This window comes from Schistocerca cancellata, chromosome 7, assembly GCF_023864275.1.
Source record: "Schistocerca cancellata isolate TAMUIC-IGC-003103 chromosome 7, iqSchCanc2.1, whole genome shotgun sequence".
NCBI lineage: Eukaryota > Metazoa > Arthropoda > Insecta > Orthoptera > Acrididae > Schistocerca > Schistocerca cancellata.
Genome location: NC_064632.1, coordinates 241,255,839 through 242,409,271, shown reverse-complemented (window position 1 = coordinate 242,409,271; position 1,153,433 = coordinate 241,255,839). Strand labels below are relative to the sequence as shown.

Genomic DNA, 1,153,433 nt, shown 5'->3' with positions numbered 1-1,153,433 from the left:
AGTAGCCTCTCGAAGTTTCACTCTTAAAGAATAATCGACTTTATATATGTAGTATCTGCGTATCCACGTATTTATGATCGTTTCATGTTATTTGAAACTTTTGTCATACTATGTAAATATTTTTATCTTTTTATTCTTTATATGGAAAATTTTGTCATACTATGTAAATATTTTTATCTGTTCAGCCTATGCTTATACTTTTTGCGGATTCAATAGCTGAGTAGGACACACTGACTAAATATCACCACTTAGTACAGTCCTCTTATTTTGCCTGTAGGTCCTTATTCGGTAATGTCACATTTTGCAGTGTTAAGTAAGGAACTGCATTACTATTTTATCATCTAAATGTTCAGTTAGGTCTACCACAGAGTACATCACTTGGGACATTGCTAGTTACTCTGTGTAGCGTCTTCAGTTTTCCCTCTATCAGAAATGAATATGAACAGACCCTATTAATTCAGACTGTATTGTAAAATCAGAACAGTATCATTATTTATTATTCTGGAACGTAAATTTTAGTTACGCCCAGAACAAAATCATTGAAGTTCAGTGGAGAGGTGAAGAGTTTTTAGCTTAGCGTTCCGCACATGTTTCACTCGATGTTGTCCACTGTCTTTGCTTCTCTTCTGGTGTTGGTATCTGAACGAATAACATCACTTCGCCGTTGTGTTTTCTTTATGTTACACAGCTATTTAATTTTCTCCTAATTCAGAATCAGAGGAATTTATGTAAATATATTGTTGCACAGAGCACCAATGGGAATAAGTTATTAAGATTAAAATAAAAGACCATTTGTGTGCTTTGACCAGTAGTTGTGAACCAAATGACCTCGACACTACTTGTGATTTTCTGTTGAATAAGGGCAGCCTATGTACTGATAACTGCGGCAGTTCACGTATAATAGTGTTGTGTGAGATCCACATCTAAAGAGGTAACATTGCGAATTATTTCTATGTGTGAAGTCACATTTATAAAGGGAGACACATGCATCCTTGGCGAAAGCAGTAATTGTTATTTCAGTATCTGTTAAAAGGAGAGCAGAGTGAGATTAAAGCCTCTTCAACACAGGAACATATGAAATCAGAAATTCAGTGATGTATCGTTCAAAAATTTAATGAGTTATATAGTTCAAATATTTATACAATTTAGACATGTTTAATTCACATGGATGTGACATCTTTCTGACATCGGCAGGACTTTCTGGTTATCTGTTGTATTTCTTGCCGCTTGGTGAGTGAGTGTCCCCACCCATCATGCAACTGCACAACAATCTTCACTGCGATTTTCTTCACCCAGGACCTCCGATGTCACCTTTGGCGATGTGGCATCGGCGGGAATCACTCGTTATCTGATGAGCTTCATGTCTCATGAATACGTTTATTGGCTAGTGAACTTGTGTCTCCATCCATAATGCAATAACACAACGGTTTTCACTCTGACTTTCTTCACCCAGGACCTCCGATGCCAACTTTGGCGATGTGGCATCGGCGGGACTCACTCGTTATCAGATGGGCTTCATGTCTCATCAATATGTTTTTGGGCTGGTGAGCTTGTGTCTCCACCCATAATGCAATAGCACAAAATTGTCATTCTTTCTTCACCCAGGACCTCCGATGCCAACCTTGGCGATGTGGCATCGGCGGGACTCACTCGTTATCTGATGGGCATCATGTCTTATCAATATGTTTATTGGCTGGTTAACCAGTGTCTTCACCCATCATGCAAGTGCATGAACAGTTTTCGCCCCAATATTCTCAACCCAGCCTTCTATGGTGATGTGGCATCTGCGGGGCTTCAACGTCATCTGCGGCCTACTTGCCCCATGAATATGTTTATTTGTTGGAGAGCCAGTCTCTTCAGACTCAATGCAACACACAATTTTCTACACCCAGCACCTGTGACACAATCTCTGGCAACGTGACATCGAAAGGAGTACTTCCTCATCTATCCTCCTTCTTGTCTCATTAATGTTGTTATTGGTTGATTGCCAATGTCTACACTCAAGATGTAAGAGCACAACAGTCTTTGCTCCCATATTGTCCACCCAGCACATCCCACACTATCCAGAGTGACGAGGGATCAGCTGGAATTCCTCGTCTTCTGCCGTCCTTGAGATACGTTTAGTGGGTAGTGAAGCGGTGCGCCCGGCCACCATGTGGGCTCACAACGGTCTTCGCCCCGACTCTCTCTGCCCAGCACCTCCGACACCCTCTGCGGCGGCGAGGTATCGGCGGGATGTCCTCGTCATTCACCGTCACTGGAGGCTCATGGATCTCGGCGGTTGTCACTATTATCCAAGCGTCATTCACCTGCACAGAAAAACAATTCCTTGCGTTAATACTTATAACTTACCTACATAACCATAGTATCAAAGAACTTTAGGTGTTTTTGATGCGACAAGTGTACATAAGAAGTAGTTGTTCGGTTTTTTGAGTTGCAGGAGAAACGAGTGAGGCTTCAAACAAATTCATGAACGATGACACTATCTCTCAGACTAATTAGTCTCCTGAAACATTGTAGTAGCCTGAAAATACGTATGTTTGATGTCTACTACTACTATGCAATGAGTCCTGAGGCAATTGCAAAAAACATTTATTATCAAATAACATAAGAAAATAATATTTCCTACATTATTATACTGTGGGAGATTTGGATTCGTATTACAGCTATTTTAGTGGAGCAGTGGCCTCAGTACAATTCATTGGAAGTGGATAGTGTCTAGTGGGTGTGCATGTAGTGTCACGAAATTTTCGGTATTGGAGTTTGTGCAGGAAAGAAAATGAGTAAGAAGTAAGCTCCTCCAAAGGAGTATGCTAACTTGGGAACTATCTACCGATTTACCGATATATCACAACGGTAAGAAATGTAAGATTTGTGTACTGAACAGTTCCGTCAAAGTACTGAGTAATAATTCTTGGTCTTTCGGTAATTTAGAAGAACGTCCCTAATTTGATGATAAGCAACTCCACTTGGCAGCAATGTACGAGCTTGAAATGATGCAGGATGGTAGCTGTGGTGGGGATGGAAGTGCGGGGGGGGGGGAGGTTGTTTCGTGATTCATTAACGTGTGATATCTGAGCTTGGAATGGAATTTCGTAGCCCCATATCCTCCTGGTAGTGTGTCGCATCCACCCTTAGTGACAGCCACACTGCTAGCTTACCTTCCCGATGACTTTGCCGCAGTCTACGTCAACAGCAGCAGGCGGTGGCCGGGTCTTCTCCGCCTGCGCTGCCAGCAGCACCAACTCGTCCACGTCTGAGCGCAGCCGCCAACGCGCGGCGCTCATCCTCTGTGGGAGATTTGTTGCCACCGTCACGATCCATTTTATTGTTGTTACTAGCATGTTTTCTACTGTTTGTCTAAAGTATAATGTTTCCTGGGTGTTTATTCACGCATAAAATATAAACTATTGCAACATTAATGTTATCAAATTGGGCAGCTTTGCAACTTTCAATTCATGTATCAAAAAAACCTGAAATCTACCTACTCATCGTTGGACTGGTTTTCAGATAGTAATAAGGTGAGAATATCGATAGTATTTTACGTTGTGTCGAGTTCGAGAATTTGTTGTAATTAGTATAGTGATTCATGCGAATTACTCGATGAATTATTTCATCAAGTTATAACGATTTGTTTCAACTCTTGAAGTTTGACAAGTTACAAACGGCGTAACAATTCTCACTCTTTTTGCATATCGACGAAATTGTGCATGTGAATAACCGTGACTTCAATAAGTAATATCGTGCAGAATATCTATTGTGGCAGAGTTTATTGGAATTTATGTGCAGACATGAAAAGCAGTTTTTATGGGAATGCTGGTGACTATGTAATCATTAAACGTATATATAGGCAGTCCATTGATACTTCCTTTGATTGATGCTAGAAACTCGTTTATACGAACGTATGAAGTCAGCTGTTATTCGATGATTGACAGTTCTTCGTATCCTTTCAGTAGTCGTTATAGTAATTTGTGATGTAATCTATGGTTAGTGTCTAAATAAGTAGAAAATGCATACTCCTAATAATGATTACTATTTTATCAGTAAATCACGATGTTTCTCACCTCTGGCTTTCCAATTAAATCTTCATCTATCAGGTCTTCGAAAGACTCATCATCTGAATCCCCCCGAAAGCGGAGGCAGAAAGCGCCGAAGAGCCTTCGGAACATCTGCGAAGAAAGATTTATAGTCACTTCAAGTACTGACCTGAGTTCACTCGTTAATCTAATACAATGACAGCGTATGCATTGTAAGCTCCCGGGAAGTCATCAAGTATGAAATCACAACAGGATGAGAGTTCTAAGAAGACTTCTTAATCTAATCATTATGAAAATATGAACATGAAATAACTAGAAACATCTTGTCTTGTGCTTATGTTAATTAGTTGCTGACTTTCTGAAATAGTCACCATAGAATGGGCCCTAGTAGCCAAGCTCGCTTAAACTTCATTACTTTCTGAAGCTATCAAATACCACTGATCATTTCAATTGAGAATGTAGCAAGAGACAAAGGAACAATAATGATGTCTCATAGAATAATTGGGGTCTAGAAGGCATGAGATGAATTCAAATGTAGAAGCATGTGTCTTTCGATTACTGAATTTACACTGTGGCTTGGTGAAACAACCTTCACCTGAAGTGAAACAGAGACCATGCTTTGCTCACATCGTCAGAGTGATGGAACTCAACATCCTTTTCTTGAAACGGATTCTAAAAGTGTCCCGTTTATCCTGTAGCCACTTTTCGCAGCTTCCACTGCCTGGTACATGTTTTGCCGTTAAGGCTATAAAAGAGCTCTGACACGGCATTAAGTCTGAGAGTCATCCGAATATACGTGCAACACGTACGTACAAATTCAACCAGACACACAGAATATATGTCCACGTAAATCGCAATGATGCCGAAACATGAACACGTTCGAGAAAAGATTAAAATGAGAAAAGAGAGTGAATGATGAGCATTCATTTTCTACAAACAGAAAAGTAGCTATCGGGATTGGACGAGGATGCTTGTAGATTACATTGTAAAGTGAAAGGTAACGAATAGTCTTGCACTAGACACATTTGTTGTGTTTGCCGTGACTAACACAGCGTAGAACGTTCTAGTGGATGGCGAAAGTTCCGCATAAACGAAAGCCACATGGAGTGATCGCCAAGAAAGCGTAGTAAGACCTCTGACGGTCTCAGTATGCAAATATTATTTGTCAAATTGAATTGGAAGCAGTACAAGTATGTTAGCTGAAGATTATCTTTCTTGCAGAAATTACCGTCGTTCGACGTTCCTGTGGGTACAGAAAGCTTTTAGCAAAATGGATAATCGTTATCTTTAAATACGGATAAACGTGATTGTGCCTATAACAAAGATAAATAACACGATTCCCTGTGAATACAAGAATGGTTCTAGACATATTGGCACGCCTCGTGACATGGTATAAATATTTAGGGTAGTACAAAAAGCAGAATGAAATGTGACCATTAAGGTCGCTCAATATTCGGGAAGGCGGGCGACTATCTTTCGTTTCTTTGAAGCGTTATGTATACGTTCAGTGGATCTATAAAGGAAATCACCTAACGGCAACTACTGCATTACAGGATATGGTAGCACTATTATTTCTGTGAAACGGTCACTAGAAATCATTTCGAATTGTACCTTTGTCTGATAGTGAGTCGTTCCAGTTGCTGTTTCATCTACAGTTCATTCGTATCCTGTAGTATGTATGTCAAGTAAAGAGTAAAATACTAAAATACCATGGCTAGCAAACCCAAAAAAAGCGATGTATGTAAAATGGCATTGTGAACCTCAGTTGAACTACTGAGACTGCATGTTGTACCCTATCCTTCACATGACCCAAATAGGACAAGTCAAGTAAGAGTGGAAACTTTTAGGTTTTTCGCTTTACTTCTCCTTTGCTAGTATTAGCATCATATTATTCATTTGATGTGATCTGTATTGGTTAACTGAAATACAGCTTAACTGAAATACAAGTCAACTGAAGCAGGAAACAAATTTTTCGTTAGTCGCTATTTTGCCTCCGCTAGTTTTAGTAACCTACTCTGCCACTGGCCTATACAGGGTGTTTCTCTAAGGGCGTACAAAAATTGACAGGACGTAGAGGATGCTCCACTGAAGAATTTTAGGCAGGGAAACTGGGGTCTGAAAAGTCAACATAAGGGTTAATACGAAAAAAATCACATTACTATATACATTTTTATTTACAATATTTACAGTTAACTGCAAATAGCTTCACTAGCACAATGAATATACCATTTGTACTGTAATGTACAAAAAGTGTTGAAACTGACGGCCATCATCTTAAAACAAGTCATGACATCGGCGAACAAGTTCTGACGCAACCAAACAAATATCCCTGGCGTGTTTCGATCATATCACAGGCAGCTACAATACTGGCACCCCACTGGGGTCTCACACAGAAGTGATCCTTTGGAAATAATCAAGTGGTTTCAGGTCAGGTGACCTAGCAGGCCATGGAATAGGACCTCCACTTCGAATCCAGCGAACAGGATATAGAGCACTGAGATGGCACCGGACATCCCCACTGAAGTCAGGGCGTGCACTGTCATGTGGTACCCACATCCTCTCACGAACAGCCAAGGCTGCGTAATCCAACAACTGAGGTAGAACACTTTGAGAGATCCTGCACCCCCCCCCCCCCCCCCTACGTTATTCTCAGCAAAACTTACTTGACGGTTTGACCCTATTACAGCGTGAAGAAATCCTCATCCCACACGTGGCTATTCCTGCTGTTCGAAATATCATTACGATCAATTGAGGCCTCGTCAGTAGACAGCAGTATTTGGTAGAAACGTGGTCGATCAATCCATTGTTGGAGCCACCACTGACACAATACTACCCTTGGTGCAAAGTCAGTCACAAGCATTGCATGGACTGATTGCGGTCGATATGCGTGTAATTTTTGGTGGACTACTCGCAATACGCTAGCATGTGGAGCGTCCACTTCACGTGTATTACGACGCGTACTCGTAGTGGGTCCGCTGCACGCGTTCCAGACGCTCCACTTCAAAATCGGGCGTCCGAGTCTTCCTCCTGTTCCTTGTCTCTCGTTTCTTTTTAACAATGAACCAGTCTCCCACATACGTCGATCGAGAGAAGTAAACACTCGTCGTGGGGGGTTATGGCTGTTAGGATATCGTTCCCTGTATTACCTTCCGGCAGCGAGAGTTTGCAACGTATTTCCCTACAAATAAGATGCATGCCAGTGAGTTCTACGAAACTGTACAGGTACTGTACCATTTTATTCTATTGTATGTCTCCGAACAGCACTGAGTAATGAATGGGTCTGTCGATGAATCATATCACGTTTCGTCATGGGACAATGTAAATACGGTACAACAGAGCCATCTTACGGACATATAAAGTAAACAGGTCCTTCTTCAAGACTTCCTAGTAATCAGACTCTTCTTTCTTGCTTACTTGCAAGAAGTAAGGTATGTGTATATTAATAAACGGCACAGTACGTGTAAACTTCAACGTTTATTAGTAGCCGGCCGGAGTAGCCGGGCGATTCTAGGTGCTACATTCTGGAACTGCACGGCCGCTACGGTCGCAGGTTCGAATCCTGCCTCGGGCATCGATGTGTGTGATGTCCTTAGGTTAGTTAGGTTTAAGTAGGTGAATGATGACCTCAGCAGTAAAGTCCCATAGTACTCAGAGCCATATTTTTGCTTATTAGTAAATAACCTAAGAAACCAGCAATGCCAAACAGAGAAGTAGACAAGTTTACTTCCATATCCCTTTAAGCTGGCATCCCGACCGCGTTGTCCCTGCCTCAAATTGTGCAGTGGAGCATTCTCTACGTCTTGTTATATTTTGCACCGTCTTACAAAAAAAAAAAAAAAAAAAAAAAAAAAAAAAAAAAAAAAAAAACTGCATTGGTCAACTGCAGCAATGGATAAATACTTTTTTCGCCTTTGATAATACCAGAATATCACTCTTTATCACATGATAAAAATTTTACTTTTGTCGCTTTCCCACCTTTGCTAGTACTACGTATTAGCCAATATGTTGTTGTTGTTGTGGTCTTCAGTCCTGATACTGGTATGATGCAGCTCCCCATGCTATACTGTGCAAGCTACTTCATCTCCCAGTACCTACTGCAAGCTACATCCTTCTGAATCTGCTTAGTGTATTCATCTCTTGGTCTCCCCCTACGATTTTTACCCTCCACGCTGCCCTCCAATACTAAATTGGTGATCCCTTGATGCCTCAGAACATGTCCTACCAACTGATCCCTTCTTCTGGTCAAGTTGTGCCACAAACTTCTCTTCTCCCCAATCCTAATCAATACTTCCTCATTAACCAATATAGGTCAACAATAGTACAAGATACAAATGTCACGTTTGTAGCCTTTTCGTATTCGTTAGTAATAGTATCCTACTCTTCAACTGACCTTTCCAGGTAAACTAACCTATATAGTTCAGCTGAAGAACCGAATACATATTTCACGTTTTTAGCTTTTCCGCTTTCTCTAGTACTACTATCCTATTCTTGAATTGGCAATAGTACTACAGAACGTGGAAAACTAACACATGTAAAATTTTTGTCCTGTGTTTCACTTGACCTATGTTATACAACCTATACACCGCATTCGTTTTTTTTCTTTCGGTTAAATTTGTGTTCTATCCTTCTGTTGGCCTATATAGCTTAACACAATAAGAAGATACTAAGACCGTGCACTGAGAAAAAGAGATATTTAGAGTTTTTTTTAACATTACGTTCGAAATTGGGATATATGTGGTATATATCCACGATCTGTCTTCTCTGTACTACATTCCTCTTTCTGTCAACATTCGTGTTTGTCTTCGCACTACATTATCTTTGGTAACTTGTGACGCCTTTTCCAAAGGTAATGGGTTGTATTCCGTTCTTTAGTACGATAAATCATACAAATACAGAGACGCACTGATAGCATCGTAACATCTCCGTACAGCCCATACAAAGGTGGAACACAAATAGTCGAGTAACTTAAACGATCTTGTTTGGAAGGAAGACAACGTAGTTCTTGCACACTCTTGTTAAGTCAACCATGACAGTCTTTATGACTTTCGGATGTCACTAGCTTAAAACCCCCGTATCGTGGGTATAAGAAAGAAGAGGGCACGCTCAGGAAATTTTAGAGCGCAATTTTTCCCAATCTCAATATGCGAATGTAACAGTAAACAGAACCTGTATTATTGACGTAATGTACCGTCCATTATATTCTGTGTAGTGAACTGCGGAGTTCATATTTAAATGTAGATGTTGATATTTTCTTTGGGAGTAGACTGCTGCCTCACAGTTGAATTAATAACGAAAATCCCCAGAAATGACACTTGCACTCAGTATTGCGGTGTATGTTCGTAAACATTATGAGGCAGTCATAACACTATGAGGCAATCAGAGACCAACGCGAATAAAAATGTGATTATTCAAGCATTGGCGACAGTTTATAGACATAGAAAGTGGTTATTAGTACGTCAGCACTACAGAAATTCGGGCATGAGGACTCGACAACGACGTTCAGAATGTCAGCAAGACACTTGCCACCACATTTAGGCTTTGCTAAACAAGTTGCAAATGTCGAAATAACCAAAAAATTAAAGGGTGGGAGGGAAACAAAATGGAGCTTCATGAGTTGAGCTGCTATGTTATTCTGTTTCGGTGATTACAATGTCGAGTGAAATTTCCAAAGAGCTTTGCAACAACAGCTCACTTATTATTATTGCGCTGCTCCCCCACTGGCCAAGATGCACACCGATCCAGTTTGGATGGTGCCAAAAACGAACGTAGCTTCTTCTCATTCAAGCTGGCTCACAACTTGATAATTCCTTGATATAGATGTTGGCACTGGGACCGATTTGTCCTTCGACTTGGTGGCCACACAAGTTTTATCCAGAACAAATATGACGATCTTGCTCGCAACGGGAGTACCACGATATCATGCAAGCGGTTTATAGAGACACTTGTACTGTACTACTAAATCATGGCACCACTGTTCAGTTCTTTCAGTGGTAAATTTAGACAACTCTAGATGACTGTAGTGTACCCGTCAGGTGCAGATAACCCGTCTCACACGAGTAAGCGAAATGTTTTCACAGTGATCACTCCATATCTGATAGTATTCACGCCGCATATATATCCAGGCAGGGCTCTTGACAACACTAAACACGAACAGGACTACTGCATTCTGGAGGCCGCTCTACATGTCACAGCGAATAACAACTGTAAACGTTTACTCGTATACATCCGCCGAAGGTGTCTCCCGATGTGAAGTTACAATGACGTCCGTCCATGACATCTAAGTACTTTAACTAATTTGTCGAATAGAGTATTACGGTGTCAGTTAGTTCGAGGACAGTTCAGGAGTTAACGGACCGAAATCTCTCCTTATTAGAATCTAAATCGACCATCAGAGAGATTCTAGCAGCACTTTCTTCAGAAGAGGTCAAAGTTGTACCTCGTAGACGTTACACAAATGCCTATTTCCCACTAGGTAGGAAAGGGTTCCCTCTTCTCCCGCTGGTGTTCGTGCGTGTATCGGCAGCTGGTGAGTAGCGCAGAATAAAATAAAGTATGTTTGTAAACAACAAGTTTTTCAGGATGCAACATGTTACAGTATGCTAATACGACGCAGAACGACGTCGGTGCATGACCAATATACCCACTTGATAAAGAATCATAGAAATTATTGGAAATTTATAGAATGAAGGAAACCCAGTAGAGTACATCATTTACCGAAACCACGTCCTTCAAATTTATAAGACTACTCTATTACAATAACCATTAACTCGGATATCCGGAAAGTATCTTTATCTAGTAAGATGTAACTGGTACAACTAAACATCCAAAAAAGGCTAGATCAGTACGATTTGACAGGTGAGGCTCCAACGGTCAGCGCCAGAAGCGTACGGTCAACATTAGCAGCACAGGATGTTAGTGTGGCTAAGAGATTACCGAGAAAAGGTATTGACTGATCACTCATAGTTCCGTGCAGTGTCCCACCCGGCGCTGGCATTTTATGTTCTTCTATTTGGGGAAGCTAATCGACAAGCAATAAAGATATTTAGTTGACTATCTTTTCTCGCCAAGAAGAAGCCCTTAGCACAAGGAATAACTCAACGAAAATCACGTAAACACAGAGAATATGTATAAACAGCGCGATTCACAATCTCAATGTTGCTACGCAACTGTCTTCGGCATGTCGTGCGATACTTCACTGTTGACAAATTGGCCTGGAACCTAAGCTAATGAGCAACGGCCGTTTCCGACTATTCCACTAAAGAACAGTATATGACTTTCGTAGTTGAAATGAGGTACAGGATGCCAATGCCTCGCACTTTCGGTTTCTCGTCTTGCTTGTTGAGTTTCTGGCTTTCCCTAGCACTGGGATCCACTGAAGAATAGAATACTAGTAGTAGTGGAGGCGAAGAAAGGAGCAACTGTAGAATTTGTATCCATTTTTTCATCTGACCTACAAGTCGACATACGTTATATTCGTATCACGTACTGCAGTTAACCAACACAGATTGACTCAAGTTCGGGATACAGATCATACATTTCGACTGTGTGGTAGTCGATGCTAGCGTTAATTTTGTCCATTTTTAATTGTTTCTTCTTTTCTCCACTAGTATTCCACTCCTCAGTTCAGATTGTAATTCAACTGAAGAATAGGACACTATGACTCAAAGAAGCAACATACTTAATATTATGTTCGAAATATGGATGTACGTGAAATTACTACCATGTGTTTCCTCTGTTCTGCATTCCTTTGTTTCCCAACATTCGCCTATGCTGTTAAATATGAGCAATACATCATATCATTGGTCAAACCCGAGGCGTTTGTCCCATTCTTCAGTAATCCAAACACGGATACCAGACGGAAGATACGGAAATGCATCTAGTCCACGACGGAAGTGGTTTGCTAAATGCTTCTTTGACTAATTGTTGAATAACGCTCATCACCTTGGCGTCATGAGCATGTAGGACTAATAGAAAAGAGAGAGTAAAGATCCAATGAAAAGTGGCGTGCCACTGGGTCGTTTAGTCAGCGCGAGAGTGTTATATTCAACGAGCTCCCGTGGCAGACGGCAGAAGAGAGGCGTTGCTCATCACACAGAAGTTTACCACGTAAATGTGAGACAGTACTTTCTGGGAGGAGACGAATAAATCACATAGTTTCTTTTACATCGTGAAAATTACACAATGGAAAAATTCGAGAAACTGGAACTAATACAGAGGTTTACCGAAAATCAATCTTCCCCCGCAACTTTCGCGAATGCAACAGCGATGGGGAGATCTCTTAGTGGTAGCAGAAGTAACCACGGAAACACACCATCAGGTAGCGTGTGGAGAATTGATGTAGATGTAGGACGCACACACAACCTCTTAACAGCAATTAATGGGACTTGATGGATTGTTGCTGGGGATGGAGGGAATGGGAGGAAGATGGAAGATAGGCAGCTCTTGCAATTTTAGCTGTGAAAGATGAAATGAGATAGAGGTATGCCGATACATACGCCTAATACGTACTCCTAATATGTTCCACCTACTTCATACATACACAGAATGTTTGTATCTGTATGATTGGCTAGAGAGAATTCAGCGTGTCAATATTATTTCTTTTTAGGGTGGAAAGCTGCCCCCTCCTCACCCCTTTGGGTTCGCCCGCGGCACAGAAGTAGGAAAACAATAACGTTTTTGTATCTGCAGCTGGTGAGTAACGTTTTGACATAATTTGCAATCAACGGAGAAAAATTAGGGGAATACTTTTTTGTAGTAGCAAATTGTAATATCATGGAAGGAGCCAGTGCCGCACACAAGTTGCTAACAATCCTGAAGGGAGGGGGGGGGGGGGGCGAAGTTTTTGGTTGTGGGTGCGTTTAAAATCCATTTTTTATCTATTACTTGAATAACATAAAAACCGACAGGGGCAATTGATTCTAGGTCATCTTGTGCATCGGTAGTAGCATTCTTCTGGAAAAAGCGTCTTGATCCATGAAGAGAACTTTTCGCTTCTTTGTTTATATACGATACTTGCCCAGGATATCCTGTTCAATCCTCTTACGTGTGTGGACGAAATAACTTCACTCTGCCCTTGTTCACACTGTGATCGTACTGAGTACATAGTTATTGTTCCTAAGTGATCTTTTATGTAAAGTACCACAAGGATGATTCTGCCCCAAGTGTAACTTCCTGTCAACATGTATTCGATATTGTCAAATTCGTTGCCCTCGCTGTCAGTGGCTCGGATATCTTTCATAGCATCAGGGCAATCAAATGTATAGCCGCAGCCTCAGCTCTACCAACATCTGATGAAACCTAGGGGCTTGAAGCAGTTCGCTCTGCATCACACGTGGGTCACATATGTGTTATGGTACTTCAGCTATTTCAGTATATGACAGATAATCCATTACGGCAGATTTGGTTAGTCACATGAATTTGATCATTCCCAGTCCATCAGACATATTCACACGCACCTTGCAAAATATACTGACGTTGGGCGGTAAGTGTGTCCATTAAGTGTAGCTCCACCAACAAGTGCCAGATATTTCTGAGGGGACAGATTTATGCAGTCTACAAGTAACGCGTTTAATGATCAGAGAATTCCAATAATTTTCTCGACGTCCATTAATTTAGCATCGTCTGCAACTTGATTATACAGATTTACAATACAGACAACACCAAGGGGCCACATTTACCGATCCTTTTTTTTTCCCACGCTCACTTGATAGGCCTCTGACCACATTACACGTCTTAGCTGCTGTTTATAGAAACGCATTTTACACAAAATCGTTCTAAATACATTCGCAAATAAGTACTGACTTAATAAACATAAAGTAGCTCACTACATAAACGCGAGCCTAGTGCAGTTATTTTGTGCACCCACATAAGAGAACTGGACAGTAAATGATGGGGAAGTGTAGTCCTTCCGTAAACTCGACAGCGAGCATCGCTCTTGGTAGAGGAAGTCGCCTTTACCTGAAGAGCGTTACAATTGTCTTACAGAGTGTCTAGGGATCGGTTTGCTCTCAAGTAGTGTACAACATTGCACTGAGACTTGCATAGCTTCCATCCAAATCCATCCAAATCCGTCCCTGGCCTTAGCACTATTAGTAGCTCATATCTGCGTTCCATATAGTGGTACAGCACATTCTGTAAAACAAAAAATCCCTGTCGGTGTGTTAGCGCTGTCTCGCAGTGATTCATAAGGCGAGCATGGGAAGGGTCATTATAACTTTGTGAAACTTTTTGTAATTGCTTCTTGTGACAAGGGTAAAGAGAGAAAAGGGAATCACCTGCTTGCTCTTCGTTGACTGCACTATGAACAAAATGAAGGATCATGCTAGGAAAGGGAGGTAATGACAGTGGCACGTAAAGTGCCCTCCGCCACACACCGTTGGGTGGCTTGCGGAGTATAAATGTAGATGTAGATCTCCACATCTAGAACATAACGTGATACTGTTTGCTAATACCACTCAAACCTCCGTTGGCGGGCAGCTAACAGATTTGCATGTAAATGGAAACTAAGAAACTCTCTCTATTTATAGAATGCTAAGTACACATCAGGGTACTTCAAAATCCAAAACCATGTCGGACGATTTTGTAAAACTACTCTCTTAACTTGATCGTCGACCCGAATCACGGGAAGGGCTTTTTTCTGTGAAAATTAGTAGGTAAGATTAAATATCTAAATAGAGCTAGATACATCTGGTGTGGCATGTAAAGCCACAGTGATCAGCAGTAGTAATCTACACAAGACATCAACAGCAAATGATGTTAATCTGGGTAAGCAAGATGTTGATTGGTCACTTACGGTTCCGTTCAGCGTCTCACACAACGCTGCCTTACTGCGTTCTTCTATCTGAAGACGGTTTTCGGCAAGCGATGGAGATATTCAGTGGTGAAGCTTGTGGCGCTAAGATGGAGAACTATAGCACAACGAATAACTCGATAGAAAGCACGTAAGCACAGACAATATGTTTACGCAGCACGATTCAAAATCGCAATGTTGCTACGCAACTGCCCGCATCATGTCCTGCGATGTTTCATTGTTGACAAATTTGCCTGCGATAATAACTAAAGAGGGACGACCGCTTCTGACTGCACCATAGAGCGCCATCAACCATACGTAATGCCCTACTAGCCTGCTTAGATCGCATCTGTCCAGAATAATTTAGAACAAAGTACACATACCGTTAACAAAGTAATTTGCAACTACCAGGAATTCACAATCTAGTTTCGAATTAAAAATCTTACTATTACACTTCTTATACTTTTTTTTATTAAGAAATGTAAAGGAATTATCTCTCTTTGTTGTGAAGATGACGTATTGATTTAGGATTTTATAACGGAGAGCAGCTACATGATATTGCCAGAACTGTTGGCTAATACGATGTCTTTAAAAGCATGCGGTCAATCTACAGGTTTACTTATATTTTTTGATGACTGCAACACATGGCTTTGCTTCCCTTACTGTTAACTTCAAACTGATTATAACCAGTTGTGAAGTGGTGGTGATGACTGGTTATGCATATATACTGATTTGAAATCGTCACATTTTGTGGCGTTTGGATAACACTGAACTTTTAGTAGGACGAAATATGTTTGCATCAGACGTTTACCAAGTTTTTTGATTAATTAGCTGACACACTGAATAAGTATGTCGTTCGATGGCGGGTGCGGAAGCTTCTTTGAGAGTGTGAAAGGAATTAGGATGGGGTCTGTGACCTTCGAGCGTCAGAAGAGACTAAGCAAGTTGTTGAATGTCTTGGATGGGCTGTTGTATTTCCCAATGATACGCATCTAATACCATGAGGGATTAAGAAAGGAGGAATTCGGACAGGGTGTGACGCTCGATTCAGAACAGGTTCGAAGTGCGTGTGCGGTAGTTAATGCTAGGTCCCCCAAGCGGATCGACCTCCCTTCTGAAGACCATGTACGCACTTCATCTCTTTGAATGCAGAACATCATGTGTGGTACAATGAGGAAATATGCGTACACATCCTAGGTCAGTGCTGTATTTGAAATATGCAAAAAATAGGAAGAGAATGAGATAATTTCATTAGTAGGAAGAGAAGATTACTTATATTTCATGAATTTTAACGGGAAATTACGAATCGGATATATTACCTACTCAAAAAAGTGAGACTTAATCAAAAATGAAAGTTAACTTTTGAACTTGACTTAAGGACAGTTACACAATTCGAGGATGCTTAATCATCGGAAAAGAGCAGCACAGCAGTATCTGAAGCATGTAATTATTAAAATTCAGAGTCCATAAATACCTGTACTGAAGAAGAGCAATACACAGTTATTCACTTACGCTGCGACACAACAGATAATAAGTTGTATTGCTGTCACACTAGCCATTAACTATAGGTAAATTTCTGAAAACTGAAGGTTGGATCCTTCCACCAATCATTCTCTTCCAATCGGGATGTCTGGGCAAAATGTCTATTTAATGGGACAACTGCTGGACACTGATCAGTTGTGTATAAGGCTGCTTTGATTCTCATGGTCATGCCAGCCAGATCATTGTAAGCGAAATTTAAAGTGACACATAAAGGCCATCTCAATACACCTTAAAAATATGCATATCTAACTTGTGAACATTAGGCACCTCCAATTGGCAGCCAATGATGTGCGTGCTCCCCACTCTTCAAGTAATTAGCATGCAGTACAATAGAGAAGATTAAGATTATAACGTCACTAGAGTATTTTAGTATGTAAAAAAGGCATAATGCGGTCATTTCTTTGCAATCAGTACGGCCTGCGTTCAATTGATGAAATGAATTGAGCAAAGAGGAATTTTACGAATCGATTTGTTGTAAACATCTGTCAGAGAAATGTGTTCAGGACTTTCAGCATCAAGAACTTAAGGACACTAGAGCAGAGGAGAATATGACTGTAGACGAAATGATTTTACAGCAAATAATGGCTATGCACCAGAATGACAAGAAGGTGTATACCTTAATTGGGTTAAGAACACATCATGCTGCAAACGTTAGAGTTGTTTACCAAATTTTAAAATCCCTAGGCCGTCAGCAATCCAGGCAGCAAGCGTAGGCAACTATAACATGGGTTCGTCTTTCCATAACAGTTATTATATTTTGCCTGATATTATACATAGTTTTTTTTTTGTTGCTATTACGGCGCTGTTGCATGGGTTCTCAGCAGTACCAGCAGGTTGTTGGTTTCTTAAATATTTGCCCGCAGCGCTCTCTCAATGTATTTGACATGACGACGATTGATTAAGACGTCTGTTGTATATATTTGAAAAAATTAGGTCCGTAATTTCCACAAAGCAATGACAAGTATTTATTTTTGTATTTACTTTTTGTCCACGTTTAGACATGTTAGGAGCACTGACGATGACGTGTATGCGTCTTCTATTTGCAGTGCTATGGAAGTGATTGAAACAGCTTGCTAAACCTGTTATGGTATCCTAGAAATTCCAACGAGAATTTCTTAGCAGGTAACGTGGCTTAAGTCATTAGCATAGTTTCATCTAATCTACCGGTATTCACAGCAATCTGGAAGAATGTTGTAAGCAAATACACTAGTGTCAAAAATGAAACAGTTATTTCCGCACCCTATGTCTAATGTACGATGTAATCATACAAACTGTGAAGAAATATCTGTACGATCGCGTACTACACAGAAGATGGCATTCCGATCACCGGACAATCACGCCCACTATGACGTCATGGCACCTATCAAATGGTCAAGTGTTCGCCAGGTAGTCCCACACCAACGATCCTGTGTACAGAGTCACAGACGGTGCAGTGTCGCCCAGAGAAGACGCCTACCAGACTTTCTGGGGTAGAGGACGAAAGGAAGAATGGAAATTGTCACAAATTGACTTGGCCCAAATGCTCAATGGGAATGGTTCTGTTGTTTCTACGATGTGGTGTCGGTTCATAGAAACCAAAACTGAACACCGAAGACTACCGTAGAGTCGACCACGTGTGACACCAGGAAGAGAGGACCGTCATTTTTCGGTAAGTGCACGACGGTACTGCCTCAGTATTGCGCGGAAACTGGCATCTGACTTCGCAGCATCCACTGCACGTGTCGTATCGAGGTGTACAGAAGGCAGAGTGATCTTTATTGTCGGTGACCTGAAGTGTGTTTACCTCTGACTCGCCTTCACAGACGGGAACGTTTAGAGTGGAGTCGTCAGCATGTCACGTTGCCAGAAAATTCGAGGAATCAACACTAAATTAGTGGAACTGAAATTCTTATCAAAACGAGGGCTGTAGACGTCGAGGTGTTGAATGCTGTATTCCAGCAATGTAAACTATATGTCAGTGAGAGAATCCGAGTTGACAACACAAAGCTAACAGATATATGTGGATAAATCGAGGTGACAGCTGCGACACATGACTCCCATCGTCATCACCAGTAGTCTCAGAGTCTATTTACAAGCTGTATGGTATCTAAAATATAGCGTAGTATTCAGCAGTATATCGTAAAAACAGTGTAAAGTTATTGAGCAGTGGAAGGCTATTCGATGGGTGTTACAGTTGTAAACATTTGTGTAGTTGCAGCTAGCTGCTTATTTCTCGGAAATGTTGAAACCAGTAACCAGCAGCATCACATCGTAGTAGAAAAGATTAAGATGATGAAGATAAGTGCTACTACTTACTCCATTAACCGAAAGAGTAATGCAGATTTAGACAGACCATACGGGAATCTCCTACATCAAAACCATACATGTGATACGTCATAAGACATCGAGGGAGAAAGGCATCAGTGATGTGGCTCGGCTTGTCATTGAAGCACAACGGCTGGGTGAAAGCTCCCAATTTGATATATAATTGCTCGTGGAAACAACAAATCACCCAGTCTCATGACATGAGTACTAGAAAAAATATCAATAGAGGTGGGAGCGGTATTCCCATGAATCTTACAGTCGAACTTCATATCCCTGGGTACAATTCTTTTGGGTAGAACGAAGACGAAAATGCGTCTAGTTCGTGACAGTAAGGGAGTTAAAGTCCTAAATGGGGTATGCAAGGAGCACGATATCGCTTACACTACAAGACAGTCCGTTGCAATGCATACCAAATAGTTGTTTATTAAGTTAGAAAACATCTCTAAAAAAGGGACACTCGTTAAGTACAATGCTTTTCTGCTTTTGTCGTCGATAACGCAATGTGTGCCAGACTTAAACTTGTTGCATGAATAGTCTTTAAGAAAATTCTGAATGAAGCTCATGGCACACTAAAGAAGAAAATAAACACTGCAGGATGTTTATAAAAAGCTTCATCAAGTCAACAGTGGCAACGGCGAAATGTACTTCTCAGCAGAAAGAAGAAAGAAAATGAGGTATTAAAATGGCTATGATTCTGTCAACACCCAAGACACGCAGTGTAATAATTCCGTTTCAAATCGCTACATTAGCAGGGCTATCAGCTGTTGGTTCTTACCCGGAGTCCTGGTAAGATAACTGATGCAAGAAAGAATGCACATAGCGCAGGGTTGGTGCTATATGGTTCTAAAAGACGAATTCTGGTCATAGAGGTCTTCGGTATCGGTAGAGGACCGCATTTAAAACCATACGCGAAAAGGTGGGGCTGTGCATGAAGAATAGCTCATTACAATACTACCGGACAAATTGCTTACAAGCATAGGTCTGCTGAAACTCGCCAGAAAACTCAAACCCCAAATTTTTGTAATGTGTGTATGAGGGATACATTCGAACAGACACTTTTTGATACTACCAGTTGTTGAATTCTTATCTCCAGGAACGTGCCTCCAGAGAATTACGTAAAAACAAGCAGAATGCGTGTCACCACATCAATTTAGGTCAAGATACGCTGTCGTCTACTGTAACTCTAGAAGAACATGGTCTACATTATAAGTGATGTGTAGCATTAACACTCTGAAAAAATACAGTAGCAAAGCTAATGTCACTGACGCAAATAATGACCTGATCTAGAAAGTGAGAAAGTGGTATTAATTCTTGTTGTTGTTGTGGTCTCAGTCCTAAGACTGGTTTGAAACAGCTCTCCATGCTACTCTATCCTGTGCAAGCTTCTTCATCTCCCAATACGAACTGCATCCTACATCCTCCTGAATCTGTTTAGTGTATTCATCTCTTGGTCTCCCTCTACGATTTTTACCCTCCACGCTGCCCTCCAATACTACATTGGTGATCCCTTGATGCCTCAGAACATGTCCTACCAACCGATCCCATCTTCTTGTCAAGTTGTGGCACATACTCCTCCCCAATCCTATTCAGTACTTCTCATTTACCACTTTAAGTGCCTCATTTCGTAATGTAATTCCCTGAGCATCGCCCGACTTAATTCGCATACATTCCATTATCCTCTTTTTGCTTTTGTTGATGTTCATCTTATATCCTCCCTTCAAGATACTGTCCATTCCGTTCAACTGCTCTTCCAAGTCCTTTGCTGTCTCTGACAGAATTACAATGTCATCGGTGAACCTTAAAGTTTTTATTTCTTATCCATGGATTTTAATACCTATTCCGAATTTTTCTTTTGTTTCCTTTACTGCTTGCTCAATATACAGATTGAATAACCTCAGGGAGAGGCTACAACCCTGTCTCACTCCCTTCCCAACAACTGCTTCCCTTTCATGTCCCTCGACTCTTATAACTGCCATCTGGTTTCTGTACAAATTGTAAATAGCCTTTCGCTCCCTGTATTTTACCCCTGCCACCATTAGAATTTGAAAGAGATTATTCCAATCAAAATTGTCAAAACCTTTCTCCAAGTCTACAAATGCCAGAAACGTAGGTTTGCCTTTTCTTAATCTAGCTTCTAAGATAAGTCGTAGGGTCAGTATTGCCTCACGTGATCCCATATTTCTAAGCATTCCAAACTGATTTTCCCCGACGTCGGCTTCTACCATTTTTTCCATTCGTCTGTACAAAATTCGAGTTAGTATTTTGAGGCCGTGACTTATTAAACTGGCAGTTCGGTAAATTTCACACCTGTCAACACCTGCTTTCTTTGGGATTGGCTTCAATATCACTAACTATTTAACTGCACACAGAAAACGATTTGTAAATGGATTTGAGTTAAATGCGAATTTTAACTTGTTTAAAACGGAGATAAAATCAACAGAAAGACAGGGACTTTACGCGTGGAAGTTCAATATTATCGGTATGGGTTCCTCGAACAGACAAATCTGGAAGCATTATACTATCAAAATATATCTGTCGAATCAGCACATGGACAAATTGCCGAACAGTATGATTCGAGTAAAGTGTAATATCGTGAGTAATTCGTACCTTAACGACTGATCAGTCCATACTTCATATGCATTTGTTCCTATGGTGGGCGTTGTTTATAAAATTGTAGAGATTCCAAGTAAACTAATATCTCAAAGTGACTGATCGGACAATAGACCATATCGAATTGATCATTAAACAAAAAAAAGCAAAAACAGTCGTTTTTCTCAGTTAGGGCATTATAGTACATGTTCATTTGACGCATAATTGCGGCTATTAAATATAAATACGTCAGACCCAGCCATCGGAAGGCCACTTTCCATCGAAAGCAGAATGTGACAGATCATAAGATGCTCGAGTTTTCTAAATCGCTAGGGTTGAAACCTCACAATGATTTCACTCTATTTAGAAACTCACGATCAAAATGAGAAGCATATCATTAGTCAAGAATGTTTTCTCACAAAACGCCTGCCTCAGCAATGTTTAACGATAATGATTAGATACTAATTATTATTCAACCTCAAGATGGGCGGACACTTCCAAGCAAGAACTTTCCATGCGTGGAAAGGGCAACATGAGAAACAGTGCACCTTACATGCAAGGCATTCACTTCCCTGTTTCAAGAACTGAGGCGCAAACTTAATGGAGCTGAAATAGACTGCACCAGAAACGTTAGAACTACACTGATGCTCCAGACATATGTCTCTACATCGAAATCATGTCTGAATGCCCTATAGATGCTGGATGGTTCATAGGCAGATTGGTAGGTAACTCCTTCAGTGCATGTATTCCATTCCAAATTTATATGACGTACTTTTAAGATAGTAATCTTGTTATTATGAACACTAATCAAGAGCTGACTTTATTTTGAAGTGAAACTCATTGTAGCTTGTACGTTCTAGGATAAGGAGAAGAGAGGCATAAAATATTGCTGGACAAATTTCTTTACAAAGTACCACAGTTACCATCCTTCCGTAGCCATCTCGGCAAGCATGGATATATAAGACTACTTTTCAGCTAGCAATGCCTCTCTCTGTTATTATAGAGCGATAAACAGACTGGAAAGTGTATCTCTAAAAGGATTTCGTCACAATTGACAACTGTAAACAATGCAAACTTTTTTTTCATATGACAACTCTTAGCTTTACTGGAACAGAAATGAATATCATACGAGACAGATGATGGCTGTGGATCCACAGTTAGCACAGTTTAAATAACTGCCACCCAAGGCTAGGGAATGCGTATTTGACTAGTAAAAGGAACGTCTTGAGTCCAGCGTTCGAGCCTCACCACTGCTTAAATTTTTAATAAAAATTGTTAGCAATGGGTACTAAGACTTCCGGCATAAGAATTCACCCCACAACTGGCGACACAGAGGGTCAGGGCCTTCTCTTTGCCCTTGAGGTGGGAAACTGTCACCAAAAGACGGAAAATTTTTTAAGATCAACTGTCCAAGGATGCAGAAGGCACAGAAACCACAGCATTAAAGTAGCGTAATGTGTGCACACAGGTCTTGTGGCCTGCAACTGAAAAATTGTCACTACGATAACGCAAATAGCAAATGATTCCGGGTTGGACTCCCACTCCCATCTCGGGAGGGGTTGCCTAAGGGGAAGTGAACATCATAAAATTTCTGAACGCTAATGAAAGGGTAACATTCTACGTAGTAGGGTACAGAATGCCACAAGACTGAATGTGATTGAGAAGTTAGAAGATCTGAGCACGGAAATGTTGACTCTAAATCTACTTACCACGCTGTCAGTGTATTGGAAGGGAAAACCACAAGGATTTCTTGTCAGACGAGTATAGAGTAATATCTGTCGAAAACTGTAGTATGTTACGAAAAGGAAGGAAGTGCCGAGAGTTTGTTACTGTAAACATTTCAGTGATAGGGTTTTGGTCATCGATATAGAAAACAAAGCCACACCGACAACAACATTTCACGCACATATATCACTGTCAAAAGCTGGAGATCAAGGAAATGAGAGGGTGTATGAGGATATCCATCAAGTAATACAGTACGTAGAGGTACATGACAATCTAATAGTGATTCCGTATTCGAATACGGTTGTAGAGGAAGGAGTAGAAGAACATGTTACTATGATCATATGCTTGGAAATAGTAATGAGAGATTAGGAAGACTAATTTAATCCTGCAATTAATTTCAGCTAGTAATAGTGATTTCCATGTTCAAGAACAGGAAGAGCAGGAGGTGTACTTGGAAAATGGTTCAAATGGCTCTGAGCACTAGGGGACTCAACATCTTAGGTCATAAGTCCCCTAGAACTTAGAACTACTTAAACCTAACTAACCTAAGGACTTTACACACACCCATGCCCGAGGCAGGATTCGAACCTGCGACCGTAGCAGTCCCGCGGTTCCGGACTGCAGCGCCAGAACCGCTAGACCACCGCGGCCGGCGTACTTGGAAAAGGTAGCCAAATATGAGAAGATAACAGCTGGATTATACCACAGACAGGCAGAGATTCTGCAGCCATATATGCCATTGTAAGGGGTAATCAGGGGCCGATATAGACACAAATCGCACTATAGTAGAGATGTGCAGTAGACGGAAGTTTAAGAGACTAGTCAGGAAATATCAGTGACGAAGGAGGTGGAATTGTGAAGTACAGAGCAATCAAGAGATACACTTGAAGTCCTCTGAAGTTATTATGGACACTGTAGTAATGAATAGTTCAGTAGGCAGTTCAGATGAAGACGAATGTACATCTCTAAAAAGGGCAATCTTGCATTTTGGGAGAAAACACATAGGTACAAGGAAGGCCACTGCGAAGAAATCATGAGTAACAGAAGAAATACTGCTGTTCTATGGAAGAAGTAAGTACGAAATCGATCCGAAAACTCAGGAATACAGTAAAACAAGTCACTTAAAAATGAACTAATAGAAAAATGTGATAAAGCCAAAAATCAAACATTGTCGGAATGAGTGAGTCAGCATATAGAAAATTAACACAACCTTTGGTGAAACTAAAAGTACGGACGGTAACATTATGTGTGCAATGAAAATTCGACAAAGGTGTTGAAAAGAGAGCGGATAGGTGGAAAGAGTACATTGAAGGCTGACGGGGTGTACTGTCTGATGACGTGATGGAAGAAAAAACTGATCGAAAAGGAACTAAAAAATTTTGTAATTTAATCTCAAAGATATAAGAAGAAAATTTGTTCGACTATCATACCAGAGGAATACTCTAAAAACGTTTTTATCATTGAGAGACAAAGGACTAATTTCGAGATTCTTTTATTACTTCTAGTATTAACTACCTTTTTGTTCTGATGTGCTGGTGTAAAGACGTACTTTTATAGTTTCATGTCTATGTGTGTGTTAAATGGAGGTGTTAAATAATGAAAAATGTTATTTATAATTTCTGTCATGATCAAGCCTATATCCCATACCAATGGAGTACAAGTTACTCTGTTAATTCGAGAAGACGAATTTTAGATGGAGGCGACGATCTTTACGACGGCGCTGCTCAACAATAGAGGTACGTGATTGTGCTCACTACTTTCCTTTGGTGGCCGTTAAGATTAATTTCCATGTGTTTTTTGCCGAGACATTCAGAACCTGCAATCTACCTTTTCGCATAAAAATAGAAGTCCGATTGAAAATGAAACATTCTTAAATTTAAATAATTGCAATTCTTTTACCCTGGCCACGGGGAATGATAGAAAGTACGTGCCTCTACCCTGATTGTACGTTCGCAATCTCCGAGTGTGTTACGACGTAATTATTTTACACAAAAAAATTTAAGATACATCTTTCTCATCAGATCGCAACCACTCGTACGCGAGTGTACGTACCCTCTGAATGTGTCTAGTCAGTCGTGCGCATCGTTCTGAAGCTTTTCTGTTAATATTCTGTGGATTGCATCTCCGCAATTAATTTTTGTTTATGCCGGAAATGGCACTTCACCCGAAGTATTTATTACGCAAGTTTCAGGCTCCATTTAATGTCAAAAATTTCCGCAGTACGGCTGACTAACCAAACCGCTACAATAACTTCATATCTCTACAACTACAATAACAAAAAAAGCAATAACAAGAAAACAAAAAACAATAACAGAGAGGGTACGTTACAAGATGTTGACAGAGAAGAGACAGAGGATCCAAAATCAGAATCAGCCATCGGATTTACTATAACCATTGGGGGAAGCAACAACAAAATAGCTATTCAAGTCGGTGTGTAGAACGTGTGATGCTGCCGATATACCACCTGACTTTCTGAAACATCATCCACTCAATTCCAAGGACAGCAAGAGCAGACAAATGCGTGAATTATCGCAGTATCAGCCTAACAGCTCATGCATCCACTTTGCTGGCAAAAATAATGTACAGTAGAATGGTAAGAAAATTTGGTGTTTGTTAGATTATAATCAGCTCAGAGTAATGAAAAGTAAACGCACTAGAAATGTAGTTACGACGTTGCGGCTGATAATGGATGCATGACTGAAGAAAAATAAAGGCGCGTTCATGGAATTTGTCACCCGTAAAAGACGAAAGATGTTATTAAGATATAGGGAAAGACGTTTAATATATAAATATACGTGAACATAGATGGAACAACAAGACTGAAATATAAGGATCGAAGAGCTCGGATTAGAAAGAGTATCAGGCAGGTATGTAGTGTTTCCCCCCTACTGTTCAAAGTGTAGATCGAAGAAACAATTGGAATACACGCAGCAAATAATTTTTAGGTGGCAATTGTTACTCTGAGATGAAAAGGTTGACGCAGGAAAGGAATTCGTTTTGGGACTTCGGGCCGGAAGAATCCTGTCAGACGTGTTACTAAAAAAGAGAAAGAAAGGAGGTGACGGACTGTTCAAAGCAGGGCGCGATTTATCGCAAAACTTCCTCTTGGTCACTGCAGCGTATGCATTAATACTACACGATCATCTCATAAACTACTCGCCGCTTACAGAAATTGTACAAAGTGTATTAATGCAGAGCTATCGCACAGCATGTGGAGTATCACACAGTTATAAATGAAAGAGCGAATATCGTTGTAGACACAAGAGGGTATTACGATAAGTGCCGTCAATTTGTGTTCAAAGACATTCTATTCGATGCATTTCCGAAGCCAGACAAGTACTAACGAGATATTCCATAACCGGTACTTCACCTAAATCGTTTAGCTGCTTGCGGTTGCTAAAGCTTGAGAAACATCGGTTTGGTTCACACTGTCTAACCGCACAAATCACTGGGGTAATGAAGGAGTGGCTTATGAAGGTATTATATCATCGATTCGAATGTATGATCCTAAAGACAACATCGTTTCCGTCAAAGGCAGCGACAAGATGTCCTCGAATTCAGAGATTAACAAATGTGCGCCTATCCAGAATGTGGCAACATAAGGATGTCCTGTCCACAGGCAGCTACCGACGAATTGCAGACAATATGCGTTTATGAGGAATTGAGAATACGTACAACAATTAATGAAGTAGTTTACCAATAAATGAAGCACCTTTGTTTTAAAAAAAATCTATGACTTTATTTATACAACTTCTATTTTTTCCACCTGCTCACTTACACTTGTCAGGTAAATTTTGAACTTTGAGTGTTTACACTGCTCTTGGAGATGGATACGAAGACCTGTCTCGAGCAGATACAGCTGTCGCTGACGACCATAGGACCAGGCACCAGCATCACCTACAGGCATCAGCATGGTTCCAAGGGGCCGAGATCAGCCTCCTTGGTTAGGTCACGACAAATCACCTGGACTCCTGTCACTGTACAGCAAACGTTTACTTAATATCACTCATCAATTCGGAAAGGATGTGTCGGATTACAAGTACTGCATGGAGTTCCTAAGCAGTATGGAAAGGTGCGTTGACGTACGTGTGAACTAGAATCCACTTTCGCTCTCACAAAAAGCAGGAAGTTTGTGGTAGTGTAGACGAGAGTACAGGTGCGCTTCATGCTCCCACGAAAAGTACGAACGTCAGCACTCTGTTAGATTCGCACGAACGCAGCATGCTGTGTGACATTTGTTCTCTCTCCGTACACATGTAGCAGTAAGCAGACGCGTGTGCCGCCACTGTATATATATCAGTGACGAACGGTCCCGTTGGGTTTCCCTCTTATGAGACGACAAAGTTTCTGTGAGGGCTGATGGCAGTGGCACTGATAACTAAGCTTGTTTTTCAGGCGTTGACAGCTTACCATCACCACGTTTTGAGGATGAGGCAGCTTCATTTCTCACGAATGAGTTACATGAAGGCAAATTTTTTTTCTATTGGCGTGTAATTTATTTTTCGCGTTTGCATGCAACGTTCCTTTGTATCCTGTAGGTGAACAGATTGATAGTGATCTATCACAACAAGCACCTACGACACGTTTTTCCACCCACATCTAGCGGAGTTTCGATGGTTCAAAAATGGTTCAAATGGCTCTGAGCACTATGGGACTTAACAGCTGTGGTCATCAGTCCCCTAGAACTTAGAACTACTTAAACCTAACTAATCTAAGGACATCACACTCATCCACGCCCGAGGCAGGATTCGAACCTGCGACCGTAGCAGTCGCGCGGTTCCTGACTGCACGCCTAGAACCGCGAGACCACCGCGGCTGGTAATTTCGGTGGTATTATTGATGATCGCATACATGCCATTGACAGTGAGCAAACGCCGTTTTCCACTCAGAGATCGTGTGGTTTCGACCAGATTGTGGATGAAGTACCTTAAGTAACGAGACCATCTTTTTGTTCTCAGAGCACATGTAAGATGACGACAGTCGCCGAGAGTCAGCTACATGAGTAGTTGTTCATATTACTACATCATCTATGACAGGAAAAATAATCTTTAACGAGCCTGAACACAGTGTTTTTCCTTTTATTGTAGATTCACTTGTGCTGACTTCGCAAGGGAAGTGAAAACCAAGCAGAACTAAAAATATTATAGCAAATCTCAACAAAATTGTAAGTATTGAGGTTAATGAGTGCCAGAGAGGACTTATCTCCAGTAAGCTTCGAGTAGGTATCAGATATTAGTTATTATTCGTGGATTACACTGAAGAGCCAAAACTTTATGAACACCTGCTTAATAACTTGTCGGTCCATCTTTGCAACGCGATACGCTCTGACTCTGCTTATCGTGGATTCGAGAGTTTGGCGTTAGGTTTGTCGAGGTATGTCGCACTAGACATCCGAGTGCAAGTCATGTAATTTCCTCAAAAAACAGCAGGATGCTGAATTATGTATGTGGTGATTGCGCACTATAGCGACACAAAAGGGTTACATCGGATTCACATGAAGCCAATTTCGTGGCCAAGACATCAACGTGAGTACAATATAATGCTCCTCCAATCACTCTAGAATGGTTCTGGTTTTTTGACACGATCAATGAACATGCTGGAAATGACATAGCAGGCATCAAACATGAAGGGGTGCAAGTGATCTACAGCTGTCAGCGTATCACCGATTACCACCGCAGGTCCCATGTGAGCGCATCAGAATGTCTCCTATGGCGCATTACTTCTACCAGCAGCCTGCTTCCTTGGCAATACGCATATCTGGAACGGCCGTTCGCGTGGATGACGTCGTCTGTGGAGATGACTGTGGACCTGGTGTAGCAAAAATGTAATTCATCGACGAGGCGATACGATTCCATTGATCCACGATCCAATCTTGGCGATCCCGTGGCCACTGCAGTCGTAACTGACGATGTCGATGGGCCAACATGCGAACACGTAGGGCTCGTCTGCTGCTGTTCAACAATGTACGATGATCTGTGTGCTCTGTAAAGCTTATGCGTGCGCCAGCATTTTCTCTCCCGGCTTGGATGCCACAGCTCGCCATCCCCAACTAGAGCAGTCACGCCTCCAAATCTCACGTTCTGTGTAAAGTCGTGGACGTCCTACCACTTGTGCTTGTTTCACTTCCATTGCACTTGAACATTCGGTCAACTACGCCGTTTCCGATATACTCGTTCACAATATCTGGGTAATCATAATATCACCTATGTTAAAGTGATATTTACTCATTAGAGGACCGAGTCGTCGCTAGAATGATTCCCCATCCTTTTTTTTTTTTCTCTAACAGAGGTGGAGCCTCTCCACGCCCATGGTGGCATGATGGCCAACTCAAAATGTCTACTGGCATCTCTGCATAAGGATCCTTTCTCACTATAGTGAATTGTCGCAGGGTATGGGTACTGCGATGTTTGCGTATGTCTGGTTAAAGTTAACCATTAACACGCTCTCATCTGGAGTTAGACTGGGTCGAAATTCGAACGAAGGATTGCGGCATATGGATATCGACACACTCCTATTCATTGAACTTTCCCTGTTTAGCATTGGGTAGAGTTTTTTGTGCTCCGTGTGCGCTCTTTTGACAACATATTCGATATGATCCCCCCGTCTTAGTTTCCAGTCCAGCCAAAAACCGAGATATCTGACTTTCTCTCGGAAACGAATTGTGGGCGTATGTAATGTTACCTATTTACAGTATTGATGTTTGCACAGTAGTTTCAGTCTGCGTGTGAACAAAACTGCTTCGCACTTGTCGAAATTAACTTTAATACGCCATCGTTCTAAGCAAGGATCGGCAGTTCCGATTGACGACTGTTGTCGTGTATTAACGTTGCACGGTTTCCACTCTTGCGGAAGGACGCCTGTGTCACTCGCTTAGATGGCTAACATTGTGTTTTGTGTTTCTGGGAGTCGTTAATGTACATAGTGAAGAAGATGGACCTAAGGACGCATCCCTTTGGTACTCCAACTTGGATACCGTGTTGTGTCGATTGTCTGATCTGCACGTCGACGTTAAAACATCTTTTCGTGAGGTATGAGTGTATGAGACGTAGGAGTCTGTCCGGGAAACCAGCTTCGCTTAGTTTGCGTATAAGGCCGTTGTGCCACAGACGGCCGAAAACTTTTTCCATGTCCAGGAAAATGGCCCCAGTAGCTTTGTTCATGTTGTAGCCATGTTTACTATGGTCGCCTCCGCGGAGGAGTTATTGTGTTGTGAGTGGTGATTCCTAACGTCGAATTGCTCCGGTCTTAAGGTGTCGGCTATGTAGTGCCCTAGTGATGCGTTTTAGTACTACCTTGTCAAAGATATTGCTGAGCGAGCGCAACAGACTGATGGGTCGGTAATTTTGTTGGAGGGACTGGTCTTTCCCTTGCCCGATTCGGCATGAAAGACGCCGCAGATGTGGTGGCCGTAAGCTCTGCCTTCTCCATCGAGGAGTTAGCTGAGCCGTTTGTTACTTGTAGCGTGGGAATGTAATGTTTCTGCTTGGAGAAGTGTCTGGCTAGCTTCCACACGCCAGGACGTGTGGTATCTAGACCTGCGAGTTTCTGTACACATTGTTCGTTTCGAACTGTTTGTATATTGTCCTGTATTATACCCGTATTGATTCCCAAACTGCTTTTGATCCACTGATATACTTTACGTACCGTATCACTATTCTGTAACGCCACCAGTCGACATGAACATTCCTGTGGGGTTAGTGGTCATAATATTTTGCCTTATCACTCTATATGTCTAATGGTTGTGTGTGCACCAATTTCGCTTCTTCTTCCTTTGCAGAAGGAGTGTTGGGAGCTTCAGGAGGTGGCCTTTTAACACCACGGCCGGGTCCGCAATCGAGGCTGCAGTCGACGTATGCATCACTTCGGCCTAACAGTAGCAGGGCCGTGCCGTAGACGCCTCCGTCACTTCATCCAGTGTCTAGCAGTAGGAGCCCGACGGCCTCTCTCGTTTAGCAATATGCAGCCACATTATACTACTCTGTAGCTTCTGGTGCTTTCAGAGACAGGATTTTGCACTCAGTTATTGATAACTTCAGTGCTGGGTCTTAAGATCCTGCTACCTCTTCTCGTGCTTGCGAAGCATTTTTGGAAAGGTAGCTCCATAAAACCATCAACACTTAACTGTATAACACCATCAGGTGCAGGATTGTGAGCTGTCCCACCCTAAAGATGTCGCTAATAATGCTGCAGGAAGAAGCATCGCGCAACATTGGGGAAGTTACGGATCTGTTACTCAGATGTGACACACTGAAGAGTTTTTTCCGATATTAAGTTCCGTTAAGGCACCCAGCCACGTATTCCACCATGATGTGCAGTCTCGTGTTTTCGATCGAGTTGATGGATGCTCCATTTCCACCAGATGTTGAAGCTAAAAATGCATGTATGACGTCGAGGTGCTAGATTAGGAGGATGAATATTGCTTCGCTTGATCTTGTCGTTCGCAAGTAGAAACTACACGCCAAATACACATCTTACAGATACATACTTACAAGACATCCAATGGTTTGTAGATAAGATAAAAGATCATTTGTGTGTTTTGACCAGTAGTTGTGAACCAAATGACCTCGAATTTACTTGTGATTTTCCGTTAAATATGGGTAGCCTATGTACTGGTAATTGCGCAGTTCACGTATAATAGGGCGTGTGAGATCCCCGTCTAAAGAGGTAACACTGCTAAATATTTCTCTCTGTGCAGTCACATTTAAAAAGAGAGAGACACGAATACTTGGTGAAACTTTTAATAGTTATTTCAGTGTCTGTTAAAGGAGAGCAGAGTGACAAGAAAATCTAGTTAACACAGGAACATATAAAATAAGCAATCCAGAGATATACCATTCATAAATTTATTGTATTACTCAGTTCAAATATTTATACAATTTAGACATGTTTAATTCACATGGTTGTGACATCTCTCTGGCGAAGTGACATCGGCAAGACTTCCTCGTCATCTGTTGTTCTTCTTGCCTCTTGGTGAGCGAATGTCCCGACCCACCATGCAACTGCTCAACGGTCTTCACTCCGATTTTCTTCACCCAGGACCTCCGATGTCACCTTTGGCGATGTGGCATCGGCGGGAATCACTCGTTATCTAATGGGCTTCATGTCTCATCACTATGTTTTTTGGCTGGTGAGCTTGTGTTTCCACCCATAATGCAATAGCACAAAATTGTAATTCTTTCTTCACCCAGGACCTCCGATGCCAACTTTGGAGTAGTGGCATCGGTGGGACTCACTCGTTATCTGGTTGCTTCATGTCTCATCAAAATGTTTTTTGGCTGATGAACTTGTGTCTCCACCCGTAATGTAATAGAACAGAATTGTCATTCTTTCTTCACCCAGGACCTCCGATGCCAACTTTGGCGAGGTGGCATCGGCGGGACTCACTCGTTATCTGATGGGCTTCATGTATCATCACTATGATTTTTGGCTGGTGAGCTTGTGTCTCCACCCATAATCCAATAGCACAAAATTGTCATTCTTTCTTCACCCAGGACCTCCGATGCCAACTTTGGTGATGCGGCATCTGTGGGACTCACTAATTATCTAATGGGCTTCATTTCCCATGAATATGTTCATTCGTTGGTGAGCCAGTCTCTACAGACTCCATGCAAACACAAAATTTTCTTCACTCAGCATCTGTGACACCCTCTCTGGAGACGTGGCATCGAAGGGAGTACTTCGTCATCTACCCTCCTTGTTGTCTCATGAATATGGTTATTGGTTGATTGCCAAATGTCCCTACTCAAGGTGTAAGAGCACAACAGTCTTTGCCCCAACTTTCTCCACCCAGCACTTCCCACACTATCCAGAGTGACGAGGCATCAGATGGAGTTCCTCGTCTTCTGCTGTCCTTGAAATACGTTTAGTGGGTAGTGAAGCGGTGAGCCCGGCCACCATGTGGGCTCACAACGGTCTTCGCGCCCACTTTCTCCACCCAGCACCTCCGACACCCTCTGCGGCGGCGAGGGATCGGCGGGATGTCCTCCTCATTCACCGTCGCTGGAGGCTCATGGATCTCTGCGGTGGTCACAATTAGCCAAGCGTCATTCACCTGCACAGGAAAACAATTATTTGCGTTAATACTTATACCTTACCCACATAACAATAATATGAAAGGTTCTCTAAGGTTATTTTGACACGAAAAGTAAACATAAGCAGTAGCTGTTCTGATTTTTTATTTGATAAGAGAAAAGAAAAGTCCTTCAAACGTATTCGTGAAAGATGACAAGATCTCTCAGCCTAATTAGTCTTGTGCAGCATTGTAGTGGTCTTAAAATGCGTATGTTTTATGAAAGAACCCTGTACGCTAAGAATACCATTTGATGTCTACTAGTAGTAGGCTATGAGTCGTGAGACAAATTTGAAAAGATTCAGTATCAAATAGCATAAGAAAATCAAATTTCCTAGATGATTACACTGTGGGAGATTTGGATTTGTATTTCAGTTAAATTAGTGGAGCTATGACTTCATTATATTTCATTAGACGAGGATAGTATCTTGCAGATGGGCATGTAGTGTCACGGAATTGTCGGTTTTGGAGATTTCGCAGGATATAAAATCAGTAAGAAGTAAGCTCCTCCCATGGAGTATGCTAACTTGGGCACTAGCTACCGATCTACAGCTACATCACAACGGTAATAAATGTAAGATTCATGTACTGAACAGGTCCGTGAAAGTCCTGAGTAATAATTCTTCGTGCTTCGGTAATTTAGAATAACTCCTCTACTTTGATTATTTATCCACGTCACTTTGCAACAATGTATGAGCTTGAAATGGGGCGATGGAGGCGGTATTGGGGTGCACAGAGCGAGGGGATTGGGGAGGGTTGCTTCGTGATTCACCAATGTGTAATATATGAGCTTGGTCTGGAATTTCGTCGCCCCCTAATCTGTTGGTAGTGTGTCGCACCCACCCTTAGTAACAGCCACACTGCTAGCTTACCTTCCCGATGACTTTGCCGCAGTCTACGTCAACAGCAGCAGGCGGTGGCCGGGTCTTCTCCGCCTGCGCTGCCAGCAGCACCAACTCGTCCACGTCTGAGCGCAGCCGCCAACGCGCGGCGCTCATCCTCTGTGGGAGATTTGTTGCCACCGTCACAATCCATTTTATTGTGGTTACTAGCATGTTTTCTACTGTTTATCTAAAGCATAATATTTCCTGCGTGTTTACTCATGTATAAAATAACAACTATTGCAACATTAATGTTATCAAATTGGTCATATTTGCAACTTTCAATTCATGTATAAAAAAACCTGAGATCTAGCTGCTCATCGTTGGACTGCTTTTCAGATAGTAATAAGGTGAGAATATCGATAGCATTTTATCTTGTGTCGAGATGGAAAATATGTTGTAAGTTCATCAAGTTTGTTGCCAGATCTTGAAGTTTTACATGTTACTAACAGCATAACGCTTCTCACTCCTTTTACTATATTGATGAAAATGTACGTGTTAATAAACGTGACTTCAATAAGTAATATGGTGCAGAACATCTATTGTGTCCGAGATTATTGGAATTTATGTGCACACGTGAACAGCAGTTTTTATCTGACTGCTGGGTACTATGTACTCATTAAACGACTACCTAGGCAGTCCATCGATTCTTCCTTAGATTGATGCTAGGAACTTGTTTATACGAACGTATGAAGTCAGCTGTTATTCGCAGATTGACAGTTCTTCGAATAACTAAGATAGACTTGTAACTTTCAGTAGTCGTGATAGTAATTTGTGATGTAATGTATGGTAATAGTCTTACTAAGTAGAAAATTCATACTCCCAATAATAGTTACAGTTTTTTCAATATATCTCGATGTTTCTCACCTCTGGCTTTCCAATTAAATCTTCATCTATCAGGTCTTCGTAAGACTCATCATCTGCTTCCCCCCGAAAGCGGAGGCAGAAAGCGCCGAAGAGCCTTCGGAACATCTGCGAAGAAAGATTTATAGTCACTTCAAGTATTGACCTGAGTTCACTCGTTAATCTAATAGAATGACAACGTATGCATTGTAGGCTGCTGGGCAGTCGCCAAGTATGAAATCACAACAGGGTGGGAGTTCTAAGAAGACTTCTTAATCTAATCATTATGACAATGTGCACATGAAACCACTAGATGCGTCGTGTCTTGTGCTTCTGTTAATTAGTTGCTGACTTTCTGAAATAGTCACCATTGTTTGGGCGCTAGTAACCGAGCTCGGTCAAATTTCATTAGTTTCAGAAACTTCCAAATAGAACTGATTATATCATTTGAGAACGTAGCAGGAGACAAAGGAACATTACTAGTGTCGAACACTAAAAGTTTTTTCGTTAATACTGTAGCCATTCGTCGCTGCTTCCTCTGACTGGTATATGTTTTGCGGCTAAGGCTATAAAACAGCTCTCAAAAGGCAATAACTCTGAGATTCATCAGAATATAAGTGCAAAATATACGCACAAATGCAGCCAGACACACAGTGTTGGTGTCCATGCAAATCGCAATAATGTCGAAACATTAAACAGGATCGAGAAAGGCTAAAATAAGAAAAGTGAGTGAATGATGCGTTTCCATTTTCTACATACAGAAAAGTAGCTTTCGGGATTGGACGAGGATGATTGTAGATTTCATTGTAAAGTGAAAGATAACGAAAGGTCTTGGACTAGACACATATCTTGTGTTTGCCGTGACTAACACAGCGTAGCACGTTCTACTGGATGTCGGATGTTAGACAGAAATGAAAGCCACATCGAGAGATCGCCAAGAAAGCGTAGTAAGACCTCTGACGGTCGCAGTATAGAAATGCAATTTCTCAAAAAGGATCAGAAGCAGTAGAAGAATGTTATCTGAAAATTTTCTTTCTATCAGAAAAGTATCTTCGTTCGGCAGTCCTGTAGAGGTACAGAAAGTTTTTGGCAAAATGGATAATGCTTCTCTTTAAATACGAGTAAAAGTGATTGTGCCTATAACAAAGATAAATAATACGATTCCCTGTGAATACAAAAATATTTCTGAACGTATTGGGCACGTCTTGTCACATGGTACAAATATTTAGAGTAGTACAAAAAGCAGACTGAAATGTGGCCATAATTAGGAAAGGCGAATGCTAGACTTAGGTTTTTAGAAGCGCTCCAAATAAATACAGTCCATCTATACAGGAAATCGCCTACAGGCAACTACCCCATTACAGTATGTGGTAGCAGCATGACTTCTTTGCGAAAGGTCACTAGAAATCACATGAATTAAGAGACACGCTGCTAGCATGGGCCAACAGAAGAATGGGATTCGACTCATTGGCTTTGCACAATGACGTCATATACACTCCTGGAAATTGAAATAAGAACACCGTGAATTCATTGTCCCAGGAAGGGGAAACTTTATTGACACATTCCTGGGGTCAGATACATCACATGATCACACTGGCAGAACCACAGGCACATAGACACAGGCAACAGAGCATGCACAATGTCGGCACTAGTACAGTGTATATCCACCTTTTGCAGCAATGCAGGCTGCTATTCTCCCATGGAGACGATCGTAGAGATGCTGGATAGAGTCCTGTGGAACGGCTTGCCATGCCATTTCCACCTGGCGCCTCAGTTGGACCAGCGTTCGTGCTGGACGTGCAGACCTCGTGAGACGACGCTTCATCCAGTCCCAAACATGCTCAATGGGGGACAGATCCGGAGATCTTGCTGGCCAGGGTAGTTGACTTACACCTTCTAGAGCACGTTGGGTGGCACGGGATACATGCGGACGTGCATTGTCCTGTTGGAACAGCAAGATCCCTTGCCGGTCTAGGAATGGTAGAACGATGGGTTCGATGACGGTTTGGATGTACCGTGCACTATTCAGTGTCCCCTCGACGATCACCAGTGGTGTACGGCCAGTGTAGGAGATCGCTCCCCACACCAAGATGCCGGGTGTTGGCCCTGTGTGCCTCGGTCGTATGCAGTCCTGATTGTGGCGCTCACCTGCACGGCACCAAACACGCATACGACCATGATTGGCACCAAGGCAGAAGCGACTCTCATCGCTGAAGACGACACGTCTCCATTCGTCCCTCCATTCACGCCTGTCGCGACACCACTGGAGGCGGGCTGCACGATGTTGGGGCGTGAGCGGAAGACGGCCTAACGGTGTGCGGGACCGTAGCCCAGCTTCATGGAGACGGTTGCGAATGGTCCTCGCCGATACCCCAGGAGCAACAGTGTCCCTAATTTGCTGGGAAGTGGCGGTGCGGTCCCCTACGGCACTGCGTAGGATCCTAAGGTCTTGGCGTGCATCCGTGCGTCGCTACGGTCCGGTCCCAGGTCGGCGGGCACGTGCACCTTCCGCCGACCACTGGCGACTACATCGATGTACTGTGGAGACCTCATGCCCCACGTGTTGAGCAATTCGGCGGTACGTCCACCCGGCCTCCCGCATGCCCACTATACGCCCTCGCTCAAAGTCCGTCAACTGCACATACGGTTCACGTACACGCTGTCGCGGCATGCTACCAGTGTTAAAGACTGCGATGGAGCTCCGTATGCCACGGCAAACTGGCTGACACTGACGGCGGCGGTGCACAAATGCTGCGCAGCTAGCGCCATTCGACGGCCAACACCGCGGTTCCTGGTGTGTCTGCTGTGCCGTGCGTGTGATCATTGCTTGTACAGCCCTCTCGCAGTGTCCGGAGCAAGTATGGTGGGTCTGACACACCGGTGTCAATGTGTTCTTTTTTCCATTTCCAGGAGTGTATTAATCATGGGTATTAGTTGGATTATACATGAGCTGCTGATACAAAATCGCCTATATTCAGTGACAAAGTGCCATATGTGGTTGTGGTATTCAGTCCTGAGACTGGTTTGATGCAGCTCTCCATGCTACTCTATACTTTGCAAGCTTCTTCATCTCCCAGTACCTACTGCAGCCTAAATCCTTCTGAATCTTAATCATAGATAAAAATAAATGTATATATTCATTGAGAGACAGATTTTGTGAATGATTATTGTCACTTGTGGTACTTTTAAATCATTTGTGTACATGTTTCCAATTATATCTTTGTCTGAAATTGAGTCGTTCCTGTCGCTGTTTCCTCTGTACTTGATTTGTATCCTGTAGTATATAGGTCAAGTAAAGAGTAAAATACTAGTGCTAGCGAAAACAAAAAAAGCGATGTACATAAAATGGCATTGTGTACCACAGTTGAACTACGAATGCCATACGTTGTACCCCATTCTTCAGTTGACCTCTATAGGCCAACTCAAGTACAAGATGCAGATTTAAGGTTTATCGTTTTTTTCTCCTTCGCTAGTACTAATATCATAATCTTCTGATGAGTTGATCTGCATAGGTCAACTGAAATAATGGTCAACAGAAGTGTAGAAAACAAACTTTACTGTTTTGCTATTTTGCCTTCGCTGGTATCAGAATCCTACTGTACCACTGGCCTATACAGGGTGTTTCCGTAAGGGAGTAAAAAAGTTGACAGGACATAGAGAATGCTCCACTGAACAATTTCAGGCAGGGAAACGGGAGATGGAAAAGCCATCGTAAGAGGTTAATAGGAATTAAAATCACACTGCTGTATACATTTTTATTTACAGTAGTTACAGTTAACTGCAAACACCATCACTGACACAATGAATGTGCCATTTGTCCTGTAACTTACAAAATGTGCTGTTACTGACGGCCATCAGCCTCAACCCACTCATGACATCGGCGAACAATTTATGACGCACCCAGTCAAATATCCCTGGCGTTTTTCAATCAGAACACGGGCAGCTGTAATTATGGCACTAATTGCACGTCCGCATACACTGGGGTCTCACACAGAAGTGAGACAATCGAAATAATCGAGGGGATTGAGGTCAGGTGACATAGCAGGCCATGGAATAGGACCTCCACTTCCAATGCAGCGACCAGGATATAGAGCACTGAGATGGCTTCGGACATCCAAACTGAAGTGAGGCCGTGCACTGTCATGTAGCATCCACATCCTCTCACGAACAGCCAAGGTTGCGTACTCCAACAACTGAGGTAGAACACTTTGAGAGAACCTTAGGTACAGGTGGCACTCAGACGACCAGGTTGAAGATATGGCCAAAGAGATTGTCGCTTACAATGCTGACCACCCCCCCCCCCTCCCCACCCGTTGTTCTTAGCAAAACATCCATGATGGTGTGTCGCTATTACAGCGTGAGGGATTCCTCATCCCACACGTGGCTATTCCTGCTGTTTGAAACACCATTACAATCAAATGAGGCCTCGTCACAAATTTGGAGGATAGATGGTCGATATGTGCAACTGCTGACGCAATAGTACCCTTGGAGCAAAGTTAGTCACAAGAATTGCATGGACACGTTGTGGGTGATATGGGTTTAAAGTTTTCGTGGACTACTCGCTACCCGCTAGCATGTGAAGCACCCATTTCACGTGCAACACGACGAGTACTCGTAGTGGGTCCGCTGCAACACGTTCCAGCACCTCCACTTCAAAATTGGATGTGCGAGTGGTGTTCATGTTTCCAGGTCCCTCGTTTCTTCTTTGCAATAAACCAGTTTCCACATTCGTTGATCGAGAGAAACGAACACTCGTCGTCCCTGTACAACCTTTCGGCAGAGAGAGTTCGCAACCTATTTCCCCACACACAAAATGCACGTCTGTACCGGTTCAGTACCATCCTGTTCTACTGTACGTCTCTGAATATCACCGAGTATTAAATGGGTCTGTCGTTGATTCATAGCACTTTTGTCGTGGGACAGTCTAAATACAGTACAACAGAGCCACCTTATCGACAAATAAAGTAAACAGATCCTCCATCATGAATTCCTAGCAATCGGGCTCCTCTTTCTTGTTTCCTGGTTAGAAGTAAAGATGTACATGTAAATAAACAGCACAGTACGTGTAAACTCGAACGCAAATTAGTAAATAACCTAACAAATCAGCAATGCTAAACGAAGAGGTAGACCAGTTTACGTCCATAACCCCTTAAGCTGGTTCCCGACTGAGGGTTGCCTACCTCAAATTGTTCAGTGGGGCATTCTCCATGTCCTGCTACATTTTTGACCGTCTTACGAAAACAAACTGCCGAGGCCACCTGAAGTAATGGACAAAAAATTTTACATTTGCAGCCTTTTTTCGCCTTCGTTAATGCTAGAATTCCATTCTTAATCACAGGATAAAAATTTCACGTTTGTCGGTTTTCCACCTTCGCTATTACTACGTATTATCCCATATAGGACAAACCAAGTACAGGATACAAATGTCACGTTTGTTGCCTTTTCGGATTCTCTTGTAATAGTTTGCTATTCTTCAACTGATATTTATAGGTCAACTAACCTGTACAGGTCAGCTGAAGAATTGGATTGAAATTTAACGTTTTTCGCTTTTTTCGCTTTCTCTAGTACTAGCATCCTATTCTTTAGTTGGTAATAGTACTAGAGAAGGTGGGAAACCGACATACGTAAAATTTGTGTCCTGTGTTTCACTCGACCTATGTGGGTCAACTGAAACACAAAATACAAACTATATATGTAAACCAAGGTATTCCATGCCACAGCCGGCTGGAGTGGCCGAGCGGTTAAAGGCGCTACAGTCTGGAACCGCACGACCGCTACGGTCGCAGGTTCGAATCCTGCCTCGGGCATGGATGTGTGTGATGTCCTTAGGTTAGTTAGGTTTAAGTAGTTCTAAGTTCTAGGGGACATATGACCACAGCAGTTGAGTCCCATAGTGCTCAGAGCCATTTCAACCATTTTGAACCATTCCATGCCACAGTTACGTATGCCGCCTTTTTCTTTTTGGCTTTCGGTTACATTTGTATCTTATCTATCTGGTTTCCTATACGGCTTAACACAATAAGAGAATACTAGTACCGTGTACTCCTTAAAAAGACATTTATGTAACATTACGTTCGATATTTGGATACATGTGGTATATATCCACAATCTGTCTTCTTGGTACTATGTTCTTTCGTTTGTCAACATTCGTGTATGTCTTCGCACTACATCATCTGTGGTAACTTGTGACGGCTTTTCAAAGCTGACGGGTTGTATCCCATTCTTTAGTACCATAAATCATACAAATTCAGAGCATCGTAAAATCGATGTACATCCCATACAAAAGTGGAACACAAATGGTCGTGTAAGTTTAACGAGCTTATTTGGATGGAAGAAAATGTAGTTCTTGCACACTCTTTTTAAGTAACTTAAGACAGTATGTACGACTTTCGAATGTCACTAGCTTGAAATTCGCGAAGGTATCATGGGTATAAGAGAGATGAGGGCACGCACAGGAACATGTAGAGCGCCATTTTTCCCTATCTCAATATGCGAATGGAACAGGAAAGAATACCTATATTATCGATGTGATGTACCGTCCCTTATATACGATGTAGTGGATTGCGGTGCTTATATTAAATGTAGATGTTGATATTTACTTTGGGCGTAGACTGCAACCTTTCAATTGAATTAATAACGAAAAGCCATAGAAATGACACTACGACTCAGTATAGCGGGGTATGAGGCAGTCATAAAACCGCAACGTTAGTCACAAAGTTAACTTATCGTTAATCCGTTAATTTGTGACTAACGCTGTGGTACACAGATATGTTACAGATCCGCATCACCCCTAGATTATGGGATAAATACCTGCTGGAATGTACGACGTTAATGCAGGATGGCAGCAGACCGTATTATTCGTTTCGGACCTCTTGATAAGTATGGAAGTGTGATTACGCACATCAATCACATCGCGATTACGGGCAACATGGAGTTCACGCCTGAGCCTCAGGACGTGCGCTAGCAGCGCATGTCGGGTGTTTCAAGAGTCCACTTCGCGTCTTAATATCTCGGGATGTAATGGGAATATTGCGATGCAATCAACGCCATTGTGTAGGTGCTTTGTCATGCTATGGATTGCTGCAGAACAAATATGGGAGGTCCATTTAAAAAACAGAAGTTTGTGTTAAAAAACATATATGCTTTCGTTTTAGAATGTTTCCAAATATGTACATTCATGGGCCCCATCCCTACATTAGCACCGGTGAAAGTCGTTTTCCAATAGCTGTTATTGTTCCAGAGATATTTTGGGTGGACAAGATAGCTGGGACACCCTATATATATATATATATATATATATATATATATATATATATATATATATATATATATATATATATATATATATATTGTTTGAAATATGGATATACGTGAAATGTCTACCATATGTTTTCTCTCTTCTTCATTCCTTTGTTTCCCATTATTCGACTTTGCTATTAAATCTGAGCAAAACATCATGTCATTGGCCAATGACGACGCGTTGTATCCTATTCTTCAGTAATGCTACCACAGATACCACATGGACATCGCAGGACGGAAGATAAGGAGATGCCTCTCTTCCACGTCAGAAGTGGTATGCAAAACGCTTGTTCGACCGAATGTTGAATAACGCTCATCACCTTGGCGTCGTGACTATGTAGGATTAATGGAAAAGAGAGAGAGAAGATCCAATGAAAAGTGGCGTGCCACTGGATCGTTTAGTCTGAGCGAGAGTGTTACAGAGGTATTCAACAGGCTCAAGTGACAGACCTTACAAGAGAGGCGCTCTTCATCACACAGAAGTTTACCACGTAGATTCCGAGACAGTGCTTTCTGGGAGGAGTCGGATAAATCACACAGTTTCGTACACCTCGTGAAAATTACACAATGGGAAAATTCAAGAAATTGGAACTAATACAAATGTTTTCCGAAAATCATTCTTTCCCCGCAACTTACGCGAATGTAACAGCGATGGGGAGATGTCTTAGTGGTACCAGAGGTAACCACGGGAACACACCATGAGGTGGCGTGTGGAGAATTGATGTAGATGTAGGATGCACACACAACGCCTTAATAGTAATTAATGGGACGTGAAGGATTGTGTCGGAAGGGTGGGGGAAGGGGGAGGAAGATGGAAGGGATGCAACTCTTGTAATTTGAGCTGTGAAGGATGAAATGGATTAGAAGTGGGACGATCCATATGCCTAACACGTACTCCTAATATGTTCCACCTACTTCAATTATATACTGAATTTTTGTATCTGATTGGCTAGATAGAATTCAGCTTGTCGATATTATTTCTTTTTAGGGAGGGAAGCTGCCCCCTCCTCTCCCATTTTGGCTCACCCAGGGCACAGAAGTAGGAAAAAAATTACGTTTTTGTATCTGCAGCTGGTGTGTAACAGTCTGACATAATTTGCAATCAACGAAGGGAAATTAGGGGAAAAGATTTCTGTAGTCGCAAATTGTAAAAGCATGGAAGGTTAACAGTGCCATACACAATTTACTAAAATTCCTGACGAGAGCGGGGACGAAGCTTGTGGGTATGTTTAAAATCCATGTTTTATCTTTTTCATCAATAACCAAAAAATCGACAGGCGTAATTGATTCTTGGCCATCCAGTGGACCAGTTGTAGCATTCTTCCGGAAAAAGCATCTTGCGCCACGACGAGAACTGTTCGCTCTTTGTTTATATACGATATTTGCCCAAGATACCCTGTTCAATACTGTTACATGAGTGGAAATAACTTCACTCAGACTGTGTTTACACAGTGATCCTACTAAGTGAGTACATATTTATTGTGCTTAAGCGAACTATTACGTAAAGTACCATACGAATGGTTCTGTTCCAAGTGTAACATCCTGTCAATATGTGTCCGACATTGTCAAATTCGTTGTCCTCGCTGTCAGTGGCTAAGATAACTTCACAGCATCAGGGATATCAAATGTATAACCGTAGCCTCAGCTCTCCCAACATTTAAAGAGCCTCAGGGCTTGAATTACTTCGCACTGCATCATACGTGGTTAGTGTAATGTAACTTACGCTATTTTAGTATATGGCAGACAATTGATTACGGCAGTTTACGGTTCGTCACATAAATTTGATCATTTCCATTGCATCAGACATTTTCACACGCACCTTGCAAAATATACTGACGATGTGCGGTGTCTCCATTCAGTGCAGCTCTACCTACAAGTGTGAGATATTTCTGAGGGGAACACATTTATGCAGCCTACCAGTAACGCGATTAATGATGAGAGAAATCCTGTATCATCCTCGGCGTCGATCAATACACCATTGTCTGTGACATGCTTACACAGATTTACAAAGCTCTTTACCGAGCGAGGTGGCGCAGTGGTTAGACACTGGACTCGCATTCGGAAGGACGACGGTTCAATCCCGCGTCCGGCCATCCTGATTTAGGTTTTCCGTGATTTCCTAAATCACTCCAGGCAAATGCCGGGATGGTTCCTCTGAAAGGGCACGGCCGACTTCCTTCCCCATCCTTCCCTAATCCGATGAGACTGATGACCACGCTGTCTGGTCTCCTTCCCCAAACCAACCAACAACCAACAAAGCTCTTTGAGCTATAGACAGCAGCAAAGTGTCACATTTACTAGTACTTTTGTTCCCCCACTATCACTACGTAGGCCTCTGACAACATTACGCGTCTCAGCCGCCATTAATAGAAAAGCATTTTACACAAAATAGCTTCTTAATATTCGCAATTAGGTTATGACTTATTAAACATAAAGTAGCTCACTGCATAAACGCGATCCCATTGCAATTACTTCGTGGATCCACACAATGGAACTGGACAGTAAATGACGGGGAAGTGTAGTCCTTCCGTAAACTAGACAGCAAGCATCTCCCGTGATAGAGGAAGTAGCCTTTACCTGAAGAGCGCTACAATTGTCCTAGGGTCTAGGAATCGGTTTCCTCTCTAGCAGTATAGAACAGTGTACAGAGACTCGCATAGATTCCATGAAAATTAGTTTCTTGCCTTAACACATTTCACATGGTAATGGAAACTAAGAAACTATCCCTATTTATAGAATGCAAAGACACATCAGGGTACTTCAAAATCCAAAAACTATGTCGGACAATTTTGTAAAACTACTCTCTTAAATTGATCGTCGAATGGGATCACTGGAAAGGACATTTTATGGCAAAAATCAGTTGGTATGATTAAATATCTAAATAGAGCTAGAAACATGTGGTGTGGCACGTGAAGCTACAGTGATCAGCAGTAGTAATCTAAACAAGACATCAACAGCAAATGATGTTAATCTGGGTAAGCAAGATGTTGACTGGTCACTTACGGTTCCGTTCAGCGTGTCACCCAACGCTGCCTATCTACGTTCTTCTATCTGAAGACTGTTTTCGGCGAGCGATGCAGATATTCAGTTGAGAGGTTTTTGGCGCTAAAATGGAGAACTATAGCACAACGAATAACTCGATAGAAAGCACGTAAGCACAGACAATATGTTTACGCAGCACGATTCAGAATCGCAATGTTGCTACGCAAGTGTTTGCATCATGTCGTGCGATATTTGATTGTTGACAAATTTGCCTGGGATACCAACTAATAAGGGACGAACACTCCTGAGTGCATCATAGAGGCTCACCAACCAGACGTAATGGGTTACTAGCCTGCTGAAATCGCAACTGTCTAGAATTATTCAATACAAAAGTACACATACCGTTAACAAAGAAATTTGCAACTTCCAGATATTCGCATTCTAGCTTCGAATTATGAATACACTTCCTAGGTCAGTGCTGTATTTGAAATATGCAACAAAAAAAAAAGGTAGAAAATGAAGTAATTTCATTAATATGAAGAGACGTTTATATTTGGTGAAAATTATTAGTGATAAATAACGCTTCGCATATGTTACCTGCACCAAAAAGTGAGACTTAATCAAAAATGAAAGTTTACTTTTGAAAATGATTTCAGGATAGTTACACCATTCGTCGAAGCTTAATCACAAGACAATAGCAAAACGGCAGTATCAGAAACATGTAATTATCAATATTCCGAATCCATAGATATGCTTACCGAGGAAGAGCAATAAACCGTTATTGACTTCCGCTGCGACACAACAAATAACAAGTTGTATGGTTGTCATACTAGCCCTTAGCTGTAAGTAAATTTCTGAAAAGTGAAGGTTTGCTACTCCCACCTATCATACTCTTACAATCGGGATGTCTGTGCAAAGTATATGTTTAATGAGACAACTGCTAGGCACTGATCAGTTCTGTACAAGACTAGTATGCTTCTCATGGTCATGTCAGCCAGGTCTTTGTAAGAGAAATTTAAAGTGACACATAAATGCCATCACAACACGACTTTAAAATATGCAGATCTAACTTTCCAGTTAATGTTTTGCGGAATTTCCTGAAACGATGAAAGATTTTAATAATCTGATTTCTTTAATAACGGACAAAATGTCTGCAACAAAGTTACGTCTCTACGTACAAATCCTACTGAATCAAAACGTGGTGCGATCAAGCAAACGTTGAACGCTGTTTTTCTTAGAAAACGCTTTTGCTCAAAGAAGTGAGGCTCGTTTTGTACTATCGCGAAACAGGGAAGAGACAACTACAGGTGTCAATTACTAAAGCAAAGGTGTTCTCGGTTTCGGCATGATCTCGACATGAAATTACAACCACCAACTTATTCCTATGAATGCGAAAATATTTTTCTGGCGATAGAGGGAGAAACGATCATTGAAGAAAGTAAGAGGAATCAGAGCTCGCACGGAAAGGTTTAAGTGTTTTTCACATGCTCTGTTCTAGATTGGAAGGGTTGTAGAATAACTTGAAATCGGTTCGGTGACCCCTCTACCAGGGTAGAGTAATCATGAAGATCTAGATATAGTAGCAGTTGTTCTTCGTAACCTCTGTGAAACAAAATATTCCACTGTTTCAGATTTTGTAAGTTAATTCTTGTAACGGTGGACGATTTGTAATATCTTTATGCACATAACTGGTTTCTGATTTTTCCCAGTTCCACTTTTGTAACTAGGACTAATGGTGACAATTTCGGTGGTGATGAGAAACCTCAAGAAGAAAGCTTTAGTACTGATAGGTACAAAAGATGAAAACAACATGTCTGTAAAGGAAGAAAATCTCTTAAACGCAGATTGTACTTTTGTGTTTAAGGTTTTCTCACCCTCGTCGTGCTGCATCACGTGTATTTTATTTTCCCTGAATTCTGTTGGAACATCAATATCAAACTAGTATAGTCATGCATTCAGGAACTATATATCAAAGACTCCTGCAAAATCTTTTTCTTGAAGTTTACTGATTTCCAGATCAGTTTTGTGAGAAATATTTAGTTCGCCAATGAGAAGGGGTTTACACTGTTTCTGATGAAGAAAGGAAACTAAACATCCTACTTAAAGAGTTACTTTCTCGGCGAAATACATAAAACTGATTTTGAAATTCATGTAAGTAAAACGGCCTTTAGCAATCCGCCATTACGAATTCCAGCTCATTGTACACGAAAAAAGGATTTGAAAAGGGAGCTAAGACAGATCAAAGTTACACGTTTTCTTACCTTCGTTCATGCACCAGGTAGGCTGTCAGTATCGTTTGCGGTCGTATCACACTCTACTACACGAATTTTGTTGGAAATATGCCACTTCTCCAAAGTATTTGAGCTGTGTATGTTCTTTAAGAATATTGCAGTCTTCATCATCAGCAAATTCTTATGTGTGGTGTAAGATTGCAGCTGTATTAATTGAGATGACAACAGCGTAAGTACTTCCTTATAATTACGGAAAAGGCTAAGGTGAGGAAGAGGCTGGAAGCCGCCCCTCCCCTTCGAACGTCACCAACTTTGCCGCTCCAGCAGCCATTCTGTTGGCAGCCAGTGGGGTGCAATTTGGTTGTTTATTGTGAACATGTGGCACCTCCAATTGGCACCCAATGATGTGCATGCTCTCCACTATTCAAGTAATTTGCATGCAGTACAATAGTTAAGCTTACGACTGTAGTGTCCCTAGAATGTTTTAATGTGTAGTATAGGCATAATGCCGTCATCTATTTACAATCAGTACACCTAGTGTTCAATTGATGAAGTGGGTTGAGAAAAGAAAATTTTACGAGTCGATTTGTTGTAAACATCTGCCAGAGGATTGTGCATCTAGAATGGAAGGACACGACAGCAGAGGAGAGTATGACTGCAGACAAGATGAATATTTTTCAGCAAATAATTGTTATCCGGCAGTTTGACAAGAAGGTGTATAAGGTAACTGAGTTAAAAACACGTCATTCAGCAAATTTTAGAATTATTTACCAATTTGTAAAATTCCTAGGCCGGCAGCAATCCAGGCAGCAAGCATAGCCAACTGTAGTATGTGTTTGTCTTTCCATAATAGTTGTTATGTTTTGCTTGATATTATAGTTATTTTTTGTTGCTATTACGGCGCGGTTGGACGGGTTCTCAGCAGTACCAGCAGGTTGTTGGTTTGTAAAACGTTTTTGCCCACGGCGCTCTCTCACTTCATTAGCGTCTTGACGTGACGACGTTTGATTAAGACGTCTGTTGTATACATTTGAAAACCTAAGGTCCGTAATTCCCAAGAAACACTAATAAGTATTCAGTTTTCTGTATTTAGTTTTTGTCCACTTCGAGACATGATATGAGAACTGACGATGAAGTGCATGCGTGTTCTATTTGCAGTTCTGTGGAACTGATTGAAGCACCTTCCAAAACCTGTTATGGTATCCCAGGAATTCTAACGCGAATTTTCTTAGCAAGTAAGTAGTACAAGTAATAATGGCTTAAATCATTAGTACAGTTACATCGAAAATACCGGTGCTCACTGCAATCTGGAGGTATGTTCTACACAAATTCACTGTTGTCCAAAATTAAAGTAACAAACAGTAATTTCCCCACCCTGCGTCTAATTCACGATATAATCTTACAAACTGTGAAGAGATATCTGTACGTTCGAATTCTGCACGGAATATGGTATTGCGATCATCGGACAATCACGCCACCTATGACTTCATGGCACCTATCAAACGGGCTAGTGTTTGCCAGGTAGTCCCACACCCCCGTTCGCTGTGTACAGGCGGTGCAGTGTCGCACAAGGAAGAGGCCTACCAAACTCTCTGGGGCAGAGGGCCAATTGACCTGGCCCAATGGCTTAATATCAATCGTCCTGTTGTTTCTAGGATGTGGTGATGGTTCATAGAAACCGAAACTGAATTCCGTCCGACCTCGTGTGACATCAGGAAAAGAGGACCGCTATTTTTCTATAAGTGCACGACAGTACCGCCTCAGTATTGCACGGAAACTGGCATCTGACCTCGCAGCATCCCCTGGACATGTTATATCGAGGCAAACGTTGTACAGAAGACGGAGTGACCTTTACTGTCGGAGACCTGCAGTGTGCTTACCCATGACACGCTTTCACAGACGGGAACGTCTAGGTGGAGTCATCAGCATGACATGTTGGCAGAAAATTCGAGGCAATCAACTCTAAATTAATGAAACTGAAAAGCTTATGAAGACGAGGGCAGTAAACCTCGCGGTGTTGAATGCTGCATTCTAGGAATGTAAACTATATGGCAATAACAATATTCGAATTTGCAACATGAAGCTAACCGATAAGTGGATAAATCAAGGTGGTAGCTGAGATACATGACCCTCATTGTTATGTGTCGACAGAAGTGCCGACACAGTGTTATTTAGAAGGGCCGAATAGGCACGCTATCAGCTCACCCAGAATATCGTGAAGTCTGAAACAGGATGCTCAATGAATGCTAATAAGAAAAGAACGGAGCGTCTCATATACTTATCTTTATTCTCTTGTGTGGTACATCTCTATGGTGAATACAAGTAAGACTCTCTCCAGATATGGTTAACTGCGCCTTGCTAGGTCGTAGCTATGGACTTAGCTGAAGGCTATTCTAACTGTCTCTCGGCAAATGAGAGGAAGGCTTCGTACGTCTAGTCGCTAGCAATGTCGTCCGTACAACTGGGGCGAGTGCTAGTCCGTCTTTCTAGACCTGCCATGTGGTGGCGCTAGGTCTGCAAGTACTGCCAGTGGCGACACGCGGGTCCGACACGTACTAATGGACCGCGGCCGATTTAAGCTACCACCTAGCAAGTGTGGTGTCTGGCGGTGACACCACACTCATCACTATCACCTGTAGTCTCAGAGTCTATTTAGAAGCTGTATGCTACCTAAAATACAACTTAGTATTCAGCACCGTGTCGTCAAAACAGCGTAATGTCATTGAAGAGTGGAAGGCTATTCGATGTGTGTTACAATTGTTAACACTTTTGCAGTTGCAACGAACTCAGTGTTTCTCGGAAATGTTTAAACCAGCAACCAGCAGCATCACATGGAAGTAGAAAAGAATAAGATGATGAAAATGAAGATAAGGGAATGCTACTATTGACTCCATTAACCGAAAGAGTAATGCTGATTTAGACAGACAATATGGGGTCTCGTAGATGAAACCTTATAAGATTGGTAACCATGCAACAGACAATGAAACACGAGTTGAAGACAAGAAATCTGAATGAACGTCCGGTTTATTATAGCTAATACTCTTAAAAATATCGAAAATCAAAAAGTGTACCCGAAAGAAGATGCAAGCGTGGAGTCAAATACAATTCATGACCACTGCGCATAGGGTGGCCAACACCTCACGACGATGAATGAAAGACTCAAAGAGTGACAAATATAAGAATACAGTCGAACCAGCGTTAGCAGCTGCACATTTCACAGGCAAATAGGTTAAGTATCAGCATAAAAGACTGAAGAGTCTACCTTTGGTTTATATATGATATAATGACCGAAAAGAAATAATAGGCCGGTTACGACTACTTATAGCGTTAGCTGCTACAGGGAATAAAGCTCACATGGTCGAAACAATAGTTGTCTCATCATTACTTCGCAAAATATATAGTATTCAGTAATTATGGAGGCAGCTGTTCATGAACTTAACAGATCAGTACTCAGAACATACCTGTGCAGACGTGTGATAATACAATGATGTATGGCAGGCTGATCTCGTAGACATGGGACAACTCACTCTTGAATAAAGCACTCAAGTACATTCTAATTGTCGTAGATACATTATCAAAATTCACTTCGGTTCTGTCTGTGAAGGGCTTTGAAAAATTCATACAGACTGGAACGCATTGCTGTCCTCACAACCATTAACCAGACCATACAGGTAAAGTTTACGATAGGAATTTCAAAGTGGTGGTAGAGCGATATAGGGTACATCACTAAAGCACATCCATTTGAAAGTTACAGTTGTTGAACCAGAGGCAGAAGCAATTAAATCTTTAACCGGTGCACGAATGGCTGAATATTCTTCCACAAATCGTTTGTGGGTGTAACTGGATTACTCATCACGCAGGAGACCCAATGATGAGATCTACTGATGTCCATGTTGAAAGGCTCCTAAATACGGTATACAATGGTACTGACATAGTGGATCTATCCAAGCAGAAGTTTAACGTGTATGATTTGGTAAGTATTTTGAAATACAAAACTGCACTTGCGAATTCTTATTACCGAGCTGGTCAGTGGAGATTTGTACTGTTTCCAAGGTGCAGAACGCAAACCCATGAACACACATCTTAAACGATAATGATGGTGAACAAACTGCAGGAAATTTTTACAAAGAGGAAGTACAGAAGTTCTGGTAAATGAATGTTTTCCCAGAACGGATCATAAGACATCGAGGGAGCCAGGCATCAGAGAAGTGGCTCGGCTTCTCATTGAAGCACAACAGCTGAGTAAACCTTCCAATTTGGTATATAATTGGACCTGGAGACCACAAATCACCCAGTCTCATGACACGAGTGCTAGGAAAGATGTCAGTCGAGGGGCGAGCGGTATTCTCAAGAATCTGCTAGTCGAACATCATATCCCTGGATAAAATCCTTCTTGATCTGGAACGCAGGCGAAAATGCGTCTAGTTCGTGAAAGTAAGGTAGTTAACGTTCTACATGGAGTATACAAGCAGAACGATATTGCTTACACTAGAAGACAGACAGCTGCATTGCATACCAAATATTAGCTGTTTAAGTTAGATATCCCCTAAAGAAAAGTACACTGGTAAAGTACAATGATTGTCTGCTTTTGACGTCGATAACGCAATGTGCGCCAAACTTAAACTGGATGCTGGAATAATCTTCAAGCAAATTCTGAATGAAGCTCATGGCACACTAAAGAAAAAGATAAACACTGCAGGATGTTTAAAATAAACTTCATCCAATCAGCAGTGGCAAAGGTGAAATGTGCTCTGTGGTAGAAAGGAGGAAGAAAAAGACTGTTAAAACAGCTAGGATTTTGACTACACCTAAGACATCTGGTGTAATAATTCCTTTTCTACTCCCTGCATTTGCTGGACTATCACCTATTGGTTCTTATCCGGAGTCCTGGTACCACAACTGATGCATGAAACAATGCACAAAGAGCAGGGAAGCAGCTATATGGTTTCAAAAGACTTAATGTGGCCATGGAGGCCATTGGTGTAGGCAGAGGACCCTATTTAAAACCATACGCGGAAAGGTTGGCGTGTACGTGAAGAATAACTCATAGTAATACTACCGGACAAACTGCTTACTAGCATAGGTCTGCTGAAAGTCTCCAGAAAACTCAAAACCTCAAAATTTTGCAGTGTGTGAATGAGGGATACATTCGTACAGACCATTTTTGACGCTACCAATAGCTGTATTCATATCCCTATGGATATTTCTGAATAATAATCCTCCAGAGAAATACGTAAAAACAAGCTGTATGCATGTCACTGTATCAAGATGTGCTGTCGTTTACTTTAACACTAGAAGCAAATTGTCTACATTAAAAGTGAATTACCTTCTTCTAACAGATCTAAGCAAGGGGGTTGGAGTGTTGCATTAACAGCACGAAAACATACAGTGGCAAAGCTAATGTCACTGGGGCAAATAATGTAGCAGATCGAGAACGTGAGGAAGTGGTGTTAATATTTGCTGACTTCAGTGGCAGTGACTATTGAAATGAATTCACAAAACGTTTTGTGGATGGATTTGAGTTAAATGCAAAAACTAACTTCTTTGAAAAGGAGATGAAATCAACAGGTACTTTACGCGTGAGGGTTCGATATTATCGGTATTTGGTTCCTCCTAGAGACAAGTACGGGAGCATAACACTAGTAAAATTTACCTGTGGAATGAGCCCATTGGCATATTGCCAGACATTATGATTAGTGTAGATTGTAATATCGTGAGTAATTCGTATGTTAACGACAGATGAGACCATATTGTATATGTAGTTCTTCCTATGTAGGGTCTTGATTATAAAATTGTAGAGATTTCAAGTAAACCAATACATCTCTCAGTGACTGATCTGACAATAGACCATATCGAATTGAACATTATACAAATGAACGAAAAAAATTGTCGATTTTCTCGGTAAGGGCATTATAGTACATCTTCATCTGAAGCATAATAGCGGGTATTAAATATAAATACGTCAAACACAGCCATCAGAAGATCACTTTCCAGCGGAAGTAGAATGTGAAAAACACCAGAAGTGCGAGTTTTCTAAATCAATAGGGTTCAAACCTCACAATGATATCACTATGTTTAAAAACTCCCGTGCAAAATAAGAAGCATATCATTAGTCAAGAATATTTTTCGCATAAAACGTCTGTCCGAGCAATGTTTAAACAATAATCATCAGATACGAATTATTATTCATCATCAATATGGATAGATACTTCCAAGCAAGATCTTTCTATGTGTGGGAAGGGCATTTACACTTAAGAAGGCTTCTGCAACATGACGAAGAATGCACTTTACATGCAAGACATTCACTTCCCCGTTTTAAGAAAGTAGTTACGAACTTAATGGGGCTGAAATAGACTGCACCAGAGAGTTCAATACATGTGTTCCTGCATCGACATTGTGTCTGAATGCCCTATAAATGGTGGATAGTTCATAGACGGATTGATAGGTAACTCCTTCAGTGCGTGCGTTCCATTCAAAATATTGATGGGATACTTTTAAGACAGTAATCTTGTTATTGTGAACACAAGTCAAGAGCTGATTCCATTTGGAAGTGAAACTGATTGTAACTTGTACGTTCTAGGACGAGTAGAAGAGGGACATAAAATAGTGCTCGATAAATTTCTTTGCAAAGAACTGCAGTTACTATCTTTCCACAACCACATCAGAAAGCATGGATGATTAACACTTCTTTTCATCTAGCAATGCCTGTTTCTGTTATTCTAGAGCTACAAACAGACAGGAAAGTGTACCTCTAAAAGGATTTGAGCAATATTGACACATGTAAACAATGCAAACTTGTTTTTCTTTTCATATGAGAGAGTACTGAAAGACCTGAGTCGAAACAAGGCCCCAGAAGTAGACAACATTCCATTAAAACTACTGACGGCCTTGAGAGAGCCAGTCATGACAAAACTCTACCATCTGGTGAGCAAGATGTATGAGACAGGCGAAATACCCTCAGACTTCAAGAAGAATATAATAATTCCAATCCCAAAGAAAGCAGGTGTTGACAGATGTGAAAATTACCGAACTATCAGTTTAACAAGTCACAGCTGCAAAATACTAACGGGATTTACAGACGAATCGAAAAACTGGTAGAAGCGGACCTCGGGGAAGGTCAGTTTGGATTCCTTAGAAATGTTGGAATACGTGAGGCAATACTAACCTTACGACTTATCTTAGAAGAAAGATTAAGAAAAGGCAAACCTACTTTTCTAGCATTTGTAGACTTAGAGAAAGCTTTTGACAATGCTACCTGGAATACTCTCTTTCAAATTCTGATGGTGGTAGGGGTAAAATACAGGGAGCGTAAGGCTATTTACAATTTGTACAGAAACCAGATGGCAGTTATAAGAGTCGAGGGGCATGAAAGGGAGGCAGTGGTTGGAAAGGGAGTGAGACAGGGTTGTAGCCTCTCCCCGATGTTATTCAATCAGTATATTGAGCAAGTAGTAAAGGAAACAAAAGAAATATTCGGAGTAGGTATTAAAATCCATGGAGAAGGAATAAAAACACTAAGGTTCGCCGATGACATTGTAATTCTGTCAGAGACAGCAAAGGACTTGGAAGAGCTGTTGAACGGAATGGACAGTGTCCTGAAAGGAAGATATAACATGAACATCAACAAAAGCAAAAGGAGGATAATGGAATGTAGTCAAATTAAATCGGGTGATGCTGAGGGAATTAGATAAGGAAATGAGACACTTACAGTAGTAAAGGAATTTTGCTATTTAGGGAGTAAAATATCTGATGATGGTCGAAGTAGAGAGCATATAAAATGTAGACTGGCAATGGCAAGGGAATCGTTTCTGAAGAAGAGAAATTTGTTAACATCGAGTATAGATTTAAGTGTCAGAAAGTCGTTTCTGAAAGTATTTGTATGGAGTATAGCCATGAATGGGAGTGAAAGACGGACGATAAATAGTTCGGACAAGTAGAGAATAGAAGCTTTCGAAATGTGGTGCTACAGAAGAATGCTGAAGATGAGATGGGTAGATCACATAAATTGGGGAGAATAGGAGTTTGTGGCACAACTTGACAAAAAGAAGGGACCGGTTGGCAGGACATGTTTTGAGGCATCAAGGGATCACAAATTTAGCATTCGAGGGCAGCGTGGAGGGTAAAAATCGTAGAGGGAGACCAAGAGATGTATACACTAAGCAGATTCAGAAGGATGTATGTTGCAGTAAGTACTGGGAGATGAAGAAGCTTGCACAGGATAGGGTACCATGGAGAGCAGCATCAAATCAGTCTCAGGACTGAAGACCACAACAACAACAACAGCAATGACATCCTGCAGCTTTACTGGAACAGAAATGAATACCATATAACGAGGCTGATGACGGTCGTGGATGCACAGATAGCCCATATCCGTTAAAATAACTTCCACCACTGGCCTAAGGAAAGCATATCTGACTAGTGAAACAAACGTCTTAGTAAAGCTGCTTAAATTTTGAAGAAAAATTGTTAGCAATGGCGACCGAAGACTTCCGGCATAAAAATTCACCCCAGATCTGGCCTCCCAGAGGTTCAGGGTACTCTCTTTGCCCTTTAGGAGGGCAACTGTCACTAAAAGACTGAAATATCTTCCATGACCAGCGGCACGAGGATGAAGAAGGCATGGAAATCACAGAATTAAACACGCGTAATGTGTGCACACAGGTCTTGTGGTCTGCAGTTGAAAAATTGTCATTATGATGACGACATTAGCAAATGATTCCAGACTGTCCCTCTATTCGGATCTCGGGAGGGGACTACCTAGTGGGAAGTGATCATTATACAGTGACTGAACGCCAATGAAAGAGTAACGTTTTACGAACTAGAGTACACAATGCCTCAAGGCTGAATGCGTTACTGAAGTTATAAAATCTGAACAAGGAAATGTTGACAATCAATCTACGTACCGCGCTGTCAGTGAAGTGAAATGAGAAATGAGAAGGATTTCTTGACAGACGAGTATAGAGTAACTTCAGTAGAAAACTGGAATAGGATTTGTTATGAAAAGGAAGGAATGGTACAAAGTGTGTTACTCAAAAAATTTCAGTGATAGGGTTTTGATCATCGGAATAGAAAAGAAACTGACGCCGACAACATTTCAGGCATATATATCTTCGTCGCAAGAAGAAGATCAAGAGATGGAGAGGGTATATGAGGATATTGATCAGATAACTCAGTATGTAGGAGAACACGAAAACGTAATAGTAATTGCGAATTCGAATGCGGTTGTATGGGAAGGACTAGAAGATATGGTTACGGGAGAATATGGGCTTGGGACAGGGAATGAGACAGGAAGAAGACTAATTTAATTCTGCAATAAAATTCAGCTTTTAATAGTGAATGCTCTGATCAAGAGTGAAAAGAGCAGGGGGTATAATCGGAAAAGGCCGAGAGATAAGGAAGGTACCAACTGAATTACACTATGGTCACGTTGAGATTCTGCAGTCATATATGCGATTATTTGGGGTAATCAGGTGCCGATATAGAAACAGATCGCACTGTAGTAGTGATGTACAATAGGCTTAAGTTTAAGAGACTTCTCAGGAAAAATCAGTGACGAAGGGGTTGGAATTGTGGAGTGCAGAGCAATCAAGCGATACACTTGAAGTTCTCTGAGGCTATTATGAACACCGCAGTAATGAGTAGTTCAGTAGGCAGATCAGTCAAAGAGGAATGTACATCTCTAAAATAGGCAGGCACGGATTTTGGAAGGAAACGCATACGTACAAGGAAAGTAAATGCTAAGAAATCATGTGTAACAGAAGATATACTTCAGTTCGATGGAAGAAGTAAGTACGAAATCGTTCAGAAAATTAGGAATAAAGTGAAACACCTCACTTAAGGATGGACTAATAGGAAATGGAGGGAAACTGTGGTGGAATTGCTGAAGGGAAATGTGAAGAACTAAAAAAGAAATCATTGATGTGATGGAAGAAGAAACAGAAGTCGACAGAGAAGAATTTAGGATATATTTGATGGTTATCAGTTTGGCCTTAGGACACGTAAGGCAATAGAGATGTAGTTCTGACGTTGCAGCTAATAATGGAAGCAAGACTGAAGAAAAATAAAGGCACGTTCACGGGTTTTGTCACCCGTAAAAAGCATTGGAGAATGTGAAATGGCGCAAGATTATCGAAACATGGGGAAAAATTTTGGTAAGGTACGGGGAGAGACGTGTTCTACATAAATGTACGTCAACACAGATCGAACAATGAGACTGAAAGATGAGGATCGAAGGACTAGGATTAAAAAGAGTATCAGGCAGGTATGTAATGTTTCGCCCCTACTGTTCAATGTGTACATCGAAGAAGCAATGAGAGTTTGGAATACACGCTGCAAATTATTATTAGGTTGAAATTATTACGCTGTGATGAAGTTGACACAGAAAAGGAATTTGTTTTGAGCCCTCGGGCTGCAAGAAACCACTCAGACTTATTACAAAAAAAAAAAAAAAAAAAAAAAGGAAAAAAAGAGGGTGAAGCAAAGCAGGGCGCGATTTATCGCAAAAACATATTCATGGTCAATGCAGCGTATGCATTAATACTAAGCGATCATCTCATAAACTACTCACCGCTAACTAGAATTGTACAAAGTGTAGTAATGTAGAGGTATTACACAGCATACGGAGTATCACATAATTATACATGAAAGAGCGAATATCGGTGCAGACAAAGGGGTATTACGATAAGTGCGGACAAGTTTTGTTCAGAGACGCTCTATTCGTATTGTTCTCCGAAGCCAGAAAAGTTCTAACTAGTTATTCCATCTTTGTTGCTTTGACCAAATCGTTTAGCTTCTTGCAGCTGCTATAACAGGAGAAACATCGGCTTGGTTGAGACAGTCTTACCGCACAGATCGCTGGGGTGATGAAGGAGTGGCTTATGAAGATATTTTTCGTCGTTCCGAATGTAGGATCATAAAGACAACAACGTTTACGTCAGACGCAGCGAGATGATGTCCTCGTTTTCAGAGATTTATAAATGTGTGCATTTCCAGATTCTGGAAACACAAGAATGTCCAAGCCTCAATGAGCTACAGTAGAATTATAGACAACATGCATTTATGAACAACTCAGAAAATGTACAAATACTGTGGAATTGGCTCGCCAATAAATGAAACGACATCTTTAAAAAAAAATGAGACGGTTTATTTTTATTTATTCACTTCCTATTTTTCCGCCTCCTCACTTACAGTTTCCAGATAAGTATCACTCCTCTTGAAGAAGAATACGAAGACCTGTCCCGAGCAGATACAGCTGTCGCTGGTGACCAGAGCTCCTGGCACTAGGAGGCCCTTACAGGCAACAGCGGGGTTCAGAGAGGCCAAGGGCCGCGAACTCGGTTAGGTTACGCCAAATAGCCTGTACTCCTATCACCGTACCGCAAACGTTTGCTTAATATCACTCGGAAATACCCAAAGGCGTGTCGGATTACAAGTACTGCGAAGTGTCACTAAGCACTATGCATGGTGCGTTGACGTACGTGTGAACTACAATCCACTTTCGGTGTCACAAAAAGCAGGAAGTTAGTGGTACATGTAGACGAGAGTATAGGTGCGCTTCTTGCTCCCACGAAAATTACGAACGTCAGCACACTGTTGGATTCGCACGAATGTAGCATCCTGTGTAACATTTGCTCTCTCTCCGTACACATGTGCTTGTAACCAGACGCGTGTGCCGCCTATGTATAGATATCAGCGACGGACGTCCCCGTCTCATTTCCGCCTTACCAGTCGGAAACTTTCTGTGAAGCCTGATGGCAGTGGCACTGATAACTAAGCTTGTTTTTCAGGCGTTGACAGCTTACCATCACCACGTTTTGACGATGAGGCAATTTCATTTCTCACGAATGAGTTACATGAAGGATGAACGTTGTTTTTTCTATCTGCGTGTAATTTGTTTCTCGCGTTTCCATGCAACGTTCCTTTGTTTCCTGCAGGTGAAGAGATCGATAATGATCTATCACAAAAAGCACCTACGACACCTTTTTCCACGCAGATCTAGTGGAGTTTCGGTGGAATTGATGATGATCACATACATTCTATCGACAGTGACCTAACGCCGTTTTCCACTCACGGCTCGTGGGGTTTCGACCAGATTGTGGATGAAGTACTGAAAGTAACAAGACCGTCTTTTTGTACTCAGAGCAAATGTAGATGACGACAGTCACAAAGAGTCAGCTACGTGAGTATAAATAAATATTACTACTTCTTCTATGACACGAAAAATAATTTTGGTAAGCCTGCATACAGTGTTTTTCCTTTTATTCTAGATGCACTTGTACTGATATCGAAAGGGAAGTGGAAACGAAGCTAAACAAAAAATATTACAGGAAACCTCAACAACATCTGTAAGTATTGGGGATTATGAGTGGCTGAAAGGACTTATCGCCAGTAAACCTCGGGTAAGTATCAGATATTAATTATTATCAGTGGATTATACTGACGAGCCAAAGCTTTATGACCACCTGCTTAATAACTTGTCGCTTCACCTATGGAACGCAATACGCCTCCGACTCTGCTTATTTTGGATTCGACAGTTTTTCGTTAGGTTTTTGGAGGTATGTAGCACCAGACATCCAAGTGCAAGTCATAGATTTTCCTCAGAAACCAGTAGGGTGCTTATTTGTGCACGTGGTGATTGCGCCCTATAGAGACACATGTGGGTTATATTGCATTCACATCAAGCTAATTTCGAGCCCAAGACATCAACGTGAGTACGCTATCATGCTCCTCAAATCACTCTACCACGGTTCTGGCTCTGAGACACGGACAACCTGTTAACCTGGTGTAGCAAAAATGTAATTCATCGACGAGGCGATACGATTCCATTGATCCACGATCCAATCTTCGCAATCCCGTGGCCACTGCAATCGTAACTAACGATGTCGTTGGGCCAACATGCGAACACGTAGGGCTCGTCTGCTGCTGTTCAACAATGTGCGATGATCTGTGTGCTCTGTAAAGCTTATGCGTGCGCCAGGATTTTCTCTTCCGGCAGAGATGCCACAGCTCGCGATACCCACCTAGAGCAGTCACACCTCCAAATCTCACGTTCTGTGAAAAGGCTTGGACGTCCAACTATTGGCCTTGTTCCACCGCCGTACTGTCAATTTCTATAGATCCTCACTACTGTAGCACTTGAACATTCGATCAGCTACACCGTTTCCGATATACTCGTTCACACTATCTGGGTAATCATAATATCACCTTTGTCAAAGTCGCTTAGGTCATGATATTTAGTCATTAGAGGACCGAGTCGTCGCTAGAATGATTCCCCATCCTTTTTTTTCTATTTTTCCCAAACGGAGGTGTAACCTCTCCACGCCCACAGTGGCATCATGGTCAACTCAAAATGTCTACTGGCATCTCTGCATAAGGATCCGTTTTCACTATAGTGAGGTGTCGCAGGATATGGGTACTACGATGTTTGCGTACGTCTGGTTAAGGTTAACCATTAACACGATCTCATCTGGAGACCGACTGAGTCGAAAGTCAAAGGAAGGGTTGCGGTATATGGACATCGACACACTCCTATTCAGTGTACTTTCCCTGTTTAGCATTGGGAAGAGTTGTTTGTGCATCGTGTGCGCTCTTTTGAAAACATATTCGATTTGGTCCCCCGGTATAAGTTTCCAGTCCAGCCCACCGAGATATCTGACTTCCTCTCAGAAACGAATTGTGCGCGTATGTAATGTTACCTATTTACAGTATTCATGTTTGCACAATAGCTGCAGTCTGCGTGTGAACAGAACTGCTTCGCACTTGTCGAAATTAACTTTAATACGCCATCGTTCTAACCAAGGATCGGCAGTTTTGATTGACGACTGTATTTGTGTATTAACGTTCCACGGTTTCCACTCTTGTGGAAGGATGTCTGTGTCACCCGCGTAGATTGCTAACATCGTGTTTTGTGTTTCTGGGAAGTCCTTAATGTAGAGATTGAACAAGATGGGCTTTAGGATGCATCCGTTTGGTACTCCAGCTTGGATTCCGTGTTGTGTCGATTGTCTGATCTGCGAGTCGCTGTTAAAACATCTTTTCGTGAGATATGAGTGTATAAGACGTAGGTGTCTGTCCGGGAAACCAGCTTCGCATAGATTGCGTATAAGGCCGTTGTGCCACAGACGGTCGAAAACTTTTTCGATGTCCAAGAAAACGGCACCGGTAGCTTTGTTCATGTTGTAGCCATGTGTTCTATGGTCGACTACACGGAGGAGTTGTTGTGTTGTGAGTGGTGATTCCTAAAGTCGAATTGCTCCGGTCTTAGGGTGTCGTTGGCGATGCAGTGCTCTAGTGACGCGTTTTTGTATTACCTTATCAAAGATATTGCTGAGCGAGCACAAGAGACTGATGGGTCGGTAATTTTGTTGGAGGGACTTGGCTTTTCTAGCATCGGTATCCTTGATAGCCAAATTAATTTGTTTTTTACTAGTGCGTGGTCGCGCGAGGGCTGGGCTACAGGTCGTGTAATTTCCTGGTCCATTTCACGTGTGAATAACGGACCTGAAGGAGCCCGATTCGGCATGAAATACGCTGCAGGTGTTGTGGCCGAAAGCTCTGCCTTCTCCGTCGTGGAGTTAGCTGAGCCGTCTGGTCCTTGTAGGGTGGGAATGTAATGTTTATCCATGGAGAAGTGTCAGGCTAGGTTCCACACGCCAGTACGTGTGGTATCTAGCCCTACGAGTTTCTGTTCTCATTGTTTGTTTCGATATGTTTGTATATTGTCCCGTATTATACCCGTATTGATTCCCCAATCTGCTTTTGATCCACTGATATATTTTACGTACCGTATCACGTTTCCGTAACGCCACCAGTCGACATCGAACGTTGCTGTGGGCAGTGGTCATAATATTTTGCCTTATCACTATATATGGCTAATGGTTGTGTGTGTACCAATTTCACTTCCTCTTCCTCTTCAGAAGGAGTGGTGGGAGCTTCAGAAGGCGGCCTTGTAAAACCACAGCCGGGTCCGCAATCGAGGCAGCAGTCGACACCTGCATCACTTCGGCCTAGCAGTAGCAGGGCTGTTCCGTGGACTCCTCTGTCACTTCTTCCGGTGTCTAGCAGTAGCAGCCCCAGAGCCTCTCTTGTTTACCAACATGCAGCCACATTAGACTACTCTGTGGCTGCTGGTGCTTTCAGGGACGGATTTTGCAGTCAGTTATTGATAACTTCTGTGCTGTATCTTAAGATCCTTCCAACTCTCTCATGCTTCCAAAGCACTGTTGGAACATCTCCAAAACTTAACTGTATGACACCATCAGGTGCAGGACAGTTCTGTATTGTGAGCTCTCCCACCCTAAAGATGTCGCTAATAATGCTGCAGGGAAAAGCATCGCGCAACAAAGGGAGAAGGTATGGATCTGTTACTCAGAGGTGACACACTGAAGCGTTTTTCCGATATGAAGTGAAAAAGTTCCGGTAAGGCACCCAGCCACGTATTCCACCATGATGTGTAGTCTCATGTTTTCGATCTAGTTGATGGGTGCTCCATTTCCTCCAGATGTTTCCGCTATAAATGTATGTATGATGTCGAGATAGTAGATGAGGAAGACGAATATTGCTTCGCTTAATCTTTTCGGCTGGAAGTAGAAACCACCCGCTGCATACATATCTTACAGATACATACTTACAAGACGTCTAATGGTTTGTAGGTACATTCATGTTTTACTATTCTGTAATGTGCAATCGGGAGGCAGTCACTGAAGGTCCCATGTGTGCTTCATTATTTTCCTTCATGTGTTAGAAAAACATCGCACTCTTATTAACGTTACGACACAATACCTTTGTATGTATACCATTTTTTTTCCTTGCAAATGATCAATTTAGTACAAGGCTTGCTACACTGTAATGACGTTCTCACACTGTTGATAACAGACACGGTAACGAGCTAATTGATTGTGATATGATGTTTTGTTTGTTTAGAGTTATGTTTGTGTCGACAATAATGTCGTTGCAGATAATAATGTTAACATTGACATTATTTTGATATCTAATGAAAATTATTGTAATGGTATTACTGGTGATGAAGTTCAAATTCGTATTAGCCTTTAAAGGCAACTTTACAAGGGGCTGAACAAAATAGATGTTGTGTATGGGAAAGGGTGAATATGAATATGACTTCGAAGACAGAGTGTAACGTTGAAATGTTAACAAAATTCAGATTTACAAGTAAATAATGGGTTTGAGGACATGGTGTAATAACAAACAGCTGTTTGCTGAGATGATCACGTAATAAGCCTCGGGTAGCGACGTCCAGAAGAAGAAGACCAAGAGGAAGGACAGTGGAGAGTCTGGTTACAGCGAGGCAGAGCAGAGCATAAAGTTATTGGTGCTTCTGTGTACAGTGTGTGCTGTTGTCAAGCGCTGATAGTTGTCAGAGTTTGACAGACTAGATTACTGTGCGGCGGAGTGTGCCGAGGTAGAAGAAAACGGCTTCGTTCGTTTGGTGTGTAAAGAAGCACAGAGAGCTCGTGAGGGATGTGATTGCTCTAAAACTGTTTTAAGTGTATTTGCATGGGGGATTGTGGAGTCATGTAGGGTGCCATTCTGACTGTGATTTAGAAAACACAGGGAAGCCGTTGACAAATTTAGGTAGCTAATTACACTAAGTCACTATGCCTATGTCATTTTATTGCTCTTGTCACGTTATTTACAGACATATGTTTAATATTTGTGTACTCTTCCAATGTTTTTTACGGGAAGCAGCATTTCGTCAGTATTTTTTGATGTCTTTTGGTAATATCTTTGTGAGCATAAGCAATACCGTTTGTTTTTACATGAAGCTTGGAAGTATTTCAGAGAATGTTCCACGGTATGTTACTGTTGTCCAATTTTGAGATAAGTTTGTTCTTATTCCATGTGGTTGAGTGGAAAGACTTGTTATTTGTATGTGTCTGGTGTTTTAGTTTATCAAAAAACAGGGCACTTACAAGCCCATGGTTGCAGAACTCCCAATCAATCTCCAGTCCCATCGAAATCCCCAGCAACAAATTAAAGATATAAGAAAGTAAGTACAATATAAAGTGATATGGCAACTTTCCTTGAATGGTGACGGAAAGTTGCTACGTGTCAGTTACCATATGATACTGCTATAAATCACTGCACATATTGTAGCTGATGTATACTGTATACTTCTGAAGATATAATCAATATTCCTGTTCACTTTTTACGGTCACATAAGCGCATTGGTAGTAGTAGCTTCAGTTATCCACGATAGTAAAAAATTCCCTATCACAGTTTGGTTTATTATTTTGCCGACGTAGCAACCCAAAGATATTCACTGTCTGTCAGGTTTCCACACCAGTCGAACTTTGTTCCCAATAATATTTGATGTTGGAAAAGTATATGATTTTTTACTAAAAAAAAAGGATGCAGACTCACAAAGTTTCACTTTTAAAGAATAATCGACTTTTGGACTAGTTTCAACTAACACTTTACCATAATAAGTATGACTTTCCACTTCAATTTTGTATTTAACGCAACTTATGATATCCAGCGTCTTAAGTATTGTGGTCCGCCGCAACTGCGCTTCAAGTACAAAGGTGATCTTTGTCTATTGATGTGTAACTGTCAATTGAAAACATATTTCGCCCGTAATTTGATAAACCTTCGTGTCTGCAATGTTATGAAGTTAGATTTATCTTTCGTATGCATGCTAAAGAAAATCTCAGTGTCCTAATCGCCGTGAGGTATAATCCATGAAATATCACGTCCGTGCATTCAATATTCCAAAGATAGCATAATCCTGTATAATATGATCTCCTGTTTCATTAAGCTCGCTTCTGCTTTAAATAATCACTTCACCTAGTACAAAATACAGTCCACTCGTAATCAATTCGTAACAGTTATATTCATATAAACTTTTCGACTGAACACTTCAAAAATAATAACTTCACTTTTTATCCACTTCGTTACAGTGAAAACATACAGTTATATAAAGCCACTTATCAAGATATTAACAACGCGGATGAGTAAGTTAGCACCCATTCATGACTAAAGCTGAACATGAACTCTCTAGATCTTTATTGTGTCAGTTCCACACTAAATCTTTTTCAATTTGTACCATTCTTCCTTTTTTCCATTATTAGGGTAAGGTTGAACGAGTCGCTTCGCGGCCTACTTTTTGGAACGCGACCATCGTTGTCACGTTACCGACGGCCGGTAACACCGACTATGTGGGGACGGGAAGGCCTTCCCTTCCGCCACTGCCACACCCCCACTCGTATCGTGAAACAGAAATAAACAAAAACATTTCTTCCAGTATTGAAGCTGTAACAATAAAATGTAAAATTAATTTTACCGTACCTAAATTTTATAACAAACTTACAGCTACTTACATTCCATATATCGCGTGGTGGGAAAAAATCGGTGGTTCGGAACTCCAAACACTATATCATTACAAAGACCAACCGTTTGAAAATTCTAGAATACTTTAAAAATGAAATAGTGAGCTTGGATTCACATTGTAATTACCGTATACACGTAACGCAATGCACAGGAATAAGTTAATGGATTTCACTGGTAAAGTAAAGCAAATAGATTGGAATTTTAAAAGTAGCCACAAGTAGAGAGCTTAATGGCAAATATTTACATGATAGCCTTGCAGCAAGAGAATATCGCGAAATGAGTAGATTTGTGATAAGGCACGTGAGGTCGAAGAATTACTTACAAAACGTTCAGAGGAGGAAAAAGAGTTTAACACTGCTTTTAGACTGGTTGATTCAGTTCCTCTTACCGATTCGTCTTATAAAACTTCCACTACGTCTGTGTCAGGAACGGTATCGAGAAAGGCGATGGCCACCTAATCGATATAAGTTCCCTCTCAGCTACTGCTACCAAATGAAATCACACTGAAAAAATAGCAGTATTTGTCGTGAGTTACATGATACATCTGGACCAAGATATACCGTACTTCTGCCACATATAGACAAGTATTTCTCTGTGTCATTGGCGGTGCACACAGTTGATGGATGCCTCTGTAAGTTTATTCCATTTATTGCACACAGTCGTTCTTGAATGGTTCAGAGTTTTCGTTCTCCAAAGCTGTTACTTCCACACTTCCCATTTTCATATCTCCTGTTAATTTCGTTGTTTCTGATGGTGATGCACGCTTTGTAAGGCAACTTTTCTCAACCAGTTACGATATACTATGTGCTATTAATGGAATAAACGAACAGAGACATCCATAATCTGTATGACCCTGCTGACGACACAAAGGAATATTGGAGACACTACATTAAATACGGCAGAAGCAAGGTGTACCTTGGTTCAGGAATACCGTGTAACCAACGACCAATTCATACTTTCGTTTTTTATAGTACCATTCCGTTTGTTAACAGTGCCCCAAAGCTCAGAGATGAATATTATGTGGATTATGTGGATGTCACCTGTCTGGATGCCTTTCCTGATACAAATGTAGTGTGGATTCAATAAAACTAATTGGTAGACGGAGCTGTATCACCCCATATAAACAAAGGCATTAAGAACAAAGGCACAGAACTGTTTGTCAGTTGCCTATGTATGAATGTGTGTAATAATTTTATTATTCCTTTCAGATTCAGGTGTTGATATTAGGAAGTAATTTTTGAAGGAATTGTGGTGTAAGGGAAGTCAGTTAGAAATTGACTATAGGGTTCCAAGTTAATATTTATAGTTTTGACTTTAGAATGGATTATGAAATATGTTAACTTATTTACTTTCAAATGTGGATGATATAGTGGTCATCTCAACAGTATTTCTAAAAATTCCATGAGCAAGCGATGTTTACACTTCTCCTACCTCTGTTTTTCTTTTAATTCATATGAAATTTTCGTTATGTGTGTACGTTTGTTTATTTATACATTCGATAGTTCGGTTAATCCTAATCTTTGGATGCTTTGTTACTAAATTTTTAATTCTGATATTTCTAATACATTCTGATCTTTAGCATTTGTAGATACTGGCGGCTTCTTCACTGCTTCGTCTGTGGAAGGAGGGTATCGCTTTGCAGAGGTAGTTACTTGTAGGATGTCCACGCTCTTCTCAGGTTCTCCTCAGGCGTTCGGTTCAGGCAATGCTATTGAGCTGCCTGTGCCGCATTTCATCATAATGTCCCTCGTCTGTTCCGACAAATTTCCAATGTAGATGGCATCAAATCCCACCTCGACAATCACCTGAATATTTACATCTATCTAACACTCCAGAGTAGGAGAAAGTAAAGGAATGAGTTAATTTATGTACTTTTCTACACTGTTAGGCACGATCGCCTATGTCATGTCAACTTTTCAAACGTGATAAATTCCTGGATTGTATTAACTGAAGGACTAATTATTAGAAGCTTGGTGTACTCCGAAACAAATTTTCAAAATCCTTGAAATGACTGTGCTGAGTAATGGACAAATTGCTACATAGCTAATGATGTACAAGGGTTTTTAATTAGTTCCAACTGCCATAAAAACGGACAAAACGGATACGAAAGTTGTAAGCCATGTTACAGGGATCTGCTACCAACATCTGGAGTCAGTGCTATCTGTATCTAAACCTCGCAGTGGCAATGCTTAAAGCAGGTAAGGAAGTGCTGGAAAGTGCGTGTTTTGACACCTCCCATACAAACCGTGGCAGCTGATTCTGTGTGACGTGGAATGTACTGTAGCGTTAATTCTCGTGAAAAAGGGTTATTCCTTCACACAACATTCCGCTTCGCTTCTTCTGCATTACCTTTCGCAGATTCCACTTTGGCTAACAATACCGACCAGCATTTACACCCTCCATTCACGATAGAAGCTCGATCAGTTGAAGACTCCTTAACGATCACAGACACTGTTCGTTTATTTTATTTATATATATGAATTATTATTAAGAAATAATATATTAAATTTGGTTTGCAGAGGTGAATCACTACGCTGCTGTGGCACGAGTTGTTGAATTGTGTGTAACATGGCACTGAACATCCATTTTTCCTCCCCGTTCACTACATGACCAAGAGATCCGCCTGTCACCATGCTGTTGTCTCACTGGTTTGAAGCAGCCTGCGAAATATCTTCTCCAACGGGTATATTTTATAGTACTGCACTTCTATTTTACACGAATGCTCTCGTATGCTTTTCATGTCCTCCTTTCTCCGCAGAATTCCTTAACCTCATCTACTTTGTGATCGTCAATAGATGTTACATTTTTCACTGTTCTAATGTTTGCTACCTCTCATTATTTTCGTCTTCCTTCTGTTTACTCTCAGTCCCAATTCTGTACTCGTTAGTCTGTTTATTCCGTTCACTCAGGATAGCAATGTAATCAGCGAATCTTATCGTTATATGCTTGGTGAGCAGTCAGCCTGAGCCGAATATCTGAAGGCCTGAGGGAATGTGACCCAAACATCTTTAAGTCAATCTGTTTTAAGCTCCTTGTATAACGTCCACTGATGACACGGTGGCTGGACCTAGGCTGGTGCCATCCGGATGTAACTCGATGTAATCCTTCCTATGCTCGGTTGACGAGGGTAGCGTTGCCACAGCGGGTACAGTTAACAGGGGACGCTATCCTGAAGGCACTGCAGACCGTAGGACGACTTAAGGTGGGCCTTGTCCGGCCAGTAGGAAAGTTGCTTTAAAGTCTATGCGTCATCATTTAGTTTCGACTGTGGGTTTAATAACTGCCTTACCATGGAGCTGTTCTTATTATGTTCTATCTGATCGAAATTATTATTACCTATCTTTCATTGTGGATCCGTTGTATTGTAAAAGAAAAGCTGTTTACACGCTCCAGCCTTTTCAATATTTAAATAAGTAGAAAATATTATAATTTTATTACAGTTCTGCGTCTTACCACTCTACCACATAGATCCCTACCATATCAAATATCTTATAATCCCAGAAATGTCGAGAATAAATACTAATAACGATTATTTACTTGTGTTCGTGATATATTACATGTGACTTCAGAACAGGCTTTCAACTTTGAGTCACAAGAGCTGTGTATTTTACTTGAACAAATCCAATATACATGTAAATTAGCTGTGCATATCAACATATTTATGATCATTTCATTTTATTTAAAACTTTTGTCATACTATGAGTTAGACACACTGATTGAATTTCACCACTTAATACAGTGCTGGTGTTTTGCTTGTAGGTCCTTTTTCGGTTATGTCAAAACTTGCAGTGTTAAGTAAGGAATTGTATGACTATTTTCTCATCTAAATATTCAGGTAGGTCTACCACAAGGTACATCACTTGGGACATTGTTAGTTACTGTGTGTAGCGTCTTCGATATTGCTTGTGGCACAAATAAATATAAACCGACACTATTAATTCAACACAAGTGTGATGAATCTCAAGTAACTTTTGCAATTGCATAAGACAGTCTTAAAACCAGAAACTCGATGTAAAATTGATTAATCATGAGTGATTTACAGTGTATGGGGAACTATATACGTTATGTTAAGGTTGATATTCCACACCATTAGCAACTGACACATGAAGTCCTAAGGAGTATCATTATTTATTATTCAGAAATGTAAATTTTAGTTACGTCCAGAAATATATCATTGGAGTTCAGCGAAGAGGTGGAGGATTTTTAACTTAGCGTTCCGCGCATTTTTTACTCGATGTTCAGAGTATTTCCCCTGTCTTGCCTCTCTTCTGGAGTAGGTATCCGAGCGAATAACATCCTATAGCTATTAATTTTTATTTACGTTACACAGCTATTCAATTTCCTGCTAATTGAGAATCATATCAATTTATGTAAAAATAGTGTTGCACAGAGCACCACTGGGAAGAAGTTGTTAACACTAGGGTAAAACATGATTTGTGTGCTTTGACCTGTAGGTGTGAACCAAATGACATCTACATTACTTGTTATTTCCTGTTGAATATGGGCAGCCTGTGTACTGATGACTGCGGCAGTTCACGTATAATAGTGCTGTGTGAGTTCCACATCTAGAGAGGTAACATTGTGAATATTTCTGTCTGTGCAGTCACATTTATAAAGGGAGAGACATGCAACCTTGGTGAAAGCAGTAATTGTCATTTCAGTATCTGTTAAAGGAGAGCAAAGTGATAATAAAGCATAGTTAACAAAGGAACATATAAAGTCAATACTTCAGAGATGTTTCATTCATAAGTTTAATGAATTATGCTGTTTCAACTTTTATACAATTTAGGCATGTTTAATTGACATGGATGCGACATTTCTGTGGCGACGTGGCATCGGCAGGATTTGCACGTCATCTGTTGTATTTCTTGCCTCTTGGTGGGCGAGTGTCCCCACCCATCATGCAACTGCACAACAGTCTTCACTGCGATTTTCTTCACCCAGGACCTACGATGTCACCTTTGGCGATGTGGCATAGGCGGGCCTCACTGATTATCTGATGGGCTTCATGTCTCATGAATATGTTTATTGGCTGGTGAGCTTGAGTCACCACCCATAATGCAAGAGCACAACAGTTTTCATTCTGACTTTCTCCACCCATGACCTCCGATGGCGATTTTTGCGATGTGGCATCAGCAGGACTCACTCGTCATTTGATGGGCTTCATGTTTAGTGAATATGTTTATTGGCTGGTGTGCTTGTCTCTCCACCTCTAATGCAATAGCACAAAACTGTCACTCTTTCTTCACCCAGGACCTCCGATGCAAACTTCGGTGATGTGGCATCGGCGAGACTCACTCGTTATCTAATAGGCTTCATTTCTCGTGAATATGTTTATTTGTTGGTGAGCCAGTCTCTACAGACTCCATGCAAACACACAATTTTCTTCACCCAGCACATGTGACACCCTCTCTGGAGAGGTGGCATTGAAGGGAGAACATCGTCATCTACCCTCCTTGTGGTCTCATGAATATGGTTATTGGTTGATAGCCCAATGTCCCTACTCAAGATGTAAGATCACAATAGTCGTAGCCCCCACTTTCTGCTCCCAGCACTTCCCACACTATCCAGACTGACGACCGAGCGAGGTGGCGCAGTGGTTAGCACACTGGACTCGCATTTGGGAGGACGACGGTTCAATCCCGTCTCCGGCCATCCTGATTTAGGTTTTCCGTGATTTCCCTAAATCGCTTTGGGCAAATGCCGGGATGGATCCTTTGAAAGGGCACGGCCGATTTCCTTCCCCATCCTTCCCTAACCCGAGCTTGCGCTCCGTCTCTAATGACCTCGTTGTCGACGGGACGCTAAACACTAATCTCCTCCCTTCCTCCAGCCTGACAAGGCATCAGCTGGAGTTGCTGGTCATCTGCCATCCTTGATATACGTTTAGCGGGTAGTGAAGGGCTCACAACGGTCTTCGCGTCCACTTTCTCCGCCCAGCACCTCCGACACCCTCTGCGGCGGCGAGGGATCGGCGGGATGTCCTCGTCATTCACCGTCGCTGGAGGCTCATGGATCTCGGGGGTGGTCACAATTATCCATGAGTCATTCACCTGCACAGAAAAACAAATTTTAGCGTTAATACTTATAACTTACCCACATAGCAACAGTATCATATGATGCGAAAAGAGTATATTAGATGTGATTGTTCTGTTTTTTATGTGATAGGAGGCTTCAAACGTAGTCATGAACGATGACAAGTTCTCTCAGCCTAATTAGTCTTGTGCAACGTTTTAGTGGTCTGAGAATGTGTGTGTTTTATGAAAGAAGCCTGTACCTTAAGGATACCATTTGATGTTTACTAGTACTATGTATTGAGTCGTGAGACAAATGTGAACAGATCCAGTATCAAATAGCATAAGAAAATCAAATCTCCTAGGTGGTTATACTCTGGGAGATTTGGATACGTATTTCAGCTAAATTAGTGGAGGTATGGCTTCATTATGTTTCATTAGCCGTGGGTTAGCATGTAGTGTAACGAAATTGTCGGTTTTGCAGTTTGTACTGGAAAGAAAATCTGTAAGAACTGAGCTCCTCCCGAACAGTATGTTAACTTGGGCACTAGCTACCGATATACAGCTATTTCACAACTGTAAGAATTGTAAAATTCTTGTACAGAACAGTTCCGTCAAAGTCATGAGTAAAATTCTTCGTATATCGGTAATTTAGAAGAACGCCTCAATTTTGATGATGAGCAACGTCTCTCGGCACCAATAGTATGAGCTTGAAATGAGGCGGGACGGTGGAGGTGGTGGGGAGGGGCGTGAGTGGGTGGGGGTTTCTACGTGATTCATCAACTTGTGATATCTGAGCTTGGACTGGAATTTCGTCGCCCCCTATCCTGCTGGTAGTGTGTCGCATCAACACTTAGTGACAACCACAGTGCTAGCTTACCTTCCCGATGACTTTGCCGCAGTCTACGTCAACAGCAGCAGGCGGTGGCCGGGTCTTCTCCGCCTGCGCTGCCAGCAGCACCAACTCGTCCACGTCTGAGCGCAGCCGCCAACGCGCGGCGCTCATCCTCTGTGGGAGATTTGTTGCCACAGTCACAATCTATTTTATTGTGGTTGTTTCCTTTTTTTACTGTTTATCTAAAGTATAATGGATCCAGGGTGTTTATCCGCGCATAAAATAAAAGTTTTGAAATATTAACGTTATCAAATTAGGCAGGATCGCAGCTTTCACCTCATGTATCAAAAATGTGAGATTTAGCTGCTCATCGCTGCACTGGTTTTCAGATGCTAATATGGTGAGAATATCGATAGTATTTTGCCTTGTGTCGAGATCGAAAATATGTTGTAAGTACTACAGTGATTCAAGCAAATTACTCGATGAATTGTTTCATCAAGTTATAACGATTTGTTTCAACTCTTAAAGTTTTACTTGTTACAAGCAGCATAACAGTTCCCACTCCTTTTGCTATATTGATGAAAATGTGCGTGTTAATAAACGTTACTTCAATAAGTAATGTCTTGGAGAACACCTATTGTGGTCGAGTTTATTGGAATTTATGTGCACATATGAACAGCAGTTTTTATCTGACTGCTGGGTACTATGTACTCATTAAACGAATGTCTAGGCAGTCCATCGATACTTCCCTTGATTGATGCTAGAAACTCAATAATGCGAATGTATGAAGTCAGCTGTTATTCGATGAACGACAGTTCTTCCAATAATTAAAATAGACTTGCAACTTTCAGTAGTCGTTATAGCAATTTGTGGTGTAATGTGTGTGTTGTTCTACTAAGACAAAATACATACTCATAATTATTACTGGTGTTTCAATAAATCTCGATGTTTCTCACCTCTGGCTTTCCAATTAAATCTTCATCTATCAGGTCTTCGAAAGATTCATCATCTGACTCCCGCCGAAAGCAGAGACAGAAAGCGCCGAAGAGCCTTCGGAACATCTGCGAAGAAAGATTTAAAGTCACTTCAAGTATTGACCTGAGTTCACACGTTAATCTAATACAATGACAGCGTATACTGGGCGACTGCTGGGCAGTCATCATGTATGAAATCACATCAGGGTGAGAGTCGTAAGAAAACTTCTTACTGTAAGTAGTATGAAAATATGCACGTGAAACCACTAGAAGCGTCTAAATCGTTGATAATGTATGATTTTCCCGAAATGTAATTATTTGTTCATTAAATAATTTATAACGTCTGACTAGAGTAACGGTTATAGGTAGGAAAATAATGCACACAGGCTCAAAATTATTTTGAGAATGTAAGCAATCATTCACTCACAGTGTCACTGGATGGACTTGTAAAGGTGAGTAGAAGAGAAACACAGTCATCTTCCGGATTCATGTTAGATACTAAATGGAATAGCGATGGCTTTCACTGTGCATCTAGAATCTTTGTTCCAAAATTACGTGTGGTATTATAAATCAGAATGTTGTGTTATAAGTTGCACATGTGGTACTCTTTCTTGTTGGTTACTTCTATGTGCCCTTCCTGCATATTTCCACACATTATTCTCCTTACCAGTTTAAAGCCACTTCATCATGGAAGTAGGCTACCAGCCGATTGCTCCGAAACGGCTCCATAAGTAAGAGAACAAAAGTACCAAGTGTTCACGAACCCGTCCCACTGTTTATAATGGATGACAACGCCCGCCGCGGTGGTTACCCTGTACTAAGGATGATAAGGAATAATTGAGTGTGGTATCAGTGATTTTAAGTCACATCTTCTTCATACGGCTGTAGATGGGTTGAAATCATATTTAAGAGACGATTATTAACTTTCTTATTTGCTTCATTAGAGAAACATGGAGTTATTCATCTCAAAAGGAAATGGTGTTCTGCTGTCACATTGTTGTTCAGCTCTACCTCTGAATAGTTGGTGTCCACAGTTTCGCTCTCTGTTGTCCTGTGCTTCTGTTAATTAGTTACCTACTTTCCGAAATAGTCGCCAATGTATTTGTCCTAGTAGCCGAGCTCGCCTAAACTTCATTACTTCTTGAAGCTACCAAATAGCACTGATCATTTCGTTTGAGAACGTAGCAGGAGACAAAGGAACAATACTAATGTCTCATAGAATAACTGGGTTCTATAAGGCATGAGATGAATTCAAGTGTAGTAGCATGTGTCATTCGATTACTGAATTTACATTGTGGCCTGGTGAAACAACCTTCAGCTGAAGAGAAATAGAGACAATGCGTTGCTCATATCTTTAGAGTGATGGAACTCAAGATGCTTTTCTTAAAACGGTCTCTAAAAGTGTCTCGTTAATAATGTAGCCACTCGTAGCTGCTTCCACTGACTAATAAATGTTTTGCCGCTAAGGCTATAAAGCGGCTGCCAAACGGCAATAACTCTGCAATTAAGAGGAATATAAGTGCAAAATTATTTACAAATGCAACCAGACACACAGAGTTGATGTTCACGTAAATCGCAATAACGCCGAAACATTAAACAAGATCGAAAAAAGATTAAAATGAGAAATAAAGTGAATAATGCGTATTCATTTTCTACAAACAGAAAAGTAGCTACCGGGATTGGATGAGGATGCTTGTAGATTACATTGGAAAGTGAAAGATAACAAAAAGTCTTGCACTAGACACGTAACTTGTGTTTGCTGTGACTAACACAGCGTAGCGTTCTACTTTACGTTTGTCGCTATTTTTTCTTCGCTTGTACCAGTATCCTACTCTGCCACTGGCCTACACAGGGAGTTTTCGTAAGACCGTACAAAAATTGACAGGACATAGATGATGTTCCACTGAACAATTTGAGGCATGGAACCTGGAGTCGTAAAAACTGTCGTAAGGGGGTAATAGGAATTAAATCACATTATTGTGTACATTTTTATTACAAATTTTGCAGTTAACTGCAAATACCATCACTGACACAGTATACGCACCGGTACCATTTGTGCTGCAACTTACAAAATGTTTTGAAACTGACGGCCATCAGCCGCAATCTAGTCATGAGATCGGCGAACAAGTTCTGGCGCACCCAGACAAATATCCCTGGCATGTTTCGATCATATCACAGGTAGCTACAATACGGCAACTAATTGCATATCCGCATCCACTGGGGTCTCACACAGATGTGATCCTTTTGAAATAATCAAGTGGATTCAGGTCAGGTGACCTATCAGGCCATGGAGTAGGACCTCCCCTTCCAATCCATCGACCAGGATATAGAGCACTGAGATGGCTCAAGACATCCACACTGAAGTCAGGCCGTGAACTGTCATGTAGCACCCACATTCTCTCACGAACAGCCAAGGCTGCGATATCAAATTATGGAGGTAGACCTCTTTGGAAGAACCTCACGTACAGGTGACCATTCAGACGACCAGGTTGAAGATATGGCGAAAGAGATTGTCGCTTACAATGCCCCCCCCCCCCCCCCCCCCTGATTTTCTCAGCAAAACGTACTTGATGGTGAGACGCTATTACAGCGTGAGGTAATCATCATGCCTCACAAGACTATTCCTGCTGTTCAAAATACCAATACGATCAATTGAGGCCTCATCAGTGAACGAAACGTGGTCGATCAATAAATTGTTGGAACCACCACTGACACAATACTACCCTTGGTACAAAGACAGTCACAAACATTGCATGGACTCCTTGTGTGCGATATGCGTGTAAATTTTGGTGGACTACTGGCCAGCCGCTAGCATGTGCAGATCCCCATTTCACGTGTAATACGACGAGTACTCGTAGTGGGTCGCTGCACACCTTCCAGAACCTCCACTTCACAATCGGGTGTGCGCGTCGTCCTCATGTTTCCTTGTCTCTCGTTTCATTTTTCCAATAAACCAGTCTCCCACATACGTTGATCGAGAGAAGTAATCACTCGTCGTGGCGGTTTATCCCTGTTAGGAAATTGTTCCCTGTACAACCTTTCGGCAGCGAGAGTTTGCAACGTATTTCTCCAGACACGAGGTGCACGTCTAGGAGTTATACGAAAGTGTTATTGTACTGCACCTTCCTATTATGCTGTAGGTCTCTGAATAGCTCTGAGTAATGAATGGGTCTGTCGTTGATTCATAGCACGTTTTGTCATGGGACAATGTAATACGGTACAACACAGCCACCTTATGGACAAATAAAGTAAATAGATCCTCCATCATAACATCCTAGTAATCAGGCTCTTCTTTCTTGATTCCTTGCAAAAAGTAAAGAATTTACATATAAATAAACAGCACAGTACGTGTAAACTTGAACTCCTCTAGTAAATAACCTAACAAACCAGCAATACTAAAGAAGGAGGTAGACAAGTTTACTTCCATATCCCCCTAAGCTGCTTCCCGATTGCGGGTTCCCTACCTCAAAGTGTTCATTGGAGATTTCTGTATTTTTGCACCGTCTTACGAAAACACCCTTCGTGGGCCAACTGCAGTAATGGATAAAAGTATTACATTGACTGCCTGTTTTCGCCTTCGGTAATATTAGAATCCCATTCTTAATCACACGATAAATATTTTACGTTTGTCCCTTTTCCACCTTTGCTAGTACTACGTATTATCCCATATAGGTCAACCGAAGTACAAGATACAAATCTCACGTTTGTAGCCTTTTCGTATTCGGTAGTAGTAGTATCCTACTATTCAATTCCCGTTTATGGATCAACTAACCTATATAGGTCAGCTGAAGAATTGGATAGAAGTTTTACGTTTGTCGCTTTTTTTGTCTTTCTCTAGTGCTAGTATACTATTCTTCAGTTGTCAGTTGTACTAGAGAAGGTAGAAGACAAACATACGTAAAATTTATGTCCTGTGTTCCACTTAACCTATGTGATACAACCTATATATGTCAACTAAGTTTTTTTTTTTTTTTTTTTTTTTTTTTTTTTTGCTATCGGTTTCATTTGTGTCCTGCCCATATATTGGCGTAAATTGATTAACAAAACAAGAGGACCGTCCACTGCTAAAAATGAGATATTTGTAACATTACGCTAGTGATACGGATAAACGTGGTATATATATACCCTCGCCCCATCTTCTTTGTACTACATTCCTTTTTCGGTCAACATTCGTATGTGTCTTCGCACTACATCATCTGTGGTAACTTGTGACATCTTTTCCAAAACTGACGGTTTGTATCCCATTCGTTAGTACTTTAAGTCGTACAAATTCAGAAACGCGCTGCTAGCAACGTGAAACCTCGGTACAGCCTACACAAAAGTGCAACACAGATGGTCGAGTAAGTTAAACGAGCTTATTTGGAAAGGCGGCAACGTGGTTCTCGCGCACTCTTCATAAGTACATTAAGTCAGTCTGTATGACTTTCGGATGTCACTAGCTTAAAACAAGCGTAGGTAACTTGGGTGTAAGAGAGATGAGGACACGCACAGAAACATGTGGAGCGACATTTTTCCCAATCTCAATATGCGAATGAAACAGGAAACAGAAGCTGTATTATCGACGTGATGAACCGTCCATTATAATCTGTGTAGTGGATTGCGTATTTTATATTTAAATGTAGATAATGATATTTTCATTGGGAGTAGACTGCAGCGTCTCAATTGAATTAATAACCAAAAGCCCCAGAAATGACACTATGAACCAATCAAACACAGACCAACGAGAATAAAAATATGCTTATTCCAGGTTTGGCGACAATTTATAGAAATATCAAGTGGTTTTCAGTACATCAACACTAGAGAAGTTCGGACATCAGCACTCAACAACGCACTTCAGAATGTCTGCAAGAGACTTGCCTCCAGAGTTAGGCGTTGCTTCAGAAGTTGCTAATGCCGAAATGACCAATAAATGAAAGGGTGGGAGGGGGGTGGGAGATAAACAAAATGTAGCTTCATGAATTGAGCTGTTATTTTATTCTGTTTCTGTGATTACAATGTCGAATGAAATTTCCAAAGAGCTTGGCAATAACAGCCGACTTATTATTACTACGCTGCTCCCCCACTGTCCACGATGCACACCGATCCAGTTTTGAATGGTGCCAAGAACGGTCGTATCTTCTTCTCATTCAAGATGGCCCACAACTTGACAGTTCCTAGATATAGTGTTGGCACTGGGGCCGAGTTGACCTTCGACTTGGTGGCCACACAAGTTTTATCCAGAGAAAATCTGTCGCTCTTGCTTGCAACGAGAGTACCACCACATCATGCAAGCGTTTTATAGAGAGACTCGTAATGTACTGTTGAAACGCGGCACCACTGTGCTGTTCTTTTAGTAGTAACGTTTGACAACTCTAGATGACCGTGGTGTACCCGTCAGGTGCAGATAACCCGTCTCACACGAGTAGGTGACATGTCTTCACTGTGATCACTCCATATCTGACAGTGTTCACGCCGCATATATATCCTGGCAACGCTCATGACTACGCTAAACACGAACAGGACTACTGCATTCTGGAGGCCGCTCTACATGTCACAGCGAATAACAACTGTAAATCGTTTACTCGTATACATCCGCCGATGGTGCCTCACGAAATGAAGTTACAATGACGTCCGTCCATGTCTTCTAGGTACTTTAATTACTTTGTCAAATAGAGTACTACGGTGTCAGTTACTTCGAGGACAGGTCAGGAGTTAACGGAGCGAAACTTCTCATTAGTAGTAACTAAATCTACCATCAGAAAGATTCTCGCAGCACTTTCTTCTGGAGAGATCGAACTTGCACCTCATCGACGTTACACAGATGCCTATTTCTCTCTAGGTAGGAAAGGTTTCCCTCTTCTCCCGCTGGTGTGTGTGCGTGTATCGGCAGCTGGTGAGCAGCGCAGAATAAAATAAAGTATGTTTGTAACCAACAAGTTTTGCAGAATGCAACGCGATACAGTATGCTAATACGACGCTGAACGACGTCGGTGCATGACCAATATACCCGCTTGACAGACACAGTGACGAGTTATTTTATTGTGATATGATGTTTTGTGGGTTTAGAGTTATGTTTGTGTACGAAAATAACGTTGCTGCAAATCATAATGTTAACATTCACATTATTTTGGTTTCTGATGAAAATTAGAGTGATAGTGTTACTGGGTGATGAGGTCCTAATTCGTATTAGCCTTCAACGGCACCTTTAGAAGGCGCTGAATAATACAGAAGCTGTGTATGGGAAAGGGTGAGGATGAATATCTTTTCAAAGACAGAGTTTAACATTGAAACGTTAACTACATTCAAATTTGCAACGAATTAATGGACTTTAGGACAAGTAAAATAAAAGAGGAGTCAGTTGAGATGTTCATGTCATAGGGCTCGGGTAGCTACGTCCAGAAGTAAACGGTAGCTCACAGACCAAGAGAAAGGACGGTGGAGAGTCTGGTTACAGCGAGGCAGAGCAGAGCATAAAGTGATTGGTGCTTCTGTGTACAGTGTTTGCTACTGTCAACCACTGGTAGTTGTCAGAGTTTGACAGACTACATTACTGTGCGAGATAAAATAAAAGGGATTCGTTCGGTTAAATGTAAAGAAGCACAGAGAGACCGTGAGGAATTTAATTGCGCTAAAACTATTTTTAAGTTTATTTGTATGGGGGATTGTGGTGCCATGTAGTGTGCCATTCGGATTCTGATTTTGAAAACGCAGGGAAGGCGTTGTACAAAGTTAGGTGTGGCGGTTGTTCTTGTATTCCGTTGTTCTTGTTGTTGGTACAGTGATTTAATTCCATGTGGTTGTATTGTTCTTTCGAGATTTCTCTAGGATGTGGTCAAGGCTGGCACTAGTGGATTATAGCTAATTACAATAAGTCAGTTTGCTTTTTTTCATTTTATTGCTCTTGTCAAGTTATTTACAGGCAGCTGTTTTATATTTGTGTGCTCTTCTGAAGTTATTTACGGGAAGGCTCCTTCGTTTTGTCGGTATATTTTGATGTCTGTTCGTAAAATTTTTGTGAACATGAGCAGTATCGTTTGTTTTTACCTACATATAGTATGGAAATATTTTAGAGAAAGTTCCAATGTATCTTACTGTAGCCCAATTTTGAGATAAGGTTGTTGTTATTCCATATGGTTGAGTGCAAAGGCATATTATTCGTATGTGCTCTGGTGTTGTAATTTATTAAGAAACAGGCCACTTATAAGCCCATGCTTGCACAACTCCCAATCAATCTACAGTGCCGTCCAAATCCCCAGCAACTAATTGAAAATATAAGGAAGTAACTACAAGATACAGCGGCACGGCATTTTTTTGGTCTGGGAACGAAAATGTGCTACCTCTCAGTTACGATATGCTACTGCAATAAACCCAAGCACATACTGGTTCGTTATTTTCCAGACATAGCAACCCGAAGATTATCACTTTCTGTGAAGTTTCCACAGCAAGTGACCTTTGTTCCTAAGAGAATTTAATGATGGAACAGTTTATGATTTTTCACTAAAAAAAGTAGCCTCACGAAGTTTCACTCTTAAAGAATAATCGACTTTATATATGTAGGCTAGCTCTGCGTATCTATGTATTTATGATCATTTCATGTTATTTGAAACTTTTGTCATACTATGTAAATATTTTTATCTTTTTATTCTTTATATCGAAAATTTTGTCATACTATGTAAATATTTTTATCTGTTCAGCCTATGCTTATACTTTTTGCGTATTCAATAACTGAGTTAGACACACTGACTAAATATCACCACTTAGTACAGTCCTCTTACTTTGACTGTAGGTCCTTTTTCGGTAATGTCAAATCTTGCAGTGTTAAGTAAGGAACTGAATTACTATTTTATCATCTAAATTTTCGGTTAGGTCTACCACAGAGTACATCACTTGGGACATTGCTAGTTACTATGTGTAGCGTCTTCAATTTTCCTTCTATCAGAAATGAATATCAACAGACACTATTAATTCAGACTGTATTGTAAAATCAGAACAGTATCATTATTTATTATTCTGGAACGTAAATTTTAGTTACGCCCAGAACAAAATCATTGAAGTTCAGTGGAGAGGTGAAGAGTTTTTAGCTTAGTGTTCCGCACATGTTTTACTCGATGTTGTCCACTGTCTTCGCCTCTCCTCTGGTGTAGGTATCTGAACGAATAACATCTCTTCGCCGTTATGTTACACAGCTATTTAATTTTCTCCTAATTCAGAATCAGAGGAATTTATGTAAATATATTTTTGCACAGAGTACCACTGGGAAGAAGTTATTAAGACTAAAATAAAAGACCATTAATGTGCTTTGACCAGTAGTTGTGAACCAAAAGACCTCGACATTACTTGTGATTTTCTGTTGAATAAGGGCAGCCTATGTACTGATAACTGCGGCAGTTCACGTATAATAGTGTTGTGTGAGATCCACATCTAAAGAGGTAACATTGCGAAATATTTCTCTGTGTGAAGTCACATTTATAAAGGGAGACACATGCATCCTTGGCGAAAGCAGTAATTGTTATTTCAGTATCTGTTAAAAGTAGAGCAAAGTGAGAATAAAGCCTCTTTAACACAGGAACATATGAAATCAGAAATTCAGTGATGTATCGTTCAAAAATTTAATGAATTATATAGTTCAAATATTTATACAATATAGACATGTTTAATTCACATGGATGTGACATCTCTCTGACATCGGCAGGACTTTCTCGTCATCTGTTGTATTTCTCGCCGCTTGGTGAGCGAGTGTCTCCACCCATCATGCAACTGCACAACAATTTTCACTGCGATTTTCTTCACCCAGGACCTGCAATGTCACCTTTGGCGATGTGACATCGGCGAGAATCACTCGTTATCTGATGGGCATAATGTCTCACATATATGTTTATTGGCTGGTTAGCTTGTGTCTCCATACATAATGCCATAGCAGAGCAGATTTTACTCTGACTATCTTAACCCAGGACCTCCGACGTCACCTTTGGCGATGTGGCATCGGCGGGAATCACTCGTTATCTGATGAGCTTCATGTCTCATTGGCTGGTGAACTTGTGTCTCCACCCATAATGCAATAGCACAACGGTTTTCACTCTGACTTTCTTCACCCAGGACCTCCGATGCCAACTTTGGCGATGTGGCATCGGCGGGACTCACTCGTTATCAGATGGGCTTCATGTCTCATCAATATGTTTTTGGGCTGGTGAGCTTGTGTCTCCATCCATAATGCTATAGCACAAAATTGTCATTCTTTCTTCACCCAGGACCTCCGATGCCAACCTTGGCGATGTGGCATCGGCGGGACTCACTCGTTATCTGATGGGCTTCATGTCTTATCAATATGTTTATTGGCTGTTTAATCAGTGTCTTCACCCATCATGCAACTGCATGAACAGTTTTCGCCCCAACATTCTCAACCCAGCGGCATCTGCGGGGCTTCCACGTCATCTGCGGCTTTCTTGCCCCATGAATATGTTTATTTGTTGGAGAGCCAGTCTCTTCAGACTCAATGCAACACACAATTTTCTACACCTAGCACCTGTGACACAATCTCTGGCAACGTGACATCGAAAGGAATACTTCCTCATCTATCCTCATTTTGTCTCATTAATTTTGTTATTGGTTGATTGCCCAATGTCTCCACTCAAGATGTAAGAGCACAGCACAACAGTCTTTGCTCCCATATTGTCCACCCAGCACATCCCACACTATCCAGAGTGACGAGGAATCAGCTGGAGTTCCTCGTCTTCCGCCGTCCTTGAGATACGTTTAGTGGGTAGTGAAGCGGTGCGCCCGGCCACCATGTGGGCTCACAACGGTCTTCGCCCCGACTCTCTCTGCCCAGCACCTCCGACACCCTCTGCGGCGGCGAGGTATCGGCGGGATGTCCTCGTCATTCACCGTCACTGGAGGCTCATGGATCTCGGCGGTTGTCACTATTATCCAAGCGTCATTCACCCGCACAGAAAAACAATTCCTTGCGTTAATACTTATAACTTACCTACATAACCATAGTATCAAAGAACTTTAGGTGTTTTTGATGCGACAAGTGTACGTAAGAAATGGTTGTTCGGTTTTTTGAGTTGCAGGAGAAACGAGTAAGGCTTCAAACATATTCATGAACGATGACACTATCTCTCAGACTAATTAGTCTCCTGAAACATTGTAGTAGCCTGAAAATGCGTATGTTTGATGTCTACTACTACTATACAATGACTCCTGAGGCAAATGTAAAAAGCATTTATTATCAACTAACATAAGAAAATCATATTTCCTACATTATTATACTGTGGGAGATTTGGATACGTATTACAGCTATTTTAGTGGAGCAATGGCCTCAGTATAATTCATTGGAATTGGATAGTGTCTAGTGGGTGTGCATGTAGTGTCACGAAATTGTCGGTATTGGAGTTTGCGCAGGGAAGAAAAGGAGTAAGAAGTAAGCTCCTCTCAAGGAGTATGCTAGCTTGGGAACTATCTACGGATTTACCGATATATCACAACGGTAAGAAATGTAAGATTTGTGTACTGAACAGTTCCGTCAAAGTCCTGAGTAATAATTCTTGGTCTTTCGGTAATTTAGAAGAACGTCCCTAATTTGATGATAAGCAACTCCACTTGGCAGCAATGTACGAGCTTGAAATGATGCGGGATGGTAGCTGTGGTGGGGTTTGTTGAGCGGGGGGGGGGGGGGAGGTTGTTTCGTGATTCATTAACGTGTGATATCTGAGCTTGGACTCATATTCTCCTGGTAGTGTGCCGCATCCACCCTTAGTGACAGCCACGCTGCTAGCATACCTTCCTGATGACTTTGCCGCAGTCTACGTCAACAGCAGCAGGCGGTGGCCGGGTCTTCTCCGCCTGCGCTGCCAGCAGCACCAACTCGTCCACGTCTGAGTGCAGCCGCCAACGCGCGGCGCTCATCCTTTGTGGGAGATTTGTTGCCACCGTCACAATCCATTTTATTGTGGTTACTAGCATGTTTTCTACTGTTTATCTAAAGTATAATATTTCCTGTGTGTTTATTCATGCATAAAATATAAACTATTGCAACATTAATGTTATCTGATTGGGCAGCCTTGCAACTCTCAATTCGTGTATCAAAAATCTGAGATCTACCTACTCATCGTTGGACTGGCTTTCAGATAGTAATAAGGTGAGAATATCGATAGTATTTTACGTTGTGTCGAGCTGGAAAATATGTTGCAAGTAGTATAGTGATTCATGCGAATTACTCGATGAATTATTTCATCAAGTTTTAACGATTTGTTTCAACTCTTGAAGTTTGACAAGTTACTATCGGCGTAACACTTCTCACTCCTTTCGTATATCGACGAAATTGTTCATATGAATAAACGTGACTTCAATAAGTAATATCGTTCAGAATATCTATTCTGGCAGAGTTTATTGGAATTTATGTGCAGATATGAAAAGCAGTTTTTATGGGAATGCTGCTGACTATGTAATCATTAAACCTATATATAGGCAGTCCATCGATACTTCGCTTGATTGATGCTAGAAACTCGTTTATACGAACGTATGAAGTCAGCTGTTATTCGATGATTGACGGTTCTTTGTATACCTAAGATAGACTTGCAACTTTCAGTAGTCGTTATAGTAATTTGTGATGTAATGTATGGTAAGTGTTTAAATAAGTAGAAAATGCATACTCCTAATAATGATTACTATTTTATCAGTAAATCACGATGTTTCTCACCTCTGGCTTTCCAATTAAATCTTCATCTATCAGGTCTTCGAAAGACTCATCATCTGACTCCCCCGAAAGCGGAGGCAGAAAGCGCCGAAGAGCCTTCGGAACATCTGCGAAGAAAGATTTATAGTCGCTTCAAGTATTGACCTGAGTTCACACGTTAATCTAATACAATGACAGCGTATGCATTTTAGGCTGCCGGGGAGTCATCAAGTATGAAATCACAACAGGGTGAGAGTTCTAAGAAGACTTCTTAATCTAATCATTATGAAAATATGAACACGAAATCACTAGAAAAATTTTGTCTTGTGCTTCTGTTAATTAGTTGCTGACTTTCTGAAATAGTCACCATTGTATGGGCCCTAGTAGCCAAGCTCGCTTAAACTTCATTACTTTCTGAAGCTACCAAATACCACTGATCATTTCAATTGAGAATGTAGCAGGAGACAAAGGAACAATAATGATGTCTCATAGAATAATTGGGGTCTAGAAGGCATGAGATGAATTCAAATGTAGAAGCATGTGTCTTTCGATTACTGAATTTACACTGTGGCTTGGTGAAACAACCTTCACCTGAAGTGAAACAGAGACCATGCTTTGCTCACATCGTCAGAGTGATGGAACTCAACATCCTTTTCTTGAAACGGATTCTAAAAGTGTCCCGTTTATCCTGTAGCCACTTTTCGCAGCTTCCACTGCCTGGTACATGTTTTGCCGTTAAGGCTATAAAAGAGCTCTGATACGGCATTAAATCTGAGAGTCATCGGAATATACGTGCAACACGTACGTACAAATTCAACTAGACACACAGAATATATGTCCACGTAAATCGCAATGAGGCCGAAACGTGAACACGTTCGAGAAAAGATTAAAATGAGAAAAGAGAGTGAATGATGAGCATTCATTTTCTACAAACAGAAAAGTAGCTATCGGGATTGGACGAGGATGCTTGTAGATTACATTGTAAAGTGAAAGGTAACGAATAGCCTAGCACTAGACACATATGTTGTGTTTGCCGTGACTAACACAGAGTAGAACGTTCTAGTGGATGGCGAAAGTTCAGCAGAAACGAAAGCCACATGGAGTGATCGCCAAGAAAGCGTAGTAAGACCTCTGACGGTCTCAGTATGCAAATACTATTTGTCAAATAGCATTGGAAGCAGTACAAGTATGTTACCTGAAGATTATCTTCGTTGCAGAAATTACCGTCGTTCGACGTTCCTGTGGGTACAGAAAGCTTTTAGCAAAATGGATAATCGTTCTCTTTAAATACGGATAAACGTGATTGTGCCTATAACAAAGATAAATAACACGATTCCCTGTGAATACAAGAATAGTTCTAGACATATTGGCACGCCTCGTGACATGGTATAAATATTTAGGGTAGCACAAAAAACAGAATGAAATGTGACCATTAAGATCGCTCAATATTAGGGAATTCGGGCACTATCTTTCGTTTCTTTGAAGCGTTATGTATACATTCAGTGGATCTATAAAGGAAATCACCTACCGGCAACTACTGCATTACAGGATATGGTAGCACTATTATTTCTGTGAAACGGTCACTAGAAATCATTTCGAATTGTACCTTTGTCTGATAGTGAGTCGTTCCAGTTGCTGTTTCATCTACAGTTCATTCGTATCCTGTAGTATGTATGTCAAGTAAAGAGTAAAATACTAAAATACCAGTGCTAGCAAACCCAAAAAAAGCGATGTATGTAAAATGGCATTGTGAACCTCAGTTGAACTACTGAGACTGCATGTTGTACCGTATCCTTCACTTGACCTAAATAGGTCAACTCAAGTAAGAGTTGAAACTTTTAGGTTTATCGCTTTACTTCCACTTTGCTAGTATTAGCATCATATTATTCATTTGAGGTGATCTGTATGGCTTAACTGAAATACAGCATAACTGAAATACAGGTCAATTGAAGCAGGAAACAAATTTTTCGTTAGTCGCTATTTTGCCTCCGCTAGTTTTAGTAACCTACTCTGCCACTGGCCTATACAGTGTGTTTCTCTAAGGGCGTACAAAAATTGACAGGACGTAGAGGATGCTCCACTCAAGAATTTTAGGCAGGGAAACTGGGGTCTGAAAAGTCAACATAAGGGGTTAATACGAATAAAATCACATTACTATGTACATTTTTATTTACAATATTTACAGTTAACTGCAAATAGCATCACTGACACAATGAATGTACCATTTGTACTGTAATGTACAAAATGTGTTGAAACTGACGGCCAACAGCCTCAAACAAGTCATGACATCGGCGAACAAGTTATGACGCAACCAAAGAAATATCCCTGGCGTGTTTCGATCATATCACAGGCAGCTACAATTCTGGCACCCCACTGGGGTCTCACACAGAAGTGATCCTTTGGAAATAATCAAGTGGATTCAGGTCAGGTGACCTAGCAGGCCATGGAATAGGACCTCCACTTCGAATCCAGCGACCAGGATATAGAGCACTGAGATGGCAGCGGACATCCCCACTGAAGTCAGGGCGTGCACTGTCATGTGGTACCCACATCCTCTCACGAACAGCCAAGGCTGCGTAATCCAACAACTGAGGTAGAACACTTTGAGAGATCCTCAAGTACAAGTGACAAGTGCCACTCAGACTCAATGCCGCACCCTCCCCCCCCCCCCCACCCCCGTAATTCTCAGCAAAACGTACTTGACGGTTTGACTCTATTACAGCGTGAAGAAATCCTCATCCCACACGTGGCTATTCCTGCTGTTCGAAATATCATTACGATCAATTGAGGTCTCGTCAGTAAACAGCAGTGTTTGGTAGAAACGTGGTCGATTAATCCATTGTTGGAGCCACCACTGACCCAATACTACCCTTGGTGCAAAGTCAGTCACAAGCATTGCATGGAGTGATTGCGGTCGATATGCGTGTAATTTTTGGTGGACTACTCGCAATACGCTAGCATGTGGAGCGTCCACTTCACGTGTATTACGACGAGTACTCGTAGTGGGTCCGCTGCACGCGTTCCAGACGCTCCACTTCAAAATCGGGTGTCCGAGTCGTCCTCCTGTTCCTTGTCTCTCGTTTCTTTTTAACAATAAACCAGTCTCCCACATACGTCGATCGAGAGAAGTAAACACTCGTCGTGGGGGGTTATGGCTGTTAGGATATCGTTCCCTGTATTACCTTCCGGCAGCGAGAGTTTGCAGCGTATTTCCCTACAAATAAGATGCATGCCAGTGAGTTCTACGAAACTGTACAGGTACTGCACCATCTTATTCTATTGTATGTCTCTGAACAGCACTGAGTAATGAATGGGTCTGTCGATGAATCATATCACGTTTCGTCATGGGACAATGTAAATACGGTACAACAGAGCCATCTTACGGACATATAAAGTAAACAGGTCCTTCTTCAAGACTTCCTAGTAATCAGGCTCTTCTTTCTTGCTTACTTGCAAGAAGTAAAGTATGTGTATATTAATAAACGGCACAGTACGTGTAAACTTCAACGTTTATTAGTAGCCAGCCGGAGTGGCCGGGCGGTTCTAGGTGCTACATTCTGGAACTGCACGGCCGCTACGGTCGCAGGTTCGAATCCTGCCTCGGGCATCGATGTGTGTGATGTCCTTAGGTTAGTTAGGTTTAAGTAGGGGAACGATGCCTCAGCAGTTAAGTCCCATAGTACTCAGAGCCATATTTTTGCTTATTAGTAAATAACCTAAGAAACCAGCAATGCCAAACAAAGAAGTAGACAAGTTTACTTCCATATCCCTTTAAGCTGGCATCTCGACTGCGTTGTCCCTACCTCAAATTGTGCAGTGGAGCATTCTCTGTGTCTTGTTATATTTTTGCACCGTCTTACAAAAAAAAAAAAAAAAAAAAAAAAAACCTGCATTGGTCAACTGCAGCAATGGATAAATACTTTACATTTGTTTCCTTTTTTCGCCTTCGCTAATACCAGAATATCACTCTTTATCACATGATAAAAATTTTACGCTTGCCGCTTTCCCACCTTTGCTAGTACTACGTATTAGCCAATATGTTGTTGTTGTTGAGGTCTTAGTAATGAGACTGGTTTGATGCAGCTCTCCATGCTATACTGTGCAAGCTTCTTCATCTCCCAGTACCTACTGCAACCTACATCCTTTTGAACCTGCTTAGTGTATTCATCTCTTGGTGTCCCCCTACGATTTTTACCCTCCACGCTGCCCTCCAATACTAAATTGGTGATCCCTTGATGCCTCAGAACATGTCCTACCAACCGATCCCTTCTTCTGGTCACGTTGTGCCACAAACTTCTCTTCTCCCCAATCCTATTCAATACTTCCCCATTACCCAATATAGGTCAACAATAGTACAAGATACAAATGTCACGTTTGTAGCCTTTTCGTATTTGTTAGTAATAGTATCCTACTATTCAACTGACCTTTACAGGTAAACTAAGCTATATAGTTCAGCTGAAGAACCGGATGCATATCTCAAGTTTTTCGCTTTCTCTAGTACTACTATCCTATTCTTGAATTGGCAATAGTCGTACAGAACGTGGAAAACTACCATATGTAAAAATTTTGTCCTGTGTTTCACTTGACCTATGTTATACAACCTATACACCGCATTCGTTTTCTTTCTTTCGGTTACATTTGTGTTCCATCCTTCTATTGGCCTATATAGCATAACACAATAAGATGATACTAAGACCGTGCACTGAGAAAAAGAGAGATTTAGAGATATTTGTAACATTACGTTTGAAATTGGGATATATGTGGTATATATCCACGATCTGTCTTTCTCTGTACTATATTCCTTTTTCTGTCAACATTCGTCTTTGTCTTCGCACTAAATTATCTTTGGTAACTTGTGACGCCTTTTCCAAAGATGATGGGTTGTATTCCGTTCTTTAGTACGATAAATCATACAAATACAGAGACGCACTGATAGCATCGTATCATCTCCGTACAGCCCATACAAAGGTGGAACACAAATAGTCGAGTAACTTAAACGATCTTGTTTGGAAGGAAGACAACGTAGTTCTTGCACACTCTTGTTAAGTAAATTATGACAGTCTGTATGACTTTCGGATGTCACTAGCTTAAAACCCCCGTAGGTATCATGGGTATAAGAAAGAATAGGGCACGCTCAGGAAAATTTAGAGCGCAATTTTTCCCAATCTCAATATGCGAATGGAACAGGAAACAGAACCTGTATTATCGACGTAATGTACGGTCCATTATATTCTGTGTAGTGAATTGCGGAGTTTATATTTAAATGTAGATGTTGATATTTTCTTTGGGAGTAGACTGCTGCCTCACAGTTGCATTAATAACTAATCCACAGAAATGAAACTTGCACTCAGTATTGCGGTGTATGTTCGTAAACATTATGAGGCAGTCATAACACTATGAGGCAATCAAACAGAGACCAACGCGAATAAAAATGTGATTATTCAAGCATTGGCGACAATTTATAGACACAGCAAGTGGTTATTAGTACGTCAGCACTACAGAAATTTGGGCATGAGGACTCGACAACGACGTTCAGAATGTCAGCAAGACACTTGCCACCACATTTAGGCTTTGCTAAACAAGTTGCAAATGCCAAAATAACCAAAAAATAAAAGGGTGGGAGGGAAACAAAATGGAGCATCATGAGTTGAGCTGCTATGTTATTCTATTTCGGTGATTACAATGTCGGGTGAAATTTCCAAAGAGCTTTGCAATAACAGCTCACTTATAATTATTGCGCTGCTCCCCCACTGGCCAAGATGTACACCGATCCTGTTTGGAATGGTGCCAAAAACGATCGTAGCTTCTTCTCATTCAAGCTGGCCCACAACTTGATAGTTCCTTGATATAGATGTTGGCACTGGGACCGATTTGACCTTCAACTTTGTGGCCAGACAAGTTTTATCCAGAACAAATATGACGATCTTGCTCGCAACGAGAGTACCACGATATCATGCAAGCGGTTTATAGAGACACTTGTACTGTACTACTGAATCATGGCACCACTGTTCAGTTCTTTCAGTGGTAAATTCAGACAACTCTAGATGACTGTAGTGTACCCGTCAGGTGCAAATAACCCGTCTCACAGGAGTAAGCGAAATGTCTTCACAGTGATCTCTCCATATCTGATAGTATTTACGTCGCATATATATCCTGGCAGGGCTCTTGACAACACTGAACACGAACAGGACTAGTGCATTCTGGAGGCCGCTCTACATATCACAGCGAATAACAACTGTAAATCGTTTACGAGTATACATCCGCCTAAGGTGTCTCCCGATATGAAGTTACAATGACGTCCGTCCATGGCATCTAAGTACTTTAACTAATTTGTCAAATAGAGTATTACGGTGTCAGTTAGTTCGAGGACAGATCAGGAGTTAACGGAGCGAAATGTCTCCTTGGTAGAATCTAAATCGACCATCAGCAAGATTCTAGCAGCACTTTATTCAGGAGAGGTCAAACTTGCTCCTCGTAGACGTTACACAGATGCCTATTTCTCTCTAGTTAGGAAAGGGTTCGCTCTTCTTCCGCTGGTGTTCGTGCGTGTATTGGCAGCTGGTGAGTAGCGCAGAATAAAATAAAGTATGTTTGTAAACAACAAGTTTTGCAGGTTGTAACATGTTACAGTATGCCAATACGACGCAGAACGACGTCGGTGCATGACCAATATACCCACTTGATAAAGAATCATAGAAAATATTGGAAATTTATAGAATGAAGGAAACCCAGTAGAGTACATCGTTTACCGAAACCACGTCTGCTAATTTTATAGGACTACTCTATTACAATGACCATTAACTCGGATATCAGGAAAGTAACTTTATCTAGTAAAATGTAACTGGTGCAACTAAACATCCGAAAAAGGCTAGATCAGTTCGATTTGACATGTGAGGCTCCAACGGTCAGCGCCAGAAGCGTACGGTCAACATTAGCAGCACAGGATGTTAGTGTGGCTAAGAGATTACCGAGAAAAGGTATTGACTGATCACTCATAGTTCCGTGCAGTGTCCCACCCGGCGCTGGCGTTTTATGTTCTTCTATTTGGGGAAGCTAATCGACAAGCAATTAAGATATTTAGTTGACTATCTTTTCTCGCCAAGAAGAAGCCCTTAGCACAAGGAATAACGCAACGAAAATCACGTAAGCACAGAAAATATGTATAAACAGCGCGATTTTTAATCTCAATGTTGCTACGCAACTGTCTTCGTCATGTCGTGCGATACTTCACTGTTGACAAATTGGCCTGGAACCTAAGCTAATGAGCAACGGCCGTTTCCGATTATTCCACTAAAGAACGGTATACGACTTTCGTAGTTGAAATGAGGTACAGGATGCCAATGCCAAACACTTTCGGTTTCTCGACTTGCTTGTTGAGTTTCTGGCTTTCCCTAGCACTGGGATCCACTGAAGAATAGAATACTAGTAGTAGTGGAGGCAAAGAAAGGAGCAACTGTAGAATTTGTATCCATTTTTTCATCTGACCTACAAGTCGACATACGTTATATTCGTATCACGTACTGCAGTTAACCAACTCAGATTGACTCAAGTTCGGGATACAGATCATACATTTCAACTGTGTGGTAGTCGATGCTAGCGTTAATTCTGTCCATTTTTAATTGTTTCTTCTTTTCTCCACTAGTATTCCACTCCTCAGTTCAGATTGTAATTCAACTGAAGAATAGGACACTATGACTCAAAGAAGCAATATACTTTATATTATGTTCGAAATATGGATGTACGTGAAATTACTACCATGTGTTTCCTCTGTTCTGCATTCCTTTGTTTCCCAACATTCGCCTATGCTGTTAAATATGAGCAATACATCATATCATTGGTCAAGGCCGACGCGTTTATCCCACTCTTCAGTAATCCAAACACGGATACCAGACGGAAGATACGGAAATGCATCTAGTCCACGACGGAAGTGGTTTGCTAAACGCTTGTTCGACTAATTGTTGAATAACGCTCATCACCTTGGCGTCATGAGCATGTAGGACTAATAGAAAAGAGAAAGATCCAATGAAAAGTGGCGTGCCACTGGGTCGTTTAGACAGCGCGAGAGTGTTACAGAGATATTCAACGAGCTTCCGTGGCAGACGGCAGAAGAGAGGCGTTGCTCATCACACAGAAGTTTACCACGTAAATGCGAGACAGTACTTTCTGGGAGGATACGAATAAATCACATAGTTTCTTTTACATCGTGAAAATTACACAATGGAAAAATTCGAGAAACTGGAACTAGTACAGAGGTTTACCGAAAATCAATCTTCCCCCGCAACTTTCGCGAATGCAACAGCGATGGGGAGATCTCTTAGTGGTACCAGAAGTAACCACGGAAACACACCATCAGGTAGCGTGTGGAGAATTGATGTAGATGTAGGACGCACACACAACCTCTTAACAGCAATTAATGGGACTTGATGGATTGTTGCTGGGGGTGGAGGGAATGGGAGGAAGATGGAAGATAGGCAGCTCTTGCAATTTTAGCTATGAAAGATGAAATGAGATAGAGGTATGCCGATACATACGCCTAATACGTACTCCTAATATGTTCCACCTACTTCATACATACACCGAATGTTTGTATCTGTATGATTGGCTAGAGAGAATTCAGCGTGTCAATATTATTTCTCTTTAGGGTGGAAAGCTGCCCCCTCCTCACCCCTTTGGGTTCGCCCGCGGCACAGAAGTAGGAAAACAATAACGTTTTTGTATCTGCAGCTGGTGAGTAACGTTTTGACATAATTTGCAATCAACGGAGAAAAATTAGGGCAATACGTTTTTGTAGTAGCAAATTGTAATATCATGGAAGGAGCCAGTGCCGCACACAAGTTGCTAACAATCCTGAAGGGTGGGGGGAGGGGGCGAAGTTTGTGGTTGTGGGTGCGTTTAAAATCCATTTTTTATCTTTTACTTGAATAACCCAAAAACCGACAGGGGCAATTGATTCTAGGTCATCTTGTGCATCGGTAGTAGCATTCTTCTGGAATAAGCGTCTTGATCCATGACGAGAACTGTTCGCTTCTTTGTTTAAATACGATACTGGCCCAGGATATCCTTTTCAATCCTCTTACGTGTGTGGACGAAATAACTTCACTCTGCCCTTGTTCACACTGTGATCGTACTGAGTACATAGTTATTGTTCCTAAGTGATCTTTTATGTAAAGTACCACAAGGAAGATTCTGCCCCAAGTGTAACTTCCTGTCAACATGTATTCGATATTGTCAAATTCGTTGCCCTCGCTGTCAGTGGCTCGGATATCTTTCATAGCATCAGGGATATCAAATGTATAACTGCAGCCTCAGCTCTCAAAACATCTGATGAAACCTAGGGGCTTGAAGCAGTTCGCTCTGCATCACACGTGGGTCACATATGTGTTACGGTACTTCAGCTATTTCAGTATATGACAGATAATCCATTACGACAGATTATGGTTAGTCACATGAATTTGATCATTACCAGTCCATCGGACATATTCACACGCACCTTGCAAAATATGCTGACGATGTGCGGTAAGTGTGTCCATTAAGTGTAGCTCCACCAACAAGTGCCAGATATTTCTGAGGGGACAGATTTATGCAATCTACAAGTAACACGTTTAATGATCAGAGAATTCCTATAATTTTCTCGACGTCCATTAATTTAGCATCGTCTGCAACTTGATTATACAGATTTACAATACAGGCAACACCAAGGGGCCACATTTACCGATCCTTTTGTTTTCCCACGCTCACTACATAGGCCTCTGACCACATTACACGTCTTAGCCGTTGTTTATGGAAACGCATTTTACACAAAATCGTTCTAAATACATTCGCAAATAAGTACTGACTTAATAAACATAAAGTAGCTCACTACATAAACGCGAGCCTAGTGCAGTTATTTTGTGCATCCACATAAGAGAACTGGACAGTAAATGATGGGGAAGTGCAGTCCTTCCGTAAACTGGACAGCGAGCTTGGTAGAGGAAGTCGCCTTTACCTGAAGAGCGTTACAATTGTCTTACAGAGTGTCTAGGGATCGGTTTGCTCTCAAGGAGTGTACAACATTGCACTGAGACTTGCATAGCTTCCATCCAAATCTGTCCCTTGCCTTAGCACTATTAGTAGCTCATATCTGCGTTCCATATAGCGGTACTGCACATTCTGTAAAACAAAAAACCCGTGTCGGTGTCTTAGCGCTGTCTCGCAGTGATTCATAAGGCGAGCATGGGAAGGGTCATTATAACTTTGTGAAACTTTTTGTAATTGCTTCTTGTGACAAGGATAAAGAGAGAAAAGGGAATCACCCGCTTGCTCTTCGTTGACTGCACCATGAACAAAATGAAGGATCATGCTAGGAAAGGGAGGTAATGACAGTGGCACGTAAAGTGCCCTCCGCCACACACTGTTGGGTGGCTTGCGGACTATAAATGTAGATGTAGATCTCCACATCTAGAACATAACGTGTTACTGTTTGCTAATACCACTCAAAACTCCGTTGGCGGGCAGCTAACAGTTTCGCATGTGAATGGAAACTAAGAAACTCTCTCTATTTAAAGAATGCTAAGTACACGTCAGGGTACTTCAAAATCAACCATACGTAATGCCCTACTAGCCTGCTTAGATCGCATCTGTCCAGAATAATTTAGAACAAAGTACACATACCGTTAACAAAGTAATTTGCCACTACCAGGAATTCACAATCTAGTTCCGAATTAAAAATCTTACTATTACACTTCTTTAATTTTTTTTACTAAGAAATGTAAAGGAATTATCTCTCTTTGTTGTGAAGATGACGTATTGATATAGGATTTTATAACGGAGAGCAGCTACATGAAATTGCCAGATCTGTTGGCTAAAACGATGTCTTTAAAAGCATGCGGTCGATCTACAGGTTTACTTATATTTTTTGATGACCGCAACACGTGGCTTTGCTTCCCTTACTGTTAACTTCAATCTGTTTATAATGAATTGTGAAGTGGTGGTGATGACTGGTTATGCATATATACTGATTTGAAAATGCTGCATTTTGTGGCGTTTGGATAACACTGAACTTTTAGTTGGACGAAATCTGTTTTCATCAGACGTTTACCAAGTTTTGGGATTTATTAGCTGACGCACTGAATAAGTATGTCGTTCGAAGGCGGATGCGGAAGCTTCTTTGAGAGTGTGAAAGGAAATAAGATGGGGTCTGTGTCCTTCGAGCGTCAGAAGAGACTAAGCAAGATGTTGAATGTCTTGGATGGGCTGTTGTTTTTCTCAATGATACGCATCAAATACGATGAGGGATTAAGGAAAGAGGAATTCGGACAGGGTGTGACGCTCGATGCAGAACAGGTTCGAAGTGCGTGTGCGGTAGTTAATGCTAGCTCCCCCAAGCGGATCGACCTCCCTTCTGAAGACCATGTACGCACGCAATTCATCTCTTCGAATACAGAACATCATGTGTGGTACAATGAGGAAATATGCGTACACTTCCTAGGTCAGTGGTGTATTTGAAATATGCAAAAAATAGGAAGAGAATGAGATAATTTCATTAGTAGGAAAAGATGATTACTTATATTTCATGAATTTTAATGGGAAATTAGAAATCGGATATATCACGTACTCCAAAAGGTAAGACTTATTCAAAAATGAAAGTTAACTTTTGAACGTGACTTAAGGACAGTTACACAATTCGAGGATGCTTAATCATCGGACAATAGCAGCACACAAATATCTGAAACATGTAATTACTGCAGTACTGAAGAAGAGCAATAAACAGTTATTCACTTCCGCTGCGACACAACAGATAATAAGTTGTATTGCTGTCAGACTAGCCATTAACTATAGGTAAATTTCTGAAAACTTAAGGTTGGATGCTCCCGCCAATTATTCTCTTCCAATCGTGATATCTGTGCAAAATGTCTATTTAATGGGACAACTGCTGGACACTGATCATCTATGTATAAGACTGGTTTGATTCTCATGGTCATGTCAGCCAGATAATTGTAAGCGAAATTTAAAGTGACACATAAAGCCATCTCAATACACCTTAAAAATATGCATATCTAACTTGTGAACATTAGGCACCTCCAATTGGCAGCCAATGATGTGCGTGCTCCCCACTCTTCAAGTAATTTGCATGCAGTACAATAGAGAAGATTAAGATTATAACGTCACTAGAGTATTTTAGTATGTATAAAAGGCATAATGAGGTAATTTAATTGCAATCAATACGGCTTGTGTTCAATTGATGAAATGGGTTGAGCAAAGAAGAATTGTACGAGTCGATTTGTTGTAAACATCTGTCAGAGAAATGTGTTCAGGACTTTCAGCATCAAGAACTTAAGGACACTAGAGCAGAGGAGAATATGACTGTAGACGAAATGATTTTACAGCAAATAATGGCTATCCACCAGAATGACAAGAAGGTGTATACGTTAACTGGGTTAACAACACATCATGCTGCAAATGTTAGAGTTGTTTACGAAATTTTAAAATGCCTAGGCCGGTAGCAATCCAGGCAGCAAGCGTAGGCAACTATAGCATGCGTTCGTCTTTCCATAATACACTCCTGGAAATTGAAAAAAGAACACATTGACCCCGGTGTGTCAGACCCACCATTCTTGCTCCGGACACTGCCAGAGGGCTGTACAAGCAATGATCACACGCACGACACACCAGGAACCGCGGTGTTGGCCGTCGAATGGCGCTAGCTGCGCAGCATTTGTGCACCGCCGCCGTCACTGTCAGCCAGTTTGCCGTGGCATACGGAGCTCCATCGCAGTCTTTAACACTGGTAGCATGCCGCGACAGCGTGGACGTGAACCGTATGTGCAGTTGACGGACTTTGAGCGAGGGCGTATAGTGGGCATGCGGGAGGATGGGTGGACGTACCGCCGAATTGCACGTGCCCGTCGACCTGGGACCGGACCACAGCGACGCACGGATGCACGCAAAGACCGTAGGATCCTACGCAGTGCCGTAGGGGACCGCACCGCCACTTCCCAGCAAATTAGGGACACTGTTGCTCCTGGGGTATCGGCGAGGACCATTCGCAACCGTCACCATGAAGCTGGGCTACGGTCCCGCACACCGTTAGGCCGTCTTCCGCTCACGCCCCAACATCGTGCAGCCCGCCTCCAGTGGTGTCGCGACAGGCGTGAATGGAGGGACGAATGGAGACGTGTCGTCTTCAGCGATGAGAGTCGCTTCTGCCTTGGTGCCAATGATGGTCGTATGCGTGTTTGGCGCCGTGCAGGTGAGCGCCACAATCAGGACTGCATACGACCGAGACACACAGGGCCAACACCCGGCATCATGGTGTGGGGAGCGATCTCCTACACTGGCCGTACACCACTGGTGATCGTCGAGGGGACACTGAATAGTGCACGGTACATCCAAACCGTCATCGAACCCATCGCTCTACCATTCCTAGACCGGCAAGGGAACTTGCTGTTCCAACAGGAAAATGTACGTCCGCATGTATCCCATGTCACCCAACGTGCTCTAGAAGGTGTAAGTCAACTACCCTGGCCAGCAAGATCTCCGGATCTGTCCCCCATTGAGCATGTCTGGGACTGGATGAAGCGTCGTCTCACGCGGTCTGCACGTCCAGCACGAACGCTGGTCCAACTGAGGCGCCAGGTGGAAATGGCATGGCAAGCCGTTCCACAGGACTACATCCAGCATCTCTACGATCGTCTCCATGGGAGATTAGCAGCCTGCATTGCTGGGAAAGGTGGATATACACTGTACTAGTGCCGACATTGTGCATGCTCTGTTGCCTGTGTCTATGTGCCTGTGGTTCTGTCAGTGTGATCATGTGATGTATCTGACCCCAGGAATGTGTCAATAAAGTTTCCCCTTCCTGGGACAATGAATTCACGGTGTTCTTATATCAATTTCCAGGAGTGTAGAAACAAAAACTGAATTCCGAAGACTACCGTAAAGTCGACCACGTGTGACACCAGGAAGAGAGGACCGTCATTTTTCGGTATGTGTACGACGGTACTGCCTCAGTATTGCACGGAAACTGGCATCTGACCTCGCAGCATCCACTGGACGTGTCGTATCGAGGTGTACAGAAGGGAAAGTGATCTTTATTGTCGGTGACCTGCAGTGTGTTTACCTCTGACTCGCCTTCACGGATGGGAACGTTTAGGTGGAATCGTCAGCATGTCACGTTGCCAGAAAATTCGAGGAATCAACACTAAATTAGTGGAACTGAAATTCTTATCAAAACGAGGGCTGAAGACGTCGAGGTGTTGAATGCTGTATTCCAGCAATGTAAACTATATGTCAGTGAGAGAATCCGAGTTGACAACACAAAGCTAACCGATATATGTGGATAAATCGAGGTGACAGCTGCGACACATGACTCCCATCGTCATCACCAGTAGTCTCAGAGTCTATTTACAAGCTGTATGGTATCTAAAATATAGCGTAGTATTCAGCAGTATATCGTAAAAACAGTGTAAAGTTATTGAGCAGTGGAAGGCTATTCGATGGGTGTTACAGTTGTTAACATTTGTGCAGTTGCAACTAGCTATTTATAACTCGGAAATGTTTAAACTAGTAACCAGCAGCACCACATTGTAATAGGAAAGAATAAGATGATGAAGATAAGTGCTACTATTTATTCCATTAGCCGAAAGAGTAATGCAGATTTAGACAGACCATACGGGGATCTCCTAGATGAAACCATATACGTGATATGTCACAAGACATCGAGGGAGCAGGCATCAGTGATGTGGCTCGGCTTGTCATTGAAGCACAACAGCTGGGTGAAAGCTCCCAATTTGATATATAATTGCTCGTGGAAACAACAAATCACTCAGTCTCATGACATGAGTACTAGAAAGAATATCAATAGAGGTGGGAGCGGTATTCCCATGACTCTTCTAGTGGAACTTCATATCCCTGGGTACAACTATTTTGGATCTGGAACAAAGACGAAAATGCGTTTAGTTCGTGACAGTAAGGGAGTTAAAGTCCTAAATGGCGTATGCAAGGAGCACGATATCGCTTACACTAGAAGACAGACCGTTGCAATGCATTCAAAATATTTGTTTATTAAGCTAGAAAACATCTCAAAAAAAGGGAAACTCGTTAAGTACAATGCTTTTCTGCTTTTGTCGTCGATAACGCAATGTATGCCAGACTGAAACTGGTTGCATGAGTAGTCTTTAAGAAGATTCTGAATGAGGCTCATGGCACACTAAAGAAGAAAATAAACACTGCAGGATGTGTATAAGAAGCTTCATTAAGGCAATAGTGGCAACGGCGAAATGTGCTTCTTGGCAGAAAGAAGGAAGAGGATGAGGTATTAAAACGGCTATGATACTGACAACACCCAAGACACGCAGTGTAATAATTCCGTTTCTAATCCCTACATTAGCAGGGCTATCAGCTATTGGTTCTTACCTGGAGTCCTGGTACCATAACTGATGCAAGAAAGAATGCACATGGCGCAGGGTTGGTTCTATATGGTTCTAAAAGACGAATTCTAGTCATAGAGGTCTTCGGTATCGGTAGAGGACCGCATTTAAAACCATACGCGAAAAGGTTGGGCTGTGCATGAAGAATAGCTCATAGAGATACTACCGGACAAATTGCTTACTAGCATAGGTCTGCTGAAACTCGCCAGAAACCTCAAACACCAAATTTTTGTAATGTGTGTATGAGGGATACATTGGCACAGACAATTTTTGACACTACCAGTAGCGGAATTCTTATCTCTAGGGACGTGCCTCCAGAGTATTACGTAAAAACAAGCAGTATGCGTGTCACTACATCAATTGAGTTCAAGATACGCTGTCGTTTACCGTAAACCTAGAAGAACATGGTCTACATTAAAAGTGGCGTGTAGCATTAACACTTTGAAAATATAGAGTAGCAAAGCTAATGTCACTGACGCAAATAATAACCAGGTCTAGGAAGTGAGAAAGTGGTATTAATACTTGTTGTTGTTGTTGTGGTCTTCAGTCTTGAGACTGGTTTGATGCAGCTCTCCATGCTACTCTATCCGGCGCAAACTTCTTCATCTCCCAATACGTACTGCAGCCTACATTCTTCTGAATCTCTTTAGCGTATTCATCTCTTGGTCTGCCTCTACGATTTTTTCCCTCCACGCTGCCCTCCAATATTAAATTGGTGAGCCCTTGATGCCTCAGAACATGTCCTACCAACCGATCCCTTCTTCTTGTCCAGTTGTGCCACAAACTCCTCTTCTCCCCAATCCTATTCAATACTTCCTCATTAGTTACGTGATCTACCCATCTAATCTTCAGCATTCTTCTGTAGCACCACATTTCAAAGGCTTTTATTCTCTTCTTGTCCAAACTATTTATCGTCCATGTTTCACTTCTATACATGGCTACACTCCATACAAATACTTTCAGAAACGACTTCCTGACACTTAAATCTATACTCGATGTTAACAAATTTCTCTTCTTCAGAAACGCTTTCCTTGTCATTGCCAGTCTACATTTTATATCCTCTCTACTTCGACCATCATCAGTTGTTTTGCTCCCCAAATAGCAAATCACATTTACTACTTTAAGTGCCTCATTTCGTAATCTAATTCCCACAGCATCGCCCGACTTAATTCGACTACATTCCATTATCCTCGTTTTGCTTTTATTGATGTTCATCTTATATCCTCCCTTCAAGACACTGTCCATTCCGTTCAACTGCTCTTCCAAGTCCTTTGCTGTGTCTGACAGAATTACAACGTCATCGGCGAGTCTTAAAGTTTTTATTTCTTCTCCATGGATTTTAATACCTACTCCGAATTTTTCTTTTGTTTCCTTTACTGCTTGCTCAATATACAGATTGATAACATTGGGGAGAGGCTACAACCCTGTCTCACTCCCTTCCCAACCACTGCCTCCCTTTCATGTCCCTCGACTCTTATAACTGCCATCTGGTTTCTGTATAAATTGTAAATAGCCTTTCGCTCCCTGTATTTTACCCCTGCCGCCTTCAGAATTTGAAAGAGATTATTCCAGTCAACATTGTCAAAAGCTTTCTCCAAGTCTACAAATGTCAGACACGTAGGTTCGCCATTTCTTAACCTAGCTTCTAAGATAAGTCGTAGGGTCAGTATTGCCTCACGTGTTCCCATATTTCTACGGAGTCCAAACTAATTTTCCCCGAGGTCGGCTTCTACCAGTTTTTCCATTCGTCTGTACAGAATTCGCGTGAGTATCTTGCAGCCGTTACTTATTAAACTGACAGTTCGGTAATTTTCACATCTGTCAACACCTGCTTTCTTTGGGATTGGCTTCAATATCACTAACTATTTAACTGCACACTGCAAACAGAAAACGATTTGTGAATGGATTTGAGTTAAATGCAGATGTTAACTTGTTTAAAACTGAGTTAAAATCAACGGAAAGACAGGGACTTTACGCGTGAAAGTTCAATATAATCGATATGGGTTCCTCGAACAGACAAGTCTGGGAGCATTATACTAGCAAAATATATCTGTCGAATCAGCCCATGTATTGTCGAACATTATGATTCGAGTAAAGTGTAATATCGTGAGTAATTCGTACCTTAACGACAGAGGAGTCCATACTTTATATGCAGTTGTTCCTATGTTGGGCGTTATTTATAAAATTGTAGAGATTCCAACTAAACTAATATCTCAAAGTGAATGATCGGACAATAGACCATATCGAATTGATCACTAAACAAAATAACGCAAAACAGCCGTTTTTCTCAGTTAGGGCATTATAGTACATGTTCATCTGACCATAATTGCGGCTATTAAAAATAAATACGTCAGACCCAGCCATCGGAAGGTCACTTTCCAGCGAAAGCAGAATGTGACAGATCATAAGATGCTCGAGTTTTCTAAATCACTAGGGTTGAACCCTCACAATGATTTCACTCTATTTAGAAACTCCAAATCAAAATGAGAAGCATATCATTAGTGAAGAATGTTTTTCTCACAAAACGTCTGCCTCAGCAATGTTTAACGAAATGATTAGATACGAATTATTATTCAACATCAAGATGGGCGGACACTTCCAAGCAAGAACTTCCCATGCGTGGAAAGGGCACAGTGCACCTTACATGCAAGGCATTCACTTCCCTGTTCCAAGAACTAAGGCGCGAACTTAATGGGGCTGAAATAGACTGCACCAGAAACGTTAGAATTACACTGATGCTCCAGACATATGTCTCTGCATCGACATCATGTCTGAATGCCCTAAAAATGCTGGATGGTTCATAGGCAGATTGGTAGGTAACTCCTTCAGTGCATGTATTCCATTCAAAATTTTGATGACATACTTATAAGATAGTAATTTTGTTATTACGAACACTAATCAAGAGCTGACTTTATTTCGGAGAGCTGACTTTATTTCGAAGTGAAACTCATTGTAGCTTGTACGTTCTAGGGTAAGGAGAAGAGGGGCATAAAATAGTGCTGGACAAATTTCTTTACAAAGTACCACAGGTACCATCCATCCGCAGCCATCTCAGCATCCATGGATATATAAGACTACTTTTCAGCTAGCAATGCCTCTCTCTGTTATTCTAGAGCGATAAATAGACTGGAGAGTGTATCTCTAATAGGATTTCAGCAAAATTGACAACTGTAAACAATGCAATTTTTTTTATATGACAACTCTTAGCTTTACTGGAACAGAAATTAATATCATACGAGACAGATGATGGCTGTGGATCCACAGTTAGCCCAGTTTAAATAACTGCCATCCATGGCTAGGGAATGCATATTTGACTAGGAAAAGAAACGTCTTGAGTCCAGCGTTCGAGCCTCGCCACTGCTTAAATTTTTAACAAAAATCGTTAGCAATGGGTACTGAAGACTTCTGGCATAAGAATTCACCCCAGAACTGGCGACGCAGAGGCTCAGCGCACTCTCTTTGCCATTGAGGAGGGAAAATGTCACTAAAAGACGGAAAATTTTTTAAGACCAACGGCCCAAGGATGCAGCAGGTACGGAAACCACAACATTAAATAAGTGTAATATGTGTACACAGGTCTTGTGGTCTGCAACTGAAGAATTGTCACTATGATAAAGGCAATAGAAAATGATTCCGGATTGGACCCCCACTCCCATCTCGGGGGTGGTTGCCTAAGGGGAAGTGACCATGATAAAATTTCTGAACGCTAATGAAAGGGTAACACTCTACGAAGTAGGGTATAGAATGCCACAAGACTGAATGTGATTGAGAAGCTAGAAAATCTGAACACGGAAATGTTGACGCTAAATCTACTTACCCCGCTGTCAGGGTATTGGAATGGAAAACCACAAGGATTTCTTGTCAGACGAGAATAGAGTAATATCAGACGAAAACTGTAGTATGTTAAGAAAAGGAAGGAAGGGCCGAGAGTTTGTTACTGTAAACACTTCAGTGATAGGGTTTTGGTCATCGATATGGAAAACAAAGCCACACGGACAACAACATTTCAGGCACATATATCACTGTCAAAACCAGGAGATCAAGGAAAGGAGAGGGTGTATGAGGATATCCATCAAGTAATACAGTACGTAGAGGGACATGAAAATCTAATAGTGTTTCCGTATTCGAATACGGTTGTAGAGGAAGGAGTAGAAGAAAGGGTTACTAAGGTCATAGGCTTGGAAATAGTAATGAGAGAGGAGGAAGACTAATTTAATTCTGCAATAAATTTCAACTAGTAATAGTGATTTCCCTGTTCAAGAACAGGAAGAGCAAGAGGTATACTTGGAAAAGGTCGCCAAATATGAGAAGATAACAGCTAGATTATACCATAGACAGGCAAAGATTCTGCAGGCATATAGGCCGATATAGACACAGATCGCACTATAGTAGTGATGTGCAGTAGCCTGAAGTTTAAGAGACTAGTCAGGAAATATCAGTGACGAAGGAGGTGGAATTGTGAAGTACAGAGCAATCAAGAGATACAGTTCAAGTTCTCTAAGGTTATTATGGACACTATAGTAATGAGTAGTTCAGTAGGCAGTGCAGTGGAAGAGGATTGTACATCTCTAAAAAGGGCAATCTTGCATTTTGGGAGAAAACACATAGGTACAAGGAAGGCCACTGCGAAGAAATCATGAGTAACAGAAGAAATACTGCTGTTCTATGGAAGAAGTAAGTACGAAATCGTTCAGGAAATTCAGGAATACAGTAAAATAAGTCACTTAAAAATGTACTAATAGAAAAATGTGATGAAGCCAAAAATCAATCATTGTCGGAATGAGTGAGTCAGCATATAGAAAAGCTGCCGGAGGCTACGGTTCAAGGTAATTGTAATTTTTGGAGGCGATATTAGGCAAATAAAATGCAGAGTGCAATCGAATTCTTGCAGACTCATGTACTGGACTTCAAGAATTCGTCCACTGAATATGGAGCGAAAATGAGTGTCACAATGAGATGATAAACATTGGAGTGGAAGTATAGATTTGACTCACAGTTCAAAGAATGAGTAGGGAATGCCCCTACATGCGTCCGACGGCAAACTCACTGTCTCATCACTCTCCCTTCGCTCTCCTTTGAAATCTAAAAGTCCTCTTGCTCTCCAGCAATCTGAATCTCTCGTGGCTGCTCAGACAGCGCACAGACTGCCCAAATTTTCAATCGTATCTTCGTTGTCACTGGGAGGCCGAACTGGTAGCTCCACCCTATGTATGGACGTCATTTGTTGACATGACTCCCAGCCTTCATGCAGTGTGAAAATTTCCAATCTTGAGGCGGCCGTCTTATGACTTGCAAACTTTCGTCTTTTTTTTCAAGCTTTCTGTTTTGTGGCAGTTCTCACGCGCCGTCTGCGATATCCACAGCAGATGATTGCGAGTATTTAGTTGCATTACTCAGTTGTCGATGGTGCAGTCATACAACATCAAGCCTGGTTGTATGTAATAGGAAAGTCTTCAATTCATTTAGATGTCTGTAAGTGTCTGTGTTTTATCGGCGAACGTCTTGGCGGTTGCCGGTCTTTACGCAAGGCAACCCATCCCGAATGAGGTAAACACATCACAAGACGTGCCTGTGCGCCCTGTACTTCGTTCAGGTGTGTCTGACCTTCTTGCTGTCCATCAGACTTCACGTCAAGTAACGCTACCCCAGTGAGCCAAACACTTCAACAGCCATACCATTGTGGCTTATGCGAAAGAATCTACATCTCACATAACGGCTGCAGCCCAAATCGCGATTGCCACAGTGAAGGAGAATTTTACCATGCCTTCCTCTCAGCATATTGGTCTCAAGCCACGCAAGACCGAGTAAAACATGGCATCATAATGATGAAACATTACGAACAATCTGAATTTTCCAGTCATGTGAAATATTTTGAAGACATGTAGCACAGCCCCTCAGAACTCATCCGCATTTGCTTAATCAAATTACCTGAACATTTACGGCACATTATTTTGGCAGGACGTTGCAAAGACGACAATGAAGCTTTTCAGGGGCTCTTACCAGAACTGTAAATTGATACTGACAATCGCGGAACGCGAAAACAGGAGCACAACAATTACAGGTCACATCCGTCACAATTCCGCGATGACAGAAATAATAACTGGACGCGACAAGGCTATTCTCACAACACAAATCGTGACCAAAACAGACACCACCCGTATGACAACCGTTGGCAGAGTAGTAATAATTACAGGGAAAGATCACCTCTCCGCAGTAATGACTATCACAGAGACAATCAGAGAAACAGACAATATGGGAACCAAAACAATTATTATTACGGGAGACAGAATAACTTTAGACGCAACGGTCCAGCGTGCAGTTATGATTCAGGGAGAAATACTCCACCACTTAACCGACAAGAAACAAACTACAGGAACTACCGACATGACGGCAGACGATGTGATGAGTACGACAGACCTGAATTGCATCAGAACTGGCGGGATTTAAACAGGGCAGGGCCCTCTTGGCAAGGTGAATTTGTAGAAGTTAGGTCTCCAAACCCCAATAACGACGCGTGCCAAGAAAGGAACAGACAATGACTCACACCGCAGGGAGCCACGTGCGCTGGCTGGCTCAGAGAAAAATAACATAGACGCTAACCTTGAGAAAAATTTTAGCATTCCTCACCGACGTATACCACATGATAATTGCGTTGAAGTTGAAACTTTGCATACTAGGAAGAATAAAGGTTTACACCACATCTCACATGTAAAACCGTTTATTGAGAGATAAACTGTTTTTTAATTTAGTCTTTGCTATAAAATTTTTCACTTCACGTTACTAGTACTCTTTGTCACACTTACAAACTGTTAACATGCAACTATGTTTTAAAGCTAACTAACTATCCAGTCAAGAACATAGGTAACTTAGACAAGTAATTGCGAATGCATTGTTATTGCGAACAGACGACACAGTGTTGTTATTTATACATTCTTCCCTGTTAGTTGCACGATCGCGTAACGACTATGAGGCTCACATACTTGGAACATATACTGGCACTGCTAATGAGATTTTCATGCAACATTTTGGTTTGCTTGAGAGTGGATTCTGGGTTTGAGGTGCTTTCTGTGTAATGCCAGATGACACAGTGGTTGGTTTGTGTGACAGCTACACGTTTTTATCATGACGCTGCTAATGAGTGACAATTTACAATGTTGCTTTTGTGGTGTATCTGTTTTATATCTGCACAGTTTTTTCTGAATTCTTCTGTAAAGTGAGACATGTTTTAGTGGTGACTTTTGTGCTATGGCTACAAGGAGACAGCCTTTTCCGTAGGACAAGAATACGTTACAGCACAGTACTTTCCTCATCACGGCAATAAGCGTAATAACTACAATATCTATACGCAAAGCATTTCACTTTTGTTTATCATGAGGTAAGTACATTGGCTTCTGCAGAACTTAGGTTTCGGAGGAAAATAACTACGACACTTCCACAGAGATTATCTTACAACAAGACGCACAGTTTAGCGCTACAGTACACATATTTGAGTGATTAATTTTGTACATAAAACACTTCTTTTTATATATATTTGAAGTACAATGATACAAAGGTTTTCCGTGATACATTTCATTCCATTGTTGTAATCTGTAACACCTGCGGGTGTAATTGCATTAATCCTCAGGGGGGTACACGCCTACTTTGTGTACCATGTGTTTGGCAAGCACTAGGAGCCCTACCTGATATGGTATTTGCTTATACAACTTTACACATCGGTACCATATTCCTCTAACACATAAATTACACAGCTATCTGATCATTTAACCGAGAGATAAAGTTTTTTCTACATCAGTGACACATGTTTACGCAATTACACAGATGGATAACTTCACACTTATGAAACTGTATTTTGTCTGTCTGTGTGAATTGTTCATATTTTTTAGGAACCATTGTGATACTATGAGAACTATGAATGACGTATATGGTATGGGATCATGATTTTTAAAGTACGTTTGAGGTAGATGACACTATCGAAATGAGCAGAGAATTTTTTTTTAGGTTTTGAAGTTATTGGAGGAAGTTACGACGATTTTGAGATTTGACTGAGGTGTTATGATGTTATTTTTACCACGACGATGTGTATTATGCTGTTGAGGTATGTTTATGATCAATAAGCCGATGTTATATGAGGAATCTGATTATGCTACATATTTATTAAGATGAAATATTGAAGAAGTGTCGACGAATATGTATATGTGTAGTAAGGTAAGGAATAAGGAGTAGTGGTTAGGGACTCTGATTTATGAAAAGGATGTTGGAAACCAAGAATCGTACTTTAAGAGTTATGAAATTATGTAAATGCATGAATGTATTACAATACCGACGAAAATTTTTTGGACAATGTTATATTCATAGGATTTTGTTTCTACACGTTTGCAACGCAAATTCTTGACCTGTGAAATATTTTTATTTGAGACTGTCACTGTAGTGGAAACAGCTGTCGTAAATATTTCCGTAACAAAGTTAAGTGACCAACTGCACATAATGCATCATGGGCACCCAGCTGTGTCAGACGCCTGGAGAACAAGCCATTAGTGTGTGCCTTTTCAGAGGCACAGGTAGAAAAAAAGAAAGGGAGGCCATTATCCTTGCTATTGACATTTATTTGTTGAAAGCATACTGTGGAGCTCGTAATTTATGATATTTACTAAAATGCCTAATGAAATGATGAGAAACATTTTACATCTATTGTCTTTGTAGTTGAGAGATTGCTCATTTTGTTTAATATCTGGTTTCCAGCTGTGTTGCAGCATTAGCTTTATAAAATAAACTTAGATGCATTTGCTAATGTGAACACTTTCTGTCAACAGATCTATTAAATAATTATTTTATGATCCACATTCTTCAAAAAAGGAACTCTTGGAATGGAAAGAACAATAAGAAGAGACTGATAACAATAACTGCATATATAATTTTCTTTTCAAGTACTTGGTAATTATTGTAGAATTAGTTTTTGTGGTGCACCACTTTAATTACATAGACATTAAGATGTGAATATACATTTCCCTTGTCTGCATTATTGTCTTTAGTGTAATGTTTTTTTCTGCTTGAGCTATGTCATGTTTAGATATAAGTTATTTCATTTGCTGCTGCTGTTTGCCAGGCATAGTGTTACTGAATTTGAGTTTGTGTTACTCTTCTAAGCCAGTTTACTACTGATTTATTTTTCTTGTTTGCTGCACATTGCCTTATATTAGTTGTAATATTGCAATTGCTTTGCAAATTTCTATAATGCTGCTTGCTTCGCAAATCTGCATTTTTTTTCATTGTTGTTTGCGTTAATTGTTTTGTGCTGCTGCATTGCCTCGTCCCTTAGTTTAGCATCTGAGCTCAGTAGATTTATGTTAGCTTAAGAGGGGTAGACTTTATAAGAAACTGACTATGGAGAATAGGTGAAGAATGCATTGCGAAGTTATATGAAAAAGATTTGGGCCAAAATGAGTATTGTACAATCAGAAATAATTTTTTTGAAAGAAATATGAATAGAATACAGGAAGAGGTATAGATCGGACTTTTTGGGAATAATGATGAATGAGGGGAGATCTCCAAGAAGCAAAGAAAGTTTTGTTTGCAGAATACTGCAATAAAACAAAACCTGTCCTTTCCTTGCGTTATCCCATTATGTGTTTATGTACCCTTGCTTATTTGCCTTTTTTCTGTCTTGATGTGTTTAGCTGTTGAGAGCTATGTTGTAGAATTTTTCGGATAATATGTTATTTTCTTTGTAAAGATGTTTAGACATTATTTATTCTGTTTTGTTTTATTGCTCATGTGTGAAGTTGATGTTTCGAAAGTTATTCTGATCTTTTATGTATGTACTCATATCATAATTCCTGTAACACTGATGTATATGTTATTTCTATTCTTTTGTAATGCCTGTATTACTACAAATGTTATCTGTATTGTTATGTTTTTAATGATGTATTTTGTACCTTTGTAATTGTATTCTCATGTTATAATATTGTAATTGACACCAGTTCATCAAATTAAGTAACTTGTAAGCATTCATTTCACTGTACACATTTCTGTTGGTCATAGTAATGCACAATATGTGAGAAGTTGAGACTGTTAGTGTTTGCACGTGAGTTACTAATCCAGCAAGGGACTGGATAACAGCATTGCTCGTTCTAAGGACAATTCCAAAAACTTCGTGAGTGTACAAGTGGTGGTTTATGGACTTGCTATATTGTCTGCAAGACTTCTAAAGAGAATTCCAAAAACTTTGTGCGTGCACAAGTGGTGGTTTATGGACTTGCTATCTTCTCTGCAAGGCTCTTCAATGGTGACTGTGCACCTGCACAGTCACAACAGATCTCTGCTGGCCATTTCTACAAGGACTACAGTGGGTCTGCATCTTTGATGACCCACCAATACCATTATTTCTACAAGGACTACAGTGGGTCTACACCTTTGCTGACTCACCAATACCATTATCTCTACAAGGACTACAGTGGGTCTGCACCTCTGGTGGCCCACCAATACCGTAATCTCTACCAGGACTACAGTGGATCTACTCTGTGATGACCTACCTACCAATATTCTTCAAAACTTCGACTGACTCTGCTGTGGGTTTACTCTGTTGTGGCCCATTATCTGTCTGCATGTCAAGAGTCAGCACTGTCTTTCCGTTGGAAGGACAACACTACTTCTTCAAGACTGCATGGAAATCCACTACTTCTGTGTGCAATTTCTTTTACTAATGAGACTTTGTGAAAAAACTGTAATTACTATTATGATGAATGATCAGGACTATCATTATGGACTGTGAGAAAATTTTAGCTTTCCACCAACATTGTATCAATAAGTGTGTGCTTTTGATTTCTTTGTTATTGTAATTACGATTATGAAAAATTTTAACAAATATGTATCGCCCAGTGCCCAAAACAATTTGTAAAATTTTTTGTGGTGAGCATGGGGGCTATGTAAGTAGGCTGTTTAGGTTCTTATATTGGTAACGCCGCCGCCACGTAGCGCTCTCTGTATGAAAATCACTGGCTGTGCTGTGTGCAGTCTGTGGCTAGTTTGCATTGTTGTCTGCTATTGTAGTGTTGGGCAGCTGGACGTGAACAGCGCGTAGCGTTGCGCAGTTGGAGGTGAGCCGCCAGCAGTGGTGGATGTGGGGAGAGAGATGGCGGAGTTTTGAAATTTGTAATACTGGATGGCATGAACTGCTATATGTATTATGATTATTAAGGTAAATACATTGTTTGTTCTCTATCAAAATCTTTCATTTGCTAACTATCCCTATCAGTAGTTAGTGCCTTCCGTAGTTTGAATCTTTTTTTAGCTGGCAGTAGTGGCGCTTGCTGTATTGCAGTAGTTCGAGTAACAAAGATTTTTCTGAGGTAAGCGATTTGTGAAACGCATAGGTTAATGTTTGTCACGGCCATTCTTTTGTAGGGATTTTTGAAAGTCAGATTGCGTTGCGCTAAAAATATTGTGTGTCAGTTTAAGCACAGTCATGTATAGTTGTTCAAAGGGGACGTTTCAAAAGCGCAATGAAAATTCGACAAAGGAGCTGCAAAGAGAGCGGATAGGTGGAAAGAGTACATTGAAGGCCGCGGTGACGGGGTGTACTGTCCGATGACGTGATGGAAGAAAAAACACATTGAAAAGGAACTAAAAAATTTTGTAATTTAATCTCAAAGATACAAAAAGAACATTTGTTCGACTGTCATACCAGAGGAATACTCTAAAAAACTTTTTTATCATTGAGAGACAAAGGACTAATTTCGAGATTCTTTTATTACTTCTAGTATTAACTACCTTTTTGTTCTGATGTGCTGGCGTAAAGACGTACTTTTATAGTTTCATGTCTATGTGTGTGTAAAATGGAGGTGTTAAATGATGAAGAACGTTATTTATAATTTCTGTCACGATCAAGCCTATATCCCGCACCAATGGAGTACAAGTTATTCTGTTAATTCGAGAAGGCGAATTTTAGATGGAGGCGACGATCTTTACGACGGCGCTGCTCAACAACAGAGGTACGTGATTGTGCTCACTACTTTCCTTTGGTGGCCGCTAAGATTAGTTTCCATGTGTTTTTTGCCGAGACATTCACAACCTGCAATCTACCTTTTCGTATAAAAATAGGTGTCCGATTGAAAAAGAAATATTCTTAAATTTAAATAATTGCAATTCTCTAATCCTGGCCACGGCGAATGATAGAAAGTACGTGCCTCAACCCTGATTGTACGTTCGCAGTCTCCAAGTGTGTAACGACGTAATTATTTTACGCAAAAAAATTCAGATAGACCTTTCTCATCAGATCGAAACCAAACGTACGCGAGTGTACGTACCTCTGAATGTGTCTAGTCAGTCGTGCGCATCGTTCTAAAGCTTTTCTATTAATATTCTATGGATTGCATCTCCGCAATTAATTTTTGTTTATGCCGGAAATCGCACTTCACCCGAAGTATTTATTACGCAAGTTTCAGGCTCCATTTAATGTCAAAAATTTCCGCAGTACGGCTGACTAAGCAAACCGCTACAATAACTTCATATCTCTACAACTACAATAACAAAAAAACAAAAAACAATAACAGAGAGGGTACGTTACAAGATGTTGACAGAGAAGAGACAGAGGATCCAAAATCAGAATCAGCCATCGGATTTTCTATAACCATTGGGGGAAGCAACAACAAAATAGCTATTGAAGTCGGTGTGTAGAACGTGTGATGCTGCCGATATACCACCTGACTTTCTGAAACATCATCCACTCAATTCCAAAGACAGCAAGAGCAGACAAATGCGTGAATTATCGCAGTATCAGCCTATCAGCTCATGCATCCACTTTGCTGGCAAAAATAATGTACAGTAGAATGGTAAGAAAATTTGGTGTTTGTTAGATTATAATCAGCTCAGAGTAATGAAAAGTAAGCGCACTAGAAATGTAGTTACGACGTTGCGGCTGATAATGGATGCATGACTGAAGAAAAATGAAGACACGTTCATGGGATCTGTCTCCCGTAAAGAACGTTGGATAATGTGAAATCGAGCAAGATTTTCGAAACTCGGGGAAAGATGTTACTAAGATGTAGGGAAAGACGTTTAATATATAAATATACGTGAACATAGTTGGAACAACAAGACTGAAAGATAAGGATCGAAGGGCTCGGATTAGAAAGAGTATCAGGCAGGTATGTAGTGTTTCGCCCCTACTGTTCAATGTGTAGATCGAAGAAACAATTGGAATACAAGCAGCAAATAATTCTTAGGTGGCGATTGTTACTCTGAGATGAAAAGGTTGACACAGGAAAGGAATTCGTTTTGGGACTTCGGGCCGGAAGAATCCTGTCAGACGTGTTACTAAAAAAGAGAATGAAAGGAGGTGACGGACTGTTCAAAGCAGGGCGCGATTTATCGCAAAACTTCCTCTTGGTCACTGCAGCGTATGCATTAATACTACACGATCATCTGATAAACTACTCGACGCTAACAGAAATTGAACAAAGTGTAATAATGTAGAGGTATCACACAGCATGTGGAGTATCACCCAAGAGGTTCCAAGAAGCCGAGATGAGCCACCTTGGTTAGGTCACGACAAGTCACCTTGACTCCTGTCAATGTATAGCAAACGTTTACTTAATATCACTCGGCAATTCGCAAAGGATGAGTCGGATTACAAGTACTGCATGGAGTTCCTAAGCAGTTTGGAAAGGTGCGTTGACGTACGTGTGAACTAGAATCCACTTTCGCTCTCACAAAAAGCAGGAAGTTAGTGGCACATGTAGACGAGAGTACAGGTGCGCTTCTTGCTCCCACGAAAAGTACGAACGTCAGCAATCTGTTAGATTCGCACGAGCGCAGCATGCTGTGTGACATTTGCTCTCTCTCTGTACACATGTAGCAGTAAGCAGACGCGTGTGCCACCACTGTATGTATATCAGTGACGAACGGTCCCGTTGGGTTTCCCTCTTATGAGACGAGAAAGTTTCTGTGAGGGCTGATGGCAGTGGCACTGATAACTAAGCTTGTTTTTCAGGCGTTGACAGCTTACCATCACCACGTTTTGACGATGAGGCAATTTCATTTCTCACGAATGAGTTACATGAAGGCAAATGTTTTTTTTTCTTTTTTTTTCGTGTCTGCATGCAACGTTCCTTTGTATCCTGCAAGTGAACAGATTGATAGTGATCTATCACAACAAGCACCTACGACACGTTTTTCCACCCATATCTAGCGGAGTTTCGGGGGTATTATTGACGATCGCATACATGCCATTGACAGTGAGCTAACGCCGTTTTCCACTCAGAGATCGTGTAGTTTCGACCAGATTGTGGATAAAGTACCTTAAGTAACCAGACCATCTTTTTGTACTCAGAGCACATGTAAGATGACGACAGTCGCCGAGAGTCAGCTACATGAGTAGTAGTTCATATTACTGCTTCATCTATGACAGGAAAAATAATCTTTAACGAGCCTGCATACAGTGTTTTTCCTTTTATTGTAGATGCACTTGTGCTGACTTCGCATGGGAAGTGGAAACCATGCAGAACTAAAAATATTATAGCAAATCTCAACAAAATTGTAAGTATTGAGGTTAATGAGTGCCTGAGAGGACTTATCACCAATAAACTTCTAGTATGTATCATATATTAGTTATTATTTGTGAATTACACTGAAGAGCCAAAGCTTTATGACCACCTGCTTAATAACTTGTCGGTCCATCTTTGCAACGCGATACGCTCCGACTCTGCTTATCGTGGATTCGACAGTTTGTCGTTAGGTTTGTCGAGGTATGTCGCACTAGACATCCGAGTGCAAGTCATGTAATTTCCTCAAAAAACAGCAGGATGCTGAATTATGTACGTGATGATTGCGCCCTATAGCGACACAAAAGGGTTACATCGGATTCACATGAAGCCAATTTCGTGGCCAAGATATCAACGTGAGTACAATATGATGCTCCTCAAATCACTATAGCACGGTTCTGGTTTTTTGACACGAACAGTGAACATACTGGATGATGACATAGCAGGCATCAAACATGAAGAGGTGCAGGTGATCTACAGCTGTCAGCGTATCTCCGATTACCACGGCAGGTCCCTTGTGTGCCATCAGAATGTCTCCCATGGCGGATTACTTCTACCAGCAGCCTGCTTCCTTGGAAATACGCACATCTGGAACGGCCGTTCGCGTGGATGACGTCGTCTGTGGAGATGACTGTTTACCTGGTGTAGCTAATATGTAATTCAACGACGAGGCGATACGATTCCATTGATCCACGATCCAATCTTGGCGATCCCGTGGCCACTGCAGTCGTAACTGACGATGTCGATGGGCCAACATACGAACACATAGGGCTCGTCTGCTGCTGTTCAACAATGTACGATGATCTGTGTGCTCTGTAAAGCTTATGCGTGCGCCAGCATTTTCTCTTCCGGCAGAGATACCACAGCTCGCCATCTCCACCTAGAGCAGTCACGCTTCCAAATCTCACGTTCTGTGAAAAGTCGTGGACGTCCAACGACTTATGCTTCTTTCACTTCCATTCTGTCAATTTCTATAGCTCCTCACTACTGTAGAACTTGAACATTCGGTCAGCTACACCGTTTCCGATATACACGTTCACAATATCTGGGTAGTCATATTATCACCTTTGTCAAAGTCGCTTATGCCAGTATATTTACTCATTATAGGACCGTGTCGTCGCTAGAATGGTTCCCCATCCTTTGTTTTTCTCTTTTTCCCAAACAGAGGTGGAGCCTCTCCACGCCCACAGTAGCATGATGGCCAACTCAAAATGTCTACTGGCATCTCTGCAAAAGGATCCTTTCTCACTATAGTGAATTGTCGCAGGGTATGGGTACTGCGATGTTTGCGTACGTCTGGTTAAAGTTAACCATTAACACGCTCTCATCTGGAGATAGACTGGGTCGAAATTCGAACGAAGGATTGCGGCATATGGATATCGACACACTCCTATTAATTGTACTTTCCCTGTTTAGCATTGGGTAGAGTTTCTTGTGCTCCGTGTGCGCTCTTTTGACAACGTATTCGATATGATGCCCCCGTCTTAGTTTCCAGTCCAGCCAAACAACGAGATATCTTACTTTCTCTCGGAAACGAATTGTGCGCGTATGTAATGTTACCTATTTACAGTATTGATGTCTGCACAGTAGTTTCAGTCTGCGTGTGAACAAAACTGCTTCGCACTTGTCGAAATTAACTTTAATACGGCATCGTTCTAAGCAAGGATCGGCAGTTCTGATTGACGACTGTTGCCGTGTATTAACGTTGCACGATTTCCACTCTTGCCGAAGGACGCCTGTGTCACTCGCGTAGATGGCTAACATTGTGTTTTGTGTTTCTGTGAGTCGTTAATGTACAGATTGAACAAGATGGGCCTTAGGATGCATCCCTTTGGTACTCCAACTTGGATACCGTGTTGTGTCGATTGTCTGATCTGCACGTAGACGTTAAAACATCTTTTCGTGAGATATGAGTGTATGAGACGTACGATTCTGTTCGGGAAGCCAGCTTCGCTTAGTTTGCCCATAAGGCCGTTGTGCCACAGACGGTCGAAAACTTTTTCGATGTCCAGGAACACGGCCCCAGTAGCTTTGTTGATGTTGTAGCCATGTTTTTTATGGTCGACTCCACGGAGGAGTTGTTGTGTTGTGAGTGGTGATTCCTGAAGTCGAATTGCTCCGGTCTTAAGGTGTCGGCGATGTAGTGCCCTAGTGATGCGTTTTAGTATTACCTTGTCAAAGATATTGCTGAGCGAGCGCAACAGACTGTTGGGTCGGTAACTTTGTTGGAGGGACTTGTCTATCCCTTGCCCGATTCGGCATGAAAAACGCTGCAGATGTGGTGGCCGTAAGCTCTGCCTTCTCCATCGAGGAGTTAGCTGAGCCGTCTGTTACTTGTAGGGTGGGAATGTAATGTTTCTCCTTGGAGAAGTGTCTGGCTAGCTTCTGCACGCCAGGACATGTGGTATCTAGACCTGCGAGTTTCTGTACACATTGTTCGTTTCGAACTGTTTGTATATTGTCCTGTATTATATCCGTATTGATTCCCAAACTGCTTTTGATCCACTGATATACTTTACGTACCGTATCACTTTTCTGTAACGCCACCAGTCGACATGAACATTCCTGTGGGCAGTGGTCATAATATTTTGCCTTATCACTCTATATGTCTAATGGTTGTGTGTGCACCAATTTCGCTTCTTCTTCCTTTGCAGAAGGAGTGTTGGGAGCTTCAGGAGGTGGCCTTTTAACACCACGGCCGGGTCCGCAATCGAGGCAGCAGTCGACGTATGCATCACTTCGGCCTAACAGTAGCAGGGCTGTGCCGTAGACGCCTCCGTCACTTCATCCAGTGTCTAGCAGTAGCAGCCCGACGGCCTCTCTTGTTTACCAATATGCAGCCAAATTATACTACTCTGTAGCTTCTGGTGCTTTCAGAGACAGGATTTTGCACTCTGTTATTGATAACTTCAGTGCTGGGTCTTAAGATCCTGCTACCTCTTCTCGTGCTTGCGAAGCATTTTTGGAAAGGGAGCTCCATAAAACCATCAACACTTAACTGTATAACACCATCAGGTGCAGGACAGTTCTGTATTGTGAGCTGTCCCACCCTAAAGATGTTACTAATAATGCTGCAGGTAAAAGCATCGCGCAACAATGGGGAAGTTACGGATCTGTTACTCAGATATGACACACTGAAGAGTTTTTCCGATATTAAGTTCCGTTAAGGCACCCAGCCACGTATTCCACCATGATGTGTAGTCTCATGTTTTCGATCGAGTTGATGAGTGCTCCATTTCGTCCAGAAGCTAACAATGCATGTATGACGTCGAAATGCTAGATTAGGAGGATGAATATTGCTTCGTTTGATCTTTTCGTTCGGAGGTAGAAACTACACGCCGAATTCACATCTTACAGATACATACTTACAAGACATCCAATGGTTTGTAGGTACTATAACTTCAAAGGCATATGGTTCTCTGTCAGAATACCTAGGCCAGCCAAGATTCCAGAAGACGATCACTAATTGCTGGGTTGACATTGATGACATACATGAGAAGGAAATGGAGCTAGTAGATCTAAAGCATTAAGCAGTTGGAATCCTATAATGTTACTAATTACCACTAATGATCATAAGTACCTAAATGTTCGCCGAATGTGGGAAGCATCACTATGTCTAGATGAAAAACATGTACAGCTTACTTTAGGCGAAAATGTAGAAACATTTTGCCAGAGAGCAATTTTGATGTAGATGACTCAAACAGTTTACGAAGCATGAGTTTTTCGAAAGACATATGACTGACTGCTTGATCCATTAACTGGTTCGAATTGGAACGCCTACTGACGATAAAAGTTACCAAAGTTTTCAAGTGAGCACCATCAGGAACGATTCCCATTTCTTGTGAACACTGACTTCAAGTGCTTACTAGTTCCTGTGGCGCATTGTCAAGGAGATCCAATATCTCTCACACCATTTTCACAGAACTTCACATACTGAATGCAGCATCGCCTATCAAACGGTATGTTTAAATCGTGTGTTGGGGATAATTCTGGGACGAGGTTGCTCTTTCAGCTAGAAAGCTCGCATAGAATGTGGATTGACTTGGTAACGAAAAGATTCGAATGGCTAAGTCACTGGAGAGTGATGCCTTAAACAAGCAGATAATTTAATGTCTAATTTCTGACCAGCATTTGGATATAAAAGTGAAAAATCCACGTGGACACCATTGTGATCTAAAGGGGAGGTTTCACACTGCAGGTCACCATGTACACAACTTAAATTAATAACATCTATGACACATACCCACCTTTTTCCATAAATTCGGTTCGTATGATGTTCAATTTCTTGATGAGTACTTGGATCATCTCAGGTTGGATACTGACAACTTTTGTCAGATTTGTTTTCTAATAAAGAGTTTTATAGTATCTGTACTAAAGTGTAAATTTTATAGCTTAGAGAAGAATGGAACTATTACGGATGGTTATGTTGGTGCCTTCTAATAAACTATTTCAATCATATCTGAAAAGACTTCTTCACTCACTGCTGTCGTGATATTAAGTTTATGTCCAGAAATAGGTACTTTATCCTGAATCAAATGCTAACTGATTGCAACTTTTAGCCTAACTACAATATGGCGGAGGATACAGACCATAGGGTTCTGCAACTATTTGTCCTTTATCTTCTCCTAGACCGGTTCTCCATGTAAATCACTCTGTATAACAGATATTATCAGCGGTTGTATGGTAAAATTTGTAAATGTATGAGCTGTTGATGCTCACACCACAAATGGTCCATGAAATAGGAGTTAGTTCCGGCGATCTCCTGTTCGTAAATAAAACAGTGTGTTAATCCAATGCCAGTGAATTGCTGCTTTGAGTCCTTCATTTCTATCGAAGTCCATTCCTTTCACGTTTTAGTTATGTTGTTGTCTTGTCTTTCTGTCTGTTTGGTACAAGTTTTGCTATCTATTTAAACTTACTTTCTGGCAAGCCGGAGACTTGAAACTTTAAAATATCTGAACTGGTTCACAATACAATAGTAACACGCCTCGATATTTGTCAGTTCAGCAGCAGTAGAAGTGGGGATCAAAAAATTTGGTAATGTTTTGAAAAGTTTCACGATGCCTTCACCTTCCGTTCTCTTTGTTTCGTGTATAACTGTGCAATTTCGGCCATTTTCAAGTATCTAAAACACAAGCATTATGTTGTATACATCAGTGACATTTGTTTTTTTTTCATTTCGGAGCAAGTCATATCTGTTGATATTATGACATCTGTTGCAATATGACATACTTTATGAAGAATTTTTCTTGTAACTTTGGTAGTGCCTGAGATCTAAACAGTGCTGCATGAATGGCAAGTTGTGCAGGCAGTATCGTAATGTATTTCAGGCGTTATATGTACAGACAAGTGCAGCTTAGCTGAGGGAGTGGGAGGAGGAGATGTATAAATAGTGAGTGGAGGGGGAGAGATAGGGAGGCAGGAGTAGACAGAGAGAGGGGAAAGGAGAAGGCAAGAGAGTAGCTGGAGATCTAAAAGGTGTAACAGGAGATAGACATAGAGAGGGGAAGTAGGTGATAACAGAGAGGCGGAAGGGGCGATGGGCATGAGCGGGAAATAGGACAGAAAGATGAGAAGCAGGAGATGGACAAGGAAAAGGGAGGTGTCAGATTGTTATGGTAAGGGGGGTGGAGGAGGCTGATAGAGAGAGAGAGGAAGGAGAAAATGGACAGACAGAGGGCGACAAGGAATTGGTTAGAGAGAGAGAGAGAGAGAGAGAGAGAGAGAGAGAGAGAGAGCGAGGGATAAGATGTGTGCTACATATAGACATAAGCACGAGAGCAGAGACACGATTTGAACGTTACTATTGAAAGAAAAATCTGATAAAAATCGTATAAAATTGGTTTAGCTTCCTTGTTAAATTGTTTTTTTTTTAGGAATATAACGAAGTACAGAAAAATATTGTCATTTTTAGGTAGGTATAACACTATTACAGTTCTGATTTTTTAGGAGAATAGAAATGAAACAGAATGATACTATTATTAAGAGGTAGTTAGTGCACTATTTTACTTCAGCTACTATCACACGAAAATAAACTAACGTCGACCACGAATTTAACACGTCTCTCTTATAATAGAATCCATTTCACCACTCATTTAAAAGCAGTAAATAGTTATTTGAACAAAAATAGTATGTTGGTCCACCATATTTTGAAATTGTCCTTTAAAGTACAAAATTATTTCTCAATGTCGACTACAGATTCATGCTCCGATACACACATTTGCGAAACGTTGTTCTTGTTTATAAAAACTTGGAATATTGTATGTTTAGTTTTCTTTAAGTAATTATCCTTTGTTGTTTTACTTGTGAGTAATGTGCAATAGGGAGGCAATCACTGAAGGTATCATGGCTGCTTCATTTTGTCCTTTCATGTGTTAAAAGAAACATCGCACTCTTAGTAACATTACGTCACAATACCACTGTGTGTCGACCATTTGCTTTTCTTGCAAATGGTCAATGTAGTACAAAGCTTGCTACAATGAAATGACGTTCAGCACTTTGTGATCAGTAGACATGCCACTGAAGGAGAAATAAGGTAATTTAACTACTAGCAAACGTGGTCAGGAACACTGATCACAAACAGATGGTACTCTGGTGTTGAACTGGTAGCCTTTGGATAGTAAGTTGGATATTATTAAAACTGAACTCACACTTATGGCGACAGACACAGTAACTAGACATTTGATTGTGATATTATGTTTAGTGGGTTTAGAGTTATGATTGTGTAAGACAATAATGTTGTTGCAGATAATAATGTTAACATTGGTAGTGTTTTGATCTCTATTAAAAATTATGGTGTTAGTGGGTGATGAAGTTGAAATTCGTATTAGAAATCAACAGGACCTTCAGAAGGCACTGAACAAAGTAGAATTTGTGTATGGGAAACGGTGAAGATGAATATGATTTCTAAGACAAGTGTAACGTTGAACGTTAACGAAATCCAGATTTGAGAGGAAATAATGGGCCCTAGGACATGGTCTAAAACCAAAGTAGTTGAGATGTTCATGTAACAGGGCTCGGGTAGCGTCGTCCAAAAGGAAACGGTAGGTCGTAGACCAAGAGGAAGGACGGTGGAGAGTCTGGTTACAGCGAGGCAGAGCAGAGCATAAAGTGATTTGGTGCTCCTGTGTTCCGTATTTGCTACTGTCAAGCACTTGTACTTGTCAGAGTTTGACAGGCTAGATTACTGTGCTACGGAAAGTGCTGAGATAGAAGATAACGGCTTCGTTCGGTTGGTGTGTAAAAAAGCACAAAGAGGTCTTGAGGAATTTGATTGTGCTAATACTGTTTATAAATGGTTTTGCATGGGGGAATATGGTGTCAGGTAATGTGCCAATCTGACTGTGGTTTGAGAATAGGGGTAAACCGTTATACAGAGTTAGTGCATTGGCGATGGTTATTGTATTCCGTGTTTCTTGTTGGTGGAACAGTGATTTAGTTCCATGTGGTTGAACTGCACTCTTGGGATTTCTCTAGGATGTAATTGAAGTTGGCATTTGTAGCTTGGATACAATTACAGTAAGTCAGTCTGCTTTTATCATTTTATTGCCCTTGTCAAGTTATCTGCAGGCAGTTGTTTTGTATTTGTGTACTCTTCTAAACTTATTTACAGGATGGAGCATTTAGTCGGTCTATTTTGATGTCCTTTCGTAAAATCTTTGGGGGTTTAAGAAGTATCGTTTATTTTTATCTGAAGCTTGGAAATATTTTAGAGAATGTTTTACGGTATCTTTCTGTTGCCCAATTTTTTAATAATATTATAGTTATTCCGTGTGGTTGAGTTCAAAGACTTGGTATTCGTATGTGCTCTGGTGTTGTAGTTTATTACGAAACAGGCCACATATAATCCTGTGCTTTCACAACTCACAATCAGTCTCCAATCCCATCCAAATCCCCTGCAATTAATTGAAAATATAAGAAAGTCAGTACAAGATACAAGATTATGGAAACTTGTTCTTCACCGGTGACGAGAACGTGTTACCTGTCAGTTACGATATGCTACTGCTATAAATCAAAGCACAAATTGTAGCTGACGTATACTGCATACTTTCGAAGAGGTAATCAATATGCCGGCTCAGTTTTAACGGTGGATCGTCGATGGTATAAGCTCATTGTTAGTAGTAGGTTTAGTAGTATTGATGAATATAAAAATTTCCTTTTCACGGTTTGGTTCATTATTTTGCTGACATAGCAACCCAAACGTATTCACTTTCTGTCAGGTTTCCACATTAGTTGATCTTTCTTCGTGTTGTTGTTGTCTTCAGTCCTGAGACTGGTTTGATGCAGCTCTCCATGCTACTCTATCCTGTGCAAGCTTCTTCATCTCCCAGTACCTACTGCAACCTACATCCTTCTGAATCTGCTTAGTGTATTCATCTCTTGGTCTCCCCCTACGATTTTTACCCTCCACGCTGCCTTCCAATACTAAATTGGTGATCCCTTGATGCCTCAGAACATGTCCTACCAACCGATCCCTTCTTCTGGTCAAGTTGTGCCACAAACTTCTCTTCTCCCCAATCCTATTCAATACTTCCTCATTAGTTATGTGATCTACCCATCTAATCTTCAGCATTCTTCTGTAGCACCACATTTCAAAAGCTTCTATTCTCTTCTTGTCCAAACTATTTACCGTCCATGTTTCACTTCCATACATGGCTACACTCCATACAAAAACTTTCAGAAATGACTTCCTGACACTTAAATCTATACTCGATGTTAACAAATTTCTCTTCTTCAGAAACGCTTTCCTTGCCATTGCCAGTCTACATTTTATATCCTCTCTACTTCGACCATCATCAGTTATTTTGCTCCCCAAATAGCAAAACTCCTTTACTACTTTAAGTGTCTCATTTCCTAATCTAATACCCTCAGCATCACCCGACTTCATTCGACTACATTCCATTATAATCGTTTTGCTTTTGTTGATGTTCATCTTATATCCTCCCTTCAAGACACCATCCATTCCGCTCAACTGCTCTTCCAAGTCCTTTGCTGTCTCTGACAGAATTACAATGTCATCGGCGAACCTCAAAGTTTTTATTTCTTCTCCATGGATTTTAATACCTACTCCAAATTTTTCTTTCGTTTCCTTTACTGCTTGCTCAATATACAGATTGAATAACATTGGGGAGAGGCTACAACCCTGTCTCACTCCCTTCCCAACAGCTGCTTCCCTCTCATGCCCCTCGACTCTTATAACTGCCATCTGGTTTCTGTACAAATTGTAAATAGCCTTTCGCTCCCTGTATTTTACCCCTGTCACCTTTAGAATTTGAAAGAGAGTATTCCAGTCAACATTGTCAAAAGCTTTCTCTAAGTCTACAAATGCTAGAAACGTAGGTTTGCCTTTCCTTAATCTTTCTTCTAAGATAAGTCGTAAGGTCAGTATTGCCTCACGTGTTCCAGTATTTCTACGGAATCCAAACTGATCTTCCCCGAGGTCGGCTTCTACTAGTTTTTCCATTCGTCTGTAAAGAATTCGTGTTAGTATTTTGCAGCTGTGGCTTATTAAACTGATTGTTCGGTAATTTTCACATCTGTCAACACCTGCTTTCTTTGGGATTGGAATGATTATATTCTTCTTGAAGTCTGAGGGTATTTCGCCTGTTTCATACATCTTGCTCACCAGATGGTAGAGTTTTGTCAGGACTGGCTCTCCCAAGGCCGTCAGTAGTTCTACTGGAATGTTGTCTACTCCGGGGGCCTTGTTTCGACTCAGGTCTTTCAGTGCTCTGTCAAACTCTTCACGCAGTATCGTATCTCCCATTTCATCTTCATCTACACCCTCTTCCATTTCCATAATATTGTCCTCAAGTACATCGCCCTTGTATAGACCCTCTGTATACTCCTTCCACCTTTCTGCTTTCCCTTCTTTGCTTAGAACTGGGTTTCCATCTGAGCTCTTGATGTTCATACAAGTGGTTCTCTTATCTCCAAAGGTCTCTTTAATTTTCCTGTAGGCAGTATCTATCTTACCCCTAGTGAGATAAGCCTCTACATCCTTACATTTGTCCTCTAGCCATCCCTGCTTAGCCATTTTGCACTTCCTGTCGATCTCATTTTTGAGACGTTTGTATTCCTTTATGCCTGCTTCATTTACTGCATTTTTATATTTTCTCCTTTCATCAATTAAATTCAATATTTCTTCTGTTACCCAAGGATTTCTACTAGCCCTCGTCTTTTTACCTACTTGATCCTCTGCTGCCTTCACTACTTCATCCCTCAAAGCTACCCATTCTTCTTCTACTGTATTTCTTTCCCCCATTCCTGTCAATTGTTCCCTTATGCTCTCCCTGAAACTCTGTACAACCTCTGGTTCTTTCAGTTTATCCAGGTCCCATCTCCTTAAATTCCCACCTTTTTGCAGTTTCTTCATTTTTAATCTACAGGTCATAACCAATAGATTGTGGTCAGAGTCCACATCTGCCCCTGGAAATGTCTTACAATTTAAAACCTGGTTCCTAAATCTCTGTCTTACCATTATATAATCTATCTGATACCTTTTAGTATCTCCAGGGTTCTTCCACGTATACAACCTTCTATCATGATTCTTAAACCAAGTGTTAGCTATGATTAAGTTGTGCTCTGTGCAAAATTCTACCAGGCGGCTTCCTCTTTCATTTCTTAGCCCCAATCCATATTCACCTACTACGTTTCCTTCTCTCCCTTTTCCTACACTCGAATTCCAGTCACCCATGACTATTAAATTTTCGTCTCCCTTCACTATCTGAATAATTTCTTTTATTTCATCATATATTTCTTCAATTTCTTCGTCATCTGCAGAGCTAGTTGGCATATAAACTTGTACTACTGTAGTAGGTGTGGGCTTCGTATCTATCTTGGCCACAATAATGCGTTCACTGTGCTGTTTGTAGTAGCTTACCCGCATTCCTATTTTCCTATTCATTATTAAACCTACTCCTGCATTACCCCTATTTGACTTTGTATTTATAACCCTGTAGTCACCTGACCAGAAGTCTTGTTCCTCCTGCCACCGAACTTCACTAATTCCCACTATATCTAACTTTAACCTATCCATTTCCCTTTTTAAATTTTCTAACCTACCTGCCCGATTAAGGGATCTGACATTCCACGCTCCGATCCGTAGAACGCCAGTTTTCTTTCTCCTGATAATGACGTCCTCTTGAGTAGTCCCCGCCCGGAGATCCGAATGGGGGACTATTTTACCTCCGGAATATTTTACCCAAGAAGACGCCATCATCATTTAATCATACAGTAAAGCTGCATGCCCTCGGGAAAAATTACGGCCGTAGTTTCCCCTTGCTTTCAGCCGTTCGCAGTACCAGCACAGCAAGGCCGTTTTGGTTATTGTTACAAGGCCAGATCAGTCAATCATCCAGACTGTTGCCCCTGCAACTACTGAAAAGGCTGCTGCCCCTCTTCAGGAACCACACGTTTGTCTGGCCTCTCAACAGATACCCCTCCGTTGTGGTTGTACCTACGGTACGGCTATCTGTATCGCTGAGGCACGCAAGCCTCCCCACCAACGGCAAGGTCCATGGTTCATGGGGTTCTTCGTAATAACATTTAATGTTGGAACAGTTTATTACTTTCCACTAAAAAAAAGTACAGATTCACGAAGTTTCACTTTTAAGGAATAACTGGCTTTTTGACTAGTTTCAACTCACACTTTTCCCTAGTTTACCATAATAAGTATGACTTTCCACTTCAATATTGTGTTTAACATGACTTATGATAGCCAGTGACTTAAGGATTGTGGTCCGCCGCTGCTGCGCTTCAAGTACAAAGATGATCTTTTTCTGTTGATATCTAACTGTCAATCGAAAACTTATTTCGCCTTTAATTTCCTAAACCTTCGTTTCTGCAATGTAGCGAAATTAGATTTATCTTTTGTATGCCTGCTAAAGAAAATCTCAGTTTCCTAATCGCCGTGAGATGTAGTCCATAAAATATCACGTCCGTGCATTCAATATTCCAAAGAAAGCATTATCCTGGTTAATTCGATCTTCCGTTTCATTAAGCTCGCTTCAGCTTTAAACAGTCGACTTCACTTAGTTCAAAATACATTCCACTCGGACTCAGTTCGAAACATTTATCTTCATATGAACTTTTCAACTGAAGACATACAAAATTAATAACTTCACTCATTATCCGCTTTATTACAGTGAAGTCATACAGTTATATATAGCCACTTATCAAGCGTTAACAACGTGGATGAGTAAATTTGCACCCATACATGACTAAAGCTGATCGTGTCCTCTCTCGATCTTTACGATGTCAATTCCATACAAAATGTTTTTCAGTATGTGAAACTCTCTTTTTTTCCACTAATACGGTAAGGCTGGACGAGTCGCTTCGGGACATCTTCTTTGGACCTTGACCGTCGTTGTCACGTTTCTGATGGTTTGCAACTCTGATCGTGTGGCGACGGGAAGAACTTCCATTCCGCCACTGCCACACCCCACTCGTATCATGAAACAGAAATAAACACAAACATTTCTTCCAGTATTGCAGTTGTAACAACAAAATTCAAATTTCATTTAACCAAATCTAAACATAATAACAAACCTACAGCTACTTACATTTCATGTGTCGCGTGGTGGGAACAAAGCGATGGTACAGCACTCCAAACGCTGTATCATTACAGAGACCAACCGTTTGAAAAATCTAGAATAGTTTAAAAACGTAATACTGAGTTTGAATTCACTTTGTAATTACCGGATACACGTAATGTAATGCACAGGACAAGTTAATGGATTTCAGTGGTAAAGTAACGCAAAAAATATGTTGAGATTTAAAAGTAGCCACAAGGAGAGAGGTTGATGGTAATTATTTACAGGATAGCAATGCAGAAAGAGAATATCACGCCAATGAGTACATTTGTGATAAGGCACGTGAGGCCGAACAGTCACTTACAAAAGCGTTAAGAGGAGCCAAAAGTGCTTTAGGTTGCTATTTAGACTGGGTGATTCAGTTGTTCCTACTGATTCGTTTTATACAACTTACACTACATGTGTATCAGGAACGGTATGGAGCCAGGCTATATAGAAACGGAATCGATAGCAGTTCCCTCTCAGAGCTTTGGGCAACTGTTAGCAAGCTAAATTATACTGTACAAAATGTATTTGTCATGAGTTACAATGCACTTTGGGACCAAGATATACCTTACTTCTGGCATATATATCGAAGTATTTCTTTGTGTCATTAGCGGTACAGTCACGCAGCTCATGGATGCCTCTGTAAGTTTGTTCCGTTTATTGCACTCAATCTTTCGTGAATGATTTCAGTGTTTCCGTGCTCGAGAGCTTTTGCTTCCGATCCTCATAGTTTCATATCTCCTGTTAATTTCATTGTTTCTGATGGTGATGCACACTTTATAAGCCTACTTCTCTCAACCAGTTACGATAGATTAAGTACTATTAATTTAGTAAACTAACAGAGAGAGTCAAAACCTGTATGACGCTGCTGACTACACAAAGAAGATTGGAGGTACTTAATTAAGTACGGCAGAAGTAAGTTGTACCTTGGCTCAGAAATACCGTGTAACTAATGACCATTCCGTTTGTTAACAGTGCCGCAAATCTCAAAGATGAATATTATATGGATTACGTGAATTCCGCCAGTCTGAATGCCGTCCCTGATACACACGTAGTGCGGGTTCAAAATAAGTAACTGGTAGTTGCCGCCGTATCACCCGTTATAAACAAAGGCATTAAGAACAGAAGCACTGAACTGTTTGTCAGTTGCTCAAATATGACTGTGTGTAATAATTGTCTTTCAGGTGCAGGTGGTGGTATGAGGATGTAATTTTTGAGGGAAATGTGGTGTATGGGAAGTCAGATCGAAATTGATTAGAGGAAACCGTAATGGATACTAAAAAGTGTTAACTTATTAATTTCGAATGTGGATGAGATAGTGATCATCTCAACAGTATGTCTAAACATTTCATGATCGCGGGATATTTACACTTCTGCTATGTCTGTTTTTCTTTTATTTCATATGACATTTTCATTACGTGAGTCGTTTGTTTATTTATACATTCGTTAGTTCGGTTAATCGTAATGCGATATACTTTGGGTGGTTTGTTGCTAAATATTTAATTCCCGAAAGACGGCAATATGATATGTAGGTATTTCTAATTCATTCTCGTCATTTTGAATGTGTAGATATCGGCGGCATCTTCATTGTTACGTCTGTGGAAGGAGGGGATCGCTTTTCAGAGGTAGTTGCTTGTAGGATGTCCCCGCTCTTATCAGGTTCTCTTCGGGCGTTCGATTCAGGCCATGCTCTTGAGCGTCAACTGCCGCATTTCACCCTGAAGTCCCTCGTCTGCTCCGAGATATTTCCAATGCAGATGGCATCAAAAAGAACCTCAACAATCGTCTATCTAACACTCCAGCCTAGGTGAAAAAAAAATGAGTTAATTTATATACCTTGCTACACTTTTAGGCACGATCGACAATGCCATTTCATCTTTTCAAACGTGATAAATTTTAGGATTATATTAACTGAAGGATTAATCATGACAAGCTTGGTGTGCTCCGAAGGAAATTTTCAAAATCGGCGAAGAAACTGCGCTGAGTAATGGGCAAACTGCTACATAGCTAACGATGTACATGGGTTTTCCATTGGTTCCAACAGCCATAAGAAACGGACACGACAATAGCATGCCACGTCACAGGGATCTATTACCAACATCTGGAACCACTGCTACCTGTATCTACACCTCGCAGTGGCAATGCTTAAAGCATGTAAGGATGTGAAGGAGTACAAAGTCATTTGGTGCAAGGCCAGAGATGAAACGTGTGTGGTTTAGCACCTCTTATCCAAACCGTGGCGGCTGACTCTGTATGATGAGGAATGTACTGTGGTGTTAATTCTTGTGAAAAAGAATTATTCCTTCACACAACATCCCGCTTCGCTTCATTTGCATTACCCTTCGCAGTTTCCCCTTTGGCTAACAATACCAATCAGCATTTGCAGCCTACATTCACGACAGAAGCTCGATCAGCAGAAGACTCCTTACGATCACAGACAGCGTACGGCTGTTTTTGTATATTTATGGCTTTTTAATAAGAATTTATGTCTTACAATTGGTTTCAAGAGGTGAATCACTACGCTGCTGTGGCACGGATAGTTGATTTGTTTGTAACGTGGGATGGAGCGTCCATTTTTCACCCCCGTTGACTGCGTGAGCAAGATATTCGCCTGTCATCTTCCTATTTTCTGACTGGCTTGAAGCAGCCTACGGCCCACTAGGGATTCCTCTCCTTTTCCAACATAATCATCTCAGACATTATCACCAGTCTGCTTGATTAATTCCGATCTTGTTTCTGCTCTACAGTTTCTACCCCCTACAGTTCCTTGTTGTACCATGAAAGTTGTTCCATTATATATTAACAGATGTCCTATCATCCTGTCAGAATTATTCATACATTCCTTTCCTGGCCGATTCTACGGAGATCCTCCTCATTACTTAACTATTCAGTCTACTTTATTTTCAACACTATTCACTTCCATCACATCCCAAATGCTCCGGTTCTCTTCTGGTCCCGCTTTACCACAGCCCGTGTTTCACTACCATAGAATGCTTTGCGCCAAACGTACATTCTCAGAAATTTCTTCCTAAAATTTTCGGGTATATTTGATAGTAGTAGACTTCTGTTGGACACAAATGCTCTGGTCTGCTTTTCATGTCCTCCTTAACTTCGTCTAATTTGAATCCCCAATAGATTTTTCGTTTCTCACTCTTCTCATTTTTCCTACCTCTCATTATCTTCGTCTTTCTGCGGCTTACTCTCTATCCACATTATGCAGTCGTTAGTCTGTTAATCCGTTCAGCCGGCCGCGGTGGTTTAGTGGTTCTAGGCGCGCAGTCCGGAACCGCGGGACTGCTACGGTCGCAGGTTCGAATCCTGCCTCAGGCATGGATGTGTGTGATGTCCTTAGGTTAGTTAGGTTTAAGTAGTTCTGAGTTCTAGGGGACTGATGACCACAGAAGTTAAGTCCCATAGTGCTGAGAGCCATTCGAACCATTAATCCGTTCACTGTGGATAGCAATGTCATCAGTGAATCTTATCGTTATATGCTTGGTGAGCAGACAGCCTGAGCGGCATATCTAAAGGGTTGAGGGAATTTGTCCAAAAATTCTTTATGCCATTCTGTTTTACGATTCTGTTAAAACGTCCTATGATGAAACAGTGGGTGGGCCTAGGGTGGTGCCGACCGGAAGTTACTCCATGTGAGCCTGCCCACGCTCGGTTCACGAGGGTAGGTTTCCCACAGCGGGTACTGTTAACAGGGGGCACTATCCCGAAGGCACTGCAGACCGTAGGACGCCATAAGGTGGTCCTCCACCGGCCAGTGGGAAAGTTGTTTTAAATTTCATGCATCATCATTTCGTTTCGACTGTGGGTTTAATAACTGATTTTCGTTGGGGCTGTTCTTATTATGTTCATTCTAATCGAAATTATTGTAATCTGTCTTTCCTTGCCGTCGTGCTGTATTGTAAAAGAAAAGTTGTTTACATATTCCTGGTTTCTTCAGTATTTAAATTAATTGAAAATATTATGGCCTTTATTACAGTTCAGCATTTTATCACTCAACCACATAGATCAATACCATTTCAAAAATTATATAATCTCTAAAATGTCGAAAATAAATATTACAAACGATTTTTTACTTATGTTCGTGATATGCTGCATGCGACTTCACAACAACCATTCAAGCATGAGTGACAAGAGCTGTCGATTAACAGTGTATGGGGAAATATATATCTTCTGTTAAAGACCGTATTCCACATCATTAGCAACTGACTTATGAAGGAATAAGGTGTACTGTAATTTCAGTACCGTATCATTATTTACTATGCTGGAATGTTAATTTTTGTTACGTCCAGAAACATATCATTTAAGTTCAGCGAAGAGTTGAAGAGTTTTTAGATTAGCGTTGCGAGTATGTTTTGCTCGATGTTCAGAGTGTTCTCCTCTGTCTACGCTTCTCTTTTGGTGTAGGTGTCTGAGCACATAACACCCATGCGGCGTTGATTTTTCTTTATGTTACACAGCCATTTAATTTACTGCTAATATATTATCAGAGGAATTTATGTAAATATATTGTTGCACAGAGCTCCACTGGGAAGAAGTTGTTAACACTAAGATAAAAGACCATTTGTGTGTTTTGACCAGTAGTTGTGAACCAAATGACCTCGAATTTACTTGTGATTTTCCGCTGAATAAGGGTAGCCTATGGACTGATAATTGCGCTGTTCACGTATATTAGGGCGTGTGAGATCCCCATCTAAAGAGGTAACACTGTTAAATATTTCTCTCTGTGCAGTCACATTTATAAAGAGAGAGACATGAATACTTGGTGAAACTTTTAATAGTCATTTCAGTATCTATTAAAGGAGAGCAGAGTGACAAGAAAACCTAGTTAACAAAGGAATATATAAAATAAGCAATCCAGAGATATACCATTCATAAATTTATTGCATTACTCAGTTCAAATATTTATACAATTTAGACATGTTTAATTCACATGGTTGTGACTCCTCTCTGGCGAAGTGACATCGGCAATACTTCCTCGCCATCGGTTGTTCTTCTTGCCCCTTGGTGAGCGAGTGTCCCGACCCAACATGCAACTGCGCAACGGTCTTCACTCCGATTTTCTACACCCAGGACCACCGATGTCACCTTTGCCGATGTGCCATCGGCGGAAATCACTCGTTATCTGATGGGCTTCATGTCTCATCACAATGTTTATTGGCTGGTGAGCTTGCGTTTCCACCCATAATGCAATAGCACAAAATTGTAATTCTTTCTTCACCCAGAATCTCCGATGCCAACTTTGGAGATGTGGCATCGGCGGGAATCACTCGTTATCTGATGTGTTTCATGTCTCATCAATATGTTTATTGGCTCGTGAGCTTCTGTCTCCACTCATAATGCAATAGCACTAAATTGTCATTCTTTCTTCACCCAGGACCTCCGATGCCAAATTTGGCGATGTGGCATCGGCGGGACTCACTCGTTATCTGGTTGCTTCATGTCTCATCAATATGTTTATTGGCTGGTGAGCTTGTGTCTCCACCCATAATGTAATAGCACAAAATTGTCTTTCTATCTTCACCCATGACCTCCGATTCCAAATTTGGCGATGTGGCATCGGTGGGACTCACTCGTTATCTAATGGGCTTCATTTCTCATGAATATGTTTATTGGTTGGTGAGCCAGTCTCTACAGACTCCATGCAAACACAAAATTATCTTCACCCAGCACCTGTGACACTCTCTCTGGAGACGTGGCATCGAAGGGTGTTCTTCGTCATCTACCCTCCTTGTTGTCTCATGAATATGGTTATTGGTTGTTTGCCCAATGTCCCCACTCAAGGTGTAAGAGCACAACAGTCTTTGCCCCAACTTACTGCACCCAGCACCTCCCACACTATCCAGAGTGACGAGGCATCAGCTGGAGTTCCTCGTCTTCTGCCGTCCTTGAAATACGTTTAGTGGGTAGTGAAGCGGTGAGCCCGGCCACCATGTGGGCTCACAACGGTCTTCGCGCCCACTTTCTCCGCCCAGCACCTCCGACACCCTCTGCGGCGGCGAGGGATCGGCGGGATGTCCTCGTCATTCACCTCATTCACCGTCGCTGGAGGCTCATGGATCTCGGCGGTGGTCACAATTATCCAAGCGTCATTCACCTGCACAGAAAAACAATTCTTTGCGTTAATACTTATACCTTACCCACATAATCAAAGATTCTCTAAGGTTATTTTGACACGAAAAGTATACATAAGCAGAGGCTGTTCTGATTTTTTATTTGATAAGAGAAAAGAAAAGTGCTTCAAACGTATTCCTGAACGATGACAAGATCTCTCAGCCTAATTAGTCTTGTGCAACAATGTAGTAGTCTTAAAATGCGTATGTTTATGAAAGAACCCTGTACGCTAAGGATACCATTTGATGTCTACCAGTAGTAGGCTATGAGTCGTGAGACAAATGTGAAAAGATTCAGTATCAAATAGCATAATAAAATCAAATTTCCTAGGTGATTATACTCTGGGAGATTTGGATTTGTATTTCAGTTAAATTAGTGGAGCTATGACTTAATTATATTTCATTAGAAGAGGATAATATCTTGCAAATGGGCATGTAGTGTCACGGAATTGTCGGTTTTGGAGATTTCGCAGGATATATAATCAGTAAGAAGTAAGCTCCTCCCATGGAGTATGCTAACTTGTGCCCTAGCTACCGATCTACAGCTATGTCACAACGGTAAGAAATGTAAGATTCATGTACTGAACAGGTCCGTGAAAGATCTGAGTAATAATTCTTCGTGTTTCGGTAATTTAGAAGAACGCCTCTACTTTAATTATTTATCAGCGTCACATCGCGACAATGTATTAGCTTGAAATGCGGTGATGGAGGCGGTGGTGGGGTGCACAGAGCGAGAGGGTGGGGGAGGGTTGCTTCATGATTCACCAATGTGTAATATCTGAGGTTGGTCTGGAATTTCGTCGCCGCCTAACCTGTTGGTAGTGTGTCGCACCCACCCTTAGTGACAGCCACACTGCTAGCTTACCTTCCCGATGACTTTGCCGCAGTCTACGTCAACAGCAGCGGGCGGTGGCCGGGTCTTCTCCGCCTGCGCTGCCAGCAGCACCAACTCGTCCACGTCTGAACGCAGCCGCCAACGTGCGACGCTCATCCTCTGTGGGTGATTTGTCGCCACCGTCACAATCCACTTTATTGTGGTTACTAGCATGTTTTCTACTGTTTATCTAAAGCATAATATTTGCTGAGTGTGTATTTATGCATAAAACAAAAACTATTGCAACATGAATGTTATAAAAATTGGAAGCTTTGCAACTTTCAATAATTGTATCAAAAAACCTGAGATTTAGCTTCTCATCGTTGGACTCGTTTTCAGATGGTAATATGATGGGAATATCGATAGCATTTTATCTTGTGTCGAGATGGAAAATATGTTGTAAGTGGTTTAGTGATCCAAGTGAAATACTCGGCGAATTAGTTTATCAAGTTTGTTGCCAGATCTTGAAAATTTACATGTTACTAACAGCATAACGCTTCTCACTCCTTTTACTATATTGATGAAAATGTACGTGTGAATAAAGGTGACTTCAATAAGTAATATGCTGCAGAACATCTATTGTGTCCGAGATTATTGGAATTTATGTGCAGACATGAACAGCAGTTTTTATCTGACTGCTGGGTACTATGTACTCATTAAACGACTATCTGGGCAGTCCATCGATTCTTCCTTTGATTGATGCTAGAAACTCGTTTATACGAACGTATGAAGTCAGCTGTAATTACTAAGTAGAAAAGTATCTTCGTTCGGCAGTCCTGTAGAGGTACAGAATGTTTTTGGCAAAATCGATAATGGTTCTCTTTAAATACGGATAAAAGTGATTGTGCCTATAACAAAGTTAAATAATACGATTCCCTGTGAATACAAAAATTGTTCTGAACGTATTGAGCACGTCTCGTCACATGATACAAATATTTAGGGTAGTACAAAAAGCAAAATGAAATGTGACCATAATTAGGAAAGGCGAATGCTAGACTTAGGTTTTTAGAAGCGCTCCAAATAAGTACAGTCCATCTATATAGGAGATCGCCTACAGGCAACTACCCCATTACAGTATGTGGTAGCAGCATGACTTCTTTGCGAAAGGTCACTAGAAATCACATGCATTAAGAGACACGCTGCTAGCATGGACCAACAGAAGAATGTGATTCGACTCATTGGCTTTGCATAATGACGTCATATATTAATCATGGGTATTAGTGGGATTATTCATGAGCTGCTGATAAAAATCGGCTGTATTCAGTGACAAAGTGCCATACGTTGTTGTGGTATTCAGTCCTGAGACTGGTTTGATGCAGCTCTCCATGCTACTCTATACTTCGCAAGCTTCTTCATCTCCCAGTACCTACTGCAGCCTAAATCCTTCTGAATCTTAATCATAGATAAAAATAAATGAATATGTCATTAAGAGAGAGATTTTGTGAATGATTATTGTCACTTGTGGTAATTTTAAATCATTCGTGTACATGTTTCCAATTATATCTTTGTCCGAAATTGAGACGATCCTGTCGCTGTTGTCTCTGTACTTGATTTGTATCCTGTAGTATATAGGTCAAGTAAAGAGTAAAATACTAGTACTAGCGAAAACAAAAAAAGCCATGTATATAAAATGCCATTGTGTACCTTAGTTGAACTACGAAAGCTATACGTTGTACCCTATTCTTCAGTTGACCTCTATAGGGCAACTCAAGTACAAGATGCAAATTTAAGGTTTATCGCTTTTTTCTCCTTCGCTAGTACTAATATCATATTCTTCTGATGAGCTGATCTGTATAGGTCAACTGAACTAAATGTCAACTAAGTGCAGAAAACAAACTTTACAGTTTTGCTATTTTGCTTTCGCTGGTATCATAATCCTACTCTACCACTGGCCTATACAGGGTGTTTCCGTAAGGGCGTAAAAAATTTGACAGAACATAGAGAATGCTCCACTGAACAATCTGAGGCAGGGAAACGTTAGTTGGAGAAGCCATCGTAAGAGGTTAATAGGAATTAAAATCACACTACTGTATACATTTTTATTTACAATATTCACAGTTAACTGCAAACACCATCACTGACACAATGAATGTGCCATTTGTCCTGTAACTTACGAAATGTGCTGATACTGACGGCCATCAGCCTCAACCCACTCATGACATCGGCGAACAATTTATGACGCACCCAGTCAAATATCCCTGGCGTCTTTCAATCAGAACACGGGCAGCTGTAATTCTGGCAACTAATTGCACGTCCGCATACACTGGGGTCTCACACAGAAGTGACCCAATCGAAATAATCAAGGGCATTGAGGTCAGGTGACATAGCAGGCCATGGAATAGGACCTCCACTTCCAATGCTGCGACCAGGATATAGAGGACTGAGATGGCTCCGGACATCCAAACTGAAGTGAGGCCGTGCGCTGTCATGTAGCACCCACATACTCTCACGAACAGCCAAGGTTGCGTACTCCAACAACTGAGGTAGAACACGTTGAGAGAACCTTAAGTACAGGTGGCACTCAGACGACCAGGTTGAAGATATGGCCAAAGAGATATTCGCTTACAATGCTGCACCCCCCCCCCCCCCCCTGCGTTATTCACAGCAAAACATCCATATGGTGTGTCGCTATTACAGCGTGAGGCATTCCTCATCCCACACGTGGCTATTCCTGCTGTTTGAAACACCATTACAATCAAATGAGGCCTCGTCACAAATTTTAAGAAAACCTGGTCGATCAAACCAGTGTTGGAGCAACCACTGACACAATAGTAACCTTGGTGCAAAGTCAGTCACAAGCTTTGCATGGACTCGTTGTGGGTGATATGGATGTAAATTTTCGTGAACTACTCGCTACCCGCTAGCATGTGAAGCACCCATTTCACGTGCAATACGACGAGTACTCGTAGTGGGTCCGCTGCAACACGTTCCAACACCTCCACTTCAAAATCGGATGTGGGAGTGGTTCTCTTGTTTCTAGGTCCCTCGTTCCTTCTTTCTAATAAACCAGTCTCCCAAGTTCGTTGATCGAGAGAAATAAACACTCGTCGTGGCGCATTATGCCTGTTAGGAAATCGTTCCCAGTATAACCTTTCGGCAGCGAGAGTTTGCAACGTATTTCCCCACACACAAGTTGCACGTCTTACCGGTACTGCACCATCCTATTCTACTGTACGCCTGTGAGTAGCACCGAGTGATAAATGGGTCTGTCGTTGATTCATAGCACGTTTTGCCGTGGTACAGCCTAAATACGGCACAACTGAGCCACCTTATGGGCAAATAAACAGATCCTCCATCAGGAATTCCTAACAATCGGGCTCCTCGTTCTTGTTTCCTAGCAAGAAGTAAAGCATGTACATGTAAATAAACAGCAGAGAACGTGTAAACTTGAACGCTTATTAGTAAATAACCTAAAAAACCAGCAATGCTAAAAAAAGAGGTAGACAAGTTTACTTCCATAACCCCTTAAGCTGGCTCCAGACAGAGGGTTGCCTACCTCAAATTGTTCAGTGAGGCATTCTCTATGTCCTGCTAAATTTTTGACCGTCTTACGAAAACAAACTTCGTAGGCCAACTGCAGTAATGGATAAAAATTTTACATTTGCAGCCTTTTTTCGCCTTCGTTAATGCTACAATTCCATTCTTAATCACAGGATAAAAATTTCACGTTCGTCGCTTTTCCACCTTCGCTATTACTACGTATTCTCCCATATAGATCAAACCAAGGACAGGATACGAATGTCCCCTTTGTAACCTTTTCATATTCGCTAGTAATAGTATCCTATTCTTCAATTGATCTTTATAGGTCAAGTAAACCATACAGGTCACCTGAAGAATTGGATAAAAATTTCATGTTTTTCTCTTTTTGCGCTTTCTCTAGTACTCGTATCCTATTCTTCAGATGGCAATAGTACTAGAGAAGATGGAAAACCGACATACGTAAGATTTGTTTCCTGTGTTTCACTCGACCTATGTGGGTCAACTGAATCACAAGATACAAACTATATGTGTCAACTAAGGTATTCCAATGCACAGTTACGTATGCCACCTTTTTTTCTTTTTGGCTTTTGGTTACATTTGTATCCTATCCTTCTGTTTTCCTATATGGCTTAACACAATAAGAGGATATTAGGACCGTGTGCTCCGAAAAAAGTGATTTATGTAACATCACGTTCGATATTTGGATATATGTGGTATATATCCACAATCTGTCTACTTTGTACTACATTCTTTAGTTTGTCAACATTCGTCTATGTCTTCGCACTACGTCATCAGTGGTAACTTGTGACGCCTTTTTTCAAAGCTGACGGGTTGCATCCCATTTTTAGTACTATAAATCATACAAATTCGGAGACGCACTGCTAACATCGTAAAATCTCCGTACAGCCCATGCAAAATTGGAACACAAATGGTTGAGTAAGTTAAACAAGCTTGTTGGGAAGTAAGAAAATGTAGTTCTAACACACTCTTGGTAAGTAAATTATGACAGTCTGTATGACTTTCGAATGTCACTAGCTTGAAACTCGCGTAGGGGTCATGGGTATAAGAGAGATGAGGGCACGCACAGGAACATGTAGAGCGCCATTTTTCCCTAGCTCAGTATGCGAATGGGACAGGAAACAATACATATATTATCGATGTGATGTACCGTCCATTAAGTTCTGTGTAGTGGATTGCAGAGGTTATATTTAAATGTAGATGTTGATATTTTCTTTGGGAGTAGACTGGAGCCTCTCAATTTAATTAATAATGAAAAGCCATAGAAATGATACTTGGACTCAGCATAGCGTGGTATTATTCTGGAACATGCCCGATTCGGCATGAGTGTTTCGAAAGACATATGACTGACTGCTTGATCCATTAACTGGTTCGAATTGGAACGCCTACTGACGATAAAAGTACCAAAGTTTTCAAGTGAGCACCATCAGGAACGATTCCCATTTCTTGTGAACACTGACTCCAAGTGCTTACTAGTTCCTGTGGCGCATTGTAAAGGAGATTCTAATATCTCTCACACCATTTTCACAGAACTTCACATACTGAATGCAGCATCGCCTATCAAACGGTAAGTTTAAATCATGTGTAGGGGATAATTCTGGGACGCGGTTGCTCTTTCAGTTAGAAATCTTGCATGTAATGTGGATTGACTTGGTAACGAAAAGATTCGAATGGCTAAGTCACTGGAGAGTGATGCCTTATACAAGCAGATAATTTAAAGTCATATATCTGACCAGCCTTTGGATATAAAAGTGAAAAATCCACGTGGACACCATTGTGATCTTAAGGGGAAGTTTCACAGTGCAGGTCTCAATGTATACAACTTAAATTACTAACATCTATGACACATACCCACCTTTTTCCATAAATTCGGTTCGTATGATGTTCAATTTCTTGATAAGTACTTGGATCATCTCAGGTTGGAGACTGACAAATTTTGTTAGATTTGTTTTCTAATAAAGAGTTTTATTGTATCTGTACCATTTGTTCTCCCTAAATACGGGAATTTTCAATATATGAACCGTAAGAGAGAGTGTAAGTGTTATAGCTTAGAGAAGAATGGACCTATTATGGATGGTTATTTTGGTGCCTTCTAATAAACTATTTCAGTCATATCTGAAAAGTCTTCTTCACTCACTGTTGTCGTTATATTAAGTTTATGTCCAGAAATAGGTACTTAATCCTGAATCAAATGCTAACTGATTGCAACTTTTAGCCTAACTACAATATGGTGGAGGATACAGACTATAGGGTTCAACTACTATGTGTCCTTTATCTTCTCCTAGACCGGTTCTCCATGTAAATCACTCTGTATAACATATATTTTCAGCGGTTGTATGGTAAAATTTGTAAATGTATGAGCTGTTGATGCTCACACCACAAATGGTCCATGAAATAGGAGTTAGGTCTGGCGGTATCCTGTTCGTAAATAAAATAGTGTGTTAAACCTATTCCAGTGTATCCACTCTTTTCACGTTTTTATTATGTCTTGTCTTTCTGTCTGTTTGGTACATATTTTGCTATCCATTTAAACTTACTTTCTCACAAGCTGGAGACTTGAAACTTTCAAATATCTGAACTGGTTCAGAATACAATGGTAACACGCCTCGTTATTTGTCTGTGCAGCAGCAGTGGGAGTGGGGACAAAAAAAATTGGTAATGTTTTGAGAAGTTTCACGATGCCTTCACCTGCCGTTCTCTTTGTTTCGTGTACAACTGTGCAATTTTGGCCATTTTCAAGTATCTAAAACACAAGCATTATGTTGTATACATCAGTGACACTTGTTTTTTTTCATTTAGGAGCAAGTCATATCTGTTGATATTACGACATCTGTTGCATTATGACATACTTTATGAAGAATTTTTCTTGTAACTTTGGTAGTGCCTGAGATCTAAACAGTGCTGCATTAATGGCAAGTTGTGCAGGTAGTATCGTAATGTATTTCAGGGGTTATATGTACAGAAAAGTGCAGCTTAGCTGAGGGAGGGGGAGAAGGAGATGTATAAATAGTGAGTGGAGGGGGAGAGATAGGGAGGCAGGAGTAGACAGAGAGAGGGGAAAGGAGAAGGCAAGAGAGTAGCTGGAGATCTAAAGGGTGTAACAGGAGATAGGCATAGAGAGGGGAAGTAGGTGATAACAGAGAGGGGGAAGGGGCGATGGGCATGAGCGGGAAATAGGACAGAAAGATGAGAAGGAGAAGATGGACAAGGAAAAGGGAGGTGTCAGATTGTTATGGAAAGGGGGGTGGAGGAAGCTGATAGAGGGAGAGAGAGGAAGGAGAAAATGGACAGACAGAGGGCGACAAGGATTTGGTTAGAGAGAGAGAGAGAGAGAGAGAGAGAGAGAGAGAGAGAGCGAGGGATAAGATGTGTGCTACATATAGACATAAGCACGAGAGCAGAGACAATATTTGAACGTTACTATTGAAAGAAAAATCTGATAAAAATCATATAAAATTGGTTTAGCTTGCTTGTTAAATTGTTTTTTTAGGAATATAACAAAGTACAGAAAAATATTGTCATTTTTAGGTAGGTATAACACTATTACAGTTCTGATTTTTTAGGAGAATAGAAATGAAACAGAATGATACTATTATTAAGAGGTAGTTAGTGCACTATTTTACTTCAGCTACTATCACACGAAAATAAACTAACGTCGACCACGAATTTAACACGTCTCTCTTATAATAGAATCCATTTCACCACTCATTAAAAAGCAGTAAATAGTTATTTGAACATAAATAGTATGTTGGTCCACCATATTTTAAAATTGTCCTTAAAAGTACAAAATTATTTCTCGAAGTCGACTACAGATTCATGCTCCGATACACACATTTGTGAAACGTTGTGGTTGTGTATAAAAAAGTGGAATATTGTATGTTTAGTTTTCTTTAAGTAATTATTCTTTGTTGTTTTACTTGTGAGTAATGTGCAATCGGGAGGCAGTCACTGAAGGTTTCATGGCTGCTTGATTTTTTCCTTTCATGTGTTAGAAGAAACATCGCACTCTTAGTAACATCACGTCACAATACCACTGTGAGTAGACCATTTGTTTTCCTTGCTAATGGTCAATTTAGTACAAAGCTTGCTACATTGAAATGACGTTCAGCACTTTCTGATCAGTAGACATGCCACTGAAGGAGAAATCAGGTAATTTAACTACTAGCAAACGTGGTCAGAAACACTGATCACAAACAGGTGGTACTCTGGTGTTGAACTGGTAGCTTGATGGAACGACACAGAGCTGGAAGTTTTAAAGGAAAATGAGGATTTTCCCCGTACTGATTTTTTGATGAATACTACTTTACGTTTCCAAGTACTTCTACTTCGTGATGTAGTTTGTACAGAATCTTGAGGAGAATGTCGCTCGTGAAATTCGTATGTGTATGATAACATATCTGTATTGTGTACTGTATGCTGAATAAATGTAACGATTGATGTAACACTTAATGCCTTTTGATAGTAAGTTGGATATTATTAAAACTGAACTCACACTTATGGTGACAGACACAGTAACTAGACATTTGATTCTGATATGATGTTTTGTGGGTTTAGAGTTATTATTGTGTAAGGCAATATTGTTGTTGCAGATAATAATGTTAACATAGGTAGGGTTTTGGTCTCTATTGAAAATTATGGTGTTAGTGGGTGATGAAGTTGAAATTCGTATTAGCCTTCAACGGGACCTGCCCGCATCTCGTGGTCGTGCGGTAGCGTTCTCGCTTCCCACGCCCGGGTTCCCGGGTTCGATTCCCGGCGGGGTCAGGGATTTTCTCTGCCTCGTGATGGCTGGGTGTTGTGTGCTGTCCTTAGGTTAGTTAGGTTTAAGTAGTTCTAAGTTCTTGGGGACTGATGACCATAGATGTTAAGTCCCATAGTGCTCAGAGCCATTTGAGGGGGAGGTCAACGGGACCTTCAGCAGGCACTGAACAAAGTAGAAGTTGAGTATGGGAAACGGTGAATATGAATGTGATTTCTAAGACAAGTGTAACGTTGAAACGTTAACAAAATCCAGATTTGAGAGGAAATAATGGGCACTAGGACATGGTGTAAAACCAAAGTACTTGAGATGTTCATGTAACAGGGCTCGGGTTGCGACGTCCAAAAGGAAACGGTAGGTCATAGACCAAGAGGAAGGACGGTGGAGAGTCCAGTAACAGCGAGGCAGAGCAGAGCATAAAGTGTTTGGTGCTTCTGTGTACCGTATTTACTACTGTCAAGCACTCGTAGTTGTCAGAGTTTGACAGGCTAGATTACTGTGCTACGGAAAGTGCTGAGATAGAAGATAACGGCTTCGTTCAGTTGGTGTGTAAAAAAGCACAGAGACGTCTTGAGGAATTTGATTGTGCTAAAACTGTTTATAAATGGATTTGCATGGGGGAATATGGTGTCATGTAATGTGCCATTCTGATTGTGGTTTGAAAATAGGGGTAAACCGTTATACAGAGTTAGTGCATTGGCGATGGTTTTTGTATTCCGTTTTTCTTGTTGGTGGAACAGTGATTTAGTTCCATGTGGTTGAACTGCACTCAAGGGATTTCTCTAGGATGTAATTGAACCTGGCATTTGTAGCTTGGATATATATACAGTAAGTCAGTCTGCTTTTATCATTTTATTGCCCTCTTCAAGTTATTTGCAGGCAGTTGTTTTGTATTAGTGTACTCTTCTAAACTTATTTACAGGATGGAGCATTTAGTCGGTCTATTTTGTTGTCCTTTCGTAAATTTTTTGTGGGTATAAGCAGCATCGTTTATTTTTACCTCAGGCATGGAAATATTTTAGAGAATTTTCTACGGTATCTTACAGTTGCCCAATTTTTTAATAAGATTATAGTTACTCCGTGTGGTTGAGTTCAAAGACTTGGTATTCGTATGTGCTCTGGTGTTGTAGTTTATTAAGAAACAGGCCACAAATAATCCCGTGCTTTCACAACTCACAATCAGTCTCCAATCCCATCCAAATCCGCAGCAACTACACTCCTGGAAATTGATATAAGAACACCGTGAATTCATTGTCCCAGGAAGGGGAAACTTTATTGACACATTCCTGGGGTCAGATACATCATATGATCACACTGACAGAACCACAGGCACATAGACACAGGCAACAGAGCATGCACAATGTCGGCACTAGTACAGTGTATATCCACCTTTCCCAGCAATGCAGGCTGCTATTCTCCCATGGAGACGATCGTAGAGATGCTGGATGTAGTCCTGTGGAACGGCTTGCCATGCCATTTCCACCTGGCGCCTCAGTTGGACCAGCGTTCGTGCTGGACGTGCAGACCGCGTGAGACGACGCTTCATCCAGTCCCAAACATGCTCAATGGGGGACAGATCCGGAGATCTTGCTGGCCAGGGTAGTTGACTTACACCTTCTAGAGCACGTTGGGTGGCACGGGATACATGCGGACGTGCATTGCCCTGTTGGAACAGCAAGTTCCCTTGCCGGTCTAGGAATGGTAGAACGATGGGTTCGATGACGGTTTGGATGTACCGTGCACTATTCAGTGTCCCCTCGACGAACACCAGTGGTGTACGGCCAGAGTAGGAGATCGCTCCCCACACCATGATGCCGGGTGTTGGTCCTGTGTGCCTCGGTCGTATGCAGTCCTGATTGTGGCGCTCACCTGCACGGCGCCAAACACGCATACGACCATCATTGGCACCAAGGCAGAAGCGACTCTCATCGCTGAAGACGACACGTCTCCATTCGTCCCTCCATTCACGCCTGTCGCGACACCACTGGAGGCGGGCTGCACGATGTTGGGGCGTGAGCGGAAGACGGCCTAACGGTGTGCGGGACCGTAGCCCAGTTTCATGGAGAGGGTTGCGAATGGTCCTCGCCGATACCCCAGGAACAACAGTGTCCCTAATTTGCTGGGAAGTGGCGGTCCGGTCCCCTACGGCACTGCGTAGGATCCTACGGTCTTGGCGTGCATCCGTGCGTCGCTGTGGTCCGGTCCCAGGTCGACGGGCACGTGCACCTTCCGCCGACCACTGGCGACAACATCGATGTACTGTAGAGACCTCACGCCCCACGTGTTGAGCAATTCGGCGGTACGTCCACCCGGCCTCCCGCATGCCCACTATACGCCCTCGCTCAAAGTCCGTCAACTGCACATACGGTTCACGTCCACGCTGTCGCGGCATGCTACCAGTGTTAAAGACTGCGATGGAGCTCCGTATGCCACGGCAAACTGGCTGACACTGACGGCGGCGGTGCACAAATGCTGCGCAGCTAGCGCCATTCGACGGCCAACACCGCGGTTCCTGGTGTGTCCGCTGTGCCGTGCGTGTGATCATTGCTTGTACAGCCCTCTCGCAGTGTCCGGAGCAAGTATGGTGGGTCTGACACACCGGTGTCAATGTGTTCTTTTTTCCATTTCCAGGAGTGTATTTGAAAATATAAGAATGTAAGTACAAAATACAGCGGCATGGCAACTTTTCTTGACCGGTGACGAAAACGTGTAACCTGTCAGTTACGATATGCTACTGCTATAAATCAAAGCACAAATTGTAGCTGACGTATACTGCATACTTTCGAAGATGTAATTAATATGCCGGCTCAGTTTTAACGGTGGATCGTCGATGGTATAAGCGCATTGATAGTAGTAGGTTTAGTAGTATTGATGAATATAAAAATTTCCTTTTGACGGTTTGGTTCATTATTTTGCAGACATAGCAACCCAAACGTATTCACTTTCTGTCAGGTTTCCACAGAAATTGATCTTTCTTCATAATAACATTTAATGTTGGAATAGTTTATTACTTTCCACTAAAAAAAAGTACAGACTCATGAAGTTTCACTTTTAAGGAATAACTGCCTTTTAGACTAGTTTCAACTTACACTTTTCCATAGTTAGTATGTCTTTCCACTTCAGAATTGTGTTTAACATGACTTATGATATCCAGCGACTTAAGTAATGAGGTACGCCGCAGCTGCGCTTCAAGTACAAAGATTATCTTTGTCTGTTGATATGTAACTGTCAATTGAAAACTTATTTCGCCCGTAATTTCCTAAACCTTCGTTTCTACAATGTTATGAAGTTAGATTTATCTTTTGTATGCCTGCTAAAGAAAATCTCAGTATCCTAATCGCCGTGGGATGTAGTCCATAAAATATCACGCCCGTGCATTCAATATTCCAAAGATAGTATTATCCTGTATAATTCGATCTTCCGTTTCATTAAGCTCGCTTCAACTTTAAACAATCGACTTCACTTAGTCCAAAATACATTCCACTCGGACTCACTTCGTAACAATTATCTTCATATAAACTTTTCAACTGAACACTTACAAAATTAATAACTTCACTCATTTTCCGCTTTATTACAGTGAAGTCATACAGTTATATATAGCCACTTATCAAGCATTAACAACGTGGATGAGTAAATTTGCACCCATACATGACTAAAGCTGAACATGTCCTCTCTCGATCTTTACGATGTCAATTCCATACAAAATCATTTTCAGTATGTAACATTCTCCTTTTTTCCACTATTACGGTATGGCTGGACGAGTCGCTTCGGGACATCTTCTTTGGATCTTGACCGTCGTTGTCACGTTTCTGATGGTTGGCAACTCTGATTGTGTGACGACGGGAAGAACTTCCATTCCGCCACTGCCACACCCCACTCGTATCATGAAACAGAAATAAACACAAACATTTCTTCCAGTATTGCAGTTGTAACAACAAAATTCAAAATTCATTTAATCATATCTAAACATTATGACAAACTACAGCTACTTACATTCCATGTGTCGCGTGGTGGGAACAAATCGAAGGTACAGCACCCTGTATCATTACAGAGACCAAACGTTTGAAAAATCTGGAATAGTTTAACAACGTAATACTGAGTTTGAATTCACTTTGTAATTACCGGATACACGTAACTTAATAGACAGGAACAAGTTAATGGATTTCAGTGGTAAAGTGAAGCAAAAAATATGTTGGGATTTGAAAGTAGCCACAAGGGGAGAGGTTGATGGCAATTATTCACAGGATAGCAATGCAGCAATAGAATATCGCGCCAATGAGTACATTTGTGATAAGGCACGTGAGGCCGAACAGGCACTTACAAAAGCGTTAAGAGGAGCCAAAAGTGCTTTAGGCTGCTATTTAGACTGGGTGATTCAGTTGCTCCTACTGACACGTTTTATACAACTTACACTATATGTGTATCAGGAACGGTATCGAGCCAGGCTATATAGAACCGGAATCGATATCAGTTCCCTCTCAGAGCTTTGGGCACCTGTTAGCAAGCTAAATCATACTGTACAAAATGTGAGTATTTGTAATGAGTTACAAGGCACTTTGGGACCAAGATATACCTTACTTCTGGCATATATCCAAGTATTTCTTTGTGTCATTAGCGGTACAGCCACACAGCTCATGGATGCCTCTGTAAGTTTATTCCGTTTATTGCACTCAATCTTTCGTGAATGATTCAGTGTTTCCGTGCTGGAAGGCTTTTGCTTCTGCACCTCATAGTTTCATATCTCCTGTTAATTTCGTTCTTTGTGATGGTGATGCACACTTTATAAGCCTACTTTTCTCAACCAGTTACGATAGATTAAGTACTATTAATTGAATAAACTAACAGAGAGAGTCAAAACCTGTATGACGCTGCTGACTACACAAACGAAGATTGGAGATAATAAAGTACGGCAGAAGTAAGTTGTACCTTGGCTCAGAAATACCGTGTAACTAATGACAATTCCGTTTGTTAACAGTGCCGCAAATCTCAAAGATGAATAATATATGGATTACGTGAATTTCGCCTGTCTGAATGCCGTTCCTGATACACACGTAGTGCGGGTTCAAAATAAGTAACTGGTAGTTGCCGCCGTATCACCTGTTATAAACAAAGGCATTAAGAACAGAAGCACTGAACTGTTTGTCAGTTGCTCAAATATGACTGTGTGTAATAATTGTCTTTCAGGTGCAAGTGTTGGTATGAGGATGTAATTTTTGAGGGAAATGTGGTGTATGGGAAGTCAGTTCGAAATTGATTAGAGGAAACCGTTATGGATGCTAAAAAGTGTTAACTTATTTACTTTCGAATGTGGATGAGATAGTGATCATCTCAACAGTATGTCTAAACATTTCATGATCACGGGATATTTACACTTCTGCTACGTCTGTTTTTCTTTTACTTCATATGACATTTTCATTACGTGTGTACGTTTGTTTATTTATACATTCGTTATTTCGGTTAACCGTAATGCGATATACTTTGGGTGGTTTGTTGCTAAATATTTAATTCCGAAAGGCGGCAATATGGTATGTAGTTATTTCTAATGCATTCTCATCATTTTGTATGTGTAGATATCGGCGGCATCTTCATTGTTACGTCTGTGGAAGGAGGGGATCGCTTTTCAGAGGTAGTTGCTTGTAGGGCGTCCCCGCTCTTCTCAGGTTCTCTTCGGGCGTTCGATTCAGGCCATGCTCTTGAGCGTCAACTGCCGCATTTCACCCTGAAGTCCCTCGTCTGCTCCGACAAATTTCCAATGCAGGTGGCAAAAAAAGAACCTCAACAATCATCTGAATGTGCTTATCTATCTAACACTCCAGCCTAGGTGAAAATAGGAAATGAGTTAATTTATATACCTTGCTACACTTTTAGGCACGATCGACAATGCCATTTCATCTTTTCAGACGTGAAAAATTTTGGATTATATTAACTGAAGGATTAATCATGACAAGCTTGGTGTGCTCCGAAGGAAATTTTCAAAATCGGCGAAGAAACTGCGCTGAGTAATGGACAAACTGCTACATAGCTAACGATGTACATGGGTTTTCCATTGGTTCCAACAGCCATAAGAAACGGATACGACAATAGCATGCCACGTCACAGGGATCTATTACCAACATCTGGAACCACTGCTACCTGTATCTACACCTCGCAGTGACAATGCTTAAAGCATGTAAGGAAGTGAGAGAGTACAAAGTCATTTGGTGCAAGGCCAGAGCTGAAACGTGAGTGGTTTAGCACCTCTTATCCAAACCTGGCAGCTGACTCTGTATGACGAGGAATGTACTGTGGTGCTACTTCTCGTGGAAAAGCGTTATTCCTTCACACAACATCCCGCTTCGCTTCATTTGCATTACCCTTCGCAGATTCCCCTTTGGCTAACAATACCAATCAGCATTTGCAGCCTACATTCACGACAGAAGCTCGATCAGCAGAAGACTCCTTAAGATCACAGACAGCGTATGGTTATTTTTGTATATTTATGGTTTTTAATAAGAATTTATGTCTTAAAATTGGTTTCAAGAGGTGAATCACTACGCTGCTGTGGCACGGATAGTTGATTTGTTTGTAACGTGGCATGGAGCGTCCATTTTTCACCCCCGTTGACTGCGTGAGCAAGATATTCGCCTGTCATCTTCCTATTTTCTGACTGGGTTGAAGCAGCCTACGGCCCACTACGGATTCCTCTCCTTTTCCAACATAATCATCTCAGACATTCTCACCAGTCTGCTTGATTAATTCCGATCTCGTTTCTGCTCTACAGTTTCTACCCCCTACAGTTCCTTGTTGTACCATGAAAGTTGTTCCATTATATATTAACAGATGTCCTATCATCCTGTCAGAATTTTTCATACATTCCTTTCCTGGCCGATTCTACGGAGATCCTCTACTTTATTTTCAACACTATTCACTTCCATCACATCCCAAATGCTCCGGTTCTCTTCTGGTCCCGCTTTACCACAGTCCGTGTTTCACTACCATAGAATGCTTTGCGCCAAACGTACATTCTCAGAAATTTCTTCCTAAAATTTTCGGGTATATTTGATAGTAGTAGACTTCTGTTGGACACAAATGCTCTGGTCTGCTTTTCATGTCCTCCTTAACTTCGTCTAATTTGAATCCCCAATAGATTTTTCGTTTCTCACTGATCTCATTTTTTCTACCTTTCTTTATCTTCGTCTTCCTACGGCTTACTCTCTATCCACATTATGTAGTCGTTAGTCTGTTAATCCGTTCAGCCGGCCGCGGTGGTCTAGTGGTTCTAGGCGCGCAGTCTGGAACCGCGGGACTGCTACGGTCGCAGGTTCGAATCCTGCCTCAGGCATGGATGTGTGTGATGTCCTTAGGTTAGTTAGGTTTAAGTAGTTCTGAGTTCTAGGGGACTGATGACCACAGAAGTTAAGTCCCATAGTGCTGAGAGCCATTCGAACCATTAATCCGTTCACTGTGGATAGCAATGTCATCAGTGAATCTTATCGTTATATGCTTGGTGAGCAGACAGCCTGAGCGGCATATCTAAAGGGTTGAGGGAATTTGTCCAAAAATTCTTTATGCCATTCTGTTTTACGATTCTGTTAAAACGTCCTATGATGAAACAGTGGGTGGACCTAGGGTGGTGCCGACCGGAAGTTACTCCATGTGAGCCTGCCCACGCTCGGTTCACGAGGGTAGGTTTCCCACAGCGGGTACTGTTAACAGGGGGCACTATCCCGAAGGCACTGCAGACCGTAGGACGCCATAAGGTGGTCCTCCACCGGCCAGTGGGAAAGATGTTTTAAATTTCATGCATCATCATTTCGTTTCGACTGTGGGTTTAATAACTGATTTTCGTTGGGGCTGTTCTTATTATGTTCATTCTGATCGAAATTATTGTAATCTGTCTTTCATTGCCGTCGTGCTGTATTGTAACAGAAAAGTTGTTTACATATTCCAGGTTTTTTCAGTATTTAAGTTAATTGAAAATTTAATGGATTTTATTACAGTTCTGCATTTTATCACTCAACCACATAGATCAATACCATTTCAAAAATTATATAATCTCTAAAATGTCGAAAATAAATATTACAAACGATTTTTTACTTATGTTCGTGATATGCTGCATGCGACTTCACAACAACCATTCAAGCATGAGTGACAAGAGCTGTCGATTAACAGTGTATGGGGAAATATATATCTTGTGTTAAAGATGGTATTCCACATCATTAGCAACTGACTTATGAAGGAATAAGGTGTACTGTAATTTCAGAACCGTATCATTATTTACTATGCTGGAATGTTAATTTTTGTTACGTCCAGAAACATATCATTTAAGTTCAGCGAAGAGTTGAAGAGTTTTTAGATTAGCGTTGCGAGTATGTTTTGCTCGATGTTCAGAGTGTTCTCCTCTGCCTACGCTAGTCTTTTGGTGTAGGTGTCTGAGCACATAACACCCTTCCACCCTTGATTTTTCTTTATGTTACACAGCTATTTAATTTACTGCAAATATATTATCAGAGGAATTTATGTAAATATATTGTTGCCCAGAGCACCTCTGGGAAGAAGTTGTTAACACTAAGATAAAAGACCATTTGTGTGTTTTGACCAGTAGTTGTGAACCAAATGACCTCGAATTTACTTGTGATTTTCCGCTGAATAAGGGTAGCCTATGGACTGATAATTGCGCAGTTCACGTATATTAGGGCGTGTGAGATCCCCATCTAAAGAGGTAACACTGTTAAATATTTCTCTCTGTGCAGTCACATTTATAAAGAGAGAGACATGAATACTTGGTGAAACATTTAATAGTTATTTCAGTATATGTTAAAGGAGAGCAGAGTGACAAGAGAACCTAGTTAACACAGGAACATATAAAGTAAGCAATCCAGAGATATACCATTCATAAATTTATTGCATTACTCAGTTCAAATATTTATACAATTTAGACATGTTTAATTCACATGGTTGTGACAACTCTCTGGCGAAGTGACATCGGCAAAACTTCCTCGCCATCGGTTGTTCTTCTTGCCCCTTGGTGAGCGAGTGTCCCGACCCACCATGCAACTGCGCAACGGTCTTCACTCCGATTTTCTACACCCAGGACCTCCGATGTCACCTTTGGCGATGTGGCATCGGCGGAAATCACTCGTTATCTGATGGGCTTCATGTCTCATCACTTTGTTTATTGGCTGGTGAGCTTGCGTTTCCACCCATAATGCAATAGCACAAAATTGTAATTCTTTCTTCACCCAGAACCTCCGATGCCAACTTTGGAGATGTGGCATCGGCGGGAATCACTCGTTATCTGATGCGTTTCATGTCTCATCAATATGTTTATTGGCTGATGAGCTTCTGTCTCCACCCATAATGCAATAGGACTAAATTGTCATTCTTTCTTCACCCAGGACCTCCGATGCCAAATTTGGAGATGTGGCATCGGCGGGACTCACTCGTTATCTGGTTGCTTCATGTCTCATCAATATGTTTATTAGCTGGTGAGCTTGTGTCTCCACCCATAATGTAATAGCAAAAAACTGTCGTTCTATCTTCACCCAGAACCTCCGATGCTAAATTTGGCGATGTTGCATCGGCGGAACTCACTCGTTATGTAGTTGCTTCATGTCTCATCAATATGTTTATTGGCTGGTGAGCTTGTGTCTCCACCCATAATGTAATAGCACAAAATTGTCGTTCTATCTTCACCCAGGACCTCCGATGCCAAATTTGGCGATGTGGCATCGGCGGGACTCACTCGTTATCTAATGGGCTTCATTTCTCATGAATATGTCTATTGTTTGTACAGACTTCTTGCAAACACAAAATTTTCTTCATCCAGCATCTGTGACACTCTCTCTGGAGACGTGGCATCGAAGGGTGGTCTTCGTCATGTACCCTCCTTGTTGTCTCATGAATATGGTTATTGGTTGACTGCCCAATGTCCCCACTCAAGGTGTAAGAGCACAACAGTCTTTGCCCCAACTTACTGCACCCAGCACCTCCCACACTATCCAGAGTGACGAGGCATCAGCTGGAGTTCCTCGTCTTCTGCCGTCCTTGAAATACGTTTAGTGGGTAGTGAAGCGGTGAGCCCGGCCACCATGTGGGCTCACAACGGTCTTCGCGCCCACTTTCTCCGCCCAGCACCTCCGACACCCTCTGCGGCGGCGAGGGATCGGCGGGATGTCCTCGTCATTCACCGTCGCTGGAGGCTCATGGATCTCGGCGGTGGTCACAATTATCCAAGCGTCATTCACCTGCACACAAAAACAATTCTTTGCGTTAATACTTGTACCTTATACCCCAATCAAAGATTCTCTAAGGTTATTTTGACACGAAAAGTATACATAAGCAGAGGCTGTTCTGATTTTTTATTTGATAAGAGAAAAGAAAAGTGCTTCAAACGTATTCGTGAACGATGACAAGATCTCTCAGCCAAATTAGTCTTGTGCAACAATGTAGTAGTCTTAAAATGCGTATGTTTTATGAAAGAACCCTGTACGCTAAGGATACCATTTTATGTCTACCAGTAGTAGGCTATGAGTCGTGAGACAAATGTGAAAAGATTCAGTATCAAATAGCATAATAAAATCAAATTTCCTAGGTGATTATACTCTGGGAGATTTGGATTTGTATTTCAGTTAAATTAGTGGAGCTATGACTTAATTATATTTCATTAGAAGAGGATAATATCTTGCAGATGGGCATGTAGTGTCACGGAATTGTCGGTTTTGGAGATTTTGCAGGAAATAAAATCAGTAAGAAGTAAGCTCCTCCCAAGAAGCATGCTAACTTGTGCCCTAGCTACCGATCTACAGCTATGTCACAACGGTAAGAAATGTAAGATTCATGTACTGAACAGGTCCGTGAAAGATCTGAGTAATAATTCTTCGTGTTTCGGTAATTTAGAAGAACGCCTCTACTTTAATTATTTATCAGCGTCACATCGCGACAATGTATTAGCTTGAAATGGGGCGATGGAGGCGGTGGTGGGGTGCACAGAGCGAGAGGGTGGGGGAGGGTTGCTTCATGATTCACCAATGTGTAATATCTGAGGTTGGTCTGGAATTTCGTCGCCGCCTAACCTGTTGGTAGTGTGTCGCACCCACCCTTAGTGACAGCCACACTGCTAGCTTACCTTCCCGATGACTTTGCCGCAGTCTACGTCAACAGCAGCGGGCGGTGGCCGGGTCTTCTCCGCCTGCGCTGCCAGCAGCACCAACTCGTCCACGTCTGAGCGCAGCCGCCAACGCGCGACGCTCATCCTCTGTGGGAGATTTGTCGCCACCGTCACAATCCATTTTATTGTGGTTACTAGCATGTTTTCTACTGTTTATCTAAAGCATAATATTTGCTGAGTGTGTATTTATGCATATAATAAAAACTATTGAAACATGAATGTTATCAAATCTGGAAGCTTTGCAACTTTCAATTATTGTATCAAAAAACCTGATATTTAGCTGCTCATCGTTGGACTCGTTTTCAGATGGTAATAAGATGGGAATATCGATAGCATTTTATCTTGTGTCGAGATGGAAAATATGTTGTAAGTGGTTTAGTGATCCAAGTGAAATACTCGGCGAATTAGTTCATCAAGTTTGTTGCCAGATCTTGAAGTTTTACATGTTACTAACAGCATAACGCTTCTCACGCCTTTTACTCTATTGATGAAAATGTACGTGTGAATAAAGGTGACTTCAATAAGTAATATGCTGCAGAACATCTATTGTGTCCGAGATTATTGGAATCTATGTGCAGACATGAACAGCAGTTTTTATCTGACTGCTGGGTACTATGTACTCATTAAACGACTATCTGGGCAGTCCATCGATTCTTCCTTTGATTGATGCTAGAAACTCGTTTATACGAACGTATGAAGTCAGCTGTAATTAGAAGATTGACAGTTCTTCGAATAACTAAGATAGACTTGTAACTTTCAGTGTTCGTAATACTAATTTGTGATGTAATGTATGGTAATCGTCTTACTAAGTAGAAAATTCATACTCCTAATAATAATTACAGTTTTTTCAATATATCCCGATGTTTCTCACCTCTGGCTTTCCAATTAAATCTTCATCTATCAGGTCTTCGAAAGACTCATCATCTGACTCCCCCCGAAAGCGGAGGCAGAAAGCGCCGAAGAGCCTTCGGAACATCTGCGAAGAAAGATTTATAGTCACTTCAAGTATTGACCTGAGTTCACACGTTAATGTAAGACAATGACAGCGTATGCATTGTAGGCTGCTGGGCAGTCGTCAACTATGAAATCACAACAGGATGAGAGTTCTAAGAAGACTTCTTAATCTAATCATTACGACAATATGCACATGAAACCACTAGATGCGTCTTGTCTTATGCTTCTGTTATTTAGTTGCTGACTTAAATAGTCACCATTGTTTGGACGCTAGTAACCGAGCTCGGTCAAATTTCATTAGTTTCTGAAGCTTGCAAATAGAACTGATCATACCATTTGAGAACGTAGCAGGAGACAAAGGAACATTACTAGTGTCGAATTCTAAATATTTCTCGTTAATACTGTAGCCACTCGTCGCTGCTTCCTCTGACTGGTATATGTTTTGCGGTTAAGGCTATAAAACAGCTCACAAAAGGCAATAACTCTGAGATTCATAAGAATATAAGTGCAAAATATACGCACAAATGCAGCTAGACACACAGTGTTGATGTCCATGTAAATCGCAATAATGTCGAAACATTAAACAGGATCGAGAAAGACTAAAATAAGAAAAGTGAGTGAATGATGCGTATTCATTTTCTACATACAGAAAAGTAGCTATCGGGATTGGACGAGGATGCTTGTAGATTACATTGTAAAGTGAAAGATAACGAAAGTCTAGCACTAGACACATATCTCGTGTTTGCCGTGACTAACACAGCGTAGCACGTTCTACTGGATGTCGGATGTAAGTCAGAAATGAAAGCCACATCGAGAGATCGCCAAGAAAGCGTAGTAAGACCTCTGACGGTCTCAGTATAGAAATGCGATTTCTCAAAAAGGATCAGAAGCAGTACAAGAATGTTATCTGAAAATTTCCTTTCTTGCAGAAAAGTATCTTCGTTCGGCAGTCCTGTAGAGGTACAGAAAGTTTTTGGCAAAATCGATAATGGTTCTCTTTAAATACGGATAAAAGTGATTGTGCCTATAACAAAGTTAAATAATACGATTCCCTGTGAATACAAAAATTGTTCTGAACGTATTGAGCACGTCTCGTCACATGATACAAATATTTAGGGTAGTACAAAAAGCAAAATGAAATGTGACCATAATTAGGAAAGGCGAATGCTAGACTTAGGTTTTTAGAAGCGCTCCAAATAAGTACAGTCCATCTATATAGGAGATCGCCTACAGGCAACTACCCCATTACAGTATGTGGTAGCAGCATGACTTCTTTGCGAAAGGTCACTAGAAATCACATGAATTAAGAGACACGCTGCTAGCATGGACCAACAGAAGAATGTGATTCGACTCATTGGCTTTGCATAATGACGTCATATATTAATCATGGGTATTAGTGGGATTATTCATGTGCTGCTGATAAAAAGTCGGCTATATTCAGTGACAAAGTGCCATATGTTGTTGTGGTATTCAGTCCTGAGACTGGTTTGATGCAGCTCTCCATGCTACTCTATACTTCGCAAGCTTCTTCATCTCCCAGTACCTACTTCAGCCTAAATCCTTCTGAATCTTAATCATGGATAAAAATAAATGAATATGTCATTAAGAGAGAGATTTTGTGAATGATTATTGTCACTTGTGGTAATTTTAAATCATTTGTGTACATGTTTGCAATTATATCTTTGTCTGAAATTGAGACGTTCCTGTCGCTGTTATCTCTGTACTTGATTTGTATCCTGTAGTATACAGGTCAAGTAAAGAGCAAAATACTAGTACTAGCGAAAACAGAAAAAGCCATGTATATAAAATGGCATTGTGTACCTCAATTGAACTACGAAGGCTATACGTTGTACCCTATTCTTCAGTTGACCTCTATAGGCCAACTCAAGTACAAGATGCAAATTTAAGGTTTATCGCTTTTTTCTCCTTCGCTAGTACTAATATCATATTCTTCTGATGAGCTGATCTGTATAGGTCAACTGAACTAAATGTCAACTAAGTGCAGAGAACAAACTTTACAGTTTTGCTATTTTGCTTTCGCTGGTATCAGAATAATACTCTACCACTGGCCTATACAGGGTGTTTCCGTAAGGGCGTAAAACGTTTGACAGGACATAGAGAATGCTCCACTGAACAATCTGAGGCAGGGAAACGTTAGTTGGAGAAGCCATCGTAAGAGGTTAATAGGAATTAAAATCACACTACTGTATACATTTTTATTTACAATATTTACAGTTAACTGCAAACACCATCACTGACACAATGAATGTACCATTTGTCCTGTAACTTACGAAATGTGCTGATACTGACGGCCATCAGCCTCAACCCACTCATGACATCGGCGAACAATTTATGACGCACCCAGTCAAATATCCCTGGCGTCTTTCAATCAGAACACGGGCAGTTATAATTCTGGCAACTAATTGCACGTCCGCATACACTGGGGTCCCACACAGTAGTGACCCAATCGAAATAATCGAGGGGATTGAGGTCAGGTGACATAGCAGGCCATGGAATAGGACCTCCACTTCCAATGCAGCGACCAGGATATAGAGGACTGAGATGGCTCCGAACATCCAAACTGAAGTGAGGCCGTGCGCTGTCATGTAGCACCCACATCCTCTCACGAACAGCCAAGGTTGCGTACTCCAACAACTGAGGTAGAACACTTTGAGAGAACCTTAAGTACAGGTGGCACTCAGACGACCAGGTTGAAGATATGGCCAAAGAGATATTCGCTTACAATGCTGCACCCCCCCCCCCCGCCCCCCTCTGCGTTATTCTCAGCAAAACATCCATATGGTGTGTCGCTATTACAGCGTGAGGCATTCCTCATCCCACACGTGGCTATTCCTGCTGTTTGAAACACCATTACAATCAAATGAGGCCTCGTCACAAATTTTAAGAAAACCTGGTCGATCAAACCATTGTTGGAGCAACCACTGACACAATAGTACCCTTGGTGCAAAGTCAGTCACAAGCTTTGCATGGACTCGTTGTGGGTGATATGGATGTAAATTTTCGTGAACTACTCGCTACCCGCTAGCATGTGAAGCACCCATTTCACATGCAATACGACGAGTACTCGTAGTAGGTCCGCTGCAACACGTTCCAACACCTCCACTTCAAAATCGGATGTGGGAGTGGTTCTCATGTTTATAGGTCCCTCGTTCCTTCTTTCTAATAAACCAGTCTCCCAAGTTCGTTGATCGAGAGAAATAAACACTCGTCGTGGCGGATTATGCCTGTTAGGAAATCGTTCCCAGTATAACCTTTCGGCAGCGAGAGTTTGCAACGTATTTCCCCACACACAAGATGCACGTCTTACCGGTACTGCACCATCCTATTCTACTGTACGCCTGTGAATAGCACCGAGGAATAAATGGGTCTGTCGTTGATTCATAGCACGTTTTGCCGTGGGACAGCCTAAATACGGCACAACTGAGCCACCTTATGGGCAAATAAACTGATCCTCCATCAGGAATTCCTAACAATCAGGCCCCTCTTTCTTGTTTCCTAGCAAGAAGTGAAGGAAGTACATGTAAATAAACAGCAGAGAACGTGTCAACTTGAATACTTATTAGTAAATAACCTAAAGAACCAGCAATGCTATAATAAGAGGTAGACAAGTTTACTTCCATAACCCCTTAAGCTGGCTCCAGACCGAGGGTTGCCTACCTCAAATTGTTCAGTGAGGCATTCTCTATGTCCTGCTACATTTTTGACCGTCTTACGAAAACAAACTGCGTAGGCCAACTGCAGTAATGGATAAAAATTTTACATTTGCAGCCTTTTTTCGCCTTCGTTAATGCTACAATTCCATTCTTAATCACAGGATAAAAATTTCACGTTTGTCGCTTTTCCACCTTCGCTATTACTACGTATTCTCCCATATAGGTCAAACCAAGGACAGGATACAAATGTCCCCTTTGTAACCTTTTCATATTCGCTAGTAGGAGTATCCTATTCTTCAATTGATCTTTATAGGTCAATTAAACTACACAGGTCAGCTGAAGAATTGGATAAAAATTTCATGTTTTTCTCTTTTTGCGCTTTCTCTAGTACTCGAATCCTATTCTTCAGATGGCAATAGTACTAGAGAAGATGGAAAACCGACATACGTAAGATTTGTTTCCTGTGTTTCACTCGACCTATGTGGGTCAACTGAATCACAAGATACAAACTATATGTGTCAACTAAGGTATTCCATGCCACAGTTACGTATGCCACCTTTTTTCTTTTTGGCTTTCGGTTACATTTGTATCCTATCCTTCTGTTTTCCTATATGGCTTAACACAATAAGAGGATACTAGGACCGTGTGCTCCAAAAAAAAGTGATTTATGTAACATTACGTTCGATATTTGGATATATGTGGTATATATCCACAATCTGTCTACTTTGTACTACATTCTTTAGATTGTCAACATTCGTCTATGTCTTCGCACTACGTCATCAGTGGTAACTTGTGACGCCTTTTTTCAAAGCTGACGGGTTGCATCCCATTTTTAGTACTATAAATCATACAAATTCGGAGACGCACTGCTAACATCGTAAAATCTCCGTACAGCCCATGCAAAATTGGAACACAAATGGTCGAGTAAGTCAAACGAGCTTGTTTGGAAGTACGAAAATGTAGTTCTAACACACTCTTGTAAGTAAATTATGACAGTCTGTATAACTTTCGAATGTCACTAGCTTGAAACTCGCGTAGGTGTCATGGGTATAAGAGAGATGAGGGCACGCACAGGAACATGTAGAGCGCCATTTTTCCCTAGCTCCGTATGCGAATGGGGCAGGAAACAATACATATATTATCGATGTGATGTACCGTCCATTAAGTTCTGTGTAGTGGATTGCAGAGGTTATATTTAAATGTAGATGTTGATATTTTCTTTGGGAGTAGACTGGAGCCTCTCAATTTAATTAATAATGAAAAGCCATAGAAATGATACTTGGACTCAGTATAGCGGGGTATTATTCTGGAACATTATGAGGCAGTCATAACACTATGAGGCACTCAAACACAGACTAACGCGCAAAAAATATGATTAGTCAAGCCTGGTGATACTTTATAGACATAGCAAGTGGTCTCTACAACATCAACACTACAGAAAGTCGGACATCAGGACTCGACAACGCAAATCAGCATAGTGTTGGCACTGGGGCCGAGTTGACCTTGGACTTGGTGGCCACACAAGTTTTATCCAGAACAAATATGACGATCTTGCTCCCAACGAGAGTACCACGACATCATGCAAGCGGTTTATAGAGACACTTGTACTGTAGTATTGAATCATGGCACCACTGTTCAGTTCCTTGAGTAGTTAATTTAGACAAGTCTAGATGATCGTGATGTAGCCGTCAGGTACAGATAACCCGTCTCACACGAGTAAGCGAAATGTCTTCACAGTCATCACTCCATATCTGATAGTATTCACGCCGCATATATATCCTGGCTGGGCTCTTGACAACACTACACACAAACAGCACTTTTGCATTCTGGTGGCCGCTCTGCATATCACAGAGAATTCCAACTGTAAATCGTTTACTCTTATACATCCACCGACGGTATTTCCCGATATGAAGTTACAATTACGTCCGTCCATGGCATCTAAGTACTTTAACTAATTTGTCAAACAGAGTATTACGGTGTCAGTTACTTCGAGGAGAGGTCAGGAGTTAACGGAGCGAAACGTCTCCTTAGTTGAATCTACATCGACCTTCACAAAGGTTCCCGCAGCATTTTCAGCAGAAGAGGTCAAACTGGCACCTCGTAGACGTTACACAGATGCCTATTTCTCTCTAGGTAGAAAAGGGTTTCCTCTTTTCCCTCTGGTGTGTGTGCGTGTATCGGCAGCTGCTGAGTAGCCCAAAATAAATTAAAGTATGTTTGCAAACAACAAGTTTTGCAGGATGCAACATGATACAGTATGCTAATACGACGCAGAACGACGTCAGTACATGACCAATATACCCACTTGATAAATAATCATATAAAATATTGAAAATTTATAGAATGAAGGAAACCCAGTAGAGTACATCATTTACCGAAACCACGTCCTTCAATTTTATAAGACTACTCAATTACAATGACCATGAACTCGGATATCCGGAAAGTATCTTTTTCTAGCAAAATGTAACTGGTACAACTAAACATCCAAAAAAGGCTAGATCAGTTCGATTTGACATGGGAGGCTGCAACGTTCAGCGCCAGAAGCGTACGGTCAACATCAGCAGCACAGGATGTTAGTGTGGCTCAGACATGTCCGAGAAAAGGTATTTACTAATCACTCATGGTTCCGTACAGTGTCCCACCCAACACTGGCTTTTTACTTTCTTCTATTTGGGGACGCTTCTCGACAAGCAATTCAGATATTTAGTTGACTAGCTTTTCTCACCAAGAAGAAGCACTTAGCACTAAGAATAACTCAACGAAAATCACGTAAGCACAGAAAATATGTTTACGCAGCAAGATTCACAATCTCAATGTTGCTACGCTACTGTCCTCATGATGTCGTGCGATATTTCACTGTTGACATATTCGCCTGGAAACTGAACTAATGAGCGATGGCCGCTTCCAACTATTCCACTGAAGAACAGGACAGGACTTTCGTAGTTGAAATGAGGTACAGGATGTGAATGCCACGCATGTTTAGTTACTCGTCTACATGTTGAGTTTTTGGCCGTCCCTAGTACTAGTATCCACTGAAGAATACGATACTAGTAGTAGTGGAGGCAAAGAAAGGAGCAACTGTAAAATTTGTATCACTTTTTTCAGCTGACCTGCAAGTCGACATACTTTAAATTCGTATCACGTACTGCAGTTAACCATCACAGATTGACTCAAGATCGGGATACAATTCATACATGTCAACTGTGGTAGTCCATGCTAACGTTAATTCTGTCTCTCCTTTTTTCCGGTTTCTTGGTTTATGCAGTACTATTCCACTCTTCAGTTGAGATTGTAATTCAGCTGAATAATAGGCTACTATGACACAAGGAAGAGATATATCTAAAATTATGTTTGAAACAGGATGTACGTGATATGTCTACCACATGCTTTCTCCGTTCTGCATGGCTTTGTCTCCCAGTATTCGCCTTTGCTGTTAAATCTGAGCAATACATCATGTCATTGGCCTAAGCAGACGCGTCGTATCCCATTTTTCAGTAATGTAAACACAGATATCAGACGGACATCGCAGGACGGAAGATACGAAAATGCATCTAGTCCACGACAGAAGTGGTTTGCTAAGCGCTTGTTCGACTGATTGTTGAATAACGCTCATCACGTTTGAGTCCTGACCATGTAGGATTAATAGAAAAGAGAGAGAGAAGATCCAATGGAAAGTGGCGTGCGAGAGCGTGACAGAGATATTCAACGATCTCCCGTGGCAGACGCAACAAGAGAGGCGTTGTTCATCACACAGAAGTTTACCACGTAATTTCCGAGACAGTATTGTCTGGGAGGAGTGGAATAAGTCACATAGTTTCAGCCACATCGTGTAAATTTAACAATGGAAAAATTCGAGAAACTGGAACTAATACAAAGGTTTACTGAAAGTCATTCTTCCTCCGCAACTTGCGCTAATGCAGCAGCGATGGGGAGATCTCTTAGTGGTACCAGAAGTAACCACGGAAACACACCATCAGGTGGCGTGCGGAGAATTGATGTAGATGTAGGAAGCACACACAACCTCTTAATAACAATTAATGTGATGTGAAGGATTATGGCTGGATGGGGGGAGGGGCGTGGGGAGTGGGAGGGAGACGGAAATGAGGCAACTCTTGTAATTAGAGCTGTGAAGGATCAAATCGAATAGAGGTACGACGATGCATACGCCTAATACGTACTCCTAATGTTCCACCCACTTCGAACACATACTGAATTTGTGTGTCTGATTGCTTGATGAGAATTCAGCTTGTGAATATTATTTCGCTTAAGGGATGGAAGCTGCCCCCTCCTCTCCCCTTTGGGCTCACCGATGCACAGAAGTGGGGAAAAAAAAATATTTTTGTATCCGCAGCTGGTGAGTAACATGTTGTCATTACTTGCAATCAACGAAGGAAAAAATTTTCTGTTGTCACAAATTGTAATAGCAAGGAAGGAGACTGTGCCATACACAATTTACTAATAATCCTGACTGTGGCTGGTGCGAAGCTTGTGGGTGTGCATGCGTTTAAAATCCATTATTTTATCTTTTTCTTGAATAACTACAAAACCGATTGGCGTAATTGAATCTTGGCGATCCTGTGCTACAGTTGTACCATTTTTCTGGAAAAAAACATCTTGCGCCACGACGAGAACTGTTCGCTTCTTCGTTTACAGACGATACTTGCCCAGTATGTCCTGTTCAATACTCTTACGTGAGTGGACGAATTAACTTCACTCAGACCGTAGTCACACCATGATCCTGCTAAGTGAGTACGTATTTATTGTTTTAAGCGAGCCACTATGTAAAGTACTATACCGATGATTCTGTCCCAAGTCTAACATCGTGTCAAAATGTGTTCGACTTTGTCAAAATCATTGTCCTCGCTGTTAGCGGCTAAGATAACTTCACAGCGTCAGGGATATCAAATGCATAAGCGTAGCCTCAGCTCTCCCAACATCTAAAGAGATTTAGGGCTTGAATTACTTCGCACTGCATCATACGTGGTTAGTCATATGGAACTTCAAATTATTTTAGTATATGACAGACAACCCATTACGGCAGATTACGTTTCGTGACATGAATTAGATCATTTCCATTGCATCAGACATTTTCACACGCACCTTGCAAAATATACTGACGATGTGCAATAAGCGTCTCCATTCAGTGCAGCTCTACCTACAAGTGCGAGATATTTCTGAGGGGAACACATTTATGCAGCCTACCAGTAAGGCGACTAATGATGAGAGAAATCCAATATCATCCTCGGCGTCTATTAATTACCATAGTCTGTGACATGGTTACACATACCTACAATACTCTTTTAACGATAGACAGTAGCAAAGTGCCACATTGACCAATCCTTTTGTTTTCCCACTATCACTACGTAGGCCTCTGACTGCATTACGTGTCTCCGCCGTTGGGTATAGAAACGCATTTTTCACAAAACAGCTTCTTAATATTCTCTATTAGGTTATGACTTAATAAACTTAACGTAGCTCACTGCATAAACGCAAGCCCAGTGTAGTTATATAACGCTCCCACACAAGGGAACTGGGCAGTAAAGGACGGGAAGCGTAGTCTTTTCGTAAACTCGACAGTGAGCATCGCTCGTGGTAGAGGACGTCGCCTTTATCTGATGAGCGACACAGTTGTCTCACATGGTGTCTAGGAATCGGTTTCCTCTCTAGCAGTATAGAACAGTGTGCAGAGAGTTGCGTAGCTTCCATCCATATTCGTTCCTTGCCATAGCATTATTTGTAGCTCATATCTGTGTTCCATTTAGTGGTACTGCACTTTCTATAAAACAGAAATCCGTGTCCGAGTCTTAGCACTGTCTTGCTAGTAGTTCATAAGGCGAGCATGGGAAGGTCATTATAACTTTGTGAAACACGTTGTAGTTGCTTCTTGTGACATAATAGGGCAAAGAGATAAAAGGGAATCACCCGCTTGCTGTTCGTTGAATACACTATGAACAAATTGAAAGACCATGGTAATCTACACAACATGTAGAACTTAACATGAAACTGTTTGCTCAAAACAAAGTTGGCGGACAATTAACACTTTCGTATGTTAATGGAATCTAAGAAACTATCCCTATTTATACAATGCTAAGTACTTCAAAATCCAAAACCATGTCTGACGATTTTGTAAAACTACTCTCTTAAATTGATCGTCGACTCGAATCACGGAAGGGCTTTTTTCTGTGAAAATTAGTAGGTATGATTAAATAACTTAATAGAGGCACATACATCTGGTGTGGCATGTCAAGCCACAGTGATCAGCAGTAGTAATCTACACAAGACATCAACAGCAAATGGTGTTAATCTGGGTAAGCAAAATGTTGATTGGTCACTTACGGTTCCGTTCAGCGTCTCACCCAAAGCTGCCTTTTTACGGTCTTCTATCTGAAGACGGTTTTCGGCAAGCGACGGAGATATTCAGTTGAGAAGCTTGTGGCGTTAAGATGGAGAACTATAGCACAACGATTAACTCGATAGAAAGCACGTAAGCACTGACAATATGTTTACGCAGCACGATTCAAAATCGCAATGTTGCTACGCAACTGCCCTCATCATGTCCTGCGATATTTCATTGTTGACAAATTTGCCTGGAATACAAACTAAAGAGGGACGACCGCTTCTGACTGCACCATAGAGACTCACCAACCATATGTAATGTGTTACTAGCCTGCTAAGATCGCAACTGTCCAAAATAATTCAGTACAAAGTACACATTCCGTTAACAAAGTAATTTTCAACTTCCGTTAATTAACAACTAGCTTCGAATTAAAAATTTTACTATTAGACTTCTCATTTTTTTAAAAAAATGTAAACGAATTTTCTCTCTTTGTTGTGAGGATGACGATTTGATATAAGTTTTCATAACGGAAAACAGCTTCAAGAAATTGCCAGAACGGTTGGCTAATAGCATGTCTTTAAAAGCAAGCGGTCGATCTACCGGTTTACTTATATTTTCCGATAACTGCAGCACGTGGCTTCTCTTCCCGTACTGTTAACTTTGATCAGTTTATAATGAGTTGTGAAGTGCTGGTGATGACCGCTTATAAATATAAACTGATTTGAAAATGCTGCATTTTGTAAAGTTTGCATAATACTGAACTTTTAGTTGGACGAAATATGTTTGCATAAGACATTTACCAACAAGTTTTGGGATTTATTAGCTAACACACACTGAATAAGTTTTCGGTCGGTGGTGTGTGCGGAAGCTTTTTTGATATTGTGATAGGAATTAGGATTGGGCCTGTGTCCTTCGAGCGTCAGAAGAGGCTAAGGAAAATATTCAATGGCTTGCATGGCCTGCTTTACTTCCCAAGGACTACTCATCTAACACTATGGGGGATTAAAAAAGCAGGAATACTGACAGGGTGTGACGCTCGGTTCAGAACAGGTTCGAAGTGCGTGTGCGGTAGATAATGACAGGTCCACCAAGCGTATCGGCCTCCCTTCTGAAAGCCATGTACGCACAGGATTCAGCTCTTTGAATATAGAACATCATGTGTGGTACAGCGACAGATGAGAAAATATGCGTACACTTCCTAGGTCAGTGCTGTATTTGAAATATGCATAAAACAGTAGAGAATGTGATAATTTCATTAATATGAAGAGACGTTTACGTATATTTGATGAGTATTAGTGGTAAATTACGTTTCGGATATATTACCTGCACTAAAAAGTGAGAGTTAATAAAAAATGAAAGTTTACTTTTGAAAGTGACTTCAGGATAGTTACACATTTCGACGAAGCTTAATCTCAAGACAGTAGCAGTACAGCAATATCTGAAGCCTGTGATTATCAATATTCCGAATCCATAGATACGTATACTGTAGAAGAGCAACAAACTGTTATTCACTTCCGCTGCGACACAACAGATAATAAGTTGTTTGTTTGTCAGACTAACCCTTAGCTATTGGTAAATTTCTGAAAAGTGGTGGATTACTCCTCCCACCCATCATTCTCTTCCAATCGGGATGTCTGTGCAAAATATCTGTTTAATGGGACAACTGCTAGACACTGATCAGTTCTGTACAGGACTAGTATGCTTATAATGGTCATGTCAGCCAGTTCATTGTAAGAGAAATTTAATGTGATACATAAAGGTTATCACAACACAGTTAACGTTTTGCAGAATTTCCTGAAAAGATGAAAAATTTTAATAATCTTTTTTCTTTAATAACGGACAAAATTCTGCAACAGAGATACGTCTCTATGTACAAATCCTACTGAATCAAAACGGGGTACGATGGAGCAAACGCTGAACGCTATTTTTCTTAGAAATGCTGTAGCTCAAAGAAGTGAGGCTCTTTTGGTATTATCGCGGAACAGGTAAGAGACAACCACAGGTGACAACTACTAAAGCAAAGACGTTTTCGGTTTCGGCATGATTTCCTCATGAAATTAAGACGACGAATTTATTCCTCCGAATGCGAAAATAAATTTTTCGCGATAAAGGGACAAACGATCATTGCATAAGTAAGAGTAATCAGAGCTCAAACGGAAAGTTTTAAATGTTTTTCATGTGCTCTGTTCTAGATTGGAACGGCGGTGAAATAATTTGAAGTTGGTTCGATGAACCCTCTACCATGGTAGAGTAATCTTGTAGATCTAGATGTAGTAGCAGCTGTGCTTTGCAACCTCTGTGAGACAAATTGTTCCACTCTCTCAGATTTTCTAAGTAATTTCTTGTAATAGCTGATGGTTTGTAATATCTTTATGCACATAACTGTTCTCTTATTTATCCCATTACACTTTCGTAACTAGGACAAGCTTTCATGTTGGTGACGAACTCGGTGCTGATGGGAAACATCAAGAAGAAAGCTTTAGTACCGATAGTTACAAAAGATGGAACCTCCATGTTTGTAAAGGAAGAAAATCTCTTTAACGGAAATTGTACTTTTGTGGTTAACGTTTTTTCACCCTCATCCTGCTCCATCACTTGTGTTTTATTTTCCCTGAATGCTGTCGTAACACCAACATCAAACTAGTGTAGTCATGCATTCAGGAACTGTATATCAAAGACTCCTGGTAAATCTTTTGCTTGAAGTTTACTGATTTCCAATTCAGTATTGTGATAATTATTTAGTTCACCAACGAATGGAAAATCAGAAGGGATTTAAACTGTTTCTGATGAAGAAAGAAAAGCAAACATCCTACTTAAGGGGTTATTTTCTCAGCGAAATACATGAAACTCATTTTGAAAGTCGTATAAGTAAGAACGGCCATTAGCAATCAGTTATTACGTATCCCAGCTCATGGTACACGAAAAAGCGATTTGAAAATGGACCTACGACAGATCAAGGTTAGACAACGTTTTCTTAGCTTTGTTCATTTACAAGGTAGGCTGTTAGTATCGTTTGCAGTCGTATCACACTCTACTACATGAATTATGTTGGAATTATCCGACTTCGCCACGGTATTTGAGCAGTATATGTTCTTTAAGAATACTGCAGACTTCATCGTCACCCAATTCTTATGTGAAGCGTAAGACTGCAGCTGAAGCAATTGAGATTGTTATTTTTCGCTGACAAAACCGTAAGTACTTCATCATAATTACGGGAAAGGCTAAGGTGAGGAAGGGGATTGAAGCCCCCCTCCCCTTCCCACGCCACCAACTTCGCCACTCCACCAACCCTTCTGTTGGCAGCCAGTGGGGTGCAATTTCGTTGTTTATTGTGAACATGTGGCACCTCCAATCGACACCCAATGATGTGCATGCTCTCCACTATTCAAGTAATTTGCATGCAGTACAATAGTTAAGCTTACGATTGTAATGTCACTAGAAAATTTTAATGTGTAATAAAGGCATAAGCCTTCACTTATTTGCCATCAGTACAACTTGTGTTCAATTGATGAAATGGGTTGAGCAAGGATGAATTTTACGAGTCGATCTGTTGTAAACATCTGTCAGAGAAATGTGCTCAGAGCTTTCTGCATCAAGAATGGAAGGATACGAGAGCAGAGGAAAGTATGACTGTAGACAAGATGAATATTTTTCAGCAAATTATGGCTATCCGCCAGAATAACAGGAAGGTGTATGAGATATCTGGGTTAAAACACTTCATGCTGCAAATCTTAGAATTGTTTACCAAATTTTAAAATGCCTAGAGCGGCAGCAATCCAAGCAGCAAGCATAGACAACTGTGGTATGTGTTCGTCTTTCCATAATATTTATTATATTTTGCCTGATATTATACATAGGTTCTTTTGTTGCTATTACGAGTTGTCAAATAAAGCTAACCGATATAGGTGGATAAATCGAGGTGACAGCATAGACACATGCTTCCCATCATTATCGCCTGTAGTCTCAGAGTGTGTTTATAAGCTGTATGGTATCTAAAATACAGAGTGGAAGGCTATTCAATGGGTGTTAGAATTGTTAACATTTGTGCACTTGTAACTAGCTGTTTATTTCTCCAAAATGTTTAAACCAGTAACCAGCAGCATCACATGGAAGTAGAAAGGAAGAAGATGATGAAGATAAGGGAAGGCTACTACTGACTCCATTAACCGAAACAGTAATGTTGATTTAGACAGAGCATACGGGGTCTCCTAGGTGAAATTATATGTTACGTAAACACACAATATGTTTGACAATGAAACAAGAGTTGAAGACAAGAAATCTGAAAGCACGCCAGATTTATTAGAGTTAATACTCTTAAAAATTACGAATGTCGAGAAGTGTACCTGAAAGAAGATGCAAGCGTGGAGTCAAATACAATACATGATAACTATGCATAGGGTGCGCAACACCTCACGAGGATGAAAGGAAGACTCAAAGAGTAACAAATACAAGAATACAATCGAACCTCCGTTAGCAGCTGCACATTTCACAGGAAAAGAGGTTGAGGATCAACATAAAAGTCTGAAGAGTCTACATTTGGTTTATATATGTTATAATGACCGAAATGAAATCATATACCGATTACATTATTAGCTGCTACAGGGAATAAAGTTCACATGCTCGAAACCATAATAGTCACAACATTATTTAGAGAAATATACATTATTGAGTAACTATGGGGACAGCTGTTCATGAACGTCACAGACCAGCACACATAACATACCTGTGCAGACGTGCGACAATACAAGGCTTGGATGACTTATGGCAGGAAGATCTCGTAGATATCACGCAACTCACACTTGAGTAAAGCATTCAAGTGCATTCTAATTGTCATAGATACATTATCAAATTTCACTTGGGCTCGATCTGCGAAGGTGACGATGGGGAATGACACTGCAAAGGGCTTTGAACAACTGATACAGACTACAGTGAATTGCTGTCCTGACAACCATCAAACAGACCATGGAGGAAAAGATTACGTTAGGTATTTCAAAGAGGTAGTAGAGCGATGTAGGGTACACCACTAATGGACATGCATTTGAAAGCTACAGTTGTTGAACCAGAAGTGGAAGCAATTTAAGCCTCAAGGATTGCACAAATGGTTTAATATTCTTCAACAAATCAGTTATGAGTGTAATTGGATTCCTCATCATGCAAGAAACACCGATTAGAGATGTACTAACATTCATGTTGATAGGCTCCTAAATACAGTATACATTGTTATTAACATGGTGGATCTATCCAAGCAGAAGTTTAACGTAGATGATTTGGTAAGATTTTGAAATATAAAACTGTATTTGAGAAGTCTTACTTACCGAACGGGTCTGTGGATATATGTACTGTTTCTAAGGTGCAGAACACAAACCCGTGAACACACGTCTTAAACGATAATGACGATGAATAACTTACGAAGGACTTTTACAAAGAGGAAGTACAGAAATTATCGTAACTGAATGATTTCCCAGAACGGTACATAAGACATAGAGGGATCAAGGCATCAGTGAAGTGGTTCCTCATCCCATTGTAGCACAACAGCTGAGTGAACGCTTCCAATTTGCTATATAATTGGCCATGGAAACAACAAATCACGCAGTCTCATGACATGAGTATTAGGAAAAATATCAATGGAGTTGGGAGCGGTATTGTCATGAATATTCTAGTCGAACTTCATATCCCTGGATACAATTCTTTTGGATCTGGAATGAAGACGAAAATGCGTGTAGTTCGAGACAGTAAGGGAGTTGACGTCCTACATGGCGTATGCAAGGAAAACGACATCGCTTACACTACAAGACAGACCGTTACATTTCAGACCAAATATTATCTGATTAAGCTAGAAAACACCTAAACAAAGGACGCTGGCAAAGTACAATGCTTTTCTGATTTTGTGGTCGATAACGCAATGTGTGCCAAACTTAAACTGGTTGCAGGAATAGTCTTCAAGAAAATTGTGAATGAAGCTCATGGTAAACTAAAGAAGAAGATAAACGCTGCAGAATGTTGAAATAAACTTCATTCATTCTGCAGTGGTAATAGCGAAATGTGCTCACCGGCAGAAAGGAGGAAGACAAAGACGTGTTAAAACGGCAAGGATTTTGAGAATACCTAAGACATCTAGTGTAATAATTCCGTTTCTAATCCCTGTATTTGCTGGGATATAAGCTATTGGTTCTTACCCAGTGTCCTTGTACGATAGCTGAATCAAAGAAGAATGCACATAGCGCAGGGAAGCCGCCATATGGTTCCAAAAGACATAATATGTCCATGGAGGCCTTCCGTATCGGTAGAGGACCGCATTTAACCATACGCGAAAATGTCGATCTGGCTCATAGCAATACTACCGGACAAACTGCTTTCTAGCATAGCTCTGCTGAAACTCACCAGAAAACTGAAAACCCGAAAATTTTGTAGTATGTGTATGAGGCATACATTGACAGAGACAATTTTGACACTACCAATAGCTGAGTTCATATATCTAGGTACATTTCTATATAACGTTCCTTCAGCGAATTACGCAAAAACATGCAGTATGCGTGTTACCGCATTAATTGAGGTCAAGGTGTGCTGTCGTTTACTGTAACTCCAGAAGAACATTGTCTACGATAAAACTGAATTACTTTCCTCCAGTAGAACTAAGCAATGGGGATGGAGTGTTGCATTAGCTCTCTGAAAACACAGTAACAAAGCTAATGTAACTGAGGCAAATAATATACCATATACAGAAAGAGTGGAAGTGGTGTTAATACTTACTGGCTTGAATGGCATTGACTGTTTAAAAGCATACGCAAAACAATTTGTAGAAGAATTTGAGTTACATGCAAATTTTAATATGTATAAAACCGAGATAAAAACAACAGAATAGACAGGGGACATTTACCCGTGAGGATTCAGAGGATTCAGCACGATTGCTATAAGATTCTCGAGGAGACAAGTGCGGGAGCTTAATACTAGTAAACGTTACTTGTCAAATCAGCCGATGGACATACTGTCAAACAGTCGTACTTGTGAATAGTATTACCACTTACTTGCTCCTGTGACACTGACTATTTGAAGGCACATAGAAAACGATTTGTATACTCATGCTCTTAAATTAAGAATAATTGCTGAATGTGGTGCCACACAATGTGGCAGTTCACAAAGCTGATTCTAATAGCATAGCACCTAGGGAACATACATGACACAGATCTGTAAGTCCATGGTATTGGTGATAAGTTGAGAAAACCGTCCCGAAACACGTGCTACAAAACGCCAGTGTTTCCTGCTCGTGTACCCCGACACAATATAGAACGTGATCACCGTGCTCACGTAGACAGGCCACACAATGGGTTGGCATACTCTTGGTCAGTTGATCGAGAAGCTGCTGGCGTATGGCCTCCCATTCTTGCACCGTGCCTTTCGGAGCTCCTGAAGTGTCGTAGGGTTTGAAGACGTGCAGTGATACGTCGACCGAGAGCATCCCAGATGTGCTGGATGGGGTTTAGGTCTGGAGAACAGGCAGGCCACTCCATTCAACTGACATCTTGTGTTTCAAGGTACACCTTCACGATGACAGCTCGGTGGGGCCGTGCCTTATCATCCATCAGGAGGATGGTGGGACCCACTGCATCCCTGAAATTCCAGACATACTGGTGCAAAATGACATCCCGATACACCTGACCTGTTACAGTTATATAGTAAAAGACATGCAGGGGGGTACGTGCACCAATCATCATCCCACCCCACACCATCAAACCACGACCTCCACACAGGTCCCTTTTAAGGACATTAAGGGGTTGGTATCTGGTTCCTGGTTGACACCAGATGAAAACCCCGGCGAGAATCAGTGTTCAGACTATACCTAGACTCGTTTGTGGGCATAACCTGGGACCACTGTTCCAATGACCACGTACTGTGTCCTTGACACCATTCTTTACGGTCTCCTGTGACCTGAGATCAGTGGAATGCACATTGCAGGTCTCCGAGCGAATAAACCATGACTGTTCAGTCGTCTGTAGACTGCATGTCTGGAGGCAACTCTTCCAGTGGCTGCAGTAAGGTCCCGAGCCAGGCTACCTGCAGTCCTCCGTAACACTGATGTTGAGATATCGGTCTTCTTGTGGTGTTGTGCACTGTGGTCGTCCCGTACTGTAGCGCCTGTACACGTTTCCTGTTTGTTGGAAATGTTGCCATAATCTTGAGATCACACTTTGTGGCAAACGGAGGGACCATGCTACGATCTGCTGTGTTTGACCAGCCTCCAGTCGCCCTAGTATTCTACCCTTCGTAACATCATCAATATGTGTTCTTTGGGCCATTTCCAACACACATTCACCATCAACACGACTGAAAACATTAGCACACTTACTCGCTGCACCATACTCTGACATGCACAAGCACACCTCTGCTAATGTTGACTGCTGCCAGCGACACCGTGCGACGACCGCAGGTCAGATGCACCGCATGGTCATACCCCGAGATGATTTAAACCAGAAAATTGCACACAATAACGTTGTTTCACCATGTATCGGCATTATCCTTAATTTATGAGCATGAGTGTAGAAGGATTTGAATTAAAAGCAAATGTTAACTTGTTTAAAACGAAGATAAAGTCAATAGAAAGAGTGCGAATTACTTGTGGGGCTTCAATATTATCGGTATTGGTTCCTCGAAGAGATAAGTGCGGGAGCATAATACTAAAATTTACCTATCGAATCAGCACATGGACATATTAAACAATCTGTATGATTCGAGTCAAGTGTAATATCGTGAGCAATTCGTACTTTAATGACAGATGAGTCAATCCTGTATATGCAGTTCTTCCTGTGTTGGGGTTTGGTTATAAAATTCTAGAGATTCCAAGTAAACCAACGTATCTCACAGTGGCTGGTCAGACAACACACCATTTCGAGCGGAACATTATACAAAAGAACGCAAAAACAGTGGATTATCTCGTTTAGGGCACTATAGTACATCTTCATCTGAAGCATAATTGCGGGTTGTTGTTGTTGTGGTCTTCAGTCCTGAGACTGGTTTGATGTAGCTCTCCATGCTCCTCTATCCTGTGCAAGCTTCTTCATCTCCCAGTACCTACTGCACCATACATCCTTCTGAATCTGCTTAGTGTATTCATCTCTTGGTCTGCCCCTATGATTTTTACCCTCCACGCTGCCCTCCAATACTAAATTGGTGATCCCTCGATGTCTCACAACATCTCCAACCACCCGATCCCTTCTTCTAGTCAAGTTGTGCAACGAGCCCCTCTTCTCCCCAATTCTATTCAATTCCTACTCATTAGTTATGTGATCTACCCATCTAATCTTCAGCATTCTTCTGTAGTACCACATTTCGAAAGCTTCTATTCTCTTCTTGTCTAAACTATTTATCGTCCACGTTTCAGTTCCATACATGGCTACACTCTATACAAATACTTTCAGAAACGACTTCCTGACATTTAAATCTATACTTGATGTTAACAAATTTTTCTTCCTCAGAAATTTTTTCCTTGCCATTGCCAATCTACATTTTATATCCTCTCTACTTCGACCATCATCAGTTATTTTGCTCCCCAAATAGAAAAACTCCTCTACTACTTTAAGTGTCTCATTTACTAACCTAATTCCCTCAGCATCACCTGACTTAATTCGACTACATTCCATTATCCTCGTTTTGCTTTTGTTGACGTTCATCTTATACCCTCCTTTCAAGGAACTGTCCATTCCGTTCAACTGCTATTCCAAGTCCTTTGCTGTCTCTGACAGAATTACAATGTCATCGTCGAACCTCAAAGTTTTAATATCTTCTTCATGGATTTTAATACCTACTCCGAACTTTTCTTTTGTTACCTTTAATGCTTGCTCAATATAAAGATTGAATAATATAGGCTACAACCCTGTCTCACTCCCTTCCCGACCACTGCTTCCCTTTCATACCTATCGACTCTTATAACTGCCATCTGCTTTCTGGACAAATTGTATATAGCATTTCGCTCCCTGTATTTTACCCCTACCACCTTCAGAATTTGAAAGAGAGTATTCCAATAAACATTGTCAAAAGCTTTCTCTAAGTCTACAAATGCTAGAAACGTAGGTTTGCCTTTCCTTAATCTTTCTTCTAAGATAAGTCGTAGGGTCAGTATTGCCTCACGTGTTCCATTTCTACGGAATCCAAACTGATCTTCCCCGAGGTCGGTTTCTATCAGTTTTTCCATTCTTCTGCAAGGAATTCGGGTTAGTATTTTGCAGCTGTGATTTATTAAACTAATAGTTCGGTAATTTTCACATCTGTCAACACCTGCTTTCTTTGGGATTCGAATTATTCGAATTATTATATTCTTCTTGAAGCCTGAGGGTATTTAGCCTGTCTCATACATCTTGCTCACCAGATGGTAGAGTTTTGTCAGGACTGGCTCTCCCAAGGCTGTAAGTGGTTCTAATGGAATGTTGTCTACTCCAGGGGCCTTGTTTCGACTCAGGTCTTTCAGTACTCTGTCAAACTGTTAACGCAGTATCCTATCTCCCATTTCATCTTCATCCACATCCTCTTCCATTTCCATAATATTGTTCACAAGTACGTCGCCCTTGTATAGACCCTCTATAAACTCCTTCCACCTTTCTGCTTTCTATTCTTTGCTTAGAACTGGGTTTCCATCAAAGCTCTTGATATTCATACAAGTGGTTCTCCTTTCTCCAAAGGTCTCTTTAATTTTCCTATAGGCAGTATCTATCTTACCCCTAGAGAGATAAGGCTTTGCATCCTTACATTTGTCCTCTAGCCATCCCTGCTTAGCCATTTTGCACTCCCTGTCGATTTCACTTTTGAGACGTTTGTATTCCATTTTGCCTGCTTCATTTACTGCGTTTTTATATTTTCTCCTTTCATCAATTAAAATTCAATATTTCTTCTGTTACCCAAGGGTTTCTACTAGCCCTCGTCTTTTTACCTATTTGATCGTCTGCTGCCTTCACTATTTCATTCCCCAAAGCTACCCATTCTTCTTCTACTGCATTTCTTTCCCCCCTTCCTGTCAATTCTTCCCTTATGCTCTCCCTGAAACTCTGTACAACCTCTGGTTCTTTCAGTTTATCCAGGTGCCATCTCCTTAAATTCCCACCTTTTTGCAGTTTCTTCAGTTTTAATCTACTGTTCATAACCAATAGATTGTGGTCAGAGTCCACATCTGCCCCTGGAAATGTCTTACACTTTTAAAACCTGGTTCCTAAATCTCTGTTTTACCATTATATAATCTATCTGATACCTTTTAGTATCTCCAGCGTTCTGCCATGTATACAACCTTCTTTCATGATTCTTAAACCAAGTGATTAAATTATGCTCTGCGCAAAATTCTACCTGGTGGCTTCCTCTTTCATTTCTTAGCCCCAATCCATATTCACCTTCTATGTTTCCTTCTCTCCCTTCTCCCACTCTTGAATTCCAGTCACCCATGACTATTAAATTTTCGTCTCCCTTCACTACCTGAATAATTTCTTTTATCTCATCATACATGTCATCAATTTCTTCGTCATGTGCAGAGCTAGTTGGCATAAAACTTATACTACTGTAGTAGGCGTGGACTTCATGACTTTCGTGACCACAAAAATGCGTTCACTATGATGTTTGTAGTAGCTTACCCGTACTCCTATTTTTTTATTCGTTATTAAACCTACTCCTGCATAACCCCTATTTGATTTTGTGTTTATAACACTGGATTCACCTGACCAAAAGTCTTGTTCCTCCTTCCAACGAACTTCACTAATTCCCACTATATCTAACTTTAACCTATCCATTTCCCTTTTTAAATTTTCTAACCTACCTGCCCGATTAAGGGATCTGACATTCCACGCTCCGATGTGTAGAACGCCAGTTTTGTTTCTCCTGATAACAACGTCCTCTTGCGTAGTCCCCGGCCGCAGATCCGAATGGGGGCTATTTTACCTCCGGAATATTTTACCCAACAGGACGCCTTCATCATTTAATCATATAGTAAAGCTGCATGCTCTCGGGACAAATTACGGCTGTAGTTTCCCCTTGCTTTCAGCCGTTCGCAGAACCAGAACAGCAAGGCCGTTTTGGTTAGTGTTACAAGGCCACATCAGTCAATCATCCAGATTGATGCCCCTGTAACTACTGAAAAGGCTGCGGCCCCTCTTCAGGAACCATACGTTTGTCTGGCCTGTCAACAGATACCCCTCCGTTATGGTTGCACCTACGGTACGGCTATCTGTATCGCTGAGGCAATTGCGGGTATTAACTGTAAATACGTCGAACCCAGCCATTAGGAGACCACTTTCCAGCGAAAGTGGAATGTGAGCCGCGCAGGGTAGCCTTGCGGTCTAAGGCGTCTTGTCACTATTCGTGTTCTCCCTCGGGCATGGTTGTATGTGTTGTCATTAGTGTATGTGTTTTCATTAATGAAGGTTAGTTTAAGTTAGATTAAACAGTGCTTAAGCCTAGGGACCTATGACCTCAGGAATTTGGTCCCATATTCCTTACCACACCTTTCCTTTGTAGAATGTGAAAAACATAAGAAGGTCGAGTTTCCTAAATCATTAGGGTAGAAAACACACAATGATATCACTCTATTTAAAAACTCCCGTTCAAAATGAGAAGCATATCATTAGTCTAGCATAGTTTTTGCGCAAAACGTTTGACCCAACAATGTTTAACGATAATGATTAGAGACGAATTATTATTCAACATCAAGATGGCCGGACACTTCCAAGCAAGATCTTTTCTATAAGTGAAAAGGGCAACATGAGGAACAATGCACCTTACATGCAAGGCATTCACTTCCTTGTTTCAAGAAATAAGGCACGAACTTAATGGAGCTGAAACAGAGTGCATAAGAGACGTTAGTACTACACTGACGCTCAAGACACTTGGCTCTGCATCGACATCATGTGGACAGCTCATAGACGGATTGATACGTAACTCGTTCAGTGCGTGCATTCCATTCAAAATATTAATGGGAAACTTTTAAGATAGTTATCTTGATATTATGAACACTAATCAAGAGCTCATTCTATTTCTAAGTGAAACTGATCGTAGCTTGCACGTTCTAGGATAAGGACAAGAGGGACATAAAATTGTGGTGGATAAATTTTTTTGCAAAGTACCACAGTAACCATCCTTCCGTAACTTCTTCTAAGTTAGCAAACCCTCTATGTTATTCTAGAGCTACAAATAGACAGAAAAGTGAACCTCTAGAAGGATTTGAGCAAAACTGGCAACTGCAAACAATGCAAACTTGTTTTTTTTTGTTTTTTTTTTTAATGACAACTTGCTGCTTTAGTGGAACCGAAATGAATATCATATAACGAGTCTGATGATAACTGTGGGTCCACAGTTAGCTCACATCCATTTAAATAACTTCCACCCATGGCCTAGGGAAAGCATATTTGACTCGTAAAAGAAACTGCTTGAGTCCAGCGATCGAACCTCGCCACTGCTTAAATTTTGAATTAAAATCGTTAGCAATTGCGACTGAAGACTTCCGGCAAAAGAATTCAACCCAGATATGCAGACGCAGAGTTTCAGGGCACTTCCTTTGCTCTTTGAGGTGGCAAACTGTCACTGAAAGTCGGAAATATCTTCCATGACCAACGGCACGAGGATGAAGAAGGCCTGGAAACCACAGCATTAAATACGCGCAATGTGTGCACACAGGTCTTGTGCTCTGCAGTTCAAAATTGTCATTATGATCATAGCATTAGCAAATGATTCCATACTGGGCCCTTATTCTGATTCCTGGGAGGCGACTGCATAGGGGGAAGTGACCATGATAAAATGACTGAACTCCAATGAAAGGGTAACATTCTACGAACTCGGATATAGAATACTACAAGACTGAATTTGATACAGAAGTTAGAGAAACTGAACACGGAAACGTTGACGCTCAATCCACGTACAGCACTGCCAGTGAAGTGGAATGGAAAACGACAAGTATATTTTGTTAGACGAGTGTAGGGTAATTCCAGCAGAAAACTGGAGTGGGATTTGTTCTGAAAAAGAAGGAAGGGCAGATAGTGTACTACTGTAAACATTTCAGTGATAGGGTTTCGGTCATTGGAATAGAAAACATACCCACGCCGACAACAACATTTCAGGCATATATTTCGTTGTCGCAAGCAGAAGATCAAGAGATGGAGAGGGTGTATGAGGATATTGATCAGTTAATACAGTGATTGCGCATTCGAATAGTGTTGTAGTGAAATGAGTGGAAGGAAGGGTTACTAAGAACATAGGCTTGTAAGTAGGTATGAGAGAGGAGAAGAATAATTTAATTCTTCAATAAATTTCAGCTAGTAATAGTGGTTACCCTGTTCAAGAACCGGAAAAGGAGGAGATATGCAAGGAAAAGGTCACGAAATATGAGAATATACCAGAAGGATTGTACGATGGTCAGGCAGAGATTCAGCAAGCATATATGTGATTATAATCAGGGGCCGATATAAACATAGTTCGCACTGTAGTAGTGATTTACAGTAGGCTGAAGTTTAAGAGACTAGTCTGGAAAAATCAGTGACGAGGGAGGTGGAATTGTGAAGTGCAGAGGAATCAAGAGATACATTTGACGTTCTCTGAGGCTATTATGAACAATGCAGTAATGAATACTTCAGTAGGAAGCTCAGTGAAGGAGGAATGCACATCTCTAAAAAGGGGAATCACGAGATTTTGAAGAAAACACGTAGGTACAAGGAAGGTAACTGCGAAGAAATCATGAGTAACAGAAGAAATACCTCTGTTCGATGGAGGCTGGCTCTGGCTCTGAGCACTATGGGACTCAACTGCTGTGGTCATAAGTCCCCTAGAACTTAGAACTAGTTAAATCTAACTAACCTAAGGACAGCACACAACACCCAGCCATCACGAGGCAGAGAAAATCCCTGACCCCGCCGGGAATCGAACCCGGGAACCCGGGAGTGGGAAGCGAGAACGCTACCGCACGACCACGAGATGCGGTTCGATGGAGGAAGTAAGTACGAAATCGTTCAGGAAATCCATGAATACAGTAAAACAAATGACTTAAGGATGAACAAAAAGAAAATCTATTAAAGATAAGGTCGAATGGCTGCATGACAAATGTGAACAAAACAAAGATCAATCATTGTCGGAATGAGTGAGTCAGCATATAGAAAATTAGCACAACCATTGGTGAAACTAAAAGAACGGACGGTAACATTATGTGTGTAATTAAAATTCCACCATTAAGTGCAGAGGAGAGCGGATAGGTGGAAATAGTATGCCGGCCGCGGTGGTCTATCGGTTCAGGCGCTCAGTCCGGAACCGCGCGACTGCTACGGTCGCAGGTTCGAATCCTGCCTCGGGCATGGATGTGTGTACTGTCCTTACGTTAGCTAGGTTTAAGTAGTCTAAGTTCTAGGGGACTGATAACCTCAGATGTTAAGTCCCATAGTGCTCAGAGCCATTTTGGAAATAGTACACTGAGGGCCACTGTGACGGGCAGTACTATCTGATGACGTGACGGGAGAAGAAGCAGAAGTCGACAGAGTGGTGATAGAAGGTCCAAAATGTGAATCAGAATTTAAAATAAAGCTTCGGACAATGCATCATCAAATAGGGCGGAATGAATAGACAACGTTCCATCGGATTTTCTGTAACCATTGTAGGAAGCAAGAACAAAACGGCTGTTCACGTCAGTGTGTCGAACGGATGACGCTGGCGATATACCACAATACTGTCTGAAAAATGAAAAACAATCAGTTCCAAAGACACCAAGAGCGGACAAATACGTTAATTATCGCAGTATCAGTTTAACAGCTCATGCATCTACCTTTCTGGCAAAAATAATATACAGGAGAATGGTAAGAAAATTTGGTGTTTGTTAGATGATAATCAGTTCAGACTAAGGAAAGGTGAAGGCACTAGAGATGTAGTTCTGACGTTGCGGCTAACAATGGAAGCATGACTGAAGAAAAATTAAGACACGTTCATGGGATTTATCACTCGTTAAAAGCGTTGGACAATGTGAAATGGCGCAAGATTTTCGAAACTCGGGGGAAAATGTTGGTAAGATATAGGGAAAGACGTGTACTATATAAATGTACGTGAACACAGATGGAACAACAAGCCTGAAAGATGAGGCTCGAAGGGCTCGGATTAAAAAAAGTGTCAGGCAGTTATGTAGTGTTCTGCCCCTACTGTTAAATGTCCTTCTCTCAAGCAGCTACAGAGGAATTTTAGACAGCATGCGTTTATGAACAATTCAGAAAACGTACAACGATTGTTGAACTGACTTAATAGTAAATGAAACTCCTTTTTTTAAAAAAAAGCTTTGTTTTAACTTTTTCACTTCCTATTTTTTCCACCTGCTCACTTACACTTTTCAGGTAAGTATTTAACTTTGAGTGTTTTCACTGCTCTTGGAGATGAATACGAAGATCTGTCTCGAGCAGATACTGCTGTCGCTGATGGCCAGAGGACTTTGCACCAGCAGGCACTTACAGGTATCAGCAGGGTTCCAAGAGGCCCAGGGCCGCGACCTAGGCTAGGTCACGCCAAATCGCCTGGAATCCTATCACTGTACCGCAAACATTTGCTTAATATCACTCGCCAATAGGCCAAGACATATCGGGTTACAAGTACTGCTTAGTGTATATAAGCAGTATGGAAGGGTGCGTTGACGTACGTGTGAACTACAATCCACTTTCGCTCTCACAAAAAGCAGGAAGTTAGTGGTACATGTAGACGAGACTGAAGGTGCGCTTCTTGCTCCCACAAAGTGTACGAACGTCAGCACTCTGTTAGATTCGCACGAACGCAGTATGCTGTGTGACATTTTCTCTCTCTCCGTACACATGTACCTGTAACCTGACGCGTGTACCGCCTATATATAAATATCAGCGACGAACGGCGTCGTCTCATTTACATCTTACCAGTAGGTAACTTTCTGTGAAGCCTTATGACAGTGGCACTGATAATTAAGCTTTTCTTTCTCGAGTAGATTGCTTACCATTGCCGCATTTTCACGATGAGGTATTTACACTTCTCACAAATGAGTTACATGTAGGCGAAAGTTGTTTTTTTTTCTATTTGCGTCTAATTTGTTTTTCCTGTTTGCATGCAAGGTTCCTTTATTTCCTTTAGGTGAACAGTTCGATAGTGATCTATCATAACAAACACCTACGTCATCTTTTCCACCCAGATCTAGTCTAATTTCGGTGGTATTGATGCTGACCGCATACATGCCATCGACAGCGAGCTAACGTCGTTTTCCACTTAGAGATGGTGGGGTTTCGACCAGATTGTGGATGAAGTACCGAAAGTAACGAGACCATTTTTTTGTACTCATAGCACACGGATGATGACGACACTCGCTGAGTGCCAGCTACATGAGTATTAGTACATATTACTACTTCTCTTATGACAGTAAAAATAATTTTGGATAAGCCTGCATACAGTGTTTTTCCTTTTATTCTAGGTGCACTTATGCTGATATTGCAAGGGAAGTGGAAACCAAGCTAAACTGAAAATTGTATAATAAACCTTAACAAAACTCCAAGTATTGAGGATAATGAGCGTCTGAAAGGACTTACCGCCAGTGAACCCCGAGTAAGTATCAGATATTAATTAATATTGGTGGATTACACTGATAAGCTAATCTGTATGACTACCTGCTTAATAACTTGTCGGTTCATCTTTGGAACGCAATACGTATCCGACTCGGCTTATCATGGATTCGACAGTTTGTCGTTAGGTTTATGAAGTGCAAGTCATAGAATTTCCTCAAAAACCAGTAGGGTTCTGATTTGTGCACATGGTGATTGCGCCCTATAGCGACACATGTGGGTTATATTGGATTCACATGAAGCCAATTTCGTGGCCAAGACATCAACGTGAGTACACTATCATGCTCCTCAAATCACTCTAGCACGCTTCTGGCTTTGAGACACGAACAATGAACATGCTGGAAGATGACATCGCTGACATCAAACATGAAGGGGTGCAGGTGACCTACAGCTGTCCGAGTATCTCATACTACCACGGGAGGTGCCATGTGAGCGCATCAGAATGTCTCCCATGGTGGAATACTTCTACCGGCTGCCTGCTTGCTAGGCGCTATGCACATCTGGAACGGCCGTTCGTGTGGATGACGGCGTATGTGGAGATGACTATCGACCTAGTGTAGCAAAAATGTCATTCATTAGCCTCCAAATCCCACCTTCTGTGAAAAGTCGTGGACGTCCAACCACTTGTGCTAGTTTCACTGTATTTCTGTCAATTTCCATACATGCTCACTACAGTAGCACTTGAACATTAGATCAGCTACGCCGTTTCCGATATACTCGTTGACAGTATCTGGGTAATCCTAATATCACCGTTATCAACGTCGCTGATGTTAGTATATTTACGCATTTGCAGACTATGTCGTCGCTAGAATGATTCCCTATTCATTTTATTTAAAAATAGGGATCGAGCCCCTCCACGCCCACACTGACAAGATAGCCAACTCAAAAGGTCTGCTGCCATTGTAAGTAGGCTGTTTATGTTTTCTTTATGTAAGTAGGCTGTTTAGGTTCTTATATTGGTAACGCCGCCGCCACGTAGCGCTCTCAGTATGAAAATCACTGGCTGTGCTGTGTACAGTCTGTGGCTAGTTTGCATTGTTGTCTGCCATTGTAGAGCGGCAGCTGGATGTGAACAGCGCGTAGCGTTGCGCAGTTGGAGGTGAGCCGCCAGCAGTGGTGGATGTGAGGAGAGAGATGGCGGAAGTTTTGAAATTGAACTGCTATATATATTATGACTATTAAGGTAAATACAGTGTTTATTCTCTATTAAAAGCTTTCATTTGCTAACTATCCCTATCAGTAGTTAGTGCCTTCCGTAGTTTGAATCTCTTATTTAGCTGGCAGTAGTGGCGCTCGCCGTATTGCAGTAGTTCGAGTAACGGAGATTTTTGTGAGGTAAGTTATTTGTGAAAGGTATAGTTTAATGTTACTCAGGGCCATTCTTTTGCAGGGATCTTTGATAGTCAGATTGCGTTGCGCTAAATAATATTGTATGTCAGGTTAAGCACAGTCGTGTATAATTGTTCTAAGGGGACGTTTCACCATCTCTGCATAAGGGTCAGTTTTTACTAAAGTGACGTGTCGCAGGATATTGGTACTGCAATGTATGCATACGTCTCGTTAAGGGCAACCATTAATACGCGCTCATCTGGAAATGGACAGGGTTGAAAGTCGCACGAAGGGTAGCGATATGTGGACATCGACACCCTCCTATTCAGTGTACTTTCCTGTTGAGCATTGGGCAGAGTTGTCTGAGCCTCGTGTACGGTCTTTTGACAACGTATCTGATGTGGTCCAGCAGTCTAAGATTCCAGTCCAGCCAGACACCGGGATATCTGACTTTCTTTCGGAAACATATTGGGCGCGTATGTAATGTTACGTATTTACAGAGTTGATGTTTGCACGGTAGTTTCAGTCTGCGTGTGAACAGAACTATTTCGCACTTGTCGACATTTACTTGAATACGCCATTCTTCCAACCAAAGCTCGGCAGTTCTGAGTGCCGTCTGTATTCGTGCATTAACATTCCACGATTTCCAGTCTTGCGGAAGGACGTCTGTGTCACCCGCGTAGATGGCAAACGTCGTGTTTTCTGTTTCTGGGAAGTCGTTAATGTGCAGATTGAACAAGATGGGCCTTAGGATGCTTCCCTTTGGAACTTCAACTTGGATACCGTGTTGTGTCGATTATTTGCCCTGCACGTCAGCGTTAAAGCATCTGTTCGTGAGATAAGAGTGTATGAGACGTACGAGTCCGTCCGGAAATCAGATTCGCTTTGTTTGCGTATAAGGCCGTTGTGCTACAGACGGTCGAAAACGTTTTCGATGTCCAAGAATACGGCCCCGGTGGCTTTGTTCATGTTTTAGCCGTGTGTTATATGGTCGACTACGCGGAGGAGTTGTTGTGTTGTTGAGCGGTGATTCCTAAAGCCGAATTGCTGCGGTCTTAGGGTGTCGTTGGCGATGTAGTGCTCTAGTGATGCCTTTTAGTATTACCTTCTCAACGATATTGCTGAGCGAGGACAACAGACTGATGGGTCACAAAGTTTGTGGGGGGTGTGGGGGGGATGGAGTGGTCTTTCCCTGGTTTCCTGAACATCAGTACCTTGGCAACCTTCCAAAAGTCACGGAAGTTTTGGTGTTTTAGGATGGCATTTGTTGTGTGTGCAAGATATTCTACTGCACTATCCGTGAACTCCTGAAAGAACACGGGTTTTGATATCATGCCCAGGGGCTTTCCTAGCATTGTTATGCTTGATAGCCAATGTTATTTGTTTATACTAGTGCGTCGTCGCACGAGGGCTGGGCTACAAGTCGTGTAACTTCCTGCTCCGTTTCAAGTATGAATACTGGATCTGAAGGTGCCAGATTCGGCATGAAAGACGCTGCAAGTGTTGTGGTCACAAGCTCTGCCTTTTCCTTCTAGGAGTTAGCTGGGCCGTCTACTCTCTATAGGGTGAGAATATAATGTTTCTTCATGGAGAAGTGTCTGGCTAGCGTCCACACGCCAGTCCTGCGAGTTTCTGTCCCCATTGTTCGTTCCGAAATGGGTGTATTTGGTCCCTTAATATAGCCGTATTGATTCCGCATCCACCTTTGATCCACTTATATACTTTACGTACCGTATCACGATTCCGTAACACCATCAGTAGACATCGAACCTTGCGGTGGGCAGTAATCATAATGTTTTGCCTTATCAGTCTATGTGTCTAATGGTTGTGTTTGTGCATGATACTTGCCAATTTAGCTTCTTCTTCCTGTGCAGAATGACTGTTGGGAGCTTCAGGAGGTGGCCTTGTAACACTACGGCCGGGTTCATCATCGACGCAGCTGTCGACGCCTGCATCACAGTTGCAGGGCGGTGCCGTGGACGCCTCCGTCACTTCTTCCGGTGTCTAGCAGTAGCAGCCCCACGGCCTCTCCTGTTTACGAATGTGCAGCCACATTAGACTACTCTGCGGCTGCTGGTGCTTTCAGGTACAGGATTTTACAGTTAGTTATTGACACCTTCAGTTCTGGAACTTAAGATCCTTTTACTTCTTTTCGTGAATGCGAAGCATTGCTGGAAGGGGTGGTCCATAAAATCTCCAACACTTAACCGTATAACGCCATCAGGTGCAGGACAGTTCTATATTGTGAGCTGTCCCCCCCCCCCCCCCTAAAGATGTCAGTAATAATGCTGCAGAAGAATGCATCGCGTAACAATGGGCGAAGGTATCGATTTGTTACTCAGAAGTGACACACTGAAGCGTTTTTCCGATATGAAGTGAAAAGGTTCCGGTAAGGCACCAAGCCACGTATTCCATCATGATGTGTAGTCCATGTTTTCGATAGAGTTGATGGATGCTCCATATCCTCCAGATGTTGAAGGTAGAAACGCATGTATGACGTCGACATACTAGATGAGGAGGATGAATATTGCTTCGCTTGATCTTTTCGTTCGGAGATAGAAACTACACGCAGAATACACATCTTACAGATACATAGTTACAAGACGTCTAATGATTACAGGTACTACAACTCCAAAGCCATGTGATTCCCTTTCAGAATACCTAGGCATGCCAAGATTCGAGAAGACGATCACCAATTACTGGGTTCACATCGATTGCCTACACTTAGATGAAAGGAAAGAAAAGCCAGTAGATCTAAAGCATAAAGAAGTTGCACCCCTGTAATTTTGAAAATTAGCCACTCACGGTCCTAGGTACCTAAATGTTCGCCGACTGCTAGAAGCATCACTTTGTCTACATCCAAAAAAATGTACAGATTACTTTCCTCCAAAATGTAGAAACATTGTGCCAGAGAGTATTTTTGCTGTAGATTTCTCAACCTGTTTACAAAGCATGATTGTTTGCAAAGACGTATGGCTCCAGAATGATATTTTCACTCTGCAGCGGAGTGTGCGCTGATATGAAACTTCGTGGCAGATTAAAACTGTGTGCCGGACCGAGACTCGAATTCGGGACCTTTGCCTTTCGCGGGCAAGTGCTCTACCATCTGAGCTGCACAAGCTCGACTCACGCCCCGTCCCCAAAACTTTACTTCTGCCAGTACCTCCTCTCCTACCTTCCAAACTTTACAGAAGCTCTCCTGCGAACCTTGCAGAACTAGAACTCCTGAAAGGAAGGATATTAAGGAGACATGGCTTAGCCACAACCTGGGGGATGTTTCCAGAATGATATTTTCACTCTGCAGCGGAGTGTGCACTGATATGAAACTTCCTGGAGGTTTAAAACTGTGTGCCTGGCCAAAACTCGAACTCAGCACCTTTGCCTTTCGCGGGCAAGTGATCTACCAACTGTGGCTAAGCCATGTCTCCGCAATATCCTTTCTTTCAGGAGTGCTAGTTCTGCAAGGTTGGCAGGAGAGCTTCTGTAAAGTTTGGAAGGTAGGAGACGAGGTACTGGCAGAAGTAAAGTAGTGAGGGCGGGGCGTGGGTCGTGCTTGCGTAGCCAGTTGCTAGAGCACTTGCCCACGAAAGGCAAAGGGCCCGAATTCGAGTCTCGGTGCGGCACACAGTTTTAATCTGCCAGGAAGTTTCAGACATATGACTGAGTGCTCGATCCAAGAATTGGTACGAATGGAAATGACAACTGAGGATAAGAGTTACCACAGTTTACAAGTGACCACTGTCAATAACTATGATCTTTTCTTGTGAACACTGATTTTGAGTGCTTTCTAGTTCCTGTGGCGCATTGTCTAGTAGATCTCAATATCTCTCACACCATTTCACAGAACTACACATACTGAATGCAGCGTCGCCTATAAAACGGTATGTCGTTATCATTTCAGTCCTAACAGACCTAAATCATGTGCCAGGGATGATTATGGGACACAGTTGCTCTTTCAGATAGAAAGCTTGCATAGTTTTGTCGAATTTTCTTTCTATTAATGAGTTTTGCTGTGTCTGCACTGGTTTTTTTACTCCCTAAATACGGGAATTTTCAAGAAATGAACCGTAAGAGAGAGTGTAAATTTCATACCTACAAGAAGAATGGAACTATTATGGATGGTTATGTGGGTGCCTGCTAATAAACTATTTCAGTTATATATGAAAAGTCCTCTTTACTCACTGTAGTCCCGATATTAACTTTATGTACAGAAATAAATACTTAATCCTGAATCACATGCAAAGTGATTGCAACTTTAAGCCTAACTATAACATGGCGAACGATACAGACCAGGGTTCCGGTACTATGTGTCCTTTCTCTTCTCCTATACGGGTTCTCCATGTAAATCACTCTGTATAACGTATGTTTTCAGCGGTTCTATTTTAAAATTTGTATATGTTAGAGCTGTTGATGCTAACATCAGAAATGGTCCATGATATAGGAGTTAATTCTGGCTATCTCCTATTCGTACATAAATCAGGGTGTCAAACCTATTCCAGTGAACTGCTTGTTTGAGTACTTGAGGTGTACCAAATTCCCTTCTTTTCACTTTATTATTATGTTGCTGTCTTGTTTTTGTGTCAGTTTGTACAAATTTTGCTATACATTTTAAACTTACTTTTGGTAAACTGGAGGCTTGAAATTATAATGCATCGGAACTGGGTCACAATATAGTAGTAAACCGCTTAGTTTTTGGTCTGTTCGGTAGCAGTGGGAGTGGGGATCAAAACATTTAGTAATGTTGTGAAAGGTTTCATGATGCCTTCAGCAGCTATTCTCTTTATTTCGTGTACAATTGTACAATTTTGGCCACTTTCAAGTATCTAAAACACAAGAATTATGCATTGCAAGTCATTTCTCTTAATGTACTATTTGCATTATGACATACTTTATGATGCATTTTTTTTGTAGTAACTTTGGTGGTGCCTGACATCTAAACAGCGCTGCATGACTGGCAAGTTGTGCAGGTAGTATCGTAATGAATTTCTGGGATTATATGTACCGACAAATACAGTGTAGCTGAGAGAGTGGGGAGGAGGAGATGTATTAATAGTGAGTGGAGGGGGAGAGTTAGGGAGGAAGGAGTAGGTAGAGAGAGGGGGATGGAGAATGGGAAAAAGTAGAAGGAGATCGAAAGGGTGGAGGATGAGATGAAGAGAAGTAGGGGAAGGAGGTGATAGATAGGGGATAGGGGGAGATGGGAATAGGGGGGAATATGGGAAGCAAAGATGAGAAGGAGAAGCAGGACAGGAGAAACTGAAGTGGGAGATTGTTAGAGTGATGGGGTGGGAGGATGCTGACAGAGAGAGAGAGGAAGGAGGAAATGGACAGACAGAGCACGACAAGGAATTGGAGAGAGAGAGGGCTAGGGATAAAATGTGTGCAACATATGGACATAAGCAAGAGAGCAGACACGATTATAACGTTACTATTGAAAGAAAAAGCTGATAAAAATGATATTAAATTGATTTAGCTTGCTTCTTAAAATGTTTTTAGCAATATAAAAACTGTACAGAAAGATATTGTCATTTTATGTAGGTATAACACTATTACATTTCTGATGTTTTTAGAAGAATAAAAGTGAAACAGAATGATATTGTTATTAACAGGTAGGTAGTGCACAATTTTATTTCAGCTATTATCATGTGAAAATAACTGACACAAACCTAAAATTTAACATGTCCCTCTTATAATACAATCAATTTCATCGCACATTAAAAAGCATTACTTATTTGAATAAAAGTAAACATCGGTTCGCCACATTTTTAAATTGACCTTAAAATTACAAAATTATTTCTCTTAATCCATTACAGATTTTTGCTCCGATACCCACAGTTTTGAAACGTTGTTGTTATTTATTTTAATTAGCTAAGAAAATACGTGTAAGATTTATAACGAAACACCTGAGGTGCATGTAATAAGCAATAGGATAACACTATGCACATATCAATTGTATATTTACGTGCGTCACGTTATTCGTTACAAATCTCGTACGTATTTTCATAGCTATTGGAAATTCTTAATCAGGCTTATCTATATGGGGCTAAGAACCTGCATGGGATTAGGAGAAATTATTTTATTCTTTATTGTCTGACATAAAAACGTGGAGTATCAAGTGCTCAGTTTTCTTTAAATAATTATTTTTCCTCGTTTAACTTGTGCATAATGTGCAATCGGGACGCAGTCACTGAAGGTCGCATTTCTGTTTAATTTTTTTCTTTCGTATGTTAGAAAAAACATCTCACTCTTATTAACGTTACGACACAATACTGCTGTATGTATACCATTTGTTTTACTTACAAATGGATAATTAAGCACTGATCATGCTACATTCAAATGACGTTTAGCACTTATTGATCATTAGACAAGCCACTGAAGCAGAAACAAGATGATGTAACTACTAGAAAACATGCTCGGAAACACTGTTCAAGAACAGGTGGTAGTCTAAAGAAGGACTGGTAACTTGATGGGACGGTACAGAGCTAGAAGTTTTGAAGTAAAATGAGGATTTTGTCCCCACACTAATTCTTTTATGACTACTATTTTACATTTCCAAGTACTTCTACACCGTGATGTAAATATGGACAGCTGCTAGAGGAGGATATCACTCGTAAAATACGAATGTGTATGATAGCATTTCTGTATAGTTTATTGTATGCAGAGTAAATGTAACAGTTGATGCAACACTTACTGTTCTTGGACAGTAAGATGGATAGTATTAAAATTCTACTCACACCTTTGGTGACAGACACGGTAACGAGATTTTTTATTGTGATAAGATGTTTTGTGCGTTTAGAGTAGTGTTCGTGTCGACAATAATGTTGCTACAGAGAATAAAGTTAACATTGACATTATTTTGATATCTAATGAGAATGATTGTGATGGTGTTACTGGTGACCACGTTCAAATTCGTATTAGCGTTGACAGGGAACTTTAGAGGGCGCTTAACAAAATAGAAGTTGTGTATTCTAAAGGGTGAATATGAATATGACTTCGAAGACAGAGTGTAACGTTGAAACGTTAACAAAATTCAGATTTGCGAGTAAATAATGGGCTTTAGGACATGGTGTACAAACCAAATAGGTGTTTGCTGAGATGATCACGTCATAAGCCTCGGGTAGCGACGTCCAGAAGAAAGAGACCAAGAGGAAGGACGGTGGAGAGTCTGGTTACAGCGAGGCAGAGCAGAGCATAAAGTGATTGGTGCTTTTGTGTACAATGCTTGCTACTGTCAACCACTGGTAGTTGTCAGAGTTTGACGAACTAGATTACTGTGCGGCGGACGTAGTGTGCCGAGATAGAAGAAAACGGCTTCGTTCGGTTGGTGTGTAAAGAAGCACAGAGAGGTCGTGAGGAATTTGATTGCGCTAAAACTGTTTTCAAGGGGATTTGCATGGGGGATTGAGTGTCATGTAGTGTGTAATTCTGACTGAGATTAGGAAAACACAGGGAAGCCGTTGTACAAAGTTAGGTATTGGCGATAATTCCTGTATTAATTTTTTCTTGTTGGTGGCACAGTGATTTAATTCCATGTGGTTGTATTGCATTTTAAGGGTTTGTTTAGGATATGGTTAAGGGTGGCACTAGTGGCCTGTAGCTAATTACAGTAAGTCAGTCTGCTTTTGTCATTTTTATTGCCCTTGTCAAGTTATTTGCAGGCAGCTGTTTTGTATTTGTGTACTCTTCTAAACTTATTTACGGGAAGGAGCATTTAGTCGGTCTATTTTGATGTCCTTTCGTAAAATCTTTGTGGGTATAAGCAGCATCGTGTAATTTTACCTGAAGCATGGAAATATTTTAGAGGATGTTCTAAGGTATCTTACTGTTGCCCAATTTTTTAATAAGATTCCATGTGGTTCAGTGCAGAGACTTGGTATTCGTATGGGCTCTGGTGTTGTAGTTTATTACAAAATAGGCCGCTTATAAGCCCGTGCTTGCACAACTCCCAATCTGTCTCCAATCCCATCCAAATCCGCAGCAACTAATTGAAAATATAAGAAAGTAAGTACAAGATAAGGCGGCATGGCAACTTGTCTTGACTGGTGACGGAAAGTTGCTACCCGTCAGTTACGATATGCTACTGCAATAAATCAGTGCACATATTGTAGCTGACGTCTACTGTATACTTCCGAAGATATAATCAATTTGCCGGTTCACTTTTTTCGGTCGATGATCGACGACATAAGCGCATTGGCAGTAGTACCTTTAGTAATATTCAAGGTAGTAAAAATTTGCTTATCACGGTTTGGTTTATTATTTTACCGACATAGCAACCTGTCTGACAGGTTTCCACTGCAGCTGACCTTTGTTCCTAATAACATTTGTTATTGTTGGAAAAGTTTATGATTTTTCACTAAAAAATAAACACAGACTCATGAAATTTTACTTTTAAAGGTTAATTGACCTTTGGACTAGTTTCAACTAACACTTTTCCATAATAAGTATGACTTTCCACTTTAAAATTGTGTTTAACGTGACTTCTGATATCCAGCGTCTTAAGTATTGTGGTCCGCCGCAGCTGCGCTTCAAGTACAAAGATAATATATAACTGTCAATTGAAAAGATATTTCGCCCATAATTCGATAAACCTTCGTGTCTGCATTGTTATGAAGTTAGATTTATCTTTTGTAAGCCTGCTAAAGAAAATCTCAGTATCTTAATCGCTGTGAGGTATAATCCATAAAAATCACGTCCGTGCGTTCAATATTCCAAATATAGCATTATCCTGTATAATATGATCTCCCGTTTCATTGAGCTTTTCAGCTTTAAATAATCAACTTTACTTAGTCAAAAATACATTCCACTCAGACTCAATTCGTAATAATTATCTTCATATAATCTTTTCGACTAAACACTTCAAAAATAATAACGTCATTTTATATCCACTTCATTACAGTGAAAACATACAGTTGTGTATAGCCACTTATCAAACATTAACAACGCGGCTGAGTAAGTTAGCAGCCATTAATGACTAAATTTGAACATGAACTCTCTAGATCTTTATTGTGTCAATTTCATACAAAATCGTTTACAGTTTGTACCATTCTTCTTTTTTTCCCATTATTAGGGTAAGGTTGGACGAGCTGCTTCGTGACGCCTTCTTTGGAACTCGACCGTCGTTGTCACGTTGCCGACGGCCGGTAACTCTGACTGTGTGGCTACTGGAAGACCTTCCATTCCGCCCCTGCCACACCCCCACTCGTATGGCGAAACCGACATAAACAAAAACATTTCTTCCAGTATTGCAGTTGTAACAACAAAATTCAAACTTCATTTTACCCTATCTAAACATTATAACAAACCTACAGCTACTTAAATTCCACGTGTCGCGTAGTGGGAACAAATCGATGGTACATAGCTCCAAACACCGTATCATTCAGAGGCCAACCGTTTGAAAAATCTAGAAAAGGTTTAAAAACGTAATACTGAGTTTGAATTCACTTTGTAATTACCGTATACACGTAACGCAATGCACAGGAATAAGTTAATGGATTTCAATGGTAAACTAAAGCAAAAAAGATTTGATTTTTAAAAGTAGCCGCAAGGAGAGAGCATATTGGCAAATATTTACAGGATATCGATGCAGCAAGAGAATATCACACCGAAAAGTAGATTTGTGATAAGGCACGTGAGGCCGAGCTGACACTTACAAAACGTTAAGAGGAGCCAAAAGAGCCTTAGGCTGTTATTTGGACTGGGTGATTCAGTTGCTAATACCGATTCGTTTTATGCAACTTCCACTACATGCGTATCAGGAACGGTATCCAGGCAGGCTATATAGAAACGGAATCGATATCAGTTCCCTCTCAGAGCTTCGGACAACTGCTACCACTTGAAATCATACTGTAAAAAATGGGAGTAATTGTCAAGATTGCATGGTACTTTTGGACCGATATATACCTTACTTCTGCCACATACATCCAAGTGTTTCAGTGTGTCATTAGCGGTGCAGTCACAGAGGTCATGGATGCCTCTGTAAAATTATTCCGTTTATTGCACACAATCGTTCGAGAATGGTTTACAGTTTACGTACTTGAAAGCTGTTACTTGCACACTTCTCATTTTCATATCTCCTGTTAATTTCGTTGTTTGTGATGGTGATGCACAATTTAGAAGGCCAAGTTTTCTCAACCAGTTACGATAGATTAAGTACTATTAATGGAATAAACGAACAGAGACATCCATTATCTGTATGACGCTGCTGACTACACAAAGGAAGATTGGAGACACTTGATTAAATATGGCAGAAGTAAGATGGACCTGTTGTTGTTGTGGTCTTCAGTCATGAGACTGGTTTGATGCAGCTCTCCATGCTACTCTATCCTGTGCAAGCTTCTTCATCTCCCAGTACCTACTGCAACCTACATCCCTCTGAATCTGCTTAGTGTATTCATCTCTGGGTCTCCCCCTACGATTTTTACCCTCCACGCTGCCCTCCAATACTAAATTGGTGATCCCTTGATGCCTCAGAACATGTCCTACCAACCGATCCCTTCTTCTGGTCAAGTTGTGCCACAAACTTCTCTTCTCCCCAATCCTATTCAATACTTCCTCATTAGTTATGTGATCTACCCATCTAATCTTCAGCATTCTTCTGTAGCACCACATTTCAAAAGCTTCTATTCTCTTCTTGTCCAAACTATTTACCGTCCATGTTTCACTTCCATACATGGCTACACTCCATACAAATACTTTCAGAAATGACTACCTGACACTTAAATCTATACTCGATGTTAACAAATTTCTCTTCTTCAGAAACGCTTTCCTTGCCATTGCCAGTCTACATTATATCCTCTCTACTTCGACCATCATCAGTTATTTTGCTCCCCAAATAGCAAAACTCCTTTACTACTTTAAGTGTCTCATTTCCTAATCTAATACCCTCAACATCACCCGACTTAATTCGACTACATTCCATTATTCTCGTTTTGTTTTTGTTGATGTTCATCTTATATCCTCCCTTCAAGACACCATCCATTCCGTTCAACTGCTCTTCCAAGTCCTTTGCTGTCTCTGACAGAATTACAATGTCATCGGCGAAGCTCAACGTTTTTATTTCTTCGCCATGGATTTTAATACCTACCCCAAATTTTTCTTTTGTTTCCTTTACTGCTTGCTCAATATACAGATTGAATAACATCGGGGAGAGGCTACAACCCTGTCTTACTCCTTTCCCAACCACTGCTTCCCTTTCATGTCCCTCGACTCTTATAACTGCCATCTGGTTTCTGTACAAATTGTAAATAGCCTTTCGCTCCCTGTATTTTACCCCTGCCACCTTTAGAATTTGAAAGAGAGTATTCCAGTCAACATTGTCAAAATCTTTCTCTAAGTCTACAAATGCTAGAAACGTAGGTTTGCCTTTCCTTAATCTTCCTTCTAAGATAAGTCGTAAGGTCAGTATTGCCTCACGTGTTCCAGTATTTCTACGGAATCCAAACTGATCTTCCCTGAGGTCGGCTTCTACTAGTTTTTCCATTCGCCTGTAAAGAATTCGTGTTAGTATTTTGCAGCTGTGGCTTATTAAACTGATTGTTCGGTAATTTTCACATCTGTCAACACCTGCTTTCTTTAGGATTGGAATTATTATATTCTTCTTGAAGTCTGAGGGTATTTCGCCTGTTTCATACATCTTGCCCACCACATGGTAGAGTTTTGTCAGGACTGGCTCTCCCAAGGCCGTCAGTAGTTACAATGGAATGTTGTCTACTCCGGGAGCCTTGTTTCGACTCAGGGCTTTCAGTGCTCTGTCAAACTCTTCACGCAGTATCGTATCTCCCATTTCATCTTCATCTACATCCTCTTCCATTTCCATAATATTGTCCTCAAGTGCATCGCCCTTGTATAGACCCTCTATATACTCCTTCCACCTTTCTGCTTTCCCTTCTTTGCTTAGAACTGGGTTTCCATCTGAGCTCTTGATGTTCATACAAGTAGTTCTCTTATCTCCAAAAGTCTCTTTAATTTTCCTGTAGGCAGTATCTATGTTACCCCTAGTGAGATACGCCTCTACATCCTTACATTTGTCCTCTAGCCATCCCTGCTTAGCCATTTTGCACTTCCTGTCGATCTCATTTTTGAGACGTTTGTATTCCTTTTTGCCTGCTTCATTTACTGCATTTTTATATTTTCTCCTTTCATCAATTAAATTCAATATTTCTTCTGTTACCCAAGGATTTCTACTAGCCCTCGTCTTTTTACCTACTTGATCCTCTGCTGCCTTCACTACTTCATCCCTCAAAGCTACCCATTCTTCTTCTACTGTATTTCTTTCCCCCATTCCTGTCAATTGTTCCCTTATTCTCTCGCTGAAACTCTGTACAACCTCTGGTTCTTTCAGTTTATCCAGGTCCCATCTCCTTAAATTCCCACCTTTTTGCAGTTTCTTCAGTTTTAATCTACAGGTCATAACCAATAGATTGTGGTCAGAGTCCACATCTGCCCCTGGATGGACCTAGGTTCAGAAATACCTTGTAACTAATGACCAAGCGATAATTTCGCTTTTTTCAGTACCATTCCGTTTCTTAACAGTACCCAAAGCACAAAGATGCATATTGTATGGATTACGAGAACGTCGCCTGTCTGGATGCCGTCCCTGGTACAAACGTATTGCGGGTTCCATAAAACCAATTGGTAGATGGAGCTGTATCACCCCATATAAACAAAGTATTAAGAACAAACGCACCGAACAGTTTGTCAGGTGCCTATGTTTGAGTGTGTGTAGTAATTTTATTATTCCTTGAAGATGCAGCTGTTTGTATCAGGAAGTAACCTTGAAGGAAATGTGGTGTAAGGGAAGGCAGTTTGAAATTGTTTATAGGGGACCATGTTAATATTTATGGTTTTGACCGTTCCTGATACAAATGTAATGCGGCTTCCATAAAACAATTTGGTAGACGGAGGTGTATAACCCCATATAAACAAAGGATTTAAGAACAAAGGCACCGAACTGTTGGTCAGTTGCCTATGTTTGAATGTGTGTAGTAATTTTATTCTTCCTTTCAGATGCAGGTGTTTGTATTAGGAAGTACCTTTGCTGGGAATGTGGTGTAAGGGAAGTCAGTTTGAAATTGATTATAGAGGACCCTATTAATATTTATGGTTTTGAGCGTTCCTGCTACAAGTGTAGTGCGGGCCCCATAAAACTAATAGGTAGATGAAGCTGTATCACCCCATATAAACAAAGGTATTAAGAACAAATGTACCGAACTGTTTGTCAGTTGCCTATGTTTGAATGTGTATGGTAATTTTAATATTCCTTTCAGATGCAGGTGATTGTATTAGGAAGTAGCGTTGAAGGGAATGTGGTGTAATGGAAGTCAGATTGAAACTGATTATAGCGGACCGTGTTAATATTTATGGTTTTGACTTTAGAATGGATACTAAAATGTGTTAACTTATTTACTGACAAATGTGGATGATATAGTGATCATCTCAACAGAATGTCTAAAAACTCCATGGGCAAGAGATATTTACACTTCTCCTAATTTTCTTTTACTTCATATGACATTTTTATTATGTGTGTACGTTTGTTTATTTATACATTTGATAGTTCGTTTAATCCTAATGCGATGTTTTTGCGTGCTTTGTTGCTAAATATATAATTCTGAGAGGCGGCAGTATGACATGTAGATATTTCTAATACATACTAATCTTTAGCGTGTAGATATTGGCGGCTTCTTCAAGGTTACGTCTGTGGAAGGAGGGTATCGCTTTGCAGAGGTAGTTACTTTTAGGACGCCCACTCTCTTCTCAGGTTCTCCTCGGGCGTTCGATTCAGGCAATGCTCTTGAGCTGCCTCTGCTTCATTTACCCTAATGTCCCTCGTCTACTCCAACAAATTTCCAATGTAGATGGCATCAAATACCACCTCAACAATAAACTGGATATCTAGATCCATCTAACACTCCAGCCTAGGAGGAAGAAAAGAAATTAGGTAATGTATGTACCTTCCTTCACTTTTAGGCACGGTCTACTATGTCATTTCTACTCTTAAAACGAGTTAAATTTTGGATTGTATTAACTGAAGGATTAATCATTACAAGCTTGTTGTACTCCAAAACAAATTTTCAAAAGCGGTGAAGAGACTGTACTGAGTAGTGGACGCATTGCCACATAGCTAATGATGTACAGGGGTTTTTAATTATTTCCAACAGCCATTTAAAACGGACACGAAAATTGTATGCCATGCCACAGGGATCTAATACCAGCATCTGGAGTCAGTGCTATCTGTATCTAAACCTCGCAGTGGTAATGCTTAAAGCGGGTAAGGAAGTGAAACAGTACAAAGGCATTTGGAGCAAGGCCAGAGCTGAAACGTGCGTGGTTTGACACCTCCAACCCAAACCGAGGCAGCGTGAAAAAGGGTTATTCCTTCACACAACATGCCGCTTCGCTTCTTCTGCATTAGCCTTCGCAGATTACACTGTGGCTAACAATACCGATCAGCATTTGCAGCTTCCATTCACGATAGAAGCTCGATCAGTACAAGACTCCTTAACGATCACAGAGAGTGTTCGTTTATTTTTTTATATTTATAATTTTTAATAAGAATTTATATCTTGGGATTGGTTTTCAGAGGTGAATCACTATCCTGCTGTAGCAAGGGTTGCTATTTGTTTGTAACGTGACAAGGAGCGTCCATTTTTCACTCCCCGTTCGCTACTTGTGCAAGAGATTCACTTGTCACCTTCCTGTTGTCTGACTGGTTTGAAGCAGATAGCGGCCAACCATGGATTCCTCTCCTGTGTCAACCTAATCACCTCAGACATTCTCATTCTTTGCTGGGTTATTCAGATCTCTGTTTCTCTCGATGGTTTCTACTGTCTACGGATCCTTCTTGTACATTGAAAGTTATTCCATTATGTATTAACAGACGTCCTATCATCCAGCCACTATTCTTAATATATATTCCTTTCCTCGCCGATTAATCGGAGCACCTACTCATTACATATCTTTTCTGTCTACCTTAGTTTCAACACCATTCTGTAGCACCACATCCCAAATGCTTCGGTTTTCTTCTGGTCCCGTTTTACCAACGCCTGTGTTTCATTACGATAGAATGCTTTGCGCCAAACGTAGATTCTCAGAAATTTCTTCCTCAAATTAACGGCTATATTCAATAATAGTAGACTTCTATTGGACACGAATGCTCTGGTCTGTTTTCATGTCCTCCTTTTTCCGCAGAATTCCTTAACTTCGTGTACTTTGTGATCGCCAATAGATGTTACGTTTCTTACTGTTCTCAGTTTTGCTACCTCTCATTATTTTCGTCTCCCTTCCGTTCACTCTCAGCCCATATTGTATACTCGTTAGTCGATTTACTCCGTTCACTGAGGATAGCAAAGTCATCAGCGAATCTTATTGTTTTATACTTGGTGAGCAGTCAGCCTGAACGGAATATCTAAAGGGCTGAGGGAATTTGTGCCAAACTTGTTGATGCCATACTGTTTGACGATTCTGTTAAATCGTCCTATGATGAAACAGTGGGTGGACCTAGGCTGGTGCCAACCAGATGTTACTCGATGTGAGCCTGCCCACGCTCGGTTCACGAGGGAGAGTTGCCACAGCGGGTACTGTTAACAGGGGACTCTACCCCGAAGGCACTGCAGACCGTAGGATGCCATAAGGTGGCCCTCCACCGGCCAGTAGGAAAGTTGTTTTAAATTTTATGCATCATCATTTGGTTTCGCCTGTGGGTTTAATAACTGCATTTCGTTAGAGCTGTTCTTATTATGTTCATTCTGATCGAAATTATTATTATCTATCGTTCAGTGCGGACGTGCTGTATTGTAAAACAAAAGCAGTTTCCATATTCCAAGTTTTTTTGAGTATTTAAATAAATTAGTTGAAAGCATTATGGCTTTTATTACAGTCCAGCATCTACCCCTCCACCACATAGACCCCTAACATTTCAAAAGTTTCATAATCTCCAAGATGTCGAGAATAAATATTACAAACCATTATTTACTTGTGTTATTCAAATACTGTATGCGATTTCAGAGCCGACTTTCAAGTTTCAGTGAAAAGAGCGGTATATTTTACTCGAACAAACCAACATATTTGTAAGTTAGCTTTGCGTACCTACATATTTATGATTGCTTGACATTATTCAAATCATTTGTCATCATCATCATCATCATCATTTAAGACTGATTATGCCTTTCAGCGTTCAGTCTGGAGCATAGCCTCCCTTATACAGTTCCTCCATGATCCCCTATTCAGTGCTAACATTGGTGCCTCTTCTGATGTTAAACCTATTACTTCAAAATCATTCTTAACCGAATCCAGGTACCTTCTCCTTGGTCTGCCCCGACTCCTCCTACCCTCTACTGCTGAACCCATGAGTCTTTTGGGTAACCTTTCTTCTCCCATGCGTGTAACATGACCCCACTATCTGAGCCTGTTCGCCCTGACAGCTACATCTATAGAGTTCATTCCCAGTTTTTCTTTGATTTCCTCATTGTGGACACCCTCCTGCCATTGTTCCCATCTACTAGTACCTGCAATCATCCTAGCTACTTTCATATCCGTAACCTCAACCTTGCTGATAAGGTAACCTGAATCCACCCAGCTTTCGCTCCCATACAACAAAGTTGGTCGAAAGATTGAACGGTGCACAGATAACTTAGTCTTGGTACTGACTTCCTTCTTGCAGAAGAGAGTAGATCGTAGCTAAGCGCTCACTGTATTAGCTTTGCTACATCTCGCTTCCAGTTCTTTCACTATGTTGCCATCCTGTGAGAATATGCATCCTAAGTACTTCAAACGGTCCACCTGTTCTAACTTTGTTCCTCGTATTTGGCACTCAATCCGTTTATATCTCTTTCCCACTGATATTACTTTCGTTTTGGAGATGCTAATCTTCATACCATAGTCCTTACATTTCTGATCTAGCCCTTAAATATTACTTTGCATCATTTCAATCGAATCTGCCATCATAACTAAGTCATCCGCATATGCAAGACTGCTTATTTTGTGTTCACATATCTTAATCTCACTCAGCCAGTCTATTGTTTTCAACATATGATCCATAAATAATATGAACAACAGTGGAGACAGGTTGCAGCCTTGTCTTACACCTGAAACTACTGTGAACCACGAACTCAGTTTACCATCAACTGTAACTGCTGCCTGACTATCCATGTAAAGGCCTTTAATTGCTTGCAAAAGTTTGCCTCCTGTTCCATAATGTCGTAGAACAGACAATAACTTCCTCCTAGGAACCCGGTCATATGCCTTTTCTAGATCCATAATTTGCTGTAAGCTAAAGATCTGGTCCTGACAACCTCTAAGAGGCCTAAACTCACACTGATTTTCATCCAGTTGCTCCGCAACTAATACTCGCACTTTCCTTTCAACAATAACTGAGAATATTTTACCCACAACGCTGATTAAAGAGATACCTCTGTAGTTGTTACAATCTTTTCTGTTTCCATGTTTAAAGATTGGTGTGATTACTGTTTTCGTCCAGTCTGATGGAACCTGTCCCGACTCCCAGGCCATTTCAATTATCCTGTGTAGCCATTTAAGACCTGACATTCCACTGTATTTGATGAGTTCCGACTTAATTTCATCCACCCCAGTTGCTTTATTGCTCTGCAATCTATTGACCATTTTCTCCACTTCCTTAAATGTGATCCTATTTCCATCATCATTCCTATCCCATTCTACCTCGAAATCTGAAACATTACTGATAGTATTTTCACCTACATCGAGCAACTCTTCAAAATATTCCCTCCATTTGCCCAAGGCATCTACAGGATTCACCAGCAGTTTTCCTGACCTGTCAAAAATACTTGTCATTTCCTTCTTACCTCCCATTCTAAGACTGCCAATTACACTCCAGAATGGTTTTCCAGCAGCTTAACCGATAGTCTCCAACCTGTTTCCAAAGTTTTCCCAAGATTTCTTCTTGGATGCTGCAGTTATCTGTTTGGCTTTGTTTCTGTCTTCAACATAACTTTCTCTGTCACCTGAGTTCTGGTATGTAGCCATTTTTGATACGCCTTCTTTTTCCTTTTACAGGCTGCCTTGACTGTATCATTCCACCAAGCTGTTTGCTTCATCCTACTTTTACACACTACTGTTCCAAGACATTCTTTAGCCACTTCTAATTCTGTGTCCCTGTACCTTGTCCATTCCTTTTCCAATGACTGTAGTTGACTACATTCAACTAACTGGTACCTTTCTGAGATCGTTGTTATGTACTTGTGCCTGATTTCCTTATCCTGAAGTTTCTCCGCTCTTATCCTCCTACATATGGACCTGACCTCCTGCACTTTCGGCCTCACAATCCCAATTTCACTGCAGATTAAATAATGATCAGTGTCATCAAAGAATCCCCTTAATACACGGTGTCCCTCACAGCCTTCCTGAATTCCTGATCTGTTATTATATAGTCAATGACAGATCTGGTTCCCCTGCCTTCCCAAGTATACCGGTGAATGTTTTTATGTTTAAAAAAGGAGTTTGTGATTACTAAGCCCATAATGGCACAGAAATCCAAGAGTTGTTTCCCGTTCCTGTTGGCCTCCATATCCTCTCCAAATTTACCCATAACCTTTTCATACCCCTCTGTTCGATTTCCAATCCTGGCATTAAAATCACCCATGAGCAGAACACTGTCCTTGTCCTTTACTCTAACAACTACATCACTGAGTGCCTCTTAAAAACAATCCATCTTATCTTGATCTGTCCCTTCACAATGCGAATATACTGACACAGTCCTAATTTTCTTGCTAGACACTGTTAAATCTATTCACATCAGTCGTTCGTTTACATACCTTATTGCAACTACGTTGGGTTCCATTTCCTTCCTGATGGAAAGCCCTACACCCTATTGTGCTATTCCTGCTTTGACTCCTGACAGGTAGACCTTGTATTCTCCCACTTCCTCTTCTTTCTCACCCCTTACCCAAATGTCACTAACAGCTGAAACGTCCAGCATCATCTTACTTGCAGCCTCTGCCAGCTCTACCTTCTTCCCAGAGTAGCTTCCCATCTCATTACCATTTGTTTCCCAAGTCGTATCTTAGGAGTCCCTGGTTTGTCAGTTAGAGGTGGGACTCCGTCACCTCCAAAGGTCCGAGGCATTTTGCTCTGATTGTTGCCAGCATCATATTTAAAGTACCAGGGAAGCAGGTTCCTAGCCTTACTTGCCCCGAGTCCCATTGGGTTTTACCCCTAACGGTTGAGGGACTAACCGGTGGATTTGGTAGTTTTTGCCTTATGAGCACAAAGGTGACCAAGACTCAGAATATGTACGAGATGCCCAGCCTTCTTCCGAAGTAACTGGTATGCCGACTGTCGGGACCACTTACTTGGCCACTCATACGTTGCCCGTGGTTCATGAACTAGGACATGTCTACAGGAACCCACACATTTGTCATATTATGTAAATATTTTTGTCTGTTCGGCCAAACTTTCATCGTACTATGTAAATATTTATATAATTTCGGCCTATTCTTATACTTTTTGCGTATTTAGCAATTTAGTTAGACACGATAAGTGAATTTGACCACTTACTACAGTGATCTTGTTTTGCCTGTAGGATTTTTCTCGGCTATGTCAACACTTGTAGTGTTAAGTAACGAATTGTATGACTGTTTTATCATGTAGATGTTCAGGTAGGTCCACCACAGAGTACATAACTTGGGACATTGCTAGTTACTCCGTGTAGCTTCTTCGAATCTGCCTGTAGCACAAATGAATATAAACAGACACTATTAAATCAGCGCAAGTGTGATTAGCCTTAAGCAACTTTTGCAGTTTCATACAATAGTCTTAAAGGAAGAAACTAAATTTTTAAATGATTACTCATGGGCGATTAACAGTGTAAATGTCGTGTTAAAGCTGAAATTCCATTTCATTAGCAAATGGTACATAAGGTCCTAAGGAGTATTGTAAAATCAGAACAGTATCATTATTTATTATTTTGGAACGTAAATTTTGGATACGTGGAGAAACATATCATTGATGTTCAGCGAAGAGACTGAGAGTTTTTAGTTTAGCGTTCCGCGCATGTTTTACTTGATGTTCAGAGAGTTGTCCCCTGTCTTCGCTTCTCTTATGGTATAGGTATCAGAGCGTATAACATCTTTTCACCATTGTATTTTCTTACTGTTACACAGCTACTTAATTTTCTGCTCATTCAGAATCAGAGTAAATTATGTAAATATATTGTTACACAGAGCACCAATGGGAATTTGTTAGCACTAAGATAAAAGATCTTTGTGTGCTTTTTAACCAGTAGTTGTGAAACGAATGACCTCGACATTACGTGTGATTCGGTGTTGAATAAGGGCAGACTATGTACTGATATTTGCGGCAGTTCACGTATAATATTGTCGTGTGAGATCCACCTCTAAAATGGTAACATTGCGATATATTTCTCTCTATGCAGACACGTTTATAGAGTCGTACAACCATGGTGACAGCAGTAATTGGTATTTCAGTATCTGTTAAAGGAAAGCAGAGTGCGAATAAAGCCTAGTTAACACAGGAACATATACATTCAGTAGTTCAGAGATGTTTCATTCATAAATTTAATGAATTATACAGTCCACATATTTATACAATTTAGACATTTTTAATTCACATCGATGCACATCTTTCTGGCGTCGTGGAATCAGCACGACTTCGTCGTCATCTGTTGTCCTTCTTGCCTCTTGGTGAGCGAGTGTAACCACCCATCATGCAACCGCACAACAGCCTTCACTCGGATTTTCTTCACAAAGGATCTCCGATGCACTCTTTGGCGATGTGGCATCAGTCGAATTACTGAACTTCTGCTGACCTTCTTGCCTCATGAATATGTTTACTGCTTGGTGAGCAAGTGTCCCCACCCATAATGCACTAATGTATCAGTTTTCATTCCGACTTCCTTCACCCAGGACCTCCGATGCCAATATTGGCGATGTAGCATCGGCGGGACTCACTCTTTATCTGATGGTCTTTACGTCTCATGAATAAGTATATTGGCTGGTGAGCTTGTGTCTCCACCCATAATGCAATAGCAGAGCAGTTTTCACTCTGTCTTCACCCAGGACCTCCGATGCCGTCTTTGGCGATTTGGCATCGGCGGGACTCACTCGTTATCTGATTGGCTTCATGTCTAATGAATATGTTTATTGGCTAGTGAACTTGTGTCTCAAACCGTAATGCAATAGCACAACAGTTTTCACTCTGACTTCCTTCACCCAGGACCTCTGATGCCAACTTTGGCGATGTGGCATCGGCGGGACTCACTCGCTATCTGATGGGCTTCATGTCTCATAAATATGTTTATTGGCTGGTGATCCAGTGTCTTCAGCCACCACGCCATTGCACAACAGTTTTCGCCTCAATCTTCTTCACCCAGCATCTCCAATACCCTCTCTGTGACGTGGTATCGGCGGGACTTCCACGTCATCTGCAACTTTCTCCCCTCATGATTATGTTTATTGGATGTTGAGCCAGTCTCTCCAGACTCCATGCAAACACACAATTTTCTTCATCCAGAACCTGCGACACCCTCTCTGGCCACGTGGCATCGAAGGAAGTACCCCGTCTTCCACCCTCCTTCTTGACTGATGAACATGGTTATTGTTTGATGGCCAAATGTCCCTACTCATCATGTAAGAGCACAACTGTGTTTGCACCTAATTTGTCCACCCAATACTTCCCACACTTTCTGTAGTGAGGAGGTATCAGTTGGAGTTCCTCGTCATCTGCCGTCCTTGAAATATGTTTAGTGGGTAGTGAGGCGGTGCGCCCGGTCACTGTGTGGGCTCACAACGGTCTTCGCCCCCACTTTCTCCGCCCAGCACCTCCGACACCCTCTGCGGCGGCGAGGGAGCGGAGGGATGTCCTCGTCATTCACCGTCACTGGAGGCTCATGGATTTCGGCGGTCGTTACAATTATCCAAGCGTCGTTCACCTGCACAGAAAAACACTTCTTTGCGTTAATATACTTAGAACTTACTTCACACAGCAAGAGTACAAAGATTTTCTAAGGTGATTTTCCTGCGAAAATGTATATAAGCAGCGACTGCTCTGTTTTTTGTGTGATAGGATAAAAGAAAGACGATTCAAACATATTCATGAGCGATGACTACCTTGTTACGTATGATCCCTCAGCCGTAAATAGCCTTGTGCAACTTTGTAGTGGTCTGGAAATGTATATGTTGGATGAATTCTGCCTGTAATTTAAGGATACCATTCGATATCTACTAGTAGTATGCAATGTATCTTGAGCAAAATGTGATACGTTTCGGTATCAAACAACATAAGAAAATCACACGTTCTACATTATTGTCCCCTGGGAGATTTGGATATGTACTTCAGCATTACAGAACTCTGTCCCACACTTTCTAGGGTCGTTATTAGTTTAACTACGAGTTCAGTATATTTCATTAAAATTGGATAGTATTTGATGGGTGCACATGAAGTGTGACGAAATTGTAGGTTTTGGAGTTTGCGCTGGAAATACAAGAAGTAAGAATTAAACTCCTCCCAATGATCCAAGGAGTATGCTAACTTGTGCACTAGATACCAATCTAGAGATATATCACAACGATAATTAATGTAAGATTCGTGTACTCAACAGTCCCGTCAAAGTCCTAAGTAATACGTCTTCATCTTTCGATAATTTACAAGAACGCCACCATTTTGAAGATGAGCAACGTCAGTGGCAGCAGTGTATGAGATGGAAATGGGGCGGGATGGTGGTAGTGGTGACGGGGAAGTTTGGGTGGGGGTGCTTCATGATTCGCCAATGTGTAATATCTGAGCATGGACTGGAAGTTCGTCGCCCCCTATCCTGCTGGTAGTGTGTCGCACCCACCCTTAGTAACAGCCACACTGCTAGCTTACCTTCCCAATAACTTTGCCGCAGTCTCCGTCAACAGCAGCAGGCGGTGGCCGGGTCTTCTCCGCCTGCGCTGACAGCAGCACCAACTCGACCACGTCTGGGCGCAGCCGCCAACGCGCGGCGCTCATCCTCTGTGGGAGATTTGTTTCCACCGTGACAATCCATTTTCTTGTGGTTACTTGCATTTTTCTACTCCTTATCTAACATATAATATTTCCTGTGTGTTTATTCACGCACAAAACTAGTGCAATATTAACGTTATCCAATTTGGCACCTTTGCAACTTTCAATTAATGTATCAAAAAACCTTCGATTTGGCTGCTCAACGTTGGACTGGTTTTCGGATGGTAATTAGGTGACAATATCGATAGTATTTTACCTTGTGTCGAGATCGAAAATATGTTGTAAATAGACTAGTGAATCATGCGAATTACTCTATAAATTAGTTCACCAAGTTAAAACGATTTGTTGCCAAATCTTGAAGTTTTACATGTTACTAACAGCAAACCACTTCTCATTCCTTTTACTATATTGATGAAAATGTGCGTGTGAATAAATGTGACTTCCGTAATTTATATTTGTGCAAAACATCTTTTGTGTCCGAGTTTATTGGCATTTATGTGCAGATATGATTAGCAGATTTTGTCGAACTGCTGGGTCCAATGTACTCATTAGAGGAATGTCTAGGCAGTCCATTGATACTTCCTTTAATTGATGCTAGAAGCTCGTTTATACGAACGTATGAAGTCAGCTGTCATTCGAAGTTTGACATTCTTCGAATAACTAAGGTGGACTGGCAACTTTCAGTAGTCGTTATAGCAATTTGTGATGTAATGTGTGTATTGTCCTACTAAGTACAAAATACATACTTATAATTATTACTGTTTTTTCAATAAATCTCGATGCTTCTCACCTCTGGCTTTCCCATTAAATCTTTATCTATTAAGTCTTCGAAAGACTCATCATCTGACTCCGTCCAAAAGCGGAGGCAGAGCGCGCCCAAAAGCCTTCGGAACATCTGCGAAGAAAAATAAATAATCATTTCAAGTACTGACGTGAGTTCACATGTTAATCTATTAAAATGTCAGCGTGTCCACTGTTGGCGGCTGGGCAGTCATGAAGTTTGGAATTAGAACATGGCGAGAATATGCAGATGAAACTACTGGCAACGTCTCCATCTCTGATAATGAATGATTTTTCCGAAATGTAAGTATTAGTTCACAAATAATTTATAAAGTCTTACTAGAGTAATGTTTTTAGGTAATAAAATGATACACTCAGACACATTCAGTTTCTGTGACATTTGATGGACTTACTATGGTTAGTAGAAGAGAAACACAAACATCTTTCTGATTGATATTAGATACATCTCGGAAGAGTGATGGTTTTCACTGTTCATATAGAAACATTGTTTCAACATCACATGTGACGTAAGAATGCTGTAAGTTACACATTTGGTACTTTTCTTGTTGGTTACTTCTATGTGCCCTTCCTCCATGTTCCCACACATTATTCACCTTACCTGTTTAGTGCCACATCTGCATGAAAATAGGCTACCAGCCTTTTCCTCGCAAACGGCGCCCAAAGAAAGGCAGCAAAGTACCAAGCGTCCAACAACCGGTCCCACTCTTTATAACGAATGACAACCCCCACCGTGGTGGTTACCTTGTACTAAGGATGAGAAGGAATAGTTGATTGAGGTAGCAGTGAGTTTAAGTCACATCTGCGTCATACGACTTTAGATGGGTTCAAATCATCATTAAGTCACAACTATTAATTTATTTAAGGGCTTTAGATCAGCTTCATTAGGAGAAGAATGTAGTCATTCATCTCAAAAGGAAATGGTGTTTTGCTGTCACATCGTTGTCCAGCTCTACTGCAGAATAGTTGGTGTCCACAGTTTGACTTTCTGTTGTGCTTCTGCTAATTAGTTGGTGACTTTCTGAAATAGTCACCATAATATAGGTCCAATAGCCAAGCTCGCTTAAACTTCATTACTTTCTGAAGCTACCAAATAGCTTTTATCACATCATTTGTGAACGTAGAAGGTGACAGTGGATCAATACTGATGTCTCATAGAATAGTTGGGTTCTAGAAGGCGTGAGATGAATTCAAGTGTAGTAGCATGTGTCTTTCGATTTCTGAATTTATACTGTGGCTTGGTGAAACAACCTCCAATTGAAGTGAAATAGAGACCATGCGTTGCTCACATCGTCAGATTGATGGAACTCAACATGCTTCTCTTGAAACTGATGCTAAAAGTGTCTGTAGACACTCGTCCCTGCTTCCACTGACTGATACATGTTTTGCGGTTAAGGCGATAAAAAAGCTCTCAAACGGCTGTAGCTCTGGGATTCATAAGAATATACGTGCAAAATATACGTGCAAATGCAAGCAGATATACGGTGTTGATATTCACGTAAATCACAATAATGCCGACATTTGAAACAACGTCGAGAAAATATGAATATGAGAAAACAGAGTGAATGATGCATATTCATTTTCTACAAACAGATCTGTAGCTATCGGTATTGGATGAGGAAACTCGTAGATTACATTGTAAAGTGAAAGATAACGAAAAGTCTTGCACTATGGCCATAACTTGTGTTTGCTGGGACTAACAGAGCGTTGCGTGTTCTACTGGATGGCGAAAGTTCCACAGAAACGAAAGCCGCATCTAGTGATCGCCAAGAAAGCGTAATACGACCTCTGACGGTCTCAGTATACCAGTACGATTCATCAAATAGGCTCAGAAGCAGTACAAGAATGTTAGCCGAAGACTTTCTTCCTTGCAGAAAAGTACCGTCGTTCAACAATTCTATACAGGTACAGAAAATTTATGTTAAAATGGATAATCGTTGTGTTTAAATACGGATAAACGTGATAGTTCCTATAACAAAGATAAATAATCAGATTACCTAATAACACAAGAATAGTTCTGAACATACCGAGCACGTCTCGTCACATAGTATAAATATTTAGGGTAGTACAAAAATCAGAGTATAATGTGACCGTAACTCTCGATCAGTATTAGGGAAGGCGAGCGCAAGACTTCCGTTTCTTTGAAGTCCAACTATAAATGAAATTGCCTACAAGCCACTACTGGGTTACGATATATGGTAGCAGTATTATTTCTGTGCTAAATGTCACTAGAAATCATACGAATTCAGAGACGCGCTGCTAGCATGGGCCAACTGAAGAATAGGAATTAACTCATCGGCTTTGCCCATCGACGTCATATATTAATCATGGATATTAGTGAGTTTATTTTCGAGCCGCTGACAATAAATCGATTATATTTAGTGGCAAGATGTCATAACCGTATATAAAATTAAATGAATATGTTATTAAGAGCCATATATTGCGAATGCTTATTGTCGCTTGTGGTAATTTTAAATAATTTGTGTACACATTTCGAACTTCCTCGTTTTTGAAGAACAAACACTTCCTCTTCGGTCAATTGCCGTTCAGTGAGATTGACCACTGCGCGTGACACGTCAGGAATAGGCTTGTCAGTCTGCTTCCGGCATCTTTCAAACTTTTTCTCCTGTCGCTCAGCGCAGCGCTCGGATTCGTTCTGCTTGCGCGTGTGAGTGATGCTGTTGATCATGTCCCAACCATCTCGATGCTTTCTCCTACTTAGTTCATAGAAAATGTCCTAAAGTTCCATATCCTTTCTTGCCAAATCTCTCCGTGTTGTATTAGTTCACTCACGAAGGAAAGATAGTTCCATTCTGTCACAGATACGATGTGCTTGGGCGATGGTGAATAGGCGCTAACATAAGGACTTCGGTTTAGCATGTTCATCCCGGTGCAATGTCGGGAGTATACTGCATACCATGCACATCCGGAAAATTTATATCGGAATGACTGGACGATCAATCAACATTAGGATCAAAGAGCCTAAGTGACATTGCAGTTTGGGGCAGGTGGAGAAATCGGCCGTGGAAGAGCAAGCACTGTGTAAGACGGACGACGTAGTAAAACTCACCGACACCGAAGTTCTGGCTGTAGAGTAGCACAGTCACGTCCGCTTGTTCAGAGAAGCTATGGAAACGTAAAAACACGGGAATAGCTCCAAAAAGAAAGAGGAATGCCTTAAGGTAAACGGATTCTGGCTTCACGTGCTGCAGCGAAGGTAGCGAGACGAGAACCGCATAGGAAATGACCGAGGAGTAGTCCTCGGACGTTGGCGCTCCAGGTACTTGTATTCTGAGGACGCTAAAGGGCTCTGAGCACTATGGGACTTCTGAGGTCATCAGTCCCCTAGAACTTAGAACTACTTTAACCTAACTAACCTAAGGACATCACACACATCCATGCCCGAGGCAGGAGTCCAACCTGCGACCGTAGCGGTCGCGCGGTTCCAGACTGTAGCGCCTAGAACCGCTCGGCCACTCCGGTCGGCTCTAAGGACACTAGCTCGGCTCCAGTTCACCACCAGCAATGGAGGATGAAGCTCTGACAATACGAGCCAATCGTGCTGGCAAAACGTCAGTAAAATCATCAGACGAACGTCGGCCGAAAAAACAGGGAGAAAAGCCAACAGGCACTTGGCGAAATTAAACAAAACCTCCATCATGACTTCCTAGTAACCAGGTTCGTCCTACATGTTTCCTTGCAAGAAATAAAGAATGTACATGTAAATAAACAGTATATTGCGTGTAAAGTGGAACGCTTGTTAGAAAATAAGCTGGAAAACAGCAATGCTAGACAAAGAGGTAGACAAATTTACTTCCATATTCCCTTAAGCTGGCTACTCCGATTCAAGGTTCAATGCCTCAAATTGTTCAGTGGAGCATTCTCTATATCCTGTTACACTTTTTCACGGCGTTAGGGAGACATCCCGTGTAGACCAACTATAGTACAAGATACAAATTTTAAGATAGGTGCCTTTTTTCGCCTTCGCTAATACTAGAATCCCATTCTCAAGCACAGGATATAAATTTTAAGTTTGTCACTTTTTCGTCTTCGTTAGTACTATTACGCTACGTAGGTCAACTGAAGTAGAGGATACAAATTTCACGTTTGTTCCATTTCGTATTCGCTAGTACTAGTATTCTATTCTTCAATTGACCTGTATAGTCAACTGACCTATATAGGTCAACTGAAGAATTGGATACAAATTTAATGCTTGTCCCTTTTTTCGCTTTCGCTAGTGCCGGTATACTATTCTTCAGTCGGTAATAATACTAGAGAAACTGAAGAACCGACATACGCAAAATTTGTGTTTTGTATTTCAGCTGAACTATATGGGTCAACTGAGGTATTCAATGCCACAGTTATGTATGACGATATTTTGCTTTCCCTAACACTAGTGTCGAACCCTTCTGTTGGCCTAAATGGATCAACACAATAAGAGGATACTAGGACTGTCTACGTTGGAAAAAGAGATATATGTAACATTACGTTCGAAACATGGATAATCGTGGAATATTTCCACGATCTGTGTTTTCTGTACCATATCCCTATGTTTGTTAACAGTCGTCAATGTCGTCGCACTGCATCATCTGTGGTAACTTGTGACGTCATTTTTCAAATCTAACGGGTTGTATCCCATTCTTCAGTACTATAAATCGTACGAATTCAGAGACGCTCTGCTACGATCGTAAGATCCGGGTACAGTCCATACAAAAGTGGAACATAAACGAGCTTATTTGGGAGACCACGTAGTTTTTTCACGATCTTATTAAGTGAATTAAGACAGTCTGTACGACTTTCGGATGTCACTATCTTCAAACCCGCGTAGGTATCATGGGTGGAATAGAGATGAGGGCACCCTCAGAAACATGTAGAGCGCCAGTTCTCCCTCGCACAAGATGCGAATGGAACAGGTAACAAAACCTATATTACTAATGTGATTTACCCTCCACTATGATCTGTGTAGTGGATTTCAGAGTTTACATTGAAATGTAGAGGTCGATATTTTCTTTGGGAGTAGACTGTCGACTCTCAATTGAATTAATAACGAAAAGCCGCAGAAATGACTCTTGGATTCAATTTTGCTGGGTATAATCCGCGAACACTATGAGGCAGTCATAACACTATGAGTCAGTCAAACATACATCAACGCGCCTCAAAATGTGAATATTTAAACATTGGCGAAAATTACAGAGACAGCAAGTGGTCTCTATAACGTCAACACTACAGAAGAACTCAACGAAATTCAGCGTGTCCACAAGACAGTTGAAACCAGTGTTAGACGCTGCAACATGAGTTGTAGATACCAAAATGACCAAAAAAATTAAATGATAGAGGAAACGAAATGGAACTTCATGATCTGAGCTGTTATGTGAAGCTCTTTCAGTGAATAAAATGGTGAGTGAAATTTCCAAAGACCTTGGCAATAATAGCCCACTTATCATTATTACGTTGTACACACTACTTCCGTGGGGAATTGAGTCTATAGCGGTCGCATGTTCCTCTCATTCAAGCTGGTCTAAAACTATTTAACTATTCCTTGATATCTCGAATGATGGCACTGGGAGCGAGTTGACCTTTGACCTGGTGGCCACACAAGTTATATCGAGAACAAATCTGATAATCTTTCTGGCAACGAGAGTACCACGACATCAGGGAGGCGGTTCATAGAGACACTATCGGCAGAAGCGTATTGTACTTTTGAAAAATGGCACCAATGTACAGCTATTCGAGAGGTAACAAATGGTTCAAATATCTCTGAGCACTATGGGACTTAACTTCTTAGGTCATCAGTCCCCTAGTACTTAAAACTACTTTAACCTAACTAACCTAAGGACATCATACACATCCATGCCCGAGGCAGAATTCGAACCTGCGACCGTAGCGATTGCGCGGTTCCAGACTGTAGCGCCTAGAACCACTCGGCCACCCCGGCCGGCAGAGAGGTAACACATGAGAACGCAAGATAACTGTGGGTACCAGTCAGGTGCAGATAAACCGTCTCACCCGAGAAAGCGGCATCTCTTCACAGTTATCACTCCATATCTGATAGTGTTCACGCCACATATATACCCTGGCACGCCTGGTAACAATACTAAACACGAACAGCACTACTGCATTCTGGTGGCCGCTCTACATATCACAGAGAATTGCGACTGTAAATTATTCTCCGTGCATGAACTTACAATGACATCTGTCCCTGTCTTCTGGGTGCTTTAATTATTTAGTCAAATAGAGTATCAAGGTGTCAGTTATTTAGAGCAAAGGTCAGGAATAAAATGAGCGAAACGTTGCCTTAGAAGAATCTACATCGACCATTAGGAAGATTCTCGCAGCCCTTCAGAAGAGGTAAACTTGCATTTCAAAATGTGACACTCCTTCGCGGATGAGAGTAAACGCCGCACAGAAGGACCAGTTATCAGGCGGGTATTGAAGGGTTCGGGGTCGTTCACAGAGGGTCATGAATCCCACCCTCCATTCCACCAAACAATATAGGTGTAGATGCAGTTGCAGATGTAGGTGAGTAAAGCTCTTCGGTCAAATTCTTCTGATGACAGAAGTCCTTGTCACTAAGGATCGTCCAGTGAGAATAGATATGTAACTAAAAATCAATTTTTATATGCCACGCCTCTTAAATCAGAAAAAAACTACAAGTTTTCCTAGTGCCGTGCGGAAGCTTAAGCTCTTACACATAGTCCTGGAAACCTTTGATTGTGAATTTTTAATACCTATGAAAAATACTTGTAAGATATAGAACTAAAAACGTGGACAGTGCTCAGTACATAACAGCAGGACGTAAATTGTTCAGGAATTAATTAGTTTTGGCATGAGTTCCATGTTTTTCGTTTCAGATCTTACAAATACGTTCATAGTTATTGAACATTCGCTATCACAAAATTTTCAGGACTATCTGTCAGAAATTAGGAACCTGCACGTAGATATGAAAAATTAATTAATACTTCTTACTCCGGTTTAGAAACATGGTATATAAAACGTGATTTATTTGAAAATAATTTATTTCCTGTTTCTTATCTTCTGTGTGTCAAACTTTATCAACCGGTTTCAAATATTTTGATGAGATCACAACAGTCACATGTGTTGTACCTGTGAAAGGCCACGTCCGATTTCCTTCCCGAACCGGATAGGACCCATGACCTCACTGTTTTGTCTTTTTCTCGGAATCAACCAAATGCATTGTGGTATAAAATGGTTCCAATGGCTCTGAGCACTATGGGACTTAATTGCTGTGGTCATCAGTCCTCTAGAACTTAGAACTAATTAAACCTAACTAACCTAAGAACATCACACACATCCATGCCCGAGGCAGGATTCGAACCTGCGACCGTAGCGGTCACGCGGCTCCAGACTGTAGCGCCTAGAATCGCATGGCCACTCCGGCCGACATAGTGGTATATTTCACGTTCATTTTAGTTTCTCTTTACCAGAGTCTACCAATTTATCAGTTCCTCCTATGTATATCTCGCGATACGCCCGTGAAATTAAAGAATAACAGACATTCAGGCTCACGCGGACACTTACCAACTTTTGTTTTTCCTACAAAGAGGAACAAGGAAAGAGGGTGCTGACAATTGTACCCAAAGTACCCACCGCCATGAAGCAGACAAAAAATTGAGTTAAAATTTCACTGTCATCCACTTTTGAATTACGTTGTAAAATTTCTATTGTCTAACTCATTGGCATTAGGACTCATAGACAAAGTGCCTTTGGCCACACACCAGACAAGATAGGAAGTCAATGATGCATTGTCATCAAGTCCTGGACTGTGTTGAAAGTTTCAAGTCTCTACCTCACCGATAAGTTAGTTAAAATTAACTGCAATATTTGTGTCCAACAGACAGATCACAAAACGACCTAGCAGAAAATTAGAAAAAAGTGCTGGTACTTCTGGCGATGTGATGTTAGAGAAAAATCCTATAAAACGACGTATACAGCATAGGCACGCATTCAAACGATCAGTAAGCTATTACATACATGTAAAATCAAGAACTGGAATCTGAAACTGCCAAGAATGTGACAAATACGTACTGCAGAGAAATTCAAACCCAGATGCGTCCCTGTAGGACTGAATAAACACCGCGCTGAGATAGTGTTCCTAGCAACAATTGTAACACCGAGTATGAAGTCCGCATTCTGCAACGAAATATGTGCTTGGATGGCTCAGCTCGCAGCAGAGTTCTCCCGAGAGCCACAGTTTAGAGAATAAAGTCAATGCTTTTTACACGGTTTCGGCTACACTGGAAATTAGATTGCTGTCAAACTGCTATTTCGGACTGAAATAAGCGATACTGAAACATACTGCCACCATCTTTTCCTGTGTTGGTATATTTTCTTATGGATTTAAACAGTTAGTAACTCATTCTTAATGTCTATATTTCTGGAATTATATCTTCTGATGCACAGTTTAACACTATGGAGAAATCTCATTACCCAGATTATACCCAGCGCATATCCTCTGCGTGCATGGATCGCCGTGGGTTCTGCCTTGTCTTCCAAGCTTCATCGGTATTTCTCTCATGGCTTGCATTTGTTGAGCATTTCTAATTATTACACAGATAGCGTTAAATGTTCAGACTTTATTACTAATATCAATGTCGAAATTTCATCGTATGATCACTTGCTTATAGTAGAGTACTATCACATTTCTCTCTGTTGGTCTTTTTGCCGTAGGTGATACTTTTTTTCACGCCCTGAATAGGTCATCCCTGTTGTAGGTTTTTTGTACAAGTTACCTATATATTAAATTATAATTTCAGTCTCTATGTAAAGAGCTTTAAAATATTTAATTAGATACGTTGGGAAGAACCTTTTTCCATAATTTGCCACAGCTCGTGTCTATTGACTTTCACAAAAGTTTTTTATAACCTACGAACGTTATTGCGTATCTAAGTTAAAATCTTTTCAGTTCTCTACCAGTTGCATTCTTCTAAAATATATTATCATTGTAGGATCGTCCGTTTCTAAAGCGAAAATCCATTGTTAATTTTTCTACATAATCACCATTTCTGTCGATGCATTTTTGTAGACGCTGTGGCAGTTTTTGTATGCCCATTTCATACCAGCTCGCCGCCATACTGTTCAGAAAGTTATGAAAGTCTTCTTTCACCTCGTCATCGGAGCTAAATCACTTTCCGGTCTAATGTTCTTTTAACCTAGGGAGCAGGTGATTGTCACTGGGCGCCAATTCAGGACTATAGGGTTGGCGGGTGATTATGTTCCACAGAACTGTTGCAGGAGAGCAACGGTTTGTGGGCGAGTGTTGTCATGGAGAATGTGTACGCCCTTCCTCAACATTCTTCTTCTCTGATTCTGAATTGCCTTTTTGAGTTTTTTCAGAGTCTCACAGAACCTGTCACCATTAATTCTGGTCCCAGTCGACATAAAGGCGACCAACAATACCCCTTTCCGATCCCAAAAAACGGTTGTCGCGACTTTACCGGCAGACTGTGTTTGTTTGAATTTCCGCGGCTTTGGCGAAGAAGGATGCCGCCACTGGTGTGATTGTTGCTTGGTCTCAGGTGTAAAGTGGTATGCCCAGGTTTCGTCATCCGTGACAATTGAGTGCAGAAAGTTCTCCTGTTCGGCTGCAAGGGGGGAAGAAATGCATGGGAAGCATCAACTCGTTGCCGCATGTGGTCCTCAGTCAGCAAACGTGGCACAAATCTTGGGCACACCTTCCAGTAGTTCAATGTTACCGTTAAAATTCCGTGTGCGGTGTTTGGAGAAACCCAGGAACTAAAGTGCAGAGAACATCCAGTGTGATCCGACGACCTTAACGCATCCTTTGCTCAACCTTCAACAGTGTCTCCTCAGAAATTGACAGTCTCCCGCTGGTTTGTTAGTCGTGAATTTAGGTCCGACCAGCTGCAAAATCTCTACACCACTTACGAACATTTTTGACATCCATGCACGAATCACCATGCACTTTCGTCAATTGGGGATGGATTTCAATCGGCTCAGTGCCCTTTGCGTTTAAAAGCCGAATAACTGTTCGCAATTCGGACTTGGTGGTAACGCACAACGGGAGCTCCATTCTCAACGGCTGATAAGCCAAGACTGAGCGCCTCAGCGCGGCGTGTGCATGTTTACACACGTGAAGCACTTTTTATAATAGTATGACCAACTGCCACACAAACAGAGTTCTGTACGTATAAAAAATAGGACACCTTACTTTTGGGATTACTCTCGTACTTACTTAACAGGCAAACAGAAAGTCCGGTGCGACCATAACTGGAATGACACCATAAAGCAAATAGTAGGGAACGCAGATACCAAAACGGGATTCACATTACGAGTCTTAAGGAAATGTAACACATCCAAAAGGGAAGTGCCTAGCAAAACATTTGTTCGAACGATTCTCGAATGCTGTACGTCGCTCTGGGACCCTTACCAGGTGGGACTAAAAGAAGAGAGAGAAAGAAAAGATTAAACGAAGAGTGGTATGCATCGTCACTGGATCGTTTAGTCGACGCAGGAGCTTTACAGACATGCTCAACTAACTCCAGTTGCAGATGCAAGAAGAGAGGCCTTGTCCATCACGCTGTGGTCTACCACAGAGTTTCCAGGAGAGTACTTTCCACGAAGTGTCGAACAATACACCTGCTTCCTTCCACATAGCGAAAAAATCATACGGAGATATTAGAGAAGTTAAAGCTAATAGAGTCGTATACAGAAATCTGTTTTACCCAGGCGTCATTCATGAATGGAACAGAGACGGGGGAATCATTTAATGGTACCAGAATTACCTGCCGTCACGCACCATCAGGTGGGGAAAGGAGTACCGATGTAGATGTGGGATACAAACACAACTTATTAATTAGTAATTAATTACATTACAGAATTAGTCGTAGAAATGTGACGCGAAGGGTTGGGTATAGTGGGTGGGGGCTGGGTGGGTGGGAGATGGATAGGAATCTCTTGTTATTTATGCTGTGCCGAGTGAAAGGCCAAGAGCTTTGATGATACATACCAATAGTCCATACCCATACATGCTCTCCTTTATTTCACCACTAGTCTATACCCATACATGCTCTGCTTTATTTCAAATTAATACTAGAACTCTTGCGTCCGTCTGCTTAGCTTAAGAGAATTGGCGTTGAGAAGGTAATTTCTATTTAGGAAGGAAACCTGCCCCCTCCACTCCGCATTGGTTAGGCCATGCCACAGAAGAAGGGAAAACAATTAACACACTTATATTAGCAGTTGGTGAGTCATGAATCGACACATTGTCCGGTTAATGAAGAGAAATTAGGGAAAAAGTTTTCTGTAGTCCAAATTGCAGTGCTGTGGTACGAGACAGTGCCATGAACAACTCACTGAAAGTCCTAACGGCAGAGAAGGTGAAGCTTGTGAGTAGAGGTGCGCTGAAAACTCCATTTCTTGTCTTTTTCGTGAATAACAAAAAACCGACATGGGTAATTGACTTCGGATATCCTCGGAGTGAGTGGACGAGATTATTTTACTGAGCTCGTGTGTATGAAATGGGGTTGTCTTTAGTTCATGAAGTGAGAACATATTTATGTAAAATATCATACGGAAGGTCCTGTCACGTGTGTAACAAGCTGTCCATATGTGATCGACAGTGTCAAATTCATTGTCCCTATTATCAATAGGGAGCATGCGGGTTACGAAATGGATTACCGTATCCTCCGCTCTCCCATCATCTGAAGAGGGTGTGTGGGAAATGTCTCCACTCAGTGTATCTCACCTTACAAGTGCCAGAAATCTTTGAGTGGAACAGATTTATGCAGTCTACCAGGAAAGCTATTAATAAGAGAAGTCTAATAAGTATCTGTACGTCCATTAATTCACCATTGACTACAGTATGGTTACGCAGATTTACAATACGCGTTTAGAGATAGACAGCAGCAAGATGCCGCATTTACTTTCCATTTTTTTCCTACTATCACTACAAAGGCCACTGACAACAACCCTCGTCTGAGCCATTGTTTATAGGAAGGCATTTTACACAAATTCTCCCTCAATATCGACAAATAGGTAGTGACTTAATAAACATAAAGTAGCTCGCTTCGTAAATGCGAGCACAGTGTAGTTATTTCGTGCACCCACATAAGAGAACTGGACAGTAAATGACCGAGAGATGCAGTCTGTCCGTAAACTGAACATCGAGTATCGCTCGTAATAGAGGAAGTCACTTTTATCTGAAGAGCTCTTCAATTGTCGTACAGGATGACTAAGAATTAGTTTCCTCTCTTTCAGTGTAGAACAGTGTGCAGAATTCTATGTAGAAGCCATTAACACTCGTTTCTTGCCTTAGCATTATTAGTAACTCCTATATGTGTTTCTATACTGTTATGTACTTTGTGCAAAACAGTGCAGGGGGCTTGGCCCTTATAATTTAGTGAAACATTTTGTAGTTCCCTTTTTTCGATAAAAATTAGATAGTATGAGTAAACATCTAATGAAGATGATTTGGCATGTCAGGCCACAGATTCCAGCAGAAGTAGTCCGCATACGACATCGACATCAGATGAAGTTAATTTGGGTAGACAATATGTTGACTGGTCACTTACGGTTCCGTTCAGCGTCTCACCCAACACTGCCTTTTTAGGTTCTTCTATCTGAAGACGGTTTTCGGCAAGCGACGCAGAATTCGGTTGAGAAGCTTGTGGCGCTAAGATGGAGAACTATAGCACAACGAATAACTCGACAAAAAGTACGTAAGCACAGACAAAATGTTTACGCAGCACGATTCAGAATCGCAATGTTGCTACGCAACTGTCCGCATCATGACGTGCTATATTTCAGTGTAGACAAATTTGCCTGGGGTACAAACTAATGAGGGATGACCGCTCTTGGCTGTACCACAGAGCCTCACCAACCATATGTAATGCGTTACTAGCCTGTTAAGATGGCAAGTGTCCAGAGTAATTCAATACAAAAGTACACGTAAATTCCAGGACTGAGCAAACTAATTTCTAATTAAAAATTTCACTATCAGACTTCTTATTTCATATTACGAAATTTCAACGAATTATTTCGCTTTATTTTTTAGATGACGTATTTACATAACTATTAGTAACGGAGAATAGCTGCAGGAAATTGCCTGAACTATTGGGTAAGAAGATGTCTTTAAAAGCAAGCGGGCGATCTAACGCTTTACTCATATTTTCCCTTGCTGCTAATTTTGATCAGCTAATAATGAGTTGTAACGTGGTGGTGATGACTGCGTATGAATATAAACTGATTTTTAATACCTGTATCTTGTGCAGGTTGGATAACACTGAACCTTTAGTTGGACTAAGTAAGGTTGCATCAGACATTTACTAACAAGGTTTGGGATTTATCAGCTGACACACTGAGTGAGTTGGAGGTTCGATGGAGTGTGCAGAGGTATTTTCCAGATTGTGAAAGGATTTAGGATGGGGTCTGTGTCCTTCGAGCGTCAGAAGAAACTAAAAAAAAATATACAGTGGTCTGGATGGGTCGCTATATTTCCCAATGGCTACACACCCAATGCGATGGGGAATAATAAAGGAGAAATTCTGGCGTGGTGTGAAGCTCGGTTCAGGACAGGTTCGAAGTGCGTGTGCGGCAGTTATTGCTAGGTCCCCACCAAGCGAATCTACCTCTCCTGTGGGTGGAGATCATGTACACACACGATTCAGCTCTTTCAATACAGAACTGTATGTGTGGTACAGCGACAGGCAATCTAGGTACACTTCCTAAGCTTTATTTTAAATATGCACAAAACAGGAAGAGAATGAAGTAATTTCATTAATATGAAGAGAAGTACATATATTTAATGAAAATTAGTGCTCAACTACGTTTAAATTTAGGATACATTACCTGCTCTAAAAATTGAGACTTAATCAAAAATGAAAGCTTACTTTTGAAACTGACTTCAGGACGGTTACACAATTTGTCGAAGCTTCATCACAAGACATTAGCCGTACAACAGTTTCTGAAACGTGTAATTATCAATATTCAGAATCCATAAATACGTATACTGAAGAAGCGCAATAAACTGTTATTCAATTCCGCTGCGGCAATACGGATACTAAGTTGTATGGTTGTCAGACTAACCCTTAGCTATAGGTAAAGTTCTGAAAAGTGAAGGCTTGCCCCGCCCACCCATCATTCTCTTCTGATCGGGAAGTCTGTGTGAAAAACATCGGTTTGATGAGACAAATGTTAGACACTGATCAGTTATGTACTTGACTTGTATGCTTCTCACGCCAACCAGATCGTAGTAAGAGCAATTTAAAGTAGCACTTCAAGGGCATCAGAACACACCTTAAAAATATGCAAATCTTAATTTCCAATCAATGTTTTTCAGAATTTCCTGAAAAGATGAACAACGGCAAAAATCTATGTTTTCTTTAATAACAGGCAAAATGCCTGCAACTGAGGTACATGTACAAATCCTACATGTACAAATCCTACTGAACCAAAAAGCGGTGCGATCGAACAGATGTTGAACGTAATTTTGCTTAGAATAGCCTTAGCTCAAAGAAGGTCCACTCATTTTGTACTATCGCGAAACAGGGTGGCAGTTAATAAAGCTAAGATGTTTTCTGTTGCGGCATGATCCCATCACGAAATTATAACCAGCAACTTATTCCTCCGATTGCAAAAATATTTTGTTGTTGACATATAGTGAAATGATCATCATAAAAAGTAGAAGTAATCAGAGCTCGCACCAAAAGATTTAAGTATTCTTTTTTCCCAATCACTGTTCAAGATTGGAACGGTTGTGAAACAGCTCGACAGTGGTTCGATGAACTATTTACCATCTACATCTACATCTACATGAATAATATGAAAATCAGATCCCATTCCGTGCAAATCAGATCCCACACCGTGCAAAAGTATTCTAAAATAGGACGGACAAGCGTAGTTTAAACAGTCTCCTTAGTAGGTCTCTTATATTTTCTGAGAGTGCAGCCAATAAAACGCAGTCTTTGATTAGCCTTCCCCACAACATTTTCTATGTGTTCCTTCCAAATTAAGTTGTTCGTAATTGCAATTTACAGGTATGTAGTTGAATTTACGGCCTTTAGATTTGAATGATTTATCAAGTTAACGAAGTTTAACGGATTCCTTTTAGTACTCATGCGAAGCCCTCAAACTTTTCGTTATTGAGGGTTAACTGCCAAGTTTCGCACTATTCAGATATTTATTCTTAATCGTTTTCCAATTAGTTTTCATCTTCTGATGACTTCATTAGTCGATAAACGACAGCTTCATCTGTGAACAACCGAAGACAGCTGCTCAGATCGACTCCCAAATCGTTTGTATAGATTGGGAACAGCAAAGGGCCTATAACAGTACCTTGGGGAACGCCAGAAATCACTTCTGTTTTACTCCATCACTTTCCGTCAGTTACTACGAACTGTGGCCTCTCTGACAGGAAATCACAAAGGGCAAATTGCTCTGAGCACTATGGGACTTATCTTCTGAGGTCATCAGTCCCCTAGAACTTAGAACTACTTAAATCTATGTAACCTAGGGACATCACACACATCCATGCCCGAGGCAGGATTCGAACCTGCCACCGTATCGGTCGCGCAGTTCCAGTCTGTAGCGCCTAGAGCCGCTCGGCCACATCGGCCGGCAGGAAATCACAAACCCAGTCACATAACTGAGACGATATTCCAGAGGCATACAATTTCCCTACAAGCTACGAGCCGCTTGTATGGTACAGTGTCAAAAGCCTTCCGGAAATCCATAAATAAGGAATAAGCCTGAAATTCCTTTGTCGATAACACTCAACACTTCATATTAATAAAGAGCTAGTTGTGTTTCACAAGAACGATGTTTTCTAATCCCGTATTTACTGTGTGTCAATAGACGGTTTCGTTCGAGGTAATTCATAATGTTGAACACAATATATGTTCCAGAATCCTGTTGCATATCGACGTTAATGATACGGGCCTCTAATTATGTGGATTACTCGTACTACCTTGAATGAATATTGTTGCGACCTGTGTAACTTTCCAGTCTTTGGGTACGGATCTTTCGTCGAGCGAACGCTTGTAGGTGATTGTTGACTATAGAACTAATGCATCAGAATACTCTGGAAAGAATCTAATTGGTATACAGTCTGGACCACAAGACTTGCTTGTATTAAGTGATTTAAGTGGCTTCGACACTCCGAGGATATTTACTTCTATGTTACTCAATTTGGCAGCTGTTCTTGGTTCTAATGTCTAAATATTTACTTGGTTGTCTTTTGTGAAGAGATTTCGGAAGGCTATGTTTAAGTAACTATGCTTTGGCAGCACAGTCTGTATGTCTTTAGCTATCGCACAGAGAAGGTACTGGTTGTTTCTTGGCGCTAACATACTTCACATACGACCAGAATCTCTTTGGATTGTGGTCGAGCGGTTCTAGGCGCTACAGTCTGGAACCGCGCGACCGCTACGGTCGCAGGTTCGTATCCTGCCTCAGGCATGGATGTGTGTGATGTCCTTAGGTTAGTTAGGTTTAAGTAGTTCTAAGTCCTAGGTGACTGATGACCTCAGAAGTTAAGTCCCATAGTGCTCAAATCCATTTGAACCATTTCTTTGTCTTTGGATTTTGTGCCGGACTTCGAGACAAAGTTTTGTTGTGGAATCTATTATAAGCATCTCACATTGAAGTCCGCGTTAAATTTCGAGCTTCTGTAAAAGATCGCCATTCTTGGCGATTTACGGCTATTTAAAATTGGCTTGTTTGTTTTTCTGTTTCTGCATCTGTGTTATGACCCGTTTTGTGTACCGAGGAGGATCAGCCCCGTCGCTTGTTAATTTATTTGATATTAATCTCTCAATTACTGCCGATACTATTTGTTTGAATTCAACCTACATCTGGTCTACACTTATATTATTCAATTGGAAGGAGTGGAGATTGTTTTTCAGGAAGGCTTCTAGTGAATTTTTACCTATTTTTTGAATAGGTATATTTTTCGTTTATTTTTGGAGAATTTGGGGGTTACAATATCCAATCTCGCTACGGCAGCCCTGTGTTCACTAATGCATGCATCGGGTTTGATGCTCGTTGTTAGCTCAGGATTATTTGTTGCTAAGAGGTCAAGTGTGTTTTCACAACCGTTTACTATTCGCGTGGGCTCATAAACTAACTGATCGAAATAATTCTTCAGAGAATGCGTTTAGTACAATTTAGGATGATGTTCTATGCGTCCTTACGGAATTAAACGTGTATTTTCCTCAACATAAATTAAAGTCACGACCAACTATAATCGAATGCGTCGGGTACGTGTTTTTAAATTAAACTCTAGTTTTCTTTGAACCTTTCAGCAACTGCATCATCTGAACTGGGTGGTCGGTAAAATGGTCCAATTATTATTTTATCCCGGTTGCCAGCAATCACTCCTGCCCATACTAACTCACCGGAACTATCTACTTCAATTTCGCGGCAAGATAAAGTAAATCTAACAGCAACAAACACGCCACCGCCAACCGTGTTTAGCCTATCCTTTCGGAACGTTAGGTTCTTCTCAAAAGTTGCGGACGAGCTTATCTCCGGCTTTAGCCAGCTTCCAGACACTATAACGTTTACGTCATCGGTGCCTTCTATTAGCGCTTGGAGCTCCGGTACTTTCTCAACACAGCTAAGGCAATTTACAACTTTTTACCGATGGTTCATGTACCTACATTCTTCCTATGTTCGGCCTGCACCCTATGTGACTGAAACCCTTCTTGTGTTTTCCCGAGGCCCTCTAACCTAAAAAACCTCCTATTCCACGCCACATAGCCCCTGCTACCCGTATGACCATCTCTTGCGTATATCGGACACCTGACCTATTCAGCGGAACCCGTAACTCAACTACCCTTTGGCGCAAGTCGAGGTATCTGCAGCCTACACGGTCGCAGAACCGTCTCAGCGTCTGATTCAGACCCTCGACTTGGCTCTGTGCCAGAGGCACGCAATCGGTCCTGGAAAGGCTAAAGTAATCATGTAGTTGTAGGCACAGTCGCAGTTACAGTTTTTAAACTCCGTGAAACAAATTGTTCCACTCTTTCAGCTTTTGTAAGTAATTTCTTGTAACAGAGGATGGTTTGTAATATCTTTATGCATAACTGTTTTCTGATTTTTCCCAATTCCATTTTTGTAACTAGGACAACCTTCCATGTTGTGACGAATTCGGTGGTGATGGGAAACGTCACGATGAAAGCTTTAGTACCGATGGGTACAGAAAACTGAAACTCCGTGTTTGTAAAGGAAGAAAATCGCTCTAAGACAGATTGTACTTTTGAGGTTAAAGTTGTTTCACCGTCGAACGCAACATTACTTGTATTTTATTTTCTCTGCATACTGTTGAAACATTAAGATCAAACAGAAATAGTCATAAATTCAGGAACTATGTGTCAAAGACGCCTGAAAAACCTTCTGCTTTAACTTTACTGATTTCCAGGTTAATATTGTGCTAATTGTTTATTTAAACAATGAATGGAAAATCATAAGGTACATAAACTGTTTCTGACGAAGAAACGAAACTAAACATCCTACATAAAGAGCTAAATACATGAAACTGATTTTGAAAGCGATATGCCTTGTAAGTAAAAACGGCCTTTAGCAGTTAGCTGTTACGAGTACCAGCTCTTAGAATACGAAGAGATGGCCAATCGTTCGGAATACTGCTACGTTACCCCAAAAGTTCTCGCTAAAATGTCGTGTGACTAGGGCCTCCCCTCGGGTAGACCGTTCGCCGGGTGCAAGTCTTTCGATTTGACGCCACTTCTGCGACTTGCTCGTCGATGGGGATGAGATGATTATGATTAGGACAATACAACACATAGTGTCTGAGCGGAGAAAATCTCCGACCAAGCCGGGAATCGAACACGAGCATATAGGATTAACGTTCTGTTGTGCTGACCACTCATTTGCCGGGGGCGGACAGTTCTCCTAATCATCTCGGTATTGCAAAGATACACTGTGTTATCAAAAGTATTCAGACACATGGCTGATGGCTGAAAATGACTTACAAGTTCCTAGCGTCCTCCATCGGTAATGCTGGAGTTCAATACGGTGTTAGCCCACCCTTAACCTTGATGACAGCTTCCACTTTCGAAGGCATACGTTCAACCAGTTGCTAGAAGTTTTCTTGGGCAATGGTAGACCATTCTTCAAGGATTGCTGCAATGAGGAGAGGTATCGATGTCGATCGGTGATGCCTGGCATCAAGTCGGCGTTCTAAAGCATCCCAAAAGTGTTCTATAGGATTCAGCTCAGAACTCTGTGCACACCAGTCCATTACAGTTATGTTATTGTCGTGTAACCACTTCGCCACAGGCCGTGCATTATGAACAGGTGCTCGATCATATTGAAAGATGCAATCACCATCCCCGAATTGCTCTTCAACATTGAGAAGCCAGAAGGTGATTAAAACATCAATGTAGGCCTGTGCTTTGATAGAGCCACGCTGAATAATAAGAGGTTCAACGCCCCCTCTATGGAAAACACGACCACACCATAACACCACCGCCTCCGAATTTTACTGTTTCCACCACACACGCTGGCAAATGACGTTTAACGGGCATTCGCCACACCTAGACCCTTCCATCGGATCGCCTCATTCTGTACCGTGATTGTCACTCCACACAACGTTTTTCCACAGTTGAATCATCCAATGTTTACTCTATTTACACCAAGCGATGCGTCGTTTGGCATTTACCTGCTTGATGTATGGCTTATGAGCAGCCGTTCGACCATGAAGCCCAAGTTTTCTCATCTCCCCTTCACACCCCGAATCTCACCTTGTGTTGGTGGCCAGTGGCGTGTAATTTGATTGCTTATTGTGAACCTGAGGCACTTCTACTTCGCAGCCAATGATGTGCATGCTCCCCAACCCTTGAGTGATTTGCATGCAATACAGTAGGAAAGCTTGCGATTCTAACGTCACTAGAATATTTTACTGTGTAAAATCGCATAATGCCATCAAATGCCGTCATTTATTCGTCATCAGTGCGGCTTGTGTTCAATTAATGACATTCTTGCGTTGAGCAAAGAAGAATTTGTCTAGTCTATTTTTTGTAAACATCTATCAGAGAAATGGTCTCACAGCTTTCCGTATCAAGAATGGAAGGAGGTGAGAGCAGAGGAGAGTATAGCTGTTGGCAGGATGTATATTGTTCAGCAAATAATGGTTAACCGCCAGAATGGCAAGAAGATGCTTAACATGACTGGGTGTTCCAACACACCATTTCTAAAATGCCTAGTTAATCTCGCGCCAGGTAACAAGTGTAGGCAACTGCAGTATGTTTTTCTCTTTCCATAATAGTTATTACGTTTTGCCTGATATTATACTCTTGATTTTTTTTGTTGCTATCACGGTGCTGTTGGATGCGTTCACAGCAGCACAAGCAAGTTGTTGGTTTTTAAAATATTTGCCCAAAGCGCTCTCTCACTGCATTTGCGTCTTGACATGACGCCGATTGATTAAGACGTCTGTTGCATATATTTTGAAAAAAATAAAGTCCATGATTCACACAAAACACTGCTAAGCATTTAATTTTGTGTATTTCCATTTCGTCCACGTTATGACATAATAGGAGCGCTGATGGTGAAGTGCATGCGACTTCTACTTTCAGTGCTGCTGAAGTGATTGAAACAGCTTTCTGGTACTGTTCTGGTATCCTAGAAATTGTAACGAGAATTTTCTTGGCAGTTAGGTAGTGCAAGTAATTATGGCTTAAATAATTAGTATAATTTCAGGGAAAATACCGGTGCTCCCTGCAATCTGGAGGAATGTTGCAAGTAAATTCACTGGTGTCCAAAATGCAACTAATAAACATATATTTCCCCACCCTGCATCTAATTCACGGTATATTTATACTGACTATCAAGATATGTCCGTACGATCGTGTTCTGCATGGAAGATGGCATTTCGGCCACCGGATAAACACACCAACTTTGACGTCATGTCACCTATGAAACGGGCTAATGTTTGCCAGGTGGTCCCACATCCTCAGTCGCAGAGTACAAAGTCACAGACGGTGCAGTGTGGCACCAAGAAGAAGACTTCCGGACTCTCTGTGGTAGAGGCCATAGGAAGAGTGGAAACGTACAGTCGAAAATTGATGTGGTCCGATGTCTTAGTGGGAATCGTTCTGTTGTTTCTAGGATGTGCTGACGTTTCATAGAAACCAAAACTGAAATCCGAAGACTAGCGTAGGGTCGACCATGTGTACCATCAGAAAGGAGGACCTTTATTTGGCTGTAAATGCACGACGGTACAGCCTTAGTACTGCACGGCAACTGGCATCTGACCTCGCAGCATCCACTGGACCTATCGTATCGAGGAAAACGGTTACATATGGCTTCGGAAGTGTTCTTTACTAAAAAATGGTTCAAATGGCTTTGAGCACTATGCGACTTAACTTCTAAGGTCATCAGTCGCCTAGAACTTAGAACTAATTAAACCTAACTAACCTAAGGACATCACACACGTCCATGCCTGAGGCAGGATTCGAACCTGCGACCGTAGCGGTCGCTCGGTTCCAGACTGTAGCGCCTAGAACCGCACGGCCACTCCGGCCGGCTGATCTTTACTGTCGGAGAACTGCTTTATGCGTATCTATGACTCACTCGTCTTCACAAAAGGGAACGTATAGAGTGGAGTCGTCAGCATGTCACCTGGACGGTCGAATAGTGGGCCAACGATCTCTTCACAAATGAGTATCGATTTGGTCTGGAGAGTGATTCCCGACGAATTCGCATCTGGAGGAAACATGGAACACGATTTCGGGTCATAAAAATTATAGAAAGGCACCGATATCGACTAGGATCTCTAATGAGGTATCAGGGATTATGTTGGCAACACTTCATGTAATTGTACGGTTGAATTGGCAATTTTTAATTGCTGTCAGGTATCGTGACGAGATCTTGGGACCTAATGTGCGGCTACTGCGAGGTGCTGTGGGGCCAGACGTCATATTGATGGACGATTATGCTCGACCTCACAGAGCACAGGTGGTTGATGTTTTCTTCGAATCCAAAGATAGTGCACATTAAACGTGAATTGCTCTTTTTCCCGTTTTGAGTCCCATAGAGTTTGTGTGGAATGCACATTGGAGGCCGGTTGCATCTCATCAGCATCCACTCTACAACACTTGAGAGCAGCTCTGCGGGAAGATTGAGCGTTATTATCTCAGCATGAGATTGATGGCGTCATTCACAGCATGCCTTTTTGTTGACAGACATATATTGATGTCAGATGTGCTCACATCCCACACTGAGCACATTCACCAGTTGCTGGAATGTGTGTCCAAATCCTACGTTTATTAAACTGTAAATTCACTACATGCTTCAGGAGTGCTACTTCTACAAGATTCATAGAATAGCTTATGTGAAATCTGGAATATAGGAGACGAGGTACTGGCGGAATTGTAGCTGTGCGACGGCTTGTGAGTCGGGCCTTGGTAACTCAGTTGGTAGAGCACTTGCTCGCGAAAGGCAAAGGTCCTGAGTTCGAGTCTCGGCCCGGCACATACTTTTAATGTTCCAGGAGGTTTCAAATTGTAGGGAATTTATACAAAGAGGAAGTAGAGAAATGCTCGGAACTGAATGTGTTCGTAGGACGGGTCATAAGACAGTGAGGCATTAATGAAGTGGCTAGGCTTCTCATTGAAGCATAAAAACTTGGTGAACGTTTGAAATTTGCTATATAATAGGAAATGGAGATTGCAAACCACCCACTCCCATGAGATGAGTACCAGAAAAGATATCACTAGACGGGGGAGAGGTATTCTCAGGAATCTACTAGTCGATCTTCATATCCCTGGAGACAATTCTTTTCGATCTGGAACTATGACGAAAATGCTTCTAGTTCGTGACAGTAAGGAAGCTAACGTCCTACATGGTCTATGCAACGAGCACGTAATCGCTTACTCTACAAGACAGATCGTTGCATTGCTGACCAAATATTAGCTGATGAAGCTACAAAACACGTCAGAAAAAAAGAAAGAAAAGACATTGATAAAGTACAATGCTCTTTTGGTTTGTCTACATTAAAAGTGAATTTCCTTCCTTCAATAGACGTAAGCAAGGGGGTTGCAGTGATAGATCTGGAAACATACAGTAGCATAGCTAATGTCACTGAGGCAAATACCAAACCAGAACTAGAAAGTCAGGAAATTGAGTTAAAACATACTGGCTCCTATGAGACTGACTGCTTAAATGTGTACAAAAAACGATTTGTAGAAGGATTTGAGTTACATGCAAACATTTATATGTTTAAAATCGAGATAAGAACAACAGAAGAGACAGGATACTTTACCTGTAAGGGTTCTGCATGATCAGTAATAGGTTCCTGGAAGAGGCAAGTGCCGGAGTATAATTATACTAAACTTTACTTGTCCAATCAGCCCATGGACATACTGCCAGTCTTTATGATTCGTGAAGAGTGTAATATCATGAGTAATTTGAACCGTAATGAGAGATGAGTCCATACTTTATGTGTAGGTCTTCGTATGCTGGGTGTAGGTTATGGAACTGTAGAGATTCCAAGTAAACCAATACATCTTCCAGTGATTGTTCAAACAATAGACCATATCGAGCTGAACATTATACAAAACAATGCAAACATAGTTGATTTTCTCGGCAAGAGAATTATGGTACATATTCATCTGGAGCATAATAGGTATTAAATATAAATACTTTAAACTCAGCCATCAGAAGACCACTTTCCAGCAGAAGCAGAATGTGAAACACATAAGGAGCACAAGTTTTCTTTCTATACGTGTAAATGCCATTTACACCTATAAAGGTTTCGGTAACACCAGAGAAAATGTGCCTTACATGCAAGTCATTCACTTTCCTGTTTCAAGAAATGTGATACGAACTTGGAGCTGAAATAGACTGCACCAGAAATCTTGGTACTATACTGACGCTCAAGACATATGTCTCCGCACTGATATGATGTCTGAATGACCTAAAAATGTTGAATTGTTCATAGACAGATTGATAGGTAACTCCTTTAGTGTGTGTATTCCATTCAAAATGTTAATCGGATCCTTTTAAGATTGTAATCTTGTTACTGTGAACGATAAGCTGCAGCTGATTCTATTGCGAAGTGCCACTGATTGTACACTGTGTGATCAAAATTATCCGGACAGCCTCAAAAACATACTTTTTTCATATTAGGCGCATTGTGCTGCCACCTGCTGCCAGTTACTCCGTATGAGCGACCTCAGTAGTTATCAGACATCGTGAGAGAGCTGAATGGGGGGTTTCCACGGAACTATCGGACTTTGACCGTGGTCAGGTGATTGGGTGCCACTTGTGTCATACGTCTGTGCGCGAGATTTTCACACTCCTAAACATCCATAGGTCCACTGTTTCCGATGCGATAGTGAAGTGGAGACGTAAAAGAGCACGTAGAGCACAAAAGCGTACAGGCCGACCTCGTCTGTTGACTGACAGAGGCAGCCGAAGGTTGAAGAGTGTCGTAATGTGTAATAGGCGGACATCTCTCACACAGGAATTCCAAACTGCATCAGGATCCACTGCATGTTCTATGACAGTTAGGCGGGAGGGGAGAAAACTTGGATTTCATGGTCGAGCGGCTGCTCATAAGCCACACATGACGCCGGTAAATGCCAAACGACGCCTCACTTGGTGTAATGAGTGTAAACATTGGACGATTGAACAGTAGAAAAGCGTTGTGTGGAGATAGAGACACAGAACGCAATGTAGCAGTGATGTACAGCATAATGAAATTTGAGAGACTAATCAGGAAAAACCAGAGACGAAGGAGGTGAGATAGTGAAGTCCAGGGCAATCAAGAGATGCTATTATAGGTACTGCAATAATGAATAAATCTGTATGCAGTCCTGTGGAAGAGGAATGTAAGTTTCTAAAAGGGAAATCACGGATTTTGGAAAAAAACGCTTGGGTACAAGGCAGGTAACTGCGAAGAAATCACGAGTAACACAAGAAATACTTCAGTTCGATGGAAGAAGTAAATTCAGGAAATTCATGAATATAATAATACAAGTCACTTAAGGATGAAGTGATAGGAAATGCAAGGAATCTAAGGCGGAATGTCTCCATGAGAACTGTGCAGAAACAAAAAAGAAATGAGTGTCGGAACGACTGAATCAGCATATAGTAAGGTCAACACAACCTTTGGTGAAATTAAAGGCTAGGACGTTAACATTAAGTGCGCAACGTGAATTCCACTGTTAAGTGCAGAGAGAGAGAGAGAGAGAGAGAGAGCGGATAGGTGGAAAGAGCACATTGAAGGCCTCTACGACGGGGAGTACTTGTCTCATGACGTGATGGAAGAAGAAACAGAACTCGACAGGGAAGGTACAGAGGATCTAAAATGAGAATCAGAATTTAAAACAAAGCATTCGACAAGGCATCAGCAAACAAAGCGGAAATAATAGACAACATTGCATCGGATTTTCTAAAACCATGTGGGGAATCAGCAACAGAACGAGTATTCACGTCGATGTGTAGCACATATGACACTGGCGATATACCAGGTTACCTTCTGAAAACATCATCCACACATTTCCAAAGATAGCAACAGCAGACAAGTGCGTAAATTATTGCTGTATCAGCTTAACATCTCATGCATCGATGTTGCTGGCAAGAATATTATGTAGTAGAATGCAGAAGAAAATTTACGATTTGCTAGATGATAGTTTAGCTTTTGGAAAGGAAAAGCACCAGACAGGTAGTTCTAACGTAACGGCTGATAATGGAAGCCTGTTTGAATAAAAATAAAAAAAAAAACTCTCATAGGAATTGTCATCCCGTAAAAAGAGTACCACAATGTGAAATGCCGAAAGATTTTCGAAACTCGGGGAAAAATGTTGGAAGATATAGGGAGAGACGTGTACTATACAAAAGTACATGAGCACTGATGGAAAAAGACTGAGAGATGAAGACCGAAGGGGTCGGATTAAAAAGAGTATTCAGCGTTTGGCCCATACTGTTCAATGTGTACATCGAAGAAGCAATGAGCGACTGGAATACACGGAGCAAATAATTCGTAGGATGTAACGATTACTCTGAGATGAAAAGGGTGACACAGTAAAGGAATTCGTTTTCGGCCTTCGCGCGGCGAGGAACCGGTCAGAAAACTTGCGACTAAAAAAGAAAAAAAAGTGATACACTGTTCAAAGTAGGGCGCGAATAACGCAAAACTCCCGTGTGAACACTGCAGCGTACGCATTAATACTACACGATCATCTCATAAACTACTCGTCGCTTACAGGAATTGTACACTGTGTAATAATGTAGAGGTATTCCGCAGCATGTGGTGCATCATACAATAATGCACGAAAGAGCGAATATCGTTGCAGACATACAAGGGTATTACGAAAAGTGCAGACAATTTGTGTTTCAAGAAGTTGAATTCATTGAGTTCTCTGAAACTAGACAAGTACTAGTTAGGAATTCCATAATCGTTGCTTCGCCCAAACCGTTTAGCTGCTTGCGGTTGCCAAAACTTGAGAAACATCGGCTTGGTTGACACGGTCTTACCCCATAAATTACTGGTATGATGAAGGAGTGCCTAATGAAGGTATTTTACCATCGATCCGAATGCATGGACATAAAGACAGCATCGTTTACGTCAAAGTCTGTGAGGAGATGTCCTCGTTTCCAGAAATTTATAAATGTGCGTCTGTCCAGTATCTGGAATCACAGGGATGCCCTGTTACCAAGTAGCTACAGAAGAATTACAGGCAACACGCGTTTATGAACTATTCACAAAACGTACAACTATTGTTGAATTGCCATACCAATAAATGAAACACCTTTTTATAAAAAAAAGGCTTCGTTTTATTTATTCACTTCCTATTTCTCCCGCCTACTCGCTTACTCTTTTCCGGTAAGTATTTAGCTTTCAGTGTTTTAGCTGCTCTTTGAGATAAATACGAAGACCTGTCTCGAGCAGATTCAGCTGTCGCTGATGACCGTAGGACCTGGTACCGGCAGGCACTTACAGGCACCAGCAGGGTTCCAAGATGGCCGGGGCCGCGACCTTGGTGAGGTCATGGCAGATCGCCTGGAACCCTATCCTGGAACCCTATCACTGTACCGCAAAAGTTTGCGTTGTATCACTCGGCAGTACGCAAAGGCGTGTGGGATTAAAAGTACTGCGTAGTGTCACTAGGAAATATGGAAGGGTGTGTTCACGTACGTGTGAAATACAATCCACTTTGGCTCTCACAAAAAGTGGGAAATGAGTGGTACATGCAGACGAGACTACAGGTGCCCTCCTCACTCCCACGAAAAGTACGAACGTCAGCACTGCTAGATTCGCACGAACGCAGCTTGTCTGGCAGTTCTTCTCTGTCAGTACACATGTACCTGTAACCAGATGCGTGTGCCGCCTATACGTAAGTATCACCGTCGAACGGCCCCTTTTCATTTCCATCTGATCGGCTGTGAAACTTTCTGTACAGCACGACGGCAGTGTCACTGATAACTAAGCTTGTTATCAGGCGTTGACAGCATACCATAACCGCTTTTTCATGATGACGGAATATCATTTCTCACGAATGAGTTACACGAAGGCGGACGTAATATTATCTATTTGCGTGTAATTTGTTTCTCTCGTTTGCCTGCAACGTTCCTTTGTTTCCTGTAGGTGAACAGGTCGATAGTAATCTATAGCAACAAGCACCTACGGCACCTTTCTACACCCAGAGCAAGTGGAGTTTCGGTGAGATTGTTGATGATCGCATTACATGCCATCGACAGTGAGCTAATGGCATTTTCCACTCAGAGCTGGTGGGCCTTAGATAGATTGTGGATGAGGTTCCGCAAGTAACGAGACCATTTTTTTGTACTCAGAGCACATGTAAGATGACGACAGTTGGCGAGAGGTACGTAAGTAGTAGTACATATTACTACCTCTTCTACGACAGTAAATTATCTTTCGATATGCATGCATACAGTACTTTCTTTGTTCTAGATGCACATATACTGATATCGCAAAGGAAATGGAAATCGAGCTAAACCGAAAAATATTATAATATACATTAACAAAAATCATAAGTAGTGAGGATAATATGTGGGTGAAAGCACTTATCGTTAGTTAACAGAAGTTAATTAATATTGTTGGATTATACTGAAAAGCCAAATCCTCATGGCCACCTGCTTAATAACTTGTTGGCCCATATTTGTAACGCAGTGCGTCACCGATTCTGCTTATCATGTGTCCGATAGTTTTTCGGTAGGTTTGTGAAGGTATGTGGCACCAGACATCCAAGTGGAAGTCATGTAATTTCCTGAAACAGCAGGCCGCTGACTTGTGTACATGGTGATGGTGCCTGATAGCTACTCCAAACAGGTTCCATCAGATTTACACCAAGCCAATTTCGTCTCATAGACTTCAACGTGAGTACACTAACATGCTCCTCATATGACTCTAGAACGGTTTTGGCTTTGACACACGGACAATTAACCTGCTGGAAGATGACGTCGCCAGCGGGGAAGACATCAAGCATGAAGAGGTGCACGTGATCCGCAGCTGTCAGCGTACCTCCGATTACCATCACAGGTCCCATGTGAGCGCAGCAGAATGTCTCCCATGGCGTAATACTCCTCCAGCGCGATGCACTCTAGATCGGCCGTCCGCATGGATGACGCTGTTTGTGGAGACAACACTCGACCCAGTATAGCAAAAACGTAATTCATCGACGGGGCGATATGTTTCCATTTATACACGGTCCAATATTGACGATCCCGTGACAACTGCACTCATAACTGACGATGTCGTTGGGCCAACATGTGACCATGTATGGGTGGTCTGCTGCGGTGACCTATGTTCAACAATGTACGATGAACGGGGTGCTCTGTAAAGCATATGCGTGCACTAGCACTACGGTCTTCCGGCAGAAATCCCACAGATCGCTATCGCTAGCTATCCTGCTTTACAGAGCAGGCAAGCCTCCAGATCCCACGTTCTGTGAAAAGTCAAAAATGGTTCAAATGGCTCTGAGCACTATGGGACTTAAATACTGAGGTAATCAGTCCCCTAGAACTTAGAACTACTTAAACCTAACTAACCTAAGGACATCACACACATCCATGCCCGAGGCAGGATTCGAACCTGCGACCGTAGCGGTCACGCGGTTCCAAACTGACGCACTTAGAACCGCACGGCCACACCGGCCGTCTGTGAAAACTCATGGACGCTCATCCACTTTTGCTAGTTTTACTCTCGTTCTGTTAGTTTCCATAGATGTTCGCTACAGCAGCACCTGAACATCCGAATAGCTACGCCGTTTCCGAGATACTCGTGCACAGGATCTAGATAATGATAATATCACCTTTGTCAAAGTCAGTATATTCCACCATTTGCGGACCGTATCGTCGCTAGAATGACTTCCCATCCGCCTTTGACCTACTTATATAATTTCCTTACCTTGTCACGTTTCCGTAACGCCACCAGTTGACATCCAACCTCGCGGTGGGCAGTGGTCATATTGTTTTGGCTTATCTGTCTATATGTCTATAGGTTGTGTGCTTGCGCGATACTTAGCAATTCCGCTTCTTCTTCCGCTGCAGCAGGGCTGTTGGGAGCTTCAGGAGGTGGCCTTGGAACATCACAGCCGGACCCATCATTGACAAAGCCACCGACGCTTGCATCACTTCGGCCTAGCAGTAGCAGGGCTCTGCAGTAGAGGCCTCCGTCACTTCGTCCAGTGTCTAGCAGTAGCAGCTCCAGAGCTTGCCTTGTTTATCAACATGCAGCCACATTAGGCTAGTTGTGGCTGCTGGTGCTTTCAGGGGAAGGATTTTGGAGTCCGTTGTTGATAACTTGAGTGCTGGAATTCAAGATGATTCTACTTCATTTCATACTTGCCAAGCAGTGTTGGAAAGGGTGCTCCATGAAATCATCAACACTTGTCTGTATCACACCATCAGGTGCAAGACAGTTCTCAATTGTGAGTTGTCCCACCGTAAAGATCAAAGACTACAAGACTACAAGAAGTGCCCCTTCGCTGATGACGGCTCCCCTCGTATGGTGCATCCACTAGTCTTTCGATCAAAGGACGATGAGACGCATACTGCACTGCAACTGAAAGTCAGTTTGTCGCACCATGACGACATATCCTTCTTATCTGTGTTTGGGATCGGGACCCACCCATTACTCCCCTGTATGTTTCGGGTTTGAGTGATTTTGTGTGTGTGTATGTGTGGGTTGGTGTGGGAGGGGGGGGGGGCGGTAATAGATAGATGAAGCGTTTGTCATAGGCGTGTATGTATATGTATGTGCTCTCAAATTGTTTATTATTATGTGTAACACGTACATAGCTTCACAGATTGTGTACTTAAGGATATTGTACCCATAGTTGTATGTTTGTGTATGTGCGTGATTCCGTACGCACTTTAAATTTTGTAAATAAAATATAGTGTAGTTGCTCAGATGCTGTTAAGTAAATCAAATCATTCTGCATTTGTGCAATCTCCTTTAAAGAAACATACATTATAGAATCTTCCTTTAAAATAATTTTTTTTCCTTTAATAAACCATGATTTAATGCGCTGTAACTGAGTTAATACAATTTGATCCGCTCTCCTCTTTAAAGTTATTGTAGGATGGAAGCTAACAAGAGCAATTTCATTTTATATAACATTTAGTTGTTTACAAACAAAATCATTCATTTTTGCAGTACTGTCAAAATAATTGTTTATATATGCTCTGAATTCAGCCCGCCCCTTAGTAAATTCAGCAACCTGATATTTGAGAGTCACAGGCGTAACACTATGATACGATGGATGTACTGGCATTGATGCCGTTAATGGTGGTGGTGCGTAAATAAATATATAGTACGCCCATCTTACATGCGTTAGTAAAGGACGCAATGTATCTGTGGCAGCAGACTCTGAAATCAGGGCATCCACAGCCTGTATATATCGTTTTGAAAAGATAAATCACTTTCGCTGTAACTCGTTTGTCAGTCGTCACGATCGGTTTTCCAGTATTTTACATGCATCATCAGGTGCAGTAAATTCTTCGTATTCCAGTCGAGAAAAGAGAAAGGGATGAGTAGCGTTCATCAACAGAAACTTTTCGCCAAATATCATACGTTAAACCTAAAATAACATTCAATGCTCCCATAATGATGTTTCTAACAGTATCTGGTGAGCTGGCGAGAGCCCTTTATACCGAAATATGGGTCAAGGCGCCGACATATTTGGTCATCTACGGGAAAACGTTAAATCAGAGAGCTAACGGTCCGTTATTTGCCAATTGCAAGCCCGCGCACTCGATTGTGTACTAACAGGCTCCGTGTTAAGACGCAGCTCATTGTTGACACGCATCCTGTTATACATTTATAATTCTGGACCACACTACTATACAATGCTATACACCTCGCTATGTGAAGATGTCAGGTTCACTTTCTGCCGTGATGCATTTGGTTGTCACTATGTGTTGCCTCCTCCTGATTGTCTCTCCGTTATTCATTTTTGTACTTCATAAGTAGATATATTCACACCTCATTCCATGTTAAGTTATGGACCCTTGTATCACCAAAGACGTTCCTCTCCAGGTCTGTAACATCATGACTAATAATACACTCGCAGACAATGTACAAGGTGCCAGTGATTCCTCATTCACAGATGTCTGTGATGCATTGTCGTGTTTTCAGCAAGTAGCTGGGAAATGGACCATGTTCCGAAAGGTAGTCTGCAGCTCCCTTGGTCAGAAGGAAGTATGATATTCTGGAGCTTTCTTTAGTGTTAGGATGAAACTGGTAAGTTTCTCCCACATCCCAGATTACTTGCCATTATCTACCAACACATCGTTTTATTTCCTTATTGCATGTGGAATCCATATTCACACTTTCTTAGCCAGTACAGTACACATCTCTTTCTTGAGGCTGAGTCCAGAGGCAGCGTCGCCTCATTCAGTGTTGTTCTACAAGACACCGTCAGACATAACCGTACGTTTCTCTGTTCTTCCCGTGGGCCCTGTGCTGTTTTACCTTTACAGCTCTATTGTCTATTGGCCCAAAGGCTCATCCCTAGTTCACCGTAGCTGTTAAAATTCCATTATGCTACGTTCTTATTGCACTCGGTGGCAGCTGAAGGCTTTTTTGCCCAATTGTTGCTATTTCGTTCAGGATTTTAATTCCAGTTTAGCTGATGATTTGTATATGTGCATGGAAGTTTGGCTTATCGTCGACATTTATACTCCTTTTATTTTCACACATTGGTCATTTTTCTGATAGTGCGGTGTTCCAATTTTTATAATGTTCCCTATTGCAAACATGTAAACCGTTTTATGTGCTGCTATCGTTAGACAATTTTCTGCGTACAAATTACTTAATGGATCAAGACTTTCCAAGATATTTCCTTCTAATTTTTCCCTTGTGTCAGCGAACATTGTAGTTACCAGATTGCCTACATAACGAGCGCTTCTTCTTCTTTTTGCTATATCTTGAAACTGCTTCAGTAATGGATATATTCCAACATCCCAAAACTCTCGACCACAAAAAAAAAATGGTGTTGGAAGACTTTGCTTACATTGTCCACGACTTTTTTTCCTAGATTATACTAATTTCACCGGAATATCCTTGTGAGAACATCATTGTGTGACGACGCACCCATTTTGTTGGACCTTAATAGTTACACAGACATCAGTAGATGTCGTACCTAACACGCAGTTGACGAAAATTTTGAATCAAGTACGTACACTGAAGAGGGAAAGAAACTGGTACACCTGTCTAATATCGTGTAGAGCCTCCGCGTGCAGGCAGAAGTGCCGCAGTACGACGTGGCATAGACTCAATTAATGTCTGAAATAGTGCTCAAGGGAACTGACACAATGAATCCTGTACGGCTGTCCATAAATCCGTAAGAGTACGAAGGGGTGGAGATGTCTTCTGAACAGAAAGTTGCAAAGCATTCCAGATATGCTCAATAATATTCATGTTGGGAAGTTTGGTGGCCAGCGGAAGTCTTTAAACTCAGAAGAGTGTTCCTTGAGCCTCTTTGTAAGAATTATGGGTGTGGGGGATGTCGCATTGCCCTGCTACAATTGCTCAAGTCCGTCGGAATGCAAAAAGGACATGAATGGATGCAGGTAATCAGACACGATGCTTGCTTACGTGTCACCTGTCCGAGTTGTATCTAGACGTATCCAAGGTCCCATATCACTCAACTTCACACGCCCTCTACCATCACAGAGCCTACACCAACTTGAGCAGTCCCCTGCTGACATGCAGGGCCCATGGATTCATGAGGTTGTCTCCATACCCGTACACGTCCACCCGCTCGATGCAATTTGAACCAAGACTCGTCCGACTGGGCAACATGTTTCTGGTCATCAACAGTTCAATGTCGGTTTTGACGGACCCAGTTGAGGGGTAAAGTTTTGTGTAGCACAGACGTCAAGGGAACACGAGTCAGCCTTCGGTTCCGAAAGCCCATATTGATGATGTTCCGTTGAATGGATCGCACACTGACACTTGTTGATTGCCCAGCATGAAAATGTGCAACAGTTTGCGGAAGGGTTGAAGGGTTGAAAAATTCTCTTCAGTCGTCGTTTGTACCGTTCTTGGAGGATCTTTCTGCGGCCGCAGTGATGTCGGAGTTTTGATGTTTCACCGCATTCCTGATATTCACGGTACACTTGTGAAATGGTCCCACGTTCAACCTCACTTAAATGTAGGTAACCTGTCTTTGTAGCAGCAGTAACCGATCTAACAACTGCGCCAGACACTTGTGTGATTTAGACATTGCCGACCGCAGCGCCGTTTTCTGCCTGATTACGTACCTCTGTATTTAAATGCGTATGCCTATACAAGTTTCTTTGACGGTTCAGTGTGTAATAGCTCCGCTTGACCGTTAAGACTTCTCTTGCACAGTGGTCACCACAATGAATTTTGATTACTTGAGTTAACTAATTATGTTAACTTTCTGGAAACTCAGAAGGAGACAGAGACAAAAATTAGGTAATCTAGATAACATCAATTACATAAAATTTCCGGGACTTCTCAGAAGTTGACATTTAGGGTATTACTACTGCCCTTGCCTTTAAATATCGATAACTGATTCACTGGGAACTAGAGTAACTGTTGTGACATCAGCAGAACCCAATCATCAAAAAAATTTAATCTTCTTCTATTAAATGAGATCGAAAAGAAATAAGTTTGTTCCACGTAAATGTTCGATTCAGATTTCCTGATAGACGAATAAATCACTTCTCAGTATCGGGGATGTGTTTTATTTGAACGTAGTATTTACAATAGCGTCAATATTGATCGTAATTAGTCAAGGCTAGAACAAGAATTGAACCAACCAGTCTAACATTTTCCTTTACGACATTTGCGTCCATTTTTCTTATTTGTTACATAGGATTAAGCATACGTACTTCATCTGAATCAGGGGACGATAAAACACGCCGACAGGATCTTCCGCCGCGCGATAGCCTTCGCATGGTGGGCGAGAGCGATCAGCTCCATGCTTGGCGGCTGCGACGAGGATGCTGCAGCCATCATGATACTAAGCCCTCCAACGAAATGAAACAGATACAAAGCAAACCTTTTAAATACACAATTACAGTATTAAAAACGTACTCAAATCACACTGTCAATAATTTTACTTACCATCTAGCGTTATCTCCGCAGAATACATACAATGATTAATTGCAGTAGGAGGCACTGTATAACTCTCTTGCTATTTGGTTACACTACATCCTCCACTCCACAGCTCAGTTTGGTAGAATACTATCTCCTCTTTGCTTTATTTTAAGACTTACGACAATCTTTTGTTTCCCTATAGTGCTTATTAACCGCCATCAATCGGTACCGTGCATCATATACCTTATGCTATTGATTCAACATAGCCTATCTTTACTTATTTCTCGAGGTTCTAGCTCGCGTCTTAAAGGTCACTACATGACCACATATCTATCCTTTCACCATCTATTATTCTTAAGTTAACCTTAACCTATTCTTAATTGACTTACCCTTCGACAGTCATTGTCTTTAGACTGTTAATTAAAGAAGTTACTTTAAGTGTATTGGCAATGTTCTCGTTATTTATAAGCTTCCATGTTACTCCCGTATCTAGCACTCAGACATTCTCGTTTTACTTATGCACCTAGTATCCATATAATACTCTTTCGTGTTATAAGTTTTTCCTGATTTTAAAATGTCAGAAATGTAATTTCAATTTGGGTTTCTTGCCTAGGTTCACAGCTTGGCGGAATACCTGTATATAATACGCTTTATTGAGGTAGTCTCTTAAACTACATCATATTAGCGTCTGTGCTACCTTCTCTTCCGGTTTTCCATTTTAAGCAGTTACTTCTTTGCTTTCATTTTGCTTGCATTACTTCCTTGCAATCATAATGTGCTTTCTCATGCATGCGGTCTTGTCATTTAGCTTCTCCTTTTAGTTAACACACTTTATTTGACAATTGAGTTAAGAATCGATACCAGGAATCTCTACTCCCAAAAACATCAACGTTTCTCCCATACAATAACGACAATTAACTTTAAGCTTTTAAGATCAGAAGGCGACAAATTTCATCTACACACAGATCAGACTTGGTACCACTTCTGAATGTCTATAAGGACTTTGGAGAAGTCTCTAAACCTGACTAAGAGGAGAATGTCAGTAGTGTCAAAGTACGAGAGTGCTCCCATAGTATCTTGGTAGTCTCTTATTAAAGACACATCATTAACTTCTCGCGGGCAGTTACGTCCCCAATGTTCGTGGTCGTTTTATCTTTTGCTCAACTTTCCCATTCTCAGTATTCACCACTGGCTAAGGCAGGTTTTTAAGGAATTTATGGGACATTACTGTCTCCCCTGCTTGAAATATTGTTATTATGAATTATTTTCTCCCTAAGTTTTCTGTCTCTCTGCTTCTATATAGATTAATCGTTTTGCTAAAATAACTAATTCCAAGTCCAGGTACTTTTCAGGATTGGCTCTTCAGACAATCCTTACGTAATGAATTAGACTTTGCATCTGCATATGCTTTGTGTAGTAATGACACTGCTCCGTTCTGTTTGTTTACACTTTATCAGTTAATACTTATTTCAGATTAACAGTTTTCTGATCATTCTTCTTTTCTTCGATGATTCGTCATCTACGCTTAAAAACTACGGTAAATCAGTTCTTCCTATCATCGCGTAACTGTTCAGATTATTAACAAATATTGAGTACTAGTGGTTAACTTGTTTAAATCTATGAATAACAGTATTGCTCCTCATGCAACGGGTATGCATCGTGCCCTTATCTGTTCAGAAATGATTTAAATTGGTTTGTATTATATAGGCCTTTAATGTGACCTAATTTTGGCTCTTTCAGTAAAAAGGCTTTGGTATGAGGCGTCTGTCCCACAGGTAGCGGTCCTTCAAATGAGTAAAGAAGACTTTTTGCATTACTTTTCACCTTAAGAGCATATCCGATGTTATTTAGCTAAGAACAGTCTCCGACTAGACAGAGCGGTTCCTTAGCTTCCTGGTTTATATTTTCAATCTGAGCTTAGCATTCCGTAGTAATTTACTATCCAGTATTTCAGTCTGTACCCACCTGTTCGCTCCTTCCACCGGCGGCCGCAAAAGTGCTGATAATAATGGCTCCTTTATTATGCGTTTATTAATATTTCTAAGGGGGATACACCCTTAGTCAAATATGGGAGTTAATTCAGTGTTAAATCACAAATAGCGAGTATCCTCCTAGTATTCCTTTTCCCTAATGATCCACGATCCAGTTCGTACTTAAATATTATACTTCACTCAATCTTAATTCACTAGTATTCACATGTGCCCAGTAATACATTTCCTAAGTGTTCCAAAGTCCCGTTACACTCAACATTTTAATAAGTGAGTAACTTGTCAAAGCATTGGCATTCATCTTTCTTCCATACATGGAACTTGCGATACTCTCGACTATGCTTCTGCGACAGTTTCGTTTCCTCCAAGTATAGTATACACGAAATTATCGAACGCGATCCACGGTACAGAGGTCTTACAGTTTGCACGTATCGAATCCTTCTATCAAACTGTCTTTCGGTGGGGTTCCTTATGTTAACGAAACCCAGCGAACAGTTTTTGCTTGTTCAAGGTACTATTAATACGGTCGTACTATTCGAACAATCAAATATGGTTTCAAGACCGTCCTCTATATTAATACTAATACCTGTAGCATAAGGGCTCCAATATGTTGTGAAGCTGGACACCCGTTTACACACTTCCTACAAACGCGTATCTGCGTATTGTATTCGTCCTGGTGGTGCTGCCTTTTCTACTACGTGATCCTCATCACAGTGTAAATATTCACCACATTTATTATCTTTCAACGTACTGAATGCCTTTAACTTATCTATTTCTCTACATTCTCCTTCTACACGATTAATAATTGCTGCCATCTCCCCACTCACAAGTCTTACATGTTCAATGTCCCCAGTGGAAGCATCCTTTATACATGCTAATTTTAAAAATACAGAAATAAAACTGACAGCAATCTTACAAAATATTTAATCATATATTCGAAGAATACATACAACATGAAATTACCCACAAGCCGGCCAGTGTGGTCGAGCGGTTCTCGGCGCTACAGTCTGGAACCGTGTGACCGCTACGGTCGCTGGTTCGACTCCTGCCTCGGGCATGGGTGTGTGTGATGTCCTTAGGTTAGTTAGGTCTAAGTACTGCTAAGTTCTAGGGGACTGATGACCTCAGATGTTAAGTCCCATAGTGCTCAGAGCCATTTGAACCATTTTTGAATTACCCACAAACAGACACGATGTCTCGGCGCATAACATTATTTTTACCAGAATTAGATTTTCACTCTGCAGCGGAGTGTGCGCTGATATGAAACTTCCTGGCAGATTAAAACTGTGTGCCCGACCGAGACTCGAACTCGGGACCTTTGCCTTTCACGGCAAGTTTGGAAGGTAGGAGACGAGATACCGGCAGAAGTAAGGCTGTGAGACCGGACGTGAGTCGTGCTTCGGTATCTCAGATGGTAGAGCACTTGCCCGCGAAAGGCAAAGGTCCCGAGTTCGAGTCTCAGTCGGGCACACAGTTTTAATCTGCCAGGAAGTTTCTTTAACATTATTTTTATCAATTTCTTCTCGAGCTAAGACATACATAGTCCCAATCCACCCGAACAGATTAATAATATCTTTTTTCATTTAAGAATTATCTTCTCTAGCCTCGCGAATGAGGTCTTCTAACCTTGTATGAGTATTCGTAACCTGAGTACTTATGCTTTTTAATTTCATTTCAAGCTAGTTAATTCAGATTTAATCTCTACATTAGGAATCATTAAAGTGGTCGTATTTTGTTTATTGTTATCTACTTTCTGGTTTAGTATTCTGGCCCAAAAATTGTCATTGATCCAGATCCACAAAGCTGTCTCCCGACATTGTCACTATTAATTTAAAACTCTGATCTAATCTCTACAGGGTGTTACAAAAAGGTATGGGCAAACTTTCAGGAAACATTCCTCACACACAAATAAAGAAAAGATGTTACGTGGACATGTGTCCGGAAACGCTTAATTTCCATGTTAGAGCTCATTTTAGTTTCTTCCACCTACGCTCAATGGAGCACGTTATCATGATTTCATACGGGATACTCTACCTGTGCTGCTAGAACATGTGCCTTTACAAGTACGACACAACATGTGGTCCATGCGCGATGGAGCTCCTGCACATTTCAGTCGAAGTGTTCGTACGCTTCTCAACAACAGATTCGGTGACCGATGGATTGGTAGAGGCGGACCTATTCCATGGCCTCCACGTTCTCCTGACCACAACCCTCTTGACTTTCATTTATGGGGGCATTTGAAAGCTCTTGTCTACGTAACCCCGGTACCAAATGTAGAGACTCTTCGTGCTCGTATTGTGTGATACAATACGCCATTCTGCAGGGCTGCATCAGCGCATCAGGGATTCCATGCGACGGAGGGTGGATGCACGTATCCTCGTTAACGGAGGACATTTTGAACATTTCCTGTAACAAAGTGTTTGAAATCACGCTGGTACGTTCTGTTGCTGTGTGTTTCCATTCTATGATTAATGTGATTTGAAAAGAAGTAATAAAATGAGCTCTAACATGGAAAGTAAGCGTTTCCGGACACATGTCCACATAACATATTTTCTTTCTTTGTGTGTGAGGAATATTTCCTAAAAGTTTGGCCGTACCTTTTTGTAATACCCTGTATATGACAGAGTAACAGTAACCCATTAGACACACTGACAAAATTATAATAGTTTTCTCGGCACAGTGCAGAACTCGTATTGTTAGTCGTGTTAATTGAACCCACCTAATAAATGTCTGCTCATGGTCAGCTCACTTGTGGTGACGAATGCAACCTGGCAGTAACAGGAGTCTCACCCGGCTGTTGCTACCCTGTCACGATGCGCAGATCTCGCCACCTGGCAAATCAGCTCTGTGATTTTCCGACCAGGACGTGTTGCTTGACGTTGTAGACACCCAGCATTTGCCACCAGAATGCACTGGTTGAAGCCCGTGACACCCAGCACCTACTGCCTAGACTGCACATTTGGATGCCATCACACATAAGCAGAGTTTCAGGGGCGTTTCAGGAGAAGTCAGTTGCTGCAGCAGCTACCACAAGGACGCCGAGGTTCTCACGAAGTCGTCCTCTCGGACGTTCCTTGCGACGTTGGTTGTCCAGCTGCCACCATCAGGATGCTGTGACTCTCAGCCATTGCCTGCGAGTTTGGTTGGCCAGGCTGTCACCGCCAGGACGCTACACCTCTCGCTCGATTCTTGTGACTTCGGTAACCCTGACTGTCACCTCAAGAACCATCCATCTCTCGGTTGTTGTTCGCGACGTCAACTGCCCCGGCTGCCACCACCACATGGACAGTGCACGTCCCGGTCATTAGTTGTGATGTAGGCTGCTCTGTCTGTCACCACCTGGACGCTATACCTCTTGATCATTGCTTGCAATGACGGCTGTTCACCTGCCACCTCCAGAATGCTGCATTTCTCTATCGTTGCTCATGACATTGGCTGTTCCGTCTGCCACCACCAGGTTACTGCGACTTCCAGTCACTGCCAGCAACATTGGTTGGCCCAGCTTCCACAACCAGGATGATGCCTTCTCAGCCATTGTTCTCAACGCTAGCTGTACTGGCAGTCACCACCAGGATGCTGTATCTCTTGGTCGTTGCTTGCAAGCCTGGGTGCCCAGCTGCCATCGCTAGGACGCAGCAAATCTCGGTCGCTCTCGAGACATCAACTGCCCCTTGTGCCGCCACTAGGACACTGCGCCTATCAGGCATTGCTTGTGTTGTAGACTGCCCCATCTGCCGCAGCCAGGATATTGCTCCTGTCAGTCACTGCTCGTGACGTCGGCTTGCGTTGCTGCCCCTCCACCAGGGCGCTGTGCCTCCCTCCGTTTCTCAAGATATCATCTACTCCATCTGCCACAGCCAGGGCACTGCATCTCTCGATCGTTACGACGCTGGCTGCTGTGGCCGCCGCCACCAGAATACTGCTCTTACACGCCATCCCTCGCTGACCGAATGATGAATGCAGTATTCTCCTCTCCACTTGTTCACATTCCTCGCCACTCGTGCATCCGTCAATGTCTATTATTGCATCTGATAACCTCCCACACTTCTCGTGAGATTCCCTTCTGCAAATTTATGCTCACGCTCAACTACACTACTGGTCATTAAAATTTCTACACCACGAAGACGACGTGCTACAGACGCGAAATTTAACCGACAGGAAGAAGATGCAGTGATATGCAAATGATTAGCTTTTCAGAGCATTCACACAAGGTTGGCGCCGGTGGCGATACTTACCACGGGCTGACATGAGGAAAGTTTCCAATCGATTTCTCATACACAAACAGCAGTTAACCGGCGTTGCCTGGTGAAGCGTTGTTATGATGCGTCGTGTAAGGAGAAGAAATGCGTAGCATCACGTTTCAGACTTTGATAAAGGTCGGTTTGTAGCCTATCGCAATTGTGGTTTATCGTATCACGACATTACTGCTCGCGTTGGTCGAGATCCAATGCCTGTTAGCAGAATTTGGAATCGGTGGGTTCAGGATCCCAACGGCCTAGTCTCAATGGCAGTTGAGATGCCTGGCATCTTATCCGCACGGCTGTGGCGTATCGTGCAGCCACGTCTCGATCCTTGAGTCAACAGATGGGGACGTTTGTAAGACCACAACAATCTGCACGAACAGTTCAACGACGTTTGCAGCAGCATGGACTATCAGCTCGGATACCGTGGCTGCTGTTACCCTTGACGCTATCACAGACAGGAGCGCCTGCGATAGTGTACTTAACGACGAACCTGGGTGCACGAATGGCAAAACGTCATTTTTTCGGATGAATGCAGGTTCTGTTTAGAGCATCATGACGATCGCATCCGTGTTAGGCGACATCGCAATGAACACACATTGGAAGCGGGCATTCGTCATCGCCATACTGGCGTATCACCTGGCGTGATGGCATGGGGTGCCATTGGTTACACGTCTCGGTCATATCTTGTTCGCACTAACGGCACTTTGAACAGTGGACGTTACATTTCAGATGTGTTACGACCCGTGGCTCTAACCTTCATTCGATCCCTGCGAAACCCTACATTTCAGCAGGATAATGCACGACCGCATGTTGCAGGTCCTGTACTGGCCTTTCTGGATACAGAAAATGTTCGACTGCTGCCCTGGCCAGTACATTCTCCAGATCTCTCACCAACTGAATGCGTCTCGTCAATGGTGGTCGAGCAACTTGCTCGTCACAATACGCCAGTCTCTACTTTTGATACACTGTGGTATCGTGTTGAAGCTGCATGGGCAGCTGTACCTGTACACGCCATCCAAGCTCTGTTTGACTCAATGCCCAGGCGTATCAAGGCCGTTATTACGGCCAGAGGTGGTTGTCCTGGGTACTGGTTTCTCAGGATCTATGCACCCAAATTGCGTGAAAATGTGGTCGCTTATCAGTTCTAGTATAATATATTTGTCCAATGAATACCGGTTTATCATCTGCATTTCTTCTTGATGTAGCAATTTTAATGGCCAGTAGTGTATACTGGTCGCCACATGTGGCCTCACTCCATTTATTGCTCGTTATTACTTAAACAGACAACATCAGTAGACATCATAACTAACACATAGTTGAAGAAAGTTTTCAATCATATATGTATAACAACTGAGAGTGACGGTTTCAGAGGTATATTTTAGGGATGGCACCACAACGAATACCGAGCGCGGTGGCGCAGTGGTTAGCACACTGGACTCGCATTCGGGAGGACGACGGTTCAATCCCGTCTCCGGCCATCCTGATTTAGGTTTTCCGTGATTTCCCTAAATCGTTTCAGGCAAATGCCGGGATGGTTCCTTTGAAAGGGCACGGCCGATTTCCTTCCCAATCCTTCCCTAATGATCTCGTTGTCGACGGGACGTTAAACACTAACCACCACCACCACCACCACCACCACAACGAATTTAGATTACTTCTATGAACTGATTAAATTAACTTCCTGCTAATTCGAAAGTAGGGAGAGCAAAATTCCAATCATTTGTGTAACATCAGTTTCATATAAATTTAATGACTTCTCAAAAGTTTTTATGTGGGGATCATATCTTTGCTCTTGCCTTCAGATGTGTACAGCTGAATCACTTCGAACTGCAACATTTGTAATTTCAGCAAAACTGTATCATGAAGAAAAATCATTCTTCTTCTAATAAAATCAGATTCAAAAGCAATTAACTTTCCTCCACGTAAATCTTCACTGCAGATTTCTTGACCAATAAATAAATCATTTCTCAGTTTCAGTGATGTATATTATTTGAACTTTCTCTTTATAGTAACAACGACGATTATCATAAGCGGTCAAGTCAAGAACAAGAACTGAACCAATTACAAATAAATTTTCCTTTACACTATTGATCATCCATTTGTTTGTTGCGTACAGTTAAGTAGTTACAGATATGAATCAGTTTAGAGGGTGATAACATGCGTCGACAGTATCTCCTACCGTGCGGTGGCCTTGGCCTGGTGGACAATTGCGGTCAGCTCGATTCTTCGCATGTGCGCCGAAGATGCTTCCGTGTTCGCGTTGCTGCGCTCTCCCACGATATGAAACAGATGCAAAAGAAACTATTTAAACACACAATTCCAGTTTTAAAACCATCCTAATAACACTGAGAGTTATGTTACTTAATATTTAGCGTTATATTCGTGCAATATAAACAGCATATGAGTAACGACAAAGTGAGATGTAGGAAACATTGTGTAACTCTATTCGTGTTTGGTTATACTACAGTAGGTTATTTTATAGGTAAATGAGGCAGTCTACCTTCTCAAGTCTTCTGAATAGTGAAGACCACCATAAATTTCCAAATGCTGCAGATAAATCAATGTTTATGCTTATAACATACTTGTCGTTTGAGGTGTTCACAAAAAGCAAAGCATGATTTACTGACCCGGATGGATTTTCTTTTCCTCAAATCACACTGTAGTGTCTTCACGCCTGTTATCTGCCTGTGATCCGTTTGCTGGCAGTATAGAAACTTTTCCACGACTTTCGTTAGCGCATTTGCCAAAAGAGTCGGCCAATAAGGTCTCTTAATTTCACCCACAGCTGTGAGCGTTGCTTCAGTTCTCATGAGTCTTTGTCTCCCTCCATTTTTAGTGTAACGATATTCGAAATATCCTAGATTACCAACACCGCAAGCCTTGTATCTTAAAGCACCGCGCTTCCAGGATGTGGAGTTGCGCCGGCCCCGGATCAGATCCGCCCGACGGATTAACAAGTGCCGGAGTGCTCGCCAGCTTGTATGTGTGTTTTAGGTGGTTTCCCACATACCACTAAGTGAATACGAGCTAGTACCAACGTCTCAACTTAATTACACGATTCCTAATATGTAGTAAACTTTCGCTCGCTTTCCCATGGATCACAGTACACGCAAACAGTTGTAGTACACTTACTAGGTCTTGAGAAGTAACAGGGAGGCGACTTAACGATGCAAAATCCTTTAGTAAAAATACCGACCTGCCCCGGTGCGGGGCAAAGGCACGAGAAAAAGGTAATGAAGAAGCGATTATTCATTATCTGCGTTCCCGTACGATGGGATGCATTTGTTTCATCACACTAATTGGGTGTGGTACAACTTCCTGCACTATCTAATGCAATACTTCTGCCATAATGTTGTTGGAACCTGGTGCTTTATTATTCTTTAACTTCATTGCTGCCATTGTCGCTTCGTCCGCAGCTCGTGGTCGTGCGGTAGCGTTCTCGCTTCCCGCGCCCCGATTCCCGGGTTTGATTCCCGGCGGGGTCAGGGATTTTCTCTGCCTCGTGATGACTGGGTGCTGTGTGATGTCCTTAGGTTAGTTATGTTTAAGTAGCTCTAAGTTATAGGGGACTGATGACCACAGATGTTAAATCCCATAGTGCTCAGAGCCATTGCCGCTTCCTCCTGGACAAATGGATTCCCAACACTATTATTCATATTCTTCTCTAGTAATTCATAGTGAAGGTACCGATGTTATTCTCTGTCTTCCTTCGTCTTATCAAGCAGCATCAGAGTGTTGATTAGGTACTCCTTGATGTCTCTCAGTCTGCTATAATCATGCCTTTGGATCAAGTTTGACAATGCAGTTGGCGATCGATCTTGTTTCTTCAAAGTTTGTATGGAAAACTCCGTGTATATGTTCCGTTTGGTCCTTGATGTATACCTTCCAATTCTCAACTATTGTTTGGTGTAACATGTCTGTATACTGTTATTGTACTGTTCGACAGAAACTCAGTCGTCACTGTCGTTCTGTTTACCTGAAGTATCTCAGCCGCATGAACAACTATAGCGTGGGACGCCAGACAGTTATAAACCCTTTTAAATTCTTGAAAAATGTTGGGGTCACCTTGTTTTCCATTCTTTGCAAACCTTCGACCCATTCGTCTGCTTTGTCATCAACATTAAATTGGCTTCCTTGCGGTGGCTGTATCTTCAATTCCGTCTTTAAAAGTTCGGCATTTACTTTGCGTAGTTTCTGTAGTTGCTCGGGTTGGATTTTAGCTTTTAGATCATTACCTGAATGTGTAATTGTGAAAATGAATGAGATTATCGTCACTCTCTGTAAGTCCATCACGGACCATCCAGTTTGCAGGGTGATCACTGACTTCCGAGATTTCAAGGATGGTATCTATGTTTGTTGTCACACCTGTATGATTTTAGAAACTAGACCTGCTCATGGTATGAAGGCCAAGTTCCTGTGTAGAGGCGTGAATACAGAGTCCTCTTTCGTAAGTTACTCTGCATGCCGCAATGTTGATTTCGCATACATCTTGCAAGCATAAATATTGTTTTGAAGCTACAGCTGCTAAACGATCAGTACTCGTAGGCCACCTCACCTGATGATGAGAATAATTTATGTTAGAAGCTTTTCTCCCAAAATACTGTTACTAAAGAAAACAATTACGTGTAACAGAAAATTAGGCGTGCCTAATATAAGAGACGCAAGGAAACGAACGACGTAAGAAATTTATTTGCATTAAAAATTCCTGGCATTATTTTATGCAATGCACTTCGCTTTCGTTCATTTCACTCACAAACACTCAAAATTCTATATTTTAAACGTAGCTGCACAACGGCAACGGTTTCACGTAATAAAATTATAAACAGCCGACCAGTTGCAATTGATAAAGAAATTCTTGGTCGGTTGTGAGCTCTGCAAGATCCATGAGCTATTTTATATTAACGTGACAAACCCTAATTCTAGGGCTACATTTTATTTTTAACACATGGATCTATGCCGACAATTGTAAAAACGGCAATGGTACATTAGTCCTTACTAATGTATAATTGTTACCTTCTGAAGAAGACAAATTTGTATTTGTCAAAACCTAGGTAAAGAATTTCTTTATCCATTGCAACTGGTCGGCTGTTTATAATTTTATTACTGATAGTTCTGCTTATCCCGGAAGACTGGTGTGTGGTGACTTGCAGGTGGCACCCTGCACCTGCTACGCTCGCTATGGTGTTGCGTCTCCGATCTTTCGGCTGTGCAGCATCTGGCAGTGGCGCTGGCTTTATCCAGCGACATGATGCTATGCGTTACTGACAGCTGCACGAGCGAGGATGACCACAATCGTACATGAAGGGTATGCAGTTTGCCTTTGTAGATGTGTTTGGTGCGTTGCCGCAAAGTACACTGTTGTTGTAGTCGATTAAATGAGGGGCTATTCCCCCCCCCCTCCCCAAATACACGCAGGGAAGCTGTTTGTTTGGGAACTGTGGGGCTAGTCAGCTGGTCCATAGCTCGCATACCTTCCACGTTCACCTCCATCTTTCCTCTCCAATTTGGCTCTGGAGAGGTGACGGCTCCTGGGCGTGCTGCGTACTGCTGTCTCCAGCTGCAGCTCTGTCTGGTCCGTCTGCAAATTTGCGTCGCCAACCCTACCCACATGACTTCCGAATGAAACACTAGAAAAACGCTATCACACCAACCATCACATAAACTTGATACTTGCCCTCAGTGTAGTTACATAATCTACTGTTGTTCTGCAGAAGGATATCTTGAGGAAATGGAACATTTCCTTAAAGTTTTTTACAGCCAGCGCTAAGTCAAGTCAGACTGGACCACAACACTGTGTACCAATCAAAATAACAAATAGGCAGAGCGCGGATACTTCAGACAATATGGCACCACCCAGAAGCTATTCCTTCACCTCACTCGACTGGGAAGTTTGAATCGTTAATTCAGTCAAATGGACTCACTGAAGAGATATCTTAACATCATTCCGACGTACAGCACAATGGTGCAAGAATGAGTGTCTGTTTAATAAGAACACCTGTCACCCCACTGGCATGGCAGAAAGGCACCAAGCTGAAGGTCTGAAAGCCAGTGTATGAAACCAAGGAGCATCGAAGGATTCTGATGAGCCCAGAAAAAATGAAGCGAGACACAACGTCATTGCCTTAGAGGGACAGTAATAAATACATAGGCTCCCAAGCCTATAGTCTATTTAGTTACAGTTAGCCAGCTATGGAGCCGACCCTGCTGCGTGCTGCCTACCATTTTCCACATAACTTCAACCTTCTAAATTTCTGATTGTCTAGCCTACTGAACTGGCTGCTGTAAGCAGTCATCAACTCAGCTATTGATCTGAACTCTTTGTACTTCTGTTTTTGGCTTGCTGAGAGCCAAACAGATAGTGAGTGGCACATCATCTATATGTTACTGTATTTGGGAGATGCACAAAAGGCTGCTGCCCCTGACTTGCATCTGTGAGCAGACAATGGTGCCCACCTTTAGTGGAGAGACATGCTGTAAGTCTACACTACCGTCTACATCACCTGCAGAGGTGCTGGAGTTTACTGGGGTACACCCATATGATCTCATCCAAACAGACCATGCATTTTTTCGGTTTTAAACCTCGAAGGACTACCTCTAACATGTGTTGGAATGTCGAAGGTTTCTTCTTTATCTCAACAGTTATTCTGCAAGACTGTTAGGGACCGCTTGGTGCTGTAAACACTGCCTTAGGTCTAACTTCCAGCTACGCCTCAGTTTAGTGAAAACCACTTCTTAAACCTATTGCGAAAAGAATTTGCACTGTCTCAGATTATATTATTATTGTATTATAAATCGTATGTACATTGGTAATTGTATGTTCACGGAACAACATGTGATCACAACAGAATCAATATTTCTTTGTTCTGTCAGGTAACTTTGGGTATGATTATTAATAATTATTATACCTGCTGACGACGAACTATCACTGTGTTCTATTATGCCTTCCTCAAACTACTGATCTTAAACTATTCTAACACTACATGAAGGTGTACTGCTTTCTGTACACTCGTATATGACTGCCCAAAGTATCCAGTGCTGTGTAATGAGTGTGGTGGAAATGGACTTCCTTAATTAAATTAATTTTTTTACTAAGCCATCAGTGACTCTACGATCGCCCGATTGATATACTCTAAGTGACTGACTTTACTATGCAACAGAAATGTGCTAATTGTTTGCTTTACACTGTTCTCTATTACTGACCTCAAAAGCCCAACTTCATCCATTCCAAAATTATACAGGCATTTGGCACTATACCTGGCAGATTACGTCCCTAGCATATGCTATATTTCTTCATGTAAAACAATACTGATCAGCCAAAATGTAATTATTTGACATGTCCTGTCATACACGAAACTTGCTGTGGTACATCGAAATATATTACAATCCAAATTAGCTTTTCTGTAGCTTCTGGTACTCTGTTATCAGGAACAGCTTTTAATGTCCTTTTACAGAGTTTATTACCTTAACAATTGGGGTACCTTGTGACACAGAAACATTTGAAACAGTTGTAACCATCAGAACGGATTCCCATTGGTCTATTTTAGCATGACACCTAACAAGGAAGTCTAATCTAAATATTGTAGAAAATCCCTGCCTCATAGTTGGCAACACTTCCATTTGCTCACGAATACCGATGTTTTCTGACTTAAACTTGAGCTGTGTTGTTCCAGCCGAATCTGTCTCATTATACCCCACCGTACGCAATATGTATCTCAGAGTTCTTAGTCTCCTCTTGTCCATGCAGTCCAGACACACAACTAAATTGTGTTACCTAGTATCAACTAGAAATTTGTACTTCTTTCTATTTAACCAGGCTATCAACAGGCAGTCTCATGTAAGATTTCACACCATTTTTGTTTTCTGGGAACGCTACCTAACGGAAGGTATATTGTTTAAGTACGCATTTTTCCTATTGTATTTGCCCTGCTATCTAGATTCACAAACCGCACCGTTATATCCAAAGTGTTTACAATAATAGCATTGTGGTTGGCTCCAGTGAGCCTTCAGTGCCCCTGCTGGTCATAACATAACACTTCTTACGAAACATAAATATCTTTAGCTCACTAAGCATTTTTTTTGCCCTACCTATTTCCTGTAACTGTGCGGGGATGCGAAGTATTGCAGCTAAATCCGCATTGATTTCCAATTGCATCCACCATGAAAAATCAGCAGGAATCCCTCTCAGTAAAATAGCCCCCTATTCTCTGCTTCTTTGAGCATGGCCCTGTCCGCTTCTGTCTTCTGTGTCAGCTTGTACATCTGTGCATTTACTTAGCACATCCTGGCAGAGAACGACTCACCTTCTCCACTTACTTCCTGTGTTAAGTTTCTGAATCTATCAAGAAAAACAATGCTATGTTTTGTTTTCTATATCTTTGCCATTTACCCTCTGTCAAGTCGTCATATATGAATGCTTTGTTAAGAACTTGGTGATACGAGGTGTAGATCTCAGGGGTGTCCGTGAAATGTTACTTGGCTGTCCACTGTTTTATCTCCCCAGCTACTTAAATTGACCGTGGCTAACACGTCATTTATAGACACAGAAACACCCTCTGATATTTTCCTGGTGCAAGGGGTTATGACATTACCTGCTGAAGGATCAATAGACGAAGGGGGAACATTCACCACGTTCTTAATTCAAACCTGATTGTGGCAAGTCTTCTGCCAATAGACCTTGTAATTATTAACTGATATGTTCATTAAGTGACTACTGCTGTTCACTATCTTTTAATAATTAGGAAACTCGATCCACAAGATGGTTACCGCATCACTGGTACTAATTGACCATATCTGCGTCATGTTTGTACAATTTACTCCCCGCCCCCTATTATAACTAATTATTCTTCATCGACACTTTGAACAGTTATCCCCTGCCTGCCTGTATTACCTAATGTAGAATATATCACTGGTATAAATTTATCAAATGTTGCGCTATGATCTGTTAAATTAAAAATTTTACAGTTTTAGCCGTACAATTCCTATTGGTGCAAGGCTGGAACATTTTGGCCCAAATTTTTAGGGGTCGCTCACTGCCAGGTGTGAAATCCCTACTGTTTGTTAGCGTGAATGCGGAGGAACCTATGTGACGTCGACAAATACAATAAATAAGGATTAAATATTACTTCATTTGTATCTCTGAGTACATCTCGTCACCGTATCTAGGGCAGCGGCTGGTGCCTTGACAAGAAAGTGAGGATTCTGCTGAACATAGTGGCTGGTTCATGCTGCTGTGTATCGCGGCACCAGCCCTGTCCTCATGCCAGTGAGGACAGGGCACTTCGTAATGATGTGGAACGTGTCAAGTTAATAAAAGATGTCTATATAAGATATTACATTAGACATAATATTACATGACACGCAATCTTTTTTTTTTTTAGTTTGGGAAATTACCCACTTACTATATCCAAAAATTCATCTAATGAGTATAAGGAGTTGTTATTATGAAATTATCTTTTAATTTCCTTTTAAATGCTATATGGCTATCTGTCAGACTTTTGATGCTATTAGGTAAGTGACCAAAGACTTTTGTGGCAGCGTAATTTACCCCCTTATGAGCCAAAGTTAGATTTAACCTTGAGTAGTGAAGATCATCCTTTCTCCTAGTGTTAAAGCCGTCTACATTGCTATCACTTTTGAATTCTTTCGGATTGTTAATAACAAATTTCATAAGTGAAAATATATATATTGTGAGGCTACAGTGAAGATTTCTAACTCTTTGAATAAGTGTCTGCAGGATGATCTTGGATGAGCTCCAGCAATTATTTTGATTGCACGCTTTTGTTCAATGAACACTCTTTTACTCAATGATAAGTTACCCAAGAATATGATGCCATACGAAAGCAGAGAATGAAAATAGGCGTGGTAAGCTGATTTACTCAGATGTATATCGCCAAAATTTGCAATGACCGTAATAGCATAAGCAGTTGAACACAAACGTTTCAGCAGATCCTCACTGTGTTTTTTTCAGTTCAACCCCTCATCAATGGATACACCTAGAAATTTTGAATATTCTACCTTAGCTACAGATTGCTGATCCAAGTCTATATTCATTAATGGGGTCATTCCATTTACTGTGTCGAACTGAATATACTGCGTTTTGTCAAAGTTTAATGAGAGCCCATTTGGAGAGAAATACACTCCTGGAAATTGAAATAAGAACACCGTGAATTCATTGTCCCAGGAAGGGGAAACTTTATTGACACATTCCTGGGGTCAGATACATCACATGATCACACTGACAGAACCACAGGCACATAGACACAGGCAACAGAGCATGCACAATGTCGGCACTAGTACAGTGTATATCCACCTTTCGCAGCAATGCAGGCTGCCATTCTCCCATGGAGACGATCGTAGAGATGCTGGATGTAGTCCTGTGGAACGGCTTGCCATGCCATTTCCACCTGGCGCCTCAGTTGGACCAGCGTTCGTGCTGGACGTGCAGACCGCGTGAGACGACGCTTCATCCAGTCCCAAACATGCTCAATGGGGGACAGATCAGGAGATCTTGCTGGCCAGGGTAGTTGACTTACACCTTCTAGAGCACGTTGGGTGGCACGGGATACATGCGGACGTGCATTGTCCTGTTGGAACAGCAAGTTCCCTTGCCGGTCTAGCAATGGTAGAACGATGGGTTCGATGACGGTTTGGATGTACCGTGCACTATTCAGTGTCCCCTCGACGATCACCAGTGGTGTACGGCCAGTGTAGGAGATCGCTCCCCACACCATGATGCCGGGTGTTGGCCCTGTGTGCCTCGGTCGTATGCAGTCCTGATTGTGGCGCTCACCTGCACGGCGCCAAACACGCATACGACCATCATTGGCACCAAGGCAGAAGCGACTCTCATCGCTGAAGACGACACGTCTCCATTCGTCCCTCCATTCACGCCTGTCGCGACACCACTGGAGGCGGGCTGCACGATGTTGGGGCGTGAGCGGAAGACGGCCTAACGGTGTGCGGGACCGTAGCCCAGCTTCATGGAGACGGTTGCGAATGGTCCTCGCCGATACCCCAGGAGCAACAGTGTCCCTAATTTGCTGGGAAGTGGCGGTGCGGTCCCCTACGGCACTGCGTAGGATCCTACGGTCTTGGCGTGCATCCGTGCGTCGCTGCGGTCCGGTCCCAGGTCGACGGGCACGTGCACCTTCCGCCGACCACTGGCGACAAAATCGATGTACTGTGGAGACCTCACGCCCCACGTGTTGAGCAATTCGGCGGTACGTCCACCCGGCCTCCCGCATGCCCACTATACGCCCTCGCTCAAAGTCCGTCAACTGCACATACGGTTCACATCCACGCTGTCGCGGCATGCTACCAGTGTTAAAGACTGCGATGGAGCTCCGTATGCCACGGCAAACTGGCTGACACTGACGGCGGCGGTGCACAAATGCTGCGCAGCTAGCGCCATTCGACGGCCAACACCGCGGTTCCTGGTGTGTCCGCTGTGCCGTGCGTGTGATCATTGCTTGTACAGCCCTCTCGCAGTGTCCGGAGCAAGTATGGTGGGTCTGACACACCGGTGTCAATGTGTTCTTTTTTCCATTTCCAGGAGTGTACTTAATGATTTTCTGAAAAACATCGTTTACAATTTCACCAGTTAATTCTTGTCTGTCGGGTGTGATAGCTATACTTATACCATCGGCAAAAAGTACCAGCTTTGCGTCTTCGTGAATATAGAATGACAAGCCATTAATATACACTCCTGGAAATGGAAAAAAGAACACATTGACACCGGTGTGTCAGACCCACCATACTTGCTCCGGACACTGCGAGAGGGCTGTACAAGCAATAATCACACGCACGGCACAGCGGACACACCAGGAACCGCGGTGTTGGCCGTCGAATGGCGCTAGCTGCGCAGCATTTGTGCACCGCCGCCGTCAGTGTCAGCCAGTTTGCCGTGGCATACGGAGCTCCATCGCAGTCTTTAACACTGGTAGCATGCCGCGACAGCGTGGACGTGAACCGTATGTGCAGTTGACGGACTTTGAGCGAGGGCGTATAGTGGGCATGCGGGAGGCCGGGTGGACGAACCGCCGAATTGCTCAACACGTGGGGCGTGAGGTCTCCACAGTACATCGATGTTGTCGCCAGTGGTCGGTGGAAGGTGCACGTGCCCGTCGACCTGGGACCGGACCGCAGCGACGCACGGATGCACGCCAAGACCGTAGGATCCTACGCAGTGCCGTAGGGGACCGCACCGCCACTTCCCAGCAAATTAGGGACACTGTTGCTCCTGGGGTATCGGCGAGGACCATTCGCAACCGTCTCCATGAAGCAGGGCTACGGTCCCGCACACCGTTAGGCCGTCTTCCGCTCACGCCCCAACATCGTGCAGCCCGCCTCCAGTGGTGTCGCGACAGGCGTGAATGGAGGGACGAATGGAGACGTGTCTTCTTCAGCGATGAGAGTCGCTTCTGCCTTGGTGCCAATGATGGTCGTATGCGTGTTTGGCGCCGTGCAGGTGAGCGCCACAATCAGGACTGCATACGACCGAGGCACACAGGGCCAACACCTGGCATCATGGTGTGGGGAGCGATCTCCTACACTGGCCGTACACCACTGGTGATCGTCGAGGAGACACTGAATAGTGCACGGTACATCCAAACCGACATCGAACCCATCGTTCTACCATTGCTAGACCGGCAAGGGAACTTGCTGTTCCAACAGGACAATGCACGTCCGCATGTATCCCGTGCCACCCAACGTGCTCCAGAAGGTGTAAGTCAACTACCCTGGCCAGCAAGATCTCCGGATCTGTCCCCCATTGAGCATGTTTGGGACTGGATGAAGCGTCGTCTCACGCGATCTGCACGTCCAGCACGAACGCTGGTCCAACTGAGGCGCCAGGTGGAAATGGCACGGCAAGCCGTTCCACAGGACTACATCCAGCATCTCTACGATCGTCTCCATGGGAGAATAGCAGCCTGCATTGCTGCGAAAGGTGGATATACACTGTACTAGTGCCGACATTGTGCATGCTCTGTTGCCTGTGTCTATGTGCCCGTGGTTCTGTCAGTGTGATCATGTGATGTATCTGACCCCAGGAATGTGTCAATAAAGTTTCCCCTTCCTGGGACAATGAATTCACGGTGTTCTTATTTCAATTTCCAGGAGTGTATATTAAGAAAAGCAGAGGACCCAAGACCGAACCATGCGGCACCCCATTCTCGATTGTTCCCCAGTTTGAGAAATCACCAGTTTTTTGCATATTATGTGAACTGTTTATTTCAACATTCTGCACTCTTCCAGTTAGGTATGATTTAAACCATTTGAGCACTGTCCCATTCATACCGCAGTACTTGAGATTATCTAGAAGTATTCCATGATTTACACCAGCAAAAGCCTTTGATAGATCATAAAAAATCCAACGGGTGGCTTCCGGTTACTCAGCGCATTTAATATTTCATTAGTGAAAGTATATATAGCATTATCCGTTGAAAAACCCTTCTGGAAACCAAACTGACATTTTGATAAAACTTTATTTTTACAAAGCTGTGAAGCTACTCTACAATACATCACTTTTTCAAGAATTTTGGATAAGGCAGTCAGAAGAGAGATTGGGCGGTAATTTTTTACATCAGACGTTTCCCCTTTTATATGCAGTGGTATAACAATGGCATACTTCAGTCTATCTGGGAAAATACTTTGTTTCAGAGAGCTATTACATATGTGGCTTAGAATCCCACTTATTTCTTGGGAACAAGCTTTTATTATCCTGCTGGAAATGCCATCAATTCCATTTGAGCTTTTATTCTTGAGAAAGTTTATTATTTTCCTAATTTCAGATGGAGATGTGGGTGGAATTTCAATTGTATCAAGTGGTGTGGGTAAGCCCTCTCCATTAACTGCCTTGCTTCTTCTAATGAACATTTAGATCCTATTTTCTCTACAGCATTTAAAAAATGATTATTCAAAATGTTTTCGACTTCCGGCTTCTTGTTTATCAAGTTTCTATTCGCTTTGATGGTGATGTCGTCATCCTGTACTCTTGGTCGACCTGTCTCCCTTGTAATAATATTCCAAATTGTTTTGATTTTGTTATCAGAGGTATTAATCTCAGACATGATGAACATGCTTCTGGACTTTTTAATAACCTTTCTTAACCCAGATAATCCTGACGTCCTTCTGGAAGGACGACGTCACTCACTGTTGAAATTATTTGTTTTTGTGAATAACGAATTGTTGCAACGTACTGTGACGCATTGTTATATGAAGTAGGCAGAGTCAGTTGCGCGCTGCGACAGTCAGTTTGACGGTGTCGTTCATAGTGAGTGAGAAACTGTGTCTTGAAGATAGGGCTGATTTTACCATGGACGAACCGACTGACCTTGTCATCGATGGGTATGTATATTTTCTTTCATATTGCGTCAATAATTCTGAAACTTGTCATATAATATCTTAAAGAATTAACCTATATTATTTATGGGTTTATATTACGATCGAAAGTTTTCGTCAGTTGTAATTCAATAATGTTTTCAACCGTCCTTCCAGAAGGACGTCAGGGTATTATGTTGTCATTTTGTATTCACAGAAAACGATGTACACTGATGGAACTTTTGGACATGTTAGAATCAAAAGATGAGGAAATACCAAATACTGGTGTGAATGTAACATTATACCCTTCTCTAAGTTCAACTGATGACGTAACAGATGAAGATTCTGGTGCAGAAGAAAATCCAAGTGTAGATAAATTACTAGCAAGTCAGCTCAATGCTACTGCGCTTTGTGATTTGGCCATTTTTACCAATGGTAATGCTGTGAATGCAACAAGGAAGCAATCCTTCACCTCTGATGTTGTTCCAGGACCCTCCAGCAGTACAAAAACAGCAACAATAACAACAACAACCACAAACAAACCAGCAAGGCTATCGAAGAATGAAGTTCTAAACCTCAAGAAATATAACTGGAAAAGTGGTGACATTGTTAATCCAACACCTGTATGGCCTCTAATGTTCACAGTTGGAATGAAGAAAGGGCGAACACCGCTTGAATATTTCCAACAGTTTTTTGATAACGAAGCGCTTCTAATGATGGTCACATACACAAACCAGTACGCAGCCAAGAGAAGTAGACTAGGTGATTGTTCAGAAGATGAGATGTTGGTGTTTATTGCAATACTTTTGCGAAGTGGATATGTAACAGTGTCAAGGAGAAAGATGTACTGGCAATCAGATAAAGACAGTCACAACGACCTCGTAACAAATGCCATGTCCAGAGATCGATTTGACTTCATATTTTCCAATTTGCATGTATGCAATAACGACAATTTAGATAAATCAGACCGTTTTGGGAAAATCCGACCATTTCTGCGTGTGCTGAATGATAGATTCAAACAATTTGCGCCTCACGTGCGGCATCATTCTGTCGATGAATCGATGGTCCCATACTTCGGAAGTCACGGGTGCAAACAATTCATAAAATGGAAACCAATCCGATACGGATTCAAATTTTGGTGTGGAGGCACAAGTGGTGGATATATTATTTGGCTCGAACCCTACCAAGGAGCTGGCACGTGTAGTAAGGATTATGAAACGAAAGGTATGGGGTACGGTGTGGTAATGACTTATGTTGACCAGTTACTTCCACATGTTCCATATCGAATATACTTTGATAACCTCTTCACCAGCGTTGAACTACTACATGACCTAAAAGAGAGGGGCGTGGAAGCAACAGGAACAATAAGAGGAAACAGAGTTAAGAATTGTACTCTATCACCTGTAGAAAAAATGATAAAAGAAAATAGAGGATCATATGAAGTTTGTTCTGACTCAGCATCCGGGATTTCCATTGTACGTTGGAATGATAACAATGTTGTTACTGTAGCCACCAACTTTGACAGAGTGCAACCACTACGCCCTGTAGCAAGATTTTCCAGGGAACAAAAGAAAAGGATTAGCGTGCCTCAACCTAATTTATTACACTCCTAGAACCGCTCGGCCACAGCGGCTGGCCTTGAGGCTGGGTTCTATTACCTATGAGTGCAGATCGGTGGTCATCTAGTAAGACGGCAGGAGAAGGACCAGTGCTGGAACAGTCTCATACACAAGATGGTAGAATACAATAATCAGAGCAGAAAGCGCTAATGATATGAATGCTCTACCACTCTAGCTGACCTAGATGGAGTGCTTATGGCGTCCAGAACAGGCTCTGCTTTTTGATGTCATTCATCATGACTCAATTGGTTCTGCTTTTTACGAGTTATCAGAGGTCTCTGAGTCTGCTACATTTGCTTAACCAGTTTGCGTCAGTACCTTAACTGCTTTGTGCATCCCCTGATGGGTGTTGTTGCGTCCTCCTTACCGTTTCTTACATATTGTCACGATAGTAGGAAACACAGGTTGGTCTGCACTACTCTAACCCTTTTCTGCTGAGCTGTCTCGCTCTCACGCTGTGTTCATGTCCCACGCTTGGTGACTGACTAACCATGTCGAAATGTTTATGCATAGTGGCTGACTTGTGGTGATACTTACGTGTGCTTGCGCAATTCCGTAACAATGGAACATAGAAAAGTCCACTTTTCCATTCTCTTACTTTCTTGACCATTATACCAATTACGGATCCGAAAAATATTTGATATGTTTTTAAAGACACGTATCATCAGAATCCTTGGCATAGACCTCGTAATACTAGTAAATTAGAGGCTAGTCTTTGTGGACATGGAGCTGACACCAGATAGCGTACCAAAAGTGTTCTGTCACTTTCATATAAGGCGAATTTGTTAGCCAAGAGATCAACCATATTTAGTTACCTTGCTCATTAAATCACTATAGCACGATCTGGACCTTGTGACATGAGTTGCTGTCCTACATGAAAATATCATTGCTGTTGGGAATACAATAAGCATGTAGGAATGAAGGTGACCTACAATGATGTGCATGAAGTTCATAGATGTCATAGTACCTTCGACTACTACCACAGATCCCACTGAAACCCAGTGAAAGTCTACCACACCGTATTATCACTCCCAGCGTCCTACATCCATGCTGTGGTGCATGTCTTGAGCATCTGTTCGTCTGGATGACATTGCACACTGAGGTGGCAAAAGTCATGGGATACCTTCTAATATCGTATCGGACCTCATTTTGCCCAGCGTACTGCGGCAAGTCGATATGGAATGGGCTCAAATGGTTCAAAATGGTTGAAATGGCTCTGAGCTCTGTGGGACTTAACTTCTGAGGTCATCAATCCCCTAGAACTTAGAACTACTTAAACCTAACTAACCGAAGGACATCACACACATCCATGCCCGAGGCAGGATTCGAACTTGCGACCGCAGCGGTCGTGTGGTTCCGGACAGAAGCGCCTAGAACCGCTCGGGCTCAACAATTCGCTGGTAGTACCCTGGAGAAATACTGAACGATGCTGCCTCCATAATTGTGAAAGCGTTTGCAGTGCAGGATTTCTACAGAACTAATTTCTCGATTATGTTCCATGCATGTTTGTTGGGATTCATGTCGGGCAGTCTGGGTGGCCTCGAGTTGTTCAGAATAATCTTCAAACTGGTCATAAACAATTGTGGCATTATATCTTTGTTTGCGTCCATGAAGCCCTTCAGTGTTGCAAACCGTCTCAAAGTAGTAGAACAACCATTTCCAGTCAATGATCGGTTCAGTCTGCCCCACAGTAGAGCCCTTTCATTAACTCTTACCAACTGAAATTTTGACTCATGTGACCAGGCCACGGTTTTCCAGATATCTATGGTCTAACCAATATGGTGAGGAGCCCAGGATAGGCGCTGCAGGTGATGTCGTGCTGTCGCAAAAGCACTCGCATCTGTCGTCTGCTGCCATAGACATTTAAAGCTAGATTTCGCAGTGCTGTCCTAAGGGATCCGTTTGTTATACGTCCCACATTAATTTCTGTGGTTATTTCACGCAGTGTAGCTTGACTCTTAGCACTGACAACTCTATGTAAAGGTCAATGGTCTCGGACATTAAGTGAAGGCCGTCGGCCACTGTGCTGCCCGTGGTGAGAGGTAATGCCTGAAATTTGGTACTCTCGACACACTCTTGACACTGTGGATATCGGAATATTGAATGCCCTGGAGATTTCCGAAATGGAATGTCCCATGCGTCTAGCTCCAAGCACTACTTTCCTTCATAGTCTGTTAATTCCCGTCGTGCGGAAATAATCACGTCGGAAACCATTTCACACCACACACCTGGGTATAAATGACAGTTCTGCCACTGCGCTGCCATTTTATATCTTGTGTTCGTGATACTACCTCCATCGTATACGTAATGTTAGGTTTTGTGGGGCGCTCAACTGCGTGGTCATCAGCACTCGTACAAAGTCCCAATTTTTACACAGTTCAGTCTAGCCACTTTCACGAATGTTGATGATGATGAAATGATGAGGACAACACAAACACCCGGTCGTGTATCAAACCCGGGACCCGGTGATCCAGAGGCGGCAACGCTAGCCACTAGTCCGGGAGCTGCGACACCTGTGTATGTGCATATTGCTGTCCCATAACTTTTCTCTACTCAGTGGCATTGGACATGGATATATACCAGGAGTAACAATAAACGTGACTCATTTGAAATGCTTCTATTATCCTCAGCCCGAACTCGATTACTTTGTGAACAGTGCAATCATAGCTGCCGATGTATTTGTCTACATCGGGTCATCAGCATTTCAGACACATTGTGGTCGTTTTGCTGCGGAGCCCCAGTTCAATATCTGCTATAAGCAGTGTGCTATGACACAATTGTGCCTGCACTAGCATTGCTTTCTCTTGTCAGGTCTACTGTAGCCCAGCGCCTATCCTGGATTACAGATGAGGCAAGCCTCTAGCCCCTCATCCTCTAATGAGACAGGGATATCGAACATCTTGTCACCTAATAATGGTATCACTGTCCTTCATTTGCTTCCCACTGATGCTCACGACAATAGCATGTCAACAGCCGAGCTTTTGCCGTTTCCAATAAGCTCATTCCCAGGCGTCACGCTATAACAAACTGCCCTTTCTCAAAGTCGAACATGTATTCCACACGCACAATGTTTGTCGTCGACAGATTGATTCTTCTTCCTTCTCTCCTCGACTTATATGGCAATTGAACAACAAAGACTGAGACAGATTATACACACAACAAAAAAAACTTTGCGTCACCTCGGTTCCGAGAGTCCCGGAATCTGTATAGAAAATTGGAGTAGAGTTCAACATAAACATCAGACTTCCTGGCAGATTAGAACTGTGTGCCGGACCGAGACTCGAACTCGCAGAGGAACTTCTGTGAAGTTTGGAAGGTACTGGAAGAATAGATATAGTGAGGGCGGTTCGTGAGTCATGCTTGGGTAGCTGAGATGGTAGATTACTTGCCTGCGAAAGGCAAAGTTCCCGAGTCCGAGTCTCGCTCCGGCACACAGTTTTAATTTGGCAGGAAGTTTAATATCAGCGCACACTCCGCTGCAGAGTGAAAATCTCATTCTGAGAACATCAAAATCACTTCCGCCCTTTTTTTTATTGCTCTTTAAAACCATACATTGCATGTAGTACCAACATACAGCGAGACCTTCAGAGGTGGTGGTCCACACTTCTGTACATACTGGTAACTCTAATACCAGCAGCACGTCCTGTTGCATTGTTGGATGCCTGTATTCTTCGTGGGATGCTATCCACAAGTTCATCAAGGCATTGTAGGTCCACATTGTCTCACTCCTCAACGGTGATTCGGCGTATCTCCCTCAGAGTGGTTGGTGCTCACGTCTTTCGTAAAGAGCCATTTTCAATCCATCCCAGGCATGTAAGATTGGGTTCATATCTGAAGAACATGCTGGCCACTCTAGTCAAGAGATCTCATTATCCTGAAGGAAATCATTCATAAGATGTGCACGACCGGGGCACGAAGACGAATGCCTCGCCAATGTGCTGCCGATATAGTTGCACTATCTGTCGGAGGATGGCATTCACCTATCGTACAGCTGTTACGGCGTCTTCCATGACCACCATTGGCGTACGTCGGCCCCACATAATGCCACGCCGAAACAGCAGGGAATCTCCACCTTGCTGCGCTTGATGGACGGTGTGCCTAAGGCGTTCAGCCAGTCCGGGTTCCCTGCAAACACGTCTCCGACGATTGACTGGTTGAAGGCATATGCGACACTCATGGGTGAAGAGAACGTGATGCCAATCTTGAGCGGTCTATTCGGCAGGTTGTTGGGACAATCTGTACCGCGCTGCATGGTGCTGTGGTAGCTAAGATGGACCTCGACATGGATGTTGGGAGTCAGGTTGTGCATCGTGCAACCTACTGTGCACAGTTTCAGTCGTAGCACGACGTCCTGTGCCTGCACGAAAAACATTATTCAACATGGTGGCGTTGCTGTCAGGGATCCTCCGAGCCATAATCCGTAGGTAGCTGTGATCGACTGCAGTAGTAGCCCTTGGGTGGCCTGAGCGAGGCATATCATCGACAGTACCTGTCTCTGTACCTCCTCCATGTCCGAACAACATCCCTTTCTTTCACTCCGAGACGCATGGTCACTTCCCTTGTTGAGAGCCCTTCTTGGCACAACGTAACAATGCGGACGTGATCGGACCACGATATTGACCGTCTAGGCATGGTTGAACTACAGATAACACGAGCTGTGAACCGCATTCCTGGTGGAATGACTGGAACTGATCAGCGCTGCTCTTGCATGGTTGTTTACACCTTTGGATGGCTTTAGTGACATCACCTGAACAGTCAAAGGTATTGTGACTGTGATACAATATCCACAGTCAACGTCTATCTTCAGGAGTTCTGGGAAGCGAGGTGATGCAAAACTTTTTTTTGGTATGTGTATCTTGTTGTTTCCCTTATAGTTATGAATGTCCGAGAATAGCTGGTTTTTGTGTGTAGTGTCCATAGGCGGCAGCATTACCGTATCTGTAGGTTGGTACTAATGTAGCATTTCGTAGACAGTCATTGCACTTCACACACCAAACAATGGACGTGACGCGAGGAGAGCAGTACAGCACAACAAAATTCCATGTTCTTTCAGACTATATAGCCACTGAAACTTAATAAAAGATGCGCAAAGTGTATGGTGATGGTGCAGTCTCTCGTGCAAGAATATTTAGGTAGTTCAAGGACTTCTATGAAGGACGAATGTGTTGAGCAAGGTGGGCTTCGTGTTCCGGCTTTTGCAGTGACTGAACACCATCAGAGCTACTGTGGTTGTTTATGAGGAACGGCAGATAACATTTCATACCTCAGTGAAGTGTTGAGAACTTCATATGGAAGATATTTAAGATTATGCCTGATCATCTCCACATGACCCGTGGGTTTACCCGTTGGGTGCCAAGTCTATTGTTTCCCGAAAGAAAAGCTGCGCGAATGGAGACAGGCCGTGAGGCGCGGCGTCTCTTTGCTGATGGAGGGCTTGTGTTTCTGGAATCGATTACCACCAGTGGTGAGATACGGTTGCATCATTGTCGTCGTGAAGAAACTCATCAGCACTCTGTGGAAATCGCCATGTTCTCCAACACCAAAAAAGGCGAAATTTTCTTCCATCTTCAGGGGAAGGGTTGGTGATGACATTATTTTACTGCCATGGAATAATTTATCAACATGCACTAACCATCACACTACTGTTACAGCAGGATACTACGCCTCAGTATTGGCTAAACTGAGGAAGCTAATTGCAAGGAAACAACGAGAACATTTTGAGACTGGGCGCTGATTTTATCATGATAAGGCGCGCCCTCACGTCGCAAATCAAGTCATGTAGTTTCTGACTAATTAAACTTAACCCATGCACCCTCTGATTTTTCTTTATTCCTATCATTAAACGCAAATCCTCTTGGCATTCGATTTGAGAACTCAGAAGCAGTGCTTGAGTAAAGTGAGGGGATTCTCAAGGACCTGATAGAGAATGGCCTGCGCCAAGTATTAGAATACCTCCGCAGTGCTGCAAAAAAGTGCATTAAAGTGGGACTGGAGTGGTTTGAGAAAGATCGTGCAAACATAAAATGGAGTTGTTAACACATGTAAAAAATAATCAGTCTCATTCTTTGTTCATCTGGTTGGTATATTTTCTTTACTACGTAAACGCTCATCTGTTTAAGTAAGGAGTTTTCCATAAAAATGATTTCAGATTAGATTTAGTTTTTTGTAATTAATTTGAGCTTTTTTCATTATTGTGAAAATATAGATTTGGGTGAATATCTAACTCCTTTCTGCGCTATTCACAGCATTAATAATCTATAAAGAAAATCATTTCTTCTGTTATTGTAGCAGCAATCTAAACCACAACATTTTAAATATTTGCTTCCCAAATGTTTCTTAACTTCGGAAGAGGACAAAGCAAACGGAATGTAATATCCCTAAATCGCCGCTTCTGCTGTTCCCTTAACCACACTAAGTCGGACGAAGACCTCAAGAAAGAAGCAGAGAACGTGACGCTGTCGGAGGAAAGGGAAGCGGAGTTTGCGGCCAGCTCGGGGAAAAGATCCCTCTGCGGCTGCTGCCGAACGTCTCGCAGTCCGCTAAAAGAGGGCACGGCTGACGCAGGCCGGGCGAGTTCTGTGGACACAAAGGATCGTCGAATTGAGTCTGCCGACAACATGGCCAGCGTCTGGCAAAGGGTTGGCGGAGGGAGTCGCTAGCGGAGGGGGTAGGGTTTGCAACGGCGTCTGGCTGACAAGCGCTCCCGCAAAGGATTGCTGTCTACACACAGCGTGGACTTGAAACTTAACACCGTAGACCTCAGTGCTTAGCCGAATACAATGCTGGAAGAGTGAACAACAGATTTTGCAAACAGTCAGCTAAAATAAACGAAATAGCTGCAATTATTCACTTTTACTGAACCCTCCATTACACGCAGCGGAGGATTAAGTGTGTTTATTAAAATTAAGAGCACAAAGGCAACATGTAGTAGTAGTTTTCTTGGGCATCCAGCGTGTAAAGGAAACATGATTCGAGAAAGTAGTCTGTGACCTATAAGACACATTGCCATAGGTTGCCTAGCTGTGAGGATGCTTCGAAATAGATAGCGGAAACGTCAGTAACAGTTGCTAGTTACAGTAATTTGTGTATATCAGTTGCTATTTAGAACATAACCATTGATAAATTCTTCAAGCATCTGAATTAGACCATCATCCGAAACAGATATTATCTGATTTCTGATAAATATACCTGAATGCAACAATTTTGTGTCACATTATGTTAGGAGCATGTTTTCGAACATCCCACAAAACACGTTCATGAACTCCTATCCAGGAATTTACGTACATTTAGTGGACCGAGGAGATGAGTTGGATGAGGTTTTACAGTTTTCAGGCTTCGTTTTGAAATTATTTATTTCAGTTTTGGTGATTATACATACATCTAAGAGATTTGCTTGTAGTGGGTTCTTCTTTATCCTATTGCCATGGCAACGTCTACTTGATGTACATCGAGCATCAGTATGTTCATCAATCTCCAGAGCACAATGATAGGATTAATTTAGTCGCTGCGATGTGCAGATGATGCATTTATGCTACATAGAGTTTGAAACAAAGGTGGTAAGCAGTTTGTACATTGTCTGAACTCCCTGTAGGACGAAATTTAGTGTTCTATTGAACATACTGTGGATAAATTCTTACCGTATTTGGACCTACGTGTAAGTATGGATGGAGCTACTTCCTCTTCTGATGTTTTCCGGAAACTTGCTACTACAAACACAACAAATCCATAAATCCTCTGATCATCCCATGAAGTGCAGAAAGTAGCTTACAGCTCACCGTTACGCGATGTACATAGCACACCGCTTAAAAAGGAAGCCTCTTAATGAGAATACCTCACAGTTCAGTATATAGCGGCGTCGAATGCTTACGAGAGCGATTGGTCAATAGAGAAGTCAGGAGGGAAAGATCAGCCCGCACGGTCCATTTGACAAGTACTATTGGCTTCCTTCCGATCAAAACAGTTACAGGCCAAGTTATCACAAAGTACCGGATTTCGGTAGCGTACCGGAATATGTTGACAAAAAGTTAAAAAAAAATAAAAATTCCCGCCCTGCCTTCTTTATTCCAAGGAAAGTTGGCAGAAGGTACAGGCATAATGAAAAGTACCAATACAATAAAAATAAGGGCTCTGGGGTTAATGCAAAGACTGCCCCCATAAGTTTATAGATCAGACTGAGCAGCTTTTTAATATACGGTTTAAAGCACACGTCAACCTCGAGTGTCCCAGATCAGCTATCTCAGTTCATCTAAAAGAAACAGGTTACTCTATTTCCAACATTGAAAAAGATTTGGCCACCATATTAATATTTTCAGACGAGATATTTTTCTGGAGGAAAGAAAATATTTCTTTGTACTATAATACTATTAGGTGATTTTTAATGATTTTGGATGCAAGACTTACACTAATATATGTACACCTTTTCAAAATATACTTTTTACACTATTCCTTTTTAAGGACTAAGTGATTAATTTGGAAATACTCGTTGTTGAAATAAAAAACTGATAGCCTAATAATTGCCCTGCAAAATAATAATAATGTTCATTCATACAACTAACCAACCACTTCCGTGTGTTCCGGCGGTCACAAGCTGCTGAGAACTGCTGCACTGAATTGTTGATATTTTTATAGAAAAGCCCAACAGTTGGTAGCAGTTGTACATGACAAAACGACGGAAAGTTCAACAGTGGAAAAACAAACCTGTTGCAACTAAAAGACAGTAAAATTTAATGTACACAATTGTAGCCAGAGAGTCTGAATAGGTTAAAGGGAACAAATTGAAATGTTTTAATTTTTTGGAATAAATACTTATCATAAGGGCATTAAAGCGAGCCTCAGTTTCAACTTTGAGTAACTGAGATACTACACTATCCTATCTAATTTTGAGTGTCTGAATTCTTGCTGGTAGTTACTGGGATGGTATGCACATTAGCCTACCAAATGTATGAGTATAATACTCAAATACTACTCGTTAGATAATTTTATAATACTAATGTAAAGCAGATTACTTTTAGTCTTTTATTTTATGTCTGCAATAAACTAATGATTTTTAAAATTACGTAGTGCGGTTACCAGCATCCTAGTTTCCTGGTTATGATTTCCTCCTTGCAGTTGGCCATACGTTTATTTTGTTTTCATCTTCAGCACCATGGCCTTCGGTCTTGTAGTATATTGCTGACCTCCAAGTGTTGGTTTCAGCACATCAGCCTGTTAATAATACGGCAGATTTACGCACATCATACAGGATTTTAAGTTTTCCTTACATCGTTTTATACAACCGGTGTCTAGTAATTACTGTAACTATCCTACAAGGTGTCAAGAGTTAAACTTATTGATATGTTTCCAGCTCTCTCGAGGTTTCGGTTTCATACTCCAGCTTTAAATTTTGGATGATGTACGTAACCCAGAACTTAGTTTATTTTTAGCGATTTACCCCGTTCATATTAGCGTCCCATTCATTGTTTGTTTTATTCCCCGCTTTCTTCAAGGCCTTGCTCATTCAGCAGTCCGAGATTGTACTCTTTTGACAGAATCTTTAGGTCGCAATTTTATTACGATAAACCGCCATTGTGTTTGACTCTTAACGTGGATATCTTCTCGAATGCTGAGAATTGGTAATTTTTCATCTAAATTGTGAAAATATAGGAATTTTTAGTATTAGTAACGCTTTTTGTTGAATGCCAACACTATCTTTGGTTCTGTATTTCTACCATTTCAGAACATTTCACACATTGATTTGTATTCTAGGCAGAAAAACCTGAATATACTTCTGTACTGACACGAAACCGGTAGTAGCAAATGAAACACCTTCATACAGCTATATGATGTTTGGCAAAACCTCATCATTCTTGTCTTTCCTGTTATATTCTTGTTTACAATTTAAATTCGTATTGAGTGTTGAGAGTTTACTTCCGTCATTCACAATGTCTCTAAGTTGTGGTAGCACTCCTCAGAAAGTTGTTTGTACTCATAATAAAGTGAAATGTTCGCATTTAAATTGGGTCAATTACTTCAGAATTCACAGGCTATGTAAAACTGTGAACCATTAGTTTAAATGCACACATATTACACGTGACGGATAAAAAAATCTGTTATCAATTAAGAATATTCACAGCACGATCAATTACATCCAATGCAGAAGTAAAGTGTACAAGGATTTTGGGTTATTTAGACGCACCACGCCGTTTAACTCATTTTTTCAGTGTTTCACCTAGTTCAATTACTTCAGACATAATGCCTTTGTGGGACAGCAACGATTTTTTCTGCCATACAAAATGACAATTTTTGTGGTTTTCCATGCTTAGAGATTTTAAACTTAATATGTTTGCATCAAGCGCGATTGCTTCTACCAACAGAAATAAAATTCCTGCTGGTTTCCTTAACTTCACAATAGTGTTTTTCAGGAAATCAGAGGTGCTTATAATGAAAGCTATTTTCCTTTTAGAGAGAGTCCACCTTGAAAAATGCTAGAACTTCTGTAGAAAATATGCAAGAAACTTTCCTTCCTAGGTAGAAGTGTTAAATCGTTATTTTGTACACAGCTTTTGATAACAAATCTGTTACACATATTGAAATGAAAAAGACTTGACGCATCGTATCAAACTGCACATTCATGAGTTCTCTTGCGGAAATTAAAAGTAACTACCAGCAGAAAAGCAAACAAAACTCCTCATTGCATTAAGATGCTGATTTTCTAGTTTGGTATATGAAACATATATTACTTTTAATCTTTAGATTTCCCTTCTACGTATTAAACTGGTTGTGACATTTAACCTTTTGTGACGGATATGGAAAAGATATCCACAACGCCAGATATAAAGAGTAATCTTTTATCTCAGAATAAACAGAGATAATAACGGTCTGAAAGTAAAAACGTAAACTCCGTCCACGGGCCCTGGCCGGCAGATGGCAGAAAGAAAATATCGGTGACATAAATAATTTCCGGAGCTGAAGAAATGTGTGGTAGAAGGTAAGACGTCAGGCTGGAAAAGCTGATTATCTGGTAGTCGAAACATAGCACTGAATTACTGTGTAGTGCTAGCTAACATTTAGATTTAATCGAACATATAAAATTCTATGATATTTTCTTCTAAAAGAAAGAACAAAGAGTTTCACAATTTCAATAGATACACTATGTGATCAAAAGGATACGTTTCTCATATTAGGTGTACTGTGCTGCCACCTACTGCCAGGTACTCCATATCAGCGGCTTAGTAGTCAGACATAGTGTGAGAGCAGAATGGGGCGCTCCGCGAAACTCACGGACCTCGAACATGGCCAGGTGATTGGGTGTCACTTGTATCATACATCTGTAGGCGCGACTTCCACACTCCTAAACATCCCTACTTCCACTGTTTCCGATATGATAATGGAGTGGAAACGTGAAGGGACACGTGCAGCACAAGAGCGTCGAGGCCGATCTCGTCTGTTGATTGACGGCGACCGCCGACAGTTAAAGAAGGTCGCAGTGTGTAACAGACAGACATTTATCCAGACGATCACACAGGAATTACATACTGCATCAGGATCCAATTCACGTACTATGACAGTTAGGCTGGAGCTGAGAAAACTTGGATTTCATGGTCGAGCGGCTGCTCATAAGCCACATATCGCGCCAGTAAATGCCAAACGACGCCTCGCTTGGTGTAAGGAGCGGAGACATTGGACGATTGAACAGTGTGGAAACATTGTGTAGAGTGACGAATCACTGTATACAATGTGGCGATCCGATGGGAGGGTGTGGGTATGGTGAATGCCCGGTGAACGTCATCTGCCAGCGCGTGCAGTGCAAACAGTACAATTCGGAGGCGGTGGTGTTATGGTGTGGTAGTGTTTTTGATGGAGGGGATTTGCACCCCTTGTTGTTTTGCGTGGCACTATCATAGCGCAAGCCTACACTAATGTTTCAAGCACCTTCTTGCTTCCCAATGTTGAGAGCAGTTCGAGGACGGTGATTGCATCTTTCAACACGCACGAGCATCTGTTCATAATGCACCGCCTGTTGCGGAGTGGTTACACGACAATTACGTCCCAGTAATGGACTGGCGTGCACATAGTCCTGACCTGAATCCTGCTGAACACCTTTGGGATGATTTGGAACGCCGACTTCGTGCCAGGCCTCACCGACTGACATCGATACCTCTCCTGAGTGCAGCACTCCGTGAAGAATGGGCTGTCATTGCCAGAGAAACCTTCCAGCACCTGACTGAACGTATGCCTGTGAGAGTGGAAGCTGTCGTCAAGGATAAGGGTGGGCCAACACCATACTGAATTACAGCATTACCAATGGAGGGCGCCACGAACTTGTAAATCATTTTCAGCAAGGTGTCCGGATACTTTTGGTCATATAGGGTATTATGTCTTTTAACAAGAGCAAAGATTTTTATTGCGTGCTCTGCTTTTCATGTACTGTTAAATTACTTGTTGAAAACATTTTGTATATTGTGTCAGGCTAGTTGGAGCAGGAAGATGAAAAGTCATTGCTCTTTTTAAGGAAGATTGGTACATGTATGAATGAAATGTTAGACTTTAAGTGCTTCAGGTGACTTGTCGGCAAGTAAAGGATCGACAGTAGGTACTACTTCGGTAATCTCTGCCCACCAAACGTATTCTGACACTAGATTTTCTGATCATTATCTCACTTTCTTTTTAAGGAACATTAAGGGCCAATCATTCTGCTGTAAGCAAAAGCAATGTGTATGCATTAAGCACAATTTTGGTGGTGTTACGTAGGTTATGTCTGTTCACATTTTAACAGTATGTGATAACAATACTAAACTACCAACGTACTAAATTACTAACGAAGATAGATTATTGTAGATCGCTAGTGTTAAATGACTGAGGCGGCGCGTTACTTGAGACACGGGACACGTATTTGGGATGACAATGTCACGAAGTACATCTGGCCATACTGTTTTCCTGATTTTCCGGTACTTTCCTAAATTGTTCTTGTACTCCGTGTCTACGGATACAGTTGCCGATGTGACGGTTAGATCTTAGCTCTAATCATAATTCCTTATTACTTTTTACGATAGTGTCAACACAACTGCAATATCCTTGTCTTGTTTCGACATGTGAACAACCAAAAACCGATAACACTTGTTCCATAGATAAAACCGATCTGTCACTATAGCTCTGGACAAGGACGAGATAATTTGATTGTAACTATGTATAAAGATAAGAACTAAAATCCGTTTTTAGAAAACCGCAATTACAGATATTAACACTAATGTCTGGCAATTTTCCATACAAGTGTCAGATTCATTTTCTTTCTTGCAATTACACCATGTTTCGCATAAACTCGCCTGGACAGCCTACAGCACAATACCGCCTGCTTCGAGAACACAGGGAGGCGGGCTGGCCGAAAATCGAGCGATGAGGGTTAGGGTATCCGGCCAGCCAGGATGCGGCCTTAAGGCGGTAAATGCCGAGCTGGTACCCACGTCCAGCCTCTGTTACACACTACGCAAACTTTTGGAATACGTTATGACGCTTGAATATGAGGGCTACACTGAACAGAGAATGGGTACGCAGATTCCTCCCCACAGGGAGTTTTGCCTCAGGAATGCCATCCAGCCACTAAAATCTCCAAAACTGAAATAACAATGCCAATCCTTAGAGAAAAGGGGAAATACGAAAAGGAAAAAAAAACTGTTTTCGGCATACAACATCCAGTGTTACCGAAAGGGTTTCCATTACACACTTGTTCGTCTTACTTCGAGACAGCGCACATCGCCTTTAATCGGTTTACTCTGTATATATGCGTTAACAATAATATTGACTAATACAGGGTGACTCAAAAGTCCTTTAACGTTCTAAAATAGACTAATTGATGGAAGGATGTAGTTAGACCTGTAAAGTTTACTCACATGCATGTAATGCCATTGAGTTTCATCGAAACCAAGAGCAAGTGCAAAAAATGGCCAGTAGATGGCACTGTTCAGCAACATGTCAGCGACGCTGCGTGAGAACCTGGTATCAAATGAGATTAAGGAATGAGGGCGTCAGATGCGCTAGCAGTCGTGGCATCTTAGCTTTACCAGAAAAGGCAGGATGGTGCTCCATCTCATATTGCTACAAGAGTGAAAGATCTGCTGCGCCCATCGTTTTGTGAAAATCGCGTGCTGAGCCACCATTTCAGTAACGTTTGGTCTCCCACGTCCTCAGAAATCAGTCCGTGAGATTATTGGTTATTGGGTTACCTGGAGTCACAAGTCTACCGCGATCGTCCTATCTCATTTGGGACCCCAAAAGACAGCATCCGAGAGCAATTCTCAGCCCTACCTACCTGTATGATGTACAGTGCTTTTCCAACTGCCCATCAACTACAGGTCTTGTTGATGAATTACAGTCGACGTGTTCAGAGTTTGTTTTGAGTAAGAGTAGAACGTCTTTGCTGAAAGTCAGTTATGTTAATTATTGATTTCGTATTATTGTTGATTTTCCATCATATAAAGCACCATCTGTTAATTATTTTGTGCTCTTATTTTGGTTTCAATGAAACTCCATGTGATTTTAAGCACGTGTGTCAGGTTTTAGCTCCCTTCCTACATTTTTCTGTGAAGTATTTTATTTTCAGATGTTAACAGACTTGCGTCGGTCTCTATTTCGGAGGAATGTGATTCTTTACCTTATGTAAGCAATCCACATACACTCAGACTAGGCCGATAGCGACAGTCTTGAGGTGCGAAACTGAAACGTGTGTTCATAGCGTCCGACACGTGATCGCGAGAGAGGACAGGAGGCTCTGAAGTTCCATGTGAGAGAAAAGTAGCTGTTCACAAATCACCACGGGATTAGAAAACATCACAAGGGAAATTTAGCTTGCCTCTTTCTTGTACGATCTCTTGCTAACAATGGATGAAAAAGGGACACAGGTAGAATCCACATTCCTAGATTTCCGAAGGGCATTGAGTTAATACCAGACTGCAGACTACTAACGAAAATCTGGCCATGCGGACTAGGTTCTCAGACATCAGAGCAGTTCAAAGACTTATTAAGTAATAGAACAAGGTATGAAACATAGTACAACCACAGCTACATCTTGTTAAAGTGTTTACTCCATCACACGAGTAGTTCTGGCGGCACATTACCGCCACCCTCAGGTCTTGTTTATCAAAGAACAGTAACAAAATGCCAATATTTCAAAACTAAACAACTATAATACAACGAACACTTAAAGCAAAGGTACTCAAATTTATTAGTGAATTGATCATCAGCTAATATTCTAGGAAGTACCAATACAGTGAATATGTTAATACTTCCACTCTTTTCTGCTCTAGTCCAGAAATGTATAAGCGTATAAAACATAAACACAGAATAAACCTGAATCAAAGTCACAAAAGATATGGCTGTTGCCTTTAAAACGAGTGGACACCTAAAAAGGCAACTTTCGCTCCTTTCTAACCAAATCAACAAAATAACACAATGTACCACGTTATAAATTTAACAAAGGGTCCCAAACATTAGACATAAGTCGGACCAAATAAGTACAGGCTACCTAGAGACCCATTGCAACTGTACATGAACCTTACAGTTTTGTGATATCTGGTCTCCAAGAACTGAAAACGCCCTCCTCTCAAAATTCTTGATATCTATGAACCCTTAAATAACCAAATTCACCAGGCCTCGAAAATTATGTAATAATATTCATTGGTGATTTTACACTACTGCCCATTAAAATTGCTACAGCACGAAGATGACATGCTACAGACGCGAAATTTAACCGACAGAAAGAAGATGCTGTGATATGCAAATGATTAGCTTTTCAGAACATTCATACAAGGTTGGCGCCGGTGGCGACACCTACACCGCACTGAGATGAGGAAAGTTTCCAACCGATTTCTCATACACAAACAGCAGTTTACCGGCGTTGCCTGGTGAAAGATGACAGGCCTCGTTTAAGGAGGAGAAATGCGTACCATCACGGTTCCGACTATGAAAAAGGTCGGATGGTAGCCTATCGCGATTGCGGTTTATCGAATCGCGACATTGGTCGAGATCCAATGACTGCTAGCAGAATATGGAATCGGTAGGTTCAGGAAGGTAATATGGAACGCTGTGCCGGATCCTAACGGCCTCGTATCACTTGCAATCGAGATGACAGGCATTATTTCCGCATGGCTGTAACGGATAGTGTAGCCACGTCTCGATCCTTGAGTCAACAGATGGGGACGTTTGCAAGACAACAACCATCTGCACGAACAGTTCGACGACGTTTCCACCAGCATGGACTGTCAGCTCGGGGACCATGGCTGCGGTTACCCTTGACCCAGAATCACAGACAGGAGCGCCTGCGATCGTGTACTCAACGACGAACCTGGGTGCACGAATGGCAAAACGTCGTTTTTTCGGATGAATTCAGGTTCTGTTTACAGCATCATGATGGTCGCATCCGTGTTTGGAGACATCGCGGGGAACGCACATTGGAAGCGTGTATTCGTCATCGCAACACTGGCGTATCACCTGGCGTGATGGTATGGGGTGCCATTGGTTACACGTCTTGGTCACCTCTTGTTCGCATTGACGAAACTTTGAACAGTGGACGTTACATTTCAGATGTGTTACGACCCTTCATTCGATTCCTGCAAAACCCTACATTTCAGCAGGATAATGCACGACCGCATGTTGCAGGTCCTGTACGGACCTTACTGGATACAGAAAATGTTCGATTGCTACCCTGACCAGCACATTCTCCAGATATCTCACCAACTGAAAACGTCTGGTCAATGGTGGCCGAGCAACTGGCTCGTCACAATACGCCAGTAACTACTCTTGATAAACCGTGGTATCGTGTTGAAGCTGCATGGGCCGCTGTACCTGTACAGCCCATCTAAGCTCCGTTTGACTCAATGCCCAGGCGTGCCAAGGCAGTTACTACGGCCAGAGGTGGTTGTTATGGGTTGGTATTGAATTCTCAGGATCTATGAAAATTGATTAAAACTTAAATCACATGTTAGTTCTAGTATAATATACACTCCTGGATATGGAAAAAAGAACACATTGACACCGGTGTGTCAGACCCACCATACTTGCTCCGGACACTGCGAGAGGGCTGTACAAGCAATGATCACACGCACGGCACAGCGGACACACCAGGAACCGCGGTGTTGGCCGTCGAATGGCGCTAGCTGCGCAGCATTTGTGCACCGCCGCCGTCAGTGTCAGCCAGTTTGCCGTGGCATACGGAGCTCCATCGCAGTCTTTAACACTGGTAGCATGCCGCGACAGCGTGGACGTGAACCGTATGTGCAGTTGACGGACTTTGAGCGAGGGCGTATAGTGGGCATGCGGGAGGCCGGGTGGACGTACCGCCGAATTGCTCAACACGTGGGGCGTGAGGTCTCCACAGTACATCGATGTTGTCGCCAGTGGTCGGCGGAAGGTGCACGTGCCCGTCGACCTGGGACCGGACCGCAGCGACGCACGGATGCACGTCAAGACCGTGGGATCCTACGCAGTGCCGTAGGGGACCGCACCGCCACTTCCCAGCAAATTAGGGACACTGTTGCTCCTGGAGTATCGGCGAGGACCATTCGCAACCGTCCCCATGAAGCTGGGCTACGGTCCCGCACACCGTTAGGCCGTCTTCCGCTCACGCCCCAACATCGTGCAGCCCGCCTCCAGTGGTGTCGCGACAGGCGTGAGTGGAGGGACGAATGGAGACGTGTCGTCTTCAGCGATGAGAGTCGCTTCTGCCTTGGTGCCAATGATGGTCGTATGCGTGTTTGGCGCCGTGCAGGTGAGCGCCACAATCAGGACTGCATACGACCAGGCACACAGGGCCAACACCCGGCATCATGGTGTGGGGAGCGATCTCCTACACTGGCCGTACACCACTGGTGATCGTCGAGGGGACACTGAATAGTGCACGGTACATCCAAACCGTCATCGAACCCATCGTTCTACCATTCCTAGACCGGCAAGGGAACTTGCTGTTCCAACAGGACAATGCACGTCCGCATGTATCCCGTGCCACCCAACGTGCTCTAGAAGGTGTAAGTCAACTACCCTGGCCAGCAAGATCTCCGGATCTGTCCCCCATTGAGCATGTTTGGGACTGGATGAAGCGTCGTCTCACGCGGTCTGCACGTCCAGCACGAACGCTGGTCCAACTGAGGCGCCAGGTGGAAATGGCACGGCAAGCCGTTCCACAGGACTACATCCAGCATCTCTACGATCGTCTCCTTGGGAGAATAGCAGCCTGCATTGCTGCGAAAGGTGGATATACACTGTACTAGTGCCGACATTGTGTATGCTCTGTTGCCTGTGTCTATGTGCCTGTGGTTCTGTCAGTGTGATCATGTGATGTATCTGACCCCAGGAATGTGTCAATAAAGTTTCCCCTTCCTGGGACAATGAATTCACGGTGTTCTTATTTCAATTTCCAGGAGTGTATTTGTGCAATGAATTCCCGTTTGTCATCTGCATTTCTTCTTGGTGTAGCAATTTTAATGGCCAGTAGTGTAGGTTTCGTTATTTAAAAAGTACCGATACCGGTTTCCAATTTTGTACAGTTCATGATGAGATTTTTTTTTATCATGCTTTCATCAATAAAGCGTAAAAATCGGTTTCTTGTGATTTGCCCTAGGATAAACAATAATTTACACATTACAAACGGGTAAGCAAAATGGTTGCGCTACATATCTGTTTTGGAATGCAACTTACGTGTGATGTTAATCTATGGCATTTGTTATATCAGTTTTCTTGCAACGAAACACATTCTCAAGGGCTTGTGTTTCCACCCTCATAAACGTTGCAGTGAACTACAAGCCATTTCCGTTCGGTCACAGAACTAACTTTTAATGTACACCACTTTTTTTTATTGGTATTATACGAAAACGTATACACAGTTTGCGAAGTATAATAGTTTTAAAATTACTACAGTGCAATGTTACAAAGGTATAGCATTTGATTTTTTTTGGAGGGAAGGGGGAGCAGGAAACGTAAATTTCTATTATATTAGACTGAAACAGTGTTTCACATTAAATCTCGGGCATTAAAAGCATACGGAACTATAAATACAGGAATTTTGTGGACTACAGATCTACAAACGTATTTTATTCAACGATAGAGATACAAGAGTGGGCAACCTCATGTGCTATTAGAACATCAATGATGATGATAAATCTTAATTTATTAGTTTTAAGTGCCAAAAATAATACTCGCTATTGTAGTCAATGCTATATTATAAGATTTGTTACTTGGTTTGAAGAGAGGTGGAGCACAGAGAGTGCGTTCAGGAAGTTTTTGAGGAGAGGAGTGTTAGTCAATTTAGTTTTCTCATTGAGGATATTTTCAGGGGACGTGTTTCTAAATTCGTATTTCCTCAAAAATATTCATGGTGGCTCCTTTCCATGATAAATGTAATATTTTCATATTGCTTTCAATGTTTGTCACTAAATGGTTTTCTTCAGCAATGTGGGCTGCAAACATAGATTTTTTCAAGTTTCCAAGCCATGAGGCTTCGAGGTGTTCTTTCTACCTAATCTCAGAACTTTAGCCTGTCTCACCAACATCGAGTTTTGGGTATGAATCGGATTGGAGCTTATGTATTCGTAATTTACTGTGCGATGTCATGGAAGTATTTACATTATGGATCACTTTTTGCCGTAATTGTTGTCACTAGGGAAGCTGATACTAATATTCTTCTTCTTAAAGAATTTTTCAATTTGGTATGATAGTGGCCTCTGCTTGGGATAACAGCATATTTAGGTTTGGCGTCTATAGGAGGCTGATTTGTTTTCGACTGAATGCTGTGTGAACTGCTGTTCTGTGGAACTGTGACTTTTGCTTTTATTTTGTTGTGGAGTTTGTCTATTTGTGCGCAACTGTCTTCATTGAACTGATTTCATTTTGTTCATCTGTATGATTCATAAGTACTTTTTGCGTTCAGTGCACCATGGATCTGAAATGCGAGATCTTGTGTTGGCTGGAATGGCATGAGAAGTGGTCAATGCTGACATCTGTGGTGGTGTGTTACCTGTAAATGCTAAACTGACGTTTATGGTCAACGCTAAAGATTTTAAGACAAAAAAAATTTATGCTCTAATTTGTTTCATGCTCAACTGTGAATTTAATATTTTTAAACAGTTTGTTGATGTCTGGTGCTAGTGTACGAATTTCACTGTTAGTACCTTCAGAAAGCAGAATTGTATCATCAACATACCTTTTGTAGTATATGATTCTGTTTTTGATTTGGTTATTAGTAAAGAAGAATTTATTTTCTATGTGGTCGATGTAAATGTCAGCTTATATCGCAGCTAAGCTACTACCCATTGCCAAACCATCATGTTGTTGGCAGATCTTATTACTGAATTTAAAATAACAATCTCCAGGATAAGTATGAGTATTTGTATGAGTTCATAAATCTCTGAAGCATTAATTTTCTTACAGGGAAACAGATTTTTTCTTATAATGATAATAGTTTTTTCAACAAGATTATTTGTATAGAGATTGAATACATAAATAATAATGCAAATTTAGCAGTAGGTGTGTGTGTGGGTGTATTTCGCATAGGCTACAAGTTCATGTGTATTGTGTATGGTGATGCTATTTTCAAATGCAATGAGATCTTTCAGCTTATGGCTTAAAATTATGCAGGGTGGTTTCCCGAGTTCACTATTGGGCAAATAGGACAATTTCCTTGATGGTTCTTTGGCTGCGTACATAGTTTTGGTACTGAGGGATTCATTGTTAAGTGCTGCCACTTCATATGTGTTCAATAAAAAGTTACAGTTATTTAGAAGCTTATGGAGGTTTACTTTGGAATTTCATTGTGCTGTCAGACTTATTCCAGTAAAGTTGTTGCTATTGAAAAAATGTAATGTGTTCTCTATATATTCCTTTTCATGAAATATAAAAATAGAGCTTGCTTTATCATCCTTCAGCTTTACTTTCAGATAATTTTATGTTGATAATTTTCAAATCTTTTACTTCATTATTTCTGTAGACGTTATTTGCTTTTACCTATTTCCTTATCAGTTCAAGGCTATTGCATTTTTATCACATGTATCTAGTTTAGCTGTAACATGCAAGCTTTGTACAGGCTATGATATTTTTAAGACTTTGGCTGTTGAGTTTCGTTGTAAGATTATGTATCAGACTCTTATTTAATAGAGTAAGTTCACTGTCAATAAACTGTATGCCAATGGTGTTAACTACCCCGTAAAAAATTTTGTGTTAGAATTCTTGCTTATTTTTAACACACATAGAATTATTATTAGAATGTAAGGCTTCTAATTTCTTCTTCTGTTTACATGAGGTTATTTGGTGTTCTTTATTTTCTTTATCATCTATGTTCTGGAGGATGTGTGAGACATACAAGGAAGACAGGTTCTTATCTGCAAACGCAAGTTGTACATAAGATGGTTCATGTCTTCTTCTCCGTTTTTAGGCAAATAATTTCGAATTTTTGTTTCGTTAACCAAGCAGCATTTATCTTGCAGTCGACTTTCAGTTTCACATATTTCACAACTCTGTTTAAAGAGACATATTCGTAGCTGAATATGTTATTAAGAGGAGTTTCCACTAGGTTAACTTTGTGATTCTTGAAAGCATATACATATATTTCTCTTTATCGGGCGAGATATACAGGGTGTTACAAAAAGGTACGGCCAAACTTTCAGGAAACATTTCTCACACACAAAGAAAGAAAATATGTTATGAGGACATGTGTCTGGAAATGCTTACTTTGCATGTTAGAGCTCATTTTATTACTTCTCTTCAAATAACATTAATCATGGAATGGAAACACAGCAACAGAACGTACCTGCGTGACTTCAAACACTTTGTTACAGGAAATGTTCAAAATATCCTTCGTTAGTGAGGATACATGCATCCACCCTACGTTGCATGGAAACCCTGATGAGCTGATGCAGCCCTGATGCAGCTTACTTTCCATGTTAGAGCTCATTTTATTACTTCTCTTCCAATCACATTAATCATGGAATGGAAACACACAGCAACAGAATGTACCAGCGTGACTTCAAACACTTTGTTACAGGAAATGTTCAAAATATCCTCCGTTAGTGAAAATACATGCATCCACCCTCTCTCGCATGGAATCCCTGTTGAGCTGATGCAGCTCTTGAGAATGGCGTATTGTATCACAGCCGTCCACAATACGAGCACGAAGAGTCTCTACACTTGGTACCGGGGTTGCGTAGATAAGAGCTTTCAAATGTCCCCATAAAAGAAAGTCAAGAGGGTGGAGGTCAGGAGAGCGTGGAGGCCATGGAATTGGTCCGCCTCTGCCAATCCATCGGTCACCGAATCTGTTGTTGAGAAGTGTAAGAAAACTTCGACTGAAATGTGCAGGAGCTCCATTGTGCATGAACCACATGATGTGTCGTACTTGTAAGGGCACATCTTGTAGCAGCACAGGTATAGTATCCCGTATGAAATCATGATAACGTGCTCCATTGAGCGTAGGTGGAAGATCATGGGGCCCAATCAAGACATCACCAACAATGCCTGCCCAAAAGTTCACAGAAAATCTGTGTTGATGACGTGATTGCACAATTGCAACATTACCTTCCTTCAATTGGGCGAACTGGCGGTGAATCGAGGAAGTACAGTACATTCTGACGAAACTAAAATGAGCTCTAACATAGAAATTATGCGTTTCCGGTCACATGTCCACATAACATCTTTTCTTTATTTGTGTGTGAGGAATTTTTCCTGAAATTTTGGCCATAGCTTTTTGTAACTGATGGTGTACAGCAGCCAGCCAAAAATTGATTATAGGTTACTTTACTTAAAAAGTATCATTACTAATTTCGAATTTTTTACAATTCATCATCAGAGGGCTGTTTCACATGCTTTCATCAATACAGATTATACATTGGTTACCTATGAGTAGCATTAGGATAAACAATATTTCACAAATTACAAATGTATAGGCAAAATCCTCAGGCTACATATTTGTGTTGGAATGCAACTTATGTGAGATGCCCATCTGGCTTATTTGTATTATTAGTTTTCATGTATTTAAATAAATTCTTAGGTATGTTTGTATTTTCGCTGTCACAAACGTTGCATCTTTGAAACACTGCCTTGTAGCATGTTTGAAACTTATTTACTTTGCAAACTGTGTGTATGTTTTCGTATGCTATAAATCGAAACAAGTGTTACACGTTGAAAATTCGTTTAGTGACTGAACGAAACTGGTTTATGGCAGTGTAAATACAAACATTCTTGAGAATGTATTTCATTGCATGAAAACTGATAAGACAAATGCACCAGATTAACATTTCACCTCACAAATGTGTAGGGCAACATTTGTAATTTGTAAATTATTGTTCATCCTATGGCAGGTCACAGGAAACCTATGTATACCCTGTATTGATGAAAGAATCGAAAAGATATGTGATGATGAATTGTAAAAAATTAAATAAAGTAATCTAAAACCAATTTGTGGCTGGTTGCTGTACACAGTGTGTGAACAGCTAAAAACAAAACTAAAATACTTACTTGAAACAGTACATTCCTCCATACTAATACCCTGCTACAAATGCTATCAATGATAAGATTCATTGTTGACACTTCTATCCTCAGCGAAAGTGGAGAAGAACTACAGGATCTATGGAATTTAATGAACAGTCTAATGGCTGCGATATGAAAACAGCGTGAATCTTAATATCAGATTTAGCAATTACGAAATAGACGAAGTCACGGAAATCTGTTATCCGGTCGGCTAAATAACCGGTGAAGAACAGAGCAAGGAGGACGTAAATAGCAGACTAGAAGCGGCCATGAAGAAACTATATTAATGGTAGGCCTTAATTTGAGGAAAAAATTTATGAGAATCTTCGTTTAAAACGTGGACTGTGGGAAAAACACAGTAGAAGGGAGTCGAAGCATTTGAAATGTGGTGCTACAGAAGAATGTTGAAAATCTGGTTCACAGATAAGGTAAGGAATGTGGAGGTTCTCCTCAAAATCGCCGAGGTAAGGAATATGTAGGAAACACTAACGAGAAGGAACATCACGAAAGGACACTTGTTAAGAGATCAGGGAATAACTTCCAGGGTATTAGGGGCACCTGTAGAAGGTAATAACTGTAGGAAACGGCAGAGACTGGAATACATGCAGCAGACAGTTGAAGACGTAGGTTGCCCTTGCTACACTGACACGACAACTCGGGCAGAGGAGAAGAATATGCGTCGGGCCTCTCAAGCGTGTCAGTAGACTGATGTCTAAAAAGAAATCTCATCCTTTTTTTTAGTATCTCGTGTTCTGATCTAATTCCCTCAGCATCGCCTGATTTCATTCGACTGTACTCGATTATCTCTGTTTTAAATTTTCTAAAACCGTTCTGAAACTTGTTTTAAAGAGGCTATTAAATCCACTTCGTCATATCGAGTAATAAGGAGCAATTTGTAAATCAGGTCGAATGAAGACAATTTCTCAGCGAAGGTCGTATTTGTAAAATCTTTATTTAAGAAGGCCGGATTCGATAAAATGTAGCTACCATCATCTGACCTGTGAATAGTGTATATAAAGTGTAAAATATTAAATCATGGAAAATAGCTTACAGTGTCATAAACATAGTACGTAGAGTGAATTAATATTAAACATTCCTCGTTAAAGGTTATAACAAGTTCTCAGTTAAGAGTGGTAGATGTACTCCATAGGTTAATTAGCAAATAGCTATCGTGAGATGCATGGCATGTCGAAGCTAAAACCAGTATTAACAATATCTTTCACCACGTGAATCTGTCCCACATAACAAGTCACAAAGTTCATCACTGACACAAGAGTCCCGCTGAATTGACACGCGGCAGTTGGCGATGACATGGATGCACAAACGATCTCTAGCGGCACTAAAAGTCAACATGTGCCCTAGGAACTTTCGCCGCATGTCACTACAGCGGCGCTCTTCTATCAGCGACGTACTCTGTGACGTGTAATGTGGGACGGATGAACTTGGCGAAATATATTAAAAATAACAGTTTTGACTTTGACGTGCCAAAGCATCTTACGTAAACTACCTGGATAATTGAGGCATCGAATACATTCATAGCTCGAACTGGGCACTAACATTAATCTTCACCGAAGTACGTTCAATAATAATTTACACTGTGTATTGATTTATGGCATTATATGCTGTTTTTCTTGATTTAATATTTTAAACTATTCTCCAAACCTCACAGACCAGATGATGACAACTCTGTATTACTCATAACGCTCATTTTAATTAAGGGCTATACAAATACACCCGTCAAAAAAAGGTTTACATCAACCTGTACAGAAAATTGGAATAGAGATAAACATCAACATCATTTCCGCCCTTTTTACTGTTCATGAAAACCACACATTGCATGTTGTACCAGCAGACAGTGAGACCTTCAGAGCAGCTGGTCCACATTGCTGTACACGCTGGTACCTCCAATGCCCGGTAGCACGTCCTCTTGCATTGATGCATGACTGTTTTCGTCGTGGCATACTATCCATATGATCATCAATGCACTGTTTATCAAGATTGTCTCACTCCTCAACGGCGATTCGGCGTAGGTCCCTCAGAGTGGTTCGTGGTCACTTCGTCCGTAAACAGCCATTTTCAAAATATCCCAGGTATCTTCGATAGGGTTCATGTCTGGAGAACATGCTGGCTACTCTAGTCATGCGACGTTGTTATTCTGAAGGAAGTAATTCACAAGACGAGCACGATGGGAGCCCGAATTGTCGTCTATGAAGACGAATGCTTCGCCAATATGCTGCCGATGTGGTTGCACTGTCGGTCATAGGATGACATTCACGTATCGTACAGCTGTTATGGCGCCCTCCATGACCACCAGCGATGTACGTCTTTAGATATGTGCCTAAAAATCTGTTGAAACTGATAAGAACTTCTCAAAGGTATGAGGATGTAAATATGTCTTGGGTAGCAGTCTTATGGAACAAAGAATTGTCTGTTCTGTAGGCATCAAAAACTTAAAAATTGATATTACTCTTATCTCATGTTTAATATGCATGAGTGTACATTAGTTGTAGGAAACGTACATAAACAACATATCTTTGTCTACGCTCGTTTTGGGCTATTTTGCGTAACTGTCACTGCCAAACTATATTTTCAGTAGGAAATTTCATAATTTCGTAAGAGAGTTCATGTTTAAGTCTCTAAGAGTATTTACGATAAGAGGTCAGCAAAATTTAGGCATCAGCCTGACTCAGTCGCAGTGAGGACTCACATCACAGATCCTTCTTGTTCTGACAGTGGTAGTGAGCCCCAAGAAATACTGTAATCATTCAGTTTTCGATCCAATTTTAGTAGTGTTGCGAGGGTAAGCTGAATATACGAAGATTCACTACCTCTGAATTTCACTTTAAAATTTATCAAATGGTTTAAATAGCTCTGAGCAGTATGGGACTTAACATCTGAGGTAATCAGTCCCCTAGAACTTGGATCTACTTAAACTTTACTAACCTAAGGACATCACACACATCCAGCCCGAGGCAGGATTCGAACCTGCGACCAGAGTGGTCACCCGGTTCCAGACTGAAGTGCCTAGAACCGTTCGGCCACAGAGACCCGCTAAAATTTATCCTATCATCTGAAAATCACACATATTAGTTTTAGCAACTTCTACTCTGCCTATTACTAGATTAGTTCTCTCAAATTAACTAGCGTGCCTTCAGTGTATTTATTAAACTCCGCACGGCCACAAATATTTATAGAAGATGTGGCAAGGTTGCCCAATAGTCCATTTATTGTCTTTAACCCGCGCATATCGCCAAATATTTTAATAAATCACACAAGAATTAGGTTTGTCCGTGGTAATACACCTTACTTCCATCCTCAATCTGTTTTCGTCGTCAGAGACGTTAAATTTCGTAAGAAGTCATCCATCTACTTCTACAACTACATGTGCTCCCGTAAGAGTACTGCGGTCCACATGCGAGATATATGTTGATGGTAGTAGGGTCGTTCTACAGCTTGTCGCAAATGCCAGCTTTCAAAACTTTCCTATGGTGTTTCACCAATAGAATGCCTTTTCTTCCTCAAGGGATTCGTAGTTAGAGATTTCCGTAATGTGGGGCGGCTGGTTGGAATTTTTTTTCTTATATAAATTTAGAATGTGATGTAGAATAGATGCATTTCCCTGTCGTTTAACCATATGTGGGGCGGTGGGTGGAAATTAATTGTTATATAATTGTTCCTATTATTTATGCTGTTGTTTTGCCATTCACAACTCTGGCTCTCTAACTACAATTTTGGTAACCAGAAAGTGATTAGCAAAACGTGAAACCTGTAATTAGAATTCCTAGTGCCCACTTCATCTGAGAAATACACTTATAGCTACAGCTTATAGCTCTGAGGAATTAGGAGATTGTCTGGGATTCATAATCAAGAACAATCGTGAAAAAAAAACTTCGTTATATTCTGAAAGTCACAGATGAATAAAAAAAGAATCCACACAATCTGACTAACAGAGCAGTTCAGAGTCTAATGCGCTGATGCAACTATAACTGTCCAAATTAAATGTTTAAATGAATGCTCGCCATAATTTGATGATAATGTTCATCAAACACCACGCTAAATAATGGTAGAATGTCTGTCCCGCGGCGGCACGTGAAAACACGGCATACGCAAACTGAAGATAGATTATTAAAGTCATCCCATAATTAACACTTCACTCGAAAATCATTTCATGGTTAAGCGTATCCCGAGTAATTTAATACGGCATCCGAGGCTGTTTATAGCAATGATACCTACGCGACGCGACTCCCTGCACAGATGGTGTGCTAATCTGCATCTGGAGAGTACTGGGGCCTTCCTCTCTCGCGCAGCGTTCTTATACATAAAGCCGCGGTGCGGACGGCTAAGGGAACGCCTGATCAAATCGGCTCTCCCGACTAGCCGTGGGCTAGTAATGCACCAATTTAAGTCATTGAATAAATCATAGCTTCTTTTGCTGATCGCCGATGAAGCTATCAATTTAAATGTGCATTCAGCACACACGTAAGTAATCATAATAAAAATCTGACGTGGCTAAGTAAAATATTTTGGGCGAGAAAATTAATTTAATTACACTACACGCAGTAGACGAGCTCTGAACTTGCCCTTTGGAGATACGCTATCGCTATAGTTTTATAGTTATTCAATTGAAACTTCTCACATACTTATGATTATAGCGGATCTCCATTCTACTGAAATATAAACATCGTAGCCTTATTTATTAGCCTACTTAATCTATCTTGCTTCCTTAATTTTTAAGACAAAAACCAGAAAATCATGAATTACCATAAAAATTTTAATTAGTGAGATCCAAAGTACTGTTTCTATTAACTTATTATGAAAACAGAATCTAAATATAAATTTTTAAGTCTGTAGCTCTTTTCTGTTGCGCCAATGATTTTTACAGAAAAATGTCCAAATTTCGAAAATGGTTGAAGTTATAGAACTGATAATCAACACATATTAATTTAGTATTACTCCTGACATGCTAGAACCGTTGCAGGTTATTTACTTGATTTTAAAGTATTGCACAACGTTCATGACGTCAGAGCAAGTTACAGCGGACTCGGCTGGCACACAATGGAAAGGTTGATATGAATTTTATACGGCGTGAGTAGGCTGCTTCCCTACATCACCCTCTACTTAAATTTTTTTTTGAATGTTAATGAATGAAAAAAAATGTAATTACAAAAAGGGAAGCAAGAGTACAGCTCAACTCCCTATGAAAATTTAAAATTGAAATGTAAACATATAGAAATATTGAAAGGAAAACTGATTACCTACTTTAATTATTTAAATTACTGGCATGTTCACTGCCTCTTAAGCAATATTATCTCTCAAAATTCAAGCAAAATCAATGGAACACTTTGGCATACATATTGCCTTAGACAAACAAACACATAAAATTATGTAAAATTATGAAAATCTTAAAACCATTAAATACATTTATACATACACAAATTCAAAGAAAATAACACAGTTATTCATGATACATAAACAGATGATTGTATCTTAACAGTCTTTTCTAAGCTTGAAAGAGAATTTCACAACTCATAACAATTTTTATACACGTGGTTGTAGCCGCTTTAGCTTGCGTTCTACACTTCCATTCACAAGGGTAAAGGAGGGGAAGTTGCTATGGTGTGCGCCCTTCACGTTCACCCTAAATTACATGGGGAAAGGGGAGGGGTCACTGTGAGTTGTGTCCAAGTCACTCCACGCTTTCACGCAGCTACCAGGCTGCCAATATCTGGTTTGTCCTGCAGAACAAACAAAAAGAGTGCCTCAGACTCTGTTCACTTAATACCTAAGGGTGGGTCACAATGAAATTCGGATATATACATTTTATCTTCTAATATGTTCCTGGAACTAAGTTAACAGAACTTTTTCAATTTTACTCTCGCGGTTACTTAATTGTCATAAAATCGGTAAACAAATGGCTCAAAACGCCGTTAGTCGCGTACTAGAGAAAATTTATGCTCAAGGCATACAATCATGAATCCTATTTAATTTCAATTTAATATTTCTGGGCCGGAACACTGAACCAATGCTCGGTACATTCCTGATACATCTGTATTTTACTTACTTAGCTGATTCATCTTCAATTACCTTATTCTTAGAGATAGTATGAGTATATTTGATTAGTAGTTGTCTTCTCAGCTTCTTTGTACATGTGAGTAACTTGTGATAATAGTACAGTTCTGAGTGTTCAAATCACACTACGTTTAGTTGACTACTAAATCCATTTACTGGTCCTCTGCTGCTGTGTCAGTTCCACATCGGCAATTATGTACTTACTTTATCGTAGTGTATTTATGCTGAGCTATAAATATTGTTTCACGTCTGCCATTATGTACTTACTTACTTTGCTAGTGTATGAACTTAAGTAATACTTACTCCATTAAAATTTAAAGAACTGGATAGCACATTTATTTCATATCTATAGTGTATTGCAGCTGATCAGTTTGCTCACGTGGCAATCCATTTCCACTCGATCGGACGCTGAAGCCACAGGTAGTCTCTCTCGACCTACCACTAAAGTGCGTTAAGTACTTATGGAGGAGCATAATGCTAAATTCCTTAAACCTATAGGACACCATGAGCTGCTCTGTCTCATCTAAACATAAGGGTACCTATGGTCGCATTCACGCCTCCAACTCATAACCTCAATACATGTAGGTGTGTCCTGTCACACGCTACACCAAATAAAGGCCAGCTCCAACCTCATAAATATTTCAAAGACATGTCCTTCATGTCTCAACCACAAACACTGTTCAATTCTATTACACTGCCATTCCTTCCTACACAAGGTGAGTTCATTTTTACAACTTATTTGCATATTTTCATAACACTAAGCACTCTCTCTTACTATTTAGTAGTTAGCTCTACAGCATACAACAGGTTTCATTGCCACTTCAGATCCTGCTTGAACACGAATTTGTACATTTAAAAAAAAATATATTGTGGGACCATTTCCAATAAAACAACACTCTGTACCTACAATATTACCAGGGTTCTATACATACTTGTTACTCAAATACCTTTGTATCTTAATTACATCATACTTCTCTGTTGTTTATATCACTGTTAAGTTTGTCACATTAGGTTTTTTTTCACTAATCGGTGGATAGAATGGTTACAGAACTGATGGCTCGATGGCCGTGACAGAAAATTTTTGTATATGAGAGTAAGAGCCGAAATTTTGGTGGATAGGAAAGATGAAGAATGAGTGAGATCTGAAATGTGAAAGAAGATCTCACACAGCTGGGACTGCACAGCTGCCACACTGTGTAGAGGTTACAGAACAACCTCTTCCCTACAGCATTCATTAGTTTCAGAAAATTTTTCATATGGGAAAGAAGGGGTCGAAATTTCTGTGGATAGTAAAGATGAAGAGAGTGAGTGAGATCTGAAATGGGAAAGAAAACCTCACACAGCTGGGACTGTACGGCTGCCACACTGTGTAGAGGTTACAGAACAACCTCCTCCCTACCGAATCCATTGGTTTCAGAAAATTTTCAAATGGGAAAGAAGGGGTCGAAATTTTTGTGGATAGGAAAGATGAAGAGTGAGTGAGATCTGAAATGGAAAAGAAGATCTCACACAGCTGGGACTTCACAGCTGCCACACTGTGTAGAGGTTATAGAACAACCTCCTCCCTACAGCATTCATTCATAACCTTTGACCACGCCAGGTCGATTGTAAATACCTTATGATGTCTTTTTAAATCCTGTCTTAGTTCTTCCTTTTGATTAGCTGAAATGTTATCGATTTTCTGCAATTTCGCTTCTATTTTGTCCAAATTAATTGCTTCTTCTTCTTCTATGTTTAGCTTACTTTTACTAAGATTGACACCTTCGTCCCAATATCTCCTATTTTTCAGAACTCGTATAGGCAGCTCCCAAGTTCCATCATTTGTTACTACATGTTTGTCACTAAAAGGTACTGTAATTACTCCGGTTATTGGCAAGACCATTTCTAACTGGCTTCTTTCAAAGTCAACAACACTCTGATATTTTGACAAGAAATCTATGCCAATTAAAACCACAATACTGAGATTATTTACAATTAAGCGTGGATGATCAATTAAATTACCATTAATGTTAAAGGGCAGCAAAGCTTCTTGCTTTACCGTTTTTGGCACCTTGCCAGTAGCACCAATTATTTTCAGTCCTGATACCCTCATTATGGCAAGCTTGTCTTTACCAGGTAATGCATCAAAGAAGGACTGAGATATCGCACTCACCTCACTTCCACTGTCTAAGAGACAATGTACATTGATACCCAACATATTCACTATTATTATAGGGTGGCTTATTCTAGGTTGTACAGGTGGTTCCTCAAATTCATCCAATACTTCCTTTTGGATTTGTCTCCAACTAAAGTGATCGACATCTGTCTTCATTACATTTAGGTCAAAGTGTGTAGGGGTTTCCTGAATTACATTTTCAGCTGCCTTTTCCAGTCGGTCTATTAATTTCAAATCGAAACACCTCACGACATCATTACATTTAGTTTGCTGAACATGACCCAAAATACTATAGTCTGAGCGATTCTGCGCCTCCAGACCGGGCATAATACTAGTTACAGTTAAACCACTTTCTCTATTATCGTCGGGTTCCTTCTCAAGTGACAACTGGTCACAGCTACTGGGTTCATCGACCCCCAATAGGCTACCCTCTACATTCTCACTTACCTCCTGTTCTGAATTTATTAGTACAGTATCAACATCCTGCACAGGCACTTTAGATAAGAGCACATCATCCTCATCGTAAATATAAGCATGAATTTCTTCAGCTTCTTCACCTGACAATTCAGTATTTTGTAGCTCTTCCCTACCATTACACTGCTGCGCCTTCTCTTTCTCTTCCCACTTAGAAAGCGTCTCTAACACGGTATCTATCAAATACTGTGAGTGATCTAATATTTCTGCTGTATTCTTAGATGCTACCGACCCTTCATCCACATGTTCAGTCTGAGTATTCTGATCTGTCTTACCAATTCCCGTAACTACTGGCTTAGGAAAAGTAACCGCCTGGTGAGCGCCAGTGTCCTCATAGACGGGAACTAGTTTTCCCGAAAAGGCCTACTACTGTTTCCTTTATTTCCATTATAGTTAACTGGCACAGCATTGCTTTCCGTACTGTTGTTTACCTGCATAATTTTGTTTGGAACAAAATTACTATCATTTGGATGCCATTGTTGGTTCTGATAATTATTTCTCCAATTCCTACCTCTCTTAGGATGGCGAACACCAACTGTTCTGATGTTTACATTGCTATTCTGCTCGTTCTTAAAATTACTACTAGTGTTATTACCATTTCTGTTATTACGTGCTTGCTCCTCATTGGCAGCAACACGCTCTACACGTTCCAAATACTCAATGAAACGATCAAGATTGTCTCTAGGGGCAGATATAATTCTAGTTTGCCAATACCATGGCAGTTTGGCTTCAAGGCCTAGTATTATCATTTCAGGTTTCAGCTTTTCGGCCAAATGTGACATACGTGAGATCCATGACCTGGCAAACTCTTTAATAGATTCCTTGCCTGCATTGAAGCGTTTCCCACTCCAAAATTCTCTCAACACTTCATTTTGCTTATTACTAGACCAATACTCATTAATGGAAGCTGTTTTAAATTCTGCTAATGTTTTACACTTCAACATAACATCAGCTGACCAACGCATGGTGTCACCTGCTAAATGGCTTCTAATAAATGAGATTTTCTCTCGTTCAGACCAAGCTGGTGGAATCACATCTTCAAAATCGTTCCAGATATCTAGCGGGTGATATTTTTATCTGGATCGAACCGCAAGAACTGCCGACACCCGATAAAAGCGGCGTTTGCAGCTACAAATTGTTGTATACTACCACTACCAGAAGTTACTGAAGCTACTTTATTCTCAATTTAGCAATGTTAGTACTAATATTTTCTACTCTCACTTCAACATTATCTACTCTTTGCACAATATGAGTAGTATTAGTTTTGATTGCATCTACTTCTGCTTGACATATGTTTACTTTTATATTCACATCTTTGAACCTGTTGGAGCATAGTTCAGATTCCGTCTCGATCTTTTCTGTTAACTTGTGCTCCAGCTTCGCATCTTCCATTTCGAAGTCTTTGCGAACCTCAGCAACTTCGGATTTTACTGTTTTATACATTTCAGAAAATTGATGAGCAACCTTTTTCTTAATATCCTCATGGTTGTAATCAATTTTATAATTCAAACTGTCCAGATCCTCTTTCAACTTATTGCAACCAGCCTTGAATGTATCGTCCATTACCTCCAATCGTTTATTAAAATTAGTTTGGCTGGCTACAATGTCATACTTTAATTCAGCATTATTTGATTCTAATTTATTGTCCATTGCCTCAAACCGTTTATTAAAATTGGTTTGGCTGGCCACAATCTCATACTTTAATTCAACATTACTGCTTTTGACCTGGGTTATTTCAGACTTTAATTCAGCATTATTGGTAGCTATTGCTTGTAATATAACATTTAAATCAATAGCCCCAGTATCTTTGGGTTGCTCACAAGCTGGCTTTTTATCACACTCATGTGACGAAAATCTAGCTCCAACACAAGAATCATCAAAACTAAATGAAACTTCTTATTGATCAGTCATATCTAACTTCTCCCGTTTAAACTCTACCACCTCTGATGACTCCTTCGTTTTTAACTCATCAGATAAACTATCATTCAATAAATTAACAATTTCTGATTTCTGCTTTACTACAAGGGTCTCTATTATTGAATCATTGCCCCTCTTCACACTACTGTCAGGAGACAATACTTCATACTTCACTTTAACATTACTATTTTCGTGCATATTTACACTAGAACCATTGTCTGGATTTACAGTTCCCTCAACAGACATAGGTTCTGACTTGAGTTTAACCTCAGTTTCTTTTGGCGGTTCCATCGCCGACAGTCTTTTAGTGCAGGTTAGTAAAATTTTTAACAGCTTTTCACTTAACTTAGTTCCTTCTGCACGACGTATGGCGTTGCCGGCGTGGCGTACCAGGATTACCGATGCGACGCGGCGCGTTGAACTGCAGACGGCACTTCGACGGCAGGTATGTGGCCCACAACTGCAGGCGCGACTCTGGTTGCTCCGGCGGACGACTGCGGTGAGGCGAAACTGGCTTCTCGCAAAGCCGGCAGCTCCGCTAGACTCAGTGCCAGCTCCGTCAATCCAGATGCGTTGTAAATCCAATTGTGTCGTACACGTGCACACGTAACACTATCACTGTTCTATTACTCAGTTGCGCGTCGCATTTCACTCGCGAATCCGATTATTTAAAAATCACTTTCACCTTTACTCAGTTTCTTTCACGGCCGATGCGCCATTTGTGGGGCGGCTGGTTGGAATTTTTTTTGTTACATAAATTTAGAATGTAATGCAGAATAGATGCATTTCACTGTAGTTTAACAATATGTGGGGCGGCGGGTGGAAATTAATTGTTATATAAATGTTCCTATTTTTTTATGCTGATGTTTTACCGTACTCAACACTGGCTCTCTAACTACAATTTTGGCAACCAGAAAGTGATTAGCAAAACGTGAAACCTGTAATTAGAATTCCTAGTGCCCACTTCATCTGAGAAATACACTTATAGCTACAGCTTATAGCTCTGAGGTATTAGGAGATTGTCTGGGATTCATAATCAAAAACGATCGTGAAAAAAAAAAACTTCGTTATATTCTGAAAGTCACAGATGAAAGAAAAAGCATCCACACAATCTGACTAACAGAGCAGTTCAGAGTCTAATGCGCTGATGCAACTACAACTGTCCAAATTAAATGTTTAAATGAATGCTCGCCATAATTTGATGATAATGTTCATCAAACACCACGCTAAATAATGGTAGAATGTCTGTCCCGCGGCGGCACGTGAAAACACGGCATACGCAAACTGAAGATAGATTGTTAAAGTCATCCCATAATTAACACTTCACTCGAAAATCATTTCATGGTTAAGCGTATCCCGAGTAATTTAATACGGCATCCGAGGCTGTTTATAGCAATGATACCGACGAGACGCGACTCCCTGCACAGATGGTGTGCTAATCTGCATCTGGAGAGTACTGGGTCCTTCCTCTCTCGCGCAGCGTTCTTATACATAAAGTCGTGGTGCGGACGGCTAAGGGAACGCCTGATCAAATCGGCTCTCCCGACTAGCCGTGGGCTAGTAATGCACCAATTTAAGTCATTGAATAAATCATAGCTTCTTTTGCTGATCGCCGATGAAGCTATCAATTTAAATGTGCATTCAGCAGACACGTAAGTAATCATAATAAAAATCTGACGTGGCTAAGTAAAATATTTTGGGCGAGAAAATTAATTTAATTACACTACACGCAGTAGACGAGCTCTGAACTTGCCCTTTGGAGATACGCTATCGCTATAGTTTTATAGTTATTCAATTGAAACTTCTCACATCCTTATGATTATAGCGGATCTCCATTCTACTGTAATATAAACATCGTAGCCTTATTTATTAGCCTACTTAATCTATCTTGCTTCCTTAATTTTTAAGACAAAAACCAGAAAATCATGAATTTCCGCTAAAATTTTAATTTCTGAGATCCAAAGTACTGTTTCTATTAACTTATTATGAAAAAGGAATCTAAATATAAATTTTTAAGTCTGTAGCTCTTTTCTGTTGCGCCAATGATTTTTACAGAAAAATGTCCAAATTTCGAAAATGGTTAAAGTTGTCGTACTGATATTCACTACATATTAATTTGATATTACTCCTGACATGCTAGAACCGTTTCAGGTTATTTACTTGATTTTTAAAGTATTGCGCAACATTCATGACGTCAGAGCTAGTTACAGCGGACTTGGCTGGCACACAATGGAAAGGTTGATATGAATTTTATACGGCGTGAGTAGGCTGCTTCCCTACAGTAACACTCGCTTGTTGATCTAACCTACCGTTAACAAATCTAGCAGCACACCTCAGCACTGCTTCCTTAACTTCCTTTAATGCGACCTGGTATGGAGCTAAAACAGATTCCAAACACTAGAGCAGTACCTGAGAAAGGCTCACTTTTTGAGAATCCCCCAATAATCCGAAGCCACCGCTTACCTTCCCTATAGCCGACCATACATTTTCGTTACATCTCATGACAATCTGCACGCGTTACACCAAGAAATGTAATCAACATGACTGTGTCAAGCAGCACACAACTAATAGTATACGCAAATATTATAATACGCAGGACACAAGAAAAGAAATTATCCGAGTGGGATGGTAATCGGTGTATGTCATGTACATGTAATGAAGAAAAGATGATTAAAATTCCAGATAAATTGAATTTTTCTTCAAGAGGAAGAGTTTTGCAAATTGAGCTAGTCAGCTACGCGGTTTTCCTCCTCTGGGCCATATGGAAATAGTTATTCGGCTTGGCATTGATTGATAGAGTTTCTGGATGTCTTCCTGAGAGGTGTGCTAAATTCTGCCCGAGAGGTTAGTCGGAATGCAGTGACTGTTGCAGGACCTAGCCCAGAACCATTCTCAACTGGGAAGAGATCCAGTGACTCTTCTGGCGAACGTAGGGTTTTGGCAAGCACGACGACAAGCAGGAGAAATTCTCACCAAGTAGGGTGGAGGAAGGGGAGCATTACGTTGCGGAAATCTAAGGACAGGATGGCTTGTCACGAAGGAAAAGAAATAGAGGCGTAGAATATCGTTGACGTACGGCTGTGCTATAAGGGTGCCGCGGACGGCAAAGAAATGGATTCTGCAATGAAAAGAAATAGCACACAAGTGCATCAGTCTTGGTTGTTGGTCCGTATGGTGGGCGACAGTCAGGATGATATCCCACCACTGTCCAGGTCGTCTCTAGGCACGTTTTTCTGCCTGAAATGTCACTTACTGGGGTAGAACTGACTTCCGTGATGAACCCCACATCGAACTGAGCTCTGTTTAGGAGCAAAGACGTTTCTGGAGACGTCCCAGAGTGTGGTGGAAAACCAACCTGGCTGTTGGCCCCCATACGGCGCGACAACCAGAAGCGATGGTCTGAGATGCCATTTCATTTCACAGAACTACAACTTTGGTTGTCATATACGGCACCCTTGTAACACAGATGTAAGTTGAAGAGGTTCTACACCCATATAGTTGCCCTTCGTGTCAAGGCTTACATTTCAGCAAGATAATGCGCGCCAGCAAACGGAGAGACTTTCTACAGATTGTCTTCGTCTGCCCAAACCATACCATGGCCTGCAGGGTCGCCGGATCTCTCTCCTGCTGAGAATGTAAGGAGGATTATGGGCAGAGCCCACTCAACCAGCTGAGATTTTGCCGATATAATTCGCCAATTGCAGAGACTTTGACACGATCTCCCTCAGGAGACATCTAAAACCAATTTCAATCAATGCCAAATCAAATAACTGCTTTCGTAAGTGCCACAGGAGGATTAACGTGTTATTGAGTTGCTCACTGTGTGAAGCTTTTTCTCTTGAATAAATCACCCAATTCATCGGAAACTGTAATCCTTTGCTTGGCAAGATATGTACATCGCATCTAACGAATGTCGTCCCATTTCGTTAATTGCTTCTTGATTTTTTTGTCTTTGATTGTGATGAATAATTATTGTAATTATTTTTCGTACGCATCTGCATTAGTTTACATTTTTCCAAATTTATTTACACCAACTAGAAATTCTATCCAAAGAAGTCCAGTAGCAACCTACAGTCACTTAAAGAGGATTCTGCCCCGTATATTACAGCCTCATCAGCAGTCAGTAACAGACTGCTGCTCACCCTGTCCGTCTGATCATTAATGTACCTTCGGTCCTGTCACGCCTCCCTGGGGCGCTCCTGACGATATCTTTATGTCCTATGTACAATAGACGTCGGAGATAATATATTTTGTTCTATTTATGGATGCCCATCCTATTGCATGGACGACGGAATTCAGGTGATTATATGCATGAGAAGAAGTACCACCAAAGCTGCATCCTGAGAATATCTTTATTCCATCACGCAACTAGTTTCAGCGGCAGATTGCCGCCATCCTTAGGCCCTGTTTACCAAAGAACAATAACACAGTGCCAATATCTGAAATCGAAACAACTATAAAACAGCTGTTAAACTGTCCAGTTCCAACAGATAAAATAGAATTTCCAGTGTAACCTCAAAACCTAGAGGAAGATTCCCCACTAACAGAATTAGAAATTCATGTGGCCATCAAAACACTCAAAAAACAAAAAAACAAGTGGTGAAGACTCCAATACAGCAGAATTATTGAAGTGGTGAGAACCAAAAATCACACAGGAACTACAGCTGCTTTTTGAGAATATTTGAAAAACTGAAAAGATTTCAGTTGAATGGAACACAGTATTAATCCACCTGCTACATAAAGATGGAGACAAACAAAATGTCAATAATTACAGAGGAGTTTCACTTCTCCCAGTAGCATAAAAAATTCTCCTGAACCGAGTGGTAGATACTTTAGACAAACAACTGGAAGAATATCAGGGTGGTTTTCGAAAGAGTTGATCCAGTGCAGAACCAATTTTTAACTTAAAGTCAATAATTCGCCATAGACTGTTAACCAGCAAACCAATAATAGTGTCATTTATTGATTTCAAGAAATCATTTGATGTTAGAGAAACAATAGATAAGGTCATTAGAGAACATGGTGATAAATCAAAATTAGCAAATATGATTCGTTAAACACTAACAGGTACAATATCTAAAGTCAAATTTATGGGATAAGTATCTCAGCCATTTGAAATGAAAACTGCTGTTAGAAAAGGTGACGGTTCATCGCCTTTACTGTTAATTGTGTTCTAGAAAAAATTGTAAGGGTCTTGAATTCGGAGTTAAAAAATCACAAGATTGAACTAATATCTCTGGGAAGGAAAGCAAATGGATTAAGGTAAACTGCTTGGTTTTTGAGGATGATTTTGCAATACGTTCAGAAAACCAGACAGAAGCAGTTCTTCAGATAAACCTTCTTGAAAAAATAGGAAACAGAAGTGGTCTCAAGATTTTAGCTGAAAATACAAAATTCATGACAAATATAAAAACTGCACCAAAATTCATAGAAACACAAATAGATGGGAGAAACTATACAACACAATGGACTAAACGAATTTGCAATAGATGTAACAATTAACAGAATGGAAATAGCATATGGTTTGACCAAAAATATTTACAACAAGAAATGTATATCTAGGAAAACAAAACTAAAACACTACAAGACACTTCTATGACGATAATGCTTACATGGATCTGAACACTTACCGATGAACTGCAAGATCGACAAACTAGAGGAACTAGAAAGAACGATTATTAGAAAAATAATGGGTAAAATAAAAACTGCAGATGGTTAGAAAATAAGAAGTAATGAGCAGGTCTACAAAAATATAGAGAAAATATCTGAAGTAATAGCCAAAATAGGATTAACCTTTTTCTGACACCTCCACCGAATGTTGGAAATAGACTAACAAAAAAACTCCAATATTTCTGGAAGAAGAGATTGACAATAACATGGATTACAGAAGTAAGGAAAGATCTAGAAAGAAACATCAAAGAATCCAAAATAGCAGAAAGAAACCGTTTTAAAAGTAAAATTCTAAATTTAGGAGGCTTTCAAAACAGAAGAAATAAGAAATCAGTAACACCATGGACATAAGAATGGAAGAGACTTCATGGGGAGAAAATAAGGGAATACTTGGAAAATAGGAAACAAGAAGAAAGGAAAAAAATTACGGCGCATATGTCAATGCTTCCATTTTCCTTCTTTGCTCTAGACCAGAAATGTATAAGCATATAAAACATAATCACAGAACGAACTTGAACCATAGTCACAAAACACATGGTTGTCATCACAGGTGAAAAGAATGGACACCCAAAAAGGCATCTTTCGCGCCTTTCAAAACAAGTAATTAAAACAACACAATGTACAATGGTATACATTTTACAAAGGATTCCAGGTATCAGACATAGTTCGACTAAAAATGTTCATTAATGTTTAAAGACGTATGCCAAAAGTGTATTCATCATGTAAGAACCTAATGGTGGAAGTGATACCAATCTGGTACAAGCTAACCACTGACCCATTGCAAATGTACATGAACCACATAGTTTTGCGACAACCTTTCTCCAAGAACTGAAAAGGCCATCCACTCAAAACTCTTGATAACAATGTACCTTCAAATAATCAAATACACCAGGTCTCAAATATTATGTTCACTATTACACCCTTGTGTGGTAAACACAAACACCTAAGGGCAAGAAACGATCCTACAATACCCTCTTCAAACAGTATATCCCTCCATAATAAAATCCTCCTAGAAATGAAAGTTGTAACAAGAAAACGTATTTCAATATCTATTCGTACAACCTAACTGCTACAACTTCATTGTAAGACAATCTTATACTCTATGATCTCTAATTGTACATAAATATGTAGGCCAGTACCCCGTTGGATAAAGTGTAACAACATTAAAACTGTGGTACAATCCATTCTGAAACACCCATTACTTATTACGAAAACTGTAAACCACAATATATGGAATGTCACAATATATGCAATTTATATGGCGGAAAGGGAAAGGAGGAAATGCAAACTGGATCTCTACCTCCCTATTACCAAATCACAAAGTATCACAGCATAAGATGTAGAATATTAGAAAATAAATTCATAATAAAAATCTTCAGCCCAAGTAGACATGAACAACTTAATAGGAGTTCCAACCCCTTATTTTAGTAACAGTGTTGCACGCCATGATAATAACTGCGAACTCTAAATACTCCTTTGTGCACTCTGGAACGCTTAATGTGTTACAGGATGAGTATTCCTAGTAATCATTATACAGTGACTGGTAAAATACAAATCGCAGCTGAACTCATTATCAAAATTACACCGTGATGATAAGACAAGAACCAGCAAAATGCCACATGACACGTCGATAAAACATCCATAAACGTGGATCATCATTCGTCCGACAAATAAGAACCGAATATCGGTCAGAACCAATTGCAGTAATATGACACAAATCCAGAAAATATGACAAATCAATCCTTCTTCAACATCACCCGGTACTTGCAAATGTTATTAAAATGTTTAACTACATATGAGGATAACATAACTCCAAAAGAAAAACACATCTAGAAAATCTGGTAGCAGGCTATACTAGCACAATCAGGAATAACGGTGGATAACACACCACTGATCACATCCACTAAAAACACGTGGCCCTATATATCAATTTGACAGGTCCTATCAGTATAGTAGGCCTCTATGAGGCACAGTATGAGGCCAGTATGAATAAATTAGGCAAAGCAATACATGCATCCGCCAAATGAGTATGTGGAAAACTAGAATCCTCAGGGCCGAAACAAGAAAATATCCCTACTATAAAAACTAACCGTCTAAAACCAATGGAAATGCCATATAGTCGAAAACGCAGAGAAAGCTCATTACGCAAATAATAACCCCAGGACTGACGCATAGTTGTCCACATATGACGAAAAATAAACACAATATCTACAAACATATAAATACCACACCAGAGGCATACTAAAATCGTAGATTTGGATTACAATAAAGAATCCAAAATCTTAATCATCTTATGTACAGTCATTAGACTAAGCAACATCGTCGTACAAGCAAACAATGCTCTAGAGTAAATAAGACGACGCTAACATACTCATAATGCAAAGAAATCACATTGATGAATCACACGGACAACAATCTTTTCATTTCCAAAACTAAAGACAAGAAGACAACAACCATACAAAGAAAGTAGGGAGGAGAAGTGATGCCTCATCATGCTAACTTACGTAGTTACAAAAGCACATTATGGTCCTACGTAACTTCCTGCCATGGTTGTTTCATTCTTGTAATCGTTCCAGCGTGTTTCTCGCACATACTATATATTCTTCGCCTTTATGTATAGCTGACTCCTACTTTTCTCAGAAGGTGAAGCATCTAGCACCATTTTACATTGTCGAACGTTTTTTCCAGGTCGACAAATCATACGAACGTGTCTTGATTTTTCCTCAATCTTGCTTCCAATATCAGCTGCCACTCTAGTGCCTTTGCCTTTCCTTTACCTTGTCAGTAGCTTGGTTACACGAGTTGTTAAGTTGACTGTACAACAATACTCTCCCTTGTGGGCTCTTCCTATCTTCGCAATTGTATGGATGATGTTCTTCCGAAAGTCAAATGGTACATCGCGACTTTAGAAATTTCGGTGGAGTGTTATCTATCCGTTCTGTCTTATTTGATCTTAAGTCGTCGAAGGCTCTTTTAAGTTTTAATATATGCTGCACTGTGTCTTCTGTATCGGCTTTTATTTCTTTTTCTATCACGTCATCGCACAAATATTCCGCTTCGTAGAGGCCTTCAGTGTACATTTTCCACATACCCACTATCTCTTCTACATTTAACAGTGGAATTCTCATTACACTCTTATTGTTACGCCCATTCTTGTAATTTTACCGAATGTTGTTTTGACTTTCCTGTAGGCTGACCCAATTCTTCAGAGAATGATTGCTTTTTCCATTTCTTCACATTTTTCTTGCAACCATTTCGCCTTAGTTTCCCTGGATTTCCTATTTATTTCATTCCTGCTTGATTTGTATCCCTGTATTCCCGAATTTTCCTGAACATTTTTGCGCTTCGTTCTTTCTACATCTACATCTACATCGATACTCCGCAAGCCACCTGACGGTGTGTGGGCGGAGGGTGCCCTGAGTGCCTCCATTGGATCTCCCTTCTATTCCAGTCTCGTATTGTTCGTGGAAAGAAGGATTGTCGGTATGCTTCTGTGTGGGCTCTAATATCTCTGATTTTATCCTCATGGTCTCTTCGCGAGATATACGTAGGAGGGAGCAATACACTGCTTGACTCTTCGGTGAAGGTATGTTCTCGAAACTTTTAACAAAAGCCCGTACCGAGCTACTGAGCCTCTCTCCTGCAGAGTCTTCCACTGGAGTTTATCTATCATCTCCGTAACTCTTCCGCGATTACTAAATGATCCTGTAACGAAGTGCAGTGCTCTCCGTTGGATCTTCTCTATTTCTTCTATCAACCCTATCTGGTACGGATCCCACACTACTGAGCAGTATTCAAACAGTGGGCGAACAAGCGTACTGTAACCTACTTCCATTGTTTTCGGATTGCATTTCCTTAGGATTCTTCCAATGAATCTGAGCCTGGCATCTGCTTTACCGACGATCAACTTTATATGATCATTCCATTTTAAATCACTCCTAATGCGTACTCCCAGATAATTTATGGTATTAACTGCTTCCAGTTGCTGACCTGCTATTTTGTAGCTAAATGATAAGGGATCTATCTTTCTATGTATTCGCAGCACATTACACTTGTCTACATTGAGATTCAATTGCCATTCCCTGCACCATGCGTCAATTCGCTGCAGATCCTCCTGCATTTCAGTACGATTTTCCATTGTTACAACCTCTCGATACACCACAGCATCATCTGCAAAAAGCCTCAGTGAACTTCCAATGTCATCCACAAGGTCATTTATGTATATTGTGAATACCAACGGTCCTATGACACCCCCCTGCGGTACACCTGAAATCACTCTTATTCGGAAGACTTCTCTCCATTGAGAATGACATGCTGCGTTCTGTTGTCTAGGAACTCTTCAATCCAATCACACAGTTGGTCTGCTAGTCCATATGCTCTTACTTTGTTCATTAAACGACTGTGGGGAACTGTATCGAACGCCTTGCGGAAGTCAAGAAACACGGCATCTACCTGTGAACCCGTGTCTATGGCCCTCTGAGTCTCGTGGACGAATAGCACGAGCTGGATTTCACACGACCGTCTTTTTCGAAACCCATGCTGATTCCTACAGAGTAGATTTCTAATCTCCAGAAAAGTCATTATACTCGAACATAATACGTGTTCCAAAATTCTACAACTGATCGACGTTAGAGATATAGGTCTACAGTTCTGCATATTTGTTCGACGTCCCTTCTTGAAAACGGGGATGACCTGTGGCCTTTTCCAATCCTTTGGAACGCTACGCTCTTCTAGAGACCTACCGTACACTGCTGCAAGAAGGGGGGCAAGTTCCTTCGCGTACTCTGTGTAAAATCGAACTGGTATCCCATCAGGTCCAGCGGCCTTTCCTCTTTCGAGCGATTTTAATTGTTTCTCTATCCCTCTGTCGTCTATTTCGATATCTACCATTTAGTCATCTGTACGAAAATCTAGAGAAGGAACTACAGTGCAGTCTTCCTCTGTGAAACAGCTTTGGAAAAAGACATTTAGTATTTCGGCCTTTAGTCTTTCATCCTCTGTTTCAGTACCATTTTGGTCACAGAGTGTCTGGACATTTTGATTTGATCCACCTACTGTTTTGACATAAGACCAAAATTTCTTAGGATTTTTGCCAAGTCAGTACATAGAACTTTACTTTCGAATTCATTGAACGCCTCTCGCATAGCCCTCCTCACACTACATTTCGCTTCGCGTAATTTTTGTTTGTCTGCAAGGCTTTGGCTGTGTTTATGTTTGCTGTGAAGTTCCCTTTGCTTCTGCAGCTGTATTCTAATTCGGTTGTTGTACCACGGTGGCTCTTTTCCATCTCTTACGATCTTGCTTGGCACATACTCATCTAACGCATATTCTACGATGGTTTTGAACTTTGTCCACTGATCCTCAACCCTATCTGCACTTGAGACAAAATTTTTGTGTTGAGCCGTCAGGTACTCTGTAATCTGCTTTTTGTCACTTTTGCTAAACAGAAAAATCTTCCTACCTTTTTTAATATTTCTATTTATGGCTGAAATCATCGATGCCGTAACCGCTTTATGATCGCTGATTCCCTGTTCTGCGTTAACTGTTTCAAATAGTTCGGGTCTGTTTGTTACTAGAAGGTCTAATATGTTATCGCCACGAGTCGGTTCTCTGTTTGTCTGCTCAAGGTAGTTTTCAGATAAAGCACTTAAAAAAATTTCACTGGATTCTTTGTCCCTGCAACCCGTTATGAAAGTTTGAGTCTCCCAGTCTATGCCCGGAAAATTAAAATCTCCATCCAGAACTATAACATGGTGGGGAAATCTACTCGAAATATTTTCCAAACTGTCCTTCAGGTGCTCAGCCACAACAGCTGCTGAGCCAGGGGTCTTATAGAGACATCCAATTACCATGTCTGAGCCAGCTTTAATCGTGACCTTGGCCCAAATCATTTCACATTTCGGATCTCCGTCAATTTCCTTCGATACTACTGCACTTCTTATCGCTATAAACACGCCTCCCCCTTCACTGTCCAGCCTGTCTCTGCAGTATACATTCCAATCTGAGTTTAGGATCTCATTACTGTTTACGTCTGGTTTTAGCCAACTTTCTGTCCCTAGTACTATATGGGCGTTGTGACAAATTATTAATGAGAGCAGTTGTGGGACCTTTCTATAGACGCTCCTGCAGTTTACTATTCGCACATTAATATTGTTAATCCCCGTCGCATTTTGCCTACTCCTACCTTGCCGCGTCTCAGGAGGCGTCTTTTCGGGCCTAGGGAGGGACTTCTCTAACCTAAAAAAACTCCATGTGCACTCCACACTTACTCCACTACCCTTGTAGCCGCTTCCGGCGTGTACTGCACGCCTGACCTATTCGGAAGGACCGTACATTTCTCCACCCGATAGCGGAGGTCGAGAAATTTGCACCCCAGATCTCCCTAGACTCGTCTGAGCCTCTGGTTTAAGCCTTCCACTCGGCTCCAAACCGGAGGACCGCGATCTCTTCTGGGAACGGTACTACAAATAGTTAGCTCTGATTCCACCCCGCGAGCAAGGCTTTCCGCCTTCACCAATTCCGCCAACCGCCTGTACGAACTGAGGATGACCTCTGAACCCAGACGGCAGGAGTCATTGGTGCCGACATGTGCAACAATTTGCAGTCGGGTGCACCCAGTGCTCTCTATCGCCGCCGGCATGGCCTCCTCCACATCTCGGATGAGACCCCCCGGCAAGCAGACAGAAAGTACACTGGCCTTCTTCCCCGACCTTTCCGCTATTTCCCTAAGGGAAATAACTAATAAACCCCTCCCCCCGTGTGCCTGCTCGGACCTTGCTGAAGGAGCAGCCACACGTCCGCTCACAGGCAGAGATGGCGATGCCACACGGCCAGCCTCCACATTTACCCTCCGCCTCGTGCGCCGCGAACGCCGCTGAACCCGCCACTCCCCTTGGGGAGAGGGTGGCCCAACCGCGCCCGGTACCCGCGAAGATGTCTCGACAGCAGGGACAGTGGGTGAAGCATGTAACACCTGGGTTGTATTATGCGACGCACCAGACTCCCCACTGCCGCTACACTCCGAGGCAGCAGCCTGAAGACGGCTGACCGCGGCCATCAACACGCTCAGCTGTTCGCGAACAGTGGCCAGCTCCTCCTGCGTCCGTAAACAGCAGTCACACATCCTATCCATCATAAGAAATCAATTTACTGTAGAGAGTTAATCAACTTTTAACTAGACTGCTAATTCACTAAAAGCGACTGATTTTTGACTAAACTGCTAGCCACTTCTTGTCGAAAACAATGAAAATAGCACTACCTTTCTCTGGACTGTATTCAAAACAAACATTAGCACTACTGGCACTGTGGCTGACTAAAGGGACTCTCTCTGACTGTATTCAAAACAAACACGAAATATATGGAACAATATTACTAGCACTCGACAATTAAAACTTCATAAAATCAAAAACACACGAAAGAAGAAGTGACAAGTAAGAAAAATACAGTTAATACTTAAATTGAGATAGCTCGCTGCACAGCAGACGTGAAGCAGGTGGCATTTACAACGACACCGACACTACTGGCACTATGGCTGACTAAAGGGACCCTCTGACGTATTGAAAACAAACACGAAATATATGAAACACTATTACTAGCACTCGGCAATTAAGGCTTCCTAAAAGCAAAAACATACGGAAGAAGAAGTGACAAGTAATAAAAATACAGTTAATACTTAAATTAAGGTAGCTCGCTGCACAGCAGACGTGAAGCAGGTGGCAGTTATGACGACACTGACGTTGATCAGGTAAATTATTTCTTGTGTTAACTATATTTCCTCGCAGTTTTCTTCCATGTATCTATATTTTTCTTTCCAACATTTGTGACTTTCCTTTTCAGACATGTCAATTCCTCTTCAGCAGAACTGCCTACTGAGCTATTCATTATCACAGTATCTACAGTCCCAGAGAAATTCAAGCGTATCTCTTCATCCCTAATTATTTCCGTGTCCCACTTCTTCGCACATTGTTTCTTTCTGAGTAGTCTCTTGAACTTCAGACTATTGTTCATCATTACTAAATTGTGATCTGAGTCTTTATATGCCCTGGGTACACCTTACAATCCAGTATGTAATTTCGGAATCTGTGTCTGACCATGATGTAATCTATCTGAAATCTTCCAATATCTATTGGCCTTTTACAAGTATACCTCCTGCTCCTGTGATTTTTGAATATAGTATTCGCTATTAGTAGCTGAAATATATTGCAGAACTCAGTTAGTTTTTCTCCTGTCTCATTCCTAATACCAAGTCCATATTCAACACTTTGCTCTACAACCGATTCCAATCCTCCAGGACTACTAGGTTTTCATCTCTTCTTGTCTACTGAATTACCCGATCAGTATCCTCACACAATTTCTTTATCTTCTGTTTTCGACGTCGGTATGTGTGTCTTAATTATTATTGTGGGTGTTGGTTTGTTCTCGATTCTGATAAGAACAATCCTATCACTGAAGTATTCACAGTAACTCTCTCTCTGCCCTACATTCCCACTAAAAATGACCTCTACTTCCGTTATACGCTTTTCTGTTGCTGGTGATATTATCCTACACTCATGAGACCGGAAATACTTATCTTATCTCAATTTCACTTCTCTGACACCCACTGTATCTAGACTGAGACTTGGAATTTCCCTGTTCAGATATTCTGGCTTCCTATGACATTCAAATTTCTGTCATTCCACGTCCCGACTTGTAGGATATTTTCCTTTCCATGGTTATTCAGTCCTTCCGATGATCACCTCTCCCTTGGTAGCCCCCACCAAGAGATCCGAATAGGGGACTAGTCCGGAATCATCATGTCACTATTTTAGTTACATACCACGTTTCCTGTCGATACACATTACGTGTCCTTAATGCAGTGATTTCAATTGTCTTCTAGGTCCTCGTAGTGTTAATCATTACTGATTCGTCCGTTTTTAGGGACAGATTCCCACCTCAAGGGTAAGAGAGGGTCTGCATCTCTGTCCACTCCTCCGCCCCCTTTGACAATGGCGATAGCAGAATGAGGTTGGATTCTTACGCAGGAAGCCTTCGTCGGCCACCAATGCTGCTTATTTTTACTCAAAATGCAGGCAGTGGCAGGGTTCGGACCCCATACTGAAAACGTTTTGATTACCTGTTGAAGACCTTACCCCCAGAACACGTTCAGTTATTTCGGCTAAGTCACAACGCTTACAAAAGTGTGTGTTGAGTGACCGTGACAGACGTTAATTTCAGAGAACTGTTACAAGAAATAGAAGTAAGAGGAGCAAAGCTGCAACTCACAGCAAAACTGAATCTAACACTCTCAAAACCTTTCGGCACCAAAACAACTCGAAGGAGGCTTCAGAAGTTGAAAAACGCAGGGTGAACTAGAATTCCATAACAACTCATTAGTGATGAAAATGCCTGTAACAGGAGAAAGTGGTGCTCAAGTCGCAAAACCGGGATTATGGATCAATAAAAGAATGTATTTTGGTCGAATGAGTATTGTTGTACACTGTCCCTGACTTCTGATAGAGTTAATGTCGTAAGTGTGACACATGGATGGGTTAGTGATGATTTACACAGCCACATCGTGGTATTCTGTAGGACCTATGAATATCTTGCAAGGTCGATAATATTGGTGAACCTTTGTCATCCACTTTTTAGAGTAGTGTATGTGGCCACAATTCAGCTTCATGTTACCGGAACTATGCACTATTTTGCAGGAAGAACAGTACGAGATTCGCTTTAAAACCATAAAAATCATGTACACTCCTGGAAATTGAAATAAGAACACCGTGAATTCATTGTCCCAGGAAGGGGAAACTTTATTGACACATTCCTGGGGTCCGATACATCACATGTTCACAGAACCACAGGCACATAGACACAGGCAACAGAGCATGCACAATGTCGGCACTAGTACAGTGTATATCCACCTTTCGCAGCAATGCAGGCTGCTATTCTCCCATGGAGACGATCGTAGAGATGCTGGATGTAGTCCTGTGGAACGGCTTGCCATGCCATTTCCACCTGGCGCCTCAGTTGGACCAGCGTTCGTGCTGGACGTGCAGACCGCGTGAGACGACGCTTCATCCAGTCCCAAACATGCTCAATGGGGGACAGATCCGGAAATCTTGCTGGCCAGGGTAGTTGACGTACACCTTCTAGAGCACGTTGGGTGGCACGGGATACATGCGGACGTGCATTGTCCTGTTGGAACAGCAAGTTCCCTTGCCGGTCTAGGAATGGTAGAACGATGGGTTCGATGACGGTTTGGATGTACCGTGCACTATTCAGTGTCCCCTCGACGATCACCAGTGGTGTACGGCCAGTGTAGGAGATCGCTCCCCACACCATGATGCCGGGTGTTGGCCCTGTGTGGCTCGGTCGTATGCAGTCCTGATTGTGACGCTCACCTGCACGGCGCCAAACACGCATACGACCATCATTCGCACCAAGGCAGAAGCGACTCTCATCGCTGAAGACGACACGTCTCCATTCGTCCCTCCATTCACGCCTGTCGCAACACCACTGGAGGCAAGCTGCACGATGTTGGGGCGTGAGCGGAAGACGGCCTAACGGTGTGCGGGACCGTAGCCCAGCTTCATGGAGACGGTTGCGAATGGTCCACGCCGATACCCCAAGAGCAACAGTGTCCCTAATTTGCTGGGAAGTGGCGGTGCGGTCCCCTACGGCACTGCGTAGGATCCTACGGTCTTGGCGTGCATCCGTGCGTCGCTGCGGTCCGGTCCCAGGTCGACGGGCACGTGCACCTTCCGCCGACCACTGGCGACAACATCGATGTACTGTGGAGACCTCACGCCCCACGTGTTGAGCAATTCGGCGGTACGTCCACCCGGCCTCCCGCATGCCCACTATACGCCCTCGCTCAAAGTCCGTCAACTGCACATACGGTTCACGTCCACGCTGTCGCGGCATGCTACCAGTGTTAAAGACTGCGATGGAGCTCCGTATGCCACGGCAAACTGGCTGACACTGACGGCGGCGGTGCACAAATGCTGCACAGCTAGCGCCATTCGACGGCCAACACCGCGGTTCCTGGTGTGTCCGCTGTGCCGTGCGTGTGATCATTGCTTGTACAGCCCTCTCGCAGTGTCCGGAGCAAGTATGGTGGGTCTGACACACCGGTGTCAATGTGTTCTGTTTTCCATTTCCAGGAGTGTATGTACTTTGTATCGTGTAGTAAAGCTCCGGCCTGTTTGGCCAATCTATATTTTTCTACAATATCCACACTGGAGTTTGTAAACCCCTGACCTAAGAAATCTATCGTTATTGCTACCTACAGTATACCTTAATTTATTTTGCAAGGTATTGTTAGTTCCAAATGCTATTGTTATTTCAAAGTTCTTAAATAAATTACTGATCCTATCTGATATGTTCCCCATGTACGTCATTTTTGTCTATTTATCACGTGTATTTATAATGTTAATATAAGACAGACAGACTGAATCTGGCATAGGTGTATCCTTGCAGTCAAATCACAACTCAAATATCGATATGATGCCACAATGCCAAAGACCTTCACAACATCGCTGACTTTGAAACCATTGTGGTAGTATCACCTTAGACCATAGGGGTCACACTGAGTATACATCGTCTGTACAGTTATTTTTAAAGCGTTTAATTGATATTTTATACAATATTTAAGTAGCTCCATGGATGTAAAGAGATATTTCATAGATAAATGTTTTTATGTTATTATTTTACTTTGCTTTTTTTACGTTTTGACGATTATGTGAACCCGTTTTACACTGACTGGTTGACATGAGGTAAAGGGAGAAGAAGTAGGCGGAGCATCTTCGTATTTAAGCATATGCCCGGTCACTTGCTGGCACCAGTGGACATCACAGCAGCTGAGAATAGTGCTCCACGTACCATCTTCGAAGGTTGCCATGGGTATAACAAGTCTTATTGTATTTTATCCTTATAAGCATTTTGTCATATTTTATTGTCAATCTAGTAAGGTTTCTATTACTTCCTAAATTAAATTACAGGTCTGATGACGGTCATGTGATATGACTGAAACCGGTCACTTATGTTCTTGAAGCATACGTGGTGTGATCAAGACCGAATTTTTGAAAGAAAAATTTTTGAAGCATTATTGGCAGGGCCCTCAAACCAGCTAGAGATTTTTACGATCTAATGCGCTAATTGGACATAGCTTGGGTTTCCAACAACTCTTTTAATCAATGAATAGCCGAATAACTGCTTGAATAGTGGCCAGTGGTGGACCAACATGCTATTGACTTGCTGAGTTTGTGAAGTTCTTTCTTGAATAAATCACCCAATTGTAATTATCTTCCGTACATGTACATCACATCCACTGACTTCCGTTACATTCGGACAACTCCTTCGTGATGAGTCGTTTGTTTCCATTTTTTCTGAGTGTACGATTGAAAGTTTTAGTAATTTTTGAACATGATTCGAGACTGTAGCAGTCAAACCGCTATTGAGTCTGTGCATGGGACCATTCGATTTTGCATGAAAGTAACATAATTGTGATTTTTATCGGACTCTCCGAGTTGGTTATGAGCCCGAGATAGACAGCACCTGCAGTATAAGAGCGCACCGGACCCTCTTCCTACACTGAGAGCTGGTTCCGTGGGCGGGTTCCGTGGCGGCAGAGACTGCAAAAGGCGGTCGTAACTCCGCCACTCCCGCGCCGTTGGTGACGTAACTGAAAGCATAAAGCGCCACGTCCTCACTGTCTGCGGGTTTAGGTGTGGCTGTAAAATGCTGGGACAGAAACACTGTTTGCCACCAGCAGAAAATGGAATTGCAGTCGATATGGTTAAATCACTCACAGTACTGAATTAACCAATTTTATGAATCACCTTTCCACATGCGGTCTGTGTACTTACGAGACGTCAGACAAATTTTCGTGGGAATTTCGTCAGTTTCGATTCTGCAGTGCGCCGGTGACGTTATAGCAGAAAAGTACTGCGCAGCACGTGTTATGTTCAAAGGCCGGTGCCAAAGAAAAGAAGTATGTTCATTTGCGTTGCATTGGAATTTAATGTGGGCATTCGATGGATCAGCACCAAACAGTCTACTTCAGTATTCGATATAACTATATGTTTTAACAGGGAGAGTACAACACGAAGAATAGCCAGTACTCTATCCAGCGACTGACTAGCGCTTAAGCAAGGCGGGTCGGCACTACAGACGAGTTAGGAAGACATGGCGAATACGTGGACGTACAAAAGGCTATTGGAGCTGGCATTTTGTTTGGGTCCAAAAGCTTAGTGAGGTGCTGGAAGTATTATTGCGTTAGATCGTTTTGCAGAAATGTCTGGGTAAATAGTACTGTCCCAGGTTGTTCTAGTACCATGGCTGCGTTACATATTCAGCCCGTGATGCGGTGAATAAGAACAAATGGTATCGAAGATTCAGTAATCATTTATTCGCCACGTACTCCTTACTCGACGTTTGCTGTATCTAGCAACAGCCTATACGATGCAGACTGTCAGCTACCCACGTGCAGCAGCAATACTCAGTCGCTGTCGGAGAACCACCTACATATTTGTTTAACTGTCCCTCTTAATATATATCGGTAAACTTAATATCACCGTACAGTACTTCATGTGCGATCCATAACAAAGACAATATTTTCCGTTGACAGTGATCTTTATGTTCCTGTATTGAGTTTCGATTTTCCCTGAAGGGGCGGGCTGGCAGCAGCTGAGTACGCCGCTCTTCAGCCTACAGAATTTTCCAAACATAAGAAGAAGACAATAAACAAGAAAAGCAGGCAGTAAAAACGGTTACGTAATTGTAAAATGGCGGAAAATTGTGGAAGTTGAAACATAAAACAAAGGGTTGGCGATGCTAATAAATTACACAGGAAGACGACAAGTAAATCAGTAGACAGACAATAAAAAAAAAAAACACATGGCGACAGTGTGGTTTCTGTTCGCAAGAGATATAAAAATCACACCCAGTTACAGTATGATTTCCGTTCGCAACACTTCCAAAAAGACGCACAACACTTTAATACTCACTTGAAACACTGCACCAAAAAGTTGGCACGAACATGTCACACCACAGTCAAGGGCAAATGGTGGGGACCCAGACAGATGAGGAGAAAATTGGGGGGGGAGGGGTAGGACAGGGAAAACGAAGTGGGGGGCCGATGGAGGGAGAGAACTAAAAAGGGGGGGGGCGGGCAGACATGAGAGGGATAGGGAAAGGCAGAGGAGGGGAATGCAAAATGACTCGTGGGAGAGAAGGGAGGCAGGCAGATGGTAGGCAGTGAAAAATCAGGATGGAGGGGGGTGAGAGGGAGCCCAGAAAAAGGACAGAGGAAGGGAGGAGGAGGTGAGTATCACAATTGATAGGAGGGATAAATGGAGAGGGAGACGGCATCATCCAGGAGAGGGAGTCAAGGGAAGCAACCTTAGGTAAGGAGATGAAGGGTGTAGACGTGGAGGGTAGGGCGAGGCAGAGGGCAGGGTTTAGATAGGAGTAACCAGGGGATTAGGGGGACCAAGGTGGCAGGAGGTGTAGAGGACACGGATATGTCTGCGGAATAGGAGCAGATGGGGGAAAGGAATCAGGTCGTAGAGGATCCGAGTGGGGGATGGGAGGCGTATACCAAAGGCAAGGCGGAGTGCATGGTGCCCACGGATTTGGAAGGACATATAGAATTTGGGGGAGGTGGATATACAGATGGGACGGATTAATGATTTGTAAGAGTGGAAGATGGTAGAGGGGTTCAACACCCATGTCTGGCCAAAGAGGAGTTTGAGGAGTTGGAGGCAGTTGTGGGCTTTGGACTGGATAGAGTCGAGATGAGGGATCCAGTTGAGGTGATGGTCAATGGTGAGGCCAAGGTAGGTGAGGGTGGGGGAGAGGCGGACAGGACGGGCGTAGATAGTAAAGGAGAAATCGAGGAGCCAGAAGGAGCGAGTGGTGCAACCTACGATGATTGCCTGGGTCTTGGAAGGATTGATTTTCAGGAGCCACTGGTTACACCATGCAGCATAAAGGTGATTCTGGAGAAGGCCGTGGGACCGTTGAAGGGTAGGGGCAAGGGCAAGGAAGGCGGTGTCATCGGTATACTGCATGGAGTATACTGGAGGGGAGGGGGGTAGGGGGATATCTACCGTGTACAGGGGGTAGAGGAGAGGACAGAGCCCTGAGGCACACCTGGGGAGGGGTATTGACAGTGATCGTCACTACAATATATTTACAGAAGTTCAAAAAACCAATTCTGACGCTGACAGACATATTACAGAAATAAAGCAAATATTCTTACACTCTTAGGTAAACAACCGGATGCCGGGAACCCATAGTGAATGAGCGCTAAATGTCCATAAGCAGCCCTTAGCTAAGGGTGTAAATAAGGGGCACCTTTTTCGAACATCATTGCTAGTATATTTGTATCGAGATTGTGGTAAGCTAGAGACGGTGCCTTGCCTTAGGCAGTCTGGAGCTTCTTTGGCATGCCACGAGAGGATGCAAGTTTCGCATGAGCCGATATTACGACAGTGTGCAAGGGCGGTACGGTTAGAGGAACTTCTGCATAAGATTGAGTAGGCAACAGTCTGCGAGCATTGGAGCTCTTTAGTATTTCAAGTATTTTAAGTATTTAAAACAGTTCTCATTCTCGGCACTGGCGGTAAAATTGCATCTGCCGTACGGTGTTGCAATCTCTGGGACGTATTTACAATGAACGCGACCTCATTTTAAAACAATGCGCATGTTTCTGTCGCTTTCCAGTCCGGAGAAAAAAAATCGGAGGCCGTAGAACTTGAATGCACCTCATAAAGACGCTGGCACTGGGTAGGAATTCGGGGCGGGCCGTATGAAATCAGTCAGAAGACCGATGACTCAAGAACAAAAATAAGAAGAAAAGTGTTGTCATGTATATTCCAATAACACTCCTTGTTGTACTCATATTTTATGACTTTGTAAAGAAACTTGAACTGATAATGGTTTTGAATTTGCCATCTGTATACACAGAAACATGATATGTCTAGTCTACTTGATTTTCTCAGTTGTGGGGGTATTTACATGTTGTTTAAAGTTATTTCTAGTCCTGTACTTTCTAATTCGTATATATGTGTAACAGAAAGGTATCTCTGTATGTACGTTGTTTAGGTATGGAGATTGTTATCAAAGACTGTAATTAACAACCTGATTCATAAATATTTGTGGTGCATTTTTGAAATTAACCCAAAATAATTATTTCCTAGATCTCTGGAAAATTTTACAGTGGCTACGTTGCAACTTGTGAAACAAAAAGTAGTAGATATTGGTTGTAGTAATTACGTGACAGTAAAATAGATCGTATAATAAAGGAGAAGATAGAGTACAACATATAAACAGCTGAAGGAAAAATGACTAACGTTTAAAGACAGCTCTGGATAGTGTTAATTTGATCATACAGTGAAGAAATTTTATTTAAGTCATAGTAATGGTGACTTGGTCGAAAAACGTGCTGTAAGATAGCGAGATTATCAAATTTGTGAAGAAAAATGCAGTCTCTTGTTGTTGTTTTGCTTATTAAGGCCTCCTGGTAATTTCTACAGGTAAGAGGGTGGGGACATCTGGCCAGCGCTAGAGGAGAGAGATTATTTTTAAGGAAACGAGAAACCGGAGAAAGGACTAAGGCTCGAAATATCGAGTCCTAAATTACCAATTATTAGTGCAGTCAGCAGTCTGAGGTAGTAAGAAGTTGACGCTTCGGAGAGATTATATTGTGTGGACGTGTGAAATATCATTTTGCAGCAGTGGGAAGGGCTTGACCTGTGATGGGAGGATCTGGGAAAGCCGATTTACTCAATTCAAAATAATGCAGCTGGATTGACGCAGACGCCAGTCCACTAAAGCGTATCTGCAGGACCACACAGTTAGCTGCAGTTTTATAGAAAAAGTACGTACCCTACGTGCTCCACAGGACTGACTACATACAGCCGAGGATGAGTAAAAATTTCCATGGGACACTGAGATATTTAGATAATCTAATGCAATTAAATATTCCTAAGATATTTTTGCAGCACATGGTGATAAACGTATTTAAACTGGCAGTGACCGAATGCTTACTCTGCCACACGATACGAAAGTATTATCGTAACTTGTCGGTAAGTGTCCTGAACATCCTGCAGTTGGCATTATGTTCTGTTGAGAAGATTGATTTGCTCTTCTGACATGAAAGGCGGAGGGATTTACTTCCGTAGATTCTAGATAGTAAGTCCTTGTGGCGACAGTCTTATGTACTGTTTAATCTGTTTGTGTTATATTGCAGAGGTATCAGTCGCCTTGTATGATTTAGCAAAGGAATTAGGGCACTAACCGAGTACTGGAGATTGTACTGAGGAAATAATACATAACCAACCCCACAAATGCACGTAATCCTATAATATGTTTCCATTTTATAGTATTTCAATCTCACCAAACAGTGGAACATTTCGCCTTTCTTAACAGAAATTGGCCAGGTTATTTGCAAGATTTACACACTGTTCTGTCGGTGCTGCACACATTGCAGAGGTGGCAATTAATTAAAAATAAGAGAAATAAGAACAAAGATATTTCCCAAACGACCATTAAGAAATTAAAATTCAATAAATCATCACCGGCGACAAACTTCCTAACAACTCCATTGAACAGTGGTTTCCAAATGGGTAGATATCATACATTAAAATTCTCCTAAACGAGCCAGCATATTTACACACATGCATTCACGCAGAGTTCATCTCTTGTAACACAGTAAACACATGCAACAGAGTATTAAGTTCAACTGAAATTGCTGAGGCAGAGTGGTGTAATGTTACTTTGCTGTAATTAAATATCAGATCACGAGGCTATCTCTCCTAATAACGCAATGCGCCATGCTGGTGCAATGTGGCAAACGCTGGATAAACCAAAACTGCACTCACCATTAATAACTACGGTATTACGATAAACAGTTACGCTTAATCACGAACTACATTGGCAGTCAAGACCTTTCTGAAAGCTTAGCAGCTCATTATGATTCAAGCTCTGTTACACTGAATGATAATTATTTTCTGCATGTTAACTATAAATAGTAATGAGTCCCATTTCAGGATAGTTATACGAAAGACACGAATGCTTGCAATTACCTTGCCTATCCCCGAAACATTTTTATGTAGCAAAATAATGGCGTAATCTGCATCATATTATTAATGAAAATATTTATCTTCATCTCGATAGCGGTTTTATTAGCTATGCTGCAAGGTCTATTGCTGATTGTTTGTAAGATTACTCTGTTACTGGATCTTATTCCACTAACGTACGGAAACAATGTGAGTTTCATTTCAGTTCACCTTTTAATTAGAATCCAACAAGAGTTCCAGCATACTGCTAACCCAAAATAGCATCTTCATATGACGATAGTAAGTCATAAAACGGTTTGTACGAGAGCTCAGGAATAACTACGACTTTTATCTCTAGTGGTTATTTACAATTAGAGCTGCCTACGTCAAGTCAAAAGATGTTCCAAATGAAATAATTTTCTGTCAGATAGCATATTCAGATATAATCCAATAGTGTACAACTCTAAAAGGTGACAGTTCGATTAATTTGGAATAATGATTTGAGAGCTGAAGAAACTATCGGTGACGCTTCAAAATAAAAATTAAAAACCGCTCACCAAAGACACAGAATTACAAGAATAAATTGTTGATCCATATCATGATTTTGCATCTGGAGCTTAAAAAACGTTCGTAGCATTTAAAGCTTTCTCTGTTGCATACATAAGAGTGAACTGATAATTTAGTGTGCTCACATATGTTAACGATTTCCTACACCGCAGAAGCTCTTCGCGATACAGAAATATCATTCGGGTTACCTACATTACAGGGGCAAGCGACGGGGCCACTTACAGTTAAAGCGGTGGTTCCGATCTGGCTGCAGAGGGTGACAACTTTTCCGTCCTACTTTGCATCGCCTGTTACGTGGGGTGAAACAGAGCGTTATTTGGTATCTTTTCGCTCACCCGGTATTTATGTTGGTTGCACTGACCAGCATGAACAGTCGACTGGAGTGTAAATTGGTGAGTGGACTTGGGGAGCCCGAGCCCACTATCAGCTTAATAGAGACGATGAGTGCCAGCTGACAACAGCCTGCAACCAGGCTTTCACGGCGCAGTTCGTACACCAGTACACTCATACGCGATTGGACTTACAAGGGGACCATGTGACAATGGGATTTTGGTATTCTTTATATTTCTGGTACGTGAAGTTTGGAACTCAAACCTCAATCACAAAAGCAGTATGTTACCACTCTCAAAAATTTTCAAGAAAATCTGCTTTGATGTTTTACCACAGTTTTTAGTATGCCAGTTTCATTTAACAGGTCATGTATCTGTTGAATCACAGACCTGCCAAAATTTTAAACAGCGGGGTGTGTTCTGTAAATATTTCTATGAGGCTTAAATATATGAGGAAGAAAAAAACTTAATTTGTAATGATTTTTCTTTCAATTTAGACACCAATTTACATTTGCAACGAAAACTGGACATTTGTGTGTGACATGTAATTATCAATAAGAAAACGTGAATTTTTTCGCAGAAATATCATTACTTTCTTAAGTTTAAATTTAAATTAACGTAGGTATTCGAACTCAACGACAAAAAAGAAAAATATTAGCCGAAACGAGACACGAGCAACCAAGCGCTACAGACTGTTTTCCATCTTTATCCACTTTAAACTTCATGGAATTGATAACAGACCACGCACCTCTTTCGAAAAATTTCCATCAGCCCGGAATCGAACCGAAAACGCCGATGAGGCGGGTGAGCATTCTACCACAAAGCCACCTGGCCTATCGAAACAACTCGATCTCACTGTAGAGTATTAAATAAGGTAGCAGATCATTTAAGTCACTTTTCTCGAGAATTTTTTATAGTTACATCGAAGTTAGACATTAATAATTTGGCGAGGCAAGACGTTATGATCACTGACTACCGCGAGATTAAATGTTGTCTCGTGACGCTGAATTTTTCGCTCGGCGGCGGAGTGTGCACTGACGTGGAACTTCGTGGCAAATTAAAACTTTGTGCTGGAACGAGATATTAACTCGGAAACTTTGCCTTTCGCGGCAGAGTGCTCTATGACCCAAGTTCATGAAACATGACCTCCTCACATCTCTACTTCGGCCACTGCCTCATCACCAACCTTCCAAACAATTTTAATCTGCCATGAAGTTTCATATCAGCTCACACTCCGCTGCAGAGTGAAAATTTCATTCTGGAAACATCCCATAGGTGGTGTCTCCGCAATATCTTTCTTCCAGGAGTGTTAGTCCTCCAAGTATTGCAGAACTTCGGTGAGGTGTGGAATGCAGGAGATGAGTTTACTTTGGAAAAACAGCTATGAAAATGGGTCGCGAGTCGTGCTTGGCCGAGGTCGACGAGAAAGAGAGGCTGTGGTGCCTACGTCACAAAATGGTTCAAATGGCTGTGAGCACTAAGGGACTTAACGTCTGAGGTCATCAGTCCCCTAGAACTTAGAACTACTTAAACCTAAGTAACCTGAGGACATCACACACATCCATGCCCGATGCAGGATTCGAACCTGCGCCCGTAGCGCCCTACGTCACAGCACACTATACTACAGGTATTACGATTACCAGCAGTCACATCCAATGGAGAGCGAGTAACAGTTTCAGACGATTTTAATAATTCTTAAATTATTCTTAAATAAATGGAATCTGTCGATAACACAAAACACACAGTTAAGTCCTCTAGTGGGTACCTTCACATTAACATGTTGAGTTCCTGTAGGTCCCCTTCGGAACGTAGCATTCACGAAGTACGGCGAAAAAGGGCACTGGTTTGTCATCACAACTCCGTTTCGGAGTCCGTATTTCTCGTGGTGTACGTGCTTGGTTTTGTATCCCGCCTGGAAGGCAGCGCGTGGGTGGGAGCAGGAGCAGGAAAAGGTACTAATCTCTCGGTACTGCGAATACAGTTAAAGCACCTTAACTAGTTGATAAACAAACGCAAACATATTACATAACTTGCAAGATGGTGCGAAGTTGAAGCGAAGTGTCCTGGCCGTCTGCACCTGATGAAATGGGCAAGACTGTAGCGAAGCTCGTAGAGCTCTCCAGCGCCGGCTAGAGGGCGCTGTCGTCGGTGTCTGTCGTAGTGCCAACCTAAGCAGTGGCATAGTAGCTATCGATAGCACACTTGGGTATATCAGTCGCTGGAACCCTCATCTAGAGTTCGAGTCTCCGTCCGGCACAAAGTCTGAATCGGCCACACAGTTCCTTATCAGCACATACTCCGCTGTACAATGAAGAATTCCTTCTGTGCTTCTTATCAAATTGCTGTACGACTGGATTCGTGATTTTGTGTCACAGTGTTATACTGGGGTTAGCGTTATCGGCCCACCGCTGCTCTTATGGTACAATGACACAAAAAAACGTAGCGTTAAGAAGTAGTTGCGCGACATAAATGAAAGTTGGTAGGCGTGTTTCTACATCATAAAGATAATATCCATCCAGATTTCGCACCAGATAAGAATGGTGCTTATAGTACCACTATTAAGAGGAGAATCAGGTTTCTTGTAAATACACGCTGCAACGATCATGAGCGTTACATACAATTGAGATTGGACGTACTGAGTTGATGTTTTTCGCCTTTAAGAGAACAATAAAGCCATTATCAACAATTCGCTGAATTTGATCGAGGTCGTTTAATAATGCTCCTGCTATGATGGTATGGAAAGTCTTGGCTGGAACGTTTTTTTTTTTTTTTGGTCATCAGTCTACTGACTGGTTTGATGCGGCCCGCCACGAATTCCTTTCCTGTGCTAACCTCTTCATCTCAGAGTAGCACTTGCAACCTACGTCCTCAATTATTTGCTTGACGTATTCCAATCTCTGTCTTCCTCTACAGTTTTTGCCCTCTACAGCTCCCTCTAGTACCGAGGAAGTCATTCCCTCATGTCTTAGCAGATGTCCTATCATCCTGTCCCTTCTCCTTGTCAGTGTTTCCACATATTCCTTTCCTCTCCGATTCTGCGTAGAACCTCCTCATTCCTTACCTTATCAGTCCACCTAATTTTCAACATTCGTCTATAGCACCACATCTCAAATGCTTCGATTCTCTTCTGTTCCGGTTTTCCCACAGTCCATGTTTCACTACCATACAATGCTGTACTCCAGACGTACATCCTCAGAAATTTCTTCCTCAAATTAAGGCCGATATTTGATATTAGTAGACTTCTCTTGGCCAGAAATGCCTTTTTCGCCATAGCGTGTCTGCTTTTGATGTCCTCCTTGTTCCGTCCGTCATTGGTTATTTTACTGCCTAGGTAGCAGAATTCCTTAACTTCATTGACTTCGTGACCATCAATCCTGATGTTAAGTTTCTCACTGTTCTCATTTCTACTACTTCTCATTACCTTCGTCTTTCTCCGATTTACTCTCAAACCATACTGTGTACTCATTAGACTGTTCATTCCGTTCAGCAGATCATTTAATTCTTCTTCACTTTCAGTCAGGATAGCAATGTCATCAGCGAATCGTACCATTGATACCCTTTCACCTTGTATTTTTAATTCCACTCCTGAACCTTTCTTTTATTTCCATCATTGCTTCCACGATGTACAGATTGAAGAGTAGGGGCGAAAGGCTACAGCCTTGTCTTACACCCTTCTTAATACGAGCACTTCGTTCTTGATCGTCCACTCTTATTATTCCCTCTTGGTTGTTGTACATATTGTATATGACCCGTCTCTCCCTATAGCTTACCCCTACTTTTTTCAGAATCTCGAACAGCTTGCACCATTTTATATTGTCGAACACTTTATCCAGGTCGACAAATCCTATGAAAGTGTCTTGATTTTTCTTTATCCTTGCTTCCATAATTAACCCTAACGTCCGAATTGCCTCTCTCGTCCCTTTACGTTTCCTAAAGCCAAACTGATCGTCACCTAGCGCATTCTCAACTTTCTTTTCCATTCTTCTGTATATTATTCTTGTAAGCAGCTTCGATGCATGAGCTGTTAAGCTGATTGTGCGATAATTCTCGCACTTGTCAGCTCTTGCCGTCTTCGGAATTCTGTGGATAATGCTTTTCCGAAAGTCAGATGGCATATCGCCAGACTCATATATTCTACACACCAACGTGAATATCGTTTTGTTGCCACTTCTTCCAATGATTTTAGAAATTCTGATGGAATGTTATGTATCCCTTCTGCCTTATTTGACCGTAAGTCCTCCAAAGCTCTTTTAAATTCCGATTCTAATTCTGGATCCCCTACCTCTTCTAAATCGACTCCTGTTTCTTCTTCTATCACATCAGACAAATCTTCACCCTCATAGAGGCTTTCAATGTATTCTTTCCATCTATCTGCTCTCTCCTCTGCATTTAACAGTGGAATTCCCGTTGCACTCTTAATGTTACCACCGTTGCTTTTAATGTCACCAAACGTTGTTTTGACTTTCCTGTATGCTGAGTCTGTCCTTCCGACAATCATATCTTTTTCGATGTCTTCACATTTTTCCTGCAGCCATTTCGTCTCTGCTTCCCTGCACTTCCTATTTATTTCATTCCTCAGCGACTTGTATTTCTGTATTCCTGATTTTCCCGGAACATGTTTGTACTTCCTCCTTTCATCAATGAACTGAAGTATTTCTTCTGTTACCCATGGTTTCTTCGCAGCTACCTTCTTTGTACCTATGTCTTCCTTTGCAACTTCTGTGATGGCCCTTTTTAGAGATGTTCATTCCTCTTCAACTGTACTGCCTACTGCGCTATTCCTTATTGCTGTATCTATAGCGTTAGAGAGCTTCAAACGTATCTCGTCATTCCTTAGTACTCCCTTATCCCACTTCTTTGCGTATTGATTCTTCCTGACTAATATCTTGAACTTCAGCCCACTCTTCATCACTACTATATTGTGATCTGAGTCTATATCTGCTCCTGGGTACGCCTTACAATCCAGTATCTGATTTCGGAATCTCTGTCTGACCATGATGTAATCTAATTGAAATCTTCCCGTATCTCCCGGCCTTTTCCAAGTATACCTCCTCCTCTTGTGATTCTTGAACAGGGTATTCGCTATTACTAGCTGAAACTTGTTACAGAACTCAATTAGTCTTTCTCCTCTTTCATTCCTTGTCCCAAGCCCATATTCTCCTGTAATCTTTTCTTCTACTCCTTCCCCTACAACTGCATTCCAGTCGCCCATGACTATTAGATTTTCGTCCCCCTTTACATATTGGATTACCCTTTCAATATCCTCATACACTTTCTCTATCTGTTCATCTTCAGCTTGCGACGTCGGCATGTATACCTGAACTATCGTTGTCGGTGTCGGTCTACTGTCGATTCTGATTAGAACAACCCGGTCACTGAACTGTTCACAGTAACACACCCTCTGCCCTACCTTCCTATTCATAACGAATCCCACACCTGTTATACCATTTTCTGCTGCTGTTGATATTACCCGATACTCATCTGACCAGAAATCCTTGTCTTCCTTCCACTTCACTTCACTGACCCCTACTATATCTAGATTGAACCTGTGCATTTCCCTTTTCAGATTTTCTAGTTTCCCTACCACGTTGAAGCTTCTGACATTCCACGCCGCGACTCGTAGAACGTTATCCTTTCGTAGATAATTCAATCTTTTTCACATGGTAACCTCCCCTTTGGCAGTCTCCTCCCGGAGATCCGAATGGGGGACTATTCCGGAATCTTTTGCCAATGGAGAGATCATCATGACACTTCTTCAATTACAGGCCACATGTCCTGTGGATACACTTTACATGTCTTTAATGCAGTGGTTTCCATTGCCTTCGGCATCCTCATGTCGTTGATCATTGCAGATTCTTCCGCCTTTAGGGGCAATTTCCCACCCCTAGGACAAGAGAGTACCCCGAACCTCTATCTGCTCCTCCGCCCTCTTTGACAAGGCCGTTGGCAGAATGAGATTGACTTCTTATGCCGGAAGTCTTCGACCGCCAATGCTGATTATTTATCAAAATTTAGGCAGTGGCGGGGATCGAACCTGGGACCGAAAACGTTTTTGATTATGAATCAAAGACGCTCCGCCTAGACCACGGGTACCAGCTGGACCGGAGCCGCTGTAAATGTTTGCTGGCAGCGACATCCACGAGAGTCTATGGTCGCAAGAAGACCGGACTCCGGACGGTCAAATGGTACTAACGAGAGGGAAGACGATCGTGTTCGACATATGGCTCCGGCACGTCGTGTCGCATCTACAGTAACAATTTGAGCAGCAGTTAGCTCCCAGTGACACGACGGTTACTTCAAGAACAGCTCCAAGACGGATGCCCTACAGCGTGCATTCCACTGACACCAAACCACAGCCGTTTGCGACCTCAGTGGTATCAAGCGAGAGCTCATCGCAGGACGGGGTGCCGATGAGTTGTATTTCCTGACCTGGTTCTGTTTCAGTGCCAGTGATGGCCGTATGTTGATTAGGAGGAGGCCGGTTTGGGGGCCTACAACCATCATGTCTTCGTGCTAGACGCAATGGTCGTACACCTGGAATTGTAGTCTGGAGTGCGATTTAGTACGGCAGCAGGAACAGTCTGGTGGTTAATCCACGCTCCCCGACTGTAAATTTGTTCGTCAGTCTTGTGATTCGAACTACTGTGCTGCCAATCATGATCAGGAGTCCAGAGGTGCTTTCTAAGAGGATAATCTCGCCCACATACAGCTGTTTCAATATGCTCTGCAGGCTGTCGACATGTTGCATTTGCCACCTTCACCTCCAGATCTGCCTCCAATCGATCGCGTACGAGACATCATCGAACGACAACTCCAACATCATCAACTTGTAAGAAGGCTGTTTAGGTTCTTATGTTGGAAACGCCACGTAGCGCTCTATATGAAGATCACTGGCTGTGCTGTGTGCGGTCTGTGGCTGGTTTGCATTGTTGGAATATTTGCTATTGTAGTGTTGGCAAGTTGGATGAGGAAAGCGCGTAGTGTTGCGCAGTTGGAAGTGCGCCGCTAGTAGTTGTGGATGTGGGGAGAGAGAAGGCGGAGTTTCGAGAGCGGATGATCTGGACGTGTGTCCATCAGAGACAGTAAATTTGTAAGACTCGATGTCATGAACAGATATATATATAAAATGACTTATATATATATAATGTCATGAACTTTTATATATATATATATATAATGACTTTTGGACACTATTAAGGTAAATACATTGTTTGTTCTCTATAAAAATCTTTCATTTGCTAAGTATGCCTATCAGTAGTTAGCACTTTCCGTAGTTAGAATCTTTTATTTAGTGGCAGTATTGGCGCTCGCTGTATTGAAGTAGTTCGGGTAACGAAGATTTTTGTGAGGTAAGTGATTCATGAAAGATATAGGTTATTGTTAGTCAAGGCCATTCTTTTGTAGTGATTATTGAAAGTCAGATTGCATTGCGCTAAAAATATTGTGTGTCACTTTAGTGTTGATCAGAATAAGTGAAGAGAGAAATGTCTGAGTACTTTCAGTTCTGCTTGAGTTTGAAAATCAAATAACGTAAGAGGTTTATCAGCACAGTAATTCACTAATTTTTCTAAGGGGATGTTTCAAACTAACAGCATTAACTGTCCCCTTATTGACCAACCCAGTCCAAGAGGCATGGAACTGCATACCACAAACTGACATCTAGCACTTTTACGACATGAAGCATGCATGTTTGCATGCTTGCATTCAACATTCTGGCAGCTACACAGGTTGTTAATATAACAGCATTTCACATTTTCAAGGCTTCTCTGACACATTAAACTGTGATCTTGCAACATTAATCACTTAAATATGCTACCTACACAAATGTATTCTCGAAATTTCATTACTCTACGTTAATTGTCCCAACCATGAACCATGGACCTTGCCGTTGGTGGGGAGGCTTGCGTGCCTCAGCGATACAGATAGCCGTACCGTAGGTACAACCACAACGGAGGGATATCTGTTGAGAGGCCAGACAAACGTGTGGTTCCTGAAAAACGGCAGCAGCCTTTTCAGTAGTTGCAAGGGCAACAGTCTGGATGATTGACTGAACTGGCCTTGTAACAATAACCAAAACGGCCTTGCTGTGCTGGTACTGCGAAAGGCTGAAAGCAAGGGGAAACTACGGCCGTAATTCTTCCCGAGGGAATGAAGCTTTACTGTATGATTAAATGATGATGGCGTCCTCTTGGGTAAAATATTCCGGAGGTAAAATAGTCCCCCATTCGGATCTCCGGGCGGGGTCTACTCAAGAGGATGTCGTTATCAGGAGAAAGAAAACTGGCGTTCTACGGATCGGAGCGTGGAATGTCAGATCCGTTAATCGGGCAGGTAGGTTAGAAAATTTAAAAAGGGAAATGGATAGGTTAAAGTTAGATATAGTGGAAATTAGTGAAGTTCAGTGGCAGGAGGAACAAAACTTCTGGTCAGATGACTACAGATTTATAAACACAAAGTCAAATAGAGGTAATGCAGGAGTAGGTTTAAAAATGAATAGGAAAATAGGAATGCGGGTGAGCTACTACAAACAGCATAGTGAACGCATTTTTGTGGCCAAGATAGATACGAAGCCCATGCCTACTACAGTAGTACAAGTTCATATGCCAACTAGCTCTGCAGATGACGAAGAAATTGAAGAAATGTATGATGAAGTAAAAGAAATTATTCAGATAGTGAAGGGAGACGAAAATTTAATAGTCATGGGTGACTGGAATTGGAGTGTAGGAAAAGGGAGAGAAGGAAACGTAGTAGGTGAATATGGATTGGGGCTAAGAAATGAAAGAGGAAGCCGCCTGGTAGAATTTTGCACAGAGCACAACTTAATCATAGCTAACACTTGGTTTAAGAATCATGATAGAAGGTTGTATACATGGAAGAACCCTGGAGATACTAAAAGGTATCAGATAGATTATATAATGGTAAGACAGAGATTTCGGAACCAGGTTTTAAATTGTAAGACATTTCCAGGGGAAGATGTGGACTCTGACACAATCTATTGGTTATGACCTGTAGATTAAAACTGAAGAAACTGCAAAAAGGTGGGAATTTAAGGACATGGGACCTGGATAAACTGAAAGAACCAGAGGTAATAGAGAGTTTCAGGGAGAGCCTAAGGGAACAATTGACAGAAATGGGGGAAAGAAATACAGTAGAAGAAGAATGGGTAGCTTTAAGGGATGAAGTAGTGAAGGCAGCAGAGGATCAAGCAGGTAAAAAGAAGAGAGCTAGTAGAAATCCATGGGTAACAGAAGAAATATTGCATTTAATTGATGAAAGGAGAAAATATAAAAATGCAGTAAGTGAAGCAGGCAAAAAGGAATATAAACGTCTCAAAAATGAGATCGACAGGAAGTGCAAAATGGCTAAGTAGGGATGGCTAGAGGACAAATGTAAGGATGTAGAGGCTTATCTCACTAGGGGTAAGATAGATACTGCCTACTGGAAAATTAAAGAGACCTTTGGAGATAAGAGAACCACTTGTACGAACATCAAGAGCTCAGATGGAAACCCAGTTCTAAGCAAAGAAGGGAAAGCAGAAAGGTGGAAGGAGTATATAGAGGGTCTATACAAGGGCGATGCACTTGAGTACAATATTATGGAAATGGAAGAGGATGTAGATGAAGATGAAATGGGAGATACGATACTGCGTGAAGAGTTTGACAGAGCACTGAAAGACCTGAGTCGATACAAGGTCCCCGGAGTAGACAACATTCTATTGGAACTACTGACGTCCTTGGGAGAGTCAGTCCTGACAAAACTCTACCATCAGGTGAGCAAGATGTATGAAACAGGCGAAATACCCTCAGACTTCAAGAAGAATATAATAATTCCAATTCCAAAGAAAGCAGGTGTGGCCAGATGTGAAAATTACCGAACAATCAGTTTAATAAGCCACAGCTGCAAAATACTAACACGAATTCTTTACAGACGAATGGAAAAACTAGTAGAAGCCGACCTCGGTGAAGATCAGTTTGGATTCCGTAGAAATACTGGAACACGTGAGGCAATACTGACCTTACGCCTTATCTTAGAAGAAAGATTAACGAAAGGCAAACCTACGTTTCTAGCATTTGTAGACTTAAATAAAGCTTTTCACAATGTTGACTGGAATACTCTCTTTCAAATTCTAAAGGTGGCAGGGGTAAAATACAGGGAGCGAAAGGCTATTTACAATTTGTATAGAAACCAGATGGCAGTTATAAGAGTCGAGGGGCATGAAAGGGAAGCAGTGGTTGGGAAGGGAGTAAGACAGGGTTGTAGCCTCTCCCCGATGCTATTAAATCTGTATATTGAGCAAGCAGTAAAGGAAACAAATGAAAAATTCGGAGTAGGTATTAAAATCCATGGAGAAGAAATAAAAACGTTGAGCTTCGCCGATGACATTGTAATTCTGTCAGAGACAGCAAAGGACTTGGACGAGCAGTTGAACGGAAATGATGGTGTCTTGAAGGGAGGATATAAGATGAACATCAACAAAACGCAAAACGATGATAATGGAATGTAGTCGAATTAAGTCGGGTGATGTTTAGGGTATTAGATTAGGAAATGAGACACTTAAAGTAGTCAAGGAGTTTTGCTATTTGGGGAGCAAAATAACTGATGATGGTCGAAGTAGATAGGACATAAAATGTAGACTGGCAATGGCAAGGAACGCGTTTCTGAAGAAGAGAAATTTGTTAACATCGAGTATAGATCTAAGTGTCAGGAAGTCATTTCTGAAAGTATTTGTATGGAGTGTAGCCATGTATGGAAGTGAAACATGGACGGAAAATAGTTTGGACAAGAAGAGAATAGAAGCTTTCGAAATGTGGTGCTACAGAAGAATGCTGAAGATTAGATGGGTAGATCACATAACTAATGAGGAAGTATTGAATAAGATTGGGGAGAAGAGAAGTTTGTGGCACAACTTGACCAGAAGAAGGGATCGGTTGGTAGGACATGTTCTGAGGCATCAAGGGATCACCAATTTAGTATTGGAGGGCAGCGTGGAGGGTAAAAATCATAGGGGCAGACCAAGAGATGAATACACTAAGCAGGTTCAGAAGGATGTAGGTTGCAGTAAGTACTGGGAGATGAAGAAGCTTGCACAGGATAGAGTAGCATGGAGAGCTGCATCAAACCAGTCTCAGGACTGAAGACCACAACAACAACAACAACGTTAATTGTATTTTGTTGTATCGATTTTTGTCCGTCAGTGTATAGAGTAGGCTTAGAAGACTATCTGTGAGGCCCTTTTTAGTATATGCAGATGATACATTAGTTTGCCATCCAGTGATGTGGTGATAAGATTGAAACGAATGACAAAATGATTAATACAAGATTTATACAATTCACAGAATGTGATAACTGGATCTGAACACTGAAAAGTGGTAATATCCCCACATGAGTCCGAAGCAAATTGAGATTGGACTATAAATCACACAGTATAAAAGTTGTCGATTCATCGAAATATCCTGGGATTATAATTACATACAATTTATGTTCGAACAATCACACAGAAAAATTGTGAGTAAGCGAACCCAAGATGACGTGTTGTTGGCAGACCACCTAGAAGATGCTACAGATTTACTACCGATACGGCTTACATGACGCTTCTCCGTACTATTCTCGAGTGTTACTGCGGTAACATATGATCCTTACCAGACTGAACTGATATAGTAAAACAAAAAAGTTTGAAGAAAGGCAATTCGTTTGTAGTAGTGCCGTATTGTAGTATTGTCATTAAAATAAGGGCATTTTTTGTGGCAGCGAGATCTTTTGACGTCGTCCCAATCTCCAACTTCAACACTGAGAGGGAAAATAATTTGTTAACTCACGCTTACACAAGGACAAATGACCTTCGTGATAAAATAAGAAAAGTTAAACTCTACACGGAAAGACTTCGGTGATTATTTATCCTGGATGCTATTCTAAAGCGGAATGTGGTGTGATCTGTCAGGTTTGTTCGGTGTGGCTGCTTAACTGTGTGTTTCTGGTTGTCCGGCCGAGTTGTCGTTTGTGTTTTCTACACAATATTTCGACGATCTATCCAGCAGAATCTGAAGCAGACTACTGGATCGTTCGTTTGTTTATTGTACAAAAACTGGAATCAATATCTCGGGTGGATACAAGGAAGTACACCATTAGCCTGAAAGTTGAAGATTTTTTTCCTTTTATATTTTTTCGTCGATGACTTGTGTTACACAAGACGGAAAATTTTAGACGTTGTAGGACGTGAGAATGGCCTGTGTCTGAAATCTAGATAACGAAATAAACACATTACATACAGTCAAATGGCGGATATATTTTCTCTACAAAGCCTGAAAGTCATTCAGGAAACTCCCTGTCAAACACCTAAGTAAGAACAGCAGAGTAAGCATGTCGATGTAGCTGTAGCATGTAGATAAATAGTAAGTTATCGACCTCTAACACCTCATACTTACAACAGACCGTATCGAGAAGGACTTGAGACACATGGAATTCTACCATAAGTTTCAGTTAAGATTTGTACTAATTTAGGCTTCCTGCTATCATGAGTAGCAATGCAATCATTAGCTTGAAGTTGTCATAGGCGATTGTGTAGCCGCTGGTATAATCTTTCTGTTATAATCTGTCCCACGTTCAGCCCACGGTGGTACGAAACTCCTCGCTCCAATTTGTCACAATACGTCTCTCCATTAGCCTGCTGAGACTCGACTGCTGCACTTGTGATCGCTGCATGGCGCACGTCCAGTTTCGAACAATGGGCTTTATGTATAATAACGCCCAACTCAGATCCTTACACACGTCACAGCAAACAAGATAGTTACTTAAATAATGCTATATAATAGCTAGCAAATTTTCATATAGAAAGCGGTAGCAGTCACTTTCAAATACTGCTTGCGCCAAGGACATTAGTAGAAAGTAGTACTATCTATACAATGAGCATTCGGATGCGCAGAACAGAAATTTTGTCCACAACGTACATTCTCTTCTCCTCTCCCCGCAGTGCATGTTTTCTCCTAAAGTGCTCTACAAATTTCATGTCACAACATCGTTAGTAAAGATAATGTTCGGAAATAACCATGGATTTTGTATATACGTTTCAGAAGCACCCTGTCCACTTCCATTTGATATACAGAACGAACTTGACTTGAATACATAGTATGGCGAGAAATCATCAAGGCCATATCGTCAAGACAACTGAAGTTGAAAAAAATATACATTATGTACTTCTGCAGAAACAGTCTCTTTAAGTTTGCGCAGACGTTATAAAATGATGTTGCTGAATATAGTGTAGTCCTGCATGTCGTATGTTTAGTGAAATTCACCTAAAACCGAAACATAGGAGATTCTCTAAGAATTTAGACTCTATCTGATACACTATCATGTAATGCACGTTAGTTATTTATTGAATGTATTTCGGTCTCTGTTCTACAGAACCCTTAGTAACGTGGGTGTCATTTCTCGTGAGCTCAACACATTTCCACCAGTCTTTATTGTAGTCTGTATTTCACTCGCTGATTCTATGTACTGCTGATTCTTATTTCACCAATCCATTGCTAGCATGCTTCTGGAATACCACGCTACTAAATACTTCCACTCTCTCCTTTTCCGGTTCAGCTCGACATTCACTTCCACATAGTTCTGCCCTCCAGATGCACATTTTCATAAATTCCTTCCTTAGTATGAAGGACTATGTTTCACGCTAATAGGTTCCATTTAGCGACGAATGTCATCTCTAACAGCATTACTCTGCATTCTCTATCCTCCTTGGTAAGTTGCCTTGTTGCCTTACTTCCAACGTAGCAAAAGCCCTTCACCTCTTTCAGAATTACCTCAATTATTTGCTGGATATATTCAAATCTGTGTCTTCTCCTGCCGATTTTCTTTTCTACTGTTCCATCTAGTAACATGGATGTTGTCTTCTGTTGCCTTAACACATATCCCGTCAACCTGTCCCTTTTTTTCATCTGTGTTTTTCTTGTATTCCCTTTTCGCTGTTTCTATGGAGAATCTCCTCATTCCGCATCTTATCAAGTCACTGATTTTCAACATTCTTGGACCATGCAGCATCACCACTCTATTTCCCCACAGTCCATGATTTATAACCAAACAATGCTGTGCTACAAACGTACGTTCCCAGAAACGTCTTTTCTAAATAATTAAGGACTATGTTTGAGACTAATAGACCTCTTTTTGACCAGGAGTGCCATCTTTGCCTGTGTTAGTCTGATTTTTATGTCGTCCCTACTTAGCCCATCATCGGTTACTTTGCTTCCAAGGCGGCTGTATCCACTAACTACACTCCTGGAAATTGAAATAAGAACACCGTGAATTCATTGTCCCAGGAAGGGGAAACTTTATTGACACATTCCTGGGGTCAGATACATCACATGATCACACTGACAGAACCACAGGCACATAGACACAGGCAACAGAGCATGCACAATGTCGGCACTAGTACAGTGTATATCCACCTTTCGCAGCAATGCAGGCTGCTATTCTCCCATGGAGACGATCGTAGAGATGCTGGATGTAGTCCTGTGGAACGGCTTGCCATGCCATTTCCACCTGGCGCCTCAGTTGGACCAGCGTTCGTGCTGGACGTGCAGACCGCGTGAGACGACGCTTCATCCAGTCCCAAACATGCTCAATGGGGGACAGATCCGGAAATCTTGCTGGCCAGGGTAGTTGACTTACACCTTCTAGAGCATTTTGGGTGGCACGGGATACATGCGGACGTGCATTGTCCTGTTGGAACAGCAAGTTCCCTTGCCGGTCTAGGAATGGTAGAACGATGGGTTCGATGACGGTTTGGATGTACCGTGCACTATTCAATGTCCCCTCGACGATCACCAGTGGTGTACGGCCAGTGTAGGAGATCGCTCCCCACACCATGATGCCAGGTGTTGGCCCTGTGTGCCTCGGTCGTATGCAGTCCTGAGTGTGGCGCTCACCTGCACGGCGCCAAACACGCATACGACCATCATTGGCACCAAGGCAGAAGCGACTCTCATCGCTGAAGACGACACGTCTCCATTCGTCTCTCCATTCACGCCTGTCGCGACACCACTGGAGGCGGGCTGCACGATGTTGGGGCGTGAGCGGAAGACGGCCTAACGGTGTGCGGGACCGTAGCCCAGCTTCATGGAGACGGTTGCGAATGGTCCTCGCCGATACCCCAGGAGCAACAGTGTCCCTAATTTGCTGGGAAGTGGCGGTGCGGTCCCCTACGGCACTGCGTAGGATCCTACGGTCTTGGCGTGCATCCGTGCGTCGCTGCGGTCCGGTCCCAGGTCGACGGGCACGTGCACCTTCCGCCGACCACTTTGCGACAACATCGATGTACTGTGGAGACCTCACGCCCCACGTGTTGAGCAATTCGGCGGTACGTCCACCCGGCCTCCCGCATGCCCACTATACGCCCTCGCTCAAAGTCCGTCAACTGCACATACGGTTCACGTCCACGCTACCAGTGTTAAAGACTGCGATGGAGCTCCGTATGCCACGGCAAACTGGCTGACACTGACGGCGGCGGTGCACAAATGCTGCGCAGCTAGCTCCATTCGACGGCCAACACCGCGGTTCCTGGTGTGTCCGCTGTGCCTCTCGCAGTGTCCGGAGCAAGTATGGTGGGTCTGACACACCGGTGTCAATGTGTTCTTTTTTCCATTTCCAGGAGTGTATTTCTACGTCCTGGACATCAGTTTTGATGTTAATCTTCAAGCTACTCTCAATTCTGCTACTCCTCATTACTTTTTTCTTTCTTCGTTTTATTCTCAAACCATATTGTGTACTCGTTGAACTGTTCATTCCAGTCAACAGATCCTGTAATTCTTGTTCATTTTCATGTCATCAGCGAACTTATCATCGATATCTTTTAACCCTGAATTTTAATCCCACTCTTGAACCTTTCCTTTATTTCCGTCTTTGCTACTTCCATGCATGCAGGGTGTCTCAGGAGGACTGGTCAATACTCAGCGATATGACAGGAACGATCATTAGAAGGAAGAAAACTAGATACTGCGAAACAAATCCCTTCCACTGCAAGTTGTTTGCCTTTCATATTTTAGGAGAAGATAATATTGACCAAACAAGAAAACGTTATCTAGTAAAAATTACCTCTAAATTGCATACTCTACGAGCTATCAGCACTTGTTCTATAGAAAAGATGTTGCATTTTAGAGCCATTGTTTACTGCCGGCTGGTTTGGCCGAGCGGTTCTAGGCGCTATAGTCTGGAACCGCGCGACCGCTACGGTCGCAGGTTCGAACCCTGCCTCGGGCATGGGTGTGTGTGATGTCCTTAGGTTAGTTAGGTTTAAGTAGTGCTAAGTTCTAGGAGACTGATGACCTCATAAGTCCCATAGTGCTGAGAGCCATTTGAACCATTGTTTACCAGGATTTTTTGCTATGAATGATCGTTCCCGTCGTATAATTGAATATTGAATTTTCGTCCTGGGACACCCTGTATACTGGTCAGTAAGGCCAAAAGACTGCATCCTCGTCTTACACGTTTTTATCTCTGTCTTACGCCCTACTTCTTTCCAGGTTTCTCTGGTCCGCTGTTGTGTTCGGCCTACATAAATGATATTTTGGATAGGGTGGATAGCAATGTGCGGCTCTTTGCTGATGATACTGTGGTGTACGGGAAGGTGTCGTCGTTGAGTCACTGTAGGAGATGACTTGGACAGGATTTGTGATTGGTGTAAAGAAGGGCAGCTAACTCTAAATATAGATAAATGTAAATTAATGCAGAAGAATAGGAAAAAGAATCCCGTAATGTCTGAATACTCCATTAGTAGCGTAGTGCTTGACACAGTCAATTAAATATTTGGGCGTAACATGGCAGAGCGATATGAAGTGGGACAAGCATGTAATGGCAGTTGTGGGGAAGGCGGACAGTCGTCTTCGGTTCATTGGTAGAATTTTGGGAAGATGTGGTTCATCTGTAAAGGAGACCGCTTATAAAACACTAATACGACTAATACGACCTATTCTTGAGTACTGCTCGAGCGTTTGGGATCCCTATCAGATCGGATTGAGGGAGAACGTAGAATCAATTCAGAGGCGGGCTGCAAGATTTGTTACTGGCAGGTTTGATCATCACGCGAGTGTTACGGAAATGCTTCAGGAACTCGGGTGGGAGTTCCTAGAGGAAAGGAGGTGTTCTTTTCGTGAATCGCTACTGAGGAAATTTAGAGAAACAGCATTTGAGACTGACTGCAGTACAATTTTACTGCCGCCAACTTACATTTCGCGGAAAGACCACAAAGATAAGATAAGAGAGATTAGGGCTCGTATAGAGGCATATAGGAAGTCATTTTTCCCTGGTTCTGTTTGGGACTGGAACAGGGAGAGAAGATGCTAGTTGTGGTACGAGGTACCCTCCGCCTCGCACCGTATGGTGGATTGCGGAGTACGTATGTAGATGTAGATGTAGTTGGTGTTCCATTCTTATTGCTCCATTTTGGCTCTTGTACATATTACATCTAAACCGTGTGTACCTACACTTTACACCAATTCTTCTAAGAATTTCATATATTTTCTACCATTTTCCTACGTCTAACTCTTTTTCTAAGATGACGTATCTGACGAAGATTTGTTGGTTTGCGTCCATAGCCAAGGGCAACATCTGATCTTCTCTTCTGGTTAGATAAATGTGCTGTCAGGCAGAGTGCTGTGATACTTCTCTCATTTATCGGGTTTTGCTACGTTTCTTCCGAAACTCTGACGGTATATCTCCATTCTCGTAGATTTTGCACATTAATTTGCATCATCGTTAAGGTGACAGCAACTTTATATGCTAATTCCGTAATGATTTGAAAAATTAGGAAGAAATGTTATCATTAATTTCTGCCTTGTTTGATCGTATGTAATCCCAATCTCTGTCAAATCCGGACTCTAATGCTAGAAACCTATTACCTTCAAATGGATACATATATCTTCTTCTTCTTTGTCCACCTATCCACTCTCTGCCCTCTGTTTCAGAGTGGAGTTCCTGTTGTATCGTTAGTGGCCAGTGTCTTTTCTTTAATATGACCAAGGATTATTTGCCTTTTATGCTTGTTGAATCTGTCCTAATGACCATTCCCGTTTCTAGTTTATGACATTTTTCACGGAGTCATTTCGCTTTACCTTACATACACATACTATTGATTTCGTTCCTACTCCTCATGTTGGTGTATTCTTTTCTTTTTCTTAACATTGTAGTATATCCGTCAGTCATAGAAAATGCAAAGTTACCCAACGATTCTTTGCCGTTGTCTGTTTTATGTATCTACTGATCTGACCCCTTATTAGGGGTTCCTGTTCCTCTTCAACTGAGTTACCTACTGTGATATTTACTGTCGCAATACATACAGCCTCAGAGAATCTGAAACGGACATCATCATACCCTAACACTGCACACTTCGTACATTAATTCTTCTTGGCGATTCCTCTAACTTCAACCTACTCTTCATTATTACAAAATTGTGATCTCAGTCCATTTATACTACTGGCACACAATACAATGCATTATAAAATTTTGGAATCTTTGTCTCACAAAGATGTATTCTAGCTGGTATCTCCCTGTGCTCGAGATGATTTCCAAGTATATTCCCGCCTCTTGTGATTACTGAACAGTATACTTTGTATTATTAGGTGAAATTTATTGAAGATTTCTAGGAAGTTTCTTTCTCTTGTTGCCACAATCAAATTGCATACCTCCAGAAAGCAACTTGATAAAGGGTGTCTATAAATTAGTTGTACAAAAATAACCTTCAGTTGTGAAAGGGGTAAATATCTTAGAGAAATGTTTGACACAGCACTGAATGCAGTATATCTTCAAGTTTTATTCCCCCTAAACAGTGTGAGTTCCCAACGTTCCCTTAGGTGGCGTGTGTGGATGAGTTATTCCAATAGCCATCATCGAGTCATATAACAGTGCAGAGTGTGGGCATTGTTGTTTATGGTTTCATGGATCCAAATCCCCTACTGCAGTTCAGAGACAATTCAGGACTAAATATCTCAGGCCAAAACCTCAAAAACAAACTGTTATTAACTGGTACAATCGTTTCACCGAAACTGGCCGTGTGTGACATAGGACACCGGATCAGAGACGACCAGCTGTCTGTGACACAGCAATTTAACGAGTTCGGCAGTCTTACATTTGTAATCCGGTTAAATCAACGAAACGTACCGCCCTAGAATTTTTAAGGTATTACGGAGACACCTTTGACTGAAACAAATTGGAACTGTTGGAAGCTTTAAGAGAAAGTGACAAAGGAAGAATGACCTACGTTTTCTGTAGAAACACTAAAGAAAATTCAGACTGAAGATGAATTTCTGGATAAAATTGTGTTCAATGACGAATCAACCTTCCATACTTGAGGAACGTCAATCGGCATAATGTTCTGATATGGGTTGAACAGAAACCATGTCACGTAATGGAACATGCGCGGGACTCACCTAAGCTAAACATTTTTTGCGCTGTAAACTGTAACAAAGTTTACGATACTGTATGTTTCGTCGAGTGGATTGTGAATGGCATATCGTACATGAACATGCATTATATCATGCCTCAATTACAACAGGATATGGGCACAGAATATATTTCCAGCAAGATGGCGCGCCACCACGTTACGAAGTCGTCGCGTATCTTCGTAGGAATGAGCCTACTGGGATGGGACGTGGTGGAATAATTTCCTGGCCACCACGATCACCTGATTTAACCCCAATGAGTTTCTGTGTATGACGCTACATTAACGTTTGTTCCTACTCTTCAGGGAAACATCGACCCGCTGTGACAATGGATAACACAAGCAGTTGCCACCATGCAAGAAGACTTGCTTTATAGGATTTGGTGGGAAAATGATCACAGATGGGATATTTGTCATGTTACAAAAGATGGCTCAATGAACATTTGTAAACAAACTTGAAGATATACTTACTCTGTACTGTATCAAATATTTCTGTAAGTTAACTAACTTTTAGAGATTACTTTTGTATAATTAATTTACCCATATCAAAAAAAGTTTTGTATCACCTCGGTTCCGAGAGTTCCGGGTCATAAAAAGAAAATTGGAATAGAGATCAACATAATCATCATTTCCACCATTTTTATTGCTCATGAATACCACACATTGCATATTATACCGACATACATCGAGACCTCCATAGGTGGTGGTCCAGATTGCTGTACACATCGGTGCCTCTAATACCCAGCAGCACGTCCTCTTGCATTGATGAATTCCTGTATTCGTCGTGGCATACTATCCACCCGTTCATCAAAACACATTGGTCCAGATTGTCCCACTCCTCTACGGCGATTCAGCGTGGATCCCTCAGAGTGGTTGGTGCATCACGTCGTCCGTATACAGCCCTTTTCAATCCATCCTAGGCATGTTCGATAGGGTTCATGTCTGGAGAACGTGCTGGCCACTCTAGTCGAGTGATGTCGTTATTCTGAAGGAAGTCATTCACAAGATGTGCACGATGGGGGCTCGAATTGTCGTTCATGAAGACGAATTCGTTGCCAATATGCTGCCGACATTGTTGCACTATCGGTCGGAGGATGGCATTCACGTATCGTACAATCGTTACGGCGCCTTCCATGACCACCAGCGCCGTACGTCGGCCCCACATAATGGTACCCGAAAACAGCAGGGAATATCCACCTTGCTACACTCGCTGGGCAGTGTGTCTAAGGCGTTCAGGGTCATGGGGTTGCCTCGAAACACGTCTTCGAAGACTGTCGGGTTGAAGGCATATGCGACACTCATCGGTGAAGAGAATGTGATGCCAGTCCTGAGCTGTCGATTCGGCATGTTGTTGGCCCCATCTGTACCGCGCTGCATGGTGTGGTTGCAAAGAAGCACCTCGCCATGGACGTCGGCAGTGAAGTTGCGCATCATACACCCTATTACGCACAGTTTGAGTCGTAACACGACGTCCTGTGGCTGCACGAAAAGCATATTCAACATGGTGGCGTTGCTGTCAGGTTTCCTCCGAGCCATAATTCGTAGGTAGCGGTCATCGACTGCAGTGGTAGCTCTTGGGTGGCCTGAGCTAGGCATGACATCGACTGTTCCTGTCTCTCTGTATCTCCTCCATATCAGAACAACATCGCTTTGTATCACTCCGAGATGCCTGGACACTTCCCTTGTTGAGAGCCCTTCCTGAGCACTAAATAACATTGCGGACGCTATCGAACCTCGGTATTGACCGTGTAGGCAGGATTAAACTACAGACACCTCTTTCCTGGTGGAATGATTGGAACTGATTGGCTATCGGAACCCCCCCCCCCCTCCCCCACGTGTAATAGGCTCTGCTCGTGCATGATTGTTTACATCTTTAAGCGGTTTCAGTGACATCTCTGAACAATCAACGGGACTGTGTCTGTGATACAGTATGCACAGTCTACGTCTGTCTTCAGGATTTCTGGGAACAGGGGTTATGCAGTGCTTTCTTTGATGTGTGTATAAACATCCTGTATTTGCCTCCCTACTGTGACATACCAATCCAGTTAATACATGCCACCCAAACCGCAATGAGAAAAGAGAACGAACTGCTATTTTAGCTACGCTATATTGGGCAATATAGTCCATTTTGTGACACAAACAAATACTTTTTATCTTTTACAGCTTTTCTAGAACGAATTGTATACTATTTAAACGGCATTGTAAGCAGGTTTTGAAGAATAGTCTAAGAACACAAATGTGTGGTACTTGATAAAATTGTAAGAAGGCCGCGCAGGATTAGCAGAGCGGTCTTAGGCGCTGCAGTCATGGACTGTGCGGCTGATCCCGGCGGAGGTTCGAGTCCTCCCTCGGGCATGGGTGTGTGTGTTTGTCCTTAGGTTAATTTAGGTTAAGTAGTGTGTAAGCTTCGGGACTGATGACCTTAGCAGTTAAGTCCCATAAGATTTCACACACATATTTTTTGTAACAAGCAACTGTCCTGCCGCCAAGAGAATGAGGTCTCACAAACCTCTGCCGCACTGTCCCCAATGTATCCTAAGACATCCCTCAGTTATGTTTCAGTGCTCGGTATTATGATTGTCATATCGAGTTCCCAACATGCCTACTCTAAGCACCCATACATGGTATAAGGCGACTTTCGTACAAATAGGCCTATATTGCAAGCAGACTGTCGTCACAGCACAGGCCCGTGTTTTGTGGAATTTCATGTCTTGATGAGCAGACTGTGTCTGTTTGAAGACTTAGTATTGCAATTTTGGCCACATTTAAAAGTATACGTATATTAAACCTGGTGAGAATATGGGACTTTCTGTGTTCCCCGAACGATCGATTGAGTGGTGTCCGAATGTGCTATTGCGGTAGCCGTCAACTTTGTGTACTGGAATGGGCAGGACATTCGTCATGTTCCTACCACATGAATTGTGTGCCCAATAACCGGCTGCAAAATGGTGATGAACCATAGGTTCTTACGGTTGTTTAGATTCCCGTAAATAAAACAGAAACCAAAGATACACGAGTGGGCGATGAAAGTATGACCCAAAATCAAATATTTTAGACACCTACCTTCTTGGTTGCTGCAGAGGCCCAGAGAAACTTCAGATTTAATGGTCTAGTACTGCATAAGTTTTAATCTTTAAAACAATAATTTTTATTGAGCACCACAACTATGTAGCTGCATTTACGGATGGTTCTAAACAGAGGACTCCATTTGTTGCTCTGTTGTTTCCTCCCATCGTATCCAAGATCCGACTGCTTCATGAATTTACTGTCCTCGATGCGGAATGGTATGTGATATTGTGGGCGCTAGAGCAGAAGTATTGTGATTGACAAATTCCTCGTTTTGTTCCGATATCCTGAGTACCGTTCACTCTAATACATTTTCCCGGCAGTTACAATAGTCCAGAATGTAATGGCCGCTCTTCTCCACTTACACTGGCTAGGGAAGGTGGTGTCTTTCTGCTAGGCGCCAGGGCACATGGGTATTAAGACCAACGAAATAGGATAAGTAGCCGACAAGGAGGCAAGTCGCGATACTCAGATCTGTTAATAACAACGAAAACCGCAACGTAAACGAAAGCTGATATTCATGTTTCTACAACGTGTACAACTTTGCTTCCGCCGTTTCCCGATAGGTGGCGTCATCGGTAAGTAGCAGTCGAAAGAAACAGATCGCACATGTCAGACAGTTAGCTTGGACCTGGGTCAGTATAACCTCATTCAAACATTAGTCGATTTGTGTCTGCATCATAAAGTTGTTCTTAATTGAAAATACCAGTGTACGAGCCTAATTCTCGTCATTTGCGAGAGGTGTTACTGTTTTGTTTCAATATGAAGAATACAGCGGCTGAGTCTCATCGAATGCTCTGAAGTACGTATGGTAAGGACACTATCATTGAATGAAAGTGTCGTGAGTGGTTTCAACGCTTCAAGAACGGTGATTTTAACGTCGTAGACCGGCATAGTGGTGGGAGAGAGAATGTTTTAGAAGATGCAGAACTGTAGACATTTCTGAGTGAAGACTAGCGTCAAACTCAAGAAGAATTGGCGCGATTACTGGGAGTGACACAGAAAGCTATTTCAAAACGTCTCAAGGCTATGGGCGTGATTCAGAAAGAAGGAACTTTGGTCCCGTGAGAGCTAAAACCAAGAGATGTTGAACGGCTTTTGTGTGTTTGTGAACAGTGGCTTCAGAGGCAAAAACGGAAGGGATTTCTGCATCGCTTGGTGACCGGGGACAAAAAATGGGTTCATTACGATAACCCTAAACGCAAAAAGTCATGGGGATATCCCGGCCATGCTTCCACTTCGACGGCCAAACCGAATATTTACGGCTCCAAGATTATGCTCTGCATTTAGTGGGATCGACGCCGTGTCGTGTACTACGAGGTGTTGAAAGCATGTGAAACAATCACAATTGCTCGTTATCGAACGCATTTAATGCGTTTGAAAAGAGCGTTAAAAGACAAACGGCCGCAATACAGCGAGAGGCACGATAAACTTATTTTGCAGCACGACAGCGCTCGACCCCACGTTTCAAACGAGGTCAAAACGTACTTGGAAACGTTAAAATGGGAAGCCCTACCACACCCGCCGTATTCTCCAGACATTGCTCCCACTGATTATCACCTGTTTAGATCAATGGCGCATGGCCTGCCTCACCAATACTTCCGGTCTCATGGAGAAGTCACTAATTGGATCGATTCACGGATCGCTTCAAAAGGTGAACAATTTTTTCGACGCAGTATTCGTAGACTGCTCGAAAGATGGAAGAACGTTGTGGTCAGCAATGGAAAATAATTTGAATGTTACATGTGCAACCAATTTGTTTCATTAAAGCCTCAAATGTTGGGGAAAAACGGCAGGAAGCGAAGTTGTACGCCTTGTAATTTTGATAGATGTTGTCTATTCCGATTTCGCGCCAGTCGCATAAGAGTGGCTCTAGTAGTGCCCTTATGAAAATGCACATAAAGTTTGCTTTTTAAACACGCTGTAAAAGTCGTGAACGCTAGTTACCTTTCAGGCTGAACGAGATGAGTTGTTAGTCAAGAGTGCCTTTCAGGTAACAAAGAAGCCGTTATCAACACCTCATTGGGTTTGAATGAGGTCGTGTAATACGGCTACGGGAACTTGGATTTTCCTTCTGCTATATTGATGAAAGACTTGACAGGAATGTAGTCACTGCACTTGATTGCTGGCAGTAGTGGCTCCTTTTTAATAATTTTTTTTGTTTGTTTTCTGTTTATATATTCACAGACTCAATTTTTTCATGTTTGTAAGTAGGTGTTATAATAAAATAGTTTTGTTCAATACTGTTAGCTATTTCCGTATTCCATATTTTCAGACCCCTTTCCAGGTCCGATACATTACTTCTCACTAATAGCTCATTACCTATTTTCAACATTGCTGTTTTCAATTTTTCCTTTCTTCTCCAATATTACCTTTGGTTTCATCCCTCTGCAATTACTGTGTGAGTTTTTGTTGATATAAGTTCCTTACGATTTCTTCTGTAGGAGATAAATGTCATATTTAAGGTTTTAATTTTGGGTTTACTTTACACTTGTTGGTTGCCTCCATCTTGCCCATATTTCAAGCTTCGAAGCAACTAGGTACTGATCAGTGCCTGTATCATGACGTCTAAATATATAGTGTTTCGAATGTGAGAGTTTATTTTTTATCAGCTATTACATAGCCAATCATTGAGTATCAACCTCTTGTGTGCCCATATATTTACTAAAACCTTTCTTTCTAGAGAAGTTATTTGTAGATTTTGACTGATTAAATGTAGTAAAATCTCTTAATGTCTTGCCATTTTCATTTAAAGTTATTTCACCAAATATGCTTACTGAATAGTTCATTATTTTCTTGTTTCTGTAACTCTTCATAAAATGTTCCACAATGTTCATGTTCTCCTTCTTCAGGTGCCTACACTTCTGTGGCACAGAAATGTCCTCTATCAATACTGAATCTAGTAATTACTATTCTTTCATTCATGTAGTCATCAAAAACATTCTTTTCCACTTCTTCATCTATACGAACACCTACTTCACTCATTGTTTGTTTCGTTTGTTCAATTACAATGTAAATTTAACGTGTAATTATTTAAATCTTTTGTTCTCCTCAGTTTCCTTTCTGTTTCTGTTATTCCAGTAATGTTTAAATTTCTTTCTTTCGATTTTTCTATAAGCTCTGATTCCTCTTACATTCCAGGTACCTACCCCTTTTGCATTATCATGGCTTCGTCGTCGGCTTTGAGAAGTATCCGTGTTATTCATTAGAGACATGAATTACGTTTTTTTTCTTTTTATATATGGATGAGTAACCAGCTCGTCGTTACAGAGTAATGATATAACTACGACGTATTCAGTACGTTACCCCCAATTACCTTCGTTTCTGCGAAAATACCGTACAGTAACGAAGAATAGTGTACTTTATCATCACCAAAACCTACAACACATACGGTTTCTCGTTGAAGCCTAAGCACAGATACAAGAGGTCTGTGATTTCGTTATCGTCACTGCGGGAACGGCTCAGCGTAGGTGTTGCTGCATGTCTGTAACGGGGATTCAGAGACGCTGATACCAACATTCCCAGGAAATATCCGTGGACAACCTCTGAAAGTTTGTGGTGGCAGTCCTGGTTCACCCCGTACATTTACTGGGTCCGAACACAATGCTGCTTTTACTGCCTCCACCTATATATTAAGTTTTCCTTTCAACGATGTAACATACTCTTATCTCTTCGTCTACCATTTGTGACGTCGGCATACACATTGAAATAATCTTGTCGTTGTTTGTGCCGAAATCCTAACATCCTCTCCATTTTATTGATTCTTACTATAGCTAGATTAAGCCGTTGTATTTCCCTTTTCACGTTTTCAGGCTTCGCTATCATTTACTGTCTTCTTCAAAGTTTTTCAATCTTTTTCTTATGGTTTCTCTACAGTGGAGGTCTTAATGCGAGACTATTTCGGATTGTCTTGCCAATAAAGAGCTCATTACGACATTTTTCTGTATACAACTGTACATACACTGTAATTTTAATCTAGCTGTTTCCATCGCCTTCCGCACCCTCATGCCGTTGAGCATCACTGATTCTTCCGCCCTTAGGGCCAGTTTCCCACTCAAATGACGAAAAGGTATCATGAGGCTATATTCATATTCGTGAGGTCGTTAACGGAATAAGGGCGACTCTTTATTTTTAGTATTTCAGCTTCACATCGTTAAAACATTGTAATAAATTTAATTGTTTCCAAATTAAAGAAATATGAATTTAAGATTGTGGTGTGGAAATGTTATCTACAGATTAACACTACTCAATATATGTAAGCATTCAACATATTGACTTGCAGCATACTAATACACACCTAAATTTACCTGCCCCTTCTCCCGTAAGTACATAGTCATAAAAACACAAAAGGAATGGCAAGTATATTTATGCACTGATTACAATATTATATTTTTCACATAGATGAAACGTTTCCTGTTACTATTGTAATTCTAATCAGACTTTAAATGCACTTTGCTATGAAAGGTAACTGGTACTCGTTCACAAATTTCTCTTTACATTCGTAACAGCTAGAATAATTCAGAATAGGATACAACTATAAGCACATTTATAAAATTGAACCAAAAGCATACTAAGTCAAAAAAAAAAGACGGATCACTAAGGGGTTATGCAAAACTGTCACACACTGATATACACATAGGCATCGCCGAAAACAGCAAAATTTTAAACTTGGATGGGCGACGGATGAATATCTGACACTGCAGCGAAATTTCACCGCGCGGCTAACAAGAACAGTAAATTGGGGCATGTCCATACCAGTTCTTAAAGTCTTCACGTCTTTGATTCCTGTATGCAGTTGGATAGTAACTATGCCACGTAGACAGACACATGAACGACATACGCAGATGTCGGAATTTGAGAAAGGGCTTGTAGTTGGGCTCAAAGAGAGAGATTGGAGAAAACGGCGAATTGCTCAGCGCGGCCCTCTCGCAGACTGCCATTGACCTCTGTACACCAACAAACCTGTCTGCAACGTAGCGTCGGGCACTCTCGACGTGGAATCTCACTGACTGGAGTAGAGTTGTCTCGAGTGATGTGTACCGTTTCGAACTGAGCTCCGACACCCTGGGAGCGGAGGGATGCCACACTGAATGTCCCCCGCTGTACGACCCGACAATCAAGACTTCAAAGCCGAGGTGCTATTTTACTTCATATCAGGACCCCGTCGCTTGTCAACACAGCGGTACATCGACGACGTTCTACGACTCGTTTTGTTGCCCTTCGTGGTAAGCCATCCAGGCTTTACATTTCGCCACACGATGACAGTTCTTACTGTTTGTCTTCTTCCTTGCCAAACACTGCTCTGACAAGCAAGCTCACCGCATTTCTCCCCAATTGAGAACGTTTGGAGCGTTATGGGCAGGACCCTCCAATCAACTCGGGATTTTGACGATCTGTCGCTCCATCCGGACAGAATATGGCACTATATGACATCATGATGACATGTATCAGGATTATCATTATTATCATTAAGGACTATTCCGAATTACTGCTTGCATAAGGGCGAGAGTTGGATGAACGCGTGATTGATTTGTTCGGTTTGTGTTTCCTCTGAATAAATCACATAAAATTTCTGAAATTATAATCATTTGTATGCCTATCTGCACAGGTGCATCACATCTACCGATTTCCATCCGATGCGTATAATTCGTTCATGGTGTGTCGTTTTCTTTCTTCCCTCTTTCTTCTTTTTTCCTTTATTGTGTATGTGCAACACAAAGCGTAAACAAAGAGAGCTTCATCGAAGCCAGACAACAATCTCATCTTGAGGTTGAGAACAGCGCAGTAGAAATGTACACTGTATACAGTGAATGGTACACAGAAAAAAGGAAAACAATATAAGTAGAGGTAGGAAGCAATAAATTTACTGGACACAGCCGATATCCTTTCCTATCTCTCTCCTATCTAAGATTGAGCCCACTCTATAAAGAAGAATCTCGCATTCAACACGATGGTACACAGCAATCTCATTCGTCCCTCCAGTTATTTATTTTAATTCTTCTGCTCTCGTGTGCAGTTTCTTTTGTGCTCCATAGTCCGAGAACTGCTTTGTTGCAGCTCTTATCTTTTCCAAATTTACCCACACTACGGCTCCAACTACGATGACCGGCTCACTGGTATATTATGTGAGAACGGCTTCTCAAAGTATCTCTGCATATCCCGTTATTTCGAAATGCCAGATTTTCATGCATTTTCATAATATGTATCTTATTTACGCACACTGAATTTCGTTTCTGTAGGTTCATGAAACGAGGGTTGGAACTTAAATAGTGGCAACTATTTATTCACAACCGATACATAAGAGTTACATGTTTTCACCTGTTACTGTCCTTCAACTAGTCACCATCGTTTTGTGGAACCCGTTGTCAGCGATGTGAAAGGTGTAGTGTACCGTTAGCAGAGCCTGTTCTGTTGATGGTGCTAATGGACCGGTCTACTGCCTGTCGAATCTCTGGAACAGCTCTGAAGCGAATGCCACGAAGTGGTTCCTTTATCTTAATAATCAAATCAAAGTCACAAGAACTTAATTACGGGGAGTATTGTGGATGGTGCAGTACTTCCCAGTCCCGTCGACCGAACAGAGCAGCCACAGCTTGCGCTGTATGCTCCCGCGCATTGTCGTGCACAGTGATGGGTGCGTTGCGCAGAAAGTGGCTCAGCTTCTTTCACAAAGATAATAGCAGGTGATGCTCCAAAAACGAACAGTAATACTTTGCATTGACGGTCTACCGTGGAGGAACGTAATGCGTACGGATAACACTATCACAGTCGTACACGAGAATCACCATAACTTTAGACCACTCCATTCGCACCAACAACAGAACGGGCTCTGATAACTGTATATTACGCCTTCCACCTCTCTGAGCAACGAGTTCTACACAACGCTGTTAACTACTTTGAAGGACAGTAATAGGTGCAAACATGTAACGCTTTCGTATCGATGGTGGATAAATAGTTGCCAATTTAATTTCAAACCCTCGTACATAACCGAACGCTTACCAAGAGGCAACCTTGAGGCATATGGAGGGCAAAAGAATTGTTCGTTGTTACATTTCTTACACATAACTCAAGCTGTTTTTTACTAAAGGCTTCACTTTCATTGCGTTTAGTATTACGGGCTGCATGTTTACAATAAAAAAATTGAGATCTCGCAAGAGTCTTTAATTATTCTATTTTAGTGAGAGTTCTCGCATTTCCATTGGAACTTATTTCCGTTCTTAGTTAGGAGCGTTTAGTGCTAATAGTAGAAAGTTCATGAACGTGAAGAGCATAACAATGGAATATCCGAGTACGAGCAAGATCTCTTGCTTGGATACACGAGAGGTGGTGATATACAATTTAACGTCCCATGCTAGTGTTCCAAACGATAACACATGTTTGGCAGCATTAATGGAGAAATATATAAATATATCTAGGACACTACGATGAGTATTTTAAAATTCAACCCTACTGTAACACAATTTTTAGAGCTGCCTTGGTATATGTATTGCTTCATCAAATTTTGAGATTTACTTTTATGTTTTGATGCCATCCTCAAGTGCCTAGATGCCATTACTACATTTATGTATATATTGTTGTAATATTCCATCTTGATAGTATGTTTTATTTTGGTGTGTCAGTAATTTTGAAAATATGCTTCACACTAATTCACAATTTATTATTTCTAAGGAAAATTTAACCTAAGTATTTCGTCCATTCGTGGGTTACTGACCAAACAAACTCAAAGAATGACATTACTACACCATCTGCACAAGAATGTTTGCACAGCATAAGCGAGGGCTAATCAAAGATTTTAACGCAGAGTAACGTAAAGTCAGTGAATGCAAATATTAATATTGATGGACTTCAATATTATATTATTTCTACATTAAATAGTTATTAAAATAGTTTTTTATTACTTTAACATGCTACACATTGCTGAGGAAATTCAACAGTGATCATTTCTTCTCTTTCAGCTCTTCCATTCAATAAATAGTTTTCACTTACTGTACCATAATTATAAGAATTCAGTGGGCACATTAGTATCTACCACACAAATAATTTCTTAAAATCGACTCAGCCACACTCTGCAATGTTTCTTACACTGCTTTTCATTGTAGGATTGTCGACCATTTACAGAGAACAACTAACTCAAAAGAATTAAATACTTTTGTTTGTGCTATGATGTAAAAGTTAGAGTTAACATTTTTCTATATTTCATATCTCCATGGTAATATTACTATCACAAATTTTCTATAATACTGTATTTGGCCCAACAGAGCAGACTATAACTTGAAAATTGTATTCTTTATTTCTATTTAATATCTGTGTGCATTATCAAATTTGTTGTGGAGACTGGAAAAGCAGTAGCTCTATCCCGTTTTGAAGTCCACCCAAGAATCTGTGGCTGACGCGGCATGGGTTGTAGAGGCCAGTTGTTCCAAATCGATATGCACCTGGACATGAAATGAAATAATCAATTATTGTACACACGTAAATTAAACATGCGGAGTTCGTTGCATATGACTTCACAAACCTATCAAAATTCAACATAACCAGTGACTGAAGCTGTGGTGTAGTTACGAGAGCTCTTAGCGACAAGGTAATTGTAGCTGACCAAACTTTGCTGTGCCTCAGTCCGCCTAAATGGAAAATCAAGTAAATAGAAAACACATGTTTCAAATATTTAAGGGAATTGGATATACGTCCTAATCTACTTCTCTCTCCTGTCTCTTTCAATTTCCCTCTCCCTCTCTCTTTGTACATATCCTCCTCCTTTCCCCTTCTCTAACTCTCTCTGACCATCTTCTCCTCCCCCTCTTTCTCTCTCTCTGTGTTCTCCTCCCCCTCCTCTCTCTCTCGCTCCCCCTCTTTGTCCATCACATCCTTTCCCTTTTCTCTGTCCATCTTCTCCTTCCCTCTGTCTCCCCCTCTCCCCCTACCCATCTCCTCCATTGCGTTTTCTATGGACATTTTCTCCCTCCCTCTGTCATTGTCCTCTTCCTCCCTCTCTCTGAACTAATACTAGGGCCCGTGTTGCCCTCTCTCTCGCGCACTCGCGCGGCTGCCTCGCTCAGCGGCTAAGTCCGCTTCAAGGTCATGCGCCTATAAGGCGACACACACAGCCATGGTATATTTTATTGTAAATTCCGATTCTGTAGCAATATTATGTCCATACAAAAATAAGCCTCAAAAGCAACTTTGCTTTTTGCATACGTTTCACTATTATACATTTTATATGTATATATTTATATATATTAAAAACTATGTGGTCTATACGTGCCTAAACGTTTATTAGACTAACGTTTGAAAATCTGAAGTAAGTCGGAAAGTATTTCAGATTTTTGGTAACAAAGGTTTCTTTATATATATATATATTGGAGATCGACGATTTTGCGACGAAATAAAACCATTTGCACGAAAGAAATTTAATTTCTTTACCGGTTTCGGGCACTTAGTGACCTTCTTCGTAAGTTTATACGTAGCGCATTTTTCGAGTGTAAACAAGAAGAATCGTACAGCAAAATGCTGTGCTGTATGACTCTTATTGTTGACAATGGAAATAATGCAATAGCTATAACTTCCTGAAGAAGGGCGCTAAGTGCTCGCAACCGGTACAGAAATTTAATCTCTTTTATGCAACTGGCAGATAGTTATTTCATTATATACAACTACAGTTGCTGCGGTTAGATAAAATACTAAAGTTAACGATTCTGAACAAATCAACTTTTACATTTTCATATGTATGGTGTCTGTTCTTTATGACATGGAGGATGGCCAATGATCACACCACACTGGAAATCTTACTAGAATCGGCAAAATGCCGCGATTAATGAGGATAATGGTAAAGGGGGTCCGTCCCTTGTAGCTGAGTGGTCACCGCGACGCAATGTCATACCGAACGGTCCGGGTTCGATTCCCAACTGGGTCGGAGATTTTCACCGCTCAGGAAATAGGTGTTGTGTTGCCCTTATCATCGTCATTTCATCCCCATCGAAGCGCAAGTCGGCGAAGTGGCGTCAACCCGAAAGACTTGCACCAGCAAACTGTCTACCCGACGGGAGGCCCTAGCCACACGGCATTTCCATTTCCATGGGAAACGGGCACTACACTCGTAGAGTGAGGATAATTTGAGAATTTGGGTCTGATGGGAGACCCGCTGGAGCAGGCCGTGCAGTTGAGATGACCACTGTGTCTGGATGGTGTAGTGGTCAGCGCTTCTGCCTTGGAAGCGGGAGACATGGTATCGAATACCGGTTCTGCACAAATTTTCTTTGCTCACTCGATACTCTAGTCTGTAATTCCTTTGAGTCTTAATGCACATTTTATAACGTTTCGCCTTTTTATTACATATATACCAGCAGGTATATAAAAACAGGTGAATGTTCGAATGCAGTGTTTCAAAGCAATCTGTGAAGGGCTTTCGGATATTTAAGAATCTACGTTAGAAACCGTAAATGTTTCTAATTGCAAATCTCCGAAAGTTGATAATCGACTGTTTTGAACTTTTAACGTGCGTATTTTTATATTTTTTAAAGGAATAACCAGAACACTATTAAAATGTAATTATATCAGAAAAAATTTTTCATTTCTCATTTCTTATGTGTCATCAAACTTCGAAATAAAAATTCTCTCGAAAGTCTTGGAATTCCCCAGGACCGGTATTCTTGCCAGTGTCAATGTCGATAACAGGCAAAAATCATCGAGAATCACGATTCTTGGAATTGATGAAATGTAAATACACATATACTGTCGGAAAGAATATCGCATCACCAAGAAGGAGTTGTGCAACATGAAGTGTGTAGCGGACCGTCGCAGTGGTATGAGCGCTCGACGGCAGAGAGAAAATACTAAAACTCTAACTCTTTTTTGTTTTTCTATCTGTTTCGATTGTCTCTTAATAGCCGAAGCTTAAGGCAGACGTGATCTGATGAAGACGTTTAAAAAAAAAACTTTTTAGCTAGTCTTGATCTGATTTTAATGTGTAAACTTATCGTGGAAGTTGTTAAGAAATTCGGAGGATGGAAGTAGCAAAGTAAATTAAATTGCATACAGTATGAAGATGCTTTTAATTGGTATAAATTAGTGATTCCTGGACGATTCCAATATTTCGGAGCAGACTTTTCAGGCCGAAATGAAGGAGATTTTTGAAGACCTGGACGCCGCACGTAAGAAGACAAGTTAACCTGGTAAAGGATGATCTCTTATCAACGCCACTTCCCCCTGTCAGTTACATTTTGTTATTCTCTGTTTCTTTTCAATAATTTTTGTAGTGGGAATTGGTTTAACTTTTGCTCAAAAACGCCACAAGGACCACCCCAACAATAGCTTTTCCGAATCACGAAGTCCGATAACTTTTCTGTAACACAAAGTCCGATTTGCATTTCTTTCCTTCTTTCCCCTTTTTTCACGGTCATTAACGATTTAAAAAAAAATCATTTTCCAAGTACGATTTCTTCCCACATTTCCAACCTTTTTTTTCTTTTTCTTTTCTTCTCTCTTTTCTTTTTTTTATTAACCACTACAAGTGCAACATGAACGAAAGTTGGTAGGCGTGTTTCTACATCCGAAATAGGATGTCTACTGAATTTTCCCACCAGTCGCCTAAGAGTGGCATTAATACCATTACTGTGAGGATGCAAATCAGGTTTCTTTAAATACATGTTGCAATGGTAGTGAGTGTTAGTTACCTTCTAGACTGGATGTTCTGAGTTGACGTTAGTCAAGAATGCCTCACTAGAAGAACCGTGTCGGTCATTTTTGACCCACGACGGTTTCTGGAGGCCCGTAGCCCCCATCATAATCATCGCAGGACCATCATTAGTGGGGTTGTACAACTCACCATAATTTCATGCCCCCAAGCTTACCTAGAAGTATGAAAAATTTGACAGTTATAGCAGTAGTACCATGTGGGCCATTTTTTACCCATACGAGTTTTAACGCAAGTAACACCTGTTTTCAGACACTAAATAGTTTCTGGGTGTTTCTCGACGTTAGTCGCGAGATGTTATAGTATATTATGATACTTTTGGCCTAAAAGCGTGAAATGCGGAATAATCGGAGGTGGGCTGATACTGTATATCAGCGCTTCTTTCCGTTTTCTGTGGACTGGAGACATCCTGACCTATGGAGTGACGCTGGGAGGCTAAAGAATAACATATTATGCAGTGGAGAATCCCCCCGTCCCCTCCTACACTATTGTCTGGGGCACTGCCAACAGTTCTCTTACACCACAGCAGATGTCAGGCGCGTCGCCCTTAGGGGACGTCACGACTGACAACCTCTTCACCTCCGTCAAACTAGCAGATGAGCTGAAACAAAAAGGAACAAGTTTAGTTGGCACACTTCGGGGAACACTCAACGAGGTCCTTCCTGCAGAGCGAAGTAGACACGACACATTGTATACAACACACTTACAACTTAGGTGACTATCTTCTCACAGCATTCCAAGAGAAAAAGAAAAATGTATCCGTATTCTGGGTAACATGCACTCTGGATGTCAGATGAATGAGAATACTGAGAAGAAACTTCCATAAACAGTGAAGTTTTATAATGAACCAAAGATGGAGTCGATATAGTTGACCAAATGGCTAGACACTACAGTGTTCGAGCTGGCACCCACCGATGGCCTGTGCTTGTCTTTTAGAATGTTCTTGACCTTCCCATGATAAACGCTCACACAGTTTTTCAGTTACTTATCTCTAAGAAGATTTCACGTCGGGACTTTATCCTCAAAGTAGCAGATGAACTTGCTGCCCTCTACAAACTGCCGACAAGAGCCTGTCTCCTTTGCAGGCGCTCGATATCGGTGCTGGCCAATATGGAAAAGACGTTGTCAAATGTAGGACTTTATTCCCAGAGTCGCAGATGAGCTTGCTGCCTCTTACAAACTGCAGAGAGAAAATCTCCTCTTTCAGGCACTCGATTCTGATACTGGCCAACATGGAAGTAAAATGGTTCAAGTGGCTCTGAGCACTATGGGACTCAACATCTTAGGTCATAAGTCCCCTAGAACTTAGAACTATGAAACCTAACTAACCTAAGGACATCACACACACCCATGCCCGAGGCAGGATTGGAACCTGCGACCGTAGCAGTCCCGCGGTTCCGGACTGCAGCGCCAGAACCGCTAGACCACCGCGGCCGGCACATGGAAGTAGAAATTCAGGTTTCCTGCGAACAAGAAAACAACAAAGGGAAATAAAAGATCAGGCGTATGCTTCAAGTGCAACAGGTATGTGTGCAAAAGCTGCCGAGAAAAAAACTCTTGTCGAATGTCTCAATCTCAGCTTAGGCAATTCTGTCAAGTCCTGATTCTTAAAAATTTCCTAATATTTATAATTATAGACTGAAGTTATTTGTTCTTATGTTTTAGTTCCTTGATTGCAATACGCAAGAATACACGCAGAGCATGTTAGTGACCTGCTGCATTTGAAAATCTTACACAAATGTTTTTTACTTACCTTCTTTTTCTGTAAAAGTAATAGTACTATTAATACTCACATAAACAATATGTTTTGATTCTGTTTCAATCTTGTTGAGAAAAACGTTATAACATTGTTTTTACTTACTTGTTTAACGACGATTCATGAGAGATCGTGGAACTTCTTCTGTAAAATTTTAAGTAAAAAAAAGTTTCCATCTAAAAATTTATGTTTGACAGTGACTATTCCTTTTAGAGACGTATTGTCAACATGAATACACTCGAAAACACCACCCAAATACAAGTTAAAAGGTGGTTTTCTACTGTAGGTCAGAAATAACCCACATGGTACTACTAGAGGTACGGCGGTATCCAGTACTTCTAGTGTTAAACCGACAAAGACGCCATTATCAACAGTTAACTTACTTTGAGTGAAATCGTGTAGAGTGGCAACGAGAAGCTGAATATTCCTTCCGGGATACTGCAGAAAGGCTTGGCAGAAATGGAGCCACTTTAGATGATTGTTGGCAGCCGTGGTCACAGGACGCAAGAAGACCGGATTCTGGACGGACTCCAGGCACTCCCGGGGGGAAATGCCATCGTGTTCACCATCTGGCTCTGGCGCGTCTGGTGCAGCAATTTGAGCAGCAATAGGTGCCGCAGTGACATAATGAACTATTAGAAATTATTATTTCAAGGACAACTCGGAGCCAGATTCCCTGTAGTGTGCATTCCACTGACCACAAACCGCCGCCATTTGGAACTTAGCATGGTGTCAAGCGGGAGCACATGGAAAGGAAGGTCTGAGGGGAAACTTCCTGGCAGATTAAAATTGTGTGCCGTACCCAGACACGAAATTCGGGAACTTTGGGTTTTGCGGGCAAGGGCTCTACCATCTGAGCTACCCAAGCACGACTGACACCCCGTCCTCACAGCTTCACTTCTGCCAGTACCTCGTCTCCTACCTTCCAAACTTCACAGACGGTCTCCTGCGAACCTTCCAGAAGTAGCACTCCTGGGAGAAAGGATATTGCGGAGACATGGCTTAGCCACAGCCTAGGGTATGTTCCCAGAAGAATAAATTCACACTGCAGCGGAATGTGAGCTGGTATGAAACTTCCTGGCAGATTAAATCTGTGTGGTGGTAGAGCACTTGCCCGAGAAAGGCAGAGGTCCCGAGTTCGAGTCTCGGTCCGGCACACCGTTTTAATCTGCCAGGAAGTTTCATATCAGCACACACTCCGCTGCAGAGTGAAAATGTCATTCTGCAAGGTCTGAGGTGTTTTATGTTATCTGATGAGTGTTGGTTCTGAACTGGTGACAGTGATGGTGCGTGTTGGTTAGAAGGAGGCCAGTTGAAGACCTGCAACCAACCTATCTGTGTGTTGGACACACTGGACCTGCGCATGTAGTTATGGCCTACGGTACTATTTCGTATGACAACAAGAACAGTGTCGCGATTTTTGCACGTACTCTGAGTGGAAATAAGTAAGTAAATGTGGTGATTCATCATGTTGTGCAGTCATTCATGAACAGCATTCCACGGGGTGTTATAGAACACTAACCCGTACTCCCGCGTACAGTTGTTGTAACTCAACATGCTCTACAGGTTGCCAGCTGTTGCATTTGTCTGCTCAGTCACAAGATCTGTCTCCAGTAGACACATGTGGGGACGTCGTAGGGCAACAACTTCACCGTCATCGACAAATAACATTAACCGTTTCTGAATTGACTGACCAAGCGCAATAGGCACGAAACTCCATTCCACAAACTGATATCCGACGTTTGTACAACACAATGGATGCACGTTTGCATGCTTGCGTTCAACATTCTGGTGGTCACACCGGTTATTGATTTACCAGTATTTCATATCTGCAATTACAAAATATGCTTACATTAATCTGTGATCTTGCTGTGCTACTCACATAAATAAGTTACTTAGGCAAATGTATTCCCGAAATTTCATTACCCTACACTATTTTTTGTGTTTCGACTTTTTTTCCATCAGTGTTTGTATGGAATCCTCAGAGCGCGAGTCCCAAGTTTTTTTTCTCGCCTATTGCTTCATTTACTTTAGACAACAGTATTCACCTAAGAATAACATTTCGGAGTCCACCACTGTGAAATTACTGCTTTAATGCACAGAGTTCAAATCGACTTTCTGGTTGAGGATAGTTTTCATTAGATGAACTACATCTGTCTTGTGTATTGGACATTAGACACGCTAGTTCTCCCAGATAGAAGCACTAGCTGCTCGTTCGCTCATTTGCCCATCACGATGTCTTCCATAGGGACAGCTGTTTCCGCCGTGTTTCATGTGGTGTGTGAACCCTTTTGTCTCGGAATTCAATCGAGGCCCGTATTGCTCATGTGGCATTGACTGTATACGCGGTACTGTCAGATAGCTCTGGGTATCTCGGTGAAACGAAACATGTCAGGCCACGCTGAAGGACCTGTTAACAGCTGGGTGTGGATTTGGAAGGCGAAGAAATGAATGAGGGCAAATGGATACCGTGGAGCTGGTACTCAGTGAAATTCAAAACAAGGAATAAGTAACTAATGTGTGAGTCTGGAAACAGTATAATCCCGCGGTACAAAGTAGGTACTTACGTTAAACTTAAAACCACTGATAGATTGTCAGCAAGTTAACGCCGACGATTTATGATTTTAGCGTTATTTAATATATTAATATATTGTTTAATTTACAAGATATAAGCAGGGTTTTAAATGCAGCTGCTGAGTCTCAGCGATGGGAGATTCACATGTGTGCTGAGTAAGTCCATACATATTGGGTACCCAAGCAGGCCACAATGGAACCATTCATCTGTATTTAGTATGTGCGTATTTAAAATATCTCAGTTAATTGAAACTATTGTTAAGTGTGAAATACGCTCAGTCAGTTGTTTACCGTGTTCGACAGCCGTGAAAGCAGGCTACATCTATCAGTAGATTAATGAAGCTGATGGGAAGCACAGTCTCCAAGGATGAAGACATTTCTCACCACAACAGTATTCCTATTCACAAATGTTCTTTATCAATTAAAAAATTTGGTGATTTGTACAAAACTTATTGGAGTATTTCCGCTACTCACCAGATTTGGCATCATCGCACTTCCCCTAATTCCAAACCAAATTAAATTTTTAAGCCTACGAAACACTTTGCGTCCAATGAAAAGGTTGCAGCATCTGCAGAAAGACGTTTTGCAGACCTTCCATGAAGGCACTTCATGGACGGGATCAGCACTAACGTACGTTCATCACCCTTCCCTGGTATTATGAGATAAATCTCACTTACTTAAGTGTAGCCATCCATGGGCATATATCTTTCCATTGAGCTGTTATATACATAGGGCCGCTTGCAGAACATTTTCAAAAAAATGGTTCAAATGGCTCTGAGCACTATGGGACTTAACATCTATGGTCATCAGTCCCCTAGAACTTAGAACTACTTAAACCTAACTAACCTAAGGACAGCACACAACACCCAGCCATCACGAGGCAGAGAAAATCCCTGAACCCTCCGTGAATCCAACCCGGGAACCCGGGCGTGGGAAGCGAGAACGCTACCGCACGACCACTAGATGCGGGCTCAGAACATTTTCCCACACAAGTCACTTATCATTTGGCTCTTCCATTTTTCCCTCGTATAACTTCACAGTTGTCAGTTCTAGCGGTGACACTGCCTGTTGCCCTACTACGCTAGGTGTCCAAAGCGACCCCTGATAATTGCAGTCCGTCCTTTACAGAAATCTTTTAGCTGTGGTGCCTCCGGCGCTCCTCTCAGCTTGGCAACTCACCCTCCGGCTTGAGTCGCTTTGGCCCTATACCGACCCTGTCTACATTAAACCTTCTTGAGTTCCAAATGCAATTAAACTAAAACTATGACACATGGATACTTCCTGTTTGCGGCATCGTGTGAAGCAACTCAAGGAGTTTTGTATAGCAACGATTCCTTTTGTTTTGTTTCAGGTTCTGAACAATTACTCAGAAATGTGTACAACTCAGGATAGAGCTCAATGTGTGGTGTGAAAGTAAATCATTCATTGTTGTCGAAAGGATCTTCCAACGTGAATTTGAAAGGGAGCCACCACATGTTGAGATGATAAGGCCTGGTACGACAAGCACCTAGCCTCTGGGAGTGTAAACAGACAGTCAGGTAGAATGAAAGTCTCATGCCCCTAAACTATCACAAAACTTTTGGTACTTAAGAATACCGAGTTCGGTCAGTAGTGGCCATCTACAGATCTGTTTTATAGCATGTCATAAAACTATACATTCTCAGTTGTATCGTCCTAAAGTACACAGAGAGTAAGCTTAGAATCGTCACACTAAAATATGGTGTAAATTAGGCCACAGTTCTGGCAGAGTCATAGTCTCTATCTCTGCTGTTATGAGCAGTAGCGATAGAGACAGTATGTCAGAGTACAACTAACGGAACTGTGACCTATTTGCATAGATGCTAAATTGAATTTGTGCATACTTTGTGTCGATGCTACAACGGCTTTATAATCTAATGTTACGAAACAGATCTTAAGATGGTCATTCCTGTCAAAAACCGTAGTCTAAGGACCAGAAGTTACGAAATCATCGGCAGGATTAAAATAAATTAATTCTACACATCCTACATTCCTGTTTTAATCTGTGACTATGTCGCAACTTGTGAGACAGTCAGGTGATGGCACTTAAAGCACATCTGATGAAAAGGTAGAGGAGACAAAAGACCTTTCAAAGAAGTCCGTCAGAGTGAGTTTGCCGTGCATCACGACAGCTCAACATCCCTCGCCCAACAGTTCACAGGGTACTGCGTAAGCTACTTCGCTTGCACGCTTACAAAGTTCACACTGCGCAAGGGCTGAAGGGAAATATCCTGTAGCTACACCATGAATTTGCTGTTGAGATGTTGGACCGGAACGGTCACAGCATTCGCGTCTTGGGGTCGGAAAACTCCCATAGTTCACGGGAAACTCTCAGAGACATTGATAAGGTGAATATGTGATGTGAGTTGATGAAAGACAAGCATTTTTGGACCTTTTTCTTCATCGAGCTAACTATAACGGCAACAGTTTACCTGGACGTGCTTGAGCAATTTGTTGTCCTCAGCTTCTTCCCCTTCAACCAAATGTGATATTCCAGCAGGATGGTGCACCACTGTACTGAAGTATACATGTTCGTGACCTCTTGACCCAAATTTTTTCACGGCGGTTGGCAGAACGTAATATACCAACCAAGTGGCCACCGCTGTCTCCGGACATAACTCTTCTCGATTTCTTCCTGTGAGGTTATGTGAAAGAGAATGTGTATGCCTCACCTATGTGATCTTGGACATAAGCCCCTCTGGACTTCTTCGTGTGGGAGTTCTTGAAATACATGATTCACGCCTTCTTTGACATGGCACTCTCCACAGGAAATTGTTAATGCAATAGCCTCCATCACGCCTGACATGCTTACGTCCAAATGGGTGATATAGAGTATCGTCTAGTCATTCTGCTGGTTACGAAAGGAGTACTTTTAGGGTTGCGCTACCTGATGCCGAACACAGCAGGTATTTGTCTCATAGTTTCTTTTTTTTTAATATCACTTGAAAATCAGGAAAATTTTATGTGGACTCCCCCAGTATATGTGAGCATTTTTAAACAACAGTAGGGTAAACACCACCATGGTTCATAGTATTTGAACCGAAATTATGTGATGCCAACGGACTCACCAATAATGGTACTGCGCAGGAGATCTCTCACTACTTTCAATATGCGCCAGAATTGATAGTAACTTTATTTCAGCCAGACTTCACTTCTTGGTCGGTGGACTGATAGATTAGAGCAGTTTCATGTACAGTTATTATATTATGCAGGTCATGCAAGCTGGGTTCTTTTCCTATATGGTCCACTGCGGTATTACAGTTCCCATTTTCCCAACCAGTCAAATGTCGTCCTCATTCAGGACCACCAACCAACCACGTAACAACGAAAAAAAAGTTACGAGGTGCAGTTTCTAATTTAAAGTAAAACTGACTAGTGCATGATACCCTAAAATATAGGTGTCAGTTTCCAGTAAACCACAAGGTGTTGTTAGGTGCTTTGGACCAACTGTTTCGTAGCTGGACCTAGAGTGGAGCAGTTTTGGGAAATTATCTCCGAGGAATATACTGTACAGAGCTTTGCTGACCTGCTCAACATAGTATATGTTATTTGTGTACACTAATCAGAGTACAAAGTCGCAGAAGGCTACTCGTTCCGTAGAGATCACAGCAAGGCAAAGTAGGTTGTGAATCGGTGACAGCTTACAGCGAAACGATCAGTCTGCTTTCCTTCCAACAGGAATGTTATGTGAAACTATTTACAACGTTTTAGTGTCAATCCACTTAAAGTAGCATTGATTTAACTACCAAATTATTCATTCATCAGTACATTAATAACCTTTCGGCATTTCAAAGTTTCTGCTAGTCAAGAAAATTAATAACATATAATTATTTCCGAAAACACTTTCTCGAAAGATCACCCACCTCTAATCATTCCGTTTCTGTAGTTGGAGAAATCTTCTCATTACCACCACTTTCCTAAGAGTCATTGTGTGAGACAGATACGTATTTAACAGTATCAGCGAGCTCTAATTAATTAGCCACATTGCAGAGATTTATTAGAAAAGAAAGTAAATAGCACAGTGAGGAAAAGCAGCGTTTGTAAAAGACGCGGGATACATATCTCCTTCCCTTTCATTGTGGCTCCGTATTTTCTGTGGGTTTCAGATGTAACTTCAGGGTAGTTCATTCATTTGATATCTCATTTGTAGCTTGTAATAGAAGAATGTAAAATTGTGTTAAAGAGAATGACAGAGATATTCTAGAAACGGAAAGAACTTATTTCATTGTTTAGTTTTCATCCAACACAATGTTATCACGCATCAATGTGACGCTTTAATTAGTGGTGAAATTTGTGTCTCTGTGAATGGCGAATTCGAAGTCAAATCTAATAACAATAAATTAAGATAATTAGCGACAACCACCGTTCGTCTGATTTCATTTAATTCCGGTATAGTTATCCATATATCTAAATGGAAACGGGAACGTAAGATAATTTCATTTCATACCTGTGCTCTACTATCAAATGGTTGACGTTTTCGGACTAAATTCAATGGAATGAGGAGAAATGACAATTATCGGTTGTTCGGTTTCAGTCAGTTGGCGTAAACGGTATTTGTACCCGAAAATTAGAGCGCATAGTTACGACAATTTCATTCCACTGAAGTGTTCTATTGACAAGGATTTCTCTCCTTTCGGAGAATAATCCAAAGAAGGAATATTTCTGCTGAACGTGATAAAACAACTTTTAGATCAGCTTTGGAGTTATTTTTTCAAACTGAGGCTAGTGTTAAAGTGTCAATGAAAAATATTCCAGTAAAGAATCTGGTAGAAAATTTTTTCCTGAAGCCTAAATTTCTGGAACCCCACGCAAGAAACAGCACATTCTCCCGGCGGAGGAGGCAACTTTATATACATCAACTCCCAAGTCCTCTCAGTTCTTACAGGGAGGATATTTAGATCGTTAATGAGCCCGTAATGAGTCCTTATAGCAGGGCCTGCACTGCTATATGGAACCAGTTCTTCGGCCATTGTGAAATCGTGAAGGCAGTGATAACACTAATGGGTTTCAAGAAAATATCCGCTCCAGCTGAACTTTTATTTTTATGTAAAACCACGGTCGTTTTCCGCCCTAAACACCATTATCTAGTGCTTTCTGTATATTATTAAACAGCAGAACACGTCACAATAGTTAGTCAAATGACAGCAATAAGCATTATCGCAAACAATTCATGTACATAAATGTTCAAAACAATTCGTCTACACGTTTCATAGAAGCAATAAACTAAGATAATACAGTGTGAATTCGTCTGTCATTAAAGCAGGTATATAATAATGTAAAGTAAGTGATGTTGAAAGACAATTTGTCAACAAACGTCATAAATGCAACATAACATTATAAACACAGTTGAAGTAAATTACAATCCATATATCGACTTTAATAATAAACGAGTTCACAATATTATATCAGTTTATTGGTTATATATTTGAATCATTAGAGATGAAGCTACTTGCTGCCGTTTGATTATGTCTCATGGACTTTGTTTTTCGATTCTATGTAGACACTAGATAGTGTTCTTGCGGGCTGGAACCAGTCGCGGTTTAAAGTAAAAGAAAAGTGCATCGGTGCAGACTATTTCTTCAGGATCACTACCACAATTGTGCAGTCATCACTATGATGTTGTACATGCTACACAAGAAATTAAAAATAACAATTTTGCTTAGCTGAATTTATACAGTCAATGTAGACAGAATGCTAGTGGCATGTGCTGACCCGGGCCGTAGCAGCTGTAAAACAAGGTGGCATGTGGTGGCGGCCATCTTTACCTTGGCTCAACAAGGCATGCCAGCGCGCTGGAATCGTGTGGTAACCAAGTCCAAGCGGCGCTTTGCCAGATACTGGATTAGGGCAGCTGTCTCAGCAGTGCTTGCGCTACCGGCAATGTCGAACACTGACAGAAAGAACCTTAGCGCCTAATAGCAGCATAAAGATGAGGCAAACTACGCCAGAACCCAGGACGCCAGAGAAGGATGCAGTCCCAGTGGCACGTGGTGGCGAGTCCACAGGAGAAGGGTATGGACATGCACGGCTATAGGCAGCTGGGTAATAAGTCCCTTCTTATTTATTTTGAAAAATTGTCTCTTTTTGGCATGTACAAGGTCTACGGGAGTGCGTTGTTACTGTGCTCATTTCAGTGCCGGAGCAGATAGATGCTTTCACATTAGAAATTTCCAAAACACCTTGAAACTACGTAACAGGCCATAAATATCAGCTATCCACTATCAAGTGACTGTTTCCAGACAATTATAAGGAAAATCACTGGTTCCAAGCAGCCTTAAATTCAAAGTATCATACAAGTGGGAATTGCAGAGCCAAGAAATTTCTCTTCCTTCAGTTAAGAGCGGATCGCGATCACCACTAGAGGGATAGACACTCCAAATAAAGACATTTATCGTACCCATTCCTCTGTAGGTGGACCCACAATATATACTACAGATACATCAAGTTATCCTGCAACACACGAAACCGTAATCAACAATTTGCATTTACAACAAAAATAGATTCTGTAAATAAACTTGAAAAAAAACGAACGTTCTGCTTGAAGCACCTGATTATAAAATAAACAAGAAATTTTAATTACAGGTGCGGCCAAACTTAGTTACAGAGCTCGAGTGCGACTATTTTAGTCACACAAATTCACAGAAACGTAACTTGAGTGAGGTCATGAAAGAAGATATTTACATGTAACGACCGATAATCAGAATGGCGAGCTAGAATAGCCACTGTGCAACACAACGTAATCATGCACACGCTAATCGAACGGTCATATAATTTCTTGCAGATTGACCCTTAAGCTAACAACTGCTCCACCAATGGTTGCCATCAAGTAGGTGCTATGACGAGTTTGCTAAGAGTAAGGAACAAACGGATTCTATGCACTAGACGCCCCCATCCTCCTCCAAGTTCTTGAATCTGACAGACAGATGGCTGGATTGGCCGAGCGGTTCTAGGCGCTACATTCTGGCACCGCGCGACCACTACCGTCGCAGGTTCGAATCCTGCCTCGGGCATGGACGTGATGTCCTTAGGTTAGTTAGATTTAAGTAGTTCTAAGTTCTAGGGGACTGATGACCAGAGCAGTTACGTCCCATAGTGCTCAGAGCAATTTGAACCATTTTCTGACAGACAGGAATCCAACTCGGCACCAAAGAGGACACCGACTTGTTGGAAATCCAAACTCAGAGAACAAGTCGGATTCAGTGCATGGCGGAGAAGCAGCTTTTGTAACAAGCAATCTTTAAGGCCTGAGCCAACAGTCAGTCCCATTGGACCCAAAGTTATCAAAAACGCAACTTTTAGCAGCGGGCCAAGGACAATGTTGGCCGCGACGTCATGGCTTTTATTCCCAGCTGCTGTCAAACACACCGCTCGACCGCCCGTCCTTTCGAGAGCGCCTGCTGGCAGCGACAGCGCTTAAATGTTTCCCGTCAGGCCTGCCCTGCGGAGACGACAAACCGCTCGAGAAGCTACTGCGGGCAGAGAGGCTAATAACGAGCGGGAACGCTCAATATCAGAATGTGCTCAGCTGGCACAAAATCCTGTTACTATACCACGAGGCATTTATCGATAGTAAATGTTGCTCTTTGTAGGCTTCCAAATTTTCCGTTTACTTGCTGCTTTTGACCAATCTCGACAGTGAAGTCATTATCAAGCACATAAATAGTATCTCTATGCGGCATGCTGTAGAAGATGCGGCATGTGGAACTATGCATTAACACTGATATGTGGAAAAACCACGTCGAAAATTAGTTGCATTGTACGTGGTTCTTACACATGTTTTACAATGTCTCATTTCGTGTTCGATGCAGATCATGCCAACGTTAACGCGGCGTTCCACACTTGGACTGATAGATTGATTTACATGCCACGTCAACTACAGCATGTTGCATTGAATTTTATGTAGGAGCTTGATAATCACTTCACTGTCGAAACTTGTCAAAAGCAGCAAATAAATGGAAAAGTTTACAGCCTCAGCGGACAAGGTTTTCTTTCAATAAATTTTTTCTTTCATCTGATCAGAAGTATGTTTGCGTGGTATAGCAGGGAACCACTGTTAGAGCTTATGGAAGTCAAATCTAAAAGCTTGCACACAATAGTAAATAGGTAATATAGCCGTCAATGAAGTTTTTAGTATAGTGTCCGTGTACGAGCAGTTCCACCTCACCTCCATCTCATTTATGCCAAAAACTCTGAAGGCTGAACCCGAACTCCACCGACAAAATTTCGTAGCTTTTCCATAGATAATGCCTGAGACGTTTAGTTTTACTTACGTGTGATGTCGAGTTTACGCACTGCACAGAGTCATTTCAGAAACGTCATGCGTTGCATACATGACAGACACGTACACGCACACACATACACACACACACACACACACACACACACATACACACACACACACGCCCATACGCACATAGACACAAACACGTACACGCATACAAGGGCGCACATACACACACACACATACACATACACTCACACACACAAACACACACACACACACACACACACACACACACACACACACACACACATACATACATACATACATACATTCACCTATTCGCAAGGTTTACTACACATGGAGAGCTTGCAAACTAAACGAAAGGACGACACAAATAGATAAATAAAGCACATACATATAAGATCACACAGAGGTCACATTTCGCGTTACATTGAAACGAAAACAAGTGAACATAGAGGAGCATGCAGGTAAGGACAGGTACTACTAAGATAGCTGTAAAATAATACTTTCGCGGAACATAATTGCGTTTGTTCGTAAAGTGATTTCTTCGTCCGTGAACCAAACTAACAGTGGCATCATTTAGTTGCAGATGGCAAACTGCCGGTTTACAGTAACGTAAAGTGAATCCTACGGAGCCCTACTACGTAGAAAATAAGGTTATACCGACAACATGTAATCCCTGACACAGTACTCGTTAAAGCCTGTGCTATGGTAAATGAGCGGGATTCACCTTATGAGAAAGGATTTTCGCATAGATATCGACCGCCTGTACCTGAATGGTGGCAAATCAGACTTACATCCACTCTGTAATAACAATGATCCGTCAAGTAAGTTCGAAATGCAATTACACGTCAGGATGGATCAAAAGCAAACCAGAAGATGCTACCAATGTGACAATAATACGGTCGCCAGCCTAATTAGGCATTAACTGAGTTTCTTCCCTGCACAAGTTGGTATATATTCATGCAAATCAACTAGTTGTAACACTGCATAATATAGTAGAATTTTAGAACCAGGAAACCTATTGAACTGATAGTTTCACGTTCTGTATTGATATGGAAAATCATGAATAACACTACACTATAATGTTTACTACAAAACTTTATACTGTCTATTAAACTGATTAAATTCGGGCATAGGTTACCCTAGAAATTGAACTTTCATGCCACACACAAAATGCCAATTTTGATAAAGATAAAACACTGATCAATTCTGACTTCTATGTTAACTTTAACTTTTGCTGGTCAAACCAATTTAGAACACTTTAGAATTCAATTGAATTAAGGGAGACTCTGAAACTGTTATGATCGCTGTATTTTGAAAAAAAAAATGATTACTGAATTTATTAATCATTCAAGATTTCCAGTATATAAGTTACTACTCTTTTCATCCTATTTACTGCTCATTTAAATTCCTTTAAATCTTTCTCGAAATAATAAACTGCATTACTATATCAATACTAAAGTTATCTTCCGACTTCGTTAGACCTTCGCCTTTAATTTACTGCTTCATTAACAAAACATTTCTTTAAACACCATTATAATATAGGTAGTTCTGCAAATAATTATTATTGACACAATTTTTAATTTTCATTTCGGGACACTCGGATTGTACAACGCTTGGAAAGGACCCTGTCGAGGTTAGTTGTGAGGATAATTAAGTGATGGAAAAGTTTTCGTAAAATTTAGGTTATTATTGCACCAAACAAACACAGTTCACTCTCTGATCCATACGAATACAATACTAAAAGTTTCAACCTGCTAGTATCGATGCGGCGGTTGGCGGGAGGCAAGATGGCGAGGCACAGAGCACACGTACATCCACAGCTATGGCTCTTGACGTATCGGCACTTTAATTATTCTTAGCGTCGCAATACTTTTCCATTTAGTGCCTATGGAATTTTGCCATGCTGTGTGGGCGTTGGAACGGCATACCCGAGGCTCAGTAAAGCTATGTCTTCCAGGAGAACCTCCTCGCTACAGAAGGTGATGCTCAAACCAGTGCCAAACTCCAACTACAACTGAGCCCGTTGCGCCGTGCTGTGCCAGCGTGCATTTTTCCGCGCGCGCCTGCCATCCACCTTTTTCCGCTCCCTGAGAGACCGGGCATTCACCCGAGGTTTTGCATTCTACATATCCTAACACATTGCCTACGTATGGACTAGACGCACAGTTACAATTTTAAACATCTTACAACAGTTTCAACATTTGTTGCATTTCAATTCTATTACAATATTACTTGACATTTGACTTAAACATTAATATTCACATTGAAACTTATTTACAGTTTTCTTAACATAATGGCATGAAACAAAAAGAAATGAAATCAGAACATCAGTTACACAAGTTTATCGTAAAATCAGATGAAAAGAATTACTTATATCTACAATAGTACAGAGTCGTTGTTACAAACAGACAAGTTATGTTACACCTAGATTACTTAAAGTAGTTAAACCTTTCTTACATCTTTGAAAGCTGATAAAACTATCCACTGAGTGTTGCAAAAAATTGCTGGGTATTTGTAAAACTCATTTATTTGCCTTAGAGGCGGGTCTGAATTCCCACAGTTGCTTCCAGTTTTGAAATGATACCAGCACACAAAGCGGGGAGTGGAAAGTGCGGGGCCACGATGTGTGAAATTCTTTCACAATGTTTCTTTGCATCCCAATGACGTAACCATAAAACAAGTTAGTTGAAATTCAACATGTGAAACAATTTAGTCAGTATTCAAAATTAGCTTTAAAAACAGTAAAATTAATATTAACACAGAGGAAGTTTTATAAATGTAAATTCAATGAAATTTTCATCATTTTTACAATGAAGAAATACAGGAAATTTTCAACTATTAATGAACAATCTCCTCGTACGAAGTAAGCACACCGATCCATTGGCTTGGTATATCATTCCAAAACGTCTTTTCAAACATCGTCACTAATTCAGTGATTACTAACTCAGTTACGAAAGCCAACGCATCCACTCATGCGGACTCTTACCGAAGAAATCACCCCTTATCACAGGTGGCATAAACATTGGTTGCAATCTATTCTAAACAGAATCTACTGCTTAACAGCGGAGAGCAGGCAATAGCTGCTAAGATTACGGGCCAAGTAGGGCCTGACGCGGACTCGCTCGCCGTTAAGATCACTCCTCCGCAAATCCACATGCTTCCTGTCAGAACGTTGCAGAATCCGTCACGCAGTGACGAAGTAGAAATGCCCGTGGCGCATTCGCAACTTACCGACACGGCTCCTCAAACGGGATCACTAATTCAGTGATTATTAATTCAGTTACGAAAGCCATCGCCATCGGCTTCCTCTATCCTTGACTGACGGTGGTCCAAATTTCTCTTTCAAACATTGCGTGTTCCAGACGTATACTCTAAGCAACTTCTTCCTAATTTGCATATTAATATCTGATAGCAGTAAAGCCCTTTTTGCTGAAAAAAGTGTCTGCCCGTGCCAGGGTCATGCTTTCTAAATCTGAAAATTCTTTCACACCTTACACTACTCGGTCACTCCTTTCAGAACGGGTATGCCATATGCGATCCGTCACTTTGGTATCTGTTCACCTTGCATTTTAATTACGCTACTATAAGTATTTTATCACGCTGCATTGGTTGTCCGACTTAAAAGTCGAACAAATTTGGTGATAAGCTGTCTTACACCCCTCGCCCCCTCTTTCTGCCTGTATTGATTTTCCATTGTGTCTACTCCCACCCGTTTTGTTGCAGATGATTCGTCTGTCACTACAAGTCAACGGAATTCCACGACACCTGTGTCGGCTACTGTGGGAGTCAACACAGACAAAGAAGGAGAGAAATTGCGATGTCAGGTGGGAGGAATCCAAAATCATTTGTACATAGCAGTTACAGATTAATAGAACACTTTATTTCTGAAGAGTAAAGAAACGTAACTTAACTTCACGTCATGGAGTGGCTGCCTATGCTTCCTGTGCCTCCGACATGCAATTACATTTACACTCTATTACTAATCACAGAACGCAGGCTAAGTATTGCTCAGTACTAATGCTCTCGAATTCTGCGATCGAACTGGAGCCCGATCATCGATGGGCGGCTGGTTAAATCAGCGTTGACAGGAGCCTTCGGACTATGTCTTCGTGGAGGTGCGGCGCTGCCCGTTCTTTTCGTTGGTTCGTGGGAGAGCGCCTTCTTAATGCCGTTTCGCGGCCCTGCACTGGTCAGTGTGCAGTCGATGTTTTAGGACAGCACACTTGGTAAGGGTCATAAGCGGTTTAAATGTGTGTGTGTGAAATCTTACGGGACTTAACTGCTAAGGTCATCAGTCCCTAAGCTTACACACTACTTAAACTAAATTATCCTAAGGATAAACACACACACCCATGCCCGAGGGAGGACTCGAACCTCCGCCGGCACCAGCCGCACAGTCCATGACTGCAGCGCCTTAGACCGCTCGGTTAATCCTGCGCGGCCATAAGCGGTTTATACAATGAAACTTAATAAGCAATAAACACAGGGGACAAAATAAGTAGCCGGCCTGTGTGGCCAAGCGGTTCTAGGAGCTTCAGTCTGGAAACGCGCGACCGCTACGGTCGTAAGTTCGAATCCTGCCTCGGGGATGGATGTGTGTGATGTCCTTAGATTAGTTAGGTTTAAGTAGTTCTAAGTTATAGGGGACTGATGACCTCAGCTGTTACGTCCCATTGTGCTCAGAGCCATCTGACCCTTTTTTTAACTTTTGAACCAAAATAAGTAAGAATGGCATATTAACTAAACAAGGAACTAAACACAGTAGCAGTCTCTCTCCAATATTAATCAATATATTTATGGTTAAATATGGAATGAGGAAACAGAAAAGCACAACAAAGGAATAAAAGCAGATGAGGACGATTATCTATCTATGGCTTGCGCCTTTGTCCCTCATTGTGCGCGGGGTTGGCGTGGTTAAATCGGATTTGGCATGTTAATGTGAAGGGGTGGCCGGTTGCCCTTCCTGCCACCACAGATGGGGACGATTATATAAACATTAATGTATGCTAACGACCAGAGTGGTTCTAGGCGCTACAGTCTGAAACCGCGTGACTCTACGGTCGCAGGTTCGAAGCCTGCCTCGGGCATGGATGTGTGTGATGTCCTTAGGTTAGTTAGGTTTAAGTAGTTCTTAGTTCTAGGCGACTGATGACCTCAGAAGTTAAGTCCCAGAGCCATTTGAACCATTTAGACCATTGGAGCCACTTCATAAGAAGAACTGCAAAGAAATATTTTTATGTTAAACAAAATTGGTTAAAATCGTTTTAAAAATATTTATAGAAAAGACAAAAGTAATGGCATTCCGAGGATAGCAATAGGTGCACTCAAAAATAGTGATACAAATAAAATCATGGACCAAGTAAGCTATTTTAATTGTCTGAGCTGCGGCTTTTCTTTTGACTATGATGAAGATATCAAGAATAAAACAGAAAAATTTGGAGATATCCGTGGAACAATAAAAATAACATTGAAGAAAAAGGCAACTAAGGAAACGCGTATGAGATAGTATAAAACACTAGCTGTTGCAGTGATATTTTACGTATCTGAGGCTTGGGTAGCAAACATACGTGGCATAAATCGAATAATAGCGTCAGAAATGTAATTCGTTATAAAAGTTAAAGGTTGAAGATAGAACAGGAAACGAAGATAATCATTAGCTGAACTACTTGCAGTAACGCAAAAATCGACACATACGAGTAGACACGATGCAGTATGTTACATATCCTAAAAATGTTTCGCAATATGTGCCAAAAGGGGTAAAGGATGTATGTTGGCCCAGGAAGTGTTGGAGCTCAGACGCCGAAACAAGAACCGTGTCCTCCAATCTAATGCATGCCTGTAGCTGATGGTGATGATTCGTCTTTCAATGAAATTAAGTCACAATCTTCTAAGTATTGCGAACATAAAGGATGGAAATGGATTCCCGACTGAAGATCTGACGCAGGATACCCGGTTGTGCTAGGGACCATTTCCGTGCTTCCGCTTCCGCGTTAGTTCACTCCGCCAGAAGCAGAGGAAGTGCCCTGGCGGCCGTATTTACGAGCAGACCAGGCCCCGCCATGTGACTGGCCGGCCCGCTGCCATCCATCAAGGCACCAGCGCGGGGCAGGCTGCTGCTGCTGCTGCTGCTGAAGCTCTCAGCGTTTCATCCCAGGCCGAGGGCCGTGTTTCCTGCCCCGCAGAGAGCACGTCTTAGATGGAGGCCACTGCAGCAGCACATACCCCGCAGCGGAACCTTCACTCTGGTGCTGCACTCACTAAGCGAGAGGTAGAGTGTATTGTACCTCTAATGATGTGGGAAATTGCTTATCCAAAAATCGAAACAGTATCTAGATCTGGCCGCATGGGATTAGCCGAGCGATCTTGGGCGCTGCAGTCATGGACTGTGCCGCTGGTCCCGACGGAGGTTCGAATCCTCCCTCGGGCATGGCTGTGTGTGTTTGTCCTTAGAATAATTTAGGTTAAGTAGTGTGTAAGCTTAGGGACAGATGAGCTCAGCAGTTAAGGCCCATAAGATTTCACACACATTTGAACATTTTTTATCTAGATCAGTGGTTCCCAACATTTTTCAGACCATTATCTCTGCAATCAGATGTCAGCTAGTCCACCCGCTGTCCCTTCTCCCAATACATCAACATTATATAAATCAATATTAGCAATTTAGAAAACTTTAGGAATAAAAACAATTTTCTGTGGAGACTTTTCTTTTCAACATGAAAAAAAGGAAATGATATCTAGTTTCTGTAGGCATTTTATTAAACCTTGAGCTAATGAGTTAATGACACAATTGGCAGTTCATGTTTCTACCAATCTTTATTCGTATAATGCACCACAAGTCATAACTACAAGTCCTCACTTCTTCTGAGAAGAGAAAGCTAACTAACTACATTGAGGTTAGACAGTTGTTACAAAGCGTATTATCTCTACACCATTCCCCTCAGTAATAATACTTGCATCGCTGACGCTCCTCTCCAAAATCAACCAAGTGAAAGTGAGTGCACTATACTCATGTGTTTGTAAATAACGTCGTTGCTGTATTTCTTACTTCTGAACTGCCAGAAACCGAAAAACTTCACGCTACCAGTGCTCTGTGTATAAGTACTACTACTACTACTACTACTACTACTACTACTAACAATAAAAATAATAATACTGCGTTACTCTTATAGCTGTTTAGTAGCCAGTACATAATTACTGGCGAGTTGGCCTGTCCATTATTTCATTTATTTATTTTTATTTATTTATTTTTTGCAGAATGAAGAACGAAAAAAATTTCTCGATCGGGATTTTTCATGAGATATTGACGCATATGTGATGTATACGTCTCAATGTTAGTATCATAGATGCATGGTACAAATTACGGAGGATATGTGCAGGCGGTGGACAGTGTGAGGAAGATGATGTTCATACATTCGCTTCCCAACCTGTGAACTCGTCCACGCGTTAATGCTAGTATTTAAACTAAATTTAGTTTTAATATTTTATCCATCTTCAGCTACAGTATTTCTATAGATTGAAAAAATTCAGCAAACAGTTGCTTAAAAGATATTCTATCTTCTTAACGCTTTCGCTGTTGCTGACGCTGGTAAGCGCGACAACAAGCCACGAGCCACTGCGGCTGACGCTTGTAAGCTTCCGCGCTCACTGTCGGATTACGCAGTCTACTCGCAGCGGCTAAGCTAGCATAAAATCTTGTACACCTTTGTGTGGTCAGTTATCGAACATATATTATTCGTAATGGAGACTAATGAACAGACACCTGCACCTTCCAATGTGAAAAGGAACAGAAAAAGTGCCAAATTGGCAGAGGAACAGTTACTTAGTGTACTAGACGGCAGTGATTTTCTGTGTAGTGAGGACGAGGTACACCACGGAGATTATCATTTAGAGGCTGCAGAAGAATTGCAGAGTGATGATAGCGTGGAAGCACACCTTTCGAATCTGTTTCATGACAGGACCTGCCGTTTCAGAGCGTTACCGGCCCGCACACGCACGTTGCCGGGCCGCACTGCAGAGCTGCGCGCCTGCACCGATGCCGCAGCGAAAGTGTTAAGCAGTTTCAAGCAATTAGTGCCCTTCTTACATACGATTACAACTGTTGTATCATTTGCGGGTGTCAACAATAAGTTGCATGCAACACATTCCTTCAGTCATGTCGCTTATCGTTCCTGTTCAAAAATGGTATAAAGAAGCTAAACAACAAGTGCAGACATCACACCCTAACTATCAATTATTGGTGAACTACATAATCAGTATTACAGTCTTACGAAACAGTGATAATAGTGATGATCTCTTAAAAATATTTTAGTTTTGTCAGGGAAAAGACAATTGAAAGCTTTTGTTTTTACCCCTCGGAATATTCAGTTTTAACCCTCATGGGTTGGGAACCACAAGTCTGGATAATGTGCGGACCTCATTTGCCAGATACGGCGTAACCTGTTAGACGCAGGAAAAAAGGAAAAGGAATCAAAAAATTGGCTCTGAGCACGATGGGACTTAACATCTATGGTCATCAGTCCCCTAGAACTTAGAACTACTTAAACCTAACTAACCTAAGGACAGCACACAACACCCAGCCATCACGAGGCAGAGAAAATCCCTGACCCCGCCGGGAATCGAACCCGGGAAGCCGGGCGTGGGAAGCGAGAACGCTACCGCACGACCACGAGATGCGGGCCAAAAGGAATCCACATTCGGAGAAAAACAATCTACGCTTGCAGATGAGTAGGCAGTGTGCCCGTCAAGGTGGCCAAAGTGAAAGGAAGGAAGATCGGCCTTCAACGTCCCGTCGACAGCGAAACCTTTAGCGACAGAGCAGAAGCTCGGATTGGTCGGAGTGTTTCAAGGATGGCGGAGGAAACCGGCCACCTCTTTCTAACGAACCATCCTGGCTTGTGCATTAAGTAATTTGGGGAAATCGCGAACAACCGAAATCAGCATTGCTCACCAATCTCTTGTCGTGTCAATGAATGTGAAGGTGTGGGTCAGCACGAGATATGCTCCAGAGCGGAATCTATGGATGGCGTTAAGTCGTCAGTACGATGTCCCAGCGCAGAACACCAGAATGATCGTCCCCTCAGCGATCGAGCACTTGAAGTCGCCCCTTAGATAACCAGTTCCTAAATCTGTGATCATGTGACCCTCCACCCGACTCCCTCGTTTGCGTCAGCACGGCAGCAAGCTCAAATCAAACAAAATGTTATTTAAGACTGTCCAACAGCGTGAGACTGCAATGTTAAATAATTTCCCAGCACATAATGTATCAATTAGAGGGCCAGTCATGGTTCATCATCCACCCAAAGTTTGTTCAGAAATTCCCATCCGACGTCAAAAGATGATAGGATTATTTACACAGTGTAGAATTTGCAACATGTCTAGCGAACTCAGCGTTAACACCACTAAGTTCCGTTCCCACAGCTGCAAGAATAGTGAGGTCCCTCCCGATGTTATCAGGTGGTGAGCCACCCCTTATGACCCAAACCCCCTAGCTGGGCACCGGACACTACTGCACGTCACAGCACCGAAAAATCCGTTCTTTTAGTGACACTAGTTGCTCGACCGCCCTCTTAAGCTAGTGGCTTAATCCGGCGAGCTTCTGTCTCGTTATTCCCAGTGTTGCGCGCATCGGCTGCAAGATACCCAATAATTTCTTTGGCCGGTGCAGCGTAATTTCGAAGGGACAACAGCTGCAATTGTTTATTAAGTACAATACTCAGAATCAAGTAAGGTAATCAGAGTTAAATAAAGTGACGAATCGCCAGTTATGTCAAGGAGCAGACAGTACTAGCTTATTAACGGAATGAGGCAAGCCAGACGACCTGTAACCTTCCTAACTGTGGAATTCACTGCAGCTTTTTCTATGTTTTTAGTGCTTGATTTAAAGTCTCTACCTATTAGTGGTTAGTAATACGTGGTGTGTCCACCGTTAGCCTCTATGACGACTTGTTGGGATAACTCGCAGTTTTAACTCTTGACAAATGTGTTTCATTGGGTTCAGTTTGGAAGTCGAGATAGGCCAGTCCATTTCAGAAATGTTACAGTCCACAAACTGTTGCCTCACTGATACTGCCTTGTATCATTGTGCGCAGTATACGATGCTGTTAAGTATGTTCATAACACCACCTCCTCCTTATTTTACTGTTGGCACCACACAAGATGGCAGATAGTTTTCCACAGGCATTAGCCCAAGCCGAGACCCTTCCATCTAACTGTCAAAGAATACAACGTGATTCATCACTCGTTTTAAGCCATCCACTGTCGACTGGCGTCGCTATTTATGCCACCTGAAGTGTTTCCTATGAGTAGCTGCTGGGCCACTGTACCACAATCTTTTTAAGCCCCTTTGCATAGTCACTGTGTTAGGTGCTAGCCGAATTCCTAGCAGCACTTCGGAATTAACGTGTGACTCCTACTGGTTTTTGCACGTTTTACATCCCTCTGCAATTCTCGATGGTCTCTGTTTGTCAGTACTGAGGTTTACCTGGTCTTGGTTTGGATGTAGTTATTCCTTCGCGTTTACGCTTTACATTCATGTGACGAACAAACGACCTGTACAGCTTTAGAAGGGTTGAAATGTCCCTGAGTTATTTATTACCAAGGTGACTAATCTACGTTCGAAGTCACTCAGCTCACCTGATCGATCAGTTACGGTGTTGCTGCTTCTGTGCTCAGAACGCAGAACTCCCTGCCTCCTTTTATATAGGCGCGCCCGCCTTTCTTTACACGTAGTGATTAATTCGGGATTACAAAATGGTATCCGGATACCTTGTATCAGGTAATTTATTTGTTATGATTCGCAGACGGCACAACTATTCTGACCAGATGTAGTGACGTATCAGCAGATCCAGGAGAGCATTTAGTGATAAGGATGATCGAAGCCAGACGAAGTTGGTGAATGCAGTATCGGACGCCATCCAGTCGGTCGCACCTTGAAATGCGCACGCTGCCATTTACGCCGCTACGTTTCTTACATCAGCCGCCGCGGCACAAAGGCGCTGCTACGAACGATTACGTCGCTACCAATGAGATATAGACATCCCCTCTCTGTAGCTCCACCAGTGAGTGTACTTAAATTCGAAAATTCATGCGCTGGGCCATTTTTTGAGTTTGCCAGGTGAATAACGTTTACAGACTTTCATAGGAGCCAGAGCTCGACATCTTCTGAACAGACTTTGTGTTGAAGAACGACAGATTTATAAATCTTTTGTATCTGTATATATTTCTACACTAAAATCTATTGTTAACATCTAGCGCTGCGAACGTCAGCAACAAAGTTATGTATTATTTTCACAATTTGTTATTATATGGACATCAAATTGATATCTGAATTCTCTGTTCATGAATGGCATCTCTTCCTTGCTCTTGGATTCACTAATGAACCGCACAGCTTTCAAAGGAAGAATTAACAGCGGAGAATACTAGAAAGGAAAATAATGTCTTATTTTACAGGTGAACGATCCAGTTGTGGATGAAAGATTTATCCTGTCTGGGGTAATAAAATTGCACAGGTTGGTCGAAGGAAGTGAATTGCCACAGGAATGAAAACTTTGTTCAATTTAAAGGCCTTTCAGATGTCATATATTGATACAGAGCTGAAGACGATCTTCCTGAAAGCCTACGTCTGGAACATGGTGTTGTATGGAACTGTAACGCGGACCAGTGGAAATCTGGAGAAAAAATCTCAGGTATCTAAAATGTTGTACTATTGCAAAAAGGGGAGTATTATGGGACAGAGGGACAGACAAAGGAAAAAAATGAGTCAGCAATAAAGCCGTAGATGAGAAACACATTTATTGAAGACAGAAGACGATACGGAAGCTTTAGTATGTAATTGTTACATTCTGCAAGCTGATGCCATTGTTTTATGTCGGGCATATTATTGCCAGTTCCCATTCTTATGGCAACGTCTCATTCTTCCATATCGGCCGTGTCAGTTTATATAAACTGAGGAGTCAAAGAAACTGGTACACTTGCGTAATAAGTATAGGACCAACACGAGCACGCAGAAGTGCCGCAACATGACGTGGCATGGATTCGACTAATATCTTAAGTAGTGCTGGGGGAATGGACGTCATAAATCCTGTAGGACTATCTACACGTCCTTAAAAGTACAAGACGGTGGAGATCTCTTGTGAACAGCACGTTGCTGGGGATATACTTAATAATGTCCATGTCTCCGGATTTTGGTGGCCAGAAGAAGCCTTTAACCTCAGAAGAGTGTTCCAGGAGCAACTCTGTAGCAATTCTTGACGTGTGGGATGTCGCATTGTCCTGGTGGAATTGTCCAAGCCCATAGGAATGCACAATATACGTGAATAGATGCAGAAGATCAGACAGGATATTTACGCATGTGTCACCTGTCAGACTCGTATTTAGTCGTATCAGGGCCCCATATCACTCCAACTGCACACGCCCCACTCCACTACATAGCCTCCACCAGGATGAACAGTCCCCTGCTAACATGCAAGGTCCATGGATTCGTGAGATTGTCACCATACCTGTACACGTCGATAGAATCTGAAACGGGACTCGCTCGTACAGTCATCAACCGTTCAATGTCGCTATTGACAGACCAAGGCGAGGCGTAAAGTGTTTCGATGATGTTCCGTTGAATGGTTCGCTCGCCGACACTTGTTGATGGCCCAGCATTGAAATCTGCAGCAATTTGGGTAAGCATTGCACTTCTGTCAAGTTGAACAACTCTGTTCATTCGTTGTTGGTCCCGTTCTCGCAGGATCTTTCTCCGGCAGCAGCGACGCCGTAGATTCGATGTTTTACCGGAATCCTGATATTCACGGTACACTCGTTAAATGGTCGTACGGGAAAATCCCCACTTCATCGCTACCTCAGAGACGCTGTGTTCCATCACTCGTGCGCCAACTGTAACGTTCAAAGTCACTGAAATCTTGGTAATTTGCCATAGTAGCAGCAGCAACAGATCTAACAACTGCGCCAGACACTTGTCTTATATAGGCGTTGTCGACTGCAGCACCGTATTCTGTCTCTTTACATATCTCTGTCTTTGAATACGCATGCCTGTACCAGTTTCTTTTCCACTTCATTGCGTCTCTGAGTGCAAGCTGGCACCTCCATCTTTGATTAATTCTCCCGTTATTCTGTCCCCGGCCTTGTTGTTTCATGAGTGTTTTGTCTGCAATGTTCCCATCTTCTTCAGTCACTTACGATTCTTCGTCTTTCCTTCCCTTCATGGTGTCGGCAGCTAGCATGTCATCATAGTATGGGCGTTTCAGGAGTTCTAAGAAGTATTCTTTCCCTCTTTCTATATTCTTTCCTTGTCACTTCTCTAACGAAAAAGTCCCCATTTCCAATTTCTGATGCATGGGAAACATTATATTGAATTCTTGTTCCGGATCGCTGCCACAACTTGTTCTAATAATCTTGTCAGATATATTTTCTTCGTATCGTCTCCCTTCTGGTACTACGAAAATTTGGCCATTTCTGCTAATTCTCCCTCTCAGCCAGCCACTCAGCCCTTATCTACCTTCTCTTTTCTCTAGGCTCTTTTCTGTAGTTTGCTTTTCTTCATTCTCTTCTATCTTCCCAATGTTTTCTCCGCTATACATTTAACTGTTTCCTTTATTTCTTCCCAATTTTCGTCCGTGTTCTCTCTTGCCTCTAGGTTTTCTTGGGCCTCAAAACTGTTTCTGATTACTACATCATATTGTCCTTTAACTTCAGTTTCTTCGGGATCTCTAACATTCAAACCTAGTGTCTCATTAGTCTCCTTATGCATGTTTGTGAACATCATTTTACGTTTCAACTCAACAAGGAAATGGTCTGATGCACAGAAGGCTCCTTTATGCGACCTGAGGTATACGGCCCTATGGCTATAGCATGCGTCCACCAAGATGAGATCGATTACGTTGGTAGTTCTTCCAACCTATAAGCACAAGGTCCCTTATGTATTTTCTTGTGTTCTTAGGTAGTACGTAAATTTTTATCATATCAACTGATTTCCTGCATGTCTTTAGCGTACACATGTCTCTTGTATAGTACGACAATTGCAGTAGATTGGGAATGTGGCGTTCTGAAGATGGAGATGTGACTGCAGGAAGTGTATTGTGAGTAACAGAAACAAACGTTATCTTAGACGATAATTTAGTCAGCTGCATTTATTATTTAAACTACTGCGAGAGCTATCTGAATGTAGCAAAGACTACAAAAAACCCGAGGAATGTCTTCATCAACTGGCCACAATGAATTATCGTCACCAACATCATGATGGTCCAGGTAAGTGAATATGTGACTGTACTGCTTGTTCTCATTCTTTACAATATGGACAGTGTAAATCATCCTGGAATTAAATGCAGCTGGAGATACTGCATATTGCTGAGTCAGAACGAGTAAAGTTACAAACTGCATGAGATAGTATGGCGTCTGATGTGCGATAGCGTCTACCAGCGCCAGGTCTGACTCGAGGCCTGAGGTGCTCTCAGAGCAGACCGTCAGACAGTCTGCGGATTCGTCGTCTCCGCCGGAATTTCCAATAACCAACCGTGCCCACCCACCCCTCCACCCACCCACACACACACACACACACACACACACACACACAGAAAGAGAGAGAGAGAGAGAGACGTCTGAGTGGACGGAGCCTGTGTGCGCAGGCAGCGGTGACGCCACCAGGACAGGTGACGTCGCCTTATTGGCACTCACCCCACACCCGACCCAACTGGAACTCTGCCATCTCCACGCACCGGCACGCCACCTTGGCGACACCTGTTGCAGGTAGCGCGCTCTCGTGACTTTATCGACCGTGATGCTGTAATGGTTGACCCCCTGGAGAAGTATTCGAGGCGACTGGAATCAAAATTCCGCCTGACTCTCGGAAATTACGTTTTCTGTGGATATCAGAAAGTATTAACGTGGATGCTCTACTCGTTTTGAACAAGAGACGGCCTATTTTCTTACCCATCCTACGTGTACAATAGTTTATGATACTTATGTAGTGACCTTGTAGTTACTTTAGACGCTAATTTCCTTACACCCTCTCATGTTAGCATCTCAGACGTTATTAGCAGGGTGTGCCGGTGAAAACATTGTTTGTAGCAATAGATTTTACTGTATTAAATGACTATTTTTGGTAGAATATTTTATACATTGTGAATGAAAAAACCCTCGACACTGGTGTGCTATTCTACTATAAATGTTATTATACAAACCGGTTTTCGGCTGTTGCTCCATCAACAGGTAAAAAAATTAATATGTATGGTTGGGAAATTTTTGGAAAAAAAGACATCATGCTATTGCATCTGCAGGGGACCTAGATCGATTTGTGTGATGACAATGATTAATGTCTGATTTAAGACTAGAACGAGAGGAAATATTTCCGTAAAATTCGAAGTAATAGTATTTAGATTAGATAAAATGTGTATTACATTAAATAATCGTCTACATGAGAAATTGCAATAATTTTTCAGAGAAGAAATAAAATTTATAGGTTAATTGCTGTCTTTTCCACCTGTAATGAAAGTCTTATTAAGACCAGACGCGTTTCATTTTATTCTAAAGCATCTTCAGTGCTAATTTTAAAAATATGGTATTTCTGTTTCACAATTTTGTTTGCTAAAATCGCGAATAGTTCGCACAAATTCGTTACTACTACTATTAGCAGTTTCAATTCTTATAGTTACTCACAGTTTTGTGTTGTTTACTTCAGTCTTCCTGTTCTTCCACTGTATGTCTCGGTTTTAGCACCCAGCACTTTTTACTACACTAAATATATCCACGTTTTTGCGTTGAGGAGAAGCACTTTCGCCTCGACATTTCAAGTGTTTTGTTTTTCTATTACGAAATATGTTCGTCTATTCTTTGTTTTTGTTTTGGTAGTCGTCGGAGCGCCTACTACCTCTCTCTAAGGGTTTACATTTTCGAACTAGAGAGAGAGTGAATGAATATGTGTGTGTGTGTGTGTGTGTGGGTGTGCGCCTGAGAGCGTGTGTGTGTGTGTGTGTGTGTGTGTGTGTCGTGTGTCGTGTGTGTGTGTGTGTGTGTGTGTGTGTGTGTGTGTGTGTGTGAGAGAGAGAGAGAGAGAGAGAGAGAGAGAGAGAGGGAGGGAGAGAGATTGTCAGAAGTAACTAACAGTTCTTGATAAAACTTTACGTAGTTTTCGTGTTAGATTTCTTAGTGTTTTCTTGATCGTTTAGAACAGAAAGCGCCCTAAAACCGTCTTTGTTTGCTTCGCGGCCGTTAGCCACTAGTCACTTGAATCAGCAGTTGTCTTGTGACAGCCAGAGCGAGAGCACCAGCAGCAGCGAGTACTGTTTGTATAAAGCGTTTTTGTACTTATTTGCTGCGCTTAGCTTTTAAATAGTTTTTCTGGGAAAACCTAGCGTAGTTTTCGCGTCTCGTATTTCAGTGAGTGTTTCTTGATTATCAGAGTAGCTCATCAGAAGATTATCTTGGGAATTTGTCACCGTATAGGGTAGGGTAAACATAGTCATGTGTAGGGACTGTGGTTGTTGTGAGCGGACGCAAGGAGAATTGGCCACTCTTCGGGGGCAGGTGGAGGCTTTGTCTGTTAGGCTCATCGAGCTCGAGGCGCAGGCGTCGCCTCGTAGTGGCGTTGGGGCAACTGTGGTGAGACCTATGCCTACTTCGGTGGCCTTGGAATCACATGGAACCCCTGATGTCGCTGCGTCTTCCGGCAGTGAGCATCTTACCGGTCAGCCATCACTCCAGGGTGAATGGCGGACAGTGGTGGGCTCGCGCGTGCCTGGCCGAAAGGCGAAGGTGGGATCTGGCCGCGTGGCAGCTGCCTTACCCCTTTCCAACAGGTACGGGGTGCTTCCTAGTGGTGATAACATCGTTTCCGAGCCACCACAGGATGCCTCGCCTGTTGGGCCAGTGGCCGATTCTCCGGCAAGGTCCCGACAGTCACAGAGGGCGGGCCTATTAGTTATAGGGAGCTCCAACGTTAGGCGGGTTATGGAGCCCCTCAGGAAAATAGCGGGTAGGTCGGGGAAGAATGCCAGTGTGCACTCGGTGTGCTTGCCGGGGGGTCTCGTCCGTAATGTGGAGGAGGCCCTTCCGGCAGCTATTGAACGCACTGGGTGTGACCGGCTGCAGATAGTAGCACATGTCGGAACGAATGACGCCTGCCGCTTGGGTTCTGAGGCCATCCTGGGCGAAACGATAAAATACCTGACGGCTTACCAGAGAGGACATTACCATCGTTGATAAAGAACGTCCGTCCTCAGAGACCAAAAACAGGAAAAGTTAACGTAATATTGGTAAACTGCAGGAGTATCCAGGGCAAGGTTCCTGAATTAGTACCTCTTATTGAAGGAAATAGTGCGCATATAGTATTAGGAACGGAAAGTTGGTTAAAACCGGAAGTGAACAGTAACGAAATCCTAGACACAGAATGGAATATATACCGCAAGGATAGGATAAACGCCAATGGTGGAGGAGTATTTATAGCAGTAAAGAATTCAATAATATCCAGTGAAGTTATTAGCGAATGCGAATGTGAAATAATCTGGGTTAAGCTAAGTATCAAAGGTGGGTCAGATATGATAGTCGGATGCTTCTATAGACCACCTGCATCAGCAACCGTAGTAGTTGAGCGCCTCAGAGAGAACCTGCAGAACGTCGTGAAGAAGTTTCGTGATCATACTATTGTAACAGGGGGAGACTTCAATCTACCAGGTATAGAATGGGATAGTCACACAATCAGAACTGGAGCCAGGGACAGAGACTCTTGTGACATTATCCTGACTGCCTTGTCCGAGAATTACTTCGAGCAGATAGTTAGAGAACCAACTCGTGAAGCTAACGTTTTAGACCTCATAGCAACAAATAGACCGGAACTTTTCGACTCCGTGAATGTAGAAGAGGGTATCAGTGATCATAAGTCAGTGGTTGCTTCAATGACTACAAGGGTAATAAGAAATGCCAAGAAAGGAAGGAAAATATATTTGCTTAACAAGAGTGACACGGCACAAATCGCAGAATATCTGAGTGACCACCATCAAACGTTTATTTCTGAGGAAGAGGATGTGGAACAAAAATGGGAAAAATTCAGAAACATCGTCCAGTACGCCTTAGATAAGTTCGTACCGACTAAGGTCCAAAGCGAGGGGAAAGATCCACCGTGGTATAACAATCATGTACGAAAGGTACTACGGAAACAAAGAAAGCTTCATCATAGGTTTAAGAGTAGTCGAATCATAGCTGATAAGGAAAAGCTGAACGAAGCGAAAAAGAGCGTAAAGAGAGCAATGAGAGAAGCATTCAACGAATTCGAACATAAAACATTGGCAAACAATCTAAACAAGAACCCTAAAAAGTTTTGGTCATATGTAAAATCGGTAAGCGGATCTAAATCCCCTATTCAGTCACTCGTTGACCACGATGGCACCGAAACAGAGGACGACCGAAGAAAGTCAGAAATACTGAATTCAGTGTTCCGAAACTGTTTCACTGCGGAAAATCGTAACACGGTCCCTGACTTCAGCCGTCGCACGGACGCCAAAATGGAAAATATTGAAATAAACGATATCGGAATTGAAAAACAACTGCTATCACTTAGTAGCGGAAAAGCATCCGGACCAGACGAGATACCCTTAAGATTCTACAGTGATTATGCTAAAGAACTTGCCCCCTTTCTATCAGCAATTTATCGTAGATCGCTGGAAGAACGTAAAGTACCTAGCGACTGGAAGAAAGCGCAGGTCGTTCCCATTTTCAAGAAGGGTCATAAATCAGATGCGAATAATTATAGGCCTATTTCGCTTACGTCAATCTGTTGTAGAATACTGGAACATGTTTTGTGTTCTCGTATTATGACGTTCTTAGATAATACAAATCTCCTTCATCATAACCAACATGGATTCCGCAAACAGAGATCATGTGAAACTCAGCTCGCCCTATTTGCCCAAGAAATTCACAGTGCCGTAGACACTGGCGAGCAGATTGATGCCGTATTCCTGGACTTCAGGAAGGCATTTGATACGGTTCCGCACTTACGTTTAGTGAAAAAAATACGAGCTTACGGAATATCGGACCAGGTTTGTGATTGGATTCAGGATTTCCTAGAAGAAAGAACACAACATGTCATTCTTAACGGTTCAAAATCTGCAGATGTAGAGGTAATTTCGGGAGTACCGCAAGGAAGCGTGATAGGACCTTTATTGTTTACAATATACATAAATGACTTAGTTGACAACATCGGTAGCTCCGTGAGGCTATTTGCAGATGACACGGTTGTCTACAAGAAAGTAGCAACATCAGAAGACTCGTACGTACTCCAGGAAGACCTGCAGAGGATTAATGCATGGTGCGACAGCTGGCAGCTTTCCCTAAACGTAGATAAATGTAATATAATGCGCATACATAGGGGCAGAAATCCATTCCAGTACGATTATGCCATAGGTGGTAAATCATTGGAAGCGGTAACGACCGTAAAATACTTTGCTGTTAGAAGTTTATCTTGTAGCGAAATTGAAGTAGATGTTTTCTGTGAGTTAGTATGAGTAGAGGTCATTCTTGGCAACTATCCGGAGCGATCTGAAGTGGAATGATCACATAAAACAAATAGTGGGAAAAGCAGGCGCCAGGTTGAGATTCATAGGAAGAATTCTAAGAAAATGTGACTCATCGACGAAAGAAGTAGCTTACAAAACGCTTGTTCGTCCGATTCTTGAGTATTGCTCATCAGTATGGGACCCTTACCAGGTTGGATTAATAGAAGAGATAGACATGATCCAGCGAAAAGCAGCGCGATTCGTCATGGGGACATTTAGTCAGCGCGAGAGCGTTACGGAGATGCTGAACAAGCTCCAGTGGCGTTACGCAATACGGAGAGGTTTATTATCGAAATTACGAGAGAGCACATTCCGGGAAGAGATGGGCAACATATTACTACCGCCCACATATATCTCGCGTAATGATCACAACGAAAAGATCCGAGAAATTAGAGCAAATACGGAGACTTACAAGCAGTCGTTCTTCCCACGCACAATTCGTGAATGGAACAGGGAAGGGGGGATCAGATAGTGGTACAATAAGTACCCTCCGCCACACACCGTAAGGTGGCTCGCGGAGTATAGATGTAGATGTAGATGTAGATGTAGAAGGGAGCTACCATGTCCTAACTACACTGTGTGTTAAGTATTGCCTTACGATGGTACAATAATTGATAATGTAGGGGGAGCGAGGTATAGCCTGCTTTGTGATATTATTTTAGGGCGTCCAGGGTGGGGGGGAGGAGGAGCGGTAGGCGGGTTGTTCTTCCTCTTCAGTGCGTTTTAATAGTCAAAATAGCGTATGCTTGCTGATCTTTGTCTGGTCACTCATTATGTGCTTCTTCTCTAATACTGTTTTTTTTTTTAATTTAGAAGTTCTCTTGTAGATTTATCAGATGTTTATTTTTGCGGGATCTATTTCGTGTCCTTTTCTGTTATGGTAGGGTGGTGCCATATTCCCACGCTCTTTCGTGTTCCTTATACCATATTTAGAAAGTTCTGCCTCCACCCTACATGTCACCAAATAATATCGCATATTAAGCAATATCCCCGCCCTAGATCATCCAAACGCTCTCCAGTTACACTAGCGTTCGTTCAAGCGTGTTTATATGGCCGTGCCAAACTGGTCTGTATAGAATTTGCCAGAATTAAAATTGATTTGGGATATTCCACTTTCCACCTATCAAGGACAGAATTTACTTGTTCAGTAACCTTCTTGGAATATACCATCGAAGTTTTCTAACTATTACCTAACTTCTCTTTCTTATCTGAACAATTTTAATTTCACATGTAGTTCATTATTTATCTAAGCTAAAAGTTTTACATCATATTTCACTGAAATAATTCCTCTTCCTTTTATTCTTAATCAAATATTAACAGCTGTTATATTTGAAAAGCAACTGACATAATCTGTGGTGCACTAATTTAAAACGTTTGGCTCCACTTAATTTTCACCACCACACTTATTTATCTTTGTATTTGACTATTGAGTGAAGCCGATTAGTGCGAGAATTATCGCAGAATCAGCTGATAAATCCAGGTTTCCGAAACAATTAATATACAGAAGAAATGAAAAGAAAACTGAGGGTGTGTTACATGACGATCGGTTTGGCTTAAGGAGACGTAAAGGCACCGGAGACGCAATTTTGACTCGGTTGATAATGGAAACAAGACTAAATAAATGATGATGGTTGTGAGAGTCGAAGTGTGAGATATAGCAAAAGATCCACCATCCTATCCAGAAAGTGCACTGTAGCGTTAAATAATTACGAGACCATAAGATAGAGATTCACCAATGTAAAGCCATGCCCACTGGGCGGAATTTCTCACGTGCTATTGTTGTAGGATATGGAATTTGTGTGTTTAGGTTATATAATTTATCGGAATAAATAAGATAGTGAAAAGAAAAAGATTGGTGGCCTTTTCCTTCGAATTGTATGTTGTCATGATATCCAGAATTTATAATGTGTGCGCCACTCATATTCAGTGCGATGTACACAGTACTACTGTGATCGTGTTATCCTAACGCATTATGTTCCTCCACGGCAGACCGTCAATGCACAGTATTACTGCCCGTTTTAGGAGCATCACCTACGACCAGCTTTGCGAAAGAAGCGTCGACACTTTCTGCGCATCCCACCAATCATTGTGCATGACAATGTGCGGGCGCATACAACGCAAGCTGTGGTTGCTCTGGCCGGTCGATGGGACTGGGAAGTACTCTACCATCCACCATACTCCCCGGATTTAAGTCCTTGTGACTTTGATTTGATTCAGAAGATGAAGGAACCACTTCGCGGCATTCGCTTCAGAACTGTTCCAGAGATTAGACAGGCGGTAGACCGGTCCATTCACACCATCAACAGAACAGGCTCTGCTAACGGTATACTACGCCTTCCACATCGCTGGCAAAGGGTCCTACACAACGCTGCTGACTACTGTGAAGGACAGTAACAGGTGAAAACGTGTAACTCTTTTGTATCGGCTGTGAATAAATGGTTCCCGCTATTAAAGTTCCGACCCTCGTACATAATTAGAATTTCAGAAAAACTGGACGATTTATTGAGGAGAAAGAGATTCGCAAAGAGAGCAAGTCAATATCGCATTAGTCCATCTCCGCCCCTTGTAAGCAGAGTTATTCGGCTTGACCTTGATTGACATGGTTTTGGGTGTCCTCCTGAGGGATATCGTGACAAATATTGTGACCCGTCCATGATGCTCCAGACCATCCTCAACTCCGGAAATATCCGACGACCCTGCTGGACAAGGTAGGCTTTGGGCGAAAGGAACCAAGTCTGTGTGCCGCGGCTGACAACCAAAGGAGTCCTGCTACGAAAGTAAATGGCGTCGCAGACCACCACTCATGGCTGTAGGACCATATGGCGGGCGACAGTCAGCCTTATATTCCACATCTGTCTGGAGTGTCTCCAGAGTCGTCTTCGCTGGTCGTCGAATCTCAGTTATAAACGGGAATCATGACTGTAAACAATTTTACTCCAGTCGAAATGACCACCCAGGACAGCGTTGCAATACCAACCTGACTATTGCCCGTCAACGCCCCGACAACCATGAGTGAGGGTCTGGATTGCCATTTCTTTCCATAGGAGGACACCTATGAATGTTATCCAAGATAGCCTTACAGCACAGCGTTATATCGAAGATATTCTACGCCTCGTAATGTAACCCTTCACGGCAAGCAGTCTTTGGTTTATATTTCGCCAAAATAATGCCCGCCCTCATACACTGGGAGTTACTACTGCTTGTCTTCGTGCGTGCCAAATCCTACTTCGGCCAGCAAGGTTGTCGGATATCTCCTCAAATGAGAAAGTTTGGTGTATCATGGGCAGGACACTGCAACCGGGTCGAGATTTCACGATTTAACACTCTAATTGGACAGTATTTGGCACGATAACTCTCAGGAGGACATCCAGTCCATGTGAAGCCGAATAACTGCTTGCACAGGGGCCAGAGGTAGATCAAAACATTATTGACTTGCTCAATTTGAAAGGCTATTTCTGTTGAATAACTCATCCATATTTTTCTGAATCTGTAACTATTTATTAGTCTGTACATGTACGTCAGATTTACCGATTTCCATCCGATTCGGATAATTCATTAGTGATGCGTCATTATTTTGTCTTAGATTACACTTATCGTTTAATTTATCGCTTATTTCTGTCTCTTTACCTAAGGCCTCACATTAAAATTGTATACGGTGCTATTTTAATGGAACGGCTGCGAAGATAATTGGGGACAGTGTTGTAAGTTGGTAGTGCTCTAACTTTAGCCTCTAGCCAGCTTCCTAATAGAAGTTTTACATATTTTTAATCCATTTTTAATAATTGCATTCCCTTTTTATGTGCTGCAGTCATTTTCTGATATTACGCAGTTTCCTCTGGAAACTCCCTTTGAGAGTATGCTGGAAAGTAATGAATCCGAATTTTTCGCGTGAAAAGTCTTAAGGCTCTTTAAATCAAACGAATGCTATAATCACTCTAGATCTTTATTTTTCATGTCTACATATTTATTTCTCATAATAGTCACTCTGGCAACTAACACATTTCTCCCATCGAGAGACTAGTTTGTTGATAATGTCACAGTTGAATATCTTTCCTTGCTAACGGAATCGCAACCTCACTTCTGCTTACTCCGCTTTTTCAATATTGAAGTTAATTTCTCCGGCTGCCGCTGTCGCCGAGCGGTTCTAGGCGCTTCAGTACGGGACCGGTATGCTGCTACGGTCGCAGGTTCGAATCCTGCCTCGGGCATGGATATGTGTGATGTCCTTAGGTTAGTTAGGTTTACGTAGTTCTAAATCTAGGGGACTGATGACTTCAGATGTTAAGTCCCATAGTGCTTAGAGCCATTTGAACTATTTTGAATTTCTCCAAAGTGTTCTTTTGATTTTAAAAACAGGTGAAAATCGATTGGGGCCATGTGAGTACTGTATGGAGTGTGATCGATGACGTGAACACAAGGCATCGTTTATTGAAGATGTCGCAGCGCTCAAGTGTGGTCTGGCATTGTCATGCTGAAGGATGGTGTGCTCCATGTGTGGACGAACTCTTCGAATTCGAAACTGGATTATAGGAAGTTGTTTCTCGCGCACCAACGTATTTGCCTTACACACCGCCGTGTTACATGCTACCTACACAGGGCCGCAAATATGTAGAAACTATTAATAAAGATGTAGAATATTAGTAAGGTTTTTTTATTTAGAAAGCTTTGAAAGTTTTCACACAAAAAATTCGGAGACAATACGGTTCAGCACACTCTCTTGAGAGCTAATATTCGACTTAAATTTAAAAGCGTTACAATCGAGAAAATCTTGTCCATGCTGTATTTAATAGTGTGTCTGTTACATTATTTGCCTGCCATACACCAATCATAAGCACGTAACGTCACATTAATCAGACGTATTATCAGGAAGGAGTTGCAAAGATAAATGCATTTTGAAATAGAAGCTATGGGAAACTGTAAAGTAATGGTTCAAATGGCTCTGAGCACTATGGGACTTAATATCTGAGGTTATCAGTCCCCTAGAACATAGAACCACTTAAACCTAACTAACCTAAGGACATCATACACATCCATGCCCGAGGCAGGAATGGAGCCTTCGACCGTAGCAGTCGCGCGGTTCCGGGATGAATCGCATTGAACCGCTCGCCCACCACGGAAGGCGGGAAACTACACAAATTTTCATTTTCAAGACTGATAAAGTTATTTAGACATTAAAGAAACTCCTTTTGTTTGCCAGTATCACATGTTCCAAGACCTCTTCCTGCTTCAAGGTAGAAGGAGGTGCACTAGTGACGAATGTTTGGCTTATCTGTGCACTTGTTACGTAAATAGTCCTAACAGTATGTAGCATTTTACTGATCTTAGTCCTGTACCTGAAGAATTAATCGTATACTCCCAATATCTTAAATAGATTATAAGGCACTTAAACGTGTAAAAAGCGGAAGAATTTTTAAATTCTACGCAAATCATACCATCATGTCTGACAACTAACAAGAAATGTAGAAAATGGAGGGAACGGATTGTGACGGCGTCTGGAGTGTGTTCCTTCACGCGATTTTAAAATCATTCACTACACTGAAGTTACGACGAAAAATCGTCGTGTGCTCTTAATTACACTATCTCTCCATTACTTGAGAGCTACCGAGCGAGGTGGCGCAGTGGTTAGACACTGGATTCGCATTCGGGAGGACGGCGGTTCAATCCCGCGTCCAGCCATCCTGATTTAGGTTTTCCGTGATTTCCCTAAATCGCTCCAGGCAAATGCCGGGATGGTTCCTTTCAAAGGGCACGGCTGTCTTCCTTCCCCGTCCTTCCATAATCCGATGAGACCGATGACCTCGCTGTCTGGTCTCCTTCACCAAAACAACCAACCAACCAACTTGAGAGCTAGTGGATTCATCTCTCCACCCACATTTCTGTTTCACGACCCATTGCCTCCGGCATTCGCACGAAGTTTGCTACATGACCAAAAGGTTCCTATTCTCTCAGATCCCCGTAGCGTTTTGTAGTTTGACACTCTAAGGGTTGTATATTTTAATATAACAGAATAGCCAAATTTAAAGAACAGTTAATTGAACGTAGTTGTAGTAGTTTGTTTAGCTACTGAGTTATTAATTAGGTTTTTGGTGTATTTCGAGGTATGTGTGGTGTGTGCGTGTGTGTGTGTTTAGGTGGGTGGGTTTGTGTGTGCGTGAGAGAGAGAGAGAGAGAGGGAGAGAGAAAGAGAGTGTGTGTGACATAGAGACAAACGGATACTACCTTGCTTCAGTGGCTAGTTTCGTAGTATTTTTGAATGATATAATTCAGATTTATATCAGTTTACGATTATTAATTTTCACCGACATGGTAAGTTACTTTGAATGAAGGAGGGCGCCATGACCGCAACGATATTTCTGTTGGCAGGTAGACATTGTTGTTAGATAGAACCTGTGAGGCAGTGGTAACGTAGCTGACCTGCATTTTCCCCAGTAACTGCTTATGAAAATGATCTATCACGTCAATGATAGTTGCAGCACTGATCGCCATGCCGCCAGTCCGTGGTAGCCAAAACATCGTCAAGCTATCTGTGCGGAAGCTCGTCTTACTGCAAACAAGCTCTGGCTAAGTGTACATGACGTGGTAGTACGATATGCACAGCGGATCGAACTGTATGTCTGTCCTCTCAGAAATTAATCGCGTGGGTCCATTGAGACCCAGCAAGGTGTTGGGTATGGTCTTCCTGAACTCATCGATTTCATATTCACATGACACTCGCGGAGTCCCAACGACCGAGAGCGGCAGTACCGTAGAACGATAAACCTAAGTCGTGATAGACCACCTTTCTTCTGTTGTCAAATATTCTATACGTTTAGGTAGCATAATACTATCTTCTCACAAACGAACAACTTCAAAATGTGAGTTCTCAATGAGAAACCTGCAGCGTACTCTTCCTTTTATTGAGAATGGAGATGATTTTTGATTTTACTCCCAACTGCTGTTGCGCTAAAATGTAAATAATTTGTTTATAAATGTTTGTGACATACTTAATGTCAGTCTACGGTTTGTAGCATTGTTGCATGCCACCTCCATGATGAGGGTTTGTAATTGTATATATATGGTTTCAAGACATTATTGCTTGTGTGGAAAAGAAGCTTTACAGTTCATGAGGATGTATTAAGGTTGTGTAGAGAGTAACAGGTACAAAAATTTGAAACAACTTATAATTGTGCCTAATCCATGGTTTCGCGATTTTTGGTCTGTTGGGTCACAGTCCAAATAAGATATGACCCAGCGGATTGGAGGTAGTGCAGAAAGGGTTGTCGTGTAAAGCATAAGTCACAACACTTGGAGCAGATTCAATGTATGAATTTATTATCTGTTAAAAATTACTGCCGGACTAGAAACCCCACTGTACACGTTTGGGATGAGGGTCGGGAATGGGAATGGAATACAACTCTGAAACATAAAGAGAAAGTCCAATAAAACTTTTTACACATGTTATTTAACATGTAAGAAAAAATACAGCCATGGTTAGGTAATAACAGAAATGCCAGAAAGGGGGTGGTGGCGAAAGAGCTTGCAAATAAAAGTAATCAAAATTGACTTGTATTTATGTCGAATCCTAAGCTTTCGATGACAATCAGACAGACTAGTGACAGCTATGATGATATGCATGCCGTCGTAGGAAGTGGGGTGGGAAATGGAGTTACGTAAAAATAACCAAAACGATTGATACTTTCTTTTGTTTTAACACTACACACTGTGTCATACATAGTGACTCCAGAAAGTAAGTTATACTTGATCCCTCACGGTAAGAACAAAACGCAACAGTCGCATAATTGTCAGACAGGAGTATATGTTGTGGGTTTTGTGCAGAGACAGTTCTGCTTCGGTATGGATAACAGGTGTACCACAGTAGGCGAGGGAAACAGCTTGGCAACTGGAAAAGTACTCCAAAGCAGAAGTACGTGTCCCAGTACGATTCATTTAGGCTAAAAGTGTAAACTCCACACGCATTCACCGTGGGATCCTGGCGGGATATGCACCAAGTACAACGTCACGAGATTTTACGAAAGAAAGGACCTTCACACAGTGCTTCTCAAATAGCTTCGTGACGAAAGAGCGGATTTGTATAGTCGTTGGAGTGATCATTTTCTAGAATGTTCCGACCATTTTTCACAGAGACTTGGTGAGTATGGTGAAAAATGGTGGAATGTATTTGTGTTACTTTGTCGTTGAGTGGAGCGTTCAGTAAATAATACTTCGTCTGCCATAATAATGTTTACCTTTCCTTTTGAGATCCCATCGCACGACAATGGAACAAATAACTATCCAGGCCACAGAAGGCAATCACCCAGTTCAAATAAAATTAACACATCTCATCAGTTAGTACCATCATAAATTCCTACCCTGCAGTTGGAGTGCCTCGCGGTAAAACTCCTCTGCAAGAATATTAGTGCAGTTAGAATCTTTCTATCGAATAGACTACTGTTTGCAACCGAAATCTAACGGATATTTTTAGGCACTCGCATGGAGGACATCATACTCCTTATTCTTTAGGGTCGATTGCCACTTTTCGCACCATGCCCACACGCTGTCTAAATTAACTTTTAATTCATTTTAATATTGTAATGAGCTTTCTAATTCGTGAATGCCAATATCATCTGCAAGCAGTTAAAGAAGGCTGGACAGGTTGAAAACAACAGAGGGCCTATAAAACTTCCTTTCACGAGACGGTATCTCGTCCATTACTACGAACTGTGACCTTTCTGGCTGGGAATCACGAATCCCATTGTTTACCTGAGATGGCACTCCACAGGCATGCAATTCGACCTATGCAGAACGGCGTCAAAATCATTCTAGGTCTAGAAACATTCAACTTGAAGTAACCTGTCAATGGCATGCGTCTTTTTGTGTGAATGAAGAGGTTTCTATGTTTCACAATGTCTTTTTCTGAATCCAAGTTGGTTATGTGTAAATAGGTACTTCATAATGCTCGAACACCGTATACGTTACAAATTTGCAGTGCAGATCTATGTCAATGATATGGCTCTACAATTCAGCGGATTACATATTCAAGTGACCTGTGTAACTTAACAGAATTAAGGTACGGATTTTACGTCGAGCAAGCGGTTGTATATTGTTGTGGATTGGCAAGACAGCCAACCCACTATGACAGGAAGCCGAAAGGCACGCGTTTTGGCTCACGCAGGCTGGCGTGAGGTCTGGAACAGTTAAAGGAATTGAGAATAGTAAAAAAAGTACGTAGCTGCTGGAATACTTAACTTTAATCCATAACTGGTGAACATCGCTCTTGACGGTACATGTTTTACAGCATCAACAGTAACTGGTAATGGCGCCTTGCTAGGTCGTAGCAAATGACGTAGCTGAAGGCTATGCTAACTATCGTCTCGGCAAATGAGAGCGTAATTTGTCAGTGAACCATCGCTAGCGAAGTCGGCTGTACAAGTGCTAGGAAGTGTCTCTAGACCTGCCGTGTGGCGGCGCTCGGTCTGCAATCACTGATAGTGGCGACACGTGGGTCCGACGTATACTAACGGACCGCGAACGATGTAAAGGCTACCACCTAGCAAGTGTGGTGTCTGGCGGTGACACCACATTCCTCCCCCGCAAATCGGCGGACGGTTGTGGTATAAGGCTTCCGCCCGCCGTGGAGAAGAACCCACGTTGGTGTATGCGACGAGGTGGGGAGCCTAACAACAGGCGAGGCTGTGCCACCCGCACCCTGCCTTTCGGCCCGAGGGGAGCTAGGAAACGCCTGAAAACCTGCTTCAGGGTGCACGCCAACATGCGATGTATGCGCCCTTAGAGAGACAGGAGGGAGCGAAGGGTCGACCTCCATCGGGCCGGGGCACCCGACGGGCGAAGGCGACATATGGTCCGGAGCGGGCAAGAGTTCCATGGCGGAGGACAACTGGTCACGGGAAGCGATCGGCGGCGCGTGACCCAGGGAGGCGCCCGGCGTTTGCAGCGACGCGTCAACTGCGGGCGTCGCCGGCGGGAGAACAGGCGGCGGCGGCGGCGGCGCGTCGCCATGGGGCAAAATGGAAGGCAACGTCGGTAACACCTGGGGCTGAGGCGAGCCAGTAGATGGGTCCCCAGGGCGCTGACCGGACGGCACCGTAGCTGAAAGCAGACGGTGAGCGGCAGATTCCGTGCGACGACAGAGGCGCAGCTGATTGAGATGCCGACGCACCTCACCAGAGGCCCCCAAAACTAGATACATCGCGCGGCCGAGGCAGCGAAGAATGCGCCCTTCGAGCCAACGCCGTGAACCTCGATAGTTGCGATAGTAGACAACGTCGCCTGGGCAGAAGCAGGTGTCTGCCGCTGCACAGGAACCTGATGCGGCGGATGTAGCAAAGACATCAAGGTTCGATGAGGGCGACCGTGGAGCAACTCAGCCGGCGAGCGACCATCTCGGGGCTGAGAGCGATACGAGGACAAAAAGAGCAATAACGCGTCCTCCCGATAATGCGACTCTTTCAACTTCAACATCTGTGACTTGAAAGTCCTGACCAAACGTTCAGCGGCACCGTCTGACTGTGGCGAAAACGGCGCGGACGTCAGATGTTGAATACCATTGGCCTTGCAGAAGGACTGAAATTCTGCGGACATGAATTGTGGGCCATTATCGGAAACAATAGTATGTGGAAGACCTTCAATGCAAAAGATAGCGGATACCGCTTGGATGGTGCAGATGACGTCGTGGAAGACATCCGGACAACAAAAGGAAAATTACTGAATGAATCTACCACAACCAACCATCGAACATTCTAGAATGGACCAGCAAAATCGATGTGTAAGCGTTGCCAAGGGGAAGTGGCTTTTGGCCATGCAAAGAATTTTCGCGGTTGTGCTGATTGTTGTTCGGCACACACTATGGAAGAAGAGCACATATTCGTAATCGCGGCATCGATTCCGAACCAAGTACAGTGCTGACGAGCAAGTTCTTTCGTTCTCACGATACCCCAATGTCCTTGGTTGAGAAGCTGTAAGACAGAGGACTGTAACGAACGTGGGACCACAACCCTGGACTGATCATTATCAGAACGCAACATCAAAACACCACGTCGTACAAAGAGTCTCTCCTTGTGAGCAAAAAATCGGCGAACCAACGGAACCCCGATCCGTGACTTTGACAAGGGCCATTGAGTAGCAACGAAACGCAGAACTGTAGCAAGGACAGGGTCGGCAGCTGTGGCTGTAGCTACACGACGAAAATCAATCGGAAACGATTCGACCACGTCATCGCTTTACGAATCAATGAACATGCAAGCAAGTTCGGAGGAATCGAATACTCTATCCTCAGCAACAGGCAAACGGGACCACGCATCGGCGTTTCCTTGCTTAGCAGTGGACCGATACAAGATATCGTAGCGGTACTGCGAGAGGAAAGTAGACCAGCGAATGAATTTCTGCGCTGTACGTGGAGGTACAGGCTTGGTCGGATGAAAAAGCGATGTCAAAGGTTTGTGGTCTGTGATTATGGTAAAGTGATGACCATACAAGATATCACGAAACTTTGTAACACCAAATACGAGAGCCAATGCTTCTTTCTCGATCTGTGAATAATTTCGTTGCGCAGCGAGAGCAATTTGGACGCAAAGGCAATAGGGCGATCGTGCGAACCATCTTTGTGCGCAAGCACAGCACCGACCCCGCAATCCGATGCATCCACCATCAACAAAAGGGGCTTCCGGGGGTCGAATGGCGTAAGGCAAGTATTGGAAAGCAACGCCGATTTCAACTGGCGAAAGGCGCGTTCGCATTCCGTCGTCCAGACGAACGGAACACCTTTACGGCGTAAGCGATGAAGCGGAACTGAAATGGAAGAGGCGTGGCGCACATAGCGATGGTAATAATTAATTTTTCCCAGCACACTCTGTAGCTGCTTCAAATTCTGCGGCGAAGGCAAGTCTTGTATGGCACGGAGGTGCTCTGGACTGGGAAGTATGCCTTGGGCATTAAGTACATGTCCCAGATATGGCAAATCACGAGCAAAAAACACACATTTGTCCTTCCGCAAGCGAAGACAATTTTGTCGCAAGACCTGAAATAATGTTCTGAGATTGGCTAAATGTTCTTCTTCCGTCTTTCCGGAGATCACAATATCGTCCAGATAGTTTACTGCAGTAGGGACCGACGCACAAACAGTTTGTAGATATTGCTGAAACAATGCAGGGGCGGATGCACACCCGAATGCCAGTCGTTTGAATCGATACAAACCAAGATGCGTGTTAACCACCAAAATGCGCTGGGAGTCTTCGTCCACCGGTATTTGCAAGTACGCATCTGCTAGGTCCAACTTCGAAAAATATTTACCCGGGCACAGTTTGTCAAAAAGATCTTCTGGGCGGGGTAAAGGAAAAGTTGCAGTCACCTGTTGTGGATTCACTGTTGCCTTGAAGTCCACACAAAGTCTCAATTTTCCCGAAGGTTTTTGCAAAATTACTATGGGTGATGCCCAGAGAGAAGCCTGCACACGTTCAATTACACCTTGTGATTCCAAATCGTGTAATGTTTTTGTGACCTCATCACGCAATGCGTGGGGAACATTGCGCGCTCTGAAAAATTTCGGTTGTGCGTTTACTTTCAGTTCCAAATGTGCTTTATAGTTCTTAGCGCAACCAAGGCCCAGTGCAAAAATGTCTGCAAATTCGTCACAGAGACGAGAAACACCGTCTGAAGGCACAGTCTGGTTCACTGATAGGACCTGATGTACTATAGACAAGTTAAACAACTGAAATAAATCGAAACCAAACAAGTTCACTGCAGAAGAAGAACGAAAGACGTAAAAGGACACAAGTTTTGTTTGTCCCTTGTATGTTGCTAGAAGGCTGCACTGTCCTAACACAGGAATCGCTTGTCCTGAATAACTACTTAACATTGGCGGCACGCAACTGAGGTGTGCCCAGCTGTTTGTACATGTCTTGATTGATCAGAGAAACTGCAGCTCCGGTATCGAGCTGGAACGGTATCACTTTGCCGTTAATGTCCAAGTCTACTAAAAGTTTATTGTCCTGCTGACGACAAGAGCGACTGTCCCGTGCAAAGTGAAGTGACACTGGTACAGAATCACGTGCGACTTGACGGGATTTCCGGCGATGTAGACGCACACTATTTGTGGGACGAACACAGTCACTGTTAGAGAGAGTAGCACTGGGCGGAGTGGAATGAACTACATGAATTTCCATAGGCAAAGTTTCACGAGCCTGAGTATCCTTGGTTCGATTCCGATTCCGGCGCGAAGCAAAGGGCCTGGATGGTTTGGAGCTTCGGATCGGAGCTTTTTCTGGCAAACACTTTGAACATGTCCTTTTTTATTACAGAAAAAGCAAATAGCTTGGCGTGACGGGCAATTCTCACGCGAATGTCTAGTAGCACACCGCGGGCATGATTTCACTGCATTTGCTTGCTGATGCGGGACACGTGGCTGAGAGCCAGGCGGCCGCAGCGCGGCCGAGCGCGAGAACTGTTTACTGTTCCATGCAGCTCGCCTGGGGGCCGGTTAACCTGACACATGGGTGGCGAAGTTTCAAATGATTCCTGAGCAAAGTCAAGTGTGTCCTGCCGATCCAATATGTCCATCACTTGTTGAAGGGAGGGACTGACTAGTTTCAAAATCTGTTCCCGTATACGAACATTAGAATCGTTCAGTGCAAATGCATCACGTACCATAGTATCTGAATAGTGGAGTCCACATTGACACTCAAAAGCACAATCCCTAATAAGGCCTTGCAAGGTTGCAACCCACTCCCGATTAGTCTGACGGGCCATACGTTTTTTACGAAAGAACTTATACCGTTTGGTAACTACATTGACTGATTCTTTGAAATATGCATCTAAAACAGACAAAATTTCGTCGTGGGACAGTGTTGCTACGTCGCGTCAGGGAAATAAAAAAGGACGAAAAGCTGGTGCAACTGCGTGTTGTGGCTGCGTAAGCGGTGGAGCGGCGGCTGCCGCATCGTTTTGCATTGCACGTTGACCCTGGACGAGCTGTCCAAGGGCATCCAGTAAGGCCTGCGTCTGCTGATTCTGTAAGCGATAAAATTCGGACTGTACATCTGGATATTGTGGCGAAGCCATTACACAAGTAAATCAGGGCAGTATAGCTACGAACGCGAATTGGCCTCATCGCCAACTGTTGTGGATTGGCAAGACAGCCAACCCACTACGACAGGAAGCCGAAAGGCACGCGTTTTAGCTCACGCAGGCTGGCGTGAGGTCTGGAACAGTTAAAGGAATTGAGAATAGTAAAAAAAGTACGTAATTGCTGGAATACTTAACTTTAATCCATAATTGGTGAACATCTCTCTTGACAGTACATGTTTTACAGCATCAATAGTAACTTGTAATGGCGCCTTGCTAGGTCGTAGCAAATGACGTAGCTGAAGGCTATGCTAACTATCGTCTCGGCAAATGAGAGTGTAATTTGTCAGTGAACCATCGCTAGCAAAGTCGGCTGTACAACTGGGGCGAGTGCTAGGAAGTGTCTCTAGACCTGCCATGTGGCGGCGCTCGGTCTACAATCACTGATAGTGGCGACACGTGGGTCCGACGTATACTAACGAACCGCGGCCAATTTAAAGGCTACCACATAGCAAGTGTGGTGTCTGGCGGTGACACCACATATATGATTACTAAAAATTAGCTATTTCATGTGTTTCCTGGGAAGGAATCCTCACTGGTATATAGTCTGGACCCCAACTCTTTCCCCTACTGGGTGAGGAGAGTTGCGTAAGGGCTTCCAAATTACTCATGTTCCCATCTTTCGTTGATTCTAATTCAGCAGTATTTATGAGCCGTTCATCGGTTCATGGAATGATTATTGATACAGGTCTTCCCTCCATGCTTCCATCGCTAGGCCGTGGCGACCCGCGCGAGGACGCAGAAGGCATTTCCTGACGGAGTTAAGATAGCTGTGTTCGTCATCTTGTGCTCTCTCAGAGCTTGTATCTCTGTGCGGCTTGGACTCTACCAAGGGGCTTTCAATATGTAATACAACACAAATCATATGCCCCAAATTGAGTTGAAGGTCGTGCAACTTGACAGATCTCCTGCTTGCCGGTCGCTCGCACAAATCTGTGACTCCTGTAATGTTGGAACGTGTGGACACTCTCACTCAAGGTGATCGACAGATCGCAATCTAATCCCTTCCTTCTCAACATCTCTGTTGATAGTGCCAACACGCTCGTCCACCAGTTGGGGTATTGAAAGGTGTGTGCACTCTGGGTTTTTCGCCCCCTAACCGAAGACATAAAGAGCATCAAAGGACCATCTGCACGGAACTGCTTTAACGTTACGGGGCTGATGGTGACAATAATTTGTATAACTTCGTCACAGAAGATGAAACTCGTGTTCGTCACTTCGAACCAGAAACAAAACGTCGATCTATGGAGGGGCGCCACACCACCTCTCCTCCGAAGTAAAACTTCAAAGCCGCACCCTCACCCCCTAAAGTCATTCTGACGAACTCTCGGGATTCTGAAGGTGTTACTCATTTTGACGTCCTTCGTCATAGTACAACGATCAACTCTGAAGTGTACTGTGCTATCCGCAGGAAACTTAAGAAACGACTTCTGAGTGTTCATCGCCACAGAAATGCAAACGAACTTCTTCTACTCTATGACAACGCATTGTCTAACACAAGACTGCGCATCCGGCAGGAGCTTATAAAACCTCCTTGGAGTGCTCTTCCTTGTCCATGCGGATCTTGCACCTTCCGACTTTCATCTAATGGTTCAAATGGCTCTGAGCACTATGGGACTCAACATCTTAGGTCATAAGTCCCCTAGAACTTAGAACTACTTAAACCTAACTAACCTAAGGACATCACACACACCCATGCCCGAGGCAGGATTCGAACCTGCGACCGTAGCAGTCCCGTGGTTCCTGACTGCAGTGCCAGAACCGCTAGACGACTTTCATCTGATTGGTCTAATGAAAGACATATTCTGCGGGAAGCAGTATGTGGATGATTTATGCAGCAAGACGTTGGCTCTGTCGTCGACTAGTAGAGTGTTACCATCCGGGCATACAAATCATACCAGTAAGTTGGCTTAAAGCAGCTGCATTGAATGGGTATTATGGTGCAGAATGGTGTTCTGGAGCCATTAGAGTCGAAAATATTATGGTGTATTGGAATGCCGAATGAAACCAACCTCGGTCGCAGGTTCGAATCCTGGCTCGGGCATAGATGTGTGTGATGTCCTTAGGCTAGTTAGGTTTAAGTAGTTCTAAGTTCTAGGGGACTGATAGCCTCAGATGTTAACTCTCATAGTGCTCAGAGCCATTTGAACCATTTGAAAACCAATCTGGTTGCCGAAAAAAATATGTTGCATCACTTATTGAACGCCCCCTTGTAGCTGCCGCGATGGAAGTAGTACAATGAAAACAGAATAGTATCTGGAAGAGATGGCTGATATTCTCTCTTTTCTTTTGTTAACTTGACGCACGGTTGAAAGAGATCAACGGAGGAGAACCCAGTGTGGCCTAGTCGCAGACGATGGTACTTTCCCGTGAAACGCCAATTGTGGCTTTCCTCGTTCACCACACGCCGATTGGAGCTACCAAGAAGACATTTTGAAACAAACGTTCAAAACTTCCTGTTTACCACTGTGACTTGTGGATCTCAGCTGTTGTTTAAATTGTCAAACATCATTCTATTTGTCCGTGATGGTGCGTGGCAGTCCGCCTTTGGTGTCGTTTCCAGTTACAGTTCATTAAACTGCTATAGCTCCCCTGTTAGAATAAAGAGGGGGTTTCTTATGTCTTATGTTTTTGTTCGTTTGATGGCATTATGTGCCTAATTTATTGTACCCAGGGCTCCAGCACTGTTTGTCATTACTGGTTTGGTATTGTTTAGTTATTTATTACCAAAATGTAAAGTCTTATAGTGCTAGTATGTTAACTGCTCTGTCTAATCTCGATTGGTTATGTTGTTATTTTAATTTCTATGTACCTGACGTAAAGCTAGTAGTTCTTTCATTTAATATTACTACCATTATCATTATACGCGTATCCTGGCAGAGAAGAAGCGGAACAACAACGAGGAGTTGCGTGAGGTAATCGAAAGTTGACAGGAAAGTTTCTACATTTGAAAGATGATATATATTCAGATTTCGTGACAGTCCCATAAGAGTGGTTCTAATAGCGCCTTTATGAGAGTACAAAACAGGTTCGCTTTAAATACACGTTGTAACGGTCGTGAGTGTTAGTTAGTTTTGAGATTTGACGTGGTGAATTGTTGTTAGTCAGGAATGCATATAATGCGACAAAGACTCCTTCATCAACACCTCACTAACTTTGAATAGGTAATAGGTCTACGTAAGCTGGATACACTTTTTGCGACATTGCAGAAATATTTGACAGGATTGTGGCCACTGAACATGATTACTGGCAACGGTGATCTCGACACTGTATTCTTAGAGACCGGACTCCAGAAGGCCACGTGGCACCACCGAGAGAGAAGACCATCGTATTTGGGTCGTATATATACACTGACGGAAAAAAAATCGCAAAAATGAAATAATAATTACCATAGAATAATGAAGTTTGAAAAGTAAAGTTGTGTGTATAACATATTTGAATGACTAACATTGCAATATCACAGGTTTATATAAGCTCAAGGTAAGACACTGCAATTGCGAAATACTGCTACACTCCTGGAAATTGAAATAAGAACACCGTGAATTCATTGTTCCAGGAAGGGGAAACTTTATTGACACATTCCTGGGGTCAGATACATCACATGATCACACTGACAGAACCACAGGCACATAGACACAGGCAACAGAGCATGCACAATGTCGGCACTAGCACAGTGTATATCCACCTTTCGCAGCAATGCAGGCTGCTATTCTCCCATGGAGACGATCGTAGAGATGCTGGATGCAGTCCTGTGGAACGGCTTGCCATGCCATTTCCACCTGGCGCCTCAGTTGGACCAGCGTTCGTGCTGGACGTGCAGACCACGTGAGACGACGCTTCATCCAGTCCCAAACATGCTCAATGGGGGACAGATCCGGAGATCTTGCTGGCCAGGGTAGTTGACTTACACCTTCTAGAGCACGTTGGGTGGCACGGGATACATGCGGACGTGCATTGTCCTGTTGGAACAGCAAGTTCCCTTGCCGGTCAACTGCACATACGGTTCACGTCCACGCTGTCGCGGCATGCTACCAGTGTGCTCCGTATGCCACGGCAAACTGGCTGACACTGACGGCGGCGGTGCACAAATGCTGCGCAGCTAGCGCCATTCGACGGCCAACACCGCGGTTCCTGGTGTGTCCGCTGTGCCGTGCGTGTGATCATTGCTTGTACAGCCCTCTCGCAGTGTCCGGAGCAAGTATGGTGGGTCTGACACACCGGTGTCAATGTGTTCTTTTTTCCATTTCCAGGAGTGTATATTCTTAACCGGTGTAACAGCCAGGATATTGAACGGAACCATGCAAACGTGCATGTATTGTGTTGTACAAGTGCCGGATGTCAGTTTGTGGGATGGAGCTACATGACTGTTGGACGAGATCAGTCAATAAGGGGATGATTAATGCTGGTTGAGGATGACGCGACTGTGGATGATGCGATTTGTCATGTTCCGTGCGGCTCCTCCCGTCGGAGGTTCTAAACCTACCTCGGGCATGGTGTGTGTGTTGTACATAGCATAAGCTAGTTCAAGTTATATTAAGTGGTGTTTGGGCTTAGGGACCGATGACCTCAGCAGCCTGGTCCCATATGACCTTACCACAAATTTCAAAGTTTGGTGATGCTGGAATTGTCGTCCGAAGATGTTCTATGTATGATCGATTGGACGCAGGTCTGGTGACGAGCAGGTCAAGGCAACATGTCGGCACTCAGCGGAGCATGTTGGGTTAAGCCAGCGATATGTGGGTGAGTATTATGCTCTCCGGAAACAATTCCTAGACTGCTGTTCATGAATGGCACAACAGGTCGGATCACCAGACTGACGTACAAATTTGCAGCCAGGATTAACGACATAATCACAAGAGTGCTCCTGCCCTGCCTTCCAATGAGCTCTCGCTTGGCACCAATGAACTCGCAACAGCCAGTGGTTTGGGTTCAGTGGAATGTACGCTACGGGACGTCTGTCTCGGAGCTGTCCTTGACGTCCCTTTTAAGAAAGTTCTGTGTGTCATTGTGTTGTGTTACTGTGATGCCAACTACTGCTCAGATTGGTGCTATAGATGTAGAACGATGCGCGACAGTCATACACAAAACACTATGATCATCACTTTCAGTAGTGCTACGTGGCCATCCGGAGCCCGGAATTCTTGTGAACGTACATTATCGTGAGCGCCGCCGCCAGAAATCAGGTACAAAGGCTACATTCCTGCCAAGTCTTGTAGCAATATCGCGGAAGTTACATTCAGCTTCTCCTAGCCTTATTGCACGGTCTCGTTCAAACTATGTGAGGTGTTGATAACTGCGTGCCGAGCGATTCTAGGCGCTTCTCCTAGCCTTATTGCACGGTCTCGTTCAAACTATGTGAGGTGTTGATAACTGCGTGCCGAGCGATTCTAGGCGCTTCAGTCTAGATCAAGGAGACCGCTATAGTCGCAGGTTCGAATCCTGCCTCGGGCATGGCTGTGTGTGATGTCCTTAGGTTAGTTAGGTTTAAGTAGTTCTAAGTTCTAGGGGACTGATGACCTCAGATGTTAAGTCCCGTAGTGCTCAAAGCCATTTGAACCATTTTGATAACTCCGTCTTTCTCACCATAAAAACATTATTGACTAACATCAACTCACCTGTCTAGTCGCATTGTAACTAAAGCTCACAACCGTTACAGCGTGTATTTTAAGCAAACCTGTTTTTGCGTACTAGTAGGGTGCTAATATGACTGGCATGAAATCCGAATAGACATCATCTAAAATAGGCCTTCCAGCTTTCCTTTATGTCTCACAACTTGTTCTTGTTACGGAATTCTAAAAGTCGTCTTTTGACTATCTCGATATATTTATCTTATCTGTTTGCAAACTCTTCATAAGAGTTGGGCAAATGTGACGACCCTGCACAGCTAGTTTAATGCGCTCCAGACCTAATGACGAACACCAGCAGCTTATTAAATGTTCCCTGTATTAACGCACGTTCGGGTTAAAATTATGGTGTTACTAGTTCACGTGTTTAATTCGCAATATATTTGTGTGTACTTATCATTAGCGCCATTTCTGTTGTTTGTATTCGTTGGCTTCTGATGCAGCTCTGACCTCAAGAAAAAGAATTGTTTCTTCAGCTAGAATAGTTTTGTGTTTCACCCTTCCTCTCCCAGCTCCTTGCGCTCCATCCTTTTAGTTTGCTGTATCCTTCTTTCATGAAGAATTTTGAAATGCCAAACTTAGTAACTTCATTTTAGCGATTTTATAATGTAATATTAACATCCCTATCACGCAGTGAGGACACTGATTGCCTCTAGCCGCTGGTGTACTTTACATGCAACAAGAACCTGTTGAAATATCGTTGTGGAAACTATTAAAAACATCGCGCGTTTAAGTGACAGTGGTACTGACATGTGTAAGCCATCAATAATAGTGGATATTTATCCTTCTTCTAATTCTGGCTTGCGTTACTCGTAACTAGCTAGAGGAAACCGACGATAAGTACCGAGAGTATGTTATCAAGATGTTAACAGTGTCGGCAGACAACGAGCGGACACGAACGTTAATTAGCGTGGGGTGGGTATTGCTGCTGAACACGTCGCTAATGAATACCGCACCAGCCACTCGGGACACTTGCACTGCAGACAGAAGCAACGTCACTGGTGACAAATTCCTGCATTCAGCACTGGCGACGCAGCACGCACTCGCGAATCCACCCGTCTACTTTCACAAGTCTATTTAAAGAGCCACCCTTTGGTGTATGTTGGCAGATATTCCATGCACCACAGTCACTCTCGCTCCACCCCCACCCCAGAGTAACCCCTTACTCTAGCAACCGGGAATCTTCAGCAATGAAAATGGCTGTTGGTAAGTTTCGTGTCTGGTCGATACTCTGCATTTAACCTTGTTGGCCGTTTTGCAAAACATACACTATCCGGGAAAGAGTATCCGGCCACCAGCATGTAACGCAGAATTGACTACTAGATCTAACGATATCTTGTCCCGCCACAATATAAGTATATATATTTATGACGCACAGACATGTTTTTCGTTAGTTGTGGTTAATAGATTTATTTTAGGCTTGACAGGTTGTCATTTTCATACTATTTGTTTCGAGTTACTTAAAAATAGCTGAACCTCCCCCATACCTATTTGTTCCGTTATTGTGCCCACTATGGCATTATATAGTGTTTTTGATTCGACATCTTTACTGTAGTACCCCACGACTCAATGTTGTTTACATTACGTCTACCTAACACGGTAGTTTCCGTTAGTTTCATTGTATACAGTTCTTCAGTAAACCGTGGTCTAGTGTGCTGTCATGATAATAAAGTTATTCCCGTTGTATCTCCGACTTAGAACCATAGCAGACATCAGTTACGTTTATCTTCTATGATTCTATGGTTTGCGCTTTTCTTTATCGGAGATTTTGTCTTCGTTCGATAGCTAGGCTCCAAACTTTTAATGCTATAACGCCACATGTATGAATGTGGTCTTTTAACATGTGATTCACCCTCATAATAAAAAATAAGAAGTAATACTCTTACAGCATATTTTTTACGGAGATACTATAGTTGCAGCCCAAACCATTTTCTCGTTTTTTCAATTTTACTTGGACTTACACAGGGCGTAAATTTTAAGTTGACAAACCAGAATAACTCGAAAAAGTGTAGAATCCAAAGTTAATTATTTTCGAGGAGGACATATGCTGGTGCTAAAACTATCCCGCCACCCCAGCCCCCTGAGTGAGGGGCGGGAGGCAATTTTAAAATTTCAAATGAGAACTTCCATTTTTTATTGCTGAATCAGATTCTACATAAAAAACTGCGTACATTTTGTTTTAAACATTTGTTATGATACTTGGTAGTTTTTGCGAATGAAAATTTACAAAGGAAATGGTACACTTTTATTTATCTGTAACCATTTTCCATGCAAAAATGGGAACATGGATTTTCTTGATTTACAGTACCTACTATCAAGAATCAAAACAGATAGAATATGATTATGCAATAAAAATTTGGGGTTCCCATTTGAAATTTTAAAGTTGCCTCCCACCCGACCCCAGAGGGCTGGGGATGGCCGCTAATTTTAGCACCAGCAGATGTCCCACTCGAAAATAATCAACTTTGGATTCTACACATATTATAGTGTGAATATTATTTTTCGACTTATTCTGGTCTTGTCAACTTAAAATAGACTCTGGAAATTTGTACCCACCTCTGATGCGAAAGTTCACCTCAGTCGTTCATTAGTGCAATACGCATATTTTGTTTTAACCATACTGAAACAATTGTTCGTACATGTAATATGTACATAACTGCAGATATCAGGTCATAGGCGTGCTTTCATGTTTTCAAATAACTTTTGCGCAAGTCGACTGTAGGTTATCTGATTGTAAAGAAGAGACGCAAAGGAACAACCACATCTAAATCAACAGCAGCAAAACCTGGTGTTCCGAAGGACAGGGACCAGCCAGCATTGTGGTGGGTGGTGTAGAAAATCGCATGCAATGATCGAGTTGGTTCAATGGCAGTGGGTAGAGAGTTAAAAAGAATGGCCTACAATGATCGGCCTCCTCCAAGTAAACCACATATTCCTTTAGTCAATGTTAAGCTACGTTCAAGCTAGTGTAATGAGATACGCCACCGGACAGAACATGATTGGATGGAAATAAGTAATTTGCAGTTACGGAACACGCCTTACAATGGAAGGATTTGGGTTCGAACAACGCCTGAAGAAAACCACCCGCCTCCTGTGTAGTGCCAAACTTGAATTACAAAGGAGTTGGTGCTACGATATGGCGGTGGTTTTGGTGGTTAAGCTGTAGTCCCCCTGTTACGCTTGGGGATATACTAAATGAGAAAGGATATTAGCACATTTTACAGCGTTTTGTACTGCCCACAGGAGACGAGTAGTTTGGAGACGACGATTATATCACCACTACAATGAGCTCTGTCAAAAAGCACCATTGCGAGACACTGGTTTGTGGACAGCAACATTCCTTAAATATACTGTCCTGCTCAATCTTGACATGAACCCAATGGAATACCTTTGGAATGAGATAGAACGTCGACTTCGGTTCAGATCGCAGTGTCCATCATTGGGCAGGACAGGAAAACCGGGTTGCCATGCCCTCACAGATACTCATATACCTCACTGGTAGTGTCCCCAGCAGAGTTGAAGCTGTCATACAGGCGAATCATGGACGCACAACACATTAATGTGCGTCAATTGCTAAGGGACCAAACTGCTGATCCCTAGACTTACACACTACTTAAACTAACTTATGATGAGAACAACACAAATACCCATGCCTGAGGGAGGACTCATACTTTCTGTGGGAGGGGCCGCGCAATCCGTGACATGGCGCCTCAAACCATGCGGCCACTTTGTGCGGCACAACACATTAATGTCCATTAATAGCTGTTGAACAGTAAAATTTTAAACATGGCTGAAGCAGCAACTGTTGAAAATCTTCACGGTAAATGATAACAGCCAAACAGTTGCAGAATAAAGGTTTACTGAAATCCTTGAACACGGGTTTGAAACTATCCAAAAAATTTTTGTTTGAAAGCTGCACCTGTTCGTTAAGAATAAATCCATCTTTTTGAGATAGATGTTTGAAAATTTCTAATTCCTCGAACAGGTCCAGTTTGTATCCCTTACTCACTAGGTGTAACAATTCTACGTCATCCAGTTTGTGTAGCGTATGTTGCAAGAGCAATAGATGTCTGGATAGTTCCAAAACCCCTTCTTGCTCTAATGTATTATAGTCTGGCTGACTACAAGCTAGTTTCCTTGTCTGTTGATGATAGTGAGATGCTCGTTTCCTGTCTTGTTGGGATTTACCTGTTTTTGATGATTGTTTCTTGCCGTTTTTTATGTGTATGTGTGGTTTAAATGATTCTGTTTTATTCTTTATTCGTGACGACAGACGACTTCGATTTAATAGACATTCTGTTCGTTTTCGATAGAATCTACCCTAGCCTTTAATTTGCACGAGATTCTCGTGCATAACACTAGTGCCCTCTCTCGTTGTATATGTTCCTTAGCGCAAGCTTCACCTGCTTGACACTAGGACACAGGCAAATTGGTGTTTATATTTTCTGTTGTATGCAGGTGTTTTAAATGGTTCTGATATGTTTTATTTGTGAAGACAGAGGGTTTGAAGTAGCATAACCTTTAAAATTTTACGCGCATGAGTATGTATCGCGGGTTTTAATGTACGCGAGTGTCTCGCGCATACCACAAGTGTCCCTCTCTCGGTGAAACTGTCTGCCCTAGTGCTTCCACGCCCTCTTCACGCTAGTTCACAGGCCAAGCACTGATAGTCTGCCGTGTTCGCATCGATCATCTCGTCATATATATGCTTTAATGATGGAGGTGACATTTTAATTTTGACTACTGACGACAACTTTGGCACGATCGTTTTATGCACCACCACTGCAGGATGGGATTTTAGTAAACGACTACAAGTTTTTGTGCTTGTAATACTTTGGTGATTTTCATGGTACTTAAAGCTATAAGTGTTCGTTTTTTTTCTTTTACCTAAGGTATGTAGATAAGTTTTTTACTAATGAATTTGTCTCCCTTTTCAGATGTATTTTTGCTTCTGATAAAGGTATATTCAGATATACCGAGACCGTGGGCAAGGATTTCAATAAATCTTTATCCTGCAACTGTCTGGCTGTTATCATTTACCGTAAAAATTTCTAATGAAATTATTTCGAAGGAAGGAATATGTTGGTTGACTCTTCTAGAAACGTACAATCTCTGAGTTTTAACAGTAAAACGTTCCGTGATGCACAACTATCGTACATTCTGTGCGTGGCGTGGTGTGACCATCGCCGTGACGCAACGCACGAATCCGTGACGAAACATTTTTCCTTTTTTGATCTCCTCCGATTCACCACTCCTACGTGGTAATTGCCCCAGACTGAGAAACAGTACTCTAATATCGAACGAACAAAGGTTTTGTAAGCTACTTCTGTCTCTTGTAGGCGACAGCTCTTGATGATTCGGCCAATGCATCTCATTCTGGCATCGGCCTTCCCTTCAATTAGTTTTACATGGTTGTTCCACTTTAAACACCGTAGACATATCTTCAGATGCTGGGTGTTGTTGCTGCCAGTGATTTTTTGGGAAACTGTAATCAAACAACAAGGACTTATGCATAGTTTTTTTTGTCTGTGTGAAGTTATAACTTCTTTAGGACTGACAATATTTTAAATTAGTTTTCTCGACCCAGTACAGCTAGATGCATACCACCACTTACCTTTATTTACTAGTTTCCATGTTCTTCAGACAAAATAGAAACAAGATCGTACAGTGCTGTCTTGTTGGAATTTTTTGTACCAAAGTCGTTGTGATGTGGTTGTTGATTGCCGTACTGTTTAAATAACAAGTGACTTTATTTAATAGAGCACTCAGCTAAATATACTGCCTCTCGGAATTTTGCGCCGGTATTCCAATACAAACTTCAATATATTTCCTTTTTCATCTTCGCAGTTATTTTTAAGTTAATAAAAATTGAAACGTTTCTGTTGCTGTTAGTAAGTTAGACTTTTCTTAAAAACACTTATTACTGTTACATTAGATTTCATGAATGTGTTTCAAAGCGGAAGTTATCGCTTGTTGCTTTCCGTGTTCTTTAACATCCGAATTCTTTTTCAAGGTCGGCAATTGTTACATTAAATATACATGAGAACACATATTTAAAATAATGTTTCTCATATACACACTCTCAGAAATATTTGCTACCTCATGAATATCTTGTCTTGACGAACACTTCAAGATGACTTATTTCTTACTTGGGAGTACAAATAATGCCACACATTTAAAAAGTTTCAGTAATGTATAAAATGTATCTACTTTTTATCGTGACCTGTACATTAATTGATTACAACACCGATATTCAGTCATTCAAATACAGTTTTCTTTTAGATAATAGTAATATTATCTGCAGAAGATTTGGTGTGCTTTCGAGCTTCTTCTGTCGGTAGACGGCCGTCGACCAGGCGGAGATGTAATCCGTTGAAGTGAAATTCTCGTTCAGCACGAAAAACAGCTGTTAGCACTCGCCGGACCCTTGCGTCGCTCCTGGAACAAAGAAAGCACAAAACCAACTCTTTGGAGTTTTCTGTTAAACAGCTATTATTAGGAAGATCATTAAAATTTATATTTAACACATTACGTAGTATTCTCTATCATATGACGTGGAACCATAAAAATTTAAAGTGGTATAGTCCAAATTCTGCATTACTAGACTTTTAAATCTGTTTGCGCACAACATTCCAATTTTTGTAGGAGAACATGGTTTTACATTATATGGTTTTGCAGGACCAACTGCATGGTGTCATGCACAGACAGCTTGTCATGTTTTGCTGTGACTGATTCTTCTTCTTTTAGGTTCCAAGGACACTGCACACACATACTAATGTACTGCGTGCAATGAAGTTCATTAATATGTGTGTGCAGTGTCCCAGGAACCTAAAAGAAGAAGAATCGGTCACAGCAAAATATGACAAGCTGTCTGTGCATGGCACCACGCAGTTCGTCCTACAAACCGTATAACGTAAAATCACGTTCTCAGTGAACAAAAATCCGCTGATGATGGCTCAGAGGTGCTGAAACACGTTTGGGTAAAAAGAGAAAGCAGTCTATTTGCAAAAAAAAAAAAAAAAAAAAAAAAAAAGGCGCAATCCATATCCAACTTAACTCCAAGTGCGGAAAGAAAGGACAAGAACTTCAGATCCCGAAGATGAATACTCGATTAAATTGTTTGGTTATGTTGAGGCTAAATGGGCAACCGCGCCAGTTTTCGTTCGTTTGTAATTCTTTCCGCATGTCGCTACACTTTTCTAACTTTGGAACTTCTGTGTAGACAACAGAATCACACGCGTACAGTGTTAATAGAGCTTTTTGCGTCATCCAATAGGCACTTTTTACATCATATGAACGTTCTGTAGCAGTGTCTGTGATACTCATGAAGTTTTTTTTACATCTGAAGGTTTCTGTTCCTTATGATGACATGTTTAGTTCTGTTTACTAAGAACTCTTCAGTACAATGAAAAATCAGGTCTGATACATCGTAAGCTCGAGTTTTGTTCGTAGGAAGTCGGTAGTGAAATAGGTCGAAGACCTTCTGGAACGCAATGAACGCTGCAAAAACATCACCGCTGTTAACCACTATCTTATGTTTCGTTGACACACAGTAAAATAACCCGCTTCCGTAGCCGGGGTCGCTAAAGCACACCCGTGCCGTGGCGCTTATCTCTGAGGTGCACCAAACCGAATCCAGACGGTGCATAAAATTTCTACCGGAAGTACTTGCGCGGCAAGACGAGAAGTGACATCGTAAAGTTCCTGATCACCAATCGTTGCATACAACAAATTTGATTTAATTTCAAAAATCTCCGCAATGTCTAGTGATGTGAGGGCATGTCACTATGTTGATGGTGATCCGTTCGTTAAATGAGGATATTAAGCTTTTTCGTGCTTTCTGGTGGTATTCGGGAGCAGTAGGCTACTTCGCAGATTCGGATCCGCCCTCCCCCTTCACTCTCATCATCGCCGTACAAGGCAAATATAATACTACACTATACATGCATCCATCACATCCACTCATATTCTACAAATATACGAAGCAACTGTCACATATTCACAAGAAAAAATAGAATCTGCACGGAGTAATGGGATCCTTTCCGAAAGGAGGCTGACCTCATCGCATGGGATAACCTAGTCACTATAAGACATGTATCTCCTTCTTTTTCAGAGTGACGCAGTTTTCACACTATTATTGCTACGGAACACATGTTCAGTTCTACACAGGATATTTTCGGTCACAAGAAAGGTGTCAATAAAAGAGTTAGCTCTGACTTTCAATCTGATTTTATAAAATGGCTCCTCTACGCATGTAATATATAATTCAGAATTTTGTTTAGCAAAGTACTCGAAGAAATAAGTAAATGTACATGACACAAAAGGCCGTTGGCGTACATGACATTCCCTTATTCTTTCATTGATGTAGGTACCAGAAAACATGGCTATGTAAGTGGTTTCGAATGCATCGTGATGATTTTCTTACTATTAGTGCTCTTCTAGGTAAACAGCCTAGTTGTTGTTTCAATATTACACACAACGTATCGACTACTCATACAGAGTCAGTATTAGGTGCTGTTTGTAGTGCTTTGACTGAAATCATAGTGTGATTATTGTTAGTTCCATTTCAAGCTTTAGGGACTTGGGGTACAGAATACCTTAAGCAAACAGGACATTCTTGAAGTAACTTATTGGCACAACATGGCAGGATTATAATTATTTCTGAGCGAGGTAATCGTTCAGAAACCATATCAAAAATATATCTGGACTCTTGCGTGTTGTCCTAACTCAACGTGCTTTCTCCTTGTCATTTTTCGGTTCTACGGTTTTAGCTTTGTTCGCTGATGAATGTGCCTGGGGTGGACGACTGCAGTCAGTATTCGTCACTCGTTCCAGATTTGTACCCTACGGCTGTTTGACGTCACGCCCAGATCTTTTTACGTCAGCGAAGCGCAACTGAATGAGTGTGGGCGACAGAATCCCCCACCTGCTAGCAGAACAGCTTTATTCCAGTTCACAGCCGCCGCAGAAACCCAAGGCTGGTCTATAAATTTTATGGCTTTCCGGCGAAAACTACAAATTCCCTCTCAATATCACGTGTCTGTTATCGAACATCATTACTCGATATTAACATATGCGATATCTTGTTCATATGTTTGGAGATGCTTTTAAACACGTTCTTTGAGTTTGGAGGTGGTACCATCCTACACCAAATACAGATCTTCAGCCAAATTTACACAATTTATATGCATTTATGAGTACAACAAGAGGAAGTAATAAAAAAAATTAGGTTAATGAAGACAGGGGACAATATTATGAAATGATAATTGCAAGAAGCGTAAATGCGAACAATTTCAAGTATTTACTTCACTGTTTAACAGAGCAAAAACTACCATTATACTGATACGTTAAATTTTAGGTGAACGTTGTAAGTACGCCAGAACTAAATATTTCAGCTCACTATTAAAATCAACATTTATTCAACTGTCAAAATCGTGCAAGAAAATTATTCCCTTCCTGCTTCTACTATACAATCTAGACCGAAATCCTATGGAACTGGTCAGTAATCTTTCAAAGAATAAGATCCTTATTCGTAATACGTGAAGCATCTTGCTGTTTCACCCGAAAAGTTTGCAGCTGTGGCTTCTGCTGCTAATAAATAAACACCGTGTATTATCTAGCCTAACGCAAGATATTTGACTTAAAGTGCTACTTTGGCGACTGGCACGTCAATTTCGCGCTTTTATACTGAAGCAGCTTCTCATTTTGTCCGTCTAGGATGACGAGACATTCTTCCAGACATTTTCACCAAAGAGAGATTCAGGTGGTCCCACCAGTCGATTACAGAACTCGCCGTTAATGCCAAAAATATTATCCACTAAACTAAATTTTTCCTCATTTTTATGTAGGACCTCCTCCCTCAGCTTCACACCTTTCTTGCTCTCACAAGATGTTGCCTTCCCTGCATGGCTTCAAATGCCATTATACAAAGTTTTTGTCTTCTTCAAGAAAAATAATTGTTTAGTACTTGGTTTCTGATATTAGTATTATAACAATAGAAAATAACTACTCTCCATTAAACCATAACTTCTGGATTAAATAAAAAATTTCTTCCTCAGTTAAATTAATTAAATAAATTCTTCTTAACCGGTCGCGTCTTCTTTCCTTTCTATTCTTTACAAAGAGAAATAATGTAAATTATAGAGTATGTTTAGTTATGTATTCATCGTCTTGCCCCTCGGAGAAATACATAAAAATAACGTTTCTGTCTTTTGTTCAAGTCCTTAATGTACCTGTAGAAATGATTTAATTTAAATAAACGTGAAGCCACCAGCCCATAGTGGTTAAAAGAGAGGCAGAAGCAAACGTAAAATAAACAGATCACGTATATCCTGAGTCAGGAGAAAGATTTATGCTTTGATGGGCGATAGTACTAATGATTCTAAAAAGAAATTCATATGGGCATATGCTCTATTATGTATGGTTTCCGAGATACAACACATTTAATATCACTTCTGTAAGTTTTTATTAAATAAGTATAAAGCCACACCTTCCAGCGAAAACGTGTCACAGTACAAAATTAAATTATGTTGAATTTCTTACAAAAAAACGTCCTATTCGTTGTTTTCTTTAGGGCTAATAGTATGCGCTAAGAAATCGCTAGACTACTAAAAATTTCTGACAAATCACATGCACTGTAGCTTAGGTAGTTTCTGTAAGCCAGTTGGAGATAGTTTCTCGACTGTATAGACCACAAGTGACCTGTACCAAAAGGTTCGTCCCAACTTCCTCAGCACGACTGTGGTATGTTGTAACAATACGAATGTCTGCATAATACAGAAATACGCTACCAGAAAACAATTGAACACACTTTTAGAGATTTATAATTCACTTAAGATTTATTGTTGCACCGGTGCATACGGAGTATATGAAATTATTACGTTTACAGATAACAGGTATCTACCTTACTGAAACACCCATATTAGTACGTGATGTAGTCTCCAGTGGTGACAAAGCAGGTGCTGCCTCTGGCATCCAGTCGATAGTAAACGTTTCGAATACTATCTTGGGATACGATAAGCCACTCCTGCTGGACTCTTTTGTAAGAGTTGTTGGCTGACGAGTTGCACGAATCATTTCTCGTCCCATAATACCCCACAGAAACTCTATTGGGAATAGTGCTGCTGAGAGGTGTTGTTCCACGTCTTGTAGAGCACGTTCAGTTTCACGGGCATTGTATGGGTGAGGATCTACATCTACATGGATACTCTGGAAATCACATGTAAGTGCCTGGCAGAGGGTTCATCGAAACACCTTCACAATTCTCTATTATTCCAATCTCGTATAGCACGCGGAAAGAATGAACCACTATATCCTTCCGTACGAGCTCTGATTTCCGTTATTTTATCGTGCTGATCCCTCCCAATGTAGGTCGGTGCGAACAAAATATTTTCTCATTTGGAGGAGAAAGTTGGTGATTGGAATTTCGTAAGAAGATTCCGTCGCAACGAAAAACGCCTTTCTTTTAAAGATTTCCAGCCCAAATCCTGTATCATTTCTGTGACACTCTGTCCCATATTTCACGATAATACAAAACGTGCTGTCTTACTTTGAACTTTTTCGATGTACTCCGTCAGTCCTATCTGGTAAGGATCCCACACCGAGCAGCAGTATTCTAAAAGAAGACAGACAAGAATAGTGTAGGCAGTCTCCTTAGCAGATCTGTTACATTTTGGAAGTGTCCTGCCAATAAAACCTAGTCTTTGGTTAGCCTTCCCCACAACATTTTCTATGTGTTCTTTCCAATTTAAGTTGTTCGTAATTGTAATACCTAGGTATTTGGCTGAATTTACGGCTTTTACATTATACTGATTTATCGTGTAACCGAAGTTTAACAAATTCCATGTAGCACTCCTGAGGATGACCTCACACTTTTCGTTCTTTAGGGTCAACTGCCACTTCTAGTACCGTTGAGATATTTTTTCTAAATCGTTCTGCAGTTTGTTTTGATCTTCTGATGACTTTATTATTCGATAAACGGCAGCGTCATCTGCAAACAACCGAAGACGGCTGCTCGGATTGTCTCCCAAATCGTTTATATAGCTAAGGGACAGCAAAGGGCCTATAACACTACCCTGGGGAAGGTCTGAAATCACTTCTGTTTTACTCGATGACTTTCCGGCAATTACTACGAACTGTGACCTCTCTGACAGGTAATCGCAAATTCAGTTACATAACTGAGACGATATTCCAAAAGCATGCAATTTCACTACGAGCCGCTTGTGTGGTAAAGTGTCAAAAAGCCTTCCGGAAATCCAGGAATACCGAATCGATCTGAAATCTCTTGTCAATAGCACTCAGCACTTCATGTGAATAAAGAGCTACTTGTGTTTCACTGGAACGATGTTTTCTAAACCCATGTTGACTGTGTATCAATAGATCGTTTTCTTCGAGGTAATTCATAATGTTTGGAAAGACTATATGTTCCAAAATCCTGCTGCATGTCGACGTTAACGATATGTACCTATAATTAAGTGGATTACTCCTTCCTACCTTTCTTGAATATTGGTGAGACCTGTGTAACTTTCCAGTCTTTGGTTACGGATCTTTCGACGAGCGAACGGTTGCATATGATTCTATGAAGTATGGGGCTACTACATCAGCATACTCCGAAAGGAACCTAATTGGTATACAGTCTGGACTAGAAGACTTCCTTTTATGACGTGATTTACGTTGCTGCACTCCTCCGAGGATATTTACTTCTACTTTACTCATGTTGGCAGCTGTTCTCGATTCAAAGTTCTGGAATATTTACTTCGTCTTCTTTTGTGAAGGCATTTCGGAAGGCTGTGTTTAGTAACCTTGCTTTGGCAGTATCTCCATTGCTGTCGCGCATTGATTGTTTCTTGCCGCTGTAATACTGGGGTGGAACGAATATGTCTTGGACGAATGCACATTATGAGACAGCGCCCATACTACCACGTCGTACAAATACACGATCATCACATGCGTGAGGGCAGAATTCGCTTTCAGTGCTGAAGACCACGGCGCGCCCCTCCATCTTGCAAGTGATCCTCTGATGGCATAAGTCGAGCCGTAGGCGTCGACGATGTGGCACGGGTGGAGTACGGGATAGGGCTATGCATGTCCATAGCCTCACTACTAACAGCCGGTTCACAACAATTCCTGTTGGCATGTCTGGGTTTACAAGCCGTTTTAATCAGTGCAATGGCAGATGTATGATCTGTCAATACCGGTAACGACCCTGGCTAGCGTCTGTGTTACGTGGACGTCCAGAACCTTATCTACTGGCGTGAGACAGTTCACATGATCACAGACACCAGTATCGTTGCACTGATGACACAGCACGTTCAACATGTGTGGCAGTTCTCCTAAAGGACCATCTCGTCACTCGGAAGGTCACAATGTGACCCCTTTCAAACGCGCACTAGTGAATCTCTATGGCATTGTTGCTTGCTTGCTTCACTTGATTGCACCACATGGAGCCTTCTGGCTGTGAGCATCCCCTATTAAACGGTAGACACATATGGCGCTCTGGTAGCTATGCCAATACGCTATCTGCTGGTGGACAACTTTGAAGCCGTCACCAGTGTATCTGCTATTCGATAGGTGACATATGCTGCATCGGAACAAAAACGACGTCGTCTTTCCAGGTGAACTATTTTTTTTTCTGGCAATGTAAATAACATCGCAGTAACTCTTTTCTGTCTCGAAAACCATTCGAAGTAGAGCATATGTCCGTACGAAGTTTTTTGTTCAGAATCAGTAATAATACCACCTCTCAGGGTATGTACCTTTCCACCTAATTCAGCCTGCTTGTTACAGACTTGTTAGCATTCTTGCATAGACAACATGCACCGAATTGAACATGTAACTGTACTTAGCACCTGATATTCACAGTTGCTCAATATTTCTTGTAAGAGAATGTATGACTTTGTTTTCACATTAACCTATTTCTTGACTATGAAATATTATTTTTAGCATATTGCCAAAAGTAGCTTCATGCTTTTTGCTGGTGCAGTTATAGAATTCAGTCTTTATAGAACTAATGTCAGTAAGTAAAAATATGAAAGTAGAAATGTATAAAGGAGAAACAGAAGTTCAACAGGTAGAGAATTGTGTTGGAAAGGTAATCAGTGTAATGTTAATGTTGATATAATGGGAAATGAAGTCAGTAGTTGTACAGAGGCAACGGAATAGTGGCAAATGCAGGTAGCATGGATGCGGAGTAAATAAATGAAACTACTTGTGAGAAAGATAATAGTGCTTGTGACGTGGTTAACTGGGAGAACGACAACTTTATGTGGTTGAAGAAAAATATTAATGATGTAATTTTGTGCTGTGGTTAAATGGGAGAATGACAACTTTATTTGGTTGAATAAAAATTTGAATGATGTAATTAATGATCACATAGACCATATAAAACGTAATAATCAAAATAAAGCAAAAATTATTGACACAGCATCAGAAATTAGTTTCCAAGTTTAGTGCTATTTGGAAAGACTATGCTCAATGGTTGGTGGAACAGGAACACAGCCTTTTCAAACGGTGACTTCTGACCATGCCTCAGTAGCTTGGGAACCCATAGATGCAAGGTCTTCAATAAATAAATACTAATTTCAGTAAATAAATAATAATTTAATGTTTATTGTGAAGTTATTTCAGTATTACTGATATGGTTTGGCAAAGACCACAATTAATATTATGTATCTATTAAAAGCTTAAGATAAGTGAAATTTTGTAGAGTGAGGACTGTTAAATCAGGTTAGTGCACAGCAGCAGTTCTAAAGATGTGTGGGGTGACGAACTACCAACCTTCAGCTGTTGCAACTAGGTGCAGCTAGGTTGTTGCTGTAGCGCTTCACGGAACAGTATACAGGTGATGCGTCACCGTCTGGTGTGGAGCAAGTCTTACGAGGACATTTACTGCTTGCAAACAAACAGGCCATCCACATTATCATGGAATTAAAATCAATATTATGTAATAAATACTCACTTTAATCTGTTTAGATTATAACCCATTTATGTAATTCCTTTAACTTAGTTTTACTTTCAGGAAGATTGTGGTATTGTATGTTTCTTATGGTCTGTAACATCTGCTGTAAGTTGCATTTCTTAAAATTTTCGAGAGAAATAGAGAAAGGACGCCAACAATACCTGAATGACATGAGCGACTTGTGGGTCAACAGATGACTCTGCAAGTAGCCATGGAAAACAAGTAGACATAACATGGCTGTGGCGTGAGTGCTGATAAAAATATTAAACTAATTATTTTAATGTGTTTAAAATGTGTAAGACATCATATACATTGGACTTTTAGAAGATCTAAATTCTTTACATTACCTGAAAGTTGGCAAAGACAACAACCATCTCACTTTTGACATATACAGAAAACATTACACCACTGATAATGTAATAAATGCCAATTCTTGCATTTCTACAAAGCAAAACCATGCCTTCTTCTACTCCACGATTAATAGAATAATCAATTAACCTCTAGAACCATCAGCTATGCAGAACAAACAGAAAACACTCTATCACATAGCCTACAAACCTTATTTTCATCCAGATATAGTAACTAAATTGTATAAAAAACATGCAAAACCGAGACCCATCACGATGCTTAATGATATACAACTTATCAGAGAAACCCAAACACAACATAGAACAAACTACATACTTACAATTTACCTACGACAAATATCAAATAAGATAAATGCAATATTTACGTACACAAACATGTAACTGGCTTTTCATATAAATAACGATCTTGCAACGAAGTTACCTTCAAACACAACCAAAATCTTAGAATATGTCACTTCTGGAATACACCAAATCACCTTTGACGATTGCAACTATTTCTATATCGGTCAAACCGGGCGAAATTTTAATAACACATTTAAAGAACACAGTAGAAAGAGCGGTAGTAATCCGTGAACCTTCATTTACATCTGAAAACTCAACACCACAAGGCAGAGAAAACTTAAACTACGTTAGAAATATTACATGAAAATCCAAAAGGACTACCTATGAACATTGTTGAAGAACTGTAAATTTATATTCGTACTAGGAAATATCCACACGAAAATCTAAATGCACACAAATTTTAAACATAAATAACACCTCGAAAACTATTTTGACATAATAGAATACGAAAACAAATAGTCATATGGTTAACAAAACATATATAAACCATTTAAAAATGTAAAGAAAAGTAAGAACAACGAAATTTAACATCATCCTTGATAATGTTTGTACTCTTTGTAAACATATAGCATCAAAGTAAAGCACTGTCAAAATATCTGACAAAAACGTATATTTTTATGTTTTGTAACTAAAAAAAAGTATGATACTTATCAAGACATGCCACAAAATAATTTACTATAGACGCAATAGGGTAGTCGCTTCCTACTAGACATAACTACTAGTTCAAATGTAAATGAAAACAACCACAACTTATGAACAGATAATCCTCCCAATCTTATATGGTCCCTTGATATTGGCAATAAGCTAAAAGAGACCTGTCGATGATTTAAAAAATATTACCTTATTGCAGCTAGTTTTGGAGCATTGCGTAGCTGTCTTTTTGCTTCAACAGAAGGCAAGAGCATCTTAAATTTACAGTAGTTTTGAAATATTTAGAAATTAAATAGTAGGCAACAGTGCAGATAAGGCTTCAGTACGGTTGCAGTTTTCTCATTTTTAAACGTTCTAATTTTAACATAACCAGCATATTTAGCGATATAGTTTCATCGGCATATATGTGGCGCTTATGCCACATCTCCGCTTACACTGTAGTACATTTTATTGTAAGTTTTAAAGTACGATATAGAAAGATTTTCGTCACTGGAAGCTAGTACGAAGGTGGCATCAGACGGCCTTAGTGCGTAAGAATGGTGATGTGAGTAGGAAGCCAAATCATACTCGAACACAGACAGCTGGGATTCACCTATGAGTCTCGGAATCGTATTACATATATTTATGGTTTAAATATTATTATACATCTCCCACCGTGCTGCTGGGGTACTTGCACTGAGTACTTGTTAGCAACAACATTTATAACTTCCAGATCGTCTCTAGAGACTAATTATGAATTTGAGTTGCTATTGATAGCCATTGATAGATAAGATGAGACACAAACGCGCCCGAAGCAGTCAGACGCCAAACTGCTGAGATACACTACATGATTAAAAGTATCCGGACACCTGGCTGAAATGACTTGCAAGTTCGTGGAGCCCTCAATTGATACTGCTGGAATTCAGTATGGTGTTGGCCCACCCTTACCCTTGATGACAGCTTCCACTCTCACAGGCATACATTCAATCAGATACTGGAAGGTATCTTGGGAAATGGCAGCCCATTCTTCACGGAGGGCTGCACTTAGGAGAGGTATCGATGTCCGTCGGTGAGGCCTGCCACGAAGTCGGCGTTCCAAAACATCCCAAACGTGTTCTGGAGGATTCAGGTCAGGACTGTGTGCAGGCCAGTCCATTACAGGGATGTTATTGTCGTGTAACCACTCCGCCACAGGCCGTGCATTATGTGCTCGATCGTGTTGAAAGATGCATTCGCGATCTCCGTACTGCTCTTTAACAGTGGGAAGAAAGAAGGTGATTAAAACATCATTGTAGGTCTGTGCTACGATAGTGCCACTCAAAACAACAAGGAGTGCAAGCTCCTTCCATGACAAACACGACCACGCAATAACACCACCGCCTCCGAATTCTACTGTTGGCACTACACACGCTGGCAGATGACGTTCGCCGGGCATTTGCCATACCCACACTCTGCCATCGGATAGCCACATTGGGTACCGCGATTCGTCACTCCACACAACGCTTATCCACTGTCCAATCGTCCAACGTTTACGCTCCTTAAACCAAGCCAGGCGTCTTTTGGCATTCACCGACGTGATGCGTGGCTTATGAGCAGCTGCTTGACCTTGAAATCCACGTTTTCTCACCTCCCGCCTAACTGTCATAGTACTTGTAGTGTGTCCTGAAGCACTTTGGAATTCCTTTGTGATGTTCTGGATAGACGTCTGCCTTTTACACATTACGACCCTCTTCAACTGTCGGCGGTCTCTTGTCAATCAGCAGACTAGGCTGGCCCGTACGCTTTTGTGCTGTACGTGCCCCTTCACGATTCCACTTCACTATCACATCGGAAACACTGGACCAAGGAATGTTTAGGGGTGTGGATATCTCGCGTACAGACGTATGACACAAGTGACAACCAGTCACCTGACCACGTTTGAGGTCCGTGAGTTCCGCGGAGCCCCCAATTCTGTTCTCACGATGTCTAATGAACATTACGTTCACTGATGAGGAGTACCTGGCAGTAGGTGGCAGCACAATGCACCTAATATGAAAAACGTATGTTTATGGGAGTGTCCGGATACTTTTGATTAGATAGTGCAGCTGATTATTAGTCTACGATCAGGTTCTGAGGAGATAGTTCATGTGTGTGACATGATTTCGAGTAAAAGAGAACGATTCGTTGAACATTGCCTCTAATGAAGTACATGTATGACCTTGTGTTAATCTTATGAGTCTACAGTCTCTTTCCTGAGATGCAACACGTGGTTTAGTGTGTGAAGTACGATTTGGCGTAAAGACGGAACACTTTCTTACAAGTGGCTCCGGTAAACATACATGTGCGATCACATTTGGAATCTAAGGTCGTGTGGAACATTTTTGTGACTTTCTGGTGTAATCGGAAAACAATAAGTAGTATCAGGGAGCCCTCTTGTGAGCATTAATGTTAGGCTGGCTCTACATATCGTTTTAATAATTTTGAGATTGGATAAATAAAACATAATTAGTTTTCATCATAACATCTAGCAATTATCACTACCGTAACATTGGAACCTACCGATGTGCCTCTGTGTTCCGCTCTGTTTACTGCACACACATGAGTGCCCACGGCAGGCGATGGAGAAACCAGGTGCTCGTTTGATTTCTACCAAGTCAGGTGCTACTCCCAGCACCACACTGAAATCGAGTAAACCCGAAACGATAGCGCCTTACAACTGCAACTAGAAATGAACTTCCTTACGACACGGAAGTCATCTAACGGACTAAATGAAAACATGAACGGAAACCCTAATAAAACAAGTTGTGAGAAATCCTTGGTTAAAAACGTATCGCATAAGCTTTTAAATTCATAACTGTTCACATGTGCAAGCTGTGAACCACCATTGTTTTTAGCTTCAGATGACAATGAAGCTACTTTGTTTCGTGAATGATGTCTTTTTCTTGCACGAATTTTATTTTGATTTTAAATTTTTAGTTTCTCAAACGTTTAGTTGATAAATCAACTTCCAGCACAAAGAGCTAGTATTTGACACGCTACAGGAGTTAGCCCGAATTTTCATTCATATTTCCAATCCGAAATAACAAGTATGTGTTACTTTAAATAAAGATAGTAGGCTGAATTAGAATTTAATTTATGCAAATGTACTGAATTACATCCAGTCCTATAAGTTCGTTGTAATATATTATGTAGTACAAATCATATTCGTTTAATAAATGACGACTGATAACTGAGAATTGTTGCCAAGAAACTTATAAGCTTTGCCATAATATGAGATTTGTTTCAGCTCTTCCATTATGTAATTTTTGGTGTGATCTTCCTTATTCTTCTCTTTAATTTTCTTTTAGTACAACAATAAATCATTACCACTCGTTTGAGAAACGTGCGTCTACTTGGACGAACAGTACGTGACTGAGCTGCATTCTAGTACATCCATGTGGCATCAGTGGACAGAGCGCTCGGTGTCAACGTGATCAAATCAGTTACGACTATTTCATCTATACAGCAGTGAGATGTGGCTTTCCTTCCAACTTTAAAACCAGAATCACTATGTTACCTACATTACCTACATTTAGGACATAGCAACGTACCACCTGAAATGAACCAGAAGTGAAGTAACCAGCGGCTATATTTTTCACTGCAAACCTTTCAAATTTTACGTTGCAGTGTACTTGAAATTTAAGTATCACAGTCACTATGACCAGTGCCGAGAAAACAGACATTATCGAACTGTGATATGTAACTTTAAGAGACAAAGTAAATCAATTTTGTACACCGATTAGTTTCCTTGGAATCGAATGAGAGATATAATATACAGTCGCTCAGAAAATGCACTAAGGTGGGACGAGTTCTTTTTAATTTATAAAGGAAAAGGAAAACCTCTACCGAAAACTAACTTTAGAATTTGACGTAGCTTTTACAAACAGTATATTATGCAGTTGCGTGAGCGTTTATTATTTACAGTAAGAAAATCGGAAAGCTCAATTTTCTTATATACTCCTATCACCTGCTTTGTGAGAATAGCTTCTTACTTTTCTGTGATGTCTTTTGTCCTACTATTGTCCATTATCTACTTCTAACTTTAACTGAACATCAAACAACCGTTTGCAAACAGGTAAGCCAAGCAGCTAAAATGTCCAATAAAATAAACAAAATATATGCGTTCGCCTTTAGCTTTGAACAAAGCTGTTTAGTCGCTTTCAATATGGCAGACATCGCGTTTATTCTGTAACTTCTAGACCTTTTTGGGAGACATGAAGTAAGCTAATAGGCTGAAATTCAGTCAAAGGAAATTGGTACAGATGTTGAGATCGGAAACCCACTGTGTACATTTAAACTGGTAGACTCTCGGTGTAATATATGGTGTTTACAACTTGTATTTGTCATCGTCCAAAAATGGTTCAAATGGCTCTGAGCACAATGGGACTTAACATCTGTGGTCATCAGTCCCCTAGAACTTAGAACTACTTAAACCTAACCAACCTAAGGACATCACACACATCCATGCCCGAGGCAGGATTCGAACCTGCGAACGTAGCAGTCGCGCGGTTCCGGACTGAGCGCCTAGAACCGCTAGACCACCGCGACCGGCTATTTGTCATGGAACTACTGACAAGCAGTGAACATTGAATGCCATAATCACTACATTTACCATCCACTATACCTTCGCAATTTTTTCTCCTAGCATCCCTTGTGCGGAGAAAACGTCGCGAAACAGCGTTTAGTTCTACTTTAATGTATTAACGCTCATGATGGAGTTCCGACCCCTTGTGAAAACTGTTCAAGAGCGCCTACACAAAACATTTCAGTAAAGGTGTATGGCAGTAAACGAAAATAGCCTCAAAGACTGATTAATTAGCTCTGTTGGGAAGTACAGCTTCCTTTGTTCTTGTGAAGCCCCTACACTACACTTTATGTTATGTAATCTTATCACTTACTCTGTCAGTTTACCCTTTTGAAAGTAAAGTCAGTAAATGTTAAGAACATGGCAAAAAACGGAAGTGGACTTATTGAGAGACATTTTGCTGAAATTTACAACCAGAAGATACAGAAAACCAGAACTAGATTTTGTAATGCGTAATTTAAACGTGGTTCCACCTCCACTAGAATCGTTTTCTCAGTCATAACTTATCTATACTTTTAAAACTCTCGTGGTTCTTCAATTGAGAGGGTTTCGAATGACGTACAGATTTTACAAAATACGCTGTCACCGCTTTTAGTATCATTAGTTTAATTTGGGTAATCGACATTCTGTGCACATTTTTGGTTACTCAACTGATCCCGCAGTACGTAAGAGAAACCCTCAACCGCCCGCAGAACATCTGCTTCTCTTCAGCATAGAAGCAGTCAACCGTTGCTCTCCTCCACCAGCCGTGTATCTACATAGTTTGCAGAAAGCGTCCCCTGCTATAACTTTGTGATGGCACCGTCACGCCGAGGTATTAGCATGGGCAAAGTAATTATCTAGGCGCACATCAAAGGAGAATCTTCATTCTCGTTGCCTGATTAGCGGGATACCACTCAAGGCTGCTTGAGGCAAACTACAGCGATGCAAGAACACGTCATTAGCTGTCAAAATCAAAGACATTAAACACAGCTTTCACAGAGCACACGCTGTGATTAAATAGTTAATTCCATTAGTATCAAGCATACAACGATTATACAGAGTCAATCACATAAAGCTTGCACAGCAGATATTGCGGAAATGGAAAGTGTTATGGACGTGCAGTTTTCACAGAATAGTTTAGTAGTCAGGGACTCGTATTGTTAGCCAATCAGCTGCTTGTAATAATATTTACAAAGTGTAGTTCTTACGCAAACGTACACTTTTCTAAATGGAACATACCTATTGAAGTTAACAAGCTAAAAGCAGGTTAAATCAGAATGTCAGCCATATTTGTTGCAAACAGGATTCTTGTGCGAGTCTTCTATGAGATACCACATTCTGAAAAGTTTCAAAGTCAACTACAGGTATGCAGATTTAGATTATGACTTGTTCGATATACTTGCCATCATTGGTGGTGATGTGGTGCAGACGAATAGCGAAATTCTGTATGTCCCGCTGAAGTGTCGGTACATCCATGCTGTCGATGACCTCTTGAATGGCTGTTTTCAGCTCAGCAATGGTTTTGGTGTTATTGCTGTACACCTTGTCTTTAATATAGCTCCACAAAGAGGATCCGCATGTGTTCAGATCTGGAGAACATGGCGGCCAGTCGAGGCCCATGCCAGTGGCCTCTGGGAAATCCCAGTGGCAGAATGCTGTCCCTAAAGTGCTCCTCCTGGGCGTCAACACTCTCCTGCTTCGATGGGGTCGAGCTCCTTCTTGCATGAACCATATTTTGTTGAAATGACGCTCACTTTTCATAATGGGGATGAAATCATTTTCCAAATCCTTCTCGTACCGTACTGTAATCACCGTGCCATTAAGTAACATCGCGCTGACTGGACCTAGCACACAGTCACCAGCTGAGGGTGAAGAGACTCCTCGGTCGTGAAATGCGGATTTTCAGTCCCCTTAATGCGGCAACTTTGCTCATTCACGAACCCATCAAAATGAAAGTGGGTCTCGCCGCTAAACCAAACCATGCACGTGCATACTAATTCCCATCATGCCCCATGGCCAATCGTGCAGTTTGAACTTCCTAGCACAAACTGTTCAGAAGTTATGACTATTTTATTTCATAAAGTTCGATAACTGTCACCCCGAATCTCTTTTGGTCATAAAGCCGCATTTACCAATCACGGCCAGGTACAGCGCCGAAACATGCACTATTGTTCTGTTAACAATCTACGTTGGCTTCCTCAGGTGGAACGTCAGCAAATATGCAGTGTAAGCGTGAGGTGCGGTATAGTGAAAGACCAGCTCATAGGCCCATTTTTCGTAGACGGAAAATTGAACGCACATAGGTATCGCAGCCTCCCAACAGATCATCTCCCACGATACTAGAAGACGTTCCTCTGCAGACTGGGAGGAAGCCGTGTTACCAACACGATGGCTGTCTAGCACACAGTGCACCAAGTACTGCAGCATGACTTCACGAATTGTTCCCAAATGGTTGGACTGGAAACAGTGGCCCTGTACTTTGACCAGCCCACTTCCCGGATTTGATGCCTGCCGACTTGTTTCTGTGGGGAAGTCGAAAAACACTGTCTATGAGGACATAAATACTACACCCAGTGGTATGCAATGACGTATTACTGCAACTTGCTCAGACACCTCCACTGAAATGCTAGCACGTGTGCAGACGTCGTTCCATACCAGACTAGAAGGGTATATGGCACTGCTGGTAGTCATTTTGAAAACAACATTTGATGGTCAATTGTCTCGTTACCAATGATAACCCACATAACTAATGTATTCACTTGTATTGTTCTGCCACGCGGGATTAGCCGAGCGGTCTAGGGCGCTGCAGTTATGGACTGTGCAGCTGGTCCCGGCGGTGGTTCGAATCTTCCCTCGTGCATGGGTGTATGTGTGTGTTTGTCATTAGGATGATTTAATTTAGGCTATGTAGTATGTAAGCTTAGGGACTGATGACCTTAGCAGTTAATTCCCATAAGATTTGACACACATTTGAGCATTTTTTGTATTGTTCTCTAGTGTGTGCTACCATTGGATTTGTACAAAGTCGGTATGGGAACTTTTCGAAATACGATACCTCGTAAACGACTCGCACTAGGATCCCGCAACAAACACCACTGACATTGTAATCCACCCTACTTTTAGTCTCCTAATGTCAATAGACATTGTTCTATTAAAAAAAATTATGTTCGCACAAAGAAATACACTTTGTAAGTACTATTACAATCTGTTTACTGCCTAACAATACAAGCGCCTGACTACCAACCTATTAATTGAAAAGCGCACATTAGTAGCCCTTTCCAATTCTGCAGTATTTGAAGTGCAGTTATAGGTGACTCACCCTGTATGTTAGATGTATCCCTTTGTGGTCAAGACAGTTGCACTGCCTTTACTGAAAAAACAAAAATCACAAAAAACCAAACGCTCAAAACGAGTCTGTGTTAACAATGATTTATTTCCGATTCTGTACAGAAAATTTACATCTAAATCTGGCTTTGTCAAGCCACTGTTGAGTTAAACTGTACTTGTACATATTCCAGTGTACTTTGTTCTATCTTCACTAGAATGCTTATTTATCTTACTGTGTGACAACCTTATCCGAGAATAAAACCTTTGAAATTGACGATACAAATAATCTTCATTCTTTTTTACAAGTCAGGCATTATACGTTTAGGTCATATTTTAGGATATGTTTTAAGTCTGTTACAAAATTTAAATGTAAATATTGTACCGAAAATTATGCCTAGAATTCCATTTTCGTTATTAGCACAAAGTATGGAAATTTACATGAGAAAAAGTTAGTTTTTGTCCTGTTTTGACAGTGCATTAGGATCGTTTTACAGCGTAACATATACACTAACTAAACTTTTCGTTTTTTTTTTTATGTGTCACAAAAGGAAACGGTTCCCATTTGCTAATCGGACAATTCTGGCTTATAGCTTAACATAGCGTGCTGCTTAGGGAATTTGGTGCTTTCTGTCGCCTTATACAGTGAAAGACAAGATAAAATGTGGTAAACTACACTGAAAGCATTATAGATTTCATTATGTTGAGCTGCATATGGAATCAATTAAATGTATAAAAGATGAAGAAGGAGAGACACAGTGCAGCTCTCACAAGCTCAAGTCGTTAGTGACTGCACATACATAGTTTAGTTAGGAAAATTTTAATACCTAAGGAATTAGGGACACGCTACATTTAATGACGGAAACGAAACCTCCTAACTGGATAGCATCTATCAATGTTCTGGGGTTATGTAGGAGTTCAGAATAGCAGGAACGACCACTTAATAACTAAGTTGCAAGGAGAAAGATAGATTCTAGATTGGGGACTAAAGAGTAAATATAGTCTCTGGCTTTGTCATTTCGGCAGTCAGAGCTGATGGGTTTACATAATTTTTATTGATATATATATATATTGCATTGATAATTCTAACAAATACTCTGATTAAGATATCTCTCAGTTTAAAAACATTTTTTCTCCAAATGTAGTTCATTTCAGTGTGGGTTATTGTATTGCTTTCTTAATGAGCATCTCTGAATTAAACGCAGTTTTCGTCTATATGATGGAATCATTTTAACCACTGAACCCTGTCAGTTTTATTTCTTCACTGCACCATTCATATCAATTACATTACTGAGTAGTTACGGTCTTAGGCCATTAGCAGAAATCTGCAAATAATAACAAAAGCACAGTAAATACGTAAGACGTATTAATGGATAACATTACACTTGAGGATTACAATTGGTGTTTAAATTACTTTATTCATACTGGTAATATGTATGTGTCATATTTAAAAATGTTTATCTCGTATTGTGTGAGGACAGACACGTTCCCAAACACACACATGTCGAATGTTACAGATATAGTCTTGCACTTAACCAATCAGCTTACAAGGACAACTTCCACAACTCGTCATCCATCTTACTAACAGGTAGCTTACAAGCCCTTGCACATTTGTTTAGCAGCGCTCATCCATAAACCCAAACGTAAAAAATCGCAGTAAACATGTATCAGCCATAGAGTGTGCTAAGAACTGTCATTCTTCAGAGACAAAGTTATCGCGAAAGGCAGCTGCAGCCACGTGATGACAGTTTTCATACAAGCTAATTCTTATTAATCTTCTTACATGATGGACTTTGACAATACTTATGGTCATTACAAGTGTAACTGAACATCCATTAATGCTGCAAGGACGCTACATGATCTTATTACCATCTTAAAAAATGGCCATAATTTTACTTGCTTGTTGTCATTACCATATCCATAAAGTGGCAAAACATTACTGTCCTTCGCCACTCTAGTAGAAAACTCCTTACATTTGATCACATTCCTATGTCACATTGATCTGTGAGCTTATAAAATTGTTTACAATAGTGTCACACACTAAAATTACTTACATTCGTTACTGCTGTATGGAAATAAACGTCTTTCTGGCAATGTTTTCCACTGAATTTCTCTCAAGTGTTCATATTCCTATAATAATGAATTAAAATTAGCAATTTTCATCATCAGTAAAATTACAAATCCACTTCTATGCAGATATGTACAAGAGCTAGTAAGCTACCTTTGATTGATAAGTGCAAGACTATATCTGTCACATTTGACATGTATATGTGTGGAAACGTGCCTGTTCACACATAACATGAAGTAAACGTTTTTTAAATATGACACACACATCACTAAAATCATGCAAGTGATTTAAACATCAACTATAATGCGAAGCTTAATGTTATCCACTAATAAGTCTTGGTTGCAGGCATTTGATAATGGCTTAGGGCCAGTTTTGTAATTTACATGCATGGTGCATTAAAGGAGTAAAACCGACTGTGGATAAAGGTTCTATCATTTAGACGATACATTGAAGCTGTGGACCTGTACGAGAAGAAATTATACATAGCTTTGTTTTTGGACAATGTCGCCATACTGGAAAGTATCCCAATGGAAATGCAAGACCTCGAATAAAATGGTTTTAAACCATAAAACATGTATATTAAATTTTGTGATGCTAAGAGAGAATTACAATTATACTAACACAGGAAAAAGAACGACACATCACGAAGGAATTATCCGAATTGGATGGACATCGGTAGATGTGATGTACAGGTACAGAAAAATGCATCAAATTCACAAATTGGGCAAGATAGTAACACGTTGATTCAGCTCTGGTCCTTATAGAAGCAGGTATTCGACTTAGCATCAACTGATGCAGGTTTTGGATGTCTTCCTACCGCACATCGTGCCAAATTTCGTCCAAATCACAGTTTAGATTGACAAAATCCCGAGATCGTGTGAGGGCCCTCCCCATAATGCTCCAAACGTTTTCAATATGGGAGAGATCCGGCTACCTTGCTGGCCATGTGGGTTTAGACAAGCATGACGACGAGCGCTAGAAACTCTCTCCGTGTGCGGGCGGTCGTTATTTTGTTGAAATGTCGGCCGAGGATGGCTCTCCACGAAAGGCGAAAACGAGGCGTAGAATATCATCCATGTCCATCGGAACTGCCGTGGATGACCACCAAATGAGTCCTGCTGGAGTCAAATTGAAGGGCTTTTCAATCGAAGTTTGAGGTTCTGATTTCTTTTTCGCAGTCAACTTCAGAAACGGGCGGAGGGCATGTAAACAATTAGACAAATGGTTTCTCTCATATACATTCTTCCTTCTTAGATATATTTTGAAACTAAATTCGTATAGACAATAATGTGCAGTTTCGTTTTCTTCGTCGCTGTCGATTTAACGGATAATAGGGAATTAGAATACTACTACGGAATATGAAGCGTCGAAGACGTTTTAATCCTCTCCATTCACAGGCTAAACGATATACTGAACTGAAGCTACTATCATCACAGCTCCAGCAGCTGGAGAGGCCAGTCTCGTCACATATACCGAATATCCCTACCGACTTGTTCATTTATTTTCAGTAACTTCAATTACAAATCAAGATTTTTTGCAATAACAATAAACAAGTCTCTAGGTCAATGAGAGCAGTAAAGGGACAGAGAGGGTAGGGGTGGAAATATTTGTGTAGAGAGGGGGAGGAGGAAAGGGACAGAGTGAGGGCGAAGGGGGTGAGGCACAGGCAGAGGGGACAGTGGAAGTAGGAGATGGCCAGAGAGAAGTCGAGGAAGGAGGTTATGACTTATATTTAATTCTCATAGAAAATCAACAATTCTGGATCATTACTGGGTTCGCTATTATTGTACATATAAAAAACTATGGTCTATGTCTGTCCAAATGTTCACTATAGTATCATGCAAAAAATTGAAGTTTATCAGTCAATAAATTTTCGATTCCCCTCACTTTAATACACACAGTTCTGTAGGTATTATAATATGTAGCCTATGTCCATCTGAACTGTCAGTAGAGCATGGTGTAAAAATTTGAAATAAATTTTTCACGAACTCTTGAAATTTTTGGCAACAGTATTTCCCCTTTACGGTATGTATTAAGTATATAAACTTACATATTAGATGTATACTAAAATATGTAGCCGACGTCCGTTCAAATGTGTATCACAGAACTGACCAAAAATTAGAAACAAATTGGTCACTTAATAGGTTTATTTATAAACAAATCTACCATCAGTCACGAATTTTCTTTATTTACTTTTTGGACGACGCGTTTCGGGAAATGATTCCCATTTCCAAGTCCTTTTTTCTTGTTTGTATGAAGCAACTCTATTGATGTTGTCAGTGTGTGAGAGTCTGCTTTACTTCGTTGACTTTTACTGCAATATTATTTAGTTTGTTATCGATTCTTTTGGTGCAGTTAGTGGCAAAATTTAGAAGAATTTGTACTTAAAGTTTTCTAACGGTTTATTTGTGCAGAGTCTCACACACACTAAACATCACACACAAACTTGTTGTACACTTTAAACATCAAAAATGTCTTGTATAAACAAAACTATTACAAAGATCTTCTTACAAGTAGTCCACAGAGATAACATTATAGGTCTTCCACAGATTATGATATGCTTTTGTACAGAGGTTATTTATCTTCACAATTTGGCTCATAAATTACTCATATCAATTTTACAGTTGTGCCTATTTCTATGTTACCCCTTTTTTATTTAAGTATACCATTGAAACATCTGAAGAAATTCACTGAATCTCTTTCAAATTTTTCGTTTAATATTTTATCTTCCTTTTTTCTGTAATGTGAATATATCTCCAGTTATTCCAGCAAACCCATTTGTGTTCTTTATTTTATCGGTGGAGTACATTGATGATTGTTCTACTTTTCCAAATGGGTCTCCTGTGTTATGTATGTGGGCTGCTATTGCTCACGTAGTGTGTTTGTTGTGTGTTGCGTCGTGCGGAAAGTAAATAATGAAAAATCGTGACTGGTAGCAGAAGATTTATTTAGAAACAAACGTATTGTTTTCACAGTCGCAGACTTTCAAAAACCATTTATAATGGATCAAATCAGAATCGGTCAAGTACTTTTCAAGATTTTTGGTAACAAGATGAAACAACGACTTATATCTATGTTGAAGAAGAGATTATGTTTTCTCGTGGAATGCGTTTGGAGACGAAACGTGTTGCTACGTGTATCTTGGTGACGGTCTTAATTTCAGGTTGTCCATGTCTTCTTGAACATTATTGTCACACTCCACATTCAAGAATCAGGGAATCTGCATGGACTCAGCAAGGCAAATCGACATGTACACTATGTGATCAAAAGTATCCGGACACCAGGCTGAAATTGACTTACAAGTTTGTGGAGCCCTCCATCGCTAATGCTGGAATTCAATATGGTGTCGGCCCACCCTTAGTCATCATGAGAGCTTCCACTCTCGCAGGTATACGCTCAATCAGTTGCTAGAAGGTTTCTTGGGGAATCGCAGCCCACTCTTCACGCAGTGTTGCACTGAGGACAGGTATCTATGTTGGCCGGTGAGTCCTGGCACGAAATCAGCCTCCGAAAACATCCCAGAGGTATTCTAGAGGATTCAGGTCAGGACTCGGTGCAGGCCAGTCCGTTACAGGGTTGGTTGCAGTGTAACCACTCTGCCACAGGCCGTGCATTATGAAGACGTGCTCAATTGCGTTGAAAGATGCAATCGCCAATCCCCGAATTGCTCTTCAACAATGGGAAGCAAGAAGGTGCTTAAAACATCAATGAAGGCCTGTGCTGTGATAGTGCCACGCAAAACGACAAGTGGTACAAGCCTCCTCCATGAAAAACACCACCACACCGTAACACCACCGCTTCCGAATTTTACTGTTGACCCTACACACGCTGGTAATGACGTTCACCGGGGATTCGCCATACCCACACACTGCCATCGGATCACCACATTGTGTACTGTGATTCGTCACTCGACACAACGTTTTTTTCCACTGTTCAATCGTCCAACGTTTACGCTCCTTACACCAAGCGAGGCGTCATTTGGCATTTACAGGCGTGGAGTGTGGCTTATGAGCAGCCTCTAGATCATGAAATCCAAGCTTCCTCACCTCCAGCCTGTCATAGTACTTGCAATGGATCCTGGTGAAGTTTGGAATTCCTGTGTGATGGTCTGGATACTTGTCCGCCTATTACACATTACGACCGTCTTCGACTGTCGGCGGTCTCTGTCCGTCAACAAACGAGGTCTGCCTGTACGCTTTTGTACTGTACGTGTCCTTTCACGTTTCCACTTCACTATCACATCGGAAACATTGGACCTAGAGATGTTTAGGAGTGCGGCAATCTCGCGTACAGACGTATGACACAAGTGACACCCAGTCACCTGACCACGTTCGAAGTCCGTGAGTTCCGCGGAGCGCCCCATTCTGCTCTCTCACGATGTCAAACGACTACTGAGGTCTCTGATTTGGAGCACCTAGCAGTAGGTGGCAGCACAATGCACCTAATATGAAAAACGTATGTTTTTGGGGGTCTCCGGAAACTTTTGATCACATAGTGTACATTTTATATTGGTATGTAGACTGGCAATGGCAAGGAAAGCGTTTCTGAAGAAGAGAAATTTGTTAACATCGAGTATAGATTTAAGTGTCAGGAAGTCATTTCTGAAAGTATTTGTATGGAGTGTAGCCATGTATGGAAGCGAAACATGGACGGTAAATAGTTTGAACAAGAAGAGAATAGAAGCTTTTGAAATGTGGTGCTACAGAAGAATGCTGAAGATTAGATGGGTAGATCACATAACTAATGAGGAAGTATTGAATAGGATTGGCGAGAAGAGAAGTTTGTGGCACAAATTGACCAGAAGAAGGGATCGGTTGGTAGGACATGTTCTGAAGCATCAAGGGATCACCAATTTAGTATTGGAGGGCAGCGTGGAGGGTAAAAATCGTAGGGGGAGACCAAGAGATGAATACACTAAGCAGATTCAGAAAGATGTAGGTTGCAGTAGGTACTGGGAGATGAAGAAGCTTGCACAGGATAGAGTAGCATGGAGAGCTGCATCAAACCAGTCTCAGGACTGAAGACCACAACAACAACAACAACACAGTAGTTAAGTTAGTGGTAGATTTAAAAATAGTTGTCCGCAGTTTTGAACTACCTTTTATCCTTTAATTGGATGAGATCAGATAACTAAGAACAAATAATTATGCTTGTTTCTCCTAGCTCGTATTCACAAAGCAACTTAAGTTAAGTATTTCGTGCTTATCATGTTGGTGGAATAATTCCAGGTGTACTGTCGTCGTTTCATTGTAGGCCGTGAGAGGTAATCTGAAATTAATATTTCATTTCCAAGAGTTCGAAATTAATGTTTTAACAGCTATATTATTAACAAAGCCGTGAACTGGCACAGGGTTTGGAACTGTATGCTACAAAGGTTCTGCAGGTGATTAGACAGCCTCAACCTGCGTACTGCACAGGGAGTTTTGAAGCATAACAGACATAAATGTTCCGATAGACCCAACGCATTCCAGACAATCATGGCTAATATTTCTTAAGGTAAGTGGCTTGTGAGCGTGTGCGAGAATTGGGAAATTGACTGAAGGTTCGGGTGTAGATACGACGTGCCTGCAGATGCCACATGAGTGACGGAAACGGGTGGCAAGTGCTTCGGACGAATTTCTATACAGCAGTAAGATAAGGTGGACTACAGAATAGTGCAGTAACTGTCGTTGAAGGAATGCTGGACAGGAGCAGAAATGATTAGCAAACAAGTTAACACAGTAAATGGAAAGTTTACTTAACTTGTATTTTTCCAAGCATATGAAGGTTCATTGGAAATAATTCAGCAGGGAATAGATTCCAGCTCTCAGTGTCGGCAAGGAAGATTTTCTGAACTAAAGCACGAACGAAGGAATCAAAAACTCGAATAGGCGACATCAGCATAGTGAAATGTGGCAAAGGAACTACGAATGCGAGTGGGTCTCGTGGCTGCCGCCGGCCATCGTATATCGCAGCGGCAGAGGGCGCTCATGATACGCAGCCGCTGGAGGCGAGGCTCAGTGGGCATGCACCATTGAGACCCCCAAATGCCGAGCGACTGTTATCAGCGTCTAACAGAACTTGCAGTTCCGCTGCCAACTTTAAGATGTCCGTGGGTTGATAGCGGCACATGATACCACAGCAAACTTTTTAGTGAATGGTTGCTCAGTGCTGGACATCCGTGATGTTATGCCAGCCACATGTTCACAGAACAGTGACGCTATCTTTGTTGCTATTGGGAATGTGAAGGATACCAGAAAGTTTCAAATCTCTTTATATATAAAGTTTCATCCTCACTTCCCTGTGTGTGAAGAGGCTAATATTAGGAAATGCTGTAGGGACTTTAATCCTAATTTGACTAACAGATACACTGATTCCCAAGGAAGATTTTTGTAAGTAAGTTATATTGTTCAACAAATTGACTGTATTATGATGTTTTAGTGTCAAATTGTGAAAACGATGCTATTGCTACCTTGGGAACATCTGCCTAACTCGAGAGACCAATAGCGCCTTGAGACAGCAGAAAACATGACCAACTTCCTTTATGATGTGACGGCTCATTGCTAGAGTGTTTGTCTAGAAGTCGAAAAGTCGTAGGATCGAATCCTAGGCAGCTCTTCTTTTTTCCGTTCTGCATATTGGCATAGCATTCACCTCAGAATTATGTGGAGATCAGCCAAAGACAAAATGTGACTCGGATTCCACGTTCCACTATAGCTCACCTTCTCCCAGCTGGATAACTGGCTGAGGGCACGCAAATCACCTAAGTGCTCACCTTCTCCCAGCTGGATAACTGGCTGAGGGCACGCAAATCACCTAAGTGACGTCCAATTGATTGCAATCATTTTATACCAACTGCATAGAAAAAAAATGCTAATCCAAAACCTGTGATTTTCAATTATTAATGTTTAAAGTGAAACGCAGCACGCGCTGCAGCTTTATTTTGTTTATATAAGGAAAGTCTTGCAGCAGTGCCGCATATTACTCAACTTTCAGCTTTCAGCATTCCTTGAGTTAAACACAGATTCTAACGCGATTCTCTGCGTGTTGGGGCAAAAGATGTTAGTTGTTTTGACAGTTTCAGAGGACTGGTAAACGGATCCCCACTGGCGACGAAGATTAAGGTTTTTTGAAGATCATATATACATGGGCTTAGCAGAGGTAAGCTACAGCCGTAATTTTTCTCTGGGCATGCAGTCTCTGCCATACTGATTCCCAATCTGGGTGTAATTACCCCTTGAGGGATAAACGAAATTTTCTGAGGGGTAAAAGCTAAACGATTAGATTCTGTTTCAGTCACGAAAGTAAATTATGTTCAAGTGGTCATTGCTAGTACCACAATTTTGGAAGACTCCAATATTAATTATATAAGTTATCAACAATTACTTTTTCTCAATAGCATTAATGCGGTGGAGGTTACAGATTCCTCACATAGTCCACCCACTACACATACATGCTGAGTTTTTCCACAGATTTCTGATGACAAAAGTGAGACATATACGTAACAAATGCTAAATGTCTCAAGGAACTGGCTTCTTCAAGTTGTAGGTGGTGCAGTGGTCCAGAAATTGCTTCATTACTCGCTTTGAAACAGATAAATGAATCAATTGACACCGCGATACAGCTGTAAGTATGTAAGGGTTACTATAGTGCTGTACACAATTTTATTACTATTAATATTATTATTATTATTATTATTATTATTATTATTATTATTATTATTAGTGGGGTTAGACACAAAGCATTAACATCGTGAAGTCGTCCAACATCTGCAAGTTCAGAAGAAAGGCGTTCTAACAACCCTACCACAACAAAGGTCAGAATTTAATAACGATTGTGGTGTTGCTCACGCTGCTAAATACTGCATTTTCGGGCAACAACTAAGTTATTATGTGGCAGGTGTCATTAGAGCACTGTTAATAAACTCATTTCGTGTAATAATCAAAAAACTAGGCACTCATCTTTTTGTGTTTCCCACGCTGGTCTCGTCATAAAATCATTGCTCAATCGTTGAAAATCAAGGTGGTTATGATTCCAAGCTAGGATGCAAAGAGGCCTAGGTTTTATTCTGCTATATTCAAAAGTTTTGTAGATGCGCTTCTCAAACCACTCTTGGAGATTACACTTTTGCTGGACAATGGTGATGTAAAAAAATAATCAGCACTCCGAAGTTAAGTTACACTTCCTTTCAATTGCTTTTATTGCAATATCACGCGACACACTAAACATCACTTCACAATACACAACATACTAGAAAACATTTTCCTCACAGTCACTGTTAAAGTTCACATTTTATAAGCTGACGCCAATATTCGTCTCTCCAACATGACGTCCACGACTTGACTTACTTAAGGTCCGACTCTCTAACAAGTTAACAACTAACTGACATTCGCTTACGCGCCCAAAAATCAAAGTTACAATTACGTCAAAGATCATAGTGACAAAAGAAAGAATACACATAAGAATAATATGAGTGCAGTATAAACATATCGATGCATCAAATGTGAAATCAAATCTGAATGTTGTCTCAGAAATATGTTAAGTAGTTAACAGAAATACAGTAGAATATTACTGGTATCGAGAGGTTCAGGTGAGGTACCATAATGGTTACGTAATTCAAGTACCATTACAGCGTGCAGCAATGAAATGTTTAACGTGCAGGGAAGTATAGTGTACACATCTGAACTTTTTTGATTTTAAATCGGATTGCAATATGCTGATCAAGAAAGTGTCGCAATGGAGGGGAGTGATGCAGGGGAAGCATGATTCGTAACAAGTGTGTACCGTCACTGTGGATAGTTAGCTTTCTTTCCTAAGAAAGAGTTGTGGGTACCATTTGCGATGCATCACGAATTCTTCCATCATTCATTCTAACACAAACACGCGCGCGCACACACACACACACACACACACACACACACACAAATTACATATCATTCATCTTTCATCGTTTTAAAAAATAAAAATGTTCCAAGAAATTCTTTCAATCTACAGTTTATTTAGGTGCTAAAGTTTATGATAATGTGGGGGAGAGGGGACAACAACAAAAACAGACAGCGGGTGAGGAGTGAGGGAGGGGGTACTAGGTAATGTCTATTTGTACCAGTTGTAATGATCTAAGAAAGGTTGGGAATCACTGCTCTACTATATAGTTCAATGATAATAGCATCCTCTTGGATAAAATATTCTGGAGGTAAAATACTTCCCGATGGGACCTCCGGGCAGGGACAACTTAGTATGTCGTCATCAGGGGAAACAAAACTAGCATTCTGTTGATGGGAGTGTGGAATGTTAGATCCCTTAATCTTGCAAGTATGCTAGAAAATTTAGAAAGGAAAACATACCGGGTGAAGTTAGATATAGCGGGAATTAGTGAAGTTCGATGACAGGGAAGACATGACTTGTGGTAATTTACATACAAGGTTATAAATACAAAATAAAATAGGGGTATTGAAGGAGTGAGTTTTAGAATGAGCAAGACAATAGGAATGCAGGTAAACGACTAAGGACAGCACTGTGAGCGAATTATCGCAGCCAAGATAGAAAAAAAAGCCCACATCCACCATAGCAGTAAAAGTGTACATGCCCACTTGCTCCACAGATGACGAAGAGAATGAAGAAACGTGTGATGAGGTAAAAGAAATTATTTCGAGACTTAAGGGAGAGGAAAGTCGTATAGTGACGGGGGACAGGAAATCGATAGCATGAAACAGAAGAGAATCAAAAACAGTAGATGAAAGCCTGGGGGAACGGAATGAAAGAGGAAGGCACATAATAGAATTTTGCACTGGGCATATTTTAATAATTGCAAGCAATTTAATACTTTAGTAATCATGGAAGGAAGCCGTATACGTGGAAGAGATTTGGAGTCACAGGAATGTTTCAGGCTGATTATGTAATGGTAAGACACAGGTTTCGGTACCAAATTTTAAATTGTAAGTCATTTCTATGGCCAGATGTGGTTCTGCCCACTATTTATTGGTTATAATCTGTAGATTAAAGCTGAAGAAATGGAAGAATAAGAGGTGGAAGAGGAGAAGCAGCACAAGGAGATTAATGTTTAACGTCCCATCGACAACGCAGTCGTTAGAAACGGAGCACAAGCTCGAATTAAGGAAGGATGCAGAAGGGAAGGAAAGCGGCCGTGTCTTTTCGAAGGAATCATCCCAGTGTATTCCTTAAGTGATATAAGGAAATGACGGGAAACCTAAACCTAAGTCAGGACGGCAAGAACCAGGTTTGAACCTTCGTCCTCCCGAATGCGATACGAGTGTGCTAGCCACTGTGCTACGTCGCTTGGTAAAACTGAAGAAACCGCAAAAAGGTATTAAATTAAGGTGAAGGACCTGGCTAAGTTGAGAATTTCAGTGGGAGCATTAGACAACGATTGACTAGAACAGGAAAAAGCTGACAGCTGTTAAAATCACCGAACTACCAGTTTAAGAAGTCACGGTTTCTAAATATTAACCAAATTCTTTACAGAAGAATGGAAAAAACTGCTAAAGGCTACCTCGGGGAAGCTCATTTTGGATTTCGGAGAACTGCAGGAACACGCATAGCAATACTAACCCTACGACCTATCTTACAAGGGAGGTTAAGGAAAGGCAAACCTATGTTTATAACATTTGTAGACATTAAGAAAGCTTTTGGCGCTGTTGACTGGAATATTCTCTTTGAAATTATGAAAGCGGTAGGGATAAAATACAGGGGGGAAATGGCTATTTTGAGCTTGTACAGAAAACAGACAGCAGTTATGAATATCTAGGGGCGTGAAAGAGAAACAGTGGCTGAGAAGGGAGTGAGCAAGGAATAGTGGAAACGAATTAAAAATTTGGAATAGGTATAGAAGTTAAGGGGGAAAAGAAATAAAAACTTTGGGGTTCGCTGATGACATTGTAATTCTGTCAAATAGAACAAAATCCTTGGAGGAACAACTAAACGGAAGAGGCAGTGTCCTGAAAGAAGGGATATAAGATAAACATCAACAGAAGCAAAAGTAGGACAATAAGGTGCAACCGAATTAAATCAGGTGATACTGAAGGAATTAGCATAGGAAACTAGACACCTAAAGTAGTAGATGAGTTTTGGTATTTGGGCAGCAAAATAACTGATGATGGCCGGAGAGGAGAGGATATAAGATGTAGCTTGGCAATGACAAGAGAAACATATCCAAACATATGTTAACACCGAATATAGACTTAAGTAGTGGGAAGCCTTTTCTGAAGGTATTCTTTTGGAGTGTAGCCATGAATGGAAGTGAAACATGGACGATAAACAGATTAGACCAGAAGCTTTTGAAATGTGGTACTACAGAAGAATACTGAAAATTAGATGGGTATATCACGTAACAAATGAGGAAGTATTGAACATTTTGTACCCCGCCTGGTAGGTGGCGCGTGGGTCTGCTCCTGAAAACTGAAGGGTAGCCCAAATGTAGGAAGCTAGGGGGGGGGGGGGGGCAGGTGAAGTAGAACTCTTGGTACCGCTAATAAAAATGGGTTTACTATGTACTTAACTTTGACTGAGATGAGCACTTAGGTGCGAAGCCGTACATCAAGTTACAAAGGCTCGCGCACTCTGAAAATGAAACAATGTTGCTTGGACGTCTGCTCGGCATCACAATGGGCTACATCTGGAGCGGCGCTCGTAGAGCTGCACAGCGCCGGCTAGAGGGCACTCTCGACGGTGTCTGTTGTAGCGCCAACTTAAGTACTTGCACCTACGCCGTGACATCGTAGCTATCGATACCACAGAACAGAATTAGGGTGACGAGGAATTTGTGGCACAACTAAAGAGGGGATCGATTGATTGGACACATTCTGCCAGGAAACACCAATTTAGTAATTGAGGGAAGTGTTTGGCGTAAAAATCGTAGAGGTAGACCAAGAGATAACTACAGTAAGCAGATTGAGAAGGATGTGGGTTACAGTAGTTATTCAGAGATAAAAGAGCTCCTAAAAGATAGAGTAACATGAAGAGGTGCACCAAACTTGTCTTCGAACTGAAGACCACAACAACAACAAAGTCATCTTTAGGATCCCCTTGAAGGGGATTCAGATAGTTTTTGCTAGTGAACAATCAAGATCTCGAAATATCTGTACAGATGATTGAGGGACGCATTTCAGAATATGATGTCAATCACACTTTGCCAATATCTGCTTCTCTGAGATTACGTCTCACTTCCCATTCCTAATTTACAGAAAACTCTTCGAATAACGATCACTGTGTTACTCAACTTTGAAGTACCATAATAAATAAGACTAATAACGAGAAGATAACCATATCATTATCAGCCTATGATGCGAGAGTTACAATTTGAAATAATCAAACATTTTTTACCAAAAGTTTTCCTGCAGTCATTTGAGAATAAATGGATAGTGAAAAAACACGCGAATCTAAAGCATGTGCTGTTTCATTTTTTGTACTTCAAGTATAGTGTTATCCGAAAACTAATTCAGCAGCTTTACTTCGCTTACATATAGTACATTATTTCGACAGTGCAGCAGATGATTCCAACTACTGCTTTCCTTGAATCAGACCAAGATGTGGACACGATTCTTTGTGTGGCACGGTGAAGAAAGTCTACTGTAAAATGTTCACAACAATGAATGCGGCAATGAGCTTCAAAAATGTATAACATTGCATAGTCAGCTTCAAAAGAAGAGTGCTGCAACAGGAGCTATACATGTACGTTATGCGGGCATTTTCTTATTTTGTCTTTTGTTTGTGCCATCTCAGCCAGCCCCGATACATATTGAATCACTCACACATACATGTACCTATCTACAGTAGTTCCGTTGGCTGCAAACATATTACTTGCCTCACAGTGTGCTCCCATCTTTGGCATGAGATCTGACTCCAGAAGCCAATTCAGTATGAACACCTATCATTCATGCCTCCTGACAACTTTCCTGGCGTGTGCTGCTTACATCGAGTAAGTTATATGTAAGTAATGATATTTTCCTACATAACGTAGTTCTCTGAATTTAGATCGTGGGACCCAAAAAAAAAAGTATACTTCACCAGTCAAGTCGTCTGCTCATAGATATTTAATGCTACAACTGGGAATCTGGGCCGGGACTCTAGTACTCATATTTAGAAGGCAATAAACCGCAAAACACTTCCTTACTAAAGAAAATTCTGGAGGAAAGAGGGGCAGCTGAATGAACGACTAAAGCCCAGGTGTCAAGTCGGTACTTGAAGAAAACATGTTCGTTGCTCGATACAATTCTTTCCTCTCCAGTGGCATTCGTTACTCTTTCATTAGTTATCCTGTCTACTCTAATCATCAGCATTCTGTACAATGGCTCTGAGCACTATGGGACTTAACTGCTGTGGTCATCAATCCCCTAGAACTTAGAACTACTTAAACCTAACTAACCTAAGCACATCACACACACCAATGCCCGAGGCAGGATTCGAACCTGCGACCGTAGCAGCAGCGCGGCTCCGGACTGGAGCGTCTAGAACCGCACGGCCACCGCGGCCGGCAGCATTCTGTAGCACCATATATTGATCATGTGAGACCTACTACATGTACCTTCAAATAAGAATTCGTAATACATAAACTGATCTTTAATGTTGAAAAATTTCTTTTTCATAAGCACTTCTTTTACTATGGCCAATCTGTATTTTATCTCATCTCTATAACATCCATGGCTATTTTGCTGCCAGTGCTGCTACTAATAGTGTTTCATTTCCTAATTTAATTCGCTCATCAGTAAACAACACAATCCGACTGCAATGCATTACCTGTTCTACTTCTCTTGCTGTTCCCTTTTCTCAGTGCTTTAATCACTCCGCTTAACTGACGGTCCGAGTAACTTGCTGTCTCTGACAGTATTACCTTCCCTGAACTTCAAATACCTTTTCATATTTCTCTTTGATTTCTTTCAGTACTTGGACTCTGTACAGATTGAATAACGTCAGGAATAAGCTATAACTTTTTCTCACTCCCTTCTCGACTACTGCTTCCATTTCGCACCCTTTGACTGTACAGGTTGCAGAAAGCCTGCCACTGCCACTGTTTTATTCTAGTTAGCTTCAGTATATGAAAGAGTGTATTCCATTCAACTTTGTCGAAAGCGTTCTCTAAATACACTAATGCCAAAACGTAGGTTAGCCTTTCTTCTAATCTATGTTGTAGGGTCAGTATTAGCTTTCGTGCTTCTAAAGTTCAACGGAATCCCCATGGATTTTTCCCGAGATCGGCTTCTTCCTCCTATCTTCTGTTAACAGTTAGTGTCACTGTTTTGTAACAAGGTCTTATTGAGCTGGCTGTCGTGTAATATTAGTACTGGTCAGCATCTATCTATTTTTCTAAAGTGGAAACATTTCATTGTCCTTGAAATCTGAGGTTAATCCGTGCTTTTTCTTATTTTGTCTTTTGTTTGTGCCATCTCAGCCAGCCACGATACATATTAAGTCACTCACACATACATGTACCTATGTACTGTAGTTTTGTTGGCTGCCAACATATTACTTGTATCACAGTGTGCTGCCATCTTTGCCATCTGTCTCAAATATCTTGCTCAGGAATGAAATAATTTTGATGGCTACAGCTTGTAGAAAAAGCAGAGTCGAAGAACATGAAATGGAAACAGCGGTTGAGAAGGGAGAGAGAAAAGGCTTTAGCCTATCCCCCTCCGTATTCAGTATCCGTACGGAGCAAGCAATAAACATAACCAAAGAAAAATTAAAGTTCAGGGAGAATAAATAAAAGCTTTGAGGTTCGATGAAGACATTCTAAATCAGTCCGAGACAGCAAAGGATTTGGCAGGGCAGTTGAATGGAAGGCATAGTGTATCGAAGAAAAAGATTATAAAATGATTAGCAACAAAAGTAATACGACAGTAGTGGATTATAGCCGAACTTCGTCAGCTCATACCGAGCGGGATAAGGTAGGAAATAACACACCAGTCAGTACACGAGAATAGGAGCACTTAATAGGTGGCTACAGTTGGCAGTAATAAGAAAAGTTCTTCCGAAAAGAGGAGTATGGTAAAATTTGATATCAGTTTATGTTTTATAAACTCTTACATGAACCTTTTAGTCTTAAATGTAGCCTTTTGCGAAAGTGAAATGTGATCGATGAACTGTTCATAGAAACCTTTCAGATTTGGTGCTACAGAAGAGCGCTGACGGTTCGATGAACATACTGGATAATCAATGAAGAGGTAGTGAATAGAACGGGATTTCAATGAAATATAAAACACATTTTGACTAAAAGGAAGTATCGATTATACGTAGTTCACATCCTGAGACATCGAGGAATTGTCCAATTGGTAATGGGGGATTACAGTAAATAGCATTTAACGGATGTAAAGGGTGCTTATAATTAAAGTGCAGCTACTCACAATGGTCGGGTGTGGGCTGTATTATCGTATGGCAGCGAAACACGGTAGATATTGTAATGCGTTAAATCTGTCTTCACACTTAAGACCGAAGCAATTTTAGTACGTCTAGGTAATGTACAGTACTGTGATGCATCTGTTCGATGGTCGCTTTGTCCATTCGAAGGGAAACTTTGAAGTATTCGTCGGACAGCCGTCGCGCCAGCTCACCGATGATGAAACGTCATTCTCACCTTGCTGCACTACAAACGGGCTTATAGTTTAAAATCCTGTGTAGAGCAAATTCAACTATTTGATGAATATAGGCTACAGGATATTGTGTTTCAGTGTCAGGTAACGACTTAATGTGGGTTCCAGTAACATTACAGCGTTAGAGGAAATAATTCCTGAAGTAGTTACTGATACAGAATCATTGTTTCTGTGACAGGTACAAAGCGCAGTTGTTTTTATGGCAATTGTTGTGCAAATAAATGCGGGCGGTAACTGTGCCAAGGGAAAGCCACCAACGAAGCCGTTGAGAAAGATACAGTGAATGGTGTCACCCTTTGGCCCGCAGCCAGGCCGCTCCATGGTACTGTAGAACTTCCAGGAAGTCATTACGTCTAAATCGCTCTCCGCGTTAAACGTTTAAGCTGTTACCTAGTGGCTGTGTGCAGAAGAATATTTTCCGTTTTATTCCTTAATTGCATTCCACAATCTGTAGCCTTTGTTGATTCAGATAAGACGAGTCCCGCTATCTAAATCTCACGCTATGCTTTCACTCAAATTTTTGCATCTCAGTACCCCCATCCCTCTTTTAGAAAATACATCGTTAGCAAGCTGTTCTTACATTATCGTTGAAGTTGAAAGCGACTTCTGACGGGACTTTATTTTGGTGTGATACTTTGTAGTGAAATAATTATATTAAGTTTCGTGTTAAAATTCAAAGAAACCTACTTAAAGAGAAACGTAATTGAACTGAAGTATACTATAGCATCTATCGAATAAGTTACTAATTGCTAAGTGTTAATAACTACACTTTGTTCCCGATACCTGATGTTTTGGTAAATTTTATGGTAAGTTCCTATGAGACCAAACTACTGAGGTCATCGGTCCCTAGGCTTACACACTACTTGATCTAACTAACTAACGCTAAGGGCAACACACACACCAATGCCCGAGGGAGGACTCGAACCTCCGACGGGCAAAGCCGCGCGAACCGTGACAAGGACCCTAAGATACATGACAGAGACCTAAATTATATTACGTTAATCGTTAGGCAGGGAAGTATCTTCATGCCGTTTTGAATCTGATGTAACTACTTTCAATCAATTTATAAATATGAATTTCCACCAAAGGTGACAGTAGCTGTTATTGAAGCGTCTCTCTATAAAGCAAGACGTCATAGAGCAAGGAATATAGTTGAAGTTTAGAGCAAGCCAGTCAATAACAATCCAACAATTATAGAAAGGTCCTACAAACGTCTGTTGGCAAACTCATATACAGTAGTCTCCTTACGAACGTTCATTTGTGCTGGCTATAGGAAACTGTGCCAAACACAAAGGGCCGTTTCCTTTCAGGGACCGACTTTTGTATGGGCACTGTGAGAAGGCAGGTTTCCCACAGTGACATTTCTTCGTATGAATCTCACTTGGGAAAGAAACGCTGATGACATTGCTGATTATTTCACGTGTTGGAAATAATTTCGTGGCAGACCCCATAATGGGTCACTTTTCCGAAAAGTGGAATTTGCAATTGCTTATGTATCTAGAGACACTACGGGAATTTCGCACTAAACTATTTCAAACGATTTCTCCATTCATTTATTGTCTATTTTTTCTTCTTTTCAACAGACATGTGTCAGGTAGGCGAATAAGGACATTGTTATATCAATATGAATTGGAAAACATTCGTGTAGTAATCTTAAATGGATTTGGGTAGAGAAATGGAAAAAAAAATGAAAATAATAGTTAGGTTTCAGGCGCGAGGCGAAAATATCTGAAGCAGCAACGCTAACTACTTTGCCACTGCGTCGGCTGGAGTGTGCTTTGGACATAGTTTTCTCAGAAACGGTCCAATATCTATATACGTATAAGCCAAGACACGCTTTCGCTTATTTTGACCCCTCTTCCACTGAGAGAAGTTTCAGGTAAATCGAATTATGGAACTTCTCATGTTCCTCCCGTCAGCCTCACCTTTGTCTATTTGCTGGAGCAATCAACCTGCAAAGAGGGCAACAAGTAGTCATTGTCCACTACAGTGGAGCACTTGTCAGGAGCACCGCCATGCTGGAGAAGTACTGTACAGGCACTTGACGTATCCAGCTCAGTAGAAATAGCCCCTATATTATTCGAGACGCATACCGATATGAAAGTCACCATGTATCGCAATACCTTTTAATGGCCAGTAATAATCTCTCTCATTCGACTTAACCTAACAGTTTCATTCCAAACATCAGAAGATGTTCCTTCATAACAATTTCTTTGTCATTTGTTTTCTGAACATCTGATGATTGCAACAGCACATTTTGTCCCTAATTTCGTCGCCATATATTCGTTTTCTTAGTTTTATACTGCATTTTCTATATTTCACTTGGTTTTACTTACTTTTGAGGTTTTTCTTCGTCAGATCATCCCTTACGTCAACATCTGATGTTCAGGTGCAGGAAGATCTGGTTAAGTCAAATTCTGTTAACGTTAATGTCTAAAATCTGGAATAAAAATATTAGCGATCTAAACTGAGCTATTGGTAAGAAAGTTCCAAAACGATTTATACCTCCTACACAGGCTATGTGCCTTCTTTCATTGATTCGTTAGTTGAGCTTCAGTAAATATAAGACTTTGGTACACCATTGATTCGAACTGGGGCGCTTCCCGAGCTTATGACTATTTTTCGGCTCTTGCTATTCATCCATATCGCTGTAGTTAACCTTGTTTAAGAATTGTAAAACTTATTCTTCAATTAGTGACTGTGAGTGTGATCGGGTGCGATGCTTTCGATACTAAACGGAATGAAATCAATATCTTTGCGTTCCGCTTAGAGAAACAAGTGGACAAGGAGGCAAAAGAGAAAATTCAGACTGTTGTTTCCCGGTGTTCAGAACACGAAAGTTTGTCATATATTATCAGTTATCATGCATGGGCTCATACATGTGTTTGAGGTTAAATCTTTAAATCTTGTAAATGTAATCTTCATTTAGAGTCCATTTTAAGTTTAATCGGTATTGGGACTGTAAGTGAATCCGATCAGCTCTAAACATGGAATATCAGCCACGACAATAAATAATACTCAACTAAAATCAATTGCTATGTAAGTTTACCAGAGCAAATTTATCACTCGTTAAGTTCTGGAGCTATCTATTATGTCACAATGATATAACTGCGTTCTAATTTGTTCCAATGGCAACTTTAGTGCTCAAAAATGGTTCAAATGGCTCTGAGCACTATGGGACTTAACATCTATGGTCATCAGTCCCCTAGAACTTAGATCTACTTAAACCTAACTAACCTAAGGTCACCACACACATCCATGCCCGAGGCAGGATTCGAACCTGCGACCGTAGCAGTCGCGCGGCTCCGGACTGAGCGCCTAGAACCGCTAGACCACCGCGGCCGGCCTTTAGTGCAATTTGGCTTCATAACTCGTAATTAGGTTTCCAGTTAGAGATAGATTTTCACATAGCTGTATTACAAGATAGAAATTTAATTTCCCTTTGTTTACTTTTTGCTCCTTGCGCAGATAATATCTTCCTTCTACAGAAATTCCATCCAACCTACGAGTTCGTTTTATATTAGCAATAAAACAAAGGAAATCGGTATTTCATTAAATTAGATTTTTATTTCCTACGCTCAAAATTGTTTCTTGGTCAGATGTGTCAATATTGTACCGAAGCACTTTTTCCGTCACAAAGCGTGTGCGTGCGTGCGTGCGTCTTGACTCGCGCATTCCATGCACGGTTGGAGCAGGTTAAGTAGGGCCTGCTGTTCCTGAGTCGGCGTTCTTATTGTATGTGTTGTCCTCACAGTTAGCTTCGTCTTCTCGGTCGTGACAGTTGTGCTTTCTCCTTCTCTTGCTGCCTGGTGGTCATTCCAGTAGCAGGTGTCATAAATCCCGACGTGTGACTAGAGTATTAGTCCTTGCACAAGACCACGTTATTCCATCCTTGGTCGCTTCTGCTTCAACTCAACACTCAGTACTCAAACGACTTGTAGAGTCAAACAGAAACGGACGGTCAACGCTGTTCCAGACAGTCGTCGTTTTCACCTACGATCAAACGCTTTCTTGTGGTCTACTTGAAAGTTCACCAACCAACTGGCTTCACTAATGTTGTATCTGCTAGGTGTGTTGACGAAGCCCTAGATCGTCTACACAGACACGAAGGTGGCAGCAGTCTTTCAGTTATTCCAAAGGAAAATTTGTAACATTATTGCTAAATCACTAGTAATTTGCAATTAACACAAGTCACACCTATTATACACAGAGACTATTATTACGCTAAACTCCATTCCAGACGTATAGTACAAGCTCATATGAGATGCCCTACCTGCGATTAGCGTTTTAATAACATTTATTCATTTTTACAACAATTAACACAAGTCACTTCCTCAAGGGGTATAAAATCTGCATTACAGAATGGAGACAATAACACAAAGTGAAAAAATATCACTGTTAAGACCTTCCACGCATCTCATCATTTCCAGACTTAAAACACTTTTTTGCACCAAGTACTTAACAGTGAACGTGTCTGGGCTTAGAATTAAGGAGAATGGGGAATAAAACAGTGTTCGTCATCGTCCTTGCATTTTTCCGTTTATCTATGGGGACGGCATCTACATGGTTACTCTACAATTCACACATAAGTTTTATAATTTATAAAAAAACAGCTACCAGGCACATGTATGGTTTAAAAAGGTTTATTATCTTCAGACCATGACCGGTTTCGGATTTTTCCTTACAAATCCATCTTCAGATGGCAGTTACAAGCATTCTTAGTTGGACCTAGTTTTGTCTTTGTTATTCGTTTGCTGCACCGGGAAAGAAAAGAAATATTTTTGTTGTCATATCGGTAATGGTATTTTTACAAAAGATTTACTTCTTTTACAAAATCTAATTGTTCATGAGAAATACATGTGGCTGGTAGCTGTTTTTTATAAATTATAAACCTTAGTACAACAGCCACGTTTCTCAACATGTCGACTTTCGACAAAATAGCGTTAAGCTTACCTAGCCAGGTATTGAGAATGTTACATGCGTTCAAAAAATATAAGATTGATGTAATGAAAACAATTAACAACATAAAATTCAACAAAAGATGTCTGTTACAAAAAGTGACCCCAAATTATATTAAAGTTAAGGTCAATAGTCAAACAAAAGCTGCTAAGCTTGCTAAAGCAAAATGTGAAACTACTTGGATAAAAACAAAAATCAAATTACAATATAAGAAGAAAGATAAGCTGAATGAATCTATGTACAAGTTGCATTTACAATTAGGAAATAGTCTCTCACCTCTACAGTTCACATATGTAATACACTATGTTAATCATGCTCTTAGCAGAGAACAACAACAAATCTCCTCTAGGCACAAGAAGAAGTTAAAATCCCTCATTCAACTCCAATTAAAGGAACTACGTAACTCTGGGGAACAGCATAAGCACATATTCTGTAACAGAGTGGTAAACACAACAGATATTTCTTTCAATCCCAACGAACTTAACCTCTTAGATAAAGGCTTCAAGCATAATATTGCCCCAAGATTAATTAATAAGAACTTAAAAGACCTAATAGCAGCTACAAAAATGGCATGTGACACTGCCAAACTTAAGTCCAATGAGAAAAATGCGTTGGCATTTAAAGCCAACAAACTCATCACTAAACACATGCTTTCAAAAAATAATATAATTAATAATGAACAAAAAATTCTTGAAGATATCAATGATAAACTTACTGCTAACAAAGCTCTCATGGTAAAGGCTGATAACGGAAATTCAGTTGTTGTTTTGTATGAATCAGAATACATTGAAAAAACTCTAGAAGTTTTTCAGTCCAATAACTTCACAGAACTAGAATCAGACCCCACAGCAAAATTTCAAGCTCAACTTCGTAAATTACTCAACAGTTTTGAATTGCTCTTAAATAAATATGAAATTCGGGACTGCATTACCATGAATCCAACTGCACCGAAACTTTGGTCACAGCCTAAGATCCACAAACAAAATTCCCCCATACACCCTGTTGTGAACTCAAGAAACAGCCCAGCGTACTACATAAGCAGAAAATTGAAGGATCTCCTTACCACCTACTGCATGTTCGAACATAGTTATACAGTTAAAAACACAGTGGACCTTGTAGAACATATCAAAGACATCCACATACCACCAACAGCTAGATTTGCCTCACTAGATATTGTAAACCTATACACTAACATCCCGGTAGATGAAACAATTAATATAATAAAAAGTAATCTCTTAAAACACAAAAAGATCAATCTACCAGAAATATATGAGTTAATAGAGATCCTCACACTTGTCTTGTCTAATAATTACTTCACCTTCAATAATAAAGTCTATAAACAAAATGATGGCATTGCAATGGGTAGCAGTCTTGCTGAATTATTAGCTGATATTTACATTAACCATCTTGAGCAAAAGTTCTTCTCATCCAATAACCAAATGAACAGTAAAATAATTTACTATAAGAGATATGTAGATGACACTCTATTACTTTTTGATGGTAACAGCAGCGAAATTGATACCTTAGCTGAAGATCTGATCCAATTACACAACAACATCAAATTCACAGTGGAGCATGAAATAAATAATAGCATCAGTTTTCTGGATCTCAAAATATCAAACATAAATAACAAACACCATATTGGTATCTTTTGAAAACCAACAACCACAGATGTTACCATCAATAACACATCCTGCCACCCAAACCAACATAAGATGGCTAATTTCCGGTCAATGCTACATCGTATGCATAAAGTCCCCCTCACCCCCACTAAACAGCACAAAGAAATTAACATAATCAAATCAATTGCCCAAAATAATGGCTATGATGCTTCAATCATAGACACACTCTCTCAAAAAACAAAAGAAAAAATTGCTAGCAATAAGTCTTTGCAACAAGCAACAGCCACAATAACTATGAAAGACAAAAAAACAGTAAAATATGTAGCCCTACCATATATAGGCCCACTCTGATACAAAATTTCCAACCTATTCAAGAAGAAGAATGTCAAAATCAGTTTCTCTACCAATAACAAGCTCCAACAAAGAGTCATACACTCACTCCCACACAATAGCATACCCCATAAAAGATCTGGAATTTATAAACTTAAGTGCAACAACTGTCCTAAATTCTACATTAGCCAAACAGGTAAAGCTTTTGAAATAAGATTCAAGGAACACCTTGATGCCCTACGTCTGAAAAACCTAATCAAATCTGCTTTTGCCACCCATCTTGCAGAAAACAATCATACAGTTGAGAATATAGAAAACAACCTGCAGATATTACACCTCAAAGACAAGGGTTTTACATTGAATCTCTTAGAGGAGATTGAGATTCATACACATAGAAACAGGTTCCCTGATCTCATTCTGAATGAACAGACAGTCAGTTAACACCCCCTTCCTATATAACTTTGAAGAAGCTTTCACTTTTTAAAAATAACTTAAGCCTATATTCCATTAAAAACATTCAGTATACAGGCCCCCAAGAACTGCTTATATGTCATTGTAACATTGCATAATGAAAACATGTGTATTGCTTATCATGTCGTATATTAGAATTTATCTCCTAAAATTGTAACAACTAATTAGTAACACACAGTTTTTTTGTACTACATATAATGTTTGTAATCTTATTTGTATGTAATTTTATTTATTCCGTTTTAGATTAATCTCATACAATAGCAAAGACATATTTTACTGTACCCATATCGACTATACAGCAACTGTAAGTTAACATCGTTACGACTGTAAGCTATTTGCAAATATTGTTCTCGTTTGTAATATGAAGCTGGGCCACGTTTTGGAAACGTTATTCGTGTGTGCTGCGTATGTAATTAAGATGATGAGGTTGAAAGCGACGTCCATTGACTGGAATAGCACTCACATAGTGCATATTGAAAAGTGTATTAAGCTTGCGCTCGAAAACATAAACGCACGAATATTTCGTCAGGCAGAACTACATAGCTCGTAAGTACAATAACCTGCACGTTTACTAAGTTTAAAACAGAAAACTATCTCATTAACAATTAGATTTTGTAAAAGAAGTAAATCTTTTGTAAAAATACCATTACCGATATGACAACAAAAATATTCCTTTTCTTTCCCAGTGCAGCAAACGAATAACAAAAACAAAACTAGGTCCAACTTAGAATGCTTGTAACTGCCATCTAAAGATGGATTTGTAAAGAAAAATCCGAAACCTGTCATGGTCTGAAGATAATAAACCTTTTTAAACCATACATGTGCCTGGTAGCTGTTTTTTATAAATTATAAACCTTAGTACAACAGCCACGTTTCTCAACATGTCGACTTTCGACAAAACAGCGTCACACATAAGTGCCTGGCAGAGGGTTCATCGAACCACTTTCATATTACTTCTCTACCATTCCACTCTCGAATGGCGCGTGGGAAAAGGGAACACCTAAATCTTTCCGTTCGAGTTCTGATTTCTCTTATTTTATTACGATGATCATTTCTCCTTTCGTAGGTGGGTGTCAACAAAATATTTTCGTATTCGGAAGAGAAAGTTGGTGGTTGAAATTTCGTAAATAGATCTCGCCGCAAAGAAAATCGCCTTTGTTTCAGTGACTGTCAGCACAACTCACATATCATATCAGTGACACTCTCATCCCTATTGCGTGACAACACGAAACGAGCAGCCCCTCTTTGCACTCTTTCGCTGTACTCCGTCAATCCTACCTGGTAAGGAACTCATACCAGGCAGCAACATTCCAGCAGAGTACGGACAAGTGTAATATAGGCTGCATCTTTTGTGGATTTGTTGCATCTTCTAAATGATCTGCCAACAAAGCGCTGTCTTTGTTTCGCCTTCCCCACAATATTATCTACGTGATCTTTCCAATTTAAGTTGCTCATAATTGTAACTCGTAGGTATTTCGTCGAATTGACAGCCCTTAGATTTGTGCGACATATCGTATACCCAAAATTTACCGGATTTATTAGAGTACACATGTGGATGACCTCGCACTTTCTTTGTTTAGTAACAATTGCCACTTTTCGCACCATACAGAAACTATCTCTAGATCATTTTGTAATTGGAATTGATCGTCTACTGATTCTGCTAGCCGGTAAATTACAGCGTCATCTGCAAACAATCTAAGGGGGCTGCTCAGATTATCACCTAGATCATTTATGTAAATCAGGAACAGCAGAGGGCCTATGACACTACCTTGCGGAACACCAGATATAACTTCTGTTCTACTCGATGATTTACCGTCTATCACTATAAACTGTGACCTCTCTCAGAGGAAATCACGAATCGAGTCACACAACGCACGCAATTTGATTAATAGTCGCTTGTGAGGAACGGTATCAAAAGCCTTCTGGAAATCTAGGAATATAGAATCGATCTGACATCCCTTGTCGACAGCACTCGTTACTTCACGGGAATAAAGAGCTAGCTGTGTTACACAAGAACGATATTTTCTGACTCCGTGTTGGTTATATATCAATAAGTCATTTTCTTCAAGGTGATTCATAATGTTCGAGTACAGTAAATGCTCCAAAATCCTACTGTAAATTGAGGTCAGTAATATGGGTCTGTAATTCAAAGGGTTACTCCAGTTTCCTTTCTTGAATATTGGTGTGACCTGTGCTACTTTCCAATCTTCAGGAATAGACCTTTCGTCAAGTGAGTGGTTGTATATGATTGCTAAGAAAGGCGCTATTTTGTTTGCATACTCTGTAAGGAACCTGATTGGTATACCATCTGGACCGGAAGACTTACCTTTCTTATGTGATTTGAGTTTCTTTCGCAACACCTAGGATATCTACTTGTATGTCACTCACGCTAACAGCTGTTCTGGTTTCGAATTCTGGAATATTTACTTCGTCTTCATTCGTGAAGGAATTACGGTAAACTGTATTTAATAACTCCGCTTTAGTGACACCATCATCGGTAACATTTCCATCGTTGTCGCTATACAGACTGAAGTAAAGTCACTGATAGTAGGTGGCGTTATGCCTTTCCCAACACCACCAATACCCACGGGGATGAACTAACTTATACCCCTGGATCTGCTTATGCTATACGCCGACCGCAGATCGAATCCGCCTGGCAGATTAACGAGGAGACATCTGAACACGTTCACATTATTCCATGGATTACAATAGACGCGGACAACTAGGATACACTAATTCCATCCGAGGATCCGTGGGGGGGGGGGGGGTACAGGGCAGCGGCCGAAGGGCACCCGGTCACCCCTTAACATTAACATTGCCAAATCTGAACCTAACCATGCCGACCCTGCGCAAACGCGGGATAAAGGCGCATGCAAGAAAAGGAGGAGAAGATCTGCTTATGCCATAAATCACTTTGTTATTGGGCAGAATAATAAAGGGATAGAAATTAGAAAGTTTCATTAGAACTCGTTGACAGTGCCGCAGGCAAACTCAAGCCACACCAAATACACAGACCGAAGCAGGAAGAGAGCCACTGAACCACAAGTGGGTCTGGTTGACGACACATTACGACACTGTCTGTCGAGTGAGGATACACATTCTGCAGAAATGGGATTTCGATAGAAAACAAGAGGAAGCGAGTCAATCATGCTGCAAGAAACCCTATCTCTGTCACAAGAGCACATAGTGATGATCTGACACAGCAGTTAGCAGCCTGTTAAGGGAATATAGCAAAATATGGAGGACACATGTGGCCATTATAGACCGAGCCTTGTGTCAGCGCTTCACGCAACCTCCCTTTAAATACTCCAGCTTTCCAGAAGTCGTCGTGAGTTGCTCATTAGGGTCAATGGTATTCACAGTAACAATACTGAGTTCCGCGATTACGATTCTGTAGTGAACCTATGTCCTAGATGCTGCTGCACAGAGAATGAACTAACCGAAAATGTACCCAAGATGACGACCTTCACCTGATAAGATTATGCCGCTCGCCACTAACATCTACTGAAGGAAGAATTGATTATCTTCTAACGACACCAGATCACAGAGAGCGGCCAGTACTGTACTTCAACAGGGGAGCCAGCAACAGTGCCTCTTTGGGGTTTATATTCCTGTTCAACACACAGGTACCTTAAGGTGCTGACACCTACAGGGTATGGAGATCAACCGACCACAAGACTACCGACACTAGGTACATCACGGATGGGTCATCGTAGAATGCAGAGGGGGACTGAGTACACTTCAGAAACTAGTGCGAGAACCACTTAAGATGGAGCAACGGTTGTTCCTCTTCGCTGGCAGTCCACCGCGGAGCCATGGTCGCTATCTCCTGGGCGAGGAACGCTGAGATGAATAGAGAGACGTCAGCTAGATTCCAGCTCGCAGCTGAATGAGCAACAGCCGAGGATGATGCAGAAGAACAATGATTTGTAAGCACTGACAATAATGTTTTACTAGCGTTTTTGACGCTTCGCATGTCCCTAAAAGCTATCCTGACTTCAAGCAGAAGTGTCTCTGCTTCGTCCTCTGTAAACTGGTGCCAAAAGCGTGCAATCCGATGCTGTCATCACATGATTTGGTATCGAAAGTGTTCGACTCCAACTTCTCAAATTTGAAGGCAGTGGTCTGCACCTACGACGTTAACACATCGTAGCACTAACCGAAATATGATAAGTACAAAAGACCTTTCTTTTCTCTTTCTTTGATTTGGCACAGTTTTCGCATATTTATGGCATGCTATGTGAACCCCATGGAATCTGTTAATTTGTCAGAATTCGGAGGAAACTGCAACGAGACATATTCCTTACCGGTGATATTAATTATTTGTAATTTAGCTTGTCATAGTCATACATCCACTAAGTTGGTAGCAAATATTTGTTCTACTTGTAGACGGTATGATCATGTAGCATGTGACCGTAGTGAGCGTCGTTGGGCGATGATCAGGCAAAAGAAGTAATTAAGTTTAGTTCCGTACGTTATAAGTTGCGTTTTCCTTGTTACATTTATGTTGCTCTATTGAAGCACGTAGTTTCAGTATAAATATAAGTTAATGGTAAATTGCGCAAAACTGCCATGCACAAGCTGAGCTACTAGTAATGATGGTAGAATCTCTCTGACGGAGCCAGTGCCACAAACTTTAGAGGAAAATACTAAACAAAAGTTATGCCTAGATGAACTGATGGTTCAGTTGGAATCTTTGTGGGCTTATCAAAAGCGACAGTCCGGTCCGAGTAATTTAAGTCCCAGTAGCAGTGGCCTGCTTTTCAGAAGATTCTTTAGTAGCTGACCTCACCACATGCTTCTCCAGCCAAACAACTGATGAAGTAATCATTAATGAGTATTTGGTCTGATAAAACTACTCTGCAGATGGTCAGTTTATGCCTTATGGGTGAAGCCAAGACATACGTGATGTAGCACGAAACGCTGAGCATGTAAAGTACCGTAAGCAGAATAGTGATAGGTAGGTATTGTAGAGAAAACTTGCATTGACTGATACAGAGGACAAAAGAGACTGTGAAGAGTTTTTCGGGCCGAATCCATAAAGTAAATGCTCTAACATGTGAGTTGACAGAGAGTCCAGAAATGGATCGCGTCATTCTCAGAGATTCAGAAAACAGTGCATTCCATGTGTTTTTGCGAGGAATTCCTGTGGAGTTTTTGCGAAGAGTAGGAATGGTAAATCCAGAGGATTTTGATATAGAATTATGTGTTGCCATGCATATGCAGGAAATAGATACTGCTACACAGCATTCAATGATAAGCGGGGTTTTGTGTCTGAAAAGAAATGTTATCGTTTTGGGAAAAGACGACGACTGAAGGCGCAGAGCAATCAACCGTAACGTGACAGATGTGGGAGTAGAAAGCAGGGTAACGGAAATAAGCAACTGAAACGTTAAACGTAAACTTGGATGTTTCGTCCGTCGGGAAACACTCCCAGACACTAATGCAGAGACGGATTGTTCTTTGACGGCCTTTGTAGGTACAGACTGTAAACTTTCAGTCGATGCCGGTGCACATATATCTGTGTTTAGCCTACATGGTGGAAGAAGGCTGGAGGTTCCGAGTTATAAATTGCATGGAGTGGGAGATAATGATTTGGTGGCATTAGGAACAACACAGCTCGTTTTTAGTATTACAACTGTAGAGGTTCGAGAGCGTATGGATTTGTTGGCAACTATGGGGCAAGGATATTCCGCGATTCTCGGACTTCCTGGAAAGGTATCTTGCAAAAATTAATCTTTCTCAACGCACAGTTGAACCTGGTGGGAACGTCTTTCCGATGAGTCCAGCATCTGTGACTGTTTCAGTGTCGCATGGTACAAATGTTGCTTAGGCGTCACGAATGGAACTACTTACACTTATATAAAAGATAATTACGTAATGCAAAGTACCTGCTGATACGGGGAGGCTAGTTTATTAACCTGTAGACGCCGTGGTGCCACAGAAGAGATTATGTGTGGTTGAGCTACTGGAGAACAAGGAAGCATTGTTTTATACGAGTAAGCACTGTGCGCGTAACCAACAATGAAGAACTGATGAACCTGATAACTTTGGGACTAATGAATTGAACCTCCCGAAAGAGTTAAATATACCAAGCCTAGAGATGCTCAAGGATGAGGATATCGATGGATTACGAGTGATAGAAGCATCAGGCAAACCATCAGTGAGACAGTACTACTTGCCAGGGTTCGTCACTTGAAATGCGGTTAAGAGGAAGACATGAAAACTTTGTTGTTAGGATAGTCAGATTTATTCAGTTCACGTGGTCCACTACCAACACCTCCTATCACACCACACCGCATGCCAATATTCAATATTCCACCAGTCCATGAAAAATCATAAAGAATAACAGAAACATCTACAGAATAGCGAAACACCAACAGAATAGCGAAACACCTGCTACCCACAGTAAGAGAATTTATAATTTAATGATTACGTGAGGGAACTGTCGAGCTTAGTGATATCCCATGGTCAGCAAATATTGTTGTTGTACATAAAAATGCAGTTGATTGTACTAAAAAATATCGAATTTAGTATGACTATCGTTACCTGAAGCGGCGAATCACAATGGATGCATATAGTATCTCCGACATCGCAGATATACTAGACAACCTAAGAAGAAGAAAATATTTTTCAGTAAGTGCTTTTAGAAGTGGTTATCGTCACCTGGAATCGCTTCCAAAAGGTATACCCAAAACATCATTTGCAAAATCTTCAGGTCATTACCAATATCGAAGAATGCCTTTTGGAATGGAAAACGCTGCAGCTACATTCCGACGCCTATTAGATGAGCTATTTAGTGGATTAAAATCAAGAATCTGCATGGTACTTCATGACGATATAGTTGTGTATTCAAGAGCTACTCTGAAGCGCCAAAGGAACTAGTATAGGCAAGCATTTTCAAACACAGAGACATGTAAACAGGCAGAAGACGAAGCTGCGATCAGGAACGACTATAAGAGACAAGAAGTGCCTGGCGCAGTTGTTAGATCGGTTACTGCTGCTATAGTGGCAGGTTATCAGGATTTAAGTGAGTTTGAACGTGGAGTTAACAATCGGCGCACGAGCGATGTGACACAGTATCACCGAGGCAGCGATGAAGTGGGGATTTTCCCGTAAGACCATTTCACAAGCGTATAGTGAACACCAGGAAATAGATAAAACATCAAATCTCCGACATCTCTGTGGACAGAAAACGATACAGTAAGAGCGGGATCAACGACGACTGAAGAGAATCGTTCAATGTGACAGAAGTGAACCCTTCCGCAAACTGCTGCAGATTTTAATGCTGGGCCATCAACAAGTGTCAGCGTGAGAACCTTTCAACGAAATACACTCCTGGAAATGGAAAGAAGAACACATTGACACCGGTGTGTCAGACCCACCATACTTGCTCCGGACACTGCGAGAGGGCTGTACAAGCAATGATCACACGCACGGCACAGCGGACACACCAGGAACCGCGGTGTTGGCCGTCGAGTGGCGCTAGCTGCGCAGCATTTGTGCACCGCCGCCGTCAGTGTCAGCCAGTTTGCCGTGGCATACGGAGCTCCATCGCAGTCTTTAACACTGGTAGCATGCCGCGACAGCGTGGACGTGAACCGTATGTGCAGTTGACGGACTTTGAGCGAGGGCGTATAGTGGGCATGCGGGAGGCCGGGTGGACGTACCGACGAATTGCTCAACACGTGGGGCGTGAGGTCTCCACAGTACATCGATGTTGTCGCCAGTGGTCGGCGGAAGGTGCACGTGCCCGTCGACCTGGGACCGGACCGCAGCGACGCACGGATGCACGCCAAGACCGTAGGATCCTACGCAGTGCCGTAGGGGACCGCACCGCCACTTCCCAGCAAATTAGGGACACTGTTGCTCCTGGGGTATCGGCGAGGACCATTCGCAACCGTCTCCATGAAGCTGGGCTACGGTCCCGCACACCGTTAGGCCGTCTTCCGCTCACGCCCCAACATCGTGCAGCCCGCCTCCAGTGGTGTCGCGACAGGCGTGAATGGAGGGACGAATGGAGACGTGTCGTCTTCAGCGATGAGAGTCGCTTCTGCCTCGGTGCCAATGATGGTCGTATGCGTGTTTGGCGCCGTGCAGGTGAGCGCCACAATCAGGACTGCATACGACCGAGGCACACAAGGCCAACACCCGGCATCATGGTGTGGGGAGCGATCTCCTACACTGGCCGTACACCACTGGTGATCGTCGAGGGGACACTGAATAGTGCACGGTACATCCAAACCGTCATCGAACCCATCGTTCTACCATTCCTAGACCGGCAAGGGAACTTGCTGTTCCAACAGGACAATGCACGTCCGCATGTATCCCGTGCCACTCAGCGTGCTCTAGAAGGTGTAAGTCAACTACCCTGGCCAGCAAGATCTCCGGATCTGTCCCCCATTGAGCATGTTTGGGACTGGATGAAGCGTCGTCTCACGCGGTCTGCACGTCCAGCACGAACGCTGGTCCAACTGAGGCGCCAGGTGGAAATGGCATGGCAAGCCGTTCCACAGGACTACATCCAGCATCTCTACGATCGTCTCCATGGGAGAATAGCAGCCTGCATTGCTGCGAAAGGTGGATATACACTGTACTAGTGCCGACATTGTGCATGCTCTGTTGCCTGTGTCTATGTGCCTGTGGTTCTGTCAGTGTGATCATGTGATGTATCTGACCCCAGGAATGTGTCAATAAAGTTTCCCCTTCCTGGGACAATGAATTCACGGTGTTCTTATTTCAATTTCCAGGAGTGTATTATCGATGTGGGCTTTCGGAACCGAAGACCCACTGCGTACCCCTGACGAGTGCACGACACAAAGCTTTACGCCTCACCTGGGCCAGTCAACACCGACATTGGGCTGTTGATGATTGGGAACATATTGCCTGGTCAGTCGAGTCTCCTTTCAAATAATATCGAGCGGATGGAAGTGTACGGGTATGGAGACAGCCTCAATAATCCATGGACCCTGCATGCCAGCTAATGACTTTTCAAGGTGGTGGAGGCTTTGTAATGGTGTGGGGCGTGTACTGTTGGAGTGATATGCGACCCCTGATACGTCTAGATACGACTCTGAGACACCTCGCAAATGTAAGCATCCTGCCTTATCACCTGCATCCAGTCATGTGCACTGTGCATTCCGACGGACTTGGGCATCTCCAGATGGACAATGCGACATCCCACACGTCCAGAATTGCTACAGAGTGGCTCCAGGAACACTCTTCTGAGTTTAAACCCTTCCGCTGGCCAGCAAACTGCACAGACATAAACATTATTCAGCATATCTGGGATGCCTTGCAAAGTGCTGTTTGGAAGAGATCTCCACCTCCTCGTTTCCTTGCGGATTTATGGACAGCCCTAAAGGATTCATGGTGTCAGTTCCCTTCGGCACTACTTCAGTCCGCTGGCCAGCAAACTCCCCAGACATAAACATTATTCAGCATATCTGGGATGCCTTGCAAAGTGCTGTTTAGAAGAGATCTCCACCTCCTCGTTTCCTTGCGGATTTATGAACAGTCCTACAGGATTCATGGTGTCAGTTCCCTTCGGCACTAGTTCAGTCATTAGTCGAGTCCAGGTCACCTCGTTTTGCGGCACTTCTGCGTGCTCGAGGGGGGCCCTACACGATATTAGGGAGGTGTACCACTTTCTTTGGCTCTTTAGTGTCTATACGATTATGTTCATTGTCTGACTGAAGTACTTATAAGACTGAGGGTATCACGCGTTATACATTTTTTTCTCATCTGTCTTCTGAATGGTTTGATGCGGCTCGCCACGAATTCCTCTCCTGTGCTAACCTCTTCATCTCAGAGTAGTACTTGCAACCTACGTCCTCAATTATTTGCGGGGTGTATTCCAATTTCTGTCTTCATCTACAGTTTTTGCCCTCTACAGCACCCTCTAGTACCATGGAAGTCATCCCCTCATGTCTTAACAGATGTATTATCATACTGTCCCTCCTCCTTCCCAGTGTTTTCCACATATTCCTTTCCTCTCCGATTGTGCGCAGAACCTCCTCATTCCTTACCTTATCACTCCACCTAATTTTCAACATTCCTCACTACTATATAGTGATTTGAGTCTGTATCTGCTCCTAGATACACCTTGCAATCCAGTATCTGATTTCGGAATCGTCTGGCCATGATGTAATCTAACTGAAATCTTCTCCTATCAACTGGCCTTTTCTAAGTATACCTCCTCTTCTTGTGTTTCTTGAACTGAGTATTCGCTATTACTAGCTCAAACTTGTTACAGAACTCATTCCTTGTCCCGAGTCCATATTCTCCTGTTACCTTTTCATTCTACTCCTTCCTCTACATCTGCATTCCTGTCCTACATGACCTTAGTGTGGACAATTACCATCTTCCTCAGACACACATAAGCTACCTTGGCCGTATTACCTATAAAGATGGAGTAAGGACAAATCCTCAGGTAACATCCATCATACATGATTCTCCAGCTCCACAATCATTTAAACATCTACAGTCATTTACTGGATTCTGCATTTATTACTGTATGTTCACGAAGGTGTTCTCTGAAACTGCACAGCAATTAGATAGGTAGCTCAATTATCTGCGCTAGCAGAATAGAAATGCGAAAAAAACAAGTCCGAAAACAATTAATTGGAATCACCAAAACGAAACAACAATATCCAAAAGAACAACCGACTCGATACCAAATGCGGATCGACACAATTACAAAATAACAAATAATAGTAATAAAAACCCGACTCTTCACAGGGAGCGAACACAAACAGTTCTACAACGTCAAGAGGTTCGTCGACTATACCAAGAGTTCGGCCACCTAGAAGAGGCGTGAGGCCGTGGTGGCAGCTCTGTGTCCTTCCGAGCGGTGCGTCGAACTGACTTTTGCCGGCAGTGTGCCGGCTTATAAAGGCCGTTGGTCGATGTATCAGCCGGCACTATTCGCGATCACGTGCCTGCCGCAGCACAGTAGTTCCTAGGCTAACTGCGACCTCTGGTGAAGCTTTTCTGCAAGATCCGCTAATGTGTAGCGGGCCCTGGCGGCCCTTGGTGGAGACCTGGTGTTGTGCTGTGTTGTGGCAGCCGTAAGTCTTTATTTTGACAACACAGTCGACATAGGTTTTCCTGGTGAATATACGCCCTGTGACTCATGCATCCCGTGATGGTTGGACGTTAAGTGGGATGACAATGCAGTGGGGGCTACGATATCTGAAGTGTGCGGCCACAGCAGTTGCTACGAAAAAATGTTACAACACAGTGTCATGAAGCATTCGAGAAGAAAAAGGAGATATTAATGTCAGCTACTGTGTTAATATTCCCTGACTTTCAATAGGAATTCATGTCTGTGTATGATACCCACTACAATCATCGGATTTTGAGTCTGAATGTTAATGGGCAATAACATCTGGTGGCATATTGTAAGGTGGCTATAATTTCGCGCCTTACAAGCACTCAATTACATACCTTGTAGTGATTAACAACTGGAATTAGGTACCATTTGATAGGTTGTACATAGTACAAATAAATATTTAAAGAAGACTGACATTGTCTTGCACACCTTGTAAACAATTGTGAATGTTTATTACATGAAAGGTGATTGAGTGTCTTTATAATCAAAACAGCAAAATTAATGACTGCCTATACTAGTACAGATTGGAACGCCAGTGGAAATGGTTCAAATGGATCAAATGGCACTATGGGACTCAACTGCTGCGGTCATAAGTCCCCTAGAACTTAGAACTACTTAAACCTAACTAACCTAAGGACATCACACACATCCGTGCCCGAGGCAGGATTCAACCTGCGACCGTAGCGGTCGGGCGGTTCCAGACTGTAGCGCCTTTAACCGCTCGGCCACGCCGGCCGGCCCAGTGGAAATGAAACGGCAGGCGTAGCTCACGCCCTGGGTGGAAAAGCCCGCACAAGTGTGTTGGTCCTGCCTAACACAGGAAATAACCCAAGACGGACAGTCAGGGCACCTGAGCGCTGAAGCCCAACAGAGCGGCGGTCGGCTGGTATTGTAGCAGGGCCAGAAGGATAAGCGGATAATACTTCGGAGACTGAAGAACGTGGACGCAGCAGAGAGGAACGAGGAAATGTTACCTCGGAAATCACGCAGGCTGGGTTATTTATGAGGATTTTTACTCTGAGAAGTGTACCATTGCATGAATTCCTAATTAACGTGTACAGGCATTTCCTCGCAAACCTTCCGTGCTGGACGACAAAAGACTAAAATAAGGTTGGTCGGCGTTCAGAAGAATCTGTTGACAGGGAGAATATTCCATGGTTCCCAGAATATGATTCGCCTTCTCCTTTTACGAGGGAGGGTAGCCGAACTTTGCTGGGAAGGCAACGGTGGAGAGAAAGAGGTCTTCCGTTTGGAGCGCCTATGTTTGATGGTCAACCAGTATCAGCTTCGTTGCTACAGAAAGACTTGCTGTCTTTGCTCTCAGGAGATTTTATAGTTAGAACGGTTAGACACTGTACTCTTGCGAAGTTATACGATTCTGGACGTCGGCTCCAGGTAGGGTGTCACCGTTGAGTACGTAGCGTTCAAAGGTTGAAAGCACTTCTTCTATCTCTACTCACGTAGAGACGTTATCTGAACTCCATCCTTGTGGCTGGGAGTTCGCGTTTCTCATCTATAGAAGACAGAGGGGAGAAGACAGTATTAGATTATACACTACTGGCCATTAAAATTTGTTCACCATGAAGATGACGTGCTACAGATGCGAAATTTAACCGACGGGAAGAAGACGCTGTGATATGCAAATGATTAGCTTTTTAGAGCATTAACAGAAGGTTGGCGCCGGGGGCGACACCTACAACTTGCTGACATAAGGATAGTTTCCAACCGATTTCTCATACACAAACAGTAGTTGACCGACGTTGCCTGGTGAAACGTTGTTGTGATACCTCGTGTAAGGAGGAGAAATGCGTACCATCACGTTTCCGACTTTGATAAAGGTCAGATTGTAGCCTATCGCGATTGCGGTTTATCGTATCCTGACATTGCTGCTCCAGATTCAATGTCTGTTAGCAGAATATGGAATAGGTTGGTTCAGTAGGGTAATACGGAACGCCGTGCTGGATCCCAACGGCCTCGTATCACTAGCAGTCGAGATTACAGGCATCTTATCCGCATTGCTGTAACGGATCGTTCACTGAGTCAACAGTTGGGGACGTTTGCAAGACAACAACCATCTGCATGAACAGTACGACGACGTTTGCAGCAGCATTGACTATCAGCTCGGAGACCAAGGCTGCGGTTACCCTTGATGCTGCATCACAGGCAGGAGCGCCTGCGATGGTGTACTCAACAACGAACCAGGGTGCACGAATTTCAAAACGTCATTTTTTTCGGATGAATCCAGCTTCTGTTTACAGCATCGTTGTGAACGCACATTGGAAGCGTGTAATCGTCATCGCCATACTGGCGTATCACCCGGCGTGATGGTAGGGGCTGACGCTGGTTACACATCCCGGTCACCTCTTGTTCGCATTGACGGCACTTTGAACTGTGGACGGTACATTTCAGATGTGTTACGACCCTTCATTCGATCACTGCGAAGCACTACATTTCTGAAGGATAATGCGCGACCGCATGTTGCATGTTCTGTACGAGCCTTTCTGGATACAGAAAATTTTCGACTGCTGCCCTGGCCAGCACATTCTCCATATCTCTCACCAATTGAAAACGTCTGGTCAATGCTGGCCGAGCAACTGGCTCGTCACAATACGCCAGTCACTACTCTTCACCGAGCGAGGTGGCGCAGTGGTTAGACACTGGATTCGCATTCGGGAGGACGACAGTTCAATCCCGCGTCTTCCTTCCCTAATCCGATGAGACCGATTACCTCGCTGTCTGGTCTCCTTCCCCAGAAACAACAACAACTTTTTTTTTGGTCGTCAGTCTACTGACTGGTTTGATGCGGCCCGCCACGAATTCCTTTCCTGCTAACCTCTTCATCTCAGCGTAGCACTTGCAACCTACGTCCTCAATTACTTGCTTGACGTATTCCAATCTCTGTCTTCCTCTACAGTTTTTGCCCTCTACAGCTCCCTCTAGTAACATGGAAGTCATTCCCTCATGTCTTAGCAGATGTCCTATCATCCTGTCCCTTCTCCTTATCAGTGTTTTCCACATACTCCTTTCCTCTCCGATTCTGCGTAGAACCTCCTCATTCCTTACCTTATGAGTCCACCTAATTTTCAACATTCGTCTATAGCACTACATCTCAAATGCTTCGATTATCTTCTGTTCCGGTTTTCCCACAGTCCATGTTTCACTACCATACAATGCTGTACTCCAGGCGTACATCCTCAGAAATTTCTTCCTCAAATTAAGGCCAGTATTTGATATTAGTAGACTTCTCTTGGCCAGAAATGCCTTTTTTGTCATAGCGAGTCTGCTTTTGATGTCCTCCTTGCTCCGTCCGTCATTGGTTATTTTACTGCCTAGATAGCAGAATTCCTTAACTTCATTGACTTCGTGACCATCAATCCTGATGTTAAGTTTCTCGCTGTTTTCATTTCTACTACTTCTCATTACCTTCGTCTTTCTCCGATTTACTCTCAAACCATACTGTGTACTCATTAGACTGTTCATTCCGTTCAGCAGATCATTTAATTTTTGGTCACTTTCACTCAGGATAGCAATGTCATCAGCGAATCGTATCATTGATATCCTTTCACCTTGCATTTTAATTCCACTCCTGAACCTTTCTTTTATTTCCATCATTGCTTCCTCGATGTATAGATTGAATAGTAGGGAAGAAAGGCTACAGCCTTGTCTTACATCCTTCTTAATACGAGCACTTCGTTCTTGATCGTCCACTCTTATTATTCCCTCTTGGTTGTTGTACATATTGTATATGACCCGTGTCTCCCTATAGCTTACCCCTACTTTTTTCAGAATCTCGAACAGCTTGCTCCATTTTATATTGTCGAACGCTTATTCCAGGTCGACAAATCCTATGAAAGTGTCTTGATTTTTCTTTAGCCTTGCTTCCATTATTAGCCGTAACGTCAGAATTGCCTCCCTCGTCCCTTTACTTTTCCTAAAGCCAAACTGATCGTCACCTAGCGCATTCTCAATTTTCTTTTCCATTCTTCTGTATATTATTCTTGTAAGCAGCTTCGATGCATGAGCTGTTAAGCTGATTGTGCGATAATTCTCGCACTTGTCAGCTCTTGCCGTCTTCAGAATTGTGTGGATGATGCTTTTCCGAAAGTCAGATGGCATATCGCCAGACTCATATATTCTACACACCAACGTGAATAGTCGATTTGTTGCTACTTCCCCCAATGATTTTAGAAATTCTGATGGAATGTTATCTATCCCTTCTGTCTTATTTGATCGTAAGTCCTCCAAAGCTCTTTTAAATTCCGATTCTAATACTGGATGCCCTATCTCTTCTAAATCGACTCGTGTTTCTTCTTCTATCACATCAGACAAATCTTCACCCTCATAGAGGCTTTCAATGTATTCTTTCCACCTATCTGCTCTCTCTCCTCTGCATTGAACAGTGGAATTCCCGTTGCACTCTTAATGTTACCACCGTTGCTTTTAATGTCACCAGAGGTTGTTTTGACTTTCCTGTATGCTGAGTCTGTCCTTCCGACAATCATATCTTTTTCGATGTCTTCACATTTTTCCTGCAGCCATTTCGTCTTAGCTTCCCTACACTTCCTATTTACTTCATTTCTCAGCGACTTGTATTTCTGTATTCCTGATTTTCCCGGAACATGTTTGTACTTCCTCCTTTCATCAATCAACTGAAGTATTTCTTCTATTACCCATGGTTTCTTCGCAGCTACCTTCTTTGTACCTGTGTTTTCCTTCGCAACTTCTGTGATGGCCCTTTTTAGAGATGTCCATTCCTCTTCATCTCTACTGCCTACTGCGCTATTCCTTATTGCTTTATCTATAGCGTTAGAGAGCTTCAAACGTATCTCGTCATTCCTTAGTACTTCCGTATCCCACTTCTTTGCGTATTGATTCTTCCTGACTAATGTCTTGAACTTCAGCCTACTCTTCATCACTACTATATTGTGATCTGAGTCTATATCTGCTTCTTACAATCCAGTATCTGATTTCGAAATCTCTGTCTGACCATGATGTAATCTAATTGAAATCTTCCCGTATCTCCCAGCCTTTTCCAAGTATACCTCCTCCTCTTGTGATTCTTGAACAGGGTATTCGCTATTACTAGCTGAAACTTGTTACAGAACTCAAGTAGTCTTTCTCCTCTTTCATTCCTTGTCCCAAGCCCATATTCTCCTGTAACCTTTTCTTCTACTCCCTCCTCTACAACTGCATTCCAGTCGCCCATGACTATTAGATTTTCGTCATCCTTTGCATACTGCATTACCCTTTCAACATCCTCATACACTTTCTCTATCTGTTCATCTTCAGCTTGCGACGTCGGCATGTATACCTGAACTATCGTTGTCGGTGTTGTCTGCTGTCGATTCTGATTAGAACAACCCGGTCACTGAACTGTTCACAGTAACACACCCTCTGCCCTACCTTCCTATTCATAACGAATCCTACACCTGTTATACCATTTTCTGCTGATGTTGATATTACCCGATACTCGTCTGACCAGAAATCCTTTTCTTCCTACCACTTCACTTCACTGACCCCTACTATATCTAGATTGAGCCTTTGTATTTCCCTTTTCAGATTTTCTAGTTTCCCTACCACGTTCAAGCTTCTGACATTCCACGCCCCGACTCGTAGAACGTTATCCTTTCGTAGATTATTCAATCTTTTTCTCATGGTAACCTCCCCCTTGGCATTCCCCTCCCGGAGATCCGAATGGGGGACTAATCCAGAATCTTTTGCCAATGGAGGGATCATCATGACACTTCTTCAATTACAGGTCTCATGTCCTGTGGATACATGTTACGTGCCTTTAATCCAGTGGTTTCCATTGCCTTCTGCATCCTCATGTCGTTGATCATTGCTGATTCTTCCGCCTTTAGGGGCAATTTCCCACCCCTAGGACAAGAGAGTGCCCTGAACCTCTATCCGCTCCTCCGCCCTCTTTGACAAGGCCGTTGGCAGAATGAGGCTTACTTCTTATGCCGGAAGTCTTCGGCCGCCAATGCTGATTATTTATCAAAATTTAGGCAGTGGCGGGGATCGAACCCGGGACCGAAGACGTTTTGATTATGAATCAAAGACCCTTTTTTTATCTTATTTTGGTCGTTGAATCTGCTCGGGGCGGACGTCGTAAGACATCCGTTTAAGTTCGTTGTTGATCGATTAACTCAGTTTTTTTTTTATTGCAGAGTGCTGCTAACCTTCTGGCGAACACGCTGAGCTACCGTGTCGGCAACACCTAGACCATGGGTACCCTTGATGAACTGTGGTATCGTGTTGAAGCTGCATGGGCAGCTATACCTGTACACGCCAACCAAGCTCTGTTTGAGTCAATGCTGAAGCGTATCAAGGCCATTATTACGGGCAGAGACGTTTGTTCTGGGTACTGATTTCTCAGGATCTATGCACCAAAATTGAGTGAAAATGTAATCACATATCAGTTCTAGTATAATATATTTGTCCAATGAATACCCGTTTGGCGTCTGCATATCTTCTTGGTGTAACAATTTTAATGGCCAGTAGTGTACTAGTCAGAGACCCGCCCTCCGGCATCCTAGTGTTTGAATGAGATAATAGTTTTTTTCTATTTCTTTATTTTTTTTATTTTGCGGCTGGAGTTCTTCCGTCATCGCGGAAGTGTACGAGAATCATCAATCCAATGCACCGGACACAGTACATACATATACTGCTAATTGCTTCGGCGTGTTAGGGATATAAAGCTAAGCAGCCATGATCACGTAAGTTTTATTTCCACTGAGATTCCACATCACTGTAGATCATGTTTGAAAGTAGTGTCTTCAAGTGTTTGGTACATAGTTGATGTCAGTCATCTCGCTTTGTTTATATTATATCACGTAGCCATAGAAAGGGGCAGGTTTTGGGAACTGATCAGTAATACTAGTTAAGAAACTAATTTTTATCTCCTTATGTCCATTAGATATTGATATGTAAACATTTGTAATATATAAAGTGGTTATAATCTACAATAAATGTATAAGCAGAAACAACATTCATCATTTTGTAGTTAATAGTTCCCTTACTCATTCATTTGTGTTTAAGTTGTAATTTATATGTAAAAGATCAAGAAAGAGGAGATAATATCACCATTAAGAGATCCTAAAATCTGCTTCAGGGGTAACTAGACAGGGCCAAGTCTTCATTTTCGCATTTAGTATTTTCCGTCGCTCTCATTCATCTCACACCCGCCTGGAGTAGCATCTTGGAGGCATCTGAATAAGGCTGAAACTTAATATATAACACCTGGAAAAGAAAAGTTAGCAATTATTTTTGGAATCTTTTATTTTCATTTCTATTCATATGGTCGGAGATTTAAAGCGATTATGGACCGCAGGTCAATCAGATGGTCGTTAGGGTAGAAAAATTCATCAAGTCAGTCAGTGAGATGGGAGTTAAAATTAGATGAGTTCGACCATGAGGTAATTCATAAGCAAGGAGTGAAACATTTGAATGCAGATACCCTAAGCTGGAAAATAGCAGTTGCACAAGTAATACTTGGAAGCCAGGCAGATTGTATAAAGGCGCAATTAGGTGAAAGAGTTGTTTTGAAAGTAACCTCATTTTGAACAGCAGGAAGGCTTCCTATGGCGATCTACAACGTGCAGACCTCCCATTCTAGTTTCTGCCGTACTAAGAATTGAATTATTACATCGTGCACATGACCATATCATATCAGTTCAGTGAGGGAAATGAACAACTGATGGATTTGTAAGTGAAAGTCTTTCATGGAAAACGAGTTGCAGTGGTATAGAACATTATGTAAGAAACTGCATTTCATGTGCACAAAGAGCAGATTCGAGTAAAGGAAACTCAGTTACTCAGACTACCAGAAGCTGATAAGCTATTTTCTATGCTAGGATTGGATGTATAGTACCTTTTAATACAATATAAGTGGGTAATAAATATGTCCTTACAATGTTAAAGTATTTTAAAGAACCATTATTATGGAGCAGGGAACAAACTTTGTATCTGAACAATTGTATCTAGATCAGCTATGTAATTTACCGAAAATAAGGAAGTTAGATACCAACCTGTTCCATCCTCAACCGAATGGATGGATATAACATGTTGACTATGCTTTTTTCCAAAATGTTAAGCCATTACGCAAATGCACAGCATTCTCATTGTGACATGTACGTCAGTTTAGTTGTCAGTGCAAATAATTCAAAGTTCATATTGAAACTGACCCCTCGCTGTATGAAGTAATATATGAGCAAAAATTGCCGTCATCTTTTCATTTAATTTAACCTACACTGTTCCACAGGATGAACCAATGAAAAACGTTTCGAAGAAATTGAGAGACATTTGGCACAGGATAAAGTGGCCAAATTCAAAAGCCTTAGAGTTGGAAGAACATTTCGGGCAATGGACGAGTAAAATCCTACACTACAGAATAGGGGAGTATGTATTGCTAGCTAATCTATATAACCCTAAGAGTAGAAATGAAAAGTTTTTAACGATATATCTTGGAACCTGCCAAGCTACTGAAACGGCCATGTCGGTCAACATAACATTACAGTTGCCAACCGGAGTCTCTATAGGTTCTTGATAGTAGAGTGAAGCTGTTTAAAGGTGAGACTGGCTCATTTCTTCAGATTCCTTCAACTGTTGAAGTAAAAGAATTACCAAAGAAAATGGAACATGAGAGAGACGGAACTTATGGACATGGGTCTATGAGGTAGCGTACATCTTATTTGAAATGCACATATGGTACCGGTTAGTTAATTAAGTTAGTCTAAATTTTCTCTAATTATCTTTTTCTGTGTTTATGTGGTTGTCTAAAGAAGAGAGGGGACTAAAAGTATTTCGTTTTCTCTCAGGAATTAAAAACTCTGTAATCGAGAACTCAGTTGCAAACCGTTAACAGAAAAAATACGACGAACGTTAATACGAAAAGACGAGGCTGGTAAGATGCTGGAGTGGAACTTTTAAAAACTGTATTTGGAACAGTGGATATTGAAGATATCAAAAATTTAAACAGCACAATTGGAAAATGGATACAGATATAAACTCACAAAGTATTGTTGAATTCTAGATGAAGAGGTGATCATGTCATTATGTCTGTGGCAGATACAGCCATTAACCATCACAATATCGAGGGGGTGGAGTGCGGAGGTGATTTTTGAACACCTTCTCAAAATACTGTAATCTAGTCACGTACTTTATGTTTAAAATTTTGAAAAATTATTTATTGTTATTAATGATTTCTTAAGCCAGTTTGTTTTTAATTTTTCAATAAAACCTAACAGAAAAATTTAGTCATAGTACAGAATGTGACGTTTTGCAGCAAATGTCATATTAATTTTTTCAAGTTTGGGACTCATCTTACACATATATAATGAAAGTTAACAACAATTAACGAAATTTGTTTACTTTTTTTCTCTTTCAGAGTTGAGCACAGAGTATTCCCTTTGGCAGTGCGTATTATGGAAAATGCATTGGTGTTACTAGGATCAAAAGACTATATTTGAGAAAATGGTATTTATTTATCAGGCAAGGATGCTACAAACGAACAGTGAGCCATGTGAAATACCGTTCTTCTTAGGGAAAATGGAAGCAAAAGAGTGCAACGAAAAAGTTTTATCTTCTCAGCAAAAATTGCAGAAAATTTTAGATCACTGGATCTACACTATATTCACACTTGAAACACCAGGCGTCACTTGCTATAGAAATGGTGAACCATCTGGGATAATGAAACTATTTTGCAGTGCAATGGAATGTTGATTACTACAACTATATGTGAAATGTATGAGGACAATTTCACCTTTCAGCTACAGTCATGGGCACAACAATGATTAACAGTCCCTTAAAATGCTATGCATTGACGAGAGCAAGCACACATTATACCTCAAAGAAGTCTAGCTTTTACTAACGATGCCTTAGATTCCTCTTTGTTAGAACCCCTAGCCGAATTAATAACTTTAAAAAAAGAAAAAAGAAAAATAAATTTCAGTTATTCAAATAATACAACATGTGACACAATATTGGGAGAAATGTAGACCAAACACAGTTATTTTCATTGTAACAACAACAAGGATAATCTTGGTTCTAGTGTTTATTTGTATTACTTACTTTTGTTAAATGTGTAACACATATCAATTCAATGAGGCCACTATCCATCAGATTCCTGTGGATTATGTACAAACTAATAACAAGTAATGTAAAAGGAAAGTGCAAATAGTGTCTACAGCCAGGAAAGAATGAGAAATTAGATTAATTATGCTAACTAAGATTCAAGTATCAGGTGGAGAAGAAACCCAGAAAGGAGTTATAGAATAACTTTTTTAAAACATAAGGCAGGTATAGACTAATTAGCAAGACTAATTAGCAAAAAGCCAAAAAGGGAAATTCGGGATAAAATCTTCTAAAGAGGAGGGATATGTTATGGCCAGAATACTAAAGGGGTAGAAATTCGGAAGTTCTATTAAAAATCATTCACAGTGACGCAGGCAAACTTAAGTGGTACCAGAGACGAAGGCAGAAGCAGGAAGTGAATCAGTATGTCGCAAGTAGGTCAGATTTTCGACACATTATGACAGTGTCTGGTAAGTGATGATATGTACTCATTAGAAAGAGGACTGCAACCCCCGAAAGCCAGAGGAAGCAAGACAAGCATATTCATTACCTCGTAAGACATTCTGCAAGGAACTCTAGGTCTTTCACAAGAGCACACACTGAGGTACTGACACATCAGTTAACGGCTAGTTAAGTGAATATAACAGAGCAAAGAGGACATATGTGGTCATAAGCAACCGAGCCCTGCATAATAGTCCAGTGCTAGCTCCATTTAAGTACGCCAGCTCTCCATTTCCCGCTATTAGTTTGTCATTAGAAACGATGGTAGGCATAATAATAGCAGTCCATTCCACGGTTACAGTACTGTAGTAAATCAATGTCCTAGTTTCTGTAGCACTCTGTGAACTAGCCAAAGATGTGCTTCAGTGTTGGACCTACACCTCTTGAACTTCATGCTGCTCTCCGCTATCATCTACTGACGGAGGCACTGACTGTCTGCTGAAAATTCCACATCGCTGCTGCCAGTTCTGGACTCCAACACAGAAGCCAGGAACAGTGCATCTTGCAGCCCATGTTCCTATTCAACAGGACAGAGTCATTTGTAGAAAGTATACAATCAGTAATGGGTAAATACCCATATTATGTATTACTAATTGGAGGTGACTATGAACTACCGAGTGTAGACTGGGACATCAATGGATTCATTGCAGGGGGTACAAACAGACAGTATTTCGAAGTACGTTTTAACACACCTTCAGAAATCTGTCTTGAGCAGCTAGTTTGGCAGCCCACATGCAAATAGCTACAAAGAGGCTCGACCTTATCGATGACATTAGTGTAGAGACGGGGATTAGTGATAATGATGTCATCATAGCGACTATGGTTATGAAAGTTAATAAATCAGTGAAGAAGGCTAGGAGTCTATTTCTGCCAGAAAGAGCAGATACGCAGTAGTTAGCCTCTCGCCTAGAAAATGAACTGCAATAATTTAGTTCCAGTGTGATGGGGATAAAGGGATTATGGTCAAGTTTAAACAGATTGTAAATCTTGCCCTGGACAAGTATGTGCCTACTAAGTCGATTAAGAACGGAAAAGACCCACCTCGATTTAGCAATGAAATTTGGAAAATACTGAGGAAGCAAAGTCTATTCTACTATCGGTTCAAAAGAGAACACTCATTTGACGACAGGCAAATCTTAGTATAGATTAATACTTCAATGAAAAAGTCTGTACCTGAAGCGTAAGACAACTACCGCCGTCGTATCTTAACACTAGGGTGCATATACAGGACCTCCGAGGCCCTTGTATGTCTTCATTTTTTAAAAAAAATTCTGTAAATTTTTGTTTGACTTCAAACTGCTTTCCAGTACTCATCCACTAACACTGTGACATTCCTCCTATCAAGTCTGAACGAGATACCTTTTTTAGTTTTTTGCATAATTCAATACGTTTACCCACAAACCGTGAATGCATAAGCAGGGCTTCAGAAGCCCTCACACATTTATAAATGATCTTTAGCCTATATTGTCTTCAACATTTGTTTGGGAGCAGTTATTAATTCAACAATAACTGTAGTGGTATTTCCAGCAACAGGAGTGCCAACAGCAGCAGTAGCTGTAGTAGTAATAGCATAACTAAAAAAATAATATACACTACTTTCACATATTGGCGATCATTGATCTTTTTGCTATCAAATGTTTTATTATTGCATAGTATTGTTATCCTGTGCTGCTCTTGTCAGCCTCATTGTTACTGTAGTTTGTTCGTTGCTGCAAGGCCCATATTGTTACGAGTATGACTCGTTTAGTGCTGCACAAGCTGCTGTTCGAGAGACACGCCTTTTCCTATGGCTTCGACACGCAAAACAAGAGAGTCAGTACGCGCAAATGCAGCTAATTTTGAAAGAGTTGTGGCTCAGTGGTTTGAAGAAGATGATTCTTGCGAGGAAGGAAGTATTTTTGAAGATGCAAGTAGAGAAGAATCAGCCAATGAACCTGCAGATGTGAACATTGAGGCATATGACAGTCCTTCCGATAATATTACTTCATCAGAGTCTGAAAATGAAGAACCACCACAAAAAGGTATAGAAGACTACACATACATTAGTCGGAATGGAAAGGTTTGGAAATTAGATCCTCCTGCAACTTTTCGTACGACTGTCCATAATATTGTAAAGAAGGCACCTGGTCCAGCCCGTGGTTTGAAAAACTGTAGACCTAAGGATGCCTGGGACTATTTCATCTCCAAGGAAATACTATAGGAAATCATCAACTGTACAAATATTGAAGGCAGAAGAGTGGCTGCTTTACGTGGTAAAACGTGGAAAAACGTTTCGCTTGCTGAAATGGTGGGTTTTCTTGGTCTTTTACTGCTTTCTGGTGTTGAGAAGAGTTGGGATGTCCCTTTTAGAGAATTATTCTCGGATGAAGAGGCAAATCCTATATATAAGGCCACCATGTCAGTAAATAGATTCGAGGATGTAAGGAGAATTATTAGATTTGATGACAGGCGTACCCGTGAAGCTTGATCTGCAGATGACAAACTTGCAACTGTTCGCTATGTATGGGAACTATTTCTTGGCAAGTGTACAAATGGAATGATTCCCAATGATTCGCTCACAGTTGACGAACAGCTAGTCCCATTCCGTGGAAGATGCAGCTTCACCCAGTATATGCCCTCTAAACCAGCCAAGTATGGCACAAAAGCATTTTCGTTATGTGATGCCACATCTGCATATGCTTTAGACGGAATTGTTTACACGGGAAGGAAGCCGCATGAACCTACTCAGAAAAATCTTGGATTGAACGTGGTGAAAGATCTTGCTAAAAGCATTGAAGGATCATCAAAAAATATTACTGTTGACAACTTCTTTACTAGTGAGCAGGTGGCAGAAGAGATGCTTCTGAAGCAAATTACAGTGGTGGGAACAATCAAACAATATAAACCAGAAATTCCGAATGAGATGAAACTATCTGCCTCAAGAGCGATTCATTCCTCTTTGTTTGCATTCAGAGGTGCAATTACAATCGTGAGTTATGTTACCAGAAAGAAAAAGTCTGTAGTTCTCATTAGCACAATGCATCACGACAGAAACATTGATGAAACTCATGCAAAAAAGAAACCAGATATAATAAAATTCTAAAACTTTACGAAGGGTGGAGTAGATCAAATGGACCAGAAAATTCATTATTACACTTGCAAGAAACAAACAAGCAGATGGCCATTTGCATTATGCATGAATATGATGGACATCGCACCAATGAACAGTGAAATTTTATTTTCCGCCCAACATCTGACGTACCATAGTGGAAGAAGTGATGAAAGGCGTTTGTTCCTAAGAGATTTAGCAGAGGAAATGGTAACACCACTAATGGAACTTCGTATTCAGATCCCTAATCTTCCAAAGGAAATCGTTGATGTCATGAAAAGATGTGGTGTTCAAAAAGATGTCATATTGCCGAACCAACTAACTGTTTCAGAAAAAAGAAGAAGATGCAATATTGTCCATATAATAAACACAGGAAAAATGCTATGACATGCATTAAGGGTATAACCAACATTTGTAAGGAACATAGTGGCGTTCTTTGTGCTTCTTGTTTGTCACATGTTGAAAACTAAGAAAAATTCAATTTTGTGTGAACAATGAATAATAATTTTTTGTCAAATATTGCTATATACGCAATATTGTGAATAATGAGTATGTTTTAATTGAAGAAATTGGTTCTAATAAATGTTATAAAAAGTAAATTGCAATTTACAAGTGAATTACTCGTATATGTTGTATGTAAATGGATGTAACTAATAAAAATTCACTCTTAAAGTTTTTTTTTTAAATCAATAAAATGTTAATCAGGCCAACCAGATCCTGTTACTGTATGTTAGAAATCTTTCAATATGACGATAAATTTGACAGAACTCCAATGAATGATTATACGAAAAGAGGAAAATTTTAAATTAGGACAGGGCCTTGGAGGCCCAGCACATGCATTTACGTGTTTTCGGCACCATGCATCCTAAGGTTAACAAAAGCTCTCTCTGAGAACCCGAGAAAATACTGGTTCTTCGTAACAATGCTGAGTGGATCTAAGGCTTACATCCAGTCCCTCGATGGGCAGTCTGGTGTCGTTGCTGAAGGCAGCTAAACGAAAGCCTAAGATTTAAATTACCATTTTAAGAAATCTTTAACGCAGGACAATAGTACAAACATACGATCGCACATAGTCGTGTATGGACGATATAGTAATCCCTGGCGGAAAGCAACAAGCGGAAGAGTTAAAAACGTCACTCCCGGAAGGAATCCCAATTCGGTTTTACAAAGAGTTCACTGCGGCATTGGCCCCTAACTTATTTTTCATTTATTACGAATGTCTCGCTAACTCCCAAGCTACTGGAGAAAACCGCTTGTGTCTCCTTTATATAATAAGTGTAAAAGAACGGTCCTGCAAAAGTATAAATTAATATCCGTAACATCGGTTTGCTGCAGAATTGTATGACATATGAGGTCGAATACCATAAATTTCCTACAGACCGAAAAGTTTACGTCCACAAATCAGCACCGTTTTAGCTTGCGCTTTTATCACATGATGCACTGCGAATTATGGATGACGGGCAACAGCGAGGTTCCATATTTCTAGCCGGCTGCTGTGGCCGAGCGACTCTAGGCGCTTCAGTCCGGAACCGCGCTGCTGTTACGGTCGCAGGTTCGAATCCTGCCTCGGGCATTGATGTACGTAGTGTCCTTATGTTAGTTGGGTTTAAGTAGTTCTAAGTCTAGGGGACTGATGACTACAGATATTAAGTCCCATAGTGCTTAGAGCCATTTCCATATTTCTAGATTTCCGGAGTTCATTTGACGCGGTGCCCCACTGCAAGCAGTGAAAATGGGTACAAGTGTACGGAATAGGTTCCTTGCTACGTGACTGGGTTTCTTAATTGGGTCGGCACTGTGCTTTTAGTTGGCTGAGTTCTGGGTCCCAGGCTTAGCTGAGGTTGAACCCGGCGTCTCTGTTGATCAGCCCATCAGCTACACGTATTTCAATCGCCTCGTTCATAACACAGTCCCAAAAAGACTAGGGCTGCCGTAAGACTTCCGTTTTCGCGTACTCCATAGTATCTCCAGTATCCATGTAATGTTCCGCATCCGCAGATTTTGTAGGCTGATTCAGTTCAGTGTGCCTTCTGTGTTCCTGGCATCTTTCTTCGATTGTCCCTACAGTTTGCCCGATGTATTCACATGCGGACCTGTCTCGACATAGTGCCACTTCTAAACAAGTTACCAATTTCGAACTTCTGGCAGCCAGAGAACAATAGGCGCGAGAAGTGCAACGACGAACCGTAATCAACTTCACCGTAAAGGAGATTGACGACGCAGCAAAATCAGTCCTGGAAAAGGGACTAAATTTCACACCGACATCGACAACTATACTCATCGCAGACTTCATCAGTGGTATATAACAAGTAATTTCCACCTTTCCCAGCGAAGAAGCAGAAATGTCACGTCGGGAAACGTGCCTTGCGATTACCAAAGCCGCTCTACCGAGGCCGAACATCACGAAAGCAGAAAGAGCTGCCATTCGAGAAATACGGAATGACCGTGAAATAGTTATTTTACCCGCGGATAAAGGAAATGCAACTGTACTGTTTCCATTATCGGAGTACAATTACAAAATGTACGACCTTCTCGAGTATCCAGCATACAGAAAACTGAAGGGAGACCCGACCAAAAGGGTGAAAAAGAAGACTATTGAGCTTCTACGCCAGTGCCTGCTGAAGGAAATCGTCAAGAAGCTCCGACCTCAAGCTCTATGGGTTACCAAAGGTCCACAAAAAGGATGTTCCTTTGCCCCCTATCGTCAGCAAAATGGTTCAAATGGCTCTGAGCACTATGGGACTTAACTTCTAAGGTCATCAGTCCTCTAGTACTTAGAACTACTTAAACCTAACTAACCTAAGGACATCACACACAGCCATGCCCGAGGCAGGATTCGAACCTGCGACCGTAGTGGTCGCACGGTTCCAGACTGCAGCGCCTAGAACCGCTCGGTCACCCCGGCCGGCTATCGTCAGCAACGTAGGCGCTCCAACGTACCAGTTAGCCGAATATTTAACGGCGGAATTAAGCCCTCACGTCGGGAAATGTCAGCATCACATCAGGAATTCTGTACATTTCATTCAACGGCTGCAGGATCTGTGCCTCCATAACCAGGACATCATAGTGAGTTTCGATGTGGTCTCACTTTTCACCAGAGTGCCGCTTGATGACTCTCTTAAGTTGATTAGGGAGAAATTCAACCCGACAATGACTAATCTTTTCGAATTTGTCCTCACATCAATATTCTTCCTCTTCGATGGAACCTATTACGAACAAACGGATGGTGTTGTCATGGAGTGTCCCCTGTCGCCGGTGGTAGGAAACTTGTATATGGAGGACTTCGAAAAGAAAGCACTGTAAACTGCAGCACTGAAGCCTATGTGCTTTTACAGATATGTTGATGACACATTTGTGATATGGCTACATGAAAGAGAAAAACTGCAAGAGTTTCTCCAACATCTGAATTCTCTGCATCCTAACATCAAATTCACCATGGACGTGGATGAGAATTGTGAACTCCCGTTTCTGGACGTCCTAGTCAAGCGCAAAGCGGATGGCACCTTGGGGCACAGTGTATACAGGAAAGAAACCCACACTGATCTGTATCTCCACGCTACCAGCTGTCATCATCCTTCACAGCATGATGGTGTACTGCGAACACAGGTACACAGGGCGCTCGCAATATCGGATGAGGAAAGTCTACAAGGAGAACTTAAGCACCTTAAGGACGTTTTCAAGATGAACGGATATAACGAAAAAAATTCTACGTGCTTTCAGGTAGAATTCACAAGCCCAGCAGAGAGAGAACGAAGAAAGACGACAATGGCGTACCTGCCTTACGCCTGCAAAGTATCCAACAAAACCGGCAGAAATCTGGCTCGGTGCAACATCAAATGTGTCTTCCGCCCACCTCCGGAAACGCGTGCCCTGCTAGGTACAGTAAGAAATGAGCTGGGCTTCCGCAAACCGGGTGTTTGCCGTATTCCGAGTAAATTCGGTAAGGCATACATCGGGCAAACTGCACGGACAATCGAAGACAGATGCCAGGAACACAGAAGGCACACTGAACTGGAGCAGCCTGGAGATACTATGGAGTACGCGAAAATGGAAGTTTTACGGCAGGCCTCGTCTTTTTGGGACTGCGTTCTGAAGGAGGCGATTGAAATACGTGTAGCTGATGGGCAGATCAACAGAGACGCCTGGTTCAACCTCAGTAAAACTTGCGACCCAGCACTCAGCCAACTAAAAGCACAGCACCGACCCAAAGCGACTTCCGCACCCGACGAAGGCCACAGGACATCTGATGGCCCACAGTTCGCATTCCAGTAGCCAGCAGTCCGTACCTCCCCACAACCCCTCCGTGCAGCGCCATGTGCAGTAGGCCGCGGGGGAACGGGTGGGGGGCGATCAGAGTATAAAGGGGAGGAGATTCTGCAGAGACGCTCAGTCTGCTGGTATCACCTGAAGACGACGGCAAGGAACGCCGTCTAAATACCGTGGTTTCAAAACGACTGCACCCAGCTGGATACTCGAGAATAGTTCAAACAATCTGCTGATGTTTGCAGCTACTGCTGTGGTGTACGATAAGATGTCCTAAACGAGTGACTAGGGGAAGAGCTAGACAACATTTCTAGTTGATGGGATGAATGGGAACTGGCTATAAATGTAGAAACGTGTAAGTTAATGCGAATGAGTAAGAAAAACAACCTGTAGTGTTCGGATACACCATCAGTCTTGTTCTGCTTGAAACAGTTGCGTCGTTTAAATTTTGTGTGTAACGATGGAGAGCAATACGAAATGGAACGAGTAAGTGAGGATTGTGTTAGGAAATTTCGGGACAGTGTAGTTCATCTGTAAAGGAGACAAAATGTAGGACACTATTACGATCTGTTCTTAAGTACTGCACGAGTGTTTGGAATTCGCACAGGTCCGATTAAAGGAAGACTTCAAAGCAATTCAGAGTCGGTCTGGTAGAATTATTGCAGGCCGGTTCGAACAACGCGCAAACGTTGCGGAGATGCTTTGGGAACTCAGACGGGAATCCCTGGAGAAATGGGGACGCTGGAAGACACTGAGAAAATTTAGAGAACCCGCATTTAAATCTGACTGCAGAATGATACTACTGCCTCCAACATACATTTCACTGAAGGACCACGGAGGCTTACAAGGAGACATATAGACAAATGCCTTTTCCTTGCTCCAACTGAGGGTGGAACGGGCAATGAAGAGACTACTAGTATTGACACAGGGTACCATCCGCTAGGCACGGTACGGTGGCTTCTGGAGTCTGGATGTAGATGTAGATATACATTACTCAGGCGCCCCTGGATGCTGACACCTACCAAGGACAGGGATGAGATGAATCGACCACACGACCACCGATACTAGTTGCATCGAGGATATGCCTTTGAGGTCATGGTGGGTTTCGAAGTGGGACCTAGTACACTCCAGCAGCTAGCGCGAGGACCACTTCACTCTGCCGGCCGGAGTGGCCGTGCGGTTCTAGGCGCTACAGTCTGGAACCGAGCGACCGCTACGGTCGCAGGTTCGAATCCTGCCTCGGGCATTGATGTGTGTGATGTCCATAGGTTAGTTCGGTTTAATTAGTTCTAGGTTGTAGGCGACTGATGACCTGAGAAGTGAAGTGGCATAGTGCTCAGAGCCATTTGAACCAATTTTGAAATACTTCACTCTAGGCAATGGCCGCACCTGCTCGTCTCCAGTTCGCCGCGTTTCCAGTGCCGCTGAAATCTTCTCCTGGGCCTCCAGAAGATCAGCTACCTCGATGGACGTCATCTGGAACCGAACACTCAGCGAAATAAGCAACGGCCGAGGATGGTCCCGAAGAAGGACGACTTGTAAACATTGTGAATAAAAGAATGAACTGTAATAACGTTTCGACGCTTCACAGGTACCCAACGGCTATCCTGTCTTCACACAGAAGTGACTCAGATCGACCCTTTGTGACATATTCACAAGTTACAGCGTATTCTAATTGGGAACTGCGAGTCAGCCCTTGGATTTAGGAAACCGCCTAAAAACCCATCCAGGCTGGGCGGCAAAGCGGCCCCGCCGTTAATCCACGTGGCGGGTTCGATGTGGAACCGGAGGGCCTCACCAAATCTCGGAAGCGTGGTCTGCTACACGGACGGGAATGGAACAGTAAACCATATGAAATAAAAATGTACTTTTTCTGAAGAATAAAAATGAAGCAGGAGCCAAACAATGGCTGTCCGAATTCTGCGTATCATTCGTCTCAGATATGTACGTTCAAAATGGTTCAAATGACACTGAGCACTATGGGACTTAACATCTGAGGTCATCAGTCCCCTAGAACTGAGAACTACTTAAACCTAACTAATCTAAGGACATCAGACACATTCATGCCCGAGGCAGGATTCGAACCATCTACTGTAGGAGCAGCGCGTTTCCGGACTGAAGCGTGTAGAACCGCTAGGGCACAACGGCCGGCCAGCAAATTTTGGCGATCCTATATTTTGGTATGTTTTGGCGATCATGAATGGTATTGACGTCCCTGTGTCACTTTGAAAATTGATTGACTCCTTATAAACAACGAGAAAACAGATAACGACTTGCTGCTGTTAGCAATGATGGCATTCACGTGACGTTTTGTTAGTGAAAGTTACCGAATTTGCACACGTTCGTTATGAACAGTTCGTGACGTTTCATTATTAATCTTTACAGAATGCCAGAATGTCTTCTGTTTCAGTCGATTGAACTTCGTTTTGCACACCTCAATTCTACTTCCGGTCACTATACGGTAAGGACAACGTGCATTGCGACAGAAACAGTTGTCATTTTTTAATTACGTCACAGCATACTCTAAGTTGGTATCTCTATACTATTTTACTCACTCTTACAGTCAAGTAGCACTCGCACCCTGTCTTTTCTGGTCATGGACGAGAAGGTCGCTTGGTCGTGCTGGCAGATTACTTGTAGTTAATACCGCAGCTTCTTCGCACTGCATAGCTTCAGTAGAAACATGCGTGTCTTCGTACACGAGAATCGATGGCAGGCAGTCTAGTGAAGAAGGGTATGTTAGTCTAAACAGCTCGTCGTTGAATTTGACGTCGGGGGAGAGTGTGACAAGCATGTAGCTAATTAGTAAGTCAGCAAAAGATTTCTTACGTTGATCATTTTCACAATATATTTATTTTCACAAGTCAGACGCTGTAATACAGCAATTCCCTGTTCACGGTATACAAATGATGATAAAAATGATTTTCGTTCCACGCCACCTGATATATGATCGATGAGGTAGTGCTCTTCCAGACGCTGCCTATAGTTCTTTAAAGACACGACTTACCGATCGAGTGCCAGGAAGAGTGCCGACTGCGTAATTAATCCCAGTTGTTGTATTTGGCCTTTAGTCTTGCTTTCATCCAGGTGGACCAACGCGCCATCATGAACTCCTGGGTTGCTGACGGCTGTTGCAATAAGTTTGGCATGACGTGTAGCACGAGAACCGGTTGGGCCATGTCTGAAAAATGCACTCAGAACAGTTTACAGAATTCACAAAAAGCTTCCTAGAGAGAAAACTGTATTAGCAACCCTAGAATCTAACAATCATACAATGTTAAACGAAGCAGTGCTGCAATAAAAATTAGTGTCACAAATGATCCGTTAAAAAATTATATTCGTCGTTAGGAGTCACGTGTGTGTGGGTTTTCGAGGGTCTGTGTATGTGTCCAGAGAGGCCGAAAGCTTTATTTGTGACAGTCTTTTTGTTCTGCCTATCTGCGACTCACCATCTCCGCTATATGGTGAGTAGGAACTACCTTTTTCCATAATATTGTTACATTCCATCCTAGATTTTCCATTGTTTGAAAAATTCTTTTCTTTACTTTTCAGTATACTTTATTCACAAATGTTTCTCTTTGTTCATCGCCTTTGTTGACAAGAATGCTATATGATATCACTGCCTTTTTCACATTAACGAAAACTGACGGAAATGTTTCATGTATACGTAAACTTGTACCATGTCGCCAAAATAGTGAGAAATAACGAAAAAGTGTCAACAGTGTTAGAAACTATTCTTGGTCATGAAGTTTTTGTCACTGGCGAAAAGTGTCATAATTTATTTGAACTTTTTACTCGTCGCTATAATGCCCATAGTGTTGAAACTGACTGCTCCTATTAATTCAGCCCGAACACCCACCATAGCAGAAAAATGGTTTAAGGGTGGAAGATTGCGAGTAATAACTATCAATTTAAACGCTTGCCTGACGGAGAGATAATAGAACAGAAATGTGGCAAAACAATAAGTATACCGTAGCTCTTCTTATTACACAAGATTATTCGTCGAGACCGTACAGAAATATGCAATGATTACTAGCTTCAGAGAAGTTAAATAGGCATCTTCAGATCATTTGTATTTGTATTTAGAGGGCCAATCCTTTGGCACTATAAATAGAAAAAAATCTATGCAAATGATATGAAGAAAGCGATTTAATTTCCCTGAAACTAGTAATCATTGTGTACATTTGTGCGATCAGGGTGATTAAACTTCTGTAATGATAATAATCGTTTTTTAGATTCCGAGATCGCATCCAACACAGCTGACAATACCAGGAATTCCCGGAAGAAAAAAGAGTAATAAATAATATTTACTAAGAACATGTTACACAATGTTCCTTCAATTTGGTACATTCTGTTGCATGGTACTTGATTTCCTTGACCTAATAAAATGAGCTATAAATAAAGGTTCTCTGTAATCCTGTCATCGAGACTGAATGAAGTTGGACAATCACTGTTCATTGTCCTATTAGTCTGTAAATACCGATTGTTAAGTACGAATGTTGTCTTCTCCACGGAACTGGTAGAACTGTACGTCATATCGAAACTAAAAGATCTGTGCTGAGTTGGCAGCAAACATTGTACTAAACTGACTACAGAAACAGACGTGTGTCTGTGGCATGTCGTGTTTCAATCCTGTCAGGGGAAGTACTACCGTCTCCGTTGGTATAAGGCGGAAACAATTCACTGAGGTGACAAGAGGGAGGAGTCATGGGCTGGCAATACGCACATATACATTTGGTGGTAGTATCACGTACACATAGTATAAAAGGGCACAGAATTGGCGTAGCTGTCATTTGTACTCAGGTGTTTCACGTGAAAGTAGATCCGACGTGATAATGGCCGCAGACGGAAATTAACAGACTTCGGAAACAAATTGGTAATTAGAGCTAGATCTATGAGACATTCGATTTAGAAAATCAGAAGGGAATTCAATATTTAGAGATTCACAGTGTCAAGAGCGTACCTGGATACCAGTATTATCATGTTAGAAATGATACTACAGCGCATAAAAGGACAGCATGTCGAGAAAGAAAAAACTAGGTTATGTTTCTTTGTTTAAGTTATAACTATGTGCACAGCAAGCTGAGCGTACAGTTTAAAAGGTGTCAGGAGTTTAAGATGTGCTGTCCGTCCTTGAAGGAATAAAGTGAGAATGAGAAATGTGTGGTACTGCAAAAAAAGTATAAAGTTGTTTGAATAGGTAAGTTTGTTATCCGATTGATGTGAAATGTTTTATTAGGGAATGTCAGTATTTTGAAAAGACTTTAGAGCTACTTCATGAAATGAGTGTCAATTTTCCATGTTGAACAATAGGATCACAAATGAGTGATTCGCTAGTAATGGTTTGCGGTGCCATGCAAATGTTTCGTCGAAGTATGATTTGTCTCCATTCAGAGAAACGAGAGTTCACGAGTTGGCCAGCTCCACGTGGCTAAGCATGAGCGCGCCGTTATTTGCATATGGAGGTGGTTATATTTATGTCTCTTCAAAGAGACGAAAGAATTGTATACATGTTGGCCATTTCCGCGGAATACCATATGAGTGCACCGAAATATTGTTTGAGTGTTATAGTGACATGAAATGGAAGTGTAATAAGGGGATATCGACACACATAAAATAATAAAATAAAGTACGAAATGCTGTACATTCTAAGCATATGACATTATTGGTAATACATAAAGACATGGCAGTCGTGTTGTTGAGCAGTGATTTAGTACAATATACTAAAATTTTTATATTTGTAGGTACCACTAGTAAAATAAAATGCAGATTTATTAACATAAGAGTAAGAGTTAATGACAGATAAAGGTAACAGCAGCAGCTCAGAAAAAAGACCAGCGACAGAGAAAGTATTATTGAGCAAAAACTGTAAAGAAGGTACGTGACAGTATGATTAAAGAAGAAAATCGGTAATTTTGTACTAAACTTGCTACGTAGTTTACAATTGTCCACAGGAAGCAAACCGAAGAATGAAATGAAGAAGAGGCCAGCCTAATCATTCGTTCATATATGTTTTTGTGCAACCATGCAGTTTATTGTTCACAGATGTTCACGACGACATCCACGACGAAACCAAGCGCCATGACAGCAGACGAATTTGTGATATCCAACGACAGTGTAGTACTTTGAATTGGGTTGTAGTTACACTAGCACAAACATCCTACTGGGCAGTAGTTTAACAACCACTATTTGTAATTATTAACATTGCAATCTGGTGATGATCATAATTCTGCTGTTATGTGGATAACTAACGAACATACATTTTTATAGGTATACAGGTGCTGACAGATACTTAATAATTTAATTACATGGGTTGAGGAGTATGTTCTTTTATAATTAATACTAACTTTGTACGTAAAATTTTGATCAGAATAATAACAGCAAATAGGGTGAATATCTTGGCTGATTGTGTAACTAGAACAATAATCAACAATAAATGTAAAGATAAGTGACCTCAGTGGTGAGAGCCACATAAAAAAAATTATAATTCATAACAGAAACATGTCAATGATTCTGTGTTATGTATTGTATAGCATTTGTGTAAATCGGAAACTAATTGTATGAATTTGTGGGTATAGGATTCACAAAAGAAAACTTTTGCGAGACACACTGGAGGCAACAATGTGATGTGCTGATGGAACGGGAGGCTAATGGTACAGCTGCAGAGAAAAGTGGAAGCAAGGGAAATCCATGTCATGGATGTGGGCAAACAACAGGCCTATTCAGATTGTGCTACCTGAAGACCTCGGGTGGCAGACGATGACTGAGCAGGTAGTAAGCAGAATCTGCAACAACCATGGCTTGGTCAAGTGAGGATGGGTGTTTAAACAGCTGCTAATGACTTGTCTCCACTATAGTATATCACGATGGAGGCGAGATAAGCAAATTGCACATATGAGGTGCGACAATATAGTAATGAGATTGATGTGAAAGATAATGTTGTTTACTGCTTTAGTCAAGTTTAGTGTTGTCTCCTTAAAAGTAGTTCCATTCTAATTGCACATACTTTTTCCAGAACTTCTGCCATTGATGGTAACATTTATGGAACTCATCTTCTGTAATATCCTCGAAGACCCTTGTCACAGCTTTTTGGACATCTTGTGTTTGAAAATTGTGTCACTAGACCGCCGTCTTGGAAATAGAAAAAAAGTCTAAAAGAGCGATATCTGGTGAATAATGTGGCTGTGGTAGTACTGAAATTTGTTTTGAAGTTAAAAATTGCTGTACTGAGAGAGCAGTATGGGATGGCGCATTATTGTGATGCAGAATCTAATTATCAGCAATGTTGGCACGGATACGAAGAACTCTTTTAGCAAGTCCAACTAATTTCTTTGTAGTAATATTGGTTAACTGTACGTCCAGGAGGCACCCACTCTTTATGAACAATTCTCTTGGAATCAATGAAGCACACAAGCATGCATTTCACTTTTGACTTTGACATGCGAGTTTTTTTTTTTTGTCTCGGTGATCCCTCTGTGCACCATTGCGAACTTCTGCATTTTGTCGCTGGATGACACTGAAAAAATCAACTTTCATCACCAGTGATAATACAGCTTAACAATTCTGGATTGATTTCCGTCTGCTCTAACAGATCGGCTGCCACATTTATCCGTGTTTCTCACTGTTATCATGTGAGACTTTTGGGGACCGTTTTTGCACAAATCTTTCTCATACAAAGATCTTTAGTTATTATTAGACAAACCATTCCTCAATTCATATTCAGTTGTTCTTCAATCATTTTCAAAGATAATTTTCGATAGATCGTACGTGTTCACTCACTCTGGCCAAGTTGACATCCGTCCTTAGAGGCTGATCTTCAACATTCGTTCTGCCTTCAAATAGTTCAAATGGCTCTGAGCACTATGGGACTTAACTTCTAAGGTCATCAGTCCCCCTAGAACTTAGAACTACTTAAACCTGACTAACCTACGGACATCACACACATCCATGCCCGAAACACGATTCGAGCCTGCGACCGTAGCGGTCGCGCGGCTCCAGACTGTGGCGCCTAGAACCGCTCGGCCACTCCCGCCGGCGTTCTGCCTTCACTAGACATTTTATGCCAACGAAAAACGTGAGTTCTTGGCATAACCTCCTCTCCAAAAGCCTTCTGAAACTTTCTGTAAGCTGTCGTTTTTTCACCCAATTTAACGCAGAAAGAAATGGCATACCATTGCTCAATATTATGTGGTTTCATCTATGTGACAAGAGACACAAAGACATTTTAACTTATTACAGCACAACTCACGACTGAGCAGTCACATTAATGTCCTGCTTGGCCTAGAAGGGTATTATAGACCAAGGTCAAAGATATTGTTTCTACGCAGGCCTGCAGCGTTGCCACGTCTTGCAAAGATAATCAGTCTCATTACTTTATTGTCGCACCTCATGTGATACAGTCAATTAAACCTACAGCGTAACTGCTAATAGTTGCATGGATCTGTGAACTCTGTTTGTTCTCCTTGTGCTGTTCTCTGCCAGTCAGAGACAGATAACTATCATAATCTGTAGCAGTCTGTCTCCTGGCACTGACTTTTGAGGAATATGAGTCACGCACAGCGACTCAAGTTCCATGTATAATGTCACCATGCATATAACCTACCTGTCCACAATTACCGATATCCTTATCCAAAATACAATATTTACACCAAAGGAAAGAAGCGACATGAAGAACAGAAGAGAAGGAACACAAACATAGTAAAAAAAAAAAACACAAAGAACTGAAGGCCAGATTCCACTACACTTCTCTTAGCCAATGCAGAAGAATTTTAAGTGATCTACAAAGATTCTTCCTGACTGTACCTCCCTCACACTGTCTTGTACTTATTTTTCTTGGCACTCTTAAGAAAATATTTGTGTATTTATTCATGTAAAATTATTCTTTGCCATTCTCTTTGATAATTATGCTATGAGCTTCAAAGATTTTAAATATTTGTGTATTTATTTGTGTAGAATTCTTGTTTGTCAATTGCTTTGATAATGATGCTATGGGTTTCAGTGTTTTAATGTACTACATTTTTATTCACTGTGAAGAAGGACATTAGTTAAAATTGGTGGTCGATCAGAACTCTTATGACAAATATTAGTGACAGCACAAGGAGAACAAACAGAGTTCACAGATCGATGCAACTATTAGCAGTTACGCTGTAGGTTTAATTGACTGTATCACATGAGGTGCGACAATAAAGTAATGAGACTGATTATCTTTGCAAGACGTGGCAACGCTGCAGGCCTGCGTAGACACAATATCTTTGACCTTGGTCTATAATATCCTTCTAGGCCAAGCAGGACATTAATGTGACTGCTCAGTTACGTAAACTTCGCTGTTTCAAAACATACACCCACTTACCTTGTTGTATATTCCAACTATTTTCCCACATCATCAACTCTAGAAGAGACTTGTAACCTGACAGGATCAAGAACAGGTTGAGATCTGAAGACTGACTGGCAATGCCCACATGATATATCTCAAACAAGTTTCTGAACCAAGCTCTGCTTCCTATAATTCACAAAAATTGTAGCTTCCATCGCTTTACACAAATAAATATGAGAGTGTGTTGTGAAATCCGAATCAGTGTGTGACTCGATAAAAGGGGCGTATAATTTGATGAACACTGCACAGTTACAACCACAAACTAACACTTTTCTATATATTTATCATTTTTGTAAACGTCTTGTACTTATTTTTCTAGGCACTCTTAAGAAAATATTTGTGTATTTATTCATGTAAAATTATTCTTTGCCATTCTCTTTGATAATTATGCTATGAGCTTCAAAGATTTTAAATATTTGTGTATTTATTTGTGTAGAATTCTTGTTTGTCAATTGCTTTGATAATGATGCTATGGGTTTCAGTGTTTTAATGTACTACATTTTTAATCACTGTGAAGAAGGACATTAGTTAAAATTGGTGGTCGATCAGAACTCTTATGACAAATATTAGTTGCAATAGTAAATGTAAGCGACGTTTGTCAAATAACGCTTTAGAATATAAGATTTTTTAAATGTCTAAGGAGTATACATGTTAGGGAGACACTACACTACTCTTTACATGGAAGACAAGAGCACAAATATGACCACATAAAATTTATTCATTGTTTCACAGAATTTTATATAATTTCAAAATGACCAATAGGTAATCTCTACAATAATTTACATAACTACTTGTTTCACATATTAATAGCTAAACGAGGCACATGTAATTTATTAGATGACCACCTTGAAATGATTAGGCTACTTCAATATACCTTGCCTCAACGTATGTCTTAGGGACGGATGAATGACGGACAGCATGGGCCTTAAGTCTAAAGAAAGATGGGAACTGCCATTTTTGAAAGAGCTGGAAAATTGTTGCAATGTTAATTAAATTTCCTTTGATAACATGGGTTGTTTGGCGTATTATTGTCTATTCCAATTGTCATAGCTCAAAAAATTATTCCAAATATAAGGTGCAGACAGATTAAATAATAAACATGCACTAAATAAATTTATGGCACTAAGCGCATGAATGAACGCAAGTAGTATATGGGCAGGTATGGGACAGACAATAATTATGGTCCTCATCAACCATAAAAAATATGCTCTAAAATAGTGGTTCAACTAACCATAAACATCCAAACAGCCAATAAGAATTTATATAATGGCTACACCAACCATTAAAAATATTCCATAAAAAACAATGCTTAAATAATGGTCTCCAGTGACCTTTAACCATCATCATACAACCATTAAGGTACCAATCAGCCATAAATGGCATCAAAAAGTACAGGTCCAAACTTAAGGTACTAAGGAACCATTATTTTCAAAAGAAAAACAACTGAGAAATGGTACTACCCCGCCATAACTTGACCAGCAGTTTAAAGGTTCTAAACAGCCACTAATTTAAAAAATATATATATCAAAATGTAAGATAAATTCCTTTTTAAGGTATTAAAGAACCATTAATTATACAACCATTAAAAAAGGTAACAGAGAACCATTAATTTTTCCCGAAAATAAAAATAAAATTTCAAAAAATTTTATTTAATGGGTCAAAAGACCATTAAATTTGAAAATACTTTTGAAGTCACGTATAAAGGTACTAAAGAACCACAACTTTTCATCCAACGCCTTTTTCGTTTAAAGGTACTAAAGAACCACAACTTTTCATCCAAGGTCTTTAATATTTAATGCTCGCACCTACCATAAGTCAAAAATTTATAGAGTTTATAAAAGTAATGTAATATTTTAATGGTTTTTAACCATTAAAATCTGATAAATGTTTTGATTTTGTTATGGTTCGATTGCAATGAGGGTAACCATCAACTTTTCATCCAACGCCTTTTTCGTTGAAAGGTACTTAAGTACCACAACTTTTCATCCAAGGTCTTTAATATTTAATGCTCGCACCTACCATAACTATAAACTATAGGGTAGGTTTATAAAAATGAAAAATATAAATAAAATATAAGACAGGTAATAAATAAATAAAGAAAATGGCTCTGTATGCTATCTTGAGAGAACTAGATAATTTCGATATAAACTATAAATTAAATGAACAAGGAAAAGTGCTATACGTTAAAGATGATGAATACATATTCTTAACATATACATTTTATATTGAAAGTCTTGATATAAATAAATTCTCACATTTTAAGAATGTAGTTACTCGTCGTGATGATTATGATGGGTGGGAATTAACTTGTGGTGTCAGAGAGCACATAATTGATTTATATTTTAATACTGACAATGAATATATTAAGTTTGAATTCTTTGAGTCTGTCGCTGGCGCAAATTAGAAATACGGTGACCTCGGCCGTGAAGTCGTTACGCAATCCGAAACAGATAATCAGAGGAGCGTCGCGGAACTACCGGCACACATCTGGCGACCCGCCAAGCCGCGAGATGAAGGCCAGCGTGACGTGTATCACCGCAACTTGCTGATACGTAATATTAACTCGTTCATTCGCTAGTAGATGACACTCTTAACAGCTTCAGCATGACTTATAACCCGAACACGGCTAGTTTTCTCTCGCCGGCGTGGTTGCTCAGTGCGTTCGGTCAGGGGTCTGGCCAACCTCTGTAATAAAGAAACTGAGTAAAGTTTTCGTCGTGGAATTTTGAGTGACGTCATGAGACGTCCGCAAAGAACCGCTCTCCCTCATCAACCAAGATTCATGGGACGAGACGTGGTAACAAAGAGGAAAAACCCTGTGGGGTGAAGAAAACAGTAGCAACGACGAAGAAGAGACAGAAAGAGAAGTCCCCACAGGGTTCCTTGGCGCCAAGGTTTTGCTGTTTTCGACATTTTTTCTATTTAAATAATAAAGTCAATAAATGAACAATCAACTAATACCTCCTTGTAGCATGACGTGGGTAATGAAAGGTGGTGACAAACAAGCAGTACTTCCTTTTGATATAAACAGGGTGCCACCACACCTAAAACAGATCGTTTTTAATTATCTAAAGAAAATGCAGTACCTACAACTAACTGTTATGGAATTAGTAGAAGACCAGACTGACCTCTGCAAAATAGGCGAAAGTATATCACAAATAGAACAAGAATTTGAAAAGTTGATGGTTACCCTCATTGCAATCGAACCATAACAAAATCAAAACATTTATCAGATTTTAATGGTTAAAAACCATTAAAATATTACATTACTTTTATTCACCCAACTATTATGTGAGTTATCAAACCCTAGCCACTTCACATAGACTTTGTCACCCCTTTTCCTTATTACTTTTTCTACAAGATAGACGTGAGGATACTTAGTTTTCTGTAATTCTTGTTCGTAGAAGTTACCTTCAATTCTTCTTTATTTGTGTCTTTCAGCTTGTACGTGGTTGGAATTGTGTTACTGATCTGACTCACTTCAAATATTTCTGTCGACCAGTTAGCTGTGTACCCTTTCTCAAACAAACCTTTCAATTTACTGATCCTAACTTTATCACCTATCTTGAACTTTGGTGGGTCTGATTTAAGTTCAATTGCTGGTAGCAATATCTTTGCATTCTTTTTAGTCACTTCTATTGGTTTCATCCCTATTGTTCTGTGTTTTCTGTTGTTGTAGTCATATATGAGCTTTGGAAGTAACTCAATCCACTTTTGATTACCTTGAATCGAGAATTGTTTCCACATTTTTTCTTTTAGCGTTCTGTTAAACCTTTCAACTACTGATGCTTTAAGTTCTGTAAATGTGGAATAGTGGTTTATGCCTTCAAGTTTCATCAGTTCCTTAAAGTGTTTATTGTAGAACTCTTTACCATTATCTGTTTGTAGATTCCTTGGCTTCCTTTCTTGTAGAATACTTTTAAAAGCAATGGCCACATTCACACCTGATTTGTCGTTAACAGGAATAGCCCATGCATACTTTGAAAACACATCAATAACCGTTAATAGGTACTTCATACCCTTATTGAGTTTAGACACCCCTTTTAGGTGACCAGAATCCATCTCAACTAAGTCAGCTTGCCACAAATCATCTACGCCATAAGCTATGACAGTTCTCCTTGGGAAGTTCTTTCTCGATGGTGTGTGAAGCTCGTTTACAATACCTTCACGAACAGATGGTTGTTCCTTAGGAACGTTACAACCTACATTTTCTACGTCTTTTTTTTTACAAATTTACTTTTCCTGCTTTTGCATTCCGAACAGATACCTTCAATTCTTGTTCGTCCGTTTTTAGCCATAACACGGTGTGGATGAAGTGTGTTAGTGTATTTTTTACACTTTAAACACCAAATATGATAGTCGTCCATTTATTAACTGTTACATCTAAAATATAATCCTCTTACTAGTATGCACTTTTTAAAGATCCTAAAGACCTTTAAAAAGTCATTCTTAATTCTCAATATCCTCGACAACTGGTATCAGTTCACCATAAATTAGAAATTTCACGTTAACAGGTACAGTTTTAACACTATCTTTAAGTCTTACAGAGAGAAAATTTCCTTCATCTATTGTTATTGAATGGTTTCCACCATTAATTAGATGTATTTTGTCATATACACTTACTGCCATATCAAAGTCCTTAGTTGACAGACGTCCATTAACGTTTTCACCAATTGCAACAACTCTTCTTAACTGAAAGGTGTATTCAAAGTTGTGCATTTTTTGTTCATCACCTGTCACAAATGTGAATTCAACTGTTTGTTTATCGTGTATAGTGCTCTGAGAACTCTCAATATACGGCTTCAAATCTGATTTAGTAAAATAATCTGAAAGAACTTTCTCAATCTCCTTCTTGCTGTAATAATTACTGAACTGTGTTAAGAGACTTGTGTATTGTGCACTACTCTCTACAAGTTTTGTTTGCAGAAACCTCTTGGTAACTACATCCATATCATCAACAGGATCATCGACATTGACTAATCTTCTACCTAGAAAATTTATATAACGCTTTGATTTCTTCATCACATCTGTGAAATATTTCTGAAACTTGGTAAAGCTCTTTTCGACATTTTTTATCTTATCTAACTCTTCATCCGTCATTCGAAACGCTACATCAGTAGCTACAGCTAGTTTATTCCCAAAAACGTCCATTTATTACATTCAAAATTTCGTTAAAATTCCACCCATCCGTAAATAGCTTAAGTACGAGCATACACAGGTGACCACAAATATACTCGTCATAATACTGTATTCTTTCTGTATTGTAGAATAAATTCTTTGAACCTAGGTAACGGACCAATTCATCAGGTACATTTCCTCCAAATGAATCAAAAACAAATTTTTCGTCGCTTTTTTTGAAGTAACAGATCCAGTGTGAACCGGTATGCTTAGACAAATCTAAATTAACAATTCCTGATTCGTACTTTAATGGTTTATTAGGTAACTCATCAATCATGTAAACACCTCTGAAAGATTCAATTTTCAATTCTTTTGCTAGTTTTTCTAGGTCAAAGTTGCTTAAAGCATGAGGGTAGTCTGCTATTATTTTTTTGAACTTTTTTTTTCATTCCAGATCCCTTCTTTTCCAATTTTTCCAAAATTAGATTGTGTCTCTTCTGTTCAGCCAGTTCTGCATCTTCTTTCTGTTTTTTATGAACAGCGCTAGTGATTGCAGCAGCTCCACCAGCCAATGAACCAATTGCGCCTAAGGCAGCCAGTATCAGTGGTAGGAATCCTCCTTCGTGCATACTCATACCAGAACCCTTTTTTAAACTCTTTGAGTTAAGGTAATCAAGAATCTTTTTCACGACAGGTATAGATAGTGTTATAAGTAAACTACCACCTTTCTTAAGTTTATTTGCTTTCTGTTTCATTTGAGCCTCTGTGAGGAAACCATCAAGAAACCCATGACTTTTCAAATCATCATTGATCAATTTTATTTTAATAGATTTTGCTTTTGGACTCCCTCTGGGGGAAACATTGTAATCAATACTAAATCCTCTCATTTATTTATTAATTTATTTCAATTTTAATTTTATGCTTTAAAAGCATAAAATCTGCATTAAAATTACACCTTTTCACAAACCAAAACCGTTTTCATCGACTTCCAACCCCATTCCCAGTTTCCGTTTCCCGAACATTATTCCAGCAACAGCTGTGGAAGCTAATCTCTCTCCAAGTGAAGCATCTTTACTGAACATCCTTTCCTTTGCAGCTTTTTGTAGTTCTTTGTCAGCTACGTGTCTATTCTCCAAATCCTTATGATCCCTATAAGCAATGTCATGTTGTTTACATGCTTCGTCTAAAGGATTGATTCCTGCATCTCCTCTAGCTAATCTTTCTTCTAATTTGGTGCCAGGGCCGCAGTAGTTGTATCCAGGAAGGTGCAATTCAACCGGGAGATTATTAATTAGTGTGTTCACTAAACCTTTCCCATGTTTTTCTGACTTCCAGAAGGTGTGAGGGAGGTGGTTTAGAAATCTAATTAGGTAAGGGATCCCCTTCGGATTATCGATAATAAAGTCATTAAACTTATTACTGAGCATTTTAGTAATTGCAACTTTTTCATTGTGGTAGTTGGTGTTTCCAGCATTTTCTTCCCCATGAATAACCATAAGTCTATCAATTAAATCCCGGACATCGTCCATCCAGATGTATTCAATCGGCCTGTCACTATATTTCTTCACGAAACCATTTCCAGTCTTTGTGGGACTTACCTTTGACCTCTTTATTGCTTTGTATATGGGCTTGATTAACCTGTTATATTTTTCGCTTGCACTTGATTTAGGTCCTTTTGTGGGGTCGTTGTTCTGATATATAGCATTTGTTAATTTTAATATATCCACATAATTGTCATGGTCATCAAGTGGTACACTCTCATCTACATCTTTCTGTGTTAGAAGATTCATTAACCCTTTAGTAGCTTTAATTCGTTTATCTTTAATGATAATGTCGTCATTCTGAAAATTAACTTCTGAATCACCAATAAAATGCTTACCATTATCGAATCTTAAACCAAACACCTTGTCACCTAAACCTCCTAAGTACTTGGATATTACAGGGCCTAAATATGTTGTTGCATAATTGGTTACAGCAGCCTTTGGTGTACTAGTTAATTCACCCTTCCTAATCATCTTTTCCCTTTCCTTCTCTTCAATTTCTGCTAAGGTTGATTCTAATCTTTGTTTTGTATTTGGTGAAACATCGCTATCAGTATCATAATGCCTGTCTTTAAAAATACTCTTTTCAAATGACGTTTCTTCTGGTGTTGAGGGAATAGGAAACATGTCTTCGAAATCTGTTTTTTTATATGGAACCAGCTGCTTTTCTACTTCTCTGTTTAGTTCTATTGCTTTTATCACATTATCACCCAAACCCTCCAATTCTCCCTTAACTTCTTTAATTGCATCGATAACAGGTTGGTCTTCTTTTTTATACTTTTCATACTCTGTTATTGGTTGCTTTTTCCACGATTTAAAACCTTCCCTGAGTTCTTCAAACTTTCTTCTGTTCTTCCGTGCACTCTTAATAGCATCAGGATTATATTTTGCAAACATCTTTATTATATGTGATATTTTATAGTAAAACGTAAGCGTTGGGCGTTGGACGTTAAGCGTTAGACGTTAAGCGTTGGACGTTAAGCGTTGGACGTTAAGCGTTAGACGGTAGGCGTTAAGCGTTAAGCGTTAAGCGTTAAGCGTTGAGCGTTAAGCGTTGGGCGTTAAGCGTTGAGCGTTAAGCGTTGGGCGTTAAGCGTTAAGCGTTAATCGTTGGGTGTTACGCAGTTTAAGAATTGTTTGATCTTATTTCTGTACTTGCCATCATTAGATTTACGCGTTAAGTCTAGCGTTATAAAACCAAAATCGTCTTCATTCCAGCAATTACTACACATGGTTTTGAAATCATCGTATCTCATATCACCCCCAACAAATTTATTATAAATATGATTTAGATTCCTATTGTCTTGTCTAAAAACATTCAGGAAGTTCAGATTATCACGAACCAGTTGTTTCGGTATCTTGGTGTATGTTTGTGCTAAGTAAAAACAGTCTACTCCTTTGTGTCTACCTCTGGTGAAATATTCCCTAACTATATCTTGGTTCTCCAAAATAAAATCATCAAATATCACAACTGAATTTTCCGTACATTCATCTAAAGGTATTATATCTTGTGCAGCTTCAATGAATGATGCTATTTTTAAATCTGTTTTTCCTTGTAGTTTGTCACACATTTTCATTAGTTCTTGATACTTTGATTGATCTAGACTTTTTGAATATATGTATACATGATTTACTTTGTCCCAGTTCAACCACCCTGGTGCAAGAAGGTAATTGTCGATCATTAGTGTTGTTTTACCACATCCGCTTGGACCGATAATTCCACAACGTATCGAATTAGGTAAAAGCTCCCCATGCTTCAATTTTCTTTTCCTTTCTGGTATTCTAACTTTAGGTTCCCAGTCTGTCTTCATTTCTCCTTTCTTTATTCTCTGTTTAGCTTTATTAACTGAGTTAATAAATGACAAGATTATTTAAGCTGAGCGGTAGGTCCTCTGTACTAGAAAAGAGGTTGACAGTTCCGATTAGAGACCACTTTAAAGGTGTGGCCTTAAAAGGATTTTACACGACGTTCTTGACTCCAAATGTAACCACAAAGAATAATAAGTTGTACTATGAGAAGGATGGTGTGGTTAACATGTTAAATATCCCTCCTGGCCAGTACAGTATACAAAGTTTAGAAAAATACATTCGTACCAAAAACCCTGAAATAAGTATTAAGGCAGACAAGGTTTCAAACAGAGTTGTTATAGAAAGTGAAGTGAAGCTATTTATGGACAGAAAGGATAGCATAGGTAGTGTACTGGGGTTTAATAATCAAATCGTTGAACCTAATACAAAGACTATTGGTACTGGTATTCCTAAAATTATTCCCTTCGAAACGATTAATGTTCATTTCAACTTGGCAGATGGTATGTTAGTTAAGGGTGGTGAACACTACCACAGAGAAACTAATATTATAGCTTCTTTTAAAATCGGTGTGGAGTTTGGTGGCCCTATTATTTATGAACCACAGAACCACTCATTTGTTCCCCTTCACGACAGAATTCAGTACTTGGTAGTAACTGTAACTGATGAAGACGATAATTTGATTGATTTTGGTGGAGCCGATGTCACGGTAATTTTAGAAATGCAGTAAAAATTTAGTTTAATTAATTAATTAAACAAAAACTCAGTTAATAAATGAACAAGATAGAAAGTTATCAATACCAGTCTTTTCCCGTAAATGAGAAGACGAAATTTAATGTAAACATACCAAACAAAGATGTTGAAATAGACATCAAAGTTGGTGATGGGTGGATTGACAGTAAGAATGCTTTTCTTTATATGAATTTTAATGTAACTCACGTTAATGGTTCTGATTACACTAGCTACGATGGTAAATCTAATGTAAAGCTGATCGACAATTTTGTATCGCAATTGTTTTCCGCAATTACCATTAAAAAGAAAGGAGTTATCATCTCCAGAATTGAACATCCCAGTATTTCTTCAACGGTGTTGTATCACCTCACCTCTTCAATTGCTGAGGATGTAATGTATGAAGGGAACTTTGTAAACAATGGTAAGCTAAAGTCAAAATCAAATGAAGTATTGTACCCACTGAAAATGTTGGGTGGGTACTTTAAAGACTACAAAGAGATTATGTGGGAAGGAGATATAACGATTTGTTTCACTTGGAGCGCGAGTGGTGGAGATGCTTTGGAGAGATGGTTTTCAAAAAATGCTGCTGGTGTTGATATTGATGGAACTCGTCCAGAAGAAGGGAAAGTAATCATCACAAGTATGGAAATAAGAATGCCTGTAGTTAAATATGAGCCAACTTATGAGCTCGATCTAAGAGATAAAATATTCAGAGAACCTAAACTACCCATTTCATTCTTTGAACTACAGACTCAAGAGATAGCGGGGCTCAGTGGTAGGAGGAACTTTGAAATTGACATTACCAATTACTATACATCCTTAGAGTTTGATATGCCTTACTTTATTTTTGTTGTGTTCCAGACTAACCGAAAAGGTAACCAAGAAAGAGATTCGTCACAGTACGATCATGTCAACCTTCAAAATATTTATCTAAAGAATGGTAGAAACGAAATATTTCCTGAGAAGATGTGGAACATTGCTCCTCCTTCAATTTACTTCAAGGCCTACAATGCATTCTTAGACTTTAAGCGGATAACCGAGTTAAGAGGTGATTCGAAAATTAGTCCTTACAGCTTCATTAATTCGTATCCCATTTATGTTATTAATATGACCAAGAGGCGAAATGTTGTAGCAGCAAACAAAACAAGTATGAAGTTGTGCGCAACTTTTAACGCTAACATACCTGAAAACACTACTGCTTATATTGTGATGTATACCAAAAAGAATTTGATCTATGATGCAAAGCATGGTATAGTAAATGAAAGCTTTTAATGCCTCTCAGGCATTAAAAATTAAAAATTAAAAATTAAAAATGTATTTTATAAAAATTCTATGATGTGTCTGGGTTTTATGTTAATGTCTCCGTGTGTCATACCTTTATAAACCATTTTTAATCCTATAATAGACCTAGAGTCTTCCCAACTTAGGATTTTGTTGTACCTTTCAGGCAAAATAACTTTAAGTTCATTCTCGAGTTCTAAAATGTATCCACTACCGAATTTCATTGTCTTGAACTCTACATCTGTAATAAGATATTCATAATCTATTTCGAGATCTCGCAAACGAGAAAACGATGTTTGTGTGTTAAAACTATTGAGTTTTAGTAGAAGTTGTTGTTGTTGACTATTCATTTATTAAATATGTTTTTTAACTAAAAATTTATTTGTTCTAACAGGGTAACTGTATTTTTTAGAGTACTTATTATTTCTACAATAGAAGATGACTGTTTAGGGCAATTTATTTCAAACAAAGAAAGATCCATTTTCCCAGCTCTAACTACAGAATTAGTAAATTCATTGTACTCATAGAATGTTTCCCCTTTGAAGAAATATAATAAACCATTTGTATATCTAAAAGATGAATCGATACTTGGAGGTAATCCCGGAAATTCTCTTGTAATTCTTCCATACCTTTTGCTTATTCCCTTACATTCGTCAACTTCTATATAGTAAACATCATCGAAAAATATGAAACTTTTGCCAGAATATGAATTTATTGCTGAATGTAACACTACATTTTTCCTTAATGAAAGGTTTGTTAATGATTGTGGATAACCATATTTCAACTTAAAGGATGGTATTTCCATTACATATATCTTGTTATCAATGAATAAAACGACATCTCCAGATGGTCTTTGGTAAGCTGCAGTAATATTTTTAAAGCCTTTTGGAAGAAATGTTAACCAATCATTTATGAGTTGTGGTGTCGTGTGTATATTTAAGTTATCCAAATCCATTACCCAAACCCATTTCTCATAATAAATATACAGAACCTGATCAACGATTAAAAAGTTCTTTATTTTCTTATTCAGTTTACATAGTTCTGGAGGATTTGAATCTTCCTCTCCTTCATCAGCATCATTGGTTTCAGCTTCATCTTTACCACTTCCTTCACTATCTTTTCCATACAAACTTTGAATACCAAGAATATCATCTTTACTTAATTCAATATTTGAACTATTGTATATCGGATACATAATTGATGTATTTACACTTGAATGAGCTAGTCCTAGTGTATGACCAATTTCATGAACTAAAACAGCATAAAAGTTAATCTTTTCTTTAGGAGTGTTTGTATCAATCTCAAAATACCAATCTTCATCTTGATCCATATGAATTTCTACAGCATTATTATTGATGTCAGGGTAAAATGCATGACCTAACACACCTCCTTTGCCATCAAACGGTTTTGAGCAAAAATGTTGGCCACTAGTTTCTTTTCTGTGTAAACGTCTTTTATTTGAAATAATAATGTCGCAATTCGATTGATCTTCTTCAAAAATCAAATCTGTATGTTCTTTCCAGCTATTAAAAGCTATTTCAGTTAATTCTTTCATTCTCTTTGATGAACCAGTGTAATACCATTTTATATTTTTCTTATTCCATTTATCAATATGTGAAGTAAAAGATAGTGCATGATCTTCAACGCCACATTTAGGTCTCCTTATCAGTTCTAAAGTTTCATCACTTATTTCACCTGTAGGTTTCAAATTAAACTTTTGTTGAAATAGTTTTAAAGCATTCTTTACATCTGAAAGTTCTGGAATATTTGCAGAATCTGATTCAAGATACCCAAAATCATGTAAATATTTGATTACTTCTTCATCAGCAGCGACAAATCCACTAAATATTAATGTTAGGATGATTGTTTTCATTTATTAACTGTGTGTAATTACTTTTCAGTATCCCCAAGGTAGTGTGTCAATTATTCCATCTGTCTCCTTCAAGACCATTCGTTTGTCGTAGGTTACTTTGAACTCTTTAACCATAAGCTTATTTACCAATCTTTTATTTTTCTTATCTCTAGTTATCATATTGTTATTTGTCGTTATTTTATCACTGGTGCCATATATCAGTTTACCCATTGTCTTCATGTTAATTTTCAAACTATTTTCGTAGTTGAGGGTAAAACCTTTTATTTTCGTCGCACGTTTGCCTTTTAGGGTTTCATAAGCATAACTTTTTGGACCAGTGCTTATCCACTCTGTGATATAATCATCCTTTCCCAACTCATCTGTCCATTCTCCTAACATACACCCTGTTTCTACAGTATTCGTACCATCATCAATGTATACAACACTATCAGTATCATAGTATACAACCTTATCTCCTAATCTGTCTAGCATCTCATACAATCGTATCCTAGCATTGGCGGTGGTGAAGGCTGCTATAAATATATTGGTGGCATTACTATCCTCTACATATTCGTCAGTGTACTTGTAGGTAACCTCAATCATATCTTCATTGATGAAGATCACATTAGATATCTCTATCTTATCATCTAGAAGTAATTCATACCAGCGTTGCGGATCAGTGATGAACTCGCTTTGTGTCATATTTTGTCTTTGGCCAAATTTACCCCATAGAGAATTTAAACAAATCTTGGCGACAGCACGTTTTCCGGGATTGGGTTCGATTCTGTCAATGTCAAGCTCTATACCTTGTTTTTCTTTAATGGCTTGGATGTATTCCTCTTTTGACCCGTAATCGTCTTCCCAAGGGCTAGTTTCTAGCTTTATTTTCATAAAAGTTCTGATGTAGTCCCTGAAAAGGGTGTTGCTTTTTTGCTCGAAGTACCATACTTCGTAAATTTCTTGTATTTTGTAGCCTTTTTCGATTGCTTTATTTATTTCTACAGTAGTCCATGTGCCTGTGAAAGCTCTCTCTTCGTTGTTGTGGTTGCAACGCTCTGTCGTCTTATCAGCACACTTGGCGCAGAGAGCAAACAACAATTTTTCTTGCTTAATGGGAAGTACGGGGTGATAAAGACCTTTAGGAGCTAGTACCTTGCATTTGACCAAACCAAACCATTCCTTGTTGTATTCTTCTGGTTTCAATATTTTAGTAGGATGGCCAACAGGATACCAATCGTAGAACATTACAGTTGGATACAAAGAGCATATGTCTATATACCGCATTTTCTTTGAAGTCACTTTCAGTTTTGCGGCATTTGTTCGCCCACCGAAAAAGGCGTCTCTAGGCTTTAATGGTTCCACAACATTGATCGTTTTATTTAGGGCTTGTTTGTAAGCTTTGGATTTCTTCCACTCACAAGACCACACCTCAACTACATTGTAACCTGCATTTCTCAGTGTGTTAGTTCGGTCCATAGTTTTAGTAAACAAATCATCCATAGTTTCATTGTTTACATTATTGATGGTGTCGGGGTTGTAACAGTCGGGGCATCCGTGCCAGAAACAACCGTGATATTGATAAACTGTTTTACTGGTTTTATCATAACCATCAACTTTAGCACCACATATGTTTACTTCACCACCATTTAGTGCGTGACGTACATTAGGGTACATATTCAACCAGGCTATGGATTCTTTACTAAACATTTCCTTCTTATCGTCTTTCACTACTGCAATAGTATTTTCTTGGAGATACTTTGATCTATAAATAGCCATACATACACTAGCGATGGTTACGTATTGGAAAGGATCTATATTGGCAATCTCTAAAAATGATTTCCTGAATTCAAGACACCCCCTACGCAATATATCAACGTCCGAATGACAGTACTCTGCTAGTTCCTTCTTAAAGTCAAATACATAGTTTTCTTTTACCTTATCACCGTGCCATTTTAAAAAGTCGTCACGTTGACCATCTTTCATAGTGTTGACACCATAGAATTTGGTAGGTGGAATAGGTCCAACGTAATTTTGATTTTCTTTTGTATTGAAAAAGTGGGGAAAGTATCCTTTTTTAATTTCTTTTATACCAAACGTTTTCGGGAATGATGCTAAAGCTCCTTCGATGAAGTTCATGCTGTCAATTATTTTTATTCTTAAACAAGGTATTTCAAGCTGCATTATTTTAGACCCTGAGTAAATAGTCTTGGGTTTGATTCCATTTTTGATACAATATTGAAGAATAAAGTATGAGTCGTAACCTTTAGAATTATGAGCAATACATGTGTATCCTTTGTGGGCTTCGCTAATAAGCCATTGGCAAAACTCATCATTAGTTAGAAAATCTCGTCTATTGCCACTGAAATCATGAACGGCTACATAATTAGGGTTGTGCACACCAGTATCTTGCTCGGCTTCGTAATCGAAAAAGTAATATTTTTCAGTGTAACTACAGCTGGTACGCTTCTTCTCTGATTGTCCATTACATACACATGGCTCTCCACAAACACCGCCCTTTTGACCCTTGGGATACATATGGCATTTATGGTCAATGATCTTCACAGCATCCTGGCAATTTTCACACCATACGTAGCCGCAGTTGTGCTTCTTTGACCTTAGACAGATTTTGTTGCAAGTTTTACACTTGTACGTTGTTTCACAAACTTTTTGATGGTTTTTCAAACAATCTTTACCATAGCAGTATCTATTACACTTGTCGCAATATATCCTAACACGGTGTTTGTCTGCGAGTTTCTTGTGTTGAGGTTGTTTGCACAAATTACACACTTCTCTCTTGTCCTTTTTACACTTGTGTATGTCTTGGTTATTATAAGGTTTATCACACTTCTGGCAGTAGTATGAGCTTCCAAAAAAGGCTTTCATGTTATTTATAGCGTCATAGTGATTGTCGTGGTGGTACAGATATATCGTAGTGTCCCTTTCTTTTCCAGAATGGATGATCGCATTGAAATGTGCTGCAGAAACAACCTTAATTTGAACATCCAAAAACTCTTCAGCATCCTGGATATCCTCTAAGGTGAACATATCTTCGCAATTCTTCCCCAGTCTGATACAGAGTTCCTTAGCCAACTCTTCTTGCAATTTCCTACCTTTCCTTATATAGATTAAGTCATTACTGGTGAGTTCCCTATCAAGAATGATGTTGGTTTCGTATGTCAAAGCCGTGATTATAGCTCTTGGACCGCACATATTGTCATCGTTGTCTATTTTGTTAATGCATCTTTTAGCATTAACGTCTTTCTTAAGGTTGACCACTTTTTTACCTTTATTACCGGCACCTCTGGGTATTTTATAAACTTGAAAGTCAAATCTGGTTGTATTTATATCTACATTTTCATTAGATGTAACAATTCTTTCAATTTGATTGAGTAAAAGGGAGGCGTTGATTTTCTGATTTCTTTTGGCCGAAATTGTATGGTGAAAATTTTCATTATCTGCGACTATTTTCATCTGATCTCCTGGACTGTAATTACTCATTTTCTTCACAGCTTTTATAGTTGCATGGACGGCTGCCCTAACAGCTTTCATTTGTTCAAGGGGTGTTCCTTTCAAATCTTTTACCTGTATGGTGTAGTTAGTTTGCCAAACGTTGAACGTCTTAAGAAAGGTACGGTCTCCTTCATGAATCTTAAAAGGAGATTTTTTCTCCACACTTCGATCGAACAATTTTTGTTTGAATGGGAAAATTTGACCTAACTTCTCATTAATTACTATTTCTTTGCATGGTTGAGGGGGTACTTTAGTTTCAAACAAGTCTTCAGCAAAGTTGAAGTGCCTGATTTTATCCAACCGTTCCTTCTCACTTCGTATCAAAGCCGTCAATCCGTTCTTTGAATGAACCATTGAGTAGCCCTTAATTCCGTTCTCCCTTGCAAATCGTTTCAGTTGGCGAACAGTCATTGCCGACAGTTCTTCATTTGTATAATTAAATAAATCATTATTCATAGCCTTGGACGTTGCATTGGTCACAGCTTCAGCAAGATCCACCTTCTTCATCTTGTAGAAACCTGTAATTTTGAGCTCCTTAGCCAGAGCCCTTAGTTCTTTAACAGTTGCGCTGTTGCGGCGCATACCATTTTGATTGTTGTATTCCATTTATTACCTGTCTTATATTTTATTTATATTTTTCATTTTTATAAACCTACCCTATAGTTTATAGTTATGGTAGGTGCGAGCATTAAATATTAAAGACCTTGGATGAAAAGTTGTGGTACTTAAGTACCTTTCAACGAAAAAGGCGTTGGATGAAAAGTTGATGGTTACCCTCATTGCAATCGAACCATAACAAAATCAAAACATTTATCAGATTTTAATGGTTAAAAACCATTAAAATATTACATTACTTTTATAAACTCTATAAATTTTTGACTTATGGTAGGTGCGAGCATTAAATATTAAAGACCTTGGATGAAAAGTTGTGGTTCTTTAGTACCTTTAAACGAAAAAGGCGTTGGATGAAAAGTTGTGGTTCTTTAGTACCTTTATACGTGACTTCAAAAGTATTTTCAAATTTAATGGTCTTTTGACCCATTAAATAAAATTTTTTGAAATTTTATTTTTATTTTCGGGAAAAATTAATGGTTCTCTGTTACCTTTTTTAATGGTTGTATAATTAATGGTTCTTTAATACCTTAAAAAGGAATTTATCTTACATTTTGATATATATATTTTTTAAATTAGTGGCTGTTTAGAACCTTTAAACTGCTGGTCAAGTTATGGCGGGGTAGTACCATTTCTCAGTTGTTTTTCTTTTGAAAATAATGGTTCCTTAGTACCTTAAGTTTGGACCTGTACTTTTTGATGCCATTTATGGCTGATTGGTACCTTAATGGTTGTATGATGATGGTTAAAGGTCACTGGAGACCATTATTTAAGCATTGTTTTTTATGGAATATTTTTAATGGTTGGTGTGGCCATTATATAAATTCTTATTGGCTGTTTGGATGTTTATGGTTAGTTGAACCACTATTTTAGAGTATATTTTTTATGGTTGATGAGGACCATAATTATTGTCTGTCCCATACCTGCCCATATACTACTAACGCAGAATGAGTGTAGAAGCACATATCATGATTCAATTCTTCCTCTGCCCTCATATTCCTATTAGCTCGCTCGTATAGACAACTGGTGGATAAACTATTTAGTACTGGATGAGCTAATACTATAAGAAATACCCATCCTAGCACAAAATAGTTAATTATGTGGGGGTAATGTAAGGTGGCTATAATTTCGCAGCATCAAGCTCTCGTCTATATACTTTCCCATGATTTACAACTGGAATTAGGTATCATTTGACTGGTTGTACATCGTATATATGAATATTTAACAAAGACTGACATTGTCATGTATACCTTGTAAATAGTTGTTAACGCTTATTGCATGAAAAGTGATGGAGTGTCTTTATTATCAAAAGGACATAATGACTGACTGCCTATACTAGTAGAGGTTGGAACGCCAATAGAAATGAAACGGCAGGCGTAACTCAGGCCCGGGGATGAAAAGCCCGCAGAGATGTGTTGGTCCTGCTTAGCACAGGAAGTAACCCAACATGGGCGGTCGGGCCACCCGAGCGCTGAAGCACAATAGAGCGGCGGCCAGCCGGTATTGTAGTTGGGTCGGAAGAATAGCTGGGTAATACTACAGAAACACTGAGAGTCTTGGACAAAGCAAAGAGGAACGAGGAAGCGTTACCTCGGAAATCATGCAGGCTGGGTTATTTCTGAGGATTTTTACTCTGAGAACATAACATTGTTAGAAACCCTAATTAACGGGTACAGGCATTTCCTCGCAAAATTCCCGAAATGGACCACAAAAGGCTAAAACAACTTTGGTCGGCGTTCGGTAGAATCTGTAGAGAGAGATAATATTCCATGGTTTCAAGAATATGATTCGCCTTCTGCTTTTATGAGGGAGCTTTTCTGGGAAGCCAGCAGTAGAGTGAAAGAGGTCTTCCGTTTGGGTCACACATCTTTGAGTGTCGCTCAGTATCAACTTTGTTGCTTTAGACGGACTTGCTATCTTTCCTCTCAGGAGAATTTATAGTTAGAATGGTTAGACGTCGTACTGTTGCGAACTTATACGATTCTGGACTTTGTTGTTGAGTACAGAGCATTGAGAGATTGAGAGCGCTTCTTCAGCCTATACCGAGGTTGGAACTTGATCTGAACTCTGTCCTTGTGGCTGGGAGTTCGCGTTTCTCGTCTGCCGGGCACAGAGAGGAGAAGACAGTATTAGATTACACTAGTCAGAGGACCATCTTCTGCTGTCCTAGTGTTTGAATGAGTTTTTTTTAATATATTTTGTGGCTAGAGTTCTTTCGTTGTTGCCGACGTGTACGTCGACCATCACTCCAAGACACCGGATGCAGCACATATGTTTGTATTCCTAATTTCTTCGGCATATTAGAGCTAAAAAACTAAACAGCTGTGACCACGTAAATTTTATTTCCACTGAGGTTTCGCACCACTGCGGGTCATCTTTAAAAGTAGTTTCTTCTAGTGTCTGGTATGTAGATGATGTCAGTCATTTCGCATTGTTTATACTGGATTGCATAGTCATAGAAAGTGGCAGAATTAGGCAACTGATCAGTAATTTTAGTTAAAGAATTCATTTTTAACTCTATGTGTCCAGTGAACATTGATATATAAATATTTGTAAAATATAAAGGGGTTTTAATCTACAATAAATGTATAAGCAGAAACAGAATTTATCATTTTGTAGTTACTAGTTCCCTTAATCATTCATTCATGTTTATGTTGTAATTTATATGTTAAAGAGAAAGAAGGAGGAGATAATATCACCATTAAGAGATCCTAAAATCTGCTTCAGGGGGTAACTAGACAGGGCCAAATCTTCATTTACGCGTTCAGTATTTCCGTTGCGCACGTTCATTTTATACCCGCCTGGAGTACCATATTGGAATATGCTTCCAGGCAACTGAATGAGGCTGAAACTTATCATATGACAACTGGAAACGAAACGTAACAATTATCTTTGTGATCTGTTATTTTCTTTGCTATTCGTATAGTCTTAGATTTAAAGTGATTATGGACCACAGGTCAATGAAATGGTCGTTAGGGTTGTAAAATTCATCAAGTCAGTCAGTGAGATGAGTGTTAAAATTTAGTGAGTTCGATCATGAAGTAATTCATAAGCCGTGAGTGAAACATTTGAATGGAGGTAGCCTAAGCAGGAAGTAGCAATTGTGCAAGTAGTAGGTGTAGCCAGGCAGATTGGATAAAGGTGCAATTATCTGACAAGTCAGTTGTTTCGGAAGCAACCTCAGTTTGAACAGCAAGAAGGCTTACTATGGAGACCAACAAAGTGCATATCTCTCGTTCTCGTTCCTGTAGCCCTAAGAATTGAATTATTACATCGTGCATATGACCATGTCTTATCAGTTCAGAGAGAGAAATTAACAACCGATATATTTGTAAGTGGAAGTCTTTCATGGAAAACGTGTTGTAGTGCTATAGAACAATATGTAAGAAACTGCATTTCACGAGCACAAAGAGTAGATTGGAGTCCAGGAAATTCAGTTACTCAGACTATCAGAAGCTGATAAGCGATTTTCTATGCTACGATTGGATTTTTAGGACCTTTTAATACAACAAAATTGGGTAGTAAATATGTCCTAACAATGTTAAAGCATTTTAAGATATTTAGCTATGGTAGCTATCCCACATAAGAAGAAGGGTACAGTAGCACAGGGAATGGTATACGACTTGTTACAGAAATTTAGCGTGGCCGTAACCATTATTACAGAACAGGAAACTTACTTTGTATCCAAACAAATGTATCTGGATAAGTTATGTCACTTACCGAAAATAAAGAAGTTCCATACCAACTTGTTCCATCCTAAGCCGTATGGATGGATAGAACAAGTTCAGTAGGCTTTTTTCCAAAATTTTGAGCAATTACGCAAATGCACAGCATTCTGATTGGGACATGTACTTCAATTTTGTTATCAGAGCACTTAATTCGGAGTTCATATTGAAACTGACCCCCCGCTGTATGAAGTAAAATATGGGCAAAAAATGCTGCCATCTTTTAATATAATTCTACCTACCCTTGTTTCATAGGATGAATCTGGAAAAATTTGGGGGAAAAAAAGTAACAGAGTAATGTGTGCCAACACAAAAGCCTTAGAGAAGCAAGAACGTTTTTGGTAATGGACGGATAAACTGCTAAACTACAGAATGGGGCAGTATGTATTGCAAGATAAACTATTTAACCCAAAGAGCAGAAATGAAAAGTTTTTAACGACATGTTATGGACCCTACCAAGCTACTGAAATGTCTGTGTCAGTCAGCATAACAATACGGTTGCCAACCGGAGTCTCTATAGGTCCTTGATAATAGAGTGAAACATTTTAAAAGTGAGACTGACGCATTTCCACAGATTTCTTCAACTGTTGAAGAAAAAGAATTATCAAAGAAAATGGAACATCAGAGAAACGTAATTTATTCACTTGGGTCTATGAAGTAGCTCAAATTTTATGTAAAATGCACATATGGTATCGGTTAGTTGATTAAGTTAGTCTACATTTTCTCTGATAGACATTTTCTGTGTTTATGTGGTTGTATAAACGAATTAAAACTCTCGTATGAGATCTTAGTTTGCAAACCGTTAACAGAAAAAACACCATGGACGTCACTGCGTAAAAAACGGGACTGGTAAGATGCTGGAGGGAAACTTTGAAGAACTGAATTTGGAACAGCGGATAATGAAGATATCATAAATTTAAACAGCGCAATTGGGAAATGGATACACATACAAACTCACGAAGTATTGTTGGGTTCTAGATGATAGGTGCTCATGCCATTATGTCTGTTGGAGATTCAACAATTAACCATCACAATACCGAGGGGGTGGGGGCTGAGGTGCTTTATGCCCACCTTCTCAAAATACTGTAATCTGGTCATGTGCTTTATATCTTACAACTTAGAAAAATTATTTTTACTAATGATTTCTTAAGCCACATGTTTTTAATTTGTCAATAAAACCTAACAGAAAACCTTTGTCGTAATACATAATGTGACCTTTTGCAGCAAATGTCATATTATTTTTTTCTAGTTTGGAAGTTATCTTATACATATATAATGTGACCTTTTGCAGCAAATGTCATATTATTTTTTTCTAGTTTGGAAGTTATCTTATACATATATAATAAAAGTTAAAAACAATAAACTAAATTTGTTTACTTTTTAAGGTTTTCTGTGTTGAGCACAAAATATTCACCTTAATAGTACGTGTTATGGAAAATGCAGTAGTGTGACTAGGATCAAATGACTACATTACAGAAAATGAAGTGTCCGACAAAGTTGATAGAAACGAACAATCAGCCGTATGAAATGCCATTGTTCTTAAGGAAAATGGAAGCAAAAGAGTGTGAGGGAACAGTTTTAACTTCTCACCAAAAATTGTAGAAAATTTGAGGTCAATGTATTTACGCCATATTCACACTTGAAACTGGACGTGCCACTTGCTATAGAAATGGTAAATCAACTGTGATAATGAAACCAGAATTGCAGTGCAATGAATTATAATTAATGGGACTATATGCGAAATAGTATGAGGACACTTTCACCTTCCAGCTACAGTCATGGGCACAATAATGATTAACATGCCCCTTCCAATGCTATGCATTGGCGAGAGCAAGCACACATAATACTTCAACTAAATCTAGCTTTTACTAACGATGCCTTAGATTCCTCTTAGTTACAACCCCTAGACGAACTAATAACTTTAAAAAAAATCAGTCATTCAAATAATGCAGCATGTGATACAATACTGTGAGAAACGTAGGCCAAAAACCATTATCTTCATTGTAACAGTAACAAGAATGTTCTAGTGTTTATTTGTAAGACTTAGTTTTGTATGAAGCGTAAGATACCTGTGAAGTGCGTACAAACTAGTAACAAATAATGTAAAAGGAAAGCGGAAATAGTGTTTACTGTTGTGACTTGGCAAGACAACCAAGCCACTCTGAGGAAGCCGAAAGGCACGCGTTTAAGCTCACGCAGACTGGCGTGAGGTCTGGAGCATTTAAGGAAGTTAGACTTTAGCAAAAAAAGGTCTTAGCTGTTGGAATACTTAACTTTAATCCATAATTGGTGAACATCGGTCTGACGGTATATGCATCACAAGATAAATAGCAAATGATAATGGCGCCTTGCTAGGTCGTAGCAAATGACGTAGCTGAAGGCTATGCTAACTATCGTCTCGGCAAATGAGAGCGTAATTTCTCAGTGAACCATCGCTAGCAAAGTCGGCTGTACAACTGGGGCGAGTTCTAGGAAGTGTCTCTAGACCTGCCGTGTGGCGGCGCTCGGTCTGCAATCACTGACAGTGGCGACACGCGGGTCCGTAGTATACTAGCGGACCGCGGCCGATTTAAAGGCTACCACCTAGCAAGTGTGGTGTCTGGCGGTGACACCACATTTAGAACCAAGAAAAAATTGACAAAGTAGATTAATTATGTTTACTAAGATTCAAGACTTAGGTACAAGAGAAACCCAGAAAATAGTTATAGAGAAACTTTCTTTAAACAGAAAGCATTTATAGACTAATTAGCAAGACAAATTAGCAATAAGTGCAAAAGGGAAAATTCGGGACAAATTTTTTTAAAGAGGAGGGATATGTTAACGGCCAGAACAGTAAAGTGGTTGAAACTGGGAAGATTTATTAAAATTCATTCACAGTGACGAGGGCAAACTTAAGTGATACCAAAGATGGAGGCAGAAGAAGGAAGTGAGTCAGTATGTCGCAAGTGGGTCAGATCTTCGACACATTAAGATGCAGTCAGCTAAGTGACGATACGTGTTCATCAGAAAGTTGACTGCAACCGTCGAAAACCAGAGGAAGCAGGACAAGCGTATTCATTAGCTAGTAAGACTTTCTGCAAGCAACACTATCTCTTTCACAAGAGCCCATATTGAGGAACTGACACAGCAGTTAACAGCCTGTTAAGTTTATATAATAGAATATAGAGGACATGTGTGGTCATTACCAACCGAGCCCTGCATAACATCCTCGTGCTAGCTACGTTTAATTACGCCAGCTTTCCATTTTCCACTATTAGTTTGTCATTGAAAACGATGTTAGCCACAATAATAGCACTCCATTCGTCAATTACAATACAGCAGTAAATTTATGTCCTGGTTGCTCTAGCACTCTGTGAACTAGCCAAAGATGTACTCAGGTGATGGACCTTCACCTCATGAGCTCCATGCTGCCCTACGCTATTATCCACGGATGGAGGCACTGACTGTCTGCTAACAACTCCAAATCGGTGCTTCAAGTTCTGGACTCCAACACAGAAGCCAGGAACAGTGCTTCTTGGGGCCCACGTTCCTATTCAACAGGACAGAGTCATTTGAAGAAAGTCTACCGCCAGTAGTGGGTAAATACACATATCATGTAATACTAGTTGGAGGTGGCTGTAAACTACTGGGACACAGACAGACAGTCTTGCGAAGTACGTTTTAATACACCTTCAGAAATCTGTTTTGAGCAGCTAGTTTGGCAGCCCACATTCAGATAGCTAAAAATGGGCCCAACCTTATCGATGACGTTAGTATAGAGACGGGGATTAGTGATCTTGATGTCATCATAGTGACTATGGCTAAGAAAGTTATGGGACATTGCTAAGTGGATCTAAGGCTTCCATCCAGTGACGCAGCGAGCAGTCTGGTGTGGCTGCTGAAGATAGCGAAACGACAGCCAAAGTTTTAAATTCTTCGTTTAAGAAATCTTTCACGCAGGAGAATAGTACAAAACATACGATCGCACATACACCTATATGCACGATATAGTAATCCCTGGCGTAGAGTAACAAGTGGTAGAGTTGAAATCCTCAGTTCTGCATGGAATCCCAATCCGGTTTTATAAAGAGTTCACTGAGGCATTGCCCCTTACTTAGCTTGCATTTATAATCAATCTCTCGCTAACACCCTAGTTACTGGAGTAAAGCGTTGGTGATTCCTTTATATAAGAAGGGTAAAAGATCGGCCCTGCAAAAGTACAGATCAGTATCCTTAACACTGGTTTGCTGCAGAATTCTATAACATATGAGTTCGAATACAATAAATTTCCTAAGGACCGAAACGCTTATGTCCACGAATCAGTGGCCTTTCAGGTTGCCCTTTTATCACGTGATGCACAGCGAATTATGGATGAAGGGCAACAGACTGACGGAGTTCCCCATTGGAAGCTGTGAAAAATAGGTTCCTAGCTACGTGCGGGTGTTTCTTAGTTACAGAAGCCAGTGTGTTGTCCACGACGGTGAGCGTTCATCTGAGACAACGTTATCGAATACACCATTAGTGATGTTCTGATTGACACAGTTGTGTCGTTTTTTTTTCTCTTTATTGTGATTTCATTCACCTGCCCCATATGGGTAGGGGAGGGCTGTCAGCGGCACAATCCGCCGCTCTTCAGCCGAGTGACAGGACAACTAAAACAAGAATAAAATGATACATACATAAGGAGATAAAAAACTCAGGTAAAAATACACTGACACGTAGACGTTCATTGGGGACCGTTAAAAAAGTCACCAGAAAGTTAAAAAACACAGTTGGCGATTCTTAAAACACAGAGAAGACACTGAATGCGCATGCACAGGTTAAAAGTTGGCCACAGTATTAAAAACACTCCAAAACAACACACTTAAAACCCACTTGGAGCACACACGACGACGAATAAAACTACCAGGTGGGACCTGCTGAGGGAAAGGTCAGAGAGGATGGAAAAGGAGGGAGAGCATGGGGCAGCTGAGGAAGCGGCGGGATGAAGAGAGGAGGGGCAACCGTGGGTTCACGAAGAGGCAGGAGACACATGGGGTGGGAGAGGAAAAGGGAAGACAGGGCAGGAGGAACCGCAAAGACACTGAAAGGGGGCACAATAGATGGAGGGGGAGTAGGAGGGGAAAGCCGCTCAGTAGGAGGGAGGGGGAGGAGAGGGAGCCCTGAGGAGGAGGAAGGAAGAGGGAGTTACAGTTGGTAGGAAGGGTAGATGTCAGGGCGAAGCTCATCGTCCGGGAGGGGTAGACGGTGGAAGCTGTGTTGGGAAAGGAGATGGAGGGTGTAGAGATGGAGAGAGGGAGGGACACAATGGTAAAGGCACGGCAACTGGTTGGGGGTGGAGATGGTGGTGGTGGTTAGTGTTTAACGTCCCGTCGACAACGAGGTCATTAGAGACGGAGCGCAAGCTCAGTTTAGGGAAGGATGGGGAAGGAAATCGGCCGTGCCCTTTCAAAGGAACCATCCCAGCATTTGCCTGAAACGATTTAGGAAAATCACGGAAAACCTAAATCAGGATGGCTGGAGACGGGATTGAACTGTCGTCCTCCCGAATGCGAGTCCAGTGTGCTAACCACTGCGCCACCTCGCTCGGTGGGGGTGGAGAGGAAGGGAGACACCAGGGGGGTGAGGAGGATCAAGGGGGCGGACAATATATAGTGTGTGGATGTGTTCAAGGAAAAGGAGAAGGTGGGGAAGGGGATGAGGTCATAGAGGATGCGCATGGGGGACAGAAGGCGGATGCGGAAGGCGAGGTGGAGTGCATGGCGTTCGAGGATTTGGAGGGCGTTATAGAACCGGGGAGGGGCGGAAATCCAAGTGACGATGGCAAACAAAGGATGGGGTGGATCATGGATTTGTAGGTGTGAAGAATGGTGGAAGGATGCAGACCCCACGTCCGGCCGGACAGGAGTTTCAGGAGGCGGTTGCGAGCTCTGTTTTGGATGGTAAGGAGATGGGGAGTCCAGGTGAGGTGGCGGTGGAGTGTGAGGCCAAGGTATTTGAGGGTAGGAGTGAGGTGGATAGGATGGCCATAAATGGTGAGTTAGAAATCATGGAGGCGGAAGGAGCGGGTGGTGCAGCCTATGATTATCGCCTGGGTCTTGGAGGGATTAAGACGGAAGAACCACTGGTTGCACCAAGCGGTGAATTGGTCAGGGTGGGTTTGGAGGGTACGTTGGGACCGTTGAAGGGTAGGATAAAGGGCTAGGAAAGCGGTGTCATCAGCAAACTGGAGAAGATGAACAGGAGGGGGAGGTTTTGGCATATCAGCAGTGTACAAGAGATAGAGGAGAGGGGAAGGAACAAAACCTTGGGGCACGCCGTCAGACGGATAGAAAGTACGGGAGTTGGAATTGTGTATAGTCACATAGGATGGACAATGGGAGAGGAAGGAAGCAACGAGACGGTCGAAGTTGATGGGGAGAGCATAGGTCTGGAGTTTGAAGAGGAGCCCGGGATGCCAGACACGGTCATAGGCGTTCTGGAGATCAAGGGAAACAAAGATAGCGGAGCAACGGGAATTAAGTTGGAGGCAAAGAAGATTGGTAAGGTTAAGGAGCTGGTTGTCGGCAGAGAAGGAAGGCCAGAAGCCACATTGGGTAAGAGGAAGGAGGTGGTGCTGGTTAAGATGGCATTGAATACGGCGAGAGAGGATGGCCTCAAAGACCTTACTGAACATGGAAGTGAGGCAGATTGGATGATAGGAAGAGGTAGCAGAGGGGGGTTTGTTAGGTTTAGGGAACAGCAGGACACAGGAAGTCTTCCACAGGTCAGGGTAAAATCCAGTGGAGAGGAGGACATTGTACAGGGTAGCAAGGACAGACAGGAAGGATGGAGGGGATTCCTTGAGGTGACGGTAGGTGACGCCATCATGACCAGGGGCAGTGTTGCGTTTGGAGCACAGGACGAGTGTGATGTCTTGTGTGGTGAAGGGAGTGTTGATGTCCGAGGGGGGTAACCGATCCAAGTAATGGAAGCTAGGGGCGAGTGGGGGGACAGAGGTGTCAGTGCAGTCAAGGACAGTGGGGAAGAGGGAGTAATCAAAATGGGGATCGTCAGGAATGGATACCTTGGATAGGTGGGAAGCAAAATGGTTAGCCTTACTGAGGTTGTCAGGAAAGGGTCGATCGTCATGGAGGATGGGGTAATGCGGGGTCTGATGGCTACCAGTAACGGGATGGAAGGCTGACTAGAACTTGGAGGAGTTGACAGGGAGGGTGGAGTTGAGGCGTGTGTATGTCTGGCGCCAGTCCCAGCGTTTCTTTGCTGTAAGGAGGTTCTGGATATGCCGCTGTAATTGCCAGTGGTGGGTGAGAGTATCCCGGTCACGAGTATGGAGGAAGGAGTGGTAGAGCCCGTGGGATTCATGCAGAAGAAGGACGGCCTGTGGAGGAAGTGTAGGGCAGTGAGGGTGGATGAGTTTGGTAGGGACATGAGCCGCCACAGCGTCAGTGATAGTCTTCTGAAGGAAGGAAGAGGCATGGGTGATGTCATCAGGATGGTGAAAGGTGAGAGGGTGGCTTTTGACCTGTAAGGCATGGATTCTCGGTAGGCATCCCAATTGGCACAGTGGTAGTCATGGACAGACTTTGGAGGGGCAGCTGGGCGGGTAGCTGCAGCAGCGGTACATGTAGAGGAGATGGTGAGAAGGACAGGGAGATGGTCACTACCAATGCGATCGAGGACATCAATGGCAATGCGACCAAGGAGGTTGGGGGAAGCGAGGATAACATCGTGGGTGGAGTTACTTTCAGAACAGGTGTGCTGCGGGAGAGGAACAAGGTCACCATGGAGGGTGGCAAGGAACTGATGCCACTGCCGAAGGGTGGCAGGGTCATGACTGTGGATGTTGAGGTCAGCAGCGATCACATAGGTGGAGAAGGTATGGTTAACATGGGAAATGAAGTCTAAGGGGAGAGGAGCTGCGGGGCAGATATAGATAGTGGCAAAGCTGACGGTGAGGGAGGGAAAAAATAGGCTGAGGAGAAGGTGTTTGGTCAGGTCATTGAGGAGGGGTTGTGGCCAGACTGGGAGATGCCTGAGGTGGCCTATAGCGACCCTGCCTCAGGCTAGGGGAAGGGGATTGTCAGTGCGGTGAAGGAGATAAGGGGAGATGTGGACAACATGGTGGGGTTGGAGGAAGGTTTCATTAAGGATGAAGGAGTCAACCTGGTGCTGGGAGAGGGTATGCGTGAAGAGGTATTTGTTTGCAGGGAGGGAGCGAATGTTGAGGTGGAGGTGACGATACTGGTGACGCGCCATGAGGTTGGGGGTGGGAAGGATGCGGGAAGGGGAGAGAGGGGCTTAAACGAAGGTGTCTATGCGGGTGAAGTTAAAGTGGGGCTCGTTGCGGGAGTATGTGGCGTAGGTGTTTAAGTGGAAAACTGAGCAGGTGGCAAGGGCAATCTGCTGGCGTGCGTGGGGGCACTGGAAGGGTTGGATGTTCAGCAAGACGATGGTGAGGAACCGGATGATGTCTTCTGCTATAGGGGGAGGGCAGAGAGAATTGTTAGGGTGGACAGGTGGGTCAATGGGGCGAATGGGGATAGTGAGTTCAGGGTTGGTGGGAGGGGGCTTGGCTTTGCATTTGGAGGAATAGGTGGGGTGAGGTTCATTGCAGGTGTTTCAGGATGGGGGGAGGCGAGTTTGGGACACTGTTTGAGGAAGTGGGAGGCTTTACAATGGGGGCAGGTGGGTGGTTTCTTGCAGTTTTGGGTGAGGTAGTCATTGTACAGAAGACAACACTGGCAGCGGTAGGATTGAGGAGGGGGATGGTACGGGTCAACAGGGTGGCGGCGGTTGAAAATAAGGGCTCCCTGCGTGAGGTGGTGGTCGATGGAGGAGGCGGACTCTGTAAATATACGCATGAGAAAAGTAGGGCCAGAGGAGTTGTAAATACGGCGGGCAGAGGGGACTTCCAGGGCGGGGTGTGCATTCAGTTCCGCCAACACCTCAGCCTCCGTGACCACAGGGCTGAGTTTTGTGATGACAGCAGTGAGGGTTGGCGGACGACGAGGCAGTTTGGGCTGACGAGTAGTGTAGGATGTAAGGAATGGGGTGAGGGATGCGTGGGGCCCAAAGGTGATGTGGGGAAGGCGCCGGAGGAGATCAGTATGGAAGGATGGAGAGGGAGACTTGATGAGAACAGAATCTCTGCGAGGGATAAGTTGGGTGATGGGTGCACTGGGGATGTACTTCAGGATTTCAAGGGTGAGGGTGCGGGCATCCAGGAATTTCGGATAAGGTTTGGCTAGGACAAAGGTATACAGGGAGGCGGCTGGAGAGGAGGGAGGTGGGGTGGTATCCATAGTGGGGTCAGTGGGAGGTGGATCGGGCGATGGCTTTTTGGATGAGGGAGTAGAGGAGAGGTCGCCACTGGGCCATTTGGAAGATTTTTGGTGGGTTTGCCTGGGAGGAGACTGGATGGATGGGGAGGTGGTGGGAGGCAGGGCCCTCCAGTGAGGCAGTAGCACCGGATGAGAGGGTAGGGCGCTCTGTGGCGGCGACTGTGGCGCGGCGGGCGGAGAGTCTGACATGGGAAGCAGTGGTAGTCGCAGGGGGGAGAGGGGGGAAAGTCGTCTCGGCGGGCGACAGGAGGGGGACGGGGGTTGGGAGCAGGTACAGAGGCAGGAGCAGGAGCAGCAGCAGGTGCAGTAGCAGGGGTAGGAGCAGGAGTGACGCACAGGTGGCGATATAGCGATGGGGAGGAGATAGATGGGGAGGAGACTGTGAGTAGGGGAGGCGGATGAGACGGGTTAATCCCAGAGGGAGCACTCCATGACGTTACAGTGGGGACAGGTGAAGGGCAGGTGTAGATGATGGTGGTAGTTGGGGCGTCCATGATTGCAGGCGGCAGCGAACACCGAGAGACGGCGGCAGCGGCGGCGGCAGAAGCGGCGAGCACCGAGAGACGGCGGCAGAAGAAGCAGCGAGCACCGAGAGACGGCGACCAGACGGCGGCGGCGGCGGCGAGCATCGAGAGACGGCGACCAGACGGCGGCGGCGGCGGCAAGCACCGGACGACGGCGACCAGACGTCGGCGGCGGTTGCGGGCGGCGGTGGCGGCGGCGGGCAGCAGTGACATCGTGCAACAACGCGACAGGCACGTTTGGGACTCTTCCACGTCGAAGATACACCCTGAGGGTAGCCCAGGCAGTGCGAGTCCTCGATGAGGAAGTGAAGGAATCCAACCCTCGAATGTGAGTTGTGTCGTTTAAATTCTGGGCTTAACGTTGGAGAGCAACACGAAATGGAACGAGTATGTGAGGATTGTGATAGGAAATTTCGGGGAAGTATATTTCATGTGTAAAGGAGAAAAAATGTAGGACGCTATTACGATCTGTTCTTAACCGTTCCAGGGGAAGTGGTTCCGTTTGAAACCACCTACAATTTTCTCATTTTGTGGCCAAAGAGCAGTGGCTACATTTGGGGAAACCATTCAGCAGCCTAGTTGGTGCTGCCCTCTACCGGCTGTCATTGGAACTGCTTCAAAATCCTTAATTATTAGCAAGTAGTGAGACGAGTTGGATAGCCATTTTTGTACGCTGTGCGCGAACGTCTTTGTTCTGAAATTGTGACTGTATTCTTATGTATTAGGTAACTTTTATGCAAGTATTAAGTGCAGAATACTATTCTGTTTACATTATTACTATATGTACTGCAATAATAACCAAAATAATGCGTTTATTTCCGTGAATGTTGTGGTGGTTCCATTTGAAACCACTGCTCCTGTAACGGCAGCATTAGTAGGTGTAACGAATTTTTTTTTTCCAGTTGCACGTGATGTATTCTCACAGACTAAAGAATGAGGAAATTCTGGAGTGCCTTTTCGCAAATATTCCTTCAGATCCCGACTCACAAATTGACACTAGCAGTGACAGTGAAAGTGATGCGCTAGCTGAAGACAGTGATCTGGATTTGCGAGTGAAAACACCTGTTTTATCTCAAATTATTTCGGAAAGTGAGAGTGAGGACCATTTTGACAATGACAATGATGATAGTTTCAGCACTAATGACAATTTGCCACTGTCTTCCGTTGCGAATTTTTCATAGAGAAAGGACGCCAGTGCAATGAACTTTGCCGCCAATTTTTCAGAGGAAGCTGGTGTACGAGGAAAACTTAAAAATGACAGTGAAGGTATGCAACCAGTAGTGTCGTTTTTGTGTCTGTATTGTGACACTATGCTAGAACACATTGTTTTCAAGTCTAGCCTGTACGCAACACAGAAACGTGGCAATTGCAGGCCTCTTTCTAAAGCAGAACTAAAAGTATTTTTGGCTATAATCATTCTAATGGGAATTAAGAAACCTTGTTATTATCGAGATTGCTGGTCATCCCACAAGGAACTTCGAGATTAGTACATTTCCTCACTAACGTCAGTAAAAAGGTTCAGCTTGATTTTGACACATATTCACATCAATGACAACGCTGTTATGCCTTCAAGGGAGAGCAGAAATTATGTCAAATTATATAAAATCCGTCCACTAATCAATCACACACTGATAAACTTGAAAGAATTCTACGCACCTACTAAGGAACAAGCTATAGATGAATGCATGGTGAAGTTCAAAGGATGAATCGCATTCAAACAATAGATGCCCCAAAAGCCAATCAAGACGGGATAAAAAATCCGGATCAGAGCTGATAAGCTTGGATATATTTGTGATTTTCAGATATATACTGGAAAAGTGGAAGGCATAGTGGAAAAATCCTTAGGAGAGAGAATTGTGAGAGATATGTGTAAATGCTTGTAAGGAAAGGGGTACCACATATGCTTTGACAATTTTTTTTACCAGTGTCTCACTTTTACAGAAGCTAAAAGATGACGGACGTTTTGCCTGTGGAACAATTAGATCACACAGAAAAGGACTTCCTGAGCTAAAAAAAGACAAAGAGTTGCGTAGAGGAGAGTTTGACTAGTCAGTTCGTTCTGATGGCATTGCATGCATCAAATGGAAAGACAAATGTGGAGTCATGTTGCTGTCTACAATTGATTCGCCTGTATGTGTTGAAGAAGTAAGCCGTAAAGAAAAGGATGGAAAAATCGCAAAGGTACCTTGCCCTAAAATAGTGAAATCATATAATGCAAATATGGGATGTGTCGATAAGGTAGATATGATGAATAGTTTTTATGCAATAGGTAGGAAATCACAAAAGTGGTGGCTAAGATTATTTTGGTATATAGTTGATATATATATATATATTGGAAATGCATTTATTCTGTTTAGATTATGTAATCCAACAGCGAAGCAAGTGCTAAAGGATTTTCGAAGACGTGTTGCCACAAGCCTGGTAGGCAATAATGTCTTCAAAGATAGTCTTGGCCATCCCAGTACAGATTTTCGAAGACGTGTTGCCACAAGCCTGGTAGGCAATAATGTCTTCAAAGATAGTCTTGGCCATCCCAGTACACCGTCAGAACCATCTGCAAACGATTCAAAACTGTTGTTCCCCATGAGAAACGTAACTCGGAAACAAAACACCGGCCAAAACATGGAACCTCAAGGCGCTGTGCGCACTGCAGCACAAGGAAAGAACCCCACAGAAGCAGATGGACATGTAGTCACTGCCAGGTAGCCTTATGCTTGTCTGCTGAAAGGATTTGCTTTTTACTGTATCATCGAAAGTGATGACATTTAGCGGGCAGTGGCTCCATTTGAAACCACCCCGTATGTGTTCAGTTTATGTATATTTCATTTAATTTGTTACATCTTTCTGTCTCTCTGTATGAAAATTAATACAATAAAAACAAGGAAAAATTAAAAATTATTTTTTTTTATTTTGCCCCTGAAAGGGTTAAGTACTGCACGAGTGTTTGAAATCCGCACAGGTCCGATTAAAGGAAGACATCATAGTAGTTCAGAGTCTGGCTGCTAGAATTGTTGCCTGCCGGTTCCTACAACGCGCAAGTGTTGCGGAGATGCTTTGGGAACTCATATGGGAATCCTTGGAGGAATGGCGACGTTCTTTTCGAGGAAAACTTCTGAGAAAATTTAAGAACCAGCATTGAAACTCCCCCCCCCCCTCCCCCATGAACCATGGACCATGCCGTTGGTGGGGAGGCTTACGTGCCTCAACGAAACAGATAGCCGTACCGTGGGTGCAACCACAACAGAGGGATATCTGTTGAGAGGCCAGACAAACGTGTGGTTCCTGAAGAGGGGCAGCAGCCTTTTCAATAGTTGCAGGGGCAACAGTCTGGATGATTGACTGATCTGGCCTTGTAACATTAGCCAAAACGGCCTTGCTGTTGTGGTGCTGCGTACGCCTGAAAGCAAGTGTAAACTACTGCCGTCATTTTTTCCGAGGACCTGCAGCTTTACTGTATGATTCGAATTAGTGAAGTTTGGTGGCAGGAGGAACAAGACTTTTGGTCAGGTGACTACAGGTTACATATACAATATCAAATAGGGGTAATGCAGGAGTAGCTTTAATAATGAATAGGAAATTCGGAGTTCGGGTAAGCTACTACTAACAGCATAGTGAACGCATTATTGCGGCCAAGATAGACACGAATCCCATGCCTACTACAGTAGTATAAGTTTATATGCCAACTAGCTCTGCAGACGATGAAGAAATGAATGAAACGTATGACGAGATAAAAGAAATTATTCAGGTAGTGAAGGGAGACGAAAATTTAATAGTCATGGGTGACTGGAATTCGACAGTAGTAAAAGGAAGAGAAGGAAACATAGTAGGTGAATATGAATTGTGGCTAAGAAATGAAAGAGGAAGCCGCCTTGTAGAATTTTCCACAGAGCATAACTTAATCATAGCTAACACTTGGTTCAAGAATCATGAAAGAAGGTTGTATTTATGGAAGAAACCTCGAGATACTAGGAAGTTTCAGATAGATTATATAACGGTAAGGCAAAGATTAAGGAACGAGGTTTTAAATTGTAAGGCATTTACAGGGGCAGATGTGGACTCTGACCACAATCTATTGGTTATGAACTGTAAATTAAAACTGTAGAAACTGCAAAAAGATGGAAATTTAAGGAGATGGGGCCTGGGTAAACTAAAAGAACCAGAGTTTGTACATAGTTTCAGGGAGAGCATAAGGGAACAATTCACAGCAATGGGGGAAAGAAATACAGTAGAAGAAGAATGGGTAGCTTTGAGGGATGAAATAGTGAAGGCAGCAGAGGATCAAGTAGGTGGAAAGACGAGGGCTAGTAGCAATCCATGGGTAACAGAAGAGATACTGAATTTAATTAATGAAAGAAGAAAATACAAAAATGCAGTAAATGAAGCAGGCAAAAAAGGAATACAAACGTCTCAAAAATGAGATCGACAGGAAGTGCAAAATGGCTAAGCAGGGATGGCTAGAAGACAAATGTAAGGATGTAGAGGCTTATCTCATGATGGGTAAGGTAGATACTGCTTACAGGAAAATTAAAGGGGCCTTTGTAGAAAAGAGAACCACTTGCATGAATATCAAGAGAACAGATGGAAATCCAGTTCTAAGCAAAGAAGGGAAATCAGAAAGGTGGAAGGAGTATATAGAGGGTCTATACAGGGGCGATGTTCTTAAGGACAATATTATGGAAATGGAAGAGGATGTGGATTAAGATGAAATGGGAGATACGACACTGCGTGAAGAGTTGGACAGAGCACTGAAAGACCTAAGTCGAAACAAGGCCACGGGAGTAGACTGCATTCCATTAGGACTATTGATAGCCTTGGGAGAGCCAGTCCTCATAAAACTCTACCATCTGGTGAGCAAGATGTATGACACAGGCGAAATTCCCTCAGACTTCTAAAAGAATATAATAATTCCAATCACAAAGAAAGCAGGTGTTGACAGATGTAAAAATTACCGAACTGGCAGTTTAATAAGTCACAGCTGCAAAATACTAACGCGAATTCTTTATAGACGAATGTAAAAACTGGTAGACTGGAATACTCTCCTTCAAATTCTGTAGGTGGCAGGGGTAAAATACAGGGAGCGAAAGGCTATTTACAATTTGTACAGAAAGCAGATGGCAGTTATAAGAGTCGAGGGACATGAAAGGGAAGCAGTGGTTGGGAAGGGAGTGAGACAGGGTTGCAGCCTCTTCCCGATGCTATTCAATCTGTATATTGAGCAAATAGTAAAGGAAACAAATGAAAAGTTCGGAGTAGGTATTAAAATCCATGGAGAAGAAATAAAAACTTTGAGGTTCGCCGATGACATTGTAATTCGGTCAGAGACGGCAAAGGACTTGGAAGAGCAGTTGAACGGAATGGACAGTGTCTTGAAAGGAGGATATAAGATGAACATCAACAAAAGCCAAACGAGGGGAATGGAATGTAGACGAATTAAGTCGGATGACGCTGAGGTTAATTAAATTAGGAAATGAGGCACTTAAAGTAGTAAGGGAGTTTTGCTAGTTGGGGAGCAAAATAACTGATGGTGGTCGAAGTAGAGAGGATATAAAATGTAGACTGGCAATAGCAAGGAAAGAGTTTCTGAAGAAGAGAAATTTGTTAACATAAAGTATTGATTTAAGTGTCAGGAAGTCGTTTCTGAAAGTATTTGTGTGGAGTGTAGCCATGTATGGAAGTGAAACGTGGACGATAAATAGTTTAGACAAGAAGAGAATAGAAGCTTTCGAAATGTGGTGCTACAGAAGTATGCTGAAATTAGATGAGTAGATCACATAACTAATAATAGAATTGGGGAGAAGGTGAGTTTGTGGCACAACTTGACTAGAAGAAGAGACCGGTTGGTAGGACATGTTCTGAGGCATCATGGGATCACCAATTTAGTACTGGAGGGCAGCGTGGAGGATACAAATCGTAGAGGGAGACCAAGAGATGAATACACTAAGCAGATTCAGAAGGATGTAGGCTGCAGTAGATACTGCGAGAAGAAGAAGCTTGCATAAGATACGGTAGCATGGAGAGCTGCATCAAACCAGGACTGAAGACCGCAACAACAACAACATTTAATGTTGGCTGCAGAACGATACAACTGCCTCCAGCATACTTTTCACTGAAGGACCACGAGGACTTAAATGGTTCAAATGGCTCTCAGCACTATGGGACTTAACATCAGAGGTCATCAGTCCACTAGAATTTAGAACTACTTAAACCTAACTAACGTAAGGACATCACCCACATCCATGCCTGAGGCTCGATTCGAACCTGCGACCGTACCAGTCCCGCGGTTCCGGACTGGAGCGCCTAGAACCGCTCGGCTACCGCGGCCGGCACGGAGGCTTACAAGGAGGCATATAGACAATTGTCTTTCCCTTCCCTTATCTGCGGTTGGAATGGGCAATGACGAGACTACTGGTATTGATACAGGGTACCATGCACTAAGCATCGAACGGTGGCTTGCGGAGGCTGGATGTAGATGTACATCACTCAGGCGCCTCTGGATGCTGACACCTAACAAGGGTATGGATGATATCAACCGACCACACGAGTACCGATACCACATACATCGCGGATATGCCATAGAGGTCGTGATGGAATTCGAAGTAGACCTAGTTCACTCCAGCAGCTGGCGCGAGAACCACTTCACTCTAGGCAATGGCCGCGTCTGCTCGCCGCCAGTCCGCCATGGCCCAAGCGCTTCTGACATCTTCTCCTGGGCGTCCAGAACCTCAGATACCTCGATGGACGTCATCTGGAATGGAACAAGCACCTAAATAAGCAACGGCCGAGGATGGTGCGGAAGAACGACGACTTGTAAACATTGTGAATGAAAGAATGAACAGTAATAATGTTTTACTAGGGTTGTTGACGTTTCACAGGGACCTATCGGCTATCCTGACTTCACGCAGAGATGACTCAGCTCGAACCTTTGTAACATATTCACAAGTTATTACGTATTCTAAACGTTTGCGTACAGTGTATCTGAGGTAGGAACTGCAGGCCTGCCCTTGGATTTCGGAAACCGCCTAAAATCCTATCCAGGCTGTGCGCCACAGCGGCCTCGCCAAATCCAGGAAGCAGCCCGTTAACGTGCTGGGCTACCCGAACGGGATTGGAACAGTAGACTACATGAAATAGACGAAGTACTTTTTCTGCGAAATAAAAATAAAGCACTAGCCAAACAATGGCTCACTGAATTTTGCGTATCGTTCATTCAGATATGTATGTTCCGAATATACGCTAAGAAAAAGAAGCGATGCACCACGAAGTAACTATCTGATTAAACGGGAATCGGTATATGTGACGTACATGTAGAGAGTACAGACAAGCAAATGACTACAATTTCAGAAAAAAATTGGATTATTTACTCAAGAGCACGAAAGTCACAAATTGAGGCTCTCATGCAATCAGTTATTCGGCTTGGCGTTGATTGACAGAGCTGTTGGATGTTCTCTAGAGAGATATCGGGGCTAATTCTGCCCAGCTGTCGCATGAGATTGTCAAAATGCCGAGCTGGTTGGAGGGCTTTTTCCGTAATGCTCCAAACGCTATCAGCTGGGGACAGATCCGGCGACCTTGCTGGCCGAGTTATGGTTTGGCAAGCACGAAGAAAAGCAGTAGTAACTCTCACCATGTGTGGCCGGGCATTATCTTGTGAACAGTAAGATCAGGATGGCTTGCCACGAAGGGCCACATAACCGTCCTTTGAATATTGTCGATGTGCCGCTGTACTGAAAGGATCATCCGAGGGTTCCTGGTATGAAATGACAACATAAGACGACAACACAAGATGCTCCCTCGCGGAAGAGAAGAATCCACCTGTTGCATAAATGACGCCAAGTACCACTCGAAGGGTCTTGGGACGGTTCATTTGACTATTGCTAGCACATTGTTATGAGCACATATGTGCACACATTGGTGCAGTGTGTTATATATACAAGAGTGATACTTGACCTGAAGATGACGTGATTGGAATGTCGAAACTTGTGGCCTAATAAATCAACATCAAAATACGGCTCTTGGTCCATCGGCCACCTGAGACCAAGGTGCGGTTGTATTTACGTAACTTCCAGTTGTCAGGCTGTGTTTGGTGGCAGGTTATCCCACCACTGTCTGTGGCATCTCCAGGCACGCTATCAGGGCACAGTTGGAAGCGAGACTAATCACAGAAGATAGTTCTTCTCCAGCCAATGAGATTGCAGGCCAAATGTGCCCGACACCACTGCAGACGAGCTTGTTGTTGTAAAAAGGTCAATGCTAGTCGGAGCACAGGGCACTGTGAGCTCAGTACACTTTTCCGTGAACTGTCTGTTAATGGTCCTCAAGGTCACTGAAGCTCCAGCTGCACGTCGGATCGACGATAATGCTGAGTCTGGGACTATGAGTGCCTTACGGACGATTGCTCGGTCCTCATGGACTGTTGTCTTTCTAGCTCAACTGCTTCCTTCTTGACAGTTTGACCGTTCACGGTTCGCCAACTGCTGTTAACACCAGCGAGTAGTGTCATCGCTCCTATTCAAATGCCGAGCGACTAGCCGTTTACTCCAGCGGGCTTCTTTGAGCACAGCTGCACGTCCTCTCTCAAATGCTGACATTTACGTATGTTGTTCAGGTGCCCGTCTGCGAGGCTTAGTTACTGTCCAACTGAATATATCGAAATGAAATTCACAAAACCTTTATGCACTGGTATCGACATGTCCCCTGCTTACTCTCATTACCAAGTGCGTGGCGAAACTGCACTGCGGCGTCACACGCTCATCTATTGCTGGCCAATGTATACAATTTTGCATTTTCCGTCGATACCTGTAAGGATATCGGTTCGTGATCAGTTTACATAACTGCCTCGTAATGTGTCCTTTTTCCTTCTTCTTCTTATATTGTATCTGCGGGGTAGGATTTGGTGGCATGTTTCTACGCTATCTTAGATTTTTCATGGTCTACAAAGTGTTCGGCACGTTACAGCTCAAGCTTGTCCCAGTCACGGACGGTGACCATGAACTGCTCCCAAAAATGGTCAATGGTGCTGAAGGCAGCAGGTACCACAGACAGTTCCGTCGACTGAATCTTGCCTCCTGAAGGAAGGTGCTCAAGACTTCTGAACAGCGCGCTCGTGACTCATGTCGTAGCAGAATACTACTATTCATTCAATCCACAAATCAGCGGTTTTAGAAAAGTAGTTCACATTGTAGTTGCGTAAATGTGGTGGACCGCACACTATAGCTACGAACATAACACTTAATTGACAGTGCGGTACTAGAACCTTAATGTGGTAATACAATAACAAATAACCGGTGGTAATAGATTACAGGCTATTACACGCTGGTGATTTTGTTTGGTCAGTTTGATGCGTGAAACCTGATTTCCTAAACCGTACACAACAGAATGTAAGTAACTTTTTTGTCTTTTAGCAATTTTTGGTATTGCCTTTATGACTGAACTTAGTTATGCTGGCACTTTTGATTGTCCCATTACTACGTAAACAGCGACTGCCAAGTCGGAATGTTGTCTTCTCTACAGAACCCGTAGAACTGTGCTCCGTAGCGTAATTGCAAGAAGTGTATTTAGTTTCGCATACCGATCTTCTATGGGAAGTGGGTCGACAGCTGGCCAGCGTACGGGGACTGATGTCACCACAGCCAGTCATTTGTTTTTAAAATTTATTTATTCAGTGTGAACGGTTTCAGGGCTACACTGCATCGTCATCAGGCGAGATCCAGTTATTGCTAACTAAGGACCTCATGACATTGCAATGTTGCACTGAAACCACTAGCAATAATTAAGAAATGTGAAAAACATTGCTGTACTGAGTTGACTACAGGCAACGTACTAAAATGTCTCAGTGCAGGAGTACAACTGTGAGAGTGCAGCGATGCATAGTGTTTTGAGGTTGGCGGAATGACTTGCACCAGCGTCAGTATACTCTGAAATGACAAAAGATATGGGATAGCGATCTGCACATATATAGATGGCGGTGCTGTCGCGATCACAAGGTATAAAAAGGCAGGGCATTGGAGGAAGTGTCGTTTGTACCCAGCTGACTCTTGTGAAGAGGATTACAACGAGATTATGACCTCGTAACGGGAATTGACGGACCTCGAACGTGAAATGGTAGACAGAGCTGGACGCATGGGACATACAATTTTGGAAATAGTTAGGGAATTCTGTATTCCAAGATCCACAGCGCCAAGAGAATACCAAATTTGTGACATTACATCTCATCGCGAAAAAAACAGTGGCTTTCTGTATACGGCAAATAGGTGGGAGAGTAACTTCTTCTCTCTCAAAATATTTGGCATCAAGCAAACATTATTTGAATTTCAGAAACGCACACTGGCATTCATTGTTCCAGTTACATTTGGTGCATTTTTGTAACAATTTGTGCAGTGGTTCAGTCTTGAAAACTGTAAGAGGGAGAAATTTCCGATAGCATTTTATTTGTCCTAATATGGAAAGTAATCAATTGAAGTCTCTAGAAACTAGAAGGATTTTAACAGCATTAGTATGTTGCTGTGAGCAGACAGTATGTGACCCAAGAAATGCATCTCGCATTGAAAGGAGATAGAGTTGTCTTTGTTGCATTAGAAAGTTCTCACTTGCAGAATTTTTTTAAAAAATGGTTCAAATGGATCTGAGCCCTATGGGACTCAACGTCTGAGGTCATCAGTCCCCTAGAACTTAGAACTACTTAAACCTAACTAGCCTAAGGACATCACACACATCCATGCCCGAGGCAGGATTCGAACCTGCGACCGTAGCGGTCTCGCGGTTCCAGACTGTAGCGCCTAGAACCGCACGGCCACTCCGGACGGCTGCAGAATTCTTAGAGTGAATTCCATTCCTGTTAGAGTTCTCATGGAGTCCCTCCTGAGACAATTATGTCATGAAAGTAGCATTTGAAGCTGTCCAAAATAGTTGCTCCAAATACCCCTGGAACAAGTTCAGTATGCTGGCTTTTCAGAGGGGTGAGCTTTTGTAATAGTAGAGATTAAATGGAGTATTCATCACCTCTGTGTGTCTTCGTCCAAGGAGATTTGCAGCTGTGCCTCTTCAAGATCTAGTTTTGCAAACTGCACTCCACAAGCTACTTTTGACCTGATTTCTTCCGGCTATGAAGTAGGCTAAACGGTTTCAGAATAATTCTGAAAAGCTTGTAAGTGTCTTGCAGGGTAGGCTGCGCTGAGATATAATTGTTAAAAAAACTTTATGCGTTGGGCCATTTACGCGTTAATAAACATCGAATTTAACCAATCAGGCTGTTGCGTCCCAAAATTAAAGTGGTCTGCCAGATACATGATGACGGACGAGACTGCTTAGCCTTTGGTTCGCGTACCACCCTGACTACCGTCCCAAGTCCATATTTGTTTATCTCTCCTGTTCGGTTTTTGGACACCAGACCAAGAACGCAACTGGCAACACCATCTCTACAGGGCAGCTTGCTTTTGCACGTGCAACCACCTGATTGGCTAACTTCAATGCCAATTAACTTGAAAACGCCGCAACATGTCGAATTTGTTTCTTCTCGGCACAACCTACCATGCAACTCCTTACAAGCTTTCCAGACTGTTTCTGGCACCCCATGCATAAACCAATAATGCAACAGCGATCGTCATTGCCCGTTGAGTACTGGTTATGGCATTATGTTCAAGACTGTCGAGTGTCTGATCTGTTTTATCTTTTAAAGCAAAAAGCATACTGAGAAAATTTCAGCTCCGTCTTCGATTTCAGTGTTATGTGCGCCTTGTAACCGTCCATACTGCTCGTTGCTACAGAAAAAATATCATCATGCATTTGAAACAGCAGTTTTAACTTTCCATTCAGAATGTCACTTCCGTTCGTTCCCTTGTGAATGGTGAAGTCAAAAGCACTGAAGAGACTTAGTCCTAGCGAAATCATTCCTTTATTTCAGTTTTAAAATACAAATCCAGCTGGCTTCATAAATTTTTTGTATGTCACATCTGTTGCAAATTGTCCTGTTACTGAAATGTTCTGATTGCTGTAACTGAACAGCCAATTTTGGCGAGCCAAAGTTTTAGTATGTGTGGACTATAATGAATGTTATTGATGTCCCTTTGTCAGTTTGAAAATTGATTGACAGGTTATTAACAACGAGAAAACAGATGAAGACTTGCTGCTGTTAGCAAATATCGCATTCACGTGACGTTTCGTCAGTGAAAGTTATCGAATTTGCACACGGTCGTTATGAACAGTTCCTGACTTCTCATTATTAATCGTTACAATATGCCAGAATGTCTGCTGTTTTAGTCGGGCTGGTCTTCATTTTGCACACATCAGCTCTATTTACGGTCATTATACGGTAAGGACAACGTGCATTGCGACAGAAACATTTGTCATTTTTAATTACGCCACTGCATACTCACAATTAGTATTTCTATACTATTTTAATGACTCTTAACAGTCAAGTTACACTCGCAGCACTCGCACGCTGTCTTTTCTTGTCTTGGTCTTGCTGGCAGTTTACTTGTAGTTAATACGCCAGCTTCTTCGCACTGAATTGCTTCATTAGATACATGCGTTTCTTTGTACGCGAGAATCAATGACATGCAGTCTAGTTAGGAAGGGTATGTTAGACTAAACAGCTCGACATTTAATTTGACGTCAGGAGAGATTGTGATAAGTGTGTCACTAATTAGTAAGTTAGCGAAAGACTTCTTCTATTGATGATTTTCAGACCCTATAATACAGTAATTCACTGCTTATATCTTTCGTTTGACTTTCTGATAGAGTGGAAAAATCTATGTCTGGCAGGAGCAACATGGACTTTTATGATAAAATATTTCGCAAGCACTTCCTTACTGTCGAAACAGGAGAGGGTCAGAGGTTCACCAGTTGGTAACAATTTCTGAAGAAGTAGGATACAGTGAGGCTTACATGTCCTGATAAAAGTGATTTCCGTTCCACGTCACCTGATATCTGATCGAAGAGGTAGTGCTGTTCCAGACGCTGCATAAAGTAGTTCAGAGACTCCACTTACTGATGGAGTGCCAGAAATGGTAGCGACTGCATCATAAATCCCAGTTGCTGCGTTTGGCCTTTAGTCTTGCTTTCATTCAGGTGGACCAAGCGCGCCATCATGCGCTCCTGGGTTACTGACAGCTGTTGCAATAATTTTGGCATGACGTGTAGGACGACATCCGGTTGGGCCATGTCTGAAAAATGCACTCAGAACAATTTACAAAATTCACAAAAGCTTCCTGGAGAAAAAATTGGATTAGCAATCCTTGAATCTAATAATCATAGAATGTTAAATGAAGCAGTGCTGTCAGAAAAATCAATGTATAAAATGATCCATTAGAACATTGTTGTTGTTGTTGTGGTCTTAAGTCCTGAGACTGGTTTGATGCAGCTCTCCATGCTACTCTATCCTGTGCAAGCTTCTTCATCTCCCAGTATCTACTGCAATCTACATCCTTCTGAATCTGCTTAGTGTATTCATCTCTTGGTCTCCCTCTACGATTTTTACCCTCCACACTGCCCTCCAATGCTAAATTTGTGATCCCTTGATGCCTCAAAACATGTCCTACCAACCGTTCCCTTCTTCTAGTCAAGTTGTGCCACAAACTTCTCTTCTCCCCAATCCTATTCAATACCTCCTCATTAGTTACGTGATCTACCCACCTTATCTTCAGCATTCTTCTGTAGCACCACATTTCGAAAGCTTCTATTCTCTTCTTGTCCAAACTAGTTATCGTCCATGTTTCACTTCCATACATGGCTACACTCCATACAAATACTTTCAGAAACGACTTCCTGACACTTAAATCTATACTCGATGTTAACAAATTCCTCTTCTTGAGAAACGCTTTCCTTGCCATTGCCAGTCTACATTTTATATCCTCTCTACTTCGACCATCATCGGTTATTTTACTCCCTAAATACCAAAACTCCTTTACTACTTTAAGTGTCTCATTTCCTAATCTAATTCCCTCAGCATCACCCGACTTAATTTGACTACATTCCATTATCCTCGTTTTGCTTTTGTTGATGTTCATCTTATATCCTCCTTTCAAGACACTGTCCATTCCGTTCAACTGCTCTTCCAAGTCCTTTGCTGTCTCTGACAGAATTACAATGTCATCGGCGAACCTCAAAGTTTTTACTTCTTCTCCATGAACTTTAATACCTACTCCGAATTTTTCTTTTGTTTCCTTTACTACTTGCTCAATATACAGATTGAATAACATCGGGGAGAGGCTACAACCCTGTCTTACTCCTTTCCCAACCACTGCTTCCCTTTCATGCCCCTCGACTCTTATAACTGCCGTCTGGTTTCTGTACAAACTGTAAATAGCCTTTCGCTCCCTGTATTTTACCCCTGCCACCTTCAGAATTTGAAAGAGAGTATTCCAGTTAACATTGTCAAAAGCTTTCTCTAAGTCTACAAATGCTAGAAATGTAGGTTTGCCTTTTCTTAATCTTTCTTCTAAGATAAGTCGTAAGGTCAGTATTGCCTCACGTGTTCCAACATTTCTACGGAATCCAAACTGATCTTCCCCAAGGTCGGCTTCTACCAGTTTTTCCATTCGTCTGTAAAGAATTCGCGTTAGTATTTTGCAGCTGTGACTTATTAAACTGATAGTTCGGTAATTTTCACATCTGTCAACACCTGCTTTCTTTGGGATTGGAATTGTTATATTCTTCTTGAAGTCTGAGGGTATTTCGCCTGTCTCATACATCGTGCTCACCAGATGGTAGAGTTTTTTCATGACTGGCTCTCCCGAGGCCATCAGTAGTTCAAATGGAATGTTGTCTACTCCCGGGGCCTTGTTTCGACTCAGGTCTTTCAGTGCTCTGTCCAACTCTTCACGCAGTATCTTATCTCCCATTTCGTCTTCATCTACATCCTCTTCCATTTCCATAATATTGTCCTCAAGTACATCGCCCTTGTATAGACCCTCTATATACTCCTTCCACCTTTCTGCCTTCCCTTCTTTGCTTAGAACTGGGTTGCCATCTGAGCTCTTGATATTCATACAAGTGGTTCTCTTCTCTCCAAAGGTCTCTTTAATTTTCCTGTAGGCAGTATCTATCTTACCCCTAGTGAGACAAGCCTCTACATCCTTACATTTGTCCTCTAGCCATCCCTGCTTAGCCATTTTGCACTTCCTGTCGATATCATTTTTGAGACGTTTGTATTTCTTTTTGCCTGCTTCATTTACTGTATTTTTATATTTTCTCCTTCCATCAATTAAATTCAAAATTTCTTCTGTTACCCAAGGATTTCTATTAGCCCTCGTCTTTTTACCTACTTGATGCTCTGCTGCCTTCACTACTTCATCCCTCAGAGCTACCCATTCTTCTTCTACTGTATTTCTTTCCCCCATTCCTGTCAGTTGTTCCCTTATGCTCTCCCTGAAACTCTCTACAACCTCTGGTTCTTTCAGTTTATCCAGGTCCCATCTCCTTAAATTCCCACCTTTTTGCAGTTTCTTCAGTTTCAATCTGCAGTTCATAACCAATAGATTGTGGTCAGAATCCACATCTGCCCCAGGAAATGTCTTACAGTTTAAAACCTGGTTCCTAAATCTCTGTCTTACCATTATATAATCTATCTGATACCTTTAGTATCTCCAGAATTCTTCCAGGTATACAACCTTCTTTTATGATTCTTGAACCAAGTATTGGCTATGATTAAGTTATGCTCTGTGCAAAATTCTACAAGGCGGCTTCCTCTTTCATTCCTTCCCCCCAATCCATATTCACCTACTATGTTTCCTTCTCTCCCTTTTCCTACTGACGAATTCCAGTCACCCATGACTATTAAATTTTCGTCTCCCTTCACTACCTGAATAATTTCTTTTATCTCGTCATACATTTCATCTATTTCTTCATCATCTGCAGAGGTAGTTGGCATATAAACTTGTACTACTGTAGTAGGCATGGGCTTTGTGTCTATCTTGGCCACAATAATGCGTTCACTATGCTGTTTGTAGTAGCTAACCCGCACTCCTATTTTTTTATTCATTATTAAACCTACTCCTGCATTACCCCTATTTGATTTTGTATTTATAACCCTGTAATCACCTGACCAAAAGTCTTGTTCCTCCTGCCACCGAACTTCACTAATTCCCACTATATCTAACTTTAACCTATCCATTTCCCTTTTTAAATTTTCTAACCTACCTGCCCGATTAAGGGATCTGACATTCCACGCTCCGATCCGTAGAACGCCAGTTTTCTTTCTCCTGATAACGACGTCCTCCTGAGTAGTCCCCGCCCGGAGATCCGAATGGGGGACTATTTTACCTCCGGAATATTTTACCCAAGAGGACGCCATCATCATTTAATCATACAGTAGAGCTGCATGTCCTCGGGAAAAATTACGGCCGTAGTTTCCCCTTGCTTTCAGCCGTTCGCAGTACCAGCACAGCAAGGCCGTTTTGGTTAATGTTACAAGGCCAGATCAGTCAATCATCCAGACTGTTGCCCCTGCAACTACTGAAAAGGCTGCTGCCCCTCTTCAGGAACCACATGTTTGTCTGGCCTCTCAACAGATACCCCTCCGTTGTGGTTGTACCTACGGTACGGCCATCTGTATCGCTGAGGCACGCAAGCCTCCCCACCAACGGCAAGGTCCATGGTTCATGGGGGGATTAGAACATTAAGTAAAATTTAAAGAATATATTCGCAGTTATGAGTCACGTACGTGTGAGTTGCGGTTGCGAGAGTCTGTGTTTGTGTCTGTCGACTGTTTTTGACGAAGGCCTCTCTGGCCGAAAGCTTTATTTGTGACAGTCTTTTTGTTATGCCTATCTGCGAGTCAGCATCTCCGCTATTTGGTGAGTTGCAACTTTCCTTCTCATAACATTGTTACATTCCATCTTGGATTTTTAATTGTTTGAAAAATTATCTTCCTTAGTTTTCAGCATATTTTGCACAAATGTTTCTCTTTGGTCGTCGCATTTGTTGACGAGAATGCTGTATGGTGGCACTGCCTTGCTGTCATTAACGAAAACTGACGAAAAGGTTTCTTGTATAAGTAAACTTGTACCATGTCACCAAAATAGTGAGAAATAACGAAAAAGTGTCAACAGTATTTGAAACTATTCTTCGTCATGAAGTTTTTGTCACTGGCGAAAAGTGTCATAATTTATTTGAACTTTTTACTCGTCGCTATAATGCCCATAATGTTGTAACTGACTGCTCCTATTAATTCAGCCATAACACCCACCATAGCGGAAATATGGTTTAAGGGTGGAAGATTGCGAGCTATAACTATCAATTTAAACGCTTGCCTGACGGAGTGATAATAGAACAGAAATGTGGCAAATCAGTTAGAACACTGTTGTTCTTCTTATTACACAAGCTTATTCGTCGAGACCGTACAAGAATATACAATGATTACTAGTTCCAGTGACGTTAAATCGTCATCGTCAGCTCATTTGTGCCGGTCGTTTTGGCCGAGCGGTTCTAGGCGCTTCAGTCTGGAACCGCGTGACCGCCAAGAGCGCTGGTTCGACTCCTGCGTCTGGCATGGATATGTGTGACGTCCATAGGTTAGTTAGTTCAAGTAGTTCTAAGTTCCAGGAGACCGATGACCTTAGATGTTATAACCCATAGTACTCAGAGCCATTTCTTCAGATCATTTGTATTTGTATTTAGAGGGCCAATCCATTGGCCTTATAAATAGAAAAAATATCTATGAAAACTTGAAAAAAGAGACAGAATTGGTCGTATATTTTTTACTATCGCAAAATCGATTTTCTGTCACTGAGTGACCATCTTCAGTGCTATATTGTATAACTTAAATTAGGATGCACTGTTGTCACTAAGCTTACGGCAATCACATAGACTATGTGATTGCCGTAAGCTTAGTGACAACAGTGCATCCTAATTTAAGTTATACAATATAGCACTGAAGATGGTCACTCAGTGACAGAAAATCGATTTTGCGATAGTAAAAAATATACGACCAATTCTGTCTCTTTTTTCAAGTATACCTGTTATCTGGTCGTAGTGCACAAGACAACATGGAGTCACCAATCTATGAAAACGATATGAAGAAAGCGATTTAATTTCCCAGAAACTAGCAATCATTGTGTATTTTGTGCGATCAGAGCGATTAAAATTCTGTAACGATAATAACCGGTTTTAGATTCTGAGATCGCATTGGTCAATACCAGGCAATTTCGGAACAATAAAAAATAACCAATAATATTTACTAAGAGCATGTTACACAATGTTTCTTCACTTTGGTGCAGTCTGATGAATGCTACTTGGTGTCCCAGATCTAGTACAATGGACTATAAGTAATGGTTCTCAATGGTCCCGGCATCGTGTCTGAATGAAGTTGGGCACGCACTGTTCATTGTCCTATTATTATGTAAATACCGATTGTTAAGTCCGAATGTTGTCTTCTCCACGGAACTGGTACAACTGTGCGCCATATCGTAATTACAAGATCTGTACTGAGTTGGCTGCAAGCACTGTATTAAACTGACTACAGTAACAGACTTGTGTGTCTGTGGCGTGTTGTGTCTTAATCCTGTCAGGGGGAAGTACTTCCGTCTCCGTTAGTACAAGGCGGAAACAAATCAATGAGGTGACAAGAGTGAAGAGTCATGGGATAGCGACATGCACGTATATAAATTTGGTGGTAGTATCACGTGCACAAAGTATAAAAGGGCACTGCATTGGTGTAGCTGTAATTTTTATTCAGGTGATTCATGTGAAAGTGGGTCCGACGTGATAATGGCCGCAAACGGGTATTAACAGCCTTCGAAAGCGGATTGGTAGTTAGAGTTAGATCTATGAGACATTCGAATTAGAAAATCAGAAAGGAATTCAATATTCAGAGATTCACGGTGTCAAGAGTTGTAAGTAGGCTGTTTAGATTTTTATATTGGTAATGCCACGTAGCGCTCTGTATGAAAATCACTGGCTGTGCTGTGTGCAGTATGTGGCTAGTTTGCATTGTTGTCTGCCATTGTAGTGTTGGGCAGCGGCAGCTGGATGTGAACAGCGCGTAGCGTTGCACAGTTGGAGGTGAGCCGCCAGCAGTGGTGGATGTGGGGAGAGATGGCGGAAGTTTTGAAATTGAACTGCTATATATATTATGACTTTTAATGATATTAAGGTAAATACAGTGTTTGTTCTCTATTAATATCTTTCATTTGCTAACTATCCCTATCAGTAGTTAGTGCCTTCTGTAGTTTGAATCTTTTATTTAGCTGGCAGTAGTGGCGCTCGCTGTATTGCAGTAGTTCGAGTAATGAAGATTTTTGTGAGGTAAGTGATTTCTGAAAGGTGTAGTTTAATGTTACTCAGGGCCATTCTTTTGCAGGGATCTTTGATAGTGAGATTGCGTTGCGCTAAAAATATTGTGTGTCAGTTTAAGCACAGTCGTGTATAAATTGTTCAAAGGGGACGTTTCAGAGTGTACCGTGAATACCACTTTTTATGCATTTCGTCTCACCAAGGACAACTCAGTGGCCGATGTCATTCATTTAACGAGTGAGAACAACGGCGTTTGCGTGAAATGACCGCAGAATTCAATGTGGGGCGTACTGACGGACGTATCTATCTGCAAGGACAGTGCGGCGAAATCTGGCGTTAATGGGCTATGGAGCAGACAACAGAGGCGAGAACTTTTTCTAACAGCACAATATCGCTTGTAGCACCTTTCCTGGCTCTTGATCATATCAGTTGGACGCTAGACGATTTAAAAACCGTGCCCAGGTCGTATGAGTCCCGATTTCAGTCCGTAAGTGCTGATGGTAGGGTTCGAGTGCGGCGCAGATCACCATGAAGCCGTGGACCTAATTTGTAAACAAGGCACCGTGAGAGCTGATGGTGGCTTCTTAGTGATGTGGGCTGTGTTTACGTGGAATGAACTGAGTCATCTGGTCCAACCGAACCGGTCACTGACTGGAAATGGTAATCTTCACCTACTTATTACCAGACATCTTTGGAATTGTTATGGATAAGAGTTGTTCACGACTGGCTTGAAGAAAATTCTGTACAATCCGAGCGACTAATTTGGCCACCCAGATCATCCCACATGAATCCCATCGAACGTTTATGGAGCATAACAGGAGGTCAGCTCATGCACAACACTTTCGCATCGGCAACACTTTCGCAATTATGGGTGGCTCAATATTTCTGAAGGGGATTTCGAACAACTTGTTGACTCCATGCCACGTCGAATTTCTGCACTACACCGGGAAAAAGGGTTTCCGACATAATATTGTTAGTTAACCTGTGGCTTTTGTCAGCTCAGTATACAGTCTACATTAACAGTACTCCCTATGGCGGATGGCAAACATATCGCGGATGAGTACAAGACATATATGGTCATGGTGTTGAAGCAGAATGTGGTTCAAATTTGACTGCCAACTGGAGGTTGCTGCTCGGAACTGAAGGGCGCCAGGCAAGTCGTTGTGCCTGTGTGGTGGTGCCCTCTCATGGTATTTGTTGTGATTTTTGCCTGGTACATAACAATATCTTGAAAGGTGAATCCATCACCGAAACAGTGACTGAAGGTTTGAACAATGGTATGGATTAATAGCTTCCGATACTGTACATCCCTCAAACATCCCTTGATACAGATAACACGAGTCCGACATTGGCACACGTTATTCCTACAAAATACGACTGCTAAATTCATGGGACTGCATACCAGAGAAGTTCACTGGTAGCTGATCACGTCCACAGTCTACAATGACGTCAATCGGCCGTCGTAGACATACTGCTAGAATCCAACGATCCTGTTCCATGGTCCAACTATATCAAGCAAACACAGTACAACTTTTATACTACTGATGGTAACGGACGCCTAGATACTAGACTGATTGTGTAAAGATGGCTGCGTACCACCTGCGTCGACGCAGCACTCCTAGCTGTCTTCAGAATTATTGTGTGCAGTTCTGTTGCATTGTCCTCAGTATTCATGTGTGCCATAATTAGCAGATAGTGGTTATCTCCTGGCGTTGGTGACCGCGAGTCATCACGAACTGGCTGAAATTCGATGCCTAGTGTCTGAAACTAATGGCTAAATGCTTGAATGACGTCTCTATAGTCTGTACCAATTCCATGAAAAATAACATGTTCCGTACGAATGCATGGTTTCTTGGCGATATGTACCGACAAAATTTTCAAGAGCTTCGAGCAAGTAGTTTAAATCCTGGCCCATTGTCTTTTGGTGGATTTTAAATTACCGTACATGGTGCGGCTGGAAGGTCAAGAGGTTTTTATCAATGTAATGTGCAGACAAATCTTCTTGCTGTAGCAATGTGCGGTCGGCCTTAGCTTGAAAACATCTTTGGATGCGCATTGAGATACTGGTAACGCCGCACAGGATGCATTGCCCCATAATGGTTAAACAGAAAACACAGGTTTAATTTTACATCCATTACTCGTGTTTTCGTACGTAGAGATTTCCGTGCTCGAGTGCGAATTTATCTTCTTTTGTTCCGTACATACCGACAGCTCTTCACTCATACATATCAAAACTCAACATCATTCTCACAATCATTATTGTTCTCCTCCGGCTCCAATTCTACAGCGTACGGAGTACTCGGCTGAACTGAAAAGAAATAGAAAAGGATACGCAACAGGTGTAGGGAAGACATAAGCATATCACATACATTTATGACCAAAGAGAAAGCCCTGTGTCATTGTGATTCATTTATTTATTCCTCAGTGCAAGAGATACTATTACATCTTACCATTTCTTTCAACGCTCTCTGAAGGAATCCCAGTGTTTTTATGATGTCTGGTGCAGTATATCCCTCATTATGTTTGTTTATATTGTTGTGTGTATGACTGGATAGATTGTGCAAAAAGTGCAATTAATCGTGAAGGAAAATAATTAAACGTGAAGTAACTGTAATTTGAAGCTAACAAAGATGCACTAATGTCTGAATCTGTTGTGCAAGTTTGTTTGTGAATAAGCAAAAACCGTCTTGCTAATGCTTGAAAGCCTCAGTTACTAGAGTACGAATTAATATTCTTTTTGTACCTCGACATTGTTACAGATCACGAGCAGATATCATTCAGTCGTCGTCAAAAAATGGCTGGCGATAAGATTTTAACCTAGAAACAATATTAAATATGTAGTGGTGAAATCTCGTTGATCTCACAGAACAGAAGCAACTACCAATATCGTCGAGTCGCCTGTAAGACATTTACTGTTTATAAGTAGCAACCTGTAAATGATTCTCGGATACTGTTTCTGTACGACTCAGTCCACAATACATTATATGATGCGCATCTATTCGCAAATTTCTATTAAAAGCAGGAAACACTTCTAAATTCCCTTGACTTTACTTGCGTATCTACCAGCAAACATCAGCAACCAAACGTCCGAAGTTCCTATAGAAGCTTAGGAAAAATTACTTCCTCAAAATTCACTTAAAAATTATTGAGATCGATTGAATTACCCTTTTTAGAGTTTCCATATGTGTACACTGATAAAATCTCGGATCTCTCTCTTTCTTTATGGAACACTGTAAAAGTTTATTTCTTACAGAATGGTGCTCAACAATCGTCAATTGTGCGCATCTGAGTCCGGCAAATTCATACATTAACACTTCTCTTTACTACAGCCGATCGCGACACTGAGCAACTCGATTTTTCGAACTAAACGCATCCCGTCCGCAGGTGAAATGCGCTGACTCCATGTACTTTAACAATTTTAGTGTTAATTACAGTACGTGTAATGACCCGTTTGCTGATATTCTACTAGTCGTACAGACTTACTAGTTTTGCTGACATTACTGTACTTTATCATTTTACAACCCTGCTTATAGTACAACTCGAATTTTTGTATTCGTTATTTTGGCTGTCTCGAAAATAAGCACTTACGATGGACACAAGGAATAACAGCCACAGTAGTACAAAATACTGGGATAAGGTCAGGCTTTTTGTGTTTTTGAGATTAATGTATTCCTCATTCAGTTTCTGGAAGTAAGTGCTGTGTAATAAATACAACCTATTTTGCTGACACAACAACTGAATAGGAAAGCAAACTTTCTTTTACTGGGCTGGTTTTTAACAATGAATATATTATTATCACATGGGCTAATAAACTAATTTCGTAATGTAAGCTTCTGTGCCACATCTTGAACCTCAAAAAAGTACTGTGCTAAGAATTATACTAAGGGCAATAAAGATGACTTTTTTGATGGAACATATATTTCTCATGCAGAAATAAAGTGGTTCCTTTTTCAGGCATCATAATTGTGATTGGGTCCCTCTAGTGATTAAAGTTATCAAAGTGATTACAGATAGCACACAGATTCGAATATGTATAATCGCGGATGGATGTTTTTGTGTTCTCCAATTAGAAGAAAGTTTAGATGTAGTTGTTCACGCCACTCTATCCTGTGGAGCCTGTGCATCTCCAAATGACTATTGCAACCTACATACATTTCGTAGAAAAACTCTTGTGACTGTAAAGCTCATTCATACAATTTTCTTCTCATTGTTTTCTGTTGTATGTAAATATTTTTCTGCTTCATCTATAGTCATAGGCGCCTCTGCTTCATTGAGTCCTTTAAAAACAGGACATTATCATGTGAAGACAACATTTCTTTCCTGCAGATAGTTGCAACAGTAAATCATCACGAATCGAGAAACAGTGGCCGTCTTTAGGACATTATAATTAATAGTGACTGTTTCTTCAGAAAACCCTCAGTTTTGGGTATTTCATATAATGGATCTTTACTGTATGAAACGTCCCCTTTGAATAATTTGTACAAGACTGTGCTTAACCTGACACACAATGTTTTTAGCGCAACGCAATCTGACTTTCAATAATCCCTAAAAAACAATGGCCCTGACTAACTTTAACCTATACCTTTCACAAATCACTTACCTCACAAAAATCTTCGTTACTGGAACTACTGCAATACAGCGAGCGCCACTACTGCCAGCTAAATAGAAGATTCAAACTACTGAAGGCACTAACTACTGATAGGGATAGTTAGCAAATGAAAGATATCAATAGAGAACAAACAATGTATTTACCTTACTATTCATAATTGACATCCAGTCTTACAGATTATCAAAACTCCGCCATCTCTCTCCCCACATCCACCACTGCTGGCGGCTCACCTCCAACTGCGCAACGCTACGCGCTGTTAACATTCAGCTGCCCCTCTACAATGGCAGACAACAATGCAAACTAGCCACAGACTGCACACAGCACAGCCAGTGATTTTCGTACAGAGCGCTACGTAACGTTGCCAATAAGAAACATAAACTGCCTACTTACATTAAAGAAAGCATAAACAGCCCACTTATATAGCCCCCATGCTCCCCACAAAAAATTTTACAAATGGTGTTGGGCACTGGCCAATACAGATTTGAAAAAATTTTTCATAATTACAATGACAAAGATATCAAATGCACACACTTATTTATACAATGTTGGTCAAAAGCTAAAATTTTCTCACAGTCCATAAAGACAGTCCAGATTGTTCATCATAATAGTAATTACAGTTTTTGTTTTTCACAAAGTCTCATTAGTAAAAGAAATTGCACACAGAAGTAGTGGATTTCCATGCAGTCTTGAAGAAGTAGTGGTGTTCTCCTTCCAACAGAAAGACAGTGCTGACTCCTGACATGCAGACAGGTAATGGGCCACAACAGAGCAAACCCACAGCAGAGTCATTCGACGTTTTGAAGAATATTGGTAGGTAGGTCATCACAGAGCAGACCCACTGTAGTCGTGGTAGAGCGTATGGTATTGGTGGACCACCAGAGGTGCAGACCCACTGCAGTCCTTGTAGAAATAATGGTATTGGTGGGTCATCAGAGATGCAGACCCAATGTAGTCCTTGTAGAGATGGCCAGCAGCCATCTGTTGCGACTGTGCAGGTGCACAATCACCATCGAAGAGTCTTGCAGAGAAGATAGCAAGTCCATATACCCCCACTTGTGCACTCACAAAGTTTGAGGAATTGTCCTTAGAACCAGCAATGCTGTTATCCAGTCCCTTGCTGAATTATTAACACACGTGCAAACACTATCAGTCCCTACTTCTCACATATTGTCCATATACTATGACCAACAGAAACATGTGCGGTGAAATGGATGCTTACAAGTTACTTAATTTGATTAACTGGCGTCAATTATGATAATATAACATAAGAATACAATTACAAAGATACAAAATACATCATTAAAAACATAACAATACAGATAACATTTGTAGTAATAGGGGCTTTACAAAAGAATAGAAATAAACATATACATCAGTGTTATAGGAATTATGACATAAGTACATACATAAAAGATCAGAATAACTTTCGAAACATCAACTTTACACATGAGCAACAAAACACAATAAATAATGTCTAAGCATTTTTACAAAGTAAATAACATATTATTAATGCAAAGTATATTTGAGGATAACAGTATTCCTCATCATTGTTCATGTAGCTGAGTATTAGAAGAAGAAGAAAATTCTATGAAACTACACAGAGACAGGAAGAAAACAAATACACAAGGGTACACAAACACATCGTGGGATAACTCAAGGAAAGGACAGGGTTTGTTTTACTACAGTATTTGGCAAACAAAACTTTCTTTGCTTCTTGGAGATCTCCCTTCATTCATCTTTATTCCCAAAAAGTCCTATCTATACCTCCTTCCTGTATTCTATTCATATTTCTTTCAAAATAATTATTTCTGATTGTACAATACTCATTGGGGCCCAAATCTTTTTCATATAACTTCGCAATGCATTCTTTACCTATTCTCCATAGTCAGTTTCTTATATAGTCTACCCCCTCTTAAGCTAACTTAAATCTACTGAGCTCAGAGATATATATACCAAGGGACGAGGCAATGCAGCATCACATAACAAATTATCACAAACAGCAATGACAAAAAATGCAAATTGGCAAAGCTAGCAGCATAAATTAGCAAAAGTCAAATTCAATAACACTATGCCTGGCAAACAGCAGCAACATATACCTAAACATGACATAGCGCAAGCAGAAAAAATATTACACTAAAGACGATAATGCAGACAAGGGAAATGTATATTCACATCTTAATGTCTATGTAATTAAAGTGGTGCACCATAACAACTTATTGTAAAAAAATATTACCATGTACTTGAAAAGAAAATTATGTGTTACTGTTACTAGTTCCTTCTTATTGCTCTTTCCTTTCCAAGTGCTCCTTTTTTAAAGAATGTGGATCATAAAATAATTATTTAATAGGTCTGTTGACAGAAAGTGTTCACATTAGCAAATGCATTTCATTTTATAAAAGCAATGCTGCAACACAGGTGGAAACCAGACATCAAATGAAATAAGCAACTATGAAAAGCAAAGCATAAAAATATCATTCAATAGTCATGTGGCATTTCGTAAGTCAGTAGCACTCAACTCTCGGAGAAAGACACTTGTCCTAATCAGGTGTGCAGATGTACGAATATTTCCCATCAATTCATAAGCATTTCAGTAATTAGCACAAAGTGCGAGTAATCATATGTTTTCAAGTAACAAGGGTGTCGCATTAGCGATGAAAGGCACACCCTAATGGCTTGTTCTCCAGGTGTTTGACACAGCTGTGTGCCCACAACGCATTACAAAAATCATATGTTTTCAAGTAACGAGCGTGTCGCATTAGCGATGCCCTCTACAAAGGAATGTCAACAGCGAGTTTAATGGCCTCCCTTTTTCCTTCTCTTCCACCTGTGGCTCTGGAAAGGCACACCCTAATGGCTTGTTCTCCAGGTGTCTGACACAGCTGTGTGCCGACGACGCATGTGCAGGTGGTCACTTAACTTTCTTACGGAAATATTTACGACAGCAGTTTCCGCTACAGTGACAGTCTCATATAAAAATATTTCACAGGTCAAGAAATTGCGTTGCAAATGTGTAGAAACAAAATCCTATGAATATAACAGTGTCCAAAAAAATTTTCGCCGGCATTGTGATACATTCACGCATTTACACGCACATTTCATAACTCTTAAAGTACGATTCTCGGTTTCCAACATCCTTTTTCACAAGTCAAGAGTCCTTAACTTCTTTCATTATTCATATACATATAAACACGTAATCACATTCCTCATATATGGTAGCATCATCTTATTGACATAAACATACCTCAACAGCATAGTACACATCGTCGTCGTAAAAATAAAACCATAACACCTCAGTCAAATGTCAAAAACGTCGTAGCTTCCTCCAATGATTTCAAAACGTAAAGAAAATTCTCTGCTCATTTCAGTAGTGTCATCTACCTCAAACGTACTTTAAAAATCATGATCTCATACCAAATACATCATTCAAAGCACTCATTGTATCACAATGGTTCCAAAAAAATATGAAGAGTTCACACAGTACAGACAAAATACAATTTCTGAAGTGTGAAGTAATCCAACTCTGTAATTGCGTAAACATGTGTTACTGACGTAGTAAAAAGATGTTTGTTTCTCTGTTAAATGATCAGATAGCTTTGTAATTTATGTGTTAGAGAAATATGGTACCGATGTGTTAAATTGTATAAGCAAATACCATATTAGATAGGGCTCCCTGTGCTTGCCAAACACATGGTACACAAAGTAGGCGTGTACCCCCCTGAGGTTTATTGTAATTATACCCTCAGGTGTTACAGATTACAAGAATGGAATGAAATGTATTACAGAAAACCTTTGTATCATTGTATTTCAAATAGCTTTGAAAATAAATGTTTTTAGTACAAAATTGATCACTCAAATACGTGTCCTGTAGCGCTAAACATGCGTCCTGCTGTAAGATAATCTCTGTGGAAGTGTCGTAGTTATCGTCCCCCAAAGCTAAGTTCTGCAGAAGTCAATGTACTGACCTCATGATAAACAAAGTGAAATGCTTTGCGTATAGATATCATACTTATTACGCTTATTGCCGTGATGAAGAAAGTACTGTGCTGTAACGTATTGTTGTGCTACAGAAAAGGCTGTCTCCTTGTAGCTATACCATAAAAGTTACTACTAAAACATGTTTTACTTTCCAGAATAATACAGAAAAACTGTGCAGATATAAAACAGAAACACCGCAAAATCAACATTGTAAATTGTCACTCATTAGTAGCGTCGTGATCAAATCGTGTAGCTGTCACATAAACTAACCACTGTCTCATCTGGTATCTCTCTTCAAAAATTATTAAAAAAAAAGTTACAAGCTCTCTGATTCTGTTCGGAGGTTCTACATTCTTCAGTACAAGAGTAGGTGGTAAAGCAGTGGAATCATGAGGCATTTCATTCAGCACATTTTGAAATAAGTGTAAATATCTGTCCCAATGCTGATGATGCTTTCTGTGACAAAGTCTGCAAAGCTTATCGATTTCTTTCATAATCCGTTCAGACGGATTACAATGTGGTGAATACAATGAAATAAAAACAGGTTTGATTTTATGATTCCGAAGCATGCGTGACCAAACAGCAGATCTGAATTGCGGTCCGTTATCTGAAATGACTTTACTAACGTGTCCAACTTCACGTAAGAAATTTTTAACAAAGGCGTTGGATACAGACTGTCCAGTGGCTTTACGTAACGGAGTGAAAGAAACAAATTTTGAAGTGAGTTCAACAGCGACTAGAACGTACGAAAATCCATTCGATGTTCTGATAAGGGGTCCCAAAAGATCAACAGCAGCAAATTCTTTTAATGTAGAAGGAATTATTGGAAACAACGGAGCACGATGTGAGATAGTAGACGGTTTCGCCTTTTGACAAAGTTTACAAACAGACAAGACTCTTCGAATTCGCTTTTCCATATTGTTAAAATAACAAGTCGTTCGAAGAATATGATAACATTTTCGTGGGCCAAAATGTGCGTAGCTGAAATGAATGTACCAAATGAGCTTATTAACAAAATCGTCTGGAATGCAAAGTACCCATAGCTTGTCATCAACAGTGCAGCGTTTGAAGAGTATGTTGTTTCTAACCAGGTAATAATGCCGAATCTGAGTGTGTGTCTTTTCATGCCATTTACTTTTGATGTCTTTCCAAATCGGATCTTTATCTTGTTCATGAGCAATGTCCTTTAAAGATGTGGTGATGAAGTTTTCAAAGGCGACTTTCTGAATGTAAAGAATACTGAAATTTTTCTCGAGGTTGCCTTCTGTGTCACTTTTCTCAAGCCCAGCCGGTGCACGTGACAGCGCGTCCGCAACAATGTTCTCCTTGCCGGGAATGTAGACTATTGTGAAGCGGAATTCTTGCAGAAACAATGCCCAACGTTTTAACCTATCATGATTTAATTTTGAAGACATAAGAAATTGTAATGCACGATGATCACTGTATACTTTTACGTGCTTACCAGAAAGAAAGAAACGGAATTTGTTAAATGCCCAAACGATTGCTAAAGCTTCTAATTCAGTAACGCAATAATTTTTTCAGATTTTGTTAGCACTCGGCTAGCAAAAGCAATTGTTTTCTGAACAGTAGTGTCATTTTCTGTGGCTTCTTGAAATAAATGAGCACCAAGACCGACTTTAGAAGAATCCGTGCTAAGGCAGAAATCTTGTGACAGATCAGGATGAGCTAGTATTGGCGCGTGAAGTAACGCTTCTTTCAAAGAATTGAATTCCAACTGTGCTTGTTAGTCCCAGTTCCAAATAGTATTTTTTCCAGTGAGAGAACAAAGTTTTGGTGTAACTAGAATTTGCATATTCAGAAAACGACGGTAAAAATTTACGAGACCTAGAAAACTGCGGACTTGTCTTTTTGTGGATGGAACTGGAATGGCTCTGATTGCTTCTAACTTTTCAGGATCCGGCTGAATGCCTTCAGAAGAAATAATATGTCCCAAAAACTTTACCTTTGACCTACCGAATTCAGACTTTTCCAAGTTAACTGTAATTCCAGATTCTGCAAAAATACGTAACAAACTGTTGAGGATGCGGTTGTGTTGTTCCCATGAAGCTTCTGCTATTAGAATATCGTCCACATATAAGGTGATGTGACGTTTTAAGAACTCAGGTAATATGGAATTTAACCCACGAATGAATGCTGCCGAAGAAATGTTCAAACCAAAAGGAAGTTTCCGAAACTGATAACAAACGCCGAAACAAAGGAAAGCTGTGTATTTTCTGCATTATGGATGAAGTTCGATCTGATAAAAGCTGGATCTGAGATCAATGGAAGACAACACTTTTACACCATTAAAATTTTGAAGAAGTTCTTCCATCGTCTGCGGCCTGTCTGTTTCAGGAATAATGATAGCATTGATTTGTCTCGAATCTAAGACAAGTCTGATCGATCCATTTTTCTTCTCAACAACATGTAACGGATTGTTGTATGAGCTTACTGCAGGCTCAATAATGCCCTCGTCAAGCATAGATTGTATTTCTGTTCTAACACGGTCCCTATAATGTGCTGGAATTACGTATGGTCTAACACAAAATTTAGTATGCTCACGAACACGAAATTGGTATTGAAATCCCTTGATTGTTCCTGTTTTGTGAGTAAAAACTGTGGAATGTGCTTGTAAAATCTCAAAAAGGTCCTGCCTATCAGTGTCATTACAATTCTCAATTGTTTGAATTTTATTCTGAATTAACTCATTAATTTCAAATATGCCGTCGATGTCATCCCTGTCAGTACTTGCAGAGTGATTGTTAGTGTCTAGTTCCGTAGAAAATTCCGAACTGTTATCTAACAGAAGGTAAAGCCGATTAATTTCCTCATCATGGTTTGAGAGCCAGTCTTCAAATTTCAAAGCTATTGACTTACCTTCTTTCTCTAAACTTATTTCAGCATCGTGAAAGCTTAAGACTGCTTTGTATTCATTCAAAAAGTCTACTCCCAGTATAATTTCCGTCGACAATAATGGAACAATAAGAAAGTTCATAGCTGTGGCTTTGGCAAAAGAATTCTAAATTGGTTTGTTGGCGTACATCTACACTTTTTCCAAAGATTGCACCTTGTAATTTAATCTTACGTAACGGAAGTGTGGGGCAATCGTTCGATTTGTTGCATTTGCTAAAAGCTGTTTCACTAATTACTGAAATGGGACTGCCAGAGTCAAGTACTGCCGTAAATTTTACGTCATTTACAGTAATGTGAATCACAGGATATGCAATGTTGTTAAGTTTTACGTCGTGTTCCTGGAGTAAGATGTCCCTAATGTCTTCCATTTTTACGTAATTACTAGCTACGGCAGCTGTGTCGTCAGTTCAATAAGTACGTTTTGTGGCTGCCAGTGGTGTGAGTCATTGCCTATTGTCTCTTTGTTGGCGCGCGTCGTTATTGGGATTTGGAGACCTAACTTCTACAAATTCACCGTGACGAGAGTGCTCTGCTCTGTTTAAATCTCGCCAGTTCTGATGCAATTCAGGTCTGTCGTTACGATCATATCGTCTGTCGTCATATCGGTAGATTCGATAGTATCTTTCTTGTCGGTCACGTGGTGGAGAATTTCTCCCTGAATCGTAACTGCGCGCTGGACCGTTGCGTCTAAAGTTATTCTGTCTCCCTTGATAATAATTATTTTGGTTCCCTCTTTCTCTGATTGTCTCTGTGATAGTCATTACTGCGGAGAGGTGATCTTTCCCTGTAATTATTACTACTCTGCCAACGGTTGTCATACGGGTGGTGTCTAATTTGGTCACGATTTGTGTGGTGTGAATAGCCTTGTCGCGTCCAGTTATCGTTTCTGTCGTCACGGAATTGTGACGGATGTGACCTGTAGTGATTGTTTTCCTGTTTTCGCATCCCGCGACTGTCTGTGTCAATCTCTAATTCTTGTAACAGTCCCTGAAAAGCTTCAATGTTGTCTTTGCAACGTCCTGCTAAAATAATATGTCGTAAATGTTCAGGCAGTTTGATTAAGCAAATGCGGATGAGTTCTGAGGGGCTGTATGGGTTTGAAAGGTATTGATTCTTGTGCAACATGTCTTCAAAATATTTCACAAGACTGGAAAATTCAGATTGTTCGAAGTGTTTCATCATTATGATGTTATGTTTTACACGGTCTTGTGTAGCTTGAGACCAATACGCTGAGAGGAAGGCATAATAAAAATCTCCTTCACTGTGACAATCGTGAATGACCGATCGCATTCTTACACCTGGTTCATTCTCTAAGTAGCCAACCATAAATTCTAACCTGTGCTCCAATGACCAGTTGGGAGGGAAACGATGAGAGAATTGATGGAGCCACGCTTGTGGATGAATGTCGTTGGCAGAATTCTTAAACGTTTTGAATTTACGTGTAGTAATGAACAGCTTATAATCAAAATCATCGTGTCGGCGAGTAGCATATCGGTCATTGTTACGTCGTGTCGGCGGCTCGATCTCAAAATTCGGTGCACATTGCCAATTTCTTTCATAACTTCCGAAATGCCCTGTGTTATTATTTTGTGGCTGTTCCGTATTTCTATGTCCCTCTTCCCGTATTGGAGCGCGAGTGTCTTATGAAATACGTAATTCTTGTATTACCTGTCTCAGCTGATCTTGTACTTCCCGGATTTCTCTTTGGTGTTGCGTATCAATTTGATTCAGATTTTGTTTCAGTTTCCTAATTTGTTCGCTCTGTTCTGTGTCATTAAAGACTACCGGTTTTGCGTCATTCAGATTATCATCTACCTTCGTAGATAAATTATTTAGCTGATCCGAAAGTTCAACTACTTTCTCTGATAATGAACACATTTCCTCAGTGTGTTTTTCTGAACCAAGCTTCAGAGTGTCCATTTGTGTTGAAATCGAATCTACTGTGTCCTTTAAGTTTTCCTGAGTTTTTGCAAGTTGCGTAACCGAATCGGTAGATGCAACTGAGTCAATTTTAGCCTACAAGGTCTCATGATTTTCATGAACAATGGTTTGCAGTTCTTTTATGGCTGCTTCGTGATTCTGTAAAGCATTTTCATGCCGCGAAAAAATAGGTTGAAAATGCTCACAAATTTGTGTTTTTACGTCATTACACACTTTCTGACATTTCGATTCAATGTTATGTAACTCAGCAGTTAAATCTTCACGTGTTTGTTCGAGAGTTTGTTCCAATGAGTCTAACTTTTGAAGCTTTTACTGTGTTTGTCTCTGATTTTGTTCCATTGTGTGTAACTGTTGCTGTGTTTGTCTCTGGTTTTGTTCCATTTGTTTCTGATTTTGTTCAAGCGTTGTGTCTAACTTTTGTAGCCTTTGTCCCATTTGTTGCATTAACTGTAATAACAATGCACTGGTGTCTGAAACATGTTCCTCAGTGCTTTTCGGCAGTGAATTTGCACCGGCAACATTCACATTTTGACAAGCGGAAAATGTTTCTTGACTCATTTGAGAAGACGGTGGGGACGCAAAACCTGAATCTACAGTATTTGCAAAATTGTGTCCTATCATTTCGGATTCCTGAGGCGAGCTGTTGCCGACCGATCGATCGATAATGCTTCCCTGTTCACTACCTGTTTCACTGCCTACGCCATTGTTTGACGTCCGCTCCATTTCCCTATGCACAGTTACCAAATTACTACTTTGAATATTAGTTAATTCATTACATGGTGGGGCCAACACACTGCTTTCGTCTTCACTGTCATTTCTCAGTTTACTTTGGAGCCGAGTGTTACGTTTTTCACACGCCATTATTGTCACAATATTTCACACGATAACACAGAAAAGCACAATTTGAATAGCAAAAATAAGAGAACACATTAACATAGCACTGAAAATAATATGTAGTTAATTACAAGCGCAGCTGCGAAATACTTGGAGCAAATCTACATGCATGCCACAACTGTTTTACAGTACAACAATGAAAGACTGCAACTACAAAGGAGATTCTCTCTGTTAGGACATTATAATTAATAGTGACTGTTTCTTCAGAAAACCCTCAGTTTTGGGTATTTCATATAATGGATCTTTACTGTATGAAACGTCCCCTTTGAATAATTCATACAAGACTGTGCTTAACCTGACACACAATGTTTTTAGCGCAACGCAATCTGACTTTCAATAATCCCTACAAAACAATGGCCCTGACTAACTTTAACCTATACCTTTCACAAATCACTTACCTCACAAAAATCTTCGTTACTGGAACTACTGCAATACAGCGAGCGCCACTACTGCCAGCTAAATAGAAGATTCAAACTACTGAAGGCACTAACTACTGATAGGGATAGTTAGCAAATGAAAGATATTAATAGAGAACAAACAATGTATTTACCTTACTATTCATAATTGACATCCAGTCTTACAGATTATCAAAACTCCGCCATCTCTCTCCCCACATCCACCACTGCTGGCGGCTCACCTCCAACTGCGCAACGCTACGCGCTGTTAACATTCAGCTGCCCCTCTACAATGGCAGACAACAATGCAAACTAGCCACAGACTGCACACAGCACAGCCAGTGATTTTCGTACAGAGCGCTACGTAACGTTGCCAATAAGAAACATAAACTGCCTACTTACATTAAAGAAAGCATAAACAGCCTACTTACAACTGTATACACACTATGTTGTCAAAAGTATCCGGACACCTGGCTGAAAATGACTTCAAAGTTCGTTTCGCCCTCCATCGGTAATGCTGGAATTCAGTGTGATGTTGGCCCACCCTTAGCCTTGATGACAGCTTCCACTCTCGCAGGCATACATTCAATCAGATGCTGGAACGTTCCTTGTGGAATGGAAACCCATTCTTCACGGAGTGCTGCACTGAGGAGCGGTATCGATGTCGGTCAGTGAGGCCTGGCACCAAGTCGGCGTTCCAAAACATCCCGAACGTGTTCTGTAGGATTGAAATCAGGACTCTGTGTGGGCCAGTCTATTACAGGGATGTTATTGTCGTGTAACCACTCCGTCACAGCCGTGCCTTATGAACAAGTGCTCAACCATGTTGAAAGATCCAATAGCCAACTCCGCATTGTTCTTCAGCATTGGGAAACAGCTTAAAACATCAATGTAGGCCTGTGCTGTGACAGTGCCACGCAAAACAACAAGGGGTGCAAGCCCTCTCCATGAAAAACACGACCACACTATAACACCACCGCCTCCGAATTTTACTGTTGGCGCTACACACGCTGGCAGATGATGTTCACCGGGCATTCGCCGTACCCACACCCTGCCATTCGATCACCACATTGTGTACCGTGATTCGTCATTTCACACAACGTTTTCCCTCTATTCAGTGGTCCAATGTTTACGCTCCCTACACCAAGAGAGGCGTCGTTTGGTATTTTCCGGCCTGATGTTTGACGTATTAGCAGCCGCTCGACCATGACACCCAAGTTTTCTCACCTCCTGCCTAACTGTCATTGCACTTGCTGTGGACCCTGATGCAGTTTCGAATTCCCGTGTGATGGTCTAGATAGATGGCTGCCTATTACACATTACGACCCTCTTCAAACGTCAGAAGTCATTGTCAGTCAACGGATGAGGTCGGCCAGTACGCTTTTGTGATGCAAATATCCCTTCACGTTTCCACTTCACTATCGCATCGGAAACAGTGGACCTAGAGTTCCGCGCAGCGCTCCATTTTGCTCTCTCACGATGTCTAATGACTACTGAGATCGCTGATATGGATTACCTGCCAGTAGGTGGCAGCACAATGGACCAAATATGAAAAACGTATGTTTTTGGGAGTGTCATGATTCCCTTGATCACTTAGTGTACCTGTGAACGCGTAGCTTCCTTTATGAACTCACCTTGTGTCAGTACTATCGACATACACGACACTTGTCTTTAAACTTTACTATGAAATACGGTGCTGATGGCATATTGAACCGCTGCGTGCGGCATCTATTTGATACTTTTAAGGAAACTACTACAATAATCACACTTACCAATAAGCTTCTCACTTAACATAATTTCTGCTTTGTTCGTCGAAATTTTCAAGCTTTAATAATAAAGACTCTTATGTTACATACTTATAACAGGCCATGTGACAGCCTTCAAATTAGATATTTGATCTTCTCTAAACTGCCAAGCCGGTTGCCTCGATGATATTCGACTTCCCCTTGCAGCTGAGAAAGTTGTACGAGAACGTTCCTTCGTAGCAAAACTATCAAGTGTATCATGTCACTTCATTACTGTTCTTCTAGAATTTTAAACCTCTCTGTTTCGACTGTTCGTGCCAGCCTTATTTAGAGATCTACTGTTTATTATCACTCTCACCTCTTACATATGCTCTTAAATTCGAGAAACAGAGGCCTTAAGTGCAATAAACCTGAAATAACTGTTTTATTTGATTAACTAATAGTGATTACCAAGAGAAAAAGATCGAATTACCAACGAAAGGATAACGTTCAACGAGTCAGGGCGTGGAATTCAGAGGCTTGAACGTAGTAGGGAAGCCTGGAAATCTGAAAAGGGAAATGCAAAGGCTCAATCTAGTTATAGTAAGGGTAAGTGAGGGGCAATGGAAAGAAGACAAAGTTTTATAGTCAGATGAGCATAGGGTAATATCAACAGCAGCAGAAATTGGTAAAACGGGAGTAGGATTCGTTATGAATAGGAACGTAGGGCAGAGAGTATGTTACTGTGAACAGTTCAGTGATAGGGTTGTTCTTACCAGAACAGACAGCAAACCAATACCAACAACAATGGTTCAGCTATACATGCCGACGTCACAAGCTGAAGATGAAGAGATAGAGAAAGTATATGATGATACTGAAAGAGTAATACAATACGTAAAGAGAGCTGAAAATCTTATAGTCATGGAATAGGGACTGGAATGCAGTTGTAGGAGAAGGAGTAGAAGAGAAGGTTACAGGAAAATACGGAATTGGGACAAGGAATGAGCGATGGGAAAGACTAATTGAGTTCAGTAATAAATTTCAGCTACTAATAGCGAATATTCTTCATGATGTGATATAGGAAGATTACAGTTAGATTACGTCATGATCAGACAGAAATTTCGAAATGAAATGCTGGATTGTAGGGCATACCCAGAAACAGATACAGACTCAGATCACGATTTACTACTGATGAAGAGTAGGCTTAACTTTAAGAGATTAGTTAGGAAGAATTAATACGCAAAGAAATGGAATACAGAAGTACTAAGGAATGACGAGATACGCTTGATGTTCTCCAAGGCGATAGATGTAGCAATAAAAAATACCTCAGTAGGCAGTACGGTTGGAGAGGAATGGACCTCTCTAAAAAGGGCAATCAGCGAAGTTGGAAAGAAAAACATAGGTACAAAGAAGATATCTGGAAAGAACCATGGGCAACAGAAGAATTACTTCAGTTGATCGATGAAAGAAGGAAGTACAAACATGTTCAGGGGAATTCAGGAATACAGAAATAAGAGTTGCCCAGAAATTAAATAAGTAGGAAGTGCAGGGAAGGTAAGACGAAATGGCTGCAGGTGAAGAAATCGAAAAAGAAGTGACTGTCGGAAGGACAGTTCAGCATATAGGAACGTGAAAACAGGATTCGGACGATTAAAAGCGAGGTTGGTAATTACGAATGCAACATGAATTCCACTGTTAAATGCAGAGGAGAGAGAGAATAAGTGGAAAGAATAAATTAAAGGCCTCTGGGAGGGGGATGATTTGTCTGATGTTATAGAAGAAGGATGAGCCATGCTGCGGCTCGCGTTGATGTTGTTTGTAGGTTGCCGCCATCTGTCGGAGGCCACACGGTATCGTTTAGTTGGCATGGTTGCGGTTGTTTGTCTTCTTCTCATGTTGACTGGCGCCACTCGGTTTCGCAAGCGTTGCCTGTCCACTAGTGGTAGCAGCGGTGGTTCTCGACATGTAGTAACTGTTGCCCTATCTTTGGGGCTACGTCGTTGTTTTTCCGTTCGTGTGAGTGGGCCAATTCGGTTGGGGACTCAGGAGGAGCCAGGTCCACGCAGTGCCAGAACACGCCAGGACCGCTGGCGGCACGCATGGACTGCCGGATGGAAGGGCTGTGGTCACGAGGGTGCACGACCTCGTCGTAAACTGGATACAGCAAGCTTTAAGATGAGTGCATTTCAATCCAAGTAGAGAGATCTCCACCATTGTGACATCTCGCGATTCTCCAGTGACTTGGGTTTGTGTTGCTGCTCGTAGTGTCGCAGAGGCAAAGAGCAGCGAGTGGAGTGCTTGGGAAGGCGGATCTGATTAGCTTTCCTCAACTTCTTATTACTATTTACTGCGTTCAACTTGCCTGGTGTCTACTAACGCCCCAGTTCCGTGCCCTGGGGTTAGTGTATGTAACGGCAGCGTACGTTCCCTCGCCTTGCCGCTGCTGTCCAGTAAGGCGTGTAGTTTTGACAGCTTTCTTGATTTTAGGCCGGTTCGTGATTCTTCAACTTTGATAGCAGTGACTCTTTTCTCATTCCGGGCGCTCTAAACGCAGTATTCTGGGGACGTAGTGCAGACCGCCGGTTCCGGCTTTGGCGTATTGTTTCATCGTTGCATTTGGTTTCTCGAACGTCAGGTAGCTTCAGCAAGATTATCATTAGTCATTCATTACACTGCCACTACTCTGAGTTACCATCTTGTGAAGTGAATGCAACTCTTGGCTGCCTATCACATCGCTCGCAAAAGTGTTTGTTGCCGGACCTTCTCAGAGGTCGATTCCTGCAGCACCGTCTGTGGCCCTTGGTTCTTGTAAGACGTGTGTTCTAAAAGGAGGTCTGATGGCTAGTAGTTCAGTGTAACGCTCATTCAGCCCACGTCTTCTGCGGGTTTAATCTGCCTCAGTACTCTTTAACGAACGTATGTACTGGTCCTTGTGTTTTATTATTGTATTATTTATTACAATATCTTGTAATGCCTACATTAAAGATTATATATGTCTACTTAATAGATCTGGTCACCTTTGGAATAAATCCAGCAGCGTAGTGTTTAGTGGATGTTAAGGGTTGTGTTACAAACTTTACCGTCATCTTATTTCACCCGTTTGGTGATAAGTTGCTTGTTATTGTTAATTACCTTTGTTATTGTATTTGCTGTTTTAGAGCAGGTTTCTAAGTTTTTTATATTATTGCCGTTCCTGTCGTGTAAGGCTTTCAGTCGTGATTGTCGTCATTTGCCTTACATTTTTTTATTTAGTATTTGTATTTACGGAGAAAGCCTTTAAAACCCTATTTACTGCCATTCCTGGCGTATGATGCCTTCTGCTGTGTGTGGCGACTTGCCTTTAATATTTCAATACCTGTAATTTGTAAATTCTTAATTTATTGCCGTTCCTGGCGAGTAAGGCCTTCTGCCCAGATCACGGTGGCTTACTTTTAAAACATTATCCGCTGTGTCTGTATTTAATGGTGATTTTCTAAATTGTAACTCACTCAAAACACTATTGTTTACACAGTTAATTATTCCTTCATTAATAACGTGTGCTATTTTTATTTATTGTTGAGTCTGGAATTACTGGTTTAAAATAAATTGTGTGTAACTGTAAAAGGTAATCAATAGTAACTGATTACGGCCCCATTCACAATCGTAACCGAATCCTGCCTTCCCTTGAATACCACGTTCCAAATAAACAGGAGTTGATTTAAAAGAGGGTCTAGTTTTAGAATCAGAATTTAAGAGAGCTGTGGAGGACCTAAGATCAAATAAGGTAAAAGGAAGAGAAAACATTACATCACAATTTCTAAAATCATTGGGGGAAGTGGCAAGAAAACGACTATTCACGTTTGTGTGAAGAATGTATGAGCCTGGGGACATACCATCGGAAAAACATCATCCACACGATTTCGAAGGCTGAAAGAGCCGACAAGTGCGAGAATTATCACAGTCAGCTTAGCAGCACATGCATGCAAGTTGCTTACAAGAATATTATACAGAAAAAAGAACCAAGTGGCAGTAATAAGAATAGACGACCAACAACGAAATGCTCGGAATGAAAAAGATGTACGACAGGGATGTAGTCTTTCGCCCCACTCTTCAATCTGTACATCGAAGAAACAATGATGGAAATAAAAGAAATCTGATTAAAATTCAAGGTGAAAGGATATCACTGATACGATTCGCTGATGACATTGGTATCCTGAGTGAAAGTGTAGAAGAATAACATGATCTGCTGAATGGACTGAACAGTGTGAATATGGATTGACAGTAGATCAAAGAAAGATGAAAGTAATGAGAAGTAGCATGTCCCCAGTTCTATACGATACAATTCTCTACAAGGAGAAGTAGCAGGAATGTAAACAACCGGAAACTTAACATCATGATTGATGGTCACGAAGTAGATGAAGTTAAGGAATTATGCTACTTAGGCAGCAAAATAGCAATGACGGACCGAGCAAGGGGGACATCAAAAGCATACTAGCACTGGAAAAAAGGGCATTCCTGGCCAAGAAACGTCTACTAGTATCAAATATTGGCCTTACTTTGAAGAAGAAATATTTGAGGATGTACGTTTGAAGCACAGCATTACTTGGTACTGAAACATGGACTGTGAGAAAATCTGAACAGAATAGAATCGAAGCACTTGTGATGTGATGCTACAGAATGTTGAAAAGTTGGTGGACTCATGAGGTAAGGAACGAGGAGGTTCTGCATAGAATCAGGGAGAAAAGTAATATGTGGAAAACACTGACAAGAAGAAGGGAGAGGATGAGAGGAAATAGGTTAAGACATGAGGAAATGACTTCCCTGATACTAGAGGGCGCTTTATAAGGCAAAAGCTGTGGAGGAAGACAGAGATTGGAATATATCCAGAAAATATTTGAGGACGTAGGTTGCACGTGATTAAGAGGTTTGACGTGGTTGGCACAGGTGAAGAATTCGTGATGGGCGGAATCAAACCAATCAGAAGATTGACGACTCAAAAAAATAAAAAAAGGTGATTTCTTAAGTGGTGTTAAGAAGATTAGAGAATAATACTTCCAACGTTTGAAGACCGGACATGAATATTTCATTATTCAACACCAAAGTTTCTCGGAAATACAGTACAAAAATAGCAAAGTAAATGTTAAAATTTATTCGATAGAAAACCAGAGACTGAGATAAACTCAATGTATCGTTCGCATTTATAATGGACAGATGTTCCAAGTAATATACTGAGATGAAAATTATTTTCATAATGATTAAAAAATTGAATAAGGCCGACTTATGGTTTTCCATAGTGTCAGGGCGCCTGAGAGTTACGGCTTGAGTTTGTTGACACTCTGGATATGGAGCTGTCGTGATAAGCAGACATCTCATTCTTGAAGTTTTTCTTTATTTTAGTCACTGACATGACAGATTACCTGCCTCCGATAGATTTCATGCATGCTGCGAAATTCTTCACTGTATAGAGAATGGAAATTTGACCATTGTAGACTACAGACCAGTCCGGATACCTACAGTCGTTGAAACCGTTGAGTTATACGGAATTAGCGGGGTTTAAATGACACCTTCAATGCCTATTGACGCCTCAAAACTCGGATATTTGCCGATTTGTGTGGTTCAAGAGCACTAAACTATGCTGCTCACTTGAACACCCAACTTAGGTAAATACCTATGTGGAATGCTTCCCTCGTCTGCTGGTATAAATTCCTTCATCTGGCTGTTTTCAACTAACTACGAGTTTTGCTGAGGCCTTGAGTGTACGGATGGGGAATCAAGAACGTCGATGTGTAGTTGCGTGTGTCTGTATCGTAGTTACAATCAGCTGTCTGCAGTGAAGAAAAAGTTGAAAACTTCTCTACGAACCAATGAACTTATATTTTCGAATGAAATTAAGAATGTATTTTAAATGTCGTTTCCTTCTTAGACAACCTTAAGAGTTTCACTAAATAATGATTCTGAAAAGTCTACAGAATGCCAGCCATGTTACCATAACTTCTTCAGTTTTCAATCATTTCCCAATTCCATTTCATGTCGAGTGTGGCAACAGGTGGAATCCAAAAGGAGTTAATTCTGCAGAATAGGGTGAGTGCTTCACGGGTTCATATATCAAATTTCTGTTTCTCTTTTGCCAAAGTATCGCTATCTGCAGGTTACTCTTACTGTTCTTTGTCTTGTTTTGTATTTCTGTCTTCACTTCAGACAACTTTCTAATTATCATTCAGTCTTTCGTAGTATTTGCAGGATATCACTTTGTGTTTACAACGCGGTCATTAAGATGAATGCCGTTGGCGTAAGTAAGCATAACTTACCCCTATGGTATCGATTATACCCCTCTTTTCAACGTGTCTAATGACTCGTCAAGACATTAATTGATAAGGATTTGGGAGATGCTTGTGTGGCACAGAAACAAAGAGGGCTTAGAGTATGGAGTTGAGGCGGTAGCAGACATTCTTGGTTGCGCGAATAGGTGGCTGGGTGTTTAGATTGAATATGGAGTGGGGATAGATTTTGGTCGTTGGGATGAATGGTTGTTTTAGCGTATGATCGTCGTGAATTTTATAACACCTTCAGTAGCGAAAGACGATCGGATGGAATTGTCTGAGTGAATAGGTTATCGATGGTATGGATGGGCATAAGTATTTCAGATTTGGTATGCTGAAGCTTAGCATTGCTTGGCAAGGAATAAGTGGATAGGTTATTGGAGATATCGGAAGTGGGAGGGTTGGTGAAGTTAAGACATTGTGTAAGGAAACAGAGGACTTTACAGTATGGGCAGGTGAATAGATTTCTGCCTTCGGCTGTGAGAAGATAATTGCTGAGGCGACACTTTTGGCAGTGGTAGGATTGAGGATGGGATGTGGAGGACTGAATTTCATGACGGCTTTGGTATATCAGAAATTTTTCGTCAGTATGATCTAGTAGAGGTGAGTCGTGTGAAGCCGAGGTCGTTGTTAATACGCAGGTCTTTCTTGATATCTGTACTGGGGTGGACCTTCTATTCAGATCTCTCTTCCTCATCTGTGATTTCGAAATCGATCTTCGTGGCTTCTACAATCTGGGAATCTTTTAGTAAATAGGCTGCAGAAATTACATTGTGTGGCAAAAACTTCAAGAGGCATAACGAATATAATATTGATGTTGCATGTAAGCTCGTTGTCGTCTCCGAGAAGACAGAAATTCGCCGAATTGTGTACGCTCTGCACCGTCTCCAGGAAAGCTTCCTATAAACCGTACTTAAATGTTACGATAACCACAACGAATTAAAATTATGTGTATTTATGTACGTAACTGTGCTGTCCATCATGATACATTATTTTCGAACGAGAAAACTCTCAATCTTCACATTTTTGAACATAAAAATATAATAATAAATACATTTCCGTTAAACAAATTATAAGAATATCAAAGACTGTGATTATATCATGTTGTGGCGACGTCATTTATCCACTGCGCCAAAATCAGCGGGTGAAAGCTGCAGCTGATAGATATTTATCTTTGCCGTAGTCGGCTTGGTTACGAGTTGTTTATTCTTGTTAGTTTTTGATCTGTGCTTGAAAAATAAAATGTTTTCTCATCTCATGAAAAAGCTGTTACTTCATAAAATATAAAGGCTCGCATAATGTCAAGGAATTTCTATATAACTGTGGGATAAGGACTTGGATGAATAAAATGATCACAGGTGTTCACTCTCGGACCTGCTAGAAGCTTTTGTTACAGGTTGCTTCTGAACGCATGATTTTGTTAATTGTGCGTAAGTTTTTCACAATTATATGTGTAAAGTATGTTTGTCCTTTTAAGCTCATTTCATACCTCTCCCTCCATGTGAATATAATAAACTGCAAACAAGTATCTCGAGAATTCAAGTTTTACCAGTGGTCATCTGCCTTTCTCTTGTCGTAATGAGACATTGGCAGCCATTACATGAAATGTAATTAATCAGATGATGTTTGGGCTTCCCCCACAAGATAATAAAAAATTATGTTGTATTTTGCTGTCAAGGAAAGAACACAATTTTAAGAGAAAATGTTTCATTAAATATACACGATAAACCCCAAGATAATAAATAATAATATAAGGCTCAGGCCTACTTATAAGAAAATCGCTAACTTAAAAATCTTGTTTTCTCTACCATAAATATTATTCAAATAATAATTAACCGTATAAATGGTCAGTGTTCAACAAAGAATTTACGTAACACTGAGAATAATAGTGCAGCTATGTACGTGATTTTATAGTGTCTCTCTCTGCAACAATGTTTTCTTGTCGGGAATTAACTACTACACTTTAAACAAACCACGCGTATTTTTGACCTAGCCGTGTATGCTGACATCATAAGTAAATTGTTACAACCTAGTATCTTTACTCAGAATTATTTGCCTACATAGCAACACTGATGACTGTTAGCGTATATTTAACCTGCTATATCGAGCGTGCGAAATATTAGCGACGTCACGATTTATAAACATTTTCGTCCGTGATTCCAAAAATAAAAACCAGATACCTTTCATAAAAAAGGATAGAGAGAGAGAGACGACGTAGGTTCTACGGGAGAGGTGATGACAGCAGCGCAGACGACATTATTCACGGCAGCGTGACGTAATAACGACATACGACGACCAATCAGATGCCTCCTTGAGCTATACAAGGCCACCACAGCGGAAGCCAAGATGGTCAGTGCCCCTGATGAAGATGATGATGCAAGTCATGGAAAGCTTCAGGTTTTATGCAGAACTGACGTAGCAAGGTGTCCGATAATGTTTTATTCACCTAATTCTTTATCCGGTACGGAAATTTTGTCAGAAATATGTCACATAAAAATAACACAGGACGCATATTTCGCTTACTTTCATTACAATCTATATACAGGCTTAAAGTCAATTACTTTGCTCCAGAAAGGTGTCAGCTATTTGTGTGTGTGTGTGTGTGTGTGTGTGTGTGTGTGTGTGTAAGAGATCCTCAGTGCAGTAATGTGACTTGTTAAAATGTGTTATGAACTGGTTTCTATCAGATGACAGTTGGATACAGCTATCTAAACGTTTTGAGGGACTTCATTGTATATGCATAAACCGGCGGAAAATAAATCGCAACCTCAAAAAATAATTAATGTAGAGTAATGAAATTTCGGGAATACATTTGTCGAGGTAACATATTTAAGTGATGATTAATATTCCAGGTTAAAGTAAGAGCGACATAAGCCATTGCAGATGGGCTGGTACATTAATAACTGCTATAACCGCCAGAATGTTGAATGTAGGTTTGCAAACGTGCATATCTCCTGCTGCACAGGTACTGGATGTCAGTTCAGTTTGCGAGATGGAGTTCCATACCTGTTGCACTTGGTTGGTCAAACAGGGGCTGTTAATGCTGGTTGTGGATGACACTGTGGTTGTCCTCTGATGATGTCCCATACGTGTTCAATTAGAGACAGATTTGGTGTTCGAGGAGGGAAAAGTAGCATGTAGACACACTGAAAAACGTGGTGGGTTACAACTGACGTATGTGGGAGAGCGTTATCCCCTGGAATACAATTCTTGAATGGCATCACCACAGGTCGAATCACCGGACTGACGTACAAATTTTGCTGTCAGTGTGCTTGGGATTACCATGAGAGTGCTATTGCTGTCATACTAAATGGAAAACCTGGTAATGTCCCCAGTTGTAGGTCCAATACTTCTAACACTTGACACGTTGGCTGCAGGCCCTCAACTGACCTTCTCCTAACAAACAGGTGGCCGTCACTGGCCCTGAGGCAGAACCAGCTTTCATCATAAAACACAACAGACCTCAACCCTGCCCTTCAGTGAGGTCTCGCTTGACACCACTGAAGTCGCAAATGGCGGTGATTTGGGCGTCAGTGGAATGCACGCAATAGGGCGTCTGGCTCTGAGCTGTCTTTGGAGCAACCGATTTCTAATAGTTAGTTGTTTCACTGTGGTGCCAACTGCTGCTAAAATTGACGCTCTAGATAGAGTATGATGCGACAGAGCCCCACACCGAACACGATGGCCGTCTCTCTCGGAAGAGCTATGTGGCCATCCAGAGACCTGCTTCTTGTGACCGTACACCCTCGCGACCATCGCTGCCAGCAATCGTCTAAAGTCACTACATGCCAGCAAGTCACCCAGCAACATCGCAGAAGGAACTTCCAGCTTCTCGTAGGTCTCCTATACGGCGTCGTTCAAACTCTGTGAGCTGTTTAACACGGTGTCTTTGTCACCTTAAATGCATCCTTGGCTAACATCAACTCACTAAATCCAATCGGAAAGGACACTAACACTGATGACCGTTACAGTGCATATTTAAAGCAAACCTGATCTGCATCCTCAGTGGTTTTACTAGCGCACTCTTATGCAAATGGCGCGAAATTTCCGTAGAAATCACCTTTCAGATGTAAAGACACGTGTACCAGCTTTCGTCACACAATTCATTTTTCGTGTTGTAACTATTTTCAGTCAGTGTTTACATGTTTCTGACAAGTTTGGAATTTTGGTACTAATTTTTAAACAAAAGTGTGTTCAATATTTTTTAGATGTTTCCCATGCTTTAGGACCACTATACAAAGGATTTGTGAAAAAAAGGTACACACACACACACACACACACACACACACACACATATATATATATATATATATATATATATATATATATGTGTGTGTGTGTGTGTGGAAAAAGTAGCTGCATATACAGGGTGGTCCATTGATCGTGACCGGGCCAAATATCTCACGAAATAAGCACCAAACGAAAAAACTACAAAGAACGAATCTCGTCTAGCTTGAAGGGGGAAACCAGATGGCGCTATGGTTGGCCCGCTAGATGGCGCTGCCATAGGTCAAACGGATATCAACTGTGTTTCTTTTAAATAGGAACTCCTATTCCTTATTGCATATTCGTGCAGTACGTAAAGAAAAATGAATGTTTTATTTGGACCACTTTTTTCGCTTTGTGATATATGGCGCTGTAATAGTCAGAAACGTATAATGACGTGGTATCACATAACATTCTGCCAGTGCGGACTGTATTTACTTCGTGATACTTTACCTGTGTTAAAATGGACGGTTTACCAATTGCGGGAAAGGTCGATACCGTGTTGATGTATGGCTATTGTGATCAAAATGCCCAACGGGCGTGTGCTGTATATGCTGCTCTGTATCCTGGACGACATCATCCAAGTGACCGGACCGTTCGCCGGATAGTTACGTTATTTAAGGAAACAGGAAGTGTTCCGCCACATGTGAAACGTCAACCACGACCTGCAACAAATGATGATGCCCATGTAGGTGTTTTAGCTGCTGCCACCGCTAATCCGCACATCAGTAGCAAACTGCGCGAGAGTCGGGAATCCCGAAAGCGTCGGTGTTGAGAAAGCTACATCAACATCGATTGCATCTGTACCATATGTCTATGCACCAGGAATTGCATGGCGAATACTTTGAACGTCGTGCACAGTTCTGTCACTGGGCACAAGAGATATTCCGGGACGATGACAGATTTTTTTGCACGCGTTCTATTTAGCGACGAAGCGTCCTTCACCAACAGTGGTAACGTAAACCGACATAATATGTACTATTGGGCAACGGAAAACCCACGATGGCTGCGACAAGTATAACATGAACGACCTTGGCGAATTAATTTACGGTGCAGCATTATGGGAGGAAGGATAATTGGCCCCCATTTTATCGATGGCAATGTAAATGGTGCAATGTATGCTGATTTCCTACGATAATGTTCTACCGATGTTACTACAAGATGTTTCACTGCATGACAGAATGGCGACGTACTTCGAACATGATGGATGTCTGGCGCACAGCTCGCGTGCGGTTGAAGCGGTATTGAATAGCATATTTCACGACAGGTGTATTGGTCGTCGAAGCACGTTCACCGGATCTGACATCCCTGGATTTCTTTCTGTGGGGAAAGTTGAACGATATTTGCTATCGTGATCCACCGACAACGCTTGACAACATGCGTCTGTGCATTGTCAATGCATGTGCGAACATTACGGAAGGCTAACTACTCGCTGTTGAGAGGAATGTCTTTACACGTATTGCCAAGTGCATTGAGGTGGACAGACATCATTTTGAGCATTTATTGCATTAATGTGGAATTTACAGGTAATCACGCTGTAACAGCATGCGTACTCAGAAATGATAAGTTCACAAAGGCACATGTACAACATTGGAACAACCGAAATAAAATATTCAAACGTATCTACGTTCTGTATTTTAATTTAAATAACCTACCTGTTATCAACTGTTCGTCTAAAATTGTGAGCCATATGTTTGTGACTACTACAGCGCCATCTATCACAAAGCGAACTAATACATTTACATTTCGTCACGTACTACTCGAATGTGTAATAAAAGATGGGGGTTCCTATTTAGAAAAACGCAGTTGGTATCCGTTTGACCTGTGGCAGCGCCATCTAGCGGGCCAACCCTAGCGCCATCTGGTTTCCCCCTTCAAGCTAGACAAGTTTCGTTCTTTGTAGATTTTTCGTTTGACGCTTATTTCGTGAGATATTTGGTCCGTTCACGATCAGTGGACAACCCTATACATACTGCGTATGTTTGTATGTTTTTCATATAACAAGTTGTATATCCTTAAGACGTAGTCACTGTCGATCTATGGCGTGAGACATGTGTCTATATTATGCTGTCTTTGTATATAGCTGCATACTGTAGTTGTTGGGTCTCGTTGGTGCACTTGCTGTGGTACTGTATTTCAATGTGCTTTAATCTTGACATGGTGCGTTAAACATAGAGTTGACGGGATATTGGAGAACCGTTAAACACCTTAGACGGCGTCGTCGATTTTAGATGGTGTATTTCATTACGTCTTAGTATTTGGAAGGAACTTCAAGAAGTGTGAACGGCCTTGGAGCGATGGCAAGCGGAGTTGTGCAGCTCCGGCTTTCTGTTGTCCGCCTGGCTGCGTCTTCGCCGCTGCTAAGGCTTCCTGGCTTCCGACCGGCGCCCCAGGTCGCAGGTAGAGCCACGACCTCCCGCCGATAAGGCGCGCCAGGCCAACGGCTTCCTCTTCTTTATGGCCCGCACTCCACCCCTGTTTACGATCTTGGCTTTCTGCCAGTCCACAAGAGGCCCGATCGTCCAACTTGGAGAGATTCCCGTCCGTTTGTGCCGTCCGCCACAAGGTCACCACGCACAGTTCGACCCATAGTTCGCAGGATGTTACCTCCTCGTTGATCAGTACCGAACACAGAGTCTCTCTATACAGAGGGTGACAGACAAAGTTTTCTTGTATTCACCTTATGCCGTACTCCAGGTCTTTCATTTCTGTACCCTAACGTTACACCAGCTAATGTCGCAGATACGAGAAGAAACGGCCAGTCGGACGAAGAAAGAAATACGGCACTGTGTCCTAAAATAATTGGAGCTTCCTGTGAGAAATGGCCAATTAAGTGGAAGGACTTCCTCCCATTCGTGAAAACAGTCGCATATCGCACCGTTTTCATGAGAGACCGGTAGTCTAATGTTTTTAAACAGGGCTGTAAATTTTACATTTTTATGTAATAACTTAAATTGTTCAATATTAGAAGCAAACATTGTTTTAGGTAGTAAAAATTCGAAGTATCAGTAACGAGTTACAAAGAAACATTTAATTAGTGGAAACGGAGGGTATTATGTAATAATCTTATCAATTTGTTGAAACTGAAGAAAGTTTGAAGATGATAGGAAATATTGGATATTTTATTTGAATCAGCAAAATTGAAAATAATAGTATTGTCGATGCTATTGCTTGGACAATAAAATATTTAATTGATTATTCATTTATTATTATATTTTTATTTCTTGTTAGGAGCGGAATAAATGAAAGTAAGTTGATTGATTCCCGCCACCAAAAATTGGTGTAGAGCTATGTGCGTACCGGTACTATACAGATCGGTACCTATTACAAACATAAAAAATTTTCGAAAAGGAAAAACCATAATATTTTTGCTTCTAAGAAAAAAATAAAATATCAGGGGAAAGTGGTTAGATAGAAATTAGAAGTCCCCGGACAAGCCATATCAGGTGTGATGGGCACGGAATAAAATCGAGCCTGTGTCACCCCAAGATAGCAGTACTTTACGGACTATAAGAAGCACTTTTTTCTTAGAAAAATTGCCTCTAAAATTCAGGTGTGTCTTATATTCGAAATCAATGTAAAAATGTTCGGTGTTCGATTTAAAATTATTTCCAGTTTTCAAAGAGACCATATATTCAATCCAGCGGGAAACCTATCTCCATCTGGCAAAACTGGATTCAACTTGCAGCAACAATTCACCGAGGTGAAGTACAAGAGCTACGGGGATTCACAAGCTTGATAATTCTCTTTCCCTCGCGCCATGCCGTCAGAAACCCAGAACACTGTCTAGCCTATGATGCGGGAATTGCTGACTACGGCGATAGTAAACTTGAACTGAGAGTGGTTTGTGTTGACGGTAACAATACAATATCTTTGTTAGGAGCTAGTTTCCTAACGGAAAAAAGTAGAAAAAGTATTTATATAATGCCAGCTATAAATTGTAAATAACAGCAAATACAGAAGTACATGGAAACAGAGCTACTGAATGGCACTTCGGTCTCCACCAACAGAAAAAAGTGATTCGCTATTGGGGCCCTAGTGAAGAAGAACTGAAAAAATAATGAGGAAGACTAAATGTGCAAATAGAGGAGTGAATGAAACATGATCAAAACTAGAAGATGACGTATTCAAATGGATTAAAGGACACCGTCTGAATGGCATTGGAATTAATACAAAATGATTCAAATAAACGCTCGTAAACTAGCACTACAGTGGAAATTAACAGACTTTAAAGATCGAGATAGTTGGTGCTTCAGGCTAATGAAGCGTCATGGACTTAATATGTGAATCCAAACCAAAATATCTAAAAAAAAAATGCCGTAAGAGTAGAGAGTGTTATGTTTCCATTCAACATCGAAAGAAGACCAGTGTCGAACTAAGCCAAATAGCGAACATGAACTAAACGCCTCTGACATTTGGTGTGCCTAGTAAGAAAGGTGTTACAATTGTAACTATAAAAACAAGCGCACATGAAAAAATGTATTACACTGTTGCCCTTTCATGTTGGCTGACACTACTAAACTTAATCCAATGATCATTTTCAAGCGCAAAATATTTTGAAAAACCACCAGTTGTTTTTGTTCACATACACTCCTGGAAATTGAAATAAGAACACCGTGAATTCATTGTCCCAGGAAGGGGAAACTTTATTGACACATTCCTGGGGTCAGATACATCACATGATCACACTGACACAACCACAGGCACATAGACACAGGCAACAGAGCATGCACAATGTCAGCACTAGTATAGTGTATATCCACCTTTCGCAGCAATGCAGGCTGCTATTCTCCCATGGAGACGATCGTAGAGATGCTGGATGTAGTCCTGTGGAACGGCTTGCCATGCCATTTCCACCTGGCGCCTCAGTTGGACCAGCGTTCGTGCTGGACGTGCAGACCGCGTGAGACGACGCTTCATCCAGTCCCAAACATGCTCAATGGGGGACAGATCCGGAGATCTTGCTGGCCAGGGTAGTTGACTTACACCTTCTAGAGCACGTTGGGTGGCACGGGATACATGCGGACGTGCATTGTCCTGTTGGAACAGCAAGTTCCCTTGCCGGTCTAGGAATGGTAGAACGATGGGTTCGATGACGGTTTGGATGTACCGTGCACTATTCAGTGTCCCCTCGACGATCACCAGTGGTGTACGGCCAGTGTAGGAGATCGCTCCCCACACCATGATGCCGGGTGTTGGCCCTGTGTGCCTCGGTCGTATGCAGTCCTGATTGTGGCGCTCACCTGCACGGCGCCAAACACGCATACGACCATCATTGGCACCAAGGCAGAAGCGACTCTCATCGCTGAAGACGACACGTCTCCATTCGTCCCTCCATTCACGCCTGTCGCGACACCACTGGAGGCGGGCTACACGATGTTGGGGCGTGAGCGGAAGACGGCCTAACGGTGTGCGGGACCGTAGCCCAGCTTCATGGAGACGGTTGCGAATGGTCCTCGCTGATACCCCAGGAACAACAGTGTCCATACTTTGCTGGGAAGTGGCGGTGCGGTCCCCTACGGCACTGCGTAGGATCCTACGGTGTTGGCGTGCATCCGTGCGTCGCTGCGGTCCGGTCCCAGGTCGACGGGCACGTGCACCTTCCGCCGACCACTGGCGACAACATCGATGTACTGTGGAGACCTCACGCCCCACGTGTTGAGCAATTCGGCGGTACGTCCACCCGGCCTCCCGCATGCCCACTATACGCCCTCGCTCAAAGTCCGTCAACTGCACATACGGTTCACGTCCACGCTGTCGCGGCATGCTACCAGTGTTAAAGACTGCGATGGAGCTCCGTATGCCACGGCAAACTGGCTGACACTGACGGCGGCGATGCACAAATGCTGCGCAGCTAGCGCCATTCGACGGCCAACACCGCTATTCCTGGTGTGTCCGCTGTGCCGTGCGTGTGATCATTGCTTGTACAGCCCTCTCGCAGTGTCCGGAGCAAGTATGGTGGGTCTGACACACCGGTATCAATGTGTTCTTTTTTCTATTTCCAGGAGTGTACATGGTAAGAATTGGATGGATGAGACTGGTATGAAATTATTGATTACCAGTGTGTAGGAGAGAAGGGAAGGTACTTCAATGAAGAAGAGTTATCTGCTTGTGATTCATATGCTTAGTAGTCATTCGAAAAATTCTGTGAAACTGAATTGAGACAGGGAAATACAGAGCTTGCTGTTATTCTGGGAGGAATTACTTCACAATTTTCATGTCTTGTTGTCTCGATAAATAAACCATCTGAAATTTATATGAGAGAGGAATGAAAGAAATGGATGATAGGTGAAACCCAACATGGATTCGCGCCACAGGAAGCTTTAAAACGACGTACAATCAAACAAGTGAGTCAGTGGATAAAACAGTTGTAGTCTACAGTGAGAGAAGACGTCATCGTTAAGCCTTTCAAGAAGCGCGATAAAGGTATCGCTCTCGATGGCAGTGAAGGCCACCCCATATACACTCCTGGAAATGGAAAAAGAACACATTGACACCCGTGTGTCAGACCCACCATACTTGCTCCGGACACTGCGAGAGGGCTGTACAAGCAATGATCACACGCACGGCACAGCGGACACACCAGGAACCGCGGTGTTGGCCGTCGAATGGCGCTAGCTGCGCAGCATTTGTGCACCGCCACCGTCAGTGTCAGCCAGTTTGCCGTGGCATACGGAGCTCCATCGCAGTCTTTAACACTGGTAGCATGCCGCGACAGCGTGGACGTGAACCGTATGTGCAGTTGACGGACTTTGAGCGAGGGCGTATAGTGGGCATGCGGGAGGCAGGGTGGACGTACCGCCGAATTGCTCAACACGTGGGGCGTGAGGTCTCCACAGTACATCGATGTTGTCGCCAGTGGTCGGCGGAAGGTGCACGTGCCCGTCGGCCTGGGACCGGACCGCAGCGACGCACGGATGCACGCCAAGACCGTAGGATCATACGCAGTGCCGTAGGGGACCGCACCGCCACTTCCCAGCAAATTAGGGACACTATTGCTCCTGGGGTATCGGCGAGGACCATTCGCAACCGTCTCCATGAAGCTGGGCTACGGTCCTGCACACCGTTAGGCCGTCTTCCGCTCACGCCCCAACATCGTGCAGCCCGCCTCCAGTGGTGTCGCGACAGGCGTGAATGGAGGGATGAATGGAGACGTGTTGAGACGTGTTGTCTTCAGCAATGGGAGTCGCTTCTGCCTTGGTGCCAATGATGGTCGTATGCGTGTTTGGCGCCGTGCAGGTGAGCGCCACAATCAGGACTGCATACGACCGAGGCACACAGGGCCAACACCCGGCATCATGGTGTGGGGAGCGATCTCCTACACTGGCCGTACACCACTGGTGATCGTCGATGGGACACTGAATAGTGCACGGTACATCCAAACTGTCATCGAACCCATCGTTCTACCATTCCTAGACCGGCAAGGGAACTTGCTGTTCCAACAGGACAATGCACGTCCGCATGTATCCCGTGCCACCCAACGTGCTCTAGAAGGTGTAAGTCAACTACCCTGGCCAGCAAGATCTCCGGATCTGTCCCCCATTGAGCATGTTTGGGACTGGATGAAGCGTCGTCTCACGCGGTCTGCACGTCCAGCACAAACGCTGGTCCAACTGAGGCGCCAGGTGGAAATGGCATGGCAAGCCGTTTCACAGGACTACATCCAGCATCTATACGATCGTCTCCATGGGAGAATAGCAGCCTGCATTGCTGCGAAAGGTGGATATACACTGTACTAGTGCCGACATTGTGCATGCTCTGTTGCCTGTGTCTATGTGCCTGTGGTTCTGTCAGTGTGATCATGTGATGTATCTGACCCCAGGAATGTGTCAATAAAGTTTCCCCTTCCTGGGACAATGAATTCACGGTGTTCTTATTTCAATTTCCAGGAGTGTATGAAGAGGGCAACGATGACGACGAAGAGGAGGAAGAAGAAGATGAAGAAGAAAGTTCAGCTGACGATTTTCGTGGATTTGAAAGGTAATCTTGGTTTTATAAATCAAGAATTCTTTTTAGTCTGTCTTGGCAATCTAAAAATTAAATTGGTAAACATGTTATTTTTTAAAAAATCTCCTTAAAATTAAATTGCCTCTTATAGTACATAGCGCCTTGTAGTCCGTAAAATACTGTAACCTATTTTTACCTTTTATGTTGATTAGCTTAAAACAATGTGTGCTTATTTGTGTAGGTGTTTCCGTTATGTGTTAACTGCTTTATACAATTTCTGAGCGTATTGTGTAGAACGCAGCAATTGGTATTCGTGTTGCTGCAATTAGATTTATCTCTATGTGTAGTGCATGTGTTATTTGTGTTGTATGTTTGACGAAAGTCATTCTACACATTTTCTTATAAGTTACACAGGTGTTGTACAGGTGGTTAATATAGAGATACAATAACGATTGTTTTAAATCAATAATTCTTAATATTATTTGACATTTATATCTGCGTATGTGTATCATCTGTGACTACTTCGGCATCAGAGTCTATACATGTGTTTGTCTATTTGTTATTCAATGTGTTCCGTTGTCGTATGTCTCATGTATCCATTATAATTCTTGCATATGATAGTTCTTGTTATAGGGAAGCAGCCTACTCACGCCGTATAAAATTAACATCAGTCTTTCTATTGTGTGCCAGCCAGTCCGCTGTAACTAGCTCTGACGTCATAAATGTTGCGCAATACTTTAAAAATCAAGTAAATAACCTGAAACGTTTTTAGCATGTCGGGAGTAATACTAAATCAATGTGTGTTGCATATCAGTTCAATAACTTTAACCATTTTCGAAATTTGGATGTTTTTCTGTAAATATCACTGGCGCAACAGAAAAGAGCTAGAAACTTAAAAATTTATGTTTAGATTCCTTTTGCATAATAATTTAGTAGAAACAGTATTCTGGATCTCACAAATTAAAGTTTTAGTTGAAATTCATGATTTTCTGGTTTTTGTCCTAGAAATTAAAGATGCAAGATAGATTAAGTAGGCGAATAAATAAAGCTAGGATGTTTAAATTTAAGTAGAATGGAGATCCGCTATAATCATAAAGATGTGAGAAGTTTCAACTGAATAACTATGAAACTATAGCGATAGCGTATCTCCAAAAGGCAAGTTCAGAGCTCGTCTACTGTGTGTAGCGTAATTAAATTAATTCTCTCCCCAAAATATTTGACTTAGCCACGTCAGACTTCTATTATGATTACTTACCTGTGTGCTGATTGCACATTTAAATTGAGAGCTCCATCGGCCATCAGCAAAGGAAGCAATGAGTTATTCGATAACTTAAAGTGGTGCATTACTAGCCCAGCGGCTAGTCGGGAGAGCGGATTTGATCAGGGTTCCCTTAGCCGTCCGCACCGCGGCTTTATATGTAAGAACGCTGCGCGGTAGAGAAAGGCCCCAGTTCTCTCCAGACGCTGATTAGCGCACCACCTGTGCCACAAGTCGCGTCGCGTCGGTATCATTGCTATGAACAGCCTCGGATGCCGTAATAAGTTACTCAGGATACGCGTAACCATGAAATCGTTTTCGAGTGAAGTGTTAATTCTGGGATGACTTTAATGATCTATATTCAGTTTGCGTATGTCGTATTTTCATGTGCCGTCGCGGGAACTCTACCATTATTTAGCGTGGCGTTTCATGAACATTATCATCAAATTATGGCGAGCATTCACTTAAACATTTAATTTGAACAGTTATAGTTGCATCAGCGCATTAGACTCTGAACTGCTCTGGTAGTTGGATTGTGTGGATTATTTTTTGGTCTGTGACTTTCAGAATATAGTGAACATTTTAGAGAGAATCGTTTTTGATTATGAATTCCAGACAATCTCCTAATTCCTCAGAGCTATAAGCTGTAGCTATAAATGTATTTCTCAGATGAAATGGGCACTAGGAATTCTAATTACAGGCTTCCCGTTTTGCTAATCACTTTCTGGTTTCCAATATTTTAGTTAGAGAGCCAGTGTTGAGAACGGCAAACAACAGCATTAAATAAATAACAGGAACATTTAATAACAAATAATTCCACCCGCTGCCCCACATTGTCCGTATACCTCTTCGTATAATGTTCGTAACACTTCGTCAAATACATTTTTCTGTACACATCAGGTTGTCGTATTATTTAACATAGCAGTGAAGTAAATTCACGAAGGAGGCAGGTAACACTCTTGAAAAATATGTGTAGTCTGCAAAAGTTTGAACAGTTCGTGATTACCGTCATCAGGTATCCTGGAACTTCAAGTCATCAGCAGAAATAAAAGTTTCATATTGTAGTGCTAACAATCGTGAACAGACTAAAGAGTTACTCATGGTTGCTGTCTTTAAAATGTATTTATGTCCACTAGTTACTTGAGGTTACAAAATCTAAAGAAGGCAGATGCAGAAACATCTCATATTGAATTAATAAAGTCATTATGCATTCAGTCAATGACTTTACCCTCAGTGACCTATACAGCATTTGTCCAATGTCGCCAACTCTGTCCTTGGTATTGTGTGTTTAAATGTGATGCAATATAATGTTCATGCTCTGAAAATCCATCTTCTCGACGTATGCATCTCGTGAGCCACATGGGGCTTTTTGGATCCATGAGTGTGACTCCTTCCACGAAATACCACGTGCGGGCGTGCACGTACTGTACGATAGCAATATCCTGGCTAATGCCAGAAAAACAAGAACTGCCCTTAAAATACCCGCCCCAGCGGATGGCGATTCAACTTGCCCCTATCAGAAGCCCTTTACTTTCTCTCCAAGGTTCCACCATTACCGGTACTTTCGCTTCCACTTACTGCCGATCGAGCGTATTTAGGGGTCACGAAGCTTCGGTCGACAAAGTACGTGCGGGGGAGACGCGTGCGATTCGAGCACGAGTTGAGAGACCCAGTGAGTCAGCAGTCTCGTTGTGCCATTGTTAGTACTAGTCGCTTCCGTAAATCGTGCGCTAGAGACGTAAGTACCTACTCGAAGTATACGTTACCTGCATTTTTTCAATCAACTGCAAATTAACAGGTTACTTTTCATTAATTTGATGACTGTAATTTTTAAGTATTGGTTGTTTTATAATTATAAAATAAAAATTTTTTCGGAGCCTTTTTTTTTGACATTGCTACAAATAAGAACCAAAGACAATCGAAAGACGTAAACCAAGAATTAAAAGTTGGGTGGATCCAGATTTTCTCGTTAATCAATACTTAAATGACCTTCCGAGCTGTCTTATTTCTCAGAAAAAATGGGCTCATCAAAAGAAATAAAGATTCGAGAGAGGCTTTACAACTAAACACGTGTCATTTAGTGCTAAATATCCTATCGTTGATGTAAAGAAGAAATGAGTTGAGGCACTTCAGAATAGTGTCAAGAAGTCAAGTTATATATTTAATTACTCACACAGTCTCTCAAAAATTTTACTGTTGCAAGGTTTGTGGTTTTTGGTAATAAATATTTGTTTCGTATATGCTCCCAAGGAGCTATTTAGAGCTGTTGGTAGGAAAGGAGACACTCTGAAATACTTAAAGTATTACCATTGTGTGCTAGAGCAATGAAAGATGGAATAGTCAAAATGGATTCGAAAATAACCGGCGCTGATGACCGCGCAGTTGAGGGCCCCACAAATCAAACATCATCATCATCGAATATAACCAATCAGCAATTTGAAGGCCTTAAATTGGTTTCAGCTTTCATTAAAAGCATTTGAGGAGTCTTGTGCACCAGTCACCTAGAAGCGCTTTGTGCGACACCCTTTCCAACACAAATTTGCAGAGTTTCCGAACTGGTGCTGAAGATTATGAAGATCAGTTGGCAGCTCACGGTCTAGTGGTTAGCACGCTGTTGCTAGAATACGAAAGAGTCGGGCTAGATTCCCGTCAGCCCTTGGAGGCTAATTGTTTGCTTTCTCCTAAATATTTCATCTCGTTTTCGTCACCACGGTGCAGAACAAGTCATAGAGATGACGCGCCAGGAGGCCCAGTAATCCCGGATGCGGTCTCCTTTATCAACTCCATTGTATCTAAAGCTTTTAATCGTCAACAATTTGCAGAATTAATTGGAATGTAGAGTGATCACGCAGATCTGCTGGATAACAAGGTACGTTGATTATCGAAAGGAAACATTTTGAAACGTGTCGCTTCCTTACTAATAGAAATACGCATTTCTTCTTCAGAAAGGAGTTGACTACCTTTAACTAACAGTGGACCCAAAAACTTTATTTGATGGAAGGTCTTACGTCTGACTAACTCAACCGTAAACTTCAGGAGAAAAGAAACAATTTTGTTGACGTTACATGCAGTTAGTTGATTTAAAAAAATCATTTTGCTTAAGGTCTTGACAGAGAAACTTTAATTCACTTTCCAGGCCTGTTGAAACTTCGCTAAGAAAATAAATCTGATTTTGGCTTTTGTCATTTCAAAACAACAGTTTTAAATACGGAGGAAGTTTTTCTCAACAAACTTGAGGAATTCGGTAACGGCAGAGCAACGTTGGCTTTTGTTAAAAAAACCACTTAATGCTACTGCAACAGAATTTAATTTCTCTCTCTTTAATATTGACTCTGGCACCATTGAAGTGAAAACGCCACATTAAAAAAAATTGTGGAGTTCGAAATTTCAACGTCTTTGTGCTGATATAGAAATATTGGCGAATAATGAAAGCGAATTTAATTGACATCACAGCTGATCTGTTTTAAAAGACCCGAGGAAGGAACATACGTTGATTTTAGTCGCTAGAATAGTATTTCTGGCTCACATTATCTTCTTGGAGAACAATTTTTTTTGCTGTTTTTTTTTTCTTATTTGGGCCTACAAATTCATGCGTGTAATCATTTTCAGCATAAACACTATGGAGAGTGTTGTGTTGGCTGAAGAGCCAACACCGTGTTACGAAAGGAGGCCGAAGTGCACGCGTTTTAGCTCACGCAGGCTGGCGTGAAGAGGGAAGAACTATACTGACGTGAGGTCTGGAACTTGACAAGGAATGAGAATTTAGAAAGCGGACATAATTAGTTTGATACTTAACTTTAAACCATTAATCAGGAACGTCGCTCTTGAAGGTACATCATTCACAATATCAATATCAATAGTAACTGAATATGGCGCCTTGCTAGGTCGTAGAAAATGACGTAGCTGAAGGCTATGCTAAACTGTCGTCTCTGCAAATGAGAGCGTATATAGACAGTGAACCATTGCTAGCAAAGTCGGCTGTACAACTAGGGGCGAGTGCTAGTGGAGTCTCTCTAGACTAGACCTGCCGTGTGGAGCCGCTCGGTCTGCAATCACTGATAGAGGCGACACGCGGGTCCGAAGTATATTAACGGACCGCGGCCGATTTAAAGGCTACCACCTAGCAAGTGTGGTGTCTGGCGGTGACACCACAAGGAGTAAATTGAAAACTCGTCTTATTGATGAGTAAGACGTAAGGCTATTGTTCACATTGATGTTTGTCAGTCACTATTATATTTAATTATCTATGGATACCTTATAATTTAATTTTACCAATAAATTTTATGTTTATTAAGTGTGACATCAAGTTTTGTACAAGGTAACTCTAGTTTAACTAAGACTAAGAAAAGTTTATTTTGTTCGATGTAGGAAGAGTCATGGAATGAAAGAAGATGTAGTGCAGAGTACTGAAAAACGTATGTAGCGTTGGTTGATCATGTAGAAACGATTCACGAAAGGAGATAGACTTATAAAATACGATTGTGAATGGGAGAACTGGATGCGGTTGACATCAGTGAACGTACCTCAATCAGGCGGTAACGTTTTTGGTAAAGGTCAGCTTTAGAGTACCCTAAGTAACTCATTCACAATGTATACAAAACTGTGCCTCTCTAAACAAATTTTAAGCGTTGTACTGCTGATGTTCGACTTTATTGAGTAGGAATTTGCAGTCCACTGTCTTGACCAACGCGATGTAGGTATGCTGTATATCAGCCATGGCCATGTCGCCTCAGCAGAATACTTAGAAGACACTGTACTGTCAATATTTGAAACAACAAGAAAACTGCGTTAGTGAAGACCGCAAGGAACCTACGCCCAAGGCTTGCTACAGCAGGACTCTATGAAATCCCTTGCATATGCAGTTGAGTGTAAACAGGAACTACAGAAAGGAGGTTTAAGACACGGCTTAATCAACACAAGAACAAAACACTGTCTTGAACTCGGATAAATCGGCAGTAGCAGATCATGCACTGAAGCCACGAAACCATCAAATTCGTTTTTTTGGTACTAGGGTTTCATCAAGATCCAGCCTATGCTAAGATGTACACAGAGGCCACAAGAGCTCAAAAGCAGGAAAACAATTTTAACAGAAAAAAATAAGAGCTGAAATAAAAAAAATGTTTTTGATCCGTAGTGCTAAATAATGCAAGCAGTGCCAACTCCTTCCCACTAAAAACCTCATAATAATCGTCGGTGCAAATACGCGACCTCAAGCAACGATCTGAGGTTGTAAGTGGCTGACCGTTGGATGGGTACGTGTGATCAGTCCATCTTGCAGAGCTTGTGTGAGTTTGAAACTACTATTTGTGTCTTTATACCCTCTGATGGTTTCTCCAACATTAAGAAGGTTTAGAATCATAAATACCTCTTGGACCTGGATCTAACGCCCTTGAAACAAAATTAACCGAAGGTGCAAACACAAGCGGCGAAATCCGGCATTGTATGATGAAGCGCACGGACTGTGCTGTATCCGTATCGAGAAAGCTTTGGCACTTGTGACAATATTGTTCGATTTCAGGGTAACCTTTGCAAATTGTGAAATATATAAATGTAAATGGAATCCGGCGCCATTTTAACACCTACACAAACGTCTTCATTTTCGTTCAACCAAGCGAGCTGACAGTGTGGTAAGACAGTGTCATGAGGGAGAACGGTGGTCCAATCCCCGTTGTGTCATCTACATTTACGTTATTCGTGGATTTACTACATCTCATAAGACAAAAGCCATATTCCTTCTTTTGACAAGACCATGGCCGATTTTCTTTCCCGTGTTTCACCAACCGAGCTTGCACTACATTTCTAATGATCTTTTCGTCGACGAGAAGCTAAAACCGATGCTGCCTCTCCATTTTTCAGTTATATGTTATATCTGTATAAATTGACGAATCCAGAGCCTTTGACTAACAATTCCATAACTGACATTAAATAGATATAATAAATATCAGATTTTACTTATGGCACATATCAGTGCTGGAATTGGGAATATACCAACTGCAAAAATTAGACAAACTTCTGAAAACGTAAGTAATGGAAACGAAAAATACTCAGAGATTTTGCTACCTCTAAACACTCAAAAATTACCAATAGTTTCTTTAGGAAGAAAGATTACACAAGTTTCCCTGGTCAGGAAGAGTATATAGAACTATTACAGATTATACAAAAATGAGTTACGGACTTCCTGGACAGGACCACAGTTTATCGAGGAGTGGATACTGAATCAGATGCCTTCTTGTGGGTCTTAATAATTGAGATCTGTTTAAAATGGAGAAAACCGAAGAAGCCAGTTAAGGATCAAAACGAGCAAGAAGTTCTAAAATTTTCGCTTTTAGAAGATACGTTTTAGAAGATAACAGCATGAGATATCTCTACCACTAGCGGATAAAAAAGACAACAGTAAGTTTAGAAACTATAGAATACTTGGGTGAAGAATGGAAAAATTTAAAAACAGCCATATCGAACATAACTAATGAGGTACTGAGGAAGTAACGGAAATATAAAACATTGGCGAAGTGCGAAAATCACTCAATAGAGAATAAAATGTGTGTTTATGTCTTATCCATATAGAAGAGAAGTGACTGATCACGCATTATAAAAAATTGAGGTATGACGGAACCTTAATTCAGACGTCATTTGAGCCGAATTACACAAAAGGCTTGGACAAAACTGACATGAGTGAACTGACGCAAACTCTACCAGATACAAAAATAGGAAAGCCACTGGTTTAGATATCAGTAATATAAAACTACAGAAATATGGAGAGTTCTTTCTACATCTAAGATTACTTCGCACATTCAATCAGTGTCGGAGAAATGAGAAGGTACCAGAAGATTGACGGACAACCAAAGTAATATCTATCTTTAACAAAGGGCAGTAGGAAGAGATGTAGCAACTATCGAGGTATAAGCCTTCTGGGTTCAGTCTTTAAATAACACGCCAAAATTCTGAATGTAAGACTTAAAAAATATCATGGAGAAGAGAAAATCTGAAGAAACTTCAGCTTTTATAAAAGGAAAATCTGCTATTGACTATGTTTTTTATACTGCAACAAGTTATAGAAAAGAAACAAGAGTCTAATAGGAGAACCAACCTTTCGCTTGTGGACTATGAGAAAGTATTCGATAATGTGAGTACAGAAATACTATGGAATATCATTGTTGGACGAGGTTGTCCCTCCTCACCTTATAAATGCTATTAAGAGTCTACATACAAACACCGAAATCGTTATAGGCATGGGAGATGTAACAGCAAAGCCAATGAAAACAACCAAAGGGATGCGACACGGCTGATGTACACTCCTGGAAATGGAAAAAAGAACACATTGACACCGGTGTGTCAGACCCACCATACTTGCTCCGGACACTGCGAGAGGGCTGTACAAGCAATGATCACACGCACGGCACAGCGGACACACCAGGAACCGCGGTGTTGGCCGTCGAATGGCGCTAGCTGCGCAGCATTTGTGCTCCGCCACCGTCAGTGTCAGCCAGTTTGCCGTGGCATACGGAGCTCCATCGCAGTCTTTAACACTGGTAGCATGCCGCGACAGCGTGGACGTGAACCATATGTGCAGTTGGCGGACTTTGAGCGAGGGCGTATAGTGGGCATGCGGGAGGCCGGGTGGACGTACCGCCGAATTGCTCAACACGTGGGGCGTGAGGTCTCCACAGTACATCGATGTTGTCGCCAGTGGTCGGCGGAAGGTGCACGTGCCCGTCGACCTGGGACCGGACCGCAGCGACGCACGGATGCACGCCAACACCGTAGGATCCTACGCAGTGCCGTAGGGGACCGCACCGCCACTTCCCAGCAAATTAGGGACACTGTTGCTCCTGGGGTATCGGCGAGGACCATTCGCAACCGTCTCCATGAAGCTGGGCTACGGTCCCGCACACCGTTAGGCCGTCTTCCGCTCACGCCTCAACATCGTGCAGCCCGCCTCCAGTGGTGTCGCGACAGGCGTGAATGGAGGGACGAATGGAGACGTGTCGTCTTCAGCGATGAGAGTCGCTTCTGCCTTGGTGCCAATGATGGTCGTATGCGTGTTTGGCGCCGTGCAGGTGAGCGCCACAATCAGGACTGCATACGACCGAGGCACACAGGGCCAACACCCGGCATCATGGTGTGGGGAGCGATCTCCTACACTGGCCGTACACCACTGGTGATCGTCGAGGGGACAGTGAATAGTGCACGGTACATCCAAACCGTCATCGACCCCATCGTTCTACCATTCCTAGACCGGCAAGGGAACTTGCTGTTCCAACAGGACAATGCACGTCCGCATGTATCCCGTGCCACCCAACGTGCTCTAGAAGGTGTAAGTCAACTACCCTGGCCAGCAAGATCTCCGGATCTGTCCCCCATTGAGCATGTTTGGGACTGGATGAAGCGTCGTCTCACGCGGTCTGCACGTCCAGCACGAACGCTGGTCCAACTGAGGCGCCAGGTGGAAATGGCATGGCAAGCCGTTCCACAGGACTACATCCAGCATCTCTACTATCGTCTCCATGGGAGAATAGCAGCCTGCATTGCTGCGAAAGGTGGATATACACTGTACTAGTGCCGACATTGAGCATGCTCTGTTGCCTGTGTCTATGTGCCTGTGGTTCTGTCAGTGTGATCATGTGATGTATCTGACCCCAGGAATGTGTCAATAAAGTTTCCCCTTCCTGGGACAATGAATTCACGGTGTTCTTATTTCAATTTCCAGGAGTGTATTTCTCCAACATTCTTCAGTATATACACAGGTGAATCAATCAGTAAATGGTAAATGTTGAAGATAAATGGAGTTCTTTTAGATCGTGACACTAGACTAAATATAATTTTAAATGCAGGTAACTTACCTCTGCCTGCACAGAATAAAAATGACCGTCAGATGGAAGTCTGGAAGTTGCTGTGCGCTCTCTGTAAGAGACTCTGTGGCTGGTCGGACTTGCAGTTAGAAGTGAATAGCCAGTAGTGATGGAAGTTAGAAGTTAGCTGTCAGCAGTGATGGAGGTTAGAAGTTAATGGAGGTTAGAAGTTAAGAGTTAGGAGTGATGGAGGTTAGAAGTACTAGCAGCAAGAGCAGACGGTCTGGATGTGTCTGTCATAGAGATTTAATATTGGTTGTATATGGATTGTAAAATGATAATGGAATTGTGGACTATTGTATACATTTTGGAACTGGATGTCCCATGATTAAGGTAAAATCTGCTAAATACATTGTTTGCTCTGCAACAAAGTATTTCCTTTGCTAAACATATGCCTATTAGTAGTTAGAGCCTACAGTAATTAGACTCTTTTTATTTAGCTAGCTGTATACTTGCTGTATTTGCCATAGATCGTGTCATGAAGATTTTCTGTGAGGTAAGTGACTTATGAAATGTGTGGGTTATTGTTAGGATTTCTTCTCATTCAGGCCCATTCTTTTGTGTTCATTATTTGCAGTCAAATTGCGTTCCGTTTGTATATTGTGGGTGATAAATGAATAGGATAAGTTTGAATTGTCGGGAATACTTCTGTAGGTCAGAAATGAAAAAATAAACAGCAAAGTGACAGTACTTTCAGTTTCACTCAGCAGGTTCACTTGTATTCAATTTCACTCATCAGTTTTAGATGGTTTAGTTGCATTAAGCAATTTCACTCAGCAGTTTCAGAATTAAATTTAGAAGTTTTACGTTCTCAGTTATTTCAGTCTAAGTAAAAAGAATTACATAAAGAAGTTTCAAATGTAACCTTGACGTGGACCAAATATTAAATTAATATAATTGCATATGTGGAACCATCAAAAAGTTTCCACAACAAAGCTAGGAAAGAACCGTACTTATGGAAGTGAAGCATGTGTAACAAGAAGCGAAGAAAGTAGAATATCGGCTCAAGAAATGAGATTTCTAATAAGAGCGGAAGAATGTACAGTGAAACGAAAAAACAAAGGAAAATAGGGAAAAAATGGAAGGAACATGTGGACGGTACAAGTGGAGAAAGATACTAGGTAAAAGCTCTCAATTGTAAACGCACTATAAGAAGAAACATAGGAAGACAATACAAGAGATGGGTTACAATAATAGGAAATTTGCTTAATACATGAAATGAAAAAAAGGAAAAGAAAGAAGATGATGTTTTGTCTTTCTTCACCTGCAATTTTGTTTCTCTCTGGCACCTTTTCATACAGTGGCAATATACCATAACGTCTTACGTCGCGTTGTCCTCGTCCATTCTTACAATTAATGGTGCCTTCCACATGTCTGTTCCTAGTCGATTATGTGCAGAACCTAATCCATCCACTTCATTTGTACCATCCCTTTGCAAAAACATTTCTCAAACGTCTCCAATGTCTTTTTTTCCGGTTTTCAAACATTTTGAGCTTCACTTCCAGACAATGCTATTTACATTTCTTTTAACAGGTTCCTGTGATTCATATTAGTAAAGTTCTTTTGTCGAAGAACATATTTACCTATTATCTACACTTAATATTTATTGTACCACACCAAAAATGCTCCTATCGGGGAAAAAGAAAGACAACTACGTTCCGGATTAAAAGACTGACTAGAAAGTGGAGTACCAGCTACCTCATTCTGTCGTACTCAGAAGCTTTAAAATTTTTCCAAATAATTTTGGGATGCGATCATAATCGCGTTCTTTTTAACATGCAACCACCACCTACTCACACAGGCTCCCCTAAGTGTGACTCGCCGACATCCACAAGTGTGTCACTGTAAGTCGCTCTTATCCATCTACTCCCAGCTGCCCAGTCTCGCTCACTTATTCATTTTCATTATCTCTTTGTTTTTCTATGTCACTTTCTCCTGTCTCTCAGCCACAGTCACCTTCCTTCTGTCCAACTACTACTACGACTACTACTACTATTACTACTGTGTCCTGTCACTATCACTGTCTCCCTCTTGCTCTCTCTTAGCGCTACATGTCATTCATTCCTCCCAGTGGCACCGTCTCCCTCACTGTTTTCCTACCACAGTTCTGTCTATGTTCCATTGCCGCTGGGTCCCTTTCTTTCTCCCACACTGCCATTGTTTCACAATCACTGTCTACTATCTTCCAGTATTTGTTAAAGTTCTGTCTCTTTCCCATGGTCACTATCTCGTTCTCTTTCAGCATAAAAAGAGCGAAGATGTTGTCATGCTAAAACTTATGGAAATTTTTTTAAAGATACTAACAAAGGTACAGAGAGGCACCTGATACCACACTTCTTAATCAATCTTTCAAACAGAGGTGGATTCGCCTTTTTTTTGCTCTTCGATAGGAGCAGTTTTCGGCACGTTTGCTTCTTTTCGATGCTATAGCAGGGCGTGTCACTTACGGTATATGAAAAGAAATCATGGTTCAATAAACTTTTGATAATTTACTTACCTGTAATTGAAATAACCCAAAGCTAATTTTACACCTCAGAACGGATTTGACGTGTACAAAAACTTTGCATTTGCTTCAGTACTGCAACATGGGGCTCCCAGAAAACTTCTTATTTAAACGGAGACACTTTACAGCGTCTTTCTCGATGCTACATTGCTTTATAAACTTTGTTTTCACCTCACAACAGATTTTACGTACCTAGTTTACATATACAAGTAGGGTAACTTTGTCTGTTCGTCGGAAACGGATAACTGTCGAAAAAATTTGAAGGAAGTTGGAAATGAAGGTCTTGGGAATATATTGTCAAAACTGTAGGCTTTCGCTTTGCATAGCTGTCTTGGAATCTGCGGCTCAGGTTTGGTACCCAAAAAGCATGTTTTTGTTTAGTTTATCGATAACGGAAAAACACTTTTGAAAATGGAAAGATGGCACTTCCAATTAAAAGTCTAGAGAATACACCGTTTGAATTTGTGAAATTTTCCGTGTTTTGGAATGTATTGGTAGTACATGCTATAACATGCACTGCAAGTTCTAGTGCGGTCATCCAGATCTAGGTCGTTTGTAGATTCCCTTAAATTGTAAATTCCAGGATAATTCGTTTGAGAGGACGCGGTAACCTTTTCCATTGTCCCTAACTCACTCTAGTGCTTCGTTGATGATACTGCATCGTCGATGGAACGTTAAAAACTCCTCTTTCTGCATCCTCTTCTTGTGGATCGTGAATTTTATTGCTGTTCATTAAGGAACGAGTAAAGTGAATCAAATTTATCCATGTAAGCAGTATATAACTTTGTACATGTACGACAACTTAACATCCTGTTCGTGCAGTGTTCGGTTCTAGTGAATGGAAGGTGGACTTGCTCTTTAGGAGAAAATTAACAAACTTTTAATATTCCACAGCATAGTATGGTGTATGGCTCTTCAAAGAAAGCTAATCATGAAGAACATGACAGAAACCCCTTACCGTCGTAGTACGGAGAGCTAAAGTGTTTACAGTACGACGTTATTACACTCCTGGAAATGGAAAAAAGAACACATTGACACCGGTGTGTCAGACCCACCATACTTGCTCCGGACACTGCGAGAGGGCTGTACAAGCAATGATCACACGCACGGCACAGCGGACACACCAGGAACCGCGGTGTTGGCCGTCGAATGGCGCTAGCTGCGCAGCATTTGTGCACTACCGCCGTCAGTGTCAGCCAGTTTGCCGTGGCGTACGGAGCTCCATCGCAGTCTTTAACACTGGTAGCATGCCGCGACAGCGTGGACGTGAACCGTATGTGCAGTTGACGGACTTTGAGCGAAGGCATACAGTGGGCATGCGGGAGGCCGGGTGGACGTACCGCCGAATTGCTCAACACGTGGGGCGTGAGGTCTCCACAGTACATCGATGTTGTCGCCAGTGGTCGGCGGAAGGTGCACGTGCCCGTCGACCTGGGACCGGACCGCAGCGACGCACGGATGCACGCCAAGACCGTAGGATCCTACGCAGTGCCGTAGGGGGCCGCACCGCCACTTCCCAGCAAATTAGGGACACTGTTGCTCCTGGGGTATCGGCGAGGACCATTCGCAACCGTCTCCATGAAGCTGGGCTACGGTCCCGCACACCGTTAGGCCGTCTTCCGCTCATGCCCCAACATCGTGCAGCCCGCCTCCAGTGGTGTCGCGACAGGCGTGAATGGAGGGACGAATGGAGACGTTTCGTCTTCAGCGATGAGAGTCGCTTCTGCCTTGGTGCCAATGATGGTCGTATGCGTGTTTGGCGCCGTGCAGGTGAGCGCCACAATCAGGACTGCATACGACCGAGGCACACAGGGCCAACACCCGGCATCATGGTGTGGGGAGCGATCTCCTACACTGGCCGTACACCACTGGTGATCGTCGAGGGGACACTGAATAGTGCACGGTACATCCAAACCGTCATCGAACCCATCGTTCTACCATTCCTAGACCGGCAAGGGAACTTGCTGTTCCAACAGGACAATGCACGTCCGCATGTATCCCGTGCCACCCAACGTGCTCTAGAATGTGTAAGTCAACTACCCTGGCCAGCAAGATCTCCGAATCTGTCCCCCATTGAGCATGTTTGGGACTGGATGAAGCGTCGTCTCACGCGGTCTGCACGTCCAGCACGAACGCTGGTCCAACTGAGGCGCCAGGTGGAAATGGCATGGCAAGCCGTTCCACAGGACTACATCCAGCATCTCTACGATCGTCTCCATGGGAGAATAGCAGCCTGCATTGCTGCGAAAGGTGGATATACACTGTACTAGTGCCGACATTGTGCATGCTCTGTTGCCTGTGTCTATGTGCCTGTGGTTCTGTCAGTGTGATCATGTGATGTATCTGACCCCAGGAATGTGTCAATAAAGTTTCCCCTTCCTGGGACAATGAATTCACGGTGTTCTTATTTCAATTTGCAGGAGTGTATAATCTGAAGCCAGGAGTTAATGCAGCATAGGCTACAATTTTCATCCATGGTGCTGTATATATTTTAATAGTCGCAGTATAGATTCCAATATCTATCTTAAAAATCGTACCATCTAGCACTAAGTGTAGACTTAACAACAAATTACAGGCACTTATTGGAAGATTCACGTGTAGTAAAACTGTGTTGTTAACATGAAAAGTCACATGAACGTACCGACAGCAACTCTCAGAATCTGTATCTGTAACTACCTCTTACTCCATCGATCTTTAAATTATTTTGCCTCATGCTTCATGAAGACATTGTTCATATTATGTATGATAAAGATGGCAAGACTCCTGAGTCATATAATACTTTGCATTTTTTATTGTAAGTTGAAAACCAGTTTATTTTATGATTCTGATATTTATTGTACGAATTCTGTCACTTAGAAAATACCTTGTACTTATGTACGAATGTAATATCGTAATTCAACTTATTTGTCATGCCTATGGTAGTGATTAAAAAAAAATCACTTGACATTTCTAAAATAAGAGCTGAATGGAATATTATCTTCATTAACATCGTAACGTTGTGAACCAAGGCTAGGGCTCATTGCCGTAAGCATCTACTTGCCACAAACCATTGCTGTAGCATAACGCCATGCCTCCAACATAGGAGCTACAGCATGACTGTTCGGTCAATGACCAACGAAATTCCTGTACTCCAGGATATTTTCGCGGTGCTATGGCACACAGAATACGTGTCACTTGCAATGACTGCTCAGCAAGAAATATTCTCTGGCGTATATAAACAAAGGCCGTGTGACCAGCCAAGGCATCGAATAAGCGTTATCGAGTCAACACTTCCTGTACTGCAGTTTTCCGTCACGAGACTGCCATTGAAGAACCATCAGGTTGACATGACTGGAAGTCCACGTGCACCCCTGACAGGTCGAGTTTCTCCCAGCCAACGAGTCTCTGGCTGTACCTCAAGGGGAGACACTGTCAATGAGATATCGGGGCCAGCTTCACACCCTGGATGCCTATGCTTCCTTCAAATGCTTCAAATGCGGAAAGCTCCCAGAGTGCCCTCGTCTTCGCATAGATGTACTGGTCTGGCGCAGTTCTAACGTCTGGCCAGCTATCCTACCGTCACAAGTCTGCCCTGCTGTTGAACCAAGCTGGACATTGTGTCTACCGGCCACATCTCTTCTACGCATAGTCCCCTGAGGACCATGTGTTGGATGCCTGCCACCCTCCACGCACCAGATGAGCGCAAGAGCCTGCTATTCTAAACTTTTGAAAAGTAAGTAAAGGTTTCAACTATCTTTGAGCTGCCTGTGACTTCTCCTGCCCACCTACCTCCAGCAGAGAACGTCAGCAAAGTCACAAAATTAAAAAATTTAGTTTTACCTGGGGAATATGCATCTGGACTTAGGATTTATACATGTATGTTGTAATTCATGTATTTTGTTTTACTGTAAAACCCATCACGGGGCAAAAGTGTTTTTGTCAATGAGGTTATTAATTTTGGTTAGCGATGACTACCTCTAGATCTAAAAACAAGCATGTAGAGGTAGCGTGATGTACAATGTTTCCAAATTGCACGATATACTAAATCACAAGTCAGTATACGCAAATATTACATTGACAGAGAAGGTAAAGCTCATAAATGTAAACTTACTTTCAGGATATGGTTAATGGCCTACATACTAACTGGGTTGAGTTAAAAGGTGCTATGAGAAAGTTTCCGTTCTCAGAATTGGAAAGCCAACCAGGAAAACCCACTGTGTTATTGAGGCAATCATCCCCCTAGCGCACTAGACTGCAGATACATGTTTGGTAAAATATTGTGTCCTGCTGCATGAAGAAGTCTGTAACCACTTGTTGCACAGTTTCGTCCGACAGGAATCTTCGACCCTTCATGGCTTTTTTTAAGGCATCGAAGGCGTGGTAATCGCATAATCGCATGGGGAGAAATCGAACTATGGAGCGAATTTCGAGTACCCCCCACTTCTTGTCCGTAACGGATGAGGCTGGCCTCACAATCGACCGGCTTATCATGTCAAATCGCGTCCAGTACATAATTTGGCGCACCATTCCATAACAGTTGTTTTTTACATGCAGCCCCATACACATTCCTCATTTGTTCGATGGTTGTCTACTGGTGTTTGTCCTTTGATAGCCATAACAGCACGTTGGTCCTGTCTGTATCATTTTGGTAATAAAGTCACCATGTTTAACATTTCGACAATAGTCGCACGCACGTCCGAAAGACACGAATGTCACAGTAATCCCTTTCCTTCATACCAGTGCTTATACACACGCATCAGAGACCTGCTACGTTGCATGCACGCTGCGGCAACGCCCTCAAACAGACACTTTAGATCGCCCCTTATATAATACAAGCGATCTACTGGCTACTGTGCACTCTAAAACCACAAGAGGAGCCTTTGACCTAATCAATTTTATGCAGAAGTTCGTTGCTCTGCTGATACACAGAATATCCAAAAACGTAGAAGAAATAAATGCGGAGTATGAAAAAGCACCCAAGGACCACACATATGTTCCATTTACACTCAACTACACTGGACAACACTACGTGCGCAAGAGCTACATATTAAAATGCTTCCTCACTCCCAGAGAGAAGTCTACCAAGACAATATGTGACACTGTCAGCGGCAGTCCACTCAAGAATACCACTGCGTCAAAACTTCTGCAGTATCGGCAGAACATTGTGTGGCAAAATACCTCATCTTACGACCAGAAACTCGTAGCCCATCGTACAAGGAGTATATCGATCAATGAAAAACTAGCAGGAGAGACGACTGTGACAAGTGCTGTGAATCAGACTCTCTCGAGCACTGCCTTCATTATCGAACGGTCGCAGACAACTGGAAAAATAGTAACCCAATAGTTAACTTGATAAACAGAACCGCGCTGAACCATTTCGCCACAACAACGATTACTGCACCAGACTTCTAGCCACCTACAAGAGATCCGCCACCACTTTGATAGTCGTTGACACCGCGCACTTCAATTATCACCTAAGACACGCTGGGAAAGTAGAATATCTAATTTATCTATGGGACCAGGATGGGAAAATAACGAAAATAGCAAAACAAGAAGAAATTTTTACGATTCCTTTACTTTTTCATTAGACAGAGACATTAAAGAAACTGTGGTGGAGATCAGCAATCGGGCAGGTCAACTATCTGTTTGACAACAACAAAAAACCGACGAGCACCTACCAACGTCAACACTTAGCAAAACAGCGCGACAGAACCTGGAAAGCCGGCCGCGGTGACCCGGCCGTTCTAGCCGCTTCTGTTCGGAACCGCGAGACTGCTACGGTCGCAGGTTCGAATCCTGCCTCGGGCATGGATGTGTGTAATGTCCTCGGGTTAATTAGGCTGAAGTAGTTCTAAGTTCTAGGGGACTGATGACCTCAGACGTTGAGCCCCATAGTGCTCAGAGCCATTTTGAAAACCTGAAAAGGGAGAAAGCTCCAGCAGCCGCACGAACGAAGCATCCCTCTGCATGGGTCAGGCGGGATAATCTGACACTTTATACAATTCACTGCGTCTGCATGTTATTGCTCCGAATAACAAGTAGACGCAGTGAACTGTATAAAGTGTCAGATTATCCCAATTTACAATGCTAAATTAACTTTGTAAGTTATTAACATATTAATAAATGTTTATTTCTAAAATCTTTAAATACTGCTTGGAGGTTCGTTACTTAACATGAAACCATTTTGCAGATTAGTTAATACAATGATGATCTCTCGCTTACAGCTCTAATTCCGTCACTCAGCAAACATCTTTGCGCCATCGGCTTAGCACTACTACTTCAAAGGGTGGTGGTAGTAGTAAGTCCCTACGGGACCAAACTGCTGAGGTCGTAAGTCCCTAGGCTTACACACCATGTAATATAACTTAAAATAAATTACGCTAAGGAAAACACACACACCCATGCCGGAGGGAGGACTCGAACCTCCGAAGGGGCTGAGCGGGCGAACCTTGGCAAGGCGCCTCAGACCGCACTACACTTCAAACGGAAAAATAAAAAGTACCATACACAGCCGTTGCATTCGGAACTTTACAAACTACTTAGGAAACTCAATACTGAAGCTACGAAATGATCTTCAGCAGTAAAGTGCTGAAAGATAAAGGTCGTGCAGATAAAATTAGTGTGATAACATTCGTAAGTTGAACGGGAATTAACCTTAGTATGTGGTTCATTACAAATTACCACCTGCCACGCTCTTCAAAGTGATTTGCTCAATGTAGAGGCAGCTTTCGGGACGTCTGCGCTAACAACAGAGCTTTATCGTCCACTTTATTCCACATTGATCTCTTAGATTTTTGTTCCTGTGCACTTTGAAGGCAGTACGTTAAGTACGTGCTGCTAGAAACTCCTTGCTGGCGACGACTGTTTGCTGCTGCAGACAGTTTGGAACATCGAATGCCAGGCTTTCGTGGACTCCACAACCGAACTCTGATTTCTGCCGATTAGTGCCAGTTTCACGAAACCATTACCGTCAACGAACAATGAGTAATGGTAGTGGAGACTCGGGCTACAGGTTCCAGAAACATTAAATACAAACTATATGAGCAACGAGATAACAACAGTACTGAAATAAAACGGTAAGAAATTTATGAACGTGGCTCACTGATTCCTTTGGACTTCTATGGGTAACGAAATATTCCACTGTTCTCTAATTTACGTATCTCTCACAAATTCACATCCTTTGCTTCCAAAATTATAAATGGGACAACTCAGTGACGCATGTCTATTCAGTTATGTTTTAGAACCTGTATGGAAAACGTCTTTGGAAGTTGTTAGGTCTAGCACAATGGCAAAATAACTACTGTAGTTTCTTTCCCGCATGTCTCAGACTATAACAATCTCTATATCACTTCCCTAATCACATTTTTACCACGTATCATGATTTTCCTCTGATATCTTACGCTCCTTCAAGCAGCATGTTCCACTTGGGGGAGTTTCCTCAGACGAATGTCACTGCCCTCTTTGTTGTGAGACTGGTAGAGAGTACTGGTTATCGGATTAGTTACCTCTATTATTAGACAGATTTTTGTTTGTTATATCATCATTTCGCAACTCATGTTAGCAATACGGAAGAAGGGAGGGAGGGTAAGAAATCTAAGCACAATTTCGTTCTCCCTTCTCTCAGATACATAACGCTCGGATAAATACGAACACTTTCTGAATTCACATTTTTAAAGATTTTGAAATGCAGATGCTGATAGAACAAAAAAACATTGAAAAATGAAGTTGCAATGCCACTGGAAGCTTTTAGAAGCGAAAGCCATTTCTCAGTTCCACTTTTAAAGAAAAGAGCGGCGGAGAGCGAAGAAAATTCGTGTTTTCTCGAAGTATGGCTCTGAGTAGTCAACGTACATTATCTATCCGGCTTTATGTAAACAAAATTGCTCATAGGTTTCTCTGTTTGGCGGAAAGGCGGAGAGGGCGGCATGCGCCACGTCTTTCCATTCACTCGCTAGGCGATTGTTAACGAGCATATGACGGCGAATGCAAAAGTCTCAGTAAATAAGTCTAGGAATCAGGTCGTGACGAGCAGATCTTAGTAAGCCGTTTCTTAGCGAACCGAACATAGTGATCACAGTGCGTATTTGTTATACAAACACGTGAGGTCTATACGCAGTATCATGAGCTTCTTCCTCTGGTTTACCTTCTTCTTCGTATATAAGGCCTCTTTAGCTAGTAACCTACATGTCATGCGTACGCTGCTTAAATTCTGAATAAAAATCATCAGCAATGACAGCAATCGACCTCCAGAATCAGCAATCGTCCTCGTTCTCTCAATGGCCTTATGAAACTTGGCGGATGAGCGGACAGAGATTCAGAGCACTGTGTTTCTATTGCGATGAGAATTTGCACCAAAAAGGCAAAAGAATCAACAATGCGCAACGGCTTGGTGATGTGAAAGACAATGTACATGAGTGCATTAAGGATAAAATAATTATAGTCACAGGACAAGTGACCTTGAAACGTCCCCTTTTGAACATTTATACACGACTGTGCTTAAACTGACACACAATATTTTTAGCGCAACGCAATCTGACTTTCAAAAATCCCTACAAAAGAATGGCCCTGACTAACATTAACCTATACCTTTCACAAATCACTTACCTCACAAAAATCTTCATTACTCTAACTACTGCAATACAGCGAGCGCCACTACTGCCAGCTAAATAAAAGATTCAAACTACGGAAGGCACTAACTACTGATAGGGATAGTTAGCAAATGAAAGATTTTAATAGAGAACAAACAATGTATTTACCTTAATAATCATAATATATATATATCAGTTCATGCCATCCAGTATTACAAATTTCAAAACTCCGCCATCTCTCTCCCCACATCCACCACTGCTGGCGGCTCACCTCTAACTGCGCAACGCTACGCGCTGTTCACATCCAGCTGCCGTTGCCCAACACTACAATGGCAGACAACAATGCAAACTAGCCACAGACTGCACACAGCACAGACAGTGATTTTCATACAGAGCGCTACGTAACGTTGCCAATAAGAAAACATAAACAGCCTACTTACAACCTGTACCCCAAAAACTGTCATTATGATCTCTCCACTGACAAAAGATTTGGAATTAGTTCACCATTCCGAAATTCGGGAGAGGACTGTCAATTGGGAGGTAAGCATGGTAAAAAGAGAATAATCAACGAAAGGGTAACAATTTACTTGTTGAATGCTGATGTTGTTTGAGCGTGATAGGTCAGGGAAAAAATCTGCAAAGGGAAATACAGCGTACATATAGTGCGTGTCATTGAAAGTAAATGGTAAGAAATGGCTCTGAGCACTATGGGACTTAACATCTATGCTCATCAGTCCCATAGAACTTAGAACTACTTAATCCTAACTAACCTAAGGACATCACACAACACCCTGTCATCACGAGCCAGAGAAAATCCCTGACCCCACCGGGAATCGAACCCGGGAACCCGGGCACCGGAAGCGAGAACGCTACCGCACGACCACGAGCTGCGGACTATATGGTAAGAAGATAACGACGTCTACTGAGACCAGTCTAGGGTAATAACATTAGTAGCAGAAATATTATAACTAGAGTAGGTTTCTTTCCGCATAGGAATATGTGACAGAGAATGACTTAATGTAAAAAGTTTTGTGATACAGTTGTTGTCATCAGAATCGACATAAAACTAGCGTCAACAACGAAATTTCGGATAGACATCCTTCCATCAGAAGCAGAAGATGAAGACTTAGAGATAGTATACAAAGATATTCATCGGGTAAAAATTCTGTATGCAGAGAGAGATAATAATCTAATAATAATGGAGGAGGAAAACGCAGAAGTAGTGAAAGAAAGTTACGGAAGAATATTGGCTTTGTGACACAATTGAAACAGGGGAAAGACTTTGTGAAATACATTTCAGCTAGCAATAGTGTATACAGTGCTCAAAAATCACAAGAAGAGACTAGCTGGAAAAGGTCCTGGGACTCGGAAAGATTGCAGATCTATTACATCATGGTGAGACAGAGATTCAGAAATTAGATATTAGGATGTAAAGCGTACCCAGAAGTACATATAGAGTCGGATCAAAATTTTGTAATTATGAAAGTAGGTTGAATGTTAAGAGACTCGGCCACAACTGTAAGTATTCCGAGAAGTGGGATACTGAAGCAGTGAGGAATGACGACTTGCGTTTTAAGCTCTCTGAGGCTATAGATTTTCCGATATCGAATAGAATATTAGGCAGTTTAGCTGAAGAGGATGGACATCTCCGAAAAGGGAAATCAAGGAGGTTGAACAGACAAACATATTGCGGAAAACATTGGGTAACAGTGAAACGTCCCCTTAGAACAATTTATACGAGACTGTGCTTAAACTGACACACAATATTTTTAGCGCAACGCAATCTGACTATCAAAAATCCCTGCAAAAGAATGGCCCTGAGTAACATTAAACTATACCTTTCAGAAATCACTTACCTCACAAAAATCTTCGTTGCTCGAACTACTGCAATACAGCGAGCGCCACTACTGCCAGCTAAATAAAAGATTCAAAGTACGGAAGGCACTAACTACTGATATAGATAGTTAGCAAATGAAAGATATTAATAGAGAACAAACAATGTATTTACCTTACTATTCATAATTGACATCCAGTCTTACAGATTATCAAAACTCCGCCGTCTCTCTCCCCACATCCACCACTGCTGGCGGCTCACCTCCAACTGCGCAACGCTACGCGCTGTTCACATCCAGCTATAGCAGTTCATGACAACAATGGCAGACAACAATGCAAACTAGCCACATACTGCACACAGCACAGCCAGTGATTTTCATACAGAGCGCTACGTAACGTTGCCAATAAGAAAACATAAACAGCAAACTTACATAAAGAAAACATAAACAGCCTACTTACATAGAGAAAACATAAACAGCCTACTTACAACAGAATAAAATATTTCCTATGGTCCACGAAAGAATGAAGTACAAAAATAATTAAGGACAGATGGATATATGCAATGTAAGTCAATTAGGAATTATAAGAATAAAGTGGACAGAAGCTGAAGGAAAATAACTGTAGAAAAATTGTGAACGAATCTGAAACGTAATCGTCAACGGAACGACTATTTTAGCATATAGAAGAGTCATACAACAGTCTGTGAAATAAAAACCAAGAACGTCATCGTTAAGAGGGGAATAGGGGAGAGTGAAAAACCGTCAGATGTCATGGTGGAAGATGAAACGGGAAGACGTTGGTGATCCAGTAACAAGAACCACATTTTAATTTGGAAGACTTGAACTCAGAAAGGCAAAATGAATAGATAATGTTACTTCGGAATTTCTCTTATCATTAGGGTAAGTTGGGAAGAAACAACTGTTCAAGTTGATGTGTTGAATCTATGAGACTGAAGGCATATCATTAAACTTTCGGAAAAATGTCAGTCACAGTTGTGAAGATACTGTAGGAAGACAGCTGTGCGAATTCAATCACTCTGTTACTTTAACATCTGTTACATCCAAGATCCTAATAATAATAATCATACTATGTCGAAGAATAGAAAAAATTGGGAATCTGTTAGATGGCGGTAAGTATGGATTTCGAAAAGGTGAAGCCCAAGAGAAGCAGTTCTGACGTTGCACTTGACAAGAAATATCCAGACATGTACATAGGATGTGTCGAGCTAGAAAACGTGTGTTATACTGTAAAACGGTGCACGCTGAGACAGTTAAGGATGAGCTACAGGGAAAGACGGGGATGTATAATATTTACAAGTACGAAGAGGAACGACAAGATTGGAAGACCAAAAACGAAGCGCTTGAGTTAAAAAGGGTGTAAGACAAAGACGCAGTCTTTCACCCCTACTGTTCTGTTTATACATCGAAACCACAGTGGCGGAAATAAATGAAAGTGCAAGAGTAGGACCAAAATTCAGGGTTAAGAGATGTCAATTATTAAGACTCGATGATGACATTGTTATCCTCAGTGAAAGTGAAAGTGAAAATGAAGTATAGAATTTATTGAATGGAATGGTCTAATGAGTACAGAATATCGACTGAGGTAAGCCGGAAGAAGTAGAAAGCTATGAAAGTAGTAGAAATGAGCAAGCCGAGAAAGTTAGCATGAAAATTGGTGATCACAAGTAGGCGAAATTAAGGAATTCTGCTGCCTTGGAGACAAAATGACGTAAGTAACAAGGAGGATATATACAGCAACTAGCACAGGCAAAGAGGGCAATCCTGTCCAAAGCAAGACTGAAGAGGTTGAAAAAAACCAGCCAACCAGCTGCAAAACAAAGGTTTATTAGCGCGTGACGTAAGTTTCGATCTTTCTAAAAATATCCTCTTCAGCTAATGTAATTTACCACCATATGAAGTAACAAGGCCCTCTCCTTCTGAAGAAGATATTCTTATAACTATCGAAACATAGGTCAAGGGCTAAAAAATCTTTCTTTTGCAACTTGTTGTCTAATTCTTTCAAACTATTCAGGTTTATACAATTGCTAATACGCAGCCATGTTTAAGATTTTAAAGCAAGACTACTAGTGTCGACCAAAGACCTAAAGATGAGACGGAAATTTCTCACAATGTCCTTTGGAGGAAAGCAATGTATCGTAATAAATAATTTATCGTAGTAAATAATCGACTTTCGGAAAATCGGAGTTCAAGAGAATCTAAGCATTTTAGATGTGGTGCTCTATAAGTACCGTTTGTCTAGGGAAAACAAAGGTTAGAAACTCTGATTAGTAATAAAAACGTCGCCGCAAGGGGTGTCCGCGTGGTCTCGGACGTCTTGTCACGGTTCGCGCGGCTCCGCCCATCGGAGGTTCGAGTTCTCTTTCGCGCATGGCTGTCTGTGTTCTCCTTAGCGTAAGTTGGTTTAAGTTAGATTAAGTAGTGCGTAAACCTAGGGACCGATGATCACCACCAATCAAACGTCATCGTTTTCAGGTTCGAACACCGCTGCCAGTTAAATTTTGAAAAAAAAAAAATAAACTTGAGCACTGGCGGCCGATGACTCCCAGCATAAAAAGCCACCCTCAATAGAGGTTTAGGCACTCTCTTGGCCTTGGGATGGGAAACTGCCCCTAAAAGCAAAGAATCGGCATGATGAACGACACGACGATGCAGAAGGAAATGGAAAACACTGGATTTAAGACACATAATGAGTATTCATAGGACATGTGGCCTGTAATTGAAGGAAAAGTCGCACGACGATATCCCTATTGGCCAAATATTCCGGAATAGTCCCACATTCGGAACTCCGTGAGGGGATTACCAAGGGATAGGTGAGAATGAGAAAAAGATTGAATAACGAAGGATAATGTTCTACAATCCGGGGGGTGGAATGTCAGAAGCTTGAATATGGCAAGAAAGCTAGAAAATCTGACGCTCAATCTAGATGCTAGATCTAGTGGGGAGCAGTAAACTGAAATGGAAAGAAGGCATGGATTTCTGGTCAGGCGGGTATAAGGTAATATTAACAGCAGCGAAGCACGGTATAACAGGAGTGGGATTCGTTATTAATAGGAATCTAGAGCACAGAGTGTGTTACTGTGAAGAGCTCAGAGATAGGGATGTTCTAATCAGAATCGATAGCAATTCAACACCGACAGCGACAGTTCAGATTCACATGCCGACGTCACAAGCTGAAGATGAAAACATAGAAAAAGCCTATGAGGATATTCAAGAGTTAACTCGTTACGCAAACTGAGATGAAAATCTAACAGTCATGGGGGACTATTATGTGGTTGTAGGAGAAGGAAGAGAAGAAAAAGTTGAGGGCGAGTATGGGCTTGGCAGTACGATTGAGAGAAGAGAAAGATTGATGTCAGCAATAAATCTCAGCGAGTAATATTAAACGCTCTGTTTAAGAATCACAGCAGGAGGAGGTATAGTAGGAGAAGGCCGGGAATACGGCAAGATTTCAGTTAGATTACATCATGGTCAGACAGAGATTCCGAAACCAGATACCAGATTGTGAGGTGTACTCAGGAGCAGATATAGACCCAGATCTCAATAGAGTAGGGATGAAAAGTAGGCTTAAGTTTAAGAGTCTAGTGGGGAAGAGTCAGTCCGCAAAGAAGTGGGATGCAATAGTACTAAGGAATGACGAGATATACTTGAAGTTCTGTAAGGCTCTAGATATTGCAATAAGGAATAGATCAGTAGGCATTACAGTTGAAGAGGCATGGGCATCTCCAAAAACGGAAATCACAGAAGTTGAAAAATAAAACATCGGTGCAAAGAAGGTAACTGCAAGGAAACCATGAGTAACAGAAGAAATACTTCAGCTGACTGATGAAAGTGGAAAGTACTAAAATATTCAGGGAAATTCAGGAATACAGAAATACAAGTCCTGAGGAATGAAATAAATAGGAAGTACAAGGATGCTAAGACGAAGTGGCTGCATGAAACATGTGAAGCAGTCGAAACAAATTGACTGTCGGAAGGACTGACTCAACACATAAAAATTTAAAACAACCATCGGTGAAATTAAATGCAAGAATAGTAACATTAAGAGTGCAAAGGCAATTCCATTCTTACATGCCGGCCGGTGTAGCCGTGCGGTTCTAGGCGCTTCAGTCTGGAACCGCGCGATCGCTACGGTCGCAGGCTCGAATCCTGCCTCGGGCATGGATGTGTGTGATGTCCTTAGGTTAGTTTGGTTTAATTAGTTCTAAGTCCTTGGGGACTGATAACCTCTGATGTTAAGTCCCATAGTGCTCAGAGCCATTTGAACCATTTTTAACCATTCTTAAATGCAGAGCGCATAGTTGGAAAGATTATATTGAACAACTCTATGAGGGGAGAAGATTTGTCAGATGTGACAGAAGAAGACAGGAATCAATATCGAAGAGATTTTGGATCCAGTACTAGAATCAGAAGATAAAAGAGCTTTGGAAACATTAAGATCAAATAAGGCAGAAGCGATAGATAACGTGTCATCAGAATTCCTAAAATCATTGGAGAAACTGGCAACAAAACTATTACTCACTTTGGGGTGTAGAATGTATCTGGCGATGCACCATCTGACTTTCGGAAAAACGCCATCCACACAACTCCGAAGTCTGCGAGAGCCGACAAGTGCGAGAGTTATCGCAAAATCAGCTAAACAACTCATGCACCCATGTTGCTGTTAAGAATAATATACAGACGAATAGAAAAGAAAACTGAGGATGTGTTAAATCATGACAGGTTTGTTTTTAGGAAAGATAATGGCGCAGGAGAGCCAGTTCTGACGTTCCGGTTAATATTGGAAGCCAGAATAACGAAAAATGAAGATGAATTCATAGGATTTGTCGACCTGGAAAAAGCGTTCGACAATGTCAAATAGTGTAAGATGTTCGAAATGCTGAGGAAAATTGGGATAAGTTATGGGGAGAGACAGGAATTTCTAAACATGTACAAGAGCCAATTCTCGCACGAGTGCAAGACCAAGAACGAAGCGCTCGGATTAAAACGGGTGTAAGACAGGGATGTAGTCTTTTGCCCCTACTGTTCAGTCTATACATCGGAGAAGCTATGACGAAAATAGGAGAAAGATTCATGAGTGCAATTAAAATTCAAGGTAAAACGATATTAAATACAGATTCGCTGATTAAATTGCTATCCTGAGTGAAAGTGAAGAATAATTACAGGATGGAATTAGCAGTCCAGTGAGTACAGCCTATTGAATACAAATTATGGACTGAGGGTAAATCGAAGAAAGACGACAGTAATGAGAAGTAGCAAAAATGAGAACAGCGAGATACTTAGCTTTAGTATTTATGGACACGAAATAGACTCAGTTAAGGAATTCTGCTACCTGGGCAGTATAATAAACCATAATGTATGCAGCAAACAGGTCATCAAAGGCAGACTAGCACTGGCTCAAAGGGCGTTTCTGGCCAAGAGAAGTCTACTAATATCAAAAACATAGATCTTAATTTGAGGAATAAATTTCTGAAACGTACACTTTTGGTAGAAAGTAAAGTGGGCCACTGCTGACCACAACCAACATAATGTAGCTGTGTCGCTGGTGCTGTAGACACAAAAACACCGTGAGGTACAGCAGTTTGACTTTACGCAATGGTTACCACAAGAGGGCACTAGGGAACACTGCTCAGTCAGTTCAGATGTAAGCTAATACCGCAAACAAATATTAGAAACACGTTATTAGAGATGAGACAATCCCTGACGCTTGTAAATTAAACTGTTTTGCAATAAGTGACATTTCAGAAGTCGTAATCTGGTGGTGTTGGAAGGGGGGTGGAGCCCAGTACAATTCACATTTGAATTAAGCACAGTCAGACGTCAGATATAAAATATATTCACCAACTGCGTTATACTGAAACCTGAAACGACGCTACAAATGTTCTTTGCCTGGCACGGATTCGAATCTGGCCCTTTCCGAATTGTCTTATAGCTGCGACTGGATATGAAATATTTATTGTTTCTTCAACAGTAGCGAGATGTGCTCATGTTCTGCTAAATGTAACGCAATGAATAGCTTTCGTTTAAATTTATCACGGATATCACTCGTCACCCAGTTATTTTTGCACTGTTTTCTTATTCGTTGCGCCTGACTAGATTTGTTTTTTATTTTAATCCTGGCATATTTCGGTGTGATATCGTCTTGTACTCACTGTTTGTTAAAGTTGATGCCTTCTGTGGCGTTCAATATCTGAACTTTGATTTGTAGGTACTGTAATAATTTATCCGCAAGAAGATGGTGGAGCAATCGGCAGATGCGTAGGGGATACATTAGCTGATATATTCGTTAACACATTAGAAGAGAAACGTTCTAATAAGTTCACACAAACAGACAGAAATATAATTGATTACTATGCATATGTCTATCACATTTTAATCCTATTCGAAGGTACAACAGAAGAGAGTAAAATCCTGAATTCACCATTCAACAGTTTGCCTCCAAAAATTAATTTCACCGTGGAAACGCAAAAATAATAATATAAAATTTTTGGATTTAAATATCTCAAACGAAATATCTTAACACACATTCGATATTTTCATAAGCCAACGACAACAGACAATTATCCTAAACCAGTCATGGTACTCGACAGTGCACAATGTCGCATATTTTCACTGTATGATACGTAGACTAATGAACTTACCATTGGAAGAAGAAAAAAAAATAAGAAGAAACTTGGTCATTTCAGAAACATGGCTACAAATAAACATATACTAAAAACTTATTTGATGGCAAGTTAGCACAGGATTTAAGGAACATACGACAATAAGCGACAGCAACCCTTCTACTTTTGCTGCACACTATTAAGACACCAATCAGAGAATACCTAAAACAAATGGGTTACTCATGGGTGTAATGGAGGAAATTGAAATTTGCATTCATCTAAAGGACAAGTCACCTAGAGTTTCAAATGAGCAAAAAACCTGCAAAAATAGGAAATTCCTGTGTAACTTCTTACCACTTTTACGACGAAGCTTTACAGAACCATAAAATTTCTAATTACCGCTACACTCATAATAAATATGATTGTGATGCGGAAGATCACGCAACCATAAAGAAGTTTTTACTTGATTCTCATAGTTTTCAGTACTGTTTCACTAGAGTTCTGTGATCGATTTTATACATAAGATCTTTGTAACAACTATTTAAAAATGACTATGGATATGAATCGATCTGATGTGAAGATGACAAGTGTCACTATGTATCCACTTTATAATGTTTCCGTTTTAGATACGTAAAAACACAACAGAACAATAATTTGCAAGTTACTGTAAAGAGATTACATACTGTCATATTTACTGTGGCGTTATTTTTTCAGTGTTCTACATCTACATTTATACTCCGCAAGCCACCCAACGGTGTGTGGCGGAGGGCACTTTACGTGCCACTGTCATTACCTCCCTTTTCTGTTCCAGTAGCGTATGGTTCGCGGGAAGAACGACTGCCGGAAAGCCTCCGTGCGTGCTCCAATCTCTCTAATTTTACATTCGTGATCTCCTCGTGAACTATAAGTAGGGGGAAGCAATATATTCAATACCTCATCCAGAAACGCACCCTCTCGAAACCTGGCGAGCAAGCTACACCGCGATGCAGAGCGCCTCTCTTGCAGTCTGCCACTTGAGTTTGTTAAACATCTCCGTAACGCTATCACGGTTACCAAATAACCCTGTGACGAAACGCGCCGCTCTTCTTTGAATCTTCTCTATCTCCTCTGTCAACCCGATCTGGTACGGATCCCACACTGATGAGCAATACTCAAGTATAGGTCGAACGAGTGTTTTGTAATACACCTCCTTTGTTGATGGACTACATTTTCTAAGGACCCTCCCAATGAATCTCAACCTGTTACCCGCCTTACCAACAGTTAATTTTATATGATCATTCCGCTGCAAATCGTTCCGCACTCATACTCCCAGATATTTTACAGAAGTAACTGCTACCAGTGTTTGTTCCGCTATCATATAATCATACAATAAAGGATCCTTCTTTCTATGTATTCGCAATACATTACATTTGCCTACGTTAAGGGTCAGTTGCAACTCCCTGCACCAAGTGCCTATCCGCTGCCGGTCTTCCTGCATTTCGCTGGAATATTCTAATGCTGCAACTTCTCTGTTTACTACAGCATCATCCACGAAAAGCCGCATGGTACTTCCGACACTGTCTTCTAGGTCATTTACATATATTGTGAAAAGCATTGGTCCCATAACACTCCCCTGTGGCACGCCAGAGGTTACTTTAACGTCTGTAGACGTCTCTCCATAGAGAACCACATGCTGTGTTCTGTTTGCTAAAACCTCTTCAATACAGCCACACAGCTCGTCTGATATTCCGTAGGCTCTTACTTTGTTTATCAGGCGACAGTGCGGAACTGTATCGAACGCCTTCCGGAAGTCAAGGGAAATGGCATTTACCTGGAAGTCTGTATCTAATATTTTCTGGGTCACATAAACAAATAAAGCGAGCTGGGTCTCACACGATTGCTGTTTCCGGAATCCATGTTGATTCCTACAGAGTAAATTCTGGGATTCCAGAAACGCCATGATACGCCAGCAAAAAACATGTTCTAAAAGTCTACAACAGATCGACGTCAGAGATAAAGCTCTATAGTTTAGCGCATCTGCTCGACGACCCTTCGTGAAGACTGGGACTACCTGTGCTCTTTTCCAATCATTTGGAACCTTCCGTTCCTCTAGAGACTTGCGGTACACGGCTGTTAGAAGGGGGGCAAGTTGTTTCGCGTACTCTGTGTAGAATCGAATTGGAATCCCTACTGGTACTCCACTGTCTATGTTGTCGTACTCTGCGATCAGCAGACGAGCGTGTGTTCACTTGTTTAGCTCCTAAGGCTGTAGACCGGGTCGAGTCAATTTGAGCTGCGAATGCACCGCACAGCCGGCGCAGCGGAGAGGCACGTACACAGGTTGACACAGGGGCACGCAATAACCCCTTTGTTGGCCGCCGCCTTGATTGGACGGCCCGTTGGCTGACACGCGTGTTGCGGCGTCCCACGGCAGGTGTCGCTCGTGCAAACTCCGCTGGCCGTGACAGTGCGTCGCCAGATGGCAGCAGCGGCCTCTAGAGTACTGCCGTGACAGACGCCCACAGTGAGTCCCTTTACACGGCACTTCTGCGATCGATAATTGCATATGTTCATTAATGATATACGCTGTTGGACATTAAAACTGCAACGCCAGAAAGGAAGGCATATAATGAAGATTCATTTATAATTGTAACAGGATGAATAAGTGATAATACGAGGGGGGGTTCAATAAGTAATGCGACATACTTTTTTCTCCGTCAATTTCGGTTGGAAAGAGGCGGAATTTGTTGAGTAACGTAGAAAAATATTCCTGCTTCAGCCCCTATAGTTTTATGAGGTACCGATAGGTTGTGGCGCTGTGTCTAGCTATTAAAATAATATTTCTAACGGTGTGGTGTTCCCAGTATAAACACTACTGGTCATTAAAATTGCTACACCACGAAGATGACGTGCTACAGACGCGAAATTTAACCAACAGGAAGAAGTTGTTGTGATATCCAAATGATTAGCTTTTCAGAGTATTCACACAAGGTTGGAGCCGGTGGCGACACCTACAACGTGCTGACCTGAGGAAAGTTTCCAACCGATTTCTCATACACAAACAGCAGTTGACCGGCGTTGCCGGGTGAAACGTTGTTGTGAAGCCTCGTGTAAGGAGGAGAAATGCGAACCATCACGTTTCCGACTTTGTTAAAGGTCAGATTGAAGCCTATCGCGATTGCGGTTTATCGTATCGCGACATTGCTGCTCCAGATTCAATGTCTGTTAGCAGAATATGGAATAGGTTGGTTCAGTAGGGTAATACGGAACGCCGTGCTGGATCCCAACGGCCTCCTATCACTATCAGTCGAGATTACAGGCATCTTATCCGCATTGCTGTAACGGATCGTGCTGCCACGTCTCGATCACTGAGTCAACAGGTGGGGACGTTTGCAACACAACACCCATCTGCATGAACAGTATGACGACGTTTGCAGCAGCATTGACTATCAGCTCGGAGACCATGGCTGCGGTTACCATTGACGCTGAATCACAGACAGGAGCGCCTGCGACGGTGTACTCAACAACGAACCTGGGTGCACGAATGGCAAAACGTCATTTTTTCGGATGAATCCAGGTTCTGTTTACAGCATCATGATGGTCGCATCAGTGTTTAGAGACATCGCAGTGAACGCACATTGGAAGCGTGTATTCGTCATCGCCATACTGGCGTGTCACTCGGCGTGATGGTATGGGGTGCCATTGGTTACACCTCTCGGTCACCTCTTGTTCGCATTGACGGCACTTTGAACAGTAGACGTTATATTTCAGATGTGTGACGACCCGTGGCTCTACCCTCCATTCGATCCCTGCAAAACCCTAAATTTCAGCAGGATAATGCACGACCGCTTGTTGCAGGTCCTGCACCGGCCTCTCTGGATACAGATAATGTTCGACTGCTGCCCTGGCCAGCACATTCTCCATATCTCTCACCAATTGAAAACGTCTGGTCAATTGTGGTCGAGCAACTGGCTCGTCACAATACGCCAGTCACTGCTCCTGATGAACTGTGGTATCGTGTTGAGGCTGCATGGGCAGCTGTACCTTTACACGCCATCCAAGCTCTGTTTGACTCAATGCCCAGGCATATCAAGGCCGTTATAACGGCCAGAGGTGGTTGTTCTGGGTACTGATTTCTCAGGATCATCATCATCATCATCATCATCATGCCTTTCAGCGTTCAGTCTGGAGCATAGCCCCCCTTATACAGTTCCTCCATGATCCCCTATTCAGTGCTAACATTGGTGCCTCTTCTGATGTTAAACCTATTACTTCAAAATCATTCTTAACCGAATCCAGGTACCTTCTCCTCGGTCTGCCCCGACTCCTCCTACCCTCTACTGCTGAATCCATGAGTCTCTTGGGTAACCTTGCTTCTCCCATGCGTATAACATGACCCCACCATCTAAGCCTGTTCGCCCTGACTGCTACATCTATAGAGTTCATTCCCAGTTTTTCTTTGATTTCCTCATTGTGGACACCCTCCTGCCATTGTTCCCATTTACTAGTACCTGCAATCATCCTAGCTACTTTCATATCCGTAACCTCAACCTTGTTGATAAGGTAACCTGAATCCACCCAGCTTTCGCTCCCATACAACAAAGTTGGTCGAAAGATTGAACGGTGCACAGATAACTTAGTCTTGGTACTGACTTCCTTCTTGCAGAAGAGAGTAGATCGTAGCTGAGCCCTCACTGCATTAGCTTTGCTACACCTCGCTTCCAGTTCTTTCACTATGTTGCCATCCTGTGAGAATATGCATCCTAAGTACTTGAAACCGTCCATCTGTTCTAACTTTGTTCCTCCTATTTGGCATTCAATACGTTTATATTTCTTTCCCACTGACATTACTTTCGTTTTGGAGATGCTAATCTTCATACCATAGTCCTTACATTTCTGATCTAGCTCTGAAATATTACTTTGCAAACTTTCAATCGAATCTGCCATCACAACTAACTCATCCGCATATGCAAGCCTGCTTATTTTGTGTTCACATATCTTAATCTCACCCAGCCAGTCTATTGTTCTCAACCTATGCTCCATAAATAATATGAACAACAGTGGAGACAGGTTGCAGCCTTGTCTCACCCCTGAAACTACTCTGAACCATGAACTCAATTTACCGTCAACTCTAACTTCTCCCTGACTATCCATGTAAAGACCTTTAATTGCTTGCAAAAGTTTGCCTCCTATTCCATAATCTTGTAGAACAGACAATAACTTCCTCCTAGGAACCCGGTCATATGCCTTTTCTAGATCTATAAAGCATAGACACAATTCCCTGTTCCACTCATAACACTTCTCCATTACTTGCCGCAAGCTAAAGATCTGGTCCTGACAACCTCTAAGAGGCCTAAACCCACACTGATTTTCATCCAATTGGTCCTCAACTAATACTCGCACTTTCCTTTCAACAATACCTGAGAAGATTTTACCCACAACGCTGATTAAAGAGATACCTCTGTAGTTGTTACAATCTTTTCTGTTTCCAAGTTTAAAGATTGGTGTGATTACTGCTTTTGTCCAGTCTGGTGGAACCTGTCCCGACTCCCAGGCCATTTCAGTTATCCTGTGTGGCCATTTAAGACCTGACATTCCAATGTATTTAATGAGTTCCGACTTAATTTCATCCACCCCAGCCGCTTTATTGCACTGCAATCTATTGACCATTGTTTCCACTTCCTCAAATGTGATCCTATTTCCATCATCATTGCTATCCCATTCCACCTCGAAATCTGAAACATTACTGATCGAATTTTCACTTACATTGAGCAACTCTTCAAAATATTCCCTCCATCTGCCCAAGGCATCCACAGGATTCACCAGCAGTTTTCCTGACCTGTCCAAAATACTTGTCATTTCCTTCTTACCTCCCTTTCGAAGACTGCTAATTACACTCCAGAATGGTTTTCCAGCAGCTTGACCCATAGTCTCCAACCTGTTTCCAAAGTCTTCCCACGATTTCTTCTTGGATGCTGCAATTATCTGTTTGGCTTTGTTTCTTTCTTCAACATAACTTTCTCTGTCTACCTGGGTTCTGGTATGTAGCCATTTTTGATACGCCTTCTTTTTCCTTTTACAGGCTGCCTTGACTGTATCATTCCACCAAGCTGTTTGCTTCATCCTACTTTTACACACTACTGTTCCAAGACATTCTTTAGCCACTTCTAGTACTGTGTCCCTGTACCTTGTCCATTCCTTTTCCAATGACTGTAATTGACTGCATTCAACTAACTGGTACCTTTCTGAGATCGCTGTTATGTACTTGTGCCTGATTTCCTTATCCTGCAGTTTCTCCACTCTTATCCTCCTACATATGGACCTGACCTCCTGCACTTTCGGCCTCACAATCCCAATTTCACTGCAGATTAAATAATGATTAGTGTCATCAAAGAATTCCCTGAATACACGGTGTGTCCCTCACAGCCTTCCTGAATTCCTGATCTGTCATTATATAGTCAATGGCAGATCTGGTTCCTCTGCCTTCCCAAGTATACCGGTGAATGTTCTTATGTTTAAAAAAGGAGTTTGTGATTACTAAGCCCATACTGGCACAGAAATCCAAGAGTTGTTTCCCGTTCCTGTTGGCCTCCATATCCTCTCCAAATTTACCCATAACCTTTTCATACCCTTCTGTTCGATTTTTAAATCCTGGCGTTAAAATCACCCATGAGCAGAACACTGTCCTTGTCCTTTACTCTAACAACTACATCACTGAGTGCCTCATAAAAACTATCCATCTTATCTTGATCTGTCCCTTCACAATGGGAATATACTGACACAATCCTAAATTTCTTGCTAGACACTGTCAAATCTATCCACATCAGTCGTTCGTTTACATACCTTATTGCAACTACGCTGGGTTCCATTTCTTTCCTGATGTAAAGCCCTACACCCCATTGTGCTATTCCTGCTTTGACTCCCGACAGGTAGAGCTTGTATTCTCCCACTTCCTCTTCTTTCTCACGCCTTACCCGAATGTCACTAACAGCTAAAACGTCCAGCCCCATCTTACTTGCAGCCTCTGCCAGCTCTACCTTCTTCCCAGAGTAGCCCCAACTGATATTAATAGCTCCCCATCTCATTACCATTTGTTTGCCAAGTCGTATCTTATGAGTCCCTGGTTTGTCAGTTAGAGGTGGGACTCCGTCACCTCCAAAGGTCCGAGGCATTTTGCTCTGATTTTTGTCACATCATATCTAAATTACCCGGGGAAGCAGGTTGCTAGCCTTACTTGCCCCGAGTCCCATTGGGTTTTACCCCTAACGGCTGAGGGACTAACCGGTGGATTTGGTAGTCTTTGCCGTATGAGCACAAAGGTGACCACGACTCAGAATATGCCCGAGATGCCCAGCCTTATTCCAAAGTAACTGGTATCCCGACTGTCGGGACCACTTACTTGGCCACAAATACGTTGCCCGTGGTTCATGAACTAGGACATGAGTACAGGAACCCACACCATGAATCTCAGGATCTATGCACCCAAATCGCGTGTAAATGTTATCACGTGTCAGTTCAAGTATAATATATTTGTCCAATGAATACCCGTTTATCATCTGCATTTTTTCTTGGTGTAGAAATTTTAATGGGCAGTAGTGTAGCTGCCACTGAATTTTGTGGAAAATTAGAGAATCGTACATATTTATAGGCGCTTGCAGAATGCCTAGGAAGACCTGGCAGCAAACAGAAGCAAGGTGAGTCATTGGGCGAGACGTATGTCATCATCGCAACAGAGAAGCGCAAACCTGTCAAATTTCCGCGTACCTGCCGATTGCACACAGCTGTGAATCCTGTAATGTTGGAAGGTGCGGACACTCTCGTTCGAGGTGATGAACTGATCACACTCAAACACTTCGCTGCTCAACTGGAGGTCTGTGTTGGTAGTGCTGACACACTCGCCGATCATCTTGGGCACTCAAAGTCGTGTGCCCGCTGTGTTCTTCGCCGCTAGCAGAAGACCTTGAAGAGCATTGACGGACCATCTGTACGAAATTGCTTGCGTGATACCATGTTGATCGTGAAAATTTTTGTCGATCATGGTCACAGTCGACGAAACACGCGTTCATCACTTCGAAGCGGAAACAAAACACCAATCCGTGGAGTGGGGCCACACCACCTCTTTCCCGAAGGAAAAGTTCAAAGCTGCACCATCAACAAGTAAAGTCATAGCAATGGTCTTCCGGGACTCTGAAGGGATTATTCTGTTTAATGTGCTCCCTCTTTCTGCAAAAATCTGAAATGTGTTGAGCTAAATGCGGAAAACCGAAGAAACGACTTCAGCGTGTTCCTCGCCGCAAAAATGGAAACGAAATTCTCCTTTTCCATGACAACGTATGGCTTAACACAAGTCTGTGCACCGGAGAGGAGTTCACAAAACTTCAAAGGACTTTCCGTTCTCATCCACCCCACATCACGGATCTCGCACCCTGCAAATACCAATTGTTTTGCATAATGAAGGATACACTTCCTGTGGGACATCACATTGGCGATGGGAAGGATATGTATGCAGCAAGACGGTGGCTGCGACGTCGGCCGGCAGAGTGGTACCATGTGAGCTACAGACCCACCCAGTAACGTGGCTTAAGGGGAGGTTTACTACCTTTGGCCCGAAAAAAGCATGTTCTTTGAGGATTTTTTTCTCGGAATATGTTATAGAGATCAATGTCAAATTTCGCCAAAATGTGTATTGGTATTACCTCTAAAAACTGGAATTTTTTCGACCGGAAATGTCGAAGAGGAAAGGCGGAACTGCCGTCAGAACGAAAAAAAAAAATTCGATGTAGACCTCCACGCTCGGTATTTCACAGGTCAGCTAACTCGCCTGAAATCAAAGTTGGGTTGAAGTTAGCGAAGTATATAAGATTCTTTAGGAGTTGTGCCTCGCTTAAGTTATTTAGACCATAGGGAATAAAACGGTGGCCATTTGAAAAAAAAGTAGGGTTTATTTCAAATATTTATAGTTGATGGATCGGAATAAAAGTGGTGCAACTCGTAGACAATTTAGTTAGCTACGTCGTAAACAAAGAATCATGCCAATAGGTTCAGTAGATTTGAAGTTACCATGACGCGCGATAAAAACAACTTCATTTCGAGAAAAACGCTTTTGAACTTTTGACTGTATATAAATACAATATTATGCAACGTACGTTCAATCTGCTATTCCAGGTCCATAAACTAGTCCTTCCTTTTCCTCATAGAGGGCGTTCCGCTCGCTCTGCGCCATACTGCTGCAGAGTCGCTCGTACGCCCGGTGACAAGCGGTTTTCGGCCGCTTGAATCCGGGGTCGTCCGAGTGCTTGGCGAACTGCGTCGAATAGTCCCAGGGTGACGTCCATCGTTGTCATGGTCTTCCGAATTGCTGAATACCCTTCGTTGAAGCTGCGCACTGTCAGGAAAGTCGCAATCTCCACAGTCCTCGCACCAGAATGCAAATGGGTTGGGGCTAACTTCCAAACACACGCGTTCAAACTTTCATTTGAATATTGTGTGTTTCCCCCCAAGCACCGGTACAATAACTTGTCTTCCAAAAGAAAAAAAAAAAAACTTGTGCGTGAAAAAAGGCCGACTTCAGGCAGGTGAATTCTTTTGTTCAACCACGAATAACAAACATTTACGTTCCGTATTCGGAAAAACTACTTCAGGGGTGGATTCTAAACTCTTTTATGGATCCAGAAATGCAATTTCAAAAATCGATTATTTGAACCAAAAGATAGTGAACCTCCCCTTAAGGCCATCGTAGTGATCAGAGATTTATGTTCAAAAATAGGGTTTTGTAGTCAAAGAGTAATATGGTGTACTGGAATCCTGTATAAAACCAACGGGAAATAAAGAATTTACAATGCTTATTGTACGCTCTTCGTATTTAAACATTATTTGGAAACATACGGCAAGTGATACCCGGACACAGATGCATGCCGTAATACAACGTCCCACTGAATATAAAAACAGTTTATATTCTCGACAGCTGTCATATTCGGAATTTCCTTCTGTATAGCGTGAGCCAGGTGACACACCTGACAGCTAGTCAAAGAGACAGGGCTAGTCAAAGAGACAGGCCATAGAGGATATAGCGGCTGCTGCTAAGACTACTCTAACTCAGGAATATTAGGAAGTAGACATGGAGGTCCTTACCTACAAGTTAGGGATTTGACACACTTTTGTGGTATGCAAAAGATGCTCCCTACAAGGGCTGCCACAGCCACGTCAGGGCACAAAAATCAAAGTACCAGCCAACATTTATTACATGACTAGCGGTTAAATGAACTGAAGCTAGGGTTAATAAAGCAAAACCCTGCTAGTTTACAGGAAGGACATTATCAAAACCCAGGTAGACAATGCCGATGACCACCAGTAGGTCGAGAATGACTTAAATATATATACTTGGAGGTAACATCCAGTACCACACTTATGATCTCGCCCCAAAAGATTTGTGGAAGCTGTAGTAAGTTACTTCCCCATAGAGGAAGAGGGAGTTCAGCTTCAGGACGCAATAAAAGAACCAAATTATGTTCACAACGTCATCGCCTCTATAAAAGTCGAGAAAATTGATGGCAAACAGCACGTAAGGAAAATACACATCTTAAGACTTTGAATATGGCTGCGCTCCTGCAACTGTGCGTGCAAGAGCTTCAGTGGATTGAGAAAAAAACAACCAGTTTGTAAGTAGACATTTACCGGATGGCTTTACGCCTCTACTTCTGGCCGAGTAGCCCAGTTTACTGTTCGGTGATGGTGTCAGCATGGTGTTTGTTTTCCCCAGAATTCTGTGTTCAGTAAGAGTACCTCTTTTGCTTTGTTGCTTTGCAGTGACCACCTCTTCATCCTCAGTTAAGTGATTGTTCAACATTTTAATAATGAACCACCTTAGAGCCATGCCTCTCGTCTTTCTTTTGTTTCTTAGTGTGTTTTATTTTTCCTATAGATATTGAACGATAGCGGTGCCTTCCGGACAGGCCACTGCTGTGGTAATACCCATCAGGTACCTCCCCTTTCATTTTGTTTTGGTGATTATCACACTATTTTCTTCGCCTTTAATGTATCGAAATTTCACCTGATTGACATGAATCTGATGAACTCTTAGGGCTAGTGTAAACCACTGACTGATCTCACAGTACTGGCATGACTTGAGTAGCAGTAGTAGAATTAAACTCGGTTATAGAGACAGATTTTATGATGCTGGAGGTGACTATTGCATTAGGGGCAGCTTTAGAACTTTCCCCGAGCAGCAAGACAGATTTCGGATTCCTTTGGAGTCACCGAAATGTGCCCTGGGCCTGGCAGGGCAGTCGTTTATTGGCCGTCATTCTGGCGGCCGGCTTTGTTCCGCTAGAGGCCAAGCGAGAGCCTGGGAACGCCGTGGCTGAATGCGAAATAACACTTCCTTAGCAACTGGCGGCGCTGGGAAGCACGATGCTGGCCTAACTTATATTAGCGAGTGGAGCCTGATCTCCTTATCCCGTGTGCAGCTCCAGGTAAAGTGGCATCAGGATGGCGCCCGACTAATGTGTTTACCACAAGAAAAGCATACCTTGTGAGATTTGACGACGAATTTCTCCAGATGTCGCGTTTCTTAGATGCCGCCGCTCCCCGCCAAAATGGCGCCCACTATATGGTTTTATGGACGAGCTAGAGCTTGATTTCACTAAGAAGCTTCCCTAATCTTGTGAAATGCGTCAGGGGTTTGGCTGCAGAACCTCCTGGCATTGTGTGCTGTTTTTTCGGAGAACAGAATGTGTACTGCACTGCAGTGATTGGATGAGGAAGATCAGGTCTCTTTGCTGAAAAACGCGATTGGCATGGTAACCACAGCTTGGCCATGATAGGTTTTTTCTAGAACGTCAGGGGGAACGGCTATTTTTTGGAAGGTTTTGAACTTCTCGACACTCGCGGAGTACAGTCACTAGAGTTCTTCCGATTCTACAGAGAGATAAGTTAGTTGTAATGACGTCCAGACACCAGGGCAAGACTTTATATTTTCGCGCATGTGACACATTTACTGGTGGATGTGGGATCATCTCCCACAGTACACTTCAGCAGCGCCTGCACGCTGACGACAGCGTCTCGTCTTTCCCCAGCTATATTGGTAATGTTGCGCAGCTTCGGCAAATTCAGAAGCCTATCAATCGTTTCCACTGTCATCATTCTGTCATAGAAGCGTTGTACTCATAGTAGTCACTCCCAGTGTCCATTGCATGTTTAATTGTATCTTGACGCAGGAGACCAATCAGTGGAACGATACAGCAGAGTGCCCTTGCCTAGAATGACGTCCTTCCACTCACAGTAGCCAGCCTCACTTACATGTAAATTCCAATTAGGTTCCCCAAGTCTGTTTCCAACCAACCTGAGTTCGTGCTAGTGAAATGATACTTAATTGAAGTTTCCGTTTATATGTTTGTTCTATCTTGCCCTAGATACTAGTTAATAAATCTCTTTGTGATACCTTAGGTCCTTGTTATGTATTTTTCTATGACACACATTCTCATTTCCTACAATGTCATTTATTTTGTTGTGAGTTTGAAGTAATTAAATCCGTTTTATGTCTAGGTAGCCAACTCAGGGGATCCATGCAGGGGGCTACTGTTTAATTTCAGATTTCCTCGAGCTATCGATAAATGCTCTTGGATATGGTGGTTAGAACTTTTTAGTAATTTGGCAGTCGGAGAACTGCCACCACTATAGGCTAGCTTGCAATATATGTGAACTGCTTAATGGCCTTAGTTTGTTCATTATTTTGCTATGTATTTGTACATATAGCATGCTTCCCCAGCACGATCTTTTCTGTAGTGTAATGCTTCAGAAGTGATGATCTACCATTCCTTCACTCCCCCCCCCCCACCCCCGCCTCCCTGATCTTTCACTCATCTGCATCTGTCTTTTAATATTTGCTGTTTCTCCGTCACAGTGTGTCCTTTTACACTACGTTGATAATATTACCTTGAAGCATTTTTATTTTGACATTGATGCTTGTTACGGTTATGTATTCAGGGACAATTGCTTCTCTAGTGTTTTTATGATACTGTAAATAGTTTGCTATGTTTACCAGAGCCTATGGGCACTTTATTAGCCACGTGACTTTACTGCGACGCAGTTAACCCTCTCTCCTCTCCCATTTTAAATTTTTCACTTAATAAATCAATTCTAGTAATAAACATTTACTTGTGACATCGCACATGCTGCTCACTGCAGCCATGGGTTTACAGAATGCGCACTAGCACAACCTAGCAGAGGGACCTAATACTAGTGCCTCTACTCTTCAGCCATTCGGCACATTACGCTATTTCTGAATGCCCTCCGCCACACACGGTTGGGTGGCTTGCGAAGTATAAATGTAGATGTAGATACTCAGTAGGTTAGATCCCATGACGTTTTTTATTTAATTTCATACACGAGGTTTAACTGAAATGAATGTAGAAAATGAGAGGGCTTGTAGAGTGGGTCATAACAAGCATATTTCACATAGCAACCCATGTCCGCATCTCTTAGCGTACGGTGCTAGGCGTCATTGAATGGCGTCGCCCGCCGCCAAGAGGGTAGGCATCCAACTTTCCATTCGAGCCACCACAGTACGAATGTAAAATTAGAAGATTCGAGCGCGCACGAAGGCTTTCAGACAGTCGTTCTTCCCGCGAACCATACGCGACTGGAAGAGAAAAGGGAGGTAATGACAGTGACACGTAAAGTGCCCTCCGCCATACACCGTTGGGTGGCTTGCGGAGTATAAATGTAGATGTAGATGTAGATGTAGATACTCAGTAGGATAAGATCCCATGACGTTATTTATTTAATTTCATACACGAGGTGTAACTAAAATGAATGAACAAAATGAGAGGGCTTGTAGAGTGGGTCATAACAAGCATATTTCACATAGCAACCCATGTCCGCATCTCTTGGCGTCATTGAATGGCGTCGCCCGCCGCCAAGAGGGTAGGCATCCAACATTCCATTCGAGCCACCACAGTAGCAAGTTTGCAGGGCAACATTTTCAATGTACTTGTTGCATTAAGAGTGAAATTTTATAACCTTTGATAGAAAAAAGTTACAAAAATTGTTCGAAACTACATCCTCCTGTTGAACTCACGCCATGCAACGCCCCTGGAGTGACTGTCGCACTCTCTCAAAGACTCCTGGCAAAGTGAAAATTGCATCGGACGCTGTCATAATGTGCGCTATCAGCTCTTTATCAATCACAATAGGTTTCATAGATAACAAATATAAGGGCCCCATAAGAAGAGATCAATGGACATCGAGTCAGGTGAATGTGCAGGTCATGCCAACGGCCCATTGCGCCCTATCCATTTCTCACCAGAGGTTTCCTCCAAATGCATTCGCCTTGCATGTATGCGTTTGTACCACTTTAGCTGTCTCATGTTGAGCAGAACATTTAAAACAAATCTGGATAGCTTCCCATAAAAAGATTAAGTATCTGTTTGCATTCAGTCGCTGGGGGAACATGTATGAACCAACCGGATTATCGCATACCAAGCCAGCTCAAATGTTGACAGTGAAGTGATCTTAATGACCATGAACAAAAGCGGCCTGTGGGTTTTTCTGTCCCTACACGTGTTGATTGTTCAAAATACCCCCTAATGTAAAGGATACCTCATCCATAAAAAGTACACAGTTCGGAAAGTTTACTTTAATGACACACCTTTGCAAAATCCATTGGCAGAATTTAATTGGATGTGGAAAATCGTCTGGGTTAACAGCATGAACCTTCTTAAGGCGATAGAGGTACAAATCATGTTCACGCCACACACGCCAAATTGTGCAACGGCTAACACCCATTTCCTGAGGAACACTGTGAGTTTGTTGAGGGTGTGTTTTCTAGCAGTGCTAACGCCTGCTCTTCAAGCCCTGGGGTACGCGGTGTGCATTGTGAACCGCTTCCGTCAGGCCTTCACACATGTAACACAAAAATTAATACACTGGGTAGGAGGAGTTCTCCGTTACTAACGATCATTTTATATAGAACTGATGCAGGCATAGTATAATTTCTGAACCGTGATCGGATGTGAACATTGGACACTATACATCTCTGGAAAGCTATCTTGTCATGTATCACATAGAGCCACTGTTTTAGGGAAGTAGTTTTATCATTTTACAGTTTCCTATCATAGTTTATAGTAGACAAACCTGCACGAAGGATGTATGTCATGCACTGGAAATATATTCTTTTTACCGTGGAATATTAACAACACTGCATTCCACAAGACTGCTGGGTCAGAAACTGAAGCAATATAACATTACAGCTTGTTTTAAGTTGTAGCCTTAGAAGTGCACGTGTTCATGTTCTCTCTTGCCAGTACCTTTCTAGTACTGATCCCACACACTAGAACAATACTTTAAAATTGATAGCGCAGTTGATTTAAGTAAAATACCTCGAACTCCATTCATCTAGAGCTCCATCGTGCATAAAAGCCATCTGTTTCTTGTTCTTCTTATTCGTCTGCTATTACAACACTTTCAAATTCGTTACTAAACACTAATAAAGAGTGCAAGCCTCCTGGACAAAGGCGCATCTGGAGAAATCTTGTGCACATTGATGGGCGAGGACTCGGCAAGGTCCATTCATTCAAGAGACACAGAATGTAGCGGTCTACTTCTGGTCAGCTGCCAATTAAATCGGTAACGGTGCTGCAGGGCGGGTTAGTCAAAACCGTGTGAGGGGGTCTTTCAGTCTCTAAATTTATACTAAGACTGCGAGAATGCTCTGTGACTCCCATACACATAGAGATAGATTGTAAGTTACGCACTATACTGGAGGTGCTAGAAATATGCAGAGAGCTGTCTGGTGTACTCTGATAATGTATATGTTCGAGACTTAACTGGGCTGTTTAGCGATGATACTGAAATTGGGAAATATGCTGTTGCATTATTTGTCACCGTTGAAATTACTGTAAAATTGCTATAATTGTTCCGACTATCAACTGTGATGCTTATTATTATACTACATCAAGGATGTCTTTTCCATCCCATCTGTCCACTGTTATGCTATTGGTTACCACATAATCATTGACTGACATACTTTGAGATGGGAAAACTGTTTTGGTGGAAGGGGAACACCTTCTAGGGGTGGCTAGCACCAAAACAGTGATTGCGTACATGACTGCAATATGAGGAATCAATCGAAACAGAACGCAGAGCCATCAGCTATTCGAATGTAGAGGACTGCAGTTTGGAATAGCTCCACAACGCTGCAAAACTCTTCCAGTTTTCTTATGATGTAACTGTCTTTCGTTTAAAATCATCCAGTGTGTGTAGTGTGGTATGGTAGCAGCAGTAACAACATGATTTACACTGTGCGACATCTAGTTTTCTGTGAGAGCAATGGATCAGAACGTGTTAACGTCAGTTTAGAACCTGACACAGAGCTTGAAGACATGGCAGGAAAAAACAAATGTAGGGCAGCGTGCAAAGTGTGTTACAGCAGAAAAAAAACATGTTTCAAACGACGAGACATGGTCACAGGGAATGTCTCTTGCAACTTACAGTATAGTTTGTGGGATACGGTCATCCTCCAACAGTACAGGTGATGAAACTTTAAACTGGTCTGTGCAGTGTATCAATACCAGTATATTTAATAGGATCACCACATGCGCTCAGTGCCAGCACACATACGGTATTTGTTTTCGCTATAGGGGAGGAGAGAGATGCAGTAAAAATCTTATCGAGTTCTCTATCGGATGAAATTAGTGGAGCTTTTATAGTACGTAATTTTTCTCTGTCGGATGGTACAGAATAACGATGGTAGCATGTTGGGGCGATAGACGTGAATGGGTCCTGAAGGGCGCGAATCTGCTTTGGACGGGAGTATCTGTATGTAGTTTGGAGAAGCGCCACAGTGCAGTAGCAAAATCCTCGTCCTTCTCCCAGTTCCTGTATTCTCCTTTATATTACAAAGTGTTGCAGGAGTGGGCTTCGTTTGGCGCTGACCTTACATATCTTGCATTGTTGGCGGAGATACGACAACACCTTTCTATTTCCATAGAATGGTCAAAACATGGTCCTGTAGCACTAACTCAGCCTGTTTCTACATGGGCTGCAGAAGGTGGTAGATATAGCTTTCTCTCACTTCTGCTCAGTTCCGATTTAAATTGGAACAATCACATGCACAAAGCTGCAGAAATGGCAGCAGTTGCAAGAGGCATTGAGACTATCTAAAGTTTTACTGTAGCAGATAGGGTCAAAAAAGATGTATCGAGATATGAGAATGCCAAAAATACGATTCACTTGTGGCTGTAATCATTCAAGGACTTCTCCATCGGATACAATGCAGGTATGTGGTTGAATGGAAAGACTTGATTCCAAATCAAGCAATCAGTTACTGGCGAAGTATTATACCTAATAGTAGGGGATGCATGATATGTTCGGCATGAGCATCAGGCTTATAAAGCTTGTGTGTGTGTTCCGACATGTGCAAAGGAAATGACTATGTCCAGTCATAAGGAAGTTAAGAATTTGACGTCAAATACTGTGATAGCAAAGGGAAAAGTATGTCAAGTCTTAAGAATGGTACAGATATTTATATTTCCAGAGCCAAAGCCGTTAGCAGCGTGTATTTCCGATACTTCGTTCGTAGTCGAATGTCGTCCAACTGAGAACGCGATCGTAACATTTAATTGCAAATATAGTGATCAAATATGTTTGTGACTGGTTTCCTTGGATAATTCTGTCTAGGGGTGCGTGGCACGCTGGTGATGGCCTGTGGCGGGAATGATTCACGTTTCCAGCAAACTGTAGGAGCTGTGCAAATGGAGAAGCCTGTTGGGATGCAGGAATGTAACTGAATTAACCATGTCGTCCTCGAGACAGCCGAATAGCGAACTAACACTTAGTATGTGTTGGATAGCTTTCATGATCGTGTGGAAATTTGAAAGATTCCATATGCATATGTGTTTGTGCTGGACTATTATTCCCTTCCATGTAATATGTCTGGTTGTCTGCTTCTACACATTTCCCTCCTTTATTTATTTGAGAGAACTTCTATTGTGGTGCGTGCATCTAGTAGGTGAAAGACGGGCGGAGGACACGATTGCAGCTTCTCCAGACATGGGAAACAACTTAGCTGACTGTGTAAATTATAGGGACGATTTCGAATCTGTTACATCACCGACTTCGCTATTCATGAGTGGAAATATCAGTTTCCTCTATTTCTTTCGAGTTTCCACGTAAAGGTCTTCACAGACGAGACACGTTTTTAGTTACTCAGTGGTTTTACCACACTCCACCTCACTAAGTTTCGGGTTCCCAGAGAAATAATTTACAGTCTATATCTTCGGAATTATGCTGCGCAAGCGATCGGTAGCATGCTGCTAAGTGCATGATATCGAGAAGTATCACGTACATGGTGTAATATTCTGACAAACCATGTGAAAATACATGTGTTCATATATTCCCAGAGCCTGGAGTTGTGTGTAGAAAGCAAGCAAGCAAGGAAATAGGTCTGGGCCAGAAACAGCGACGCCTTTGTGCCGGAGGAAACCGACCCAGCCTTTGTACAACAGTCTTCGTGGTGTATGTGCACGTGTCTGGTGGTCGCTACTGCATGCCCTATCGTGAGGGAGGTCTAGAGTCAGCATATCGACAGGCGTAATGGGAATGAAAAAAATTTTCTCTTACGTGGAAAATTATGTGCGCTACAGATACTGAGATTCATTCCACAACCACAGTCGTAAAGAGGAGACATATCCAGTACATTGCTCCGTGTCAGACTGTGGCAGCAATCCTAATATTTAATTGTAGTTACACTGATAAATGTGTGTCTGGTTCCCAATATTCGTGTGAGTCTGGAGATGGCCGTAGAAAGCATAGCAGCGAGCAAGCATACCATTCTTTGTACACTGGTTCAGAGAGTCCAAGAAAGCTTTCGACTTATGATGATTTGGTTCGCAGCTTCTCATGGATGGGTAAATAGTGAACTAATACCCAGTTTGTGCTGAATTACCTTCGCGACCGCATGTGTCACGTGTATACTCTGCAGAAATTTGAGAAGATTTAATACGACGCGTGTCTGCGCTGGGACTATTGACAGCGTTCGAATTCCTACTACTCAGATCCTCCTGGGGTAAGGGGTCGTCCACAGCCGGCTGGCCTCTCTCTGGCTGACGAGTTCTTCTGTGGCTGCAGTCATGGGCCGCGTTTGCTATGGCATTTCCCTCTGTCAGCGCTGCACTGTGGCACGATGACTACGTGCCATGTATTTGATGATCTGCAGATCATCTTTGCAGGGCTTAACTTTCAGTGCAATATGGCGATCTGTACTAAATAGTTTTTTGGCGTTGAAGCTCTCTTCTGCATAAAGAAAAAAGCTTCCACACTGGCAGCATTAGTAATTTGGCGGGAGGGGGGGGGGGGGGGGGGGAAATTCCGCAAGAGTTAGAAGAGTCGAGGAGCATGAAGGGGAAGCTGTGGTTGAGAAGGGAGTGAGACAGGGTTTTAGCCTTTCCCCGATGTTATTCAATCTGCATATTGAGCAAGCAGTAAAGGAAAGAAAGGAAAAATTTCTAGTAGGAATTTCAATCCATGGAGAAGAAATAAAATCTTTGACGTTTGCCGATCATACTGTAAGTCCGCCAGAGGAAGGAGGATATAGGATAAACATCAACAGGAGTAAAACGAGGATAATGGAATGGAGTCGAATTAAATCAGGTGATGCTGAATTAGATTAGGAGGTGAGACACTTAGAGTAGTAGATAAGCTTTCTATTTGGGGAGCAACATAACTGATGATAGTGGAAATAGGAGGATATAAAATGTAGATTGGCTATGGCAAGGAAAGCGTCTCTGAAGAACAGAAATTTGTTAGCTTTCATTATAGATTTAAGTGTCAGGATGTCCTTTCGGAAGTAGTTGTATGGTGTGTAACCATGTATGGAAGAGAAACATGGACGATAAGTTGTTTAGACAAGAAGAGAATAGAAGCTTTTGAAACGTGGTGCTACAGAAGAATGCTCAAGATTAGATGGGTAGATAACGTAACTAATGAGGGGTAATGAATAGAATTGGAGGAAGAGGAATTTGCGGCACAACTTGATTGGAAGAAGGGATCGCTTGATAGGACACCTTCAGAGGCATCAAGGGATCACAAATTTAGTACTGGAGGGAAGCGTGGAGGTAAAAATCGTAGACCGAGACCAAGAGATGAATACACTAATCACATTCAGAAGGACGTAGGTTGCAGTAGTTGCTCGGAGATGAAGAAGCTTGCACAGGATAGAGTAACATGGAGATTTGCATCAAACCAGTCTCTGGAATCAAGACCATAACAAAGGCAACTATCCTTTATTTTGCAACTGGTTCGCTGGTATTCCTAATCCATTGAAATACACTTGTTCTGCGTAACAATAACCAGGGCTCCAAACCAGGTCTCCATCTACGAATTAAAACGTATCAAATGCACTATCGAATCGTAACAGAAAGTCCGACGGCCCACACTGTGCTGCAGGTGGCAGAGTTTCAGCCATGGTTCGCGGTATTATAGTTCAAAATCCAACTGTGTCAAATGTGGGGGTGACAACTTCCACAATCTGTGCCAAAAGCCACGTACCACACCAGCAACGTGTGCCCTTGCAAAGATTCGCTTGCGTGGTCCAGCACATGAGTTCCAATATAAATCGCGCAGTGGAAGCTGCAACTCAAAAACCAGACCCTAGTTTCAACACCAAAAATTTTCCTGTCATGCTGCAAAATCACCCCCAACATGCCAGCACAAAACAACCAGATGGCCAAGTTCATACAGCTACAAGACATTGTGCTACTTGTTAGTAGCAACTGTAACATGACCAGATTATTCCAAAACGATAATTTAATTAAACTAAAGGTAACTGCTCCGGGTATTCATTCTTATATGGACCCTACTGCCCTGGACAGCTAAGTAATAGTAAACTGGAATGCGATGGCATCTCCGATCAAAAACACTCCCTCACATTATATCTTGATGATTAAAGAGTGGCTGTAGTCATCATTACTGAGACACATCTGGATACAACAGGACTTTCTTTTAGGAACTACGCAGTAATAGAAATGACGGGACAGATCTCTCACTCGGTGGAACAGTGCTACTAGTTAAAAATAGGTAGTACAGTGGTTGATAATTCTGCCCCATTCTGCCCCTTCCAGTAGAAGCAAAGGGCATTGTACTACGCACTGATTAATTCAGTGTAGCCGGGCGGAGTGACCGTGCGGTTCCAGGCGCTACAGTCTGTAGCCGAGCGACGGCTATGGTCGCAGGTTCGAATTCTGCCTCGGGCATGGATGTGTGTGATGTCCTTAGGTTAGTTGGGTTTAATTAGTTCTAAGATCTAGGCAACCGAGCGAGGTGGCGTAGTGGTTAGCACACTAGACTCGCATTCGGGAGGTCGACGGTTCAATCCCGTCTCCGGCCATCCTGATTTAGGTTTTCCGTGATTTCCCTAAATCGTTTCAGGCAAATGCCGGGATGGTTCCTTTGAAAGGGCACGGCCGATTTCCTTCCCAATCCTTCCCTAATCCGAGCTTGCGCTCCGTCTCTAATGACCTCGTTGTCGACGGGACGTTAAACACTAACTACCACCACCCACCACCATCTAAGATCTAGGCGACTGATGACCTCAGGAGTTAAGTCGCATAGTGCTCAGAGCCATTTGAACCATTTGAATTCAGTGTAGATTTAGTGGCAACCTACAGTCTATCTGGTAAGAAACTTAGGACGTTATTATAGGTTTAAGTCAACGACACGTTATTGGTGGAGACTAACTCAAAAGAGAGGTCGCGGGGACGCAGAGCAGAGAACGCCAGTTGATGATTCCTACGGAACTAGCTACAGGGGAAAACCGATATTTACTATAGTAGCTCTGGACGAGCCTACCCATTTCCCCCATGTCTCACATCACGGCCCAGATATCTTGGATATGTATCTGTTAAAATACTTCCCGTTGGCGTTTAACCGCACGGCTATAAATCCACTTGACTCAGACCGCCACCCTCTGACTGTCGAGCTGGCCAGTGCCGGACACGTCAGAGACAGTACGACTTACTTCACCTACCATACCGAATTTGAACGACATACGGAACGTGTAGGATTGCACACACGGGAGGTCCCGCAACTAAGTGACGTCCGTCAAGTAGACAACGCAATAATACACTTCATGAGTTAAGCGACGAGTGTTTCCAACAGTCAGTAGCAAAAACTTGCCACGAGAGGACACAACGGGACCTGCCAGAGGAACTCCTCGTACTTGTTAGTACGAAGAGAAGATTTAGGAAGGGTAGTCGACTGGCGAATAACCACCAGCTTTGCGGAAGATATCTTATGAGAGACGAAGAACTACCCACAAGAAATTATGGCGAATTGTTAAATCCGGAAGGAGAAAACCTGGTAGTCTATAATCTATACATGGAGGAAACGGCCTCATATACGCAACCATCTCCCTCCCACCGGGAAGGGGGATGTTATGTCCAACTCGCTAGAGCTCCAGTTTATGGAGCACGTCGTATACGACGATGACGACAAGGCAGACTTGCTGCAAAATTACCGTCCCACCTCACTCCTAAGCTTCTAAGGAAAATTCCTAAACTGGTTAGGCCTGAAATAACTCCAAACCTTCCTTACTGAGCAAAGTATCACCATTCCCGAGCAGTGTGGCTTTTGTGCTGGGCATTGCACCATATCGAAAGCCACCCGAGCAATTAAGCAAATATTTACAACAAGGGCAGCACGGGTGCATCTCTCTTGACATATAGAAAAAGCCTTCGACCACGTCTGGCATGACGGACTCATATGCAAGCTCCAATGATATGCGTTTTCTGTACATATCATAAAAATTCTGACTTTCATCGTAGAGAGATGTAACAGTAGTTTCAAGGAAACTGAAGTTGGAGTTCCGGAAGGCTAGATTTTGGGACCATTACATTATAATCACCAATGACATTCGGAGGCATCACATCAGGCAACTACTTAATTGACGATGATATTGCAGTTTGCTGTATCGACCCGAAGCTTATTTACAACACACAGTGTGGTGTGCGAACTGTAAGACCTTCGGTACACACACCATCAGATTATTTGACTTGTCGCTCTAGCGAAGTAAGCGAGTGTCAGCAATATGTCTCGTGGTCTTATCGTGGCGTGTTTATCTTCTGCCGTTAGGTCAGACGATACAAATGCCACTTGCACGCTTAGAGTAGCAGATTGACTGTGACCAGCTTTAAACAGGAACTGATTAATTTTCACACACATTTATTAAAATAATAAAAAAGTATAGACATTACGTAACTAGATTCTGGATGCTGTTTACAATTGACAAGCTGAAGTTCCTTAGCTCTTGGTACGTTAATCTTATTCTCACATATTTCTGATACTTGACAAAGTGTCTATACATTTCTCTTCATGGCTATGTACAGAAATATGATAATCTTATTAGGCGCAGACAGAAACTTGATGCAGACTAATGCAGACTAAGGCAGACTGATGCAGCCTGACTAATCGGAGGTCTGTACACTCGTTGTAATACCTCGAGCGTTCGGGTATCACTGCGCGAGTGTGATCCGCGAGGAGAAAAGGTTATACGTTAGGAGCAATCTCATTGGCTGCGTTACATATTAATACGCAGACTGGCGGAAGCAGAATTTGGTCCGTCTCTATGACAGCGCCATCTCGTAGTGCGGAGACGGACGAGCGCTGCGCCTGCGCTGTTGTGCTTAGCGGGGCGCGCTCTAGTGGGAAAGTTGTGTACGCGCTGACTACGCGGAACTATGTACACAACACACTGCATCTCCAAAGGCATCTGATGGAGAAAACATAGTTGTGCAACACTTGGAAAATTAAAGCAGATTCTGACAAATGTAACGCAATCATGTTCACTACCTGAAGGAGACGTCCCAATTGCCAAATCTGTACAGATTGGCGATGTTACACCATAAAATATCTTGGCATAAAATATGATTCATAGTTACTGTGCAACTCCCTAGCGACGCATGCATGTAATCGAATATTCGGTAGTATTCATAATCTGTAGGCATTATTGAAAGATAATGGACTAATCAGCAGGACAAAACCATTCAGGTCGAAGATGATGGTTCTTCTTACGTTATTATATGGCCGTGAGCTCTGGAGGATGTCAGCAGACACACATTTGAAAAACATGTAGATCCTACAGAACAGGGCTCTTAGGATCGTCAATGACGTGTTCTGGTTCATCAGAAACACAGTATCTTCTGAAACTTGTCCACACCAACTTATCTCAATACTTGGCTCTGACCAGTTCCATGCAAATTACAAACACTCCAGAAACGAAAACTCGCCTCTTTAGAATATAAAACAAATTGACACAAGAAGAAAAAATGTACACGCAAATTTAACACATGGAACAAAAGTCACTTCAAATCCCCTCAGCCTGTCGGCCGCTGTTGCCGAGCGGTTCTAGGTGCTTCAGTCTCAAACCGCGCTGCTGCTACGGTCGCAAGTTCGAATCCTGCCTCGGGCATGGATGTGTGTGATGTCCTTAGATGAGGTAGGTTTAAGTAGTTCTAAGTCTAGGGGACTGATGACCTCAGATGTTAAGTCCCATAGTGCTTAGAGCCATTTGAACCATTTTGAACCCCCCCCCCCCCCTCCCTCCAGGTTGAGATAGAAGGCATACTAGCCAAATCCAAACGAATCTTCATACAATATACGGACAACTGGCAACTGTTAAGTTACGCGGAACGCCGCATACCACAACAAAACATGTAAATTCACTTGAAACACCGCACACATTGGTAAAAACACATACCTCCGAAGGATATGTTGAACTACATGCGATAAAGCAAAAGAAAGAAAGGAAGGTAACAATCAGTATTGAATTTTACTGATGGTGGAATTAACAATGTCAACAGAGACGGAAAACACTTCACAGAAATAACTTTTACTTTTAAAGAAAGCAATAACTTAGAAAAATTTGTCACAAGAGAGAAAGAAATTACATTAGGAATTGTTGTACGAGTATGAAATGCGTTAAGTCTTTACAGATTGAGAGCGCTTGACGTTGCAGCTTTTCCTTTTGTAGATGACGGCAGCTCGTTGGTGCTGGCGGCGTAATTAATGTAGCTCCATCAGTTATAAAATTGCTCTTCTTTCATCCTCTTGCTTAGAGAATGATTCTCGAGACAAAAATATTATCCCTCGTCGCATTCCTCTTCTCACATGCTGGTCAGACGTCTTCATTACTGCATAAATTCAGTTTCGTATGCGCACCAGAGTAACACCACACGAACACAAACACACACACACACACACACACACACACACACACACACACACACACACACAGCCGGCCGGGGTGGCCAAGCGGTTCTAGGCGCCTCAGTCTGGAACCGCGCGACTGCTACGGTCGCAGGTTCGAATCCTGCCTTGGGCATGGATGTGTGTGATGTCCTTAGTTTAGATAGGTTTAAGTAGTTGTAAGTTCTAGGGGACTGATGACCTCACATGTTAAATCCCATAGTACTCAGAGCCCCCTAGCCCCTTTGCCCCCCCCCCCCCCCACACACACACACGATTCCGTGTGGTATAAAATTCGCCTTGATCTGCCAGTCGTGAAATTGCAGTCCATCAGCTTTTAGTAACGACGATCGCGAAATCACAGTTTTAGCAAAAACACTACAACGTAATAAATAGTCTGAAAGCCTTCAAGGTGACAGTTAACATTTATACGTGCTCGGCAGTTCATTAAGTTGGAAACGAGATAAGTATTTCTAAAGTTCATTAGTCCGTGCAACTCTTTTATGAGCAAAATAATCTATTCAGACAACGACACTCACCGTCCTTCAGTGAGTACATTGTCGCTTCTGTTCATGGTAGTTACCGAAGCTGACGGTATCATGGTCTAATATTTTGTGTTATACTTAATTTGTTGTATACTGTATATTTACCAATACAGCCTATAAATAATTTTTAAAAATACAAAAAACAAACATTTCATAAGAAATTATAGATTATCCTGAACATATGTTCAAAAAATTGTTGAAAAGTAGTTTTTCGGTGATTTGGTGCATTAGAAGGCTAAAAAACGTGATGAGTGTCCGATGGGAGAGGAGGGGGCGAGGAGAAGGTACATCGCTGAAGTTCTAATGGGAGTGTGGGATAACTTCGTTTCTGCTTTAAAGCATAAACGGATAATTATTTACCCACATTTTTCCTTAATGAAGCAGTGGGTATTTTGAGATGCCTTTGCAAGATTGAAGGTATATTACATATATGCTATTTCGTTTTTCGTCAGTGCTCATACATGTTTCTATCAAGGGGAATTTGGAAGTTACCTCAAGGGGAGGAATATCCTTCCACAAAATATACTTTCATTTTCCTTCTTGTTGTGGATTGTATTAGGGAAGTAGAAAAATTATTTTAAAATCATTTGATGGATATTATGCAATTACTCCATTAGATAAACAAACTTAAGAACTCAGTACGGCTTATTCCACCGTTTATTAATTATGTTATAATTAACATACCTGCTGCTGATGGCTAATTTCAGACACAAGTAAATTACAAATGTATATGGTGCCCTTGCAGAAAAACAGTTCTTTTGACACGGAATCACTGTTTACAATAGTTTCATTGCCTTGGGGTTGATGCAAGGAATTAAATTGTGTTTCAAAGTAAATAAATAACCAAAGTTCTTCAGATCCAAAACTGTCCTCATATAATGTCGGTCACGTAAGATCTGTCATGGTTATGTTAGCTGAAACGAATTTGTGATGAATGTAGAACTGGTTAACGTATTTAATGTTTCCATGGGGCTGTTTTACTTAGTTTTTTATTACTATTTGATACAAAACCTTAGCTTTTCCCATCTAGCATCCTAAGTTCCCTACCTTTCCAATCATCTACCCGCAAATTACGCTGTGTCACATATCTTCAAACTCCCTCTTCCCACAATTTTTCCAGGCGTCCTTTCTTTTAGCTGGGACCCATCATATTTTCGTTTCAGGGATTTTGTCCTCACCCAAACCTTACGGTAGTTTTTCTTCGATTGTGCAGGTTAGAGTACTTCCCAAGTTCGTTATTTTACACACGTTTTAATTTTTAAATTAATACCGCAACGTCAGCCTACAGCAACACCTCCAAAATTCTATCACCAACAACAAAACGTACCTCGTAGTTCTTCTGGTTAGTTCCCATTTACCTCCTTCAATTCTTGCTACACTTCCCAATATGTTTGTAAACACCCTAATCTTCGTTTCAGATCTAATATATGTGCTCCAGAAAACTCCATTTAACTGTATCGCTGCTTGTCTCCGTTAGGAAATACGGCTGTTAATGTCGTGTTTACTCCCAAATATTTATATGTATTAAGTTCTGATCACCCCTCTAGTAACCTAAGACTCCGTTTCCTGTAACATAATTGTTTCACTTCATCTTCTGCCAATTTAAGATAAACTCTTATGTCCTGTGATGCCAGAACGTGCTAATATGCATAATACAGGATTGGCAGAAGAAGAAGGAGACCTCGTTTGTGATAATATTTGAACAACTTTCAACCAGTATTACACTTCCGCTCCGTAATGGTGCCTTGGCCATCAGCAGAAATATGTGATAAACTATATCATTTATAGATACATTCACATTACGACAGGAACGTTTACATTACCTGAGGGCGGTGCTATTGCACATCCTGGTCATAACCCTGTGGTCACTGGAACCTCCCCCTATGTATCTGTACCTCCTTCAGTTCTACAAAGTGTGCCTCTATTGTATAAAGCTCTAACAGGTTGAACGTCTTAACAACTCCCTAACACGCTGCCCACAATTTACAGAGGGGAATGCTTTAGTAGACTTTCCTAAGACCGGTAAAGACGACCTTGACTTGAGGCATCAGTCTTCTGTCTGATTTGATGGGGCACAACCTGAATTTCTCTTCTGCGCCAACCTCTTCATATCAGAGCAGCGCTTGCATCCCATGTCATCTCTTACTTGCTGTCTGTATTCCAATCTCTGTCTTCCCCTACAGTTTTTGCCCTCTACAGTTTCTACTAGTAGATCTTCTTTGGCTGCCAGTTATTTATTAAATTACTGATTTATTTTCCTATTTCCTTTCAGTCTTTTATCTAGATACAAGAAAATGAAGCGTAGCGCCTTGCATCGAGCCTATTTAAGTAAGAAACGGAAGCGAGCAAACAGATACAATGTAATGGGTCTTGGTTGTCGCACGACAGGTGCGCTCTGGTTCAGTAGCTAAATGCAAGTAGTTACGTCTGTGGCCGATAGGTGTCAGCATCTCAACAGATTATGAAATAATACGTAGTAAAAACGTAGTTTGGAAATAAAACTGACCTGTGGTAACTATCACTACTTTCATTAATTATTGTTGATTTAATTTGCATGTTAGCGTGTGTAAGTAAGGTAATAAATTAATATTTTTATGTCTATTAATTCAGTACACGTTGGTGTGACAACTGTATACAGAGTGAGCGAATAATACTCATGGGAAACTGTAAAATGCCAGCTACTAGAAAGTTTATGAGACTGCAGAAACAAGAAACCTTTTACGATAGTTCTGTTATTTCAATAGGAAGTTGTTTTGGTACTTGTGGAGTTTCTAAATTTGTTCACTTGGTTAATTGTTCATAAGAGCCGTTAAGTTGTGATTGGTCTATGGTGAAACACGGGATTGGCGGTTTAATACCAATATCAGATTGGCTGTGATGTGTGTTTTATGCGGTAAAGAATTGCTTTGTGAAGTCTAAAGATCAAACGGAGCTCGGCCATCATTATGTTCACATGTGGATGTGTAGAGCTCTAAACACATGTGATAATTTTGCAGAATAATCAATAAAACTTTCCCAAGGGATGCTACAAAGTGGATTTAAACGTGTGAGAAAAACGAGCACGTGAAATTCCAGTTTTAATTTGAGAACTACGACTTTTTAAAACCAAAATTAGCGTGGTATGTTACACAAGCCATGACGGCAAACCGATCATTAGTAATGATCAAATTGTGTAATATTTGAGACAGCGTTCTGTAACAGACAAACCGTTTGGTAATCGTTTCTGGTAATGTGTTTAATTCGAATACTATCAGCTGTGTACTACGAGTGTTGGAACTAGAACTTAAGATTGTCACAGGTTGGCAGTGTCCTTGTATCAAAAAGTATCAATATATGGAAGTTCTCACTCATAAAATACCTTCCAATTAGTCGTTCAGTTAACCTGATACTGAAAAATATTTCTTGCATCCGTTGGATTCGTTTAAAGCTAGTAGTTCTACTACTCTTTTCCAGTTGTAGAAACTTCATTTGTTTTTAACAGGGAAGGTGTGTGGACCGGACTGCAGAAGAAGTCACCACAAGGAGAGTGGACACTTTCCTTAGGACGAACACAAACCAACCTCGTCGTTTCAAACAGATCAAAGGCTGTGCATGAGTAGCTACGACTATAGCACTTAATATTTTAACATAATTTCAAATGTGTTAGTGTAACTTTCTTAGCTGCTCTTCCTCTACGTATAAAAAAATCTTGATATGTACTATTTCCAGAAGAATGTTACATTATTCGATTTCAAGTTAAATTTAAGTTTGTACCAGAATACTGTTCATTCATTCTTCAAACTTTAAATATTGCATACTCCTTCATCACAGCATGCAGCCTGCTTTGTGAAAGATGTTATAAAAGGGGGAAAAATATTTTATTTTTCAGGAGATAATGGTCGGTACCACATCCTGCATCTCTATACACTCTAACGTCGCAAAATTAAAAAAAAAAAAGATTTGTCAATTATAGATTTTCTTTGTAGCAAAGCCTGGAACAACGTAAATTTATGTACATATTTGCGCTTAAAATAACTATTTAGAATCTTTAGTGAATATGAGAGTCATATTTCTGGAAGTCATCACCATTATTACCACACCTTTTCCTGTGTATGGTCCCAGAACTGTGTGCTTCAATCTGGACTCAGCATGACCGTTAAAATGCATTTAAATAATAATCTTTTTTCTGCCACTGACATTTGCCAATATTTGGTTTACTTTCCCGTCATCCCACGCCTTTGTATTAACTCTAACATCATGTTATAGAGCATACACTCCAATTGTAATCTCTTACTGCAACGTTATTTAAAGCTCTACTTTCAGAATTTTCTCTCATCAACTGCATCGCAATCTTTAATGCTGTAAGTATTCGTCATAAATATAGAAGCAATAGCATTCATTTTCTTGTATTTATTGACATAGCGGTCCTAATTTTCGCTTCCTTTCCCCTTTCACTCACAAGGAGAACACAGCATTTTGCATCATCCGATTTCCCAGAAACATCGATCAATGGAAGGGTCGTACTCGACCAATTCGGAAGAAACGACGGCCCGAGCCTCAGAAGTATTTCGAAGAACATTACGTGTCTTCTTCCTGCGTCCTGTGCTCACATCAAATGGTGGCTAAGTGGTAAGCGTCGTGACTTAATTTTGTGCGCAGTGTTCGAAACCCGATTTTTGTTTTTATTAATTTTGTTTTATTTATTTTTCATTTATCTATCCAAGTCCGTAGAAGGTTACTACACGAATTCGGGGCTACAAGGGCGTTACATTAATTGTAAATTCCTTATGGATTTCGCAGTTATTGTATAATATATCTGTGTACTGTATATTGAGGGGATACAACATTTTTCAATTCTCATATTCTGATATTTCATTCTCACTTCAAATCTTATATACTGCACTTAGATTTTATTCATATATTTTTTCATCAGGAAGATTTGGTGCACTTCCTTGGATGATATCGATCATAGAAATAATGTAAACACAGATATTGTCAGTACCACGAGCATAGCATGAAGGAGGCAGTTTTGCCATAGTGACATTTCTTCTCATGAGCCTCACTCAGGAAAGAAACGTCGTTAAGATTGGTGAATATTTCGTGCTTTGGGAATAACTTCGCTCCAAACCATGCATAACGGGTCACTTTTTCCAAGACTGGGGCTTGCAGTTGATTATGAATCAAGATAATCAAAAGGAAATTCATTTTAAAAAATTTCAAATAATTTTGTTACTTTTCTTTAATTAGTTCATCTAACATACAGTGAGTAGTTGAACAACGTTATATCAACATACACCGAAAAATATTTATGCTGTAATTCTTTGCAGGCGTTGGTATATAAACAAAAATCATAAATGAAACTAATAATCGGGTTTTGAACACTGAACGCAAATTTAATAAGTCGCCACGCCAGCCACCGTGTTACCGTGTTGTCTGAAAACAGCACGTTGTACATGGCACAGAAAGGACCCGGAAAATGCCTCGAAAACATTCATTGTCGTTCTTTCGGAAACGGTCGTGTGTCTACGGAAAACCTGAGACGCTTGCTCGCTTATTTTTGACATCTTTTTGACATCTCTTCCACTGAGCGAAATGTCTGGGATATCGGGCGATGGCAGTTGTCGTGTTGTCCTCATAAGTCTCGGTAAAGGCTAAAAGTCCATTTGAAATTGTACTACTTGATCCATATCATCTTTTATTTTTGAGCCGAGCGGTTCTAGGCGCTTCAGTCTGGAACCGCGCGACCACTACGGTCGCAGGTTCGAATCCTGCCTCGGGCATGTATGTGTGTGATGTCCTTAGGTTGGTTAGGTTTAAGTAGTTGTAAGTTCTAGGGGATTGATCACCTCAGATGTTAAGTCCCATAGTACTCAGAGCAATTTTTTATTTTTGTTTGCCGACCTTTTATACTCCAAGCTCAGAATTCACAATCCGTTGTGTTTGTAACATTGTCTTCTACAAATCTATGGGGCTCTTTTACTAGGACGTTTAGTAACATGGTGTTTCTTTGCAGAATGAGTGACTAGTACATTGCTGCAACCCCCTATCAGATCGACCAAACAAATTTCCTTCACGGATTTCTTCTCCTAGCCTATGATGAACCAACACCATGCACTGGAAGGCAGCAGCGTTTCGCGACACAAGTCTCTGCGCCACGTTGACTGTTGGGAGAGCTGTTTCCTATTCCCCTTCCTCTCTCAGAGCTGACTTGTTCATATTCACGGCGCGACAAACTGGAGAACAGACACCGCCTCAAACGGCGCGAATTTTTTTTCACTTATCTTGGTCTCCAACCAACTTGTACTCTAGCTAACTACTTCCTTGTAGGACTTTTAGCTCACTGGGTACTAAGCTGCCCCTCCACGACCGGGTGACATGTTACTACTAAACAAAATTTCACGTGACTGTGTGTACCAAACTGTTTCACGTCCTATACCGCTTAAGCGCGATATTTGTGACATCCAGCATCACTTTAACACGATGTTTACTTGCAGATAAATACTGGTATTAATCAAAGTAATATAGCACAATGTCTGCAAAACACCACATATCTTTACTCATGGAAGCAAATTAGTGAAGTAATCCCCATAAAACCTGTTATGTCCTCAAAATCGATGTGCACTCCTGCTTTCAATAAATGACTCTATGGTTCTGTGTGGATCCAAAACACAAAACTGAAAATGTTTTTAGATCAATAGACAGACATGTAAGCATGTAATTAAGTCCAGAGCGTGTGGCATCAAATAATCTAGGAAATCAAAACCAAAAATTTGCTACATCCTGAAACATATGAAGTGTACAATCGCAACATAACTTCAAACACTGTCTTGTAGGGAAGAACATGTTAATTCGGTGTGTTGAGAAATAGGCGACAAGTGGCTAGTTCTTCAACCACAGTCCTTACTGAGCTTATAGCACTTTGAACGTGACAAAGAGCCTGTCAGTGATTTACGTGACAATCATTTCGGTTATGACAGTGATTTATTTGTAACCTGATCGAATGAAAATACGAAGGAAGCTGTCCAGCCTGAAGAGTTTAAAATCAGTACACTATAAAAAGTTTTGTATGGTATTGCTTATGTCATGTTTGAATGAAAGCACTCTTTCTGTCTTAATATACGCTCTAATTATTGGTCAATAATCTCATTGTTTCCACAAAGAAACTCACGTAATCCTCTGTGGCGCGTTCACCACCCAGGCGGCAGTGGTTTAAAAAAGTGCGCACGGAGGGGCCCTGTCTCTGCATTACGGAGTGCAGAGGGTCATGTTTAACGTTCAGTCGACTACGAGGTCATTAGAGACAGAGCACAAGCTCGGATTGTTCAAGTATGCGAGAGGCAATCGTTCGCGCCATTTCAAAGGTACCATTCCATAAAATCACAGAAAATCCAAATCTGGGTGACGGAACGCTCATTTAAACCATCGCCCGCCCGATAGTAAGTCCAATATCTTAAACCATTACGCCATCCCGTTCGGTAGATGTAAAGGGTGTAACGTGATTATGCAGTGATGCGTCAACCACCTGTCCTCCACAAAAAATTAAAGTGTGGTCGAGGCGCCAAGAAGTGACTGGTTTGACCTCATTACAGGTCTTTTAATAATCGAAGGTGAGCAATGCTAATCACGAGCAAACCACCAACGGTAACGATTTGATATAAAGTGCTAAATGTGCGAAAATGGCTCGAATTTCTACACATTGACACCGACGATTTCAAATTATCAAAGGAAGGAAACGCAGGATGTGACTTTCTCTCTCTGCAAATGCAAGTCCGTACAATGTTCGTTTTTTGTGCATTAAGCGTCATTGCGGAAGTAATCAGAATGATAAAGAGACCTTTCAGCCAAGGAAACAAAAGTTGGATCCATACGTGACCATAGATTTTTGCCATCTGGTTTCTCATAACGCCATCCAAAGATGTAAGAGGACTGATGTGCCTCTTCCCTTATATGTGGCAGGTATTTCACATACATCGTGAATGCGCAGACCAAAGGTAGATGAGGTGCAACCCTAATGGCTGATATCAAGTACTTGCGGTATGAGTTTTAACCGTCGTCATCGTATTGGGTTCCAGTCAACTAACTCTGCACAAGGAGACATTATCTGCAACATAGTTGCACGTGCAAAATCGGAATGAAACAAATGACCAATTTTGCTACAGCTGCACCACTGTAAATTCGATTTCCTACAAGTGCCCGCTTTGAGGAACGCTGTAATTATGAGAAATGTTTCCTTCTTTAATTTCACAACTCACCACGATAACATTGTAGCTGTGACACACCTTTAGAATTGTATTAGGAGTCATTTCAAAAGTGTATTTAATGTAATTTTATACAATTTTAACAATAGTATTATGAAATTTCTGCTTAAAAATTTTGTTTGAATGTGCCCACACCTTTTTGTTGTTTCTATACAAAATAGTTGTTTTTATTCTTTGAATTTCGATGTATATTCTACTTATTTATATTCAACTTGAAGCCAGAAGGTTAAAGCAATAATTTCATTGATTTCATATTCTGACATTCAGTTTGTATGTTTCATAATCCACATTGCCAATTCGTATATTTTTTTCAGCAGGCTACATGACTAATGTTTTCCGGTGGCTAAATAAATAAGGACCACTTGTCTTTTGATATCACCGGAAAAAAATATCTTTCTCCCCGTTTATGACCTATGAAACGAAATATTTTACATTGTTGTACAAACGTAATACGTTTTCTTCGCACTTCTGCCGATGTAATAGTGTCTTGTACGAAACTGGAACCTGCTGGACCGTGATTTATTTTACTGACTAACTAACATGTTAAATAAACCGCTCTTTACTGTTTACAGTTACGCTAGACACCAATAGAGCACAATGAATCTGTACTACTACATTTCACGTTTTCGAATTAAGGATATTGTATTAGCTTTAAACTACACTCTCACGTTAGTTGATAGTTGGTTTTGCCAATAGGGATGCAGTACCTGCTTGATCGAGTTTTCGGCACCTCGTGAGATTGCACCCAGCACCTAAGGTTCCAGTGTGGCGGTATTCTGGGTGGGACTAAAGCACCTTTTGTAGCAAAATTGTGTTACTAGCAAACCTGGGCGAAGAGCCAGTGTCCAAGACACAGACACGAATTTCAGCCATTGCAAACATTCAAAAGTACAGACGTTATAAAAGAACGTTCTCCGAAACACATTTCAGTCGTATTCACATAATAACTGACGATGGAGACTGACACAGTTCTAATGACGTCTCAACATGATGATATTTCTATGCATCTGCACGTAATCAGCTATTTCACAACCTCTCTGGATAAATGACAACTCTAGACTTATCTATACATTACGGTCCCTGATTATAGACACGAAGAGGGCTCTGCACATTCTCGAACGTCATCGACTCACCTGTTGTTAGATCATCTTGATCTTTTCACATGTCTTGGAATCCATTAAAAAGCTTCTTTGGCCGATATGGAAATCCACTCCCTTGGCTACATATACATGCACCTCCCTAATTACAATTTACAATAAACTCATTTTCCTGACGCATTTGTTCGTTTTTCTGTCTTTCCCCGTAATACCCTACACACATTTCTCCGTTGATAGACGTGAAACCAAAGTATCTTAATGATTCCTACAGGTAAAGGGCGTGTTTCAGTGCCATAAATCAAAACTGTTAATACATACTGATTCTGATCATTTCTTTAGAGACACATTCGAACCTCATTTTTGAAAACATTATTGAGTTTAGCAAAAACTCAAATGATCGTAGTCACTCTTCCTTTTATTTTTGTTCGTATCCAACTGCTCACATACAAAAACTCATCAACTGGTTCTCTGACTGCATTAGAAATTAATACATGTTTCAGTTTGACATCACGTTTATAAATTGTTTTAGTCCTTTTGAAACACATATCCTGGCCTATTCATTAACTTGCTACTTTCAGTTCTTTCATCACTTGCTGGCGTTTATCAGAAGTACAATATCACCACCAGTACAAAATTGTGGCAGATACGTTCCATCAACACACGTTCCTTCTTCGTTTTCTTTCTTCGTGTTCTTTGTTTTACAGTTTACTGTTGGGAACGTTTCATTCAGGAAAGAATGCAATTAATTTTAAATTTTGCATGAGTATCGAAGAGTATGCACCAAAACTGGTGTCTCTATAATTTCTTTCAGCAAAATTGGTTGTGGTAATCGTACGATTTATTCTGAAAGTAATCTACCTGTCCTTGATTAAATTTCGAATCTAGAACGCCTAATATATTATGTTCTCCGATTTGTGTCTCGTGTTATTCGAAACAAATCATTCAAGTACTCGGAAGAACTTGTGTATTTTCTCAAAGAGATTCCACACAAAACAGCAACGAAAGATGGATTTCTCCATGAGAGGAAACCGAATTCATTGAAGAACGGGTTACAATATTTTTCTCACGACACTCACAACGAAGCAGCCATTAATGCCGTAGATATTTTTGTGTATTTGGACACAGCTTATGCACACATATTTTTGTTGGAAAAAATTACAGTGAAAGAAATATGTCCTGATAAACTTAAATTTTCATTTCATTAACACAAAATACACCTTTTCCTCAAGATACTGCTTTCTTTAACTACAGCAGCTACTTTTAAAAACTTCAGATTATAATTGCCACTCAGCTACGAGAACTGCAAACACCAAGAGCACAGAATTAACTTCGCAGCCAGGAATTCTCGACTGAATTCAATTGAACTCGGAGAATGGAAGCAACAAAGCGATTATTTTTCCAATTAAGAAAGGAGTGATGCTAGATACAATTAGCAGTAAGTGGTGAACTAGTGCTCTATGATTGCAGAGATTATTCTTTATTCCGTAAAGTATTAACTGAAATGTAGAGCTACAAATGCTTGTACTGTAAATGCGGAATCGGGAAATATCGAACGAAAATTCGTTTCTTGCATAGTATGCGGATCACTTGCACTTCGTTTGTCGAAATTATGTAGGGAGTCCGTTCACAGCCTATGTTTACATGACGCCTTTCTTTAGGTACATATTAACTAAAAAGAGAAACAGCTTAAATTAAATTTTTGTAGGTGTGTGAGATACCTGTACCCGTGGTCTAGGGGCCAGTGCGGCTCTCGCAGCCGAGCGAAGCAGACGTGCGGTGTGTGCTCTCCGCTGTCAGAGAGGGCCCGCGCGCCTTGTTTACTTTCTTCGGCCGACACTAACGTGACGCCGTAGCGCTACAAGACCATGGGAAACCAATACAGAAGATCAACCTTGAAATTCACATTTCGGAACGACTTTACCCGACCAAAGGCGCTCGAAGTTGAACGCTTTTTAAAAGAGGAAGCCTAGATCCCGGCTGCCGACATTGCCGGCATTCACTTTTCGATCTTCAGTAGCACGGTCTATGTAAAGCTCATAAACGAAACCACATGTGACAAGGTGCTTCGTGAGATGAAACAAGAACTCCGCTTCTGCCACGCAGATGGCAATGTTGGAAACGTCGAGGTCGGCCATGCCGCAATGGGACTGCGGACTATACGCATATTCGAACTTCCATTTGAACTCCCGGCGGCAGAAGTTGTAGCGGCGCTCCGCCCCTACGGCACGGTACACGAACACGTGGCTGAAAAATGGACCCAGTTTAAGACGTATCCAGTACTCAATCGAGTACGCCAAGTGCGCATAGATCTCCAACGACACGTGCCATCCTATCTACAGATAGGAGGATGCCGGGCCATAGTTATTATTGACGGCCAGCCGAGGACGTGTTCCCGATGCGGCAAGGAAGGTCACATTCGTTCCGAGTGCCTCCAGCGTCGGATCACGCAACTCCCACCGAAGGACGTTGCACCACCAGCGGCGAAGACTATTCTACCCGTGACTTACGCGGCGGCGCTCACGACGTTCTCCACACAACAGACTTGACCGACCGCTTCAGCGGTACAAGAATCACTTTCCACGGGGAAAAACCTGGGTGATCTGCCGACCTGGCCAGTGGTGGAAAATAGTACTACGACTCTGGAGCTACCGAACGCGACAGACATTGACGCCGGCAAGATGGCAATTCCCTTATTGTACCGACCGAAGCGTTTGTTCCGGCGGAGCGTGAGTCAGTGCCGTCTTCTGACAATGAAGGCCATGTACGGAAACAGCGATCACCGAAACGCCGAAAGCGCCGTCGTCGGACCGTGTCGGAACACAGCGGTTCACATTCGGCCGGGGAAGAACAACTGACCACTCAAGAAGCCAGCCGCGAAGCTGAGGCTGTTTCCACTGACTCCAACCTTGCAGAACAGACAGACAAACAAGCAGCTTTCGACCGTCAGCCCATTGACAGAAACAGTGAGCAGCGGGAAGGTACCAGTGCAGGCAGCGAAGTCGCCCGGTCCCTTACTGTCAAACATTCCGAGGCTCCCGATCCGCGGCCAGCTGAGGCGCCGCCGGATTATGCAGCATAAGCAGCACAAGGAGGACCGCGTTCGGCGGGGGGTGACATCACTTCCGATGTTCGCTTCTCTCCAACTTCAACATGGATAACCTCGCCCAAACAACGCGTTGCCATGCTTACCGCCTGGCGACAATGAATATCAACATGATCAGTTCTCCTGTCAAGATCCAACTTTTGAAAGAAACCATACGATCCATGGGAGTTGCCTTTGCTTTCCTACAAGAAGTGAAAACGACTGCACTGCCGCACTTTTACGGTTACGCAACACATGTGACGCCCGGTAGCCCTGCAGACACTTGAGTGGCAATATTAGTGCGTGAAGGTATTGAAGTTACCGACGTCACGTTTCTTCCCTCCGCACGAGGAATAGCATTTATGGCACCCAACACCCGATTCATTAATGTTTACGCGCCGTCGGGTACCACAAGACGTCACGACCGCGCCAGATTCTACTCCACAGATGTCGCTCCCCTTTTCCTTGGACGATACGACCACAGCGTCTTCGCCGGCGACTTTAATTGCGTACTTCACCCCAAGGACCCAATCCCACATTACATGCCTTGTCCGGAACTGGGTGCGATGATCCAAGAACTTCACTTGTGCGACACGTGGGAAAAAGTCCACGGTAATCGCTCTGGCCACACTCATCTTACCAATCATTCGGCCAGCCGACTTGACCGCATATATGTGTCACAAGATCTCAGACAAGGTGTGGTGGACGCCTAATTATGGCCTCAAGCCTATTCCGATCACAGTGCCTATATCTGCACTATACACCTACGCCCCCAACAAGTCTGGCGCAGTAATGGCTTTTGGAAGCTCACATAACTCATCTCCAGGACCTGGATTGCCGTCAGCAAGTTGCAGCAACGTGGACTGACTGTGAACGCCGCCACCCACGATACACCTCGACCCTGGAATGGTGGCTCCTCTGTGCCAAACCAGCAATCCGTAGGACACTTATGCAATATGGCAAGGACGTGACTGCGTGGCATCGACAGACCCTCGATTTTTACTACGCGGCACTCAGGGACCTCGACGCCTTACCCCTTCCCCGGAGAGACAACATGACCAAAGCAGAATCCAGGCTCACATACTATCATTGACGAAGCGACAACTAGAAGGTGCAGTAGTCCACTCGCGACGGCACGACCGAACGGTTGCAGAGGAACCCACTATGCACCACGTTGTGGCAGATAAGTGCCGACAACGCCAACATTTAATCACACAACTCAGGACACACGACGGTCGCTTATGTACGACCCAAGCAACCATAGTAAAGGCGGTGGAGGATCATTTTCGTCATCTTTACAATGAAAGAACCGTCGATGACGAGGCCACTACTGAAGTGTTACAGCAGGTAACACGTACTATCGACGAGGCTGCCGTGAATGCACTAACAGAGGAAATCTCACTCGAGGAAGTCGAAGACGCCGTGTACAAAGGTGCGGCCAATAAGTCTCCTGGACCTGATGGATTGCCCATCGAATTCTACCGGACTTTCCGTGACATCATGATGCCTCGCTGGGTTATAATGTTCCGCGAACTTATGTCTCCAGACTGTGTTGTGCCGCCAGCGTTTGTAGAAGGTCTTCTCATGCCGGTACACAAGCCAGGTGGAGGGCTATCGATTAACGACTATCGGCCGCTTACAGTGCTGAACGCCGATTACAAGATTTTCACCAGGATTATGGCGAGCCGTATTAAGACGACTTTGCCGATGATCCTCGATCCAGAACAGACGTCGCAGGGGGGAGAAGCCAACATACACATGGCCACCGGTGACTGCAGGGACTTAATAGCGATCGCTTCTGCGTGCCGTCTGAGAGCGGCGATCGTCTCCGTCGATTTCAACCGCGCCTTTGATAGAGTGCACCACAACTTCCTCCTACGAGTGATGGACTGTATGGGATTCCCCCCGGGCCTCATCGACACACTCCGGCGTCTTTGGACCGCAGCCAGCTCACACGTCCAGGTCAATGGAAGGACGGTAGGACCACTACCCATTAAGAGGTCTCTACGACAGGGTTGTCCCCTTTCTACCTACCATTATGCAATCGCACTCGAGCCACTCCTAGGGGGCCTGAACCACCGCTTATCTGGCATCACGCTGCGGGACGTCGCCTTTCGCTATAGGACATACGCTGACGACCTGCTACTACTGGTTCATTCCAATGACGAAGTTCAAAGCGTACTAACCTGGATTGAGCGATACGGACAGGCCGCAGGCAGTCTTCTGAACATCAAAAAGTCGGCGGCGTTGGATATTGGGCGTGGTTTCGGCCCGGAAGCCCTCGCTCCCCTCCCACCAGTTTCTGATCTGCGATATTTGGGAATCACGTTCAAGAAAGATGTACGTAAAACAGCTGCAGCAAACTACCGACGGTTATTACAGATCATACGCGCAATTGTGCGACAGAACCTGCTCTGGGACTTGAATCAGTTTACAACATGTTGAATACCTGAACCTCTACGTAGCATCAAAACTCAACCACGTGGGACAGGTCCTCCCACTACCGCTGCAGATAGGTCGCCGGCTTCAGGCGGCCTTCAGTTACTACGTTTCCGCAGGTCATATCTTTAAAGTACGATACGACACTCTTACCTTCCCAGTGCACAAAGGAGGACTGGGATTGGTCAACGTCAGGGCGAGAGCAGCTGCCCTTTACATGAGCAACATGAGGAAAGGATGGAAAAGTCAATATACCTCTCTCACGGGTCGTTTACTACAGGTTCTGATGCCAGTCTCTTACGTCCCGCCAGTGTCGGTGGCGCACGACGCACCACAGCTCTCCCATGTTTCGACCTTCATTCTTGATTACAGCTATGTCAGCTCGAACCTCTCCGACACACGTACACCAAAGGCGAAAGATTTTTATACCAACCTTCTGCGGGCAGTTCCCCATAACGTGGTGGAAAACAAGTACCCTACGGTTCGCTGGCCAAGAATGTGGAAAACGATACACCACAACTTTCTGTCATCCACGGTGCGTTCGAAGTGGTATCAGATCGCCAACAAAAATTATGCCACACGACAGCGACTTCACACTATTTGACTGGCAGACTCCCCTTATTTCCCAGATTGTCACCTTTTGGATACCGATGAACATCGTTTTACTTGCACATCATCGTCCGGAGTTTGGCGACTAACACAGAAGATATTGGCTTGTTAACTCCGGGCCACACCTGATATGATTGACCCTCAGACCCTACTCTGTCCCGATGAAACTTACTTTCCGGCTGCAAAATATCATACGCTTACATGGTTCAAAGGACTTACCGTCGCCTACATCTTTAGCGACGGAGAGAAAGAGCAGCTTGATTACTGGTGGTTCCTACAAAATGCTCAGAATGCCCTCGAACGCACACCGAAATACCGTATGCTCTTCGCAAATTATTTACGCAGCGTTTTCGTTAACGCCCCACTCAGCTGGAGAGTGCCAAGCTGCGGTTAATGTTTTGTGCCGCATCACACTAACGGCTCAACGTTCTGCCTTGTCGTCCATGAGCAAAGTAAGAGAGAAGCTGCTGCAAGGATACTGTTTTCCTTGAGGCACTAGCGAAGCAGAATGCCTCCGTTGCAGATAACCTTCAAAGGCGCTATTGGAGATATCAGATAACGATGGCGAGGCTCCAAGTGGAACCAGTTACATTATTGAAGAACCTTTTAGTTGGAATTACATCAGTGATTTATATTTTTATTTTTTGAATACTCATTTATGCCACCTTCGTTGTTGTAACACTTACTTATAACACTTAGTTACTATAATTCTCATTTGTACACGTTCCCTAAATGTAATCATGTAAAAAAAGAGGCAAAGGATAGCCCTAACCTTGATTTCCCGTATTTCCCCTGGTATATAGGCAGCTCTCTGGGGTCGGTTTACTCAGGAGCCAACGCCTGAAGTGGATCAGATTTTTTGTTATAGGATGAAAAGTGGCGGTGGCACTTAGGTTTTTTTTTAATTCCATTTCCGTAAGGGGCTTTTTAAGGAAAAAACGTGGTCAAAAAAGAAAAAACAAAATAAGAAAAAAGAAAAAAAGAAAAAAGATGTATAGTGTGTAAAAGAAGGGGTAAAAAAACAAAAAAAGGGATAGCGTCTTTGATCCATAAAACGTCTTCGGTCCCGGGTTCGATCCCCGCCACTGTCTAAATTTTGATAAATAATCAGCATTGGCGGCCGCAGACTTCCGGCATAAGAAGAAAGCCTCATTCTGCCAACGACCTTGTCAAAGAGGGGGGAGGAGCGGATAGAGGTTCAGGACACTCTCTTGCCCTAGGGGTGGGCAATTGCCCCTAAAGGCGGAAGAATCAGCAATGATCAACGACATGAGGATGCAGAAGGTAATGGAAACCACTGCATTAAAGACACGTAACGTGTATCCACAGGACATGTGGCCTGTAATTATTGAAGAAGTGTCATTGGCAAAAGATTCCGGAATAGTCCCCCATTCGGATCTCCGGGAGGGGACTGCCAAGGGGGAGGTTACCATGAGAAAAAGATTGAATAATCAACGAAAGGATAACATTCTACGAGTCGGGGCGTAGAATGTCAGAAGCTTGAACGTGGTAGGGAAACTAGAAAATCTGAAAAGGGAAATGCAAAGGCTCAATCTAGATATAGTAGGGGTCAGTGAAGTGAAGTGGAGGGAAGACAAGGATTTCTGGTCAGATGAGTAACGGGTAATATCAACAGCAGCAGGATTCGTTATGAATAGGAAGGTAGGGCAGAGGGTGTGTTACTGTGAACAGTTCAGTGACCGGGTTGTTCTAATCAGAATCGACAGCAGACAACACCGACAACGATAGTTCAGGTATAAATGCCGCTGTCGTAAGCTGAAGATGAACAGATAGAGAAAGTGTATGAGGATATTGAAAGGGTAATGCAGTATGTAAAGGGGGACGAAATCTAATTGCCATGGGCGACTGGAATGCAGTTGTAGGGGAAGGAGAAGAAGAAAAGGTTACAGGAGAATATGGGCTTGGGACAAGGAATGAAAGAGGAGAAAGACTAATTGAGTTCTGTAACAAGTTTCAGCTAGTAATAGCGACTACCCTGTTCAAGAATCACAAGACGAGGAGGTACATTTGGAAAAGGCCGGGAGATACTCGAAGATTTCAATTAGATTACATCATGGTCAGACGGAGATTCCGAAATCAGATACTGGATTGTAAGGCGTACCCAGGAGCAGATATAGACTCAGATCACAATACAGTAGTGATGAAAAGTAGGCTGAAGTTCAAGACATTAGCCAGGAAGAATCAATACGCAAAGAAGTGGGATACGGAAGTATTAAGGAATGACGAGATACGTTTGAAGTTCTCTAACGCTATAGATACAGCAATAATGAATATCGCAGTGGGCAGTACTGTTGAAGAGGAAGGGACATCTCTAAAAAGGGCCATCACAGACGTTGGGAAGGAAAACATAGGTACAAAGAAGGTAGCTGCGAAGAAACCATGGGTAACAGAAGAAATACCTCAGTTTATTGATGAAAGGAGGAAGTGCAAACATGTTCCGGGAAAATCAGGAATACAGAAATACAAGTCGCTGAGGAATGAAATAAATAGGAAGTGCAGGGAAGCTAAGACGAAATGTCAGCAGGAAAAATGTGAAAACATCGAAAAAGATTGTCGGAAGGAGAGACTCAGCCTTTGGTGACATTAGAAGCAACGGTGGTAACATTAAGAGTGCAACGGAAATTCCACTGTTAAATGCAGAGGAGAGAGTAGACAGGTGGAAAGAATACATTGAAAGACTCTATGAGGGTGAAGATTTGTCTGATGTGATAGAAGAAGAAACAGGAGTCGATTTAGAAGAGATAGGGGATCCAGTATTAGAATCGGAATTTAAAAGAGCTTTGGAGGACTTACGGACAAAGGCAGAGGGGGTAGATAACATTCCATCAGAATTTGTAAAATCATTGGGGGAAGTGGCAACAAAACGACTATTCACGTTGGTGTGTAGAATATATGAGTCTGGCGATATACCATCTGACTTTCGGAAAAGCATCATCCACACAATTCTGCAGACGGCAAGAGTTGACAAGTGCGAGAATTATAGCACAGTCAGCTTAACAGCTCATACATCGAAGCTGCTTACAAGAATAATATACAGAAGAATGGAAAAGAAAATTGAGAATGCGCTAGGTGACGATCAGTTTGGCTTTAGGAAAAGTAAAGGGACGAGAGAGGCAATTCTGACGTTACGGCTAGTAATGGAAGCAAGGCTAAAGAAAAATCAAGACACTTTCATAGGATTTGTCGACCTGGAAAAAGCGTTCGACAATATAAAATGGTGCAAGCTGTTCGAGATTCTGAAAAAAGTAGGGGTAAGCTATAGGGAGAGACGGGTCATATACAATATGTACAACAACCAAGAGGGAATAATAAGAGTGGACTATCAAGAACGAAGTGCTCGTATTAAGAAGGGTGTAAGACAAGGCTGTAGCCTTTCTTCCCTACTCTTCAATCTGTACATGGAGGAAGCAATGATGGAAAGAAAAGAAAGTTTCAGGAGTGGAATTAAAACACAAGGTGAAAGGATATCAATGATACGATTCGCTGATGACATTGCTATCCTGAGTGAAAGTGAAGAAGAACAGTCTAATGGGTACACAGTATGGTTTGAGAGTAAATCGGAGAAAGACGAAGGTAATGAGAAGTAGTAGAAATGAGAACAACGAGAAACTTAACATCAGGATTGATGGTCACGAAGTCAATGAAGTTAAGGAATTCTGCTACCTAGGCAGTAAACTAACCAATGACGGACGGAGCAAGGAGGACATCAAAAGCAGACTCGCTATGGCAAAAAAGGCATTTATGGCCAAGAGAAGTCTACTAATATCAAATACCGGCCTTAATTTCAGGAAGAAATTTCTGACGATATACGTCTGGAGTACAGCATTGTATGGTAGTGAAACCTTGACTGTGGGATAACCGTAACAGAAGAGAATCGAAGCATTTGAGATGTGGTGCTATAGACGAATGTTGAAAATTAGGTGGACTGATAAGGTAAGGAATGAGGAGGTTCTACGCAGAATCGGAGAGAAAAGGAATATGTGGAAAACACTGACAAGGAGAAGGGACAGGATGATAGGACATCTGCTAAGACATGAGGGAATGACTTCCATGGTACTAGAGGGAGCTGTAGAGCGCGGAAACTGTAGAGGAAGACAGAGATTGGAATACGTGAAGCAAGTAATTGAGGACGTAGGTTGCAAGTGCTACTCTGAGATGAAGAGGTTAGCACAGGAAAGGAATTCGTGGCGGGCCGCATCAAACCAGTCAGTAGACTGATGACCAAAAAAAAAAGGAAAAGGTGTGTGAGCTCGTCAAGATGTCGTAAGTCCGCCTACGGCTTGGTTACTATAGCTGGCATCCTACATCAGGGTGACCTGTGGTTTTCTGTTTCTGCATTCATTACAGTATGTTTGTCTATTATAGGTAAAAATGAAGGAGAAGAGTAGACAGTGAAAGAAGCAAATAATCACAATAAACGCAGGTCCGGAAACCAGCGGTTTTCTCGATACGACATGCTACGTCCCAGTACGTGAACACGTCACAACGGAGTCCCAGAGAATGCAAACTGATGATAAGCACCTGAGGACAACCACGTTACAGCAAATGTTCCACATGGCCAACGTTCATGTAAAGCCAGGCTTCAGCGCATCTCCTAATCATTGCCCGTATATGTTGAGAAACGCTGGCGTGTTCCCAACACATTGACAACCATTCAGAATGCGTTTCCAGAGTTTGTCGACCTGTCAACAGGATTTGAATACACCAAAACATTTAAGTATCCGCACACAACGAGTTGAAGTCAGTGGTCCTCGGAGGCCATGGTATTGACGATGATTCGTGCTACATGAAAGCAAACTGGTGCACTATGATACGTGTATCTTTCGCCATACAGAACGTCATCCAATTAGTGTAGTAGCTTGTGGCACAGGAAATGAGCAACAGACCAATAAGTCTACCAGGTAAGAAACGTGACGAAGTCAGCTGACCACCAATGACATCTACCCAAACGTTAACGGAAAAATTCAGCTGATTTGCCGTCTGAAAAGTATCATGGGTATTCCAATAGCCCCAAAGTGTTTGTTGTGAATGTTCATAAGACTGTATCGGGTAAAGCATGTTTCGTCTGCAAATAATGCGTGCACGAGGAAATGCGGATCCTTTGCACTTTATGTAAGGATCTACTGATAGAAGGCTACGCGGGTTGGAAAATTGGCTACGACTAGGTGGTGTCCTCTTTGTACGTGCAATGTGTGCAAATGTCTCTCGTGTGAAACCACTGTTTGATGGTGGGCGAAACAAGTTCTGTTGCGGCTACCCTTCAGGGGTTCTGGGTCAACGTGTAACACACACTGCTCCATCCGCCTTTTCTACGGTTTTCTTGGTCTATCTGCATGTTGGATGTTGGTTTGTATGAAGCGGCCTTACGCAGGCTCTGATGGGACATAGTGAACACACTACTGTCTGTTTGTTTTCCGTGAGAATACTCTTCCTGCCACAATCGTGCTACCTCCCGTGTACTGCCACTAGCCCTCACGAACAAGGTGTGAATGTCAGTTAATTCATCATGGGAGCACCTTAAAATGCTACATGACCGCGCTTGTTTGGCGTTTACTGTGTTAAGTTTTTTATTTTTTTATTTTTTTGTGTCATCAGTCTTTTGCCTAGTTTGATGCGGTCTCCCACGAATTCCTCACTAGTGGTAACCCCTTCATCTCAGAGTAACACTTGCAACTTACGCCCTCTATTATTTACAGGATGTATTACAATCTCTGTCTTCCTCTACAGTTTTCGCCCTCTGCAGCTCTCTGTAGTACTGTGGAAGACCTTTCCTCATATCTTAACAGATGTCCTATCATCCTGTCCCTTCTCCTTATCAGTGTTTTCGAAATATTCTTTTCCTCTCCTATTCTGCACAGAACCTCCTCATTACTTACCTTATCAGACCACCTGATTTTCAACATTCGTCTGTAGCACCACATCTCAAATGCTTCGATTCTCTTCTGTTCCCGTATGTTTCACTACTATACAATGCCGTACTCCATACGTACATTCTGAGAAATTTCTTCCTCAAATTAAGGCTGATATTTGATATTAGTAGACTTCCCTTGGCCAGAAATGCCCTTTTCGCCATTGCTAGTCTACTTTTAATATCCTCCTTGCTCCGTCCGTCACTCGTTATTTTACTGCCTAGGTAGCAGAATTCCTTAACTTCATCTACTTCGTGACCATCGATCCGGATATTAAGTTTCTCGCTGTTCTCATGTCTACTATTTCTCATAACCTTTGTCTTTCTTCTATTTACTCTCAATCTATATGTTCATTAGACTATTCATTCCATTCAGCAGATCATGTAATTCTTCACTTTCACTGAGGATAGCACTGTCATCAGTGAATCGTATCATTGATATCCTTTCACGTTGAGTTTTAATTCCACTCCAGAACCTTTGTTTTATTTCGATCATTGCTTCCTCGATGTACAGATTGAATAGTAGGGGGGAAAGACCACCTCGCTGTCTTACACCCTTTTTAATAGGAGCACTTCGTTCTTGGTCGACCACTCTTATTGTTCCCTCTTCGCTGTTGTACATATTGTATATGACCCGTGTCTCCCTATAGCTGACACCTACTTTTCTCAGAATTTGGAACATATTGTACCATTTTACAATGTCGAAAGCTTTCTCTAGGTCGACAAATCCTGTGAACATGTCTTGATCTTCTTTAGTCTTGCTTCCATTATTAAGCGTGACATCAGAATTGCCTCCCTCGTGCCTTTCTCTTTTCTAAAGCCAAACTGATCGTCATCTGGCGCATCCTCAATTTTCTTTTCCACTCATCTGTATATTAATCTTGTCAGAAACTTGGATGCATAGGCTGTTGCGCTGATTGTGCTTGCGATCATTCTCGCACATGTTAGCTCTTGCCGTCTTCGGAATTGTGTTGATGATGTTTTTCTGAAAGTCAGATGGTATGTCGCCAGGCTTATACATTCCACACACCAACGTGAATAGCCGTTTTGCTACCAGTTAGCAGAACAGCGCAGCCTTCCTGGTCGGCGAGCTCCCATTGACAGGCACGTCACTTTCCCAGGCCGGGAGCTTGGTTACTTGCCTGGGCTTTTTGTCCCATCTGCTGCGTCACGTTATGTCCCGCATGCAAATCGGAATATTTATTCTCTTTCGGTTTGAGACGGAGTTCTATCACGGTTTAGGGTAGGATGGAGAAGGAAATCGACCATATCCATTCGAGGTAACGATCCTGGCATTTGAATGAAGCGATTTAAGAAAGTCAACGGAATTCAAAATCTAGGTTTCCAGACGGTGTCTGAAGCGTCGGCTGTCCGAATGCGAATCCACCTCCTGCGGTCCAGCTGCGGCCGGGACTGCGTTCATTTGCTGTCTTGGGTGACAGTTTGTGGACTCCGCCGCGCCTATCACGCTTGTTGACCTGTAGGCAATAGGACGCAGCGACAGGGCTCCAGCGCCATTGAATGATACGTAAATAGCACAACGTCACAACGACAACTTACATAGGATTCGTCGCTGACTAACAATAAAAATTAACTAGCGCTGAGTATCTGATACCCTCTCACTTCACTCCATCACATAATCAATACATAGTAGGGTTTTTACTGGACGGCCTGTCACTTTTCACCTGGCGACGTAGGAACGCAATAATAGACAGGATGTTTCATTGTTATGTGTACAAACGTAAGGTAAGAGTAGAGGACAGAGAAGAAAAAGGTCCTAATCGACATGAATAGGGAAACTAACAGTTTCTCCAAAACGATGTATGCACAAGTGCTGTCATATTAATGTTACAACACTTTTAATGTCTAAAGTTACGAAAATGCTGCAGATTCGTTGTCGGTTAATTCAGCACATTACGTTCATTGATGTGAAGCGGAGAGTAACTTTGAAGCAACCACTCAGGGCAAATTGGCCAAATGCTAGCAGCGAGACTACAACATAAAATAGGCTTATATTACAGACAGTAGTTAACACAGGACTGCATCCGTGGTGTTGGGGTAGCGTCTTTGATTCATAGTCAAAACATCGTCGATCCCGGGCTGGAATTCTGGCGCTGCTTACATTTTGATAAATAATCAACATTGTCGGCCGAAGACTTCCGGCATAAGAAGTCACCCTCATTCTGCCAACGGCCTTGTCAAAGAGGGCGGAGGAGCGGACAGAGGTTCAGGGCACTCTCTTGTCCTAGGGGTGGGAAACTACCCCTGAAGGCGGAAGAATCAACAAAGATCAACGGCATGAGGATGCAGAAGGCATTGGAAACTACTGCATTAACGACACGTAATGTGTATCCACAGGACATGTGGGCTGAAACTGAAGAAGTATCATGATCATCTCTCCATTAGCAAAAGATTCCGGAGTTGTCCCTCATTCGGATCTCCGGGAGGGGATTGCTAAGGGGGAGGTTACCACGAGAAAAAAAATAAACGAAATAATAACATTCTACGAGTCGAGGCGTGGAATGTCAGAAGCCTGAACGTGGTAGGGAAACTAGAAAGTCTGAGAAAGAAATGCAAAGGCTAAATCTACATATAGTAGGAGTTAGTGAAGTGAAGTGGAAAGAAGACAAGGATTTCTGGTCAGATGAGTGTAGGGTAATATGAACAGCAGCAGAAAATGGCATAAGGAGAGTAGGATTCGTTATGAATTGGAAGGTAGGGCAGAGTGTGTGTTACTGTGAACAGTTCAGTGATAGGGTTATTCGTATCAGAATCGACAGCAAATCAACACGGACAACGATAGTTCAGGTGTACATGTCGACGTTGCAAGCTAAAGATGAAGAGATAGAGAAAGTGTATGAGGATATAGAAAGGTTAATACAATATGTATAGGCAGACGAAAATCTAAAAGTCATGGGGGTCTGGAATGCAGTTGTAGTGGAAGGAGTAGAAGAAAAGGTTACAGAAGAATAAGGGTTTGGGACAAGGAATGAGAGAGGAGAAAGATGAATTGAGTTCTGTAATAAACTTCAGTTAGTAATACCGAATACTCTGTTCAGGAATTACAAGAGGAGGAGGTACACTTGCAAAAGGCCAGGTGATACAGGAAGCTTTCAGTTAGATAACATCATTGTCAGACAAAGACTCCGAAATCAGTTACTGGATTGTAAGGCGTACACAGGAGCAGATACAGACTCTTATCAAAACACAGTAGTGAAGAAGAGTTGGCTGAAGTTTAAGACATTAATCAGGCAGAATCAATACGAAAAGAAGTGGGATACGGAAATACTAAGGAATGACGAGATACGCTTGAAGTTCTCTAAGGCTATAGATACAGCAATAAGGAATAGCCCGGTAGTCAGTAAGAGGAATGGACAGCCATAGAAAGGGCGATAAGAGAAGTAGGGAAGGAAAACATAGGTACAAAGAAGGTAACTGCGAAGAAACCATGGGTAACAGAAGAAATACTTCAAATGATCGATGAAAGGAGGAAGTACAAAAATGTTCCAAAAGACCCCGGAATGGAGAAATACAAGTCGCTGAGGAATGAAATAAATACGAAGTGCAGGGAAGCTAAGACGAAATGGCTGCATGAAAAATGTGAAGAAATCGAGAAAGAAATGTTTGTTGGTAGAACTGATTCAGTATACAAGAAGGTCAAAACAACCTTCGGTGACATTAAAAGCAAGGGTGATAACATTAACAGTTCAGAGGGAATTCAACTGTTAAATGCAGACGAGAGAGCGGATAGGCGGAAAAAATACATTGAAAGTCTCTATGAGGGGAAAGATGCGTCTGATGGGATAGAAGAAGAAACAGGAGTTGATTTAGAAGAGTTAATTGACCCGGTATTAGAATCAGAATTTCATGGAGCTTTCGAGGAGTTAAGTTCAGTTAAGGCAGAAGGGATAGACAACATTCCATCAGAATTTCTAAAACTCTGCTGCGCTGGTCTGCTAACTGTTCAGTCTCGCAGTGTAGATGAGCTACAGTGTACACAGCAAGGGACCGGCCGCGAGACACAGGTTGCACCGGTTGAAACCTGTAGAAATATAATTGCGGGGAAGAAAGGAAGTGTTTAATGTCCTGACGACAGAGAGATCACTAGAGACGGATGTCAAGCTCGGATTACTGATGGCTGCGGAAGGAAATCGCTTAAACACACTCTAAGACAAAAAAAAAAGGAGGCCGCACATACTTACTTTCCCTTGTTTCGAAACTTAATGAATGGAATTTTTCCCTAAGTGTGATTGTGGGTTTCATAGAACGTACACACCGAATTGAATAGTATAAATGCCGAAACAAAATGCCTTTCAGCGGTGTGAATTTCCATTTCCTTTTTTTTAAATTGAGCAACCAGTTTCGCCGATATATTACGGAATCTTCAAGCCCATTGACCGACTCGGCAAGGGATCATGGAAGGGATCGTTGTGTCAAAAATATACGGCACTGTATGTTGGTCCCTGTTTTGACCGGACCAGAGATTGGAATCTTCCTACGGCGGACAAGGGGCAGGAGATGATGCCTATATCGCCAAAACTGCTTGCTGAGTAAAATAACATTTGGAAATTTAGACGGCGGAAAGGTGTTTTCATTCGACATTCTGTACTGAGTAGCCGAGGTCCCGCAAACATCTGTATAAAGATGGACGTTGTGTAGCGGTTTGTTTGCCACTTCCCCCAATGGTTTTACACTACTGGCCATTAAAATTGCCACACCACGAAGATGACGTGCTACAGGCGCGAAATTTAACCGACAGGAAGAAGATGCTGTGATAGGCAAATGATTAGCTTTCCAGATCATTCACACAAGATTGGCGGCGGTGGCGAGACCTACAACGTGATGTCATGAGGAAAGTTTCCAACCGATTTCTCATACACAAACAGCAGTTGACCGGCTTTTCCTGGTAAAATGTTGTTGTGAAGCCTCGTGTAAGGAGGAGAAATGCGTACAATCACGTTTCCGACTTTGATAAAGTTCGGATTGTAGCCTATCGCGATTGCGGTTTATCGTATCGCGACATTGCTGCTCGCGTTGGTCGAGATCCAATGATAGTTAGCAGAATATGGAATCGGTGGTTTCAGGAGCGTAATACGGAACGCCGTGCCGGATCACAACTGCCTCGTATCACTTTCAGTCGAGATGACGGGCATCTTATAAGCATGGCTGTAGCGGATCGTGCAGCCACGTCTCGATCCCTGAGTCAACAGATGGGGACAACAACCATCTGCACGAACAGTTCGACGACGTTTGCAGCAGCTTGGACTATCAGCTCGGAGACCATGGCTGCGATTACGCTTGAGGCTGCATCACAGACCGGAGCGCCTCCGATGGTGTACTCAACGACGAACCTGGGTGCCCGAATGGCAAAACGTCATTTTTTCGGATGAATCCAGGTTCTGTTTACAGCATCATGACGGTCGCATCCGTGTTTGACGACATCGCTGTGAACGCACATTGGAAGCGTGTATTCGTAATCGCCATACTGGCGTATCACCCGGCGTGATGGTATGGGATGCCATTGGTTACACGTCTCGGTCACCTCTTGTTCGCATTGACGGCACTTTGAACAGTGGACGTTACATTTCAGATGTGTTACGACCCGTGGCTCTACCCTTCATTCAATCCCTGCGAAACCCTACATTTCAGCAGGATAATGCACGACCGCATGTTGCAGGTCCTGTCCGGGCCTTTCTGGATACAGAAAACGTTCATCTGCTGCCCCGGCCAGCACATTTTCCAGATGTATCACCAACTGAAAACGTCTAGTGAATGATGGCCGAGCAACCGGCTCGTCACAGTACGCCATTCACTTCTCTTGATGAACAGTGGTATCGTGTTGAAGTTGCATGGGCAGCTGTACCTGTACACGCCATCCAAGCTCTGTTTGACTCACTGCCCAGGTGTATCAAGGCCGCTATTACTGCCAGAGGTGTTTGTTCTGGGTACAGTTGTCTCAGGATCTATGCACCAAAATGGCTTGAAAATGTAATCACATGTCAGTTCTAGTATAATATATTTGTCCAGTGAATACCCGTTTATCATTTGAATTTCTTCTCAGTGTAGAAATTTTAATGGCCGGTAGTGTAGAACTGTCGTTGTGATGTTATCCATCCCTTCTGCCTTATTTAATCTCAAGGTCACAGTATCAAAGTCATATTACTGCCCCTAACGTATATGATGTTGCGGACATATTCAGGTGCGCCGCAGCACAACCGACGGGTGGGAGCGGTGAGTGCCGCAAGCAGAGAGCACAGAGCAAGGGGCGTGGAGGGGCCGACAGCCTGCTGCACTAAATAGCCCGCCTTGTGTAGGGCGGCGGCTGCACTCCGCCCGGCATGCCGGCGGAGAAGCCTGTGGCCCTATCAGCATCCACCGGGTTTGGTAACGGGGGTGGGGGTGGGGTCTGAGAGCAGCACACTGGTCCACTCTGCTCTCGTTCTACACCTACAAGGTGAAACAAGGGTAAGGTAAGAATCACGCGGTGAACTCTGTTTTATGCACGATAAGTGTTCATAATTCTCAACAAATACTCGGAGAAGACTTCTAGACTAGCTAACATATATTTTCTGAATTTACGGTATCGTTTTCTTTTTTATGACTAAAAGTATTTTAAACATTGAAAAAGTGCGTGAAATACGGCACCAACATAAACATTAGGCTACGCAGCAGACTAGTCCGTTACCATGACCTCTCTTTGAAATTGACATTCGCTGGCTTCTCCAACTCACAACCAGCTTATCACCTTATAAACAAACCTAGACCTCGAGTTACGCTACAGGTAAGTCTGTCACAGGCTACCGACATCTAGCACTAACAGTAGAAAAGTATCTCCGAGACAAATCGGTGTTCAAGGCTATTTATTACAGTCTAGCACATTACTGTAATATGTACATGACTCAGCCGCACAGAAGAACCTCTAATTTGCATAACTCATTTAGTAAGTGTACATAATGTGACCTGACTAGTATGTTACCTTTTCGTAGATGTCTCCATGTATTTAATTGTCACCTCGTCTACCTGTACAACAAGAGCAACTCCAGCATTATGCGTATCTGACTTTTGTTTATAGTCCTTTACTCACTTGGTCACTTTCGACGCTACACCTTATCTACTCGCACAACTTTCTTTCTGAACCTGCTGACGCCGAGAAGCGAGGAAGTCATGGAGCGGTCAAGGCCCGCTTGCTACTGGTAACATGCCGATCGCTTATTCTCCTCACAATCACGCCAAACAGCTTCACGCTTGTGATTCCAGTTTCACTGAAGTCACGTGGAACTACCCTGCTGGTGAACTGCAGAATACGTATCCGACTCTACACTCTCCCACACTTCCGTGACACCACGTACTGCATTATACTGCCCTCAAGTTGTAACTCGACCCCCCGCCTATGGAAGCATTAGAGTATACCAAAATGTGTGAGTGCGTAGCACCACGCGACCTGTGAAGTGGCTACTCTTCCTACTACTCACCCTGTTCCAGCATGTCTTTGAGGATTTTCTGTTATCTGTTTACTGGGAACAGTACATCGGACACTAAAAGATATTCCTATATTGTACCTTCTCGTGGGAGAGTTTGCATGATACTTGCTTTCCGCAAAGCCTTGGCAGGGATCCTCAATTTGAAAATGGTACCTGTGTCTTTTGTGAAAGACACCTACCATCGTTTGTTTGAGCAAACATCACTACACAAACTTTCTGCTTATTGGTTAATCTTAAGTTGAAAGTCTGAATAACTTAATTGGAATGGTAACGCAAATATGGCGTTGCTGTGATAAATCCAAGTTAAGAATTTTATACAAGAAACAAAAATTATTTCCTAAAAATCGTGAAAAATACTCCTTAATCACTCACTTTCCTTAATAGTGCGATTGTATTAAATGCTGGCCCATGATCAGTAATACAAAATAAAAATAGCAATTTTATCCAACCTGACTATCTCTCCTAATCAAGATGACTATAGGAGCCATTACGCAGAGCGTCGCACTCTGCTTAATACAGTGGTTGCCTAAACTGCATCTCCACATTCACAGAACCCACAGCAGACAGCCCACGCATACGTCAGCAGACGACCCACATTCACTTTTGCAGACTGTACTAAGAGTGATGATATAACATAATTCCGAATAATAAATCTTATATTGATCTTCCCTCAGTGTCGGAAGGGCACCCAGGTGTGTTTTGAGTATATGACTGTAAGCCTTTTATCGGCTCGCATGGAACTTTTTCAAGTTGAATCGCTACATGTTCAGATTTGCCTGTGTGCTCAGCACTTGTCACGCATCTATGATCTTTTATGACTACTCTGAGAAAGCTCAATCTTCTCTCTTATTCCCATTTGGTATGAGAGCCTTGCACCTCAAAAGTATCGGGTCTCTTGCACAAGCAATCGTCTCTCTTCAGTGACTGCATTCTTTCATAATCAACTAATGGCCTGAAGTCTGTGATTTGCATTACCTACGACTGAGTATGTGTGAGCGTTCTACCTGTTACACCAAAGTACTCGCAATGGTTGACTCATTCGTGCTGTGTCTCATTTAGAATTATGTTGTAGTCATAGCTTACTATATCGTAAATAAGTTACCAGTCTCTGCCCAGCTTGAAACCTCTTTGATATATGACAGTGAAAATTTTTCTGGCAGTACTTCATTGTAGATATCTGGAAAAAGTTTGACATTACTAACTGTATGTATGGCAGGCCACTGATATAAAACGCGAAGCTAAACGATGTCAGTATACAGTATTTACCTGACATAATCTGAAGAGGATCTGGATCTGCAGTCGGAAGCGTACCAGTAGTACTATCCTACATTCTCAGCATTGGACAGTCATTTACACAACCCCGAAAATTGCAAGGACAGGTAATTGCGAGAACTAGTGGACAACCAGCTTGACTGCTTATGCATCAAAGTTGCCTCGAGAATACAGGAGAATGGTAGAACAATTCTCTGTTACGTGATGAAATTTGGCTTTAGAAAAAATCTAGTAGCCAAAACGGTAGTTCTGCGTTTCAGTTTGTATGGTGTCTGTGGATGAAGTAAAGTTGTATTTGTGGCGGTGGACGTTAATGTTCCTCTCGAAACTCTCCAATTAACGATGCCCTCTTTAAAAAATGAATAAAGCCCTGAAGAAATAATTTTATTGCGCGATCTGACTGCCCTCAGACACATACAATTTGCACAACGGATATTGTTTGGCACCTGAAACATGAAAGACTGAGAAAGGAAATACATTCCTCTTAGATACCTGCAGATCATCATTGTTTGTAGACAGCACTTTGTAATCTGCACAGACATAGGACACTACAAATATACGATTCTTGCAAACTGGTTAGTCACACGACGCTTATTTATCTGAAATTTTCGCTTATTTGCAAGGTTTTCGTACCTAGTTGTGGCCGTGCCACCCACGGATTAAGTGTGAATACCTAGAGATTTGTCTCCGGTTTCTTTATAACTGTATAATATACGGCAAGTTCCTCAGAGTCCTTGAAAGGCAATACCATCTTCTTTGTTACTTTTCTGTGGATTATCCAAGCATTGATACCTGCTTCCTAAGTCTTATTTGCGCTTGGAGGTCATCTGGTCAACAACGTCTACTGCATACATAGTTTCATTGTAATATGCTAGTGTCTCAGGCTTCGATTTCGTATTAGATCCAATTTCTAGTTTTGGATGCAAGGAACTGAGAATTATTGCGTACCTTCCCGGCTTTCCCCGATACAGTGCGAGGATCGTATCATCGTTCTAGAAAGCTTCAATACTGTATCGGTACTCGCTCGGGCACTTTCCTTCTAGTTTCGTTTATTGTACCAAGCACCCATATTTGCTCAATTTCCAGATGTCTTGCTAATGAAAGTGAGGTGATGACCTTATCACACGTAACATTCCGTATTTTATTTTGGTATGGACCTAAAAGTTTTTCACGCAACGAACTCAGTAAGACGTACACTGCCGAAGTGAGTTTCATCTTCACCAAGACATATAAAAAAAATTTGCGCCTATTTGAAATCCACTATTTCTGTTCATAGTTGTCACGTTTTGTACCCACGAACTGAGTGGTCCGACTCCTTCACTTGGACGGAAGCAGCTGCTCATCGATACAAATGTATGGGCCAGGACTGTACATGCAGCGAGATTGAGTATTCTCATAATTTTCGTGAAGCGATGACTTGACATCACAGATTTTTAAAATTGCATTCCGCACTTATGTCACCAAAGAAGCTCCACTTTTATTCCATTGTATTAAGTGGCATCCCTCACACAAAGAACAGCAAGAAATACATCACACCATTCTAACTTCGTGCTTGTTTCAGTGCTTTTTCGAATGTGTTTGACAATAAATCTGTCAATAAAGAAACACCAAATATATAAGGGAAATGTAATAAGGGAAATGTAATGATGGAGACCGTGGCTGTTGTTTGAAGATGAATGTTGATGGTGTTAGGACAGCAACCAGCCACAAATTTACTTTCAGTTCCTTTATTCAAAGGGCACCGTTACCGGTTTCCAATCGTTGTGATTCATCCTCTGACGGTTTACACGCATTCATTATGACATGTTGTGTGTTTTTTACAGGTTAATTTTCCTAAAATATAAATAATAGATAATTATAAACATGCCACACACAGATGGTTGCGTTACAGATTTTCGTTGCATGTGACTTACGTGAAACGTCGGTTTGGAGTGTTTGTTTCCATAACATTCGTCCAATAGATGTAAATGCATTCCCACTGCATTCTTATTGTTGCATACGTAAATTGTTCTCACTAAACACTTTAGATTTGTCACTGAGAAAATTTCTACCACGCACCACATGTTTTGAAACATATTACCTCACAAACATGTGAGTATCACAGATGCTATGATATATCGTAATATTTGACGATGATGTCCTGTTTGGAAAGGATCATATATTCATTTACGCAAAAAATGGCTCTGAGCACTATGGGACTTAACTGCTGTGGTCATCAGTCCCCTAGAACTTAGAACTACTTAAACCTAACTAATCTAAGGACATCACACACATCCATGCCCGAGGCAGGATTCGAACCTGCGACCGTAGCAGTCCCGCGGTTCCGGACTGCGCGCCTAGAACCATTTACGCAACTATAATGCCTTTTACACTAGTAAAGAGACATTGAGGTTTTGAGTTGCATCATGAGAATTATAGTAAGATATAAATTTGCTACTTGATCTGCAGATAGGTGTACTAATATTATTTGCTTTTGAGGCTAGAAAGTAAATTTTGGAAATTTTTCAGGAAAGGGGTGTTAGCTAACTCTCTTTGTTCGTTAAGGATATAGTCTGGGGTGCTGTTTTTGTGTGTGTGTATTTCTAATTCTTCTAATATATTCATAGTGGCTCCTTTTTCTGCTATATGCAATATTTTTAAGTTGTCCTCAATGTTTGCCACTGAATGGTTTTCTTCAGCAATATGGGCTGCAAATGCTGATTTGTTCAAGTTACCAAGTCTTAAAGCATCAATGTGTTCTTTGTATCTAATATCAAAACTTTTGCCTGTCTGTCCGATGTAGAATTTTGGGCATGTACCACATTTGAGTTTGTATATTCCTGATTTACGGTAGGGACTCTTGGAGGTGTTAAATCATTTATTACTTTTTGTTGTAATTTATTGTTTGTGGAAAAGTTGATTGTGATATTTTTCTTCTTTTTAAATAAGTTTGCTGTTTGATATGAAAGTGGGCATATGTATGTCTGTTAACACCCCCTTCTGTATATGAAGAAGGACCAGAATTTTCCAAAAGAACGTTTTCTGCCCTCGCCTTCCATTCATTGTAATATCAGTAAGAAGTGTTCCATCAGGAGCTCCCGCCTCTGCACTGACAATCATATTACTGAAAAAGAGTCTTTTTTCCTGATTTACACTGCCTTTTGGCACGTGCACTACTGTGAAAGGTGTCACACCTACAGTCTTGCACGTGCATTGCAGCAGCAGACACAATATGGGCTACTAACAAAGTGTAGAAATCGGCAATTCGTAGTTTATTCAATGGAACAAAAACATCACAAAAGCGTTTTAGGTAATTATTATTTTTTCTCGAAAACTATGCATCTGACAGCGTTGAAGTTTAATTCAAAATGAACGAGGCTAAGAAATATTGAAGCCACGAACCCTCTTTCACCTCATTAAATTATTAGAATAGGGAAGAAATTAAAATTTTACTGTGGGACAAAACTGTTTTGTTAGTGGTTCTAGTGTTTAGGGGCTAAAAGTAATCTGTGGTGAACAAGCGAGACGTCTCATATTATACATGCATCGAAAAACTAATGACGTTGCAAGTGAGTGCTCTGCTCTTTGCGAGAGGAAATTATGGCTAGTCACATCACAACAGTTGGAAGAGTGGCCACAAAAACTACGACAACAACCGCAGAATCTCTGCCAAGTCATTCATTTCCCAAGTGAAATGCGACCATGATTATATAGGTACAACTTCAGAATTCTCATATTCACCCAGTATAATGTAAAATTTTAATTGTGAGTAGCCTGCTATTAATTTCTGTAGACACATTTAGTGACATGCTTCCCGCTTTGCCTCATCATGTAGTCGTTTCACATCGGAATAAAATTTTCCGCACTAGCTGGTGAAGCGATAAACAGTAAGCTGATAATGCCTTTTTCTCCCCATTGGGAAAAGTTGTCGGATGTCTGCTTGTTGTTAAATATGCTAAGGATTTACCGAGTGTGTTGATACTGTGCGGGGGAGTACCATTCTGTACGCAGTGTCCTCTGTTTACCCGGTGGTCCTCTGAGGGGTGGGTCTCGACCTCTTGCCCTTTCCAACTCCTCGAGTGGATTACCCACTCCCTCCGAGCGAACATGCAACGGGTTTCAGTGTTCCCTTCTACGTAAGAGAAAAGTGTGAAATTCGTTAAGTGGGACCAAAACAGGGGAGGAGAGGGGAGGGTTGCTAAGTCTGTAGGATTTTTAATGTCTTACACCGTTGTCATATAAAATGTAGTACGTATAGCAAGCAGCACTACATTCACATTCTCTTAGGAAATATCGAAATCAAAATTAAGTTAGCACTGAGTAACCAGAGTATATACTGCTAAAGAAATTTGTCTCCATCCTTATTTTTCTCGGAAGAATGTGAAAATATCTCATTTAAATTTCCTACAAGTATAGCTAATTTAAAATTTGCATATATGATATTCACAATGAAATTCCTCATCCACTTAATTGGCTACAAATTTATACAGTTCGACCAATTTGGAGTCACAAAATCTATCTTCGCTGTTAAGTGTAAAATGAGAAAACGGAAGTATTGAGGTTTTTTTATTATGTGTTGCAATTAAAAGAAATACCGCACGTGTAGATGTTTATCTGCACTTTACTCTTTAGTAAGAATTTCATCGACGTTGACGACAAAGCAATGTAATAGTGATATACTTAGACAGAAATAATTAAACAAAATATGAAAGAAAACATAGGTACTGCCTTGACATCTCTGCTTGGCCTTGTGCTGCACTTGCGTTACAAATCTTAATATGATCGGGCCCCCTCCCCCTTCCCAAGAAAACAACCAAATGAGAAAAATATGAAAAATGTACTTGCTTCCCTGTATTTGCAATACTATCTGTTACCACAATCCTGTAATATTTTCGTAACAGAAGACAGAAACTGCAACCAATTAACTCTGGTCGTTTAATTATCATATTGAGGAATAGCTAATTCCTTGAACTCAATATGTTTGAGTCGATGGAATGATCACGTTGTTCTGTTGTAAGAAACAAAGAAAGTTCCTTTCGGGTTCTTCTTGCTCTTTCTCATTCTTATGTCTTGATAAATGTAGGAAGCCCGTTTCCTTAGCTCTAAGGTAATTGCGATTAATAAGGACAGTCTCAGCTAAAGTGAAATAACTGTTTTATTGCATATTTACCTCAACCATCACTTAATGCCTGTACATGCTTATTCTGTGTTATACAAACATAATTTATCTGGGAAGCGGAAGTTTGGTGACGTAAAGTTTACACGCCATCAGCGATTTATCATATGCAGATTTTCATCATCTCTCTTACAACCTGTAGTCTAAATTGTTATACAAAATCCGACTATTCTGGCTGCTCCCTGTGACATACATTATGCGGTAGTGCTGCAATTTAACACGGTGCACCATCACCCAATTGACTGCTCAAATACAGAGATCTGTGTCACTGTTTCCATCATTAAAGGAAAATTAAAATGTAACACTGCAAATAAGGTCTGGTATGAAGTTTTTTAAATACTATCGTAACTGCAAACTAAACACGATCATCCTCATCGTCCTGTACCATTTGTGTCTCTTTTTCACCTCACAATGCTGAGGTAAATACAGTCTAGCATTATATCTTTATTCTACTCCTCCAGAGCCCCATACTTTTTTCGGAGCCCCCCCCCCCCCCCCACAGCAAAAGAAAAGAATCGAAGGAGAAATGTATGAGAAATGCGTTTGTTCTGTTTGGGTGGTTGCATTTGTAACTTTTCTGCAAACTTTTAACATTTACGTGACAAAACACGCAATTTGAAAATTGAGACCAATATCTGATTATCAGTAAGCGAAATTTTGTGATCCCCTTACGTGGAATTTCATATCCCATTTAACATTTCTTCTATCAATTTTAAACAGTACCTAATTTGACAGCTTGGAAAACTTACAAAATCACAAGTTTTGCGACAATAGTAAATTTAACATTGAGATAAGTTTTGTGTCATCATGTTTAAAGGAGCATTCGGTAAGTTTCTTTAACTTTATGGGTTACAGTACTGTGCTGTGGAATTTGTTGATGGTTTGATACTGCGTGTCAGTAACTATAGAGTTTAAATAGTTTTAGTTAAGAACGCTGAATCCATAATAGCAACTTATTATATAGTACAGCATTCCTATGTAATATTTAACGTAATATGCCTTTCGGATAAAGACATATTATGAAAAAATGGGACTAATGACTTCATAATGCTGTACTTCCTTTAGACAGAGTCACTGAACGTAATTACAGTTTTACCTTACCTGTTGTAAATATGAAGAGGGACAATATATGCCAGCTAGCGATAATGGGTGTATCCAAGTTCTGTGAATATAGCTCCATATTGAATATTCAGATAAGGTTTGTCACAAAAAATCTTGTTATCATTACTCTGGAAATGCCTATCTCACAAAGGTGTCTTCATCTGATGAAACCAGCGGAAGTCATTTGATGCCGTTTCAGGAAAATATCATGCCGGCGGGAGGGCGGAGGACGAGCGAAATGTGACAACCCAAAGAAGTAGCAAGTGCGACAGTGTCCTGTGAAGAGTGAGCTGGAGCTCTGTGAGAGAGCAGAAGCACCCAAGTGGACAGCATCCCGACGAAAGACCTCGTCTTCACAGCTTCCGGTAACCTCGTCACGAAAATTTGAGTAATATGATTCTGTGGCAGATTACCCCAAGAAGCATAATTTATTAGCACCAAATGTAGACTGGCAATGGCAAGGAAAGCGTTTCTGAAGAAGAGAAATTTGTTAACATTTAACATTTAAGTGTCAGGAAGTCATTTCTGAAAGTATTTGTATGGAGTGTAGCCATGTATGGCAGTGAAACATGGACGGTAAATAGTTTGGACAAGAAGAGAATAGAAGCTTTCGAAATGTGGTGCTACAGAAGAATGCTGAAGATTAGATGGGTAGATCACATAACTAATGAGGAAGTATTGAATAGGATTGGGGAGAAGAGAAGTTTGTGGCACAACTTGACCAGAAGAAGGGATCGGTTGGTAGGACATGTTCTGAGGCATCAAGGGATCACCAATTTAGTATTGGAGGGCAGCGTGGAGGGTAAAAATCGTAGGGGGAGACCAAGAGATGAATACACTAAGCAGATTCAGAAAGATGTAGGTTGCAGTAGGTACTGGGAGATGAAGAAGCTTGCACAGGATAGAGTAGCATGGAGAGCTGCATCAAACCAGTCTCAGGACTGAAGACCACAACAACAACAACAACAACAAGAGCTGTCCCAATAACAACTCAGTGTCACCGTGACAAACGATGCTTAGTTCTTCGACAATTTCAGCGTTGATTAATCCACATGTTTCCATAGTTTTGCCTATTTATCTCGGGGTCATAGTGATACAATCAGGTTTTTTCTCGACATTATTAAGCAGCTAGAGAAGTGATTTGGACTGACCCGACAGAGCAGGGACATATCTGCTGCTGCCTCGGTTCGGCGGGCTTTTACAGTAGACTGTACAGTCATGGAACCCAGTGGGCAGTGACCTTTGTCATGCTGATATTCCTGGGCAAGACATTGAAAACTGTTATGTAAACCCCCGTCGCCAGCTTTGTAAAGACCTCGTCGATACTGCTGTGGAGGCCGAGTTGCCACAGTTGTTACAATAGGCCGAGATTGTGGGTTCGTGAAACGGCCTCTGGTGCAGTACAACGCTAAGAAAACATTTCCCTGGCACTATTACACAGCTATGGCCAATTGTCAGGTAACAAGATAAGAGAAAGAAGGTTCTACAACACTCCAACAAATGATTTAAAAAGTTTCCTTATCTTTATGTCTTGATCAATAAGAAGTCTGCAACACTATTTGTAAAATAACACAAAAAAGAACTTCAATGGCTAAGTGCAAATAATCGTTGGTAAACTTCACAGTATATAGAAAATACAGCGTAAAACAACTGTCTATCACTTCTAAGAGCTCACAGAACGATGAACTATAACCAAGTGAGCAAGAGCTACTCTTCTATCATCCAAGTAGGCTTCTGTCCGTTGTCATCCGGTCATTGGCGGATTGTACTCGGCGAAGTCGATATATTCATCCTCTGCGTCGCCCATGGTGCTGATGGAACTGGCGCAAATGGCGAGTCTCTGTGGCACTGACAACAGCTCCCATCTCTGCAACTATGTCTTGTTCGCACGACATTGCAAACTGATCCACTTTTTTCGCTATGGCCATGACTGTGGCACGTCGGTCTTTGATCACCAGAACATGCACTTCTCCTGTGATTCCCAGTCCTTCACAGAGATATGATTACTGGTTTGCTTTTTGTTATTCTTACTTGTTTGTCTACATTAAAGGAGTCTGAACCACCTAACTACTGTCTTACGCAGGTTGTTAGGGACACGAACACAGATATTGTGTTCAATGATAAATTAATACACTGAAACGCCACAAAAACTGTTATAGGCTTGCGTATTCAAAGACAGAGATTTGTAAACAGGCGGAATACGGAGCAGCGTTCAGCCACGCCTATATGAGACAACAACCGTTTGGCGCAGTTGTTAGATCGGATACTGCTGCTATAATGGCAGGTTATCAAGATTCAAATGAGTTTGAACGTGGTATAATCGGCACACGAGCGATGGTAACGCTGAAGTGGGGATTTTCCCATACGAGTGTACCGTGAATATGAGAAATTCGTTAAAACCTCAAATCTTCGACATCGCTGTGGACGGAAAAGGATCCTGCAATACCTGGACCAATGACGGTTGAAGAGAATCGTTCAACGTGAAAGAAGTGCAGCCCTTCCGCAAATTGCTGCAGATTTCAGTGCTGGGCTATCAAAAACTGTCAGCATGCGTAACATTCAACGAAACATCGTCGATACGGGCTTTCGGAGCCGAATGTACACTCGTGTACCCTTGATGACTGCACGACACAAAGCTTTATGCCTTGCCTGGGTCCGTCAACACCGACATTGGACTGTTGATGGGTGGAAACATGTTGCCTGGTCGGACTAGTCTCTTTCGAATTGTATCGAGTGTATGGACGTGTACGGGTATGGAGACAACCTCAATAATCCATGGACCCTGCATGTCAGCAGGTACTGTTGGAGCTGATGTGGCTCGCTAAAGGTGTGGGGCGTGTGCAGTTGGAGTGATATGAGACCCCTGATACGTCTAAATACGGCTTTGACATGTGACACGTATGTGAGCATTCTGTCTGATCACCTGCGTCCGTTCATGTCCATTGTGCATTCCGACGGACTTGGGCAATTCCAGCAGGGCAGTGCGACAGCTCACACGTCCAGAATTACTACAGAGTTGCTCCAGCAACACTGTTCTGAGTTTAAACACTTCCGCTGTCCACCAAACTCCCCGGACATGAACATTATGAGCATATTTTGGATACCTTTCAGCGTTCTGCTCAGAAGAGATCTCCACCCTCCCCTATTATTACTGGTTTATGGACAGCCCTGTAGGGTTCATAGTGTCAGTTCCTCCTAACGAAAAATGGTTCAAATAGCTCTGAGCACTGTGGAACTTAACATCTATGGTCATCAGTCCCCTAGAGCTTACAACTACTTAAACCTAACTAACCTAAGGGCAGCACACAACACCCATCCTCCTAACACTACTTCATAAATCCGTCGACTCCATGCCATGTCGTGTTACAGCACTTCTGCATGCTACAGGGGGCCCTACCCGTCATGAGTCAGGTTTATCAGTTTCTATGGTTCTTCGGTGTAAGTACCCGCTAGATTGTGTTAATTGTTTTTCCCTGCAAAAACGTCACATAATTTACTGCCTGATGTTTTTGTAGGTCGTAGCTGAACCACTAAGTGGAGTGCGCCTCTCAGTATAGGCTAACCACTTCGCTTCCACATGTCCATACTTCAACACCGGGCCTGCTGCCCAGGAGAAAATAAGGAATAATGGTTTGCTCCTCCCACGTGTCCTTGGAGGTAGTAACCAACGTGAAAACATACTAGTGTGCGAATGAAGTAAATGCGTGTATAATGTTGCTCAGCACACTGCCCTCAGTCTCCAATAAAAGGATCTGCACTTATATCTCTAACATCCCTATTATATTACATAGTTCCCATATTTACACCAACTCAGCTTGGATCGTTGCATCGTGTTCATCTTTCAAATGCAGATAGCGAATTACTGCCTGTAGCTCAACTCTGTCCAAATTTTGGCTCCTGCAGTAGCAAACTACAGTGCTACAGGGAAGTTAAACATGTACAAGAATTGCAGGCGTATATCTACAAACAAAATCTAAAGTATGTAAGCTTACATTTTCAGGAGGGTAACTATTATTTAATGGGTATCCTCGTATTCTTCTTCTCATGTATCGGCTTTCCGTATTGTTACAACGCTGCGAAGCGGCTGAATCATACAGATGCCGGAGAACAAATACAGAGTGGTGGTAATATATGCATGAACATTGCAGCAAATTCGATGGAGATCTTCACACCATTCTTTTTGCTCGTAGATTAATATCGGTGAGTAAAGTAGCTACTAAATTACTATGGACTAAGGTAGTGCGACAGAAACACTCTTGAGAATTTTCTATGAATTTGCGGGCCCTGAAAATGAGGGGTGAGGCCACTGAATAAAAAATTTTAGGCAGCGTTCCACATCTGCAGTTCAGCTATGCCCATGGCCAAAGTGGCCAAGCAATTGGGTAAGCAATTGGCCCACCCCAATCTACTTCTCCCTTATGTGTCTGTCCGCTTTCTCCACACCCCTCCCCACCTCGGTCCCTCTGTTTGTCCACATTCTCCTCCCCTTCTCCCTCCGCCTCCTCCTGCCTCCTCTGTCCATCTCCTATTTCCCCAATCCCTCCCTCCGACCCTCAGCCTTTTTTATTGTAATTCAAAAGTCAGTTTCTGTAGTCTGAAAATTCAATGGAGTGTCTTTTAAAATTCGAAGTAAATCTGTCAAGAACTTTTCGAGATTTTTGCTAACAATATTTCACATATATATAATCTCTATTCGTCCACACGTTTATTAGAGCAGCATGTAAAAATTAAAATAAAATAGGTCAAGTACTTTTTGAGATTTTGTGTAACAATTTTTCCCTTTATATGCCAGATATTTATTTTTATTTTTTTATATATTCGAAGAACACCTCTACAAAACACTCGTCTTCTCGAATGCAACGTTGTGTCAAAATATTGAGACAAAACATACGTAGACCGAAATATTTTTGTAAAGATATTTATCTACCATGTTCTGCCTGTTTCGATATGGGGGAGCAGCCTGCTAATTTCGCCCAAATAATTTTAATCAGATTGCTGAATTATTGATTTGGAAATTAGTAGCAACAATATGTAAGACGACACACCGACACACTGACACAGTCACCAATAGGCCGTCTGGTCAAAAATTGACTATTCATGTACTAATTCATTAACAGAAGTTCAATTGGAAATATATTTTAACGGATTCACACAAACGTTTACATAAAAAAACAGTACCCCGATGTTACAAAGCTAGGATTATTGCTGAGGATCCCAAACACTAACGAAGATGTTGCACCAGCGTCCTGTATGCGGTAACCGTTACAGATTAACGACTCTTTCCGAAAATTCTCCCAACAAATCGAAATTCACCATTAGCCTTCCCTGCCACAGTTTCCACATGCTCGTTTCACCCCATATCGCTTTGCATCATCACGTCCAGATATTTAAACGACTTGACTACGTCAAGCAGGAGACTGTTAATACTGTATTCAAACATTACTGATTTGTTCTTCCTACTCATCCGCATTAACCTACATTTTTCCACATTTAGGACTAGCTGCCATTCATCACACCATCTGGAAATTTTGTCTAAGTTGTATCCTCCTTCAGTCACTCAACTTCGACACCTTACGGTAGACCACGGCGTCATCAGCGAACAATGGCAAATTGCTACCCACCCTGTCCGCCAAAACATTTATGTATATAGAGAAAAACATCTGTCCTATCACACCTGTCTGGGCACTCCTGGCGATACCCTTGTCTCTGATGAAGGCTAGTCGTCGAGGACAACGTATTGGATTCTATTATTTAAGATATCTTCACCACTCACATATCTGTGAACTTATTTCATATGGTCGTACCTTCGTTAACGACCTGCAATGGAGCACGTTGTCAAATGTTTTCTTGGAATCTAGAAATATGGAATCTGCTTGTAGCCCTTCATCTGTGGTTCTCAGTATATCATGTGAGAAAAGGGCAAGCTGAGTTTCGCATGAGCGATGCTTTCTAAAACCATGCTGATTCGTGGACATTAGCTTGTCAGTCTCCAGAGAGTTTATTATTTTATATATTCGAATTGAGAATATATTCAAAGGCTCTGCAGGAAGCAGAAGTTATGGCTATTGGTTTGTAATTTTGCGGGTTCGTTCTTTTACCTTTCTTTATATACTGTAGTCACCTACGCTCTTTTTCAGTCGTTCGGGGCTTTGTGCTGGGCGAGAGGTTCACGATACATGCAAGCTATGTAAGGGGCCAATGCCGTGCTCTTTGTAAAATCGAACAGCGGTTCCATGCTAGCCTGTTGATTTATTTGTTTTGAAATCTTTAAGTTGCTTCTCTACGCCAGGTATGCTTATTTATATGTAGTCCGTACGGGAGTCTGTCCAACGGTCAAACGACGGTACCTTTGTACGACTATCGTGTGAGAACGATATCTTGAACGTGAAATTTAAAACTTCAGCTTTCGGTTTGCTGTCTTCAACAGCCGCAACAGACTGGTCAACAAGGGACTGTATGCAGGCCTTAGAACCGCTTAGCGATTCGATATACGACCAGAATTTCCTCGGGTTCTCTGCCAGATCTTTTCCTAAGGTGTGACGGTTGTACTTGTTGTATGCTTCACGAATAGATCTTTTCACAGACACACGAATCTCTACTACCATTCGCTTGTCCTCATTTGTGGGTTCCCTTTTTAACCGAGATTGCAACAGCCTTTGCTTCCTCAGCATTCGCCGAATTTCGTTATTAAACCATCCTTTATCCACTTATTAGGCCCGTAACTCTCCATACCACGATTTACAGTCTGTTTAAACTTTGCCCATAATTCCCCTACATCTATCATACTGGAACTAAGTGATGCCATTTCATTGTCTAAGTGAGATGATAATAACTCTTTATCTGCTCTATCTAGCAGAAGCACTCTCCTAACCTTCTTGACTGATTTATTTATTTGTAGCACTGTACCTCGAGTTCTTTATACTTTTTCCCCACATTGAAAGCCAGTATCGAAATTCAATGAAACAGTAATGCATGCTTCTGAGTGTTCCATGGGTGACTGCAAAAACTGTGCCAAAACGTATGTCTTATGAGTAATTAACGGTTTTGACTTTTATTTTGCGTTAAAATAAGTCGTGCTCGCATTACTTTCCTCCTGTTCCACCTGCATGTGTTTCCTCCATCTTTCCCCCCGCCCGCACCACCATCTCGGATCTTAGATATACTCCTGGCCATCGGTCCATAAGAGTGAACTTGCGTAACGCTATAATAATTACACCCATAGATTGTCCGCAATCATGTACCACTACAGGTGTCGTAATAACCAGTCATTATATGTAGCTACAGATTTTACTTTGTTGTACGCGATATGTTAACTATGTAACAGAAGTCTGAGGTCGAAGACACAGGCACAGGAAATTACAGGCAGAACATTATGAGCACCTACCTAATAGCTGGTATGTCCACCTTTGGCAGGGTTAACAGCTGCGACGCGTCACTGGAGCGAGTTGGCACCATATCTCCACGCACAAGTCACCTAAAACCCATAAATTCCGGGGAAGAGTGCGATGACCTCTGACGCCACGTTCAATCACATCCTAGACGTATTCGATCGGGTCAGATTTGGGTACTGGGGGTGGGGGGGGGGGCAGCAAATCACTTGGAATCGCCACTCGTGTGTTCGTCGAACCAGAAACATCGTCGTCATGAAGGTGTGTGTGTGTGGTCTGAAACCAGTGAACGATACTCCTTGACCATGCTCGTGCGTTACTCGAGCTTCACTGGATCCATGGATGTGTACATGAATTTTCTCCAGAGCATAATGAAGCCGCCGCCAACTTGTCTCTGTCGCACGATACAGGCGTCAGGGAGCTGTTCCCCTGGAAGACGACATAATCGCACCCTTCCGTCGGCATGGTGAAGACGGCAACGGGATTCATCATACCATGCAACGCTCTACCACTGCACCAACGTCCAGTGCCTATGGTCACATGCCCATCTCAGTCGTAGTAACTCGATATCGTAGTGCTAACACTAGCGCATGCATGGGCCGTCGGCTGCTGTGGCCCAACGTTAGGAATGTTCGATGCACTGTTCATATACGATGGTACTCTGCTCAGCATTCAGATCTGATGCAAGTTCTGCCACAGTTCGCCGCCTGCCCGGTTTCACCAGTCTGCCCAGCTTACGACGTAAGACATTAGCAATCAGGAGTGTCCGCCCAACCTCATGACGTCTGGACGTGGTTTCGTTGGTTTCGCCACGTGTTGAAGAGACTCACCACAGCATTTCTCGAACACCCGACAAATCGTGCAGTTTTCGAAACCCTCGTGCTGAGCCTCTGGGCCATCACCATCTGCTCTCGGTCAAACAGAGGTAGATCTCGTGCCTTCTACATTCTACACGCGGAAGGACGCTGACTGACACTATATGCACCATGCGTGAATCTGATTAGCGATCATTCCTCGCTAGGTGACGCTGCTATCGTGTGGACGGGTTTATGTCGACAGTAAGTAGGTAGTCAAAATGCTCTGGATGATCAGCGTATTAGGCAAGTGATCTCAAGATAAAAAAATTTAAAGAATTCATCGTCAACTGACAGAGACAATCTTCCTGGCACTCATGATTGACATTATCAAAATTTTGTAGGCTACTAAGTCGAGATATTCGTAAAAAAAATTCCAGAGTAGTGTATAAGTGCAAAAGTACCTTCGTTGGCACATTCTTAAGAACCACACGTTTGCACCGAGCTATACTGTTGAAAACAGAAAATGTTAGATCATGAACACATCAGTACTTACTTGCCTACGTGGTATGTCAATATAACATCTTCCTTATAGCAGGCATTTTTACTAACGATTTGTCGTCCGTAGGACACGTCTGGAACGCGATGGGAAGATATAGTTGCTAATCAGCCTCCAGCCAGCAAACTTCGTGTTCTGACATCACATGTGATGAATTTAGAAGGCTTCATGCCACAGCGAAGGCAAGAGTTTATCGTGCCCGTGTGATTCTGATGACTAACATCGTATCCGCATGGAATGAAAAGCCTAAAAATTCTACGTGTCTGTCAAGGCTGAAGCACCATGGTACAACACTTTCCATTTTCGTCAATGTAGCAACTGTCCCCGCCCCCCCCCCACCCTCCCCCTCATAACAGTTCCTCCATTCCACCCTCCCCCCTCCATCTACTCACCACACCATCACTTGCTCTGATACTGGGTATGGTCCTGATTTCCCAAATTGGACTGGACTGTACGGAATCCAACGAACAAAGGTCACACTTTGAAATAAAAGCAATGCTTAAGAGAAATGGAGACAAATTTGTACAGTTTGTCGACATATGAAAATACTTACGACAATATGAAGCGGCAAAACATGTTTTAAAGCATCAGAAAAATAATCATAAAATTAGAAGACGTAGATGAAAGTAGTAGGTCAAAAACAAGTACTGGAATGCAGTCTTTCTACTGAAACGTTAATTCAGTGTATCGAAGATATAATGAAAAACTGAAATAATGGTTAAGAAGCGCCCGGAAATTGATAAAATGAGGGAGGCGGAGAGGGCGGTTGGCAAGTGGTAAGCTGCTGACGACAATTTTAGCCGTTATATTAACACCATCTTTTTGTTAAGCTATTCTTGTACTAAATAACATATATAAAATTTGTTTACAAACATAATCCCATATTTTATCGTAACAGCATTTACTGAATTCAGTACTGAAAAGGACATATCAATGAATTTAATTATAAGAACAAGCTTCAATAGCTGTTTCGATTAACAACGCTTATGTCAAACATTAGTGAGATTATAAAAAAATAAAACAATGACAAACTTTAATTAGCTGTGTTAATTAATCACTCTTGTTTCAAAACAATAATTGAAGTTTACTTTTCGTTCAGTGGTGTTGACATAACTAGCTGAATGGCGCCTTGGAATGATAGTAAGAAATGGGCAGGAAAATAAATAACTGCCTAGTATAATAGACAGAAAGAAACATAATTAAGGTAAACAGCATTTAGACCGTTAAAAACATCAGTTTGAACACAAATCATATCTGGCTACCAAAAGCGCGGAAATACACAAACACACTAAGCTAAAACTATAAGACATACAAAAGTACAGCAGAATACAAATAAAGATAGTTAATGGTTGAGTGCAGTTAACTATAATTTGCTTTGGCACTAACGAAATCAACACAGCCGAAAAACAACGAACAACAATTATATCATAAAGGATTCCACAGCTGAGATAATACTAAAAGAAAAAAAGAGAACAATATTCATGCGCCTCGGAGTACAATCGGTACTTGTTAACACTCAAAATAAATAGCATTGGTAGACGCAAACACGAAGTGTCTATTCCTATTGACAGCAAGAAGTTCACTTTCAGTGCCAGTCTCCGGTGAGAGCTGAAAGGGGTCTTTAACACAAGGTTCTCATCAAAATAATTTTTATCTATGACCATCCTGGAATAAAGATTTCATAGCAGTGGGTGTCGTGTGCCAGTGTTAATGAACTCGGGGTTACTTCCATCTTAAGGTAGTTCTTGAAGTTAACGGTCTGCCATTTTCTTCCAGAAATGCACCAGAAACAAGGAGCCCAACTAGTAGCCTTCCTGTTTCTCACAATAGGGAGCTATTCTACCAAGTAGCGATATAACGCATGAACGGAGAGGCTGTCCGTAACTTCCTCGACCGCACGACAGCCACGGTGAGTACGACGGTTTCGTTGAAGTCAATGTACGCCGGTTCCCCCCTCTGGGCAACCAAGATAAACACGTACCCGCGAGGCTTAGAAAGATACAAACACAAAGACATTATCAATCCCGCACCGTCGCACGGGTCACAAATTTACGATGAAGGGCTGATAGCATTCGTTGATGACGTTGCTATGTGCAGTGAAAATAAGAAATTAAATATCTGGTTAAACTGAATGAAGAGTCTTCTGAACACAGAATATGGATTTGTATTGAACTAAATACAACTGAATGTATCGATGAGCAGCAGAAATGAGATTAGAGACAAACATAACATCTAAATCGGGGATGACGTTGTAGCTGAAGTGCAGCAATTATCCCAGCTTGCTAGCATAATAATACTTACAGACGAAGGAAGCAGGGAATAAGAAACAGGGTAGCACAGGCAAGGAGAGTAGTACCACAGAAAGTTGTCTACTAATTCAAAAATGGGTCTAACTTGAGGAAGCATTTTCCAAGAAAGTACCTCTGAAGTGCAGCGTGGCATTGAACTGAATGATGAAAACCCGGCAAGGAAGAGAATGGAAGCAGTTGAGACGTTCTTTTTTTACAGAAGCATACATAATAGTTTTGCCAATGGGTCCATACAAAGTGGTACAATGTTAGACGCTGGCCTCGTTTCGGAGGGCGGCGGTGCAAACCCAAGTTAGGTTATTCTGATTTAGGTCTTCCGTAATTTCCCTATAGTCGCTTAAGACGAGTACTGCGATGGTTTCTGTGGCTGGGTACGATCTGTTTCCATTCGCAACATTCCCCAAACTGACCTTCAGGACCGTCTTTTATGTCTTCGCTGTCGACGGACACTGAAACCCTAATTTGTCTTCCTTCTTTTTACCAGTGGATTCTAAGGCAGGATAGCAGCAGTTGGCCGATTCGATTGTATTCATACGTGACACGGGATTCACACAGGGTTGAATGATAATCTATTGCAATAACCATGTTTGGGCAGATGCTAATCCTTACACGATCATGCAACCAAGGCATATAGTTGGCTTTAGTATCAGAGTGCGAGCAAGAATTTTGGGTGACAGACATATCATCTCTCCCCGTGAATTAACAGGCGCTGAGTGTCATGTTTCTGGGTTATATACCACCATCGCTCTTAGGAATGATGCGCTCACAGACAGGGAATGGATGTGACTTACAGTCGACGGGCACGAGCCTATTTCCTACGCCTCGTACGGCAGTGGAATTGTAAAACAAGTGATGTACTGGATCACGCCAAATCAATTACTTGTAAAAGTGGTCACGTTACCAACATATTTTCAAATGGCTGTAGCTCGGAACCAGGAATGGTTTCCAGTGCAAAATATTATCTGCACATTTCACTCTACACGTCCTAGAATTTTGTACCTAGAATTTCTGAACATCCTGTATGGTACTCCCAGTTGAGTACAACGTACCGAACGTTCATACAACCATTTGAAACCATCAGCTAATGCCTTCTTTGAGCAGGTTGATCAGCCCGCGCGTCATATTGAGCTGAATGTCAGTTATGTCTTCAAAGCGTTGACTGTTGATGTGAATATCTGCATTTTGTTGTTTTCTGGCTTGTCCGTATTGATAACACCAAATCTCGACACCCATTATGGTGTTTTTTTTCCGGGAAAGTATTGTCTACGTTTTATATTTTACGGCAGACTAATTCTGTGCACAGTTTCCTCTTCTTCAAGACATTCAGAGAAATATCTCGAACACCTGATTTAGAGATTTTACTCCTTCGTTATTTTCGACACAACAACGTTGACACATTACGTCTGTCCAACCACTACTTAACACTGCCTTCTTACAACTGACTGCTCGAATTCACATCTTTGTTTTTTTTCTTGTAATTTTTAGTTCAAACTACTGTGCGGAGACCACCTATACGCCAGGGATAAAATCTGTCTCTGAACGTTCTGGACATTATGTTCCGTATCCATCGACAACGTCCATACGGTACAGGCGACCATATCCGAGGACAGCCTTAAATTCGTGATTCATTGGAAAGGAGGGCTGAAACATGTGTAGAAGTCATTGCTAACCACTCTGACAATTTCTCATTGAGTCGGTAGACAGATTACTATCACAGAACGGAATGGCTCATGGCTATCGGACACGTTTTTAAATCTACGTCGTTTATGAATGAGGGTCACTTTTAATAAAACTCTCTTTACGTTAAAGGAAGCACCCGGACTGTCTGATTGATTCATTGACTCAGCGTCGCCAAGGCCAAACGGCTAAGAGTGGAAACTTGCAATTCGAGAGGTGTTGACCTTATACAGCACGTGTTGCTGAAGACGGGAGTTTCCGGAATTCCACTACTAAGGTAGTGAAATAGAAGATGAAAGGGTTCTTGGAAATATTTTGCTCTTAAGGCAGTTTTGAAACTACAGCTGCAACAACTGTAATTTGGTTTCTCGGTCAAAAATAAAGAGATACGTCTTCCAGCATTTTTGTATCTTCAATCACTAAGGGAAAGTAGGGTCTGACTTATTCACTGATTCATCATCGGCCAACCTACATTGCGAAGTAGAAAATTGTATTTTGGACAGATCGATATTATCCTGTAGACATCGCATAGTAAAAAAGTGTTCGAAATTTCATCCCTAAGGAACTGAAGTAGGGGATGAAAGGTTTTTCGAAAATATGTTGCTATTAAGACTATTTTGAAGCTACAACTAAGAAAACTGGTATTTAATTTCTCGGTCAGAAATTAAAAAAAAAAAACACGTCTTCCAACATTTCTGGAAGCTCCTGTCTTAAGGAAGTGAAATACGGGGTGAAAAGTTTTAAGAAAACTTTTTGTTATATCAAAACATTTTTAAAGCTTCATGTATGAAAACTGATATTCTGTTTCTTGCTTAGAAACAAATAAATGTGTTTGGTGATGAAACATTCTACGGAAATATCACCACAAAAATTCAAAATGCATGATTAACAAAAACCTCCGACTCTGGCTACTAGAACTGCTTTTTGGTCAGAAGCACATACGGAAAAGAAATAGTTTCAATAACTTTAAATAATGTGAATGGTTTATAAGGTGTCAGTTTGTGAACAGTTTAAAAATTTCATTCAAAAAATTCTGTGCAGGCCATATTGTCTACGCTGAGCTAGTATCCTCTATAGAAGAAATAAGAGAGGATTTTGAGTATTGTTGCAATTTTGAAATGAAATGATTTACAAATTTGACTGGAACCATGGCTGGCCACATCAGATTAGTTAGAAGAAAAAAGTAATATTAGCTCTAAATAATTCATGACACACTAATGTTACATTTAAGTAATTCTAATTAATTAGGTAACTAATTGTGTCTTGGTGAAAATCACACTGTCTTCTACACTGGAGCAACGAAAAAGTTTCAGGTGACGATTCAGTGTTCACCGACTCTTGAAACGACTAGCATGACATTGCAATACTAACTCTGCAGACCTGATGAGTGCTACATCATAAACATCTGCAGTTCGAAGTAGTACCATACTCAAAGTTCAGAATTACGGTTGTGAGTTGATCTGCGTTAAGCAAATTCTTAGGCCTGCCACCTATTATAATGTGGATCAGTTTGAAGTTTAGGAGCTATTAGAGAGAATAATTGCTATCATCCACGGAACAGATGCTCCCGTCAACTTAGCTAATCTGCTCTTCTCCTAACTATTCCTCAGGACTCATTTCACAGGCTGCTGCATATTCAGCTGTTCCCAAATCGTTTATACATTCAAGTCAAAGGCCGTTCCTCCAGTGGTGCTTTGCAGCTTTCATATACCGTCAGCGTGATTCATTATTCACTAAGGGAAGACGGGATAAATTTTAATGCCTCTCGCAACCCTAAAACTACGAATGATTTTTTTTTATCGAATGTCGTCACAATTAGGATGATTTCCCAAACGACCCAGCAAAGAACGTAAAGTTGAAGCTACATGAGCAATAGCGTTATCCAGTCTTGGCCACGAACCACTTCTGGAGCATTTACAGCAAAATCAAATCGACCACCACGTAAAACAATTTGACATTGCTGACTGTCGATTATTTAAGCAGTTTCTTGTGTACAAAAATGATATCTCTCTGTCAGCGTTACCTCAGAAAGCGATCAAATACAGTCTCAGTATAAAGTTTCATATGCAAGAAAAGCGAATTTTTAATACATAGAAAGACAAATAATGTTTGCTTAACTGTCAAACAAATAAATTTCGCGTGATTTCGTAGTTCCTTTAGGAAAATAAGAATTGAGGATCAGTCAGATAGTTGATGGTGCTTGTTTGTAACTATCCTTCCTATTTTTAATTTGGTGTTAACCAGTAGACATAGAAAATTATGCTACAAGTTCTATCGTCTCCTCGCTTTGTTATTCGTTGCTACTAACTTCGAAAGTCTGCTTCTACGTCTGCAGGTTGTGACGAATAAAGAGACATTACAATAATAGTAGACACTAGCCACCGACCTATCACCAAAATAAAGTGAGATGTATTTTATAAAAAATTGTTCTTTAGTATATGGCCTCCGTGAATTCGATGAGGAAATAGGACACTAAAAGTGCTAGAAGGATTTTGGCATCTGGGTGGCAAAATTACTGAGGATGTCCAGAGTAGAGGAGGTACCAAATACAACGTGGAAACAGTATTAGTAGAATGGGAGAAGGCTGATATGGTAGTGTGGCAAGACATGGGACGCTGTAGTGGAAGGACCAAACCCAAGTCGAGAATACAGCAAAAACATATTTTTTCTTACATTTTCCGGTAAAAAATACACTGATAGCATGCACAAAACAATTAAGCAAGTTATAGTTCTACAGACAAGCCCAGCGATCTGAGTAGCACGACAGAGAATCAGAAAAAGTATTTAGTCAGACTTCAATTAAAGCACACATTTAATTTCAAATAATTTATCTAAATTTGATTTTACAGGCAGGCTCAGCAGTCCGTATAGCAAAATTGATTTCTATCCAATGTTTCAACAGAGCTTAACTAAAATAGTGTTTAGTAAAACTTTTCAGTGCCATAAAATTGTGAGAAATTCAGATATTTGAAAATTACATAAAAGAACATTCAAAACTTTACTCAAAATAGAAGGTCACTTTCTCACCGTATTAAAAAAATGTATGACATATTGATCATGTGCCAGTCCCCTTAATTGACTGAGGTGCCAGACTACGTGTGGAGTAAAATCAGCAATGCTGCACAAATAGGTTGAGTCGAACTGAACAGACTGAACAGGAGTTAATACAGGGTATTCTGCAAATCAACGAGTTAGTTGGTAGCAAGTTGTTGAGAGTTATGCTCTGTTCACTCGTGAGGAAGAGAAATTGGACTCAAGTATTCTCTGTGTGTCAGGCTCTACGGGGAGCCAAAGAATCGCCACTCGAGTAAACAGAATAACAGCTCCGTCTCAGAGAAACGCTTTCACATGCTATCTGTGTCGAAAGCAACAACGCACAAAACTTAGCCGCCTGATTCTCCACAGTGGCTCTCGTCAGCGAGTCTCTAAGTCGATCCCCAAAGGGTACTGTCCTCAATGGTGCCAGCAGAAAAGTGCCCTTGATCGATACCTGCACTCTCCCGGACATGCAGCGTCTGTGCTTCCACTCAGGAGACCAATTCCTGTGGCCGTACTTAAACATTGCTTCCCACTACATTGATCATGAATCCGCCGACCAATCACCTGAAGCTCATACTCATTTCAGAAGATTTTCTGGGAGTTTCCCATTCCCTTCCTACATCCTTACACTACGCCAATTAAAAATGCGTCTCTGCTTTTCGGCGGGAATCATGTCCCGGCGCTTTCGATTAGAATATTCCTCGGTGGTCAGCTTACGGTCATCCTTTGTGATCCTGCACAGTTCTTCGCACTAAAAGATTGTCTTTTCGCCTTGTTCCGACCAAAACGTTCTTTCTCCCGGTACACTATTCTGAAATTTTTTCATCCCAGCAGAGAGAAACATCCCGCCTGAACTCTTCGCACTGCAAGGGTTCTGTTGCCTCTAGCATTGTTAACCGTCGCCTCTACGCCCTGCTCTCTCTGAGGGCAGTAAATGTCCGTCCCTCTAGAATACAAGTCCTTCTTGCGTTCCTCTTCAGACGACAGCGACTTCTGAGGAAGTTGTGGCCCAGTTCGTCCTTTCTGTCAGTCCTCAGTTCTAATTAACTTCAACACATTCAGTACAACATAAATTCTTATTTATTATCCAATAAATTGATTAATAATCTAATTGTGCATCGTAAACAGTGACCTACTACAAATATAAATCTAAGAGAACATTAAATGCTGCCCGGAGTGGCAGAGCGGTTTTAGACGCTGCAATCTGGAACCGCGCGACCGCTACGGTCGCAGGTTCGAATCCTGCCTCGGTCATGGATGTGTGTGATGTCCTTAGGTTAGTTAGGTTTAAGTAGTTCTAAGTTCTAGGGGACTGATGACCTCAGCAGTTAAGTCCCATAGTGCTGAGAGCCATTTGAACCATTTGAACATTAAATGTATGTTTGGAAAAGCTTGCCATTTCACACCTTAGAAAACTTGAAACACATTTAATGATTTATCAGTGAGTCCGTATTGCACTTCGTTCCACACTGACTCTTCCTGACGGTCCCCTTAACCAGCATCTATTCTTAATAAGGACTAAAATGAGACTGGAGTCTATAACTGCCCCTGGATATCCTTTAAAACCCAATATCCGATTTCGGAATCTGTCTGACCGCAGTGTAAACCTGCTGGAATATTCCTGTACCTCACATTCTTTGCCCAAGTTTATCTCCTTTTCTTGTGCTGTTTGAACAGTGTAATTGATTTCAGGCCACCATCTTCATTGAGTGGTCAGCATAGATGACTAGACAGTTGGCATGCCAGAGACTCAGGTTAGATTCCTGGTACTGCCAAAGAATTTTCCTTGGTGCAGGGACTGCTACATGGTAGCCTCGTGATGCCATATGAGGAGCTACATGACCGAGCATCGGCGGCTTCACTGTCTGTAGAGTCCGCACTACGACCAGGACAGCAGTGTGCTGACCACATGCCCGCATTCTCCCCCCTGCCAATCCTATTATATCCGCATAACGCCGCAGGGCAGGCGATGACATGGCTGCATAGCTGCAGGGCGTGGATGAGTAGATGGGAAAAACAATTGACATAACTAGTTGTAAGTTGTTACATAACTCATTTATAGAATTAATCTTGATAATTATATTGCCCGCATCTCGTGGTCGTGCGGTAGCGTTCTCGCTTCCCACGCCCAGGTTCCCGGGTTCGATTCCCGGCGGGGTCAGGGTTTTTCTCTGCCTCGTGATGGCTGGGTGATGTGTGCTGTCCTTAGGTTAGTTAGGTTTAAGTAGTTCTATGTTCTATGGGACTGATGACAATAGATGTTAAGTCCCATAGTGCTCAGAGCCATTTGAACCATTTTTTGATAATTATATCGAGAGTGAGGTGAAGTGCAAGATAAGTCACTGTACTGTTTAATTTTAGAAAATGATGGCTCAGCTAGTGACAAGTATCAAGTAAATAATGACTTTCACGCTGTTTTTCCTTTGTGTATTTTTTATTTCCAAACACAACGACTAAACACCAGGTCACTCAACTTCCTATCTTCCCATCATAAGCAAGTGGTGAGTGAGCCATCTGTCAGTGTTCCAACATACACTCGTGGAGCATTATCAACACGTGCTCTCAGCAACAACAGCTCCCTAAAACACATATGGTACTGCACAATTGGTAATGCCTGGCAGCTGGTAAAAATGCATAATTAAAGTGATGATAGTAGAAATTTTAATGATCACTGCTCTTTTGTAAAATTTTGAACAAGTTTCAGCAGTCAGAATTACCTGAAAAAATCGCTGTTTTCAAAATGGTATTTGTTGACTCATTTTTAATGTCAAGATGGTGGAAAATAAAATCGACATCTGATAAGTTTTCTAAAAATCTATACCTTGCATTACAATGCTAGTTTCTATGTGATAAAATATTCCAGTTATAAAGACGTATTTCTTAAGATCAAGGATGTACTTAGCGTTTCTGCATTACTTAAAAAAGTATAAAATCGGTATTAATATCAAACTAATCGTGATATCTGGTACGAATTTAAAACATTCTATTGTGTTTTGGCAATATATTTAAACTGCATACAAAGCACAATTCGTGAATTTCTGGTACAACTATTAGAAGTACAGTGAATTTGTTTCTTAAGTAGGCTTTGCGTTATCGTTTTCATTGGCTTATTATTTCACAGGTGTTAATTGTTATTTTTGGTGGGGATGTTTTACAACGCGAGCATTATACACTGAAACGCCAAACAAATTGGTACACGCGTGCGTATTCAAATACAGAAATATTTAAACTGCGGAATACGTCACTGTGGTCATCAACGTCTATATTAGACAACAAGTACCCGGCGCACTTTTTGGATCAGTTACTGCTGCTACAATGGCAGGTTTTTAGAATTTAAGTGAGTTTAAACGTCGTGTATACTCGGCGCACAAGCGATGGGACACAGCATTTCAGAGGTAGCGATGAAGTGGGGATTTCCCCGTACGACCATTTCACGAGTATACCGCGAATATCAGGAATTCGGTAAATCAGCAAATCTCCAACATCGCTGCTGCTGGAAAAATATCCTGCAAGAATGGGGCCAACGACGAGTGAAGAGAATCGTTCAACGTGACAAAAGTGCAACCCTTCCTCAAACTGCTGCAGATTTCAATGCTGGGCCATCAACAAGATGCAGCATGGGAACCACTCAACGAATATCATCGATATGGGCTTTCGGAGCCGAAGAACCACTCGTATACCCTTGATGAATGCACGACACAAAGCTTTATGCCTCGCATGGGCACGTCAAAACCGACATTGGATTGTTGATGACTGGAAACATGTTGCCTTGTCGGACGAGCCTCCTTTTAAACTGTATTGAGCGGATGAACGTGTATGTGTATGGAGACAACCTCATGGATCTATGGAACCTGCGTGTCAGCAGGGGATTGTTGAAGCTGGTGGAGGCTCTGTAATAGTGTGGGATGTGTGCAGTTGGAGTCATGTGTAACTACTGATACTTCTATATCGACTCTGACGGCTGACACGTACGTGAGCACCCTGTGTGATCATCTGCATCCATTCATGTCCATTGAGCATTCCTACGCACTTGGGCAATTCCAGCAGCACATTGCGACACCCCATTCGTCCAAAATTGCTAGTGAGTGGCTCCAAGAATTCTGTTCTGAGTTTAAACACTTCCGCTGACCACCAGACTCCCCATACATGAACAATATTGAGCATGTTTGGGATGTCTTTCAATGTTCTGCTCAGATGAGATCTCCACCCCGTCGTACTCTTACGGCTTTTTAGGCACCCCTGCAGGATTTATGGTGTCAATTCCCTCCAGCACTACTTCAGAAATTACTCGCCTCCATGCCCCGTCGTGTTGCGGCCCTTCTGCGTGCTCGCGAGGGCCTTGCCCGACATTAGTCAGGTGTACCAGTTTCTTTTGCTGTTCTGTGTGTCACTCCATCATCTCATCTAGGGTATATTATACGTTAGCTCGTCACTACGAAGTGATAATCGTATACTTCACTCAGTACATCGTAGAATCAAACCATGTAACCAAGTTGACATACCACAGCGCGTGAAATTCAGATTCTAAATGAAACTGTCAACGAATCTGTCTTCGAGAACTTTACAAACGGATTTTTTTTACCTTCTACATCAGACCTACAATATTCTAAATGACATCTTCAGTCTCTTTGTTCAAATGGCTCTGAGCACTATGCGACTTAACTTCTGAGGTCATCAGTCGCCTCCAGTCTCTTTGTAATAATCTTATGTAGTACATCAGCAGTTGGTTTGTATGTTATGGAAATTAATTTTTCTGTGATGTGAAGGAATTTTCAGATCAGAAGAAGTAGAAATTCTAAGTCATGTTAAAAAGTCTCAAGTGTAGTACTCCTAAATAATTTTATTACATTTACTGGACAATCTAAGTACGCCGTAAACTGCTCCGAATGCGTCAGGTGTTTGCGCATCCAGAAGTAAGTAGTAATCACGAAGACCTAGAGCTGCTATTCTGGGAGTATTTACCGCAGGTGATAGCCAGTCTCTATTGCCGCTACCGAGTCTAACTATCGGCCGTCATGCAACCTTTGGAAGGCAGCCAACGACGCGAACTTAAATTGGTGTTACGAACAGGGTAGAAGGTGAGGGGTGGAGTTTCGAACTTCTGCCTGTAAATCTAAATGTTTCATCATTTTGGTTAAATAGGTGAGGAAATGCAGATTTTTGAACTAATAGTAGTATATAAAGTATTATGCCGGTAGTATCATAATTACAAGTAAACGTGGGTCCGAGAACGAGCCTTTCACTAGACAAAACGAAATGTTTGGTTACTGATCACAACTGACTTCAGAATGATGTATTCCCCAACGTAATATCAATAATCTGATACATAAACATTTCAATTGAGTGTCTATTTTACTGATATCAAATGTCATCCATTCCCAATGGTTGGGGAATGTGCTGTGTGCATTTCGGGCAGAGGCACATATTTCTTACATCTCTCGCTCTACTGTAGCCCAAGATGGACAGAGTCGAGTAGTGCCTGTACCCTTATCCCGCAAGATAACCAGATCTCAAATCTCAACATGTTCTGTCTTGAGTCGTCTCAAAAGTGTATAACAGTCCCATTGGTAAGGGTGAAGAACTAGAGCAAGTAATTGTACTATCTTGCCAAGTTTTACGATGTGATTCGGAAATGCAGGGATTAGTATCTCACAGGAGATAACACTGTATTATTGTTTCCAAAATGCAGAGACGACAGCTCCATTGTCAAATACGGGTGTACCGTACATTTTAACATGTAAACTGCTGGAATAGTATTTTGTAAAGGTCAGTCAAATGAAAACGAGATAGATGCAAAAAATAGTAAATAAAAAAGAAAGAAGAAAAAGCCAAGTGCGAGTTGGACCCACGCACTGAGCGTTCCGTACTAACTTAATTAAGTATATACCCTATTCATGGATCCCACGAATCGAGAATGTCGACGAGTTTTGTACGTTTCCGATATCGGTAGTGGCAAGGTATCAAAACCTCTACATTAGGTCCTGAGATTAGCGCAAACATACAAAAGAAAGCGACCAAGGGACCTCTGTTTTTATTTGTGGACATCCTGAAACATGACGACTACTTACATTTTATATTAGCGTAGAAGAATATTTTTCTTTTTTGCCTTTGAGGTATTTTTAAGTGATATAATTACAATTTAACAATTATCGGAGTTTTTACATTTACTTTTACTGTAAAACCATACATCTTGCCAAATTTCATGATTCTAGATCAACGGGAAGAACCCTATAGGTTTCTAGAGTCAAAATATGTGACATAAATGTCTGTATCTCATGCCTATATTGACTTAGAAACTTAAATGCTGTACGAAGCCAAGGGACCATAGTCCTCAGTATCTTACATACTTTTGAACTTGATACGTGTACCCGTTCCTGTCAAAAGTTGTTCTTCAACGGCACACAGACAAATCGACTGATGGATAGAAAAATGACAAAATGATTCAACAAAAAATTTAAATTTTCGTATTTTCTGCTTCACTTGTACTACGAACTTTTCCTGCCAAATACGATGATTCTAGGTCAACGGGACGTACCTTATCGGTTTTGATGAGTGAGTCGGCGAGTATCAAAATATGTGACATACACGGCAGTATTTTTCGATTGCATTAAGTTAGAAGCTTATGTTTTTCACACCACCAAAGAACCGTGGAACTTAGTATGTGACATAAATTGCAGCTTTATACATATATTCGGTCGCGATAAAAAGCTTTATTATCAGTTGGACATGCAGCCAGACAGACCGACGGACAACAAAGCGATGCCAGGAGCGTTGTTTTTACCGACTGAGGTACGGTACCCTACAAAGTAGGTAAGCTGTTAATTATCATTGTCTTCGTGGAAAATGTTTTGTGGTCACCGACGGAACCACCATTGTAGCCAGGCGTGCACCTATTCGCCTGAATCAAATCAAAGGCCACGAATCTCTTTCTTCAGACAGCAAAAATATGGAAATCGTATGGAGGTGTGTAAGAACTCCCCAACATCTACAGCGTAGTCAAAACAACAACGAGCCCACATGTAGTCAAGGTTATCTGGAATGCGCTGTGGGTGGGCCCACATGTTGTCAAGATTGTTTCGACTGCGCTGCAGATGTTTCGCAGGGATTACCTTACACTTCATTTTATTATCGTTCCCTACTTCATGCTACAATGATACGTTGCATTAATATGCCCACGCTTACGATGAAGGAGGTTACAAAAAGAAACGGAAAGAATTTGGGGCTGAAAATTTTGTGAACATTTACGATAATAAGATAGTATCTCGCTCAGTAAAAAACAAAAATGTACACTACGTGTATTGTATGGAACTGGGGACCTAGAAACGACGTAGTGGCTTTGTCCCCGCCGTAGCTCTCAGTGGTTCACAACCCCACAACAGGTTACAGTAGTCCACTCACCCCACTGCCGCCCCACACCCAACCCAGGGTTATTGTGCGGCTCGGTCCCCAGTGGACCCCCTCCCCCTTCCCCCGCGAACGTATCACACCAGACGAGTGTAATGTTTCCGTCATAGATTAATTATGGTGTACGCGTAGGTGCGTACGTAGTGATAGTGTTTGCGCTGCAATCGTCGACATAGTGTAACTGAGGTGGAATAAGGGGAACGAGCACGCATTTGCCGAGGCAGACGGAAAACCGCCTTAAAAACCATTCACAGACTGTCCGCCACTTACCCACCGGGTGGATTCGTGCCGGATACCGGCACGCTCTGCCGCCAGGAAAGCACTGCGTTAGACGGCACGGTTAACCGGGCGGGCCCAAAAATGTACAGTACTTTTTTTCACTTGAACAGCTTCTAAAAAATCTCTGAATTTTAAACTAACGAAAAGAACGAGTCCATTGCAAGGAAAGAAACTGGTTGTTAGAAAACTATCGAAGTACTAATGAGGACTGCAAACCTCATTTAAAATTATAGGGTTAAGACAGGACACAAATGAAAGTAGCAAAATTCCATTACTTACAATGCAGAGTGAAATAATTAAGTATACCCTATGGGTAGCAATAGCTGCCACATACGTGGAATACTATCGAAAACTAAAAGAATGATATGTGCTCCAAACGGAACTGACATGTTGCTATGATGCAGAAGAATACGATGCCACATAAAGCCACAAAGTTGGAATGCTTCAGAAAGATAATGTCGTCGATGGATGTCAAAGTTTACATAGCCACAGTGTGGAACGGAGCTGTTCACAGAATGTGAAAACGCTGATATGTGAGTACCCAGTAATGCCAGTCCAGTATTTTTCGAGATATTTTGTCCTTAGGAAGAAGTTGACTAAGTAGCTATTGTCAATTCAAGAGGTTTACTTATTCTAAAAGCAATTGGATACACGAAATTTTATGAAGACAGAGAAATAAACGATGAACGTTAAATTAAAACTGTTCTGAAAGGAACTGAACAAAAGGGTACAGTGACAAACTGCGTTGAGTGACGTTCATGGCAATTTGCTTCACTACTTCAGATTATTTATTTATGGTCAAACTAGTTTCATTTAGTCATAAGTAGTATTACAGCTGATATAGGGAAAAACCGTTTTATGAAATTATTCTGGGGCAAGGGAGAATTAAAATTTGCTGTACATGGCAATTGACTGTAGGGGAGACTGTTGTACCCTCAAACATTTTCCAGAATTTCGCCTCTGGCCAACCCAACAATAGAAGTTTAGTGTACTTTCTTACTTCGTTTTGAAATGATGACATTGACTTCATGTGTGCTGCAGTCTTTTTCTGCAATTACAAAGATTATTCCGGAAAAGTAAAGTTTTTCCAAATGCGAAATCAATTTTGAAAGTGTTGCAGTTCACAAAATCTTATCGGTACTGCATTTAATAGTCTGCGTTTTACAATGTTACTCGATTCGCAGACATTTAACGACTCGCAGACGTTTGTAACACGTTCGAATTATTTCATGATTTACCCTAGACGCAGACAGCTGAGATACAGCCGTCAAGGGTGGCCGAGCGGTTCTAGACGTTTCAATCTGGAACCGCGCGACCGGTACGGTCGCAGGTTCGAACCCCGCCTTGGGCATGCAGGTTCGAATCCCGCCTTGGGCATGGATTTGTGTGATGTCCTTAGGTTGATTAGGTTTAAGTAATTCTAAGTTCTAGGGGACTGATGACCTTAGAAGTTAAGTCCCATAGTGATTAGAGACATTTTTAGCCAGCTGAGGTACACTGGCTCCATCCTGGAGGGTACGAGGTGGCGGTAAGAAGGGCATCCGGCCACCCTCAGCAATCAACGTTGCCAAACCCGAATGCAACAATGCCGACCCTGCCAAAACTGCGGGACAACGCACAACCAATTGAAGAACAAGAAGAAGCGTTACAGTTTTACTCAACTACACACCAATAATCACTAAGCGAAATTATATTAAGGATAAATACTATCAAATATCTGTTGTTAGTTGAAAATAGTTTGAAGTAGAAGCTATTGGCAACTGACTCAAATGTCTATTTTCAAACCAGGGAAAAACCATTAAGGCATTAAAGAAACTCAGTTCATTAGCAAATATCATGTGTTCCATGGTAGAATACCGTTCTATATGTCAAGATACAAGCTGTTGCAAGAACTATGGAATACGGCTCATTTGTCCACACGTTACATAAGTAGTTTTACAAATTACATAATTTTACTCACCGTAGAACTCTGTGACTGAAGAATTAACAATACCTCCAAGTGGATTTAATGTATGCTGCACCACTTAGATATGTAGAGCTCGTAATATTTAAATTCGTATTATTTACAGACGTTGCGCATAACGCAACCTCCTTTCTCACAACAAAATAGACAGTATAAAATACTGCTAAGAGCTTATGGCTGTTTATAGAGCGCGTTGCTTCACGTGATTATAAATGTTATATCCTAGCCAGTAATGCCAACCGAGCCCCGCTGCCAAAAGGTTGGCAGCGTCAAAGTCCGGACGCCGTCCGCATAAGCAGCGCCAGCGATACAGGAAATCGCCGCAAGTCTGCGCGCGCCACCGCTGGCTTCTGGCTTCTTAAGCGCTGGAGTCGCGAGCGCTAGGACAGTTCTGTATTCACCGCTCAGTGGTATACTCGCCACCGATTTGTGTACTTGCTAGTCAGTTGTGTGTTCATCGCAGCAGAGTTGTTGTTTGTCGTCAGCCGACGCTGACCTAGCCGCTCCGACTCGAACTAGACAGATTTCTGTAGACACGGAGTTCACTACTGTGTTTCTGTATCTTCGTTAATAAAGATAAGTACCGATTTTTATTTAATCAGAGTGTTTGGGTTTTCATCTTTCTGTTCACTGTTCCAGCGGACCGGTCGGCCCGCTATTAAAAGTGTGGCGGTGACTTCGTAAGCCGTTTCTACAGCGAAGTGTTTGTCGCTACGAACGCCGCCACAAAAATAAAACCAGTCACCAGATTGAAACACCAACCAGGAAACATCATATGTCCCTAGCTACACTGTCGTCTAGGTACAATACTCTTCACTACATGTAAATTATTTCGAAACCAACGATTAGTCAATACTAAAATTTACATCTGCATACATACTCTCGGGTATGGATGTGTGTGATGTCCTTATGTTAGTTAGGATTAAGTAGTTCTATGTTCTATGGGACTGATGTCCTCAGAAGTTAAGTCCAATAGTGCACACATACTCCTCAAGTCACCATGCTGTCACCATACTAGCGTTTCCTCACCCCAGTCAGTACTAAAATTTACATCTTCATAGACACTCCGCAAGCCACCATACGGTGTGTGGCGGAGAGCACCCTCTACCACTACTGGCCGTTTCCTTTCCCGTTCCAGTAGCAAATAGGGTGAGGAATAATGACTGCCAGATATGCCTCCGCCCTACTTTCTCGAACCTTTTTCTGGTGGTACTTACGCGAAATGTATGCTGACAGCAGTATTATTGTCCTGCAGTCACCTTCAAATGCCGGTTTTCTAAATTTCCTCAGTCGCCTTTCCTCCAATGATTCCCATCTGAGTCCTTGAAGCATTTCCGTAAGATTTACTTGCTGCTGTGACCTACCTGCAACAAATCTAGCCGCCTACTTTTGAACTGATTCGATGTCTTCCTTTAATCCGACCGGGTACGGACCCCAAACATTCGATCAGGACTCTATAATAGGTCGTACTAGTGTTATTTATGTGGTCTCCTTTAACACGCTTTAAAAAATTTTCCCAATAAACCGAAGTCGATCATTCACCTTCCGTACCACAATCCTCACACGCTCGTTATGTTTCATATCGCTCTGCGACGTTACAACCAGATAAGGTAAGACGTGTCAAGCAGACCACTATTAATGTTGTATCTGAGCATTACAGGTTTGTTTTCCAACTCATCGGCATTTAGAGCTACCTGTATAAGACATCCTGTATCCTACTACAGTCACTCAGCTTTGACACCTATCGTACACCACAGAAGCATCAGCAAACAACCGAAGATTGCTGCCCACCCTGTCCGCAAGATCATTTATGTATAAAGAAAGTAATAACGGTGCTGCCGGACTTCCCTGTCGCACTCATGACAAACCTCTTGCTTACACTTTAGATTATTAAAGTATGCAATAGATAAGTACATGATATATTTCGACAGGTGCACACTGAAATTTGCAAACCAGGCAACCTAGAGGACAATGATAAATTATTTATTAAAAATCTACATCTACATCTACATGGTTACTCTGCAATTCACACTTAAGTGTATGGCAGAGATTTTATCGAATCATTTTCATACTACTTCTCTACAATTCCACCCTTGAATGGCGCGTGTGGAAAAAGGGACACCCAAGTCTTTACGTTTGAGCTCTGGTTTTTCTTATTTCACTATGAAGATAATTTCTCCCTACGTAGATGAGTGTCAAAAAAAAAAAAAAAAAAAAAAGAAAGTATTTTCGCATTCGGAAGAGAAAGTTGGTGATTGAAATTTTGTAATTAGATCTCGACACAAAGAAAACCGCCTTTGTTTCAGTGACTGCTACCCCAACTCGCGTATCTTATCAGTGACACTCTCAAACCTATTGCGCAATAACACGACACGAGCTGCCCTTCTTTGAACTTTTTCGATGACCTCCATCAATCCTATCTGGTAAGGATCGCACACCACGCAGCAGTATTCCAGCAGACGATGCACAAGTGTAATGTAGGCTGTCTCTTTAGTTGGTTTGTCGCATCTTCTAAGTGTTCTCCAACAAAGCGCAGTGTTTGTTTCGCCTTCCCCACAATATTATCTATGTGGTCTTTCCAATTTAAGTTGGTCGTAATTGTAATTCATAGGTCTTTAGTCGAATTTACAGGTCTTGGATTTGTGCTATTTATCGTATACCCAAAATTTTTATCTGATTTCTTTTATTACCCATGTGGATGACCTCGCACTTTTCTTTGTTTAGCGCCAATTGCCACTTTTCGCACCATACAGAAATTTTCTCTACATCATTTTGAAACTGGAATTGATCGTCTGATGATTTTACTAGACGTTACATTATAGAGTCATCAGCAAACAATGTAAGGGGCTGCTGAGATTATCACCTAGATCATTTATGTAAATCAGGAACAGCAGAGGATCTATGACACTACCTTGCGGGACGCCAGATATAACCCTCTGTTCTACTCGATAATTTACTGTCTATCACTACGGACTGTTACCTCTCTGAGAGGAAATCACGAATCCAGTCACACAACTGAAACGATACTCCATATGCACGCAATTTGATTAATAGTCGCTTGTGAGGAACGGTATCAAAAGCCTTCTGGAAATCTAGGAATATGGAATCGATCTGAGATCCCTTGTCGACAGCACTCATAACTTCATAGGAATAAAGAGCTAGCTGTGTTGCAAAAGAATGATATTTTCTGAATCTGTGTTGGTTATGTATCAATAAGTCATTTTCTTCAAGGTGATTCATAATTTTCGAGTACAGTATATGCTCAAAAATCCTACTGCAAATTGAGGTCAGTGATATGGGTCTGTAATTCAGTGGGTTATTCCTGTTTCATTTCTTGAATATTGGTGTGACTTGTGCTACTGTCTAGTCTTTAGGAACAGACCTAGGGTGAAGTGATCGGTTGTATATGATTGCTAATAAAGGTGCTACTGTGAATGCAGAATCTGAAAGGAACCTGATCTGAAAACCATCTCGACCGGAACACTTGCCTTTCTTAAGTGATAAACTTGGTTAAAAAATAGGGAAGAAATACAGATATTGGAATCTTCGTAAGATGACAATGGAAATGCAGCTGGTACATAACTGACAGTTCTACCACCTCCAGGTGCCGTACTTTTGATGGACAAAGCGCAAATACAGAAAATCGCAGTTTGTACAGAGAATGGTACAGGATGTACAAAACATACGTAACTAAATGCTCCCAGCATGATTATGATGCTTTGAAAGACTATCATCAATGTAGGGCATAGTTTGTATTGTCACAACAGAGAACAAATGCTGGTTGTTATTGTTGTTGTTGACGATGTAAATCAGTATAAAAGATGATATGAGTGCATGTAGTCCGTTCCTTTGGACATGTTTGAACGAACAGACACCGTGCAGAATTTGCATCTGTGTGCGGAATATCTCAGGACTCCCCCTTCCCCCCCCCCCCCTCCCCGGCTGACCCACATTTCCACCGAGCGCCACCTATCTGCAGCCTCTGTCCGTGGTTCAAATGGCTCTGAGCACTATGGGACTTAACTTCTGAGGTCATCAGCCCCCTAGAACTTAGAACTACTTAAACCTAACTAACCTAAGGACATCACACACATCCATACCCGAGGCAGGATTCGAACCTGCGACTAGAACCGCTCGGTCACCCCGGCCGGCCCCTGTCGATGTCCCTGCTCACTAATTTGAGATTCAAACATGCTCACTAATTTGAGATTCAAACAGGAGATCGGAGGTAATTGTGCATCCACGCTGTAGGTGGTGGATTCATTGACGACCGAGGCCAATCATTTATATGCGGTATAAAAGAAGCTATTCCACTTGTGGAAATTTACTAAGTTATGGTATCGCAAATAACGTATCCACTGACACAATGGTCGACACAATTCAGGAATCATGACAGACTATACCATTACGATTCTTGAAATTGTTCAGTTAAATGGCCTCATGTAACTGGTATGTGACATCGTAAATGAAGTTGTTCGTAGGTGAAAGCATGACGGCCGTACTCAAGTTTGCTGGCACACAGAAAAGCTAGAGTAGGAACATTTGAAAACAGAGTTCGTAAAAAACCTGAAGCGTGATCCAGTGGACTTCTGGCATCTGTAAATGAAATTTGCGTCTACCATTACATCCCAGAGGCAGAACTACTATCAGAACAGAGGTTTGCCATGGGTGTTATAACATTAGAGAATATTAAGTCAGTTGGAAATATTATTTGTCTTTGAACGGCGAAATTCATAGACTTTAAATTTGAGCCTTACACATTTGATTATTAAAAATCCGCCACTGGCATTTTAAATAACGTAAAATACGAGTATATTGGAATGGTGGATTTGCAGAACGGCTTGAGTGCACGTTTTCGTGATCTTCAGTTAAGAGTGCAGCAATGTTTAAAAGCCCAACTCCCATTGTTTAACAACAAAATAGCTTTAGTGCTCATCTTCTGTATATTATTGCCACTATAAGAATATTCATGTTAGCTTAGCTCACGATTTAGGTTGTTTTAAGTGTCACGAATACCGTTGTCCCCTCCATTATGTCAAAACCTGTGTTTCATCTACTGTTAAAGAAACCCGCCCGCTTTGTCACGGATGTCCAGATCAGAATAAGAACAACATTCTCATCATATTTTTGATATCCATGGTGTTCAGAGGCGTTTCTCAAACATCAGACTTCTTTATCTTGTCAGAGGACCCTCATTTCTGCCATCACACAGGGACTTGCAGTAGAGAAAATAATACAAAATATCTAGGACAAATTCTACACAATGAAGGACGTGTATGAGCAAATAATCAGCTCTAGTGGTAAAGGAACTTTACAGTTACTGTCGCTGAAAGTGAGGATGCTTATGATAACAATAACTAGTGGTCACATTATTGCAAAAGAAATGTCAGATTCACAGAGATCTCTGTTAAGGGCATTCCTGAGGTAACACGGTATCGTTCACTGTTTTAACTTAAGGAATTCAGCTTTTCTGCGGAATAGGCCAGAATAACTGTGGCAAAATCATTAATAGCAGGAATAATTCAATATTCTTTCATCAACAGGTCAATATATCCACATATAGCAGAACTACAAACCAGACATGCTTATCCAGATGGTGCGTGCCCACTAATGAAAATAAAATTAAAGACATAGGCAAAATGCGCAAATATACCAGAAAATTCCCGAAAATGATGAATACAAAGAATTTCATGGAAAAATTCAGCTTTGGAAACAAAGGTAAACGAGGAAAATTGTAATTTCTTTTTGGAAAGTTTATTCTATAAGTTTATGACTCTTGATGATTTGCTGCCCTATGTGTTCTGAATGTGTTTTTCAATAAATTACATACATTTATATTATCACAGATCAGAATCTTTATACATGAGAAGAAAAAGTACAGGTAATTTGTAATATGAATCTGGACCTACTTTTTTAATACAAAATCGGAAAGCAAGGAGGGTACAAAGTCAATTTCTTTTAATGACTTTTCTGTAATTTATTTGTAAGTATTATATGATACAAAATTTAGTGCATTATTTGCTTCAGTAAGGCGATAAACAGTTGTCAGTTGCTTCAGTAAATGTCCCTCTAAGGCCTTGGAAGTCGCTTTGCAACGTCATGATTCATTTAGTTTCAGAAAATACGAATTAACAGTTTCTCTTCTGTACTTGACTATGATTTTCCTCGCATGGTTATCCTTCCACGTTTGTATGTCTCATGCACCAATACACTTTCTTTAAGATAAGCCTGAAGATGTTTTCACTGTCATCGTATAAACTACGTGACGATAGTAGATCGATACAAGTTTCTATTCTTTCTTTCTTCTCCACAATGCTTTTTGTTGCATAACCCTATTTACACTGTATCTGTGGCACCCACGTTGGCTTCGATGACCAAAGTTAGTTTGAATAAAGTTTTCATGGCATAAGACTACGTCTTGTTGCAAATTAATCTTAACTGGATGAATCGAACCGATATTTTATCTATGATGCACTGACCTTCATCTGGATGTATCAGACCACTGCAGGGGGACAAAATGTCAGGTTTATTCCTCCACCAACAATTATTTCAAATCCGTCACGCCCTTACACCTACATAACATTTATGTTACTTTACACTGGTACATTATCATTACTTCTATTAACTATTAACGCTGTCCTTTTCCAATTTAAACTAACTATATCATAACTTTTTATTATACTTCATTTCTGTCATTAATATTGCTGTTATTTTATCGCTAATGTTATTAGCCCAACAACTGAAAAAATGTAATGTTATTTGCTCTTATTTATAGTAATCTGAAATTGGCTGGTAAAATTAGAACTTATGAACTTTCCACACACTTGACTATTTCTGGGTGCACGTAGTATGTCGATAATGGGAGCAATAAATCGTTAACTCCTGATAACGGAAAAAAAACTATTACTTTTCTGCACGGTAAATTTCAGAAGTATGTCTCATGTCTGGGCGTAATGGCTTTGCATGTTTTTTGTGGTTACATTCAAAGTACTGAAAGCGTAAGAGTTAGATACCTAAATGTAGCGAATTGGTCTAGAAGACCTTACAAGTTATTCTAATAACTTGTTTCTCCATTAACTACCATTATCTAGTCCCTGTTTCTACAGCTGTGAATATGAACCAGTTTTTTTATCCATCCCACGCGTTTCCTATTAACTGCTTTCATACAGAATTTCTCTGTAGCCAATTTATTCTTTGAGAGAAACTATTTGAAATGAAATGAAGTTGCGGTGTGCGAAGCATCCCGTTCAGAAGATATGCGCATACAAACATTAATTTCACGAATCTCATCTCTCTAAGGCTTCTCTTTGAGGGCAATTTAATTCTTCTCGAATTACCACTGTGCGGTTTAATTACCTCTGTCGCTCCAGCGAAAGACATCCCAGAGATTCTCTTAAACTCACACTGGCGGCCTATGACTTCAATGCAAAGCAGAATATTAGCTTCACATTTCTAGCATTTGCAGCTTACAGCTTTCTCTTTCATTCACAGATACCAATTTCATTGTAAACATAAGGAATGTATCACAATTTTAAGTTTGTAGGTATTTTCTGACATTTACAGAAACCCAGAACTTCTGACAGAAACCTTATATGCTTAAAATGCATGTTACATAACGGGTATTAAAAGATTAAAATTTTGTTTAATTCGGAACTGATGACCATCAACCCACGAGTAGGAATACATTCTTTTATTAAGATGACCATCAATCCCATTTATTTTTGGGGGGGGCAGTCGAGATTGTTGTAGCTCTCTACAGAATCTGTCTCGAATTTATCAATTATGTAATGATTTATCCCGACTTATATATTTATTTTACCTATACAGGTATACAGGATAATACAAAAAGGTGGTAGTTTACACGAAAACAAGGTCTAAAACGCATACCTTGAGAACTATGGGCACATGCTCATCTTCGATACTATGTAAGAGATCCCTCCTACTGCAAGCTCTTTGCTTTCCATATCTTGAGAGGAGGTGGTGTGGACCTCAACAAGTGAAAACGTCCAGTACATATGAGGTTTAAGATGCATACCTTAAGAGCTATAAACACTTGTTCCTCTTTAATACCGTGGTACACATCTATTTTACTGAAAAAGTGTTCATAGCTTTTCAGGTATGTATTTTAGAGCCCACGTTTACTGAAATTTTTGTCTCATTTTGGTGAGTACAACCACCTCGCAAAATATTGGATGCTTTTTTAACACAATGTATTTTGTTATTAGTTTTTATCAAATTGGCGAAACTGCTTGACAAAGAGGCCCACTGTTGTCAAAGAATATTCACTTAATTGTAATAAACTGGGTGGTTATAATTAAGCAGCTAATCACAAAGATCCAGTGGATGCTGTGATTATTATATGGCAGCGAAACTTGGTAGACATTCTACAGCCTTAAGGCGTACACGGTTTACGTTGAAAAACTAATTAGTTACAATTGTGTCCACCAGGTGCTACTCAAGCGCTGTGAATGCCAGAAATACGTATAGAAATGTTTCCATATGTAAAGCTTTAGGAACGGGACGTGGGCAGAAATGGTCAAACAATTTGGAAAGGAATAATGTGGGTTTTGTTATTAACCGTCACTAACACAATTTGATGAAAATGAGCACCGGAGAAATCGATGAGATGCTACATTCGTTAAACAATGTGATCAATAGTAGCTGACACCAGGAAGAGACCGAACGCGTCCCTGGTGAACGCATTCTCTTAGACGTCCCCAGAGCCAAAGGTGACATGGATACAGAGCAGGCGATCTTGCAGGCCTTGCATCTGCAAATCGCCTGGACTTAATAAGTCCAGGGTTGCCTTAAATAGATCTTTCACCGGGCTTGCGACATGAGGTGTTGACCATCTTGCCTGAAAACGATGGCTTCAACATAGTTGCGTTCTTCCAAACCAGGAATCACATGCTGTACACTGAAGTATAAGTCGCGGTATAAGTGACAGGCCCTCTGAATGTACTCTCTTTAGAGAACAACGGACTGAGAATAAAGATGTTTGTGAATCCACATCACACAGTCACATACGGCGAGTGCAATGGCTCTTTGTGCACTAACACGCAGTTTAACGGTATCCAAAATTCGGCGTTACTGTGTATTCACTGCACCCTGTAGTGTAAAATGTGGCTCGTCAGTTGACAAGATACGGCCCGGCCCCACATGTCATCAACTTCGATCCACGCCAGAAACCGAAGAGAATATTCGCTGCTGTGATTCATGAGTATTCTGTTTCTGCACCGTCTGTATGTCGTACGGATACCAGTGTAAAACAGACCGCACAACTTTCCATGGGCTGGACAATTCTCGTGACACTGCGCTACCCGGAGCACTACCTGGGGCATGTCCTGCATGATTAGTTGCAGGAACAGCAACCTCGTCAGTAACTTCCACCGGGATAGGACGCCTACCTTCTCCACGTGCCACACCGAGCTGACTCGTGTATTAAATGGTAGAATGGATGCTATACCGTCATAGAAACAGTGTACAGCGTCAGATTTGCACCTCGTGGCCACAATTAGAACTAATTTATTTTCCAGCGTAAATCGGTTCCGTGTTAATGCATAAGCGTACCTACCAATTTTTCTGCCACACGGTAAATACAGTTCGCACCGGACTTCCGTGTATACCTGCACTTTAATTTCAACCACCCGGGACGTTCTTCACACAAACTGGACTGCTGCTATGTCTCTATCGAAAAATAATTTCTTCTTAAGAGATTCACACTTTTTACATCATGTCTCAAAGTAGTTTCACCAATTCCCATTTACTGCTCCAGTTATCTGCACATAAATTTATTCTTTGAACGTGATGTACAGTCTGTTATATCTCCGTCATAAATCAGGTTTGTGTTATGGAAGCCTCCAATTCCCATGCCACACCTCCAATTAAATATACACATCATAAAAGTTTTGCGTCAACCCGGTTGCCAAAACTCCTGGAGATAGACGTTGACTGTGTATATTGTATCACAGACACAGTTCCTTTGACTGTTCAGAGATGTCGATAAACCCGCCCAAAGATGTAACAACCATGCATGAGCAGCGCCTATTAGACGGACAGGGTCCGACAGCCGATCAGTTACAGTTATTTCACCACGCAAAAGGTACACGGCTCGTGTTGTCTGTAGTTCAACCATGCCTAGACGGTCAATACAGCGGTTCGATCTCGTCCGCATTGTTACTTTGTACCAGAATGGGCTCTCACCAAGGGAAGTGAACCAAAGCGATGTTATTTGGACATGGAGGAGATACAGAGAGAGACAGGAACTGTCGATGACATGTCCCACTCAGGTCACACAAGGGATACCTACTGCTGTGGATGACCGCTACCTACGAATTATGGCTTGTAGAAACACTGACAGCAACGCCACCATGATGAATAAAGCTTTTCGTGCAGCCACAGGACGTCGTGTTACGACTCAAACTGTGCGCAATAGCCTGCATGATGCGCAACTTCACTCCCGACGTCCACGGTGAGATCCATCATTGCAGCCACGACACCATGCACTGCGATAAAGATAGGCCACTAACATGCCGAATGGACGGCTCAGGATTGGCATCACGTTTTCACCGACGAGTGGCACATATGCGTTCAATTCAGACAATCGTCGGAGATGTGTTTGGAGGCAACCAGATCAGGCTGAACGCCTTACACACACTGTCCAGCGAGTGCAGTAAGGTGCAGGTTCCCTGCTGTTTTGGGGTGGCCGTATATGGGACCGACGTACGCCGCTGGTGGTCATGGAAGGCGCCGTAACGGCTGTACGATACGGGAATGCCATCTTCCAACCAATAGTACGACCATATCGGAAGCGTACTGGGCAGGCATTTCATCTTCTTGAACGACAATTCGCGTCCCCATCGTGCACATACTGTCGACTAGAGTGGCGTCGTCCAGGACTGGTTTCGTGAGAACGAGGATCAACTGTCGCACCATTCCTAGCCACCAAAGTCACCAGATCTCAGTATTATTCTGCATTTGTGGTCTACATTGGAGACAAGGATGCTTGATGGCTATCCACCTCCATCGCCGTTACCTGAACTTGCCATTATTTTGCATGAAGAATGGTATGAAATTCCCTTGAGAACATGTTGTAAGTGACGTGCACTTAAGTGGTGTTTATGAAATGAGCCCTGCGATATATCCTGATGGCTGAAAGGGCCACACGGAAATGCTATCTGACATTAAAATCAAAGCAACAGATTGAGTGGTCACCAACTCTAGCCACACGACAATCAAGATGTTCGACTGAGTTGGAAGATTAATTAATTTAGTCATAAGAAAAAATTCATAGAAGAACATTCATTGTAATGTCACTCATAAAAAATGGGATGCAATTATTAATAAATATGATCCAGGGATTGTTCACATGAATCAAATATTAAAATACAGTAAAACTGTGTGAACACTGTGAATAAGAACAGCTTGCAGCAACATTCCTGAAAACAAGATCTATTCTAAGGAATTTGTTTGAATTAAAAAGGGAAGACTAATTATTGGACCCGTGAGCATGGGAACGCCATGGATGAGCTAACAAGGAAACTACAAGGTAAATGACGTAGGTGAAGGAGAGGTAACATCGGTACACACGATAAGACTTGAAACAAAATTGTTTATTTCTCAAGACATTGATATAAGACATCTATATAACTGCTGTTGCCTGGTAGCTACGTACGATTGCTTGCGAATACTCGCATTCAGACCCACATTCACTAAAAGAGCAGCAAGGATGTATTTCGAGAGATGACGCTCTCGTCATTAGGTTTCTAGTATTTTAACCCCATGAGCTGAATTCAAAACCTGACGAGAGCATTGTCCCTAGAAATGGTTTGTTGATTTGTGTGTGGGACATAAAGCGGTTGAGTAGTACCAGTTATTACTGCCACACCTCCAACTTTCCAATGGATAGCTAGCTTTTTCCTTACAACCACCTCATATCCCCCCTTCCACCTACTCACCTGCTTTTACCCACACTAGACGCACCCACTCATCCACACATTTGGCATCACCTCGAACACATGTTCGTTCGTAGGCCCACATAGACCCATATAGGGCAAAACAATCAAATCGTGAACATGACTTATTCCATAAAAATTCACAGTTATTTCATTTCTTCATTTTAACTTCCTTTCAGTATTAGAAATACCACGTTAAATGTAACAATTAAACATCTTATAGGTGGGAGAACACCATGGTGGCAGATGTCAGCTCCAACTCGCAATGAATACATGAACTCCGCAATAAAGGGAAAAGAAGACGCTTGTCGTCGGCATCACCCTGGAATGGCAATTAATGATATTACCGAAAAACATGTAATCTAAATGATGCTAAAAAATACCCCAGAGCAGTTAAAAGTCGTCACATGTCCGGAATATGTAGGCCTTCTATTGTCAAGGAATTTTTAACGTCATTAGCGTTTGATAAATGCGCATGCCATGTCCTCTAACTAGAAATAGTCACAGTTGAACATAGAGATGGAGATTACCGGCGTTTAACTTGTATCTGGCCTCCCGAAATTCAGTGTCACCTAAACTTCCCTAATGAAGAATGTCTCTCCCTTCGGGAGTTTAATTAATGTGTGGGATTCGACGCGTCAGAATGACACAGTGTGGATTTAGGATCGATTTCATACCCGTTCAGTCGGAAGCAGCAAGTTGGTGCTCTGGTCGTAATGACCTCGATGACCGATGGAAAACTGAAGTTCAAGTTACCTTCATATCTCCTAAAGAAGAAGAAGAAGAAGAAGGAAAAAAAAGAGAGAGAGAGAGAGAGAGAGAGAACATCAATGCGCGGTATTGGTAAATGTTTACCATTGGAAACAGGATGGTCGAAGAAAGAATTTGTGGGAGGACAGAGACATCATCTGTTGAAATAGCAACAGTTCCTTTTATAAACACTTGGGAGAAACTGGCTGCAAATTTTACACTTTCAAAGTAAAATATAATTCCTTTTTCTCCAAGGGACAGCTCAATGGCACATATTCTGTAAGGTAATGGTTTCGGCTGAACTTTGCTCGAAAAAATGCGGAGAAGCACTTAACCCTTGAGTGTGTGACAGGGTTAGTAGATACCCGTCAAAAACATCAAAGACTAGCACAAGTAAGTCTGTAGCTAAGCAGTGAATTGAAGAATTGCATGGAGCCATTTTTGGATTGTTAATTTTTGAAGGAAGAGTTTACTAGTCTCTTTGTGATTGTTCTTCGTTTAGCACAAAACCAACACCGAAATTAATGTGAGAAGTGGCACCTAAATATTAACATAAATCCTTGTTGTTAAACTTCGCAGTATTCATTTATTGATCTCTAGCGACCTCTCAGTTACTGATTTGCTTAGGTGACTCTTGTTCATCACACGTGCAATGAAGTACGTTATTTCATAATCATAATTTGGTTTCGACGCTATAACAGCAGCCGTGATTTATAGTACTCATTTACTCATATTAAGCAAACTTGTGACGTTGTAAGTGTTTAAACATTTGTCGGCATCTTCGTGCCATCGTTACTGGGTAATTTTACTCTTTTCTGAGAGTTAGAAACATGTTTTAATTATTATTATCCCACGGAAATTACAGTAAACAGTTTACGGCTGTGTGGTTATTACCTCGTTTTCTGCACTGTTCGGCTATGCATGGCGCTGTGTACCGGTAGCTTGTCATCTGGAAATAGGCGATATTAGTGGGAGTTTGACTGGCGAGTTAACACATCGCTTTATCTGTAAACGTAGTTTTGATGTGCGTAAATAATTCGCGATTATATATTTTGTGATAACTTACAGTTTTTTTCAAAGTATCCGTAGTCATCTGCAAGATTCTCTATCTACACAGAAATGCGTACACTTTTTTGTAAAACTCCACTCGGAAGTTACACTCTCACACTTTGCAAAACACAATCTTTATGTTGTTGTTGTGGTGACGTGTTATATAGTGTACTGTTGCATAGAGTAGTGTATGCATTTTAAGTTTTTCTTTTATTAATGCAAATGTTCAAATGTGTATGAATTCTAAGGGACCAAACTGCTGAGGTCATCGGTCCATAGACTTACACACTACTTAGGCTAACATAACGCTAAAGACAACACTCACACCCATGACCGAAGGAGGACTCGAACATTCAGCGTGAGGGGCTGCAAGATTAGTGACATGGCGCCTCTAACCACGCGGCCACTCCGCACGGCTTTTATTAATGCCTTCTGTATGAGAAAGTTTACTTTTGTTGTTTGTTTCTGATATAGGCTGTGACTGGATATGAGTATGTCTAAATTTGTATCTGTTCTAGTTGGATGATAGTCTATCTGGACGCTACATGTTCTCTGCGAATCACAGTACCAATCTCATAGAGGTACGCAAATACTGTGGACAAGGGGAAGCCTGTGGATGCGACCAGATACCAACGTAGGTATCGGTCTTGCAACCCTACTGGTTCAGCAGGTAGATGTGTCGCTCCGTCTCTTTTTTCTGTGCCGGTGCCATACACGGACGTTGTAGACGTCTAATCGCTGCTGAGGTTAATTTACGGGCTGCGCAGTAACCGGAAATAATGTTCCAAACTATTATACAGCCATCCAGTAAACCAACACTCTGACGTCCTTTGGTCTTTCATGAGGATAATGCATTCCCGGCGGGGTCAGGGATTTTCTCTGCCACGTGATGACTGGGTGTTGTGTGCTGTCCTTAGGTTAGTTAGGTTTAGTAGTCCTAAGTTGTAGGGGACTGATGACCACAGATGTTCAGTCCCATAGTGCTCAGAGCCATTGGAACCATTTTTTTGAGGGTAATGCGTGGGCACACTGGAGTCACCATCTGAACATTTTGCTCCGGGCCGTAAGAACCAAGAGACTGGAATGTCCTGCATTGTCTGTTAACATGAATCTAATGGAGCATTCTGGGAAACACACTGCTCAAAAGAATTAGGGGACTTTTTACGGCTGCCATATTACATTGATTAATAATTGAGGAGTGGGAATGTTACCAAATAATACTTTTATACATCATAATTTAAGTACACAACAGTACGTTGTTACATCTTCTATCTATTGGGAACCCACATAGAAAAGGACTGATGTGGCCAACACGTGTCGAAAACAAAGTGGCAATATTCAACTCATCATCTTGGTTACTTTTCACTGGAATTTGATACATTCAATAACGTGCGTGTCTCTCATGATCATTGCCTGACACCTACAGGGTGACACCTACAGAGTTCATCCTGTGGTATAACTTCCCTTGTGGATCAAACTGACCACCATTGCAGCCTGCATAGCGTTAAGATATCGCATGAGAGTTCTTGGACAGGCTGTGGTGGATGAACATGTCTGTCAAGTAAGTCCCAGATTTGCATGATAGGGCTTAGGTCAGGGTGCACTGCCAGCCATTCCATTACTTCAATGTCCAGACTTCGCAAGAGAGCCCTATTGACAGCAGGCACTTGGTCCCGGTCATTACAATGATTTCTGGCCACCAGCTATGCAGAATCCATTACATGGTGCAGTGCCTAGCATAAGGCGATCATGAACAACGACAACACCGAAGCTTCCGTGCAACATCGCAGCACTTTGTAAATATCTCGATTTCTTAGACAACATTTCGCAGGTACTACTCATCACAGGTCTCCATACACAAACACTGCCAACATCATGCATCAGAGGGTATCTGGACTCTTCTGTAAGTAACACGATTCACCAGAGACGAAGTTGCCCGTTGGCATGGGATGGCAGAACAGAAGCCGAAAACTGCGAAGTGGGTAACTCTAACAGAACGTCTCGATCTGTGGTCCTTTCCCATAACCTGTTCGTTAGAGTCTGATCGAACACATCGGCTCCAGTGGCCCTTCTGAAGTCGTCTTGCAGTGTTCTGGCGGTATCAGTGTGATGTCGAAACGCGGCACATGGGGGACATAAAGCATTGGCGACCTTGTCCAGCTCGTCTTGTGTACTGCCCTGACTTCCTGTAGCGAGTCCACAACCTATGGATGAAAGACGGACAGGCACTGGCATCCGAAGCAACACAACGAAACTCCATCCCTTGTGGATCAAACTGGCCACCATTGCAGCCTGCATAGCGTTAAGATATCGCATTGCATGTACTTGATTAAATACAGAGTTCACAAATAACATTTGCCATCTATGTACTGCACTAAAAAACATTGGAATACCGATGGTACTCATGTCCTTCTAAGAGTTTACCTGACAAGGTAGTGTATGACACAACCAATAGATAGTGAATTATTTTAATTGTTGCCAACATTGAAAACGAAGATCTCAAGCAATGCCATAAGAACATATGTACCGTGTGCACCAAAACAGATTTGACATACCGGGCTTAGATTCACTTGTTCTCCTAATTCTTTTGAACAGTGTAGTTGAAACTTGTAATGCTGCATGTCAGAAAACCTCACGACATTATGAGTGACCTCAAGAATACGGCCATCGAAGTGTGCAGCAGGTGTCAGCAACAACGTCTCCACCACCTTGTGAACAGTGCTACAACGATGATCTGAGGAGGTTAATACGTGCATGGTGGAGCAACACTGTGTCTCATGTTACCCAACAGCATAAATTCACATACGTACAAATATGTGCTCATAGAACAGACTGCCCTTATTTTGGTTAATATTTTGTTTTTATCACTCAGTAATTTTTTCCATAAGGCTCGTTCTGTCGGTCTGATAGGTGACTATGCCACACCTGGAGTTTAGGAGGAAAGTGCTAGCTAAGGGACCCAGTTCAGGCGATGGCTGAAAAAGGGAGTTAGCCAACTGAAGATGTATTCCCACTCAGGCAGATGCTGTCATTCATGAAGAACACAGGACGTCATTCCTTATTGGTCCAGAGCCTGTGCCCCTGACTCTGTCGCACACGGTGCCACTGATGTGCGCGTGTTAATGGGACGCAGTGTACTGATCATTGGGCAAATAGGCCAACTCCTTCCAGATGTCATGCCACTGTGTAGTGTGAGTTTGCATTGATCCACTCCTGTTAAATGTATTCGTAATTGCGCCCGCTGTTTGACATGGATCACTTCTTGCCTGTTGCACAATAACGCGGTGATCTGCTGCTGTAGCTGATTTTAGACGACCAGCGTCTCTCCTCCGGGTAGCAATGGCTGTGGTTTGGAGCGTTCCCCACACGTGTGAAACTGTGCTGTGGGCAACACCACGCTCGTGGGCTGTACTCGCTACACCTACTCCTCCTTCCCGTTTCCCGATTGTACTTCTCCATGTGAAGATATCTAAACGTTTTCTCTGGGCCATGTTATAATCAAAAACAACACCACAGGGCACCGTAACTGTTCGATGATCACCAGAAATTTATCTTTCCCCGTTCCTTCAACTTCCTCATACTGTGAGGCCAGTTCTGAACGCTATGTGACGTTCAACTACCATTTGTGACTGGGAGACCACTGTCAATATGCTCCTACATATTCTTCCATTCCCAGTGAGTTATTAAGTTATGTTACTTTACCTATCTCTTCCTTAAGTTTCGCAGAACAGTGTATTATTATCCTTGTTGAATAATGAACTCCATTCGTAAAGATTTTACTGGTGATCTACAACAGATACAATAATCAGTAATGGGTCTTTAGACAGCACTTAGGATACAGACATATTTATTTAGCCATTAGAGGTAACTTAGTACCAGTTCAACTTCAGGAGGGTCTATTATTCTAATGAGTCGTGGTCACCAATAAAATAAACCCCACCTTCCCTCCCATTCCCAGTGACTCATAGCGAAGTCGACAAACTACGGGTACCTTACTGGGACAGTACTGGGAACTATGTGCTGAGGTCACTGAGCCGGTTGTGATCAGGTTCCCCTCCCATCCAATTGCAAGAGCATTGCCAAACACATTTTGTTCGCCATAGAGGTAAACGATTATCATGAAATGCCAGCAGCGATCCGTCATGGATCTACTCTGCCCCCCCCCCCCCCCCCGGCTTTTGTGTATTATCCGAATTTTGAGAGTTTCGTCATTCAATTGTGTTCCTTAAAATCTAGTGAAAGCAGCATGTTTGTTTTGGCCACATGCTTAATAGCTTGATTGTGCGTCTCTCGAACGAGATGGAGCACCGATTTTGCGTATCAATGCCCCAACAGTTTGTTCAATGTTTGTGGAGCTATGTGGCGTTAGATGTCTATTCACACGTTAAGTAACTCGCGTAAATAACAGACCCCTGATTTGTGTACGCGGTAATTGCACCCGATAGCGACCCAGATGCATTCCACAGGATGTACATCAGATGAATTTGGTTCCCGAGACATCAACGTGAGTTCACTATAATGCTCTTCAAATCACTGCAGATCGGTTCTCGCTCCGAGACACGGACGATTACGCTGCCGAAAGGTGATATCGCCGCAGGCGGTTCGCAGTTGACAGCGTGTCTTCGATTACTACAACAGATCCCATGCAAGCGCAGGAGAATGTCTCCCAAACCATAATATAGTTCCCACCAGCCTGCGTCCCTAGCGAGTTCCACGTTTCGAACCACCGTCCACCTTGATGACGGCTTTCGTGGAGATGACTTAGTGTGATTCACTCGAATAGCAGACAGATTTCCTATGATCAACGGTCTAATCCCTATGGTCCCGTGCCCACTACAGTCCTATCTGTCCGTATCCTTGGGTTAACATGTGAACACAGAGGGATGGTCTGCTGCGGAGATCAATCCTCAACAATGTACTATGTGTGCTCTGAAACTATTGTGCGCGCACAAACATCCTGCTCCTTCAGCAGAGATGAACCATATCTCCATCTGTCCTACTTTACAGAGCACACAGGCTTCCGAACCCCACGTTCTCTGAAAAGCCGCACACGCCCAACCATTTAGCGTCTAGTGGTAGTTTCGCTGTCCTTCTACCTCTTTTCGTAGACGCTCACGAAAATGGCGAGTGAACAATCAATCAGCTTCGCCGTTTTCGAGATACTCGTTCATAGTATCTGAGTAACAACAAACTGGCCTTTGTCAAAGTCGCTTACCTCAACGTATTTCCCCATCTGAAGCACATAGCCATGCTAGGGTGATCCCCCACCTATGTCTGCTCCGCTTTCACACTTCCTGTTATCGCGTCACATGCCCGCAACGCAACCAGGCCGCATCCAATGTCGCGATGGCCAGTTGTCATAATGTTTTGGCTCATCGTTGTATTTCTTATAAACAATAAAACATGTTAATATTAGCATTATTACTAAGAAGCTGTTCAGCCCTGCTCCTCCTATTAATCGAGTCTCACCATTCGAAGTTCGCCATAGAGGCATGGAACATCAGCATCACTGCTGATATTTAGTGTCAACAACTGAGACAACTTGGAGACGCAGTCGAAGAACGACGACTAGGAAGACTGCGTGAAGTGACGCTGCTTCGCCGGCCGGGGTGGCCGAGCGGTTCCTCTTTACTACAGTGTGGAACCGCGTGACCGCTACGGTCGCAGGTTCGAATCCTGCCTCGGGCATGGATGTGTGTGATGGCCTTAGGTTAGTTAGGTTTAAGTAGTTTTAAGTTATAGGGGACTGATGACCTTAGAAGTTAAGTCCCGTAGTGCTCAGAGACATTTGAACCATTTTCTGATGCTTCTCCACGGTAACGCCCGCCCCCATTCTGCCAGACTGACTAAAAGCATTACACAGGAGTTGGTTTGGGAAGACATTATGCACCCATCTTATTGAACTGATCTTCCGCCCTCATATTTTTCACCTTCTCCTCTCTCTTTGGACAACCTTCTTCCCCTCAAAATCACGTGATTTCGTGGAATCGACAAGTTACCCTAGTGTTGACAGCCTGTTATAAATAGTGAAGGAGAATACATTATTGATGACTAAAGTCTCTGTTAGGTGTATCTGTTGCTTTTATTAAATACACTACGGCCATTAATATTTCTACACCACGAAAATGCTACAGACGCGAAATTTAACCGACAAGAAGAAGATGCTGTGATATGCAAATGAGCAGAGCATTCACACAAGGTTGGCGCCGGTGGTGACACCTACGTGCTGACATTAGGAAAGTTTCTAACCGATTTCTCGTACACAAACAGCTGTTGACCGGCGTTTCCTGGTGAAACGTTGTTGTGATGCGTCGTGTAAGGAGGAGAAATGCGTACCATAACGTTTTCGACTTTGATAAAGGTCGGATTGTAGCCTATCGCGATTGCGGTTTATCGTATTGCGACATTGCTGCTCGCGTTGGTCGATATCCAATGACTGTAAGCAGAATATGGAATCGGTGGGTTCAGGAGGGTAATACGGAACGCCGTGCTGGATCCCAACGGCCTCGTATCACTAGCAGTCGAGATTACAGGCATCTTATCCGCATGGTTGTAAGGGATCGTTCAGCCACATCTCTGAGTCAACAGATGGGGACGTTTGCAAGACAACAACCATCTGCAAGAACAGTTCGACGACGTTTGCAACAGCATGACCTATCAGCTCGGAGACCATGGCTGCGGTTACCCTTGACGCTGCATCAGAGACAGGAGCGCCTGCGATGGTGTACTCAATGACGGACCTGGCTGCACGAATGGCAAAACGTCATTTTTTCGGATGAATCAAGGTTCTGAAACTTCCTGCCAGATTAAACTGTGTGCCCGACCGAGACTCGAACTCGGGACCTTTGCCTTTCGCGGGCAAGCGAAAGGCAAAGGTCCCGAGTTCGAGTCTCGGTCGGGCACACAGTTTTAATCTGCCAGGAAGTTTCATATCAGCGCACACTCCGCTGCAGAGTGAAAATCTCAATCTGGAATCAAAGTTCTGTTTACACCATCATGATGGTCGCATCCGTGGTTGGCGACATCGCGGTGAACGCACATTGGCAGCGTGTATTCGTCATCGCCATACTGGCGTATCACCAGGCGTGATGTATGGGTTGCCATTGGTTACACGTCTCGGTCACCTCTTGTTCGCATTGACGGCACTTTGAACAGTGGACTTTAAATCTGTGATGTGTTACGACCTGTGGCTCTACACTTCATTCGATCCCTTCGAAACCCTAAATTTCAGCAGGATAATGCACGACCACATGTTGGAGGTCCTGTACGGGCCTTTCTGGACACAGAAAATGTTTGACTGCTGCCCTGGCCAGCACATTCTCCAGATCTGTCAACAATTGAAAACGTCTGGTCAATGGTGGCCGAGCAACTGGCTCGCGACAATACGCCAGTCAGTGCTCTTAATGAACTGTGGTATCGTATTGAAGCTGCATGGGGAGCTGTACCTGTAGACGCTACCCAAGCACTGTTTGACTCTATGCCCAGACTTATCAAGGCCGTTATTGCGGCCAGAGGTTCTAGGTACTGATTTCTCAGGATCTAGGCATCAAAATTGCGTGAAAATGTAATTACATGTCAGTTCTAGTGTAATATATTTGTCCAATGAATACCCCTTTATCATCTGCATTTCTTCTTGGTGTAGCAATTTCAATGGCCAGCAGTTTATATAGAAAAACGCTAGCAACTGATGCATCAGTCCAACACGTACGCAGAATCTGACAATCAAATGGTAGCTTAGTAATTTCACTTAAGCGTCGAAGATTCTCAACAACAGAATTAAATAATTTAGCGTCGGTTTGCTCGTAACTGAAGAGGAAGCTGTTGAGAGTCATTCATGATTTATGAGACCGCCATCCATTTGATGGGATTCTGTGAAACAAAGAGTGTTAACCAACTGGAGAAATTTATAGCAAGAAAAAAGGCCCATACCACGGATACCGAATCCTGATGTTAACAGTCACTAGGACGAGTGCAGTTTGGCACGGCACGTCGGAATTGCTAAATTTTATGACGGGACGGAGATTTTCTTTTTTCCGTCTCGAAGTGATACCCCGCAGCTGAATGGGAGACGCCTGTCGCGCCTTGTTCTCCTCTCTCCCGAGCGGAAGCGATGTGGCACAGCCGCGCACGAAATGTAATAACGGCTACCGGGTGCCGGCCGGCGCCGCTTTTTGCCAGTTCACTCCCTAACGCTGCTACCCGATGCTCGGTAGAATGGGAACAACACTCGACACCGCCCTCGCTCTTTGCAGACAGCCTGTCGTCTACAGAACAGGAATGTCTATTGGCTGCTCCAGGCATTTCATAGCAGTGGGACGTGGTGGATGATTCTTTGTTCGGTAGCTTATATGCATAGGGGACCCCCCCTATGCTATGTATCAACAGGAGATTTCAACGTGATTACATAATTCTAGATTCCCAAAAGGCTTTCTATGATGATCCGCACATGCGGCTTCAGACTGTTCACAGAGTATCGTCTCACTGGATTCGTGATTTCCTGTCAAAAAGGACAAATTCAATTATTCAAAAAGAGTCTGACACACACAGTGGTTACGGTTACTACAAGCCACACCACAAGTTGGGAAACGGGGTCAAATTTCTAATAGTTTACTGTCGAGTTGAGATTTTCGCACACAAATGTTTTATTCATATATTACAGAAACTAACAGTACGGCAATAAAGAACCTTTTAAACACGCCGCTAACGGCAATCTAATCATTTATAGCAATACAACAATTTTTAAAAAATTATTTAAAAAAAAAAAAACGAAAAATAGAAGTACCAGCATGGCAATCAACCACCTTTCAAAACACGCACGCCGCTAAAGGCAATCAAGTCATTTACAGCAATGCAACAGTTTAAATTTTTTTTTAAAAAAAACGGCAATCCAGTCATTTATAGCAATACAACAGTTTAAAATTTCTTTAAAAAAAAAACCACAGAAGGTAACAGTACGGCAATAACAGCCTTTCAAAACACGCCGCTAACGGCAATCAAGTAATTTATAGCAATACCACGATTTAAAAGTTTCTTTAAAAAACAGACACAAGCTAGCAAAACGGCAATAGCTGCCTTTCAAAACACGCTGCTAACGGAAATAAAGTAATTTACAGCAATACAACAGTTTAAAAATTTTAAAGAACATTAGTAAACGGGCTACTAAAGTAAATACAGAACTTTGTTAATAAAGTACGGTGAGGTAGTGAAGCTACCAACACCGCCATTAAAAAAAAATAAATCAAAGGTCTCAGCTAACACGCGATTACTGGCAATAAAGGAATGGAAGGATTTAAAAAAAGTTTTTAAACTAAAGTGTCCTGGAATATCATTAGAACATTACAAATATGACGGACGTGTAAGGCGGCCACAAATCACCCACTCAGGGATGCTCAGGCTAGGCAGAATACTGACCAATTTAAATACGCCCGTAAACACAATTTCCACTCTCAGGCTGGTCACTGCACCGACTTTTAGCCAGCGAAAACTTGTTATAAGATGGCTTGACTTGCTGACAGAATCAGAGCTAACCTCGTGCAAGGAAACATTACACCACACAGTCCTGAATGAGCGACCACATGATCAACCTACAAGAAGCATGAATCAACTCATAACACACGACAAAATAGGGAAACAATTAAACTGTCAAAACTGCACCTCCCATCGGGCAGTAACGAGCGGAGGAAAGATCACTGTCTTCAATTACACCGAAGCCGGGGACAGGAAACCCGATCGCCGGAGGCCACAAGGCAGAAGAGACTCTAGTTACGCAAACTTATTACTTAATGATTAAACCTTCCACTAACTTAACTTTCAATTATGCTCGAACACGCAGTACACGTCCTCCGATGACAAGGATGCACACATCCGACCGCGCACGCGTCGGCAGCGTACCCAACACGCGACGGTCACGCGACAACACGCTCTGTCACCGGAGTTAACGTCTTCTCTGCAACGTTGACGGGTAGTGACCACTCTTGCATGTTAGGTGTCTCTTTTTTAAACTCCATTGTTGAAACGGAGGACTTAAAGAAGCTTGTTAACGTCCCACCAAGGTGAAATGAACAGCAACTACTCGTGGGGCGATTCTGTATACAACCAACCCGCGGGGAGCTCTTCCGTCAACAACCCCGCTCGTTACACACAACCCACATACATCACGTAGAGACTCGGTACAACCGACCACGCCTGGCCCGCGCTGGCGAGCCACACTGCCCTCCCGTGTCCACCAGACTCTCTGAGCGCACAACCCTACTTCCGCGCCACCACACAAAGGTACAACCGGTCAAAGACCTCACTTCGTCCTCAGCAGTTTCCCGGAAGCAAACGCGGATATCGATAGCAGAGGGAAAAGACAACCAAGCAGCCACTTAATGACAGACAACATACCAAAAAAACACGTCAGGGGAAGAAAAGGAAAGATATGCAGTCTAAATAATAGTTGTAGCACGAGTCGATATACGGTTCACAGTCTTCATCGCATTTATAACTATTATACTGTCAACCGGTTTCAACCCGACGTTGGGGTCATCTTCTGGGCCTTTACACTATTGGTCGACTGCTGGTGGTGTCACTCCTGTCTGATAGTTTCCTGCCGTTATGTAGACAGGACTGACACCAACAGCAGTCGACCAATGGTGTAAACGCCCAGAAGATGCCCCTACGTCGGGTTGAATCCGGTTGGCGGTATAATAATAATAAATGCGATTAAGACTGTTTTTCAATAATTGACTAATCATACTAATCACTGCTTCATCTCCAAAACCATGTTGTCCAAGAAAAAGGACAAAGTTCGCAGTAATTTGGATGTGGGTTGGGGAAATCGTATAGTGAAATAAATATATCTACACTGATGAACCAAAATATTACGACCACTGCCCATCGCGAGGCTGAATGCCTCCGGGTAGTGTTGGGGGCACTTGACGAAGCAGAAGAGTGACGAATGTGCAGTCATTACAGCAAAGGTACGGTCGCAAATGAGGAAATCCATTGATATGAACTCTTTAGTCAAACGGCACATTGTTGTGACTCTGAGGCTCTAAACGAGACACTACGAAAAACGAAGGCGTCGTGATCACCTACGGAAAGTGGTTGAAGGATGGTAAAATCACGAGTTGGGCGTATGGTATTGGACAACTACGTCTCATCACAAAATATGAAGAATCCCGCCGTGTGTAAACCAGGATACGCAGTGACGTGTGAAATATCTGGTGACAGAGTATAGTGCTGGAGCCGGCACAAGTGTTTCGGAGCACACTGCTCAAAGATCGACGCTGAAAATGGAGCTCAACCTCACACGACCCCTGCGTGTTCCTTTGCAGTGGACACAGCATGCCTGAGTATTCACCCTGGATCAACAGAAACATGTCGCCTGTCGAATGAACAGATTTTCTTGTTTCACCAGTGCGATGGTCCTTACACTGTCATGCAGGCGGATGGCTGCACGAAACATGCACAGCGCCGCAGATGAAGGCTGGTGAGGGTAGAATTATGCTATGCGCTACTTTGAATTGGGCTTCCATGGGATCTGTAATGGTATTCGAAGGCTACACGACAGCTGTGATGTGAATATTATTGTGGACCACCTACATTGCTTCAGGCTTGAAGTCTCCTCTAAGGCGATGACATATTCCAATAGGGTAACTGTCCGTGCTGCAAGGTCAGAATCCTGCTACAGTGGTTGGAGGTGCATTATACTCAACTCACACTGATGGTTTGGCCAGCAAATGTGTCTGATTCGAATATATATCGAGCGCCAGCTGCGTGTTTGTAAACCAGCATCCCTTAATTTGCGGGAATTACTTGACCTGTGCGTACACATCTGATGGCACATTCTTCTGGAATCCTGTGAATCCTAGTAGAATCCATACCAAGCAGAATTTCTGTTGTACTGTGTTTGAAACGTGGAACACACGCTATTAAACAGATGCTCATAATATTCTGGCTCTTCCAGGAAAGTCTTACTCTCGATCTGCCGTCATTAATGTATTATAAATGGTGCTGGGACCGAGTGAAGTGGCGCAGTGGTTAGCACACTGGACTGGCATTCAAACCCGCGGCCGGCCATCCTGATGTATGTTTTCCACGATTTCCCTAAACCACTTCAGGCAAATGCCGTGATGGTTTCTTTCCACATAAAACATGGCTTCGAGTACACTGACAGCCTAATGTGCCGAATCTATACTGTGCGGAGGGTGTGGTATTGTTTTCATTTCTGGCTTTTATAGTAACAGCGCCTGGATGCCCCCATTCAATTTGTAAGGTGTCAAGTTTTTGCCACCATACCTGAATAATTTTGACGATGCATATTTCATATTTACTTAGTATGGGACCGCAATTTAGATACGGATATCGAATTATTAGTCATTTATAGGAACACTGGGTAGCCTCATACTAACATTTCTGCAGAATTGCATAATCGGAAAGTAATTTCGTGCTGGCTCTGACACCAGGGAGAAGTCGAAGGCCTCCATGGTCTGCGAAAGAGACATGGGTCTCCACGGATTCCTCTCCTGTGCCATACTCTTCACCTCACTCTCTGTCTTCCTCTACGGTTTTTACCCACAAAATTTCCCACGGGGACCATGGAAATATTCTCTGATGTATTAATAGTTATCCTATCATCATTTCCATTTTTCAGTGTTTTTGAGATATTTCATTCCTGCCTGATTCTGCGAAGGACCTCATCATTCCTTGCCTTGTCATACCACCTAATTTTCAACACTGGTCTATAACAGCACATCTCCAATGCTTTGCTTCTTTCCTGTTCTCACGGTCCATGTTTCACTACCATGTAACACTGTGCTCCAAAAGTACTTTCTCAGAAATTTCTACCTCAAATTAAGCGTCACAATGGATACTAGTAGACTTCTCTCCGCAAGGAATGCGCCAGTGCTAGACTTCTTTTGATGTCCTCATTGCTCTGTCCATCTTGGTTTATTGTACTGCCTGGGAAGCAGAATTTCCTAATTTCGTCTATTTTGTGACCATCAATACTGATGCTAAATGTCTCGTTGTTCTCGTTTCTGCTACTCCAAATTACCTTCGCTCTTCTTCGATTTACTCTCAATCCATGTTCTGTACACATTAGACTCTTCATTCCATTCATCCTGTCATTCTTCTTCACCTTCACTGAGGAGAGCAATGTCATCAGCGAACCTTATTATAGACATTCTTTCACCTTAAATTTTAATTCGACTCTTGAACCTTTCTTTTACTTTCGTCATTGGTTCTTCGAAGTATAGATTGTGTAACAGAGGTGAAACGTCACGTCCGTGACTTACAGTAAAGCGGCAGCTGCCCATCTAAGAGGACGCACAGCAGGGACGCCAGCAGCAGCACCAGCAGCAGCAGCAGTTGTCTGATACACAGTAAATTAATTTAGTCTTTGTTTTTCGCACGTGCTTCTGTGAGGAAGTAAACTATACGTGTGTGTTTCACTGTGTAGACTAGTGGTTACAAAATTAATCGTAGCTTTTCCTATTTCGTAAGTCTTGGTCGTATCCTTGTGTACTGCGGCCTCCTAGGGTCAATTATCCCATCGCCAGAAACTCCGCCACGCCACTACGTTTTAATTTTGTGCCAGTAGACAGCATACAGTTTAGATCAGTGCATTCTAGTTTGAATATTTATCTCCTGCACTAACTTTCAGGTAAACAGGATTTCTAGTAACAAGTATCTGTAAATACATCAACTTCAATAGAGAAATTTATTTCTGCTTAATACCTTGCGGTCTCAGAGTACAGTGAGAAATCTGCACAGAAACTTTCAGTGTTACTTTCTTCTCTTTTGGTATATTTTGTATACATTTCAAACTCATTAGCACCATTAGGACCTTATACCTATTTTATTCACAGTACGATATGGCTAGGGACTGTGCTTGCTGCGAGCGGACACAAGGAGAGTTGGCTGCTTTCCGTAAACGGCTGATAGCTACTTCGGCTGCCGTCGACACACTTCTAGCTAATGCTCAAAGTTGCTGTGACGTCGGGGCGCCAGTAATGAGACCTGCGACTCCTTTGGTGCCACTGGAACTCCCTGGTGACCCGGACGTCGCTGCGTCTTCTGATACGCAACATCTGGCCGGTCTTTCCTCACTCCAGAGTGAGTGGCAGACTGTGATGGGTTTGCGTGTCATTGGGAGGAAGGCTAAAGACGTAGCAGGTCGAGAGGTTGGATCCCTACGTCTTAGCAACAGGTACGAGGAGTTACCCAGCGTTCATGATAACTCTCAGACTCTCAGCCAGCACAGGATGCCTCCTCTGTTGGTCCAGCAGTCGCTTTTTGTGCCCTGTAAGGACACGTACAGAGGGTTGGTATGGTTATTATTGGGAGCTCAAATGTTATGCGGTTGAAGGAGCTCCTCCGAGAGATTGCAGGCAAGACGGGAAAGAATTCCAGTGTGCGTTCGGTATCTTTGCCGGGAGGTCTCATCTGTGACGTGGAGAAGTACCTGCCGGCGGCAATCGAGCGCACTACGTGCAACCGGCTGCATATAGTGGCACATGTAGACACGAATGAGGCCTGCCGCTTTCGTTCTGAGGCCATCCTCGGCTCTTTCCGGCGGCTGGATGATATGATGAAGGCAACTAGCAACCCACGCGGTCCTCTGGTTTCGAGCAAAGTGGAACGTCTAAATCAGAAGCTCCGACGACTCTGCGACAGTATCGGGTGCGAATTTATCGACCTCCGTTATCGGGTGCAGAAGGGTAGGGTTCGCCTTAAAATGTCAGGCGTGCAGTACACGCAAGAAGCGGCTACTAGGATATAGGAGTACGTGTGGCGTGCACATGGGGCTTTTTTAGGTTGGAGAACCCCTCCCTTGGCATCAAAGACTATTTGTCCCTTAAATCAGCCACAGTTACCTCAGAAAATCTTGGTCCTCGCAGATCAGAGATAGTAAAGATTAATATGATTTTAGCAAATTTCAGGAGCATCCAAGGATGTGTCCCAAAATCAGTATCAGTTACTGAAGGTTATACTGCACAGAAATGCGTGGGAACAGAAATCTGGTTGAAACCAGACGTCAGTGACAACGATATCCTAAATTCAAATTGGAATGTATATCATAAGGATAGGTTAGTCGCCAATGGTGGCGGCGTGTTCATTGCACTAAAAAATTCTATAAAATCTACCTAGCTTATCATGGATTCCGAATGTGAATTAATTTGGGTGAAACTAAGCATCAAAGAAGGGTCAAAAATGGTGATCGGGCGCTTTTGTACACCACCTGGCTCACAATTTGTAGTTGTAGAGTCCGCAGCTCGTGGTCGTGCGGTAGCGTTCTCGCTTCCCACGCCCGGGTTCCCGGGTTCGATTCCCGGCGGGGTCAGGGATTTTCTCTGCCTCGTGATGACTGGGTGTTGTGTGATGTCCTTAGGTTAGTTAGGTTTAAGTAGTTATAAGTTCTAGGGGACTGATGACCATAGTGCTCAGAGCCATTTGAACCATTTTTTTGTAGTTGTAGAGCGCTTCAGACAGAACATCATTAGTAATTTTCCTGATCATGCTGTTGTAATAGGGGGTGACTTCAACTTGCCGGGTATAGATTGGGAGAGTTTTGCTATCAAAACTGGTGCCAGAGACAGGGATTCGTGTGGAATTGTTCTGGATTTCTTGTCCGAAAATTACCTTGAACAGGTAGATAGAGAATCAACTCGTGAGGGTAGCGTCTTCGACCTTCTGGCAAGAAACAGAGCTGATATTATGGAATGAGTTAACGTAGGGGAAGATAGTAGTGATCATAAAAATCTGACAGCATCTACGACGACGGGTCCAATAAGGTATATTAAGAAAGGTAGGAAGATATATTTGCTCAGAAATGTGACAGGTTACAAATTTCAGAATATCTCAGCAGTAAGCATCAAATATTTGGGCATAAGGACGAAGACATGAACAAATGGAAAAAATTCTAAGGCATCGTTTAATATGCCTTAGACAAGTATGTTCCAAGTAAGGTTCTAAAGGGGCGGGGAATATCCACTATGGTTTAATAGCCGTGTTAGAAAAGCACTTAGTAGTGGAAAGGCGTTAGGACCAGGTGAGATACGATTCTATAAAGATTATGCGAAAGCAGCAATTTATTGTATATCGTTTGACCAACGAAAGGTACCTAACGACTGGAAAAAAGCGCAGGTCATTCCCGTTTCTAAGAAAGGCCGTAAGACACATCCACGCACTTATGGACCGATATCCTTGACGTCAATCTGTTCTAGAATCATGGAAGTAGAACTATGACGTTTTTGGAAAATAAACACATTTTCTATAAAAATCAACATGGATTCCGCAAACAGAGATCCTGCGAAACTCAGCTCGCTCTGTCCCTCCATGAGATCCACAGCACAGTGGACAACGGCACTCAGGTTGATGCCGTGTTCCTTGATTTCCGTAACGCATTTGACACTGGCCCGCATTGCCGTTTAACGAAAAAAATAGGAGATTACGGAGTATCGCAGCAGACGTGCGATTGGATTCAAGACTTTTTTGCAGGTAGAACTCAATACGTCGCTCTTAAGAAAATCGACACATGTAAAAGTAATATCCTGAGTACCACAGGGAAGTGTCATAGGATCGTTGCTTTTTAAAGTGTATATAAATGATCTAGTAGAAAGCGTCGGATGATCATTAAGGGTATTCGCAGAGTATGCAGTTGCCTATACCAAAGTAGATGATCTAGAAGAAAGCGTCGGACGCTCTTTAAGGGTATTCGCAGATTATGCAGTTGTCTATAACAAGGTACCAACCCCAGAAGATAGTAAGAATTTGCAGAGCGACCTGCAGAGAATTGATGATTGGTGCAGGCTCTGGCTGTTGACCACGAACGTAAATAAATGTAATATATGGCGCATACATAGGAAAAGAAATCCACTACAAGAAAGTTACACTATTGACAACAAACAGCTGGAGATAAAGTCTATCGTAAAATACCTGGGCTTAACTATCCACAGCGACGTTAAATGGAATGACTACATAAAACACGTAGTAGGAAAAGCAGATACCAGACTCAGATTTATCGGAAGAATTATAAGGAAATGTCACTCATCCACGAAAGAAATAGCTTATAAGGCTCTTTTTCGACCTATTCTTAATTATTGCTATCCTATCTGGGATCCCTATCAGGTTGGACTGATAGGGGAAATAGAAAAGATCCAACGAAGAGCAACGCGTTTCGTCACGGGATCTTTAAGCTGGCGAGAGAGCGTTACGGAGATGCTAAATAAACTCCACTGGTAGGCGTTGCAAGAGAGGCGTTGTACATTACGGAGAGATTTGCTATTGAAATTTCGGCACAGTACTTTTCAGGAGGAGTCGGAAACATATTACGTCTCCCCACATACATCTCACGAATTGACCACGAGGAGAAAATTCGATAAATTAGAGCCAATAGAGAGGCTTTCCGACACTCATTCTTCTCACCCACTATTCGCGAGTGGAACAGGGCTGGAGGGATCAGATAGTGGTACATCTACATTTATACTCCGCAAGCCACCCAACGGTGTGTGGCGGAGGGCACTTTACGTGCCACTGTCATTATCTCCCTTTCCTGTTCCAGTCGCGTATGGTTCGCGGGAAGAACGACTGTCTGAAAGCCTCTGTGCGCGCTCTAATCTCTCTAATTTTACATTCGTGATCTCCTCGGGAGGTATAAGTAGGGGGAAGCAATATATTCGATACCTCATCCAGAAACGCACCCTCTCGAAACCTGGCGAGCAAGCTACACCGCGATGCAGAGCGCCTCTCTTGCAGAGTCTGCCACTTGAGTTTGTTAAACATCTCCGTAACGCTATCACGGTTACCAAATAACCCTGTGACGAAACGCGCCGCTCTTCTTTGGATCTTCTCTATCTCCTCCGTCAACCCGATCTGGTACGGATCCCACACTGATGAGCAATACTCAAGTATAGGTCGAACGAGTGTTTTGTAAGCCACCTCCTTTGTTGATGGACTACATTTTCTAAGGACTCTCCCAATGAATCTCAACCTGGTACCCGCCTTACCAACAATTAATTTTATATGATCATTCCACTTCAAATCGTTCCGCACGCATACTCCCAGATATTTTACAGAAGTAACTGCTACCAGTGTTTGTTCCGCTATCATATAATCATACAATAAAGGATCCTTCTTTCTATGTATTCGCAATACATTACATTTGTCTATGTTAAGGGTCAGTTGCCACTCCCTGCACCAAGTGCCTATCCGCTGCAGATCTTCCTGCATTTCGCTACAATTTTCTAATGCTGCAACTTCTCTGTATACTACAGCATCATCCGCGAAAAGCCGCATGGAACTTCCGACACTATCTACTAGGTCATTTATATATATTGTGAAAAGCAATGGTCCCATAACACTCCCCTGTGGCACGCCAGAGGTTAATTTAACGTCTGTAGATGTCTCTCCATTGAGAACAACATGCTGTGTTCTGTTTGCTAAAAACTCTTCAATCCAGCCACACAGCTGGTCTGATATTCCGTAGGCTCTTACTTTGTTTATCAGACGACAGTGCGGAACTGTATCGAACGCCTTCCGGAAGTCAAGGAAAATGGCATCTACCTGGGAGCCTGTATCTAATATTTTCTGGGTTTCATGAACAAATAATGCGAGTTGGGTTTCACACGATCGCTGTTTCCGGAATCCATGTTGATTCCTACATAGTAGATTCTGAGTTTCCAAAAACGACATGATACTCGAGCAAAAGACATGTTCTAAAATTCTACAACAGATCGATGTCAGAGAGATAGGTCTATAGTTTTGCGCATCTGCTCGACGACCCTTCTTGAAGACTGGGACTACCTGTGCTCTTTTCCAATCATTTGGAACCTTCTGTTCCTCTAGAGACTTGCGGTACACGGCTGTTAGAAGGGGGGCAAGTTCTTTCGCGTACTCTGTGTAGAATCGAATTGGTATCCCGTCAGGTCCAGTGGACTTTCCTCTGTTGAGTGATTCCAGTTGCTTTTCTATTCCTTGGACACTTATTTCAATGTCAGCCATTTTTTCGTTGGTGCGAGGATTTAGAGAAGGAACTGCAGTGCGGTCTTCCTCTGTGAAACAGCTTTGGAAAAAGGTGTTTAGTATTTCAGCTTTACGCTTGTCATCCTCTGTTTCAATGCCATCATCATCCCAGAGTGTCTGGACATGATGTTTCGAGCCACTTACTGATTTAACGTAAGACCAGAACTTCCTAGGATTTTCTGTCAAGTCGGTACCTAGTATTTTACTTTCGAATTCACAGAACGCTTCACGCATAGCCCTCCTTACGCTAACTTTGACATCGTTTAGCTTCTGTTTGTCTGAGAGGTTTTGGCTGCGTTTAAACTTGGAGTGAAGCTCTCTTTGCTTTCGCAGTAGTTTCCTAACTTTGTTGTTGTACCACGGTGGGTTTTTCCCGTCCCTCACAGTTTTGCTCGGCACGTACCTGTCTAAAACGCATTTAACGGTTGCCTTGAACTTTTTCCATAAACACTCAACATTGTCAGTGTCGGAACAGAAATTTTCGTTTTGATCTGTTAGGTAGTCTGAAATCTGCCTTCTATTACTCTTGCTAAACAGATAAACCTTCCTCCCTTTTTTTATATTCCTATTAACTTCCATATTCAGGGATGCTGCAACGGCCTTATGATCACTGATTCCCTGTTCTGCACTTACAGAGTCGAAAAGTTCGGGTCTGTTTGTTATCAGTAGGTCCAAGATGTTATCTCCACGAGTCGGTTCTCTGTTTAATTGCTCGAGGTAATTTTCGGATAGTGCACTCAGTATAATGTCACTCGATGCTCTGTCCCTACCACCCGTCCTAAACATCTGAGTGTCCCAGTCTATATCTGGTAAATTGAAATCTCCACCTAAGACCATAACATGCTGAGAAAATTTATGTGAAATGTATTCCAAATTTTCTCTCAGTTGTTCTGCCACTAATGCTGCTGAGTCGGGGGGTCGGTAAAAGGAGCCAATTATTAACCTTGCTCGGTTGTTGAGTGTAACCTCCACCCATAATAATTCACAGGAACTATCCACTTCTACTTCACTACAGGATAAACTACTACTAACAGCGACGAACACTCCGCCACCGGGTGCATGCAATCTATCCTTTCTAAACACCGTCTGTGCCTTTGTAAAAATTTCGGCAGAATTTATCTCTGGCTTCAGCCAGCTTTCTGTACCTATAACGATTTCAGCTTCGGTGCTTTCTATCAGCGCTTGAAGTTCCGGTACTTTACCAACGCAGCTTCGACAGTTTACAATTACAATACCGATTGCTGCTTGGTCCCCGCATGTCCTGACTTTGCCCCGCACCCGTTGAGGCTGTTGCCCTTTCTGCACTTGCCCGAGGCCATCTAACCTAAAAAACCGCCCAGCCCACGCCACACAACCCCTGCTACCCGTGTAGCCGCTTGTTGCGTGTAGTGGACTCCTGACCTATCCAGCGGAACCCGAAACCCCACCACCCTATGGCGCAAGTCGAGGAATCTGCAGCCCACATGGTCGCAGAACCGTCTCAACCTCTGATTCAGACCCTCCACTCGGCTCTGTACCAAAGGTCCGCAGTCAGTCCTGTCGACGATGCTGCAGATGGTGAGCTCTGCTTTCATCCCGCTAGCGAGACTGGCAGTCTTCACCAAATCAGATAGCCGCCGGAAGCCAGAGAGGATTTCCTCCGATCCATAGCGACACACATCATTGGTGCCGACATGAGCGACCACCTGCAGATGGGTGCACCCTGTACCCTTCATGGCATCCGGAAGGACCCTTTCCACATCTCGAATGACTCCCCCCGGTATGCACACGGAGTGCACTTTGGTTTTCTTCCCCTCCCTTGCTGCCATATCCCTAAGGGGCCCCATTACGCGCCTGACGTTGGAGCTCCCAACTACCAGTAAGCCCACCCTCTGCGACTGCCCGGATCTTGCAGACTGAGGGGCAACCTCTGGAACAGGACAAGCAGCCATGTCAGGCTGAAGATCAGTATCAGCCTGAGACAGAGCCTGAAACCGGTTCGTCAGACAAACTGGAGAGGCCTTCCGTTCAGCCCTCCGGAATGTCTTTCGCCCCCTGCCACACCTTGAGACGACCTCCCACTCTACCACATGTGAGGGATCAGCCTCAATGCGGGCAGTATCCCGGGCAACCACAGTCGTAGTCCGATCGGGGGATGCGTGGGACGAGCTGGCCGTCCCCGACAAACCCCCATCCGGACCCCCACAGTGATGCCCATTGGCAACAGCCTCAAGCTGTGTGACCGAAGCCAACACTGCCTGAAGCTGGGAGCGAAGGGATGCCAACTCAGCCTGCATCCGAACACAGCAGTTGCAGTCCCTATCCATGCTAAAAACTGTGCAAAGAACGTCTGAACTAATCTACAGAGAGCGCAAACAAAACGACACAAAATTGAAGCGGTTATTAAAATACAAGATTGCCTAGTAAATGCAGTAATGCTGCCACTTGTGCACTGCTGACACACTGCTCGGCGGCGGAAGGAGACTACGCGATTTAACACTATTCGAGTACTAAAACGTGATGCTACAACTCTCAAATACTATAATACGCCCGAAATTTATGAATTAAACAATGCAAGTACCAAAAACACGCAAAGAAATTAAGAATTAAACTATGTAACAAATGAGTGAGCTAGGAGTATACGACTTGCTGCTGCAGCTGCTTATCCAACGGCGGCAGGGAGCACACTGAAAGTACCCTCCGCCACAGCCAATTAGGTTTCTTGCATAGTACGATGTAGATGTAGATACAGATATTTTAATACAAATGCTTCGTTCTTGGTCTTCCACTGTCATTATTCCCTCTTGATTCTTAGCTGTTGTATATCACACATCTCACCCAATAGCTTACCTCTGCTTTCCTCAGAATTTCGAACATCTTGCACCATTTGACATTATCTAACGCTTTTTCCAGGTCGACGGATCCTACAAAACAGTCTTGCTTTTTTTTCCAGTCTTGCTTCCATTATTAAGCCCAATGTCGGAATTGCCTTTCTGGTGCCTTTTTTTCCCTAAAGCTAAACTGATCGTTATCTAACATACCCTCAATTTTCTTTACCATTCATCTGTATATTATTCTTGTCAGTAACTTGGATGCGTGAGCTATTAAGGCTACTGTGCGATAACTCTCACACTTGTAGCTCTTGCAGTCTTCGAAATTGTGTGGATAAAATTGTTAAAAGCTTAAGTTCGTAGGGATAACATCTCACAGGCATCGCCATCTTTTCTAGCATTAATTCACAATCGGAATCCGTGATAACATCACTAGATCTTATCGAATTCTTTACTGCAATAACCACGCCATTGACGACTAACCTATCCTTACATATATATTCCAGTCTGGACATAGGATTTCGTTGTCATTAGCTTCCGGTGTCAGCCAGCTTCCTGTTCCTAATACTACCTGTACTCTAACCTTCAGTAAGCGATACTAACTCTGGGACCTTTTCTTGGCTGCGCCTGCAGTTTACTATAATCATATTAACCTTTTCCATCTCTGATCTGCGAGGACAAACGCACTCTAGGACAGTGTGGGTAATTTATCAGGCAAATCGTGTTTGATCACAATGGAGGGTTTCTCTAACCTAAAAATTCCTCGTGTGCACGCCACACGTACACCTCTGCCCTGTCCGCATCTCGTGGTCGTGCGGTAGCGTTCTCGCTTCCCACGCCCGGGTTCCCGGGTTCGATTCCCGGCGGGGTCAGGGATTTTCTCTGCCTCGTGATGGCTGGGTGTTGTGTGCTGTCCTTAGCTTAGTTAGGTTTAAGTAGTTCTAAGTTGTAGGGGACTGATGACCATAGATGTTAAGTCCCATAGTGCTCAGAGCCATTTGAACCATTTTGAACCTCTGCCCTAGTAGCCACTTCATGCTTGTAGTGCACGTCTGACCTATTAAGGAGAATCCAACAATTCTGGACTCGACAGCGGAGATCGAGAAACTGGCATCCGATACCGGCACGAGACTCTTGTTTGGAGCTTCCACTCTGCTACAAACCGGAGGGCCGTTATCAACCGTGGATACGATGCTAGAAATAGCTTAGCCTTCATAAAAACATTGAAGAAAATTCCACCTATTGGCAATCTTTTTAAGTAACAAGCACGACAGCTCTTACAGTTGTTTAGATTGGTTACACAAGTGTAGTCAGTCACTCGATTTTGTTATACACTTCGATGTAAAGAATTTAGAAGGCGTCGTCTATTCACTATCTACTTATAATAAAATGCACAGCAGTGACTGGAGCTGTTTACATTCAAATACGTTCCAAGCGTCATTAAAATGGTTCAAATGGCTCTGTGCACTATGGGACTGAAGCGCCTAGAACCACTCGGCCACACCAGCCGGCTCTAATCGTCGTCGATCGACTTTTAATGAACAGTATGAATAATAATCTCTCTTATGGAGGCAAAATATTACTCTTTGGTGGTTACTACCGTCAATTATTACCTGTCGCTGGACACGCCAATAGAAGTGCTATTGTCGAAACTACAGTTAAATGATCACGCTACAGCCTCATGTTCATTAGTTTTCTCAAAATATGAGTTGAAATGGTGATCCCACTTTCACTGAATGGTGACTTAAATTGGGTGCCGGTGTTAAGTAAAATCCAACAGATTACTTCAGTGAATTCAATTCTGAAACATTGTGACTGTAATTAAGATTTTTTTTTGCCGACATATTGAGTGCCAGAGGAATCGATGAACAAAATGTTTCCCAATTCTATTCAACGGCAATTCTACTGGGTGATACTAACTTTTAAAAATTTCCGAAGCGACGTAATGACGCTGTGACAAGTGGTTTGATAGAGGACATATGGGACTCACATGTCGGGAAATATGCCAAAGTGGACGACAAATGTTAAACATGTGACGTCACCACGTGACGTACCACGCAGCACGTGCAGCGGTTGAGCGTACCGATCAGTCGTACGTGACAATCCCAACCAAAGTCAAGTATTATGTGCGTCTCGGGGCTTACGTGTGCCATTTAAGATTGTGAGGCTTAGGATTCGAGTTTTGCGCCTGGCAGGCAGCATTTTTCTTTCTTTGTATTACATTAGACAATTATGTGTTTACATGGAGGTAATATTTAGTATGAAATGAAATATCGTGCGGCTAGGGCCTCCCGTCGGGTAGACCTGTCGGCTGGTGCAAGTCTTTCGATTTGACGCCACTTCGGCGACTTGCTCATCGATGAGGATGAGATGATGATGAAGAAGAGAACACAACACCCAGTCCCTGAGTGGAGAAAATCTCCGACCCAGCCGGGAATCGTACCCAGGCTCTTTAGCATGACATTTCGTCGCGCTGACCTCTCAGCTATCGGGGTGGACAATATTTGTTATATTATTTACCGGTCTCGTGGTCTCCGCTGGTTAATTGAGATTTGATACATAATATATGCTCTCGAGGTATTTAATAAGTATTTCTCCCATGTTGTTTGCATTCCGTTAATCAGTTATTATGTTGTCAGTCGTTTGGCTTTTCGTCTGGCTGCATTTTTTATGGCGTGGCAACTAATTCTCTTATATCACCAGTTGTGATGGAACTTAGGAGACAGATAAGCACACTATTGTCTACTTCGTAGGTTATATCGCGACGTTTTCCTCTGAATGAGAACAGGTCTTCATAAGAACTCAGGTGTTTCTCATCTATAAGCATTATGTAAGTTTTTAGAAAAAAGAGATAGAAAAAGAAAACTAGATAAGCTATGTTCGTTTAGTTGTTCTGATTGTATATTGTCTATTTTAGCTTTTATGTAATGGTTGCCATCTTTTAACACTGTGATATCAAAATAGGTTCAGCGCTAACCAGTACATGTACATGTTCTGCTTGGTTGAGCTGTATGTACACAGGTATATGCGTTAACGCCGCTACTTGCATTTTGTAGGTTTAAAGAACATTTATTATTAACCTTCGTTTTCCGTAACGTCAGCTTTAGTATACCCTGATACATACTACATGTATACTCATTTTAATATTTAGGGTTCTGAAGATGGCATACTAAAACGCCGAAATTGGTTGTCAAAATAAAATAAAATAAAATATTTCTCAAATACGAAGAGCTCTTGGGCGGTTTACCTTGGTAAAATTTTTTTACAGACTTTGGAGATTTTGAAAAAGCAATAAATTTTCTATTTTGGCAACTGGTTTTATGGATGGAAGCTACAATGAAAGTTAGTCCAAGAAGTCCGAATAAATCCACCACGCGGGCAACTGCTCTCGGTCAATGTCCTCGACAAACTCTGACGCACGTAGACTGCTCGACGTCCTGTTGTAAAGAGCTGTGGTCTGTACACCGCCACTGTCTGTTGGAAACGACGGGAGACTTGTACGTTCTATTCTTATACGTCATAGCTGCAGGAACGATAAAAGAGAATGGTCACAAATGTTATAATACTTTTAGAGATGGCGAGGAAATATTCAATTATCAAAAATAATATCCCCTTTCAGAAATGACAAACAAGCAGTCAACACGAGTAACAATACGCGTGATTTTGTGCACTTTCTCCTATTGTTAAACTAATTTTAGCGAGAGATTCCTTTAAAACACGCTGCTGACACGCAATTCATTTTTGTTTTTGTAACAGGAAACAAATTTCACCCGATAGTATCAAAAAATGGTTCAAATGGCTCTGAGCACTATGGGACTTAACATCTATCAGTCCCCTAGAACTTAGAACTACTTAAACCTAACTAACCTAAGGACATCACACACATCCATGCCCCAGGCAGGATTCGAACCTGCGACCGTAGTGGTCACGCGGTTCCAGACTGAAGCGCCTAGAACCGCACGGCCACACCGGCCGGCCCCGATAGTATCCCGCGAAACATTACGTACCGTATAAAATGCTTCATTGTCAATATGTTGACAAAAAGCAGTTATTAACAATTCAACGACAGATTACAGAATGTGTGTAAGCACGATGTAGCGCTGCTCCTAAGATATATGCAAGTTTCAGAGGCTGACGCAGAGACGGATAGAACTTTGCCTCCACCCAGCCCATGATACACGTTACTAAGTTGTGGAATTATACGTTTGGAAAAGGCTTTCTTAATATACAGATGTTCACATGAAACCTGCCTGATTTCTAAATGCAGTTAAAAAAACTGTGCAATATAGATACCTGCGGTCTGCGGTGTTATGTAAAGTAACTCAGGAAGTTAAATGCGAAGGTTATACCCCATCTCAATCTATGTTTGCACAAGCTTGTTTGGTGCGATGGAGGCTTTTTCATCAACGGTGTTTCTGCGGAGGTAGCCAAGGTGACTTACAGGCGGGGCAAACATAATGTCTATCAGGTAACCCAATAGAAAGAAATGCAGACGAGTTCTTTGAGGAGATTACAGTGACCACTTGGTTGGCCCATCACGTCCTATCCATCTATGTGGAAATGTTTCGTTCAGGAAGTCACGAAGATTTAAACTCCACTGTGGTGGTGCATCATCATACTTATATGTCGAATCAAAACATCTTTCGGTCATCTACATATCCAATTGTTACTTTATTGAGTAACCAGTTTCGGCGATATGTTACGTCATCTTCAGGGCCCCTGACCGGCAGATAGGAAGATTCTCACCTCTGATCCAGTCTAAATATGGGTCAGCATTCAATGACTGGTATCCGTACATTTTTGACACAGGGATCATTGCGATCATCAATTGATCAGTAAAATAACAATTGGAAATTTAGACGGTTAAATGGTGTCTTGATTCAACATTCTGTATTGAACAGCCGAGCTTTCGCAACCACAAGCGTAAAGATCCCTATACAAATACTACTCAAACATCGCATTTGGCGGAAGGAGAAGAAGCTGAGGGACAGAGAATTGCTCAAGCATGTTCCGTTAAACTATTCCTGTAGCTGTTTGTTCGATGAAGAAAAAAGGTCCAACTGTGCCTTCTGTCTTGTGCAGTCTACACACATTCACCTTCTCTGGATCTGATACATTTACGAAAACTGTAAGGTGTTTTCCGGGCATGAGGTGTGAATGTTGTGCCAATTAACTCTACCGCATCTACACATTGCTGCGAGGCGGAGTTGCTGCGGTGCGTTGCGATTTAATTATTGATGTCCACCCACGTCGCGTTGCGATTTAATTATTGATGTCCACCCACGTCAGTATAGTGTCCATTCACCACCCGTTGCTCGGCATTCGTAGGTGCTATGTAGACGATGAAAAAAGCAGCACTGAAGGAAACCACCATCCATACTTACGATTACAAAGTCCGCGTAACTCCAGTAACAAGATAAACCTGTAAATATCTATTAATAACGGGCAAAGTGGGTGCTTCCTCCCTTCATTGAAGATGTTTGTCTGTAGATACTGATGTTTTATTACGGTCCTTTTCATTTATTGTGTCACCAACCCCACATTTACGTTGGTAGTACATCTAATACTAGTTCGTGCAGCTTATATCACACTTCAGACAGCAAGAAACGTGCTAATCCCAACCCGAAAAATTACGAGATTCACACAGGCAATACACTGTTACAAAACGAGTTCACATTCGGTCCTTTTCATTGGATTCTTCGAAAGAAGATACTCGCCAAAATGTTCTGTACATGCATACGGAACTCGCCACGCAGAATATTCACAAAGGCCGATAGTTTCACACGCAGTTTATTCTACTATCAACATTCCAAAATCTCTCAAAACTTCACCGAAATGTCCGTAAGTGCATCTGATAGCATGGCGATATAAACCAAGCGCTATTTAACCGCCATTTCTTCATCTTACAGATAATTTTTTCGGGAATATTTAACATGACCTTCTCGTCCGACAGCGAGTCCACTTCTGACAATGCCGTCGCTCATAGGGCATATAACTCATTTAAATACGCGGGAAAGTCTTTTCTGTCATTGGTTGACCAAAACGATCACCCAGTCAGAGTAACCTGTCATGATCAATTTCGCGCGCAAACAGCTTTACTCCAATCAGCATTCGCAGATGCATCTACGTCATTTCATATTGCAAAAAGTTACAAAATGTTCCACAAAACGAAAGGAAACGAAAATTAAAAGAAAATTATGCTTGAAATATACTTTAGAAACGAGTATCCTCTTACTATCTTTCTGGCTGCCTTATTACAAAAGCAAACGTTCCTAGACATACGTCATCCACCAGTTAGAGGGATTCGCCGTTTTCAGGACATCCTGGTTACGTAACACATGCTAGTTACGGATAGTGTAATACAATATAAAATTGAAATTTCACATATGTCCCCATATACACGCTCACATTCACTCTCATCTAAGCCCACCCTAACACAAAATATAAATATCAACTTTTGAACTATTATTTCCATTACGAAAGCAAAATTATTACAAGTTTAGAATCAAAATTACTTAAATACTCGTATAACTCGTGTGCACTGAGAGTGCTGTTATTGTTTTCAAATAACAAAGAAACAAACTGTCATGATTCCTATATGAATTTAGTAATTGTCGGTTAAGTACTTTTTTAATAATAAAAAAATGCACTCCGTCTTCAGGCCACGAGTGGCCTACCGGTACCATCCGACCGCCGTGTCATCCACAGCTGAGGATGCGGATAGGAGGGACGTGGGGGCAGCACACCGCTCTCCCGGTCGTTATGATGGTATTCTTGACCGAAGCCGCAACTATTCGGTCGGGTAGCTCCTCAATTGGCATCACGAGGCTGAGTGCACCCAGAAAAATGGCAAGAGCGCATGGCGGCCTGGATGGTCACCCATCCAAGTGCCGACCACGCCCGACAGCGCTTAACTTCGGTGATCTCACTTGAACCGGTGTAACCACTGCGGCAAGGCTGTTGCCTCTACTTTTTTAATAGCTTTTTTATATTTTCAAAACTATTAAAGTTATCTGCATGAAAATTTTACACACTGTTCTTCTAAATTATAAAAGTTTCTACACCAAATTTGAAAACAAACAGATCATATTTATTATAGTTATTTAGTTCTTTTTAGATGAGATGAATATGTGATCTTAGTACGCTCCACACAGCGCAGTTCTCACTGTCTGTACACCGCGACAGATGGCATTACGACGCCAGCAGACGACTACACAACGGCAGGGGCTGGAGGCTTCATCGCCAGCCTCCAATACAGCTTGACCTAACGGAATGAAACTGACTGCAAAATCCTGCAGCCGTGTAAATAGCTGCGCCGTTGCAACATGTTGCCAAAAACGCCAGTATCTATGTCTTCAAGTTAACTTTAAAGTCGTTTATGCAGCACGTTGTGAATTGTATAGCCAGGGATATTTAGCTCTCGTGATGCTCAGTGAACTGACTTTTATGGGCTTCTTTGGAAAGTCTCTCTGATCTCCCACACTATTTTATAGGATGTACGTTTTGTGTGTGAACCTCTTTGTTTTCACTCGCAGTGGCTAGGAACTTGTCATTCCAAGACTTAGTCATTTGTACGGTCTGTTGGCTCTATTGAAATTCAGGTCGGCAATTTATTGGGATGGCAATCGGTGACTTCGTTTCTCTCTTAAGGTGTAATCATTTACCGTATTTATTTAAGACCCCAGAAACCAAAGGTAATCGTTTAGAAGAAAATCTGCACAAAACGTTTTGGATTGCTTTACATGATGACGTCAACTGCAAGTTTGCATTTGAAAATCAGGGAGGTTTCATGTGGACATCCTGTACTGTTCTTAGGCCCAAAGGAAACTAGTAGGAAACAAAGTTCTTTTCAAAATGTTGTACATGTTCTCTGTTGCCAGTAAACACTTCATTTAGTAATTGGCAGCGATTTTATTAGTCAAAAGGAACAAAATGTTTAAAAAATATACAATTTGCAACCCTCGTTACATGTGTGATGTTACGATTCGTCTCTTTGTCTTCCTGTTTTGTTTTATTTTGTTTTTTGTTATGCTGAATTGATAATTGGTCCGCAGTGATTTCTACTCCTACGTCAATTTCGTCTTACGGTAGCAGATGTACTCAGCATCCTTGGTTATATTTTGTGTTCATTCCAGTCCTCGTTTTCTTCTATTGTTTGTGTCATCAGCAGCCTGTAGTATTTTGGAAATTATTCCTTGATATATTAACACAAATGTACCATCCTGTGCTTACTTGTTGTTATCATTTCACGCACTCTGCTTTCACTCAGATTCCAAGGACAGTATTTTTATTTCTTATCCTAGCAGTGCACGCAATTTTGTGCTTAGTGCTGTTACATCGTAACTCGTTTTCTCTAGGGATCATAATTCCTTTACGTACAATACTGTGCTCCAACGAACGTTATTGGAATATTTTTCTCTCGAATGAAGAACTATGTTTGATATCACTTGTCTTCATTAAACGAGGAATGCTTTATATATATGCGCTAGTCTGTTTTTCATGCCATTGTATTTTCGCCTTTCAGGGTTTGTTTTACGGCTAAAGTAATAGAATTCTTTCGCTTTGTTTATTACATGGTACTCATACACGATATTTAGGTTTTTGCTGTTCTTACTCTGGTCTCGTCAGTACACTCGCCATTCTCCGTTATTCAGTGATAAGTACACTTCCCACCTCACGGGGCATTATTGCCACTAGCGAATGTAGCAATTTTTTTCAGTTGCAGAGCTCAATGTTTGAGATTTGAGTAAAGATGAGAAGTCAATGAATGATGTGCGATAAGTGATATAGAAATCTGAGGCGAATTGAAAACTAATACATGTGTAGATGTAAACCTAAATTGTTGGTACAGTTCACATTTATGTTTCAGGAAGACGAAGCAGGATTGGCGCACGTAGCTTGCTCAAAGTACATAGCTGAAAAGGATGATTCAACCACACCGTTTGTTTCAGTAGCGGCTTTCAAAAATGGCTCTGAGCACTATGGGACTTAACTTCTAAGGTCATCAGTCCCCTAGAACTTAGAAATACTTAAACCTAACTACCCTAGGGACATCACACACATCCATGCCCGAGGCAGGATTCGAACCTGCGACCGTAGCGGTCACGCGGTTCCAGACTGTAGTGCCTTTAACCGCATGGCCACCCCGGCCGGCCAGTAGCGGCTTTCATACATATTCATGCGCAAAAAGAGATTATAATTTACTACATATTCTTAAGAAAGTATTACTTGTGTTGGAAGGTATCTGTCGAGTATAGGTGCCTCGTAATTCTTTTGTCTTGTGTAAGGTAACTACAAATATTCCACTCCTCCTAGTTAGCCAGCATAGAGCCATTTCAAATGTTTTTCATTTTAATTAGCTTCGGGAAGTGACACATACAGTCAGATATAAACCTAAGATAACGTGAAACAACACTAAATTCTTATAAAGGAAAGAGAATATTGAGAAATTTTTAAATTTTTATTTCTGTGTATTTCGTCATCCTGAAATTAAAGACGTAGGACACTGTATCATTAGAAGTTAACCCTGGTCATGCAAAAAGCTCATGCCGCTAACGACTAAAAATTAACACGAAAGATCTTTGTCACAAAATATGATTAAAGTACAAGGTGTCAACGAACTTCCACAGTCAATTCAAATTTTACAGCTTGGAAATCAGGAGGGGCATTGAATAAGTAATGCAAATTTTTTTTCCTGAAAGCTGGGTGTTTTTATTCGGGATTCCAATAGATCACATTATTTCCCTCATTTGGCCACAAAGTTCTATTCTTCAACATAATCTGCGTTCATTGCGAACGGCCTTGCGCCGTCTCTTTGGGAGGTCCTGTCCGACCATATTGTACCACTCTATCTGGTCGACACCAGACCCAACGTATTGCTGCATCAATAGCCTCCCCATCATTCACGTACTGCTTCCTGCGGAGTGCATCTTGCATTAGGCAAAACAGATGAAGTGTCGAGATCCGTGCTGTAGGGTACATTGAGAAGAATAGTCCAATGAAGTTTTATCAGCTTTTGTCTGGTGCACACATTCGTGTGAGGCCTTGTGGTGTCATGGAGAAGGACAAGTTTCTTCGCATTTTTCTGGCAACGAACATGCCGAGGTTGCTTCTTCAATTTCCTGAGGGTAATCCAATACATGAGTTGATCGTTGCAGCCTGAAGGAGGACATCAAACAGAATAACCGCTTGAAAGTCCCGCAAGGCCGTCGCAATGACTTTACCGCCTGAGGGTGTGACTTTACACTTTTTCTTCGGAGGACAGATGGTCTGATTCCCCTCTATGGGTTACGGTTTTGTTTCCGTTTGGAAGTCATAAACCTATTTTTCATCGCCTAGGACGATGTTCGACAGAAATTGTCATGATTAGCCTCGTAAGGCGTGAGTAATTCCACGCAGATGGTCCTTCGTTGCTGTTTATGGTCTTCCGTTAGGTGACGAGAAACGCAACCCGCACACACTTTTGACTATTATAAATGGTGGACGAGTATATCAGGGCAACCAACAGAAATGTCCAACTGAGCAGCGAAGTGGTTTGATTTTGATCCGTTGATGAGAGTGTCCACACGTTCCAACACTGCAGGAGTCACAGTTGTGTGCGGCCGACCGGCAAGCTGGACATCGGACAGGTGTGCGCGACCTTGTTCCGATGGGGACAGACGTCTTGCCCAGCGACTCACCGTACTTTTGTTCACTACCAGGTCTTGGTAGACATTCTGAAAGCGCCTATGAATATCTCCGCCGAACGTAGCTCAATGACAGCTCTCTACTTGGTAAAAACCTCTGTTACAGAAGCCTGTTTGAAGGCCATGTATAGCACGGCCGCCCATTGGAAATTTTTGTGAAACTGTAGGGGCTGTAGCGGGAAACTGGTCGAGAAAAAAATGTGGCGCGTTACTTATTGAACGCTCCTCGTTTTAAAGATGAAGAGTCTTGCAATTTACTACTACCCATTACGGATGAGAGGTAACGGTTGTTATGTTTTTACAGTAATCTATGGTAACATCAAGTCGTATTATTTGTCCTGTACGATGCTCAACAACGCGTTTCAAGAGACGGTGTTGTCATCATCAGGACGGTGAAATGCTGAAAATCTACCAAAACAATTGTGGCGTTCACAAAATGGAGTCAAAACACTTTGGACTATGTTTCCTCGTCGTACATTAAAATTGACAACTTCTGTCATTGGCCGTCCAATCTCACACCGCACGCTGCACCGGGCTGCATCCCAAACAATTTTTTTAGGGTCCAAGATTGTGAAATTGACGCTTATGGAGAGCTCCGGGGGTTATTGAGAACTGGCACGTCCGCGGTATTGTAGCCTGAGCGCAGCTTCTGGCTCAACGATATCGATGTTCTATTAGTGACTTTTATGATTATGTGTCTACCTTAAAATAATTCTACAAAAAAGGCTTTAAGAAATCTAATTCTGCCATCATTACTTTGTGCATTCAGGGTATCGTCATGTTTCCTTTCATGAATGGCGATCTCCAGTTCTGCCAACAAGCCTTTTCTGAGTGTAAGATTTCTAAGTCTTCTTCTGTTCCTTTCAGGGTATGGCTTATTTCATACACATGAATCGCAACAGCTGATTTCTCGTAATTACCCAATATGAATGCATTTTTACCTTTCTTGCATCTGATCACTGAATTTTATAAACTCCCGAGCATTATAACTTATTTATCTTTTTATCAAAGCCATAAATCAGGTTATATCTCACTAGATTGTTAGTCTGGATCCTATTTTAACACCACGCCGTTTAAAAATGTTCAGATTTTTTGCAAAACTGTTCCATAATGCGGCATAGCGTTTTTTTCTTCGCAAGGTTTATTCTTTCTTTTCTTATTACCTCTACGCATCTGTCCTGTGCACTAAACTACGGACGACAACTTCTTTATAAGGCCATGAATGGCATGTGTCATTAGGACTCACAGCATCCGTTGTTGGTTGTTTCCTGTAAACGGTAAACGTCTGCTTATTACCCTGCCTTTTAATGTCCAACTCGACGAATTGAAAACGGCTGGCAGATTGATGTTCTACGGTAAACACGATGTTTCCGTACGCGTCGATGCATTTTCTTTTCTTTACTATCTCCTCTATATCTTCCTCAGAAAAGTCAACAAGCAGCATCGTATCGTCTATGTAACGCTTATAATAAGCAGCTTTACCCATAATATCCTGGTCACGCCATAAAACATAATCTTCAAGGTCAATGATAAAGATGTCAGGCATAGTCCCTGAAATGTTGGATCCCATTGCTAAACCATTGTTTTCAATATAAAACTATTATTGAAGGTGAAATAGTTAAACATGTAAACAGCTATAAAAGTTTAACGAATTCAATGGTTATTTGCTTAGAAATTTCACTGTATTTGACGAAATTCTTTCTGATTATTTGGAACGTTTCTTTAACCGGAGAACTAGAGTATGGGTTCTTAACGTTTGTCTGTACTCCAATGTTCCGGTTAAAGAATTACATGAATTGCTGACATGGTTGGAATTTCTGCATCCCTATCGCCACGCGTCAGCACACTTCACCCCACCCACTGTTTGTTATTCTTTCTGGGTGTTCTTTACACTCAGGCGGCAGAAATTGGAAGCCCCTGCACCGCTGTATTGTGCATGCGTTCATGACGTCATTCTCAAGTGATACTGAGGAAACTCTTCGGTTAAAAAAATGATAATTTCATACATCATAATTTCACTCGCCACAGGGCAGTGCAGGATTTGTCTTACACTTTTTATAATCTTTCGCTCTGCAATGGAATTTGTGTTGTTTCGAAACTTCCATGCAGATTAAAATTGCGTGGCGGACAGAGATTCTAAGTCGAAACTTAGCATTCTACGTAAATACTTATTCCTGTTGAGTTATTCAGGAACGGCTCACAACCCGAAATCACATGGTCACCTCTCTGACTACCTTCTCACTACTTCCCGCAAACCACTGCAGAGAGGAAGTTCATTCTTGAAGCATTATTCTTCTTTGTAGCTCTTCCAGAAATATTACTCCCGCATGGTATTCGGAAGAACTTCTTAGAAGTTAGGAAAGTCGGAGACATGTAGCTGCAGAAGAGAAGCTGTGCGTCGTGCCTGGATATGTGAGCTAATAAGAACACTGCCAAATTTCACAACACCGTGCCGTTCATCACAGAGTGAGAATTTCGTTATGGAAACAATCGCCTAGACCGTGGAAATATATAGTTTGTTTTTCATTATTTGTCACAGTTATTACGATGTTTCGACTTGAAGGGACCCAGTCGTAGAATTTCCATCATAAAATATGTTTAATGGTATTTTATGTCTGGTGTAATTTACATCATCCAACGTTTTAATGACGCGATGACATTATTAGCCTCGTAGCAGTATAACGTGTCAAGCTAAATACATGGGCTCCCATTTCTTGGCCTGATCGCTGTCTTTGGACCCAAAATAATATTGGTTACACTTCTTTGCTAGAGGTTTACGTTCTCGATTTTCATTAACAAATATAAGAAAAAGAATTTGTGATATTTTAACAGGTGCAATCCGTTTATTACTAATTAACAGAAAACAAGAACTTTCAGCAATGGTATTTTTGTAGTACGAATCCAGCAAGCAGCTGTATTATAAACAAATTTCCTAAGGCACTACCAGCTTCATGGCTTGCAGGCGTGTTATCAGTTGCATGACTAAACAAAAAGAAATAAACAATGTGTAATGATTGGATTCCTATACATCAAAGACATGCCATAAGCATCTAACTATGAGAATGTATAAAATGACGAGTACTTGTGAATATTAAACTGGGATAACCAACATTGTGGACAATATATAGGGGACAAGCTACTATTATTGATTGTATCTTATTGTTTAGATGTGTGCCTGAGGCTGCAGCTACAAGCCACGAAACCGGTCGTGCATTAACAAATTTGTTCATAATACGGCTGTTAGAGAAATTCTTGCCACAAAATGTACTAGCACAGCAGCGTATGGCTCGTTTGTAAACAATAATAGCATTAGATCTCAAAATACTTAGATACAAGTGGGAATTAGTATACCACGAGACCATTCCCCTAAATATTCCATCATGGCTAAAAAGCAATGCTGCTAAAACTCCATCATTTACCGCTTATGAAATACGAAATGGTCTTGTATGAGAACCGCTTCTACATCACTATATTATCTGTTAATTCCAAACTGAAGAGTAGCTAAATTAAATCACGGCAGAGTAATGAATGTACGATAGTCCTTGTTTCTTTTTCTAATACAGAACACGCAAGTGTTGTAACAATATCATAAACTTTATTTGTGGGGAAAATGCTGTTGATCAGAGTAATAGAAGCGTCTGGTCTTTGCCAGACGTCGTACGAGGAGTAGGCATAAAGTTTCATGTCGAAGAAATCAAGGTACGACCAGGAAAGACGATGACTCTGTTACTTCTTTTCTAAAAATTCAACCTTCAAAGCGACGCATTTGCCAGAGCGATGGACGGCTTTTCAGACACCTTGCTTATAGAACAGACCCGTGTCGCAGTGATGATGCGTCGTTAGCAGAACGGTCAAAGCTGCGCTCCCTCCGCCCATTCTAAAAATTCTTGCCACGAAATGGTTTCTTCATCCGAGGAAAGAGGTCCAAATGGTCCAAATGGCTCTGAGCACTATGGGACTTAACATCTATCAGTCCCCTAGAACTTAGAACTACTTAAACCTAACTAACCTAAGGACATCACACACATCCATGCCCGAGGCAGGATTCGAACCTGCGATCTAAGCAGTCGCGCGGTTTCGGACTGAGCGCCTAGAACCGCTAGACCACCGCGGCCGGCGAGGAAAGAGGAAGAAGGAACTAGATGCCATAACACGAGACTTAATTTGAGAGACAAAATAAGCCTCATCAGTTGGGTCTTCGTGTTTGTCAGCGGTGGTGAATCTATTCGTTCCCATTGCTTAATCTGCTTCTTTGCGTCGAGGTCATAGCGATACATCTATTACTCGCCCCTGGTGATCCTACAGATAAAGAAGTCTTCTGGACTGGCCCGACACTTGCAACATATCCGCTGCTACCTCTGTTCGGCGCATTATTAAATGCATGTTAGCAGTCACGGAACTCAGCGGGTGGCAAAATTTGTCTCAATAAAAATGTCGTGAAATAACTTAAAATTGATCCGTGACTGATTTTCGCTGTTGCCTCGATTGTGATACGCCGGTCTTGGAACAATAGCCTCCTCTTCTCTTACGATTAGCAAATCTTCACAGAGAATGGCTATTGAGACTTGTTTCACAATACTAGAAGCGTCGTTGCCACCTCCCCATGTCGTTTGATGGTGTATTGTTGCCGTATCTACACCTACTCAGCAGTGATTACTGCATTGTTGTTACCTTCCAGATGCAGAAAACTATATACCTTACCATACTGCACAAAGTGAATTCATTGTGCCCTGTGTTTTGGCTCCCACAGTAACGTGCTGCGGTACTATGGCAGAAGAATTTCTGTGTGTACCAAGACTGCGTTCACCTGCAAACATATATAATAGTGTTCAAATGAGCAAACAATCTCTGTTACAATTATATAATTGTTTATTAATTCCAGTTAGGCATTTCACGCAGTTAGCGCAACATCAGACTGAAACAAAGAAGACATAATTTAAAGCTCAGGCACGTGAACCTAGCGAGCCATGTTTCTAATATTGTTAAAAGGTGAATGAATTTAATAAACGAACTTTAAAACTTACTTGGTTAGATGCTGAAACGATTTAGTAATGGGCCCTGTTGTCATATTAAACGACTGTGGAAAACACCCTTGTCATAAATAATAGGTTAAATTAGGGGAACCCAAAAAAGAGGTAAAAATATATACACAAAAACATTTAATATGTTGGGGGAGGGGGTGGGGGAGTAGAGCGCCGGCCAGAGTGGCCGAGAGGGTCTAGGCGCTACAGTCCGGAACCGCGCGACTGCTACGGTCGCAGATTCGAATCCTGCCTCGGGCATGGATGTGTGTGATGTCCTTAGGTTAGTTAGGTTTAAGTAGTTCTAAGTTCTAGGGTACTGATGACCTCAGAAGTTAAGTCCCATAGTGCTCAGAGCCATTTGAACCATTTGGAGTAGAGCGAATAAAATCTCAAATTGTCCGGCCCCGGTAGCTGAATGGTCAGCGTGGCGGAATGTCAATCCTAAGGTCCCGGCTTCGATTCCCGGCTGGGTCGGAGATTTTCTCCGCTCAGGGACTGGGTTTTGTGTTGTCCTAATCATCATCATTTCATCCCCATCGACGCGCAGGTCGCCGAAGTGGCGTCAACTCGAAAGACCTGCACCAGGCGAACGGTCTACCCGACGGGAGGCCCTAGCCACACGACATTTCATTTCAATATCAAATTGACAAGAAAAAAGGAATCGCCACGATTTCCTTTCTTGTGCCAACCTCTTCATCTCAGAGTTTCAGTTACAAGCTACGTCCTCAATTATTTGCTGAATACATTCCGACCTCTGTGTTGTCCTTTTTTTACCGTCTACAAGGACGTTATTCCCTGATGTTTTAACACATGCCGTATCATCCTGTCCTTACGTCTTGTCAATGTGTTCCATATATTCCTTTCCTCGACAATTCTTCAGAGTACCTCCTCATTCCTTACCTTTTCAATCCACTTACTTTTCAACATTCGTCTGTAGCACCACATCTCAAACGCTTCGATTCTCTTCTGTTCCGGTTTTTCCACAGTCCATGTTCCACTATCATACATTGCTGTGCTCGAAACGTACATTCTCAGAAATTTGTTTCTCTTCAGCGACCTTACGATCTGGAAGTCTGTGAGTTGAGGGCCATCCAGGTGGCAGCGCTAAGGGATCGGGATTGTGAATGACGTGAAAGTGAACTGGGAGTAAGCGACGGAAGTGTAGGACGGGAGGAGGGAAAAGGGGAGGAGGTTAAATATACGGTGAACCTTATGTGTTAATATGGACTAGGGAGAAAAGTGGGGGTAAAAAGGTTGGTAAAAGGAAAACGGTGTGACGTGAGGTTCGTGTAAGATAGAGGGCAATGTTGTGATAAAGGAAAAGGAAACCTATCGTGCTGTTAGACGAAAATTCTTTTAGCAGGGGAAGAGTGTAAAGAAACGTGCAAAACTGATGAAAAAAGCGGGAATGAAGGGGAAGAAATTGGTTTTAATGAAGAAATAGGATCAGAGGTAGCGGAGGGGGCTGATGGGGGGGAGGAGGAGGGAGGTTAGAAATATTTCATCCTGGAATGAAGATGGATACGATAGTATGGTAAAAAGTTTTTTTTTTTTGTGATTAACTGCCCTTTAAGACTGTGTCCTGCAGACCGTTTCAACAACTTGGAGATTTCTAATTCCTCTAAAATTGGAAGCTCTTATTCTTTGGCTGATTATGCAAACTTGTTTTTGAGGTAACAAGTTTATTACCGATCCTCAGAACGACAAAACGCAGCGGATATTTCTCTGTGGTGTGTACAGGTTCCCAAACTCTAATTCCACCGCGGCGATTTCAACTCTAATGTGAGCTACCCAACGAATCCGCACCGCCAAACAACCGGGTGGAGAACGCTAAATTACATGTATAAATTAGTTGCGTCTGCCGCCGCGTACGCTGGTAGCGCCTCTGCGAGAAACACTTTGCGCCGCTGGCTGCCTGCCTGTGAGGTGGTGACGCAGCTAACTTGGTGGGCTGGCTCTCCTCCCCTGGGGACGCGCCGTAACTCCAACTGCCTGGGGTCTCTTCTCTTGCTGCCTACGCCAACAGTCGCACGCGTTTTGGTGTTAGCTCACACTCCAAGTGCTGTTAAGAGACACTATACAGCTATACGGCTGCTAATATTAGTTCCAGATTCACTTCGCTCTGTGTGGACAGTTACAAACAGCGATTCAGTGAAAGGGTGCAAAAATTGAAAAGGATCTGAGAGATGTGAGACAGGGAACTTTGGGATCTCCAAGGCCAAAGAAGATGTGATCTTGAATAGATCATTCATCATCTCGGTGCCGAAGTACCCCATGAAATATTGCTGCTGCTGAATTCATCGTTTTTCCTAGATTTGTGCGGCAACTTCTTTTTTTCTTATCTGTTGCTTTCACAGTCAGATCCTGGCGGAATATCTATCAGAAACTCGCAAGACTTTATGGTCATACGCAAAAGCATGAACGGAACATCAGACTTCTCAGTTCAGATACTATCTTCCACCCTAAATGCTTAACAGTACATGAATAATCTCTCCTTCTTCTACAAACAACATGGAGATAATTCTGAACCATCATCTAGACTGGAGTGAACATAAGTAGGTGTCAGCAGCACTTCACTACAGATATGTAGAACAGTATTTCCTCTCTATCTTCAAAACAAACTCTTAGAGACACTCAGATTCCCATGCTTGATTATGGTTACACTACTCGCCAAGGGCTTTCATATTAGAGCTCATGTCTGCTGCAACTGGCGCGGAATGATTGTGTATGATACATGAGTGCTGTATGCTATTTCGACCATATCATTCCTGCTTGTGAACAATGCCGAAAAAGGTATATATTTTCATCCCTGCGTTTGCTGTATCGTCTTCCCAGTTCTGCATTCCTTTTTATTTATCTTCAACCATTACAATATTCCAAAAACTCAACACAAAGACTCGTCCTCAACAAAATAAAGCCATGTCTACACCACTGCACAACATTTCAATGTTCTCTAAATAATTTTCAGTACCTGGAACCCCACTTTGGACAGCGTTCCTCAAGATATTAGAGAAATTAAAATTCTTTCAAACTTCAGAAGACAGTCAGTGGCCCATCTTCCATCAAAATATGGTGTCTTCTTGCAGCTCACTCTCATCAGTCCCCCATCCTTACTACTTTTGCCTACTCTTGTCTACGGAGTTCTCTATTGAGATTCTCTTCTTTCCTAGCAGTCACTGTCACTTCCATTCCAATTGTATCTTCTTTATTGTCCCTACAACGTCTTCTAATACCAACCAGAGCATCGAAGGTATTAAACTAAACAATGTCATTCTTAACGATTCCATTATTTTATTATCATCGTAATTGTAGCTATTAATACTATTATTATTATCACGAATCATTACCTTTTGTAAAAATGCAAATTAATACTGTCGAGATTGTTACGTCATAATTAATTATGGGAGGTGCCAGGGTGGAAAAGAGTTAGTAACACTTAAATTCAGGCGAATTTTGCGTGAGAAGGAGACATGAATTGGCCCCCCTCCTTAACTACCAGCTAATTAATTGTGCGTGCAACAGTAACGGAAGGAAATGATGGTGGACCCTGCTCGTTCGTAAAATAAGGTGTGCACACTCACAATAATTTAATAAAAATCGTAATCTACTCCAAAAAAGAGAATTTTATCCCATAACAAACAACAGGAAACCGGATTCTGCCTATATCTACGAAATGATATGTGGATTAAATATTACAATGAGATTTATTATACACCAGGACATTAATGCACATAATGGTCTGCACACACAGTAGGTTAAAGGATAGCGTATACTGAAATACTATGAGAATAAGAGTTGGCTCAAGAACAAGGGGCTCCTACTCTCTGTGATGCAATAGACTGACGATAATGACTGGAGCTCCTAATGAATCAAATATTAATCTCCCTACTACGTATATAGCAGTATCGCAATAAGTGGTGAGAGCTCAAATGGGATCACATGGAGAAACAAGCAAGGCGGACTTGTAGTAAAGCGAGTGCGGTTGCTGCTGAGGTTCAAATGGTTCAAATGGCTCTGAGCACTATGGGACTCAACTGCTTAGGTCATTAGTCCCCTAGAACTTAGAACTAGTTGAACCTAACTAACCTAAGGACATCAGAAACATCCATGCCCGAGGCAGGATTCGAACCTGCGACCGTAGCGGTCTTGCGGTTCCAGACTGCAGCGCCTTTAACCGCACGGCCACTTCGGCTGGCGCTGCTGCTGAGGGATTCAGTATAAAATTGATAAGGTCCTACAATGCCGGAGACGCAAAATACTGTACCAGTACCGAAATCTGCAGCACGTCGTCGGTAGGCAGCGTCCTGATGATGTAGGCGCTGACTTCTGCCGTGCAGCAACTCTGTGTCAACCCCTGGCCACGAGAGCTGTCCGAGAATTCTAAGTTCTTCCTAAAACGAGTGACCAAGTCGCAAGATCGTCCGACTCCCTACTCTCCTCGAAAACCGTGAAACAGCATTCAGTGCTGATCCCAAAATTCCCTCACACTGACTCGGAACATCATTTGCGCCAATAGCGACCATTCCCTCAAATTTCGAACAGGGCTTTATGATGTCAACTAGCCTCAGTTTAAGTTGACCAACCATCCCTCTGCTATTCAGCTGAGGGCACTGAATATTTAACCGGCAATGAAAACAACCTGCCTAGACCACTGGCCATCTGGTGCCAGACAGTCGCACTCAGCAGGGCACAGTCTAAAAGTATTCTCAGAATCAGTAGAACAATGCAGTCAGTCGGTGCCACGAATCTTCGTTCCCGACGCGCCGGAACGGTAAACACATAAACTGTCGGAACACTCGGATGACTCTCAGGTCGTTTCGCCCTGCATACAATAGGCGAAACTCGACCGACGTTAGTCGTTCCGCCAGGCTCCTAAGCCTATTGTACGCACCCCACAAATTCAGGGAAGTGCAGCCCCCAACTGGAAATTCCATGAGGTGCGTCCTCCGACGCCTGCTTCACGCCGGTCGTTGTGACCGAGCGGTTCTAGGCACTCAGTCCGAAACTGCGCGACTGCTACGGTCGAAGGTTCGAATCCTGCCTCGGGCATGGATGTGTGTGATGTCCTTAGGTTAATTAGGTTTAAGTAGTTCTACGTTCTAGGGGACTGATGACCATAGATGTTAAGTCCCATAGTGCTCAGAGCCACTTGAACCATTTTTGAACCTGCTTCACACAAGTCAACCATGGAATTAAACCAGTATGCATGGGAATCAAGTGAAAAGTAGTTTTTCAGCTCTCAGTAGAAATACTCTCGTTACAATAACCTTATTCGTTCTGTTACTACGGTGCAATGACATTGAACATTAATAAAATTGATGAAAATGAGAGAAGACATGCAAAATAGTGCATGGAACCTCTCAATTAATATTATTTATTAATATTAATTAATGTTAATTAATTTATTAATTGATAATTAATTCCTTCATTATTTTACTTCCGTTAGTGTGTCACTGGTATTATTATTAGTTAGTTGTTATTGTTATTCTTATTTTTTATCATGCAAATTATTATTGTTGCGATTGTTGTATAATATAATTTATACGTATCATTCATGGTCAGACGTAAGAGAAGCCCTAATCTAGTCAGACTAAATAAGCAATAAATAAATAAAAATAACCTGTCCAGTAAAAGCTGGAAATTTTTGGTAAGGTCTTGTGGGACCAAACTGGTGAGGTCATCAGTCCCTAAGTTTAGACACTACTTAATCTAACTTCAACAGACTTACACTAAGGACAACACACACATCCATGCCCGAGGGAGGACTCGAAACTCCGATAGGGGGAGCCACACAGACGGTGTCAATGTGCCTCAGACCGCCCGGATACCCCGCGGCAAGCCATCCAGTCAGTCTCTAATAGATCCACTTGATGTAGAAACTAAAGACACCGCGTCGAACGTAGGAATAATAAACTCCTCATTTAAAAGTGTGCAATATAATGGACCACGAATGTTCTACATAAAAGAAAGTAACATCGGGTGTGTCACAAGGAAGCATAGAGGAACCAGAGATTCTGTTAATATGCGTTAATGATTGATCAGATAAGACCAGTGAGGAATTAGGTTGTTCACCATCAGTGTTGTTGCCTAGAGGACATTACCGTCTTTGGACTATCATAAGGCGACGCGAAAATATTTGGTAAAATATCCATTTCGTTTAGTGGATAACAGAACTCTTTTAATGGATAGCGGAACTGTTTAATAGGCAAATATGATGTTCATGTACAGACAAACAAACGATTAGAATTTCAGAAAATTTGGATGTTTTATTTAAGAGAAAGAGCTTCACAAATTTAGCTATCCAACAACACATTCGTCCACCTCCAGCCTTTATGCAAGCAGTTATTGGGCTTGACCGATAGAGTTGTTGGATGTTCTCCTGAAAGATATCACGTGACTTTCATTCCAGTTGGCGTGATAAATCATCAAAATCGCGAGCTGGTCCAGGAACATGCCCATAATGCTCTAAACCTTGGCTCTGGCCAAATCAGGTTTTGGGGAGGGCGAATACAGGCAGTAGAAACTCTCTCTGTTTGCGGCCGTGCACTATCTTACCTATAATGGCTTCCATGAAAGGCAACAAAACAAAGAGTAGGATATCGTTCCACTGTGCTGTAAGGGTTCCGCAGATGACAAAAGGGTCATACTGTTGAGTGAAATGGCACCCCAGACTATCACTTCTGGTTGGGGTGCATCGTGCTAGAGTAAAACTGTCACTAAGTGTAATATAATACCTATAACAAAGAGAAAAGACTCAAAGGATAAAAAAAATTGTAGTGAACATGGTTGTCCTCACATTAACATTCTTTCTCTTCGATGGAAACTATTATGAACAAACGGATGGTGTTGCCAAGAGCTGTCCCCTGTCACCAGTGGTAGTAAACTTGTTTATGGAGAACTTCGAAGAGAACGCACTGGAAACTGCAGCACTGAAGCCTATGTGCTTTTACAGATATGTTGATGACACATTTTTGATATGGCCACATGGAAGAGAAAAACTTCAAGAGTTTCTCCATCATCTGAATTCTCTGCATCCTAACATCAAATTCACCATGGAGGTGGAAGAGAATGGTGAACTCCTGTTTCTGTACGTAGTCAAGCGCAAAGCGGATGGCACCTTGGGACACAGTGTATACAGGAAAGAAACCGACGCTGATCTGTATATTACAAAACTAAAACCCCGTCTCCATTGCGAAAAAAGCATCAAGTGTTAAGTGTTAACCCAGGTTTCGGCGTATATAACTACACCTTCTTCAGAACAACAATAAAACCCACAAGTGCCTAAGAAGACCTTTGTCAATGATTAAAAGAACACCATAGTTACACATTTATAAACGAAAAAGAAAAGGAAAACACAAACAGTACATATGTACAAAGTCAAAACCACTACTTAACTTCATGGTAGTTATCTACGCCGAAACCTGGGTTAACACTTAACACTAGGTGCTGTTTTCGCACTCGAGGCGGGTTTTTAGTTTTTTAATATATTAACCAGCGATTGCTTACGCGCTGCGATGTTGAAGGTACAACTGATCTGTATGTCCACGCTACCAGCTGCCATCATCCTTCACAGCATGACGGTGTAGGGCGAACAGTGGTACTCAGGGCCCGCACAATATCGAATGAGGAAAGCCTACAAGGAGAACTTAACCACCTTACGGACGTTTTCAAGAAGAACGGATATAACGAGAGTCAAATTCGACGTGCATTCAGGCAGAATGCACAAGCCTAGCAGAGAGACGAAGAGGACGAGAAGACAATGGCGTACCTGCCTTACGCCGGCGAAGTATCCAACAAAATCGGCAGAATTCTGGATCTTTTTAAACAGAGCCTTGCTGAGCCCAAGAAACTCAAGTATGAGCAACAACAGGTAAAGAAGCAACAGTTTTGCTCGTGTGGTATGGTATTTGCGAAGAGCATCTGCTCAGCGGTAACACTTAGGTACAGTCGTAATGTAAAATACATTCCCATAAACAACGACTGAAAACTGCTTAATCTGCAAGTGTGATTTGTTAATGACCTATACAGGGAGAGTCACCTAACATTACCGCTGGATATATTTCGTAAACCACATCAAATACTGACGAACCCATTCCACAGACCGAACCTGAGGAGAGGGGCTAGTGTAATTGTTTAATACAAACCATACAAAAATGGACGGAAGTATGTTTTTTAACACAAACCTACGTTTTTTTTAAATGGAACTCCGTTAGTTTTTTAGCACATCTGAACATATAAACTAATACGTAATCAGTGCCGTTTGTTGCATTGTATAATGTTACTTACATCCGGAGATATTGTAACCTAAAGTTGACGCTTGAGTACCACTTCTCCGCTGTTCGATCGTGTGTATCGGAGAGCACCGAATTACGTAGGGATCCAAAGGGAACGGTGATGGACCTTAGGTACAGAAGAGACTGGAACGCACATTACGTCTGCATGCGAACACATTTTTATCGGTCTTTTTCACTGACGCACATGTACATTACCATGAGGGGTGAGGTACACGTACACACGTGGTTTCCGTTTTCAATTACGGAGTAGAATAGAGTGTGTCCCGACATGTCAGGCCAATAGATGTTCAATGTGGTAGCCATCATTTGCTGCACACAACTGCAATCTCTGGCGTAATGAATGTCGTACACGCCGCAGTACATCTGGTGTAATGTCACAGCAGGCTGCCACAATACGTTGTTACATAACCTCTGACATTGTAGGTACATCACGGTACACATTCTCCTTTAACGTACCCCACAGAAAGAAGTACAGAGGTGTAAGATCAGGAGAACGGGCTGGCCAATTTATGCGTCCTCCACGTCCTATGAAACGCCCGTCGAACATCCTGTCAAGGGTCAGCCCAGTGTTCATTGCGGAATGTGCAGGTGCACCATCATGCTGATACCACGTACGTCGACGCGTTTCCAGTGGGATGTTTTCGAGCAACGTTGGCAGATCATTCTGTTGAAACGCGATGTATGTTGCAGCTGTTTGGGCCCATGCAATGAAGTGAGGACCAATAAGGTGGCCCCAATGATTCCGCACCATACATTTACAGTCCACGGTCGCTGTCGCTCTACCTGTCTGACCCAGCGAGGATTGTCCACGGACCAGTAATGCATGTTCCGTAGATTCACTGCCCCGTTTGTGAAACCCGCTTCATCGGTAAACAGGTAGAGCTGCAACGCATTCTCTGTTAATGCCCATTGACAGAATTGCACTCGATGATTAAAGTCATCACCATGTAATTGCTGATGTAGCGACACATGAAACGGGTGAAAGCGGTGACGATGCAGTATGCGCATGACACTACTTTGACTCAGTCCACCGGCTCTCGCAATGGCCCGTGTACTCATGTGTGGGTTCATGGCAACAGCAGCTAACACACCAACTGCACCCGCATCTCCTGTGACGGGCCTGTTACGGACCCGTTTGCGTGCTACGACCATACCTGTTGCATACAGTTGGCGGTAGATGTTTTGCAATGTGCGGCACGTTGGATGCTCTCTGTCCGGCTACCGTTCTGCATACACCCTGCAGGCTTCAGCTGCATTTCGTCGACACTCACCATAGATGAGTATCATCATATTCATCATATTCAGAGTTCGAATACACCATGGTCACACTTCCTACAACACTACACTATCACAGACGTCTGGTAACACGGTGTACTACAGTTGGTCTGCGTGCGGAGACGAATGCAAAATAACAATAGCAGCAAGCGCTACATGCGGACACTGCGACAGCTAGACCAAACCACAACAGTGCACTACAGCAAGACTCGTAAACACGGTCGTCATCGTAAACATGTCCCTGCAGATGCTGCTCGCCAACCGTGGCCCGTGTTTGTTACAACACGCAACTGAACGTCGGAGGATTCAGGCGTCAACTTCAGGTTACAATATCTCCGGATGTCATTAACATTTTACAATGCAACAAACGGCACTGATTACGTATTTGTTTATATGTTCAGATGTGCTAACAAAACTAACGGGGTTCAATTTAAAAAAAAAACGTAGGTTTGTGTTATAAAACATACTTCCGTCCATTTTCGTATGGTTTGTATTAAGCAATTACACTAGGCCCTCTCCTCACGTTCGGTCTGTGGAATCGGTTCGTCAGTATTTGATGTGGTTTACGAAATATATCCAGCGGAAACTTTAGGTGACTTACCCTGTATATAGTTGGTGGGAAAAGAATTTGATTGTTAATTGTGGCGTCTCTTCAGTGAGGCTCTTCAATGAGTAGGCATTTGACAATTACAGCTGTTGAGTTTTTTTCATACAGTACCTTATTTAGCAACGGCAATTAAATCATAAACTAAATATAACGTCATTGTATCAATACGAGCTCAGTGAAGTTGTTTTGTCTACTTATGTCAAAGAACTGGACACGATATGCTGAGGTGCTGTAGTGTGCTTGTAAACTGAAAAGGGATCAGCGCTTGAGGTGGAGGAAGTCCCCTCTCTCGGTAGAGAGCTACAGCTGCCGTAGTGAAAGACTATGAATCAATCCCCCATGTAGCAGTGTAAGACAGTGTGCAGAGATTTACAGAGAAATAGTCCATATACTTTTCTTGCGTTTGTTCTCTTAGTAACCCATAACAGTATTCAATGCAGTGTTAACACAATGTGTAGACAATAACCGCTCCTTCCCCCGAATGTCGATACATTGTGTCATCAGTGCTTCATAAGGCGAGCTGTGGAAGGCTCAGTATAACTTTGTGAAATACCCCGTAGTGGCTTTTTGTGACGTAGTGCCCGCTCGCTTTTCATTTAGCAAACCTATGAAGGACGGAACAGCGTGACCATAATCCAAGGATATACCCTCCTTCAAGTTTCTACCGTCCACAACCGCCTTTCCACCTTCTTACAAAATGAGAACATAATTTATCCCGTAATACGGTTCTACTGCAATTATATGTGGTAGAAACATTTAATATTTGTTCCAATACATGTTATTCAACAATAAACATTAGTTTCATATCGTTTAAACAGTTTTTTCAATCATCTGCGATTTTTCCATCTCCTGCAATACGGAAAATTTTCTTCGTAGAGGAAAATGAATGTTTTCAGCTAACTTTATTTTATTGAGTGGACTAAAAGATACCGGAGGAAAACCGTGAAATTCGGTTTATGTGCGTATCCCATTCACCTCCAAAATAAAAAAAAATTCTGTCATATTCATCAAGAGAGTTGTATGCCCAGTCTCCTCGAAATATGGCACCGTGTAATATTTAAGAAAGTACTATTTGTAACTTTAATCCGTCAATAATAATTATTTCGAGTGGATCAGAGGCCTGATGTGAGCCTTTCATCAATTGGACGCCACTGCTTGCGTGTCCTTAACCCACGGCAGGTATCCACCTGGGGGAAAGGGACCAACAGTTTAACGTCTGATTCGAACCACGTGTCGTTTCTGGCGCCTCCTCACATCGTTGCGAGGTGAATCCTAGGTTTAAACGCAGGCTGAAAACATCTATGTACCGACAGAGATGCGATCGTGTGATCTCTTGGTTTCCACGGACGCACTTCATCGCTAATTTTTTTCCTAAGCCAACATGCTCCACGTACTGTTAGTACAGAAACATTTCTTGTAGAGCCGACTTTGTTTACGGTACGAAACCAAATATAACGACTTGGGCCAGTCACATTTTTTGTTAGCAGTCACACTTGGCTTGTGGTAACAAGTCGTTAGTAATTTTTATGCTCACTCAGTACGGTGAGCCATGGAGACTGACGTGTACGACGGTAGTGTTGACTAGATAGCTTCCACACATCCCCTAAGAATTCGCTGATGAGTCAAAACCAACTGCTTAACAACGTGCTGGTCCACCTTTGGAACGCAATACAACAGCAATTTTCAAAGACATGTGTTCGACCGATCTTTGATTTTCCGAACTACGAGGTACCATAAGTCTGTGCAGCTGTCACACAACTCCCACATATTACAGACTGGTAATTTTGTGGTCTTGGAGCCACAGTACGATAGTGATCCAGTGGGTTGAGATCCAGGGAATTTGGTAGTCAAGACATCGACATCAGTTCACTATTAGATAATAAATTAGAGGCCATTGGCATTTTCTATGACCTGTGAAACGTCTTTGACTGTGTAAGCCACAGCATTCTTTTAAGTCAATGACAATATTATGGTGTCACCGGCAATGCTGCGAAATGGTTTGAGTCTTATCTATCTAACAGGAAACAAAGGGAGTCGTTGCAAAATACCTGCGCAGCAAGCAGTCAGTCTTCATCTGATTTGGAATTAATTACATGTAATGCTCCTCAAGGTTCCATCCTGGGTCCGTTGCTTTTTCTTGTGTATGTTAATGACCTCTCGTCTGTTACATTGCCAAATGCTAAGTTTGTTTTGTTTGCAGATGATACAAACATTGCAATAAGTAGCAAGGCAAGTACACTTTTAAAAGTAACTACTAATCAAATTTTCACTGACAGTAATAAATGGTTTAAAGCTAATTCACAATAATGAAACTTTGAGAAGACCCACTTTATGCAGTTGAGAACTTGTAAGAGATTTCCTTCCAGAATGTGTATAACATACGAAGACATGCAGATCGAAGAGGATGACAGTGTTAAATTTCTGGAATTACAACTCAATAATAAATTCATGTGGGAATGGCATAACATAGAATTGCTTAAGCACCTAAACAAGCCTGTATTTGCAATGAGAATGATGTCAAATGTAGAAGATATAAATATAAAAAGACTTGCATATTTTTCTTACTTTCATTCTATTAGGTCATATGGGATTATATTCTGGGTTAACTCATCAAATTGAGCAAAAGGTTTTAGGGTGCAAAAAGTGTGATAAGAATCATTTGTGGTGTAAATTCAAGAACATCAAGTAGAAACCTGTTCAAGGAACTATTCTAACCACTGCTTCGCAGTATATCTATTCTTACTAAAATTTGTTACAAGTAATATACTCATTTCCAACCAATAGCCCAATACATAGTACCAATACTAAGAGTAAAAACAATCTACATAAAGACCTAAAATCACTTATGGTCCAAAAAGGTGCGCAATATTCAGGAACACACATTTTCAATAAATTTCCAGCAACTATTACAAACTTGGTATCAGATAATGCATATTTAAACAGAGTTTGAAAGACTTTTTGATCGGCAACACCTTCTACTCTATAGATAAAAATTTTAACAGAGACTGTTAAGCCAGCTTAAGTAAATATGTCTGTTAAATTTCAGTTCTGACAGCACTTGGTCACTACAGTCAAGATTTGGTATTTTATGTACGATAAATTTATTAATAATGCATGACCATGTTTCATTCGGACAGCGTGATAATTCTGTAAATATTAACTGTTTGAGTTTACCGCATTATATACACCTATTTCGATAATCTCCGAACGAATGATCAGGGTAGTACGTATTATACTCAAATGTTTTATATTTTTATGTTATACTTCGTACATGTTCCACACCCAAGAGAATCATCTCATTTTTTGGGTCTATGGAATGAAAACTGAATCTAGTCTAATCTAATCTATTACCCTATTCAAACCATTGCAGCACGTTTATGACCATGTGATAAAGACAGATCATGCTAAAAGATGTTACCTCCGTCGGGTAAGGTATCAAGCTCGAAGTGATGCAAGTCGTCACCGAGCCATCATCTCTCACGGTGCTTTCGACTACTACCACAGGCCCCAGTCCCCTGCCTGCCTGTGCCTATGCAGAAATGTAAGTTTCGAGCAGCCGTTCCCTTGGATGATGGCATAGGTGGACACTGTCGGAAGAAAGGTGATCCCTTTGACCATGTGACGCGTTTCAATTGATCTTCGTTGTAATTTGGAAGATCCCATACCCACTGCAGTCGTAATTGACGATGCCGTTTGTCAATACGGGAATGCGCATGGGTCACCTGCTGGTTAACTGCGTATTCATCAATGTTCTCTGGAACACTTGTACTCGCATAAGCTTTATACTCAGGCACTGTACTAAGTATTGTCGTTTGATCTACCACAGATCGCATCCATCCCTGTTTTTCCGAGTGGGTATGCATCTGTTTGTTATGTGGCAAGAATATCCAACAACTTGTTGGCTATTTATGCCTTCACGATCCTTCCTTCGTTGCTCACGACAGTAAAACTTAACAAGCTGCCAGCATTGCCGTTTTCGAGATGGACGTTCCCAGATGCCGAGCAATAATAAATAAACTTCCCTTTCTGGAAGTCGCTTACGTGAGTGGTTTTTCCCATTTACGATCCGTACCGTACCAAGAAAAATTCCTCTCTCGTCTCTGCTCCTTACCGCGTGACGAACCCGTAGCGTTATCAGTCGGCATTGAGTCTAGTGCTGAATAGTGGTCATTTTGTTTTGGTCATTAGCATATGTGATTCCTTCAGAAGCGTTTTAGAGACAAAGAGCACGCCAGGGACAGAGAAAACAACTCATTCGCATTCTTTCAACATGTACGAACAGAAAAATACGACGTAAGATGCATAGACGAAGTACTGGACATCCTCCATATCACGCAAAAGGGCGCTATCGTGAAAATCATTGAAGAAACAGAGATACATTTGCGTGCACACAATAACCCTCTATACTTGCTGAAGGAGCAAACCGACCTCCAGCACAAGAAATATTTGAAAACTTTATTCAAATTATAAAGCAAGAAAACAGGTCACATAAGCAGACAAGAGATATTTAGTAAAACACATATACAGCAAAAGCATAATCACCGTTCAACAAAGATTTAATACGAAGTAAACATCACGAACCATACACTGTAACAAAATTAATAAGTAAAAGATGAAAATGAAAATAAGATATAATAATCTCAACAGAAACCAGACGAGATTTCAGGGATGAAACGTAATCAGAACCAAACCTAAGAAAATATTCAAAGCATCACGAAATTTCTACACATCACCTACTTCTAGTGGCAACTATGTAAATGTGTAATATCGTCATTCACTATCATCCAAGCTCACCAGAGCGAAAATAACGCACAAAAACTGACTATATCTGAAAACAGATCTAACAACACGTCTACAACGGAAGTTCAAGTGACGTCTTAACACAAATCCCAGCAGAGACAGCATAAGGCAGGTAAGGTAAAAACACTAATCGAATCCATAATACCTTTACGTTCATAGTTACAATGTGCAATGTCAAGAATATCACCTGTTAATGTATTTAGAGACCACCTGACGAGCGCAATATGCCAAAGTGAGCCCCTTACGATTTAAACAATAAAAATCATAAAAAGAGCTGGTAAATCATTAGCGTAATCATGTCACTACGAGACATACTATTTTGTACCTTAGACCCCAAAGAACAATAACAAAACTTTATCTATTGCTTTCCGCATTCTGATTTCTAACACGTCGCCTAAAATTATTGATTCAAAACTAGAAGGGAGTACTGTTCACAGCACAATGATTGGTCATATTTTCATAACTAATGGTGATTGATTTCCAACGTATCACATTGTAATGCATTTCAAGTAATCCCCATTATATATGCTTGGCTCCCTCGAAACAGCTTGACATCACAATGTTTCTCCGCATTTAGATTTTTCGGGGTGTATTTCTTCTGGATAACAGCATCTGATAGCAAACTAGAAAAATTTTTCCTGTACAGGCCGCGCAGTGCTTCGAACGGCCGTGATCGCGAAGCAGTTCCTTGAAGGAGGCTAACATCCTTGTCCACGGCGTATAAACGAAAGGTTACCGCACGCAATCTGCTTTTATGCCGAAAGTTTCTGCGCACAGGGAAAGCTGCTGGACCAATCAGCTGCTGCCGCGCTCGTTCGCAGCGAAACGTGTTCAGAGCCAGTGGCCGGGCCGGGTCGAGACAGATGAAGTGTGTGTAGTCGCCTCTCTCCAACGCGTCCGATGTTCGTATCTGCTCTCGCTGCTGATTCCACTCGAAAAAACAGAGCACCAGTCTTATATTTTGACAGCAATTTCGTGTTTCTTCAATTTCGAAAGAACTCGTGGAAATATTCAATAAAAAATAAACATCATGTTTATCCGGAACAGACTCCAAACGCGAACTCGAACAAAAAATACATGGCGGTTGCGAAATACGCAACACCGGTTTTATTGTCTGAACAGTTCCAGACACCGAAAATTGGTTTTCGGCAAATGGCAGCACACAAACGGGAGCAAAGTCTTGTTAATAATCGATCCCTTGAAATATTGAATCCATCGAATTATTCTTAAAAAAGGATTCCTTTTAAAGGCCCAGTATACTGTTTTTACCGACATTCAGAAGTTCTTTAAAGGCGACCACAGTGGTGCACGGCTTCTAAATGTAGACTTTTATCTTTTGACGCAGGTATCTGACAAATGTATTAAAATAAAGAGGCAGTATCTCAGGACTGTTTCCCTGAGCATGAGAACAGCCAAATGTTTGGTGTAGCTTTCCTATAACCCTTCAGATTTTCCATAAGTTTGCCTGCTGTTCCGTTTCAGAAAACGTAGGTGACATTGTACTTCTGTCGCAGGAAATACTGGTGAGAAGAAATACTTCGTATGATTCATCGTGACAGCCTCTGCCTTCGTTCTTTTGCCACCTACAGCAATGAATCTTGCCACAAGTGGCAAGAGCCCCTTGCTTCGGTCTTTACATCGTAATGGTGAATTCCAGGCGTCTTTCCATGCTTCTCAGATACTATTAGGAAACATTATAAATCCAGTAAAACATGCATATATCGCTGTATTCGTCTCATCTGCGACTTTTTGTTGTTGTGGTCTTGAGTCCTGAGACTGGTTTGATGCAGCTCACCATGCTACTCTACCCTGTGCAAGCTTCTTCAACTCCCAGTACCTACTGCAGCCTACATCCTTCTGAATCTGCTTAGTGTATTCATCTCTTGGTCTCCCTCTCCGATTTTTACCTTCCACGCTGCCCTCCAATTCCTGAGAACATGTCCTACCAACCGGTCCCTTCTTCTTGTCAAGTTGTGTCACAAACTCCTCTTCTCCCCAATTCTATTCAATACCTCCTCATTAGTTATGTGATCTGCCCATCTAATGTTCAGCATTCTTCTGTAGCACCACACTTCGAAAGCTTCTACTCTCTTCTTGCCCAAACTATTTATCGTCCTTGTTTCACTTCCATACATGGCTACACTCCGCACAAATCCTTTCAGAAACGACTTACTGACACTTAAATCAATACTCGATGTTAACAAATTTCTCTTCTTCAGAAACGCTTTCCTCGCCATTGCCGGTCTACATTTCATATCCTCTCTACTTCGACCATCATCAGTTATTTTGCTCCCCAAACAGCAAAACTCCTTTACTACTTTAAGTGTCTCATTTCCTAATCTAATTCCCTCAGCATCACCCGACTTAATTCGACTACATTCCATTATCCTTGTTTTGCTTTTGTTGATGTTCATCTTATATTCTCCTCTCAAGACACTGTCCATTCCGTTCAACTACTCTTCCAAGTCCTTTGTTGTCTCTGACAGAATTACAATGTCATCGGCGAACTTCAAAGTTTTTATTTCTTCTCCATGGATTTTAATAGCTACTCCGAATTTTTCTTTTGTTTCCTTTACTGCTTGCTCAATATACAGATTGAATAGCATCGCGGAGAGGTTGCAACCCTGTCTCACTCCCTTCCCAACCACTGCTTCCTTTTCATGTCCCGCGACTCTTATAACTGCCATCTGGTCTCTGTACAAATTGTAAATAGCCTTTAGCTCCTTGTGTTTTACCCATGCCACCTTTAGAATTTGAAAGAGAGTATTCCAGTCAACATTGTCTAAAGCTTTCTCTGAGTCTACAAATGAGAGTACGCGAAGGAACTTGCCCCCCTTCTTGCAGCGGTGTACCGTAGGTCTCTAGAAGAGCGTAGCGTTCCAAAGGATTGGAAAAGGGCACAGGTCATCCCCGTTTTCAAGAAGGGACGTCGAACAGATGTGCAGAACTATAGACCTATATCTCTAACGTCGATCAGTTGTAGAATTTTGGAACACGTATTGTGTTCGAGTATAATGACTTTTCTGGAGACTAGAAATCTACTCTGTAGGAATCAGCATGTGTTTCGAAAAAGACGGTCATGTGAAACCCAGCTCGCGCTATTTGTCCACGAGACTCAGAGGGCCATAGACACGGGTTCACAGGTAGATGCCGTGTTTCTTGACTTCCGCAAGGCGTTCGATACAATTCCCCACAGTCGTTTATTGAACAAAGTAAGAGCATATGGACTATCAGACCAATTGTGTGATTGGATTGAGGAGTTCCTAGATAACAGGACGCAGCATGTTATTCTCAATGGAGAGAAGTCTTCCGAAGTAAGAGTAATTTCAGGTGTGCCGCAGGGGAGTGTCATAGGACCGTTGCTATTCACAATATACATAAATGACCTGGTGGATGACATCGGAAGTTCACTGAGGCTTTTTGCAGATGATGCTGTGGTGTATCGAGAGGTTGTAACAATGGAAAATTGTACTGAAATGCAGGAGGATCTGCAGCGAATTGACGCATGGTGCAGGGAATGGCAACTGAATCTCAATGTAGACAAGTGTAATGTGCTGCGAATACACAGAAAGATAGATCCTTTATCATTTAGCTACAAAATAGCAGGTCAGCAACTGGAAGCAGTTAATACCATAAATTATCTGGGAGTACGCATTAGGAGTGATTTAAAATGGAATGATCATATAATGTTGATAGTCGGTAAAGCAGATGCCAGACTGAGATTCATTGGAAGAATCCTAAGGAAATGCAATCCGAAAACAAAGGAAGTAGGTTACAGTACGCTTGTTCGCCCACTGCTTGAATACTGCTCAGCAGTGTGGGATCCGTACCAGATAGGGTTGATACAAGACATAGAGAAGATCCAACGGAGAGCAGCGCGCTTCGTTACAGGATCATTTAGTAATCGCGAAAGCGTTACGGAGATGATAGATAAACTCCAGTGGAAGACTCTGCAGGAGTGACGCTCAGTAGCTCGGTACGGTCTTTTGTCAAAGTTTCGAGAACATACCTTCACCGAAGAGTCAAGCAGTATATTGCTCCCTCCTACGTATATCTCGCGAAGAGACCATGAGGATAAAATCAGAGAGATTAGAGCCCACACAGAGGCATACCGACAATCCTTCTTTCCACGAACAATACGAGACTGGAATAGAAGGGAGAACCGATAGAGGTACTGAAGGTACCCTCCGCCACACACCGTCAGGTGGCTTGCGGAATATAGATGTAGATGTAGATGTAGATGTAGATGCTAGAAACGTAGGTTTGCCTTTCCTTAATCTTTCTTCTAAGATAAATCGTAAGGTCAGTATTGCCTCACGTGTTCCAACATTTCTACGGAATCCAAACTGATCTACCCCGAGGTCGGCTTCTACTAGTTTTTCCATTCGTCTGTAAAAAATTCGCCTTCGTATTTAGCAGCTATGACTTATTAAACTGATAGTTCGGTAATTTTCACATCTGTCAACACCTGCTTTCTTTGGGATTGGAATTATTATAGTCTTCTTGAAGTCCGAGGGTATTTCGCCTGTCTCATACATCTTGCTCACCAGATGGTGGAGTTTTGTCAGGACTGGCTCTCCCAACGCCGTAAGTAGTTCTAATGAAATGTTGTCTACTCCCGGGGCCTTGTTTTGACTCAGGTCTTTCAGTGCTCTGTCACTCTCTTCACGCAGTATCGTATCTCCCATTTCATCTTCATCTACATCCTCTTCCATTTCCATGCTATTGTCCTCAAGTATATCGCCCTTACTTATGCTGCTTAGTAATTACGTCAAGAGAATATATACCGTCTCAATTAAAGAAACTATAGCTACTTCAATAGCCCTCTTTTTCTGTTCACAGGATTTAAGATACTTGACCACCCAATCAAATTATATGCCCCGCGGCTTGATATCGCATGCAGCAATCGTTCACAAAATGAAAGGAGCATTACACGATTCGTGCTGTTCATGCCACTATCAGATAAGCTGTACATAAGCAATATTACATAAGAAATGTTTTCTATCTGTTATTGTGCTACTGAAAACATATGACTCCTTTCCATTTCACAGGGCGAATTTATCAACTGAAGATATAAAGTCTATAAATGAGTCCTTGATCATTTTGTGGCGCTTATTTGTTAAGGTACTTAGAATGTACCTACATGAATAGATTTTAACGTTGTTACCTACATCAGAATATTTTATGATTCTAAGACGGCCGTAGCCGAAACCAGTTATAGTGAACTGTAAAATTCGTGTGATTAAGACGGATCTTTACATATAAAGTGTCACAGACGTCTGCGGATTACAAAGGCTGTGAGACAGGAAGGTACTATTTCATCTCCACTGATCAGTCTATACATAAAGAGGGGGTTTGAAATTCCGGAGTGATAGATATCAATGGTAAAATTCGCTGACCACATTAGTACACTATGTGAAAAGGAAGAAGAACTACAGGACTGTTGAATGAAATGAATAATCTGATGCTACAGAATATGAATTGCGAGTAAGGCGATGCTACAGAATATGAATTGCGAATAAGGCGAAGGAAGACGAAATGAATGAGGAGTGGCAGAAGTGAGATTAGCGATCAACTTAACTGCAAGCTGGTGACCACGAAGTAAATTAAGTAGAGCAATTCTGCTATCTTGCAATCAAAATAGCACATGAAGGACGAAGCAAGGAAGACACAGAAAGCAGAGCAGTACAGCTGAAGAGGCTAGTCCTCACCAGAAGTAATTTACTAGTGTCAATCTGAGGAGGAAATTTCTGACAAAGTAGGTTTGGAGCGCAGCATTATATGTATGCTTGTGAATCATGGACTGTAGAAACACTAAAATAAGAGAACTAAAGTGTTTGAGATGTGCTGCACAAGGATGTTAATAAAGAATAAGGAGGTTCTCTGTCGAATTGGGGAAGCAAGGAACATATGGCAATCAAAGACAACATGAAGCCATAGGATTATAATACATGTATGAGGACACAAAGAAATAAATTCCATTGTACTAGAGGGAGCTGTAGATGGTAAAGGAAGAGAGGAGATTTAGCCACGACACATCAAGTGATTTTCCGTGACCTTTTTGAAGGGACTGTCTCTGCGTTTGTAGTAAACGTATTAGGAAACACTGCAGAAAACTTGTCCTAATCGCTACTGGAGTGGTTTCGACGCAGTAGCTCAGTGTGGCCACCTTCTGTAATGAAAGATCGAGATTTTATCAACAGGCTTCGAGAGATGTGGTGTGACATCCGCACAAAACCAATCCCTACCAAAAGAAAGGTAAAGAAGAAACATATAAGAAATAGTTTACAGTAAATCTAACTGCCATGTGGGGAAACGGGGTTTGATTCCTGGTATTTTTTCCTTGCTGGAGGACTGGAAAAAAATGTTCAAATGTGTGTGACTTCCTAAGAGACCAAAATGCTTAGGTCACCGTCCCTAGACTTACACACTACTTAAACTAACTTAAACTAAGTTATGCAAAGAACAACACACACACGCATGCCCGTGAGAGGACTGGAACCTCCGGTAGGAGGAGGAGGACTTGAACAGGATGTACTCGGCGACGTGGCACCAGTTGAAGAGCCACTTGATCGCGTAGTAAGGGTGTCCTGATTTTTCCGTTGTTCCTGATTACCATTATCATTATCTGTTTCAGACTTACTGAATATGTTTTAAGACTGTACTTATTGTTTCAGTTTGTAACCATTTTTTGGTAGGAATGCTTCCTGACATGGAGATGACTAGGAAATGCACCTTCCGACGCAGACAGTGCTACTGCTCTGTGGAGCATATTTGTACAAACTGCTAGTTTTGTAATGTCAGTTTATATCATAAGTTCCAAATTTTTGACTGTGTTGCTTATGTTCTCACGAAAGAGTTGAAGTAATGGTTATCATTTTCTGAGCTTGTGGACAGGTCAAATATATTTATTGTTTTATTTGATTCATCTACTGTAAACTGCATCTTGCTACACCATTTTGTTGAACAGACTACTGAGGTTATTCAGCTCTTCATTACTGCCATTAAACTATATGACTGTGTCACATAAATACATTCAAGAATAAATTATGTAATAAAGAAGTGTATTAGGCAAAAATTCATTTTTTCTTCACGACGATTCATTAAACTATCAACTGAAACTCTGACATCAGTTTTCCATGGCCAAACTTCACGTTGCAGGGAGATATTTTTACGAAAATTCAAATAATTGTAATAGAGGACCACTTGCAACCAACCCTTGTACTATTTCAATCTTTGTACTATATAATGCTCAGATTATCATATTTCTGTATTTATGCAGCTTATCATTCGCTATATACAGTGTGGACCTCACGGCAGTGCTGGTGCAATTATTCAGGATGTCTGCGTCTACTCTGCAAACCACACCTAAGTGCCTGCCAGATGATTTGTCGAATCACCCTCACAATAATTCTGTATTATCCAGTTTCAAACAGCGCGTGGAAAAAACGAACACTTATATCTTCTCGTGCGAACTCTGATTGCCCCTACTGTATTATGATTATCTTTTCTTCCTATGTAGGTCGGCGTCAACAAAATATTTTGGCATTCAGAGGATAAAGTTAGTGATCGAAAATTCGTGAGAAGATTCCGCCAGAAGGAAAACCACCATTGTTTTACTATTGTCCATCCCAAATCCTGTATCGTGTTCGCGAGACTCTCTCCCCCATTTAGCGACATTACAAAAAGTGCTGCCCTTTTTCCACTTTCCCGATGTACTCAGTTAACCCTATATGGTAAGAATCCCAGACCGCGCAGCAACACTCCAAAAGAGGACGGACGATCGTAGCGAAGGCGGTCTCTTTAGTAGATCTGTTACATTTTCTAAGTGTTCTGCCCAGAAAACACAGTATTTGATTTGCCTTCCCCACAATATATTCTATGTGATCTTTCCATTTCGTAATTGTAATACCTAGTTATTTAGTTTAATTTATGGCCTTTAGATTTTACTGATTTATCGTATAATCGAAGTTTAACGAATCCATTCACACAACGACAAGCCGCTTGTGTGTTAGTGTCAAAACGCTTTTAGAAATCCAGAAATACGGAATAAATTTGAAATCCCTTGTCAACAGCACTAAGCACTTCTTGTGTGTAAAGAGCTAGTTGTGTTCCACAAGACCGATGTTTTCTAAATCCGTGTTGACTGTGTGTTGATAGATCGTTCTCGTCGAGGTAATTATATGTTCCAGAGTCCTGCTGAATATCGACGTTAACGATATAGGTCTGTAATTACTCATACTCTCTTTCTTGGATATTGGTGTGACCTGTGGCACTTTCCAGTCTTTGGGTACGGATCTTTCCTCGAGCGAGCTGTTGTATATGATTTTTAAGTATGGAGCTATGGCATCAGCATACTTTCAAAGGAACCCAATTGGTATATAGTTTGGAGTTGAAGACTTGCTCTTAAAAAGTGATTTAAGTTGCTTTACTACTCAGTGGATATCTAATTCTAAGATACTCATGTTGACAGCTGTTCCTGGTTCGTATCCTGGAATCTTGTTTGGTGAAGGAATTTCGAGATGCTGCGTTTAGTAACTCTGCTTTCGCAGCACAGTTGTCGATAGTATTTCCATTGCTATCGTGAAGAGGAGGCATTCTTGCCGCTAGCTTACTTTCCATACGACCAGAATCTCTTTGAATCTTCCGCCAGGTCTCTAGATAAAGTTTCGTTGAGGAAACTATTAAAAGCAACTCGCACTGATGTCCGCACCAAATTTCGAGCTTCTGTAAAAGATCGTCACACTTGAGGATTTTTCATTCGTTTAAATTTGGTATACTTTTGTCGTTGTTTCTGCAACAGTGTTCTGACCCGTTTTGTGTGCCAAGGGGGATCAGCTCTTTGTTAATTTATTTGGTATAAATCTCTCAGTCGTTGTCCACGGGGCCTAATCAGACTCCATCTGGATTTTCGACGAGTGGAACTGCCTCTGGGAATCCAGAACTGTTTTTAATGGGCTCATTATTTATTATTTTATACGCTGACTTTGGCATATCCAGTAATTTATTGGTTAACTTTTATGATCCGCTCTTTGGGCGGCTTAAAGTTGACCTAACAGATGTGTTAAGTTTTTAAATGTTGGGTGCAAAGTGCGATAGAAACGATGTTTGGGAATTCAAGAACACAGTGGCTTTTGTTTCTTGTATTTTAGGATTTAGCTGATGTTTCTCATTCTGTAGTTAATTTCTGTTTGAAAAATTTATGTAAGATGTAGCTTCAGCTGGATGACGTTGTTCTTTTCAGTGAGTTTGAGAGTTTTTCTGATGTATTCTATTTCTTTTACCGTGACAACCACCTCCCCATTGTCTGACTATACTACGAGTTGTGCTTGTTTAGTTTCTTCCTAATGCTACCAACAATTATTTTATCTTTATTAGTTACTTTTTGCTGCATGATTACTACCTTTCTGTGCGGTGTTTGATTCTTACTGTATGTTTATAATATCAGACGCAGTTTCATCTAATTTTCTTGTACTAAGCGAAGGTTATATTTCACAACAAAAACCTTTTCCTACTTTGAACTAAAACACGTATTTGAGACTGCAGTGATAAAGTCATGGTTTTTATTGTAGATTCTTAATGTACTTTCATTTTATCACAGGGACTGTTAAAGGGAATTTTGTTCCGAAACATGAAACGCTAGTAATAAAAGTTTACAGAACAGATGAAGACGAATATATTATAAAGTGAAGTTCCAAATGAGGAATGGCCAAGGACATAATTCGAAATAATGCGACAGTTGAAAATAAAGTGAATAACTAGCATACATAAGTCTAAAAGTTTTTATTGCTACTGCTTAACAGGAGGTTCAAAAAAATGTTTCAAATGGCTGTGAGCACTATGGGACTTAACTAAGGCGGAAATCTGGACTGTGGAATTAAACCTGTTGCACAGTCAAATGGCGGTTATATCTTTAAAAAAGTTTCAAAATCTTTGTAAACGATGCACTTGCTTCTTACTTTAGATTTATGCATTTACACAAGTGTATAAACTCCTAACACCTCATATCTAATCGCTGCACTGATTCCGTTCGCCTGATATTTTTTGTACGCCGTATGTTTTGTTACCTATAGTGAGTTTTGTCTTTCATTGTCTCGCTCTCGTAAGAGCTCATGCTCAGCTGTGCTCATTGTAAAGATCATTATGTAATTGATAATAATTAGGCTTTCTTAAGATAGTGTGAAGTTAAAGTTATTCTTCTTTTTATTTCTAAGAAAAACCATGTCTTTTTATATGCTTTTTTATTTGTACGACGTGTTTTCAGAGGATCGCGGGTGGAACAGAGGCGTCTCCGGTAAATTGTTAGTGGATGTTAATGACGAAACGTTTTTCGTGTTCAGTCATTACATTTCATTGCGTCTTACGTTACACCTCCCTGAGATACTTTGACCTGTCATTTTATTAGTATCTTGCAGGACTTTCTATTCTTGTGACAACAATCTTCACATTGTCGGATGTACTACGAGTTCTGCTTCTTCACTTTCTTCCTAATGCAACCTGCAATTATTTTATGTTTATTAGTTAGTTTTTACTGTGTGATGCAAAGAATGATTCGTTTCTTCGTCTACTAAAAGTGACGCTGTTTTACGGCCTACACGAGTCTGATCCAGACCCATGAACACTGCAGACGACAATAAGTGTAACCACCATCTGGTGACACGTCCCTTTTTTTATATTTATATTAAATCATTGAAACTATTGTTTTTGAATGTACCTAAGGGTAGTAACGTGTCAATAGTTATCAATTCACTTGCTGTAAATGCAATATAATTTTCGTCTGTAAACAACTCTGTGTCAAGCATTAAGTCCTGCATAATTGCTTTCAGCAGAGCAATTAGATTCCAAGAGGACAAGAGCAAATCCCCTGGGGAGGGCAACCTGTAAGGCTTCAGAGTTCACGCACCAGAGAGGCTGCATGTTATCAGGCGCGTGCAAATCCGGATTTACGGTGCTACGGGCTCATAATAACCGGCCTAACCAGCAGTGGACGTGGGCTCCTTCCCACCCTTATTATTATTATGCGTGGCAGCGCAGCGCAGGGCAGGAGGAATCTACCTCTAGGATACAGTGATCCTCTACTGGACATCATAAATAACTTTGGCTCTAAGACACCGCCAGTGAGGCGATTGAAAGAGTAGGGTTATATGGCAAGGACTCAATGTATTCTGTAATTTATTGTGTTTTAGTTCTTCTTCGGAAGATACTACTACTGTTCAAAATTGTTGTGAATTACACGTTTCAGTAGTTCATTACCATCATATATCATTCTTATTATAGCAACGATTTGAGAAGTTTTAACAGGTGTAGTGTTACAAATGCAAGTGCATCACAGAGGCAGTTCTGACGTTGCGATTTATAGTGCAACCAAGAGATGAGAAGAATCACGACACGTGCACAAGATTTGAAGAATTGGAAAGAGCGTTCGACAACGTCAAATGGTGGAAGGGGTCTGAAATTCTGAGAGAAATCGGCATAGGCTGTCGGGAGAGGCGGGTAATACAGTAATTGTACCAGAATCAAGTGGGAACAATATTAACGGAAGACGAAGAGCAATAAGCTACCGTTAAAAATGTTGCAAGCGATGTAGCCTTCTACCCCCTTTGTTCAAACTGTACGTCGAAGAAGCAAGTACTGAAAGACAAGAATGGTTAAAGAGTGGGACATAAATTCAGGATGAAAGGGTATCCATGCGATTGCCTGGAAACAATGCTATCCACAGTCAAAGGGAGGAAGAATTACATATTTAGAATGGAATGAGGTCTCATCAGTATATAATACCGATTGAGAGTAATGAGGAATAGCAGAAATGGGTTTAATGATAAACACATCACATTTATGGACCACGGAATACATTAAGTTACAGAATTCTTCTACCTAGAAATCAAAATAACACACACTGGACGACATAACGACGACGTAAGAAGCAGATAAGCACAGGCAAAGAGGTATTCCTAGCCAAGAGAAGACTCCTACTACTACTAATTGACACACTTAATTAGGAGAGGGACCTCTGAGAATCTAGTTTTGAAGCACAGAATCGTATAGCAACGAATCGTGGACTGTGAGAAAACCTGAAAAGAAGAGAATCGAAGCTTTTGAGATCTGAATGTTGATAATTAGGTAGACTGAGAAGTTCTGGCATGTGGAGGTTGTCCACAGAATCGGCGAAGAAAGGAGCATATGGAAAACACTGACAAGTAGAAGGAACAAGAGGACAGGACATCAAAACATCAGAAAATAACATCTACATCTACATTTATACTCCGCAAGCCACCCAACGGTGTGTGGCGGAGGGCACTTTACGCGCCACTGCCATTACCTCCCTTTTCTGTTCCAGTTGCGTACGGTTCGCGGGAAGAACGACTGCCGGAAAGCCTCCGTGCGCGCTAGAATCTCTTTAATTTTACATTCGTGATGTTCTCAGGAGAATTAGTAACACACGTGCAAACACTATCAGTCCCTACTTCTCACATATTGTCCATATACTATGACCAACAGAAACGTTTGCAGTGAAATCGAACGTACAAGTTACTTAATTTGATGAACTGCTGTCAATTACAATTTTATAACATAAGAATACAATGACAAAGGTACAAAATACATAATTAAAAACATAACAATACAGATAACATTTGTAGAAACGCACCCTCTGGAAACCTGGACAGCAAGCTACACCGCGATGCAGAGCGCCTCTCTTGCAGAGTCGCACTGCTGGCGGCTCACCTCCAACTGCGCAACGCTACGCGCTGTTCACATCCAGCTGCCGCTGCCCAACACTACAATGGCAGACAACAATGCAAACTAGCCACATACTGCACACAGCACAGCCAGTGATTTTCATACAGAGCGCTACGTGGCATTACCAATATAAAAATCTAAACAGCCTACTTACATAGCCCCCATGCTCCCCATAAAAAATTTTACAAATTTTTTTGGGCAGTGGCCAATAATGATTTGATAAAATTTTTCATAATTACAATAACAAAGATATCAAATGCACACACATTGATACAATGTTGGTCAAAAGCTAAAATTTTCTCACAGTCCATAAAGACAGTCCTGATCATCCGTCATAGTAAAATTGCAGTTTTTTTTCCCTCAAGTCTCATTACTAAAAGAAATTGCACACAGAAGTAGTGGATTTCCATGCAGTCTTGAAGAAGTAGTATTGCCGTTCCAACGGAAAGACAGTGCTGACTCTTGACATGCTGACAGGTAATGGGCCACAACAGAGCAAACCCACAGCAGAGTCATTCGAAGTTCTGACGAATATTGGTAGGTAGGTCATCACAGAGCAGACCCACTGTAGTCCTGGTAGAGATAATGGTATTGGAGTGCCACCAGAGGTGCAGACCCACTGCAGTCCTTGTAGAAATAATGGTACTGGTGAGTCAGCAAAGGTGTAGACCCACTGTAGTCCTTGTAGAGATGGCCAGCAGCCATCTGTTGTGACTGTGCGGGTGCACAATCACCATTGAAGAGTCTTGCAGTTAATATAGCAAGTCCATAACCACCACTTGTGCACTCACAAAGTTTTTGGAATTGTCCGTAGAACCAGCAATGCTGTTATCCAGTCCCGTGCTGAATTAGTAACACACGTGCAAACACTATCAGTCCCTACTTCTCACATATTGTCCATATACTATGACCAACAGAAACGTGTGCAGTGAAATGGAACGTACAAGTTACTTAATTTGATGAACTGCTGTCAATTACAATTTTATAACATAAGAATACAATGACAAAGGTACAAAATACATAATTAAAAACATAACAATACAGATAACATTTGTAGAAACGCACCCTCTGGAAACCTGGACAGCAAGCTACACCGTGATGCAGAGCGCCTCTCTTGCAGAGTCTGCCACTTGAGTTTGCTAAACATCTCCGTAACGCTATCACGCTTACCAAATAACCCTGTGACGAAACGCGCCGGTCTTCTTTGGATCTTCTCTATCTCCTCCGTCAACCCGATCTGGTACGGATCCCACACTGATGAGTAATACTCAAGTATAGGTAGAACGATTGTTTTGTAAGCCATCTCCTTTGTTGATGGGACTACATTTTCTAAGGACTCTCCCAATGAATCTCAACCTGGTACCCGCCTTACCAACAAGTAATTTTATATGATCATTCCACTTCAAATCATTCCGCACGCATACTCCCAGATATTTTACAGAAGTAACTGCTATCAATGTTTGTTCCGCTATCATATAATCATACAATAAAGGATCCTTCTTTCTATGTATTCGCAATACATAACTTGTATGTTACTGGAGGGTCTGTAGCAGGTGACACCTGTAAGGGAAGATAACGATTACAAAATATCCAAAAAATAGTTGAGAACGTATGATGGAAGTGCTACTCTAAGAAGAAGATGTGGGCACAAGAGGGAAATTTGAAGCGTACCTCACAAAACTGGTGAGTCCAAAAAGAAGGGTTACAAATATTGACGGTAATGGCGCTGTCTTTGTCGCCTGAGCGAATCCTGATAAACATTTATAAAATAATGATGTATTTTCATTAGTGTTATTTCAAATTGTTCATACACTTTTGTTTGTTTCCTGACTTTTGTAGAGTTTACGAGATCGCAAGCACGTGGCGTAAAAAAACATTACACCCAAGGTTTTGCAGCGCGAGTCGGCTCTAGGTTTAAGATGGAGTCCAGCGACTCAGAGAAGACGGGATCCGCATTGGCACGAGTCTCATTGTGCAATATTGTCATTATTAACTAAACGTAAAATAAATTTTCTAATTTAGCTTTGTAATCAAAGCAATGTTTCTGGAGTGTTGAAAACTGGTTGACGACGAACTTGCACCGTCCATAGTGTTATTATTTGTATTGCACGGAGAGAATACATAATCAAAATGGTTCAAATGGCTCTGAGCACTATGGGACTTAACATCTATGGTCATCAGTCCTCAAGAACGTAGAACTACTTAAACCTAACTTACCTAAGGACATCAGACAACACCCAGTCAATGCGAGGCAGAGAAAATCTCTGACCCCGCCCGGATCTAACCCGGGAACCCGGGCGCGGGAAGCGAGAACGCTACCGCACGACCAGCTGCGGACACTTAATCAATGCATCGTGTATTCAGTGAACTATGATACAAGACGGTTAATTGGCGTAGTAGAAGGGAAACTGTAAAAATCACTAAACATCATGACTGAATATTACTAAGAAAACTCCCTCAAACCAAACCCGTAGAGGACAAAAGACAGTGCTTCCCAATTCACTCAAAACACGTGAACAGAAAGCTGAACGTCTTCTGGAATGACAGCAACCTAGAACGTACAGACAAACCGGCATAGCCAGGTGCCGTGTTGGACAGATTATTGACATAAAATATCGTTGCGAAAAGATCCAGCAAAAACCTGCCGCTAGGAACAACACCTTGAGAAAACTGGCGGACAGTAAATGTAGACCCAGAACGACTGTCCCAGCACTTTGCTTTTCCGCGGTGGACTACGTAAATCTTGTATTTTCCAGCTTCAGACACACCAAAAAAGTTAATAAAAGTCTCAATCACAAATACAGATTAACAACAGGATGCATAAAACACTTTCCACGTGAGAAGCTACATAAATCTGCCCGATCCTCAGATCCTAGTTCCCGAAGATGTCCACATAATCACACAGAAAACAGACTTTCGATGAGTGCCACACCTAAACGGTAGCAGATTTAAATCCCGCCACATGAGCCCGCCAAGCTAACCTGCCTCACAAGAAATGCCAAGTGGCAAGCTGAAAACATGTAATCGCATCACAGAAGGTGTAGCGTTGTTAAGCAGATAACAAATGCGACTGTGGTGAAGACCGGGGCATGGAACGTCTTCTACAATCTGCCAACTGCCCTCGGCGACCTACGGCTCGAAAAAAAAATGTGATTAAAGTAGATGTAGTTTAGATGTAGTATCTTGTTCCTATAGTGAATCGTTTCAAGACAGTGCACTTAATGAGAAAAAGGATGAAAATAAAGACAATTTTAATACGATTAATTTCATACCAGTGCCACTAAACAAAAGAAGTATCGGCAGATTAGTGGAGATTGCTCACAATGCTAAGAAGTATGTTGCAAGTGAAATAATAAAAGAAAACCAACACACAGTGGATGCTTTCTAATTATTGATTTGAGGTTATGAATCAAGTTGCATACGAAAAGTAATAGAATCCGAGTTTCAGTTAACTTATCCACTCTACAGGGCAGAAATTTCAATTGTATAATCTTTAAAATTGTATAATTGTATAATCTTTAAATAATTGTATAATTGTATAATCTTTAAAATTTAATCAGACACTTTTATTGACCAATTTACGGGAAGAAGTAAAAGTGCATAGAAAATAATAATAACCTATCGCTTATAATAAAAATAATGATGTACTAGACACCTTCCGAAGATGACTTTGTGGTCTTTCCTGTCGTAAAACGAATTAATTGACTCAATGCAGTCAGAGTGGAACTGTGGATCTCTTTTGAGAACAGATATAGGTCTGGAAAAATTGAGAAAGCAGGGAAATACTGGTGCCCTGTAGACAGTATACAATCGCCCACTGCCGAGACGGAAACCTTCACATCTAGCATCAAGCACATGAAAACGCTATACCAGCTCAATAGTCATGTTTAATGATGCCCACAACAAATGATCGAAGTCGTCTAATGCTAAGCTCAGACACTACAGTGACTGTATATTTATATGAGAGGCTGTCATACAGACTCCGGTTTATCAATGGGTAGTGTCGTTTTGATCTGACTCGCCTAGCGGCGGGCTAGGTACTGTGGCATGGGGATTTTAATGCGTACCTTGAACGCAGTCACTTGCCTTAAAAAAAAAAACAACAGAAAATTAATTTGGCTATTTTATTCTTTTGAAACGATACATAGAGATTATGACTACTCCTCGTATGCAAACGAGGAATGCCTCCCGATAAATATAAAAGATATCACCAAGAGGCTAGAGAACAATGGAAGATAAATTTTAAGAAATATTATACGTCCAATAAGATCCAACAAAGAGCTGTAAAAACGTTTAGCGATGCTGACTTCAACCGTACCATCATCATCATCATCATCATCATTTAAGACTGATTATGCCTTTCAGCGTTCAGTCTGGAGCATAGACCCCTCTATAAAATTCCTCCATGATCCCCTATTCCGTGCTAACATTGGTGCCTCTTCTGATGTTAGGCCTAGTACTTTAAAATCATTCTTAACCGAATCCAGGTACCTTCTCCTTGGTCTGCCCCGACTCCTCCTACCCTCTACTGCTGAACCCATGAGTCTCTTGGGTAACTTTACTTCTCCCATGCGTGTAACATGACCCCACCATCTAAGCCTGTTCGCCCTGACTGCTACATCTATAGAAAACTCCCAGTTTTTCTTTGATTTCCTCATTGTGGACACCCTCCTGCCATTGTTACCATCTACTAGTACCTGCACTCATCCTAGCTACTTTCATATCCGTTACCTCAACCTTATTGCTAAGGTACCCTGAATCCACCCAGCTTTCACTCCCATGCAACAAAGTTGGTCGAAAGACTGAACGGTGCACAGATAACTTAGTCTTGGTACTGACTTCCTTCTTGCAGAAGAGAGTAGATCGTAGCTGAGCACTCACTGCATTAGCTTTGCTACACCTCGCTTCCAGTTCTTTCGCTATGTTGCCATCCTGTGAGAATATGCTTCCTAAGTACTTGAAACTGTCCACCTGTTCTAACTTTGTTCCTCCTATTTGGTACTCAATCCGTTTATATCTCTTACCCACTGACATTACTTTCGTGTTGGAGATGCTAATACCATAGTCCTTTCTGATCTAGCTCTGAAATATTACTTTGCAAACTTTCAATCGAATCTGCCATCACAACTAAGTCTTCCGCATATGCAAGACTGCTTATTTTGTGTTCAAACATCTTAATCTCACCCATCCAGTCTATTGTTTTCAACATATGATCCATAAATAATATGAACAACAGTGGAGACAGGTTGCAGCCTTGTCTTACCCCTCAAACTACTCTGAACCATGAACTCAATTTACCGTCAACTCTAACTTCTGCCTGACTATCCATGCAAAGACCTTTAATTGCTTGCAAAAGTTTGCCTCCTATTACATAATCTCGTAGAACAGACAATAACTTCCTCCTAGGAACCCGGTCATATGCCTTTTCTAGATCTATAAAACACAGATACAATTCCCTGTTCCATTCACAACACTTCTCCATTATTTGCCATAAGCTAAATATCTGGTCCTGACAACCTCTAAGAGGCCTAAACCCACACTGATTTTCATCCAATTGGTCCTCAACTAATACTCGCACTTTCCTTTCAACAATACCTGAGAAGATTTTACCCACTACGCTGGTTAAAGAGATACCTCTGTAGTTGTTACAATCTTTTCTGTTTCCATGTTTAAATATTGGTGTGATTACTGCTTTTGTCCAGTCTGATGGAACCTGTCCCGACTCCCAGGCCATTTCAATTATCCTGTGTAGCCATTTAAGACCTGACATTCCACTGTATTTGATGAGTTCCGACTTAATTTCATCCACCCCAGCTGCTTTATTGCACTGCAATCTATTGACGATTTTCTCCACTTCCTCAAATGTGATCCTACTTCCATCCTCATTCATATCCCATTGTACATCGAAATCTGAAACATTACTGTTCGTATTTTCACCTACATTGAGCAACTCTTCAAAATATTCCCTCCATCTGCCCCAGGAATCCACAGGATTCACAAGCAGTTTCCCTGACCTGTCCAAAATACTTGTCATTTCCTTCTTACCTCCCTTTTGAAGACTGCTAATTACACTCCAGAATGGTTTTCCAGCAGCTTGACCCAAAGTCTCCAACCTGTTTCCAAAGTCTTCCCAAGATTTCTTCTTGGATGCTGCCATTATCTGTTTGGCTTTGTTTCTTTCTTCAACATAACTTTCTCTGTCTACCTGAGTTCTAGTATGTAGCCATTTTTGGATACTCTTGCTTTTTCCTTTTACAGGCTGCCTTGACTGTGTCATTTCACCAAGCTGTTTGCTTCATCCTACCTTTACACACTACTGTTCCAAGACATTCTTTAGCCACTTCTAGTACTGTGTCCCTGTACCTTGTCCATTCCTTTTCCAATGACTAATTGACTACATTCGACTAACTGGTACCTTTCTGAGATCATTGTTATGTACTTGTGCCTGATTTCCTTATCCTGAAGTTTCTCCACTCTTATCCTCCTACATATGGACCTGACCTCCTGCACTTCCGGCCTCACAATACCAATTTCGCTGCAGATTAAATAGTGATCAGTGTCATCAAAGAATCCCCTGAATACACGTGTGTCCCTCACAGCCTTCCTGAATTCCTGATCTGTTATTATATAGTCAATGACATATCTGGTTCCCCTGCCTTCCCAAGTATACCGGTGAATGTTCTCATGTTTAAGAAAGGAGTTTGTGATTACTAAGCCCATACTGGAATAGAAATCCAAGAGTTGTTTCCCGTTCCTGTTGGCCTCCATATCCTCTCCAAATTTACCCATAACCTTTTCATACCCTTCTGTTCGATTTCCAATCCTGGCATTAAAATCACCCATGAGCAGAACACTGTCCTTGTCCTTTACTCTAACAACTACATCACTGAGTGCATCATAAAAACTATCCATCTTATCTTGATCTGTCCCTTCACAATGCGAATATACTGACACAATCCTAATTTTCTTGCTAGACACTGTCAAACCTACCGAAAAAAAACAATTGCTTTTTATGAAAGCAACACGAATTAGCTCAAATAAATGGACTACACGAATGTTATCTGCTTTTCCTTTTCACAAAAAATTTAAAGGGAACCGTGGTTCACTTTGGTTAAGTAGGATCTTCATAACACGAGAATAAAAAGAGCGACATCCACATATATGTCGATTTCCAAAAGTAAATGGGAACACATCGTTTTCAAGTAAAAAGTTGAAAGTTGGAAAGGTGTACACTTCAGAAAGGTAGGTCGACGGAAAGCGAATTCAAAAATACAGCGTTAAAGTTGAAGCTCAAACGAGGTGAATATAGAGGTGAACTGATAAGGATTGCCGGCCGTAGTTGCCGAGCGGTTCTAGGCACTACAGTCTGGAACCGCGCGACCGCTACGGTCGCAGGTTCGAATCCTGCCTCGTGCATGGATGTGTGTGATGTCCTTAGCTTAGTTAGGTTTAAGTAGTTCTAGGTTATAGGGGACTGATGACCTCAGAAGTTCAGTCCCATAGTGCTCAGAGCCATTTGAACCATTTTTTTTATAAGGACTTCACGTTCCATACAATGACCAAGAAACAGCTGGATGAGTGAATTCCTAGCTACTTGCGAGTAGTGAGCTGGGCATCTATCGAGCTAGTATAACCAACGACGGACCGCCTGTCATATTGTTACATAAATTTAAGGTTATTGTTGACTTAGAATCTGAACACAAACATTTATTGCATAGTAGGCAATGTGTATTCAGGTGCATGTAAGGTAACATCAAACAATAGTAAAAAGGTTCACTTCTCTTTTTAAGCTGGCATCAGCGTTCAGAGGCATTGAAACGCTGCATAATAACATATACGATACTTGTGGAACAAAGCCGTTTCTGGGACAAATGCTTTCTTCAAAATGATGGTGGTCCTGTGGCCCACCAATGACATCATGGACCCCTTCCGACCCTTGCAAATGGCGGGAAATTTTGGTGGGAAAAGGTCAACTGGGCTCCCTCTACTAACCTAGCTTCTATCTCCCCCTCTCCTATCCCCCCAACCCTTGTATGACGTCACACCTAGGAAAGGAGGCAAAAGGTCAATTGGGATAACCTAACTCAAGGAATAGTGGGAAATGGTAATTCTGTGCAGGAGAGGAAGGCAGAATACTTTGTTTATAGATTTATAGCACAATTGAGCTATCTCTCCATGACGTATCACTCTCGCCCATTCTCTCACTCGTAAACTGGCGAGGAAACTCAATCAGTGCTGAGCTGTGGGAGAGGAAGGACGTAAGGTATTTATTTACTTTTTCAGAAAAGCTGTTGTTGGTTGGGTTGGGTTGTTTGGGGGGAAGAAACCAAACAGCGAGGTCATCGGTCTCATCGGATTAGGGACGGGCGGGAAGCAGCCGGCCGTGCCCATTCAATGGCACCATCCCGGCATTCGCCGGGAGCCATTTAGGGAAATCACGGTAAACCGAAATCAGGATGGCCGGGCGCGGGATTGAAAAGTCGTCCTCCCGAATGCGAGTCCTATGTGCTAACCACTGCGCCACTTCGCTCGGTGCTGTTGTTGGTGGTGTTATCCTGGTACTGGAGTGTTTTTCTCGTTTTGACATTACTGACTCGCCGGGTTTTGATGTAGATCTTTTAATGCATTAACCTACATTTATCCATGTTAGGGTATGCGAGTAATAACAAATGTAACGAGCTGTGGTTATTTCGAGTGGGCTGATAGTATCACGAACATCAGCGGTGCCCCAGTATCGAGGTCCAGCAGCAAAGCTTTGCTGCTTCAGATCCCCTAACAAAATATTGCGGCCGGCGACCGACAGGAAGCATTTCAACTGTAGTCTGCATCTGTTAGAGGGGTCGGTACAACGTTGCCGTCAAAGCAGGTCGCCAATGCGCTCGTCCCCTGGACCCAATACACCTCCTGACCGAGGAGGGTGCTTCCTGAGGTAATGCAGGAGTTGCGAGTACAGTTTTCTCAGGGCATTGCCTATGTACCGAGTGATCAAAAAGTAAAAATTGACACACATGCTTGGAATGACATGGAGTTTTATTAGAACCAAAAAAAAATTGCTAGACGCGTGAAATATCTCTTGCGCGCGTCGTTTGGTGATGATCGTGTGCTCAGCAGTCACTTTCATCATGCTTGGCCTCCCAGGTCTCCAGTCCGTGCGATTATTGGCTTTGGGGTTACCTGAAGTCGAAAATGTATCGTGATCCACCGACATATCTACGGATTCTGAAAGACAACATCCGACGCCAATGCCTCACCATAACTCCGGCCATGCTTTACAGTGCTGTTCACAACATTACTCCTCGACTACAGCTATTGTTGAGGAATGATGGTGGACACATTGAGCATTTCCTGTAAAGAACATCATCATTGCTTTGTCTTACTCTGTAATGCTAATTATTGCTATTCTGATCAGATGAAGCGCCATCTGTCGGACATTTGGTGAACTTTTGTATTTTTGTTTTCGGTTCTAATAAAACCCCATGTCATTCCAAACATGTGTGTAAATTTGTACCTCTCTGTCTACATTATTCCGTGATTTATTCAGTTTTCAAATTTATACTGACTTTTTGATCATCCGGTATATATATTCGATCACAGCAGAATCCCCTCACTATTTCGCGTCATCCAGCTGAGCGAAAATCTGAACACAACCAGAGCTGTCAAAGTGTTCTAGACATTTAGTAGATTGTGGTTATTCGTTGGCTGTGTAGTACGATATCAATCAACATCTTTCCGATCAAAATAAAGTTAATACAGCAAGGTGTATCTGCTCCTACCTTGTGAGAATTTCTATTAACTTAACATCGCTACGAGTGGAACATATGTATCGTACCTCCAGGCTGAACTGCATCATTCTTCTTTACGTCGAACCATACACCTCGATAGTTTTCATCCACATAATGGGCCACCAACATGATACTGCAGATTTGTATTGAAGCTCTACATCTGCAACGCTAGCGCTGCGATGTTGGATGATTTTAAATGATTAACCGTCAGTTCCTTCTACGACAGTGTCTCTGTGCATTTCGTACACGTAGCGTATGATATCGTTTACATATCTGGGTCGTTTTGAACAGTTTTCTGTGATAAAGTTTGTGGGTAGGTGTTATTGCCAAGCCGTCTTTATAGTCGTTGTTCTTGTATTGCATCTGTGGAATGCTTTAGCTGTTGGGAATAAAGATCAGCAGTGATTGTTATACCTCATGCAGGCAATTCGTCGTACACCACATCGTGACTGTTCCACCAGATGCATGACATTGTCTTTGTGGATGAGTGTAGGTCTCTGTACTGCGACTTGCTGCTTTGTTTGAGCTCAGTCATTACTTTCTTTGACACTATGTTTTCAAAAAGCAGTTTTCCTTGCCACCAGTATGTAGAGGACAGGAATGGTTGGCGTTGAACCCGCTATTGTATTCAAATGTTGCAGGATAGTGGAATGATCGCAGTTCATTGCACATGTTAGTTCTCGAGAAGAGGGACGTAGAATACGCCAAACGATCTTCATCAAAACCCAGCGAGTCAGTAATGTCAAAAAGAGAAATCCACTTTATTACTGAGCTCTGTATAATGGCATTATCACCACACACAGAGTAAAACGGTTGTATTTGCCCATGTCGCTGTCAGCTCTCTATTGATTTGATTTACAGCTGACAGTGATGAAAGGTCTAAAGAATTTTCGGAGATGGAACATCGAGTTTCACATATTACGGACAATAGGGAGAGCCATGTAAAGGTCTATTAAGCTTTCAGACGAACTGTTACATATGCTTAGATTGTTAAACTGATACAAAAAAATGGTTCAAATGACTCTGAGCACTATGGGACTCAACATCTGAGGTCATCAGTCCCCTAGAACGTAGAACTACTTAAACCTAATTTGTATAAACTAACGACATCAAACACATCCATGCTCGAGGCAGGGTTCGAACCTGCTACCGTAGCGGTCGCCGGTTCCAGACTGAAGTGCCTAGAACCGCTCGGCCACACCGGCCGGCTAAACTAATACTATCTTTCATTTCAATGGATAAAAGGAAGTGTATCGATTTCCCACACAGTCTAATGTCAAGAAATTACATTTTAAGTTATGTGTAAACGCAGTTTCTATTTATGTCAACAGCGCTTGGTTCCTGAAAAAATATGGCGGTTACATTAGCGCACTTGTGCCTGGAGGTAATACTTTACAGATGAGAACAATCACTGCAAGTGAAATTATTAGTAAATGTAATACTGTCATCATCATCATCATCATCATCATTTAAGACTGATTATGCCTTTCAGCGTTCAGTCTGGAGCATAGACCCCCTTATACAGTTCCTCCATGATCCCCTATTCAGTGCTAACATTGGTGCCTCTTCTGATGTTAAACCTATTACTTCAAAATCATTCTTAACCAAATCCAGGTACCTTCTCCTCGGTCTGCCCCGACTCCTCCTACCCTCTACTGCTCAATCCATGAGTCTCTTGGGTAACCTTGCTTCTCCCATGCGTGTAACATGACCCTACCATCTAAGCCTGTTCGCCCTGACTGCTACATCTATAGAGTTCATTCCCAGTTTTTCTTTGATTTCCTCATTGTGGACACCCTCCTGCCATTGTTCCCATCTACTACTACCTGCAATCATCCTAGCTACTTTCATATCCGTAACCTCAACCTTGTTGATAAGGTAACCTGAATCCACCCAGCTTTCGCTCCCATACAACAAAGTCGGTCGAAAGATTGAACGGTGCACTGATAACTTAGTCTTGGTACTGACTTCCTTCTTGCAGAAGAGAGTAGATCGTAGCTGAGCGCTCACTGCATTAGCTTTGCTACACCTCGCTTCCAGTTCTTTCACTATGTTGCCATCCTGTGAGAATATGCATCCTAAGTACTTGAAACCGTCCACCTGTTCTAACTTTGTTCCTCCTACTTGGCACTCAATCCGTTTATATTTCTTTCCCACTGACATTACTTTCGTTTTGGAGATGCTAATCTTCATACCATAGTCCTTACATCTCTGATCTAGCTCTGAAATATTACTTTGCAAACTTTCAATCGAATCTGCCATCACAACTAAGTCATCCGCATATGCAAGACTGCTTATTTTGTGTTCACATATCTTAATCTCACCCAGCCAGTCTATTGTTTTCAACATATGATTCATAAATAATATGAACAACAGTAGAGACAGGTAATACTGTCTCAGAGCAAAATTCTTGGCGGAATTCAGGAGTGTGTGTGTGTGTGTGTGTGTGTGTGTGTGTGTGTGTGTGTGTGTGTGTGTGTTTCCATCAAATAATCACTGATGCAACGTGGTTTTTATCCTCCTATAAACTTCCAACTGTAGGAACACACAAGCACGACGATAATAAAGAAGTGGTCATTGTCCCAACCGTCAATTTGAGGGCTTTCAACGTTAGTGTCTGTATATATATTCTAGTGCACGTAGCTATTACATATATTTGCGACGCATCAAATATAAACACGGCGCCGCATCTTTCATATATAGCCAAAACAACACAGTCAGTTTTACGTTAGATGGCAAGCTGTAACTAAACATGCACGCATTATTACATAGGGACAAGTCGTTTTCATAGACAAGTATCTAAATAAGACTAATAGAGGGTTCTTGTATGTACCTGTTCGGTAAGCATTTTGATGTACTGTTTTGCACCACAATACATTCTCTATTTAGACACTAATGTGTATACCGACGCCGAAACCTAAAGCTACACGTCACAACTGCTCTCACATCATCAGACAGAGGCTGTGTTTCCTGCTGAAAAAATGTGGAAGACGACCGAAACTCGAAGAGTGTGGATCGATTCGATTTAATCACACTTCCCGTTTCCGAGGAGACGTCGTTTGAGAGCTTAAAACAGTTTGCTGACTCGGTGCAACTTCTGCTGCCTTAGTACAGATGTCTCAAAAAAGACATGTTACCAACATCACAAGAGGATCCTGGAGCAGACTGATAGCTAGTCTCCCATCAGAATCATTTCACTGTGATTAAATCATGCATCCACGAGGGATACGATCTTCTCCGCTTCCCTGTGGTGATTGCTTCAGGAACATCGTCAGTTAGCCTGGAGAGAGACCGGAACAAGCTGCAGAATTTTCAATGTTACGCTCATTTCCCGCTGCGTGCCATTCACCGGTGAGATTTTTGTGGATGATATCGTATGGGTAGGTCATGCCTTTCTGTTTGCAGAACGCTGAGGTGTTGCTCGCATACTGGAAAGTGAAAATATCTTTTAGCATAAGGAATGGTCTGAGTGGTCAGAGGATACCGGAAGGCAGCGTTTCTTATTGGCAACAGGACACCCTCCCCACATCTACGCACAGAAAGCTCTACGTCGCATAGCGTAAGATTATTTATAAGATGTCGTGGAAAAGAATTTGTTTCGTAAAAACAAAAGAGGTGGAAACTCGGTTAGTTTACAGTTGTATGAAGCGCTTCGCCTCATAGGGGACGGCAATGTTTCCCTACTTGTTTTAGATGTGTATTTAGACCAGCAGCTTACAAAGGACTTGGGGCACTGTAGGATAGTTAGCTAACGCAGCGGTTATGGAGCGTAAAGTTGCTAGGTGCCAGGGTGGAGAAGAGTTTGTACCTCTTTAATTCAGACGAATTTTGTATGAGAACGAGACATGCACTCGACCCCCTCCTTATCTACCAGCTAATTAATTACGTGCACAACGGTAACGGAAGGAAATGATGGTGGACCCTGCTAGTTGGTGAAATAAGGGGTGCACACTCACAATAATTTAATAAAGATCGTAATCTACTCAAAAAAAGAAAACTTTATCATAATAAACAACAAGAAGTGGGATTATGCCTATATCTACGAAATGATACGCGGATTAAATATTACAATGAAATTTATTACACATCAGAGCATAAATGCACATGATTGTCGACACACACAGTACGTTAAAGGATAGGGTATACTGAAATATTATGTGAAAAAGAGTTGGCTTGAGATTGGCTTGAGAACAAGGGGATCCTACTCTCTGTGAAGCAGTAGATTGACGATAATGACTGGAGGTCCTAATGAATCAAATATTAATCTCCCGACTATATTAGCAGTATCGCAATTAGTAGTGAGAGCTCAAATGGGATCACATGTAGAAACAGGCAAGGTGGACTTGTAGCAAAGCGAGTGCGGTTGCTGGTGAGGGATTCAGTATTAAATTTATAAGGTCAAACAGTCCCGGAGCCGCAAAATACTGTGCCAGTACCGAAATCTGTAGCACGTCGTCGGTAGACAGCGTCCTGATGATGTAGGCGCCGACTTCAGCCGTGCAGCAACTCTGTGTCAACCTCTGGCCTCGAAGGCTGTCCGAGAGTTCTATGTTCTTCCGTAAAAGAGCGACCAAATCGCACGACCGTGCGATTCTGACGAAAATCAGATCCCGAATCCACTGCCCGCGCAACGCAAGAGCGAAGCCAACATTGCTCTACTCCCTACTCATCTTGAAAAACCGCGAATCAGCATTCAGTTCTGATTCCAAAATTCCCCCACACTGTCTCAGAACATCATTTGCCCCAATAGCGACCGTTCCCTCCAATTTTCTGCAGGGCTTTATGACGTCAACTAGCCTCAGTTTAAGTTCACCAATCACGCCTCTGCTATTCTGCTGAGGGCACTGAACTTGCCGTTTGACCGGCTAAGAAAACAACCTGCCTAGACCACCGGCCATCCGGTGCCAGACAGTCGCAGTCAGCAGTTTTCTCAAAGTCAAGAGGACAATGCAGTTAGTCGGTGCCACGAACCTTCGTTATGGACGCGCCGAAACGGTAAATACATAAACTTCAGCGACACTCAGACGTCTCGCAGGTCGCCCTGCATACAATAGGCGAAACTCGACCGTCGTCAGTCGTTCCACCAGTTGCTTAAGCCTATTCTACGAAACCCTCAGAATTCAGGGAATTGCAGCCCCCAACTGGAAACACAGTGTGCCGTGTCCTCCGATGCTCGCCTCACACAAGCCACCCAGGGAAGTAAAACAACACGTTTAGGTATCGAGTGAAAAGTATTTTTGAGCTCTCAGTACAAACACTCTCATTACAATAACATTATTCGGTCTGTTACTACCGTGCAATGACATAGAACATTAATAAAATTGGTGAAAATGAGAGGCGACATGCAAAAGAGGCCATGGAACCCCTCAAAGCGTGATGGCGTTGCGACACAGTCGGATGTCATGAAGTATCACAGACAGATTAGTGCAGTGTTTCCAGACGCACAGTTTCCTTTAATAAACTTTGCCTGTATACACTCCACAGTGCCCTGAAAGGACCGTGTGTGTGTGTGTGTGTGTGTGTGTGTGTGTGTGTGTGTGTGTGTGTGTCTATTTACGATAAGTATCAGCATAAATCTCATGAACATGAGTACTATACTATTCGAAGAGACTTTGTAACTAAATCCACGCTACCATCGATAATGTATGGGTTTTGGCGCAACCCCAATATGTTCATCTCGCTGCATATTACAAAATAACACATGCTTTACAACCACGTTTCGTTGACTATAGAACGCTGTTATAAGCGTCGGAGGTATATATTGTAATGTTTCGAAGAGACTGTAGTTTCACCATGTGTTGGTACTTGCGTGAAATTCCAATGCACTTCAGAGCACTTGGAGGGATGTAAGAATTGAGGGGAAGTGGAGGGGAGGGGTATATTTCAAGACATTTGGTAGCTTACTTCCATAATTTTTAAAGTCTGGCGCCTTATACACGTGGTGGTTATCTCTCCGTGCGCGACACACGTGTCGTTCGCAGTAGACTGTCCTCCAGCGCAAGCGTTACCGCCCTCTGACAGCCGCTTGGAAGGTAGCGCTCGGACAAAATCGGAGAGCTATACGATACGTATTAATTGGATATGGGGAGAGGGGAATATTTTCGAGTCTGTATGTACATGTGTGTAGCAGTTTTGCGAAATGGCAACGTGTTAAGTGAGAGGAATTCCAGAGTACGTTTTAGACCACCCACGGATATGCTGTAGTTCCGCAAACTGCATGGTCTGGAACAAAGCTGTTGTCGCCTGCTCTTAAGAAATCTTGACTTGAAGTGTCTGCAGGTATAACATTCTCCTGGTACCTTTGTTCCATCAGTGTGCGGTATCTGTGGACTGGAAACGTTATATCACTGTCAAACCACCCTCCACATCAATGCCTTTTTGTTACCATCAGCAACAAGTTACAACAGGCAAGCAGAGCAGAGAAACCAATACAAGGGTTAGGTAAGGGTAGGGAGGGAGGAGGTTAGGTCTACCGTTCTAAATGTGAACTTACTTAGTTGGGTCTCTGACATGTAGGTGAACCCCTCCAGCTGCCAGCACTGTTTCGGATCAAGGTTTTTATTGCAGTGATTTTTCGTAACTTTTTTCACAGTTTTGGTCAAGTTCAGGTACTAGCACTGTGTACAATGATCTGAAAGTAGGGGAGGTGGTGTGTGTGTTTCATGATATATTGAAGGGTGTATGATAGGTTCTTACGATAATTGGGAGTTGCGGTTGGTTTAGAAGATCTTCCTCATGAATTTTCTGTCAGTTGTGGTACTGTGATCTGAGTGTTTCGAGCGCCAAGGTTGTTTGCCAGTGGAGTGATAACGTGTTTAATTTCAGAGCTTTTGCTAGTGGCTGAGATCTTCGAAGGCTAACTCTCCGCGAGCCCTCTGGGACAGTGAAATAGGACGAAGACGTCAGAGTGCGTAGTATAGAGAACCAGGGCTATAGAGTTAGTGGTACTTTTGAAGCTCTTTATCACGAGAAATTCGGTACAAAGATGAGGTTTTTGATAGGGAGAACTGAGGACTGGTTAATTGCGACCCCATGCATTGTACATACCTGTGCGGTTAGAAAACTGCCAGCGTCACTCACCCACCACGCGGGTAGGTGCCACTGTCTTGGGGCCCAGCAAATTTGCACGTATTCGCTGTGCAATACTTACGCACGATCTGTAAGCTCCTTTAGGAAGGACTTTCGAGAGATCTCATTGTCAAATTATTGTGGACTAGGTTAAACACCAACGCAGCGTTCCTGTCAATGTTTTCGAAAGCGTTATCGTGACCGACTTTCACATGATACGAAATCGAACAAATGAAATACCACAAAGTTTACCGGCGGGTATCAGTGAGAGACAGCATGCCACGTATCCGAACCAGAGGAGGGCAGTGTGTCTGCACTTGCCTCTAAACATCTGAAAAAAAGAAGACATCACGTGACTGTCTGACGTAACGGAACTTCCCTTAGATGCCATGTTCTACCCCTGTCTTCTTCGAACCAATCTTAAGAGGCTCCTATGCCCCCCCCCCCCCCCCCGCCACCGCCACCAAAGGATGCCTTCTGGCTCTCTGTCGTCATGGAGCTTCCTGTGAATGGATCATTCCGAATGGTTCTCACAGAATTTACCTGGCAAAATACCGCTGCTGGTGTGAGCACCGTATGTCAGTTTATAGTGACGGACAAATTACGGGAATTTCAGTGGTAAACTATTTTCGTACAGATCGAAAAAGAAAATAAAAGAAACGCACACAGAAGGCACATTGCACTGAGATTTAACCCCTGCAAAAGTTGTTTACAGACCATGAAATATGGAAACTGTAGCCAAAGTCACTTAGTCAGTTACGCTGCACTGCTACTGTCAAGGAAATCTTGATTATTTTCGGCGTGAAATCAATACCCAACTAGGGTATATGACCACAAACGATTGTACCACCCTACCACATCGGTGTAGTAAACACAATTCGTATCATGCACCATACAAAAGATCACTTCTGCATCCTGTCCATGGTTACTGAGCACCAGACACAAATACAAATACTGCAAAGACACACCGATCCCGAAAACTTAAGCACATACACCGTTTATAGTCGGAGACCTAGATATCTCTAGTGAGACCTCGGTCATCCAGAGTGACCAATGGTCACGAGGCAACTGTCCCTACACCCGCTGGCCTGATTCGTGACCGGGACACCCTCCGTGGACACCAGCCACTCTCCAAACAGTTGTACAAATACGGGGGCTGGTTCCCCTGGCACAAAGGCGTCCGTTAACGTTACTGTTTCTGGCCGGGCCTGCTTGCTTCCGTGCTTTCTACAACGAGCTGCGACCGTCTCCAGACTCTGGGATAACAACAATACTTACTTCCTGAGCTCTGTCAAAGAGAAATGCTTCGTCAATCACGGATTAATTTACCGATCTCGGAACCGAGAGCAGTTGCATATCGGATTTTACGCGTCAAGCAACGACGATATTTGTGACACTTTTACGCTGAAACCATCGATTGACGTATGAAAATTTCCACATTTTCATGTGTTCTCACATTGTTTGCTGGAGTATCATACAATTTCCGTGACTGTTCTCGATATCAACCACATAGCAGTATGGTACCGAATGTTTGCTCAGAATAATTCCCAAGATAAAGAGTGGAAATTATATCTTTAGAGAGCGGAAACTTAACTCAGATCATTACGTGGAACGTGCTGCAAACCACTTAGTAACTGGAAACTCATCTCATCTGCTAATATTTTTATGTGAAAACTCGAACATAGAGGAAACTGTAACTCATATTTTTTACGAATACAGGTGTCAATCTAAATCTACATCTATACTCCGCGAGCCAAATTACGGTGTGTGGCGGAGGGTACTTATTGTACCACTATCTGATCCCCCCTTCCCTGTTCCATTCACGAATTGTGCGTGGGAAGAACGACTGCTTGTAAGTCTCCGTATTTGCTCTAATTTCTCGGATATTTTCGTTGTGATCATTACGCGAGATATATGTGGGCGGTAGTAATATGTTGCCCATCTCTTCCCGGAATGTGCTCTCTTGTAATTTCGATAATAAACCTCTCCGTATTGCGTAACGCCTTTCTTGAAGTGTCCGCCACTGGAGCTTGTTCAGCATCTCCGTAACGCTCTCGCGCTGACTAAATGTCCCCATGACGAATCGCGCTGCTTTTCGCTGGATCATGTCTATCTCTTCTATTAATCCAACCTGGTAAGGGTCCCATACTGATGAGCAATACTCAAGAATCGGACGAACAAGCGTTTTGTAAGCTACTTCTTTCGTCGATGAGTCACATTTTCTTAGAATTCTTCCTATGAATCTCAACCTGGCGCCTGCTTTTCCCACTATTTGTTTTATGTGATCATTCCACTTCAGATCGCTCCGGATAGTAACTCCTAAGTATTTTACGGTCGTTACCGCTTCCAATGATTTACCACCTATGGCATAATCGTACTGGAATAGATTTCTGCCCCTATGTATGCGCATTATATTACATTTATCTACGTTTAGGGAAAGCTGCCAGCTGTCGCACCATGCATTAATCCTCTGCAGGTCTTCCTGGAGTACGTACGAGTCTTCTGATGTTGCTACTTTCTTGTAGACAACCGTGTCATCTGCAAATAGCCTCACGGAGCTACCGATGTTGTCAACTAAGTTATTTATGTATATTGTAAACAATAAAGGTCCTATCACGCTTCCTTGCGGTACTCCCGAAATTACCTCTACATCTGCAGATTTTGAACCGTTAAGAATGACATGTTGTGTTCTTTCTTCTAGGAAATCCTGAATCCAATCACAAACCTGGTCCGATATTCCGTAAGCTCGTATTTTTTTCACTAAACGTAAGTGCGGAACCGTATCAAATGCCTTCCTGAAGTCCAGGAATACGGCATCAATCTGCTCGCCAGTGTCTACGGCACTGTGAATTTCTTGGGCAAATAGAGCGAGCTGAGTTTCACATGATCTCTGTTTGCGGAATCCATGTTGGTTATGATGAAGGAGATTTGTATTATCTAAGAATGTCATAATACGAGAACACAAAACATGTTCCATTATTCTACAACAGATTGACGTAAGCGAAATAGGCCTATAATTATTCGCATCTGATTTATGACCCTTCTTGAAAATGGGAACGACCTGCGCTTTCTTCCAGTCGCTAGGTACTTTACGTTCTTCCAGCGATCTACGATAAATTGCTGATAGAAAGGGGGCAAGTTCTTTAGCATAATCACTGTAGAATCTTAAGGGTATCTCGTCTGGTCCGGATGCTTTTTCGCTACTAAGTGATAGCAGTTGTTTTTCAATTCCGATATCGTTTATTTCAATATTTTCCATTTTGGCGTCCGTGCGACGGCTGAAGTCAGGGACCGTGTTACGATTTTCCGCAGTGAAACAGTTTCGGAACACTGAATTCAGTATTTCTGCCTTTCTTCGGTCGTCCTCTGTTTCGGTGCCATCGTGGTCAACGAGTGACTGAATAGGGGATTTAGATCCGCTTACCGATTTTACATATGACCAAAACTTTTTAGGGTTCTTGTTTAGATTGTTTGCCAATGTTTTATGTTCGAATTCGTTGGATGCTTCTCTCATTGCTCTCTTTACGCTCTTTTTCGCTTCGTTCAGCTTTTCCTTATCAGCTATGATTCGACTACTCTTAAACCTATGATGAAGCTTTCTTTGTTTCCGTAGTACCTTTCGTACATGATTGTTATACCACGGTGGATCTTTCCCCTCGCTTTGGACCTTAGTCGGTACGAACTTATCTAAGGCGTACTGGACGATGTTTCTGAATTTTTTCCAATTTTGTTCCACATCCTCTTCCTCAGAAATGAACGTCTGATGGTGGTCACTCAGATATTCTGCGAGTTGTGCCCTATCACTCTTGTTAAGCAAATATATTTTCCTTCCTTTCTTGGCATTTCTTATTACACTTGTAGTCATTGATGCAACCACTGACTTATGATCACTGATACCCTCTTCTACATTCACGGAGTCGAAAAGTTCCGGTCTATTTGTTGCTATGAGGTCTAAAACGTTAGCTTCAGGAGTTGGTTCTCTAACTATCTTCTCGAAGTAATTCTCGGACAAGGCAGTCAGGATAATGTCACAAGAGTCTCTGTCCCTGGCTCCAGTTCTGATTGTGTGACTATCCCATTCTATACCTGGTAGATTGAAGTCTCCCCCTATTACAATAGTATGATCACGAAACTTCTTCACGACGTTCTGCAGGTTCTCTCTGAGGCGCTCAACTACTACGGTTGCTGATGCAGGTGGTCTATAGAAGCATCCGACTATCATATCTGACCCATCTTTGATACTTAGCTTAACCCAGATTATTTCACATTCGCATTCACTAATAACTTCACTGGATATTATTGAATTCTTTACTGCTATAAATACTCCTCCACCATTGGCGTTTATCCTATCCTTGCGGTATATATTCCATTCTGCGTCTAGGATTTCGTTACTGTTCACTTCCGGTTTTAACCAACTTTCCGTTCCTAATACTATATGCACACTATTTCCTTCAATAAGAGATACTAATTCAGGAACCTTGCCCTGGATACTCCTGCAGTTTACCAATATTACGTTAACTTTTCCTGTTTTTGGTCTCTGAGGACGGACGTTCTTTATCAACGATGATAATGTCCTCTCTGGTAAGCCGTCAGGTATTTTATCGTTTCGCCCAAGGGGGGGGGGGGGTCCCTCTAACCTAAAAAACCCCCGTGTGCACGCCACACGTACTCTGCTACCCTAGTAGCTGCTTCCGGTGTGTAGTGCACGCCTGACCTGTCTAGGGGGGCCCTACAGTTCTCCACCCAATAACGGAGGTCGATGAATTTGCAACCATTATAGTCGCAGAGTCGTCTGAGCCTCTGGTTTAGACCCTCCACACGGCTCCAAACCAGAGGACCGCGATCGACTCTGGGCACTATGCTGCAGATATTAAGCTCAGCTTGCACTCCGCGTGCGATGCTGGTTGTCTTCACCAAATCAGCCAGCCGCCGGAAGGAACCAAGGATGGCCTCAGAACCCAAGCGGCAGGCGTCATTCGTTCCGACATGTGCTACTATCTGCAGCCGGTCACACCCAGTGCGTTCAATAGCTGCCGGAAGGGCCTCCTCCACATTACGGACGAGACCCCCCGGCAATCACACCGAGTGCACACTGGCATTCTTCCCCGACCTACCCGCTATTTTCCTGAGGGGCTCCATAACCCGCCTAACGTTGGAGCTCCCTATAACTAATAGGCCCGCCCTCTGTGACTGTCGGGACCTTGCCGGAGAATCGGCCACTGGCCCAACAGGCGAGGCATCCTGTGGTGGCTCGGAAACGATGTCATCACCACTAGGAAGCACCCCGTACCTGTTGGAAAGGGGTAAGGCAGCTGCCACGCGGCCAGATCCCACCTTCGCCTTTCGGCCAGGCACGCGCGAGCCCACCACTGTCCGCCATTCACCCTGGAGTGATGGCTGACCGGTAAGATGCTCACTGCCGGAAGACGCAGCGACATCAGGGGTTCCATGTGATTCCAAGGCCACCGAAGTAGGCATAGGTCTCACCACAGTTGCCCCAACGCCACTACGAGCCGACGCCTGCGCCTCGAGCTCGATGAGCCTAACAGACAAAGCCTCCACCTGCCCCCGAAGAGTGGCCAATTCTCCTTGCGTCCGCTCACAACAACCACAGTCCCTACACATGACTATGTTTACCCTACCCTATACGGTGACAAATTCCCAAGATAATCTTCTGATGAGCTACTCTGATAATCAAGAAACACTCACTGAAATACGAGACGCGGAAACTACGCTAGGTTTTCCCAGAAAAACTATTTAAAAGCTAAGCGCAGCAAATAAGTACAAAAACGCTTTATACAAACAGTACTCGCTGCTGCTGGTGCTCTCGCTCTGGCTGTCACAAGACAACTGCTGATTCAAGTGACTAGTGGCTAACGGCCGCGAAACAAACAAAGACGGTTTTAGGGCGCTTTCTGTTCTAAACGATCAAGAAAACACTAAGAAATTTAACACGAAAACTACGTAAAGTTTTATCAAGAACTGTTAGTTACTATGCAGAGCAGATAAACACAAATAGAATCCCTTCCTTAGTGGAAGGTCGTAAACAAAATGCAAAATAAACGCTTTATACAAACAGTACTCGCTGCTGCTGGTGCTCTCGCTCTGGCTGTCACAAGACAATGATATAACAGATTGCTGATTATCCTTGCACATTACAAAGTCACCTAATGTTTTAATGCTCATAATCGTATATGTTTCGCATGTCTAGAGAACTAGCAAATGTCAAATCAAATTGTGTTTCATAATCTCGATGCAAACAACACATCACAATCGATGTTCTCTCAATCAAATAGGGATGGGAGGTGTGTAGAATGGCAACATACCTCACAGTCTAACAAGAGGCTTCTGGAACTGTTGGACCTGCAAGGCGGAGAGGTAGAGAGGGACTTGTAACGACTTATCTTATCACAATATGACAAACAAATGTGACGTCATTGATCACACCACCTCACAGTCGAACAAGAGCCTTCTATTTCCGGTCTGCAAAAATCAAATAGATGGATACAGGACTCAAGAATGGGACTCATCCTGGAAGCCGTTAAACTAATTTCTTGGAAAGACTGGCTCCCCTGGAACAATAACAAAATACCTGACTGTTCATGAATTTCCTTTACTTCACGTCTATGCTGACACTTTCTTTCTTGTCATCAAACTGCCGGTTTTGGTCTATAATGAACTTCTTCAAATCTGCAGCAAAATATGGGAAAAGAGACAAATGAAACTATGAGATTATCTACAGCTTAAAACAATACAATAGACCAGGATGAAAAGACTACCGACATACATTTGCATATGTGCATATCTGTTTCATAAAAACATGTCCTAATATACTGGAGCCATAGTGGCACTGTAAAAAGATAAACACAAAATCAGCGCCAGCATCGTCAACAATATGCTAACAATAGTATACAGAAGAGTCAGCTTGTCAGCAGCACTACTGCTCAAAACAAACTGTCATGCAGTTTCCTCAAAATGTTTGTGTTGCAAGTTCGTCAGATGTCGCTACTTTAGGCGTACACATATTATTCAATGATAACTGTACGATGTAAATTAAAAGAGAATACAAAATCATGTAAGGGGCTTATGAGGTGTATTTTTTTCTTTTTTGGCCTTTATTGTAATTTCTTGCCCCCAACCCATATTGGCAGAGGAGGGCTGGCAGCACCACAGTCCCCAGCTTTTTAGCTGAGTGGCAAACAAATAATAAAGGGGAAACTTATACATAAAAAAGGAAGGAGAAAGGAGGATATAAAACCACATTAAATGTTGATAATGGAAGTTAAAATGTACACTAACATAGGGACGTTTATTGGGTGATTTGTGATGTGTCACAGCACTTAAAATACACTGAAGTCACGCACACAAATTAAAAGTCGGCCACAGTATAAAAACACACAGAGCAAGAGACACTTAAAAACCACTGTAACTGACGGAGCATACATGAAGAATAAAAACCACTACTAGGGACCTGCTGAGGGATGGGAGGCCTGAGAGGAGGGAAAAATAGGGAAGAAAAGAGTACAGTGGAGGTGGTCCGGAGGGTGGCGGCGGACGCTCCAAGATGCAGAAGACGGGTGGGGCGGTATATGAAGAGGGAAGGCAAGGTAGGTGGGAACACAGAGCCACAGAAGGAGGGGCATGGGAAACAGGGGAGTAGGAGGGAGGAAAACCACTCTGGGAAAGGGAAAATGAGAGGAGAGAGAGCCCAGAAGAGGAGGAGGGGGAAGGTGGGGTTAGAGTTGCTAGGATGGGTAAGTGTCAGGGCAAAGCTCATCACCTGGAGGGTTAGTTGCTGGAAGTTGCGTCGGGAAAGGAGGTGGAGGGTGTGGAAATGGAGAGGGGTCAGGACACAATGGTAAATTGGTGGCAATTGGTTGGGGGTGGAGCAGAAAAGGGACACAAGGGGGTGGTGAGTGCCTGGGTCTTGGAAAGGTTGATGTGAAGGAGCCACTAGTTGCACAAGATGGTGAACTGGTCGAGGTGGGTTTGAGGGGTACTTTGGGACAATTGGAGGGTAGGATAAAGGGCCAGGAAGGTGGTGTCATCAACAAATTGGAGATGAACAGATAGCGGAGGTTTGGGCATATCGGCAGTATGCAGGAGATAGAGGAGAGGGGTAAGAACAGAGCCTTGGGGCATGCCGGCGGTGGGGCAGAAAGTACAGGAGTTGGTATTGTGTATAGAGACATAGGGGGTAAGATGGGAGAGGAAAGAAGAAAAAGATGGACGAAATTGTTGGGGAGAGCATAGGACCGGAGTTTGAAGAGGAGCCCGGGATGCCTGGCATGGTTTTAGGCGTTCTGGAGGTCAAGGAAACAAAGATAGTGGAGCGACGGGACTTAAGTTGGAGGGACAGGAGATTGTAACGGTTAAAGGGCAGATCGTCGGTGGATAAGGTAAGGGGAAGAAGGTGGTGCTGGTTAAAGCAGTGACGAATACGGCAGGTGAGGGTGGATACGAAGACCTCTTACAACGTGTCAAGGGCTTTACAGTAATGAAAAGCAATGAAATAAAACACGACAAAAGTTACATTTTGAAACCTGAAAATTTGAGAGACAGTAATGGACATAAGCTCATGTGGCGATATTTTTGATAATGACATAAATAATAAACAGCATACTGACTATGGAGAATAATATAAAAGTAGCAAAACAAACAGCTAAAGAAGCCCAATGGATGAAAGCAGACTGCCGCACATAATCAGAACCCTCTGGTAGTGCTCATGCCAGAAGGCCGCATAGGCGAGAAGTGGTTAGAGGGCTCCTCCTAACTCGCAGCATGCTGTTTCAATAAAGGAATGGTAAAACCCATACCAGTGCACGAGCAAGATTATCTAGTTAATGAAGTGTGTTATATAAACAGAGAAGGAACAAGGAAACACTAAAGTTATGTTCACAACATAAGAAAAAGAAGTAAATACGTAACTTACTCTATACTAGGTTAAAAAATTAGGAAGATATATAAAACAGATGCGTGAAGTTATTAAAGTAGAACATTGTCAAACATAACAGCATTGATTGTATTGAGTGTGACAAATATATCAGTGAAATGGGCAGCTTTTTTAACGTGAGGCTTAAGGAACGTTCATAACCAGCGAACAAAACTGCTTTGGGTCACTGTTTATCCAAAACTGGTCTCCTATAGGGAATACTGAGAGTAGTATCCGTATTTGCTGCAGCAGGGTGAGAAACTACATGCTGGTAATTTCTAAGAAGAGCTCGAAATTTAAGAAAAAAAAAACAAGAGCCGAGAAACTTGCTTAATTTGCAGAGCTCATTCGTACCCAATGCCTACTTTACTTTGTTTGGCAGCATTACACTTTAATCACTGTTTTTTCTTTTTTGTGGGAGGTTGAAATGCAGCTTCACCGGTGTCTCACAGTTTGAGTGTCTTGGTGGATAGAAAAACTGTTCCATTCGACAATGATGTCATTCCAAAGACATCACGTTGAAAGTGTCTTCGTTGGACTTGAATTCCCATTCCACATTCCGACAGTGGAACTTCTGGTTGCAGGTATATGTGGACTAACTACGAATTACATTACATATCTACAGTGGTGGTTTTTGATGGTCGATAACCATCGAGTGGTCAAGTCAACACTAACGCTTCATTAGTGGCCATAACAGTGCTATAATTAGCCATGGTAAGAATCTGAGTCCTAAAGTATGGTGAGAGGAATAGTGTGTCGGTGCCAGTGCCAGGGTGGCGTTGTGCCAATGTTTTGTAAGCCAGCGACTGTGTAGCCTAGGAGACAACTAGTTTTCTCTCGAATGGACGTCTTCATGGTTACCATGTTTGTTTCCTGATGGAGGGCAACTACCCTTATGGAGGAGGGCATGCAGACTACCGAATCACCTTATTCTGCAGGCACTGGAGGGTCTGCATCTGGGAGGCCCATTCAGTGGAGCCATAAGTGAGGGAAGGGTGGACAACCTTCCGGTACAGCTGGAGCTTGGTGTCGAGGTTCAGCTCCCTCTGGTGAACGCTGGGTACGATGCTTTTATCAGCTTGAGTCCTTTTCGGGTTACATATTCGGCATGATGATGGAAGTGCAGATTTTATCCATCCAGACACATAGGCATCTGGTATCAGGGGACCATGGGATATGGACGTCGGCAATTGTGATGTTGTGGCGGAGGATGGGGCAATGTTTAGCGAAGTAGGCAGCCTTAGTTTTAGTGGCATTGAGGGCAATCTTGTTGGAACGACACCAGGTCACTGTCATGTCCATCTGCTTCTGAGGCGAGCATTGAGGTGGTCTGTGTTGCGCCTGGTGGTGCAGAGTGCCATAGCATCGACGTATTGCGCCGAGAGGCAGTGCAGGAGGACTGGCATATCGTTAACATAAATGTTAAAAAGGATAGGACACAACACAGAACCCTGAGGGGCACTCATCGACATGTGACATAGGCTGGCGCATTGACTCTGCTGAGTAACCAAGAAAGTCGTATCGTGGAGGAAATTATCCATGATCTTCACATAGATGCTGTGGATAGTCGTCTGTGTCAGCATTTTGTACACAAGATTGTCCTGACAGATCTTGTCGTATACGTTTTGAAGGTCCAGTAAAACTGCTAGCGTTGACATGATGGAGTTAAAGCACTTGCTGACATGTTTCATGATCCTAAGAATTTGTTCATCTGACAGATGGGAAGCGAATTCAAACAGTTCTGGACAGATTGTCCCAGCTGCTAACAGAGGCCGGGAAATGTGGTGGAGGGTCAACGATTGTAGAACCTAGGCCATGGTATTCAGAAGGCTAATGCACCTTTTATTAGTAGGGACTGAAGGATTCTTTGAGTGTTTGAGGATGGGAATCATTTTGGCCTGCTTCCTCTGTGGGTGGGGAGGTCAGTTGTGAGACAGCAGTTCAGCATGTTGTGAAATAAGAGCAGCTGCCTGCATGGGATCAAGTGGGAGTGTTCATTTAAGATGCCATCGAAACCTGGAGCCGACCGCCCATGCTTCCACCAAAGGATCCATTGGATTTCAGCCAGGGACATAGAGTGAGGAGCAGTCGGATGTGGTCTTTGTCTGAAAGCGACATCAGCTGCAGGACTATTCCAGTCATCTTGAAGTTCACCGGGCATGCGGTCCTGGATGAGCAATTGGTTCTGGGCCTCAAACGCATTGGCCAGAGTTTCTACCACATGGACGTTCTCTTAAGTTAAACCATCCACTGCACAGATGGGATCGTTGGTCTTCACTGCAAGGTGCTGCAGGGCTTGGACAAAACCCCATTCAGATTTATGTTGGAGGAGGAAGGTGGACCTCTTCTCCTCCCATTGTTCCTTTTTCCAATTGGAGAGCCAGTGGTAAAATTCAGTGGTAAAATGCTTCATGCGATGCTCATCCCAAGGATCACAAAATTGATTCCACTGCCTGAACAATGCGTTTATCAAATGATGTCAAGGTATGGAGATGAGCTTCAATAACAGGTAGTTGTTCGGGTGGTTGGAGAATGGATGAGGGGCTTATGCAGAAACACTGCTGTGCCCCTACCTCAGCGATGGAATCAGTGTGATATCAAATCATGTTGTGGAGATGAAAATTGTCAGCTGGTTTCAGGTAGGCTCCTGAGACAAGTAAAATGCCCACTTGGTGGTCGCAGAGGAAAGTGTATAGTTCAGTCTTCATACCTTTAAGGCCATTAGCATTAAAAATACAGGGAACCTGATCCTGAGGGGGCTGATGGTTGTGTGGAGGGGGATTCGCCATTATAACAAAAACTGGCTGAGCCCTTCAACGAGGGCGATGACCTCAGTGAGCCCATTCGCTGACCTACTGCTCTTTTGAGCTGTTTGACGAATGGGAGCCCTGATGTGGGGCCATGTGAACAGAGAGACGACCTGGAGGATCTCTAGCATGTCGTCCTGGAAAGAAACATCTGTCGCTACCAGTGGAGGAACGTCCCGGGTGGGCTGCTTGACCCTGTGATGGACAGGGGTGGGTTTGGTGGCTGGTGGAAAAGGCGCCGCAATGGTGGGTGTGGCATTTCAGCAGGTGGGCAGGAGGAGGCCGAAGACAATCTTTCAGCTTGGTGGACGTTGTTTGTGTCAGACATGTCGGATGAGCAGGAGGAGCCTTAGCTGCAGCAGCGAATGTGGTCATAGGGAATTGAGCTAGAGGGGGCTCCTGTGTCACAGATGCGTCAGGTGCCTGAGCGTCAGTGGTGGGTTGGTCGTCGGATTTACCCAATAAGAAGGAGAAATAGGTGCAGTTCAGGGTGATGGTGGGGGTGGCCAATTCGTCTGTGGTTTCCTTCTTGGAGGGCAGGAAGACTTCATAGCCTTCTGGTGTATAGGACAACTCTTCCAGGGAGGATCGTGAGAGGGGTCCAAACAGTCGGCAATCATCACTTTTACTAACGTCTGGAGTTTGCAGTCCTCTGACGAATGCCACCCAGCATAGTTGACACAACGAGAAGGCAATGAACAGTAATTGCCAGTGTGGCGCAAACACTGAAACGTATGGATGATGGAGGAGCTGTTGTGATCTTCATAAGATTCAATACGTACCTTGGTGCACCGGAGATACCTGATTTGGTAAATGCGTTCGGAAATGCGTTCGACGTCCTCTACCAATAAGGGAGATAACATGGGTGGGTATAGAGATTAATTTCTGGGCCTCAGGGTCCCTCTTGTTTTGTTAGTGGACCAAATGGTCCCGTAATTTCAGATGGAGTAATTAATCCCTGACGTCTGCTTCTGTAGCTTCGCAAGGAAGGTCTCTGATGACGATTTTTCATCTTCTATCGCCAGAGGCTGATGAGCGTAGTAATCCACAGACCTGGATTTCACAAACTTGACGGCTCAGAGACAATCCTCCATGGTGTCAAGCAGGTACTTGACATGGTCTATCCGGTATATGGCACAAAGTTGGCACACAACAAGGCGTTGCAGTTCAATGTTCAGTTTAATATAGTTCATAGGATATTAAACAACGATAGGATGGATATTCTCCTTCTTTGGTGGTGGTGGCGGTGGAATGTAAAAGTGGGGCTGGGAGGGGAACCCACGGCCTGGTCCACGGCAGCAACAAGTGCTGTTGCGCCAAGTGCAAAGTCATCGGAATCTGAATCACGGACACTGCGACGGGCGTGAGGGGAAGACCGGTTAGAGTGTCGATCACGAGTGGTGGGTGGGGGTGAGGTGGGGGGGCGGGGGAGTCCGAGACAGGCTCGGGATCCCATTTGGCCTACAAGATGGTGTGGACAAAGCATTACCCGATGGGGCGTCCACGTGGCGGTAGGTTGTACTAATACTGGGTGCCGACATGGTATGACTCTCATCAAGTGACAGGTCTATCACCAGGCGGCCATGGAAATCGTCAGAGGACGAAGGGGAAGATCGGTCCCTCACGTGAAGCTATGGACAGGGTTCGTGTAAATCTGTATCACTCTCAGTGGTCATCGGTGACTTGTAGCGAGAGCCATGATGCGCTCGGTCCTTAGCCTGTTGGGTGGTGTCAATATCAGTGCAGCCGGGAGCTTTCTGGAACCAAGTATAGATTGCCTTTCTGCGACTTGGCCCTCTACATGCTTAGCCCCGACCCGACATAGGTAGTCAGGGTGCTGGCAGGCTATAGGCATGGACGCCGGTCGCCTATATGTACCCGGTACAACGAGACGCATACGAAATAACAACACTGCCTTATAACGCGACCAACAAATCAACGTCAGCTCAGACAGTATGACTACACAACACTGAGCAATATGCACGTACTCGTAAGTAAACACTGTCAGCGTTACAACGAGATTTAAATACCTTCCTTATTGTTTTCCCAAATATAGATTGCCTTACGTACTTACTTCGTTTTCGTACGTTGTGGGCATAACTGTAGTGTTTTCTTGTTCCTGCTCTGTTTATATAATATACACTACTGGCCATTAAAATTGCTACACCACAAAGATGACGTGCTACAGACGCGAAATTTAATCGACAGGAAGAAGATGCTGTGAAATGCAAATGATAGGCTGTTCAGAGCATTCACACAATGTTGGCGCCGGTGGCCACACCTACAAGGTGCTGACATGAGGAAAGTTCCCATCCGATTTCTCATACACAACCAGCAGTTGACCGGCGTTGCCTGGTGAAACGTTGTTGTGGTTCCTCGTCTAAGGAGGAGAAATGAGTACCATCACGTTTCCGACTTTGATAAAGGTCGAACTGTAGCCTATCACGATTGCGGTTTATCTTACTGCGACATTGCTGCTCACGTTAGTCGAGATCCAATGACTGTTAGCAGAATATGGAATCGTTGGGTTCAGGAGACTAATACGACCTCGTATCACTAGCAGTCGAGATGACAGGCATATTATCCGCATGGTTGCAACGGATCGTGCAGCCACGTCTCGATCCCTGAGTCAAGAGTTGGAGACGTTTGAAAGACAACAACCATCTGCACGAACAGTTCGACGACGTTTGCAGCAGCATGGATTATCAGCTCGGAGACCATGGCTACGGTTACTCTTGACGCTGCATCACAGACAGGAGCGCCTGCGATGTTGTACTCAACGACGAACCTGGGTGCACGAATGGCAAAACATCATTTTTTCGGATGAATCCAGTTTCTTCTTACAGCACCATGATGGCCGCATTCGAGTTTGGCGACATCGCGGTGATCGCACATTGGAAGCGTGTATTCGTCATCGCCATACTGGCTTGTCATCTGGCGTGATGGTATGGGGCGCCATTGGTTACACGTCTCGGTCACCTCTTGTTCGCATTGACGGCACATTGAACAGTGGACGTTACATTTCAGATGTGTTACGACCTGTGGCTCTACCATTAATTCGATCCCTGCGAAACCCTACATATCAGGAGGATAATGCACGACCGCAATTTGAAGGTCGTGTACGGGTCTTTCTGGATACAGGAAATGTTCAACTGTTGCCAGAACATTCTCCAGATCTCTCACCAATTGAAAACGTCTGGTCTGTGGTGGCCGAGCAACTGGCCCGTCACAATAAGCCAGCCACTACTCTTGATGAACTGTGGTATCATGTTGAAGCTGCATGGGCAGCTGTACCTGTACACGCCATCCAAGCTCTGTTTGACTCGATGCCCAGGCGTATGAAGGCCGATATTACGGCCAGAGGTGGCTGTTATGGGTACCGATTTCTCAGGATCTATGCACCCAAACTGCGTGAATATGTAATCACATGTCAGTTATAGTATAATATATTAGTCCAATGAATACCCGTTTATCATCTGCATTTATTCTTGGTGTAGCAATTTTAATGGCCAGTAGTGTACTTCAGTGACTAGACAATCTTGATTATGCGCTGGTACCGGGTTTTATCATTCTTCTCTTGGAACGGCGTGCCGCATGGTAGGAGGGGCCCTCTGGAGGTCATCTTTTTCTAACCACTTGTCGCCTGTGCGGTGTTAGTGCCAACAGAGGGCGCTAATTATGTGCGGCAGTGTGTTATCATTCATTGGGCTTCTTTAGCTATTCCTTTTTCTATTTTTATTTTATTATGTATTCTCGGTATGCTGTTTATTATTTATGTCATTATCTAAAATATCGCCACTTGAGCGTATGTCAATTACTGTTTCTTAACTTTTTCCTTTTATGATGATGATGATGATGATGATGTTTGGTTTGTGGGGCGCTCAACTGCGTGGTTATCAGCGCCCGTACAATTTCCCAATCTTTGCTCAGTCCAATTTCGCCACTTTCCTGGATGATGATGAAATGATGAGGACAACACAAACACCCAGTCATCTCGAGGCAGGTGAAAATCCCTGACCCCGCCGGGAATCGAACCCGGGACCCTGTGCTCGGGAAGCGAGAACGCTACCGCGAGACCACGAGCGGCGGACATTTTTTCCTTTTAATCATATAACCTTCCATTTGGAATGTCGGTGTACTCAAGGGCTGTGATATGACTTTCAAATGATAGAGCACAGCAATCAGTCGTCCTTTTCTTGCAGGTTTTATCCGGCAAATCAAGATTTCGGCTAGTGCCCAGCCGCCATGAACGCACCATTTGATCGTATTAATGCATGCTCTAGGCCGTCAGTCTTCTGTTGTTCTGGAGTCTTTCCCAGTTGTTTCAATATCACTGTATTTTTACCTTTCGCCAATCAAAATTTTGTCGTGATTTATTTCATTGCTTTTTGTAACTGTAATCAGTTTTACACCTTGTAAGCCCAATACAGATATTACTGATTGTATCCCCTTTTATTTTTCATCGTACAATGATCATTGAAGAATATGTGTACCCCTACAGTAGAGACATCTGGCGAACTTACAACACAAACGTTTCTTGGATACTATTTTGAACAGAAGTGCTGCTGACAAGATGTCTCTTGTGTGTATTATTACTTGTATATATTTGATGTTACTGGCACTGATTTTGTGTTTAGTATTTACAATGCTACTATGGCTCCCATATATTAGGGCATGTTTTTATAAAACATGCCTAAAACATGCCTCATCATACTGAAAGCGCACAATGCAAATGTATATCAGTACCACTTTTCATCACGATCTAATGTATTGTTTTAAGCTGTAGACTATCTCCTAGCTGTATTTGAGATTTTTCCCATGTATTGCTGCAGATCTAAAGATGGTCGTTATAGATCGAAGTCGATAGTCTGATGACATAAAAAAATCGTGACCATAGACGAGAAGTAAAGGAAAGTTGTTGTATTTTCGGGTCACTGTTCAATTCGCGACCATGTCGCAGCTTCTGAAACCTGACAGTTAGTAACGGATGAAGAACAATCAACAGCGGTGGGTGCTTTCAGACGTTCTGGACGTGCTGGCACAGTTGGAAAATCTAAATCCATTTTCTTCTTTAGGAATAATAGCTTCTGTAATGTTCTTCATGTGTTTATTGATTATGTTGGAGTATAATTTGAAGCCAGTGTTTTTAAGAATAACGTCACGCCACTTTTTAGTCGTTACGTTTCCCTTTCTCGAAAAGAAACCTCACTTCTGTTGTATACCAAGGATCTGCGATTTGGAATTCGTCCAATACTCATTTATTAATCGTAAAAATCATTTATCTAGTGATAACCATTCATGTTTAATTAGTTCTTCATTTATTTCATCTATTCCAGTAGCTATTCTGTTTCACACGCCTTTCAAATCCACTTGTAGCTCCTACGTAGTAACTGGACCTACTGTGGCATAGTACTTGTACATACTTTCTCCAATGTCATCTTCGGCCTTCTGTGTACACCATAAGTCTGTATAACGATCTATCCATTCTTCATTGGTATGATATTCAGTAAGCCACTGTCTTTTTCTTCCTTTTTTCAGGGCTTTCATGACTTTGCTGTCTACCCTGTACGTCGTGAATATGACTCTTATGAATGGGTCCCACGAATTTTAGTATGCATTCCACAATCTTTGTTTCGCAAAGTTTATTTTTATTTCGTATTTTTCCCAGTTATCTGAGTTTTTGTTTGCAGAAACTACAAATAAGCTACTAGCTACTCTTTAAAGGCTTCTTTAACTCCTGTATTCCGAGTTCCTGAATTGTTTTTCCCATCTATTTTCTCACTTTTGCCTGGTGCTTCTCAGCCTACTTCGACGATGCATGTCTTAATATTTTCCCATTCTCTACTGGTATCTTTATTTACTGGTAGGGAAGAAAATTTTTCTTGGAGTCCGTACTGATAAACTTTCCTAATAATGTCTTCCAACAGGAGCTGGCACTATGGACAACTCATGTTGTGGTTTCTTTTGGCGTTTCTTTGTTTTCTTCCATGCTGATAGTAGTCTTACCTTATTGCAAAAAAAAGAAGTGGTCGCTGCCTATTTCTCCTCTTCTATAACCGAGTATATCTTTTATAAAAATTGTTCGTTTTATCATTAATTCTCGTGCTCTCCATGTCAACTTCTAAACGTCTTTGTTTCTGGATAAGTATTAGTATTTTTAAATTATTACAGGAGGCGAATTGGCGTAGTTCGTGTCCATTATTATTAGAGTCTTTTCTCCAAAAAGCTCCTCTATTGTTGTTTTAGATAGGTTTCCAACTTTTGCGTTGAAATCCCAGCGATGACATCATGATCCATCTTGTTGACTTTAATCACTTCTTTCTGAAGATCATCATATAAAATATCAGTATTGTCTTTCTTTCTTCGCTTGGGCAGTATACACCTATAACTGTTAGATAACGTTTATTGAAATTAGAAATCTAACTGCCGTTATTCTTTCATTTATGAAACATATCCTTTGTCTCCATTTAACCATGAATAGTAAAATTAGCATAATTAATGCAGTTTTATTTTTAGAGCATTTGCTGTTAGCTGTCAACTAATTTTCATAGTATAAGATCGATGCATGTGCAGAAAATTATATTTATGGCCAAAATGCGCCCGACGACTGGAAAACTTTATGATCACCCACAGTCATGTAATACACAATTTACTCATGGAAACGAATACAAATCTGGCCAGAATTTAGGTGGTGCCGTACAGTTCATTAACCAAGCCACAAGTGCAGTAGGATCCTGATTTATTACGACGTAGGCCTGCTTCTTCTAGAAGAGGTGATGGCACTTTTATCTGTTTAGGATACTTCAATGCAGTGAGTACCAGGCACGTAGTCTCCAACAATCCCACACCAAACATTTACACTCCATTCTGTTTGTTGTTCAACCTGCTTCAGATACTGCCTTTTATCGTTGATTTACTAAAGTACACTTCTTACATTCGACTTTCCATCCTTCGTAAAGGTAACTTCAATGATAAAGAAAGAACCTGATCACCTGGCGTCTTATCAGAATCGAGCGGTGTAATTCCATATAGCCGGCCGGAGTGGCCGTGCGGTTCTAGGCGCTACAGTTTGGAGCCGAGCGACCGCTACGGTCGCAGGTTCGAATCCTGCCTCGGGCATAGATGTGTGTGATGTCCTTAGGTTAGTTAGGTTTAATTAGTTCTAGGCGACTGATGACCTCAGAAGGCGGGACATGCGTGTACCACAACAAAGTACCCAACAACAACAAAACACTGACACACAGACACACAGTCAGCAATCTAGTGATACCAGCACACACACTACCCCATCCCTCACCACGTCTGACACACAGGCACCTCAAAATGTTCCACATAACAACATCACAAGCACCAGCCCACACATAACGCCAACATCCGCACCAGCGGCCAGCAACACCACAACCGAGCCACAGGCCGACACACACAACACCAACACAACACTTGAGGGTTTATTGGAAACAATATTTCCCCATCACACGACCGCTCAGATCCTTAACAAGTTCGCGGCGGCCGTCACCACACTCGTCTCACGGCTCTTGACTGCTGCACCTGGGCAGTACTGGGCCGCCATACAGACAGCGCTCACCACACTGTTTACACCCATACATGGATGGCCCCCATCGCAAACAACCAGACACGGCACAGATCCTGTTCTGGAATGCAGACGGGATCAACAACAAAAGGGCGGAATTTGCCGCGCTCATGGAGCGTAAGGGTATCCTTATCGCACTACTGAGCGAAACTAAGCTGAAACCACGCAACGAACTAAACTTCACCGGCTACTGTGTCTATCGTACCGACCGACCGGACGGCTCCGGTCACTGTGAAACAGCCATCATCATACACAAAGACATAGAACACACAAACATAGTGCTCCTTGAACTTGAAAAACTAGAAGCAACCGCCGTCAGGGTCATGTTCAACGGAGCCTACACTACACTGGTGTCAGTATACAACAGCCCTAAAAACATTAAAACACGCGACATAAGCACAATACTCAACATATCACCGCGCGTAATACCCGCTGGAGATCTTAACGCAAAACACCCGGACTGGAACTCACGAATACGAAACTCCAACGGCAAGAAACTATACGAACACGCACTAGGACGAAACGACATCACACTAGCGCTTGCCGAACCGATGCATATTCCCTACCGGAGGGGACACAGGCCAGACATGTTAGACATGGCCCTCATCAAGGGCATAACAACGACACTCAACGTTGCCGTTGAAAACGATCTGCCCTTAAATCACAAACCCGTTATACTGTACATTGAAGAAACATTGCAGCACATGGAACAACGCAGGATGTTAGACTACAGGCGCGCGAATTGGACCCAGTTCAAGGAAACGCTTGACAGTCGCATCCCACCCACGCGATTAACGAGACAGCCCAAATTGACGAGGCAGTTGAAAACCTCACCGGCGCCGTCCAGGACGCAATAGCCGACACCATACCATTCCGCACGCCACAACAACACGGTGCTGCCCTGACCCAGGAGATCCTGGGCCTAATCTCAATGAGGAACCGCCTCAGGAGACATTGGCAGCGTACCAGGCGCCAGAACTTCAAACAGCACATTAACAGGCTCCAGGGTATAATCCGGGAAAAAATACAAGCATTTAAGACACAACAGTGGGATCAGAAACTCGAAGGGCTGGACACCACGCGACCTGGCGTGTGGCAGCTAGCCCGACACTTCACCAGGGAGAAACTGTACACCCCCACGTTACAAGGGCCCGACGGACCAGCATATTTTGCGGAAGAAAAAGCGGAACCGATGGCCCTCACACTCGCAGCGTCATTCACACCGAACCTGGATCCCTCAGACCCAGCGTTCACACTTGCTACGGACCAGGAGGTCACACGCATCCTGGCCCAACCAGCGCACATCATCCGGCAAGCTAGTACAGCTGAGTCAAATGGGCCATCATGCATACCACCGCTAGGAACGCCCCTGGTCACGGTGGCATTCAAAACCGTGTCCTCCAGTAGTTCACGGACAAAGCTGTAGACTACCTAACACACATCACGAATGCCATACTCAAGCACCAACACTTCCCCGCCTTTTGGAATACGGCCAAGGTCCTGATGTTCAGGAAGCCGGGAAAAGACTACTCCCTCCCACAAAATTACCGACCCATCAGTCTGCTGAGCGCGCTCAGCAAGATCGTTGAGAAGGTAATATTAAAACGACTCACTAGGCACTGTATCACAAACGACACCCTGAGACCGGAGCAATTCGCTTTCAGGAATCACCACTCAACAACACAACAACTCCTCCGCGTCGTTGAATACATAACACACGGATACAACACAAACAAAGCAACGGGGGCGGTGTTGCTGGACATCGAAAAGGCTCTCGATCGTCTATGGCACAACGGCCTAATACGCAAACTCAGCGACGCAGGGTTCCCTGACGGGCTCGTACGTCTCATACACTTATATCTCACGGACAGGAGTTTCAACACCGACGTGAGGGGCAAACAATCGACACGACATGGTATCCAGGCAGGAGTACCCCAAGGAAGCATCCAGGGCCCTTACTGTTTAACCTCTACATTACACAACACGACGGTGGCAATCTACGCGGATGACACCGCCATCCTTGCGCAAGATTGGAAGCCGTCTAACATTAATTCACGACTACAGACTGCACTCAGAACGGCGGAGCCTTGGCTGGTGAAATGGCGTGTTAGAGTAAACGTCGACAAGTGCGAGGCCGTTCTGTTCACTAGCAGACCGAAGCAACTGCGCAAAACATCAGCACTGCAACCCAATAACATTACACACGCCCTATACGTTTTCGCGAGAAGTTCAAATACCTTGGTGTCTTGCTGGACAGGAAACTACTTTGGGGGGACCACATTCAACACGTGACCAACAAAGCTAACGCGAGGCTCAAACAACTCTACCCTATGCTTAACAGGCGTAGCACACTGAACAGAAGGGTGTCTAGGTCCATGTACATGACACTTATTCGACCCCTGATGACGTACGCAGCCCCTGTATGGGGATACGCTGCGCCAACTCGCCTGCGCCGTCTGCTGCTCATACAGAACAAAGCACTCAAAATCATAGGCAACGCTCCGCGCTACACACGCATCGCGGACCTTCACCGGGAATACCGGCTAGATACTATCTTGCAGGTATTCCAAAAACCCTCCACACGACTGTACAATAACACGAGACACTCGCGCAACCCGTTTATCCTTTCTCTGGGTAACTACGACCACAACCATAGATGGAAGCATAACAGACCAAAGACATTACTGGCTGGGAATTAAACATCTATGGTCCATAGAACGATAACACGACAGTACTGGCGAGCCCCTGCAACACAGTTATTACTGGAAACCCCAGATGTTCGACCAGCCGAAAAACAGGCAACCGCAGGGAAACCGTACTGTACACAGCACGCAAACCAGCCACACACGTCCCCTACACCGTCTGTGAGCCGATCTATGACCGATCGCCCACTAATCTACAACGACCTTCAACTGTTGCAGGGACGCAGCAGCTGCAGCAAGCGCCGCATCGAGCTCCAACAACGACAAAGGTAACGATGCACGATACTTCGAACTAACATAACCACACCTTGCATGCACTGTCGCAGATAGCAAGCCGCAACTGCCCTTACTACCCGTCCTACTGTCGCAGAGGTTTTTTTCCCTTGGCTCTTGCCTTGGTACTTTTTTTCCTCTGCCCTTACAACCGCTACCCTTCGATCGCGTTCGTCCACTCTCTATCTCGTGATGGACCATGTTAATGGTAATCTCACCCAGACGCATGGACAACATCACAGCCCGCATCTTGTGACTCCTGATTCAAAAACTAACATGTTATATCGGAGGTGACATTAGAACTTTTGGTTTGGTCACCACGTTGGTGTGGGCGTGGAGGGGCCCCATCCTTTCTAAAAAAAAAGGGCGGGACATGGCACCGTGTGAAAAGTGGCATGCTGTTCAGTGTATGGGGAAGGCATGTTAGAGGAACACACGTGGATTGTCGCCGACGGTGGTGTATCTGTGCGTGACCGAGAAAGTGTGTGTGTGTGTGTGTGCGACTGTCTGTTCCCTTTTGCTCGCCTACGGGTGCGCCTGAACATATCGGCTTCAGTTTTAGAAACGGTGAACATCCTTGATAAACTGTGCTCGGAATTTTTTGATAGTGTCATAACTAGTTATTAATGATACGGTATTGTGAGCCGTTACGATAAATAATGTTGCTGTTATTCCATCCTTGCCAGCAGTTAAAGTGTGCTTCATTGAGGCTACGAACTACTGTGGGTAGTTCATGATATAGAATTCCAAGGGGGTTTCTCTAACAACGTCGATTCACTGACGTTATTCCTTACGGTTTTAAAGATGCAGCGCTTCTCACCAAGTCACTGAATATCGTGTTGATTTCTTTTTCAAAGAAGGTTAATGGTAGTTGTAAGGCAAGCTGTTTGCCGGTATTCAGTTGATTACAGGGTAATTTTTGTGCCGTGAAAGACAGTAACTTTTGGAGTAATCAGCGAGCACGTTTTCTGCTCGTCGTTAGCAAAATTAACTGTGCAACTCGGCCAGAGTGGCCGAGCGGTTCTAGGCACTTCAGTCTGGAACAGCGCGACCGCCACGGTCGCAGGTTCGAATCCTGCCTCGGGCATGGATGTGTGTGATGTCCTTAGGTTAGTTAGGTTTAAGTAGTTCTAAGTTCTAGGGTACTGATGACCTCAGCTCAGAGCCATTTGAACCATTTTGAACTGTGCAACTTTTCTTTTGGTGCACTGAGTAGTTGCACTCTTTTAATTAATGTTCTCATTCAAGGCAAAGCCAAAGCGCCGGCCATTAGCAAATGTAACTCTGCAGTTATTTTGATCGTGCACTAAAGAACTATGTGAACTATAGTTGTTTGCTAAAGGGCGGTGTTGTGGGGACAATATGCATATTCAAATGATTGAAATGGCTCTGAGCACTATGGGGCTTAACATCTGAGGTCATCACTCCCCTAGAACTCAGAACTACTCAAACATAACTAACCTAAGGACATCACACACAGCGATGCCCGAGGCAGGATTCGAACCTGCGACCGTAGCAGTCGCGTGGTTCCGGACTGAAGGGCCTAGAACCGCTCGGCCACCGCAAAACTCATTAGTGTTTCTCTGCTTTAGGAAGTGCATTTTCTTTTCTTCGCGCGACGCACCCGCTCTGTGGGACCACGGCCTGTTTGTACAGTGGCTCCTAGTGATGGTGTAAGCTGGGCCACCATTGCTTCAGTAGTGCAGGCCAGTTTCTGGTCCGGAGTGTGGGTTATTATGTGTTTCGTTTTTAATTGTTTAATAGATTCACTTTAATTTTTCTTGACATATTAATTGGTTCGCCCATGACGCTCTTTGTATGGGTAATTTTTTAATAATGCTTACGATTTTTGGATTTTGAACTTAAATATTAAGCTTTGAATGTTGAACATCCTGTACTTGTGTAAAGCATTAAATAAACAGTTTTGGTACTGGACCCATCAAGCAGCTGATGATTACAGGATTGCTTTATTAGAAAGAATTAATTAACATATGTGTGTTTATACCAGGATGTAAGGTTTTCAAGCTGATTATGACATGCTGACATGTTGCTTTCTATGAGATACATGCTGTTTCGTCTTTAAATCGTCAAGAGTGCTTATTGCTAGCCTGTACCCAATATCTGTTGTGAAAAGTACTAGTTGTTGAATTTGCTTGATAATGGTTTCCACTTCCAGATTCTCATGTCCAATTATCACATGTCACATATGTTGCGATACATTTGTGCGTACAACTTAATTATTAGCTTCCGTTGCCCTCAGCATTCTCCGAAAGGAATTACCAAACTACATTTCTCTTTGTTTGTCCAGGCATTTTTTTTAGACTAACCAGCTCGACACACGTGAGCGACATGGAAAGAATGAAAGCTTCCTGTCTGCTGTGCTCTTTTTATATGAGAATGCCGCGGTGCCACACTCTGTTTCCCTCCTAAGTGATTGCACGTTTTTCCTTATTTGGGTATGAAATCATGAACTTACGCATAAAGCAGAAATCGGTGCATGTTCAAAAAAGGTAAAGGCTACGTTTTAAATACTGCTCGGAAACTACGAGGGCGTGTTGAACAGTAAGGCCTCTGAATTTTATAAGTGAAAACTTTTAAAGGTTTTAAAATGAAACAGACATTATTAACATTCTATATATTTATTCTTCACGTCTATACTTTTATTTCTTGACATAGCCACTGAGCCGTGCACGTCTGACGTTTATCCCATTTATTGCTTTCATTTCTATTGCGGTACTGCCGCCTCGTTTTCTTATTCCATTTACAGGCGTCACTAACCTCCTGCCTTACTTGCCCGTGAGCGGGAGCAGCAGCGAGGATCGATAAGTGCACTGTCGTACCATCTCTGGAGGGACCGATATTATTTCCGGGTCGCCGTGTCTCTGGCAGTCAGTTGGAGATGGACTAGCAGTGCAGTCAGGACGCAGCAACAGTGAAGTCGGGGACGGAGCGACGCTGAGGCGCCGACAGCCAGCACTCGCTGACCGCTGGCGACACCCATAATCTGTCCGAAGGAGGGAGATTGGAGCGGGACGACGGTTCGTTGGTCGTTCGGTTGGTCGTCTCATCGGCCGTCGTATGCTTGGTCCTTTCACCGTTTTCGGGCCTGGGGAGTTGGTTGATTGGCGTGAAGCAGCGAGGAAATCTCCGCGGCGCGTAGTTTGGCGGAGGCCGCTGGCGGCGTCCACGCACGGTCTGTGTGTGTGGTGCTGTTCCCATTGTTACGAGGTCCGTGGCTCACCGATCCTGGACACGAAATTTGAGTTTTGACTTAATGTACCAGCAAGTCACGACTGTTCACATTGTGTCGTTTGGATTTCGTAGTCGGCTGTTAGGACATTCCCGCGAGCAACAACGTGTGTTTTCAAGTTGGAAAATTTTAGCCACCCTCCGGTGCTGTTTAACTGTACTTGGTTATTTTGAATTGAAGTACACCAGCGGAATCTTCTGCCTTGTGGCCGTTAACGTTCCAGTTACCTGCCCTGGCCGTTGACGTAAATTCAGGCAGTGTATTTTCCTCATCGTGTTGACGCTGTCCAGCACGGTGTGTAGTTTGACAGCTCATTGTACAATTGGTTGTGGGCGCCAATACCTTCTACGTTATTTCATTGAACTCCCTGTCGTGTGCTGGTCGGGTGGAGCGGAAGTTATCTTGTCTGTTTGTCAGTTGACTGTCTATCGGTTGTGTTGCCATCATATCGAGAATGCTTGGGCCAACTGCCAGTCTCATCCAAGCGAGAGTTAGTGTTTTAATTCCAGGCCGACCCTCGGAAACTCCTGAGGGCCATTGGGTGTACTCCATTTTCTTATTTGTTCTTGTTGTTTGTATTTGTATGGCTTCTAGCCGATTTTTAAATTAAGGTCCTTTTGCCCTTAAGGCGTAAGGTTGTTTGGGCCTTCAGCCTAATTTAAAGAACCGTTTTAAGATAAGTCCTCTTGGCCCTTTGAAAATTAATTTTGGTTTGAATCATAAGTGATGGGCCTTCAGCCGATTTTTAAATTAAAGTTTTTTTGCTCTTAAGGCGTCAGATTGTTTGTTCCTTCAGCCTAATTGAAAGAAATTATTTAAGATAAGGTCTTCTGCCATTTACATTTCTGATTTTGGTTTGAGTCTTAAGTTATTGGCCATTAGCCAATTTTGAATTAAAGTGGTCTTGCCCTTAAGGCATGAGATTGTATGGCGCATTCAGCTGGTAATTAAGTTCTAAAAACTAATACTATGTTTTTTTTTAAATTTCTTTGCTCTTGTAATATTTGGTCAAATAAATAAAGTTGTATGTTCGAGTGTAACTGACAGCCACTTATTTTGGCCCCTTTCCACAATTTAAAGTACCTGTCCTGCGGGTTTAGCAGGGTGTTTCAGCCACCTTGTCGTCGAATACATTTCCCCCAACGAGAGACCAGTTTGTTGGTACCATTACTGTATAAGCTTTGTTGACGGAGCCACAACCTACCTCTGATTGCACTGCATCATCACTATCAAAGTGAAGTCCTCTAATGTTTTCTTATTTTGGAAACTGAAGTGGCCTACTCATGTCTGTATGGATAGTGACCGATGACAGTGAACGCAAGATATGGGATTGTTGTAGATTTCGCAGCACTTGTGTGTAGTCGGGCATTGTCACACTGAAGGAGTATGTATGGACGCACTCTTTGATTTCGAAACTTGATTACAGCGCGCGGCTTGTCACACACCAATACCTTTATGTTACGCGCCACCATGTTACAGGTTACAATTGAGAGCCCACTAGCGACAGGGGGTTGCAAGTATGCAGACACGAAGAATAAATGTGTAGAATGTTAACAACGTTTGTGATATTCATGAAGTTTCAAGAATTTTCACATAAGCAATTCCGAGGTTTTACATTTCAATAGTAGCTGAATTCTGAAGCGGGAAGCGCCCCTGAATTTGTCTATCTTGGAACTATGGTACTAACGGCAGAAGTTACTGTAGTCTGATTTGAAAAATCAAAGTTGATACTGATGTGTTAGTAACAACACTGAAGCGCCAAAGTAACTGATGTAGGCATGCATATTCAATTACAGAGATATGCGAACAGGCAGAATACGGTTCTGTGGTCGGCAACGCCTATACAAGACGAGAAGTGTCTGGCGCAGTTGTTAGATCGGTTACTGCCGCTACAATGGCAGGTTATCAAGACTTAAGTGTGTTTCAACGTGGTGTTACACCTACATATATACTCCGCTAGCCACCAAGCGGTGTGTGGCGGAGGGCACAATTCGCGCCAAAGTCATAATTCTCCACTGTGCGGCTGGTCCCGGTGGAGTTTCGAGTCCTCCCTCGGGCATGGGTGTATGTGTTTGCCCTTTGGATAATTTAGGTTAAGTAGTGTGTAAACTTAGGGACTGATAACCTTAGCAGTTACGTCCCATAAGATTTCACACACATATGAACATTTTTTCAACATAATCCCCCCCCCCCCTCTCTGTTCCACGTGAGGGAAAAACGACTGTTTGAACGCCTCAGTACGAGCTTTTATTTCCCTTATCTTTGAATGGTGATCAATGCGCGATTTGAAAGTTGGTGGTAATAATATATGCTCTACATCCACGGTGAAGATCGAATTTCGGAATTTAGTGAGCAGCCCCTTCCGTTTAGCGCCCCGTCTATCTGCAAGAATGTCCCACTTCAAACTTTCTATGAGATTTGTTGTGTTGTAGTCGGCGCACGAGCGGTGGGACGCAGCATCTCCAAGTTGCGATTAAATGGGGATTTTGCCGTACGACCGTGTCACTAGTGTACCGTGAATATCAGGAGTCCGGTAAAATATCAAATCTACGACATCGCCGGGGCCGGGAAAACTTCATGCAAGAACGGGACCATCGACGACTCAAGAGAATCGTTGCACGTGACAAAGAGCAACCCTTCCGCAAATTGTTGCAGATTTCAGTGATGGGACATCAACAAGTGACAGCGTGCGAACTATTCAACGAAACATCATCGATATGTGCTTTCGTAGCCGAAGGCCCACTCGTGTACCCTTTATGACTCTACGGCAAAAAGCTTTAGGCCCCACCGGGGACCATCAAGACCGACATTGGACTGTTGATGACTGGAAACATGTTGCCTGGTCTCACGAGTCTTGTTTCAAACTTTATCGAGTGGATTGACGTGTACGGGTATGGAGACAGCCTCATGAATTCATGGACCCTGCATGTCAGCAAGGGACTGTTTAGGCTAATGAAGGCTCTGTAATGGTGTGGGACGGACCTCTGATGGGACCTCTGATACGTATAGATGCGGCTTAGGTGACACATACGTAAGCATCCTGTCTGATCATTTGCACCATTCACGCCCATTGTGCATTCCGAAGGAATTGAGCAGTTCCAGCCGGCCGCTATGGCCGAGCGGTTCTTGGCGCTTCAGTCTGGAACCGCGCTGCTAGAAGGTCGCAAGTTCTAATCCTGCCTCGGGCATGGATATGTGTGATAGGTTAGTTAGGTGTAAGTAGTTCTAAGTCTAGGGAACTGATGACCTCATATGTTAAGTCCCATAGTGCTTAGAGTTGTTTGAACCATTTTTTGAGCAATTCCAGGAGGACAATTCGACACCTCACACATCCATAATTGGTGCAAATCGGCTCCAGGAACATTTTCCTGAGTTTAAATACATCCGCTGGCCACCAAACTCTCCAGAAACGAACTTTATTGAGCATATCTTGGATGTCTTGCAACGTGTTGTTCAGAAGCGATCTCCACGCTCTCGTACTCTTGCGGATTCATGGTGTCTGTTCCGTGCAGCACTACTTCAGACATTAGTCGAGTACATGCAACGTCGTGTTGCGGCACTTTTGCGTGCTCCCTGGGTCCCTACACGATAGTAGGCAGGTGTACAAGTTTCTTCGTCTCTTCACTGTAATATCGCCGTAGAAAGCGACTATACGTCGTTTGGTGATGATTTTGTCACTCATCACCTGGGCAACAAAATTACAGTATCTAAAATGATTCAATAGGTATTTGATGCCAATATCTTAGCTGAATCAACCTGCGTATAATAGTAAAAGTAATGGAGATTGAAGAAAACGAATTGAAAGACAAAGGTATGGGAATGAGGATAAGGGTTCATAAGGCGACGTCACAAATAGGGCAGAGAGGCATAGTAATTGTTGTGCAAGAAGGAGACGAAAGGAGGAGACTCAGTGGGGAACTGTTCCTGCCTCTTTCTTTCATTTCTTGTTTTGAGCCTTTATCCCTCAACAGCGTAGTGTTGGCACGGTACTTTACTAATTTGGTATGTTTAATTTAAGGGGTGGCCGGATTCCCATCCTGTCGCCAGTTCATTACTCCCCAGGATGCGTTTTGTGTGTAACGTCACGTAAGTCGGAGAAATATATCTGAATGTTTGAGAATCTTGGAGGTGAGTCGGGACGTAGGTACTGGCATGCTATTAAACTAATGGGATGTGGGAAACCGCCTAAAAACCACATCCCGACTGTCAGACACGCCCATCCTCTTCGTTAGTGCGCCAATGGCAATCGATATGTAGCCGGCACACCTCCCCATCGCAGGAGCGGAGCCTTAACATGCATAGCTGTCCAGGCAGGTATCAGAAAATGTACCAATGACAACTATGAAAACCTTAGTACCCTTTTAAATACAATGTGGTTTTGGATCATACACATTTTATTGCGTATTTTGTTCCATAGGCGTATTTCTTAAATGGAGAAGGACGTAAATTTAGATTTAGTGTAACGCATAGCTGCAGACACGACGCTGAGCGTATCAAATCTGATATTGCAGTTGTTGAGTAATGACAAGTATTCCCAAGACCGAGGACGAAGGAAAAGGTGAAGAGCGAAGACTAGGTGAAAACTAATCACTAGTTTGTTTTTTTTGGTCATCATTCTACTGACTGGTTTGATGCGGCCCGCCACGAATTCCTTTCCTGTGCTAACCTCTTCATCTCAGAGTAGCACTTGCAACATACGTCCTCAATTATTTGCTTGACGTATTTCAATCTCTGTCATCCTCTACAGTTTTTGCCCTCTACAGCTCCCTCTAGTACCATGGAAGTCATTCCCTCATGTCTTAGCAGATGTCCTATCATCCTGTCCCTTCTCCTTATCAGTGTTATCCACATATTCCTTTCCTCTCCGATTCTGCGTAGAACCTCCTCATTCCTTACCTTAAGCCCACCTAATTTTCAACATTCGTCTATAGCACCATATCTCAAATGCTTCGATTCTCTTCTGTTCCGGTTTTCCCACAGTCCATGTTTCACTACCATACAATGCTGTACTCCAGACGTACATCCTCAGAAATTTCTTCCTCAAATTAAGGCCGATATTGGATATTAGTAGACTTCTCTTGGCCAGAAATGCCTTTTTTTGTTATAGCGAGTTTGCTTTTGATGTCTTCCTTGCTCCGGCCGTCATTGATTATTCTACTGCCTAGGTAGCAGAATTGCCTAGGTAGCAGAATTCCATCAATCCTGATGTTAAGTTTCTCCCTGTTCTCATTTCTACTACTTCTCATTACCTTCGTCTTTCTCCGATTTACTCTCAAACCATACTGTGTACTCATTAGACTGTTCATTCCGTTCAGCAGATCATTTAATTCTTTTTCACTTTTACTCAGGATAGCAATGTCATCAGCGAATCGTATCATTGATATCCTTTCACCTTGTATTTTAATTCCACTCCTGAACCTTTCTTTTATTTCCATCATTGCTTCCACGATGTACAGATTGAAGAGTAGGGGCGAAAGGCTACAGCCTGGTCTTACACCCTTCTTAATACGAGCACCTCGTTCTTGATCGTCCACTCTTATTATTCCCTCTTGGTTGTTGTACATATTGTATATGATCCGTCTCTCCCTATAGCTTACCCCTACTTTTTTCAGAATCTCGAACAGCTTGCACCATTTTATATTGTCGAACACTTTATCCAGGTCGACAAATCCTATGAAAGTGTCTTGATTTTTCTTTATCCTTGCTTCCATAATTAACCCTAACGTCCGAATTGCCTCTCTCGTCCCTTTACGTTTCCTAAAGCTAAACTGATCGTCACCTAGCGCATTCTCAATTTTCTTTTCCATTCTTCTGTATATTATTCTTGTAAGCAGCTTCGATGCATGAGCTGTTAAGCTGATTGTGCGATAATTCTCGCACTTGTCAGCTCTTGCCGTCTTCGGAATTGTGTGGATGATGCTTTTCCGAAAGTCAGATGGAGAGATCATCATGACACTTCTTCAATTACAGGCCACATGCCCTGTGGATACACGTTACGTGTCTTTTATTCAGTGGTTTACGTTGCCTTCTGCATCCTCATGTCGTTGATCATTGCTGATTCTTCCGCCTTTAGGGGAAATTTCTCACCCCTAGGACAAGAGAGTGACCTGAACCTCTATCCGCTCCTCCGCCCTCTTTGACAAGGCCGTTGGCAGAATGAGGCTGACTTCTTATGCCGGAAGTCTTCGGCAGCCAATGCTGATTATTTATCAAAATTTAGGCATTGATGGGGATCGAACCGGGGACCGAAGACGTTTTGTGTATGAATCAAAGACGCTACCCCTTTTTTTTTAATCTCATTTTTGTTCGTTTTTGATCGTTGTATTTGCTCGGGCCGGACGTCGCAAGACACCCATTTCAGTTCGTCGTTGATCCGTTAACTCAGTTTTTTTATTACAGAGGGCACCTAACCCTCTGACCGAACCCTAGACCACGGGTACAACTCAGTATGTATCTACTTGAAAATATAACAAGCAGCAACAATATCAAACAGCTGAGTATTGCACATGTATCCTAGGCTATCATCAGTGCCTAGTCGCAGTCTTCTGGAGTTTTCGCTAGTTATATCGTGTTAAACTACGTCACAGCAGCAGAGATTCGGTTACGCTTGTGGCTAGAAAATGCTTCTTTTAATGTTTGATTAATTAGATAACTATTTTCTTCATCCTGTGGCAGTCCTTGCCTTATTTAAATGCTAACTCAGGACTGTACAGATATTTTTCACAGAATGCATTATTTTTCATTCTTTTTATGCAGGTTAAGAGGCATCGTGAAACTGCTTCAATGTCCGACCAAGTTATTTTACGTATCACCTTTAGCTTAATATGGTTCAGTTTGGGATCCAGATGCATAGAGTACCTCATTATCTTGAAACGTTCTCTTTCAGTATTAATGCACATCGTGTTTCGCGAACCGCTAGGAACAAGGTAGAAAACTGAATAGCTTTGTTTAGGCTATCTGTTTCCGCAGAATTTCGTAGCAGTGAAACCCTAAAATTTGTTACGTGCAAAACGCAAGAGGAGGGCGTAGAGACACAGAGAGTAGTTACATTATTCTCAACGAATATCATCATCTTTATATTTTACTGCAATGAATTATCGAAGGGTGTCACCGAAACGAGAAAGAGCAGAAGTTAGCAATCTGTGTAACGCGACTGCCAAGGACGTGGATCCTTTAATAAAACATAGGACCAAATTTAAGTTTTTTCCGTTAAAAAGAAGAGTAATGCTTTGTTTCTCAAATAAGTTCTTAATTTATGGGTCTAGAATTTGGGTTGTTCTTTCTATGTGTTCCCGAGAATTAGATCAAATTACCAATCTGTAGCAGAAATACTTAGGGATGATTTTAATAATGAAGCAACTCCTTTCAGTTTATAGATACTAGTTTCAGCGTCGACAGTCATACATGTTCCTCTATGTGAAGGAGGACGACAGAGGCCCAAGGAGTTCTCATTTAGGATCTAGTTGGTGTCCAGGACTAGCCAGATAATAGCAAACTAATGCATTAATATATCATCCTTAGAGTTCGCTTGTAAGAGTGACATATTTACTCTGGAATGTCCATTTAGGGTGGCCACAGAAAGCGGTGCCAAACGACTGTATCCTATATCCAACACTTTGAAGAAGAGAACCAACCAGAATATTGTAATGCACAGTGAATAAGCTCATGAGACTGGAAAGTTAACCGGAAACCGACCGAACAGGGAGGCAGATAAACCACTGTAGTTGGTCTGCCTGAGTGTGGTTTTTAAATGGTTTCCCACGTTCGTTTAGGCGAATACTAGGCTCGTTGCCAAATCCCGCATCTGAAAATACGATACTCAGTTACAATACGATCACACAGAGAACAAAGTTTACACAATTGACAGATGGGTGGTGCACACTACTTCCTTTTTAGAACATGACTGATGACTGTGATGGCAGGAAGGGTATCTGACCACGAAGTTGAATAAAGAAAGTTTGCCAAATCTTGAGTGACGTGGGCCCTGTACTACACCTCGTCCATAAATCTGATGTAAAAACTTCACAAATGGTTTGATGGGTCAGCAGCTGGCCTATTCAGGAATAGGCAAGAGAAATGTTGAGGCAACCTTGCAATTAAATTATGGTAGTACTTTGCAGACAACATTGCATGTTGGACAGCCACAGGTATGAGTAGCCACCTTGGTTATTAATAAGCGCTTCCGCTGTATTTATGCCTTGATCACTACTGGTTCCTTAGCACTAAAAGCCACATCTTCGGAGCATTCAGAGCTTCTTCGCTCTAATGTTTTAGTCCTATTTTCAGCTAAAGATGGTGCTTTTAGTGCAACGAAACCAGTAATGATCCAATAATAAAGGACTAAATACTGCTGAAGCTGTTATTAGTACCCAAGATGTTAGTAATGACCGGTGTTTATTCAAGGAGCCTTATATAGCTCTTTGGCCGGTCTCAGAACGCAGTATGTACATGCATACTCAAGCCCATTGCGGGATGCCACTGAAGTCCGTTGCCCTGGGTCACCAGCGGGCAAAGAACGAGTCCAGTCCACCCAGACCCTCCGGTGTTTTGCAAGCTACTCACTCGCGCTCGTGCTCGTTGTCCTTATGTCGTGTGTTTGGGTGCGATAGCTGATATTGCCGAGCAGCAAGACCCTGGTCACCCCCAGCGGTAGACCAGGACAGCGGCTGATGACATCTACGTGGTTAAGAGGCCACAATGGACCCTCTCCAGGTCGGATCGTAGGTATCTTGCAGGCCATCAGCTGAGGTCCCTGACGGGATGGTGGCTGGGCGGCCACCAGCTCCTCACATCGACGAAGTTTCCCCAAGTCCCGCAGACGTCACGCCACATATGTGGCGTACCTCTTGCTGGAACTCAATGAGTTAATCAGCAGACAGGTAGCCAGATAATCTTCATCACCCAGCGTTAGCCATGGTTTCTCTGAAACTCAAAATCACTTCGTTCTTCCCAATTCAAGGCGCGGACAGAATGGCGGAATGATTGAATGCTTTGAGCCCGAGCACGTTAATACGCACGGTGAAATTTGTAAAGAGCGACTTTCCCGGTAGAACTCAAGTGCTTCGAGATACAAAATGTTATTTCATTCTTAGTCACACTGTGTTGAGGAACTGATCGTTGTTTCAAATGCTGTCCGTACAGAGTATTTTGATGTAACGTCAACAGTACTGCCCAGTGGCTTCCTTGATGAGCACATCGGCCATGCTGGCCTCTTCTGCCTGGCTGAGGCTGGAAAGAACGGTACAAAATTCACAATTTGCGTATCAAACTTTTTCAGGCAGCAAAAACTCGCACACTGGCGTCGTGACGCTGTTGGAAATAGGTCTTACTCGTGTGTTAGATATCTTATTTTTACGCTAGTCTAAATTGAAAGATATTCTAACGCATTAACAGTCATCAACGATTTTTCTTGATCTTACATTAGCTATGTAGTTTTTATTTAAAAAATTGCATAGAATCGCAGTCACTATAAGTACTACTTATGCTGTGATTGCGGCACTGCAAATACATAATGTCAAAATGGCTGACGCTGCCATCTCCTCTGTAGTGAAACACGCGTGTGTAACAGCGTTAAATAAAAGCGAGGAACAAGTTGTTCTTGACGATTTCAAAAGTGTAAAGAGAAAATCAGATTTGAAGTTCCCCGTGGAGCTTTACTTTTTAAATTTATGGAAAATTTGTGTACACGATGCGAGGCTGTGTCTGTAATGTCGAGAAATGGTAATTGGGTATTTTATGGATCATTGGTTCGAATCTCGTTATGATCTTTCTTTCGAATTTTTTTCGTTCAGTTCGAATTCCTACATCATTCAAATATAAAATTGATCAAGTACATACTAAATTACACGATAATAACATTTTTTATGAAAAATTCACGTACTTGTTTCTAATTACCTATCGCTTGCAAAATCCCAGTCTTCATTGCAAATACAAATTCTCAGTTATCGAAATTTTACAGAAGAAGAAAACATTACAAACTAAATTTCTGGAACTAAAATGAAAAATCGAACACTCTTTATTTGGAGCAAGTTCATTGTTTTATACAACAGATGTGATCTCTCAAGAGCCACAGTGAAAAGCGTGATAGAAGCACGGAAAACCAGCAAACAGTAAAATTCTGCTTTTTCCCAGTTGGCATAGTACAGCTGCAATTTGAACTCAGTAATTTTTATCTGGAGCGACGTTAAGGGATTTGTCACGAGAAATAACAAGGCATTTAAGCTGTCAGATGTAGTGGCACTAACGCTCGAATCTTTGTTACACGTTACTGCCGAACGATGGCGGGATACAGACTAGTCATAAAAGGATAAAATGTGGCGGTGGAAAGCTTCGTGTATTCTGTTGTTGATCACCTCGTTATCAAAGTTCGAGTAAAAGTACCGGTATTGAAATGTATTCTTCAGATTCGGGTGTGGATGCAGTTATGGGATTTCCAGAGGACTGATTCTAAGTAAAACCTTCAGTGGCCTCAATGTTTAACATATTGTACAGTGAAATACTTGCAGTCGCTTGTATATCACACATAGCTCACTTAATATATTTAAGTTACCAATTTTCAGAACTCTTGTTTCATACTACAATACTACTCCAGCTAAGAACAAGAGTATGTTATGTTTTCCCCTAAGAAGAAAAATTTCATTCTGTTTAAAAATTAAATGATATTCGAAACTATATTGCTTCTCTGTTCGTCTCTTCTGACGTCTTAACTGCAACTGGTCACATCACCAGAGGTTGGTTTGACTAGCGGACTGGCCAGTGCTGTCCCAACTAAAAGTGCCAGTGAAACTACTGTCTCGTATTATCGGTGAGTCGACGTGCGCACATCCATAATATCGAACAGTATCCAGAAAGATGGTCCTGCTTTCTCGGTTCACTGAAGCAGGGAAAACCAACATCTACATCCTGAGTCAGTATTCTTTACAATGGACCTTGTGCCAGGCGTAATATGGTTGAAAGTCTTTTACTGAAAGTTCACCGACCCGCAACGGAGGTAATAGCCTCTGACATACGCGGTCAGTCGAGAAAGATTCGAGTCTGGATTAAGGAAAACTAGAGAAACTTTATGAGGGTGGTTTTAACGCTTCAGGTGTTCTATGAGTACACAGTCTCTCATCAAGCGAGTAAAATGCAAAAAAGTTCATGCAACCATTTGAAACTCTCAGAAAAGTCCTTTTGCCATGTCGCTCAGTTCGCGTGCCACATTGTCTTGAATGTCGGTTATATTGTCAAAACGTTGACCCTTCAAGTGAAATTCTGCACTTTGTCATTCGTGGTAGGTTAGTATTGTTAACACTAAGTCTCATAATCCGTAGTGATTTTTTTCCAGTAAAGAATTGCATTTCAGTGATGTCGCAGAAGGCTTTCACGTTGCACATACTTTTCTCTTCTTCAAAATATTCTGGAGAACGTCTTGAACACATGATTTAGACGTTTTCAGTGTGTTGCTCCATTATGACTTCTGATACAGCCACTTCGACACACCAGGGTCACACGTCCATTAGTTAACACCACTTGCATACAACTGATTGACTGAATGTACACTTCTTGTTTAAATTTGTTAGTTCTAGCTGGTACCGTAGTGACTGCACAGACGTCGCTTACATGCTAGCAATAAAAATCAGTCCCGAAACCTTTTGGACGGTCTAAATCTGACGTTAACTATTAGACAGTAGTTAATTACTGTCGTAATTTACACGTTCTGAAAGTAATCCACCCACCCGCAGTCTGCAGTTTCATGTCAAAATGGCCGCCTAGAGATTAAGAAACTACGCCGTCATGATCCGCCATCGCTTTTCGTTGCTCGCATCTCTCTAGTCCTCTGGATCCTGGCACCCTAGTAACGACGAAATGATATTACATTGTTAATCAACCTTAATCACTGCCTTGTTCCCCAGTGGGGCTCGGTAATCGGTATTAGAGGAATCATTACCTGCGACCTCATGGCAATATACCGGGCAGTTATAATTAAACTTCCTCTACCTAACACGTTATAACACGGAAAATAATTACTGTACGAGTACCACATTTGGTAACATTAATGTCAACATTAATGAAATAATGCAGAATATATTCAACTGGAACACTTTTAATGAGCTGTTACGGTACATCATACCATTACATACCGGTACCTTTACTGTTACAGAAAAGGGGGCTCAATATGACACCCATAAGTGTCCAGAAGAATCTGAAAGCGCAGAATTGCATTCTACACAACAGAACGAATCTGGCTACCTCTCTTGATATGCTGCGCTTCAAATCAGCACATGTGTGAATGTTCCTCTGGAAACCTTGTCCTTCACGTTGCCTCACAACCAGAAATCACAGGGAGTGAGATCAGGTAATCGTGCCCGGCCAAGCATACGTAAACGATCAGTTGATGATTCGATCATTTCCAAATGTGTTTCGGAGAAGCAGGTGAACATAATTAGCGATGTGCGGTGGGACTCCATCTTGCATGAAAACTGTTGAATTCAGTGTGTCTCTCTCCCGTAGGGCTGGTATGACATGCTGATCGCAGCTACTCTGGCCACTCACACTGCATGTCTCTGGCCCCTGAGCGCCATCCTGTCCAAAAAAGAATGCGCCAATGATGAACGTAGCTGTGAAGCCACATCGTACAGTGACACGTTCGCCATATAGAGGAACTTCACACACAGTGACTGAATGTGAAGCTCCCCACCCTCAGCAATTCTGTGTTCACGTTCCCCGTCAGAGAAAAATGAGCTTCGTTTATCCAAAGGACGGTTCAGCACCAGCCGTCGTCAACTTCAATCTTTGCGAGAATGGGGAGACGTCAACACGTCATTGAGCGTCCTCTGATGCAAGCTGCTGTACTATATGGATCTTGTACGTATACGAATTGAGAATGGTGCGAACCAGCTTCCGTACATTTTACCACGGGATGTTCAACTGCCCTGACATAGCACGCGTTACTGCCTGACAATCGGGAATTGGCGCAACGTTGTCTGCCGTAACTACAGCGATCTGTGGTGCAACCGGTCGTCGGTTTCCTCCTGGAGCGATGCCCAGTTGATTCGAACTTTATCATGCTTCCACAGCAGGTGCAGAAAGAGAACTCTTCCGTAATCCTTTCTGCCGGAGATATTCTCGAAGTGCAGCTACAACATTACTGTTATAATTTCGTAGGCTTCCGCGGCCAGAGTCAGTCGACATTAGACCCAGAAGAAGGCCGCTGCAATCGTGGCCGAAACGTTGGCTTTTCTATAGCAGCAGTAGTTTTTACATTATGATGCGGTACCAAACCCAGAAAACTTTTATGTCAACATTACTGTTGTTTTGATTACAGAGCATCAACAATAATGCCCTACTCCTTTCGTCGAAGCTCATGTTTAGAAGTCAACAAGTGCACTGCGACTTGTCAGGTGTGTGATACCATGAATCACGATGACTGACCACGGTGGTAGTAGTTGGAACTGGACGCTGGCGCTGTGACACATAGAAATCATGCACTCCATACTCTGGAAATTAATCTACCAAATTTGGTACTAGTGCGGTAATTAGTTTCCGTGTTAAACATATACATGGATATGTATGGTGCACAGCATACTTTGGTTCTTGGGGTGTTATATTTGTGGTAAGGTCGTTCTCGTTCACATACCCACGCTTAACTGTAATCAATCATTGTACGTTTTGACTGCTTCATTAACGTCTATAAGTAGCATCGTGTATATAGCTTCCGAGACTACACGAAATGATCTTTCAATCATTGGGATTCCGATAACTTTAGAGGAGATGGTGAGCCGTTTGGGTTTGCCTCCGCAACTCATCTCGTATGTTGAATCACCTGATACTAAATCCCCACTCGATAACCAAAATTTCGGTTTCATGCAACTTTTCTGTATCTACTAACATGAATACCGGGATGACTCATTTGAAGAGAAAACGGCTGTTATCCTTGTATGACCTTCTCTTCTCTGAGTTTCGCTATCTGCGATGGTCCCGATGTTTACAAGTTCTTAAGAACCTAGTCTTTTGTATTGCTTCGTGTGACAAGAAACGTCTCTTAATTAACGGGCATAGGAATTATCAGAGAGAAGATATGGGAATGAGCTCAGGTCACATAGTCTTGAGTACAGAGTAAAATTAGCACACAATACGAGAGTGTTGGCAATTCATGTATCCCTATCGACGATAACCAAGCGACGATAATAATTTCATTAAAATCTCAACTGTGTTCAGACATAAGGTAATGATTAATATTTACCCACAGAATTACAATTTTAAGTGGTAAATACAATTCAACTGCCGACGTACCTTTACATTCCCACTCAGTCATCTTAAACCTCGTATGAGTGAATAAAAGCTGAATATTATTCCCCACGTGCTCTAAAGAAGTTGAAAGGATGAATAAAGACATAAAATTGCCCAGGGTAAATATGGTTGCAAAAAGTATCGAGATCTGCCTGATCTAAAAACCACGAAATTTGCTGTAAAGTGAATGAGCCTAAATGTGCAAATCCAGCAACAATGTCACTATAAAACAGAACTAAGTGAGACAAATGCGTAGATTTCTGTATCACAAGTAAAAGCGTCCTAACTACAACGCCAATCAGCACGTCCAGTCATACCAGCGTAATCAAAACGGAGAGCTTTGTGTTAATGGCAAATAACCCTACTAAAACGAATTCTGCTCTCAGGATCCAGTCAAATAAATAAAGAGGTGAGGCAGCGATCAAATATATTTTCGTTGAATGACAGAAATTCCCAAACAAATGGAAATAGGGAAAACCACATTTTTAGAATAGAGAACAATAGAATTTCGTGTCCGCCCCAATAGCTGCGTGGTCAGCGCGATGTACTGTCATGCCAAGGGGCCCCGGTTCGATTCCCGGCTGGGTCGGAGATTTTCTCCACTTAGGGAATGGGTGTTGTGTTGTCATCATCATCATCATCATCTCATTCTCATCGGCACGCGTCAACTAAAAAGATTTGCACCAGCCGACCGGTCTACCGTACCTGAGGCCCTAGCCACACGACATTCCATTTCAATAGAACTTCGAAACTTATCCTTAGCTATCATCCAACCAGAAGAGGAGATGTTTGCCAGCCCGTAAAGAAATGGCAGGAAAGCTGACTTCAGGGCAGTCTATTTCCCTAAGCCTGGAACAAGTGGTGAGTACGACGTTGTGGTACTGATAGCATTGGGGATACCACGCAATGTAATGATAACTAGTAGTGTAGTTAAAACTAACAACTCTTGAATGACTGACGATAGAACACTAAGCGTATGGTCAGGTGGAAGGCTTCAAGGAGAAGCATGAAACGAGCCACACAAAACATAAATATCGAGTTTGTTAATACTGATGTAAAAATATTGAACAGAGGGGCTGAAATGCAAAAATTGTCGGACCATGCTGGCCGCCACAGACGTAATAAAGCAAATAATGATATGGAAATGGTCCTATTATGTGCATAAAACATGTAATAAAAATTAAAATTAATGATAATTCATTAAAACATTTATCTCTATTATTATATTTCTTGTACAAATGAACAGTAAAATAAAAATATAGATACTATTTGATTGGACATAAAGACGACTCAACAATGGTGCAAGTAAGTGTGGGAATTAGTTGCTTCATCTCACCACTTGAGGGAATAGATGTCACTTGCAGGTGTGGGTGGTTGATGTTATGGCATGACGTGACATGCTTCCAGAGGACAGAGCGAGAAATAATGCAAATCAGTTGTAATAACGCCTTGTTTTCCTTCAAGGCGCTGCATTTCCTGTTATATTGTCTTTGTCATTGGTGGGGTGAGTTTCTAATCTCATCTAATCAAAGATCGGCTGCAGGTAAGCATACCTACCAGTCCTCATGCAGGTGCCAAGAATTTCCTATCTCTCAGATCTGCAGTAGGCTTGTGACAAGAAAAGTCACGCATCGCTTTCATGCAGTCTCATGTTGCAGCTCTACCCACCACTTTTGCTGTTTCCCCTAGCTATTTACTTGGCGAAAAATCACTTCAGCGGTTAGGCTTGGGAAAAAGGAGTTTCAAACCGTGCAGGAACCTATAACATCAATGGACAGAGAGCCACTGGTCGGCAATATGTAGTTTTTTTAATGACATTTCGCCAATTGCAAGTATTCGACCATTGTAATGTTTTGACAATAATTAGTTAAATCACGATTGCGTGGATCTACAAAAAACATTCATGTTACAGGTATTTTAATGGACTAAAATAAAAACACACATGAAAAGGTCTTCAATGTAACATTAATGATTCTAATTTCGTAAAAATAATGTTTAAGAAACAAAACTAGATTTAGATTAAGAGTCATATTGACCCTTTAGGTACTCAGCGCAGTAAACCATTATAATTTCTATGTCTTTTGACAGGTTATAAAGGCACATTTGCATGCCGAGCGTGAGTTTCCTCGGAAACGCGAAATATTAATTAAATAAATAATCAGTGACAAATAAATAAAGCCTATGGCACACAACTGCAGCGCTGTGTCGCTGATAAAACAAAAGCACAATTACGTTACTCTTATGTTTGATTAAGAAAAGGTGAGAGCTCTGGTAGAAGTGGTGCGAGAAGCACGTATATTATTTTATTGTCTGGCACACCGCCATATTTCATGTTATAGAAGAATACTGCGAGTTGCAACCAGACTAGGCACTCGATTCTGTAAAGAATTTACATTTATAAAAGTAAGTAGGATTATGAACTGTAGGTTTATTCATTGAATATATCTGATTTAACTAACTGTGTAATTTTTTTTATGTTTAGTAGACAATCACCTCTGTACGACGTTTTGGCATGGCTGGCAAATTATTGTAATATTGAGATTTAGATTATGAGTCCGCACCTACCGCAGCAGTCTTTGCAAACGATTTAATTACGAAGTCCGATTATTTCAGTTTTATTTCACGGTCAACTACGAGTAACATTGCCTTTACGAAAAAGCCATTGTCAAGCGTCTGATACCGAATAATTAAACGTCCACGTTCCAGATAAGCAAATATCAATTACAATTACAATCACCATCATACAGATAGAATAATTAATATTTAAACAATATTTTTATTTTATTTATTTTATATTGGCGACCGTGACAGGACGTTGTTCAGTTTTGTCATTTGTTACATTGTTCTCTTTGTTTCATGTGAAAAATCAACTTTCTGGACCTGGACGTGAATGTGTGAGAGATAACAAAAAATCTGAAGATATTTTCCAATTCTAAAATTTTGCGGGAAGACGCAATGAAACTTCCAGCAAAATAAGGTAAGACGCAGCATCTTTGCATTAGCAGGCTTGACCAGACGTAAAATTCAGTGTATTAGCTTTTCAGTAGATTCTGTAGTGTTTCTTTCGCGCATAACAGTTTTCAGTGATAAATTTCATTCTCAGTACTTTTCCTTAAACAATAACGTATGCAACAATACCAATACACGAGTGTACAATATGGCCGACTTCTGTACGATACGTAGTAACATGGACAGCAGCCATTACCAATAATCTCAAACTCAGTTTATATTCTTAAATTAACAGACAGCCATTGTTGCTACGAGCGATTCATGCTCAACTGCATTTTATTTTAAAATCAGTGTCAAATATTTTCTTGAAACATATATCACGTGTGGCATGGTAATAACTAGAAATCAATACGCAAAAATGGAACAGCAAAGACGTACTATTCAGACGCAATCCGACTCGGACGAGAGACAAATGTTAGAAAATGACTTTACGACAGCAACCGGTAGTGACGATTTATCAAACATTGAGGCAAGTGTTGACGGAAATTTTGGCAATAGGCCGTCCACTACAATAATTTCAAAGTCTCAGTCAGAGCCCATGTTGATGCATGACGTCACGTCTAATGACGCGACGGGGGCACAGACCTTGCAAACAGTAAACATTGCCGACATGTTACAAATGCTAATGAAACAAAACGCAGAAAATATGGCATACATAAGGAAACAGAACGCCGAAAACATGGCAACCTTACAGACACAAAATGACGCAATTAAATCTGACCTCATAGCACTCAAGACAGGTAATGACACTTTATGTAAACGTGTGGAACTTATAGACGCCACACTGACCAAACAGATGACTGAACTCAGTACTAAATTTTCCCAGCTTAATACGAGACAAGAAAAGACTACAACTCACGTAGCACTTTTACAGACACAAGTAAAAAACCTTAATGTCACGTGTGAAGTTCTTACTGAACAAATTCAAACATATCCTTCAGTACATGACAACCTTGAAAAACGAATTACTGACGTACAGAATAAATTTGACAATGTTGAACAACACCTGACTGACATCTGACAATCTGATGCCACAGCTCATTTTCAAAATATTAATAAAGAATTTCATGATTGGGTAGTGAACAAAGACAAACATTTGGATAGATGCTTACGTGAAAATTTACCAACAATTGTGCACGACTCCGTAGCGCAATACATTACTAATAACAAACAGCTGATCAGTGACGCAATACAATCCGTCACTGCACCCATGAGACATTTCACCGATCGACCACAGTCTGAATGTAACGAAAATATCAGTCAAAACGCACAGTTCAGGAACCAATATACATTCGAGTATGACACACACATACCGCACACGACAAACACACAAGAACAAAACACACCACGACTACAACACATACCACGATGTGCAAACACAAACACAAGCTATTATCATGGTAAACCACAGCAACATTATCGTAATTACTCGCCAGCTGAACATACCAGTAATTACAGTGGAATAAATCCATATCACAATACGAAGGAAGAAGAAAGCTTAATGAAACACAGGCAATTTCAGATTTTTATCCCAGAAAAACGAACCATTCATCCGGTGATTTTTCTTAAATCTTTTAGTAACGCATTTCCACGCACTTGGAGTGACCGGAAAAAGATTTCATATATTGTCGGTTACATCCAAGGCGATGCATCTGTCTGGGCATACAGTCAAGCTGACGTATGTACCACGTACAGTGAGTTTGAGCGTGCTTTTCTGAACAAATTCTGGTCGCAATCCGTCCAGGAGCGACTCAGAAGACAAATTTTAGAACCTGAAACTTTTAACAGTAAAAATGGCAACTTACGCAGATATTTTGAAAAATACTTGAACATGGGACACTTTTTAGACGAACCAGTCGCAACGCGTGATATACTCCGTGCGTTGAAGGCCAAATTGCTTTTCAACATTAAAGAAAAACTCCTACATATCCCGGATGACGATTCAGATTATTTTTTAACAGCCTTAGATTCGGTTGACATGTTACTTGAAGATCAGCGCTTCGCGCGGCAAAACAGCAGCCACAATGTTTACACTAGTGGTATGCAAAACATGCAGGCTTGCCAACTCAATTCTGGCGCGCCCACAGTTGGATACGCGGTACAGCAAAAACAGCAAACTCACATGCCGTCTCAATACGAAAATCAAAATCAACACGCGTATTCCAATACAAACAATAGTTACAACAGTAATAACACTTCATGCGGCAATCCATACAAAAGGCACCGCGGTAATAACTACAACGGTAACAACGGATACAAAGGCAACAACAAAAACACAAACAGAAATAGAAATAATAATAACTACGAGCCAAGACAGCATCAAGGTTGGACTCGTAACGATCAGTACTTTCATTCAAACTCTGCTTTACCACAGCAGCCACCAGGACAAAATTGGAGCATACCTTACGACCGACAGGTAAGTTATAATGCGCAACAGCAACAACAACCGCAAAAGTTTGGAGATCATAATAGGCAATATCCGAATGTGAATATAATAGAAATGACACCTGATGCACAACCTCAATCTGTGTCAGTACCTAGTACAAATGCTAATCCAACAAACTAGAAACAGTCACTTCTATGCCCCAGGTCGTGGCTGAAGAATTCTTGGGGGGCGACTTCAATGTTAATCAGTTATTTGACACCACACTTGAACAACAGAATAATGATATGCCGAATAATTCTAAACAAAAATTACCTGTTTTATTTATAAGATACAACTACAATAACAATATATCAGATGAACTTTTACAAGACAGTACACAATGTCGTTCAAACACAAATGAAATTGTTTTAGCATCTACTACTGGTGTAGTAGGTGGGATTCCAACTACTATTATCCTAGATACAGGTGCAGCTGTGAGCGTTTTGTCTTTTAATTTCTATAAAAAGATATGTGAATTGGAACCTGTGCCTGAGTTTCCTGCCCAAAACTGTAAAATAACTACTGCACTAGGTAATAAGTCATGTAGGGTTACGAAGCAAGTTTTTGTAAACATTAAAATAGGTAATGGAACCGTACAATGGCCATTCCTGGTTGTACAAAACCTTGTACAAATTGCATATTAGGAATAGATATTATGAGCGAGAAGGACTCTATTATAGACTTCTCCAAAGGTAAATGTATTTTAAATGATAAAGGCAGTGTAATTATTATTGATTTGGACAGGAGAACTCTAAAGCATGACAAACACTGTACAGGGTACAAGGTTCAGTTAGTACTTGACAATGACATTCAAGATATGCAAACACACTCATCTGACACAGAGCTAATGGACTTGAAAACATTGCTTGATCATAAGATAAGTGAAGCTACAGCTCTCAGTGTACTTGAACGTATAAAACTACAGGAAGTGTTATCCAAATATTTACAAGTTTTTACCAAACGATTAGGTGTTATCAACACGTATGTATACAAGATTGAAGTTAAGCCTCACAAGATCTTCTACCACAAGACATATAACGTACCGTTATCTCAACGACCTGCTGTGTGGCAAGAATTAAAACAAATGTTAGACTGGAAGGTCATTGAACCATCCACCTCACCTTATTGTAGTCCTCTACTTGTTGTCAAAAAATCAAATGGAAGCATTAGGTTAGTGTTAGACGCACGAGCAATTAATGAAATAATTTTACCGGTTCACACAAAACCCGAAAATTTAGAAGAGCAATTACAGAAATTTCTAGATGCAAAATATTTTTCCACAATAGATCTCGCTAATTCGTTTTGGCAGGTGGGTATCACTCCTGATTCACGGAAATATACTGCGTTTATGTTCGGGGGGCGAACCTATCAGTTTTGTGTTCTACCTTTCGGACTGAATGTCAGCTCTGGGGTATTCATTACAGCCCTGGATACCGTGCTTGGCGATGATTTAGTTGAGACAGTCACACACTATGTAGATGATATACTGATAGCTACACAGTCTTGGAAGGAACATGTTGACACACTTCAAAGAATTTTAGAAAAATACGCACACCGAGATCTTAGAGCATTTCATGCTGAATAATGTCAAAGTCATACCCATCAAAATATTGCTAAGCAACTCGAAAAACTCTGTTGTTACAACACAGATAATAAGTAGTGTAGAAATTTTCTTTTCAGCGGTTCCAGAGTCGCAGTTGAAGGCAGAAGACCTCTTCTTTCAGCGCGCGCCACCACCTGGAAGACGGAATATCAAAATAAAATTTATGATTACGTAGCAGTGAATGATATATTAATTTTTCACGGAACATCTGTTATTGTAGGTACCACTGACTTGGTATGACACCTGACGAACCGACAGACGTCATCTGTGAAGCGATCTTTTACTTTGAGAAATAGATTAGACGCACATCTCTCAACACGAAAAGCATCTATCAGTAGTCAAGGCCACACAGACACTCCACACACACGCACAAAACGCGAGGAATCGAACATTTTCTCTCTCTTACTATTTTGAATATTATTGAGTAGTGAAAACGCCTGGTCTTGCCTACTGATGTAATGAATGTTGTGTCTAACCTATCTTAATTTCAGATGACATCAAAAAAAAAAAAAACATCGATAATATCCCAGCAAAACCGCTAAAGAGGATGTAAATATCGACAATTCATGTAATCAAACGTGACACAATGTAATAACCTATAGCTATGTAATGATGATGTAAACATGTTTATGTGCAACTATATTATGTTTATGCTAAGAAAATATGTGACGTGTGTATGTATAATTACTTATTTTTTTAACTGATGTATCATGTAACTGTTACTATGTAAAAATTTGAACAAAACGAGTGCCAAAAAGACATTGCATAGTGAACCTCTGTTCACGGACATTAACGAACATTACTAACTCTGCAACTACGCAGAAACCTATGTGAAGGAAACGGTTAATGCCATTCATTATGCATCGTACCTATGTAAACGCGATAAACGATTTCTTTGATTAATAACTACGAACATTTAGGTGAGCTATATTCAGCAAAAAACTGAAAATGTGAAGTGCATAATTCGTGCATCGTCTAGTGACATTACTACAGTACCTAACTTCAAGATGTTAACTGGATTAAATGGACACATAGTGCCTGTCCAGAAAACAACACGACGGGTGGAAGAATTTTGGTTGGAACTTCAGGGAATGAAATGTTCTCGAAATGTGACGGACACTCTTACCTGGACTGTCCAAGGATCGACGCCAGTTATGTGCCGTCCGAGGTTCTGCAACCAAGCTTCCATGGAATGTAAAAAACGAACTGCACATGGACCAATTACTCGACGGGTCACGTCTGATCTGTAATAAGCAATGCTTTTAGTCACAACGAACTGCATCACAACGACTATAATGGAAATGGGAAATGGACACGCTTATGTATTAATCACGTTGTTATACAACGATGTTACTGTGATCAAAAAACTTTACCACGACGATACTAACCTGTAAAAAATTATTGTGCAGCAGATGAATATGAACTGTAATAACGACACGATGTGTATAGGTCAACGCACCTGAAACATACGGACATTTTTCTTTGAAGTATTTCAAAACAATACTATGTAACTAAGAACATTCAACAATCTAAGTTGTATTGTGTTATAACAAATATTATAAATTTAAAACTAGGTTACCTGTCATAGAATGTAGTCTTCATATGTAATCTTGGTTGAATATTTTCTTTGTGCAACGACTGAGAAACGCGCGCACACGAACAATATGAACTGCAATACTGTGCCGCGTGATCTAACTGTACGATATATCGGCAGTGCCGGAGTCACACAGACGCTTCTGCGCATGCGCGCACTCTATCTGCCAACATAAGAACTTTTACGGTGCACCCGCGTCATTCAAATTTTGTATATAATGTGTATAATGTAAGTCATGTAAATAGTTGTAGTTAACTTAGATTTTCTTGTGCCTTTAGGTGAATTGCTCGCCTGCAGGTGTGTCCTTTCGCCTCGCAATTCAGGGGGCAATATAAAGGCACATTTGCATGCCGAGCGTGAGTTTCCTCGGAAACGCGAAATATTAATTAAATAAATAATCAGTGACAAATAAATAAAGCCTATGGCACACAACTGCAGCGCTGTGTCGCTGATAAAACAAAAGCACAATTACGTTACTCTTATGTTTGATTAAGAAAAGGAGAGAGCTCTGGTAGAAGTGGTGCGAGAAGCACGTATATTATTTTATTGTCTGGCACACCGCCATATTTCATGTTATAGAAGAATACTGCGAGTTGCAACCAGACTAGGCACTCGATTCTGTAAAGAATTTACATTTATAAAAGTAAGTAGGATTATAAACTGTAGGCTTATTCATTGAATATATCTGATTTAACTAATTGTGTAATTTTTTTATGTTTAGTAGACAATCACCTCTGTACGACGTTTTGGCATGGCTGGCAAATTATTGTAATATTGAGATTTAGATTATGAGTCCGCACCTACCGCAGCAGTCTTTGGAAACGATTTAATTACGAAGTCCGATTATTTCAGTTTTATTTCATGGTCAACTACGAGTAACATTGCCTTTACGAAAAAGCCATTGTCAAGCGTCTGATACCGAATAATTAAACGTCCACGTTCCAGATAAGCAAATATCAATTACAATTACAATCACCATCATACAGATAGAATAATTAATATTTAAACAATATTGTCTTTGTCATTGGTGGGGTCAGTTTCTAATCTCATCTAATCAAAGATCGGCTGCAGGTAAGCATACCTACCAGTCCTCATGCAGGTGCCAAGAATTTCCTATCTCTCAGATCTGCAGTAGGCTTGTGACAAGAAAAGTCACGCATCACTTTCATGCAGTCTCATGTTGCAGCTCTACCCACCACTTTTGCTGTTTCCCCTAGCTATTTACTTGGCGAAAAATCACTTCAGCGGTTAGGCTTGGGAAAAAGGAGTTTCAAACCGTGCAGGAACCTATAACATCAATGGACAGAGAGCAACTGGTCGGCAATATGTAGTTTTTTTAATGACATTTGGCCAATTGCAAGTATTCGACCTTTGTAATGTTTTGACAATAATTTATTACATCACGATTGCGTGGATCTACAAAAAACATTCATGTTACAGGTATTTTAATGGACTAAAATAAAAACACACATGAAAAGGTCTTCAATGTAACATTAATGATTCTAATTTCGTAAAAATAATGTTTAAGAAACAAAACTAGATTTAGATTAAGAGTCATATTGACCCTTTAGGTACTCAGCGCAGTAAACCATTATAATTTCTATGTCTTTTGACAGGTCTATGTCTCTGAATGGAAAATTTCTGATGTTCCCTGTCTTCAGCTTCTTGCATCAGTCTGCTGTATCCCTTCCAATCTTTCCTGTTATCCAAAAGTTATTTTAATTTTTCCTTCAAAGACTTCGTGTATGAGCCCTCTGTGTATAATTCGTCATCCGATCGGTCAACTTGATCTTCTCCATCGTCATCCAGTACCACATTTCAAATCTTTCAGGGTAATTTTTCCTTTTTCCTCGTGGCCCACGTCTCTGTTCCGTACAGTGCAATGCTCCAGATATAGCACTTAACCTTTTTCTTCCTTAATTCAAAGCTTAAATTGCTGGCCAACAGATTTATCTTTTTATTGGATACAGTTCTGCCCATAGCGATTCTTGCTCGAATTTCACTGTTGCATTGGGCGTCCTTTGTCACCGAATTTCTTAAGTACTTGAACTGGTGCACATCCTCCAGATCTCGATTGTCGATGGTTATCCTCAAAGGTCTCTCCCTTTCTGATATCGGCATCACTTTTGATTTTTCGTTGTTGACTTCCTTGCCGCATTTCCTTACAGTTTCCACCAACTGGCTCATCATTTGTTGCAGTTTTCTTTGATTTTTGGCAAGCACTGCCAGGTCATCTGCATACTTCATGGTATTGATGCGGCGTCCTCCGATCCTGAAATTTCCGCATCGTAACCCATGAGTAAATTTTAATCTGTTGTAAATACAAAACTGAAAACAAATACATCACTGGATACAATTTAATCAGAGAGAGGAAGTCATACATTTTGAGAAAAAAGAGCTTTGATAACAACAAAGATATGATTTTACAATTTGCTTATGGGGTCATATTGACCGCAATGGTACTAGGTAGAGTACAACAACAGCTGATGCAAGAACTCTAACAGAGGTAGAAAAATAAGAGAGAAATATTGTCTTAATTGTTGCAGGTCTTTCGTGTGAAAGCTGCTCTACATAGCATTCATAATTCTATTTTTTATAAATGTTACATTCGAAAAACAACATATTTAGTTTTATGGGCATATTGACCATAGTTGTGGTCAGTTCAAAAACCGCGAATAAATTTTAATGTGTTGTAAACATAAAAATGAACGAAACGTCATTTGATACAATTGACTCAGAGGGAGGAAGTCACATAGTTTGACAGTAACTGTTTTGAAAACAGGGGAGATACATATTTCCAATGTGCGTATGGGGTCATGTTAATCCCAGTGATACAAGGAGGATCAATCCGCTAGAAGTTTCGTACAGTTATATGAACAGATATACTTTTAACGTCATGATGTCATTTAATAAATCTCTGAATGTACGTGTACACCACATAGTCACGTGGTAAAAGTCTGGAATTGCAACATCGTACTGCGTTATTATACAGGGGCATGGGAAAAGGGGTAGGGATTAGAGAGGTAGGTGCAAAAATCACAATCGAAGTGGAAGGATAAGAGCATACTCTGTACATACTTCCATTCTCTGTAGTAAATCGTGTAAAACTGGTATTTTAGACACATTGCTTAGGACGCAAATCATTGAAATTACGTAGCTTTAAAAACATTTAAAAGGGTACTCAAATATAAAATTTTAAAAAATAGTTATTTGACAAACTAGTAAAATTATATTGACGTGCTCAAGCCATGAACTTTTATATCTTAAATCACACAAAATTTATAAATTTAACGTACAAAGCAAGTATACAAACATTCTAAGTAAAGAAACCATTGAAATTATTAAGAGGGATCTAACCAGCTATTGAAACTAAGGACCTTTAAAACAGTGAAAGTAATAGGTTTCTTAGGGTTGGTTCTGGACTGCAATTATTCAAAATTTCAATACAAGATATATCACTAACCTGACGGTTTACCTATGGGATATAGATTAAACCTGGAACATTGGAAGATATACTCTTGTTTATAAATAACTTGCTAGGCAGATCCTACAACAAATTCCCACAAATAACCGAAAATATTACATACGACAAACGTATGTTGATGACTCTAACATGTTGTTCGAAGGTGATGAAAATGAACTAAAGGATTTGGCTTTCAAATTAAATGCAGTACGCCGGCGGGTGTGGACGTGCGGTTCTAGGCGCTTCAGTCTGGAACCGCGTGACCGCTACGGTCGCAGGTTCGAATCCTGCCTCGGGCATGGATGTGTGTGATGTCCTTAGGTTAGTTAGGTTTAAGTAGTTCTAAGTTGTCGGGGACTGATGACCTCAGATGTTAAGCCCCATAGTGCTCAGAGCCATTTGAACCATATATGCAGTACACCCGAAATGGAAGCAAATTACAGACTTAAATAAATTGATTTGACAATAATAAAAATTGCAGGTAAACATGAAACATCCAGTTTTAGAAAGACAATAACCATCGAGGCCATTATTCAAGCGCAATCCTACCATCCGCAGCAACATAAAAATGTACACTTTCAGACTACGATCATTAGAATTTCTCAAACTACCGCAAACTGAAAACTAAGCGACGAAGGATCCTAATTGTTATAGCAAAGAGTAATAAGCAACGGGTACAGAGCTGCTCATGCGGTACTACCCTACAAAAGAGAAAGAAAAAGTGAACCTACAGCATATGGCAAATACCAAAATACGAAAGAGAGGAAGCTATACAAATGGTGAAAAAACAACTCATGTGTCAACAACTTATTACAGACAGTTGTCTGGTAACGTTGCATAATATTTTCGTAACAAAAAAGTTAAAATTTATTTCCAGACAGAATAGCTGCTTCAAATACAACCACGTCACAACGGGGACAGTAATAAAAATCTGTTTGCATGTTTGGGAAGTGCAGTAGCTGCTAAACATACATTGACCAACCAGAACATTATGACCACCGACATAGTATCGATATAAATCCTTCCAGACGATAACAGGGTCACCTGGCGAGGAAGGACTGCTGGTCAGACACACGTACTGTGCATGTAGTATCAGTGAGCGTGCTATCCGTGTGTAGAATGTGGAAGGAGCGCATTTGACCATGAGCCCGGAGGCTCAGTACGAACATTTCGGAAACTGAAAGACTTGTCGTGTGTTGGAGGAGTGCTGTGGTGTGTGGCTTCAAAACGTGGCGAAACCAAGGTGAAACCAGGTCCGGATGTCATGGGGTTGGCGGGCCACGCCTCATTTCATATGTCGGACTTCGTAGCCTGGGCAGACAGGAAATAAAAGGCAAGTGGCGAGCTGTGGCGGAACTAAAATCAGACCGTAAAATGCTGGGTGAAGTACAAGTGTGTCTAAACATGCAGTGCACCGAACACTCCTGATGACAGGCCTCTGCAGCCAACGACCCATGCATGTGCCAATGTTAACATCATGACATCGGCAAATAAGACTCAAATCGGCATGTGATCATCGGCACTGGACGTTGTCGTAGTGACAGAACATTGAATGGTCTGATGAATCTCGATACCTCATTTATCATGTCATTGGGAGGGTGCGAATCCGTCGTCTTCGAGGGGGCCAGCTCCGTGACACCTGCACTGCAATATGGAGCTGGCGACGGCTCCCTTATCATCGGAGAAATACTCACGTGGACATCCAAGGGTCCAGTTGAGCCCGTGCAAGGCACAGTGACGGCCTAGGGGTATTGTACACTGGTTGCAGACCTCGCACACCTCTTCACGGCGCATTGGCTTTTTTCAACAAGATAAAGCGTCATGTCACATGGCCCGGAGTGAGATGTAAGGGCTCTACAAACACAGTGGCGAGTTCCAATTGATGCGCTGGCCCTACAACTCGCCAGATCCGGACCCGATGTGGGATGTAATTCAAGGTGGCGTCAGAACTCATCGTCCACCTATCTGGAATTTAAGAGAATGAGGTGATTTGTGTGTGCAAATGTGGCGCCAACTCCCTCCAGGCAACCTACCAATGCCTCATTGCTTCCATGCCACGAGGGGTCGCCGCTGTTATCCAAGGCAAGAGCGGACATACCGGGTATTTCGTAGTTGGGCATAATTTTCTGGTTGATAAGTGTATATACATCGGACAGACTGAACGTGATTTTTTGACAAGGCTAAAAGAACACTCACGTGTCCATAGCAATAAGACTGCTTTCGGTGTACACATAGTTGAATGTAAACACTTTGCTGAATTCTCACGAAGATCTCTTAAAATTTTGTAGAGAAGAAATAAGGGGCAGAAACAATACGTATTGACAGAACTTGAAATGATCACACACACGCCCAAGCCAGATCCCGTAAATGTGCTGAACCAGCAGAATAGTTTCTCCCGGAGTCCCTTTTACCGTGGTTTCTACGACCTAATCCTACAGTGAAACGTGCAAAGCAAAGTACGATAGGAGAGACAGCTAACTGACACAGTGGCTACGTCGGACCAGGCGACAATGCCGAACCTAGTGCACATTGCTAAAAATACTGAAGTAAATATAGCGCTGCGCTGTTACCAACAACGCAACACTACCGAAATTCCCCGGGGAGGGCATTCTTATCGTAACATTTATTAAATGAACACATCGCCATTTGACTGCATTGTTGTTTATTTAATTACGACCCCTGTTGCTAAATGACTTAATAATGGTTAGCCTTACTGCATTTCTTTACACATCAGTATGAAGCATTTTAGTGGATTAAACATATCTGAAGATGAAAAGTGCTTGACGTTTCCGGCAATGAGAATATTTTTTATATATCTGAGGGATCGTGACGTAATAAATTATTACGCAATTTTGTACTCTAATTTTAATGTATTACTTTTTAAGTTGCCTGTTTAGGCAGTTGGAGGTGAGCCGTCAGCAGTGGGATATGTGGGAAGAGAGATGGCAGAATTTTGAGAGCGGACGATCAGGACGTATGTCCATCAGAAAGAGTAAATTTGTAATACTGGATGTCATGAACTGATATATATATGATCACTTTTGAACATTATTAAGGTTTGTTCTCTATCAAAATCTTTCATTTGCTAACTATGCCTATCAGTAGTTAGTGCCTTCAGTAATTAGAATTCTTTATTTAGCTGGCAGTATTGGCACTCGCTGTATTGCAGTAGTTCGAGTAACGAAGATTTTTGTGAGGTAAGTGATTCATGAGAGGTATAGGTTATTGTCAGTCAGAGCCATTCTTTCGTAGGGATTATTAAAATTGCGTTGCGCTAAAAATATTTTGTGTCAGTTTAGTGTTGATCAGAGTAAGTAAAGAGAGAAATGTCTGAGTACGTTCAGTTCTGCTCAGCTGTTTGAAAATCAAATAACGTAAGAGGTTTTCCAGTAGTCAGATTTTAATTTTTGTAAGGGGACGTATCAACTTTACTTCCATATAAATCGCTAATATAACGTTTAATATAATTATATATCACTAATTTAAGCAATGAAAAGTTTTGTTGAGTTTGATTTTTGTATCTATATCTCAGCAATAAGAGTGGACGATCAAGAACGAAGTGCTCGTATTAAGAAGGGTGTAAGACAAGGCTGTAGCCTTTCGCCCCTACTCTTCAATCTGTACATCGAGGAAGCAATGATGGAAATAAAAGAAAGGTTCAGGAGTGGAATTAAAATACAAGGGGAAAGGATATCAATGATACGATTCGCTGATGACATTGCTATCCTGAGTGAAAGTGAAGAAGAATTAAATGATCTGCTGAACGGAATGGACAGTCTAATGAGTACACAGTATGGTTTGAGAGTAAATCGGAGAAAGACGAAGGTAATGAGAAGTAGTAGAAATGAGAACAGCGAGAAACAACATCAGGATTGACGGTCACGAAGTCAAAGAAGTTAAGGAATTCTGCTACCTAGGCAGTAAAATAACCAATGACGGACGGAGCAAGGAGGACATCAAAAGCAGACTCGCTATGGCAAAAAAGGCATTTCTGGCCAAGAGAAGTCTACTAATATCAAATACCGGCCTTAATTTGAGGAAGAAATTTCTGAGGATGTATGTCTGGAGTACAGCATTGTATGGTACTGAAACATGGACTGTGGGAAAACCGGAACAGAAGAGAATCGAAGCATTTGAGATGTGGTGCTATAGACGAATGTTGAAAATTAGGTGGACTGATAAGAAATGAGGAGGTTCTACGCAGAATCGGAGACGAAAGGAATATGTGGAAAACACTGATAAGGAGAAGGGACAGGATGATAGGACATCTGCTAAGACATGAGGGAATGACTTCCATGGTACTAGAGGGAGCTGTAGAGGGCAAAAACTGTAGAGGAAGACAGAGATTGGAATACGTCAAGCAAATAATTGAGGAAGTAGGTAGCAAGTGCTACTCTGAGGTGAAGAGGTTAGAACAGGAAAGGAATTCGTGGCGGGCCGCATCAAACCAGTCAGTAGACTGATGACAAAAAAAAAGAAATCTCAGCAACACAGTAAATGTTCGTGACAACAGTAAAGCTACAGTTCACAGCTAATTTTCATTAGTTCCTCTCCTATAACAAGGAAAAGCCACTATTCCGACAGAAAAATGACTTGTACTGTGCCCCTTCTTAAAAACTTGTTACAGAATATATACTGGAGATGATTGCTGTTCCGATTCAATTGCCGGTTGTACCGACTCGGTTCCACTGGTCAGTTACAATATGGTTTTCAGGCGATTATGATCAGCTATACATGCACTGTCGGTATGAATAAACTTTTTCATTTTAGGATGGCCTTACATAAACTGAAAAAGCACGAATAAATTCGTCTTCATTAGAACGCTAATACGGTGATAAATTTCAAGCCACATACACGCATCTGTGGATTTGACTATTAGGTATCCTGTTGAAACAAAATACATACAGTACGTTGTCTCATTTTAATCAAACCGCAAACATTTAACACTATCTCTATGACGTACCGCATGCTTTCGGAAATGTTGAAGAGTAGAGTGTTACTAGCACTGTCACAAGCTCTAAACTTTTCTTTAGTTTTCCTTTTTCATATTACACCTCACAAGACTAAAATAAAATTATGGAGCCTACCAACTTAGTTTTTATGAAGCTAGACTGAAGCTGTGAAAGTAATCGGTGTCTTCTTCCCCTTCTTTTCACGAAGTTGAAAGAGTGTGACAACTATTGTCACAGGTTTTTGCCACTTCTCGAGTTACAACTACACTATAGTCCACGTGTGTGTGGCGGAGGGAACTTCGTGTACCACTGTAATTCTCTCCTTCCTGTTCCATTGACGAATAGTTCTCCTTAAAAAAACGATAGCCGGGAAGCCTTCGTGTGAAATCGAATTTCTCTAATTTAACCTTCGTGGTCTGATCGCGACATAATACTTGGGAGGAAGCAATATGTATGACGACATTTGTCAGAACTTCAACAATAAACCACGCTTTTCTTGCAGATTCTCCCACTGGAATTGCTTGATCGAGTCTGTGACGCTTTCGTGCTAACTAAATGAACCTATAACGAAACGGGTGGCTCTTCTTTGGATTTTCTCAGTTTTTGCTACCAGTACTGTCTGCTGCTGTTCCCATACTGACGAGTACTGTTCAAGTATTGGTCGAACGAGTATTTTGTAAGTTACGTCTTTTGTTGCTGCACTATATTTTCTGTGGATTCTTCCAATGAACCTCAGTCTGGCAACTGCGTTAACGCGATTAATTTTCTATGCTCGTTCCACTGTCAATTGCCTCGTATGCATACTTTCAGTGATTCCTCAGTGATTCTGTAATGGGTTCTTCTGCCTATGTATACGGAAAAAGTTATATTTGTTTATGTTCATGGTCTTCTGCATGTCTTCCTGCATGTCGTTAGTATTTTCTACGATAGTGGGTTCCCTGGATATAATGGCACCATCCACGAAAGGCTTCTTAGAAACTTCCGAAGTTATCTACTAGGTCATTTATACAGGGTGGAGAAAATTTGTGTCACGAAATTTTAACCCTGCCAGTAGGAACGAAAATTAGTAATGTTGTGTAGGTCGACAACGCACCATTTTAAAATTACGGAAATTTGGCGCCACGCGCTCCGATGGGCCGTGGTATTGCCGTTCGTCAGTTGACGGGCAGCGCTGTGTTTGTCGGTCTACGCATGCAGACGTCCCTCGACCCGTCACTTCCACAAAGTCATACGCACACGAGTGGAATAGGTCTTGCTGTTTGTCTCCACCTCACGTCAGCGATATTCACACGTAGAGCTAAGCTTCACTTCAGAGCACACACGTCACCTGCGATTTAGTCATATAAGTAAGCATGGCGGCACAGTAGTCGTTTGAAGAACAACAAATACGGTTTCTTTTACCGAGTAGTCGACGGTAATGCGCATGAAACTCGACGGTTGTATGAGGAACGGTACCGTACCTAGCAAGAAGCCACCCACAACCGCGAACGTTTACAGCAATTCACCAGCGACTTGGCGAAACAGGTTCGTTAGCGGGATATCAAGGTGATGCTGGAAGACCTCGAACACAACGGGACGCTACATTTAAAGAGACTGTTCTAGAGCGCTTCGAGGAAGCACCTCGCCATCATCCATTTACTTTCCACCCTGTCCAAGACCTAAATCCTGTGGCGGATTATGAACACAGTCTAGGGTTTTTCCGGGGGTTTCTGCAACGTGTTGCATGACATCCCGACTTCCCCGCCATTTTGTTGTCTACCGACGAGTGCACTTTGGATCGGCACAGCCTTTACGACACTCGAAACGTTCATTGCTGGGCAAGGGGAAATGCTCACGTCACGTACGTCCACAGACACCAGGAACGATCTCCGCGCAGCATTTGGGCAGGCATTGTAGGTGACCATTTGATTGTTCGGTCTGTCTACCTCCTCGACATACTGGGGCAAATTACCTTCATTTTGGCAGAAGGTGACAGTGGGTTATCGAATACCTCCTGGAAGGCAAGCAACACGACATCTACCAGGGTGCATGTATCTACCGCTTTCTGGGTCTGACATTTTCTCGCCGTTTAGACATTGACCTATACCGACTACTTCTAAATGGTCTTACACTGTTACGAATTACGTAAATAGCTGCCAGGATGGAGTGTTAAAGTGCTGTTTAAACTGCTGTTTAAAGCGCTGCGAATAGGGCGGGAAAGTGCGTCGGCCCCGGATCGATTTTGCACGGCGAATTAACGTAGTGGGTCGATGTACCTGCCAGCCTCGATGTGGTGTTTAGACGGTTTCCAATGCCCCAGTAGCTAAATACCGGGACGTCCGCCCCCGGTAGCTGAGCGGTCAGCGCGACGGAATGTCAATCCAAAGGGCCTGGGTTGGATTCCCGGCCGGGTTGGAGATTTTCTCCGCTCAGGTACTGGGTGTTGCGTTGTCCTAATCATCATCATCTCATCCCCATCGACGCGCAAGTCGCCGAAGTGGCGTCAAATCGAAAGACTTGCACCCGGCGAACGGTCTACCCGACGGGAGGTCCCAGTCACACGACATTTACATTTATTTAATACCGGGATGGCATCCAAGTCCCACGTCAGTTACTCTATTCGCAAAAATTCAGACAACTTTCGCTCGCTTTCATATAAATAAAACTATGCGCAAACAACTCGGTAGTATTATCTTCCATCGTGGGAGTGGGGGTGGTGGGGGAGGGGGGAAGGGAAGCGGGAGTGTGGAGATACAGGGGTGACAACAGAAAGTGCGTTTGGCCACCTCTGGAATTAACCATGCCACATTATTTCGTAACCACAACAACCCTGTGGCACGAAGCTGTAAGAAGAAGACAAATTATGTGAAGACCAAGCCCCATATTACAAAAATGGCTCTGGCACTATGGGACTCAATTTCTGAGGTCATCAGTCCCCTAGAACTTAGAACTACTTAAACCTAACTAACCTAAGCATATCACACACATCCATGCCCGGGGTAGGGTTCGAACCTGCGACCGTTGCGGTCGCGCGGTTCCAGACTGTAGCGCCTAGAACCGCTCGGCCAGCTATATTACAAACCTGTTACGAACGTATACACTGAACAAATTTCTCAACACAAGTCAAATGACTATGCCACACATTCAATGTCGCGACACGCCGCCTGGAAAGGCGTGATATGCATTGTGCTTTAGTAGTGTAAGTTGAAAACCTAAAGCAGCGACGCTCAGTGAGACAGGACTGCGTACTGGCGTATCTGAAGTGGTTCTACATTAAACCGTGCAAGGATACGATACAACATTGTTTTGAAATGTAGTAGATCAGTAAACTGTAAGAAATACTTTCGCTGAACTTAACAATAGTGAATGAGAAGTAGAAACGTCACTAACTATTTTCTCAGCATTGCGAACAGCAGCTTTTTCAGAATTTTTGTGTCACTTTGTAATATTGTTTAATATAGACGAATGGGTGTGTGTACGTAAGTAGGGAACGTATAGGATGATATAGATGACAGAGTGTTTAGCTACTACTTCCTATACTCCACCCCAGCTTGGTTTCACTGCACGAGATAATAATTTTTGACCACTGTACTTACTTAAATAATGAAAATGCAAAGTCCGTGTGGCAAACCGACTAGAACGTAGAATATTCCTTCGAAAACTCGTATTATTCGATAAAAATCTCTTTTTGTGCTCTGGAAATAGATTATGATGGTATTCAATACAAGCCGAAGCAATATAAGTTGTGTTTTCCATTTCTTTCTAAAATAATTTATTGCACTCGTCTTTCAGCTTGATGCCACATTAAATTCCACCATGCACATGTTTCAGTTTACTCGTAATAACTAGATGCCTAGATGAAATCTTCATTTTCATGACACGGCCAAGAATTCTTCCTAAAGAAGTCGTTGCTCAGAACAAATTTGGTGAATATAATCGTATTTATTAGAAAAAACATATTCAGGCCAGTACTGAAAATGTCTGCCATTTGAACACCTGTAATATTTCCTATTTGAACACCTGCAATATTTTCTTCTATGGTTCAGCCCCACATTTCAATAAATTCTCCATTTTCATTCCTCATTCGACAGACAAATTACGATCAAAGACTGCCAAAGTGACAGAACAGAATACACATGTCATAAATGAATTAACAATCACTGTGAAGGCACTCTAAAGATACGAAGATCCGGCAACTGCTATTTAATAAGTTTAGAAAAAAAACAAAAATACTGAAATCGAATTAGGATGCTCTGGTTTGAGGAACCCATAGACCAATAAATAGCTTCTCTTTTCATCAAAAACATTACTGGGAAGGGCTTCATGCGTCTCATGTCTGTAATGTAAACACTAGAGGTCTTCTTGCGGAAGGTTTCATTCGATACAAACGTACACAGCAAAGTACTAACATTTAATGCTATTTTGTCAAAAACTAATTCTACAACAAAGGGAAAAGACCCATTTAACATTTCATATAGTAAAGACATGTTGTATACCTGGAAGAAGCCTGGAGATACTAAAAGGTATCAGATAGATTATATAATGGTAAGACAGAGATTTAGGAACCAGATTTTAAATTGTAAGACATTTCCTGGGGCAGATGTGGATTCTGACCACAATCTATTGGTTATGAACTGCAGATTGAAACTAAAGAAACTGCAAAAAGGTGGGAATTTAAGGAGATGGGACCTGGATAAACTGAAAGAACCAGAGGTTGTAGAGAGTTTCAGGGAGAGCATTAGGGAACAATTGACAGGAATGGGGGAAAGAAATACAGTAGAAGAAGAATGGGTAGCTCTGAGGGATGAAGTAGTGAAGGCAGCAGAGGATCAAGTAGGTAAAAAGACGAGGGCTAATAGAAATACTTGGGTAACAGAAGAAATATTGAATTTAATTGATGAAAGGAGAAAATATAAAAATGCAGTAAATGAAGCAGGCAAAAAGGAATACAAACGTCTCAAAAATGAGATCGACAGGAAGTGCAAAATGGCTAAGCAGGGATGGCTAGAGGACAAATGTAAGGATGTAGAGGCTTGTCTCACTAGGGGTAAGATAGATACTGCCTACAGGAAAATTAAAGAGACCTTTGGAGAGAAGAGAACCACTTGTATGAATATCAAGAGCTCAGATGGCAACCCAGTTCTAAGCAAAGAAGGGAAGGCAGAAAGGTGGAAGGAGTATATAGAGGGTTTATACAAGGGCGAGGTACTAGAGGACAATATTATGGAAATGGAAGAGGATGTAGATGAAGACGAAATGGGAGATAAGATACTGCGTGAAGAGTTTGACAGAGCACTGAAAGACCTGAGTCGAAACAAGGCCCCGGGAGTAGACAACATTCCATTTGAACTACTGATGGCCTCGGGAGAGCCAGTCATGACAAAACTCTACCATCTGGTGAGCACGATGTATGAGACAGGCGAAATACCCTCAGACTTCAAGAAGAATATAATAATTCCAATCCCAAAGAAAGCAGGTGTTGACAGATGTGAAAATTACCGAACAATCAGTTTAATAAGTCACAGCTGCAAAATACTAACGCGAATTCTTTACAGACGAATGGAAAAACTGGTAGAAGCCGACCTCGGGGAAGATCAGTTTGGATTCCGTAGAAATGTTGGAACACGTGAGGCAATACTGACCATACGACTTATCTTAGAAGAAAGATTAAGAAAAGGCAAACCTACGTTTCTAGCATTTGTAGACTTAGAGAAAGCTTTTCACAATGTTAACTGGAATACCCTCTTTCAAATTCTGAAGGTGGCAGGGGTAAAATACAGGGAGCGAAAGGCTATTTACAGTTTGTACAGAAACCAGATGGCAGTTATAAGAGTCGAGGGGCATGAAAGGGAAGCAGTGGTTGGGAAGGGAGTGAGACAGGGTTGTAGCCTCTCCCCGATGTTATTCAACCTGTATATTGAGCAAGCAGTAAAGGAAACAAAAGAAAAATTCGGAGTAGGTATTAAAATTCATGGAGAAGAAGTAAAAACTTGGAGGTTCGCCGATGACATTGTAATTCTGTCAGAGACAGCAAAGGACTTGGAAGAGCAGTTGAACGGAATGGACAGTGTCTTGAAAGGAGGATATAAGATGAACATCAACAAAAGTAAAACGAGGATAATGGAATGTAGTCAAATTAAGTCGGGTGATGCTAAGGGAATTAGATTAGGAAATGAGACACTTAAAGTAGTAAAGGAGTTTTGCTATTTAGGGAGTAAAATAACCGATGATGGTCGAAGTAGAGAGGATATAAAATGTAGACTGGCAATGGCAAGGAAAGCGTTTCTCAAGAAGAAGAATTTGTTAACATCGAGTATAGATTTAAGTGTCAGGAAGTCGTTTCTGAAAGTATTTGTATGGAGTGTAGCCATGTATGGAAGTGAAACATGGACGATAACTAGTTTGGACAAGAAGAGAATAGAAGCTTTCGAAATGTGGTGCTACAGAAGAATGCTGAAGATAAGGTGGGTAGATCACGTAACTAATGAGGAGGTATTGAATAGGATTGGGGAGAAGAGAAGTTTGTGGCACAACTTGACTAGAAGAAGGGATCGGTTGGTAGGACATGTTTTGCGGCATCAAGGGATCACATATTTAGCCTTGGAGGGCAGTGTGGAGGGTAGGAATCGTAGAGGGAGACCAAGAGATGAATACACTAAGCAGATTCAGAAGGATGTAGGTTGCAGTAGATACTGGGAGATGAAGAAGCTTGCACAGGATAGAGTAGCATGGAGAGCTGCATCAAACCAGTCTCAGGACTGAAGACCACAACAAGAACAACATAGTAGGACATAGGTCCGAGGGAAAGTAATGAAAGAGGACGACAGCTGATAGGATTTCGCTCATTCATCGCTAACACTAGGTCGAAATATCACAAAAAGGGATATACTGGAAGGTTTAGGATTGTTTATAGATTGATACGGCAGTGATTTTGAAACCATATTTTAAATCGTAAGAAATTTTGAAGGGCACATATGGACTCTGACCACAATTTATTGTTCTTGAACTATAGAGAGAAACTGAATACATCACATAAAGTAAGAAAATTGAGTAGATGAGACGTGGATAAATTCAAAGAACGAGAGGTTGTTACGACCTTCAGAAGCAAATGTACGTACTCTCTTAGGATTTAAAGGTTGACTACAGCGCGCATACACAAGCTCTGAAATCTAAGATATTGTTGTCGCTCTTCGCAGCGCACGGATTAATTAGTGGCAGTTTGGAAGCCAGTGGAGGAGCCCGCTTGCTGTGGTGCGCACGTGTGTTGGGTCGAGGGGTCGTCGCCGAGCTGCCGTACTGCCGTGTCCGCCAGCAGCGACACAGGATTTGGTATTGAGCTGATATTTTTTATAATTTGCAGCGTGCTTATTAATTTAAAGAAATGGGTTTGTGCATGTGTGTAGCAGCAGACGGTAATTTTGACAATGATAGGAGTTGAATTCTTAAGGGAAACCATTGTTAGGCGAATAAGTATTGATTTTTGTCATTGATTTCTTTTGTAATTGTCAGGGAATTCTTTCACTATGTATTTAATTGAGAAGTATTTCAGTCTGTCTCAAGAGTTGATTAATTTGTAATATTGCTTTAATGCCACTGGAGGCAGATTTGCATACGAAGTGATTGTTCAAAGAGCTTCTAGCGTTTTGTTATTGAATGAGAAAGAATCGCTTTGAGAATATAGTTTTTGAAAAAGGAATTACATGTTTGGGTTATCATTTATCGAGTTTAGATTTGACCAAACCCTTTCTCGTGAATTATATGTAGTTGTGGTAAGCAGCAGCAGCAGCAACAACAACAGGAGCCGCCATACAGAACATGCATTGAACTCAGCATGAATAATAGGTTTTTTAATGTTTTTGTTAAATGATGTAATGCAGCAGATCAAGCAGTGGCAGCAGAACGACCAAGTACGTTATCTATTCCGCACAGGACCAATAAAAAAAAGTTTAGGCGATCTCTGTAATAGTAAAGCTAACAAGAGTAGCAGCACGAGATTTTCAGTAGAAAACACGAGATAAGAAGATAGAGCTCCCGACTTTCGACATTACTGTTACACGTCGGCTGCCCTATGAAGAACGGCAAACAGTAAGAGTCTCACTGGGCATTGTGATTGCGCAGTAAAAAGTTAATCACCTTTTGGGACCGATATCGATTATTTTTAAACATTGTCGAGGTTCTCTTGTAAAAACAGAGCCATTAAGATTCAAAGATACAAAAATTCTTAAAATCCATGTGGTCAGGAGCGATATAGTCCATTGCATGATTGCTTCTCGCAGGATATAGCAACACATCACTTTTATTTCAGCTTTTGTTTTGGTGTAAATCAGCCAACAAGCAAGAATGGATATAGGTGGAAAATTGCAGTCTAACTGCCCACAGGTTAGGAAGACAACAGTAGAATAGTTAGTATTGGTTGTTGCCAATGCAATCAGCAACGTCATCAACACTGCGCTTTTCGTTAAAGAATACGTTTTAGTATTGAAAAGGTCTCTGGAAAACCACACGCCAGCAGCCAGCGTTGCAGACAGTTCTGAACATGCCCTCTGGCTGGTCCTGGCGCGCGTGCAGGCTGTATTTCATCGGCGGCGCGGCTGCCTGTTCGCATTCGCGTGGAATCGATGCTGGACGCTCGCCTGCTTGGGATGAGAGTGCGGGACAATATCTGCTGTGGGCCCTTCTGGCGCTGACGCACTGCCTGATTTACCGCCTGTGTAAGCTAACTGGGGCTCGGGTCTCAGGGCACAGTCACTTATTAATTCTGGCACTGTATATCAGTTTGCTTGGCACGTACCGGAAACTCGCGCTATCTCGTTCAAGAATCTGTTAGCGTTGGACTTTACCAATTGTCAGCTTCCTAAACCAGTACCCAGGAGCTAAAAGTCGACAGTTCCTTTACTGACTTAGCCTCCGGCCACACAATTGGTAACTGACCACCTTCGAATACTTACATCATCATCATCAGGTGATTTGAATTCCTGACAGGCTAGGTGGTTATAAATAAAGTGCAGACACACACAGAGGTCCTGTGTGGGCTGTAATTATCATATGCTGGAGAAACGTGGTGGCGGCCGTTGTGGCCGAGCGGTTCTAGGCGCTTCAGTCCGGAACTGCGCTACTGCTACGGTTGCAGGTTCGAATCATGCCTCGGGCATGGATGTGTGTGCTGTCCTTAGGTTAGTTAGGTTTAAGTAGTTCTACGTCTAATGGACTGATGACCTCAGATCTTAAGTCCCACTAGTGCTCAGAGCCATTTGAACCATTCAGAAACTTGGCGGATATCTTAATGCGTTAATGCGGGACCGATTTAAGCTGAAAAAGTAGTTACGATTTTTTCCACCAGGTGCAAATATGAATGGAAGAAAGACATACAGAAATATTTCCGTATATATGGATTTGGGACAGGCAGTAGGCAGAAAAATGAGAACGGAGAATATTGACTTTATTTTTAACTGGTGCTCACAAAATTTGTTCAGTATGAGCATGGGAGACGTCGTCGAGATGCTGCATCCGTAAAACGACGTATTCAAAAGTGTCTCGCAGCAGGACCGGCGGATTGTGGGCAACGTTTCGTGTACACTGACCATCTGTTCAGATAGGGATCGAACGTGTCCCTGGTAAACGCGTCCTTTTTTATATCTTCAGAGTCCAAAGGCCGACCGTTGTGGCTGAACGTTGTGGCCGTTGTGGTGACAGTCTGTGACATGGTGTTCATCGTGTCCCCATCACCGAGAAAAAATCGGCTTACAAACTCCAAGATTAAGACGATTTGATTCTCATTTCCACAGTAGGGGCTTGGTGCATCGCTAATTACAACCGCAAGGAGGTGGCAAAGGCAGGCCGCAGTGGCCGAGCAGCTCTAGGCGCTACAGTCTGGAACCACGCGACCGCTCCGGTCGCAGGTTCAAATCCTGCCTCGGGCATGGATGTGTGTGACGTCCTTAGGTTAGTTAGGTTTAAGTAGTTCTAATTTGTACAGGACTGATGACCTCAGATGTTAAGTTCCATAGTGCTCAGAGCCATTTGAACTATTTTCAAGCAGAGTCCAAAGTCACATGGATTCAGATCGAGTGATCTAGCAGGCCATGAATCTGGAAAACCTCTACAGATAACACGTTCGTGGAAGTTTGTATTAAATAGACCTTTCATTGGGCGAGTTACAAGAGGTGTTGCTATCTTGGATGAAAACAGTGATTTCCAGGCAGATGCGATCTTCCAAATCAGGAATCACATGCTGCACATGAAGGTTCAGATAACGTGCAGAAGTCACGGTACACCTGAAAGGCCCTTCTTCAAAGAAGAATGGACCGAGAATAAAGATGTTTGTGAATTCAAACCACACAGTCACTTGAGGCAAGTGCAATGGCTCATCGTAGTAAGTGGACTTCACATTCCATTCAGCAGAACCCTTAATTCTTTTCACTTTCACTGAGGATAGCCATGTCATCAGCGAATCGTATCACTGATATCCTTTAACCTTGAGTATTAATTCCACTCCATCGCTGCTTCTTCGATGCATACGCTGAACAATAGGGGCGAAAGACTACAACCCCGTCGGGCGCCCTTTTTAATCCGTGCACTTTACCTTGGTCGTCCACTCTTAACACTCCTCTTTGCTCTCGTACAATTTGTATATTACCCGTCTTTCCCTATATCTTACCTCTATTTTTCTGAGAATTCCGAGAATCTAGCACCGATTGACACTGTCGAACTCTTTTTCCAGGTGCACATACACTATGAACGTGATTTGATTTTTCTTTAGTCTTGCTTCAGTCACCAACTGCAACCTCAGAGCTGCCTCTCTGTTGCCTTTACCCGTCCTAAACTAAACCAGTCTTCATCTAAAAATCTTATATTTTCTTTTCCAATCAACTTGGATGTGTCAATTGTTAAGCTGATCGTGTGATTATTCCCCCACTTATTAACTCTTTCTTATTTCCGAAGTCAGATGATATATCGCCAAACTCATATACTCTACATGCCAAGGTGAACAATCATTTTGTTGCCATTTATCCCAACGACTTTAGAAGTTCTGATGAAATGTTATCCATCCCTTCTGCTTTATCTATCGTAATTCTTCGAAAGATCTTTTAAATTCAGATCCTAATAATGAATCCCTATCTCTTCTATATCTACTCTTCTTCTACCACGTCATCAGAAAAGCCTTCCGCAATAGAGGCCTTCACCAACTCTTTCCATCTATCTCTCCTCTGCATTTAATACTGGAATTTCCATTGCATTCTTAATGTTATTTCCCTTGCTTTTAATTTCGCCGAAGGTTGTTTTGACTTTTCTATATGCTGAGTCAGTCCTTTCGACAATCATTCCTCTATCACTTCTTTCACATTTTCCCTGCTGCCATTTTTCCTTAACTTCTCTACACTTCCTATTTATTTCATTCCTAAGTGACGTATTTCAGTATTCCTGAATTCTCCTGAACATTTTTGTACTTTTTTCTTTCATTAATCAGCTGCAGTATTTCTTCTGTTACCCATGGTCTCTTGGAAGTTATCTCGTTCACAGGAAGTTATGTATCTAAAGACTAGAAATTTGCTCAAGTCACACCAATACCCAAAAAGCGAAATAGGGGCAATCCGCTGAATTACAGGCCAGTATCACTAACGTCGATTTGCAGTAGGGTTTTGGAACATATACTGTGATCGAACATTATGAGTCACGTAGAAGGAAACGATTTATTGTCACATAGTCAGCACAGGTTCAGGAAACATCGTTCTTGTGAAACACAACTAGCTCTTTATATTCATGAAGTAATGAGTGCTAGTGACAGGGGATGTCAAATTGATTCCGTATTTTTCGGTTTCCAGAAGGATTTCGACACCGTTCCTCCCTCACAAGCGTCTTCTAACCAAACTGCGTGCCTATGGAATATCGCGTCAGCTGTGCGACTGGATTCGTGATTTCCTGTCAGAAATGTCACAGTTCGTCGTAATAGACGGAAAATCATCGAGTAAAACGGAAGTAATATCCGGCGTTCCCCAAGGAAGTGTTATAGGCCCTCAATTGTTCCTGACCTATGTTAACGACATAGGACACAATCTGAGTAGCCCTATTAGATTGTTTGCAGATGACGCTGTCATTTACCGCCTTGTAAAGTTATCAGATGAGTAAAATGAATTGCTAAATGATTTAGATAAGATGGTGCAAAGAGTGGCAATAGATCCTGAATAAAGAAAAGTGTGAAATTATTCACATGAGTACTAAAAGAAATCCGTGATTGTCTCTTAAACTTCAATCTACTCTTCATCATTATTAAATTGTGATGTGATTCTATATCTACTCCTGGTTACGCCTTACAATCCAGAATCATGATGTAATTTAACTGAAATCTTCTCATATCTCCTGGCCTTCTGCAATAATGCCTCACTGCAACGCCTTAAAATCCACAATCTAGATGTAATTTAACTGAAATATTCTCATATCTCCCGGACTTTTGCAAGAGTTCCTCCTCCTCTTGAGATTCTTGAAACGAGTATTCGCTATTACTAGCTGAAATTTATTGCAGAACTCAATTAATTTTTCTCCTCGCGAATTCCTAAAACCGAGCTCAGACTGTCCGGTAACCATTTCTTCTACTCCTTCCGCTACAACAACATTCCAGTCCCCCGTGACTATTAGATTTTCATCTATCCTTACGTACTAAATTACCCTTTCAATACCATGATATACATTGTCTATCTCTCATCCTCCACTTGTGGTGTCGGCATGTATACATGAATTATCGATGTCAATTTTGGTTTGCTTTTGATCCTGATGAGAACAACCCTGTTACTGAACTGCTCATAGCAGCTGACTCTCTGTCCTATCTTCCCATTCACAACGAATCCTACTCCCATTATGACATTTTCTGCTGTAGTTCATACTAAGCTGTCTCATCTGACCAGAAATCCTTGTCTTGTTTGAATTTCAGTTCACTGACCCCCATATTATCTAGGCGCTATACACATCTGAACATCCGACGAGACGGCCTTGTCTTCTTCCTATTTTACAGCGTCATGGGTTGTCAAATGATTGCGTGGATGTCATACCGTCATACCGACTGTGCAAGATTGGTACCAGGTGGCCGAAAATGGAACTAATTTGTTCTCCAGCATAATTCAGTTCCTCATTAATGCAGTAACCTATCTACAACGTTTCGATGCCTCACGATAGTCGCAGTCCACACTGGACCTCCTGGAGTAGCTACACTTAATTTATAACCACCTAATAGCAAAATGTTATCTGAAATTGCCAGGGGAGGTATTCCCAGTGTTTCGGGCAAGGAAGCATTATCGCCTTGAGAACTCTCTTCTTAGTCTGTTCTCTAGGCAGGTTAGTGATGAAGCTGGTCGTGATAGTACACCGGTGTGCAAAACCTAAGGACGAAAGAAAATTGGACAATTTACAGAAATAAATACTACAGTACAGTACAGAATGCGGCTGAAAGAAATATGAGATGAAACGAACAGAAAGGACACTTTTATTCGAAGATAATAATTAAACTGACGTTTGATGGACCCTGGTAGGACATCGAACTTAATAGGGTGTGCCCTCACCACAGAAGGCAATGCATGCTCTGCAACGTTCTTACATTCTGTGCACAAGGTTGGTAAGGAGTTCTTGTTCTGAGGCGTTCCATTCATCCACTACCGCGCTCGAAAACTGCTGGATGATAGGTGCTGCATGTCTACGTGCTGGAGTGCGTCTCCCCAACGCATCCGCACTTGCTCGATGGGACTTAAGTCGGGGGAACGAGCAGCGCGTTTCATTTGCCAAATATCCGCTCGTTCCATGAGCTATTCGAACTGCTCGATACGGATGCACGTTGGCATCAGTAAAAATGAAGTCAGGGCCGAATGCACCCCTGAATAAACTCACATGGCGGTGGAGTACAGTGCCACAATGTCGCTGACCACTGCGTGTACCGTATTCAAAGATTTGGAGCTCAGTATTCCCATGGAACATTCCCCCCTACAACGTAACACTTGCACAACCAAAACATTCATGTTTGTCAATGTTCGTGGGTGCATTAGGTGCTCCCACCACTCGACATGTAAGTCCTTTTATTTAAAAAAAGCTTGGAAACTAGAACGCGTACTCAAATATTAATAATAAATTGTAATAGATGCTGTTGGCGACCTGTCACAACCTTGCCATTGTGTATTATATAAGAGAGGCCCTGGAGGACCCAGCGGTACCGACCGGCCGCGATATCACCCTCAGACCACAGACGTCACTGGATGCGGATATGGAGGGGAGTGTGGTCACAACACCGCTCTCCCGGCCGTATTTCAGTTTCCGACACGGGAGCCGCTACTTCTCAATCGAGCAGCTCCTCAGTTTGCTTCACAAGGGCTGAGTGCACCCCGCTCGCCAACAGCGCTGGGCAGACCGGATGGTCACCCATCCAAGTACTAGCCCAGCACGACAGCGCTTAACTTCTGTGGTGTGATGGGAGCCGGTGTTATCACAGCGGCAAGGCCGTTGGCTACAGAAATTGAAAATTTCAAGGAGAAGGAAGGCTGTATCGCCGGCCGTTGTGGCTTAGCGGGTCTAGGCGCTTCAGTCCGGAAACGCGCTAATGCTACGGTCGCAGGTTCGAATCCTGCCTCAGGCATAGATGTTGTGATGTCATTAGGTTAGTCAGGTTTAAGTAGTTACAAATCTAGGGGACTGATGACCTCAGATGTTAAGTCCCACAGTGCTCAGAGCCATTTGAACCATTTGATTTGAAGGCTGTATAAGAGAACACACTGGAGTGGGGGACCTAACTGTGATTGTGATGAGAATTAAATAGAAGTGAGTGAAAACAACAGTCTAGAGCCCAACAATATTTTATTTACTACCGTTTTCGACTTCATGTAGAAGTCATCTTCAGAAAATGGCATCTGACCAGCCGCCAGCAGCATCCAAATAGTGCTCGTTGCCTGAAGATGACATCTACATGATGTCGAAAGCTGTCATTACTAAAATATTATTGTGCTCAAGACTGTTGTTTTAATCCAGTTGTAGCACCAGATTGCTGCTGCTCCTCTGGACCGTGTCCAAATTTATGAACATGGACTGGACGACAGATGCAGCTAAGCGAGAGGATGTGCAATGTTACTACCTATTTTAAGTGACACTTGCAGGTATTTGCAAAAAATCCACCATGAAGCACTGCGTTATCTGCACATGTCCGGTAAGCACAGTGATGTGACATATGGGTACTAGTAATACAGTCATTAAGGGATTGTGAGGTGAGCTAGCCATGCTAGGCAAAATCTGCACCCACAGTGGTAATAGCTGGAGCAGGCAGAACGATGTCATCGCACTGGGGTAAGACCTATGCTGTGAGCTACTTGACCGGGGGTAAATAATAGTGCAACAAATGCGCCTCAGAGATAGTTGTGCAATTTGAAGCGGATTCATAAGCTTCCAATTGCACCATTACTCTAGGGCCGTGCTAGACAACGAGATGGCTGGGCACCAGGTGAAGCCATGAATTGGGACCAGGATGGAGCAGTCATCTCCTGCACTGAATCTTCTTGTTGGCATTACAGCGGCGAAGACCTTGCATCCCCATCTGTTATCGCTTGACTCCTGCCAGGGGCAGCAAGTCGTGTTCCATGCACAGCAGACTTCGTCGTATCCACAATGGACTCAATGGGGACTTCAAACGTCAAGTGTGGCCATTGAATAGTGGAATGCAGTCTCAGCAGAAGAAGGAGCGCTGGCCTGACATCAGCAATGCAGGGAGCCTACGCATGTCATTACCAAGGCTGCAGCCAGCGACCTGATGGCCACCACCAGTCTGAACCACCGGACGGGACGTGTCTCCTCACATTGCTTACAGTGTGATGTGTAGTTGAAGTTAAATAAAACATTTGTCTCGACCTCCAGTGTGTCACTGGCCCCACGGGCCCTCACTCCGCCACTCAACCTACAGAGCACTGTCTGCACTCAAAAGCATGGCTCGTGTACATGTCATTTATTGTTTTTCATCTTCTCTTTTGGTACTGCCGCCTCAAACTTCCTGCCTTACTTGGCCATGAGTAGCAGCAGCAGCGCTTACCACTAAGTGCACTGTCGTGCCATCTCTGGAGCGACTGATAACATTTCCAGGTCGTCGTGTGTCTGGATTTCAGTTGGAGACAGACCAGCAGTGCAGTCGGGCACGGAGCAGCAGTTGGGGAGGAAGCAGCGGCGGGCGCTGAGAGCCAGTGAGGCGCGGACAGTCACTACTTGCCGACCGCTGGCGACACATATGTACTGTCCGACTGAAGATGACTGGAGCAGTAACGACCGTTGGTTGGTCGTTCTGTCGGTCATCTCATCGGCCGACGTGTATTTGATCTTTTGACCGTTTCCGGGTGTTGGGCACCCGGTCGGTTGGGGCAGATCAGCGAGGAAGTCTCCATGGCGCTGAGTCAGGACGGAGCCATTTGCGGCGTGCACGGGTGGTTGGAGTTTCTTGCGAGGGCTACGAAGTTCATCGCCCACCGATCCTGGAGACGAAAATGGAGTGCAAAATTAATCTACTATCAACCCTCAACTGCTATCACATCTCTTCATTTGATCCTGGTTGTCGCTTTTTGGGAGAGTCCCGCGAGCAACAACGTGTGTGCATTGAAGTTGGCTAGAATTGCAGCCATCTTCCTGTGTGGTGTTGAATTTAATTCATTCCTTCATTAATGAAGTGTACCAGCCGTATCTTCTGCCTTGTGGCCGTTGACGTTCTGGTGACCTGCCCTGGTCGTTGACGTAGTTTTTAGCAGTGTATTTTCCTCGTCGTGACGATGCTGTCCAACATGGTGTGTAGTTCGGCAGCTGAGGTGTTGTTGGTAATTTCGGGCGTTTATTCTGACTTGCCTGGATTGGGCACCACTATCCAGAACGTTGTGCTATTGACGTCTTCTTGTCGTTTTGCTGGTCGGGTGGAACAGAACTGATCTTGTTGGTTGGTTCGTCTGCTGGCTTTTCGGTTGGGTTGCCTTCCGATTAAGAGTTTGTTAGTCTGGCTGCCTGTCTCACCTATACCTGGGTTATTGTTACCTTCCCAGACCGATCCTTGGAACCTTCTGAGCGCCGCTCCTTGTATTTTACTTGGTGATTTCCTTTTTAGTCTTATGTAGTCTGTGTGGCCTTCAGCCGAGTTTCAGGCTTTCAGGATTAAAATTGACAATTCCTTGTGCCTATGCCTTAAGCCGTAAATTGGATTCCAGTTGGTCTGTGGCCTTAAGCCGAGTTTTCAGCCTTTTCGAATCAAATGATGAAAAATTTTGTCAAGGCCTTTAAGCCATAAGAAATATTTTCTATTTTATATGTGGCCTTCAGCCGAGTTTCCAGCTTTAATTAAAAACTGGAAATGTCTTTGTCTGGGCCTTAAGCCGTGAGATGGTTTGGGTTTCATAAGTGGCCTTCAGCCGAGGGTTATGTGAAGCATTTTAGGGTAAAGCCTTTAGCCTATTTCAGTTGAAATTTGGATGCTCTTCCCGTTAGGCCTTAGGCCGTAGAATTGTTTTCTGCAGGGTGTGTGGCCTTCAGCCGAGTTTTAATCTCTATTAAGTTAAAAATTCAAAATCCTTGTCTTGCCCTTAAGTCATAAGTTTTTTATTCTTTGGTATGAGGCCTTCAGCCGAGGTTTACACGAAATATTTTAAGATAAGGCCTTCAGCCTTTTTGAAATTGAAAGCTCGTCTTTCTAGGCCTTAAGCCGTTAAATTGTTTTGTTGATATGCGGATTTCAGGCGAGTTTTCAACCTATTTAGATTAAACATTGAAAATTTTCATTAATATGAGGCCTTCAGTCGAGTTCCATGGAAAAAATTTAAGCTAAGGCTTTCAGCCTATTTACATTGAAGATAAAAAATCTTTTTCTAAAGAAGTGACACCTCCAGAAGAACTCCTGTACCTCAATTCCTTGCTTAGGCCTTGCTCCTTGGATTTTCGATGTGGACTTCAGCCGATCTAAATTCAATCAAAGGAGGTCTTTCGTTAAAACGTTGAGAGTTTTTGATTCTTGCTTGTGTGATTGTGTGTATTAAGAAATAAAGTTTATATGGTGAGCGCAACTTACAGTAACTTAATTTGGCTCCTTTCCACAAATATAACCTCATCCGCTCTGTCCTGCTAGCTCAGGGATTTCAGTGGTAGAGGCTCCAAAGAAGTTTATTGTTGGATACCAACAGATGAAAAGTGATCGAGACAATGACCAAAGTAAAAGTTCGTAGATGACATTAGACGACTTGCAACTGTTTTCGAAGACACTAACATGCTGCCAAAATCAGATGTTTGTAGAGTTGTCACATAAAAAACTCAGAAAGAAAACAGGAAAAGCTTTCATACAATCTACAGCCGTATATAAAGGAATCAATAGTGTGCCGACGTAACGACAATCGCCAGCACGAAGATCAAGAACGGAAGAGGAAAGAGGGCTGTGAGACGGCGTCAGCCAATAGCACGCTGACTAGCAGCATCCATACGAAGAAAACATAAGCGCCGCTCCGCCTAGCAGCGGGCGAGGTGGTGACGCGCAGTCATCCAACGCGACAGCAGCGACTTATAAACTAAATTGTTTTGCTTGCATTGAAATTGTATATACTGTAGGACATTGATTATTTGCAAGACGCCAGTTGCTTGCGACGCGCCTTTGTGAATACGCAAAGTTAAGGATTGTTAATTTAACTTACTGTAATAAACTCCATTATTACTATTTGCTTGAATTATTGCCTAGCGAACAGCTTCCTAGGCACCCTATATTAGACGAGTGGGCAGGATACTACGAATAGATTTAAGATGTATATGATATATACAGGGTGATTCCGTCTCTATGTCACAAACTTTCAGGGAGTGTGAAGAATGGCAAATGCACCAACTCTCGTTAGGGACTCTGGTCCTGAAAGGAGCAAGTCGAAAGTTACAAGTGAATATCGTTCTGAACCTCTGGCAGTATCGGCACTGTTCTTGCTAAGATTTCAGGGTAGCCATTTTCAGAGGTGGTAAAATTGTTTAGTACACAGGGTCTGTGCACATGGTCTCTAAAATGCATTGCCTAGGAGCTATGAGAACTTGTTCATTTTTGATATTGTGAACCACTACTCTTCTATTACAAATTCTTTGGTTTCCGCATTTTTTTCTGTATTTTTCGTAGTTCGGGAAAAACAAGTAAAAAGTGTCGGGTAAACATGAGCTGTAAAATGTGTACCTTAAGAGCAATAAGCACTTGTTCAGTAGAAGAGAAGTGTTTCACACTTGGTTGGTTCGTACTGAAACCTCAGAAAGTTTCGTTCCATACAATCTTAGCAACAATAGCGCCTATACATGCTTTCCATTGTCAGAGGTATCTCGAAAGGATTTTCGGCTGTAACTTTCGCCTTTGTCGTTTCGAACAGAGGCCTTTATCTGAAACTGATACATTACCCTTTCTCCATCACACTTGAATGTTTGACCACCCTGTGTGAATAAATGTTTAAAATATCTCTGCTTTTTACATGAACAAGAATTTAACTTCTCACAAAAAAACACAAGAATAAAAAATAGAAAGAAATAATGTTGGGTATAAAACATTTCCTTAATATCAATGCCATAACTTACATCTACCATTACGAGTGTTAGGTGGTGGATTTACGAGAAACTAACTTAAATCTCCTCTGTGTCACTCTTGCTAGGACCACTGCGCAGTAACAACGGACTGTTGCACAGATCTGTCAGATATTGTATGCAGATGCTATCGTTATCTGTCTGAAAGTGCACAGTGCCATCTGGTGCTCCCGGCGCAAACTGATTTCGGTAAAGAGCTTGCGCCGATATGGGCTGCAGTCGATAACCGAAGCTTAGACACATCCAAAGCGGAGCGAAATGGGGATTGATGCCCAGCGTTCGCTGGCGCAGTGCGATATCGGGCTTTTGTGGCTCAGACAACGACGTCGTTCAAATTGGTTTTACGCGGACGTTCAATAAAACTGTCGCAATAGAAACTGATGGGAAATGATTGATCAGGAATATGGTGGATACGAATTGCCAGAAAATTTCTTAGGTAAGTCGTAATAAAAGTGTTTTTTAATATAAATGAAAAGATAGAGGTTATAACTTAGTATCCCGCTTATAGTGACGCGATAAGAGAAGGGGCATTATCGAAGTCGTATAATGAATGGAGGGAAATCGATCGTGCCATTTTAAAAGGAATAATTTAAAGCGATTAGAAGAAACATAATGAAAGATACCGGACCGAGTTGAAACTATTTTAGGCTGTAGTAGTCCAGAGCAATGACGTACAGGCCGGCCAGGGTGGCCGAGCCGTTCTAGGCGCTACAGTCTGGAACCACGAGACCGCTACGGTCGCAGGTTCGAATCCTGCCTCGGGCATCGATGTGTGTGATGTCCTTAGGTTAGTTAGGTTTAAGTAGTTCTAAGTTCTAGGAGACTGATGACCTCAGAAATTAAGTCCCATAGTGCTCAGAGCTATTTGAACCGATGACGTACAAATGTGATGTTCACTATTCAATTTATCAAAAAATTCGCTAGAAAGTACGAAGGAAAAAGCATACGGCACTATAAATTTCGTAGTTTCAAATGGTTCAAATGGCTCTGAGCACTATGGGACTTAACATCTATGGTCATCAGTCCCCGATAACTTAGAATTACTTAAACTTAACTAACCTAAGGACATCACACACATCCATGCCCGAGGCAGGATTCGAACCTTCGACCGTAGCAGCCGCGAGGCTCCGGACTGAGCGCCTAGAACCGCTAGACCACCGCGGCCGGCTCGTAGTTTCAGTTGTAGCACATCATAATAGATCAATTCCATCGATGCAGCCGGCCGCGGTGGTCTCGCGGCTCTAGGCGCTCAGTACGGAACCGCGCGACTGTTACGGGCGCAGGTTCGAATCCTGCCTTGGGCGTGGATGTGTGTGATGTCCTTAGGTTAGTTAGGTTTAAGTAGTTCTAAGTTCTATGGGACTGATGACCACAGATTTTAAGTCCCATAGCGCTCAGAGCCATCCATCGATGCAAGAACTTGAATAAGAAAACGAAAGATAAATGCCCGCTTAGTAAAATCTTTTATACGTCTGACAATGAGAAATATCTTGTTCAAATAAGGGATCTTAATGATTATAGAGTAGTATCTGTCGATATCTGCGCTTACAGTACGTTTCCGTTGATTATGTTTAACTTTAATCTTTCTAAGTATATTTTTACCCCACTTCAACTTGGAAAAAGTCTTCTCACCAGTCTTCTATTGGTTTTATGAGGCTCACCGTGAATTCCTTTCCTGTGCCAACTTTTTCAACATAGAGTATCACTTGCAGGTTGTATGCCAGTCTTTATCTTCTTCTATAGCTTTTACCCTCTTCATCACCATCTAATACCATGGCAGTTATTCTTCGATGTCTTAACAGATGTCATACCATCTTATCCTTTCCTCTTTTCAGTGTTTTCCATAGCTTTACCCCCTACAGCATCATCTAGTACTATGGAAGTTATTCTCTGATATCGTCACAGATGTCCAATCATCCTGTCCCTTCTCCTTCTCAGTGTTTTCCATACATTCCTTCCTTCGCCTGTTCTGTGAAGAACCTCCATATTACTTACCTTATCAGTCCATCTATTGTTCAACATTCTTCTCTAGCACCTGATACCAAATGCTTCGATACCCTTCTGTTCTGGTTTTCCCTCTGTCCACGTCGCTATACCATGCAATGCTGTCCTCCAAACGTACATCTTCAAAATATTTTTCCTCGGTTTGATACTAGCAGACATCTCTTGGCCAGGAATGCCGTTCTTGACAATGCTACTCTGCTCTTTATGTCCTCCTTGCTCCGTCCGTCGTGAGCTATTTTGCTGTCTAGGTAGCAGAATTCATATACTTCGTCATCAGCAATTCTGATAATTTTCTCGCTATTATCCTTTCTGCTCCTTCTCATTACTTTACTTTTTGGTAGCTTATCTAAATCAAGAGTTAGTAATTCTATGTAACCTAACAATCTCGTGCTAAACGAGAATCATAACACAATACAACTTTCTTCAACTTCATTTATCAACCGAAATTAGTCATTCCGTATATGTATCTTAAAATATTTATTGTGACTGCAGTTCCGAAGTTTTGTCATTATCAGGTCGTCTGAAAACAAACAGTAGGCAAATAAAACATACTGGAGTTACATACAAAGTAACGGAACTTTACAACTCTAGACGTTAGGGTACTTACGTGGGACAGTGAAACTCATTCTGCAACGTCAAGTTATCGCATTCTAGAACATAGTTCCCAGCAGTCTGAATTCAAATACGTCTGGTGGTATAAGAATACGTCTAATTGCACACATCATGTGAACACGAGGCAATAATAGCAATCAGCTTACATGAAAATGAAAACTACATCCTCAATATCGATGGCAATGGATTGCTCGTGTAGACAAAGTGGCACTTGGACTACAGCAGCGCTAAAATGAAAAGATTTTAACAGACATTAGACTACAAAGATGTTTTAAATTCTAAATTTGTGGTAGGATCTTATGGGACCAATCTCCTTTGGTCATCGGTCCCTAAGCTCAACACTATTTAATCTAACTTAATTTAGGAGCAGCACGGACCGTGACAAGACGCCTGAGACCACGCGGCTACCCCTCGCGGATAAAGATGTTAGTATGTGGTGTCGATGTCTGAGCATTCGTAAAACGTGAACCAACGAAGAACGAGTGTAAAATATATATACGTAGCTACGTAAAATGAATAAAACGAGTAAACTATAAATATAAAGTGGAAGAAGATAATACGTACATCCATAAGTACCTGCACACCTATTTGTAACTGACACGTCAATACCGTCACTGAGCGATAGCGATGGAAAGTTACCGATGATGGTGCCACTAAAGTGGAATGACTAAATACAGTTTTCCGTAATTCCTTCGCGAAAGAAGACGAAGTAAGTATTCCAGAATTCGAAACCAGAACAGCTGTTGCGAAACAACTCAAATCACTTATGATAGGCAAGTGTTTCGGTACAGATGGTATACCAGTCAGGTTCCTTTCAGAGTATGCAGACACTGTAGCACCTTTCTTAGCAATCATATACAACCGCTCACTTGACGAACGACCTGTTCCTAAAGACTGGAAAGTAGCACCTTGAAGAAAATGACTTAGTGATACATAACCCACAGGGATTCAGAAAATATCGTTCTCGTGTAACACAGCTAGCTCTTTATTCCCAAGAAGTAAGGAATGCTGTCGACAAGGGATCTCAGATCGATTACATATTCCTAAATTTCCAGAAGGCTTTTGATATCGTTCCTCACAAGCGACTATTAATCAAATTACGAGAATATGGAGTATCGTCTCAGTTGTGTGACTGAATTCGTGATTTCCTTTCACAGGGGTCACAGTTCGTAGTGATAGACGCTAAATCATCGAGTAGAACCGAAGTGATATCTGGCGTTCCGCAAGGTAGTGTCATAGGCCCTATGCTGTTCCTGATTTATATAAATGATCTAGGTGATAATCTGAGCAGCACTCTTCGATTGTTTGCAGATGACGCTGTAATTTACCGTCTAGTAAAATCATCAGACCATCAATTCCAATTACAAAATGATCTAGAGAGATTTTACGTATGGTGCGAAAAGTGGAAATTGGCACTAAACAAAGAAAATTGCGAGGAGATCCATATGGGTACTAAAAGAAATCCAATAAATTTTGGATATACGATAAATCGCACAAATCTGGGGGCTGTCATTCGACTAAATACCTTGGAATTACAATTACGAAAAAATTAAACTGGAAAGACTACGTAGATAATATTATGGGGAAGGCGAAACAAAGACTGCACTTTGTTGGCTGAATCAGTTCGACTAAATACCTTGGAATTACAATTACGAAAAAATTAAACTGGAAAGACTACGTAGATAATATTATGGGGAAGGAGAAACAAAGACTGCACTTTGTTGGCAGAACACTTAGAAGATGCACAAACCCGTTAAAGAGACAGCCTACATTACACTTGTCCATCCTCTGCTGGAATATTGTTGCGTGGTATGGGATCCTTACCAGGTAGGATTGACGGAGGATATCGAAAAAGTGCAAAGAAGGGCAGCTCGTTTCCTGTTATCGCGCAATAGGGGTGAGAGTGTCACTGATATGATACGCGAGTTGAGGTGGCAGTCACTGAAACAAAGGAGGTTTTCTTTGCCGCGAGTTCTATTTACGATATTTCAATCACCAACTTTCTCTTCCGAATGCGAAAATATTTTGTTGACACCCACCTACGTAGGGAAAAATGATTATCATAATAAAATAAGAGAAATCAGACCTCGAACTGAAAGATTTAGGATTTTCTTTTTCCCACACGTCATTCGAGAGTGGAATGGTAGAGAAGTAGTATGAAAATGGTTCGATGAACCCGCTGCCATGCACTTAAGTGTGAGTTCCACAGTAACCATGTAGATGTAGATGTAGATATGTCAACAATGAAGTGACCTACGTAGTCACAGTAACAACACATTTGAAATGCGAGTGTAACGGGATGAATAAACTGAAATGTGAATTAAAGATGGAGATTCACATACATATAACACATCGGTGTTATCTCATGCAGTTGAGTAGCTAATGTGAATATACCTACAATTTAATGCGGCATTGAACCTTGCATACCACTGACTTCAAACGCAAATGCTAGTGTGGTTATCAACATGGAGGGACAACGACATCACGATCCAAGACGAGGGCAAGCTCCACTTCCCTCAGCAACGTATTCCACCAACAAATTTCAGCTTTCATTTACAAATTTCATTGGAAAGTATACAACATTCGCTAAAGAGTCTGAGACGAGTATAAAACTTACTTTCGCTAAATACTTAATAACCAACGTTCGCTTTTGCAATGAAGTAACTAATTAGTAATACAATCAGCTTCAACTACTATTCCGGAAAACTTTAAAATGAAAATGAAGTCAAATGCTGTTTTATGCTGGTCACCAACAGCAGGCTAATTTCATACGAGTACTTAAGTCTGCGTACAAGCTTAGTATTAGCCACAACAGACACTCAAATGCACTATTTTCGACATCTAAATTGATCTATGGGCTCGTCAAGTGTCACAATGTTCTTTTCAAGTTTGCAAAAATACGACAGGAACACGAACGTCAGCTCCACAGATCCGGCGTAATAAGCTTTGTTCTTGCTCTTACTAAAACAACAACGTCTAATCTAGTGAAGTGCAGGAAGCGAACTTGGCTGGTGTTTACAAAGTACATTTTAATTGGGATAAAAGCATTTGTAACTTTGTCCAATTGATGTTAGTTATCTACACCTGCAAAACTGGAAGACACTGGGGCTCAACACTACGTTAAGATTTTATCAGATTTGCATGTTATTCATTTAAGGGTGTATCAACCTCTCCGGAATGTAGTTATCCAAGAACAAAACTTTTATCAGAATTCGTAGAGTGAACCGTAATGTACAAATTGTTGCACTACAGGTTAAGATCAAGTGAGGTTAACAGATCGAGGATGTGCGATTGGTCTTCGAAGAGGTAGAGCCAATACTTAGGTCTGCTACTCAATAGCAGTTTGTTTATTCTACGTTGTTAGGATTTTGGCATCCGTTACATTCTCTTTATTTTCAACATACGTGTATTGTTTCGACTGGAACCAAACAGTTTCAAATAAATTTAAAATAATGTACAGGGTGTTTCAAAAATGACCGGTATATTTGAAACGGCAATAAAAACTAAACGAGCAGCGATAGAAATACACCGTTTGTTGCAATATGCTTGGGACAACAGTACATTTTCAGGCAGACAAACTTTCGAAATTACAGTAGTTACAATTTTCAACAACAGATGGCGCTGCGGTCTGGGAAACTCTATAGTACGATATTTTCCACATATCCACCATGCGTAGCAATAATATGGCGTAGTCTCTGAATGAAATTACCCGAAACCTTTGACAACGTGTCTGGCGGAATGGCTTCACATGCAGATGAGATGTACTGCTTCAACTGTTTAATTGTTTCTGGATTCTGGCGGTACACCTGGTCTTTCACGTGTCCCCACAGAAAGAAGTCACAGGGGTTCATGTCTGGCGAATAGGGAGGCCAATCCACGCCGCCTCCTGTATGTTTCTGATAGCCCAAAGCAATCACACGATCATCGAAATATTCATTCAGGAAATTAAAGACGTCGGCCGTGCGATGTGGCCGGGCACCATCTTGCATAAACCACGACGTGTTCGCAGTGTCCTCTAAGGCAGTTTGTACCGCCACAAATTCACGAAGAATGTACAGATAGCGTGACGCAGTAATCGTTTCGGATCTGAAAAATGGGCCAATGATTCCTTTGGAAGAAATGGCGGCCCAGACCAGTACTTTTTGAGGATGCAGGGACGATGGGACTGCAACATGGGGCTTTTCGGTTCCCCATATGCGCCAGTTCTGTTTATTGACGAAGCCGTCCAGGTAAAAATAAGCTTCGTCAGTAAACCAAATGCTGCCCACATGCATATCGCCGTCATCAATACTGTGCACTATATCGTTAGCGAATGTCTCTCGTGCACCAATGGTAGCGGCGCTGAGGGTTTGCCGCATTTGAATTTTGTATGGATAGAGGTGTAAACTCTGGCGCATGAGACGATACGTGGACGTTGGCGTCATTTGGACCGCAGCTGCAACACGGCGAACGGAAACCCAAGGCCGCTGTTGGATCACCTGCTGCACTAGCTGCGCGTTGCCCTCTGTGGTTGCCGTACGTGGTCGCCCTACCTCTCCAGCATGTTCATCCGTCACGTTCCCAGTCCGTTGAAATTGTTCAAACAGATCCTTTATTGTATCGCTTTTCGGTCCTTTGGTTACATTAAACCTCCGTTGAAAACTTCGTCTTGTTGCAACAACACTGTGTTCTAGGCGGTGGAATTTCAACACCAGAAAAATCCTCTGTTCTAAGGAATAAACCATGTTGTCTACAGCAGACTTGCACGTTGTGAACAGCACACGCTTACAGCAGAAAGACGACGTACAGAATGGCGCACCCACAGACTGCGTTGTCTTCTATATCTTTCACATCACTTGCAGCGCCATCTGTTGTTGAAAATTGTAACTACTGTAATTTCGAAAGTTTGTCCGCCTGAAAATATACTGTTGTCCCAAGCATATTGCAACAAACGGTGTATTTCTATCGCTGCTCGTTTAGTTTTTATTGCCGTTTCAAATATACCGGTCATTTTTGAAACACCCTGTATGAGAATAGTGGATAACGCTTCAATCTATTGACGATGTACGGAATGTAACTAGGGGAAATAGAAATTTATGGCGCAACTTGACTGTAGGAAGAAATCGATTGATAGCATACATCCTGTTATGTCAAGGAATTGTCGATATTGTAATGAAGGCAAGTGAAGGGGGGAAGCGTCAAAATAGCAGAAAGAAATATAGGCATTAAAGCAGTTACCAGCTTCACATGGATGTAAGATGCAGTAGTTAAACAGAAGTGAAGGTGTAACTCTTCAGGCTTTCCGGGCGATCTGAAATCTTGGGTTGTCGGGTGTTCTGCCGGATATCAGCGTCGTACTTGCACGATATTTCGGTCACGTAGCTCGTGCCCTTCATCAGTGCGACCTGAGGTTGCTCCTCGAGTGGACCTGGTCCAGTATTTATGCCTATGGCCTTCCCCCGCCACCAACGGCTGCAGGCGCTTCCTCTGTGGTCCGCGCCCATTCCCTGCGACCTGCTGGAGCGCTGCTGCTCAGTTTTCCGTCCGCTGCGTTTCTAGGTGTTCCCTCTGGGGTCCCCGCCCGCCAAACCCGCTCCTGGGGGATTCATCTACGGTCTGGGGTTCAAGCGTTCCCCCTACGGTCCGCGCCCGCTCACCACGACCTGTTGGAGCGTTGCCGCTCCGTTTTTCGTTCGCTGCGGCTCTAGATTTTCCTTCTGCGGTTCGCGCCCACCAGTCCCACTTCTGGGTGTCCCATCTTCGGTCTGTTGCGCCTGGCAGTCCGTCAGGGGCTCATTTTCCATCTCCACGTCTCTGGTTCTTCTGTTTGTGTGGTGTTGCAGCTGGCCTCATTGCTCCTTTAACAATTCCAGAGCCGGATCCCAGGCTCTGCTTAGCTGGTACCCTGTGTCACGGTTCATAAGATCGTCAGCCATTTTAATTTCTATCGATTCTCTTATAACACTGTCCCAAAATCTGGGTGTTTGTGCTAGAATCTTGGTATCCTCATACTTCATGGCATGATCTAGTTCTAGACAGTGTTCAGCAATGGCTGACTTAGTCACCTGTCTTAATCTAGTGTGCCTCTGATGTTCTTTGCACCTGATCTCCACAGTTCTTGTCGTCTGGCCAATGTAGGACATGCCACATTGACACGGTATATTGTAAATCCCTGGTTTTCGTAACCCCAGGTCGTCTTTGACACTCCCCAGCAGTCCCCCGATCTTGTTGGATGGACAGGAAACACATTTGAAATTTTGTTTACAGAGGATCCTACTGATTCCGGCAGAAGTAGAAGCAGCATAGGGCAGATATGCCGCCTTCTTTGCTTCATCTTGGTCTTCTACAGGTACCTATGGTATAGTGGCTGGTTGGAGTGCCCTCTCAATTTGTCTGTCCGTGTATCCATTCTTGGAGAAAACTGTTTTGAGACGTTCTATCTCTATAGGTAGATTCTCTTGGTCTGACAGGGCACGTTCTCTGTGGACCAAAGTCTTCAGAACCCCATTCGTATGTGCAGGGTGGTGACGGCTGCTGGCCTGCAGATATAAGTCAGTGTGTGTTGGTTTTCGGTACACACTGTAGCCAATTGATCCACCTGCTTTCCTCTGCACTAGTACATCCAGAAATGTCAGCTGGCCATTCTTCTCCAGTTCCATGGTGAACTTGATATTAGGGTGGCATGAGTTAAGATGTTCAAGAAACTCATTGAGTCTGTCCATCTCATGTGGCCAGATCACGAAGGTGTCATCCACATACCTAAAGAAGCATGTAGGTTTAAATGTGGCTGTCTCCAATGCCCTCTCCTCAAAACTCTCCATAAACATGTTGGCAACCACAGGGGACAGTGGGCTGCCAATAGCTACACCTTCAGTTTGCTCATAATATTGGTTTCTGTACAGGAAATACGTGGATGTCAGTGAATGACTGAACAAGTCCAACAGAGCACCGTCAAATTTCTCTGCAATCAGTTCTAGTGAGTCTGTCAGTGGGACGCTGGTGAACAGCGATTCCACATCAAAACCAACCATGATGTCCAAATTTGTGATGTGCAGTTGCTTGAGGCGTTGCGGGAAACCTTCTGAGTTGCGGATGTGGTGAATACATTTCCCTACATATGGAGACAGGAGACCTTTCAAGTACTTGGCTGTTGTGTACGTAGGTGCCCCAATATTACTGACAATAGGACGTAGGGGCACGCTCTCCTTGTGTATTTTAGGCAGACCATACAGTCTAGGTGTCACTGGCGCTTTTTCCCGTCATTGTCTGATGATCTTATCGGGCATCCCTGTTTCCTTCAAGAGAGCACTAGTCGTCTTGGCCACCTTGTCCGTGGGGTCACACTCCAGAATTCTGCAAGCAGGGTCCTGCAGAAGTTGGCGCACTTTCTCATCATAATCCACCCACTGCAAGATGACAGTGGAGTTTCCTTTGTCTGCTGGCAGTATCACAATGGCGTTGTCTTCCCATAGTTTCTTGAGTGCAAGCCTCTCCTCGGTTCTGATGTTCGATTTCGGCGGCCTGGCCTTGGTGAGGGCCCTGCAGGTCTCTCGGTGGACTTCCTCTGCCACATTATGTGGAAGTGTGGCTACAACTTGCTCTACTGCCCTGACGAAACCTGAAATGGGTACATTTCTAGGGGTTGAGACCTTTGCTGGGTACCTTTAAGGTTGTATCTTCAAACTGCATGCCACTCAGATTCGTCACAGTGCGTGTCTCTTCCATCTGCTGTGCTTTCTTACTCATGCGGTCAAACTTTGCAGATTGGCAAGATGAGGAATTCCTTCTAGCACACTCAGCTAAAGATCAGGAGGCATGTTCTACCTAATCCCAATCATCTCTTGTTAAGGAGGCTGCCATGTACAGATGAATGTGTAACAGCTCCCTATCCACAACATCTAACCTGTGGCGCATATCTCGAATCCTCTCTCTCACCAGTGCCATGCTGTCTCTGCGTTTTATCTTGTTCACCGCTCTGGAGTTGATGTGATGTTTAATTCTGGCAAATACTGGTACCACTACTCCATCTCGACACCTCAGCAATAAACTGGGGGAACTCAGCATCTTCCCTTTCTTCTGCCGTAGCTTGTCCAGCTTCTTGATATTCTGATACATCTCCTCCCCGTAGAGACTTTTGATGTAACTCTTCAGGCTTTCCCGGCGATCTAATAACATCTTGGGTTGTTAGGTGTTCTGCCGGATATCAGCGTCGTACTTGCACGATATTTCGGTTACGTAGCTCGTGACCTTCATCAGGTGCGACCTGAGACTGCTCCTCGAGTGGATCTGGTCCAGTATTTATGCCTATGGCCTTCTACCTCCACCAACGGCTGCAGGCGCTTCCTCTGTGGTCCGCTCCCATTCCCTGCGACCTGCTGGAGCGTTGCTGCTCCGTTTTCCGCCCGCTGCAGTTCTAGGTGTTCCCTCCGCGGTTCGCGCCCACCAAACCCGCTCCGGGGGGTATCACTGTCACTGTCACTTATCCATACGGGTCTGCTCTGACCCGTGTTGGGAGCAGGCTAAGCATATACTGCTGTTCCTGCATAATCCTGTATCCGTGGAGTGGCTTCCTCACGGTGCGAATTGGCCTGAGGTGTTTGCTGGTGTGGAGATGTCCTCTCACTGCCACGAGATATTAATCTCGTAACAGGTCAGGCCAACACGTGGTTGGCCTGTGCTGAATAGGATGGCCCAAGTCCCTAATGAGCCTATAGAGGGACTGTACAGTCCGCTCATAGAACACCCGCGCCGATTGCTTAAATCGGTTGCAGAGGAAGAGGATGCCAGTTTGGCGGTGTAGCCGAGCGGTCGTATAGAGCCTCGGTAGGCGCAGAGATAGCTTGAGCGCCCTGTTCTGCACCCTCTGCAGCTAGTTGATGTGTGTGTCGGCTTCATTGCCCCACACCACCGCTGCATATTCCAGCACTGGACGAACCAGTGCCAGGTACAGTGAGATGCCGTGGTGGGGAGGCAAGGCAGACGACGGGTTGAGCAGAGGGTACAGAACACGTAAGCGTCCTATTGCTCTCCCCCTGACGTTCTCGATGTGGGCTTTCCACGTTAGCTTCTCGTCGAGAATGACTCCCAGGTGGCGGCCAGTCCTGCTCCATGGGACGCGGCTTCCCATGACGGTGACTGGCAGAAGATCTGGTGACAGTGGTCTTCGTGTGAACACCACTGCCTGGCTCTTCGCCGCATTCTGTTTCAGGCGCCACTTGGTCGACCACGCACCAAGGGCCTCACATCCACGCTGGAGCAGGCGGCGCATCTCGACTGCCTTCATATTCCGCACGAATAGCGCCGTGTCGTCGGCGTAGAGTGCCAACTTCACCGGCGCCATGCGCGGAGCGTCGGCCGTGAATAAGGAGTAAAGCAGGGGACTGAGAACGGACCCCTGCGGCACTCCAACACCAATGGGTCGGTGCGTGGACGTCCGTCCAGGCGGATGTGGAAATTCCTGTCGGCCAGATACAACTGGAGTAGGACCCCGTGCGACGCCGGACCCCATGCACAAAAAGTTTGTACACGAGGCCGTCGTGCCACACGGAGTCGAATGCCCTGGAGACGTCGAGGAACACCGTCCCAAGGTATTCCCGCGTCTCCAGGGCGTGCATGGCCTCTTCCACCAGCCGCATCAGCTGATGGACAGTAGAGTGACCCCTCCGGAAGCCGAACTGCTCATCCGGTATCACTCCTTCTGCTGTCACGTGGCAAAGCAGGCGCCTGGCGTACAGGCGCTCAAACAATTTGGAGAGGGCCGGTAGCAGACTGATGGGTCTATAATTGGCAGCATCATGCGGGTCCTTGTTCGCTTTGGGGATGGCCACCATTTCTGCATGTTTCCACACAGAGGGGTAGACACCCGAGCGAAAGACCTGGTTGAAGATACCCGCCAGCAGCAGATGGGCATCTGCTGGAAGGTTCCTCACCAGGTGGTTGGTGACCCCATCAGCGCCTCCGACCTTCCTAGTATTGAGCGCCTTCAGCTGTGCGGCCACATCCGCCTTGGAGATGGCTTCGATGACGTCCCCGTCGTCCCTTGCCTCCAGGCACACTGGGAGTTGCTCGGCTACCCGCTGGATGTGGTCTTCATCGAGATTGTCGTCCACCGGGGTGAATGACGATTGGAATTGGTCCGCCAGGACACCTGCTTTGCCGTCTGGGCTGCAGACGACATCTTGCCCAACCAGTATTGGTGGTCTGCGCTGTCGTCGGCGCGGGAATGACTTGACCGTGCGCCAGATGCTGCCATCCTCTGGGTTGAGGGAGGCGACGAAGGCCGACCACACGCTGTTCCTGTGCACCTCAGCCGCTGCTTTGATGTCTCTCCGCATGCGGTTGAGGCGTCGCTTTGTCGCGGGTTGGCAGGTGAGCTGACACCCCTGGAACAGCCTGTTCTTCTCCCTGATTGCTTCCCGTATCGGAGGCGGTAGGTTGCGGGAGAAGTCCCTGGGCCCCTGTGGTTGGGGGGGGGGGGCGGGGTGGCTGCGTCGGCTGCGTGCAGTAGCTGGCGGGAGAGGACACGCAGAGCGGCTTCCGCGCCCACTGCGTCTGGATCGGGTGTGTCCGCGATCGATTCCAGGAATATCTCCTGGAAGCGCTCGCAGTCCATGCGCCGGTACGTCTATCGGCGTGGTGGCAGCGTGGCTCCGGCGACATCCATGTCGAAGACCACCGGCAGGTGGTCTGACGACAGTGCACACCGTGTGGAGATGGTCGTGTGGTGCCCGATGCCTTTTATGACTGCGACATCGAGCACGTCCGGCCGTCCCCTGGCTGGGTAGATCGTGGGCTCCTGTGGGCCCAACACCAGGGCGCCGTTCCCCACGGCAGCGCGGGAAAGTCGGTGGCCACTGACATTCGTGAGGTGGGAGCTCCATTCCAGGTGCTTCGCATTGAAGTCACCCGCGATGAACTGTCAGCAGCGCATCGACTTCCGCCTCCTGGAAGTGTCCGCGTGGTGGCCTGTATACTGCCACAAACGTGATCTGCCTGCCTGTCGTGGTGACCGTCACCCCAGTGGCTTCCAGGGTTGGCAGGTCCGGAAGTTGCACATGGTGGTGTCTGAGTGATGCACGTACATAGATGGCGGTGCCACCGCCGGCTGTTGGCCTGTCATTGCGGTAGCAAACATAGTTTGCTACACACGCGTGGCACCCAGGTTTAAGGTGAGTTTCACCGTCCAGGCAGAGGTCAATGGCCTCGTCCTGCATGAACTGCTGAAACTCACCTTGTTGGGGGAACAGGCTGTTTGCGTTGAAGCTGCAAACGGTCAGTCCATGGATGAGTGGATTATCCATGGTGCGGCTTCATGGTGACGGTAGCAGCCTGGAGGGCCTCCGTGACTGCCGTGACTAGCACGGGCAGTTGCTAGATGGTACACCCAGAAGTGGGACTGGTGGGCACGGACCGAAGACGGAACATCCAGAGCCGCAGCGAACGAATTACGGAGCGGCAACGCTCCATCAGGTCGTGGTGAGCGGGCGCGGACTGTAGGGGGGACGCTTGAACCCCAGACCGTAGGATGAAACCCCCAGGAGCGGGTTTGGATGGCGCGGACCGCAGAGGGAACACCTAGAACTGCAGCGGACAGATAACGGAGCAGCAACTCTCCAGCAGGTCGCAGGGAATGGGCGCGGGCCGCAGAGGATGCGCCTGCAGCCGTTGGGGGAGGGAGAAGGCCATAGGCATAAATACTGGACCAGATAAACTCGAGGAGCAGTCTCAAGTCGCACCTGATGAAGGGCACGAACTATGTGACCGAAATATCGTGCAAGTACGACCCTGATATCCGGCAGAACACCCGACAACCCAAGATGTCATTAGATCGCCCAGAAAGCCTGAAGAGTTACACTTTTACTTCTGTTTAACTACTGCATCTTACATCCATGTGAAGCTGATAACTGCTTTAATGCCTATATTTCTTTCTGCTATTTTGACGCTTCCCCCCTTCACTTGCCTTGATTACAATATCGACAATATCGACAAGCTACAGCAGAAGAAAGGGAAGATGCTGAGTTCCCCCAGTTTTTTGCTGAGGTATCGAGATGGAGTAGTGGTACAGTATTTGCCAGAATTAAACATCACATCAACTCCAGAGCGGCGAACAAGATAAAACGCAGAGACAGCATGGCACTGGTGAGAGAGAGGATTCGAGATATGCGCCACAGGTTAGATGTTGTGGCCAGGTAGCTGTTACACATTCATCTGTACATGGCAGCCTCCTTAACAAGAGAAGATTGGGATAGGGTAGACCGTGCCTCCTGGTCTTTAGCTGAGTGTGCTAGAAGGAATTCCTCATCTTACCAATCTGCAAAGTTTCACCGCATGAGTCACCCAAGATGTCAGAAGTAAATGTGCTTGTACAGGGTACTAGAGTGTTGAGCTGCAGCGAACCAGCCTTCTCAATGAAGACACCTCAGCATCATTACGAGAGAGTAAATGTATGCTACACGAATGAAAAAATAGACCAAATGTGTAAAATGTAAATATAATACCAACAGAATGCAGAAAGACGTATTGGTTAAACACATCATCAACAGGAAAGAAATATAGCTAAGCGTCGACCAACAAATACATGACCCTAATGAAAACGGATCAGACTGTAGGCCTACTTCACATAGTGAAGAGCGAGGAGATGAAGAAAACTTGCACTGTTGCTACGGTCAAACAAGACAAGAATTGAAATAAGTCAGTGTTCGAAGCAGTATATAGGCTTTTACTGTTAATTAATTTTCGTCGAAATATAACACTAGGTGAGTGATACAATTGTAAGCACAGTCAATATTGCGTTTCAACTTTATCACTGATGTTACAGATAAAAAAGCCACCACTCCTCAATGAACTTCTAGAGGCATTCCCTCATCTAAGTGTTTATTATGCCATTTTTTTCCTTAAGTTATTACAGAGGTTCCCCATTCACGATGACGCTACAACAGTAATTCCCAACCTTGGCATAATTACCCCCGGAGAGAGAAACTGAAAATGTCGAAGCAGGGGGAGAGGGAAGGGTTAAATCAGGATTACGACTCATTCACGAAATTGAGTTGCTAAAATTCAATAGCACTACATCATTAAACTAACAACTTCTTAGGTAAGGAACAAACTGTAGTCAAATACGAGCATTATCGCATGACGCAACGTGGCGGAGAACACAATGAATGTATTACTGTCATTATTTGAATTTGGCGTGCACTGACAATTACAACTAGTCACTGCCGGCCACTTTCTTGTCCCAGCGCGTTCGTTACTGGCTCCACCAAATTATCGGTTCGCTCATTGTTCTTCTTCCACTAGTTATTTTAGTTATTCATTTGCCATCGAAGTCCATGGAAACAGGTGAATGCATTGAGGACTACTCTGATTCAACTAATCAACGTACACTACTGGCCATTACAATTGCTACACCACGAACATGACGTGCTACAGACGCGAAATTTAACCGACAGGGAGAAGATGCTGTGATATGCAAATGACCAGCTTTTCAGAGCATTGACTCAAGATTGGCGCCGGTGGCGACACCTACAACGTGCTGACATGACGAAAAGTTCCAACCGATTTCTCATACAGAAACAGCAGTTGACCGGCGTTGCCTGGTGACACGTTGTTATGATGCCTCGTGTAAGGAGGAGAAGTGCGTACCATCACGTTTCCGACTTTGATAAAGGTCAGATTGTACCCTATCGCGATTGTGGTTTATCGTATCGTGACATTGCTGCTCGCGTTGGTAGAGATCCAAGGACTGTTAGCAGAATATAGCATCGGTGGGTTCAGGAGGGTAATACGGGACGCCGTGCTGAATCCCAACGGTCTCGTATCGCTAGCAATCGAGAAGACAGGCATCTTATCCGCATGGCTGTAACGGATCGTGCAGCCACGCCTCGATACCTGAGTCAACAGATGGGGTCGTTTGCAAATCAACAACCATCTGCACGAACAGTTGGACGACGTTTGCAGCAGCATGGACTATCAGCTCGGAGACCATGGCTGCGGTTACCCTTGACGCTGCATCACAGACAGGAGCGCCTGCGATGGTGTACTCAACGACGGACCTGGGTGCACGAATCGCAAAACGTCATTTTTTCGGATGAATCCAGTTCAGTCTTGATCACAATAACATAGGTCTTGTATTGTTGCGCCTGCGATGGTGTACTCAACGACGGACCTGGGTGCACGAATCGCGAAACGTCATTTTTTCGGATGAATCCAGTTCAGTCTTGATCACAATAACATAGGTCTTGTATTGTTCTTCACGCCATCGATTTCACTTCTGGCACCATGCACAAACTATTACAGTCATAATCCCGTTTTAGTTTTCATGTGGTAGCTATTGTGCTCAGGGTACCATAATTCCTTGCGTTGTCCTACGTGTACCTGTACGTCGTTCAGTTTCTTTATGGTTCCACTGGGCCTGTGTACAGAAAGTCGTTACGAAATAACTGGTATGTTGTTACTCGCCCCGCTGCATTCTGCATGGCGGCGCAGTACGATTGTCACTTGTCGCTTGCCACTGGCTCAGGTCCGCACTTCTGAGAATCCCATTTCAGGTAGTACTTCAAACGCCAGCGAAATACTGTCCCGCAAGCTCCACATTCAGGAAGCAATTTAACGCTATAATGACTTGCAGCTTTGCGTTTCATTGTGTTCTGGGCTTTTGAGTATAACGGAGTACGCTTTTGGTATCTCCATCTCTATTTTTGCTGCTACCCTGGCTTGGTCTTCTCTTTCCTTTTCCGAGTAATTCTTGTAGCATCCGTGTTAAACTTCACCTGATGAATGTATACCAATACTGTACTGATGATTTTATGATTACGTCCACGTGAAGCTAAATGTATGCCATGAGCAGCAAGTAAATATTTATTACTTCAGGTTCCTGATGGGGCTTCGTAGCAAAATGAGGCGCAACGTCCATCACAAAATGTATATTGCAATAATTCAACTGCAAAATCGTCAATACAGTAAAGAACTGCGTACATAATCCGAAAGCCACCGTGAGGTACGCAGAGGAGTGTACTCTGTGACACTACTAGTCACTGCAAACAGAGCGAGGAAAAGTGGTTGTATATATGCTTCCATATGAGCCCTAATTTCTCGTATATAATCTTTTTGGTCCTACCGCGAAATGTTATCGTTCTACAATCAGTTATAAATGGTCGCTCTTTAAATTTCTCAGTAGTCTTCCTCAAAAAGATCGTCGCCCACCCGTCCAGAGATTCTCATTTAAGTCCTAGAAACTTCTATGTATTACCTGCATTTCACTTTGAGCGTAACGTCCAGATATTTAAAAGACATGACTGTCTCAAGCAGGGCATTACTAATGTTGTATTCGAACACAATGGGTTTGTTTCCTTACTCATCTGCATTAATTTACATTTTTCCACATTTAGAGCTAGCACTAGAAATTTTATCTAAGTCATCTTTTACCTTCCTGCGTACTGTGCAGATTACTGTTGCTCTGATGGCAATTTTGAAAATCTCAGCAATCAGCTGGAAAATTTGAAATTTGTGGTAAGTTCTTATGGGACCAAACTGCTGAGGTCATCGGTCGCTAAGCTTACGCCATTCTTACTCTAACTAACTTACGCTAAGGACAAAACACACACACACACACACACACACACACACACACACACACACCACATCCATGCCCGAGGGAGGACTCTAACCTCCGACGGGGGAAGCCGCGCGGACGGTGAAAAGCCGCCCCAGACCACTCGGCTACCCCGCGCGGCCCCAATCAGCTGCAAAACCGTCTTTCCATCGTGTGCGACTAGGATCAAAAACACCTTATATGGATATTTCTACATTCATATCACGCATATAAATGATAAAGAGAAAGCTTTGATGAACTTAGTAAGCAGCTATGGACTATTTGTGGCAAAATGCCAACCAACAAGAGAAGACGTTTGTCTTGACACAACTGTAACAAACCTAAATAGTTGGGACTAAAAAATAAGTGAAGTTGCCCATATGCTTGGAGACCGCAGCACAGTAATCATGAAGCAAAAGACACAGCCAATGACTGCACAACAAATTCCCAGTTGCCATTCAAAAAAAAAAAAAAAATGGTTCAAATGGCTCTGAGCACTATGGGACTCAACTGCTGAGGTCATTAGTCCCCTAGAACTTAGAACTAGTTAAACCTAACTAACCTAAGGACATCAGAAACATCCACGCCCGAGGCAGGATTCGAACCTGCGACCGTAGCGGTCTTGCGGTTCCGGACTGCAGCGCCTTTAACCGCACGGCCACTTCGGCCGGCAGTTGCCATTCAATTTATGTATTCAGAAACAGGGTTATTACAAAGAAAAGCCTACATGCTTTTAAATTACTGTGTCTTCTGTAGATTATCACTAAATGGTTGAAGAATTGGAGCCAAATGATGCATTCCGTTGCATGTTCCATTCTCTCAGCGTCAGATTTGATGCAAATTTTCCATTGAAACCCATAAAAGTTCGTGACTAAGAATGTTTCATTCTTGCGATACTTTTTTCAGAAATATATAACGGTGTGCTTCTTTCTTTTAGGTACTCATACTTTAGGCAAATTTCCTTCTTGACATCTGGGAAGAAATCACACAAAGAAACTTTTCTTAAACAGGGTTTTACCAGCGTACCTTGATACAGATAATGAAAAGCCCCAGTGTGTTCCATACAGTAAAGTTCACTGGAGAAGACATTGAATTCTCCAAATGCAAAGAAGTTGCAATCAACAGTTCTCACGTGGATTCATCATGTTGTACTTACGAGTCAGCAGAAAATGGTCATATAGTTTCATACTGAAGCACTGAAAACAAAAAAAGTCATGGAACAGGTAAGGATATTATTAAACCTTGCTTGTTAGATGTGGTGAAGCTAGTTCCAGGAGAGCAACATGTGGATATATAGAAATATAGAAATTTCTTTTTAACAAAACTGAAGTTGCATCGAGAGCAGATATTTTAAACAAGGTACTCAGTGAAACAAAATTCATTCCTTTTCACTGCAGTTCGATTAATCGACCGACATTACATTTTGTTCCCGGCTGTTTCTCTACGTTGGATACATAAATGATGAAGACCTGGAAGTAGAATACTTGTTCTCGGAGACTAATACTCATGGCGAAGATGATTTCAGATCAGTGAGGGATCTTGTTGAAGAAGCTGGAAGGTGTAGGTACAGACAGAGCAGCGTCCATCTCTTGTGTTCGCTCAGGATTCCCTATATGAGTGAAAAGATTTGTTCTTAATGCAACATTCAATACCTGCATTGGGCATCGGTATGCTTTGGCAGTTAAAAAGCACTTCTACCGGTACTCACTCAGGTAGCGACTGTCGTAAAACATTTCCGACGCTGTGCAACAAACACGAGAGTTCTCAATGAAGTGTGTAAACAGGTAAGAGCCAAAGTCAGTGTGCTCTTGTCCCAGACAGACGAGCGACGGCTACCACATGCAAGGTGTTGCATAGAGTGCTTGAGATTCGACGAGAAATTGTTGTGTTCCTGGGAAGTGTAAAGACGGAATAGGAAGGTAGTAGTTCGGCAGTAAGTTCCTATGCGGCCAAATTGCTGATGTCATCGGTCCCTAGGCTTACACACTACTTAATCCAACTTAAACTAACTTACGCTAAATACAACGCACACTCACCCATGCCCAAGGGAGTACTCGAACCTCCGAAGAGGGAGGGAAAGGGGGGGGGGGACCTGCGCGAACCATAGCAGGGCGCCCCTGAAAGCGCGGCTATCCCGCGTCGCGAAAAGGAAAAAAGACTTGTACACCAAAATAGCAGATAATCATATTTCTTCCCGAAGGGTTGTATGCAGCGGATTTTTTTGTAAAAATATATATACTTAATCTTGGCTTGCAAGGGAATGTAGTAAATATTTTAGCACAGGATATAATTCTGAGTTTTCTTCGCAAATTGGAATTTTACCGACACAGGGTTGAAATTTAAGGTACTTCAGTGTTCTCAGAATTGATAGTGATACTAGACCAAGCAATGAAAAATGCTCAGTCACACATGAAATTAGTTAGCATTTGTCATCAGTAATAAATTTTCAGCAGTAACTACTTTCCTTAATGGGAGAATCGCCGAGTAAATCCTTCGGTTTTAAGATCGTTGTCAGTGAGTGATAGAATATTCTCAAATAGTGAAGTTCAACATCACAATTTCTTGGACTACTTGAAGCAGTCACACTAAAGCAAGGTTTTGAGGAAAGACTTAGAATCAGTATCGATTATTATCAGAAAAACCTTAAGAGTTCTGATTGTATTCGCCACAACGTACACGTGTTAAAAGCGGATTTACTACTACGGTGGCAATAAAAACAAAGGCAAGCAACTGATTGAACATGGAACACAATTTATGTTGTACATTGGATGAAACCAAACTAAACTAAAGTCAATTCGAACAGTCTTTGGAAGGCCCAAAGGAACCGCCTGGCCGCCGTGCCATCTTCAGCCCACAGGCGTCACTGGATGCGGATATGGAGGGGCACGTGGTCAGCACACCGCTTCCCCGGCTGTATGTCAGTTTACGAGACCAGAGCCGCTACTTCTCAATGAAGTAGCTCCACAGTTTGCCCCACAAGGGCTGAGTGCACCCCACTTGCCAACAGCGGTCGGCAGACCGTCCAAGTGATAGCCCAGGCCGACAGCGCTTAACTTCGATGGTCTGACGGGAATCGGTGTTACCACTACGGAGGTGAGACCAAACTGAGTATGAAAAAGATTATTAGAAGTAAGGAATGCCAACAATCTTGACTTTTGTTTTTAACTGGTTTAACAAAACACCCACAAAACATGTTTTCTTGTTCAAGGTTAATGAAATATTAGAAATTCTCCGGTAATATCTCGGTTCTCTTTCATGTGCTGGTCAGCGCTCTTCGTTCTTCTGTCCCACTTCATCCGTTTCTCTTTGGTCTTACTAGAGCTTAAAACACATCCAAATTGTACATTTTGCTAATAAATATATTTCTTTTCCACACTCCGGATGCTATGATGTTCGATATTTCTAAATAAATGATAACTTGCTTCATCCATGTTGTCGCACTTTGCTTCTCCGCATGACAGGTGTCCGTTTGCTTGGTTAATATACACTCCTGGAAATTGAAATAAGAACACCGTGAATTCATTGTCCCAGGAAGGGGAAACTTTATTGACACATTCCTGGGGTCAGATACATCACATGATCACTCTGACAGAACCACAGGCACATAGACACAGGCAACAGAGCATGCACAATGTCGGCACTAGTACAGTGTATATCCACCTTTCGCAGCAATGCAGGCTGCTATTCTCCCATGGAGACGATCGTAGAGATGCTGGATGTAGTCCTGTGCAACGGCTTGCCATGCCATTTCCACCTGGCGCCTCAGTTGGACCAGCGTTCGAGCTTTACGTGCAGACCGCGTGAGACGATGCTTCATCCAGTCCCAAACATGCTCAATGGGGGACAGATCCGGAGATCTTCCTGGCCAGGGTAGTTGACTTACACCTTCCAGAGCACGTTGGGTGGCACGGGATACATGCGGACGTGCATTGTCCTGTTGGAACAGCAAGTTCCCTTGCCGGTCTAGGAATGGTAGAACGATGGGTTCGATGACGGTTTGGATGTACCGTGCACTATTCAGTGTCCCCTCGACGATCACCAGTGGTGTACGGCCAGTGTAGGAGATTGCTCCCCACACCATGATGCCGGGTGTTGGCCCTGTGTGCCTCGGTCGTATGCAGTCCTGATTGTGGCGCTCACCTGCACGGCGCCAAACACGCATACGACCATCATTGGCACCAAGGCAGAAGCGACTCTCATCGCTGAAGACGACACGTCTCCATTCGTCCCTCCATTCACGCCTGTCGCGACACCACTGGAGGCGGGCTGCACGATGTTGGCGCGTGAGTGGAAGACGGCCTAACGGTGTGCGGGACCGTAGCCCAGCTTCATGGAGACGGTTGCGAATGGTCCTCGCCGATACCCCAGGAGCAACAGTGTCCCTAATTTGCTGGTAAGTGGCGGTGCGGTCCCCTACGGCACTGCGTAGGATCCTACGGTCTTGGCGTGCATCCGTGCGTCGCTGCGGTCCGGTCCCAGGTCGACGGGCACGTGCACCTTCCGCCGACCATTGGCGACAACATCGATGTACTGTGGAGACCTCACGCCCCACGTGTTGAGCAATTCGGCGGTACGTCCACCCGGCCTCCCGCATGCCCACTGTACGCCCTCTCTCAAAGTCCGTCAACTGCACATACGGTTCACGTCCACGCTGTCGCGGCATGCTACCAGTGTTAAAGACTGCGATGGAGCTCCGTATTCCACGGCAAACTGGCTGACACTGACGGCAGCGGTGCACAAATGCTGCGCAGCTAGCGCCATTCGACGGCCAACACCGCGGTTCCTGGTGTGTCCGCTGTGCCGTGCGTGTGATCATTGCTTGTACAGCCCTCTCGCAGTGTCCGGAGCAAGTATGGTGGGTCTGGCACACCGGTGTCAATGTGTTCTTTTTTCCATTTCGAGGAGTGTATTTTAGTTCATTCCGTATACACTATCGCACCATAATGATGCGGACATACCTGTATAATGCAGAATAAATCACAAAATATCACGAGAGAAATACCCGGCAGTACAAAAGGAGATGAGGAGTACTGAGTTGTCGTTAGAGAAGCAATAACAACATAAGAGGTCGCTCAGGACAGCTCAGTAGCTTCGAACGTCGGCTAGTCACTTGATGTCACTTGAGCAACAAATCAGTCAGGGACATTCCATCCATTATAAGGCTATCGACTACTGATGGATGTGAATCGGAAACGTGGCTAAACAGCCACAGCTGAATCAAGAGCAGGCAAATCTCATTTAACAACGGACAGGGATCATCGAACATTTCGGAGGCTAATTGTGCAAAATCGCATGGCATCAGCGGAATGGGTGGCTCCTGAGTTCGAAAGAGCTATCAACAGCCCAAATACCACAATGACTGTTGGTATGGAGAGTTAAATAGAATGGAATACAATATCCGAGAAGCTGCTCGTAAGCCATACATTTCTGTTGTCAGTGCTAAGCTATTCTTGTGGTGGCACCAAGACTGACGTCACTATGGACAGTGGATACCTGGAAGCGAGTGATGTGGTGCGCTGAATCGTCATAGTGACAATCTGGTGGGCGGATTTGCGGGTGGTGAATGCCTGCAGAACGTTGGTTGCAGTCACTTGCAATGCGACGTTGAAGTACTGATGAGGTGGTCTCACGATATAAAGGGTTTTTTGTGTCTGGGTTGTGGTACTTTTATTTCGGTTAAGAAAAAGCTAAATTTGTAACGACGTCAATGCATTAGAGGTAGAGGAAGGTTTTGGATACTATGATTGTACCAACATAACAGTGCCCAATGTTATAAAGCAGCATCTGTGACGCAATGGCCAGTGGACATTAACATTCATGAAACGGATTGGCTTGCCAGAGTCCCGGCATGAGCCCAGAGGTTAACTTTTGGGATGAGATAGAAAACTGAACTTGCTCTAGATCTCAGCGTCAAACATAATTACCTTCCCCGATTTTGAAGTTGAAGAAGACTGCGCTCCCATTCCTCCAGCGACATCCACACGCCTCACTTTAAATGTCCACAGCAGTGTTCGAACCGTCTTAAGAGTGGATGGCTGACACATTTTACACTGTTGTCCACTAATAGGTGTCCAGATACTTTCGCTCAGATAATGCAGGTATCGAAAGAAGGTCAGTCTCCTCCTTCACATTGTGTGCGAAATTGCTTCCAAGTTCTGGTAAACTTCCAGAATGAGATTTTCACTCTGCAGCGGAGTGTGCGCCGATATGAAACTACTCGGCAGATTAAAACTGTGTGCCGGACCGAGACTCGAACTCGGGACCTTTTCGCGGGCAAGGGCTCTACCAACAGAGCTACCCAAGCACGATCACGCCCTCTCCTCACAGCTGTACTTCTGCCAGTATCTTGTCTCCTACCTTCCAAACTTTACAGAGCACTTGGTAGAGCAGTTGCCCGCGAAAGGCAAATGTCCCGAGATCGAGTCTCGGTCCGGCACACAGATTAATCTGCCAGGAAGTTTCTCGTAGGCTTGTCTATCGCTTCGCATTTTCGTTGCTGGAAAGCAGGAAGAACAGTTTAATACAAAGTGGTGTAGTTAAATTCTAAACATAGACAGCAGTCACGTACCATGTGAGAATTTTGTGTTAGACATTACACAGTGTGTTTGAAATAAGGTGTTGTTCTCAGTAAACTTACAAAATATGCTTTAAGACAAAAGAAGAACGACGCACCACAAAGGAATTATCAGAATAGGACGGAAATTGGTACTCGTGACATATATGTACAGACAAACGAATCATCATATTTAAAAAATAATTACCATATTTATTCGCGAAAGCTACTCAATAACGCCTCTAGTACTTATGCAAACCGTTATTTCACTTTCCACCGATTGACAGGGTCGTTGGATGTCCTCTTGAGAGATCTTTTGCCAAATTCTGTCCAGTTTTCGCGTTAGATCGCCAAAATCTCGAGCCGGTTGGAGCGCCATCGCTGTTGTGCTCCAAATTTTCTCAACTGGGGAGATTTCCGGTGACCTTGCTACACAAGGCACGGTTTGGCAAGCACTAAGACAACCAGCAGAAACTCTCACCATGTGGGCAGTTTAATAAACAGCAATTGATTGGAGGTCCAAATGTTTTTCGTTGACTGCATCTGAACTTCACATGTGATGTACAAGCAGTGTTTGGGGCAATCAAGCAGATTATGGTGGCCTTGAAGCATATCCAGATGCTCACATTTTGGCTTGGAAGACGTGGAGTATTGCTGAGACTACAGGACTGTTGGCTAAACAGCCTTATGGTACGCTTGTTCCATGCATGCCATTTGTTTTGACTACGCGAAGGAAGAAGAAGTTAAATGCTGATGAGTACCTGTTTTTATGGACCAAAGTCGGCAATGGCAATTGTAAAATAAACATCAACGGTGATTGTATGATTTATTATAGACAATAAAGTGTGCTTTGTCCTTTCCTTATCTCTTTTCCTTATCTCCCTCCCTTTTTTTATTAAAAAAATGTATTCACGTTTTGTTTTGGTGGCCGTGCTGCTCTTGGTTGCACCGCTAGGCGGGTGATCTTGAATGGGACTTAGCCGCTGGACGAGGCTGCCGGGCAACACGGGCCCTAGTATTACTAGACAATGTACCGCTATGCTGTAAGGACGCCGCTTATGACAACTGCAGGAGTCCTGCTATGAAAATAAATTATACTCCAGGCCATCATCCATGACTGTCGGACCGTATGGTAGGAGACAGTGGTGACAGTCACGTTGGCACCCCATCCCTATCTGGAGCGTCTCCAGACACGTCTTCCATACCCATATGGCCAAATTCGAAGCGGGAATTGTCAGCGAAGGCAACTGTTCTACGGTGAACGAGATTCCAGGCCGAGGACGTGTCTCGGAACGCCCCGGACAGTGGCAGGGTACCAAACTGACAGTCGTCAGCCAAATGGCCCAATAACTTGGAATGGTGTTCTGGGGTTCGATTTTTTTTCATAGCGGGACTCCTCTGGTTCTCATCCGCGGCACCTCAGTACGTCGACAATATTCTATGTCCCGTTTTGTTGTCATCCTGAGCTCGGAAGATAATGGCAACCCAGTTTCTACTGCTCGCCTTCGTACTTGCCGAACTCTATCTTGGCCAGCAAGATCGCCGGAGTTTTAACCAGTTAAGAACGTATGGGGCTTTATGACAGGGATCTCCAACTATTCGGGATTTTGAGAGTCTAATGCACCGTTTGGACAGAATTTCGCCCGGTATCCCACAGGAGGAAATCCACCAATTCTATTAATGAATTCCAAGCCGAATAACTATTTTCATAAGGGCCGCTAGTGGTTATTGACTTACTGGATTTGATTTGGGAAGCTGATTCTCCTGAATAAATCAACAGTTTTCGTGAATTTGTAGTCACTTGCTTGTCTATACACGTACCTCACAAGTGCCCATTTCCGTTCCATCCGGTAAATTCCTTGGTGATGCGTTTTTCTTCTTTTCTTTCTTTTTTTTAAGTGTAGTTAATTAAAAGAAAATTTATTAAGACATTTCCCTGTAAGAAACGGTAATCTTGAGCTATCATCATAGTTCATTTATTTGTTTTCCAGGGAGTTAGAGCAATGAGTAATACTTTTTGAATCACATAGTTGATATATTTAAACCAAATATGTACAAATCAGGATAAAGCATATATATACACTACGAAGATGACGTGCTACAGACGCGAAATCGACAGGAAGAAGATGCTGTGATATGCAAGTGATTAGCTTTTCAGAACATTCACACAAGGTTGTGCCGGTGGCGACACCTACAACTTGCTGACATGAGAAAAGTTTCCAACCGATTTGTCATACACAAACAGCAGTTGACCGGCGTTTCCTGATGAAAAGTCGTTGTGATGCCTCGTGTAAGAAGGAGAAATGCGTACCATCACGTTTCTGACTTTGATAAAGGTCTGATTGTAGCCTAGCGCGATTGCGGCTTATTGTATCGCGACATTGCTGCTCGCGTTGGTCGAGATCCAATGACTGTTAGGAGAATTTGGAATCGGTGGGTTCAGGAGGGTAATACGGAACGCCATGCTGGATCCCAGCGGCCTTGTTTTACTAGCAGTCCAGATGGCAGGCATCTTATCCGTATGGCTGTAACGGATCGTGCAGCCACGTCTCGATCCCTGAGTCAACACATGGGGACGTTTGCAAGACAACAACCATCTGCACGAACAATTCAACGACGTTTGCAGCAGAATGGACTATTAGCTCGGAGACCATAGCTGCGATTACCCTTGACGCTGCATCACAGACAGCAGCGCCTGCGATGGTGTACTCAACGACGGACCTCTGTGCACGAATGGCAAAACGTCAATTTTTCGGATGAATCCAGGTTCTGTTTACAGTATCATGATGGTCACATCTGTGTTTGACGACATCGTGGTGAAAGCACATTGGAAGCGTGTATTCGTCATCGCCATACTGGCGTATCACCCGGCGTGATGGTATGGGATGCCATTGATTACACATCTCGGTCATCTCTTGTTCGCATTGACGGCACTTTGAACAGTGGCCGTTACATTTCAGATGTGTTACGACCCGTGGCTCTACCCTTCCTTCGAGTCCTCCGAAACCCTACATTTTAGCAGGACAATGCACGACGGCATGTTGCAGGTCCTGTACGGGCCTTTCTGGGTACAGAAAGTGTTCGACCGCTGCCCTGGCCAGCACATTCTCCAGACCTCCCACCAATTGAAAACGTCTGGTCAATGGTGGCCGAGCAACGGGCTCGTCACAACACGCCAGTCACTACTCTTGATGAACTGTGGTATCGTGTTGAAGTTGCATGGGCAGCTGTACCTGTACACGACATCCAAGCTCTGTTTGACTCAATTCCCAGGCGCATCAAGGCCGTTATTACGGCCAGAGGTGGTTGTTCTGAGTACAGATTTCTCAGGATCTGTGCACCCAAATTGGGTGAAAATGAAATCGCATGTCAGTTCTAGCATAATATATGTGTCCAATGGACACCCGTTTATCATCTGCATTTATTCTTGGTGTAGCAATTTTAATGGCCAGTAGTGTATACAGGGTGTTACAGAAAGGTACGGTCAAACATTCAGGAAACATTCCTCACACACAAATAAAGAAAAGATGTTATGTGTACATGTGTCCGGAAACGCTTAATTTCCATGTTAGAGCTCATTTTCGTTTCGTCAGTATGTACTGTACTTCCTCGATTCACCGCCAGTTGGCCCAATTGAAGGAAGGTAATGTTGACTTCGGTGCTTGTGTTGACATACGACTCATTGCTCTTCAGTACTAGCATCAAGCACTTCAGTACGTAGCATCATTAGGTTAGTGTTCATCACGAACGTGGTTTTGCAGTCAGTGCAATGTTTAAAAATGCTGAGTTGTCCGATGCCCATTTGATGTATGGATTAGCACGGGGCAATAGCCGTGACGCTCTCCTGACCTCAACCCTCTTGACTTTCATTTAGGGGGCATTTCAGAGCTCTTGTCTACGCAACCCCGGTACCAAATGTAGAGACTCTTCTTGCTCGTATTGTGGACGGCTGTGATACAATACGCCATTCTCCAGGTCTGCATCAGCGCATCAGGGATTCCATGCGAGAAGGGTGGATGCATGTATCCTCGCTAACGGAGGACATTTTGAGCCGGCCGGTGTGGCAGTGCGGCGCTAGGCGTTTCAATCTGGAAACGCGTGACCGCTACGGTCGTAGGTTCGAATCCTGCCTCGGGCATGGATGTGTGTGATTTCCTTAGGTTAGTTAGGTTTAAGTAGTTGTAAGTTCTAGGTGTGCTCGGAGCCATTTTTTTTTTTTTTTTTTTTTTTTTTACATTTTGAACATTTCCTGTAACAAAGTCACGCTGGTACGTTCTGTTGCTGTGTGTTTCCATTCCATGAGTAATGTGATTTGAAGAGAAGTAATAAAATGAGCTCTAACACGGAAAGTAAACGTTTCCGGACACATGTCCACATAACATATTTTATTTGTTTGTGTGTGAGGAATGTTGCCTGAAAGTTTGGCCATACCTTTTTGTAACACCCTGTATAGGTACCTAGAAACGTTCAGATTTTTAGGATCGGATGAAACATGCTATACAGAAGTGACTGTGTTTAGAGGTATCCTGTGTTGGTGGAATATTGATAAAAGTTAGTTGTTGAAACGAGTGCCAATTTTCCTACGTGTGTAATTCACTGCGCATTCTGATTCACCAAATGCGGCATCTAGAAGCCGAAACGGGCAATCTTACATCTCTCCAGCGACTCATGCAGAGCATCTAGAGAACATGGCGACCACATGGGCCATCGGAGAGCCCATTTCGCTACATGGCCTGCAGTGTGCGATAAGCACGAAAAGGGCCATCAGGTTAAGCGTTTCATCCGGTGGACGAATAGCCGTGAACAGTCTTGTGCTTTTAACCTTAAAGATATTGTGAAGAGCCTATCGCTTAATATGGGGCACCAGCCCTCAATTTAGCGGTCAGTGATGTGTTCCGCAACTTGCCATGTAAACAAATTCTGGCGCCGACACTTCTATCACTTGGTGTCTTTAATCTAGGTCGTTAAAGGCAGAAAAAATACCATCAGAAATGATATAAAGTAACACAATTAAAAAGAGGAAAATTGTGTTACACCTAAATTAAGACATTAATGTAAGCGTTGGCTAGACATTCTTCGGTAGAAATAAAATAAAATAAAATAAAATCTCTCTTTTCTATCTAAGTAACGGCAGCATTTGGATCTTATAATTTGATCCTCTTTATAAGTTTACGATATCTTGAAATAGCTAAGACAGTGCCCGTTAATTGAATACACACGCTTGTTCACCTTCATTATATCGGTACCTACTACATGTTTATTATGGCAGCACCAGTTTTTGAGCGTCTTCCATCAGCAGGAGTCAGAACACTTTGGGCAACCGGTAATTATTTTCTGGCCGCTGCAGTCATGACCGTATGGAGAGGTCTGCACAGACAAGGGAAATGAGACCCGCATGCACAGCTGCGTACCGGACTCGCAAAAGTCTCTTATCCGCATCTGCGAATGTTAAACAGTTGTTACGGTTTTTAACCCGTTCAGTACGCCGGAAACCAGGCAGAAATTTTCGTCTTCTGAAATAGGTCACGCAATTTATATTCCACTGACCGAAAACGTAGCTGCTGGGAAGAACTCATTTTAATACATCATCACCTGTGGTATTCCTAATATGTTCAGTTAGTACTAACTTTCTGTCGTAGTGAAACGTATTTTGTAAAAATTTTTTAAGGAACATTTCCTTAACTATGGAAGTGAAATGAAGTAGTTTTACCAGTTTACACTTTTTGAATAGTTCTGAAAGTTACTAACACAGTTGCTCGTGCAAATGTACTTTGATTCATAACCGTAATGAATGATGATAACGTGATAAATTTCTCATTGCATTCAGGATTTTTAACGATATTTAAGGGGAACGGTGATTTTCTTCCAAATTGTTTACGTTGTATTTGATTCACGATCATCATCACAACATGAAGCGAAGATTTCATCGTACAGAGTATCCAAGAAGAGCATTGCGGCAGCGTTTTAGCAGATTTCGTTCACTGTGTGAGTGACCTCTCTTACCGAAACCGAGGCAGGGATAGCTTAAGTTGTAACATAGAGTCGCGCAGGAGGCCCGTGATCCTGGCATACATACTGAACATCGCTTTCCTTCACTGCCTTATTTGGTCCGTAGTAACATAACAGTGGTTCATTTGTTTACATGTGTCGGGAATAACCCATCATTAGAACATCGTATAAATGTATCACACGAATACAAATTTAGCACCAACATAAAATTTGTATTTAGTAGATTTATATGATGTTTTGATGATGGACTATTCTCGAAATTCATAAAGAATTAAATGTTTTTAACAACAAGTGAACTATTAATTTCTTCGTGTGTGTGTGTGTGTGTGTGTGTGTGTGTGGATGTAGGTGTGTGTGTGAGTGTGTGTGTGTGTTTGTCTGTATGTGTGTGTGTATACAACCCCGACGTAAGTTCTGAATGCTGGAGCCTTTTAAAAAGAAAAACACCGTAGGCTGTAAAATTGTATTATCCAAGATGACATTTATTGAACAGTGTTTATTACGTACCAGATTTAGAAAACCAAAATCACCACCAGATTCTGTTCGAAGAAACTTCTGTCATTATGAAGGCGAAGGGATTATTGGAAAGAGTCATAAAGAAGCTCTATAAATAAAAATAGCTGAAAACACCAAAAGTCATGGCGGCGACTTGCAGCTCATCACACCCCGAAACCCGGTCATCGCGACGTTGAAGGCGACGCGACGGAGGCGGGACGAACCGTTGTTCATCCAATAACCTCATCACGTGCCCTTACCATTCTACTCGCCGTTTCTCCATCTCTTACGTGATGTACGTAGGTTTTTTCATCCGCTGCCTGATTTCTTTATTAGATCTTCTCTCGCATTGAAATGCTAAATCTCCCTCTTAAGAAACCAATTTATGGGGCTTCAAGTCTTTTTTCATCTTGTTTTGTCATTTCCCATATTTCCGTTCCACATAAATAACTGCTTTGTGTTGTTGATTTACATAACATTTTTTGTCTTTTATTAATTTTAATGTGACCAAAGGATGGACTTTAAAATACTGATAGCTTTTATAGTTTTTTTGTCCGCTGCCTTCTTTCTTGTTTACTAGAACCAATTTATTAGATTACAATTCCCAGATTTTTATACACTTGAAATGCCTCAATAGTTTACCCATCCGTGATTATGTCATGTTGTTTGCTCCCTACAAAGAAATGTTTCGTTTAAGAAAAAATTATTGTTAGCCCAGTCTTGTAGTATGTTTACACAGCTTTCTTTACCAAGTACTCTCTGTCATAATTATCTTCTGCCATTATTAGTTTCTTATTGGCGACCAGTAAACTCGATTAGTGAACTTAATCTCCATCGATGTCTTGTTCTATTCCTTCACATTTTCCATCCATTAACATAATATTACAACAGAGGTGTCATACAAAACCCCTTCTCTAAACCCTCTGGTTGGTCGTGTTATCTGGGAGATTTTTTATTGTAAGTCTTGTCTCTAATTTCTCATAAACGTTTCTAAATGCAGCTGAAAATATCTTTTTATTCCTATCTAATCATTAAATCGATTTAAAAACTTTGTTGGTACTGTGTCTTTTTTTTTCTTAAATTTATGAAAATCATATGTGTCTCTCCTCCCTTGGTTCCTCTTTCTTCAGCCGTCTGTTTTGTAGTAAATGTGTTATCTAAACTGGATGGGCTTGCGGTAAACCCTCTCTGTTCTTCTATTATAAATTTCTTCCCAATACTTTTTTTTTAAATTCTACCATACACTTTTCCCAAAGACCAGTAATGCTAATTCTCCCATAGTTGTTGCAAAGTTCGTTTGTTATTATGAAACACGATCGAAGGTAACCTTAGCAGTTAAGGCCCATAAGATTTCACACACATTTGTACATTTTTGTCTAAGGCGTTCAGCCTGACCAGATTGCCTTCAAATACGTCTCCGACGATTGTCTGGTTGAAGGCACATGCGATACTCATCGCTGAATAGAATGTGATGCCAATCCTGAGCGGTCCATTCGGCATGTTGTTGGGCACATCTGTACCACGCTGAATGGTGTCATGGTTGCAAAGCTGGACCTCGCCATGGACGTCGGGAGTGAAGCTGCGCATCATGCAGCCTATTTCGCACAGTTTGAGTCGTAACACGACGTCCTGTGGCTGCACGAAACATGGTGGCGTTTCTATCGGGGTTCGTCCTAGCCATGATTCGTAGGTAGCGGTCATCCACTGGAGTAGTAGCCCTTGGGCGGCCAGAGCGAGGCATGTCATCGACAGTTGCTGTCTCTCTGTATCTCCTTCAAGTCAAAACAACATCGCTTTGTATCACTCCGAGATGCCTGGGCACTTCCCTTGTTGAGAGCCCTTCGTGGCACAACGTAACAATGCGGACGCGGCCGAACCACGTTATTGTCCGTCTTGGCATGGTTGAACTACAGACAACACGAGCCGTGTACCTCCTTCCTGATGGAATGTCTGGAACTGATCGGCTGTAATGGGCGGTGCTCATGCATGGTTGTTGGCATCTCTGCGCGGCTTTAGTGACGTCTCTGAACAGCCAAAGTGACTGTGTCTGTGATACCATATTCACAGTCAACATCTATCTTCAGGAGTTCTGGAACCGACGTCAGGCAAATCGTTTTTTATGTGTTACGACTCAAACAAGAGGCTGCATGATGCGCAGCTTCACTCCCGACGGCCATGGCGAGGTCAAGCTTTGCAATCGTGACACCACTCAGCGTGGTACAGATGTGCCCAACAACATGGCGAACGGACCGCTCAGAAGTGGCATCACGTTCTCTTCAGAGATGAGTGTCGCACTACTTAACCTAAATTATCCTAAGGACAAACACACACCCACGTCCGAGGGACGACTGTAACCCCCGCCTTCGACACACTGTCTAGCAAGTGCAGCAAGGTGGAGGTTCCCTGATGCTTTCGGGTGGCATTATGTGGGGCCGACGTTCGCCGATGACATCTTCCGACCGACAGTGCAACCATATCGGTAGCATATTGGTGAAGCATTCATCTTCATGGACAACAATTCGGGTCCCCATCGTGCTCATCTTGTGAATGACTTCCTTCAGGATAACTACCTCGCTCGACTAGAGTGTCCAGCATGTTCTGCAGACATGAAAGCTATCGAAAATGCCTGGGATATATTGAAAATGGCTGTTTATGGACGACGTGACCCACCAACCGCTCTGAAGGATCTCCGCCGAATCGCCGTTGAGGAGTGGGACAATCTGGACCAACAGTGCCTCGATGAACTTGTGGATAGTATGCTACGACGAATACAGGCATGCAACAATGCAATAGGACGTGCTACTGGGTATTAAAGGTACTGGTGTGTACAGCAATCTGGACCACCACCTCTGAAGTTCTCGCTGTATGGTGGTACAACATACAATGTGTGGTTTTCACGAGCAATGAAAAGGGCGAAAATGACATTTATGTTGATATGTATTGGAATTTTCTGTACAGGTTCCGGATCTCTCGGAACTGAAGAGATGCAAAACTATTTTTGATGTGTGTAGTACTGAGTTATTTGTCATTCTTTTGGCGGTCTGTCTGTTTGCTCACACACTTCGTAAGGATGAACTGAATTGCAAGTAGAGCGTCTTCTTTTAAAATTTTTACCAGTTCAATGGTAATTCCTCCTGGACCTGTAAATTTCCATTTTTCATTTCCTTATTGGTTTTTGTTATTACTTGTGGAACACGCCAGGCACTACACCATCCTTGATCGTACATGTATCTAAGTGTAGGAACTCTTCTCGCTCGTATATCCTTCCTCCATTACTGACGAGCGCTTTTCGCTGTAGGTGCCACCACCTTATCAGTACTGAGAGAGTGCTTTTATGTTCTTTATTTCCTTTGAACATCCTTTTCAATTGTGCCAAACTTATTAGATGTCCCTTCCGGTACTTTTCCTTTCTTTTGGCTCTTCTCCATCCTGAGTGTTCCATAGTTTCTTATAGTGATTCATTAGTTTTTCTAAAGAAATGATGTTTTCTCGCTGACAGAAAAGAAAGTGGTTCATGGTGTGGGTTCCTGTAGTCATGTCCACGGGCAACGTATGAGTGGCCAAGTAAGTGGTCCCGACAATCGGGATACCAGTTACTTTGGAATAAGACTCGGCGTCTCGGACATATTCTGAGTCGTGGTCACCTTTGTGCTCATACGAAAAGACTACCAAATCCACCGGTTAGTCCCTCAGCCGTTAGGGGTAAAACCCAATCGGACTCGGGGCAAGTAAGGCTACCAACCTGCTTCCCTGGTACTTTAAATATGATGCTGGCAACAATCAGAGCAAAATGTCTCGGACCTTTGGAGGTGACGGAGTCCCACCTCTAACTGACAGACCAGGGACTTCTAAGATACGACTTGGCAAACAAATGGTAATGAGATGGGGAGCTATTAATATCAATGGGGGCTACTCTGGGAAGAAGGTAGAGCTTGCAGAGGCTGCAAGTAAGATGGGGCAGGACGTTTTAGCTGTTAGTGACATTCGGGTAAGGGGTGAGAAAGAAGAGGAAGTGGGAGAATACAAGGTCTACCTGTCAGGAGTCAAAGCAGGAATAGCACAGTGGGGTGTAGGGCTTTACATCAGGAAAGAAATGGAACCAAGCGTAGTAGCAATAAGGTATGTAAACGAACGAGTGATGTGGATAGATTTGACAGTGTCTAGCAAGAAAATAAGCATTGTGTCAGTATATTCGCATTGTGAAGGGACAGATCAAGATAAGATGGATAGTTTTTTTGAGGCACTCAGTGATGTAGTTGTTATAGTAAAGGACAAGGACAGTGTTCTGCTCATGGGTGATTTTAACGCCAGGATTGGAAATCGAACAGAAGGGTATGAAAAGGTTATGGGTAAATTTGGAGAGGATATGGAGGCCAACAGGAACGGGAAACAACTCTTGGATTTCTGTGCCAGTATGGGCTTAGTAATCATAAACTCCTTTTTTAAACATAAGAACATTCACCGGTATACTTGGGAAGGCAGGGGAACCAGATCTGTAATTGACTATATAATAACAGATCAGGAATTCAGGAAGGCTGTGAGGGACACACGTGTATTCAGGGGATTTTTTGATGACACTGATAATTATTTAATCTGCAGTGAAATTGGAATTGTGAGGCCGAAAGTGCAGGAGTTCAGGTCCATATGTAGGATAAGAGTGGATAAACTTCAGGATAAGGAAATCAGGCACAAGTATTTAACAGCGATCTCAGAAAGGTACCAGTTAGTTGAATGTAGTCAATTACAGTCATTGGAAAAGGAATGGACAAGGTACAGGGACACAGTACTAGAAGTGGCTGAAGAATGTCTTGGAACAGTAGTGTGTAAAAGTAGGATGAAGCAAACAGCTTGGTGGAATGATATAGTCAAGGCAGCCTGTAAAAGGAAAAAGAAGGCGTATCAAAAATGGCTACATACCAGAACCCAGGTAGACAGAGAAAGTTATGTTGAAGAAAGAAACAAAGCCAAACAGATAATTGCAGCATCGAAGAAGACTTTGGAAACAGGTTGGAGACTATGGGTCAAGCTGCTGGAAAACCATTCTGGAGTGTAATTAGCAGTCTTCGAAAGGGAGGTAAGAAGGAAATGACAAGTATTTTGGACAGGTGAGGAAAACTGCTGGTGAATCCTGTGGATACCTTGGGCAGATGGAGGGAATATTTTGAAGAGTTGCTCAATGTAGGTGAAAATTCGATCAGTAATGTTTCAGATTTCGAGTTAGAATGGGATAGGAATGAAGATGGAAATAGGATCACATTTGAGGAAGTGGAAAAAATGGTCAATAGATTGCAGTGCAATAAAGCGGCTGGGTGGATGAAATTAAGTCGGAACTCATCAAATACAGTGGAATGTCAGGTCTTAAATGGCTACACAGGATAATTGAAATGGCCTGGGAGTCGGGACAGGTTCCATCAGACTGGACAAAAGCAGTAATCACACCAATCTTTAAACATGGAAACAGAAAAGATTGTAACAACTACAGAGGTATCTCTTTAATCAGCGTTGTGGGTAAAATCTTCGCAGGTATTGTTGAAAGGAAAGCGCGAGAATTAGTTGAGGGCAAATTGGATGAAAATCAGTGTGGGTTTAGGCCTCTTAGAGGTTGTCAGGACCAGATCTTTAGCTTACGGCAAATAATGGAGAAGTGTTATGAGTGGAACAGGGAATTTTATCTATGCTTTATAGGTCTAGAAAAGGCATATGACCGGGTTTCTAGGAGGAAGTTATTGTCTGTTCTACAAGATTATGGAATAGGAGGCAAACCTTTGCAAGCGATTAAAGGTCTTTACATGGATAGTCAGGCAGCAGTTAGAGTTGACGGTAAATTGAGTTCATGGTTCAGAGTAGTTTCAGGGGTAAGACAAGGCTGCAACCTGTCTCCACTGTTGTTCATATTATTTATGGATCATATGTTGTAAACAATAGACTGGCTGGGTGAGATTAATATATTTGTACACAAAATAAGCAGTCTTGCATATGCGGATGACTTAGTTGTGATGGCAGATTCGATTGAAAGTTTGCAAAGTAATATTTCAGAGCTAGATCAGAAATGTAAGGACTATGGTATGAAGATTAGCATCTCCAAAACGAAAGTAATGTCAGTGGGAAAGAAATATAAACGGATTGAGTGCGAAATAGGAGGAACAAAGTTAGAACAGGTGGACGGTTTCAAGTACTTAGGATGCATATTCTCACAGGATGGCAACATAGTGAAAGAACTGGAAGCGAGGTGTAGCAAAGCTAATGCAGTGAGCGCTCAGCTACGATCTACACTCTTCTGCAAGAAGGAAGTCATTACCAAGACTAAGTTATCTGTGCACCGTTCAATCTTTCGACCAACTTTGTTGTATGGGAGCGAAAGCTGGGTGGATTCAGGTTACCTTATCAACAAGGTTGAGGTTACGGATATGAAAGTAGCTAGGATGATTGCAGGTAGTAATAGATGGGAACAATGGCAGGAGGGTGTCCACAATGAGGAAATCAAAGAAAAACTGGGAATGAACTCTATAGATGTAGCAGTCAGGGCGAACAGGCTTAGATGGTGGGGTCATGTTACACGCATGGGAGAAGCAAGGTTACCCAAGAGACTCATGGATTCAGCAGTAGAGGGTAGGAGGAGTCGGGGCAGACCGAGGAGAAGGTACCTGGATTCGGTTAAGAATGATTTTGAAGTAATAGGTTTAACATCAGAAGAGGCACCAATGTTAGCACTGAATAGGGGATCATGGAGGAACTGTATAAGGGGGGCTATGCTCCAGACTGAACGCTGAAAGGCATAATCAGTCTTAAATGATGATGATGATGAGAAAAAAAGTCGCCACACAAAGAAAGAGTTTTGCGACGTAAGTGGACCTTGGTTTGAGTGTTTCTGCACCTGAAGCATGTTGTCTATTCACATTTCACGCCATTCAGTTAAGAGTGGCACTAGTAGCGCCACAACGAGGATCCTAATCAGGTTTGTTTCAAACGCACGCTGTAACGGGTGTGAGTGTTGGTTACCTTTCAGATTGGACGTGGTGAGCCGAATTTAGGAAAGAATGCGTTTAAGGCGACAGAAACGTCATTATTGAACTGTGTGTTCCTCACAGTTCGATTCCTCTCCCTCTCAATGTCGCTTGCAGCGTTAATTTCAATTCCCGCCACGCGCCATCTTTTGTTTACTAGTGATTCCAAGGGGGTGCTGTGTGCTCTGCGCGTAGCGGTTCCTCGACACAAGCGCAGCGGGGGCTGACGGGTAGGCCAGCAGTGGGGAGTGGTCCCGACTTGTGCGACCGTTGTCGACGCTCTATGTCTAGTGTGGACGTGGCCTCGCTAAAGTTACTGTTGTCGCGACCTAATAGCGATGTCTGATTTAAGACATTATCGAAATTCTATCAGTTCTGTTTCCTCTATGTTGCCGGTGTGGAAGCAAGACTATGTCCCGGTACTGGTAGCTATTCGTCTGAGTGTGCATCAACCAAAGTAAGACCTATCATACACCTCTGTTTAGCGGTGGTTGACATTCACATTCTGCTAAAGCGGTCATTCAGTAACCCTGCCATATTGTCGAAGTTATTCGTCGTGACTACTGTTGATTTTTCCTATCAGACGCTTTAGTATTCTCTTCCGTTTTTTTCGCTGCGTACTGTTGGATCCATCTCAGTGTTAATATTCAGCCCAATGTATTAGAAATTAATTCTTATGGTCTTTTGGTTGAGTCCTGACTTCACTTGTATCGATAAACAGGAAGTCCCATATAACTCACGACGCACTTCAAGCAACCAACATAAATGTGACTTAAATTTTGCGTTTGTGTAACTTGTTTATCCAGTTTTCTATGAAATTTTAGTTAATTAGTTAAATACCTGTTTTATACTTTAAATTATGTATAATTTGTTTGTCCCGTGAAATGGGATTTTGACATGTGATGTTCTCTTTTTTTGGGTTCTGCTCAAGTCCACGTGATGTCATCTAAATGGTCCGTTAAGTGCCTCAGCGTTCACAACAGTCATATAGGGTGTATCCGATTTATTACCTAGGTTAATTAGTAGCAATTTTATTCGGTTCATTCCAGTCCTCTCATTTCTTGAGTGAATACAAGGTTTTCTATTTTCTACCCTTATTCTGGATGCGTGAATGGCCTTAATCTGCAAAGATTTATTGGCGGGTCTCTTCCCATATGCCGTTACAGTTGTCCGGCTCCTGGTGGCTGTTACGATTTCTATCGTGAATTGTTTGTTCTTCAGCCAGTCGCTTCAATTAATGAGTTGAGCACCTTGTGTAGGTCAATCGTACCCTTTCTTTATCTGCCTCAGCCTTAGGGAGGGGTTTAATTCCTCAAGCTAACTTTAGGCCAGCGCTGGTTCATTTGGATTCCTTTGATCTTATGGTATTTTTATATAGCTCTACGGAGTAACTTATTGTGGTCGAGTTTATTAAGTTGATTTTATACGGCCAATGTGATCCCAAAGTGATGATTTTAAGAATAATTTGTAACCCCTTTTATATGCTGAATTTTTCAGGGTGAAACAGAGTTGTGTTAGTAGCCTATTTATATATATTTATGATATCCTTAAATTTATTGTGCTATTTCCATGGTTTAATGTATATGCCCCTTTTAATGGGTTCTAGATTTATCCTGTCCTATTTAGTGTTTAAGTAAGCCCACTGAAATATCACTCTCAAATTAAACTAACTGATCCTTTCCTGCAACACGTGAGTTTGCCTCGTTCTCCGTGTTCTACGGTTTATCTCGTCGAAAAGTATTTCCGCGTCATAGTGTATACCAGTCAAATCTGAACCTAGTTGTTCTCCAGTTCTACTGTTTATTCCCCAATTTTAGAGGAATTTAAAATTTCTAAATTTTCAAGCCTTAATCTGTTTGTGTAAATTGTTGTCGGTATAGCTGTGAGCTACCAAATAAATAGCAACACGTTGATGTTGGTGTTTTAACTGGTTGTGTTGCAATAAATGCAGACTTAAAGTGAAGCTTTTGGGTGATTCATATTCCCCGGTTCCTCATCCACTGTAATGCTAGAATTAATTTTTTTTAAATTAAAACTTGTGTTAAGATTTTTCGGTGAGTTACTAGGAGAAAAGAAAAGGAGGCGCTTCAATTATCAATACCTCAATGAGGTTGAGAGGTCGTGGTCGTGTAATGGGGCTACGAGAAGCTGGATGTACCTTCTACGATATTGCAGAAAGACTTGACAGGAATGTAGCCACTGTACATGAATGCTGGCAGCGGTGATGACGGGAGTCACCAGAAGCCCAGGCTCCGGCCGGCCACGTGGCACTACCGAGAGGGAAGACCATTGTGTTCGGTGTACTGCATCTATAGCAACATTCTGAGCAGCTGTTTGCACCACAGAGACACAACAAAGTGTTAAAAGTCGCTTATTTCAAGGACAGCTTCGAGTCAGACGCCCTATAGCATGCCTTCCACTGCCACCAGGCACCACCATTTGCGATTTCAGTGCTGTCAAGCTAGAGTTCATTGGAGGACAGGGTGGAGGTCTGTTGTGTTTTCTGATGACAACTGATTCTGCGCGATGCCAGTGACAGCCTTATTTTGGTTAGAAGGGGGCCAATGGAGGCCTTCAACCAAACTGTCTATGTGCTAGACACATTGACCAACACCTCGAGCTACCGTCTGGAGTGCGATTTCGTATGACAGCAGGAACGCTCTCGTGGTTATCCTATGACCCCTGACTGCAAGTTTATACGTCAGTCTGATAATCTGATGTGCTGCCATTCATGAATAGGATTCCAGGTTCTTTTCCAACAGGATAACGCTTGTCCACAAACCGCTGTTGTAAGCCACCATACTCTACAGAAGAACAATCTGTGTGGAATTTCTGGCGCGTTACGAGGCTGATTGTGACAATTCTCTGCGGAACATCGTCACAGGCGATGTAATATGGGTGCATCTTCTCTAACTGGACAAAACGGCAGTCCATGATGTATCATCACACCACCACCTCTCCTCCGAAGGTAAAGTTCAAAGTCGCGCCCTCAGCCGGTAAAGTCATGGCGCTGGTTTTCTGGGGCCGTGAAGGGGTTATTCTGTTTGATGACCTCCCTCCTGGTGCAACGATCAGCTCGAAACTGTAGTGTGCTGCTTTCAAGGAACTGAAGAAAGAACTTCAACCACAAAAATATATTCGAACTTCACTTTCCTCATGACAACGCAAGGCCTACCGCAAGTCCGCGCGCCCGAGAGGTGCACACAAAACTTCATGGGGTTTCCTTCCTCATACAACCTACAGCCTTGACCTCGCACCTTTCGACGTCCATCTGTTGGGCCCAGTGAAAGATGTATTCCACGCGAAGCGGTACGTTAATGACAGGGAGATTGTTGATGCACAATCCACTGGTTCCGACGAAAATCAATAGAGTGGTACCGTGCGGTCATACAGACCTTTCAAACAAGGTTGAAAGGAGATTGTGTTGAAAATCATAGTTTTGTAACACAAAATTGGACAATAATGTGCGTACTGGAATCGTGGATAAAATCAAACTAGTTGCAAGAAAATGAGTTCCATCACTTGCGGGATGTCCCTCGTAGACTGTACGAAAATAACTCAATATACTGTTTCACAGAATGATGGACTCTTTTGGAACACAGTAGCAACAGCACTTTGAACGAAATTGGTTGCCGTCGCCATGTACTGCTATACTTCAGCAGGAAAGTTACACCCACAGATTTAGGAAGGGTAGGTCTGCCCTTAAGTACTCTAAGACGAGTCTGCACTTTGCATGTTGACAGGTGGTTTCAGGTGAGAGTTTTTTGCAGTGGATATGTGACGTGAAATAACGCGCGCGGAAACAAATTAGGATCTCCACAATGTGTCTCTCCCTGGCAGGGATTTGCTGGCCGGCGGCCGTGCTCACGTACCCCACGGCTCGGTGCGCCGCTCCGAGATATTTCGTTACGGCGTGCGCTGAAGATTAACAAGCCTCGCGTGGCCACGACACGACACGCCCCCGCCCCACCCACCCCTTACCATTCACCCACCTCCCCGCTCATAATTACGTTTTCTGGGTAGCGGCGACGTGGAACTGGGTTCCCCCCACAGCGCCGCATGAGATACTGAGCTCATTTGCAGGGCCTAGCGTGATTTTGAGCGCGTTTTTCTTTCATACTTCGTTCCTTACCCACCTTTCATGCAGCAGCTTCAAATTAAGATGAAGAAACATACATCCTGGCTATGTAAATTCATACTCTCTATGCTGGTACATTCCTTTCTATTTAATTATTATTTGACAACCAAATTACGAACTTACCTAAGTAAATTATTATACCTTTATTTAGTTTAAAACTGCAGAATTGTTTGAATATTTACCGTAAGGTTTAAATATATCGTTCTGGTCTTCCGTAAGTGCAGGGTTATTATAACGTCCATGAAGCATTGAAAACAACACCTCTCTCCAAGTTCCCAAAATTGAGAGATCCACTCCTACATTTATTTCATCGTACGAAGAAATAGCATCGCAGAGACACGTGGTAGGAAATCACACCACATTACATAGATTAATAACGTTGTGATTATATTTTTAAATCTGTTATTATTATTCTGTTCTGTACAGTTCGATATGATTTCAAAAGAGTTTCTAGTGGGTTTCACTTCTACAGCTCTTCTAGTGAATAAGTGCCCGTAGCTCTTGAGGTACGAATTTTAGAGCCCATATTTACTGTGTACTTTTTGCCTGTTTTGGTCAACATAACCTACTTCAAAAATGTGGAAACCGAAGACCTTTCAGTAGAAGAGATGAGTTTCACAGTAGCGAAACTCAACATATGCTCATAGCTCTTATGGTATTGATTTTAGTGCCTATGTTTGGTCAGATACTTTCTAGTTTTTATCCTCTGCGAGTTTCCTACCTTAAAATAGTAGCAACTAAGAGATTTGGTCTTTGAAGGGTCTTAAAGAACTCACTGATGACGCTGAAACTTTAGTGAAACATGTCTGGAGAATAAAAACAAAAGGAAAAACAGTGTTTTGCTCAAGGCGGACCGTCTCCAAAAGTACATTTGTAAGAAAACGTGGACAGAAGAGCTTCAACCTCAAGATGATTGCCTAACAATAGTGCCGGTAGATGTATCCCACTGTCAGAGGTATTGGAACGATTTTCAATTACAACTGGCGTCTAGGTCGTTTCCTGATTAGTGACCCTTACCTAAATCTGACACATTTATTCTCTTCCATCGCACCTGAAAGTTTGTAACATCATCATGGAATCACTCAGTATTTCAAATTTTTTTTATGAAGAAACGAATCTTATACTGATAGATATTCAGACTGGTAAACAAGTCCAAACTATATCTGGAACACGTTTAGGAATCGCCATAGCTTTAAGTAATGTATAAATTTTGTTGTGCAAATATTAAGTGTGCTTACACTTTCTATAGAATGAGAGATTTATCTGGCATTGTTGCACTGTATGGTACTCAGTGCTGGATCTGGAGTGGAGGAATCATTATTCTTTAATGTAATCATTACGAAAATTTCAAGTATTAAACTAAAGTTAACTACAAGAAATATTTACAATTGCTCGGCTTCGGTAACTGTCAATTTAGGATGAAACTATATGTACAAATCACTACACGGTTTTCTTATGTACTGGTAGTAGAGGGTTTAGTTGCGATCAGCCGTCACTGGAGAGGAGTGCGTTTATGGCCCTCTTCCTACTAACGGGATGATAACGCTTTATCTTGTACTGTACGAAGTCAGGGCAGCCCTGTAACCGGCAAGAAAGTACGCCTTCTCACCAGATCTACATTTTAAGTTACGATAGTAAACGCAGTACAGCGTGGTATCTTGCGAAATAAGCCAAACAGAAGCTGCACGTCTGATATAAACAGGAACATCACCAAGAGTCGGTGATAACACGGTAACTATTGACTAGTGGTAGCGAGGTTTTGTGATATGTCCTAGCTAGTGGAGTATGGTGTTACGTGATCGATGGTATAGCACTGATTTGAGAAGGGACTCAGAAAGGGAGCAGCATCTCTGCTGTGTCTGGACGGGGAATCAGCGTCGGAATTTGTGGCGGCTTTTGGCGTACAGTTTCCCGTGATTTTCTGTGCACTTTTCGCTCGACGCTAACGTATTTCCTGGTTGTAGCTTTAACATTCGACACAACTGCTATTAACAAAAAAAAATTCAAATGCTAAATACTTCTGAAATTTCCTAGATGTCACGTAAGGACTAGACGAGTTTCAACACTAATGAGAATTTATCGTATGCAGTTAAGGCTTTTAGAACTGATTGTTTCATAGAACGTAACAAAGAGGTTAAGGTACAAATAAACAGCCACAGGTCGTGTATTGTTTTACTAGTTTATTTCTGTACACACAGGGTGTTAGGTGCGTAAGTGCTGATATTTCTGTTGGCGACTGAGGACAGTATACTAAAATGATTACATCAGTATACACTTTTTTTGCAGGCTAATTAGTTGTTACCAGTAATATGTTTGTAGATTGGTTACTACCTCCAAGTATAAATGGTACGAGCAAGACATTAATATTCATTTTACTGAGGACAGCTGCTCAGCTATTGATGTATGGATGCAGGGATGAAAACGGAAAGTCTATACTAACGGGCGTAGTCAACTTCGCGGCTCAGTTACTACTATCCAGAAAACATAAGGTGGCAAATTATGTAATGTGCTTGTGGCAAGACTGTTACATACGAAGAAAAAACAGCTAACACGCTGAAGGTGGTACATGTTAAAGTGTCACTGATGACAATATCTGCACATAAACCCCCATTTAGTTAGTTACGTTTTCCATAGATCACTTAAACGGTTCTTTTACCGAAATGATGTGGAACGAGTCAGTTTACAGGATAAGTATGCATGACTTGCATTAACATCAGTGAATACATTATTATTTTATTCCTACTCTTGCAATTGTACTTAAAATTATGCTCAGAAGGTGTCCCTGAACAAGCTCTGAAACTTCGTTAGTTAACTTATGATTTACCCTGTGTATAAAATAAAATATGCTTAATGACGGGATCGCTTTCAATCCTCCTGAGCCGTGTCACCCACTAATTGGGGGCAATGAACTCTGACGTGTGTGCCCGCGGTGAAGGCAATACGTCCAGTATTGGTTAGGTCCATTACTCTGATAGGTTTCACAGTCTCACACACCGTGGGATATTGTAATATTATCATATCAGTGAAACGACCACGGCTAATTGGTGACTGCGACTTTCTTCGGGTCTGATGGGTTGTTTATAAACATTTTTTTTCTTTTCTGACGCAGTAACACCGTCAGTAAATGTACTTATTTCTTCTCCTTCCTCCTTTGTATTGTCAGACGCAAGACACATGCAGATAGTACAAGATATCTTACTTAATTCGAGAGAAAAGGAGAAATACTCTAGACGAATTAAAGCTCTGGTTGGTAACTTCCGGTAGTAAATTCGATTTCCATGGAAAGACAAGATGTTTTTATCACCTAAAAGCTGAATGTGGACAGACAAAAAACTCACTTTCTCTGCAGTAGTGGCACTTTTTCTCTGGAGGAGCAAAATCAGGTGTTAAAATACCACTGTAACCGTCGTCTGTCAAAGTAAGTGGCGCTGGCGCGACTCTGTCGACATTTGTGCCATCTTTGGTATCGATAGAAAGTGAGAGAATTGTTGCTTTAGGATTAGAAAAGCATCCAACTATTGCTTGGGCTGTGTAATGACTGATTTGTATAACAGCCACCGTTGCCATGCTATATATATTTTTTTAGTTACACAACACAATATTTTTCAATAAGATTACGAGAAAAAGAACTGGGAGCACTTCAAGGTTTATGTAGTAAAAAAATAATCCTGTTGTTAGACTAATGCCGTTCAGGAATTGTAAATTGTTATATTGTGTCCCATAAAAGGTATATAGATAAAAAATACTAAAAATTCCGTATTATATTGTCTTTTATAATCTGGTAGAATTAATACGAAACAAATTCTTTTCATATTAATACTAGCGGCTTACAAAGACAACATAAATCGGTATTTTCAGTACTTGCTGTTTTTATGCAATTTATAGTACATAATATAATAAAATTTGCAATTCCTACATAGTTTACTTTTAGATAGACGTAACTCTGGTCTAAAACTGGTGTGTCTAACTGATTCCAATCACTTTAATTTTGAAGATTAGAAGGAATCAAAAAGTGTAACCAAGGGTAAAACTTCTTGTTATCAAACTATAAATTGGACTTTCTAAACTAGAAAAAGACAACTGTATTAAAAATTATAAATTAATCTGGTTGCTTTTAGTTCCAATTTTGAGGATTCAAGCTTTTGAAATGTAGACATGAAAGAAATCCATGATTGCTTTGGATTCGACGTCACTGTTTGTAATTCGTTTTTTATTTTTCCATTTTTCGGAACGTGATTTGTGTTTATATGCGGGTGAATGTGACTAAAAACATAATAATTTAGTACGAAAGTTTCAAATTAATTACTTTTTCTTAGGAAGTCAATTAAAATAAAATGTAGCCTGCCTTTTCCACTATAATTGACGATTTGGGTTCTCTATGTACTTAACGTACGTAACGAGAATTAAAACCACCTACACGACACAACATCAATAAATCACAAAAACACGTAGTATTATAAATTTGCAGAAACTGACTTATCTGCGGGAATAAACAATAGAACAGAATACTGAGAGCACGACTTTAAAGTCAGGGAATCACCCGACATGCGATCCTAAGACTCCTTACGTTGCGTCCCTTCTCTCCTGTAATATGAAAGTCGATAAACAAGTTAGTTTCCATACGTGTTAATTTCTAAATGTTGTTGACAGTTTCATACTATGCTCTTTTTAATAGAAAGAAAGTGGCAACACAATAAGAGTTTAATTGTTATTAATGTATAGTTTTCAACTTCCTGCTTTGAAAATTGAGAGAATGGGAAGTTATTGATTTCAGTCCAATTTTAGAAAATCTAGTTTTAATCAGATCTCGACGTTTTAAGGTTCTAAGAACCTCTGCTGATCCTTTTTACGATGTGTCCTTTTGCGTCCTTGTGTTCCTGTGTATGTGTTTGTGTGTATGTGTGCGTGTGTGTGTGTGTGTGTGTGTGTGTGTGTGTGTGTGCGCGCATCTGTATATGTGGTTTGTGAATGTGTGTATCACTTAAACAGTTTTTGAATGGACTGACTGATTGAAATAGGGCGTCTAAAATGTATTCACTAAACTCAGATTTCTTGAAAATACGAAACAAATCGATAGAGTAAATTTTGAGATAATAAAAAAAAAATGATTTTTTTTAAATACATTTTTAAATATCTTTTCAAGATCTCAACTGATTTTCTCCGAATTCTAATCAACGATTTTTTTTCAACAAACGGCGTCAACTGAATCTTACCGGACCAGAATCGATTGATTCGGTGAAAAACCATCGCCATACTAAAATTTCCTATCACAATGTCTAGTACTTAAAATACAGCGTCAAATGCTGTCAAAATCGGTTAACTCATGTAGAAGTTATTGCTACGAACAGTTTTCAAAAAAGTGCCTTTTCAAAACATCATTCAAATATCTCTTTTGAAGACACATTATTTCTTGTACTAAAAAAAAGCATCTAACGCCACAATTCAGATAACCGCTTGGTAAATGTTGTTTTTCGAAAACATCTAAAAGCGCCATTACTATTTTATGATCTCAAGGAACTGTGCTCTGATTAAAACTAGATTTTCTAAAATTTGACTGAAATCAAGGAACTCGAAAAGCTCAATAATTGCTACCAGCAATATTTTTCTGCGCTTTGAGCTCGAAAATAGCTTTAAGCTTTTGAGATGGCCTCAGGATCAACGATTTTTCAAATTTTTCTATTTCATTTCTCTCTAATTACGTGTGAACTATTTTACATGTAAGTCGTATGCAAGGGGTAGGTAGGGTAGGGGGTCTCCTGTTTAGTAGCGCCCGAGTGGCAAACTCCATTTCGATTATGTGGCCAACCAGATTTTGCTCGTACCGTGCTTAAAACTATCCGCGCAGCCCAGTGTCTTAATCCTTCTACCCAGCTGATTTCATGTCTCTAGGTTCATTACTTTCCTCAGTGCTCCGTCTGGCAGCAGATTAAAGGGGTGAGAGGTTGTCTCTCTCACACATGCCAGTCCTCTACTCGAACCTCTCCTACGTCTTCCTGTTCATTATCACCGTGTGTGTTGTCCCTTGTATACTTACTTGCGTCACTTTTACCAGTTTCCTGGGAACCTGCGCCCTTTCCAGTTCTGGCGATAGTGCTTACCTGTTATCCTATAACAAGCTTCCTGCAAGTGAAAAAAATACAATGCATGTGTCTGCGAAATTTTCATCTCTTTAAAAGCGCCTGTCTTATTATATGTAGTTAGCCTACGGCTGATTTTTCCCTTTCTAAACCCTGCTTGTAGGAATCCAAATACCTCCACGATGTAAGATGTTAGCTGCTTCAGAAGCAGCATTCTCAGGATTGTATAAGCTGCACGTAGTAAGGCAATTTCTCTATAACTGCCGCATGTCATCAGGTCTCCTTTCTTAAGCATCTGCAGATTACAGGCTGCTTCCATTCTTGTGGGTTCCTTTTCCTTCTCCAAATTAAACAGGTTTGGTAGTATACTCTCTTTTGTAGGATGTCGTTTCTTTCCAACATCTCTGCAAGTATTCCGTCTATTCCTGGTGTCTATCCTCTCTTCATCATTTTTGTGACCTCTCGTACCTCTCGGTAGTTCATTTTTCTCTGTTGATACTGTCACTCTGTTTTGTCTGTACAATTCTTCTGCTGTCATAACAGTGTCTTTAGTTTAGTCCACATTCAGGAGATTTCGAAATAAGTTTTTACCTTCCTCATTATCTTGCGTTTTGGACCTGTCATTAAACCATCCTATATCCCAACTCCATCTCTTGATTGGTTTCAACACCTTATCTGCGTCGTGTTTGACTCCGGTCTTCAGCTTGGATCATAATTTGTCTACATCATCTCCCTCTTCTTCCAGGGCGGCAAACCTGCTTCGATTTTCTATAGCATATCTGTCCTTAATTTTATCCTCTTTCAGTAGGTCAAGATTTATTTTTCGCTCTGCGTTTCTTATCCTGTTGTCTGAGCATTTTATATTTTCATGGGTAGTTGTCAACACAGTATACTGGCCTAATCCTATGTCCACATCTATTTGGAGTTTTATATCCTCAATAACACCTGTGTGGCTAGTATAACTAGTTAAGGTCTATTTGGTTTAGAGTGTCCTGGGTGGGGGACTTCCAGGATTCCTTATAAGTGTTTTTGCTGGTATGCACTAGTTAGGGTCTATTTGGTTTAGAGTGTTGTGGATGGGGGACTTCCAGGATGCCTTATGTTTTTGCGAGGAAAATAGGGAATCGCTTTTCTAAGGTTTTTTGAAGTTGCTAGATTGATTATTCACTAAAGAAGTCACAAAATATGGAACTTTTATCGCACTCAAACTTTCGCTTTCTGGATTGAACCCTCTGTCCGCACAGAATGCCTTTCACCAGTGGCAAGTGGACTGTAACACGCCTCAGTTCTTCAAAGGAAGGTATTAGCTCCTGTATTCAGCCTGTTGTCCCACGAAGACTTGGTTTCGCAATGTTCGCCTATCCAGATGGGTGATATCTACTGTCTGACGTATGAGATTCAACCATGGAAATTCTTCCATGTCTCTTCATCGAACTGGAATTCCGCCGTTCTGTGACTGCTATAACAATATAGAAAGAGCCATCAGTCACATGCTCTTTACATGGGAAAATCGGAGAGCCTTAGACAGTAATAATTTCGCATATACTAAAAGTGCTTTTTAAATTGTTACGAGCTTTCAAGTTATCATTGTAGTAATAAAGTATCAGTGTGAATTACGTTGACAATCGTTTAATATTAATACGCCTCTTTACGTACAGACATATTAATCGGGGCCGGCCGCGGTGGTCTAGCGGTTCAGGCGCTCAGTCCGGAACCGCGCGACTGCTACGGTCGCAGGTTCGAATCCTGCCTCGGGCATGGATGTGTGTGATGTCCTTAGGTTAGGTAGGTTTAAGTAGTTCTAAGTTCTAGGGGACTGATGACCACAGATGTTAAGTCCCATAGTGCTCAGAACCATTTCAACCATTTTTTCATATTAATCGGGGCACTAATAATTAGCATTTCTATTGTTACTAATATTTTCGTTTTATTTCTCGAATTTGTCGTGCAGGAGCAATTACTAAACAACTCTGTGAAAATGTGACAAAAAAATTCACATAGCATCTTTGACACTTTTGTGTGTTTGTCTCTTTATTTGCATTTCGTTCCCAACACCATTGTTAACCGTTAATAGTGTTACGTCATTCTTCCGTCTTTTCCCTTAAATTACAGAACCTATTGTAACCTCTCTTAGTTGCATGCCAGTCAACAGATGGTTTCTAAAGCCCTTTCTTAACTTTCATCTGTATGCTCTCATAGGGCGTCATCAATTTATGTTTCGAACTGTATGTCACGTATTTACCTTTCAGCTGAATAAATGGCCATTAGCCACCAGAGACCAAACAAAGGATACTGATAACTATCTCTCTCTACCCATCCCGTACACCCCACTTTCGCTCTGACCGTCTCGTTCTGTCCCTCTCCTTGACCATCCCCTCCTCCTCCTCTCTCTGTCTATCACTTCCTCCCCATTCCAGCTGCCAATTTTATCTGTTGCAGTCTGTCAGGACAACTCCACCTCCTCTCTGCCCATCTGCTGCTTATCAATCTATCTGCCAGTCTCCCCACTCTCTCTATCTATCACCTCCGATCCCCCCTCCATACGTTTATTTCCACCTTTCCCCCACTCCCTGTCCATCTCCTCCTGCTCTCTCCCTGTCTGTCCACCTCCTAGTCCTTCCCCTCTGTATGTCCACCTTCTTCTCTCACCTCTATTTGTCCATCTGCCTCTTCTCACTCTGTCTCTTCATTTTCTCATCACCCTGTATATCCATCTCCTATTCCCACCTGTCAATCTCCCACGGCCAAAAGGGTAATGAGAGAGAGGTTTCCTAACCAGAAGCTACTCCAGTCATGAGAGCGATGTCTGGAGCATTAGGGTGATTGCATAGGTCAGCAACTTTTTGTTACAAATAATGTGAACGATGTTCTCTACTTAGTCGTTGGTACTGAATTACTAATTAAATCATTTACTGGTTAATGCACACAGTTTATTGTGGTGTGCAATCGTTTGTCTGCTGAAATCTTTGGAAATACAGCATACTTACTATTCGTCAGTGGCTTAATAAAAATATTCAGCAGATATAACGGTTGAAAAATAATCTAAATATGGGCAAGGGATTACCAAATCAGTTCAGAAATCCACTATCAGGAAATGAAGCAGGTTTGGGGCACTGCCGATGAGTTATGCTTAAACTAAGAGGATCATGTTTTACTTGTTGCCACTTGCATCTCGGTACTGAGTGTTCTGACAATTATTGGAAGTACCTACTTGTTGTTCTATGTTCACGAAACTTGTGGTTTGGGTTTTGAGATAATGTAGATGAAAGAATGCGTAGTACCGGTCTAAGTAGAGCATTTATTTCTGTGAAGAGTTTGAAATAAGAAAGCAGATACGTAATTGCTGAAAATTTTATTTCCGATGTAAGGCTGGCGACCAGGACACCAACAGGGCCCGTCACATACGCTCTCCGTCATGCACGGCGCTCCTGGCGGGTCTTTAAATCCACCACATCACACTGTCTTCCGTGTCACCAAGATTCAGATGGAACAAACGTAACAGACGACGGATATTTTTTGTCAGGCGAAAATAGATGGTATCACCTAGAAAACAAGGAAAACTGTTCCGTGTCCTATAGGAGCATCTCCTACAAAGTCTGGAGATGACAATGAAGATATACCGATGAATGTGATTTCTGAGAACGTGAAGGTGAACTATTGGAGGGAAGGGGGAGGGGGTGTTACAGAGACGGATACGCAGAAGATGAGAAGGTATGAGTAACTTAAGTGCGTTCTCATTAATCCATGGACTGGTCATAGCATTAATTATTTGCATCACATTCTTCTTTCCTCAAGTTGCACTTCTTACATGAAGTATATACTCCTCTGCAAAACTGAAGTACGAGCTAGATAAAGTAACATAACATATTAACTACTCCTTGTAAATGATTGGAAGTGCAGGAGGATGTTGCCAAACGTCTCCCAGAAGTGAACAGAAAGCTGGACGTTACTTGATATGTTGTAACCGCAACTATAGCTCCAAATAGGGCTGGTCCCGTAACATAGTGCAGTAGAACAAACGAAAAGAGACAGTGTGTGTTAATCAGCGAGAAGTTACGGTGCTCTTAATTACTACATGGCGTGGAGACAACATTTGGATGACTTCACATGGGAATGAGTCTTTGGAAAACTGACACGGGAACGAAGTGTGTCGAGTGTAGCATAAGAGTTAGGTATTGCTCACAGCATTGTTTCACGTGCGCGTGGAGCGCTCCGAAGGAGAGGAAGTGATTGACCACAGTCATCTACAGCAGCAGATGGCCGCTACATTGTGCAACATGGTAGAAAGAAACCGCGTCAAACAGAGCGGGCACAGTACTGCAGGCGCGTGCAATCCACAGCCTTATGGCTCCTTCATCGGGGTGGTCTCTCTTAGAGAAGACCAGTAGATTGAGTTCCGTTGACACCCGCCCATCGGCGACGTCATTTGCGTGGTGCCAAGAGCACAAGGTGTGCGCCAGCGAGAAGTGGGCTCTCCTGCTCTTCTCGGATGAGAGCAGTTTCAGTGTGAGTAGTGATTCTGAACTTATCATGTGGCGAGGAGTGGTAGTACGTAATGTACCCACGAACACTGTCGAACGTCATAGTATTTATGGTCCAGCTGTTGTAGTGTGTGTGGGGGGGGGGGGGGGGGGCGGAGTGGCCGAGCGGTTCTAGGCGCTACAGAATGGAACCGCGAGACCGCTACGGTCGCAGGTTCCAATCCTGCCTCGGGCATGGATGTGTGTGGTGTCCTTAGGTTGGTTACATTCAAGTAGTTCTAAGTTCTAGGGGACTGATGACCTCAGAAGTTAAGTCCCATAGTGCTCAGAGCCATTTGAATTGAATCTTTTTTTTTTATTTTATTATTTTCTTTTTTTTTTTTTTTTTTTTTTTAGCATTGGAGTACTGAACCCTAAATGTTTGACCACGGTATACTCATAAGTCAACGTTATTGTGACACTGTAATACTTCCCTATGTGCATCTTTTCCCGCTTTCATATTTATTGATGACATACCGCGACCGCCTCACAAGCGCAGATGGAGGAATTCTAGGAATAAAAGAACCTCAGGCGAATGGGCTGACCTGCTCACTCCCACGACTTAAATCCCATCGAGCACGTGCGAGATCCGTTGGGGAGACTTGCTGCAGCATGTCCTCACGAACCAACGACCGTCGAGTAGTCGCCGTCCATAGTTGTCAACCACGGTGCCGGAGGAATGGGAAGCCCTATCACAGGAACTCCTTAAGTTCGTTGCCAGCATGGGAACACGCTGCAGAGCATGTATTACTGTCCGTGGTGGTCATACAACCTGTTAAGAATTATGTTTAAAAATGGTTTAATTGGCCCTTAGCACTATGGGACTTAACCTCTGAGGTCATCGGTCCCCTAGAACTTAGAACTACTTAAACCTAATTAATCTAAGGGCCTCCCACACATCCATGCCCGAGGCGGGATTCGAACCTCCGACCGTAGTGGTCACGCGGTTCCAGACTGTAGCGCCTAGAACTGCTCGGTCACCCAGGCCGGCAAGAACTATATCTTGCCTTTGTTAATGTCCAGCGGACTATCATATATCATCTTAATTCAGTGCAATTAAAATGTGACAGTTGTTCCCTACATTACGTATTTCTTCTAGGGGGTGTATAGATAGATTTTTTTCCAGTCGGCGTTGTTGAAAGGTGAAATCTACAAAGAAGAGGAAAGAAAAGGAAGTCAAAACGATACCAGACGTTATACACATATTTAGAAGAAAATTCAAATGGCATTAAACTTTGAAGTGCAATTAATGAAAATCAACTTTTAAGTTAATCATTTGACTCTGACTAACAATTTCAGCATTTTCTGCGATTACGTCCTAACAGCTGTGTCATTGTCACCAGTGCAGTATGGCACAGTTTTTCGAATTACTCTCTACTACCACTTCCGGAAATCTTTAACATTCCTCCTGAAACGCCCTTAATCAGTGCTGGCTGCGTAAATATCAAAAATGGCTCTACGCACTACGGGACTTAACATCTGAGGTCATCAGTTCCCTAAACTTAGAACTACTTAAATCTAACTAACCTGAGGACATCACACAGATCCATGCCAGAGGCAGGATTCGAACTTGTGATCTCAGCAGCAGCGCAGTTCCGGATTGAAGCGCCTAAACCCGCTCGGCCTCAGCGACCGGCGAGAAAATATCATTTTCCATTTGGCGAAATATTCCGTCTCCTGCAAGTACACTTGAATTTAGACAAAGGAGTATAGCCTCTGGGATTCACAGTGAGTCTAGCCATGATGTGGGGTTGGAATCACGTTAAGGGCGCGACTTACGTACACCCATTTTACAGACAAACAAACATTGAATTACAATGTCACATTGAACAATAGCTGACACGTGCGTCTGACTGAATACTGCTGTGATATTAATTAGCACGTCGCGAATCATGTTAAACAGAGATACATGGATTACTGTAAGAGAAGATGACAGCAACAAATGGTCACTGTGAGAAAGAGCAATGCATTATGATTTAATTCAAAATTGTATACCTAAACGACTCCCATACTACTCTTACGAGAAGAAATTCGAGCTCCGGTATCAGTATGTGGTTTGGTTATGCAATCTACCAGTACCGAATCGAAGTTTTTGTCCCGTCCAATTGTCAATTGTCAGCTTCAGATGGTCGAAGCACGAACCTTAAATAAAACAGCACTGCTATCTACCTCATCTACTGACGTTTACGGACCGGTCAGCATTGTGGAATGTGGTTATGAAATAACGTATGAAATCGGCGGAAGAAATCACGTGAGAACTGCAGGGGTATAACTGAAAAAAAATGGTTCAAATGGCTCTGAGCACTATGGGACTTAACATCTGGGGTCATCAGTCCCCTAGAACTTAGAACTACTTAAACCTAACTAACCTAAGTACATCACACACATTCATGCAGGAGGCAGGATTCGAACCTGCGTCCGCAGCGGTCACGCGGTTACAGATTGTAGCGCCTAGAACCGCTCGGCCACCCCGGCCGCCACTCGTGAGTTCCAATGTGTTACTATCAGTCCAGGCAGCACAATGACTTTGAATGAGAGTTAAAAAGGAATGGAAGTCACAGCTGAGCCACGCTTGAGCTGGTGTACAGAGGGACGCCATTGGACGGAGAATGACCTGAAACGAATGATTTGTAGTGATGAATCACCTTACACCGCGTGGAAATCCGACACAAGTGTTTGCGTTTGGCGAATTCCTGGACAATGTTACCTGACATCAAGAGCAATGCTAACAGTGAAGTACGTAGTAATTAGTTTTCCTGTATTGGAGTGTTGTTTCGCTTGGTTAGGATGCGGTACAGTTACTGCACTTAAGAAAACGCTATGTGCGGGAGGTTGCAAGCACTTGTTACAGCATTGTGCCCTGCATGCAGCAGAGTAACAGTTCGGAGTCCATGATTGTATCAGCATGACGATTCTCTCTGTTCAGCATTTGTGTTGCCATAGTTTGTGGACAATAACATTCCTAAAATGGACTGGCCTCTTCAGATTTCCAACCTTTACACAGTGGAGCACCTTTCGGATGACACAAACCGTCTGTTTTTGCTCCAAACCCTAGCGTCCCACATCAGCACCGTTTTCGGATGTTGACAAAAAATGGGTTACCATGCTTCCACACACATTCAGATACTCAATGAAAGTGTCCCTTGCGGAGTTCAAATAGAAATACAGGCGAATGGTGGACACATCTCATATTAGCATTCACAAATAAACGACTTGTACTTTTGATTAATAGCTTTTATACAGTTCCTCGGTCAAGTATTTCTTGGAATCATTTTAGTGTTAAAGAATCTGAATATGTCTTTTTTTCCGACTCTGGCTCAATTTCAAACATACAAACTCAAAATAGTTTTTAAAATGATACGTGTCAAAGGTTGAGCTGCAGCGCTGCCCTTATTAACAATCTGCGCTGAACTCTATTTTCCTTATCGCAGCTTGCATCCACAGTTTTCCATTAAGCGGCATTGTAGCCTGCTATAACAGTAATTACCCGAAAACTATACTGCCTTTGTGGTTTACGCAAAGGGGAGACTGTATGTGCCCCAAAGTTTTAGTTTCAGTGGCACAAAGTACCGCTAACGCAGATCACCTGTTTTAAACATTCGCTCAGGTCTGCGCATTGCGGAAGAATTGGGGACAAGAGTAAAATACGATATTTCATTTCCACAGTGTTGCTTTAGATCCAGGACGTTACACATTCCCTGACAGATTGAATACAGCAACTGATAGAGTGCTGCCGCATTTTTAACAGGTGATTGAAATCACCAGGTACTTGTAAATACTTGCGGATTTCACTGCATAGTATTTGCATTGCCGAAGGCACCACCATGGTTTACGCGATATACAACTCTTCCACCGTCAGGAACCGGTAATTTACCTGCGTCTCTCACCGTCTTCCATCCAACATAAAGATCCAAAAATCTGACTTGTGGAATAAAGTCTGCTCATAGAAATCTGTTGTATGGGTATACAGTGAAAACCAGTTTCAACAGCATAAGGGATAGAGTTACTTGAAATTTCTGCCATAAATTATTTTTTTTAAAAAAAGCGGACTGTCAATGATCGTACTTCAGTGACAGTAAGCCTTGTTCTAATAAAGCAATTTTTATTGTCAGGTAGCCTCTTGTGTCAGTAAGGAAATCATAAATAGTCTGATGAGTCCTAAAGAAGTGAAGTTTTGAACAAGAGAATAATTGTCAATGTTTGGGATATAAAAATCAGTGTGTAATAGATTTTGAGTATTTTCATTCATCAATGTGTTAGAAGGATAATATTCTGGAGTAACTCATCGCCTAGCCAAAAAAGTATATGTTGCACAAAAGAAAGTCATTATAATTACGTGTGGAGTTCACACACACATCTATGTTGCTGGTTTCTCTTTCAGTAGCTGGGAGTACTAACCACAACCTCACATTACATTTATTCAACTATGAAGTTGTTATGAATAATCTGTTTGATAGCAACACAGATATTCAGAGGTGCAACACCTGAAGGACAAATGCACTGCATCACCCTTTAATGTATTAAAGTTTGGCGCAGGCATGGGAAAGGATGAAATATACAACTATAAAAGTCTTTCACAAACCTCCTAAGGAAATAAAATGATTGACAGATAGCAGAAAGGATTTCCGATCTAGATTAAAGAAAATTCTCCTTAAGAACTCCTTCTATACCACAGAGGAATTTTCAACCAGAGATAATCCATAAAATCAACTTTAAATGGCCAGCAAGCAGCCATATGAATAGTACTTTTCTTTATTTAGTTGTATATAAGAGTTTTACGTTTGTTCTGTTGGCACATTCCATCTCAAATTATTTATTGTGAATTTAGCCAATCAAACAAGTAATTAACTATCCACTTAACGTAGATTTTGTTTCAGCTTTTGATTATGCTGTTCATTCACATCCAATAACTGGGTCCATGGCTTGTGAAACTAAGCGCCTTTTAGTTAGATTTCAAGGACAGCGTTGTAACCATTCTACTAAATAAGAAAAAACCGTCAGAGGATCAATGTGGCACCTCGTATTTGTAAGTTACAACACTGAAAATGGGAAACGTAGCAGATGAAATTGATTTTAGTTTCAAAGAGTGTGAAAGAACTTGATTAACAAATTTGGGTTTCAGCTTGGTAACAGAGATATCAATATAGGGAATTACTACTACCCTCATGAAACATATGGACGTAGAGGAAGTCCTTTTTTTATGAAAGAATAAGATATTCAAAAGGGCCATCAGTTTGGGTCATTATTGCTAATGCCTGAACCAGTCGCAATGGATCCATGCTAGATTCAGGGAGGTCCGTTCGAACATCTGAAACCTATGATGTTTTGTGGAAACATGCTGTCACTAATAATATGACATGAATGAATATAGTTGTAAGATAAGGTTTACAATTTTCTGTATATTTCAAAACTTTTATGTAAATGAATTCAGAACTGACTTTTAAATATAATGAGAAAAAGATTGCGTTTTTAATTTAAGTGTTGCAAGCTATCCACATTGAGAAACATTTGGCACACAACTTTATGGAATATCCATCTTTTGATTTGCAGCTCCTTGTATTCGCCGTGTTTGCAGTTAAAATTATGTCCATTAATCATGTAAAAAAATGTTCACATTGCAGAATAAATAAAAACGAAAACCCACTGGTGATGGCACAGTGGTGCCGAAACATGTGTGGGTACTGAGAAAAACGGTGTTTTGCGTAACTGGCGGACCTCAAATCCGAAAAAAATTAATGGAATATTATGTCGATATTTAGATGAACGTAGACATTTAAAACATAAGTGCAGTGTATTTCAGTTGTTATTAGTTTTACACATACGCACACTAAGTACATCATAGTGTAATTAAAAACAGGAAATAGCCCCATATTTACAGACAGCATCTCATTTTAACACTTTCAGCATATACACTGCCAGAAAAATTATTTAATTATTTACTTTTCTAACCATCTATGTTACCTGTGCAGATCATGGGCATCAGAACTCCTCTTGCACCTAAACAGGCGTTGTTAGGGAGTGAACAATGCAACTTGCGTAGCGTAATATATGAATCTTATAACAGCGTTAATGATAATAACGACAGTTATAGTAATGAAAGTATTATAGTAAGATCTCTATTATTACATAAAGTGTGCAATCGTCTTTCTCATAAAATGACGTTGCTGCAGAATGTTAGTGATGGCATACAAACAGAAATGAATGACAGCAGTGTAGAACGAATCATATACGAAAAAGAAGTTTACTGCTCAAGGAAAAACTTATAAATTATTAAGTCCGTAGGCGAGACAGAAGATAAAACAGAAACTTCACAAATACGGATAAGCATAAAACTTCTAGAATTATAATTTTAATGTTATTGTGTGTTATCGACAGGAGCTGTAGATGTATAACGATAATACTCAAGGATATGGTTCCCCACGAATCAGTAAATAATTTTGTTACCGGTTACAGGAAAAACAAGTATAAATAAATTGCTGCTAAAATCACTGGCCGAATATGAACATAGAGAGTTATGTATGAGGGTATTGCACAAATTTCACAAATATGCTTATTAATTAACACAAATAAACTGCAGTCCATCGCCCGCAGACCATGGCCAGCACAGGTCTCTTAAGAATTATACAGGTTTTCTGAGTAGAACAGTTGCTTAATATTAAAGACAAATTTATGTAGCGTCAGGCTGATCTTGTAGTACAGAACAGCTCTGAAAACATATGCCAGAGGCTGTGGATTTTATTCACATCATTTAGCACGACAATTTAATAAATTAGATAATTAATTCGTTACGCTGAAGAATGGGGAATAAATTCCATAAAGCAGTATAACATACCAACTAGAGTAACACCACGTTATTTGATTAAGTCCAAGAATAAGTGATAGGCCCCAAGTTTCAATACATGATAAATACAGTCATAACTTTGTTATAAATAAACCCTGAGTCCTGAATTAAAGAATTTTCAGCCAATTATTATGGAAAGTCGTTGATATTGACACACAGATCTAAAGCCGCCGGATGGGGTTAATTCAGTTTGACGTAGGCTAGCAGACGCAAGACACGTTTCATTCTCGGTGGTCGTATCGTGACACGATCTCCATTCCGCTGTTGAGGAGAAAGAGCGACAATTACACGACTTCTCTTGCAGAAGCAGCTACGAACATTCCTTTCTGAATACGTTATTTTCATTTAACACAGTATTACATTCTCCACCGACGAAATGACATTCCTCTCTCTAGTTCCGTCGTAGCATAATTTTGCTGTTGGCCACGTTATTATAATACTTCACTCGAAGCCCACTATTTATTGCCACTTCCTGACGCATCACTGCACATTCTTATGATCCTTTATTCTAATTGCCAGTTGGAGACCAGTTCTCAATCTGGAAACGTATGTTATTTTCAAGTTCTACAAATTATCTGATTATCTAGATTGAGGAATTTAACATTCCTGCTGCTTCTGTGTCAAACAGCCGTGTTTGTTGCACAGTTGTACGGCTAGTGGTAAAGTACTGCAGGCAGAACTTTGTTGCTATAGCCCAGTTAAATGTTTACTTTGGACATTATCACTGTACTAATATAAACCTTAAGCTACTAGTAACAGATAAAGAATAGCTATTTGGTTTAAAATAAATGAGGAAGTTGTGCCCTTTTTATTTCATCTGTGCATTCTGTGTAACAATACAAAAATTGTAGCATCGTAATTCATAGTTACTTTCTCTTCAGAACTCCTTCACCAAACATCACTAGTACATACAGCAACAAAAAACTTCGTATGTTGTCATGTGTAATCAGTGGACACTTTATACTGAAAGCGTGCACCGAATCTTACAGTACTAAAATAAATATTGCAATTACCTGTGATTGCAACAACAAGTGTGTTGTATACAAAATTCGTGATAAGTTGCAGATCCCACACAGAACCCTGTACCATGGTTAAATTTATGTACAGAGAGAGTTTATTGTTAATACAGTATGTTAGTGTAGAACTCTTCAGAACAAAGATGCAACTCTTCATGCCAATCATTCCATCATAACGACTGCAGCTTAAGTCCATTTGAATTGGTTTACTTTAGTCAAGTCCTGGAAGGTATCTACAGCTTTCACCACAAAACAACTCCCTCCTTTACCAAATTTGAAGCTTTCGGAAGCGTCATATCAAACTATACCCTCTTTTAGTCACGTTGTGCCAAAAATTTCTTTCTTTTTTTTATTTCTATTCAGTGGCGATCCGATGTACACTCTTTGACATAAAACTCGACCGGCGGCCGGCCGCTTCAGAGGCTAAGTCCGCGCCGATCGCGACATGGGACTAAAAAACTGGCCAACTCGCTAATTCTCTAAGTCCGGTTATCTGCACAATCTGGCAACACTGTAGACTGCGGCACTTCCTGGAGGAAAACTTGTCCCAAGATAGAGAGACTTTAGGCTGATTACGCCTGTGGTCTAGCGGTAGCGTGCGTTGTTTCTGTTCATAATGTCAGTGGATCGAGAGCAGCTGGCATAAAATATTTTTATAGCCTCTTCTGTATGAATGCTGAAGACGTGAATGTAATGGTAGCGCAGATTCAATCTATGTCGCTTTGTGACACACCGATATCAAAATTTTATCTAGTAACGATTTTGCGGCAGATTTCCTGCAGACTGTCCTCCCCTGGACGCCGTATGCGGCAAAGCTCCGGGATCCATGTGCTGGCTACTGGCAGCGGCCGTGGCGATAGCAGCGGCGCTGCACTCCCCCGTTCTTTATCGAAAGCGCCTGCTACCGCTCATCGCTTTTGGTGATTTAAAACGCTTTATTATTAAATGTTGCTCCACAGAAAATTTCTACAATTTCCATTCACGCTCAAAAGCAACGGAGACAGACGCCCTGATTAGTAGGCGGGTAATCGGCAAGAGCTGAGTATGACCCGAAATTAATTTTATAGATTGGGACGAAATTAAACCACCTCACTACATTCGATGAATTTATAAATGCTTCATACCTCGTTTCTTTTCCTTTCAAACTTAATTATTTGTGCAACTTTTGGTCAATGTTTGGATGTTTTCGTCAAGCCAGAGTGAGCGTCTGTGGTGTAAAGTATATTGCAGTTCTTGTTTCATTCCTTATGGTAAGTCTATGCGATAAACTGTGTGAATACCTTGCAATGCTTGCTCAGTAGCAGTGCAGGCACACTGCACATTTGGAGTTCCATGTATGGGTTCATGAAGTATTTATTGTTGATCGGAAGTGATAGTTAAGGTCATCAGATTTAAACCAGAAAAATTTGTCGTTTTGAAGGTTTCAGAGAACGGAAAGGAATTGCTAACGCCGGTGTTAGAAAACGTCTACAGTTAAATGCTATTGCAAAAATTTAGAAGATGGGAACTAATCAGGAATGACTGTTAGTTTCCGTCAGTCACGAAATCTTTGCTTAGTCTGCATGAGCTAAGTTTGAATCCATATGCAGAACAAGACGGTTCGTCGTGTCATTTAATGTTCATACATATTCTCAACTAGCTGCTCGTGAATAACTTAAATTTTTAATGTCATTTTGTGTTAAATAGTTCAAATGGTTCAAATGGCTCTGAGCACTATGGGACTTAACTTCTAAGGTCATCAGTTCCCTAGAACTTAGAACTACTTAAACCTAACTAACCTAAGGACATCACACACATCCATGCCCGAGGCAGGATTCGAACCTGCGACCGTAGCGGTCACGCGGTTCCAGACTGAAGCGCCTAGAACCGCACGGCCACATCGGCCGGCCCCCACCATCTGGTATCAATGCATTACCTTATAATCCATTATATATAATCATTTTCATAGTACACTTGATATTATAGATGAGTAGGACACAAGACAGGACATAGATAATGTCCGTTTGACGTCAACAGTGTGTAACATTTTACTTTTTTTGAATAGGCCAATGTTCCTCTCCAATAATTTTTAGATTAGTTACAATAAGTTAACGCTGCAAGAGAATTCGCTTGTATTTTTCAATATGTGGTCTGTTGTCGGTTGGAAGGCCTTCCATAACATCGGCAACGTAGTGCAACTCCACCGAGAGCTGTCTGGAGTAGGGTGGAGATAGCAATGTGAAAGTTGAGAGCTGTCGAAGACGATCTTCATATTCCTAATGCGATTAGAATTCATTTTGAGTAATCCTGCTAAATTCCCAAAATATTGTCTTTTTATATTGATGAGTAATATGGATAGTCGTCACGTTCATGTGCCGTCTACAACGCAAATTTAATGTTACTATCCTAGGAACTAACCTGCAATACGTTTTGTATTTCATAATCGGAACTATCTGCATTAACCGTCATCAGAGCAATGTCAGGGAACAGAATGCAGCAGTGCCTACTTGAGGACCTGCTTGAGTCGTGTTCTAAGGAAAGGATAGTTGCTGGTTCACATTATATTACACTAGCGAGAAGCACCGACTTTTCCTTTTCTCTGCAAACATCCAGAACTACATTCAGTAACTAAATGCTAAGAATATATTTGCATTGTGCCAACTCAAAGATCAATAGATATGGATATAGATATAGATTTTTATATTTAAAGCCATTCTCGTTCTGCGTTGGAATAAACATAATTCATTATTTGCTTGTTCTTGTTACGATTGTTATTGCCATTCTCTCACTCGCAAGAGTCTTATGCTGATGCTGTATGAATAAATTATGCCATTGGATACAAAGCGGTTTAGTTTTGAGACCTAACCCACGAGGGGGGAAGGCACAGTGGTCTGCTTCAGGAATTCCAAGCAATAAAACACAAAAAACAACCCAGGAAGTGTTCGAACAGCTACTTTCACGCAGAGACATGCATTTGGAATCTGTTCATCGTTACGGGGTCAAACAAGAGGGTAACATTACTGAAACAATGGTCGGGCTACTTAGTATATAATAGAGCATACAGATTTCAAGGAGGAAACGTATGAAGACGCAGACTTCCTCGTTATCAATATGTGCGGCATATCTTTCGTGTTAACGAAAGTAAATTCCCGCTTTACCTCTTCTTACGTGTCAAATGAAATGAATGCCATGAGGAATAGAATATTTGTTGACTGCGTCTCTTCTTGCTTCCATCCTTACCAACATATTTCTTCATTCTCGTGGTAATCATGACATTCTATGTGCATGCTGCAAACGATTGCAAGTGGACAAATTCGACATCGAGGTGCAAAGCGTTTGGTATCTTACATTATATTCAATTCGAATAAGCTTCCGGTGTATTTTTACTTCGTTTGTATTTTTAGATGATTATGAACGTTACGGAAATTTATCTCACATGCTTTATGTTGAATGAGAAACATTGAATGATCCGTTTTGCTTTCCCTACGTTGAAATGATATAATGTCGGCGTCAACAGCCTTCTTCCACGCCGGAAGCTGAAACTTGTATCATTCTGGATTAATGATAACTGAATGTCTCATATTTATACATAGCCCACAAGGCGACGTCAGAAATCATCAGGGGAGAACGCCGCATAAAAACCAAACGTGCGCGCGCATCTCCACTCTGAAGAACCTTATCGGAGAATCACGGCAAGCATTTCGCTGAAGAGCTGCCTCGTCAGAGAGCCGAGAAATGGCAGCGTCGTAGCAAGTATTTGTCAACACTCTGATAGTGCATTTACTTCCGGGTGTAGGTCGGCGTTACCTCGCTAAATTCACTTGACATTCGTTTTCCACATCGAAGACTCGTACGATATAATCCACTGCAAGATGACACAATTAGAAAGTATATTTAATTTCTGGACTCCAAGAACGGCGTTCTTCACATAAGTAACACCTGTTTGTGTGTGCATTCGGGAGGACGACGGTGCAATCCCGCGCCCGGTCATCCTGATTTAGGTTTTCAATGATTTCCCTAAATCGCTTCAGGCAAATGCCGGGATGGTTCCTTAGGAAGGGCACGGCCGATTTCCTTCCCCATCCTTCCCTAATCCGAGCTTGTGCTCCGTCTCTAATGACATCGTTGTCGACGGGACGTTAAAACAGTAATCTCCGCCTCCTCTGTTTGTGTGTTTAAGGTTGCGTTTTGAGGCTCAGGCAACATCGCAGTGACTATAGTTCGCCTCTGGCCGCCAGTGTGTCGTTAGCTCAGAGGTTCCCTTGTGCGTTGCAGTGCTTGTACTATAAGTTCGAATCACGGTAGAAGCCGCTGACTACAACCTTTTATTTTCCATTTTAATTAATGAAGTTGCAAACTGCTAGTAAAAATTTCTTATGCGAAATCTGAAGAATGCCTTTAAACATCAATCTTCGTCCGATTTCGACTTAGTAAATTAAGTTAATATCATGGATTTCTGCTTTGCAAATGCCAAGGTGCTTCACTGTAAAATAGGTCCTGAAAAGATTCAAACCGACTGTCAACGATATAAATTTGAGCTTTGTTCGTCATATAGGTCTAACATGTCGGAAGGTTGTTTATGAAGTGCACATGTTCATTAATATAGTTCCCATCTTCTAAATTTTTGCAATAGCATTTAACTGTAGACGTTTTCTAACACCGGCGTTAGCAATTCCTTTCCGTTCTCTGAAACCTTCAAAACGACAAATTTTTCTGGTTTAAATCTGATGACCTTAACTATCACTTCCGATCAACAATAAATACTTCATGAACCCATACATGGAACTCCAAATGTGCAGTGTGCCTGCACTGCTACAGAGCAAGCATTGCAAGGTATTCACACAGTTTATCGCATAGACTTACCATAAGGAATGAAACAAGAACTGCAATACACTTTACACCACAGACGTTCACTCTGGCTTGACGAAAACATCCAAACATTGACCAAAAGTTGCACAAATAATTAAGTTTGAAAGGAAAAGAAACGAGGTATGAAGCATTTATAAATTCATCGAATGTAGTGAGGTGGTTTAATTTCGTCCCAGTCTATAAAATTAATTTCGGGTCATACTCAGCTCTTGCCGATTACCCGCCTACTAATCAGGGCGTCTGTCTCCGTTGCTTTTGAGCGTGAATGGAAATTGTAGAAATTTTCTGTGGAGCAACATTTAATAATAAAGCGTTTTAAATCACCAAAAGCGATGAGCGGTAGCAGGCGCTTTCGATAAAGAACGGGGGAGTGCAGCGCCGCTGCTGTCGCCACGGCCGCTGCCAGTAGCCAGCACATGGATCCCGGAGCTTTGCCGCATACGGCGTCCAGGGGAGGACAGTCTGCAGGAAATCTGCCGCAAAATCGTTACTAGATAAAATTTTGATATCGGTGTGTCACAAAGCGACATAGATTGAATCTGCGCTACCATTACATTCACGTCTTCAGCATTCATACAGAAGAGGCTATAAAAATATTTTATGCCAGCTGCTCTCGATCCACTGACATTATGAACAGAAACAACGCACGCTACCGCTAGACCACAGGCGTAATCAGCCTAAAGTCTCTCTATCTTGGGACAAGAATATCCGCATCACTACAGTAAAAGAGATGTTCCGTATTCGAAGCGACAGTCTGTGATGTGATGTTCATCGTGTCCCCATTGTAACACCATAACTCTAGTGCTCTACTGATTTATTTTGCTTTTGTTTCATTTAATGTTACATCGTTGAGCTTCTGTAAATATGTTTGATTGAATCGATAACACAAAATTGTATACTCTTTTCTTTGTTAAAAACTTTGGATGTCATGGTTTGATTGTATGCAATGTATTATATCTGTCATTTAAATACTTTGTCTCATTTGAAGGGAACAAAACTTACTGTATACAATTGTAATTTCTGTGTGAATAATTTTTGTAGAAATACTGATATGTGCAAATGTTCTGTTTTAATTAATATGTTTGGTTACTGTTATGTAAATTGCTGATCCTCACTTAGGGTTCTTAGTCATCTTGTATGAAAAAGGTGTAGTGGTTCCCTTCCGGAACGGAACTGTGTAGCGCGCGCAAATTGTGGTTGGCCTAGGTAGAAAAGGTGGAACAAGGGTCAATCGGGGATGAGCTACCAAATTGTGCACTACCATGTCAAAGTTGTATATAGTGCTGGTCCCGAGAGAGGCTTTTTCTGCCACTTTCCAATGCCTCGGATGGATGGATTAATAGCTAGAACGATTCTGGAAATGGTATCCATCATCGCTGCCATGAAGGTATAGAGTCAAGCAATTCTGCCTGCAATTCCACCTACCAACATGCAGTAGCCACCATATTGCGCAATCACTGTAATGGAATACTATAATAATATACAGTGGAGGATCAGCTTATTGGATGTGTTAGTGTGCTCAAATATAAGGTAACTTATAGTTGAATTCATGTACCTACCTTGATTTATCCCGATCACAACACCTTTCTAGGTTCCTCTCCATTTAAACTATGATTACCGAGTGTCCTAGTTTGTGGAAAAAATGAAAGCCTCAGAACATTGAACAATGTTGTTTGATATTTGGTAAGAAGGGGTGTTCAGATTTACTGTAGATTTAGTGAAATTGTGGGAGGTAGTAAATGTAGTCTTGTGAAAGCCTCCCAAGGATGGAAAAAGTCTAATTTAAAGTTTTGTGGAGTGTTAAAGTCACCTATTTAATTATTTACTTGAAAGTAGAGGACTGTAGTAATAAAGACAATTTGCTGTTTCTTTTAAAAATTAAAAGTTCTTCAAACTGAGGCTTACAAAGTTTTGCTTAGTCAATGATCACAGTGCTCCCTGTAGTAAATTTTAAAAGGTGGGTCAGTTTCTTGTAAATTTGTCAACATTGTATCTCACTGTAGTAAAAGCCGTGAACTGCATTTATGGGAAGTTATATAGTCATGTTTGCTAAGTGTTTGTCTGTATTTTGTATTGGAAGTGCATATTAACAGTATAACAGGATCCACAGTTTGTCTATAGAAGTAACCTGTTAATGAATTCCATTTAACCTTTATTATTTATAGAAAAGTATTTAGTTGAGAGAGACTTAACCTGTGATCAGTTCATAAATTTTCAGTGGAATACGTTTACGATTTTATGTCAGCTAGGAAAATATGTGAAAAGTAATAGTGTGTAATGCTATCTGTTATATTTATGCAAATAGTCTGTTCTGCTCTGTCAGCTTCCTATCTTAACCGTGAACATATGCAGGTGTCAGAGTTCATTGTACTCGCGTGTGGCAAAATATAGGTTGTGTTTGTCCGTTGAAGCTACTCATACCTATTTTCTTAAACAAGAATGTTAATCATTGTCTTGCCTAATTAGGCTGGCGACCGTTTTCATTATTCTTTAAATAGTGAAGCTAGGTAAAACATTATTTGCTACTGTTTGAATATTTAAGTAATTCTGAGTTTCATTTCCGATAAGCCACTTCCGTTAGGCACAACGCGGTCAATATAACAAAATTCCTCTAAGAGGGTAACACTGCTCTGTTGCTTTATACCATAATTGCTTTAACAAGATAGTTTTATTTCACGACCTGCCTCCAACTTCAAGGTTATGGTATAGCAGTAGCATACGATAGTGCTATACCATCACCTGGAAATAATCAGCTGACAAACTCCAAGATTAAGACGATTTTGATCGTCATTTCGTCAGCAACGGCTTGATGCATCACTAATTCCAACCGCAGAGAGGCGGCAAAGACGATAAGCAACTCGCCGTTGATTGTCGTTCCGTCTCCCGATCCCATTGGTAGCAACAGGTCCCATCTCCTCTAATGATATGGATGTCCAAAGACGTGTGACCACGGTGCTTCGAGCTATTCCACTAGAACCATTTCCTGACAATTTTCTACAGCTTTCCAGTCGATGTCAGAAGTGTGTTTCAGCTAATGGTTAGGACTTTGTGTGCCATTAAAGATATTTTGTTCGTAACACTTGTTTTCTGAGACCATTTGCCGGACGTTTCAGACGCCGGGTGTCTCAAAACTTTTGGGTCGGATTGAAACAGGTGATAGTGAGCCCACGGCAGATTATACTGAAATACTGTAGGAAGCCATTGATTGAAAATGCGTATTTATTGTGTTACGGACATACACAGAGTACGCTGCATGACAACAACGTAGCTCATAGTACTTGTTCAAAATGATGACAGACATTCTCAATGAGTGTACTGCAACGGTGCATGCAATTCAGCTACATTCTCGGAAAGATCCCGGGTGTCTTTTCGTCCCTGATACAGGCAATGGGTGATCAACAGTGCACGCCGCTGACCACTTAACAGGTATACGGTACACAACTTAGCTAACAGTGCGTGTATCATGTGACGACCACACGCATCGCACTGGCCCATTAACCTGCCCCTCTCGTACGTCTCTACCCGTAGGGTCAGTCGTCCATTACATTAGACATCTTGTGATGTGTCCATGGTAAGATGTGTTAATGTGTACTGTGTATGAACTGTAATCGAAGATGAAACTTTGCTCATCACAAGGGTTGGCAGACGTATTTAAGGCCAGGCACTCATCAAAATGAACAAAACAAACCAAATGTGGATTTTATTGACAGTGAAACTACATACAAATTATGTGTTTGGGAATTATGATTTATCGTAGTTTGACTTTATTTTAGATTTTCGACACAAAATGAAAACGCCTCCCGTAATTATGTTTGAGCAGGGGCCTGCGTGTTTTAAACCCGCAGATGGCATGCAGTTTAGTCCTTCGGGAGTTGTCTGAAATCAAAAATGGATAACATCAGTCGATACTACATTAAATGTATGTGAGCTTATACCTATACACAGTGAAATAACCGTAAATTTAAGGACATGTTAACTAGAACTTTGAGTTGCATTTGTTTCACTCTTTATGGCTTGACAACTATAAATATTTCATATATTAAGAGTACAAGATTAAAAAAAAAAAAGTTTTTACTTTTCAGAGGGCAAAGGTAGAAGTTTACAGGTTAAACCATTTTTTTACGGTGCACGCAGTGTTGAAAAACCGGTTCTCGATAAAAACATGTTTAAAGTATACAGGGTGGTCCATTGATAGTGACCGGGCCAAATCTCTCACGAAATAAGCATCAAACGAAAAAACTATAAAGAACGAAACTTGTCTAGCTTGAAGTGGGAAACCAGATGGCGCTATAGTTGGTCCACTAGATGGCGCTGCCATAGGTCAAACGGATATCAACTGCGTTTTTTTAAATAGGAGCCCCCATTTTTTTTTACATATTCGTGTAGTATGCAAAGAAATATGAATGTTTTATTTCAACCACTTTTTTCGCTTTGTGATATATGGCGCTGTAATAGTCACAAACATATGGCTCACAATTTTAGACAAACATTTGGTAAAAGGTAGGTTTTTTAAATTAAAATACAGAACGTAGGTACGTTTTAACATTTTATTTCAGTTGTTCCAATGTGATAATGTTCCTTTCTGAACTTATCATTTCTGATAACGCATGCTGTTACAGAGTGATTACCTGTAAATACCACATTAGTGCAATAAATGCTCAAACTGATGTCCGTCAACCTCAGTTCATTTGGAAATACGTGTAACGACATTCCTCTCAACAGCGAGTAGTTCGCCTTCCGTGATATTCGCAAATGCATTGACAATGCGGTGCCGCATGTTGTCAGGCGTTGTCGGCGGATCACGATAGCAAATATCCTTCAACTTTCCGGGAACGTCAGATCCGGTGAACGTGCGACGTTTTTGAGATTCCCGATTCTCGCGCAATTTGTCTGCTACTGATGTGCGGATTAGCCCCAACAGCAGCGAAAACACATACTTGGGCATCATCATTTGTTGCAGGTCGTGGTTGACATTTCACATGTGGCTGAACACTTCCTGTTTCCTTAAATAACGTAACTATCCGGCGAACGGTCCGGGCACTTGGATGATGTCGTCCAGGATACTGAGCAGCATGCATAGCACTCGCCGTTGGGCATTTTGATCACAACAGCCACACATCAACACGATATCGACCTTTCGCGCAATTGGTAAACGGTCCATTTTAACACAGGTAATGTATCACGAATAATATACCGTCCCCCATGGCGGAATGTTACATGATACCACGTACTTATACGTTTGTGACTATTGCAGCGCCATTTATTACAAAGCGAAAGTAGTGGTCCAACTAAAACATTCTTATTTCTTTACATACTACACGAATGTGTAATAAAAATGGGGGTTCCTATTGTAAAAAACGCAGTTGATATCCGCTTAACCTATGGCAGCGCCATCTAGCGGGCCAACCATAGCGCCATCTGATTTCCCTCTTCAAGCTAGGCAAGTTTCGGTCTTTTTAGTTTTTCCGTTTGACGCTCATTTCATGAGATATTTATCCTGTCGCGCTCAATGGACCACCCTCTATGTATGTATTATTATATATGCATTATTAGTACGATTTGCATAAAAACTACATGTTAAATACTTGTGATGTCGCTGAATATGAATCTGAAGTTATATTTTCAAAATTCAAAATGTTTAACCAAATATTGTGGACCGAAATTTATGATTTGTCCAATTTTGAACAAAATTTGACCAAAAAAGGGATGTTTCCGCTACTTACGTTTTGTCTGAAATTCCAGGACCTTTATCAACCCTTCCTGTAACTCGATGTCTTCCTGGAGAGCAGTTTCCTCGCTCTTCTTTGCGAGAAAAATCGATCTGGCTGAGCTGGATATTCTGCGTTCGGCAGCCTGCAGACGTTGTTGTTAGTCAGCATGGCGCAATATAAATAGTCTTGTGAACGTGCGTCACGGCACAAGTTTCCCACCTGAGCCAGACATCTCCGACAGCGGCCGTTACACTGCTTCAAACAATGAGATGCAGAAACTCTTCTAATTTACGGAATGGTGGAACAAAAAGGTTTTTTAAAGGATTGAAATCCTTTTTGTTCCAACATACATAAATTTTAAAAAATTCAATAAAAGCTGAATTTCCGACCATATGTCAAGGCGGTGGTGTATGAAACCCTCAAAGAAATGGATGAAGATCTGCTTGCTAGGGTCCAAGCTGCCTATCTCCTGTTACAGCAGACCCTAGGGACATTTGAGACAGTGCGGCAGAGCTTCCTGCACCGTTTCTGTGCATGCTTTGAGTCCGGCGCTGGTCACTTTGAACAGATAGTGCGATGTACGTTATTGTTATGCAGTGTACCTTGGGTATGTCCGTAACACAATAAATGTGCTTTCCGACCACTGGTTCCCTAGCTCAGTATAATCCGTCGTGGGCGCACTATCTCCTGTTCCAGTTTGATCCAAAATGCTTTAGACATCCTGTAAGAGTCCCATAGCATCCCCTGATTTAACTGAAGCTCGTTCCATTGTGAGCAATTTGTTCGATGTACTTTTGTTTACCTCGCAACGTTTCACATTCCTCAAGACTCTCTTTCTTGACGGAATCTCTGGAATACGTTAAACGAATAAGTGAATTCTGCTTACGTAAGGATTTGGTAGTCTCACTGCAATAATCAGTTTTTTGAAAATCTAGTTCTTCTCTTAACCCGACTAAAATGTAGTTTAGAGATATGACGCTGAGTAAGCCATGAGTAACGACATCAACTCGGGTCGATTCAGTTGCGTTAATTCTCGAGTAATTACATGATAACGTCTTTTTATTATCGAATATTTCTTTGCACATTCTGTCGCCAGTACAGAAAAATCAGTTAGTTTTGTAATCACAATCGCCAAAGGTCGAAAAGAAACTAGCGACGAAAATACTCAGAGGACGATAATGAATTGTTTGTTTTCAATATTATCATTCCTCAGACTCTTACATCAGATGCATCGGTAGTAAGGAGAGCCTTTCTGCATTTTACTTTGCAAATGCGGTTCCGCAAGTAGCGCTTGGGGAGAATTCGCTCCCGAAAGGCGCCTGCTAGGACCTGTTCAGTTCACCAGAGTAACGATTCGGCCGACGCGAGTTGAAGGCAAACGGCCGGGGAAGTTTGGGCGTTCAGGGCCAGCCTGTAAGCTGAGCGGCGCCAAGTTTCGCAAGAAGGCGGCGGCCGAGGGGCAGAGTATTTGGCGCTTGAGGGCTCGCGAGAGTTGGTTCTTGCTCGAAGGGCCCGTCACAGGGACGTGGCGACGTGCCATCGGTCGGTGGAGCACCGCAAATGTCGCCCTTGAGATGGCCGTGTTTTCCGCAAACGTTCCACACAGTGTGGCGATGTTTTGCAGTATGGGAACGCAGCTCAGAGTGGCGTCGCCATATATGTTAGCACCAATACGGAGTAAATAAATATCCTAGATTTCGTTTTTGATAGCATATGGTGTCAGATCAGTATTTTAATTTGGGGTCAATTTACAACCGCCGCATCATACAATGTCGATAATCACTCAGTCGGATAAATTTATCCCGGAGTTTTGTTTGTATTTATAATCAATGGCGAAATGCAGGTCATTTCTGACACTGTTTCACTCCAAGAACTCCACGAAATAAATACAGTGTTCTTACCTGGTCTCGGGCCCATAGGCGTCCAGGCTCATATCTCCTTGTGACCGGGTGCGATGCCTCATTTCTGAGGAGAGCAGCCCTCTCCTGTCTCTATGCGGCAGCTGTTAGAAAAAAAATCCTGATAGACATCAAAGGGCTGGGGTGATCGAACCAGTTAGAATAACCGCCTGGGCCACGTCTCTAGTAGCACCAAGAAACTTTCAAAATTATGCAAAACAGTAATCAGTTGTCCTTTCCCTTCAGGCTTTATTAAAGCTAACCTAGATTTCGGCTAGTAACTAACCATTATCAGTTCAGTATTTCAGAGTTGTAATACATGCCCTAGTACCTCAATTCCCTGTTGTTTGGGCACGTGTCACAGTTCATTCAAGACTTGAATGACTCATGATGGCTAGTTACTAGCAGAAACTTCGATTTGCTTTAATAAAGCCTGAAAGGAAATCATAGCTGACTGCGGTTCTCCTTCATTCCGATTACTTCCCACATTGTCTGTTACTTCACACTCCTCCATTCCAGTGTTGTTATTGATTTCTTTCATTTTACTGAGATTGCTCCGTATATTCTATAGTTACAGTTGTTACTTCTTACTTTCAACTGGTTTGTATGTCAATTTCCATATTTAATACCTCTTCAACCAGCCTTTAAAGTACTAATTTTACCTTCTTTTGGTAGGTTTGTTTATTAATGTAAACTGTTATGTAGGCACAGTTTTCCAGTTTAGTCTTTCTTGTTGTCCTTTTACATTTATTTATCGTTCAACTATTTGCATTTAAAATTACATTTCTATCACAAAGTCAAAATTGTCATTTACTGTGTGGTTGTGTCTCAACCTAGTTTTGTAACATCTTTTCCAATGTTTTCCGCAAACATTATAACTTCTTTTGCGACAATAGTCAGTTAAATCTTATAATGGACTTGTAAGGCGAGAATCACTTATTGCAATAAATTAAACCTGTAAATTCTAAGCAAAATAGTGCTTTAATTTGTTAGACGTAGCATATTTGAAAGTGCCACTGGAGTGAGGAGTCACAAAACTTTGTCGTTAGCAACAGTTTACTGGGATTATAAAGATACAAGCGCATACCTTTTGGGATTACCTCCAGGCTTGAGATGCCAGAAATTATTGGACCAGATTTAAAGGACTTAGTTGTCAATAGAGCTATGATTCACATGGTCACATTATAAATTGTGAAAAGACACCACGTTTGATAAAGTTGCTAACTATGGCAGCGTGCAGAAGTAGTCCTCAAAACCGTATATTACTCGAGGAACACTAGTTGTCAGCGTCTTCCCTTTAAGCTGTGTTTACCTTAGCATAACTTCCCATTTTCTGTGCCTTATTATCCGTTTAAGCGTCTGGATGGAGGAAAAACCCCACATGTCTCGTATATGTTACCCCTATGTGAGGTGGAACTGACCACAGGGTGTCATGAGAGGTAGAGGAAGTATAATAAAACGCGGGGAGTATTGTGTTGTCACTAGGGAGGCAGTACAGCCAAATGGGTCAATCATGGTGGTTACAAAATATCGCATGAAGTCAGTGGGACGAACCGCTCGTAAATCCCAGAGAGGTACCATCAGTCCAGAGAGTTCAAGATCAGTTATCAAATGCCATCAGTCTTTGAACACTAAGGGCTGTGGATTGAAAAGAATTATATCATATGGACTGGATGTTGTGTAGAAAGCAAAAAGTGCACAACATATACCGTGGGAGAGCGCCACTACACTGACAAACCACTAGCTTCAAATTTTTCGGATCCACGCAGTAGCCTCCAGCTGGCATTTTCACGAAATTGGACCTTCTTCTTTACTTCTTCTCTACTACTTAGGTATAAACTATGGCATGCATACACTTTATTCAACATGAAAACGTTAATACAAACAATCGGATTTAGATTATGACATGTTCGATATGCCTGCCATCATTTCCCATGATGTGGTGCAGACGAATAGAGAATTCTCATGACCCGCAGAAGTTAAAACGTCCCCTTAGAACAATTATTCACGACTGTGCTGATAAACCTCTTACACTATTTGCTTTTCAAACAGCTGAGCAAAACTGAACGTACTCAAACATTCACTAAAGTGACACACAATATTTTTAGCGCAACGCAATCTGACTATCAAAGATCCCTGCAAAAGAATGGCCCTGAGTAACATTAAACTATACCTTTCACAAATAACTTACCTCACAAAAATCTTCATTACTCGAACTACTGCAATACAGCGAGCGCCACTACTGCCAGCTAAATAAAAGATTCAAACTACGGAAGTCACTAACTACTGATAGGGATAGTTAGCAAATGAAAGATTTTAATAGAGAACAAACACTGTATTTACCTTAATAATCATAATATATATAGCAGTTCAATTTTAAAACTTCCGCCATCTCTCTCCCCACATCCACCACTGCTAGCGGCTCACCTCTTACTGCGCAACGCTACGCGCTGTTCACATCCAGCTGCCGCTGCCTAACACTACAATGGCAGACAACAATGCAAACTAGCCACAGGCTGCACACAGCACAGCCAGTGATTTTCATACAGAGCGCTACGTAACGTTGCCAATAAGAAAATATAAACAGCCTACTTACATAAAGAAAACATAAACAACCTACTTACAAAGTGTCGGAGCATCGATGCAATCGATGAGCTCCTCAATGACTCTTTTCGGCTCAGAACTGGTTTTGTTTTTAATATAACCCCGCAAAAGGGAGTCTCGTGTGTTCAGATACGAAGAATATGGCGGCCACTCGAGGTCCATGCCTATGGCCTCTGTGTACCCCAGAGCCACAATGCGATCCCTAAAGTGCTCCTCCAGGACATCATTCTCCTGCTTCGATGGGGTCAGGCTCCGTCTTGCAAGAACCACATCTTGTCGCGATTTGGCTCACTTTAGATAATAGGGATGAAATCATCTTCCAAAAACTTTCACGTACCATTTGGTAGTCTCCGTGCCATCAAGGAATACTGTACCGATTATTCCGTGACTGGACATTGCCACCACACAGTCAGCCATAGAGGGTGAAGAGACTTCCCTATCGCGAAAACTGGATTCTCAGTCCCCCAAATGATCTGTACCGTGACATTTTTACGTGCAAATGACCGGCAACAAGATTGCGCGTGTGTATGTGCATATTAACTCCCATCATGCCCCGCAGCCAACCGTGCAACGTCCTAACTCAAACCGTTCAGAAGTTAGTACGATTTTATTTCATATAGTTCAACACTTGTTACCCTAAATTATTTTTGTCAGAAAACTAGATGCAAGAGCTGCAAGCTGATTGTGCGAGAATTCTCGCACCTGTCAGTTGTTGAAGTCTTCGGAATTGTGTGGATGATATTTTCAGGAAAGTCAGATGGTATATCGCCAGGCTCCTACATTCTACACACCAACGTGAGTAGTCATTTTGTTGCCACTTACGCGATTGATTTTAGGGATTCTGATGAAATGTTGTCTACATCTCTTGCCTTGTTTGATCTTAAGTCTTCCCATGCTCCTTAAAATTCTGATCCTAATACTGGATCTCCTATCCCTTCCCTATCGACTCCTGTTTCTTTTTCTATCATGTAACCAAGTAAGCTTTCTCCATTATAAAGGCCTTCAGTGCACTGTTTCCAGCTATCCGCTCGCTCTTCTATATTTGACAGTGGAATTCCATTGAATTCTTATTGTTACCACCTTTTCTTTTAACTTCGCCAAAGGTTGTTTTGACTTTTCTATAGGCTGAGTCAGTCCTTCCAAATCATTTCTTTTGCGATTTCTTTCCACTTCTCATGTAGCCATTTCACCTCAGTTTTCCTGCACTTCCTATTTGATTAAGTTCTGTGTGACTTGTACTTCTGTATTCCTGACATTCCATGAAAGTTTTGTACTTCCGCCTTCCATCGATATACTGAAGTATTTCTTCTGTTCCTCATTTCATTCACAGTTACCTTCTTATCACCTATGTTTTTCTTTCCAAATTCTGTAATTGCCATTTTTACAGATGTACACTCTTTGATATAAAACTCGATCGGCGGCCGGCCGCTTCAGAGGCAAAGTCAGCGCCGATCGCGACATGGGACAAAACAACTGGCCAAATCGCTAATTCTCTAAGTTCGGTTATCTGCACAATCTGGCAACACTGTAGACTGCGCACTTCCTGGAGGAAACCTTGTCCCATGATAGAGAAACCCTAGGCTGATTACGCCTGTGGTCTAGCGGTAGCGTGCGTTGTTTCTGTTCGTAATCTCAGTGGATCGAGAGCAGCTGGCATAAAATGTTTTTATAGCCTCTTCTGTCCGAATGCTGAAGACGTGAATGTAATGGTAGCGCAGATTCAATCTTTTTCGCTTTCTGACACACCGATATCAAAATTTCATCCAGTAACAATTTTGCGGCAGATTTCGTGCAGACTGTCCTCCTCTGGACGCCGTATGCGGCAAAGCTCCGGGATCCACTGGCTGGCTACGGGCCGCTGCCGTGGCGACAGCAGCGGCACTGCACTCCCCCGTTCTTTGTCGAAAGCGCCTGCTACCGCTCATCACTTTTGATGATTTAAAACGCTTTATTATTAAATGTTGCTCCACAAAAAATTACTACAATTTCCATTCACGCTCAAAAGCAACGGAGACAGACGCCCTGATTAGTAGGCGGGTATTATATTACATTAATCTGCAAGAGCTGAGTATGGCCCGAAATTAATTTTATAGACTTGTACGAAATTAAACCACCTCGCTACATTCGATGAACTTATAAATGCTTCATACCTCGTTTCTTTTCCTTTCAAATTCAATTATTTGTGCAACTTTTGGTCAATGTTCGGATGTTTTCGTCAAGCCAGAGTGAGCGTCTGTGGTGTAAAGTGTATTAGAGTTCTTGTTTCGTTCCTTATGGTAAGTCTATGCGATAAACTGTGTGAATACCTTGCAATGCATGCTCTGCAGCAGTGCAGGAACACTGTATATTTGGAGTTCCATGTAACATGTGCACTTCATAAACACCCTCCTGACATGTTAGACCTATATGACGAACAAAGTTCAAATTTATATCGTTGACAGTCGGTTTGACTCTTTTCAGGATCTATTTTACAGTGAAGCACCTTGGCATTTGCAAAGCAGACATCCATGATATTAACTTAATTTACTAAGTCGAAATCGGACGAAGATTGATGTTTAAAGGCATTCTTCAGATTTCGTATAAGGAACTTTTACTAGCAGTTTGCAATTCCATTAATTAAAATGGAAAATAAAAGGTTGTAGTCAGCGGCTTCCACCGAGATTGGAACTGCTATGTCATACAGTACGAGCACGCCAACGCACAAGGGAACCTCTTTTTTTCAAATTTTGCTTTTTTTTCTTTTACTTTTTTTTACGATTACCCCTTTTTTCTCTCTTATTTCAAAGCCCCTTAGGAAAATGGCACTAAAAAAGAAACTAAGTGCCACCGCCACTTTTGATCCTATAACAAAAAAATATCTGGTCCACTTCAGGCGTCGGCTCCTGACTAAACCTACCCCAGAGAGCTGCCTATATACCAGGGTAAATATGGGAATTCAAGGTTAGGGCTATCCTTAAAAACAAAACAAAATCTTCCTTTTTCTGAATTTTATTTTTATTTTCATATTTTTTTTTGTTTATTTTTGTTGTGTAATTGATCAGACGCCTTCTGCGGCCCGCTGGTAATATGTTGAGTCACGTCTTCTCGAAATTGATGTGTTCCGTTCAATAGTTCAGAAATGTTCATTGGTTCAAACAGGAAACCTTCTTCACTCTTGGCTTAACACATTCCAGCTGCGAGGCGGATCGTGGAAAGCAGTCCCAAGGAAGTTCGAGATAAATGGTCTGTATTTTGGGTGACGGACAACGACATAGTGACGGTCGTTGAGGTATATCCAAAAATCGAGTACAGAGTGTACAGTTTGTACAAATAGGTAATGAATGGCATGTCCGCGAATCCAATTCACAGCATTGGTCTTTGTCCGAGGAAAACAGTCACGTCCGGAAATAATAATGAAAGGGGAGTATTCCGATTCAGAATGTCCCGCGTTAGAAAAGCCACAATACGACGAATAAGCTCTGAGCTAACGACGCACTGGCGACAACAGACGGACTATAGTCACTGCGATGTTGCCTGAGCCTCAAAACGCATCCTCAAAACACACAAACAGGTGTTACTTATGTGAAGAACGCCGTTCTTGGAGTCCATAAATTAAATATACTTTGTAAGTGTCTCACCTTACAGTGGATTATGTCGTACGAGTCTTCGATGTGGAAAACGAATGTCAAGCGAATTTAGCGAGGTAATGCCGGCCTGCACCAGGAAGTAAATGTGTAAGTAGGCTGTTTAGATTTTTATATGGGTAATGCCACGTAGCGCTCTATATGAAAATCACTGGCTGTGCTGTGTGCAGTATGTGGCTAGTTTGCATTGTTGCCTGCCATTGTTGTCATGAACTGCTATAGCTGGATGTGAACAGCAGATTGCGTTGCGCAGTTGGAGGTGAGCCGCCAGCAGTGGTGGACGTGGGGAGAGAGATGGCGGAGTTTTGATAATCTGTAAGACTGAATGTCAATTATGAATATTAAGGTAAATACATTGTTTGTTCTCTATTAATATCTTTCATTTGCTAACTATCCCTATCAGTAGTTAGTACCTTCAGTAGTTTGAATCTTTTATTTAGCTGGCAGTAGTGGCGCTCGCTGTTTTGCAGTAGCTTGAGTAGCGGAGATTTTTGTGAGGTAAGTGATTTGTAAAAGGTATAGGTTAAAGTTAGTCAGGGCCATTGTTTTGTAGGGGTTATTGAAAGTCAGATTGCGTTGCGCTAAATAATATTGTGTGTCAGGTTAAGCACAGTCTTGTACAATTGTTCTAAGTGGACGTTTCACATGTAAAATTGTTCTAAGGGGACGTTTCATATGTCGACCCTTAGCCTAGGATACCTCACTGGAATCTTCTGATTTTTTCTTGTAGTTTGTGTATTTAGTGTAGCTTTAGCGCGTAATTGTAGAGAGAATCTCCTTGGTAGTTGCAGTCTTTCATTGTTGTACAGTAAAACAGTTGTGGCATGCATGTAGCTTTGCGCCAAGTATTTCGCTGCTGCAATTAACTAGATATTATTTTCAGTGCTATGTTAATGTGTTCTCTTATTTTTGCTATTCAAATTGTGCTTTTCTGTGTCATCGTGTGAAATATTGTGACAATAATGGCGTGTGAAAAACGTAACACTCGGCTCCAAAGTAAACTAAGAAATGACAGTGAAGACGAAAGCAGTGTGTTGGCCCCACCATGTAATGAGTTAACTAATATTCAAAGTAGTAATTTGGTAACTGTGCATAGGGAAATGGAGCGGGCGTCAGACAATGGCGTAGGCAGTGAAACAGGTAGTGAACAGGGAAGCATTGTCGATCGATCGGTCGGCAACAGCTCGCCTCAGGAATCCGAAATGATAGGACACAATTTTGCAAATACTGTAGATTCGGGTTTTGCGTCCTCACCGTTTTCTCAAATAAGTCAAGACACATTTTCAGCTTGTCAAAATGTGAATGTTGCCGGTGCAAATGCACTGCCGAAAAGAGTAGAGGAACAGATTCCAGACACTAATGCATTGTTATTACAACTAATGCAACAAATGGAACAAAATCAGAGACAAACACAGCAAAAGCTTCAAAAGTTAGACACAGTGGAACAACACCAGAGACAAACACAGCAAAAGTTAGACACAATGGAACAAAATCTTCGGAAGTTAGACACCACACTTGAACAAACACGTGAAGATTTAACTACTGAGTTACATAACATCGAATCGAAATGTCAAAAAGTCTGTAATGACGTAAAAACACAAATTTGTGAGCATTTCCAACCTATTTTTTCGCGGCATGAAAATGCATTACAGAATCACGAAGCAGCCATAAAAGCGCTGCAAACCATTGTTCATGAAAATCATGAGACCTTGTGGGCTAAAATTGACTCAGTTGCATCTACCGATTCGGTTACGCAACTGGCAAAAACTCAGGAAAACTTAAAGAACACAGTAGATTCGATTTCAACACAATTGGACACTCTGAAACTTGGTTCAGAAAAACACACTGAGGAAATGTGTTCACTATCGGAGAAAGTAGCTGAACTTTCGGATCAGGTCACTAACTTATCTACAAAGGTAGATGATGATCTGAATGACACAAGACCCGTAGCCTTCACTGACACAGAAGAGTATGAACAAATAAGAAAATTCAAACAAAATCAGAATCAAATTAATACGCAATACAAAAGAGAAATGCGGGAAGTACAAGATCAGCTGACACAGGTAATACAAGAATTACGTATTTCAGAGGACTCTCGCGCCCCAATAAGGGAAGAGGGACATAGAAATACGGAACAGCCACAAAATAATAACACAGGGCTTTTCGGTAATTATGAAAGAAATTGGCAAGGTAGACCGAATTTTGAGATGGAATCGCCGACACGACGTAACAATGACCGATATGCTACTCGCCGACACGATGATTTTGATTATAAGCTGTTCATTACTACACGTAAATTCAAAACATTTAAGAATTCTGCCAACGACATTCATCCACAAGCGTGGCTCCATCAATTCTCTCATTGTTTTCCTCCCAACTGGTCATTGGAGCACAGGTTAGAATTTATGTGTGGCTACTTGGAGAATGAACCAGCTGTGAGAATGCGATCGGTCATTCACGATTGTCACAGTGAAGGAGAATTTTACCACGCCTTCCTCTCAGCGTATTGGTCTCAAGCTACACAAGACCGCGTAAAACATAGCATCATGATGATGAAACACTTTGAACAATCTGAATTTTCCAGTCTTGTGAAATATTTTGAAGACATGTTGCACAAGAATCAATACCTGTCAAACCCATACAGCCCCTCAGAACTCATCCGCATTTGCTTAATCAAACTGCCTGAAAATTTACGACATATTATTTTAGCAGGACGTTGCAAAGACGACATTGAAGCTTTTCAGGGACTGTTACAAGAATTAGAAATTGACACAGAAAGTCTCGGGATGCGAAAACAGGAAAACAATCACTACAGGTCACATCCGTCACAATTCCGTGACGACAGAAACGATAACTGGACGCGACGAGGCTATTCTCACCACACAAATCGTGACCAAAATAGACACCACCCGTATGACAACCGTTGGCAGAGTAATAGTTACAGGGAAAGATCACCTTTCCGCGGTAATGACTATCACAGAGACAATCAGAGAAACAGACAATATGGGAACCAAAACAATTATTATCAAGGGAGACAGAATAACTTTAGACGCAACGGTCCAGCACGCAGTTACGACTCAGGCAGAAATTCTCCACCACATGACAGACAAGAAAGAAACTATGTAAACTACCGACATGACGACAGACGATATGATCGTAACGACAGACCTGAACTGCATCAGAACTGGCGAGTTTTAAACAGAGCTGGGCCCTCTCGGCAAGGCGAATTTATGGAAGTTAGGCCTCCTAATCCCAGTAACGGCGCGCGCCAACAAAGAAACAGACAATGACTCGCACCGCAGGCAGCTGCGTGCGCCGGCTGGCTCCGAGAAAAATAACATTGACGCTAACCTTGAGCAAAATTCCCGTATTCTTTACGGACGAATACCGCATGATACTTGCATTCAAGTTGAAACTCTGCGTACTGAAAAGAGCAAAGGGTAAAAGATTGCACCACATTTCTCATGTAAAACCATTTATTGACAGATAATCTGCTTTTTAACTTAGTCTTTGCAATTTTCACTTCACGCTACTTGTACAATTTGTCCCACTGAGAAACTGTTACCATGCAACAATGTTTGAAGTTAAATATCCAGTCGAGAACCAAGAGAACTTATTTAAACAGAAATTACGAATGCATTGTTATTGCGAACAGACGACACAGTGTTGTTATTTATACATTCCTCCTTGTTAGTTGCACGATTACGTAACGAATATACGGCTTACATACTTAGAACATATACCAGCACTGCTAATGAAATTTTCATACAACATTTTGGTTTGCTTGAGAGTGGATTCAGGATTTGAGATGCTTTCTGTGAAATGCCAGATGACACAGTGGTTAGTTTATGTGACAGCTACACGATTTTATCACGACGCTGCTAATGCGTGACAATTTACAATGTTGCTTTTGCGGTGTATCTGTTTTATATCTGCACAGTTTTTTCTGAATTCTTCTATAAAGTGAGACATGTTTTAGTGGTGACTTTTGTGGTATAGGTACAAGGAAACAGCCTTTTCTGTAGCACAACAATACGTTACAGCACAGTACTTTCTTCATCACGGCAATAAGCGTAATAACTAAGTTATCTATACGCAAAGCATTTCACTTTTGTGTATCATGAGGTAAGTACATTGACTTCTGCAGAACTTAGCTTTCGGAGGACAATAACTACGACACTTCCCAGAGATTATCTTACAGCAAGACGCATATTTAGCGCTAAAGGACACGTATTTGAGTGATTAATTTTGTACTTAAAACATTTATTTTTAAAGATTTTTGAATTACAAAGAAGGTTTTTCGTGATACATTTCATTCCATAGCTGTAATCTGTAACACCTGAGGGTGTAATTACAATAAACCTCAGGGGGGTACACGCCTACTTTGTGTACCATGTGTTTGGCAAGCACAAGGAGCCCTAGCTAATATGGTATTTGCTTATACAATTTAACACATCGGTACCATATTTCTCTAACACATAAATTACACAGCTATCTGATCATTTAACAGAGAAACAAACATCTTTTTACTACGTCAGTGACACATGTTTACGCAATTACAGAGTTGGATTACTTCACACTTAAGAAATTGTACTTTGTCTGTACTTTGTGAACTGTTCATATTTTTTCAGAACCATTGTGATATTATGAGAGCTTTGAATGATGTATTTGGTATGAGATCATGATTTTTAAAGTACGTTTGAGGTAGATGACACTACTGAAATGAGCAGAGAATTTTCTTTAGGTTTTGAAACAATTGCAGAAAGCTACGACGTTTTTGAGATTTGACTGAGATGTTATGATGTTATTATTACGACGACGATGTGTATTATGCTGTTGAGGTATGTTTATGTCAATAAGATGATGCTACCATATATGAGGAAGGTGATTACCAGTTTATATGTATATGAATAATGAATAGAAGATAGGGACTCTTGACTTGTGAAAAAGGTTGTTGGAAACCAAGAATCGTACTTTAAGAGTTATGAAATGTGTGTGTAAATGCGTGAATGAGACTGTCACTGCAGCGGAAACTGCTGTCGTAAATATTTCCGTAAGAAAGTGACCACCTGCACGTGCGTCGTCGGCACACAGCTGTGTCAGACACCTGGAGAACAAGCCATTAGAGTGAGGGCCTTTCCGGAAGCACAGGTAGAAAAACAAAAAAGGGGTTAACCATGCTATTGACAATCCTTTGTAGAGGGCATCGCTAATGCGACACGCTCGTTACTTGAAAACATATGATTTTTGTAATGCGTTGTGGGCACACAGCTGCGTCAAACACCTGGAGAACAAGCCATTAGGGTGTGCCTTTCATCGCTAATGCGACACCCTCGTTACTTAAAAAACATATGATTACTCGCACTTTGTGCTAATTATTGAAATGCTTATGAATTGATGGGAAATATTCGTACATCTGCACACCTGATTATGACAAGTGTCTTTCTCCGAGAGTTGAGTGCTACTGACTTACGAAATGCCACATGACTATTGAATGATATTTTTATGCTTTGCTTTTCATAGTTGCTTATTTCATTTAATATCTGGTTTCCAGCTGTGTTGCAGCATTAGTTTTATAAAATAAACTGAGATGCATTTGCTAATGTGAACTCTTTCTGTCAACAGATCTATTAAATAATTATTTTATGATCCACATTCTTTAAAAAAGGAGCACTTGGAAAGGGAAGAACAATAAGAAGGAACTAGTAACAGTAACACATAATTTTCTTTTCAAGTACATGGTAATATTTTTTTTTTACAATAAGTTGTTATGGTGCACCACTTTAATTACATAGACATTAAGATGTGAATAGACATTTCCCTTGTCTGCACTGTTGTTTTTACTGTAATATTTATTCTGCTTGAGCTATGTCATGTCTAGGTATAAGTTGCTACTGTTTGCCAGGTATAGTGTTATTGAATTTGACTTTTGCTAATTTCTTAATGCTGCTTGCTTCGCAAATCTGCGTTTTTTTTTCATTGCTGTTTATATTAACTGTGTTATGTGATGCTGCATTGCCTCGTCCCTTGGTATATATATCTGAGCTCAGTAGATTTAAGTTAGCTTAAGAGGGGGTAGACTATATAAGAAACTGACTATGGAGAATAGGTAAAGAATGCAATGCGAAGTGATATGAAAAAGATTGGGCCCAAATGAGTATTGTACAATCAGAAATAATATGAATAGAATACAGGAAGGAGGTATAGATAGGACTTTTTGGGAATAATGATGAATGAAGGGAGATCTCCGAGAAGTAAAGAAAGTTTTGAAAATACTGCAGTAAAACAAACCCTGTCCTTTCCTTCTATTATTCCGCTATATGTTTGTGTACCCTTGTGTATTTGTGTTTTTCCTGTCTTTATGTGTTTAGCTGATGAGAGCTATGTTGTAGAATTTTTCTAATACTCTGTTATTTTCTTTGTAATGATGCTTAGACATTATTTATTCTGTTTTGTTTTAATGCTCATGTGTGAAATTGATGTTTCGAAAGTGATTCTGATCTTTTATTTTTGTACTCATGTCATCATTCCTGTAACACTGATGTATATGTTTATTTCTATTCTTTTGTAAAGCCCCTATTACTACAAATGTTATATGTATTGTTATGTTTTTAATGATGTATTTTGTACCTTTGTAATTGTATTCTTACGTCATAAAATTGTAATTGACACCAGTTCATCATATTATTAACTTGTAAGCATTCATTTCACTGCACACTTTTCTGTTGGTCATACTATATGGACACTATGTGAGAAGTTGGGACTGTTAGTGTTTGCACGTGTGTTACTAATTCAGCAAGGGACTGGATAACAGCATTGCTGGTTCTAAGGACAATTCCAAAAACTTTGTGAGTGCACAAGTGGTGGTTATGGACTTGCTCTATTATCCGCAAGACTCTTCAATGGTGATTGTGCACCTGCACAGTCGCAACAGATGGCTGCTGGCCATCTCTACAAGGACTACAGTGGGTCTGCACCTCTGGTGGCCCACCAATACCACAATCTCTACCAGGACTACAGTGGGTCTACTCTGTGATGACCTACCTACCAATATTCTTCGAAACGTCGACTGAATCTGCTGTGGGTTTGCTCTGTTGTGGCCCATTACCTGTCAGCATGTCAAGAGTCAGCACTGTCTTACCGTTGGAAGGAAAATACTACTTCTTCAAGACTGCATGGAAATCCACTACTTCCGTGTGCATTGTATTTTACTGCTCAGACTTTGAGCAAACAAACTGCAGGTTTACTCTTATGATGAATGATCAGGACTGTCTTTATTGACTGTGAAAAAAATTTTAGCTGTTGACCAACATTGTATCAATAAGTGTGTGCATTTGATATCTTTGTTATTGTAATTATGAAAAATTTTATCAAATCTTTATTGGCCACTGCCCAAAAATATTTTGTAAAATTTTTTGTGGGGAGCATGGGGGCTATGTAAGTAGGCTGTTTAGATTTTTATATGGGTAATGCCACGTAGCGCTCTATATGAAAATCACTGGCTGTGCTGTGTGCAGTATGTGGCTAGTTTGCATTGTTGCCTGCCATTGTTGTCATGAACTGCTATAGCTGGATGTGAACAGCAGATTGCGTTGCGCAGTTGGAGGTGAGCCGCCAGCAGTGGTGGACGTGGGGAGAGAGATGGCGGAGTTTTGATAATCTGTAAGACTGAATGTCAATTATGAATATTAAGGTAAATACATTGTTTGTTCTCTATTAATATCTTTCATTTGCTAACTATCCCTATCAGTAGTTAGTACCTTCAGTAGTTTGAATCTTTTATTTAGCTGGCAGTAGTGGCGCTCGCTGTTTTGCAGTAGCTTGAGTAGCGGAGATTTTTGTGAGGTAAGTGATTTGTAAAAGGTATAGGTTAAAGTTAGTCAGGGCCATTGTTTTGTAGGGGTTATTGAAAGTCAGATTGCGTTGCGCTAAATAATATTGTGTGTCAGGTTAAGCACAGTCTTGTACAATTGTTCTAAGTGGACGTTTCACATGTAAAATTGTTCTAAGGGGACGTTTCAAATGCACTATCAGAGTGTTGACAAATACTTGCTATGACGCTGCCATTTTTCGGCTCTCTTACGAGGCAGCTCTTCAGTGAAATGCTTGTCGTGATTGTCCGATACGGTTCTTCAGAGTGGAGACGCGCGTGCACGTTTGGTTTTTATGCGGCGTTCTCCCCTGATGGTTTCTGACGTCGCCTTGTGGGCTATGTATACATTTGAGACATTCAATTATCATTAATCCAGAATGATACAAGTTTTAGCTTCCTGGGTGGAAGAAGGCCGTTGACGCCGACATTATATCATTTCAACGTAGGTAAAGCAAAACGGGTCATTCAATGTTTCTCATTCAACATAAAGCATGTGAGATAATTTTCCGTAACGTTCACAATCATATAAACATACAAAAGAAGTAAAAATGCATCCGAAGCTTATTCGAATTGAATATAATGTAAGGTACCAAACGCTTTGCACCTCGACGTCGAATTTGTCCACGTGCAATCTTTTGCAGCATACACATAGAATGTCATGATTACCACGAGAATGAACAAATATGTTGGTAGGAATGGAAGCAAGAAGAGACGCAGTCAACAAATGTTCGATTCCTCATGGCATTCATTTCATTTGAGACGTAAGAAGAGGTAAAGCGGGATATTACTTTCGTTAACACGAAAGATATGCCGCACATATTGATAACGAGGAAATCTGCGTCTTCATACGTTTCCTCCTTGAAATCTGTATGCTCTATTATATACTAAGTAGCCTGATCATTGTTTCAGTAATGTTACCCTCTTGTTTGACCCCGTAACGATGAACAGATTCCAAATGCATGTCTCTGAATGAAAGTAGCTGTTCGAACCCTTCCTGGGTTGTTTTTGGTGTTTTATTGCTTGGAATTCCTGAAGCACACCACTGTGCCTTCTCCCCTCGTGGGGCGGGGCTCAAAACTAAACCGCTTTGTATCCAATGGCATAATTTATTCAGACAGCATCAGCACAAGACTATCAAACAAAGCCTTCCATTTACAGTTGCAACACTCTAACCAGCACTGACCGAAGTGTAATTCACGGTCATGGTCCGAAATTAGCAGCAGTCTGCTACTGTGGCAAAGTCCGTACTACACGTTCGATCCCGCAGCACCATTTTATCTGGTAACACTGCGTAGTTGCAGAGTTGTGCCAGCATGTCAGTCCTCACACTGTCAACTTTATGTATCTCACTTCTCCTGTAGCGTTGATCACGAAGAGCCGAAGTAAATGAGTGTATTCTGCATGACGTAACATTCAGTATTCCCTTCTTTCATAGCCACTCTTCATGTGCATCGATACCAAATAAGAATGTGAAAACTCATGCGAGTGAGAGAATGACAATAACAATCGTAACAAGAACAAGCAAATAATGAATGATGTTTATTCCAATGCAGAACGAGAATGGCTTTAAATATATAAATCTATATCTATTTCTATATCCATATCTATTAGTTACTGAATTTAGTTCTGGATGTTTGCAGAGAAAAGAAAAAGTCGGTACTTCTCGCTAGTGTAATATAGTGAGAAACAGCAACTACCCTTTCCTTAGAACACGACTCAAGCAGGTCCCAAGTGGGTACCAAGGCTCTGCTGCATTCTGTTGCGCTATCTGTTTGTAGAAAACGTCGTTCAGTCCAAAAGAAAAGCTGTAACTGTTTGTCAAGACCTGGCCATATGCATAATCTCACAGTGCTGTGGAACCCAAAAGTTCTGGAGGAGTAGTTGTCGAGCTCTGGAGCTGTTGTAGCTACGTGTCAGCTAGTAGCGTAGATAAGATGTCGCGAGTTCGAATACATTCAGTGCTACATTTTTTAAAACGCGATTCTGCTGTCTGCTGAAGTTATCAATCTAATGGAACTTTGAACATAATTCCCTTCACTTCTCAACCCAAAGTAGTCGCATGTGGAAAAAGGGCTAACTACTGTGACATTTTGTTCTATTCAGGTTTAATAGACAGCCGGCAGCAGATGCATCTCGAAGATGTGTAGGGAGAGCGCATCGTGCCATAATATGTCAGAAAAATATTTTCTACATTATCTGTCGAGTGGTAGTGGGATTATATTCTTCTTCAAACTTTGTTTGACAGCTTTAACTCAGAACAAGTTTTCTACATATAATAAATTGCATGTGCATTGTCAGACTGTCATAGGTAACATCAGAGAATTCGCAAATATAGTTGATGATTAATTTCTCTCTCATGTTTACTATTGTTTCAACAACACTAAAGGAAACCTTACGAAAATTGTGCACTGTATTATAAGAAATGAAATAAAACTAACCACGATAACCTTACGACGAAAGTGTCTGTACACAAGCGTGCCTCTATCGACACGAATTAGTAAAATAATACTCACTTAGATTTTGATTGGGTCTGTGTTTAATTGGTATGCTGTGTCATACTCAAGAGGTATGCAAATGTGGCACTTCATAAATATAGTTACGTATTCCTAGAAACCCAAAATTCGCTTGTCAGCAGCGGAAAGAGGCGTTACCTGTTGTGCTGCATTGTAAGTTTTTCAACATTGCACTATGAGCCGAAAGAATTTTCTTGCGATTTCCTTATTGATGTTTGATCCGACTGCTTGTAGCTCTTTCACAGAAGGGATAAAAACGTTACAGTCAGTGAGACTAGAACCATAACAGACGCTTTTTCGCAGGTCAGCACGTTACCACGGAACTGGCGAAGAGGTATGGGTCTGAGCTTCCTCTTACGAGGGCAATAGTGCCTAGAAATCGTAAACCGCTATTTAAAGGCCGTGATTAGTTGCGATTTCCACCTGCAACGACTTTCCTGGGCTGAAAACCGTAAATTTGTAAATTTTTGTTACACTTCAAGCGATAATAACTCAGATTATTCAATGGAAATGGCAGGTAAAACCAAGTGAACTTTGAGGCTTAATACCGTGCACACCAGGAAGTAACTCGTCGATCACAGAGTTGCCAAACATACGTTGCCTTGTTACCAAATCTCAGTTACAGTACCAGCAGGAAGAAGACGAACCGATGTGATCCTACAGCGGGCTGGAAAGTGACCATAGCTGGTGTCTCCAAGTCGCGGCTGCTACGGCTGGAATACTAAATGCGTCTGATTCCAATTTCTGTAACTAGGTTTGGGGACTGGAGCGTAGTTACTAATAATATTCAGAACTGACTGTAAAAACTAAGCATCATAAATCAGTAACTCTCATTGTTGTTTTTATATTTATTTCGTAAGTGTACTCAAAACTAAGAAACTGATTCACAGGCGTTTTCGTGCCTCGCCGATAGTCGAACACAACAAACAAATAAAAATAAAAAAAGAATGTGTGTGTGTGTGTGTGTGTGAGAGAGAGAGAGAGAGAGAGAGAGAGAGAGAGAGGGGGGGGGGGAAGAGAGAGAGAGAGTGTGAGAGAGAGAGAAATAAAAAAGAATGAGAGAGAGAGTGCAAAAAATTGTTGTAAAGAAATTGAATCATGGTATTTAAAGAAACTTTTCATTAAAATGACACGTTCCACATCATTACGAAATGTCGTATTCATGATCTATGGAACAAGAATTAATCTAAAGTAATCTAATCTAATCTAATCACATCATATTGATGACTAGCCGTGAAGAGTCATGAATTACCGAAATTTTTGCCAATACCAGTAACCAAATCTAAACTTGAAAATAAAAGACGACAAGTTTTGTAATAAACCGTGACTCCTATCAAGACCCTTTTGTCCCTGTTATCTAACCACGAAAGATGTCTGATATACTTCCATTCTCAAGTAACAAAGTGTAATGAAAATTTGTACTAACGCCATGATTCGAAACCGGGTCTCCAGCTTACTATGCAGATGTATTAACCATCTACGCCACTCTGGCACAGTGTTCAAATGCAATTTCATGGACTACTCAAGCAAGCCTCCGTCCTCAGTTCACGTCCCCATCTGCCGCACACAACTAAAGTATCATCCCCTAGCCGTTTATTCTCTACGCCTCGTATCACGTGAATTCCCGCATGAGGTGGGGACTGCCACATTCGGGCAATGAAGAAATTCTTTGGTGACAGAAGAAAATTTCTATGAAGGCCAGAAGCCGGGTGTCCTGTTAACTAGACAGAATCGTGAGCCATCTTTGTAGGCCGACTTCGCAAAGTGTTTTTTTCTTTCCTTCTTTTTTATCTGGTCTGGACAGGAAATGGAAAATACAAAAAAAGTCTACTTGCCACCGCGTCGTTTCCTAAGGAAAGAAGAACCGCATTTCTTCAGGAATTGGGGCATATTTATGCCTATCCCAAAACAACTAACCTATCACTAAAGTGGGATAGGAAAGGAGGAGAATAGGAGGAGAGAACAAACAGTAGAGTGATGAAATGAAAGGAGTTGTGTAGGGAGTTCTTTTTTATTTTGCAATATTTTTATTTAATTTTATTTCCTTTTATGTTATTATGTACCTGTATTCCAGCAGTCACAGGCACCTTCGGTGGGTGGAACATCGAAACGTGTCTTCTCCATATGCTTATTGAGATTCCGTTTGTGGTTCGTTCAGAGCGTCATGTCGGCAAAATAAGCATCAGCGTCTCATGGCTTGGACGTTCGAGGTGGAAGGTTGGTCGTGAAAGGCGCTTCATAGAAAATTTCAAAATAAAGTTGCTTGTATCTGAGGTTGCGAACAATTACACAGTGTATCATTAAGGCAGGCCGAATAGCGCAGTTTCGATTTTTTCAAACAATGTTTCAAATGGCTCTGAACACTATGGGACTTAACTTCTGAGGTCATCAGTCCCATAGAACTTGGCACTACTTAAACCTAACTAAGGACATCACACACATCCAAGCCCGAGGCAGGATTCGAACCTGCGACCGTAGCGGTCGCGCGGTTCCGGATTCAAGCACCTAGAACCGCTCGGCCACACCGGCCGGCTTCGATTTTTTGTCGGGGCCAAAAACGTAATTCACCGTATGGCCGAGCATCCATTACACATCCTTAATTTTCGGTGCGGGGTAATCGCCATCAAAATACGACGGCGACAATAACTGGGACCGGGAACACTTCTGTCGCACGAGCGGTGCGAGAAGCGTAATAAACATTCACATATCGCGGACTCTGTACATTGTAGAGCGATCTAAGCAGGGGATCAATCTTGCTTGCCCTGACCGTTTGGAGGAGACGTCATTCGTAAAATCGAAGCCCAAGCAGCGGCCGGCGGTGGCCACACTTAGAGGATCAACAAATCTCTGGTAGTCCCCCACCAATGAGGAAAACGTGCGATTTGGAAACGTCAAGAGAACTGCCCGAGGGAGCACCATATGTTGCCACCGATGTCAGAGCCGCACAGATCCATGCGGAGGTAGAGGACGAGACAGTCCGCATAGCCCATACAACAAAAGCGGTGGCCATGCAATGACAGGCCCACCACGCGTTGACAGAAGTTATCAAGCCGTACAGAATTGTGGAAAGTGGGCAAAATTGTCGGACGGGAGCTCGATCGCTAGAGGCGCTGTGAGGCTTCCGTTAAATTCTTGACGTCGCGTCGTTCAAGAGGCGCAATACCACTGTTACTGTACGAGCCGGAAAACCCAAGTGCTAGAGGACCGTCTGCAAATACGTGTAATCGACAGTGATTAGACACAGTAGCACGGACTCCACAAGCACACCTCTTCCCTCAATCCACCTTCCCATTTGCCGCACAATGCCAGAGTAGCGTCCCGTAGTCTTTTCCCCTCTTACTGCGTGTCGCATCACATGAAGTCCCGCATGTGTGTGCATGTGTGTGTGTGTGTGTTTGTGTGTGTGTGTGTGTGTGTGTGTGTATCGTGTAAAAATTTGAAGTAAATTCGTCAAAAACTTTTCGAGACTTTCGTTGACAAATCTTCCCATTTACAAAGTATATATAAACTTATACACCACATACATTTTTAAACAAATGTAGCCTATGTCTGCCAGAGCATTTATTATACTACATTTTAAAAATTTCTTTATACACCACACATATTTAAAAACGTGTAGCTTCTGTCCGTTAGAACGTTTATTAGAGTATCGTATAGGAATTTAAAGCAAGTCGATGAAGAGCTTTACGGGATTTTTGGAAAAAGTGTTAAACTACAAAAATGGCTCTGAGCACTATGGGACGTAACTTCTGAGGTCATCAGTCCCCTAGAACGTAGAACTACTTAAACCTAACTAACCTAAAGACATCACACACATCCATGCCAGAGGCCGGATTCGAACCTGCGACCGTAGCGGTCGCACGGTTCCAGACTGTAGCGCCTAGAACCGCTCGGCCACCCCGGCCCGCTGTTGAACTACAACTTATCTTTATCTAGTAGTATAGATATGACTAGTTTCGGAATTTATCAGTCATCAGATATCCAAGACCGAATCGTTCCTTAATATCTAATGACGGATAAATTCCGAAACACGTCATTTGAACAGTAAAGTCATTCCTTGCCTGTTGTTTGAGGTTTACCATTGCGACCCAGTCAGCCTAAATGCAGAACTACTGACTGTTTTAATTTGAAGACTGACGTCGGATAACAAAGAAGAAATAAAACCTTGAATTTCACGGTCGAGCGGTTGCTCATAAGCCACACAACACGGCAGTAAATGCCAAACGATTCCTCGCTTGGTGTAACGAGAGTAAACATTGGACGATTGAAAATCGTTGTGTGGAGTGACGAATCACGGTACACAATGTGGCGATCCGATGACAGGGCGTGGGTATGGAGAATGTCCGGTGAACGTCAAATGCCAGCGTGTGCAGTGCCAACAGGAAAACTCGGAGGCGGTGGTGTTATGGTGTGGTCGGGTCTTTTCATGGAGGGGGCTTGCACCCTTGTTGTTTTGCGTGGTACTATCACTGCACAGGCCTACATTGATGTTTTAAGCAACTTCTTTCTCCCCACTGCTGAAGAGCTGTTCGAGGATGGCGATCGGTTCTTTCAACATGATTGAGCACCTGTTAATAATGCATGGCGTGTGGCGGATTGGTTACACGACAATAACATCCCCGTAATGGACAGGCCTGCACAGAGTCCTGACCTAAATCCTAAAGGACATGTTTGGGATGTTTTGGAGTGCCGACTTCGTGCCAGGCCTCACCGACTGACATCGATACCTCTCCTCAGTGCAGCATTCCGTGAAGAATGGGACTGCATTCCCCAAGGAACCTTCCAGCACCTGATTGAACTTATGCCTGGGAGAGTGGAAGCTGTCATCGAGGCTAAGGGTGGGCCAACACCATATTGAATTCCATCACTACCGATGGAAGGCGCCACGAACTTGTAAGTCATTCTCCGCCAGGTGTCCGGATACTTTTGATCACGTAGTGTACCTTATAGGTTTTGATGAGTGAGCTTGCGAGTATCAAAACATGTGACATAAATAGCCGTACCTTTTGACTGAAGCTAAGCTAACGTTTATTATACCGCCAAAGGACCACAGACATCAGTATGTGACGTAAATGTCAACTTGATACGTCTATCCGTTCCTGAGAAAAAGACGTCCTAACAGACAGACGAACGGACGGGCAGTCTGATAACAAATGACAATATTTTCGTTCGTGAGCTATAATTATCAGTTTGAATATTATCAGATTTTTTTTCCTTTGGTTCTACTGTGAAACCTCGCTTCTCGCTAAGTCATCTGATTCTGAGCCAACAGGAAGTCCCCTATAGGTTTCAATGAGTGAATTTGTGAGTACCAAAACAGGTGACATAAATGACCATCCTGTTCCTAAGAGAACTGGGTCTTAACAGATGGATGAAACAGACAGAGAATTAGATAATAAATGCTAAAAAACAATTTTCTCGTCTGTTATAATTACAATTAGTTGTACAGTGAAAGCTTCCCTTTAGCAAATTTCGGGATTCTAGGCCAACACGAAGTACGCTACAGGTTGTGACGAGTGAAATTGCGAGTGTTAAAATGAGTGACATAAATGGTCATATACTCTGATTGCATCGATGCAGGAGCTTCAACGTCTTACATTGCCTAGGGACCATGTGACACGAATTTCGGCTTAAAAAAAAATTACGTGTCGTATATGCACAACTGTACAGTTTTAGGATTTTTTCCTTTCATTGTACTGAGAAACCTTACCCCCTGCCAGATTTCATTATTTTAGCTACGAGTATTAAAATATATGACATAAATGGCCATATGTTTTGAGTGCATTGTCTTAGAGGATTCAATGTCTTACATTGCCAAGTGACCATTGATCTCAGTATGTGATGTAAATTTCCACTTGAATGTGTTCCTGAAATAAGAGTTTTTTTAACAGTCGGACAGACAGACAGACAGAAGGACAACAAATTGACCTACAAGGGTTAGGTGATTGAGGTACGACACCCTAAATGGGTGGGGACTTCTGTTTTGTCTTTTCAGCTATTTAAGATTTTTCTGATTAAATCCTTATCTGGCGATTCAATAAGCAAATTTTCAAAACTGAATTGTTATGATCGTATATATTATTTAGGAAAATTAAAGGTGTAAAACGTTCGTATTTGGTGTTCCAGCAGCATAACACACCCAGATCCACGCTTCCTTTCATTTCATCAGTATTTTGAAACCAAATGCCGTAAAAGCGTAAGAACATGTTAACCGAAAATAACAGCAGTAGGTGACTGCACTAATGAGTACGACACTATGCACTCGAAGTGTTTGCACTCAGCGGTAAACAACGATGAGAGGAATTATCTTTCGACGGTAAGACGCGACCTGTCGCTGAAGCCTGTGCAGTGAAGGAGAGCCGAGGGGCCGACACGTGCCGCCACTGATTAACGACACGGCAGCTCCGGTGTCCAGCTCAGACTACACTGACCGGCCGAAAATAACGAGGCCCAACGTCAGTTTCTGCGGTGCTGGTGGCATGACCTGTTCAGCTGCCGTGACTACGTGGAGCGGTGTGTTGTCGCCGGTTGTGTGATGTCCTTAGGTTAGTTAGGTTTAAGTAGTTATAAGTTCTAGGGGACTGATGATCATAGCTGTTAAGTCCCATAGTGCTCAGAGCCATTTGAACCATTTTTTTGCTGTCGCCGGGATATGATGGCATGGGGTACAGGCGAGCAGCTTGTTCGCACACAACAGCCACATCCTTGTGTTCGCTACTAGCTGACCACAGCATTATTGCGCGTCGGAGTGAGGGCTTTTCGGTTGGCTTATTGAATTTTTACAGATATTTGTTTAGGACACGCTGAACGACTTGATAATCTATGCAGAACTGCCTTTAAATCATTCGTAAAGCGATACGTTTTCCTTAGTCACCAATGTACCTGTTTACCTAAACGTCACCGTGTGTTTTCGATAACGTCCACGGGAGCCAAGTGAAATAATATCGTGGTCCACTAATACACGCCCATAACCGCGTGGTGCAGTGGTGGCATCCAAGTTCTCGAATGAACGCTGACGCAGTCCTGGGGTATTGTTGCGTCGTAGGCTTGAAGGGCGAATGTTTCACTGTCGATGGAGTAAGGCGTTTCTGATCTGCCCGTTTCGAATTAAAAAGGGATATACTTGATGATGAAGGGGAGGGATCATTAAGACATATTTAACTCGCTCAGCCGGCTAGGGTGGCCGAGCGGTTCTAGTCGCTACAGTCTGGAGCCGCGCGACCACTACGGTCGCAGGTTCGAATCCTGCCTCGGGCATGGATGTGTGTGATGTCCTTAGGTTAGTTAGGTTTAAGTAGTTCTACGTTCTAGGGGACTGATTACCTCAGAAGTTAAGTCCGGTAGTGCTCAGAGCCACTTTTAGCTCGCTCACGAGGCGTCGGCGATCGGGACAACCGCAAAAAGATCATCGACTAGCTGTCACTCGCGATGTCGGCTAATTGCTTTTGATGCATTAATTTCATTAGTGAAAATATGCTGAGCCTCGGAAGCAAACTTGCAGGATTTAGCAATCTTAAGAACTCGACCAAGACTTGGATCAGTTGCGGCTATTGCTTTCGCTACGACTTCTCTGTTACGGGCTCGGCGCATCACTAATCAATGATTCTGCGTAGGAAATTACACAATTCTGACAACTTAAATTATCGAGCGAGGTGGCGCAGTGGTTAGGACACTGGATTCGCATTCGGGAGGACGACGTTTCAGTCCCGCGTCCGGCCATCCTGATTTAGGTGTTCCGTGATTTCCCTAAATCGCTCCAGGCAAATGCCGGGATGGTTCCTTTGAAAGGGCACCGCCTACTTCTTTCCCCCTCCTTCCCTAATCCGATGAGACCGATGACCTCGCTGTTTGGTCTCTTCCCCCAAACAACCCAACCCAGCAAGTGAAATCACACTGGTGCGTGAGACCCTGCAAGGCGGCAGTCTGTGCCGAGTGAGATTTTCCATATTGCTTCTGACATTAAACTGTAGCGTAGCTGCAAGAATGTGAATCTTGTGACCTCAGTATTTGGTTTACTGAGAGACAGATCACAAGGGTTTTAGAGTGGTTGTAACTTTTGGACCATTCCGTACAAACGACTGTTAGAAGACAGAACTAAAGCACTTTGATGCTTATCGAAAATGCTGTAAGCGAGACAGCGATGCTCAAAACGTCAGCGGTATATCTCCAACATTACCAGAGCATCGTCGAAGCAGGCAAACTGCGGAATCAGGTTTAGCCATAACCAGGAAATGACGCTGTTGCTCCTGTTGAGACAAAAGTTGCACGATAGTAGCACGTTATTCTTCTAGCAGTTTCTGTAGTTTCTGGTGCGGTTGCTGTTGCTACTGCACAGCTGTAGTTGTTAAAATTCAAGAAAATTAGGATCCATAATACCAGTGCTGGATGCAAATGTCACAGATTACACAACTCTCGTCACTTCATTTCTCTTCACTTCCGTTACGAAGGTCTAAACCGTAAACAGAGCCAAACTTGTCGTAAGCTACGCGCTGAATGAATGCCAGCAGTGAAAATCAGAGAGTTAAAAGCAGAGCCGGGTGGCAGTGTGCGCAAAAGGATGACAAGATGAGAACAATTACGTACAGCAAGGGAAAGAAAGACCTGCCCAGCATTATGGGAGTGACGCAGCCCACGAGATACGTGGCTGGTGACAGAATGGTGTTCTAGTATCGAGGTGCATCATGCGAACATGTGGAAAGACTTCAGAGTGAGAGGAATAGGGAAACGATTCCATCAAAGGCTAAAGGTTGTTTTCGCTGTGAAAAGCACTCCGTCTTCAGGCCACAAGTGGCCCATCGGGACCATCCGACCGCCGTGTCATCCACAGCTGAGGATGCGGATAGGAGGGGCGTGTGGTCAGCGCACCGCTCTCCCGGTCGTTATGATGGTTTTCTTTGACCGGAGCCGCTACTAGTCGGTCGAGTAGCTCCTCAATTAGCATCACGAGGCTGAGTGCACCCCGGTTTTCGCTGTGATGATACCAGTTATTTTCTGCGGCACTGTCCTCTACAGTGTATGGAGCGTCCGAACATCTGATGCCAGAAGCATGGGCGACGTAAGGGGCCACTATGACCGAAATGTTGTAACCGTATCAGAGAAGAAACTTGTCAGTTTTTACCTTTTGCCACTCATGAACCATCTGTGCCCTTATAGATTCAGGAGGTACTGATTCCCTTATTGATCACGGTTGCTAACTGGAGAGGCGTGGAATTGGTAAGTTATCTCCCTCGCAGGAAACAGCAGAGATGTCGTACTGATACCGATTTTCAATTTGAATCATATCTGAAACATCTCCAACGATTCTCCCAAAGATACTCAGTGCGCAGAGTGGTGTATAATCGTCTCTGAAACATCTCCAACGATTCTCCCAAAGATACTCATTGCGCAGAGTGGTGTATAATCGTCTCTAAAACATTTCCAACGATTCTCCCAAAGATACTCATTGCGCAGAGTGGTGTATAATCGTCTCGACTAAGGCTCCACTGAGGAGAGAGCTCAGTCAGGACTGGTTGGAAAGTGGCCTCTGGTCAATAACTCCGAGGACCACTGCGCCCACAACGGGCTAGACGTGTAGAGTGGATCTACAGGTGAGGTGGACAAGGCTAGACAGTTTTGGGACTCAGTGGGGGTGACGAACAGCGGGTCCGTGGTGTGTCAAAGACTGAGGGTCGCAATCGTGGTTGGAGAAGACGGGAAGTTGTCGACTGCACTGGACAGATATACAGTATATCGAACTTGGATCTTTTGAGGTTTCGTGAGCACTCGAGTAGGGAGTTCCGAGTTACTGTTCCGCCAAAGGAAGTGATCACGTTGAAAAGAGGGGTAGAAATGTGATATTTGACTAATTTTCCTTAGTTAATTAATTTATTTATTCACACGAGTTGGTCAACTAAGGACCGCATTACAAATTCTATTTCATGTTCACTTTTTCCTTTCTCTTCTCTCGGGCTGCTCTTCTGTCTGCTGCCACATTTGCCAGATGTTCAGCTGGCATAGAAAAAGAAGCTGTCAAACTTAGAGTAGCTAAACATGGGGGGACACACATTTTAACAAGAAGTTGTGCAACAAAGTAAAGGAAATTTCTTTTGCAGGATCAGTTAAAGGCCTTCCTGTTGGTCTTCGGTTTTAGAGCCCCCTGAAAATCCTCGAATTCAGTTATTGCCTCTATGTACTTGTCCCTATTCATTGCATCCATTTCTGTAAGTCCAAGTTCACCGAGGTCTTTCTTTATTCCTTGCAACCCAGTGTTTGGTGTGTTCCTCTGTTGAATTATATTGAAGATTTTCTTCGTTAATCTGCCATCATCCATTTTCACCAGATGACCAAATAACATCAGCCTTCTCTTTCTCATTTCCGTTGTGATTGGTTTAGTAAATTGGTAGATCTTGTAATTGCTCATCTTTACCCGTTCTTCACCAATATTTTTGTGTCCACCAAGAATCTTCCTCAGAATTAGTCTTTCCTTCTTCTCGAGCTCATCCATTAGTCCTCTGTCCTTGAGGGAGACTGTTTCTACTGCGTACTGAACTTCTGTTCTCGTCACTGTATTGTAGTGTACTAACTTTGCATTTTGAGATAGGCATTTTTTGTTGTACAGCTTCTGTGTTAAAATGTGTGCCCTCCTAAGTTTAGCTACTCGAAGTCTGACACCTTCTTTTTCTATGTCAGTATCCGTTATTGTTTCTCTCAAATATTTGAAGTGTTTGACCCTTTCGATACATGCAATAATTGTGTGCAGTCATTTGATTTCCTTATATCTGTTAGACATGAATTTAGTTTTTTCTTGTGATATCTGTAAACCAAATTTACCTGCATTCTTTGCTAAGATTTCTGTTTTTTTTTAATTGCATCTGCTATATTTGTGGATAGGAGAGCAAAATCATCTGCAAAAGCTAGGGCATGTACGCAAGGGCTTTAACTGATCCTCCAAAAGAAATTCCCTTTACTTTTTGTTGCATGTATTCCTCCAATGTCTCCCTCATAACCTTTTCCAGAGGGATGTTGAATAGAGCTGGGGAGAGTCCATCCCCTTGTCTCAAAACCATTTGGATTTTAGAAGGTTCAGAAATCTTACCTCAAAATTTGACTTGGGACTTGGTACCTCTCAGTGTTTGCTTTACTATCTCTCTAGTTTTTGTGTCAATTCCGAATTCCTCCTGAGTTGAGGCTTTCTCTGTCTATGGAGTCACACGCTTTTCTAAAATCAATAAACGTCGTAACATGTGTTTGACCAGCACGTGTTCTAGGGTGGGGGTGAGGGCGATAGGACGGCCATAGATGGTGAGATAGAAATCAAGGAGACGGAAGGAAGGGGTGGTTTTGCCTACAATGATCGCCTGGGTTTTGGAAGGATTGACCTTGAGCAACCACTGGTTGCACCAAGGAGTGAACTGGTCAAGATGGGATTGGAGAAGGTGTTGGGAGCGCTGCAGGGTGGGGGCAAGGGCAAGGAAGGCGGTGTCATCGGCAAATTGGAGAAGGTGGACGGGGGGCGACGGTGGCGGCATGTCCGCGGTGTACAAAAGGTACAGAAGGGAGGAGAGGACGGAGCCTTGGGGCACACCGGCGGAGGGGAAAAAGGTGTAGGAATCTGTGTTATGGATGGTGACATAGGAAGGACGGCGGGAGAGAAAGGAGCCGATCAGACGGACGTAGTTAATGGGAAGGGCGAAGATTTGGAGCTTGAAGAGGAGACCGGAATGCCATACGCGGTCATAAGCACGTTCGAGGGAGAGGAAGATTGCGGAGCGACGGGAATTAAGCTGTTCGGAAAGGAGATGAGTGAGGTGAAGTAGAAGGTCGTCGGAAGAGAAGGACGACTGAAAGCCACACTGGGTAACGGGAAGGAGGCAGTGCTGGCGCAGATGCAGGTGGATGCGTCGGGTGAGGATAGATTCCAGGACCTTGCTGAAGACCGAGGTAAGGCTGATGGGACGGTTGGAGGAGACGGCGGACGGCGGTTTGCCAGGTTTAAGGAACATGAGGATACGGGAGGTTTTCCACAGGTCGGGGTAGTAACCGGTGGACAGGACTACATTGTAGAGCCTGGCCAGGGTGGAGAGAAAAGAGACAGGAGCTTCACGAAGGTGATGGTAGGTGACACGATCGTGACCAGGAGCGGTGTTGCGTTTTGTGCGAAATGTAGCAATGAGAGCCTGTGTAGTGATAGGGGCATTGAGTTCCGTGTGTGCAATGTTGTCCAAGTACTGGAAACCAGGAGCGAGGGGAGGGAAAGAGGTGTCAGTTCGATCACGGATATCCGGGAAGAGGGTGTAATCGAACTGGGGATCATCGGGGATGGAAAATACATCGGAGAGGTAGGAGGCAAAGTGATTGGCCTTACTAAGGGTGTCAGGGGAAGGGTGATCATCATGGAGAAGAGGATAATAGGGGGAGGGTTTAGTTCCGGTAAGGCGACGGAAGGCCGACCAGAACTTGGACGAGTTGATTGGTAGGGTAGCATTTAAACGGGTGCATGTCTGTCGCCAGTCCCGGCGTTTCTTAGCCGCGAGCAAATTACGAATGTGTCGCTGGAGTTGCTGGTGGCGTCGTAGTGTGTCCGGGTCACGCGTGCGGAGGAAGGCACGGTAGAGACGACGGGATTCACGGAGGAGGAGGACGGCCTGTGGGGGTAAGGTAGGACGGTGGGGGTGGAAGGCGACAGTAGGGACGTGGGCCTCCACGGCTTCAGACAAGGTCTCCTGGAGAAAGGAGGCGGCATGGGTGACATCGTCAGGGTGGTGGTAGGTGATGGGGTGGCTATCGACCTGGGTGGAAAGGGTATCCCGGTAGGCATTCCAGTCGGCACAGGAATAGTCATGGACGTACGTAGGGGGAGGGTCATTACGAGGGTCGGGGCGGGGGCGACGACCGTCTGAAATGGTGAGGAGGACAGGGAGATGGTCGCTACCAATAGGCTCCAGGACATCCACCGTGATGCGGCCAAGGAGGTTGGGGGAGGAGAGGATAACATCAGAAGTGGAGTTGGATTTGGGACAGGTGTGCTGGGGGATCAGGATGAGGTCGCCTTGAAGGGAGGAGAGGAACCGATGCCACCGCCGTAACTGGGCGGCGGAACGACTATGGATTTTGAGGTCGGCAGCGATCACATAGGAGGAGAAGGTACGGTCAATGTGGGAGAGGAGGTCGAAGGGAATAGGGGCGTTAGGGCGGACATAGATGGTGGCGCAGGTAACGGTAAGGCCGGGGAAGAAGAGACTAAGGATCAGGTGTTCGGTGGGGTCGGGAAAGAGAGGTTGGAGCCGAACGGGGATCTGGCGGTGGTGACCAATGGCAACTCTGCCACGCGCAAGTGGGAGGGGATTATCGGAGCGGTGGAGGAGATAGGGTGAGGTGTGGATGGAGTGGTGGGGTTGGAGGCAGGTTTCATTGAGGAGGAAGGCATCCATGTGGTGGGTGGCAAGGGTGTGCAGGAAGAGGTTCTTCTTGGCGGGAAGGGAGCGGATATTGTTGAAAAGGATACGTTGCTGTCGCGCCATGACAGGGATTTAGACGAGGGTGTCAAGACGGGAGAAGGTGAAATGGGCCTGGTTGTTGGAGTAGATGGCATACATCAAGTAGGCAAGTTCACACCCCGTTTATATGTCCATGCACGGTGCTCTGTACGTTGGGGCCGGTTAACCTGTTAGTCAGACATGATCAGACAGGTAGGGAATATTGAGTCCATTTGAACCAGGTGAAGTCTCTGAGTTCGGGCGCCTGTTCTAGTTTGAGGGGAGGGGGTTGAGCCATGGTAAAAATTGCTGTTTTGAAGAGCGCGCCGCAGCGCGTTGTGTGAAGCAGTCGCCCTCCGTTTCTGGTAGTGGCGTCGCTGTGGCAATCGCAGCTTTGGTGTCTCCCTCTGGTGGGAAGGGGAAAGGTTGCCTAATCACGTCTATTTAAGGGGCGCTATGAGCTCGCCAGTTGGTCAGTCTGGGTCAGTCTGGAGTCAGTCTGGGGTCAGTCTCTCGTCCCCAGCTTGCTAGTCTGTCTCCTGTCCGAATTTGTGGCGCAGTGACAGAACTCAACGAGTGGTCACCCGATCGGGGGCTTAGTTCCTGCATCTGAGTCTGCACGTTAGGCAGCCAGTCTGCTCGAATTACTCAGGCAACGGTCATTGGCGGTTGTATCGATCGGTTGGTCGGTCGCGCACTGAGACACAAGATAACTTGTCCGCCTTGAGCGTCGGCGCATGTGAGGTCGCCTCGTGAGTCCAGTGGGCCGCGCCCTATAGAAAGGGGTAGTGGCTTCACGGCCGACACGAGGGTAACAGGAGCCAACCCATGACATCGGTCTGGCCGGTGCGAGCTGCGACGCTGGGAGACGGGAGATCGGCGCGCCTTCCTGCGTCCACTGAAGCGGCTGCCAGCGGACAGTTCGGGAGAGCGTTTTGGGGGTGCTGCGCCAGGTTTTCGCCAGAATTCGCAGTTTATTAGAAGTTAAGTGATTGGTGATGTGTTGTTTCGTTTACTTGTTAAATTATACTTGTTTCTTGGTGAGGTCACCAGCCACTTTGTTTTGGGGTCGTCCCACCATTCTTCTCCGTTTTCCCACCCGCAGGAAGATTTTTATTTATGAGTTGGGTGGTCCGTTTTTCCCTTGTAGATTAGGGGCGGGTTAGAGCAACCTGCGGTTCGGGTTGTTCGGTAATCTACCTTTCAATCTGCCATACGTTAATACCTGCCTCTGTCATGTTTGTCGGACTCGTTGTGTTAACGAATTGATTGCTTGAAGTTTTTATCTTGCCTATCATCTTGAGAGGCGGTATATCTGTACTGTAGAGCATGTTTGGCCAACCTTGTATAATTTTATGTAAGATTGCATTACATGGGCTTTTTAAATGTCCGTTTTAGTATATAAAGTTGTCACCCTTCCACCGTAAGACTTTTCTTAGAAGTTAAAAACAAGTTGCACCTTGTTAAAATCTTTACTTTAAGGTAATCTGGTGTGTTGTAGATTCGCATCTCTGTAGTCTTTCAGAAGTTGTTTTGAGTGGTCGTGACTATGGCCGTGTCAAAAGGGAACGGCAAGGTTCTCAGCCGGAAGCTCATACACTCAAAAATTTGTTTCTTTCTGCCTCTGAATAAATTGTAAGTTGATATTTAGAGGGTGCTTTCTGCTTATAATTTTAAATCTGTATCTTAAAAAAAAGTTTTAGGAATAAAATTCCCATTTGTTAAAAGCAATTTCAGTTTGATTTCATCAGTTACTCCCTGGCAACTACTTCCACCTTCACATAGTGTGATTAAATGTTTTAATGTTCTTAATGAATCGGTAGTAAATAAAGTAAATTCTTAAGAAAAACTTTTGAAAGTAAGTTCACGGTTCACTTCTTTTTACACTCTAGTTGTGTCTGTTCATTTACTCCCACTAAGTGAGCTTTTGTTCCCATTCCCAAATCAATTTCTCAAGATCCCAATTACATAAAATAGGGAATATACCATCTAGTAGTAATACACCGCTCAGACGTTATAGTTTTACTTTTGTTTAATATTTTTAATATAATAGGTAACAGTAAAACAGAATTATACATTATTTAGCCATCCGATTTTCCTTTCAAGATTTTCGAAGTCTTCTTAAACTCACCCAGAAGAAATGTAATGTTACGAGATGGGATGTCCTGTTCTGATATCAGCCTCCTGTGTTACAGTGCGCTCAGTGTTTCGCAGCGAAACAGAGGTAATATGACTAACTCGACCTATTTTCTCTTTATCACCATGTTAAACCATCCTAATCACATTTGCACAGCTACTATAAATCCAGCCTAATGTAAGCCCAAAATACCACAATTGTGCTTGTAAATATTTTAATGCAGCCCAATACAAATTCTACCACTAACCCTACCTTAAGGTGGTATACAGATCATAAAACAACTATGAATGGGATTAACGGCCTGAATAAAAGGAATATATCACCTACCAATTGAGTTGTGTAACATTGACTCCTGCATGGATACAACAGCAAAGGATCCATCCAAGACATCCCCGTTCAGCAGTACCCATAGTGGTACTACCTATATTTTTCGAGACTTTTAAACATGTGCATTTATAGGAAAAACCGCAAAGTAGCCTAAGGAACCTGCAGATAGACAACCACCTGGCACCCCTCCTATGCTAGCCACCCACAGGCATCTAGGGCTGAAACGGCACATTATTAACATAATTAATAAATATGGGATGGTTACACCAAAGTATTGCAGAAATAGAGGTCTCACAAGTTTCCTTTTGCCGTTGTAATCACACGTGTGTCAATGTTGCACCCCTCCATAATCCTGCAGCAAGAGGGCGACAAACACGAGGGCTGGAAAAGCATAAGCACCTTTTTCTGCTTGTGATTTTTCTTTCAGATTTCATCGAATGAGTTCGAATGATCCATAGTCGTTCCAACCTACTCACGAGAGCAAAAATTGTGGCCATGGTGCACTCAAAAGGGATGCAGTCACGTTCAGTGTGGGGACCGTTCAATGGGGATGCAACCCCACAATATGCTTAGAAAGTGACATCAGCAGCGTCAGAGGCTGTCAATAACGTCGACCTGTTGCCCATCACACTGAGAACTCATAACCTCAGATAACGTTACTGGGTAACAGCTATCTATCAAATAAATAAAATTAGTAAGAAAAATTTCCGGTCCCACAGTTATTTATGAAAAATATTACCGGTTTTGGCCTCTGGTAGTAGTTCATCTACAGATAATGCACCATCCAACTGACGATGATGACACTTGAAACAGCTGTGCTGACCCCAGTCGAAAAACTAGAAAACCATTCCAGACGTCATCATTGTCAACTAGATGGTGCGTTACCTAATTTTAGATGCCGAAACCGGTCACATTTTTAATCAATGACTTTGCAAGTGAGACTGTTTTTTACTAATTGCGCTAAGAAATGTCACTTTCGGCAGTAAAATATGTGTGGATCAACACCCAAAGAAAGTGGGGGGGGGGGGGGGGCGCTGTCATTGACGCACTTTGTCACCCTCTCATGCTTCTTCGCGTCGATTCTATCCGAAACCTTTTCCTCTACCAGCCAAGTCCCCAGCTCTTGGTCTAGTGGCTAGCGGTACTCCCTCTGGATCACGGGGTCCCGGCTTTGATTCCCAGCCTGGTTGGGGATTTTCTGTGCCTGCGAACTGGGTGTTTGTGTTGTCCTAATCATTTCATCATCTTCATCATCATCATCATCATTTGTGACAGTGGCTACATTGGACTGTGTAAAAAACATTGGAATGTGTCAAAATTGGGACTTTATATGGGCTCTGATGACAGCGCAGTTGAGCGCCCCACAAACCAAACATCATCAGCCACAAGAAAACTTGGTGATTTCAACGGTGGGTGTCGCCGTTCTGGCCTCCATCGCAGAGGTGTCAAAAGAAGGGGTTAAATGTGGGTAATAGAGGATGTGGCGACCTTCCTCTGACGTGACACATCCACGGTGGTGTTACCCAGAGCTGTGGTGAAATTTGGTGCCAATGCGACATCATAAACCCACCTAATACATCATACGAATATCTGGGCGCTGGCCTTTTTTTCACACGTGTCAAAATCTTGCCGTTTGAAGCGTCGTCGAGGCTAATGGTGACGTCACTGCTCCTCATGCTCACTTACATTTAAAGAGGAATTACATGAAATACACAGCAACAGGCGGAATTTTATTTACTAATATTATTTGGCTATCAGTTTCGGTACCCCATTTCCAGACTGCTACACACGTAGCTAAATAAGTCACCTAATCTTTTGTGCTATTGTAGCGACCACTATATCCAACTGGTTTCCGGAGACTTCTTGTCGGTACTCGTAGATCCTTCACACTTCTAACGTCAACTGTCAATTGTCCACTAGCGAAAAGCGGGTAATCCGTTGTTGTATAACGTAATGATAAGGCCCTACTTCGTCGATCATGTATCATCTTCTTCCTTGAAACAGTGTTGAGTATGGAATATGCAATATCTAGAAATTAACAGAGCTTCGTTAATGTCTAAATTTCTACCTGCCCTGAAAATGTAAATTTGTGTTATTTTCCAATCTCTTCGGTTTCAAAACGTATTTAAATCTGTCATTGATTTCTGATAATAGTTCTGCTTAAAATGACTCCACTTACCGGTTATTGGTATGTAGTAGAATAATAATGAAACAGATAGACGGCTTATGCTTTATTGACAAGATTTCGTCGACTGCAACACCTTTAAAATTCAATAAAGCTTTTTTTCCTGTCCACTTGCACCAGTGATACCTTGGAACATATTTTTATATTCTGAAAACCCTTAACTTTCCGGAGTAATTATTATAACTAGGAAAAGACTGTAACACATAAAAAGTGAATTCCATGATTTAAATAGAGAATAAGAAATACATTTAACTTCTACCAAGATCTGGTTAACGGCGAAATTCTGTAAAGCAAATGGCCCTGAAGATGATTACATTCTAAAGTTTGAGATTCCGATTTGGGGCAACCAGGAACATTGAGCCCTGTGCGTGGCCGGCTGAACGCATCCACAGAAGCCTGATAAAGTAGCTACTGCTTGCTAACTTCGACGCACAGGTCCTACGCAACAGTGAAGCCTTCCAACCGCTCTGCGTAAGCGGCCGTGTACAACTCACAGCCTCTGTTTTGTCCCAGCAGTTAGCCCTCTACGTCACAGTCTGACAAACTGCCGAACTCGCGAACCACTGCACGATATTATTGTTACATAATAATTTGTTACGTCAGGATCGCTAAAATGTTACAAAGTTCAGCACTTGACTGTTATCTTCAGATGTGATGTGATTAATCGACCAACAGCCTCGTCAAGAATTGGCGAACTAATCACATCTAAAGATTATAAAGAAGTACTGAAACTGGTAGTGTTAAAATTGTCATTTTCAACTGTCTTGAACGTCACAACTAATCACCTGAAACAGTTAAAAGATTTCATCCTTCCATTTACAATATGGTAACTTTAAAAAAATTGATATTGGTTGGTTCGCTAATCAATAGCATAAATTTTTATCAACAGAAGTGTCAGTTTTTGTCTTGGAACGTAAATGAGTCAGTCATTTTCGTCATTTCTTCCATTACAAAATCAATCAATTACGGCATCAGCTATACCGGTAACACATATCAGTAATGCGACGAAAATGCTCATACCATTGGTGAAACGTTACTTATTTGTAAGTGCATGGTACGTAGCAATCCACAGATAATTAAATGGGCCTGTCATTAAACCCCTTACAGGGCTTAAATAGAAAATTTCACCGAAAGTAACTGTTACCTGAACAAGTTACTTTAGTTACAAATGGTTCAAATGGCTCTGGGCACTATGCGACTTAACTTCTAAGGTGATCAGTCACCTAGAACTTAGAACTAATTAAACCCAACTAATCTAAAGACATCACACACATCCGTGCCCGAGGCAGGATTCGAACCTGCGACCGTAGCGGTCGCTCGGTTCCGGACTGTAGCGCCTTTAGTTACAGTATGCGTCATGTTCCTCCAACATATGCTTTCTCCATCCCGTGAACAATTCACGGACATCCAACTTTGACAGTCCTTGTACTATACAATACTATTGATTTGAGTATACAGTACTCCTTTCCCTATTGTTCCTCATAAAATCAATGACTGCTCAGCTATATCTACATCCACACAACTACGCTGCAAATCATACGTAAGCGCTTGGCAGAGGGTTCATAGAACCACCTTCCGTGGGTTTCTCTACAGTCCGGCTCATGAAAACCACGCATGGAAATTGATCATTTTCTCCTATGTAGCTAGGCGTTAAAAAATATTTTAGCATTCGCGAGAGAAAGCTGGTGATGGAAATTTTATGTTCCGTAATGAAATGGATAATAAAAGGAGATACAGGAGATTTCAGTGAGATTACATCATGGTCACCTAGAGGTATCCAAACCAAATATTGGATTGCAAGGCGTACCCAGCGTCAGGTATAGAGTTAGTTGAAAATTTGGTAATGATGAATACCGGGCTGAAGTTTAAGAGACTAGTTACGAAGAATCAGTGCTTAAAAAAGTGGGATACGGAAGTACTACGGAATTAACTTCTCTAAAAAGGGCAAGGACTGAGGTAAGTGAAAAACATAGGTACAAGGAACGTAATTTCGAAGATATCATGGGTAACAGAAGAAATACTTCAGTTCATCTGTGAAAGAAGGAAGTACAAAAACGTTCAGGGAAATTTAGGGAGACAGAAGTACAAGTCCATTAGGAATTAAATAAATAGATAGTGCCGGGAATCTAAGGCGGAATGGCTATATGAATGTGAAAAAGAAATGATTGTCGGAAGGACCTGCTCAGCACATAGAAAGTCAAACCAACCTTGCAAAACCCGACAAGTACGACAATTATCGCACAACCAGCTTCACGGCTCTTGTATCCAAATTGCTGACTAGGGTAATATGCAGAAGAATGGAAAAGAAAATTGAGGATGTGTTGAATGACGACCAGTTGGATTTAGGAAAGGTAACGAAATTAGTGTAGCAACTGTAACGTTGCGGTTAATAATGAAAACAAGATTAAAGGAAAACGAAGACACGTTCATAGGATTTGTCGACCCGGAGAAAGCGTTCGACAATGTAAAATGGAGCTATATGTTCAAAACCCTGAGGAAAACAGGGGTAAGCTATAGACAAAGATGGGTACATATAAAATCTACAAGAACAAATCCGAGTGGAAGACCGAGAACGAAATGCACTTTTTTCAAAGGTTTTAAGACAGGAATGTAGCCTTTCGCCCTTTCTGTTCAATCAACACTCTGGAAAATCAATAACGGACACAAACGAAAAATTCAACAGTGTGATTAAAATTCAAGGTGAAAGGATATCATTGTTAAGATTCGGTGATGACATTTCTGTCCTCAGCGAAAATGAAGAAGTATTACAAGATCTGTTGAATGGAATAAACGGTTTAGTGAATACTACGTACTGATTGAGAGTAAATCGAAGAAAGAAGATGGTAATGCGAAGTAGCAGGAATGTGAATAGCGGGACACATAGCATCATAATTGGCGACCAAGAAGTAAATGAAGTCAAGGAAATCTCCTACCTAGTCAGCAAAATAGCCTACGACTGACGGAGCAAGAAGGACATAAAAAGTAAACTAGCACTGACAAAAAGGTCTTCCTGGTCAAGGGAAGTCTACTAGTATCAATCATAGGTCTCAATTTGAAGAATAAATTTATGAGGATGTACGTTTGGAACACAGCATTGTATGGCAGTGAGATACGGACTGTGGGAAAACCAGAACAGAAGAAAATATACGTATTTGAGATGTGATGCGGCAGAAGAACGTTGAAAATTAGGTGGAGGGACAGGATGATAGGACATGCGTTAAGACAGCAGGGAATAATTTCCATAGTACTAGAGGGAGCAATACGGGGTAAAAACTTGGGAAGAAGCCAGAGATTGGAATGCATCCAGAAAATAATTGAGGACGTAGGTTGCAATAACTATTCTGAGAAGGGAAGTCTGGGCACTGGAGGACAATTCGTGGCGGCCACATCAAATCAGTCAGAAGACTGATGACTCAAAAGAAATTAACGGTTCTAATATAAGAACATTAATATTTCGGATGTCAGACAGTATTTTACTTATTTCATTGCCTTCCTGTGACACCAAAAATTCACAATCAAGCATAAGACACTGCGCCCCATTAGATAACGTTAAATGTTTCACACGGACATTCTAGATTGGGAGTCTGTTTGCGACGCAAAAGCGCAACTTCAGTTTCCAATCCATTCACAGTTAAGTTGGCAATCGAATCATCCGAATAAAATGTTCACACCTACTTATAAACAAGGATTGTTTCTCATGTCGTAGTATTACGAAAGAGGGCAGTTTCTCAGTAGTTCGTTGTTCGTGATCAGCGATACACTTTCCTTCTTTGTTATTCTTTCATAGACTGTGTTAAACAATGAAGACACTGCGTAGCTGTGTGTTACAATATAATTGAGCCACATATGTCCCTCTATCGATTCATTGCTGGAAATACAAACGTGATATTACTTTCTGGCGTAAATGGATCGCCATGTAGCATAGTGTTCTTTCTCCGTTGTCAGTCTACTGATTTACTGCGGCTAGCCATGACTTCATCTTCTGTGCCAGTTTGTTGAGACGAGAAGTCTATTTACGCCCCACGTCATCAATTATTTGTGGATATATTTCAATCTCTATCCTTCCCTATTGTGTTTACTCTCCTCAGCTCCCTCAAAATCAAAATGGTTCAAATGGGTCTGAGCACTACGGGACTTAACTGCTGACGTCATCAGTCCCGAAGAACTTAGAACCACTTAAACCAAACTAACCTAAAGATATCACACACAGCCACGCCCGAGGCAGGATTCGAACCGGCGACCGCAGCGGTCGCGCGGTTCCAATCTGAAGTGCCTAGAACCTCTCGGCCACAAAGGACCGCCAGCTCCCTCAAATACCATGTTGATATCTTAGTATAAGGGTTGTCGAGACAGCAAGTTGCGATCGCTAGCGAAACGGAAACTACAGTGAGGATCAGGAATGTTTTATTTGCGACAGTTAGCTACACCTTCCAGCTACTTCTCTACATAATCGCTGCTTCGACTTAGCCATTTGTGTAGCTTTGTACCAACGTTCCAATACCCTCGTCGTAGGAGGCAGCAGCCTATGCATTTCACCAGTTCTGTATGCTCACGCGGAAAGAATGAACACCTATATCTTTCCGTACGAGCTCTGATTTCCCTTATTTTGTCGTGGTGATCGTTTCTCCCTGTGTAGGTCGGTGTCAACAAAATATTTTCGCATTCGGAGGACAAAGTTGGTGATTGGAATTTCGTGAGAAGATTCCGTCGCAATGAGACACGCTTTCCTTTTAATGATTTCCAGTCCAAATCCTGTAACATTTCTGTGACACTCTCTCCCATATTTCGTGATAATACAAAACGCGTGTTTCACTGAGAATCGGAATTCAGGATGACAGGGACTGTGCCAGCAATGCAAAAGCACTGGGGTTGATCAGCTACACAAAAACCAAACAATTCCCGGCATGTCAACGACTTCATACTGTGGCATTTAATGAACTAGAGCGGGTAACAGGTCTATCAAGGGGAACCTGCCGCACCATAATTCATGAGAATTGATTTCGTGAACTAGAGTTTATGTGCTGCTGCAGCTCGTTGCTTATGCCAAAATATTGTCTTCATAGTAAGCGGTTCACGTGAGCAGAGATGAAACTCAGAGGAAGCGAATTGCGGCGTGTATTGTGGATGATCAAATACTTCCCATCGAAAACACTGCAGGAACGTCTTCATTGGCCCTACAGTGTGCGGCCAGTAACTAACATAAAGAACGAAATCCGTGAAAGGTATATTATGTGGGGCTGCATGAAATCAGGCAAAATCTCTTGGCAGATACCCATATTAGGCGGGAGACACTGTTTTGTAGGCGTCTTTACGTGCTCACTGTGCGCTCAGAGCTGCAAAGAGCGATGTGACGAGATCATCGGGCATGCTGGAGGCACTGCCCAACACATATGAGCAAAGCGTCGTCGGATTTTCGCTGTGGTTTCCATTAGGCGACCGATCGGAACTTACATTGTGGACACCCCTCGTTCCTTCTGGACAGTAGTATTTCATGTATTCTTCGATTCCGCGAAAAACTTCACATCTCTTATCATGTAAGTCCACCTAACTTTTAATAACCTTCTATAACACCACATCTCAAACGCTTTGACTCTCTTCTTTTCCGGCTCTCCTTCAGTCCATTATTCAACCCCAAGTTTTGACCCAAAGTTACATTTCCAGAAATGTCTGTCTAAAAGTAATCTCCACATTTGAGACAGGCAGACATCTGTTTCCTAGGAGCACTCCCCTAATCTACGTTATCTCTTGGTGGAACCAGCGGTTCCTTACGAGGAACTTGTCCAAAATCCAATTACTGGGGGAAAAGCCTAATGTTTCTACCTCAGTGATTTCTGTCTATTATAAACCATCCAAACTTCGTGAGAAGTTTGTTTATACTTCTACCTTTAAACAAATATGGCACCCACCTTGCAGAGTGATTTCTCGTTTCTAGTGGCACATTTGAATAAACGACAATTTCTCCAGAGATGATTATGGACACAGTTATTCTTACAATTTTATCCATCCACCGTTTAACATCACTCTTTCGACCTTTTCTGTAACTGCAGCTTTACACAGGACTCAATGTGAATCACTGCGCGCAGCAATGTGGCACGTTTGAATTCAGCCACACGTTTCTTAATTACTAATGATGAAGGAGCACAACTCACACTTCGCTGAGATTTCCATTAGAGATAAGTTATTGCATGGCGTATACTCACTTGATCAAAACAGTTATTTGATTGATGTTTATTTAATAGAGTGACGAGAGTGTTCAATTCAGGTTCGTAGGTTTAAGGTAGACTTTGGAGCTTGGGCGGCGATGATCTGTTTGCGAGTAAAGTGTATATACATTAACTTTCTTTACAATCGATTTTGCTAATTTGATGATTACGTCAGTTGTTTTAAAATGTCAGTAGAATCACCAGCTCTGACATTTTTACGAGCGTGTTTGGTTAGCGCATGTATAAAATGGGTCCGTAAGAAATCAAAGCAATCAAAGACAGTCTGAGAGCTGCTTTATCGGCTGCGTCGTTGTGAATGAGACACGGTGCAGATAAGTTATATTTCCCCGGAGGCGTTGGCTGCTTGATTTAACTGCGTAAAAAGACCACCAGCCAATGGCTGGTGTCCCTAGTGCTAAGTAATTACCTGTTACTGCTAGCGGACCCGCTGCAGGTATCCAAGGCCATTGAAAGTCGTCGCATGGAAGAATGCACGTATTTCTGTACCGCGTCCTTACTCGACAGTTATTTTCATAAGCCGATGAATGTTTCAAGGCCCCATCAATGAATCAGTGTGCAGTGTGTTTGTTTCAGCTCTATCCAGACACTCTCATAGTATTCGTAGACCTAGAAAAACAGCTCTCCAACGTAAGATGGTGCATGATGTTCGAAATCAGGTATAAGAGAAAGAAGAAAAAAGCTGAATATGTACAAGAAGCATGAGAGATAATAACAATAGAAGAATAAGAAAGGTGACAGATACGAAAGGATGTGAGACATTGATGTGGTCTTTTCCCCTAACTGTTCAACGTGAACATCGAAGAATAACGTAAAATAAAAGAAATATTCGGAAGTAGAAGTAAAATTCAATGTTCAAGGTAATTATAGTCAGATTCGATGATGATGATACCGACACCGGTACCCCCAGTAAAAGTGAAGAAGAAGTACAGCCCCTTGAAATGCAATGAACAATCTAATGAGCACACACTGTGGATTTAGAGCAAACGGAAGAAAGACGAAGGTAATGAGGGGTAACAGAATAAGATTAGTAATAATTTTTAAATCAAAATTGAAGACCAAGAAATAGGCGAAGTGGAAAAGCTCTGCTACCGTGGAAGCAAAATAAGAAATGATGGACAAAGCAAGGAATGGTTGAGATTTGCGGTACGTGATGTTTAAAACTAGCCATACTTTTAAATGTGAAAAGGAAGATTTGAGAAGAGTGTACGCAACAGGAAAAAGGATATACCCTGCGGGAATATCTCCATTCAGCTGAAAGGTATGGTTAGTGCATTATTGATATGTATCATCGTCCATAATATCATAAATAAGTGGTAAAGAGGACATACTTAATGGGATTTGCATAGACTGAGATATCGAGAAGAGTATTGGAAGGCTTTATTAGTACAAAGACCACAAAGATAGCACATTAGTAATTGTTAGGTCTCTATGTTGAGGAAAGTCAAATCCAGGAATTGGTCTTGGTGAAAAAGTGGGATGTAAATCACTTATGTTAACAGGAAGATGTATGTATCTATTTAGATGATGATAGATACATATAAGAGGAAAAACATTTGGCCGGCTTTGTCTCTAGGAAATATGTTTGGTTTACCGGAAAGCAGGATTCTAAAAGCTTTCCAATCCACAGGATAGTACCCTATGTTAATGAACACTTTCTAGAAGGGCAGAATGTGTCAGGTTGTCATTTGGCTGGCTTTGTCTCTAGGAAATATGTTTGGTTTACCGGAAAGCAGGATTCTAAAAGCTTTCCAATCCACAGGATAGTACCCTATGTTAATGAACACTTTCTAGAAGGGCAGAATGTGTCAGGTTGTTTACATTGTACACTAATGCAGTTTCTGCGGTGATCAGTAGTAGAGTTGTGATTATTTCGTAACAGATGTTAGAAATCGTATGCTCTAGTGACTACGTTACGTTATGTTTGTGGTGTTTCGCCTAGGTACTGAAAGCTAATGGCTAGACGTGCGACAGAGGTTTCAATACACTCCTGTACGTCGAGAAATACAGAGAAGTTATGTAACATTATCAAGAATTTTGATTCTGTTGGAGAGATAGCATTCAAATTGACAGCTACGCTATGGTTTTCAGGGAAAGGATAATGAGCTTGTAGGAATTTGTAAGATATAGTAAAGCTATTGCCACTAAGGCAATGGAAAGTTTTCCAGTACTGACTATTAACGCATAGTGTAATAATGCGGTTGTGCAGTTTTGTCGCCAGTGTCGGAGATCTTTTGCAGTCGGTAGTTTGAGCGTGAGTCAGTCACAAGAGCCATAAAACTGACACGTTCATGGATTCATAGCTCGTGACGGATGGTGACTTTTAGGGTGAATGGGCTTTGTCGGGACATGGGTTCGTACTGCTTTAGATAAAGTTTTCTGTTTGGCTCGCAATGAATTCTAGTAGACATCCCAGATTATGTATAAGTGGTATCCGATGGGCTTCGGACGGATGTTGGAAATTTGGGATAAAATTTGGAAATTTGTGGTAAGGTCTTATGGGACCAAACTGCTAAGTTCATCGGTCCCTAAGCTTACACACTACTTAATCAACTTAAACTAACTTACGCTAAGGACGACAATCACACTCATGCCAGAGGAAGGTCTCGAACCTCCGACGGGGGAAGTCTCGTGGACTGTGACAAGACGTCTCAGACCGCTCGGCTACCCCACGCGGTGGAAATTTGCAGATAGGTGTATGGCGGACTGCAGAGAAAAGTTATTACTTTCAGTTTTAATCTGTACATGTAATTCGCTCAGTGGCGTTAGGGACAGGAAGTAATAAGGTACAGAGTGACGAGAGATATGTGCATGGTAACGTATGCTACAATTATGGGTTTAAAGAAGAGAATGAGCATGTGCTAAATAATGTTACACAAAAGACATTGCGGAGAAATGTTGTTGTTGTGTAGATGACCAAAATTATCTCCAAGCAAGAACACAAGGGATGGCTTGTTTGTTTGATGCACAGTGTAGGAAAATAAACACCAAATGTGATGTACAGGAAAGGTTCCCTAAGTTGAAGGTGCAGGGGAAAGAAAGGAAAGGAAAGGGGAGGAACGGATGATACCAGTTGCATTAGGACTTTATGTGGAATTAGGAATGTATTTGTAATTGCGACTAAATATTGATGTCAATGAAAATTTGTGCCTGAGCCGGAATCCAAACTAGATTTCCCACTTTACAAGAATGGTCATCTTAATCGCTTCCAATATCCGTGCACGAATCATAGCCAAACCCAAACTTCCATACGTTGTCGTCCATATGTGACAACCTAAACTCGTACGTTTAGTTTATTTTCGTCCAGAAGGAGATTTATGTTGGTTGTGTATGGCCTGGTATTGGAGAGTGAACACAAAAGAGCAGTGCCTGCGTTATTCAGAAGTACGTTGCAACGTTCCTTCTTGCATCGTATTGTTAATAACCGAAGCACAGCTATTTCATAAATGTGGTGTGTTTGAAAATTTTCATCGACAATGAACGTATGAACTTAATACAGGAGGAAGCTGTGAATTAACAGAGGTCTGCTTGTGGAGAAAGATTGATGTTTTGGAAAAAGAAACTGGAAACCAGCATACCATTGCACAGAACCTGGGATGCGAGTAAATAAAAGTTGCAAGTGGTCCTTTATTGGTGTTAGAAATACAGGGGACTTCAAGACGGAAAACGAAGCAGAAAGATAGGTCGATAGTACCTGATGTGCAGCGTTGGACTGACTGGATGTCTTGGATGACAATGATCGTGAAGGTGCTGTAGGGGTCACATGTCTTGAAATGAAGTCCGATATGCACTTGGTTCAGTACGGTTAAGTGTCCGCCCCCGGTAGCTGAGTGGTCAGCGCGACAGAATGTCAATCCTCAGGGCTCGGGTTCGATTCCCGACTGAGTCGAAGATTTTCTCCGCTCAGGGACTGGGTGTTGTGTTGTCCTAATCATCATCATTTCATCCCCATAGACGCGCAAGTCGCCGAAGTAGCGTCAAATCGAAAGACTTGCACCAGGCTTACGGTCTACCCGACGTGAGGCCGTAGTCACACGACATTTTATAGTACGATTAGGTTGCAGGTGGTCTAGGGCTACCGTCTTTGACTAGTAACGTCATCGACCCGGGTTCGAACCCCTCCAGTGCTTAAATTTTGGAAAAATGTCATCAGCAATAGCGGCCGAAGACTTCCGGTATAAGAAGTCACCATCATTCTGCCAAAGAGAGTGGAGAGGCACACAGAGCTTAAGGCTACTCTCTTTTCCTTGGGGTGGGAAACTTCCCTAAGGGTGGAAGAGTCAGCAATGATCAACTGGATCAGGAGGCAAAAGGTAATGGAAACCAGTGCATTAAAGACATATAATATGCAATCACAGGACATGTGGCCTGCAGTTAAATCAGTTAAATAACTGTCATGATAATCCCTCGACTGGTAAAAGATTCAGGACTAGTCCCCCATTCGGATTTGCGGAAACGGTCGGCCAAGTGATAGGTAACCTTGAGAAAAAGATTGAATAACCAACAAAAGCAATAAAATGGTTCAAATGGCTCTGAGCACTATGGGACTTCACATCTTAGATCATCAGTCCCCTAGAACTTAGAACTACTTAAACCTAATTAACCTAAGGACATGACACACATCCATGCCCGAGGCAGGATTCGAACCTGCGACCGTAGCGGTCGTGCGGTTCCATACTGAAGCGCCTAGAACCGCTCGGCCACCAACGGCCGGCCAACAAAAGCATAACGTTCTACGAGGTGGAGTGTGGAATGTCAGAAGATACAACGTGGAAGGGAAGCCATAAAATCTGAAAAGGGAAATGCTAGGTTCAGTCTAAATATAACGGGATTGACTGAACTGAAAAGCAAAAAAAGACATGGATTTCTGGTCAGATGAGTATAGAGTAATACCAACATCAGCAGAAAGTGGTATAGCGGTAGTAGGATACGTTGAGAACAGGAAGGTAGGAAAGAGAGTGTGTTACTGTGAATAGTTCAGTGATAGGGTTGTTCTAATCAGAATCCATGGAAAACCAACATCGACAATAGGTTAGGTATACATGTCGACGTTGCAAGCCGCAGATGAAGAGATAGAGGAAGCACAGGTGGCTACTGCTTCGGTAAATCAGTACTTGAAGGGAGAGGAAACTCTAATAGGCATGGGGGATTGAAGTACTGTTATAGGGGAAGGAGCAGAAGAAATGGTTGCGGGAAAATATTGGTTTGTTGCTATAAATGAGAGAGGAGAAAGAGTAACTGAATCATGCAATAAATTTCAGCTAGTAGTAGCGAATACTCTGTTCAAAAATCACAAGAAGAAGAGGTACGGTAGAAAAAGGCAAGGAGGTACTGGAAGATTTCAGTTACATTATATTATGGTCAGGCAGACATTCCGAAATCAGATATTAGATCGTCGGGCGTACTCAGTGGCAGATATAGGTTCAGATCACAATTTAGTAGTGTTGAAGAGTTGGCTGAAGTCTGAGAGACCAGTCACGAACAAAAAATGTGGAAGAAGTAGGATACGAAAGTAGTAAGAAGTGAGTAGATACCTCTGAGCTTTGTGAGGCTTTATTTTCTTCGATAAGGAATAGCTTAGTAGGCAGTTGAGTTGGAAAAGAATAGACACCTCTAAAAATAGTGATTACAGAAGCTGAAGAGAAAAACGTATGTACCAAGACGGTAAATGCGAAGAAACCATGGGTAACAGAAGAAATACTTCAACTGATCGGTAAAAAAAGTGATTACAAAAATGTTCAGCAAAATTCAGTAATATAGAAATATAAGTCACTTAGAAATGAATTAAATAGGGAGCGAGCGGTAGCTAAGGCGAAATGGCTGCATAAAATATGTGAAGGAATCGAAAAAGAAGTGATTGCTGGAAGGACTTGCTTAGCGTATCGAAAGGCAAAAAGGATGGTAAAATTAAGAGTGCAATAGGAATTCCACTTTTAAATGCGAACGAGAGAGAGAATGCTTGGAAAGAGTACAGTGAAGGCCTATATTAGGAGGAAGACTTGTCTGATTGCGTGATAGAATAAGAAATGTAGGTCAATATAGATGTTATAATGTCAAATGGTGCAAGATGTTCGAAATTCTGTGAAAAACAGAGGTAAGCTATAGGAAAATAAACAGTATGTACAAGAGGGAGGAGGGAACAATAGGATTTGAAGACAAGAACAAAGTGCACGGATTTTTTAAGCGGTGTAAGACCGGACTGTTGTCTTTTGCCCTTACTGTTCAATCTATACATCGAAGAAGCAGTGACGGAATTGAAACAAAGGGTGAAATTAAAATTCAAGGTGGAAGGATATGAATGACAAGATTTGCTCATATCATTAATATCCTTAGTGAAAGTGAAGAAGAATTACAGTATCTGCTGAATTAAATGTACAGTCTAATAACAACAAAACATGAATTGAGAGTAAATTTAAGAAATACGAAAGTAAGTAGTAGAAATGAGAACAATGAGAAAATTAACACCTGGATTGGCGATCACGAAAGAGATGATGTCAGGAAATGATGCTACCTTGGCAGCAAAATAGCATTTAACGGTCGGAGCGAGGGGAACATAAAAAGCAGACTAGCATCGGCAAAAAGGTCGTACCTGGTCAAGAGAAGTCTACTGGTGTCAGATATTGGCCTTCATTTGAGAAAGAAATTTCTCTGAATGTAGGTCTGGAGCTTATCATTGTGTGGTAATGAATCATAGATCGAGGGAAAAACGGAAAAGAAGAAAATCGAAGTATTTGACAGAAGAATGCTGAAAATTAAGTTGACCGATAAGGTAAGGATTGAAGAGGTTCTCCGGAGAATCGGCGAGGAAATTAATATACGGAAAACACTGACAAGAAGAAGGGACTTAATTGTAGGACATCTGTTAACCCATCATGGAATGACCTCCATGTTAACAGAGCAGCAGTAGAGATAAAAACTGTAGAGGAAAACAGAGTCTGGAATACATCTAGTAAGTAACTTAGGACGTGGATTGCAAGGTTGACTCTGAGGTGAAGAGGTTGACACAGAAGAGGAATTCGTAGCGTACCTCGTCAAACCAAGAGTCGATAGATAATCCAAAAATAAATAAATATATAAAAGAGCTCATAATAATGTTCTGTGTGGCTGTCGAAGTGCTTTTGGCTGGCTGCTTTGGCTGTATACTTCCCTTTACTTTGGAAAATGGAGACAGACTATTTCCGAGAGGATTGCATGTTGCTTCTTCGTTTGTCGTAGGATGTGCTACCACACCCCTTTTAATAAGGTGGCAACACCAGTCTGTGCTACAGTAATTAACACTTTCGATTATATGTCGAATATACTCTTTCTTGATTTTAACAGCCTTTTCTGGAGGGGGACCACAACGAAAACTGTATTAACCCAGAAGACTGTTTTGATTAACTTTCTGCAAGTGCGGAGACTGAGGGAGAAGAAGATGATTCAGGGTATGAAATACTCATAAAACTCCTTAGTTTTTCCGAGATTGCTCCATTTGCCTAATATCTTTGCTGCCAACTCTCAGTATATCGATCGGTGCCCCACACTGATATTCTATTACCGTCCAAAAATTCATCAATGAAATTCGGTCCTTAAATCAATCATTACACGACGATGACAGACCGAAAGAAATTCACACCCATCTTTATCATATTCTAACACATCAATATTCTTAATTGAACAACACGTTAACTTTAACGACATCGATAACGATGTACATTTTCACATCGAGAGTCATACATCAATACAGAGAGTTGGTATCAAGTTTAAAAAAGGTCTTGTCTTAAAAATGGATTTTTTTCATTTCCAACATAGCTCTCCATTATTAAAAGGCATAACAGCAATTATTTTCATTCATTACTTTGATTTAACTCAAAGGCGATAACAGCAGCTGACCTTTCGCCTTGCAGCCTTCGCGCGGAGGGCAACATCGGCCAGCTCATGATCGTTGTCGATGGCGTCGAAGATGCTGCCGACTGCAAGTTATGGCACATTTCCTCGACATGAAACAGAAACCAAACAGAACATTGAGTATACAATTCAAACATTTTTAGTTGCAAAAAGTACCGCTATTGACATAGTTAAACGTATCGATATAATATTGACTCATGTACCAACTTAGCCGTAGGTCATGGTGTAGCTGTCTGGACTATATGTCAACCATGGATCAGCGTCAGTGCTGCATTTTACTATTCTTGGTGATGTAGGTTTGTTTCTAAGAGTTCTTGTATAGTACTGCGTTAACAGTTCTTCGGTTTAACTAACGTCTAAGAAGTTAACATTATAATATCTTGAATTTCTTAGCGTTTGAATTCTCGCTGTGGTAGCACAGACAATACACAAACGACAAACAGTTTCACTACTCAGAGTAATGACTTCTTAGACTTCAGAACTTAAGGGAACACACAAAAAATAAGAATGTTACTTGGGCTCACGTTTACGTAATCAGGTGTAATGCGATCTAACAGTATGATACAACTCTACACGCTAACGAAGATTAGAATATTTACAACATAACTGAAGTTGTTGGGTAGAATAGAATGCAGAAATGAGATCAAAATAGAATTGTAAGAAACAGGTAGATTACTAGTACACTCCAGTGATCGACGTCCAATAAAACGCGTTTCCGTGAATCGAATGCACTATAATCAGATACTGTCCCATGGGCAGCAGATACTGAAGACACACAAGCCTACCCAGGGAATACTCTTCGATACTGATCGACTCTGATTATGTTGTAGTATACAGCCCACACGGCCGTTAAGGACGTGAAACACTCACCTGGAAAAACTGAGTTTAATATATCTTAATGAATAGTGTTAAAATGGTAGTAGATAAAAAAATCTTCTAATATTACTTTATGGTTTTTAACGCACGTTACAACATTGTGCCCAGATATGTCGAAGAGGATTTTTTTTTAATTTTCGCCCCCCACAAATTTGTTTTTCATTTCACCATATTCCAAATACGCATTTGTCAGAATTAAGCTAGAAATATCTCTGTATGGCTGTACATGTGGCCGATATATGTCTGCTTCAACGCCAGTTGCCATGTTCAATAAGTCTTTCCCAGATAAATATATTATAAATGTATATTGCAGAAACGGAAAGTGCTACTGATGTGCGGTTTTCCTACAATGGATTGGTGGTCAGGGTCTCTTATTGTTGCTTGATTCTAGGGCAAGTGGAAAGTATCTACACTGACACTTGTTTGTCCCATTCAACCTGTGTAGGTACTACACTCCTGGAAATTGAAATAAGAACACCGTGAATTCATTGTCCCAGGAAGGGGAAACTTTATTGACACATTCCTGGGGTCAGATACATCACATGATCACACTGACAGAACCACAGGCACATAAACACAGGCAACAGAGCATGCACAATGTCGGCACTAGTACAGTGTATATCCACCTTTCGCAGCAATGCAGGCTGCTATTCTCCCATGGAGACGATCGTAGAGATGCTGGATGTAGTCCTGTGGAACGGCTTGCCATGCCATTTCCACCTGGCGCCTCAGTTGGACCAGCGTTCGTGCTGGACGTGCAGACCGCGTGAGACGACGCTTCATCCAGTCCCAAACATGCTCAATGGGGGACAGATCCGGAGATCTTGCTGGCCAGGGTAGTTGACTTACACCTTCTAGAGCACGTTGGGTGGCACGGGATACATGCGGACGTGCATTGTCCTGTTGGAACAGCAAGTTCCCTTGCCGGTCTAGGAATGGTAGAACGATGGGTTCGATGACGGTTTGGATGTACCGTGCACTATTCAGTGTCCCCTCGACGATCACCAGTGGTGTACGGCCAGTGTAGGAGATCGCTCCCCACACCATGATGCCGGGTGTTGGCCCTGTGTGCCTCGGTCGTATGCAGTCCTGATTGTGGCGCTCACCTGCACGGCGCCAAACACGCATACGACCATCATTGGCACCAAGGCAGAAGCGACTCTCATCGCTGAAGACGACACGTCTCCATTCGTCCCTCCATTCACGCCTGTCGCGACACCACTGGAGGCGGGCTGCACGATGTTGTGGCGTGAGCGGAAGACGGCCTAACGGTGTGCGGGACCGTAGCCCAGCTTCATGGAGACGGTTGCGAATGGTCCTCGCCGATACCCCAGGAGCAACAGTGTCCCTAATTTGCTGGGAAGTGGCGGTGCGGTCCCCTACGGCACTGCGTAGGATCCTACGGTCTTGGCGTGCATCCGTGCGTCGCTGCGGTCCGGTCCCAGGTCGACGGGCACGTGCACCTTCCGCCGTCCACTGGCGACAACATCGATGTACTGTGGAGACCTCACGCCCCACGTGTTGAGCAATTCGGCGGTACGTCCACCCGGCCTCCCGCATGCCCACTATACGCCCTCGCTCAAAGTCCGTCAACTGCACATACGGTTCACGTCCACGCTGTCGCGGCATGCTACCAGTGTTAAAGACTGCGATGGTGCTCCGTATGCCACGGCAAAGTGGCTGACACTGACGGCGGCGGTGCACAAATGCTGCGCAGCTAGCGTCATTCGACGGCCAACACCGCGGTTCCTGGTGTGTCTGCTGTGCCGTGCGTGTGATCATTGCTTGTACTGCCCTCTCGCAGTGTCCGGAGCAAGTATGGTGGGTCTGACACACCGGTGTCAATGTTTTCTTTTTTCGATTTCCAGGAGTGTATGTACGATGTTTGTTTGTTTGCTTACATACATTGTGCTTGTGTGTTCCTTGATTGCGCTACGACCTGCCAGTCAGCCTGTGACAGTCCAAACAGTAGGCTCTGGTGGGATGGGATTTACAAATGTAGAAAAAGCCGAGATGCTAATGCTGTATGGAGACTGTACGAAGAAAGTAGTTGACTCTTGTATGGTGTATGCTGCAAGATATCCCAACAGACGTCAACTATCTAGGCAATTATTTATCAACCTCCTCAAGTAGTTACGTGAAAGTAGCAGTGTAACACCCAGACAAATTAACAGGACGAAACAAGTGATAACAGAAGATGGATAAATTAATGTTCTCGCTGCTGTTGCAACTGATTCGCAAGTTAGCTCCTGCGCAATCACTCGAGGAAATAGTCTAAGTTAGGCACGGGTCTTCCGCATTCTCCATCGACATTGATTCCATCCCTATCACATTGCTCTCCGTCAAGAGCTGCATGGAAAAAATTATGAAAACTGTGTTAATTTCTGTACATGAGTATTAAGACAGGACAGTCCAGATGTATCATGTACGAGTATCTTGTTTAACGATGAAGGCACCGTTACCGATCGTGGCGACGTAAACGCCGAAACATGCACTATTGGTCTATTGACAGTCCCCGTTGAATTTGTGAGGAGGAACGTCATCGTCCATGGAGTGTAAACGTGTGGTGGGGGATACTGAACCGTTCGCTCATAGGCCCGTTTTTCATAGAAGGAACACTGAACATGCACAAGTATCGCAGCCTCCTATCTTCCAAGGATGTCAGAAGACGTTCCTCTGCAGGCTAGGAGAAACCCGTGGTACCAGCATGTCCTGTCCACGAGGTCTTTAGGAATTGTTTCCAAATCCCTGGATTGGGCGCACAGTATCGGATTTGACGCCTGTGTATTTTTCTGTGGGTAAAGTTGAATGACGCTGTTTACACCCGATGATATGCAACGACGCATCACTGCAGCCAGCTCGGACTCGGTGATCGCCTCTGAAATGCTACCACGGTGCAGCAGTCGTTCCATACCAGACTGGAAGCACATAACGCCGCTGCCGGTGGTCATCTTCTACACAAGCTGTGATGATTAGTTGTCTCGTTACTAGTCAGAATCCAAATAACTAATGTAGGCACTTGTGTTGTAATTTAATGTGTGTTACCACAGGAATTGTACAAGTGTTGGAGTGGGAACTTTTCAAAATACGATGCCTCCTAAACGACTCGCACTACAATACTGCAACAAATACCGCTTACGTTCTAATTTACCCTACTTTTAAATTGTTGGTATGAACAGCCACTATTCCATTTTAAAAAAGTGTATGTTTCCACAAAAGGTACACTTTCTAAGTATAACTATAATTCGTTGATTGCCTAACAATACGAACCGCTGATTACCAAACCATTCTGTCAATATCGCACACTTATATAAATTAGTATTAAATATAAAATAAAATGTGTGGTGCCACCGCCAGACACCACACTTGCTAGGTGGTAGCCTTTGAATCGGCCGCGGTCCGTTAGTATACGTCGGACCCGCGTGTCGCCACTATCAGTGATTGCAGAACGAGCGACGCCACGCGGCAGGTCTAGTCTAGACAGACTCCCTAGCACTCGCCGCAGTTGTACAGCCGACTTTGCTAGCGAAGGTTAACTGACTACATACGCTCTCATTTGCAGAGACGACAGTTTAGTATAGCCTTCAGCTACGTCATTTGCTACGACCTAGCAAGGCGCCATATTCAGTTACCAACAGATAATGTTGTGAATCATGTACCGTCAAGAATGGATTAAAGTATCAAATTAGCTACGTCCACTTTCTGAATTCTAATTCCTTGTCATGTTCCAGACCTCACGTCAGTATAGTTCTTCCCTCCTCACGCCAGCCTGCGTGAGCAAAAACGCGTGCATTTCGGCCTCCTCTAGTAACACGGTGTTGGCTCTTCTGCCAACCCAACAAAATGTATTTGTGTTTGCATTTTACACTTGATGTATGTTTCTTCTTGTTTTCAGATATAAATATGTGATATTTAAAATAGCTTGTACATTATTGTTGTAACATTATCGTTAATCTGTTTCATAATGAAGAGCGCCGTATTGCTTGGGTCAGAGACAATGCTGGATGCACTTTGATTTTCCGAGGGGCTGTTTCACCCCTTTAACAACTTTATCCGCCACGTTTAAAAATAGGATGTGTCTTACTTTGCTCTACGGTAAGACATGTTCAAAGCCGATCAAAGTGTGTCCCTTGGGTAGGTTTACTTGTCAGTGTCGTAATGCTTGGGGACCTGTAGTCGATTCGCGGCTGGTTCAGTCCCCTGTTAACGAGCATCCCACACGTTACATAACAAGCTGTCAGACTGCCATACAGGGCCCCTGTAAAGTCATCGCAACATACTGGAAACAAACCGCACAACACTTTTTTATGCAATGAGCACCCTCGGGGGTGAACTCCGTCAACAGAGGACGGTGCTGACAATCCATATCTTGAGTCCTATCTTCACTGTATGAGATGAAGCAGATTTTCCGCTTACTAACGTTGCCTATTACATAACAGACGTTCAGCAGAGCTGGTACTTCTAACAGATGAGGCCAGTGTTGTATTTTATTCAGGCAGAGAAGCAGCAACAAAGAAACTTGTTAATATTGTTTTCGAAAAAATGTCTCCTGCCAAAGAATTTTTCTTAATTTTGTAACAACACAGTATATTCAGTGTCGAAAACTAAGTAAGCAGAACCAGGCTGCTGTTACAAAACGTTTTATTGATCGCAAATTACACTACAAAGAATCCCACCTTCAGTGCAGTCTCCTTGCCGATACCTGTAACGCTCCATACGAATGTTCCATTCTTCAATCCAGTACTGGAAGTACGCTCATGTATGCTTGTTGAGAACCTCCGTCTCTTTTGCTTTCTTCCACGCTGTCAATTCTTGTCCCCTTAAGTGCAATTTGAGAATGGAAAATTAAAAAAAGTTACAGGTCTGACAAATACTGTGGGTTGTCTAACACAGTGATGCCGTGTTTCGTAAAGAACCTCTTTCCAGACTTATAGACAAGACGGAATGGGCTGGCGCATTGTCTCGGGGAATCACGTAGGAGTTTCTGTTGCAAAAATCAAAAATTGGATCTTCGTGTGCCTACTCGTTCTTGAACGGCACTTAGATCCTCGGCGTAAAAATGTTGACTGCCTACCTCACCTTCAGGGACCAATTTTGTCGATGTGGTCGTTCGTTTATGTTGTTGAGGTCATTCACCATTTGGATCGACTTTCGTCGTTTAATATCCCTCCTTAAACTTTTTGTACCACTCAAGGATTCTGTACGCGGTAAACAATCACTTCCCTACACTTTTTTTAACATGCATGACCTTCTGCAGCAGTTTTCCCCGACTACACAAGAAAGTTGAGGTTAACTTCTCGCTCCATCTGAAAACTTAGCATCTTACGCTGAAACGCTAGTGCAAGTATGTCAGTGTAAGAGTCCTACAGCAAGACTGAACGAAATGGAGAAGGCATCATCTGTCACATAAATGTTGACGTGTTGCTGCGCGCTCGCCGTTTGTAGCACCAGTCCAGTTGTTTAATTGCCACGTTTCTCAAACCAGTAATTAATACAGATGAAGAACATCCGTAACGAAAAGGAAAATTGCTTCAAATTTTCGAGAGTACATGCTCATGAAAATGTGAACTGGATGAAACTTATTATTGATATATATACTAAGGTGGACATGTCCGAAAGAACAGATACCATCGGTGACCATGCAACTCGTTAGAATGAAATTACAATGAAATGAACACCCTTAGCTGCTTACAGTAGTTGACAAACACCAACGGGGACAGATGAAAATGTGTAACCCGACCGTTACTCGATCCCGGCATCTCCTGCTTACATGGCAGGCGCTCTACCCACGTAAGCCACCGTTGATAGCCCGACTCCAGGGATTTATCTCTGGCACGCCTCCCGCGAAACCCACATTCTCAACGTATCGTCCCGCACTACATTCGTAGTGCCCCCGCCCATTATACTCATTACTCGCGGCGCGTTGCCGATTCCCGTAAGAGTACGGCACTGAAACTTCCTGGCAGATTAAAACTGTGTGCCCGACCGAGACTCGAACTCGGGACCTTTGCGTTTCGCAGGCAAGTGCTCTACCAACTGAGCTACCGAAGCACGACTCACGCCCGGTACCCACAGCTTTACTTCTGCCAGTATCTCGTCTCCTACCTTCCAAACTTTACAGAAGATCTCCTGCGAACCTTGCAGAACTAGCACTCCTGAAAGAAAGGATATTGCGGAGACATGGCTTAGCCACAGCCTGGGGAATGTTTCCAGAATGAGATATTCACTCTGCAGGCTGTGGCTAAGCCATGTCTCCGCAATATCCTTTCTTTCAGGAGTGCTAGTTCTGCAAGGTTCGCAGGAGAGATTCTGTAAAGTTTGGAAGGTAGGAGACGAGATACTGGCATAACTAAAGCCGTGGGTACCGGGCGTGAATCGTGCTTCGGTAGCTCAGTTGGTAGAGCACTTGCCCGCGAAAGGGAAAAGTCCCGAGTTCGAGTCTCGGTCGGGCACACAGTTTTAATCTGCCAGGAAGTGTCATATCAGCGCACACTCCGCTGCAGAGAGAAAATCTCATTCTGGAGTTCGGGCACTGTTTGTGCATTCGCACAGAAGAAGAAGATGGTCAAGAGGCCGGTGAGCCTTAACTATATATATATACTAAGATGGTATCTGTTCTTTCGGACATGTCCATGGGTTTGAGTCCCGGTCGGGGCGCACATTTTCATCTGTCCCCGTTGACGGATGTCAACGCCTGTAAGCAGCTAAGGGTGTTCATTTCATTGTAACTTATTATTGAGTTTCTCAAACAATTAAATTCTGCCGGTTTCGATCGTCACATCACTGCAAGTTTGAGAAACAAATAAATCAGATTTTCTGTATATTTAATGACGAACTACAGTTTCAAGTGCTGAAATTCGTTCTTGTAACTCAACTGTAATAGATACAGATGTGCTACATAACGCACCCTGGACTCAAATCCGGAGTTCCTGCTAATCGCGAGCGGTCCCCTTACCACTTAGGCAACCTAGAACGCTTCCCGGACCAACCCAAACCTCCATATGTCACAAACCTATACACTTCTTCTCGTACACTATTAATTCACTTAACCACACTCGTGCATCTCGTGATTTCCCTGCAGATTTTAGACTCAAGACATCTAAAAGTCATAGACTACCGTTGTCATTTTCGTCACAGGCCCGACTTTGCCTTATGTTTTCATATGTTGCGTTAGGTAGCGCATCTGTGCCTTTTACAGTTAAGACGATTTTCAGGAATTAATTTCAATATTTGACACTGTAGCAAGTAATGAAATAAAAATATGTACAAGACCATGACGGGTCTGTGACGAAAATGACAACGATAGTCGATGACTTCCTGTTGTCTTGATTCTAAAAGCAGCAAGGGGAACTCGAAAAGTGCCAGTGTCGGTAAATGAATTAATAATGGACGAGGGTAGTAGATAGGAGTGCAAGGTATGGAATTCTGGGTCGGTCGGGGGAGTAAGCACCATTGGCCTAAGTGGTAAAGCTATTCCTCGCTATAAGCGGGAAGCTTAGGTTCGATTCCCGTCCGGGAAAAATTTTCATATGTCGCGTTAGGTAAAATCCCTTCATCTAAACCATTACAGCTAATTTCAGTTTAAGAAATAAATATTAAATAAATCAACATGTGAACACATTTGACGTATTTCCATTAATTAACGTCTTATGGTATAGGTTTATCGTGGTAGCTCATAATGCGAGAGGAAAACTGACAACAAAAGAGAGACTTATGAGAATACTACCTATATCCAAATCCCGCTCCATCTGCTGCTGGGTCTGGGTGCTGATGAGTCCTCTCCATTTGGCTCGGTACTCCCACCACTTTTCTTCCTCCACTTGCTGCCAGGTCACACTTCTCCTTTCTGCAGATATTCTCACTCCCATTTTCCACCGTGTTCTTGGGCGCCCTCTAGGTCTTTTCCCATCCATCTTTAGTTCTTCCATAATTTTGAGGAGTCTCTGCCCATGCATCCTTTTAACATGCCTATACCATCTTAATCTCTTTCTTTCAATTTCTTCTCTCATACTTTCTTGTTTGAGGTCCTTTCTTATCTCTACATTCCTTACTCTGTCCATTCTTGTTTTTCCCTTAACTGCTCTGAGAAATTTCATTTCCCCTGCTTGCAGTCTGCTCCAGTCCCTTTCTGTCATTGTCCATGTTTCTCCATCATAGGTGTCAATAGGGATGTAATAATTCTTATACATAAGGAGTTTTGCTCTTTCTGAAAGTTATTTATTCCAAATCACGTGTTTTATTGTTTGGTAGAAATTGCCTCCCTTCTGTAACCTCCTATTAATTTCGTTAGTTATTCTTCCATCCCTAGATATTTCACTCCCTAAATAAGTGAAACTTTCTATCACTTTGAGGGGTTCTCCATTCAAGGTAATAGTTCCGTTGATTCCTTTCTCTCTTCCAGATACCATTACTTAACTCTTATCTTTATTTATTTTTAATCCATACCTTTCCATTATTTCCTTCCACACATCAAGCTGTAACTGTACATCTACCTCTTGTACCGAGCGAGGTAGCGCAGTGGTTAGACACTGGACTCGCATTCGGGAGGACAACGGTTCAATCCCGCGTCCGGCCATCCTGATTTAGGTTTTCCGTAATTTCCCTAAATCACTCCAGGCAAATGCCGGGATGGTTCCTCTGAAAGGGCACGGCCGACTTCCTTCCCCATCCGTCCATAATTCGATGAGACCGATGACCACGCTGTCTGGTCTCCTTCCCCAAACAACCAACCAACCATCTACCTCTTTATCACCCCATATTACCATATGATCTGCAAAAATCATCTTTATGTCTTTTTCTTTTACTATATCTTTAACTGCCCTATTCATTCCCTCCATCACAACATTAAAAAGTGCAGGAGGTAGAATACTTCCTTGCTTAAGTCCTTGTCTTATTTCGAAGTATTCAGAGTTCCCCAATGGTGTTCTAATTCTACAATTGTGTCCTCTGTAGATTGTCTTTATAGCATTAATGTATCTATCTTCTATATCTATCTTCTTCATTTCTTCCCAGGGTCTTTCCCTGTCAACTGAGTCATATGCCTTTTCTATGTCTATAAAAACCATTATCACCCTTTTGTTATACTCCCAACTTTTTTCCATCAATTTACGGATAGAAAATATCAGGTCGATCGTGCTTCTTCCTTTCCTAAACTCATGCTGTTCTTCACTCAGCTCCTTTTCTATCTTTTGACTTATTCGATTTCGTAAAATTCTTTCAAAAATCTTGGCTGTATGACTCATAAGGGTTATTCCTCTGTAGTTTTTACAAAATCTTTTATTGCCTTTCTTGAAGATGGGAACAATGTCTCCTGTTCTCCAGTCGTCAGGTATTGTACTATTTCTCCACACGCTTGATAGTACTCTATACAGCCACTGCATTCCCACTGGACCTGCTGCTCTTATCATATCCACTGATACTTCATCAGGTCCTGGGGCTTTCCCCCCATTCATGTTCTTCACAACTTTTTCCATTTCTTCCCGTGTAATTTGCCCTAATTCTGCTTCCCAACTTCTCTTAATTTCTCCATTATTTGTTGTTTCCTCATGTACCTGCTCCTCAGCGCTTAACAACTTCTTAAAATATTCTTTCCAGAGATCTTTTATAATCCCTAGATCTTCAATAATGGTACCGTCCTCTGTTTCCATCTTTACTGGTACTTCAGAAGCCTTCGTTTTATTTTTCATCATTTTATAGATCATTTTCTTATTGCTCTTCACATCTTCTTCAAGTTTTTTTCGTAAACTCTTCCCATGCCTTTTTCTTTGCTGTTTCCATTTATGAGAATAATCACGTTTTAATTATTGCTCCTTTTGTTTTGTAAACGGTTCAATATATCAAAACGAGGTTTGCGTAAAATGACAGTAGCAAGGCACGTAATTTGCTTGTATGGTTGCTACTTTTAACAACTGTGTTGTGTGCTGTCGAAAGGTACAACCCAGTTCCGGTGCCAGCAGTCATGTTTTTCGGTAAGCGGTAATGGAGCCGCAAGAGCGGGGCTGATGCAGGACATGTAACCGCCGCGAGCGCTGCCGTTGAGAAGCAAGTAGAGTACGGATGGCAATGGGCTCAGGTCCTGGAGAGACAAGAACGAGGCTGGTCTGCAAGGAGACGAGTTCAAGGAGCCTCACGAAGTTATGCGGAGCCGTATCGCACTGACTACGGTCAGAACGGACGGCTGTTGTGTGGACAGTAGCATCATGGAGCGGGCGCTGTCTTCCCTGGTCATTCATCATACAACAAAGAGCGAAATGTGGGTGATGTTCTTAACGTTGGTATCCTGATGGCCTTGGGTTCAAGTAGTATTAAGTACAACTGCGTAAAAATACAGTAAGTCCTGACCATTGTAATTCTCTGCGCTATCAAAATTTGTGAGCGTTTTGTAACTTCCTGTTTGTGGGTCGCACGTGGGCGGAATCCCACCCATCAGTCTAAATCGAAATATTGAAGGAAGTTAGGTTTCTTGAGAGAAACTATACTCGTTTTTAGCAGCATTCGCAAGACCGCCTGTTTAGAAAATAACAGTTTCTGAATGTGCTGTCCCATATGTGCAGTTATCTCACTACTTAGGTAGAGGGTGATGCGTCTATGGAAGGAAGAGTGGTTTGGGTTGATGAACAGTCGCTCTTCCTTCCAGCCACTGTGGCGGGAGGAAGTTGTCCCGATGTGGCACTGTCCTCTGACTCCTGTACTCCTCATCCAGCAGAGGGATACAGAAGTACTAGGTACTTGTCGTATACAGATATCCGTGCACCACATTTTAACAGAATGTGTACCAAGCCACGAGGGTTGGAACCAACTTACCTACCACCCTGCCCTCTTTTTAAGAGACAATGTGTCAAATGTAGTCCATGTTTTGAGATTACGTGTGGTATCTGGTCTTCTCAGAGGTAACTTACCTAGGGTACTTCAATGTGATTCTAGACGGGTTGATTCACTGTTAGAGGGTGTCAAGAGTGACTGAGAATAACGTTTTACATCTTCCCCTCTGATGCGTACTTTTCACGAAACAAAACCACATTCATCTCCCACCAATTGAGTACGGGAACCAATAATCTAGCTGTAGAGCGCCCTTTATATACCACCAACACTGAAAAAACTTCAGTGACATAAAGCTTTCCTATGTTAGAGCTGAGATGTTTTGGCACAGTGTCCGAGAAATGTTCTCAAACTAAAACGCACGCTCCAAATCGTCTGTTGCACTGTAAACTCCATCAGGTATAGCTCGTATACTTGGCTCCGTCGTTAGATGAAGATTCATCTTCTTTGGAAGATGGTTCTAGGGGCTGCAGTCTGGAACCGCGCGACCGCTGCGGTCGCAGTTTCGAATCCTGCCTCGCGCATGGATGTGTGTGATGTCCTTAGGTTACTTAGGTTTAAGTAGTTCTAAGTTCTAGGGGACTGATGACCTAAGAAGTTAAATCCCATAGTACTCAGAGTCATTTATAGATCTTTGATGAAGACGTAGCCATGCGGGCTGCTTCTGTAGTCGTTCGATGTCGATTTCTCTTTTATTTAATTCATCCACTGCTCTTCCTGACGTCCAGCTGAAACGCAACAGACGATGGGCAAAATGAGAATTGTAGCTACAACATAAAAATTGAGAAAGACGTTTCCTTAGTTCCTACAAAAGCTGAGAGTGGATTACAAATGATTTCAACATGGACCCACAAAATATTTGATCATTCTCCTAATAGCACATGAAGAAGTCTTCTCTAAACAACGGTAAAAAACGAGTGAGTTTATTTGAGAAACTGCGTGCTGATGTTTGAATAAAATCTCATAAGTAAGATATTTGAGATACATGCATGGTAATTTTTTAATTCAGAAAAATCATTGCTTTCGATTGTATCTACGGTAACGAAATATTTTTATAGTCGTAAATTCTAACAACAGTTTTATTCTTAAAAGTTCGTCAATGGGTACGTAACATTGTCTACTTACAAACTGATTGCACTTAACAATGAGTGGCACTGACTTACCGCTGTTTACTTCCTGGGCAAATTAACGAAACATAACCGTGGAAGTCCACAAAAATAGAAATTTAGAGTTTGCAAATAGTTTTAATTTTTAATAGTAAGAATTGAATTAATATTTTTTTTCAATAATAAAGTATAACTACCTCAAAACTTAATCTATAACTAAGCAAAAAGTATCATATTAATATTATTGTCGCATTACTACAGCACGTAAACAATGTTGAGAATGGCTCTTAACATTTCTGGCATCACAACATCACTTAAATTCACGTAAACAATGGTAAAAGTCACAAATTAACATCTACCTTACTTAAATAATTAATCACATTTGCCTGATGAGCTACAACGTTTGAAGAGCATTTGCGCACATGAGGAAGTTCAGTATGTTTATTTCAGTCATAAGTATACACATCAACCTCAGATTTGTACAAAGTATCCGCGAAAAGCCTTTGTCTGGCATGAACAATGCATGTGTTACTACTACGGGTAGCCACGTGTTTGGCGCTTACCATTATTTACGAGCATGTATGCTGACAAAGTTCCCGTTATCACAGATCGTAAATTAGAGATATAAGTTCCTTTCCTTCGTTTATCGTACAGTTATTAACTTACATCAATAAAGAACATCAATTACGTCATTTTAGGTCCGATAACACAGTTTCAAATTGACTATCCCTTGCCATTGTCTCTAGGCGAGTTCTTCGAATAATGTCTAACTGCAAAACAAATTCTAACTTAAATATGAAATTATTTGTTCTGGACCATTTGTTGTATGTGACATAAAAATATTTAATTGAATTTAGGGAGCGTTTAAATTTCCAAACTTGCGAAGCTGCCTTCCATTTAGTTAAATTTAACGTGGTATGCTATTTAGTACACTGTAAACGCCCGGCGAACCGCCATATTTAAAAACAAATCTTGCACACATAGCATGCAAACTATCTCGTTTCTGTTGATTTCCATAAGAATTATGCAAATTTTCTATGAAACATCTAATTATTGTCACTGGCGAGTACTAACTGGACAACTATGTGCCTTTATAAAGTCAATTACATACATGTACATTTGTTGTATTTGACATAAAGATATTTAATTGACCACAAACAGCATTCGCAGTAAAGCTGTTTACTTTGCTGTTAAATTTCCTAACTTCCAAGATGACTAATACTACTGTCCTCAATTTTTAGTTAAATTTAAAGGACTGTGCCATTTCGTTTTCTGGGAACGACTGGGAGTCAGCCATATTTTTAAAAATCTTGCACATACATAGCTTATACACTAACTCGTTTCTATTCATTTCTGTAAAAATGATGCAAATTATCTATGAAACATCTGATTATTGTTACTAACCTGAGAAACATGTGCCTTCATAATATCAACTACATACACTATCTGATCGAGAGCATACAGACACCCCCTTTGTGATGCGGAATTATTCGCTAGTTATCAGGAGCGGCAGACCTGCCAATATAAAAGGAGACAGGGAGTATTGTGTTGTCAATTGGGAAGCAGTAACAACCAAATGGGTCGATTAAGAGAGCTGAGTCATTGGGTATCACCTAAATAACTAATTCATCACAAGCGTTCAGACAATTTCTGCGAATGTAAGTTTGGAGCACAACACTGAATGGTATTGATCCATGGGCAGTGGAAAAACTGGAACAGAAGAAACTGGAAGCGTTTGACATAAGGTGCTGCAGAAGAATGTTGACAAGCAGGTGGACGGTTAAGTTAAGGAATGATGTTATTTTCAGCAGAATCACCTAAGACAAAAAACACCGACAAGAGGATAGTACGTGTGTTAAGGTGTCAGGGACTAACATCCGTGGTACTACAGGTCACTGAGAGTAAAATATGTAGTAGAAGTCAGAGATTTTAACACATCCAGCAAATATTTGACGACGTAGGGTGCAATTGATCTTCGGAAAAAAAACCTTACCATGCCATGCAACTGCTTAAATTGGGACCATGCGATAATAAATAGCTCACTAGGCAGTTCAATCGAAGAGGAATGGACATATTTAAAAAAGGCATTCACAAAAGTTGTAAAGAAAATTCTCGTCAGCCCACACATGTTGATTGTGAAAATTTACAATTTGATCACGTTGGAATGAAGCCTCATCCGTAAAGAGAACATTTGCACTGAAATGAGGATTGACACATGATTGGATGAACCATTCGCAGAAGTGTACCCGTGGTGGCCAATCAGCTGCTGATAGTGCCTGCACACGCTGTACGTGGTACGGAAACAACTGGTTCTCCCGCAGCACTCTCCATACAGTGACGTGGTCAACGTTACCTTGTCCAGCAGCAACTTCTCTGACGCTGACATTAGGGTTATCGTCAACTGCACGAAGAATTGCCTCGTCCATTGCACGTGTCCTCGTCGTTCTAGGTCTTCCCCAGTCGCGAGTCATAGGCTGGAATGTTCCGTGCTCCCTAAGACGCCGATCAATTGCTTCGAACGTCTTCCTGTCGGGACACCTTCGTTCTGGAAATCTGTCTCGATACAAACGTACCGCGCCACGGCTATTGCCCCGTGTTAATCCATACATCAAACGGGCATCTGCCAACACCGCATTTGTAAACATTGCACTGACTGCAAAACCACGTTCGTGATGAACACTAACCTGTTGATGCTACGTACTGATGTGCTTGATGCTAGTACTGTGGAGCAATGAGTCGCATGTCAACACAAGCACCGAAGTCAACATTAACTTCCTTCAATTGGGCCAACTGGTGGTGAATCGAGGAAGTACAGTACATAATGATGAAACTAAAATGAGCTCTAACACGGAAATTAAGCGTTTCCAGGCACATGTCCACATAACATCTTTTCTTTATTTGTGTGTGAGGAATGTTTCCTGAAAGTTTGGCCGTACCTTTTTGTAACACCCTATATAGAAGAACCAAGAGGAAACCATACCAGTGATAAACCAGGAACGAAGTGTTCAGATTAAAAAGAGTGTAAGACAGGGACATAGTCTGTCGTCCCTACTATTCAATATATACATCGAGGAAGCAATGACGGAAGTTAAAGTAAAGTTCAAGAGTGGGATTAAAAATTCAATTAGTAAAGTTATCAGTGGTGAAAGTGAAGAAGAATTAGATGATCTGTTGAATGGAAGGGACAGTCGAAGGAGTACTGAATATGGACTGAGAGTAAATCGAAGAATGATAAAGTAATGAAAAGTAATAGAAATGAAAACAGAGAGAAACTTAACATCATTATTGTGGGTCACCAAGTAGATGAAGTTAATGAAATCGGCTACCTCAGGAGAAAATCAACCCATGACGGATGGAGTAAGGAGGACACGAAAAGCAAATCAGCACTTGGAAAAAAGGTCATTCGTGCTCAGAAGAATTCCACTGGTATCAAATACAGGCCGTAATTTGGGCAAGAAATTTATGAAAATATGCGTTTGGAGAACAGCACTGTATGGTAGTGAAACTTGGACTGTGGGAAAACCGGAACAGAAGAGAATTTAAACGTTTGAAATGTGGTGCAATAGAAGAATATTTAAATTAAGTTGGACGGATAAGGTAGGTAATTACAGATTCTCGGCAGAATCGGGAATGAGAGGAATATATCGAAAACACTGACATGAGATAGGGTCAAGGTGATAGGATATATGTTAAGACTTCAGGGAATAGCCGCCACGCTACTAGAGGGAGCTGCAGTGTGGAAACCATAGAGGAAGACAAAGATTGAGATACATCCAGTGAATAATTGTGGTTGCAAGCGCCACTCTGAGATCAAAAGATTTATCCAAGAGTGGAATACATGGCGGGGCACGGGAAACCAGTCGGAAGAGTGATGACTCAAAAAAAAAAAAATAGTCTATGGGAGGTTTTGTGTTTGACGAGTATCTAGAGAACGTTATCTGCCATTGTATGTAATGTGAACAGAGAACAGTCAAATGTGGTGAAGGTGGTATTACAGTATAGTTTGGGGAACGCAAACTATGAATTTATACGAATACTTATTGCAGCATTGTTACTGCATACAAGTGGAGGAAGAGTTTGAGGTGATATTTGTATCGGCAAGACAATGCTCCCTGCCTTAAAGCAGCGTTTATGAGGAACGGTTTTTGAAATAGACTGACGCGCCCACTGTCCTGACCTGAACTCACTGGAATACCTGACTTTAAAGCATTTATGTTCAAGCTCACTTTACAGGCAGTACCAGAAATTAATTATATGTGGTGACTTCAACATTAATTTTGTATGTGATTGTGCAAGAAAAAGGATTTTGGAAGGTCGCTTAAACTCATGCGATCTGATGCAGACTGTTTTCTATCTTTTTTTTTTTCAACCAGGGTGCATGGGAACCGACAATATTTTTGTTTATTTCTTTATTTTATTACATATTCTCCATCACTAAATGGGAAAGTAAAAGAGCGGATGGTCTTTGAGACCACGATGCACAAATTTTAAAACTAAAAGTATTTTGAATTCAAACTATTGTTATATATAATTAGAGACTATGTAGAAAAGCTAATCCAACGGCAATCCTTAAGGAACAACTGTGGCAATATGTTTATAGTGCCGATAACGTAGATGACAAATATAATGCTTTCCTTAACAAATTTCTCATGCTCTTTGAAATTTGCTTTCCATTAAAACAGTCTAAACAGGGTACTAGCAGTAAAAGACAGCCTGGGTGGCTGACTAATGGGATAAGGATATCATGTAGAACAGAGTGGGAATTATATCAAAATGTTCGAAGTACTCACAATCGATCAGCAGTAACCCATTGCAAACAGTGTTGTAAGGTACTCAAAAATGTCATTAGGAAGGGAAAGAGTATGTGGTATGAAAATAGAATAGCTAATTCGTAGGATAAAATTAAAAACGTGTGGTCAGTCGTGAAGGAAGTGGCTGGTCAGCAGCCAAGGTGGACGATATAAAATCAGTTCATGGTAAAAATGTTTCTCACAAGTCAGAACTACGTACAGTATTTAGCAGTCATTTCTGGTGAATTAAATAAAAACGTACTTTCTACAGGAAATCATATAACTCTCGGAAAATGTCTTCCCTAAACTGATATCGGAAATACTCCTCTGTGACTCAGCCAGCGATCAAAGCGGATCAGTGATACCTTTGATGGATAGTTACACTAAATGAGCGGCGACGGTTCTGCTTCCTTGCTTACGCGGTACTAGGAAGACCGAAGTACGCCCAGTCTTGTTGCCCTCTGGCGATTCAGGCTTTACGTGAGAAGTACCGAGAAAAGGCGAGGACTGCAAAGAAAAACGAAGAACGGGAGATCTATGACCTCAGTTAGTTAAACATGACTAGGAAATGCAATTCTTATATACAGTAGTAGGTGAAAACTCACAGTATTTGCTGTGCCGCCAGATAACACGCTTCGAGCGCAAGATCAAGACTGAACGACTCTATAACTCATTTCACAAAGACAAGTGTAGTGTACTGAACAGTGAATAATCGCAAGCCACATTAAGTGCGCTTAAGAAAATGGATGAGGCACATCAATAGGTTTTTTAATGTAAGTGTTAATAACTTATTCTTCTGTAACTCTTCGCTTCTTGTGTTACCTTCGCATCCGTTTCAGCGTACAATGTACTGTTCTCAATTTTCCATTATGACAATCACAGTATTTCTGCACTGCGAGCAAGTTTCAAAATTGCATTAAGAATTGCAAGATCCGGGAAACCGTTTCCGAAAAAAGGGTGGTTCAAATGGCTCTAAGCACTATGGGACTTAATATCTGAGGTCGTCAGTCCCCTAGACTTGGAACTAATTAAACCTAACTAACCTAAGAACATCACACACATCTATGCCCGAGGCAGGATTCGAACCTGCGGCCGTAGCAGCAGCACGGTTGCGGACTAAAGCGCCTAGAACTCCTTGGCCCCAGCTGCCAGCAAACCGTTTCCGAAGGGGAGTTTGTAAAAGACTGTCCCATTGATGCTGCAGGACTTTTATGTACCACGAACTTTAGCAGGTTCAAGAAATCGGCATTTCGAAACAAAGATTGACACGACGTGTAAGTGCTGTGGCCGACGATGTGCACAGGCAGTTAATAAATAAGGAAGCACCATATCTTACAGATACAGCTTAGGCAGTGATATACATACATACGAAATGTCAGTCGAGGTAAAATGCTGGAAAGATTTCTCGATTAACGTTTGGCTGCGGTACATTTCTTACATGAGAAGGGAAAGAGTGAATCGAAACTAGAGGACTCTTTGCTGGATATCAGACGTTACATTTCTCGTGATATTATGTCTCAAATGAACAGCCTGAACGTTTCCAAGATGAAAGTAATTTAATTTCTGCCACGTTGGAAAAAGTAAGCACTCTTGAAAGGAAGACCCAAAGACTTCCCTACCCTTGGTTTGGTTCTCGAAAGTTCTATATTTCTAGAATACGTATTAATAATTGTAAAATTTAAGGAGCAATTTCGAGTACGATTTGTAGATGTTACGTCTCCCATCATTCGTTGCTTTACATCAGTTGAAGATGCTCTCAATCATCTATAGATCGAACTGACGGACGTGCACTGCAATACACAGCTAAAGGACAAGTTCTTTGCAGTATGAAGCACTAAGGAATTCTACGAAAACTTTCCACAGCAAGAATTTTGACGTCTGCTTTACGAATTTGCGAGAGTTATCTCCATGTTCGGACAAATTATGCGTGTTTAAGATTTTCCTCCATAATTTAAATGAATAAAACAAGGTTTCGATCGAGTACGTGTGACTATTCGCAACTGCTTGTGTTTATCAATGAGCCGCGCTTTTGTGTCTGACGTTAACTTTAACGTTTCTCATCACCAATGATAAACGTGTTTCGGATTTCTTTCTTTTTCTGATTTGAAACAGTCATTTACTAGCTGTGCGTCGTCTTGCTCCATGTTAGATAGGCAAACGTCGTTATCTTAAAAAATTTGATATTAAATCGGTTATTCAAGATACATTTACATGCTTAAAAATTATCCTTTAATTATTGAGATACTTTTTTTCTTTATTGTTATTTTCAAACCTGTTAACAGGCAGACCAGCAGCATCATGCTACGCTGCTCTTTGGCCTCAGAGTAACACACAAGATAGAAATGAAGACATCGAGAAAAAGCATGGTGGACATATAAACGGAGACAAACACTTTTTTTGAAATACATGGAGCCGTTCACGGGCGTAGAGTCCAAGATAAAATTTGTTCAGACACTTGGACAGAGACGAATATTGTCACACATGAACGTAGGGGCACAAAAACGAATAACACTGAACCACTGAAGCACAAAACGACGACACACACAGGACACGAGGCGTTGATCTCTGGCGCGCGAATGTACACTAACTGTGTACGAGTCCGGGGACCTGCCAAGAGGGGAGGAGGGGGGGTGGGAGAGGGAGAGGGGAGAGCAGATGCCAAAGGCAGGGGAGATACGGGGAAGGGAGGAAGGGGGAGGGGAAGCCTGGGGGAAGAGGGGAGGAGGGAGTGGATGGGGGAAAAGGAAAGAGTAGGGAAGGGAATAGAAGGGAGGGAGGGTGCCTAAAGGAAAGGACACAGGAAGTGGGGGGGAGGATCAAAGTTGACAGGAGGGGTATATGGAGGGGAGGAGAACATCATCAGGGAGGGGGAGCTGGCGGAAGCCACCTTGGGAGAGGGTAAGGAGGGTGGAGAGATGGAGACCAGGTGGGACGTGGGAATACAGGCGCGGCAGCGGGCGGTTGTGGGAGAGGATTGGTGAGACAAGCAGATGAGGAGAATCAAGTTTGCGGGAGGTGTACAGGATCTGCATCCTTTCAAGGAAAAGGATGAGGTGGGGGAAGGGGATGAGATCACACAGGATCCGCATGGGGGAGGGGAGACGGATGCAATAGGCGAGGTGGAGAGCATGGCGTTCAAGGATTTGGAGGGATTTATAAAAGGTAGGGGGGTCGGAGATCCAGGCCGGATGGGTGTAACAAAGGATAGGGCGGATGAGGGATTTATAGGTGTGGAGGATGGTGGAGGGTTCCATACCCCACATACGGCCGGAAAGGAGCTTGAGGAGACGGAGTCGGGAGAATGCCTTGGTTTGGATTGTCCAGAGATTGGGAGTCCAGGAGAGGCGACGGTCGAGGATGACGCCAAGGTACTTAAGTGTGGGAGTAAGAGCGATAGGACGGCCATAGATGGTGAGATAGAAGTCAAGGAGGCGAAAAGAAGGGGTGGTTTTGCCTACAATGATCGCCTGGGTTCTGGAGGGATTGACCTTGAGCAACCACTGGTTGCACCAAGCGGTGAACCGGTCAAGATGGGATTGGAGAAGGTGTTGGGAGCGCTTCAGGGTGGGGGCAAGGGCAAGGAAGGCTGTGTCATCGGCAAACTGGAGGAGGTGGACGGGGGGTGACGGCGGCGGTATGTCCGCCGTATACAAAAGCTACAGAAGGGGGGAGAGGACAGAGCCTTGGGGCACACCGGCGGAGGGGAAAAAGGTGTAGGAGTCGGTGTTATGGATGGTGACGTAGGAAGGACGGTGGGAGAGAAAGGAGCCGATCAAACGGACGTAGTTAATGGGAAGGGCGAAGGTTTGGAGCTTGAAGAGGAATTATTGAGATACATTTTTGATACCTTTTCCATGAAGGGCATTTAGGTACCTAACATAGGCGTAAAACCAATCCGGAGTATTTATAGATAATTTGTTTTTCAGTTTTGTTTTAGAACCGTGACATTTACTGAAGAGGTGATGGAATAATAGGAGACCTTCCCATTATTGCACTTCACACTGTGAAAAGTGCCTCGAGTATAGTGAATCTCAGCTGGTGGGCAAAGTGAAATGGCGACATCTGTATTTAGGGACATACACTAAATGAGCGGTGACTGTTCCGTTTCCCTGTTTACACGTCTGGTAAGTGTGCACACTGTGACCAGGAAGTTGCACATGTGCAGCAGCTCCACTCGCTTGCAGTATTTCTGGCTGGCCCTGTAGTAAGAGTTTAAAATGTGCGTAGGAATCATCAGATAGCAGATACAAGTATTAATACAGAGTAAAATATTATAGAGTATTTGCAGTTCACATACTATATTTACATTACACCGCACCGATGGTAACCGTGCATGGTCTGCAGGTGTCTCCCATGTTTCTAGGGTATGCCATTAAACTACGGACAGTGGTGTCTCGATGTATTTTTCTTCCTGTCTGTCTCTACTAACCCTTTCCGCAAGACATCAGACCATTGTGCTTCCCTTAATTTTTCCAGCTAATTTTACTTTAGCTACATTGGCTAATTGTTCATTACCCCAATTTCCCAACCTCACAGCTACATCCAAACTGTCAAAAAACAGAAAGGCACTTTCCCCTGATTTCCTCAAACTTGAGCGGTCAATGGAGTAGTATAAGCATCCAGGACAGCTGCATTACGATGTGACCCTACCGTCCCTTCTTCCCTATGTCATACTGATTCTGTCGGGAACTAAGCCACGTAATCTACCAGACGCTGAAACGCCACCTGAGCTCAAATTTTTTATCCAGTCTGCGTACTTACTACCAACTCAAACATGCAGTATACCATAAACAATAAGATAGCGAAGAATAAAGTATCTTCAAACGTTCATACAGGCGCGAAAAAACTCTGTAATTGGCAATTAGTTACTGCGTAGGATGTCCCTGCTGCAGAACCGTGCACTCAGCTGCTACCTTTTGATTATTCACCTTCATCTGCGGCAGTTCTTTTGGCAATCACTATGACTGATGCACCAGGATGGAGACGTGCTAAAAAAGAATGCCTCCGAATTTTTTATTCTGTTCTCAGCATCGCTTTAGATATCAAATGTAATGCATATTGTAGTCTTAGCTATGCCACTTCGCTGACGCAAGTTACAACCGCCTACAGCTAGAGCGTGCCGAATGGTACCATCTGACATGGTGGTGTATAACGTAACTGTGACAATGTGTAAGGAAGACCGGTTGTAACCGAGTTTCTAATCACAGAAAACGTTTTTATACACAAGGAACACCCTCTCCTTTAGCACGAAAATGCCAGAAAACACACGAGCACCACGACGTCTGCAGCAATCCAACGCCTTGTGTTAACGTTCATCGTTCATCAACTACATAGTACCAACTTGGGCCCATGTGATGAAGCGGCACAAGCTGTGATGAGGTTGTAGCCCCATCAGTAACGTCAGATATTCCACAGTGATGAAATGAATAAACTGGTCTCACACTGGGGGACTATTGAGGAGTAAATGTGTAGACATGAAGAATAAAGATAAAGGATATTGATAGCTATTATCTTACTTAAAAAGCGTTAAGACTTTTCACGTAAAAATTCAGAGGCATTACTCTTCATCTCTCCCTACGTAGTAAATGTATTTGATGAATAAAGGAAAAATATGTTGCACTTCAGTTTACCTAAACTTTATGAAAAATATAAAAGGAGGTTATTTTTATCCTTTCGGTCTTTGCTTTGAAAGTTCTCTAAGTTTCATACGAAGTTCATATAAGTTGGATTATACAACACTGTTAAGAAAGTGATAACCATTTCACGCAATAGTACACGCAGTTAAAGTCGAACGCCTCACGATAATTACTATTTGCTTAAAGATGTGGCTAGCTTCATATGAGTAACGACGACTGTCCTCTTAAACAGAACATTGAATAGAATATGAGCTATCTTATTTTCACGGTAAATTTGGTTTCTACATGTGGCCTGGTGTACCTGAAATAATTTAAAATTCTGACCACATGTGCTTGTTTTGCTTGCACATTTTAAATATCTTGATTAATGAAGCAAGTTTTTATATAATATGTGGGAGCCACGCGCGCCTTTAGGTGAGTTTAGAAAATTTTGTAGCAGTGGCTGCCAACAATTAAAGTATATTTGCTACCCTGAAAATAGCAACAACTCGGAGGAAAGGTGCTTTACATACGTATGAATATGAAAGAAAATCAATTATTTTATATTAAGAGCAGTAATTAAATTCTGAGGTAGCAAACCGAAGTTATTACATCATACACCTTTCCATCCACGTAATAAAATGTTTGCGTACAAGATCGCGTCTTATTTCTCCAAGGACTCGAACAGAAGTAAGTGTTAATATTATCACAGTCTTTACAGAAGTAGTGCTAACAGTGAATATTGTATTTTCTTTGATTATGTTGCATGGCAGACACGGCTATTATCTTAGCTTAATGGATTTGTGCTTTTGTCTTGCATCGGGGCGGGATTTCGTCGACGTTTCTTGATTGTACCGTCTCTCTCATTCGTTGTCCACCTACCTCAGCACGTCTTCCTTACGACGTCCCTTCACTCTGCAGTAATAGAAACTCACTAGGCCGTGTAAAATAGCGTTGATGAAACCACGACCCAATACCTACCACACAGAGGCCACGTAACTCAAGTTGCGAATCAGTTCCTGTAAGTTCATTTTAACAAATTTAGGGTGGTGGGTAAATGCAGTTCACCTGCAGTAAGCCTTCGAAAATTTTTGTAAACTGGTTTTTATACTTAAGGAAGCTCATAAATTTGCTATCAAGTCCGAATTTATTTTTAACTGCTCTGCTACTCCTATCTCAGTCTGCACAAAATGTTCTCACACAACGAAAAGCAGCCAGAATATCTACCAGTCCGACCGGACTAACGATCGATCTGACAGTTACTGACCCACTACTACAGTGAGTTGAAACTTGGGTCGTATCAGTGGTCTTCAGAGTTAGTAGTGCTCCCCCAAGTATTCCATAATGTATACCGAATATGCCACGTGGAATTTCACTAAGACCGAAATATCACACGCTCATAACACATCAATTAATTAATCAAATTTTCCTCAAGATGTTCGTAACTTAAACTGCCGGAGTCACGACACTTCCTATTAGCAATGAACTCAACAGTTCTTCATTTAACAAGTTATTTTCTCGGCGACATTTAGCATGATGTTACACGTACGAAGGTCGGCCACTCACTCTGCATATCTAACTATCTGTGCGCGGGAACAGCTTAATTCTGATTGGCTGATGGGTCTGAATGATCAATCAGAGTGATTCTTCTATATCATTCTAATGACAAAAGTTGCCTGACCCAATCACTAATCAGAAAATCATTTACACCTTTCCAATGCCAATTTCTAATATAATATTTAATAAAATAGACCGAAATACAAAATAATCTTTAAATTAATTTAGAAACTTATTCCAGTTCGACGACTATTCTGACTGCTCTCTTACAAAAGGAAGCATATATCGACATACGTCATCAGCTTCGTGACTGCACCACAATTTTCCCACAACTGAATTTCATAAGTTTTTACGTAAAATAATATTAAGTTTTTTTTCGTATATCCCACAGACACTCTCTCATTCACTCACATGTATTCACACAACAAAATAATAATTTTGAATGATTTTTACTCTACGAAATGCAGATAATTAAAGTTTTGAAAAAAATCCAGTGAGGTGATTTTAGACACAGAATTCTGGTTGTGACTTTAGATGATAATAAAAGATAAACTTCTATTGTTCCTAAATGAGTTTTGAAACATAAGTGTCGGTTTTTGGACATTTAAGTAATTTTCTCAACCCCCGGAACTATAATAGATAAAAGTCTGAAATTTTTACAAGATCCTTTACTTAATAACAAAAGATTGTGTACCACGTTTCAGCAAAATCGGTTGATATTTACTGTGGTTTATTTAGATTTGTAGGGGGTATGAATTTACGTTCCTACGAGATGGTACAGGAGACCGTTCTCACGACCGATAGTATCAGCAGCGCTGTGAGTCAAAGCAGTGACACAATTCTGCAGCGACCGTGATACACGGCTACGTGCTATACTGCAATAAATGTTATTATGTAATAACTTGCTACGTTACACGCCCCCAAATAACCTAAAATTACTCCTGAGTACTTCTACGGTTCTTACACTGGCAATGTTATTACTTAACTCTTTAATTACATTGACACATTAAACTATGGGATGTCAACGAAAATTTGGTTTGACTGAGAATTTTCCAAATTACAAAATTTTGTATCCCTCCTGGAAGGCGGCGCGTGGGTCTGCTCCTGTAACTGAAGGGTAGGCCAAATGTAGGAAGTGAGTAGGAGTAGGTGAAGTAAAACACGTCTGTACTGCGTTTTAACGTATGGATGTTTACTATAGGCAAAAAACAAGTTAATAGATGGTTACATAACTTTGCAATGAGGTGCGAAGCCCTAGACACGTCGTATGTAGAGCAAAGCTGAAGCGAAGTGTCCCGACCGTCTGCTCTTGATTAAATGGGCAGAATCTGCAGCGGAGCTCGTAGATCTGGACAGCACTTGCTAGAGGGCGCTGTCATCGGTGTCAGTGTAGTAGTGCCAACCTACGCCATGGCATCGTAGCTATCAATACCACACAAAGTACCCAAATTACGTTACAGTTTTATACACTGTTACATCAGATTTAAAATGCTTGGAATTTAGCGAGTAACAAAATTTAGAAAATTTTCCGTTTTTCTCCTGAAATCATATCTTGTCTTACAAAATCATGCATTTTAACATTTTCCACAAAAATTGATCTAACAAACCCTTCACATTAGTACATATTCAAGCTTTCCTTGAAATTACACTTTTCTGAAAACAAAATTACCTTCCAAAATTTTATATACGTTGAACAGAATCAAACATTTTACGAATCGCTTTGACAGCTTTTAAGAAATCCACTAAACTATTTTTATCGCGGTGTTGAGCGTCCTTTATATATCTAGTCACTTGACAATTGCTATCTTAGTGCTCTTGAATTCTATTTAACTCTTTTAATCACTGTGGGGAGCGTCTATTTATCTAACATATTACACAGAATTAAACACTTTACCCTCGCTGTTGTAGCGTTTATAAAATTAATTATTTTAATTTTGGTGAGCGTCCTTTTTAGTAGACGAAAACATGGTGGTTTGTTCTTTTCACACAAAACGAATCAACTGACATTCTGATTGCTTTGGTGAGCGTCCTTTTTATCTGAACACTTTACTTTCTATTGAAATATATAGGTGATAGCAACTTTCATTTCAAGACTTACTCATGGATTGCCTTATAGACACTTCACTAACATACATCGTCCAGTCCTCAGGCATGAATCAGGTTTCATATAGTCTCGTGTCGTGTTTTTCAAATTTTCGTACCTATAAAATACAGTACATCTAAGTTTCCATTCTTAATGTATGCATCCTAACCTACCATACATATATTTATCATAGTCAAAATTTCCATTCTCAATTCTAAGGCAAAACTTCATGAAGAGCTTTCTAAAATTTTACTGTACTCCAAAATTTACTTCTCCTTTTCACAAAATCTTGTATCTATGTCAACTCTATATTCATTGCAATACAACATCTTGTATACGTTGTTGTCAGCTAGCATTATTTTTCCTTTCAGTAGAAAATGCATTAACTGTCCTTCAAAGTTACCAACGGTACCCAATTTGGCACCACTACTTTAGTCTTTTTTTTTTTACACAAAGCATTTTATGTCTTAAGCAAGATCCTGCTGAAAGCATTATTCATTTAAAAAAATTTTACATACATTTTTTCTATTAACTTTCTCTTTTCAAAAATTATTTCCTTTACGGTTACTATTTAACTTTCATTACTTAACATAAAATAAGCAATTTTATACATAGAATACAAATGACAAGGACTGTTGGAAATACTGCTAATCACTTATACCATCTCCTGTGGCTCTCAAACATATCATATACATATTATACAAAGATATTACAACATTACTGAAAATATTAAAAATCTTTTGTGTCACTTTCTGTGGTTCTCAATTACACATCATATACCCATTATACAAAGAGAGTGTACTGTTAACGAAAATCCTAAAAATTACTCATGCCAACTCATACACAAAATTCATTTACTCATTTAATAGGCAGCTTTCTTCTGCCTCTACCACTACTCATCTTACAACAATTTCTCCTTGTTCCAAAATTATGCTTAATCATCACCTGTTACATAGTCACAATATTCTACTCCATTCAGTATCACTTTCATTCCACATCCACTCAGGTTAGTTTTTTAGTCTGTTTTCAAAATATGTCTTACTTTTACCTTTTTACCACAAATTCTACTATAAACCTTTTACTCATACCACTTACTACGATAGGGAAGAAGGAAAGATGATAGAAAAAAGTACCAAACGATGAAGTTAGGTTGACAATACGAAGCGAAAATGAAATAATGTTGCCAACAACTTGGTTCAAAAAACGGTTCAGATACCTCTGAGCACTATGGGACTTAACATCTTAGGTCATCAGTCCCCTATAACTTAGAACTACTTAAACCTAACTAACCTAAGGACATCACACACAACCATGCCCAAGGCAGGATTCGTACCTGCGACCGTAGCAGTCCCGCGGTTCCGGACCGAAGCGCCTAGAACCGCACGGCCATCACGGCAGGCTCCAACAACTTGGGATGCCTGGTGTTCGTCGAACACCTGACATCACAAAGAATGTGTGTCCTCTGAGGCCACCTAGTTACTGTTGTCTCTGTTGTCCTTTTGTATGTTTTTTTGTCAAATTACTGACCTTTGGCAATCGCTGTACCTCACAAGGAGCTACTTCCTTTCTCCATTTTCTATGTACCCCTCAGTATATTCTTTAGTTCTGCAATACCATATAGGAATGTCATTTACCTCATCAGATACATATGATCTTCTTCCTGTAAAAGGAATAGCTATTGTTCTTCCATGTACTATTAAGACCGCCTCATTCTTTCGAAAATCTACTTTTCCTTGATACTTTTGTAATAAATCCGAACCCAGCAGCATCTCTATACTTAATCCATTAATTACTTAGAAGTTCTGTTTCATGTACACCCCATCTATACTAATAGGCAGAATTATTTCTTGTTTTTACTACATTTTTACTTTTTCCTGTGGCCACAATTATATTTAATCCACTAACTGGCGTTATAACCATATCCTTATTATCAGGGAGAGCATTTACAAAATTCTGTGATACCGCACATACAGCAGAACCACTATCTAATAAACAAGGAACATTTTCAATAAATACCATTACTTCAATTATAGGTTGTTCTGTATATCTTTCTCTTGATTCAGAATCAGGCTCATCTAATAAATCCTGCACTATATCACATCTATTGAAACCTACCCCTCCTGGTCTGAATCATCACTTTCTACTATCTGTTCCTCATTAGCGTGGTTCCTATAGTCTCTATTTTGACTGTTCCTCTCACAAAATACTTATTCAATTCCTTGATAAACAGTACTTTCTACAGTGTCCCTCTCCTCTGCATTCTTGGTTTCTGTAACATCAACGCCAAGCTGTTCAGCTGGTGACTTTCTTACAAACAGTTTTGCTAGTGGGTTAAATTTATGCTGCTTCAGTCTGCAAACGCTAGCGGCATTACAGACTGCCATTAGTTTTCCTCCTCTTCTATGGAGTGACTGCCCCTAACATTCCTTTCTCCTGACAGCCTGCACCACTTCATCACATTATCTAATTGCTGCTGTCCGTATTCGATGTGTATGTTACACTCAAAGTCATAATAATTTATGAAGTAATATAAATTTATTTTGTTAAAAAGATCGAACATCTGTTCATGATCAGAGATCTGTAATAATATTGCTGTATTACACAAAGCAGCCTATGTGTGTTTTTACTCGAAATTTGTACATACAAATAAGTTTATTTTGATGACAGTGATTATATATTTGAGTTATCAGCCTTCCATCTTTCTACTGTTGGACCATCGTCATAGGCTATGTTTCATCTCTGTATTGTTCCACCACCGTCATTGGCCGTGTTGTGATGAATGTAAACACTGCAGAAGTTCTCACTGAAGTACACAGTTTAAGAGCTACATCAACAAAACAATTTGTTCTTTTCTTTCTGAAGAAATTCTATGAATGACAAACAGCATAGTGAACGCATTATAGTGGCCAAAATAGATACGAAGCCTATATATACCACAATAGTACAAGGTTATATGCCAACTAGCTCCACAGATGGCGAAAGATTGATCAAATGTATGATCAGATAAAAGAAATTATTCAGATAGTGAAGGGAGACGAAAATGTAATAGTCACCGGTGACTGGAACTCGACAGTAGGAAAAGGAAGAGAAGGAAACGTAGTAGGTGAATATGAAATGTGGTTAAGGAACGAAAGAGGAGGCTGCCTGGAAGTATTTTGCACAGAGCATAACTTAATCATAGCTAACACTTGGTTCAAGCATCATAAAAGAAGGTTGTATACATGGAAGAAGCCTGGAGATACTAGAAGGTATCAGACAGATTATATAATGGTAAGACAGAGATTTAAGAACCAGATTTTAAAATGTAAGACATTTCCAGGGGCAGATGTGGACTCTGACCACAATCTGTTGGTTATGAACTGTAGATTAAAACTAAAGAAACTGCAAAAAGGTGGGAATTTAAGGAGATGGAACCAGTATAAACTGATAGAGCCAGAGGTTGTAAAGAGTTTCAGGGAGAGCATTAGGGAACGATTGACAAGAATGGGGGAAAGAAACACAGTAGAAGAAGAATGGGTAGCTTTAAGAGATCAAATAGTGAAGTCAGCAGAGGATCAAGTAGGTAAAGAGACGAGGGCTAATAGAAATCCTTGTGCAACAGAAGAGACACTGAATTTAACTGATGAAAGGAGAAAATACAAATATGCAGTAAATGAAGCAGGGAAAAAGGAATACAAACATCTCAAAAATGAGATCGACAGGAAGTGCAAAATTGCTAAGCAGGGATGGCTAGAGGACAAATGTAAGGATGTAGAGGCGTATATCACTTGGGGTAAGATAGATACTGCCTACAGGAAAAATAAAGAGACCTTTGGAGAAAAGAGAACCACTTGCATGATTATCAAGAGCTCAGATGGAAGCTCAGTTCTAAGCAAAGAAGAGAAAGCAGTAAGATGGAAGGAGTATATATAGGGTCTATACAAGGGCGAAGTTCTTCAGGACAATATTATAGATATGGAAGAGAATGTAGATGAAGATGAAATAGGAGATATGACACTGCGTGAAGAGTTTGACAGAGCACTGAAATACCTAATTCGAATCAAGGCCCCGGGAGTAGACAAAAGTCCATTAGAACTACTGACAGCCTTGGGAGAGCCAGTCCTAACAAAACTCTACCATCTGGTGAGCAAGATGTATGAGACGGGCGAAATTCCCTCTGACTTCAAGAAGAATATAATAATTCCAATCCCAAAGAAAGCAGGTGTTGACAGATGTGAAAATTACCGAACTATCAGTTTAATAAGTCACAGCTGCAAAATACTAACGCGAATTCTTTACAGACGAATGGAAAAACTGGTAGAAGCCGACCTCGGGGAAGATCAGTTTGGATTCCGTAGAAATGTTGGAGCACGTGAGGCAATACTGACCCTACGACTTATTTTAGAAGAAAGATAAAGGAAAGGCAAACCTACGTTTCTAGCATTTGTAGACTTAGAGAAAGCTTTTCACAATGTTGACTGGACTATTTTCTTTCAAATTCTGAAGGCGGCAGGGGTAAAATACAGGGAGCGAAAAGCTATTTAGAATTTGTACAGAAAGCATATGGCAGTTATAAGAATCGAGGGACATGAAAGGGAAGCAGTGATTGGGAAGGGAGTGAGACAGGTCTGTAGCCTATCCCCGGTGTTATTCAAACTGTTTATTGAACAAGCAGTAAAGGAAACAAACGAAATATTCGGAGTAGGAATTAAAATCCATGGAGAAGAAATAAAAACTTTCAGGTTCGCTGATGAAATTGTAATTCTGTCAGAGACAGCAAATTACCTGGAAGAGCATCTGAACGGAATGGGCAGTGTCTTGAAATGAAGATATAAGATGATCATCAATAAAAGCAAAACGAGGATAATGGAATGTAGTCGAATTAAATCGGGTAATGCTGCGGGAATTAGAATAGGAAATGAGACGCTTAAAGTAGTAAATGCGTTTTGCTACTTGGGGAGCAAAATAACTGATGATGGTCGAAGTAGAGAAGATATAAAATGTAGACTACCAATGGCAAGGAAAGTTTCTCTGAAGAAGAGAAATTTGTTAACATCGATTATAGATTTAAGTGTCAGGAAATCGTTTATCAAAGTATTTATATGGAGTGTAGCCATGTATGGAAGTGAAACGTGGACGATAAATAGTTTGGACAAGAAGAGAACAGGAGCTTTCGAAATGTGGTGTTACTGAAGGATGCTGACGATTAGATGGGTAGATCACATAACTAACGAGAAGGTATTGAATAGAATTGGAGAGAAGAGAAGTTTGTGGCACAACTTGACTAGAAGAAGGGATAGGTTGGTAGGGCATATTCTGAGGCATCAAGGGATCACCAATTTAGTATTGCAGGGCAGCGTGGAGGGTAAATATCGTAGAGGGAGACCAAGAGATAAATGCACTAAACAGATGCAGAAGGATGTAGGTTGAAGTAGGTACTGGGAGATGAAGAAGCTTGCACAGGATAGAGTAGCATGGAGAGCTGCACCAAACCAGTCTCTGGACTGAAGACCATATCATCATCAACAACAACAACAACAACATGGCTGTAATCATCCACAAGGTACTGATACAAAATGCATATCATTACCAAAATCATATGTGTTAGGAAAAACAGAAATAGTCTCACATCTCAGTCATATTCTCCAGATTCTCGCTTATGAGATCTTAGAGCACAGGCAGACGAAATCTAAAGTCGCAGTCATAGTATTCTTGAAATTAAATGGTGTGTCATCCCAATGTCTTTACCTTTTTCGCTCAAACAAAAAATTCAGAGAAAAATCTTGTCATCACTGTCTCATTTTAAGACTTTCCTTGTCATCCTCGAAACCTATTCTCTTGATAAAATAAACTCGCGAACCCAGCCTGAAATCGCTTATTTATCCCAAGTTTACACTCCCACTGGTGCAACACGTTTCCAACCCTATTCCGAGGATAGACCTTAACCGCCTGCTTACCTAAATTTTCAGTTCCAGGACAACTACCACTGTTTTTCAATGCAGAATTCCAGAATTAATCCTCTAGGGGTTTGCCAAACAATATTCGCACCTGTGTCGTTCCATGGACTCATTCCTAATTCATATATCCAAAAACAATGATCTAACCCCCCGCCCCCTTCCTCATGAGAGTGCTCTACACGGGACCACAACACCAGTAACTCGAACATAAATGGATACAACGCAGAATTCCAGTAACCTACCCACCAAAAATCTTCAACAATAGCAGGTCTGAAAAATCACAGCCAATCATTTATGGATAACACTCAGACAGTACTTAAGTACTGAAGAAGATGCCTGTTTATGTTCCATACTGCGTCATAATTGCAAATCAGTACACAAAATATCTCGTGAAACCGAAACTAAACCGTTCTGAAAGTGGTATTGCCAACGACTGCATCACGATGTTCCCTGGTAGTCAAATATTTACGTTGACTTGCACAACCTCATGCCATCAACCCACACTAAATTTGCGGTTACTGTATAAAAAAAGGACCCTATTGTAGATCCACTCAGATTCAGTCCAGACTGACACTATTCCCAAAATCCATATCGAAACATTTCAGTATCATTAAAATATGAATAAACGTACAGTGCGACCACCACTTTTGACAATTGTTGTTTTGTGTTCGATGGCCATCAGGATGCTGTTAGGTAGACAGCTGCGAAGCAATGTATGATATTTCCTGCTCAACAGGCTACTGACTGGAAATGCTCGTGGTGTCATTGTCCAAAGTTACCTTTTCGCTATACTCTCTACAACAATTAATACAGAAAAACTTAAAAAAACATTTTAAATGGCTGTCAAGAATCTATTTTAGGGATGTATATGGGTGTGGATGATACCATTGAGTTAAAGGAGCATCTTGTTATGTGACGTCCAACACAACTCGTTCTGGCACGTTACAAAATACTGCAAGGTAACCCCTTTATGTAAGTTTTTGCATAAATACTTTTGAACGTGGCGCAAAAAACTTCACATCGTTCGGATACTTTCGAGTATGCTCTGTCGCTGCGCTGCGTTTATAATTTAATGTACACTAAAATGTAGTCCTGCGGTTGACTGCTTTGTTCTAAAACTACGCCACTATAGGCCAGGGAGGGAAGCGGTGATGGGGATGTGGTGATGGACAGAGACAGAGTGGAGATCGTAGCTTGTAACTTGATAGATAAGATAAGGGGGTGATTTCTCATGTGATAGATGAGGGTGGTGGTGTTTATGAGGTAATGATTAGGGCTACATAATGTGGACATCATCACATTAATGTACTTCAGCTGACATCTGAAGGACAAAGTTTGCTGGAATCAGTATAAATACACTACTTACCTTTTCTCTGTTTGAAATATTTAAGAGGATGTAATCCTTCCTTCAGTTTGATTCAGACGATTACTTTTCTCCCTGCAGCACTCCACTGACGTTGGAAGACGACAGGAGCATAATTAGCTAATCAGAAGAGCAATTTGTTAAAGAGGAAACTGTAGAACCAAATCCAATTTGCTTTATGTTGGTCGACGTAACAGAGAAGGAAATGAGTTCAGAATCTGTGGAAGCAATTTAACGAGACAATAAAGTTTCCTGTACTCTGTACGCAAAACTTTTGATGGTGCCCGTTAAAATTCGTCGTTGTCAAAGGCTCCGGTGACAAAACGCTCTGAAACGAATTCCAATGTTACAGGAGAGTTGTAATTACATCCGGAAAGAAAGTTCTGGCCCAACGATAGCTCAAATATATTTTAGTTGTTTACATAATAAGAAAAGAGATATCGCTGTTTTCCGTTGTGCTGGAAAGTAAACTCTAGTGACTAATTATGTGAAAATCTGTAGTATAGGATTCAGGGTGTAAATGGGATCGATAACCAATAAAAATATCAAGTTCTGTTGCAGCTTTAATCCTTTTAAATCTTTTTGTTTAGTTCTCATGTAATTTATTAATAATATTGCATGAGGTGGTTTGAAACAATAAACATCCAGATCTTTCCACTCCAGGGGAGACCTGCTATGGCTTTCTAAGATATGTGTGATCGATTTCGATCAGCCTGATGTACAATAGGACAGTAGAACTATTCGGTTCAAACGAGCTTCTAAACTGGAAATTCAAAAAATTTAGCTATTCACAGTGATCTCCTGTCATAACAAGAAATAGTGAAATCGAAATTCAGTCTTTGAGAAATGGTGGAGAGGGAATGATCGTTTCGGAAAATTTATTGTCAGTAGACAGTGTAGCATTTTCTAACATTTTAGAATATTTACCTTTCTATATCATGGCCTACCTACGGTTACCGACATTATTCTTCTCAAAGGCATTACTAATTAATAATAAGCATTTACACACTTCTGAAATGCCTGTTATGCTCGTTTTCAGCATAATGTTATGGTTTTTAACATGTTGCCCGCTGCATAAAGCATTGCGGTATTTATGTTAATTTTTTGAACACTGCGTTCTCAATACCGTTAATACTCTTGGTCATCACATGATTCGAAACTCCTAACCAATTAAAAAAATGTTCGTAAATCATCCCACAGCTGAATTTTTCATTAAAAAATCATTGTTAGATATTATACGGAAATTTCAAAGACCATAAATTCTTATTTGAAACACGATTGCACTACAATAAGTTTTCTTAATGCAACATTTCCTATCTTGATGTGGCTGTAATTTGATAATGCATTGATAATCAAATACATACCACAGTAATTACATTTTAAATACAAGAACTGATTATTTTTATATTATGATTCATGGTTATAGTTGTTCTCACAATTCTTCGAAAGATATTTCACTGTAATAGCAAATGTCTTGAATGGTTTGGTTAAATCCGTAAGATCGTGGATCACCCGACAGAAGTTACGATGTGATTCATAATAACATCAATTTACCGAAATTATATATCGGTGAAAACAAAAAAAGGAGCAATTTTTGGACAGTATAACGCAACAAAATGCAAAAAAATACTTCCCGAAGCAAATCGCCTTTCGAGCTTAATGAAATACACAATAATTTAGTTTGGAAAATCTAAATTTTTTGTCTTAACTGCGACACCACTTCACATTTTCTGCAGCCACATTTTTAATTGATCAATGCTTCGTTTCGAGTGCAGGTCACTGGTTCAAGCTTCGCTTGTGGGAAACGTTCGAGTATGTAACAGTACAGAACATGTTGCTCTAAACAATGACATCCTGGTGCCGCATTTGTTAACTTACGGTAGCTCAGTATCAATTCTTTCCTCTTTTATTCAGTTTTTTATTCCATGTTATAGCACCAAATATGTATGTGTAGTTATATCATGTGACGTTCTTTCGGTACTTGTAAACATTCAAGCGCTTTGTTCAAAATTTGATGGGAGAAAACACAGTGCATATGTTGATTTGGCTCTGTACTTTCACGTTTCTGTTATTTCAGTACAGTCATTCAGAAATTTATGTCCTTAGGTCGTAGTATACGATGGAAGCTTAATCACATTCTTCTGTGACTACTTTCGAAAGAGAAAGAAAATTCTGCACTTGGCGGAACACATCTGGGCACCATCTGCTTGAGCCCTCAAAAATGAAACTTTGGAAAGAGTACCAGGCAGATGCAACATCGGCGCAGAAGACTGAGAACCCAATTGCTCTAGGGCTCGGAAAGAGAGAGTCACCGCTATGACCTGTCAGTAACATTACTGGAAAAATCAGGAGGATAAGATGGCAACTAAACCAATACAAGTCCCAAGTAGAGCCCACCACATAACTCCACACATCCTGGAAATTCTGATCAGTTCTACATACCACACGAAAGAGGAGATTGTGAAAAGTCCGCTGCTTCCAATAGACGGAGTGTGCAAGTAAACTTAGAGTATCTACCACTGTATACGTGAGCTAGGCATTTGCAAATACATGCGTAATTTCCGCCATTTTGAAAATAAAAACAGTCGACGGAAAAGAACGAAATGGCGTTATGAGAAAATGTTACTATCAAATCTATTTTTCCCTATAGAGTCGAGTCAAATAATACAGAAGTTATTGTATGTACTAGCAGTCCGACATCACCGTAATCATTCATAGCATCATCACTGTCATTGCCGTTGTAGTAGTCGTCATCTACAGCCAAGACAAATGTATGTTCATGAGCTTGACAACTGATTATAATTGTAAAATCTGCCAATCATTAACATAAAAGCCTCAGTATAATTGCACTTTAGGCTCTTATGAGTAAATTGGGCAAATGAATTAATACAACTTGTTACAGTTGATGGTATTAACTGCACTGAACGGAAAGACAAAGAAGTGTCACCTGCTATGGTACGCAAAGATGGGCATTACACGAATAAATTCCTATCTAGATAATTATTCGAATAAATACATCAATCAAATAGTTTCTTTCGAAAATAAATAATTGCCAACTTAAATAACGAATAATCTAGGACGACTCCGTATTTTCTTTGTTTACTTCTTGTACAGAATTCTGTAACTAGCGTTCGTTTCCTTAGCTGAATGCATTGCTGTGTGACAAATAACTTGTAAGTAGTTTGTACAGAAACGCGCCTCGGTGCCATTGTGAGTCGTCTGCACAGTGACATAGCGTGTTCGATCAGGAAACTGGCCACCGTTTGTTATAAAAGACTGAGTGAAGTTCTCTTCGATGCAAACTGAAAGATGTCATTCAACGTCCTGACAGAGTCACTGACAAAACACGACGAAGAACCAGATCGGTAGACAGACGACAATCGCTGGGTTAAGTTCCACACCACAGAGGAACGGTTTCCTCGTTGGTCCTACTTTTTCTAGTTATTTATCCTTTTTTCACCTCTATCAATGAGATAAATGGCAATTCACATTGTTTCGGAGGAGGTGTCGAACTGAATGTCCCCTTTCAACAAGCTGTATTAGTCGGTTTAGAGGTGGGAGGAAGCCAAGGGCAGACCAACATGCATCGTAATGCCCTTCAGTGTTCAAACCAACCTCCGGGTTGAGCTCAGCTTTATTTGCATTACAGCCAGCTTCACTTCCTTTTCAGTGTAACAAATGCAACATAAAAATGCTTCATAGGCGGATAGCCTTAGCAGTTACGCTACCGACGCCGCTCACCTGAACTGATTCAGCATTGGCCAGCACTTTTCCCCTCTCCCTACTAACATATAGAAGTGCTCTACGTAAGAATCCAAAGATGAGAACGCAATCCACAGAATTTATCTGCGTCACTTTCCTCCTCTGCACTAATACTGCATCGCTATCGGCTTTTATTGTCTCGTTGATAAAATTATTATACAGCTCTACAAAATGACTGAACAAAGTAATAGCTCTGGTTGACAACGAATAAAGTCAACTAACGTTAAATCTAAAGTCTCCAAGAACGTTTTTGGAATGCTGTTGGGCATCCAAAATCATCCGAAAATGTTTTAGGACTAACTCTGAGCAGCCTTTCCTTCATAATTCTTAGGACTATTTTGGTTCTGTAGTTGCAACTACAAAAATGCGTGACTTTTTTTCGGCAGACGCGTTTCTTTTTATTGATGTAAAGCATCTTCAGTGGTCTGTAGTTAAGTTATTTACATTTTGATTTGCGTTTAGGTAGAAAACCAGTTCGTTCAGAATAGGTTGATTATCAGAGTCTAACGCAGGAAAACATCGATGTGCTAGCAGACGGCATTTCCCCATGCAAGCGAGAGGTCAACCGAAAATCATCGTAAGTACAAACCAACTTATTCTTAACGAATTGTTTTTCGATCTAAAAGCAAATCAAAATGTAAGTAACTTAATTACAGACCACTGATGACGCTTTACCTCAATAAATCGAAACGCGTCTGGTGGAAAAGATCACACATTTTTGCAGTTGCAACGAAAGAATAAAAATACCCTCAAGAATTATAAAGCAACTACGGACACTATGGCCACACAAATGAAGAATTCCCATTATAAGATAGTTTTTAGATCCGACATGCGATTATAGAATTTAATAGAACTTGGAGACTGGAAAGTTCCGAAAGAGACATATTATTGCCGCACATTGACAACTTCTTTGTTGAGAAAGTGTCAAATGATTATTAACAAATAATAATTTTATCGATAAATGTTATTCGTCATTCGAATAAGAAAATACAGTTCCACACTGTAACTCACTCATTTCAATTTCATTTTTGTAAATTCGATGTATTTCAGTTACAGATTTCACGGAACTTTTGTGTTTCCTTGTCGACATCTTCCTACTATGACATATGTACAAAGGAAATCGTTTTGTATGATTTGTTACTCCATTTTCAAAATACTTTTGTTTCAGATTTGTTTCCATTTTTCCTCTTTGGTCAATAGGCTTTCTTCATTAACGTGTCTGCATCGTAAGACATATTGCCATAATAAACAAAGTCATTAGGCTATTCTTGATTAATGTCAGATTGTGTACACCGGTCTCCTCTGACTGGAAATCGCCACGCAGGATTAGCCGAGCGGTCTTGGCGCTGTTGTCATAGACTGTGCGGCTGGTCCCGGGACGTTCGAGTCCTCCCTCGGGCATGGGTGTGTGTCTTTGTCCTTAGGATAATTTAGGTTTAGTGTGTAAGCTTAGGGACTGACGACCTTTGCAGTTAAGTCCCATAAGATTTCACACATATTTTTATGACTGGAAATCACAAATATATAATATAATAAATTAGCACAAACCCTTAGTGAAACGCCGTTCCCATTTTTACGAAATACGAGTGTGTATATGATAGGCTTCTTTAGTTTCTGCTGTCAAAATCTGCACTGTTTCTGTACACTCTGTTGCATGCTCTTCAACACGCAAGACCACACAAAAAAGAATTTTGCCGATAATACCGAGTGTTTCAAAAGAAACGGTCAGTACTCAGGGATATGATACGATCATTCGAAGCAAAAAAAGTCTGGCTAACATGCGCTCTTCAATGTTTACCTTAAGAGCTATGAGCACTTGTTCATATCCGGCACTATGTACACTTCTCTTCAACTGAATAAGTACTCGTAGATCTTAAGGTATGCATTTTAGAGCTCATGTTTACTACATTTTTGTTTCGAATGATCGTTCCTGCCACATCCATGGGTATTGAATATTCCTCCTCGGACACCCTACATTTACAAAACTCAGGAAGGAGACTGTCCTCACCGTTCGCTGTAAGTGAGTGATATTGCACCAACTGAGATCACCTTTCATAACTCCAGAGCATTTTGGGCTTATTTATTTACAAGTGGAGAAACCCGGTGATGTCTGGGTATTTACCTCGAGCTGTGTATCCATTCTCTTACCATGCAGTGTTGATGACTTCACAACTACTGAACTCTGTATCGTTCCTGCCACATCCATGGGTATTGAATATTCCTCCTCGGACACCCTACATTTACAAAACTCAGGAAGGAGACTGTCCTCACCGTTCGCTGTAAGTGAGTGATATTGCACCAACTGAGATCACCTTTCATAACTCCAGAGCATTTTGGGCTTATTTATTTACAAGTGGAGAAACCCGGTGATGTCTGGGTATTTACCTCGAGCTGTGTATCCATTCTCTTACCATGCAGTGTTGATGACTTCACAACTACTGAACTCTGTATCGTTCCTGCCACATCCATGGGTATTGAATATTCCTCCTCGGACACCCTACATTTACAAAACTCAGGAAGGAGACTGTCCTCACCGTTCGCTGTAAGTGAGTGATATTGCACCAACTGAGATCACCTTTCATAACTCCAGAGCATTTTGGGCTTATTTATTTACAAGTGGAGAAACCCGGTGTTGTCTAGGTATTTATCTCGAGCTGTGTATCCATTCTCTTACCATGCAGTGTTGATGACTTCACAACTACTGAACTCTGTATCGTGTAATGATACTATATTTTAGGTAAATTCAGCGCCACGTGTGGATGCTGCCTTTAAAATGAGTTGCGAATGGAGTTAGTAATAACGAAGTAATAAGTTTAAACGTTATACACAAGCGGCAGTTTTCCACGGATCCCATTGTCTATGAAGTCATATTTTCTTAACGACGTGTCGTACAATAATATAATTCTGCACTTGCATTCAGTGTAATTGTGCATGTTGTCTGTAACGTGTGTCGCGAATCTAGTAAGTAGTAAAGAAGTAATAAATTAGAAAGTTATGTTTTATGAAGTACATTGACTCCATGCGAAAAGATAGCGATATTTTTTTTTTTTGCGTTCTTATGGAGGTAGTCAGCGAGAAAAATGTCGTAAAGCTTGGAAATTACCTGTAAAGTTGTTGCAAGTCGCTAAGTGCTCTAATTCTCAGATACTGGATCAATAAATTCTACGAATTCACACAAAGCGGGCTATGATTCTTTTTCACCCTCCCATCCTCCCCTTGAATATTAAGTGGTTCGTACCCCCAAAGCAGTTGTTACCAAACAGTAAGCTATATGTGTACCACATTCGGTTGAAATCGGTCCAGAAGATGTGAAACACGCACACACACACACACACACACACACACACACACACACATCGTACATACATCCATTTGTACAACACGTATGGATTTCTATATGAATGGTTTTCTCGGCAAGTTCACGCTCTCTAGTCTAGTACTGGCAGTTATCGATTCGAGCCATCATCAGGTCACCTCTGGTACATGTTTTCTGTATAGCGCAGAACCGTCTATGGGAGTAGAAGCCCTTTGCACTTAAGAACCTGAAGATATCTATTATACCCAACGGCAACTAAATTAAGGTTCTGAAAGTTTATTTTCGGTAACCTTATTGTGTTTCAGACAAATATGATCCCAGTTCTACCAATTTTAGGAACTTTTTCCAGAAAGTATATTACGGCTTTGCTGAATTCATTCTAACGGTTCAAAATGTTTCATTCTAAATTTCCGAAATGTGTTTTAGCAAACAAGAAGTTCGTTTTTCAAATTAAGTTAATCTATAAAGAATATGTCTGAATGAAGATGCTTTTCCTTCGTACTAAGCTTCTTCGCACTACAACCAGCGCCTGGTTTTTAAGATCCACCTCATCCCATTTTTTTCCTATTTCAACAACGTCCGCCTTAAGTTTGGAAAGTCTATATATGGCTAAATGACCTTAATCCGCTGGCACAAATTTCCACACACTTGTCAGCGACTAAGTTTTTGTCCTCTTTGAAATTATTTTTGGAATGAGGAAACTGCTAGTCGAATTTACAAACATTTCGTAACATGATCGAGGTTCCTGAATGAATGTTTAGTTACATTTTACGCAATTTGCGTTGCGCCACACCTAAAGATTTACATGAAACTGCCTCATGAACACACGGCAACTTTTCCCCTGTCGGACTTGGGTTCCGTCTCATGCCTGGTATATATTCCCCAATTCTTAATTTTTGCTCAATCTCCTTTAAGTCTGGTTTGATGATTTTGTTGCTCCCGCCATTATGACAAATGTGCTGCATTGAAACTCCGTACGCAGACGTATGCCTGGTCAGTCACGTTGGATTCATAGCGCAACCTGTTGTCAGGTTATAACACCATTCCCTAATAACTGAACCTTTAGTTCTATCACGGGAAAAGCTACGTATAATTCTATCGTTCCATGAAACACGCTAATGTTACCCTCTGAGAGGATTTCAGAGTTCGACCGTGCGTGTGTCTAATGGAAAAGGTTATTGGACCATAATTTCCAATACTTGTGAAGTTGACAGTGAAACCAAACGGACCTTAACCCAGGGAGGTAACAAAAGTGCTATATTTATAAGTTAATGATAAATAATGAACGGTCGCCAGCCTATTTGGGCACATTAATTTGGATATATATATTTCAGAAAATAGAATATTAGTTATTGAAGTTACTTTTGTTGAATTACAACAAACTGGCACAGTGCACTCTGTACTGTGTAAATCATCAGTTACCAATAACACACACACACCAGTAAATTATGGGGATCAAAACTCCACCGAGTTCATACTAATGGCGGCCACAGTGATTAGCATTACTTAATCAAACTACTGAATCATCATCGCATGAAGTGCAGAACTAGTTTTGGACATGAGGGACTTCCATTTTGACTGACATGAATAGCACAGAGATGAATAATGTCTTAAACACACTGATTAATCCCCTCTGCATGTAGCAGTAATAGTTCATTTTTTTCCTTAATAGGAGGACATTATGATGGGGACCCATAAACTGGTATAGTTTCACTAGCCAAGGTTCACTGATTATTGCAAAAGTAAAAATTATCTCTAAAAGCTAATCACTCACATAAATTACTTTGCAAGGTAATTAACTTCAAAAGGAACCATTCATGATGGGTACCAAAACTACACTATCTTTGAAAATGTGCATTACTTCACTTCTAATAGTACTACCGCAAATCGGTTCGTTAAAGATTTATATGTACTTTTACTTTAATCACCTGTGAAGCAGGAATTCCTGGCAATAATATTTACACAATCTTGCACTCAAATCCTACAAAACACTATTATATAAAAAACTAAGCCCATCCAACTTCACTTTTATGGGTTTAGCTTTTAAACAATTAAGGTTTTCACTTTCCTCTTGATTGATCTTTAAATTTTTTTACTTAAACTTCCTACCTTAACAATTTCACTTGGAGTAGTCCATTAACAAATCTTCCAAATTTTACTCTTACTTTAACTTTTGCTGCTCCTTTTGCTTTAACGAAAAAATCACTTTTAAACGCATGAATGCGAGAATTGTCCATTTAAACCATTATACTCAGATTTAGTAGCACTTAGGTGAGGACCCTGCGTAGGTTCGTGACCAGGATTAAAGTTATGGTTTCGAACAGGAATTGAATTTTTATGTGATTATTATTGAGACAACACACAAATTAACTGCTCCATGCCAATATACATTACGTAACTGAATGAATGAAGCTTGTGAAGCAGTGGCAGAGATTAGTGGCAGGTGAAATGGCGGCTAACTGTACTCACAGCTCTTGATGTGCGAATGTTCTATAAAATCCCTTCTTGGCGTCGGATTTTCAAAATATTGGAGCCATTCCATTATTCCGTGAATACTAAATAATAGCCAGATCCACATCTGAGGCAAATCCCTTATAATGCAGCTACCAATTGCCTCTCTTAGCACCGGCGAGGTGTACCGTGCTAAGGCTAGCCACATACTGCGTGCCGTTCACGCAAAGGAGCCGCTCAGTTCAACCGACAAACCCATCTTCTACATCCCTCCATGCCACTCTCTTTAAGAAGGGACTTCCCTACGGCCTTTTCATCTTACGAATACAAGTGCCCTAAGCATGAACTAGCTTTTAACACACATACATCTTTCATAAATATATTGATATTATAATAATTTAAAATTTCAACATATTCTTTTGCTTTTTTCATATATACAGGGTGTTACAAAAAGGTACGGCCAAACTTTCAGGAAACATTCCTCACACACAAATAAAGAAAAGATGTTATGTGGACATGTGTCCGGAAGCGCTTAATTTCAATGTTAGAGCTCATTTTAGTTTCGTCAGTATGTACTGTACTTCCTCGATTCACTGCCATGATTTCATACGGGATACTCTACCTGTGCTGCTAGAACATGTGCCTTTACAAGTACGACACAACATGAGGTTCATGCACGATGGAGCTCCTGCACAGTTCAGTCGAAGTGTTCGTACGCTTCTCAACAACAGATTCGGTGACCGATGGATTGGTAGAGGCGGACCAATTGCATGGCCTCCACGCTCTCCTGACCTCAACCCTCTTGACTTTCATTTATGGGGGCATTTGAAAGCTCTTGTCTACGTAACCCCGGTACCAAATGTAGAGACTCTTCGTGCTCCTATTGTGGACGGCTGTGATACAATACGCCACTCTCCAGGGCTGCATCAGCGCATCAGGGATTCCATACGACGGAGGGTGGATGCATGTATCCTCGCTAACGGAGGCCATTTTGAACATTTCCTGTAACAAAGTGTTTGAAGTCACGCTGGTACGTTCTGTTGCTGTGTGTTTCCATTCCATGATTAATGTGATTTGAAGAGAAGTAATAAAATGAGCTCTAACATGGAAAGTAAGCGTTTCCGGACACATGTCCACATAACATATTTTCTTTCTTTGTGTGTGAGCAATGTTTCCTGGAAGTTTGGCCGTACCTTTTTGTAACACCCTGTATATTACAAAGCTCTAATTTTCTTGCCATACATCAAGGAGTTCAAACAACACAGAATGCACACTTCATAAATTGCAGATACACAGTTACTTAAAATAAACCTACTCTTAATCTATATAAGTGTTGCAAGATGCAGGAGACCGAACGAGTCCTGTGAAAAATGCGGGGCTTGTGAAAACCCAAATTGGTGTGCTTTAACCACTGTACTTCAGTAAAAATTTGTAAATTTGTAGTAAGTTCTTATTGGACCAAACTGCTTAGGGCATCGGTCCCTAAGCATACACATTACGTAATCTACCTTAAACTTGCTTACTCTATGGACAACACATACACCCATGCCCGAGGGAGGAGTCGAACCTCCGACGGAGGGAGCCGCGCTGACCGTACTTCAGTACACGCGTACTCTCGTGTCTCCGAGGCGGCAGATTGAGCTGGTGTCATAGTTGAGATGGATTTAGGGGCTGGCAGGCTGGATGAGAAATTGTACGTTTTCCTGGTGCGTAGCAGGGCCGTCATTTCAAACTAACCTCGCTGGCGGCTAAGAGACTATTCGCCCACACCCTTGAGAGCTCTCCACGTACTCCCTGTAGTGACACCGGCTTGGCATTCAGTCAAAGGTAACAACTATTGTCGGCAAATAAAATCGATAGGAAGCTGCACGGCTCACTCTTGAAATGGTAGAGAACAAAAGGTTTGTCACTATAAATCTCCATGTGTCCTCTTCCAAAGGAATTGGCATGCATACTTCTTAGAGATCGAGTTTCGCAAAGTACACATCATAAGCTAATACTGATCTCACTTCTTCCGGCTTTAGAATATGATAAGTGTCGTTAACTGATCTAGTACTAACCATCACTTTGAAATCTCCGCAGATGCGAAATGAGCCGTTTAGTTTTTGTACTACTGCCATCAGCTTTTCCCATTGGATACTGTTTATGGTTTCGATAAATTCATTCCGTTCAAGGCGATCGAGTTTCGATGTTCCTGCTTTACTTTTTTAACGCATATTTTTGACGCATGAGAAATGGTACGTGTTTTGAAAAATTTCGGCACCAAATTCGGCTTCAGCGTATTATGTGCCATGAAACCTCTGATGCTGCTTGTTGTTTCGGAAAAATATCACAATATATTTAGGAAGAGCTGACTCAGGTTTCCATTCGAAATGTCAGTTTGAATCTGATTCGCTCCCTCATGAATTATGAATCCCAATGCATTGATAAGATCCAGTCCTTATAAAGTCGTTGCCTCATTTGAATATACAACTAGGAATACAGCCAGTTTTATAAGTTGCTTATATGCCACATCTGTTGAAAATTGCACGTTACTGAAATCTCCTGACTGTTGTAACTGAACATCAACCATTGAAAGTTTGTTAACTTCGCCATTCCTAACTCTCAGTACGCTTGCAGGATAACGTTTGAAATTCACGCCCCTGTGTCAATTTGGAAATTAATCTGCACTTTTTAACCCGAAGAGCCACAGATAACGACCTGTTATTGCCACGAAGACGGCATTCACTTCACATTACGTCTCCGATATTTTTGGATGTGCACGCGTTTGCTATGAACATTACTAGATGTTTAGTTATCAACCACAGCCGTAAGATTGAGTGCTTTTTCTTCTTGTGTGCTTTGTTTTGCACACCTCAGCCCCATGCACACATTTTATAGTAATTATAACTTACATTCCCATAGAAAAAGTTCTCTCTTTTTGCGCCTCAGGGTGAAGAAGAATTTAATTCGGTATTCGTGTATTTGTTTACTGATTGTTTCAGTCGAGTACAGGCCAAACATTAGGTTATTGCACCTGGCCTCCCGTGACCGTTATGGGAAACACGCAGCGGCGTTAAATAAACATGCACAGTGTTGACTAAGGAAACCGCATAGCAACGTGAATAATTGCAAGACTATTGTGCATATATTATCATGCAGTTCAGCGTGTCTTAGTGAAATATCACGATAAAAACTCACTACAAGCCGGCCGAAGTGCTTTCATTCCCAGGTACAATAACTCTGTGGTCGACTAATAGCGTGTTCGCCCCTTTGTTTTTTCTGTTTGTGGTGATAACTGTTGCTTGGCTTGCCGGCTGTTTATGTGTACTGAATACGTCATCGTCTCCACACTGTACTGCGGCAGCTGATAGATGCGTTTGTACGATTGCGGAGATCAAAGGCAGACAGTCTCGTAAGGGCGGGTTTGTTACTCTAAGTAGACCCTTTTTAATCTGTTGCCTAGAGGGTGCTTGTCAAGCACATCACGAATTAGTGAGTCTCCGTAATATTTCTTACATCCATCATTTTTTACAATGGCGTTTACATTCCGTTCTCAGGACCTGTAATTGAGTAAATCCACTCTTTATAACTTTGGTCCGACATCTTGATACATCTAAGTCTGGCAACAGCAACATGAAATTTCTAGTCAACATATTTCGCAAGCATTACATTGATGTCAGAATAAGAGATAGTCACAGGTTCATAAGTAGGTGACAGTTTCTGGAAAATTTGACATATATTCGGACCGGCATACGCTAATACAATTATTTTCGTTCCGCTTCATCTGACTTCTGATGCGTGACGCAGTGCTACTCCACACGCTGAATACAGTTGTTCAAGAACTCAACTTTGTGATCGAATGCCGGTGCGGGTGGCGGGGGAAACTTCAATCGCAGTGGTTGTGTTTGGCCTTCGTGGCTGCTTTCTCCACGTCGAAACAATCGGCCATCATCAGCTTCTGGGTTGCTGACACTTTTTGTAACAGCAGGTGAAGGTGCTGTATGATGATTTCCGATCTGGTCCGAAAAATATGCTCAGGACAACTTAGAAAAATTATAAATATCTTCCTTAAAAGGAAAGGGAAAGGAGTATTAGAATTTTAGAATCATACACTAATAAGCTACGCTATGTTGCCACAAAAAAGCAAATGAATTAATCATGCACTCAAAAATAAGTGCAAATAACAAAATTGTTCTGCTTAATTTTCCGACTATTGTGTCCAATACTCTTTCCTTTTACTCGTCGCCCTAGTCGATGACAATGCTGTGGATTTGCACTGCCTCGCTGTCGGTGCTAAGAAGTCACTGTAAACTTGAACCGCGTCGCCAAATTCTGAGTGTTGTTGAGAAATTGTTAATCATTTTCAAAGCTCTTCCTCGTCGCTAAGTGTTGGAAATGTTGTATCTGAATGTTACTATTAATTCAGCCCAATCGTTCGTGGTAGCTCAACACTTAAATCACCTTATGCTCCAATAAATTAGGTGGAAGATTGTATTCTTACTAATTAAATACTTGCTACACAGGGTGGCAAAAGAAGAGACATGTTGGAAACACCAATAACCAATGACATTTATTGAGGGCTATGATACAATAAGGCAGTTACCTTTGGCGTAATTGGATGTGTAAGGAAGGAGAGGCAGTAGCAGTCCATCACATTCAGTGTTGAAATACTACGAAAATGCCCTGAAGATGGCTATTTATAGCCGAAATCTAGATCTAGAAGGATAATAAAATGTAATGGGTTTGCGAGTGACTGCTGTGTGCCTCTCCTTCCTTATAGCCTGCGATCGCTGTGCACAACGGTCCTGATGGAATCAAAGTTGGATAACCGGATGTGTGACACGGGATGTCCTATGCTTAATACAATGAAAACTAAATAAATTTGCTGTCTCTTGGCAGTTTATAGTATTGTCAGTATGACAATGTAATAATGTCAACATAAAAGGTGATTGCTAAGTCTACTCTCAAAGGACCCCGTAGTACGGTGCATGTAGCGTAATCGCAGGCAGTACACTGGGCTGGCTGCAGGCACTCAATTTAACTCACTGCTAGAACGAAACTGTCTTTGGAGTGTTCATGGTGCGTCGTCATTTTTGGCTGTCAGCAAAAGTATTTCCATGAAATGATAGTTAAATCAAGACTCTAAGCTGTCGACAGGCGTTGATATACATCAACGGGGACAGTTGAAAATGTGTGCCCTGACCGGGACTCGAACCTGTGGTCTCCTGCTTACATGGCAGAAGTTCTTTCCATCTCAGCCACAGAGGGCACAGAGGATAGTGCGACTGCAGGGACCCTGCGAGACCCACATTCCGAACTTGGTGTCCACGCACTACATTTGTAGTGCCCCTGCCCACTACATTCATTACTCGCGGCAGACAATCTTACCGAGTCCCGTAGGAGTTCTGGCAATGCGTGTGCATCCGCACAGAAGAAGAAGGTCATTTACCGCTTAGCTTAACTATATGAAGATGGTATCTGTTCTTCTGGACATGTCCATCTTCATAATAAGTATTTCCATGTCCGCCAGTACTAAGTGGAGTACTGTAGTCCTAAGTTGACAGCACTCTCCTTGGCGGCAGGATGCACTATTAGTGGACTTTTTTCACAAGAATCTGACAGCTATCTGTACAGGTTTTAATAAGCTTTAAGTTCCTAGTATTACGTGAGCTCCATTACTTCAAATTCTAGTACTAAGCTGCAAATGATTCACATTACTAGGATATTAAGACTGATACAAGAGAGAGAAGATGCAACAGAGAGCGACGCGTTTAGTCACGGGATTGGTCGGCGCGTGAGTGTTACAGAGATTCTCAACAAACTCTAGTGACAGACGTAATAAGAGAGGAGTTGTGAATCATGTAGCGGATCACCAAATTTCGAGGTATCACTTACCGGGATGGGTCGGACATCGTATTACTTCCTCCAACACGCATCTCGCGATTTGACCATGACGAGAAAATTCGAGAAATTACAAGACCTGCCGACAGTCACCCTACCCGTGCACCATTCCTTAGTGGAACAGGGAAGGGGGGGAACCGTTACTGATACCACAAGTACCTTCCGCCACACACCGTGAGGTGGCTTGCGAAATATTGATGTAGATTTGGATGAATATAAATCAAAAACTCCTCTTTTGGAGAAATTTTAATCACAACAAGACATTCTAAAACTTCATAATTAACACTGAATTTACTCCGATAGAAATTTGGCTGAAGGCCGTAATTATGAAACAGTCAAAGTTTAATATTCACTCAGACGTAGAACAAAATAACGTAGTGTAGGTCGATGGCTGATATTTCCTAGTGGTCTCTGATGCAGAGGCCAAGTCTTGCAGATACTGGCGGCTCCGTCAGTTGGCGGCGGCTGGAGCAGGCATGGTTCTGATCTACTGTCTGAATGAAGAATTGCGGAGAGAGATGGTGCTGGCCCAGAGCTCGACAGATTATGCCTCGGAATGGCTTTGCGCCACCCTAACTACCTAGGCCATGTAGAAACGGTAGAGGAACAGTAAGGGATCACAGGGCCTGGAGATTCAAATAGGTTCTTGGGGCCAGTGAACTCTGGGCGCGCTCTCTGCCGCCTGCTGACTAGGCAACATGCGTGGTAGGAACACTGTCACCGGCTGATGTAGCACCTAAGAGGTTAGACCGCTGGTACACCACTGCTGCGAGAACAGTTGCCATCTGCAGGGCGTGCTGTTCCTACACGGCACAAACGTCTAAGTCTCCCACATAAGTTGCTGTCTGAACAGAGAGCCGCCCAATCTAAAATACACCAGTGTGCATCCAATACACAGTCAGATACTTGGTAGCAGCCTCTGCTGTGTAGTGCACACCTGCCCATTTAGCAGGACTTTACAGTTCTTAACTTTATGGCACAAATCTAAGAAGTCGCCGCCTATCTTGTGACAGAATTTTAGAACCCGGGGCTACAATCAGCTCTGCAAATTGTGATCTTCGTTGCAACTTCATGAGCAAAGCTGGTCGTTTCTACCTTCTCTGCTAGGTGGATTATCTAAGCATTAGCCCCGAACCCAAACGACGGGCACCGTTTGATTCAGCCGCTCCACAGTCTGCAAATTTCCCTTAATTTTTCTGCGCAGTAGGCTATATAAGATGTTGAATGGTGCCACCAGATATACACACTGAGTACACTTAGTATTCCTTTCCATACCTCGCTGCTGTATCCCTATGTGGAACCATTAGTCGTAGTACATTTGAAATACCGACGATTAATAGACACTTGCCCATTTATATTTCCCTGCTCTTGACGTAGGACACAGCAACCTTATCGAGGGATGAAGAGATTCTTAGTAGTTCGGTTTCGCATTCAGTTGGAGACAGCACATTGGACATGTTGTGTGGGAGTAGCCATGACTTCTCTCTAGACCCTTTCACTTCAATACAGGGGGCCTATCCCTACCATTGACACGCCACTCATTGTCAAGAGTACGAGTAGTGACAGATCCCGTACGTCCCGAACAGGGGACAGGGTCCACAGGAGGTAGCAGTATTTCAGGTACCTCTCGTATATCTCGCGGTAGCATTCCAGACGTACTCAGTTGCAGCAACTTCCTAATCTTGACAATTGTCAGGACTATTTCCAGGTGCTTACGAACGTCAGCTAACTCATCTCGTGTTCGAAAAAGCACTGACAGTGGGGCCCCATTGCGTCACTGTTTGAAGTCCAGACACAGTTTTAATGCAAGCCTACATATTGCCAAGATGTTATACGAGCCATGAACTTTCGCTGATAATGCCGTCCACATGTTATTGCATTGCTGTCCTTAGGTTAGTTAGGTTTAAGTAGTTCTAAGTTCTAGGGGACTGATGACCATAGATGTTAAGTCCCATAGTGCTCAGAGCCATTTAATCGCTATTAGCTCTCTCGCTGCTCACCGCCACCATTCCTAGACAAGGTGCCTCCCACACCATTACAATTTTAATATTTTACCTAAACCCCGAGCAAGAACGAGTTGTCACACAAATCTTGCACGCACTATTCTAGAAATAAGAATCTTTACAAGCATAAATATAACAAAAAATTACAGCTTGTTATATTCGTAGAACTCGTTTCAATCGTCACAAATATTTGCCAGAAGATTGTAAGCGCGTGTAATCCACGCACTCTATTCCAAACGTGATAGAACAGACATAATTAAGCACATGGGGATCTCTCTCTTTCATGTCATATACAAAGTATTCTCAGTAAGTTTCCTTCAAAGAACACAAGCAGAGTTTAAACATAAGACAGGCGGAAACCAAGCGTGTTTGCAACTAAAAACCTAAAAACGCGGTTGAAACAGCCCAGGCATCAGTACCTACTTTGAATTCAAGAAGGCATAAGCCTTGGTTGGCTGATAGTATCTTTTTAATATCGTAGAACTGCAAAGACTAGACGAAAAGGCAGTAAGTCTCATGTAGCAATCATTCATGGGCAAGAAGTCCGTAGTAAAATTTGTATGGGAAATATTACAGCCATTTGAAATAACAACCGGTAATCTCCAAGGAGATGGACTGTCCCCAGTTTAGATAAAGTTGTTAGAGGTGGGGATAAGAATTAAAATATCATAAACACTGGAAGCCTACTCAACTTGGACGAACAAAACACGACATTAAGGTTTATAGATACTAGCAGACGGTGAAATCATATTAATCAAATAAATAGCAACAAAGAATGCCCAAAAATGGCCTATAAGTCGCTTTTAATATTTCATCTGGAGTAAATTTAGCATTCAGAAATAAGGTTTGTAAGGGATGCATATAGACGTTTTACGGAAGTTCAGGAGACTGTACATGGACAATGTTTAGGCATTACAAGATGGTGATCAAACATGAAGCTCTGTACGCAAGTTAAAATATAACTCTCAACATAGAAGGAAGGATACAGACTCAAATTCTGGAAAGCGACAGAGAAATCGTCAAACATGGCAGCAGACATTAGAAAACGAAGATTGAAATTTTATCGACGTGTTCAATGAGGCTTACAGACAAGATTAAGACATGCGGAATAGTTCTTAGGTTTACTAAATATTTTTAAAACTCGTTATTGCTAAATGGCTAAATATAATATAAAAAGTGACACAGAACGTGAAAGACTAACTCTCAAAGCCTTTTTTTTTTTGGTTCCGGAAAGTTCGTTTGGAAAACAGCCTATATAGTCATCTCTGCTGGAGATGGCAGTGAATCAGGCAAAGAAACCATTTTGTATGCCGGAATGTAGCAGTTTACCAGCAGTGTGTGTTGAAAAAGCTTGCCGTGAAAAGTTTCAGGAGGCACATCGATAGATTGAATAGCGTAGGAAAGCACTAGAAGAAACGAGTAAGATGGAACTTCGCATAATGCAAAATGTTTGGGCAGGAAGTGTTTGTTCCTTGTCACAATACTTAGTGAACCCTGTGAAGGATTTGATATTATGAAGCCCCCCAAGTTTACGTTAAATCTATTGCATGATTAAATATCGCTCATCCAATAAAATAGAGAATTCTTAATAACCAATGAAGAATGAAGCCGTGTAAACTGCAGCTCCTGGAAGCCGCAAACGTAACGATAAACTGTGCCGCCTGCAGTTCTGCATTATTACGCAGAACCACCTTGAAAATGGCATTGTTTTTGGATAAACCTTCAGTGAGGAAGCCATTTCTCGTCTTGGGTAAAGGTTAACCGACACACCACATGCATATGGGAGGCAAAGAATCGACATGCAATTATTGGACAAGTCCGTTAGTCTGAAAAAGTTAACGTGTTCTGTGCGTTGTCCAACAAGACAGTCTATGGATCCTTCTTCTTCCCTCTGAGTTCTGTGGAAGATATCATTTACCTCGATATGCTGCAATTGTGGCTCGTGCCACAGTTCAGTACTGACAGCAGGGACTTCATCTTTCAACAAGATGCCCTCCCGTCCCCACCCCCCCTCTCAACATTTCCACATTTGTGTACGAGATGACTGAATACGACGCTGCAACGTAGCTGTTGTTGCAGCCTACCTCGCACTACTCGGGTGCCTACCGCAGTCGCCGAACATCACACATTCCTATATTTTTTCCTTGTGAGGTGACATCAAAGTTAGTGTTTAAACTCCAGCTCTACCACAGAACATCAAAGAGCAGCTGTTCTGTTACTCCTGACATGTTGTTTCAGGTATGGTCAGAACTGAACTAACAATTAGAAATGTGGCATGAGAGGAATGGTGGACACCTCGAACATTTAAAACTGGTGTAAAAAACTGAGAATTGGTCTTGCACGTACACTATCAGATCGAAAGTATATGGACACCTATTAGTGGACATTATTATGTGATGTGTCCGTCCTTCGCCTTTATGACGACTTGAACTGGGCTGTGGACACTTTCAACAAGGTGTCTGAATGTCAGTGGAGGAATGGCAGTCCATTCTTCCTCAAGCATGGAAATCAGAGAATTTAGTGGTATGGCGCTGGGGTTTGGAGCGAATTCAACATAACTCATTCGAAAGGTTGAGACGGTCTGGTCTGCCCAGACCACAATGTCTCAGCCGTCTGTAGAAATGTTATTGTCTACAAATCATTGCCTCAAAGATGCTGCTTTATGAGAAGGTCTAGTTTCATAGTAATACAGTCATCGTGTCCGAATCTTTCCTTAACTGTACGTGTTCGTATCCTTCTTAAGAACAATACGTTGACCACACCTCGCTACGAAACTCATCCCCTTACCTCCTCTGCTCTTCGCTGTTGGCACTAAACAAGATGATAGGCAACGTTCTCCAGGCATTTGCGGAATCCAGGTCCTTCCATCGGACTGCCACAGTGTATAGCGTGATCCATCACACCAAGGCACTCGACTCAAGTCACCCACTGGCCAGTAATGTCACTCTTTACACCACCTCAAGCATCGCTTTGAACTACCAGTAGGCGTGGCTTATGAGCAGCTACCCGACGACTGTAAACTATGTGTTTTAGCTCCCTACGCACATTCATCGCCCTAGCTGCACTTCTATTTGCATTTCGAAACTAACGAGTGATTCCTTCTGCTGCGATATTTTACAGCCACTCTCTAGAATACTCGATGGTTCCTGACCGTCAATAGAAGAGGTCTTTCTGGTCTTGTGGTTGTTGCTCCGCCTTTCCATTTCACTGTCACATCACCAGCTGTTGACTTGGACGGCTTTAATAGATGTGTTTGTTAATGAGATCTGGCATCCTGGTCTAGGGGTAGCGTCTTTGATTCATAATCACAGTTCGGCTCAGCTTGGGTTGTTTGCATCTGGATGTCGAGTGGGGCCCAATCGGAAGAACGGACCGTGATTTTACGGTTAATAGTGTGGACAGCGGCGTGATGTGCCGTTTAACTTGATTTGCAAGAGGAGCAAAATCTCGCCTGTTGTACTTTGTCGAGATTGAGTTTGAAATACCTTCTATATGCGGCGGGACGTCATTTCGTCCGCCTGTCTCTCCGTCGCTGGGATTGGTATCCTCGTTTACCGTCCCCTGGATGTATATCGATGGGGTACGCTGCTCTCCGTACTCTACTAGACTCTGGTGATGGAAGTGCGTCGTTCAGCGGCACGTTAGTCTTGGTGCTTTATGTTTGATCTTCACGTGCATAGTCTTCGAGTGGCACTCCTTAGAGTTTGCCTTGCGCAGTTAGATTGGAGTTTATTTTGTCTTGTGGTGCTTCCGCTTTCCGTTAACGAAGGTTAAGCTTGATTCGGAACTCCGTACTACGCTTGGCACCTCAGCAGGCGGGTCGTAGCCACCTTCGCGACTAAACGGAAGCCTTTGGACTGAGAGGTCTTGTGTTTTGCATATTGTTCATAAATTGTTGTTTTGGTATTAATTTGGCTGAGGTTTCTTATGGATTTCGCAGCATTTGATCTGTTGTCCGGCCCGGGCTAGGTCTCGTTATTTTAAAAGTCGGTCCTTGTTTTGGCTTAGTACAATTTTGGTTTACTGCCTGGCGGTTCTGGTAGTACGCCAGGTCGCTGTCGCTTGTTTCGTTAATTGCAACTTTGTTACTGAGAAATTTAGTAGTGTAATTATGGAAGATTTAATAGTGGCACATGCCCATTTACCTGTTTCGTAATCTGTTAATTACCGAAAGACCTTAAGCTGATAGTCATATTATGTGATTTTCTTATGTCATATTAATTTGCTGATCACTGGTGTACTGTTCCAAGTATTAAAATGTTTCAGGTAGCTATTACTTGGGTGGAACGCAACGGAGAGAGTAGTTGCGTGCCGTTGTTGGCGCGGCCTGGTGTCCGTTGTTTGTTTTGGTGCACCTAAGTATTGTGTTGCCTCCTCCCTTGCGGCCCCGTCGTGTTCTTTTCATAAACTTTTCCTTCAAGGCATTTTAGTTAATTTTATGCTAGTATTATTTTAATTTCTTACATTGGTAAAATTGTGCGGCCTTCATTATGCACACAGTTTGTCATAGCGGAGTTGATGTGCCATTGTAATTTCTTTAACTCCATTGTGTATTCCCTTCGTGACACATATTGTTTGTCATAATAGATTTGAGTATGGCAGTTATGTCTCATATATCATGATGTGCGTGTGTAATGGTGCAATAAATGGATGATTGTTATTTCTTTTTTTGGCGCCCTTCATGTCTCCTTTCTTGTCACTATTGGTACGCTATCCTTGTACTTGTCATCCACATCACCACGTGTATAGGCAAATGGATTTTATTTGTATTCCTGTAAACGTGGTTTGAATCAAAAGCGTAGCTACGAGTAATATGCTGATGTATCGACTGCAACTAGAACATTTCGAATAAAGAGTAGGGAGAGTTATTTATGCGGCCCTCACCTTCAGTAACTGTCGTAGCTATTTTCGTTGTTAGCATTTTGTCATCTAAATGGGTAATAATGGAACCCTACTATTCTCACTTTCATGACCGTCTATTTGCATACCCAACCCTTAAAACCCGTGTAGCTCGAGTACGGGTAGACATAATAAGCGGAAATGTATTTCACTTCCTGCGGTATACGGATCCTTGGTGGTGTAAAAAAGTGAGCTTCTATGTCAACGCAATCTTAAGATACGGGCGTTAATGTAAAGAAAATTTACGCGAAAGGTCAAAAAATGGCTCTAAGAACTATGCGACCAAACTGCTTAGGTCATCAGTCTCCTAGACCTATAACTACTTAAACCTACCGAACCTAACACACATCCAAGCGCTGGGAAAGATTCGGACTGACGCCGCAAGTAGCCGCGTGGTCCGCGATATGACGCAGTTGAACGTACGGCTAACCAGCGCCAAAAAGCTACTAAATTTACTCGCTAATAACAGTATTTTGTTCTGTCGATAAACATCCCGAATGATTGTCACATAAGCGGTGACATAAAGGTAGAAAATTCAAAAAAAAAAAATAATAGCTCCACGGAATTCAACCGGGCTATACATTCTACACCTCTCACTCGTCCAGCCGCATAGATCGCATCTACGTTACCCGCTCCCTTGCTGATGGCACACGTCATGCGGAAGTCTGGCCCTTGGCCTTTTCAGACCATGATGCATACCTCTGTGACGTCACTCTCGCCCGACAGCAAGTGTGGCATAGTCGTGGTCTGTGGAAACTCAATGTCGCTCACCTGACCTCCTCAGACTGTCGCCGTATGGTCGGAGAAGCGTGGGCACGCTGCCACCATCGTCGAGAAGCCTATGACTCCACCTTATCATGGTGGCTCTCCTGTGCAAAGCCGACCCTCAGGAAGACTCTGATGAGTTTTGGGAAGGAATTAAAGGCGTGGCAAACTAATACCCTGCACTTCTACTACACCATTCTACGTGACTGTGCGACGATGCCTTTCTCGCCAGCCCGGCAGTCGATGGTCCATCGCTCGAAGGCGCAGATCTCCTTGATCATGCGGCGTAACTTGGAAGGCACTGTAGTCCGTTCTCGAGCTTCTAATCGAATCCCTCAAGAACGTCCGTCGATGTACCACCTCCTTCAGGAAAGACAACGACGACGACGAGCTCTGATCCAAGTCCTCACTGATGTGGAAGGGCGCCGGCACGACACCCAACAAAGCATCGGTCGTGCTCTCCACGCTCATTTTGCCGGGCTATACGCAGCCGTACCGCATTCTGCAGCACTGATCACAGAAGTCGCTCAGCTTACTACGAACACTCTTCCGGAGGATGCAGTGCATGACCTCCAAGACGACGTAACCACAGATGAAGTGGTAGATGCTATCAAGGCGGGTTCCGATAACAGGTCTCCTGGACCTGACGGTATACCCATCGAATTTTATAAAAGTTTTCAGTATTTGTTGGCTTCCACATGGACGGCAATCGCACAAGAGCTGATGTCACCGAGGACAGTGGTCCCGAGCGCCTTTCTAGAAGGAATTATTATCCCCGTACATAAACCGCGCGGGTTATCGAGGGTCCAGGACTATCGACCAATTACTTTGCTCAACAGCGACATGAAAATATTCACACGGCTACTGGCATCGCGACTCAAGAAGGTCGCACGTTACGTCACATCCTGCGACCAGACTTCCCTAGGAGGCGACAACAACATCCGTACGGCCCTTTGCCGTTACAGAGACATGATAGCATTAGCGCATCATCAGCGTCTCCCTGGCGCCTTGGCTTCACTGGACTTTAGCCAGGCTTTCGACCGTGTTGACCACTTCTATTTACGGACAGTTCTTCAGCAAATGGGTTTTCCTGGCGGTTTTGTAACAGTGGTTATGCGCCTGTTGAGTAGTGCAACCTCTAAAATCATGTACAATGGTCGTCTTACACCGTCCCTGGTCATCGCACGATCTGTACGGCAAGGATGCCCTCTTTCCACGATTTTGTATGCTTTCGCCTTGGAACCCCTGCTCCAGGGCATGCGCCAACGTTTGGAAGGCATGGCTGTGCCAGGCCACCGTTTTTGTTGTACAGCCTACGCAGACGACATAGTACTATATCTGCGCAGTGAAGATGAAGTACGAGCAGCACTGACATGGGTGGCGACTTACGGCGAAGCGTCGGGGAGCTGCCTCAACGTGTCAAAATCCAAGGTCCTGCTCATTGGTGAGGGCTTGCCGGAGAGATGCGCTGCCCCCCTTAGCGTCACCGCCACCATACGGTGTCTTGGACTTGATTTCACAGCAGACCTGCGCCGCTCAGCGGCTATCAATGGTAGACGCTTGCTACAGACAATCAGGGCAAATCTCGCCGATCACCGGCTACGATCCGCTATCTTTTTACTTCAGGCGACAAGTCTACGCTAGGATATTGGACTTATCTCAACAAACGACACTGCGTCCTGATACGCAACCCACGCTATAAACAATATTTTTCTAATTTCTTACGGAGCACTTTCGATGACCCACCTAGTAGCTGGAACTTCCAAGCCCTGAGAAGCTGAAAACTGTATAAAACGAACCGAACTGAATAGATCTGCCACCCAGAACTCACGCCTACGCCATGAGAAGACACGTTTGGACGAGCTGGCAAGCTGTAGGCGGACACTTCAGGAGCTCCTGTATGAACTGGACTTTAACTACAAGTCACATGACGACTTAAAAAGCTTTTCCTTAATTTCTTCCTCATAGTTTGTTCTTAAAGGAAAAAGAACTTTGATTTTTACTTTGAGAAACTTTTTTTGTTCCAAAGGATTGCTTCTTCGCCAACAAGACGAAGGAGACTCATTTTTGTTTACTGGAAGGAGAAACCAGTATAATCGGGGTCTTTGTTTTCTTTCGGAAAAAAAAATACTTTTCCTTATTTATTCCTCACAATTTGTTCTTAAAGGAAAAAGAAATATTGAGTTTGGCTAAGAAAAAAAAAATAATCAAAACGGCTTCGGTCCCGGGTTCGATCCCCGCCACTGCCTAATTTTTGATAAATGATCAGCATTAGCGGCCGAAGACTTCCGGCATAAGAAGTCAGCCTCATTCTGCCAACGGCCTTGTCAAAGAGGGCGGAGGAGCGTATAGAGGTTCAGGGCACTCTCTTGTCCTAGGGGTGGGAAATTACCCCTAAAGGCGGAAGAATCGGCAATGATCAACGACATAAGGATGCGGAAGGCAATGGAAACCACTGCATTAAAGACACGTAACGTGTATCCACAGGACATGTGGCCTGTAATTGAAGAAGTGTCATGATGATCTCTCCATTGGCAAAAGATTGTGGAATAGTCCCCCATTCGGATCTCTGGGAGGGGACTGCCAAGGGGGAGGTTACCATGAGAAAAAGATTGAATAATCAACGAAAGGATAACGTTCTACGAGTCGCGGCGTGGAATGTCAGAGGCTTAAACGTGGTAGGGAAACTAGAAAATCTGAAAAGGGAAATGCAAAGGCTCAATCTAGGTATAGTAGGGGTCGGTGAAGTGAAGTGGAAGGAAGACAAGGATTTCTGGTCAGATGAGTATCGGGTAATATCAACAGCAGCAGAAAATGGTATAACAGGTGTAGGATTCGTTATGAATAGGAAGGTAGGGCAGAGGGTGTGATACTGTGAACAGTTCAGTGACCAGGTTGTTCTAATCAGAATCGACAGCAGACCAACACCGACAACGATAGTTCAAGTATACATGCCGACGTCGCAAGCTGAAGATGAACAGATAGAGAAAGTGTATGAGGATATTGAAAGGGTAATGCAGTATGTAAAGGGGGACTAAAATCTAATAGTCATGGGCGACTGGAATGCAGTTGTAGGGGAAGGAGTAGAAGAAAAGGTTACAGGAGAATATGGGCTTGGGACTAAGAATGAAAGAGGAGAAAGACTAATTGAGTTCTGTAACAAGTTTCAGCTAGTAATAGCGAATACCCTGTTCAAGAATCACAAGAGGAGGAGGTATACTTGGAAAAGGCCGGGAGATACGGGAAGATTTCAATTAGATTACCTCATGGTCAGACAGAGATTCTGAAATCAGATACTGGATTGTAAAGCGTACCAAGGAGCAGATATAGACTCAGATCACAATATAGTAGTGATGAAGAGTAGGCTGAAGTTCAAGACATTAATCAGGAAGAATCAATACGCAAAGAAGTGGGATACGGAAGTACTAAGGAATGACGAGATACGTTTGAAGTTCTCTAACGCTATAGATACAGCAATAAGGAATAGCGCAGTAGGCAGTACAGTTGAAGAGGAATGGGCATCTCTAAAAAGGGCCATCACAGAAGTTGGGAAGGAAAACATAGGTACAAAGAAGGTAGCTGCGAAGAAACCTAGGGTAACAGAAGAAATACCTCAGTTGATTGATGAAAGGAGGGAGTACAAACATGTTCCGGGAAACTCAGGAATACAGAAATACAAGTCGCTGAGGAATGAAATAAATAGTAAGTGCAGGGAAGCTAAGACGGAATGGCTGCAGGAAAAATGTGAAGGCATCGAACAAGATATGATTGTCGGAAGGACAGACTCAGCATACAGGAAAGTCAAAACAACCTGTGGTGACATTAAAAGCAACGGTGGTAACATTAAGAGTGCAACGGGAATTCCACTGTTAAATGCAGAGGAGAGAGCAGACAGGTGGAAATAATACTTTGAGCCGGCCGAAGTGGCCTTGCGGTTAAAGGCGCTGCAGTCTGGAACCGCAAGACCGCTACGGTCGCAGGTTCGAATCCTACCTCGGGCATGGATGTTTGTGATGTCCTTAGGTTAGTTAGGTTTAACTAGTTCTAAGTCCTAGGGGACTAATGACCTCAGAAGTTGAGTCCCATAGTGCTCAGAGCCATTAAAACCATTTTTTTTGAATACTTTGAAAGCCTCTATGAGGGTGAAGATTTGTCTGATGTAAGAAGAAACAGGAGTCGATTTAGAAGAGATAGGGGATCCAGTATTAGAATCGGAATTTAAATGAGCTTTGGAGGACTTACGGTCAAATAAGGCAGAAGGGATAGATAACATTCCATCAGAATTTCTAAAATCATTGGGGGAAGTGCCAACAAACCGACTATTCGCGTTGGTGTGTAGAATATATACCATCGGACTTTCGGAAAAGCATCATCCACACAATTCCGAAGACGGCAAGAGCTGACAAGTGCGAGAATTATCGCACAATCAGCTTAACAGCTCATGCATCGAAGCTGCTTACAAGAATAATATACAGAATAATGGAAAAGAAAATTGAGAATGCGCTAGGTGACGATCAGTTTGGCTTTAGGAAAAGTAAAGGGACGAGAGAGGCAATTCTGACGTTACGGCTAATAATGGAAGCAAGGTTAAAGAAAAATCAAGACACTTTCATAGGATTTGTCGACCTGGAAAAAGCGTTCGACAATATAAAATGGTGCAAGCTGTTCGAGATTCTGAAAAAAGTAGGGGTAAGCTATAGGGAGAGACGGGTCATATACAATATGTACAACAACCAAGAGGGAATAATAAGAGTGGACGATCAAGAACGAAGTGCTCGTATTAAGAAGGGTGTAAGACAATACTGTAGCCTTTCGCCCCTACTCTTCAATCTGTACATCGAGGAAGCAATGTTGGAAATAAAAGAAAGGTTCAGGAGTGGAATTAAAATACAAGGTGAAAGGATATCAATGATACGATTCGCTGATGACATTGCTATTCTGAGTGAAAGTGAAGAAGAATTAAATGATCTGCTCAACGGAATGAACAGTCTAATGAGTACACAGTATGGTTTGAGAGTAAATCGGGGAAAGACGAAGGTAATGAGAAGTAGTAGAAACGAGAACAGCGAGAAACTTAACATCAGGATTGATGGTCACGAAGTCAATGAAGTTAAGGAATTCTGCTACCTAGGCAGTAAAATAACCAATGACGGACGGAGCAAGGAGGACATCAAAAGCAGACTTGCTATGGCACAAAAGGCATTTCTGGCCAAGAGAAGTCTACTAATATCAAATACCGGCCTTAATTTGAGGAAAAAATTTCTGAGGATGTACGTAGTATGGTAGTGAAACATGGACTGTGGGAAAACCGGAACAGAAGAGAATCGAAGCATTTGAGATGTGGTGCTATAGACGAATGTTGAAAATTAGGTGGACTGATAAGGTAATGTATGAGGAGGTTCTACGCAGAATCGGAGAGGAAAGGAATATGTGGGCAACACTGATAAGGAGAAGGGGCAGGATGATAGGACATCTAAGACAAGAGGGAATGACTTGCATGGTACTAGAGGGAGCTGTAGAGGGCAAAAACTGTAAAGGAAGACAGAGATTGGAATACGTCAAGCAAATAATTGAGGTAGGTTGCAAGTGCTACTCTGAGAGAAGAGGTTAGCACAGGAAAGGAATTCGTGGCGGGCCGCATCAAACCAGTCAGTAGACTATTGACCAAAAAAAAAAATTGTTACTGAGGTGGCATCTAATGACTAGTTCACTTTCCAAGTCAGTGGGCCCTCCTGACAGACTCGTTCTACTGTTACTGCTTCTCTGCTGATACTACAATACTCCCCGCCTTCTTCTAAAACGGCGTGTCGGCATTTCTTTACGCCAGGGGTCAATACCACTTTACACAGGGGTGTCCGGTAACTTTTGATCAGTTAGCGTACTTAAGACACCATAGAATTATTTTGGTAGATTCATCGCACAGTTGGTGTTTGGATAGACAACAGAAAAGCCGACCAGTTGGGTAACGCCGCGATGATGACTGCCGTGCAACAGCGATGCATTGCCGCGGAAGATTTCATTGATGTGTCTTCAAGCTTGACCAAAAGTGATTGGAACGAAGCATGGGACACCGAAGCTATACAAAAGGGTACTTGATACGGTAAAATCCATCCATATCTACCGAAGGCCCAATGGCACTCCACAAAGAGGGCTCTTAGATGCAGCGTACATCGCATAACGGCTGCGAGGCAGCTTGTGGGAATGTTTTACAAGCTGTATTTCAATAAAGGCTGCCACTGACAACATCTTTATGGGGTCCACCTAGCACCATCGTCATATTACGACCGCAGGCAGATTCAGAACATTAATGCATCTAATCCGGCTGCCCACGATATAGAAGGGCATTCGACTGGCTGATTACGGAGCAGGTGCATATACATGAGCTGCTTCGTTCTCATGTGTTAACGCTCTTTTTCGAAATCACAAGTAAAGTTTGCTTTAAAAGCTGCAGTTAAATTGTAACTGTTAACTTTAGGTTTGTGTGTGTGTGTGTGTGTGTGTGTGTGTGTGTGTGTGTGTGGGTGGGTGGGTGGGTGGGTGGGTGTGGGTGTGTGTAAAGGTGCTCTTTCGCGCGATTTGAAATCTACAAGGGCTATTCAGAAAGTAGGAAACGTTTCCGGCTGACGCCGCTAAGCGTGCGACGATCGCGTATATTTTGGTATGTGCGTGCTCGGCAGCTCAGTCGGCATCCATCCGTGCCAGCTGGAACGTCTCTGCGTGTCTGGTTTCTTCCATTTTCGAATTTGAAATGTGCGCTGCAATCGAAAATCCCTCCAGTTATGAGGTGTGACACAGTTTTTGTTGGCAAAAAACCTAACACCTATAGAAATTTATCGTGAATTGTGCGAAGTGTACGGAAACAACGTAATGAATTCCATCTGGAAATAGTGCGTTTAGTTTAAAAATGGCCGAACCAACCTTCATGATGAAGAGAAGAGTGGACACCCGAGCATTTTGCCTGACGATCTTGTCACTAAGGTTGATGAAACGATTCGTGAAAACCGTCGCTTCACAATAACGGAGCTTTCGCTTTCTTTTCCACAACTTTCAAGGACTTTTTTGTTTGAAATTGTCATTCAAAAGCTAGTCTACCACAAATTTTATGCACGATAGGTGCCCAAAATGCTAACAGAGCACTATAAAGAACATCGAACTGGGGCAACATTGACATTTCTGGAGGCGTACCACAAACATGGTGATTCATTACGGGATCGAATCGTAACCGGTGACGAGACATGGGTGAAACACGTCAATTGCGAGACAAAATTACAGTCCATGGAGTGGAGGTACACATGGTCCAACCAAAAAACCAAGAAAATATTTGCAAACCTTCTCAGCATGGAAGTTAATGGCGACAGTGTTTTAGGATGGGCATGGTGTGCTTCTTATTGATTTTCTCGAACGTGGAGCAATTATAAATTCTGCCCAGTACTGTCAAACTTTGCACAGACTTAGAAGAGCAGTTGAAAGCAAACGCTCAGGAAAGCTGACGTCCAAAGTTTTGTTTTTGCACAACAATACCCGATCTCACACATCAAACTGCACTAAAGAACTCCCTAATTCATTCAAATGGGAAAGTTTCCGTCATCCGCCCTACAGCCCCGATCTTGCACCAAGCGACTTCCACTTGTTTCCCGAGATGTAGAACTGGCTTGCAAAGCAGCGCTTTGATGACGACGCGGAACTCCAGGGGGGCGTGACTCACTGGCTGAAGTCCCAGCCGGCAGAATTTTACGACGAAAGGCCTTTGAAATCTTGTGCTCCACTATGATAACTGCCTCATTGTGTTTGGTGACTATGAGGAAAAGTACTATGTCAGTCGCTCTTTCAGAAGTATATAATAAAATATATTTGTTGTACTTAGCTTTTTTTAATGCCAAAACGTTCCCTACTTTCTGAATAGCCATCGTAATTGCTATCTTACGGCGCAGAAGTTATTATTTCAGAATTATTCTTGGACGTTAAAGGGTTTTCTTTGTATCATTCACAACGTAATATAAGCTGTTTCTCTTTTTTTATTTCTAAGACGTTGTATGTTTGGACTGGCTGTATGGTTGCAACAAAAAGCAAATTAAAAAATCATACCAAAGAAAAAAATTCTGCGTATTATGTGTCTGTGTGTAGTTTTTGTAGTGTGTTATACAGCCTCTCCAGTTTCTTATCGCCCTCACTGGCCAGTACCAGCGGGAATGTCCCGCCCGGAAACAGGTGGTGACCTTTCGGCAGTCTGGCGCTGCCAGCGCCGCCCACAGCCACTTACCTGCAGCGAGGGTCCGGGCGGGTCGTCGCAAACACCGGACGTGACGCTGGAGCGATCGGCTGCTGACGTAAGCTGCGACGCTACACCCAGAGGGTGTCCTCGAAGGGACGTGCCCGCTGCGCATCGGGCACGCCGTTTGCAATCACAGTGTTCCCTTCGCGATGCACTTGAAAGAGCCTTTATTTTTAGCCTTTCGCTCTCAGCAGCCCTCTCTAGGAGAGTGAGAATTTAATAAATAAAAGAATAAATAGGATAATATCACCATAGAGAGTATAAATAACTTCGAGGTTGGAGTTGACTAATGTGTGTTTGAATTTCTTTTATTGACTAACCTTTTGCCAGCAGCTTCGCCCGCCTGCGCATGTGTCACATGTATTTCAGACATCTACGTGTCTCATACATTTAGCATATTTCACTAATATTTATACCCTTATTTCATCCGAATCTCTACCGAATTTCACCCTGCAATTTCGTCTGCGTTTTGAGGAAACTTGTAATTCCTCCAGTAAATGATTGTCACTTGGAGAAAAAGGACTGTCGCTGATAGCTTAGACTTCGCTTACTCACATCATGTGTCGGTAATGAGAACAGTGAGTTTATGTGTGGTATTACATCGCATTACGTGATAATTCACCCCGAAACTTGATGGCAAAGTTATTGGCTGGCTGCAGTGCCGATTCCCATGATGTGGTTGCACTGAAAAATGCACGAGAGACAGTCTGCCGTCATATCTATCATCTTCAGGTGAAGATGATTTTTAGAGAAACTGTGAGTAGAATTCGATATAAATAGGAAGTGAGGGCAGGGAGTGTGTTACCGTGAGCCGTCCGGGGTGGCCGAGCGGTTCTAGGCGCTACAATCTTGATCCGCGCGACCGCTACGGTCGCAGGTTAGAATCCTGCCTCGGGCATGGATGTGTGTGATGTCCTTAGGTTAGTTAGGTTTAAGTAGTTCTAAGTTCTAGGGGACTGATGACCTCAGAACTTTAGTCCCATAGTGCTCAGAGTCATTTGAACAATTTTGTTACCGCGAACAGTTCAGTGATAGGATTGTCCTGATCAGAATCGACAGTAAACCAACACCGACGATAGTTCAGGTTGTGGTGTAGCAAGCTGTTGTGGTGTAGCAAGCTGGGATCTCTTTACTTCCTCTCTGCCTTTGCCACCTGCCTCCTTAAATTCATTTAATTTCATTTTTGCCTAATTACCGTTAACATACACGAGTGTAATCTGCATTTTCATAAAAGAGAAAGGTTGGCCCTCAATCTTAAGAAATTTAGCACCAGATCTAATTTTGTGCTTAGATTTGTATATGTAATCAATTTCCTAATTTATTTTGACTATTCCTAGTTAATATCTTCTGTTATAGGGTGAAATCACTAATTGTTTCGTGACTTAGATTCTATGGTTGACTTATAAACAAATATAAATTTTGTAACAATTATAAAAAATCTGGAAGAAGAACTACTAGGATTCCATAAGTTTTTAGTTGGCTCTATTCGAAAACATATTAGCAAAGCCAGCCCTTAATTAATTCCAAAATAATTACCAGGTTTGTCAAAGCATTGTTTGTATAACTATGTCAATTTTATCATTTAAACAAATAATTCGTCCTAACCCTTATAGCAGAAGAAACTGTTAAAAAGAAGGAATTTTTCTATATTCAGTTAATTGAATTAGTTACATTTTAAATTTAATTTGTGTAACTTAGTTATCGATCGATGTATAGTTTCAGTGCCTATTATTATTAGGATATACTGTATAAAGGCCCGATTTTTGATCCCGAGACAGTCAGTCCATGGCCGATTTTCAGACGGGAAACCTGTATCACTTAGAGTAACAATAATTCCGTGGAATTAATATAACGCCAATAGGCCGTGTCTTAAAACAATGACATTTTCTTTATTATTCTGAAAAAACAACTGTGAACTGTGCGGTTACTTTTTTACTGCTCATAGATACTCAATAGCAAACTATTGTAGCAGTATGTTGATGTTTGCCTGCAAGCTATTAATGAGGCTTCTCTAAATTTACCAATAATGAACTGGCCATTTATCTGTGTAATTTTGTGGGGATTATGAAAAGTGAGAGTATAGAACTGTGAAATGCAACTGTGCAACTGTTGCCTATATCATTTATAGTAGTCAGTGCTGAACTTCCAGGCCCTACTTTTCAGCCAGCATAAAAATGCAGTACGTCGACACTGAGGACTATCAACGAAGAACAGTAAAACAAGCGAACGTCACAAGGTACACGTACCAACGTTGCAAGCTGAAGACGAAGACATAGAGAAAGTATACGAGGATATTGCAAGGGTAATACAATTCACAAAATGAAAAGGGAATCTAATACTCATGGAGGACTGGAATGCTGTTGTAGGGGAAGGTATAGAAGAAAAGGTTACAGGAGAATACGGGCTTGGGACAAAGAATGATAGAGCAGAAAGACTAATTGAGATCTGTGATAAATTTCAGCTAGTAATAGCGAATACTCGATTTAAGAATGATATGAGGAGGAGGTATACTTGGAAAAGTCCAGGTGATACGGGAAAGTTTCAGTTAGATTATATCACAGTCAGACAGAGACTACGAAATCAGATTCTGGATTGTAAGGCTTACCCAGGAACAGATGTAGACTCAGATCACAATGCAGTAGTGATGAAGAGTAGGCTCTAGTTTAGGCGATTAGTCAGGAAGAATCAATGCTAAAAGAGGTGGGATACGGAAGTACTAAGGAGTGTCGAGATACGCTTCAAGTTCTCTAAGGCTGTAGATATAGCAATAAGGGATAGTCCATTAGGCGGTGCAGTCAATGGGGAATGGACATCTCTGAAGACGAAACCTGTAAAGAAAAACAAAGGTAATAAGAAGGTAACTGCAAAGAAACCGTGGGTAACAGAAGAAATACTTTAACTGATCGATGAAAGAAGGTAGTATAAAAATGTTTGGGGAAATTCAGGAATACACAAAAATACAAACCGCTGAGGAATGAAAGAAATAGGAAGTGCAGGGGAACTGAGACGAAATGGCTGCAGGAAGAATGTGAACACATCAAAAAACGAAATGATAATCGGAAGGACTGACGCAGCGTATAGGAAAGTGGAAACAACCTTCGGTGAAATTAAAAACAAGGGTGGTAACATTAGGAGTGCAACAGGAGTTCCAGTGCTAATTGCAAAGGAGAGAGCGGATAGGTGGAAAGAGTACCCTGAAGGCCTCTATGAGGGGAAAGATTTGTCTGATGTGACAGAAGAAGAAACAGAAGTCGATTTAGAAGAGATAGGGGATCCAGTATTAGAATGAGAATTTAAGAGAGCTTTGGAGGACTTAAGATCAATTAAGGCAGAAGGGATCGATAACATTCCATCAGAATTTCTAGAATCATTACGTGAAGTGGTAACAAAACTATTCACGTTGGTGTGTAGAATGTATGAGTCTGGCAATACACCGTCTGACTTTCGGAAAAATATCATCCACACAATTCTGACGACTGCAAGACCTGACAAGTGCGAGAATTATAGCGCAATCTGTTTAGCAGCTCATGCGTCCAAGTCGCTAACAAGAATAATATACAGAAGAATGGAAAATAAAACTGAGGATGTGTTAGATGACGATCAGTCTGGCTTTAGGAAAGAAGGCACCAGAGAGGCAATTCTGATGTTGCTGTTGATAACCGAAGCAAGACTAAAGGAAAATCGAGACACTTTCATAGGAATTCTTCGACGTAGAAAAAGCTTCGACAATGTAAAATGGTGCAATATGCTCGAAACTCTGGAAAAAATAGGGTTAAGCTATAGGCAGAGACGGGTAATATAAAGAAAAGTTCAGGAGTGTAACTAAAATTCAAGGTGAAACGATGTCAATGATACGATTCGTTACATGATCTGCTGAATGGAATGGACAGTCCAATGAGCACAGAATGTGGATTTAGAGTATATCGAAGAAAGACGAAACTAATGAGAAGTAGCAGAAATGAGAACATCGAGAAACTTAACATGAGGATTGATGTTTACGAAGAAGGTGAAGTCTATTAGTATCAAATATAGGACTTAATTTGAGGAAGAAATTTCTGAGAATGTACGTCTCGAATACAGCATTATGGTAGTGAAATGTACTGTGGGAAAACCGGAACAAAACATTATAATGCACGGTCTGTGGCGGAGTGGCTACACGGCAATAACATACCTGCAATGGACTGACCTGAACAGTGTCCTGACCTTAATCCTCTAGAAAATCCTTCGGATTTCGTGCCAGGCCTCACCAACCGACATCGACACCTCTCCTCAGTGCAGCACTACCTGAAGAATGGGCTGCCATGTCACAAGAAACCTTCCACCACCTGACTGAAAGTATGCCTGCGAGAATGGAAGCTGTCATCAAGGCTGAGGGTGTGCAAACACCGTACTGAATTCCAGCATTACCGATGGAGGGCGCCACAGACTTTTAAGTCAGTTACTTGTAAGTCATTTTCATTCAGGTGTCAGGATACTTTTGATCACATACTGCACCTATGGTAAATCTCAGTTTCGTGCATCCTTGATAACTGACTTTTATTAGACCGTTTCTTATTACGATAATTCCGAACATAGCAACAAAAGTTATAATTTCACTGGAACCACCTATATAGCGATAACTATCTCTACGATACTATCTACTCTCTCATGATCTGTAAACGTTATTTCTTATTGTCCATTTTCCTTATTTCTCACTCTTTAAAGCCATGAAATAACCGTTATGTTAATAAAGAAGTTAATACCTTTACCTTTTGTTAAAATCTGATTAAAACCTTTTTTGTAATTACTGATTTTTAGTCGTAATAGAATCTCTTTGAGTCAACTCTTTTAAACTTTGAATAACTGACTTATCTTCGCAGGACTGAGGACTGGCTTTTAACTACTTTGCATCAATGTAGTTCTTTATTATTTACGCCATTTGCGTATCTTTCAGGGGGTATTCAATCCTTTCGTCTATAAAATTAGACAGCAAACTCAGAATTAAGTGTCAATTTTCTTTATTGGAATCAAATTAGTATTTCACGTACAACTTTCATGTGAGTGAGTGGCATTTAAAAAATCTAAGCCCCAGAGAAATCGGGATAGGACAGAAAAAACCAAAACACAAACAACAATCCTACTTGCCACCACTTCTTTAGTATTAATTTTAACAAAGCAATCAAGGCTCATCCACTTCAGGTGTTGGTAACCACTTTGCTTCTAAAAGACCATAAGTTAAATTTGGCCCTCTTCGCACTACCAAGCAATGGAATTGAATATCATTGAATAATATTAATTGGTTCCGCTAGGGTATGAAGCCTATCTTGAAAGATTTGGTCATAAAATTCATGGGCAACGATAACTGTTCCTCTTTTACATGAGTCGTACAGATCCTGGTCCTTGGCTTTATACACTACTAGCCATTAAAATTGCTACACCAAGAAGAAATGCAGGTGATAAATGGGTATTCATTGGGCAAATATATTATGCTAGAACTGACATGTGATTACATTTTCACGCAGTTTGGGCGCATAGATCCTGAGAAATCACTACCCAGAACGACCTCTGGCCGTAATAACGACCTTCATACGCCTGGGCATTGAGTCAAACAAAGCTTGGATGGCTGTACAGGTACAGCTGCCCATGCAGCTTCAACACGGTACCACAGTTCATCAAGAGTAGTGATTGGCGGGTTGTGACGAGGCAGTTGCTCGGCCACCATTAACCAGACGTTTTCAATTGGTGAGAGAGCTGGAGAATGTCCCGGCCAGGGCAGCAGTCGAACATTTTCTGTATCCAGAAAGGCCCGTACAGGACCTACAACATGTGGTCGTGCATTATCCTGCTGAAGTGTAGGGTTTCGCAGGGATCGAATGAAGGGTAGAGCCACGGGTCGTAACACATCTGAAATGAAACGTCCACTGTTCAAAGTGCCGTCAGTGCGAACAAGAGGTGATCGAGACGTGCAACCAATGGCACGCCATACCATCACGTCGGGTGATACGCCAGTATGGTTCAAATAGTTCAAACGGCTCTGAGGATTATGCGACTTAACTTCGGAGGTCATCAGTCGCCTAGAACGTAGAACTAATTAAACCTAACTAACCTAAGGACATCACACACATCCATGCCCGAGGCAGGATTCGAAACCGCGACCGTAGCGGTCGCCCGGCTCCAGACTGTAGCGCCCAGAACCGCACCGCCACTCCGGCCGGCATACGTCAGTATGGCCATGACGAATACACGGTTCCAATGTGCGTTCACCGCGATGTCTCCAAACACGGATGTGACCATCATGATGCTGTAAGCAGAACCTGGATTTATTCGGAAAAATGACGTTTTGCCATTCGTGCACCCAGTTTCGTCGTTGAGTACACCATCGCAGGCGCTCCTGTCTTTGATGCAGCGTCAAGGGTAACCACAGCCAGGTCTCCGAGCTGATAGTCCATGCTGCTGCAAACGTCGTTGAACTGTTCGTGCAGATGGGTGTTGTCTTGAAAACGTCCCCAACTGTTGACTCAGGGATCGAGACGTGGCTGCACGATCCGCTGCAGCCATGTGGATACGATGCCTATCATCTCGACAGCTAGAGATACGATCCTGCACGGCGTTCCGTATTACCCTCCTGAACCCACCGATTTCATATTCTGCTAACAGTCATTGGATCTCGACCAACGCGAGCAGCAATGTCGCGATACGATAAACCAAATTCGGGATAGGCTACAACCCGATCTTTATCAAAGTCGGAAACGTAATGGTACGCACTACTCCTCCTTACACGAGGCATCACAACAACGTTTCACCAGGCAACGCCAGTCAACTGCTGTTTGTGTATGAGAAATCGATTGGAAACTATCTCCATGTCAGTACGTTATAGGAGTCGCCACCGGCGCCAACTTTGTGTGAATGCTCTGAAAAGCTAATCATTTGCATATCACAGCATCTTCTTCCTGTCGGTTAAATTTCGCGTCTGTAGCACGTCATCTTCGCGGTGTAGGAATTTTAATGGCTAGTAGTGTAAAACAGATATCGAAACGGCACACAAAATCACAATTGTAACGCCACGAACCCTGCAGTGCTTACTATAAATATACGTGGAAATAAATTGCTTGATATTCAACTGCCTTAGAGTCGGCATCCAAAATCACATAAATACCCCTACGGCAAAGTCATCTCAGAGCGTGCGTAAATACAAAATCCATAAACTTAAATACTACTTCTAGAGCCTTTTGAGCACCAAGAATACCAAGAGTGCACTCTCAGTACAGTGACTGACTAACGCTTTCCATCATCAAATTCTCCAAATATTCAACATAGTTTCACCATACTTAGAGCATAACTTAACAACAGCACACTAGCCCTTTACTTCCTACAAAATGTGATTACTAGCAAACTTTGTCCACACCATTGCAGCATGTGATGTAATGGGCGAGTTGTGGCGCACTGAAAATACACTCCTGGAAATTGAAATAAGAACACCGTGAATTCATTGTCCCAGGAAGGGGAAACTTTATTGACACATTCCTGGGGTCAGATACATCACATGATCACACTGACAGAACCACAGGCACATAGACACAGGCAACAGATCATGCACAATGTCGGCACTAGTGCAGTGTATATCCACCTTTCGCAGCAATGCAGGCTGCTATTCTCCCATGGAGACGATCGTAGAGATGCTGGATGTAGTCCTGTGGAACGGCTTGCCATGCCATTTCCACCTGGCGCCTCAGTTGGACCAGCGTTCGTGCTGGACGTGCAGACCGCGTGAGACGACGCTTCATCCAGTCCCAAACATGCTCAATGGGGGACAGATCCGGAGATCTTGCTGGCCAGGGTAGTTGACTTACACCTTCTAGAGCACGTTGGGTGGCACGGGATACATGCGGACGTGCATTGTCCTGTTGGAACAGCAAGTTCCCTTGCCGGTCTAGGAATGGTAGAACGATGGGTTCGATGACGGTTTGGATGTACCGTGCACTATTCAGTGTCCCCTCGACGATCACCAGTGGTGTACGGCCAGTGTAGGAGATCGCTCCCCACACCATGATGCCGGGTGTTGGCCCTGTGTGCCTCGGTCGTATGCAGTCCTGATTGTGGTGCTCACCTGCACGGCGCCAAACACGCATACGACCATCATTGGCACCAAGGCAGAAGCGACTCTCATCGCTGAAGACGACACGTCTCCATTCGTCCCTCCATTGACGCCTGTCGCGACACCACTGGAGGCGGGCTGCACGATGTTGGGGCGTGAGCGGAAGACGGCCTAACGGTGTGCGGGACCGTAGCCCAGCTTCATGGAGACGGTTGCGAATGGTCCTCGCCGATACCCCAGGAGCAACAGTGTCCCTAATTTGCTGGGAAGTGGCGGTGCGGTCCCCTACGGCACTGCGTAGGATACTACGGTCTTGGCGTGCATCCGTGCGTCGCTGTGGTCCGGTCCCAGGTCGACGGGCACGTGCACCTTCCGCCGACCACTGGCGACAACATCGATGTACTGTGGAGACCTCACGCCCCACGTGTTGAGCAATTCGGCGGTACGTCCACCCGGCCTCCCGCATGCCCACTATACGCCCTCGCTCAAAGTCCGTCAACTGCACACACGGTTCACGTCCACGCTGTCGCGGCATGCTACCAGTGTTAAAGACTGCGATGGAGCTCCGTATGCCACGGCAAACTGGCTGACACTGACGGCGGCGGTGCACAAATGCTGCGCAGCTAGCGCCATTCGACGGCCAACACCGCGGTTCCTGGTGTGTCCGCTGTGCCGTGCGTGTGATCATTGCTTGTACAGCCCTCTTGCAGTGTCCGGAGCAAGTATGGTGGGTCTGACACACCGGTGTCAATGTGTTCTTTTTTCCATTTCCAGGAGTGTATTATAAGTGCGGAGTTGGCGTGGCGTCGCAGGCCAGTCGGAAAGCCACGGCTCGTTAACAACGTCGTGATGCCGCACAACGGCTGGACCACGCGGTCCAGCTGACCGAGTGGCTGGAAATTCCATGGTGATGCTGTGTCGATGAAGGAGACATGTTGGGAGTGCCAAAGATGGCAGACTTCCTGAAACCTTAATGGCAGACATTTCACAGTTCGTATAGAAATTAATAGTAGCCAGATGAATCATGATACCTCGAAAAGAAACATGTACATTGCCATTATTTGCACGACTATTCTGATGGTGTAATCAGATTATCAATATGTTTATTAGTTTAAAGTTTAGTATCTGACGATAAATTATACAAGTAACACCCAGCAACGAATTTCCAAAATCTAAACGGTTCATCCGATTTTGTCGATCCACATGTCTTTACAAAACTACTAGTGTAACAAAAAATGGTAACAGCATGCTTATAAATATATTTATTCATCTATGTCTTTGTTTATAAGCGATATATATTATTCATGAAGAAATTGGTCCATTATTTACTGTGTTTTAGAAAGCACAGAGACATAAAGCTACTGGCACACTTTTGTTCTATTCCTTTTTATATATGGTTATTTAATTTGTTTACGTATTTAATAATGTGTGTTAAAGCGTGTTTATGGCCCCACTGTAGGAATATTTATTCAATTTAAAGATATTTAAATATAAATCCATGATTTCGAATATGTTTCATTATGTTCCTGAGTATGTGTTGGCTTGGAGACAGGGGGGCGCTCTCTAGCCAATCGCAGCGATAGTTCCAAAAAGGGCACGTGGAGAGATTGTATGGATGTGGGGGAAGAGCATCGTTTCGAGAGAGTACGGAAGAGGACACGGTAGAGTCCAGGACGGTACGGCGCAACGTGCACGTAGTCGCGGCAAAGTCTTGGAGAGTGGTCGTGGGAGATACAAGTATTTCGTAGTGCCGACTTGTGCACTTGTGAGATTTCCGTGGCTTCTGCAGTGAAGCTCTAGTATGCGTTTACAAGTGAATATCTTGCGACCTATGTTGTCGTCCATAAGTAATTACATGAACTAGGAATCTATTGTTTCCCCGCTATTAAACTTATATTTTACTTCATTGCTGGGCCATCGACACGAATAAGTGTTTTACAGTAATAAAGGGCAACCGTAAAGGTACTTCTGCTACCGTACCCATGTGGTTAAAATAGTACCTGCAGAATTTATTTATGTGGTATCGATAGCTACGATGCCACGGCGTAGGTGCGCTCTGCTAGGCTGGGACTACGACACCGACGACAGCGCCCTCTAGCCGGCGATGTGCAGCTCTACGAGCGCCGCTCCGGATTCAGCCCATTTGATGCCGAGCAGACGACCAATCGTTATTGTTTCTATTTCATAGTGGGTGGGCCACTACAGACTTTGCCTTTGTAACTTCTATCCGATGTTTATTGGATGTACAGCTTCGCACCCACGTACTCATCTAAGCCAAAGCTAAGTGTTATGAGTTGTACACGTTCATACACCAGTAAAAGAGCTATAACTTACACGGTGTTCCGAAGTATTTCACCACCGTTCCCCCCCCCCTTCCGTCCTGTTTCCTCCCCACTAAACCTCTCCCTACCTCCCTTCTCCCCCCCAGTCCTTTTGTATTCCCCTCCTCTGCCTACCCCCCTCCCTGTCGCGTCTGCCCCCCAGCCCTCTTATGGGTCCTCCTCCTCCATCAGCTCCTTTCCCGGTTCCCCCCCCCCCCCTTCGCTTTTCCTCTCCTTTCCCCCCTTTTCTTGTTTTCCCATCTTCTGTCCCGTTTCCCCCCACATGCTCTCGACTGTGGTGTCACATTTGCCAACTTTTTAGTGCAGTGTTCCAGTGACTATTCAGTGTTGTTTGTCTTTCTCGTGCTGCGAACAGAAACCATGCTGTCACTAGGTGTGAATTTTATGTCTTTTGCGAACGGAATCCAGACTGTCGCAGTGTTTTTTAATTGTCTGTTTTCCCTGTCTGCTCCGTATGTATTTTTATTAGCATCATCATCCCTCTGTTGTTTGTTTTAAGTTCCACGATTTATTTTCGCCTTGTTACTCTCTAAGTCCCCGATTTTATCGCCTGTTTTTTATTATTATTTGTTCTCCTGATCTTTGTCACAAAATCTGTAGGCTGAAGAGCGGCATACTAAGCTGCTGCCAGCCCGCCCCCTTCGGGGGGAATTGAAACTGGATAAAGAAAAAAAAAAGTATTTCACCATTTCCTGCTCCTACTCACTTCCTACATTCGACCTACCCTTCAGTTTACAGGAGGAGACCCACGCACCGCTTTCCAGGCGGGATACAAAAATTTAATTGCAATCTTTCATTTCAAATGTCTATATTACGTTCAAAATTCGCAGTTGCCGAGTGATCGGAACCTTCGACCATTCTATTCATGTGTATATTCATATTGTATACTGTAGACTCAGCAGTATTTGGCACGTAATGCGGCAACTACGTATCTCAGCCCCTAGACAAAGAAACCAGCCAAAATTTTTAATATTTCAACTTTGAGTCAGAGGGTACGTAGTTGAGAGCCACCACTCATCATTTTTTATTAGAAAGCCTGCAATCGTCAATTAACAAATTCTTGACATACACAATCATAGCAAAAATCTCTCCAGAGCTACGAGCCAAAATCAACTCAAATCAGATGCTTTAACGTATGCTACTTTCTTCTGCGGCACGATATAAATTGAAGCAGAGACACTGCTAAACACTGCTAAAAACTCGGTTGCACTGTGTTCTCAACGCCGGCCGCGGTGGTCTAGTGGTTCTAGGCGCGCAGTCCGGAACCGCGGGACTGCTACGGTCGCAGGTTCGAATCCTGCCTCGGGCATGGATGTGTGTGATGTCCTTAGGTTAGTTAGGTTTAAGTAGTTCTAAGTTCTAGGGGACTGATGACCACAGCAGTTAAGTCCCATAGTGCTCAGAGCCATTTGAACCATTTTTGTGTTATCAACTACAACACCAACCGCATACTAACTCAATAATTCAAGAGAACTTCGTGACGTTATTCTCACAATATCTATTAGTGGATACGATGAAGTCTCTGGCATGGACAGCTGATGTCTGCTGCTGCCGGCTCGAGGAGACACTTTGCTGCAACTTGCTCATTCTGTCAAGCACGGTCGAAAGCTCGCTTTTCTACGACACTTGCACAGATTGAGACTTTAGTTACAGAACATAAATATACTTAAACCATTCAAGTATTCGTCAAGTATTCAATATATACCTACCGCTAAGTTAGTATGCTGAAACTAATGAATGTCTGTGACGGCATCCAAACTTTTGTCCCGTCACATGTGAATGTTGTGAAGAGGTCACATCGTCCATATCTTCTTATGTAGGTTATGGCGTCTTGAGTGTATTCGTGCATGTGTCTCGGACTTCCTAAGTATGATGAGGATAGGATTACCATTGTTCCAATGTCGTCAATGTTTCCGTCATTTACGATTGCGTCTCGAAGGTGGATATATTCTTCCGTGCGTACTTTCTTCCGATTCAGTGTTTGTGATTGGATTCAGGATTTCCTAGAAGAAAGAACACAACATGTCATTCTTAACGGTTCAAAATCTGCAGATGTAGAGGTAATTTCGGGAGTACCGCAAGGAAGCGTGATAGGACCTTTATTGTTTACAATATACATAAATGACTTAGTTGACAACATCGGTAGCTCCGTGAGGCTATTTGCAGATGACACGGTTGTCTACAAGAAAGTAGCAACATCAGAAGACTCGTACGTACTCCAGGAAGACCTGCAGAGGATTAATGCATGGTGCGACAGCTGGCAGCTTTCCCTAAACCTAGATAAATGTAATATAATGCGCATACATAGGGGCAGAAATCCATTCCAGTACGATTATGCCATAGGTGGTAAATCATTGGAAGCGGTAACGACCGTAAAATACTTAGGAGTTACTATCCGGAGCGATCTGAAGTGGAATGATCACATAAAACAAATAGTGGGAAAAGCAGGCGCCAGGTTGAGATTCATGGGAAGAATTCTAAGAAAATGTGACTCATCGACGAAAGAAGTAGCTTACAAAACGCTTGTTCGTCCGATTCTTGAGTATTTCTCATCAGTATGGGACCCTTACCAGGTTGGATTAATAGAAGAGAAAGACATGATCCAGCGAAAAGCAGCGCGATTCGTCATGGGGACATTTAGTCAGCGCGAGAGCGTTACGGAGATGCTGAACAAGCTCCAGTGGCGGACACTTCAAGAAAGGCGTTACGCAATACGGAGAGGTTTATTATCGAAATTACGAGAGAGCACATTCCGGGAAGAGATGGGCAACATATTACTACCGCCCACATATATCTCGCGTAATAATCACAACGAAAAGATCCGAGAAATTAGAGCAAATACGGAGACTTACAAGCAGTCGTTCTTCCCACGCACAATTCGTGAATGGAACAGGGAAGGGGGGATCAGATAGTGGTACAATAAGTACCCTCCGCCACACACCGTAAGGTGGCTCGCGGAGTATAGATGTAGATGTAGATGTTATGCAAAGCATCCATTTGGCTTATGTTTTTGCATACATATCTGGTAAGAATTTTTAGAATTAACGAGAAGTGATGAGAATGTGGTTGTATGTTTCATTGTATCTGATCATTAAGTGATAAGCATAGGATTCCTTGAAAGTGACTTTTTTTGTTTGTTTCTACACCTGCTTCAGGTTGGTTCTCTTTCACATTAAAACGATATTCGTCCTTTCCGGGCAGAAATATTATTGGATACTGGAGGGCATCATATAAACGGTGTCTCTCTCCTAAGTGTTGTAGTCATCCTCTTCTTCATTGTACAATTGTGTCGCGGCTTGTGTTTTCATTGTCAACAATTACGATGGCGACATCGTCTGTCTGAGGTGCATTTAATCGACATTCGTGTTCTCCATGTGGTCTTTCTTCGGCTGGAATTATGACTTTCTAGTCATCACAAATCATTCTGTCAAGTGCTGTTTTGAGTATGTGAATCAGATGATTGTATACGTATCCTTTGTACACCTCGGAGTACTTCTCGTCTGATACATTGATATTTGTGCATTGTCGATCAATTTCTGTTCTATCGTTACCGATGAAATATACTTGCAGAAATTTATGGTCTCACATAGGTAGTGGTAGTAATGATCACATGTTGTGGCAGATTTATCCTTGGATGAAAAAAAAAACGTAATCGATTTAATCTCTGTTAGAGGTGATCGAAGTGACACCGAAAGAAGTTGATTTGAAGGAGGTGTTGTGCGCTTCTATATTTCGAAGAAAGCGTTTTGACTCTGGAGATCCCCCTGTCATGTAACGTAAAATTTCCTGCGCAGGTGTTTCCATGGTGGTAATCGAATTGCTCCGTTCATGCAACATAATCCTAGTTGTTCTCTACTGAAATTTTTCGCGTTGCGAAATTCGCAGATGTTATCCATTTTTCCGATTACCACGTATTTGTTTTTGTTATATTCTTCCGTTGAGTCGTAGTGGAATGATTCATTTTATAGGATGTACTATTTACTCCGCGCTTCTCGTAGGGTGATTTTCATGGCTGGCTTCCGTTCGCAGTCTTTTATTATAAGATTGTGTCGCAGTTCTTGATTCTTCAATCCGTCCATTACGTTGTTCTCCCGTTTCTCTGCTTCTCACGGTGCTCATTGTCGTTCGTTGGGAGCTTAAACGTGCTTCGCGCTCTTCGTCTGCATCGTTTTTTCGCTGTTCTTCTTGTTTTCGCCCTTTTGCTTTAAAACTGGTAAGATCTCCTCCCCTTTTACGTTTGCGCATTCTCTAAAATACACTTCTGGAAATTGAAATAAGAACACCGTGAATTCATTGTCCCAGGAAGGGGAAACTTTATTGACACATTCCTGGGGTCAGATACATCACATGATCACACTGACAGAACCACAGGCACATAGACACAGGCAACAGAGCATGCACAATGTCGGCACTAGTACAGTGTATATCCACCTTTCGCAGCAATGCAGGCTGATATTCTCCCATGGAGACGATCGTAGAGATGCTGGATGTAGTCCTGTGGAACGGCTTGCCATGCCATTTCCACCTGGCGCCTCAGTTGGACCAGCGTTCGTGCTGGACGTGCAGATCGCGTGAGACGACGCTTCATCCAGTCCCAAACATGCTCAATGGGGGACAGATCCGGAGATCTTGCTGGCCAGGGTAGTTGACTTACACCTTCTAGAGCACGTTGGGTGGCACGGTATACATGCGGACGTGCATTGTCCTGTTGGAACAGCAAGTTCCCTTGCCGGTCTAGGAATGGTAGAACGATGGGTTCGATGACGGTTTGGATGTACCGTGCACTATTCAGTGTCCCCTCGACGATCACCAGTGGTGTACGGCCAGTGTAGGAGATCGCTCCCCACACCATGATGCCGGGTGTTGGCCCTGTGTGCCTCGGTCGTATGCAGTCCTGATTGTGGTGCTCACCTGCACGGCGCCAAACACGCATACGACCATCATTGGCACCAAGGCAGAAGCGACTCTCATCGCTGAAGACGACACGTCTCCATTCGTCCCTCCATTGACGCCTGTCGCGACACCACTGGAGGCGGGCTGCACGATGTTGGGGCGTGAGCGGAAGACGGCCTAACGGTGTGCGGGACCGTAGCCCAGCTTCATGGAGACGGTTGCGAATGGTCCTCGCCGATACCCCAGGAGCAACAGTGTCCCTAATTTGCTGGGAAGTGGCGGTGCGGTCCCCTACGGCACTGCGTAGGATCCTACGGTCTTAGCGTGCATCCGTGCGTCGCTGCGGTCCGGTCCCAGGTCGACGGGCACGTGCACCTTCCGCCGACCACTGGCGACAACATCGATGTACTGTGGAGACCTCACGCCCCACGTGTTGAGCAATTCGGCGGTACGTCCACCCGGCCTCCCGCATGCCCACTATACGCCCTCGCTCAAAGTCCGTCAACTGCACATACGGTTCACATCCACGCTGTCGCGGCATGCTACCAGTGTTAAAGACTGCGATGGAGCTCCGTATGCCACGGCAAACTGGCTGACACTGACGGCGGCGGTGCACAAATGTTGCGCAGCTAGCGCCATTCGACGGCCAACACCGCGGTTCCTGGTGTGTCCGCTGTGCCGTGCGTGTGATCATTGCTCGTACAGCCCTCTTGCAGTGTCCGGAGCAAGTATGGTGGGTCTGACACACCGGTGTCAATGTGTTCTTTTTTCCATTTCCAGGAGTGTATCTTAATGAATAGTGTTAAAATGGTAGTAGATAAAAAAATCTTCTAATATGAGTTTATGGTTTTTAACGCACGTTACAACATTGTGCCCAGATATGTCGAAGAGGATTTTTTTTTAATTTTCGCCCCCCCCCCACAAATTTGTTTTTCATTTCACCATATTCCAAAGACGCATTTGTCAGAATTAAGCTAGAAATATCTCTGTATTGCTGTACATGTGGCTTTTCACACTTCATTTTCGATTTATATTCATTCCCTATATCACTCGGACTACTCACACTTGTTTGCTTTTATTCACTCACTGCACTAATTTCCGGGTTCCTTCCTTCATCACTGGTAAAAAACTAACGGTCGAATCCACTTCGGATCTTTACCAATGGGTAGCCCCGTCACTGGCGAATTCCAGGACATACCAAGAAGGCTTCAAATGATCCCCAATGTTCCAGAACAATCCACAACATGCGAGCGTGTTCAGGAATATTCCCCATTGATACGGGATGTCCCGGGATGATCCCAAACAATTTGGAGTCTTTCTGTATATTTCAGACTATTCCCGAACATTTCAGAAAATCCCGGATTATGTGAGCATTCTGGAATGTTGTGGAATGCTCTAGAATATTGTAGAATGTTCTGAAATGTTCTCGAATTCTCTCGAATTTTCTGAATGCTCTAGAAATTCCGATTGTTGCCAGCAACATAGTGAAAGAACTGGAAGCGACGTGTAGCAAAGCTAATGCAGTGAGCGCTCAGCTACGATCTACTCACATCTGCAAGAAGGAAGTCAGTACCAAGACTAAGTTATCTGTGCACCGTTCAATCTTTCGACCAACTTTGTTGTATGGGAGCGAAAGCTGGGTGGATTCAGGTTACCTTATCAACAAGGTTGAGGTTACGGATATGAAAGTAGCTAGGATGATTTCAGGTACTAGTAGATGGGAACAATGGCAGGAGGGTGTCCACAATGAGGAAATCAAAGAAAAACTGGGAATGAACTCTATAGATGTAGCAGTCAGGGCGAACAGGCTTAGATGGTGGGGTCATGTTACACGCATGGGAGAAGCAAGGTTACCCAAGAGACTCATGGATTCAGCAGTAGAGGGTAGGAGGAGTCGGGGCAGACCGAGGAGAAGGTACCTGGATTCGGTTAAGAATGATTTTGAAGTAATAGGTTTATCATCAGAAGAGGCACCAATGTTAGCACTGAATAGGGGATCATGGAGGAACTGTATAAGGGGACTATGCTCCAGACTGAACGCTGAAAGGCATAATCAGTCTTAAATAATGATGATGATGATGATGATCTAGAAATTCCTAGAGCGCGAAACTTCAAAGCCCTTATATGTTCAAAAGCACGCCCTTCAGGTAAAGACGGGAAACTTCTTCACAGATGGGGGACAGAGGGCTACCACAGCATGTAACTCCCTTGATCGTACAGTGACTTGTTTCTGAGATTTAGCGGCATGCACATCGCACACACTTTTATAATATATCCATATTGAATACAGAAATTATTTCTGTTAATTTAATAGGAAACTCACGGAACCTCTTTACAAAACGAGAAGGTGGAAAAACAAAAGGAGCTAGATTCAGCAGGCCACGAAGTCCCTTCTGATCTACCTTCGGTATCGGATAGTGGCGCGTCAACTAACTACGTTATGCTGAGTCTCACATTCTGTCGGCCTCGTATGTTGTAATCTTCAAATAAATTTAATCGCGGAATTATTATTGACGTTTACTTAAAATATATACTAACAACAAAGGCACATTTTAATGATTCTTCAGTGGGTCACTGCCTTAAAACGGCTTGCTCTCATAACGCGTGATTTGAAGTGCCAAAATAAATATGTAGTTTCTTTAACCACCAATATGACTTTTCTCGTTTTGTATTATGACAAACAGGTCCAATAACGATTCTTGCTCGAGACATCCAATGTGATGGTGTTTAGAAACAACATTTATTAATGGGGTATAATGTAAAACCCACCGAATACGCACTTCTGATGAGCACGACAATCCTGCCTCGAGCATGGGTGTGTGTGATGTCCTTAGGTTAGTTAGGTTTAAGTAGTTCTAAGTTCCAGGGGACAGTTGACCACAGAAGTTAAGTCCCATAGTGCTCCGAGCCATTTGAACTATTATTTTTAGCACGACAAATTCTCTATGGTGTATTCCTTTCTGCTTGTGACGTAGGGAGCCCCGATTTTGCTTCCTCTGGTTTCTTCTTTACGTGGCACGTTGCCGAAACATCGCAGCACTTATTTTGTCTTTCACGCGACGTAATGGATCCTCATTGAGAAATTGCAGGAGTAACGTCACAAAACTCGTAGAGCATCACGTCACCGTTAGCTAAATCGCACCGTTTGGCGACGGCTTGAGCAGTCACACTGATCGAATATAGCTCCCTATGTCGCGAAGAACATTACCTTGAGTCCCAGGATAGGCGCATAGAGAGCAGTTCTATAAGCTTGTTACAATCACTTCGTCAATGCAAGCCCATTGCTGCTTCCATGCACGGCTCCCTCTCTCTCAACATATGTTAACGCAGCCACATTCATTATCACACCGAGTCACACTTGAGCAAAGTACAACTTCGTTCCAGAGAAGCCCAAACAGAAGAGACCGAAACTTAATGTTTTGTTTTCCTTCAAAGCAGGGAAGGTACTTGTGGCGAACATGCCCTCTCTGGACACTGAACGAAAACACTCTGTCCTTTAAGACCTCAGGCGGACACACCCTTGCAGCCGAAGCGACCTTGAATATGCAAAATTCTATCAACGTGCGACCGACATAATAGGAAAGAAAATTTCGCACGAGAAAAAAGTTGTTCAAATTGCTCTGAGCACTATGGGACTTAACTTCTAAGGTCATCAGTCCCCTAGAACTTAGAACTACTTAAACCTAACTAGCCTAAGGACATCGGACACATCCATGCCCGAGGCAGGATTGGGACCTGCGACTGTAGCGGTCGCGCTGTTCAAGACTGTAGCGCCTAGAACCGCTCGGCCACCCCGGCTGGCTCGCACGAGAAAGATATGGAAAAACAGAATATATGGAATGTGTCCGATTATAATGGATACCTCTCACAGTGAACAAACGTAAGATCCGTAACATTACAACGAAAGGCCACATGGCTTCTTTTTCTATGAGAACTACTTTCCATAACACGCTGCTGCAGTATTATGCCACGGTGCTCGTCCGCCTGTTGACCTGAGACCAGCGAGTAATCAAAACCAGGGAAGCTTCGGCACATAACGTACATGACATTTGTGGCGTCCACATAACGACAAACCTGGTTTGGCGCGTATAATTACTGGCCGTCTGGTAATCGAATCTGTGCATCATCGAGTCGGCCTCCGCCGTAGTTTAGGCTTCCGCCGGCAAGCCACCATCGCTCATCCATAATCCTAACAGGACTCCCAGCCTGGGGTCCAGTCACACAGCTGATGCGTCACGGATTGAGCTGTGGCCCTCCCAGACACTGAGCTAGCGGTCGTCCGCTACACTATTACCAGCCGCTGGCATCCAGACACAGGTCCAGGATTCATATCCAGATGGTTCTGTAGCTTTACGCCAGGGCGAGTACCAGCCAGCCTCATCTAAGCCACGCTACCTTGCGGTGCAGTAAAGCCAGGCATCTCCGATCGCTGAAAGTACGAACACGTCGCAAAGTCTTGTTACCGAGCTGAGCTATGAGGAGTGTTCAGTACGTAACGCAACGCATTTTCTTTCTGAAACCGCGTTGGTTTTATTCAGGATGCCATTATACCGCATTATTCTGCACTCTTTCGGCTAAGACGCCCTGCTTTTCACCATAATTTCCGCCCGATGCGCGGCATTATGCCACCTTACTGGGAGGGCCTTTATGCCCTCTTGATCCATTGTAATGGTCGACTTCGGGGCCAACGTCTTGCTACCTCAATAACCACCCCATCATCCATGTACTGCCACCCGCGGAGTGCATTCTACATTCGACCAAACAGACGGAAGGCGGAAGTTGGAGATTCAGGCTGTAGCATGGTTGAGGAGAACGCTTCAATGAAGTTTTTTGATCTCTTCTTGGATGCGCACACTTACGTAAGATGTTGCATTGTCATGGAGAAGGAGAAGTGAAAAAGTTTGCATTTTAGTGGCGTGGAACAAGCTGAAATCGTTTCTTCAATTTCCTGAGGGTAGCACAACATACTTCCAATATTATCATTGCACCGTGAGGGATACACGCCACTCCGTGGGTTGCCGTTTTCTTTCCGGTGACGATGTTAGACAAAAAATTGTCTTGATCAGCCTCGTGACACGCAATCAATTCCACACGGATGGTGCTTCATAGCACCTTATGACCTATCAGGTGGCGAGGAAACCTGAAGGCACATACCCACCCTTAAATACCTCAAGTGCTGGAAGAGTGTGTCAGCATTATCAGCAAAGACATCTAGTTGTGCAGCGCGGTGTTTGTGATCCGATCTCCCACACAGCTGTGATTCCTGCAATGCTGGATCTTGCAGTCACTCTCAGTGCATCGTCTCGAATGAGACGTTCCAACATTTCTGGAATGACAGCTGTGTCGGAGATCGGACAGTTTTGGGCAACCTAGTTGCGAGGATAACAGACGCCTTGCCCAACTTACAATGCTTTTGTTCACTCCCAAGTCCCTGCAGACATTCTGCAAGGGCCTATGAATCTGCGATGCTCTGGTTTTCCGCCAAACGAAACTGAATGCCAGCTCCCTGCTTGGGATGCGCCTCCGTTGCAGACGCCATGTCGAAGGCTACGTATAGCGCCACCACCAGCAATCTGAACTTCATGAAACTGTAGGACCTGAAGCGGGAGTATTCTTCGATGCAGGGACTTGGGCAGAATTTTCTCTTTTCGTCAATCTCTCTCTACCCAATACTTGCACGCCGTCCAAAACTTTCTCCAAATTTTATTTATTTTTTTATCAAATGGCATACACGTGCTAGATGGACAAACATCCACCCAACAATTCATTAGTATAGCGAACAGTCTGCAGACTGAATGCACAACTGAAGCGTGACTGTAGCTGAGTGAAATGAATTAATGAATCTTCCATAGGTGATAGAGCTATATTTGTCGTCTTTGACAGGTTACAAAATTGCCCTCTATTTTTAGGAAAGGCTGGTGAGGTATGCTGCTAGATGTAACCTTTGTACCGGGCAGTGAGAGAACTGCATGTACTGTACACTACTCGTATACTTTCATCTTCCAAAGAAACAGCCCTGTACTCAAGTACCTATCACATATTTGCAATGGGATACATCTGGGCAGGTATTTCACTTCAGAATCAACTTTTAATTTTTGAAGTGAACATATGACGTATACTGTTAGCTGAAATTAGGGATGAATCTGACTTCCATATATTTTCTCTTCCTGTCTTTCACTAACATTCTGCAATATTCGAATGAATACTTTATATTCAGCAGAACCATTTCCTGCTTCTCAGATATGATATCAACAGTCAAGGCAAGGATGCATTTAATAGCCACGTCACTTAAAATCACAGTTACGACACCTGTAGGTTTTCGTAAGTTTAATCGGATATTTTTAGGATTCACTATCTTACTGCAACAACAGTTTCCATTTTACTTTTGACAATAGTTTCCAAACGTTTCTGGCGATGGCACGAAATGGACTCTTTTAGAGAATCAATTTTGTCTCTGCAGCGGAATGCACACTGTTCTGAAAACTCCTCCCAGATTAGAACTCTGCAGTGAATTGCGATTTAAGTCCAGACTATGGGTCGTCAGCAACAGCATTTCTCACGAATGACACGAGATTCAGTCCTCGTAACCGCCTCTGACACACAGTTCTGATCTGTCAGAACGTTTCAAAATAGCACACAATCCACTGTAGAGTGAAAACCTCATTCTGGATCATTTACCTTAATTTTTTAAGAAATGTTTGGTAATGTTGACCAGAAAAAGGAATTATTGCGGTGCAGACGATGTGTTAAGGTGACAATAACAGTAAGACACACACCAGTGAAAGGACGAACGAAAAATATTTTGAAATACTACGAACTGTGATCAGAAGCTAAGATTACAATGCCTGCGGTAACAAGCGTACATCTTATTTCATACAACGAGGGCGGCGAACTGATAGTACATGCATTATGTCCTTTTTCGATATAGTCTCGATATCGGTTTTGGGACTTGTTTCGTACGATGAGTTTGAACATACTCTCCTGGTGAAAATACTGTCCTTGCTTGTTCAGCCACGTTGTCGCGAAGTGTGTCACCCTGTCCTCTGAAGCGAGTCTTCGGTCCACTAGTTGCTCCTTCATGTGAGGGAAAAGGTATACGCTGCTTGGAGCGAGGTCCGGGCTGTAGGACGGTAGGTCGATGATGTCCCAGCAAAAAATGGTTCAAACGTCTCCAAGCACTATGGACTTAACATCTGAGGTCATCAGTCACCTAGACTTAGAACTACTTAAACCTAACTAACTTAAAGACATCACACACATCCATGCCCGAGGCAGGATTCGAACCTGCGACCGTACCAGCAGCGCGGTTCTGGACTCAAGCGCCTAGAACCGCTCGGTCACTGCGGCCGGCCGATGTCCCGGCGAAACTGCTTCAGTACCGTAGTAATCCTGGCTGTACGACACCGCGCATTGTCGTCAAGGAAGATGACACACTCGGTGTCAAGTCCTGGCCGTTTCCTCGCTATTGCTTCATGCTAAAATGGCTCTGAGCACTATGGGACTTAACATCTATGGTCATCAGTCCCCTAGAACTTAGAACTACTTAAACCTAACTAACCTAAAGACATCACACAACACCCAGTCATCACGAGGCAGAGAAAATCCCTGACCCCGCCGGGAACCGAACCCGGGAACCCGAGCGTGGGAAACGAGAACGCTACCGCACGACCACGAGCTGCGGACTTGCTTCATGCAATTACGTCAATGTCTTACAGTATCGGTCAGCAGTCACTGTCCTCCCTCGTTCCAAAAACTCGACTAGAATGACAATCACAATGTCCCAAACCATTCTGATGATCACCTTCCCCACAGATGGAGTCACCTTAAAATACTTTGGAGAGGAGGGGCATTTCACCCGTTAGACGACCGCTTACTGTTGGAGATGTAGTGGTGGATCCATGTTTCGTCACCCACAACAATACGGTGAAGCAATTTGTTCCCTTCGACGGAGAATGTTTGAAAAAACTGCAAACTTGTCACATGCGCCTCCTTGCGCTGGTTCGTCAGATATCGTTGGGCCCATGAGGATCAAACTTCCTGGTACTGCAGAATATCCTGTACCATATGATGAACACTGCCGAACAACATCCCCAATTCTGCGGTCACTTGATCCTCTTGTTATCCCGAATCAGCTTGTCAACGTGACCTGTGATCAAATTTGTTGATGCCGTGCTGGGTCGGCCACTGCGATCCTCCGACGTGACGTTTTCTATACCATTCGACACCATTCTGCGACACGTTGATACACTACTGGCCATTAAAATTGCTACAGCATGAAGATGGCGTGCTACAGACGCGAAATTTAACCGACAGGAAGAAGATGCTGTGATATGCAAATCATTAGCTTTTCAGAGCATTCTCACAAGGCTGGTACCGGTGGTGACACCTACAACGTGCTGACATGAGGAAAGTTTCCAACGGATTTCACATACGCGAACAGCAGTTGACCGGCGATACCTGGTGAAACGTTGTTGTGTTGCCTCATGTAAGGAGGAGACATTGATAAAGGTCTGATTGTAGCCTATCGCGATTGCGGTTGATCGTTTTGCGACATTGCTGCTCGCGTTGGTCGAGATCCAATGACTGTTAGCAGAATATGGAATCGGTGGGTTCAAGAGGGTAATACGGAACGCCGTGCTGGATCCCAACGGCCTCTTATCCCTAGCAGACGAGATGACATTCATCTTATCCGCACGGCTGTAGCGGATCGTGCAGCCACCTCTCGATCCCTGAGTCAACAGATGGGGACGTTTGCAAGACTACAAACATCTGCACGAACAGTTCGACGACGTTTGCAACAGCATGGACTATCAGCTCGGAGACCATTGGTGCTGTTACCCTTGACGCTGCATCACAGATACGAGGGCCTGCGATGGTGTACTCAACGACGAACCTGGGTGTACGAATGGCAAAACGTCATTTTTTCAGATGAATCCAGGTTCTGTTTACAGCATCATGATGGTCGCATCCGTGTTTGGCGACATCGCGGTGAACGCAGATTGGAAGCGTGTATTCGTCATCGCCATACTGGCGTATCACCCGGTGTGATGGTATGGGGTGCCATTCGTTACACGTCTGTCATCTCTTGTTCGCCCTGACGGCACTTTGAACAGTGGACGTTACATTTCTGATGTGCTACGACCCGTGGCTCTACCCTCCATTCGATCCCTGCGAAATCCTACATTTCAGCAGGCTAATGCACGACCGCATGTTGCAGGTCCTGTACGGGCCTTTCTGGATACAGAAAATGTTCGTCTGCTGCCCTGGCCGGGACATTCTCCAGCTCTCTCACCAATTGATAACGTCTGGTTAATGGTGGCCGAGCAACTGCCTCGTCGCAATACGCCAGTCACTGCTCTTAATGAACTGTGGTATCGTGTTGAAGCTGCATGGGCAGCTGTATCTGTACACGCCATCCAAGCTCTGTGTGACTCAATGTCCAGGCTTATCAAGGCCGTTATGACGGCCAGAGTTGGTTGTTCTGGGTACTGATTTCTCAGGATCTATGCGTGAAAATTTAATCACATGTCAGTTCTAGTATAATATATTTGTCCAGTGAATACCCGTTAATCACCTGCATTTCTCCTTGGTGTAGCAATTTTAATGGCCAGCAGTGTATATTACAGTTTCTCCGTAAACCTCTACCAGCTGCCGGTAAATATGACCCCCAGCAGCAGGTTTCGCCTTCAGAAATCGAACAACTGAGCTTATTTCTTCGTGAGACTAATTTTCCAAAAAATTTTCCAGACGTTTACCTACAATTGGCGCTTTAGGCAGCGGGTATCTGAAACACTGCACAGTTGCCAGCCTTATCTGTCAGAATTATCGCACACAGCTGAATTCTCTATTACAGACGAAACTCGAGAATTATCTGTCTTTTCACCTTAATTTCTGATAACCCCTGTAAGTATTTCAAGAGTAACTGTAATAATATATCGACACGTCCAGATTCGTTTATTGTTGTGTTTTACTTACGCAGCTACTAAACGGTTCAGAAAACATGTAAACCGCACTCCAGAGAATCAGCGTGAGTTGTCTGGGATTTTTCCCCCAGACAGGCTGTCAGAAGGCCTTTCACGACGCCTAGTCCAACCATTTTCGGATTGTGTGTTGCATGTGACGAGTTTCAACTTTCGCTACACTGCTCCCGTGTTGTGAGCGTCCGGATGATTTATTTTGTAGTGAAAGAGAAAAAGATCTAAGCAATACATCACGCCTGCTGTCAGGGGCAATTTATTGCTGTTGGCCCGCAGAACAATTTTTGTCGAACCCCCTTTGTAACTTTGGCGACCAAAAAATCCTCGTTACCCACCATGGAATTGTCCTAAGATGAAACTTTATATGTTACGGTGACAAATCGTTTACTATAACATGAGACACTGTATAATAGAGTGCTCCAATAAATCATTGAAAGAAAATCTCTCCTTTTGCTACACATACAAGTTTTTCTGTTTTGGAGCTGTTGTATATTGTGTCTCAAGATGAAATCTAGGTGACCAGCCGTACCTCATTAAGTTATCCGTACCATAGAGCCTTCTCATTTTGTAATGAATGTGCCTCCGTGGTACATCCCATTCATACATGGGATGATAAAAACCACTTTGTATTTGCATTTTTGATGTGCTGTAGATTGAGCTGTCTAATTCCGTCATCTTTAAATACATCGTAAGAGTGTTTTTTATGTATTCCAATCTCTGACTTCCTCTACAGATTCTGCCCTCTACATCTACCTCTAGTACCATATGTTAACACGTGTCCTATCATAATATAACGTCTTGTGTTTCCCGTATGTTCCTTTCTTCGCCGATTATGAGGAGAACTTCCCCATTCTTCTGTAGCACCAAACCGTGAACTGTTCGGTCCTCTTCTGTTCCGGATTTCCCATATATGAGTCACTAATTTAGAATGCTGTGCTCCAGCCTAACACTCTCAGAAACTCTTTTCCTCAAGTTAAGGCTTATGTTTGATACTAGTACACTGTACTTGGCCAGGAATACCATACTGTTAGTCTGATTTTTATGTCCTCTTTACTCCATCCGTTATAAGTTAGTTTGCTGCCTAGGTAGCATAACTCGTTAACTTCATCTACTTTGTGATAACCAATTTCGATGTTACGTTTCTCGCTGTTATCATTTCTATTATTCCTCTTTACCTCCGCCTTTCTTGAGTTTAATCTCAACCCCTATTTTGTACTCATTACTTTGTCCCTTTGTCCATTTCAGTCAGCAGATCCTGTAATTCTTCTTCATTTTGAAGAAGTATATCAATGTCTTGTCATTAATAGCGTCATTTCATCTTGGGTTTTACTCCCACTCTTGAAACTTTCATTTCTATCATTGTTTCTTCGATGTACACGTTAAATAGTAGGGGCTAAAGCCTCCATCCCTGTATTACACCCTTTTTAATCCGGACTCTTCGTTCTTGATCTTCTAGTTTTCTTATTTCCTCTCGGTTTTTCTACATAATGGGCAGTATATTGCTCTTCTTTCCCTATAGCTTATCACTAGTTTCCTCAGAATTTCTAACGTCTTGTACCATTTTACATTGTCGAATGTTTTCTCCAAGTCGTCAAATCCTATGAAAGTGTTTTGATATTTCTTCAGTCGGGCTTCCATTATCAACCGCAACATCGGAACTGACTCTCTGGTTCATTTATCTTTGCTAGAGCGAAACTGATCGTCACGTAGCAAATGCTCAATTTTCTTTCCCATTCTTCTTTTTATTATTCTATACAGCAACGTGGATGTATAATCCTTTAAGTAGATCGTTCGGTAGTTCTCGCAATTATCTGCTCTTATTATCTTCGGAATTGAGTGAATAATATTTTTTCTGAAAGTGTGATGGTATGTCGCCAGTCTCATATTTTCTACATGCCAGTATGAATAGTTGCTTGGTTGCCACTTCCGCTAATGTTTTTATAAATTCCAATGGAATTTTATCCGTTTCTTCTGCCTTATTTAATGATATTGAGTAGCTCCTCTATATTATTTGGATATACTCACCGTTTCGCTTCACCTGAAGTGTGTTTTGACTTTTAACGTGTCACTGTTGCACACTGTCAGTGTAATTAGTTAATTTCTAATCATTACACGTGACTAACTGTCTATTCTAAATCCGACGCTCATGACACTTTTGTTTTCTGATAATGCACTGTATACTCAGATATAATTGACATTTTAATTTTGTAGCAACGTGATACTGCTTTTCTTAGCTAAGCGAATTCGTGAAAACACATTTGAGCCGTAGTAGGTGTGCTTCAGGCCTTAGCGAATGTATCGCATTACGACATAATTGCATTTACATATGTTGACGTTTGATCTGTCAGACGTAGATGACGCTAAGAGAAGTAATTTAATGTAAGTCACATGGGAACGTATATGTGAAATACCCGAAAAGAGAATGACAGAGTATCGTTGAAAATGTGACGTGCTAGGTGACATACCTAGCACCACGTGCAGCGTTTGAGCTTATTGGTCTGTCGCACCTGATCATCCCAACCCAAGTATTCACTTTGGTGTGGCACTAAGTCTACGTGCACGACTATAGCGCTTAAGGCTCAGGGCTCGAATCCTGCGTGTGGCAGGAAGAATTTTTTTCCACTGGGTTAGACAATGACATGTTTGCATTGAGGTAGTATTTATTATTTCATTTACCCGTCTCAAGCTCGGCGCCGGTTTCTTGCAAAGTACATTACAACGAAAAACTAGCGTATTGCGTCACAAGTAAATCAGTATAAGCTTCCGAACTGCGTCGCTACTAGTATATGACCTACGGTTTCTTTACTGAATAAAGTCTTCAAACAAGAAAAAGGAAGGGACAAAAGGAGAGAAATAAGAAACCAGAACAGCTTTTGCTGGTTACAGCGAGCACTATAAGTTTGTAACTTCTACGTTCGTAACAGATCACATTTACAAAAGGTATTCGAAGAGAGAATAGGCTGGCGGAGCGATGGGCAGCACTGCACCCTACCGGCGAGAGGGAGTAGGATAGAGAGGCCCAAGTGCTGCACGTGCGGCGAGGTACGTCATCTGGTGACGTCACAAGTTCAACATTTGTTATCCACTATTACGGTATATCCCGACGTGTCTTACATTAAACTACTTGTTACAGCATCTAAGTCGCTTTCGAGTTTCTTTTCGGTTAATAATAATCAGCCCGTATATCAATCCTTTGCATTATTAAAACACTAAATTTCGTGATGACGCCCAGAGGATGCCGAACGATCGCCACGTCATTCTGTGGCTTATGATGTCATTCGGATGGATGCGAACAGGGGTCACCACAACGCTCTCTCTGGCCATGTGTGCTTTCCAGACCTTGCAGCCGCTACGTGTCATTCGAACACCTCCTCTGTTTACATTAAGACGATTAGTGGAACCCGTTCCAGTCCTCCCTCAAAGGAAAAATTCTTGACAATACCTGGATTCGTACAAAGGTTCTCCACAGTCAGACATGCCCACCACTCAGCTATGAAGGCACAATAATAACCAGTAGGCCTACTCCAAAAGTAACAGCATGTCCACGGCCCGCGCTGGCTGCTACCGCCATGCAATAGCGCTGCATAGTCGCTGCTAGAGTAAATAATATTCTTCTTGTTGTACTGTTTCTGTTTATACATCTTGATAAAACAGGAACCGTTCTAACAAATATGTACGTAGAATTCCTCTTTAAAAGTAATTTTGTTTCTAATGGAAAAAAATCGCTGCTTATAGGTCGATTCTTTCGAAGAAGAAGACAGCAACCAGCCACTATTGGTAATGGTGTTTACTTGCAGAAATAGCGCTGTAAACGGTTCTGAATCGAAAAGTTCATCTTCAGACGGCTGTTCACAACAAGATGCACATTCCTTGAGTTTGACGTGAGGTTTTGGCTCTTTATTCCCCCTTGTGGTAAAAGATTCTTGGGATGGTGGTCCTCACAGTAGAAAATGACGTCAGAAACGAGCTGTTTAAGTTAACTTTCATTTCGCTAGAACACAATGTGGGCAAATCCTTAAGGCTAAGTTGTTCACCCACGTTTTACTTTTGTCGACACAAGTGTAATCAAGAGGAAAACATAAGAATGTACAAACAAGAACGAAGTGCATCGATTAGAATGAGTGTAAAACGGGCATCCAGTTTTTCGCCTCTACTAAATTGAAGAAGGAATGACGGAAATAAAAGAAAGATTCAAGAGTGTGTTTAAATCTCATGGACAGAGGACATCGATGATAAGAATCGCATTTCTACCCTCAGTGAAAGTAAGGAAGAACTGTAGGATCTGTTTAATGTATGCAACAAACTAATGACCGCACACTATGGCTTGAGAGTAAACCGAAGAAAGACGAAAGTAATGTGCAGTAACAGAAATGACATGAGCGGTAAATTTAGCAACAAAATTGGAAACCATGAAGTGTCTTGGAAGCAAGATAAACCCAGGACGGAGAAAGCAATGAGATAAAATACGAACAAGCACAGGTAGAGAGAGCATTTCTAACCGAAAGAAGTAAATTATGTAGTATCAATAACGACCTTAATTTCAGGAAGAAATTTAAGAAAACATACATTTTAAGCACATTCTGTGGTAGTGAAGCAAGGTGTTTGGGGAAACCGGAAAGCAAGAAGGTCGAAGCGACTGTGGTGCTCGTAAACTGAGGTGACAAAAACCATGGGGTGGCAATGTGCACGTAACAGATGGCGGCAGTGTCTCGTACACAATGTATAAAACGGCAGTGCATTGTACGAGCTGGATTTGTACTCAGGTGATTAATGTGGAAAGATTTCCGATGTTATGGCCGCACGACAGGAATTAACAGACTTTGAAAGAGGAAGTGAGGTTGGAGCAAGACGTATGAGACATTCAGTTTCGGAAAGCGTTAGGAAATTTGATATTCCTAGATCCACCGTGTCACGACTGTGACGGGAATGTCAGATTTCAGGCGTTATCTCTTACCACGCACAATGAAAGTGCCGACGACTTTCACTTAACGAGGATCTGCAGCGACGTTTGTGAAGAGTTGGCAGTGCTAACAGACAAGCAACACTGCATGAAATTGCAGAAATCGATGTGAGACATATGACGAACGTAACCGTTAGGACAGTTCGGAAAACTTGGCTTAGCCGGCCGGAGTGGCCGTGCGGTTCTGGGCGCTGCAGTCTGGAACCGAGCGACCGCTACGGTCGCAGGTTCGAATCCTGCCTCGGGCATGGATGTGTGTGATGTCCTTAGGTTAGTTAGGTTTAATTAGTTCTAAGTTCTAGGCGACTGATGATCTCAGAAGTTAAGTCGCATAGTGCTCAGAGCCATTTGAACCAAAACTTGGCGTTAATGGGCTATGGTAGCAGACAAACGACGTGAATGCCGTTGCCAACAGCATGACATGGCCTGCAGCGCCTCTCCTGGGCTGGACCCTAGATTACTGTAAAACTCTGGCCTGGTCAGATAAGTCCTGATTTCAGTTGATAAGAGCGGTGGTAGTTTTCGAGTTGTCATTAAACCACCGTTAAAGCTGCTGGTGTCTTCAAAATGGTGTGAGCTGTTTTTACGTGGAATTTAGTGGATTGTTTGATCAGACTGAAGTGATCATTGACTGGAAATGGTTATGTTCGGCTACTTAGAGACCATCTGCGACATTCATTGACTTCATGCTCCCGAACAAAGATATATCACCGGGCCACGCCGGCCGCTGGTGGCCGAGCGGTTCTAGGCGCCTTAGTCTGGAACTGCGCGACCGCTACGGTCACAGGTTCGAATCCTGCTTCGGGCATGGATGTGTGTGATGTCCTTAGGTTAGTTAGGTTTAAGTAGCTCTAAGTTCTAGGGGACTGATGACCTGAGATGTTAAGTCCCATGGTGCTCAGAGCCATTTTTAACCAACCGGGCCACCAATTGTTTTCAATTGGTTTGAAGAACATTCTGGACATTTCGAGTGATTTATTTGACCACCTACATCGCCCGACACGAATCCTGTCGAACATTTATGCAACATAATCGAAAGGTCAGTTTGCGCGCGAGATTCTGCACCGGCAGCACTTTCGCAATCACGGACGGCTAAAGAGGCAGCATGGCTCAATATTTCTGCAGGTGACTTCCAAAGACTTGTTGAGTCCATGCCACGTCAAGATGCTCACTACGCTTGGAAAAAGGATGTCCGACACGACATTAGAAGCTCTCCAATGACTTTTCTACCTTAGTGCACAAACGCGGTGAAAATCGGTGGACTGATGAGAAAAGAGAAGAGGTGGTTCTGTGAAAGACAGAGATCGGAATATATCCAATAATTATCTGAGACGTTGGGTGCAAGTTGTACTACAAGATGACATTGGTTCCAGAGGGAAATTCGTGGTGTCGCATGAGGAAAGAAGGGTCACTCAGGCTCCGTCGATGCTTGACTTCTTCCGATTGATATGGTAGGATAAATGCAGTTAGTCTAAGAAGGAGACTGCTTACGAAACATTCGTGCGACTAATCCTGCAATATTGTTTAAGTTTGCGAAACTCATATCAATTAGGACTAATAGAGATTATTTAACTTACATAACGGCGGAAAATATGGTGGCGGGGTTCTTTGACGCAGAGGATAGCGTCTCTGAGATGCTCAGAAACGTGAACTTACAAATGCTTGAGGGCAGAAGGCGAATATCCCACGACAGGCAACTTAATAATATTCAAACAACGTATTAAATGAAAAGTCTTACAATATGCCTGTGAGTAACTCCCTTATGCTCTGAGAAGATCTACATCTGCATGGATACTCTGCAAATCACATTTAAGTGCCTGGCAGAGGGTTCATCGAACTACCTTCACAATTCTCTATCATTCCAATCTCATATAGCGAGCGGAAAGAACGAACAGCTATCTTTCCGTATGAGCTCTGATTTCCCTTATTTTATCGTGGTGATCGTTTCTCCCTATGTAGATCTGTGTCAACAAAATATTTTCGTATTCGGAGGAGAAAGTTGGTGATTGGAATTTCGTGAGGAGATTCCGTCGCAACGAAAAAAGCCTTTCTTTTAATGATGTCCAGCCCAAATCCTGTACCATTTCTGTGACACTCTCTTCAGTGTTTCGCGATAATACAAAACGTGCTGCCCTTCTTAGAACTTTTTTGATGTACCCTGTCAGGCCTATCTGATTAGTATTCCACAACGCGCAGGAGTATCCTAAAAGAGGACGGACAAGCGTAGTGTAGGCAGCCTCCTTAGTAGATCTGTAACATTTTCTGAGTGACCTGCCAATAAAGCGCAGTCTTTGGATAGCCTTCCCCACAACATTTTCTATGCCTTCCTTCGGATTTAAGTTGTTCGTAATTGTAATACCTAGGTATTTAGTTGAATTTACGGCTTTTAAATTAGACTGATTTATCGTGTAACCGACGTTTAACGAGCTCCTTTTAGTACTCATGTGGATGACCTCAGACGTTTCGTTATTTAGGGTCAACTGCCAATTTTCTCACCATCCAGATATCTTTCATATATCTTTTTGCAATTTGTTTTGATCTTCTGATGACCATATTAGTCGATAAACGACAGTGTCATCTGCAAACAACCTAAGGCGGCTGCTCAGATTGTCTCCCAAATGATTTATATAAATAAGTAACAGCACATGGCCTATAACAGTACCTTGGGGAAAGACAGAAATAGCTTCTGTTTCACTCGATGACTTTCCACCAGTTACTACGAACTGTGACCTCTCTGACAGGAAATCACAAATCCAGTGACATAACTGAGACGATATTCCGTAAGCACGCAATATCACTAAAAGCCACTTGTGTGGTACAGTGTCAAAAGCATTCCGGAAATCCAGAAGTACGTAATCGATCTGAAATCCCTTGTCAATAGCACTCAACACTTCATGTGAATAAAGAGATACTTGTGTTTCATAGGAATGATGTTTTCTAAGCTCATGTGTTAATAGACGGTTTCCTTTGAGGTAATTCATAATCTTCGAACACAATATATGTTCCAGAATCCTGCTGCATATCTACGCTAACGATATGGGACTGTAATGTAGTGGATTACGCCTACTTCCTTTCTTTATTTTTGTTGTGATAAGATTACATTGATTACAGTTTCCCGTTTTCCACACACAAATGTAACGGAAACAAATGAAAACGCTTGGTAAAGAGCAAAGTAAACTTTGCTATGCAATTCACAGTAGTTTTTAATAATTCGATGTAGTCTTCATGTCGCTGTAGATACAGAATTTAAACTGCTGTAGTTCAACATCACACACATTCCTCCGGGAACCAAAAAAATCTGGAAGAGCTCTTCCGATTAATTGTTCTCGAGAGAAATAGTGTTTTTTTTTTGTGGAGATAAGATGATTACTGCGACTGAGGAATAACGAACTAGGTTCTTTCGTGGATGTTACAGTTGTTTAGTAGTGACCAGTTGTGTAGTTTTAAAATGACATTTAGTGATGGAAACTGAGTTGTGTCCTGAATACTGGTCGGGTTCGCATTATGATCCTATTTTGTTACATTCCACTGGAATAAAAGTGACTACGAAGAGAAGTTTCCGATACACACATTAAAATTTTATAGCTTGTCAGAAACTCATTTAGTTTTTACCAAAAGTTTTCCTTAGAGTATCACTTCATGGTTTGATATTGTTAACTGCAAAGCAAACAGACGATGTGCTTGATTTTATACTGATCTCATGGATATTACCACCAGTACTGCTTAGAGAAGTTCTGATTATTATATTATTTCCCCACTTGCTGAGAAATTTGGCGTTGCCCGGAGACTTATTTATAGCTGTGCCTGTGACTCCGTACTCGTGTAATTTGTTTTTGACTTATAAAGCTTCTTTGTATACAATGTTTGAAGTAATAGGATTGCGGATATGAACGAAGTGCTTGTTTGCTTCTTAAACACAAGAGGGAGTCACGTAGAACTGGCTGTGCGAAAAGCAACAGACACGTAAGTCCACGCCGGCAACCACAGCATCTGGCTTTGTGCTTTGTTTATGGTCAAGGAATAGCATAAGTAAGCTCAACAAGAACTGTACACGTTTAATGCGAAACGGTAAATTGTTAGGAATAAGCGGGATTTGGTGCAGGAAAACTCACCAGCCTCTGCCACGTTCCATCAAAATATGCGCTTCTATGACGTTACACTGGAGAGACGAGGGTTTAAGCTTCTATGAGTGTAGGGTTCTAGGAAGCGGGATAACGCATTACGCTCTTGATCAGAGTTATGTCACGCCTCGCATTCAGAAGGAGTTTCCAAAGAACGAGCTAGGGCCTAATGTTTATGAGCCGCAGCAAGTCTTGGCTCACGATCTTCGTTGGATTCTTGAGACCACATAATCCTCAATCTTTCATCCGTTCTCATGTACTGAGAAAGACTACACTGTTTTCTAGTCTATTCAAAACACCAAATCAAGGTGTAATGAGTAAGCACCCAAATCGCAAATCAAGCTTAATAAACTTGTTTTTCCGACAAAGAATGTAAATAAAACCTACCGAGAGAACCAAAGCAATTTCATTAAGTTTTTAGTACACAAAGCGAAATCAGTAAATCCAAATATCCTAGGTAAGTAAATCCAATGCTAGTTTGCGTTCGTAAAGATAAGATTGTGGTACTTAATTCTGTCCCTGATATAATATCAAAGACTAATCCTATCCTTGAGGTAACAACTCATTCTTAGGAAAGAAGTCACAGATAAAACCTAGCGAAAGAAGCAAAGTAACGTTGTTATGTTTCTAATACACAATGCCAAATAAGTAAATCTATTATCCTAACCAACTAAATACATTGTTGGTTTGTTTCCGTAAAGATAATGTTGCGGCATTCAACTCTGTCACTGACATAAACTTCCGAAAGTACATCATCCGCTGAGTTAAGAAGTAAGAAATGACAGCGCTATCTATTGGTTCTCTGGTATACTAATAACTAACAGCAACAACTAATTATTCTTTGGTGTACCATGGTGTGATGATTAAATAGCGGAACTATTAAGATGAGCAGACGCTCTTTTTTCCTATCATGTTTCAATTTTGATGAAATAAAGCCTGCCTGTTGTCCCAAGCTACGCTCAAGTTACGTGTGAAAACCCCTTGAAAATTCGGTTAGCAGTTTTGGAGATTAGCTTGTTCAAGCAGACTGACATGATTGGTTTTGGTAAAACTTTAAATCACGATACCGTTTTTTCTTTCCTTATTTCCCTCGAGATCCCTATTTTGATTAAATAACTGTCCGAACTACGCTCAAGTTAACTGCCATGAAACTTCGTCTAGTAGTTTTAGGGATTAGTGTGTTTAAACAGACAGATATGACAGTTTTACAGTTTTATTATTAATACGTAACATACGAATGTGGAAGATATGACCATGTCAGAGGCAGTTGAAATATTATTCTGTATGCCATAGAAGGGAAGGAGTGAATTAGCGTTTAGTACCGGGAATGTACACAAGTTGCTGCATAACCTATGAATTTAACGTCAGCGGACACATCAGGAATTTTATAATAGTCTCTTAAGTATCAAGGAGAGCCTTTTTAGTTGTCTTTCAACACATAGTTCTTATTCAGGCAATACCTCAATTTCTCATGTGGCCAGGTCTACAAAATACAGAGTACCATAAACACTGTCGTGGCGGTGAGGATGTATTATTCCTCATTCTTTTCTGAGAGCATTGTAGACTGATTAGATCATTGCCTGTAAATACATGGTCAGCTTTATTCTTTGTTACATTTATTCCTATTTTGAAGTGTTCGTAATTCAATCCCTTATTTCTTTAGAGCTACAGTGAATAAACTTTCCTACAGACATTGGATGACTGCCATCGTATCTGTTTTCGCTCTTTTGGGCTGCACGAAAAATCAAATATCCTCTGTGACCTATATTTCCAAAGAGGTCCCACTATTAGCACCAGATACTGCTATATCAAGTTTATATGGATTCTGATGCAGTTTTGTGTCAATCCTTTCCTTGCCAATGCAATACTCTGCACGTCCACATTCAGATTTCCTTCACTTAACACTTGCAGAGAATTTGCTACAATTGTAGTTGCAACTAAGTGATCTGTTACATTGACTTGGCCACTCATCCATGTTATTCGTCTTCCAAGATGGTACAGTGAACATAGGATTTACAGCACCAATATGTCATACAAGTTTTACGTTAGTGTTATTGTAGTTGCTGCAACCAGCATTTTATTGGTAGTAAGTGGCCAGGTGCTATTCCCGCTGTCCCCACTCCATTCGAGCACGGGATTCATGTGCATCAAATCTGTTTGTGTCTAGAGCACGTATCGCCAATACTTGCGGCCATGCGTTTGCGCTCAATGCATGCAGTCGAGTCTGCGGAGCGCTACCCCCTCCACTGCGCTATTCCGAGCAACTGTGAGTGAGACGGCTATATGCCGAGTGCTCCACACGCGGGAAATTTAAGGAGACATGTTTGGAAAACAGTGCAGTTACTTGTAAAAGACGAATAATGCAGCATACTTTCGTTATCAGGCCGTTCATCACGTGCATCTATTTTCAACTTTTTATTTCTCTTCGAAAGCAGTTACATTTATTAGTCGATTAGATAAACACTTTACATGGCGCTAATAGTCTGAGAAGAATTCCAAAACGAATTACATACAGGAATTTAATTACGTTGTCATGTTTATAAGCTTACACGTAATTCGATTTTAGAATAAGTAATTATTCTGGAATTACGATTCGTGATACGACAAACACGTGGTGTTATGCAGATTATGGTCAGTTAAACAAGAAGATTGGCGAGACTTCGTCAATTTCATAAGAGAAGGGAAAACGTTCACACACATTGTTGAGCCAGACATTGAAATAACTTTGCTAGCTTGTCTAAGCAGTTGATGATGATGTTTGGTTTGTAGGGCGCACAACTGTGCGGTCATCAACGCCCGTCCAAAGTCCTAACTTTTACACAGTCCAATGTGTTCACAAACCAATCCAGCCAGCGTCACGAATGATTATGATGATGATGAAATGATGAGCACAACACAAACACGGAGGAATCGAACCCGGGACCTCGTGATCCAGAGGCAGCAACACTACCCACTTAGACCATGAACTACGGACGTCTAGGCAGTTGAGGATTTTGCTCTTGCGATAGCATTTTATAAGAGTCTTCTAAACATCTGGATTGAACAAACAGTTCATTAGAGCTGCGTGCTCCACTGTACTTTTATAACCTGAAGTCGTAAGGAATGAGGTACACTAGCGGCGGAAAGCGAAAATAATCTTATAAATATATCGAAATCCACCTTCAGTCCTGCAATGTCTTGCAATTTCCTTGAGAACTCGGGATGAAATGTTTCAGTTACTGAAACGTATTCAATCAAGCCTGGTCCACAAATGACAGCCTTAAGTTATGGGAAATGTTTGTGTCACAAACCTGAAGTTTATTTTTCCACAGGATTCATTTTTATTTGATAGCATCAGTCTTGCCCGCCACATATGTTACAAAATGATTTTCATTTTGCATCAAGATACTAAAAATAATCAAAATAGTTTGTCATGTCTACAATAAAACATTTTGCTACGACTCCACTTACAATCAGCTCCGTTATTTCTCTACTGGCAACATTGAGCACAATCACCATTCATCGTATTTCGTCAGAAAACAAGTGCACCGTCTGTGTTCAAATGGTTCAAATGGCTCTGAGCACTATGCGACTTAACTTCTGAGGTCATGAGTTGCCTAGAACTTCGAACTAATTAAACTTAACCAACCTAGGGACATCACGCACATCCATGCCCGAGGCAGGATTCGAACCTGCGACCGTAGCGGCCGCTCGGTTCCAGACGCACCGTCTTTGTGGTTGGCGTTGTAATGACGTTCCAATTAAGGTTTTTTCAGCTCATAATAGTGTGACGGCATATTAAGCCCTTTGCCGGTCATTAAACGATACGAAAAGTAAAACAACCGCCATTCGGCATGGAACAAGTGGGGTCTTTGAATTTTGTTTTACGCCGAAGTAGAGCTAATGCACAACATAGATTCTGTTTAATGCAAGCAGTGTTTTCAGCAAATTGCTTGGCATCTAACAAGGCTACTGTCCAGTTCTAGTGGCGTCCGGCTGTAGCCTTCATTCCCCTCTTCCTCCTCACCTCTCAGCAAATTTCACCGCTGCGCTCAATGCGCAATGCACGAGCGCATGCTCATAGAGTGCTGTTTGGCCAAACATCGTCCAGAGTTATTTCATAGTCAGATGTGAAAACAGTTTCTAAATGTTTGCGTAGCGTGTAAGATAGACAGGACGTCAGCATCAGTCCATTTCACACCTACATGGATCCGAGAAACCACGTAAAAACCATATCCGGCCTGGTTGGCATGCCGGTAAATGTTGTTCATCGGCTAAACGGATTCGCTCCGTGGGCGGCTCGTTGTCTCTCCGTATCCCAAAAGCGATGCATCAATGCGCGGCTATCCAAGCAGCGCAGAAAATTCAGATTAAGTTTGCTGTTTGTCTCTGGCTGGCTTTCTCGAAGCATTGAGACGGACTTGGGTCTTACACATGGACTTTCAGTATTTTACACTGTTCATTCTTTGTATAACCGCAGCCTTCCAGAAGCTTTCGTTGTTCGTCGAATTCTTAACCGGTACAGTACTTGTAACTAGTGTTTGTGTTCAAATAAATGGAACGGAAGCACCATTAGAACAGTGAGGACAATTTTAACGTGTCTATGGCGTTTGACGAAAGTAATAGTAGTAGTAGTAGTAGTAGTAGTAGTAGCTTTATTAATTCGTAGTTCTCTTTTTACAAGGATACAGAACACGTCAAAGTATTTTCAGGTTTAGAATATTTTAAATAAGCTAATTTCTATACACATACGATTACAGATTCTAGTTACAATCATTAGATTTACTCCAGGTATACAATTTTTTTTACGAATAACTTATTAAGTAATGTAATGCCACACTGTTCACTCATACCTCACTATCAGTCACTGCGCACACTATACACACACTGTTTCATAACACTTCACTCACTACACACACAAACACACACGGGTGATCTCTCGGCCATTTTCTGTACCGCAACTTCCCATTCACTATGCTTAAAAGCTGAGTCAGCATCCCTCTATAATGAGCTCAGAAAGAGAAAGAGGTGTTAGTATTGCATATTCATAGCTTGAGGTAAGTGCACAGATTTTCCTTTCCTGTTGCCCAATCAAAATGTCCCTACTGCATACTCTGAAGTTCCAGGAGAGAACCTCTTCTGTTATCCCAACATTCTCCCCACTGCATCCCCCCCCCCCCCCCCGCCCCGTGAAAATGTTTCCTACGAGATTGGAAACAAATCCCTCTACTCACTACCCTATAACAGCTCCCACATTTCTTACTCATGGTCAGTTCCGAAAGAATAATTAAATTTAAAGAATGTTTTAAATTAGTCAAGGTCGCGAGATTGGCTGTATGTAAACAAAAAACTACACAAAGGTCTTACGTGCCGTTGTTATTGTTTTTGTACTGATTTAGAGATACAATGACAGAAGAATGAATTAGTAATTACTTTTATTTTAGAGAATTTACGTATCAAGCGTGTTTAGTCAGGGTTTTAAACGTTTATAACCTGGAAAATTAGGCCTAGATCGCGTCTACCTAACTAGTAAACAATACGAAATGTCTTAGTTAAATATGATTTAGAAACGTGTAATTACTCTTTTATTGCGACAATAGACACTGATTAAATTAGTAGTTTTCTTAAGGAATTTTGGACTATCAAGGAAACTGGAATAGAATTTTTTGTGTTTATGTAACGCAAAATTTCGGGTTACGTCGCGATTATCGGAACTTCAGATAACACGAAGTTTTTTCAAGAACAAACTCTGCTGGGACTATAAGAGTTGTGCGAGAAGAGCGGACAAAACAGCAAATATACGAAGCAAATAAAATTTAAATTTGACACTATTTCCTTTTAAATAAGTTCCTTTAGCCGACAAAGAAAATACCTGTGATCTCACTCGACGGCCATCTTGAAGAATCCAGGATTCTTGGAACTGCTTAAATAGCGGGAGGAATGACATCAACAACATCTGAAATTTCAGGACGAACGACAACAAAATATCGCTAGGCAATAGTAACTCATCACTCTGATACAGCTACAGCTAACGACATGCCATGCGTCATACAGGACGGCACAGGCTGCGCCCCAGTTCCCATATTTTCGAGATTGCAAGGACGACTGGTATGTATCCCTCCGATGGTTGTTACCACTATATAGTATTTAAGGTAGTGATCCAGAAATTCAAACGCTGCTTTTTTGGTCTTACTCCTTTGCTTCGTAGCCTGGTACGTCCCAGGCACGGAAGCTTTATATATTTCAGATCTCCCTTTCAAGGAGTCTTCAACGTTTCACGATGTTTCGAAGTTTCCGCAGGAAAGTGAGTAACATTGGCAGAACCATTCTGTTGTTTCGGTGCCTTGACTTCGGTAGTGATAAACGGTTGACCAGCACAGCGATAGCGCAGCCGACAGATGTTATTTGTACACAACCTCTTCCCCTCCGAGACTCTTCCCGGCGAAGTGATTCGATATCGCAGTTATGCCCTTATGATCCCAGCCCGCTACCCACAACAACCTACAGCAAACGGCATCTACAGTTCTGTCCTGACCGATTTATGCACCAACCTCACAATCGCTGGCCCAGGGTTGATGAACAGTGCTTTTTGTGACGGAAAACCGGACTCATAGGTAATGTCTGCAATTTTTCATCCCGAAATATGATTGCAAGGGATCAGGAGCGAGATCAGGTTGAAACCTTCCCGTCTCGTCTATACCTCTTTTGTTAATGATAACCTTCCTTAAGATTTCTATCTCTTGCTTAATAATAACATATGAAATCTTCCTTTTGAAATTTATTCTCTTTCTCAATCTTCTCATACAAATTTAATTGTTGTTTATTAAAAGCGATTTTCTGATTATTTCGACGAAACATAGAATGTGTCGTCGTCGTGGCCCTCAGTCGTTATCTGCAATAACCCAAAACTTTTCCTTACCTTTTTTACTGTTACTGGATCGCCATCTGACTGCTACATCGAACTGCGACATGAATATACTTACTCTGGTTTACTATACTCTATTAACTGCGGGTGGGCTGTCATATTAAGTGGCTGTATTTATTACCAAAGCTGACGTTATTCTTTATTAGCAAAGTTGACGTTATTCTTTAATTAATTTGACTGAAGTTACGTAATTCATAGTTACACTTTCTCTTGACAACAACAAAATTTTTGCAAAGTTTTATGTTGCTGGTTTTTGGGATGGATTATAATCAGTAATGCAACATTGCTGGCAAAAGTTAATTATATTCTGAATGAAATGATTTTACAAACGTCAAATGGGACTTACTTCTTGCAATAATCTTACAACTAGCAATGCGCAAACATACCTTCAGTAGTCTTGAGATCTCAAAAAATCAGTTCAATAATATTAGTTCCTCTAATTATAATCGTTAGCTGATGTCTCTGTACATCCGTTTATAATCTCTTGTAAATCATAGCTAGTGGCTGGCAGGCACACCGCTCCCCTCAACCTCTCGCTTCAGACCTGCTACCGACTCTCTTCACTTCTCGCTTACTGCTGACTTCCAACGAACGCTACAGTGCGGTCTCTCCTGCCAACAATGCTTTCTGGTGCAGACAATACCTGCTACCATTACAATATGTATCAATGCGCGATCTTCCCGCTCTTTTCTTAAAATGTATCCGTACGCGGTTTCTCCTGCCCTTCTTAAAGTTATATCAACAACACTTTGGTGCAGATATTCCCTGCTACCACAATTATTTCCAACATAACAAATATTAATTATTCCTACTTAATCCTATTAATAAAATGTAAACATCTTTCATAAATTGTGGTTTGACAATAGACAATGGAAATATACACGTCTTACACGGTAAATGAAATTGTGTTAATCTCCGAGGAAGGCGCACCACTGAAGTTGCCAACTGAATTGAAAGTTCTCGATAAACTGATAGTGTTTCAAGCAAGCTGATACAGGGGCTTCAGATTCGCTTAAAAAGTGGAACACACGGGTCGAGTACGGTTTACCGACGTTACAAACGTTTTCAAAAACTGTTTCGTCCTACAGTGAACACGTACTGCAGATCGAGGGTGTTTTCAAACAGAGGTGACCCAAACCAGCGTTCCACGATACATCTTCTCTGTTCTAATTAATTCACTTGCAACGGATAATATTTTCCCTCTTGCATTTAATTTGTGGATTTCGCATCGATGAGTTGGTATATCTTCTTTTCACTCCAATTCACATCCAAGCCGTCGACGACCTCTGTAGGCATTTCTGTTACAGCTGATTGCTTGAGGCCGGCCGCAGTGGCCATGCGGTTCTAGGCGCTACAGTCTGGAACCGCGCGACCGCTACGGTCGCAGGTTCGAATCCTGCCTCGGGCATAGATGTTTGTGATGTCCTTAGGTTAGTTAGGTTTAAGTAGTTCTAAGTTCTAGGGGACTGATGACCAAAGAAGTTAAGTCCCATAGTGCTCAGAGCCATTTGAACCATTTCTGATTGCTTGAGGGCTAGGCCGTGTCACTGACGTACGGGCCGAGACACACCTCAAAGCCTATGCATTCTTATGCTTACCTCATGTTCTGTCGGAGGACGCGATAATAGAGATCGACCGCAACCACACCATTAACGTTTAATTTTAAGGTATCATAATGTAATATTTTGGAGTACACATTCATTATTACACGTGATAAACAAAGTAAGAGCCTACGGAATATCAGACCAGCTGTGTGGCTGGTTTAAAGAGTTTTTAACAAACAGAAGACAGCATGTTGTTCTCAATGGAGAGACGTCTAAAGACGTTAAAGTAACCTCTGGCGTGCCACAGGGGAGTGTTATGGGACCATAGCTTTTCACAATATATATATAAATGACCTAGTAGATAGTGTCGGGAGTTTGATGCGACTTTTCGCGGATGATGCTGTAGTATACAGAGAAGTTGCAGCATTAGAAAGTTGCAGCGAAATGCAGGAAGATCTGCAGCGGATAGGCACTTTGTGTAGGGAGTGGCAACTGACCTTAACATAGACAAATGTAATGTATTGCGAATACATACAAAGAAGGATCCTTTATTGTATGATTATATGATAGCGGAACAAACACTGGTAGCAGTTATTTCTGTAAAATATCTGGGAGTATGCGTGCGGAACGATTTGAAGTGGAATGATCATATAAAATTAATTGTTGGTAAGGCGGGTGCCAGGTTGAGATTCATTGGGAGAGTCCTTAGAAAATTTAGTCCATCAACAAAGGAGGTGGCTTACAAAACACTCTTTCGACCTATACTTGAGTATTGCTCTTCAGTGTGGGATCCGTACCAGGTCGGGTTGACAGAGGAGATAGAGAAGATCCAAAGAAGAGCGGTGCGTTTCATCACAGGTTATTTGGTAAGGGCGATAGCGTTACGGAGATGTTTAGCAAACTGAAGTGGCAGACTTTGCAAGAGAGGCGCTTTGCATCGCGGTATGCCTTGCTGTTCAGGTTTCGAGAGGGTGCGTTTCTGGATGAGGTATCGAATATATTGCTTCCCCCTACTTATACTTCCCGAGGAGATCACGAATGTAAAATTAGAGAGATTCGAGAGCGCAAGAAGGCTTTCCGGCAGTCGTTCTTCCGGCGAACCATACGCGACTGCAACAGGAAAGGGACGTAATTACAGTGGCACGTTAAGTGCCCTCCGCACACACCGTTGGGTGGCTTGCGGAGTATAAATGTAGATGTAGATGTAGATGAAATGCAGTTCATTGACAGGAGAGGGACTGAATAATTCTTCCCAAAACTGCGGCACTACGCTTAAGATCACAACGTAGAAAATTCAATGTATTCTTTTGTGCCTTTCAGGAGTTGGACAAAAGATAAGGTCCGGATATGTGGGCGTAGGACGCACGCTCTGATTGTTCCGCACGAGGTTAATAATGTTTATATGTAGCTCATCCATAGGTTTTTATGGGTACATTGCTATTATCGAGATATACCAACAAAACGGCAGTATCTTTTGAGAACATTGACTTAAAAGAGTAAATTTTTACACCGCCAAGAAGAAGTAGACCTTAACATTTTTCAAACGTATACTTCGATCCGTTACTGACAGAATGGTGTCTTAACATAGGACAGACGCACAGTCGGACAACAAAGTGTTCTAAAACGGTTCCTTTTTTACCGAATGAAGTACAGAACTCTTAAAATGTGAGGCATGTCCAGGATTTTTCTGACGTCTAGTAACCAGTCAGCAACAAGATTCACACGGAATGTGCCCACGTCAGTCATGTATGGGCTGATAGTATTCGTTAAAAATTAACGCTAAATTAATTCTTGTTGACGCATCGAAAGGTATTAACGATTTAAGCAACTTGCGATATTCTCAGCGCTTCAGAAAATAAACGTGTAGGTATTACATCAGAACCGTAGCACAAACGCTAAAACTAAACATTGGTGTAATCCGTTATAGCTTTAATGATTTAACTTTACTTACTGTGTAAATGTCTACGTATTTCTTTTCTATACTTTGTCTTTTCGACTGTGCTTTTAGTTTTGCACGTGAGTGTAACCTTTAGACGTAACCAGACTGTGTACAGAATGTAATTTTGTGCTGACTAATTTCTGTATGAAACCATTATTTGCACTACGTATGAAGCTCCTGTGTTCGTGGTACCTACAAGCATTATTACGAATACTATATGAAATCCTTACAACTACGACGCATCTGACCTACCACTTGTGGTAACTATATTGCTGTAAAAACTTTATTCGTAATCTCATTAGGCCTACTTAGATTTCCAATGCAAAACACTTACGCAAACAATGAACGAAATAACATCAGAATGTATTTGGAACCAGTTACGTTTCGCTGCATGTAATCTGAACAGACAATCACTGTTCCCTAATCATGTAAAACAATATTCAATTCTCGCCTTAATTATCACTTCGGCTAATTTGTGCGATAGCGAATAAACAGTCTGTTGCCATGCAATGACTTTGCTCTGAAAGAGTCTTAAAGAGAACACGCTGCTTTTACCATTACTAAAATTAAAGATACGAAGGGCTTTGTAAGTGTACCGAGCGCAAGCAGATTACAAATTAACAATCGGATCTCGCGAACTGCAATTCGAAACTTATTTTTCTTTTAATAAAATTTGAATAGCAAGTGTGATTCGGAGGCTCAGTATTGATTAATTTGAAAACTAACTGAATTTCAAGTTCTTATTCATTAGCAGAAGCTGGAAGATATGAGCATACCTATATCATTGAACATTATTATTAAGAAATAGTTGACATTTGGAAATAAACCGTAAGCTTACAGAAAGTTCCTTCTTTACGCCGATCCTCATAAAGATTCCTTAAATGGGGTTTACATTCAGTATTTAAAAACTAAGAGGGATAAAGTGTGTTGTGTGTCTTTCTAAATTCAGTCATTTATGACATATTTTAAACAACAGTATCGTAATAGCCAAACAATGCAAGTTACGAAACTTACAAAACAAATCTTAAGTTCCCTAAATGCGACATCCCAATCGCTGCAAAGCCTGCTCACTTGGCAAATTACTTTCTTCTAACATATTCCAAGTTACAGCAAAGCACAGTCTAATATGTACAGTCATGGCACACTCTCATGCAAAGGTTGTTACCGTTTGCCAACAGGAGCGACACTAGCGCTCCAAGCTGTGAGTAAGCAGTAATTTGCTCTGTAAGAATAATGTTTGATTTAATTATTTTTCTACTTAATTAACGAAATAGTTAATACATTTTTGTCAGTTAGAGGTGGGACTCTGTCACCTCCAAAGGTCCGAGGCATTTTGCTCTGATTGTTGCCAGAATCATATTTAGAGTACCAGGGAAGCAGGTTGCTAGCCTTACTTGCCCCGAGTCCCATTGGGTTTTACCCCTAACGGCTGAGGGACTAACCGGTGGATTTGGTAGTCTTTGCCGTATGAGCACAAAGGTGACCACGACTCAGAATATAACAGTCATTGGAAAAGGAATGGACAAGGTACAGGGATACAGTACTAGAAGTGGCTAAAGAATGTCTTGGCACAGTAGTGTGTAAAAGTAGGATGAAGCAAACAGCTTGGTGGAATGATACAGTCAAGGCAGCCTGTAAAAGGAAAAAGAAGGCGTATCAAAAATGGCTACATACCAGAACCCAGGTAGACAGAGAAAGTTATGTTGAAGAAAGAAACAAAGCCAAACAGATAATTGCAGCATCCAAGAAGAAATCGTGGGAAGACTTTGGAAACAGGTTGGAGACTATGGGTCAAGCTGCTGAAAAACCATTCTGGAGTGTAATTAGCAGTCTTCGAAAGGGAGGTAAGAAGGAAATTACAAGTATTTTGGACAGGTCAGGAAAACTGCTGGTGAACCCTGTGGATGCCTTGGGCAGATGGAGGGATATTTTGAAGAGTTGCTCAATGTAGGTGAAAATGCGATCAGTAATGTTTCAGATTTCGAGGTAGAATGTGATAGGAATGATGATGGAAATAGGATCACATTTGAGGAAGTGGAAAAAATGGTCAATAGATTGCAGTGCAATAAAGCGGCTGGGGTGGATGAAATTAAGTCGGAACTCATCAAATACAGTGGAATGTCAGGTCTTAAATGGCTACACAGGATAATTGAAATGGCGTGGGAGTGGGGACAGGTTCCATCAGACTGGACAAAAGCAGTAATCACACCAATCTTTAAACATGGAAACGGACAAGATTGTAACAACTACAGAGGTATCTCTTTAATCAGCGTTGTGGGTAAAATCTTCTCACGTATTGTTGAAAGGAAAGTGCGAGTATTAGTTGAGGACCAATTGGATGAAAATCAGTGTGGGTTTAGGCCTCTTAGAGGTTGTCAGGACCAGATCTTTAGCTTACGGCAAATAATGGAGAAGTGTTATGAGTGGAACAGGGAATTGTATCTATGCTTTATAGATCTAGAAAAGGCAAATGACCGGGTTCCTAGGAGGAAGTTATTGTCTGTTCTTATGGAATAGGAGGCAAACTTTTGCAAGCAATTAAAGGTCTTTACATGGATAGTCAGGCAGCAGTTAGAGTTGACGGTAAATTGAGTTCATGGTTCAGAGTAGTTTCAGGGGTAAGACAAGGCTGCAACCTGTCTCCACTGTTGTTCATATTATTTATGGATCATATGTTGAAAACAATAGGCTGGCTGGGTGAGATTAAGATATGTGAACACAAAATAAGCAGTCTTGCATATGCGGATGACTTAGTTGTGATGGCAGATTCGATTGAAAGTTTGCAAAGTAATATTTCAGAGCTAGATCAGAAATGTAAGGACTATGTTATGAAGATTAGCATCTCCAAAACGAAAGTAATGTCAGTGGGAAAGAAATATAAACGGATTGAGTGCCAAATAGGAGGAACAAAGTTAGAACAGGTGGACGGTTTCAAGTACTTAGGATGGCAACATAGTGAAAGAATTGGAAGCGAGGTGTAGCAAAGCTAATGCAGTGAGCGCTCAGCTACGATCTACTCTCTTCTGCAAGAAGGAAGTCATTACCAAGACTAAGTTATCTATGCACCGTTCAATCTTTCGACCAACTTTGTTGTATGGGAGCGAAAGCTGGGTGGATTCAGGTTACCTTATCAACAAGGTTGAGGTTACGGATATGAAAGTAGCTAGGATGATTGCAGGTACTAGTAGATGGGAACAATGGCAGGAGGGTGTCCACAATGAGGAAATCAAAGAAAAACTGGGAATGAGCTCTATAGATGTAGCAGTCAGGGCGAACAGGCTTAGATGGTGGGGTCATGTTACACGCATGGGAGAAGCAAGGTTACCCAAGAGACTCATGGATTCAGCAGTAGAGGGTAGGAGGAGTCGGGGCAGACCGAGGAGAAGGTACCTGGATTCGGTTAAGAATGATTTTGAAGTAATAGGTTTAACATCAGAAGAGGCACCAATGTTAGCACTGAATAGGGGATCATGGAGGAACTGTATAAGGGGGGCTATGCTCCAGACTGAACGCTGAAAGGCATAATCAGTCTTAAATGATGATGATGATGATGTTAATACATTTTTGAGTTCCATGCATTAGTAAATTTCAAGAGACATTAATTATGAGGAAATAAATGTAAAGACATCCTATTCTCACTGATTCACTGACATAAGCTACAACTTATTCGTGAAGAAATACTCTTGTATCTGTGCATTATTAGACTTACTCCGCCGAAAGCAAGAGAATATAAACACATATTTCAAGCATGAAAAGCTTATATTTATATTGTTGTCTGTTCTTATTATGATAGACACTTTGCTTGACACGTAACAACTTTGTATGATTCTAATGATCCGCCCATTCTTGCATTTCGCTTGACTTTCAGATACCTGCGTGTTATTGTCTCCGCCACACACCGTCAGGTGGCTTGCGGAGTATGGATGTAGATGTAGATTGTCAAAGCAATTATGTTTGCTTCAAAAGGGAATGTGTTCATGATTCTTGCCGTTTGTGGCTTGGCTGTAGCAACATTTGTGGAATTGGTTTCTTCTATGTTAATAAACAGTTTTAATGTTTTTGACATTTTATCTTCATATTTCACAAATATGAAGATAAAATTCTTCTCTTCCACTAAATATATGGTGGCTTATTTGGTGCGGTAAATAATATAGGTATTACGTTACATACAGTTTCCTATATTCCAAATTTACTGATTTGGCTAGAAGTGTAGTGACTAAACTTTGAGTTGTTGGGTAGATATGCGACATTTTTTTGCAAAAGGCCATGTCTTCTGGTTTTTACTAGCAATTTTTTGTTCTTAAAACTAAACAACACTCATCAACTGGTATTGTTTGTTAAAGAGAATAGTAATTAAACTGTTGTGTAATATATTGTTTCATATCTTCCAGAGAAACCACAAGAGGGACAAATGTGGTGTCATTTTCATTTGTTCATATATGTGGGACTGCATTCGCTCCCTATTGCAAAAACCATGTTAAAAATCAATATAAACCATACTATTCACACTCATCCGATATCGTATTCAGAATTGTAGCTAGCCTACCGTTTGGCGCGCTGCTATCACAATGGCTAACAGAAAGGACAAGGTTTGGCGCGACTGTTATGTTATACTGTGGCAACAGCATTCCGAAATTACGTCTGAATACTCAACAAACAAAATAAATCAGAGAACCACCTTCATACAAGCGCTCAGAAAGAATCTTAATTGTTGCCAATATCACAAACAAAACTGCCACTTCCGAAACTAGTGCTGTGTTTAAACGCGATTCGAACTGTCCGAACAGTTTACGTGACTGTTCGGGAAATCTCAGGTCCTGTTCGATCTTTTGATCGAACTGATATCTAGCGACTTTTGTTGGTACTAACACGACGACTTGACTTTGTTTTGGTAATGGACTGTGAGATTTAATTATGAAAATAAATGCGAACACGGACTGAAATATCTTCTAGGGTGCAGGCCATGCGTATATACACTCCTGGAAATTGAAATAAGAACACCGTGAATTCATTGTCCCAGGAAGGGGAAACTTTATTGACACATTCCTGGGGTCAGATACATCACATGATCACACTGACAGAACCACAGGCACATAGACACAGGCAACAGAGCATGCACAATGTCGGCACTAGTACAGTGTATATCCACCTTTCGCAGCAATGCAGGCTGCTATTCTCCCATGGAGACGATCGTAGAGATGCTGGATGTAGTCCTGTGGAACGGCTTGCCATGCCATTTCCACCTGGCGCCTCAGTTGGACCAGCGTTCGTGCTGGACGTGCAGACCGCGTGAGACGACGCTTCATCCAGTCCCAAACATGCTCAATGGGGGACAGATCCGGAGATCTTGCTGGCCAGGGTAGTTGACTTACACCTTCTAGAGCACGTTGGGTGGCACGGGATACATGCGGACGTGCATTGTCCTGTTTGAACAGCAAGTTCCCTTGCCGCTCTAGGAATGGTAGAACGATGGGTTCGATGACGGTTTGGATGTACCGTGCACTATTCAGTGTCCCCTCGACGATCACCAGTGGTGTACGGCCAGTGTAGGAGATCGCTCCCCACACCATGATGCCGGGTGTTGGCCCTGTGTGCCTCGGTCGTATGCAGTCCTGATTGTGGCGCTCACCTGCACGGCGCCAAACACGCATACGACCATCATTGGCACCAAGGCAGAAGCGACTCTCATCGCTGAAGACGACACGTCTCCATTCGTCCCTCCATTCACGCCTGTCGCGACTCCACTGGAGGCGGGCTGCACGATGTTGGGGCGTGAGCGGAAGACGGCCTAACGGTGTGCGGGACCGTAGCCCAGCTTCATGGAGACGGTTGCGAATGGTCCTCGCCGATACCCCAGGAGCAACAGTGTCCCTAATTTGCTGGGAAGTGGCGGTGCGGTCCCCTACGGCACTGTGTAGGATCCTACGGTCTTGGCGTGCATCCGTGCGTCGCTGCGGTCCGGTCCCAGGTCGACGGGCACGTGCACCTTCCGCCGACCACTGGCGACAACATCGATGTACTGTGGAGACCTCACGCCCCACGTGTTGAGCAATTCGGCGGTACGTCTACCCGGCCTCCCGCATGCCCACTATACGCCCTCGCTCAAAGTCCGTCAACTGCACATACGGTTCACGTCCACGCTGTCGCGGCATGCTACCAGTGTTAAAGACTGCGATGGAGCTCCGTATGCCACGGCAAACTGGCTGACACTGGCGGCGGCGGTGCACAAATGCTGCGCAGCTAGCGCCATTCGACGGCCAACACCGCGGTTCCTGGTGTGTCCGCTGTGCCGTGCGTGTAATCATTGCTTGTACAGCCCTCTCGCAGTGTCCGGAGCAAGTATGGTGGGTCTGACACACCGGTGTCAATGTGTTCTTTTTTCCATTTCCAGGAGTGTATAAATAAAAGACCGCAATTTCCATTCAATCCTCGAGCTTTCGATCATCCCGCGATCTAGTGACGTCTGGTGGTACTATCTCCAAGACGGATCTTCCCGCTGTAATTTATTCTCACGATAAAAATTACAGTTACTTTTAATTCTGCATGAAGTGTCTTGGCTGCTTCATCTGAATGTTGCTGTCTTGTTTTCAAACTGGTTAATACCTGACAACGTTTTTATTTGTTATTCTAATATTTTAACCGGGACTTAATTGCTCAACTGCAACTTACTTGATAAATCATTGCCGTCTCTCATAAAATAAATATAATACTCGGTTCGGTCAAGCAATATTTTTCGTAGGACAACATTTTATCTTTGTTTGTTACACGTACGTAAATATCAGTATAAACGTATATATATCCATCTACACCGCTACTGCATGCAACTCACAGCGTAAGTCTGTTCAGACATAATATGAGTTTCTGCAGTGGTACTATTTTCTCCAGAGTTACACTGAATTATCAGATATTAATTAGAACCATAGCTTATTCTTGTGCGTAGATCGTAGTTTGCTGCGTATCCCTTCCACTGCCGCCACGCGAGTCAAATGCCATGCGATTGTTTGAACAAGTTAGATATTTTATCGCACGCTGCGGCGTACCCGTAAATCTCGAAACAGTTTGAACGCAAGTATCGTTTCACCTGTCCTGTTTAATACTGTAACAACCTTTCACAGTTTCAGTTCGTGCATAAAAGTTGAAGGAAAAAATATGCCTACAACGAAATACGAAGATACGAACAGTCACGTCCTCTGTATGGGTACCGACAAATCTATACGGGGAAGTGAGGCTCAGAGGTTTCTGCAATACAGCAAAAGTGTCACATACTTGCCTCGACATAAATTCGTGGCTCTTGAGGCACGTATTGATGCACAGCAACCGGACAGGAAGTTTGTGGCACTACAAACTCGGCGCGAATTTTCTGTGGGTGGAGGAGGGTGGTTTTTGCGCGGCGGAGCATGTTGCGTCCGGCCCCGTCCTCGACAAGTGAGCCGCGCCGGCCCGTTATTTTTAATGGGACCATTATGTGCTGTACGGCTGTACTCTTCATTAAAACTGAACCTCGCAGGAACGACCGCAGCCTCGGCGTAAAGGGGCTGTAAAAGTTGAGATAATATGAAGACGTTCACAACGCGTTAGCACACTCCATATACCTACAGGGCTGTGGGACGAAAAAAAAGGGGGATACCAGAACATGGATTTCGCAACTTCTTCTTGTCATTGCAGGATAAATCACAAGATGACCAAGATATCTTATTCGTACTCGAAAGCAGCATGAAGGGAAGCGCGTGGGACCTTGACACCGATAGGCAGTTTCCCACGTCTTGAGGATGTGCCAGTAAACCAAAAACGTAGTGTATATACTGTGGTGTCACCGCCAGACACCACACTTGCTAGGTGGTAGCTTTTAAATCGGCCGCGGTCCGCTAGTATACGACGGACCCGCGTGTCGCCACTGTCAGTAATTGCAGACCGAGCGCCACCACACGGCAGGTCTAGAGAGACGTACTAGCACTCGCCCCAGTTGTACAGCCGACGTTGCAAGGAATGGTTCACTGACAACTAATCTCTCACTTCACGAGACGATAGTTAGCATAGCCTTCAGCTACTTTTGCTACGACCTAGCAAGGCGCCGTATGCAATTGCTATAATATTTATGTATCATCAAGAGCGATGTTCTACAAATGTTGATTAAAGTTAAGTATTCCAGAAGCTACGTACTTTTCTTTATAGCATTCATTAAGTATCCTGTTTCAGACCTCACGCCAGCCTGCGTGAACTTATAGCGTGCATTTCGGCCTCCTCTAAAAACAGTGTTGTCAATTCTGCCGACACTTCATATACACTGAGTGACAATCATGGAAAAGCGATATGTACAAATACATATGGCGGTAGTATCGCTTACACAAGCTATAAAAGGGCAGTGCATTGGCGAAGTGGTCATTTGCACTCACAGAACTGAAATGGCCACACGACGGCAATTAACAGACTTTGATAACGGAATGGTAGCTGGAGCTAGAGACGTAGGACATTCTGTTTCGGGAATCGTTAGGGAATTTAATTTTCTCTCATCATGGACAACACAGTTGTCGACGACCTTCGCCTAACGATATCATTCGCGTAGAGTTGTCAGTCCTAACAGACAAGCAATACTGCGAGAAATAACCTCAGAAATCATTGTGGGACGTACGGCGAATGTATCTACATCTACATCTACATCCATACTCCGCAAGCCACCTGACGGTGTGTGGCGGAGGGTACCTCGAGTACCTCTATCGGTTCTCCCTTCTATTCCAGTCTCGTTCGTGGGAAGAAGGATTGTCGGTTTGCCTCTGTGTGGGCTCTAATCTCTCTGATTTTATCCTCATGGTCTCTTCGCGAGATATACGTAGGAGGGAGCAATATACTGCTTGACTCTTCGGTGAAGGTAAGTTCTCGAAACTTTGACAAAAGCCCGTACCGAGCTACTGAGCGTCTCTCCTGCAGAGTCTTCCACTGGAGTTTATCTATCATCTCCGTAACGCTTTCGCGATTACTAAATGATCCTGTAACGAAGCGCGCTGCTCTCCGTTGGATCTTCTCTATATCTTCTATCAACCCTATCTGGTACGGATCCCACACTGCTGAGCAGTATTCAAGCAGTGGGCGAACAAGCGTACTGTAACCTACTTCCTTTCTTTTCGGATTGCATTTCCTTAGGATTCTTCCAATGAATCTCAGTCTGGCATCTGCTTTACCGACGATCAACATTATATGATCATTCCATTTTAAATCACTCCTAATGCGTACTCCCAGATAATTTATGGTATTAACTGCTTCCAGTTGCTGACCTGCTATTTTGTAGCTAAATGATAAAGGAGCTATCTTTCTGTGTATTCTCAGCACATTACACTTGTCTACATTGAGATTCAATTGCCATTCCCTGCACCATGCGTCAATTCGCTGCAGATCCTCCTGCATTTCAGTACAATTTTCCATTGTTACAACCTCTCGATATACCACAGCATCATCTGCAAAAAGCCTCAGTGAACTTCCGATGTCATCCACCAGGTCATTTATGTATATTGTGAATAGCAACGGCATGCGTTAGGACACTGTGGCGAAAGCTGGCGTTAATAGGCTATGCCAGCAGACGACCGACGCGAGTGCCTTTGCTTACAGCACATCGCCTGCAGCGGCTCTCCTGGACTCGTGACCATATCGGTTGGACGCTAGACGAATGGAAAATCGTAATCTGGTCAGATGAGCCCGAATTACAGTTGGTAAGAGCTGACAGTAGGATTCTAGTGGGGTGGAGACCCCACAAGGCCATGGACCCAAGTTATCAACTAGGTACTATTCATGCTGGTGCTGGTTCGAGAACGGGTGGCCTGTGTTTGCTTGCAATAGTCCAACTGAAACGATCATTAATTGGAAATGGCTAGTTGGAGACAATTTGTAGTCATTTGTGAACCTCATGATCCCAGACAACGATGTGCCGTGTTACCAGGCCACAAGTGTTTGTGATTGGTTTGAAGAACATTCAGGACAATTGGGGAAAATGGTTAGGCCTCTCAGATCGCCCGACATGAATCCCATCGAACTTTCGTCGAACATAATCGGAAGATCAGTCCGTGCAGAACATTCTGCGCTGGCAACTCTTTCGCAATTATTGATGGCTATGGAGACAGCATGTCTGAATATTTCTGTTGAGGACTTCCAATGGCATGAGTCCATGCCACGTCGAGATGCTGCACTACGCTGGCAAAAGCAGGTCCGACACGATACTAGGAGGTATCGCAGAACGTTTGTCATCTCAGTATGCATTTTGGCTAAAATGGCTCTGAGCACTATGGGACTTAACATCTATGGTCATCAGTCCCCTAGAACTTAGAACTACTTAAACCTAACTAACCTAAGGACAGCACACAACACCCAGCCATCACGAGGCAGAGAAAATCCCTGACCCCGCCGGGAATCGAACCCGGGAACCCGGGCGTGGGAAGCGAGAACGCTACCGCACGACCACGAGATGCGGGCTATGCATTCTGTACTTCAGATTATTTTACGGTAACACATAACTGTGTTAGGCAATATTTTCAAATGTCAGGAATAACAAATCATAAATATCTCATCGTTTATTTCTCCCCCCTTAATTAGCAATTCGTCGGTGTTTTTGAGGGCGTGAAAGCTATGGGTTCGAATGTATATTGCTTACTGGCTTCTCAACAGCTACTGAAGTATTAGAACAAAGAAGACATGACAGTCGGGAGACTACAGTGTAACTTTACTTACTAAACAAATTCTTTCAGTAATATTATCAAATTCTGATCGACGTAATCAATTCATACTGTGGATTTGCGTACGAGCCACTGTCTTAACACACAGAGAAGTATTAAGCAATGCATAAAACTTTCTTAAATGTCTCTGTATAATTTGCCTAGTCACATAACGCTATGGTGATGCTGTCACCCGATAATTAACATACACCTCTAATAATATGAAGCTATCGGAAGTGTTTATTTTAAAGTTCACCAGCTTCGTATTGCAATCCTCTATACGTAGCACCATCCTTCCTTCGGTGAGCACTAGTTTGCTAAAATTGGAAAGTAGCAAAGAAGTACTAGCAAAAGGAAGGCCCAGATGGTGGGAAGCGAGTTGGGCTCCGATAGCTGAGTCGCTAAGACCTTTTCTCGCGATTCGGAAAGCTCTTTGTTGTGACGGTCTTAGACTGCTACTGAATAAAATGTATATAAATTAAAATATTGTGTTCTAAGTCACAATTTTATAATTTTCTTATATCTATTAAACGAGATAGTGCACGGTATACTCAACAACAAAATTTCCCATCGTGGGAAACAAATGTCTGCAATCGTTTATTAAGTAGTAACACCACTGTAACGGCCTGAAAACAGGTTTTCCTTGACAGTTTTTCTGGGTGTAGGAAAAGGTGCTGGAGAAATAATACTCGTGTCAGTTATTGTGCATGTATTTTCGTATAATATAAAAATTTTTTATTTGGAAAATATTACAAAATGGCGACACAGCAGCAACTCTCCCGAGACATGTTGAATCTGATGAGGATATCTCTGGCACGTACTACCATAACTAGTGCGAATATAAATTTGGAAAAGAGAAACATAAACCTATGTTATCTACGTGAGTGTAGCTAGCGAACTGCGTATGGGACTTTAGTGTAATCAGTGCGTTTTTGAATAAAATCGTTCAGTTTTCACCAAAAAAAGATATTCATTTGTTAATAAATATTGTTTAAATTAACTAATCGAAAATCCCCTATGTCGTTCACTTTGCAATGTTATTTTAAAGTTTTGCTTAAATTTTCAAAGAAACAAATTAAAGACTGTTGAAGTTATGCAGCGTGCTATTTCGAGAAATCGTATTGCGAGAAAAACGCATTTGAAGTTTTGAAATTTGTTACAGACATGAACAAATAAAAAAAATTACTTTTAGAAAACTCTTACCATTAATCGACTATCGCAGAACTGGCTGGCCGTACTGTTGCGTTGGGATCGAAATCATATCCATTAGCTTATCATAGAACGGTTGAATTCCATTTAGCCCTACTCCAAGCAGGCGCATTGTTAGGACGATTTCATATACGTTCCTAATAAATTTGTAACTTCGTATTACAACTCCTTGGCAGTCTGACGCTTAAGCCTCGAGGACTTCGTTTTTGGAATATGATGTCTGCATTGCACGTTTTACATTCCACGAGCTGCTGAGAAATAACAGAGAAAACGGCAGGAAAATTTTTAATCCTATAGTTCATAATTCACTTCAAAATCCTCGTTACTGTCTTTAAACTTCATAGCAAAGGCACTGACTCCTTCCGAACTGCTCTCAGCCTCATATCTATTCTCTGGACGCTTTGGTTTTTTCATACTGGTTGGACTCCGCGTTGGTTACGATGTTTTTGTACATTTTCTGCCCGAGTACACTTTCTTACCGATCATTATTGCGTGAAATACGAAACTGTAAACTAATAAAACCACCAATAAACTATCAAAAGTCAATACTGCACAGAAAAGTCAAGATACGAAGTGAATGAAGTCTCTTTTTCATGCACTTACTGAGACTTACTAACGCCAAGCTAATGTATTATTGTTTGGAAATGCTTCTAACCGTACCCAGACACTTTAGGGGATATCAGCTTGGCTCAGATAGGCCGTTTCAGATCATCCGAGGCGGTAGCGGAGGCTCTCGGAAATCCATAGGATAATTTTTTCAGGCATTATACTTTTTGCCTCATATTTTATAAACTTCAAAGGAAGTTTTAAGCCAATAAAAATGATTTTTTGAAAATTCTGTTAAGAAAGTAATATACGGTTCAAAGTCAAAACTGAAGTAAAAATTTTAAGTTATAGAGGGACTAATCAGGCAACTTTATATACAAATACATAAGAAAATAAAGAAGTGCATTCAGATGATGTAGGTCCAGTAGATAAACCTCCATGACAAACGTTGGCTTGTGGATTGTCCACTAAAGGGTATGGACTGTATTCACTTATCCAGTCGTCAATAAACATAAGACTAATTGTTTATAAGTGAGTAACATACGAAATTTTACCATAAAATGGAAAACATGTAGAGCAAAAAATTATAAAAAAATGAGAGTAATGTGTAAAGCAGTGCAAAACGTCTGATTGACTCTGCTGACAAGTTCCTCTGGTTGACCAATCTGACAAATCTTCGAGTATCGTCGTAGCGAGTTGTCTGTATGATCAGAACATACAAAATGCAGATTGTACGGCTGTAAAATACCTCACCCTCGATTTTTTTTTATCACGAACAAGTCTGGTATCATACATCAAAACACAAGGGCAGGTAGATGGATGTGCAGATTTCAGTTAACATTTTCTCGCAATACGCCTTATTATGCTGTCCTAAAATATGCTAAATATTTTCGCATAAGGTCTCGTCGTTCATTTCTCGCTGTCGCACGTTTAAGAATTAATTTATTCCGGCCCGGAATGGGACCTTTTCCTTGAGTTAGAGGATGGGCACCAGTCACGATTGGTTATCTCCGACTGCATTGTGCGTGCTAACTAATAAATAATTTATTTTCTTGTAGTACCAGAAACACAAATATTTAAAACAAAGCAAAAAATGCACGATGTGCGACTAACGCAGTGGCCTCTATCAATTCATATTCAACAGCAGTGATACATTTGCTTCACTCAGTCCAAACTACGCGTCATATGGCAGCCACAACGCTTCTCATTGTTACGTAACGTAACCCTTTGCATTCCAGAGATGAGGCCCATAAAATTTGGCAGACAGGTAGTCTTTGATCTCTTACTGCCCAGAGAGAAAACGAAGCTCATTAATCTTCCACTGCCAAGTATAAAATTAAGCGCCCAGATGCCGAGCATGTATCAGACTTCGGTATTTCAGTTTATAGACTGAGAATATAAAGTAACGTATTGGTAGTCTGCTCGATACTGTATCATGCATGCACCTTGATGGTATTCCACAAGGCTACACAGAACACTGTCAGTAGCTTTATTCATATTTCTTCATTTCTACATATTTTCACAACCTCCCAATCACAACTTCATATCACGTTCAACTAAATAAAACTAGAGGGCAAAACACACAGGCAAGAGAGACTGAGTGGGGCATCCTTAGGCCTTATATCAATACAGTCTAATAGAACAAAGTTATTTCAGGGTGAAATTGCTGACACGAGTTGAGGAAGCATATACGCCTATTAGAGTTTTCATAGTGAAGAGCAAACTCTCTCAGTAGTGTCTGGCTGTATAGATGTGACTAAACTAACGCAGTTGATCTGTAGATACGACAGAAATACAGACTAGCCGTACAACGGCTTCGAAATTTCAATGCGGTACGAATACGGTTGGCACCCATACAGTCGTGTGTATCGGCCTTATCGCCAGCAAGCCTAAAGTAAAAAAAAAGTAATAAAAAATAAAAAAGATGGTTTGAGAGCACAGACTGAAGAAACAGCCATTATTTTTAATACTTTGGATTTCTTTACCATTTTTAATAGAACCGATGCCCCATAACATGTAGCATAAAAAGATTCTAGATACAGTCTACATTGGCTTTTGAGATAAGTAAACAATAAAGACTATCTACAAAGAAGTGAAAAAAATTCATTGGATCGTGGTACGCACATATTCGGGTGGCGGGAGTATCGAATACACATGGTATTAAAAGGCAGTGCACTGGTGGAGCTGTTATTTGTACTCTGGTCATTCATGTGAATAGGCGTCCGACGTGATTGTGGCCTCACGACAGGAATTAACAGACAATGAACTTGGAACTGTAGTTGGAGCTAGATGCATGGGTCATTACATTTCGGAAATCGTTAGGTAATTCAATATTCCTCTGACAATGCATTGGCCGACGGCCTCTAACTTAACGACCGAGAGCAGAGGCGTTTGCATAGAGTTGACTGTGCTGTGTATGAAATAGCCGCAGAACTCAATGAGGGGATTACGGCGGATGTATCCGCTAGACTAATGCGGCGAAATTTGGCTTTAATGGGTATGGCAGCAGATGCCCAATGAGAGTGCTTTTGTTAACAGCACAAAATCGCCTGCAGCGCCACTTACGCGCTCGTTACCATATTGGTTGTAAGGATTCGAAAACCGTGGTCTATTCAGATGAGCAATGGTGCAGTTTGTAAGAGCTAATGGTAGAGTTTGATTGTGGCGCAGACCCTAAGGAGCCATGAATTCAGGTTGTCAACAGGGCACTGTGCAAGCTGGCGGTGGCTCTAAAATGGTGCGGTCAGTGCTTACATGGAATAGAGTAGGTTCTCATATCCTGGTGAACCGACGGATGGCTATGTTCGGCTACTTGGAGACTATTTGCTGCCACTCATGGACATAATGTTCCCAAACAACAACGGAACTTTTATGCATCACGATGTGCCATGCCACTCGGCCACAATTGTTCGCGATTAGTCTGAAGAGCATACTGGACAGTACGAGCGAGTGATTTGGCCACTCACTTCTCCCGACGTGAAGCCCATCGAACATTTACGGGACATAATCGAGAGATATGTTCTCCTGCACCGGCAACATTTTCGTAGTTAGGGACGGCTGTAGAGTCAACAGTTCTCCGTATTTCTGCAGGGGACTTCCAACGACTGGTTGATTCCATGCTACCTCGAGTAGCTGCACTGTGCCTAGAAAAAGGACGCCCGGAACCACGTAGAGGCCGTGAAAAATAATGTAGTCCCTATCTAGGCTGAGGTGCGGTAGGGGAGGGAGAGTGGTAGCGGTGTGGGTTCCTTTGTGAACAACAACACGTGGTAGGGAAAGTGCAGATACGGCATATGAAGCCTTCGCTCAAAGTATATCTCCTTATAACTCGTAAACTATAGCTAGCTAGTCTACAAACGATCGTCAGTACGCCAGTAACTCGACAAATACAAATTTTCAGAACAGTGTTATCAGGTACAATAAAGGAGCTTCTGGGAAATTTGGCTAATGCTTTCTTTTCCACTCACATGATACAAAAAAGACAGTAATTCATTTGAACTGCGAGCACCGAACAGACCATGTAGGCCCCATGGCTCTTAGGCGTCAGCAGATGCGGATATGGAGAAGCATGTGGTCAGCATACCGCTCTCCCGGCAGTTGTCAGTTTTCGTGACTGCTTTCCAATCAAGTATCTCCGCAGTTGGCGTCACAAGGGATGAGTGGATCCTGGTTGTCAACAGCACTCGCCAGCCCGAGTGCCCGAGTGCCCGAGTGCCGCAACGACGAGTCCGTTTTGCAGCCTGCACCATGCAAGTAACGAGCAGCCCTTAGTGACTCGCCATCACAGTTTACTTTATCTTAAATATCTTTGTGACTATTGCCCTTTCGGCATATTTATTATTTTATAAATGACATATAAGTACGGCCAGTCTTTCACGATAATTCCGTACTTATACTCTATCATATGTTTTAGTCATAATTCTGTGACCATGTTATAGAATATAGACCATTCTTTGATTTAAATTCTGAGGAAGACACTCCTAGCAGTGTTGAAACCCGGTTAATTCGTCTATCGTCTAAATATAGTGACCGAGGGCTGTTTTTCTTTCAATTGTAACTATTCACGGTCTCTGAACGTGCACCCATGGACAAAATTTTGCTTTCTGAATAGGTTGAGAAATAACCAAAAGGAGTGTAGGTCATTCATATAAGTCGATGAATGTTGTGCTCTGGGTTCTCACATTAGTCACAACAAATGGTCAGGTGGGTCATGGGAAAGTTTAAAAGCGGCGCTTTCAAAAGGTCAACTCCTCTCTGTAGTACACAGAAGGAAAAATCTTTTGTCATGTGAATGTATAGTTGTGCACAATACAAGAAACTAATTAATTTCTGAAAATAAGTAAATGATTCTTCTACGGGAGGAAAATCTAGTTTTGTTCCAAATGACCGCTCAGCGCCCAGCGGCCAGGATGTGAATGAGTCACATACTGAGGACGTAATGAGTCGTACATTGTTAAGCTTAAGACTGCTGGAACCCAGCAAAGGCCCTCCAAGATGGGAAATCAAAGACACAACGCAGAGAGTAGGCAAACGCGGTAGCGTTTAGGTTGCTGGATGTCAAAAGTGGTGCTAGAAACTGCGAACTGCAGACGCACTGGGCAGCACTCGTAGGGGAGAAGTTTCACTTCAGAGGATTAAGTGGTAACCCCATCCACCACCTAATCACTGTTCTAAGGAGACTCGGTAGAAGACTGTCACAAAAGGACACATCTTAGCAAATGCTACATGCTTCATACCTGCCCTTGAGAACAACGTCAGCGGACATACACTGCTCAGAGTGCTACACCAGCGGTCCCTCCTCAGCAAACGCCTGTGTAGGGGCCAAGCGACATAAAACAATATTTTTGCTGACCATAACAGGAATAACACTGACGTTTAGCATTCAGATTAAAGCTGTTGCTACCAAACTTGGAGTTTGTTGATATAAACTCCAGAAATATCCGTACTCTACAGAGGAGTAGAAAGGTAAGACTGAATGTGGTTGGCCGGAAGCGATCTGGAGGTACCGGAGCCACTCGTCAGATTCACTGAATCCTGTAAAGTACCGGTGGATTAGTGGACCGACTATAGCAGGAATAAATAGTGTGCCATCTCAATCCTTTAAAAAATCCACGTTTTTGTATTCAGAGGAAGTCCTCAATCAGATCACTGGAGCACCAGCTCCGTGTCACTCTTTTCCAGTCTCGGTAAGCTCCAACAAGTCTTTGTTTCTCATTTGGAGTGCTGATCTCAAAGTTAGAACCTAAAATGCTGCTACTGTTCGCTCCTTTTGTCAGCGCTCTCCGACTAAAGTTTAGAATTAGCCTTCAGTGTTGTAATTACTTAGACCACAAGTAAACAGTGTTAATCAGACAGCTTAGTGTCCTTGAGTCTTCTGCTGCGAGCATGCTATCGAGTCTTAAGATCTGCTCCTCTGGTATGTGTCTTGTGACTCTGCTTGGCGCTACTAGAAACAGTCAACCTGCCTTCATTAGAAATTTGTCTTTGTGCATTTGCTCCTAACCACTCGCAAATCTCAGATCAACGCAATTTTGTATACTCTACGGCTGCGTCCGCAGCAGGCGGTCGTGCGGTAGCGTTCTCGCTTCCCATGCTCGGGTTCCCGGGTTCGATTCCCGGCGGGGTCAGGGATTTTCTCTGCCTCGTGATGACTGGGTGTTGTGTGATGTCCTTAGGTTAGTTAGGTTGAAGTAGTTCTAAGTTCTAGGGAACTGATGACCATAGATGTTAAGTCCCATAGTGCTCAGAGCCATTTTTTTTCTATGGCTGCACCTCAATATTGGCACGGTTATGTAGACTGTTATTGTCTTTCCTGCAGCCTTTCACAGTCCACCGGAAGCTGCAACAGCAATGGCATCTATCAGGGATCTTCTCTCACCGGCTTTGCTATAGGTTGTGATTGATCTGTTGTCAGTCGGTTGAGGTAACGAGGACTTATTCTCGCTGTAAGAGGGCTAATTTTTGTTGTAACACGTAGATCTGCAGATCACAAGGTAGGTTTAGGAACAGCTTGAAACGCTATCAACGCAAGCAGCCGACTGGTGCACCACGCTGAGATCAGGAGCAAAATATGAATACAGCATATATCGTAATTACTACAGGAAACGGACACAGTTTTACGTATACAATCATAGAAGAAAGAACGTTCTAGTGGACATAGTGCTGCTAATGAGCCATTTGCGATGTAGCTATGATTATGTGTGAGCTGCCACTGATTCCAATATCAAACGCAGTCCCATTCAGTGTAAATGAAATTGAAATGCCAGTTACTGAATTAAGTCCCCAAATAATTCGGCTCAAATTTCACCCAAGACCTACCTTAACAAGAGATACTAAACAGTCTTAGAATATTACTTTAGGATATTACTTGTTAAAGTTTGTGATTCACATCTCGTTGTCTAACGCCGTTCTTAATAAAATATTTCTCTTCAAACCATATTTTTCTTATTTTCCTATTCAGCAGCACACATAAAGATTAGGACCTTGTTTGTTAATTTTCAACTAATTTCGTTGCAAATTTTCTGAAATTTTACGTCTTACTGGTTAGTTTTCTTCACTAATGACTGTCTACTTGTGGAGGTAGACAGTGCCTAATGTCTAACATGTCAATACAAAATTACATGATTTTTTTATACTTATCTCCCACTTTTTAGATGAAAAATGAAATAGTTTGTGAATTATATAATAAAATATGCCGTTATTAAACTAAAGAATTACAAAGCAATTACTTCCATTCTTTATGCCCTGCTTACAAGATTGCAAACTTTCATTGAAATTAAACAACACAGTAGGTCTAGTTCTTTCTGCCTTCACTAAAAGATTTTAAAGATGTCAGGAACTGCCTTAAATGGAAATTATTTCTTCTTTTAATATTTAGAACTAGAATGAGAGCAAGAGCTCATTTCTGTTAGAGAGGATTGTCTACACAGCACTTATTTTAAAGAAAAAACTCGTTTCCGGATCAGTAAATTTAAATTTATTACTAATAGTTTTATCAAGAACACAACGGAAGGCAAGTAAGTGATGGTTCCAAGCTGGCATGCGTATGCTGAGTCTTCTGCAGAGAAAGATACATTACAGCCAAGTCATGTCAAAGTGTAGTTACGGAAGATTAGTTTAAATACATTTCATTGCGATTAACTGATGTTTTTATAAGATATCTGCTGATGCTACTGCTTTCATTTATCGGCTATGGCTGATAGACTGGAATTTATACGTCCATTAAGTGGTAATAGGGAACTTCTCAGAGGAATCACGTTTTATTCTCCACTAGATTAAAACCACACACACTGAATCAATCATCAGATGGGTCCAGACCGGAGGGTAGGGAAGTATAATGGTCAAAGGAATGTTTTAGTCACATTTCTTCATCTCGTCATTCTGGAAGGCACAATGGATCAATACAAGTGCTCATTCATCCTTGGGGGACCATGCGATTGGTTTTCCCTCGGCACGATGGCATCTACCTACAGGACAGTGCAATGTGTCACATAGCTTGCGTGCACATGAATGGTTCGAAGAGCAACAGTCTGAGTTTAGTGTACACCCCTGACCAGCACACTACCCGGATTTAAATTCAATCGAGAATCTGTGGGACCAGCTCAATCGGGCTGTCCTCAACCGGGGTATCCAGCGCAGCCTGCCACGCCACTGGAGTCGGAATGGTTCCACATTCCAGTCGGTACCTTCCAGAACTTCAGGGACTCTCTTCCAGCACGTTTAGCAGCGGTCCGCGCAGCGAAAGGTGTTCATTCATTCTGTTGACAGGTGATCACATTAATGGTTCAAATGGCTCTGAGAACTATGGGACAACTTCTGAGGTCATCAGTCCCCTAGAACTTACGAGGTGCATTCAAGTTCTAAGGCCTCCGATTTTTTTTCTCCGGACTGGAAAGAGATGGAAACATGCGCATTGTTTTAAAATGAGGCCGCGTTCATTGTCAATACGTCCCAGAAATGGCAGCACCGTAGGGCAGATGGAATTTTACCGCCAGCGGCGAGAATTACAACTGTTTTAAATACATAAAATGGCGACGTTTTCCGTACTTGAACAGCGTGCAATCATTCGTTTTCTGAATTTGCGTGGTGTGAAACCAATTGAAATTCATCGACAGTTGAAGGAGACATATGGTGATGGAGTTATGGATGTGTCGAAAGTGCGTTCGTGGGTGCGACAGTTTAATGAAGGTAGAACATCGTGTGACAACAAACCGAAACAACCGGCTCGCACAAGCCGGTCTGACGACATGATCGAGAACGTAGAGAGAATTGTTTTTGGGGATCGCCGAATGACTGTTGAACAGTCGCCTCCAGAGTTGGCATTTCTGTGGGTTCTGTGCACACAATCCTGCATGACGACCTGAAAATGCGAAAAGTGTCATCCAGGTGGGTGCCACGAATGCTGACGGACGACCACATGGCTGCCCGTGTGGCATGTTGCCAAGCAATGTTAACGCGCAACAGCAGCATGAATGGGACTTTCTTTTCGTCGGTTGTGCCAATGGATGAGACGTGGATGCCATTTTTCAATCCAGAAACAAAGCGCCAGTCAGCTCAATGGAAGCACACAGATTCACCGCCACCAAAAAAATTTCGGGTAACCGCCAGTGCTGAAAAAATGGTGTCCATGTTCTGGGACAGCGAGGGCGTAATCCTTACCGATTGCGTTCCAAAGGGTACTACGGTAATAGGTGCATCCTACGAAATTGTTTTGAAGAACAAATTCCTTCCTGCACTGCAACAAAAACGTCCGGGAAGGGCTGCGCGTGTGCTGTTTCCCCAAGACAACGCACCCGCACATTGAGCTAACGTTACGCAACAGTTTCTTCGTGATAACAACTTTGAAGTGATTCCTCATGCTCCCTACTCACCTGACCTGGCTGCTAGTGACCTTTGGCTTTTTCCAACAATGAAAGACACTCTCCGTGGCCGCACATTCACCAGCCGTGCTGCTATTGCCTCAGCGATTTTCCGGTGGTCAAAACAGACTCCTAAAGAAGCCTTCGCCGCTGTCATGGAATCATGGCGTCAGCGTTGTGAAAAATGTGTGCGTCTGCAGGGCGATTACGTCGAGAAGTAACGCCAGTTTCATCGATTTCGGGTGAGTAGTTAATTAGAAAAAAAATCGGAGGCCTTAGAACTTGAATGCACCTCGTATATGTTGGCTTTCTAGATCAGCGCAGGCGCCAGCGGGGGCATAACGTCATGGAAGACCAATCGTACATGGCGTCGAATACCAGAGCCCTCTGCTGGAGAAATGGGTCGCGGTCTACGGAAGCGCGCCGCAGCGAGGGAAATGCGGCCGGCAGCGACGCACCTCGTGCCTTTCCCGTTCTATTCGCGAATGGCCCGTAGGAAGAATGATTGTCGATAAGCCTTGTGTTAGCTGTAATTTCTCGAATTCTCTCGTCGTGGTTATTTCGCGAGGTATATGTGGGGGAAGTGACATTTTAACCGAGTCTTCCCGAAATGGAGTCTCTCGAAATTTCGAAAGTAAACTTCTCCGTGACACATGCCTCTTTTTTTCTTCTCTTCTCTTCTCTCTCCCTGTCTCTTTCTCTCTTTGTGTGTGTGTGTGTGTGTGTGTGTGTGTGTGTGTGTGTGTGTGTGTGTGTGTGTGTGTCTTCGAACAAGCGCCTTGAAAGCCACTTATTTCGTGGATGAACTACATTTCACATTTCTTTAAGATTCTTCCTATCGTTCTCAGTCTAGCATCTGCTTTCGCTACAATTTGATTAATGTGCTCATTCCACTGAAGGTTGCTCTGGATAGTTACTAGATATTTTACAGTATATACGGATCCCAGAAATTTTTCATCAATAGTGAAGTTCTACAGTAGTTGACTTGTTTTCCTATGTGCGCACAATATGTTACATTTATTTATCTTCAGAGAGCCTGCATCATTCGTCAATCGTCTTGAAGTCATTGTACACGTCCAGACTGTCTTCTGGTGTTACTAATTCCCGATAGACAACCACAAGTACGATTACTCTTAAAGAGCTTCCGGCGCTTTCCAACAGATTGTTTACATACATCGTACACATTAACGGCAGTATCACACTCTCTTCGGGTACTCCGGAACTTTATGTTTTTCGATTTTACTGCATTAACAGCGACGTGTTGAGTCCCATCCGCAAGGGACTTGAATCCAGTATCAAATCTCGTCCGATACTCGACATGCTAGTATTTTCTTCATTGAAAGGCAGAGTAGGATGGTTTCAAATGCTTTACTGATGTCAAGGAACACGGTATCAACCTGACCGCCGGTGTCTACAGTGCTTTGGGTCTCATGGAGGAACACAGAGATTTGAGTTTCACAAGATCTCTGTTTGCGAAATCAACATTGATATTTTATAGATTTACGTTCTACAAAAAGTGTCCCATAATTGTACAACTGATTGATATCAACAATAAAGGCCTATAATTACGTGCCCCTGTCCTACGACCGTTCTTATAATCGGGACCCGCCCTCTCTTCTAGTCTCTGGGAATCCTTTGTTGTTCCAGCGAACTGCGATAAACTGCTGCTAGAAGAGTAGCTTATTCTTTCGAATAATCTTCGCAGATTCTTACAGGTATCCCATCTGGTCCCGAGACCTTTCCACTACAAAGCGAATGTAGCTACTGTTCTATTCCGCGATCGGTTATTTCAATATGTCAGTTCGACGTTCGTACGATGATTGAACCGAGGGACTTTATTGCGATTTTCCGCGGTGAAACAATTTCGGAAGACTGAATTCAACGTTTCGGTCTTCTCTCTATCTGCCGTTTTGGTGACAGCATAGTAACTGAGTGACTGAGTGAATTATTTCGGACCGATTACTGAATTTACATAATACAAAAACCTCTTACAGAATTTTGTCAGATAGTTTGACAAAATTTTACTTTCAAAGTCTTTGAACGCTAGTATCATTTCTCTCCTTACGCTCATTCACGCTTTGTTCAGCTTTGGTTTGTGAGTTAGGTTTTGACTTCCGTTTAATTTATTGGTACATTTTTACTTAACGCTTGTTTAACCTTTAAATGTAAAGGGAGTGGAAGGGCTGACCCATTAGCTACCCAAACAATCACATAAAATTTGACAAGCTCCACTCAGGCAAGATTATTTAAGAGACTTACATTACATAAAATCATAAGTACGTTAATAAATCATCTCCCATAAACATTGAGAACCGCCAGTCAGGCAAAGTATTCAAGAATCTCTCATTACATAAAATCATAAATCATCTCCCACGAACTCCCACCAAAATTGACAGAACCCACTAAGGCTGAATTTAATCATAACATCAACAAACCACTCTAGTTAAGACACACTATTTGAGACCCTTTCAATTTCAACTTTAACAATACATGTAAAATAGGAGTGGACACACAGTCTCAACTTTAACAGGAATGCTTGAAACATATTTATTAAACGTAAGCTGGGCAATCTTGCAGGGCTAACCCGAATTATTCAAATTCCCATTGACTTGTAAGATGGAAGTTTAGGGCACAGGAAGCTACAAATTTGTACAATGATAAATGTATAACAACAGAAGCAAGGTCAAAACTTGTAAGGCCGAAGTTTAGCCACGAACGGTGGAACCGACTGAGAGAGGTAATACTTATGTTCGAACCAAGACGTGACTCCGTTTGCAACCTCACGTCGAGTAAGCCACCAAAATGTGAACCAAGCAAACGCTAACGAAGAGGAACACACGAGCTCAGGCGAAGTCCACCGCCCGTAAGCCAAACTTGTAATCTAAAGGGAAACCCTACGCTTCGGTTGCCCACTGCCTGAGATCACTGAAACACAGACCACACCCGACAATAGGAAGCAGAAAAACTTTTTCTTAACTTTCACATTTCAAATTGACAAGTAAATTAACTCTACAAAATCAAAGCTAAACAACAACTAATTTCACTAGCAAGTGCTTCTTTTAAGAAAACTGTACTTGATAAACACTAAGAACGGGAAATGAACTGGCTCCGGAGAACCGACACTCACTAAAACTTAATAACACACATCTGCAAATACGTCATTATTATGCGGAAGCAGAGCACACACTCAATAAGAGGCCTCAAATGAAATCGAACAAACGTAACATCACACGTCTTGCAACCTCTAACGGTACCAAGAGCGATCACAATCGCAGTTAATTAAGCGCTCTTAGTAATTAGGGTACTTAACTGGGTGTATTGATGCTGGGGCACTTTGCGAAGATATCAGACACTTCGCGAGACCATAACAGCGTGTCCCTCCAAGGAAGCGGGCACGTCCACCGCTCACGAGGTTGCCGAAGAATGCACAGCGCCGGCCAACTCCCGCCGACTCCAGTACAACCACGTGACAACCGCCGCCCGGCCTCAGGCACGCCGTCTTCGCTACTGTCCGCCAGCCAATCGCCGACTCGCGCACCGCCGCCATCCGTACTCAAAGCGTTGTGTCTTCTCCCCCTACTCGCAGTCGGCACTCCCTTATATCTCGAGCCGGCCCAAGCCCAAGGGCAAACCCCTGCACTAGGAAATCGATCGTCCTCATGTTAGAGATACTACTGGCGCCAGTCCCGCCACGGCTCATTTATAATGAAACTCTTTTATGTTGCAGTTTTCCAACACGTCTATTAAACCCATGTGAGTCTTTATCACCCCTTAACAACATACTCGGAACATACTTGTCTAAGGCATACTGAACGATATTTATGAACTTTATCCATTTGTGCTCCACTTTATCTTCATCAGCACCGAATATTTCTTGGCCGGCCGGTGTGGCCGAGCGGTTCTAGGCGCTTCAGTGTGTGTGATGTTCTTAGGTTAGTTAGGTTTAAGTAGTTCTAAAAAATGGTTCAAATGGCTCTGAGCGCTATGCGACTTAACTGCTGAGGCCACCAGTCGCCTAGAACTTAGAACTAATTAAACCTAACTAACCTAAGGACATCACATACATCCATGCCCGAGGCAGGATTCGAACCTGCGACCGTAGCGGTCGCCCGGCTCCAGACTGCAGTGCCTAGAACCGCACGGCCACTCCGGCCGACTAAGTAGTTCTAAGTTCTAGGGGACTGATGACCTCACATGTTAAGTCCCACAGTGCTCAGAGCCATTTGAGCCAATATTTCTTGTTGACTGCTCAGGTACTACTCTATAACGTGACCATTTTGCTAAGGAAAAATATTTTCCTACCTTTCTTAACATTACTTGTGATACCCGTAGTCATAGTTGCAATCACAGCGTACAGAATGGATTCTAATGGGTGTGAAGGACTCGAACACTTTTTAAGTAACAGAACCCATTACGATATCCTCTAAGGCGCGTGTTCATCAGAGACAAGGGGTGCCAGGAGTGACCCAGGCAAGTGCGACAGGATCGCTCTTATTGCCTATATACTGAAATGAGCTGACGGAGAAGTTGACAAACAATCTGCAGTTGTTTGCTGATGGTGTACTTGAAGGTGTCGTTGTTGAGTAGCTGCAGAATACAAGACGACACGCGAAATTTCTGTTTGATGTGGTGATTAGCAACTTCCTCTGTGTAGAAAAATGTAAGTTAAAGAAAGTAAGTAGGAAAAACAGCCCCGCAATGTTCGAATGCAACATCACCAGTGTGCTCCTTGACACAGTCACGTCTACTAAATACCCAGTCGTCGTTTTGCGCAGCGATATTAACTGGCACGACCACGAAAGGGCGGTATTAGAGACGGCGAAAGGCCGATTTCGATTTATTGGGCAAATTATAGCAAAGTGTGGTTTATCTGTAGAGGACACCTCGCGAAGAACACTAGTGAGAACATTCTTGAGCACTCTTCGGGTATTTGATATCTCCACCAGGTGGGTGTAAGCAAAACATCGAAGCAATTCAAATACGGGATGTTTCCAGTAGGCTCACTCAACACGCGAGTATTACGGATTGGTTCATAGACTCTGAGGGGATCCTGGAATGTAGACTACATTCTTTTTGCGAAACACTATTGAGAAAATTTAGAAACCTGCAATTTGAAGATTACTATTGAACGATTCTTTGCCACCAATAAATTTCGCAGAAGGGCCATGAAGGTAAGAGGACTGTATTGAGGCAGACAGAGAGTCGTTTCTTCCTTGCTCAGTTTGCGAGTGGAACAGGAAAGGAAATGACTAGCAGTAATACAAGGTACGCCATGCTCCGTACGGTGGCTTGCGGACTTCTGTATGTAGATGCAGATGCACCTACTTCGAAAAAATGGTTCGAATGGCTCTGAGCACTATGGGACTTAACATCTGTGGTCATCAGTCCCCTAGAACTTAGAACTACTTAAACCTAACTAACCTCAGGACATCACACATCCATGCCCGAGGCAGGATTCGAACCTGCGACCGTAGCAGTCATGCGGTTCCGGACTGAGCGCCTAGAACCGCGAGACACCTACTTCGGGTACGACTACATTCATGACCATTCTTCCAAAAAATCTGTTTGGCTTCCGCCTTTCCTGCGATAAGTTGTATATTGTCTTTCGATTTTGAATCGCTTCGTACGCGTACTCCTATAAATTTAAGCGGATATAGTTATTTACAGTATTTTTCCAGCAAATGCGTAATCAAACAGTAGGTGTTTCCACGTATTTAAAGGCACTCAGTTACATTTAGTGATGGTAACAAAAGCGAAGTTCCAAGAGACTGTGCTGTCCCGCGTTTGATACTGTGTTCCTACGCGCGGATCGTGCTCGTAAAGCCACGGGAACTGTGCTGTTAAGATAAGGGCCAGAGTAAGAGGGCGTAGCAAGGGAACTCAAGGCATATTTTTCAGTGCACTGGTTCAGTTGTTCTCCAGCACGCATCTTGACTGCTTACGGAGGAGATTCCAGCTATGTTTTTCCATTTCTGATCGTAAAACTTTGCCAATACTGCAAAACAATAAAGGAGATTTGTGACGAAAAATTTAGGATTGCACAAAAGAAGTAGTCCTTTGAATTTTCCTGGAGCCTGCGGCAATCAAACGAGACATAGTCTTTACGGCCGTGCTGTACACTCGTAAAAGATAGTGTATCAGAACTTGCGATTTAACGTAAAGCGTCAATTCTATAAATATTACGTTTCTATATTTAAGAATTACAACAGACGCGTTTCGCTTTTATTTACTAAGCATCTTCTGTTATATTCTGTAAAGTGGATACACACGCCCGTATATATATATATATATATATATATATATATATATATATATATTATTTTCTGATTCTTTAAGGTTAAAAGCAGCGCTCTCTTTATAAAGTTGGTCTGCAAGCTACGTACGGTGTTTCTCTACATAACCTGCTTCATTCCACATCTGCAGTTTTTGGCATTTTGCGCTATTTCCTGCGCTGCAGTATTTGTAATTGACTTTCATAACTGTTTTTCATTCATCAATGCCACAGTGTTTGTGCCTATTCGTTTGTTTTCGTTCACGTTGTGAGTTTTGCCAACGTATGAAACGATTTTGTGTGTTTGTGCGTGGGCGGTGTGTGAGGGAGAGAGCCGTGAGAGGAGTGGTAATATGTGTGTTGTTTTCTTTTTTAAGGGGAGGGGGGCGGGAGCAACGACAGGGATGGACTGGACAGTGATTGTGTGACAGATCTGGGAGGAAATGGTAGTGGTAAATGGAGCATGTGGTTATATGTGTACTTTTAATGTTATATTAAATGGTCAATCAGTTTAAAGATTGTGTGGTTTGCCAAGTTGACCTTATCATTTGTGTGTTGTTTCTTTTCTGTAAGTTTTTTGGATGTGGTAGTTTTCTTGTAAGGTGGAGTGTTTTTCTGTTGTTATGATTTCCATGTCTGTGTCTCTCATTGTAATTTTATATTGGTGTTGGTGTAAGTGTTCTACATTAGTTGAATGATTTGTCCTGTACTTCCACACTCTTTAATGTTCTTTGTATGTGGTGTCAAACATCCTCCTGGTTAGACATATGTATCTTCCATCACATGTATTGCATTTCAGTTGGTATATTCCTGATTTCTGATACAGATCAATGTTTCCTATTGTTTTAGGGAAGCATTTCTGAATTGAGTTGTTTGTTTGGTGTGCTATTTTTAACCCTTGTTTTTGAAAACTTTGGATAATCTACATGTGTGTTTGTGGTTGTATGGCATTTTGTACAATCTTTTACTTTCTGTTTCTTTCACACTTTGTGTTTCTATTCTTGTATTTTGAGTATATGTTTGTGCGATTTTGTCCTTGTGTTTCTTGATTTATTGTTTAGCTTTGTAACTCTCTTTGTATCGATTGTTTCTGTCTATATGTATTAAGGTATTTATTTCTTTATTTTAATTGTCTGTATCTAATGATACTGCGTTTAGTCTGTGGAGCATGTATCTAAGTTTTGCCTGCTTTTGAGAATTGGGGTGTTGTGATGTCTCATGTATAATTGTATTTGTTGTCAGTTTTTGGTATGTGGCAAATGTGTGGTGGTTGATTTGAATTTTTATGGTGATGTCCAATAAATTTAACTGTCTATTTTTGCTCTTTCTCTATTGCAAAATGTATCTTTATCATGAACATAATTTCTCTGTGTGTAACTGGTCAATTTTATTGTTCGGTTCATCAATCAGGCAGAAGACATCACCCATATATCTAATCCAGTATACAATATTGTATCTATTTGGCACTATTTTGTTAAATGTAATCTGTTCTACATGATTCATAATTATGTATGCTTTGATTCCAGACATTGGGGATCCCATGGGTAATTCTTCAGTTTGTAAACAGAATTCATTACTGAACTGAAAATAATTTTGTTCTGTTATTAGCTCTAGAAGCCTGACTGTTTGATTTATTCATGTGGAAGTATGCTGTAAGTCTTAAGGTTTTGTTGTATAATGTTTATCGTTTCAGTTATTGGTATATTGGAATACATATTCTCTACATCAATTGGTTTCACACCACGCAAATTCAGAAAACGAATGGTTGCACGCTGTTCAAGTAAGGAAAACGTCGCCATTTTAAGTATTTAAAACAGTTCTCATTCTTGCCGCTGGCGGTAAAATTCCATCTGCCGTACGGTGCTGCCATCTCTGGGACGTATTGACAATGAACGCGGCCTCATTTTAGAACAATGCGCATGTTTCTATCTCTTTCCAGTCCGGAGAAAAAAAATCGGAGGCCTTAGAACTTGAATGCACCTCGTAAATTTGGCGAGCTTCTCAGCGACGCGACAGTAGCACCTGAAGATGGCGGGCAGTTGTGAAATATTGTGTGGTTTTTACAATATTATCCGGCGTAATTCCCGGGAACCTATCAAGCAGATGCAGCACCGGGAAAGCCTCAAATAGCACAGGGAAGGAAAAGTATTTGGTGGTACCACGTAGCCTCCACTATACACCGTCAGGAGGCCTTCAGGTTACTGATGCAGATGTAGAGTAGATGCTCGGACTTCGGTTAACACTCTGCAGCGGGGATCCGTGTCAAATGCTTTACAGAAATCTAGCAATATGGAATCTGCGTGGCACCATTCATTCAGCTTACGAAATACTCGTGCAGTAGCAAGTCTCGGCGTGTACAGGCGGGCATTATCTACTTGAAATGCACATTCAGGATGGCTTGCCATGAAGAGCAAGAAATGGGGTCGTAGAATATCTTCGACGTACCACTACGCCATAAGGGTGCTGCGGATGACAACCAAATGGGTCCTGCTATGTGACGAAGTGGCACCCCAGGTCATCTCTACTGGTTGTCGTGATGTATGGCGGGCGACAGTATGGTATCCCACCGGCGTCCGGCGTGTAGATCGATGCTGTGTTTCTTGAATTCTGGAAGGTATTCGATATGAATTCGCATTTTGAGCTAATAAATAAAATACAAGCATGTGGCATCTCACACCATCCTTGTGACTGGTTTGATGTAGAAAAAACTTCGAGTTTATCGCATCTCAACAAAGTGTTACAATGATCAGCCGGAACACTAAGACCACCGACTCACTATTGATGTAAACGCTCCAGGCGACAGCACCGTTACCTGGCGAGGAATCACTGATAGTCAGACACACGCTGCGTGTGTGTAGAATGGGGTAGACAGACAATTTTTCTGTTTGACTGAGGGCAGATTGTTTGGTTTGCGTTTGGTTTTTGGGGCGCCCTACTGCGCGGTCATCAGCACCTGTACATAGTCCTAATTTTTACACAGTCCAATTGTTTCCCATAGGCCAATCTAGCCACAGTTACAAATGATGATGACGATGATGATAATGACGGTGAAATTATGAAGATAACACAAACGCCCAGTTCTCTGGCAGAGAAAAATCCCCAACCCTGCCGGGAATCGAACCCGGGACCCCGTGATCCAGAGACCACGGGATGCGGACGGGGCAGATTGTGATGACCCGGAGGCTCGGCACAAGCATATCGGAAACTGCACGACTTGACGAGTGTTCGCAGAGTGCTGTGGTGAGTTTCTTCAACAAGTGGCGAAACCGTGGTGAAACCACGTCCAGACGTCGTGGAATTGGACGGACACTCCTCACTATAGTTGTCGGACGTCGTAGGATGGGCTGACTGGTAAAAAAGGACTGGCGGCGAACTGTGGTGCAGCTAACATCAGACTAATGGTGGGCGGAGTACAAGTGTGTCTGAACACACAGGGCACCCCATCCTAAGGATGGGCCTCCGCAGCCGGCGATCCTTACATGTGCCAATGTTAACACCAAGACACCGGCCACAACGACTGCAATTGGGACGTGACCATCGCCACTGGAAGTTGCCGCTGTGGCCGAGCGTTGATTGGTCTGGTGAATCCGGATACCTTCTTCAGCAAGCAGATGGGAGGACGCGAATACGTCTCCTAGTAGAACAGCCCTTCAACACCAGTACTGCAGGACGAAGGCAAGCTGTCGGCGGCTCCATTAATCAAAGATTCCAGTAGGTTTGGTACCAACAGTAGTAACATAAGATGGTGACGTAAGCTGAGGATAAGGGGAAGATATACAGATACAATTCAGCCCCGCGACGGACGGTATAGCCCGACGGACTAGGTGGACGATGTGAACTACCCACCCAGGGGTCCACTGGTGGATGGGACACGTCTCGTACAACGTGAACGACAACAGACTAAGAACTAACCTTAGAAAACTTGGAACAGTGCACTGTTTTACATAGGGCACCACATACTTCATTATTTACCTTTTCAGAGCAAACATAAACAATCTATACAAACATCTACCAATCAGCGAATAAGATAAGCAGCAAAGCACCGAACAACTAGGTAGCATTCTGAACACAGGAATGAGGAAACCTATAACGCTTAAGTGCCCCGAGAATTAATTTACAAACAGTTACTTGTACTAATTATGCAGCAGGAACAGTTATTAAATACGATTTTGAAAAGGTTGAAAAACATCAGCCAACCAGTTGCAAAACCAATGTTTATTAGCCCTTGATGTAGGTTTCTATGTTTCTTCTTGAAGACGTGGGCCTGTTACTTCTTCTGAAGAAGCTATTTTTAGAAATATCGGAACCTACGTCAAGGTTAATAAACCTATGATTTGCAACAGGTTGGCTGATATTTTTACCCTCTTCAGATTTAGCCATGTTTAAGATTTCACTGTTTTGAGGTGAAGAAAATTCAAACTCTCTGATTTCTAGCATGTTCTGCAGTAAAACACTTGCCATATGTAACGAATCTGGCGGCTCTTACTAACGTAAACTCCACTATTACAAATAGCTAAGCAACCGAATCTCAGATGTTAAACTTTGTGTACTAGGCCGCCCGTAGCAACTACATTCTTACTTTAGCAGAGTTTACGATATAAAATCCCAGGGTGGTTCGAAAATGGCTCTGAGCACTATGGGACTTAACTTCTAAGGTCATCAGTCCCCTAGAACGTAGAACTACTTAAACCTAACTAACCTAAGGACATCACACACATCCATGCCCGAGGCAGGATTCGAACCTGCAACCGTCGCGCAGTTCCAGACTGTAGCGCCTAGAACCGCTCGGCCACCCCGGCCAGCTCTCAGGGTGGGCCAACTAACCTCACCAAAATGTTTTACAAGTACTTAACTAAAATTATTAAAGTGAAAAGGCACTCCAATTACATTAGATTCACAGTTCTAAAATGTTTTACAAATGATTAATGGAAATAATTTCAATGAAAAGGCACTCATATGAAATTAGATTAATCCCGCTAAAATGTCTTGCGAATGCTTAACTAAAATAATTACAGTGAAAGGCACTCTAAGTTAGACTTCACTGTATTTAAAGGGATGAACAACGCACAGTTCAGCTCTCAACATGGTCCACGTTAAGCCACTCGAAATACACTCCTGGAAATGGAAAAAAGAACACATTGACACCGGTGTGTCAGACCCACCATACTTGCTCCGAACACTGCGAGAGGGCTGTACAAGCAATGATCACACGCATGGCACAGCGGACACACCAGGAACCGCGGTGATAGCCGTCGAATGGCGCTAGCTGCGCAGCATTTGTGCACAGCCGCCGTCAGTGTCAGCCAGTTTGCCGTGGCATACGGAGCTCCATCGCAGTCTTTAACACTGGTAGCATGCCGCGACAGCGTGGACGTGAACCGTATGTGCAGTTGACGGACTTTGAGTGAGGGCGTATAGTGGGCATGCGGGAGGCCGGGTGGACGTACCGCCGAATTGCTCAACACGTGGGGCGTGAAGTCTCCACAGTACATCGATGTTGTCGCCAGTGGTCGGCGGAAGGTGCACGTGCCCGTCGACCTGGGACCGGACCGCAGCGACGCACGGATGCACGCCAAGACCGTAGGATCCTACGCAGTGCCGTAGGGGACCGCACCGCCACTTCCCAGCAAATTAGGGACACTGTTGCTCCTGGGGTATCGGCGAGGACCATTCGCGATCGTCTCCATGAAGCTGGGCTACGGTCCCGCACACCGTTAGGCCGTCTTCCGCTCACGCCCCAACATCGTGCAGCCCGCCTCCAGTGGTGTCGCGACAGGCGTGAATGGAGGGACGAATGGAGACGTGTCGTCTTCAGCGATGAGAGTCGCTTCTGCCTTGGTGCCAATGATGGTCGTATGCGTGTTTGGCGCCGTGCAGGTGAGCGCCACAATCAGGACTGCATACGACCGAGGCACACAGGGCCAACACTCGGCATCATGGTGTGGGGAGCGATCTCCTACACTGGCCGTACACCACTGGTGATCGTCGAGGGGACACTGAATAGTGCACGGTACATCCAAACCGTCATCGAACCCATCGTTCTACCATTCCTAGACCGGCAAGGGAACTTGCTGTTCCAACAGGACAATGCACGTCCGCATGTATCCCGTGCCACCCAACGTGCTCTAGAAGGTGTAAGTCAACTACCCTGGCCAGCAAGATCTCCGGATCTGTCCCCCATTGAGCATGTTTGGGACTGGATGAAGCGTCGTCTCACGCGGTCTGCACGTCCAGCACGCACGCTGGTCCAACTGAGGCGCCAGGTGGAAATGGCATGGCAAGCCGTTCCACAGGACTACATCCAGCATCTCTACGATCGTCTCCGTGGGAGAATAGCAGCCTGCATTGCTGCGAAAGGTGGATTTACGCTGTACTAGTGCCGACATTGTGCATGCTCTGTTGCCTGTGTCTATGTGCCTGTGGTTCTGTCAGTGTGATCATGTGATGTATCTGACCCCAGGAATGCGTCAATAAAGTTTCCCCTTCCTGGGACAATGAATTCACGGTGTTCGTATTTCAATTTCCAGGAGTGTATTTCCAACTTAAATAGGTAGTTCCGATTAATGTACCTCCACTAGCTCTGTAACACATACAACGCAACTTCCAAAGATTTCACTAACAGTTGTGACTAATGTCTGTAACGAAACAGAGTTGCTTCCATTGAGGTAACCTTCAGTTCTGTCAGAGCGAACTCCCATAAACAGCCAACACAGCAGGTAGGAGAAACTATTCACAGCACTACGACTTTAACAAAAGTAGGTGAAGAAGCCACAGAAAGAGTCTCACCAACATGTTTGATAAATCGGTAGCGAAGTGGCACTCAGTATCTCCACACACTTGGTATCTGTAAAATTTCAGAGTCCCGTCACCATGACAGCCAACCAAAAACAGCGTCTTGGCGGGATGGGGCCTGTGCTGTGCAAAAGCCGTTTACTATGAGCTCCAGACAGCGGAGTAAGCCAGCCTCGTGCCCCGCAAGTGGTCCTTCCCATTCGGCTCGACCATTCTGTCAAGCTTTGTGACGGTTAAAGCTTCTCGCGTGGAGAACTGCCAAAGATCGTGCTCCATTACCGCGATCTGGCGGTCGATTGACGATGCGAGCCGGCACGGCTCACACATAATGAAGTAATCGTAAGACAGGAGGATGCCGGAAATTTATTGGCAGAATAAATTTGAAGTGTAGCCCACCAACGAAGGAAACCTCGGCCATTACTGGTCGATCTGGGACACCTACCTGATGCGATTGTTTACGTAAACATAGAAGATTTAAAGGCGAACGACGAGATTCTGTCATGGGTCTATTTAATACGCACAAAAGACTCGTCGAATTGCTCACCCAGTTTCAGCGATAATCGCTAAAAGGAGCAGTTGGATATCACGGTGTGGTTTACTGTTAAAATTCCAAGGGCTTACGTTCTCAGCAAAGTCAACGTAGTCTCTTCCTACATTACCCCGCAAAAATACCAACGAAGTAAACTTAGTACTGATTGTCATACTGTTCTGCAACAATATGCAGCACGGTATCGGCTGCAATGGCACATAATCAGCTACACGCAGCATTGACTAGCCAGATCCATTTCGCATCGATAAGACCTATGTGTGGTTGTGCACTTGTCACGTCTGTCAGTTACCATAAAACCAAATGGCAGACGCCACTGTAATAATATTTAGTCACTCTGATAGCGTAGGGTGTATTTTGTTGATAATTCTAATGTGGTCGTGTATGTTTTTAAATTGTGTGTATTAATAGATTTTTAAAGTTATCATTTGACACTTTGGTTACTGTCGGGTACGTCTATACCTACTATGATTGATACCCATCTTTGTAACCTGATGACGCCTTTCCTTTTTGACCTGGAATATTTGAAGTGGATTAACAATGTTAGTGTACTGCGAACGTGAGGGTATAACCATGAGACAAGTTTTGGAGTCTTACATCACTAACCTTGCGTCCAGATTTTTGTAGCCCTGAATGGAGCACAGACACAGATTTGTGGCAAAAGGAGCAAAGGGGTGACATATTTAATGCCAAAAAAATTAACACTTTATTGACACTCAGTTGCACAATACACAAAATCAACACCAGCTGAAGAGTCGAACCGTGCTCTACCACGGTATTTTATAATAATACTTCAAGTTCATGTTTCATAAACGTACTTAAAAGACTCCTAAAAACAATAATTAAGCTCAAGATATTTTAATAATCTTCTAGAAATACAAATTTTATGCCTTCCTGTACCAGTGTCAAGGTAGTCTGTTAATGTTTACCGATTGCTTTTGTGCTTAAATTTTCCAAATGTACATAACAATTAACCTTTTAAAATTACAAAAAATTTGAATTTTACAGATCATAATTAAGAATCTTTTCCAACCAAAACTAATCACAAAAATATCTTGTGGAGTGCACGTGCAATGAAGCTTTGGAAAACAGACAAAAGCTATGGGAAAAATTTAAAACGAATCCTACACAAAACAACCTGGAAAGGTTCAGAGAAGGTAGAAAAATAGCCTTCTACACAATCAGAAACGAAAAGAGACTGTATGAAAGATTATTCCTTCAACAAATACAGGTGTACTTCACTCAAAACCTGAAAGGTTACGGACCACCCAGTTTAAATTTTCGTGACAAATCAGGGAAATTAGGTACAAATGACCAAGAAAACTGCAACATTTTAGAATACTTTTTCCCGTACCTTCTCAACTGTCAAGCGACTCGCCGGAATTCTAAACTCCAGAAGAAATCCCTGCAGAATCACATCCACCAACTCTAAATGAAGTCCGGCAAGCTATAAAATCCCTCAAGAACAACAAATCTTCGGGTGAAGATGGGATCACAGCTGAACTTTTGAAACTAGGTGGGGAAACAGCAGCACTACACCTCGGTATCATTATTAAGGAAATTTGGAGAACCGAGAAGATACCAGAAGACTGGAGGACGACACTCATACATCCACTTCACAAATGGGTGACAGATTAGATGTGATCAATTACAAGGGGATTTCTCGTCTATCCGTTGCATCCAAGGCCCTTTCCAAGATATTACTAAATAGAATTGAACGAGTTCTCGATGCACAGATAGGAGAATACCAAGGTGGATTTAGAAAAGGAAGGAGCTGTTCGGAGCAAACTGTTAACCTTAAAAACATAATTAGAACACGTGCTGGCCAACCACATGTTAGGACGTTTATTGATTTTAGAAAAGCGTGTGACTCCATAGACAGAGAAAGCCTCAATAGAACTCAGGAGGAATTTGGAATTGACAGAAAAACTAGAGAGATAGTAAAGCAAACACTGAGAGGTACCAAGTCCCAGGTCAAATTTTGAGGTAAGCTTTCTGAACCTTTTTTTTTTCTTTTGGAGGATCAGTTAAAGCCCTTGCGTACATGCACTAGCTTTTGCAGATGATTTTGCTCTCCTATCCACAAATATAGCAGATGCAATTTAAAAAAAAACCGGAAATCTTAGCAACGCATGCAGGTAAATTTGGTTTACAGATATCACAAGAAAAAACTAAATTCATGTCTAACAGATATATGGAAATCAAATGACTGCACACAATTATTGGATGTACCGAAAGAGTCAAACACATCAAATATTTGAGAGAAACAATAACGGATACTGAAATAGAAAATGAAGGTGTCAAACTTCGAGTAGCTAAACTTAGGAGGGCACACATTTTATCACAGAAGCTGTACAACAAAAAATGCCTATCTCAAATGCAAAGTTATTACACTACAATACAGTGACAAGAACAGAAGTTCAATACGCAGTAGAAACACTCTCCCTCAAGGACAAAGGACTAATAGATGAGCTCGAGATGAAGGAAAGACTAATTCTGAGGAAGATTCTTCGTGGACACAAAAATATTGGTGAAGAACGGGTAAAGATGAGCAATTAGAAGATCTACCAATTTATTAAACCAATCACAACGGAAATGAGGAAAAGAAGGCTGATGTTCTTTTGTCATCTGGTGAAAATGGATGATGGCAGATTACCGAAGAAAATCTTCAATATAATTCAACAGAGGAACACACCCAACACTGGGTTGTAAGGAATAAAGAAAGACCTCGGTGAACTTGGACTTACTGAAATGGATGCAATGAATAGGGACAAGTACAGAGAGGCAATAACTGAATTCGAGGATTTTCAGTGGGCTCTAAAACCGAAGACCAACAGGAAGGCCTTTAACTGATCCTACAAAAGAAATTTCCTTTACTTTGTTGCACAACTTCTGTGTTAAAATGTGTGCCCTCCTAAGTTTAGCTACTCTAAGTTTGACAGCTTCTTTTTCTGTGCCAGCTGAACATCTGGCAAATATGGCAGCAGGCAGAAGAGCAGCCCGAGAGAAGAGAAAGGAACAAGTGAACATGAAATAGAATTTGTAATGCGGCCCTTAGTTGGCCAACTCGTGTGAATAAATAAATTAATTAACTAAGGAAAATTAGTCAAATAACACATTTCTACCCCTCTTTTCAACGTGATCACTTCCTTTGGCGGAACAGTAACTCGGAACCCCCTACTCGAGTGCTCACGAAACCTCAAAAGATCCTAGTTCAATATACTGTATATCTGCCCAGTGCAGTCGACAACTTCCCGTCTTCTCCAACCATGATGGCGACCCTCAGTCTTTGACACACGACGGACCCGCTGTTCGGCACCCCCACAGAGTCCCAAAACTGTCTAGCCTCGTCCACCTCACCTGTAGATCCACTCTACACGCCTTGCCCGTTGTGAGCGCAGTGATCCTCGGAGTTATTGACCAGTGGCCACTTTCCAACCAGTCCTGACTGAGCTCTCTCCTCAGTGGAGCCATAGTCGAGACGATTATACACCACTCTGCGCAATGAGTATCTTTGGGAGAATCGTTGGAGATGTTTCAGAGACGATTATACACCACTCTGCGCAATGAGTATCTTTGGGAGAATCATTGGAGATGTTTCAGATATGATTCAAACTGAAAATCGGTATCAGTACGACATCTCTGCTGTTTCCTGCGAGGGAGATAACTTACCAATTCCACGCCTCTCCAGTTAGCAACCGTGATCAATAAGGGAATCAGTACCTCCTGAATCTATAAGGGCACAGATGGTTCATGAGTGGCAAAAGGTAAAAACTGACAAGTTTCTTCCCTGATACGGCTACAACATTTCGGTCATAGTGGCCCCTTACGTCGCCCATGCTTCTGGCATCAGATGTTCGGACGCTCCCTACACTGTAGAGGACAGTGCCGCAGAAAATAACTGGTTTCATCACAGCAAAAACCGGGGTGCACTCAGCCTCGTGATGCTAATTGAGGAGCTACTCGACCGACTAGTAGCGGCTCCGGTCAAAGAAAACCATCATAACGACCGGGAGAGCGGTGTGCTGACCACACGCCCCTCCTATCCGCATCCTCAGCTGTGGATGACACGGCGGTCGGATGGTCCCGATGGGCCACTTGTGGCCTGAAGACGGAGTGCTTTTCACAGCGAAAACAACCTTTAGCCTTTGATGTAGTCGTTTCACTACTCCTCTCACTCTGAAGTCTTTCCACATGTTCGCATGTTGCACCTCGATACTAGAACACCATTCTGTCACCAGCCACGTATCTCGTGGGCTGCGTCACTCCCATAATGCTTGGCAGGTCTTTCTTTCCCTTGCTGTACATAATTGTTCTCATCTTGTCACCCTTTTGCGCACACTGCCACCCGGCTCTGCTTTTTAACTCTCTGATTTTTACTGCTGGCATCCATTCAGCGCGTAGCTTACGACAAGTTTGGCTCTGTTTACGGTTTAGACCTTCGTAACGGAAGTGAACAGAAATGAAGTGACGAGAGTTGTGTAATCTGTGACATTTGCATCCAGCACTGGTATTATGGATCCTAATTTTCTTGAATTTTAACAACTACAGCTGTGCAGTAGCAACAGCAACCGCACCAGAAACTATAGAAACTGCTAGAAGAATAACGTGCTATTATCGTGCAACTTTTGTCTCAACAGGAGCAACAGCGTCATTTCCTGGTCATGGCTAAACCTGATTCCGCAGTTTGCCTGCTTCGACGATGCTCTAGTAATGTGGCAGATATACCGCTGACGTTTTGAGCATCGCTGTCTCGCTTACAGCATTTTCGATAAGCATCAAAGTGCTTTAGTTCTGTCTTCTAACAGTCGTTTGTACGAAACGGTCCAAAAGTTACAACCACTCTAAAATCCTTGTGATCTGTCTCTCAGTAAACCAAATACTGAGGTCATAAGATTCCCATTCTTGCAGCTACGCTACAGTTTAATGTCAGAAACAATATGGAAAATCTCACTCGGCACAGACTGCCGCCTTGCAGGGTCTCACGCACCAGTGTGATTTCACTTGCTGGGTTGGGTTGTTTGGGGGAAGAGACCAAACAGCGAGGTCATCGGTCTCATCGGATTAGGGAACGAGGGGGAAAGAAGTCGGCGGTGCCCTTTCAAAGGAACCATCCCGGCATTTGCCTGGATCGATTTAGGGAAATCACGGAACACCTAAATCAGAATGGCCGGACGCGGGACTGAACCGTCGTCCTCCCGAATCCAGTGTGCTAACCACTGCGCCACCTCGCTCGATAATTTAAGTTGTCAGAATTGTGAAGTTTCCTACGCAGGATCATTGATTAGTGATGCGCCGAGCCCGTAACAGAGAAGTCGCAGCGAAAGCAACAGCCGCATCTGATCCAGGTCTTGGTCGAGTTCTTAAGATTGCTAAATCCTGCAAGTTTGCTTCCGAGGCTCAGCATATTTTCACTAATTACATTAATGCATCAAAAGCAATTAGCCACCATCGCGAGTGATAGCTAGCCGATGATCTTTTCGCGGTTGTCCCGATCGCCGACGTCTCGTGAGCGAGTTAAAAATGGCTCTGAGCACTACGGGACTTAACTTCTGAGGTCATCAGTCCCCTATAACTTAGAACTACTTAAACTTAACTAACCTAAGGACATCACACACATCCATGCCCGAGGCAGGATTCTAACCTGTGACCGTAGTGGTCGCGCGTCTCCAGACTGTAGCGACTAGAACCGCTCGGCCACCCTGGCCGGCTGAGCGAGTTAAATATGTCTTAATTATCCCTCCCCTTCATCATCAAGTATATCCCTTTTTTATTCGAAACGGGCAGATCAGAAACGCCTTACTCCATCGACAGTGAAACATTCGCCACTCAAGCCGACGACGCAACAATACCCCAGGACTGCGTCAGCGTTCATTCGAGAACTTGGATGCCTCCACTGCACCACGCGGTTATGGGCGTGTATTAGTGGACCACGATATTATTGCGCTTGGCTCCCGTGGACGTTATCGAAAACACACGGTGACGTTAAGGTAAACAGGTACATTGGTGACTAAGGAAAACGTATCGCTTTACGAATGATTTAAAGGCAGTTCTGCATAGATTATCAAGTCGTTCAGCGTGTCCTAAACAAATATCTGTAAAAATTCAATAAGCCAACCGAAAAGCCCTCACTCCGACGCGCAATAATGCTGTGATCAGCTAGTAGCGAACACAAGGATGTGGCTGTTGTGTGCGAACAAGCTGCTCGCCTGTACCCCATGCCATCATATCCCGGCGACAGCAAAAAAATGGTTCAAATGGCTCTTAGCACTATGGGACTTAACAGCTATGGTCATCAGTCCCCTAGAGCTTATAACTACTTAAACCTAACTAACCTAAGGACATCACACAACCGGCGACAACACACCGCTCCACGTAGTCACGGCAGCTGAACAGGTCATGCCACCAGCACCGCAGAAACTGACGTTAGGCCTCGTTATTTTCGGCCGGTCAGTGGAGTCCGAGCTGGACACCGGAGCTGCCGTGTCGTTAATCAGTGGCGACACGTGTCGGCCGCTCGGCTCACCTTCACTGCACAGGCTTCAGCGACAGGTCGCGTCTTACCGTCGAAAGATAATTCCTCTCATCGTTGTTTACCGCTGAGTGCAAACACTTCGAGTGCATAGTGTCGTACTCATTAGTGCAGTCACCTACTGCTGTTATTTTCGGTTAACATGTTCTTACGCTTTTACGGCATTTGGTTTCAAAATACTGATGAAATGAAAGGAAGCGTGGATCTGGGTGTGTTATGCTGCTGGAACACCAAATACGAACGTTATACACGTTTAATTTTCCTAAATAATATAAACGATCATAACAACTCAGTTTTGAAAATTTGCTTATTGAATTACCAGATAAAGATTTAATCAGAAAAATCTTAAATAGCTGAAAAGACAAAACAGAAATCCCCACCCATTTAGGGTGTCGTACCTCAATCACCTACCCCTTGTAGGTCAATTTGTTGTCCTTCTGTCTGTCTGTCTGTCCGACTGTTAAAAAAACTCTTTCTTCAGGAACACATTGACATATCCAGTGGAAATGTACATCACATACTGAGATCAATGGTCACTTGGCGATGTAAGACATTGAATCCTCTAAGAAATGGCCATTTATGTCATATATTTTAATACTCGTAGCTAAAATAATGAAATCTGGCACGGGGTAAGGTTTCTCAGTACAATGAAAGGAAAAAATCCGGAAACTGTACACTTGTGCATATACGACACGTATTTTTTTTTTAAGCCGAAATTCGTGTCACATGGTCCCTAGGCAATGTAAGACGTTGAAGCTCCTGAATCGATGCAATCAGAGGATATGACCATTTATGTCACTCATTTTAACACTCGCAATCTCACTCGTCACAACCTGTAGCGTACTTCGTGTTGGCCTAGAATCCCGAAATTTGCTAAAGGGAAGGTTTCACTGTACAACTAATTGTAATTATAACAGACGAGAAAATTGTTTTTTAGCATTTCTTATCTAATTCTCTGTCTGTTTCATCCATCTGTTAAGACCAAGTTCTCTTAGGAACAGGATGGTCATTTATGTCACCTGTTTTGGTACTCACAAATTCACTCATTGAAACCTATAGAGCACTTCCTGTTGGCTTACAATCAGATGACTTAGCGAGAAGCGAGGTTTCACAGTAGAACCAAAGGAAAAAAAATCTGATAATATTCAAACTAATAATTATAGCTCACGAACGAAAATATTGTCATTTGTTATCAGACTGCCCGTCCGTCCGTCCGTCCGTCTGTCTCTTAGGACGTCTTTTTCTCAGGAACGGATAGACGTATAAGTTGACATTTTCGTCACATACTGATGTCTGTGGTCCTTTGGCGGTATAATAAACGTTAGCTTATCTTCAGTCAAAAGGTACGGCTATTTATGTCACATGTTTTGATACTCGCAAGCTCACTCATCAAAACCAATAAGGTACACTACGTGATCAAAAGTATCCGGACACCTGGCGGAGAATGACTTACAAGTTCGTGGCGCCTTCCATCGGTAATCCTGGAATTCAATATGGTGTTGGCCCACCCTTAGCCTCGATGACAGCTTCCACTCTCGCAGGCATAAGTTCAATCAGGTGCTGGAAGGTTCCTTGGGGAATGCAGTCCCATTCTTCACGGAATGCTGCACTGAGGAGAGGTATCGATGTCAGTCGGTGAGGCCTGGCACGAAGTCGGCGCTCCAAAACATCCCAAAAATGTCCTGTAGGATTTAGGTCAGGACTCTGTGCAGGCCTGTCCATTACGGGGATGTTATTGTCGTGTAACCAATCCGCCACACGCCATGCATTATTAACAGGTGCTCAATCATGTTGAAAGAACCGATCGCCATCCTCGAACAGCTCTTCAGCAGTGGGAAGAAAGAAGGTGCTTAAAACATGTATGTAGGCCTGTGCTGTGATAGTACCACGCAAAATAACAAGGGTGCAAGCCCCCTCCATGAAAAGACCCTACCACACCATAACACCACCGCCTCCGAATTTTCCTGTTGGCACTGCACACGCTGGCATTTGACGTTCACCGGACATTCTCCATACCCACGCCCGATCATCGGATCGCCACATTGTGTACCGTGATTCGTCACTCCACACAGCGTTTTTCAATCGTCCAATATTTACTCTCGTTACACCAAGCGATGAATCGTTTGGCATTTACTGCCGTGATGTGTGGCTTATGAGCAACCGACCGACCGTGAAATTCAACGTTTATTTCTTCTTTGTTATCCGACGTCAGTCTTGAAATCAAAACAGTCAGTAGTTCTGCATTTAGGCTGACTGGGTCGCAATGGTAAACCTCAAACAACAGGCAAGGAATGACTTTACTGTTCAAATGATGTGTTTCGGAATTTATCCGTCATTAGGTACTAAGGAACGATTCGGTCTTGGATGTCTGATGACTGATAAATTCCGAAACTAGTCATATCTATACTACTATATAAAGATAAGTTGTAGTTCAACAGCGGGCCGGGGTGGCCGAGAGGTTCTAGGCACTACAGTCTGGAACCGTGCGACCGCTACGGTTGCAGGTTCGAATCCGGCCTCGGGCATGGATGTGTGTGATGTCTTTAGGTTAGTTAGGTTTAAGTAGTTCTACGTTCTAGGGGACTGATGACCTCAGAAGTTACGTCCCATAGTGCTCAGAGCCATTTTTGTGGTTTAACACCGTTACCAAAAATCCCGTACAGCTCTTCATCGACTTGCTTTAAATTCCTATACGATACTCTAATAAACATTCTAACGGACAGAGGCTACACGTTTTTAAATATGTATGGTATATAAAGAAATTGTTAAAATGTAGTATAATTAATGTTCTGGCAGACATAGGCTACATTTGTTTAAAAATGTATGTGGTGTATAAGTTTATATATACTTTCTAAATGGGAAGATTTGTCAACGAAAGTCTCGAAAAGTTTTTGACGAATTTACTTCAAATTTTTACACGATACACACACACACACGCACACACACACACACACACACACACACATGCGGGACTTCATGTGATGCGACACGCAACAAGAGGGGAAAGGACTACGGGACGCTACTTTGGCATTGTGCGGCAAATGGGAAGGTGGACTGAGGGAAGAGGTGTGCTTGTGGAGTCCGTGCTACTGTGTCTAATCACTGTCGATTACATGTATTTGCAGACGGTCCTCTAGCACATGGGTTTTCCGGCTCGTACAGTAACAGTGGTATTGCGCCTCTTGAACGACGCGACGTCAAGAATCTAACGGAAGCCTCACAGCGCCTCTAGCGATCGAGCTCCCGTCCGATAATTTTGCCCACTTTCCACAATTATGTACGGCTGGGCAACTTCTGCCAACGCGTTGTGGGCCTGTCATTGCATGGCCACCGCTTTTGTTGTATGGGCTATGCGGACTGTCTCGTCCTCTACCTCCGCAGGGATCTGTGCGGCTCTGACATCGGTGGCAACATATGGGGAGCACCATATGTTGCCACCGATGTCAGCCACCGGGCAGTTCTCTTGACGTTTCCAAATCGCACGTTTTCCTCATTGGTGGGGGACTACCAGAGATTTGTTGATTCTCTAAGTGTGGCCACCGCCGTCCGCTGCTTGGGCTTCGATTTTACGAATGACGTCTCCTCCAAACGGTCAGGGCTAGCAAGATTACTCACCTGCTTAGATCGCTCGACAATGTACAGAGTCCGCGATATGTGAATGTCTATTACGCTTCTCGCACCGCTCGTGCGACAGAAGTGTTCCCGGTCCCAGTTATTGTCGCCGTCGTATTTTGATGGCGATGGGATTCTTTGTATGTACCGGGATGTTATACAAAGTTTACTACGCCTCCATTGCCGTCCCACGGGCGCGTGCTGGTGTCGGCTTATTCCATGTGGTGCACAGAGATACGGCACTTTGTATTAGTTCCCAAGTGAAAGTTCTAGGCTGATGCCCGACAAACTCACCCTGCTGCTTCTACATGTATATGCCGGTCTCCATGTCAGCCCCGATCATATCGGACATTCCACTCCCCTTGTATCACTTTCACCATTTCTTTCTAGAATTCATTTATCTCCTCCATTCCTTACCGCTTCCATGAATACTCCGGACAAAGACTGTCCACAATGCATTACAAATGCATCGCCCCCCCCCCTTAAATCCCGTCGAACGCACACTTCCAGAGATCATATGGATGCATGCAAGCTTTCTCGACACCAGCGTCCTATCCACCTGGTGTATTACCATCAATGGCAAAAAGTCAACTAGTATCGTTCGCACTGCATCCGCCTCTTTCACACTCCGCTGTGTGTCCACTGCGGTGTGGGCGACACAGATGCCCACTGATAGTCATGTGGTTCGTCACCGTATCTCTAGGGCCTTCCTTACCCGTCAGATCGCTTCCGAGACGCTTTTAAGTGTTTTATTACCCCGCACCGAAAATTAAGGATGTGTAATGGATGCTCGGCCATACGGTGAATTACGTTTTTGGCCCCGAGAAAAAATCGAAGCCGGCCGGTGTGGCCGAGCGGTTCTAGGTGCTTGAATACGGAACCGCGCGACCGCTACGGTCACAGGTTCGAATCCTGCCTCGGGCTTGGATGTGTGTGATGTCCTTAGTTAGGTTTAAGTAGTGCCAAGTTCTATGGGACTAATGACCTCATAAGTTAAGTCCCATAGTGTTCAGAGCCATTTGAAACATTGTTTGAAAAAATCGAAACTGTGCTATTCGGCCTGCCTTAATGATAGACACTGTGTAATTGTTCGCAACCTCAGATACAAGCAACTTTATTTTGAAATTTTCTATGAAGCGCCTTTCACGACCAACCTTCCACCTCGAACGTCCAAGCCATGAGATGCTTATTTTGCCGACATGACGCTCTGAACGGACCACAAACGGAATCTCAATAAGCACATGGAGAAGACACGTTTCGATGTTCCACCCATCGAAGGTGCATGTGACTGCTGGAATACAGGTACATAATAACATAAAAAGAAATAAAATTAAATAAAATATTGCAAAATAAAAAAGAACTCCCTACACAACTCCTTTCATTTCATTACTCTACTGTTTGTTCTCTCCTCCTATTATCCTCCTTTCCTACCCCACTTTAGTGATAGATTAGCTGTTTTGGGATAGGCATAGATCTGCCCCAATTCCTGTAGAAGTGCGGTTCTTCTTTCCTTAGGAAACGACGCGGTGGCAAGTAGAATTTTTTTGTATTTTCCATTTCCTGTCCAGAGCAGATAAAAAAGAAGGAAAGAAAAAAAACACTTTGCGAAGTCAGCCTACAAAGATGGCTCACGAATCTGTCTAGTAAACAGGACACCCGGCTTCTGGCCTTCGTAGAAATTTTCTTCTGTCACCAAAGAATTTCTTCATTGCCCGAATGTGGCAGTCCCCACCTCGTGCGGGAATTCACGTGATACGAGGCGTAGAGAATAACCGGCTAGGGGATGATACTTTAGTTGTGTGCGGCAGATGGGGACGTGAACTGAGGACGGAGGCTTGCTTGAGCAGTCCATGAAATTGCATTTGAACACTGTGCCAGAGTGGCGTAGATGGTTAATACATCTGCTTAGTAAGCTGGAGACCCGGTTTCGAATCATGGCGTTAGTACAAATTTTCATTACAATATTTTTATCATCCTCAGCAACTGTAGTTGTGTGTAAAGAAACAATAAGCCACCAGTTGCAAAAAAATAATTTAATTTCTTTACTGGTTTCGGGTACTTAGTACCTTTTCTCAGAAGGTTATAGCTACCGCATTATTTGTGAGTGGCAACGATTTTTTTGCAAACGATATGAACCACATGACCATGGCATTTAGGTGTATGCATCAAATTTTTGAATCTCGCAAACAATGCGATGTATGTAACCTTCTGAAGACGGCCACTGAGTAACCGGTAAAGAGATGAAATTTTCATTTGTCGACAATGAATTCTGTCATTGCCCGAGTGCAGCAGACATGAACAGAACAATTAAACGCTTTCAATGAGCTGCAACGCTGTCCCCTCATGAGAGGCCAAGAAAGCCGTCACTAAGAAACGAAGACAAGGGAAATTCAATGAGTGGCTCGAAGCGATACGAGGACACGCAAGGCTCAAGTAGAACATATCAATTTAGTGTCAGGGACAGTGCCATTTTGTGATCTGGATTCTCTTTGCAAAAAATACAAAGGGATTTTTGAAATGTCACTGTATTCTGCAGCGAATTTTACTGCTCATCTTCTAAACCATTAGTGGTGATAAAAGTTTCTAGAGCTCACCTGTAACTGTTTGCTGCTAGAGACAGAGTTGAGGCCGACGTCGTACGGCTTTAGTCACCATTTCATCGGTCTCAACCAGTCAATGGGCGGCGCCTACTGCTGTCACTAAAAACTCCAACGGATCTTTATGCATTTGTTGCGACTTCAAGGTGACTATCGCTGATAAGGCCAACGTTAATTCCTATCCTTTGTCTCACCCAGAGGGTTGTTAACGAAACTAACTGGTGTCAATTTTTTTCAAAAATCGTTTTAAAAGACGTTAGTCTACAGTTTCCCTTATTTAGCCAATCGAAACAATTGCTGGTCTTAAATACGCCATTCAAATTTATCACTAAAATCGTTTACCGTTTGCGTTCCTAGAGCTCCAGCTACATTCCAGAAATACTTAGAGCAATTGATTCAGAGTATTCCACACTGGATTAGCTATCTGCCGCATATCATCGCAGCAAGAGTAGCCCACGCAGGACACAGAAGTAGCCTCGAATATTTTCAAGCGGATCTTGGGAAAGGGTTTACGTGGTGAATTAGACAAGTACAAATTTAGCGCACCTGTGTTAAATACTGAGGCATATCCTTAACAACAACGGTATTACTCTCACATGCAATAACGTCGACGGAATAATAAATAGGTCTGGGCTCGCCAACGTCAAGAAATTACAGTCTTATTATCCAAAATTTATTCCACAAGTAGCATAAATCATGCACCGGCTCACTAAGCAGCACAAAAAAGAGCGTCAAATTTGTGTGGTCAGGTTCCTGTCAACAGGCTTTTCAACGCCTTAAGGGGGGTAGGACGTCAAACGGGCCGACTTGGAGCAGGAGAGACACCACAGGACATTTTAATTTCCACTGTCTATACGTTTACAAATAAATTCATAAAACTTTGTCAGCATGACCAGGAAGGATTCAGAATTCACACTCATAGCAGTGGAAGTTCGAAAACATAACGAAGTAATTTGTTTTACATGTGAAATTTCACCATTTTTTTCACTTACTAATGGCAGCATAAGTAAGAGAGATGGTTCGATGAATTTTGCACAGCATACAAACCATACTCAAAGGTGTATGAAACTCCAGAATTTTCCAAATCTATTAAAAACTGTAGTAGAAATTGAGATAATTAACTAAAAAATTTGTGTTTTTTCTAAACATGAAGTTTAAAATACAGAAGATCATTCGTTTTTTCATAAATTAAATAAATTCTAGCGTTTCATACACCTGTAAGTATGGTATGTATGCTGTGCAAAATTCATCGAATAATCTCTCTAACTTATGAAGAAAAGTGTTCCTATAGCAACAAATGCAGCCATTAGTAAGTGAAAAAATGATGAAATTTCACACGTAAAAAAAATTATTTGGTTATGTTTTAGAACTTCCACTGCAATGAGTGTGAATCCTGAATCCTTCTTGGTGATTCTGACAAAGTTTTATGAATTTATTTGTAAAGGTATAGGCACTGGAAATTAAAATGTCCTGTGATGCCTCTCCTGCTCCAAGTCGTCCCGTTTGACGTACTACCCCCCTTAAGGATTGTATCAAAACGGCGTAATGTCTCATGCAGTATAAGCCGAGCCTGTGGTTAACACTAGTGACGGAGTCGTTCAAGTGTGATACTGCTGCAGATTTGTACCACAAATTATCGGACGGCTCCAAAAGACGACCTCAAAAACATTACAGCAGCGCAGATGAACTATTTCTGGGTTGACAAGGAGGCTTTAGCGATAATTTACGGCAGCAGCAAATGCCACCTGTTGTGACGGATCGCTTGTAGCTCCCTTGGAATTGAATTTGCTTTCATGAGCATGGGATTTAATTTCCATGGCTTTGGTATGAAATATTGCTTAGAGATTAACACGCTGCCGAAGACAGGCGAGACCAAGTTTTTGAAAGATCCTTGAGAACCAACTCCGCAGTGTTTACTACTACGAGGTGCATTCAAGTTCTAAGGCCTCCGATTTTTTTTCTCCAGACTGGAAAGAGATAGAAACATGTGCATTGTTTTAAAATGAGGCCACGTTCATTGTCAATACGTCCCAGAGATGGCAGCACCATACAACAGATGGAATTTTACCGCCAGTGGCGAGAATGAGAACTGTTTTAAATACTTAAAATGGCGACGTTTTCCTTACTTGGACAGCGTGCATTCATTCGTTTTCTGAATTTGCGTGATGTGAAACCAATTGAAATTAATCGACAGTTGAAGGAGACATGTGATGATGGAGTTATGGATGTGTCGAAAGTGCGTTCGTGGGTGCGACAGTTTAATGAAGGTAGAACATCGTGTGACAACAAACCGAAACAACCTCGGGCTCGCACAAGCCGGTCTGACGACATGATCGAGAAAGTGGAGAGAATTGTTTTGGGGGATCGCCGAATGACTGTTGAACAGATCGCCTCCAGAGTTGGCATTTCTGTGGGTTCTGTGCACACAATCCTGCATGACGACCTGAAAATGCGAAAAGTGTCATCCAGGTGGGTGCCACGAATGGTGACGGACGACCACATGGCTGTCCGTGTGGCATGTTGCCTATCAATGTTGATGCGCAACGACAGCATGAATGGGACTTTCTTTTCGTGACAATGGATGAGATGTGGATGCCATTTTTCAATCCAGAAACAAAGCGCCAGTCAGCTCAATGAAAGCACACAAATTCACCGCCACCAAAAATATTTCGGGTAACCGCCAGTGCTGAAAAAATGATGGTGTCCATGTTCTGGGACAGCGAGGGCGTAATCCTTACCCATTGCGATCCAAAGGGCACTACGGTAACAGGTTCATCCTACGAAAATGTTTTGAAGAACAAATTCCTTCCTGCACTGCAACAAAAACGTCCAGGAATGGCTGTGCGTGTGCTGTTTCACCAAGGCAACGCACCCGCACATCGAGCTGACGTTACGCAACAGTTTCTTCATGATAACAACTTTGAAGT

General features: G+C 42.0%; 1 non-coding gene across 1 annotated transcript; it reads right to left on the bottom strand.

The window, feature by feature from the left end:
- Positions 1 to 999,449: 999,449 nt before the first annotated feature.
- Trnar-gcg (transfer RNA arginine (anticodon GCG)) lies at positions 999,450 to 999,524 on the bottom strand. The gene has a single exon. It is a non-coding gene; the product is annotated as a tRNA-Arg (tRNA).
- Between the last annotated feature and the right edge of the window lie 153,909 nt (positions 999,525 to 1,153,433).